The following is a 1,148,016-nucleotide window of genomic DNA, read 5'->3' on the forward strand; positions in this document are numbered from 1 at the left end:
GTGTAATGAGAAGGGACCAATGAGCAATCTTGTTGTGCAAGGCCCCTTGGGGAAAAGTGACCATGATAGGGGAGAGTTCCTTATTAAGATGGAGAGTGACAAAGATAATTCGGAAACTAGGGTCCTGAATTTAAGGAACGGTAACTTCGACTGTATGAGGCGTGAATTTGCTAGAATTGACTGGCAAAGAATACTCAAAGGGTTGACGGTGGATAAGCAGTGGCAAACATTTAAAGATCACATGCATGAACTTCAGCAACTGTTCATCCCTGTCTGGAGTAAAAATAAAACTGGGAAAGTGGCTCAATCATGGCTAACAAAGGTAATTAAGGATAGTGTTAAAGCCAAGGAAGAAGCATATACATTGGCTGGAAAATACAACAAACCTGAGGACTGGGAGAGATTTAGAATTCAACAAAGGAGGACTAACGGTTTAATTCGGAGGGGGGAAATAGAGTATGAGAGGAAGCTTGCAGGGAATATAAAAACTGACTGCAAAAGCTTCTATAAATATGTGAAGAGAAAAAGATTAGTGAAGACAAATGTATGTCCCTTGCAGTCGGATTCAGGTGAATTTGTAATCGGGAACAAAGAAATGGCAGACCAATTGAACCAATACTTCGGTTCTGTCTTCACGAAGGAAGATACAAATATCCTTCCGAAGTTACTAGGGGACATTGAGTCTAGTGAGAAGGAGGAACTTAAGGATATCCTTATTAGGTGGGAAATTGTGTTAGGGAAATTGATGGGATTGAAGTCCGATAAATCCCCGGGGCCTGATAGTCTGCATCCCAGAGTACTCAAGGAAGTGGGCCTAGAAATAGTGGATGCATTGGTGATCATTTTCCAACAGTCTATCGAATCTATATCAGTTCCTATGGACTGGAGGGTAGCTAATGTAACACCACTTTTTAAAAAAGGACGGAGAGAGAAAACGGGTAATTATAGACCGGTTCGCCTGATATCAGTAGTGGGGAAAATGTTGGAATCAATTACGAAGGATGAAATAGCAGTGCAGTTGGAAAGGAGTGACAGGATCGGACCAAGTCAGCATTGACTTATGAAAGGGAAATCATGCTTGACCAATCTTCTGGAATTTTTTGAGGATGTAACTAGCAGAGTGGACAAGGGAGAACCAGTGGATGTGGTGTATTTGGACTTTCAAAAGGCTTTTGACAAGGTCCCGCACAAGAGATTAGTGTGCAAAATCGAAGCACATGGTATTGGGGGTAATATACTGACGTGGATAGGGAACTAGTTGGCAGACAGGAAGCAGAGAGTTCGGATAAACGGGTCCTTTTCAGAATGGCAGGGAGTAACTATTGGAACGCCACAGGGCTCAGTGCTGGGACCCCAGATCTTTACAATGTACATGAACGATTTAGATGAAGGAATAGAGTGTAATATCTCCAAGTTTGCGGGTGACACTAAACTGGGTGGCGGTGTGAGCTGTGAGGAGGACGCTAAGAGGCTGCAGGGTGACATGGACAGGTTAGGTGAATAGGCAAATACATGGCAGATGCAGTATAATGTGGATACATGTGAGGTTATCCATTTTGGGGCCAAAAACTCAAAGGCAGAATATTATCTGAATGGCGGCAGACTAGGAAAAGGGGAGGTGTAACGAGACCTAGGTGTCATGGTTCATCAGTCACTGAAAGTGGGCACGCAGGCAAATGGTATGTTGGCCTTCATAACTAAGGGATTTGAATATAGAAGCAGGGAGGTCTTAATGCAGCAGTGCAGGGCCTTAGTGAGGCCTCACCTGAAATATTGCCTTCAGTTTTGTTCTCCTAGTCTGAGGAAGGACGTTCTTGCTATTGAGGGAGTGCAGCGAAGATTCACCAGACTGATCCCAGGGATGGATGGGCTGTCATATGAGGAGAGACTGGATCAACTGTGCATTTATTCACTGGAGTTTCGAAGGATGAGAGGGTATCTCATGGAAACACATAAGATTCTGACGGGACTGGACAGGAGAGATGCGGGAAGAATGTTCCTGATGCTGGGGAAGTCCAGAACCAGGGGACATAGTCTTAGGATAAGGGATCGGCCATTTAGGACTGAGATTAGGAGAAACTTCTTCACTCAGAGAGTTGTTAACCTGTGGAATTCACTGCCGCAGAGAATTGTTGATGCCCGTTCACTGGATATATTCAAGAGGGAGTTAGATATGGCCCTTACGGTTAAGGGGATCAAGGGTTATGGGGAAAAAGCTGGAAAGGGGTACTGAAGGAATGATCAGCCATGATCTTATTGAATGCTGGTGCCGGATAGAAGGGCCGAATGGCCTACTCCTGCATATATTTTTTATGTTTCTATGATTCTAGAAGAGGGTTGGGGCGATAACGCAGCCCTGTTTGACCCCCTTCCAGATGTGGATTAGGTCTGTGATAGATCCGTTGGTAAGGAGCACAGCCTGCATACCGTCCTGGCGCAGACGGAAGACAGTGATGATCTTTTGGGGGCATCCAAAACCGAGAAGGACGCTCCATACAGCCTTGTAGTTGGCAGTGTCAAAGACCTTTGTCAGGTCGAAGAAGGCCATGTATAAGGGCTTGCACTGTTCCCTGCAATTTTCCTGTAGCTGTCGCGCTGCAAAAATCATGTCTGTTGTGCCCCGTACTTGCCGAAATCCACACTGTGACTCCGGAAGGAGCTCCTTGGCCACTGGAAGAAGACTGAGGAGGATTCCAGTGACGACTTTCCCAGTGGCTGATAGCAGGGAGATTCCTTCTCTAGTTGCCGCAGTTGGACTTGTCCCCTTTTTTAAAGATGGTCATGCTTACTGCATCCCTGACATCCCCCGACATGCTCTCCTCCCTCCAGATGAGAGAGATGACATCGGGAGGCTGATTATAGAGCTGATATTACTGAAAGTATCAGTGCTGATTGTAGACCTAATATTATTAACAGTGGCTGTTCTGATTATAGAGCTGCTATTACTAACAGTGACTATGCTGATATTGAGCTGATATTACTGACAGTATCAGTGCTGATATAGAGCTAATATTACTGAGAGTATCTGTGCTGAATTTAGAGCTAATATTACTGACACTAACTGTGCAGGTTATAGAGATGAAATTACTGAGAGTGTGCTGATTACAGAAGTGACATTACTGAGAGTATCTGTGCTGATTTTAGAGCGGATATTACTGACAGAATCTGTGCTGATTATAGAGCTGATATTACTGATAGTGTCTGTGCTGATTATAGAGCTGATATTACTGACAGTGTCTGTGCTGATTATAGAGCTGATATTATTGACAGTGATTGTGCTGATTATAGAGCTGATATTACTGACAGTAACTGTGCTGATTATAGAGCTGGTATTACTTACAGTATCTGCGCTGATTATACAGCTGATATTACTCAAAGTATATGTGCGTATTATAGAGCTGATATTACTGACAGTATCAGTGCTGCTTGTAGAGCTGATATTGCTGACAGTATCAGTGCTGACTGTAGAGCTGATATTGTTGAGAGTATATGTACTTATTATAGAGCTGATAATACTGAGAGTATCTGTACTGATTAAAGAACTGATATTACTGAAAATATCTGTGCTGATCATAGAGCTGATATTATTGACAGAATCTCTGTTGATTATAGAGGTGATATTTCTGACAGTGTCTGTACTGATTATCGAGCTGATATTACTCACAGTATCGGTGTTGATTATAGAGCTGATATTACTGAGTATCTGTGCTGATTATAGAGCTGATATTACTGTCAGTATCTGTGCTGATTATAGAGCTGATATCACTCACAATGTATGTGCTGATTATCGAGCTGATGTTACTGACAGTATCTGTACTGTGTATAATATTGTTATTACTGGTTGTATTTGCTCTAATAGAGAGCTGATATTACTGACAGTATCTGTGCCGATTATCGAGCAGATATCACTGACAGTATCTGTGCTGATTATAGAGCTGATATTACTGACAGTATCTGTGCTGATTATAGTGCTGATATTACTGACAGTATCTGTACTGTTTATAGTACTGTTATTACTGGTTGTCTTTGCTCTAATAGAGAGCTGATATTACTTAGAGTATCTGTGCCGATTATCGAGCTGATATCACTGACAGTATCTGTGCTGATTATAGAGCTGATATTACTGACAGTATCTGTGCTAATTATAGAGCTGATATAACTGAAAGTATCTGTGTTGCTTATAGAGCTGACATTACTGACAGTATCTGTGTTGATTATAGAGCTGATGTTACTGACAGTGTAGTGTGCTGATTATAGAGCAGATATTACTGACAGTATCTGTGTTTATTATAGACCTTATAACATTGACAGTATCAGTGCTGATTGTAGAGCTGATATTGCTGAGAGCATCTGTATTATTATAGATCTAATATTACTTGAGAGTAGCTGTACTGATTGTAGAACTGATATTCCTGAAAATATCTGTGCTGATCATAGAGCTGATATTACTGATAGTGTCTGTGCTGATTATAGAGCTGATATTACTGACAGTGTCTGTGCTGATTATAGAGCTGATATTATTGACAGTGATTGTGCTGATTATAGAGCTGATATTACTGACAGTAACTGTGCTGATTATAGAGCTGGTATTACTTACAGTATCTGCGCTGATTATACAGCTGATATTACTCAAAGTATATGTGCGTATTATAGAGCTGATATTACTGACAGTATCAGTGCTGCTTGTAGAGCTGATATTGCTGACAGTATCAGTGCTGACTGTAGAGCTGATATTGTTGAGAGTATATGTACTTATTATAGAGCTGATAATACTGAGAGTATCTGTACTGATTAAAGAACTGATATTACTGAAAATATCTGTGCTGATCATAGAGCTGATATTATTGACAGAATCTCTGTTGATTATAGAGGTGATATTTCTGACAGTGTCTGTACTGATTATCGAGCTGATATTACTCACAGTATCGGTGTTGATTATAGAGCTGATATTACTGAGTATCTGTGCTGATTATAGAGCTGATATTACTGTCAGTATCTGTGCTGATTATAGAGCTGATATTACTCACAATGTATGTGCTGATTATCGAGCTGATGTTACTGACAGTATCTGTACTGTGTATAATATTGTTATTACTGGTTGTATTTGCTCTAATAGAGAGCTGATATTACTGACAGTATCTGTGCCGATTATCGAGCAGATATCACTGACAGTATCTGTGCTGATTATAGAGCTGATATTACTGACAGTATCTGTGCTGATTATAGTGCTGATATTACTGACAGTATCTGTACTGTTTATAGTACTGTTATTACTGGTTGTCTTTGCTCTAATAGAGAGCTGATATTACTTAGAGTATCTGTGCCGATTATCGAGCTGATATCACTGACAGTATCTGTGCTGATTATAGAGCTGATATTACTGACAGTATCTGTGCTAATTATAGAGCTGATATAACTGAAAGTATCTGTGTTGCTTATAGAGCTGACATTACTGACAGTATCTGTGTTGATTATAGAGCTGATGTTACTGACAGTGTAGTGTGCTGATTATAGAGCAGATATTACTGACAGTATCTGTGTTTATTATAGACCTTATAACATTGACAGTATCAGTGCTGATTGTAGAGCTGATATTGCTGAGAGCATCTGTATTATTATAGATCTAATATTACTTGAGAGTAGCTGTACTGATTGTAGAACTGATATTCCTGAAAATATCTGTGCTGATCATAGAGCTGATATTACTGATAGTGTCTGTGCTGATTATAGAGCTGATATTACTGACAGTGTCTGTGCTGATTATAGAGCTGATATTATTGACAGTGATTGTGCTGATTATAGAGCTGATATTACTGACAGTAACTGTGCTGATTATAGAGCTGGTATTACTTACAGTATCTGCGCTGATTATACAGCTGATATTACTCAAAGTATATGTGCGTATTATAGAGCTGATATTACTGACAGTATCAGTGCTGCTTGTAGAGCTGATATTGCTGACAGTATCAGTGCTGACTGTAGAGCTGATATTGTTGAGAGTATATGTACTTATTATAGAGCTGATAATACTGAGAGTATCTGTACTGATTAAAGAACTGATATTACTGAAAATATCTGTGCTGATCATAGAGCTGATATTATTGACAGAATCTCTGTTGATTATAGAGGTGATATTTCTGACAGTGTCTGTACTGATTATCGAGCTGATATTACTCACAGTATCGGTGTTGATTATAGAGCTGATATTACTGAGTATCTGTGCTGATTATAGAGCTGATATTACTGTCAGTATCTGTGCTGATTATAGAGCTGATATTACTCACAATGTATGTGCTGATTATCGAGCTGATGTTACTGACAGTATCTGTACTGTGTATAATATTGTTATTACTGGTTGTATTTGCTCTAATAGAGAGCTGATATTACTGACAGTATCTGTGCCGATTATCGAGCAGATATCACTGACAGTATCTGTGCTGATTATAGAGCTGATATTACTGACAGTATCTGTGCTGATTATAGTGCTGATATTACTGACAGTATCTGTACTGTTTATAGTACTGTTATTACTGGTTGTCTTTGCTCTAATAGAGAGCTGATATTACTTAGAGTATCTGTGCCGATTATCGAGCTGATATCACTGACAGTATCTGTGCTGATTATAGAGCTGATATTACTGACAGTATCTGTGCTAATTATAGAGCTGATATAACTGAAAGTATCTGTGTTGCTTATAGAGCTGACATTACTGACAGTATCTGTGTTGATTATAGAGCTGATGTTACTGACAGTGTAGTGTGCTGATTATAGAGCAGATATTACTGACAGTATCTGTGTTTATTATAGACCTTATAACATTGACAGTATCAGTGCTGATTGTAGAGCTGATATTGCTGAGAGCATCTGTATTATTATAGATCTAATATTACTTGAGAGTAGCTGTACTGATTGTAGAACTGATATTCCTGAAAATATCTGTGCTGATCATAGAGCTGATATTACTGATAGTATCTGTGCTGATTATAGAGCTGATATTTCTGACAGTGTCCATGCTGGTTACAGAGGTGATATTACTGACAGTGTCTGTACTGATTGTAGAACTGATGCTCCTTAAAATATCTGTGCTGATCATAGAGCTGATATTACGAACAGTATCGGTGCTGATTATGGAGCTGATACTACTGTCAGTATCTGTGCTGATTATCGAGCTGATATTACTGACAGTATTTGTGCTGATTATAAAGCTGATGTTACTGACAGTGTCTGTGCTGATTATAGAGCTGATATTACGCACAGTATATGTGATTATTATAGACCTGATATTATTGACAGTATCAATGCTGATTGTAGAGCTGATATTGCTGAGTGTGTCTGTACTTATTATAGAGCTGATATTACTGAGAATATCTGTAGCGATTATAGAACTGATATTCGTGAAAATATCTGTGCTGATTATAGAGCTGATGTTACTGACAGTCTCTGTGCTGATTTTGGCGTTGAGGTGAATGACACATTTTCTGCTGATAATAGAGCTGTTATTATTGTCTGTATATGTGCTCATTATTGAACTGATATTCCGGACAGTGTTTGTGCTGATTATCATCATCATATGCAGTCCCTCGGCATCAAGGAATACTTGCTTTCACTCCTGAAGTGAGTTCTTTGGTGGCTGAACATTCCAATACGAGAGCCATAGACTCTGTCACAGGTGGGACTGATAGTCGTTGAGGGAAGGGGTGGGTAGGACTGGTTTGCCGCACGCTCTTTCCGCTCCCTGTGCTTGATTTCTGTAGCCTCTCCGTGTTGAGACTCGATATGCTCAGCGCCCTCTCGGATGCACTTCCTCCACTTTGGGCGGTCTTGGGCCAGGGACTCCCAGGCGTCAGTGGACATGTCACACATTATCAGGGAGGCTTTGAGTATTTCCGCTGCCCACCTTTGGTTCCTTTGCTATGAAGGAGCTCTGAGTAGAGCACTTGCTTTGGGGGTCCCGTGTCTGGCATGGAAATTATGTTGGGTTGCCCGGCGGAGCTGATCGACTGTAGTCAGTGCTTCAATGCTAAAATGTTAGCCTGGATGAGGACGCTGGTGTTGGTGCGCCTATCCTCCCAGGGGATTTGTAGGATGTTGCGGAGACATCGCTGGTGATATTTCTACAGCAACTTGTGGTGTCTGCTGTACATTTTCCATGTCTCTGAGCCATACAGGAGGCCAGGTATTAGTACAGCCCTGCAGAACATGAGCTTGGTGGCAGTTTTGAGGGCTTGGTCTTCAAACACTCTTTTCCTCAGGCGGTCGAAGGCTGCACTGGCGCACTGGGGGCAGTGTTGCATCTCGTCGTCGATACCTGCTCTTGTTCATAGAAGGCTCCCGAGATATGGGAAGTGGTCCACCGTGATCAGGGCCGCGCTGTGGATCTTGATGACTTGGGGGCAGTGCTGAGCGGTGAGGACAGGCTGGTGGAGGACCTTTGTCTTATGGATGCTTAGCGTAAGGCCCATGCTTTCGTATGCCTCAGTAAGTACATGACTATGTCCTGGTGATCAACTTCTGTATGTGCGCAGATGCAGGCATCATCAGCTTATTGTAGCTCGACGACAGAGGTTGGGTTGAACTTGGACCTGGCCTGGAGATGGCGCAGGTTGAACAGTTTCCCACTGGTTCTGTAATATAGTTCCACTCCAGCGGGGAGCTTGTTGACTGTGAGGTGGAGCATGGTGGTGAGAAAGATTGAGAAGAGGGTTGGGGCGATGACCCCGGTCCGGACCTCGATTGCATCTGTGATGGATCCGTTCGTAAAGATTATGGCCTGCATTTCGTCGTGGAGCACGCGGAGAATGCTAATGATCTTTTGGGGGCATCAGAAACCGAGGAGGATGCTCCATAGAGCCGCACGGTTGACACTGTCAAAGGCCTTTGTGAGGTCGCAGAAGGGCTGGCCCTGTTCCCTGCAATTTTCCTGTAGCTGTCCTGGTACAGAAATCATGTCCGTTGTGCCATAGTAGGGGTCGAAATGCACACTGTGACTCCGGGAGGTTCTCCTTGGCCACGGGAAGAAGACATTTGAGGACGACTCGAGCGACGACTTTTCCAGTGGCTGATAGCAGGGAGATTCCTCTGTAGTTGCCGCAGTTGGACTTGTCCCCTTTTTAAAAGATGGTCATGATTACTGCATCTCTGAGATCCCCTGGCATGCTCTCCACCCTCCAGATGAGAGAGATGAGGTCGTGAAACTGATTATAGAGCTGATATCACTGACAGTATCTGTGCTGATTATAGAGCTGATGTTACTGACAGTGTAGTGTGCTGATTATAGAGCAGATATTACTGACAGTATCTGTGTATTATAGACCTTATATTATTGACAGTATGAATGCTGATTGTAGAGCTGATATTGCTGAGAGCATCTGTATTATTATAGATCTAATATTACTGAGAGTAGCTATACTGATTGTAGAACTGATATTACTGAAAATATATGTGCTGATCATAGAGCTGATATTACTGACAGTATCTGTACTGATTATAGAGCTGATATTTCTGACAGTGTCCATGCTGGTTATAGAGGTGATATTACTGACAGTGTCTGGACTGATTGTAGAACTGATACTTCTTAAAATAGCTGTTCTGATCATAGAGTTGATATTACGGACAGTATCTGTGCTGATTATCGAGCTGATGTCACTGACAGTATTTTGCTGATTATAAAGCTGATATTACTGAGAATATCTGTGCTGATTATAGAGCTGATGTTACTGACAGTGTCTGTGCTGATTATAGAGCTGATATTGCTCACAGTATATGTGATTATTATAGACCTGATATTATTGACAGTATCAGTGCTGATTGTAGAGCTGATATTGCTGAGAGTATCTGCACTTATTATAGAGCTGATATTACTGTGAATATCTGTAGTGATTATAGAACTGATATTCGTGAAAATATCTGTGCTGATTATAGAGCTGATTTTACTGACATTCTCTGTGCTGATTATAGCGTTGAGGTGAATGACATATTTTCTGCTGATAATAGAGCTGTTATTATTGCCTGTATAAGTGCTCATTATTGAACTGATATTCCAGACATTGTATGTGCTGATTATCATCATCGTATGCAGTCCCTCGGCATCGAGGAATACTTGCTTCCACTCCTGAAGTGAGTTCTTTGGTGGCTGAACATTCCAATACGAGAGCTATAGACTCTGTCACTGGTGGGACTGATAGTCGTTGAGGGAAGGGGTGGGTAGGACTGGTTTGCAGCACGCTCTTTCCGCTCCCTGAGCTTGATTTCTGTATCATCTCCGTGTTGAGACTCGATATGCTCAGCGCCCTCTCGGATGCACTTTCTCCACTTAGGGTGGACTTGGGCCAGAGACTCCCAGACGTCAGTGGGTATGTCACACTTTTTCAGGGAGGCTTTTAGCGTTTCCGCTGGCCACCTCTGGTTCGTTTGCCATGAAGGAGCTCTGAGCAGAGCACTTGCTTTGGGAGTCTTGTGTCTGGCATGGTAACTATGTGGCCTGCCCAGCAGAGCTGATCGACTGTGGTCAGTGCTTCAATGCTAAAATGTTAGCCTGGATGAGGACGCTGGTGTTGGTGCACCTATCCTCCCAGGAGATTTGTAGGATGTTGTGGAGACATCGCTGGTGATATTTCTCCAGCAACTTGTGGTATCTGCTGTACATTGTCCATGTCTCTGAGCCATACAGGAGGGCAGGTATTAGTACAGCCCTGTAGAACATGAGCTGGGAGTTTTGAGGGTCGGGTCTTCAAACACTCTTTTCCTCAGGCGGTCGAAGGCTGCACTGGCGCACTAGAGGCAGTGTTGGATCTCGTCGTCGATACCTGCTCTTGGTCATAGAAGGCTCCCGAGATATGGGAAGTGGTCCACCTTGTCCAGGGCCGCGCTTTGGCTATTGATGACTTGGGGCAGTGCTGAGCGGTGAGGACAGGCTGGTGGAGTGCCTTTGTCTTATGGATGCTTAGCGTAAGGCCCTTGCTTTCGTATGCCTCAGTAAGTACATGACTATGTTCTGGAGTTCAGCTTCTGTATGTGCGCAGACGCAGGCATCATCCACATATTGTAGCTCGACGACAGAGGTTTGGTTGGACTTGGACCTGGCCTGGAGATGGCGCAGGTTGCACAGGTTCCCACTGGTTCTGTAATTTAGTTCCACTCCAGCGGGGAGCTTGTAGACTGTGAAGTGGAGCATGGTGGCCAGAAAGATTGAGAAGAGGGTTGGGGCGATGACCCCGGTCCGGACCTCGATTGCGTCTGTGATGGATCCGTTGGTAAAGATTACGGCCTGCATTTCATCGTGGAGTACGCGGAGAATGCTAACGATCTTTTGGGGGCATCCTAAACCGAGGAGGATGCTCCATAGAGCCTCACGGTTGACACTGTCAAAGGCCTTTGTGAGGTCGCAGAAGGGCTGGCCCTGTTCCCTGCAATTTTCCTGTAGCTGTCGTGCTACAGAAATCATGTCCGTTGTGCCATAGTAGCGGTCGAAATGCACACTGTGACTCCGGGAGGATCTCCTTGGCCACGGGAAGAAGACAGTTGAGGACGACTCGAGCAATGACTTTTCCAGTGGCTGATGGCAGGGAGATTCCTCTGTAGTTGCCGCAGTCGGACTTGTCCCCTTTTTAAAAGATGGTCATGATTACTGCATCTCTGAGATCCCTCGGCATGCTCTCCACCCTCCAGATGAGAGAGATGAGGTCGTGAGGCTAATTATAGAGCTGATATTACTGACAGTATCTGTGCTCCTCATAGAGCTGATATTACTGACAGTATCTGTACTGTTTATAGCACTGTTATTACTGGTTGTCTTTGCTCTAATAGAGAGCTGATATTACTTAGAGTATCTGTGCCGATTATCGAGCTGATATCACTGACAGTATCTGTGCTGATTATAGAGCTGATATTACTGATAGTATCTGTGCAAATTATCGAGCTGATATTACTGAAAGAGTCTGTGTTGATTATAGAGCTGATATTACTGACAGTAACTGTGTTGATTATAGAGCTGATGTTACTGACAGTGTAGTGTGCTGATTATAGAGCAGATATTACTGACAGTATCTGTGTGTATTATAGACCTTATATTATTGACAGTATGAGTGCTGATTGTAGAGCTGATATTGCTGAGAGCATCTGTATTATTATAGATCTAATATTACTGAGAGTAGCTATACTGATTGTAGAATTGATATTACTGAAAATATATGTGCTGATCATAGAGCTGATATTACTGACAGTATCTGTGCTGATTATAGAGCTGATATTTCTGACAGTGTCCATGCTGGTTATAGAGGTGATATTACTGACAGTGTCTGGACTGATTGTTGAACTGATACTTCTTAAAATAGCTGTGCTGATTATAGAGCTGATATTACGGACAGTATCTGTGCTGACTATGGAGCTGATATTACTGTCAGTATCTGTGCTGATTATCGAGCTGATATCACTGACAGTGTCTGTGCTGATTATAGAGCTGATATTACTCACAGTATATGTGATTATTATAGACCTGATATTATTGACAGTATCAGTTCTGATTGTAGAGCTGATATTGCTGAGAGTATCTGCACTTATTAAAGAGCTGATATTACTGAGAATATCTGTAGTGATTATAGAACTGATATTCGTGAAAATATCTGTGCTGATTATAGAGCTGATGTTACTGACAGTCTCTGTGCTGATTATAGCGTTGAGGTGAATGACACATTTTCTGCTGATAATAGAGCTGTTATTATTGCCTGTATATGTGCTCATTATTGAACTGATATTCCAGACATTGTATGTGCTGCTTATCATCATCGTATGCAGTCCCTCGGCATCGAGGAATACTTGCTTCCACTCCTGTGAGTTCTTTGGTGGTTGAACATTCCAATACGAGAGCCATAGACTCTGTCACAGGTGGGACTGATAGTCGTTGAGGGAAGGGGTGGGTAGGACTGGTTTGCCGCACGCTCTTTCCGCTCCCTGTGCTTGATTTCTGTATGCTCTCCGTGTTGACATTCGAAGTGCTCAGCGCCCTCTCGGATGCACTTCCTCCACTTAGGGCGGTCTTGGGCCAGGGACTCCCAGGCGTCGGTGGGCATGTCACACTTTATCAGGGAGGCTTGGAGCATTTCCGCTGCCCACCTTTGGTTCCTTTGCCATGAAGGAGCTCTGAGTAGAGCACTTGCTTTGGGAGTCTCGTGTCTGGCATGGTAACTATGTGGTCTGCCCAGCAGAGCTGATCGACTGTAGTCAGTGCTTCAATGCTAAAATGTTAGCCTGGATGAGGACGCTGGTGTTGGTGTGCCTATCCTCCCATGGGATTTGTAGGATGTTGTGGAGACATCGCTGGTGATATTTCACCAGCAACTTGTGGTGTCTGCTGTACATTGTCCATGTCTCTGAGCCATACAGGAGGCCAGGTATTACTACAGCCCTGTAGAACATGAGCTTGGTGGCAGTTTTGAGGGCCGGGTCTTCAAACACTCTTTTCCTCAGGCAGACGAATGCTGCACTGGCACACTGGGGGCAGTGTTGGATCTCGTCGTCGATACCTGCTCCTGTTCATAGAAGGCTCCCGAGATATGAGAAGTGTTCCACTGTGTCCAGGGCTGCGCTGTGGATCTTGATGACTTGGGGGCCGTGTTGTGCGATGAGGACAGGCTGGTGGAGGACCTTTGTCTGATGGATGCTTAGCGTAAGTCCCATGCTTTCGTATGCCTCGGTAAGTTCGTTGACTATATCTTGGAATTCAGCTTCTGAATGTGCGCAGACGCAGGCATCGTCCGCATATTGTAGCTCGACGACAGAGGTTGGGTTGGACTTGGACCTGGTTGAGATGGCGCAGGTTGTACAGGTTCCCACTGCTTCTGTAATTTAGTTCCACTCCAGCGGGGAGCTTGTTGACTGTGAGGTGGAGCATGGTGGCGAGAAAGATTGAGAAGAGGGTTGGGTCGATGACCCCGGTCCGGACCTCGATTGCATCTATGATGGATCCGTTGGTAAAGATTACGGCCTGCATTTCGTCGCAGAGCACGCGGAGAATGCTAACGATCTTTTGGGGGCATCCGAAACCGAGGAGGATGCTCCATAGACCCTCACTGTTGACACTGTCAAAGGCCTTTGTGAGGTCGAAGAAGGGCTGGCCCTGTTCCCTGCAATTTTCCTGTAGCTGTCCTGCTGCAGAAATCATGTCCGTTGTGTCATAGTCGGGGTCGAAATGCACACTGTGACTCCGGGAGGATCTCCTTGACCACGGGAAGAAGACGGTTGAGGAGAACTAGAGCGACGAATTTTCCAGTGGCTGATAGCAGGGAGATTCCTCTGTCGGACTTGTCCCCTTTTTAAAAGATGGTCATGATTGCTGCATCTCTGAGATCCCCCAGCATACTTTCCACCCTCCAGATGAGAGAGATGAGGTCGTGAGGCTGATTATAGAGCTGATATTACTGACAGTATCTGTGCTGATTATATAGCTGATATTACTGACAGTATCTGTGTTGACTATAGGGCTGATATTACTGACAGTATCTGTGCTGATTATAGAGCTGATATTACTGACAGTATCTGTGATGATTATAAAGCTGATATTACTGACAGTATCTGTGCTGTTTATAGAGCTGATATTACTAACAGTGTCTGTGCTGATTATAGAGCTGATATTACTGACAGTATCTTTGTTGATTGTAGAGATAATATTACTGACAATACGCGTGCTGATTATAGAGCTGATATTACTCACAATATATGTGGTTATTATCGAGCTGATATTACTGACAGTATCTGTGTTGATTATAGAGCTGATATTGCTGAGACCATCTGTACTGATTATAGAGCTGATATTACTGACAGAATCTGTACCGAATATAGAGATGATATTACTGCCAGTATCTGTGCTGATTATAGAACCGATATTACTGACAGTGTTCATGCTCCTCCCTAGCCCACTCTCCTCGCCTCGTCGGAACCTATGCTCCACGATCACGCTCCAATCCTCAGCTCAACTCGCAGCCACTTATCCGCCTGAGATGCACACTCACTCACCTTCCAATCCCCAGCCTACTCCCTCAGCCCCATCTGCTAATGAGCTCCACACTCGCCCACCAATCGGGAGCGCCTTGTGCTCCTGAGCTCCACACACACTCACAAATCTCCAACCCACTCTCCCAGCCCTTGTACATCCCAGAGCCACACTCACTCACCCTCGAATCCACAGCCCATTCCCCCAGCCTCTTGTGGTACTGATCTACACGCTCACTCAACATTCACCAGCCCCTTGTGGTCCTGTGTTCCACACTCGCTCACCATTTCGCAGCTCACTCCACCAGCCCACTGTGGTTCTGAGCTCAACACTTACTCACCCATCCCCAGCCCCTTGTGAACCTGAGCTCCACTCTCACCCTGCAGTTCCCATTCCACTCCCCCAGCCCCTTCAGAGCCTGAGCTGCACACTCACTCGTCGATCCCCATCCCTTGTGGTCCTGAGCTCTACACTCACCAATTCCCAGTCAAACCCGCCAGCCCCTTGTGATCCTGACCCGAACATGCACCATCCAATCCCCAGCCCATTTTTCCAGCCCCTTGTGGTTCTGAGCTCTACACTCACCAATCCCCAGTCAACCCCGCCAGCCCCTTGTGATCCTGACCCTAACATGCACCCTCCAATCCCGAGCCCATTCTCCAAGCTCCTTGTGGTGCTGAGCTCTACACTCAGCAATGCCCAGTCAACTCCCCCAGCCCCTTGTGATCCTGACCCTAACACGTACCCTCTAATCCCCAGCTCGCTCTCCCTACCCCTTGTGGTTCTAAGTCCCACACTCACTCACCAATCCCCAGCCTAATTTGGTCCTGAGCTCCACACTAACTCACCAATCCCCAGCCAACTCCCTGAGGACCATGTGGTCCTGAGCTGCACAATCACTCACCAATCTCCGCTTTTGGTTCTGAGTTCGACACTCACCTTCCAATCTCCAGCCCAATTCCCCTGCTCCTTGTGGTACTGAGCCCCACACTCTCTCACCAATCCCCAGCCCACTCCCCGAGCCTCTTGTGGTGCTGAGTTCCATATTCACTCACAAATCCCAGCCCACTCCCTGAGCACCTTGTGGTCCTGAACTGCACACTCACCCTCCAATCCCCAGCCAACTCCCCCTGCTCCTTGTGGCCCTGAGCTCCACACTCACTCACCAATCCCCAGCCCTCTCCCCAGGCTCTTGTGGTCCTGAGCTCCACACGCTGCTCCAATCCCCATCCCAAACCCCAGCCCCATGTGAACCAGAGCTCCACACTCACCCTTCAATCCCCCGCCCTCTCCCCCAGCCCTTATTGTGTACCTGAGATACTCACTCATACTCACTCAATCACTTTCCAATCCTCAGCCCACTCCCCGAAACCCTTGTGGTATTGAGCTCGACATTCACGCACCCATCCCGAACCCCTTCTGCTCCGAAGCTCCACACTCACTCACCAATCTTCAACCCTCTCCCTGCGCCCCCCCCCCCCCGCTTTTTGTCCTGAGTCCCACAATCACGCTGCCATCTCCAGGCACCCCCAGTCCCGTGTGTTCCTGAGCCCCACACTCACGCTCCAATCCCCAGCCCACACGCCAGCCGCTTTTGGACCTGAGCACCACACTCACGCTCCAATCCCCAACTCACTCCCCCAGCCCCTTATTGTCCTGAGCTCCACACTCACTCACCCATCCCCAGCCCACTCTCCAGGTCTCACACCATCCCGAACACCACACTCACCCTTCAATCCTCAGTGAACTCCCCCAGCCCATTGTGGTTCTGGGCTCGCCATTCCCCAGCCCCTTGTTGTCCTGTGTGGCACACTCACTCTTCAATCCGCAGCCCACCCTCCAGCCACTTTTGGCCCTGAGCAGCATACGCACCCTTCAAACCCCAGCTTATTCCCCCAGCCAATTATGTTCTGAGCACCACACTCGATCGCCAATCCACAGCCCATTCTCCCAGCCGCTTGTGATTCTGAGCTCCACACTCATCAATTGACTGTCCACTTCCCGGTCCCTTGTGGTAACTGAGCACCACATTCACTCTCCAATCCCCAACCCACTCCCCCAGCCCCTTGTGGTCCTGAGACCACATTTTCGACCCAGTCCCCAGCCCACTCCCCCAGCCGCTCATGATACTGAGCTCCACATTCACTCACCAATATCCAGCCAACTCCCCGAGCTCCTTGTGGTCCTGTGCTCCACACTCACTCACCAATCCCCAGCAAACTCCCCGAGCTCTTGTGGTCCTGAGCTCCATACTCACTCACTGAACCCCAGCCCAATCCCCAAGATCCTTTTGAATCTGAGCTCCATGCTCACCTGCCATTCCCCAGCGAAAACCCCCAGCCCCTTGCCCGCTTGCGATGTACACTCACTCACCTTCCAATCCCCAGCCCACCCCTCCAGCCCATGTGCTACTGAGCTCCACACTCGCTCACCAATCTCCAGCCCACCCTCCCAGCCCTTGTACATCCCAGATCCAATCCCAGCCAATCCCCAGCCCATTCCCCCAGCCTCTTTTGGCCCTGAGCCACACACTCACTCACCAATCCCCATCCCACTCCCCGAGCTCCTTTTGGTCCTGAGCTCCACACTCACTCACCAATCCCCAGCCCACTCCCCCAGCCCCTTGTTATCCTGAGCCCCATACTCATTCTCCAATCCCCAGCTCACACTCCAGCCCTTTTTGTCCTGAACACCACACTCACTCACCATTCCACAGCTCACTCCCCCAAGCCCAATGTGTTTCTGAGCTCCACACTTATTCAGCCATCCCCACACCTTGTTGTCCTGAGCAGCACACTCACTCTCCAATCCCCCGCTCACTCCCCCATCCCCTTGTTAACCTGAGCCCCGCACTCATGCTCCAATCACCAGCTCGCTCTTCAGCCCCTTTTGGAACAGAACATCACACTCATCCTTCAATCCCCAGTCCACTCCCCCAACCTATTGTGGTTCTGAGCTCCACACTAATGACCCAATCCCCAGCCCAACACCCAGTCCCTTGTGAACCTGAATTCCACTCTCCTTGTGCAGTCCTCATCCCACTCACCCAGCCCCTTGTGAGCCGGAGATGCACACTCACTTACCTTCAATCCCCAGCCCACTCCCCCAGCCCCTTGAGGTCCTGAGCCCCGCACTCACTCTTCAATCCCCAGTCCGCTCCCCCAGGCTCTTGTGGTGCTGAGCTCCACACACTGCTGCAATCCCCAATCCAATCCCCAGCCCCATGTGAACCGGAGCTCCACACTCACCTTTCAGTCCCCCGCCCTCTCCACCAGCCTTTTTTGTGCGCCTGAGATGCTCACTCACTCACCTTCCAATCTCCAGCCCATTCCCGCAGCCCCTTTTGGTACTGAACTCCACACTCACTCACTAATCCATGCTTTTGGTTCTGAGCTCCACACTCACCGTCCAATCCTCAGCCCACTCCCCCTACCCCTTGTGTTCCTGCGCTCCACACTCACTCACCAATTACCCAGCCACATTTGGTCCTGAACTCCACATTCGCCCTCCAATCCCCAGCCCACTCTCCCAGCCGTTCATGGCCCTGAGCGCCACACTCACTCACCAATCCCCAGCCCCCTCCCCCTGCTCCTTGTGATCCTGAGCCCCACATTCATTCACCAGTCCCCAGCCACTCCTCCAGCCCAATGTGGTCCTACGCCCCACACTCACTCTCCAATCCACAGCCCATTCACTGCTCTAATCCCCATCCCTTTCCCCAAGGCTCTTGTGGCCTTGAACTCCACACTCACCAATCCCCAGCCCACTCCCCCAGGCTCTTGTGGTACTGAGCTCCACACACTGCTCCAATCCCCATCCCAAACCCCAGCCCCATGTGAACCAGAGCTCCACACTCACCTTTCAGTCCTCCGCCCACTCCCCCAGCCCCTTGTGGTACTGAGCTCGACATTCACTCACCAATCGCCAATCCCTTTTGACAAGGTCCCACACAAGAGATTTGTGTGAAAAATTAAAGCACATGGTTTTGGGGGTAATGTATTCACATGGATAGAGAACTGGTTGGCTGACAGGAAGCAGAGATTCACGATAAATGGGTCCTTTTCAGAATGGCAGGCAGTGACTAATGGGGTGCTGAAGGGCTCAGTGCTGGGACCCCAGCTATTTACAATATACATCAATGATTTAGATGAAGGAATTGAGTGTAATATCTCCAAGTTTGCAGATGACACTAAGCTGGGTGGCGGTGTACGTGGTGAGGAGGATGCTAAGTGGCTGCAGATTAACTTGAACAGGTTAGGTGAGTGGGAAAATGCATGGCAGGTGCAGTATAATGTGCGTAAAAGTGAGGTTGTCCATTTGGTGGCAAAAACACGAAGGCAGAATATTATCTGAATGGCGGCAAATTAGGAAAATAGGAGATGCAACGAGACCTGGGTGTCATGGTACATCAGTCATTGAATGTTGGCATTCAGTAACAGCAGGTGGTGAAGAAGGCAAATGGCATGTTGGCCTTCATAGCTAGGGGATTTGAGTATAGGAGCAGGGAGGTCTTTCTGCAGTTGTACAGTGCCTTGGCGAGACCTCACCTGGAATATTGTGTTCAGTTTTGGTCTCTTAATCTGAGGAAGGACGTTCTTGCTATTGAGGGAGTGCAGCGAAGGTTCACTAGACTGATTCCCAGAATGGCAGGACTGACATATGAGAAGAGACTCGATCAACTGGGCCTGTATTCACTGAGTTTAGAAGGATGAGAGGGGACCTCATAGAAACATATATTATTCTGACGAGACTGGACAGGTTAGATGCAGGAAGAATGTTCCCGATGTTGGGGAAGTCCAGTACCAGGGGACACAGTCTAAGGATAAGGGTTACGCCATTTAGGACCGAAATGAGGAGAAACTTCTTCACTCAGAGAATTGTTAACCTGTGGAATTCTCTAGCGCGGGGAGTTGTTGATGCCAGTTCATTGGATATATTCAGGAGGGAGTTAGATATGGCCCTTACCGCTAAAGGGATCAAGGCGCATGGAGAGAAAGCAGGAAAGGGGTACTCAGGTGATGATCAGCCATGATCTTATTGAATGGTGGTGCAGGCTTGAAGGGCCGAATGGCCTTCTCCTGCACCTATTTTCGATGTTTCTATGTTTCTATGGTTGCTCCGCAGCTCCAGACTCACTCACCAATCTTCAACCCTCACCCCCCAGCCGCTTGTGGTCCTGAGCCCCACATTCATTCGCCAGTCCCCAGCCACTCCTCCAGCCCAATTTGGTCCTGAGCCCCACAAGCATGCTCCAATCTCCAGCCCACCCCCAGTCCCTTGTGTTCCTGAGCCCCACACTCATGCTCCAATCCCCAGCGCACTTCAGCCCCTTTTGGTCCTGAGCACCACACTCACGCTCCAATCCCCAAACCACTCCCCAGCTCCTTTATGTCCTGAGCTCCACACTCACTCACCAATCTTCAGCACACTCCCCCAGCCAATATGGTCCTGAGCTCCAGGCTCACTCACCCATCCCCAGCCCACTCTCCCGGCCCCTTGTGGTTCTGAGCTCCACACTCTCTCACACACAGGAACCAAGCTGGCGAGCTGCAGCCACCATTTCTTCCTCCTTGCACCATGTTGCCTGCTGCTGCCCGCATGGGTGTGTCTGTCAGCAGCAGCACACCCTGTGAGCGACTCCAGTCAATGGCCTCACACAGCGGGCGGGAGGGACCCCGCTGTACAACACAATCCCCATTTAATGTCACAGTCCACCGCAAAGCACCATTATATTGCAAAGTGATATTTCATTGCAAATGACTATTATATTCCAGTGTGATATTCCATTGAAAAGAACGATTATATTGCAAAGTGATATTCCATTGAAAAATGCTATTGCATTATAAAGGACTATTATAGAAACATAGAAACATAGAAAGTAGGTGCAGGAGTAGGCCATTCGGCCCTTCTATCCTGCACCGCCATTCAATGAGTTCATGGCTGAACATGCAACTTCAGTACCCCGTTCCTGCTTTCTCGCCATACCCCTTGATCCCCTTAGTAGTAAGGACTTCATCTAACTCCCTTTTGAATATATTTAGTGAATTGGCCTTAACAACTTTCTGTGGTAGAGATTTCCACAGGTTCAGCACTTACTGGGTGAAGAAGTTTCTCCTCATCTCGGTCTTAAATGGCTTACCCCTTATCCTTAGACTGTGACCCCTGGTTCTGGACTTCCCCAACATTGGGAACATTTTTCCTGCATCTAACCTGTCTAAACCCGTCAGAACTTTAATTGTTTCTCTGCGGTTCCCTCTCATTCTTCTGAACTCCAGTGAATACAAGCCCAGTTGATCCAGTCTTTCTTGATATGTCAGTCCCGCCATCCCGGGAATCAGTCTGGTGAACCTTCGTTGCACTCCCTCAATAGCAAGAATGCCCTTCCTCAAGTTAGGAGATCAAAACTGTACACAATACTCCAGGTGTGGCCTCACTAAGGCCCTGTACAACTATAGCAACACCTCCCTGCCCCTGTACTCAAATCCCCTCGCTATGAAGGCCAACATGTCATTTTCTTTCTTAACCGCCTGCTGTACCTGCATGCCAACCTTCAATGACTGATGTACCATGACACTCAGGCCTCGTTGCACCTCCCCTTTTCCTAATCTGTCACGATTCAGATAATAGTCTGTCTCTCTGTTGTTACCACCAAAGTGGATAACCTCACATTTATCCACATTATACTTCATCTGTCATGCATTTGCCCACTCACCTAACTTATCCAATTCACTCTGCAGCCTCATAGCATCCTCCTCGCAGCTCACACTCCCACCCAACTTCGTGTCATCCGCAAATTTGGAGATACTACATTTAATCCCCTCGTCTAAATCATTAATGTACAGTGTAAACAGCTGGGGCCCCAGCACAGAACCTTGCGGTACCCCACTAGTCACTGCCTGCCATTCTGAAAAGTACCCATTTACTGCTACTCTTTGCTTCCTGTCTGACAACCAGTTCTCAATCCACGTCAGCACACTACCACCAATCCCCTGTGCTTTAGTTTTGCAGATTAATCTCTTGTATGGAACCTTGTCGAAAGCCTTCTGAAAGTTCAAATATACCGCATCAACTGGTCCTCCCTTGTCCACCCTACTGGAAACATCCTCAAAAAATTCCAGAAGATTTGTCAAGCAGGATTTCCCGTTCACACATCCATGCTGACTTGGACATATCATGTCACCTCTTTCCAAATGCGCTGCTATGACATCCTTAATAATTGATTCCATCATTTTACCCATTACTGAGGTCAGGCTGACCGGTCTATAATTCCCTGTTTTCTCTCTTCCTCCTGTTTTAAAAAGTGGGGTTACATTGGCTACCCTCCACTCGATAGGAACTGATCCAGAGTCAATGGAATGTTGGAAAATGACTGTCAATGCATCCGCTATTTCCAAGGCCACCTCCTTAAGTACTCTGGGATGCAGTCCATCAGGCCCTGGGGATTTATCGGCCTTCAATACCATCAATTTCCCAACACAATTTCCCGACTAATAAAGATTTCCCTCAGTTCCTCCTCCTTACGAGACCCTCTGACCCCTTTTATATCCGGAAGGTTGTTTGTGTCCTCCTTAGTGAATACCGAACCAAAGTACTTGTTCAATTGTTCTGCCATTTCTTTGTTCGCCATTATGGCTTCCCCTGATTCTGCTTGCAGGGAACCTACGTTTGTCTTTACTTACCTTTTTCTCCTTACATACCTATAAAAACTTTTGCAATCCGTCTTAATGTTCCCTGCAAGCTTCTTCTCGTACTCCATTTTCGCTTCCCTAATCAAACCCTTTGTCCTCCTCTGCTGAGTTCTAAATTTCTCCCAGTCCCCGGGTTCGCTGCTATTTCTGGCCAATTTGTATGCCACTTCCTTGGCTTTAATACTATCCCTGATTTCCCTTGATAGCCACGGTTGAGCCACCTTCCATTTTTTATTTTTACGCCAGACAGGAATGTACAATTATCTTGCAGGGTGATATTCCAGTTAAAGAACTATTATATTGTAAAGTGCTATTGCATTAAAATTACTTCAATATTGCAAAGTCTATTCCATTGCAAAACCAATTATACAACCATTGACATTTACAGCACAGAAGGAGGTCATTTGCCCCGTCGAGTCTGTGGTGGCTCTCTTCAAGGGCGCTTCAGATTGTTCCACTCCCAGGCCCTTTTCCCCGTGGCCCTGCAATTTTTGCTTTTCCTTCAGTTACTTATCTAATTCTCTTTGGAAAGACACGACAGCATTTGCCTGCACCATACTGTCATGTCGTTCAGTTCAGATCAATCCCACTCGCAGCGTAAAAATGCTTTTCCTCATTTCGCCTTTGATTCTTCTGCCAATGACCTTAACTCTGTGCACTCTGGTTCTCGACCTTTCTGCCAATGGGAACAGCTTCTCTCTATCTACTTTGTCCAGACCCCTCATTATTTTGAACACCGGTATGAAATTTCCTCTCAATTTTACTTTTAACCTGCAGGCGATTCACCTCGGTTGTCTAACGACTAGAAATGGTACGAAATTCTCGGGAATATTAGTCGGCCATGTCCAGTGACATAGCTGTCTGACAAGCTAAATCAAAAGTCAAGTTCGGAGTTGTCAATAACTTTCTTCTGATCGCATCATTTTTCATCCCAAACACAAATTGGTCACCAATGCTCAATCATGATCGTTTCTGAAATTACAGTGAATAGATAGCTTTTTTAATGCTACAATGTACTCACTGTTACTTTCATCGTTTAACTGATCTCATATTTTGAAGCGGTAACTTTCAGCATTTTCCAGGGGCTCATGACTGTAGTGCTGTTATAACTTAGTTAGATTTTGCTTAAGTGATGTGTCTTTTGGTTTGATAGGCACAAGCAAGTTTTTCAGGGTTCCATACACATCGGGAACTACTTCAGTTAAGAAAATAGCCCGTTTTCTATCCAACACCACCCAGTTATGTTTTTCAGCATCAGGGAATTCGATGATACTATTTGTGGTGTAAAACATTTCTAGCCGTTCCACATATGCTCTGAAATTTCACCGTCGCGTTGAAACTCCCCCAAGTGCCCTATAGTTGCAGCCATCTGGACTCTGGCAGTTCAGCCAAGTGTGCTTGTAATTTATCTTGGATTTTTAGCCGTTAATCAAAACAAAGATGCTTTCAAAGTCTCTCTGTCAGTTGGCTGAATCATCCACCGACAAGAATTTCAGCGAGGTTATCCGATTATCCCATCCTCGTCGCCAATGTACGTTTTTGGTACGACCTCACAAACACACAGGCTTTAAGACGGCTGATAACTTCAGGAACCATTCAGGTGACTTGTTCCGTTTTATTGTTGTAAACAGCGATGGCTAGAATGCCACAGTAGTCCAATGGGTGAAACTATATGCATTACAGTCGCCACTCAGCTTTCTCTTTTCATGAGAAAAGACACCCAGCCTGTTAATCCTTTCCTGATAGGTATAACATCGCATTTCTGATATCACACTTGTAAATCATTTTTTTAACATTTCCAATGGCTCTATATTAGGTTACATAGAAACATAGAAACATGGAAAATACGTGCAGGCCATTCGGCCCTTCGAGCCTGCAACGCCATTCAATGAGTTCATGGCTGAACATGCAACTTTAGTACCCTATTCCTGCTTTCTCGCCATACCCCTTGATCTCCCTAGTAGTAAGGACTACATCTAACTCCTTTTTGAATATATTTAGTGAATTGGCCTCAACAACTTTCTGTGGTAGAGAATTCCACAGGTTCACCACTCTCTGGGTGAAGAAGTTTCTCCTCATCTAGGTCCTAAATGGCTTACCCCTTATCCTTAGATTGTGACCCCTGGTTCTGGACTTCCCCAACATTGGGAACTTTCTTCCTGCATCTAACCTGTCTAAACCCATCAGAGGTTTCTATGAGATCCCCTCTCATTCTTCTGAACTCCCGTGAATACAAGCCCAGTTGATCCAGTCTTTCTTGATATGTCAATCATGCCATCCCGGGAATCAGTCTGGTGAACCTTCGTTGCACTCCCTCAATAGCAAGAATGTGCTTCCTCAAGTTAGGAGACCAAAACTGTACACAATACTCCAGGTATAGCCTCACCAAAGCCCTGTACAACTGTAGTAACACCTCCCTGCACCTGTACTCAAATCCCCTCGCTATAAATGCCAACATGCCATTTACTTTCTTAACCGCCTGCTGTACCTTTTTGCCAACCTTCAATGACTGATGTACAATGACACCCAGGTCTCGTTGCACCCCTCTTTTCCTAATCTGTCACCAGTCAGATAATAGTCTGTCTCCCTGTTTTTACCACCAAAGTGGATAACCTCACATTTATCCACATTATACTTCGTCTGTCATGCATTTGCCCTCTCACCTAACCTATCGAAGTCACTCTGCAGCCTCACAGCATCCTCCTCGCAGCTCACACTACCAGCCAACTTAGTGTCATCCGCAAATTTGGAGATACTACATTTAATCCCCTCATCTAAATCATTAATGTACAATGTAAACAGCTGGGGCCCCAGCACAGAAACTTGCGGTACCCCACTAGTCACTGCCTGCCAATTTGAAAAGTACCCTTTCACTCCTACTCTCTGCTTCCTGTCTGCCAACCAGTTCTCAATCCATGTCTGCACACTACCCCCAATCCCCTGTGCTTTAATTTTGCACATTAATCTCTCGTGTGGGACCTTGTCGAAAGCCTTCTGAAAGTCCAAATACACCACATCAACTGGTTATCCCTTGTCCACTCTACTGGAAACATCCTCCAAAAATTCCACAAGGTTTCCCTTTCACAAATCCATGCTGACTTGGACATATCATGTCACCTCTTTCCAAATGTGCTGCTCTGACATCCTTAATAATTGATTCCATCACTTTACCCACTACCGATGTCAGGCAGACCGGTCTATAATTCCCTGCTTTCTCTCTCCCTCCTTTTTTAAAAAGTGGGGTTACATTGGCTACCCTCCACTCCATAGGAACTGATCCAGAGTTGAGCAATTCTTTGGGCTAGAGGGCCATGTAGCCAATTTTGGTGAGCTGTTGAGGGCGGCCTATGAGTGTACCAGCTAAGGCGTATGGCTGCACGGTCGTAGGATCATGAGAAATAATGTTCGAGTGAGTCCAAGCCATTTCTTTTAGAATAGAGTCACCACCCTTAATGATAGAGTAGGATCACCGCCAATAATGTTAAATACAGTCACCACCAGTACTGTTAGAGTAGGTTCACCACGAGCAATGTTAGAGTTGAGCCCAACCCATTAATGTTAGAATAGAGTCACCACCTGTAATGTTAGAGTAGAATCAACATCAGTAATGTTAGAATTGAGACCGCGCCAATAATGTTAGAGTAGAGTCAATACCAGTAATGTTAGAGTAAGATCACCAACAGTTATATTCGAGAAGAGTCACTCACATTAATGTTAGTGTAAGGTCACCAACAGTAATGTTAGAGCTAAGTCACCATCAGTATTGTTGCAGTAGAGTCACTAACAGTAATGTTAGGGTAGTGTCACGACCAGTAAAGTTATAGTGGAGTCGCCAACAATAATGTTGGTGTAGATTCTCCACCATTAATGTTAGGGTACTTCCACCACCAGTAATGTTAGAGTTGAATCGCCCAAATTAATGTTAGAGTAGATCCATTCCCATGATGTTAGAATGATGTCACGTCCAGTTATGTTTGAGTATGTGTCACCACAAGTAATGTTCGAATAACGTCACCACCAGTATGGTAAGAAACGAGTTACCACCAGTAATAATTGATTAGGCTCACCAGAATTACTGGAAAATTAGTGCAACCAACAATAATGTTAGAGTAGGGTCACCGCTAGTAATGTTAGAGTAGGGTCACCACCAATAATGTTGGAGTAGAGTTAGCACCAGTAATGTTAGAGTCGAATCACCATCAGTATTGCGAGAGTAGGGTCACCACTAGTGATGTTAGCGAAGGGACTGTACCATTAATGTTAGAGTAGAGTCACTACCAGTAATATTAGAGTCGAATAACCAGCAGTATTGCTAGAGTAGGGTCACCACTAGCAATGTTAGAGTTGCTTCCCCACTAGTAATGATTTTTTAAATCGTTCTGGTATATGGGCGCCGCTTCCGAAGCCAGCATTTATTGCCCATCTAGAATTGCCCTTGAGAAATGGTAGTGAGTTGTCTTCTTCAACCGCTCAATCGTTGTGGTGAAGGAACTCCTAAAGTGCTGTAAGGGTGGGAGTTCTAGGATTTTAATCCAGTGACGTTAGGGGAATGCCTGCGTATTACCAAGTCAGAATGGTGTTTTACTTGGAGGAGAACATGGAAGTAGTCGTGTTTCCATGAGCCTGCTGCCCTTGTCCTTCTAGGTGGTAGAGGTCTCGGGTTTGGGAGGTGCTGCCGAAGAAGTCTTGGCGAGTTGCTGCAGTCCTTCTGGTAGATGGTACACACTGCAGTCATGGTGCGCTGGTGGTGGAGGGCGAGAGTACTGATGGGGTTCTAATCAAGAGGGCAGCTTTGCTCTGGTTGGTGTCGAGCTTCTTTTGTGTTATTGGAACTGCACTCATCCAAGCAAGTGGAGAGTAGTCTATCGCACTCCTGACCCTTGTGCCTTGTAGATGGGGGAAAGGCTTTGGGGAGTCAGGATGTGAGACACTCACCACAGAATACTCAGCCTCTGACCTGCTATTTTGCCACAACATATACGGGGCTGATCCAGTTACGTCCATGTTCAATGGTAACCCCCCAGAATGTTGATGGTGGGGTTTTCGTCGATTGTACTGCTATTGCCTATCAATGGGAGGTGGTCAAACTTTCGCTTTTCGGAGATGGTCATTGACTGGCACTTGCGCGGTGCACATGTTACTTGCCACTTTTCCACCCAAGCCTGAATGTCGTCCAGCTCTTGTTCCATAAAGACATAGACTGCTTCAATTTCTGACGATTTGCGAATGGAACTGAACACTGTATTCATCAGCTAACAACCTGACCATAAGATGGGGGGAATTCATTGATGAAGCATCGAATGATGGTTGGGCTTAAGACACTTCCATGAGGAACTCCTGCTGCGATGTCCTGGGGCTGCGATGATTGACCTCCAACAACCACAACCATCTTCCTTTGTGCTCAGATGACTGCAGCCAATGCAGAGTTTCGCCCCTCATTCCCATTTACTTCAATTTTACTAGGCCTTCTCGATGCCACACTCGGTCAAATGATGTGTTGAAGTTAACAGCAGTCACTCTCATGTCCCCACTTGAATTCAACTCTAATATCAAGTGAGTTCTGGAGCCGAATGGTTCTGGTGGATGCCAAACTCTTCCTTTAGAGTAGAGTCATCATCAGTAACGTTAGAGTAGTGTCACCACCTGTACTGTTAAAATAGAGTCATACTAGTAATGTTAGAGTAGGGTCACCACCAGTAAAGCTAGAGTAAGGTCGCTAACATTAATGTTAAAATAGAGTCATCATCGATAATGTTTGAGAGAATAACCACCAGTATTGTTCGAATAGGGTCATCACCATTACTGTTAAAGCAGAGTCATCAGCAGTAATATTAGTGTAAGGTGACAACCAGTAATGTTAGAGTCCGGTCATCACCAGTAATGCTCGAATAGGGCCATCACCAGTAATATTAGAGTAGAATCATCAGCAGTAATATTTGAGAAAAGTGACTGTAGTGTAGTATTAAAAATTAACACTCAACACGAGGTCTGGGTTCAAAGATTCAAGAAGTTTTTAATTTGCTTGCAAGTGAGCGTCGATTCTGCAGTCAACCTATTGCTGAGCTGTCCTCACTTGCTCTCTCTGAACAAAGAAATCACAGGGTTTTTATACAGTTCCTCAGCCTATAATGGCCGGACATTCAATTCATGAGACGTACATTGATTTGAATGATCGAAATCTTTGTCATTCAAAGTAAAGGTACGTTACTGATCACACCTTTTCCCAGTACTTTTCCATAAACCTCACTGTGTCCCAAGACTTCATTGGCACATTAGAATATTATCTTATCTCTCTTGCCTTGACCAGATGGAGTTTTTCCAATGTGTCACTTTGGACCCCTTGCCCTGTTTAGCTGCCCCTCTGGGATTCCTTTAGTTCAACAGTTTGGCTTCCCGTAATTGTCCTCAGGTTACACAGCTTGTAACAATTAATCATTCTGATATGTTATTTCCCTTTAAACACCTTTAGAAAATTGACCAATACAAAGGCCTATGTCAGCTCGTTTTAGTTCCAAAATCCATTCGTAACCCTTTAAATATAACAGAGCTCGATAGCCCCACTTCAGGGACCACCAGTGATGTTAGATTCGGATAACCAAAGGTAATGTTGGAATAGGGTTACTACCAGTAATGTAAGAGTAAAGCCGCCACCAGTAATGTTTAGCTGATTCATCATTTTTCATTATCACACTTTAATTTTTTAATAGATGAGTGAAAATTTCACATAGTTAACATGAGGTCCTAAGAACCTAACGTAGGGTCTGGGAAAGATGTTCCATTCAGTGCTTAGGGGGCATGGGCAGAGCACATTCTCACTGGGCTTATTTTCTACTCATTGATTTTAATGGGCGGAGGTTCATGGACTGAGCTGTTCAATTTTCCCATTGGTGGCCCGGATGCACTGAAGTGTAATATCTTGACTTGTTTGTTAAGTGACTGTAACTAACGCCAATTATTGTGAAACCTGATTTTCTCACCAGGGCAATGATTGCCCTATAAATTTGGAGCAGTTACGGATCTCAGCCAAACTCCAGTCGAAACTGTACAACGGCACAGTATTCACCAAAACCTTCAAAAACATGGTGCTGCCAACAATTCTACTTATGAGGGATACTTATTACCGGGTTCTCGCAGCCTTTGGCGTTCCTGGTAAGTTGCTCTTGACTAATAGCTGAGGCACTGCTCTGCTCAGTAATTCATGGGCATCTGGCGCACAGTATTCCTCCCCATACTGAGGGAGAGTACTGCTGATTCCTCGGCCCACCAACAGTATATAGATCAATGAAGAATGTATTGGTCAGTGTCCATAGTAATCATCTCATGTACCTTTGTTCCCTGTCTAATTTAGGTTGATAATCCCTTGTACTGCAGCCGCCCACACTCAACTGGGGACTGTGAAAGATATTCTGAGCAATAATTGCCACCCAGATAGCTGCTCCCCTCCCCTCCGCAGCGATTCGACATTAATTGAACATTTTTGTCTCAGTTGAATGTTTTATTTGAATTGAACATGGTAGATTGGTCATGAAGGTTAAAGCGCATGGGATCCATGGCAAAGTGGCAAGTTGGATCCAAGATTGGCTTTGAGGTAGGAAGCAAAGGGTAATGGTTGATGGATGTTTTTGTGACTGGAAGGATGTTTCTAGTGTGGTTCTGCAGGGCTTAATACCTGGCCACTTGTTTTTTTGTGGTATATATTAACGATTTAGATTTGAATATAGACAGTATGATTAAGAAGTTTGCAGGCGACACTAAAATTGGCTGTGTGGTTTGATAATTAAGAGGAAATTCATGGGCTGCAGGAGGATTTCAATCTACTGGTCAGGTGCGCAGAAGAGTGGCAAATTGAATTTAATTCAGAGAAGTTTGAGGTAATGTACTTTGAGATGGCTAATAAGGAAAAGGTATACACATTAAACGGTAGGCCACTTAATAGTGTAGATAAACAAAGGGAGCTTGGCGTGCTTAATCCCTGAAAGTAACAAGCCAGGTGGATAAGGTGGTTAAGAAGGCATACGGAATGCTTGCCTTTATTGGCGAGGTATAGAATATAACAGCAGGGCGGTTATGATTAAATTGCATAATACTTTGGTTAGACCACAGCTGGAGTACTGCGTGCAGTTCTAGTCAGCGTATTATAGGAAGGATGTGATTGCACTAGAATATGTGCAGAGGAGATATACTAGCATGCTACCTGGAATGGAGAACTTTAGTTATGATGACAGATTGAATAGGCTGGGTTTCTTCTCATGGAACAGAGGAGGTTGAGAGGAGACATTGAGGTGTACAAAATATTGAGTAACCTGGATATAGTGGATAGCAAAGGCCTATTTCCATTGGTGGAGGCGTCTATTAGGAGAGGTGGTTGGTGGAAGGTTTAGAGGGGATTTGAGTTGGGGATGAGGGGCGGGGGTGCGGTGTGGAGCTTCTTTAAGCAGACGGTTGTGGGGATCTGCAACTCACTGCCTGGAAGAGTTGGGGATGCAGAAACCCTCACCACATTTAAAAGATGGTTGGATGGACACTTAAAGTGCATAACTTGCAGAGTTATGGACCTAAAGCTGGTAATTGGGATTAGACTGGCTAACCTCTTGTTGGTCGGCACAGATATGATGGTAAGTACTGCAGGGAATCGAATACGGCCACGGTGATCTCCTGGACTGGTTTTGATCGCCCAGATGGGTCGGAGTGGAATTTTCCCAGCTTTTTTCCCCCCAAATTGACTTGTGTTTTTACCTGGTTTTTGCCTCTCCGAGGAGATCACATGGCTGGGGTGGATTGTAGAATGTTTCAATATAAGGGGTATTGCAGTCGTCTGGTTGGGCTGGGTACTCTTTACCTTCACACCATTGTTCATTGTTCATCGGTTTATATGTAACCTTCAGCGCTGTTGACCGAGGACCATGCGGCTCTTTGTCGGCCTGCGCGGACACGATGGGCCGAAATGACCTCCTTTTACACTGTAAATTTCTAAATTTCTATGTTTCTATGAATTATGCCTTTTCATTAATTGCCGTGAACTTATATTTAATACTTTACTGAAGTTTTCTGGAAGGACGCTGAATTCTCAGTTCCTCTATATTGAATGTTCAATAAGTTATTTTCGTTTAAATAAAGTGTTGTCAACTCTCGTCTATATTTATGGATTGTCTTCATACTGTTAGTTGGCGTTGTTTCTGCTGATGTTAATAATCCTTCAAATAGGCTGGAGTTTAATATTTTGATATTTCAAATAACAGTGCATCAATATTTGATGTCTCCAAGGTAAGAGGAGACTAATTGATGTCCTGTTACTGACTGCTCCATTTTTGATCGGGCCTGAGGAGCGGTGAGAGATCAGGGCCCAGGAGAGTCGAATGTTCGGTGCCCAGAAGTGGCGAGGGCCCAGGGGCAACACGGGCCAGCCCACACTGAGATTTATGGATCGTAGGAGCATGTGTACACACTAGGTCCGTGCAGCAGAGCTTAATCTCCAGTCGTCTTGATTAACGTTTGTCACTGGATAAAGACCTAGCTCTGCTAAACCCGTGTGGTGGCTGGTGTGCAACAGCCACCCCACGTTAAAATAATTCATGCACAGGCATCTTCCACCCTTCAATATGTAATTCTGGACCTGGAATGCCAGGTCCCTCATTGAAACACCTGTGAACTCATCCCTTTTTAGTGTGGAAGCGGGTCACCCTCGATACGAGGGACTACCTAATACTATATAATATATGAATGAAAATATTCCGTGTACACAACGTTAAGTTGGGACACATCTGAACATTCCCCACAAATAAGCTGTGAGATTTATCTGAGTGACCCCGTAACCGACGGCTTGTCCCTCTTTCTTACAGCAAACCTACTGACAATCGTGATTCTCTCCAGGGGAAATTGTGGCCTTTCGAAATGTATCTCTTTCTACATGGTGGCCATGGCAACAGCAGATCTACTGGTGATGATCATCAATATATTAGTGAAACGCATTTTCAGTTATCACTTTCCACATTCATTCCTGTCCTTCACTGTCGTTTGTAAGTTCATTATATACCTGCAATGTATTACCCTGTATGTGTCGGTGTGGTGTACCGTCTCGTTCACATTTGACCGGTTTGTATCTATATGCTGTGAGAAGTTTAAAGCAAGGTATTGCACAGTGAGAACTGCGGCCGCGGTTATAACAACACTCTCTGTCCTGATCAGTTTACAGAGCCTCCTTTTTTGGTTTGCATATGAACCTGAGAGAACCATTTACAATGTTCACTGGGGTTGCCGCACAAGAACTAACTTTTTTTCATCGCCTGTGGGTATAGTTTTCTCGTGGTTACAAAGTGTTTGTTTTACTTGGTTTGCTTTTGCTTTGATATTGCTTTTCAATTGTTTGACCGTCAGGCGTATTTTAGTGGCCAATAGAGCGCGCAGGGGACTCCGGGGTCACAGCAGTGAGAATCAGAGCGATACCGAGATGCAGAACCGTAGGAAATCCATCATTTTACTGTTCAGTGTATCGGGCAGTTTCATAGCGTTGTGGCTGACAACTGTGGTTAATTTTCTAACTACCAGATTAACAAACACCGCGCATTACCGAGGCGATTATGCAACGCCTTCGTATATTATCACTGAAACCGGATATATGCTCATGTATTTGAGTTCCTGTACGAACACGTGCCTTTATGCAGCGACACAAACTAAATTCAGGGAAGAGCTTAAGCAAGTGATGAAAATTCCTTGGGCATTTATTGGTAAACGAATGAAAAATCAAACTAAAGTTTCCTGTATTAACTAGAGTAAATTTCAGCCGGTGTTTCATTTTAGAATGGCCGCCTTCCTGCAAGGACGGAAATGGATTGTTGTTGTGAAAACAATCAGGTATCAGAAAACCTTTTTCCCACTCTGTGCCGTGTGTTTGATGTGTGTTGCTTTAACCGGGCGAACAGAATTGATTATTGCTAAAACAGTGCATTTAAAAACTGCGATCATGACTGAGCTTCAGCGTTGACAGCCTCACACCGCAGGTACTGGAGTGGGACATTCCAGTTTAATGAATAGTGGGTACTTACATGTCCCCTTACTGTAGAAGCAATGTGTCACAATGGTGGTTATTTGTAATGCTGTAATCTTGGTGTGAATATTGCAGGCACTGGTCTCCCCATCGGACTCTGCTCCCCATTAAGAACATAAAACCGTAAGAAATAAGAACAGGAGTAAGCCATTTGGCTCCTCGATTCTCCTTCGCCATTTAATAAGATCATGGCTGATCCGATCTTGTGCTGAGCTCCACGACCCCACCTGCTCCCTCTTTCTATCTCCACATTAAATATAATTAATGACCCAGCCTCCGCAGCTCTCTAGGTCAGAGAATTCCTCAGATTTACAACCGTCCGAGAGAAGAAGTTCCTCCCCATCTCAGTTCAGAATGGGCTACCCCAGATTCTGAAACTATGACGCCTAGTTCTAGATTCACACACGAGTGGAAAAGTCCAATCTGCATCTGCCTTGTCCAGCCCCCTCAGTATCTTATATGTTTGAATAAGATGAGCTCTCATTCTTCTAAACTCCAATGAGTATAGGCCCAACTATTCCTCATAAGTCAATCCCTTGTCTCCTGGACCAATAGAAAGCAGCACTGTCTCTCTTGATCAGTGTCTAATGATGGCGATAATAATGATTGACGCGTCAATGTGACATTCGATATCTTTGTTCACAGATATTTATTTAACATCTTATCTGGTCATCAAATTGTTGAAATGTTGGACAGGGGGCAGTCCTTGTCGTTGTTCATCCTCCACCCGCCGACAATTGTTCCATTCACTTCATCTACCCTGTCTCAACATCACTTTAACCTATCTTGACATGGACATCTCTAAATTTAATCTGTTATACTCATATTATTTCTGCTCCGTTACATCCACAGTCCCACAATACTCCGTGTGAAGAGGTTTTTCTTACCTTTAGTTCCAAATCTGTTACATTTATCATTTTATCCCTAGCGTTAGTTTTTGATCACTCACCTACTGGAAAGTACTATTTCCATTTATCCTGTCCCACCCCTTCTTAACTTAAACCACCTCCTCAAAAGATATGAGTCTGGAATCAGTCCATTGAAAGTCAGGAAAGTGTAGTTAAGATGGTAAATTGCTGGTGTTCTCGTGGAGATTGTTACGTCTTTCATTTAGCTGAAGTAATTTAACTTAACAATATATTTGATAGTTTGGCAAAAATGCGATACATCGGAACCATGCAATGAAGATCCTCATCAAACATCCACCAATCCCCGATCTATGGATATATAGACAGAAAGGACAGAAAGGGCAGGCATGGCTATTATCTGATATCTGATATTGTAAGATTATGGGACAGCGTTGTGTTTGCAGAAGTGACGCGTTGTGCATGAAGCAACCAGCTATGCATGATGAAGTTACTCTGAAGAACGGATCCAAAACCACGCAGACAACACCACTACATGAAATGGTTAATGTGGCTCTGTAGAGTGGCAACATGTGTAAAACCAATGGATGGAGATCTATCTGTGCAATATAATATGCTGAAATAGATATATGATGCTGAGCTGATATTGCTTAGGTGACACCTTAAATATTCTAACATTCACAAAGTGGGCACTGTAAGGAAAGGATTAATTAAGCTATCCTAACGTATGCTAATGTGATACTGTATTGGTTTCTCTTTATATGGTAGAAATGTTAACCTTTAGCCTTTCCCTGTTAAGCAGGGAAGTTCACATCTATTTAATAGACCCTGCAACAATGGTCACTTTCAGGACGAAGTACTAAATGATTTAATTAAACATATGATATTGCAAACAGATTCATTAGTTTCAGGGAACTTTCACCATTTGGTAACATTTGGGGAAGGTAGTTAGTTCTGCAACAGAAAACATCTGGACATACATCATCATCTTCAATTGGTATTAGGGATAAAGAAACAAAGACAGTCTTTCTGTTAAAGGTTCAATTGATGCTACTGCAATTATATGGACTATGTAATGCAGAATTCTGTGGTTTGTCAAGGACAGGGAGCGTAAAACAACTATACAAACCTATCATTTTAATGAATACATGGTTTGGTAACGGCCTAAGCTCAGAACTGTGATATAGTTGGGTCCCCATCCAACCATCATTAGATATGTTTCTAATTTCTATATTTTAAGTGTATGTGTAAGGACTACCGAATGCATTATCTGCTTAATAAACCTATAGCACCTTACTCCAATTTTCAGGAACCTTCCTGAAAATTTTACGCTAATAATAGCCTTTGTACTTTAATTATGATAGTCTTAATTTATTAACTGTGATTTAGAGCCCGTTTTCCCCGCCAATGTTTAACTTTCCATTTGCTACTTACTTTCTCCAAAAGCTAAAAAGCACTCGGTTTAATTTCCCCGTGGAGCACATAATCTGTAAATCCGATTGGCATCCAGCTTTGGATGAAATTACTGATTAGTTGTAGGAATTTTGTGTAAGAGGCACGTTCTCATTTAACTGAATACAGACTGTTATGTCTTGAATAAAGCAATGTGATTGAGTACTGTAGACATGAGTATGTGTGACATTAGTCTCTTTATTCTAACTCCAGAGTCCTGGTACAGCATGGGAGGCCTGCTTATATACAATGCTCCCAAGGATGCTGGGATCCCTTGGGACTCCAAAAGATACACCCTCTGGTGGTGGTAGAATGCTTGTTACATAGGGTTGCATACATAACATCACTCCCGCCCAAAGTCAATAGAACACTTATTTACAGGGTAAGACGATCTGGGGCTTTCTGCTCCCTAGTCGATCGTATCGGTACAAATGCAGGTGCCGGTGAGTTGGTTGGTTCTTCGGTGGGCTGCTGCACAGCTGGCCTTGTTGGGTGGCTGGGGATGATGACTTCAGCTTCGTGGTCAACTGGCTGGATAGATCCTGATCTGGTGGGCCGTAACGGGTGACAATTCGTTTTCAAATGCATCCATCACCAAGAGCAAGTCTTCAGGCAGTACCATTTCCACCCCAGTGGTGGGCAATGGTAGCCGACTGAGGGCATCAGCGCATTTCTCTGTGCCTGGCCTTAGGCAAATTACATAGTTGTATACAGACAGCGTGAGCGCCCATCTTTGCATGCGAGCAGAGGCATTGGTATTGATACCTTTGCTCTCTGAGAATAGCGATATGAGCAGCTTGTGGTCAGTTTCTAACTCGAGCTTGAGCCCAAACAGATATTGATGCATTTTTTTCACCCAGTAAACACATGCCAGAGCTTCTTTTACAATCATGCTGTAGGCCTTTTCGGCCTTGGGTTAGCTCCTGGATGTATAAGCGACCAGTTGCAATGTTCCCGATTTGTTTGCTTGTTGTAACACACACCCGACGCCGTACAAAGATGCATCGCAAGCTAGCACTAAATGTTCACAAGGATCATACAGGACAAGCAGTTTGTTGGGACATCACAGATTTCGGGCTTTCTCAAAAGTTGTCTCTTATTATTTTCCCCATACCCAGTCATCTCCCTTGCACAGTAACACGTTGTAGAGGTTCTATCAAGGTGCTTAACCCTGGTTGGAAATTACCAAAATAATTGAGGAGTCCCAGGAACGAACGCAGCTCCATCACGTTCTGTGGTATCAGTGCATTCTTGATGGCTTCCGTCTTGGCGTCGGTGGATCTGATGCCATCTGCCGCGATTCTTCTCGATAAGGTCTCGACCTCTGGCACCTGGAAAACACACTTCGAGCGTTTCAACCTCAGTCCCACACGATCTAGCCGACTTAGAACCTCTTCCAGGTTCTGCAAGTGTTCGATGATGTCCCGACCTGTGATCAATATGTCATCGTGGAAAACTACGGTGCACAGAACCAACTTTAGCAGACTATCCATATTTCTTTTATAAATAGCTGCAGCCAATCGAATCCCAAAAGGGGAACTATTGTAATGAACAGACCTTTGTGCATGTTGATGCAGGTGAGGCCTTTCGAAGATTCTGCTAGCTCCTGCGTCATGTAGGCTGAGGTCAGGTCCAACTTGATGAATGTCTTTCCTTCTGTCAGGGTCGCAAATAGGTCATCTGCCCTGGGTAGCGGGTACTGGTCCTGCAGCGAAAAATAGTTAATTTTTACTTTATAGACCCCTGAAATTATGTCGGTGCCATCGCCCTTGAGAACCGGAACAGTCGGACTGGCCCACTCATTGATGTCCACCGGCACGATGATGCCCTCTCGCTGCAGCCTGTCTGGCTCGATCTCCACTTTCTCTCGCATCATATATGGCATCGCCCGTGCCTTGTGGTGGATGGGTCCTGTACCAGGAATCATGTGGATCTGCTTTTCACCCCTGAGAAACTTCCGATGCGTGGCTCAAACAATGGCAGAAACTTGCTCAGAACCTGGCCAAATGAGGCGTCATCGATGGCCAAAAGCAATCGAATGTCATCCCAGTCCCAGCGGATTTTTCCCAGCCAGCTTCTGTTGAACAGTGTGGGGCCATCTCCTGTTACAATCCATCGTGGTAGTTCGTGCACTGCTCCATCATAGGAGACTTTTGCTGCTGCGCTGCCAATTACAGGCATCAGTTTCAGTTCTCAGCTTGGTATGAATAGGGCTCAGCTTGGGCCTGTGTGTCTTTTTGCTCCACAGCCTGTCGAAGGCCTTTTTGCTCATGATGGACTGACTCGCTCCCGTGTCCAATTCCATGGATACTGAAATTCCGTTCAGTTAAACTTTTAACATGATTAGTGGACATTTCGTGGTGAAGGTGTGTACCCCGTACACTTATGACTTCTCTGTTTGAGTCTCTAGTTCCGTTTGATCAGCCATGGATCGGTCTTCTGGTGCAACGTGGTGGTTTGCAGGGTTTTCAGCTCGTCTGCACATTCGCTGGAGGTGTCCCGTTGTCCCACAGCCTTTGCATGCATAGTGTTCGAAGCAGCATTGATGGGCTCAATGATCACCTCCACAGCACCAAAAAGGTGTCAATTGCCTCACATTAACGCTTGCTGCCAGACTCTGAGTCATCTGCGGTCATGCCCCTGCAGACGTGTACGTTCTGCCATATGCATTTCTGCCTGAAAACGACGTTACTTTGTGTACAGTACTTGCCGAAACATCTTTATGCTGCAAAATTTGTTTGGTGTTATCGCTGGTGGACATAAATGCCTGTGCTATCTTTTGGCTTTGCTCAGGTTTTGTGTTTCAACAATCAATAGTTTGTGGAGGATAACCTCGTGGCCAGTGCCAAGCACAAAAAAGTCTCTTAGCATTTGCTCCAGGAATCCATCGAATTCGCAATGTCCTCTAAGTGCCTTAGTTCGGCGATGTATCTCACCACTTTCTGGCTTTCAGACAATTGACATGTGTAAAATCGATACTTTGCCATCAGAATGCTCTCCTTCGGATTTAGGTGCTCCCGGACAGCGTGCACAATTCTTCATACGATTTGGTTGTTGGTTTCACCGGAGCAAGAAGATTCTTCATGAGGCTATAGGTTGTTATCCCACAAACAGTGAGGAGGATCGCCTTTCGGTTGGCAGCGTTCACGCTCCCTTCCAGTTCATTGGTTGCGAAGTATTGGTCGAGTTGCTCCACGAAGGCCTCCCAATTGTCCGCTACTGAGAATTTCTCCTGGATACCAAGGCTGCTCTGCATTTTCGCGTGATGGTTCGTTATCTCGTCGCCAGTTGTTATGTCTTGAATAAAGCAATGTGACTGAGTACTGTAGACGTGAGTAAGTGTGACCTCAGTCTCTCTATTCTAACTCCAGAGTACTGGTACAGCATGGGAGGCCTGCTTATATATAGTGCTCCCAAGGGATCCCGGGATCCCTTGGGATTCCAACAGATCCGCCCTCTGGTGGCAGTAGAATGCTGGTTACATAGGGTTGCATACATAACACAGACGACCAAAGGTATTTGAGGCCCGCATTAGGCAGTAGGCAGAGTTTTTAATTCCATCAGTCAGCGATGCATCTGCAGCCAGCTACAATTGTGAGAAGGGACGTGTAATCAAATACATTATCCAAACTCAACATGTAAAATAGAAAACAGAAGCAGGAATAAGTTAACCATTACATTACTGTCTCAAATTCAATCTGATACGTTCCGATTCCCCGTTCTCTGTTTCAAATTAAACAGTTCTTTATTCCCTTGAGTTTCTCTCTTTCTAATAAAATATTTACTGTTTCCCCGTCCCCTACTTCTAAATAATCAGTTTTATGTGTTCCCCCTATAGCTGATTTAATTCTATTTCTACTTAGACAGTTTGTGTAGTACCCTGAATGTTCTTATCCTCTATTTCTAATTGAACAATTGCTGGTTTCCTCGTCTCCTACTTCTAAATTAATGAGTATTGTGTTCCTCTGGACCATATTGCAAAATCAGTTGCCATATTCTCCTGTCCTCCATTACTAATTGAACAGTGGTTGGCTTCTTCGTCTCCTAAACGAATGGATTAATGTGTTGCTCTGGTCCATATTGCTAATCTCAGTTGCCATATTCCCCTGTCCTCTATTTCTAATGAAATCATGACAGTGTTCCACTATATTCTCTTTATTCTATTTCTAATTAACATTTAGTTTGTTCCACTTCATTTTCCTGTTCTGCATTGCTAATTAAACAGTTAGTGTTCCTCTGAATTCCCCTTGTTCTATATGTCATTGTGCTGCAAGTGTTCCCCTGAATTCTACTTTATTCTATATGTAATGTTGCTGCAAGTATTCCCCTGAACTCCCATGTTCTCTGCTGTTATTTATAAATATTAGAATGGAAGCCTGTTCTGTAGATAAACACTCGCTCACTAAAATAATGTTACCAGAGTTAAGTTTTGAATTCACCCACTTCAATCTCAGGCCGTGCCCTCTGGTTTTCCAGTTCTGGACAAGGTGAAACAGGTTGTCATGGTCCACCTTATCTAATGGATTAAGAGCAGTGTCTCGAATACATTCAGGTCCTGGATATTCCTGTGCATGTTTTCATAGGATTGTTTTCATGAAAAGGTTAATTAAACTTCTGGTGCTCAGGCCAGCTACAATTCAAAAGTTTCAGGTATTCACATAATATTTCAATTCAGAATGTAACAGCCTCTATCTTATGCCTGTATATAATCCAAAGCAGACTTGTCCTGTTACTAAAGTTTGAATATGGAAATATCACTAACGAACATATTGTAATTTATGACAAAGTCGCTAAAATACGTTTGTGAGTGCCCCGCACTATCCCATTCAATTTAATATCTGTTGAGGAAACTACTAGTGGCCTGGTCAAAAAGACTGAAGGAATGTTTGCTTTATCTCAAGCGAGTTAGAATGCAAATTTGGATGAGGGTTAGACTCCTTCTGGAGTGCTTCATTCGGTTTGTGGCACAGAAGCTCAGGGAGATAATATTGGCCTTGGGGGGGGGGGGGGTTGCAGCATGAACATCATCTTAAATATTCTGAACCAATAGAGGCACGGGAAGAACCTGCGCTCCATGGTTCACAAGAACGATGGTTTACTGTTTGGTCACATGGCGCCGGTTGGGGTGGATTGTAGAATGTTTCAATGTGATGTGGAGAATCGCCCTTCTCCTCTCTTCACATGCCTGGATTCAACAGATGGATACCTTCGATAAGATTCAACGATCTTTTATTCCATCACGTGCAGGGAGAGCATCTCATGTCTCAGCTACCTGAGAGAGGATCGCCACTGAGCTGTTCAGATTAAACCTTAATTATATAGGTTTTGGCACATGAGTGTCCTCGGAAGCCAACCTTAACAGAGACGTGATTGGTTGTACCAACCCATGATCGAATACCTATTTGTTCCCTTCTTCCAGGTGTCACTCGCCTTATATGGTTCGTTCCTCTGTGGATTTTCTTTACTGCTCCCTTGAGTTTGAGGCCAACGAATCATCATCTCGTGGCTCTATTGTGCTTTATGCGCACTTGTGGTTTAAAGCATACCTCTTGTTTTGCCAGCTCAGTGCCTTCACAATAGCCAGATAACATCTTTGATAATCAATTTTTCCCGCACAATCCCCCCTTTTGGCCCTTGACCATATACCCCAAGATAGGCCGATGTGCCAGCGCTCATTATTTCATCCAAAGGGGAAGTGATATTGTCAGCTTAATCCATCTGTCTGGGTGCCAAGTCCTTACTTTCGGATGGCTTCTTGTCTCTCTTTACCTTTACATACAATTTATCCATTTAACAGATTTTTCCTTAGGTACTAAAGGTTTCGTTTTTATGGTGGCCTGAGCTATCGCTTTCTTCACCCGTTGTTTACATCTCCAACATAATTCAGTCAACAATACCATTAAAACCACATATTGCACAATCACAAATACATGGAATATTATTCGTATCCAGGGGTGCACCTGCACGTTTATTCCAAAGTTCCAAAGCCTTATATATCAGGATTGGTTCGACAACATTTCTTTAGTGTCCTTCTGAAGTTTGTCGATCTCCTTCATCAGGACGATGTACTTCTGACATTGTTCATGGATGTCCTGTTCCAACGTAATTTTTTCTTCATTAAATTTGGATATATGTCGTCCTTGTGGGTCCTTTATACCCTGCTTTGATAGTGTCTACCGCCAAACCGTTGACGGACTCTCCTTTAAATTTCAGATTTATGATATATCCCTGAACATTGACTTCTTCTTTTGGTGCAAAACAGAAGTTGGTGGTCGTGATCGGGCAGTGGGTAACGCCCCCCCATCGCCATGTTGACTGTCGTGGTTCTCCCACACAATTAGAGTGTTCCTCTGAATTCCCCTTGTGCTGATTATAGAGCTGATATTAGGGACAGTGTCTGTGCTGATTATAGAACTGATGTTACAGACAGATTCTATGCTGATTATAGTGCTGATATTGCTGACAGTATCTGTGCTGATAAGAGAACTGATATTACTGACAGTATCTGTGCTGATTATAGAGCAGATATTACTGAGTCTCTGTGCTGGTTATAGAGCTGATGATACTGATAGTATCTGTGCTGGTTGAAGAGTTGATATTACTGAGTGTTTATGCTGATTTTAGAGCTGATGTTACTGACAGGGTTTATAGTGATTATAGGACTGATATGATTGACAGTATCTGTGAAGATTGTAGAGCTGATATTACTGACAGTATCTGTGCTGATTATAGAGCTGATATTACTGACAGGATCTGCGCTGATTATACAGCAGTTATTACACACTGTGTCTGTGCTGATTATGGAGCTAATGGAGCTGAGAGTATCTGTGCTGGTTGAAAAACTGATGTTACTGAGTGTCTGTGCTAATTTTAGAGCTGATATTACTGATAGTATCTGTGCTGATGATAGAGCAGATAGTATTGACAGTATCTGTGCTGATTAAAGAGCTGATATTACTCACAGTGTATATGCTGAATATAGAGCCGATATTACTGACAGTATCTGTGCCGGTTCAAGAGCTGATATTACTGAGTGTCTGTGCTTGGTATGGAGCTGATGATACTGACAGTATCTGTGCTGGTTGAAGAGCTGATATTACTGAGTGTCTGTGCTGATTTCACAGCTGAAAGTTCTGACAGGGTTTATAGTGATTATATAACTGATATGATTGACAGTATTTGTGCAGATTGTAGAGATGATATTACTGACAGTCGCTGTGCTGATTTTGGAGTTAATGTTACTTATATTATAGGTGCATATTATAGACCTGATAATATCTGAGAGTATATGTACTGATTATAGAACATATATAACTGACAATATCAGTGCCGATTATCGAGATGATATTATTCACAATCTCCATGCTGGTTATAGACGTGATATTAGTAGCAGTATCTGTGCTGATTATAGAGCTGATATTAGTGAGAGTACATGTCCTGATTATAGAGCTGATATTACTGAATGTATCTGTGCAGATTATAGAGATTATATCACTGACAGTATCTGTGCTGATTAGAGAGCTGATATTACTGACAGTATCTGTACTGAATATTGAATTGATATTATTCACACTATCTGAACTGATTATTGAGCTGATATTATTCACAGTATCTATGCTGATTATAGAGCTGATATTACTGAGTGTCTGTGTTGATTAGAGAGCTGATATTACTGACAGTATCTTTGCTGATTATAGAGCTGATATTACTGACAGTGTCTGTGTTGTGTATAAAGCTGATATTACTGAGAGTATGTGTGCTAATTATAGAGCTGATATTGCTGACAGTATCTGTGCTGTTTATAGAGCTGATATTACTGACAGTATCTGCGCTGATTATAGAGCTGATATTACTGAGAGTGTATGTGCTGACGATAGAACTGATATTACTAACAATAGCTGTGATGATTATACAGCTGATATTACTGACAGTAACTGTACTGATTATAGAACTGACTTTACTGACTGTATCTGTTCATTATAGAGCTGACATTACTGAGATTATCTGTGCTGATTATAGAGCTGATATTACTGACAATATCTGTGCTGATTATAGAGCTGATATTACTGACATTATCAGTTCTGATTATAGAACTGACACTACTGACCGTGCCTGTGCTGTCTATAGAGCTGATATTACTGACAATATCTTTTGATTATAGAGCTCATATTACTGACAATATCTGTGCTGATTATAGAGCTGATATTACTGACATTATCAGTTCTGATTATAGAACTGACACTACTGACCGTGCCTGTGCTGACTATAGAGCTGATATTACTGACAGTGCATGTGTTGATTATAGAGCTGATATTACTGACAGTATCTGTGCTGATTATAGAGCTGATATTGCTGACAGTATCTGTGCTGTTTATAGAGCTGATATTACTGACAGTATCTGCGCTGATTATAGAGCTGATATTGCTGACAGTATCTGTGCTGTTTATAGAGCTGATATTACTGACAGTATCTGCGCTGATTATTGAGCTGATCTTACTCAGAGTATCTGTGCTGATTATAGAGCTGATATTACTGAGAGTGTATGTGCTTACGATAGAACTGATATTACTAACAATAGCTGTGATGATTATAGAGCTGATATTACTGACAGTAACTGTACTGATTATAGAACTGACTTTACTGACTGTATCTGTTCATTATAGAGCTGACATTACTGAGATTATCTGTGCTGATTATAGAGCTGATATTACTGACAATATCTTTTGAGTATAGAGCTCATATTACTGACAGTATCTGTGCTAATTATAGAGCTGATATTGCTGACAGTATCTGTGCTGTTTATAGAGCTGATATTACTGACAGTATCTGCGCTGATTATTGAGCTGATCTTACTCAGAGTATCTGTGCTGATTATAGAGCTGATATTACTGAGAGTGTATGTGCTTACGATAGAACTGATATTACTAACAATAGCTGTGATGATTATAGAGCTGATATTACTGACAGTAACTGTACTGATTATAGAACTGACTTTACTGACTGTATCTGTTCATTATAGAGCTGACATTACTGAGATTATCTGTGCTGATTATAGAGCTGATATTACTGACAATATCTGTGCTGATTATAGAGCTGATATTACTGACAATATCAGTTCTGATTATAGAACTGACACTACTGACCGTGCCTGTGCTGTCTATAGAGCTGATATTACTGACAATATCTTTTGATTATAGAGCTCATATTACTGACAGTATCTGTGCTGACTTTAGAGCTGATATTACTGATAGTATTTATGAAGATTGCAGAGCTGATATTACTCACAATATCTGTGCTGATTTTCGAGCTGATATTACTGACAGTATCTGTGCTGATTATAAAGTTGATATTACCTACAGTATCTGTGCTGATTATAGAGCTGCTATTAATGACAGTATCTGTGTTGATTATTGAACTGATATTATTCACAGTATTGTGCTGATTATAGAGCTGATACCACTCACGGTTTCTATGCTGGTTATAGAGCTGGTATTACTGACATTATCAGTGCTGATGATAGAACTGACACTAGCGTTAGTATCTGTGCTGACAATAGAGCTGATATTACTGACAGTGCATGTGTTGAGTTTAGAGCTGATATTACTGACTGTATCAGTGCTGGTTTTCGAGCTGATATTACTGACAGTATCTTTGCTGTTTATAGAGCTGATATTACTGACAGTATATGTGCTGATTAGAGAGCTCATATTATTTATCGTGTCTGTGTTAATTATAGAGCTGATATTACTGAGAGTAACTGTGATGAATATAAAGCTGACATTACACACTGTGTCTGTGTTGATTATAGAGCTGATATTATTGACCGTGTCTGTGCTGATAATAGAGCTGATATTACTGACAGTATCTGTGCTGATTATAGAGCTGATATTACTGATAGTGTCTGTGCTGATTATAGAGCTGATATTACTGACAGTAACTGTGCTGATTATAGAGCTGATATTACATATTGTATCTGTGTTGATGATAGAGCTGATATTATTGAACGTGTCTGTGCTGATCATAGAGCTGATATTACAAACAGTATCTGTGCTGATTATTGAGCTGATATTACTGACGGTATCTGTATTGATTATAGAGCTGATATTACTGACAGTATCTGTGCTGGTGCAAGTGCTGATATTACTGATAGTATATGTGCTGATTATAGAGCTGGTATTACTGACAGTATCTTTGCTGATTACAGAGCTGATGTTACTGACAATGTGTTGATTATAGAGCTGATATCACTAACAGTGCCTGTGCTGATTATATAGCTGATATTACTGACGGTATCCGTGCTAATTATAGAGCTGATATTACTGAGAGTATCTGTGCTATTTATGGAGCTGATATTACTCAAAATGTCTGTGCTGTTTATAGTGCCGATATTACTGACAGTATCTGTACTGTTTATAGAGCCGATATTACTGACAGTATCTGTGCTGATTATAGAGCTGATATTACTGACAGTGTGTTGATTATAGAGCTGATATCACTAACAGTGCCTCTGCTGATTATATAGCTGATATTACTGACCGTATCCGTGCTAATTATAGAGTTGATCTTACTGAGAGTATCTGTGCTATTTATGGAGCTGATATTACTCAAAATGTCTGTGCTGTTTATAGTGCCGATATTACTGACAGTATCTGTACTGTTTATAGAGCCGATATTACTGAAAGTATCTGTGATGATTATAGAGCTGATATTACTGACAGTGTGTTGATTATAGAGCTGATATCATTAACAGTGCCTGTTCTAAATATATAGCTGATATTACTGACCGTATCCGTGCTAATTATAGAGCCGATATTACTGAGAGTATCTGTGCTATTTATGGAGCTGATATTACTCAGAATGTCTGTGCTGTTTATAGTGCCGATATTACTGACAGTATCTGTACTGTTTATAGAGCCGATATTACTGACAGTATCTGTGCTGATTATAGAGCTGATATTACTGAGAGTATCTGTACAAGATATAGAGCTGATATTACTGACAGTTTCAGTGCTGATTATAGAGCTGATAATACTGACAGGATCTGTGCTGATTATAGAGCTGATATTACTGATAGCATATGTGCTGAAAATAGAGCTGATATTGCTGACAGCATATGTGCTGATTATAGAGCTGATATAACTGACAGCATACGTGCTGGTTATTAGAGCTGATATTACTCACAGTGATTGTGCTGATTAGAGACCTACATTACTGACAGTGTCTGTGCTGATGACAGAGCTGATGTTACTGACAGTGTCTGTGCTGGTCCAGGAGCTGATATCACTGAACCTGAGCTGATTATAGAGCTAATATTACTGACTGTATCTGTGCTGGTTCAAGAGCTGATATTATTAAGTGTCTGTGCTGATTCTCGAGCTGTTATAACTGACAGTGTCTGTGCTGAGTATAGAGCCGATATTATTGACAGTTTTTGTGTTGATTATAGAGTTGATATTACTCTCAGTATCAGTTCTGATAGTAGAGCAGATATTACTGACAGTATCTGTGCTGGTTCAAGAGCTGATATTACTGAATGTTTGTGCTGGTTATCGAGCTGATGTTACTGACAGTATCTTTGCTCGTTGAAGAGCTCATATTACTGAGTGTATGTGCTGATTTTAGAGATGATATTACTGATAGGGTTTATGGTAACTACAGAACTGATATAACTGACAGTATCTGTGCTGATTGTAGAGATGATATGACCGACAGTTGCTGTGCTGATTATGGAGCTAAAATTACTCATGTTATAGTTGCATATTATAAACCGCATAATAACTGAGAATATCTGTACCTATTATAGAGATTATTTTACTGACAGTATCTGTGCTGTTTATCGAGCTCGTTGAAGAGCTCATATTACTGAGTGTCTGTGCTGGTAATAGAGATGACATCGCCGACTGTAACTGTGCTGATATTCGAGCTGATATTACTGACAGTATATGTGCTGACTATAGAACTGATATTAATGACAGTATCTGTGTTGATGAAAGAGCTGATATTATTGACCGTATCTGTGTTGATTATAGAGCTGATATTACTGACAGTATCTGTGCTGATTATAGATCTGATATTACAAACAGTATCTGTATTGATTATTGAGCTGATATTACTGACAGTATCTGGGCTGGTTCAAGTGCTGATATTACTGAGAGTATCCGTGCTGATTATAGAGCTGATATTACTGACAGTATCTGTACTGAATATAGAGTTGATATTATTGACAGTACCTGTGATGATTTTAGAGCTGATATTACTGACAGTATCTGTGCTGATTAAAAAGCTGATATTACTGAGAGTATCTGTGCTGATTATAGAGCTGATATTACTGACAGTATCTGCACTGATTATAGAGCTGATATTACTCACAGTGTCTGTGCTGATTATAGAGCCGATATTAGTGATAGTATCTGTGCTGATTATTGAGCTGATATTACTGGCAGTATCTATGCTAATTATAGAACTGGTATTACTGACAGAATCTGTGCTGATTATAGAGCTGATATTAGTCACAGTGACTGTGCTGAGTAGAGACCTACATTACAGACAGTATCTGTGCTGATTATAGAACTGATATTACTGACAGAATCTGTGCTGATAATAGAGCTGATATTACTGACAGTATCTGTGCTGATCATAGAGCTGATATTCCTGAGAGTATCTATGCTAATTATAGAACTGGTATTACTGACAGAATCTGTGCTGATTATAGAGCTTATATTACTTACAGTGACTGTGCTGATTCGAGACCTACATTACTGACAGTGTCTGTGCTGATTAGAGAGCCGATATTACTGACAGTATCGGTGCTGGCCCAATAGCTGATATTATTACAGTGTGCGGATAATAGATCTGATATTGTTGACAGTATCTGTGCTGTTTCTAGAGATGATGTTGCTCAGAGTGAATGTGCTGATTTTAGAGCTGATATTACTGATAGTATCTGTGCTGATTATAGAGCTGATATTACTGTCAGAATATGTGCTGATTATGGAGCTGGTATTACTGACAGTATCTGTGCTGATTATAGAACTGATATTACTGACAGTGTCTGTGCTAATTATAGAGCTGATATTACCGACAGTATCTGTACTGATTATAGATCTGATATTACTCACAATATTTGTGCTGATTATAGAGCTGATTTTACATAGTGTATCTGTGCTGATTATAAACCTGATATTACTGACAGTGTCTCTGCTGATTATAGAGCTGATATTATTGTCCATGTGTCTGCTGGTTAGAGAGCTGATGCTGAGAATGACGTGAATAGTAGGTTTAGCGAGTTCGTCACACCGCAGGTAAAGGGTACTCAGCCAGATAGTTAGTGGGTGACCAGCATTAATAGCAGTGTAAGGAAGGTAGTGCAGTGGTCCCCTGCGGTCATCCCCCTGCAAAACAGACACACCGCTTTGGGTACTGTTGAAGGGGATGACTCATCAGGGGAGGGCAGCAGCAGCCAAGTTCATGGCACCATGGGTGGCTCTGCTGCACAGGAGGGCAGGAAAAAGAGTGGGAGAGCTATAGTGATAGCGGATTCGATTGTAAGGAGAATAGATAGGCGTTTCTGCGGCCGCGACCGAGATTCCAGGATGGTATGTTGCCTCCGTGGTGCAAGTTTCAAGGATGTCTCAGAGCGGGTACAGGACATTCTGAAAAGGGAGGGTGAACAGCCAGATGTCGTTGTACACATAGGTACCAGCGATATAGGTAAAACACGGGATGAGGTCCTACGAGACAAATTTAGGGAGCTAATAGCTGAATTAAAAAGTAGGACCTCAAAAGTAGGACCTCAGAACTGCTACCTGTGCCACGTGCTAGTTAGAGTAGGAATCGCAGGATAGCTCAGATGAATACGTGGCTTGAGAAGGGTGCAGAAGCGAGCGATTCAAATTCCTGGGGTATTGGAACCGGTTCTGGGGGAGCTGGGACCAGCACAAACCGGACGGTTTACACCTGGGCAGGAGCAGAACCAATGTCCTCAGCGTTGTGTGTGCTAGTGCTGTTAGGGAGGAGTTAAACAATATGGCAGTGGGATGGGAACCAATGCCAGGAGGCAGAAGGAAATAAAATGGGGACAGAGGCAAAAGATAGAACGGAGAATAATAAAAGCGGAGGGCAGAGAATCCAAAGGCAAAAAACAAAAAAAGGCCAAATTACAGCAAAATTCTAAAGGGGGAAAGTGAGTTAAAAAGACAAGCCTGAAGGCTCCGTGCCTCAATGCGAGGAGTATTCGGAATAAGGTGGACGAATTAACTGTGCAGATAGCAGTTAATGGACATGATGTAATTGGCACCACAGAGACATGGCTCCAGGGTGACCAAGGCTGGGAACTCAACATCCAGGGGTATTCAGCATTTCGGAAGGATAGACAGAGAAAAAAACGAGGCATGGAGGCGTTGTTGGTCAAAGAAGAAACTAATGCAATAGTAAGGAAGGACATTGGCTTGGATGATGTGGAATCGGTATGGGTGAAGATGCGGAATACCAAACGGCAGAAAGCGCTGGTGGGAGTTATGTACATGCCACCAAACAGTAGTAGTGAGGATGGGGAATGCATAAAACAAGAAATAAGGGATGTGTGCAATAAAGGTGCAGCAGTTATCATGGGCGACTTTAATTTATAGAAAGATTAGGTTAACCAAACTGATAGCAATGCGGTAGAGAAGGACTTCCTGGAGTGTATTAGGGATGGTTTTCTTGACCAATATGTGGAGGAACCGACTAGAGAGCTGGCCATCCTAGACTGGGTGATGTGTAATGAGAAGGGACTAATTAGCAATCTTGTTGTGCGAGACCCCTTGGTTAAGAGTGATCATAATATGGTAGAATTTTTCATTAAGATTGAGAGTAACACAGTTAATTCAGAAAGTAGGGTCCTAAACTTAAGGAAAGCTAACTTCGATGACATGAGGCGTGAATTGGCTAGAATAGACTGGCAAATGATACTTAAAGTGTTGACGGTGGATAGGCAATGGCAAACATTTAAAGATCACATGGATGAACTTCAACAGTTGTACATCCCTGTCTGGAGTAAAAATAAAATAGGGAAGGTGGTTCAACCGTGGCTAACAAGGAAATTTAAGGATAGTGTTAGATCCAAGGAAGAGGCATATATTTGGCCAGAAAAAGTAGCAAACCTGAGGACTGGGAGAAATTTACATTTCCGCAGAGGAGGACACAAGGTTTAATTAACAGGGGGAAATTGGAGTATGAGAGGAAGCTTGCCGGGAACATAAAAACTGACTAAAAAAGCTTCTATAGATATGTGAAGAGAGAAAGGTTGGTGAAAACAAACGTAGGTCCCTTGCAGTCGGACTCAGGTGAATTAATAATGGTGAACAAAGAAATGGCAGACAATTGAACTAACACTTTGGTTCTGTCTTCATGATGGAAGACACTGTTGGAGCGGACTTTTGGACATATACTTGACTAGTATACGGGACCAAACATTTGTTTTTATTTTCCCCTTTAATGAATTTTGTAAGGGACAATACTGATGCATTATGCTTTATATAAAAGAAAAACAGTTAGACTTCAAGGTATGCTGGCCTTGAGTTATGGAGATAGGAAAGTGAGATAATGAACGACTGGTGAGATAAGTGGGGGTATGTTTGTCTATACCGGTGCCAAAAAGCCTGCACTTGTTTATAATGCCCTGTCACAATGCGAGGATGGTTTATATCAAGAGCTCAGCCTTGGATAGTAATTGTATGAAAAGCTTTGTAAAGCTTGTAATGTGATGATTAGACTTAAGGACTAGTACTAAAGCATGTGATGTAAAGTGACGTAATTTATAAGATAAAAGAACCTCACTGGAGATACCAAATTGAGAAGCTGTTTCAGAGACAGGGGTCTCTACCACGCCTCCCAAAGCTTTGTCTCCGATTTAACAAACCTTTCTTTATATATTATACAGTCTCGGAAATATTTTTCCACAACAACACAAATGACCTTCCGGGTGTACTAGGGGACAGAGGGTCGAGTGAGAAGGAGGAACTGAACGATATCCTTACTAGGCGGGAAATTGTGTTGGGGAAATTGATGGGATTGATGACCGATAAATCCCCAGGGCCTGATTGTCTGCATCCCAGAATACTTAAGGAGGTGGCCCTAGAAATAGTGGATGCATTGGTAATCATTTTGCAACAGACTGTCGACTCTGAACTGTTCCTATGGACTTGAGGGGAGCTAATGTAACACCACTTTTTAAAAAAGGAGGGTGAATGAAAACGGGTAATTATAGACCGGTTTGCCTGACATCAGTAGTGGGGAAAATGTTGGAATCTATTAAAAAGGATGAAGTAGCAGCGCATTTGGAAAGCAGTGACAGGATCGGTCCAAGTCAGCATGTATTTATGAAAGGGGAATCATGCTTGACCAATCTTCTGGAATGATTTGATAATGTAACTAGTAGTGTGGGCAAGGGAGAACCAGTGGATGTGGTGTATTTGGACTTTCGAAAGGCCTTTGACAAGGTACCACATAAGAGATTGGTGTACAAGACCAAGGCACATGATATTGGGGGTAATGTACTGGCGTGGATAGAGAATTGGTTGGCAGGCAGGAAGCAGAGAGTCGGGATAAATAGGTCCTTTTTGGAATGGGAGGCAGTAACGAGTGAAGTACCGCAGGGCTCAGTGCTGGGAACCCAGCTCTTTACAATATACATTAATGATTTGAAGGAATTGAGGGTAATATCTCCAAGTTTGCAGATGACACTAAACTGGGTGGCGGTGTGAGCTGTGAGGAGGATGCTAAGATGCTGCAGGTTGATTTGGACAGGTTAGGAGAGTGGGCAAATGCATCGCAGATGCAGTATAATGTGGATAAATGTGAGGTTATCCACTTTGGTGGCAAAAACACGAAGGCAGAATATTATCTGAATGTCGGCAGATTAGGAAAAGGAGAGGTGCAACGAGACCTGGGTGTCATGGTTCATCAGTAATTGAAAGTTTGCATGCAGGTACAGCAGGCGGTGAAGAAGGCAAATGGCATGTTGGCCTTCATAGTTAGGGGATTTGAGTGTAGGAGGAAGGTCTTACTGCAGTTGTACAGAGCCTTGGTGAAGCCTCATCTGGAATATTGTGTTCAGTTTTGTTCTCCTAATCTGAGGAAGAACGTTCTTTCTATCGAGGGAGTGCAGCGAAGGTTCACCAGAATGATTCCAGGGATGGCTGGACTGACATATGAAGAGAGACTGGATCAAATGGGCCGTTATTCACTGGAGTTTAGAAGGATGAGAGGGGATCTCCTAAAAACGAATAAGATTCTGACGGGACAGGTTAGATGCGGGAAGAATGTTCCCGATGTTGGGGAAGTCCAAAACCAGGGGACACAGTCTTAGGATAAGAGGTATGCCATTTAGGACTGAGATGAGGAGAAACGTCTCCACTTAGAGAGTTGTTAACCTGTGGAATTCCCTGCCGCAGAGAGTCGTTGATGCCAGTTCATTGGATATATTCAAGAGGGAGTTAGATGTGGCCCTTACGGCTGAAGGGATCAAGGGGTATGGAGAGAAAGCGGGAAAGGGTACTGAGGGGATTGGTCAGCCATGATCATATTGAATGGTGGTCCGAATGGCCTACTTCTGCTACTATTTTCTATGTTTGTATGTTTCTATGTTACTGATAGTATCTTTGCTGGTTGAAGAGCTGATATTACTGAGTGTACGTGCTGATTTAAGAGATGATATTACTGATAGGGTTGAGAGTCACTATAGAACTGATATTACTGACAGTATCTGTGCTGATTGTAGAGATAATATTACTGAGAGTATCTGTGCTGATTATGGAGCTGACATTATTGACCGTGTCTGTGCTGATTATAGAACTGATATTATTCACAGGAACTAGGCTGATTACAGAGCTGATATTACTGACAGTAATTGTGCTGATTATAGAGCTCATATTACAGAATGTATCTGTGCTGATTATAGAGCTGATATTATTGACAGTATCAGTGTTGATTTTATAGCTGATGTTACTGACAGTATCTGTGCTGATTATTGAGCTGTTATTATTAACTGTGTCTGTGCTGATTATACAGCTGATATTACTGGCAGTGTCTCTGCTGATTATAGAGCTGATATTACTCACAGTATCTGTGCTGACTATAGAACTGATATTACTGACAGTATCTACGCGGATTATAGAGCTGATATTACTGACAGTATCTGTGCTGATTATAGAGCTGATATTATTGACGGTATCAGTGCTGATTTTAGAGCTGATGTTACTGACAGTATCTGTGCTGATTATAGAGCTGATATTATTAACCGTGTCTGTCCTGATTATACAGCTGGTATTACTGACAGTGTCTCTGCTGATTATAGAGCTGATATTAATCACAGTATCTGTGCTGATTACAGAGCTCATATTACTGACAGCAACTGTGCTGATTATAGAGCTCATATTACATATTGTATCTGTGCTGATTATAGAGCTGATATTACTGACAGTATCTGTGCTGATTATAGAGCTGATATTAACGACAGTGTCTGTTTTGAATATCGAGATGATATTACTGACAGTGTCTCTGCTGATTATAGAGCTGATATTACTCACTGTATCTGTGCTGATTATAGAGCTGATATTACTGACAGCAACTGTGCTGATTATAGAGCTGATATTACATATTGTGTCTGTGTTGATTATAGAGCCGATATTACTGACAGTATTTGTGCTGATTATGGAGCTGATATTACTGACAGCAACTGTGCTGATTATAGAGCTGATATTACATATTGTGTCTGTGCTGATTATAGAGCTGATATTACTGACAGTATCGGCGCTGATTATAAAGTTGTTATTAACGAGAGTGTCTCTGTTGAATATCGAGCTGATATTACTGACAGTATCTGTACTGATTATAGAGCTGATATTACTGTCTGTATCTGTGCTGATTTTCAAGCTGATATTACTGACAATATCTGTGCTGGTTATGGAGCTGATATTGCTGACAGTATCTGTGCTGATTATAGAGCTGATATTATTGACCATCTCTCTGTTGATTATAGAGCTGATATTACTGACAGTAACTGTGCTGATCAAGGAGCTGATATTACATATTGTATCTGTGTTGATTATGGAGCTGATATTATTGACCGTGTCAGTGCTGAGAATAGAGCTGATATTACTGACAGTATCTGTGTTGATTATTGAGCTGATATTACTCACAGTACCTGTGCTGATTATAGAGCTGATATTACTGACAGTAACTGTGCTGATTACAGTGCTCATATTACATACTGTATCTGTGCTGATTATAAAGCTGATACTATTGACCGTGTCAGTGCTGATTATAGAGCTGATATTATATATTGTATCTGTGCTGATTATAGAGCTGATATTAGTGACAGAATATTTGCATATTATAGAACTGATATTTATGACAGTGTCTGTGTTGAATATCGAGCTGATATTACTGAGAGTGTCTCTGCTGATTATAGAGCTGATATTGGTGACAGTATCTGTACCGATTATCGAGCTGACATTACTGTATGCATCTGTGCTGATTTTCGAGCTGATATTACTGACAGTACCTGTGCTGATTATAGAACTGATATTATTGCCGTCTCTGTGCTGATCATGGAACTGATATTACAAATTGTATCTGTGTTGATTATAGAGCTGATATTATTGACCGTGTCTATGCTGATAATAGAGCTGATATTACTGACAGTGTCTGTGCTGATTATAGAGCTGGTATTGCTGACAGTATCTGTGCTGATTGTAGAGGTGATATTACTCAGACTATATGTGCTTAATATAGAGCTGATATTACTGACAGTATCAGTGCTGATTATAGAGTTGATATTACTGACAGTATTTGTCCTGATTATAGAGCAGATATTACGAACAGTATCTGTGTTGATTATAGAGCTGATATTACTGACAGTGTTTGTTGATAATAAAGCTGATATTACTGGCAGTGTCTGTGCTGATTATAGAGATGATATTATTGACCGAATCTATGTTGATTATTGAGCTGATAATACTCACAGTACCTGTGCTGATTATTGTGCTGATATGTCTGACAATATCTGTGCTGATTATCGAGCTGATATTATTGACGTGTCTGTGCTGATTATAGAGCTGATATTAATGACAGTATCTGTTCTGATTATAGAACTGATATTACTGAGATTATCTGTGCTGATTATATAGCTGTTTTTCTCACAGTGTCTGTGCTGTTTATGGAGCCGATATTACTGATAGTATCTGTGCTGATTATACAGTTGATGTTTTAGGCACAATTTCTGCTGTTAATTGAGCTGATATTACTAACTGTATATTTACTCATTATTTATCTGATATTCCAGACAGTATATATGCTGATTATCATCATCATATGCAGTCCCTCGGAAACGAGGAAGACTTGCTCGACTCTAGAAGTGAATTCTTTGGTGGCAGAAAAGTCCAATACGAGAGCCACAGTCTGTGTCACAGGTGGGACAGAAAGTCGTTGAGGGAACAGGTGTGGCGACTGACTTGCCACGCGCTCTTTCCGCTGCCTGTGCTTAACTTCTGTTGGCTCTTGGCATTGAGACTCGCGGTGCTCAGTGTCCTCTCGGATGCACTTCCTCCAATTAGGGCTGTCTTGGGTCATTGACTCCCAGGTGTCAGTTGGGATGTTGCACTTTATCAGGGAGCATTTGAGGCTATCCATGTAACGTTTCCACTGCCCACCTTTGGCTCGCTTGCCATGAAGAAGCTCCGAGTAGAGCACTTACTTTGGGACTCTCGTGTCTGGCATGTCAACTATGTGACCTGCCCAGCGGAGCTGATCGAGCGTGGTCAGTGCTTCAATTCTGGGGCTGTTACCCTGGATGAGGGCGCTGATGTTGGTGTGCCTATCCTGCCAGGGGATTTGTAGGATCTTGTTGAAACATCACTGGTGATACTTATCAGCAACTTGTGGTGTCTGCTGTACATGATCCATATCTCTGGGCCATACAGCAGGACAGGTATTACTACAACCCTGTCGACCATGAGTTTGGTGGCAGTTTTGAGGGCCTGGTCTTCAAACATTCTTTTCCTCAGGTGGCCGAAGGCTGCACAGGCGCACTGGAGGCGGTGTTGAACTCGTCATCGATACCTGCTCTTGTTGATGGGAGGCTCCCATGATGTGGGAAGTGGTCCTTGGTGTCCAGGGCTTCGCCGTGGATCTTGATGACTTGGGGGCATTGCTGTGTGGTGAGGACAGGCTGGTGGAGGACCTTTGTCTTACGAATGATTAGCCAAGGCCCATGCTTTGATATGCCTCAGTAAATATATCGACTATGTCCTGGAGTTCAGCCTCTGTATTTACTCAGATGCAGGCTCCGTCCGTGTACTGTAGCTGGACGACAGAGGTTGGGGTTGACTTGGACTTGGCCTGGAGATGGCGAAAGTTGAACAGGTTCCCAAAGGTTTTGTAATTTAGTTCCACTCCAGCAGGGAGTTTGTTGACTGTGAGGTGGAGCATGTTGGCGATAAAGATTGAGAAAACAGATACACCGCTTTGGGCACTGTTGAGGGGGTGACTCATCAAGTTTATGGCACCATGGCTGGCTCTGCTGCACAGGAGGGCAGGAAAAAGAATGGGAGAGCGACGGTGATAGGGGATTCAATTGTAAGGGGAATAGATAGGCGTTTCAGCGGCCGCAACCGAGACTCAGGGATGGTTTTTTGCCCCCCTGGTCAAGGATATCTCGGAGCGGGTGCAGGACATTCTGAAAACGGAGGGTAAACAGCCAGTTGTCGTGGTGCATATAGGTACCAATTACATAGGTAAAAAACGGGATGAGGTCCTACGAGATGAATTTAGGGAGCTAGGAGCTAAATTAAAAAGTAGGACCTCAAAAGAAGTTATCTCAGGATTGCTACCAGTGCCACGTGCTAGTCAGAGTAGGAATCGCAGAATTGCTCAGATAAATACATGGCTTGAGGAGTGGTGCAGAAGGGAGGGATTCAAATTCCTGGGACATTGGAACCGGTTCTGGGGGTGGTGGGACAACATACAAACCGGAAGGTCTGCACCTGGGCAGGGCCGGAACCAATGTTCTCAGGGGTGTGTTTGCTCGTGCTGTTGGGGTGGAGTTAAACTAATGTGGCAGGGGGATGGGAACATATGGAGGGAGACAGAGGGAAACAAAATGGAGTCAGAAGCAAAAGATAGAAAGGAGAATCGTAAAAGTGGAGGGCAGAGAAATCGAAGGCAAAAAACAAAAAGGGCCACATTACAGCAAAATTCTAAAGGGGCAAAGTGTGTTAAAAAAAAACGCCTGTAGTCTCTGTGCCTCAATGCGAGGAATAATCGGGATAAAGTGGATGAATTAACTACGCAGATAGCAGTTAACGGTTACAATGTGATTGGCATCACGGAGACATGGCTCCAGGGTGACCAAGGCTGGGAACTCAACATCAAAGGGTATTCAGCATTTACGAAGGAAAGACAGAAAGGATAAGGAGGCGGGGTGGCAATGCTGGTTAAAGAATAAATCAATGCAATTGTAAGGAAGGACATTAGTCTGGATGATGTGGAATCGGTATGGGTGGAGCTGCGGAATTCCAAAGGTCAGAAAATGAGAGTGGGAGTTGTGTATAGACCACCAAATAGCAGTAGTGAGGTTGGGGACAGCATCACACAAGAAATAAGGGATGTGTGCAATAAAGGTACAGCAGTAATCATGGGCGACTTTAATCTACATATTGATTGGGCTAACCTAACTGGTAGCAATGCGGTGGAGGAGGATTTCCTGGAGTGTATTAGGGATGGTTTTCGAGACCAATATGTCGAGGAACCAACCAGGGAACTGGCCATCCTAGACTGGGTGATGTGTATTGAGAAGGGACTAATTAGCAATCTTGTTGTGCAAGGCCCCTTGGGGAAAACTGACCATGATAGGGGAGAGTTCCTTATTAAGATGGAGAGTGACAAAGTTAATTCGGAAACTAGTGTCCTGAACTTAAGGAAAGGTAACTTCGACTGTATGAGGCGTGAATTGGCTAGAATAGACTGGCAAAGGATACTCAAAGTGTTGACGGTGTATAAGCAGTGGCAAACATTTAAAGAGGCGGGAGTCGAGAGAGGCAGCGGCCTATAAAAGGCTCAGCAGTCCGGGGAGCGTCGAGAGAGGCGGGAGTCGAGAGAGGCAGCGGCCTATAAAAGGCTCGGCAGTCCGGGGAGCGTCGAGAGAGGCAGCGGCCTATAAAAGGCTCCGCAGTCCGGGGAGCGTCGAGAGAGGCGGGAGTCGAGAGAGGCAGCGGCCTATAAAAGGCTCGGCAGTCCGGGGAGCGTCGAGAGAGGCGGGAGTCGAGAGAGGCAGCGGCCTATAAAAGGCTCCGCAGTCCGGGGAGCGTCGAGAGAGGCGGGAGTCGAGAGAGGCAGCGGCCTATAAAAGGCTCAGCAGTCCGGGGAGCGTCGAGAGAGGCGGGAGTCGAGAGAGCCAGCGGCCTATAAAAGGCTCAGCAGTCCGGGGAGCGTCGAGAGAGGCGTACTTGTGCAGCTCCAGCTGAGAGAAGTCAAAAAAGAAGTAGCAAGAAATCAAAAGGTGACGTCACAGCCAACGTGGTAAGTGATTGGCTGCTGATTGGTGAGTAGTTTCTCTTTTTTTCTTTTTCTTTATTAGTCAGTAACTTTTAACATTGTTGTCGGCAATTTAAGTGTATCTAAGGGTTAAGTCATGGCAGGACAGCTCGGTCATGTGATATGCTCCTCCTGTATCATGTAGGAACACGGGGACAACACCAGTGTCCCTGATGACTACATGTGCGGGAAGTGTGTCCACCTCCGGCTCCTGACGGTCCGCGTTGCGGAGTTGGAGCTGAGGGTGGATTCACTCTGGAGCATCCACGATGCTGAGAATGACGTGAGTATCACATGTAGCGAGTTGGTCTTACCGCAGGAGAAGGGTCCACAGCCAGCGAGGGAATGGAAGACCAGCAGAAAGAGTAGTGCAAGGAAGGTAGTGCAGGGGTCCCCTGTGGTCATCCCACTGCAAAACAGATACACTGCTTTGAGTGCTGTTGAGGGGGATGACTCATCAGGAGAGGGCAGCAGCAGCCAAGTTCATGGCACCGTGGCTGGCTCTGTTGCACAGGAGGGCAGGAAAAAGAGTGGGCGAGCGATAATGATAGGGGATTCAATTGTAAGGGGAATAGCTAGGCGTTTCTGCGGCCACAACCGAGACTCCAGGATAGTATGTTGCCTCCCTGGTGCAAGGGTGAAGGATGTCTCGGAGCGGGTGCAGGACATTCTAAAAAGGGAGGGAGAACAGCCAGTTGTCGTGGTGCACGTTGGTACCAATGACATAGGTAAAAAAAGGGATGAGTTCCTACGAAATGAATTTAAGGAGCTAGGAGCTAAATTAAAAAGTAGGACCTCAAAAGTAGTAATCTCGGGATTGCTACCAGTGCCACGTACTAGTCAGAGTAGGAATCGCAGGATAGCTCAGATGAATACGTGGCTTGAGCAATGGTGCAGCAGGGAGGGATTCAAATTCCTGGGGCATTGGAACCGGTTCTGGGGGAGGTGGGACCAGTACAATCCGAATGGTCTGCACCTGGGCAGAATCGGAACCAATGTCCTCGGGGGAGTGTTTGCTAGTGCTGTTGGGGAGGAGTTAAACTAATATGGCAGGGGGATGGGAACCAATGCAGGGAGATAGAGGGAAACAAAAAGGAGGCAAAAACAAAAGACAGAAAGGAGATGAGGAAAAGTGGAGGGCAGAGAAACCCAAGGCAAAGAACAAAAAGGGCCATTGTACAGCAAAATTCTAAAAGGACAGAGGGTGTTAAAAAAACAAGCCTAAAGGCTTTGTGTCTTAATGCAAGGAGTATCCGCAATAAGGTGGATGAATTAACTGTGCAAATAGATGTTAACAAATATGATGTGATTGGGATTACGGAGACGTGGCTCCAGGATGATCAGGGCTGGGAACTCAACATCCAGGGGTATTCAACATTCAGGAAGGATAGAATAAAAGGAAAAGGAGGTGGGGTAGCATTGCTGGTTAAGGAGGAGATTAAGGCAATAGTTAGGAATGACATTAGCTTGGATGATGTGGAATCTATATGGGTAGAGCTGCAGAACACCAAAGGGCAAAAAACGTTAGTGGGAGTTGTGTACAGACCTCCAAACAGTAGTAGTGATGTTGGGGAGGGCATCAAACATGAAATTAGGGGTGCGTGCAATAAAGGTGCAGCAGTTATAATGGGTGACTTTAATATGCACATAGATTGGGCTAACCAAACTGGAAGCAATACGGTGGAGGAGGATTTCCTGGAGTGCATAAGGGATGGTTTTTTAGACCAATATGTCGAGGAACCAACTAGGGGGGGAGGCCATCTTAGACTGGGTGTTGAGTAATGAGAGAGGATTAATTAGCAATCTCGTTGTGCGAGGCCCCTTGGGGAAGAGTGACCATAATATGGTGGAATTCTGCATTGGGATGGAGAATGAAACAGTTAATTCAGAGATCATGGTCCAGAACTTAAAGAAGGCTAACTTTGAAGGTATGAGGCGTGAATTGGCTGGGATGGATTGGCGAATGATACTTAAGGGGTTGACTGTGGATGGGCAATGGCAGACATTTAGAGACAGCATGGATGAACTACAACAATTGTACATTCCTGTCTGGCAGAAAAATAAAAAAGGGAAGGTGGCTCAACCGTGGCTATCAAGGGAAATCAGGGATAGTATTAAAGCCAAGGAAGTGGCATACAAATTGGCCAGAAATAGCAGCGAACCTGGGGACTGGGAGAAATTTAGAACTCAGCAGAGGAGGACAAAGGCTTTGATTAGGGCAGGGAAAATGGAGTATGAGAAGAAGCTTGCAGGGAACATTAAGCCGGATTGCAAAAGTTTCTATAGATATGTAAAGAGAAAAAGGTTAGTAAAGACAAACGTAGGTCCCCTGCAGTCAGAATCAGGGGAAGTCATAACGGGGAACAAAGAAATGGCGGACCAATTGAACAAGTACTTTGGTTCGGTATTCACGAAGGAGGACACGAACAACCTTCCGGTTATAAAAGGGGTCGGGGGGTCTAGTAAAGAGGAGGAACTGAGGGAAATCCTTATTAGCCGGGAAATTGTGTTGGGGAAATTGATGGGATTGAAGGCCGATAAATCCCCAGGGCCTGATGGACTGCATCCCAGAGTACTTAAGGAGGTGGCCTTGGAAATAGTGGATGCGTTGACAGTCATTTTCCAACATTCCATTGACTCTGGATCAGTTCCTATGGAGTGGAGGGTGGCCAATGTAACCCCACTTTTTAAAAAAGGAGGGAGAGAGAAAACAGGGAATTATAGACCGGTCAGCCTGACATCGGTAGTGGGTAAAATGATGGTATCAATTATTAAGGATGTCATAGCAGTGCATTTGGAAAGAGGTGACATGATAGGTCCAAGTCAGCATGGATTTGTGAAAGGGAAATCATGCTTGACAAATCTTCTGGAATTTTTTGAGGATGTTTCCAGTAGAGTGAATAAGGGAGAACCAATTGATGTGGTATATTTGGACTTTCAGAAGGAGTTCGACAAGGTCCCACACAAGAGATTGATGTGCAAAGTTAGAGCACATGGGATTGGGGGTAGTATACTGACATGGATTGAGAACTGGTTGTCAGACAGGAAGCAAAGAGTAGGAGTAAATGGGTACTTTTCAGAATGGTAGGCAGTGACTAGTGGGGTACCGCAAGGTTCTGTGCTGGGGCCCCAGCTGTTTACACTGTACATTAATGATTTAGATGAGGGGATTAAATGTAGTATCTCCAAATTTGCGGATGACACTAAGTTGGGTGGCAGTGTGAGCTGCGAGGAGGTTGCTGTGAGGCTGCAGAGCGACTTGGATAGGTTAGGTGAGTGGGCAAATGCATGGCAGATGAAGTATAATGTGTATAAATGTGAGGTTATCCACTTTGGTGGTAAAAACAGAGAGACAGACTATTATCTGAATGGTGACAGATTAGGAAAAGGGGAGGTGCAAAGAGACCTGGGTGTCATGGTACATCAGTCATTGAAGGTTGGAATGCAGGTGCAGCAGGCGGTTAAGAAAGCAAATGGCATGTTGGCCTTCATAGCAAGGGGATTTGAGTACAGGGGCAGGGAGGTGTTGCTACAGTTGTACAGGGCATTGGTGAGGCCACACCTGGAGTATTGTGTACAGTTTTGGTCTCCTAACCTGAGGAAGGACATTCTTGCTATTGAGAAGTGCAGCGAAGGTTCACCAGACTGATTCCCGGGATGGCGGGACTGACCTATCAAGAAAGACTGGATCAACTGGGCTTGTATTCACTGGAGTTCAGAAGAATGAGAGGGGACCTCATAGAAACATTTAAAATTCTGACGGGGTTAGACAGGTTAGATGCAGGAAGAATGTTCCCAATGTTGGGGAAGTCCAGAACCAGAGGTCACAGTCTAAGGATAAGGGGTAAGCCATTTAGGACCGAGATGCAGAGGAACTTCTTCACCCAGAGAGTGGTGAACATGTGGAATTCTCTACCACAGAAAGTTGTTGAGGCCAATTCACGAAATATATTCAAAAAGGAGTTAGATGAGGTCCTTACTACTAGGGGGATCAAGGGGTACGGCGAGAAAGCAGGAATGGGTTATTGAAGTTGAATGTTCAGCCATGAACTCATTGAATGGCGGTGCAGGCTAGAAGGGCCGAATGGCCTACTCCTGCACCTATTTTCTATGTTTCTATGTTTCTATGGTTCTATGACATGCATGAACTTCAGCAATTGTTCATCCCTGTCTGGAGTAAAAATAAAACTGGGAAAGTGGCTCAATCATTGCTAACAAATGAAATTAAGGATACTGTTAAAGCCAAGGAAGAGGCATATAAATTGGCTAGCAAAAACAACAAGCCTGAGGACTGGGAGAAATTTAGAATTCAACAGAGGAGGACTAAGGGTTTAATTAGGAGGGAGGAAATAGAGAGGAAGCTTATAGGGAATATAAAAACTGACTGCAAAAGCTTCAAAAATATGTGAAGAGAAAAAGATTAGTTAAGACTAATGTAGGTCCCTTGCAGTCGGATTCAGGTGAATTTATAATGGGAACAAAGAAATGGTAGAGCAATTGAACCAATACTTCGGTTCTGTCTTCACGAAGGAAGATACAACTATCCTTCTGAAGTTACTAGGGGACAGTGGGTCTAGTGAGAAGGAGGAACTTAAGGATATCCTTATTAGGTGGGAAATTGTGTCAGGGAAATTGGTGGGATTGAACTCCGATAATTCCGCGGGGCCTGATAGTCTGCATCCCAGAGTACGCAAGGAAGTGGCCCTAGAAATAGTGGATGCATTGGTGATCATTTTCCAACAGTCTATCGAATCTAGTTCAGTTCCTATGGACTGGAGGGTAGTTAATGTAACACCACTTTTTAAAAAAGGGCGGAGAGAGAAAACGGGTAATTATAGACCGGTTAGCCTGACATCAGTAGTGGAGAAAATGTTGGAATCTATTATTAAGGATGAAATAGCAGCGCATTTGGAAAGCAGTGACAGGATCGGACCAAGTCAGCATGGATTTATGAAACGGAAATCATGCTTGACGAATCTTCTGGAATTTTGTGAGGATGTAACTAGCAGAGTGGACAACGGAGAACCAGTGGATGTGGTGTATATGGACTTTCAAAAGGCTTTTGACAAGATCCCGCACAAGAGATTAGTGTGCAAAATCAAAGCACATGGTATTGGGGGTAATATACTGACGTGGATAGGGAACTGGTTGGCAGACAGGAAGCAGAGAGTGCGGATAAACGGGTCCTTTTCTGAATGGCAGGGAGTAACTATTGGAGCGCCACAGGACTCAGTGCTGGGACCCCAGCTCTTTGCAATGTACATTAACGATTTAGATGAAGGAATAGAGTGTAATATCTCCAAGTTTGCGGATGACACTAAACTGGGTGGCGGTGTGAGCTGTGAGGAGGACGCTAAGAGGCTGCAGGGTGACATGAACAGGTTAGGTGAATGGGCAAATACATGGCAGATGTAGTATAATGTGGATAAATGTAAGGTTATCCATTTTGGGGGCAAAAACACAAAGGCAGAATATTATCTGAATGGCGGCAGACTAGGAAAAGGGGAGATGCAACGAGACCTAGGTGTCATGGTTCATCAGTCACTGAAAGTGGGTACGCAGGTACAGCAGGCAAATTGTATGTTGGCCTTCATAACTAGGGGATTTGAATATCGAAGCAGGGAGGTCTTAATGCAGCAGTACAGGGACTTAGTGATGCCTCACCTGGAATATTGTCTTCAGTTTGGTTCTCCTAGTCTGAGAAAGGACGTTCTTGCTATTGAGGGAGTGCAGCGAAGGTTCACCAGACTGATCCCAGGGATGGCCGGGCTGTCAATGAGGAGAGACTGGATCAACTGGGCATTTATTCACTGGAGTTTAGAAGGATGAGAGGGTATCTCATAGAAACAAATTAGATTCTGACGGGACTGGACAGGATAAATGCGGGAAGAATGTTCCCGATGTTGGGGACATCCAGAACCAGGGAACATAGTCTTAGGATAAGGGGTAGGCCATTTAGCACTCAGATTAGGAGAAACTTCTTCAATCAGAGAGTTGTTAACCTGTGAAATTCACTGCCACAGAGAGTTGTTGATGCCAGTTCACTGGATATATTCAAGAGGGAGTTAGATATAGCCCTTACGGTTAATGGGATCGAGGGTTATCGAGAGAAAGGAGGAAAGGGGTACTGATGGAATCATCGGCCATGATATTATTGAATAGCGGTGCCGGCTAGAAGGGCCGAATGGCCTACTCCTGCATCTAATTTTTATGTTTCTATGTTTCTAGAAGAGGATTACGGCGATAACGCAGCCCTGTTTGACCCCCTTCCAGACGTGGATTAGGTCTGTGATAGATCCGTTGGTAAGGAGCACGGCCTGCATGCCGTCCTGGCGCAGGTGGAAGATGGTGATGATCTTTTGGGGGCATCCAAAACCGAGAACGACGCTCCATACAGCCTCGTAGTTGGCAGTGTCAAAGACCTTTGTCAGGTCGAAGAAGGCCATGTATAAGGGCTTGCACTGTTCGCTGCAATTTTCCTGTAGCTGTCGCGCTGCGAAAATCATGTCTGTTGTGTCCCGTACTTGCCGAAATCCACACTGTGACTCCGGAAGGAGCTCCTTGGCCACGGGAAGAAGACTGAGGAGGACTCCAGTGACGACTTTCCCAGTGGCTGATAGCAGGGAGATTCCTTCTCTAGTTGCCGCAGTTGGACCTGTCCCCCTTTTTTAAAGATGGTCACGCTTACTGCATCCCTGACAGCCCCCGGCATGCTCTCCTCCCTCCAGATGAGAGAGATGAAATCGTGAGGCTGATTATAGAGCTGATATTACTGAAAGTATCAGTGCTGATTATAGACCGAATATTATTAACAGTGGCTGTTCTGATTCTAGAGCTGATATTACTAACAATGACTATGCTGATATTGAGCTGATATTACTGACAGTATCAGTGCTGATATAGAGCTAATATTACTGAGAGTATCTGTGCTGACTTTAGAGCTGAAATTACCAACACTAACTCTGCAGGTTATAGAGATGAAATTACTGAGAGTGTGCTGATTACAGAGGTGACATTACTGACAGTATCTGTGCTGATTATAGAGCTGATATTACTGACAAATTCTGTGCTGATTATAGAGCTGATATTACTGACAGTGTTTGTGCTGATTATAGAGCTGATATTACTGACAGTAACTGTGCTGATTATAGAGCTGGTATTACTTACAGTATCTGTGCAGATTATACAGTTGATATTACTGACAGTGTCGGTAGTTATTATCGATCTGATATTACTGACAGTGTCTATGCTGATTATACAGCTGATATTACTCAAAGTATATGTGCGTATTATAGAGCTGATATTACTGACAGTATCAGTGCTGATTGTAGAGCTGATATTGCTGAGAGTATATGTACTGATTATCGAGCTGATATTACTCAGTATCGGTGCTGCTTAAAGAGCTGATATTACTGAGTATCTGTGCTGATTATAGAGCTGATATTACTGTCCGTATCTGTGCTGATTACAGAGCTGATATTACTCACAATATATGTGCTGATTATCGAGTTGATGTTACTGACAGTATCTGTACTGTTTATAGTACTGTTAGCACTGGTTGAATTTGCTCTAATACAGCGCTGATATACTGACAGTATCTGTGCCGATTATCGAGCTGATATCACTGACAGTATCTGTGCTGATTATAGAGCTGATATTACTGACAGTATCTGTGCTAATTATAGAGCTGATATTACTGAAAGTATCTGTGTTGATTATAGAGTTGATATTACTGACAGTATCTGTGTTGATTATAGAGCTGATGTTACTGACAGTGTAGTGTGCTGATTATAGAGCAGATATTACTGACAGTATCTGTGTTTATTATAGACCTTATATTATTGACAGTATCAGTGCTGATTGTAGAGCTGATATTGCTGAGAGCATCTGTATTATTATAGATGTAATATTACTGAGATTAGCTGTAGGGATTGTAGAACTGATATTACTGAAAATATCTGTGCTGATCATAGAGCTGATATTACTGACAGTATCTGTGCTGATCATAGAGCTGATATTACTGACAGTATCTGTGCTGATTATAGAGCTGATATTTCTGACAGTGTCCATGCTGATTATAGAGGTGATATTACTGACAGTGTATGTACTGATTGTAGAACTGATACTTCTTAAAATATCTGTGCTGATCATAGAGCTGATATTACTCACAGTATATGTGATTATTATAGACCTGATATTATTGACAGTATCAGTGCTGATTGTAGAGCTGATATTGTTGAGAGTATCTGTACTTATTATAGAGCTGATATTACTGAAAATATCTGTAGTGATTATAGAACTGATATTCGTGAAAATATCTGTGCTGATTATAGAGCTGATGTTACTGACAGTCTCTGTGCTGATTATAGCGTTGATGTGAATGACATAGTTTCTGCTGATAATAGAGCTGTTATTATTGTCTGTATATGTACTCATTATTGAACTGATATTCCAGACATTGTATGTTCTGATTATCATCATCATATGCAGTCCCTCGGCATCGAGGAATACTTGCTTCCACTCCTGAAGTGAGTTATTTGGTGGCTTAACATTACAATACGAGAGCCATAGATTCTGTCACAGGTGGGACTGATAGTCGTTGAGGGAAGGGGTGGGTAGGACTGGTTTGCTGCACGGTCTTTCTGCTCCCTGTGCTTGATTTCTGTATGCTCTCCGTGTTGAGACTCGAAGTGCTCAGCGCCCTCTCGGATGCACTTCCTCCACTTAGGGTGGTCTTGGGCCAGGGACTCCCAGGTGTCAGTGGGTATGTCACACTTTATCAGGGAGGCTTTGAGCGTTTCCGCGGCCCACATTTGGTTCATTTTCCTTGAAGGAGCTCTGAGTCGAGCACTTGCTTTGGGAGTCTCGTGTCTGGCATGGAAACTATGTGGCCTGCCCAGCGGAGCTGATCGACTGTGGTCAGTGCTTCAATGCTAAAATGTTAGCCTGGATGAGGACGCTGGTGTTGGTGTGCCTATCCTCCCAGGGGATTTGTAGGATGTTGTGGAGACATCGCTGGTGATATTTCTTCAGCAACTTGTGGTGTTTGCTGGCCATTGTCCATATCTCTGAGCCATACAGGAGTGCAGGTATTAGTGCAGCTCTGCAGAACATGAGCTTGGTGGCAATTTTGAGGGCCGGGTCTTCAAACACTCTTTTCCTCAGGCGGACGAATGCTGCACTGGCGCACTGGGGGCAGTGTTGGATTTCGTCGTCGATACCTGCACTTGTTCATAGAAGGCTTCCGAGATATGAGAAGTGGTCCACCGTGTCCAGGGCCGCGCTGTGGATCTTGATGAATTGGGGGCAGTGCTGTGCGATGAGATCAGGCTGGTGGAGGACCTTTGTCTTATGGATGCCTAGCGTAAGCCCCATGCTTTCGTATGCTTCAGTAAGTACGTTGACTATGTCCTGGAGTTCAGCTTCTGAATGTGCGCAGACGCAGGCATTGTCTGCATATTGTAGCTCGACGACAGAGGTTGGGTTGGACTTTGACCTGGCCTGGAGATGGCGCAGGTTGAACAGGTTCCCACTGCTTCGGTAATTTCGCTCCACTTGTTTACTGTGAGGTGGAGTATGGTGGCGAGAAAGATTGAGAAGAGGGTTGGGGCGATGACCCCGGTCCGGACCTCGATTGCGTCTGTGATGGATCCGTTGGTAAAGATTACGGCCTGCATTTCGTCGTGGAGCACGCGGAGGATGCTAACGATCTTTTGGGGGCATCCGAAACCGAGGAGGATGCTCCATAAAGCCTCACGGTTGACACTGTCAAAGGCCTTTGTGAGGTCGAAGAAGGGCTGCCCCTGTTCCCTGCAATTTTCCTGTAGCTGTTGTGCTGCAGAAATCATGTCCGTTGTGCCATAGTCGGAGTCGAAATCCACACTGTGACTCCGGGAGGATCTCCTTGGCCACGGGAAGAAGACGGTTGAGGAGGACTCGAGCGACGAGTTTTCCAGTGGCTGATAGCAGGGAGATTCCTCTGTAGTTGCCGCAGTCGGACTTGTCCCCTTTTTGAAAATGGTCATGATTACTGCATCTCTGAGATCCCTCGGCATGCTCTCCACCCTCCAGATGAGAGAGATGAGGTCGTAAGGCTGATTATAGAGCTGATATTACTGGCAGTATCTGTGCTGATTATGGAGCTAATATTACTGACAGTATCTGTACTGTTTACAGTACTATTATTACTGGTTGTATTTGCTCTAATAGAGAGCTGATATCACTGACAGTATCTGTGCCGATTATTGAGCTGATATCACTGACAGTATCTGTGCTGATTATAGAGCTGACATTACTGAAAGTGTCTGTGTTGAATATCGAGCTGATATTACTGGCAGTATCTGTGTTGATTATAGATCTGATGTTACTGACAGTATCTGTACCGAACATAGAGATGATATTATTGCCAGTATCTGTGCTGATTATAGATCCGATATTACTAACAGTGTCCATGCTCCTCCCTAGCCCACTCTCCTCGCCCCGTCGGAACCTATGCTCCACGGTCACCCTCCAATCCTCAGCTCAACTCGCAGCCGCTCATCCGCCTGAGATGCACATTCACTCACCTTCCAATCCCCAGCCAACTCCCTCAGCCCCATCTGCTACTGAGCTCCACACTCGCTCACCAATCCGGAGCGCCTTGTGCTCCTGAGCTCCACACACACTCACAAATCTCCAACCCACTCTCCCAGCCACTTGTGGTACTGAGCTGCACGCTCACTCAACATTCACCAGCCCCTTGTGGTCCTGTGTTCCACACTCGCTCATCATTTCGCAGCTCACTCCACCAGCCCAATGTGGTTCTGAGCTCAACACTTACTCACCCATCCCCTGCCCCTTGTGAACCTGAGCTCCACTCACACCCTGCAGTCCCCATTCCACTCCCCCAGCCCCTTGTGATCCTGACCCTAACACGTACCCTCTAATCCCCAGCTCGCTCTCCCTACCCCTTGTGCTTCTAAGCCCCACACTCACTCACTAATCCCCAGCCTAATTTGGTCCTGAGCTCCACACTCAATCACCAATCCCCAGCCAACTCCCTGAGCACCTTATGGTCCTGAGCCGCACACTCACCCTCCAATCTCCGCTTTTGGTTCTGAGTTCCACACTCACCCTCCAATCTCCAGCCCAATTGCCCTGTTCCTTGTGGTGCTGAGCTCCACATTCACTCACCAATCCCAGCCCACTCCCTGAGCAACTTGTGGTCCTGAACTGCACACTCACCCTCCAATCTCCGCTTTTGGTTCTGAGTTCCACATTCACCCTCCAATCTCCAGCCCAATTGCCCTGCTCCTTATGGTGCTGAGCTCCACATTCACTCACGAATCCCAGCCCACTCCCTGAGCACCTTGTGGTCCGGAACTGCACACTCACCCTCCAATCCCCAGCCAACTCCTCCTGCTCCTTGTGGTCCTGAGCCCCACACTCAATTAACAATCTCCAGCCCACTCCCCGAGCCTCTTGTCGTCCTGAGCTCCACACGCTGCCCCAATCCCCATCCCAAACCCCAGCCCGATGTGAACCAGAGCTCCACACTCACCCTTCAATCCCCCGCCCTCTCCCCAAGCGCTTTTTGTGCGCCTGAGATACTCACTCAATCACTTTCCAATCCTCAGCCCACTCCCCAAAACCCTTGTGGTATTAGCTCCACATTCACGCACCCATCCCGAGCCCCTTCTGCTCCGAAACTCCACACTCACTCACCAATCTTCAACACTCTCCCCGCGCCCCCCCCCCCACTTTTTGTCCTGAGTCCCAAAATCACGCTCCAATCTCCAGGCACCCCCAGTTCCGTATGTTCCTGAGCCCCACACGCATGCTCCGATCCCCAGCCCACACGCCAGCCGCTTTTGTTCCTGAGCACCGCACTCACGCTCCAATCCCCAACTCACTCCCCCAGCCCCTTATTGTCCTGAGCTCCACACTCACTCACCCATCCCCAGCCCACTCTCCAGGTCTCACACCGTCCCGAACACCACACTCACCCTTCAATCCTCAGTCAACTCCCCCAGCCCATTGTGGTTCTGAGCTCCACATTCACTCGCCATTCCCCAGCCCCTTGTTGTCCTGTGTGGCATATTCACTCTTCAATCCGCAGCCCACCCTCCAGCCAATTTTGGCCCTGAGCAGCATACGTACCCTTCAAACCCCAGCTTACTCCCCCAGCCAATTCTGTTCTGAGCACCACACTCGATCGCCAATTCACAGCCCATTCTCCCAGCCGCTTGTGGTTCTGAGCTCCACACTCATCAATTCACAGTCCACTTCCCGGTCCCTTGTGGTAACTGAGCACCACATTCACTCTCCAATCCCCAACACACTCCCCCAGCCCCTTGTGGTCCTGAGACCACATTTTAGACCCAGTCCCCAGCCCACACCCCCAGCCGCTCATGCTACTGAGCTCCACACTCACTGACCAATGCCCAGCCAACTCCCCGAGCTCCTTGTGGTCCTGAGCTCCATACTCACTCACTGAACCCCAGCCCAATCCCCAAGCCCCTTTTGAATCTGAGCTCCATGCTCACCTGCCATTCCCCAGCGAAAACCCCCAGCCCCTTGCCTGCTTGAGATGTACACTCTCTCACCTTCCAATCCCCAGCCCACCCCACCAGCCCTTGTGCTACTGAGCTCCACACTCGCGCACCAATCTCCAGCCCACCCTCCCAGCCCTTGTAGATCCCAGATCCACAGTCACACACCCTCCAATCCCCAGCCCATTCCCCCAGCCTCTTTTGGCCCTGAGCCCCACAATCACTCACCAATCCCCAGCCCACTCCCCGAGCTCCTTTTGGTCCTGAGCTCCACACTCACTCACCAATCCCCAGCCCACTCCCCCAGCCCTTTGTAATCCTGAGCCCCATACTCATTCTCCAATCCCCAGCCCACACTCCAGCCCTTTTTGTCCTGAACACCACACTCACTCACCATTCCGCAGCTCACACCCCCAAGCCCAACGTGTTTCTGAGCTCCACACTTACTCAGCCATCCCCACACCCTTGTTGTTCTGAGCAGCACACTCACTCTCCAATCCCCCGCTCACTCCCCCAGCTCCTTGTTAACCTGAGCCCCTCACTCATGCTCTAATCACCAGCTCGCACTTCTGTCCCTTTTGGAACTGAACATCACACTCATCCTTCAATCCCCAGTCCACTCCCCCAACCTATTGTACTTCTGTGCCCCACACTAATGACCCAATCCCCAGCCCAACACCCAGCCCCTTGTGAACCTGAGTTCCACTCTCATTCTGTAGTCCTCATCCCATTCACCCAGCCCCTTGTGAGCCGGAGATGCACACTCACTCACCTTGCAATCCCCAGCACACTCCCCCAGCCCCTTGAGGTCCTGAGCCCCACACTCACTCTTCAATCCCCAGTCCGCTCCCCCAGGCTCTTGTGGTCCTGAGCTCCACACACTGCTCCAATCCCATTCCAATCCCTAGCCCCATGTGAACCGGAGCTCCACACTCACCTTTCAGTCCCCCACCCTCTCCACCAGCCTTTTTTGTGCGCCTGAGATGCTCACTCACTCACTTTCCAATTTCCAGCCCATTCCCCCAGCCCCTTTTGGTACTGAACTCCACACTCACTCACTAATCCATGCTTTTGGTTCTGAGTTCCGAACTCACCGTCCAACCCTCAGACCACTCCCCCTACCCCTTGTGTTCCTGCGCTCCACACTCACTCACCAATTACCCAGTCCCATTTGGTCCTGAACTCCACATTCGCCCTCCAATCCCCAGCCCACTCTCCCAGCCGTTCATGGCCCTGAGCTCCACATTCACTCACCAATCCCCAGCCCCCTCCCCCTGCTCCTTGTGGTCCTGAGCCCCACACTCATTCACCAGTCCCCAGCCACTCCTCCAGCCCAATGTGGTCCTACGCCCCACACTCACTCTCCAATCCACAGCCCATTCACTGCTCCAATCCCCATCCCTCTCCCCCAGGCTCCTGTGGCCTTGAACTCCACATGCAACAATCCCCAGCCCACTCCCCCAGGCTCTTGTGGTCCTGAGCTCCACACACTACTCCAATCCCCATCCCAAACCCCAGCCCCATGTGAACCAGAGCTCCACACTCACCTTTCAGTCCTCCGCCAACTCCCCCAGCCCCTTGTGGTACTGAGCTCGACATTCACTCACCAATCGCCAATTCCTTTTGTCAAGGTCCCACGCAAGAGATTTGTGTGAAAAATTAAAGCACATGGTTTTAGGGGTAATGTATTCACATGGATAGAGAACTGGTTGGCTGACAGGAAGCAGAGAGTCGCTATAAACGGGTCCGTTTCAGAATGGCACGCAGTGACTAGTGGGGTGCAGAAGGGCTCAGTGCTGGGACCCCAGCTATTTACATAGAAACATAGAAACATAGAAACATAGAAAATAGGTGCAGGAGTAGGCCATTCGGCCCTTCTAGCCTGCACCGCCATTCAATGAGTTCATGGCTGAACATTCAACTTCAGTACCCCATTCCTGCTTTCTCGCCATACCCCTTGATCCCCCTAGCAGTAAGGACCTCATCTAACTCCTTTTTGAATATATTTAGTGAATTGGCCTCAACAACTTTCTGTGGTAGAGAATTCCACAGGTTCACCACTCTCTGGGTGAAGAAGTTCCTCCGCATCTCGGTCCTAAATGGCTTACCCCTTATCCTTAGACTGTGACCCCTGGTTCTGGACTTCCCCAACATTGGGAACATTCTTCCTGCATCTAACCTGTCTAACCCCGTCAGAATTTTATATGTTTCTATGAGGTCCCCTCTCATTCTTCTGAACTCCAGTGAATACAAGCCCAGTTGATCCAGTCTTTCTTGATAGGTCAGTCCCGCCATCCCGGGAATCAGTCTGGTGAACCTTCGCTGCACTCCCTCAATAGCAAGAATGTCCTTCCTCAGGTTAGGAGACCAAAACTGTACACAATACTCCAGGTGTGGCCTCACCAATGCCCTGTACAACTGTAGCAACACCTCCCTGCCCCTGTACTCAAATCCCCTTGCTATGAAGGCCAACATGCCATTTGCTTTCTTAACCGCCTGCTGCACCTGCATGCCAACCTTCAATGACTGATGTACCATGACACCCAGGTCTCTTTGCACCTCCCCTTTTCCTAATCTGTCACCATTCAGATAATAGTCTGTCTCTCTGTTTTTACCACCAAAGTGGATAACCTCACATTTATCCACATTATACTTCATCTGCCATGCATTTGCCCACTCACCTAACCTATCCAAGTCGCTCTGCAGCCTCACAGCATCCTCCTCGCAGCTCACACTGCCACCCAACTTAGTGTCATCCGCAAATTTGGAGATACTACATTTAATCCCCTCATCTAAATCATTAATGTACAGTGTAAACAGCTGGGGCCCCAGCACAGAACCTTGCGGTACCCCACTAGTCATTGCCTGCCATTCTGAAAAGTACCCATTTACTCCTACTCTTTGCTTCCTGTCTGACAACCAGTTCTCAATCCATGTCAGTACACTACCCCCAATCCCATGTGATCTAACTTTGCACATCAATCTCTTGTGTGGGACCTTGTCGAACGCCTTCTGAAAGTCCAAATATACCACATCAACTGGTTCTCCCTTATCCACTCTACTGGAAACATCCTCAAAAAATTCCAGAAGATTTGTCAAGCATGATTTCCCTTTCACAAATCCATGCTGACTTGGACCTATCATGTCACCTCTTTCCAAATGCACTGCAATGACATCCTTAATAATTGATTCCATCATTTTACCCACTACCGATGTCAGGCTGACCGGTCTATAATTCCCTGTTTTCTCTCTCCCTCCTTTTTTAAAAAGTGGGGTTACATTGGCTACCCTCCACTCCATAGGAACTGATCCAGAGTCAATGGAATGTTGGAAAATGACTGTCAACGCATCCACTATTTCCAAGGCCACCTCCTTAAGTACTCTGGGATGCAGTCCATCAGGCGCTGGGGATTTATCGGCCTTCAATCCCATCAATTTCCCCAACACAATTTCCCGGCTAATAAGGATTTCCCTCAGTTCCTCCTCCTTACTAGACCCCCCGACCCCTTTTATAACCGGAAGGTTGTTCGTGTCCTCCTTCGTGAATACCGAACCAAAGTACTTGTTCAATTGGTCCGCCATTTCTTTGTTCCCCGTTATGACTTCCCCTGATTCTGACTGCAGGGGACCTACATTTGTCTTTACTAACCTTTTTCTCTTTACATATCTATAGAAACTTTTGCAATCCGTCTTAATGTTCCCTGCAAGCTTCTTCTCATACTCCATTTTCCATGCCCTAATCAAACCCTTTGTCCTCCTCTGCTGAGTTCTAAATTTCTCCCAGTCCCCAGGTTCGCTGCTATTTCTGGCCAATTTGTATGCCACTTCCTTGGCTTTAATACTATCCCTGATTTCCCTTGATAGCCACGGTTGAGCCACCTTCCCTTTTTTATTTCTATGCCAGACAGGAATGTACAATTGTTGTAGTTCATCCATGCGGTCTCTAAATGTCTGCCATTGCCCATCCACAGTCAACCCCTTAAGTATCATTCGCCAATCCATCTCAGCCAATTCACGCCTCATACCTTCAAAGTTAGCCTTCTTTAAGTTCTGGACCATGGTCTCTGAATTAACTGTTTCATTCTCCATCCTAATGCAGAATTCCACCATATTATGGTCACTCTTCCCCAAGGGGCCTCGCACAACGAGATTGCTAATTAATCCTTTCTCATTACATAACACCCAGTCTAAGATGGCCTCCCCCCTAGTTGGTTCCTCGACATATTGGTCTAAAAAACCATCCCTTATGCACTCCAGAAAATCCTCCTCCACCGTATTGCTTCCAGTTTGGTTAGCCCAATCTATGTGCATATTAAAGTCACCCATTATAACTGCTGCACCTTTATTGCACGCACCCCTAATTTCCTGTTTGATGCCCTCCCCAACATCACTACTACTGTTTGGAGGTCTGTACACAACTCCCACTAACGTTTTTTGCCCTTTGGTGTTCTGCAGCTCTACCCATATAGATTCCACATCATCCAAGCTAATGTCCTTCCTAACTATTGCCTTAATCTCCTCCTTAACCAGCAATGCTACCCCACCTCCTTTTCCTTTTATTCTATCCTTCCTGAATTTTGAATACCCCTGGATGTTGAGTTCCCAGCCCTGCTCATCCTGGAGCCACGTCTCCGTAATCCCAATCACATCATATTTGTTAACATCTATTTGCACAGTTAATTCATCCACCTTATTGCGGATACTCCTTGCATTAAGACACAAAGCCTTTAGGCTTGTTTTTTTAACACCCTCTGTCCTTTTAGAATTTTGCTGTACAATGGCCCTTTTTGTTCTTTGCCTTGGGTTTCTCTGCCCTCCACTTTTCCTCATCTCCTTTCTGTCTTTTGTTTTTGCCTCCTTTTTGTTTCCCTCTATCTCCCTGCATTGGTTCCCATCCCCCTGCCATATTAGTTTAACTCCTCCCCAACAGCACTAGCAAACACTCCCCCGAGGACATTGGTTCCGATTCTGCCCAGGTGCAGACCGTCCGGATTGTACTGGTCCCACCTCCCCCAGAACCGGTTCCAATGCCCCAGGAATTTGAATCCCTCCCTGCTGCACCATTGCTCAAGCCACGTATTCATCTGAGCTATCCTGCGATTCCTACTCTGACTTGCACGTGGCACTGGTAGCAATCCCGAGATTACTACTTTTGAGGTCCTACTTTTTAATTTAGCTCCTAGCTCCTTAAATTCATTTCGTAGGAACTCATCCCTTTTTTTACCTATGTCATTTTTACAATATACATCAATGATTTAGATGAAGGAATTGAGTGTAATAGCTCCAAGTTTGCAGATGACACGAAGCTAGGTGGCGGTGTACGCTGTGAGGAGGATGCTAAGTGGTTGCAGGGTAACTTGAACAGGTTAGGTGAGTGGGAAAATGCATGGCAGGTGCAGTATAATGTGCGTATATGTGAGGTTGTCCACTTTGGTGGCAAAAACACGAAGGCAGAATATTAGCTGAATGGCGGCAAATTAGGAAAATAGGAGGTGCAACGAGACCTGGGTGTCATGGTACATCAGTCATTGAATGTTGGCATTCAGGTACAGCAGGCGGTGAAGAAGGCAAATGGCATGTTGGCCTTCATAGCTAGGGGATTTGAGTATAGGAGCAGGGAGGTGTTACTGCAGTTGCACAGGGCCTTGGTGAGACCTCACCTGGAATATTGTGTTCAGTTTTGGTCTCTTAATCAGAGGAAGGATGTTCTTGCTATTGAGGCAGTGCAGCGAAGGTTCACCAGACTGATTCCCAGGATGGCAGGACTGACATATGAGGAGAGACTCGATCAACTGAGCCTGTATTCACTGAGTTTAGAAGGATGAAAGGGGATCTCATAGAAACATATAACAGTCTGACGAGACTGGACAGGTTAGATGCAGGAAGAATGTTCCCGATGTTGGGGAAGACCAGTACCAGGGGACACAGTCTAAGGATAAGGGTTACGCCATTTAGGACCGAAATGAGGAGAAACTTCTTCACTCAGAGAGTTGTTAACCTGTGGAATTCTCTAGCGCAGGGAGTTGTTGATGCCAGTTCATTGGATATATTGAGGAGGGAGTTAGATATGGCCCTTACCGCTAAAGGGATCAAGGCGTATGGAGAGAAAGCAGGAAAGGGGTACTCAGGTGATGATCAGCCATGATCTTATTGAATGGTGGTGCAGGCTTGAAGGGCCGAATGGCCTTCTCCTGCACCTATTTTCGATGTTTCTATGTTTCTATGTTTGCTCCGCAGCTCCAGACTCACTCGCCAATCTTCAACCCTCACCCCCCAGCCGCTTGTGGTCCTGAGCCCCACATTCATTCACCAGTCCCCAGCCACTCCTCCAGCCCAATTTGGTCCTGAGCCCCACAAGCATGCTCCAATCTCCAGCCCACCCCCAGTCCCTTGTGTTCCTGAGCCCCACACTCATGCTCCAATCCCCAGCGCACTCCAGCCCCTTTTGGTCCTGAGCACCACACTCACGCTCCAATCCCCAAACCACTCCCCAGCCCCTTGTTGTCCTGAGCTCTACACTCACTCACCAATCTTCAGCACGCTCCCCCAGCACAATATGGTCCTGAGCTCCAGGGTCACTCACCCATCCCCAGCCCACTCTCCCAGTCCCGTGTGGTCCTGAGCACCACACTCACTCACCAATACCCAGCGCTCTCCCCCAGCCCCTTGTGGTTCTGAGCTCCACACTCACTCACACACAGGAACCAAGCTGGCGAGCTGCAGCCACCATTCCTTCCTCCCTGCACCATGTTGCCTGCTGCTGCCCGCATGGGTGTGTCTGTCAGCAGCAGCACACTCTGTGAGCCGCTCCAGTCAATGGCCACACACAGCGGGCGGGAGGGACCCCGCTGTACAACACATGCCGCGCCCATTTAAAGTCACAGCCTACCGCAAAGCACCATTATATTGTAAAGTGATAGTTCATTGCAAATGGCTATTATATTCCAGTGTGATATTCCATTGAAAAGAACGATTATATTGCAAAGTGATATTCCATTGAAAAATGCTATTGCATTATAAAGGACTATTATAGAAACAAAGAAACATAGAAAATAGGTGCAGGAGTAGACCATTCGGCCCGTCTAGCCTGCACCGCCATTCAATGAGTTCATGGCTGAACATGCAACTTCAGTACCCCCTTCCTGATTTCTCGTCATACCCCTTGATCCCCTTAGTAGTAAGGACTTCATCTAACTCCCTTTTGAATATAGTTAGTGAATTGGCCTCAACAACTTTCTGTGGTAGAGAATTCCACAGGTTCACCACTCTCTGGGTGAAGAAGTTTCTCCTCATCTGGGTCCTAACTGGCTTACCCCTTATCCTTAGACTGTGACCCCTGGTTCTGGACTTCCCCAACATTGGGAACATTCTTCCTGCATCTAACCTGTCTAAACCTGTCAGAGTTTTAAACGTTTCTATGATGTCCCCTCTCATTCTTCTGAACTCCAGTGAATACAAGCCCAGTTAATCCAGTCTTTCTTGATATGTCAGTCCCGCCATCCCGGGAATCAGTCTGGTGAACCTTCGCTGCACTCCCTCAATTGCAAGAATGTCCTTCCTCAAGTTAGCAGACCAAAACTGTACGCAATACTCCAGGTGTGGCCTCACCAAGGCACTGTAGATCTGTAGCAATACCTCCCTGCCCCTGTACTCAAATCCCCTCGCTATGAAGGCCAACATGCCATTTGCTTTCTTAATCGCCTGCTGTACCTGCATGCCAACCTTCAATGACTGATGTACCATGACACCCAGGTCTCGTTGCACCTCCCCTTTTCCTAATCTGTCACCATTCAGATAATAGTCTGTTTCTCTGTTTTTACCACCAAAGTGGATAACCTCACATTTATCCACATTATACTTCATCTGCCATGCATTTGCCCACTCACCTAACCTATCCAATTCACTCTGCAGCCTCATAGCATCCTCCTCGCAGATCACACTGCCACCCAACTTCGTGTCATCCGCAAATTTGGAGATACTACATTTAATCCCCTCGTCTAAATCATTAATGTACAGTGTAAACAGCTGGGGCCCCAGCACAGAACCTTGTGATACGCCACTAGTCACTGCCTGCCAATCTGAAAAGTACCCATTTACTCCTACTCTTTGCTTCCTGGCAGCCAGTTCTCAATCTACGTCGGCACACTACCCCCAATCCCATGTGCTTTAACTTTGCACATTTATCTCTTGTGTGGGACCTTGTCGAAAGCCTTCTGAAAGTCCAAATATACCACTTCAACGGGTTCTCCCTTGTAAACTCTACTGGAAACATCCTCAAAAAATTCCAGAAGATTTGTCAAGCATGATTTCCCTTTCACAAATCCATGCTGACTTGAACCTATCATGTCACCTCTTTCCAAATGCGCTGCTATGACATCCTTAATAATTGATTCCATCATTTTACCCACTACTGAGTTCAGGCTGACCGGTCTATAATTCACTGTTTTCTCTCTCCCTCCTTTTTTAAAATATGGGGTTACATTGGCTACCCTCCACTCGATAGGAACTGATCCAGAGTCAATGGAATGTTGGAAAATGACTGTCAATGCATCCGCTATTTCCAAGGCCACCTCGTTAAGTACTCTGGGATGCAGTCCATCAGGCCCTGGGGATTTATCGGCCTTCAATCCCATCAATTTCCCCAACACAATTTCCCGACTAATAAGGATTTCCCTCAGTTCCTCCTCCTTACTAGACCCTCTGACCTCTTTTCTATCCGGAAGGTTGTTTGTGTCCTCCTTAGTGAATACCGAACCAAAGTACTTGTTCAATTGGTCTGCCATTTCTTTGTTCGCCGTTATGACTTCCCCTGATTCTGACTGCAGGGGACCTACATTTGCCTTTACTTCCCTTTTTCTCTTTACATACCTATAGAAACTCTTGCAAGCAGCCTTAATGTTCCCTGCAAGCTTCCTCTCGTACTCCATTTTCGCTGCCCTAATCAAACCCTTTGTCCTCCTCTGCTGAGTTGTAAATTTCTCCCAGTCCCCGGGTTCGCTGCTATTTCTGGCCAATTTGTATGCCACTTCCTTGGCTTTAATACTATACCTGATTTCCCTTGATAGCCACGGTTAAGCCACCTTCCCTTTTATATTTTTATGCCAGACAGGAATGTACAATTATATTGCAGGGTGATATACCAGTTAAAGAACTATTATATTGTAAAGTGCTATTGCATTAAAATTACTTCAATATTGCAAAGTCTATTCCATTGACATTTACAGCACAGAATGAGGTCATTTGCCCCGTCGAGTCTGTGCCGGCTCTCTACAAGGGCGTGTCAGATTGTTCCACTCCCAGAGCCTTTACTCGTGGCCCTGCAATTTTTGCTTTTCTTTCAGTTACTTATCTAATTCTCTTTGGAAAGACACAAAGTCATTTGCCTGCACCACACTGTCATGTCGTTCAGTTCAGATCAATCCCACTCGCAGCGTAAAAATGCTTTTCCTCATTTCGCCTTTGATTCTTCTGCCAATGACCTTAACTCTGTGCACTCTGGTTCTCGACCATTCTGCCAATGGGAACAGCTTCTCTCTATCTACTTTGTGCAGACCCCTCATTATTTTGAACACCGGTATGAAATTTCCTCTCAATTTTACTTTTAACCTGCAGGTGATTCACCTCGGTTGTCCAACGACTAGAAATGGTACGAAATTCTCGGGAATATTAGTCGGCCATGTCCAGTGATATAGCTGTCTGACAAGCTAAATCAAAAGTCAAGTTCTGAGTTGTCAATAACTTTCTTCTGATCGCATCATTTTCATCCCAAAAGCAATGCTCAATCATGATCGTTTCTGAAATTACAGTGAATCGATAGCTTTTTTAATGCTACAATGTACTCACTGTTACTTTCATCGTTTAACTGATCTCGTATTTTGAAACGGTAACTTTCAGCATTTTCCAGGGGCTCATGACTGTAGTGCTGTTCTAACTTAGTTAGATTTTGCTTAAGTGATGTGCCCTTTGGTTTGATAGGCACAAGCAAGTTTTTCAGGTTTCCACACACATTGGGAACTACTTCAGTTAAGAAAATAGCCCGTTTTCTATCCAACACCACCCAGTTATGGTTTTCAGCATCAGGGAATTCGATGATACTATTTGTGGTGTAAAACATTTCTAGCCGCTCCACATATGCTCTGAAATTTCACCGTCGCGTTGAAACTCCCCCAAGTGCCCTACAGTTGCAGCCATCTGGACTCTGGCAGTTCAGCCAAGTGTGCTTGTAATTTACCTTGGATTTTTAGCCGTTAATCAAAACAAAAAAAAGATGCTTTCAAAGTCTCTCTGTCAGTTGGCTGAATCATCCACCGACAAGAATTTCAGCGAGGTTATCCGATTATCCCATCCTCGTCGCCAATGTGTGTTTTCGGTACGACCTCACAAACACACAGGCTTTAAGATGGCTGATAACTTCAGGAACCAGTCAGGTGACTTGTTCCGTTTTATTGTTGTAAACAGCGATGGCTAGAATGCCACAGTAGTCCAATGGGTGAAACTATATGTATTACAGTCACCACTCAGCCTTCTCTTTTCATGAGAAAAGACACCCAGCCTGTTAATCCTTTCCTGATAGGTATAACATCGCGTTTCTCATATCACACACTTTGTAAATCATTTTTTTTAACATATCCAATGCCTCTCGATTAGGGTTACATAGAAACATAGGAACATAGAAAATAGGTGCAGAAGTAGGCCATTCGGTCCTTCGAGCCTGCACCGCCATTCGATGAGTTCATGGCTGAACATGCAACTTCAGTACCCCATTCCTGCTTTCTCGCCATACCCCTTGATCTCCCTAGTAGTAAGGACTACATCTAACTCCTTTTTGAATATATTTAGTGAATTGGCCTCAACAACTTTCTGTGGTAGAGAATTCCACAGGTTCACCACTCTCTGGGTGAAGAAGTTTCTCCTCATCTAGGTCCTAAATGGCTTACCCCTTCTCCTTAGACTGTGACCCCTGGTTCTGAACTTCCCCAACATTGGGAACTTTCTTCCTTCATCGAACCTGTCTAAACCCATTAGAGGTTTCTATGAGATCCCCTCTCATTCTTCTGAACTCCAGTGAATACAATCCCAGTTGATCTAGTCTTTCTTGATATGTCAGTCCCGCAATCCCGGGAATCAGTCTTGTGAACCTTCGCTGCACTCCCTCAATAGCAAGAATGTCCTTCCTCAAGTTAGGAGACCAAAACTGTACACAATACTCCAGGTAAGGTCTCACCAAGGCCCTGTACAACTGTTGTAACACCTCCCTGCCCCTGTACTCAAATCCCCTCGCTATGAAGGCCAACATGCCATTTGCTTTCTTAACCGCCTGCTGTACCTTCAATGACTGATGTACCATGACACCCAGGTCTCGTTGCACCCCCCCCCCCTTTTCCTAATCTGTCACCATTCAGCTTATAGTCTGTCTCTCTGTTTTTACCACCAAAGTGGATAACCTCACATTTATCCACATTATACTTCATCTGCCATGCATTTTTCCACTCACCTAACCTATCCAAGTCACTCTGCAGCCTAACAGCATCCTCCTCGCAGCTCACACTGCCAGCCAACTTAGTGTCATCCGCAAATTTGGAGATACTACATTTAATCCCCTCATCTAAATCATTAATGTACAATGTAAACAGCTGGGGCCCCAGCACAGAACCTTGCGGTACCCCACTAGTCACTGCCTGCCATTTTGAAAAGTACCCATTCACTCCTGCTCTTTGCTTCCTGTCTGCCAACCAGTTCTCAATCCATGTCTGCACACTACCCACAATCCCATGTGCTTTAACTTTGCACATTAATCTCTTGTGTGGGACCTTGTCGAAAGCCTTCTGAAAGTCCAAATACACCACATCAACTGGTTCTCCCTTGTCCACTCTATTGGAAACATCCTCAAAAAATTCCACAAGATTTCCCTTTCACAAATCCATGCTGACTTGGACATATCATGTCACCTCTTTCCAAATGCGCTGCTATGACATCCTTAATAATTGATTCCACCATTTTACACACTACTGATGTCAGGCTGACCGGTCTATAATCTCCTGCTTTCTCTCTCCCTCCTTTTTTAAAAAGTGTGGTTACATTGGCTACCCTCCACACTATAGGAACTGATCCAGAGTTGAGCAATTCTTTAGGCTGGAGGGCCATGTAGCCAATTTTGGTGAGCTGTTGAGGGCGGCCTACGAGTGTACCAGCTAAGGCGTATGGCTGCACGGTCGTATGATCATGAGGAATAATGTTCGAGTGAGTCCAAGCCATTACTTTTAGAATAGAGTCAACGCCCGTAATGATAGAGTAGGGTCACCGCCAATAATGTTAAATACCGTCACCACCAGTACTGTTAGAGTAGGTTCACCACGAGTAATGTTAGAGTTGAGTCGAACCCATTAATGTTAGAATAGAGTCACCACCTGTAATGTTAGAGTAGAATCAACATCAGTAATGTTAGAATTGAGACCCCGCCAATAATGTTAGAGTAGAGTCAACACCAGTAATGTTAGAGTAAGATCACGAAGATTTATATTCGAGAAGGGTCACTCGCATTAATGTTAGTGTAAGTTCACCAACAGTAATGTTAGAGCTAAGTCACCATCAGTATTGTTGCAGTAGAGTCACTAACAGTAATGTTAGGGCAGTGTCACGACCAGTAAAGTTATAGTGGAGTCGCCAACAATAATGTTGGTGTAGTTTCTCCACCATTAATGTTAGGGTACTTCCACCACCAGTAATGTTAGAGTTGAATCGCCACAATTAATGTTAGAGTAGATCCATTCCCATGATGTTAGAATGATGTCACGTCCAGTTATGTTTGAGTATGTGTCACCACAAGTAATGTTCGAATACGCCACCACCAGTATGGTAAGAAAGGAGTTACCACCAGTAATAATTGAGTAGGGTCACCAGAATTACTGGAAAATTAGTGCAACCAACAATAATGTTAGAGTAGGGTCACCACCAGTAATGTTAGAGTAGAGTTAGCACTAGTAATGTTAGAGTCGAATCACCACCAGTATTGCAAGAGTAGGGTCACCACTAGTAATGTTAGAGTTGCTTCCCCACTAGCAATGATTTTTTAAATCGTTCTGGGATATGGGCGCCGCTTCCGAAGCCAGCATTTATTGCCTATCTAGAATTGCCCTTGAGAAATGGTAATGAGTTGTCTTCTTCAACCGCTCAAGTCTTTGTGGTGAAGGAACTCCTAAAGTGCTGTAAGGGTGGGAGTTCTAGGACTTTAATCCAGCGACGTTAGGGGAATGCCTACGTATTACCAATTCAGGATGGTGTTTTACTTGGAGGAGAACATGGAAGCAGTCGTGTTTCCATGCGCCTGATGCCCTTGTCCTTCTAGGTGGTAGAGGTCTCTGGTTTGGGATGTGCTGCCGAAGAAGTCTTTGTGAGTTGCTGCAGTCCTTCTGGTAGATGGTACACACTGCAGTCATGGTGCGCTGGTGGTGGAGGGCGAGAGTACTGATGGGGTTCTAATCAAGAGGGCAGCTTTGCGCTGGTTGGTGTCGAGCTTCTTTAGTGTTATTGGAACTGCACTCATCCAAGCAAGTGGAGAGTAGTCCATCGCAGTTCTGACCCTTGTGCCTTGTAGATGGGGGAAGGCTTTGGGGAGTCAGGATGTGAGACACTCACCACAGAATACCCAGCCTCTGACCTGCTATTTTGCCACAATATATACGGGGCTGATCCAGTTACATCCATGTTCAATGGTAACCCCCCAGACTGTTGATGGTGGGGTTTTCGTCGATTGTACTGCCATTGACTATCAATGGGAGGTGGTCAGACTTTCGCTTTTCGGAGATGGTCATTGACTGGCACTTGTGCGGTGCACATGTTACTTGCCATTTTTCCGCCCAAGCCTGAATGTCGTCCAGCTCTTGTTCCATAAAGACATGGACTGCTTCAATTTTTGATGATCTGTGAATGGAACTGAACACTGTATTCATCAGCTAACAACCTGACCTTAAGATGGGGGAAATTCATTGATGAAGCATATAATGATGGTTGGGCTTAAGACACTTCCATGAGGAACTCCTGCAGCGATGTCCTGGGGCTGTGATGATTGACCTCCAACAACCACAACCATCTTCCTTTTTGCTAGGATGACTGCAGCCTATGGAGGCTTTCCGCCCTCATTCCCATTTACTTCAATTTTACTAGGCCTTCTCGATGCCACACGCGGTCAAATGATGTGTGTGTTGATTTCTGGATTCTTTTACCTCAATCTGGTTCAGCAAAATTACTGAAACGAATACCGTTTGTGCTTTAAACAAAGCAAGCTTTTATTTAAAAAGCAAATCCCGATCAGGGATCTTATCAGACAGAAGGAATGCAACTCTGATAGAACGCACCCAGTTCCTATGGACAAAGTGATGTTACATTGTAAAGGGACGACGGTTATACATTTTTGGCAAAAGATAACAAGATAGGGCTCGAGTGACATCCTAGTTCAGCCTATCCTCTTTGATCCCTCTTTCCCTTTGTCCACGCATAAGCCGACCTAAGTATGATCTGATTTTAAACAAAGACCTTCTGTTAATGTTTAATAACATGATTTATTAAGACCTTGAGGTTTTTCTGCAAGCTGTGGGTTTTGTTTCAATATGCATTAGTGTTGTAACATTTCGCAGTCTCGAGTTTGAGATGTCATGGCTATTCCACCATGAATTCTTTGTTAGCTTATACTGTCCCTATATAATTCCCACGGTTCTCAACTTCTCGACTTTATACATTTTTAAACATTCACATTCCCCTCTTTTATCATTTCATGATAACACTTAGAATCATTCTAGGAGTATCGCATTCATCCGTTCACACTCTATTTCCTGAATCATATTGTTGTTATTGTCGAGTAGTTCTTTAGTTCGTTGGATCATAACTCGGGAGCCCTTGACCACAAGAGGGTTTGCTAACCTTGCCATCATTATTTTACAACAACGGTTAAGGCAACCAACAATTAGATAGGATCTCCAAGATCCATCTGATAGCCAATCAAACCAGTTAGATCCTTCTGCTGGTGTGGATAACTTCTTCACCTCCCTTCTTATGTGATCAGCGAGATTGGTTATGTTTTCTGAACTATCAGGAATGCAAATGCAACATTCAGATCCTATCAGGGCACATGTTCCCCCTTTCTCAGCTAACAGGTAATTGAGGGCCATTCGGTTTTGTAACGCTACGGTCCTTATTGCTACCATTTCAGCTGTGATGCCCTCCAGAGCTTCAGCAGTATTGTTAGCTATCTGTTCCAAAATCGTCTCCAGGTTCTGTACTTCGTCCATGAGACGTCTTATCCCGATTGGGAACATTAAGACCCCAAAGAACTTGTCGGTAGGGGTGATGGCTCGCTTGTATCGGCTGGAGGCATGTGCTTCCGCCAGGGTACGTACTTGCCGCACAAATGGCACCACATATCCCAGATAGCAGAACCCTGTCCATCGCCTAGACAACCAAGGATTTGGATCGTGAGAGTGGATGGTGACTCGTGCACCTGTGATGAGGTTGAGAGTGTGTGGGCAATTGTTGTACCCTACGATATGTCCCTTGTTACTGGTGTCATTTCGGGTTAGACATATGTCCCCGGTTGGCCTCCCAATCCCTGAGGTATTGGTCAGGGCTATGAATGGGGGTTCCTTTTCACGGTTGTAGGTTGGTTGATACCATCCCTGGAATGTCTGACTAATGGGATCTCCAGCACTCTCCCACTTGCTGACCTCCCCGTGGTCGTTCATGTGGTAACGGTATGATACTACTCCTGATCTCTGTGATCCCTCATTTGACCCGCCTTTCCTCTCTCGTATTTGTATTGGCCCCCCTCCTCTCGTGATAGTTTGGCTCTGAATTCATCTGACAGTCTCAGTTAGGGTCAGTGGAACGGGGCGCAAAGGAATTCCCCCTTTGGAATGTATAGGGAATGTGAACACACCCAGCATCTAGAAAAGTTCCCATTTTGCGCATAAACATAAGACATGTACAAAAAGTTGTTTACATGGAGCTCTCGTCTCTGTCTCCCCTCCCATGCGCCGAAACTGTCATATATCAACACTATTATACAGACTGTGGCATACAGACAGTTTCATCTTATGGCTCAGGATTCAGATAAATAGTCCAATTATTTTGCTGATTAAAAGAGTTCGGTTCTCCCATCTCTCTTCTTAGGTCACCGTCGGTGTAGCTGGCTGTCTATCACTGCGGGTAAAAGTTCAAACTGATTCACATTCCAATCAGGATGCCAACGGCCTTGTTCAGCTATGGAGAAGAGGAAGTCTGGAACAGAAACAGGAATTAGAATAACCAGTAAAATAGGTTCGTTAGAGGGTGGTGAGCTTGCAGTGCAGCAGGTGAACCCACGCACCCCTCCCCTCAACCTTGGCTGCAGTGGGGGGAGTGAGTAACACCTGAAAAGGCCCCTCCCATTGTGGCTCTAATCCCTTCCGAATCCATATTCCCTGGTGCCACGAGGGACAATTCGGGTAAAACTGGGAGGTTGAGGTGAGCATCTTGAACCTGGTTGTGAGCTAGTCGCAGAGCCTGAGTCAGAGAAAGAATATAGGTGGTCATCAGTCGAGCTGAGATACCATATCTCGGAACAATTTCCCTAATTAACTCCTTAACAACAGTTTGAGCCTTATTGTCCAGGGTAGGGTAGGCTTCAATCCATCTGCTAAACACATCTACTATTACTAACACATATTTGTAACACTGAACTTTTTGCAACTCAATGTAGTCCAACTGAAATGTCTCAAAGGGACCTTCGGGTAGGGGCGTTTTACCCCAATCACAGGGGACTCCCTTCCCTGAATTATGTTGCTGGCAAACCAGGCAACGACTACTGATGTTCTGGGCGAGCGCCTGGAGTCTAGGGTGCCACCAAGTAGCCAAAAGTGTATCACCCATGGTTCTTGCTCCACAATGAGTAGCAAAATGCATACAGTCAATAACCCATAGAGCCAACTCGTCAGACATGCAAGTCTGTTCCGCGGGAGTGGTCCAGAGTTTAGAAACATTGTCATAAGTACATCCATGATATTTCCACTACAGTTTATCTTTTTCAGGAGCGTCCTCCTGTGCTTTTATAACATCTTGGATGGTTGGCATTGGTTTTTCCGAGGCTAACTTATCCTTCGCAGGATTTTGTAGTCTGACTCATCATTTTGGGCACGACCATCTATTGGTTACGAAAGGCCTGTTTAGCCTCTTTGTCAGCACAGTGGTTCCCTATATCAACCGGGGATTTTCCGGTGGTGTGGGCGGTACATTTAACAACGGCAATGTGCTTGGGGAGCATGAGGGCTTGCAACAAATCAGATACTAGTTGCTTATGGGATATCTCATTCCCCTGTGAGTTAGGAATCCCCTATTTTTCCATAATTGTCCGAAATCATGGGAAACCCCAAAGGCATACCTAGAGTCGGTATAGATATTGACTTTGAGATCTTTGGCCAAGATACAGGCTCGGGTGAGGGCGAATAGTTCAGCTTGTTGGGCAGAATAGGCGGTTTCAAAAGCGGCAGATTCCAAGACCTGATTCTCCTGGTTTACTATGGCATATCCTGAGATTCGTGTACCTTCTGGATTAATAGACGAACTTCCATCAACATACATAATACAGTCTGGGTCCTCCATTGGTACAACAACTAAATCTTCCCTGACTGATGTGGCCTCTTGAATTAAAGATAAACAATCATGACTGGGTTCTTCCTCATCTTGGGGTGGCTCAGTAAGAAAACAGGCCGCATTAACTGCAGTACAGTGCCGAAAGGTCAGGTTAGGATTGTTTGGTAAGTAGATCTCATATCTGCTTTGCCTGGCCATGGTAAGGTGTTGAGTCTGCAGTTGGCCCAGGAGGGCAGCTACGGAGTGAGAGGTGTTAAGACAACGGTAGCACAGTCTTTCAGAATTGTACAATACAGTTGAAAGGGCCGGTCATTGAGGGGCCGGCCCAAAGCTGGAGCTTGCAGCAGGGCTGTCTTTAGTTCGTTAAAGGCTTGGACGTCTGCTGTTTCTATTTCAAAGCTGCCTTACTTATTTGTATACGGGGTGAGGTGCTTAGTCATCAGGGCAACATTAGGGATCCAGGATCTGCAGTAATTGATCAGCCCCAACCAATGTCACATTTGTTTAGCCGTGCTAGGGACTGGAAACTAGCAAATTGGTTCGACTCGGCTAGCCTCCAAAGCTCGGTGGATACTCGGTATTGCCTGTGATTTCAGTGGGTACTGTCGGATAGAGGGCCAGTCCACATTGCCCTGCACTGGGATCTCAATCGGATCAATGGGAGTATAACCCACTTTGGAGGGGTCCTCTGCTCACACATGAGGATCCACATAGTCAGGTATGTCAGAGCCAGTATGATGCTGCAGAGTCGTTAAGAGTGACCATAATATGGTGGAATTCTGCATTAGGATGGAGATTGAAACCGTTAATTCAGAGATGAATGGTCCAGAGCTTAAAGAAGGGTAACTTTGAAGGTATGAGGCATGAATTGGCTAGGATAGATTGGCGAATGATACTTAAGGGGTTGACTGTGTATGGGCAATGGCAGACATTTAGAGACCGCATGGATGAATTACAACAATTGTACATTCCTGTCTGGCATAAAAATAAAAAAGGGAAGGTGGCTCAACCGTGGCTATCTAGGGAAATCAGGGATAGTATTAAAGCCAAAAAGTGGCATACAAATTGGCCAGAAATAGCAGCGAACCCGGGGACTGGGAGAAATTTAGAACTCAGCAGAGGAGGACAAAGGCTTTGATTAGGGCAGGGAAAATGGAGTACGAGAAGAAGCTTGCAGGGAACATTAAGGCTGATTGCAAGAGTTTCTATAGGTATGTAAAGAGAAAAAGGTAAGTAAAGACAAACGTAGGTCCCCTGCAGTCAGAATCAGGGGAGGTCATGACGGGGAAGAAAGAAATGGCAGACCATTTGAACAAGTACTTTGGTTCGGTATTCACTAAAGAGGACACAAACAACCTTCCAGAATATCAAAGGGGTCAGAGGGTCTAGTAAGGAGGAGGAACTGAGGGAAATCTTTATGAGTCGGGAAATTGTGTTGGGGAAATTGATGGGATTGACGGCCGATAAATCCCCAGGGCCTGATGGGCTGCATCCCAGAGTACTTAAGGAGGTGGCCTTGGAAATAGCGGATGCATTGACAGTAATTCTCCAACATTCCATTGACTCTGGATCAGTTCCTATCGAGTGGATGGTAGCCAATGTAACCCCACTTTTTAAAAAAGGAGGGAGAGAGAAAACAGGGAATTATAGACCGGTCAGCCTGACCTCAGTAGTGGGTAAAATGATGGAATCAATTATTAAGGATGTCATAGCAGCGCATTTGGAAAATGGTGACATGATAGGTCCAAGTCAGCATGGATTTGTGAAAGGGATATCATGCTTGACAAAACTTCTGGAATTGTTTGAGGATGTTTCCAGTAAAGTGGACAAAGGAGAACCAGTTGATGTGGTATATTTGGACTTTCAGAAGGCTTTCGACAAGGTCCCACATAAGAGATTAATGTGCAAAGTTAAAGCACATGGGATTGGGGGTAGTGTGCTGACGTGGATTGAGAACTGGTTGTCAGACAGGAAGCAAAGAGTAGGAGTAAATGGGTACTTTTCAGAATGGCAAGCAGTGACTAGTGGTGTGCCGCAAGGTTCTGTGCTGGGGCCCCAGCAGTTTACATTGTACATTAATGATTTAGACGAGGGGATTAAATGTAGTGTCTCCAAATTTGCGGATGACACTAAGTTGGGTGGCAGTGTGAGCTGCGAGGAGGATGCTATGAGGCTGCAGAGTGACTTGGATAGGTTAGGTAAGTGGGCAAATGAATGGCAGATGAAGTATAATGTAGATAAATGTGAGGTTATCCACTTTGGTGGTAAAAACAGAGAGACAGACTATTATCTGAATGGTGACAGATTAGGAAAAGGGAAGGTGCAACGAGACCTGCGTGTCATGGTACATCAGTCATTGAAGGTTGGCATGCAAGTACAGCAGGCGGTTAAGAAAGCAAATGACATGTTGGCCTTCATAGTGAGGGGATTTGAGTACAGGGGCAGGGAGGTGTAGCTACAGTTGTACAGTTGGTGAGGCCACATCTGGAGTATTGTGTACAGTTTTGGTCTCCTAACTTGAGGAAGGACATTCTTGCTATTGAGGGAGTGCAGCGAAGATTCACCAGACTGATTCCCGGGATGGTGGGACTGACCTATCAAGAAAGACTGGATCAACTGGGCTTGTATTCACTGGAGTTCAGAACAATGAGAGGGGACCTCATTGAAACGTTTAAAATTCTGACGGTTTAGACAGGTTAGATGTAGGAAGAATGTTCCCAATGTTGGGGAAGTCCAGAACCAGGGGTCACAGTCTAAGGATAAGGGGTAAGCCATTTAGGACCGAGATGAGGAGAAACGTCTTCACCCAGAGAGTGGTGAACCTGTGGAATTCTCTACCACAGAAAGTAGTTGAGGCCAATTCACTAAATATATTCAAAAGGGAGTTAGATGAAGTCCTTACTACTCGGGGGATCAAGGGGGATGGCGAGAAAGCAGGAATGGGGTACTGAAGTTTCATGTTCTGCCATGAACTCATTGAATGGCGGTGCAGGCTAGAAGGGCTGAATGACCTGCTCCTGCACCTATTTTCTATGTTTCTATGTTTCTCGGGGTCCCCGTGGAATTGGACTGTTCGTCCATGTTTTACAATTTGCACATCCCGGCTGGTAGGGTCAGCCTCGTCTATAGCCTGGCGCACCATAACTCCCAAATCTTTAGCGAGGTGGGGAGGTAATACTTCACGAGTAATATGTGGTGCCAACGTTGGGCGCTGTCCATTTCCACAAAATCTGCCTTGCCTTCCGGTCCAGTCACTCTCGCCCTTAATAGAATTTCCGTCACTCCCCCTTCGTGATCCTGATAAAAGTTCTGCAGGTCCTGATTCTTTCCACTGGGATCGTATGCTAGGATCACGTGATAGGGTGCCTGCGGCAGGTCCAGAGACCACCACTGAGGGGTTCTAGTGGTATAATACTGCCGCTTAAGGGTTCCCTGTTTTACAATAATCCCATCATCTCCACACTCCAAATGCAACTGGAATTTGCAGAGGAGGTCTCTAGCCATCATGTTACAGTCCAGATTGGTTGTGATAACAAATCGATGTTCCACCGATTCTTCCTGGTAACCCATTTTAACCGGTTCTGACACCGGGAATGTAGAAACTTGTCCCAGGAATCCTGAGTCCCTCTGTTTCAGTGAAGGCGGGGAGTTTAAGCTTTAATTGTACAGAAGACATGAAGGCTCCCGTATCTATCAAGAAGGGTTGCCACTCATTCCGAATTTTTAACAATATCATCGGTTCATCATCCGGGGAGGGTCCCTGCACAATCAAGCTTCGTAGTCAATACTAATCGGGGACGGTTGGCCAAAGGGGTTGTTCTGGGAGAAGTTAGTGTAAGATCCCCGTCCTCTCCCCCCTTGCCCCCCTCCTCTTCCTCCTCTTCCTTTTTCGTGCTGACGGGAGGGACAATTTCTATTCCAATGTCCTTCTTGCCCACAAATAAAGCATCCATCTCGTCTTTCCCAGCCCCGACCTCTTCCCATACCAGGCTGGGGACAGTAGGGCGGTCCGTAATTAGCAGGGCCCGGGCCATTTGGGTGTTTGATATAACCGTATTCCTGTTTATCCACCCAACCCTGCACGCAATACTGCGGTTCCATCTGGTATCCCCTTGGGTCAGGTTTTGGTCCTTCCACCCGAGGCGGCTCCATACTGATGGGCTTCTGAAGGGTCGTGGTGAGAGCATTAAAGATAGCGTTTAGGCGATCCTGGACATCGTTAGGGTGCATCATGAGTAGCACGTCCTAGGTGAGTTAGAAATCGGGCATGCTCAGTTGGGCTCAGGGTTTGCATTACCAGGGCCCACAGGTCGCTTGATTCTACATTATATCCATGCATGTCGAGGTCACTCCGTGAAATCGGAGGTCAGGGTTAAGTTGGGTTTGTGGATCCCTTTCAGCTTATTTATCTTAGCCTTTTAACTCTTCAATTTGTTTTGTTTGAGTATCTATTTCTTTATTGTATCAGGCAAGTTTTATTACATAAGCTAGTTCTGTTTTTATTTTTATTCTGACTATCGCACCATTCCTCTGTTAGGTGAGTCTTTTTTCTATTAAGAAATCCAAATTGATAATGTTCAGTATGAAACGGGTTAACTCCTTTACAGGTTTGTAAGAAGACCTGATGTCATTACGTGACTTCACGTAACCATCTGAAAAAAAATCTTTTCATCAGGAAAGGCAGCATTTGATTAAACTCCAATATTTTTTTAACTTCTTATTCAAGTACTTGCCAAAGATATTTTTTTAATTGATTTAAAACGAGACCACACATTTGTTTACTGAAATTCAATTTCGTCATCAGCCTCGGTCAACGCAAAGCCAACCATTTTAACTAAGTAGTCTATCGATACATTTCTCAGAGGTCCCAGTGTAACTCTGAGTACGTTTATCGTGCATGCACTCTTTCTTTAAGATGTCTACGGTTTTTAATATGTCCTCCTTCTGTCAATGAAAGCCCTAATTTAATGGAGTTTTTCTGCCAACTCGACAGGAGTGATTTTTTTTAGACTGCAGTGGAATTTTTCTCATAATTTAAAATCTCAGAACATTTATTTTTCTTTCAGCACCTATTTAGTACGTTACTTTTTTTTTGTCTTTTTCATAACTAGAGGGAAGTCTGGCACGTTGGGTGTGGACTGCTTTTCGTTATCTCAATTGTTCCAGCCTCAAGGTCGTGTTATTTAATATAATATTTTGTTTGAATCCTTTTGAATCCATCTCAGTTGTTTGCTGTGCCTTCTCTGAATGTTTTCTTTCGACAAGTAAGTGAGCATGTCAAATCCTTTTTTTTAACCGCCGGGACCATGTATTTTTTTCTTTTTTTTTTACTCAACAAACCTATCCTTTGTGCATTTCCTGGCTCCATAACTTATCATCCGAATATACGTAATTCAATAAGGTTCACACTCTTAAACTTCCCACATACAGGACAACACTATGAAGGGTTAAAAAAAACTTTCATTCTGTTTGAAAAAGTGGGTGGAGCTAAAACAAACCACAACTCCCCGGCTTTTTTTTTACACAGTAAAAATCACACAAGCAGTTCTCATTTAAAACAAACGTTCACAAGAGTCTCTTTTCTTTCCTATTAATTTTTGGATCCATTATCGATCATCTATCCCTATCTAGCTCTAACTATCCCTACTTTCCGTGTCGCCACACGGATCTACTTCTAACCTATCTTTCCAAATCGCCGCTTGGTTTGCGTCACCGTGCAAGACTTACCTATTCTAACCTATCTTTCCAAGTAGCCACTTGGTTTGCGTCACCGCGCAATACTTACCTATTCTAACCTATATTTCCAAGTCGCCGCTTGGTTTGCGTCACCGCGCAATTTCCCTATCTCTATCCCTATTCTAAGTTTGAAAGGTATTCACCAGATTGTCCTGGATCTCGTTCAGACACTACCTGAGAACCAGCGAGTGGCTAATCTTTCCTCAGACTTTTGAAACCGGGGGAAACTGGAGCAGTATTGAAATCATAGTCACTCCAGTGGCCACTTTCCCCTCGTCTCGTCCAAGGCTAGTCTGGCTCTTAATTCGCAAGTTTTCAGCAGTCGTCCGTTGAGATCCCACTTCTGACACCAAATGTTGATTCCTGGATTCTATTACCTCAATCTGGTTCAGCAAAATTACTGAAACGAATACCGTTTTGCTTTAAACAAAGCAAGCTTTGATTTAAAAATCAAATCCCGATCGGGGACCTTATCAGACAGAAGGAATGCAACTCTGATAGAACGCACCCACTTCCTACGGACAAAGTTACGTTACATTGTAAAGGGACGATGGTTATACATTTTCGGCAAAAGATAACAAGATAGGGCTCGAGTGACATCCTAGTTCAGCCTATCCTCTTTGATCCCTCTTTCCCTTTGTCCACGCATAAGCCGACCTAAGTATGGTCTGATTTTAAACAAAGACCTTCTGTTAATGTTTCAGGTTAATAACATGATTTAATAAGACCTTGAGGTTTTTCTGCAGGCTGTGGGTTTTGTTTCAATATGCGTTAGTGTTGTAACATTTCGCAGTCTCGAGTCTGAGATGTCATGGCTATTCCACCATGAATTCTTTGTTAGCTTATACTGTCCCTATATAATTCCCACGTTGTCAACTTCTCGACTTTATACATTTTTAAACATTCACATGTTGAAGTTAACAGCAGTCACTCTCATGTCCCCACTTGAATTCAACTCTAATATCCATTTTTGGATCAAGTGAGTTCTGGAGCCGAATGGTTCTGGCGGATGCCAAACTCTTCTTTTAGAGTAGAATCATCATCAGTAATGTTAGAGTAGTGTAACCACCTGTACTGTTAAAGTAGAGTCACACCAGTAATGTTAGAGTAGGGTCACTACCAGTAAAGCTAGAGTAAGGTCACTAACATTAATGTTAAAATAGAGTCATCATCGATAATGTTTGAGAGGATAACCACCAGTATTGTTCGAATAGGGTCATCACCATTAATGTTAAAGCAGAGTCATCAGCAGTAATATTAGTGTAAGGTGACAACCAGTAATGTTAGAGTCGGGTCATCACCAGTAATGTTCGAATAGGGCCATCACCAGTAATATTAGAGTAGAATCATCACCAGTAATGTTTGAGAAAAGTGACTGTAGTGGAGTATTAAAAATTAATACTCAACACGAGGTCTGGGTTCAAAGATGCAAGAAGTCTTTAATTTGCTTGCAATTGGGCGTCGATTCTGCAGTCAACCTATTGCTGAGCTGTCCTCACTTGCTCTCTCTGAACAAAGAAATCACAGGGTTTTTATACAGTTCCTCAGCCTATAATGGCCGGACATTCAATTCATGAGACGTACATTGATTTGAATGGTCAAAACCTTTGTCATTCAAAGTAAAGGTACAATACTGATCACACCTGTTCCCAGTACTTTTCCATAAACCTCACTGTGTCCCAAGACTTCATTGGCACATTGGAATATTATCTTATCTCTCTTGCCTTGACCAGATGGAGTTTTTCCAATGTGTCACTTTGGACCCCTTGCCCTGTTTAGCTGCCCCTCTGGGATTCCTGTGGTTCAACAGTTTGGCTTCCCGTAATTGTCCTCAGGTTACACAGCTTGTAACAGTTAATCATTCTGATATGTTATTTCCCTTAAACACCTTTAGAAAATTGACCACTACAAAGGCCTATGTCAGCTCGTTTTAGTTCCGAAATCCATTCGTAACCCTTTAAATATAACAGAGCTCGATAGCCCCACTTCAGTGACCACCAGTGATGTTAGACTCGGATAACCAAAGGTAATGTTGGAATAGGTTTACCACCAGTAATGTAAGAGTAGGGCCGCCACCAGTAATGTTTAGCCGATACATCATTTTTCATTATCACACTTTAATTATTTAATAGATGAGTGAAAATTTCACACAGTTAACATGAGGTCCTAAGATCCTAACGCAGGGTCTGGGAAAGATGTTCCATTCAGTGCTTAGGGGGCATGGATAGAGCACATTCCCAGTGGGATTATTTTCCGCTCATTGATTTTAATGGGCGGAGTTTCGTGGACTGAGCTGTTCAATTTTCCCATTGGTGGCCCGGGCGCACTGAAGTATAATATCTTGACTTGTTTGTTAAGTGACTGTAACTAACGCCAATTATTGTGAAACCTGATTTTCTCACCGGGGCACCGATTGCCCTATAAATTTGGAGCAGTTACGGATCTCAGCCAAACTCCAGTTGGAACTGTACAACGGCACAGTCTTCACTAAAATCTTCAAAAACATGGTGCTGCCAACAATTCTACTTATGAGGGATACTTATTACCGGGTTCTCGCAGCCTTTGGCGTTCCTGGTAAGTTGCTCTTGACTAATAGCTGAGGCACTGCTCTGCTCAGTAATTCATGGGCATCTGGCGCACAGTATTCCACCCCATACTGAGGGAGAGTACTGCTGATTCCTCGGCCCACCAGCAGTATATAGATCAATGAAGAATGTATTGGTCAGTGTCCATAGTAATCATCTCATGTACCTTTGTTCCCTGTCTAATTTAGGTTGATAATCCCTTGTACTGCAGCCGCCCACACTCAACTGGGGACTGTGAAAGATATTCTGAGCAATAATTGCTACCCAGATAGCTGCTCCCCTCCCCTCCGCAGCGATTCGACATTAATTGAACATTTTTGTCTCAGTTGAATGTTTTATTTGAATTGAATATGGTAGATTGGTCATGAAGGTTAAAGCGCATGGGATCCATGGCAAAGTGGCAAGTTGGATCCAAGATTGGCTTAGAGGTAGGAAGCAAAGGGTAATGGTTGATGGATGTTTTTGTGATTGGACGGATGTTTCTAGTGTGGTTCTGGCTTAATACCTGGCCCCTTGTTTTTTTGTGGTATATATCAACGATTTAGATTTGAATATAGGCAATATGATTAAGAAGTTTGCAGGCGACACTAAAATTGGCTGTGTGGTTTGATAATTAAGAGGAAATTCGTGGGCTGCAGGAGTATTTCAATCTACTGGTCAGGTGCGCAGAACAGTGGCAAATGGAATTTAATTCAGAGAAGTTTGAGCAAATGTACTTTGAGATGGCTAATAAGGAAAAGTTATACACATTAAACGGTAGGCCACTTAATAGTGTAGATAAACAAAGGGAGCTTGGCGTGCTTAATCCCTGAAAGTAACAAGCCAGGTGGATAAGGTGGTTAAGAAGGCATACGGAATGCTTGCCTTTATTGGCGAGTCTTAGAATATAACAGCAGGGAGGTTATGATTAAATTGCATAATACTTTGGTTCGGCCACAGCTGGACTACTGCGTGCAATTCTGGTCACCGTATTATAGGAAGGATGTGATTGCACTAGAATGGGTGCAGAGGAGATATACTAGCATGCTGCCTGGAATGGAGAATCTTAGTTATGATGACAGATTGAATAGGTTGGGTTTCTTCTCATGGAACAGAGGAGGTTGAGAGGAGACATTGAGGTGTACAAAATATTGAGCAGCCTGGATATAGTGGATAGCAAAGACCTATTTCCATTGGTGGAGGCGTCGATCAGGAGAGGTGGTTGGTGGAAGGTTTAGAGGGGATTTGAGTTGGGAATGGTTGGGGGGTGGGGAGCCTCTTTAAGCAGACGGTTGTGGGGATCTGCAACTCACTGCCTGGAAGAGTTGTGGATGCAGAAACCCTCACCACATTTAAAAGATGGTTGGATGTGCACTTAAAGTGCAATAACGTTGCAGAGTTAAGGACCTAAAGCTGGTAATTGGGATTAGACTGGCTAACCTCTTGTTGGTCGGCACAGATATGATGGTAAGTACTGCATGGAATCGAATACGGCCACGGTGATCTCCTGGACTGGTTTTGTTCGCCCAGATGGGTCGGTGTGGAATTTTCCCAGCTTTTTCCCCCCCAAATTGACTTGGGTTTTTACCTGGTTTTTGCTTCTCCTAGGAGATCACATGGCTGGGGTGGATTGTAGAATGTTTCAATGTAAGGGGTGTTGCAGTTGTCTGGTTGGGCTGGGTGATTTTTACCTTCACAGCATTGTTCATTGTTCATAGGTTTATATGTAACCTTCAGCGCTGTTGACCGAGGGCCATGCGGCTCTTTGTCGGCCTGCGCGGACACGATGGGCCGAAATGACCTCCTTTTACAGTGTAAATTTCTATATTTCTATGTTTCTATGAATTATGCCTTTGCATTAATTGCCGTGAACTTATATTTAATACTTTACTGAAGTTTTCTGGAAGGACGCTGAATTCTCAGTTCCTCTATATTGAATGTTCAATTAAGTTTTTTCTTTGAAATAAAGTGATGTCAACTCTCGTCTATATTTATGGATTGTCTTCATACTGTTAGTTGGCGTTGTTTCTGCTGATGTTAATAATCCTTCAAATAGGCTGGAGTTTAAAATGTTGATATTTCAAATAACAGTGTGTCGATATTTGATGTCTCCAAGGTAAGAGGAGACTAATTGATGTCCTGTTACTGACTGCTCCATTTTTGATCGGGCCTGAGGATCAGTGAGAGATCAGGGCCCAGGAGAGTCGAGGGTTCGGTGCCCAGAAGTGGCGAGGGCCCAGGGGCAACACGGGCCAGCCCACACTGAGATTTATGGATCGGAGGAGCATGTGTACACACTAGGTCCGTGCAGCAGAGCTTGCTCTCCAGTCGTCTTGATTAACGTTTGTCACTGGATAAAGACCTAGCTCTGCTAAGCCCGTGTGGTGGCTGGTGTGCAACAGCCACCCCACGTTAAAATAATTCATGCACAGGCATCTTCCACCCTTCAATATGTAATTCTGGACCTGAAATGCCAGGTCCCTCATTGAAACACCTGTGAACTCATCCCTTTTTAGTGTGGAAGCGGGTCACCCTCGATACGAGGGACTACCTAATACTATATAATATAGTAATGAAAATATTCCGTGTACACAACGTTAAGTTGGGACACATCTGAACATTCCCCACAAATAAACTGTGAGATTTATCTGAGTGACCCCGTAACCGACGGCTTGTCCCTCTTTCTTACAGCAAACCTACTGACAATCGTGATTCTCTCCAGGGGAAATTGTGGCCTTTCGAAATGTATCTCTTTCTACATGGTGGCCATGGCAACAGCAGATCTACTGGTGATGATCATCAATATATTAGTGAAACGCATTTTCAGTTATCACTTTCCACATTCATTCCTGTCCTTCACTGTCGTTTGTAAGTTCATTATATACCTGCAATGTATTACCCTGTATGTGTCGGTGTGGTTTACCGTCTCGTTCACATTTGACCGGTTTGTATCTATATGCTGTGAGAAGTTTAAAGCAAGGTATTGCACAGTGAGAACTGCGGCCGCGGTTATAACAACGCTCTCTGTCCTGATCAGTTTACAGAGCCTCCTTTTTTGGTTTGCATATGAACCTGAGAGAATCATTTACAATGTTCACTGGGGTTGCCGCACAAGAACTAACTTTTTTTCATCGCCTGTGGGTGTAGTTTTCTCGTGGTTACAAAGTGTTTGTTTTACTTGGTTTGCTTTTGCTTTGATATTGCTTTTCAATTGTTTGACCGTCAGGCGTATTTTAGTGGCCAATAGAGCGCGCAGGGGACTCCGGGGTCACAGCAGTGAGAATCAGAGCGATACCGAGATGCAGAACCGTAGGAAATCCATCATTTTACTGTTCAGTGTATCGGGCAGTTTCATAGCGTTGTGGCTGACAACTGTGGTTAATTTTCTAACTACCAGATTAACAAACACCGCGCATTACCGAGGCAATTATGCAACCCCTTCGTATATTATCACTGAAACCGGATATATGCTCATGTATTTGAGTTCCTGTACGAACACGTGCATTTATGCAGCGACACAAACTAAATTCAGGGAAGAGCTTAAGCAAGTGATGAAAATTCCTTGGGCATTTATTGGTAAACGAATGAAAAATCAAACTAAAATTTCCTGTATTAACTAGAGTAAATTTCAGCCGGTGTTTCATTTTAGAATGGCCGCCTTCCTGCAAGGACGGAAATGGATTGTTGTTGTGAAAACAATCAGGTATCAGAAAACATTTTTTCCCACTCTGTGCCGTGTGTTTGATGTGTGTTGCTTTAACCGGGCGAACAGAATTGATTATTGCTAAAACAGTGCATTTACAGACTGCGATCATGACTGAGCTTCAGCGTTGACAGCCTCACACCGCAGGTACTGGAGTGGGACATTCCAGTTTAATGAATAGTGGGTACTTACATGTCCCCTTACTGTAGAAGCAATGTGCCACAATGGTGGTTATTTGTAATGCTGTAATCTTGGTGTGAATATTGCAGGCGCTGCTCTCCCCATCGGACTCTGCCCCCCATTAAGAACATAAAACCGTAAGAAATAAGAACAGGAGTAAGCCATTTGGCTCCACGAGTCTCCTTCGCCATTTAATAAGATCATAGCTGATCCGATCTTGTGCTCAGCTCCACGACCCCACCTGCTCCCTCTTTCTATCTCCACATTAAATATAATTAATGACCCAGCCTCTGCAGCTCTCTGGGTCAGAGAATTCCTCAGATTTACAACCGTCTGAGAGAAGAAGTTCCTCCCCATCTCAGTTCAGAATGGGCTACCCCAGATTCTGAAACTATGCCGCCTAGTTCTAGATTCACCCACGAGTAGAAAAGTCCACTCTGCATCTGCCTTGTCCAGCCCCCTCAGTATCTTATATGTTTGAATAAGATGAGCTCTCATTCTTCTAAACTCCAATGAGTATAGGCCCAACTATTCCTCATAAGTCAATCCCTTGTCTCCTGGACCAATAGAAAGCAGCCCTGTCTCTCTTGATCAGTGTCTAATGATGGAGATAATAATGATTGACTCGTCAATGTGACATTCGATATCTTTGTTCACAGATATTTATTTAACATCTCATCTGGTCATCAAATTGTTGGAATGTTGGACAGGGGGCAGTCCATTCGACCCAACCAGACCTTGTCGGAGTTCATCCTCCACCCGCCGACAATTGTTCCATTCACTTCATCTACCCTGTCTCAACATCACTTTAACCTATCTTGACATGGACGTCTCTAAATTTAATCTGTTATACTCATATTATTTCTGCTCCGTTACATCCACAGTCCCACAATACTCCGTGTGAAGAGGCTTTTCTTACCTTTAGTTCCAAATCTGTTACATTTATCATTTTATCCCTAACGTTAATTTTTGGATCACTCACCTACTGGAAGGTACTGCTTACATTTATCCTGTCCCACCCCTTCTTAACTTAAACCACCTGGGTACGACTCATCAAAAGATATGAGTCTGGAATCAGTCAATTGAAAGTCAGGAAAATGTAGTTAAGATGGTAAATTGCTGGTGTTCTCGTGGAGATTGTTACGTCCTTCATTTAGCTGAAGTAACTTAACAATATATTTGATAGTTTGACAAAAATGCAATACATCGGAACGATGCAATGAAGATCCTCATCAAACATCCACCAATCCCCGATCTATGGATATATAGACAGAAAGGGCAGGCATGGCTATTATCTGAAATCTGATATTGTAAGATTATGGGACAGCGTTGTGTTTGCAGAAGTGACGCGTTGTGCATGAATCAACCAGCTATGCATGATGAAGTTAGTCTGAAGAACGGATCCAAAACCACGCAGACAACACCACGTCATGAAATGGTTAATATGGCTCTGTAGAGTGGTAACATGTGTAAAACCAATGGATGGAGATCTATCTGCGCAATACAATATGCTGAAATAGATATATGATGCTGAGCTGATATTGCTTAGGTGACACCTTAAATATTCTAACGTTCACAAAGTGGGCAATGTAAGGAAAGGATTAATCAAGCTATCCTAACATATGCTAATGTTATACTGTATTGGTTTCTCTTTATATGGTAGTAATGTTAACCTTTAGCCTTTTCCTGTTAAGCAGGGAAGTACACCATCTATTTAATAGACCCTGCAACAATGGTCACTTTCAGGACGAAGTACTAAATGATTTAATTAAACATAGGACATTGCAAACAGATTCATCAGTTTCAGGGAACTTTCACCATTTGGTAACATTTGGGGAAGATAGTTAGTTCTGCAACAGAAAACATCTAAACATACATCATCATCTTCAATTGGTATTAGGGATAAAGAAACAAAGACAGTCTTACTGTTAAAGGTTCAATTGATGCTACTGCAATTATATGGACTATGTAATGCAGAATTCTGTAGTTTGTCAAAGACAGGGAGTGTAAAACATCTATACAAACCTATCGTTTTAATGAATATATGGTTTGGTAACGGCCTAAGCTCAGAACTGTGATATAGTTGGGTCCCCATCCAACCATCATTAGATGTGTTTCTAATTTCTATAGTTTAAGTGTATGTGTAAGGACTACTGAATGCATTATCTGCTTAATAAACCTATAGCACCTCACTCCAATTTTCAGGAACCTACCTCAAAATCTTACGCTAACAATAGCCTTTGTACTTTAATTATGATAATCTTAATTTATTAACTGTGATTTAGAGCCCGTTTTCCCCGCCAATGTTTAGCTTTCCATTTGCCCCAGACTTTCTCCAAAAGCTAAAAAGCACTCGGTTTAATTTCCGCATGGAGCACATAATCTGTAAATCCGATTGGCATCCAGCTTTGGATGAAATTGCTGATTAGTTGTGGGTATTTTGTGTAAGAGGCACGTTCTCATTTAACTGAATACAGACTGTTATGTCTTGAATAAAGCAATGTGATTGAGTACTGTAGACATGAGTAAGTGTGACATTAGTCTCTTTATTCAAACTCCAGAGTCCTGGTACAGCATGGGAGGCCTGCTTATATACAATGCTCCCAAGGATGCTGGGATCCCTTGGGACTCCAAAAGATACACCCTCTGGTGGTGGTAGAATGTTTGTTACATAGGGTTGCATACATAACATCACTCCCGCCCAAAGTCAATAGAACACTTATTTACAGGGTAAGACGATCTGGGGCTTTCTGCTCCCTAGTCAATCGTATCGGTACAAATGCAGGTGCCGGTGAGTTGGTTGGTTCTTCGGTGGGCTGCTGCACAGCTGGCCTTGTTGGGCGGCTGGGGATGATGATTTCAGCTTTGTGGTCAACTGTGATGTCAGTTGGCACTTGTGTGTGTGTCGGAGGGTCGAAGTTGGTGGTGTTCTCTTCAGGTTGCTCGTGGCTATCTGTTTGGTTTGGTTTGGCCAAATGCTTTCTGCAAGTTAGTCCATTTGCGAGTTTCACCTGAAACAACCTACTTCCTTCTTTGGCTATGAAAGTACCAGCAAGCCATTTTGGACCATGTCCATAGTTGAGTACAAATACAGCGTCATTGACATCAACATCGCGCAACAAATTTGCGTGATCATGGTACATGCTTTGCTGATGCCACCTGCCTTCGACGTGATCATGGAGATCAGGGTGCACTAGAGAGAGCCTTGTTAAGAGCGCCCTTTTCATGAGCAGCTCGGCTGGGGGAACCCCGTTGAGCGAGTAGGGTCTAGTGCGGTAGCTGAGCAGGACTTTGGACAGGCGGGTCTGCAGGGAGCCTTCCTACAGACATTTCAAGCTTTGCTTGATGGTTTGGACTGCCCGTTCTGCTTGGCCATTGGATGCAGGCTTGAATGGGGCAGATGTGACGTGCTTGATCCCATTGCGGGTCATAATTCCTTGAATTCAGAGCTGGTGAAGCACGGCTCATTGTCGATGAGAAGGACATCAGGTAGGCCGTACGTGGCAAACATGGCTCGTAGGTTTTCGATGGTGGCAGTGGACGTGCTGACAGACATTATTACACACTCAATCCATTTTGAATAAGCATCCACAACAAGTAAGAACATTTTGCCGAGAAACGGGCCAGTGAAGTCAACGTGGATTCTACACCACCTTTTGCAGCTCCATAACCACAAACTTACCGGTGCCTCCCGGGGTGCATTGCTCAGTTGAGAGGAAGTATTGCATTGGTGCACGCAAGATTCCAAATCTCAGTCAATGCTGGGCCACCACACATGGGATCTGGCTATAGCTTTCATTATTACTGTGCCTGAGTGGGTACTGTGTAGGTCGGATATGAATGGTTCCCTGCCTTTCTTGGACAAAACCACGTGATTACTCCACAAAAGACAGTCCATCTGTCAGGACATTTCGTTTTTACGCCGCTGGACTGGCTTGATCTCTTCATGCATTTCCACTGCGATGCTGGACCAGGTCCCATGGAGGGCACAGTTTTTTTTACAAGGGACAGTAAATGTTCCTGGCTGGATAGGTCCCGATCTGGTGGGCCGTAACGGGTGACAATTCGTTTTCAAATGCATCCATCACCAAGAGCAAGTCTTCAGGCTGTACCATTTCCACCCCAGTGGTGGGCAATGGTAGCCGACTGAGGGCATCAGCGCATTTCTCTGTGCCTGGCCTTAGGCAAATTACATAGTTGTATACAGACAGCGTGAGCGCCCATCTTTGCATGCGAGCAGAGGCATTGGTATTGATACCTTTGTTCTCTGAGAATAGCGATATGAGCAGCTTGTGGTCAGTTTCTAACTCGAGCTTGAGCCCAAACAGATACTGATGCATTTTTTTCACCCGGTAAACGCATGCCAGAGCTTCTTTTACAATCATGCTGTAGGCCTTTTCGGCCTTGGGTTAGCTCCTGGATGTATAAGCAACCAGTTGCAATGTTCCCGATTTGTTTGCTTGTTGTAACACACACCCGACCCCGTACAAAGATGCATCGCAAGCTAGCACTAAATGTTCACAAGGATCATACAGGACAAGCAGTTTGTTGGGACATCACAGATTTCGGGCTTTCTCAAAAGTTGTCTCTTATTATTTCCCCCATACCCAGTCATCTCCCTTGCATAGTAACACGTGTAGAGGTTCTATCAAGGTGCTTAACCCTGGTTGGAAATTACCAAAATAATTGAGGAGTCCCAGGAACGACCGCAGCTCCATCACGTTCTGTGGTCTCAGTGCATTCTTGATGGCTTCCGTCTTGGCGTCGGTGGATCTGATGCCATCTGCCGCGATTCTTCTCGCTAAGATCTTGACCTCTGGCACCTGGAAAACACACTTCGAGCGTTTCAACCTGAGTCCCACACGATCTAGCCGACTTAGAACCTCTTCCAGGTTCTGCAAGTGTTCGATGATGTCCCGACCTGTGATCAATATGTCATCGTGGAAAACTACGATGCGTGGAACCAACTTTAGCAGACTATCCATGTTTCTTTGATAAATAGCTGCAGCCAATCGAATCCCAAAAGGTGAACTATTGTAATGAACAGACCTTTGTGCATGTTGATGCAGGTGAGGCCTTTCGAAGATACTGCCAGCTCCTGCGTCATGTAGGCTGAGGTCAGGTCCAACTTGATGAATGTCTTTCCTCCTGTCAGGGTCGCAAATAGGTCGTCTGCCTTGGGTAGCGGGTACTGGTCCTGCAGCGAAAAATAGTTAATCTTTACTTTATAGACCCCTGAAATTATGACGGTGCCATCGCCCTTGAGAACCGGAACAGTCGGACTGGCCCACTCATTGATGTCCACCGGCACGATGATGCCCTCTCGCTGCAGCCTGTCTGGCTCGATCTCCACTTTCTCTCGCATCATATATGGCACCGACCGTGCCTTGTGGTGGATGGGTCCTGTACCAGGAATCATGTGGACCTGCATTTCACCCCTGAGAAACTTCCGATGTGTGGCTCAAACAATGGCAGAAACTTTCTCAGAACCTGGCCAAATGAGGCGTCATCGATGGCCAAAAGCATTCGAATGTCATCCCAGTCCCAGCGGATTTTTCCCAGCCAGCTTCTGTTGAACAGTGTGGGGCCATCTCCTGTTACAATCCATCGTGGTAGTTCGTGCACTGCTCCATCATAGGAGACTTTTGCTGCTGCGCTGCCAATCACAGGCACCAGTGTAAGTTCTCAGCTTGGAATGAATAGGGCTCAGCTTGGGCCTGTGTGTCTTTTTGCTCCACAGCCTGTCGAAGGCCTTTTTGCTCATGATGGACTGACTCGCTCCCGTGTCCAATTCCATGGATACTGGAATTCCGTTCAGTTAAACTTTTAACATGATTACTGGACATTTCGTGGTGAAGGTGTGTACCCCGTACACTTCTGCCTTCTCTGTTTGAGTCTCTAGTTCCGTTTGATCAGCCATGGATCGGTCTTCCGCTGCAACGTGGTGGTTTGCAGGGTTTTCAGCTCGTCTGCACATTCGCTGGATGTGTCCCGTTGTCCCACAGCCTTTGCATGCATAGTGTTCGAAGCAGCATTGATGGGCTCAATGATCACCTCCACAGCACCAACAAGGTGTCAATTGCCTCACATTAACGCTTGCTGCCAGACTCTGAGTCATCTGCGGTCGTGCAGCTGCAGACGTGTACGTTCTGCCATATGCATTTCTGCCTGAAAACGACGTTACTTTGTGTACAGTACTTGCCGAAACATCTTTATGCTGCAAAATTTGTTTGGTGTTATCGCTGGTGGACATAAATGCCTGTGCTATCTTTTGGCTTTGCTCAGGTTTTGTGTTTCAACAATCAATAGTTTGTGGAGGATAACCTCGTGGCCAGTGCCAAGCACAAAAACGTCTCTTAGCATTTGCTCCAGGAATCCATCGAATTCGCAATGTCCTCTAAGTGCCTTAGTTCGGCGATGTATCTCACCACTTTCTGGCTTTCAGACAATTGACATGTGTAAAATCGATACTTTGCCATCAGAATGCTCTCCTACGGATTTAGGTGCTCCCGGACAGCGTGCACAATTCTTCATACGATTTGGTTGTTGGTTTCACCGGAGCAAGAAGATTCTTCATGAGGCTATAGGTTGTTATCCCGCAGACAGTGAGGAGGATCGCCTTTCGGTTGGCAGCGTTCACGCTCCCTTCCAGTTCATTGGTTGCGAAGTATTGGTCGAGTTGCTCCACGAAGGCCTCCCAATTGTCCGCTACTGAGAATTTCTCCTGGATACCAAGATTGCTCTGCATTTTCGCGTGATGGTTCGTTATCTCGTCGCCAGTTGTTATGTCTTGAATAAAGCAATGTGACTGAGTACTGTAGACGTGAGTAAGTGTGACCTCAGTCTCTCTATTCTAACTCCAGAGTACTGGTACAGCATGGGAGGCCTGCTTATATACAGTGCTCCCAAGGGATCCCGGGATCCCTTGGGATTCCAACAGATCCGCCCTCTGGTGGCAGTAGAATGCTGGTTACATAGGGTTGCATACATAACACAGACGACCAAAGGTATTTGAGGCCCGCATAATGCAGTAGGCAGAGTTTTTAATTCCATCAGTCAGCGATGCATCTGCAGCCAGCTATAATTGTGAGAAGGAACGTGTAATCAAATACATTATCCAAACTCAACATGTAAAATAGAAAACAGAAGCAGGAATAAGTTAACCATTACATTACTGTCTCAAATTCAATCTGATACCGTTCCGATTCTCCGTTCTCTGTTTCAAATGAAACAGTTCTTTATTCCCTTGAGTTTCTCTCTTTCTAATAAAATATTTACTGTTTCCCCGTCCCCTACTTCTAAATAATCAGTTTTATGTGTTCCCCCTATAGCTGATTTAATTCTGTTTCTACTTAGACAGTTTGTGTAGTACTCTGATTGTTCTTATCCTCTATTTCTAATTGAACAATTGCTGGTTTCCTCGTCTCCTACTTCTAAATTAATGAGTATTGTGTTCCTCTGGACCATATTGCAAAATCAGTTGCCATATTCTCCTGTCCTCCATTACTAATTGAACAGTGGTTGGCTTGTTCGTCTCCTAAACGAATGGATTAATGTGTTGCTCTGGTCCATATTGCTAATCTCAGTTGCCATATTCCCCTGTCCTCTATTTCTAATGAAATCATGACAGTGTTCCACTATATTCTCTTCATTCTATTTCTAATTAACATTTAGTTTGTTCCACTTCATTTTCCTGTTCTGCATTGCTAATTAAACAGTTAGAGTGTTCCTCTGAATTCCCCTTGTTCTATATGTCATTGTGCTGCAAGTGTTCCCCTGAATTCTACTTTATTCTATATGTAATGTTGCTGCAAGTATTCCCCTGAACTCCCATGTTCTCCGCTGTTATTTATAAATATTAGAATGGAAGCCTGTTCTGTAGATAAACACTCGCTCACTAAAATAATGTTACCAGAGTTACGTTTTGAATTCACCCACTTCAATCTCAGGCCGTGCCCTCTGGTTTTCCAGTTCTGGACAAGGTGAAACAGGTTGTCATGGTCCACCTTCTTTAATAGATTAAGAGCAGTGTCTCGAATACATTCAGGTCCCGGATATTCCTGTGTATGTTTTCATAGGATTGTTTTCATGAAAAGGTTAATTAAACTTCTGGTGCTCAGGCCAGCTACAATTCAAAAGTTTCAGGTATTCACATAATATTTCAATTCAGAATGTAACAGCCTCTATCTTATGCCTGTATATAATCCAAAGCAGACTTGCCCTGTTACTAAAGTTTGAATATGGAAATATCACTAACTAACACATTGTAATTTATGACAAAGTCGCTAAAATACGTTTGTGAGTGCCCCGCACTATCCCATTCAATTTAATATCTGTTGAGGAAACTACTAGTGGCCTGGTCAAAAAGACTGAAGGAATGTTTTCTTTATCTCAAGCGAGTTAGAATGCAAATTTGGACGAGGGTTAGACTCCTTCTGGAGTGCTTCATTCGGTTTATGGCACAGCAGCTCAGGAAGATAATATTGGCCTTGGGGAGGCGTTGCAGCATGAACATCATCTTAAATATTCTGAACCAATAGAGGCACGGGAAGAACCTGCGCTCCATGGTTCACAAGAACGATGGTTTACTGTTTGGCCACATGGCGCCGGTTGGGGTGGATTGTAGAATGTTTCAATGTGATGGGGAGAATCGCCCTTCTCCTCTCCTCACATGTCTGGATTCAACAGATGGATACCTTCGATAAGATTCAACGATCTTTTATTCCATCACGTGCAGGGAGAGCATCTCATGTCTCAGCTACCTGAGAGAGGATCGCCACTGAGCTGTTCAGATTAAACCTTAATTATATAGGTTTTGGCACATGAGTGTCCTCGGAGGCCGACCTTAACAGTGACGTGATTGGTTGTACCAACCCATGATCGAATACACATTTGTTCCCTTTTCCAGGTGTCACTCGCCTTATATGGTTCGTTCCTCTGTGGATTTTCTTTACTGCTCCCTTGAGTTTGAGGCCAACGAATCATCATCTCGTGGCTCTATTGTGCTTTATGCGCACCTGTGGTTTAAAGCATACCTCTTGTTTTGCCAGGTCAGTGCCTTCACAATAGCCAGATAACATCTTTGATAATCAATTTTTCCCGTACAATCCCCCCTTTTGGCCCTTGACCATGTACCCCAAGATAGGCCGATGTGCCAGCGCTCATTATTTCATCCAAAGGGGAAGTGATATTGTCAGCTTAATCCATCTGTCTGGGTGGCCAAGCCCTTACTTTCGGATGGCTTCTTGTCTCTCTTTACCTTTACATACAATTTACCCATTTAACAGATTTTTCCTTAGGTACTAAAGGTTTCGTTTTTTCTAAGGCTTTTATGGTGGCCTGAGCTATCGCTTTCTTCACCCGTTGTTTACATCTCCAAAATAATTCAGTCAACAATACCATTAAAACCACATATTGCACAATCACAAATACACGGAATATTATTCGTATCCAGGGGTGCACCTGCACGTTTATTCCAAAGTTCCAAAGCCTTATATATCAGGATTGGTTCGACAACATTTCTTTAGTGTCCTTCTGAAGTTTGTCGATCTCCTTCATCAGGACGATATACTTCTGACATTGTTCATGGATGTCCTGTTCCAACTTAATTTTTTCTTCATTAAATTTGGGTATATGTCGTCCTTGTGGGTCCTTTATACCCTGCTTTGATAGTGTCCACCGCCATCCCGTTGACGGACTCTCCTTTAAATTTCAGATTTAGGATATATCCCTGAACATTGACTTCTTCTTTTGGCGCAAAACAGAAGTTGGTGGTCGTGATCGGGCAGTGGGTAACGCCCCCCCATCGCCATGTTGACTGTTGTGGTTCTCCCACACAATTAAACAGTTAGAGTGTTCCTCTGAATTCCCCTTGTGCTGATTATAGAGCTGATATTAGGGACAGTGTCTGTGCTGATTATAGAACTGATGTTACAGACAGATTCTATGCTGATTATAGTGCTGATATTGCTGACAGTATCTGTGCTGATAAGAGAACTGATATTACTGACAGTATCTGTGCTGATTATAGAGCAGATATTACTGAGTCTCTGTGCTGGTTATAGAGCTGATGATACTGATGGTATCTGTGCTGGTTGAAGAGTTGATATTACTGAGTGTCTATGCTGATTTTAGAGCTGATGTTACTGACAGGGTTTATAGTGATTATAGAACTGAAATGATTGACAGCATCTGTGAAGATTGTAGAGCTGATATTACTGACAGTATCTGTGCTGATTATAGAGCTGATATTACTGACAGGATCTGCGCTGATTATACAGCAGTTATTACACACTGTGTCTGTGCTGATTATGGAGCTAATGGTGCTGAGAGTATCTGTGCTGGTTGAAAAACTGATGTTACTGAGTGTCTGTGCTAATTTTAGAGCTGATATTACTGATGGTATATGTGCTGATGATAGAGCTGATATTACTTAGAATATCTGTGCTGATTATACAGCTGATATTACTGATAGTATTTGTGCTGATTATAGAGCAGATAGTATTGACAGTATCTGTGCTGATTAAAGAGCTGATATTACTCACAGTGTATATGCTGAATATAGAGGCGATATTACTGACAGTATCTGTCTTGATTATTGAGCTGATGTTACTCACACTGTCAGTGATGATTGTAGAGTAGATATTACTGACAGTATCTGTGCCGGTTCAAGAGCTGATATTACTGAGTGTCTGTGCTTGGTATGGAGCTGATGATACTGACAGTATCTGTGCTGGTTGAAGAGCTGATATTACTGAGTGTCTGTGCTGATTTCACAGCTGAAAGTACTGACAGGGTTTATAGTGATTATATAACTGATATGATTGACAGTATTTGTGCAGATTGTAGAGATGATATTACTGACAGTCGCTGTGCTGATTATGGAGTTAATGTTACTTATATTATAGGTGCATATTATAGACCTGATAATATCTGAGAGTATATGTACTGATTATAGAACATATATAACTGACAATATCAGTGCCGATTATTGAGATGATATTATTCACAATCTCCATGCTGGTTATAGACGTGATATTAGTAGCAGTATCTGTGCTGATTATAGAGCTGATATTAGTGAGAGTACATGTCCTGATTATAGAGCTGATATTACTGAATGTATCTGTGCAGATTATAGAGATTATATCACTGACAGTGTCTGTGCTGATTATAGAGCTGATATTACTGACAGTATCTGTACTGAATATTGAGTTGATATTATTCACACTATCTGCACTGATTATTGAGCTGATATTATTCACAGTATCTATGCTGATTATAGTGCTGATATTACTGAGTGTCTGTGTTGATTAGAGAGCTGATATTACTGACAGTATCTTTGCTGATTATAGAGCTGATATTACTGACAGTGTCTGTGTTGTGTATAAAGCTGATATTACTGACAGTATCTGTGCTAATTATAGAGCTGATATTGCTGACAGATCTGTGCTGTTTATAGAGCTGATATTACTGACAGTATCTGCGCTGATTATTGAGCTGATAATACTGAGAGTATCTGTGCTATTTATGGAGCTGATATTACTCAAAATGTCTGTGCTGTTTATAGTGCCGATATTACTGACAGTATCTGTACTGTTTATAGAGCCGATATTACTGACAGTATCTGTGCTGATTATAGAGCTGATATTACTGACAGTGTGTTGATTATAGAGCTGATATCACTAACAGTGCCTGTGCTGATTATATAGCTGATATTACTGACCGTATCCGTGCTAATTATAGAGCTGATATTACTGAGAGTATCTGTGCTATTTATGGAGCTGATATTACTCAAAATGTCTGTGCTGTTTATAGTGCCGATATTACTGACAGTATCTGTACTGTTTATAGAGCCGACATTACTGACAGTATCTGTGCTGATTATAGAGCTGATATTACTGACAGTGTGTTGATTATAGAGCTGATATCACTAACAGTGCCTGTGCTGATTATATAGCTGATATTACTGACCGTATCCATGCTAATTATAGAGCTGATATTACTGAGAGTATCTGTGCTATTTATGGAGCTGATATTACTCAAAATGGCTGTGCTGTTTATAGTGCCGATATTACTGACAGTATCTGTGCTGATTATAGAGCTGATATTACTGACAGTATCTGTACAAGATATAGAGCTCATATTACTGATAGTATCAGTGCTGATTATAGAGCTGATAATACTGACAGGATCTGTGCTGATTATAGAGCTGATATTACTGACAGCATATGTGCTGATAATAGAGCTGATATTGCTGACAGCATATGTGCTGATTATAGAGCTGATATAACTGACAGCATACGTGCTGATTATTAGAGCTGATATTACTCACAGTGACTGTGCTGATTAGAGACCTACATTACTGACAGTGTCTGTGCTGATGACAGCGCCGATGTTACTGACAGCGTCTGTGCTGGTCCAGGAGCTGATATCACTGAACCTGAGCTGATTATAGAGCTAATATTACTGACTGTATCTGTGCTGGTTCAAGAGCTGATATTATTAAGTGTCTGTGCTGATTCTAGAGCTGTTATGACTGACAGTGTCTGTGCTGAGTATAGAGCCGATATTATTGACAGTTTTTGTGTTGATTATAGAGCTGATATTACTGACAGTATCTGTGCTGATTATAGAGTTGATATTACTCTCAGTATCAGTTCTGATAGTAGAGCAGATATTACTGACAGTATCTGTGCTGGTTCAAGAGCTGATATTACTGAATGTTTGTGCTGGTTATAGAGCTGATGTTACTGATAGTATCTTTGCTCATTGAAGAGCTCATATTACTGAGTGTATGTGCTGATTTTAGAGATGATATTACTGATAGGGTTTATGTTAACTACAGAACTGATATTACTGACAGTATCTGTGCTGATTGTAGAGATGATATGACCGACAGTTGCTGTGCTGATTATGGAGCTAAAATTACTCATGTTATAGTTGCATATTATAAACCGCATAATAACTGAGAATATCTGTACCTATTATAGAGATTATTTTACTGACAGTATCTGTGCTGTTTATCGAGCTCGTTGAAGAGCTCATATTACTGAGTGTCTGTGCTGATAATAGAGATGACATCGCCGACTATAACTGTGCTGATATTCGAGCTGATATTACTGACAGTATCTGTGCTGACTATAGAACTGATATTAATGACAGTATCTGTGTTGATGAAAGAGCTGATATTATTGACCGTATCTGTGTTGATTATAGAGCTGATATTACTGACAGTATCTGTGCTGATTATAGAGCTGATATTACAAACAGTATCTGTATTGATTATTGAGCTGATATTATTCACAGTAGCTGTGCTGATTATAGATCTGATATTACTGACGGTAAGTGTGCTGATTATAGAGCTGATATTGCTGACAGTATCTGTGCTGGTTCAAGTGCTGCTTTACTGAGAGTATCCGTGCTGATTATAGAGCTGATATTACTGATAGTATCTGTGCTGATTATAGAGTTGATATTACTGACAGTATCTGTGTTGATTATTGAGCTGATATTATTCCAGTATCTGTGCTGATCATTGAGCTGATATTACTGACAGTATCTGTGCTGATTATAGAGCTGATATTACTGATAGTATCTGTGCTGATCATAGAGCTGGTATTACTGACAGTATCTTTGCTGATTAGAGAGCTGATGTTACTGACAGTGTGTTGATTATATAGCTGATATTACTGACCGTATCCGTGCTAATTATAGAGCTGATATTACTGAGAGTATCTGTGCTATTTATGGAGCTGATATTACTCAAAATGTCTGTGCTGTTTATAGTGCCGATATTACTGACAGTATCTGTACTGTTTATAGAGCCGATATTACTGACAGTATCTGTGCTGATTATAGAGCTGATATTACTGACAGTGTGTTGATTATAGAGCTGATATCACTAACAGTGCCTGTGCTGATTATATAGCTGATATTACTGACCGTGTCTGTGCTAATTATAGAGCTGATATTACTGAGAGTATCTATGCTATTTATGGAGCTGATATTACTCAAAATGTCTGTGCTGTTTATAGTGCCGATATTACTGACAGTATCTGTATTGTTTATAGAGCCGATATTACTGACAGTATCTGTGCTGATTATAGAGCTGATATTACTGACAGTGTGTTGATTATAGAGCTGATATCACTAACAGTGCCTGTGCTGATTATATAGCTGATATTACTGACCGTATCCGTGCTAATTATAGAGCTGATATTACTGAGAGTATCTGTGCTATTTATGGAGCTGATATTACTCAAAATGTCTGTGCTGTTTATAGTGCCGATATTACTGACAGTATCTGTACTGTTTATAGAGCTGATATTACTGACAGTATCTGTACAAGATATAGAGCTCATATTACTGACAGTATCAGTGCTGATTATAGAGCTGATAATACTGACAGGATCTGTGCTGATTATAGAGCTGATATTACTGACAGCATATGTGCTGATAATAGAGCTGATATTGATGACAGCATATGTGCTGATTATAGAGCTGATATAACTGACAGCATACGTGCTGATTATTAGAGCTGATATTACTCACAGTGACTGTGCTGATTAGAGACCTACATTACTGACAGTGTCTGTGCTGATGACAGAGCCGATGTTACTGACTGCGTCTGTGCTGGTCCAGAAGCTGATATCACTGAACTTGAGCTGATTATAGAGCTAATATTACTGACTGTATCTGTGCTGGTTCAAGAGCTGATATTATTAAGTGTCTGTGCTGATTCTAGAGCTGTTATGACTGACAGTGTCTGTGCTGAGTATAGAGCCGATATTATTGACAGTTTTTGCGTTGATTATAGAGCTGATATTACTGACAGTATCTGTGCTGATTATAGAGTTGATATTACTCTCAGTATCAGTTCTGATAGTAGAGCAGATATTACTGACAGTATCTGTGCTGGTTCAAGAGCTGATATTACTGAATGTTTGTGCTGGTTATAGAGCTGATGTTACTGATAGTATCTTTGCTCGTTGAAGAGCTCATATTACTGAGTGTATGTGCTGATTTTAGAGATGATATTACTGATAGGGTTTATGGTAACTACAGAACTGATATTACTGACAGTATCTGTGCTGATTGTAGAGATGATATGACCGACAGTTGCTGTGCTGATTATGGAGCTAAAATTACTCATGATATAGTTGCATATTATAAACAGCATAATAACTGAGAATATCTGTACCTATTATTGAGATTATTTTACTGACAGTATCTGTGCTGTTTATCGAGCTCGTTGAAGAGCTCATATTACTGAGTGTCTGTGCTAATAATAGAGATGACATCGCCGACTGTAACTGTGCTGATATTCGAGCTGATATTACTGACAGTATCTGTGCTGACTATAGAACTGATATTAATGACAGTATCTGTGTTGATGAAAGAGCTGATATTATTGACCGTATCGGTGTTGATTATAGAGCTGATATTACTGACAGTATCTGTGCTGATTATAGAGCTGATATTACAAACAGTATCTGTATTGATTATTGAGCTGATATTATTCACAGTAGCTGTGCTGATTATAGATCTGATATTACTGACGGTATGTGTGCTGATTATAGAGCTGATATTACTGACAGTATCTGTGCTGGTTCAAGTGCTGATATTACTGAGAGTATCCGTGCTGATTATAGAGCTGATATTACTGATAGTATCTGTTATGATTATAGAGTTGATATTACTGACAGTATCTGTGTTGATTATTGAGCTGATATTATTCCAGTATCTGTGCTGATTATTGAGCTAATATTACTGACAGTATCTGTGCTGATTATAGAGCTGATATTACTGATAGTATCTGTGCTGATCATAGAGCTGGTATTACTGACAGTATCTTTGCTGATTATAGAGCTGATGTTACTGACAGTGTGTTGATTATAGAGCTGATATCACTAACAGTGCCTGTGCTGATTAGATAGCTGATATTACTGACCGTATCCGTGCTAATTATAGAGCTGATATTACTGAGAGTATCTGTGCTATTTATGGAGCTGATATTACTCAAAATGTCTGTGCTGTTTATAGTGCCGATATTACTGACAGTATCTGTACTGTTTATAGAGCCGATATTACTGACAGTATCTGTGCTGATTATAGAGCTGATATTACTGACAGTGTGTTGATTATAGAGCTGATATCACTAACAGTGCCTGTGCTGATTATATAGCTGATATTACTGACCGTATCCGTGCTAATTATAGAGCTGATATTACTGAGAGTATCTGTGCTATTTATGGAGCTGATATTACTCAAAATGTCTGTGCTGTTTATAGCGCCGATATTACTGACAGTATCTGTACTGTTTATAGAGCCGATATTACTGACAGTATCTGTGCTGATTATAGAGCTGATATTACTGACAGTGTGTTGATTATAGAGCTGATATCACTAACAGTGCTTGTGCTGATTATATAGCTGATATTACTGACCGTATCCGTGCTAATTATAGAGCTGATATTACTGAGAGTATCTGTGCTATTTATGGAGCTGATATTACTCAAAATGTCTGTGCTGTTTATAGTGCCGATATTACTGACAGTATCTGTACTGTTTATAGAGCCGATATTACTGACAGTATCTGTGCTGATTATAGAGCTGACATTACTGACAGTATCTGTACAAGATATAGAGCTCATATTACTGACAGTATCAGTGCTGATTATAGAGCTGATAATACTGACAGGATCTGTGCTGATTATAGAGCTGATATTACTGACAGCATATGTGCTGATTATAGAGCTGATATAACTGACAGCATACGTGCTGATTATTAGAGCTGATATTACTCACAGTGACTGTGCTGATTAGAGACCTACATTACTGACAGTGTCTGTGCTGATGACAGAGCCGATGTTACTGACAGCGTCTGTGCTGGTCCAGGAGCTGATATCACTGAACTTGAGCTGATTATAGAGCTATTACTGACTGTATCTGTGCTGGTTCAAGAGCTGATATTATTAAATGTCTGTGCTGATTCTAGAGCTGTTATGACTGACAGTGTCTGTGCTGAGTATAGAGCCGATATTATTGACAGTTTTTGTGTTGATTATAGAGCTGATATTACTGACAGTATCTGTGCTGATTATAGAGTTGATATTACTCTCAGTATCAGTTCTGATAGTAGAGCAGATATTACTGACAGTATCTGTGCTGGTTCAAGAGCTGATATTACTGAATGTTTGTGCTGGTTATAGAACTGATGTTACTGATAGTATCTTTGCTCGTTGAAGAGCTCATATTACTGAGTGTATGTGCTGATTTTAGAGATGATATTACTGATAGGGTTTATGTTAACTACAGAACTGATATTACTGACAGTATCTGTGCTGATTGTAGAGATGATATGACCGACAGTTGCTGTGCTGATTATGGAGCTAAAATTACTCATGTTATAATTGCATATTATAAACCGCATAATAACTGAGAATATCTGTACCTATTATAGAGATTATTTTACTGACAGTATCTGTGCTGTTTATCGAGCTCGTTGAAGAGCTCATATTACTGAGTGTCTGTGCTGATAATAGAGATGACATCGCCGACTGTAACTGTGCTGATATTCGAGCTGATATTACTGACAGTATCTGTGCTGACTATAGAACTGATATTAATGAAAGTATCTGTGTTGATGAAAGAGCTGATATTATTGACCGTATCTGTGTTGATTATAGAGCTGATATTACTGACAGTATCTGTGCTGATTATAGAGCTGATATTACAAACAGTATCTGTATTGATTATTGAGCTGATATTATTCACAGTAGCTGTGCTGATTATAGATCTGATATTACTGACGGTATGTGTGCTGATTATAGAGCTGATATTACTGACAGTATCTGTGCTGGTTCAAGTGCTGATATTACTGAGAGTATCCGTGCTGATTATTGAGCTGATATTACTGACAGTATCTGTGCTGATTATAGAGCTGATATTACTGATAGTATCTGTGCTGATCATAGAGCTGGTATTACTGACAGTATCTTTGCTGATTATAGAGCTGATGTTACTGACAGTGTGATGATTATAGAGCTGATAGCACTAACAGTGCCTGTGCTGATTATATAGCTGATATTACTGACGGTATCCGTGCTAATTATAGAGCTGATATTACTGAGAGTATCTGTGCTATTTATGGAGCTGATATTACTCAAAATGTCTGTGCTGTTTATAGTGCCGATTATACTGACAGTATCTGTATTGTTTATAGAGCCGATATTACTGACAGTATCTGTGCTGATTATAGAGCTGATATTACTGACAGTGTGTTGATTATAGAGCTGATATCACTAACAGTGCCTGTGCTGATTATATAGCTGATATTACTGACCGTTTCCGTGCTAATTATAGACCTGATATTACTGAGAGTATCTGTGCTATTTATGGAGCTGATATTACTCTAAATGTCTGTGCTGTTTATAGTGCCGATATTACTGACAGTATCTGTACTGTTTATAGAGCCGATATTACTGACAGTATCTGTGCTGATTATAGAGCTGATATTACTGACAGTATCTGTACAAGATATAGAGCTCATATTACTGATAGTATCAGTGCTGATTATAGAGCTGATAATACTGACAGGATCTGTGCTGATTATAGAGCTGATATTACTGACAGCATATGTGCTGATAATAGAGCTGATATTGCTGACAGCATATGTGCTGATTATAGAGCTGATATAACTGACAGCATACGTGCTGATTATTAGAGCTGATATTACTCACAGTGACTGTGCTGATTAGAGACCTACATTACTGACAGTGTCTGTGCTGATGACAGAGCCGATGTTACTGACAGTGTCTGTGCTGGTCCAGGAGCTGATAGCACTGAACTTGAGCTGATTATAGAGCTAATATTACTGACTGTATCTGTGCTGGTTCAAGAGCTGATATTATTAAGTGTCTGTGCTGATTCTAGAGCTGTTATGACTGACAGTGTCTGTGCTGAGTATAGAGCCGATATTATTGACAGTTTTTGTGTTGATTATAGAGCTGATATTACTGACAGTATCTGTGCTGATTATAGAGTTGATATTACTCTCAGTATCAGTTCTGATAGTAGAGCAGATATTACTGACAGTATCTGTGCTGGTTCAAGAGCTGATATTACTGAATGTTTGTGCTGGTTATAGAGCTGATGTTACTGATAGTATCTTTGCTCGTTGAAGAGCTCATATTACTGAGTGTATGTGCTGATTTTAGAGATGATATTACTGATAGGGTTTATGGTAACTACAGAACTGATATTACTGACAGTATCTGTGCTGATTGTAGAGATGATATGACCGACAGTTGCTGTGCTGATTATGGAGCTAAAATTACTCATGTTATAGTTGCATATTATAAACCGCATAATAACTGAGAATATCTGTACCTATTATAGAGATTATTTTACTGACAGTATCTGTGCTGTTTATCGAGCTCGTTGAAGAGCTCATATTACTGAGTGTCTGTGCTGATAATAGAGATGACATCGCCGACTGTAACTGTGCTGATATTCGAGCTGATATTACTGACAGTATCTGTGCTGACTATAGAACTGATATTAATGACAGTATCTGTGTTGATGAAAGAGCTGATATTATTGACCGTATCTGTGTTGATTATAGAGCTGATATTACTGACAGTATCTGTGCTGATTATAGAGCTGATATTACAAACAGTATCTGTATTGATTATTGAGCTGATATTATTCACAGTAGCTGTGCTGATTATAGATCTGATATTACTGACGGTATGTGTGCTGATTATAGAGCTGATATTACTGACAGTATCTGTGCTGGTTCAAGTGCTGATATTACTGAGAGTATCCGTGCTGATTATAGAGCTGATATTACTGATAGTATCTGTGCTGATTATAGAGCTGATATTACTGACAGTATCTGTGTTGATTATTGAGCTGATATTACTGACAGTATCTGTGCTGATTATAGAGCTGATATTACTGATAGTATCTGTGCTGAATATAGATTTGATATTATTGACATGTACCTGTGATGATTTTAGAGCTGATATTGCTGACAGTATCTGTGCTGATTATAAAGCTGATATTACTGAGAGTATCTGTGCTGATTATAGAGCTGATATTACTGACAGTATCTGTACTGATTATAGAGCTGATATTACTCACAGTGTCTGTGCTGATTATAGAGCCGATATTAGTGATAGTATCTGTGCTGATTATAGAGCTGATATTACTGGCAGTATCTATGCTAATTATAGAACTGATATTACTGACAGAATCTGTGCTGATAATAGAGCTGATATTACTGACAGTATCTGTGCTGATCATGGAGCTGATATTCCTGAAAATATCTATGCTAATTATAGAACTGGTATTACTGACAGAATCTGTGCTGATTATAGAGCTGATATTACTCACAGTGACTGTGCTGATTCGAGACCTACATTACTGACAGTGTCTGTGCTGATTAGAGAGCCGATATTACTGACAGTATCGGTGCTGGCCCAATAGCTGATATTATTACAGTGTGCGGATTATAGATCTGATATTGTTGACAGTATCTGTGCTGTTTCTAGAGCTGATGTTGCTCAGAGTGAATGTGCTGATTTTAGAGCTGATATTACTGACAGTATCTGTGTTGATTATTGAGCTGATATTACTGACAGTATCTGTGCTGATTATTGAGCTGATATTACTGATAGTATCTGTGCTGATCATAGAGCTGATATTACTGAGAGTATCTGTGCTGATTATAGAGCTGATATTACTGACAGTATCTGTACTGATTATAGAGCTGATATTACTCACAGTGTCTGTGCTGATTATAGAGCCGATATTACTGACAGTATCTGTGCTTATTATAGAGCTGATATTACTAACCGTATCTGTGCTGATTATAGAGCTGATATTACTGACAGTATCTGTACTGATTATAGAGCTGATATTAGTCACAGTGACTGTGCTGATTAGAGACCTACATTACAGACAGTATCTGTGCTGATTATAGAGCTGATATTACTGATAGTATCTGTGCTAATTATAGAACTGATATTACTGACAGAATCTGTGCTGATAATAGAGCTGATATTACTTACAGTATCTGTGCTGATCATGGAGCTGATATTCCTGACAATATCTATGCTAATTATAGAACTGGTATTACTGACAGAATCTGTGCTGATTATAGAGCTGACATTACTCACAGTGACTGTGCTGATTCGAGACCTACATTACTGACAGTGTCTGTGCGGATTAGAGAGCCGATATTACTGACAGTATTGGTGCTGGCCCAATAGCTGATATTATTACATTGTGCGGATTACAGATCTGATATTGTTGACAGTATCTGTGCTGTTTCTAGAGCTGATGTTGCTCAGAGCGAATGTGCTGATTTTAGAGCTGATATTACTGACAGTATCTGTGTTGATTATTGAGCTGATATTATTCCCAGTATCTGTGCTGATTATTGAGCTGATATTACTGACAGTATCTGTGCTGATTATAGAGCTGATATTACTGATAGTATCTGTACTGATCATAGAGCTGATATTACTGAGAGTATCTGTGCTGATTATAGAGCTGATATTACTGACAGTATCTGTACTGATTATAGAGCTGATATTACTCACAGTGTCTGTGCTGATTATAGAGCCGATATTACTGACAGTATCTGTGCTTATTATAGAGCTGATATTACTAACCGTATCTGTGCTGATTATAGAGCTGATACTACTGACAGTATCTGTACTGATTATAGAGCTGATATTACTCACAGTGTCTGTGCTGATTATAGAGCCGATATTAGTGATAGTATCTGTGCTGATTATAGAGCTGATATTACTGGCAGTATCTATGCTAATTATAGAACTGGTATTACTGACAGAATCTGTGCTGATTATAGAGCTGATATTAGTCACAGTGACTGTGCTGATTAGAGACCTACATTACAGACAGTATCTGTGCTGATTATAGAGCTGATATTAATGATAGTGTCTGTGCTGATTATAGAACTGATATTACTGACAGAATCTGTGCTGATTATAGAGCTGATATTACTGACAGTATCTGTGCTGATCATGGAGCTGATATTCCTGACAATATCTATGCTAATTATAGAACTGGTATTACTGACAGAATCTGTGCTTATTATAGAGCTGATATTACTCACAGTGACTGTGCTGATTCGAGACCTACATTACTGACAGTGTCTGTGCTGATTAGAAAGCCGATATTACTGACAGTATCGGTGCTGGCCCAATAGCTGATATTATTACAGTGTGCGGATTATAGATCTGATATTGTTCACAGTATCTGTGCTGTTTCTAGAGCTGATGTTGCTCAGAGTGAATGTGGTGATTTTAGAGCTGATATTACTGACAGTATCTGTGTTGATTATTGAGCTGATATTATTCCCAGTATCTGTGCTGATTATTGAGCTGATATTACTGACAGTATCTGTGCTGATTATAGAGCTGATATTACTGATAGTATCTGTGCTGATCATAGAGCTGATATTACTGAGAGTATCTGTGCTGATTATAGAGCTGATATTACTGACAGTATCTGTACTGATTATAGAGCTGATATTACTCACAGTGTCTGTGCTGATTATAGAGCCGATATTACTGACAGTATCTGTGCTTATTATAGAGCTGATATTACTAACCGTATCTGTGCTGATTATAGAGCTGATATTACTGCCAGCATCTGGTCTGATTGTCGAGCTGATCTTACTGACAGTATCTGTGCTGGTTACAGAGCTGACATTACTGTCAGTATCAGTGCTGATTATAGAGCAGATATTACTGAAAGTATCTGTGCTGGTTCAAGAACTGATATTACTGAGTGTCTGTGCTGGTTATAGAGCTGATGTTACTGACAGTATCTTTGCTGGTTGAAGAGTTGATATTACTGAGTGTATGTGCTGATTTTAGAGAATAGATATTACTGATAGGGTTTATAGTGACGAAAGAACTGATTTTACTGACAGTATCTGTGCTGATTGTAGAGATGATATTACTGACAGTGGCTGTGCTGATTATGGAGATAATAATGCTCATGTTATATGTGGATATTGCAGACCTCATAATAACTGAGAATATCTGTACTGATTATAGAGATTATATTACTGACAGTATCTGTGCTGATTATGGAGCTGATATTATTGACCGTGTCTGTGCTGATAATAGAGCTGATATTACTGACAGTATCTGTGCTGATAATAGAGCTTATATTACTGACAGTATCTGTGCTGATTATGGAGCTGATATTATTGTCCGTGTCTGTGCTGTTAATACAGCTGATATTTCTGAAAGTATTTGTGCTGATAACAGAACTTATATTACTGACAGGGTGTGTGCTGATTATAGAGCTGGTATTACTGGGAGTATCTGTGTTGATTAATGAGCGAATATTACTGACAGTATCTGTGCTGATTATGGAGCTGATATTACTGATTGTATCTGTGCTGATTATCGAGCTGATATTACTCACAGCATCTGTGCTGATTATCGAGCTGATATTACTGTCAGAATATGTGCTGATTATGGAGCTGGTATTACTGACAGAATCTATGCTGATTATAGAACTGATATTACTGACAGTACCTGTGCTGATTCTAGAGCAGATATTACTGAGAGTATCTGTGCTGATTATCGAGCTGATATTACTGAGATTATCTGTGTTGATTATGGAGCTGATATTATTCACAGTGTCTGTGCTGTTTATAGAGCTGATATTACTGAATGTATCTGTGCTGATTATCGAGCTGATATTACTGATAGTATCTGTGCTGATTATAGAGCTGATATTACTGTCAGAATATGTGCTGATTATGGAGCTGGTATTACTGATAGTATCTGTGCTGATTATAGAACTGATATTACTGACAGTATCTGTGCTAATTATAGAGCTGATATTACCGACAGTATCTGTACTGATTATAGATCTGATATTACTCACAATATTTGTGCTGATTATAGAGCTGATTTTACAGAGTGTATCTGTGCTGATTATAAACCTGATATTACTGACAGTGTCTGTGCTGATTATAGAGCTGATATTATCGTCCATGTCTCTGCTGGTAGAGAGCTGATGCTGAGAATGACGTGAATAGCAGGTTTAGCGAGTTGGTCACAACGCAGGTAAAGGGTACTCAGCCAGATAGTTAATGGGTGACCAGCATTAATAGCAGTGTAAGGAAGGTAGTGCAGTGGTCCCCTGCGGTCATCCCCCTGCAAAACTTTGGGTAATGTTGAAGGGGATGACTCATCAGCGGAGGGCAGCAGCAGCCAAGTTCATGGCACCGTGGGTGGCTCTGCTGCACAGGAGGGCAGGAAAAAGAGTGGGAGAGCTATAGTGATAGCGGATTCGATTGTAAGGAGAATAGATAGGCGTTTCTGCGGCCGCAACCGGGATTCCAGGATGGTATGTTGCCTCCCTGGTGCAAGTTTCAAGGATGTCTCAGAGCGGGTGCAGGACATTCTGAAAAGGGAGGGTGAACAGCCAGATGTCGTTGTACACAGAGGTACCAACGATATAGGTAAAACACGGGATGAGGTCCTACGAGACGAATTTAGGGAGCTAAAAGCTAAATTAAAAAGTAGGACCTCAAAAGTAGTAATCTCAGGACTGCTACCTGTGCCACGTACTAGTTAGAGTAGGAATCGCAGGATAGCTCAGGTGAATACGTGGCTTGAGAAGGGTGCAGAAGCGAGCGATTCAAATTCCTGGGGTATTGGAACCGGTTCTGGGGGAGCTGGGACCAGCACAAACCGGACGGTTTACACCTGGGCAGGAGCAGAACCAATGTCCTCAGCGGAGTGTGTGCTAGTGCTGTTGGGGAGGAGTTAAATAATATGGCAGTGGGATGGGAACCAATGCCGGGAGGCAGAGGGAAATAAAATAGAGACAGAGGCAAAAGATAGAACGGAGAATAATAAAAGCGGAGGGCAGAGAATCCAAAGGCAAAAAACAAAAAAGGACATATTACAGCAAAATTCTAAAGGGGGAAGGTGAGTTAAAAAGACAAGCCTGTAGGCTCCGTGCCTCAATGCGAGGAGTATTCGGAATAAGGTGGACGAATTAACTGTGCAGATAGCAGTTAATGGATACGATGTAATTGGCACCACAGAGACATGGCTCCAGGGTGACCAAGGCTGGGAACTCAACATCCAGGGGTATTCAGCATTTCGGAAGGATAGACAGAGAGAAAAACGAGGCATGGTGGCGTTGTTTGTCAAAGAAGAAACTAATGCAATAGTAAGGAAGGACATTGGCTTGGATGATGTGGAATCGGTATGGGTGAAGATGCGGAATACCAAACGGCAGAAAGCGCTGGTGGGAGTTATGTACAGGCCACCAAACAGTAGTAGTGAGGATGGGGAATGCATAAAACAAGAAATAAGGGATGTGTGCAATAAAGGTACAGCAGTTATCATGGGCGACTTTAATTTACATATAGATTAGGTTAACCAAACTGATAGCAATGCGGCAGAGAAGGACTTCCTGGACTGTATTAGGGATGGTTTTCTTGACCAATATGTGGAGGAACCGACTAGAGAGCTGGCCATCCTAGACTGGGTGATGTGTAATGAGAAGGGACTAATTAGCAATCTTGTTGTGCGAGTCCCCTTGGTTAAGAGTGATCATAATATGGTAGAATTCTTTATTAAGACTGAGAGTAACACAGTTAAATCAGAAAGTAGGGTCCTAAACTTAAGGAAAGCTAACTTCGATGACATGAGGCGTGAATTGGCTAGAATAGACTGGCAAATGATACTTAAAGGGTTAACGGTGGATAGGCAATGGCAAACATTTAAAGATCACATGGATGAACTTCAACAGTTGTACATCCCTGTCTGGAGTAAAAATAAAATAGGGAAGGTGGTTCAACCGTGGCTAACAAGGGAATTTAAGGATCGTGTTAGATCCAAGGAAGAGGCATATATTTGGCCAGAAAAAGTAGCAAACCTGAGGACTGGGAGAAATTTACATTTCAGCAGAGGAGGACACAGGGTTTAATTAGCATGGGGAAATTGGAGTATGAGAGGAAGCTTGCCGGGAACATAAAAACTGACTGCAAAAGCTTCTATAGATATGTGAAGAGAGAAAGGTTGGTGAAAACAAACGTAGGTCCCTTGCAGTCGGACTCAGGTGAATTAATAATGGTGAACAAAGAAATGGCAGACAATTGAACTAACACTTTGTTTCTGCCTTCATGATGGAAGACACTGTTGGAGCGGATTTTTGGACATATACTTGACTAGTATACGGGACCAAACATTTGTTTTTATTTTCCCCTTTAATGAATTTTGTAAGGGACAATACTGATGCATTATGCTTTATATAAAAAAAAACACAGTTAGACTTCAAGGTATGCTGGCCTTAAGTTATGGAGATAGGAAAGTGAGATAATGAACGACTGGTGAGATAAGTGGGGGTATGTTTGTCTATACCGGTGCCAAAAAGCCTGCACTTGTTTATAATGCCCTGTCACAATGCGAGGATTGTTTATATCAAGAGCTCAGCCTTGGATAGTAATTGTATGAAAAGCTTTGTAAAGCTTGTAATGCGATGATTAGACTTAAGGACTAGTACTAAAGCATGTGATGTAAAGTGACGTAATTTGTAAGATAAAAGAAACTCACTGGAGATACCAAATTGAGAAGCTGTTTCAGAGACAGGGGTCTCTACCACGTCTCCCAAAGCTTTGTCTCCGATTTAATAAACCTCTCTTCATATATTATACAGTCTCGGAAATATTTTTCCACAACAACACAAATGACCTTCCGGATGTATTAGGGGACAGAGGGTCTAGTGAGAAGGAGGAACTGAACGATATCCTTACTAGGCGGGTAATTGTGTTGGGGAAATTGATGGGATTGATGACCGATAAATCCCCAGGGCCTGATTGTCTGCATCCCAGAATACTTAAGGAGGTGGCCCTAGAAATAGTGGATGCATTGGTAATCATCTTGCAACAGACTGTCGACTCTGAATCTGTTCCTATGGACTGGAGGGGAGCAAATGTAACACCACTTTTTAAAAAAGGAGGGTGAAAGAAAACGGGTAATTATAGACCGGTTTGCCTGACATCAGTAGTGGGGAAAATGTTGGAATCTATTAAAAAGGATGAAGTAGCAGCGCATTTGGAAAGCAGTGACAGGATCGGTCCAAGTCAGCATGCATTTATGAAAGGGGAATCATGCTTGACCAATCTTCTGGAATTATTTGAGGATGTAACTAGTAGTGTGGGCAAGGGAGAACCAGTGGATGTGGTGTATTTGGACTTTCAAAAGGCCTTTGACAAGGTACCACATAAGAGATTGGTGTACAAGACCAAGGCACATGATATTGGGGGTAATGTACTGGCGTGGATAGAGAATTGGTTGGCAGGCAGGAAGCAGAGAGTCGGGATAAAACGTCCTTTTCGGAATGGGAGGCAGTAACGAGTGGAGTACCGCAGGGCTCAGTGCTGGGATCCCAGCTCTTTACAATATACATTAATGATTTGAAGGAATTGAGGGTAATATCTCCAAGTTTGCAGATGACACTAAACTGGGTGGCGGTGTGAGCTGTGAGGAGGATGCTAAGATTCTGCAGGTTGATTTGGACAGGTTAGGAGAGTGGGCAAATGCATCGCAGATGCAGTATAATGTGGATAAATGTGAGGTTATGCACTTTGGTGGCAAAAACACGAAGGCAGAATATTATCTGAATGTCGGCAGATTAGTAAAAGGAGAGGTGCAACGAGACCTGGGTGTCATGGTTCATCAGTAATTGAAAGTTTGCATGCAGGTACAGCAGGCGGTGAAGAAGGCAAATGGCATGTTGGCCTTCATAGTTAGGGGATTTGAGTGTAGGAGCAAGGTCTTACTGCAGTTGTACAGCGCCTTGGTGAAGCCTCACCTGGAATATTGTGTTCAGTTTTGTTCTCCTAATCTGAGGAAGAACGTTCTTGCTATCGAGGGAGTGCAGCGAAGGTTCACCAGAATGATTCCAGGGATGGCTGGATTGACATATGAAGAGAGACTGGATCAAATGGGCCTTTATTCACTGGAGTTTAGAAGGATGAGAGGGGATCTCCTAAAAACGAATAAGATTCTGACGGGACAGGACAGGTTAGATGCGGGAAGAATGTTCCCGATGTTGGGGAAGTCCAAAACCAGGGGACACAGTCTTAGGATAAGAGGTATGCCATTTAGGACTGAGATGAGGAGAAACGTCTCCACTTAGAGAGTTGTTAACCTGTGGAATTCCCTGCCGCAGAGAGTCGTTGATGCCAGTTCATTGGATATATTCAAGAGGGAGTTAGATGTGGCCCTTACGGCTGAAGGGATCAATGGGTATGGAGAGAAAGCGGGAAAGGGTACTGAGGGGATTGGTCAGCCATGATCATATTGAATGGTGGTGCAAGCTCGAAGGTCCGAATGGCCTACTTCTGCTACTATTTTCTATGTTTGTATGTTTCTATGTTACTGATAGTATCTTTGCTGGTTGAAGAGCTGATATTACTGAGTGTACGTGCTGATTTAAGAGATGATATTACTGATAGGGTTGAGAGTCACCATAGAACTGATATTACTGACAGTATCTGTGCTGATTGTAGAGATGATATTACTGAGAGTATCTGTGCTGATTATGGAGCTGACATTATTGACCGTGTCTGTGCTCATTATAGAACTGATATTATTCACAGGAACTAGGCTGATTACAGAGCTGATATTACTGACAGTAATTGTGCTGATTATAGAGCTCATATTACAGAATGTATCTGTGCTGATTATAGAGCTGATATTATTGACAGTATCAGTGCTGATTTTATAGCTGATGTTACTGACAGTATCTGTGCTGATTATTGAGCTGTTATTATTAACCGTGTCTGTGCTGATTATACAGCTGATATTACTGACAGTGTCTCTGCTGATTATAGAGCTGATATTACTCACAGTATCTGTGCTGATTATAGAACTGATATTACTGACAGTATCTACGCTGATTATAGAGCTGATATTACCGACAGTATCTGTGCTGATTATAGAGCTGATATTATTGACGGTATCAGTGCTGATTTTAGAGCTGATGTTACTGACAGTATCTGTGCTGATTATTGAGCTGTTATTATTAACCGTGTCTGTGCTGATTATACAGCTGATATTACTGACAGTGTCTCTGCTGAATATAGAGCTGATATTACTCACAGTATCTGTGCTGATTACAGAGCTCATATTACTGACAGCAACTGTGCTGATTATAGAGCTGATATTACATATTGTATCTGTGCTGATTATAGAGCTGATATTACTGACAGTATCTGTGCTGATTATAGAGCTGATATTAACGACAGTGTCTGTGTTGAATATCGAGATGATATTACTGAGAGTGTCTCTGCTGATTATAGAGCTGATATTACTCACTGTATCTGTGCTGATTATAGAACTGATATTACTGACAGTATCTACGCTGATTATAGAGCTGATATTACATACTGTATCTGTGCTGATTATAGAGCCGATATTACTGACAGTATTTGTGCTGATTATGGACCTGATATTACTGACAGCAACTGTGCTGATTATAGAGCTGATATTACATATTGTGTCTGTGCTGATTATAGAGCTGATATTACTGACAGTATCGGTGCTGATTATAAAGCTGTTATTAACGAGAGTGTCTCTGTTGAATATCGAGCTGATATTACTGACAGTGTCTGTGCTGATTATAGAGCTGATATTGGTGACAGTATCTGTACTGATTATAGAGCTGATATTACTGTCTGTATCTGTGCTGATTTTCAAGCTGATATTACTGACAATATCTGTGCTGGTTATGGAGCTGATATTGCTGACAGTATCTGTGCTGATTATAGAGCTGATATTATTGACCATCTCTCTGTTGATTACAGAGCTGATATTACTGACAGTAACTGTACTGATCATGGAGCTGATATTGCATATTGTATCTGTGTTGATTATAGAGCTGATATTATTGACCGTGTCAGTGCTGAGAATAGAGCTGATATTACTGACAGTATCTGTATTGATTATTGAGCTGATATTACTCACAGTACCTGTGCTGATTATAGAGCTGATATTACTGACAGTAACTGTGCTGATTACAGTGCTCATATTACATACTGTATCTGTGCTGATTATAAAGCTGACATTATTGAGCGTGTCAGTGCTGATTATAGAGCTGATATTACATATTGTATCTGTGCTGATTATAGAGCTGATATTAGTGACAGAATATTTGCATATTATAGAACTGATATTTATGACAGTGTCTGTGTTGAATATCGAGCTGATATTACTGAGAGTGTCTCTGCTGATTATAGAGCTGATATTGGTGACAGTATCTGTACTTATTATCGAGCTGACATTACTGTCTGCATCTGTGCTGATTATAGAGCTGATATTGCTGACAGTACCTGTGCTGATTATACAACTGATATTATTGCCGTCTCTGTGCTGATTATAGAACTGATATTACTGACAGTAACTGTGCTGATCATGGAACTAATATTACAAATTGTATCTGTGTTGATTATAGAGCTGATATTATTGACCGTGTCTATGCTGATAATAGAGCTGATATTACTGACAGTGTCTGTGCTGATTATAGAGCTGGTATTGCTGACAGTATCTGTGCTGATTGTAGAGGTGATATTACTCAGACTATATGTGCTTAATATAGAGCTGATATTACTGACAGTATCAGTGCTGATTATAGAGTTGATATTACTGACAGTATTTGTCCTGATTATAGAGCAGATATTACGAACAGTATCTGTGTTGATTATAGAGCTGATATTACTGACAGTGTTTGTTGATAATAAAGCTGATATTACTGGCAATGTCTGTGCTGATTATAGAGATGATATTATTGACCGAATCTATGTTGATTATTGAGCTGATAATATTCACAGTACCTGTGCTGATTATTGTGCTGATATGTCTGACAGTATCTGTGCTGATTATCGAGCTGATATTATTGACGTGGATGTGCTGATTCTAGAGCTGATATTACTGACAGTATCTGTTCTGATTATAGGACTGATATTACTGAGATTATCTGTGCTGATTATAGAGCTGTTTTTCTCACAGTGTCTGTGCTGTTTATAGAGCCGATATTACTGACAGTATCTGTGCTAATTATAGAGCTGATATTACTGACAGTATCTGTGCTGATATCGAACTGATATCACTGAGATTATCTGTGCTGATTATAGAGCTGTTTTTCTCACAGTGTCTTTGCTGTTTATAGAGCCGATATTACTGACAGTGTCTGTGATGATTTTAGAGCTGATATTATTGACGGTGTCCATGATGGTTACAGAGCTGATATTACTAACAGTATTGTGCTGATTGTAGCGCTGATATTACTGATAGTATCTTTGCTGATTATACAGTTGATGTTACAGGCAAAGTCTCTGCTGTTAATTGAGCTGATATTACAAACTGTATATGTGCTCATTATTTATCCAGACAGTATATATGCTGATTATCATCATCATATGCAGTCCCTCGGAAACGAGGAAGACTTGCTCCACTCTAGAAGTGAATTCTTTGGTGGCAGAAGAGACCAATACGAGAGCCACAGTCTGTGTCACAGGTGGGACAGAAAGTCGTTGAGGGAACAGGTGTGGCGACTGACTTGCCACGCGCTCTTTCCGCTGCCTGTGCTTAACTTCTTTTGGCTCTTGGCTTTGGGACTCGAGGTGCTCAGTATCCTCTCGGATGCACTTCCTCCAATTAGGGCTGTCTTGTGTCATTGACTCCAAGGTGTCAGTTGGGATGTTGCACTTTATCAGGGAGCATTTGAGGCTATCCATGTAACGTTTCCACTGCCCACCTTTGGCTCGCTTGCCATGAAGAAGCTCCGAGTAGAGCACTTACTTTGGGACTCTCGTGTCTGGCATGCAAACTATGTGACCTGCCCAGCGGAGCTGATCGAGCGTGGTCAGTGCTTCAATTCTGGGGCTGTTACCCTGGATGAGGACGCTGATGTTGGTGTGCCGATCCTGCCAAGGGATTTGTAGGATCTTGTGGAAACATCACTGGTGATACTTATCAGCAACTTGTGGTGTCTGCTGTACATGATCCATATCTCTGAGCCATACAGGAGGACAGGTATTACTGCAGCCCTGTCGATCATGAGTTTGGTGGCAGTTTTGAGGGCCTGGTCTTCAAACATTCTTTTCCTCAGGTGGCCGAAGGCTGCACTGGCGCGCTGGAGGCGGTGTTGGATCTCGTCATCGATACCTGCTCTTGTTGATAGTAGGCTCCCATGATGTGGGAAGTGGTCCTTGGTGTCCAGGGCTTCGCCGTGGATCTTGATGACTTGGGGGCATTGCTGTGTGGTGAGGACAGGCTGGTGGAGGACCTTTGTCTTACGAATGATTAGCCAAGGCCCATGCTTTGATATGCCTCAGTAAATACATCGACTATGTCCTGGAGTTCAGCCTCTGTATTTACTCAGATGCAGGCTCCGTCCGTGTACTGTAGCTGGACGACAGAGGTTGGGGTTGACTTGGACGTGGCCTGGAGATGGCGAAAGTTGAACAGGTTCCCAAAGGTTTTGTAATTTAGTTCCACTCCAGCAGGGAGTTTCTTGACTGTGAGGTGGAGCATGTTGGCGATAAAGATTGAGAAAACAGATACACCGCTTTGGGCACTGTTGAGGGGGTGACTCATCAAGTTCATGGCACCATGGCTGGCTCTGCTGCACAGGAGGGCAGGAAAAAGAATGGGAGAGCGATGGTGATAGGGGATTCAATTGTAAGGGGAATAGATAGGCGTTTCAGCGGCCGCAACCGAGACTCCAGGATGGTTTTTTGCCCCCCTGGTCAAGGATGTATCGGAGCGGGTGCAGGACATTCTGAAAACGGAGGATAAACAGCCAGTTGTCGTGGTGCATATAGGTACCAATTACATAGGTAAAAAACGGGATGAGGTCCTACGAGATGAATTTCGGGAGTTAGGAGCTAAATTAAAAAGTAGGACCTCAAAAGAAGTTATCTCAGGATTGCTACCAGTGCCACGTGCTAGTCAGAGTAGGAATCGCAGAATAGCTCAGATGAATACATGGCTTGAGGAGTGGTGCAGAAGTGAGGGATTCATATTCATGGGACATTGGAACCGGTTCTGGGGGTGGTGGGACGCGTACAAACTGGAAGGTCTGCACCTGGGCAGGGCCGGAACCAATGTTCTCAGGGGTGTGTTTGCTCGTGCTGTTGTGGAGGAGTTAAGCTAATATGGCAGGGGGATGGGAACATATGGAGGGAGACAGAGGGAAACAAAATGGAGTCAGAAGCAAAAGATAGAAAGGAGAATCGTAAAAGTGGAGGGCAGAGAAATCGAAGGCAAAAAACAAAAAGGGCCACATTACAGCAAAATTCTAAAGGGGCAAAGTGTGTTAAAAAAAAACGCCTGCAGTCTCTGTGCCTCAATGCGAGGAATAATCTGGATAAAGTGGATGAATTAACAACGCAGATAGCAGTTAACGGTTACAATGTGATTGGCATCACGGAGACATGGCTCCAGGGTGACCAAGGCTGGGAACTCAACCTCCAAGGGTATTCAGCATTTACGAAGGAAAGACAGAAAGGAAAAGGAGGCGGGGTGGCAATGCTGGTTAAAGAATAAATCAATGTAATTGTAAGGAAGGACATTAGTCTGGATGATGTGGAATCGGTATGGGTGGAGCTGCGGAATTCCAAAGGTCAGAAAATGATAGTGGGAGTTGTGTATAGACCACCAAATAGCAGTAGTGAGATTGGGGACAGCATCACACAAGAAATAAGGGATGTGTGCAATAAAGGTACAGCAGTAATCATGGGCGACTTTAATCTACACATTGATTGGGCTAACCTAACTGGTAGCAATGCGGTGGAGGAGGATTTCCTGGAGTGTATTAGGGATGGTTTTCGAGACCAATATGTCGAGGAACCAACCAGGGGACTGGCCATCCTAGACTGGGTGATGTGTAATGAGAAGGGACTAATTAGCAATCTTGTTGTGCAAGGCCCCTTGGGGAAAAGTGACCATGATAGGGGAGAGTTCCTGATTAAGATGGAGAGTGACAAAGTTAATTCGGAAACTAGTGTCCTGAACTTAAGGAAAGGTAACTTCGACTGTATGAGGCGTGAATTGGCTAGAATAGACTGGCAAAGGATACTCAAAGTGTTGACGGTGGATAAGCAGTGGCAAACATTTAAAGATCACATGCATAAACTTCAGCAATTGTTCATCCCTGTCTGGAGTAAAAAATAAACTGGGAAAGTGGCTCAATCATGGCTAACAAATGAAATTAAGGATAGTGTTAAAGCCAAGGAAGAGGCATATAAATTGGCTAGAAAAAACAACAAACCTGAGGACTGGGAGAAATTTAGAATTCAACAGAGGAGGACTAAGGGTTTAATTAGGAGGGGGGAAATAGAGTATGAGAGGAAGCTTACAGGTAATATAAAAACTGACTGCAAAAGCTTCAAAAATATGTGAAGAGAAAAAGATTAGTGAAGACAAATGTAGGTCCCTTGCAGTCGGATTCAGGTGAATTTATAATGGGAACAAAGAAATGGTAGAGCAATTGAACCAATACTTCGGTTCTGTCTTCACGAAGGAAGATACAACTATCCTTCCGAAGTTACTCGGGGACAGTGGGTCTAGTGAGAAGGAGGAACTTAAGGATAACCTTATTAGGTGGGAAATTGTGTCAGGGAAATTGGTGGGATTTAAATACGATAAATCCCCGGGGCCTGATAGTCTGCATCCCAGAGTAATCAAGGAATAGTGGATGCATTGGTGATCATTTTCCAACAGTCTATCGAATCGAGTTCAGTTCCTATGGACTGGAGGGTAGTTAATGTAACACCACTTTTTAAAAAAGGACGGAGAGAGCAAACGGGTAATTATAGACCGGTTAGCCTGACATGTTGGAATCTATTATTAAGGATGAAATAGCAGCGCATTTGGAAAGCAGTGACAGGATCGGACCAAGTCAGCATGGATTTATGAAAGGGAAATCATGCTTGACGAATCTTCTGGAATTTTGTGAGGATGCAACTAGCAGAGTGGACAAGGGAGAACCAGTGGATGTGGTGTATATGGACTTTCAAAAGGCTTTTGACAAGATCCCGCACAAGAGATTAGTGTGCAAAGTCAAAGAACATGGTATTGGGGGTAATATATTGACGTGGATAGGGAACTGGTTGGCAGACAGGAAGCAGAGAGTGCGGATAAACGGGTCCTTTTATGAATGGCAGGGAGTAACTATTGGAGCGCCACAGGACTCAGTGCTGGGATCCAGCTCTTTGCAATGTACATTAACGATTTAGATGAAGGAATAGAGTGTAATATCTCCAAGTTTACGGATGACACTAAACTGGGTGGCGGTGTGAGCTGTGAGGAGGACGCTAAGAGGCTGCAGGGTGACATGGACAGGTTAGGTGAATGGGAAAATACATGGCAGATGCAGTATAATGTGGATAAATGTAAGGTTATCCATTTTATGGCAAAAACACAAAGGCAGAATTTTATCTGAATGGCGGCAGACGAGGAAAAGGGGAGGTGCAACGAGACCTGGGTGTCATGGTTCATCAGTCACTGAAAGTGAGTACGCAGGTACAGCAGGCAAATTGTATGTTGGCCTTCATAACTAGGGGATTTGAATATCGAAGCAGGGAGGTCTTAATGCAGCAGTACAGGGACTCAGTGATGCCTCACCTGGAATATTGTCTTCAGTTTTGTTCTCCTAGCCTGAGAAAGGACGTTCTTGCTGTTGAGGGAGTGCAGCGAAGGTTCACCAGACTGACCCCAGGGATGGCTGGGCTGTCATATGAGGAGAGACTGGATCAACTGGGCATTTATTCACTGGAGTTTAGAAGGATGAGAGGGTATCTCTTAGAAACAAATAAGATTCTGACGGGACTGGACAGGATAGATGCGGGAAGAATGTTCCCGATGTTGGGGACATCCAGAACCAGGGGCCATAGTCTTAGGATAAGGGGTAGGCCATTTAGGGCTGAGATTAGGAGAAACTTATTCAATCAGAGAGTTGTTAAGCTGCGAAATTCACTGCCACAGAGAGTTGTTGATGCCAGTTCACTGGATATAGTCAAGAGGGAGTTAGATATAGCCCTTACGGTTAAGGGGATCAAGGGTTATAGAGAGAAAGGAGGAAAGGGGTACTGATGGAATGATCAGCCATGTTCTTATTGAATAGCGGTGCCGGCTAGAAGAGCCGAATGGCCTACTCCTGCATCTATTTTTTATGTTTCTATGTTTCTTGAAGAGGATTGGGGCGATAACGCAGCCCTGTTTGACCCCCTTCCAGACGTGGATTAGGTCGGTGATAGATCCGTTGGTAAGGAGCACAGCCTGCATGCCGTCCTGGCGCAGGTGGAAGATGGTGATGATCTTTTGGGGGCTCCATACAGCCTCGTAGTTGGCAGTGTCAAAGACCTGTGCCAGGTCGAAGAAGGCCATGTATAAGGGCTTGCAGTGTTCCCTGCAATTTTCCTGTAGATGTTGCGCTGCAAAAATCATGTCTGTTGTGCCCCGTACTTGCCGAAATCAACACTGTGACTCCGGAAGGAGCTCCTTAGTCACGGGAAGAAGACTGAGGAGGACTCCAGTGACGACTTTCCCAGTGGCTGATAGCAGGGAGATTTCTTCTCTAGTTGCCGCAGTTGGACCTGTCCCCTTTTTTAAAGATGGTCACGCTTACTGCATCCCTGACAGCCCCCGGCATGCTCTCCTCCCTCCAGATGAGAGAGATGAAATCGTGAGGCTGATTATAGAGCTGATATTACTGAAAGTATCAGTGCTGATTATAGACCTAATATTATTAACAGTGGCTGTTCTGATCATAGAGCTGATATTACTAACAGTGACTGCTGATATTGAGCTGATATTACTGACAGTATCAGTGCTGATATAGAGCTAATATTACTGAGAATATCTGTGCTGATTTTAGAGCTGAAATTACCAACACTAACTCTGCAGGTTATAGAGATGAAATTACTGAGAGTGTGCTGATTACAGAGGTGACATTACTGACAGTATCTGTGCTGATTATAGAGCTGATATTACTGACAGTATCGGTGCTGATTATAAAGCTGTTATTAACGAGAGTGTCTCTGTTGAATATCGAGCTGATATTACTGACAGTGTCTGTGCTGATTATAGAGCTGATATTGGTGACAGTATCTGTACTGATTATAGAGCTGATATTACTGTCTGTATCTGTGCTGATTTTCAAGCTGATATTGCTGACAATATCTGTGCTGGTTATGGAGCTGATATTGCTGACAGTATCTGTGCTGATTATAGAGCTGATATTATTGACCATCTCTCTGTTGATTACAGAGCTGATATTACTGACAGTAACTGTACTGATCATGGAGCTGATATTGCATATTGTATCTGTGTTGATTATAGAGCTGATATTATTGACCGTGTCAGTGCTGAGAATAGAGCTGATATTACTGACAGTATCTGTGTTGATTATTGAGCTGATATTACTCACAGTACCTGTGCTGATTATAGAGCTGATATTACTGACAGTAACTGTGCTGATTACAGTGCTCATATTACATACTGTATCTGTGCTGATTATAAAGCTGACATTATTGAGCGTGTCAGTGCTGATTATAGAGCTGATATTACATATTGTATCTGTGCTGATTATAGAGCTGATATTAATGACAGAATATTTGCATATTATAGAACTGATATTTATGACAGTGCCTGTGTTGAATATCGAGCTGATATTACTGAGAGTCTCTCTGCTGATTATAGAGCTGATATTGGTGACAGTATCTGTACTGATTATCGAGCTGACATTACTGTCTGCATCTGTGCTGATTTTCGAGCTGATATTACTGACAGCATATGTGCTGATTATAGAGCTGATATTGCTGACAGTACCTGTGCTGATTATAGAACTGATATTATTGCCATCTCTGTGCTGATTATAGAACTGATATTACTGACAGTACCTGTGCTGATTATAGAACTGATATTATTGCCGTCTCTGTGCTGATCATGGAACTAATATTACAAATTGTATCTGTGTTGATTATAGAGCTGATATTATTGACCGTGTCTATGCTGATAATAGAGCTGATATTACTGACAGTGTCTGTGCTGATTATAGAGCTGGTATTGCTGACAGTATCTGTGCTGATTGTAGAGGTGATATTACTCAGACTATATGTGCTTAATATAGAGCTGATATTACTGACAGTATCAGTGCTGATTATAGAGTTGATATTACTGACAGTATTTGTCCTGATTATAGAGCAGATATTACGAACAGTATCTGTGTTGATTATAGAGCTGATATTACTGACAGTGTTTGTTGATAATAAAGCTGATATTACTGGCAATGTCTGTGCTGATTATAGAGATGATATTATTGACCGAATCTATGTTGATTATTGAGCTGATAATACTCACAGTACCTGTGCTGATTATTGTGCTGATATGTCTGACAGTATCTGTGCTGATTATCGAGCTGATATTATTGACGTGGATGTGCTGATTATAGAGCTGATATTACTGACAGTATCTGTTCTGATTATAGGACTGATATTACTGAGATTATCTGTGCTGATTATAGAGCTGTTTTTCTCACAGTGTCTGTGCTGTTTATAGAGCCGATATTACTGACAGTATCTGTGCTGATTATAGAGCTGACATTACTGACAGTATTGTGCTGATTGTAGCGCTGATATTACTGATAGTATCTGTGCTGATTATACAGTTGATGTTACAGGCAAAGTTTCTGCTGTTAATTGAGCTGATATTACAAACTGTATATGTACTCATTATTTATCCAGACAGTATATATGCTGATTATCATCATCATATGCAGTCCCTCGGAAACGAGGAAGACTTGCTCCACTCTAGAAGTGAATTCTTTGGTGGCAGAAGAGACCAATACGAGAGCCACAGTCTGTGTCACAGGTGGGACAGAAAGTCGTTGAGGGAACAGGTGTGGCGACTGACTTGCCACGCGCTCTTTCCGCTGCCTGTGCTTAACTTCTGTTGGCTCTTGGCTTTGGGACTCGAGGTGCTCAGTGTCCTCTCGGATGCACTTCCTCCAATTAGGGCTGTCTTGTGTCATTGACTCCCAGGTGTCAGTTGGGATGTTGCACTTTATCAGGGAGCATTTGAGGCTATCCATGTAACGTTTCCACTGCCCACCTTTGGCTCGCTTGCCATGAAGAAGCTCCGAGTAGAGCACTTACTTTGGGACTCTCGTGTCTGGCATGCAAACTATGTGACCTGCCCAGCGGAGCTGATCGAGCGTGGTCAGTGCTTCAATTCTGGGGCTGTTACCCTGGATGAGGACGCTGATGTTGGTGTGCCGATCCTGCCAGGGGATTTGTAGGATCTTGTGGAAACATCACTATTGATACTTATCAGCAACTTGTGGTGTCTGCTGTACATGATCCATATCTCTGAGCCATACAGGAGGACAGGTATTACTACAGCCCTGTCGACCATGAGTTTGGTGGCAGTTTTGAGGGCCTGGTCTTCAAACATTCTTTTCCTCAGGTGGCCGAAGGCTGCACTGGCGCGCTGGAGGCGGTGTTGGATCTCGTCATCGATACCTGCTCTTGTTGATAGTAGGCTCCCATGATGTGGGAAGTGGTCCTTGGTGTCCAGGGCTTCGCCGTGGATCTTGATGACTTGGGGGCATTGCTGTGTGGTGAGGACAGGCTGGTGGAGGACCTTTCTCTTACGAATGATTAGCCAAGGCCCATGCTTTGATATGCCTCAGTAAATACATCGACTATGTCCTGGAGTTCAGCCTCTGTATTTACTCAGATGCAGGCTCCGTCCGTGTACTGTAGCTGGACGACAGAGGTTGGGGTTGACTTGGACCTGGCCTGGAGATGGCGAAAGTTGAACAGGTTCCCAAAGGTTTTGTAATTTAGTTCCACTCCAGCAGGGAGTTTCTTGACTGTGAGGTGGAGCATGTTGGCGATAAAGATTGAGAAAACAGATACACCGCTTTGGGCACTGTTGAGGGGGTGACTCATCAAGTTCATGGCACCATGGCTGGCTCTGCTGCACAGGAGGGCAGGAAAAAGAATGGGAGAGCGATGGTGATAGGGGATTCAATTGTAAGGGGAATAGATAGGCGTTTCAGCGGCCGCAACCGAGACTCCAGGATGGTTTTTTGCCCCCTGGTCAAGGATGTATCGGAGCGGGTGCAGGACATTCTGAAAACGGAGGGTAAACAGCCAGTTGTCGTGGTGCATATAGGTACCAATTACATAGGTAAAAAACGGGATGAGGTCCTACGAGATGAATTTAGGGAGTTAGGAGCTAAATTAAAAAGTAGGACCTCAAAAGAAGTTATCTCAGGATTGCTACCAGTGCCACGTGCTAGTCAGAGTAGGAATTGCAGAATAGCTCAGATGAATACATGGCTTGAGGAGTGGTGCAGAAGTGAGGGATTCATATTCATGGGACATTGGAACCGGTTCTGGGGGTGGTGGGACGCGTACAAACCGAAAGGTCTGCACCTGGGCAGGGTCGGAACCAATGTTCTCAGGGGTGTGTTTGCTCGTGCTGTTGTGGAGGAGTTAAGCTAATATGGCACGGGGATGGGAACATATGGAGGGAGACAGAGGGAAACAAAATGGAGTCAGAAGCAAAAGATAGAAAGGAGAATCGTAAAAGTGGAGGGCAGAGAAATCGAAGGCAAAAAACAAAAAGGGCCACATTACAGCAAAATTCTAAAGGGGCAAAGTGTGTTAAAAAAATTCGCCTGTAGTCTCTGTGCCTCAATGCGAGGAATAATCGGGATAAAGTGGATGAATTAACAACGCAGATAGCAGTTAACGGTTACAATGTGATTGGCATCACGGAGACATGGCTCCAGGGTGACCAAGGCTGGGAACTCAACCTCCAAGGGTATTCAGCATTTACGAAGGAAAGACAGAAAGGAAAAGGAGGCGGGGTGGCAATGCTGGTTAAAGAATAAATCAATGTAATTGTAAGGAAGGACATTAGTCTGGATGATGTGGAATCGGTATGGGTGGAGCTGCGGAATTCCAAAGGTCAGAAAATGATAGTGGGAGTTGTGTATAGACCACCAAATAGCAGTAGTGAGATTGGGGACAGCATCACACAAGAAATAAGGGATGTGTGCAATAAAGGTACAGCAGTAATCATGGGCGACTTTAATCTACACATTGATTGGGCTAACCTAACTGGTAGCAATGCGGTGGAGGAGGATTTCCTGGAGTGTATTAGGGATGGTTTTCGAGACCAATATGTCGAGGAACCAACCAGGGGACTGGCCATCCTAGACTGGGTGATGTGTAATGAGAAGGGACTAATTAGCAATCTTGTTGTGCAAGGCCCCTTGGGGAAAAGTGATCATGATAGGGGAGAATTCCTGATTAAGATGGAGAGTGACAAAGTTAATTCGGAAACTAGTGTCCTGAACTTAAGGAAAAGTAATTTCGACTGTATGAGGCGTGAATTGGCTAGAATAGACTGGCAAAGGATACTCAAAGTGTTGACGGTGGATAAGCAGTGGCAAACATTTAAAGATCACATGCATGAACTTCAGCAATTGTTCATCCCTGTCTGGAGTAAAAATAAAACTGGGAAAGTGGCTCAATCATGGCTAACAAATGAAATTAAGGATAGTGTTAAAGCCAAGGAAGAGGCATATAAATTGGCTAGAAAAAACAACAAACCTGAGGACTGGGAGAAATTTAGAATTCAACAGAGGAGGACTAAGGGTTTAATTAGGAGGGGGGAAATAGAGTATGAGAGGAAGCTTACAGGGAATATAAAAACTGACTGCAAAAGCTTCAAAAATATGTGAAGAGAAAAAGATTAGTGAAGACAAATGTAGGTCCCTTGCAGTCGGATTCAGGTGAATTTATAATGGGAACAAAGAAATGGTAGAGCAATTGAACCAATACTTCGGTTCTGTCTTCACGAAGGAAGATACAACTATCCTTCCGAAGTTACTCGGGGACAGTGGGTCTAGTGAGAAGGAGGAACTTAAGGATATCCTTATTAGGTGGGAAATTGTGTCAGGGAAATTGGTGGGATTTAAATACGATAAATCCCCGGGGCCTGATAGTCTGCATCGCAGAGTAATCAAGGAATAGTGGATGCATTGGTGATCATTTTCCAACAGTCTATCGAATCGAGTTCAGTTCCTATGGACTGGAGGGTAGTTAATGTAACACCACTTTTTAAAAAAGGATGGAGAGAGCAAACGGGTAATTATAGACCGGTTAGCCTGACATGTTGGAATCTATTATTAAGGATGAAATAGCAGCGCATTTGGAAAGCAGTGACAGGATCGGACCAAGTCAGCATGGATTTATGAAAGGGAAATCATGCTTGACGAATCTTCTGGAATTTTGTGAGGATGCAACTAGCAGAGTGGACAAGGGAGAACCAGTGGATGTGGTGTATATGGACTTTCAAAAGGCTTTTGACAAGATCCCGCACAAGAGATTAGTGTGCAAAATCAAAGCACATGGTATTGGGGGTAATATATTGACGTGGATAGGGAACTGGTTGGCAGACAGGAAGCAGAGAGTGCGGATAAACGGGTCCTTTTCTGAATGGCAGGGAGTAACTATTGGAGCGCCACAGGACTCAGTGCTGGGACCCCAGCTCTTTGCAATGTACATTAACGATTTAGATGAAGGAATAGAGTGTAATATCTCCAAGTTTGCGGATGACACTAAACTGGGTGGCGGTGTGAGCTGTGAGGAGGACGCTAAGAGGCTGCAGGGTGACATGGACAGGTTAGGTGAATGGGAAAATACATGGCAGATGCAGTATAATGTGGATAAATGTAAGGTTATCCATTTTATGGGCAAAAACACAAAGGCAGAATATTATCTGAATGGCGGCAGACGAGGAAAAGGGGAGGTGCAACGAGACCTGGGTGTCATGGTTCATCAGTCACTGAAAGTGAGTACGCAGGTACAGCAGGCAAATTGTATGTTGGCCTTCATAACTAGGGGATTTGAATATCGAAGCAGGGAGGTCTTAATGCAGCAGTACAGGGACTCAGTGATGCCTCACCTGGAATATTGTCTTCAGTTTTGTTCTCCTAGCCTGAGAAAGGACGTTCTTGCTGTTGAGGGAGTGCAGCGAAGGTTCACCAGACTGACCCCAGGGATGGCTGGGCTGTCATATGAGGAGAGACTGGATCAACTGAGCATTTATTCACTGGAGTTTAGAAGGATGAGAGGGTATCTCATAGAAACAAATAAGATTCTGACGGGACTGGACAGGATAGATGCGGGAAGAATGTTCCCGATGTTGGGGACATCCAGAACCAGGGGACATAGTCTTAGGATAAGGGGTAAGCCATTTAGGACTGAGATTAGGAGAAACTTATTCAATCAGAGAGTTGTTAAGCTGTGAAATTCACTGCCACAGAGAGTTGTTGATGCCAGTTCACTGGATATAGTCAAGAGGGACTTAGATATAGCCCTTACGGTTAAGGGGATCAAGGGTTATAGAGAGAAAGGAGGAAAGGGGTACTGATGGAATGATCAGCCATGATCTTATTGAATAGCGGTGCCGGCTAGTAGGGCCGAATGGCCTACTCCTGCATCTATTTTTTTATGTTTCTATGTTTCTTGAAGAGGATTGGGGCGATAACGCAGCCCTGTTTGACCCCCTTCCAGACGTGGATTAGGTCGGTGATAGATCCGTTAGTAAGGAGCACAGCCTGCATGCCGTCCTGGCGCAGGTGGAAGATGGTGATGATCTTTTGGGGGCTCCATACAGCCTCGTAGTTGGCAGTGTCAAAGACCTGTGCCAGGTCGAAGAAGGCCATGTATAAGGGCTTGCAGTGTTCCCTGCAATTTTCCTGTAGATGTTGCGCTGCAAAAATCATGTCTGTTGTGCCCCGTACTTGCCGAAATCCACACTGTGACTCCGGAAGGAGCTCCTTAGTCACGGGAAGAAGACTGAGGAGGACTCCAGTGACGACTTTCCCAGTGGCTGATAGCAGGGAGATTTCTTCTCTAGTTGCCGCAGTTGGACCTGTCCCCTTTTTTAAAGATGGTCACGCTTACTGCATCCCTGACAGCCCCCGGCATGCTCTCCTCCATCCAGATGAGAGAGATGAAATCGTGAGGCTGATTATAGAGCTGATATTACTGAAAGTATCAGTGCTGATTATAGACCTAATATTATTAACAGTGGCTGTTCTGATCATAGAGCTGATATTACTAACAGTGACTGCTGATATTGAGCTGATATTACTGACAGTATCAGTGCTGATATAGAGCTAATATTACTGAGAATATCTGTGCTGATTTTAGAGCTGAAATTACCAACACTAACTCTGCAGGTTATAGAGATGAAATTACTGAGAGTGTGCTGATTACAGAGGTGACATTACTGACAGTATCTGTGCTGATTATAGAGCTGATATTACTGACAAATTCTGTGCTGATTATAGAGCTGATATTACTGACAGTGTTTGTGCTGTTTATAGAACTGATATTACTGACAGTAACTGTGCTGATTATAGAGCTGGTATTACTTACAGTATCTGTACTGATTATAGAGTTGATATTACTGACACTGTCGGTAGTTATTATCGATCTGATATTACTGACAGTGTCTATGCTGATTATACAGCTGATATTACTCAAAGTATATGTGCGTATTATAGAGCTGATATTACTGACAGTATCAGTGCTGATTGTAGAGCTGATATTGCTGAGAGTATATGTACTTATTATAGAGCTGATATTACTGAGAGTATCTGTACTGATTATAGAACTAATATTACTGAAAATATCTGTGGTGATCATAGAGCTGATATTACCGACAGTATCTCTGCTGATTATAGAGGTGATATTTCTGACAGTGTCTGTACTGATTATCGAGCTGATATTACTCACAGTATCGGTGCTGATTAAAGATCTGATATTACTGAGTATCTGTGCTGATTATAGAGCTGATATTACTCTCAGTATCTGTGCTGATTTTCGAGCTGATATTACTCACGATATATGTGCTGATTATCGAGTTGGTGTTACTGACAGTATCTGTGCTGTTTATAGTAATGTTATCACTGGATGAATTTGCTCTAATACAGCGCTGATATACTGACAGTATCTGTGCCGATTATCGAGCTGACATTACTGAAAGTATCTGTGTTGATTATAGAGCTGATATTACTGACAGTATCTGTGTTGATTATAGAGCTGATGTTACTGACAGTGTCGTGTGCTGATTATAGAGCTGATATTACTGACAGTATATGTGATTATTATAGAACTGATATTATTGACAGTATCAGTGCTGATTGTAGAGCTGATATTGCTGAGAGCATCTGTATTATTATAGATGTAATATTACTGAGATTAGCTGTACTGATTGTAGAGCTGATATTACTGAAAATATCTGTGCTGATCATAGAGCTGATATTACTGGCAGTATCTGTGCTGATTATAGAGCTGATATTTCTGACAGTGTCCATGCTGATAATAGAGCTGTTATTATTGCCTGTATATGTGCTCATTATTGAACTGATATTCCAGACATTTTATGTTCTGATTATCATCATCATATGCAGTCCCTCGGCATCGAGAAATACTTGCTTCCACTCCTGAAGTGAGTTCTTTGGTGGCTTAACATTCCAATACGAGAGCCATCGACTCTGTCACAGGTGGAACTGATGAGTTGTTGAGGGAAGGGGTGGGTAGGACTGGTTTGCCGCACGGTCTTTCTGTTCCCTGTGCTTGATTTCTGTATGCTCTCCGTGTTGAGACTCGAAGTGCTCAGCGCCCTCTCGGATGCACTTCCTCCACTTAGGGCGGTCTTGGGCCAGGGACTTCCAGGTATCAGTGGGTATGTCACACGTTATCAGGGAGGCTTTGAGCGTTTCCGCGGCCCACATTTGGTTCATTTTCCATGAAGGAGCTCTGAGTCGAGCACTTGCTTTGGGAGTCTTGTGTCTGGCATGGAAACTATGTGACCTGCCCAGCGGAGCTGATCGACTGTGGTCAGTGCTTCAATGCTAAAATGTTAGCCTGGATGAGGACGCTGGTGTTGATGCGCCTTTCCTCCCAGGGGATTTGTGGGATGTTGTAGAGACATCGCTGGTGATATTTCTTCAGCAACTTGTGGTGTCTGCTGGCCATTGTCCATGTCTCTGAGCCATACAGGAGTGGAGGTATTAGTGCAGCTCTGCAGAACATGAGCTTGGTGGCAGTTTTGAGGGCCGGGTCTTCAAACACTCTTTTCCTCAGGCGGACGAATGCTGCACTGGCGCATTGTGGGTAGTGTTGGATCTCGTCGTCGAAACCTGCTCTTGTTCATAGAAGGCTCCCGAGATATGAGAAGTGGTCCACCGTGTCCGGGGCCGCGCTGTGTATCTTGATGACTTGGGGGCAGTGCTGTGCAATGAGATCAGGCTGGTGGAGGACCTTTGTCTTATGGATGCTTAGTGTAAGCCCCATGCTTTCGTATGCTTCAGTAAGTACGTGACTATGTCCTGGAGTTCAGCTTCTGAATGTACGCAGACGCAGGCATTGTCTGCATGTTGTAGCTCGACGACAGACGTTGGGTTGGACTTTGACCTGGCCTGGAGATGGCGCAGGTTGAACAGGTTCCCACTGCTTCTGTAATTTCGTTCCACTCCAGCGGGGAGCTTGTTGACTGTGAGGTAGAGCATGGTGGCGAGAAAGATTGAGAAGAGGGTTGGGGCAATGACCCCGGTCAGGACCTCGATTGCGTCTGTGATGGATCCGTTGGTAAAGATTACGGCCTGTATTTCGTCGTGGAGCACGCGGAGGATGCTAACGATCTTTTGGGGGCATCCGAAATCGAGGAGGATGCTCCATAGAGCCTCACGGTTGACACTGTCAAAGTCCTTTGTGAGGTCGAAGAAGGGCTGTCTCTATTCCCTGCAATTTTCCTGTAGCTGTTGTGCTGCAGAAATCATGTCCGTTGTACCATAGTTGTGGTCGAAATCCACACTGTGACTCCGGGAGGATCTCCTTGGCCACGGGAAGAAGACGGTTGAGGAGGACTCGAGCGACGACTTTTCCAGTGGCTGATCGCAGGGAGATTCCTCTGTGTTTGCCGCAGTCGGACTTGTCCCCTTTTTAAAAGATGGTCATGATTACTGCATCTCTGAGATCCCTCGGCATGCTCTCCACCCTCCAGATGAGAGAGATGAGGTCGTGTGGCTGATTATAGAGCTGATATTACTGACAGTATCTGTGCTGATTATGGAGCTAATATTACTGACAGTATCTGTACTGTTTACAGTACTATTATTACTGGTTGTATTTGCTCTAATAGAGAGCTGATATCACTGACAGTATCTGTGCCGATTATTGAGCTGATATCACTGACAGTATCTGTGCTGATTATAGAGCTGATATTACTGACAGTATCTGTGCTAATTATGGAGCTGATATTACTGAAAGTATCTGTGTTGATTATAGAGCTGATATTACTGGCAGTATCTGTGCTGATTATAGATCTGATGTTACTGACAGTATCTGTACCGAATATAGAGATGATATTATTGCCAGTATCTGTACTGATTATAGAACCGATATTACTGACAGTGTCCATGCTGCTCCCTAGCCCACTCTCCTCGCCCCGTCGGAACCTATGCTCCACGGTCACCCTCCAATCCTCAGCTCAACTCGCAGCCGCTCATCCGCCTGAGATGCACACTCACTCACCTTCCAATCCCCAGCCTACTCCCTCAGCCCCATCTGTTACTGAGCTCCACACTCGCTCACCAATCCGGAGCTCCTTGTGCTCCTGAGCTCCACACACACTCACAAATCTCCAACCCACTCTTCCAGCCCTTGTACATCCCAGAGCCACACTCACTCACCCTCGAATCCACAGCCCATTCCCCCAGCCTCTTGTGGTACTGAACTACACGCTCACTCAACATTCACCAGCCCCTTGTGATCCTGTGTTCCACACTCGCTCACCATTTCGCAGCTCACTCCACCAGCCCAATGTGGTTCTGAGCTCAACACTTACTCACCCATCCCCAGCCCCTTGTGAACCTGAGCTCCACTCTCACCCTGCTGTCCCTATTCCACTCCCCCAGCCCCTTCTGAGCCTGAGCTGCACACTCACTCGTCGATCCCCATCCCTTGTGGTCCTGAGCTCTACACTCACCAATCCCCAGTCAAATCCCCCAGCTCCTTGTGATCCTGACCCGAACATGCACCCTCCAATCCCCAGCCCATTTTTCCAGCCCCTTGTACTTCTGAGCTCTACACTCAGCAATGCCCAGTCAACTCCCCCAGCCCCTTGTGATCCTGACCCTAACACGTACCCTCTAATCCCCAGCTCGCTCTCCCTACCCCTTGTGGTTCTAAGCCCCACACTCACTCACCAATCCCCAGCCTAATTTGGTCCTGAGCTCCACACTCAATCACCAATCCCCAGCCAACTCCCTGAGCACCTTGTGGTCCTGAGCTGCACACTCACTCACCAATCTCCGCTTTTGGTTCTGAGTTCCACACTCACCCTCCAATCTCCATCCCAATTCCCCTGCTCCTTGTGGTCCTGAGCCCCACACTCTCTCACCAATCCCCAGCCCGCTCCCCGAGCCTCTTGTGGTGCTGAGCTCCACATTCACTCACCAATCCCAGCCCACTCCCTGAGCACCTTGTGGTCCTGAACTGCACACTCATCCTCCAATCCCCAGCCAACTCCACCTGCTCCTTGTGGTCTTGAGCCCCACACTCAATCTACAATCCCCAGCCCACTGCCCGAGCCTCTTGTGGTCCTGAGCTCCACACTCACTCACCAATCCCCAGCCCTCTCCCCCAGGCTCTTGTGGTGCTGAGCTCCACACGCTGCTCCAATCCCCATCCCAAACCCCACCCCCATGTGAACCAGAGCTCCACACTCACCCTTCAATCCCCCGCCCTCACCCCCAGCCCTTATTGTGCACCTGAGATACTCACTCAATCACTTTCCAATCCTCAGCCCACTCCCCGAAACCCTTGTGGTATTGAGCTCCACATTCACGCACCCATCCCGAGCCCCTTCTGCTCCGAAGCTCCACACTCACTCACCAATCTTCAACCCTCTCCCCGCGCCCCCCCCCACACTTGTTGTCCTGAGCCCCAAAATCACGCTCCAATCTCTAGGCACCCCCAGTCCCGTGTGTTCCTGAGCCCCACACTCATGCTCCAATCCCCAGCCCACACGCCAGCCGCTTTTGGTCCTGAGCACCACACTCAGGCATCAATCCCCAACTCACTCCCCCAGCCCCTTATTGTCCTGAGCTCCACACTCACTCACCCATCCCCAGCCCACTCTCCAGGTCTCACGCCGTCCCGAACACCACACTCACCCTTCAATTCTCAGTCAACTTCCCCAGCCCATTGTGGTTCTGAGCTCCACATTCACTCGCCATTCCACAGCCCCTTGTTGTCATGTGTGGCAGACTCACTCTTCAATCCCCAGCCCACCCCCCAGCCAGTTTTGGCCCTGAACAGCATACGCACTCTTCAAACCCCAGCTTACTCCCCCAGCCAATTCTGTTCTGAGCACCACATTCACTCTCCAATCCCCAACACACTCCCCCAGCCCCTTGTGGTCCTGAGACCACATTTTCGACCCAGTCCCCAGCCCACTCCCCCAGCCGCTCATGCTACTGAGCTCCGCACTCACTCACCAATGATCAGCCAACTCCCCGAGCTTCTTGTGGTCCTGAGCTCCACACTCACTCACCAAACCCCAGCAAACTCCCCGAGCTCTTGTGGTCCTGTGCTCCATACTCACTCACTGAACCCCAGCCCAATCCCCAAGCCCCTTTTGAACCTGAGCTCCATGCTCACCTGCCATTCCCCAGCGAAAACCCCCAGCCCCTTGCCCGCTTGAGATGTGCATTCACTCACCTTCCAATCCCGAGCCCATCCCACCAGCCCATGTGCTATTAAGCTCCACACTCGCTCACCAATTTCCAGCCCACCCTCCCAGCCCTTGTAGATCCCAGATCCACAGTCACACACCCTCCAATCCCCAGCCCATTCCCCCAGCCTCTTTTGGCCCTGAGCCCCACACTCACTCACCAATCCCCAGACCACTCCCCAAGCTCCTTTTAGTCCTGAGCTCCACACTCACTCACCAATCCCCAGCCCACTCCCCCAGCCCCTTGTGATCCTGAGCCCCATACTCATTCTCCAATCCCCAGCCCACACTCCAGCCCTTTTTGTCCTGAACACCACACTCACTCACCATTCCGCAGCTCACTCCCCCAAGCCCAGCGTGTTTCTGAGCTGCACACTTACTCAGCCATCCCCACACCCTTGTTGTCCTGAGCAGCACACTCACTCTCCAAACCCCCGCTCACTCCACCAGCCCCTTGTTAACCTGAGCCCCGCACTCTTGCTCCAATCACCAGCTCGCACTGCAGCCCCTTTTGGAACTGAACATCACACTCATCCTTCAATCCCCAGTCCACTCCCCCAACCTATTGTGGTTCTGAGCTCCACACTAATGACCCAATCCCCAGCCCAACACCCAGCCCCTTGTGAACCTGAGTTCCACTCTCATTCTGTAGTCCTCATCCCACTCACCCAGCCCCTTGTGAGCCGGAGATGCACACTCACTCACCTTCCAATCACCAGCCCACTCCCCCAGCCCCTAGAGGTCCTGAGCCCCACACTCACTCTTCAATCCACAGTCCGCTCCCCCAAGCTCTTGTGGTCCTGAGCTCCACACACTGCTCCAATCCCCAATACAAGCCCCAGCCCCATGTGAGCCGGAGCTCCACACTCACCTTTCAGTCCCCCGCCCTCTCCACCAGCCTTTTTTGTGCGCCTGAGAAGCTCACTCACTCACCTTCCAATTTCCAGCCCATTCCCCCAGCCCCTTTTGGTACTGAACTCCACACTCACTCACTAATCCATGCTTTTGGTTCTGAGCTCCACACTCACCGTCCAATCCTCAGCCCACTCCCCCTATCCCTTGTGTTCCTGCGCTCCACATTCACTCACCAATTACCCAGCCCGATTTGGTCCAGAACTCCACATTCGCTCTCCAATCCCCAGCCCACTCTCCCAGCCGTCCATGGCCATGAGCTCCACACTCACTCACCAATCCACAGCCCCTCCCCCTGCTCCTTGTGGTCCTGAGCCCCACACTCATTCACCAGTCCCCAGCCACTCCTCCAGCCCAATGTGGTCCTACGCCTCACATTCATTCTCCAATCCACAGCCCATTCACTGCTCCAATCCCCATCCCTCTCCCCCAGGCTCTTGTGGCCTTGAACTCCACACTCACCAATCCCCAGCCCACTCCCCCAGGCTCTTGTGGTACTGAGCTCCACACACTGCTCCAATCCCCATCCCAAACCCCAGCCCCATGTGAACCAGAGCTCCACACTCACCTTTCAGTCCTCCGCCCACTCCCCCAGCCCCTTGTGGTACTGAGCTCGATATTCACTCACCAATCGCCAATCCCTTTTGACAAGGTCCCACGCAAGAGATTTGTGTGAAAAATTAAAGCACATGGTTTTGGGGGTAAAGTATTCACATGGATAGATAACTGGTTGGCTGACAGGAAGCAGAGAGTCGCGATAAACGGGTCCATTTCAGAATGGCAGGCAGTGACTAGTGGTGTGCAGAAGGGCTCAGTGCTGGGACCCCAGCTATTTACAATATACATCAATGATTGAGAAGAAGGAATTGAGTGTAATATTTCCAAGTTTGCAGATGACACTAAGCTGGGTGGCGGTGTACGCTGTGAGGAGGATGCTAAGTGGCTGCAGGGTAACTTTAACAGGTTAGGTGAGTGGGGAAATGCATGGCAGGTGCAGTATAATGTGCGTATATGTGAGGTTGTCCACTTTGGTGGCAAAAACACGAAGGCACAATATTATCTGAATGACGGCAAATTAGGAAAATAGGAGGTGCAACGAGACCTGGATATCATGGTACATCAGTCATTGAATGTTTGCATTCAGGTACAGCAGGCGGTGAAGAAGGCAAATGGCATGTTGGCCTTCATAGCTAGGGGATTTGAGTATAGGAGCAGGGAGGTCTCACTGCAGTTGTACAGGGCCTTGGTGAGACCTCACTTGGAATATTGTGTTCAGTTTTGGTCTCTTAATCAGAGGAAGGACGTTCTTGCTATTGACGGAGTGCAACGAAGGTTCACCAGACTGATTCCCAGGATGGCAGGACTGACATATGAGGAGAGACTCGATCAACTGGGCCTGTATTCATTGAGTTTAGAAGGATGAAAGGGGATCTCATAGAAAGATATAACATTCTGACGAGACTGGACAGGTTAGATGCAGGAAGAATGTTCCCGATGTTGGGGAAGACCAGTACCAGAGGACACAGTCTAAGGATAAGGGTTACGCCATTTAGGACCGAAATGAGGAGAAACTTCTTCACTCAGAGAGTTGTTAACCTGTGGAATTCTCTAGCGCAGGGAGTTTTTGATGCCAGTTCATTGGATATATTCAGGAGGGAGTTAGATATGGCCCTTACCGCTAAAGGGATCAAGGCGTATGGAGAGAAAGCAGGAAAGGGGTACTCAGGTGATGATCAGCCATGATCTTATTGAATGGTGGTGCAGGCTTGAAGGGCCGAATGGCCTTCTCCTGCACCTATTTTCGATGTTTCTATGTTTCTATGTTTCTATGTTTGCTCCGCAGCTCAAGACTCACTCACCAATCTTCAACCCTCAACCCCAAGCCGATTGTGATCCTGAGCCCCACACTCATGCTCCAATCCCAAGCGCACTCCAGCCCCTTTTGGTCCTGAGTACCACACTCACGCTCCAATCACCAAACCACTCCCCAGCCACTTGTTGTCGTAAGCTCCACACTCACTCACCAATCTTCAGCACACTCCCCCAGCACAATATGGTCCTGAGCTCCACGCTCACTCACCCATCCCCAGCCCACTCTCCCTGTCCTGTGTGGTCCTGAGCACCACACTCACTCAAAAACACCCAGCGCTCTCCCCTTTACATTGTGGTCCTGAGCATCACACTCACTCACCAATTCCCAGCCCACTCCCCCAGCCCCTTGTGGTTCTGAGCTCCACACTTACTCACACACAGGAACAGAGCTGGCGAGCTGCAGCCACCATTCCTTCCTCCTTGCACCATGTTGCCTGCTGCTGCCCGCATGGGTGTGTCTGTCATCAGCAGCACCCCTGTGAGCGGCTCCAGTCAATGGCCACACACAGCGGGCGGGTGGGACACCGCTATACAACACAAGCCGCGCCCATTTAAAGACACAGTCCACCGCAAAGCACCATTATATTGCAAAGTGATATTTCATTGCAAATGACTATTATATTCCAGTGTGATATTCTATTGAAAAGAACGATGATATTGCAAAGTGATATTCCATTGAAAAATGCTATTGCATTACAAAGGACTATTATAGAAACAAAGAAACATAGAAAATAGGTGCAGGAGTAGGCCATTCGGCCCTTCTAGCCTGCACCGCCATTCAATGAGTTCATGGCTGAACATGCAACTTCAGTACCCCCTTCCTGCTTTCTCGTCATACCCCTTGATCCCCTTATAAGTAAGGACTTCATCTAACTCCCTTTTGAATATATTTAGTGAATTGGCCTCAACAACTTTCTGTGGTAGAGAATTCCACAGGTTCACTACTCTCTGGGTGAAGAAGTTTCTCCTCATCTCGGTCCTAAATGGCTTACCACTTATCCTTAGACTATGACCCCTTGTTCTGGACTTCCCCAACATTGGGAACATTCTCCCTGCATCTAACCTGTCTAAACCTGTCAGAATTTTAAACGTTTCTCTGAGGTGCCCTCTCATTCTTCTGAACTCCAGTGAATACAAGCCCAGTTGATCCAGTCTTTCTTGATATGTCAGTCCAGCCATCCCGGCAATCAGTCTGGTGAACCTTCGCTGCACTCCCTCAATAGCAAGAATGTCCTTCCTCAAGTTAGGAGACCAAAACTGTATGCAATACTTCAGGTGTGGCCTCACCAAGGCCCTGCACAACTGTAGCAACACCTCGCTGCCCCTGTACTCAAATCGCCTCGCTATGAAGGCCAACATGCCATTTGCTTTCTTAAACGCCTGCTATACCTGCATGCCAACCTTCAATGACTGATGTACCATGACACCCAGGTCTCGTTGCACCTCCCCTTTTTCTAATCTGTCACCATTCAGATAATAGTCTGTCTCTCTGTTTTTACCACCAAAGTGGATAACCTCATATTTATCCACATTATACTTCATCTGCCATGCATTTGCCCACTCACCTAACCTATCCATGTCACTCTGCAGCCTCATAGCATTCTCCTCGCAGCTCACACTGCCACCCAACTTCGTGTCATCCGCAAATTTGGAGATACTACATTTAATCCCCTCGTCTAAATCATTAATGTACAGTGTAAACAGCTGGGGCCCCAGCACAGAACCTTGTGGTATCCCACTAGTCACTGCCTGCCAATCTGAAAAGTACCCATTTACTCCTACTCTTTGCTTCCTGACAGCCAGTTCTCAATCCACGTCAGCAGACTACCCCCAATCCCATGTGCTTTAACTTTGCACATTTATCTCTTGTGTGGGACCTTATCGAAAGCCTTCTGAAAGTCCAAATATTCCACATCAACTGGTTCTCCCTCGTCCATTCTACTGGAAACATCCTCTAAAAATTCCAGAAGGTTTGTCAAGCATGATTTCCCTTTCACAAATCCATGCTGACTTGGACCTATCATGTCACCTCTTTTCAAATGCGTTGCTATGACATCCTTAATAATTGATTCCATCATTTTACCCACTACTGAGTTCAGGCTGACCGGTCTATAATTCACTGTTTTCTCTCTCCATCCTTTTTTAAAAAGTGGGGTTACATTGGCTACCCTCCACTCGATAGGAACTGATCCAGAGTCAATGGAATGTTGGAAAATGACTGTCAATGTATCCGCTATTTCCAAGGCTACCTCCTTAAGTACTCTGGGATGCAGACCATCAGGCCCTGGGGATTTATCGGCCTTCAATCCCATCAATTTCCCCAACACAATTTCCCGACTAATAAAGATTTCCCTCAGTTCCTCCTCCTTACTAGACCCTCTGACCCCTTTTATATCCGGAAGGTTGTTTATGTCCTCCTTAGTGAATACCGAACCAAAGTACTTGTTCAATTGGTCTGCCATTTCTTTGTTCCCCGTTATGACTTCCCCTGATTCTGACTGCAGGGGACCTACGTTTGTCTTTACTTACCTTTTTCTCCTTACATACATATATAAACTTTTGCAATCCGTCTTAATGTTCCCTGCAAGCTTCTTCTCGTACTCCATTTTCGCTGCCCTAATCAAACCCTTTGTCCTCCTCTGCTGAGTTCTAAATTTCTCCCAGTCCCCGGGTTCGCTGCTATTTCTGGCCAATTTGTATGCCACTTCCTTGGCTTTAATACTATACCTGATTTCCCTTGATAGCCATGGTTAAGCCACCTTCCCTTTTATATTTTTACACCAGACAGGAATGTACAATTATATTGCAGGGTGACATACCAGTTAAAGAACTATTATATTGTAAAGTGCTATTGCATTAAAATTGCTTCAATATTGCAAAGTCTATTCCATTGCAAAACCAATTATACAACCATTGACATTTATGGCACAGAAGGAGGTCATTTGCCCCGTCGAGTCTGTGCTGGCTATCTGCAAGGGTGCTTCAGATTGTTCCACTCCCAGAACCTTTACCCGTGGCACTGCAATTTTTGCTTTTCTTTCAGTTACTTATCTAATTCTCTTTGGAAAAACACGAAGGCATTTACCTGCACCACACTGTCATGTCGTTCAGTTCAGATCAATCCCACTCGCAGTGTAAAAATGCTTTTCCTCATTTCGGCTTTGATTCTTCTGCCAATGACCTTAACTCTGTGTACTCTGGTTCTCGACCTTTCTGCCAATGGGAACAACTTCTCTCTATCTACTTTGTCCAGACCCCTCATTATTTTGAACACCGATATGAAATTTCCTCTCAATTTTACTTTTAACCTGCAGGCGATTCACCTCGGTTGTCTAACGACTAGAAATGGTACGAAATTCTCGGGAATATTAGTCGGCCGTGTCCAGTGACATAGCTGTCTGAGAAGCTAAATCAAAAGTCAAGTTCGGAGTTGTCAATAACTTTCTTCTGATCGCATCATTTTTCATCCCAAAAACAAAGTGGTCACGCAATGCTCAATCATGATCGTTTCTGAAATTACAGTGAATAGATAGCTATTTTAATGCTACAATGTACTCACTGTTACTTTCATCGTTTAACTGATCTCATGTTTTGAAACGGTAACTTTCAGCATTTTCCAGGGGCTCATGACTGTCGTGCTGTTATAACTTAGTTAGATTTTGCTTAAGTGATGTGTCTTTTGTTTTGATAGGCACAAGCAAGTTTTTCAGGGTTCCATACACATCGGGAACTACTTCAGTTAAGAAAATAGCCCGTTTTCTATCCAACACCACCCAGTTATGGTTTTCAGCATCAGGGAATTCGATGATACTATTTGTGGTGTAAAACATTTCTAGCCGTTCCACATATGCTCTGAAATGTCATGGTCGCGTTGAAACTCCCCCAAGTGCCCTACAGTTGCAGCCATCTGGACTCTGGCAGTTCAGCCAAGTGTGCTTGTAATTTACCTTGGATTTTTAGCCGTTAATCAAAACAAAGATGCTTTCAAAGTCTCTCTGTCAGTTGGCTGAATCATCCACCGACAAGAATTTCAGCGAGGTTATCCGATTATCCCATCCTCGTCGCCAATGTACGTTTTTGGTACGACCTCACAAACACACAGGCTTTAAGACGGCTGATAACTTCAGGAACCATTCAGGTGACTTGTTCCGTTTTATTGTTGTAAACAGCGATGGCTAGAATGCCACAGTAGTCCAATGGGTGAAACTATATGTATTACAGTCACCACTCAGCTTTCTCTTTTCATGAGAAAAGACACCCAGCCTGTTAATCCTTTCCTGACAGGTATAACATCGCATTTCTGATATCACACTTGTAAATCATTTTTTTAACATATCCAATGGCTCTATATTAGGGTTACATAGAAACATAGAAACATAGAAAATAGGTGCAGGAGTAGGCCATTCGGCCCTTCGAGCCAGCAACGCCATTCAATGAGTTCATGTCTGAACATGCAACTTCAGTACCCCATTCCTGCTTTCTCGCCATACCCCTTGATCTCCCTAGTAGTAAGGACTACATCTAACTCCTTTTTGAATATATTTAGTGAATCCGCCTCAACAACTTTCTGTGGTAGAGAATTCCACAGGTTGACAATTCTCTGAGTGAAGAAGTTTCTCCTCATCTAGGTCCGAAATGGCTTACCCCTTATCCTTAGACTATGACCCCTGGTTCTGGACTTCCCCAACATTGGGAACTTTCTTCCTGCATCTAACCTGTCTAAACCCATCAGAGGTTTCTATGAGATCCCCTCTCATTCTTCTGAACCCCAGTGAATACAAGCCCAGTTGATCCAGTCTTTCTTGATATGTCAATCATGCCATCCCGGGAATCAGTCTGGTGAACCTTCGTTGCACTCCCTCAATAGCAAGAATGTGCTTCCTCAAGTTAGGAGACCAATACTGTGCACAATACTCCAGGTATAGCCTCACCAAGGCCCTGTACAACTGTAGTAACACCTCCCTGCCCCTGTACTCAAATCCCCTCGCTATAAATGCCAACATGCCATTTGCTTTCTTAACCGCCTGCTGTACCTGCATGCCAACCTTCAATGACTGATGTACAATGACACCCAGGTCTCGTTGCACCCCCCTTTTCCTAATCTGTCACCATTCAGATAATAGTCTGTCTCTCTGTTTTTACCACCAAAGTGGATAACCTCACATTTATTCACATTATACTTCGTCTGTCATGCATTTGCCCACTCACCTAACTTATCCAATTCACTCTGCAGCCTCATAGCATCCTCCTCGCAGCTCACACTACCAGCCAACTTAGTGTCATCCGCAAATTTGGAGATACTACATTTAATCCCCTCATCTAAATCATTAATGTACAATGTAAACAGCTGGGGCCCCAGCACAGAACCTTGCGGTACCCCACTAGTCACTGCCTGCCAATTTGAAAAGTACCCTTTCACTCCTACTCTCTGCTTCCTGTCTGCCAACCAGTTCTCAATCCACGTCAGCACACTACCCCCAATCCCCTGTGCTTTAATTTTGTACATTAATCTCTTGTGTGGGACCTTGTCGAAAGCCTTCTGAAAGTCCAAATACACCACATCAACTGGTTCTCCCTTGTCCACTCTACTGGAAACATCCTCAAAATATTCCACAAGATTTCCCTTTCACAAATCCATGCTGACTTGGAAATATCATGTCACCTCTTTCCAAATGTGCTGCTCTGACATCCTTAATAATTGATTCCATCACTTTACCCACTACCGATGTCAGGCAGACCGGTCTATAATTCCCTGCTTTCTCTCTCCATCCTTTTTTAAAAAGTGGGGTTACATTGGCTACCCTCCACTCCATAGGAACTGATCCAGAGTTGAGCAATTCTTTGGGCTCGAGGGCCATGTAGCCAATTTTGGTGAGCTGTTGAGGGCGGCCTACGAGTGTCCCAGCTAAGGCGTATGGCTGCACGGTCGTAGGATCATGAGAAATAATGTTCGAGTGAGTCCAAGCCATTACTTTTAGAATAGAGTCACCACCCTTAATGATAGAGTAGGATTACCGCCAATAATGTTAAATACAGTCACCACCAGTACTGTTAGAGTAGGTTCACCACGAGCAATGTTAGAGTTGAGCCCAACCCATTAATGTTAGAATAGAGTCACCACCTGTAATGTTAGAGTAAAATCAACATCAGTAATTTTAGAATTGAGACCGCGCCAATAATGTTAGAGTAGAGTCAATACCAGTAATGTTAGAGTAAGATCACCAACAGTTATATTCGAGAAGGGTCACTCACATTAATGTTAGTGTAAGGTCACCAACAGTAATGTTAGAGCTAAGTCACCATCAGTATTGTTGCAGTAGAGTCACTAACAGTAATGTTAGGGTAGTGTCACGACCAGTAAAGTTATAGTGGAGTCGCCAACAATAATGTTGGTGTAGATTCTCCACCATTAATGTTAGGGTACTTCCACCACCAGTAATGTTAGAGTTGAATCGCCACAATTAATGTTAGAGTAGATCCATTCCCATGATGTTAGAATGATGTCACGTCCAGTTATGTTTGAGTATGTGTCACCACAAGTAATGTTCGAATAACGTCACCACCAGTATGGTAAGAAACGAGTTACCATCAGTAATAATTGATTAGGCTCACCAGAATTACTGGAAAATTAGTGCAACCAACAATAATGTTAGAGTAGGGTCACCGCTAGTAATGTTAGAGTAGGGTCACCACCAATAATGTTGGAGTAGAGTTAGCACCAGTAATGTTAGAGTCGAATCACCACCAGTATTGCGAGAGTAGGGTCACCACTAGTGATGTTAGCGAAGGGACTGTACCATTAATGTTAGAGTAGAGTCACTACCAGTAATATTAGAGTTGAATCACCAGCAGTATTGCTAGAGCAGGGTCACCACTAGCAATGTTAGAGTTGCTTCCCCACTAGTAATGATTTTTTAAATCGTTCTGTTATATGGGTGCCACTTCCGAAGCCAGCATTTATTGCCCATCCAAAATTGCCCTTGAGAAATGGTAGTGAGTTGTCTTCTTCAACCGCTCAATCGTTGTGGTGAAGGAACTCCTAAAGTGCTGTAAGGGTGGGAGTTCTAGGATTTTAATCCAGTGACGTTAGGGGAATGCCTACGTATTACCAAGTCAGGATGGTGTTTTACTTGGAGGAGAACATGGAAGTAGTCGTGTTTCCATGAGCCTGCTGCCCTTGTCCTTCTAGGTGGTAGAGGTCTCGGGTTTGGGAGGTGCTGCCGAAGAAGTCTTGGCGAGTTGCTGCAGTCCTTCTGGTAGATGGTACACACTGCAGTCATGGTGCGCTGGTGGTGGAGGGCGAGAGTACTGATGGGGTTCTAATCAAGAGGGCAGCTTTGCCCTGGTTGGTGTCGAGCTTCTTTAGTGTTATTGGAACTGCACTCATCCAAGCAAGTGGAGAGTAGTCTATCGCACTCCTGACCCTTGTGCCTTGTAGATGGGGGAAAGGCTTTGGGAGTCAGGATGTGAGACACTCACCACAGAATACCCAGCCTCTGACCTGCTATTTTGCCACAACATATACGGGGCTGATCCAGTTATGTCCATGTTCAATGGTAACCCCCCAGAATGTTGATGGTGGGGTTTTCGTCGATTGTACTGCTATTGACTATCAATGGGAGGTGGCCAGACTTTCGCTTTTCGGAGATGGTCATTGACTGGCACTTGTGCGGTGCACATGTTACTTGCCAATTTTCCACCCAAGCCTGAATGTTGTCCAGCTCTTGTTCCATAAAGACATAGACTGCTTCAATTTCTGACGATTTGCGAATGGAACTGAACACTGTATTCATCAGCTAACAACCTGACCTTAAGATGGGGGGAATTCATTGATGAAGCATCGAATGATGGTTGGGCTTAAGACACTTCCATGAGGAACTCCTGCAGCGATGTCCTGGGGCTGCGATGATTGACCTCCAACAACCACAGCCATCTTCCTTTGTGCTCGGATGACTGCAGCCAATGCAGAGTTTCGCCCCTCATTCCCATTTACTTCAATTTTACTAGGCCTTCTCGATGCCACACTCGGTCAAATGATGTGTTGAAGTTAACAGCAGTCACTCTCATGTCCCCACTTGAATTCAACTCTAATATCCCTGTTTGGATCAAGTGAGTTCTGGAGCCGAATGGTTCTGGTGGATGCCAAACTCTTCCTTTAATATAGAGTCATCATCAGTAATGTTAGAGTAGTGTCACCACCTGTACTGTTAAAATAGAGTCATACCAGTAATGTTAGAGTAGGGTCACCACCAGTAAAGCTAGAGTAAGGTCGCTAACATTAATGTTAAAATAGAGTCATCATCGATAATGTTTGAGAGAATAACCACCAGTATTGTTCGAATAGGGTCATCACCATTAATGTTAAAGCAGAGTCATCAGCAGTAATATTACTGTAAGGTGACAACCAGTAATGTTAGAGTCCGGTCATCACCAGTAATGCTCGAATAGGGCCATCACCAGTAATATTAGAGTAGAATCATCAGCAGTAATGTTTGAGAAAAGTGACTGTAGTGGAGTATTAAAAATTAACACTCAACACGAGGTCTGGGTTCAAAGATTCAAGAAGTCTTTAATTTGCTTGCAAGTGAGCGTCGATTCTGCAGTCAACCTATTGCTGAGCTGTCCTCACTTGCTCTCTCTGAACAAAGAAATCACAGGGTTTTTATACAGTTCCTCAGCCTATAATGGCCGGACATTCAATTCATGAGACTTACATTGATTTGAATGGTCGAAACCTTTGTCATTCAAAGTAAAGGTACGTTAATGATCACACCTGTTCCCAGTACTATTCCATAAAGCTCACTGTGTCCCAAGACTTCATTGGCACATTAGAATATTATCTTATCTCTCTTGCCTTGACCAGATGGAGTTTTTCCAATGTGTCACTTTGGACCCCTTGCCCTGTTTAGCAGTTTGGCTTCCCGTAATTGTCCTCAGGTTACACAGCTTGTAACAATTAATCATTCTGATATGTTATTTCCCTTTAAACACCTTTAGAAAATTGACCAATACAAAGGCCTATGTCAGCTCGTTTTAGTTCCGAAATCCATTCGTAACCCTTTAAATATAATAGAGCTCGATAGCCCCACTTCAGTGACCACCAGTGATGTTAGATTCTGATAACCAAAGGTAATGTTGGAAAAGGGTTACTACCAGTAATGTAAGAGTAAAGCCGCCACCAGTAATGTTTAGCCGATTCATCATTTTTCATTATCACACTTTAATTTTTTAATAGATGAGTGAAAATTTCACATAGTTAACATGAGGTCCTAAGAACCTAACGCAGGGTCTGGGAAAGATGTTCCATTCAGTGCTTAGGGGGCATGGGCAGAGCACATTCTCACTGGGATTATTTTCTGCTCATTGATTTTAATGGGCGGAGGTTCATGGACTGAGCTGTTCAATTTTCCCATTGGTGGCCCGGGTGCACTGAAGTGTAATATCTTGACTTGTTTGTTAAGTGACTGTAACTAACGCCAATTATTGTGAAACCTGATTTTCTCACCAGGGCAACGATTGCTCTATAAATTTGGAGCAGTTACGGATCTCAGCCAAACTCCAGTCGAAACTGTACAACGGCACAGTATTCACCAAAACCTTCACAAACATGGTGCTGCCAACAATTCTACTTATAAGGGATACTTATTACCGGGTTCTCGCAGCCTTTGGCGTTCCTGGTAAGTTGCTCTTGACTAATAGCTGAGGCACTGCTCTGCTCAGTAATTCATGGGCATCTGGCGCACAGTATTCCTCCCCATACTGAGGGAGAGTACTGCTGATTTCTCGGCTACCAACAGTATATAGATCAATGAAGAATGTATTGGTCAGTGTCCATAGTAATTATCTCATGTACCTTTGTTCCCTGTCTAATTTAGGTTGATAATCCCTTGTACTGCAGCCGCCCACACTCAACTGGGGACTGTGAAAGATATTCTGAGCAATAATCGCCACCCAGATAGCTGCTCCCCTCCCCTCCGCAGCGATTCGACATTAATTGAACATTTTTGTCTCAGTTGAATGTTTTATTTGAATTGAACATGGTAGATTGGTCATGAAGGTTAAAGCGCATGGGATTCACGGCAAAGTGGCAAGTTGGATCCAAGATTGGCTTTGAGGTAGGGAGCAAAGTGTAATGGTTGATGGATGTTTTTGTGACTGGAAGGATGTTTCTAGTGTGGTTCTGCAGGGCTTAATACCTGGCCACTTGTTTTTTTGTGGTATATATTAACGATTTAGATTTGATTTTTGACAGTATGATTAAGAAGTTTGCAGGCGACACTAAAATTGGCTGTGTGGTTTGATAATTAAGAGGAAATTCATGGGCTGCAGGAGGATTTCAATCTACTGGTCAGGTGCGCAGAAGAGTGGCAAATTGAATTTAATTCAGAGAAGTTTGAGGTAATGTACTTATGAGATGGCTAATAAGGAAAAGGTATACACATTAAACGGTAGGCCACTTAATAGTGTAGATAAACAAAGGGAGCTTGGCGTGCTTAATCCCTGAAAGTAACAAGCCAGGTGGATAAGGTGGTTAAGAAGGCATACAGAATGCTTGCCTTTATTGGCGATGCATAGAATATAACAGCAGGGCGGTTATGATTAAATTGCATAATACTTTGGTTAGGCCACAGCTGGAGTACTGCGTGCAGTTCTAGTCAGCGTATTATAGGAAGGATGTGATTGCACTAGAATATGTGCAGAGGAGATATACTAGCATGCTGCCTGGAATGGAGAACTTTAGTTATGATGACAGATTGAATAGGCTGGGTTTCTTCTCATGGAACAGAGGAGGTTGAGAGGAGACATTGAGGTGTACAAAATATTGAGTACCTGGATATAGTGGATAGCAAAGGCCTATTTCCATTGGTGGAGGCGTCTATTAGGAAAGGTGGTTGGTGGAAGGTTTAGAGGGGATTTGAGTTGGGGATGAGGGGCGGGGGTGCGGTGTGGAGCTTCTTTAAGCAGACGGTTGTGGGGATCTGCAACTCACTGCCTGGAAGAGTTGGGGATGCAGAAACCCTCACCACATTCAAAAGATGGTTGGATGGGCACTTAAAGTGCATAACTTGCAGAGTTATGGACCTAAAGCTGGTAATTGGGATTAGACTGGCTAACCTCTTGTTGGTCGGCACAGATATGATGGTAAGTACTGCAGGGAATCGAATACGGCCACGGTGATCTCCTGGACTGGTTTTGATCGCCCAGATGGGTCGGAGTGGAATTTTCCCAGCTTTTTTCCCCCAAAATTGACTTGTGTTTTTACCTGGTTTTTGCCTCTCCGAGGAGATCACATGGCTGGGGTGGATTGTAGAATGTTTCAATATAAGGGGTATTGCAGTCGTCTGGTTGGGCTGGCGGCTCTTTACCTTCACACTATTGTTCATTGTTCATAGGTTTATATGTAACCTTCAGCGCTGTTGACCGAGGACCATGCGGCTCTTTGTCGGCCTGCGCGGACACGATGGGCCGAAATGACCTCCTTTTACACTGTAAATTTCTAAATTTCTATGTTTCTATGAATTATGCCTTTGCATTAATTGCCGTGAACTTATATTTAATACTTTACTGAAGTTTTCTGGAAGGACGCTGAATTCTCAGTTCCTCTATATTGAATGTTCAATAAGTTATTTTCGTTTAAATAAAGTGTTGTCAACTCTCGTCTATATTTATGGATTGTCTTCATACTGTTAGTTGGCGTTGTTTCTGCTGATGTTAATAATCCTTCAAATAGGCTGGAGTTTAATATTTTGATATTTCAAATAACAGTGCGTCGATATTTGATGTCTCCAAGGTAAGAGGAGACTAATTGATGTCCTGTTACTGACTGCCCCATTTTTGATCGGGCCTGAGGAGCGGTGAGAGATCAGGGCCCAGGAGAGTCGAGGGTTCGGTGCCCAGAAGTGGCGAGGGCCCAGGGGCAACACGGGCCAGCCCACACTGAGATTTATGGATCGGAGGAGCATGTGTACACACTAGGTCCGTGCAGCAGAGCTTAATCTCCAGTCGTCTTGATTAACGTTTGTCACTGGATAAAGACCTAGCTCTGCTAAGCCCGTGTTGTGGCTGGTGTGCAACAGCCACCCCACGTTAAAATAATTCATGCACAGGCATCTTCCACCCTTCAATATGTAATTCTGGACCTGGAATGCCAGGTCCCTCATTGAAACACCTGTGAACTCATCCCTTTTTAGTGTGGAAGCGGGTCACCCTCGATACGAGGGACTACCTAATACTATATAATATAGTAATGAAAATATTCCGTGTACACAACGTTAAGTTGGGACACATCTGAACATTCCCCACAAATAAGCTGTGAGATTTATCTGAGTGACCCCGTAACCGGCGGCTTGTCCCTCTTTCTTACAGCGAACCTACTGACAATCGTGATTCTCTCCAGGGGAAATTGTGGCCTTTCGAAATGTATCTCTTTCTACATGGTGGCCATGGCAACAGCAGATCTACTGGTGATGATCATCAATATATTAGTGAAACGCATTTTCAGTTATCACTTTCCACATTCATTCCTGTCCTTCACTGTCGTTTGTAAGTTCATTATGTACCTGCAATGTATTACCCTGTATGTGTCGGTGTGGTTTACCGTCTCGTTCACATTTGACCGGTTTGTATCTATATGCTGTGAGAAGTTTAAAGCAAGGTATTGCACAGTGAGAACTGCGGCCGCGGTTATAACAACGCTCTCTGTCCTGATCAGTTTACAGAGCCTCCTTTTTTGGTTTGCATATGAACCTGAGAGAACCATTTACAATGTTCACTGGGGTTGCCGCACAAGAACTAACTTTTTTTCATCGCCTGTGGGTGTAGTTTTCTCGTGGATACAAAGTGTTTGTTTTACTTGGTTTGCTTTTGCTTTGATATTGCTTTTCAATTGTTTGACTGTCAGACGTATTTTAGTGGCCAATAGAGCGCGCAGCGGACTCCGGGGTCACAGCATTGAGAATCAGAGCGATACCGAGATGCAGAACCGTAGGAAATCCATCATTTTACTGTTCAGTGTATCGGGCAGTTTCATAGCATTGTGGCTGACAACTGTGGTTAATTTTCTAACTACCAGATTAACAAACACCGCGCATTACCGAGGCGATTATGCAACCCCTTCGTATATTATCACTGAAACCGGATATATGCTCATGTATTTGAGTTCCTGTACGAACACGTGCATTTATGCAGCGACACAAACTAAATTCAGGGAAGAGCTTAAGCAAGTGATGAAAATTCCTTGGGCATTTATTGGTAAACGAATGAAAAATCAAACTAAAGTTTCCTGTATTAACTAGAGTAAATTTCAGCCGGTGTTTCATTTTAGAATGGCCGCTTTCCTGCAAGGACGGAAATGGATTGTTGTTGTGAAAATAATCAGGTATCAGAAAACCTTTTTCCCACTCTGTGCCGTGTGTTTGATGTGTGTTGCTTTAACCTGGCGAACAGAATTGATTATTGCTAAAACAGTGCATTTAAAGACTGCGATCATGACTGAGCTTCGGCGTTGACAGCCTCACACCGCAGGTACTGGACTGGGACATTCCAGTTTAATGAATAGTGGGTACTTACATGTCCCCTTACTGTAGAAGCAATGTGTCACAATGGTGGTTATTTGTAATGCTGTAATCTTGGTGTGAATATTGCAGGCGCTGGTCTCCCCATCGTACTCTGCTCCCCATTAAGAACATAAAACCGTAAGAAATAAGAACAGGAGTAAGCCATTTGGCTCCTCGAGTCTCCTTCACCATTTAATAAGATCATGGCTGATCCGATCTTGTGCTGAGCTCCACGACCCCGCCTGCTCCCTCTTTCTATCTCCACATTAAATATAATTAATGACCCAGCCTCCGCAGCTCTCTGGGTCAGAGAATTCCTCAGATTTACAACCGTCCGAGAGAAGAAGTTCCTCCCCATCTCAGTTCAGAATGGGCTACCCCAGATTCTGAAACGATGACGCCTAGTTCTAGATTCACCCACGAGTGGAAAAGTCCAATCTGCATCTGCCTTGTCCAGCCCCCTCAGTATCTTATACGTTTGAATAAGATGAGCTCGCATTCTTCTAAACTCCAATGAGTATAGGCCCAAATATTCCTCATAAGTCAATCCCTTGTCTCCTGGACCAATAGAAAGCAGCCCTGTCTCTCTTGATCAGTGTCTAATGATGGAGATAATAATGATTGACTCGTCAATGTGACATTCGATATCTTTGTTCACAGATATTTATTTAACATCTTATCTGGTCATCAAATTGTTGAAATGTTGGACAGGGGGCAGTCCATTCGACCCAACCAGGCCTTGTCGTAGTTCATCCTCCACCCGCCGACAATTGTTCCATTCACTTCATCTACCCTGTCTCAACATCACTTTAACCTATCTTGACATGGACGTCTCTAAATTTAATCTGTTATACTCATATTATTTCTGCTCCGTTACATCCACAGTCCCACAATAATCCGTGTGAAGAGGTTTTTCTTACCTTTAGTTCCAAATCTGTTACATTTATCATTTTATCCCTAGCGTTAGTTTTTGATCACTCACCTACTGGAAGGTACTGCTTACATTTATCCTGTCCCATCCCTTCTTAACTTAAACCTCCTCATCAAAAGATATGAGTCTGGAATCAGTCCATTGAAAGTCAGGAAAGTGTAGTTAAGATGATAAATTGCTGGTGTTCTCGTGGAGATTGTTACGTCCTTCATTTAGCTGAAGTAACTTAACTTAACAATATATTTGATAGTTTGGCAAAAATGCGATATATCGGAACCATGCAATGAAGATCCTCATCAAACATCCACCAATCCCCGATCTATGGATATATAGACAGAAAGGACAGAAAGGGCAGGCATGGCTATTATCTGATATCTGATATTGTAAGATTGTGGGACAGCGTTGTGTTTGCAGAAGTGACGCGTTGTGCATGAATCAACCAGCTATGCATGATGAAGTTACTCTGAAGAACGGATCCAAAACCACGCAGACAACACCACTACATGAAATGGTTAATGTGGCTCTGTAGAGTGGTAACATGTGTAAAACCAATGGATGGAGATCTATTTGCGCAATATAATATGCTGAAATAGATATATGATGCTGAGCTGATATTGCTTAGGTGACACCTTAAATATTCTAACGTTCACAAAGTGGGCACTGTAAGGAAAGGATTAATCAAGCTATCCTAACGTATGCGAATGTGATACTGTATTGGTTTCTCTTTATATGGTAGTAATGTTAACCTTTAGCCTTTCCCTGTTAAGCAGGGAAGTTCACATCTATTTAATAAACATTGCAACAATGGTCACTTTCAGGACGAAGTGCTAAATGATTTAATTAAACATATGATATTGCAAACAGATTAATCAGTTTCAGGGAACTTTCACCATTTGGTAACATTTGGGGAGGGTAGTTAGTTCTGCAACAGAAAACATCTGGACATACATCATCATCTTCAATTGGTATTAGGGATAAAGAAACATAGACAGTCTTTCTGTTAAAGGTTCAATTGATGCTACTGCAATTATATGGACTATGTAATGCAGAATTCTGTGGTTTGTCAAGGACAGGGAGCGTAAAACATCTATACAAACCTATCATTTTAATGAATATATGGTTTGGTAACGGCCTAAGTTCAGAACTGTGATATAGTTGGGTCCCCATCCAACCATCATTAGATGTGTTTCTAATTTCTATATTTTAAGTGTATGTGTAAGGACTACTGAATGCATTATCTGCTTAATAAACCTATAGCACCTCACTCCAATTTTCAGGAAACTTCCTGAAACTTTTACGCGAATAATAGCCTTTGTACTTTAATTATGATAGTCTTAATTTATTAACTGTGATTTAGAGCCCGTTTTCCCCGCCAATGTTTAACTTTCCATTTGCTCCTAAATTTCTCCAAAAGCTAAAAAGCACTCGGTTTAATTTCCCCGTGGAGCACATAATCTGTAAATCCGATTGGCATCCAGCTTTGGATGAAATTACAGATTAGTTGTGGGAATTTTGTGTAAGAGGCACGTTCTCATTTAACTGAATACAGACTCTTACGTCTTCAATAAAGCAATGTGATTGAGTACTGTAGACATGAGTAAGTGTGTCATTAGTCTCTTTATTCTAACTCCAGAGTCCTGGTACAGCATGGGAGGCCTGCTTATATACAATGCTCCCAAGGATGCTGGGATCCCTTGGGACTCCAAAAGATACACCCTCTGGTGGTGGTAGAATGCTTGTTACATAGGGTTGCATACATAACATCACTCCCGTCCAAAGTCAATAGAACACTTATTTACAGGGTAAGACGATCTGGGGCTTTCTGCTCCCTAGTCGATCGTATCAGTACAAATGCAGGTGCCGGTGAGTTGGTTGGTTCTTCGGTGGGCTGCTGCACAGCTGGCCTTGTTGGGCGGCTGGGGATGATGACTTCAGCTTCGTGGTCAACTGTGATGTCAGTTGCCACTTGTGTGTGTGTTGGAGGGTCGAAGTTGGTGGTGTCCTCTTCAGGTTGCTCGTGGCTGTCTGTTTGGTTTTGTTTGGCCCAAATGCTTTTTGCAAGTTAGTCCATTTGCGAGTTTCACCTGAAACAACCTACTACCTTCTTTGGCTATGAAAGTACCAGCAAGCCATTTTGGACCATGTCCATAGTTGAGTACAAATACAGCATCATTGACATCAACATCGCGTGACAAATTTGCGTGATCATGGTACATGCTTTGCTGACGCCTTCAGCCCTCGACGTGATCATGGAGAACAGGGTGCACTAGAGAGAGCCTTGTTATGGCGCCCTTTTCATGAGCAGCTCGGCTGGGGGAACCCCGTTGAGCGAGTAGGGTCTAGTGCTGTAGGTGAGCAGGACTTTGGACAGGCGGGTCTGCAGGGAGCCTTCCTACACGCATTTCAAGCTTTGCTTGATGGTTTGGACTGCCCGTTCTGCTTGGCCATTGGATGCAAGCTTGAATGGGGCAGATGTGACGTGCTTGATCCCATTGCGGGTCATAATTCCTTGAATTCAGAGCTGGTGAAGCACGGCTCATTGTCATGAGAAGGACATCAGGTCGGCCGTACGTGGCAAACATGGCTCGTAGGTTTTCGATGGTGGCAGTGGACGTGCTGACAGACATTATTACACACTCAATCCATTTTGAATAAGCATCCACAACAACTAAGAACATTTTGCCTAGAAACGGGCCAGTGAAATCAAGGTGGATTCTACACCACCGTTTGGAGCTCCATAACCACAAACTTACCAGTGCCTCCCGGGGTGCATTGCTTAGTTGAGAGGAAGTATTGCATTGGTGCACGCAAGACTCCTAATCTCAGTCAATGCTGGGCCACCACACATGGGATTTGACTATAGCTTTCATCATTACTGTGCCTGAGTGGGTAACTGTGTAGGTCGGATATGAATGGTTCCCTGCCTTTCTTGGGCAAAACCACGTGATTACTCCACAAAATACAGTCCATCTGTCAGGACATTTCGTCTTTACGCCGCTGGACTGGCTTGATCTCTTCATGCATTTCCACTGCGATGCTGGACCAGGTCCCATGGAGGACACGGTTTTTTTACAAGGGACAGTAAATGTTCCTGGCTGGATAGATCCTGATCTGGTGGGCCGTAACGGGTGACAATTCGTTTTCAAATGCATCCATCACCAAGAGCAAGTCTTCAGGCTGTACCATTTCCACCCCAGTGGTGGGCAATGGTAGCCGACTGAGGGTATCAGCGCATTTCTCTGTGGCTGGCCTTAGGCGAATTACATAGTTGTATACAGACAGCGTGAGTGCCCATCTTTGCATGCGAGCAGAGGCATTGGTATTGATACCTTTGCTCTCTGAGAATAGCGATATGAACAGCTTGTGGTCAGTTTCTAACTCGAGCTTGAGCCCAAACAGATATTGATGCATTTTTTTCACCCGGTAAACGCATACCAGAGCTTCTTTTACAATCATGGTGTAGGCCTTTTCGGCCTTGGGTTAGCTCCTGGATGTATAAGCGACCAGTTGCAATGTTCCCGATTTGTTTGCTTGTTGTAACACACACCCGACCCCGTACAAAGATGCATCGCAAGCTAGCACTAAATGTTCACAAGGATCATACAGGACAAGCAGTTTGTTGGGACATCACAGATTTCGGGCTTTCTCAAAAGTTGTCTCTTATTATTTCCCCCATACCCAGTCATCTCCCTTGCATAGTAACACATTGTAGAGGTTGGAAATTACCAAAATAATTGAGGAGTCCCAGGAACGACCGCAGCTCCATCACGTTCTATGGTATCAGTGCATTCTTGATGGCTTCCGTCTTGGCGTCGGTGGATCTGATGCCATCTGCCGCGATTCTTCTCGCTAAGATCTCGACCTCTGGCACCTGGAAAACACACTTCGAGCGTTTCAACCTAAGTCCCACACTATCTAGCCGACTTAGAACCTCTTCCAGGTTCTGCAAGTGTTCGATAATGTCCCGACCTGTGATCAATATGTCATCGTGGAAAACTACGGTGCGTGGAACCAACTTTAGCAGACTATCCATGTGTCTTTGATAAATAGCTGCAGCCAATCGAATCCCAAAAGGGGAACTATTGTAATGAACAGACCTTTGTGCATGTTGATGCAGGTGAGGCCTTTCGAAGATTCTGCCAGCTCCTGCGTCATGTAGGCTGAGGTCAGGTCCAACTTGATGAATGTCTTTCCTTCTGTCAGGGTCGCAAATAGGTCGTCTGCTTTGGGTAGCGGGTACTGGTCCTGCAGCGAAAAATAGTTAATCTTTACTTTATAGATCCATGAAATTATGACGGTGCCATCGCCCTTGAGAACCGGAACAGTCGGACTGGCCCACTCATTGATGTCCACCGGCACAATGATGCCCTCTCGCTGCAGCCTGTCTGGCTCGATCTCCACTTTCTCTCGCATCATATATGGCATCGCCCGTGCCTTGTGGTGGATGGGTCCTGTACCAGGTATCATGTGGATCTGCTTTTCACCCTTGAGAAACTTCCGATGCGTGGCACAAACAATGGCAGAAACTTGCTCAGAACCTGGCCAAATGAGGCGTCATCGATGGCCAAAAGCATTCGAATGTCATCCCAGTCCCAGCGGATTTTTCCCAGCCAGCTTCTGTTGAACAGTGTGGGGCCATCTCCTGTTACAATCCATCGTGGTAGTTCATGCACTGCTCCATCATAGGAGACTTTTGCTGCTGCGCTGCCAATTACAGGCATCAGTGTAAGTTCTCAGCTTGGTATGAATAGGGCTCAGCTTGGGCCTGTGTGTCTTTTTGCTCCACAGCCTGTCGAAGGCCTTTTTGCTCATGATGGACTGACTCGCTCCCGTGTCCAATTCCATGGATACTGGAATTCCGTTCAGTTAAACTTTTAACATGATTAGTGGACATTTCGTGGTGAAGGTGTGTACCCCGTACACTTCTGCCTTCTCTGTTTGAGTCTCTAGTTCTGTTTGAACAGCCATGGATCGGTCTTCCACTGCAACGTGGTGGCTTGCAGGGTTTTCAGCTCGTCTGCACATTCGTTGGAGGTGTCCCGTTGTCCCACAGCCTTTGCATGCATAGTGTTCGAAGCAGCATTGATGGGCTCAATGATCACCTCCACAGCACCAAAAAGGTGTCAATTGCCTCACATTAACGCTTGCTGCCAGACTCTGAGTCATCTGCGGTCGTGCACCTGCAGACGTGTACGATCTGCCATATGCATTTCTGCCTGAAAACGACGTTACTTTGTGTACAGTACTTGCCAAAACATCTTTATGCTGCAAAATTTGTTTGGTGTTATCGCTGGTGGACATAAATGCCTGTGCTATCTTTTGGCTTTGCTCAGGTTTTGTGTTTCAACAATCAATAGTTTGTGGAGGATAACCTCGTGGCCAGTGCCAAGCACAAAAACGTCTCTTAGCATTTGCTCCAGGAATCCATCGAATTCGCAATGTCCTGTAAGTGCCTTAGTTCGGCGATGTATCTCACCACTTTCTGGCTTTCAGACAATTGACATGTATAAAATCGATACTTTGCCATCAGAATGCTCTCCTTCGGATTTAGGTGCTCCCGGACAGCGTGCACAATTCTTCATACGATTTGGTTGTTGGTTTCACCGGAGCAAGAAGATTCTTCATGAGGCTATAGGTTGTTATCCCGCAGACAGTGAGGAGGATCGCCTTTCGGTTGGCAGCGTTCACGCTCCCTTCCAGTTCATTGGTTGCGAAGTATTGGTCGAGTTGCTCCACGAAGGCCTCCCAATTGTCCGCTACTGAGAATTTCTCCTGGATACCAAGGCTGCTCTGCATTTTCGCGTGATGGTTCGTTATCTCGTCGCCAGTTGTTATGTCTTGAATAAAGCAATGTGACTGAGTACTGTAGACGTGAGTAAGTGTGACCTCAGTCTCTCTATTCTAACTCCAGAGTACTGGTACAGCATGGGAGGCCTGCTTATATACAGTGCTCCCAAGGGATCCCGGGATCCCTTAGGATTCCAACAGATCCGCCCTCTGGTGGCAGTAGAATGCTGGTTACATAGGGTTGCATACATAACACAGACGGCCAAAGGTATTTGAGGCCCGCATTAGGCAGTAGGCAGAGTTTTTAATTCCATCAGTCAGCGTGTGAGAAGGGACGTATAATCAAATACATTATCCAAACTCAACATGTAAAATAGAAAACAGAAGCAGGAATAAGTTAACCATTACATTACTGTCTCAAATTCAATCTGATACATTCCGATTCCCCGTTCTCTGTTTCAAATTAAACAGTTCTTTATTCCCTTGAGTTTCTCTCTTTCTAATAAAATATTTACTGTTTCCCCGTCCCCTACTTCTAAATAATCAGTTTTATGTGTTCCCCCTATAGCTGATTTAATTCTATTTCTACTTAGACAGTTTGTGTAGTACCCTGAATGTTCTTATCCTCTATTTCTAATTGAACAATTGCTGGTTTCCTCCTCTCCTACTTCTAAATTAATGAGTATTGTGTTCCTCTGGACCATATTGCAAAATCAGTTGCCATATTCTCCTGTCCTCCATTACTAATTGAACAGTGGTTGGCTTGTTCGTCTCCTAAACGAATGGATTAATGTGTTGCTCTGGTCCATATTGCTAATCTCAGTTGCCATATTCCCCTGTCCTCTATTTCTAATGAAATCATGACAGTGTTCCACTATATTCTCTTCATTCTATTTCTAATTAACATTTAGTTTGTTCCACTTCATTTTCCTGTTCTGCATTGCTAATTAAACAGTTAGAGTGTTCCTCTGAATTCCCCTTGTTCTATATGTCATTGTGCTGCAATGTTCCCCTGAATTCTACTTTATTCTATATGTAATGTTGCTGCAAGTATTCCCCTGAACTCCCATGTTCTCTGCTGTTATTTATAAATATTAGAATGGAAGCCTGTTCTGTAGATAAACACTCGCTCACTAAAATAATGTTACCAGAGTTAAATTTTGAATTCACCCACTTCAATCTCAGGCCGTGCCCTCTGGTTTTCCAGTTCTGGACAAGGTGAAACAGCTTGTCATGGTCCACCTTATTTAATGGATTAAGAGCAGTGTCTCGAATACATTCAGGTCCTGGATATTCCTGTGCATGTTTTCATAGGATTGTTTTCATGAAAAGGTTAATTAAACTTCTGGTGCTCAGGCCAGCTACAATTCAAAAGTTTCAGGTATTCACGTAATATTTCAATTCAGAATGTAACAGCCTCTATCTTATGCCTGTATATAATCCAAAGCAGACTTGTCCTGTTACTAAAGTTTGAATATGGAAATATCACTAACTAACACATTGTAATTTATGACAAAGTCGCTAAAATACGTTTGTGAGTGCCCCGCACTATCCCATTCAATTTAATATCTGTTGAGGAAACTACTAATGGCCTGGTCAAAAAGACTGAAGGAATGTTTTCTTTATCTCAAGCGAGTTAGAATGCAAATTTGGACGAGGGTTAGACTCCTTCTGGAGTGCTTCATTCGGTTTATGGCACAGCAGCTCAGGAAGTTATTATTGGCCTTGGGGGGGGGGGCGTTGCAGCATGCACTTACTTTGGGACTCTCGTGTCTGGCATGCAAACTATGTGACCTGCCCAGCGGAGCTGATCGAGCGTGGTCAGTGTTTCAATTCTGGGGCTGTTAGCCTGGATGAGGGCGCTGATGTTGGTGTGCCTATCTTGTCAGGGGATTTGTAGGATCTTGTGGAAACATCACTGGTGATACTTATCAGCAACTTGTGGTGTCTGCTGTACATGATCCATATCTCTGAGCCATACAGGAGGACAGGTATTACTACAGCCCTGTCGATCATGAGTTTGGTGGCAGTTTTGAGGGCCTGGTCTTCAAACATTCTTTTCCTCAGGTGGCCGAAGGCTGCACTGGCGCGCTGGAGGCGGTGTTGGATCTCGTCATCGATACCTGCTCTTGTTGATAGTAGGCTCCCATGATGTGGGAAGTGGTCCTTGGTGTCCAGGGCTTCGCCGTGGATCTTGATGAATTGGGGGCATTGCTGTGTGATGAGGACAGGCTGGTGGAGGACCTTTGTCTTACGAATGATTAGCCAAGGCCCATGCTTTGATATGCCTCAGTAAATATATCGACTATGTCCTGGAGTTCAGCCTCTGTATTTACTCAGATGCAGGCTCCGTCCGTGTACTGTAGCTGGAAGACAGAGGTTGGGGTTGGCCTGGCCTGGAGATGGCGAAGGTTGAACAGGTTCCCAAAGGTTTTGTAATTCAGTTCCACTCCAGCAGGGAGTTTGTTGACTGTGAGGTGGAGTATGTTGGCGATAAAGATTGAGAAAACAGATACACCGCTTTGGGCACTGTTGAAGGGGTGACTCATCAAGTTCATGGCACCATGGCAGGCTCTGCTGCACAGGAGTGCAGGAAAAAGAATGGGAGAGCGATGGTGATAGGCGATTCAATTGTAAGGGGAACAGATAGGCGTTTCAGCGGCCGCAACCGAGACTCCAGGATGGTTTGTTGCCCCCCTGGTCAAGGATGTCTCGGAGCGGGTGTAGGACATTCTGAAAACGGAGGGTAAACAGCCAGTTGTCGTCGTGCATATAGGTACCAATGACGTAGGTAAAAAACGGGATGAGGTCCTACGAGATGAATTTAGGGCGCTAGGAGCTAAATTAAAAAGTAGGACCTCAAAAAAAGTTATCTCAGGATTGCTACCTGTGCCACGTGCTAGTCAGAGTAGGAATCGCAGAATAGCTCAGATGAATACATGGCTTGAGGAGTGGTGCAGAAGGGAGGGATTCAAATTCCTGGGACATTGGAACCGGTTCTGGGGGTGGTGGGACGAGTACAAACCGGAAGGTCTGCACCTGTGCAGGGCTGGAACCAATGTTCTCAGGGGTGTGTTTGCTCGTGCTGTTTGGGAGGAGTTAAACTAATATGGCAGTGGGATGGGAACATATGGAGGGAGACAGAGGGAAACAAAATGGAATCAGAAGCAAAAGATAGAAAGAAGAATCGTAAAAGTGGAGGGCAGAGAAATCGAAGGCAAAAAACAAAAAGGGCCACATTACAGCAAAATTCTAAAGGGGCAAAGTGTGTTAAAAAATTTGCCTGTAGTCTCTGTGCCTCAATGCGAGGAATAATCGGAATAAAGTGGATGAATTAACTACGCAGATAGCAGTTAACGGTTACAATGTGATTGGCATCACGGAGACATGGCTCCAGGGTGACCAAGGCTGGGAACTCAACATCCAAGGGTATTCAGCATTTATGATGGAAAGACAGAAAGGAAAAGGAGGCGGGGTGGCAATGCTGGTTAAAGAATAAATCAATGCAATTATAAGGAAGGACATTAGCCTGGATGATGTGGAATCGGTATGGGTGGAGCTGCGGAATTCCAAAGGTCAGAAAATGCGAGTGGGAGTTGTGTTTCGACCACCAAATGGCAGTAGTGAGGTTGGGGACAGCATCAAACAAGAAATAAGGGATGTGTGCAATAAAGGTACAGCAGTAATCATGGGCGACTTTAATCTACATATTGATTGGGCTAACCTAACTGGTAGCAATGCGGTGGAGGAGGATTTCCTGGAGTGTATTAGGGATGATTTTCGAGACCAATATGTCGAGGAACCAACCAGGGAGCTGGCCATCCTAGACTGGGTGATGTGTAATGAGAAGGGACTAATTAGCAATCTTGTTGCGCAAGGCCCCTTGGGGAAAAGTGACCATGATAGGGGAGAGTTCCTTATTAAGATGGAAAGTGACAAAATTAATTCGGAAACTAGTGTCCTGAACTTAAGGAAAGGTAACTTTGACTGTATGAGGCGTGAATTGGCTAGAATAGACTGTCAAAGGATACTCAAAGGGTTGACGGTGTATAAGCAGTGGCAAACATTTAAAGATCACATGCATGAACTTCAGCAATTGTTCATCCCTGTCTGGAGTAAAAATAAAACTGGGAAAGTGGCTCAATCATGGCTAACAAATGAAATTAAGGATAGTGTTAAAGCCAAGGAAGAGGCATATAAATTGGCTAGCAAAAACAACAAACCTGAGGACTGGGAGAAATTTAGTATACAACAGAGGAGGACTAAGGGTTTAATTAGGAGGGGGGAAATAGAGTATGAGAGGAAGCTTACAGGGAATATAAAAACTGACTGCAAAAGCTTCAAAAATATGTGAAGAGAAAAAGATTAGTGAAGACAAATGTAGATCCCTTGCAGTCGGATTCAGGTGAATTTATAATGGGAACAAAGAAATGGTAGAGCAATTGAACCAATACTTCGGTTCTGTCTTCACGAAGGAAGATACAACTATCCTTCCGAAGTTACTAGGGGACAGTGGGTCTAGTGAGAAGGAGGAACTTAAGGATATCCTTATTAGGTGGGAAATTGTGTCAGGGAAATTGGTGGGATTGAACTCCGATAAATCCCCGGGGCCTGATAGTCTGCATCCCAGAGTACGCAAGGAAGTGGCCTTAGAAATAGTGGATGCATTGGTGATCATTTTCCAACAGTCTATCGAATCTAGTTCAGTTCCTATGGACTGGAGGATAGTTAATGTAACACCACTTTTTAAAAAAGGGCGGAGAGAGAAAACGGGTAATTATAGACCGGTTAGCCTGACATCAGTAGTGGAGAAAATGTTGGAATCTATTATTAAGGATGAAATAGCAGCGCATTTGGAAAGCAGTGACAGGATCGGACCAAGTCAGCATGGATTTATGAAACGGAAATCATGCTTGACGAATCTTCTGGAATTTTGTGAGGATGTAACTAGCAGAGTGGACAAGGGAGAACCAGTGGATGTGGTGTATATGGACTTTCAAAAGGCTTTTGACAAGATCCCGCACAAGAGATTAGTGTGCAAAATCAAACCACATGGTATTGGGGGTAATATACTGACGTGGATAGGGAACTGGTTGGCAGACAGGAAGCAGAGAGTGCGGATAAACGGGTCCTTTTCTTAATGGCAGGGAGTAACTATTGGAGCGCCACAGGACTCAGTGCTGGGACCCCAGCTCTTTGCAATGTACATTAACGATTTAGATGAAGCAATAGAGTGTAATATCTCCAAGTTTGCGGATGACACTAAACTGGGTGGCGGTGTGAGCTGTGAGGAGGACGCTAAGAGGCTGCACGTTGACATGGACAGGTTAGGTGAATGGGCAAATACATGGCAGATGCAGTATAATGTGTATAAATGTAAGGTTATCCATTTTTGGGGGCAAAAACACAAAGGCAGAATATTATCTGAATGGCGGCAGACTAGGAAAAGGGGAGATGCAACGAGACCTGGGTGTCATGGTTCATCAGTCACTGAAAGTGAGTACGCAGGTACAGCAGGCAAATTGTATGTTGGCCTTCATAACTAGGGGATTTGAATATCGAAGCAGGGAGGTCTTAATGCAGCAGTACAGGGACTTAGTGATGCCTCACCTGGAATATTGTCTTCAGTTTTGTTCTCCTAGTCTGAGAAAGGACGTTCTTGCTATTGAGGGAGTGCAGCGAAGGTTCACCAGACTGATCCCAGGGATGGCCGGGCTGTCAATGAGGAGAGATTGGATCAACTGGGCATTTATTCACTGGAGTTTAGAAGGATGAGAGGGTATCTCATAGAAACAATTTAGATTCTGACGGGACTGGACAGGATAGATGCGGGAAGAATGTTCCCGATGTTGGGGACATCCAGAACCAGGGAACATAGTCTTAGGATAAGTGGTAGGCCATTTAGGACTCAGATTAGGAGAAACTTCTTCAATCAGAGAGTTGTTAACCTGTGAAATTCACTGCCACAGAGAGTTGTTGATGCCAGTTCACTGGATATATTCAAGAGGGAGTTAGATATAGCCCTTACGGTTAAGGGGATCGAGGGTTATAGAGAGAAAGGAGGAAAGGGATACTGATGGAATGATCAGCCATGATATTATTGAATAGCGGTGCCGGCTAGAAGGGCCGAATGGCCTACTCCTGCATCTAATTTTTATGTTTCTATGTTTCTAGAAGAGGATTACGGCGATAACGCAGCCCCGTTTGACCCCCTTCCAGACGTGGATTAGGTCTGTGATAGATCCGTTGGTAAGGAGCACGGCCTGCATGCCGTCCTGGCGCAGGTGGAAGATGGTGATGATCTTTTGTGGGCATCCAAAACCGAGAACGACGCTCCATACAGCCTCGTAGTTGGCAGTGTCAAAGACCTTTGTCAGGTCGAAGAAGGCCATGTATAAGGGCTTGCACTGTTCGCTGCAATTTTCCTGTAGCTGTCGCGCTGCAAAAATCATGTCTGTTGTGCCCCGTACTTGCCGAAATCCACACTGTGACTCCGGAAGGAGCTCCTTGGCCACGGGTAGAAGACTGAGGAGGACTCCAGTGACGACTTTCCCAGAGGCTGATAGCAGGGAGATTCCTTCTCTAGTTGCCGCAGTTGGACCTGTCCCCCTTTTTTAAAGATGGTCACGCTTACTGCATCCCTGACAGCCCCCGGCATGCTCTCCTCCCTCCAGATGAGAGAGATGAAATCGTGAGGCTGATTATAGAGCTGATATTACTGAAAGTATCAGTGCTGATTATAGACCTAATATTATTAACAGTGGCTGTTCTGATTCTAGAGCTGATATTACTAACAGTGACTATGCTGATATTGAGCTGATATTACTGACAGTATCAGTGCTGATATAGAGCTAATATTACTGAGAGTATCTGGGCTGATTTTAGAGCTGAAATTACCAACACTAACTCTGCAGGTTATAGAGATGAAATTACTGAGAGTGTGCTGATTACAGAGGTGACATTACTGACAGTATCTGTGCTGATTATAGAGCTGATATTACTGACAAATTCTGTGCTGATTATAGAGCTGATATTACTGACAGTGTTTGTGCTGATTATAGAGCTGATATTACTGACAGTAACTGTGCTGATTATAGAGCTGGTATTACTTACAGTATCTGTACAGATTAAAGAGTTGACATTACTGAGAGTGTCGGTAGTTATTATCGATCTGATATTACTGACAGTGTCTATGCTGATTATACAGCTGATATTACTCAAAGTATATGTGCGTATTATAGAGCTGATATTACTGACAGTATCAGTGCTGATTGTAGAGCTGATATTGCTGAGAGTATATGTACTTATTATAGAGCTGATATTACTGAGAATATCTGTACTGATTATAGAACTGATATTACTGAAAATATCTGTGGTGATCATAGAGCTGATATTACTGACAGTATCTCTGCTGATTATAGAGGTGATATTTCTGACAGTGTCTGTACTGATTATCGAGCTGATATTACTCACAGTATCAGTGCTGCTTAAAGAGCTGATATTACTGAGTATCTGTGCTGATTATAGAGCTGATATTACTGTCCGTATCTGTGCTGATTATAGAGCTGATATTACTCACAATATATGTGCTGATTATCGAGTTGATGTTACTGACAGTATCTGTACTATTTATAGTACTGTTATCACTGGTTGAATTTGCTCTAATAGAGCGCTGATATACTGACAGTATCTGTGCCGATTATCGAGCTGATATCACTGACAGTATCTGTGCTGATTATAGAGCTGATATTACTGACAGTATCTGTGCTAATTATAGAGCTGATATTACTGAAAGTATCTGTGTTGATTATAGAGCTGATATTACTGACAGTATCTGTGTTGATTATAGAGCTGATGTTACTGACAGTGTAGTGTGCTGATTATAGAGCAGATATTACTGACAGTATCTGTGTTTATTATAGACCTTATATTATTGACAGTATCAGTGCTGATTGTAGAGCTGATATTGCTGAGAGCATTTGTATTATTATAGATGTAATATTACTGAGATTAGCTGTCGGGATTGTAGAACTGATATTACTGAAAATATCTGTGCTGATCATAGAGCTGATGTTACTGACAGTCTCTGTGCTGATTATAGCGTTGATGTGAATGACATAGTTTCTGCTGACAATAGAGCTGTTATTATTGTCTGTATATGTGCTCATTATTGAACTGATATTCCAGACATTGTATGTTCTGATTATCATCATCATATGCAGTCCGTCGGCATCGAGGAATACTTGCTTCCACTCCTGAAGTGAGTTCTTTGGTGGCTTAACATTCAAATACGAGAGCCATAGATTCTGTCACAGGTGGGACTGATAGTCGTTGAGGGAAGGGGTGGGTAGGACTGGTTTGCTGCACGGTCTTTCTGCTCCCTGTGCTTGATTTCTGTATGCTCTCCGTGTTGAGACTCGAAGTGCTCAGCGCCCTCTCGGATGCACTTCCTCCACTTAGGACGGTCTTGGGCCAGGGACTCCCAGGTATCAGTGGGTATGTCACACTTTATCAGGGAGGCTTTGAGCCTTTCCGCGGCACACATTTGGTTCATTTTCCGTGAAGGAGCTCTGAGTCGAGCACTTGCTTTGGGAGTCTCGTGTCTGGCATGGAAACTATGTGGCCTGCCCAGTGGAGCTGATCGACTGTGGTCAGTGCTTCAATTCTAAAATGTTAGCCTGGATGAGGACGCTGGTGTTGGTGTGCCTATCCTCCCAGGGGATTTGGAGGATGTTGTGGAGACATCGCTGGTGATATTTCTTCAGCAACTTGTGGTGTTTGCTGGCCATTGTCCATGTCTCTGAGCCATACAGGAGTGCAGGTATTAGTGCAGCTCTGCAGAACATGAGCTTGGTAGCAGTTTTGAGGGCCGGGTCTTCAAACACACTTTTCCTCAGGCGGACGAATGCTGCACTGGCGCACTGGGGGCAATGTTGGATGTCGTCGTCGATACCTGCTCTTGTTCATAGAAGGCATCCGAGATATGAGAAGTGGTCCACCGTGTCCAGGGCCGCGCTGTGGATCTTGATGAATTGGGGGCAGTGCTGTGCGATGAGATCAGGCTGGTGGAGGACCTTTGTCTTATGGATGCTTAGCGTAAGCCCCATGCTTTCGTATGCTTCAGCAAGTACGTTGACTATGTCCTGGAGTTCAGCTTCTGAATGTGCGCAGACGCAGGCATTGTCTGCATATTGTAGCTCGACGACAGAGGTTTGGTTGGACTTTGACCTGGCCTGGAGATGGCGCAGGTTGAACAGGTTCCCACTGCTTCTGTAATTTCGCTCCACTCGAGCGGGGAGCTTGTTGACTGTGAGGTGGAGCATGGTGGCGAGAAAGATTGAGAAGAGGGTTGGGGCGATGACCCCGGTCCGGACCTCGATTGCATCTGTGATGGATCCGTTGGTAAAGATTACGGCCTGCATTTCGTCGTGGAGCACGCAGAGGATGCTAATGATCTTTTGGGGGCATCCGAAACCGAGGAGGATGCTCCATAGAGCCTCACGGTTGACACTGTCAAAGGCCTTTGTGAGGTCGAAGAAGGGCTGGCCCTGTTCCCTGCAATTTTCCTGTAGCTGTTGTGCTGCAGAAATCATGTCCGTTGTGCCATAGTCGGAGTCGAAATCCACACTGTGACTCCGGGAGGATCTCCTTGGCCATGGGAAGAAGACGGTTGAGGAGGACTCGAGCGACGAGTTTTCCAGTGGCTGATAGCAGGGAGATTCCTCTGTAGTTGCCGCAGTCGGACTTGTCCCCTTTTTAAAAGATGGTCATGATTACTGCATCTCTGAGATCCCTCGGCATGCTCTCCACCCTCCAGATGAGAGAGATGAGGTCGTGAGGCTGATTATAGAGCTGATATTACTGGCAGTATCTGTGCTGATTATGGAGCTAATATTACTGACAGCATCTGTACTGTTTACAGTACTATTATTACTGGTTGTATTTGCTCTAATAGAGAGCTGATATCACTGACAGTATCTGTGCCGATTATTGAGCTGATATCACTGACAGTATCTGTGCTGATTATAGAGCTGACATTACTGAAAGTGTCTGTGTTGAATATCGAGCTGATATTACTGGCAGTATCTGTGTTGATTATAGATCTGATGTTACTGACAGTATCTGTACCGAATATAGAGATGATATTATTGCCAGTATCTGCGCTGATTATAGAACCGAAATTACTAACAGTGTCCATGCTCCTCCCTAGCCCACTCTCCTCGCCCCGTCGGAACCTATGCTCCACGGTCACCCTCCAATCCTCAGCTCAACTCGCAGCCGCTCATCCGCCTGAGATGCACATTCACTCACCTTCCAATCCCCAGCCAACTCCCTCAGCCCCATCTGCTACTGAGCTCCACACTCGCTCACCAATCCGGAGCGCCTTGTGCTCCTGAGCTCCACACACACTCACAAATCTCCAACCCACTCTCCCAGCCACTTGTGGTACTGAGCTGCACGCTCACTCAACATTCACCAGCCCCTTGTGGTCCTGTGTTCCACACTCGCTCATCATTTCGCAGCTCACTCCACCAGCCCAATGTGGTTTTGAGCTCAACACTTACTCACCCATCCCCTGCCCCTTGTGAACCTGAGCTCCGCTCTCACCCTGCAGTCCCCATTCCACTCCCCCAGCCCCTTGTGATCCTGACCCTAACACGTACCCTCTAATCCCCAGCTCGCTCTCCCTACCCCTTGTGCTTCTAAGCCCCAAACTCACTCACCAATCCCCAGCCTAATTTGGTCCTGAGCTCCACACTCAATCACCAATCCCCAGCCAACTCCCTGAGCACCTTTTGGTCCTGAGCTGCACACTCACCCTCCAATCTCCGCTGTTGGTTCTGAGTTCCACACTCACCCTCCAATCTCAAGCCCAATTCCCCTGCTTCTTGTGGTGCTGAGCTCCACATTCACTCACCAATCCCAGCCCACTCCCTGAGCACCTTGTGGTCCTGAACTGCACACTCACCCTCCAATCCCCAGCCAACTCCCCCTGCTCCTTGTGGTCCTGAGCCCCACACTCAATTAACAATCTCAAGCCCACTCCCCGAGCCTCTTGTGGTTCTGAGCTCCACACGCTGCTCCAATCCCCATCCCAAACCCCAGCCCCATGTGAACCAGAGCTCCACACTCACCCTTCAATTTCCCGCCCTCTCCCCCAGCCCTTTCTGTGCACCTGAGATACTCACTCAATCACTTTCCAATCCTCAGCCTACTCCCCAAAACCCTTGTGGTATTAGCTCCACATTCACGCACCCATCCCGAGCCCCTTCTGCTCCGAAGCTCCACACTCACTCACCAATCTTCAACACTCTCCCCGCGCCCCCCCCCCCAGTTTTTGTCCTGAGCCCCAAAATCACGCTCCAATCTCCAGGCACCCCCAGTTCCTTTTGTTCCTGAGCCCGACACGCATGCTCCAATCCCCAGCCCACACGCCAGCCGCTTTTGTTCCTGAGCACTGCACTCACGCTCCAATCCCCAACTCACTCCCCCAGCCCCTTATTGTCCTGAGCTCCACACTCACTCACCCATCCCCAGCCCACTCTCCAGGTCTCACACCGTCCCGAACACCACACTCACCCTTCAATCCTCAGTCAACTCCCCCAGCCCATTGTGGTTCTGAGCTCCACATTCACTCGCCATTCCCCAGCCCCTTGTTGTCCTGTGTGGCATACTCACTCTTCAATCCGCAGCCCACCCTCCAGCCAATTTTGGCCCTGAGCAGCATACGTACCCTTCAAACCCCAGCTTACTGCCCCAGCCAATTCTGTTCTGAGCACCACACTCGATCGCCAATCCACAGCCCATTCTCCCAGCCGCTTGTGGTTCTGAGCTCCACACTCATCAATTCACAGTCGACTTCCCGGTCCCTTGTGGTAACTGAGCACCACATTCACTCTCCAATCCCCAACACACTCCCCCAGCCCCTTGTGGTCCTGAGACCACATTTTAGACCCAGTCCCCAGCCCACACCCCCAGCCGCTCATGCTACTGAGCTCCACACTCACTCACCAATGCCCAGCCAACTCCCCGAGCTCCTTATGGTCCTGTGCTCCACACTCACTCACCAATCCCCAGCAAACTCCCCGAGCTCTTGTGGTCCTGAGCTCCATACTCACTCACTGAACCCCAGCCCAATCCCCAAGCCCCTTTTGAATCTGAGCTCCATGCTCACCTGCCATTCCCCAGCGAAAACCCCCAGCCCCTTGCCCGCTTGAGATGTACACTCACTCACCTTCCAATCCCCAGCCCACCCCACCAGCCCATGTGCTACTGAGCTCCACACTCGCTCACTAATCTCCAACCCACCCTCCCAGCCCTTGTAGATCCCAGATCCACAGTCACACACCCTCCAATCCCCAGCCCATTCCCCCAGCCTCTTTTGGCCCTGAGCCCCACACTCACTCACCAATCCCCAGCCCACTCCCCGAGCTCCTTTTGGTCCTGAGCTCCACACTCACTCACCAATCCCCAGCCCACTCCCCCAGCCCTTTGTGATCCTGAGCCCCATACTCATTCTCCAATCCCCAGCCCACACTCCAGCCCTTTTTGTCCTGAACACCACACTCACTCACCATTCCGCAGCTCACTCCCCCAAGCCCAACGTGTTTCTGAGCTCCACACTTACTCAGCCATCCCCACACCCTTGTTGTTCTGAGCAGCACACTCACTCTCCAATCCCCCGCTCACTCCCCCAGCTCCTTGTTAACCTGAGCCCCGCACTCATGCTCTAATCACCAGCTCGCACTTCCGTCCCTTTTGGAACTGAACATCACACTCATCCTTCAATTCCCAGTCCACTCCCCCAACCTATTGTGCTTCTGAGCCCCACACTAATGACCCAATCCCCAGCCCAACACCCAGCCCCTTGTGAACCTGAGTTCAACTCTCATTCTGTAGTCCTCATCCCACTCACCCACCCCCTTGTGAGCCGGAGATGCACACTCACTCACCTTGCAATACCCAGCACACTCCCCCAGCCCCTTGAGGTCCTGAGCCCCACACTCACTCTTCAATCCCCAGTCAGCTCCCCCAGGCTCTTGTGGTCCTGAGCCCCATACACTGCTCCAATCCCATTCCAATCCCTAGCCCCATGTGAACCGGAGCTCCACACTCACCTTTCAGTCCCCCGCCCTCTCCACCAGACTTTTTCGTGCGCCTGAGATGCTCACTCACTCACTTTCCAATTTCCAGCCCATTCCCCCAGCCCCTTTTGGTACTGAACTCCACACTCACTCACTAATCCATGCTTTTGGTTCTGAGCTCCGGACTCACCGTCCAATCCGCAGACCACTCCCCCTCCCCCTTGTGTTCCTGCGCTCCACACTCACTCACCAATTACCCAGCCCCATTTGGTCCTGAACTTCACATTCGCCCTCCAATTCCCAGCCCACTCTCCCAGCCGTTCATGGCCATGAGCTCCACACTCACTCACCAATCCCCAGCCCCCTCCCCCTGCTCCTTGTGGTCCTGAGCCCCACACTCATTCACCAGTCCCCAGCCACTCCTCCAGCCCAATGTGGTCCTACGCCCCACACTCACTCTCCAATCCACAGCCCATTCACTGCTCCAATCCCCATCCCTCTCCCCCAGGCACCTGTGGCCTTGAACTCCACACTCAACAATCCCCAGCCCACTCCCCCAGGCTCTTGTGGTCCTGAGCTCCACACACTACTCCAATCCCCATCCCAAACCCCAGCCCCATGTGAACCAGAGCTCCACACTCACCTTGCAGTCCTCCGCCCACTCCCCCAGCCCCTTGTGGTACTGAGCTCGACATTCACTCACCAATCGCCAATTCCTTTTGTCAAGGTCCCACGCAAGAGATTTGTGTGAAAAATTAAAGCACATGGTTTTAGGGGTAATGTATTCACATGGATAGAGAACTGGTTGGCTGACAGGAAGCAGAGAGTCGCTATAAACGGGTCCGTTTCAGAATGGCACGCAGTGACTAGTGGGGTGCAGAAGGGCTCAGTGCTGGGACCCCAGCTATTTACAATATACATCAATGATTTAGATGAAGGAATTGAGTGTAATAGCTCCAAGTTTGCAGATGACACGAAGCTGGGTGGCGGTGTACGCTGTGAGGAGGATGCTAAGTGGTTGCAGGGTAACTTCAACAGGTTAGGTGAGTGGGAAAATGCATGGCAGGTGCAGTATAATGTGCATATATGTGAGGTTGTCCACTTTGGTGGCAAAAACACGAAGGCAGAATATTAGCTGAATGGCGGCAAATTAGGAAAATAGGAGGTGCAACGAGACCTGGGTGTCATGGTACATCAGTCATTGAATGTTGGCATTCAGGTACAGCAGGCGGTGAAGAAGGCAAATGGCATGTTGGCCTTCATAGCTAGGGGATTTGAGTATAGGAGCAGGGAGGTCTTACTGCAGTTGCACAGGGCCTTGGTGAGACCTCACCTGAAATATTGTGTTCAGTTTTGGTCTCTTAATCTGAGGAAGGACGTTCTTGCTATTGAGGCAGTGCAGCGAACGTTCACCAGACTGATTCCCAGGATGGCAGGACTGACATATGAGGAGAGACTCGATCAACTGGGCCTGTATTCACTGAGTTTAGAAGGATGAAAGGGGATCTCATAGAAACATATAACATTCTGACGAGACTGGACAGGTTAGATGCAGGAAGAATGTTCCCGATGTTGGGGAAGACCAGTACCAGGGGACACAGTCTAAGGATAAGGGTTACGCCATTTAGGACCGAAATGAGGAGAAACTTCTTCACTCAGAGAGTTGTTAACCTGTGGAATTCTCTAGCGCAGGGAGTTGCTATTGCCAGTTCATTGGATATATTGAGGAGGGAGTTAGATATGGCCCTTACCGCTAAAGTGATCAAGGCGTATGGAGAGAAAGCAGGAAAGGGGTACTCAGGTGATGATCAGCCATGATCTTATTGAATGGTGGTGCAGGCTTGAAGGGCCGAATGGTCATCTCCTGCACCTATTTTCGATGTTTCTATGTTTCTATGTTTGCTCCGCAGCTCCAGACTCACTCACCAATCTTCAACCCTCACCCCCTAGCCGCTTGTGGTCCTGAGCCCCACATTCATTCAGCAGTCCCCAGCCACTCCTCCAGCCCAATTTGGTCCTGAGCCCCACAAGCATGCTCCAATCTCCAGCCCACCCCCAGTCCCTTGTGTTCCTGAGCCCCACACTCATGCTCCAATCCCCAGCGCACTCCAGCTCCTTTTGGTCCTGAGCACCACACTCACGCTCCAATCCCCAAACCACTCCCCAGCCCCTTGTTGTCCTGAGCTCCATACTCACTCACCAATCTTCAGCACACTCCCCCAGCACAATATGGTCCTGAGCTCCAGGCTCACTCACCCATCCCCAGCCCACTCTCCCAGTCCCGTGTGGTCCTGAGCACCACACTCACTCACCAATACCCAGCGCTCTCCCCTTTACATTGTGGTCCTGAGCATCACACTCACTCACCAATTCCCAGCCCACTCCCCCAGCCCCTTGTGGTTCTGCGCTCCACACTCACTCACACACAGGAACCGAGCTGGCGAGCTGCAGCCACCATTCCTTCCTCCCTGCACCATGTTGCCTGCTGCTGCCCGCATGGGTGTGTCTGTCAGCAGCAGCACACTCTGTGAGCCGCTCCAGTCAATGGCCACACGCAGCGGGCGTGAGGGACCCCGCTGTACAACACAAGCCGCGCCCATTTAAAGTCACAGTCCACCGCAAAGCACCATTATATTGCAAAGTGATAGTTCATTGCAAATGGCTATTATATTCCAGTGTGATATTCCATTGAAAAGAACGATTATATTGCAAAGTGATATTCCATTGAAAAATGCTATTGCATTATAAAGGACTATTATAGAAACAAAGAAACATAGAAAATAGGTGCAGGAGTAGACCATTCGGCCCGTCTAGCCTGCACCGCCATTCAATGAGTTCATGCCTGAACATGCAACTTCAGTACCCCCTTCCTGCTTTCTCGTCATACCCCTTGATCCTCTTAGTAGTAAGGACTTCATCTAACTCCCTTTTGAATATAGTTAGTGAATTGGCCTCAACAACTTTCTGTGGTAGAGAATTACACAGGTTCACCACTCTCTGGGTGAAGAAGTTTCTCCTCATCTGGGTCCTAAATGGCTTACCCCTTATCCTTAGACTGTGACCCCTGGTATTGGACTTCCCCAACATTGGGAACATTCTTCCTGCATCTAACCTGTCTAAACCTGTCAGAGTTTTAAACGTTTCTATGAGGTCCCCTCTCATTCTTCTGAACTCCAGTGAATACAAGCCCAGTTAATCCAGTCTTTCTTGATATGTCAGTCCCGCCATCCCGGGAATCAGTCTGGTGAACCTTCGCTGCACTCCCTCAATAGCAAGAATGTCCTTCCTCAAGTTAGCAGACCAAAACTGTACGCAATACTCCAGGTGTGGCCTCACCAAGGCACTGTAGAACTGTAGCAATACCTCCCTGCCCCTGTACTCAAATCCCCTCGCTATGAAGGCCAACATGCCATTTGCTTTCTTAATCGCCTGCTGTACCTGCATGCCAACCTTCAATGACTGATGTACCATGACACCCAGGTCTCGTTGCACCTCCCCTTTTCCTAATCTGTCACCATTCAAATAATAGTCTGTTTCTCTGTTTTTACCACCAAAGTGGATAACCTCACATTTATCCACATTATACTTCATCTGCCATGCATTTGCCCACTCACCTAACCTATCCAATTCACTCTGCAGCCTCATAGCATCCTCCTCGCAGCTCACACTGCCACCCAACTTCGTGTCATCCGCAAATTTGGAGATACTACATTTAATCCCCTCGTCTAAATCATTAATGTACAGTGTAAACAGCTGGGGCCCCAGCACAGAACCTTGTGGTACGCCACTAGTCACTGCCTGCCAATCTGAAAAGTACCCATTTACTCCTACTCTTTGCTTCCTGACAGCCAGTTCTCAATCTACGTCAGCACACTACCCCCAATCCCATGTGCTTTAACTTTGCACATTTATCTCTTGTGTGGGACCTTGTCGAAAGCCTTCTGAAAGTCCAAATATACCACTTCATCGGGTTCTCCCTTGTAAACTCTACTGGAAACATCCTCAAAAAATTCCAGAAGATTTGTCAAGCATGATTTCCCTTTCACAAATCCATGCTGACTTGAACCTATCATGTCACCTCTTTCCAAATGCGCTGCTATGACATCCTTAATAATTGATTCCATTATTTTACCCACTACTGAGGTCAGGCTGACCGGTCTATAATTCCCTGTTTTCTCTCTCCCTCCTTTTTTAAAAAGTGGGGTTACATTGGCTACCCTCCACTCGATAGGAACTGATCCAGAGTCAATGTACTGTTGGAAAATGACTGTCAATGCATCCGCTATTTCCAAGGCCACCTCCTTAAGTACTCTGGGATGCAGTCCATCAGGCCCTGGGGATTTATCGGCCTTCAATCCCATCAATTTCCCCAACACAATTTCCCGACTAATAAAGATTTCCCTCAGTTCCTCCTCCTTACTAGACCCTCTGACCCCTTTTATATCCGGAAGGTTGTTTGTGTCCTCCTTAGTGAATACCGAACCAAAGTACTTGTTCAATTGGTCTGCCATTTCTTTGTTCGCCGTTATGACTTCCCCTGATTCTGACTGCACGGGACCTACATTTGTCTTTTTCCCTTTTTCTCCTTACATACCTATAGAAACTTTTGCAATCCGTCTTAATGTTCCCTGCAAGCTTCCTCTCGTACTCCATTTTCGCTGCCCTAATCAAACCCTTTGTCCTCCTCTGCTGAGTTCTAAATTTCTCCCAGTCCCCGGGTTCGCTGCTATTTCTGGCCAATTTGTATGCCACTTCCTTGGCTTTAATACTATACCTGATTTCCCTTGATAGCCACGGTTGAGCCACCTTCCCTTTTATATTTTTATGCCAGACAGGAATGTACAATTATATTGCAGGGTGATATACCAGTTAAAGAACTATTATATTGTAAAGTGCTATTGCATTAAAATTACTTCAATATTGCAAAGTCTATTCCATTGACATTTACAGCACAGAATGAGGTCATTTGCCCCGTCGAGTCTGTGCCGGCTCTCTACAAGGGCGTGTCAGATTGTTCCACTCCCAGACCCTTTACCCGTGGCCCTGCAATTTTTGCTTTTCTTTCAGTTACTTATCTAATTCTCTTTGGAAAGACACGAAGTCATTTGCCTGCACCACACTGTCATGTCGTTCAGTTCAGATCAACCCCACTCGCAGTGTAAAAATGCTTTTCCTCATTTCGCCTTTGATTCTTCTGCCAATGACCTTAACTCTGTGTACTCTGGTTCTCGACCTTTCTGCCAATGGGAACAGCTTCTCTCTATCTACTTTGTGCAGACCCCTCATTATTTTGAACGCCGGTATGAAATTTCCTCTCAATTTTACTTTTAACCTGCAGGCGATTCACCTCGGTTGTCTAACGACTAGAAATGGTACGAAATTCTCGGGAATATTAGTCGGCCATGTCCAGTGATATAGCTGACTGACAAGCTAAATCAAAAGTCAAGTTCTGAGTTGTCAATAACTTGCTTCTGATCGCATCATTTTCATCCCAAAAACAAAGTGGTCACGCAATGCTCAATCATGATCGTTTCTGAAATTACAGTGAATCGATAGCTTTTTTAATGCTACAATGTACTCACTGTTACTTTCATCGTTTAACTGATCTCATATTTTGAAACGGTAACTTTCAGCATTTTCCAGGGGCTCATGACTGTAGTGCTGTTATAACTTAGTTAGATTTTGCTTAAGTGATGTGTCCTTTGGTTTGATAGGCACAAGCAAGTTTTTCAGGGTTCCATACACATCGGGAACTACTTCAGTTAAGAAAATAACCCGTTTTCTATCCAACACCACCCAGTTATGGTTTTCAGCATCAGGGAATTCGATGATACTATTTGTGGTGTAAAACATTTCTGGCCGCTCCACATATGCTCTGAAATGTCATGGTCGCGTTGAAACTCCCCCAAGTGCCCTACAGTTGCAGCCATCTGGACTCTGGCAGTTCAGCCAAGTGTGCTTGTAATTTACCTTGGATTTTTAGCCGTTAATCAAAACAAAAAAAAGATGCTTTCAAAGTCTCTCTGTCAGTTGGCTGAATCATCCACCGACAAGAATTTCAGCGAGGTTATCCGATTATCCCATCCTCGTCGCCAATGTATGTTTTCGCTACGACCTCACAAACACACAGGCTTTAAGATGGCTGATAACTTCAGGAACCATTCAGGTGACTTGTTCCGTTTTATTGTTGTAAACAGCGATGGCTAGAATGCCACAGTAGTCCAATGGGTGAAACTATATGTATTACAGCCACCACTCAGCCTTCTCTTTTCATGAGAAAAGACACCCAGCCTGTTAATGCTTTCCTGATAGGTATAACATCGCATTTCTCATATCACACTTTGTAAATCATTTTTTTAACATCTCCAATGCCTCTAGATTAGGGTTACATAGAAACATAGGAACGTAGAAAATAGGTGCAGAAGTAGGCCATTCGGTCCTTCGAGCATGCACCGCCATTCAATGAGTTCATGGCTGAACATGCAACTTCAGTACCCCATTCCTGCTTTCTCGCCATACCCCTTGATCTCCCTAGTAGTAAGGACTACATCTAACTCCTTTTTGAATATATTTAGTGAATTGGCCTCAACAACTTTCTGTGGTAGAGAATTCCACAGGTTCACCACTCTCTGGGTGAAGACGTTTCTCCTCATCTAGGTCCTAAATGGCTTACCCCTTATCCTTAGACGGTGACCCCTGGTTCTGAACTTCCCCAACATTAAGAACTTTCTTCCTGCATCGAACCTGTCTAAACCCATTAGAGGTTTCTATGAGATCCCCTTTCATTCTTCTGAACTCCAGTGAATACAATCCCAGTTGATCTAGTCTTTCTTGAAATGTCAGTCCCGCCATCCCGGGAATCAGTCTGGTGAACCTTCGCTGCACTCCCTCAATAGCAAGAATGTCCTTCCTCAAGTTAGGAGACCAAAACTGTACACAATACTCCAGGTAAGGTCTCACCAAGGCCCTGTACAACTGTTGTAACATCTCCCTGCCCCTGTACTCAAATCCCCTCGCTATGAAGGCCAACATGCCATTTGCTTTCTTAACCGCCTGCTGTACCTTCAATGACTGATGTACCATGACACCCAGGTCTCGTTGCACCCCCCCCCTTTTCCTAATCTGTCACCATTCAGATTATAGTCTGTCTCTCTGTTTTTACCACCAAAGTGGATAACCTCACATTTATCCACATTATACTTCATCTGCCATGCATTTTCCCACTCACCTAACCTATCCAAGTCACTCTGCAGCCTCACAGCATCCTCCTCGCAGCTCACACTGCCAGCCAACTTAGTGTCATCCGCAAATTTGGAGATACTACATTTAATCCCCTCATCTAAATCATTAATGTACAATGTAAACAGCTGGGGCCCCAGCACAGAACCTTGCGGTACCCCACTAGTCACTGCCTGCCATTTTGAAAAGTACCCTTTCACTCCTGCTCTTTGCTTCCTGTCTGCCAACCAGTTCTCAATCCATGTCTGCACACTACCCACAATCCCATGTGCTTTAACTTTGCACATTAATCTCTTGTGTGGGACCTTGTCGAAAGCCTTCTGAAAGTCCAAATACACCACATCAACTGGTTCTCCCTTGTCCACTCTATTGGAAACATCCTCAAAAAATTCCACAAGATTTCCCTTTCACAAATCCATGCTGACTTGGACATATCATGTCACCTCTTTCCAAATGCGCTGCTATGACATCCTTAATAATTGATTCCACCATTTTACCCACTACCGATGTCAGGCTGACCGGTCTATAATCTCCTGCTTTCTCTCTCCCTCCTTTTTTAAAAAGTGGGGTTACATTGGCTACCCTCCACTCCATAGGAACTGATCCAGAGTTGAGCAATTCTTTAGGCTGGAGGGCCATGTAGCCAATTTTGGTGAGCTGTTGAGGGTGGCCTATGAGTGTACCAGCTAAGGCGTATGGCTGCACGGTCGTATGATCATGAGGAATAATGTTCGAGTGAGTCCAAGCCATTACTTTTAGAATAGAGTCACCACCCGTAATGATAGAGTAGGGTCACCGCCAATAATGTTAAATACAGTCACCACCAGTACTGTTTGAGTAGGTTCACCATGAGCAATGTTAGAGTTGAGTCCAACCCATTAATGTTAGAATAGAGTCACCACCTGTAATGTTAGAGTAGAATCAACATCAGTAATGTTAGAATTGAGACCGCGCCAATAATGTTAGAGTAGAGTCAATACCAGTAATGTTAGAGTAAGATCACCAACAGTTATATTCGAGAAGGGTCACTCACATTAATGTTAGTGTAAGGTCACCAACAGTAATGTTAGAGCTAAGTCACCATCAGTATTGTTGCAGTAGAGTCACTAACAGTAATGTTAGGGTAGTGTCACGACCAGTAAAGTTATAGTGGAGTCGCCAACAATAATGTTGGTGTAGATTCTCCACCATTAATGTTAGGGTACTTCCACCACCAGTAATGTTAGAGTTGAATCGCCACAATTAATGTTAGAGTAGATCCATTCCCATGATGTTAGAATGATGTCACGTCCAGTTATGTTTGAGTATGTGTCACCACAAGTAATGTTCGAATAACGTCACCACCAGTATGGTAAGAAACGAGTTACCATCAGTAATAATTGATTAGGCTCACCAGAATTACTGGAAAATTAGTGCAACCAACAATAATGTTAGAGTAGGGTCACCGCTAGTAATGTTAGAGTAGGGTCACCACCAATAATGTTGGAGTAGAGTTAGCACCAGTAATGTTAGAGTCGAATCACCACCAGTATTGCGAGAGTAGGGTCACCACTAGTGATGTTAGCGAAGGGACTGTACCATTAATGTTAGAGTAGAGTCACTACCAGTAATATTAGAGTTGAATCACCAGCAGTATTGCTAGAGCAGGGTCACCACTAGCAATGTTAGAGTTGCTTCCCCACTAGTAATGATTTTTTAAATCGTTCTGTTATATGGGTGCCACTTCCGAAGCCAGCATTTATTGCCCATCCAAAATTGCCCTTGAGAAATGGTAGTGAGTTGTCTTCTTCAACCGCTCAATCGTTGTGGTGAAGGAACTCCTAAAGTGCTGTAAGGGTGGGAGTTCTAGGATTTTAATCCAGTGACGTTAGGGGAATGCCTACGTATTACCAAGTCAGGATGGTGTTTTACTTGGAGGAGAACATGGAAGTAGTCGTGTTTCCATGAGCCTGCTGCCCTTGTCCTTCTAGGTGGTAGAGGTCTCGGGTTTGGGAGGTGCTGCCGAAGAAGTCTTGGCGAGTTGCTGCAGTCCTTCTGGTAGATGGTACACACTGCAGTCATGGTGCGCTGGTGGTGGAGGGCGAGAGTACTGATGGGGTTCTAATCAAGAGGGCAGCTTTGCCCTGGTTGGTGTCGAGCTTCTTTAGTGTTATTGGAACTGCACTCATCCAAGCAAGTGGAGAGTAGTCTATCGCACTCCTGACCCTTGTGCCTTGTAGATGGGGGAAAGGCTTTGGGAGTCAGGATGTGAGACACTCACCACAGAATACCCAGCCTCTGACCTGCTATTTTGCCACAACATATACGGGGCTGATCCAGTTATGTCCATGTTCAATGGTAACCCCCCAGAATGTTGATGGTGGGGTTTTCGTCGATTGTACTGCTATTGACTATCAATGGGAGGTGGCCAGACTTTCGCTTTTCGGAGATGGTCATTGACTGGCACTTGTGCGGTGCACATGTTACTTGCCAATTTTCCACCCAAGCCTGAATGTTGTCCAGCTCTTGTTCCATAAAGACATAGACTGCTTCAATTTCTGACGATTTGCGAATGGAACTGAACACTGTATTCATCAGCTAACAACCTGACCTTAAGATGGGGGGAATTCATTGATGAAGCATCGAATGATGGTTGGGCTTAAGACACTTCCATGAGGAACTCCTGCAGCGATGTCCTGGGGCTGCGATGATTGACCTCCAACAACCACAGCCATCTTCCTTTGTGCTCGGATGACTGCAGCCAATGCAGAGTTTCGCCCCTCATTCCCATTTACTTCAATTTTACTAGGCCTTCTCGATGCCACACTCGGTCAAATGATGTGTTGAAGTTAACAGCAGTCACTCTCATGTCCCCACTTGAATTCAACTCTAATATCCCTGTTTGGATCAAGTGAGTTCTGGAGCCGAATGGTTCTGGTGGATGCCAAACTCTTCCTTTAATATAGAGTCATCATCAGTAATGTTAGAGTAGTGTCACCACCTGTACTGTTAAAATAGAGTCATACCAGTAATGTTAGAGTAGGGTCACCACCAGTAAAGCTAGAGTAAGGTCGCTAACATTAATGTTAAAATAGAGTCATCATCGATAATGTTTGAGAGAATAACCACCAGTATTGTTCGAATAGGGTCATCACCATTAATGTTAAAGCAGAGTCATCAGCAGTAATATTACTGTAAGGTGACAACCAGTAATGTTAGAGTCCGGTCATCACCAGTAATGCTCGAATAGGGCCATCACCAGTAATATTAGAGTAGAATCATCAGCAGTAATGTTTGAGAAAAGTGACTGTAGTGGAGTATTAAAAATTAACACTCAACACGAGGTCTGGGTTCAAAGATTCAAGAAGTCTTTAATTTGCTTGCAAGTGAGCGTCGATTCTGCAGTCAACCTATTGCTGAGCTGTCCTCACTTGCTCTCTCTGAACAAAGAAATCACAGGGTTTTTATACAGTTCCTCAGCCTATAATGGCCGGACATTCAATTCATGAGACTTACATTGATTTGAATGGTCGAAACCTTTGTCATTCAAAGTAAAGGTACGTTAATGATCACACCTGTTCCCAGTACTATTCCATAAAGCTCACTGTGTCCCAAGACTTCATTGGCACATTAGAATATTATCTTATCTCTCTTGCCTTGACCAGATGGAGTTTTTCCAATGTGTCACTTTGGACCCCTTGCCCTGTTTAGCTGCCCCTCTGGGATTCCTGTAGTTCAACAGTTTGGCTTCCCGTAATTGTCCTCAGGTTACACAGCTTGTAACAATTAATCATTCTGATATGTTATTTCCCTTTAAACACCTTTAGAAAATTGACCAATACAAAGGCCTATGTCAGCTCGTTTTAGTTCCGAAATCCATTCGTAACCCTTTAAATATAATAGAGCTCGATAGCCCCACTTCAGTGACCACCAGTGATGTTAGATTCTGATAACCAAAGGTAATGTTGGAAAAGGGTTACTACCAGTAATGTAAGAGTAAAGCCGCCACCAGTAATGTTTAGCCGATTCATCATTTTTCATTATCACACTTTAATTTTTTAATAGATGAGTGAAAATTTCACATAGTTAACATGAGGTCCTAAGAACCTAACGCAGGGTCTGGGAAAGATGTTCCATTCAGTGCTTAGGGGGCATGGGCAGAGCACATTCTCACTGGGATTATTTTCTGCTCATTGATTTTAATGGGCGGAGGTTCATGGACTGAGCTGTTCAATTTTCCCATTGGTGGCCCGGGTGCACTGAAGTGTAATATCTTGACTTATTTGTTAAGTGACTGTAACTAACGCCAATTATTGTGAAACCTGATTTTCTCACCAGGGCAACGATTGCTCTATAAATTTGGAGCAGTTACGGATCTCAGCCAAACTCCAGTCGAAACTGTACAACGGCACAGTATTCACCAAAACCTTCACAAACATGGTGCTGCCAACAATTCTACTTATAAGGGATACTTATTACCGGGTTCTCGCAGCCTTTGGCGTTCCTGGTAAGTTGCTCTTGACTAATAGCTGAGGCACTGCTCTGCTCAGTAATTCATGGGCATCTGGCGCACAGTATTCCTCCCCATACTGAGGGAGAGTACTGCTGATTTCTCGGCTACCAACAGTATATAGATCAATGAAGAATGTATTGGTCAGTGTCCATAGTAATTATCTCATGTACCTTTGTTCCCTGTCTAATTTAGGTTGATAATCCCTTGTACTGCAGCCGCCCACACTCAACTGGGGACTGTGAAAGATATTCTGAGCAATAATCGCCACCCAGATAGCTGCTCCCCTCCCCTCCGCAGCGATTCGACATTAATTGAACATTTTTGTCTCAGTTGAATGTTTTATTTGAATTGAACATGGTAGATTGGTCATGAAGGTTAAAGCGCATGGGATTCACGGCAAAGTGGCAAGTTGGATCCAAGATTGGCTTTGAGGTAGGGAGCAAAGTGTAATGGTTGATGGATGTTTTTGTGACTGGAAGGATGTTTCTAGTGTGGTTCTGCAGGGCTTAATACCTGGCCACTTGTTTTTTTGTGGTATATATTAACGATTTAGATTTGATTTTTGACAGTATGATTAAGAAGTTTGCAGGCGACACTAAAATTGGCTGTGTGGTTTGATAATTAAGAGGAAATTCATGGGCTGCAGGAGGATTTCAATCTACTGGTCAGGTGCGCAGAAGAGTGGCAAATTGAATTTAATTCAGAGAAGTTTGAGGTAATGTACTTATGAGATGGCTAATAAGGAAAAGGTATACACATTAAACGGTAGGCCACTTAATAATGTAGATAAACAAAGGGAGCTTGGCGTGCTTAATCCCTGAAAGTAACAAGCCAGGTGGATAAGGTGGTTAAGAAGGCATACAGAATGCTTGCCTTTATTGGCGATGCATAGAATATAACAGCAGGGCGGTTATGATTAAATTGCATAATACTTTGGTTAGGCCACAGCTGGAGTACTGCGTGCAGTTCTAGTCAGCGTATTATAGGAAGGATGTGATTGCACTAGAATATGTGCAGAGGAGATATACTAGCATGCTGCCTGGAATGGAGAACTTTAGTTATGATGACAGATTGAATAGGCTGGGTTTCTTCTCATGGAACAGAGGAGGTTGAGAGGAGACATTGAGGTGTACAAAATATTGAGTACCTGGATATAGTGGATAGCAAAGGCCTATTTCCATTGGTGGAGGCGTCTATTAGGAAAGGTGGTTGGTGGAAGGTTTAGAGGGGATTTGAGTTGGGGATGAGGGGCGGGGGTGCGGTGTGGAGCTTCTTTAAGCAGACGGTTGTGGGGATCTGCAACTCACTGCCTGGAAGAGTTGGGGATGCAGAAACCCTCACCACATTCAAAAGATGGTTGGATGGGCACTTAAAGTGCATAACTTGCAGAGTTATGGACCTAAAGCTGGTAATTGGGATTAGACTGGCTAACCTCTTGTTGGTCGGCACAGATATGATGGTAAGTACTGCAGGGAATCGAATACGGCCACGGTGATCTCCTGGACTGGTTTTGATCGCCCAGATGGGTCGGAGTGGAATTTTCCCAGCTTTTTTCCCCCAAAATTGACTTGTGTTTTTACCTGGTTTTTGCCTCTCCGAGGAGATCACATGGCTGGGGTGGATTGTAGAATGTTTCAATATAAGGGGTATTGCAGTCGTCTGGTTGGGCTGGCGGCTCTTTACCTTCACACTATTGTTCATTGTTCATAGGTTTATATGTAACCTTCAGCGCTGTTGACCGAGGACCATGCGGCTCTTTGTCGGCCTGCGCGGACACGATGGGCCGAAATGACCTCCTTTTACACTGTAAATTTCTAAATTTCTATGTTTCTATGAATTATGCCTTTGCATTAATTGCCGTGAACTTATATTTAATACTTTACTGAAGTTTTCTGGAAGGACGCTGAATTCTCAGTTCCTCTATATTGAATGTTCAATAAGTTATTTTCGTTTAAATAAAGTGTTGTCAACTCTCGTCTATATTTATGGATTGTCTTCATACTGTTAGTTGGCGTTGTTTCTGCTGATGTTAATAATCCTTCAAATAGGCTGGAGTTTAATATTTTGATATTTCAAATAACAGTGCGTCGATATTTGATGTCTCCAAGGTAAGAGGAGACTAATTGATGTCCTGTTACTGACTGCCCCATTTTTGATCGGGCCTGAGGAGCGGTGAGAGATCAGGGCCCAGGAGAGTCGAGGGTTCGGTGCCCAGAAGTGGCGAGGGCCCAGGGGCAACACGGGCCAGCCCACACTGAGATTTATGGATCGGAGGAGCATGTGTACACACTAGGTGCGTGCAGCAGAGCTTAATCTCCAGTCGTCTTGATTAACGTTTGTCACTGGATAAAGACCTAGCTCTGCTAAGCCCGTGTTGTGGCTGGTGTGCAACAGCCACCCCACGTTAAAATAATTCATGCACAGGCATCTTCCACCCTTCAATATGTAATTCTGGACCTGGAATGCCAGGTCCCTCATTGAAACACCTGTGAACTCATCCCTTTTTAGTGTGGAAGCGGGTCACCCTCGATACGAGGGACTACCTAATACTATATAATATAGTAATGAAAATATTCCGTGTACACAACGTTAAGTTGGGACACATCTGAACATTCCCCACAAATAAGCTGTGAGATTTATCTGAGTGACCCCGTAACCGGCGGCTTGTCCCTCTTTCTTACAGCGAACCTACTGACAATCGTGATTCTCTCCAGGGGAAATTGTGGCCTTTCGAAATGTATCTCTTTCTACATGGTGGCCATGGCAACAGCAGATCTACTGGTGATGATCATCAATATATTAGTGAAACGCATTTTCAGTTATCACTTTCCACATTCATTCCTGTCCTTCACTGTCGTTTGTAAGTTCATTATGTACCTGCAATGTATTACCCTGTATGTGTCGGTGTGGTTTACCGTCTCGTTCACATTTGACCGGTTTGTATCTATATGCTGTGAGAAGTTTAAAGCAAGGTATTGCACAGTGAGAACTGCGGCCGCGGTTATAACAACGCTCTCTGTCCTGATCAGTTTACAGAGCCTCCTTTTTTGGTTTGCATATGAACCTGAGAGAACCATTTACAATGTTCACTGGGGTTGCCGCACAAGAACTAACTTTTTTTCATCGCCTGTGGGTGTAGTTTTCTCGTGGATACAAAGTGTTTGTTTTACTTGGTTTGCTTTTGCTTTGATATTGCTTTTCAATTGTTTGACTGTCAGACGTATTTTAGTGGCCAATAGAGCGCGCAGCGGACTCCGGGGTCACAGCATTGAGAATCAGAGCGATACCGAGATGCAGAACCGTAGGAAATCCATCATTTTACTGTTCAGTGTATCGGGCAGTTTCATAGCATTGTGGCTGACAACTGTGGTTAATTTTCTAACTACCAGATTAACAAACACCGCGCATTACCGAGGCGATTATGCAACCCCTTCGTATATTATCACTGAAACCGGATATATGCTCATGTATTTGAGTTCCTGTACGAACACGTGCATTTATGCAGCGACACAAACTAAATTCAGGGAAGAGCTTAAGCAAGTGATGAAAATTCCTTGGGCATTTATTGGTAAACGAATGAAAAATCAAACTAAAGTTTCCTGTATTAACTAGAGTAAATTTCAGCCGGTGTTTCATTTTAGAATGGCCGCTTTCCTGCAAGGACGGAAATGGATTGTTGTTGTGAAAATAATCAGGTATCAGAAAACCTTTTTCCCACTCTGTGCCGTGTGTTTGATGTGTGTTGCTTTAACCTGGCGAACAGAATTGATTATTGCTAAAACAGTGCATTTAAAGACTGCAATCATGACTGAGCTTCGGCGTTGACAGCCTCACACCGCAGGTACTGGACTGGGACATTCCAGTTTAATGAATAGTGGGTACTTACATGTCCCCTTACTGTAGAAGCAATGTGTCACAATGGTGGTTATTTGTAATGCTGTAATCTTGGTGTGAATATTGCAGGCGCTGGTCTCCCCATCGTACTCTGCTCCCCATTAAGAACATAAAACCGTAAGAAATAAGAACAGGAGTAAGCCATTTGGCTCCTCGAGTCTCCTTCACCATTTAATAAGATCATGGCTGATCCGATCTTGTGCTGAGCTCCACGACCCCGCCTGCTCCCTCTTTCTATCTCCACATTAAATATAATTAATGACCCAGCCTCCGCAGCTCTCTGGGTCAGAGAATTCCTCAGATTTACAACCGTCCGAGAGAAGAAGTTCCTCCCCATCTCAGTTCAGAATGGGCTACCCCAGATTCTGAAACGATGACGCCTAGTTCTAGATTCACCCACGAGTGGAAAAGTCCAATCTGCATCTGCCTTGTCCAGCCCCCTCAGTATCTTATACGTTTGAATAAGATGAGCTCGCATTCTTCTAAACTCCAATGAGTATAGGCCCAAATATTCCTCATAAGTCAATCCCTTGTCTCCTGGACCAATAGAAAGCAGCCCTGTCTCTCTTGATCAGTGTCTAATGATGGAGATAATAATGATTGACTCGTCAATGTGACATTCGATATCTTTGTTCACAGATATTTATTTAACATCTTATCTGGTCATCAAATTGTTGAAATGTTGGACAGGGGGCAGTCCATTCGACCCAACCAGGCCTTGTCGTAGTTCATCCTCCATCCGCCGACAATTGTTCCATTCACTTCATCTACCCTGTCTCAACATCACTTTAACCTATCTTGACATGGACGTCTCTAAATTTAATCTGTTATACTCATATTATTTCTGCTCCGTTACATCCACAGTCCCACAATAATCCGTGTGAAGAGGTTTTTCTTACCTTTAGTTCCAAATCTGTTACATTTATCATTTTATCCCTAGCGTTAGTTTTTGATCACTCACCTACTGGAAGGTACTGCTTACATTTATCCTGTCCCATCCCTTCTTAACTTAAACCTCCTCATCAAAAGATATGAGTCTGGAATCAGTCCATTGAAAGTCAGGAAAGTGTAGTTAAGATGATAAATTGCTGGTGTTCTCGTGGAGATTGTTACGTCCTTCATTTAGCTGAAGTAACTTAACTTAACAATATATTTGATAGTTTGGCAAAAATGCGATATATCGGAACCATGCAATGAAGATCCTCATCAAACATCCACCAATCCCCGATCTATGGATATATAGACAGAAAGGACAGAAAGGGCAGGCATGGCTATTATCTGATATCTGATATTGTAAGATTGTGGGACAGCGTTGTGTTTGCAGAAGTGACGCGTTGTGCATGAATCAACCAGCTATGCATGATGAAGTTACTCTGAAGAACGGATCCAAAACCACGCAGACAACACCACTACATGAAATGGTTAATGTGGCTCTGTAGAGTGGTAACATGTGTAAAACCAATGGATGGAGATCTATTTGCGCAATATAATATGCTGAAATAGATATATGATGCTGAGCTGATATTGCTTAGGTGACACCTTAAATATTCTAACGTTCACAAAGTGGGCACTGTAAGGAAAGGATTAATCAAGCTATCCTAACGTATGCGAATGTGATACTGTATTGGTTTCTCTTTATATGGTAGTAATGTTAACCTTTAGCCTTTCCCTGTTAAGCAGGGAAGTTCACATCTATTTAATAAACATTGCAACAATGGTCACTTTCAGGACGAAGTGCTAAATGATTTAATTAAACATATGATATTGCAAACAGATTAATCAGTTTCAGGGAACTTTCACCATTTGGTAACATTTGGGGAGGGTAGTTAGTTCTGCAACAGAAAACATCTGGACATACATCATCATCTTCAATTGGTATTAGGGATAAAGAAACATAGACAGTCTTTCTGTTAAAGGTTCAATTGATGCTACTGCAATTATATGGACTATGTAATGCAGAATTCTGTGGTTTGTCAAGGACAGGGAGCGTAAAACATCTATACAAACCTATCATTTTAATGAATATATGGTTTGGTAACGGCCTAAGTTCAGAACTGTGATATAGTTGGGTCCCCATCCAACCATCATTAGATGTGTTTCTAATTTCTATATTTTAAGTGTATGTGTAAGGACTACTGAATGCATTATCTGCTTAATAAACCTATAGCACCTCACTCCAATTTTCAGGAAACTTCCTGAAACTTTTACGCGAATAATAGCCTTTGTACTTTAATTATGATAGTCTTAATTTATTAACTGTGATTTAGAGCCCGTTTTCCCCGCCAATGTTTAACTTTCCATTTGCTCCTAAATTTCTCCAAAAGCTAAAAAGCACTCGGTTTAATTTCCCCGTGGAGCACATAATCTGTAAATCCGATTGGCATCCAGCTTTGGATGAAATTACAGATTAGTTGTGGGAATTTTGTGTAAGAGGCACGTTCTCATTTAACTGAATACAGACTCTTACGTCTTCAATAAAGCAATGTGATTGAGTACTGTAGACATGAGTAAGTGTGTCATTAGTCTCTTTATTCTAACTCCAGAGTCCTGGTACAGCATGGGAGGCCTGCTTATATACAATGCTCCCAAGGATGCTGGGATCCCTTGGGACTCCAAAAGATACACCCTCTGGTGGTGGTAGAATGCTTGTTACATAGGGTTGCATACATAACATCACTCCCGTCCAAAGTCAATAGAACACTTATTTACAGGGTAAGACGATCTGGGGCTTTCTGCTCCCTAGTCGATCGTATCAGTACAAATGCAGGTGCCGGTGAGTTGGTTGGTTCTTCGGTGGGCTGCTGCACAGCTGGCCTTGTTGGGCGGCTGGGGATGATGACTTCAGCTTCGTGGTCAACTGTGATGTCAGTTGCCACTTGTGTGTGTGTTGGAGGGTCGAAGTTGGTGGTGTCCTCTTCAGGTTGCTCGTGGCTGTCTGTTTGGTTTTGTTTGGCCCAAATGCTTTTTGCAAGTTAGTCCATTTGCGAGTTTCACCTGAAACAACCTACTACCTTCTTTGGCTATGAAAGTACCAGCAAGCCATTTTGGACCATGTCCATAGTTGAGTACAAATACAGCATCATTGACATCAACATCGCGTGACAAATTTGCGTGATCATGGTACATGCTTTGCTGACGCCTTCAGCCCTCGACGTGATCATGGAGAACAGGGTGCACTAGAGAGAGCCTTGTTATGGCGCCCTTTTCATGAGCAGCTCGGCTGGGGGAACCCCGTTGAGCGAGTAGGGTCTAGTGCTGTAGGTGAGCAGGACTTTGGACAGGCGGGTCTGCAGGGAGCCTTCCTACACGCATTTCAAGCTTTGCTTGATGGTTTGGACTGCCCGTTCTGCTTGGCCATTGGATGCAAGCTTGAATGGGGCAGATGTGACGTGCTTGATCCCATTGCGGGTCATAATTCCTTGAATTCAGAGCTGGTGAAGCACGGCTCATTGTCATGAGAAGGACATCAGGTCGGCCGTACGTGGCAAACATGGCTCGTAGGTTTTCGATGGTGGCAGTGGACGTGCTGACAGACATTATTACACACTCAATCCATTTTGAATAAGCATCCACAACAACTAAGAACATTTTGCCTAGAAACGGGCCAGTGAAATCAAGGTGGATTCTACACCACCGTTTGGAGCTCCATAACCACAAACTTACCAGTGCCTCCCGGGGTGCATTGCTTAGTTGAGAGGAAGTATTGCATTGGTGCACGCAAGACTCCTAATCTCAGTCAATGCTGGGCCACCACACATGGGATTTGACTATAGCTTTCATCATTACTGTGCCTGAGTGGGTAACTGTGTAGGTCGGATATGAATGGTTCCCTGCCTTTCTTGGGCAAAACCACGTGATTACTCCACAAAATACAGTCCATCTGTCAGGACATTTCGTCTTTACGCCGCTGGACTGGCTTGATCTCTTCATGCATTTCCACTGCGATGCTGGACCAGGTCCCATGGAGGACACGGTTTTTTACAAGGGACAGTAAATGTTCCTGGCTGGATAGATCCTGATCTGGTGGGCCGTAACGGGTGACAATTCGTTTTCAAATGCATCCATCACCAAGAGCAAGTCTTCAGGCTGTACCATTTCCACCCCAGTGGTGGGCAATGGTAGCCGACTGAGGGTATCAGCGCATTTCTCTGTGGCTGGCCTTAGGCGAATTACATAGTTGTATACAGACAGCGTGAGTGCCCATCTTTGCATGCGAGCAGAGGCATTGGTATTGATACCTTTGCTCTCTGAGAATAGCGATATGAACAGCTTGTGGTCAGTTTCTAACTCGAGCTTGAGCCCAAACAGATATTGATGCATTTTTTTCACCCGGTAAACGCATACCAGAGCTTCTTTTACAATCATGGTGTAGGCCTTTTCGGCCTTGGGTTAGCTCCTGGATGTATAAGCGACCAGTTGCAATGTTCCCGATTTGTTTGCTTGTTGTAACACACACCCGACCCCGTACAAAGATGCATCGCAAGCTAGCACTAAATGTTCACAAGGATCATACAGGACAAGCAGTTTGTTGGGACATCACAGATTTCGGGCTTTCTCAAAAGTTGTCTCTTATTATTTCCCCCATACCCAGTCATCTCCCTTGCATAGTAACACATTGTAGAGGTTGGAAATTACCAAAATAATTGAGGAGTCCCAGGAACGACCGCAGCTCCATCACGTTCTATGGTATCAGTGCATTCTTGATGGCTTCCGTCTTGGCGTCGGTGGATCTGATGCCATCTGCCGCGATTCTTCTCGCTAAGATCTCGACCTCTGGCACCTGGAAAACACACTTCGAGCGTTTCAACCTAAGTCCCACACTATCTAGCCGACTTAGAACCTCTTCCAGGTTCTGCAAGTGTTCGATAATGTCCCGACCTGTGATCAATATGTCATCGTGGAAAACTACGGTGCGTGGAACCAACTTTAGCAGACTATCCATGTGTCTTTGATAAATAGCTGCAGCCAATCGAATCCCAAAAGGGGAACTATTGTAATGAACAGACCTTTGTGCATGTTGATGCAGGTGAGGCCTTTCGAAGATTCTGCCAGCTCCTGCGTCATGTAGGCTGAGGTCAGGTCCAACTTGATGAATGTCTTTCCTTCTGTCAGGGTCGCAAATAGGTCGTCTGCTTTGGGTAGCGGGTACTGGTCCTGCAGCGAAAAATAGTTAATCTTTACTTTATAGATCCATGAAATTATGACGGTGCCATCGCCCTTGAGAACCGGAACAGTCGGACTGGCCCACTCATTGATGTCCACCGGCACAATGATGCCCTCTCGCTGCAGCCTGTCTGGCTCGATCTCCACTTTCTCTCGCATCATATATGGCATCGCCCGTGCCTTGTGGTGGATGGGTCCTGTACCAGGTATCATGTGGATCTGCTTTTCACCCTTGAGAAACTTCCGATGCGTGGCACAAACAATGGCAGAAACTTGCTCAGAACCTGGCCAAATGAGGCGTCATCGATGGCCAAAAGCATTCGAATGTCATCCCAGTCCCAGCGGATTTTTCCCAGCCAGCTTCTGTTGAACAGTGTGGGGCCATCTCCTGTTACAATCCATCGTGGTAGTTCATGCACTGCTCCATCATAGGAGACTTTTGCTGCTGCGCTGCCAATTACAGGCATCAGTGTAAGTTCTCAGCTTGGTATGAATAGGGCTCAGCTTGGGCCTGTGTGTCTTTTTGCTCCACAGCCTGTCGAAGGCCTTTTTGCTCATGATGGACTGACTCGCTCCCGTGTCCAATTCCATGGATACTGGAATTCCGTTCAGTTAAACTTTTAACATGATTAGTGGACATTTCGTGGTGAAGGTGTGTACCCCGTACACTTCTGCCTTCTCTGTTTGAGTCTCTAGTTCTGTTTGAACAGCCATGGATCGGTCTTCCACTGCAACGTGGTGGCTTGCAGGGTTTTCAGCTCGTCTGCACATTCGTTGGAGGTGTCCCGTTGTCCCACAGCCTTTGCATGCATAGTGTTCGAAGCAGCATTGATGGGCTCAATGATCACCTCCACAGCACCAAAAAGGTGTCAATTGCCTCACATTAACGCTTGCTGCCAGACTCTGAGTCATCTGCGGTCGTGCACCTGCAGACGTGTACGATCTGCCATATGCATTTCTGCCTGAAAACGACGTTACTTTGTGTACAGTACTTGCCAAAACATCTTTATGCTGCAAAATTTGTTTGGTGTTATCGCTGGTGGACATAAATGCCTGTGCTATCTTTTGGCTTTGCTCAGGTTTTGTGTTTCAACAATCAATAGTTTGTGGAGGATAACCTCGTGGCCAGTGCCAAGCACAAAAACGTCTCTTAGCATTTGCTCCAGGAATCCATCGAATTCGCAATGTCCTGTAAGTGCCTTAGTTCGGCGATGTATCTCACCACTTTCTGGCTTTCAGACAATTGACATGTATAAAATCGATACTTTGCCATCAGAATGCTCTCCTTCGGATTTAGGTGCTCCCGGACAGCGTGCACAATTCTTCATACGATTTGGTTGTTGGTTTCACCGGAGCAAGAAGATTCTTCATGAGGCTATAGGTTGTTATCCCGCAGACAGTGAGGAGGATCGCCTTTCGGTTGGCAGCGTTCACGCTCCCTTCCAGTTCATTGGTTGCGAAGTATTGGTCGAGTTGCTCCACGAAGGCCTCCCAATTCTCCGCTACTGAGAATTTCTCCTGGATACCAAGGCTGCTCTGCATTTTCGCGTGATGGTTCGTTATCTCGTCGCCAGTTGTTATGTCTTGAATAAAGCAATGTGACTGAGTACTGTAGACGTGAGTAAGTGTGACCTCAGTCTCTCTATTCTAACTCCAGAGTACTGGTACAGCATGGGAGGCCTGCTTATATACAGTGCTCCCAAGGGATCCCGGGATCCCTTAGGATTCCAACAGATCCGCCCTCTGGTGGCAGTAGAATGCTGGTTACATAGGGTTGCATACATAACACAGACGGCCAAAGGTATTTGAGGCCCGCATTAGGCAGTAGGCAGAGTTTTTAATTCCATCAGTCAGCGTGTGAGAAGGGACGTATAATCAAATACATTATCCAAACTCAACATGTAAAATAGAAAACAGAAGCAGGAATAAGTTAACCATTACATTACTGTCTCAAATTCAATCTGATACATTCCGATTCCCCGTTCTCTGTTTCAAATTAAACAGTTCTTTATTCCCTTGAGTTTCTCTCTTTCTAATAAAATATTTACTGTTTCCCCGTCCCCTACTTCTAAATAATCAGTTTTATGTGTTCCCCCTATAGCTGATTTAATTCTATTTCTACTTAGACAGTTTGTGTAGTACCCTGAATGTTCTTATCCTCTATTTCTAATTGAACAATTGCTGGTTTCCTCCTCTCCTACTTCTAAATTAATGAGTATTGTGTTCCTCTGGACCATATTGCAAAATCAGTTGCCATATTCTCCTGTCCTCCATTACTAATTGAACAGTGGTTGGCTTGTTCGTCTCCTAAACGAATGGATTAATGTGTTGCTCTGGTCCATATTGCTAATCTCAGTTGCCATATTCCCCTGTCCTCTATTTCTAATGAAATCATGACAGTGTTCCACTATATTCTCTTCATTCTATTTCTAATTAACATTTAGTTTGTTCCACTTCATTTTCCTGTTCTGCATTGCTAATTAAACAGTTAGAGTGTTCCTCTGAATTCCCCTTGTTCTATATGTCATTGTGCTGCAATGTTCCCCTGAATTCTACTTTATTCTATATGTAATGTTGCTGCAAGTATTCCCCTGAACTCCCATGTTCTCTGCTGTTATTTATAAATATTAGAATGGAAGCCTGTTCTGTAGATAAACACTCGCTCACTAAAATAATGTTACCAGAGTTAAATTTTGAATTCACCCACTTCAATCTCAGGCCGTGCCCTCTGGTTTTCCAGTTCTGGACAAGGTGAAACAGCTTGTCATGGTCCACCTTATTTAATGGATTAAGAGCAGTGTCTCGAATACATTCAGGTCCTGGATATTCCTGTGCATGTTTTCATAGGATTGTTTTCATGAAAAGGTTAATTAAACTTCTGGTGCTCAGGCCAGCTACAATTCAAAAGTTTCAGGTATTCACGTAATATTTCAATTCAGAATGTAACAGCCTCTATCTTATGCCTGTATATAATCCAAAGCAGACTTGTCCTGTTACTAAAGTTTGAATATGGAAATATCACTAACTAACACATTGTAATTTATGACAAAGTCGCTAAAATACGTTTGTGAGTGCCCCGCACTATCCCATTCAATTTAATATCTGTTGAGGAAACTACTAATGGCCTGGTCAAAAAGACTGAAGGAATGTTTTCTTTATCTCAAGCGAGGTAGAATGCAAATTTGGACGAGGGTTAGACTCCTTCTGGAGTGCTTCATTCGGTTTATGGCACAGCAGCTCAGGAAGTTAATATTGGCCTTGGGGGGGGGGGGGCGTTGCAGCATGCACTTACTTTGGGACTCTCGTGTCTGGCATGCAAACTATGTGACCTGCCCAGCGGAGCTGATCGAGCGTGGTCAGTGTTTCAATTCTGGGGCTGTTAGCCTGGATGAGGGCGCTGATGTTGGTGTGCCTATCTTGTCAGGGGATTTGTAGGATCTTGTGGAAACATCACTGGTGATACTTATCAGCAACTTGTGGTGTCTGCTGTACATGATCCATATCTCTGAGCCATACAGGAGGACAGGTATTACTACAGCCCTGTCGATCATGAGTTTGGTGGCAGTTTTGAGGGCCTGGTCTTCAAACATTCTTTTCCTCAGGTGGCCGAAGGCTGCACTGGCGCGCTGGAGGCGGTGTTGGATCTCGTCATCGATACCTGCTCTTGTTGATAGTAGGCTCCCATGATGTGGGAAGTGGTCCTTGGTGTCCAGGGCTTCGCCGTGGATCTTGATGAATTGGGGGCATTGCTGTGTGATGAGGACAGGCTGGTGGAGGACCTTTGTCTTACGAATGATTAGCCAAGGCCCATGCTTTGATATGCCTCAGTAAATATATCGACTATGTCCTGGAGTTCAGCCTCTGTATTTACTCAGATGCAGGCTCCGTCCGTGTACTGTAGCTGGAAGACAGAGGTTGGGGTTGGCCTGGCCTGGAGATGGCGAAGGTTGAACAGGTTCCCAAAGGTTTTGTAATTCAGTTCCACTCCAGCAGGGAGTTTGTTGACTGTGAGGTGGAGTATGTTGGCGATAAAGATTGAGAAAACAGATACACCGCTTTGGGCACTGTTGAAGGGGTGACTCATCAAGTTCATGGCACCATGGCAGGCTCTGCTGCACAGGAGTGCAGGAAAAAGAATGGGAGAGCGATGGTGATAGGCGATTCAATTGTAAGGGGAACAGATAGGCGTTTCAGCGGCCGCAACCGAGACTCCAGGATGGTTTGTTGCCCCCCTGGTCAAGGATGTCTCGGAGCGGGTGTAGGACATTCTGAAAACGGAGGGTAAACAGCCAGTTGTCGTCGTGCATATAGGTACCAATGACGTAGGTAAAAAACGGGATGAGGTCCTACGAGATGAATTTAGGGCGCTAGGAGCTAAATTAAAAAGTAGGACCTCAAAAAAAGTTATCTCAGGATTGCTACCTGTGCCACGTGCTAGTCAGAGTAGGAATCGCAGAATAGCTCAGATGAATACATGGCTTGAGGAGTGGTGCAGAAGGGAGGGATTCAAATTCCTGGGACATTGGAACCGGTTCTGGGGGTGGTGGGACGAGTACAAACCGGAAGGTCTGCACCTGTGCAGGGCTGGAACCAATGTTCTCAGGGGTGTGTTTGCTCGTGCTGTTTGGGAGGAGTTAAACTAATATGGCAGTGGGATGGGAACATATGGAGGGAGACAGAGGGAAACAAAATGGAATCAGAAGCAAAAGATAGAAAGAAGAATCGTAAAAGTGGAGGGCAGAGAAATCGAAGGCAAAAAACAAAAAGGGCCACATTACAGCAAAATTCTAAAGGGGCAAAGTGTGTTAAAAAATTCGCCTGTAGTCTCTGTGCCTCAATGCGAGGAATAATCGGAATAAAGTGGATGAATTAACTACGCAGATAGCAGTTAACGGTTACAATGTGATTGGCATCACGGAGACATGGCTCCAGGGTGACCAAGGCTGGGAACTCAACATCCAAGGGTATTCAGCATTTATGATGGAAAGACAGAAAGGAAAAGGAGGCGGGGTGGCAATGCTGGTTAAAGAATAAATCAATGCAATTATAAGGAAGGACATTAGCCTGGATGATGTGGAATCGGTATGGGTGGAGCTGCGGAATTCCAAAGGTCAGAAAATGCGAGTGGGAGTTGTGTTTCGACCACCAAATAGCAGTAGTGAGGTTGGGGACAGCATCAAACAAGAAATAAGGGATGTGTGCAATAAAGGTACAGCAGTAATCATGGGCGACTTTAATCTACATATTGATTGGGCTAACCTAACTGGTAGCAATGCGGTGGAGGAGGATTTCCTGGAGTGTATTAGGGATGATTTTCGAGACCAATATGTCGAGGAACCAACCAGGGAGCTGGCCATCCTAGACTGGGTGATGTGTAATGAGAAGGGACTAATTAGCAATCTTGTTGCGCAAGGCCCCTTGGGGAAAAGTGACCATGATAGGGGAGAGTTCCTTATTAAGATGGAAAGTGACAAAATTAATTCGGAAACTAGTGTCCTGAACTTAAGGAAAGGTAACTTTGACTGTATGAGGCGTGAATTGGCTAGAATAGACTGGCAAAGGATACTCAAAGGGTTGACGGTGTATAAGCAGTGGCAAACATTTAAAGATCACATGCATGAACTTCAGCAATTGTTCATCCCTGTCTGGAGTAAAAATAAAACTGGGAAAGTGGCTCAATCATGGCTAACAAATGAAATTAAGGATAGTGTTAAAGCCAAGGAAGAGGCATATAAATTGGCTAGCAAAAACAACAAACCTGAGGACTGGGAGAAATTTAGTATACAACAGAGGAGGACTAAGGGTTTAATTAGGAGGGGGGAAATAGAGTATGAGAGGAAGCTTACAGGGAATATAAAAACTGACTGCAAAAGCTTCAAAAATATGTGAAGAGAAAAAGATTAGTGAAGACAAATGTAGATCCCTTGCAGTCGGATTCAGGTGAATTTATAATGGAAACAAAGAAATGGTAGAGCAATTGAACCAATACTTCGGTTCTGTCTTCACGAAGGAAGATACAACTATCCTTCCGAAGTTACTAGGGGACAGTGGGTCTAGTGAGAAGGAGGAACTTAAGGATATCCTTATTAGGTGGGAAATTGTGTCAGGGAAATTGGTGGGATTGAACTCCGATAAATCCCCGGGGCCTGATAGTCTGCATCCCAGAGTACGCAAGGAAGTGGCCTTAGAAATAGTGGATGCATTGGTGATCATTTTCCAACAGTCTATCGAATCTAGTTCAGTTCCTATGGACTGGAGGATAGTTAATGTAACACCACTTTTTAAAAAAGGGCGGAGAGAGAAAACGGGTAATTATAGACCGGTTAGCCTGACATCAGTAGTGGAGAAAATGTTGGAATCTATTATTAAGGATGAAATAGCAGCGCATTTGGAAAGCAGTGACAGGATCGGACCAAGTCAGCATGGATTTATGAAACGGAAATCATGCTTGACGAATCTTCTGGAATTTTGTGAGGATGTAACTAGCAGAGTGGACAAGGGAGAACCAGTGGATGTGGTGTATATGGACTTTCAAAAGGCTTTTGACAAGATCCCGCACAAGAGATTAGTGTGCAAAATCAAACCACATGGTATTGGGGGTAATATACTGACGTGGATAGGGAACTGGTTGGCAGACAGGAAGCAGAGAGTGCGGATAAACGGGTCCTTTTCTTAATGGCAGGGAGTAACTATTGGAGCGCCACAGGACTCAGTGCTGGGACCCCAGCTCTTTGCAATGTACATTAACGATTTAGATGAAGCAATAGAGTGTAATATCTCCAAGTTTGCGGATGACACTAAACTGGGTGGCGGTGTGAGCTGTGAGGAGGACGCTAAGAGGCTGCACGTTGACATGGACAGGTTAGGTGAATGGGCAAATACATGGCAGATGCAGTATAATGTGTATAAATGTAAGGTTATCCATTTTTGGGGGCAAAAACACAAAGGCAGAATATTATCTGAATGGCGGCAGACTAGGAAAAGGGGAGATGCAACGAGACCTGGGTGTCATGGTTCATCAGTCACTGAAAGTGAGTACGCAGGTACAGCAGGCAAATTGTATGTTGGCCTTCATAACTAGGGGATTTGAATATCGAAGCAGGGAGGTCTTAATGCAGCAGTACAGGGACTTAGTGATGCCTCACCTGGAATATTGTCTTCAGTTTTGTTCTCCTAGTCTGAGAAAGGACGTTCTTGCTATTGAGGGAGTGCAGCGAAGGTTCACCAGACTGATCCCAGGGATGGCCGGGCTGTCAATGAGGAGAGATTGGATCAACTGGGCATTTATTCACTGGAGTTTAGAAGGATGAGAGGGTATCTCATAGAAACAATTTAGATTCTGACGGGACTGGACAGGATAGATGCGGGAAGAATGTTCCCGATGTTGGGGACATCCAGAACCAGGGAACATAGTCTTAGGATAAGGGGTAGGCCATTTAGGACTCAGATTAGGAGAAACTTCTTCAATCAGAGAGTTGTTAACCTGTGAAATTCACTGCCACAGAGAGTTGTTGATGCCAGTTCACTGGATATATTCAAGAGGGAGTTAGATATAGCCCTTACGGTTAAGGGGATCGAGGGTTATAGAGAGAAAGGAGGAAAGGGATACTGATGGAATGATCAGCCATGATATTATTGAATAGCGGTGCCGGCTAGAAGGGCCGAATGGCCTACTCCTGCATCTAATTTTTATGTTTCTATGTTTCTAGAAGAGGATTACGGCGATAACGCAGCCCCGTTTGACCCCCTTCCAGACGTGGATTAGGTCTGTGATAGATCCGTTGGTAAGGAGCACGGCCTGCATGCCGTCCTGGCGCAGGTGGAAGATGGTGATGATCTTTTGTGGGCATCCAAAACCGAGAACGACGCTCCATACAGCCTCGTAGTTGGCAGTGTCAAAGACCTTTGTCAGGTCGAAGAAGGCCATGTATAAGGGCTTGCACTGTTCGCTGCAATTTTCCTGTAGCTGTCGCGCTGCAAAAATCATGTCTGTTGTGCCCCGTACTTGCCGAAATCCACACTGTGACTCCGGAAGGAGCTCCTTGGCCACGGGTAGAAGACTGAGGAGGACTCCAGTGACGACTTTCCCAGAGGCTGATAGCAGGGAGATTCCTTCTCTAGTTGCCGCAGTTGGACCTGTCCCCCTTTTTTAAAGATGGTCACGCTTACTGCATCCCTGACAGCCCCCGGCATGCTCTCCTCCCTCCAGATGAGAGAGATGAAATCGTGAGGCTGATTATAGAGCTGATATTACTGAAAGTATCAGTGCTGATTATAGACCTAATATTATTAACAGTGGCTGTTCTGATTCTAGAGCTGATATTACTAACAGTGACTATGCTGATATTGAGCTGATATTACTGACAGTATCAGTGCTGATATAGAGCTAATATTACTGAGAGTATCTGGGCTGATTTTAGAGCTGAAATTACCAACACTAACTCTGCAGGTTATAGAGATGAAATTACTGAGAGTGTGCTGATTACAGAGGTGACATTACTGACAGTATCTGTGCTGATTATAGAGCTGATATTACTGACAAATTCTGTGCTGATTATAGAGCTGATATTACTGACAGTGTTTGTGCTGATTATAGAGCTGATATTACTGACAGTAACTGTGCTGATTATAGAGCTGGTATTACTTACAGTATCTGTACAGATTAAAGAGTTGACATTACTGAGAGTGTCGGTAGTTATTATCGATCTGATATTACTGACAGTGTCTATGCTGATTATACAGCTGATATTACTCAAAGTATATGTGCGTATTATAGAGCTGATATTACTGACAGTATCAGTGCTGATTGTAGAGCTGATATTGCTGAGAGTATATGTACTTATTATAGAGCTGATATTACTGAGAATATCTGTACTGATTATAGAACTGATATTACTGAAAATATCTGTGGTGATCATAGAGCTGATATTACTGACAGTATCTCTGCTGATTATAGAGGTGATATTTCTGACAGTGTCTGTACTGATTATCGAGCTGATATTACTCACAGTATCAGTGCTGCTTAAAGAGCTGATATTACTGAGTATCTGTGCTGATTATAGAGCTGATATTACTGTCCGTATCTGTGCTGATTATAGAGCTGATATTACTCACAATATATGTGCTGATTATCGAGTTGATGTTACTGACAGTATCTGTACTATTTATAGTACTGTTATCACTGGTTGAATTTGCTCTAATAGAGCGCTGATATACTGACAGTATCTGTGCCGATTATCGAGCTGATATCACTGACAGTATCTGTGCTGATTATAGAGCTGATATTACTGACAGTATCTGTGCTAATTATAGAGCTGATATTACTGAAAGTATCTGTGTTGATTATAGAGCTGATATTACTGACAGTATCTGTGTTGATTATAGAGCTGATGTTACTGACAGTGTAGTGTGCTGATTATAGAGCAGATATTACTGACAGTATCTGTGTTTATTATAGACCTTATATTATTGACAGTATCAGTGCTGATTGTAGAGCTGATATTGCTGAGAGCATTTGTATTATTATAGATGTAATATTACTGAGATTAGCTGTCGGGATTGTAGAACTGATATTACTGAAAATATCTGTGCTGATCATAGAGCTGATGTTACTGACAGTCTCTGTGCTGATTATAGCGTTGATGTGAATGACATAGTTTCTGCTGACAATAGAGCTGTTATTATTGTCTGTATATGTGCTCATTATTGAACTGATATTCCAGACATTGTATGTTCTGATTATCATCATCATATGCAGTCCGTCGGCATCGAGGAATACTTGCTTCCACTCCTGAAGTGAGTTCTTTGGTGGCTTAACATTCAAATACGAGAGCCATAGATTCTGTCACAGGTGGGACTGATAGTCGTTGAGGGAAGGGGTGGGTAGGACTGGTTTGCTGCACGGTCTTTCTGCTCCCTGTGCTTGATTTCTGTATGCTCTCCGTGTTGAGACTCGAAGTGCTCAGCGCCCTCTCGGATGCACTTCCTCCACTTAGGACGGTCTTGGGCCAGGGACTCCCAGGTATCAGTGGGTATGTCACACTTTATCAGGGAGGCTTTGAGCCTTTCCGCGGCACACATTTGGTTCATTTTCCGTGAAGGAGCTCTGAGTCGAGCACTTGCTTTGGGAGTCTCGTGTCTGGCATGGAAACTATGTGGCCTGCCCAGTGGAGCTGATCGACTGTGGTCAGTGCTTCAATTCTAAAATGTTAGCCTGGATGAGGACGCTGGTGTTGGTGTGCCTATCCTCCCAGGGGATTTGGAGGATGTTGTGGAGACATCGCTGGTGATATTTCTTCAGCAACTTGTGGTGTTTGCTGGCCATTGTCCATGTCTCTGAGCCATACAGGAGTGCAGGTATTAGTGCAGCTCTGCAGAACATGAGCTTGGTAGCAGTTTTGAGGGCCGGGTCTTCAAACACACTTTTCCTCAGGCGGACGAATGCTGCACTGGCGCACTGGGGGCAATGTTGGATCTCGTCGTCGATACCTGCTCTTGTTCATAGAAGGCATCCGAGATATGAGAAGTGGTCCACCGTGTCCAGGGCCGCGCTGTGGATCTTGATGAATTGGGGGCAGTGCTGTGCGATGAGATCAGGCTGGTGGAGGACCTTTGTCTTATGGATGCTTAGCGTAAGCCCCATGCTTTCGTATGCTTCAGCAAGTACGTTGACTATGTCCTGGAGTTCAGCTTCTGAATGTGCGCAGACGCAGGCATTGTCTGCATATTGTAGCTCGACGACAGAGGTTTGGTTGGACTTTGACCTGACCTGGAGATGGCGCAGGTTGAACAGGTTCCCACTGCTTCTGTAATTTCGCTCCACTCGAGCGGGGAGCTTGTTGACTGTGAGGTGGAGCATGGTGGCGAGAAAGATTGAGAAGAGGGTTGGGGCGATGACCCCGGTCCGGACCTCGATTGCATCTGTGATGGATCCGTTGGTAAAGATTACGGCCTGCATTTCGTCGTGGAGCACGCAGAGGATGCTAATGATCTTTTGGGGGCATCCGAAACCGAGGAGGATGCTCCATAGAGCCTCACGGTTGACACTGTCAAAGGCCTTTGTGAGGTCGAAGAAGGGCTGGCCCTGTTCCCTGCAATTTTCCTGTAGCTGTTGTGCTGCAGAAATCATGTCCGTTGTGCCATAGTCGGAGTCGAAATCCACACTGTGACTCCGGGAGGATCTCCTTGGCCATGGGAAGAAGACGGTTGAGGAGGACTCGAGCGACGAGTTTTCCAGTGGCTGATAGCAGGGAGATTCCTCTGTAGTTGCCGCAGTCGGACTTGTCCCCTTTTTAAAAGATGGTCATGATTACTGCATCTCTGAGATCCCTCGGCATGCTCTCCACCCTCCAGATGAGAGAGATGAGGTCGTGAGGCTGATTATAGAGCTGATATTACTGGCAGTATCTGTGCTGATTATGGAGCTAATATTACTGACAGCATCTGTACTGTTTACAGTACTATTATTACTGGTTGTATTTGCTCTAATAGAGAGCTGATATCACTGACAGTATCTGTGCCGATTATTGAGCTGATATCACTGACAGTATCTGTGCTGATTATAGAGCTGACATTACTGAAAGTGTCTGTGTTGAATATCGAGCTGATATTACTGGCAGTATCTGTGTTGATTATAGATCTGATGTTACTGACAGTATCTGTACCGAATATAGAGATGATATTATTGCCAGTATCTGCGCTGATTATAGAACCGAAATTACTAACAGTGTCCATGCTCCTCCCTAGCCCACTCTCCTCGCCCCGTCGGAACCTATGCTCCACGGTCACCCTCCAATCCTCAGCTCAACTCGCAGCCGCTCATCCGCCTGAGATGCACATTCACTCACCTTCCAATCCCCAGCCAACTCCCTCAGCCCCATCTGCTACTGAGCTCCACACTCGCTCACCAATCCGGAGCGCCTTGTGCTCCTGAGCTCCACACACACTCACAAATCTCCAACCCACTCTCCCAGCCACTTGTGGTACTGAGCTGCACGCTCACTCAACATTCACCAGCCCCTTGTGGTCCTGTGTTCCACACTCGCTCATCATTTCGCAGCTCACTCCACCAGCCCAATGTGGTTTTGAGCTCAACACTTACTCACCCATCCCCTGCCCCTTGTGAACCTGAGCTCCACTCTCACCCTGCAGTCCCCATTCCACTCCCCCAGCCCCTTGTGATCCTGACCCTAACACGTACCCTCTAATCCCCAGCTCGCTCTCCCTACCCCTTGTGCTTCTAAGCCCCAAACTCACTCACCAATCCCCAGCCTAATTTGGTCCTGAGCTCCACACTCAATCACCAATCCCCAGCCAACTCCCTGAGCACCTTTTGGTCCTGAGCTGCACACTCACCCTCCAATCTCCGCTGTTGGTTCTGAGTTCCACACTCACCCTCCAATCTCAAGCCCAATTCCCCTGCTTCTTGTGGTGCTGAGCTCCACATTCACTCACCAATCCCAGCCCACTCCCTGAGCACCTTGTGGTCCTGAACTGCACACTCACCCTCCAATCCCCAGCCAACTCCCCCTGCTCCTTGTGGTCCTGAGCCCCACACTCAATTAACAATCTCAAGCCCACTCCCCGAGCCTCTTGTGGTTCTGAGCTCCACACGCTGCTCCAATCCCCATCCCAAACCCCAGCCCCATGTGAACCAGAGCTCCACACTCACCCTTCAATTTCCCGCCCTCTCCCCCAGCCCTTTCTGTGCACCTGAGATACTCACTCAATCACTTTCCAATCCTCAGCCTACTCCCCAAAACCCTTGTGGTATTAGCTCCACATTCACGCACCCATCCCGAGCCCCTTCTGCTCCGAAGCTCCACACTCACTCACCAATCTTCAACACTCTCCCCGCGCCCCCCCCCCCCAGTTTTTGTCCTGAGCCCCAAAATCACGCTCCAATCTCCAGGCACCCCCAGTTCCGTATGTTCCTGAGCCCGACACGCATGCTCCAATCCCCAGCCCACACGCCAGCCGCTTTTGTTCCTGAGCACCGCACTCACGCTCCAATCCCCAACTCACTCCCCCAGCCCCTTATTGTCCTGAGCTCCACACTCACTCACCCATCCCCAGCCCACTCTCCAGGTCTCACACCGTCCCGAACACCACACTCACCCTTCAATCCTCAGTCAACTCCCCCAGCCCATTGTGGTTCTGAGCTCCACATTCACTCGCCATTCCCCAGCCCCTTGTTGTCCTGTGTGGCATACTCACTCTTCAATCCGCAGCCCACCCTCCAGCCAATTTTGGCCCTGAGCAGCATACGTACCCTTCAAACCCCAGCTTACTGCCCCAGCCAATTCTGTTCTGAGCACCACACTCGATCGCCAATCCACAGCCCATTCTCCCAGCCGCTTGTGGTTCTGAGCTCCACACTCATCAATTCACAGTCGACTTCCCGGTCCCTTGTGGTAACTGAGCACCACATTCACTCTCCAATCCCCAACACACTCCCCCAGCCCCTTGTGGTCCTGAGACCACATTTTAGACCCAGTCCCCAGCCCACACCCCCAGCCGCTCATGCTACTGAGCTCCACACTCACTCACCAATGCCCAGCCAACTCCCCGAGCTCCTTATGGTCCTGTGCTCCACACTCACTCACCAATCCCCAGCAAACTCCCCGAGCTCTTGTGGTCCTGAGCTCCATACTCACTCACTGAACCCCAGCCCAATCCCCAAGCCCCTTTTGAATCTGAGCTCCATGCTCACCTGCCATTCCCCAGCGAAAACCCCCAGCCCCTTGCCCGCTTGAGATGTACACTCACTCACCTTCCAATCCCCAGCCCACCCCACCAGCCCATGTGCTACTGAGCTCCACACTCGCTCACTAATCTCCAACCCACCCTCCCAGCCCTTGTAGATCCCAGATCCACAGTCACACACCCTCCAATCCCCAGCCCATTCCCCCAGCCTCTTTTGGCCCTGAGCCCCACACTCACTCACCAATCCCCAGCCCACTCCCCGAGCTCCTTTTGGTCCTGAGCTCCACACTCACTCACCAATCCCCAGCCCACTCCCCCAGCCCTTTGTGATCCTGAGCCCCATACTCATTCTCCAATCCCCAGCCCACACTCCAGCCCTTTTTGTCCTGAACACCACACTCACTCACCATTCCGCAGCTCACTCCCCCAAGCCCAACGTGTTTCTGAGCTCCACACTTACTCAGCCATCCCCACACCCTTGTTGTTCTGAGCAGCACACTCACTCTCCAATCCCCCGCTCACTCCCCCAGCTCCTTGTTAACCTGAGCCCCGCACTCATGCTCTAATCACCAGCTCGCACTTCCGTCCCTTTTGGAACTGAACATCACACTCATCCTTCAATTCCCAGTCCACTCCCCCAACCTATTGTGCTTCTGAGCCCCACACTAATGACCCAATCCCCAGCCCAACACCCAGCCCCTTGTGAACCTGAGTTCAACTCTCATTCTGTAGTCCTCATCCCACTCACCCACCCCCTTGTGAGCCGGAGATGCACACTCACTCACCTTGCAATACCCAGCACACTCCCCCAGCCCCTTGAGGTCCTGAGCCCCACACTCACTCTTCAATCCCCAGTCAGCTCCCCCAGGCTCTTGTGGTCCTGAGCCCCATACACTGCTCCAATCCCATTCCAATCCCTAGCCCCATGTGAACCGGAGCTCCACACTCACCTTTCAGTCCCCCGCCCTCTCCACCAGACTTTTTCGTGCGCCTGAGATGCTCACTCACTCACTTTCCAATTTCCAGCCCATTCCCCCAGCCCCTTTTGGTACTGAACTCCACACTCACTCACTAATCCATGCTTTTGGTTCTGAGCTCCGGACTCACCGTCCAATCCGCAGACCACTCCCCCTCCCCCTTGTGTTCCTGCGCTCCACACTCACTCACCAATTACCCAGCCCCATTTGGTCCTGAACTTCACATTCGCCCTCCAATTCCCAGCCCACTCTCCCAGCCGTTCATGGCCATGAGCTCCACACTCACTCACCAATCCCCAGCCCCCTCCCCCTGCTCCTTGTGGTCCTGAGCCCCACACTCATTCACCAGTCCCCAGCCACTCCTCCAGCCCAATGTGGTCCTACGCCCCACACTCACTCTCCAATCCACAGCCCATTCACTGCTCCAATCCCCATCCCTCTCCCCCAGGCACCTGTGGCCTTGAACTCCACACTCAACAATCCCCAGCCCACTCCCCCAGGCTCTTGTGGTCCTGAGCTCCACACACTACTCCAATCCCCATCCCAAACCCCAGCCCCATGTGAACCAGAGCTCCACACTCACCTTGCAGTCCTCCGCCCACTCCCCCAGCCCCTTGTGGTACTGAGCTCGACATTCACTCACCAACGCCAATTCCTTTTGTCAAGGTCCCACGCAAGAGATTTGTGTGAAAAATTAAAGCACATGGTTTTAGGGGTAATGTATTCACATGGATAGAGAACTGGTTGGCTGACAGGAAGCAGAGAGTCGCTATAAACGGGTCCGTTTCAGAATGGCACGCAGTGACTAGTGGGGTGCAGAAGGGCTCAGTGCTGGGACCCCAGCTATTTACAATATACATCAATGATTTAGATGAAGGAATTGAGTGTAATAGCTCCAAGGTTGCAGATGACACGAAGCTGGGTGGCGGTGTACGCTGTGAGGAGGATGCTAAGTGGTTGCAGGGTAACTTCAACAGGTTAGGTGAGTGGGAAAATGCATGGCAGGTGCAGTATAATGTGCATATATGTGAGGTTGTCCACTTTGGTGGCAAAAACACGAAGGCAGAATATTAGCTGAATGGCGGCAAATTAGGAAAATAGGAGGTGCAACGAGACCTGGGTGTCATGGTACATCAGTCATTGAATGTTGGCATTCAGGTACAGCAGGCGGTGAAGAAGGCAAATGGCATGTTGGCCTTCATAGCTAGGGGATTTGAGTATAGGAGCAGGGAGGTCTTACTGCAGTTGCACAGGGCCTTGGTGAGACCTCACCTGAAATATTGTGTTCAGTTTTGGTCTCTTAATCTGAGGAAGGACGTTCTTGCTATTGAGGCAGTGCAGCGAACGTTCACCAGACTGATTCCCAGGATGGCAGGACTGACATATGAGGAGAGACTCGATCAACTGGGCCTGTATTCACTGAGTTTAGAAGGATGAAAGGGGATCTCATAGAAACATATAACATTCTGACGAGACTGGACAGGTTAGATGCAGGAAGAATGTTCCCGATGTTGGGGAAGACCAGTACCAGGGGACACAGTCTAAGGATAAGGGTTACGCCATTTAGGACCGAAATGAGGAGAAACTTCTTCACTCAGAGAGTTGTTAACCTGTGGAATTCTCTAGCGCAGGGAGTTGCTATTGCCAGTTCATTGGATATATTGAGGAGGGAGTTAGATATGGCCCTTACCGCTAAAGTGATCAAGGCGTATGGAGAGAAAGCAGGAAAGGGGTACTCAGGTGATGATCAGCCATGATCTTATTGAATGGTGGTGCAGGCTTGAAGGGCCGAATGGTCATGTCCTGCACCTATTTTCGATGTTTCTATGTTTCTATGTTTGCTCCGCAGCTCCAGACTCACTCACCAATCTTCAACCCTCACCCCCTAGCCGCTTGTGGTCCTGAGCCCCACATTCATTCAGCAGTCCCCAGCCACTCCTCCAGCCCAATTTGGTCCTGAGCCCCACAAGCATGCTCCAATCTCCAGCCCACCCCCAGTCCCTTGTGTTCCTGAGCCCCACACTCATGCTCCAATCCCCAGCGCACTCCAGCTCCTTTTGGTCCTGAGCACCACACTCACGCTCCAATCCCCAAACCACTCCCCAGCCCCTTGTTGTCCTGAGCTCCATACTCACTCACCAATCTTCAGCACACTCCCCCAGCACAATATGGTCCTGAGCTCCAGGCTCACTCACCCATCCCCAGCCCACTCTCCCAGTCCCGTGTGGTCCTGAGCACCACACTCACTCACCAATACCCAGCGCTCTCCCCTTTACATTGTGGTCCTGAGCATCACACTCACTCACCAATTCCCAGCCCACTCCCCCAGCCCCTTGTGGTTCTGCGCTCCACACTCACTCACACACAGGAACCGAGCTGGCGAGCTGCAGCCACCATTCCTTCCTCCCTGCACCATGTTGCCTGCTGCTGCCCGCATGGGTGTGTCTGTCAGCAGCAGCACACTCTGTGAGCCGCTCCAGTCAATGGCCACACGCAGCGGGCGTGAGGGACCCCGCTGTACAACACAAGCCGCGCCCATTTAAAGTCACAGTCCACCGCAAAGCACCATTATATTGCAAAGTGATAGTTCATTGCAAATGGCTATTATATTCCAGTGTGATATTCCATTGAAAAGAACGATTATATTGCAAAGTGATATTCCATTGAAAAATGCTATTGCATTATAAAGGACTATTATAGAAACAAAGAAACATAGAAAATAGGTGCAGGAGTAGACCATTCGGCCCGTCTAGCCTGCACCGCCATTCAATGAGTTCATGCCTGAACATGCAACTTCAGTACCCCCTTCCTGCTTTCTCGTCATACCCCTTGATCCTCTTAGTAGTAAGGACTTCATCTAACTCCCTTTTGAATATAGTTAGTGAATTGGCCTCAACAACTTTCTGTGGTAGAGAATTACACAGGTTCACCACTCTCTGGGTGAAGAAGTTTCTCCTCATCTGGGTCCTAAATGGCTTACCCCTTATCCTTAGACTGTGACCCCTGGTATTGGACTTCCCCAACATTGGGAACATTCTTCCTGCATCTAACCTGTCTAAACCTGTCAGAGTTTTAAACGTTTCTATGAGGTCCCCTCTCATTCTTCTGAACTCCAGTGAATACAAGCCCAGTTAATCCAGTCTTTCTTGATATGTCAGTCCCGCCATCCCGGGAATCAGTCTGGTGAACCTTCGCTGCACTCCCTCAATAGCAAGAATGTCCTTCCTCAAGTTAGCAGACCAAAACTGTACGCAATACTCCAGGTGTGGCCTCACCAAGGCACTGTAGAACTGTAGCAATACCTCCCTGCCCCTGTACTCAAATCCCCTCGCTATGAAGGCCAACATGCCATTTGCTTTCTTAATCGCCTGCTGTACCTGCATGCCAACCTTCAATGACTGATGTACCATGACACCCAGGTCTCGTTGCACCTCCCCTTTTCCTAATCTGTCACCATTCAAATAATAGTCTGTTTCTCTGTTTTTACCACCAAAGTGGATAACCTCACATTTATCCACATTATACTTCATCTGCCATGCATTTGCCCACTCACCTAACCTATCCAATTCACTCTGCAGCCTCATAGCATCCTCCTCGCAGCTCACACTGCCACCCAACTTCGTGTCATCCGCAAATTTGGAGATACTACATTTAATCCCCTCGTCTAAATCATTAATGTACAGTGTAAACAGCTGGGGCCCCAGCACAGAACCTTGTGGTACGCCACTAGTCACTGCCTGCCAATCTGAAAAGTACCCATTTACTCCTACTCTTTGCTTCCTGACAGCCAGTTCTCAATCTACGTCAGCACACTACCCCCAATCCCATGTGCTTTAACTTTGCACATTTATCTCTTGTGTGGGACCTTGTCGAAAGCCTTCTGAAAGTCCAAATATACCACTTCATCGGGTTCTCCCTTGTAAACTCTACTGGAAACATCCTCAAAAAATTCCAGAAGATTTGTCAAGCATGATTTCCCTTTCACAAATCCATGCTGACTTGAACCTATCATGTCACCTCTTTCCAAATGCGCTGCTATGACATCCTTAATAATTGATTCCATTATTTTACCCACTACTGAGGTCAGGCTGACCGGTCTATAATTCCCTGTTTTCTCTCTCCCTCCTTTTTTAAAAAGTGGGGTTACATTGGCTACCCTCCACTCGATAGGAACTGATCCAGAGTCAATGTACTGTTGGAAAATGACTGTCAATGCATCCGCTATTTCCAAGGCCACCTCCTTAAGTACTCTGGGATGCAGTCCATCAGGCCCTGGGGATTTATCGGCCTTCAATCCCATCAATTTCCCCAACACAATTTCCCGACTAATAAAGATTTCCCTCAGTTCCTCCTCCTTACTAGACCCTCTGACCCCTTTTATATCCGGAAGGTTGTTTGTGTCCTCCTTAGTGAATACCGAACCAAAGTACTTGTTCAATTGGTCTGCCATTTCTTTGTTCGCCGTTATGACTTCCCCTGATTCTGACTGCACGGGACCTACATTTGTCTTTTTCCCTTTTTCTCCTTACATACCTATAGAAACTTTTGCAATCCGTCTTAATGTTCCCTGCAAGCTTCCTCTCGTACTCCATTTTCGCTGCCCTAATCAAACCCTTTGTCCTCCTCTGCTGAGTTCTAAATTTCTCCCAGTCCCCGGGTTCGCTGCTATTTCTGGCCAATTTGTATGCCACTTCCTTGGCTTTAATACTATACCTGATTTCCCTTGATAGCCACGGTTAAGCCACCTTCCCTTTTATATTTTTATGCCAGACAGGAATGTACAATTATATTGCAGGGTGATATACCAGTTAAAGAACTATTATATTGTAAAGTGCTAGTGCATTAAAATTACTTCAATATTGCAAAGTCTATTCCATTGACATTTACAGCACAGAATGAGGTCATTTGCCCCGTCGAGTCTGTGCCGGCTCTCTACAAGGGCGTGTCAGATTGTTCCACTCCCAGACCCTTTACCCGTGGCCCTGCAATTTTTGCTTTTCTTTCAGTTACTTATCTAATTCTCTTTGGAAAGACACGAAGTCATTTGCCTGCACCACACTGTCATGTCGTTCAGTTCAGATCAACCCCACTCGCAGTGTAAAAATGCTTTTCCTCATTTCGCCTTTGATTCTTCTGCCAATGACCTTAACTCTGTGTACTCTGGTTCTCGACCTTTCTGCCAATGGGAACAGCTTCTCTCTATCTACTTTGTGCAGACCCCTCATTATTTTGAACGCCGGTATGAAATTTCCTCTCAATTTTACTTTTAACCTGCAGGCGATTCACCTCGGTTGTCTAACGACTAGAAATGGTACGAAATTCTCGGGAATATTAGTCGGCCATGTCCAGTGATATAGCTGACTGACAAGCTAAATCAAAAGTCAAGTTCTGAGTTGTCAATAACTTGCTTCTGATCGCATCATTTTCATCCCAAAAACAAAGTGGTCACGCAATGCTCAATCATGATCGTTTCTGAAATTACAGTGAATCGATAGCTTTTTTAATGCTACAATGTACTCACTGTTACTTTCATCGTTTAACTGATCTCATATTTTGAAACGGTAACTTTCAGCATTTTCCAGGGGCTCATGACTGTAGTGCTGTTATAACTTAGTTAGATTTTGCTTAAGTGATGTGTCCTTTGGTTTGATAGGCACAAGCAAGTTTTTCAGGGTTCCATACACATCGGGAACTACTTCAGTTAAGAAAATAACCCGTTTTCTATCCAACACCACCCAGTTATGGTTTTCAGCATCAGGGAATTCGATGATACTATTTGTGGTGTAAAACATTTCTGGCCGCTCCACATATGCTCTGAAATGTCATGGTCGCGTTGAAACTCCCCCAAGTGCCCTACAGTTGCAGCCATCTGGACTCTGGCAGTTCAGCCAAGTGTGCTTGTAATTTACCTTGGATTTTTAGCCGTTAATCAAAACAAAAAAAAGATGCTTTCAAAGTCTCTCTGTCAGTTGGCTGAATCATCCACCGACAAGAATTTCAGCGAGGTTATCCGATTATCCCATCCTCGTCGCCAATGTATGTTTTCGCTACGACCTCACAAACACACAGGCTTTAAGATGGCTGATAACTTCAGGAACCATTCAGGTGACTTGTTCCGTTTTATTGTTGTAAACAGCGATGGCTAGAATGCCACAGTAGTCCAATGGGTGAAACTATATGTATTACAGCCACCACTCAGCCTTCTCTTTTCATGAGAAAAGACACCCAGCCTGTTAATGCTTTCCTGATAGGTATAACATCGCATTTCTCATATCACACTTTGTAAATCATTTTTTTAACATCTCCAATGCCTCTAGATTAGGGTTACATAGAAACATAGGAACGTAGAAAATAGGTGCAGAAGTAGGCCATTCGGTCCTTCGAGCATGCACCGCCATTCAATGAGTTCATGGCTGAACATGCAACTTCAGTACCCCATTCCTGCTTTCTCGCCATACCCCTTGATCTCCCTAGTAGTAAGGACTACATCTAACTCCTTTTTGAATATATTTAGTGAATTGGCCTCAACAACTTTCTGTGGTAGAGAATTCCACAGGTTCACCACTCTCTGGGTGAAGACGTTTCTCCTCATCTAGGTCCTAAATGGCTTACCCCTTATCCTTAGACGGTGACCCCTGGTTCTGAACTTCCCCAACATTAAGAACTTTCTTCCTGCATCGAACCTGTCTAAACCCATTAGAGGTTTCTATGAGATCCCCTTTCATTCTTCTGAACTCCAGTGAATACAATCCCAGTTGATCTAGTCTTTCTTGAAATGTCAGTCCCGCCATCCCGGGAATCAGTCTGGTGAACCTTCGCTGCACTCCCTCAATAGCAAGAATGTCCTTCCTCAAGTTAGGAGACCAAAACTGTACACAATACTCCAGGTAAGGTCTCACCAAGGCCCTGTACAACTGTTGTAACATCTCCCTGCCCCTGTACTCAAATCCCCTCGCTATGAAGGCCAACATGCCATTTGCTTTCTTAACCGCCTGCTGTACCTTCAATGACTGATGTACCATGACACCCAGGTCTCGTTGCACCCCCCCCCCTTTTCCTAATCTGTCACCATTCAGATTATAGTCTGTCTCTCTGTTTTTACCACCAAAGTGGATAACCTCACATTTATCCACATTATACTTCATCTGCCATGCATTTTCCCACTCACCTAACCTATCCAAGTCACTCTGCAGCCTCACAGCATCCTCCTCGCAGCTCACACTGCCAGCCAACTTAGTGTCATCCGCAAATTTGGAGATACTACATTTAATCCCCTCATCTAAATCATTAATGTACAATGTAAACAGCTGGGGCCCCAGCACAGAACCTTGCGGTACCCCACTAGTCACTGCCTGCCATTTTGAAAAGTACCCTTTCACTCCTGCTCTTTGCTTCCTGTCTGCCAACCAGTTCTCAATCCATGTCTGCACACTACCCACAATCCCATGTGCTTTAACTTTGCACATTAATCTCTTGTGTGGGACCTTGTCGAAAGCCTTCTGAAAGTCCAAATACACCACATCAACTGGTTCTCCCTTGTCCACTCTATTGGAAACATCCTCAAAAAATTCCACAAGATTTCCCTTTCACAAATCCATGCTGACTTGGACATATCATGTCACCTCTTTCCAAATGCGCTGCTATGACATCCTTAATAATTGATTCCACCATTTTACCCACTACCGATGTCAGGCTGACCGGTCTATAATCTCCTGCTTTCTCTCTCCCTCCTTTTTTAAAAAGTGGGGTTACATTGGCTACCCTCCACTCCATAGGAACTGATCCAGAGTTGAGCAATTCTTTAGGCTGGAGGGCCATGTAGCCAATTTTGGTGAGCTGTTGAGGGTGGCCTATGAGTGTACCAGCTAAGGCGTATGGCTGCACGGTCGTATGATCATGAGGAATAATGTTCGAGTGAGTCCAAGCCATTACTTTTAGAATAGAGTCACCACCCGTAATGATAGAGTAGGGTCACCGCCAATAATGTTAAATACAGTCACCACCAGTACTGTTTGAGTAGGTTCACCATGAGCAATGTTAGAGTTGAGTCCAACCCATTAATGTTAGAATAGAGTCACCACCTGTAATGTTAGAGTAGAATCAACATCAGTAATGTTAGAATTGAGACCCCGCCAATAATGTTAGAGCAGAGTCAACACCAGTAATGTTAGAGTAAGATCACCAAGATTTATATTCGAGAAGGGTCACTCGCATTAATGTTAGTGTCTGGTCACCAACAGTAATGTTAGAGCTAAGTCACCATCAGTATTGTTGCAGTAGAGTCACTAACAGTAATGTTAGGGTAGTGTCACAACCAGTAAAGTTATAGTGGAGTCGCCAACAATAATGTTGGTGTAGATTCTCCACCATTAATGTTAGGGTACTTCCACCACCAGTAATGTTAGAGTTGAATCGCCACAATTAATGTTAGAGTACATCCATTCCCAGTGATGTTAGAATGATGTCACGTCCAGTTATGTTTGAGTAAGTGTCACCACAAGTAATATTAGAATACGTCACCATCAGTATGGTAAGAAAGGAGTTACCACCAGTAATAATTGAGTAGGGTCACCAGAATTACTGGAAAATTAGTGCAACCAACAATAATGTTAGAGTAGGGTCACCACCAGTAATGTTAGAGTAGAGTTAGCACCAGTAATGTTAGAGTCGAATACCCACCAGTATTGCAAGAGTAGGGTCACCACGAGTGATGTTAGCGAAGGGACAGTACCATTAATGTTAGAGTAGAGTCACTACCAATAATATTAGAGTCGAATCACCAGCAGTATTGCTAGAGTAGGGTCACCACTAGTAATGTTAGAGTTGCTTCCCCCCTAGTAATTATTTTTTAAATCGTTCTGGGATATGGGCGCCGCTTCCGAAGCCAGCATTTATTGCCTATCTAGAATTGCCCTTGTGAAATGGTAATGAGTTGTCTTCTTCAACCGCTCAAGTCTTTGTGGTGAAGGAACTCCTAAAGTGCTGTAAGGGTGGGAGTTCTAGGATTTTAATCCAGCGACGTTAGGGGAATGCCTACGTATTACCAATTCAGGATGGTGTTTTACTTGGAGGAGAACATGGAAGTAGTCGTGTTTCCATGCGCCTGCTGCCCTTGTCCTTCTAGGTGGTAGAGGTCTCGGGTTTGGGAGGTGCTGCCGAAGAAGTCTTGGTGAGTTGCTGCAGTCCTTCTGGTAGATGGTACACACTGCAGTCATGGTGCGCTGGTGGTGGAGGGTGAGAGTACTGATGGGGTTCTAATCAAGAGGGCAGCTTTGCGCTGGTTGGTGTCGAGCATCTTTAGTGTTATTGGAACTGCACTCATCCAAGCAAGTGGAGAGTAGTCCATCGCAGTTCTGACCCTTGTGCCTTGTAGATGGGGGAAGGCTTTGGGGAGTCAGGATGTGAGACACTCACCACAGAATACCCAGCCTCTGACCTGCTATTTTGCCACAATATATACGGGGCTGATCCAGTTACATCCATGTTCAATGGTAACCACCCAGACTGTTGATGGTGGGGTTTTCGTCGATTGTACTGCCATTGACTATCAATGGGAGGTGGTCAGACTTTCGCTTTTCGGAGATGGTCATTGACTGGCACTTGTGCGGTGCACATGTTACTTGCCACTTTTCCGCCCAAGCCTGAATGTCGTCCAGCTCTTGTTCCATAAAGACACGGACTGCTTCAATTTCTGATGATTTGTGAATGGAACTGAACACTGTATTCATCAGCTAACAACCTGACCTTAAGATGGGGGAAATTCATTGATGAAGCATATAATGATGGTTGGGCGTAGGACACTTCCATGAGGAACTCATGCAGCGATGTCCTGGGGCTGTGATGATTGACCTCCAACAACCACAACCATCTTCCTTTGTGCTAGGATGACTGCAGCCTATGGAGGCTTTCCGCCCTCATTCCCATTTACTTCAATTTTACTAGGCCTTCTCGATGCCACACTCGGTCAAATGATGTGTGTGTTGATTTCTGGATTCTTTTACCTCAATCTGGTTCAGCAAAATTACTGAAACGAATACCGTTTGTGCTTTAAACAAAGCAAGCTTTTATTTAAAAAGCAAATCCAGATCAGGGATCTTATCAGACAGAAGGAATGCAACTCTGATAGAACGCACCCACTTCCTATGGACAAAGTGATGTTACATTGTAAAGGGACGACGGTTATACATTTTCGGCAAAAGATAACAAGATAGGGCTCGAGTGACATCCTAGTTCAGCCTATCCTCTTTGATCCCTCTTTTCCTTTGTCCACGCATAAGCCGACCTAAGTATGGACTGATTTTAAACAAAGACCTTCTGTTAATGTTTAATAACATGATTTATTAAGACCTTGAGGTTTTTATGCAAGCTGTGGGTTTTGTTTCAATATGCGTTAGTGTTGTAACATTTCGCAGTCTCGAGTCTGAGATGTCATGGCTATTCCACCATGAATTCTTTGTTAGCTTATACTGTCCCTATATAATTCCCACGGTTCTCAACTTCTCGACTTTATACATTTTTAAACATTCACATTCCCCTCTTTTATCACTCCATGATAACACTTAGAATCATTCTAGGAGTATCGCATTCATCCGTTCACACTCTATTTCCTGAATCATATTGTTGTTATTGTCGAGTAGTTCTTTAGTTTGTTGGATCATAACTCGGGAGCCCTTGACCACAAGAGGGTTTGCTAACCTTGCCATCATTATTTTACAACAACGGTTAAGGCAACCAACAATTAGATAGGATCTCCAAGATCCATCTGATAGCCAATCAAACCAGCTAGATCCTTCTGCTGGTGTGGATAACGTCTTCACCTCCATTCTTATGTGATCAGCGAGATTGGTTATGTTTTCTGAACTATCAGGAATGCAATTGCATCATTCAGATCCTATCAGGGCACATGTTCCCCCTTTCTCAGCTAACAGGTAATTGAGGGCCATTCGGTTTTGTAATGCTACGGTCCTTATTGCTACCATTTCAGCTGTGATGCCCTCCAGAGCTTCAGCAGTATTATTAGCTATCTGTTCCAAAATCGTCTCCAGGTTCTGTACATCGTCCATGAGACGTCTTATCCCGATTGGGAACATTAAGACCCCAAAGAACTTGTCGGTGGGGGTGATGGCTCGCTTGTATCGGCTGGAGGCATGTGCTTTCGCCAGGGTACGTACTTGCCGCACAAATGGCACCACATATCCCAGATAGCAGAACCCTGTCCATCGCCTAGGCAACCAAGGATTTGGATCGTGAGAGTGGATGGTGACTCGTGCACCTATGGTGAGGTTGAGACTGTGTGGGCAATTGCTGTACCCTACGATATGTCCCTTGTTACTGGTGTCATTTCGGGTTAGACATATGTCCCCGGTTGGCCTCCCAATCCCTGAGGTATTGGTCAGGGCTATGAATGGGGGTTCCTTTTCACGGTTGTAGGTTGGTTGGTACCATCCCTGGAATGTCTGACTAATGGGATCTCCAGCACTCTCCCACATGCTGACCTCCCCGTGGTCGTTCATGTGGTAACGATATGATACTCCTCCTGATCTCTGTGATCCCTCTTTTGACCCGCCTTTCCTCTCTCGTATTTGTATTGGCCCCCCTCCTCTCGTGATAGTTTGGCTCTGAATCCATCTAACAGTCTCAGTTATGGTCAGTGGAACGGGGCGCAAAGGAATCCCCCCTTTGGAATGTATAGGGAATGTGAACACACCCAGCATCTAGAAAAGTTCCCATTTTGCGCATAAACATAAGACATGTACAAAAAGGTGTTTACATGGAGCTCTCGTCTCTGTCTCCCCTCCCATGCGCCGAAACTGTCATATATCAACACTAATATACAGATTGTGGCATACAGACAGTTTCATCTTATGGCTCAGGATTCAGATAAATAGTCCAATTATTTTGCTGATTAAAAGAGTTCGGTTCTCCCATCTCTCTTCTTAGGTCACCGTCGGTGTAGCTGGCTGTCTATCACTACGGGTAAAAGTTCAAACTGGTTCAAATTCCAATCAGGATGCCAACGGCCTTGTTCAGCTATGGAGAAGAGGAAGTCTGGAACAGAAACAGGAATTAGAATAACCAGTAAAATAGGTTCGTTAGAGGGTGGTGAGCTTGCAGTGGTGCACGTGAACCCACGCACCCCTCCCCTCAACCTTGGCTGCAGTGGGGGTAGTGAGTAACACCTGAAAAGGCCCCTCCCATTGTGGCTCTAATCCCTTCCGAATCCATACTTCCCTGGTGCCACGAGGGACAATTCGGGTAAAACTGGGAGGTTGAGGTGAGCATCTTGAACCTGGTTGTGAGCTAGTCGCAGAGCCTGAGTCAGAGAAAGAATATAGGTGGTCATCAGTCGAGCTGAGATACCATATCTAGGAACAATTTCCCTCATTAACTCCTTAACAACAGTTTGAGCCTTATTGTCCAGGGTAGGGTAGGCTTCAATCCATCTGCTAAACACATCTACTATTACTAACACATATTTGTAACACTGAACTTTTTGCAACTCAATGTAGTCCAACTGAAATGTCTCAAAGGAACCTTCGGGTAGGGGCGTTTTACCCCAATCACAGGGGACTCCCTTCCCTCAATTATGTTGCTGGCAAACCAGGCAACGACTACTGATGTTCTGGGCGAGCGCCTGGAGTCTAGGGTGCCACCAAGTAGCCAAAAGTGTATCACTCATGGTTCTTGCTCCACAATGAGTAGCAAAATGCATACAGTCAATAACCCATAGAGCCAACTCGTCAGACATGCAAGTCTGTTCCGCGGGAGTGGTCCAGAGTTTAGAAACATTGTCATAAGTACATCCATGATATTTCCACTACAGTTTATCTTTTTCAGGAGCGTCTTCCTGTGCTTTTATAACATCTTGGATGGTTGGCATTGGTTTTTCCGAGGCTAACTTATCCTTCGCAGGATTTTTTAGTCTCACTCATCATTTTGGGCATGACCATCTATTGGTCACGAAAGGCCTGTTTAGCCTCTTTGTCAGCACAGTGGTTCCCTATATCAACCGGGGATTTTCCGGTGGTGTGGGCGGTACATTTAACAACGGCAATGTGCTTGGGGAGCATGCGGGCTTTCAACAAATCAGATACTAGTTGCTTATGGGATATCTCATTCCCCTGTGAGGTTAGGAATCCCCTATTTTTCCATAATTGTCCGAAATCATGGGCCACCCCAAAGGCATACCTAGAGTCGGTATAGATATTGACTTTGAGATCTTTGGCCAAGATACAGGCTCGGGTGAGGGCGAATAGTTCAGTTTGTTCGGCAGAATAGGCGGTTTCAAAAGCGGCAGATTCCAAGACCTGATTCTCCTGGTTTACTATGGCATATCCTGAGATTCGTGTACCTTCTGGATTAATAGACGAACTTCCGTCAACATACATAATACAGTCTGGGTCCTCCATTGGTACAACAACTAAATCTTCCCTGACTGATGTGGCCTCTTGAATTAAAGATAAACAATCATGACTGGGTTCTTCCTCATCTTGGGGTGGCTCAGTAAGAAAACAGGCCGGATTAACTGCAGTACAGTGCCGAAAGGTCAGCTTAGGATTGTTTGGTAAGTAGATCTCATATCTGCTTTGCCTGGCCATGGTAAGGTGTTGAGTCTGCAGTTGGCCCAGGAGGGCAGCTACGGAGTGAGAGGTGTTAAGACAACGGTAGCACAGTCTTTCAGAATTGTACAATACAGTTGAAAGGGCCGGTCATTGAGGGGCCGGCCCAAAGCTGGAGCTTGCAGCAGGGCTGTCTTTAGTTCGTTAAAGGCTTGGACGTCTGCTGTTTCTATTTCAAAGCTGCCTTACTTATTTGTATACGGGGTGAGGTGCTTAGTCATCAGGGCAACATTAGGGATCCAGGATCTGCAGTAATTGATCAGCCCCAACCACTGTCGCATTTGTTTAGCCGTGCTAGGGACTGGAATCTAGCAAATTGGTTTGACTCGGCTAGCCTCCAAAGCTCGGTGGATACTCGGTATTGCCTGTGATTTCAGTGGGTACTGTCGGATAGAGGGCCAGTCCACATTGCCCTGCACTGGGATCTCAATCGGATCAATCGGAGTATAACCCACTTGGGAGGGGTCCTCTGCTCACACATGAGGATCCACATAGTCAGGTATGTCAGAGCCAGTATGATGCTGCAGAGTCGTTAAGAGTGACCATAATATGATGGAATTCTGCATTAGGATGGAGAATGAAACAGTTAATTCAGAGATGAATGGTCCAGAACTTAAAGAAGGGTAACTTTGAAGGTATGAGGCATGAATTGGCTAGGATAGATTAAGGGGTTGACTGTGCATGGGCAATGGCAGACATTTAGAGACCGCATGGATGAATTACAACAATTGTACATTCCTGTCTGGCATAAAAATAAAAAAGGGAAGGTGGCTCAACCGTGGCTATCTAGGGAAATCAGGGATAGCATTAAAGCCAAGGAAGTGGCATACAAATTGGCCAGAAATAGCAGCGAACCCAGGGACTGGGAGAAATTTAGAACTCAGCAGAGGAGGACAAAGGCTTTGATTAGGGCAGGGAAAATGGAGTACGAGAAGAAGCTTGCAGGGAACATTAAGGCTGATTGCAAGAGTTTCTATAGGTATGTAAAGAGAAATAGGTAAGTAAAGACAAACGTAGGTCCCCTGCAGTCAGAATCAGGGGAGGTCATGACGGGGAAGAAAGAAATGGCAGACCATTTGAACAAGTACTTTGGTTCGGTATTCACTAAGGAGGACACAAACAACCTTCCAGAATATCAAAGGGGTCAGAGGGTCTGGTAAGGAGGAGGAACTGAGGGAAATCTTTATGAGTCGGGAAATTGTGTTGGGGAAATTGATGGGATTGACGGCCGATAAATCCCCAGGGCCTGATGGACTGCATCCCAGAGTACTTAAGGAGGTGGCCTTGGAAATAGCGGATGCATTGACAGTAATTTTCCAACATTCCATTGACTCTGGATCAGTTCCTATCGAGTGGATGGTAGCCAATGTAACCCCACTTTTTAAAAAAGGAGGGAGAGAGAAAACAGGGAATTATAGACCCATCAGCCTGACCTCAGCAGTGGGTAAAATGATGGAATCAATTATTAAGGATGTCATAGCAGCGCATTTGGAAAGAGGTGACATGATAGGTCCAAGTCAGCATGGATTTGTGAAAGGGAAATCATGCTTGACAAAACTTCTGGAATTGTTTGAGGATGTTTCCAGTAAAGTGGACAAAGGAGAACCAGTTGATGCGGTATATTTGGACTTTCAGAAGGCTTTCAACAAGGTCCAACACAAGAGATTAATGTGCAAAGTTAAAGCACATGGGATTGGGGGTAGTGTGCTGACGTGGATTGAGAACTGGTTGTCAGACAGGAAGCAAAGAGTAGGAGTAAATGGGTACTTTTCAGAATGACAGACAGTGACTAGTGGTGTACCGCAAGGTTCTGTGCTGGGGCCCCAGCTGTTTACATTGTACATTAATGATTTAGACGAGGGGATTAAATGTAGTGTCTCCAAATTTGCGGATGACACTAAGTTGGGTGGCAGTGTGAGCTGCGAGGAGGATGCTATGAGGCTGCAGAGTGACTTGGATAGGTTAGGTGAGTGGGCAAATGAATGGCAGATGAAGTATAATGTGGATAAATGTGAGGTTATCCACGTTGGTGGTAAAAACAGAGAGACAGACTATTATCTGAATGGTGACAGATTAGGAAAAGGGAAGGTGCAACGAGACCTGCGTGTCATGGTACATCAGTCATTGAAGGTTGGCATGCAGGTACAGCAGGCGGTTAAGAAAGCAAATGGCATGTTGGCCTTCATAGCGAAGGGATTTGAGTACAGGGGCAGGGAGGTGTTGCTACAGTTGTACAGTTGGTGAGGCCACACCTGGAGTATTGTGTACAGTTTTGGTCTCCTAACTTGAGGAAGGACATTCTTGCTATTGAGGGAGTGCAGCGAAGATTCACCAGACTGATTCCCGGGATGGTGGGACTGACTTATCAAGAAAGACTGGATCAACTGGGCTTGTATTCACTGGAGTTCAGAACAATGAGAGGGGACCTCATAGAAACGTTTAAAATTCTGACGGTTTAGACAGGTTAGATGTAGGAAGAATGTTCCCAGTGTTGGGGAAGTCCAGAACCAGGGGTCACAGTCTAAGGATAAGGGGTAAGCCATTTAGGACCGAGATGAGGAGAAACTTCTTCACCCAGAGAGTGGTGAACCTGTGGAATTCTCTACCACAGAAAGTAGTTGAGGCCAATTCACTAAATATATTCAAAAGGGAGTTAGATGAAGTCCTTACTATTCGGGGGATCAAGGGGTATGGCGAGAAAGCAGGAATGGGGTACTGAAGTTTCATGTTCAGCCATGAACTCATTGAATGGCGGTGCAGGCTAGAAGGGCTGAATGACCTGCTCCTGCACCTATTTTCTATGTTTCTATGTTTCTCGGGGTCCCCGTGGAATTGGACTGTTCGTCCATGTTTTACAATTTGCACATCCCGGCTGGTAGGGTCAGCCTCGTCTATAGCCTGGCGCACCATAACTCCCAAATCTTTAGCGTGGTGGGGAGGTAATACTTCACGAGTAATATGTGGTGCCACCGTTGGGCGCTGTCCATTTCCACAAAATCTGCCTTCCCTTCCCGTCCAGTCACTCTCGCCCTTAATAGAATTTCCGTCACTTCCCCTTCGTGATCCTGATAAAAGTTCTGCAGGTCCTGATTCTTTCCACTGGGATCGTATGCTAGGATCACGTGATAGGGTGCCTGCGGCAGGTCCAGAGACCACCACTGAGGGGTTCTAGTGGTATAATACTGCCGCTTAAGGGTTCCCTGTTTTACAATAATCCCATCATCTCCACACTCCAAATGCAACTGGAATTTGCAGAGGAGGTCTCTAGCCATCATGTTACAGTCCAGATTGGTTGTGATAACAAATCGATGTTCCACCGATTCTTCCTGGTAACCCATTTTTACCGGTGCTGACACCGGAAATGTAGAAACTTTTCCCAGGAATCCTGAGTCCCTTTGTTTCAGTGAAGGCGGGGAGTTTAAGCTTTGATTGTACAGAAGACATGAAGGCTCCCGTATCTATCAAGAAGGGTCGCCACTCATTCCGAATTTTTTACAATATCGGTTCATCATCCGGGGAGGGTCCCTGCACAATCAAGCTGCGTAGTAAATACGAATCGGGGACGGTTGGTCAAAGGGGTTGTTCTGGGAGAAGTTAGTGTAAGATCCCCGTCCTCTCCCCCCTTGCCCCCCTCCTCTTCCTCCTCTTCCTTTTTCGTGCTGACGGGAGGGACAATTTCTATTCCAATGTCCTTCTTGCCCACAAATAAAGCATCCATCTCGTCTTTCCCAGCCCCGACCTCTTCCCATACCAGGCTGGGGACAGCAGGGCGGTCCGTAATTAGCAGGGCCCGGGCCATTTGGGTGTTTGATATAATCGTATTCCTGTTTATCCACCCAACCCTGCACGCAATACTGCGGTTCCATCTGGTATCCCCTTGGGTCAGGTTTTGGTCCTTCCACCCGAGGCGGCTCCATACTGATCGGCTTCTGAAGGGTCGTGGTGAGAGCATTAAAGATAGCGTTTAGGCGATCCTGGACATCGTTAGGGTGCATCATGAGTAGCACGTCCTAGGTGAGTTAGAAATCGGGCATGCTCAGTTGGGCTCAGGGTTTGCATTACCAGGGCCCACAGGTCCCTTGATTCTGCATTATAGCCATGCATGTCGAGGTCACTCCGTGAAATCGGAGGTCAGGGTTAAGTTGGGTTTGTGGATCCCTTTCAGCTTATTTATCTTAGCCTTTTAACTCTTCAATTTGTTTTGTTTGAGTATCTATTTCTTTATTATATCAGGCAAGTATTATTACATAAGCTAGTTCTGTTTTTATTTTTATTCTGACTATCGCACCATTCCTCTGTTAGGTGAGTCTTTTTTCTATTAAGAAATCCAAATTGATAATGTTCAGTATGAATCGGCTTTCAATGGAAAGGGTTAACTCCTTTACAGGTTTGTAAGAAGACCTGATGTCATTACGTGACTTCACGTAACCATCTGAAAAAAAATCTTTTCATCAGGAAAGGCAGCATTTGATTAAACTCCAATATTTTTTTAACTTCTTATTCAAGTACTTGCCAAAGATATTTTTTTAATTAATTTAAAACGAGACCACACATTTGTTTACTGAAATTCAATTTCGTCATCAGCCTCAGTCAACGCAAAGCCAACCATTTTAACTAAATAGTCTATCGATACATTTCTCAGAGGTCCCAGTGTAACTCTGAGTACGTTTATCGTGCATGCACTCTTTCTTTAAGATGTCTACGGTTTTTAATATGTCCTCCTTCTGTCAATGAAAGCCCTAATTTAATGGAGTTTTTCTGCCAACTCGACAGGAGTGATTTTTTTTAGACTGCAGTGGAATTTTTCTCATAATTTAAAATCTCAGAACATTTATTTTTCTTTCAGCACCTATTTAGTACGTTACTTTTTTTTTGTCTATTTCATAACGAGAGGGAAGTCTGGCACATAGGCTGTGGACTGCTTTTCGTTATCTCAATTGTTCCAGCCTCAAGGTCGTGTTATTTAATATAATATTTTGTTTGAATCCTTTTGAATCCATCTCAGTTGTTTGCTGTGCCTTCTCTGAATGTTTTCTTTCGACAAGTAAGTGAGCATGTCAAATCCTTTTTTTTAACCGCCGGGACCATGTATTTTTTTCTTTTTTTTTTACTCAACAAACCTATCCTTTGTGCATTTCCTGGCTCCGTAACTTATCATCCGAATATACGTAATTCAATAAGGTTCACACTCTTAAACTTCCCAAATACAGGACAACACTACGAAGGGTTAAAAAAAACTTTCATTCTGTTTGAAAAAGTGGGTGGAGCTAAAACAAACCACAACTCCCCGGCTTTTTTTTTACACAGTAAAAATCACACAAGCAGTTCTCATTTAAAACAAACGTTCACAAGAGTCTCTTTTCTTTCCTATTAATTTTTGGATCCATGATTGATCATCTATCCCTATCTAGCTCGAACTATCCCTACTTTCCGTGTCGCCACACGGATCTACTTCTAACCTATCTTTCCAAGTCGCCGCTTGGTTTGCGTCACCGTGCAAGACTTACCTCTTCTAACCTATCTTTCCAAGTCGCCGCTTGGTTTGCATCACCGTGCAATTTCCCTATCTCTATCCCTATTCTAAGTTTGAAAGATATTCACCAGATTGTCCTGGATCTCGTTCAGACACTACCTGAGAACCAGCGAGTGGCTAATCTTTCCTCAGACTTTTGAAACCGGGGGAAACTGGAGCAGTATTGAAATCATAGTCACTCCAGTGGCCACTTTCCCCTCGTCTCATCCAAGGCTCGTCTGGCTCTTAATTCGCAAGTTTTCGGCAGTCGTCCGTTGAGATCCCACTTCTGACACCAAATGTTGATTCCTGGATTCTATTACCTCAATCTGGTTCAGCAAAATTACTGAAACGAATACCGTTTGTGCTTTAAACAAAGCAAGCTTTGATTTAAAAAGCAAATCCCGATCGGGGACCTTATCAGACAGAAGGAATGCAACTCTGATAGAACGCACCCACTTCCTACGGACAAAGTGACGTTACATTGTAAAGGGACGACGGTTATACATTTTCGGCAAAAGATAACAAGATAGGGCTAGAGTGACATCCTAGTTCAGCCTATCCTCTTTGATCCCTCTTTCCCTTTGTCCACGCATAAGCCGACCTAAGTATGGTCTGATTTTAAACAAAGACCTTCTGTTAATGTTTCAGGTTAATAACATGATTTAATAAGACCTTGAGGTTTGTCTGCAGGCTGTGGGTTTTGTTTCAATATGCGTTAGTGTTGTAACATTTCGCAGTCTCGAGTCTGAGATGTCATGGCTATTCCACCATGAATTCTTTGTTAGCTTATACTGTCCCTATATAATTCCCACGTTCTCAACTTCTCGACTTTATACATTTTTAAACATTCACATGTTGAAGTTAACAGCAGTCACTCTCATGTTCCCACTTGAATTCAACTCTAATATCCATGTTTGGATCAAGTGAGTTCTGGAGCCGAATGGTTCTGGCGGATGCCAAACTCTTCTTTTAGAGTAGAGTCATCATCAGTAATGTTAGAGTAGTGTCACCACCTGTACTGTTAAAGTAGAGTCACACCAGTAATGTTAGAGTAGGGTCACTACCAGTAAAGCTAGAGTAAGGTCACTAACATTAATGTTAAAATAGATTCATCATCGATAATGTTTGAGAGGATAACCACCAGTATTGTTCGAATAGGGTCATCACCATTAATGTTAAAGCAGAGTCATCAGCAGTAATATTAGTGTAAGGTGACAACCAGTAATGTTAGAGTCCGGTCATCACCAGTAATGCTCGAATAGGGCCATCACCAGTAATATTAGAGTAGAATCATCAGCAGTAATGTTTGAGAAAAGTGACTGTAGTGGAGTATTAAAAATTAACACTCAACACGAGGTCTGGGTTCAAAGATTCAAGAAGTTTTTAATTTGCTTGCAAGTGGGCGTCGATTCTGCAGTCAACCTGTTGCTGAGCTGTCCTCACTTGCTCTCTATGAACAAAGAAATCACAGGGTTTTTATACAGTTCCTCAGCCTATAATGGCCGGACATTCAATTCATGAGACATACATTGATTTGAATGGTCGAAACCTTTGTCATTCAAAGTAAAGGTACGTTACTGATCACACCTGTTCCCAGTACTTTTCCATAAACCTCTCTGTGTCCCAAGACTTCATTGGTACATTAGAATATTATCTTATCTCTCTTGCCTTGACCAGATGGAGTTTTTCCAATGTGTCACTTTGCCCTGTTTAGCTGCCCCTCTGGGATTGCTGTAGTTCAACAGTTTGGCTTCCCGTAATTGTCCTCAGGTTACACAGCTTGTAACAATTAATCATTCTGATATGTTATTTCCCTTTAAACACCTTTAGAAAATTGACCACTACAAAGGCCTATGTCAGCTCGTTTTAGTTCCGAAATCCATTCGTAACCCTTTAAATATAACAGAGCTCGATAGCCCCACTTCAGTGACCACCAGTGATGTTAGATTCGGATAACCAAAGGTAATGTTGGAATTGGGGTACTACCAGTAATGTAAGAGTAAAGCCGCCACCAGTAATGTTTAGCCGATTCATCATTTTTCATTATCACACTTTAATTTTTTAATAGATGAGTGAAAATTTCACATAGTTAACATGAGGTCCTAAGAACCTAACGCAGGGTCTGGGAAAGATGTTCCATTCAGTGCTTAGGGGGCATGGGCAGAGCACATTCTCACTGGGATTATTTTCTGCTCATTGATTTTAATGGGCGGAGTTTCGTGGACTGAGCTGTTCAATTTTCCCATTGGTGGCCCGGGCGCACGAAGTATAATATATTGACTTGTTTGTTAAGTGACTGTAACTAACGCCAATTATTGTGAAACCTGATTTTCTCACCGGGGCACCGATTGCCCTATAAATTTGGAGCAGTTACGGATCTCAGCCAAACTCCAGGTGGAACTGTACAACGGCACAGTCTTCACTAAATTCTTCAAAAACATGGTGCTGCCAATAATTCTACTTATGAGGGATATTTATTACCGGGTTCTCGCAGCCTTTGGCGTTCCTGATAAGTTGCTCTTGACTAATAGCTGAGGCACTGCTCTGCTCAGTAATTCATGGGCATCTGGCGCACAGTATTCCACCCCATACTGAGGGAGAGTACTGCTGATTCCTCGGCCCACCAACAGTATATAGATCAATGAAGAATGTATTGGTCAGTGTCCATAGTAATCATCTCATGTACCTTTGTTCCCTGTCTAATTTAGGTTGATAATCCCTTGTACTGCAGCCGCCCACAGTCAACTGGGGACTGTGAAAGATATTCTGAGCAATAATTGCTACCCAGATAGCTGCTCCCCTCCCCTCCGCAGCGATTCGACATTAATTGAACATTTTTGTCTCAGTTGAATGTTTTATTTGAATTGAACATGGTAGATTGGTCATGAAGGTTAAAGCGCATGGGATCCACGGCAAAGTGGCAAGTTGGATCCAAGATTGGCTTAGAGGTAGGAAGCAAAGGGTAATGGTTGATGGATGATTTTGTGACTGGAAGGATGTTTCTAGTGTGGTTCTGCAGGGCTTAATACCTGGCCCTGTGTTTTTTTGTGGTATATATCAACGATTTAGATTTGAATATAGGCAATATGATTAAGAAGTTCGCAGGCGATACTAAAATTAGCTGTGTGGTTTGATAATTAAGAGGAAATTCATGGGCTGCAGGAGGATTTCAATCTACTGGTCAGGTGCGCAGAACAGTGGCAAATGGAATTTAATTCAGAGAAGTTTGAGGTAATGTACTTTGAGATGGCTAATAAGGAAAAGGTATACACATTAAACGGTAGGCCACGTAATAGTGTAGATAAACAAAGGGAGCTTGGCGTGCTTAATCCCTGAAAGTAACAAGCCAGGTGGATAAGGTGGTTAAGAAGGCATACGGAATGCTTGCCTTTATTGGCGAGGCTTAGAATATAACAGCAGGGAGGTTTTGATTAAATTGCATAATACTTTGGTTAGGCCACAGCTGGAGTACTGCGTGCAATTCTGGTCACCGTATTATAGGAAGGATGTGATTGCACTAGAATGGGTGCAGAGGAGATATACTAGCATGCTGCCTGGAATGGAGAATCTTAGTTATGATGACAGATTGAAAAGGCTGGGTTTCTTCTCATGGAACAGAGGAGGTTGAGATGAGAAATTGAGGTGTACAAATTATTGAGCAGCCTGGATATAGTGGATAGCAAAGGCCTATTTCCATTGGTGGAGGCGTCTATTAGGAGAGGACTGGTGGAAGGTTTAGAGGGGATTTGAGTTGGGAATGGTTGGGGGGTGGGGAGCTTCTTTAAGCAGACGGTTGTGGGGATCTGCAACTCACTGCCTGGAAGAGTTGTGGATGCAGAAACCCTCACCACATTTAAAAGATGGTTGGATGGGCACTTAAAGTGCCATAACGTTGCAAAGTTACGGACCTAAAGCTGGTAATTGGGATCAGACTGGCTAACCTCTTGTTGGTCGGCACAGATATGATGGTAAGTACTGCATGGAATCGAATACGGCCACGGTGATCTCCTGGACTGGTTTTGATCGCCCAGATGGGTCGGTGTGGAACTTTCCCAGCTTTTTTCCCCCCAAACTGACTTGGGTTTTTACCTGGTTTTTGCTTCTCCTAGGAGATCACATGGCTGGGGTGGATTGTAGAATGTTTCAATATAAGGGGTGTTGCAGTTGTCTGGTTGGGCTGGGTGCTTTTTACCTTCACAGCATTGTTCAGTGTTCATAGGTTTATATGTAACCTTCAGCGCTCTTTGTCGGCCTGCGCGGACACGATGGGCTGAAGTGACCTCCTTTTACACTGTAAATTTCTATATTTCTATGTTTCTATGAATTATGCCTTTGCATTAATTGCCGTGAACTTATATTTAATACTTTACTGAAGTTTTCTGGAAGGACGCTGAATTCTCAGTTCCTCTATATTGAATGTTCAATTAAGTTTTTTTCTTTTAAATAAAGTGATGTCAACTCTCGTCTATATTTATGGATTGTCTTCATACTGTTAGTTGGCGTTGTTTCTGCTGATGTTAATAATCCTTCAAATAGGCTGGAGTTTAAAATTTTGATATTTCAAATAACAGTGTGTCGATATTTGATGTCTCCAAGGTAAGAGGAGACTAATTGATGTTCTGTTACTGACTGCTCCATTTTTGATCGGGCCTGAGGAGCAGCGAGAGATCAGGGCCCAGGAGAGTCGAGGGTTCGGTGCCCAGAAGTGGCGAGGGCCCAGGGGCAACACGGGCCAGCCCACACTGAGATTTATGGATCGGAGGAGCATGTGTACACACTAGGTGCGTGCAGAGGAGCTTGCTCTCCAGTCGTCTTGATTAACGTTTGTCACTGGATAAAGACCTAGCTCTGTTAAGCCCGTGTGGTGCCTGGTGTGCAACAGCCACCCCACGTTAAAAGAATTCATGCAAAGGCATCTTCCACCCTTCAATATGTAATTCTGGACCTAGAATGCCAGGTCCCTCATTGAAACACCTGTGAACTCATCCCTTTTTAGTGTGGAAGCGGGTCACCCTCGATACCAGGAACTACCTAATGATATATAATATATTAATGAAAATATTCCATGTACACAACGTTAAGTAGGGACACATCTGAACACTCCCCACAAATAAGCTGTGAGATTTATCTGAGTGACCCCGTAACCGACGGCTTGTCCCTCTTTCTTACAGCGAACCTACTGACAATCGTGATTCTCTCCAGGGGAAATTGTGGCCTTTCGAAATGTATCTCCTTCTACATGGTGGCCATGGCAACAGCAGATCTACTGGTGATGATCATCAATATATTAGTGAAACGCATTTTCAGTTATCACTTTCCACATTCATTCCTGTCCTTCACTGTCGTTTGTAAGTTCATTATATACCTGCAATGTATTACCCTGTATGTGTCGGTGTGGTTTACCGTCTCATTCACATTTGACCGGTTTGTATCTATACGCTGTGAGAAGTTTAAAGCAAGGTATTGCACAGTGAGAACTGCGGCCGCGGTTATAACACCGCTCTCTGTCCTGATCAGTTTACAGAGCCTCCTTTTTTGGTTTGCATATGAACCTGAGAGAATCATTTACAATGTTCACTGGGGTTGCCGCACAAGAACTAACTTTTTTTCATCGCCTGTGGGTGCAGTTTTCTCGTGGTTACAAAGCGTTTGTTTTACTTGGTTTGCTTTTGCTTTAATATTGCTTTTCAATTGTTTGACCGTCAGGCGTATTTTAGTGGCCAATAGAGCGCGCAGGGGACTCCGGGGTCACAGCAGTGAGAATCAGAGCGATACCGAGATGCAGAACCGTAGGAAATCCATCATTTTACTGTTCAGTGTATCGAGCAGTTTCATAGTGTTGTGGCTGACAACTGTGGTTAATTTTATAACTACCAGATTAACAAACACCGCGTATTACCGAGGCGATTATGCAGCCCCTTCCTATATTATCACTGAAACCGGATATATGCTCATGTATTTGAGTTCCTGTACGAACACTTGCATTTATGCAGCGACACAAACTAAATTCAGGGAAGAGCTTAAGCAGGTGATGAAAATTTCTTGTGCATTGATTGGTAAACGAATGAAAAATCAAACTAAAGTTTCCTGTATTAACTAGAGTAAATTTCAGCCGGTGTTTCATTTTAGAATGGCCGTCTTCCTGCAATGGAATGTTGTTGTGAAAGCAATCAGGTATCAGAAAACCTTTTTCATGTGTTTGATGTGTGTTGCTTTACCCGGGCGAACACAATTGATTATTGCTAAAACAGTGCATGTAAAGACAGCAATCATGACTGAGCTTCCGCGTTGACAGCCTCACACCGCAGGTACTGGAGTGGGACATCCCAGTTTAATGAATAGTGGGTACTTACATGTCCCCTTACTGTAGAAGCAATGTGTCACAATGGTGGTTATTTGTAATGCTGTAATCTTGGTGTGAATATTGCAGGCGCTGGTCTCCCCATCGGACTCTGCCCCCGCCCCCCCCCCCTTCATTAAGAACATAAAACCGTAAGAAATAAGAGCAGGAGTAAGCCATTTGGCCCCTCGGGTCTCCTCCGCCATTGAATAAGATCATGGCTGATCTGGTCTTGGGCTCAGCTCCACGACCCCGCCTGCTCCCTCTTTCTATCTCCACGTTAAATATAATTAATGACCCAGCCTCCGCAGCTCTCTGGGTCAGAGAATTCCTTAGATTTATAACAGTCTGAGAGAAGAAGTTCCTCCCCATCTCAGTTCAGAATGGGCTGTCCCAGATTCTGAAACTATGCCGCCTAGTTCTAGACGCACCCACGAGTGGAAAAGTCCACTCTGCCTTGTCCAGCCCCCTCAGTATCTTATATGTTTGAATAAGATGAGCTCTCATTCTTCTAAACTCCAATGAGTATAGACCCAACTATTCCTCATAAGTCAACCCCTTGTCTTCTGGACCAATAGAAAGCAGCCCTGTCTCTCTTGATCAGTGTCCAATGATGGAGATAATAATGATTGACTCGTCAATGTGACATTAGATATCTTTGTTCACAGATATTTATTTAACATCTCATCTGGTCATCAAATTGTTGGAATGTTGGACAGGGGGCAGTCCATTCGACCCAACCAGATCTTGTCGGAGTTCATCCTCCACCCGCCGACAATTGTTCCATTCACTTCATCTACCCTGTCTCAACATCACTTCAACTTATCTTGACATGGACGTCTCTAAAATTAATTTGTTATACTAATATTATTTCTGCTCCGTTACATGCACAGTCCCACAATACTCCGTGTGAAGAGGTTTTTCTTACCTTTAGTTCCAAATCTGTTACATTTATCATTTTATCCCTAGCGTTAGTTTTTGATCACTCACCTACTGGAAGGTACTGCTTCCATTTATCCTGTCCCACCCCTTCTTAACTTAAACCACCTGGGTACGACTCATCAAAAGATATGAGTCTGGAATCAGTCCATTGAAAGTCAGGAAAGTGTAGTTAAGATGGTAAATTGCTGGTGTTCTCGTGGAGATGGTTACGTCCTTCATTTAGCTGAAGTAACTTAACAATATATTTGATAGTTTGGCAAAAATGCGATACATTGGAACCAAGCAATGACGATGCGAATCAAACATCCACAAATCCCCGATCTATTGATATATCGACAGAAAGGGCAGGCATGGCCATTATCTGATATGTGATATTGTAAGATTATGGGACAGCGTTGTGTTTGCAGAAGTGACGCGTTGTGCATGAAGCAACCAGCTATGCATGATGAAGTTACTCTGAAGAACGGATCCAAAACCACGCAGACAACACCACTACATGAAATGGTTAATGTGACTCTGTCGAGTGGTAACATGTGTAAAACCAATGGATGGAGATCTATCTGCGCAATGCATGATGCTAAGCTGATATTGCTTAGGTGACACCTTAATATTCTAACGTTCACAAAGGAAAGGGTTAATCAGGCTATCCTGACGTATGCTAATGTGATACTGTACTGGTTTCTCTTTATATGGTAGTAATGTTAACCTTTAGCCTTTCCCTGTTAAGCAGGGAAGTACACATCTATTTAATAGACCCTGCAATAATGGTCACTTTCAGGACGAAGTACTAAATGATTTAATTAAACATATGACATTGCAAACAGATTCATCAGTTTCAGGGAACTTTCATCATTTAGTAACATTTGGGGAAGACAGTTAGTTCTGCAAAAGAAAACATCTAGACATGCATCATCATCTTCAATTGGTATTAGGGATATAGAAACAAAGACAGTCTTACTGTTAAAGGTTCAATTGGTGCTACTGCAATTATATGGACTATTTAATGCAGAATTCTGTGGATTGTCAAGGACAGGGAGCGTAAAACATCTATACAAACCTATCGTTTTAATGAATATATGGTTTGGTAACGGTCTAAACTCAGAATTGTGATATAGTTGGGTCTCCATCCAACTATCATTAGATGTGTTTCTAATTTCTATATTTTAAGTGTATGTGTAAGGACTAGTGAATGCATTATCTGCTTAATAAACCTATAGCACCTCACTCCAATTTTCAGCAACCTTCCTGAAAATCGTACGCTAACAATAGCCTTTGTACTTTAATTATGATAGGCTTAATTTATTAACTGTGATTTAGAGCCCGTTTTCCCCGCCAATGTTTAACTTTCCATTTGCCCCTGACTTTCTCCAAAAGCTAAAACGCACTCGGTTTAATTTCCTCATGCAGCACATAATCTGTAAATCCGACTGGCATCAAGCTTTGGATGAAATTACTGATTAGTTGTGGACATTTTGTGTAAGAGGCATGTTCTCATTTAACTGGATACAGACTGTTATGTCTTGAATAAAGCAATGTGATTGAGTACTGTAGACATGAGTAAGTGTGACATTAGTCTCTTTATTTTAACTCCAGAGTCCTGGTACAGCATGGAGGCCTGCTTATATACAGTGCTCCCAAGGATGCTGGGATCCCTTGGGACTCCAAAAGATACACCCTCTGGTGGTGGTAGAATAGGGTTGCAGACATAACATCACTCCCGCCCAAAGTCAATAGTACACTTATTTATAGGGTAAGACGATCTGGGGCTTTCTGCTCCCTAGTCGATCATCTCGGTACAAATGCAGGTGCAGGTGAGTTGGTTGGTTCTTCGGTGGGCTGCTGCACAGCTGGCCTTATTGGGCGGCTGAGGATGATGAGTTCAGCTTCGTGGTCAACTGTGATGTCAGTTGCCACTTGTGTGTGTGTCGGAGGGTCGAAGTTGGTGTTGTCCTCTTCAGGTTGCTCGTGGCTGTCTGTTTGGTTTGGTTTGGTCCAAATGCTTTCTGCAAGTTAGTTCATTTGCGGCTTTCACCTGAAACAACCGTCTCCCTTCTTTGGCTATGAAAGTACCAGCAAGCCGTTTTGGACCATGTCCATAGTTGAGTATAAATACAGCGTCATTGACATCAACATCGCGTGACAAATTTGCGTGATCATGGTACATGCTTTGCTGATGCCATCTGCCCTCGACATGACCATGGAGATCAGGGTGCACTAGAGAGAGCCTTGTTATGAGCGCCCTTTTCATGAGCAGCTCGGCTGGGGGAACCCCGTTTAGTGCATAGGGTCTAGTCTGGTATCTGAGCAGGACTTTGGACAGGCGAGTCTGCAGGGAGCCTTCCTACACGCATTTCAAGCTTTGCTTGATGGTTTGGACTGCCCGTTCTGCTTGGCCATTGGATGCAGGCTTGAACGGGGCAGATGTGACGTGCTTCATCCCATTGCGGGTCATAAATTCCTTGAATTCAGAGCTGCTGAAGCACGGCTCATTGTCGCTGAGAAGGACATCAGGTAGGCCGTACATGGAAAACATGGCTCGTAGGTTTTCGATGGTGGCAGTGGACGTGCTGACAGACATTATTATACACTCAATCCATTTTGAATAAGCATCCACAACAACTAAGAACATTTTGCCTAGAAACGGGCCAGTGAAGTCAACGTGGATCCTACACCATGGTTTGGACTCCATAACCACAAACTTACCGGTGCCTCCCAGGGTGCATTGCTCAGTTGAGAGGAAGTATTGCATTGGTGCACGCAAGACTCCTAATCTCAGTCAATGCTGGGCCACCACACATGGTATCTGGTTCTAGCTTTCATCGTTACTGTGCCTGGGTGGGTACTGTGTAGGTCGGATATGAATGGTTCCCTGCCTTGTTTGGGCAAAACCACGTGATTACTCCACAAAAGACAGTCCATCTGTAAGGACATTTCGTCTTTACGCCGCTGGACCGGCTTGATCTCTTCATGCATTTCCACTGCGATGCTGGACCAGGTCCCATGGAGGACACAGTTTTTTTTACAAGGGACAGTAAATGTTCCTGGCTGGATAGATCCTGATCTGGTGGGCCGTAACGGGTGACAATTCGTTTTCAAATGCATCCATCACCAAGAGCAAGTCTTCAGGCTGTACCATTTCCACCCCAGTGGTGGGCAATGGTAGCCGACTGAGGGCATCAGCGCAGGTCTCTGTGCCTGGCCTTAGGCAAATTACATAGTTATATGCAGACAGCGTGAGCGCCCATCTTTGCATGCCAGCAGAGGCATTGGTATTGATACCTTTGCTCTCTGAGAATAGCGATATGAGCAGCTTGTGGTCAGTTTCTAACTCGAACTTGAGCCCAAACAGATACTGATGCATTTTTTTCACCCGGTAAACGAATGTCAGAGCTTCTTTTACAATCATGCTGTAGGCCTTTTCGGCCTTGGGTTAGCTCCTGGATGTATAAGCGACCAGTTGCAACGTTCCCGATTTGTTTGCTTGTTGTAACACACACCCGACCCCCCCTACAAAGACGCATCGCAAGCTAGCACTAAACGTTTACAAGGATCATACAGGACAAGCAGTTTGTTGGGACATCACATATTTTGGGCTTTCTCAGAAGTTGTCTCTTTTTAATCCCCCCATACCCAGTCATCTCCCTTGCATAGTAACACGTGTAGAGGTTCTATCAAGGTGCTTAACCCTGGTAGGAAATTACCAAAATAATTGAGGAGTCCCAGGAACGACCGCAGCTCCATCACGTTCTGTGGTCTCAGTGCATTCTTGATGGCTTCCGTCTTGGCGTCGGTGGGTCTGATGCCGTCTGCCACGATTCTTCTCGCTAAGAACTCGACCTCTGGCACCAGGAAAACACACTTCGAGCGTTTCAACCCGAGTCCCACACGATCTAGCCGACTTAGAACCGCTTCCAGGTTCTGCAAGTGTTCGATGCTGTCCCGACCTGTGATCAATATATCATCCTGGAAAACAACGGTGCGCGGAACCAACTTTAGCACACTCTACATGTTCCTTTGATAAATAGCCACAGCCAATCGAATCCCAAACGGGCATCTATTGTAGATGAACAGACCTTTGTGCATGTTGATGCAGGTGAGGCCTTTCGAAAATTCTGCCAGCTCCTGCGTCATGTGGGCTGAGGTCAGGTCCAACTTGATGAATGTCTTTCCTCCTGTCAGGGTCGCAAATAGGTCATCTGCCTTGGGTAGCGGGTACTGGTCATGCAGCGAAAAATAGTTAATCTTTACTTTATAGACCCCTCAAATTATGATGGTGCCAACGCCCTTGAGAACTGGAACAGTTGGACTGGCCCACTCATTGGTGTCCACCGGCACAATGATGCCCACTCGCTGCAGCCTGTCTAGCTCGATCTCCACTTTCTCTCGCATCATATATGGCACTGCCCGTGCCTTGTGGTGGATGGGTCCTGTCCCAGGAATCAAGTTGATCTGCATTTCACCTCTGAGAAACTTCCGATGCGTGGCCCAAACAATGGCAGAAACTTGCTCAGAACCTGGCCAAATGATGTGGCATCATCGACGGCTGAAAGCATTCGAATGTCGTCACAGTCCCAGCGGATTTTTCCCAGCCAGCTTCTGCTGAACAGTGTGGGGCCATCTCCTGTTACAATCCATCGTGGTAGTTCGTGCACTGCTCCATCATAGGAGACTTTTGCTGCTGCGCTGCCAATTACAGGCATCAGTGTAAGTTCTCAGCTTGGTATGAATCGGGCTCAGCTTGGGCCTGTGTGTCTTGTTGCTCCACAGCCTGTCGAAGGCCTTTTTGCTCATGATGGACTGACTCGCTCCCGTGTCCAATTCCATGGATTACTGGAATTCTGTTCAGTTAAACGTTTAACGTGATCAGTGGACATTTCGTGGTGAAGGTGTGTACCCCGAACAATTCTGCCTTCTCTGTTTGAGTCTCTAGTTCCGTTTGATCAGTCATGGATCGGTCTTTCGCTGCAACGTGGTGTTTGCAGGGTTTTCAGCTCGTCTGCACATTCGCTGGAGGTGTCCCGTTGTCCCACAGCCTTTGCATGCATAGTGTTCGAAGCAGCATTGATGGGCTCAATGATCACCTCCACAGCGCCAACAAGGTGTCAATTGCCTCACATTAACGCTTGCTGGCAGACTCTGAGTCATCAGCAGTCGTGCAGCTGCAGGCGTGTACGTTCTGCCATATGCATTTCTGCCTGAAAACGACGTTACTTTGTGTACAGTACTTGCCGAAACATCTTTATTCTGCGAAATTTGTTTGGTGTTATCGATGGTGGACATAAATGCCTGTGCTATCTTTTGGCTACGCTCAGGTTCGGTGTTTCAATAGTCAATAGTTTGTGGAGGATAACCTCGTGGCCACTGCCAAGCACAAAAAAGTCTCTTAGCACTTGCTCCAGGATTCCATCGAATTCGCAATGTCCTGTAAGGTGCGTTAGCTGGGCGATGTATCTCACCACTTTCTGGCTTTCAGACCATTGACATGTGTAAAATCGATACCTTGCCATCAGAATGCTCTCCTTCGGATTTAGGTGCTCCCGGACCAGCGTGAACATTCTTCATACGATTTGGTTGTTGGTTTCACCGGAGCAAGAAGATTCTTTATGAGGCTAAATGTTGTTACCCCGCAGACGGTGAGGAGGATCGCCTTTTGGTTGGCAGCGTTCACGCTCCCTTCCAGCTCATTGGTTGCGAAGTATTGGTCGAGTCGCTCCACGAAGGCCTCCCAATCGTCCCCTTCTGAGAATTTCTGCAGGATACCAACAGTGCTCTGCATTTTCGCATGATGGTTCTTTATCTCGTCGTCAGTTGTTATGTCTTGAATAAAGCAATGTCACTGAGTACTGTAGATGTGAGTAAGTGTGACCTCAGTCTCTCTATTCTAACTCCAGAGTACCGGTACAGCATGGGAGGCCTGCTTATATACAGTGCTCCCAAGGGATCCCGGGATCCCTTGGGACTCCAACACATCCGCCCTCTGGTGGCAGTAGAATGCTGGTTACATAGGGTTGCATACATAACACAGACGACCAAAAGTATTTGAGGCCCGCATTAGGCAGTAGGCAGAGTTTTTAATTCCATCAGTCAGCGATGCATATGCAGCCAGCTACAATTGTGAGAAGGCGACATGTAGTCAAATACATTATCCAAACTCAACATGTAAAATAGAAAACAGAAGCAGGAATAAGTTAACCATTACATTACCGTCTCAAATTCAATCTGATACGTTCCGATACCCCGTTCTCTGTTTCAAATTAAACAGTTCTTTATGCCCTTGATTTTCTCTCTTTCTAATGAAATATTTAATGTTTCCCCGTCCCCTACTTCAAAATAATCAGTTTTATGTGTTCCCACTATAGCTGATTTAATTCTATATCTACTCAGACAGTTTGTGTAGTGCCCTGAATGTTCTTGTCATAGAAAAACATAGAAACATAGAAAATAGGTGCAGGAGTAGGCCATTCGGCCCTTCTAGCCTGCACCGCCATTCAATGAGTTCATGGCTGAACATGCAACTTCAGTACCCCATTCCTGCTTTCTCACCATACCCCTTGATTCCCCTAGTAGTAAGGACTTCATCTAACTCCTTTTTGAATATATTTAGTGAATTGGCCTCAACAACTTTCTGTGGTAGACAATTCCACAGGTTCACCACTCTCTGGGTGAAGAAATTCCTCCTCATCTCGGTCCTAAATGGCTTCCCCCTTATCCTTAGACTGTGTCCCCTGGTTCTGGACTTCCCCAACATTGGGAACATTCTTCCTGCATCTAACCTGTCTAACCACTATTTCTAATTGAACAATTGCTGGTTTCCTCGTCTCCTACTTCTAAATTAATGAGTATTGTGTTCCTCTGGACCATATTGCACAATCAGTTGCCCTATTCTCCTGCCTCTACTAATTGAACAGTGGTTGGCTACTTCGTTTCCTACTTCTAAACGAATGGATTAATGTGTTCCTCTGGTTCATATTGCTAATCTCAGTTGCCATATTCCCCTGTCCACTATTTCTAATGAAATCATGACAGTGTTCCACTATATTCTCTTTATTCTATTTCTAATTAACATTTAGTGTATCTCTGCCTTAAATATATTCAATGAGCCAGCCTCCACAGCTTTATGGGGCAGAGAATTCCATCGATGTAAAGCCCCTGAGAGAAGAAAACCCCCTCATCTCAGTTTTAAATTGGCAGCCCCTTATTCTGAGAATAATCCCCCTAGTTTTAGTTTCCCTATGAGTTGAAAAATCCTCTCTGCATTCACCTTGTTGAGCCCCCTCATTATCTTATATGTTTCGGTAAGATCACCTCCCATTCTTCTGAACTCCAATGTGTATAGGCCAAACCTGCTCAACCTATCATCATAAGTGAAACCCTTTATCTCTGGAATCAACCAAGTGAACTATCTCTGAAGAGGCTCCAATGCAAGTATATCCTTCCTTAAATACGGAGACCAAAATTGTACACAGTACTCTAGGTGTGGCCTCGCCAATACCCTGTACATTTATAGCAGGACATCTCTGCTTGTATACTCTATCTGCCTTGCAATATAGGCGAACATTCCATTTGCCTTCCTGATTACTTGCTGTAGCTGTATAGTAACTTTTTGTGTTTTATGCACAAGAACCCCCAAGTCCCTCTGTACTGCAGCACTTTGCAATTCTTTTCCATTTAAATTATGATTTGCTTTTCTATTGTTTCTGCCAAAGTTGATAACCTCACTTTTTCAAACATTATACGCCATCTGCCAAATTTTTGCCCACTCACTTAGCCTGTGCAGATATTTTGTGTTCCCCTCACAATTTGCTTTCCCACCCATCTTTGTATCTTCAGTAAACTTGGCTACATTATTCTCGGTCCCTTCATCCAAGTCATAAATATAGATTATTAATAGTTGAGGACCCAGCACCGATCCCTGCGGCACCCCACTAGTCACTGTTTTCCAACTGGAAATGACCATTTATCTCGACTCTCTGTTTTCTGTTAGTTAGCCAAACCTCTGTCCATGCTAATGTATTACCAACCCCGTGAACTTTTATCTTGTGCAGTAACCTTTTATGTCGCACATTATCGAATGCCTTCTGGATATCCAAATACACCACAACCATTGATTCCCTCATATCCACCCTGCTCATTATATCCTCAAATTACTCCAGCAAATTTGTCAAACATGATTTCCTTTTCTTAATACCCTGCAGACTCTCCTTGACTAAGTCATGCTTTTCTAAATGTCCTGCTACACTTTGCTGAATAATGGACTTCAGCATTTTTCCACTGGTCTATAGCTGCCTGCTTTCTGTCTACCTCATTTTTTATATTGGGGGCGTTACATTTGCGGTTTCCCAATCTGCTGCGACGTCCACGGAATCAAGTGAATTTTGGTAGATTACAATCAAAGCATTCACTATCTCTGCAGCCACTTATTTTAAGATGCTAGGATGCAAGCCATCATGCCCAGGGGACTTGTTCACCTTTCGTCCCATTATTTTATTTTACCAAGTATTTCGATACTGACAGTGATTGTTTTAATTTCCTCCCTCCTTATTGCCCCTTGATTATCCATTATTGGGATGATTTTAGTAGCTTCTAACATGAAGAGCGATATAAAATATTTGTTCAATGTCTCTGCCATTTCCCTGTTCCCCATTATTAATTCCCCAGTCTCATCCTCTAAGGGACCAACATTTACTTTAGCCACTCTCTTCCTTTTTGCATACACGTAGAAACTCTTACTTTCTGTTTTTATATTTCTTGTGAGTTTACTTTCATAATATACCTCTTTTAATCGTTCTTTCTGTTTCAAAATTTTCCCAATCCTCTAGCCTCCCACTAGTCTTGGCCACTTGGAATGCCATTGTTTTCAATTTTAATACCATCCTTTATTTCCTTAGTCAGTGCAGATGGTTATCACATCTCTGAAATTCTTTCCTTATCACTTAAGGAATACATTTTTGTTGAGAGTTATGAAATATCTCCTTAAAGTCTTCCACGGTTCATGAACCATCTTACACTTTAATATGTTTTCCCAGTCCACTTTAGCCATCTCCGCCTTCATACCATTGTAGAGTCCTTTATTTAAGCTTAGTACACTGGTTTGGGATCCAACTTTCTCACCCTCGAACTGAATTTGAAATTCAACCATGCTATGATCACTCTTTCCTGGAGTATCGTTTACTAGGAGATCATTTATTAATCCTGTCTCATTACACAGTACCAGATCTAAGATAGCCTGCTCCCTGTTTGATTCTGCAAAGTACTGTTCAAGGAAACTATCCCAGATACGCTCTACGAACTCTTCCTCGAGGCTACCCTGGGCAATTTGATTTGTCCAATTAGTATGAAGATTAAATCGCCCATGATTAATGCCGTTCCTTTATTACAAGCCTCCATTATTTCTTGATTTATATTCCATCCAAGTGTGTAGCTACTGTTAAGGGGCCTATAGATTGCATTCACCAATGACTTCTTCCCTTTATTATTCATTTTCGCGATCCAAACTAATTCTACCTCTTGATCTTCGGAGCCAATTTCATTTCTCACTACTGCACTGATCTCGTCCTTTATTAACAGAGATATTGCACCTCATTTTCCTTTCTGTCTATCTTTCTTAATTTCAAAAACCCATGAATATTAGTTCCCAGCCTTGGTCACCTTGCAACCACGTCTCTGAAATTGCTATCAAACTGTTGTAGGCATTAGGCACCTTCTGAATATATCATAACACTAGGCATTAGGTACCTGCTAAATATATCTAAACTCATATAGGTTTAAAGTGGCCACATATAAAATGGCTGCCCACGCATGATGGGAACTCAGTTAGTCAAGCAATGAACTGTTCACTGAGGCTGACCGAGCAATGACCTGGTGAGGCCCACTACCGGAAATGCCTTGGATCTTCCGCTTGAGACAAGATAACTATAACGAACCATTATAGTACCTGGTATGGAATGTCCTTAATCAAGGACTTCGCACAGCAGAGCCCCGAGGAACAGAGATAAGGGGAGGCCTACCTCACATAACGAGGTCATTAATCAGCCCGAGCTGACAAGAACCGAACATACAGCCCCTGAGGTATCAGGGGAATTCTATTGGGTTAAAGAAACCTATATGTAATCTATAATCGTTATGATTGGATTGTGTCCAGCCGAAGTGGGCTGAGTAACTGTAATGAACTATTGTAAAACATAGAAATATCGATGAATTTCTTTGTTCATTGGAGAGAGGTGCCTGGATATAGACCAGAGGCTTCCTCCCCGCCAGCGTAATAAAAGGCCGCTTTGGCGTTGGAACCGACTCTGAGTGTTGAGTGATTCTTCCGTGAAAACTTTCACGCTAACAGTGGCGTCACGAACAGACGTCGCTAAATGCCCTTGGAGAAACCGGGTGAGTATACCTTAAACAAAAATTTTATAACGGGTGCCGAAGGTGGATGCTGGTTGATCGACATGAGGAGACGGTCCAATATCTCAAACACCTAGCCTGGGCCTGAATTAAGAGTACTTTAGTCCCACGTGACAGCCATTAACTAAGTAGGTGCCGGGAACACACTTGGACCATGGGATCGTGATACCGAAAGACATCTTCCGAACCCAGTAGTGTCATTTGAAATATACCCCTGGATAGAACCAGGCGGTGTACAGCGACTAACGGAATCCAAACCTGTGAACAGGGTCGGACCAACGGGCAGAGCGGTGTAGTCATTAAGGATACGTAGAGCGCTGTCAGGAATTGCTTAACCGCGTTGTAAGAATTGTATAAGTTTGTGTAAAAACAGACCTGTGACCTGACAGCAGCCCAGAGACGGTCTACTACAAGTTGTGCGAGGTAAAAGGCAAACCTCTGAGATAGATTCCTAACGGTTGTAGTCCTACCCAGGAATGTCCAATAAAGCAGATAAACTCGAGTGGGGACCGGAAGGCTCCCTTACCTGCCACCTGGCGGAAAAACAAAATAAACTAATCGAGAAAATGATTAAAGCAGGATGGGATCCTCAGGATCCACCAGCAGAACAGCGGGATGGTGGGAGAAGGAAAAGAAAGATAAAAATGAAAAGGCTGTGGTCTTGATACTGCGAGCCCACGTAAAATTAGCAGAGGAAGTAAATCAATATGTAAGAAATCAAAAAAAACCTGTTAGTGATTATCTTAAGTGAAGTATGGATCCAAGAATAGAGCCAGCTAAACAATAAACTTTGTTGAATGAAAAGAGACTTTTGTGAATGTCTGTCCAGGAATAAGATAAAGAACAGATAAGGGAAACTGTAATGCCTTAAAAAAAAGAAGCCTATGTGGGTGTGTCGAGGCTGCAGGCTGGGGAAGCAAGGTCCCATTTTTCCTTTGTGTAAAACCTTGACGCGAAAGCTTCTAGCTCAGTAAAGAGATGTTTACATATGCTGCGTCAGCAGCTAAAGCTTTAAAAAAATGTAATTTATGAGATACTGTATCACAAAATTGAAGTTACAGAGCAAAATATTAAAGATTTAGGCAAAAAAAACAGTATTACCATCTTTTACATTTTGTAATTCAACAATAAATATAAATTCGACAAAGGGGGAGCAGAAATTAGGATGGAAACAGTGAAGAATTAATTTTGTTGTGAAGGTTTCAAGTACCACTGGTTAAGAAAAGGCACAACAAAATGCGATATATTTAAAACAAAAAGTTAAATCTGATCTCTTTAAAAAAAAAGAAATAAAACTAAAAGATTTGAAAAAAGATGTAACGTACTAAATAAGTGCTGAAAAAAATGTGTTTGCGATGGAAAAAAATATAACTTACTAAATTCTAGTTGATGTTTGCTGTGAAAAAGATATTGGTTTAATTGGGAAAAGGAAAAAAAATTGGAAGAGGTAAAAGACACTCTACAGTGATAATGATTTTAAATTACGAGAAAGTTTCACTGCAGTTTGAAAAGATTTCCAGAATAGACGGTGTTTATCAAGAAAAGTCCCGAACAGTCTAAACAAGCAGGAGGGTTTTGAAAATAACCGAGGAGAAAAGATCTAAGCTATGCAAACTCAGCAGAGAGAGAAATAAAACACAAGATTTGCCCAGTGAATGGAACCGTTGAAAAAAAAACGAAATGTTGGAATGTATACAGCTTGTGTGAAAATTGGATTTCAGTCTCTCGTTTAAAAAAAAATCTTTGGCAAGTACTTGAATTAGAAGTTTAGAAAATTTGGAGTTTAATCTAATTTGCTGTCTTTCGCGATGAGAAGATTTTTATGACCACTTTACTAATGATTTCTGCTGTTTTAACGGATTCCTAATTTCTTAGCAAGTTTTGAAGGCACAAAGATTTGGATGATTACGCGAAGTCACGTAATGACATCAGGCCTTCTTACAAACCTGTAAAGGAGTTAACCCTTTCCATTGACAGCTGTTTTACACTGGACCTTACTAATTTGAATTTCTTACTAAAATAAAGAAGACTCACCTGACAGACAGAGGAAATGGTGTGATAGTCAGAATAAAAATAAAACAGAACTAGCTGGTCAAGAATTAAATGTTAAGATAAACAGGCTGGAAGAGATTGTTAAAAACGGGACCAGACGGATAGTGCAGTGTGCAGCCATAGCACCATCACCTATGGCAATCGAGCCAATGTACCCCACAGTGGGTAGGTGTAGCCCACAAACCCAACCTAACAGTAAAGCAGACTGGGATGTTTGGAGGAATAGTGGTGGCATTGGTGTTGATTGGAGTTTGGATAATATTTAGATGGGTCATCGTGCAGGCTCGAGCACAGCAGGCTCAAATACAAAACCGACGGCAGCCCAGACAGGGACATGAAGTGATAGAGATGGTATGACTATAAAGAATTTGGTAACCTAATCCTTACGTCCAATTCCACAGAGTGACCGCGACACAAGTAGTCCAGAACCTAACACCTGGTGACGACCAGGCTGTCTGTTTAAAATTGCAGATAAAACTGACCGAGATGGGACCGCGATGACTGATTCAACCCATAATATTGGGAACCTTAAGACCCACGCAAACACTGGATGATACCAACTGATTGCAGCGCACTCAGGAAATAAACAACTGCATGAACTATGGAGTCTTGTTTCATTTAACGGATGGAATGTGCATCCCAGCAGCCAAGGACTGGAGCAAGGACAGGACTTATTTTAATGCATGGTTACAAGTGAATCCTAATAAGAACCGGGTATGTGTACAGTGCTCCATGGGTATAAGGAGCAGCTGCACTAAATGGAGGGATGTCAAAGGGCCCGATGAATGTACCTTCGGCATAATTTGCGCGCCTCCGGGGCAGTCCCAGCAATCAGTCATCCACAAAAAGGGAGTGGGGCTGTGTGGGTACTACGAGGAGGTGGGAGCAGCTGCAATATCACTGTATGTATGCTTCTCACCTTCGCCGACGTCACGCTCCATATGAACCACTACATTGCCCGAGGAACTGTCTTCTCCAATAAATACCAAGGGGCCAGAAAATGGGATCGTAATGTACAACGAAGGGGAATTATTGTATGATAATGTTAAACATGAAATTGTGCCTGTCCTGATCAGTATTTCAGGCATCCAGATGCCGGAATACTGTACAGAACAGTCAAGGAAAATGTACAATGTATTAAGTAGAGTTGTAATGCAGCAGGCTGCCGATGCAATGGGTGCTAGTAGATTCCGAGGACAGGAGTCAGCCCCCAGGATAAAGAGGGGAATAGTTAATGATGTTGCTACTGGCTTCAATACAGGGACCTCCGTAGTAAACTCGATAGACATACAAGGGTTAAACGAGAGGGTGGAACAGCTTAGAGGGGTGATGAAGGGGTTATTAGAAAGGGTGGAGCAAAACCAGGAAGACCAAGCCAACCTAGGAAAGGAGGGTGCCGAAATCCAGTTGGATGGCATCTCAGTCCTGGAAGCTCACGCCAAAACTGTCAATCACCTCATTGATAGAGAAAAAGAAGATACCGGAAAGCAAAGACAGGGGCAACTCTGTCACGCTTATGGTCTGTGGATGGTGGGACAGATCCGCCACAATCTCGATCAGATCCAACGCGGAGAGGTACCCGACTGGATAGACAGTTCACATTTAGCTCAGTTGGCTAACCAGAGGGGGACACTAGATAATTGTACTCTGAAGGGACTGACCCGAGTATACCCAGCGATTCCAGATTGCCAGATGGGTAGGACTACTGTGATAGGGATAGTCCTGATGATCCCTATAGCCACGCCGGGCTCAGGATCGTTCCCCCTGTACCAACTAGAGAATATCGGAGTAATACGGGAAAATGTCTCCATACATTACTATCTGACCACCACCTCCGCCGTTCGCCGAAACGACATACTTACCGGGATTTCCCTAACATAATGCAAGCAAACGGGGGAGATCACAGTATGTCCTCACCCGGTGGGCCGAGGGGAGCTAGACGAGTGGGGGTTTAACCGAACCGACGGATGTGTACTAGAAATAGTGCCCGCACATAGGCACTTCGTAAGGGCAGGCTACGGAGGGAAGGGAAGGTACTGCGTTTCTACTACCCAGCGTTCATACTAGTATAATGACCTGCAGTGCCCGATACCACAGCTGAACTTTTGCTTTGTGCCGCTATGACCTGTCACGATCGGGCAAGCACATTTCACCCAGGTTAGACGCCGGAAGCCCGAAATTATTAATGTAACCGATCAGCTCCACGATCATTTGCAGGATTATGACGAACCAGATCAGGTCCCTATCCCATATCTAACCGAAGTATTACAAGAATTGAGGCTCAGGGTGGGTCAATCCGTAAAGCTCTACCACCAACTGCAAACTAAAATCAAAGTACTGGAAGAAGATATCGATGTAGACTTACAAAGTCAGAGTTGGTGGAGAGAGGTCTGGGACTGGGGAATAAATGTGAACATCCATCCTTGGATTCGAATAATTTCACACATACTAGTCGGGATACAATAACATGGGGCATAATGGCCTGCCAGGCATGCAGGCACCACGCACAACGAAGAGGGACCCATGACCGGTCCCCGGATACTAAACAAGCCTGTCTAATAAAGGGGCAGGAGGATTTGGCCTTTGTCAATTTGATTTAAGCAACCGGGACTCCTGAAACCGCGTGACTGGCCAGCACGTTGAGGCAGGGAGTACCGGGCCGTGCACAAAATCTAATAAAGGTAGGACAGTCGGTTAAAGGAGGACGACGACTAGTCCCTTTACCGAAAGGGGGGAATTGTTGTAGGCATTAGGCACCTGCTGAATATATCAAAATACTAGGCATTAGGCACCTGCTAAATATGTCTAAACTCATATAGGTTTAAAGTGGCCACATATAAAATGGCTGGCCAAGCATGATGGGAACTCAGTTAGTCAAGCAATGAACTGTTCACTGAGGCTGACCAAGCAATGACCTCGTGAGGCCCACTACCGGAAATGCCTTGGATCATCCGCTTGAGACAAGATAACTATAACGAACCATTATAGTACCTGGTGTGGAATGTCCTTAATCAAGGGCTTCGCACAGCAGAGCCCCGAGGAACAGAGATAAGGGGAGGCCTACCTCACATAACAAGGTCATTAATCAGCCCGAGCTGACAAGAACCGAACATACAGCCCCTGAGGTATCAGGGGAATTCTATTGGGTTAAAGAAACCTATATGTAATCTATAATCGTTATGATTGGATTGTGTCCAGCCGAAGTGGGCTGAGTAACTGTAATGAACTATTGTAAAACATATAAATATCGATGAATTTCTTTGTTCGTTGGAGAGAGGTGACTGGATCTAGACCAGAGGCTTCCTCCCCGCCGGCGTAATAAAAGGCCGCTTTGGCGTTGGAACCGACTCTGAGTGTTGAGTGATTCTTCAGAGAAAACATTCACGCTAACAAAACCATACTCATTTGTATCTATTTCTGCCGTCAACTCATCTATTTTGTTACGAATGCTGCCTGCATTCAGATAAAGAGCTTTTAGTTTTATTGTTTTACCATTTTTCCCTACTTTGGCCCCACTTTGTAATACACTCTTATGTGTATACATTCTGTCCCGTCCTGTGACGCTCTGGTTATCATTTCCTCCAGTGTTACCCTGCACTAATGCATTTTCCTTGCTCTTTCATTTTTTAAATTTCTGCTCACCTGAATCCCACCCCCACCCCCTCACCCAACCCCCGCCCATTAATTAGTTTAAAGCCCTCTCTACAGCCCTAGTTATTTGATTTGCTAGGTCACCAGTTCCAGCACGGCCCAAGTGGAGTCCGTCTGAATGGAACAGCTCACTCTTACCCCAGTACTGGTGCCGGTGCCCCACGAACCAAAACCCATTTCTCCCACACCAGTCTTTGAGCCACGTGTTTAGCTCTCTGATCTTATTAACCCTGTGCAGATTTGCACGTGGCTCAGGTAGTAATCCAGAGATTATTACCTTCATGGTTTGGCTTTTTAATTTGGCCGCGAGCTCTTCATACTCCCTCAGCAGAACCTCTTCTTTGTCCTATCGATGTCGTTAGTACCCACGTGGTCCACGACAACTGGATCTTCCCCCTCCCACTCCAACTTTCTCTCCAGTACTGAGGAGAACTCCTTAACCCTGGAACCGGGCAGGCAACACAGCCTCCGGGACTCATGCTCTCAGCTTCAGAGAGCCTTATCAATCCCCCTAATGATACTATCCCCTACCGTTTCTTTTTATCCTCCCCCCCCGCCCCTACTTGAATGACCCCCTGTATCATGGTGCTGTGGTCAGTTTGTTCATCCACCCTGCCGTCCCTGCTCTAGTCTACACAGGGAGCAAGAATCTCCTACCTGTTAGACAATTGGAAGCACCAAGGCTCCTCCAATATTAATTCCTGGGTCCCCATAACTGCCTTATTCATAGTCACACCTCCCTGTTCCTGAGCATGGATCAAATTTGAATTAATAATCTAAGCGGCGTGACTGCCTTTTGGAACTTATTTCTATATGCGTGGTTACTGTGTTCCATGAGCCCCAATTTCTAATTAAACCTTTACTCTTAAATCCCCCTTTCCTCTATTCCTAATTAAACAGTTACTGTGTTCCCTAATTCCCCTTGAACTACCGTTCTAATTAAATAATTACAGCAAACCCTAATCCGCTGTGTTTCCCATTTCGAATTAAAGCATTACGGAGTTCCATTAAAGAAACATTCATTCCATTTAGAATTCAATATTTACTTCCAGGTCCCACTGTCCTCTATTCTGAATTAAACATTATTTGTCCCCTTAGTTCTCCGTGTACCCCATTTCTAATCAAACATTCTCCTAAATTGCCCTGTTCTCTATTTAGAATTAAACAGTTATTTGTTCCTGTAAATCCCCGTGTTCCCAATATCTAATTAAACAGTTACTGTGTCGCAATAAAGTCATCTGTATTCTATTGCCAATTAAACTGTTTACCGTGCTCCCCTAAATTATCCTGTCTTCTGTTTCTAATAAAACATTTACTGTATTCCCCTATTGTTCCTTTTATTCGAGTTATAACTAAACAATGGTTGCATTCTGCTAAACTCTCCAGCCCTGTATTTATAATTAAACAGTTGCTGTATTTCTTTAAATTAACCAGCCCTGTATTGTAATCAAACAGATACCGTGTTACCGTGGACTCTCCTATGTTCCCCATTTCCCATCGAGTACTCTCCAAGCTCATTTATCCACGTGAAACACCACGTGCTTTCCCGACGCCATTACCACTAACTCCCATAAAATGGTTGACCACTCAATTTCCGTTCCCAGCCCCCAGGCTAGCTGATATTATGAATGGACCCCTCTGCTCTGGTACTGTCCCGCTCGCTTTCAAATCCATCATTATCACACACCTTATAACAAATAAATCTTAATTCTTCTTTTGCAAACTATCACACCATCTGCACATTTCTATTCCTCGCCAAAGTCCTTGAACTGATTGTTTCCTCCCAAATCTGTGCCCATTTTGGCCGCAGTTCTATGGTTGAATCTCTCCATTCATAGAAACATAGAAACATAGAAACATAGAAAATAGGTGCAGGAGCAGGCCATTCAGCCCTTCTAGCCTGCACCGCCATTCAATGAGTTCATGGCTGAACATGAAACTTCAGTACCCCCTTCCTGCTTTCTCGCCATAACCCTTGATCCCCCGAGTAGTAAGGACTTCATCTAACTCCCTTTTGAATATATTTAGTGAATTGGCCTCAACTACTTTCTGTGGTAGAGAATTCCACAGGTTCACCACTCTCTGGGTGAAGAAGTTTCTCCTCATCTCGGTCCTAAATGGCTTACCCCTTATCCTCAGACTGTGACCCCTGGTTCTGGACTTCCCCAACATTGGGAACATTCTTTCTGCATCTAACCTGTCTAAACCCGTCAGAATTTTAAACGTTTCTATGAGGTCCCCTCTCATTCTTCTGAACTCCAGTGAATACAAGCCCAATTGATCCAATCTTTCTTGATAGGTCAGTCCCGCCATCCCGGGAATCAGTCTGGTGAACCTTCGCTGCACTCCCTCAATAGCAAGAATGTCCTTCCTCAAGTTAGGAGACCAAAACTGTACACAATACTCCAGGTGTGGCCTCACCAAGGCCCTGTACAACTGTAGCAACACCTCCCTGCCCCTGTATTCAAATCCCCTCGCTATGAAGGCCAACATGCCATTTGCTTTCTTAACCGCCTGCTGTACCTGCATGCCAACCTTCAATGACTGATGTACCATGACACCCAGGTCTCGTTGCACCTTCCCTTTTCCTAATCTGTCACCATTCAGATAATAGTCTGTCTCTCTGTTTTTACCACCAAAGTGGATAACCTCACATTTATCCACATTATACTTCATCTGCCATGCATTTGCCCACTCACCTAACCTATCCAAGTCACTCTGCAGCCTAATAGCATCCTCCTCGCAGCTCACACTGCCACCCAACTTAGTATCATCCGCAAATTTGGAGATACTACATTTAATCCCCTCGTCTAAATCATTAATGTACAATGTAAACAGCTGGGGCCCCAGCACAGAACCTTGCGGCACTCCACTAGTCACTGCCTGCCATTCTGAAAAGTACCCGTTTACTCCTACTCTTTGCTTCCTGTCTGACAACCAGTTCTCAATCCACGTCAGCACACTACCCCCAATCCCATGTGCTTTAACTTTGCACATTAATCTCTTGTGTGGGACCTTGTCGAAAGCCTTCTGAAAGTCCAAATATACCACATCAACTGGTTCTCCTTTGTCCACTTTACTGGAAACATCCTCAAAAAATTCCAGAAGATTTGTCAAGCATGATTTCCCTTTCACAAATCCATGCTGACTTGGACCTATCATGTCACCATTTTCCAGATGCACTGCTATGACATCCTTAATAATTGATTCCATCATTTTACCCACTACTGAGGTCAGGCTGACCGGTCTATAATTCCCTGTTTTCTCTCTCCCTCCTTTTTTAAAAAGTGGGGTTACATTGGCTACCCTCCACTCCATAGGAACTGATCCAGAATCAATGGAATGTTGGAAAATGACTGTCAATGCATCCGCTATTTCCAAGGCCACCTCCTTAAGTACTCTAGGATGCAGGCCATCAGGCCCTGGGGATTTATCTGCCTTCAATCCCATCAATTTCCCCAACACAATTTCCCGACTAATAAAGATTTCCCTCAGTTCCTCTTCCTTACTAGACCCTCTGACCCCTTTTATATCCGGAAGGTTGTTTGTATCCTCCTTAGTGAATACCGAACCAAAGTACTTGTTCAATTGATCCGCCATTTCTTTGTTCCCCGTTATGACTTCCCCTGATTCTGACTGCAGGGGACCTATGTTTGTCTTCACCAACCTTTTTCTCTTTACATACCTATAGAAACTTTTGCAATCCGCCTTAATGTTCCCTGCAAGCTTCTTCTCGTACTCCATTTTCCCTGTCCTAATCAAACCCTTTGTCCTCCTCTGCTGAGTTCTAAATTTCTCCCAGTCCCCAGGTTCGCTGCTATTTCTGGCCAATTTGTATGCCACTTCCTTGGCTTTAATACTATCCCTGATTTCCCTAGATAGCCACGGTTGAGCCACCTTCCCCTTTTTATTTTTACGCCAGACAGGAATGTACAATTGTTGTACTTCATCCATGCGGTCTCTAAATGTCTGCCATTGCCCATCCACAGTCAACCCCCTAAGTATCATTCGCCAATCTATCCTAGCCAATTCTCGCCTCATACCTTCAAAGTTACCCTTCTTTAAGTTCTGGACCATGGTCTCTGAATTTACTGTTTCATTCTCCATCCTAATGCAGAATTCCACCATATTATGGTCACTCTTCCCCAAGGGGCCTCGCACAATGAGATTGCTAATTAATCCTCTCTCATTACACAACACCCAGTCTAAGATGGCCTCCCCCCCTAGTTGGTTCCTCAACATATTGGTCTAGAAAACCATCCCTTATGCACTCCAGGAAATCCTCCTCCACCGTATTGCTTCCAGTTTGGCTAGCCCAATCTATGTGCATATTAAAGTCACCCATTATAACTGCTACACCTTTATTGCATGCACCCCTAATTTCCTGTTTGATGCCCTCCCCAACATCCCTATTACTGTTTGGAGGTCTGTACACAACTCCTACTAACGTTTTTTGCCCTTTGGTGTTCTGCAGCTCTACCCATATAGATTCAGTTTTCTGTCTTCGTCACAGCACTGGAATGGCCTTTATCGAAGTCACAAACAACATCTTGGCTCATCCACGACTGGATTTCAAATAAAGCATTTGGCCCTTCGTGCTGCTCATGGCTGATCCCACTAAATGGCAGAGCAGGCTTGAGGAGCCAAATGGCCTACTGCTGCTCTTATTTATTATGTTGTTATCCTATCTGACTGTCACCAAGTTGCACTATCCTACCTCATTCTTCCCGGTTTTGACAGAGTTGACCACCCCATCCTTCTCCAACAGCTCTCTTCCTTTGTCCAGTTGAGTGCTACTGGCCACACTTAGTTCCTCTCTTGCCTGTGCAGTCAGAGCCAGAGAATATACTGCAATGGCTTATATTCGCAGACTCACAGCGTTACCTATGGAGTCTCTGAATGTTATACTCTTCCGTCCTCCTATTTCTAATCCATAAACTGCCCTTTGACGACATCATCTGAAAACACGTCAGATTCCACGTGTGTGCTGAAGACACATCGCCCTACCTCACCTCCACCTACCTGGACCTCTCCATTGCCTCAATTAATTCAATCCGCGTGTTTGACATCGAGTCGTGAATGTGCCATAGTGTCCTTCAATTAAACATTGTGCAGACTGGATCCATTGTCTTTGGTCCCAGTGACTCCATCCCCCAGGTTAACCAATATCCTAGGCTGAAACATACTCTTCACATCCACAGTGTGCCATTTGAGCCTGAGCTGAGCTTCTACCTCATATGGTCTCCATCCCAAAAATTGTGTAACTTCATCCAGCTCTGCCCTTTCTGCCCTCCATGCTTTTATCACCTCCAGATTTGATTTATCCAATACCCAACTCCCAACATCCACCCTCCATAAACTTAAGCTCACCCTGCACTCTGCTGCCCATAAACTAATTCGCCCCAAATTCCTTTCATGCATCACTCCTGTGCTCGTTCAATTACATTGGCTTTCGGACTAGCAACGTCTCGATTTTTAAAAATGCATCCGTTTTGTTCAAATCCTACTGTGGCTTCGGTCTCCCTACGTTTGTAATGTTATCCAGCCCTGTAATCTTCCGATAACTCTGCATTACTCAATCTCTGGCCACTTGTGCATCCCTCCACTTTACTCTTCCCACAATTGGCCGCTATGCCTTCAGCTGTCTATGGCTCCAAATCCTGGAACTCCCTCCCTTAACCTCTCTGTATCTCCTCTTTAAGATCCTGCTTAAAAACTACCTCTGACCAATCGTTTGCTCAGATGTACCAATGTATTCCTCTTTGGCCCAGTATTTGTTTTGTCTGATTACGATCACTTGAAACACGTTGGGGCATTTTACAAAGTTATGTGGCTATATAGATGAACGTTGTTGTAGTAATGAGCAGTCCAGCCTGGCCAAACCCCTCCCCCACTTATTTCTAGATGGTTCGTCCAATTATACTGATCACAGGGGTGTGTGTTGTTCTGAACTCGCTAGTGGTACTAAACCGTTAATCATAAGAACATAAGAACATAAGAATTAGGAACAGGAGTAGGCCATCTAGCCCCTCGAGCCTGCTCCGCCATTCAATAAGATCATGGCCGATCTGGCCGTGGATTCAGCTGCACTTACCCGCCCGCTCCCCGTAACCTTTAATTCCCTTATTGGTTAAAAATCTGTCTATCTGTGACTTGAACGCATTCAATGAGCTAGCCTCAACTGCTTTCTTGGGCAGAGAATTCCACAGATTCACAACCCTCTGGGAGAAGAAATTCCTTCTCAACTCGGTTTTAAATTGGCTCCCCCGTATTTTGAGGCTGTGCCCCCTAGTTCTAGCCTCCCCTACCAGTGGAAACAACCTCTCTGACTCTATCTTGTCTATCCCTTTCATGATTTTAAATGTTTCTATAAGATCACCCCTCATCCTTCTGAACTCCAAGGAGTAAAGACCCAGTCTACTCAATCTATCATCATAAGGTAACCCCCTCATCTCCGGAGTCAGCCTAGTGAATCGTCTCTGTACACCCTCCAAAGCCAGTATATCCTTCGTTAAGTAAGGTGACCAAAACTGCACGCAGTACTCCAGGTGCGGCCTTACCAATACCCTATACAGTTGCAGCAGGACCTCCCTGCTTTTGTACTCCATCCCTCTCGCAATAAAGGCCAACATTCCACACGCCTTCCTGATTACCTGCTGCACCTGCAAACTAACTTTTTGGGAATGATGCACAAGGACCCCCAGGTCCCTCTGCATCTCAGCATGTTGTAATTTCTCCCCATTCAAATAATATTCCCTTTTACTGTTTTTTTTCCCAAGGTGGATGACCTCACGCTTTCCGACATTGTATTCCATCTGCTAAACCTTCGCCCATTCGCTTAACCTATCCAAATCTCTTTGCAGCCTCTCTGTATCCTCTACACAACCCGCTTTCCCACTAATCTTAGTGCCATCTGCAAATTTTGTTGCACTACACTCTGTCCCCTCTTCCAGGTCATCTATGTATATTGTAAACAGTTGTGGTCCCAGCGCCGATCCCTGTGTCACACCACTAACCACCGATTTCCAACCCGAAAAGGACCCATTTATCCCGACTCTCTGCTTTCTGTTAGCCAGCCAATTCTCTAACCATGCTAATACATTTCCTCTGACTCTGTGTACCTCTATCTTCTGCAGTAACCTTTTGTGTGGCACCTTATCGAATGCCTTTTGGAAATCTAAATACACCACATCCATCGGTAAACCTCTATCCACCATGCTCGTTATATCCTCAAAGAATTCTAGTAAATTAGTTGAACATGATTTCCCCTTCATCACAATCTGCTGGTTCGCCACAGGAAAGGAATACTCTCCCCGTCCATAGCTCAATCGCCTGTAATCTGCACCTGGGCAGAGTGCTCCAGCTCAGTGACTGTTCTCAACGATGGACAAATATGTTTCTAAGAATGTAAATAACAGGGAGTCTCGCGTTAATATTTCAATAATAATTCAACTGAAATATCGCAATAAATTTACTTAATGCTGGTTGTATTTAAAATGTATTTGAGGTGATAGTTTATTACTAGTTTAGGGGTCAACGTGGGTTCACTGGGTAAACGTGGTGTTACCGGGTCAGTGTGGGCTAACGGGGTCATTGTGGGAAGTGCGATCACTGTGGGGTCACGGGGTGCTTGTGGGTTTACCGGGCAGTGTAACTATTTTTATTGCACTTTTTGTGACAGGCATACATGTGTCAAGCCTGCCGCCCCACCCCCCCCCCCCCCCCGCCATGCACGTACTGCACTTTTTTTGACAGGCATGCGCTTGTCAAGCCCTTCCCCCCACCCCTCCCCGCCCGCCCCCGCCCTCCAATGCCGCGTCTGTCAAGTTCCGCCACTCTGTCAAGCTCCGCACCCCCTCCCAATAATTCCATCATATGGTGCCGAGAAGCAGGACCGGAGGCCCCGACTCTCTCCCCCTCTCCGACCCCTATTGGGGGACCGGGAGCGGCGGCGGGCGGCCGAGAGCGACGGCCGGGGGGCCGACAAGGCCCGCGGGCGGCCGAGAGCGGCGGCAAGCAGAGAAGCAGCGGGGGCTGAGAGGTGGGTAGAAGAGAAAGAGAGATTGTGGAAGGGAGAGAGTCTGGGAGAGAGGGAGAGAGCATCTGGGGGGACAGAGAGAGGCTGGGGGATAGGGAGAGAGACTGGGGGAGAGAGAGAGGCTGGTGGGGGAGATAGCGAGAGACTCAGAGAGAGAGAGACACACTGGCGGGAGAAACACGGGTGGAGGGGGCGCAGAGACACGGCTGGGGCGGGGGGATCGGAGGGGTGAGAGGGAACTCAGGGAAGACGGATCACGTTCTTGCAAACCCCTACAAGGGATATCGTTGGAGTGGATGATATCCAGAAGTCGACACTGTTCACTTCATACCCAATAAACATGTTAACAATCCGTACACAATGCCTGCCCGATCTATGGTGAGGTGGTGTGGCAGGGAAGGATGCACTTACGCTGGGTTAAGGCACATTGGCTGGGAGAGAGATGCACTTGCGCTGGGGTAAGGCACTTCGGCTGGGGAGGGATACACTTCACTGAGGTAAGGTACTTCGGCTGGGAGAGGCTTACACTTGGACTGGGGTAAGGCACTTCGGCTGGGGGAGGCATGCACTTGGAGTGGGGTAAGGCACTTTGGCTAGCCCTTTCTATCGTCTGGGGAGCTCTGTCGCTTTAGGAAGTCATAGTGGATCGAGTTACAATTTTCAACTTAAGTGAGACCTTGGGATGGGCGTTTCTAGTGACACATTCTTTTGAAATTTCAGGGTGTAGCTTATCTTCCAAGGGGACCAATCATTGACAAAGGGTGGAGCATGATGGCCACTTTTGCAGTACAAATAAGCGCTTCATTTACTGGGTCACAGTGAGGTGATGTTATCATTTTGGAGTGACGGGGTCACCGTGCGGGAGAGGAGTCAATGTACGGTGACTGGGACAGTTACACAGAGTTGTCTCGAGTCTGCAGCACAGCAACAGGCTATTTGGCCCAAAAGTCCATGCCGGTGTTTATGCTCCACCCGACATTCCTCCGATCTATCTTCATCTAAGCCTATCAGCATATTCTTCTTTCCTTTAACCCTCAACTATTTATATATCTTCCCATTAAATTAGTCTACACTATTTGCCCTACAACTCCCTGACAAAGCGAATTTCAGATTCTCAACATTCTCTGGCTAAAGAAGTTTCTTCTGAAATCTCGATTGGATTTATTTATGGCTATAAAATAATTATGACCTCCAGATTTGGACTCTCGCAACTGGAAACATTTCTCTACGTCTAGCCTATCAAAAACTTTCATAATCTCCGGTATCATCCCGGGGCAATGCAATCAATAGACACCCACTTCAACCCGTGCATGGTGCACAACCCAGTCTGTGCCCCCTTCAAACACCAGCTCTTGTCCGCTTCACACACCAGCCCGTGTCCGCTTCACACCCAAACCCGTGTCCCCTTCACAGCTCAGCCCGTGTCACCACTCACACCCCAGCCAGTTTCCCCCTCACACCCCAGCCCGTGACCCCTTCACACCCCAGCCCGTGTCACCTTCATACCCCAGCCCGTGTCCTCTTCACAGCTCAGCCCGTGTCACCCCCCACACCCCAGTCAGTTTCCCCTTCACACCCCAGCCCGTGTCACCCCTTCACACCCAACCCGTGTCCCGCCTTCACACCCCAGCCCGTGACTCCACTTCACAACCTAGCCCTTGTACGCCCTTCACATCCCAGCATATGTCGCCCCTCACAAATCAGCTCGTGTCCGTTTTACACCCAGCCCATGTCTTCGCCTCTCACCGCATTCTGTGACCCGGCCTTACAACACAAGCCATGCCACCGCCATTCACCCATCCCGTGTCCCTGCCTTTCTCCCCATCCCATGTCCCCCGTCTTACATCCTATCCCATGCCCTTTTACACCACATCTCGTGCGCCTTTACACCCCATCCCGTGGCCACTTACATACCATTCCTTGTCCCCGCCTTACACCCCATCCCATCCTTCGCCTTACACCCTTGTGTGTGCCCAACCTTGCATCTCTTTCCGTGTCCTCGCTTTATACTCCATTCTGTGCCCCCTTACACACCGTCCCGTCTCCCCGCCTTACACACCAGTTCGCGTCCCTGCCGTACATCCCATCCTGTGATCCAGCCTTCCTCTGCATCCCGTGTTCTCGCCTTTCTCCTCATCCCGTGCCCCCGTACACCCCAATCCATGTCCCCACCTTAAACCCCATCCCGTGTTCCCTTACATTTCAGTCCATGTCTCCGCCTTACACCCCATCCCGTGTCCCCGCTTTACACCCTAATTCGTAAACCCGCCTGACACCCTACCCCGTGCCCACGCTTCTCTTAAAATGAAATTCAGCAGCAAACTACGCGCAGGCACTGGTGAGTGTGGTGCAGATGCACTCGGAGCAGCCGCGCACCTTCTATTGGTCCCGCCTCTCCCATGACACAGTACGCGATCCTCCCCTCTGTACCAGTGCGAGTTAGTGTCTGGGACTGAGCGCCGCCCGGCAGGGAGGGGTGCATGAGGATGGTCAGGTGTGCACGTAAATCGGCTTTTATACCAAAAGAGAAACATACTAATCGCTGATCCCTTCCTTTTGTTCATGTTCTCTCTCTCTCTCTGCAAAACGGCGACTGTTCCCTCTGATTCCTCGCACTCAGCCACAGTCAATACCCAGTGTGAGGGGGCAATATTAGGATTAACATGTCTCACTTGTAGTTAGAAACCATCCTTCTCCGCCCCCACACACCGGGACTTTACAGTTTACAGCGAACTACAGATATAGCTCGCCTCTCATAGTCAGTGAAAGAGACAGAGAGTCCCGTTGATGCAGATACACACTGGTCCTGGACATGGACGGGAAGAAAGATCAGAGAAAGTTCCATTGACTCAAATAAGCATTGGTCCTGAAGCCAGGACACAAAAGTTAAAGGTGAATAGGGAAATGGTGAGAACGAGACTGGGAGAGTCTGACCACCGAGCGCAATAATCCAGCATGGAATGGGACGTGAAGTGAGATCAGTTTCTGTCTCTAAACACACACTCACGAGTGAATTTGCGCGAGTTTTTGTGCAAAGGGATTTGATTTTAGCGAAGACTCCAGTCTGGGGCAGAACCCAGCAGGTATTAACTCTCCCCCTGTCCCCAGGATCAACTCGGAAAGAACCGACCTTTATGGCCTACATAATATCGATTTTATATTGCGTGTTAAGGTAATACCAGACATTCAAATACATTTCATATCCAACTCTCAATAAATAATCTTACAATACTGTTTGGAACTGCTAACAGTTACAGAATTTGATGTTTTTCAAAAAGTAGATTTTCAGAGGTAACAAGCCTATTTCCAGTAATGTGATTATTTTATCGATGTATTTCTGTAGATGCGGCGCTGCTTAATTTTCTGCACAGCTGAAACTGACGGTGCATTCATTAAATCCGATGTCAGGTCTAGTGGTGTAAAAATGCATTATTGGAATCGCAACTTCACTTTTAGAAACATTGCCTGAATGTTCAGGGTTAATGATCTTCACTAAACTCATAACATGTGGTGTAAGTTTTGTTACTTCCGTTTCAGTTAATTTCGATGAGTAATTTTCTATATTGCCAGGGTAACAATTTGTCAGATCTCAGCACAAGAGGCGTTGGCTCCAATTTATATCCTATAAACCGTGTATACAGTGTAAACCCTGTCTGTCTATTTAGCAGTCCAGGAGTAGGAAAATCCTCAGGAAGCCTGGAATAATTTCAATACAATGTTAATACAAGTAAAAATAAGATTATAAAGCTGTTGTCCCTGAGCAGTAGCGTATATAGATGCGCATAATTCCTAAGAATTCGTGCTGTCGTGGGTAATAACACTTTTCTTATACTGATACATCCTGTTTCAATACCTTTTTAATAGAGAATATTATTCCACATGTGATTCCACTAGGAGCACTGCAGCAAATATTCGCACATGTCCGCCTGCCATTCTGGACTCTTCCTACAAAGGCAGTGACAATATATTGCAGTCCTTCTGTGTACATATGATCAAAGCCATCGAGATTTACTGGTAATTAATTTAAAGTCTTGAATTAAAAGTCTTACTTATAACGCACACTTCCTATAAGCTTGACTCTTACTATTGCCCCAACACCGCCACCTACCACCCCCCCCCAGCCCCCCCGTCACATTCACTTCCTGTTAAATAAGAACATAATAAAATGAGAATTACGAGCAGGAGTAGGCCATTCGGCCTCTAGAGCCTCCTCCTCCATTCAATAAAAACATGAGAGAATCATAGAATCATAGAAATCTCCCGCACAGAAGGAGTCCATGTCGGCCCATCGTGTTCGCGCTTGCCGACCAAGAGCTATCCAACCAAATCCCAATTTCGAGCTTTTGGCCCATAGCCCTGTAGGTTACAGCACTTTAAGTACATCCACGTTTCTTTTAAATGTGATGAAATGTCCTGCCTCTACCACGCTTTCAGGAAGTGAGTTCCAGACCCCCACCACTCTCTGGCTGAAGACATTTCCCCTCACATCTCCTTTAAACCTCCCCCAGTTACATTAAATCTATGCCTCCTGGTTGTTGGCCCCTCTGCCAAAGAAAACAGGTCCTTCCAATCCACTCTCCAGGCCCCTGATAATTTTATATACCTCAATGAGGTCTCTCCTTAGCCTCCTCTGTTCCAAAGAAAACAAACCCAGCATCTCCAAACTTACTCATCGTCAAAATTCTCCAGTCCAGGCAACATTCATGTAAATCTCCTCTGCACCCTTCCCAGTGCAGTCAGATCTTTCCTATAATGCGGCGACCAAAACTGCAGACAGTACTCCAGCTGTGGCCTAACCTGTGTTTTATACAGTTCAAGCATAATCTCCTTGCTTTTGTATTCCATGCCTACACTAATAAAGGCAAGTATTCCATATGCCTTCTTAACCACCTTATCTAACTGGCCAAATACCTTCAGGGATATGTGGAACTGCACTCCAAGGTCCCTTTGTTCATCTACACTTTTCACTGTTCTACCATTTATTGTGTATTCGCTTGCCTTGCTATACCTCCCCAAATGCATTACCTCAAACGTATCCAGATTGAACTACATTTGCCACTATTCTGCCCACCTGTCCAGTACTTTGATATCTTCCTTCAGTCCGCAGCTTTTGCTTCATTATCAACCACACAGCCTATGTTAGTGTCATCTGCAAATTTCTTAATCATACCCAAAACATTTACATCCAATTCAATGATATATACCACAAAAAGCAAGGGAATCAGCACTGAGCCCTGCGGAAGCCCACTGAATACAACTTTCCAGTCATAAAAACACCCCTCAACGATTGCCCTTTGCTTCCTGCCTAGGAGCCAATTGTGAATCCAACTTTCCACTTTTCTCTGCATTCCATAGAAACACAGAAACATAGAAAATAGATGCAGGAGTAGGCCATTCGGCCCTTCTAGCCTGCAACACCATTCAATGAGTTCATGGCTGAACATGCAACTTCAGTACCCCATTCCTGCTTTCTCGCCATACCCCTTGATCCCCCGAGTAGTAAGGACTTCATCTAACTCCTTTTTGAATATATTTAGTGAATTGGCCTCAACTACTTTCTGTGGTAGAGAATTCCACAGGTTCACCACTCTCTGGGTGAAGAAGTTTCTCCTCATCTCGGTCCTAAATGGCTTAGCCCTGATCCTTAGACTGTGACCCCTGGTTCTGGAGTTCCCTAACATTGGGAACAGTCTTTCTGCATCTAACCTGTCTGAACCCATCAGAATTTTAAACGTTTCTCTGAGGTCCCCTCTCATTCTTCTGAACTCCAATGAATGCATGTCCAGTTGATCCAGTCTTTCTTGATAGATCAGTCCCGCCATCCCGGGAATCAGTCTGGTGAACCTTCGCTGCACTCTCTCAATAGCAAGAATGTCCTTCCTCAAGTTAAGAGACCAAAACTGTGCACAATACTCCAGGTGTGGCCTCACCAAGGCCCTGTACAACTGTAGCAACACCTCCCTGCTCCTGTACTCAAATTCCCTCGCTATGAAGGCCAACATGCCATTTGCTTTCTTAACCGCCTGCTGTACCTGCATGCCAACCTTCAATGACTGATGTACCATGACACCCAGGTCTCGTTGCACCTCCTCTTTTCCTAATCTGTCACCATTCAGATAATAGTCTATCTCCCATGGGCTATTACTTTCATGTACATGGCTGATCTTCGACCTCAGCTCCACTTTCATGCACTATCCCAATAATTCTTGAATCCCTTCATTTTTAAAAATCTATCGATCTCTGTCTTGAATATACTCACTGAGCCTCCACGACATTCTGCAGCAGAGAATTATAAAGATTCATCACCCTCTGAGTAAAGAAGTTTCTCCTCATCTCAGCCCTAAATAGCCGACCCCATTTCAGAGGCTCTGACCCCAGGTTCACGACTGCCCAGCTGGAAGAAAGATCTTCTCTGCATCTTCCCTGCCAAGCCATATAAGAATGTTGTAGGTTTAAATTCGATCACGTCTCATTAATACATAAGATCATTAGAAATATGAGCAGGAGTAAGCAATTTTGCCCCTCGAGCCCTGCTTCGCCATTCAATAAGATCATGGCTGATCTGATCTTGGTCTCAATTCTGAACTCCAGAGAATATAGGCCTAGTCTACTCAAACTATTCTCATAGCACAATCTCCCCGTCACAGGAATCATTCTGGTGAACCTTCGTTGCACTCCCTCTATGGCAAGTAAGGAGACCAAAGCCGACCCAATACTTCTGGTCCGCTCTCACCAGTGCCCTAAATAATTGCAATAAGATGATTTTAGACCTATACTCTAATGCTCTTGCTTTCTTAATTGCTTTTGTACCTGCATTTTAATTTGCAGTGATTCGTGTACAAGGACGTCGAAGTCTCTCTGAGCACTAACATTTGTCAATCTCTCACCATTTAAAAAATACTCTGTTTTTCTATTTTTCCTGCCAAAGTGGATAACTTCACATTTCTTCACGTTATTTTCCATTTGCCATGTCCTTGCCCACGCACTTAACTTATCTATCTCTCCTTGAAGCGTCTTTGCATCCTCCACACACTTACATTTCCAGCTCGCTATGTATCACCAGCACATATGGATATATTACATTTGGTCCACTCATCGAAATCATTGATATAGATTTTGAATAGCTTGGGCCCAAGAACCAACAGGTTTGTCAAACATGATTTCCCTTTTGTAAATCCGTTATTCATCAGACATCTAAGTTCCAATGTAAGCTCCCACTTGCTGATATTAAAGGCAGAGGATCTGATAATGTTGTTTAAATAAGACACGCTCTACAGTTTAAAACTGTTGAGAGAGGGCCTTGATGTAAATGATTGCTAATATTGATTCGAGATAATTAACCTATGGTAGACATATCGGAGAGTGCAAGATCACAGACAGGAACAAGATGAGACCATTCAGCCTCTCGATCCTGTTATGCGAATTACTTGTATGACAGTTGGGAGAGCGAACAGTCTCTTTCACGCACGCGCACTGTTGCTCCCTTGCTCAATTTCGCAGGCTTATTGTGCGAACTAACTTAGTGTAGCCAGTAAAGTTAGAAATACCGCTCCGTATTTCTTCATCCAAGACATTTATAAATATAGTGTAAAGCTGAATGCCCAAAACTTAGATAATTGCAGCGTTGCATATTTATTCTATCAAGCAAGTGCAGTGCCGCTCCAGCCGTGAATCCAGGGTTTGCCTGTTGTGCCAGGCGGGCGGCGCGTGCTGGTGTGTCAGTGATGGGAAGAAACAGGATAGTTGCCCAGGTTACAGGGGCGGGGGCGGTGTATGAGTGACGGGCAGACACAGGAGGTTTCTCGGGTTACAGGGGCCGTGCTCTGTGATTAAGGGAACTCGACTCCATTCAAAACACGGACTGCCTGCGAGGCTGCTCAGCCCGAGTGTTTCTATCACACAAGGAGGGGCTGGAAAGTGCAACAGGTAATGGTCTGGGATGCAAATCTGAGGGAATGTATCATAATACAGCGGATTTTGCATGATATAAAGCCCAGGGAATGTACTGACGCAGGTCACAATACAGGGGGGGGGGGCGGTTCGGGATGGAAGGCGTGGTGGTTTGGTCCGCAGTTTGGAAAGAGAATGGAGCAGTTCCGCCTTCAGGACTGAAAATACTGCTGATTCTGGCGGCCAGAAATTTAACGTGAGGAAAAACACAACAGTAAATACACAGACCTGGAGCTGAGTGTTCGGGGAGATGCAGCCTTAAAACAAAACGGCAGTGAGATCAGACAGTCTGTAGAGGATCTGTACTGCGTTACCAGTGAGGAGTGCTGAGTGCGTCAGTGATGGGACCTCTTTAATTCCCATTGGTGTCGCCAAGCTGGCCAGGGTAAAGGGCAGCCGGTGTACTTGCTGGTGGTCGGGATACAGTGTCAACATTTGGAGGGCGTGAGTGCGGCTAGGGATATAGGAGAATACAGATTATTTGATTATGTCAAGAGCATTAGCGCCATGGACGTTACGTGTGTTTGACCTGTGCACTCGTATAATCCGGAGTTAGTCATGAAGAAAAATATAACCGAAATTAAAGGGAGTTGTGCCGGTAAAGTCAGGTTAATGGAGCTCACAGAAGGCGGGTGGTAAGTACAATATTTAACGGTCCGTTCTTCAGATGCCATAGATACTCAGACAGGAACTGTGAGGGAATTGAATCTTAATTGTTAACTCTTCAGACACAGCAGAGAGCTCTAATCAATGGGAGGTAGAAACCGGTTGTTAGTTAGTGTACTTGAAACAGGGCAACGCTCCAGGAAAGTTACTGAGTTCTCTGAGCTGAATATATTGTCTGTCAGCTCTCTTTTTCTTTGCCTGAGATGCCACTGAAAGACAGCAATATACGATAGAAAGATAGACACGTGGAAACTGGGCGGATGTGTCTTGGATAGACTTCAGCTAAGAATGTAAAGGAATGAGCATTGATTACAGATAGCCAAGAAAGTTTCCAAAATATGAGCGACTCCTGGAAAATGCACGGCCGGTATATTAGGAGTGTCTAAATTGCGGATGGAGGATATTTTTTAATTTCATATCTCTTTTTGATTTTACGTATTACTTCAGGATAAGTTTACATCACATTCCAATTCCCACCGTCAGTATTGTTCTCATTTTCTGCCCTGCCATGATTAGATCTCCGAGTGAATGAGGGACTGATTGAGAAAGTTCCAAATCTGTAAGTAACGAGGGATTGTAGACTGAGGAACAACAGCAGGCGAACTAGCACAGGGTTGTGAGAGCACCAACCAGAGAGAACCCTTCCGATTCAAAGAGATTCCATAGATCGACTGTGGAGAGGAGAGTGAGAGAAAGTCCCATTTACTGAGATATACACTGGTCATGCAGACAGTACACACATGTTACAAGGTAAGGCAGGAAATGGTGAGAACGATACTGGGAGAGCCTGACCACCGAGAAATTATCGAGCATGAGGCTGTGCAATGGGATGTGAAGTGGGACCAGTTGTTGTCTCTAAACACACAGTCACAGTGAATCTTGTGTGTTTTAGAATAAAGGCATTTTATCTGTGAGGAGCCCAGCAGATGAACATAAGAACATAAGAAATAGGAGCAGGAGTAGGCCATTAGGCCGTTCAAGCTCGCTCCACCATTCAATAAGATCATGGCTGATCTGATCATGGACTCAGCTCCACTTCCCTGCCCGATCCCCATAACCCTTTACTCTCTTATCGCTCAAATATCTGTCTATCTCCGCCTTAAATATATTCAATGACACAGCTTCCACAGCTCTCTGAAGCAGTGAATTCCATAGATTTATAATCCTCAGAGAAAAAATTTAATCCTCATCTCAGTTTTAAATGGGCGGTCCCTTATTCTAAAACTATGCCCCTTAGTTCTAGATTCATCCATGAGTTGAAACATCCTCTCGGCATCTACCTTGTCGAGCCTAGCCATTCTCTTATGTTTCCATAAGATCAACTCTCATTATTCCGAACTCCAATTAGTACAGGGCCCAACCTGCTCAACCTTTCTTCGTAAGTCAACCCCTCCGTCTCAGTAATCAATCGAGTGAACCTTCTCTGCACTGCCTCCAATGCAAGTATATCCCTCCTTAAATAAGGAGACCAAAACTGTACGGAGTACTCTAGGTGTGGCCTCACCAATACCCTGTACAGTTGTAGCAGGACTTCTCTGCTTCTATACTCCATCTCCCTTGTAATAAAGGCCAACATTCCATCTGGCTTCCTGAATAATTGCTGTACCTGCATATACATTTTTTGTGTTTCATGCACAAGGACCACCAAGTCACTTTTTACTGCAGCATTTTGTAATTTTTCTCCATTTAAATAATATTTTTAAAAATTAGTTCTGCCAACGTGCATAACCCCACACTTTGCCACATTATACTCCATCTGCCAAATCTTTGCCCACTCACTTAGCCTGTCTATATCCCATTGCAGATGTGTTGTGCCTCCTTACAACTTGCTTTCCAAGCCATTTTTGTATCATCAGCAAACTTGGCTACATTCACTCGGTCCCTTCATCCAATTCATTAATATAGATTGTAAATAGTTGAGGCACCAGCACCGATCCTTGTGGCATCCCACTAGTTACTGTTTGCCAACCGGAAAATGACCCATTTATTCCGACTCTCTGTTTTCTGATAGTTGGCCAATCCTCTATCCATGCTAATATATTACCCCCAACCCCGTGAACTTTCATCATGTGCCGTAACCTTTTATGTGGCACCTTATTGAATGCTGTTGGAAATCCAAATACACCACATCCACTGGTTTCCACTTATTCACCCTGCTTGTTACATCCTCAAAGAACTCCAGCAAATTTATCAAACACGATTTGTCTTTCATAAAATGAACTGAATATGAAGCTGCAATGCAATAATCTGTTTGTACACGAATTGTATTCCAGTGTGAAAGCTTTCAAGGTCCAGTTAGTCTTGTTTTCAAAACAAATGAATAGCAAAGAGTTCGCCCTGAAATATTTGGAACTGTCGCCAGAACAGACAGGAAAGTACAGCAAAAAATTGAGCGCCTTGCACGGAGAATGTTCTCGTCGATTCCCTGATTTGATAAGATAGAGAAGACATTGGAGCTGGTGTCATGCCCACTTTCATTTGACTACGTGAAAACCCCATAATAATTATAACTTGATCTCATTGATCTCCAGTATGGTTCTACCTTCAAGGCAAAATACAATTCCTAAAAACTGGACTGGTTTTATGCCCCCTTGAGTGAAAATAAGTTCCTAAATATCCGCAAGGTGGCACAGAATATCCTTGTTTTGTTCGGCTTCACATATGTGTGTGGGAAAATGTTTTCCTGCTGAAATGCAACAAATCTCACGACAGATCTCAATTAAGTGACGAGCATCTCCGCTCCTTATTGCAGATTTTCACAACAAGAATGACACCAGACTTTGAATCCATTGTAAAGATGGATGATAAACAATATTGTTCACATTAGGCAACGAGGGAGTGAAACAGTGGGTATGTTTGGTTCCATTGTTTATTGCATCATTTCTAGAGCACTTGTGGCACGCCATACAATTTCCATATTCAGATGTGGCTCTCAAGTCGAAAGGTTTGCCCACCTCTGCTCCTTGGCCTCGCCACTGCCCCCACTCCAACGACCTATAGAGCTACAATCCCCCCAGATCTCTGCGCTGCTCAAATTCTGGCCTCTTGCATATTCCATATTTTCTGTGCTGTATCATTCTATGGTTCTATGATAATACTTCGACATCGCATTAGTGCCGGCGATTTTTGTCGACGGGCGACACACATCAGTACATTGCAGGTGCGCTGCTCATGGTTAATGTGCAGAAATGGTATGCATTTCTTGAATGTGTCCGGAATAATTTTCTGCAACTATATGTCCTTGAACCAACAGGCGGCAAACCTTATTAAATTTAGAAATGTGTAATGAGCCAGTTTAGTTAACAGTCGAATTGTGCATGAACTTTTATTTAATTTCGATCATAATATGTTCGAGTTCAACGTAGTGTTTGAAAGGGTGAAACACGAAACAGATGCAAAGATTTTAGTTTTATGTAAGGTTGACTTCAATGCATTGAGTCAGAGGCTGCCACAGTAAACTGAGGAAATCTGTTAATGGATCAAACAAAAGAAGGTCATTGGGACGTGTTTCAAAGTATTTTAAGGTGATACACAATCATTTTATACCCCTAAGGTGCAAGAAACCTACTTGCGAAAATAAAATGGCATGGAGGAAAAAAGCCGTAAGAGACAACATAAAACTAACATGTAAAGCATACAAAATAGCAAAATCTAGCACAAATCCTGGCGAATAGGAACGATACAAAGGACAACAAAGTATGACAAAACAGATAGTAAGAGCTACAAAAAACGAGTATGAAAATAAATTTGCAAGAGTTATCAAAATCAACACAAATGTTTTCACAATTATATTATGAAACGAGAGTGGTCGAAAGAAATGCGGACCCTCTTCAAAACTGATAACTGAGATATTGGAAATAGAACTATGGAAATGGCAGACATAATGAACAATTACTTTGTACCAGTAGAGGAAAAGGATAGCATGCCGAACATCTCAAGGCAAATAGCGGTGAATCAGGAATGGGGACATGCCAAAATAACGTAAGCAAATGAACAATGGTTAAGAATGGCAAATATACAGGAACATATGTTTTCTACCCCAGGGTTTTAAAGGAAGAAGATGAGAACATTGCGCATGCCCTAACTACAATCTTCTATAGTTCTCTCGATTCTGGAACCGGCCTTTTAGATTGGAAAATTGTGCATGCTATGCTCCGCTATATAAGGAAGATGAGAATGGGAAACCAACAAATTCTAGACCAGGTAGTATCACATATGTTCTCGGGAAATTATTACAATATAATACTAAAAATAGAGTGAGTGAACTCCGTGAAAAATATAGCTGATCGGAGAGTCAGCATGCATTTAAAAAAGGTAGGACATGCCTAACGAACGTTCTTGCATTTTTGGAATATGTGACTAAAATAGTGGACAGGGGATTGGCTACGGATGTTATTTATATGGACTTCCAGAAGGCTTTTGATATAGTCCCTCATAAGAGGTTGTAAGCTATAGATGCATCTCATGTAATTAAAAGCAAATTATTAACCTGGTTAGGACATTGGCTGAAGGACAGGGAGCAGAGAGTCGAAAAATAATCAGGTAATCTAATTGGGAGGATATGTCGTGTGGTGTCCCGCAATAATCTGTAATTGGCCACAACTATTTAATATATTTTTGTTAACGACTTAGATGATGGGATAAAATGCCACACACATCCTAGTATGCTGATGAAGCCAAGATAAGCGGCAGTGTAAGCAGTACAGATGAAGCAAAAAATTATAACGAGATAGTAATAGATTAAATAAATGGGCAAAACTGTAGATAAGTAAATAAGGATTTCCTTCAGTTCCTTCTTCTCCATCGATCCTCTGTCCCCTAGTATTTCCAGACAGATATTTGTGTCTTACTTCGTGAAGACAGAATCAAAGTATTTATTCAATAGGTCTGTCATTTCTTTGTTCCCTATTATAAGTTCACCTGATTCTGACTGCAAGGCACCTACGTTTGTCTTCACTATTCTTTTTCTTTCACGTATGTATAGAAGCTTTTGCAGTCAGTTTTTATGTTCCCAGCAAGCTTTCTTTCTTACTCTATTTTCCACCTGCTAAATAAACCGTTGTCCTCCTCTGCTGAATTCTAAATTTCTCCCAGTCCTCAGGTTTGCTGCTTTTTCTGGCTAATATATATGCCTCTTCTCTTGGATTTTACACTATCCTTAATTTCCCTTTTTAGCCACGGTTGAGCCACCTTCCCCATTTTATTTTTACTCCGGACCGGGATGTAAATTGTTGAAGTTCATCCATGAGATCCTTAAATATTTGCCATTGCCTATCCACAGTCAACCCTTTAAGTATAATTCGCCAGTCTATTCTAGCCAATTTGCGTCTCAACCATCGAAGTTACTTTTCCCTAAGTTTAGGACCCTAATCTCTGAATTAACTGTTTCACTCTCCATCTTATTAAATAATTCTACCATATTTTGGTGACTCGTTCCCAAGGGGCCTCACTCAAGAGGGTTGAACATTAGTCATTTCTCATTACACATCACCCAGTCTAAGATGGCCAGCCCTCTAATTGGTTCCTCGACATATTGGTCCAGAAATTCATCCCTAATACACTGCAGGAAATCCTCCTCCACCATATTGCTACCAGTTTGGTAAGCCCAATCAGTATATAGATTAAAGTCGCCCATGATAACTGCTATACCCTTAATTGCATGCATCCCTAATTTCTTGTTTGATGCCGTCCCCGACGTCACTACTCCGGTTTGGTGGTCTGTACACAACTCCCACTAGCGTTTTCTGCTCGTTGATATTCCGCAGCTGTACTCATACATATTCTACATCATCCAAGCTAATGTTCTTCCTTACTATTGTGTTAATTTCCTCTTTAACCAGCTATGCTACCCCACCTCTTTTCCTTTCTCTCTATCCTTCTTGAATGTTGAATGCCCCTGGATGTTGAGTTCCCAGCCTTGGTCACCCTGGAGCCATGCCTCCGTAATGCCAATTATAACATTTTTGTTAATAGTTGCCTGCGCAGTTCAGTCATCCATCTTATTATGAATACTCCTCGCATTGAGGCAGAAAGCCTTCAGGCTTGTCTTTTTAAGACACTTGGCCCCATTAGAATTTTGCTGTAATGTGGCCGTTTTTTAAATTTTTGCCTTGGGTTTCTCTGCCCTCCACTTTTACTTTTCTTTCTATCTTTTGCTTCTGCCACCATTCGACTTCCCTCTGTCTCCCTGCATAGGTTCCCATCCCCATGCCATATTAGTTTAACCCCTCCCAACAGCACTTGCAAATACTCCCCCTAGGACATTGCTTCTGGTCCTGCCCAGGTACAGACTGTCCGGTTTGTACTGGTCCCACCTCCCCCAGAACCGGCTCCAATGTCCCCGGAAATTGAATTCCTCCCTCTTGCATCATTCATCTTAGCTATCCTGCAATCCCTACTCTGACTAGCACGTGGCACTGGTTACCACCTTTGAGGTCCTACTTTTTAATTTAACTCCAACCTCCCTAAATTCAGCTTGAAGACCTCATCCCGTTTTTTACCTATATCGTTGGTACCTAAATGCACCACGACAACTGGCTGTTTACCCTTCCCCTCCGAAATGTCCTGCAGACGATCCAAGGTACCATCCTGCAGTCTTTATTGCGGCTACAGAAACATCTATCTATTCCCCTTACAGTAGAATCCCCTACCACTATAGCTCTCCCACTCTTCTTCCTGCCCTCCTGTGCTGCAGAGCCACCCATGGTGCCATGATTTTGGCTGCTGCTGCCCTCCCCTGATGAGTCATCCCCCAACAGTACCAAAGGCGGTTTTGGAGGGGGATGACCGCAGGGGACCCCTGCACTACCTTCCTTCCACTGCTCTTCCTGATGGTCACCCATTCCCTATCTACCTGAGTAACCTTTAGCTGCGGTATGACCAACTCACTAAACGTGCTATTCACAATATCCTCAGCATCGCGGATGCTCCAGAGTGAGTCCATGTGCAGCTCCAGTGCCACAATGCGGTGTGTCAGGTGCTGCAGCAGGATTACACTTCCTGCACATGTAGTCGTCAGGGACACTGTGAAGCGTCCCTGACTTCCCACATAGCACAGCAGGAGCATGACACGGGACTGGGCTCTCCTGCCATGACTTAACCCTTAAATTAACTTAATTTGGCAACAATGCCAAAGGTTACCTACTGATAAAGGAAAAGAGAAAGAAGAAAAACTACTCACCAATAACCAGCCAATCACTTACCCCCTTGGTTGTGATGTCACCCTTCGATTTCTTTTTGCTTCTTTTTTGCCTTCTCACCCTGCACCAGCTGCTCTCCTCGGCTGCCGCTGCACCTCCAACTGCTGCTAGCCTTTTATAGGCCTTCCCCGAACTCCCGCGCCACCTCCTCGACTGTCGCTGCACCTCCGACTGCCACTGGCCTTTTATAGGTCCCCCCGGATTCCCAAGTTTCTCAGCTTGCAACTTCTCAGCTTCTGTTCTTTTTCTTTTTTTTTTGGAATGCTGGCCTTTATTTCTAGATGACTATAATTCAAGGGGGGAAAGTTATTCTGCAGCTTTACAACGCCCTGGAGAGACCATATCTGGAGTAACTGCACAATTCTGTGCACCAAAAATTAGGAAGGCTATATTGGCCTTGGAGAGAGTGCATTGTAGATTTACCAAAATGATACCTTCACTGCAACGTTTAAATTAAGAGGAGGGTATACACAATCTATGGTTGGGCTCTCTTGAACTTAGAAGGCTAAGAGGTGATTGCAATGAAGTTTTCAAGTTATTCAGAGAAATTATAGGGTAGTTGGAGAAAAACTATTTCCGCTGGTTGCGGTGTCTAGGGTGCATAGTCTAAAAATTGAGCGAGATCTTTCAGGAGTAAAGTTAGAAAAACTTTCCATGCGCAACGGGTGGTAGAAGTTTGGAATTCCATTCAGCAGATGGCAATTGATGATAGGTCACTTGCTAGTTGAAATCTGGGATTTTATTTTGTTAACCAAAGGATTGAAGGGACATGGGCCAAAGGCCGGTATACTGAGTTAGCCCGAGGGGCTAAATGGCCCACTCCTGTTCCTATGCACATATGTTCCTATAATGTTACTGAATTGAAATTTATTTCATAACCAACTATCAAAATAAATAATCTTGCAATTCTCAACTAGAAGCTGGATTATACTTCTAAAAATTATTTCCCTAGTTGCATCTATTTCTGGATTTACCAAATGCCATTGACGTAAATGGCTACTAATGAACAATAAACCTGAGCTAAAATTATAATTAAATGTTATTTTTAAATTAACATTTCCAAAATTATTTCCAATTGATTATTTTGTGTGTTGTGCCAGAATGAAGGTTCGCGGTGGTCTCCTGATTCCGCTTCCTGCCTCGGTCGACGGTTGTTTTTTATTAAACACAGAGCGTTTTTTTCCAGATACTTTCTATATTTATTTCCCTGCTCGGTCACCACAGTCAGCTGATTACTGTGACGACCTAAGTTTAGCAGGAAGTGAAAATACGATGTTTCAGTCCTTCAAACACTAATTTATGTTCAAGAAATGTGTTTATTCAATGTAACATTTCCGATGTAAAAAGGTGTTGTGTTGTAGAATTCAGTAACTGGTCAGGGTTAAGTTACAGATGCAGATGGTTTAGGACGATCAGATTTTCAAAGGTGACACTTCGATTTTTAATAATGTGATTGGTTGTCGATGTACATCTCAAGATGTGATGCTGTTTAATTGTGGTTACTGCCAGTAATGACAGTGCACTCAGTAAATATGCAACTTGTGGTGTAAAATCTGTTATTGCAATCGCAGCTTCAAGGTTAGAAAAACTGGCTGAAAGTGTAGAGTAAATGGATTTAGCTAAACTCGGAACACGTGATGTTGGTTTTATTATTTCCGCTTCAGTTATTCTGGATGAGCCATTCCCTTTATTGCCAGGGTAACAATCTGAGATCTCAGTACAAGAGACGTTGACAACAATTTATTTCCGGAAGGCGGCGAGATATTCAGTGTAAACTGCATTCTATGTGTTCAGGAGTCCAGTAGTAGGAACAGCTTCTGGATATTTGGAATTAAAATATTTCTATACCAGTAAAATTATATTATAATAGGAACATAGCAACAGGAGTAGGCTATTCAGCCCCTCGAGCAATAAATGCCTGGTGAATTTGAGCTGCATCCACATCAAGATCAGTTTTTTCCTTCCTTATGTGAGGTGCCCAAAACTGAATGCAATGCGATAGATGGGGTCTAACCAGAGCTTTGTACAGCTGTAACATAAATTCTATCCCTTTGGATACCATCCCTTTTGAGATAGAGGCCAATATTATATTATGCTTTTTAATTATTATTGTACCTGCCCAATTTGTTTGAGTGATTTATATAATTGTACACCTATATTTCTCTGCTCCTCTGTAATTCCTAGCTTGTCACCATTTAGAAATTACTCTGACCTATATTTCTTAGGTCCATAGTGGGTGACCTCACGCTTTCAAACGTCGAATTATATCTACCACAGTTTAGCGCACTCACTTAATCCATCAATATCCCTTTGCAGCTTTATTTGCCATCTGCACTACTTATTGTGCGAACTAACATAGTGGCATCAGTAAATATAGAAATACGGTTCTTCGTTCATCCATGTCATTTACAAGTATAGTGAAAAGCTGAGTGACCAATACAGATCATTAGGGACATTCTGTGCACATTCTGTTGATTTTGAGCAGTAGGTTAATATATATATATTATGTGTGTGTGTGTAGGGATAATTCATAAGACTTCTTGTTGCAATGGTTTAGTAACACATTTTTTATATTGATAATGCTTGCTTCAGTTCCTTTTCAACAGAGAATATTATTCCACATGCTGTTGCTTATTCCCAGCAAAATGGTGTGCCGAGGTGAACATTCGCACATGTCCGGTTGCCATTCTGGTCTCCTCCAACCAACGCAGTGAGAAGACTTTCCTGTCCATTTGTCCAAATATGAGCCAGGCTTTGATGGTAATATTTTAGAAGTCTCATTCGTACCGGACACATCCTGTAAGCTTCACACTTATTGTTGGTCCAAATCGTGTCCTATCATGTTCATTTCCTGTTGCACATAAGAGCAATTCTAGTTTAACTTGTCACAAGCCATTACTAATACCAGGGGATTGGGTAATGCTGATAAAATAAGACGCGTGTTTCTGCTTAGAACTGTTGATAGCCTTTATGTAAGTGATTACTATTGGTTCCAGATAATTAATACATGATTGAAATATCGGAGAGTAAATAGCAGAGACATATAGAAACATGAGGAGCCTATTCCACTCCCGATTTTGTTCGGCCAATAAATTAGATGTTTGCAGTGTTGCATAATATTTGTTCGATCGAGCAGGCACAGCATTGCTTCCATGCTCTCCCGCGCAGGCGCAGTGCCGCTCCTCCTTTAATTCACGGATTCCCAGTGGGCGAGGTTTGCCTTTTTTGCCGGGCCGGGCGGGGCCTGTGTGTGAGTGAAGGTAAGAAAGAGGATGGTTGCCCGGGTTACAAGGGCCGCGTTCTGTCACTGAGGGAACTCGGCTCTATTCAGCACACGTCCTGACCGGGCTGTATAACTCATAAGACTTCCTATTGCAATGATTTAGTAACACATTTCTTGCATGTGCTGGTGAGACGATAAACCTTGCATGGCACCGAGTTTTCAATTCCACGTTTATTGGGTCAGTTTCCCTGTTTGGGTTTCATACATTTTAATTCTGTTCTTGAAATGCCTCTCTTTTACTCCGTAGATGATTCTTACATGTCAAATCCTTAATTTACTTTAAGTAGTTTCCAGGTCACTCAACTCCTGACCTTCCCTCGAACTCTGTCTGTTGCCTCTGGTCTCTCCTTTTCCCAGTCCCAGTAGAAATGTTTCCCTTTGTTTTCAGTCCACACTGTACCCGCACCGTTCCCCTGTCCTTTATACAGCCACTGACGGATCCGCTCGGCATGATCATTGTTTCACATTTACAATATGTGCAGTTTTATCCATTTATTTCCTATTTGGCCTGTTTCTCTTCTGTAACTTTATCTGATTCTAATATCTGATACCCTGCCAGTTCTGCGATGTATAAATAATCTAAACTCATTCTGTGTCCCTCCCAGTTTCCCGATGTTCTTGTCCACTGAAATGCCACTTGTATGTGAACAAGAAGCTGACTCCATTCACCCCTCCTTCCATCGGCTGTTCCAGTCTGTCTCGGATGAAATTCCTCAACTGGAGCAGCTGGTAATCGGCGCACTTTGTCAAGAACTCAGCGATTGTAGAGTTCGGATCTATGAACACAAATGGAGAAAACAAAACACATTATCCACTTTCATTGCAAAATCAGAATTTTACGGTACAAAAAAAAGCCATTCGGCCCATCTTTTCTCTGTCGTCTGAAAAGGAGCAGTCCAGCCTAATCTCACTTTGCACCTCTTGGGCTTTGCAGTTTTCAGCACTTCAAGTGCATATCTAAGTACTTTTTAAAATGCTAAGATTGTTTCTGCCTCTACCTACATTTCAGGCAGTGAGTTTCAGTCCCCCACCAACCTCTGGGAGCAAACCATTCTCCTCAAGATGCTACAGGGGCAGGGAGGTGTTGCTACAGTTGTACAGGGCCTTGGTGAGGCCACACCTGGAGTATTGTGTACAGTTTTGGTCTCCTAACTTGAGGAAGGACATTCTTGCAAGTTACGGAGTGCAGCGAAGGTTCAACAGGCTGATTCCCGGGATGGTGGGACTGACATATCAAGAAAGACTGGATCAACTGGGCTTGTATTCAATGGATTTCAGAAGAATGAGAGGGGATCTCATAGAAACGTTTAAAATTCTGACGGGTTTAGACAGGTTAGATGCAGGAAGAATGTTCCCAATGTTGGGGAAGTCCAGAACCAGGGGTCACAGTCTAAGAATAAGGGGTAGGCCAGTTAGGACCGAGATGAGGAGAAGCTTCTTCACCCAGAGAGTGGTGAACCCGTGGAATTCTCTACCACAGAAAGTTGTTGAGGTTAGTTCACTAAATATATTCAAAAAGGAGTTAGATGTAGTCCTTACTACTAGGGGGATCAAGGGGTATGGTGAGAAAGCAGGAATGGGATACTGAAGTTGCATGTTCAGCTATGAACTCATTGAATGGCGGTGCAGGCTCGAAGGGTCGAATGGCCTACTCCTGCACCTATTTTCTATGTTTCTATGTTCCTACAAGATGATGCATTTCATCTTATAACAAACGGCTGAAGCCTCCGATGAGCCACATTAAGAAACACCTTTCTAAAACCCACATAGCCACATGCGCGACATGCCATTGAAACTCATAGTCTTGTCTCAACAAAGTTGCATCAAATTTGTCAAATACAACTTGTTTACAACTAATCAATTCCACCCTCCCCTCAGCATCCGCTCTACCTCTCAATCTTCACTACTTCGACCTGGAATTAACGTTTATTGGAGGTTGTCCGTAAATGACGTATACTAAATGGTCTCAAGTTACCTGATTGATCCCCTCTCCCTATATTTACAGAAATATTGCGTGGGCTCCTTCAATCCACCTATATATTTTTGATATAAATGACGATTGAAAAATTGTGGTCAGAGACTCTCTGGAGAAGGTCTCGGACAGTTCCCTGTGGATTAAGCCTCGGTTAGTCCCATCTGGAGGAAGGCTTGGTCAATCACCTCTGGAACAGATATCGGTCAGTCCCCTCTAGAGGAAGTCTCAGTCATTCCCCTCTTCAAAATGTCATGGTCAGTCACCTGTGGAGAAAGTCTCGGTCAGCCTCCTCTGTTAAAAATCTTTGTCAGTCGCCTCTGAAGGCGGTCTCAGTCAATCCCGTCTGTAGGATGTCCCGGTAAGTCTCCACTGGAAGAGGGTCTGGACAGTCCCCTCTAGAGGACGTCTGCGTCAGTCGACTATGGAGGAGGCCTTGGTCAGTGCCCTCCAGAGAAGTTCTCGGTCAGTTCCCTCTGGGGGCGATGTCTGTCAGTCGCCTGTGGAGATGCCTCGGCCAGTCTCACCTGGAGAAAGTATCGGACAATGCTCTCTGGAGGAGGTCTTGGTCAGGCCCCTCTGGTGGAGGTATCGGTCAGTCTCCTCTCGAGAATGTCTCGGTCAGATTATTCTGGAAAAGTTTTCGGCCTGTCCCCTCTGGAGCAAGTCTCAGTCAGTCTCTTCTGCCGGATGTCCTGGATACTCCCGTAGGGAGGAGGCCTTTATCTGTCCCCTCCGGAGGAGGCCTCGGTCAATCCTCTCTGAAGATGCCCTCGGTCAGTCCCCTCTAGAGAATATCTTTGTCAGGCCGCTCTGCGGAAGGTCTCGGTCAGTCCACTTTGGACAAGGTCTCCATCAATCATCACTGGAGGCGGTCTCGCTCAGTATCGTCTAGATGTAGTCTCGGTCAATCTCCATTGGGGAAGGTTTCAGTCACGCTCCTCTGGAGAAGATCTCCGTCAGTCTCCTCTGGTATAGATCTTTGTCAGCCACCTCTGGACTTTGTCTCAGTCTCCCCTGTAGAATGTCTCAGTCAGTCCCCTCTGGAGGAGGCCTCAGTCAATACCTTCTGGAGAAGGTCTCAGTCAATCCTCTCTCGGGAACGTTTCGGTCAGTTCGCGCTGGAGAATGTCTCTGTCTGTTCGCTCTAGGGATGCATTGGTCAGTCTCCTGTGGAGAAGGTTTCGGACATTCCCCTTTGGTGCAGATGCTGGTCAGTCTCCCGTGCAGGAGGCCTCGGTCAGTCTCCTCAGGTGAAGATTTCGATCAGTCTCCTCTGGAGGACGTTTCTGCCAGTGTCCACTGGAGAAGGTCTCGCTCAGTTCCCTGTGGGTGAGGTCTTGGGCAGTCCCCTATAGATGAGGCCACTGTCTGACGACTCTGGAGGAGGTTTCTGCCAGTTCCCTCTAGAAAATGTCTCGGTCAGTCCATTCTGGAAGAGGTCTCTGGCTGCCCACTCTGGAGGAAACCTCAGTCAGTCTTATTTGGAGAAGATCTCGGTCAGTCCTCTCTGCTGAAGGTCAGTCCCCTCTGGAGAAGGCCTCTATCCATCCTCTCTGGAAGAAGCCTCAATCTGTCCACCCTGGAGAACATCTCGGTCAGGCCCCTCTGCAGAAGATCTCGGTCAGTCATTCTCGAAAAGGTCTTGGTCAGTCCCCTATGGAGAAGGTCTCAGTCAGTCCCTTCTGGCGAAGGTCTCTGGCAGTTCCCTTTGGCGGAGGTCTCGGTCAGTCTCCTCCTGTGAACGTCTCTGTCAGTCCCCTCTGGGGAATACTCGGTCAGTCTCCTCTGGTGAACGTGTCGGTCAGTCCCCTCTGGAGGAGATCTCTGCCAGTCCCCTCTGGAGGACGTCTCGGTCACTCCCCTCTGGAGGTACCCTGCAGGTACCCTCGGTAAGTCCATTCCAGAGAAGGTCTCCACAGCAAGAGGTCTCGGTCAGTTTCATTTGGAGGATGCCTCAGTCAGTCCGCTCTTGAGATGATTTTGGTCAGTCCACACTAGTGGGGGCCACGGTCAGTCCGCTATGGATTAGGCAATGGTAAGTCCCCTTTGGAGAAGATCTCGGTCATTCCCTCCTGGAGAAGCTCTCGGGCAGTCCCCTCTGGATTAGGCATCACTGAGTCCCTTCCGGAGGAAGCCTTGGTCAGTCATCTCTGGACAACGTCTCAGTCAGTCGTTTCTGGCCAGGCCCCAGTCAGAAATAATAAGGGAAAGAAATCACTGGTGGGAGTGGTCTACAAGCCCCCAAAGAGCAGCCACTCTGTAGCATAGAGTATAGATCAATAAATAATGGAGGCTTTTAAGAAAGGTACAGCAATAATCATTGGCGATTTTACTCTTCATATTGATTGGACAAACTAAATTGGCAAAAGTATCTTTACGAAGTGTGCACAGAATGTATGCGCGATGGTTTCTTCTCACAATATGTTGTAGAACCAACAAGGGAGCAGACTATTTTCGATCTAGTAATGTGTAACGAATCTGGATTAATTAATGATCTTGCATTGAAGGATCCTCTTGGGAAGAGTGATCATAGCATGGTAGAATTTCAAAATCATTTTGAGGGTGAGAAAGCTAGGTCTCAAACTAGTGTCCTGAACTTAAAAAAAGATAATTACAAAGGCATGAAGACAAAGTTGCTTAAAGTGGAATTGGAAAATATATTAAAGGGTAAGGCTGTAGAAAAGCAGTGGCAAACATTTTACGAGATATTTCATAATTCTCAGCAGCGGTTTATTCCAGCGAAAAAAAAATATGCTTAGAGAAGGATGAACCATCCCTGGTGAACTAATAATAATAAGTTTTATTTATATAGTGCCTTTAACGTAGTAAACCTAAGGAAATAACAGAAGGTATAAATTGAAAACAAAGGCATACAGTGTTGTGACGTAAAGTGGAAGGCCAGGCGATTGGGAATTTTTTAGAAAAAGCAGAAAAGGACGACTAAAAACAATGATAAAGTCAGCGAAGATAGCGTATGAGGGTAAACTAACAATACATTTTAAAACGGACATTAAGAGTTCCTACTGGTACATAAAAAGGAAGCAAGTAGCTAAAGAAAACGTTGGTCCCTTTGAGGATGAGACTGGAGAATTAATAATGGGAAACAGAAAATTGGCAGAGACGTTGTACAAATATTTATTATCAGTCTTCAACGTAGAAGACACGAATAACTTCCCAATAATGGACAATCAAGGAGCTATTGGGGCGGGCGGGGGGTGGGGAATGATCTTAAAACAGTAACTTTCACTAGTTATAAAGTAGTAGCCAAGCTAATGGGACTACAGGTGGACAAGTCCCCTGGACCTGATGGCCTGCATCCTCGGGTCTGAAGAGAGCTGGCTGCAGAGATAGTGGATGCTTCGGTTGTGATCTACCAAAATTCCATGAATTCTGGAGAGGTTCCAGCAGACTGGAAAACCACAAATATAACACCGCTATGTAAGAAAGAGGGATCAGAAAGCAGGAAACTACAGATTAGTTAGCCTAACATCTGTCATTGGGAAAATGCTAGAGTCCGTCATTAAGGAAGTAGTCGCAGGACGTCTGGAAAATCATAATGCTGTCAAGGAGAGTCACCATGGTTTTATGAAAGGGAAATCATGTTTGACATATTTGTTGGAATCCTTTGAGAATGTAAATAGCAGAGTGGGCAAAGGGGAACCAACTGATGTCGTGTGTCTGGATTTGCATAAAACAATCGATAATTTGCCACAGAAAAGGTTGCTGCATAAGATAAGAGCTCACGGGGTTGGGGGTAATATATTAGTGTGGATCTAGGATTGGCTAACAAACAGAAAGCAGAGAATTAGGATAAATGGGTAATTTCAGGTTGGCAAACAGTAACTATTGGGATGCCAGAGGGATCATTGCTGGCGCCTCAACTATTTACAATTCATATTCATGACTTGGATGAAGGGACCGAGTGTAACATATCCAAATTTGCTGGTGATACAAAGATAGGTGGGAAAGCATGTACGCAAATAATGTACAACGGGAGATAAATAGGCTTGGTGAGTGGGCAAAAATTTGGCAGAATGTGGGAAAATGAGAGGTTATCCACTTTAGTAGAAAAAAATAAAAAAAATCTAATTATTATTTAAATGGGTAGCGATTACAAAATGCTTTAGTACAGAGTGATCTGCAGATTCTTGTACATGAAACTCAAAAGATTAGCATGCATGTACAACACCTAATTAGGAACGCAGCTGGAATGTTGGCCTTTATTGCAAGAGGGGAGTATAGAAATAGAGAAATTCTGCTCCAACTGACCAGGACGTTGGTAAGGCCTCAGCTGGAACACTGCATACAATTTTGGTCTCCTTATTTAAGGCAATTCAGAAAAGGTTCACGAGGTGGTTCCTGAGATGAAGGTGGTGTCATGTGAAGAAAGCTTGAGCAGGTTGGGCCTACAATCATTGGAGTTTTGAAGAATGAGAGGTGATCTTAATGAAAAACAAATATTTTGAGGGGGCTTGAAAGGTTAGAGGCAGAGAAGATATTTCCCCTCATGGGGAATCTAGAACTAGGGGCATAATTTCAGAATAAGGGGTCACCCATTTAAAACAGAAATGAGGAGGAATTTCTTCCCTCTAAACCTTCTACCAATTGCTTTAAATTTATGCCCCCTGGTTGTTGACCCATTTGCTAAGGGAAAGAGGCCGTTTCTATCCACGATATCTAGTCCTCTCATAGTATTATATACCTCAATAACGTTTCCCCTCAGCCTCCTCTTTTCCAAGGAAAACAAACCAAGCCTATCCACTCTTTCCTCATAGTTAAGATGTTACACTCCTGTCAAAATCTCCTCTATATCCTCTCCAGTGCCATCACATCCTTCCTGTAATTCAGTGAGCAGAACTACTCGCAGTACTCTTGCTGTGGCCTAACTATTATTTGTACAGTTCAAGCATAACCCCCCTGCTCTTGTATTTTATGCCTCGGCTAATAAAGGCAAGCATTCCGTATGCCTTCTTAACCACCTTATCTACCTGGACTACTACCTTCAGCGATCTGTGGACATGCATTCCAATGTCCATTTGTTCCTCTTAACTTCCCAGTGTCCTACAAGTTAACGTGAATTCCCTTTCCTTGTTAGTCCTCCCCAAACACATTACCGCACACTTCTCCGGGTTGAATTCCATTTGCTACTGTTCTGCCCACCTGACCAGTTGATTGATATCTTCCTGCAGTCTACAGCTTTCTACTTCATTATCAACTATGCAGCCGATTTAATTATCATCTGCAAACTTCTTAATCATACCCGTTATATTCAAATCTAGATCGTTGATGTATACCACAAAAAGCAAAGACCCTGGTACTGAGCCCGATGGAAATCCACTGGAAACAGCCTTCCAGTTACAAAAAAGTCCATGAGCCGTTACTCTCTGCTTCTTGTCTTTGAGCCAATTTTGGATCCAATTTGCTACTTTGCATTGGATCCCATGGGCTTTTACTTTCATAACCAGTCTACCATGTCAAAATCCTTGCTAAAATCCATATACAGCACATCAAAGGCACTATCCTCATCGACCTTCCTTGCTACCTCCTCAAAAAAATTCAATCAACTTAGTCAGACACGACCATCCCTTAACAAATCCGTACTGACTGCCCTTGATTAATCTGCGCCTTTGTAAATCAAGATTTATCCTGTCCTTCAAAATATGTTCCAATAATGTTCCCACCACCAAGCTTAGGCTGACTGATCTATAATTTCTTGGTCTATCTCTTTCTCCCTTCTTCAACAAAGGTGCCACATTGACAGTTCTCCAGTCGGCCGGCACCACAACTGAAGCCTGAGAGGATTGGAAAATGATGGTCAGAGCTTCTGCTATTTCCTCTTTTGAATTTCGGTTAACAAACTGGGATACATTTCAGCCACCCTGGGGACTTATCCACTTTCAAATCTGCTAAACCCCTTAATACTTCCTCTCTTGCGATGTTTATTTCATCTAATAATTCACACTCCCCCTCCCCGATAGCAATGTCTGCATCGCCCTTCTCTTTTGTGAAAACAGGTGCAACATATTCATTAAGAACCATACACACGTCTCCTGCCTCCACACACAGATTGCCCTCATGATCTCTATTAGGCCCTACTGTTTCTTTAGTTATCATCTTATTCTTAATAAATTTAAGAAGCATTTTAAGGTTTTCCTTGATTTTACTTGCCAAAAACGTGCATGCTCTCTCTTTATCTTCCTAATATCCTTTTTAATTTCACCTTACACATTCTATACTTCTCGAGATTCTGCATTATTTAGCCCTGAGTATCTGTCATCTATTTTAGTTGCACCCTTTTTATTTAAGGGCAATATTTAGTTTGAACCATTCAGAAATCCTCCTTGAATGCTTCCCACTTCTTTGACACTGATTTACCTTCAAATAGCTGTTTCCAATCCACTATCGCTAGATCATCTCTTAGCTTAGCAAAATTGGCTTTTCTACAATTTAGAACTTTTATTCTTTGTCGATCCTTGTCCTTTTCCATAACTACCTTAAATCTAACTGGATTATGGTTATGAACACTTAAATGTTTTCCCACTGATACCCCTTCCACCTGCCCAGCTTCATTCCCTAAAACTAAATGCTGAACCGCCCCCTCCAGTGTTTCCTTTGCTACATCCTGGCTAACAAATGTCCCCTGAATGCATTTTACGAATTATGCACCCTCTATACCCGTCACACTAATTTTATCCCAGTTAATAGAAGAGAAGTTGAAATCCCCCACTATTACTACCCTATATTGTTTGTACTTCTCAGAGATTTGGCTACATAATTGCTCTTCTATTTCGAGCTCACTGTTTGGGGGGTTATAGTACACTCCCATCACTGTGATCGGTCATTTTCTGTTTCTTAGATCGACCCATATAGCCTCACTTGATGATCCCTCCAACATATTATCCCTCCTCACAGGTGTATTAGTTTAATTAATTAAAACCGCGACTCCCCCCTCCCTTTTTACCATTATATCCCGTCTGAAGATACTGTAACGAGGAATGTTGAGCTGCCATACCTGCCCCTCATTTAGCCATGTCTCTATAATAGCTATAATATTATACTCCGGTGTCTGGAGCTCTCAGCGCATCTGCCTTATTCGCTATACACCTAGCATTGGAGTAAGTACCATTTAGTACAGCCAAACCCCGTTGTTGATGACTTTCTAGCCCTTGTTTCCTCTGTACTTCAAATTCACTTACTATATTTTTGCTTTCCAATTCCACCATTACTTCCCTCCCTACTGAATCGCTTCTCATGTTCCCATCCCCGCTGTCAAGCTAGTTTAACCCCTCCCCAACAGCACTAGCAAACCACTCCGCAAGGATATTGGCCACAGCTCTTCTGAGGTGCAACCAGTCCGGCTTGTACAAGTCCCACCTCATAAAGAAGCGGCCCCAATACATTAGGAATCGAAGGCCCTCCCTCCTGCACTATCTCTCCAGCCACGCATTCTATCCTCTTATTTCTGTGCTCACTAGCTAGTGGCACGGGGAGTTATCTGGAGATTACTACCTTTTGAGGTCCTGCTTATTAATCTCTTTCCTAGATCCCTAAACTCTGCCTGCAGGATCTCATCCCTCTTTCTACCTATATCATTGGTACCGATATGGACCACAACCTGTGGCTTGTCACCCTCTTCCTCCAGAATGCCTTGCAGCCGCTCGGTGACATCCTTCACCCTGGCACCAGGGAGGCAACATATCATCCTGCAGTAACGTCTGCAGCCACAGAAACACCTGTCTGCTCAACTAACTATTGAATCCTCTACCACTATAGCTCTTCCATTTTTCTTCCTACCCTCCGCTCCCTCCGCCATACTGTGTAGCTCAGCCATTCGTGGTGCTCTGGACTTGCCTCTGGCCGCACTCCCCAGAGGCACCATCGCCCTCACCAGTACTTAGAAGAGATTACTGGTTGGAGAGCGAGATGGAATCAGGGGAACGCCTACACTACCTGCCTACTCCTCCTCTTCTGTCTGACGGCCATCCACTCTTTCTCTGCCTACACAATCTTAAGCTGTGGAGTTCAACCCCTAGAAATGTGCTATCCACATAGCTCTCAGCCTCACAGACGCATTGTAGTGACTCGAGCCACAGCTCAAGTTTCAAAACCCGGAGTTTGAGCTGCAGTAGTTCGTGACATTTGCTGTACATGTGGTTATCCAGGCTATGCGAGGCATCCAGAACTTGCCACATGGCACAGGTTGTGCACTGCACGGTACTGAGTTGCACTGCCATGCTTCTTTTTGATGGACTAAGATTTAATCCATCAGAAATAAAATTTTAAAAAAACATTCAGCAACTACAGACCAATCAGATCTTTTCATTTATTTTATAACTTATTAACTAACTTAGCAGGAATAACCGTAAACCTTACAAAAGTACACTCACCAGCTACTCACCAGTCAGCTCCTTCCCTTGTGATTACGTCAAAGTTTCAACTCTGACCGTCACTTTTTCAAAAACTACCTCTCTTGATTTGCTGCCGCTGTGGATTGCTCACCACTCCTCTGATACTGCCACCGCTGTTTAACCTTGGTCAGATCACTCCCTTGGTGCTCGGCAAGTCCCCTCTGGAGGAGGTCTCGGTCAGTCCCTTCTGGAGGGGGTCTCGGCCAGTCCCCTCTGGAGAAGGTGTCGGACCGTCCCCTCTGGAGGAGGTCTCGGTTAGTCCAGGAGGTCTCGGTTAGTCCCCTCTGGAAGAGGTTGGTCCCCTCTCGAGGAGTCCTCGGTCGTTCTACTCTGGAGGAGGTCTCTTCGCCCCCCTCTGGATGAAACTGTTCTCCAAAGATTACTCTTCTCCAAACTTTCTTTCTCTGCATCTTCCCATTGCTGTTTTCTGGTGAGTCAGAAAATTGATTAAAACAAAGTACAATGATTAAAGACACCGCACGGGCCCAGGGCCCCCTCTCTCTCACTTTCACTCAGTTATATGAACAATTTCTCAGCAGCAGCAGTTACCAACCAATCCCAGTTATGAAGCAGAGAAACTGAAGAGTAGAATATTGAGAGACAAGATAGATGTTGAGGACACACATGAGGGACAAGACTGAAAGGTTTTTCCTCTACAGTGCGGGGGAGGCTCACCCACCCTTGGGGTTCCCAATCTGGGGTGCTCACATCCGATCACCACCTCACCTAGAGACCCCCCAAGCAGGGACCCAGTAATCGAGACACACCCCATCAAGGGATCCAAACATCACCACACCCAGAGACCTATTTAATCAGATTCCAACCAATCAAGACGCAACCCACCCAGAAACCAATCCATCCAGAAACCCTGCAACCCTCCAACAGAGACACACCCCACACTGGGACCCACCAACCGAGACAACACACATACTGCGACACACTCACCTGGAGACCCGCCAACCTGGGCATCCACCAACCAAGCCACACCCCACATTTGGACAGTCCCACCCAGAAACGAGCTCACACCAAGACCAAACTGTCCAGCAACACACCAATTGAGATACACCCCTCACTCATTTAGGCCCATCCAGATGCCACCGCACACAAAGATACACCCACCCAGGGACTCGCCAACCGAGAGACGCAGCACACTGAGACAGACCCAATCAGACGTTACCCCACCTGGAGACCCACTCACACAGTGACCCATCAACCGATCCATACCCCACATTGGGATAGACCCAGCCAGACACCACACCAGTCAAGGACCCACCAACCAGGTACGCACTAACCGAGCCGCAATCCATGCATCACTTCAGCCAGAGACCCATCCACCCAGGGAAAGACCTAACGAGGCACACCTCACGCTGGGACCCAACTACCCAGGTTGAGCAGTTTGTAGATTGCAGGCTGCAGTTCCTCCCAAGAGCCTTTGACATGTTGGTTTATTGCTCTTGCATGCCATGTTTTTCTGCCCATTCTCATGATAATCCGGGCTAATGTTGTCCAGGACCGGGCTGCTTTGTCAAGGAATAATCTCGGGACTGCTCATTGATTTGAAACCTTGGTATTTGTTGTGAATATTACTGCAGTTTAAAATAGTCCTAAGTACTGATTCCACTCGCAGACCCTCCACAGAGCTGGGACAAGGACAGGCTTCAAGGAAACAGTTCAATTCTACCACGGTTCGGACTAAAACACATAGATAGGGCTGGAAGGAACAAGTGTGACATGGGACCGAATCCTTTCTAAACCTCTCCCCTCCGCCCCTGCTCCAAAACCCTCTATGTGTATTACAAGTCTGGGGTCATCCTCTCCCTCCCTCCCCTATTTCACACTCCCCTGAAACGACTGATTATCTGGTACATCCCATCTCCTCCAGAAAGTGACGAACTTTCCCTTTAAACTGAGTTTAACGTGATGATTCATAGAAGCATAGAATCATCATCATCATGGGCAGTCCTTCGGAATCGAGGATGACTTGCTTCCACTCTTAGAATGAGTCCTTAGGTGGCTGAATAGTCCAATACGAGAGCCCCTGTCCCTTCCACAGGTGAGAGAGACAGTCGTTGAGGGTAAGGGAGGGAGAGACAGGATTGCTGCGCGTTCCTTCCACTGCCTGCACTTGTTTTCTGCATAAATTCGGCGATAAGACTGGAGGCGCTCAGCGCCCTCCCGGATGCATTTCCTCCATTCAGGGCGGTCTTTGGCCAGGGACTCCCAGATGTCAGTGAGGATGCTGCACTTTATCAGGGAGGCTTTGAGGCTGTCCTTGTAGCGTTTCCTTTGTCCACACTTGGCTCGTTTGCCTTGAAGGAGTTCCAATTGTCCAGGGCCGTGTCTTGATAACTGCTGCACGGTGAGGACAGGCTGGTTGAGGACCTTTGTCTTGCAGTTGTTTAGCTTAAGGCCCATGCTTTCGTCTGCCTCAGTAAATACATCGACTATATCCTGGCGTTCAGCCTCTGAATTTGCACAGACGCAGGCGTCGTCCGTGTATTGTTGCTTGACGACAGAGATTGGGGTGGTCTTGGACCTGGCCTGGAGGCGGCGAAGGTTGAACAGGTTTCCACTGGTTCTGTAGTTTAGTTCCACTCCAGAAGCATACCAAAAGAAGTAACTTACTATTAACTTTTATTTGAAAATTTAAACAACTTGGGAAACTTTTATAATCTCTGGAGAAACTTTTAAACAAATTGGGAAAACTTTTAAAACTTCTGGAGAAGCATAGAATAGTAGAATCGTTACAGCACAGAAGGAGGCCATTCGGCCAATCGATCTCGTGCCGGCTCTCTGCAAGAGCACTTCACCTATTTCCATTCCCCTGATCTTTCCCTGAACATTTTTCTGTCGCTACTGATACAATTCCATTTTGAAAGCAACGATTGAGCCTGCCTCCACCACACTTTTAGGCAATACATTCCAGATCATAACCATGCATTGCAAAAAATGGTTTTCCCTCATGTCGCCTTTGAAGCTTCTGCCAATCACCTTAAATCTCTGTCATCTGGTTCTCGACCCTTCTGCCAATGGGAATATTTAATATTTATCTATGCTTCCTGGAGCCATCCTGATTTTCAACACCTCTATCAAATCTCCTCTGAACCTTCTCTGCTCCAAGGAGAACAACCCCAGCTTCAGCAGTGTCTCCATGTAACCGAAGTCCCTCATTCTTGGAAGCATTCTTGTAAATCTTGTCTGTACCCTTTCAAAGGTCTTCACATCCTTCCTACAATGCGATGCCTAGAAACATAGAAACACAGAAACATCGAAAATAGGTGCAGGAGAAAATAGACCCTTCGAGCCTGCACCGCCATTCAATGAGTTCATGGCTGAACATGCAACTTCAGTACCCCGTTCCTGCTTTCTCGCCATACTCCTTGATCCCCCTAGTAGTAAGGACCTCATCTAACTCCTTTTTGAATATATTTAGTGAATTGGCCTCAACAACTTTCTGTGGTAGAGAATTCCACAGGTTCACCACTCTCTGGGTGAAGAAGTTTCTCCTCATCTCGGTCCTAAATGGCTTATCCCTTATCCATAGACTGTGACCCCTGGTTCTCGACTTCCCCAACATTGGGAACATTCTTCCTGCATCTAACCTGTCTAAACCCGTCAGAATTTAAACGTTTCTATGAGATCCCCTCTCATTCTTCTGAACTCCAGTGAATACAAGCCCAGTTGATCCAGTCTTTCTTGATGTGTCAGTCCCGCCATCCCGGGAATCAGTCTGGTGAATCTTCGCTGCACTCCCTCAATAGCAAGAATGTCCTTCCTCATGTTAGGAGACCAAAACTGTACACAATACTCCAGGTGTGGCCTCACGAAGGCCTTGTACAACTGTAGTAACACCTCCCTGCCCCTGTACTCAAATCCCCTCGCTATGAAGTCCAACATGCCATTTGCTTTTAACCGCCTGCTGTACCTGCATGCCAAACTTCAATGACTGATGTACCATGACACCCAGGTCTCGTTGCACCTCTAATTTTCATAATCTGTCACCATTCAGATAATAGTCTGTGTCTCTATTTTTACGACCAAAGTGGATAAGCTCACATTTATTCACATTGTTGAGGGTGGTGCGGAGTAACCGCCACCAGACATCATCACAGCGCAACGTCACCACGGCTTTCCCCTTCACTAAAAGAGAAGAGCCTTTGCAATTAAAACTTCGGCCCACTGCACCACGAGGGGAAATTTCGGCCGGTCCAACGGCCTAGAACCCAAGAGTGGGTGCCAGACTGCCTGTTGGTGGCCCAGCCGAACCTGGAGGCATAATTGTCGGGATGACATGGTAGCTGAAAAAATAATCATGGCGGCATCCCCATTAACGGAAGCTGCACCGCCATTGCAGAAGATTACAGCCTCACAGGACCATCGGGAAAAAACAGGTTTTGGCACGGCTGGGCAGGCCAAAGATTTTCAGAGGGGAATGTTGCCATTAGAGACAGGGGCTGGGGGGCTGGAGTAGGCCGGCGATGCATATGGTGATGACGCATTTAACATGGATCCTCAGCATGCATCGAAGGAGGATTGCAATATTATGGTCAGTACCGACGCAATTTCCATCTTTACTTCCATCAGAATCATAGAATGCATCCCATCCGGTGCTGGTGACTTATCTACTTTTAAGTACAGCCAGATTTTCTATTACCCCGCTCTTGTCAATTTTTATCCCATTCAGTATCTCAACTACCTCCACTTTCACTGTGACCTTGGCAGCATCTTCTTTCTTGTTGAAGGCAGAACCAAAGTACTCAGTTAATACCTCAGCCATATCCTATGCCTCCATGCGTAGGTCTCTTTGAGGTCCCTAATTGGTCCCATTTTACAAACGGTTTACTATTTATATGCCTATAGAATACATTGCGATTCAATTTTACGTTAGATAAATTTTATGGAATCGAATTTGAACAGAACCAGAACCATAAGCTCACACAGGTGAGATGGACCAGAGTTAGACAGACATCACGTGGGGCCCAAGACTTCCAGATTGAGGGGCTGAGGGTTACCAAATATCACAAATCAGATATTCCAGCTCAATTTTTGTACAGTACTGAGGCGATATAACATGTACAATGTGAGTAACAGGAAGTGGGGGACGAAATGGAAATTGCCATGTGTAAGGAATTTGAGCATTTTCTCGTCTCTCTCTGCCTGTGTATGGCAAGTTAAGTCCTTGTGTCAAACTAGCTGAGCATGCATGTTATTGTTTGGAAAATAACAGCTGTAGGAGCCTGACACTTACCGATAACAGATGGGTAACAACGTAGTCTCATGGCCAAGTCCAGAATGTACGCAATTAGACCCCGGCATATTGGATGTAATTATCCGATGAAATGTCAGTGTTTTGGAGCTCTCGGACAGTCTGTATCACCCCTTTACCAATGGAAGCTGGGATCTGATCAACTCACGATACAAGATGGTCAGGTTCAATAATGGATTATTGTTATCATACTAATGTTAATATTAGCTTCAATAAACTTAATCTTTGTACAGTACCTCGCCGGTCAGAATCTGGCTTTTGCACAGAATTAAAGTGCTGACATTCTGGCGTACTCTCATGGCCAAGTTGCATGGGCAGAGAATGGTTTAAGCTCCTGTGCAATGCTTTTGTTGTTGTTAGTATCGATGTAAAAGGATATTATAGACCGGGAAAAAAATCCATATATTGATGGGCCAGTAACAAGGGAGTGTTGGGGTGGACCAAATATGGTTACCAAGTCATGTACGGTTAGCCCGCTATGTGGTCCGGTTGAGACGATGAGAGAAAAAGACCCAGAAGAAATTAAGCATTCAGTGTGCGCGCTGGTAGAAAAAATTAACAAATGTGCTCCGAATTAAATAGTGATTCATGCACTAGTTGGTAAGAACATAAGAACATAAGAATTAGGAACAGGAGTAGGCCATCAAGCCCCTCGAGCCTGCTCCACCATTCAACAAGATCATGGCTGATCTGGCCATGGACTCAGCTCCACTTACCCGCCCGCTCCCCGTAACCCTGAATTCCCTTATTGGTTAAAAATCTATCTATCTGTAATTTGAATACATTCAATGAGCTAGCCTCAACTGCTTCCTTGGGCAGAGAATTCCACAGATTCACAACCCTCTGGGAGAAGAAATTCCTTCTGAACTCGGTTTTAAATTGACTCCCTCGTATTTTGAGGCTGTGCCCCCTAGTTCTAGTCTCCCCAACCAGTGGAATCAACCTCTCTGCCTCGATATTGTCTATTCCTTTCATTACTTTAAATGATTCTATAAGATCACCCCTCATCCTTCTGAACTCCAACGAGTAAAGACCCAGTCTACTCAATCTATCACCATAAGGTAACCCCCTCATCTCTGGAATCAGCCTAGTGAATCGTCTCTGTATCCCCTCCAAAGCTAGTATATCCTTCCTCAAGTAAGGTGACCAAAACTGCACGCAGTACTCCAGGTGCGGCCTCACCAAAACCCTGTACAGTTGCAGCAGGACCTCCCTGCTTTTGTACTTCAATCCCTCTCGCAATGAAGGCCAACATTCCAGTCACCTTCATGATTACCTGCTGCACCTGCAAACTAAATTTTTGGGATTCATGCACAAGGATCCCCAGGTCCCTCTGCACCGCAGAATGTTGTAATTTCCCCCATTCAAATAATATTCCCTTTTACTGTTTTTTTCCAAGATGGATGACCTCACATTTTCCAACATTGTATTCCATCTGCCAAACCTTAGCCCATTCGCTTAACCTATCTAAATCTTTTTACAGCCTCTCTCTGTCCTCTACACAACCCGCTTTCCCACTAATCTTTGTGTCATCAGCAAATTTTGTTACACTACGCTCTGACCCCTCTTCCAGGTCATCTATGTCTATCGTAAACAGTTGTGGTCAGAGCAACGATCCCTGTGGCACACCACTAGCCGCCGATTTCCATATGTAAAGAGAAAAAGGTTAGTAAAGACAAACGTAGGTCCTCTGCATTCAGAATCAGGGGAAGTCATAACGGGGAACAAAGAAATGGCGGACCAATTGAACAAGTACTTTGGTTCGGTATTCACGAAGGAGGACACGAACAACCTTCCGGTTATAAAAGGGGTCGGGGGGTCTAGTAAGGAGGAGGAACTGAGGGAAATCCTTATTAGCCGGGAAATTGTGTTGGTGAAATTGATGGGATTGAAGGCCGATAACTCCCCAGGGCCTGATGGACTGCATCCCAGAGTACTTAAGGAGGTGGCCTTGAAAATAGTGGATGCGTTGACAGTCATTTTCCAACATTCCATTGACTCTGGATCAGTTCCTATGGAGTGGAGGGTAGCCAATGTAACCCCACTTTTTAAAAAAGGAGGGAGAGAGAAAACAGGGAATTATAGACCGGTCAGCCTGACATCGGTAGTGGGTAAAATGATGGAATCAATTATTAAGGATTTCATAGCAGTGCATTTGGAAAGAGGTGACATGATAGGTCCAAGTCAGCATGGATTTGTGAAAGGGAAATCATGCTTGATAAATCTTCTGGAATTTTTTGAGGATGTTTCCAGTAGAGTGGATAAGGGAGAACCAGTTGATGTGGTATATTTGGACTTTCAGAACGCGTTCGACAAGGTCCCACACAAGAGATTGATGTGCAAAGTTAGAGCACATCGGATTGGGGGTAGTGTACTGACATGGATTGAGAACTGGGTGTCAGACAGGATGCAAAGAGTAGGAGTAAATGGGTACTTTTCAGAATGGCAGGCAGTGACTAGTGGGGTACCGCAAGGTTCTGTGCTGGGGCCCCAGCTGTTTACACTGTACATTAATGATTTAGATGAGGGGATTAAATGTAGTATCTCCAAATTTGCGGATGACACTAAGTTGGGTGGCAGTGTGAGCTGCGAGGAGGATGCTGTGAGGCTGCAGAGCGACTTGGATAGGTTAGGTGAGTGGGCAAATGCATGGCAGATGAAGTATAATGTGGATAAATGTGAGGTTATCCACTTTGGTGGTAAAAACAGAGACAGACTATTATTTGAATGGTGACAGATTAGGAAAAGTGGAGGTGCAAAGAGACCTGGGTGTCATGATACATCAGTCATTGAAGGTTGGCATGCAGGTGCAGCAGGCGGTTAAGCAAGCAAATGGCATGTTGGCCTTCATAGCAAGGGGATTTGAGTACAGGGGCAGAGAGGTGTTGCTACAGTTGTACAGGGCATTGGTGAGGCCACACCTGGAGTATTGTGTACAGTTTTGGTCTCCTAACCTGAGGAAGGACATTCTTGCTATTGAGGGAGTGCAGCGAAGGTTCACCAGACTGATTCCCGGGATGGCGGGACTGACCTATCAAGAAAGACTGGATCAACTGGGCTTGTATTCACTGGAGTTCAGAAGAATGAGAGGGGACCTCATAGAAACATATAAAATTCTGACGGGGTTAGACAGGTTAGATGCAGGAAGAATGTTCCCAATGTTGGGGAAGTCCAGAACCAGAGGTCACAGTCTAAGGATAAGGGGTAAGCCATTTAGGACCGAGATGCGGAGGAACTTCTTCACCCAGAGAGTGGTGAACCTGTGGAATTCTCTACCACAGAAAGTTGTTGAGGCCAATTCACTAAATACATTCAAAAAGGAGTTAGATGAGGTCCTTACTACTAGGGGGATCAAGGGGTATGGCGAGAAAGCAGGAATGGGGTACTGAAGTTGAATGTTCAGCCATGAACTCATTGAATGGCGGTGCAGGCTAGAAGGGCCGAATGGCCTACTCCTGCACCTATTTTCTATGTTTCTATGTTTCTATCCCGAAAAGGACCCATTTATCCCGACTCTCTGCTTTCTGTTAGCCAGCCAATTCTCGATCTATGCTAATACATTTCCTCTGACTCCACGTACCTTTATCTTCTGCAGTAACCTTTTGTGTGGCACCTTATCGAATGCCTTTTGGAAATCTAAATACACCACATCCATCGGTACACCTCTATCCACCATGCTCGTTATATCCTCAAATAATTCTAGTAAATTAGTTAAACATGATTTCCCCTTCATGAATCCATGTTGCGTCTGCTTTTTTGCACTATTCCTATCTAGATGTCCCGCTATTTCTTCCTTAATGATAGCTTCAAGCATTTTCCCCACTACATGATTTTACAGATGTTAAACTAATCGGCCTGTAGTTACCTGCCTTTTGTCTGCCGCCTTTTTTAAACAGAGGCGTTACATTAGCTGCTTTCCAATCCGATGGTACCTCACCAGAGTTCAATGTATTTTGGTAGATTATAACGAATGCATCTGCTTTAACTTCCGCCATCTCTTTTAATACCCTGGGATGCATTTCATCAGGACCAGGGGACTTATCTACCTTCAGTCTCATTAGCCTGTCCAGCACTACCCCCCTAGTGATAGTGATTGTCTCAAGGTCCTCCCTTCCCACATTCCCATGACCTGCAATTTTTGGCATGGTTTTTGTCTCTTCCACTGTGAAGACCGAAGCAAAATAATTGTTTAAGTTCTCAGCCATTTCCACATTTACCATTATGAAATCCCTCTTTTCATCTTCTAAGGGACCAACATTTACTTTAGTCACTCTCTTCCGTTTTATATATCGGTAAAAGCTTTTACTATCTGTTTTTATGTTTTGCGCAAGTTTACTTTCGTAATCTATCTTTCCTTTCTTTATTGCTTTCTTAGTCATTCTTTGCTGAGGTTTCAAATTTTCCTAATCTTCTAGTTTCCCACTAACCTTGGCCACCTGAAACGCATTGGTTTTTAATTTGATACTCTCCTTTATTTCCTTGATTATCCACAGATGGTTATCCCTTCTCTTACTGCCCTTCTTTTTCATTGGAATATAGTTTTGTTAAGTACTATGAAAGAGCTCCTTAAAAGTGCTCCATTGTTTCTCAATTCTGCCACCGTTTAGTCTGTGTTCCCAGTCTACTTTAGCCAACTCTGCCCTCATCCCACTGTAGTCCCCTTTGTTTAAGCATAGTACACTCGTTTGAGACACTAATTCCTCACCCTCAATCTGTATTACAAATTCAACCATACTGTGATCACTCATTCCGAGAGGATCTTTTACTAGGAGATCGTTTATTGTTCCTGTCTCATTACACAGGACCAGATCTAAGATAGCTTGCTCCCTTGTAGGTTCTGTAACAAACTGTTCTAAGAAACAATCCCGTATGCATTCTATGAATTCCTCCTCAAGGCTACCCCGTGTGATTTGCTTTGACCAATCGATATGAAGATTAAAATCCCCCATGGTTACTGCCGTTCCTTTTTCACATACCTCCATTATTCCCTTGATTATTGTCCACCCCACCGTGAAGTTATTATTTGTGGCCTATAAACTACGCCCACCAGTGACTTTTCCTCTTACTATCTCTTATCTCCACCCACAATGATTCAACATTTTGTTCATTAGAGCCAATATTGTCTCTCACAACTGCCCTCATATCATCCTTTATTAACAGAGCTACCCCACCTCCTTTCGCTTCTTGTCTATCGTTCCAAATTGTCAGGCACCCCTGTATGTTTAATTCCCAGTATTGGCCACCCTGTAACCACGTTTCTGTAATGGCCACCAAATCTTACCCATTTGTAATGATTTGTGCCGTCAACTGATTTACTTTATTTCGAATGCTGTGCACGTTTATGTAGAGTGTTTTAATACTAGTTTTTAAAACATGATTTATAGTTTTGACCCCTCCTGCAGCCCCTTTATATTCATACATATTGTCCCTTCCTATCACCTTGTGGTTTACACTTACCCCAGTGCTACTCTGCTCTGTTGCCTCCTGGCTTTTGCATTCTTTCTTGGGGTCCTGTTCATCTGAGCTCTCATCCACTCTAACTAGCTCAGATACCTCTCCTGGGTTCAGAATACTCCTCGCATTGAGGCACAGAGCTTTCAGGCTTGCTTTTTTATTGCACTTTGACCCTTTAGAATTTTGCTGTACAGTGGCCCTTTTTGTTTTTTGCCTTGGGTTTCTCTGCCCTCCACTTTTACTCATCTCCTTTCAGTCTTTTGCTTTTGTCTCCATTTTGTTTCTCTCTGTCTCCCTGCATTGGTTCCCATCCCCCTGCCATATTAGTTTAACCCATCCCCAACAGCACGTGCAAACACTTCCCCTAGGACATTGGTTCCGGTCCTGCCGAGGAATGCAATACCTGAAAGAAACTGGAGGGTCGAATTCAACAACTGGTTAAAGATTAGAGAATGGGGAGGCTTACTGGAAGGCAGTTGCAACTCTGATCCAAGCACAGGAACTAGCTAGGCTGCGACAACATCTGAAGCATTCAGAAAGGAAACTAAGAGGTATGGGAGAAGATTAGGCCATTGCAGAAATAGGTGACTAAACACAGGCAGTGTGAGCATGTAGTACAGGACTCGCCGATACACCTACACACTAATATGGCCAGTAAGACTCACAAACTGAGAGCAGTGAAAGAGGAACACGAGTATTTAAGATTCAGGGTGGACAAACCAAAGAGCAAGTTGTACGAGCTGGTCGTTTCCATTCGTATCATGGCAGATAGGATAAAGAAGGATCAGGAACTGCCAGGGGGCGATCTTGCCACGCTGCCAGCCGACAGATTATGGACCATTTAAGGAAGTAATAAAATCTACCAGGACATGGACTGTGAGACTGAGACCCTGAATCAGTTCAGAATGGAATTAAGTAGCGAACATCCCATATTGAAAGTTGGTTTAAATGAAAAAGAATAAATGAGTTTATAATGGAACAAAGAATGAGAAGAGGAAGATCCAGGCTCTGTTCTACAGAAGTTTTTTTTTAGTGTGCTGCCTCCTTAAAAGTCCTGCGTGACAGGGAACAGAGTGAACGGTTGTTTTTCGGAATGGAGGAAGGTAAACAGTGGTGTTGCCCAGAGGCTGATTCTAGGATCACTGCTTTTCTTGATATATATTATTGACTTGGACGTGGGTGTACTGGGCAAAATTTCAAAATTTGCAGATGAGACAAAACTTGCAAGTATACTGAACGGTGAGGAGGAGCGTGCAGACGTCGGCAAGATGTGGACAGGCTAAAGAATTGAACAGACATGTGGCAGATTAAATTTGACACAGAAAAGTGCGAAGTGATGCATTTTGTGAGAAAGAAGTAGGAGAGGATATATAATCTAAATGGTACAATCCTAAAGGGGTGCATGAATAGAAAGAACTGCGGGTATGTGTACATAAATAATTGAAGGTGGAATGGCAGATTAAGAAAGCAGTTAAAAGGTTTACCGGATCCTGGGCTTCATAAATAGTATAGAGTACAAAAGTGTGGGAATTATGATGGACCTATGTAAAACATTGGTTGACCCCAATTGGAGTACCGCATCGAATTCAGGGCACCAATTCAGGGCACCACACTTTAGGAAAGCTGTGAAGGTTTTAGAGTAGATGCACAAAAGATTTATGAGAATTATTCCAGAAATGATGGAATTCAGTTACTTGGAGAAGTTGGGGTTGTTTTCTTTGGAGCAGAGACGATTAAGAAAGGATTTGATATAAGTATTCAAAATCCTGAGCCGTCTGGACAGAGAAGATAGAAACTATTCCAACTGGGAGAAGTGTCAGCAACGAGAGGACAGAGATTTAAGGTGATTGGCAAAAGAACCAAAGGTGATGTAAGAAAAACTTTCTTTTGCAGTGAATGGTTAAGATCTGGAATGCACTACCTGAAAGGGTGGTGGACGTGGATTAAATGTTATCTTTCAAAATGGAGTTGGATAAGTATCTGAAGGAAAAAATGCAGGGCTACGGGGAAAGTGCTGGGGAGTGGAACTAGCTGAGAGTTGGTACGGGCCGAATGGCCTTCTTCCATGCTGTAACCATTCTATGATTCTATGATTCTGTAACTGGTTCTATCCAGTTCAAATACCTGTGGTTATATTTCTCTTTCATTGACTGTGGCTCCGCCCTCTTCTTTTCTATCTGTATCTTGGTTAGTTATTTGGATTTTTTAAGATCAACTGAACTATGTATTTTTTAACATTAACTGAACTATGGAAATGGGGAAAAGACAGATTTGTTGTGGTCACTGTGAACTTCTGGTTATTGTAAGTCCTTCTGTGCATGAGATTATCATATAAAAATTGTACTTTTTGAATTGATGACCCACGCCAAGGACTCAACGATTTGAGGTGATTCTGATTGTTGACTTGTTGTGTTTGTATTGGAATATGACAGCTGTAGGCAAACTGACAGCACTCTTTGATTCTGAGATTGACGGTGGTCACAACAAGGTGACCGGGAGAGGATATAATGGTTAAATGTCACAGCCTGGTTACAGAACTGGACTTAAGATATTTCCTCTCACAGGCTCGGCATTAACCTATTCAGAGTCTGATAAAAGTTGAATGAAACTTACACCAGACAAACAAATGAGTCGAGACATGTATGTGAAGCTAATAAGATTTAAACCTTGGATAACACCATAAGGGGTCACCAGAGGATGTTGGAGATTAGGACTGAGAAGTAGTAAACGAAACAATTTTCTTGGATGAATCTGTACTTTAAAAACTCTAACATTAAATGAGTGACAGTGCATATGAAACAACGTAATGCTGACAATGAAAAGGGCAAATCTACCCATGGGATTCGAATGGTCTGATGGGAAACACGGGCCCCGACTGAGGTCCCATTTGCTGCAGCACACCATTTGTGGTGGAGATTGTGATTGATAATATTTCTGGGGTCGGGAGATTTAACTTCCTGTTACCAACACCGTCCTTGGACTGAGCACCTGGCTCGAGCCTCGCTTCTCCTCCTGTACTTCTATTCGGTACATCCCCGTATCTGCTTTGGGCATTTCGTGCATTGTCAGGTGCAACATTGGTGAGTCCGTACATATCCTCCTCTTATATTTAATTCCTTTCATAATCGGGGCTGGAATCCTAATTATGGGTTCCTGAGCGGTTACTGTAGATCAGGGGAGCGGATCTGAGGCAGTCAGCGGGAGAGATGCAGAATATTGGAACAGCCCCAAAGCAACTATGAGAGATCCCAGTCCTGCAATACTAGAATACGAGGCGAGTCAGTAGGAGTTGGAACTTACCGTTTAGAAATAGAACTGGGTAAACATGACATTGTTTGGGGAAATTTCTGATGATCGAGTTCACCCCACAGAGCTGCAGCCGCAGGAGTGAAATTGCAGTATACTCTGATGGTTCTGAGGGCTGCAATGGGAGACACATCGGATTCTATTCGCCAAATAGGTAGATACAGTGCCTCTAAAATAATTTGGGTTCAGGCCTGTCGAATCAGACATGGCGACAGATATGTGCACATGCTAAAATCAAATGTAAGCTTTAATCTGACAAACATGAAAATGAACAAAACAGCAACAGTCCCCAACAATAAGATTATTATTTCGCTACATCCCACAATCACATACCCTTACCTTTCCCCACACACCAATCACATCGTGCACTCTCTGTCAGGGGAACTGTGCCAGCTGAGGCTCTTCCATGGAGGGTTCTCGCAATTCACATTCTAGGTGGGAAATCGCTATTTTATTCCTTTTCTTATCATTGTCCCCATAGATATGTGACTGTCAGCATTTCTCACCAGTTGTATCCATTCCGGTTCCCACACTCTAATTCACAGGAAGTGTCAAAACTGATGTTTCTCCTCCTGCAGCCTAACACCTCGGGACTGTTCACCGTTCCTACAACCCCATCGCCCAGCACATACAACAAGTATGTTGCTGGTCATTCGTCTCTCACTGGGAGCTCTGAACTATCTTTCTCAATGTCGTTTATCTTTGGATACCTGCGTGTCTGTTACTAGTGTAGTTCACCATCTATTTTCACACTGGGTCGCCTCATTGTGTCAAGATAATAAACAGGTTCGTTTGCCTCCTGCTTTTCATCTCTCCTTTTGGATGAGAACCCTAATGAACCGAAAGTTCCCCTTTCACACACATTTGCAATAGTGGCTCTTTCTTATAGTCTGCTTCGATATGGAAGTTAGACTATCGTATTAACAGACAGGAGCTGAGAATGAACATGAGCACACTCTCGCAGTTACTTATTAATGAACTATCATGAACCTGCTCTATTTGCGCTACAGGATCCCTGCTAGTGTTGCTGCTGGTGTTGCTGCTGCTGTGGCGAACACTTGAGTAGTCGCTAACTTCTGCAGATTTTATGTCATTTTATTGATATAATTTCCAAACATCTACCATTTTGAGATTACCAGAAAAAAGACATTTTTTATAACGGAAAAAGTTGACATTTCGCTTTAGTAATGATATTAATGTTTGGTTTGACAATGTTTTTTGACATTTTTAATTAATTTGAGAGTTAGTGTCCAGGGAGACTTCAGCACATTCTTCAACTGCTCTCTGAAATTCCTCTGGGTCGCTGCATAAATACACGTGTTTGTGCAGGAACTCAAATACATGAGCAGATATCCACTTTCTGTGGCGATATATCCAGGGTTTGAGTAATCGCCCTGGTAATAAACGGTGCTTGAAAGCCTGGTGGCTGCAAAACTGCCGACAGCGGTTAACCAAAGGAGTATAAAACTGCTCGATATAGTGAACAGTAAAATGATGGATTTCCTTCTGTTCTCCATCTCTGGGTCTATATGATTCTCAGAGCTCGGACTCCGGAGTCCCCTGCGGGCTCTGTTGGCCACTAAAATACGCCTGACGGTCAAGGAATTAAACAGGGCCATGAAAGCAAAGGGAAGCACTGGGACTGATAGAGTCTGGATCCAGCTGTATGCTGACCACGCGGGTAATGTAAACACGTCCACCTTTGTCCGGCAACCCCACTGCACATTGTTAATTATTTTTTCAGCTTCATATGAAAACAAAAGCGGGACGCCCTTTAAATAGGTCAGGGCCGAGACCGTTACTGCAACCGCCGTAGCGGTTCTCTTGGTGCAATACTTCCCTCGAAACTCCTGACAGCAGATCGCCACATATCGGTCAAATGTGAACGAGACGGTAAACCACACTGACATATCCAGGTTGGCAAAGGCCAAGTACAACAGGAACTTACAAACAGCAGTGTAGGAGAGGAATGAAAATGGAAAGTGATAATTGATTATCAAATACACTATTACGTTGAAGGTCATGACCAGTAGATCCGCTGCTGCCATGGCAACCATATAGACAGAGATACACCTGGAAAGACCGCAGCTTCCTCGGGATAGAATCACAATTGTCAATACATTTGCTGTAAGAGAGGGAAGAGGAAAGTTACTGGAGGACCCACACGGCAATGTTCAGCTGTATTGCTACCTAGGGTGATGCACAAGGGCACCTTTTCAATAGCCAGCATTAAAGAGGCTGTTAAAAATGAAGTGAACATTACACAGACAAAATAGACAGATAAAAGACCGTGGCCCTTCCAGCAGAGCCGGCTGGAGATTGCCAAGGAAGCGGAATCGGGAGGGTGGCTGGGAGCAGGGTTAGGAAGCGTAAAGTGAGATGGAGATAGCTTTAATCCGAGTAATTATCGACATTAAGTAAAGTGATCAACATCAATAACTGAGTCAGTATCACAGTAACCAGGCAGACAATATTTAGTGAGCGGCCTCCTGTACAATGGGAAAGAGAACCCGGCGCTCCCGCGGCACGGGGAGGATATTTGAGCATCCACTTCCCACAATTAATCGCCCAGAATAGCGGCTCTCCGGCTGCGCAGACTGGTGAGTGAACCCCTCATATTCACTAATTTATTCCAACGGCTCTGTGATTTTACAGTGAGGATAAATCGGGAAGTGGTACAATATCCAACAGTCAGAGCGTCAACAACTATTATTCAACAGGACACCCTTACTTACCGGGAACGCCAAATGCTGCGAGAAGTGGGTAGTAAATGTCCTTTATCTGAAGAATTGCTGCTTTGCCCATTGTTACGAGAACAACCACATTATCGCCGCACTCCTCGGTTCCCACTGAAGTATATCTTAGATCTGTTAACGCTCTCCTTTTATAGAACAATTGGTGCCCCGGTGAGAAAATCAGGTTACCTAATCATTGGCGTTAGTTATGGTCACTTAACAAATAAAGGGCGATTTTCCACTTCGGTGCACCCGGGAGCGGCAATTGCGAAATTGTGCCCCTCGTTTCATGAAGCTCCGTCCATTAAAATTTCTGAATAACAAGTGATCCCAGAGGTAATGCACTCTGGGCACGACCTTGACTCCCTGAAGCGAACGTCTCTGCTGGATTCTGGGTTAAGTACTTGGGATCGAAAATCTGAAAATCAGTGGAAAATGTTTAACGGTTCAACTATTCACTACTCAGGAATGCATACACTGATATTACAGATGGTGAACCTAATCTAATATTACTAGTGGTGACCCTACTCTAACATTACTAGTGCTGACTCTACTCGAATATTGCGGGGGTGACCCTACTCAATCATTACTGGTGGTGAAACTATTCTAAAATTACTGGTGGTGACGTTATTCTAACATTACTGGTGGTGATTCTACTCGACTATTGCGGGGTGACCCTACTCTACCATTATGGTGGTGACCCTACTCTAATATTAATGGTGGTATTCCTACTCGAATATTACTGGCGGTGACCCTACTCTAACGTTACTGGTGGTGACCCTACTCTAACATTACTGGTGATGATTCTACTCGAATATTTCGGGGATGACCCTCCTCTCCCATTATGATGGTGACCCTACTCCAACATTACTGGTGGTATTCCTACTCGAATATTACTGGCAGTGGCCTCACTCTAACATTACTGGTGATGACCCTACTCTAACAGTACTGGTGTTGATTCAACTTTAACATTACTGGTGGTGACCTTACTCTATGTGTGCAGGAAGAGTGTCCAGCTGCAGTTCCTGACAGGCCACATTGTTGCACTGGAGCTGCGCATGGATTCAATCTGGAGCATCCGCGATGCTGAGGATGTCATGAATAACACGTTCAGTGAGTTGGTCACACCGCAGGTAAAGGTTACGCAGGCAGATAGGGAATGGGTGACCAGCAAGCAGAGCAGTGGAAGGAAGGTAGTGCAGGGGTCCACTGCGGTCATCTCCCTCCAAAATAGATATACCGTTTGGGTACTGCTGGGGGAGATGACTCATCAGGTCAAAGCAGCAGCAGCCAGTTCATGGCACCATGGGTGTGCTCTGCTGCACAGGAGGGCAGGAAAAAGCGTGGGAGAGCTATACTGATAGGGGATTCTATTGTAAGGAGAATAGATAGACGCAATCGAGTCTCCAGGATGGTATGTTGCCTCCCTGGTGCAAGGGTCAAGGATGTCTTGCAGCGGCTGTAGGGCATTCTGGAGGGGGAGGGTGAGCAGACAGTTGTCGTGGTGCATATAGGTACCAATCATATAGGTATAAAACGGGATAAGGTCCTACAAGCTGAATTTAGGGAGCCAGGATTTAAATTAAAAAGTAGGACCTCGAAGGTAGTAATCTCAAGATTGCTGCCAGTGCCACGTGCTAGTCAAAGTAGAAATAGCAGGATAGTTCAGATGAATATGTGGCTTGAGGAATGATGCAAAAGGGAGGGATTCAAATACCTGGGATATTGGAACCAATTCTGGGGGAGGTGGGACCAGAACAAACAAGACAGTCTGCACCTGGGCAGGAGGGAAACAATGTCCCTGGGGGAGTGTTTGCTAGTGCTGTTGGGGAGGGTTTAACTAATATGGCAGGAGGATCAGAATAAAAATAAAACGAATAAAGCCTATGTAATAATATGCGCCTGCTACAGAGGACAGATAAAAGAAATAGATACCCGAACAAAACAAATTCAAGAGTTAGAAGTAAAGATCAATAAGCTGGAAGAAATAAAAGACGAGATGTTGAATGACGAGCTAGGAGAAGCCCATCAAAAGATAATTAAGTTGGGATTTAAAGTGGGGCATAAGAGCAAAAATAGCAGCAGAGTCGAAGGGGGAGGAGACACATCCCTGCGCAGCTCGCGTTATCTTTTAGTTGCAATAAGGGAGGAGGCGCAGGAAGGCTAGGCCCCAACAGGCAATGAAGGGAGCATACTTTTGCAGTATGTGCATGATATCCTTATTGCCTCCAGCACAGAATAACAACACGTACTAGCTTTAACTACAAAGATAGGAGCTCCAGAGAGTGCAGTATTAAAAATAAATCCTAGGAAGGTGCAGGTGGGAAGGAGCGAAGTAACGTATCTAGGATACATAATATCACAAGGGAAGAGACAGATGCCTAAGGACAGAAAGGAAGCAATTCGATCAATGTCCAAGCCAGGAACCATGAAAGGGGTCAGGCAGGTACTAGGGCTATTCAACTACTGCAGAAATGCCGAGATCAGGAAATTGTGATTGTAAGATTAAAACAAGCTCTCATAAGTGCTCCAGTCCTGGGAGTACCCGACCAGAATAGACCCTTCCACATCTATACCCACCACAGTAAAGATCATTATATGGGGACAGGCATAGGCCAGTGGCATAGTAATGTCGGGACACATACCTAGCATACTTTAGTAGAATTGCTTAAAACAGGAAGGTTAAAAACTGTATCCGAGTTGCGAAGGGCTAGGTGGGAAGCAATGCTCTTTGAAACATAGAAACATAGAAACATAGAAAATAGGTGCAGGAGTAGGCCATTCGGCCCTTCGAGCCTGCACCGCCATTCAATGAGTTCATGGCTGAACATGCAACTTCAGTACCCCATTCCTGCTTTCTCACCATACCCCTTGATCCCCCTAGTAGTAAGGACTACATCTAACTCCTTACCCCCCAGCGGGAAGGTAACAATAAAAGACAATTGCAACAACCCTGCAGGATGGGTTATTACACAGGGAAAGGAGCATCAGTGTAGTCCAACAGGAAAAGAAGAGGGAAGTAGTCAGGCTTGTGGTGGCAGACATGGAGCTATATGTAAATTAGTATCGGCGCTATATCAGTGTGACACCACAGATGGGATGGGCCGTGGTTGATAGCAGCGGACAGGTCAAAAAGGAAGGATGCTTAGAAGGGGGTCTATCAGCCCAAGTGGCTGAATTAGTGCCTCTCACTGAGGCTTTGAGGCTGGCTAGGGGAAAAAGAGTAAACATCTATACAGACAGTTGATATGCTTTTCGAGGAAAGCAAGATTACGTGATAGCCTGGAGCAGACGGGGATACATGTCCTCAGGAGGAGGGCTGATTAACCATGAGGAGATTGTTAAAAAAAAGTAGTGGAAACCTCCCTCCTACCCTAGGTGTGTGCGATAATAAAGGTCAAAGCACACATAAAAATTATCGATCAACATCAACAGGGAAATGCGTGGGCAGATAAGGCAGACAAGCGAGTGCCAGAGACAGGTACATTTGCCTGGGGAGCCCAGGTCGGAGCATGTACAATCGGGCCTGAGGAAGTAAACATCCTTACGGTACAGAGAGAAGCCACACCACAGGAAAAGGAGGGGTGGAAGTAGAGAGGGGCGCAACAAGGGACTGACGAGATATGGAGGAAAGATGGGAATGTGGAGGCCCAGAATGCATCCACAGGAGCCTACTAAATTTATACCACGAGTATGTCCATACAGTAAGAATCAAGATCATAAGCTCGATGTCCAAAGCTGGTGGAGGAAGGAAATTGATAAAGATATAGAGCATCACTGTAGTCGATGCGTGACATGCACAATATACAACTCAGGGGGGAAAGTAAAGGTCTGAATGGGACATCAGCCTCGACCGAAAGAACCCTGGGAAAACTTGCAGATAGATTTTACTGGATCGTTACCCAGCAACAAGGGGAAGACATTAATGCCTAGTTATAATATCCCGATGGGGAATGCCACTGTAGCTAGACTCAGATCAAGGTTCACACTTCACAGATAAGATAATTAAACAGGCCTGCGCTTTACTAGGGATCAGACAAAAATGAGACTGCCAGAAGTCTTGGTTACAGGAAGTGAGGAAGACGGACCTTATAAAGAAAGAATATAGAGGTTTGTGATGGAACTCTTTAAGCAGTTACATAATGTAAAGGCACAGGCTAGAGATCAGCAAATAATCAAGGACTTAGAGAATGATCACTAAGGAACAGAATGTCCAAATACCCCAAATAGTTAGTCAGGTTATAACCCCAGAGAGGTCCATGCTTGCACCCAAATGGACCGGACCCTTTCAGGTAATAATGGTAAGTTATGGTAGTTATAAGGGGTATCGGCAAGTTGAAACATTGGACCCAGTTGAAAAAGCATAATCACTACATTAACCAGTGACGACCGGAAAATATTGTTTTTTTGCAGCACTCTAGTGCTCGTGGAAACAACATGGGATAACGCAGCCTCATATCAAGGATAACAGGTTGAGGGATGGCAAGGCCTGTAATTCAGGGATTCGGGCGACATTAGTTTAATAAAGTATCAAAAACAATGATGGTGACAGACGGAGCAACAGTAGACTTAAGTAACGGGTATCAAACAACGTAACAAGGAAAGGAAACAACATTGGGGATGGGCCAGTAATAATTAGTGGAAATAAGATCACGGTGTGTTTTATAATCAGGAGGATCAGAGATACTGCACCCGGAGGAAGGGGCGCAGATTTCACTCAACATCTATGAAAGGTTGTGGAGGGGTATCTCCCGAGATAGACCCAGCAACACGGCCCCACTTCAGCATCAGTGAGCGCTACCAGGGCCCCGACCACCACACCCCCAGCGCCACAAACGTGTCCAATTATGAATTCTGGGGCAAAAGGAGGATTGATAAGGCAGACCAAGGATAAGATACAGTTCAGGATACGTCAGCGAAGAACTACTGTATTCCTAAATTTAAATACTATAATCATCCCCAACTTCTGCGGGTTAAGCACCATAAGTCTGTATAGAAAACTGATCCTGCGGGCACTTAAAGGCCCTGAATCAAAAACCATGACGTTTAACGTGGAATGAGGGCCAGGTAAAAAGCGGGACCAGGGAAAAAGAGCGATACTAGAAATGGTAGGTGCATGATTCGTGGCAGGAGTTGCGATGGTAAACATTATAGACCTGCATACGATAGATGATCGAGTTAACGCCCAAACACGAACCTTTCAGGGATTGCTGGAAAAGGATGAGGATACCGAAAATGTACAGGCACAATTGGGTAATGGCACGGAAAGGAAATTATTACAAGTGGCCCACACATTGCGAGACCACTCCAGAATTATAAATTCGATAAATAGAGCAGAATGAAACCATACAAACAGAACTAGTATGTACAGGATACGAAGCATTGTTGCTCAGTGGAATACAACATAACCTAGAGCAGCTTCCGAATGTAAAGGTGATGGATTGAATAACACTTGATGTGTTTACCAACTGGACCTTGTAGAAAAACATGACTCATGCCTGCGAGGTGCGGAGACACAGTCATGCTTGGGTCGCAAAGGCCAGATGTGTAACCGGACATTTAACAATAATAGGTTTTGTATTATCTATACCACAGTATGATGTGACAAAGGGAGATCCTCTATACCAAACAAACAATGTAGGAGAAATAAGAAATCAAACTCGAGTGCGGTACCATGACAATCCAGAAATGTAACTGAAGAGAACAACAGTACTAAGAGTCTCAGCATAGATAATTGTTGTTATAAAAACAACCAAGTTGCTTTATGTTGAGATAAACTACGAATGATCAAAGATGAGCTATGGATATTGACTTCTGCTTTACTCCGCTTGGTGAGACAGGTATTAACGGGTTTATTATAACCCTGAACTAAAGCAGAATCCATCGATGGGACGATGATGGACATTACCCGAGGAGGTTATGAGAAGGCTATCGGGCCACAAGGAAAACCCATACTCGAACTGAAAGAGGAACAAACTCGACTGAATTGGACACCATTCGACAACATAGAGGATACCCCAGGCGGGGAAGAAATTTGGCAGAATAGAGAAAACCCCAAGTGGAGGAAAGATAGAAAAAACAGAGAATACAGCAGGCGGGACACAATTCGAACACAGAGAAAATGTTGGCAAGAAAGGACTTATACTTGAACTATGCTGGACTTAATGTACAAGTGCATCCGTGGATATGGATAGTGTCACATATACTGATTCTAGTGCAAGGGGTCATCTTGGGCATCCTACCATTGTCAGCTTGTAAGAAGTGTGACTTATGTAAGAGACAGGCCGTAGCTCGTGCTATATTTAATAAAACATTGAATTAAGGAAATGAGACAGTCTGGCATAACAATTTACAATATTCTTGAACAGAAAGCCAAATGGAAGGCCCTGCACCTCGGGAAGTAGTTCTAGAAACATAGAAAATAGGTGTAAGCCATTCGGTCCTTTGAACCTGCACCAGCATTCAATAAGATCATGGCTGATCATACCCTCAGTACTCCTTGCCTGCTTTCTCTCCAGACACCTTGATCCCCTTAGCCGTAAGGGCCATATCAAACTCCTTTGTGAATATATCGAATGAACTAGCATCAACAACTCTCTGCGCAGGGAATCCCACAGGTTAACAACTCTCTGAGTGAAGATGTTTCTCCGCATTCCAGTCCTAAATGGCCTATCCCTTATCCTAAGACTGCATCCCCTGGTTCTGGACTTGCCCAACATCGGGAATATTCTACCCGCATCTAACCTGTCCCGTCCCGTCAGAATCTTATATGTTTCTATGAGATCCCCTCTCATCTTTCTAAACTCCAATGTATAAAGGCCCAGTCGATCCAGTCTCTCCTCATATGTCAGTCCTGCCATCCCGGGAATCATTCTGGTGAACCTTCGCTGCACTCCATCAATAGCAAGAACGTCATTATTCGGATTAGGAGACCAAAACTGAACACAATATTCCAGGTGAGGCCTCACCAAGGCCCTGTACAACTGCAGTAAGACCTCCCTGCAGCTATATTAAAATCCCCTAACCATGAAGGCAAACATACCATTTGCCTTCTTCACCGCCTGCTGTACCTGTATGCCAACTTTCAATGACTGATGAACCATGACACCCAGGTCTCGTTGCACCTTCCCTATTCCTAATCTGCCACAATTCAGATAATATTCTGTCTTCACGTTTTTGCCCCAAAGGTGGAGAACCTCACATGTATCCACATTATACTGCATCTGCCATTCATTTGCCCACTCACCTAACCTGTCCAAGTCATCCTGAAGCCTCCTAGCGTCACACTCACAGCTCACACCATCACCCAGTTTAGTGTCATTTGAAAATTTGGAGATATTACACACAATTCCTTCATCTAAATCATTGATGTATATCGTAAAGAGCTGGGGTACCAGTACTGAGTGCTGCGGCACTCCACTAGTCAATGCCTGTCATTCTGAAAAGGACCCGTTTATCCCGACTCTCTGCTTCCTGTCTGCCAATCAGTTCTCTATCCACGTCAGTATATTACCCCCAATACAATGTGCTTTGATTTTGCACACCAATCCCTTGTGTGGCACCTTGTCAAAAGCCTTTTGAAAATCCAAATATACTATGTCCACTAGTTTTCCCTTGTCCACTCTAGTAGTTACATCCTCAAAAAGTTCCAGAAGATTTGTAAAGCATGATTTCCCTTTCGTAAATCCATGCTGACTTGGACCGATCCTGTCACTGCTTCTCAAATGCGCTGCTATTTCATCCTTAATGATTGATTCCAATATTTTCCCACTACTGATGTCAGGCTCACCGATGAATAATTACCCGCTTTCTCTCTCCTTCCCTTTTTAAAAAGAGGTGTTACATTAGCTACCCTCCAGTCCATAGGAAGTGATGCAGAGTCGATAGAGTGTTGGAAAATGATCACCAATGCATCCACTATGTCTAGGTCCACTTCCTTAAGTACTGTGGGATGCAGACTATCAGGCCCTGGGAATTGATCGGCCTTCAATCCCATCAATTTCCCAAACACAATTTCCTGCCTAATAAGGATATTCTTCAGTTCCTCCTTCCCACTAGGCCTTCGGTCCCCTAGTACCTCCGGAAGGTTATTTGTGTCTTCCTTCGTGAAGACAGAACCAAAGTATTTGTTCAATTGGTCTGCCATTTCTTTGTTCCCCTTTATAAATTCACCTGAATCCGATGGCAAAGAACCTACGTTTATCATCACTAATCTTTTTCTCTTCACATATCTATAGAAGCTTTTGCAGTCAGTTTTTATGTTCCCGGCAAGCTTCATCACGTCCTCTACTTCCCACTCTTAGTTAAACCCTTTGTCCTCCTCTGGTGAATTCTAACTTTCTTACAGTCCTCAGGTTTGTTGATTTTTCTGGCCAATTTATATGCCTCTTCCTTGGATTTAACACTTTCCTTAATTTCCCTTGTTAGCCACGGTTGAGCCACCTTCCCCGTTTTATTTTTTACTCCAGACAGGGATTGCTGAAGTTCATCCATGTAATTTTTAAATGTTTGCCATTGCCTATCCACCGTCAACCCTTTAAGTATAATTTGCCAGTCTAATCTAGCCAATTCACGCCTCAAACCATCGAAGTTACCTTTCCTTAAGTTGAGGACTCTAGTTTCTGAATTAACTGTGTCACTCTACATCTACCATGTTATGTTCAATCTTCCCCATCGGGCCTCGCACAACAAGATGGCTAATTAGTCCTTTTTCATTACACATCACCCAGTCTAGGATGGCCAGCTCCCTCGTTGGTTCCTCGACCTGTTGGTCTAGAAAAGCATCCCTAATGCACTCCAGGAAATCCTCCTCCACTGCATTGCTACCAGTTTGGTTAGCCCAATCAATATGTAGATTAAAGTCACCCATGATAACTGCTGTACCTTTATTGCATGCATCCCTTATTTCTTGTTTGATGCTGTCCCCAACCTTACTACTACTGTTTGGTGGTCTGTTCGCAAATCCCACTAGCGTTTCCTGCCCCTTGGTATTCCGTAGCTCCACCCATACCGATTCCACATCATCCAAGCAAATGTCCTTTCTCACTGTTGCACTAATTTCCTCTTTAACCAGCAATGCCACCCCGCCTCCTGTTCCTTTCTGTCTATCCTTCCTAAATGTTGAGTACCCCTGGATGTTGAGTTCCCAGCCTTGGTCCCCCTGGAGCCAGTTTAACTCCTCCCCAATAGCACTAGCAAACACTCCCCCTAGGACATTGGTTCCGGTCGTGCCCAGGTGCAGACCATCCGGTTTGTACTGGTCCCAACTCCCCCAGAACCGGTTCCAATGTCCCAGGAATTTGAAACCCTCCCTTTTGCACCACTCCTCAAGCCACGTATTCTTCTGAGCTATCCTACGATTCCTGCTCTGACTCGCACGTGGCACTGGTAGCAATCCTGGGGTTACTACTTTTGAGGTCCTACTTTTTAATTTAGCTCCTAGCTGCCTAAATTCGTCTCGTTGGACTTCATCCCGCTTTTTACCTATGTCGTTGGTACATATATGCACCACGACAACTGGCTTTTCACCCTCCCTTTTCAGAATGCCCTGCACCCGCTCCAAGACATCCTTGACCATTGTTCCAGGGAGGTAACATACCATTCGTGGAGTCTCGGCTGTGGCCGCAGAAACGTCTATTTAATCCCCTTACAATTGAATCACCCATCACTATAGCTCTCCCACTCTTTTTCCTGACCTCCTGTGCAGCAGAGCCATCCGCGATGCCATGAACTTGGCTGCTGCTGCCCTCCCCGATGAGTCATTCCCCTCAACAATACCCAAAGTGATGTATCTGTTTTGCAGGGGGATGACCGCAGCGACCTCTGCACTACCTTCCTTGCACTGCTCTTCCTGTTGGTCATCCATTCCTTTTCTGGCTGTGTACCCGTTACCTGCGGTGAGACCAACTAACTAAACGTGCTATTCAAGTCATTCTTAGCATCGTGGATGCTCCAGAGTGAATCCACCTGCAGCGCTAGTGCCCCAACGTGGTCCGTCAGGAGCTGCAGGCAGATGCACTTCCCGCACATGTAGTCTTCAGGGACACTGGAAGCATCCCTGATTTCCCACATAGTACAGGAGGAGCATAATACATGTCCGAGCTATCCTGCCATGACTTAACCCTTAGATAAACTTAAATTGGCAACAACAATGTAAAGGTTACTTACTGATCTAGAAAAGAAAAAGAGAAACTACTTACCAATCATTGACCGATCACTTAACCGCTTGGCTGCGACGTCACCTTTCAATTTCTTCCAGTTCTTTTTTTCCTCCCTGCTGCAGTTGCACTAGCTGGCCTTTATAGGCCTCCCATGCTGCTGCTCCGCCTCTCGAACTGCCGCCGATCCCCGGACTCCCGCTGGGCCTTTATAGGCCTCATTCGCGCAGCTGCTCTGCCTCCCGAACTGCCTACCACAAGAGAAAGGACAACCCTGGAAGCTCACCTATGAGAAAGTAATTTGGAAATGGCCTATCTTGGGCATATAGCCAAGGGCCATTAGGAGGGAATTGTAAGGGATAAATTGTAGCAGACAGAAAGATGGTCAGAACACAATGCTGATCGTGGTGAACTAATTGGGATTCGGGGGTCTGAGAAATTACCTATGTATGTAACACTTGCTTATGTAGGTATAGCACACTTATAACGCGTTAAAACTGTACCCTTAACCTTAGGAGCACTTACAAGTCAGCAGTTACAATTTTGATTAGAAGTCTCTGAGGAAGAGATAAGACAGTCAGTATTTTGAGAACAGTTATTTTAGGCGACGTGCAGACTGTGGCAGAGGGCAAATAATGGAACAACACAATGATGGGAGATGGACAATTCCATATACCACTCAGAGCCAGTCTGATAAGAGTCGACAAATGAATGTAACTCCGCTGATAGCAACAGATCTATCGATTATACTCAAAACCTCATGTATTTTGAAGGTTCCACGACTGAACCTTCCCTTGCATTGCTCGAAATAAAGCGGGTTGAACCTGAAGTTTTGTTTTTTACTTCAGTGGTCATTATACGGAGGGCAACGGGCGAGGTGTCGATTATCTATATCAAGTCGACCGCCCCGAGGAAGGGAAGCCTTCATTTTTACCCCTTACACTGTTGCACATTAATCCAAATAATAATAGAAAAATACCAGCAACATTGAATCAGCTTCAAATTGTCCATCGCTGATCTCGCCTGATTGTGTGAGAAACACCAAGGAATGGGAATGGACACTCAATGGGAAGGAGCTGAAGGGTGTGGATGGAGTATGAACGATAGGGATACACATACTAAATTCATAGAAATTGTGTTTGCAGATGTATAATTCCATGATAAAACAAACAACAAATTGTGCTTTATAGATATGGGCATAGATCATAAGTATAATCAAGTGATGATAAACCTCTACAAAATTCGAGTGAGGCCACCGTTGGAACACTAGGTCACCAGGTACTGCTTCGATCCCTCATATTGGGAAATCCATTAAAACCACCGAGAGCAGGCAATGTAGATACACTAGGATGTTGCCATTAATCAGAACTATACTGGTCATGAGGGGTAGCATTTTGGAATTTTTTGCACTGGAGCAGCGAAATCTAGGAGAATATGTAATACAAGTTTGAACATTTTTTGAACAATTTTGGCAGTGACGAGGGAGAGATTATTCCATCTCATCGATGAGTCAGCAATAAAGGGTGATCGACTTAAATGGTCACAAAGAGAATGTGCATAGAGGTGAGCCGAAACTTCTTTATGCAAAATAATTGCTGGAGCATGGAATGTTTTGCCCCAGAGAATAGCTGAGGAAAATTTAGATAAGTATTTGAAACAGAGGAGACTAAATGTCTGTGGAGAGAAAGGAGGAGAGTTTTGGTTAGTTGTTGATTGTTGTATCAAAGAACCCAGTACAGTTGAAATGGATCAACTAATCTACTCTCGCCCAGTAATTTTTAATAGTTTTATAGTGTTAGCTATGTTGATATCATTTTCATTGTTTTTTGTTTCTAAGTGATATGTCCATACTATACAGTATAAATGCACACGAGGCCCATACTTGAGAGAAGGTCACTCTGTGATCAGTAACCTTTATTAGCTGGCACTGACGTGTGAAGGTGGGTGGAGCTTCCTCCTTTATACCTGAAAGTCCAGGTTAGGAGTGTGTCCCACAAGTTCACCACTAAGTCGTCAATGTTCTCACAGTGTACAACTTAGGTCAGTTTATACATGGTTTACAATGACAGTTAAATACATGACATCACCTCCCCTCCCCCCCCCCCCCACCGACACAGGTTAAGTCTCTCTGGTGGTTTATGCTCCCTTGTAGAGCGCCTGAGTTGGTGCTCCGGTTGTTGGGCGTTGGCCTGAGTGTCTGCTGTATGCGGTGCCTCAGGCCTATCTGGACTGCCCATAGTGACTGGGCTCTCCTCCACTTGGTTCCTGTGTTCGGTCACTTGTGGAGGAGTGAACTCTACATCGTGTTCTTCCTCTGCTTCTTCTATGGGGTTGCTGAACCTCCTTTTTGTTTGATCCACGTGTTTGCGGCAGATTTGTTCATTGGTGAGTTTAACTTGCAGAATCCTATTCCCCTCTTTGGCAATCACAGTGCCTGCGAGCCATTTAGGCCCTGCAGCATAGTTGAGGACAAAGACAGGGTCATTGACATCAATACATCACGCCCTCGCATTCCCGTCATGGTAGTCACATTGTGACTGGCGCCTGCTCTCAACAATTTCTTTCATGGTGGGGTGTATGAGGGATAATCTGGTTTTGAGCGTCCTTTTCATGAGCAGCTCTGCAGGTGGGACCCCTGTGAGCGAGTGTGATCGGGATCTATACGCCAACATGAGGCGTGATAAGTGGCTTTGTAGGGAACCCCCTGGATTCTGAGCAGCCCATGTTTGATTATCTGCACTGCTCGTTCCACCTGGCCGTTTGAGGCCGGCTTGAACGGTGCTGTTCTGATATGGTTGATACCATTTCCTGCGATGAAGTCCTGGAATTCAATGCTTGTAAAGCACGAGCTATTGTTGCTGACCAAGACGTCTGGTAGACCATGGGCGGCGAACATTGCCCGTAGGCTTTCTACCGTGGCAGAGGATTTGCTTAACTTGAGAATGTCACACTCGATCCATTTGGAATAGGCGTCTACTACAACCAAAAACATTTTTCCCATGAAAGGACCTGCGTAGTCCACATGGATGCGTAACCATGGCTTGGCAGCCCAGGACCAGGGGCTTAGGGGGCCTTCCTTGGGCGCATTGCCCAGCTGGGCACACGTGTTGCACCTGCGAACACAACGTTCCAGGTCTGCATCTATTCCTGGCCACCAAACGTGTGACCTGGCAATTGCCTTCATCATGACAATGCCCGGGTGCTCATTGTGGAGTTTTCTGATGACAATCTATCTGTCCACCTGGGGCATGACTACTCTGTTTCCCTATAGTAAGCAATCGGCCTGAATCGAGAGTTCATCCTTGCATCTGTGAAATGGTTTGAATTCCTGAGTGCATGCCCCGTATGTGGCTACCCAGTCCCCATTCAGGACACATTTCTTGACTAAAGACAGTAGCGGGTCTCTGTTTGTCCAGACTTTAATCTGATGGGCTGTCACGGGTAAGCCTTCACTTTCGAAAGCTTCAATAGCCATTACCATCTCAGCAGTATGCTCGGTTGCCCCTCGGTGGTGGCTAGTGGGAGCCTGCTGAGTTCATCGGCACATTTTTCTGTGCCCGGCCTGTGCCGAATTGTATAGTCATAGGAGGTTAACCTGAGTGCCCACCTCTGTATGCAGGCTGATGCATTTGCATTTATGGCCTTGTTGTCGGTCAAAAGGGACTGTAGGGGTTTGTGATTTGTCTCCAGCTCAAATTTCATGCCAAACAGGTACTGGTGCGTTTTTTTACAGCATGTACACATGTAGGCGCTTCCTTTTCTACCATCCTGTAGCCCAGTTCTGCCTGGGACAGACTTCTGGAGGCACAAGCTGCAGGCTGTAACTGACCGCTGGCATTAACATGCTGCAACACACACCCGACCCCATAGGACGACACGTCGCACGCTAAAACGAGTTTCTTACATAGGTCATATCGCGTTAACAGATTGTTGCAGCATAACAAATTTCCTGCTCTATCAAAAGCCCTTTCCTGGCTGTCCCCCCAGACCCATTCACGGCCTTTGCGTAGGAGCACGTGTAGCGGCTCTAACAGCGTGCTCAATTTGGGAAGAAAGTGACCACAATAGTTCAGGAGCCGCAGGGACGAACGCAGCTCCGTCGTGTTCCGGGGTCTGGGTGCTTCTGGATCACTTCTGTTTTGGAAGGAGTAGGTCTGATCCCGTCTGCTGCTACCCTCATCCCCAGGAATTCTACCTCTGGAGCTAGGAAGATGCACTTCGCTTTTTTCATTCGCAGACCTACCCGGTACAGTCTGCGTAGTACCTCCTCCAGGTTGTGGAGGTGTTCTTCAGTGTCAGAACCCGTGATGAGGATGTCGTCTTGTAAAACTACTATCCTTGGAATCGACTTGAGGAGGCTTTCCATATTTCGTTGAAAGATGGCGGCGGCCGAACAAATCCCAAACAGATATCTGCTGTATTCAAACAACCCCTTTTGTGTCTTGATTGTGGTCAGCTTCCTCGACTTTGATCTCAATCAGTTTCCTGAAAACCCCAATGTGCCCGATGCCCTCAATAAAAAAAGTCTCGCAGCATCTCCGCTCTGCATGCATCTGGGAACTTACATAGGCTATCCAGTCGCCAGAGGTCTGCCACAAAGTCTGGAATGTTTCGCCCTTCTCGCCACCAGTATGTGTAAAACTAGTGCCTTGCCATGTGCATACTGCTCACCGGTTTAAAGTGTTCCCCGATCAACTTACTGAGCTCTTCAAAAGTGTTGTCCGCCGGCTTCTCTGGCACTAGAAGATCCTTCATCAAGGAATAAATCCTGGATCCACAAACCGTCAGGAGATGAGCCTTGCGTTTGTCGGCTGAATCCTGTCCCAGGATTCCATAGTGACGAAACTTTGCTGTAGCATCTTAATAAAATCGTCCCAATCAGCACCAACACAGTACCTCTCGTCTGTGCTGCTAGTGGCCATGCTCGCGTGGTTTAATTCCCAGTTTATCATCGCCAATGATATGTCCTTACTATACAGTATAAATGCACACGAGGCTCATACTTGAGAGAAGGTCATTCTGTGATCAGTAACCTTTATTAGCCAGCACTAAAGTGATGAAGGTGGGTGGAGCTTCCCCTTTTACACCTGAAAGTCTAGGTTGGGAGTGTCTCCCACAAGTTCGCCACCTAGTGGTCAATGTTCTCACAGTGTACAACTTCGGTCAGTTTATACATGGGTTACAATGACAGTTAAATACATGATACTAAGGTACCCTCATCTCCTTTGACACCATTAAGGAAAGCATTAAAACTAAACTGGTAGCAAGGAAGGTCCCAGACGTTCAATCGTCACCCGTCCCTTGCAGGTTACATTTGTCAATAAGCAACATTCATTTTGTAATTAACTTACTGTGCAGTGCCAGATCTCCCACCCCATCCCTTAATTTATCACCGTTTATAGATGTGCAACCTTGTCCGCTGCTTCGTTATAATCCAAATGCGTCATTCCAATTGAATTTCTCTGCCCTACGGGCCAGTGTTTCAGAAACTCCGGCAGGTTAGTTAAAGAGGACATATCGTCCCTCAAAGCCTTTTGTTCCTTTCCCAGGTGCTCACCCACTAGATATCTCCTGTCATTATTTAAAACACTGGGGTTGTTTCAGCCACTCTCTGGCCCTCAGGGTTCGTCTACAATTGAGGAAACTCGCAAAAAATGATCGTAAACCATCACGCCTGTCAGTTCTCATTGCATTGATCTCCTGGTGTCTAATGCCAGATCCCCATGTTATGTGGTTGAATATTGTAACTACATTTATAACTCGGCTTGATCGCTGCCACTCAAACAAGCACCCTTTCAATGATTTCTTTGTATAGTACTCCGAATATTTACCAAACGGTCTTTGCTGGGCCTAAATATCTACCTGCTCGATTTGTTAGATAATTAAAAGACTTCTTCTTAATCCTTAATGTTGTGTCCTACAAGCTACAGTGCGACAATGTTATTAAAATGGATAAAAGCATTTAAATTCCTCACTCACTAACACTTTCTTAACTGCTTTTCGTTTTCTACTCTCACACTGGGATCTGCCAGACCTGCACCACGGCCGGAGTCTCACACGCACAATGGACAAATTATCGAAAAATTATGGAACGCTTCCTCAACTTTCATGCCAATGACATTAAAGGGCGGGCAAAGCCAGCAGTATATAATCATAGAATTAGAAAGCACATAAGGAAGCTATACAGCCTATTGTGCCTCTCTTGGCTATTTTCTCTAGGTATCCAATTAGTCGATATCCCCTGCACTCTGCCCTTACACTAGCAAGTCTTGCCTTTTGAATTATAGATCCAATTCATTTTTGATCATTATTATATTAATAAAGGTGTCAGCAGTGACTCTGTGGTAACACTCACACGTCTGAATCAGATGGTAGTGCGTTAAAGTCTCGCTCCAGAGATTGAACACAAAGTCTATGCTGACACCTCAATGTAGTACTGAGGGAGTGCTCCACTGTCGGAGATACTGTCTTTGGGATGGGACGTTAAACCGAGACCCTGCCTGCCCTCGCAAGAGGATACAGAAGATTCCTATATCAAAGAAGGGATTCTCCACAGAGTCCTGGTCAATAGTCATCTCCCAACCAACATCAGTAAAACAGATTATCTGGTCATTGTCTCATTGCTATTTGTGAGACATTGCTGTGTACAACTTGGCTGTCCTGCTTCCTACATCACAACAGTATATACACGTCAAAAGTACTTCATTCGCTATCAAATGCTTTGTGTCTTCCTGAGGTCGTGAAAGGAGCAGCATACGTGCAGGTCTTTCTTTTTTTTTATTAATGTATCTGCTTCCATGACCATTGTAGCCAATTCATTCCAGATCATAACAGTTCGGTATTGAATGAACAAATATCTGATCAGCTCCTATCTAGATCATTTGTCAGTAGTGACTACGGATTATCAATAACAACAACTTGTATTCATATAGCATCTTTAATGTAGTGAAACCTCCAAGGACACTTCACAGGAATATTATGAAATAAAACAAACAGACACCGTGCCGCATAAGGAGACATTTGGGAACGTGACCAAAAGCTTGGTCAAAGAGGTAGGTTTTATGGAGCGTCTTAAATAAGAACATAAGAAATAGGAGCAGGAATGGGCCATATTGCCCCTCGAGCCTGCTCCGCCATTCAATTAGATCATAGCTGACCTGATCTTGGCATCAACGGCATGTTCTTGCCCGTCCCCCATAACCCTTGATTCCCCTATCGTTAAAAATATGTTTTTCATCTTTCTTCATCTCAGGAAACAACCGAGTGAAAATTATTTATTCTGCCTCCAATGCAAGTGTATCCCTCCTTAAAAAAGAGACGAAAACTACACAGTGCTACAGATGTGATCACAACAACGCCCTGTAAATTTGGCACAAAACTTCCCTACTTTAATATTCCATCCCCCTTGCAATAAATTCCAATATTCAATTTGCCTTCCTTATTAACTTCTGTACCTGAATGCTAACCTTTTGTGTTTCATGTTAAGGACTCCCAGCTTCCTCTGTCCCACAGCATTTTGTAGTCTCTCTCTATTTAAATAAGAATTTGTTTTTTTATTCTTCCTACCAAAGTGGATAACCTCACATTTTCACACATTATACTCCATTATACTCCATATCCCAGTTTTGCCCACGTTTGCAGATTCTTTGTATCCTGTTCACAACTTGCTTTCCCACCTATCTGTGTATGAACAGAAAATTTAGAGAGGCAGAGAGGTTTCGGCAGGGAATTCCAGATCATACGGCCTAGGCAACAGAAGGCACGTCCAGCAAAGGTTGAGCCATTATAATCAGACATGCGTAGAGGGCAGAATTAGAGGATGCAGACATCTCGGCGGGTAGTAGGGCTGGAGGAGATTACAGAGATAGGGCGGGGTGAGACCATGGAGGAATTTCAAACCAAGGATGAGAATTTTGAAATAGAAGCTTTGCTTAAACGGGAGCTATTGTAGCTCAGCGAGCACAGGGGTGATGGGTGAGCGGGACTTGGTGCCAGTTAGTACACGGGAAGTCGAGTTTGTGAACACCACAAGTTTATATCGGGTAGAATGTGGGAGGCCAGCCAGGAATGCATTGGAATAATCAAGTCTGAAGGTAACAAAGGCATGAATGAGGACTTCAGCACAGATGAGCTGAAGAAAGGGCAGAGATGGGCGATGTAATGGAGGTGGAAATAGGCGGTCTTAGTTTTGGTGCAGATATGTGGTGGAAAGCTCATTTCAGGGAAAAATATGAAACCTAGTTTGCGAGCAGTCTCGTTCATGCTCAGTCAGAAGTTGGGGAAAGGGAGGGAGTTTGTGGCTAGGGAATGCAGCTTGTGGCGGGGACTGAAAACAATGGCTTCGGTCTTGCATATATTCAATAGGAGAAAGTTTCTGCTCATCCTGAACAGGATGTCGGACAAACAGTCTGACAATTTAGTGACCGAGGATGGGGTCGAGAGAAGGGATAGTGAGGTAGATCTTGGTATCATCAGCGTCCATGTGGAAACGTGTCGATTATAAATAGGAAGGTGGCGATTACAGATCATTGTGGGACACCAGAGGTAACGATGCTGGAGTGGGAAGAGGAGCCGTTGCAGGTGATTCACTGGCTCCGATTAGATAGATAATGGAACTGGGTAAGTACAGTCCCACCCAGCTGGACGAGAGTGGAGAGGTGTTGGAAAAGGATGGAGTGGTCAACCGTGTCAAAGGCTGCAGACAAGTCAAGAAGGACGAGGAGGGATAGTTTGCCATTGTCACAGTCATAAAGGATATCAAGATGTGAGTAAGTACATGCCCTCGGCAGCCTTTGCCTGGTATCCTCAAGTGTAGCTCAGCGAGCTCTAACTTCAGTTTTTGATATATCGAAAGTTTTACTTCCTTCTCCATCCTCCCCTGGGAAAAAACTCCCTTCAAAATCTCTTACAACAGCATTTATCAACTCCAAACTGTTCAGCCTTTGGCCCTCCTTTCACCATGACGTTTCTGCAGCCACCGATCTGCTCAAATGCACCATCACCACCTTTGATGCGCTAGCCTCTATTAAAACCATTACTTGCTCTCACCCTAGACGTTCCCCCTGGTACAGCTCTCATCTTCACTCCCTCAAGTCCAAGGGGCGCAGAGTTGAACTGATGTGATAGATAACTGGTTTAGCCTTTCACCGCCAGATGTGGCATTATCCAGTCACTGTCGTCTGCCAAAACTGATCACTATTCCAGGATCATTCTGGAATGCAAAGAAAACCCTCGGCTAATATTCTGTACTGATAACCGTCTTCTTAAACTCCTCTCCCTTGTCTCCACCACACTCAAATCAAGTGTGAGGAGCTCAAGGACCTCTTTGTCTCAACGATTGAGACCATCTGATCAGCTCCCTCCTTCCCCTAGCCCACCCAGACAAACTTCCTCTGAAGTTCCCCTCTGCGCCAGCCCTAAAGTCGCATATTTCTCCAGTTTCTCTCTGATCTCCCATCTTGACCAATCCACGCTCATCTTGTCCATGAGACTCACTTCATGCTCCCTTCATCCTTTTCGCAATAAACTGCTGACCACCCAACTTCCTTTTCTGGCTCCCATGTTAGCCGACATTGTTAACGGTTCTCTTTCCTCAGGTATTGTCCACCTGTCCTTCAAATGTGCAGTGATCACCACTCTCCTAAAATAAAACAACCCTTGACTTGACTGTGCTCATCTCCAACCTCCCTTTCCTGTCCAAAGTCCTTAAACGTGTTATCGACTCTCAACTACATATCCATCTTTCCCGGAACACCATGTTTGAATATGTTCATTTGGTTTCCGCCCCTGCCACAGTACCGAAACGGCACTCATCAAAGTTACAAATGACATCATTTGTGACTGTGACAATAGTAAACTATTCCTCTTCGACCTGTCTGCAGCCTTTGACACAGTTAAGCATTTCACCTTTTCCCAACACCTCTCCGCTGGTAGGGACTGCACTCGCCTGGTTTCATAGAAACATAGAAACATAGAAATGTACAGTGCAGAAGAAAGCCATTTCGGCCCATCGTGCCCGCCCCGGCCGATAAAGAGCCGCACGGCCCTTGGTCAGCAGCCCTAAAGATTACATATAAACCTATGAACAATGATGGAAAGGCAAAGAGCACCCAGCGCAAATGGTCTGCCTCACACAACTGCGACACCCCTTATACTGAAACATTCTACACACAACCCAACCGGAGCCATGTAACCTCCTGGGAGAGATGAAACCCGGTAAAAACCCAGGCCAATTTAAGGAGAAATAATCTGTGAAAATTCTTCTCCGACCAATCCAGGCGATCAAAAATAGTACAGGATATCACGCTGGCAGTATTCTATTCCCTGCAATACTTAGCATTACATCAACGCTGTCCAACCAACGCTCATCCAGTCTAATCCGAATTACCAGCTCTCGGTATGTATCACTGCAGGTTACTGTATTTTAAGTGCACATCCAACCACCTCTTAAAAGTGGTGAGGGTTTCTGCATCCACCACTCTTCCAGGTAACGAATTCCAAATCCCCACAACCCTCTGCATAAAGAAGATTCCCCTCAAATCGCCTCTCAACCATCCATCAACCACATTAAAACTATGCCCACTCGTTATAGACCCCTCCACCAATGGAAATAGGCCCTTAGTATCTACTATATCCAGGCCCATAAATAGTTTTTACACCTCAGTGAGGTCTTCTCTCAAGCTCCTCTATTCTAATGAGAACAAACTCAGCTTATCCAATCTGTCATCGGAACTAACATTCTCCATTCCAGACAATATCCTAGTCAATCTCCTCTGCATCCTCTCTAGTGCAATCACGTCCTTCCTATAATTCTTTTCTATCTATTCGTAGCCACAAAAGCTCCTGCAAAATTTATCTCCCCACTCCCTCATCATTACCTCTAATGCTCCACAAAGATCTATCCTTGGCCCGCTCCAATTTCTCATCTATATGCTGTGTCTTGGCGATATCATCCAAAAACACGGAGACAGTTATCACTTCTACACTGATGACACCCAGCTCTACCTTTCACGAAAGGAAAACACCATGGGATCGACGGTAAAGTGGCAAGTTGGATCCAAAATTGTTTCGGAGGCAGGAAGCAAAGGGTAATGGTTGATGGTTGTTTTTATAACTGCAAAGTTGTATCCAGTGGGAGTCCGCAGAGCTGAGTGCTCGGTCCCTTCTTTTTTGTGCTATATATCAATGACTTGGACTCGAATGTTGGAGGTATGTTTAAGAATTTTGCAGATGACACAAACATCTGCTGTGTGCTTGATAAAGAAGAAAGTTGCGGGCTGTAGGAAGGTATCAATGAACTGGTCAGGTGGGCAGTACAGTGATAAATGGAATTCAATCCAGATAGAAACATAGAAACATAGAAACATAGAAAATAGGTGCAGGAATAGGCCATTCGGCCCTTCGAGCCTGCACCGCCAGTCAATGAGTTCATGGCTGAACATGCAACTTCAGTACCCCATTCCTGCTTTTTCACCATACCCCTTGATCCCCCTAATAGTAAGGACTACACATAACTCCTTTTTGAATATATTTAGTGAATTGGTCTCAGCAACTTTCTGTGGTAGAGAATTCCACAGGTTCACCACTCTCTGGGTGAAGAAGTTTCTCCTCCTCTCGGTCCCAAATGGCGTACTCCTTATCCTTAGACTGTGACCCCTGGTTCTGGACTTCCCCAACATTGGGAACAGTCTTCCTGCATCTAACCTATCTAAACCCATTAGAATTCAAACGCTTCTATGAGATCCCCGCTCATTCTTCTGAACTCCAGTGAATACAAGCCCAGTTGATCCAGTCTTTCTTGATATGTCAGTACCGCCATCCCGGGAATAAATCTGGTGAACCTTTGCTGCATTCGCACAAAAGTAAGAATGTCCTTCCTCAAGTTAGGAGACCAAAACTGTACACAATACTCCAGGTGTGGCCTCACCAAGGCCCTGTATAAGTGTGAGGTAATGCATTTGGGGACGTCTAACAAGGCAAGGGAAAACACATTAAATGGTACGTCACTGAGAAGTGTAGAGGTCCACAGATCCCTGAAGGTAGAAAGCCAGGTAATAAGGTAGTTAAGAAGGCATATGAAATTCTTAACTTTATTAGTCGAGGCATGGAATACAGGAGCAAGGAGATTATGTTTGAACTGTATAAAACAATGGCTAGACCGCAGCTGGAATACTGTGTGCAGTTCTGGTCACCACATTATAGGAACAATGTGATTGCACTGGAAAGGGTGCAGAGGACATTTAGAAGAATGGTGCCTGGACTGCAGAATTGCAAACATAAATGTTGTGCATCACCTCACGTTAAATGTTACATGATTCACAACATTATACATTAGTGTTGATAGCTAGTGGGGTATTATACATCATAACATTATACATTAGTGTTGGTGGTAACTAGTAGGGTATTATACATCATAACATTATACATTAGTGTTGGAGGTAACTAATGGGGTATTATACATCATAACATTATACATTAGTGTTGGTGGTAACTAGTGGGGTATTATACATCATAACATTATAGATTACTGTTGCTGGTAACTAATAGGGTACTATACATCAAAACATGATATATTAGTGTTGGTGGTAGCTCGTGGGGTATGAGACATCATAACATTATACAATAGTATTGGTGGTAACTAGTGGGGTATTATACATCATAACATTATACATTAGTGGAACAGTGGTAAATGACCTAACCACCTACAGTGCTCATTATTCAGGTCCTGACACCATGAGAGTCCTGGTAAATATATTCAAATAGAAGGACACATCTCCATGAACATACGGACAATGTCACTGCTCATACAGACCAGAGGAATCATGCCCAGCTATATAGAAACATAGAAATCGATGCAGGAGTAGGCCATTCGACCATCCGAGCCTGCGCCGCCATTCAATAAGATCATGGCTGATCATTCCCTCAGTACCGCTTTCTTGGTTTCTCTCCATACCCCTTGATCCCCTTAACTGTAAGGGCCATATCTAACTCCCTCTTGAATATATCCAGTGAACTGGCATCAACAACTCTCTGCGGCAGGGAATTCCACAGGTTAACAACTCTCTGAGTGAAGAAGTTTCTCCTCATCTCAGTCCTAAATGGTGTATCCCTTATCCTAAGACTATGTCCCCTGGTTCTGGACTTCCCCAACATCGGGAACATTCTTCCCGCATATATCCTGTCCAGTCCCGTCAGATTCTTATATTTTTCTATGAGATCCCCTCTCATCCTTCCAAACTCCAGTGAATAAATGCCCAGTTAATCCAGTCTCTCCTCATATGACAGCCCAGCCATCCCTGGAATCAGTCTGGTGAACCTTCGCTGCACTCCCTCAATAGCAAGAACGTCCTTCTGCAGACTAGGAGACCAAAGCTGAACACAATATCCCAGGTGAGGCCTCACTCAGGCACTGTACAGCTGCATTAAGACCTCCCTGCTTCCATATTCAAATCCCCTAACTATGAAGGCCAACATAACATTTGCCTTCTTTACCGCCTGCTGTACCTGCGTGCCTACGTTCAGTGACTGATGAACCATGACACCCAGGTCTCGTTGCACCTCCCCTTTTCCTAGTCTGCCGCCATTCAGATAATATTCTGCCTTCATGTATTTGCCCTCAAAATGGATAACCTCACATTTATCCACATTATACTGCATCTGCCATGTATTTGCCCAATCACCTAACCTGTCCAAGTCACCCTGCAGCCTCTTAGCGTCCTCCTCACAGCTCACACCGCCACCCAGTCTAGTGTCATCCGCAAACTTGGGAGATATTACACTCTATTCCTTCATCTAAATCGTTCATGTACATTGTAAAGAGCTGGGGTGCCAGCACTGAGCCCTGTGGCACTCCAGTAGTCACTGCCTGCCATTCTGAAAAGGACCCGTTTATCCCAACTCTCTGCTTCCTGTCTGCCAACCAGTTTCCTATCCACGTCAATATATTACCCCCAATACCATGTGTTTTGATTTTGCACGCCAATCTCTTGTGCGGGACCTTGTCAAAAGACTTTTGAAAGTCCAACTACACCGCATCTACTGGTTCTCCCTTGTCCACTCTGCGAGTTACAGCCTCAGAAAATTGGAGAAGATTCGTCAAGCATTCTTTCCCTTTCATAAATCCATGCAGACTTGGTCCGATCCTGTCACTGCTTTCCAAATGCGCTGCTATTTCATCCTTAATGATTGATTCCAGCATTTTCCCCGCTACTGATGTCAGGCTAGCCGGTCTATAATTATCCGTTTTCACTCTCCCTCCTTTTTTAAAAAGTGGTGTTACATTAGCTACCCTCCAGTCCAGAGGAACTGATCCGAGTCGATAGACTGTTGTAAAATGAACATCAATGCATCCACTATTTCTAGGGCCACTTTCTTGAGTACTCTGGGATACACACAATCAGGCCCCGGGGATTTATCAGCCATCAATCCCATCCATTTCCCTAACACAATTTCCTGCCTAATAAGGATATCCTTCAGTTCCTCCTTCTCACTAGACCCACTGTCCCCACTACCTTCGGAAGGTTATTTGTATCTTCCTTCATGAGGACCGAACCAAAGTATTGGTTCAATTGGTCTGCCATTTCTTTGTTCCCCATTATACATGAACTTGAATCCGACTGCCAGGGACCTACGTTTGTCTTTACCAATCTTTTTCTCTTCACATATTTATCGAAGCTTTTGCAATCAGTTTTTATATTCCCTGCAAGCTTTCTCTCATACTCTATTTTCCCCATCCTACTTAAACCCTTAGTCCTCCTCTGTTGAATTCTAAATTTCTCTCAGTCCTCAGGTTTGTTCCTTTTTCTAGCCAATTTATACGCCTCTTCCTTGGCTTTAACACTATCCTTAATTTCCTTTGTTAGCCATGGTTGAGCCACCTTCCCAGTTTTATTTTTACTCCAGACAGGGATGAACAATTGCTGAAGTTCATCCATGTGATCTTTAAATGTTTGCCACTGCTTATCCACCGTCAACTCTTTGAGTATCCTTTGCCAGTCTATTCTAGCCAATTCACGTCTCATACCGTCGAAGTTACCTTTCCTTAAGTTCAGGACCCTAGTTTCTGAATTAACTTTGTCACTCTCCATCTTAATAAAGAATTAGATCCTATTATGGTCACTTTTCCTCAAGAGGCCTCGCACAATAAGATTGCTAATTAGTCCCTTCTCATTACACATCACCCAGTCTAGGATGGCCAGCTCCCTGGTTGGTTCCACGACATATTGGTCTAGAAAACCATCCCTAATACTCTCCAGGAAATCCTCCTCCACCCCATTGCTGCCAGTTTGGTTAGTCTAATCAATATGTAGATTAAAGTCACCCATGATTACTGCTGTACCTTTATTGCACACATCCCTTATTTCTTGTTTGATGCTGTCCCCAACCTCACTACTACTATTTGGTGCTTTTTACACAACTCCTACCAGCGTGTTCTGCCATTTGGAATTGCGCAGCTCCACCCATACCGATTCCACATCATCCAGGCTAATGTCCTTCCTTACAATTGCATTGATTTCTTCTTTAACCAGCAATGCCACCCCACCTCCTTTTCCTTTCTGTCTATCCTTCCTAAATGCTGAATACCCTTGGATGTTGAGTTCCCAGCCTTGGTCATCCTGGAGCCATGTCTCCGTGATGCCAATCACATCGCATCCATTAATATATTGCCTATGTGGATAGATATCGTATTATCAACTATTGGATTGGATAAGTACCGAAGGGACAGAAACTGCAGGGCTACGGGGAAAGGACGAGGGAGTGGGACCAGCTGAATTGATCTTGCAGAGGGCCGGCACTGGCACGATGGTTAGAATAGCCTCATTCTGTGCTGTAACCATTCTATGATTCTATGTATTCATAAATTATCATAATTGAATATCAAAATTCAAATCAAACATGTTAAATAAAAATCTGTGAATAAAAACAATATAATGCTGCCAAACTGTGTAAAATCGAATGAAGTATAATTTAATTCATCAATGATCACCCGCTCCATATTTCCCTGCAGAATATTCTCCAACTCGGGAATAATTCGGCAGAGGAGGAGAAAGGGTTTAATTAGGAGGGGGGAAATAGTGTATGAGAGGAAGCTTGCCCGAAACATAAAAACTGACTGCAAAAGCTTCTATAGATATGTGAAGAGAAAAAGATTAGTGAAGACAAATGTAGGTCCCTTACAGGCAGATTCAGGTGAATTTATAATGGGGAACGAAGAAATGACGGACCAGTTGAACAAATACTTTGGTTCTGTCTTCACGAAGGAAGACACAAATAACCTTCCGGAAATACTAGGGGACCAAGGGTCCAGTGAGAAGGAGGGACTGAAGGAAATCCTTATTAGTCAGGAAATTGTGTTAGGGAAATTTATGGGATTGAAGGCCGATAAATCCCCAGGGCCTGATCACCTGCATTCCAGAGTATTTAAGGAAGTGGCCCTAGAAATAATCCATGCACTGGTGATCATTTTCCAACAATCTATTGACTCTGAATCAGTTCCTAATGTAACACCACTTTTTAAGAAAAGAGGGAGAGTTAAAATGGGTAATTATAGACCGGTTAGCCTGACATCAGTAGTGTGGAAAATATTGGAATCAATTATTAAAGATGAAACAGCAGCACATTTGGAAAGCAGTGACCGGATCGGTCCAAGTCGGCATGGATTTATGAAAGGGAAATCATGCTTGACAAAACTTCTAGAATTTTTTGAGGATGTAACTTGTAGAGTGGACAAGGGAAAGCCAGTGGATGTGATGTATTTGGACTTTCAAAAGGCTTTTGACAAGGTCCCACACAAGAGATTGGTGTGCAAAATCAAAGCACATGGTATTGGGGTAATGTACTGATGTGGATAGAGAACTGGTTGGCAGACAGGAAGCAGAGAGTCGGGATAAATGGGTCCTTCTCAGAATGGCAAGCAGTGATTAGTGAGGTGCGGCAGGGATCAGTGCTGGGACCTCAGCTATTTGCAATATACATTAATGATTTAGATGAAGGAATTGAATGTAATATCTCCAAGTTTGCAGAAGACACTAAGCTGGGTGGCAGTGTGAGCTTTGAGGAGGACGCTAAGAGTCTGTAGGGTGACTTGGACAGGTTAGGTGAGTGGGCAAATACATGGCAGATGCAGTTTAATGTGGATAAATGTGAGGTTTGGGGCAAAAACAGGAAGGCAGATAATTATCTGAATGGTGGCAGACTAGGAAAAGGGGAAGTGCAATGAGACCTAATGCAATAGTCATTGAAAGTTGGCATGCAGGTACAGCAAGCGGTGAAGAAGGCAAATGGTATGTTGGCCTCGTAGCTTGGGGATTTGAGTATAGGAACAGGGAGGTCTTACTGCAGTTGTATAGGGCCTTAGTGAGGCATCACCTTGAATATTGTGTCCAGTTTTGGTCTCCTAACCTGAGGAAGGACGTTCTTGCTACTGAGGGAGTGCAGCGAAGGTTCACCGGACTGATTCCAGGGATGACAGGACTGACATATGAGGGGAGACTGGATCGACTGGGCCTGTATTCACTGGAGTTTAGAAGGATGAGAGGGGATCTCATATAAAATTCTGACGCGACTGGACAGGTTGATGCAGGAAGAATGTTCCCGATGTTGGGTAAGTCCAGAACCAGGGGACATAGTCAAGGATAAGGGGTCAGCCATTTAGGACTGAGATGAGGAGAAACTTCTTCATTCAGAGAGTTGTTAACCTGTGGAATTCTCTGCTGTAGAGAGTTGTTGATGCCAGTTCATTCGATATATTCAAGAGGGAGTTAGATATGGCCCTTACGGCTAAAGCGATCAAGCGGTATGGAGAGAAAGCAGGAAAGGGGTACTGAGGTGAATGATCAGCCATGATCTTATTGAATGGTGGTGCAGGCTCGAAGGGCCGAATGGTCTACTCCTGCACCTATTTTCTATGTTTCTATGTTAAGGCTGGTTTGCACCTACCCTGTGAGTAAATCTCACCAATGGGCGTTCCCAGTGCCGTTTCTCGGCCGACGGGAGCCCATCTGGAACTGGCTTGTGGAGATCAGCGGGACTCACTGGATCTCACTGGGCAGCTGTCTGTGTCACACCTGATGTGGCGAGTTGATCGTAATACTCAGGAAATGCTCGATCCCAAAGATAATAGCTGTTGCACTGATGAAGGAGGAGGGACTGGGTATCGTGTTGAACAAGGCAACGTTCTGCTTCTCATTTAATATTTCGGTCTAACCCTCCTGTTAACATATTTATTATAGAGCATCAGAAACTGGGGGCATCTGTCACCACCATGGTGAAGGTCCAAACAGGGGAGAAGATCCAACACCTTCAACAAAAAATGAGAATGGACTCTGGTATGTTCACAAAATACTTTAAAGTATAATTTCTGTCCTGACAAAGGATCCAGGTCCCATGGAAGAAGCTGCAGTTCACACAAGAAGAGGGATGGGACAGGGGCTGAGTATAAAGGGAGAGGTGAGTGACCATCTAGAGGGGCATCGCAGTCACAGGTGGCGGGAGCTCCTGAGTACTGAAACTTTCCAATAGATACCTGATATTGGGGACTGAAAGGTGGACAGAGACACTGAGCAACAGTGAGGCAGGGGTGAGAGGCAGGTGGGGCACAGGAATAGGAGAGCGATAGTGGTGAGACATTCCATAGTCAGTGGACGAGACAGACTCTTGGGCCCTGAGCAGGTCCCGAATGGTAAGTTGCCTCCCTGGTGCCAGAGGGAAGAACATCCTGGAACGAGTGGAGCCATCTCGGGGAAGGAAAGGAGAGCAGAAATTAATCATGATCAGAACCAGAAACACCAATAGAAATAAGTTTATAGAGGGAATATTAAGACTGAGCCACAAGACTAAAAATAAAGGCCTCAAGGTTGTGATCTCCAGATTGTTATGCACTGAACTGCTGGAGAAGGGAAATATGACACAGGAAGATGTAAGGCTGCAGGGCTGGAGCAGGAGGGAGAGGTTCACATTCTTGGGGCACTAGATAGAGTGAGTTCGATAAAAAGGGAAGGGAGGGCCGCGATCTGAACCGACAAACAATGGTGTTGCAGAACAAATGAATAGAGCAATGAGAGGGTGTCAGCTGATGTGACTGGAGGTTGAGAACTATCTGAGATTGAAATTCAAGAAACTGTTGGAGCAGGAGCAGGGAATATTGAAAAGCTATTAGGAGGAAATAAGAAAGGATGTTTTGAAGTAGTGAGAGATGAAGTCACTTGCTGTTAAAGAAAAAGAAAACAAAAAGGAAATGTTTCAAACTTCCAAAAATTGGAGTTCAAATTGAGTGTTCAGGAAGTAGTACAGAATTACCAGAAGTGACATGAGGACACATTGCATTACACAGCGAGTTGTTGTGATCTGGAATGCACTGCCTGTGCGGGTGGTGGAAGCAGATTCGATAGTAATTTTTGAAAAGGGAATTGGGACAATACTTTATAGGAGAAAAATGACAAGGCTATGCGGAAAGAGCGGGGTAGTGGATCTATCTGGAGAACTCTTATCAAAGTACTAGCATAGGCACGATGGCTGAATGGCCGTTGTCTGTGTAGTTTCATTATATAATTCTATGTGAATCTACAAATCATTCCAAACACATTTGGAAAGTCAGAAGCATGAGAGATGTGATATCGTGTCGATAAGACAGAGCCTGGGTTTTCACAGGTTTCAAAGCGAAATGTTGCTGGTTACAACATTTTCAGGCGAGAGAAATATAGTTGTGGGCGCCCGTTTTAATAAAGGATTCCAGGACAGCGCAAGAACAGCAACAAGAAAACTTGCATTTAATGAACTTAATGTAGTAAAACTTCAAAGGGCACTTCACAGGAGCGTTATTGGAGCCACAAAAAGAGATATTGGGGCAGGTGACCAAAAGCTTGCTCAAAGGAGTAGAGCGTCATAAAGGAGGAAAGAGAGGTAGAGTGCTTTAGTGAAGATGTGCCAGGGATTTATTAAAACAGATTTTATATGAATGGAGTTCATTAATCGGAAGATAAATAACACAATTCTCGGTAGATTTTGCAGGGCAGTAAGCAGTGGAGGTGAGATATTGGGAGGTAAAAAAAATATTCTATTTGGTTTCTAAAAATGTTGCTCTACTAGAGGAGGATGTGGGATCATAGTTAGAGATAACTGTAGAGAGGGATTCGGATACGATCAAAATATCCGAGGTGGATAAGCCACTGTGCTCAGTGATAACTCATCTCAGGCAGTTAAAGGAAGTCAGGGAGGAGATAGATTCATAGAAATTTACAGCAAGGAAGGAGGTAATTTCGGCCCTTCGTATCCCCGCCGGCCGATCAAGAGCTATCCAGCCTAATCCCACTTTCCAGCTCTTGGTCCGTAGCCCAGTAGGTTATGGCACTTTAAGTGCACATTCAAGTATTATTTGAATGAGGTGAGGGTTTCTGCCTCTACCACCCTTTCAGGCAGTGAGTTCCAGACCTCCACCACCCTCTGGGTGAAGAAATTTCTCCTCGTCTCTCCTCTGTACTTTCCCCTAATTACTATTCCCCCTGGTTGTTGACCCGTCTGCCAAGGGAAACCGGTCCTTCTTACCAACTCTATCCAGGCCTCTCAACCTCAATCAGGTCTCCCCTCAGCCTCCTCTGTTCCAAAGAAAACAGACCCAGCATCTCCAATCTTTCCTCATAGTCAAAATTCTCCAATCCAGGCAACAGTCTTATAAATCTCCTCTGCAACTTTTCCAGTGTAATCACATCTTTCCTGTAATAGGGTGATCAGAATTACACAGTCCTCCAGCTTCGGCCTAACCAGTGCTTTATGCATTTCAAGCATAACTTCCTTGCTCTTGTATTCCATGCCTCGACTAATAAAAGAAAGTATTCCATATGCCGCCTTAACTACCTTATCTATCTGGCCTGCTTCCTTCAGGGATCTGCAGACCAGGAGGGACTCTGACCACAATTTTTCAATCATCATTTATAGCAAAAATATACAGGTGGATTGAAGGAGCCCAAGCAATATCTCTGTTAAAATAGGGAGAGGGGATCAATCAGGTAACTGGAGACCACTTAATCTATGCCATTTATGGGCAACATCCACAAAACGTTAATTCTAGGTCGAAGTAGTGACCATTGAGAGGTCGTGCGGATGCTGAGGGGAGGGTGGAATGGATTCGCTGTAAACAAGTTGTATTTGACAAATTTGATACAGCTTTGTTGAGTCAAGACTATGTGGTTCGATGGCATGTAGTGCATGCGGCTATATGGGTTTTAGGAAGGTGTTTGAGATATGGCTCATCGGAGGCTTCAGCTGTTTGTTATAAGAAGAAATGTATCACCTTGTAGCATCTTGAGGAGAATGTTTTCCTCCCAGAGGTTGGTGGGGGACTGAAACTCACTGCCTGAAATGTAGAGGCAGAAACCCTCGACCCATTTTAAAAAGAAGTACATAGATATGCACTTGAATGCTGTAAACTGCAAAGCCCCAGAGGCGCAAAGTTGGATTAGGCTTGAACTGCTCCTTATCGGACGACACAGAAACAATTGACCGAATGGCTTTCTTCTGTACCGTAAAATTCTGATTCTTCTATGAAAGTGAATAATGTGTTTTGTTTTCTCCATTTGTGTTCACAGATCCGAACTGTACAATCGCTGAGTTCTGGACACATTGCGACGATTACCAGCTGTTCTAGTTGATGAAATTCTACCGGGACAGACTGGAACAGCTGATGGAAGGAGGGGTGGACAGAGTCAGCTCATTGTTAACATACGAGTGCATTTCAGTGGACAAGAACCTCGGGTAAGTGGGAGGGACACAATGAGTTTGGATCACAGAACTGGCAGGGTATCAGATCTTAGAATCAGATAATGTTACAGAAGAGAAACAGGCCAAATCGGAAATAAATGGGTAAAACTGCACATATTGGAAATCTGAAACAAGGATCATGTCCAGCGGGATCCGTCTGTGGCTGTACAAAGGAGAGGGGAACGGTTCGGGTACAACTTTTGTGTGGACCGAAAACAAAGGGAGACAGTTCTAATGGGACTGGGAAAAGGAGAGACCAGAGGCAACAGACTGAGTTAGAGGGAAGGTCAGGAGTTGAGTGACCTGGAAATTACTTGAAGAAATTAAGTATTTGACATGACAAAAATCATCTATGGAGTAAAAGAGAGGCATTTCAAGAACAGAATTAAAATGTATGAGACCCAAACAGGGAAACTGACCCAATAAACTTGGAATTGAAAACTTGGTGCTGTGCAAGATTTATCATCTCACCCGTACATCACCAGAGGTCAATTCTAAATTCCGTGCGGGCACTATGCGCATGGTGGAGTGCTACTCCCTGCGAGAGCACTTTCTAAAATAACATCAAGCAGCTTACAATGTTCTGTTAGTTACCTTTAGTGGATTAGAACTAAATGAGTATGAATATCGGGCAGGGTGTGCAATGGACGGTCGATCAGTTACCAACTGCACAAGTTGGCAGTCTAGGAAACCAAGTGCCCTCCCAAACTATAGTTTACTACCCACTACAGTTAATATTCCAACTGGTCTAACCCCGACCTGCTCACTACCCATTGCCGTTAATATCCCACCTAGTCTATTCCCCAATCTTCTGCTCGCTGCCCATTACCATTCATATCCCACCAAGTCTAATCCCAACCTCTGTTTCTCTGCCCATTCTTCTTCTTCTTCATCATCATCATCATCCTCATCCTCATCCTCATTCTCTTCCACAAGTTAAGGAAAGGTAAATTCGATTATTTCAGGCGTGAAGTGGCTAGAATAGACTGGCAAATGATACTTAAAGGGTTGACGGTGGATAGGCAATGCCAAACATTTAAAGATCACATGGATGAACTTTAGCAATTGTGCATCCCTGTCAGGAGTAAAAATAAAACGGGGAAGGTGGCTCAACCGTGGCTAACAAGGGAAATTAAGGATAGTAAATCCAAGGAAGAGGCATATAAATTGGACAGAAAAAGCAACAAACCTGAGGATTGGGAGAAATTTATAATTCAGCAGAGGAGGACAAATGGTTTAATTAAGAGGGGGAAATAGAGTATGAGAAAAAGCTTGCCAGGAACATAAAAACTGACTGCAAAAGCTTCTATAGATATGTGAAGAGAAAAAGATTAGTGAAGTCAAACAGATTGCAGTCAGATTCAGGTGAATTTATAATGGGGAACAAAGAAATGGCAGAGCTGTTGAACAAATACTTCGGTTCTGTCTTCACGAAGCAAGACACAAGTAACCTTCCGGAAGTACTAGGGGACCGAGGGTCGGTGCGAAGGAGCAACTGTAGGATATCCTTATTAGGCGGGAAATTGTGTTAGGGAAATTGATGGGATTGAAGGCCGATAAATCCCTGGGGCCTCATCCCAGAGTATTTAAGGAAGTGGGCCGAGAAATAGTGGATGCATTGGTGATCATTTTCAAACAGTCTATCGACTCTGGATCAGTTCCTATGGACTGGAGGGTAGCTAATGTAACACCACTTTTTAAAAAGGGAGGGAGAGAGAAAGCGGGTAATTATCGACCGGTTAGCCTGACATCAGTAGTGGGGAAAATTTTGGAATCAAATATTAAGGATGAAATAGCAGCGCATTTGGAAAGGAGTGACAGGATCGGTCCAAGTCGGCATGGGTTTATGAAGGGGAAATCATGCATGACAAATCTTCTGGAATTTTTTGATGATGTAACTAGTACAGTGGACAGGGAGAACCAGTGGATGTGGTGTATTTGGACTTTCAAAAGGCTTTTGACAAGGTCCCACACACGAGATTGGTGTGCAAAATCAAAACACATGGTATTGTGGGTAATGTACTGACGTGGATAGAGAACTGGTTGGCAGACAGGAAGCAGGGAGTCGGGATAAATGGATCCTTTTCAGAATGGCAGGCAGTGACTAGTGAAGTGCCGCAGGGCTCAGTGCTTGGACCCCAGCTCTTTACAACATACATCAATGATTTGGATGAAGTAATTGAGTGTAATATCTCCAAGTTTTCAGATGACACCAAACTGCATGGCGGTGTGAGCTGTGAGGGGGATGCTAGGAGGCTGCAGGGTGACTTGGACAGGTTTGGTGAGTGGGAAAATGCATGGCAGATGCAGTATAATGTGGATAACTATGAAGTTATCCACTTTGGGGGCAAAAACGCGAAGACAGAATTTTATCTGAATGGTGGCAGATTAGGAAAAGGGGAGGTGCAACGAGACTTGGGTGTCATGGTTCATCAGTCATTGAAAGTTAGCATACAGATACAGCAGGCGGTGAAGAAGACAAATGGTATGTTGGCATTCATAGCTATGCGATTTGAATATAGGGAACAGGGAAGTCTTACTGCAGTTGTACAGGGCCTTGGTGAGGCCTCACCTGGAATATTGTGCTCAGTTTTGGTCTCCTAATCTGAGGAAGGACGTTCTTGCGATTGAGAGATGCAGGGAAGATTCACCAGACTGATTCCCGGGATGGCAGGATTGACATATGAGGAGAGACTGGATCAACAGGGCCTTTATATATTGGAGTTTAGAAGGCTGAGAGGGGATCTCATAGAAACATAAGATTCTGACGGGATTGGACAGATTAACTGCGGGTAGAATGTTCCCGATGTTGGGGAAGTCCAGAACCAGGGGACACAGTCTTAGGATAAGGGGTAGGCCATTTAGGACTGCGTTGAGGAGAAACTTCTTCACTCAGATAGTTGTTAACCTGTGGAATTCCCTGCTGCTGAGAGTTGTTGATGCCAGTTCATTGGATATATTCAAGAGGGAGTTAGATATGTCCCTTATGGCTAAGGGGATCAAGGGATATGGAGAGAAAGCAGGAAAGGGGAACTGAGGGGATGATCAGCCATGATCTTATTGAATGCTGGTGCAGGCGCGAAGAGCTGAATGGCCTACTCCTGCACCTATTTTCTATGTTAATAATGAGTTCTCAAGTGACTGATAAGTCCAATGCGGGAGCTACAGTCTCTGTCACAGGTTGGACAAACGGTGGTTGAAAGTACGTTGGTTCAAGTGCCGGTTTGTTTCAGTGCTTGGATTGTCATGTGCTCCTTCCGTTGTATGCGCTCGGTCTCCTCTTGCTCCTGGTGAAGAGACTCGAAGTGTTCGACGCCCTCGCGGATTATTCTCTTCTATTTTGAGTGATCATGCGCCAATGATTCCCAGGTGTCGTTGGGGATGTTGAACTTATTCAAGGAGGCCTAGTTGGTGTCCTTGAAGCATTTCCTCTGCCTACCTGGGGCTCGCTTGCCGTGTCGGAGCTCCGAGTAGAGCGCTTGCTTAGGGAATCTCGTATCTGGCATACGGACGATGTGGCCCGTCCATCGGAGCTGATCGAGCGTTGTCAATCTTTTGATGCTGAGGATGTTGGCCTGCACGAGAACAATGACATTGGTGCGCCTATCCTGACAATGGATTTGCAGGATCTTCCTGAGGCAGAGCTGATGGTACATCTCCAGTGCATTGATGTACCTGCAGTATATAGTCCATGTCTCAGAAGCATATATCAGGTCAGGTATCACGACTACTCTGTAGACCATGAACTTTGTGCCAGTTTTAAGGTTCTGATCTTCAAACACTCTCTTCCTTTTGCGATCAAAGGCTGTGCTGGCACACTGAAGGCGGTGTTGGACCTCGTCATCAATGTCTGCGCTTGTTGACAGTAGGCTCCCGAGGTATGGAAATGGTTCACATTGTCCAAGACCTCATCGTGGATTTTGATAATCGGGGGAGGGGTGGGGTGGGCAGGTTGATAGAGCACCTTTGTTTTAAAGATATTTAGTATAAGACTCATGTTCTGATGCACTATATCGAACGTATTGAAGATGGTTTGGAATTCATCCTCTGAGTGAGCGCAGAGGCAAGCATCATCTGCAGAATGTAATTCGATAGCAGAGGATGGCACGACCTTTGATCTGGCCTGAAGACAACGGAGGTTGATCAGTATCCCGTTTGTTCTATAGATTATCTCCACTCCAGCGGGAAGCTTGCTGACGGTGAGATGTAGCATTGCAGCAAGGAAGATCGAGAAGAACGTTGGTGCAATGACACAGCCTTGCTTCACCCCGGTTCGTACACGAATTGGGTCTGTGGTGGATCCATTGGTCAGGATCACGGCTTGCATATCATCATGAAGCAAGCGGAGGATGGTGACAAATTACTGAGGACAGCCGAATTTGAAGAGTACACTCCATAATCCCTTACAGTTGACGGTGTCAAAGTCTTTTGTCAAGTCAAAGAAGACCATTAATAGACGTTTCCGCCCACTAATTGGTACAATGGACATGATCTTCACCGTGCGACAAATTCAAGAGAAATACAGAGAACAACACCAACCTCTGCCTATTACCATTAATATCTCACCTTGTCTAATCACAACCTCCTGCTCACTACCCATTACCGTTAATACCTCACCTGGACTAATCCGATCTCCGGCTTACTAGCCATTACTATCATAGCCCACTTTGACTAATCTTAAATCGCTGTTAGCACTGTTGCTATCTCACCTAACCAATTAGGGGAAACTATCAGTAGCTATTTATTTGATCATAACTCTTCAGAACCTAAAGTCCTGCAGCAACTTTTCACTTAATCTGCTCACCTCTGATGGAATGAGCCCAAAGTTCTCAAACCCTCTCTCTAACAATAACTCCACATTCCTTGAAACATCCTGGTGAATTTGCGCAGAAATTATTCCATTGCTTTTATTTACCATCAATAGCATGTCCAAAACTTTCACAACCGTGTAAATTTCATGTCTCTGAACTCTTGTCCTGCAATGTCACTCCCCGGGGGAACATCAGGAAAAAGGCTCATTCATCTGTAACCTTCCGTTAGTTGACTTTAATGATGGGTTCCTGCTCCATTTTGGTTACGTAGAGAGTGCCTGGGAGATTAAATATTGGTAGTTTCATATTTTTATAATGGGACGGAGTTTGAGATGGAAATGCCAGTAAGGCCGACAAAGCACATAATTATCAACGTGTAAATTGGACAACAACTTACAGCGACCGCATAGGCCCAGTTAAATGCGTAAATCAGGAACTTGCTGTCCAAGATGCCCTGCTCCTCCAAAAGCTGCGTGAGAATGGTATCTCGTTGAGAGATTCGCCATTGAAATACAATGAACTGCGTGATATTTCCTGATATATAAGCACTAAATGCACCAGGAAAATGTAGGGTATGTCCATTCCAGTTACGTAAATTTTTAACAGCATGGTAAGTCTTGATTACTGCCAAACAACTTCTGTGGCACTGAACATTATCTTATTGTTGTGGAGTCTCTTTCTTTTAGGTTTAACTAATGATTTCAGATTGAAGGAAACAAAACCTATGGATTTACTGTTGCTTTCTGACTCTCATCGCTCTCTCTTGATCCAAACTTTCCTTCCCCCTCTCTCTTTCTCTTAATGTACCTGATTTGACCATGAGTTAAATATTCTAACTGACACTTCCTGGTTCAGACTCTGCGCAGCTCATTCACGTTCTTCAATCTGATTGGTTAAAGAAATACACAGTTGCCTGTCCTGTTCACACAGGTCCCAGATGCTCTCTAAAGGGCACTATGCTTTTTTATTAGATTGAGAGGAACCGCCAGTGGAAAAGCCAAAAAGTCGATGGGCAAGTGTAAGTGCAATGAACGACTTGCGCCGATCATTCTCTACAAACTGCAAAATTCGGCCCAATGATCTTTCACTGTTTTGAATTTATCTTTTTTAGATCCTGCCGATTAATTAGTTTTAATTTTCCACAAGTTGAATATTGGGATGGCTGATGCCATCGATTTCTATTCCCACCACAAACTCTGTCACCTTGCCACTTCAGTTCATCCCTCTACCCAACTATTCTCTCAGGCTGAACCTGGTTGATTGTTCACAACCTCGCTGTCCTATTTGCTCTCGCGCTGAACTTTCGGTCACAACGTCTCTCCATCACAAATACAATGTATTTCCACCTCCATAACATTGCCGTCTACAATCATAGCACAGCCCATTTGTTGCTGAAATCCTCATCCATGCCTTTGTCACCATGAAGAGTTGATTATTCCACTGCAGCCTCTATTTCACCGCAAGAGTCAAGCACATTGCTGTAGTTCTGGTGTCATATATGCCTGACCTGGTGAAGACGGCAGATTTCCTCTCTCAAAGCTAGTTCAGGAGCACAAGTCTTCAACACAACAGTCAGAATGTTGTCGGACCCGTAGCCTTTGCAATGTCCAGTGCGCTCAGACGTTTCTAGCTAAAACGTGGAGTGAATCAAATTGTTTGGAAACGGGAATAAAAGTTTCCCGCCTAGAGTGCGTTATGTGCACTTGTCATAAATTGGCGAGAAAAAGCAGCAAACCTGAGGACTGGAGAAATTTAGAATTCAGCAGAGGAGGACAAAGGGTTTAATTAGGTGGGGGGAAATAGAGTACGAGAGGAAGCTTGCAGGGAACATAAAAACTGACTGTAAAGCTTCTATAGATATGTAAAGAGAAAAAGATTAGTGAAGACAAATCGAGTCAGAATCAGGTAATTTTAAAATGGGGAACAAAGAAATGGCATACCAATTAAACAAGTACTTTGGTTCTGTCTTCACTAAGGAAGACACAAACAACCTTCGGAAATATTAGGAGACCGAGGATCTAGCGAGAAGTAGGAACTGAGGGAAATCTTTATTAGTCGGGAAATTGTGTTGGGGAAATTGATGGGATTGAGCGCCGATTAATCCCCAGGGCCTGATAGTCTGCATCCCAGAGTACTTGAGGAAGTGGCCCTAGAAATAGTGGATGCATTGGTGGTCATTTTCCAACATTCAATAGACTCTGGATCAGTTCTTATGGATTGGAGGCTAGCTTATGTGACACCACTTTTTAAAAAAGGAGGGGGAGAGAAAACAGGGAATTATAAACCGGTTAACATGACATCGCTAGTGGGGAAAATGTTGGAATCAGTTATTAAAGATGCAATAGCAGCGCATTTGGAGAGCAGTGACCGGATCGGTCCAAGTTAGCATGGATTTATGAAAGGGAAATCATGCTTGACAAATCTTGTAGAATTTTTTGTCGATGTAACAAGTAGAGTGGATAAAGGAGAACCAGTGGATGTGGTGTATTTGGACTTTCAAAAAGTTTTTGGCAAGGTCCCATAAAATAGATTATTGTGCAAAATTAAAGCACATGGTATTGGGGGTAATGTATTGACATGGATAGAGAACTGGTTGGCAGAGAGGAAGCAAAGAGTAGGAGTAAATGGGGACTTTTCAGAATGGCAGCCAGTGATTAGTGGGTTACCACAAGGTTCTTTGCTGGGGCCCCAGCTGTTTACATTGTACATTAATGATTTAGACGAGGGGATTAAATGTAGTATCTCCAAAGTTGCGGATGACACTAAGTTGGGTGGCAGTGTGAGCTGCGAGGAGGATGCTATGAGGCTGCAGAGTGACTTGCATAGGTTAGGTGAGTGGGCAAATGCATGGCAGATGAAGTATAATGTGGCTAAATGTGAGGTTATCCACTTTGGTGGTAAAATCAGAGAGACAGACTATTATCTGAATGGTGACAGATTAGGAAAAGGGGAGGTGCAACGAGACCTGGGTGTCATGGTACATCAGTCATTGAAGGTTGGCATGCAGGTACAGCAGGTGGTTAAGAAAGCAAATAGCATGTTGGCCTTCACAGCGAGGGGATTTGAGTACAGGGGCAGGGAGGTGTTACTACAGTTGTACAGGGCCTTGGTGAGGCCACACCTGGAGTATTGTGTACAGTTTTGGTCTCCTAGCTTGAGGAAGGACATTCTTGCTATTGAGGGAGTGCAGCGAAGGTTCACCAGACTGATTCCTGGGATGGCGAGACTGACATATCAAGAAAGAGTGGATCAACTGGGCTTGTATTCACTGGAGTTCAGAAGAATGAGAGGGGATCTCATAGAAACGTTTAAAATTCTGATGGGTTTATACAGGTTAGATGCAGGAAGAATGTTCCCAATGTTGGGGAAGTGCAGAACCAGGGGTCACAGTCTAAGGATAAGGGGTAAGCCATTTAGGACCGAGATGAGGAGAAACTTCTTCACCCAGGGGGTGGTGAACCTGTGGAATTCTCTACCACAGAAAGTTGTTGAGGCCAATTCACTAAATATATTCAAAAATGAGTTAGATGTAGTCCTTACTACTGGTGGGGATCGAGGGGTATGGCGAGAAAGCAGGAATGGGGTACTGAAGTTGCATGTTCAGTCATGAACTCATTGAATGGCGGTGCAGGCTCGAAGGGCGGAATGTCCGACTCCTGCTCCTATTTTCTATGTTTCTAAGGAGGAACTGAAGGAAATCCTTAGTAGTCAGGAAATTGTGTTGGGGAAATTGATGGGATTGAGCGCCGATTAATCCCCAGGGCCTGATAGTCTGCATCCCAGAATACTTGAAGAAGTTGCCCTAGAAATAATGGATGCATTGGTGGTCATTTTCCAACATTCTATAGAATCTGGATCAGTTCCTATGGATTAGAGGCTAGCTTATGTGACACCACTTTTTAAAAATGAGTGTGAGAGAAAACAGGGAATTATAGACTGGTTAGCATGACATCGGTAGTGGGGAAAATGTTGGAATCAGTTATTAAAGATGTAATAGCAGCGCATTTGGAGAGCAGTGACCGGATTGGTCCAAATTAGCATGGAATTATGAAAGGGAAATCATGCCTGACAAATCTTTTAGAATTTTTTGAGGATGTAACTAGTAGAATGGACAAGGGAGAACCAGTGGATGTGGTGGATTTGGACTTTCAAAAGGTTTTTGGCAAGGTCCCATAAAACAGATTATTGTGCAAAATTAAAGCACATGGTATTGGGGGTAATGTATTGACGTGGATAGAGAACTGGATGGAAGACAGGAAGCAAAGAGTAGGAGTAAATGGGTACTTTTCAGAATGGCAGGCAGTGACTAGTGGGGTACCACAAGGTTCTGTGCTGGGGCCCCAGCTGTTTACATTGTACATTAATGATATAGACGAGGGGATTAAATGTAGTATTTCCAAATTTGCGGATGACACTAAGCTGGGTGGCAGTGTGACCTGCAAGGAGAATGCTAAGAGGCTTCAGGGTGACTTGGGCAGGTTAGGTGGGTGGGCAAATGTATGGCAGATGCAGTATAATGTAGATAAATGTGAGGTTATCCACTTTGGTGGCAAAAACAGAGAGACAGATTATTATCTGAATGGTGACAGATTAGGAAAAGGGGAGGTGCAACGAGACCTGGGTGTCATGGTACATCAGTCATTGAAGGTTGGCATGCAGGTACAGCAGGCGGTGAAGAAGGCAAATGGCATGTTGGCCTTCATAGCGAGAGGATTTGAGTATAGGAGCAGGGAGGTTTTACTGCAGTTGTACGGGGCCTTGGTGAGGCCACACAACTTGAATATTGTGTACAGTTTTGATCTTCTAATCTGAGGAAGGACATTCTTGCTATTGAGGGAGTGGAGCGAAGGTCCACCAGACTGATTCCCGGGATGGCTGAACTGACATATGAAGAAAGACTGGATCGACGAGGCTTATATTCACTGGAATTTAGAAGAATGAGAGGGGATCTCAGCGCAACATATAAAATTCTGACTGTATTGACAGGTTAGATGCAGGAAGAATGTTCCCGATGTTGAGGAATTCCAGAACCAGAGGTCACAGTCTAAGGATAAGGAGTAAGCCATTTAGGACCGAGATGAGGAGAAACTTCCTCAATCAGAATTGTGAAATTCACTACCACAAAGTTGTTGAGGTCTGTTCGTTAGATATATTCAAAAGGGAGTTAGATGTGGCTCTTTCGGCAAAGGGATCAAGGAGTATGAAGCGAAAGCAGGAAAGGGTAATGAAGTTGCATGATCAGCCATGATCATATTGAATGGTGGTGCAGGCTCGAAGGGCCGAATGGCCTACTCCTGCACCTATTTTCTATGTTTCTATGTTAGTCTTAGTGCTTCCACTAAGTGGTGTTCAACATGAAGGAGTACTGATTGACCTGCTGAGGGAGGGCGGTAGGTAGTAATCAGCAGGTTTCTTTTTCCTGACCGCACTTTTTTATTTCCAAATATTTCAAATTGAAATTTGAATTAATATTCACAAACCGCCAATAATTCTGGTCACTGGATATCTCGTCCAGTGATATAACCAGCACATTAACCCACTCGACGTCCGTTGTCTGATTGCGATTCTGTGACGTGCCTTTTGATGTTTTCCTGCATTAAAGGCGCTATATAAACGTAAACTGTTGCTGGAAGTCCTGACTACACGAGCACCATTGCTGGACATGTGCTCCCGGTGACCGAGGTTTCAGACTGGCAGCGCGTGCAAAATATTGGCTCTCAAACATTTCAATTACTGAGGGGGGAAAAGTGGTTTGATAGGATTTTTCATCATTGTTATTGTTGGCTGATTCTCCCGACCGATAAATCAACAATGGTTGTTCCAATTAGTCGTTGGTAATTTCTCAGACAGTTTTCGAGCTGCTTCCTTCACTTCAGAATCATCCCTTCCTGGCCCTGTGAGTTCTAATTCGTAGCTGTTTTATTTCTCAGTAAATCACAGTGAGACAACAGGAAGTAACAGTGAGAAGCCAGTGAGTCAGGAATCTGGTGTCATGTTGGACACTGAAGGACGAAGTAAACTAATCCCATTAAAAGTACAGTGGATTCTCAGTAATTCCTCACTCTCCGAAAACAATGTTTCTGATTTCTATTTTAGTTCCAGCACATTTATTTCCCGTTACTGGCTGAATCAAGATATTTACAAAATAGTCAGCCCATGTTCATAATGGATCAGTACCTGACCCAGTGATTACTTTCTGTGCTCAAAACAACTGGGAGATCCCATCATTAAGCAGATCCTTTCCTTCTCATTCTCAGTGTTTGACTTTCATCATCATCATCATAGGCTGTCCTTCGGAATCGAGGAAGACTTGCTTCCACTCCTGAAGTGAGTTCTTTGGTGGCTGAACAGTCCATTACGGGAGCCACAGACCCTGTCACAGGTGTTTGTCTTTTACTCCCCTCCTCAATATATTTATTATTATTCTTTACAGAAAGTCACTGAGCTCACGGAGAAGGGAAACCGGGCAGACAGTTCCAAACTTCTCCTAAATCTGGTGATGGAGAAAGGCTCTGAGGCCCGAAGGGTGATGTGGGAATCATTTATGAATATGCGTCAAGAAATACAGGAACTTGGTACGGTAAAATCACCCACTGAATTCAGATTAAAACACTGCAGATTTTACTATAATATTACACAGATCTGACTTCATGAAAGTTAATTAATTTCAACAGGTTCTGATCCATCTGATTACATGAACATCAGACGAGTTTTATCTGAAGTACTCAGTCACCTGCAAGGTAAGTGATGAAATGGAGATTTCAAGCCATGTATTTCACTTCTGAGAATCAGAATGTTTGACTGTAGCCGTTTGTTTAGAGAGTGTCAGAATCTGGGAATCAGAAGTTCAAAGGGTGCGGTAAATAGGATTTAACTTTCCTTATTAAACCTTAAAAGTTCTGCGTAGATGCAGTTTACAATTAACTCTGATTTTTGAATTATTTGTAATTTTGCAAGTGGTGTATGGTCCAGTTAATCTAGTTTCACATCGTCTACACTTAGCAGGATCCTGATACACTGTGAAACCCCATACACACTTGGCAGGATCCTGATACACTATGAAACCCCATACACACCTGGCAGGATCCTGATACACCGGGAAACAGCATACACACTTGGCAGAATTCTGCTACACTGTGAAACCCCATACACACCTGGCAGGATCCTGATACACTGTGAAACCCCATACAAACCTGGTAGGATCCTGATACACCGGGAAACCGCATACACACTTGGCAGAATTCTGCTACACTGTGAAACCCCCCACACACCTGGCAGGATCCTGATACACTGAAACCCCATACACACCTGGCAGGATCCTGATACACTGGGACCCCATACACATCTGGCAGCATCCTGATACACTGAAACCCCATACACACCTGGTATGATCCTGCTACACTGTGAAACCCCATACACACCTGGTAGGATTCCAACACGCTGTGAATCCAAATGCAAACCTCCTGTGTGCCGTACAGACACCCTGGGCTCACCAGTGAAAAGCTATGCCATGACCCAGATGCAAAGGGTTACCTGCATCCCTAGACATCTGTCTCACCGTAAACAGTAGGGAGATAGGTGGAGAAATGGAAAACCGTAAAATGTGATCATTTCACAGCACAGAGCGAGAGGCCATAAAGCGTCCGATCCCATCTGAGAAAATGTACAGATGTTCACATGTTTTAACACGAGTTCCCGTGGAGCAATGTAAGGAAAATACAGTGTTCAGTGTGACTATGAATTTATTGGATAGTATCCTAAAGAAGGTGCAAGAGAACCGTATTCTACTCACAGAATAGTCCTTTAATTCAGGAGTTTTTTTTAGATGCAATGTAATGGCGATCGGAAGCATATTTGTAATTTCCCAAACCTACACTATCGGAAACAAAGGCGATAATTTAGGAACAGAGTGTAATTATTGGTAGAACAGTTCGAATGAACTGTGAATATTTTCTGCTCCAGCATTACACTGAGCAAAGTGTGCAGTAGTTATATTTCTAATTTTTATCGGTGATATGACAGGACTGTTAAGAAAAGACATTCAATGAAGGTATATGTAAAACTGCTGAAAAATTGTTGATGAATTCTGAAACACAAAATAACTGGAGAATGATTATGGACAAGGAAAGGACATGTGGCCCCTGTCCCTGTTGGAGATGAACCCACTTACCCCTCCCCTCAGTGTATCCACAGAAACATGTTCAATTGTCACTTGACCCCAGTTACATTGCCGCTTCAATGTCCACGCCGGGTCTACCCATGCTATTACACTTTGGGTGTAAAAATTACCCGAACTTCCTTCCTTCTGACTTTCATTTTTTTCCCTTTATTAATTATTTTGGTTGTGATGAGCCTGTTTCCATTAAACCATTTCAGTAATTAAACTAAATGACTTAAACCATCTTTCTCTTCCCCCTCTGTACTTCAGAATGGCAGTAACATTTACCAGTGAACAGCTGATTACAGAAGTTCTGGTCATACCCCAGATAACCTGCCAGAGTCTTGAAACAACAATAATTCACAGTCGGACCCCCCTCTCAGTGCACACAATACCCCAAATAATCTGCCCGAGTCCCGATACAATTAACGTGGATCTTCTGTTAAGGGACGGAGAGATTTAGGGAGAGAATTCCAGATCTTAATGCCTAGTAAGTTGGAGGCACGGCTGCCAGTGATGGAATGATGAGAATTGGGGATGCACAAGAGAATGGAAGGGTTGCAGAGATCTCTGAGGTATGTAGGGCTGGAGGATGTTGCAGAGATTGGGAGCGGCGAGGCCATGGAGGAAACTCGATAGTGGAATAAGAGTATGCATTAGGCCAGTCGTTCCCTTGAACCTGCTCTGCCATTCAGTAAGATCTTCTACCTCAACTCCACTTTCCTGCATTATCCCCATATCGCTTAATATCCAAACATTTATCAATCTCTGTGTTGAATATACTCAATGACCGAGGGTCCACAGCCGTCTGGAGTAGAGAATTTTAAAGATTCACCACGCTCAGAGTGAAGAAGTTTGTCCTCATCTGAGTCCTAAATAGCTGACCCCTAACTCTGAGACTGTGACCCCTGGTTCTAGACACCCCAGCCAGAGGAAACATCCTCCCGACATCTTCCTTGTCAAGCCCTGTAAATATTTTCTATGTTTCAGTGAGATCACCTCTCATTCTTCTAAACTCTAGGGAAAAAGGCCTAGTCTACTCAATCTCTCCACGAAGGACAATCCCCCATCCCAGGAATCAGTCTGGTAAACTTTCGTTGCACTCCCTCAATGGCAAGAATATTTCAAATACTGGAGCGGGAGCTGATTAGGTCAGCGAGTGCAGGGTTGATGGGTGAACGGGACCTGGTGCACGTTAGGATATGATCAGCAGAGTTTTGTATGAGCTCAGCTTTATGGAGGGTTCAGCAGAGTTTTGGATGAGCTCATATTTACGGAGGCTCCAAGGTAGGAGGCCGAACAGAAGAGCATTGGAATGGCCGAATCTGGATGTAACAAAGGCTGTCCCGAGAGTTTCAGCCCCAGATGACCTAGGCAGAAGCCGACACATGCGATATTATAGAGGTGGTTGTAGGTGGTCTTGATGGTGGAGAGAATATGCGATTGCAATCTCAGCTACACGCCCCTGATTGGAACTTATTTCCATTCACAGTCTGTCCCTCACCCAGTGTACACAATACCACAGATACCCTGCTCAAGACCAGATACAATAACAGAGGAACTTCTGTACATTCACAGACTGTCCCTCTCTCTGTGCACACAGTACACCAGATGACCCGCTCAAGACTTGATATGATAATAGTGGGACCCCTGACCATTTACAGCCTATCCCTCATCCACTGCAAACAATAGCACAAATAGCCTGCCCAAGGCCTGATATAATAACAGAGGGTCTTCTATTCATTCAGTCGCTCCCTATTCCAGTGCACACAATATCCCAGATAACCTGCCCAAGGCCTGATCTGGTAATAGTGGGACTTCTGACCATTCAGTCTGCCACTCTACCACGAATAACCAACATCCCGTTTTCTTCTTCTGAATAAGGTAAGCATCGGAGACGGATCCAAATATTGACCCACTTGAACCGCTGCTGAATTATAACCATGATCATATGTGGATTAGAATGAGATGTTTATACAACAGGGCAGGCTGGATAATATTAACCATCAAAGGGAAAATATCACCTTCATACAAATCTCCATGTTCAGTGAATATTGAATTAACTGAGGATTTGAAACTTATCTTGGCCATTTTTCACTTTCAAGTGAGGTTCTCCATGAACTGAGTTTTAATTTCTAAACCCACCTCTGTGGCAGCGGTGAATTAAATATTGCAACATTTTACTGAATAGTAAAGTGGTATTGAGAAGTTGTTTTTATGTTAATACAACTAACATTGAGAACCACTGTCAGTCTGTTCCAATTGAAGATCTTCAACAGAAACACAAAGAAACACTCTGGGTACAAACTGACACACTGAGAGTGAACACTATCCTCATAAAGGAGAAGGTTAAGATATTTCAGCTGGTGGACCGATACGCCGAGCTAACGGTTATTTCTACTGTTCGAGATTGGACACTTGTAGAACATGTTAACCAAACTGGAAGTAATACGGTGGAGGAGGATTTCCTGGAGTGCATGACGGATGTTTTTTTAGACCAATATGTCGAGGAACCAACTAGGGGGGAGGTCTTCTTAGACTGGGTGCTGTGTAATGAGAGAGGATTAATTAGCAATCTCGTTGTGCGAGGCCCCTTGGGGAAGAGTGACCATAATATGGTGGAATTCTGCATTAGGATGGAGAATGAAACAGTTAATTCAGAGACCATGGTCCAGAACTTAAAGAAGGGTAACTTTGAAGGTATGAGGCGTGAATTGGCTAGGATAGATTGGCGAATGATACTGAAGGGGTTGACTGTGGATGGGCAATGGCAGACATTTAGAGACCGCATGGATGAACTACAACAATTGTACATTCCTGTCTGGCGTAAAAATAAAAAAGGGAAGGTGGCTCAAACGTGGCTATCAATGGAAATCAGGGATAGTATTAAAGCCAAGGAAGTGGCATACAAATTGGCCAGAAATAGCAGCGAACCCGGGGACTGGGAGAAATTTAGAACTCAGCAGAGGAGGACAAAGGGTTTGATTAGGGCAGGGAAAATGGAGTACGAGAAGAAGCTTGCAGGGAACATTAAGACGGATTGCAAAAGTTTCTATAGATATGTAAAGAGAAAAAGGTTAGTAAAGACAAACGTAGGTCCCCTGCAGTCAGAATCAGGGGAAGTCATAACGGGGAACAAAGAAATGGCGGACCAATTGAACAAGTACTTTGGTTCGGTATTCACTGAGGAGGACACAAACAACCTTCCGGATATAAAAGGGGTCGGAGGGTCTAGTAAGGAGGAGGAACTGAGGGAAATCCTTATTAGCCGGGAAATTGTGTTGGGGAAATTGATGGGATTGAAGGCCGATAAATCCCCAGGGCCTGATGGACTGCATCCCAGAGTACTTAAGGAGGTGGCCTTGGAAATAGTGGATGCATTGACAGTCATTTTCCAACAGTACATTGACTCTGGATCAGTTCCTATGGAGTGGAGGGTAGCCAATGTAACCCCACTTTTGAAAAAAGGAGGGAGAGAGAAAACAGGGAATTATAGACCGGTCAGCCTGACATCGGTAGTGGGTAAAATGATGGAATCAATTATTAAGGATGTCATAGCAGTGCATTTGGAAAGAGGTGATATGATAGGTCCAAGTCAGCATGGATTTGTGAAAGGGAAATCATGTTTGACAAATCTTCTTGAATTTTTTGAGGATGTTTCCAGTAGAGTGGACAAGGGAGAACCAGTTGATGTGGTATATTTGGACTTTCAGAAGGCTTTCGACAAGGTCCCACACAAGAGATTAATGTGCAAAGTTAAAGCACATGGGATTGGGGGTAGTGTGCTGACATGGATTGAGAATTGGTTGTTAGACAGGAAGCAAAGAGTAGGAGTAAACGGGGACTTTTCAGAATGGCAGCCAGTGACTAGTGGGGTACCGCAAGGTTCTGTGCTGGGGCCCCAGCTGTTTACACTGTACATTAATGATTTAGACGAGGGGATTAAATGTAGTATCTCCAAATTTGCGGATGACACTAAGTTGGGTGGCAGTGTGAGCTGCGAGGAGGATGCTATGAGGCTGCAGAGCGACTTGGATAGGTTAGGTCAGTGGGCAAATGCATGGCAGATGAAGTATAATGTGGATAAATGTGAGGTTATCCACTTTGGTGGTAAAAACAGAGAGGCAGACTATTATCTGAATGGTGACAGATTAGGAAAAGGGGAGGTGCAACGAGACCTGGGTGTCATGGTACATCAGTCATTGAAGGTTGGCATGCAGGTACAGCAGGCGGTTAAGAAAGCAAATGGCATGTTGGCCTTCATAGCAAGGGGATTTGAGTACAGGGGCAGGGAGGTGTTGCTACAGTTGTACAGGTCCTTGGTGAGGCCACACCTGGAGTACTGTGTACAGTTGTGGTCTCCTAACTTGAGGAAGGACATTCTTGCTATTGAGGGAGTGCAGCAAAGGTTCACCAGACTGATTCCTGGGATGGCGCGACTGACATATCAAGAACGAGTGGATCAACTGGGCTTGTATTCACTGGAGTTCAGAAGAATGAGAGGTGATCTCATAGAAACGTTTAAAATTCTGACGGGTTTATACAGGTTAGATGCAGGAAGAATGTTCCCAATGTTGGGGAAGTGCAGAACCAGGGGTCACAGTCTAAGGATAAGGGGTAAGCCATTTAGGACCGAGATGAGGAGAAACTTCTTCACCCAGGGAGTGGTGAACCTGTGTAATTCTCTACCACAGAAAGTTGTTGAGGCCAATTCACTAAATATATTCAAAAATTAGTTGTGTTACTGAAGCTCGGTGAGATGGCCTTCACAGGAGACTCGGAGAAACACATTGTGTTTAGGAATGGATATTTGATCAAGTACAATCTGCAGCCTTCCCAGTTCCTGTCTGGGTTCATGATGGAACTATTGGAGAGAGATGATTCTGCCCAGAGCGTGGTGTACACATTCCCACACCTCACCATCCAAGAGTTTGTAGCTGCACTCGCACAATTCCTGACTCCTGATCCGGGGGACATCCTGAAACTCCTTCATGAAGCCCACAGCAAAGAAGATGGGCGATTTGAGATATTTCTCCGTTTTGTTGCTGATCTTTCCTCCCCATGTGCAGCTGGACCCCTGGAGGAGTTTCTGGTGCATTTCTTCATCAAACCACCTGCTGAGTGATTGACTGGGTGAAGGAGAAGGTTGAAGGTCAGATTGGAAACACAGAGTGAAGCTGGTAAACGGAACCTCCTGAACACATTCCACTATTTGTTTGAGTCTCAGAATAAAGCACTGGCTCGGCTCACGGTGGGGTCTGTGAAAACACTTACATTTCGTGGATTGAGATTGACCCCGATTGACTGTGCGGTCCTGTCTCATGTCATTGGACTCTGTGATACAATAAGACATCTCGGTCTACAGAACTGCTATATTCAGTGTGAAGGATTCCAGCGGCTGGGACCCGTACTGCACAAATGCCGGGTTTTGAGGTAACTGTTTATGTCTCTCTAACTTTTGGGTGAATTGTAGAACAGTCACAGATTGTGTTGTTGCTCTGTAATGAAGGGAAACAAACCGTTCAGTTAAATCAGAGACAAGCAGATTCAGCACGAATATGACAAATAATAAAAGGATCAGTTAGTAATTCCTGAAGGACTGGAGAATCTAAAACGGATCGTTGTGAACAATTGGGGTTTTCGTAGTCTTTATTGGATCAGCAATTTCAGGTCACAGAGTCTGATAATTTCGTTACAATAAAGCATTGCATTGGGGGGTAGCTATGTAACCCCACTTTTGAAAAAAGGAGGGAGAGAGAAAACAGAGAATTATTATGCCGGTTAGCCTGACATTGGTATTGTGGAAAATGTTGGAATCAATTATTAAAGATGTAATATCGCATTTGGAAAGCAGTAACCCGATCGGTCCAACATGGGTTTATGAAAGGGAAATCATGCTTGACAAATCTTCTAGAATTTTTTGAGGATGTAACGAGTAGAGTGGACAAGGGAGAAACAGTGGATGTGTTGTATTTGGACTTTCAAAAGGCTTTTGACAAGGTCCCACACAAGAGATTAGTGTGCAAAATTAATGTATTGATGCGGATAGAGAACTGGTTGGCAGGCAGGAAGCAAAGAGTATGAATAAACAGGTCCTTTTCAAAATGGCAGGCAGTGACTAGTGGAGTACCACAAGGTTCAGTGCTGGAACACCAGCTCTTTACAATATACATTAATGATTTAGACAAAGGAATTGAATGTAATATCTCCAAGTTTGCAGATGACATGAAGCTGGGTTGCAGTGTGAGCTGTGAGGAGGATGCTAAGAGGCTGCAGGGTGCCTTGGACAGGTTAGGTGAGTGGGCAAATGCATGGCAGATGCAGTATAATGCAGATAAATGTGAGGTTATACACTTTGGTGGCAAAAACAGGAAGGCAGAATATTATCTCAATGGTGACAGATTAGGAAAAGGGGAGGTGCAACAAGACCTGGGTGTCATGATACATCAGTCATTGAAAGTTGGCATGCAGGTACAGCAGGCGGTGACGAAGGCAAATGTCATGTTGGCCTTCATAGCTAGGGGATTTGCGTATAGGTGCAGGGAGGTCTTACTACAGTTGTACAGGGCCTTGGTGAGGCCTCGCCTGGAATATTGTGTTCAGTTTCGGTCTCCTAATCAGAGGAAGGACATTCTTGCTATGGGGGGAGTGCAGCAAAGGTTCACCAGACTGATACCCGGGATGGCAGGTCTGACCTATGAAGAAAGACTGGATCAACTAGGCTTATATTCACTGTAATTTAGAAGAATGAGAGGGGATCTCATAGAAACATATAATATTCTGACAGGATTGGACACGTTAGATGCAGGAAGAATGTTCCCGATGTTGGGGAAGTCCAGAACCAAGGGTCACAGTCTAAGAATAAGGGGTAAGCCATTTAGGACCGAGTTGAGGAGAAACATCTTCACTCAGAGAATTGTGAACCTGTGGAATTCTCTACCACAGAAAGTTGTTGAGGCCAGTTCGTTAGATATCTTGAAAACGCTGTTAGATGTGGCCCTTATGGCTAAAGGGATCAAGGGGTATGGAGAGAAAGCAGGAATGGGATACTGAAGTTGCATGATCAGCCATGATCATATTGAATTGTGGGGCAGGCTCGAAGGGCCGAATGACCTACTCCTGCACCTAATTTCTATGTTTCTATTACATTTCGTGGATTGCGACTGACCCCAATTCACTATGCAATAAGGCTGAACAGTGAAATGTAAACATTCAAAATATAAGGATGCATTTGTTTGTACTAACTGAATGGCGGCCGTTTCTCTGATTAGCTCTCTATTATCACGTAACCTGCTGCTGATTGGTGCCCTTGGAGGATAAGCCACACGCTGAGGTTCCTCTGTAATGTGTAACTGGAACCGCCCAGCCCAAGTTCTGACTGAATTTCCAATTTGTAATTCGATCCATTTTGACTTCAGAAGCCACAGAGGTTAGATCTCACCAAAAGCCACCAATTTCCAGCCGAAATCCCTTACCACAGCGCAAGTGCGTCACTTCCCCAGCCGACGTCTTTTACACCAGCAAAAGTGTATCCCACCCCCCAGCCGAAGTCTCTTCCCCCAGCACATGCTGCCTGCCCCAGCCGAAGTCTCTTACCCCAGCGCAAGTGAATGATATCCCCCCACCCCCCACTCCTCCCCCCCCTCCTGTGTACAGATTGTTAACACGTCTATTGGGTATGAAGTGAATAGTGACAGTGATGTGAGTTCTGGATTTTATCCATCCCTTTTAACACACGCATCGACTTGCACGTACTAGGGGTTGGAAAAACATGATCCACATTCCGTGAGTTCCCTCTCTCCCCTCCGATTCCCCCACCTGTGACTCTCTCTCTCTTTTCCCCCTGGTTCTCTTTCTCTACACCACCCCCCATCCACCCATTCAGGCTCTCTTTTTCCCCCTCCCCCCTCCCTCCACGGGCTCTCTCTGCCCTGCCACGCCAGGATCTCTCTCTCCGTCCCCGCTCCCCCGGCTCTCTCTTTCCCTCCCCCACCCCCCCATCCCCATCCCCAGGCACTCTCTCTCGTTTCCCCTCCAGGCACACACTCACTCTCTCTCCCTCCAGGCCCTATCTCTCTCCTCCCCTCCCTCAGGCGTGCACTCTCTTTCCCCCGCTGCCCCTCCCCACAGGCTCTCTCTGTCTCTCCCCCCCAGGCTCTCTCTTCTCCCCCGCCCCATTCTCCCCCCATTTCCTCTCCCTGTTTCCCCTCCTCCAGGCACTCTCTCTCCAGGCTGTATCTTTCCCTCTCCCCCCTCCCCCAGGCTCGCTCGCTCTCTCTCTGGAATGGGAATACTGGGGTATTGGGAACTCTCTCATACAAATATTTACAATTGTTCACAGTCCTGAACATTAAGACAAGAATTATTATTTAGCTCTAACATTTGCTGCTAAAAAGTTTGCAATCTACTGGGTTGTGGGGTATTATCCGCAGAGTACTGACACAGACCGGCCAGCGGGAGGCTCCTGGATAAACCATGGGCAATGAACCTGGTAATATGTCATAAATCTGCCCGTATGTGAGGTCCCGCTTGGGGATGGAACGTCTAAAACATTACCCCCAAACTGCCGGGTCAGTTACACCTGAAAAATTGTCGAGCCAATCTGATGGGAAGTGTGAGACTCCTCTCCCCTATAAACTAGGAACAGTTAAAACTTTGAACTGTACAAAATAAACGATCCTTGTTACAGGAAATTCAGGGGATGGATTTCACAGCAGCAGTTAGCGACGTTTTAGAAACATAGAAACATAGAAAATAGGTGCAGGAGTAGGCCATTCGGCCCTTCTAGCCTGCACCGCCATTCAATGAGTTCATGGCTGAACATTCAACTTCAGTACCCCATTCCTGCTTTCTCGCCATACCCCTTGATCCCCCTAGCAGTAAGGACCTCATCTAACTCCTTTTTGAATATATTTAGTGAATTGGCCTCAACAACTTTCTGTGGTAGAGAATTCCACAGGTTCACCACTCTCTGGGTGAAGAAGTTCCTCCGCATCTCGGTCCTAAATGGCTTACCCCTTATCCTTAGACTGTGACCCCTGGTTCTGGACTTCCCCAACATTGGGAACATTCTTCCTGCATCTAACCTGTCTAACCCCGTCAGAATTTTATATGTTTCTATGAGGTCCCCTCTCATTCTTCTGAACTCCAGTGAATACAAGCCCAGTTGATCCAGTCTTTCTTGATAGGTCAGTCCCGCCATCCCGGGAATCAGTCTGGTGAACCTTCGCTGCACTCCCTCAATAGCAAGAATGTCCTTCCTCAGGTTAGGAGACCAAAACTGTACACAATACTCCAGGTGTGGCCTCACCAATGCCCTGTACAACTGTAGCAACACCTCCCTGCCCCTGTACTCAAATCCCCTTGCTATGAAGGCCAACATGCCATTTGCTTTCTTAACCGCCTGCTGCACCTGCATGCCAACCTTCAATGACTGATGTACCATGACACCCAGGTCTCTTTGCACCTCCCCTTTTCCTAATCTGTCACCATTCAGATAATAGTCTGTCTCTCTGTTTTTACCACCAAAGTGGATAACCTCACATTTATCCACATTATACTTCATCTGCCATGCATTTGCCCACTCACCTAACCTATCCAAGTCGCTCTGCAGCCTCACAGCATCCTCCTCGCAGCTCACACTGCCACCCAACTTAGTGTCATCCGCAAATTTGGAGATACTACATTTAATCCCCTCATCTAAATCATTAATGTACAGTGTAAACAGCTGGGGCCCCAGCACAGAACCTTGCGGTACCCCACTAGTCACTGCCTGCCATTCTGAAAAGTACCCATTTACTCCTACTCTTTGCTTCCTGTCTGACAACCAGTTCTCAATCCATGTCAGTACACTACCCCCAATCCCATGTGCTCTAACTTTGCACATCAATCTCTTGTGTGGGACCTTGTCGAACGCCTTCTGAAAGTCCAAATATACCACATCAACTGGTTCTCCCTTATCCACTCTACTGGAAACATCCTCAAAAAATTCCAGAAGATTTGTCAAGCATGATTTCCCTTTCACAAATCCATGCTGACTTGGACCTATCATGTCACCTCTTTCCAAATGCACTGCTATGACATCCTTAATAATCCTTAATAATTTTGCAATATAACTCTCCCCGAGATATTGTACAGATTATTGTAATGCACAGAGTATAACGTATCATCGCTGTATCATTTGATTCGGGGGAAATCGCCCCATTCCCATAATATCCGGGATTTAAGGAGCAGCAAAAATGAGGGAAGTTTCCCCAAACATGATGAGGCCGGTCATTGTGCTCTCGCAAGGTAATTCTGATCATTAGGGAATGAGAGTATTTAAAGGATTCACAAAAACAGCATTTTATTCAACAAATACATTTACCAACGGTCCCTGAATATATGGGAAGTTGAGATTCATTCCCAGCCACTTCAAAATTTTGTCTGCGGTCAGAGAGCGCGATCGGTGGAGGGTCAGGCGGGAAAATTGTATTTCCCCCCCCCCCCCCCACCAGCGGGTCGGGACCCCACTATCAACCCGCCACCACATGCCTTTCCCAAATGTCATGTTTGTCAGTGCTGAGCAAGCCTGACATACAGCAGCAGGGGAGGCAATTCAGGTCATTACCAGCTTGTTAACAAATCATTAGCAACTAATTTCAGCTCACCGAAAGAGTTTACCAGTTTAGCCACAGAATCCATGCTGCTCGGGTATCACGCAGGTAAACAGGGCGGGTATTAAATGGCCATGGAATCATCTCATTACTTGAAAGCAGGAAATGTATGATCAAAGCTTCCATGTCACAGCTGTTCACTTTCCAAAGCTGTTGCTCACTGCATTTGGATGAAAGGTTGAGCTTTATGCCGGCTGCAACAGTTTGGGGCAAATTCTTCATCCTGTGTCACTTCATTGGAACAACGCCTCTCATCATTGACATCGCTTTTGTGATCCCAAGTTCAGCTGACATCTATTGCATCAGACTGGGTATGGTTTATACTGTCGCACCTTGCTCCTGAGAATCTGATCATGATTATCCCGAACAGCAGAAGCACAAACAACCACACCGACCTTTGCTGCAAACACCTGATGCTGCACAGGACAGAGGGCATCAGCCCCCGGCCACATTACAGGGATGGCTTCACCATGGCCACATTTACTTCACTTGATGCTGTACATCCCGGCATTCACATGATGCGCCAGGTTGGCACCACCCCACATCAACATAATATAACATCCCTACAGTGCCCAAGCCATTCCTTTCACACTCATCAGCAGTGTGCTGGGTACCATCATTCCGCTCCCCGGCCTGCTCCGAGGCATCACAGGCATCTTCCACGCTTCAAGATTTATTTCGGGACCTGGAATATTAGGTCCTTCATTGAAACACCTGTGAACTTTTTGGCGTGGAAGCAAGTCATCCTCGACTCGAGCGACTGCCTATGAGGATACCATTATATCTCACCATTCACTGGAACTGACTAAGCCACTTCCAAAGGTTCACTCAGATGTGCCCAAGAAATGAAAGTATTGAAAATAAAGAATGTTTGAAAGCGCATTAACAGAAACTTGACATGAACATTGGTAAAATACCCTTGTATGTTGTTAGTTGGTATGGTTGGATTCGGAAAAGGGTGAGTTTGTGCGGGGTGGCTAGTGAGATGATGATGTGAAAATGTAGATAGGGATGGATGGGTGGAGGGGCAAGGCAAGTTGGTGTGAGTAAGGATGTGCAGGATTAGGATAGGGAAGGCAGAGTAATGGGGATGCAATAAATGGCACAGCAGGGTAAGGTTGAATGTGGCTTTGCAGTAACATTTTGAGATCATTTAAAGTTTTGCACCACTGTAGTCTCGTCCTTATGATATATCCCAGCCTGTGCCTCCTGTGCAATGTGCAACCAGACTGCATTGGTCTCCTTGGGAGGTCTCATCCGCCCATTGGAAGTGAAGAGGTCCTCCCTGCGTGCTGTAACATGAATCATGGGAGAGCCTGGGTACAGCCGTACCCCTCTGTGCAGTACTTGTACGTCTTTGCAGCACCTCAATGCTGTAGAACACTCACAGCACAACTGTCAAAATCAATTTTGACCCTTTGAGGAATCCGGCTGATGATGCATCATCAAATTACATCATCAGATCCGCTTCCTTTAATTGGCTTGGAATCACTCTGGGTGGGGCTTAGCAAGGGCAATCGGGAGAGTTTCACACAGCAGGCTGGAGCCGGCAGCGAAATTGGGACCCGCCAGCGACCCCGGCCGCATCAGTCCCGGCCAGGTGGTTGAAATCGCGGGACAAAAGCGGGTTATTAATTTCCTGAAGTACTTTCAGTGATTGCTGTAATATCCGAGAGGGAAAATATATCAGATCCGGGGTTTCATTCAGTTTGTTTATCATTCTCTGTTTGTGTGCAGACTGAATCACAATAAACTGGAAATTCAGGAGAGATCAATTGTCTGCAGCTCTGAGGGACCCAGACTGTAAAATGCAGGATTTGCAGTAAGTACCATACTGTGTGAGATTGTGTTTAAAATAATTGACTATCTAACACTGTGCATTATTATTAGTATCAGTCATAGTGTTATTAATAAACGCTGCTGATTTACTCTGATTTCTGTTCTTTTTCTCTCTCTGATCCGCAGGCTGGATAATAATGGTCTCTCAGATTCACGTACCAAGGATCTTGCCTCCGCTCTCAGTACAAACCGCTCACTGACGATTCTGAACCTGGGTAATAATGGACTGGGAGATTCAGGAGTGATGCTGCTGTCTGCAGCTCTGTGGAACCTAGACTCTAAAATACTGGAACTGGATTAAGTACCAGACTGTGTAAGATTGTGCTTATAATAATTGGATGTCTGACACTTATTAGTATGAGTAATAGTGCAATGAATAAACCTGTACATTATTAATAGTGTTATTAATAAACACTGCGATTCCTGTTATTTCTCTCTGATCCGCAGGCTGGGTGCTGTCTGTCTTATAGATTCTTGTACTGAGGATCTCATCTCCGCTCTCAGTACAAACTTCTCACTAACGGATCAAACTTCTTCACAGAACGATCTGTCCTCACTCTCTGCCGCCTTGTACTGACCTGCAGGTGTCTGGAGCGTATCTGGTGAGTGTTTGTTTAATGTTTAATGTAATAAATAAGATATAAATAGGTATCAGTCACTTTTATGGGTCATATTTATCTGTAATATTGAAATATTAACCCCAGTCCCTCTGTTATTGACACTGTTGTGCAATCTGTTTATTTCTTGTTTAATATTTAATCTGTTTCAGGCTGAGGGGGAATCAGTTCAGTTCAACCGGAGAGAGATGCCTGAAGTCGCTGCAGGAATCCAGACCCAGACTGAGTGTGATTGTATGAACATTTCAATTGTCAAACATCATTTCTCTCATTATATGACCATTTTGGGCCGATTTTCTGCCCTCCCTCCTTTAACCCCCCGCGCTCCAGGTTTAAACCCTAATGGTCCTTTAAGGGTTTCCCGCTCGAGCTGAGCGCGCATCATCTCCCATTGTGAGGTCAGAGGCCCAGCTACAGGGTCACATGACTCAGCCGCCCGGCCCCACAGCGCTGCTTCTGCAGGATATCCGAGGCTGAATGTCCCCCAATGGGGCACTGGGGAAATACACAGTCAGGAAGGGCCCAGGGTGAGGCTCAGTCTGAGCTGCAGTGGGACACTGAAAATTGTGTTCAGTATTCCTGGGTGTCTCTCCAAGTGTGGAGTCGGACTATGTAACAAATGTCCCTGTGTACAGTGTTATATGTCTCCAGGTGAGGAGTCAGACTCTGTAACAAGTGTCTCTGTGCACAGCGTGTGTCTCTCCCAGTGAGGAGTCAGATTCTGTAGAGAGTGTCCCTGTGTACAGTGTGTCTCGCTCCCGGTGAGGAGTTGAGCTTTGTAAGAAGTGTACCTGTGTTCAGTGTGTGTCTCTCCCAGGGATGAATGAGAACCTGTAACAAGTGTCCCTACAACTGTCCAAAATCTCTCCACTCCTCCAACCTCTTGCGCATTCTCGATTTTCATCACTGGCGCCCATGATTTGAGCTGCCGAAACCCTAAACTGTCGAATTTCCTCCCTAAATCTCTTTGTAACTCTGCCTCTCGCCCCATCTCCTTTAAATGATTCTTGAACGGTTGAAAGCTTTCACCAAGCTTTTGGCCATCTGTCTTAATATCTCTTTATGTGGTTCAGTATGAAATTTTGTCTGACAATTACTTTGTGACTTTTCATTACATTAAAACGGCGATATCAATGCTAGTTATTGTTGTCGCTGTGTTGTTTTAATAAAACTCCACCGCTTCCTTCAGCTCACGCCTGGTTTCCTCATTACTTTCATAAAAACTCGCTTCATTTTTGAATATATTAAATAAAGTTTACTCAAAAGTACATCCGACCTACTCCGAACTAAACTCTAGACGTGACCTGTCCGTCTATTGAACGGGGTGGGTCTTACCAGGGAGGCTAGGCATGCAATTTACACAAGTTGCTGAGACTGAGTGTGAGCAAAAGAGCGCAGCTGGACGCAAAAAATTACGCCCCACAGGCAATGGAAAATGTCTGTTGCTAAATGGTCAAAATAAACCTGCAGCAAAAAGGTCCCCATGAATCTGCAACAAATCATAGAATCATGCAATCCTCAGCTCATCCTACCTGTGCCGGCGCTTTGAAAGAGCTATCCAATTAGTCCCTCTCTTTCCCCGTAGCCCTGCAAACTGTTGCTTTACAAGTATACAAGTACAATCTGCGTTCACCAGCCATTCAGGCAATGCATTCCAGATCATAACCACTCTGCATTAAAAAAATCCTCCTCTTCTCTGCTCTGGTTCCTTTGCCAATTATTTCATACCAAGAGGATTTGAGTATAGGAGCAGGGAGGTCTTACTGCAGTTCTTCAGGGCCTTGGTGAGGCCTCACCTTGAATATTGTGTACAGTTTTGGTCTCCTAATCTGAGGAAGGACATTCTTGCTATTGAGGGAGTGCAGCGAAGGTTCACTAGACTGATTCCCGGGATGGCAGGACTGACAGATGAAGAATGACTGGATCGACTAGGCTTATATTCACAGGAATTTAGAAGAATGTGAGGGGATCTCATAGAAACATATAACATTCTGACGGGATTGGACAGGTTAGATGCAGGAAGAATGTTCCCGATGTTGGGAAAGTCCAGAACCAGGGGTCAAGTCTAAGGCAGTGGTTCTCAACCTTTTTGTGTTCGCGGAACACTTTTGAATGCTAGAAATTTTGGCGGCAAACTTGAAGGGATTAAAAGGTGAACACTGGTTAAAAAAAAGCAAGTTTCAGAAAATTTAAAAAACATTTTATTAATCACAGTTGTATGTGAAGATATACAACATTGTAGACATGTATGTAATTATTTTTTATTCTGAAAGTAACAATAAAATAATAAACTATCATAATAATTCCTCACATTAATTATAGATTAATTAGTATTTTAATATGATACTTGAGCCTGACGTTTTTTAGTTATGTCACTTATATTAGGGCGTATAACCAAAAAGGCGACACTCATTTTGTGTTCAATTTCGCTAAGTTTTTCCCGTTTTTTGCATTTGATATTCACAAGAGTTGAGAATCCTAATTCGCAGAGATATGATGTTGAAAACTGCATTAGAATTATCAACGCTTTTTTTGATATTGCACGATTTTCTTCTTTAATAGAAATCCAGAACGCATCAAGAGACATATCTGAATGTTTCATTTTAAGACCGTGGTCTGTAGAAATAGGAGTCAATTCTTCAGCTTGCAATGTAAAATCAAAATCTGACGTACTAATTGGAGAAAATGGATGTCTTACCCAATCATGCTTCCCTACATCCAAAGACGGGAAATATTTTTTTAATGTTGTCTTCCAGTGATGCCAAATGCTCTATCACGATAGGAGCAACCTTTTTAATACTGTGATTTGGTATCAAAGGGAACATTTCAAGATTTTTTTCTGTTGCTCTCTTTTTCAAGATAGACATTTTTTTCTGAAAAGCTAATAGCTTGTCTGTAGAGGTGAGAATGTTTTCATTTCGCCCTTGCATAATGGTATTAATGCTGTTGAGACAATTAAATATACCTGCCAAATATGCTAACTGAGCACACCACATTTCACTCTTAAGGTATTTGCAAAAGGTATCGTTTCCTTCTCTTTCAAAAAATACTGACAATTCTTTTTTAAGTTCAAATACACGACATAAGACTTTTCCCCTTGAAAGCCATCTTACCTCTGTATGCAAAAGTAAACATTCGTGCTGTGCAGAACTGTTTAAACAAGCGAGTTTTTAAAGGTCTTGATTTTATATAATTTAACAATATTAACAACTTGATCTAACACAGATTTTAATTCCAGCGGTAATGTCTTTGCAGCAAGTGCTTCTCCATGCGAAACGCAATGGATGAATAATATATTTGGATTATGATTTTTTGCGAGCGTAATGAATCCGTTGACACATCCCACCATAGAATCTGCACGGACGGTGCTCCATCTAACACATGAGTCCCATGAAATTTTCAAGCCTTCTACATATGAATTGACAGAATCAAATATGTCTTGACCTCTAGTATTTTCTGGAAGTTCTCTACAGCACATAAATTGGTTCAATATCTTATTTTCACAAACAGGAGAACAAATGCTAATAATTGTGCATTATCGCTAATGTCGGTGGACTCGTCGATTTGCAAAGCAAAATTCGAGTTTGTAAGTTTCTCGGCTACATTTTCTTCAATGTTAGAAGACATATCATTTATCCTTCTCCGAATTGTATCGGCAGACAGCAGAATCTTTGCAATTTCTTGTTCCGCTTCATCACCAAGCATTATTTTGACAATTTTACGACATGCAGGCAAAATAAGTGACTCAGCTATAGTACGAGGCTTCATTTTCTGCACTATTAATTCAGCAACTTCATAAGAAGCAATTTGAACCTTATCTGACTCCAGAGAGTCCAACCTTAAACGAACCTAGAGTTGAACAGGAAGTTTTGATTTTGACTATGGTCAAAATATGCTAAAAGTCAGTTCAAATTGGATGCCGCATACATCAAAGGAGCCGCTAATTGGCGCTATATCAGGTCAAAGCGTCAAAGATGCCACCAGTCCCAGCCACACATCAAGCTGCAGATTAATAAACAAAAATAACAAAATATAAATAAGAATGTGGTTGAATGTAATTAAATAGTTTTTGATATTTTATTATAAAATCTACACTTTTTTCTGCATATGTGAGGCTTGTCTTTTATTTCTCTCATTCAAATTAATAATCAAATTTTAAGCTTTTCACATGAACAATTTAATATTATTATTTTGGATTGGGGGTGGCCATGGCCCAAGTGCTCCCCCTGGCTATGCCCTTGGTACAGACGCACATACACACACAAACGTAAATATACCTACACACGCTTATACACGCACACACAGTCTCATTCGATGGTAGGCACTCTCACTTCTCTATCAGTAATGGGAGGGAATAAGGGAGGGGGAGTGGGGTGTCGAGTACTCAAAGGAAACAAATTTTGCCAAAGGATTTTGTTCTGAGTATGGACATTTAAATTGTTTGTGTTTGTTGTCTCTTGTCATTATTACCTGTACAACTCTAGAACATAGTATTTTTGATAATAGTAGAGATAAATAGATAGTTATTTGTCAATATTGGCAATGTTTACGACAGCAGTGGCGTCATACTTATAGGTCAATGACATATGTGTCTGTCTGTCTCTCTTTCTCCTCCTCCACTTCTGTTTCAGAGTTAAATGGTTTGTGTTTCATTGTGAATTCAGCTAAAGTCCACCATACTTTTACACAATTTGGCGGCACACTTGTGAAGGGTTCACCGCACACCAATGTGCCATGGAACACCAGTTGAGAACCACTGATCTAAGGATAAGGGGTAAGCCATTTAGGACCGAGATGAGGAGAAACTCCTTCACTCAGAGAATTGTGAACCTGTGGAATTCTCTACCACAGAAAGTTGTTGAGGCCAGTTCATTAGATATATACAAAGGGGAGTTAGATATGGTGCTTACGGCTAAAGGGATCAAGGAGTATGGAGGGAAAGCAGGAATGGGGTACTAAAGTTGCATAATCAGCCATGATCATATTGAATGGTGGTGCAGGCTCTAAGGGCTGAATGGCCTACTCCTGCACCTATTTTCCATGTTTCTATGAACATGTGCTCTGTGGTTACCCAACATCCTGCCACTGGAAGTACTTCCTTCCTATTTATTCCATCAAAGCCCCTCAAATGGCCTTCATAGTCCCTATAAATTTTCACATCACTATGAAACATGCATTATTTTGAAATGTCCATACACGGGTTCATGTTTCTGAATTTAATTTCCTCTTCCTGTTCATCACACACCGAGTTAACATATTTTTGTAACATTACAGGTCTGGATATTTAACCCCAGGATTTAACTTCTTTAAAGCAGACAAGGACCACAATCCTTCCACAACTTGTTAAACCGAGACAACTAAACCAGGGCCCAGAGAGGAAATTAATCCCCAGGGCATAAGCAGACAGAACTCATGTAGTCCCCCTTGTGTACAACCTGTGAAGGACGCTTCGATCACATCCGTCTCGAGAGGGTCTCTGTCAGACTCATGTGGAGTAGCTCTCGGTCAGTCCCGTTTGGTGGTGGTCTCGGGCAAGTCCGATTGGAGGACCCCTTGGTCAGTATCCTCTGATGAAAATCACGGTCAGTTTCTTCTGGAGGAGATCTTGGTTAATTCCATCTTGAAGTCTCAGTCAGTCTCCTCTGGAGGGGGTCTCGGTCAATCCCATCTGGAGGAAGTCTCGGTCAGTCCCCACTGGAGAAGGTCTCGGTCCATCCCCAATGGAGCAGATATCGGTCAGTCCCGTCTGGAAAAGGTCTCGGTCAGACCCATCTGGAGAATGTGTCGGGCAGTCCCCTTTGGAGGAGTTCTCAGTCCATCCCCAATGGAGGAGGCCTCAGTCTGTGTCATCTGCAGGAGCCCTCTGTCAGTCTACGCTGGTGAAGTTTGCTCAGTTTCCTCTGGAGGAGGCTACAGACAGCCTCCTCTGGAAAAGGTATCGGTCCTTCCCCTCTGGAGGAAGTTTGCGTCCGTCTCCTCTGGCAGTTGTCCCCTCTAGAGGAGGCCTCCATGTATCCCATCTGGAGGAAGCCACAGTCAATCCACTCTGAAGAAGGTCTAGGTCGGTCACATCTGTAGGAGGCCTCGGACAGTCCGCTCTGAAGAAGTCCTCAGTCAGTCCTCTCTGAAGAAGGTCTCTGCCAGACCCCTCTGGATGAGGCCTAGGGCAGTCACCTCTGTAGAAGGTCTTGATCAGTCCACTCTGGAGAACGTCTTGATCAGTCCACTCTGGAGAACGTCTCGGTCATTCCCCAATGGAAGTGTTCTTGTTCAGCTTCCTTTGGAGAAGTCCTCCATCAGTCCACTCTGCAGATGGTTTTGATCAGTCCCCTTTAGAGGAGGCCTCAGTCCACTCGCTATTGATTAGGTCCGGTTGGTATCCTCTGGAGAAGAGTTTGGTCAGTCCCCTCTGGAGAAATTATTGGGCAGTCTCCTCTGGATTATGCCTTGGTTAGTCCCCTATGGAGGAAAACATGGTTAGCCCCCTCTGGAGAAGGTCTCGTTCCGTCCTCAATGGAGAAAGCCATTGTTGAATATCTCAGTGATTTTTCTCTAAAGAAGGCCTCTGTTATGTGTTTAACCCCTGGCAACCTGTATCACTCTGCGACCGGAGGGCCTACCTGTTGGAGTCCCAAGGGATCCCAGCATCCCTTGGAAGCACGGTATATAAGTAGGCCACCCACGAGGTACCTGTACCCTGGAGTCTTATTAAAGGAGCTAAGATCACACTTGCTCATTGTTCACAGTACTCAGTTTCATCCTTTATTATGAACGCATCAATTGGCGATGAGGTGATGAACAAAATGCAAAGAACAGTTGGTATCCTGGAGAAGTTCTCAGAAGAGGACAATTGGGAGACCTTCGTGGAGAAACTCGACCAATACTTTGTGGTCAATGAGCTGGAAGGGGACGAGAACGCTGCCAACCGAAGGGCGATCCTCCTTGCTGTCTGTGAGGCAACATCCTATGGCCTCATGAAGAATCTTCGACCTCCGGTAAAACCAACATCTAAATCCTATGACGAATTGTGTATGCTGGTCCAGGAGCACCTAAATCCTAAGGAAAGCGTATTGATGGCAAGATATCGGTTCTACACGTGTCAACGTTCGGAGGGCCAGGAAGTGGCGAGCTATGTCGCAGGACATTGTGAATTTGAGGGATTCCTAGAACAAATGCTTGGAGACTTTTTTTCTGGGCATTGGCCATGAGGTAATCCTTCGCAAACTATTGACTGTTGAAATTCCGAATCTAAGCAAAGCCATAACGATAGCCCAGTCATTTATGTCCACCAGCGACAACACCAAACAGATTTTGCAGAGTAACGAAGTTTCGGCAAGTACTGTGCATAAAGTAATGTCGTTTTCGAGCAGGAATATACATGGCAGATCGTACACGCCAGCTGCTGCTGCATGACCTCGGATGACCCAGAGTCCGCCATCAATCATTAATGAGAGGCAGTTAACACCTTGTTGGCATTGTGGAAGTAATCATCGGCCCCATCAATGCCGCTTCAAGTAGTATGCGTACAACAGCTGCAGAACAATGGGACACCTCCAGCGAATGTGCAGGCGTGTTGCAAATCCTGCAAACTACCAAGTGGACCAGGCTGAATTGGAGACTCGTACCAAGGAAGCAGAAGTGTACGGGGTACACACATTCACCACAAAATGTCCACCAATAATTTTGAAAGTTAAACTAAACGGTATTCCAGTATCTATGGAACCGGACACGGGTATGAGTCAGTCCATAATGAGTACAATGCCTTCGACAGCTGTGGTGCAACAAGGCACACATGCCCAAGCTCAGCCCCATTCACACCAAACTAAGGACTTACACCAAGGAACTAATCCCTGTAATTGGCAGTGCAGGAGTCAAATTCTCCTATGATGGAGCAGTGCACAAACTCCCGCTGTGGATCGTGCCAGGGAATGGCCCCACATTATTTGGCAGAAGCTGGCTGGGAAAAATCCACTGGAATTGGGACGACATCTGAGCGCTTTCGTCCATCGATAAGACCTCATGTGCCCAGGTTCTGAGTAGGTTTCCATCGTTGTTCGAGCCAGGCATTGGAAGCTCCTCGAGGGCGAAAGTGCAGATCAATTTGGTTCCCTGTCCGTAACCCATCCACCACAAGGCATGGGCAGTACCATGTATGATGCGTGAGAAAGTGGAAATTGAGCTGGACAGGCTGCAGCGAGAAGGCATCATTGCACCGATGGAATTCAACGAGTGGGCCAGTCCAATTGTCCTGGTAGTTAAAGAGGATGACACGGTCAGAATTTGTGGGGACAATAAAGTAACGATTAACCATTCCTCGCTGCAGGACTAGTACCCACTACCCAAGGCAGATGACCTATTTGCGACCTTGGCTGGAGGGAAGACGTTGGCCGAGTTGGACCTGACCTTGGCCTACGTGACGCAGGAGCTTGCGGAGTCTTAGAAAGGCCTCACCTGCATCAACACGTACAAAGGTCTGTTCATCTATAACAGATGCCCGTTCAGAATTCGGTCAGCCACGGCAATCTTCCAATGGAACATGGAGAGCCAGCTAAAGTCGGTTCCTCGCACCGTGGTTTTCCAGGACGACATAGTGGTTACAGGTCGGGACCCCATTGAGCACTTGAAGCATATGGAAAAGTTTCTTAGTCGGTTGGATCGTGTGTGACTCAGGTTCAAACACACGAAATGTGTTTTCCTGGCGCTGGAGGTCGAGTTCTTGAGAAGAGGAATCACAGCAGATGACATCAGACCCACTGACGCCTAGACGGAGGCCATCAAGAACATGCCGAAACCACAGAACGTGAGCTGCGGTCGTTCCTGGGACTCCTTAACTATTTTGGTAATTTCCTGCCTGGGTTAAGCACCCTGCTAGAACCCCTTTTTGTGCTACTGTGCAAGGGAGACGACTGGGTATGGGGAAATTTACAAGAGGCTGCCTTTGAGAAAGCCAGGAATCTGTTCTGTTCAAACAAACTGCTTAACCTGTATAACCCTTGTAAACGATTAGTGCTAGCTTCCGATGTCTTGTCATACGGGGTTGGGTGTGTGTTATTACAGGCTAACGATTCGTGGATTTTGCAACCAGTCGCTTATGCATGCAGGAGTTCGTCCAAGGCCGAAAGAGCTTGCAGCATGATTGAAAAAGAGGCTCTGGCGTGCATTTGCGTGGTAAAAAAAATGCACTAGTACTAGTTCGGCCTCAAATTTGAGCTTGAAACTGACCACAAGCCGTTCATATCGCTGTTCTCTGAGAGCAAAGGGATTAACACTGATGCCTCTACCCGCATCCAAAAGATGGGTGCTCACGCTGTCGGCATACAACTTTTAATCCGCCACAGACCGGGCACAGAGAACTGTGCTGATGCACTCAGTCGGCACTTACTGGAGAAGAAATGGCACAGCATGCGGACTTGCTTATTGTAACGGATGCATTCGAAAATGAAAAGTCACCCTTTATGGCTTGCCAGATCAGGACCTGGATCATCCAGGATCTTTTACTGTCCTTGGTAAAAAAAAAAACTGTGTCCTCCATGGGAGCAGGTCCAGCATCCCTGCGGAGATACAAGAGGCGATTAAGCCGTTCCACAGGCGCAAAGATGAAATGTCCCTGCAGGCAGACTGTCTGTTGTGGGGTAATCGCGTGGTCTTGCCCAAGAAACGCAGAGATACGTTCATTTGTGAGCACAGCATTCACCCAGGCATTGTAATGCTGCAAGCCATAGCCAGATGCCATGTGTGGTGGCCCGGCATCAACTCAGATTTAGAGTCATGTGTGTTCATTCCATGAATTCCTCCTCAAGGCTACCACGTGCGATTTGATTTGACCAATCGATATCGAGGTTAAAATCCCCCATGGTTACTGCCGTTCCTTTTTCACATGCCTCCATTATTCCCGTGACTATTGTCCGCCCCACCATGAAGTTATTATCTATGGGCCTATAAACTACGCCCACCAGTGACTTGTTCCCCTTACTATCACTAATCTCCACCCACAATGATTCAATTTTTTGTTCATTAGAGCCAATATCGTCTCTCACAACTGCCCTGATATCATCCTTTATTAACAGAGCTACCCCACCTCCTTTCCCTTCTTGTCTATCGTTCCAAATTGTCAGATACCCCTGTATGTTTAATTCCCAGTCTTGACCACCCTGCAACCACGTTTCTGTAATGGCCACCAAATCATACCCATTTGTAATGATTTGTGCAATCAACTCATTTACTTTATTTCGAATGCTGCGCGTGTTTAGGTAGAGTGTTTTAATACTAGTTTTTAAACCATGATTTTTAGTTTTGACTCCTCCTGCAGCCCCTTTATATTCATACATATTGTTCCTTCCTATCACCTTGTGGTTTACCCTTACCCCAGTGCTACTCTGCTCTGTTGCCTCCTGCCTTTTTCTTCTTTCTTGGGGACCTGTTCATCTGAGCTCTCACCCATTCTAACTAGCTCAGAGCCCTCTCCTGGGTTCTGAATACTCCTCGCATTGAGGCACAGAGCTTCCAGGCTTGTCTTTTTATTATTCTTTGACCCTTTAGAATTTTGCTGCACAGTGGCCCTTTTTGTTTTTTGCCTTGGATTTCTCTGCCCTCCACTTTTACTCATCTCCTTTCTGTCTTTTGCTTTTGTCTCCATTTTGTTTACCTCTGTCTTCCTGCATTGGTTCCCATCCCCCTGTCATATTAGTTTAACTCCTCCCCAACAGCACGCGCAAACACTCCCCCCAGGACATTGGTTCCGCACCTGCCTAGGAATGCAATAACTTAAAGAAACTGGAGGGTCGCATTCAACAACTGGTTAAAGATTAGAGAATGGGGAGGCTGACTGGAAGGCAGTTGCAACTCTGTTCCAAGCACAGGAACTAGCCAGGCTGCGACAACATCTGAAGCATTCAGAAAGGAAACTAAGAGGTATGGGAGAAAGTTAGGCCATTGCAGAAATAGGTGACTAAACACAGGCAGTGTGAGCATGTAGTACAGGACTCGCCGATACACCTACACACTAATATGGCCAGTAAGACTCACAAACTGAGAACAGTGAAAGAGGAGCACGAGTATTTAAGATTCAGGGTGGACAAACCGAAGAGCAAGTTGTACGAGCTGGTCGTTTCCATTCGTATCATGGCAGATAGGATAAAGAAGGATCAGGAACTGCTAGGGGGCGATCTTGCCACGCTGCCAGCCGACAGATTATGGATCATTTAAGGAACTAATAAAATCCACCAGGACATGGACTGTGAGTTTGAGACCCTGAATCAGTTCAGAATGGAATTAAGTAACGAACATCCCATATTGAAAGTTGGTTTAAATGAAAAAGAATAAATGAGATTATAATGGAACAAAGAATGAGAAGAGGAAGATCCAGTCTCTGTTCTACAGAAGTTTTGTTTTAGTGTGCTGCCTCCTTAAAAGTCCTGCGTGACAGGGAACAGAGTGAACGGTTGTTTTTCGGAATGGAGGAAGGTAAACAGTGGTGTTACCCAGAGGCCGATTCTCGGACCACTGCCTTTCTTGATATATATTAATGACTTGGGCGTGGGCGTACCGGGCAAAATTTCAAAATTTGCAGATGAGACAAAACTTGAAAATATACTGAATGGTGAGGAGGAGCATGTAGACGTCGGCAAGATGTGGACAGGCTAATGAATTGAACAGACATGTGGCAGATTAAATTTGACACAGAAAAGTGCGAAGTGATGCATTTTGCTAAAAAGAAGTAGGAGAGGAGATATAAACTAAATGGTACAATTCTAAAGGGGTGCATGAATAGAAAGAACTGCGGGTATGTGTACATAAATAATTGAAGGTGGAATGGTAGATTAAGAAAGCAGTTAAAAGGCTTACCGGATCCTGGGCTTCATAAATAGTATAGAGTACAAAAGTGTGGGAATTATGATGGACCTATGTAAAACATTGGTTGACCCCAATTGGAGTACCGCATCGAATTCAGGGCACCACACTTTAGGAAAGCTGTGAAGGTCTTACAGTAGATGCACAAAAGATTTATGAGAATTATTCCAGGAATGATGGAATTCAGTTACTTGGAGAAGCTAGGGTTTTTCTCCATGGAGCAGAGATGATCAAGAGAGGATTTGATAGAAGTGTCCAAAATCCTGAGCCGTCTGGACAGAGTAGATAGAAACTATTCCAACTGGTAGAAGTGTCAGCAACGAGAGGACAGAGATTTAAGGTGATTGGCAAAAGAACCAAAGGTGATGTAAGAAAAACGTTCTTTTGCAGTGAATGGTTAAGATCTGGAATGCACTACCTGAAAGGGTGGTGGACGTGGATTAAATGTTATCTTTGAAAATGGAGTTGGATAAGTATCTGAAGGAAAAAATGCAGGGCTACGGGGAAAGTGCTGGGGAGTGGAACTAGCTGAGAGTCGGTATGGGCTCGATGGGCCGAATTGCCTTCTTCCATGCTGTAACCATTCTCTGCTTCTGTAACTGGTTGTATCCCGTTAAAATACCTGTGGGTATATTTCTCTGTCATTGACTGTGGCTCCGCCCTCTTCTTTTCTATCTGTATCTTGGTTAGTTATTTGGATTTTTTAAGATTAACTAAACTATGGAAATGGGGAAAAGACAGATTTGTTGTGGTCACTGTGAACTTCTGGTTATTGTAAGTCCTTCTGTGCATGAGATTATCACATCAAAATTGTACTTTTTGAATTGATGACCCACGCCAAGAAATCAACGATTTGAGGTGATTCTGATTGTTGACTTGTTGTATTGGAATATGACAGCTGTAGGCAAACTGGCAGCACTCTTTGATTCTGAGATTGACGGTGGTCACAACAAGGTGACCGGGAGAGGATATAATGGTTAAATGTCACAGCCTGGTTACAGAACTGGACTTAAGATATTTCCTCTCACAGGCTCGGCATTAACATATTCAGAGTCTGATAAAAGTTAAATGAAACTTACACCAGACAAGCAAATGACTCAAGACACGTATGTGAAGCTAATAAGATTAAAACCTTGGATAACACCATAAGGGGTCACCAGAGGATGTTGGAGATTAGGACTGAGAAGTAGTGAACGAAACAATTTTCTTGGATGAATCTGTACTTTAAAAACTCTAACATTAAATGAGTGACAGTGCATATGAAACAACGTAATGCTGGCAAAGAAAAGGGCAAATCTACCCATGGGAATCGAATGGTCTGATGGGAAACACGGGCCCCGCCTGAGGTCCCATTTGCTGCAGCACACCATTTAGGGTGGAGATTGTGATTGATAATATTTCTGGGTCGGGAGATTTAACTTCCTGTTACCAACACAGTCCCTGGACTGAGTACCTGGCTCGAGCCTCGCTTCTCCTCCTGTACTTCTATTCGGTACATCCCCGTATCTGCTCTGGGCATTTCGTGCATTGTCAGGTGCAACATTGGTGAGTCCGTACCTATCCTCCTCTTATATTTAATTCCTTTCATAATCGGGGCCGGAATCCTAATTATGGGTTCCTGCGCGATTACTGTTGATCGGGGGAGCGGATCTGAGGCAGTTAGCGGGAGAGATGCAGAATTTTGGAGCAGCCCCAAAGCAACTATGAGAGATCCCAGTCCCACAATACTGGAATACGAGGCGAGTCAGTAGGAGTTGGAACTTACCGTTTAGAAATAGAACTGGGTAAACATGACATTGTTTGGGGAAATTTCTGATGATCGAGTTCACCCCACAGAGCTGCAGCCGCAGGAGTGAAGTTGCAGTAAACTCTGATGGTTCTGAGGGCTGCAATGGGAGACACATCGGATTCTATTCGCCAAATAGGTAGATACATTGTCTCTAAAATAATTTGGGTTCAGGCCTGTTGAATCAGACACGGCGACAGATATGTGCACATGCTAAAATCAAATGTCAGCTTTAATCTGACAAACATGAAAATGAACAAAACAGCAACATTCCCCAACAATAAGATTATTATTTCGCTACATCCCACAATCACATATCCTTACTTTGCCCGACACACCAATCACATCGTGCACTCTCTGTCGGGGGAACTGTACCAGCTGAGGCTCTTCCATGGAGGGTTCTCGCAATTCACATCCGAGGTGGGAAATCGCTTTTTTATTCCTTTTCCTATCATTGTCCCCATAGATATGTGACTGTCAGCATTTCTCACCAATTGTATCCATTCCGGTTCCCACACTCTAATTCACAGGATGTGTCAAAACTGATGTTTCTCTTCCTGCAGCCTAGCACCTCGGGACTGTTCACCTTTCCTACCACCCCATCGCCTAGCACATGCAACAAGTATGTTGCTGGTCATTCGTCTCTCACTGGGAGCTCTGAACTATCTTTCTCAGTGTCGTTTATCTTTGGATACCTGCGTGTCTGTTACTAGTGTAGTTCACCATCTATTTTCACACTGGGTCGCCTCATTGTGTCAAGATAATAAACAGGTTCGTTTGCCTCCTGCTTTTCATCTCTCCTTTTGGATGAGAACCCTAATGAACCGAAAGTTCCCCTTTCACACACATTTGCAATAGTGGCTCTTTCTTATAGTCTGCTTCGATATGGAAGTTAGACTATCGTATTAACAGACAGGAGCTGAGAATGAACATGAGCACACTCTCGCAGCTACTTATTAATGAACTATCATGAACCTGCTCTATTTGCGCTACAGGATCCCTGCTAGTGTTGCTGCTGGTGTTGCTGCTGCTGCGGCGAACACTTGAGTAGTCGCTAACTTCTGCAGATTTTATGTCATTTTATTGATATAATTTCCAAACATCTACCATTTTGAGATTACCAGAAAAAAGACATTTTTTATAACGGAAAAAGTTGACATTTCGCTTTAGTAATGATATTAATGTTTGGTTTGACAATGTTTTTTGACATTTTTAATTAATTTGAGAGTTAGTGTCCAGGGAGACTTCAGCACATTCTTCAACTGCTCTCTGAAATTCCTCTGGGTCGCTGCATAAATACACGTGTTTGTGCAGGAACTCAAATACATGAGCAGATATCCACTTTCTGTGGCGATATATCCAGGGTTTGAGTAATCGCCCTGGTAATAAACGGTGCTTGAAAGCCTGGTGGCTGCAAAACTGCCGACAGCGGTTAACCAAAGGAGTATAAAACTGCTCGATATAGTGAACAGTAAAATGATGGATTTCCTTCTGTTCTCCATCTCTGGGTCTATATGATTCTCAGAGCTCGGACTCCGGAGTCCCCTGCGGGCTCTGTTGGCCACTAAAATACGCCTGACGGTCAAGGAATTAAACAGGGCCATGAAAGTAAAGGGAAGCACTGGGACTGATAGAATCTGGATCCAGCTGTATGCTGACCACGCGGGTAATGTAAATATGTCCACCTTTGTCCGGCAACCCCACTGCACATTGTTAATTATTTTTTCAGCTTCATATGAAAACAAAAGCGGGACGCCCTTTAAATAGGTCACAGCCGAGACCGTTACTGCAACCGCCGTAGCGGTTCTCTTGGTGCAATACTTCCCTCTAAACTCCTGACAGCAGATCGCCACATATCGGTCAAATGTGAACGAGACGGTAAACCACACTGACATATCCAGGTTGGCAAAGGCCATGTACAACAGGAACTTACAAACAGCAGTATAGGAGAGGAATGAAGATGGAAAGTGATAATTGATTATCAAATACACTATTACGTTGAAGATCATGACCAGTAGATCCGCTGCTGCCATGGCAACCATATAGACAGAGATACACCTGGAAAGACCGCAGCTTCCTCGGGATAGAATCACAATTGTCAATACATTTGCTGTAAGAGAGGGAAGAGGAAAGTTACTGGAGGACCCACACGGCAATGTTCAGCTGTATTGCTACCTTGGGTGATGCACAAGGGCACCTTTTCAATAGCCAGCATTAAAGAGGCTGTTAAAAATGAAGTGAACATTACAGAGACAAAATAGACAGATAAAAGACCGTGGCCCTTCCAGCAGAGCCGGCTGGAGATTGCCAAGGAAGCGGAATCGGGAGGGTGGCTGGGAGCAGGATTAGGAAGGCTAAAGTGAGATGGAGATAGCTTTAATCCGAGTAATTATCAACATTAAGTAAAGTGATCAACATCAATAACTGAATCAGTATCACGGTAACCAGGCAGACAATGTTTCGTGAGCGGCCTCCTGTACAATGGGAAAGAGAACCGGGCGCTCCCGCGGCACGGGGAGGATATTTGAGCATCCAATCCCCACAATTAATCGCCCAGAATAGCGGCTCTCCGGCTGCGCAGACTGGTGAGTGAACCCCTCATATTCACTAATTTATTCCAACGGCTCTGTGATTTTACAGTGAGGATAAATCGGGAAGTGGTACGATATCCAACAGTCAGAGCGTCAACAACTATTAGTCAACAGGACATCCTTACTTACCGGGAACGCCAAATGCTGCGAGAAGCGGGTAGTAAATGTCCTTTATCTGAAGAATTGCTGCTTTGCCCATTTTTACGAGAACAGCCGCATTATCTCCGCACTCCTCGGTTCCCACTGAAGTACATCTTAGATCCGTTAACGCTCTCTTTTTATAGAACAATCGGTGCCCCGGTGAGAAAATCAGGTTACCTAATCATTGGCGTTAGTTACGGTCACTTAACAAACAAAGGGCGATTTTCCACTTCGGTGCACCCGGGAGCGGCAATTGCGAAATTGTGCCCCTCGTTTCATGAAGCTCCATCCATTAAAATTTCTGTATAACAAGTGATCCCAGAGGTAATGCTCTCTGGGCACGACCTTGACTCCCTGAAGCGAATGTCTCTGCTGGATTCTGGGTTAAGTACTTGGGATCGAAAATCTGAAAATCAGGGGAAAATGTTTAACGGTTCAACTATTCACTACTCAGGAAAATTATTTTCTTCTGATACCGATGGAATGCATACACTGATATTACAGATGGTGAACCTAATCTAATATTACTGGTGGTGACCCTACTCTAACATTACTGGTGCTGACTCTACTAGAATATTGCGGGGGTGACCCTACTCAATCATTACTGGTGGTGAACCTACTCTAAAATTACTGGTGGTGACCTTATTCTAACATTACTGGTGGTGACCCTACTCTAACATAACTGGTGGTATTTCTACTCTAACATTACTGGTGGTGATTCTTCTCGAATATTGCGGGGGTGACCCTATTCAATCATTACTGGTGGTGACCCTACTCCAACATTACTGGTGGTGACACTACTCTAACATTACTGGTGGTGATTCTACTCGAATATTGCGGGGTGACCCTACTCTATCATTATGGTGGTGACCCTACTCCAACATTACTGGTGGTATTCCTATTTGAATATTACTGGCGGTGACCCTACTCTAACGTTACTGGTGGTGACCCTACTCTAACATTACTGGTGATGATTCTATTCGAATATTTCGGGGATGACCCTCCTCTCTCATTATGGTGGTGACCCTACTCCAACATTACTGGTGGTATTCCTACTCGAATATTACTGGCAGTGGCCTCACTCTAACATTACTGGTGGCGACCCTACTCTAACAGTACTGGTGTTGATTCGACTTTAACATTACTGGTGGTGACCTTACTGTATGTGTGCAGGAAGAGTGTCCAGCTGCAGCTCCTGACAGGCCACATTGTTGCACTGAAGCTGCGCATGGATTCAATCTGGAGCATCCGCGATGCTGAGGATGTCATGAATAACATGTTCAGTGAGTTGGTCACACCGCAGGTAAAGATTATGCAGGCAGATAGGGAATGGGTGACCAGCAAGCAGAGCAGTGGAAGGAAGGTAGTGCAGGGGTCCGCTGCGGTCATCTCCCTCCAAAATAGATATACCGTTTTGGGTACTGCTGGGGGAGATGACTCATCAGGTCAAAGCAGCAGCAGCCAGTTCATGACATCATGGGTGCGCTCTGCTGCACAGGAGGGCAGGAAAAAGAGTGGGAGAGCTATACTGATAGGGGATTATATTGTAAGGAGAATAGATAGGCGCAATCGAGTCTCCAGGGTGGTATGTTGCCTCCCTGGTGCAAGGGTGAAGGATGTCTTGCAGCGGCTGTAGGGCATTCTGGAGGGGGAGGATGAACAGACAGTTGTCGTGGTGCATATAGGTACCAATGATATAGGTATAAAACGGGATAAGGTGCTACAAGCTGAATTTAGGGAGCCAGGATTTAAATTAAAAAGTAGGACCTCGAAGGTAGTAATCTCAAGATTGCTACCAGTGCCACGTGCTAGTCAAAGTAGAAATAGCAGGATAATTCAGATGAATATGTGGCTTGAGGAATGGTGCAAAAGGGAGGGATTCAAATACCTGGGATATTGGAACCAGTTCTGGGGGAGGTGGGACCAGTACAAACAAGACAGTCTGCACCTGGGCAGGACGGAAACAATGTTCTAGGGGGAGTGTTTGCTAGTGCTGTTAGGGAGGGTTTAACTAATATGGCAGGAGGATCAGAATAAAAATAAAACGAATAAAGCCTATGTAATAATATGCGCCTGCTACAGAGGACAGATAAAAGAAATAGATACCCGAACAAAACAAATTCAAGAGTTAGAAGTAAAGATCAATAAGCTGGAAGAAATAAAAGACGAGATGTTGAATGACGAGCTAGGAGAAGCCCATCAAAAGATAATTAAGTTGATATTTAAAGTGGGGCATAAGAGCAAAAATAGCAGCAGAGTCGAAGGGTGAGGAGACACATCCCTGCGCACCTTGCGTTATCTTTTAGTTGCAATAAGGGAGGAGGCGCAGGAAGGCGAGGCCCCAACAGGCAATGAAGGAAGCACCCTTTTGCAGTATGTGCATGATATCCTTATTGCCTCCAGCACAGAATAACAACACGTACTAGCTTTAACTACAAAGATAGGAGCTCCAGAGAGTGCAGGATTAAAAATAAATCCTAGGAAGGTGCAGGTGGGAAGGAGCGAAGTAACGTATCTAGGATACATAATATCACAAGGGAAGAGACAGATGCCTAAGGACAGAAAGGAAGCAATTCGATCAATGTCCAAGCCAGGAACCATGAAAGGGGTCAGGCAGGTACTAGGACTATTCAACTACTGCAGAAATGCCGAGATCAGGAAATTGTGATTGTAAGATTAAAACAAGCTCTCATAAGTGCTCCAGTCCTGGGATTACCCGACCAGAATAGGCCCTTCCACATCTATACCCACCACAGTAAAGATCATTACATGGGGACAGGCATTGGCCAGTGGCCTAGTAATGTCGGGACACATACCTAGCATAATTTAGTAGAATTGCTTAAAACAGGAAGGCGAAAAACTGTATCCGAGTTGCGAAGGGCTAGGTGGGAAGCAATGCTCTTCGAAACATAGAAACATAGAAACATAGAAAATAGGTGCAGGAGTAGGCCATTCGGCCCTTCGAGCCTGCACCGCCATTCAATGAGTTCATGGCTGAACATGCAACTTCAGTATCCCATTCCTGCGTTCTCACCATACCCCTTGATCCCCCTAGTAGTAAGGACTACATCTAACTCCTTACCCCCCAGCGGGAAGGTAACAATAAAAGACAACTGCAACAACCCTGCAGGATGGGTTATTACGCAGGGAAAGGAGCATCAGTGTAGTCCAACATGAAAAGATGAGGGAAGTAGTCAGGCTTGTGGTGGCAGACATGGAGCAATATGTAAATTGGTATAGGCGCTATATCAGTGGGACACCACAGATGGGATGGGCCGTGGTTGATAGCAGCGGACAGGTCAAAAAGGAAGGATGGTTAGAAGGGGGTCTATCAGCTCAAGTGGCTGAATTAGTAGCTCTCACTGAGGCTTTGAAGCTGGCTAGGGGAAAAAGAGTAAACATCTATACAGACAGTCGATATGCTTTTCGAGTAATGAAAGATCACATGATAGCCTGGAGCAGACGGGGTTACATGTCCTCATGAGGAGGGCTGATTAACCATGAGGAGATTGTTAAAAAAAAGTAGTGGAAGCCTCCCTCCTACCCCAGGTGTGTGCGATAATAAAGGTCAAAGCACACCTAAAAATTATCGATCAACATCAACAGGGAAATGCGTGGGCAGATAAGGCAGACAAGCGAGTGCCACAGACAGGTACATTTGCCAGGGAAGCCCAGGTCGGAGCATGTACAATCGGGCCTGAAGAAGTAAACATCCTTAAGGTACAGAGAGAAGCCACACCAGAGGAAAAGGAGGGTGGAAGTAGAGAGGGGCGCAACAAGGGACTGACGAGATATGGAGGAAAGATGGGAATGTGGAGGCCCAGAATGCATCCAGAGAAGCCTACTAAATTTATACCACGAGTATGTCCATACAGGTAGAATCAAGACCATAAGCTCGATGTCCAGATGCTGATGGTGGAAGTAAATGGGTAAAGATATAGAGCATCGCTGTAGTAGATGCGTGACATGCACAATATACAACTCAGGGGGGAAAGTAAAGGTCTGAATGGGACATCAGCCCCGACCGAAAGAACCCTGGGAAAACTTGCAGATAGATTTTACTGGATCGTTACCCAGCAACAAGGCGAAGACATTATTGCCTAGTTATAATATCCCGATGGGGAATGCCACTGTAGCTAGACTCAGATCAAGGTTCACACTTCACAGAGAAGAAAATTAAACAGGCCTGCGCTTTACTTGGGATCAGACAAGAATGAGACTTGGTTACAGGAAGTGAGGAAGAAGGACCTTATAAAGACAGAATACGGAGGTTTGTGATGGAACTCTGTAAGCAGTTACTTAATTTAAAGGCATAGGCTAGAGATCAGCAAATAATCAAGGACTTAGAGAATGACACTAAGGAACAGAATGTCCAAATACCCCAAATAGTTAGTCAGGTTATAACCCCAGAGAGGTTCATGCTCGCACCCAAATGGACCGGACCCTTTCAGGTAATAATGGTAAATTATGGTAGTTATAAGGGGTATCGACAGGTTCAAACATTGGACCCAGTTGAAAAAGCATAATCACTAAATTAACCGGTGACGACCGGAAAATATTGTTTTTTTGCAGCACTCTAGTGCTCGTGGAAACAACGTGGGATAACGCAGCCTCATATCAAGGATAACAGGTTGAGGGACGGCAAGGCCTGTAATTCAGGGACTCGGGCGACATTAGTTTAATAAAGTATCAAAAACAATGATGGTGACAGACGGAGCAACAGTAGACTTAAGTAACGGGTATCAAACAACGTAACAAGGAAAGGAAACAACATTGGGGATGGGCCAGTAATAATTAGTGGAAATAAGATCACGGTGTGTTTTATAATCAGGAGGGTCAGAGTTACTGCACCCGGGGGAAGGGGCGCAGATTTCACTCAAAATCTATGAAAGTTTGTGGAGGGGTATCTCCCGAGATAGACCCAGCAACACGGCCCCACTTTAGCATCAGTGAGCGCTACCAGGGCCCCGACTACCACACCCCCAGCGCCACAAACGTGTCCAATTATGAATTCTGGGGCAAAAGGAGGATTGATAAGGCAGACCAAGGATAAGATACAGTTCAGGATACGTCAGCGAAGAACTACTGTATTCCTAAATTTAAACACTATAATCATCCCCAACTTCTGCGGGTTAAGCACCATAAGTCTGTACAGAAAACTGACCCTGCGGGCACTTAAAGGCCCTGAATCAAAAACCATGACGTTTAACGTGGAATGAGGGCCAGGTAAAAAGCGGGACCAGGGAAAAAGAGCGATACTAGAAATGGTAGGTGCATGATTCGTGGCAGGAGTTGCGATGGTAAATATTATAGACCTGCATACGATAGATGATCGAGTTAACGCCCGAACACGAACCTTACAGGGATTGCTGGAAAAGGACGAGGATACCGAAAATGTACAGGCACATTTAGGTAATGGCACAGAAAGGAAATTATTACAAGTGGCCCACACATTGCGAGACCACTCCAGAATTATAAATTCGATAAATAGAGCAGAATGAAACCATACAGACAAAACTAGTATGTACAGGATACGGAGCATTGTTGCTCAGTGGAATACAACATAACCTAGAGCAGCTTCCGAATGGAAAGGTGCTGGATTGGATAACACTTGATGCATTTACCAACTAGACCTTGGAGAAAAACATGACTCATGCCTGCGAGGTGCGGAGAAACAGTCATGCTTCGGTTGCAAAGGCCAGATGTGTAACCGGACATTTAACAATAATAGGTTTTGTATTATCTATACCACAGTATGATGTGACAAAGGGAGATCCTCTATACCAAACAAACAATGTAGGAGAAATAAGAAATCAAACTCGAGTGCGGTACCATGACAATCCAGAAATGTAACTGAAGAGAACAACAGTACTAAGAGTCTCAGCATAGATAATTGTTGTTATAAAAACAAGCAAGTTGCTTTATGTTGAGATCCACTACGAATGATCAAAGATGAGTTATGGATATGGACTTCTGCTTTACTCCGCTTTATGAGACAGGTATAAACAGGTTTATTATAACCCCTGAACTAAAGGAGAAACCATCGATGGGACGATGATGGACATTACCCGAGGAGGTTATGAGAAGGCTATCGGGCCACAAGGAAAACCCATACTCGAACTGAAAGAGGAACAAACTCGACTGAATTGGACACAATTCGACAACATAGAGGATACCCCAGGCGGGGAAGAAATTTGGCAGAATAGAGAAAACCCCAAGTGGAGGAAAGATAGAAAAAACAGAGAATACTGCAGGCGGAGCATATTTCGAACACAGAGAAAATGTTGGCAAGAAAGGACTTATACTTGAACTATGCTGGACTTAAAGTACAAGTGCATCCGTGGATATAGATAGTGTCACATATACTGGTTCTAGTGCAAGGGGTCATCTTGGTTATCCTACTATTGTCAGCTTGTAAGAAGTGTGACTTATGTAAGAGGCAGGCCGTAGCCCGTGCTATATTTAACAAAACATTGAATTAATGAAATGAGACAGTCTGACATAACAATTTTCAATATGCTTGACCAGAAAGCCAAATGGAAGGCTCTGCAGCTCGGGAAGTAGCTCTAGAAACATAGAAAATAGGTGTAGGCCATTCGGTCCTTTGAACCTGCACCACCATTCAATATTATCATGGCTGACCATACCCTCAGTACCCCTTGCCTGCTTTCTCTCCAGACACCTTGATCCCCTTAGCCGTAAGGGCCATATAAAACTCCTTTTTGAATATATCCAATGAACTTGCATCAACAACTCTCTGCGGCAGGGAATCCCACAGGTTAGCAACTCTCTGAGTGAAGAGGTTTCTCCGCATCCCAGTCCTAAATGGCCTATCCCTTATCATAAGACTGTATCACCTGGTTCTGGACTTGCCCAACATCGGAAATATTCTACCCGCATCTAACCTGTCCCATCCCGTCAGAATCTTATATGTTTCTATGAGATCCCCTCTCATCTTTCTAAACTCCAAAGTATTAAGGCCCAGTCGATCCAGTCTCTCCTCATATGTCAGTCCTGCCATCCCGGGAATCAGTCTGGTGAACCTTCGCTGCACTCCATCAATAGCAAGAACGTCCTTCTTCGTATTAGGAGACCAAAACTGAACACAATATTCCAGGTGAGGCCTCACCAAGGCCCTGTACAACTGCAGTAAGAACTCCCTGCAGCTATATTAAAATCCCCTAGCCATGAAGGCAAACATACCATTTGCCTTCTTCACCGCCTGCTGTACCTGTATGCCAACTTTCAATGACTGATGAACCATGACAGCCAGGTCTCGTTGCATCTTCCCTATTCCTAATCTGCCACCATTCAGATAATATTCTGTCTTCGCGTTTTTGCCCCAAAGGTGGAGAACCTCACATTTATACACATTATACTGCATCTGCCATGCATTTGCCCACTCACCAAACCTGTCCAAATCATCCTGCAGCCTCCTAGCGTCACACTCACAGCTCACACCATCACCCAGTTTAGTGTCATCTGAAAACTTGGAGATATTAAACTCAATTCCGTCATCTAAATCATTGATGTATATCGTAAAGAGCTGGGGTACCAGTACTGAGCCCTGTGGCACTCCACTACTCACTGCCTGCCATTCTGAAAAGGACCCGTTTATCCCGACTCTCTGCTTCCTGTCTGCCAACCAGTTCTCTATCCACGTCAGTATATTACCCCCAATACAATGTGCTTTGATTTTGCACACCAATCCCTTGTGTGGCACCTTGTCAAAAGCCTTTTGAAAATCCAAATACACTATGTCCACTAGTTCTCCCTTGTCAACTCTACTAGTTACATCGTCAAAAAGTTCCAGAAGATTTGTAAAGCCTGATTTCCCTTTCATAAATCCATGCTGACTTGGACCGATCCTGTCACTGCTTTCCAAATACGCTGATATTTCATCCTTTATAATTGATTCCAACATTTTCCCCACTACTGATGTCAGGCTCACCGATGTATAATTACCCGCTTTCTCTCTCCTTCCCTTTTTAAAAAGTGTTGTTACATTAGCTACCCTCTAGTCCATAGGAAGTGATCCAGAGTCGATAGACTGTTGGAAAATGATCACCAATGCATCCACTATTTCTAGGTCCACTTCCTTAAGTATTCTGGAATGCAGACTATCAGGCCCTGGGAATTGATGGGCCTTCAATCCCATCAATTTCCCTAACACAATTTCCTGCCTAATAAGGATATTCTTCACTTCCTCCTTCCCACTAGGCCTTCGGTCCCCTAGTACTTCCGGAAGGTTATTTGTGTCTTCCTTCGTGAAGACAGAACCAAAGTATTTGTTCTAGTGGTCTCCCATTTCTTTGTTCCCCATTATAAATTCACCTGAATCGGATGGCAAAGAACCCAAGTTTATCGTCACTAATCTTTTTCTTTTCACATATCTACAGAAGCTTTTGCAGTCAGTTTTTATGTTCCCGGCAAGCTTCATCTCGTCCTCTACTTCCCACTCTTAGTTAAACCCTTTGTCCTCCTCTGGTGAATTCTAACTTTCTTACAGTCCTCAGGTTTGTTGATTTTTCTGGCCAATTTATATGCCTCTTCCTTGGATTTAACACTTTCCTTAATTTCACTTGTTAGCCACGGTTGAGCCACCTTCCCCGTTTTATTTTTACTCCAGACAGGGATTGCTGAAGTTCATCCATGTGATTTTTAAATGTTTGCCAATGCCTATCCACCGTCAACCCTTTAAGTATAATTTTCCAGTCTATTCTAGCCAATTCACGCCTCAAACCATCCAAGTTACCTTTCCTTAAGTTCAGGACTCTAGTTTCTGAATTAACTGTGTCACTCTCCATCTACCATGTTATGTTCAATCTTCCCCATCGGGCCTCGCATAACAAGATGGCTAATTAGTCCTTTTTCATTACACATCACCCAGTCTAGGATGGCCAGCTCCCTAGTTGGTTCCTCGACATGTTGGTCCAGAAAAGCATCCCTAATGCACTCCAGGAAATCCTCCTCCACTGCATTGCTACCAGTTTGGTTAGCCTAATCAATATGTAGATTAAAGTCACCCATGATAACTGCTGTACCTTTATTGCATGCATCCCTAATTTCTTGTTTGATGCTGTCCCCAACCTTACTACTATTCTTTGGTGGTCTGTACGCAACTCCCACTAGCGTTTTCTGCCCCTTGGTATTCCGTAGCTCCACCCATACCGATTCGACATCATCCAAGCTAATGTCCTTTCTTACTGTTGCATTAATTTCCTCTTTAACCAGCAATGCCACCCCGCCTCCTGTTCCTTTCTGTCTATCCTTCCTAAATGTTGAGTACCCCTGGATGTTGAGTTCCCAGCCTTGGTCCCCCTGGAGCCAGTTTAACTCCTCCCAAATAGCACTAGCAAACACTCCCCCTAGGACATTGGTTCCAGTCGTGCCCAGGTGCAGACCATCCGGTTTGTACTGGTCCCAACTCCCCAGTTCCAATGTCCCAGCAATTTGAAACCCTCCCTTGTGCATACTCCTCAAGCCACGTATTCTTCTGAGCTATCCTACGATTCCGACTCTGACTAGCACGTGACACTGGTAGCAATCCTGGGGTTACTACTTTTGAGGTCCTATTTTTAATTTAGCTCCTAGCTGCCTAAATTCGTCTCGTTGGACTTCATCCCGTTTTTTACCTATATCGTTGGTACCGATATGCACCACGACAACTGGCTTTTCACCCTCCCTTTTCAAAATGCCCTGCACCTGCTCCAAGACATCCTCGACCCTTGTTCCAGGGAGGCAACATACCATTCCTGGAGTCTCGGCTGTGGCCGCAGAAACGTCTATTTAATCCCCTTACAATTGAATCACCCATCACTATAGCTCTCCCACTCTTTTTCCTGACCTCCTGTGCAGCAGGGCCATCCGCGGTGCCATGAACTTGGCTGCTGCTACCCTCCCTGATGAGTCATTCCCCTCAATAATACCCAAAGTGGTGTAGCTGTTTTGCAGGGGGATGACCACAGGGACCCCTGCACTACCTTCCTTGCACTGCTCTTCCTGTTGGGTCATCCATTCCTTTTCTGGCTGTGTACCCATTACCTGCGGTAAGACCAACTGACTGAACGTGCTATTCAAGTCATTCTTAGCATCGTGGATGCTCTAGAGTGAATCCACCCGCAGCGCTCGTGCCCCAATGAGGTCCGTCAGGAGCTGCAGGCAGATGCACTTCCCGCACATGCAGTCTTCAGGGACACTGGAAGCATCCCTGACTTCCCACATAGTACAGGAGGAGCATAACATATGTCCGAGCTGTCCTGCCATGAATTAACCCTTAGATAAACTAAAATTGGCAACAACAATGTTAAAGGTTACTTACTGATCTAGAAAAGAAAAAGAGAAACTACTTACCAATCATTGACCAATCACTTAACCGCTTAGCTGTGACGTCACCTTTCAATTTATTTCTAATTCTTTTTTTCCTCCCTGCTGCAGTTGCACTAGCTGGCCTTTATAGGCCTCCCATGCTGCTGCTCCACCTCTCGAACTGTCGCCGATCCCCGGACTCCCGCTGGGCCCTTATAGGCCTCACCCACGCTGCTGCTCCGCCTCTCGAACTGCCGCCGATCCCCGGACTCCCGCTGGGCCTTTATAGGCCTCATTCACGCAGCTGCTCTGCCTCTCGAACTGCCTACCCAAGAGAAAGGATAACCCTGGAAGCTCACCTATGAGAAATTAATTTGGAAATGGCATATCTTGGGCATATAGCCAAGGGCCATTAGGGGGGAATTGTAAGGGATAAATTGTAGCAGACAGAAAGGTGGTCAGAACACAATGCTGATCGTGGTGAACTAATTGGGATTCGGGGGTCTGAGAAATTGCCTATGTACGTAACACGTGCTTATGTAGGTATAGCACACTTATAACGCGTTAAAACGGTACCCTTAACCTTAGGAGCACTTACAAGTCAGCAGTTACAATTTTGATTAGAAGTCTCTGAGAAAGAGATAAGACAGTCAGTATTTTGAGAACAGTTACTTTAGGCGACGTGCAGACTGTAGCAGAGGGCAAATAATGGAACAACACAATGATGAGAGATGGACAATTCCATATACCATCTCAGAGCCAGTCTGATAAGAGTCGACAAATGAATGTAACTCCGCTGATAGCAACAGATCTATCGATTATACTCAAAACCTCATGTATTTTGAAGGTTCCACGACTGAACCTTCCCTTGCATTGCTCGAAATAAAGCGGGTTGAACCTGAAGTTTTGTTTGTTTACTTCAGTGGACATTATACGGAGGGCAACGGGCGAGGTGTCGATTACCTATATCAAGTCGACCGCCCCGAGGAAGGGAAGCCTTCATTTTTACCCCTTACACTGTTGCACATTAATCCAAATAATAATAGAAAAATACCAGCAACATTGAATCAGCTTCAAATTGTCCATCGCTGATCTCGCCTGATTGTGTGAGAAACACCAAGGAATGGGAATGGACACTCAATGGGAAGGATGTGGATGGAGTATGAACGATAGGGATACACATACTAAATTCATAGAAATTGTGTTTGCAGATGTATAATTCCATGATAAAACAAACAACAAATTGTGCTTTATAGATATGGGCATAGATCATAAGTATAAACAAGTGATGATAAACCTCTACAAAATTCGAGTGAGGCCACCGTTGGAACACTAGGTCACCAGGTACTGCTTCGATCCCTCATATTGGGAAATCCATTAAAACCACCGAGAGCGAGCAATGTTGCCATTAATCAGAACTATACCGGTCATGAGGGGTAGCTTTTGGAATTTTTTGCACTGGAGCAGCGAAATCTAGAAGAATATGTAATACAAGTTTGAACATTTTTTGAACAATTTTGGCAGTGAAGAGGGAGAGATTATTCCATCTCATCGATGAGTCAGCGATAAAGGGTGATCGACTTAAATGGTAACAAAGGGAATGTGCATTGAGGTGAGTCGAAACTTCTTTATGCAAAAGAGTTGCTGGAGCATGGAATGTTTTGCCCCAGAGAATAGCTGAGGAAAATTTAGATAAGTATTTGAAACAGAGGAGACTAAATGTCTGTGGAGAGAAAGGAGGAGAGTTTTGGTTAGTTGTTGATTGTTGTATCAAAGAACCCAGTACAGTTGAAATGGGTCAACTAATCTACTCTCGTCCAGTAATTTTTTATGGTTTTATAGTGTTAGCTATGTTGATATCATTTTCATTGTTTTTTTGTTTCTAAGTGATATGTCCTTACTATACAGTACAAATGCACACGAGGCCCATACTTGAGAGAAGGTCACTCTGTGATCAGTAACCTTTATTAGCGGGCACTGACGTGATGAAGGTGGGTGGAGCTTCCTCTTTTATACCTGAAAGTCCAGGTTAGGAGTGTGTCCCACAAGTTCACCACTAAGTCGTCAATGTTCGCACAGTGTACAACTTAGGTCAGTTTATACATGGGTTACAATGACAGTTAAATACATGACATCACCTCCCCTCCCCCCCCCCCCCAAGTCTTATTGGGATCACAGGTTAAGTCTCTCTGGTGGTTTATGCTCCATTATAGAGCGCCTGAGTCGGTGCTCCGGTTGTTGGGCGCTGGCCTGAGTGTCTGCTGTTTGCGGTGCCTCAGGCCTATCTGGACTGCCCATAGTGACTGGGCTCATCCACTTGGTTCCTGTGTTCGGTCACTTGTGGAAGAGTGAACTCTACATCGTGTTCTTCCTCTGCTTCTTCCATGGGGTTGCTGAACCTCCTTTATGTTTGATCCATGTGTTTGCGGCAGATTTGTTCATTGGTGAGTTTAACTTGCAGAATCCTATTCCCCTCTTTGGCAATCACAGTGTCTGCGAGCCATTTAGGCCCTGCAGCATAGTTGAGGACAAAGACAGGGTCACTGACATCAATACATCGCGCCCTCGCATTCCCGTCATGGTAGTCACATTGTGACTGGCGCCTGCTCTCAACAATTTCTTTCATGGTGGGGTGTATAAGGGATAACCTGGTTTTGAGCGTCCTTTTCATTAGCAGCTCTGCAGGTGGGACCCCTGTGAGCGAGTGTGATCGGGATCTATACGCCAACAGGAGGCGTGATAAGTGGCTTTGTAGGGAACCCCCTGGATTCTGAGCAGCCCCTGTTTGATTATCTGCACTGCTCGTTCCGCCTGGCCGTTTGAGGCCGGCTTGAACGGTGCCGTTCTGATATGGTTGATACCATTTCCTGCCATGAAGTCCTGGAATTCAATGCTTGTAAAGCACTGGCTATTGTTGCTGACCAAGACGTCCGGTAGCCCATGGGCGGCGAACATTGCCCGTAGACTTTCTACCATGGCAGAGAATGTGCTTAACTTGAGAATGTCACACTCGATCCATTTGGAATAGGCGTCTACTACAACCAAAAAAATTTTTCCCATGAAAGGACCTACGTAGTCCACATGGATGCGTGACCATGGCTTGGCAGGCCAGGACAAGTGGCTTAGGGGGGCTTCCTTAGGCGCATTGCCCAGCTGGGCACACGTGTTGCACCTGCGAACACAACGTTCCAGGTCTGCATCTATTCCTGGCCACCAAACGTGTGACCTGGCAATTGCCTTCATCATGACAATGCCCGGGTGCTCATTGTGGATTTATCTGATGACCATCTATCTGTCCACCTGGGGCATGACTACTCGGTTTCCCCATAGTAAGCAATCGGCCTGAATCGAGAGTTCATCCTTGCACCTGTGAAATGGATTGAATTCCTCAAGGCATGCCCCGTATGTGGCTGCCCAGTCCCCATTCAGGACACATTTCTTGACTAAAGACAGTAGCGGGTCTCTGTTTGCCCAGACTTTAATCTGACGGGCTGTCACGCGTAAGACTTCACTTTCGAAAGCTTCAACAGCCATAACCATCTCAGCAGTATGCTCGGTTGCCCCCTCGGTGGTGGCTAGTGGGAGCCTGCTGAGTGCATCGGCACAGTTTTCTGTGCCCGGTCTGTGCCGAATTGTATAGTCATAGGAGGCTAACGTGAGTGCCCACCTCTGTATGAGGGCTGATGCATTTGCATTTATGGCCTTGTTGTCGGTCAAAAGGGACGGTAGGGGTTTGTGATCTATCTCCAGCTCAAATTTCCTGCCAAACAGGTACTGGTGCGTTTTTTTACAGCATGTCTACATGTAAGCGCTTCCTTTTCTACCATCCCGTAGCCCAGTTCTGCCTAGGACAGACTTCTGGAGGCATAAGCTACAGGCTGTAACTGACCTCTGGCATTAACATGCTGCAACACACACCCGACCCCATAGGACGACACGTCGCACGTTAAAACGAGTTTCTTACATGGGTCATATAGCGTTAACAGATTGTTGCAGCATAACAAATTTCCTGCTCTATCAAAAGCCCTTTCCTGGCTGTCCCCCCAGACCCATTCGCGGCCTTTGCGTAGGAGCACTTGTAGCGGCTCTAACAGCGTGCTCAATTTGGGAAGAAAGTGACCACAATAGTTTCAGGAGCTGCAGGAACGAACGCAGCTCCGTCGTGTTACGGGGTCTGGGTGCTTCTGGATCACTTCTGTTTTGGACGGAGTAGGTCTGATCCCGTCTGCTGCTACCCTCATCCCCAGGAATTCTACCTCTGGAGCTAGGAAGATGCACTTCGCCTTTTTCAGTCGCAGACCTACCCGGTCCAGTCTGCGTAGCATCTCCTCCAGGTTGTGGAGGTGTTCTTCAGTATCACAACCCGTGATGAGGATGTCGTCTTGTAAAACTACTGTCCTTGGAATCGACTTGAGGAGGCTTTCCATATTTCGTTGACAGATCGCGGCGGCCGAACAAATCACAAACAGACATCTGTTGTATTCAAACAACCCCTTGTGTGTCGTGATGGTGGTCAGCTTCCTCGACTCACTCGCCAGCTCCTGGGTCATGTAAGCTGAGGTCCGGTCCAATTTTGAAAAAGGTTTGCCACTGGATAGCGTCGCAAAGAGGTCCTCCACTCTCGGTAGCGGGTATTGGTCTTGGAGTGCCACCCGATTGATGGTGGCCTTGTAATCATCACATATCATGACCGACCCATCCGCCTTGAGCACCAGCACAATCGACTGGGGAGATGACGCCTTCCCTTAGCAGGTGGTCCAATTCGCCTTCTATCTTTTCGCACATCACGTACGGCACCGCTCTGGCCTTGTGGTGTACTGGCCTAGCGTCCGGGTTTATGTGAATCACTACCTTGGTCCCCATGAAAGTGCCAATGCCGGGTTGAAATACTGAGTCAAGTTTGTCCAGGAGCTGTGAGCATGATATTCGCTCCACAGAAGAAATTGCATTGACATCGCCCCATTTCCAGTTCATGACAGCCAACCAACACCTCCCCAGCAATGCGGGACCATCCCCCAGGAAAATCCAGAGTGGCAACCAGTTCTCTGAATCTTTGTGGGTCATGACTACCATGGCGCTGCCTAGCACCGGAATGATCTCCTTTGTATATATCCTTAGCTGTGCGTCAATTGGCAATAATTTTGGCCTCTTGACCTTGGATGCCCACAACTTGTCGAACTGTTTGATACTCATCAGAGACTGGTTGGCCACTGTGTCTAGCTCCATTGATACTGGGATGCCATTGAGGAGCACTTTCTTCATTATCGGTGGCATCCTGGTGTATGAACTGCATATGTGCTCCACATGAATTCGCTGAACTTCTGCTTCCAGCGATTTCTCCCAATGTCTATTTGGCCTCATAGGGCTTACATCATCCCCATCCTCCTCGTACATCAACCTGGCTGCAGGCTTCCTGCACATATGCGCCAAGTGACCACTGACGTTACAGTTTCTGCAGATATATTACTGATCTGATACCTGCAAGCTCTGGCTGTGTGTTTGCCTCCACACCTCCAACATGAGCCGTTGTTGGAAACAAAAGGTCCATTACCAGTCGAGCGTCTCTGACTGTCTCTGTAACTGTTCTTAAGCGCACCATTGACAGGTGTTGATGGCCCCATTACTGGCCGTATTGTCCCTTGCGATGGAATGAATCGCCATTCAGCTAGCCATTGTCTCTGTTGAATGCCACCTTTGGGTTCGACTACATGCTCGGGCATGTCCGATTGCTCCTGTCTGTCTGGAGAACTGTGTGCTGCGTTAACAATATTGACTCCCTGTCCATTTGCTGCATTTAAACCAAGATTTTTGTCAAACATCATTCTGGTCTCTTCCTCCCCTGAGATAAATGTCTGGTCCATCAACGCCGCCATTTCCAGGGTCAAGTCTTTGATCTCAATCAGTTTCCTGAAAACCCCAATGTGCCCGTTGCCCTCAATAAAAATGTCTCGCAGCATCTCCGCTCTGCATGCATCTGGGAACTTACATAGGCTCGCCAGTCGCCGGAGGTCTGCCACAAAGTCTGGAATGTTTTGCCCTTCTCGCCGCCAGTACGTGTAAAACCAGTGTCTTGCCATGTGCATACTGCTCACCGGTTTAAAGTGTTCCCCGATCAACTTACTGAGCTCTTCAAAAGTCTTGTCCGCCGGCTTCTCTGGCACTAGAAGATCCTTCATCAAGGAGTACGTCCTGGATCCACAAACCGTCAGGAGATGAGCCTTGCATTTGTCGGCCGAATCCTGTCCCAGCCATTCCATAGTGACGAAACTTTGCTGTAGCATCTTAATAATATCGTCCCAATCAGCATCAACGCAGTACCTCTCGTCTGTGCTGCTAGTGGCCATGCTCGCGTGGTTTAATTCCCAGTTTCTCATCGCCAATGATATGTCCTTACTATACAGTGCAAATGCACACGAGGACCATACTTGAGAGAAGGTCACTCTGTGATCAGTAACCTTTATTAGCCAGCACTGAAGTGATGAAGGTGGGTGGAGCTTCCACTTTTATACTTGAAAGTCTAGGTTAGGAGTGTCTCCCACAAGTTCGCCACCTAGTGGTCAATGTTCTCACAGTGTACAACTTCGGTCAGTTTATACATGGGTTACAATGACAGTTAAATACATGATACTAAGGTACCCTCATCTCCTTTGACACCATTAAGGAAAGCATTAAAACTAAACTGGTAGCAAGGAAGGTCCCAGACGTTCAATCGTCACCCGTCCCTTGCAGGTTACATTTGTCGATAAGCAACATTCATTTTGTAATTAACTTACTGTGCAGTGCCAGATCTCCCACACCATCCCTTAATTTATCACCGTTTATAGATATGCAATCTTGTCCGCTGCTTCGTTATAATCCAAATGGATCATTCCAATTGAATTTCTCCGCCCTACAGGCCAGTGTTTCAGAAACTCCGGCAGGTTAGTTAAAGAGGACATATCGTCCCTCAAAGCCTTTTGTTCCTTTCCCAGGTGCTCACCCACTAGATATCTCCCGGCATTATTTAAAACACTGGGGTTGTTTCAGCCACTCTCTGGCCCTCAGGGTTCTTCTACAATTGAGGAAACTCGCAAAAATGATCGTAAACCATCACGCCTGTCAGTTCTCATTGCATGTATCTCCTGGTGTCTAATGCCAGATCCCCATGTTATGTGGTTGAATATTGTAACTACATTTATAACCCGGCTTGATCGCTGCCACTCAAACAAGCACCCTTTCAATGATTTATTTGTATAGTACTCCGAATATTTACCAAACGGTCTTTGCTGGGCCTAAATATCTACCTGCTCGATTTGTTAGATAATTAAAAGACTTCTTCTTAATCCTTAATGTTGTGTCCTACAAGCTACATTGCGACAATGTTATTAAAATGGATAAAAACATTTCAATTCCACACTCACTAACACTTTTTTAACTGCTTTTCGTTTTCTACTCTCAGACTGAGATCTGCCAGACCTGCACCACGGCCGGAGTCTCACATGCACAATGGACAAATTAGCGAAAAATTATGGAACGCTTCCTCAACTTTCATGCCAATGACATTAATGGGCGGGCAACGCCAGCAATATATAATCATAGAATTAGAAAGCACATAAGGAAGCTATACAGCCTATTGTGCCTCTCTTGGCTATTTTCTCTAGGTATCCAATTAGTCGATATCCCCTGCACTCCGACCTTACACTAACAAGTCTTGCCTTTTGAAGTATAGATCCAATTCATTTTTGATCATTACTATATTAATAAAGGTGTCAGCAGTGACTCTGTGGTAACACTCACACGTCTGAATCAGATGGTAGTGGGTTAAAGTCTCGCTCCAGAGATTGAACACAAAGTCTATGCTGACACCTCAATGTAGTACTGAGGGACTGCTCCACTGTCGGAGATACTGTCTTTGGGATGGGACGTTAAACCGAGACCCTGCCTGCCCTCGCAAGAGGATACAGAAGATTCCTATATCAAAGAAGGGATTCTCCACAGAGTCCTGGTCAATAGTCATCTCCCAACCAACATCAGTAAAACAGATTATCTGGTCATTGTCTCATTGCTATTTGTGAGACATTGCTGTGTACAACTTGGCTGTCCTGCTTCCTACATCACAACAGTATATACACGTCAAAAGTACTTCATTCGCTATCAACTGCTTTGTGAATTCGTGAGGTCGTGAAAGGAGCAGCATACGTGCAGGTCTTTCTTTTTTTTTATTAATGTATCTGCTTCCATGACCATTGTAGCCAATTCATTCCAGATCATAACAGTTCGGTATTGAATGAACAAATATCTGATCAGCTCCTATCGAGATCACTTGTCAGTAGTGACTACGGATTATCAATAACAACAACTTGTATTTATATAGCATCTTTAATGTAGTGAAACCTCCAAGGACGCTTTACAGGAATATTATGAAATAAAACAAACAGACACCGTGCCGCATAAGGAGACATTTGGGAAGGTGACCAAAATATTGGTCAAAGAGGTAGGTTTTAAGGAGCGTCTTAAATAAGAACATAAGAAATAGGAACAGGAATGGGCCATATTGCCCCTCGAGCCTGCTACGCCATTCAATTAGATCATAGCTGACCTGATCTTGGCATCAACGGCACGTTCTTGCCCGTCCCCCATAACCCTTGACTCCCCTATCGTTAAAAATAAGTTATTCATCTTTCTTCATCTCAGGAAACAACCGAGTGAAAATTCTTTATTCTGCCTCCAATGCAAGTGTATCCCTCCTTAAATAAGGAGACGAAAACTGTACACAGTGCTACAGGTGTGATCGCAACAACGCCCTGTAAATTTGTCACAAAACTTCCCTACTTTAATATTCCATCCCCCTTGAAATAAATTCCAATATTCAATTTGCCTTCCTTATTAACTTCTGTACCTGAATGCTAACCTTTTGTGTTTCACGTACAAGACTCCCAGCTTCCTCTGTCCCACAGCATTTTGTAGTCTCTCTCTATTTAAATAAGAATTTGCTTTTTTATTCTTCCTACCAAAGTGGATAACCTCACATTTTCACACATTATACTCCATTATACTCCATATCCCAGTTTTGGCCACTTTTGCAGATTCTTTGTATCCTGTTCACAACTTGCTTTCCCTCCTATCTGAGTATCAACAGAAAATTTAGAGAGGCAGAGAGGTTTAGGCAGGGAATTCCAGAACATACGACCTAGGCAACAGAAGGCACGTCCAGCAAAGGTTGAGCCATTACAATCAGACATGCGAAGAGGGCAGAATTAGAGGATGCAGACCTCTCAGCGGGTAGTTGGGCTGGAGGAGATTACAGAGATAGGGAGGGGTGAGACCATGGAGGAATTTCAAACCAAGGATGAGAATTTTGAAATAGAAGCTTTGCTTAAACGGGAGCTATTGTAGCTCAGCGAACAGAGAGGTGATGGGTGAGCGGGACTTGGTACCAGTTAGTACACGGGCAGCCGAGTTTGTGAACACCACAAGTTTATATAGGGTGGAAAGTGGGAGTCCAGCCAGGAATGCTTTGGAATAATCAAGTCTGAAGGGAACAAAGGCATGAATGAGGGCTTCAGCACAGATGAGCTGAAGCAAGGGCAGAGATGGGCGATGTAATGGAGGTGGAAATAGGCGGCCTTAGTTGTGGTGGAAAGCTCATTTCAGGGAAAAATATGAAACCTAGTTTGCGAACAGTCTCGTTCATGCTCAGTCAGAAGTTGGGGAAAGGGAGGGAGTCTGTGGCTAGGGAATGCAGCTTGTGGCGGGGACTGAAAACAATGGCTTCGGTCTTGCATATATTCAATAGGAGAAAATTTCTGCTAATCCTGAACTGGATGTCGGACAAACAGTCTGACAATTTAGTGACCGAGGATGGGGTCGAGAGAAGGGATAGTGAGGTATATCTTGGTATCATCAGCGTACATGTGGAAACTTGTCGATGATAAATAGGAAGGTGGCGATTACAGATCATTGTGGGACACCAGAGGTAACGATGCTGGAGTGGGAAGAGGAGCCGTTGCAGGTGATTCACTGGAACCGATTAGATAGATAATGGAACTGGGTAAGTACAGTCCCACCCAGCTGGACGAGAGTGGAGAGGTGTTGGAAAAGGATGGAATGGTCAACCGTGTCAAAGGCTGCAGACAAGTCAAGAAGGACGAGGAGGGATAGTTTGCTATTGTCACAGTCATAAAGGATATCAAGATGTGAGTAAGTACATGCCCTCGGCAGCCCTTGCCTGGTATCCTCATGTGTAGCTCAGCGAGCTCTAACTTCAGTTTTTGATATATCGAAAGTTTTACTTCCTTCTCCATCCTCCCCTGGGAAAAAACTCCTTCCAAACTCCCTTACAACAGCATTTATCAACTCCAAACTGTTCAGCCTATGGCCCTCCTTTCACCATGACGTTTCTGCAGCCACCGATCTGCTCAAATGCACCATCACCACCTTTGATGCCCTAGCCTCTATTAAAACCATGGCTTGTTCTCACCCTAGACGTTCCCCCTGGTACAGCCCTCATCTTCACTCCCTCAAGTCCAAGGGGCGCAGAGTTGAACTGATGTGATAGATAACTGGTTTAGCCTTTTACCGCCAGATGTGGCATTATCCAGTCCACTGTCGTCTGCCAAAACTGATCACTATTCCAGGATCATTCTGGAATGCAAAGAAAGCCCTCGGCTAATATTCTGTGCTGATAACCGTCTTCTTAAACCCCTCTCCCTTGTCTCCACCACACTCAAATCAAGTGTGAGGAGCTCAAGGACCTGTTTGTCTCAAAGATTGAGACCATCTGATCAGCTCCCCCTGCCACTTCCTTTCCTTCCCCTAGCCCACCCAGACAAACTTCCTCTGAAGTTCCCCTCTGCACCAGCCCTAAAGTCGCATATTTCTCCAGTTTCTCTCTGATCTCCCATATTGACCTCTCCACGCTCATCTTGTCCATGAGACTCACATCATGCTCCCTTCATCCTTTTCGCATTAAACTGCTGATCACCCAACTTCTTTTCTGGCTCCCATGTTAGCCGACATTGTTAACGGTTCTCTTTCCTCAGGTATTGTCCACCTGTCCTTCAAATGTGCAGTGATCACCACTCTCCTAAAATAAAACAACCCTTGACTTGACTGTGCTCATCTCCAACCTCCCTTTCCTGTCCAAAGTCCTTAAACGTGTTATCGACTCTCAACTACATATCTATCTTTCCCGGAACACCATGTTTGAATATGTTCATTTGGTTTCCGCCCCTGCCACAGTACCGAAACGGCACTCATCAAAGTTACAAATGACATCATTTGTGACTGTGACAATGGTAAACTATTCCTCTTCGACCTGTCTGCAGCCTTTGACACAGTTAAGCATTTCACCTTCTCCCAACACCTCTCCGCTGGTAGGGACTGCACTCGCCTGGTTTCACAGAAACAAAGAAACATAGAAATTTACAGTGCAGAAGAAAGCCATTTCGTTCCATCTTGTCCGCCCCGGCCGATAAAGAGCCGCACGGCCCTTGGTCAGCAGCCCTAAAGATTACATATAAACCTATGAACAATGATGGAAAGGCAAAGAGCACCCAGCGCAACCAGTCTGCCTCACACAACTGCGAAACCCCTTACACTGAAACATTCTACACACAACCCAACCGGAGCCATGTAACCTCCTGGGAAAGACAAAACCCGATAAAAACCCAGGCCAATTTAAGGAGAAATAATCTGTGAAAATTCTTCTCCGACCAATCCAGGTGATCAAAAATAGTCCAGGATATCACGCTGGCCGTATTCTATTCCCTGCAATACTTAGCATTACATCAGCGCCGTCCAACAAAAGCTCATCCAGTCTAATCCCAATTACCAGCTCTCGGTACGTATCACTGCAGGTTACTGTACTTTAAGTACCCATCCAACCACCTTGTAAAAGTGGTGAGGGTTTCTGCATCCACCACTCTTCCAGGTAAGGAATTCCAAATCCCCACAACCCTCTGCATAAAGAAGATCCCCCTCAAATCGCCTCTAAACTTTCCACCAACCACATTAAAACTATGCCCTCTCGTTATAGACCCCTCCACCAATGGAAATAGGCCCTTAGTATCTACTATATCCAGGCCCATAAATAATTTTTACACCTCAGTGAGGTCTTCTCTCAAGCTCCTCTATTCTAATGAGAACAAACTCAGCCTATCCAATCTGTCATCGTAACTAACATTCTCCATTCCAGGCAATATCCTAGTCAATCTCCTCTGCATCCTCTCTAGTGCAATCACGTCCTTCCTATAATTCTTTTCTATCTATTCGTAGCCACAAAAGCTCCTGCAAAATTTATCTCCCCACTCCCTCATCATTACCTCTAATGCTCCACAAAGATCTATCCTTGGCCCGCTCCAATTTCTCATCTATATGCTGTGTCTTGGCGATATCATCCAAAAACACGGAGACAGTTACCACTTCTACACTGATGACACCCAGCTCTACCTTTCACGAAAGGAAAACACCATGGGATCGACGGTAAAGTGGCAAGTTGGATCCAAAATTGTTTCGGAGGCAGGAAGCAAAGGGTAATGGTTGATGGTTGTTTTTATAACTGCAAAGTTGTATCCAGTGGGGGTCCGCAGAGCTGAGTGCTGGGTCCCTTCTTTTTTGTGCTATATATCAATGACTTGGACTCGAATGTTGGAGGTATGTTTAAGAATTTTGCAGATGACACAAACATCTGCTGTGTGGTTGATAAAGAAGAAAGTTGCGGGCTGTAGGAAGGTATCAATGAACTGGTCAGGTGGGCAGTACAGTGGTAAATGGAATTCAATCCAGATAGAAACATAGAAACATAGAAACATAGAAAATAGGTGCAGGAATAGGCCATTCGGCCCTTCGAGCCTGCACCGCCAGTCAATGAGTTCATGGCTGAACATGCAACTTCAGTACCCCATTCCTACTTTTTCACCATACCCCTTGATCCCCCTAATAGTAAGGACTACACCTAACTCCTTTTTGAATATATTTAGTGAATTGGTCTCAGCAACTTTCTGTGGTAGAGAATTCCACAGGTTCACCACTCTCTGGGTGAAGAAGTTTCTCCTCCTCTCGGTCCTAAATGGCGTACTCCTTATCCTTAGACTGTGACCCCTGTTTCTGGACTTCCCCAACATTGGGAACAGTCTTCCTGCATCTAACCTATCTAAACCCATTAGAATTTAAACGTTTCTATGAGATCCCCGCTCATTCTTCTGAACTCCAGTGAATACAAGCCCAGTTGATCCAGTCTTTCTTGATATGTCAGTACCGCCATCCCGGGAATAAATCTGGTGAACCTTTGCTGCATTCGCACAAAAGTAATAATGTCCTTCCTCAAGTTAGGAGACCAAAACTGTACACAATACTCCAGGTGTGGCCTCACCAAGGCCCTGTATAAGTGTGAGGTAATGCATTTGGGGACGTCTAACAAGGCAAGGGGAAACACATTAAATGGTACGTCACTGAGAAGTGTAGAGGTCCACAGATCCCTGAAGGTAGCAAGCCAGGTAATAAGGTAGTTAAGAAGGCATATGAAATTCTTAACTTTATTAGTCGAGGCATGGAATACAGGAGCAAGGAGATTATGTTTGAACTGTATAAAACAATGGCTAGACCGCAGCTGGAATACTGTGTGCAGTTCTGGTCACCACATTATAGGAACAATGTGATTGCACTGGAAAGGGTGCAGAGGACATTTCGAAGAATGGTGCCTGGACTGCAGAATTGCAAACATAAATGTTGTGCATCACCTCACGTTAAATGTTACATGATTCACAACATTATACATTAGTGTTGATAGCTAGTGGGGTATTATACATCATAACATTATACATTAGTGTTGGTGGTAACTAGTAGGGTATTATACATCATAACATTATACATTAGTGTTGGAGGTAACTAATGGGGTATTATACATCATAACATTATACATTAGTGTTGGTGGTAACTAGTGGGGTATTATACATCATAACATTATACATTACTGTTGCTGGTAACTAATAGGGTACTATACATCAAAACATGATACATTAGTGTTGGTGGTAGCTCGTGGGGTATAAGACATCATAACATTATACAATAGTATTGGTGGTAACTAGTGGGGTATTATACATCACAACATTATACATTAGTGGTACAGCGGTAAATGATCTAACCACCTACAGTGCTCATTATTCAGGTCCTGACACCATGAGAGTCCTGGTAAATATATTCAAATAGAAGGACACATCTCCATGAACATACGGACAATGTCACTGCTCATACAGACCAGAGGAATCATGCCCAGCTATATAGAAACATAGAAATCGATGCAGGAGTAGGCCATTCGACCATCCGAGCCTGCGCCGCCATTCAATAAGATCATGGCTGATCATTCCCTCAGTATCCCTTTCCTGGTTTCTCTCCATACCCCTTGATCCCCTTAACTGTAAGGGCCATATCTAACTCTATCTTGAATATATCCAGTGAACTGGCATCAACAAATCTCTGCGGCAGGGAATTCCACAGGTTAACAACTCTCTGAGTGAAGAAGTTTCTCCTCATCTCAGTCCTAAATGGTGTATCCCTTATCCTAAGACTATGTCGCTGGTTCTGGACTTCCCCAACATCGGGAACATTCTTCCCGCATCTATCCTGTCCAGTCCCGTCAGAATCTTATACTTTTCTATGAGATCCCCTCTCATCCTTCCAAACTCCAGTGAATAAATGCCCAGTTAATCCAGTCTCTCCTCATATGACAGCCCAGCCATCCCTGGAATCAGTCTGGTGAACCTTCGCTGCACTCCCTCAATAGCAAGAACGTCCTTCTGCAGACTAGGAGACCAAAGCTGAACACAATATCCCAGGTGAGGCCTCACTCAGGCCCTGTACAGCTGCATTAAGACCTCCCTGCTTCCATATTCAAATCCCCTAACTATGAAGGCCAACATAACATTTGCCTTCTTTACCGCCTGCTGTACCTGCGTGCCTACGTTCAGTGACTGATGAACCATGACACCCAGGTCTCGTTGCACCTCCCCTTTTCCTAGTCTGCCGCCATTCAGATAATATTCTGCCTTCATGTATTTGCCCTCAAAATGGATAACCTCACATTTATCCACATTATACTGCATCTGCCATGTATTTGCCCAATCACCTAACCTGTCCAAGTCACCCTGCAGCCTCTTAGCGTCCTCCTCACAGCTCACACCGCCACCCAGTCTAGTGTCATCCGCAAACTTGGGAGATATTACACTCTATTCCTTCATCTAAATCGTTCATGTACATTGTAAAGAGCTGGGGTCCCAGTACTGAGCCCTGTGGCACTTCAGTAGTCACTGCCTGCCATTCTGAAAAGGACCCGTTTATCCCAACTCTCTGCTTCCTGTCTGCCAACCAGTTCCCTATCCACGTCAGTATATTACCCCCAATACCATGTGTTTTGATTTTGCACGCCAATCTCTTGTGCGGGACCTTGTCAAAAGCCTTTTAAAAGTCCAACTGCACCACATCTACTGGTTCTCCCTTGTCCACTCTGCGAGTTACAGCCTCAAAAAATTGGAGAAGATTCGTCAAGCATTCTTTCCCTTTCATAAATCCATGCAGACTTGGTCCGATCCTGTCACTGCTTTCCAAATGCGCTGCTATTTCATCCTTAATGATTGATTCCAACATTTTCCCCGCTACTGATGTCAGGCTAGCCGGTCTATAATTACCCGTTTTCACTCTCCCTCCTTTTTTAAAAAGTGGTTTTACATTAGCTACTCTCCAGTCCATAGGAACTGATCCGAGTCGATAGACTGTTGGAAAATGAACATCAATGCATCCACTATTTCTAGGGCCACTTTCTTGAGTACTCTGGGATACACACAATCAGGCCCAGGGATTTATCAGCCTTCAATCCCATCCATTTCCCTAACACAATTTCCTGCCTAATAAGGATATCCTTCAGTTCATCCTTCTCACTAGACCCACTGTCCCCACTACCTTCGGAAGGTTATTTGTATCTTCCTTCATGAGGACAGAACCAAAGTATTGGTTCAATTGGTCTGCCATTTCTTTGTTCCCCATTATACATGAACTTGAATCCGACTGCCAGGGACCTACGTTTGTCTTTACCAATCTTTTTCTCTTCACATATTTATCGAAGCTTTTGCAATCAGTTTTTATATTCCCTGCAAGCTTTCTCTCATACTCTATTTTCCCCATCCTACTTAAACCCTTAGTCCTCCTCTGTTGAATTCTAAATTTCTCTCAGTCCTCAGGTTTGTTCCTTTTTCTAGCCAATTTATACGCCTCTTCCTTGGCTTTAACACTATCCTTAATTTCCTTTGTTAGCCATGGTTGAGCCACCTTCCCAGTTTTATTTTTACTCAAGACAGGGATGAACAATTGCTGAAGTTCATCCATGTGATCTTTAAATGTTTGCCACTGCTTATCCACCGTCAACTCTTTGAGTATCCTTTGCCAGTCTATTCTAGCCAATTCACGTCTCATACCGTCGAAGTTACCTTTCCTTAAGTTCAGGACCCTAGTTTCTGAATTAACTTTGTCACTCTCCATCTTAATAAAGAATTAGATCCTATTATGGTCACTTTTCCTCAAGAGGCCTCGCACAATAAGATTGCTAATTAGTCCCTTCTCATTACACATCACCCAGTCTAGGATGGCCAGCTCCCTGGTTGGTTCCACGACATATTGGTCGAGAAAACCATCCCTAATACTCTCCAGGAAATCCTCCTCCACCCCATTGCTGCCAGTTTGGTTAGTCTAATCAATATGTAGATTAAAGTCACCCATGATTACTGCTGTACCTTTATTGCACACATCCCTTATTTCTTGTTTGATGCTGTCCCCAACCTCACTACTACTATTTGATGGTTTTTACACAACTCCTACCAGCGTGTTCTGCCCTTTGGAATTGCGCAGCTCCACCCATACCGATTCCACATCATCCAGGCTAATGTCCTTCCTTACAATTGCATTGATTTCTTCTTTAACCAGCAATGCCACCCCACCTCCTTTTCCTTTCTGTCTATCCTTCCTAAATGCTGAATACCCTTGGATGTTGAGTTCCCAGCCTTGGTCATCCTGGAGCCATGTCTCCGTGATGCCAATCACATCGCATCCATTAATATATTGCCTATGTGGATAGATATCGTATTATCAACTATTGGATTGGATAAGTACCGAAGGGAAAGAAACTGCAGGGCTACGGGGAAAGGACGAGGGAGTGGGACCAGCTGAATTGATCTTGCAGAGGGCCAGCACTGGCACGATGGTTAGAATAGCCTCATTCTGTGCTGTAGCCATTCTATGATTCTATGTATTCATAAATTATCATAATTGAATATCAAAATTCAAATCAAACATGTTAAATAAAAATCTGTGAATAAAAACAATATAATGCTGCCAAACTGTGTAAAATCGAATGAAGTATAATTTAATTCATCAATGATCACCCGCTCCATATTTCCCTGCAGAATATTCTCCAACTCGGGAATAATTCGGCAGAGGAGGAGAAAGGGTTTAATTAGGAGGAGGGGAAATAGAGTATGAGAGGAAGCTTGCCCGAAACATAAAAACTGACTGCAAAAGCTTCTATAGATATGTGAAGAGAAAAAGATTAGTGAAGACAAATGTAGGTCCCTTACAGGCAGATTCAGGTGAATTTATAATGGGGAACGAAGAAATGGCGGACCAGTTGAACAAATACTTTGGTTCTGTCTTCACGAAGGAAGACACAAATAACCTTCCGGAAATACTAGGGGACCAAGGGTCCAGTGAGAAGGAGGGACTGAAGGAAATCCTTATTAGTCAGGAAATTGTGTTAGGGAAATTTATGGGATTGAAGGCCGATAAATCCCCGGGGCCTGATCACCTGCATTCCAGAGTATTTAAGGAAGTGGCCCTAGAAATAATCCATGCACTGGTGATTATTTTCCAACAATCTATTGACTCTGAATCAGTTCCTAATGTAACACCACTTTTTAAGAAAAGAGGGAGAGAGAAAATGGGTAATTATAGACCGGTTAGCCTGACGTCAGTAGTGTGGAAAATATTGGAATCAATTATTAAAGATGAAATAGCAGCACATTTGGAAAGCAGTGACCGGTCCAAGTCGGCATGGATTTATGAAAGGGAAATCATGCTTGACAAAACTTCTAGAATTTTTTGAGCATGTAACTTGTAGAGTGGACAAGGGAAAGCCAGTGGATGTGATGTATTTGGACTTTCAAAAGGCTTTTGACAAGGTCCCACACAAGAGATTGGTGTGCAAAATCAAAGCACATGGTATTGGGGTAATGTACTGATGTGGATAGAGAACTGGTTGGCAGACAGGAAGCAGAGAGTCGGGATAAACGAGTCCTTCTCAGAATGGCAAGCAGTGATTAGTGAGGTGCGCCAGGGATCAGTGCTGGGACCTCAGCTATTTGCAATATACATTAATGATTTAGATGAAGGAATTGAATGTAATATCTCCAAGTTTGCAGATGACACTAAGCTGGGTGGCAGTGTGAGCTGTGAGGAGGACGCTAAGAGTCTGTAGGGTGACTTGGACAGGTTAGGTGAGTGGGCAAATACATGGCAGATGCAGTTTAATGTGGGATAAATGTGAGGTATGGGGCAAAAACAGGAAGGCAGAATATTATCTGAATGGCGGCAGACTAGGAAAAGGGGAAGTGCAATGAGACCTAATGCAATAGTCATTGAAAGTTGGCATGCAGGTACAGCAAGCGGTAAAGAAGGCAAATGATATGTTGGCCTCGTAGCTTGGGGATTTGAGTATAGGAACAGGGAGGTCTTACTGCAGTTGTATAGGGCCTAAGTGAGGCATCACCTTGAATATTGTGTCCAGTTTTGGTCTCCTAACCTGAGGAAGGACGTTTTTGCTAATGAGGGAGTGCAGCGAAGGTTCACCGGACTGATTCCAGGGATGACAGGACTGACATATGAGGGGAGATTGGATCGACTGGGCCTGTATTCACTGGAGTTTAGAAGGATGAGAGGGGATCTCATATAAAATTCTGACGCGACTGGACAGGTTGATGCAGGAAGAATGTTCCCGATGTTGGGTAAGTCCAGAACCAGGGGAGATAGTCAAGGATAAGGGGTCAGCCATTTAGGACTGAGATGAGGAGAAACTTCTTCATTCAGAGAGTTGTTAACCTGTGGAATTCCCTGCTATAGAGAGTTGTTGATGCCAGTTCATTCGATATATTCAAGAGGGAGTTAGATATGGCCCTTACAGCTAAAGCGATCAAGCAGTATGGAGAGAAAGCAGGAAAGGGGTACTGAGGTGAATGATCAGCCATGATCTTACTGAATGGTGGTGCAGGCTCGAAGGGCCGAATGGTCTACTCCTGCACCTATTTTCTATGTTTCTATGTTAAGGCTGGTTTGCGCCTACCCTGTGAGTAAATCTCACCAATGGGCGCTCCCAGTGCCGTTTCTCGGCCGACGGGAGCCCATCTGGAACTGGCTTGTGGAGATCAGCGGGACTCACTTGATCTCACTGGGCAGCTGTCTGTGTCACACCTGATGTGGCGAGTTGATCGTAATACTCAGGAAATGCTCGATCCCAAAGATAATAGCTGTTGCACTGATGAAGGAGGAGGGACTGGGTATCCTGTTGAACAAGGCAACGTTCTGCTTCTCATTTAATATTTCGGTCTAACCCTCCTGTTAACATATTTATTATAGAGCATCAGAAACTGGGAGCATCTGTCACCACCATGGTGAAGGTCCAAACAGGGGAGAAGATCCAACACCTGCAACAAAAAATGAGAATGGACTCTGGTATGTTCACAAAATACTTTAAAGTATAATTTCTGTCCTGACAAAGGGTCCAGATCCCATGGAAGAAGCTGCAGTTCACACAAGAAGAGGGATGGGACAGGGGCTGAGTATAAAGGGAGAGGTGAGTGACCATCTAGAGGGGCATCGCAGTCACAGGTGGTGGGAGCTCCTGAGTACTGAAACTTTCCAATAGATACCTGATATTGGGGACTGAAAGGTGGACAGAGACACTGAGCAACAGTGAGGCAGGGGTGAGAGGCAGGTGGGGCACAGGAATAGGAGAGCGATAGTGGTGAGACATTCCATAGTCAGTGGACGAGGCAGACTCTTGGGTCCTGAGCAGGTCCCGAATGGTAAGTTGCCTCCCTGGTGCCAGAGGGAAGAACATCCTGGAACGAGTGGAGCCATCTCGGGGAAGGAAAGGAGAGCAGAAATTAATCATGATCAAAACCAGAAACACCAATAGAAATAAGTTTATAGAGGGAATATTAAGACTGAGCCACAAGACTAAAAATAAAGGCCTCAAGATTGTGATCTCCAGATTGTTATGCACTGAACTGCTGGAGAAGGGAAATATGACACAGGAAGATGTAAGGCTGCAGGGCCGGAGCAGGAGGGAGAGGTTCACATTCTTGGGGCACTAGATAGAGTGAGTTCATTAAAAAGGGAAGGGAGGGCCGCGATCTGAACTGACAAACAATGGTGTTGCAGAAAAAATGAATAGAGCAATGAGAGGGTGTCAGCTGGTGTGACAGGAGGTTGAGAAATATCTGAGATTGGAATTCAAGAAACTGTTGGAGCAGGAGCAGGGAATATTGAAAAGCTATTAGGAGGAAATAAGGAAGGATGTTTTGAAGTAGTGAGAGATGAAGTCACTTGCTGTTAAAGAAAAAGAAAACAAAAAGAAAATGATTCAAACATCCAAAAATTGGAGTTCGGATTGAGTGTTCAGAAAGTAGTACAGAATTACCAGAGGTGACATGAGGACGCATTGCATTACACAGCGAGTTGTTGTGATCTGGAATGCACTGCCTGTGCGGGTGGTGGAAGCAGATTCGATAGTAATTTTCGAAAAGGGAATTGGGACAATTACTTAATAGGAGAAAAATGACAAGGCTATGGGGAAAGAGCGGGGTAGTGGATCTATCTGGAGAACTCTTATCAAAGTACTAGCATAGGCACGATGGCTGAATGACTGCTGTCTGTGTGGTTTCATTATATAATTCTTTGTGAATCTACAAATCATTCCAAACACATTTGGAAAGTCAGAAGCATGAGAGAAGTGATATCGTGTCGATAAGACAGAGCCTGGGTTTTCACAGGTTTCAAAGCGAAATGTTGCTGGTTGCAACATTTTCAGGCGAGAGAAATATAGTTGTGGGCGCCCGTTTTAATAAAGGATTCCAGGACAGCGCGAGAACAGCAACAAAAAAACTTGCATTTAATGCACTTAATGTAGTAAAACTTCAAAGGGCACGTCACAGGAGCGTTATCCGAGCCACAAGAAGAGATATTGTGGCAAGTGACCAAAAGCTTGCTCAAAGGAGTAGAGCGCCATAAAGGAGGAAAGAGAGGTGGAGAGGTTTAGAGAAGATGTGCCAGGGATTTATTAAAACAGATTTTATATGAATGGAGTTCATTAATAGGAAGATAAATAACACAATTCTCGGTGGGTTTTGCAGGTCAGTAAGCAGTGGAGGTGAGATATTGGAGAAACCTAGTCATGGAGGATGAAGTTTTTGGGAGGTAAAACAAATATTCTCTTTGGTTTCTAAAAATGTTGCTCTACTAGAGGAGGATGTGGGATCATAGTTAGAGATAACTGTAGAGAGGGATTCGGATACGATCAAAATATCCGAGGTGGATAAGCCACTGTGCTCAGTAATAACTCATCCCAGGCAGTTAAAGGAAGTCATGGAGGAGATAGATTCATGGAAAGGAAGGAAGGAAGGAGGTCATTTCGGCCCTTCGTATCCCCGCCGGCCGATCAAGAGCTATCCAGCCTAATCCCACTTTCCAGCTCTTGGTCCGTAGCCCTGTAGGTTATGGCACTTTAAGTGCACATTGAAGTATTTTTTAAATGAGGTGAGGGTTTCTGCCTCTACCACCCTTTCAGGCAGTGAGTTCCAGACCCCCAGCACCCTCTGGGTGAAGAGATTTCTCCTCATTTCTCCTCTGTACTTCCCCATAATTACTATTCCCCCTGGTTGTTGACCCATCTGCCAAGGGAAACCAGTCCTTCCTACCCAATCGATCCAGGCCCCTCAACCTCAATCAGGTCCCCCCTCAGCCTCCTCTGTTCCAAAGAAAACAGACCCAGCATCTCCAGTCTTTTCTCATAGTCAAAATTCTCCAATCCAGGCAACAGTCTTGTAAATCTCCTCTGCAACTTTTCGAGTGTAATCACATATTTCCTGTAATATGGCGATCGGAATTACACAGTCCTCCAGCTTCGGCCTAACCAGTGCTTTATACATTTCAACCATAACTTCCTTGCTCTTGTATTCCATGCCTCGACTAATAAAAGCAAGTATTCCATATGCCGCCTTAACTACCTTATCTATCTGGCCTGCTTCCTTCAGGGATCTGTGGACCAGGAGGAACTCTGACCACAATTTTTCAATCATCATTTATATCAAAAATATACAGGTGGATTGAAGGAGCCCAAGCAATATCTCTGTTAAAATATGGAGAGGGGATCAATCAGGTAACTGGAGACCACTTAGTCTATGTCATTTATGGGCAACCTCCACAAAAAATTTATTCCAGGTCGAAGTAGTGAACATTGAGAGGTGGAGCGGAAGCTGAGGGGAGGGTGGAATGGATGAGCTGTAAACAAGTTGTATTTCATAAATTTGATACAGCTTTGTTGAGACAAGACTATGTGGTTCGATGGCATGTAGTGAATGCGGCTATATGGGTTTTAGGAAGGTGTTTGACATGTGGCTCATCGGAGGCTTCAGCCGTTTGTTATAAGATGAAACGTATCACCTTGTAGCACTTTGAGGAGAATGTTTTCCTCCCAGAGGTTGGTGGGGGACTGAAACTCACTGCCTGAAATGTAGAGGCAGAAACCCTCGTCCCATTTTAAAAAGAAGTACTTAGAAATGCACTTGAAGTGCTGTAAACTGCAAAGTCCAAGAGGTGCAAAGTTGGATTAGGCTTGGACTGCTCCTTTTCGGACGACACAGAAACGATCGACCGAATGGCTTTCTTCTGTACCGTAAAATTCTGATTGTTCTATGAAAGTGAATAATGTGTTTTGTTTTCTCCATTTGTGTTCACAGATCCGAACTGTACAATCGCTGAGTTCTGCACAAATTGCGACGATTACCAGCTGTTCTAGTTGACGAAATTCTACCGGGACAGACTGGAACAGCTGATGGAAGGAGGGGTGGACAGAGTCAGCTCATTGTTAACATACGAGTGGCATTTCAGTGGACAAGAACCTCGGGTAAGTGGGAGGGACACAATGAGTTTGGATTATTTATACATCACAGAACCGGCAGGGTATCAGATCTTAGAATCAGATAATGTTACAGAAGAGAAACAGGCCTAATAGGAAATAAATGGGTAAAACTGCATATATTGGAATTCTGAAACAAGGATCATGTCCAGCGGGATCCGTCAGTGGCTGTACAAAGGAGAGGGGAACGGTTCGGGTACAACTTTTGTGTGGACCGAAAACAAAGGGAGACAGTTCTAATGGGACTGGGAAAAGGAGAGAACAGAGGCAACAGACAAAGTTAGAGGGAAGGTCAGGAGTTGAGTGACCTGGAAATTACTTAAATAAATTAAGGATTTGACATGACAAAAATCATCTATGGAGTAAAAGAAAGACATTTCAAGAACAGAATTAAAATGTATGAGATCCAAACAGAGAAACTGACCCAATAAACTTGGAATTGAAAACTTGGTGCTGTGCATGATTTATCGTCTCACCCATACATCACCAGAAGTCAATTCTGCTGTTTCTGTTTCTGTTTATGAAATTAATTTCCTCTCCCTGTTCATCACACACCGAGTTAACATATTTTTGTAACAATTCAGATCGGGATATTTAACCCCAGGATTTAACTTCTTTAAAGCAGACAAGGGCCACAATCCTTCTACAACTTGTTAAACCGAGACAACAAACCCGGGCCCAGAGAGGAACTTAATCCCCAGTGTATAAGCAGACAGAACTCATGTAGTCTCCCTTGGGTACAACCTATGAAGGACACTTCGATCACACCCATATCGAGAGGGTCTCTGTCAGACTCATGTGGAGGAGCTCTCGGTCAGTCCCGTCTGGTGGTGGTGTCGGTCAAGTCCGAATGGAGGACCACTTGGTCAGTCTCCTTTGATGAAGATCTCGGTCAGTTTCTTCTGGAGGAGATCTCAGTTAATTCCATCTTGAAGTCTCAGCCAGTCTCCTCTGGAGGAGGCCTCGGACATTCCCCACGAGAGGATGTCTGGGTCAGTCTCCTCTGGAGGAGGTCTCGCTCAATCCCATCTGGAAGAAGTCTCGGTCAGTCCCCTCTGGAGAAGGTCTCGGTCCATCCCCAATGGAGCAGATATTGGTCAGTCCCCTCTGGAGAAGGTCTCGGTCCATCCCCAATGGAGCAGATATCGGTCAGTCCCGTCTGGAAAAGGTCTTGGTCAGACCTATCTGGAGGAGGTCTTGGTCAGTCCCCTCTGGAGAATGTGTCGGGCAGTCCCCTTTGGAGGAGTTCTCAGTCCATCCCCAATGGAGGAGGCCTCAGTCAGTGTCATCTGCAGGAGCCCTCAGTCAGTCTACGCTGGTGAAGATCTTGCTCAATCTCCTCTGGAGGAGGTTACAGACAGACTCCTCTGGAAAAGGTATCGGTCCCTCCCCTCTAGAGGAAGTTTGCGTCAGTCTCCTCTGGCAGTTGTCCCAGACAATCCCCTCTCGAGGAGGCCTCCGTGAATCCCATCTGGAGGAAGCCACAGTCAATCCACTCTGAAGAAGGTCTAGGTCGGTCACATCTGGAGGAGGCCTCAGACAGTCCCCTCTGAAGAAGTCCTCAGTCAGTCCTCTCTGGAGGAGGTTGCAGTCAGTCCTCTCTGAAGAAGGTCTCTGCCAGACTCCTCTGGATGAGGGCTAGGGCAGTCCCCACTGTAGAAGGTCTTGATCAGTCCATTCTGGAGAACGTCTTGATCAGTCCACTCTGGAGAACGTCTCGGCCACTCCCCAATGGAAGAGTTCTTGTTCAGCTTCCTTTGGAGGAGGCCTCCATCAGTCCACTCTGCAGATGGTTTTGATCAGTCCCCTCTAGAGGAGGCCTCATTCCGCCCACTATTGATTAGGCCCCGGTTGGTATCCTCTGGAGAAGATTTTGGTCAGTCCCCTCTGGAGAAATTCTAGGAGAGTCTCCTCTGGATTACGCCTTGGTTAGTCCCCTATGGAGGAAAACATGGTTAGTCCCCTCTGGAGAAGGTCTCGTTCCGTCCTCAATGGAGAAAGCCTCGGTTCGTCCCTTTGTTGAATATCTCAGTGATTTTACTCTGGAGGAGGCCTCAGTTGTCAGTTTAACTCCTTGCAACCTGTATTACACTATGACCGGAGGGCCTACCTGTTGGAGTCCCAAGGGATCCCAGCAGCCCTTGGAAGCACGGTATATCAGTAGGCCACCCACGAGGTGCCTGCACCCTGGAGTCTTATTAAAGGAGCTAAGATCACACTTGCTCATTGTTCACAGTACTCAGTTTCATCCTTTATTATGAACGCATCAATTGGCGACGAGGTAATGAACAAAATGCAAAGAACAGTTAGTATCCTGGAGAAGTTCTCAGAAGGGGACAATTGGGAGACCTTCGTGGAGAAACTCGACCAATACTTTGTGGTCAATGAGCTGGAAGGGGACGAGAACGCTGCCAAACGAAGGGCGATCCTCCTTGCTGTCTGTGAGGCAACATCCTATGGCCTCATGAAGAATCTTGTACCTCCGGTAAAACCAACAGCTAAATCCTATGAAGAATTGTGTATGCTGGTCTGGGAGCACCTAAATCCTAAGGAAAGCGTATTGATAGCAAGATATCGGTTCTACACGTGTCAACGGTCGGAGGGCCAGGAAGTGGCGAGCTATGTCGCCGAACTAAGGCGCCTTGCAGGACATTGTGAATTTGAGGGATTCCTAGAACAAATTCTTGGAGACTTTTTTTCTGGGCATTGGCCATGAGGTAATCCTTCACAAACTATTGACTGTTGAAACTCCGAATCTAAGCAAAGCCATAACGATAGCCGAGTCATTTATGTCCACCAGCGACAACACCAAACAGATTTCGCAGAGTAACGAAGTTTCGGCAAGTACTGTGCACAAAGTAACGTCATTTTCGAGCAGGAATATACATGATAGAACGTACACGCCAGCTGCTGCTGCATGACCTCGGATGACCCAGAGTCCGCCATCAATCATTAATGAGAGGCAGTTAACACCTTGTTGGCGTTGTGGAAGTGATCATCGGCCCCATCAATGCCGTTTCAAGAAGTATGCGTACAACAGATGCAGAACAATGGGACACCTCCAGCGAATGTGCAGGCGTGCTGCAAATCCTGCAAACTACCAAGTGGACCAGGCTGAATTGGAGACTCGTACCAAGGAAGCAGAAGTGTACGGGGTACACACATTCACCACAAAATGTCCACCAATAATTTTGAAAGTTAAACTGAATGGTATTCCAGTATCTATGCAACCGGACACGGGTGTGAGTCAGTCCATAATGAGTAAAATGCCTTCGACAGCTGTGGTGCAACAAGGCACACAGGCCCAAGCTCAGCCCCATTCACACCAAACTAAGGACTTACACCAAGGAACTAATCCCTGTAATTGGCAGTGCAGGAGTAAAATTTTCCTATGACGGAACAGTACACAAACTCCCGCTGTGGATCGTGCCAGGGAATGGCCCCACATTGTTTGGCAGAAGCTTGCTGGGAAAAATCAGCTGGAACTTGGTCGACATCCGAGCGCTTTCGTCCATCAACAACAACTCATGTGCCCAGGTTCTGAGGTTTCCATCGTTGTTCGAGCCAGGCATTGGAAGCTTCTCGGGGGCAAAAGTGCAGATCAATTTGGTTCCCTGTCCGTGACCCATCCACCACAAGGCATGGGCAGTACCGTATATGATGCATGAGAAAGTGGAAATTGAGCTGGACAGGCTGCAGCGAGAAGGCATCATCGCGCCGGTGGAATTCAACGAGTGGGCCAGTCCAATTGTGCCGGTGCTTAAAGGGGATGGCACGGTCAGAATTTGTGGGGGCTATAAAGTAACGATTAACCGTTCCTCGCTGCAGGGCTACTACCAACTACCCAAGGCAGACGACCTATTTGCGACCTTGGCTGGAGGGACGACGTTGACCGAGTTGGACCTGACCTCGGCCTACATGACGCAGGAGCTGGAGGAGTCTTCGAAAGGCCTCACCTGCATCAACACGCACAAAGGTCTGTTCATCTATAACAGATGCCCGTTCAGAATTCGGTCAGCCGCGGCAATCTTCCAATGGAACATGGAGAGCCTGCTAAAGTCGGTTCCTCGCACCATGATTTTCCAGGACGACATAGTGGTTACAGGTCGGGACACCATTGAGCACTTGAAGAATCTGGAAAAGATTCTTAGTCGGTTGGATCGTGTGGGACTCAGGTTCAAACGCACGAAATGAGTGTTCCTGGTGCCGGAGGTCGAGTTCTTGAGAAGAAGAATCACAGCAGATGACATCAGACCCACCGACGCCCAGACGGAGGCCATCAAGAATGCGCCGAGACCACAGAACGTGACGGAGCTGCGGTCGTTCCTGCGACTCCTTAACTATTTTAGTAATTTCCTGCCTTGATTAAGCACCATGCTAGAACCCTACATGTGCTGCTGCGCAAGGGAGATATCTGAGTATGGGGAAATTCACAAGAGGCTACTTTGAGAAAGCCAGGAATCTGTTCTGTTCAAACAAACTGCTTATCCTGTATAACTCTTGTAAACGATTAGTGCTAGCTTGCGATGCATTGTCATACGGGGTCGGGTGTGTGTTACTACAGGCTAACGATTCGGGGATTTTGCAACCAGTCGCTTATGCATCCAGGAGTTTGTCCAAGGCCGAAAGAGCTTGCAGCATGATTAAAAAAGAGACTCTGGCGTGCATTTACCGGGTAAGAAAATTGCACCAGTACTTGTTTGGCCTCAAATTTGAGCTTGAAACTGACCCCAAGCTGTTCATATCGCTGTTCTCTGAGAACAAAGGGATTGACACCAATGCCTCTACCCGCATCCAAAAGATGGGTGCTCACGCTGTCGGCATACAACTTTATAATCCGCCACAGACCAGGCATAGAGAACTGTGCTGATGCACTCAGTCGGCACTCACTGGAGTGGAAATGGCACAGCATGCAGACTTGCTTATTGTAATGAATGCATTCGAAAATGAAAAGTCACCCTTTATGGCTTGCCAGATCAGGACCTGGATCATCCAGGATCTTTTACTGTCCTTGGTAAAAAAAAACTGTGTCCTCCATGGGAGCAGGTCCAGCATCCCAGCAGAGATGCAAGAGGCGATTAAGCCGTTCCACAGGCGCAAAGACGAAATGTCCCTGCAGGCGGACTGCCTGTTGTGGGGTAATCGCGTGGTCTTGCCCAAGAAACGCAGAGATACGTTCATTTGTGAGCACAGCATCCACCCAGGCATTGTAATGCTGAAAGCCATAGCCAGATCCCATGTGTGGTGGCTCGGCATCAACTCAGATTTAAAGTCATGCGTGCACCAGTGCACCACTAGCACTCAGCTGAGCAATGCACCCAGAGAGGCACCGTTAAGTTTGTGCTCGTGGCCCTCCAAACTGTGATCGAGGATCCACGTGAACTATGCGGGCCCATTTCTATGCAAAATGTTCTTGGTTGTCATGGATGCTTACTCAAAATGTATTGAAAGTGCAATAATGTCTGTAAGCACATGCACGGCCACCAGGCCATGTTTGCCATGCACGGCCTGCCTGATATCCTAGAGAGTGACAATGGGCCGTGTTTCACCAGTGCTGAATTCAAAGAATTCATGACCCGCAATGGGATCAAGCACATCACATCTGCCCCGTTCAAGCCCGCATCAAATGACGAGGCAGAACAGGCTCCCTGCAGACCCGACTGTCCAGAGTGCTGCTCAGCTACCGCACCAGATCCCACTCACTCATCGGGGTTCCGCCAGCTGAGCTGCTCATGAAAAGGGCGCTCAAAACAAGGCTCTCTCTCATCCACCCTGATCCCTATGATCATGTTAAGGGCAGGCGGCATCAACAAAGTGTGTGCCATGACCGCGCAAATTTGTCACGCGATATTGACGTCAATGACCTTGTGTTTATACTCAATTATGGACATGGTCCCAAATGGCTCGCTGGCACAGTCATAGCCAAAGAGGGGAGCAGGGTGTTTCAGGTCAAATTGGCCAATGGACTAATGTGCAGAAAACATTTGGACCAAATCAAATTGCGGTTCACCAACAGCTACGAACAACCCGAAGAAGACACCACCATCTTTGACCCTCCAACACACACAAAAGTGCCAACCAACATCATGGTTGACCACGAAGCTGAACTCAACATCCCCAGCAGCCCGGCAAGGCCAGCTGCCCAACAGCCCAGTTAAGAACAAACCGACTCATCCACACCCGCATTTGTACTGAGACGATCGACAAGAGAGCGAAAAGCCCCCATCGTCTCACCTTGTAAATAAGTGTAATATTAACTTTACGAGGGAGTGATGTTATGTATTTAACCTCTTGCAACCTGTATCACACTACTACCAGAGGGCCTACCTGTTGGAGTCCAAAGGGATCCCAGCATCCTTTGGGAGCACGGTATATAAGCAGACCATCCACGAGGTACCTGCACTGTGGTGTGTTATTAAAGGAGCCAAGGTCACATTTGCTTATTGTTCACAGTACTCAGTTTCGTCCTTTATTATGAATGCATCAGCCTCGGTCAATGATATCTGGAGAAGGTCCCGGCCAGTCTCCTCTGGAGAAGGTCTCGGTCAGACTACACTGGAGGATGTTATGGTCAGACCACTCTGGACCAGGTCACGGTCAGTTTTCTTTGGAGAAGGTCTCGGTAAAATCACTCTGAAATATCTCGGTCAGTTTCTTTTGGAGGACCCCTTGGTCAGTCTACTCTGGTGATGATCTTGCTCAGTCTTCTCTGGAGAAGATCTCGGTCAGACCACTGTGGCGAAGAGTCAGTCCCCTCTGATGGAAGCCTCGGTCAGTCTCCTCTAGCGGATGTCCGGGACAATCCCTCATGGAGGAGGCATTTGTCCGTAGCTTCTGGAGATGGTCTCGGAGAACATCTCGGTCCATACACACTGATGGAGGTCTCGGTCAGACTCCTCTGGAGAAAGCCCGGTCACTCTCCTCTGGAGAAGGTCTCGGTCAGTCCTCTCTAGAGGAAGTCTCTGTCAGACCCCTCTGGATGAGGTCTAGTCAATCCCCTCTGGGGGAAGCCTCGGTGAGTCCCCTCTGAAGGACCTCAATCAGACCCCTCTGGCAGAGCCTTCGGTCAGTTTCTTCGAGACATTCTGTCCAATCTGGAGGATGTCTCAGTCAGTCCAATCTGCAGGAGCTCTTGTTCTGTCTCCTTTGTAGCTGATTTCGCTCAGGCCCCTCTGGATGAGCTCTCAGTCAGTCTCCTCTGGAGCAGATCTCGGACAGTCCCCTCTGGAGGAAGTTGTCGGTCATTCCTCTCTGGAGGAATTCTCAGTCTGTCCGCAATGGAGGAGGCATCTGTCAGTCTGCCATGGAAGAGGTCTCGGTCAGTCCTCACTGGAGTTTTAGGTCCGTCCCCAAAGGAGGAGGCCTCGGTCAGTGTCATCTGCAGGAGCCCTCGGTCAGTCTAATCTGGAGGAGGCTTTGGTCAGTTTCTCTGGCAGGGTATTCCGCGAGTCTCCTCTGCAGTACATCTCAGCCAGTCCCCTCTGGAGGAAGCCTCGGACATTCCCCTCCGGAGAAGGTCTCGGTCAGTCTCCTCTGGAGAAGGTCTCGGTCATTCCCCACTGGAAGTGTTCACCGTCTGTTCCTTCTGGAGGAGGCCGCAGTCAGTCCACTGTCGATTCGGCCTGGGTTAGTCCACTCTGGGGAAGATTTCAGTCAGTCCCCTCTGGAGAAGGTCTTGGCCAGTTCCCTTGGGATTAGGCTTCGGTTACACTTCACTGGAGGACGCCTTGGTCAGTCGCCTCGGGACAAGGTCTTAGTCAGTCCCGTCTGGAGAGCTCCCAGGCAGTGCCCTCTGAAGAAGGTCTTTGTCAGTCCTCCCTGGCGAAGGTTATGGTCAGTCTGCTCTCGAGAGGGTCTCAGTCAGTCCTGTCTGGAGGAGCCCTTTGTCAGTCTACACTAGTGAAGATCTTGCTCAGTCTCCTCTGGAGGAGGTTATGATCAGACCACTCGGGAGAATACCTTGGTCAGAAAACTCTGGAGAAGTTCTTGGTCAGTCCCGTCTGGAGAAAGTTTCAGTCAGTCTGCTCTGGAGAATGTCTCGGTCAGTCCGCTCTGGAGGAACCCTCACTCCGTCCCTACTGGAGGAAGCCTCGGTCAAACCACGCTGAATAATGGCTCGGTCAGTCCCCTCTGGAGGAGGCCATTGTCCATCCCAAATAGAAATGGTGTCATTCAGTCCATTCTGGGGAAAGCCTCGGTCAGACCACAATGGACAGTGTCTCAGTCAGACCATTCTGGAAAAGGGGTTATTCAGTTTCCTTTGGAGGAGACCTTGGTCAGTCTAATCTGATGAAGATCTTGCTCAGTCTCCTCTGGAGGAGGTTAGGGTCAGACCACTCTGGAGAAGGTCTCCGCAGACAACTCTGGAGAAGTTCTCAGTCAGTCCCCTGTGGAGGAAGTCTCGGTCAGACTCTGCTGGATGATGTCCTGGATAATATCCTCATGGAGGAGGCCTCTGTTCATCCCCTCTGGAGGAAGCCCCGATCAATCCAATCTGAAGTAGGTCTCGGTCAGCCAACTCTTGAGAAGGTCTTTGACCGAGGTCTCCTCCAGAGGAAATTGTCAATCACCTCTGAAGAATGTCTCGGTCAGTCCCCTCTGCAGGAGGCCTATGTTCGTCCCCTCTGATGTAAGCCTCAGTCAGTCCTCTCTGGAGAAAATCTCAACCAGTCCCCTCTGGAGGAGGCCTGGGACCGTCTCTTGTGGAGCAGGTCTCGGTCAATCCCCTCTGGAGAAGGTCTCTGTCAATCTCCTGCTGAGAAGGTCTCGGTCAGTCTCCTCTGGAGAAGGTCTCAGTCAGTCTACTCTGGAGAAGGTCTTGGTCAGTCTCTCTGGCGAAGATATTTTTCAGTCTGAGTTAGTCCCCTCTGCAGGAATTTTTAGTCAGTCACCACTGGTGGAAGTCGTGCTCAGTCTCCTCCAGAAAAGGTCTTGGTCAGTCTCTCTGGTGAAGATCTTTGTCAGTCTCGTCTGGAGGTGGTCTCAGTCAAGCCCGTCTGGAGGATGTCCCAGTCAGTCTTCTATGGAAGATGTCCTGGACAGTCCCATCTAGAGGAGGTCTTGGTCAGTATCCTCCAGAGGTGGTCTCGGTCAGCTTCCACAGGGGAAGGTCTCGGTGCTTTTCAGGTTGGCAATTGGTGGTTATTGGTGTGCCACAGGGATCGGTGCTGGGACCACAACTGTTTACACTATACATAAATGACCTGGAAGAGGGGACAGAGTATAGTGTAATTAAATTTGCAGGTGACAGAAAGATTAGTGGCAAAGCGTGTTGTGTAGAGGACACAGAGAGGCTGCAAAGGGATTTGGATAGGTTAAGCCAATGGGCTAAGGTTTGGCAGATAGAATACAATGTCGTAAAGTGTGAGGTCATCCACCTTGGGAAAAAAACAGTAAAAGGGAATATTATTTGAATGGGGAGAAATTACAACATGCTGAGGTGCAGAGGGACCTGGGGATCCTTGTGCCTGAATCCCAAAAAGTTAGTTTGCAGGTGCAGCAGGTAATCAGGAAGGCGAATGTAATGTTGGCCTTCATTGCGAGAGGGATGGAGTACAAAAGCAGGGAGGTGTTTCTGCAACTGTACAGGGTACTGGTGAGGCCGCGCCTGGAGTACTGCGTGCAGTTTTGGTCACCAAACTTAAGGAAGGATATACTGGCTTTGGAGGGGGTACAGAGACGATTCACTAGGCTGATTCCGGAGATGAGGGGGTTACCTTATGATGATCGATTGAGTAGACTGGGTCTTTACTCGTTGGAGTTCAGAAAGATGAGGGGTGATCTTATAGAAACATTTAAAATAATGAAAGGGATAGACAAGATCGAGGCAGAGAGGTTGTTTCCACTGGTAGGGGAGACTATAACTAGGGGGCACAGCCTCAAAATACGGGGGAGTCAATTTAAATCGAGTTGAGAAGGAATTTCTTCTCCCATAGAGTTGTGAATCTGTGGAATTCTCTGCCCAAGGAAGCAGTTGAGGCTAGCTCATTGAATGTATTCAAATCACAGATAGATAGATTTTTAACCAATAAGGGAATTAAGGGTTACGGGGAGCAGGCGGGTAAGTGGAGCTGAGTCCACGGCCAGATCAGCCATGATCTTGTTGAATGGCGGAGCAGGCTCGAGGGGCTAGATGGCCTAACCCTGTTCCTAATTCTTATGTTCTTATGTTCTTCTGTAAACCATTCTGGAAAAGTTCACCATCAATTTCCTTTGGAAGAGCCCTTGGTCAGTCTACTCTGGAACAGGATACGGTCACACCACTCTGCAGAAGGTCTTCGTCATACCATTCTGGAGAAGGTCTTGGTCAGTCTACTCTGGTCAAGATCTTTGTCAGTCTCATCTTGTGGAAGTCTCGGCTAGTCTCCTCTGAAAGATCTCCCGGACAGTCCACACTAGAGGAGGTCTGGGTCAGTCCACTCTGGAGAAGGTCTCGAGCTGTTCCCTATGGATTAAACCTCAGTTAGTCCACTCTGGAGGAAGCCTTTGTCAGTCACCTCTGCAGAAGTTCATGGTCTGTCTCCCCTGGAGATGGTCTCGGTCAGTCTCCATTCAGAAAGGTTTCAGTCAGTTTCCTCTGGAGAAGGTCTCCGTCAGTCTCCTCTGGTAAAAATCTTTGTCAGTCGCCTCTGGAGGTGGTCTCAGTCAATCCCGTTTGTAAGATGTCCTGGTCAGTCTCCGCTGGAAGATGTTCTGGAGAGCCTCCTCTAGAGGATGTCTGGGTCAGTCGACTCTGGAGGAGGTCTTGGTCAGGCCCCTCTGGTGGAAATCTCGGTCAGTCCCCTCTGGATAAGGTCTCCATCAGTCTTCTCTGGTATAGATCTTTGTCACCTTCCTCTGGAGTTTGTCTCAGTCAGTTGCATCTGGAGAGGTCTTGGTCAATCTCCTCTGTAGAAAGTCTCAGTCAGTCCCCTCTAGAGGAGGCCTCGGTCAGTACCTTCTGGAGAGGGTCTCGGACAGTCCTCTTTAGAGAAGGTCTCTGTCAGTCCGCTCTGTGGATGCCTCGGTCAGTCTCCTGTGGAGAAGGTGTCGGTCAGTCCCCTTTGCTGCAGATGTTGGTCAGTCCTCTGTGGAGGAGGTCTCGGTCAGTCCCCTCTGGAAAAGGCCTCTGTCCATCCCCTGTGGAAAAAGCTTTAATCTGTCCCCCCCTGGAGAAGGTCTCGGTTGGGCCCATCTGGAGAAGGTCTCAGTCAGTCCCGTCTTGATAAGGTCTCAGTCACTTCGCTCTTGAGGAAGTATCTGTCACTTCCCTCTGGAGATGCCTCGATCAGTCTCCTATGGAAAAATGTTTGGTCTGTCCAGTCTCGAGGTGCTCTAGGACAGTCCCTTCTGAAAAAGGTCTCGGTCAGATTCATCTGGAGGAGATCTCGGTCCGTCCCCTCTGGAGGAGGTCTCGGTCAGTCCCCTCTGGATAGGGTCTCCATCAATCACCACTGGAGGAGGTCTCCGTCAGTATCATCTAGAGGTGGTCTCAGTCAGTCTCCATTGGAGAAGGTCTCTGTCAGTCTTCTCTGGTATAGACCTTTGTCAGCCTCCTCTGGAGTTTATCTCAGTCAGCACCATCTGGAGAGGTCTTGGTCAATCTCCTCTGTAGAAAGTCTCATTCAGTCCCTTCTGGAGGAGGCCTCGGTTAGTACATTCTGTGGAGGGTCTCGGTCAGTCCCCTCTGGAGAACGTCTCGGTCAGTTCGCTCTGGAGAAGGTTTCAGTCGGTCCCTTCTGGCGAAGACCTCGGGCATAGAAACATAGAAACATAGAAAATAGGTGCAGGAGCAGGCCATTCAGCCCTTCTAGCCTGCACCGCCATTCAATGAGTTCATGGCTGAACATGAAACTTCAGTACTCCCTTCCTGCTTTCTCGCCATAACCCTTGATCCCCCGAGTAGTAAGGACTTCATCTAACTCCCTTTTGAATATATTTAGTGAATTGGCCTCAACTATTTTCTGTGGTAGAGAATTCCACATGTTCACCACTCTCTGGGTGAAGAAGTTACTCCTCATCTCGGTCCTAAATGGCTTACCCCTTACCCTCAGACTGTGACCCCTGGTTCTGGACTTCCCCAACATTGGGAACATTCTTCCTGCATCTAACCTGTCTAAACCCGTCAGAATTTTGAACATTTCTATGACGTCCCCTCTCATTCTTCTGAACTCCAGTGAATACAAGCCCAGTTGATCCAGTCTTTCTTGATAGGTCAGTCCCGCCATCCCGGGAATCAGTCTGGTGAATCTTCGCTGCACTCCCTCAATAGCAAAAATGTCCTTCCTCAAGTTAGGAGACCAAAACTGTACACAATACTCCAGGTGTGGCCTCACCAAGGCCCTGTACAACTGTAGCAACACCTCCCTTTGGTGGAGATCTCGGTCAGTCTCCACCTGTGAACGTCTCTGTCAGTCTCCGCTGGAGAAATCTTGGTCAGTCTCTTCTGGTGAACGTGTCAGTCAGTCCCCTCTGGAGGAGATCCTTGCCAGTCCCCTCTGGAGGACGTCTCGGTTACTCGCCTCTGGAGGTACACTGCAGGTACCCTCGGTAAGTCCATTCCAGAGAAGGTCTCGGTCAGTCTCCTCTGGAGCATGTCTCGGTCATTCCCCACTGGAAGATGTCTCGGTCAGTTTCCTTTGGAGGAGGCCTCAGTCAGTCTGCTCTTGAGATGGTTTTGGTCAGTCCACACTGGTGGGGGCCACGGTCAGTCCGCTATGGATTAGGTCATGAGAAGTCCCCTTTGGAGACGATCTCGGTCATTCTCCCCTGGAGATGGTCTCGGGCAGTCCCCTCTGGATTAGGCTTCGCTGAGTCCCGTCTGGAGGAAGTCTTGGTCAGTCATCTCTGGACAAGGTCTCAGTCAGTCGCCTCTGGCGGGTCCCAGTCAGAAATAATAAGGGAAAGAAATCACTGGCGGAGTGGTCTAGAGGCTCCCAAACATTAGTCACTCTGTAGCACAGAGTATAAATTAATAAATAATGGAAGCTTGTAAGAATGGTACAGCAATAATCATATTGATTGGACAAACTAAATTGGCAAAGGTATCTTTAGGAAGAATTCACAGAATGTATGCGTGATGGTTTCTTGGAACAATATGTTGTGGAACCAACAAGGGAGCAGACTATTTTCAATCTGTTAATGTGTAACGAGTCAGGATTACTTAATGGTCTTGTCGTGAAGGATCCTCTTGGGAAGAGTGACCACGGAATGGTAGAATTTCAAATTCATTTTGAGACTGAGAAATCGAGGTCTCAAACCAGTGTTCTGAACTTTAAAAAGGTAATTACAAAGGTATGAAGACAAAGTTGGTTAAAGTGGAATTGGAAAATTTATTTAAGGGTAAGGCTGTAGAAAAGCAGTGAGAAACATACTTAATAATTCTTCAGCAAAGGTTTATTCCAGTGGAAAAAAAAGAAGGATGAACATCCCTGGTGAACCAATAATAATAACTTTTATTTATATAGTGCCTTTAATGTAGTAAAACTAAGGAAGTAAAGGATGGTATCAAATTGAAAACAAAGGCATACAGTGCTGTGAAGTACAGTGGAAGGCTAGACGATTGGGAATTTTATAGAAACCAGAAAAGGACGACTAAAAAAAATGATAAAGACAGGGAAGTTAGCATATGAGGGTAAACTAGCAAGAAATGTTAAAACGGACATTAAGAGTTTCTACCGGAATATAAAAAGGAAGCAAGTAGCTAAAGAAAATGTTGGTCCCTTAGAGGATGAGACTAGAGAATTAATAATGGGAAACAGGGAAATGGCAAAGACTTTGTACAAATATTTATTATCGGTCTTCAAGGTAGAGGACATGAAAAACATCCCAATAATTGATAATCAAGGAGCTATTGTGGTGTGGGGGGGGGGGGGACTTAAATCAGTCACTATCACTAGAGATAAAGTAGTAGGTAAGCTAATGGGACTAAAGGTGGACAAGTCCCCTGGACCTGATGGCCTGCATCCTAGGGTGTTAAGAGAGCACGCTGCAGACATCGTGGATGCATTAGTTGTGATCTACCCAAATTCCCTGAATTCTGGCGAGTTTCTAGCAGACTGGAAAACCACAAATATAACACCCCTATGTATGAAAGAGGGAGACAGAGAGCAGGAAACTATAGATTAGTTAGCCTAACGTCTGTCCTGGGGAAAATACTGGAGTCCGCCATTGAGGAAGTCGTTGCTGGACAATTAGAAAATCATAATGCCGTCAAGCAGAGTCACCATGATTTTATGAAAGGGACATCATGTTTGACATATTTGCTGGAGTTCTTTGAGAATGTAACTAGCAGAGTGGGCAAAGGGGGAACCAACTGATGTCGTGTATCTGGATTTGCATAAAACAATCGATAAGTTGCCACAGAAAAGGTTACTGCATAAGATAAGAGCTCACGCAGTTGGGGATAATATATTAGCGTGGATAGAGGATTGGCTAACTAACAGAAAGCAGAGAGTCAGGATAAATGGGTCATTTTCAGGTTGGCAAACAGTAACTATTGGGGTGCCACAGGGATCTGTGCTGGGGCCTCAACTATTTACAATTTATATTAATGACTTGGATGAAGGGACCGAGTGTAACGCAGCCAAATTTGCTGGTGATACAAAGATAGGTGGGAAAGCATGTACGCAAATAATGTACAAAGGGAGATAGATAGGCTCAGTAATTGGACAAACATTTGGCAGATGTGGTAAAATGTGAGGTTATCCATTTTTGTAGAAAAAAAACCGAATTATTATTTAAATGGGGAGTGATTACAAAATGCTTTAGTACAGAGTGATCTGCGAGTTCTTGTACATGAAACGCAAAAGACTAGCATGCAGGTCCAGCACCTAATTAGGAAGACAGCTGGAATGTTGGCCTTTATTGCAAGAGGGGGGTATAGAAGTAGGGAACTCCTGCTCCAGCTGTACAGGGTGTTGGTCAGACCACACCTGGAGAACTGCGTACAGTTTTGGTCTCCTTATTTAAGGAAGGATATACTTGCATTGGAGACAGTTCAGAGAAGATTCACGAGATGGTTCCTGAGATGAAGGTGCTGTCATATGAAGAAAGGTTGAACAGGTTCGGCCTATACTCATTCGAGTTTAGAAAAATGAGAGGCAATCTTAATGAAACAAATAAGATTTTGAGGGGGCTTGACAGGTTAGAGGCAGAGAGGATATTTCCCCTCATGGGGAATCTAGAACTAGGAGCATAATTTCAGAATAAGGGGTCACCCATTTAAAACAGAAATAAGGAGGAATTTCTTCCCTCTAAACCTTCTACCAATTACTTTAAATTTATATCCCTTGGTTGTTGACCCCTTTACTAAGGGAAATAGGCTTTTTCTATTCACGATATCTAGCCCCCTCATGATTTTAAACACCTCAATAAGGTTTCCCCCCAGCCTCCTCTGTTCCAAGGAAAACAAATCCAGCCTTTCAAATCTTTCCTCCTAGCTAAGATGCTCCACTCCTGTCAAAATCTCATCTGTATCCTCTCCAGTGCCATCACATCCTTCCTGTAACGCAGTGACCAGAACTACACGCAGTACTCTAGCTGTGGCCTAACTGCTGTTTTGTACAGTTCAAGCATAACCTCCCTGCTCTTGGAATAAAGGCAAGCATTCCATATGCCTTCTTAACCACCTTAGCTACCTGGCCGACTATCTTCAGGGATCTGTGGACATGTACTCCAAGGTCCCTTTGTTCTTGTACACTTGCCAGTGTCCTACAATTTAATGCGCATTCCCTTTCCTTGTTAGTCCTCCCCAAATGCATTACCGCACACTTCTCCAGATTGAATTCCATTTGCCACTGTTCTGCCCACCTGACCAGATAATTGATATTTTCCTGCAGTCTACAGCTTCTACTTTATTATCAACCACACAGCCGATTTTAGTATCATCTGCAAGCTTCTTAATCATATCCCTTATATTCAAGTCTAGATCATTGATGTATACCACAAAAAGCAAAGGACCTGGTACTGAGCCCGATGGAACCCCATTGGAAACAGCCTTCCAGTAACAAAAACGTCCATCGACCGTTACACTCTGCTTCCTGCCTTTGAGCCAATTTTGGATCTTTGTCACTTTGCATTGGATCCGATGGGCTTTTATTTTCATAACCAGTCTGCCATGTGGGACCATGTCAACAACCTTGCTAAAATCCATATATAGCACATCAAACGTACTACCCTCAGGGACCTTTCTTGCTACGTCCTCAAAAAATTCAATCAATTTAGTCAGGCATGACTTTCCCTTAACAAATCCGTGCTGACTGTCCTTGATTAATCCGTGTCTTTCTAAATCAAGATTTATCCTGTCTATCAGAATACTTTCCAATAATTTTCCCACCACCGAGTTTAGGCTGACTGGCCTATAATTTCTTGGTCTATCTCTTTCTCCATTCTTAAACAAAGGTGCCACATTTGCAGTCCTCCAGTCCTCCGGCAGCACACCTGAAGCCAGAGAGGATTGGAAAATGATGGTCAGAGCCTCTACTATTTCCTCTTTTCTTTTGGTTAACAGCCTTGGATACATTTCATCCGGGCCTGGGGATTGATTCACTTTCAAAGCTGCTAAACCCCTTAATACTTCCTCTCTTGCGATGTTTATTTCATCTAAGAATTCACACTCACCCTCCCCGATAGCAATGTCTGCATCGCCCTTCTCTTTTGTGAAAACAGATGCAGAGTATTCATTAAGTATCATACACATGTCTTCCGCCTCCACACACAGATTACCCTTATGGTCTCTAATAGGCCCTACCGTTTCTTTAGTTATCATCTTGCTCTTAATAAATTTATAAAACATCTTTGGGTTTTCCTTGATTTTATTTGCCAAAAACTTTCATGCTCCCTCTTTGCTTTGCTAATATCCTTTGTAATTTCACCCTACACATTCTATACTTCTCTAGAGATTCTGCATTATTTAGCCCTGGGTATCTGTCATCTGTGTTAGTCACACCCTTTTTCCTTAAGGGCACATATTTAGTTTGAACCTTTCAGAAATCGTCCTGAATGCTTCCCACTGCTTTGACACTGATTTACCTTCAAATAGCTGTTTCCAATCCACTATGGCTGGATGACCTCTCAGCTTAGCAAAATTGGCTTTTCTCCAATTTAGAACTTTTATTATTTGTCGATCTTTGTCCTTTTTCATAACTACCTTAAATCTAACTGAATTATGGTTACTAACACCTAAGTGTTTTCCCACTGATACCCCTTCCACCTGCCCAGATTCATTCCCTAAAACTATATCCAGAACCGCACCCTCCAGTGTTTCCTTTGCTACATCCTGGCTAAAAAGCTCTGCTGATTTCATTTTATGAATTCCGCACCCTCTATACACTTCACACTAATTTTATCCCAGTTAATATGAGAGTAGTTGAAATCCCCTACTATTACTGCCCTATAGTTTTTGTACTTCTCAGAGATTTAGCTGCATAATTGCTCTTCTATTACTCTCTCACTGTTTGGGTGTCTATAGTACATCTCATCAGTGTGATCGTCCCTTTTTTGTTTCTTAGTTCGACGCATATAGCCACGCTTGATGATCCCTCCAACACATCATCCATCCTCACAGGTGTAATAGTTTATTTAATCGAAACCGCAACTTCCCTCTCCCTTTTTACCACTCTCTCTATCCCATCTGAAAATCCTGTAACCAGGAATGTTGAGCTGCCATACCTGCCCCTCTTTTAGCCATATCTCCATAATAGCTATAATATCATACTCCTGTGTCTACTTGTGCTCTCAGCTCATCTGCCTTATTCGCTATACAACTTGCATTGAAGTATGGACCATTTAATACAGCCAAACCTTGTTGTTGATGAATTTCTAGCCCTTGTTTCCTCTGTCATTCAAATTCACTTACTATGTTTTTGCTTTCCAATTCCACCATTACTTCCCTCCCTACTAAATCTCTTCTCGGGTTCCCATCCCCCTGGCAAGCTAGTTTAATCCCTTCCCAAAGCACTAGCAAACCATCCCGGCAGGATATTGGCCTCAGCTCTGTTGAGGTGCAACCCGTCCGGCTTGTACATGACCCACCTCACACAGAAGCGGCCCCAATACCTTAGAAATATAAGGCCCTCCCTCATGCACCATCTCTCCAGCCACGTATTCTATCCTTTTATTTCTGTACTCACTAGCTAGTGGCACCAGTAATAATGTGGAGATTACTATCTTTGAGATCCTGCTTTTTAATCTCTCTCCTAGCTCCCTAAACTCTGCCTGCAGGATCGCATCCCTCTTTCTACCTATATCATTGGTAGATATGGACCACAATCTCTGGCTTTTCACCCTCTCCCTGGGGCCACTCGGTGACATCCTTCACCCTGGCCCCAGGGAGGCAACATATCACCCTGGAGTAACGTCTGCAGCCACAGAAACGCCTGTCTCCCCACTAACTATTGAATGCCCGACCACTATAGCTCTTCCATTCTTCTTCCTCTCACCTCCCCACTCTGTGCAGCTGAGCCACCCGTGGTGCCATGGACTTGGATCTAACTGCACTCCCCAGAGGCACCATCGCCCTCACCAGTACTCGGAAGAGAATACCGGTTGGAGAGCGAGATGGACTCAGGGGATGCCTGCACAACCTGCCTACTCCTCTTCTGTCTGACGGTCACCCACTCCCTCTCTGCCTGCACACTCTTAAGCTGTGGAGTGACCACCTCTAGAAATGTGCTATTCACGTAGCTCTCAGCCTCACGGACGCATCATAGTGACTCGAGCCACCGCTCAAGCTTCAAAACCCGGAGTTCGAGCAGCAGTAGCTGGTGACTTTTCCTGCACATGTGGTTGTCCAGGCTCCGTCAAGTATCCAGAACTTGCCACATGGCACAGGTTGTGCACTCCACGGGACTGACCTGCCCTGCCATGTTTCTTTTTAATGGACTAAGATCTCATCCGTCAGTTATAAAAATTTTAAAAAACATTCACCAACTACAGACCAATCAGATCTTTCCCTTTATTTTATAGGTTATGAACTAACTTAGCAGGAATAACGATAAAACTTTAAAAAAATACGCTGACCAGCTACTCACCAATCAGCTCCTTCCCTTGTGCCTACGTCAAAGTTTGAACTCTGACCGCCACTTTTCCAAAAACTACCTCTGTTGATTTGCTGCCACTGCAGACTTGTCTTTGCTTCTCCGATACTGCCGCCGCTGTTTAAACCTGGTCAGATCGCTGTTTAAACCTGGTCAGGTGCTCGGCAAGTCCCCTCTGGAGGAGGTCTCGGTGAGCCCCCTCTGCAGGAGGACTCAGATCATCCCCTCTGGAGGAGGTCTTGGTCAGTCCTCTCTGGAAGAGGTCGGTCCCCTCTTGAGGAGTCCTCGGTTGTTCTACTCTGGAGGAGGTCTCTTCGGCCCCCTCTGGATGAAACTCTTCTCCAAAGATTCCTCTTCCCCAAACTTTCTTTCCCTGCATCTTCTCATTGCTGTTTTCCGGTGAGTCAGAAAATTGATTAAAACAAAGTACAATTAGGAAAGACACCGCATGGGCCCATATCAGTCAGTTATATGTACAATTTCTCAGCAGCACCATTTACCAACAAATCCCAGTTACAAAGCACAGAAACTGAAGAGTAGAATATTGAGAGACAAGACAGACGTTGAGGACACACAGGAGGGACAAGACTGAAAGGTTTTTCCTCCACAGGGCGGGGGAGGCTCAGCCACCTTGGGTTCCCCACCCTGGGGTGCTCACATTCAATCACCACCTCACCTAGAGATCCCCCCCGCAAGCAGGGAACAATAATCGAGACACACCCCATCAAAGGATCCAAACATCACCACACCCAGAGACCCACTTTACCAGATTCCAACCAATCAAGACACAACCCACCCAGCGACCAATCCACCCAGAGATCCTGCGACCCACCAACCGAGACACACCCCACACTAGGACCCACCAACCGAGACAACTCACATAATGGGACACACTCACCTGGAGACCCGCCAACCTGGCACCCACCAACCAAGCCACACCCCACATTGCGACAGCCCCACCCAGAAACCAGCTCACAGCGAGAGCAAACTGCCCAGCCACACACCAATTGAGATACACCCCTCACTGCTTTAGACCCATCCAGACAGCACCGCACACAAAGACCCACCAGGGACCCATCCAGGGACTCGCCAACCAAGAGACGTCCCACACTGGGACAGACCCACTCAGACATAACCCCACCTGGAGACCCACTCACACTGGGACACCAACCGAGCCATACCCCACACTGGGACAGACCCACCCAGACACCACACCAGTCAAAGACCCACCAACCGGCACGCACCAACCGAGCTACAACCCATGCACCACCCCAGCCACAGACCCATCCACCCAGGGAACAACTTAACGAGACACACCCCACGCTGTGACCCACCCACCCAGGTGAACAGTTTGTAGACTGCAGGTTGGAGCTCCTCCCCAGAGCCTTTGACATGTTGGTATATCGCTCTTTCACGGCTTGTGTTTCTGCCCATTCTCATGTTAATCCAAGCTAATGTTGTCTAGGACCGGGCTGCTTTATCCAGGAATAATCTCGGGACTGTTCGTTGATTTGAAACCTTCGTATTTGCTGTGAATATTACTGCAGTTTAAAATATTCCTAAATACTGATCCCACTCGCAGGCCCTCCACAGAGCTGGGCCAAGAACAGGCTTCATGGAAACAGTTCAATTCGACTCACATCTCGCAGCAAAACACACAGCTAGGGCTGGAAGGAACAAGTGTGACATGGTACCGAATCCTTTCTAAACCTCTCCCCTCTGCCCCTGCTGCAACCCCCTCTGTGTGTATTAAAAGTCTGAGGTCATGCTCTCCCTCCCTCCCCTGCTCCACACTTCCTGTAACTACTGATTGTCTGGTATATCCCATCTCATCCAGAAAGTGCCAAACTTTCCCTGTAAACTGGGTTTACCGTGTTGATTCATAGAATCATCATCATCATCATCACCGGCAGTCCCTCGGAATCGAGAAAGATTTGCTTCTCTTAGAATGAGTTCTTAGGTGGCTGAATACGAGAGCCACAGTCCCTGCCACAGGTGGGACAGACAGTCGTTGAGGGTAAGGGAGGGTGGGACAGGTTTGCCACAAGTTCCTTCCGCTGCCTGCGCTTGTTTTCTGCATGCATTCGGCGATGAGATTCAAGGCACTTAACGGCCTCCCAGATGCACTTCCTCCACTCAGGGCAGTCTTTGGCAAGGGACTCCCAAGTATCAGTGGGGATGCTGCACTTTATCAGGGAGGTTGTGAGAGTGTCCTTGTAACGTTTCCTCTGTCCACCCTTGGCTCGTTTGCCATGAAGGAGTTCCGAGTAGAGCGCTTGCTTTGGGAGTCTCGTGTCTGGCATGCAGACAATGTGGCCTGCCCAGCAGAGCTGATCAAGTGTGATCAGTGCTTCAATGCTGGGGATGTTGGCCTGGTGGAGAACACTAATGTTGGTGCGTTTGTCCTCCCAGGGGATTTGTAGAATGTTGCGAAGGCATCTTTGGTGGTATTTCTCCAGTGACTTGAAATGTCTATTGTACATGGTCCATGCCTCTGAGCCATACAGGAGGGCGGGTATTATTACAGCCCTGTAGACCATATGCTTGACGGTAGATTTGAGGGCCTGGTCTTTGAACACTCTTTTCCTCAGGCGGCCGAAGGATGCGCTGGTGCACTGGAGGCAGTGTAGAATCTCCTCATCAAAGTCTGCTTTTGTTGATAAGTGGCTCCCGAGGTATGGGAAATGGTCCACGTTGTCCAGGGCTGCGCCATGGATCTTGATGACTGGGTGGCAGTGCTTTGCGGTGAGGACAGGCTAGTGGAGGACCTTTGTCTTACGGTTGTTTCGCGTAAGGCCCATGCTTTCCTATGCCTCAGTAAATACGTCGACTATATCCTGGAGGTCAGCCTCTGAATGTACACAGACGCAGGCATCGTTTGCATACTGTAGCTTGATGACAGAGGTGGCCTTGGACCTGCCTGCTGACGACAAAGGTTGAACAGGTTCCCACTGGTTCTGTAGTTTAGTTCAACTCCAGCGGGATACCAAAGGAAGTAACTTACTATTAACTTCCATGTTAAACTTTTAAACAACTTGGGAAAACTTTTAAAACTTCGGGAGAAACTTTTAAAACTTCTGGAGAAGCATAGAATAATAGAATCGTTACAGCACAGAAGGAGGCCATTCGGCAAAATCGATCTCATGCCGGTCCTCTGCAAGAGCACTTCACCTATTCCCATTACTCTGTCCTTTCCCTGCACATGTTTCTGTTGGTACTGATACAATTCCATTTTGAAAGCCATGATTGAGCCTGCCTCCAACATCCTTTTAGGCAGTGCATTGCAGATCATAACCACTCATTGCAGAAAAGTTTTTGCCTCATGTCGCCTTTGAAGCTTCTGCCAATCACTTTAAATCTTTGTCCTCCGGTTCTCGACCCTTCCGCCAATGGGAACAGTTTATCTTTATCTACTCTTCCCGGACCCCTCATGATTTTGAACACCTCTAACAAATCTCCTCTCAACCTTCTCTGCTCTAAGGAGAACAATCCCAGCTTCATCAGTGTCTCCATGTAACCGAAGTCCCGCATCCTTGGAAGCATTGTTGTAAATCTTTTCTATACCCATTCAAATGGCTTCACATCCTTCCCACAATGCGGTGCCCTGATGTGGGCATGGTACTCCAGCAGAGGCCGAACCAGTATTTCATAAATGTTCATCATAACTTCCTTGCTTTTGTAATTTATGCCTTTATTTATGAAACGCAGGATGCCATATGCTTTTTTCACCGCTTTCTCAACCATCCCTGCCACGTTCATCGACATGGGTGCATGTCCCCCCAGTTTCCTCTGTTCCTGCACCCCTTTAGAATTGTACTGTAGAACTGTATAGGGTATTAGTAAGGCCGCACCTGGAGTACTGCGTGCAGTTTTGGGCACCTTACTTAAGGAAGGATATACTAGCTTTGGAGGGGGTACAGAGACGTTTCACTGGGCTGATTCCGGAGATGAGAGGGTTACCTTATGATGATAGATTGAGCAGACTGGGTCTTTACTCGTTGGAGTTCAGAAGGATGAGGGGTGATCTTATAGAAACATTAAAAATAATGAAAGGGATAGACAAGATAGAGGCAGAGAGGTTGTTTCCACTGGTCGGGGAGACTAGAACTAGGGGACACAGCCTGAAAATACGGGGGAGCCAATTTAAAACCGAGTTGAGAAGGAATTTCTTCTCCCATAGAGTTGTGAATCTGTGGAATTCTCTGCCCAAGGCTAGCTCATTGAATGTATTCAAATCACAGACAGATAGATGTTTAACCAAAAAGGGAATTAAGGGTTACGGGGAGCGGGCGGGTAAGTGGAGCTGAGTCCACGGCCAGATCAGCCATGATCTTGTTGAATGGTGGAGCAGGCTCGATGGGCTAGATGGCCTACTCCTGTTTCTAATTCTTATGTTCTTATGTTCTTATAACCTTTAGTTTAGATTGCTTCTCCTAGTTCTTCCTACCAACATGTATCACTTTGCACTTTTATGCGTTAAATTTAATCTGCCACATGATTGCCCATTCCACCAGTCTGTCTATGTCTTTTGAAATCTCTCCCAATCCTTCTCAGTGTTCATTAAACTTCAAAGTTTTGTGTGATCTGCAAATTTTGAAATTGTGCCGTGTACACCCAAGTTCAAGTCATTAATATATATTAACAAAAGCAGTAGTCCTAGTACTGACCCCTGGGAACACCATAGTATACCTTCCTCCAGTTCAGTTCACCACTACTCTCTTGGTTAGAAATTGCCCCCCGTCCGAAACACGGCGCATGCACCCCGTTTCAATGGCATTTACTGCAGCAGTGGTTGAGGTCGCCACTTGAGTGAAATTTGGCTCTTTGTTATTTTTTTTAATTCAAATTCGGGAGTCGCTCTTAATGGGGGTGGTTACTACACGAGATGGATGGATACGTGGCAGTGGCAACACCTGGAGGGCGAAGTTGAGGGCGGTGTGGAGTAATTGCCACAATGACATCATCACAGCGCAATGTCACCACGGCTCCCCCATTCACTGAAAGAGGAGAGCCTTCACAATTAAAACTTTGGTCCACTGGACCACCAGGGGGCATTTTGGCCGGGCCAGCGGCCTGGAACCCAAGAGGTGGTGCCAGACTGTCTGTTGGTGGCCCAGCCAAACCTGGAGGCATAATTGTCGGGCTGACATGGTAGTCGGCTGAAAAAATAATCATGGCGGCATCCCCATTAATGGAAGCCGCACTGCCATTGCAGAAGATCACAGCTTCATGCGCCCATCGGGAAAAACTTGTTTTGACACTGCTGGGCAGGCCAAAGATTTTCAAAGAGGAATGTTGCCATCGTGGGGTGGCGGGGGGCAGGGGGGGCGGTGGGGTAGACCGGCAGTGCATACGGTGATGACGCACTTAACACGGATCCTCAGCAGCAGAGATCTGGGGGGATCAGAGCACTTCCGGAAAACCTCGGATGAGCAATTGGGCTATCAGCGGCCATTCCACGAAATGTCGGCGGCCACTCCACTCTGCTGCATGGCCACTGATTTACGTAGGAACAGGTCTTAAGGAGAGGGGCAATTTCGGCGTTTGCTGTCACTTAGCTAATTTCGTATCCATGTTGTCACTGGCCCTTTTATTCCATGAGCTTTAACTTAGCTGGCACTTTGTCAAAGGCCTTTCCGAAGTCCATGTATATATCACATCATCCGCATTGCCCTCATCAACCCTCTGTCACGTAATCAAAAAACTCCATCATGTAAGTTGAACATGATTCACATTTGATAAATCCATGCTGGCTTTCCTTAATTAAACCACACTTGTCCAATTGACTGTTCATTTTCTCTCGGATTATCCTTTTAAAAGCTTCCCCACCACCGAGGTTAAACTGACTGTCCTGTAGTTGCCGGGATTCTCTTTACACCCTTTTTAAACAAGGGTGAAACATTTGCAACTCTCCAGTCCTCTGGTTCCAGCACTGCATCTAAGGAGGATTGCAATATTATGGTCAGTACCTACGCAATTTCCAACTTTACTTCCATCAGAATCCTAGGATGCATCCCATCTGGTCCTGGTGACTTATCTATTTTAAGTACAACCAGATTTTCTATTTCCCCATTTTTATCTTTATCCCATCCAGTATCTCAACTACCTCCACTTTCACTGTGACCTTGCTGCATCTTCTTTCGTGTTGAAATCAGAAGCAAAGTACTCGTTTAGTACCTCAGCTATACCCTATGCCTCCATGCGTAGGTCTCTTTGTGGTCCCTAGTCGTCCCACCTTACTACCTGTTTACTATGTATATGCCTATAGAAAACTTTGGGATTCGCTTTTACGTTAGCTACACTCTATGGAACCGAAATTGAACAGAACCACAACCACAAGCTCACACAGGTGAGGTGGACCAGAGATAGACAGACATTACGTGGGGCCAAAATTCCAGATTGAGGGGCTGAGAGTTACCAAATATCACAAGTCAGATACCCCATGTCAATTACTGAACAGTACTGAGGCGCTATAACATGTGAAATGTGAGTAACAGGAAATGGGGGACGAAATGGCATTATACATCGATATGTTGGAGGTTGGCATGTGTAAGGATGTTCACCAATTTCCCATCTGTCTCTGCGTGTGTATGGTAAGTTAATCCTTGTGTCAAACTAGCTGAGCTTGTATGTTATTGTTTGTAAAATAACTGTGCTGCTGCTGCGGGAGCCTGACACTGACAGGTAACAGATGGGTAACAATGTACTCTCATGGCCAAGTCCAGGCAATTAGACCCCGGCATTTTGAGTGTAATTATCAGATGAAAGGTCAGTGTTTAAGAGCTCATGGATAGTCTGTATCACTCCTTTACCACTGGAAGCTGGGTACGGATCAGTTCATGATACAGAATGGCCAGGTTCAATAATGGCTTATTGTTATCATAGAAACATAGAAACATAGAAAATAGGTGCAGGAGTAGGCCATTCGGCCCTTCTAGCCTGCAACGCCATTCAATGAGTTCATGGCTGAACATGAAACTTCAGTACCCCATTCCTGCTTTCTCGCCATACCCCTTGATCCCCCTAGTAGTAAGGACTTCATCTAACTCATTTTTGAATATATTTAGTGAATTGGCCTCAACAACTTTCTGTGGTAGAGAATTCCACAGGTTCACCACTCTCTGGGTGAAGAAATTCCTCCTCATCTCGGTCCTAAATGACTTACCCCTTATCCTTAGACCGTGCCCCTGGTTCTGGACTTCCCCAACATTGGAAACATTCTTCCTGCATCTAACCTGTCTAACCCAGTCAGAATTTTAAACGTTTCTATGAGATCCCCTCTCATTCTTCTGAACTCCAGTGAATACAAGCCCAGTAGATCCAATCATTCTTTAAGGTCAGTCCCGCCATCCCGGGAATCAGTCTGCTGAACCTTCGCTGCACTCCTTCAATAGCAAGAATGTCCTTCCTCAGGTTAGGAGACCAAAACTGTACACAATACTCCAGGTGTGGCCTCACCAAGGCCCTGTACAACTGTAGCAACACCTCCCTGCCTCTGTACTCAAATCCCCTCACTATGAAGGCCAACATGCCATTTGCTTTCTTAACCGCCTGCTGTACCTGCATGCCAATCTTCAATGACTGATGTACCATGACACCCAGGTCTCTTTGCACCTCCCCTTTTCTATATCTGTCACCATTCAGATAATAGTCTGTCTGTCTGTTTTTACCACCAAAGTGGATAACCTCACATTTATCCACATTATACTTCATCTGCCATGCATTTGCCCACTCACCTAACCTATCCAAGTCACTCTTCAGCCTCATAGCATCCTCCTCGCAGCTCACACTGCCACCCAACTTAGTGTCATCCGCAAATTTGGAGATACTACATTTAATCCCCTCGTCTAAATCATTAATGAACAATGTAAACAGCTGGGGCCCCAGCACAGAACCTTGTGGTACCTCACTAGTCACTGCCTGCCATTCTGAAACGTCCCCATTTACTCCTACTCTTTGCTTCCTGTCTGACAACCAGTTCTCAAGCCATGTCAGCACACTACCCCCAATCCCATGTGCTTTAACTTTGCACATTAAGCTCTTGTGTGGGACCTTGTCGAAAGCTTTCTGATCTAGTAAGGAGGAGGAACTGAGGGAAATCCTTATTAGCCGGGAAATTGTGTTGGGGAAATTGATGGGATTGAAGGCCCATAAATCCCCAGGGCCTGATGGACTGCATCCCAGAGTACTTAAGGAGGTGTCCTTGGAAATAGTGGATGCGTTGACAGTCATTTTCCAACATTCCATTGATTCTGGATCAGTTCCTATGGAGTGGAGGGTAGCCAATGTAACCCCACTTTTTAAAAAAGGAGGGAGAGAGAAAACAGGGAATTATAGACCGGTCAGCCTGACATCGGTAGTGGGTAAAATGATGGATTTAATTATTAAGGATGTCATAGCAGTGCATTTGGAAAGAGGTGACATGATAGGTCCAAGTCAGCATGGATTTGTGAAAGGGAAATCATGCTTGACAAATCTTCTGGAATTTTTTGAGGATGTTTCCAGTAGAGTGGATAAGGGAGAACCAGTTGATGTGGTATATTTGGACTTTCAGAAGGCGTTCGACAAGGTCCCACACAAGAGATTGATGTGCAAAGTTAGAGCACATGGGATTGGGGGTAGTGTACTGACATGGATTGAGAACTGGTTGTCAGACAGGAAGCAAAGAGTAGGAGTAAATGGGGACTTTTCAGAATGGCAGGCAGTGACTAGTGGGGTACCGCAAGGTTCTGTGCTGGGGCCCCAGCTGTTTACACTGTACATTAATGATTTAGATGAGGGGATTAAATGTAGTATCTCCAAATTTGCGGATGACACTAAGTTGGGTGGCAGTGTGAGCTGCGAGGAGGATGCTGTGAGGCTGCAGACCGACTTGGATAGGTTAGGTGAGTGGGCAAATGCATGGCAGATGAAGTATAATGTGGATAAATGTGAGGGTATCCACTTTGGTGGTAAAAACAGAGAGACAGACTATTATCTGAATGGTGACAGATTAGGAAAAGGGGAGGTGCAAAGAGACCTGGGTGTCATGGTACATCAGTCATTGAAGGTTGGCATGCAGGTGCAGCAGGCGGTTAAGAAAGCAAATGGCATGTTGGCCTTCATAGCAAGGGGATTTGAGTACAGGGGCAGGGAGGTGTTGCTACAGTTGTACAGGGCATTGGTGAGGCCACACCTGGAGTATTGTGTACAGTTTTGGTCTCCTAACCTGAGGAAGGACATTCTTGCTATTGAGGGAGTGCAGCGAAGGTTCACCAGACTGATTCCCGGGATGGCGGGACTGACCTATCAAGAAAGACTGGATCAACTGGGCTTGTATTCACTGGAGTTCAGAAGAATGAGAGGGGACCTCATAGAAACATTTAAAATTCTGACGGGGTTAGACAGGTTAGATGCAGGAAGAATGTTCCCAATGTTGGGGAAGTCCAGAACCAGAGGTCACAGTCTAAGGTTAAGGGGTAAGTCATTTAGGACCGAGATGCGGAGGAACTTCTTCACCCAGAGAGTGGTGAACATGTGGAATTCTCTACCACAGAAAGTTGTTGAGGCCAATTCACTAAATATATTCAAAAAGGAATTAGATGAGGTCCTTACTACTAGGGGGATCAAGGGGTATGGCGAGAAAGCAGGAATGGGGTACTGAAGTTGAATGTTCAGCCATGAACTCATTGAATGGCGGTGCAGGCTAGAAGGGCCGAATGGCCTACTCCTGCACCTATTTTCTATGTTTCTATGTTTCTATCAACTGGTTCTCCCTTGTCCACTCTACTGGAAACATCCTCAAAAAATTCCAGAAGATTTGTCAAGCATGATTTCCCTTCCGCAAATCCATGCTGACTTGGACCTATCATGTCACCTCTTTCCAAATGCACTGCTATGACATCCTTAATAATTGATTCCATCATTTTACCCACTACCGATGTCAGGCTGACCGGTCTATAATTCCCAGCTTTCTCTCTCCCTCCTTTTTTAAAAAGTGGGGTTACATTGGCTACCCTCCACTCCATAGGAACTGATCCAGAGTCAATGGAATGTTGGAAAATGACTGTCAATGCATCCACTATTTCCAAGGCCACCTCCTTAAGTACTCTGGGATGCAGTCCATCAGGCCCTGGGGATTTATCCGCCTTCAATCCCATCAAATTCCCCAACACAACTTCCTGAATTTTAAGGATTTCCCTCAGTTCCTCCTCCTTACTAGACTCTCCGACCCCTTTTATATCCGGAAGGTTGTTTGTGTCCTCCTTAGTGAATACCGAACCAAAGTACTTGTTCAATTGGTCCGCCATTTCTTTGTTCCCCGTTATGACTTCCCCTGATTCTGACTGCAGGGGATCTACGTTTGTCTTTACTAACCTTTTTCTCTTTACATATCTATAGAAACTTTTGCAATCCCTCTTAATGTTCCCTGCAAGCTTCTTTTCGTACTTCATTTTCCCTGCCCTAATCCAACCCTTTGTCCTCCTCTGCTGAGTTCTAAATTTCTCCCAGTCCGCGTGTTCGCTGCTATTTCTGGCTAATTTGTATGCCACTTCCTTGGCTTTAATACTATCCCTGATTTCCCTTGATAGCCACGGTTGAGCCACCTTCCCTTTTTTATTTTTACGCCAGACAGGAATGTACAATTGTTGTAGTTCATCCATGCGGTCTCTAAATGTCTGCCATTGCCCATCCACAGTCAACCCCTTAAGTATCATTCGCCAATCTATCCTAGCCAATTCACGCCTCATACCTTCAAAGTTAGCCTTCTTTAAGTTCTGGACTATGGTCTCTGAATTGACTGTTTCATTCTCCATCCTAATGCAGAATTCCACCATATTATGGTCACTCTTCCCCAAGGGGCCTCGCACAACGAGATTGCTAATTAATCCTCTCTCATTACACAACACCCAGTCTAAAAAAACATCCCTTATGCACTCCAGGACATCCTCCTCCATCGTATTGCTTCCAGTTTGGTTAACCCAATCTATGTGCATATTAAAGTCACCCATTATAACTGCTGCACCTTTATACCATGCACTCCTAATTTCATGTTTGATGCCCTCCCCAACATCACTGCTACTGGTTGGAGGTCTGTACACAACTCCCACTAACGTTTTTTGCCCTTTGGTGTTCTGCAGCTCTACCCATATAGATTCCACATCATCCAAGCTAATGTCCTTCCGAACTATTGCCTTAATTTCCTCGTTAACCAGCAATGCTACCCCACCTCAGCTATTACTCAGTTAATGTTAGGTTTAATAAACATAATCTTCGTACAGTACCTCGCCGGCCAGCATCTGGCTTTTGCACAAAATTCAAACGCTGACATTCTGGGATGGATAGAGAATGGTTTATCCTCATGTGCAATGATGTTGTTTTTGTTAGCATCGTTATAAAGGGGGAATAGAGCGGGAATAAAATCCATACATTAATGGGCCAGTGCAAGGGGAGCGTTGGAATGGAACAATTATGGTTACCAACCCATACACGGTTAGCCCGCTGCATGGTCCAGTTGAGACGATGGGTAAAAAAAAGATCCGGCAAAAATGGAGCATTCAGTGTGTGCACTGGTAGAAAAAATTAACAAGTATGTTCAGAATTAAAAATGATTCATGAGCTCGTTGGTAAGGAATACAATACCTTAAAAGAACTGGCGTTTCGCATTCAACAACTGGTTAAAGATTAGAGAATGGGGAGGCTAACTGGAAGGCAGTTTCAATTCTGTTCCAAGCACATGAACTAGCCAGGCTGCAACAACATCTGAAGCATTTAGAAAGGAAACTAAGAGGTACAGCAGGAAGTTAGGGCATTGTAGGAATAGGTGACCAAACACAAGCAGTGTGAACATATATTACAGGGCTCGCCGATACACCTACACACTAATATGGCCAATAAGACCCACAAACTGAGAGCAGTGAAAGACGAGCACGAGTATTTAAGATTCAGGGTGGACAAACAGAAGAGTAAGTTGTACGAGCTGGTCGTTACCATTCGTATCATGGCAGTTATGGGAAAGAAGGATCACGAACCGCCAAGTGGGGGATCTTGCCACGCTGCCCGCTGGCAGATTATGGACCATTTAAGGAACTAATGAAATCCACCAGAACATGGACTGTGAGTTTGAGACCCTGAATCAGTTCAGAATGGAATTAAGTAGCGAACATCCCATATTGAAAGTTGGTTTAAGTGAAAAAGAATAAATTAGTTTATGATGGAACAAAGAATGAGACGAGGAAGATCCAAGCTCTGTTCTACTGCTCTACAGAAGTTATTTTGTTTTCAGTGTGCTGCCTCCTTAAAAGGTCTGCGTGACAGGAAACAGAGTGTAGTGATGAACGGTGGTTTTTCGGACTGGAGGAAGGTATACAGTGGTGTTACCTAGGGTTCGGTTCTAGGACCACTGCTTTACTTGATATATATTAATGTCTTGGGCGTGGGTGTACAGGGCACAATTTCAAAATTTGCAGATGAGACAGAACTTGAAAGTATACTGAACGGTGAGGAGGAGAGTGGTAGACGTCGGCAAGATGTGGACAGGCTAATGAAATGAGTAGACATGTGGCAGATTAAATTTGACACAGAAAAATGTGAAGTGATGCATTTTGCTAGAAAGAATTTTAGGATAAGTAAACTAAATGGCACAATCCTAATGGAGTGCACGAATAGATGGAACTGCGGATATCTGTGCATAAATTGTCGAATGTGGCAAGGCAGGTTAAGAAAGCAGTTAAAAGGCTTAACGGATCCTGGGCTTCATAAATAGAAGTTTAGAGTACAAAGTGTGGAAATTATGATGGACCGGTATAAAACATTGGTTTGGCCCCAATTAGGGTAATTCATCGAATTCAGGGCACCTTACTTTAGGAAAGCTGTGAAGGTCTTAGAATAGGTGTACAAAATATTCATGAGAATTATTCCAGGAATGATGGAATGCAGTTACTAGGAGAAACTGGTGTTGTTCTCCTTGGAGCAGAGAAGATTGAGAGAAGATTTGATATAAGTGTTCAAAATCCTGAGCCGTCTGGACAGAGTAGAGAGAAACTATTCCCATTGGTAGAGTGTCATCAACGAGAGGACAGAGATTTAAGATGATTGGCAAAATAATCAAAGGCGATGTAAGAAAAACGTTTTATGCAGTGAGTGGTTAAGATCTGGAATGCACTGCCTGAAAGGGTGGTGGACGTGGATTAAATTTTATCTTTCAAAATGGAGTTGGATAAGTATCGAAAGGAAAAAAATGCAGGGCTACGGGGAAAGTGCTGGGGAATGGGACTAGCTGAGAGTCCGTACGGGCTTGATGGGCCGAATGACCTCCTTCCTTGCTGTAACCATTCTATGATTCTGTAACTGGTTATATCCAATTACAATGCCTGTGGGTATATTTCTCTGTCACTGACTGTTCTCCACCCTCTTTTTTCTATCTGTATCTTGGTTAGTTTAAGACATTGGTCTGGATTTTTTAAGATTAACTGAACTATGAAAATGGGGATAAACAGAGATTTGTTGTGGTCACGGTGAAATTCTGATTATTGTAAATAGTTCTGTGCATGTGATTATCATAAAAAATTGTACTTTTTGATTTGATGACCCACGCCAAGGACTCAATGATTTGAGGTGATTCTGATTGTCGACTTGTTGTGTTTGTATTGGAATGTGGTAGCTGTTAGCAAACTGGCAGCACTCTTTGATTCTGTGATTGATGACAAGGTGACCGGGAGCGGATATAATGGTTCAATGTCACAGCCTGGTGACAGAATTTGACTTAAGATATTTCCTCTCACAGGCTTGGCTTTAGTCTATTCAGAGTCTGATAAGAGTTGCATGAAACTTATATCAGATGAGCAAATGAGTCAAAACATGTGTGTGAAGCTAATAAGATTAAAACATTGGATAAGAACATAAGGGGCCACGAGAGGATTTTGGAGTTTAGGACTGAGAAGTAGTGAACCCACCAATTTTCTTAGATGATATTGTACTTTAAAAACTCTAATATTAAATGAGTGACAGTGCAAATGAAACAATAATCCTGACAATGAAAAGGGCAAATCTACCCATGGGAATCGGGTGGTGTGGTGGGAATCACGGACCCTTACTGAGGAGCCGTTTGCTGCAGCACACCACTTGTGGTGGAGAATGTGACTGATAATGTTTCTGGGGTCGGGAAATTTACCTTACTATTACCAACACAATCCCCGGATTGAGTACCTGCCTCAGGCCTCGCTTCTCCTCCTGTACTTCTATTTGGTACACCCCCTTATCAGCTTTGTGCATTTGGCGCATTGTCAGGTGCAACGTTCGTGAGTCCGTACATACCCTCCCCTTATATTTAATTAATTTTATAATCGGGGTCAGAATCATAATTATACGACCCTGCGCGGTTGCTGTGGATCAGGGGAGCGCATTTGAGGCAGTCAATGGGACAGATGCAGAATATTGGAACAGCCTCAAAGCAACTATATCTCAGTCCTGCAATCCTGAAGACCAGGCGAGTCAGTAGGAGCTGGAACTTCCCATTTAGAAATAGAACTGGGTAAACATGACATTGTTTGGAGAAATTGATGATCGAGTTCACCCCACGGAGCTGCCGCCGCAGGAGTGAAACCGCAGGTAAATTCTGATGGTTCTGAGGGCTGCAATGGGAGACACATCGGATTCAATTCGCCAAATAGGTAGGTACAGTGTCTCTAAAATAATATGGGTTCAGGCCTGTCGAATCAGACACGGCGACAGATATGTGCACATACTAAAATCAAATGTAAGCTTTATTTCTGACAAACATGAAAATGAACAAAACAGCAACATTCCCCAACAATAAGAATATTATTTCGCTACATCCCATAATATCATACCCTTACCTTGCCCCATACACACTAATCACATCATACACTCTCTGTCCGGGGAACTGTGCCAGCTGAGGCTCTACCATGGAGGGTTCTCGCAGGGATGTGTGCAATAAAGGTACAGCAGTTATCATGGGTGACTTTAATCTACATATTGATTGGGCTAAGCAAACTGGTAGCAATGCGGTGGAGGAGAATTTCGTGGAGTGTATTAGGAATGGTTTTCTGGACCAATATGTTGAGGAACCATCTAGAGAGCTGGCCATCCTAGACTGGGTGATGTGTAATGAGAAGGGACTAATTAGCAATCTTGTTGTGCGAGGTCCCTTGTGGAAGAGTGACCATAATATGGTAGAATTCTTTATTAAGATGGAGAGTGACACAGTTAATTCGGAAACTAGGGTCCTGAACTTAAGGAAAGCTATCTTCGACAGTATGATGCGTGAATTGGCTAGACTAGACTGGCAAAGGGTACTTAAAGGGTTGACGGTGGATAAGCAATTGCAAACATTTAAAGATCACATGGATGAACTTCATCAATTGTACATCCCTGTCTGGAGTTAAAATAAAACGGGGAAGGTGGCTCAACCGTGGCTAACAAGGGAAATTAAGGATAGTGTCAAAACCAAGAAAGAGGCATAAAATTGGGGGAAATATAGAATTCAACAGAGGAGGACTAAGGGTTTAATTAAGAGAGAGAAAATAGAGTACAAGAGGAAGCGTGCATGGAACATAAAAACTGACTGAAAAAGCTTCTCTAAATATGTGAAGAGAAAAATATTAGTGAAGACAAACGTAGGTCCCTTGCAGTCGGATTCAGGTGAATTTATAATGGGGGACAAAGAAATGGCAGACCAATTGAACAAATACTTTGGTTCTGTCTTCACGAAGGAAGACACAAATAACCTTCTGAATGTACGAGGGGACTGTGTGTCTCGTAAGAAGGAGGAACTGGAGGATAGCCTTATTAGGCGGGAAATTTTGTAAGGGAAATTCATGGGATTGAAGGCCGATAAATCCCCGACCCTGATAGTCTGCATTCCAGAGTACTTCAGGAAGTGGCCCTAGAAATGGTAGATCTACTGGTGATCATTTTCCAACAGTCTATAGACTCTGGATCAGTTCCTATGGACTGGACTGTAACACCACTTTTTTAAAAAGGAGGGAGAGGGAAAACGGGTAATAATAGATCGGTTAGCCTGACATCAGTAGGGGCAAAATGTTGGAATCAATCATTAAGGATGAAATAGCAGTGCATTTGGAAAGCAGTGACAGGATCGGTCCAAGTCAGCATGCAATTATGAAAGGGAAATCATGCTTGACGAATCTTCTGGAGTTTTTTGAGGATGTAATTAACAGAGTGGACGCGGGAGAACCAGTGGATGTGGTGTATTTGGACTTTCAAAAGGCTTTTGACAAGGTCCCGCACAAGAGGTTCGTGTGCAAAATCAAAACGCATGGTATTGGGGGCAATGTACTGATGTGGATAGAGAACTGGTTGGCAGACAGGAAGCAGATAGTCGGGATAAATGAGTCCTTCTCAGAATGGCAGGCAGTGACTAGTGGAGTGCCGCAGGGCTCATTGATGGGACCCCAGCTCTTTACAATATACATTAACGATTTAGATGAAGGAATTGAGTGTAATATCTCGAAATTTGCAGATGACACTAAACTGGGTGGGGTGTGAGCTGTGATAAGGATGCTAAGAGGCTGCAGGGTGACTTGGACAGGTTAGGTGAGTGGGCAAATGCATGGCAGATGCAGTATAATGTGAATAAATGTGAGGTTATCCATTATTGGGGGCAAAAACACGAAGGTAGAATATTATCTGAATGGCGGAAGATTAGGAAAAGGGGAGATGCAACGGGACCTGGGTGTCATGGTTCATCAGTCATTGAAAGTTGGCATGCAGGTACAGCAGGCGGTGAAGAAGGCACATGGTATGTTGGCCTTCATAGATTGGGGATTTGAGTATTGGAGCAGGGAGGTCTTACTGCAGTTGTACAGGGCTTTAGTGAGGCCACACCTGGAATATTGTGTTCAGTTTTGGTCTCCTAATCTGACGAAGGACGCTCTTGCTATTGAGGGAGTGCAACGAAGGTTTACCAGACTGATTCCAGGGATGGCTGGACTGTCATATGAGGAGAGACTGGATCAACTGGGCCTTTATTCACTGGAGTTTAGAAGGATGAGATGGGATCTCATAGAAACGTATAATATTCTGATGGGGCTGGACAGGTTAGATGTGGGTAGAATGTTCCCGATGTTGGGGAAGTGCAGAACCAGGGGAAATAGTCTTAGGATAAGGGGTAAGCCATTTAGGACTGAGATGAGGAGAAACTTCTTCACTCAGAGAGTTGTTAACCTGTGGAATTCCCTGCCGCAGAGAGTTATTGATGCCAGTTCATTGGATATATTCAAGATGGAGTTAGATATGGCCCTTGCGGCTAAAGGGATCAAGGGGTATGGATAGAAAGCAGGAAAGGGGTACTGAGGGAGTGATCAGCCATGATCTTATTGAATGGTGTGCGGGTTCGAAGAGCCGAATGGCCTACTCCTACACCTATTTTCTATGTTTCTATGTTTCACATTCTACGTGGAAAATCGCTATTTTATTCCTTTTCTTATCATTGTCCCCATGGGGACGTGACTGTCAGCATTTCTCACCAGTTGTATCCATTCCGGTTCGCACAATCTAATTCACCGGAAATATCAAAACGGATGTTTTTCTTCCTGCAACCTAACAGCTCAGGACGGTGCACCGTTCTTATACCCGATCGCCCAGCACATACAAGTATATTGCTGGTCACCCAGCTCTCACTGGGAACTCTCAGCTCTGAAGTATCCTTCTCAATGATGTTTACCTGTAGATACCCGCGTGTCTGTTACGAGCTCAGTTCACTATCTGTTTTCATACTGGGTCGCCTTATTGTGTCAAGACAGATTCGTTTGCCTCCTGATTTCATCACTCCTTTTGGATGATAACTCTAATTGAAGCGAAGTTTCCCTTTCACACACATTTGCAATAGTGGCTCTTTCTTATAGTCTGCTTCGATATGGAAGTTAGACTATCGTATTAACAGACAGGAGCTGAGAATGAACATCAACACAGTCTCGCAGCTATTTATTAATGAACTATCATGAACCTGCCCTATTTCCGCTACAGGATCCTTGCTGGTGTTGCTGCTGGTGTTGCTGCTGTTTCGGCGAACACTGCAAGTAGTCGCTAAATTCTGCAGGTTTTATGTTATTTTATTTATATCATTTCCAAACATCTACCGTTTTGAGATTACCAGAAACAAATGCAGTTTTTATGCCGGAAACAAGTTGAAATTTCGCTTTAGTTACGATATTAATATTTGGTTTGACTTAATGTTTTATCTCATGTTTTAACCAATTTGAGAATTAGTGTCCAGGGAGACTTTAGCACATTCTTCAACTCCTCTCTGAAATTCCTCTAGATAAATACACGTGTTTGTGCAGGAATGCAGATACATGAGAAGATAGCCGCTTTCTGTGGCGATATATCCAGGGTTTGAGTAATCGTCTTGGTAATAAACGGTGCTTGAAAGCCTGCTGGTTGCAAAACTGCCGACAGCGGTTAACCACAGGAGTATAAAACTGCTCATTATAGTGAACAGTAAAATGATGGATTTCCTTCTATTCTCCATCTCTGGGTCTATATGATTCTCAGAGCTCGGATTCCGGAGTCTCCTGCGGGCTCTATTGGCCACTAAAATACGCCTGACGGTCAAGGAATTAAACAGGGCCATGAAAGCAAAGGGAAGCACTGGGACTGATAGAGTCTGGATCCAGCTGTATGCTGACCACGCGGGTAATGTAAACACGTCCACCTTTGTCCGGCATCCCCACTGCACATTGTTAATTATTTGTTCTGCTTCATATGAAAACAAAAGCGGGACGTCCTTTAAATAGGTCAGGACCGAGACCGTTACTACAACCGCCGTAGCGGTTCTCTTGGTGCAATACTTCCCTTTAAACTCCGGACAGCAGATCGCCACATATCGGTCAAATGTGAACGAGACTGTAAACCGCACCGACGTATCCAGGTTGGCAAAGGTCATGTACAACAGCAACTTACAAACGGCAGTGTAGGAGAGGAATGAAGATGGAAAGTGATAATTGAATATCAAATACACTATTACGTTGAAGATCATGACCAGTAGATCCGCTGCTGCCATGGCAACCAGAAAGACAGAGATACACCTGGAAAGACGGCAGTTTCCTCGGGATTGAATCAAAATTGGCAATACATTTGCTGTAAGAGAAAGAAGAGGGCAGTTACTGGGGGACCCAAACGGAAATGTTCAGCTGTGTTGCCACCTACAAGGGCGCCTTTTCAATAGCCAGCATTAAAGAGGCTGTTAAAAATGAAGAAAGCATTACATAGACAAAAGAGACCTCCAGAGCCGGCTGGAGATTTCCAAGGGAGCGGAATCGGGAGGGTGGCTGGGAGCAGGGTTAGGAAGCCGAACGCGACGTGGCGATAGCTGTAATTCGAGTAATTATCCACATTAAGTAAAGTAATCAAAGTCAATAATTGAAGCAGTATCGCGGTAACCAGGCAGACAATATTTAGTGAGCGCCCTCTTGTACAAGGGAAAAGAGAAACCGGCGCTACCGCGGCACAGGGAGGATATTTGAGCGCCCACTTCCCAAGATTGATCGCCCAGAATAGCGGCTCTCCGGCCGCGCGGACTTTGAGTGAACCACTAATATTCGCGATTTTTTTCCAATGGCTCTGTGATTTTACAGTGAAGATAAAATCGGGAAGTAGTACAAGATCCAAAAAGCAGCAAAACTGTCAGAGAATCAACAACTGTAAGTCAACAGGACACGCTTATTTACCGGGAACGCCAAATGCTGCGAGAAACGGGTAATAAATGTCCTTTGTCTGTAGAATTGCTGCTCTGCCCATTTTTACAAGAACAGCCTAATTATCTCCGCACTGCTTGGTTCCCACTGAAGTACATCTGAGACCCGTTAACGCTCTCCTTTCATAGAACAATCCCTGTCCCGGTAAGAAAACTAGGTTACATGACGATTGGGTTAGTTACAGTCACTTAACAAATAAAGGGCGATTTTTCGCTTCAGCACACTCGCGAGCGGCAATTGCGAAATTATGACCCCATTTCAGGAAGCTCCGTCCATTAAATTTACTGAACAAAATGTGATCTCAGAGGGAATGCTCTCTGGGCACGGCCTCGAGTACGTGAAGCGAACGTCGCTCCTGGATTCTGGGTTAGGTAATGGGGACCTAAAATTTCCAGCTCAGTGGATAATATTTAACAGTTGAACTATTCACTACACGAAAAAATTAGATTCTACTGATATCGGTGCGAAGCTTACACGAATATTGCAGGTGGTGACCTTAATCAAATATTACTGGTGGTGACCCTACTCTAACATTACTGGTGGTGAACCTAATCTAACATTACTGACGGTGACCCAACTCTAACATTACTGACGGTGACCCTACTCTAACATTACTGGTGGTGACCCTGCTCTAACATTATTGGTGGTGACCCTACTCGAACATTACTGGTGGTGACCCTACTCTAACATTACTGACGGTGACCCGACTCGACCATTACTGGTGGTGACCCTACTCTAACATTACTGGTGGTGACCCTACTCAAACATTACTGACGGTGATCCTACCCGAACATTACTGGTGGTGACCCTACTCGAACATTACTGGCCGTGACCCTACTCTAACATTACTGGTGGTGATCCTACTGTAACATTACTGACGGTGACCATAATCTAACATTACTGGTGGTGACCCTAGTCTAACATTACTGGTGGTGACCCGACTCTAACATTACTGGTGGTGACCCTACTCTAACATTACTGGTGGTGACCCAACTCTAACATTACTGACGGTGACCCTACTCTAATATTACTGGTGGTGACCCTACTCTAACATTACTGACAGTGACCCTACTCTAACATTACTGGTGGTGACCCTACTCTAACATTATTGGTGATGACCCTACTCTAACATTACTGGTGGTGACCCTACCCTAACATTACTGGTGGTGACCCTACTCTAACATTACTGGTGGTGAACCTACTCTAACATTACTGACGGTGACCATGCTCTAACATTACTGGTGGTGAATGTACTCGAACATTACTGGTGGTGACCCTAATCTATCATTACTGGTGGTGACCCTACTCTAACATTACTGGTGCTGGCCCTACACTAATATTATTGGTGGTGACCCTACTCTAACATTACTGGTGGTGACCCTACTCCAACATTACTGACGATGACCTTACTTTACCATTACTGGTGGTGAATGTACTCGAACATTACTGACGGTGACCCTAATCTAACATTACTGACGGTGGCCTTGCTCTATCATTACTGGTGGTGACCCTACTCTAACATTACTGACGGTGACCCGACTCGACCATTACTGGTGGTGACCCTACTCTAACATTACTGGTGGTGACCCTACTCAAACATTACTGACGGTGATCCTACTCGAACATTACGGGTGGTGACCCTACTCGAACATTACTGGCCGTGACCCTACTCTAACATTACTGGTGGTGATCCTACTCTAACATTTCTGACGGTGACCATAATCTAACATTACTGGTGGTGACCCTAGTCTAACATTACTGGTGGTGATCCTACTCTAACATTACTGGTGGTGACCCTACACTAACATTACTGGTAGTGACCCAACTCTAACATTACTGACGGTGACCCTACTCTAACATTACTGGTGGTGACCCTACTCTAACATTACTGACGGTGACCCTACTCTAACATTACTGGTGGTGACCCTACTCTAACATTATTGGTGATGACCCTACTCTAACATTACTGGTGGTGACCCTACCCTAACATTACTGGTGGTGACCCTACTCTAACATTACTGGTGGTGAACCTACTCTAACATTACTGACGGTGACCCGACTCTAACATTACTGGTGGTGAACCTACTCGAACATTACGGACGGTGACCCTACTCTATCATTACTGGTGGTGAACCTACTCTAACATTATTGGTGGTGACCCTAATCTAACATTACTGGTGGTGAACCTACTCGAACATTATTTACGGTGACCCTACTCTAACATTGCTGGTGGTGACCCTATTCTAACATTACTGACGGTGAACCTACTCTAACATTACTGGTGGTGACCCTACTCTAACATTACTGACGGTGTCCATACTCTAACATTATTGGTGGTGAACCTACTCGAACATTACTGACGGTGACCCTACTCGAATATTACTGGTGGTGACCCTACTCTAACATTACTGACGGTGACCCGACTCGACCATTACTGGTGGTGACCCTACTCTAACATTACTGGTGGTGACCCTACTCAAACATTACTGACGGTGATCCTACTCGAACATTACTGGTGGTGAACCTACTCTAACATTACTGGCCGTGACCCTACTCTAACATTACTGGTGGTGACCCTACTCTAACATTATTGGTGATGACCCTACTCTAACATTACTGGTGGTGACCCTACCCTAACATTACTGGTGGTGACCCTACTCTAACATTACTGGTGGTGAACCTACTCAAACATTACTGACGGTGACCCGATTCTAACATTACTGGTGGTGAACCTACTCGAACATTACGGACGGTGACCCTACTCTATCATTACTGGTGGTGAACCTACTCTAACATTATTTACGGTGACCCTACTCTAACATTGCTGGTGGTGACCCTATTCTAACATTACTGACGGTGAACCTACTCTAACATTACTGGTGGTGACCCTACTCTAACATTACTGACGGTGTCCATACTCTAACATTATTGGTGGTGAACCTACTCCAACATTACTGACGGTGACCCTACTCGAATATTACTGGTGGTGACCCTACTCTAACATTACTGACGGTGAACCTACTCTAACATTACTGGTGGTGACCCTACTCTAACATTACTGACGGTGTCCATACTCTAACATTATTGGTGGGGAACCTACTCGAACATTACGACGGTGACCCTACTCGAATATTACTGGTGGTGACCCTATTCTAACATTACTGACGGTGACCCGACTCGACCATTACTGGTGGTGACCCTATTCTAACATTACTGGTGGTGAATCTACTCAAACATTACTGACGGTGATCCTACTCGAACATTACTGGTGGTGACCCTACTCGAACATTACTGGCCGTGACCCTACTCTAACATTACTGGTGGTGACCCTACACTAACATTACTGGTGGTGACCCAACTCTAACATTACTGACGGTGACCCTACTCTAACATTACTGGTGGTGATCCTACTGTAACATTACTGACGGTGACCATAATCTAACATTACTGGTGGTGACCCTAGTCTAACATTACTGGTGGTGACCCTCCTCTAACATTACTGGTGGTGACCCTACACTAACATTACTGGTGGTGACCCAACTCTAACATTACTGACGGTGACCCTACTCTAACATTACTGGTGGTGACCCTACTCTAACATTACTGACGGTGACCCTACTCTAACATTACTGGTGGTGACCCTACTCTAACATTATTGGTGATGACCCTACTCTAACATTACTGGTGGTGACCCTACCCTAACATTACTGGTGGTGACCCTACTCTAACATTACTGGTGGTGAACCTACTCTAACATTACTGACGGTGACCCGACTCTAACATTACTGGTGGTGAACCTACTCGAACATTACGGACGGTGACCCTACTCTATCATTACTGGTGGTGACCCTACTCTAACATTATTGGTGGTGACCCTAATCTAACATTACTGGTGGTGAACCTACTCGAACATTATTTACGGTGACCCTACTCTAACATTGCTGGTGGTGACCCTATTCTAACATTACTGACGGTGAACCTACTCTAACATTACTGGTGGTGACCGTATTCTAACATTACTGACGGTGTCCATACTCTAACATTATTGGTGGTGAACCTACTCGAACATTACTGACGGTGACCCAACTCTAACATTACTGACGGTGACCCTACTCTAACATTACTGGTGGTGACCCTGCTCTAACATTACTGGTGGTGAATGTACTCGAACATTACTGGTGGTGACCCGAATCTATCATTACTGGTGGTGACCCTACTCTAACATTACTGGTGCTGGCCCTACACTAACATTATTGGTGGTGACCCTACTCGAACATTACTGGTGGTGACCCTACTCTAACATTACTGACGGTGACCCGACTCGACCATTACTGGTGGTGACCCTACTCTAACATTACTGGTGGTGACCCTACTCAAACATTACTGACGGTGATCCTACCCGAACATTACTGGTGGTGACCCTACTCGAACATTACTGGCCGTGACCCTACTCTAACATTACTGGTGGTGATCCTACTGTAACATTACTGACGGTGACCATAATCTAACATTACTGGTGGTGACCCTAGTCTAACATTACTGGTGGTGACCCGACTCTAACATTACTGGTGGTGACCCTACTCTAACATTACTGGTGGTGACCCAACTCTAACATTACTGACGGTGACCCTACTCTAATATTACTGGTGGTGACCCTACTCTAACATTACTGACAGTGACCCTACTCTAACATTACTGGTGGTGACCCTACTCTAACATTATTGGTGATGACCCTACTCTAACATTACTGGTGGTGACCCTACCCTAACATTACTGGTGGTGACCCTACTCTAACATTACTGGTGGTGAACCTACTCTAACATTACTGACGGTGACCATGCTCTAACATTACTGGTGGTGAATGTACTCGAACATTACTGGTGGTGACCCTAATCTATCATTACTGGTGGTGACCCTACTCTAACATTACTGGTGCTGGCCCTACACTAATATTATTGGTGGTGACCCTACTCTAACATTACTGGTGGTGACCCTACTCCAACATTACTGACGATGACCTTACTTTACCATTACTGGTGGTGAATGTACTCGAACATTACTGACGGTGACCCTAATCTAACATTACTGACGGTGGCCTTGCTCTATCATTACTGGTGGTGACCCTACTCTAACATTACTGACGGTGACCCGACTCGACCATTACTGGTGGTGACCCTACTCTAACATTACTGGTGGTGACCCTACTCAAACATTACTGACGGTGATCCTACTCGAACATTACGGGTGGTGACCCTACTCGAACATTACTGGCCGTGACCCTACTCTAACATTACTGGTGGTGATCCTACTCTAACATTTCTGACGGTGACCATAATCTAACATTACTGGTGGTGACCCTAGTCTAACATTACTGGTGGTGATCCTACTCTAACATTACTGGTGGTGACCCTACACTAACATTACTGGTAGTGACCCAACTCTAACATTACTGACGGTGACCCTACTCTAACATTACTGGTGGTGACCCTACTCTAACATTACTGACGGTGACCCTACTCTAACATTACTGGTGGTGACCCTACTCTAACATTATTGGTGATGACCCTACTCTAACATTACTGGTGGTGACCCTACCCTAACATTACTGGTGGTGACCCTACTCTAACATTACTGGTGGTGAACCTACTCTAACATTACTGACGGTGACCCGACTCTAACATTACTGGTGGTGAACCTACTCGAACATTACGGACGGTGACCCTACTCTATCATTACTGGTGGTGAACCTACTCTAACATTATTGGTGGTGACCCTAATCTAACATTACTGGTGGTGAACCTACTCGAACATTATTTACGGTGACCCTACTCTAACATTGCTGGTGGTGACCCTATTCTAACATTACTGACGGTGAACCTACTCTAACATTACTGGTGGTGACCCTACTCTAACATTACTGACGGTGTCCATACTCTAACATTATTGGTGGTGAACCTACTCGAACATTACTGACGGTGACCCTACTCGAATATTACTGGTGGTGACCCTACTCTAACATTACTGACGGTGACCCGACTCGACCATTACTGGTGGTGACCCTACTCTAACATTACTGGTGGTGACCCTACTCAAACATTACTGACGGTGATCCTACTCGAACATTACTGGTGGTGAACCTACTCTAACATTACTGGCCGTGACCCTACTCTAACATTACTGGTGGTGACCCTACTCTAACATTACTGGTGGTGAACCTACTCTAACATTACTGACGGTGACCATGCTCTAACATTACTGGTGGTGAATGTACTCGAACATTACTGGTGGTGACCCTAATCTATCATTACTGGTGGTGACCCTACTCTAACATTACTGGTGCTGGCCCTACACTAATATTATTGGTGGTGACCCTACTCTAACATTACTGGTGGTGACCCTACTCCAACATTACTGACGATGACCTTACTTTACCATTACTGGTGGTGAATGTACTCGAACATTACTGACGGTGACCCTAATCTAACATTACTGACGGTGGCCTTGCTCTATCATTACTGGTGGTGACCCTACTCTAACATTACTGACGGTGACCCGACTCGACCATTACTGGTGGTGACCCTACTCTAACATTACTGGTGGTGACCCTACTCAAACATTACTGACGGTGATCCTACTCGAACATTACGGGTGGTGACCCTACTCGAACATTACTGGCCGTGACCCTACTCTAACATTACTGGTGGTGATCCTACTCTAACATTTCTGACGGTGACCATAATCTAACATTACTGGTGGTGACCCTAGTCTAACATTACTGGTGGTGATCCTACTCTAACATTACTGGTGGTGACCCTACACTAACATTACTGGTAGTGACCCAACTCTAACATTACTGACGGTGACCCTACTCTAACATTACTGGTGGTGACCCTACTCTAACATTACTGACGGTGACCCTACTCTAACATTACTGGTGGTGACCCTACTCTAACATTATTGGTGATGACCCTACTCTAACATTACTGGTGGTGACCCTACCCTAACATTACTGGTGGTGACCCTACTCTAACATTACTGGTGGTGAACCTACTCTAACATTACTGACGGTGACCCGACTCTAACATTACTGGTGGTGAACCTACTCGAACATTACGGACGGTGACCCTACTCTATCATTACTGGTGGTGAACCTACTCTAACATTATTGGTGGTGACCCTAATCTAACATTACTGGTGGTGAACCTACTCGAACATTATTTACGGTGACCCTACTCTAACATTGCTGGTGGTGACCCTATTCTAACATTACTGACGGTGAACCTACTCTAACATTACTGGTGGTGACCCTACTCTAACATTACTGACGGTGTCCATACTCTAACATTATTGGTGGTGAACCTACTCGAACATTACTGACGGTGACCCTACTCGAATATTACTGGTGGTGACCCTACTCTAACATTACTGACGGTGACCCGACTCGACCATTACTGGTGGTGACCCTACTCTAACATTACTGGTGGTGACCCTACTCAAACATTACTGACGGTGATCCTACTCGAACATTACTGGTGGTGAACCTACTCTAACATTACTGGCCGTGACCCTACTCTAACATTACTGGTGGTGACCCTACTCTAACATTATTGGTGATGACCCTACTCTAACATTACTGGTGGTGACCCTACCCTAACATTACTGGTGGTGACCCTACTCTAACATTACTGGTGGTGAACCTACTCAAACATTACTGACGGTGACCCGATTCTAACATTACTGGTGGTGAACCTACTCGAACATTACGGACGGTGACCCTACTCTATCATTACTGGTGGTGAACCTACTCTAACATTATTTACGGTGACCCTACTCTAACATTGCTGGTGGTGACCCTATTCTAACATTACTGACGGTGAACCTACTCTAACATTACTGGTGGTGACCCTACTCTAACATTACTGACGGTGTCCATACTCTAACATTATTGGTGGTGAACCTACTCCAACATTACTGACGGTGACCCTACTCGAATATTACTGGTGGTGACCCTACTCTAACATTACTGACGGTGAACCTACTCTAACATTACTGGTGGTGACCCTACTCTAACATTACTGACGGTGTCCATACTCTAACATTATTGGTGGGGAACCTACTCGAACATTACGACGGTGACCCTACTCGAATATTACTGGTGGTGACCCTATTCTAACATTACTGACGGTGACCCGACTCGACCATTACTGGTGGTGACCCTACTCTAACATTACTGGTGGTGAATCTACTCAAACATTACTGACGGTGATCCTACTCGAACATTACTGGTGGTGACCCTACTCGAACATTACTGGCCGTGACCCTACTCTAACATTACTGGTGGTGACCCTACACTAACATTACTGGTGGTGACCCAACTCTAACATTACTGACGGTGACCCTACTCTAACATTACTGGTGGTGATCCTACTGTAACATTACTGACGGTGACCATAATCTAACATTACTGGTGGTGACCCTAGTCTAACATTACTGGTGGTGACCCTCCTCTAACATTACTGGTGGTGACCCTACACTAACATTACTGGTGGTGACCCAACTCTAACATTACTGACGGTGACCCTACTCTAACATTACTGGTGGTGACCCTACTCTAACATTACTGACGGTGACCCTACTCTAACATTACTGGTGGTGACCCTACTCTAACATTATTGGTGATGACCCTACTCTAACATTACTGGTGGTGACCCTACCCTAACATTACTGGTGGTGACCCTACTCTAACATTACTGGTGGTGAACCTACTCTAACATTACTGACGGTGACCCGACTCTAACATTACTGGTGGTGAACCTACTCGAACATTACGGACGGTGACCCTACTCTATCATTACTGGTGGTGACCCTACTCTAACATTATTGGTGGTGACCCTAATCTAACATTACTGGTGGTGAACCTACTCGAACATTATTTACGGTGACCCTACTCTAACATTGCTGGTGGTGACCCTATTCTAACATTACTGACGGTGAACCTACTCTAACATTACTGGTGGTGACCGTATTCTAACATTACTGACGGTGTCCATACTCTAACATTATTGGTGGTGAACCTACTCGAACATTACTGACGGTGACCCTACTCGAATATTACTGGTGGTGACCCTACTCTAACATTACTGACGGTGACCATACTCTAACATTATTCGTGGTGAACCTCCTCTAACATTACTGATGGTGACCCTAATCTAACATTACTGACAGTGGCCCTAAAATAACATTACTGGTGATGACCCTACTCTAACATTACTGACGGTGACCCTACTGTGACATTACTGGTATGGACCCTGCTCTATCATTACAAATGGTGACACTACTCTAACATTACTGACGGTGACCCTACTCGAACATTACTGGTCGTGACCCTAATCGAACATTATTTACGGTGACCCTACTCTAATATTGCTGGTGGTGACTCTACTCAACCATTACTGGTGGTGACCCGACTCGAACATTACTGGATGTGACCCTTCTCGAACATTATTTACGGTGAACCGACTCTAACATTACTGGTTGTGACCCTACTCTAACATTACTGGTGGTGACCCTACTCTAACATTACTGGTGGTGACCCTGCTCTATCATTACTGGTGGTGACCCTACTCTATCATTACTGGTGGTGACCCTACTTTAACATTACTGACGGTGACCATAACCTAACATTACTGGTGGTGACCCGAGTCTAACATTACTGGTGGTGACCCTACTCTAACATTACTGGTGGTGACCCTACTCTAACATTACTGGTGGTGACGCTACTCGAACATTACTGGTGCTGAATGTACTCGAACGTTACTGGTGGTGACCCTAGTCCAACATTACTGACGGTGACCTTACTTTAACATTACTGGTGGTGAACGTACTCGAACATTACTGGTGGTGACCCTACTCTAACATTACTGACGGTGGCCCTGCTCTATCATTACTGGTGGTGACCCTACTCTAACATTACTGATGGTGACCCTACTCGAACATTACTGGTGGTGACCCTACACTACCGTTACTGGTGGTGACCCTACTCTAACATTACTGATGGTGACACTACTCGACCATTACTGGTGGTGACCCTACTCGAACATTATTTACGGTGACCCTACTCGAACATTACTGGTGGTGACCCTGCTCTAACATTACTGGTGGTGACCCTACTCTAACATTACTGGTGTTGAATGTACTCGAACATTACTGACGGTAACCATCCTCTAACATTACTGGTGGTGACTCTAATTTAACATTACTGACGGTGACTCAAAACTAACATTACTGGTGGTGACCCTGCTCTAACATTAATGACGGTGACCCTACTCGAACATTACTGGTGGTGACCCTACTCGAACATTACTGGTGGTGACCTTACTCTAACATTACTGACGGTGACCCTACTCGACCATTACTGGTGGTGACACTACTCGAACATTACTGGTGGTGACCCTACTCTTACATTACTGACGGTGACCCTACTCGACCATTACTGGTGCTGAACCTACTCGAACATTACTGGCCGTGACCCTACTTGAACAATATTTACGGTGAACCGAATCTAACATTACTGGTGGTGACCCTACTCTAACATTACTTGTGGTGAACCAACTCAAACATGACTGGCGTGGGCACTGATCTATCATTACTGGTGGTAACCCTACTCTAACATTACTGACGGTGACCCTACTCTAACATTACTGGTGTGGACCCTACTCTATCATTACTGGTGGTGACCCTACTCTAACATTACTGACGGTGACCCTACTCGAACATTACTGGTGTTGACCCTGCTCCATCATTACTGGTGGTGACCCGACTCTAAAATGACTGGTGGTGACCCTACTCGAACATTACTGGTGGTGACCCTACTCGAATATTACTGGTGGTGACCCTACTCTATCATTACCGGTGGTAACCCTACTCGAACATCACTGGTGGTGACCCTACTCGAACATTACTGACGGTGACCCTACTCGAACATTACTGGTGGTGACCCTACTCTAACATTATTGACGGTGACCCTACTCAACCATTACTGGTGGTGACCCGACTCGAACATTACTGGATGTGACCCTTCTCGAACATTATTTACGGTGAACCGACTCTAACATTACTGGTTGTGACCCTACTCTAACATTACTGGTGGTGACCCTACTCTAACATTATTGACGGTGACCCTACTCGAACATTACTGGTGTTGACCGTGCTCTATCATTACTGGTGGTGACCCGACTCTAAAATGACTGGTGGTGACCCTACTCAAACATTACTGGTGGTGACCCTACTCGAATATTACTGGTGGTGACCCTACTCTATCATTACCGGTGGTAACCCTACTCGAACATTACTGGTGGTGACCCTACTCGAACATTACTGACGGTGACCCTACTCGAACATTACTAACGGTGACCCTACTCGAACATTACTGGTGGTGACCCGACTCGAACATTACTGGCCGTGACCCTACTCGAACATTATATACCGTGAATCGAATCTAACATTACTGGTGGTGACCCTACTCGAATATTACTTGTGGTGACCCTACTCTAACATTACTGGTGGTGACCCTACTCTAACATTAGTTATGGTGAGCCGACTCGAACATTAGTGGTGGTGACTCTACACTAACATTACTGGTGGTGACCCTACTGTAACATTACTGGTGGTAACCCTAATCTAACATACTGGTGGTGACCCTACTCGAATATTACTGGTGTTGACCCTGCTTTATCATTACTGGTGGTGACCCTACTCTAACAGTACTGCTCGCGATCCTACTCGAACATTACTGGTGGTGACCCTAATCTAACATTACTGGTGGTGACCCTACACTAGGACTACTGGTGGTGACCCTCATCTAACATTACTGACGGTGACCCTACTCTAACATTGCTGGTGGTGCATCTACTCGAACATTATTGGTGGTGACCCTACTCTAACATTAATGACGGTGACCCTACTCGAACATTACTGGTGGTGACCCTACTCTAACATTACTGGTGGTGACCTTACTCTAACATTACTGACGGTGACCCTACTCGACCATTACTGGTGGTGACCCTACTCCAACATTACTGGTGGTGACCCTACTCTTACATTACTGATGGTGACCCTACTCGACCATTACTGGTGGTGACCCTACTCGACCATTACTGGCCGTGACCCTACTCGAACATTATTTACAGTGAACCGAATCTAACATTACTGGTGGTGACCCTACTCTAACATTACTGGTGGTGAACCAACTCGAACATTACTGGTGGTGACCCTACTCGAACATTACTGGTGGTGACCTACACTAACATTACTGGTGGTGAACCAACTCGAACATTACTGGTGGTGATCCTACTGGAACATTACTGGTGTTGGCCCTGCTCTATCATTACTGGTGGTGACCCTACTTTAACATTACTGACGGTGACCCTACTCGAACATTACTGGTGGTGACCCTGCTCTAAAATGACTGGTGGTGACCCTACTCTAACATTACTGATGGTGACCCTACTCGACCATTACTAGCCGTGACCCTACTCGAACATTATTTACAGTGAACCGAATCTAACATTACTGGTGGTGACCCTACTCTAACATTCCTGGTGGTGAACCAACTCGAACATTACAGGTGGTGACCCTACTCGAACATTACTGGTGGTGACCTACACTAACATTACTGGTGGTGAACCAACTCGAACATTACTGGTGGTGATCCTACTCGAACATTACTGGTGTTGGCCCTGCTCTATCATTACTGGTGGTGACCCTACCCTAACATTACTGACGGTGACCCTACTCGAACATTACTGGTGGTGACCCAGCTCTAAAATGACTGGTGGTGACCCTACTCTAACATTACTGACGGTGACCCTAATCTAACATTACTGGTGGTGACCCTACTCTAACATTACTGGTGGTGACCCTACTTTAACATTACTGGTGTTGACCCTGCTCTATCATTACTGGTGGTGACCCTACTCTAAAATGACTGGTGGTGACCCTACTCGAACGTTACTGGTGGTGACCCTACTCGAATATTACTGGTGGTAACCCTACTCTATCATTACCGGTGGTGACCCTACTCGAACATTACTGGTGGTGACCCTACTCTAACATTACTGACGGTGACCCTACTCAAACATTACTGACAGTGACCTTACTCGAACATTACTGGTGGTGACACTACTCGAACATTACTGGCCGTGACCCTACTCGAACATTATTTACGGTGAACCGAATCTAACATTACTGGTGGTGACCCTACTGTAACATTACTGGTGGTAACCCTAATCTAACATTACTGGTGGTGACCCTACTCGAATATTACTGGTGGTGACACTACTCTAACATTACTGGTGGTGACCCTACTCTAACATTAGTTATGGTGAGCCGACTCGAATATTAGTGGTGCTGACCCTACTCTAGCATTACTGGTGTGGACCCTGCTCTATCATTACTGGTGGTGACCCTACTCTAACATTACTGACGGTGACCCTACTCTATCATTACTGGTGGTGACCATACTCTAAAATGACAGGTGGTGACCCTACTCGAACATTACTGGTGGTGACCCTACTCGAATATTACTGGTGGTGACCCTACTCTATCATTACCGGTGGTGACCCTACTCGAACATTACTGGTGTTGACCCTACTCTAACATTACTGACGGTGACCCTACTCGAACATTACTGACGGTGATCCTACTCGAACATTACTGACGGTGATCCTACTCGAACATTACTGGTAGTGACCCTACGCGAACATTACTGGCCGTGACCCTACTCGAACATTATTTACGGTGAACCGAATCTAACATTACTGGTGGTGACCCTACTGTAACATTACTGGTGGTAACCCTAATCTAACATTACTGGTGGTGACCCTACTCGAATATTACTGGTGTTGACCCTGCTCTATCATTACTGGTGGTGACCCTACTCTAACAGTACTGGTGGTGACACTACTCGAACATTACTGCTCACGACCCGACTCGAACATTACTGGTGGCGACCCTAATCTAACATTACTGGTGGTGACCCTACACTAGCACTACTGGTGGTGACCCTCATCTAACATTACTGACGGTGACCCGACTCTAACAGTATTGGTGGTGCATCTACTCGAACATTACTGGTGGTGACCCTAATCTAACATTACTGACAGTGACATGAAACTAACATTACTGGTGGTGACCCTACTCTAACGTTACTGGTGATGACACTACTCTAACATTACTGACAGTGACCCTAATCTAACATTACTGGTGGTGACCCTACTCTAACATTACTGGTGGTGATCCTACTCTAACATTACTGGTGGTGAATGTACTCGAACATTACTGGTGGTGACCCTACTCGAAAATTACTGGTGGTGACCCTACTCTGACACTGCTGGTGGTGACCCTACTCTAACATTACTGGTGGTGACCCTACTCCAACATTACTGGTGGTGAATGTACTCGAACATTACTGGTGGTGACCCTATTCTAACATTACTGACAGTGTCCCTAAACTAACATTACTGGTGGTGACGCTACCCGAACATTACTGGTGGGGACCCTACTCGAACATTACTGGTCGTGACCCTACTAGAACATTATTTATGGTGACCCTACTCTAACATTGCTGGTGGTGACCCTGCTCTAACATTACTGGTGGTGACCCTAGTCTAACATTAGTTATGGTGAGCCGACTCGAACATTAGTGGTGGTGACCCTACTCTAACATTACTGGTGGTGACCCTACTGTAACATTACTGGTGGTAACCCTACTCTAACAGTACTGGTGGTGAAACTACTCGAACATTACTGCTCGCGACCCGACTCGAACATTACTGGTGTGAACCCTAATCTAACATTACTAGTGGTGACCCTACACTAGCACTACTGGTGGTGACCCTCATCTAACATTACTGACGGTGACCCTACTCTAACAGTACTGGTGGTGCATCTACTCGAACATTACTGGTGGTGACCCTAATCTAACATTACTGACGGTGACCCGAAACTAACGTTGCTGGTGATGACACTACTCTAACATTACTGACGGTGACCCTAATCTAACATTACTGGTAGTAACACTACTCTAACATTACTGGTGGTGATCCTACTCTAACATTACTGGTGGTGAATGTACTCGAACATTACTGGTGGTGACCCTACTCGAAAATTACTGGTCGTGACCCGACTCGAACATTACTGGTGGTGAACGTACTCGAACATTACTGGTGGTGACCTTACTCTAACATTACTGACGGTGACCCTGCTCTAACATTAATGACGGTGACCCTACTAGAACATTACTGGTGGTGACCCTACTCTAACATTACTGGTGGTGACCTTACTCTAACATTACTGACGGTGACCCTCCTCGACCATTACTGGTGGTGACCCTTTTCGAACATTACTGGTGGTGACCCTACTCTTACATTACTGATGGTGACCCTACTCGACCATTACTGGTGGTGACCCTACTCGAACATTACTGGCCGTGACCCTATCGAACATTATTTACAGTGAACCGAATCTAACATTACTGGTGGTGACCCTACTCGAATATTACTGGTGGTGAACCAACTCGAACATTACTGGTGGTGTCCCTACTCGAACATTACTGGTGGTGACCTACACTAGCATTACTGGTGGTGAACCAACTCGAACATTACTGGTGGTGATCCTATTCGAACATTACTGGTGTTGGCCCTGCTCTATCATTACTGGTGGTGACCCTACTCTAACATTACTGACGGTGACCCTACTCGAACATTACTGGTGGTGACCCTGCTCTAAAATGACTGCTGGTGACCCTACTCTAACATTACTGACGGTGACCCTAATCTAACATTACTGGTGGTGACCTTACTCTAACATTACTGACGGTGACCCTCCTCGACCATTACTGGTGGTGACCCTACTCTAACATTACTGGTGGTGACCCTACTTTAACATTACTGGTGGTGAACCTACTCGAACATTACTGGTCGTTACCCAATCTAACATTACTGGTGGTGACACTGATCTAACATTACTGACGGTGACACTACTCTAACATTACTGGTGTGGACCCTGATCTATCATTACTGATGGTGACCCTACTGTAACATTACTGACGGTGACCCTACTCTAACATTACTGGTGTGGACTCTGCTCTATCATTGCTGGTGGTGACCCTACTCTAAAATGACTGGTGGTGACCCTACTCGAACATTACTGGCGGTGACCCTACTCGAATATTACTAGTGGTAACCCTGCTCTATCATTACCGCTGGTGACCCTACTCGAACATTACTGGTGGTGACCCTAATCTAACATTACTGATCGTGACCGGAAACTAACATTACTGGTGGTGACCCTACTCTAACGTTACTGGTGGTGACCTACACTAACATTACTGGTGGTGAACCAACTCGAACATTACTGGTGGTGATCCTACTTCGAACATTACTGGTGGTGACCCTTCTCTAACATTACTGGTGTTGGCCCTGCTCTATCATTACTGACGGTGACCCTACTCTAACATTACTGGTGTGGACCCTGATCTATCATTACTGGTGGTGACCCTACTCTAACATTACTGACCGTGACCCTACTCTAACATTACTAGTGTGGACCCTGCTCCATCATTACTGGTGGTGACCCTACTCTAACATTACTGACGGTGACCTTACTCGAACATTACTGGTGTTGACCCTGCTCTATCATTACTGGTGGTGACCCTACTCTAACATTACTGACGGTGACCCTATTTAACATTACTGCTGGTGAACCTAATCTAACATTACTGACGGTGACCCTCCTCTAACATTACTGGTGTGGACCCTCATCCAACATTACCGACGGTGACCCGACTCGAACATTACTGGTGTTGACCCGACTCTATCATTGCTGGTATTGACCCTACTCTAACATAACTGACGGTGCCCCAACTCGAATATTACTGGTGGTGACCCTACTTTAGCATGACTGCTGGTGACCCTAATCTAACATTACTGGTGGTGACCCGAATCTAACATTACTGGTGGTGACCCTACTCGAACATTACTGGTGGCGACCCTCATCTAACATTACTGCTCGTGAACCTACTCAAACATTACTGACGGTGACCCTATTCTAACATTATTGGTGGTGACCCTACTCGAACATTACTGGTGGTGAATGTATTCGAACATTACTGGTGTGACCCTAAGATAACATTACTGGTGGTGAACCTACTCGAAAATTACTGGTGATGACCCTACTCTAATAATACTGATTGTGACCCGACTCTAACATTACTGGTGGTGACCCTACTCTAACATTACTGGTGCTGACCCTAATCTATCATTACTGGTGCTGATCCTACTCGAAAATTACTGGTGGTGACCTTACTCGAACATTACTGGTGGTGACCCTAATCTATCATTACTGGTGCTGATCCTACTCGAACATTACTGGTGGTGAACCTACTCGAACATTACTGGTCGTGACCCTACTCTAACATTACTGGTGGTGACGCTACCCGAACATTACTGGTGGTGACCCTACTGTAACATTACTGGTGGTAACCCTAATCTAACATTACTGGTGGTGACCCTACTCGAATATTACTGGTGTTGACCCTGCTCTATCATTACTGGTGGTGACCCTACTCTAACAGTACTGGTGGTGACACTACTCGAACATTACTGGTCGTGACCCAACTAGAACATTATTTACGGTGACCCGACTCTAACATTGCTGGTGGTGACCCTACTCTAACATTACTGGTGGTGACCCTACTCGAACATTCCTGGTGGTGACCCTACTCTAACGTTATTTACGGTGACCCTACTCGAACATTACTGGTGGTGACCGTAAGATAACATTACTGGTGGTGAACCTACTCTAACATTACTAGTGGTGAGCCTATGCTAACATTACTGGTGGTGAACCTACTCGAACATTACTGGTGATGAACCTACTCTAATAATACTGATTGTGACCCTACTCTAATATTACTGGTGGTGACCCTACTCGAATATTACTGGTGGTGACCCTACTCTATCATTACCGGTGGTGACCCTACTCGAACATTACTGCTGGTGACCCTACTCTAACATTACTGACGGTGACCCGACTCGATCATTACTGACGGTGACCCTAATCTAACATTACTGACGGTGACCCTAAAGTAACATTACTGGTGGTGACCCTACTCTAATATTACTGACGGTAACCCTATTCTAACATTACTGGTGGTGACCCTACTGTACCATTACTGACGGTAACCCTACTCTAACATTACTGGTGATGATGCAACCCGCACATTACTGGTGGTGACCCTACTCGAACATTACTGGCCGTGACCCTACTAGAACATTACTGGTCGTGACCCTAATCGAACATTATTTACAGTGACCCTACTCTAACATTGCTGGTGGTGACCCTACTCTAACATTGCTGGTGGTGACCCTACTCTAACATTACTGGTGGTGACCCTACTCTAACATTACTGGTGGTGAATGTACTCGAACATTACTGGTGGTGACCCTACTCTAACATTCCTGACGGTGACCCTACTCTAACATTACTGGTGGTGTCGCTACTCGAACATTACTGGTGGTGACCCTACTCGAACATTACTGAAGTGACCCTAATCGAACATTATTTACAGTGACCCTACTCTAACATTGCTGGTGGTGACCCTACTCTAACATTGCTGGTGGTGACCCTACTCTAACATTACTGGTGGTGACCCTACTCTAACATTACTGGTGGTGAATGTACTCGAACATTACTGGTGGTGACCCTACTCTAACATTCCTGACGGTGACCCTACGCTAACATTACTGGTGGTGTCGCTACTCGAACATTACTGGTGGTGACCCTACTCGAACATTACTGAAGTGACCCTAATCGAACATTATTTACAGTGACCCTACTCTAACATTGCTGGTGGTGACCCTACTCTAACATTACTGGTGGTGACGCTACTCGAACATTACTGGTGGTGACCCTACTCGAACATTACTGGTCGTGACCCTACTCGAATATTATTTACGGTGACCCTACTCGAACATTACTGGTGGTGAACCTACTCGAACATACTGCTGGTGACCCTACTCGGACATTACTGGTGGTGACCCCACTCTAACATTACTGGTATTGACCCTGCTCTATCATTACTGGTGGTGACCCTACTCTAATATTACTGACGGTGACCCTACTCGAACATTACTGGTGTTGACCCTACTCTAAAATTACTGGTGGTGACCCTACTCGAACATTACTGGTGGTGACCCAACTCTAACATTACTGACGGTGACCCTAATCTAACATTACTGGTGGTGACCCTACTCGAACATTACTGGTGGTGACCCTCATCTAACATTACTGCTGGTGAACCTACTCAAACATTACTGACGGTGACCCTATTCTAACATTTTTGGTGGTGACCCTACTCGAACATTACTGGTGGTGAATGTACTCGAACATTACTGGTAGTGACCCTAATCTAACATTACTGGTGGTGACCGTACTCGAACATTACTGGTGGTGACTCTATTCGGACAATACTGGTGGTGACCATACTCGAGCATTACTGGTGCTACTTAAGAACATAAGAACTTGATAATTAGGAGCAGGAGTAGGTCTTACAGCCCATTTAACTGATCCACCATTCCATAAATCATAGCTGATCTTTAATTTCAACTTCACTTTCGCGCCCGATTAACATATCCCGTGTTCCCTAGAATCCAACAAAATCTATCAATTTCAGTGCTGATTCTGTTCTGATTGATGTCAATACCTACCTCAACATAATATGATTTAACATAAAGATTGAGAAGAATATAAGCAAGACAAAGAGCAAAGTAATAAACTGGAAACAAATTATTTTCGGGGGGTGAGCAATGAATCGGGGAAAACTCACTGTGCAAACACGTAAGTAGAATAGCTGTGGGAAACATTCAAAATAGCGATCAATGTAGTCCAGGAGAAATATATCCCACCAAAAACAACTGCTTCTTCACAAATACTCTCACTCCCTCCTCTGATATTTCCCAGGGATCTGTATGGGGGACTCAATTTTGCATCATATTGAGGATTCACTTGGATGAATCAATCGGGAGTTGCATATCCTAGTTCGAAAATTACACTAAGTTAGGAGGGACAGTGAGTGGTGCAGATGGGAGCTGGAAGTTACGAAGAATCACAGTCAGATTAAGTTAGTGGGTAACAATGTATTAAATGGAGCAATTGTGAGACCAACCACCATAAAACCAAGAAAGAACATTCGATGTAATTTCTAAATAGTAGAAAGCCAGAATCTGTAGAGAAGAAAATAAATTCGGTAGTCCAAGTTCTTACATAATTAAAAGCTCGTAAACATATAGAAACATAAAGAAACATGCTAAGTGAATGTGGTCCCTTTATTCAAAGGCGCTGAAATACAGTGGATTTAATGTATCATTTATATAGCACCATGGTCAGTCCCATTTGAGTGCATTGAGTTCAGTTTTTCACACCACATCCTGGGAAGGATAAGATGGTCTGGGTTGGGCAGGGGGTGAGGGTAGGGGGCGGCGGTGCAGCACTGATTCAGCAGCATGCCATTGGAGTTTAGCGGGTTAAATTAAGAGGACACGCTGCATAAACCTGGTTCTTACTTCATTGAATATAGAAGATTGATTGGGGATCTAATTGCGGTATTAAAACGTAAAAAATATTTCGATGGGGAAGATATGTGTAAAATCTATTCCCTCTGGCGGGTGAATCAAATGCCAAATCATAGCGTCTGAGCTATCAGGACTTTACATGTTAGGTTCAGACAGCGAATTTCGCTGGCTCATATGGATAATTGCTGCAGTTAGTTTCGAGCATGACATCTTATGCAGGATGGTTTGCAGCTCATTTTCACCAGAATGATACCGTGGATTAAAGGGTTAACTTACGAGGGCATGTTGCATAAACCAGGCTCGTATCCCCTCGAGTATATAAGTATGATTGGTGATCTGTTCGCGGTGCTAAATTTTAATAAGTAATTTGATAGGACAGATACACGGAGAACTAATTTGGAGAAACTATCTGATACGGAAATCAAAAAAATACGAAATAATCTTAAATTTGATTGATGCCATTGTGGAGCAAACTCAAGAAGCATCTTTTCGCACAAAGGGTAGTTAGAAATCTGGAACTCGATTTTGAAAAATACTGTGGAAGCTGGGATAATTGGAGCTTGCACGACTGAGAAAGAATCGGGCTTTCTTGCACAATTTAGAAATATATTTATCTGTTTATTTGAGATGGCAGGAATTATAATTGTTAATTTCCTTGTGTTTCATGGGTCCAATTTCACTTTTCTCAAGGCGCTTGAATCCAATGGAACTCTGTTGTATGGAACCTTTCATTGGGAGCACTGCCTTCAGTTTTGGGCATCAGAATAATTGACTGGGCAAAACTGGGGCAATTGGAGTTTAATGTGAGCTAATGTGAAGTCATCTACTTTGGAACCAATAAAGCGCTGGCTTCAGAAGCTCTGTCGCAGAACGGGTCTTAAAGAGGTGACCTCAGCGACATAAGAGGGGGAGTATCTGCGGGGTGCACTCGACCGTCCGCGATAGCTTTGGTGGATCACACATGGAAATCTTGGGGGTGAATGACATTTACGACAGACGATCAGGAAAACCTCCAGAGAATTCACCCTAAAGTGCTCATATTCTGATCTGAGGCCCAGCTGGCAAAACGTCACACATGTCAGTGCAACATTGTGGCGAAGGTAATGCTCTACTGCCTAAATTACTCGCCTTCCCCCGACTTTTGAATATCTACATTATCCTATTTATTAGCGCCAACATTCATCGGTAAGAGAAAGTAAGAGGCTTGCATTTATATAGCGCCTTTCATGACCACCCTAATTTCCAAAGCCTTTTGCGGCCAATGAAGTACATTTGAACTGTAGTCACTGTTGTAATGCAGTAAACGCAGCATTCAATTTGCGCACAGCAAGCTCCCTTAAGGGGCCAAGTGATAATCTGTTTTAGTTTTGTTGACTGAGGGATAAATATTGTTTATTCGACATATAACTCGGAGATCTCACTCAGCGAAGGTGATCAAGATGGCTATATTGTCATTGGAAAACAGAAGGATGAGAGGTTATATGATTCCTCTTTTTAGGATCCTAACGGGACTAGATAATGTTGACCATAGTAAGCCAGTTGAACTTGTACAAAGCAATAGAGCCAAAGGATATGGCTGCACTAGAAGAGGGTAGATTCAAAACTGCTCTGCATAATCAATATTTCAGTGAGGGAGTGGTCAATTTATGCAATAGGCTCGGCAGACAGTGGGAGTAATTGGTATTGATGTATTTAACTGAAAATCTGATAGATTTCTTTCAGAAAATCATATTTTGGGATAGAGTATATGAGTAATGTGAGACATGACATGTGGTAAGTGCAGCGTGCTTGGGATGAATAGGTAGTATTTTGAACCTAAGATACCAAAGCTCTCCACCACTGAGGGTTTTCCACACCTCATGCCTGGGTCTGTTGTAGACTAATTGATAAAGATCAATTGTAATTATTAGTCAACAACTCCATTATGTAACCGGGTATTATGTGACTACCAGGATGGTAGAATGCGAACTAGACGCACCTTGGTCTCTTCTCAACGAACAATTCCTATGTTCGTAAATTAACCAGCTTGATCATCTTCATTGCAACCAGGATACTATCCTGATGTAGGGGCGTTGTATGCAACCGGGATACTATCCTGATGTAGGGGCGTTGTATGCAACCGGGATACTATCCTGATGTAGGGGCATTGTATGCAACCGGGATACTATCCTGATGTAGGGGCGTTGCATGCAACCGGGATACTATCCTGATGTAGGGACGCTGTATGCAACCGGGATACTATCCTGATATAGGAGCGTTGTATGCAAAATCAGGCAGTGTCGGGTCATGTTTACCTTCTCTCTGATCTCTGTTCTCTGTGACTAGTCCCCTGCGATTGCTGCCGTTGACTCAGAGAGAATCACATTTATTGGCTCCTAATTCAAATGTTTCATACTTTACACTTTGAAGTCGACATTTCAAAAATTTAGGCATCCTGTTCAAATCTGGCCTCCCGAATACTTCCTTGACATTGATATATAATTATTATCAGAAAACATTCAGCGGCCTTGATTAGAGTCACACTCGTATGAGTTTGAACAATGGTGGGTGGGATCATGTCTCAGCCTTGTCTCATTCAGCAGTAAAATATTAATAAGTCCACAGCTTCCCCAGTTGACTTGACCTTGCCAACAAGTCCAACATGTCATGTTAAGAACAATTTGGGAATGATTACACAATGCAACAATCTATCAATTGATAAAAATTGGCTCTATTTCCACGTTACTTTCCTAAAGCATGAGGGTAGAATAAGTGCCTGAGATAAAAATTATGAATTTATATTTCCTTTCGCTATATATATCAGCAACATCGTGCACGTGGTAGGATATTTTCCTGTGATTGCTAATACTAATAAAACCATGAAAGCCTGCTTCCAAAACTCTTTTTCACACATTGCTAGAGACAGTGAATTGACAAATTTCTCCGGCCTTGTTAACAATATCCGAAACGACCAGCTGAAATCCACAAACTCCATTTTATTCGAAAGCAATAATGTGAATTGAGAAGCACTATCTATCTAACAATATTTATATTGCTCCAGAGCATATGTTACTGCAATTACAGAATGGAATTAAACTGAGAAGGCAAGTTATAAGTGTGTACAGCACAGCACCATGAGGATGAAGAGAATCCGACTACTTTCTGGACCTTCACAGATGTCGATGATTGCAGTCACCCAAGAATTTCTTTAGAATAGAGAAGGCGAAGGAAGGACCTGATCGAAATGCTTAAGATTATGAAAGGTTCGATAGAGTAGATGTAGAGAAAATATTTTCCCTTATCGGCGAGTCCAGAACTCGGAGCTGTCTAATAAGATAATTATGAATAAATCAATAGAGAATTCAACAACAACTCATTTACCCAGAGGTTGGTTAGAATGTGGAACTTGCTACTACGGGGAGTATTTGAGGCGATATTCATGTATGCATTTTAGGGGTAGCTGTATAAGCGTATGAGACAGAAAGAGTAGAAGGATATACAGATAGTGTTAAAATAAGAGGGGTTGGAACAGGCTCTTCTGGACGATGAATGTCGATGCAGGCCAGTTCGGCCGAGTGCGTTTATTCTGTACAATAAACTCTCTATAACTCTATGTCACTAAACTAGACGACCAACAAATTGTTCAATGAACACAGTCTGTTTTTCAGTCTCTCCGACTCCCATGTTGTGCTCAACTTCAAATTCTCCCTGGAAGCAAACTGAAATTTTTACTGAGGCTCAGCGCCAAAATATTAATGCAGCTTTTCCAATGTTCTCCTGGCCGGTCTCCCACGTTGCTCCATCTGTACATTTGAGCTCATCCAAAACTCCCGTTTCCAAATCCTCAACAAATCCCCTTCACTATCATGAGTTAAATTGTCTCCCATTCTGGCAAGTCCTCTATTTAAAAATGTTCAACTTTTTTTCCAAATCCTTCCATGGCATCAGCCTTCCCTATCTCTGTAATCTCCTCCATCCCCACATCCCACCGATCTCTGCTCTCCTCAAATCCTGGTCTTTTGCCCACCCCTGATTTTAATCACTCCACCATTCGTGCCTTCAGCTGTCTGAGCCCGAAGCTCTGGAATTGCCTCACTAAACCTCTCCGCCTCTCTTCCTTCTTCTTTGCTCCTTTTTAATGCTCCTTAAACTTACCTATTTGACCAAGCTGTTGACCTGTCCTAAAATCTCCTTATGTGTCTCGGTGTCAAATTCTTGTCTGATAACGTTGGCGTGGGCCCCTTGTGACATTTTATTGCGTTAAATTTGCTGCATAAATACACATTTTTATTGTTGTTGCGTCTGTTGTATCCACAGATGATGAATGATTGCAGCATTTTATGGTTTGCCTCAAATGTATAGCAAAACAATTGTTTTTGTTTGTTTGCTTATTTGTTTCTGTTGCAACTCACAAGGTTTGAAATAAATTAAAAACCCATTATAAATAAAAAGGCAAATAATCTACTAAATGAATTTAATTATACTGCCAAGAAGACAGTGCACGCCATCTTTAAACGGAGGTCGTTTATTTTTATATAGTTAATCATGTAATTCAAAACTGAAAGTTTGGTTATACAAGTAAAAACGAATAGTTTATTTCAAGTACCTATCGGCCTATAAATCAATATCTGATTATCCGAATAACGCCCAATCCATGCAGGGTATTGTGTCAATTCGGAAGCACTGATGTACTTGCTAACTGTGTACAAGATATTGAAGTACTGAGACTAAATACTCGGGGAACTGATTCACCTGTAACAGTCATTGACATCACTTATGTCGTTACATGGTCTGATGTAAACAGTGTGGACGTTTTAACTTGAAGCGGTAGTCGATATGGACGCTGTCGAATTGGCTTCCGTTAAATATCGCGGCCGATTCTCTTTTCCATTGCAGGCAATGGAGTGGGCAAATTGGACGGGATGTTTAATAGGTGGCCATTTCAATATCGCCAGTTTACACAATCGCACAAAGTTCAAATTATCCCCAGTCAGTGGTTTTATATATTTCAACTTCGGAAGGACCTAAAACGGGAGTTGACTGGTTGAAATGTGGAATAGGGTGAGGTGTAAAATGGGCGGCCGAACCAATTGCGCCATTTTTATGTCCCCACTAAAATTAAAGTGCTACTTCAAAAAACGGTGAAAGAACGGATATAATCGCTGAGCAGTGATGTTGCCGATCTAATTGAGGAGGATAAAGGTATGAGTTACATATTAAATAATATTCCCACTGTTATTCTACCACAACTGATGGCTGACGTGAGAGCCAAGCCGTACTAGAAGAGCGTATGGAACAATTTTAATAGCAAACGAGGAAAAGGAATTCATTCTGAAAAAATAGTACAACTCAAGATGATGAAGTCACGCTGCTCTGTCACAGGTAATCAAAGATTCTATAAAGCAGATAGCACATTTATAGATGTTTAAATCAGTGCTGACGGGGTTGAGGCAAGATGATTTTAGCTATTGATGTTTTAAAAAAAACGGTTGATGTCAGATAACGTATGGCCCAGCTGAGAACCCAAAATGTTAAAAGATTTGTCCGGTGCTGATCAAAGAAGATGTATCTGAATTAGTAAATCATGAGGATGCTATTGTACTGACCAGAGAAGATATATCTGATTTAGTAGATGATGCCCATGTTATTGTCCTGACCAGAGAAGATGTATTTAATTTAGCAGATCACGAGCGTGTTATGATTACTAATCAGAAAAGATGTATCTGAATTATTGGATGGGAACAGTGTTATTGTACTGACCAGATAATATGTATCTGATTTTGTAGATGGTGAGAGTGAGAGTGTACTAACCAGAGAAGATGTATTTGATTTTGTAGATGGTGAGAGTGTTAATCAACTGACCAGAGAAGATGGATCTGAGTTTAAAGATGACGAGGGTATTATTGTACCGACCAGAGAAGATGGATCTGATTTAGTAAATGGTGAAGTTGCTAATCTTCTTATCAGGGAAGAAGAATCTATGCTTGTAGATAATGAGGGTGCTATTGAAATTATAAGATAAGATATATCCAAATTAGTAGATGATGAATCTGCTACTGTACTGGCCTGGGAATGATGTAGGGTGATTTAGAGATGATAAAGGTGCTGCAATCCCCCAGATCGGATGGCGTACATGCTAGGGTCTTAAGAGAAGTAGCGACAGGGATAGTAGATGCATTATTAATGAAGGGGAAGTCACGTTTGACAAATTTGCTGGAATTCTTTGAGGATGTAATGGACAGGGTGGATAAAGGGGAACCAATGAATGTGGTGTATTTGGACTTCCAGAAGACTTTGACAAGGTACCACATAAAAGGTTACAGCACAAGGTAAAAGTTCATCGTGTTAGAGGTAATATATTAGCATGGATAGAGGATTGGTTAAGTAACAGAAAACAGAGAGTCGGGATAAATGGTTCGTTCTCGGATTGACAATCAGTAACTAGTGGGGTATCACAGGGATCAGTGCTGGGACCCCAACTATTTACAATCAATATTAACGACTTGGATAAAGGGACCAATTGTAATGTAGTCAAGTTTGCTGACGATCCAAACATAGGAGGAAAAGCAATGCGTGAGGAGGACACAAAAAAAGTGAGTAGACAAAAATTTGTCAGATGGAGTATAATGTTGGCAAGTGTGAGGTTATGCACCTTAGCAGAAAAAAAAATCGAAGAGGCAGTTATTATTTAAATGAAGACAAATTGCAAAGTGCTGCAGTACAGCGGGACCTGGGGGATTTGGTGCATGAAACATAAAAGGATAGTATGCAGGTACAGCACATGTTCAGGAAGGCCAATGGAATCTTGACCTTTATTGCAAAGGGAATGGAGTATAAAAGCAGGGATGACTTGCTACAATTATACAGGGTATTGTCAGGCCACACCAAGAATACTCTGTAAAAATTTAGTTTCCATATTTAAGAAAGGATATACTTTGGTGGCAGTTCAGAGAAGGTTCACTAGGTTGATTCCGGAGGTGAACGAGTTGACTTATGAGGATAGGTTGAATAGGTTGGGCCTCTACTTGTTGGAATTCAGAAGAATGAGAGGTGATCTTATCGAAATGTATAAGATTATGAGGGGGCTTGACAAGGTGGATGCAGAGAGGCTATTCCCACTGATAGGGGAGAATAGATCTAGGGGCATCATCTTAGAATAAGGAACTGCCCATTTAAAACTGAGTTAAGGAGACATTTCTGCTCTCAAGGGGTTGCAAATCTGTGGAATTTGCTGCCTCAGAGAGCTGTGGAAGCTGGGTCATTGACTTAACGGGGAGCGGGCAGGGAAGTTGACCTGAGTCCATAATCGTATCAGCCATGATCGTATTACATGGCGGAGCAGGCTCGAGGGACCGTATGGACTACTCCTGCTTCCATTTCCTATGTTCTGATGTTCTTATACAGATCTAAGATGGTGTTGGCTGATTTATTGTTTAGGCTGGTGCTATATTATTTTGGAATTATATTACCTGATTTATGGATGGCGATTTATTGATCTGGGATTGTGTAGCCTGATTTATAGGTGATGATTGTGTTGAAATGACCTGGGATGGGGAAGCCTGCTTTATAAATTATTATAGCACTTTATTAAACTAGGATTGTGCAGTCTGATTTATAGATTACTGGGTGCTGCACTGACCTGGGATGGTGTAGTCTGATTTTTCGATAGAGGGTGCTGAAATGACCTGGGATGGTGCAGACTGATTGATATATGATGATGGTGCTGTACTGACATGGAATGGTGCAGACTGATTTATAGATAACGAGGATGCTATATTAACCTTAGATGGTGCAGACTGATTTATAGATGATGATGGTGTTGTATCGACATGGGATGCCACAGACTGATTTATAGATAATGATAGTAATGTATTGAACTGGGATAGTGCAGCCTGATTTATGGATGATCAGGGTGCTGTATTAACCTGAGATGGTGTAGTCTGATTTATAGATGATCAGGGTGTTGTATTAACCTGGGATGGTGCAGACTGATTTGTAGATGATGATGGTGCTCTATTGAGCTGGGATGGTTTAGTTTGATTTATAGATGACGATGGTCCTCTAGTACTCTCCTGGGGTTTTGTATATGTTGCAACAGTTAATAGCATATCTGAATGTGAAGCCAGAAATAGCTTTGGGCTCATCGTGATAGATGATGACTGTTGCAACATTCTACCTCTCAGGAAGGGCGGAATCACATCGTTGGATTCGGTCGATGATGGCGCCTTTACCTTGTTGGAAGATGGAGGCATAGACAGGATGGACACTGTCTCACTGGTCAGGATGCCCACAGTCTCACTGGTGACGAAGGGCACAGCCTCACTGGTGACGGTGGGCACAGTCTCACTGGTGACGGTGGGCACAGCCTCACTGGTGACGGTGGGCACAGCCTCACTGGTGACGGCGTGCACAGCCTCACTGGTCACTTGGGCACAGTCTCACTGGTCACTGTGGGCACAGCCTCACTGGACACAGTGGGCACGGCCTCACTGGACACGGTGGGCACGGCCTCACTGGACACGGTGGGCACGGCCTCACTGGACACGGTGGGCACGGCCTCACTGAAGACGGCGTGCACGGCCTCACTGGTCACTGTGTGCACAATCTCACTGTTGACGGTGGGCAAAGTCTCACTGGTGACGGTGGGCACAGTTTCACTGGTGACGGTGGGCACAGCCTCACTGGACACGGTGGGCACAGTCTCACTGGTGACGGTGGGCACAGTCTCACTGGTGACGGTAGGCACAGTCTCACTTGTGACGGTGGGCACAGTCTCACTGGTCACTGTGGGCACAGTCTCACTGGTCACTGTGGGCACAATCTCACTGGTCACTGTGGGCACAATCTCACTGGTCACTGTGGGCACAATCTCACTGGTCACTGTGTGCACAGTCTCACTCGTGACGGTGGGCACAGTCTCGCTGGTGACGGTGGGCACAGCCTCACTGGTGACGATGGGCAGAATCTCACTGGTGACGATGGGTAGAATCTCACTGGTGACGATGGGCAGAATCTCACTGGTGACGATGGGCAGAATCTCACTGGTGACGATGGGCAGAATCTCATTGGTGACGGTGGACACAGTCTCACTGGTCACGGTGGACACAGCCTCACTGGACACGGTGGACACAGCCTCACTGGACACGGTGGACACAGCCTCACTGGACACGGTGGACACAGCCTCACTGGACACGGTGGGCACAGCCTCACTGGACACGGTGGACACAGCCTCACTGGAAACGGTGGGCACAGCTTCACTGGACACGGTGGCCACAGCCTCACTGGACACGGTGGCCACAGCCTCACTGGACACGGTGGCCACAGCCTCACTGGACACAGCCTCACTGGTCACTATGGGCAGAATCTCACTGATGACGGTGGGCACAGTCTCACTGGTGACTTTGGGCACAGCCTCACTGGTCACGGTGGGCACAGCCTCAGTGGTGACGGTGGGCACAGCTTCAGTGGTGACGGTGGGCACGATCTCACTGGTGACGGTGGGCACAGCCTCACTGGTGACGGCGTGCACAGCCTCACTGGTCACTGTGGGCACAGTCTCACTGGTCACTGTGGGCACAGCCTCACTGGACACAGTGGGCACGGCCTCACTGGACACGGTGGGCACGGCCTCACTGGACACGGTGGGCAGAGTCTCACTGGTGACGGTGGGCAAAGTCTCACTGGTGACGGTGGGCACAGTCTCACTGGTGACGGTGGGCACAGCCTCACTGGACACGGTGGGCACAGTCTCACTGGTGACGGTGGGCACAGTCTCACTGGTGACGGTGGGCACAGTCTCACTGGTGACGGTGGGCACAGTCTCACTGGTCACTGTGGGCACAGTCTCACTGGTCACTGTGGGCACAATCTCACTGGTCACTGTGTGCACAGTCTCACTCGTGACGGTGGGCACAGTCTCGCTGGTGACGGTGGGCACAGCCTCACTGGTGACGATGGGCAGAATCTCACTGGTGACGATGGGCAGAATCTCACTGGTGACGATGGGCAGAATCTCACTGGTGACGATGGGCAGAATCTCACTGGTGACGATGGGCAGAATCTCATTGGTGACGGTGGACACAGTCTCACTGGTCACGGTGGACACAGCCTCACTGGACACGGTGGACACAGCCTCACTGGACACGGTGGACACAGCCTCACTGGACACGGTGGACACAGCCTCACTGGACACGGTGGGCACAGCCTCACTGGACACGGTGGACACAGCCTCGCTGGAAACGGTGGGCACAGCCTCACTGGACACGGTGGCCACAGCCTCACTGGACACGGTGGCCACAGCCTCACTGGACACGGTGGCCACAGCCTCACTGGACACAGCTTCACTGGTCACTATGGGAAGAATCTCACTGATGACGGTGGGCACAGTCTCACTGGTAACTTTGGGCACAGCCTCACTGGTCACGGTGGGCACAGCCTCAGTGGTGACGGTGGGCACAGCCTCAGTGGTGACGGTGGGCACGATCTCACTGGTGACGGTGGGCATAATCTCACTGGTGACGGTGGGCAAAATCTCACTGGTGACGGTGGGCACAGTCTCACTGGTGACGGTGGGCACAGTCTCACTGGTCACTGTGGGCACAGTCTCACTGGTCACTGTGGGCACATTCTCACTGGTCACTGTCGGCACAGTCTCACTGGTCACTGTGGGCGCAGTCTCACTGGTCACTGTGGGCGCAGTCTCACTGGTCACTGTGGGCACAGTCTCACTGGTGACGGTGGGCACAGTCTCACTGGTGACGATGGGCAGAATCTCACTGGTGACGATGAGCAGAATCTCACTGGTGACGATGGGCAGAATCTCACTGGTGACGATGGGCAGAATCACACTGGTGACGATAGGCAGAATCTCACTGGTGACGATGGGCAGAATCTCACTGGTCACGGTGGACACAGCCTCACTGGACACGGTGGACACAGCCTCACTGGACACGGTGGGCACAGCCTCACTGGACACGGTGGCCACAGCCTCACTGGACACGGTGGCCACAGCCTCACTGGACACAGCCTCACTGGTCACTATGGGCAGAATCTCACTGGTGACGATGGGCACAGTCTCACTGGTGACTTTGGGCACAGCCTCACTGGTCACGGTGGGCACAGCTTCAGTGGTGACGGTGGGCACAGCCTCAGTGCTGACGGTGGGCACAGTCTCACTGGTCACTGTGGGCACAGTCTCACTGGTCACTGTGGGCACAGTCTCACTGGTCACTGTGGGCACAATCTCACTGGTCACTGTGGGCACAGTCTCACTGGTCTGGATGGACAAAGTCTCACTGGTCACTGTGGGCACAGTCTCACTGGTCACTCTGGGCACAGTCTCACTGGTCACTGTGTGCACAGTCTCACTCGTGACGGCGGGCACAGTCTCACTGGTGACGATGGGCACAGCCTCACTGGTGACGATGGGCAGAATCTCACTGGTGACGATGGGCAGAATCTCACTGGTGACGATGGGTAGAATCTCACTGGTGACGATGGGCAGAATCTCACTGGTGACGATGGTCAGAATCTCACTGGTGACGATGGGCAGAATCTCACTGGTGATGGTGGACACAGTCTCACTGGTCACGGTGGACACAGCCTCACTGGACACGGTGGACACAACCTCACTGGACACTTTGGGCACAGCCTCACTGGACGCGGTGGGCACAGCCTCACTGGACACGGTGGCCACAGCCTCACTGGACACGCTGGCCACAGCCTCACTGGACACAGCCTCACTGGTCACTATGGGAAGAATCTCACTGGTGACGGTGGGCACAGTCTCACTGGTGACTTTGGGCACAGCCTCACTGGTCACGGTGGGCACAGCCTCAGTGGTGACGGTGGGCATAGCCTCACTGGTGATGGTGGGCACAGTCTCACTGGTCACTGTGGGCACAGTCTCACTGGTCACTGTGGGCACAGTCTCACTGGTCTGGATGGACAAAGTCTCACTGGTCACTGTGGGCACAGTCTCACTGGTAATGTTGGGCACATGCTCACTGGTAATGTTGGGCACTGTCTCACTGATCAAGATGGACAGAGTCACGGTGGGCAGGGTCTCACTTGGCACGGTGGGCACAATTTCACTGGTCAGAATGGGCACAATTTCACTGGTCAGAATGGGCACAGTCAGGATGGGCACAGTCGCACTGGTCGGGATTGGCACAGACTCACTGGTCACGGTGGGCACCGTCTCACTGGTCACGGTGGGCACCATCTCACTGGTCACGGTGGGCATCGTCTCACTTATGACGAAGGACAGAATCTCACTGGTCACGGTGGACACAGTCTCACTGGTCACGATAAGCACAGTGTCACTGGTCACGATGCGCAAACTCTCACTGGTCACGATAGGCACACTGTCACTGGTCAGGATGGGCAGAGTCTCACTGGTCATGATGGGCACAGTCGAACTGGTCCAAGAATCGATAATTGTGGATAAACTGGAAGTCACAAACGATGATGTCAATATTTGAGGATGGTTTGCTGAACTCGGGTGTAGACCTGTTCTACCAAGTGAAGAGGAGGTTCCCATTGGTGCAGTGTGAACGGGCGATCGAGGGACAGTTGGATTCCTCGTGGATATGGTTGTACGTTTGATGTTGTTGCTCATTGTCCCGGTTTTGATAGAAGGTGGAGTCTGTGATTCGATGAGGGTCGACAGCGTGTTTGTTGCGGAGTGCGCACTGGTCCTAGTTGTCACTGTGCAAAGTTGGAGATACAATGTAAAAAGGTTATTGGAGGCGACGGGCAATGAAATTGAACTTGGGCAGAGAGGAAATCAGGTAGAATCGCATTTATCACGCGTCCTACAACACGCCTGGTATTCTGTACCGCTGCAATTAATGCCACTGAATATCGGGCGGGGCGCTTAAAAAGAAAGATATTGGTGACCGGCGCCATATCGCCTGTTTGCGTCCCAATTTTGCGATAGTTCAATTTTACCCACAACTTCGAGAGACACGCTCAAAATAATCTCTTGTGGAAAAGGGAGCTCAGCTACAAACAAGCAATGCATTACAGTTAGTGTGGCCATCGTCATTTGTGAAGATCCCTGTAGATATCTACATGGATGATCCTCCCGTTGATTGTGAGGCGACCCAAATGGCTTAGGGTTTCCAATCATTTCGGGGAAAAACTGAATGAACAAACAGAAAAGCCAATGAATGAATGGGGAATTCCCTACGTCAGTGCTCTTGGCAAATACCCCCGAGAAAATATCGTGAAATTGGGCAGCGATTTAAAACTAACAGATTAAAATGATATGGTTACAACTCATCGTTACTGCTGGATGCTGAGTATCGTCTAAGCGGATCACAGTAGTTAACTCTTGACTGCTGTCTGAGAGGAGCTAACAAGCCGCAAATCATGACAGTTAGTGCTAGCCGTTTATGTGGCTCCACTCCCACACCAAGGTGGTTGAATTTTAACTGCTACCTGAAATGGCCTCAGAAGCCACCGGTCAGGACAACTGGGTCTGCCCTATATTTGCCTCCAGTCTAAAGCCAACGTGATTGAAAATTAAATGCTTTCTGAAAGGACGTGCGTTGTATCAAACCAATGCCAGCAGTTTGAGGAGAAGGCCCATGACCACATTCTGAAGGGCATCTAGTGACGGGCAATAAATGCCCACATCCTGAAAATTCACGATGAAAAAGAAACAAATCTGGCGGTCTAACATCTTCCCAACTCAAATTTCTCCCGACCTGGTTGAACACTGAAGGCGGCAATAACAAAAATCTAAGCTTTTGTTCATATTTCGGAGTCTCTAAAGTTAATGAGAAGAACCAGCAGGTCAACATCCGCTTCAGGTCTTCTGACATTCCAACTATTCATTTCATCCTACCTTTTTTTCTATTTCACTCAGATTTAAGGTCATTGGCGAGAGAATCGGAGGTGTCATAATGAGAAGATTTATTTACACAGCGCGTTGTTGTGATCCAGGACTACACTACCTGAAAGGTGGTGGAATCAGATTTAATTGTAACTGTCAAAGGGAAACGGGATAAATCATTAAGGGGAACTAATTGCAGGGCTATGAGGAAAGGGTAGGGCTCTGCGATTAATTGGATTGCTCATTCAAAGAGCCGCCACAGGAACCATGGGTCGAATGACCTCATTCTGTACTGTATCCTTCTATGATTCAATTCCATGCGCTCTTTCTTGTGTACTTTGAATCCTAATCCCTTGGGAGTAGCTCCCATCTATACTGTCTGGGAGCAGCGCATTGGGAAACTTGTGGAGCTGAGCATTGGATGCTAGGAATGGAAGTTGCCCTATTGTCCTTCCGTTATTGTCGGGTTCTGTTATGGCCGTGTAATCTTTCAGCCACATTCTTCCTTATTTGCCCAGCCTAGACTGCTCTTTAAGATGAAGGGGTGGGAGATTTTGATATGGATGGGGACCCAATAAAGGTGGAATCGCTAGCTCTGACCGTTATAGGACAGGCTCGATGTTTAGCTCTATTGAAGGCAATGGGACCGAATATGGGGCGGAGCAGATAATGGGCGATTGATGCAACACCGCACGTTTAGCGTCCTAGCCCATGTCGAATTTCAACCTCTCCCATACTTATTCTGGGCTATAACTGTACCCTTACCTTGATATACAGGACAGGTTACCCTCTTCACATCCAGGTAACTTTTTCCTCCCAGGGCTATCGCCACCTGTGACACTTTTGTTAAGTTCTCCAAGTTTCCACGAGAAATTTCCTGCATCATTTTCTGCACAGATTTGGTGCAATTATAGACACGTGAGGTGTGCACGTTTATGTTTTCGGCCAGGGCCTGGAGTGCAAATAAATCAATAATAATTTTAATATTTAATGTTAAATATCCAGATATCATTTAAATTGAGCACATATGAAATTTGCTTGAAGGCACTGTATTATAAAGTGGACGTTAATGGAAACAAAAGTCCAGAGAGATTTACAAGGGGCTATCAACCGTTTTACACCATTGTACGAATTCATAATCTACCCCTAGCTGAGTTCGGGCCAGGGTACAGTTTAGATTAGATTACAGCGAGGTGAGACTACCTTGAGAGTATGTCACTGGTTTTGGTCTGGTTAGACCATAGATTCATAGAAAAATAAAAATTTACAGCGCAGAAGGAGGCCATTTCGGCCCATTGTGTCTGTGCCGGCCGACAAAGAGCCATACGGCCCTTGGTCAGCAGCCCTAAATGTTATATATAAACCTCTGAACAATGACGGAAAGGCAAAGAGTACCCAGTCCAAACAGTCCGCCCCACACAACTGCAAAACCTCTCATACTAAAAACATCTACGCTCAACTCCAACCAAAGCCATGTGATCTCCTGGGAGAGGCAAAAACCAGATAAAAACCCAGGCCAATTTAGAGAGAAAAAATCTGGGGAAATTCCTCTCCAACCCATCCAGGCGATCGAAACTAGTCCAGGAGATCGCCTTGGCCATATTCTATTCCCTGCAGTACTTACCATTACATCTGCACCGTCCAACAAAAGTGTCACTTAGTCTAATCCCAATTACCAGCTCTAGGCCCGCAACCCTGCAGGTTATGGCACTTTTAGTGCCATCCAACCATCTCTTAAAAGTGGTGAGCGTTTCTGCATCCACCACTCTTCCAGGCAGCGAGTTCCAGATCCCCACAACACTCTGCGTAAAGAAGCCCCCTTTAAATCCTCTCTAAGCCTTATACCAACCACCTTAAAACTATGCCCCCCTTAATAACCACCTCCACCAATGGAAATAGACCTTACTATCCGCTATGTCCAGGCCCCTCAACATTTTGTACACCTCGATGAGGTATCCTCTCAACCTCCTCTGTTCCAATGAGAACAAACTCAGCCAATCCAATCTGTCCTCATAACTAAGATTATCCATTCCAGCCAGCTTCCTAGTTGGCATGTATCCTACATGGCTACTGTTGGTAAAATAACAAGATGTGCCATCAGAGGGCACAGCAGTGGGAGACTTATAGGTTACCTGTACAGGTGTGCCTGGCCCAGTATAAAAGGCAGGTGTGATCCTCACTCTGGAGTTAACTAATAAAGGACTAATGTCACTACAGTTCAAGTATAACACATTGCCTCGTGGAATCATTACTAGAGTATCTAAGGACACAACAATTGGCGACGAGATTACAAACTTTCACACGGAAATGGCTACCCTTGGTACGTTCCAGCAGTTCGCCGATGGTGATGATTGCGATGCCTTTGTGGAGAGGCTAGAACTTTTCTTCACAGAAAACGGCCTGGCAGGAGACAACCTGGCCACACTGGCTGATGAGCGCTGAGCTATCTTGCTAACCAGTTGTGGGCCCACCGTCTATGGCCTCGTCAGGGGCTTGCTGGCACCAGCAAAGACAATGACCAAGTCATACAAGGAACTCGTAACCCTGATCAATGAGCAACGCAAGCCCAAGGAGAGCATCCTCACAGCCAGACATGGTTCTACACCCACCGATGGCCCGAAGGCCTGGAAGTCACGACGTATGCTGCAGACCTCAGAAGGCTGGCAGCACTGAGAGAGTTCAGCACCCACCTCAACGAAGCGCAGCGGGACATTTTCGGCATTGGAATTGGCCATGAGGGCCTTCTTCACAAGCTACTGTCAGCAGAACCACAGTCACATTGCAGAAAACCATCTCTGTGAGCCAATCATTCATGACCTCGACCTGCGGCTCTAGGCAGATGACACCCTCAGGACTCAAACCCAGCAGGCACTGTGCACAGAGTGGTGCAGTTTAGGGGCTGGACTGTAGAGCGCAAATCCCCTCAGGGAAGAGAGAACAGGCCCCCGAGTCCCTTTATTCAGAGTCCATCGAAGGGAGCTAATCGAGTAGCACCATGCTGGCGTTGTGGAGGGAATCACATGGCTCACCATTGCCACTTTAAAGACTATGCAAAGGTTGCAGCACAAAGGGCCACCTCCAGCGAATGTGTTCGAGAAATATGATTCACTGTGTCAATGAAGAGTTTGCAGATGGCCATGAATCCAGCCTGGATTATGAATCTATAGGCAGAGAGGCAGCCCAGTCCCACGGGGAGGTACATAGCATGTTTACCTGCACCACCGAGTGCTCCCCGCTGAAGATGGAAGTCGAGGTAGAGGGCGTTCCATTCTTCATGGAAGTGGACATGGGAGCGAGCCAGTCAGTGATGAATCAATGAGCCTTTGAGAGGCTATGGGACAATCTGGCTGAACGACCTGAGTTGGTCCCGGTTCAGACAAAGCTGCGCACCTACACCGATGAAATCATCCCAGTCATTGGTAGTGAAAATGTAAAGATACTCCATGATGGCGCAGTGCAGAAGCTACCTCTTTGGATTGTTGCAGGTGATGGACCAACGCTGCTCGGCAGAAGGTGGATGGAGAAGATCCATTGGAAATGAGAAAACATCACCCCTCCAGCGATCAAAGCCGTCTGCCCTCAGAGGCAAAGCAAGCCCTCACCTGAGAGTGGACCCGGTACCAGAGAGCAGAACAGCATGGCACCTGAGACACAGACCGCTCAGCACGACTGCGTGGAGATGATCCAGCTGAGATGACCCAAACACATCTTCCAGGCTCCAGTGGCAGGACTCCGGAGGAAGAAAATCAGTTCCAAAGGCAACTTCTCAGCTTCGGAGGCAGAACCACGGAAGAAGAGAATCACCACAGTCGACATCATGGATGGAGGAAAGATGGCGCCCAAACCACGAGGTGAGGTGCTGAAGACAAGAATGGCCACAGCCAGACCACAAGATGCAGCGCTGATGTTGCAACACATGGCACCAAATGCAGAAGCGGATTGGGGTAAAGAAAGCAAGGCTTTATTAAAGGAGGCCTGCAACCCACTACAATTAAAAGGACAGTTCCACACATTTAAGCAATGTAATAGTAATTGTAAGTCAGAGCAAAAAAGTGTAATTGATCATGTAAAATGTGCAACTGATAATCTGAATTGTATATACGCAACCAGCGAGAAAAAGTCACGCGGTTATATAAAATGTGTAATTGATGATCTGAACTGTCCACATGCAACCAGCGAGAAAAAGTTGTGCAATCGTAATCGGACCCACAGTGTGTCCAGCATAAGTAATGAAAAGTTGTGCGATGCAGGGTTTCAACTGCACGCAGCCAATGCAGCGGGCAGACGCCTATCGGGAGCACACAGGTCCAGCAAGCTACCCAATGCTGTAGCCTGTGTTCCGGGAACCAGAGTCATGCACCATGGAGTGTGGCCACAAGCAGCCGACACACACGAGCTGCAGAGCAAGCAACCTCAGCGGGGCAATGGCACCAGTATTGGTACCATGACCCTGATCGGCTCCACCTCTCAGGCACCCGATGGCACTAACTGCCACGAGCCTGAAGGAGCAGGCCAAGGCGTAGTCCCCAGACCCCCATCGCCTGTAGATGTAGGGTCACCTGCCACAGTTCCCCCAAAAGAAACAGTTACCAGCCAGGATCCCAAACCAAACAATGTCCAGGTCAGCGAGTCAGCAGTTCCCTGTGCACTGCTAGATGACAGCTCCTCATGGAGCAGCAGCGAACCAGGGCGCAAAGAAAGGACAGGGAGATCACAGGATCTGTGGACCGGCCCGATGCTAGGGACCACGGCAACAGCCTCGAGAACAGGCTACGTGAGCCAACCGGTTCCCACTCCCAGCACCGGGCACTGAGCCGCCACCAGACTGCAGGTACACAACCCAGCAGCTCCGGAACTAGCTTGTCCTCTCACACCGGCCACTGCATCGATAAGGCATCTAACGTACTTGTCGCACCATTCAATCACAAAAATGATGCAAAACCCACTTTCTTGAACTTGAATGTACCTGAATGCTATGAGCCCCCACCATAATTAATGTGTGGGTGGGGGGGGAGGGGGGGGATGGAGAATGGAATGGTCAGGGACACACACACACACACAAACAGCAACCAACAGCACGCTACTGCACCAACCACTCACCGAAGATTGAAATAACCTGCCAAGGGTCAACCAGACAGAACCCACGTAGAGCTAAACCCAGAGCACAGTCAATGCAGAGACGATTTGCACTAAAGGCTCAGAAGAGAGTGATGTCATGTATCCTACATGGCTACTGTTGGTACTACCACAAGGTGTGCCACCAGAGGGCACAGCAGTGGGAGACTTGTAGGTTACCTGTATAGGTGTGCCTGGCCTAGTATAAAAGACAGGCCATCAGGTGTGATACTCATTCTGGAATTAGCTAATAAAGGAATTAGGTCACTACAGTTCCAGTACAACACATTGCCTCGTGGAGTCATTACTAGAGTATCTACAGACACAAAACTAGTAAATCTCCTCTGCATGCTCTATAGTGCAATCACGTCCTTCCTAGAATCATAGTATGGTTACAGCACAGGAAGAGGCCATTCAGTTCATTGTGACTGTCCCGGCTCTCTGCAAGGGCACTTCTGCTAGTCCAACTCTCCCGCCATTTTCACTTAGCCCTTGATTTGTTTTCCTTCAATTACTTATCTAATTGCCTATTGAAATCCACAATTGAACCTGTCTCCACCACCCCTTCAGACAGCGAATTCCAAATCACTCGCTGCTTAAAAACGTTTTACCTCATGTCGCCTTTGGTTCTTTTGCCAATCGCCTTAAATCTGTGACGTCTAGTTCTCGACCCTCCCGCCAACGGGAACAGTTTCTCTTTAACTACTCTGTCTATACCCCTCATGATTTTGAACACCTCCATCAAATCTCCTCTCAAACTTCTCTGCCCTCAAGAGAACAACCTTAATTTCTCCAGTCTATCCATGTAACTGACATCCCTCATCCCTGGAATCACTCTTGCAAAATAGTTTCTGAAACCTCTCCAGGGTATTCACATGATTCCTAAAGTACTGTGCCCAGATGTGGACACAATACTCCAGTTGAGGCCGAACCAGTGTGTTATAAAGGTTCATCATAATGTCCATGCTTTTGCACTCTGTGCCTCTATTTATGAAACGCAGGCTTTTTTAACTGCTTTCTCAACCTGCCTTGCCACCTTCAATGATTTCTATGCATATACCCCCAAGTCTCTCTGTCCATTCACCCCCTTTAGCATTGTACCCTTTATTTTATATTTCCTCTCCTCATTCTTCATACCAGTATATATCACTTTGCACTTTTCTGCGTTAAATTTCATCTGCCACGTGTCAGCCCATTCCACCAGCCTGTCTATATCTTCCTGAAGTCTATCACTATCCTCCTCACTGTTCTCTATGCTTCCAAGTTTTGTGTGAACTGAAAATTTTGTACAGCCAAGTCAATGTCATTAATATATATCAAGAAAAGCAATAGTCCTTGTACCGACCCTTGGGGAACAACTCCCTCCAATCTGAAAAACAATCGTTCACCACTACTCTCTGTTTCCTGTCACTGAGCCAATTTCGGATCCATGTCCCTTTTATTCTATGAGCTTCAACTTTATGTGGTACTTTTTCAAAAGAAATATGGAAGTCCATGTATACCAAATCAACCGTATTGCCCTCATCAATCCTTTATGTTATCTCATGAAAAAGCTCAATCAAGTTAGTTAAACAAGATTTTTCTTTAACAACTGCGTGCTGTCTTTACTTAATTATTCAATACTTGTTCAAGTGACTGTTAGTTTTGTCCTGGATTATTGTTTCTAGAAGCTTTCTCAATACCGAATTTAAACTGACTGGCATTGAGTTGCTGTGTTTAACCTTACAGTATTTTTTTGAACAAACGTGTAACGTTTGCAATTCTCCAGTCCTCTGGCACCAGTCACGTTTCCAAGGAGGATTGAAGGATTATGAACAGTACCTCCATAATTTCCGCCTTTTCTTCCCTCAGTATCCTTGGATGCATCCCTTCCGGTCCTGCTGACTTAAGTACAGCCAGCTTTTCTAGTACTTCGCCCTTATCAATTTTTATTGCATGCAGTATCTGAACTATGTCCTCTTTCACTACAATGTTGGCAACATCTTCTTCCTTGGTAAAGAGGTGCAACGTATTAATTTAGTACCACAGCCATGCCCTCTGCCTCCATGGATAGGTATCCATTTTGTTCCTCCTCTTACTACCCGTTTTCTATTTATATGCCTGCAGAGGACTTTCGATTCTCTTTTATGCTGCCTGCCAATCTATTCTCATACTCTCTCTTTGCCCCTCTTATTTCCTATTTCACTTTCCCTCTGAATTTACCATACTCAGCCTGATTCTCACTTGTATTCACAACCTGACATCAGTCATACTCCCCCTTATCTGCTTCATCTTCATCTCTACCTCTGGCTTTGGTTGCCCTGTTTTCCTCGTCGTGGGAATGTACCTCGACTGTACCCAAATCATTCCTTCTTTAACGGCAGCCCATTGTTTGATTAGTTTTGCCTGCCAATCTTTGATTCCAATTTACCCAGGCCAGTTCCATTTTCAACCCACTGAAATTGGCTTTCCTCCAATTAAGTATTTTTTACTCGATATTGCTCTCTGTTCTTTTCCATAGTTAGTCTAAACCTGATGATACTATGATCACTGTTCGCTAAATGTTACCCGACTGACGGTTGCACCACTTGTCACAGCTCATTCCCCAAAACCAGATCCAGTAATGCCTCCATCCTCATTGGGCCAGAAACGTATTGATCAAGAAAGCTATATTGAACACACAAAAATAAATTCTACCCCTCTCTGCCCTTTACAGTATTACTATCTATGTCTATATTATTATAGTTAAAGTCCCCCATTACCACCTCCCAAAAGTTGTTGTATTTCTCTGTCATTTTCCTGCAAAGTTGCTCCTCTCTATCCTTCCCACTAATGTGCATTTTATAGAATATACTTAGTAGTGTAATGGCACATCTATTGTTTCTCAACTCTTACCAAATAGATTCTATCTTTGCTCCCTCCAGCCTCTCTCTCCAGCATTGTGATATTCTCCTGTGTCAATACTGCCACTCCATCTCTTTTCCTTCCTTTCCTATCTTTACTGAAACACCTTATGTTCAGGAATATTTAGTACCCAAACCTGCCCTTTTATGAGCCAAGCCTTCTTATCGCCATTACATTATATTCCCATGTGTCTATTTGCGCCTGTAGCTCAACAACCTTATTTACCACACTTAGTGCATTCATACACATGCACTGTAAACCAATCTTAGACCTTCTTGTATTCTTTCTTAGTCTTACCCCACCTAATGCCGTACCATTTCTTACTATGGTGCTATCTGTCTCTCCCAATCTTTTGTGCACCTTGTTTCTCCTTTCTAATGCTACATTCTGGTGCCCACCCCGTGCCAAATTCGTTTAAATCCTCCACAACATCTCGAGTAAACTCTCCAGTGCGAGGAAATTGGTCCCAACTCTGTTGGGGTGCATCACTTCCGGCCTGTACAGGTACCACATCTCCCCAAGAACCGTCCCAATGTCCCAGAAACATAGAAACATAGAAAATAGATGCAGGTGTAGGCCATTCGGCCTTTCTAGCCTGCACCGCCATTCAATGAGTTCATGGCTGAATACCCCATTCCTGCTTTCTTGCCATACCCCTTGATCTCCCTATTGTAAGGACTACATCTAACTCCTTTTTGAATATATTTAGTGAACTGGCCTCAAAAACTTTCTGTGGTAGAGAATTCCACAGGTTCACCACTCTCTGGGTGTAGAAGTTTCTCTTCATCTCGGTCCTAAATGGCTTACCACTTATCCTTAGACTGTGACCTCTGGTTCTGGGCTTCCCCAACATTGTGAACATTTTTCCTGCAGCTAACATGTCTAAACCCATCAGAATTTTAAACGTTTCTATAAGGTCCCCTCTCATTCTTCTGAACTCCAGTGAATACAAGCCCAGTTGATTTAGTCTTTCTTGATAGGTCAGTCCCGCCATCCCGGGAATCAGTCTGGTGAACCTTCACTGCACTCCCTCAATAACAAGAATGTCCTTCCTCAGGTTAGGAGACCAAAACTGTACACAATACACCAGGTGTGGCCTCACCAAGGCCTTGTACAACTGTAGCAACACCTCCCTGCCCCTGTACTCAAATCCCCTCGCTATGAAGGCCAACATGCCATTTGCTTTCTTAACCGCCTGCTGTACCTGCATGCCAACCTTCAATGACTGATGTACCATGACACCCAGGTCTCGTTGCACCTCCCATTTTCCTAATCTGCCACCATTCAGATAATAGTCTGTCTCTCTGTTTTTACCACTAAAGTGGACAACTTCACATTTATCCACATTATACTTCATCTGCCATGCATTTGCCCACTCACCTAACCTATCCAAGTCGCTCTGCAGCCTCATAGCATCCTCCTCGCAGCTCACACTGCCACCTAACTTAGTGTCATCCGCAAATTTGGAGATACTACATTTAATCCCCATGTCTAAATCATTAATATACAGTGTAAACAGCTAGGGTCCCAGCACAGAACCTTGCGGTACCCCACTACTCACCGCCTGCCATTCTGAAAAGTACCCATTTACTCCTACTCTTTGCTTCCTGTCTGACAACCATTTCTCAATCCATGTCAGCACACTAGCCCCAAACCCATGTGCTTTAACTTTGCACATTAATCTCTTGTGTGGAACCTTGTCGAAAGCCTTCTGAAAGTCCAAATATACCACATCAAATGGTTCTCCCTTGTCCACTCTACTGGAAACATCCTCAAAAAATTTCAGAAGATTTGTCAAGCATGATTTCCCTTTCACAAATGCATGCTGACTTGGACCTATCATGTCACCTCTTTCCAAATGCGCTGCTATGATATCCTTAATAAATTGATTCCATCATCTTACCCACTACCGATGTCAGGCTGACCGGTCTATAATACCCTGTTTTCTCTCTCCCTCCTTTTTTAAAAAGTGGGGTTACATTGGCTACCCTCCACTCGATAGGAACTGATCCAGAGTCAATGGAATGTTCGAAAATGACTGTCAATGCATTCGCTATTTCCAAGGCCACCTCTTTAAGTACTCTGGGATGCAGTCAATCAGGCCCTGGAGATTTATCGGGCTTCAATCCCATCAATTTCCCCAACACAATTTCCCGACTAATAAGGATTTCCCTCAGTTCCTCCTCCTTACTAGACCCTCTGACCCTTCTTATATCCGGAATGTTGTTAGTGTCCTCCTTAGTGAATACCGAACCAAAGTACTTGTTCAATTGGTCTGCCATTCTTTGTTCTCCGTTATGACTTCCCCTGATTCTGACTGCAGGGGACCTACATTTGTCTTTACTAACCTTTTTCTCTTTACATTATAGAAACTTTTGCAATCCCTCTTAATGTTCCCTGCAAGCTTCTTCTCGTACTCCATTTTCCCTGCCCTAATCAAACCCTTTGTCCTCCTCTGCTGAGTTCTAAATTTCTCCCAGTCTCCGGGTTCGCTGTTATTTCTGGCCAATTTGTATGCCACTTCCTTGGCTTTAATACTATCCCTGATTTCCCTTGATAGCCAAGGTTGACCCACCTTCGCTTTTTTATTTTTATGCCAGACAGGAATGTACAATTGTTGTAGTTCATCCATGCAGTCTCTAAATGTCTGCCATTGCACATCCACAGTCAACCCCTCAAGTATCATTCGCCAATCAATCCTAGCCAATTCACGCCTCAGGCCTTCAAAGTTACCCTTCTTTAAGTTCTGGACCATGGTCTCTGAATTAACTGTTTAATTCTCCATCCTAATGCAGAATTCCACCATATTATGGTCACTCTTCCCCAAGGGGCCTCGCACAACGAGATTGCTAATTAATCCTCTCTCATTACACAACACCCAGTCTAAGATGGTCTCTCCCCAAGTTGGTTCCTCGACATATTGGTCTAGAAAACCATCCCTTATGCACTCCAGGAAATCCTCCTCCACCGTATTGCTTCCAGTTTGGTTAGCCCAATCTATGTGCATATTAAAGTCACCCATTATAACTGCTGCACCCTTATTGCATGCACCCATAATTTCTTGTTTGATGCCCTCCCCAACATTACTACTACTGTTTGGAGGTCTGTACACAACTCCCACTAACGTTTTTTGCCCTTTGGTGTTCTGCAGCGCTACCCATATAGATTCCACATCATTCATGCTAATGTCATTCCTAACTATTGTATTAATCTCCTCTTTAACCGGCAATGCTACCCCTTTTCCTTTTATTCTATCCTTCCTGAATGTTGAATACCCCTGGATGTTGAGTTCCCAGCCCTGATCATCCTGGAGCCACGTCTCCGTAATCCCAATCATATCATATTTGTTAACATCTATTTGCACAGTTAATTCATCCACCTTATTACGGATACTCCTTGCATTAAGACACAAAGCCTTCAGGCTTGTTGTTTTAACACCCTTTGTCCTTTTAGAATTTTGTTGTGCAGTGGCCCTTTTTGTTCTTTGTCTTGCGTTTCTCTGCCCTTCACTTTTTCTCATCTCCTTTCTGTTTTTTGCTTTTGTCTCCTTTTTGTTTCCCTCTGTCTCCCTCCATTGGTTCCCATTCCCCTGCCATATTAGTTTAACTCCTCCCCAACAGCACTAGCAAACACTCCCCCTAGGACATTGGTTCCGGTCCTGCCCAGGTGCAGACCGTCCGGTTTGTACTGATCCTACCTCCCCCAGAACCAGTTCCAAAGCCCGCCCTCTTGCACCATCTATACAGCCATGTATTAATTTGCTCTATCCTATTTCTATACTCACTAGCTCTTGGCGCCAGGAGTAATCAGGATATTACAACCTTTGAGGTCCTGCTTTTTAATATATATCCTATCACCCTAATATTTGCCTGTAGGACCTTATTTTTCTTTCTATCTATTTTGTTGACACTGATATGGACCACGACCTCTGGCTGTGCAGTCTCCCCCATCAGAACTTAGCTTACCATGTCCATCTCTGTTCTCCATATTACTAAAAGGATATAGAGGCACTCTCGAAGGTGCAAGGACATTCACAAAAAATATACCAGAGTTGGGGGATTATAAATTTCAGGAAAGACTGTACAGTCTGGGATTACCTTCTCTTGAAAAAAGACTTAGAAGTGAGCTAAATTAGGTCTTCAAAATGATGATGGCCTTTGATCGGGTAGAATATATCTCCATTTGAATCTAAAACTAGGGACCATAAATATAATGAAGCCAACAAGGAATTCAGGAGAAACATCTTTGCCTGGAGAGTGGTTAGAATGTGGATCCCGCCACCAGAAGAGTGATTGAGGTGAACAACATGGATGGATTTATACTTTACGATTAAAAGTGCATGAGGGAGAAAGTAACAGAAGGATATGTTGATAGGGTTTAATAAAGAAGGATGTGAGGAGGCTCGCATGGAGCATAAACACCACCGAATGGCCTGTTCCTGCTGTAAATTCCATGTAAAGATTGGCTTCTTGGGACTTGAATTAAACTAGTTTCTCAATATAACCCAGCATCCTCTATACATTGTTTATCACCATTTCATGGTGTTTGATTTGATGAGCATTGAACTAATTAGCATTCTTTCGAGGTAATTTAACTATGGGCGATAGTGTAAAATGGGCAATTTCGAATTAACCATCCATTGCATATCACACTGGATTTTGCTTTCCATTAAAGTCAATGGACGGGAAAATTGGAAGTGTTGAAATTGCTGCCATTTTGAAATTATCCATTTTATACCCTCACCAAACAACAACAATAAAAACAACAACAACATGTATCCACACAGCGTCTTTAAATTAGTAAAACTGCACAGGAGTGTTATCACACAATATTTAACACTGAGCCACCTAAGGAGATATTAGGACAGGTGACCAAAGGCCTGTTCAAAGAGATAAGATTTAAGGAGCATTGTGAAGGTGGAAAGGGAGAGATAGAGAGGCAGCGGTGTGCAGGGAGGGAATTCCAGCGTTTAGAGCCTCGACAACAGAAGGCACAGCCACAAATGGGGATGCAAAGTAACAGAAGTAGAGGAGCGCAGATATCTCGGAGGGTTGTGGGGCTGGAGGAGATTGTAGAGATATGGAACGGCGAGGCCATGGAAGGAATTGAAAACAAGGAAACCAAAAGATAAAATTACCCCTTAAATCTCTTTCAAGCCTCCGTTCCTGGCGAGTTCAATGCCACCAATGGTATAGAGGTGTCTCCAAATCTTCCAACATGCTGTATTTTGCATTAGCTCATACTGAACGTCACCTGAACACATTAAGCACCATCGACGCAATATAGGTTTTAAGCTCTCGTTTACGGTCTATCACTTAATGTGGTGTCAAGTATCTGTTATTTACTAATTGCCCTCAACTCCAGTTAAATTAATAACTTATTTTCTAATTTCACATCACCTTACCTGCATGGCCAGCCCTGTACTGTCCAAGCTCCCAATGGTACCGTCCTCTCTCACTTCACTGAGAATCCGCCTCATTATCCACATTAAAGCCTTTGCGATGTCAAGCCTAGATCTGCCTCTTAGTTTTTGCGAACGTATCAAACACCTCAGACCAAGTGCAGCGTTGGCCATTGTATCTACAACATAGGAAACAATTACCCAGGTAACCTCATTCAAAACTCCATCAAAGGGATATCTCCACCAACCTTAACATGTGAATCTTAGTAACCTCTATCAATACTCCATAAAATGGATATTATAGGAACAATAAAATGGATATTATAGCAACAATAAAATGAAACGTGGTGTCTGCACATACAGACCTACAGTTAGTATTTTCCCATGTTGAGCAATCTGCCTGAGATGAATCCGAGTGAAATTATGAATGACAAAGCTACGGACAGGTTCCTCCTCCTGACACAGCGCCAGGATTGCCAGGCTGGCATCAGTAAAGGCCTTTAAAGAATATCCACCGCTTTCTGTAAAATATAGCGACAGATTCCGTGTTAGTAATTTGTTCCACATTTGACAAACAGGAGCTACAGATATTATAGATCCTCTTCGTTCTAGATCCTCATACATAGTGGTGGCGTTCTCTGCGTGTCAGACCAAGGATTTAAATTAATCAAATTGAATTAGAATTATGGACTCATAGAAATTTACAGCATAGAAGGAGGCCATTTCGGCCCATCGTGTCCCCGCCGGCCGTCCAAGAGCTATCCAGCCTAATCCCACTTTCCAGCTCTTGGACCGTAGCCCTGTAGGTTATGGCAGTTTAAATGCACATCCAAATATTTTTTAAATGTAGTGAGGGTTTCTGCCTCTACCACCCTTTCAATCAATGAGTTCTAGACCGCCACTCGCCTCAATGAATAAATTTCTCCTCATAGCTCCTCTAAACCTCCCCCCATTTACTGTAAATCTATGTCCCCTGGTTGTTGACCCCTCTGCCAAAGGAAACAGATCATTCCTATCCACTCTATCTAGGCTCCTCATAATTTGATACACCTCAATCAGGTCTCCCCTCAGCCTCCCCGTTCCAAAGAAAACAAACCCAGCATCTCCTATCTTTCCTCGTAGCCAAAATTCTCCAGTCAAGGAACAATTCTTGTATACCTCCTCTGCACCCTTTCCAGTTTAATCACATCTTTCCTGTAATGCAATGACCAGAACTGCACACAGTACTCCAGCTGCGGCTTAAACAGTGTTTGATACAGTTCAAGCATAATCGCCTTGCTCTTGTATTCCATGCCTCGACTAATAAAGGCAGGTATTCCATATGCTTTCTTAACCACCTTATCTACCTGGCCTGCTACCTTTAGGGATCTGTGGTCCGGCACTCCATGGTCTCTTTATTCCTCTACACTTTTCAATGTCGTACCATTTAATGTGTATTCCGTTGTCTTGTTAGACCTCCCCAAATTCATTACCTCACAATTATCCAGATTGAATTCTATTTGCCACTGTTCCGCCCACCTGACCAGTGCATTGATATCTTCCTGCAATCGGCAGCTTTCTTCTTCGTTATCAATCACGCAGCCTAGTTTAGTGTCATCTGCAAACTTCTTAACCATATCCCCAACATTGAAGTCTAAGTCATTGATATATACCATTCAAGTCCAAGTCATTGATATAAACCACAGAAAGCAAGGGACCCAGCACTGAGGAACCCCACTGGATAACGTCTTCCAGTCACAAAAACACCCATCAACCATTACCCTTTGCTTCCTGCCACTGAGCCAATTTTGGATCCAACTTGCCATTTTGCTCTGGATCCCATGGGCTTTAACTTTCATGACCAGTCTGTCATGAGGGAGCTTTTCAAAAGCTTTGCTAAAATCCATATATACTACATCATCAGCACCCTCATTGACCCTCCTTGTTACCTCCTCGCAAAATTCAATCAAGTTAATCAGACACTTCAGTGGGACAATAGGCCATACCGGACATATCAGACATGGAATAAAGGGTTCATTATTTTAATCTCCACTTCAGACACGATCTTCCCCTAACAAATTCATGCTGACTGTCCTTGATTAATCCATGTCTTTTCAAATGAAGATTTATCCTGTCCCTCGGGATTTTTTCCAATAATTTTCCTACCACTGAGGTTAGGCTGAATGGTCTGTAATTACTCAGTCTATCCCTTTCTTCATTTTTTTTAAAAAAGGTACAACATTAGCAATCCTCTATTCCTCTGTCACCGCACTTGTAGCCACAGAGGACTAGAAAACGATGGTCAGAGCCTCTGTTATTTCCTGTTTTGCTTTTCTTAACAGCCTGGGATACATTTCATCTGGTCCTGGGGATTTCTCCACTTTCAAAGCTGCTAAGCCCCTTAATACTTCCTCGCTCACTATGTTTATCCCCTCTAATATTTCACACTCCTCCTTCCTCATTGCAAAGTCTGCATCAACCCTCTCTGTAAAAACAGATGCAAAGATTCATTAAGAATCATACCCACGTCTTCTGCATCAACACACAGATTTACTTTATGGTCTCTAATAAGCCTCACTATTTCTCTAGTTATCCTCTTGCTCTTAATGTATTTATAAATCGTTGATTTTACTTGCCAACATTTTTTCATGCTCTTTCTTTGCTTTCCTGATAACTTTGTCAATTGCACCCCTGCACTTCTTGTACTCCTCAAGAGTCTCTGCAGTATTGAGTTCTCGGAATATTTCATAAGTTTACCTTTTTTTCTTTATCTTACCCTATATGTCACTTGTCATCAAGGGGCTCTAGACTTGTTGGTCCCGACCTTTTTTTAAATGGAACATACTTGCTCTGTACCCTCAGGATCGCCTCCTTGAATAACTCCCACTGATTTACCACCAAGTAGTCGTTTCCATCCACCTTGGCCAAATCCCATCTCAGCTCATCAAAATTGACTTTAGCCCATTTGAGAACTTTTTTTCCTGGTCCACCTTTGTCCTTTTCCATAACTACCCTAAATCTTACTGAATGCTCTCCTACTGATACCCCTTCCACCTGCCCCTCTTCATTTCCCAAAAACCAAGTGCAGAACCGCTAAAGAAGCTCTCCTGAATGCATTTTAGTAATTCCACGCCCTCTGTACCATTCACACTGCTTTTTCCCCAGTTAATATTAGAATAGTTCAAATCCCCCACTATTACAGCTCTATAGCTTTTCCAATTCGCAGTAATTTCAACACATATTTGTTCTTCTATTTCCCTCTGACTGTTTAGGGGTCTATAGTACACGCCCAGTATTGTGATTGCCCCTTTTTTTCTTCTATTCAACTCATAGAGTCTCATTTGTGGACCCCTCAATCATATCATCCCTTCTTACAGCTGTAAGTGTTTCTTTAATTAATACTGCAACCCCCTCATTTTTACTCCCCTCGCTATCCCATGTGAAATCTCTGTAACCAGGAATGTTGAGCTGCCATACCTGTCCTTCTTTCAGCCATGTCTCAGTAATGACTATAATATCGTACTCCCAAGTTTCTGTCTGTGCTCTCAGCTCACCTGCCTTATTCCCTATAATCCTTATATTGAAGGATATACCATTTAGTGGTGCCAAACCCGCTTGCTGTCTATTTTCCAGCCCTTGTTTCCTCTGTCTTCCAAATTCACTTTCTACATTTCTGCTGCCCAATTCCAGCTTTGCTTCTCTCCCCATTGAATCTATTCTCAGGTTCCCATCACCCTGTCAAGCTGTTATAAACCCTCCCCAACATCACTAGCATATCCACTTGCAAAGATACTGGTCCCGGCTCTGTTGAGGTGCAACCCGTCTGGCTTGTATAGGACTTACCTCCCCCAGAAACAGTCCCAATGCCTCAGGAATCTAAAGCCTTCCCGCCTGCACCATCTCTCCAGCCACATCTATCCTCCTATTTCTGTACTCACTAGCATGCGGTACCAGAGGTAAACCGGACATTATTACCTTTGAGGTCCTACATTTTTAGCTCCATAAACTCTGCCTGCAAGACCTCATCCCTCTTTCTACCTGTGCCATTGGTACCGATATGGGCCAGGCCCTCTGGCTGTTCACCCTTTCCCACAAGAATGTCTTGCAACCGCTCGGTGACATCCTTGACCCTGGCACCACGGAGGCAACATACCATTCTGGAGTCACGTCTGCAGTCGCAGAAATGCCTGTCTGCTCCCCTGAGTATCGAATCCCCTACCACTATTGGTCTTCCATTATTATTCTTCCCTCCACCCCCCCCCCCCCCGTGCAGCTGAGCCACCCGTGGTGCCGTGGACTTGGCTCTGGCTGCACACCCCAGAGGCAACATCGCCCTCACCAGTACTCAGAACAGACTACTGCTGGAGAGTGAGATGCACTCAGGGAAATCCTGCCCTACCTACCTAATGCTCCTCTTCTGCCTGGTGTTCCTACTCTTCCTCCCTGCCTGTATAATCTTTAGCTGGGGAGCCACCTGTATAAACGTGCTCCCCACGAAATTCTCAGTCTCGCAGATGCACTGCAGTGACTACAGCTCGCTGCTCAAGCTCCGTAACGCAGAGCTCAAGTTGCTGCAGCTGGAGACAACTCATGCACATGTGGGCGTCCAGGCTATGCAAAGCATCCAGGACTTTCCACATGCGACAGGATGTGCACTCAAAGGGACTGAGCTGCCCTGCCATTACTCTAGTTAATTTACTATAAACCAAACTATGAAATAAACTTAACGTAAAGGCAAAAAAAACCCACTCAGAAGCAATTCATCAATCAGCTCCTTCCCTTGTGCCGACATCACTCCTGTATTGAGTTGCTATTGGCTCCCCAGATGCTCGCTGCTGCCCCGGTCTGCATTGTCTCTGGGAGGGCAGTTATAAGTGTCTGGAGTGTCCCCCAGATCGGGGGGGCACTCGATCTAATGTTTATTTTGTACTCCCCAAAAAGAGTTGCATTGTCTCTGGGCCTCCCACTCAATTTACACTCCGCCCACTCACTGCCATGGCTGCTCTGGTCTACCCTCTCTTTCTTCCCCCTCTTCTACGAATATCCACTCTTTCCAAACTCCCAAATAAGCCACTCCCCTTAAGACCGCTCTGTGCAAACCACACTGGCTGTACTATTTACAGCACAGACGCAGGATATTCTGCTGAGTGGGTCAATTTATGCTCCACTTGAGCCTCCTCCCACCTTACTTCATCTCACGTGAGTAGCTTACCCTTCTATTCCTTTCTCCCTCATGTACTTAGCTACCTTCTCCTAAAAAAGACGTAGTTGCAAGGTGACCAAGGTTGGGAATTGCAGGGCACTTGACGTTTCGAAAAGACAGGCAGAATGGTAAAGGAGGGGGGTAGCCCTGATAATAAAGAATGACATATGGACAGTAGAGAGAAAGGATCTTGCTAGGAAGTAGAAGCAGTATGGGTGGAGATAAGGAATAACAATGGGCAGAAAACACTGGTAGGCATAGTATATAAATAAGCCTCCTAAAAAGCAGCTATACCATTGGACAAAATATTAATCAAGAAATAGTAGGAGCTTGTTACAAAGGTAATGCAATAATCGTGGGGGATTTTAATCTTCATACAGACTGGACAAATCAAATTGGTAAAAGTAGTCTGCAGGACGAGTTCATGGAATGTATTCAGGACAGTTTCCTAGATCAATCCATCATGGAACCAACCAGAGAACAGGTTATATTAGACCTTCTATTGTGTAATGAGACAGGGTTAATTAGCAATCTCATAGTAAAGGATCATCTGGGGCAGAATGATCATAATGCGATAGAATTTCACATTACCTTTGAGAGTTACTTGCCCAAGTCCAAAGCTAACGTCTTAAACTTAAATGAAGCCAATTACATAGGTTTGGAGGGCGACGGCAGCGAAGAGTGATGTCAGCAAGGTCCAAGTCGGTGATTGGAGCGTGGGCAGATCCAGCAGGAGCGCCGAGAGACTGTGGAGGGATGTGATCGGGGAGCAGGGGAGGCGTGAGTTCAGGGCCAGGGAGCAGGGGAGGCGTGAGTTCAGGGCCAGGGACCCAGGGGCAGCACGGGCCAGCCCACACTGCGATATGTGTGCGCACTAGGTCCGTGCAGCAGAGCAGGTCTCCACTTGTCTTGGGTAATCCTTGCCACTGGACCAAGACCATGCTCTGTCAAGCCCGTGTGGTGGCTGGTGTGCAACGGCCACCACATTTTTTTTTAAATCCACGCACAGGCATCTTCCACCCTTCAGGATGTAGTTCGGGTTCTTCATTCGAAACACCTGTGAACTCATCCTTTTCTTTTGGCGTGGAAGCAAGTCATCCTCGTTTCGAGGGATTGCCTATGATGATGTAAAAAGAAAGAGAGCAGAAACAGTAAACATTGGTCCCTTAGAGATTGATACAGGAGAAATTATTATGGGAAATAAGGAAATGGCAGAAACGGTAAACAAATATTTTGTCTCTGTCTTCACAGTAGAAAAGATACAAAAAGCATACCTAAAATGGTGGGGAATCAAGAGTCAAATGAGAATGAGGAACTTAACGTAATTAATAGAAGTAGAGAAAAAGTACCAGAGAAACTAATGGGACTAAAAGCCGACAAATCGACTGGACTTGACGACCTACAACCTAGGGGCGGCTACAGTGACAGTGGATGCATTGGTTTTGATCTTTCAAAATTCCCTAGATTCTAGAACGGTCCCAGCGGATTGGAAGGTAGCAAATATAATACCGCTATTCATGAAAGGAGGGAGAGAGAAAACAGGGAACTACAAATGCAAGAAAAATGTAGGAGCACCATCAACCTCTCTACGTGGCTTTCTTTGAGCTGACAAAGGCCTTCGACTCTGTCAACCATGAGGAATTATGGAGTGTCCTTCTCAAATTCTGCTGCCCTCCAAAAATTGTCAGCATCCTCTGCCTGCTTCAGTTGACATGCAAGCCGTGATTCTTACCAACAGATTAAACCACAAGTGCAGACCAGGGTCAAGCAAGGCTGTGTCAGCGCACCAACGCTCTTCTCAATCTTCCTCGCTGCAATGCTTCATCTCACCTTTAACAAGCTCCCCAGTTGAGGGGCGTTAATCTACAGGACAAGCACGCAATTGCTCAACCTCCGAAGCCTCCAGTCCAAATCCAAGGTTATGCCAACATTGGCCATTGAATTACAATAAGCAGATAACATTTATTGCTTGTGCACACTCGGAGTCCAAACTCCAAACCATCGTTGACAGCTTCACTGAAGCATACCAGAGACTGAACCTTACATTAAACATCAGTAAGACAAAGGTTATCTACCAACCTGCACCTGCCACACAGTACTACTATTCAATTATCAAAATCCAGCACGAGAACTTGGACAATGTGGATCATTTTCCATACCTTGGCAGCCTACTGTCAGCAAGGACAGTCATCGATGACGAAATCCAACACCGCTTTCAGTGTGCCAGGACAGCCTTCGGCCATCTGAGGAAAAGAATGCTCAAAGACCACGATCTCAAACCCGGCACCATGGTCTACAGAGAAGTAGTGATAACCGCCCACCTATAAGCTTCAGAGACATAGAGTATGTACTAGTAGGCAGCGGAGAAGTACCATAAATCCCTTGGCAGGATATGTGCACCAACAGCAACGTGCTCTCTCAGGCCAACATCCCCAGCATCGAGACATTGACCACACTCGATCAGCTCCGATGGATGGGCCACATTGTACGCATACCCGATATTAGACTCCCGAAACAGGCACTCAACTCTGAGCTACATCATGGCAGGCGAGTCCCAGGAGGGCAGAGAAAATGCTTCAAGGACACCCTCAAAGCCTCCATGAAAACATTTAACATCCCCACTGACTCTTGGGAATCCCAGGCCCAAGACCGCTCAAAGTGGAGGAGAAGCATCCGAGAAGGCACTGAACAGTTTGAATCTCTTCACCAAGAGTATACAGAAGCCAAATACAAACAGTGGAAGGAGCGAATGACAAATCAAGCACCCCACCCACCCGTCCCCCGCAACCACCATCTGCCCCACCTGTGACAGAGACTGTAGATCCCGCTTGGTCTCATAGTCACCTTAGAACTCATTTCAATTCGGAAGCAAGTCATCCTCGACTCCGGGGGACTGCCTAAGAAGAAGACAGCCTGAGATCAGTCATTCGAAAAATGCTGGAATTTATTGATAAGAAAGTTGTATCAAGGCACTTAGATAATCATAACATGATTAGGCAGAGTCAACATGGTTTTATGCAAGGGAAATCGAGTTTGACAACTTATTACAGTTTTTTGAGGATGTAACTAGCAGGCTAGATAGAGGGGAACCAGTGGATGTAGTATATTTGGATTTTGAAAATGCTTTCGATAAGGTGCCACGTAAAAGGTTATTACACAGGATAAGGGCTCATGTGATTGGAAGTAATGTATTAGCATGGATAGAGGATTGTTAACGGACAAAAAACAAATAGTAGGGGTAAACGGTTCTTTTTCAAGTTGGCTGTAACTAGTGTGGTGCCACAAGGATCAGTGCTGGGGCCTCAGCTGTTTACAATCTACATTAATGATCTAGATGAAGGGACCGAGTCTAATGTATCCAAGTTTGCTGACGATACAAAGCAAGGTGGGACAGTAAGCTGTGAGAACACAAAACATCTGGAAAGGGATATAGATAGACTAAGTGAGTGGGCAGTAAGGTGGCAGATGGATTCTAATGTGCGGAAATGTGTGGTTATTCACTTTGGTAGAAGGAATAGAACAACAGAATATTTTTATAAATAATGAGAAACGTGTAAATGTTGGTGTTCAGAGAGATCTGGTTGTCCTTGTGCAAGAAACACAGAAAGCTAGCATGCAGATTCAGCAAGCAATAAGGAAGACAAATGGCATGTTTGCTTTATTGCAAGTGGGTTGGAGTATAAGATTAAGGAAGACTTGCTACAATTGTACAGGCTCTTGGTGATCTTACACCTGGAGTACTCTGCACAGATTTGGTCTCCTTATCGAAGGAAGGATAAACTTGCCTTGGAGGCAGTACGACAGATGTTCACCAGATTTATTCCTGGGGTGAAAGGGCTGTCTTATGATGAACGATTGTCCAGAATGGGCTTATAACTCTCTGATGTTTAGCACAATAAGAGGTGGTCTCAATGACATATACAAGATTCTGAATGGGATTGACAGGGTAGATGCTGAGATGTTATTTATCCTGGCTGTAGTGTCTTTCTAGAACTAGGGGTCACAATTTCAGCATAACTGGAAGGCCATTTAAGACAGAGATGAAGAGGAATTTCTTTACTGAGAGGATTGTGAATCTTTGGAATTCTCTGCCCGAGAGGGCTGTGGATCCCGAGTCTCTGTATATATTCAAGGCTGATACATATAGATTTTTGGAATCTAGGGCAATCTGTCTTACAAGTTCTATGTAATGCGATGTAAAATAAAAAAGGTGATGGCATTTCTCTTGATTTTAACAGTCAGGATTCTGATTGATGAATCGTAGGGAGGGGTACGAAGGTGGAGAAGAACAGAGAGTCGAATCTTCAGAAGATCATTGACTATCGTAATATTACTAAGATAGAAGACAAACACGAATTGTGGGTCTGGGGAGAGAGGATGGAGACTGGAGATGAGCAGGAGAGAAGCTTTCCGATGAGAAAGATGTTGTCGAGTAGTTTCAGAGAGGAACTAGAAGAGCGTCCCAGATAACAGAGCAGCTTCAAGTCTTCCCTTGAATACAGAAGGTGAAGAGGTGATTTAATTGAAGTGGTTAAGCTGATTAAAGGAGTTGATAGGGTAGATGGAGATACATTCCTCCTTCTGGTGGGGGAGCCCAGAACTAGGGAGCATAACCTCAAAATTAAAGTTAGACCAGTTAGCAGGGATATCGCAAAGGGTTCTTCACAAAAAGGTAGTGGAAGTATAGAATTCTCTCCCCCAAACGTTGTTGAGGCTGGGGGCCAATTGTAAACTTAAAGACTGAGATTGCTACATTTTTGATGCAAGGGTATTATCGGTTATGGAACTAAGTGTGGTAAATGGAGTTAAAATACACATCAGGCGTTGAATAGCAGAGCAGGATCAGCGGTCTGAATGTGCTACTCCTGGTCCTATGATCTGTATTATGTTCCTATGGCAGATGGGGGATTCATGAAGAGTGAAGAGCTGTTCAGAAGGAAAGTAAGTTAGCACAAATGAGGAAACCACGCTTCTTGAAGGAGCTGCAATTGGTTTTAAGCTTGTGTTTGCTGAAAGGTGCAACTTAATATCTATGCAACATGCCTCACGCATGAGTAACCGCAGTTACCGTTAGATGATGTTATCTTGGATACTTGATGCAGTTCACTGTACAGCATCTCACGAAGTATCTGCACCAAATTCACCTCCTTGCTCCCTACTGATATCTTGGCGGGGTTCCAACATGCGGATCTGAAGGCTAAGATGTAGAAAACCAATTGGTCTATGGGGAAGTGTTCACCTTGGGGAAAAGGAACAAAAGAATTTCAGTTTGTTCTAACTGGGACCATCAATAGCCAACTGGTTAGTGATTATAAATTCCACCATACACTCCTGAATACTTGAATTAATGTTCCACCTTATCCTGACTTTCAAAAACGATTCAAAGTGCTTCAAGTGCAATAAATTATTTTGAGGTGCAGCCACCCTTTTTATGTTAACCAATTCGCGAGCCATTTTGTGTACAGCAATATCCCACGAACAGCAATGAAGTCAATAGCCAGTTAACCTGTAGTTAATGCTTAACTAACGACAGTTTAAATGCATTAACTGGTGAAGTATCTCATTGCTACTGGTGGCATCTTGTGTTCAATTGGTTGTCTACGTTTTCTATAAAAGAATAGTGGCTGCATTTAATTGTCCGTAAAGTAAAGGCACTATATCAATGCAAGATCCCCCCTTTTCTTTCTTTCTTTAAAATATATTGGGTGCTAGTTTGGAAATAAATGTTGGCTACAGAACTCTTTCTTCTTGTTCCAATAAAGGCGTGTAATCTTCAGATTCCACGAGAAAAGGGGAATAATTAAGGTGTAAAATAGGTTACATCGAATTGGCCGCCAATTATAAGTCCTGCCCAATTTTCATTTCCATTGGACGGGGCACTCGGGTGTGGTGTATAATGGACAACTTAGAGCAGGAGACAGTGTCATGAGTTTTGATTTTAAAACAATGAGAGGGTAAGAAATACAGCCAACGAGCAGGATGGGCGATATTAGAGTTTAGCTGAAAGAACAGCGTTTATACACTGTAAAATAATTTCTATAATATCATGAAAAAATGGTGCAATAGATGATAGCTCGGTGCATTCACCTGAGGGCATAAATCAGCCTATACATATGCATATACACAGAAACACGGAAGCACACAGGCGCGGATATATATACACACACATCCACACAGACACGCATATAAATACACCAAAACACACAGGCACGGGTGCATATACACACATATGTATACAGAAACACGGAGACACACATATAAATACAGAGAAACACATAGGCATGGATATATATATATATACACACAGACGCAGATATTAGCACACAGAAATACATAAACATGAATATATACACACACATCCACATATAAACACGCACAGACACGCATACAACCACAGAGAAACACATAGGCGCGGATATAAACACGTAGAAACACATAGACATGAATATATATACACTCTCCTACACATAGAAACAAAAATTTACACACACAAAAACACACATATATATATATATATATATATATATACACACACATATACGCACAGAAACACATACAGACATACAGAAACACACAGACATGCATGTTTCCAGTTGGCAAACAGTAACTAGTTGGTGCCACAGGGATCGGTGCTGTGACCTCAACTATTTATACTCTATATTAATGACATGGATGAAGGGACCGAGTGTAATGTAGCCTAGTTTGCTGATGATACAAAGATGGGTGGGAAAGCACATTGTGAGGAGGACATACACAATCTGCAAAGGGATATAGACAGGTTAAGTGAGTGGGCACACATTTGGCAGATGGAGTATAATGTGGGAAAGTGTGAGGTTATCCACCTTGGCAGGGAAAAATGGAAAAGCAAATTATCATTTAAATGGAGAAAAATTGCAAAGTGCTGCAGCACCACAGAGGGACCTGGGGGTCCTTGTGCATGAAACACAAAAAGTTAGTATGCAGGTACTGCAAGTAATTATGAAGACAAATGGAATGTTGGCCTTTATTGCAAGGAGGATAGAGTATAAAAGTAGAGAAGTCCTGGTACAACTGTACAGGATATTGGAGATGCAACACCTAGAGTACTGCGTACAGTTTTGATCTCCATATTTAAGGAAGGATATACTTGCATTGGAGGTTGTTCAGAGAAAGCTCACTAGGTGACCTTATCGAAACATAAGATAATGAGGGGGATCGACAGGGAGGATATTTCCATTCATAGGGGAAATTAAAACTAGGGGGCATAGTCTCAGAATAAGGGGCCGCCCAATTAAAACTGAGATGAGGAGGAATTTCTTCTCTCAGAGGATTGTAAATCTGTGGAATTCTCTGCCCCAGAGAGCTGTGGAGGCTGGGTCATTGAATATATTTACGGCGGAGACAGACAGATTTTTGAGCGATAAGGGAATGAAGAGTTGTGGGGAGCGGCAAGGAAGTGGAGCTGAGTACATGATCAGATCAGCCATGAACATTAAATGACGAAGCAGGCTCGAGGGGCCTACATCTGCTCCTATTTCTTATGTTTCTTATACACACAGAAACATGGAAACACACACACATATACATATGCACCCAAACACACACATATATACACACACAAAAATCAAGTGGCACATTGCTGCAAGGTAATCCCTTGGATCACGATTCCAATACAGAATATCTGTTTGAGAAATTGTAGACTGTATTTAAATGAACTGCACTGGGTAAAGAATGAGCACTGCATGAGGTGTGTGAGTTTTCAACAATAGCTCTCACAAAATAGGCACCACCTATTTTAACATTAACCTGTTTAACTTAAATGAATAAAGAGACGTATTCGGAACATTCGAATTTCTCGGCGAATAAAGAGCAGGTGCATCTCGTTCTGCTTCTACCTTCCTGATAGTCACATGATACAACGGCAGTGGACTTGTTGTCTACTGTTCGCAAACAGTCTCTATAAATGAGTCCACAGCAGTCCCAGACATGAGGCAAGGAAACCACCGGTGCTGGAGAGCTTTGTGAAGCAAAATCATCTGCTCCTCCAAGCACGGTACATTGACCACGTGTGACGTCGCAAATTACACATATATCCGATCCCAACTGTTACGTTCTGATATCAAGCAGAGCAATACGACATAAAAGGGCTACAACTTGCTTCATTAGGGTCACGGGACCATTCCTAGGTTCCAACTTCTTTAATTAACAACAGTTTGGCAACCACTCATCTTGTCAATAGTAATAAAGATTTAATCAAGATATATCCACATTACCTAAGAGATTAAACCTTACCTTTCCCCACCTTTCTTACAGCCACCTCTCTCAGCCTCCGCAAAATATCTTGTTCACTCTGCAGATCATGATCACTCTCGAGGCGTAGGGCAATGAAAGCCTCTGGGTCTGGCTCCACGGACAGTTCACTTAGTTTCTTCTCTATATTCCGGAGAAGTGATTGTTGCTGATTATCTGGAGCCGCTGGAACCCACAACCCATTTATTAATCCACTTGCGAGTAAGGAGCATTAAGATAGCCGTAACACTTAAAGAGCTTGAGGATAATCAGAAGGCAAAAGTGGGCGGTGAACACAACGCAAGAACATACAGTAAGAACATGCATTGTAGAAAACAGCGAGGATGATAGTAGCAGACTGCAGGAGGACAAAGAGACGCTAGTGAAATAGGCAGACACATGGCAGATGAAATTCAATTCAAATAATTCTGAAATGGTGCACTTTGAAAGGAAAACTGAGGAAAAGCAATATAAACAATTGGAAGAGGGCTGCAAGAATAGAGACACCTCGGGTTCCTGTACACAAATCTTTCAAAGTGGCAGATATATTGACACATCTTTAAAAAAATCATAAAGGATTCCTTGGCTTTCTAAATAGAGGCACAGAATATAAAAGCAAATAATTTACATAAATATGTGTACATCATTAGTTATGCCACGGTTAGTATATTGTGTTCAATTCTGTAGCACCAACTTTAGTCAACGCCTTGGAGAGGGTGGAAGGGAGATTTATCAGAATGATAGCAGTGATGAGAAATGTCAGTTACGTGGAGAGACTGGCGAAGCTGGGATCGTTCTCCTTAGAACAGAGATGGTTAAAGGGAGATCTAATTTGAGGTGTTCAATATTATGAAGGTTTTTGATACAGTAAATGAGGGGTATCTGCTCCGACTGGCAGGACGGTCGGTAATCACGCAGTAATTGGCAAAAGAACCAGAGGGGAAATTAGGAGATTTTTTTTAATGCAGCGATGTTGTGATCTGGAATGCACTCCCTGAAACGGTGATGGAAGCATCTATCATACGAAGTTTTAAAAGGGGAATTGGATAAATACTTGAACGGGAGAAAAATGCAGGGCTTTGGGAAAGAGCAGGGGTGGGTGAGATTAATTGCTCTTTGAAAGAGCAGACAGAATACGGTGTGCCGAATTGCCTTCTTCTGCACGCTAAGATCCTGGTTCTATGATTCTAAATTACAACCAAACTCAGCTAAACGACAAAAAAAAATCAGGTTTAGATTAAATACTCGGAACTTAGCAACAAATCCCACTTACTGCATTGTTGGGATGTTGCCAGGTACAAGGCACTGAGGAGCAGGAGTGCGAGGGTCATCAGCGGGGACATTGTTGATGGCGAGCCGCGGGCCGTGAGTCAGATCCTCCTGCGTGTGGACGGCAGGTAGACAGAGAGCGTGGTGTGGACGGAAAACTGGGAACTGGATGGGTTGGCTCAGTGCGCAGGTTTACCTTTTAACGTGGCGGTCAGAGGCAGGTTTTAAGTGTGATGGAGTGAAGTCTGTGGTGAAACCAGAAAACGGGTCATTTCAGGAGTGCTTCTTCACTGGAATTTCATCCAAGCTGCAGGTTGCACCCATTCGCGCTCACTGCCAGGTACATGAAACAATACCTGTCGGCTGAGCCAGTCTCACGATTTCTCACGATGCCACCGATTATCTCATTTGCTTTTTCTACGTACGTTTCAAGAACAGGAGCAGCTCAGTTAGCCCCTCCAGCCTGTTCCGCTAATCAGTCAGATCATATTTGATCTGCACCTCAACTCAATTTATCCGCCTTTGCTCCAGATCCGTTCATGCCCTTACCCAATAGACACCTGTTGGTCTCAGTCCTGAAAGCCACAATTGATCCGCAACATCCACAGCCTTTTGGGGGGCGAGTTACAGATTTCCACCCTATCTGTGAAAAAGCGCTTCCTGATGTCACTCCTGAACGGCCTGACTCCAATTTTAATATTATGGTCCCTTGTTCTAGAACCACCCCACCAGAGGAATTTTTTCTCCGTACCTGCCCTGTCGAATCTTTTTATAATTTTAAACATCTCGATCAGATCACCCACTCAATGTTCTAAATACAAGGGAATATATAAGAACATAAGAATTAGGAACAGGAGTAGGCCATCTAGCCCCTCGATCCTGCTCCGCCATTCAACAAGATCATGGCTGATCTGGCCGTGGACTCAGCTCCACTTACCCGCCCACTCCCCGTAACCCTTAATTCCCTTATTGGTTAAAAATCTATCTATCTGTGATTTGAATACATTCAATGAGCTAGCCTCAACTGCTTTCCTGGGCAGAGAATGCCACAGATTCACAACCCTCTGGCAGAAGAAATTCCTTCTCCACTTAGTTTTAAATTGGCTCCTCCGTATTTTGATGCTATGCCCCCTGGTTCTAGTCTCCCCGACCAGTGGAAACAACCTCTCTGCCTCTATCTTGTCTATCCCTTTCATTATTTTAAATGTTTCTATAAGATCACCCTCATCCTTCTGAACTCCAACGAGAAAAGACCCAGTCTACTCATCATAAGGTAACCCCCTCATCTCCAGAATCAGCCTAGTGAATCGTCTCTGTACCCCTTCCAAAGCTAGTATATCCTTCCTTAAGTAAGGTGACCAAAACTGCACACAGTACTCCAGGTGCGGCCTCACCAATACCCTGTACAGTTGCAGCAGGACCTCCTTGCTTTTGTACTCCATTCTCTCGCAATGAAGACCAACATTCCATTCGCCTTCCTGAATACCTGCTGCACCTGCAAACTAACTTTTTGGGATTCATGCACAAGGGCCAATGGTAGAGCTTTGGAGGCGTGGCCTAATCAGTAGGAGCTCTGCTGTTGAGAGAGAAGGAGCTAGCTGCTTTGCTCCTGTCTAGAAGGCCTGGAGTGAGCCCTGAGAATAGCCCAGGAAGAGAAGGAGGGAAGGGGCTTCCTACAATTCTAATCCATCTAGAGGGAGAGGAGGAGAGCTACAAATTCAACCACTTTATTACTGCTACAGAGAGTTGGAGAGAGAGGGAAAAGAACACCATCCAGTGTGGAAGGAGGGAGAAAATTCAACAACCAAAGGTGGGTGTGTTTTGGTGCATTCCCCCTAAAAGCCTTTGTTGTATTGGTGGGGGGAGGAAAGAAGACCACTCGAGGGCCGGAACATCGCGGGGGGTGTGTGTGTGTGGAAGTGTGTGTGGGGGTCTTGCCTACAGCTAGGCCCCACACACCACTGAAGCACCCATCCCCCATTGCCTAGCCTGGGATAGCTGGAGCTACCTGGCTGAAGACTATTTAAGAACCCTATTTAACATCGTTGGGAGTGTGTGCCTGGGTGGCTCCAGCTACCCCAGGTGAAGACATCTTCTCCCCCCACTCGAAGACCATCCGCAAAGACTTTGTTTCTTTTTTTCCATCATCTGGAGAGTGCACCCCAAGAAAAACACCCACCCATCGCTGTGAGGGGAGACCTGCCCTCGCAGCCTCCCTCTTTCCCACTACCCTCTCTCTTTCTCTCTCTCTCTGCCTCCCCCCTCTCTCTCTGAGAGCCCCTTTCATCCTTAAACATTAAAATTACATTAAGACAACTGAGCGGAAGGAGCAAGGCCCCTCCCCATTCGTTAATTAGGGGAGAGGTGTACCCCATTAAGAGCTCCCTCTGCTCAAAACACAAACGAGGCCATTTAAAGACCATTAAGGCCTGTGACTTTGGGGTGGGTGTAGCCCTTAAAGGGACCCCGTGATGGCGACTCCATCCACGCTGGTGGCAGGGTCAGCAAAGACATATGCGCAGGCGGCGTCGACATCCACGGCACGTGCTGCGCCTCCTGCTGCCCTGCCACCTATCAGATTGATTACGAAAAAACACGGGGTCAAGAGCTACACTCACCCCACAATGAGCATCGAGGAGTGCGTGCGGGCGATGGCTGGGGTAGCCGGCCCCTCGGCCATTGTTGCAGCCTCCAAGATGTCTGGGATGGCTGTGTTCTTCCTGGGGTCGGAGCGGGCGGTGTCCCTGGCCCTTGAAAGGCGGCTCACGGTGGGCAGGACGTTCCTGCCGGTGGACCCTCTCGAGGCCACTGCGCAGAGGGTCATCATATCTAACGTCCCGCCCTTTGTTCCCGCTGAGCTCCTCCTCCCTCACCTACACCAACTGGGGGAGGTAAGGTCGGGGATCAACCCAATACCGCTCGGCCTCAGAGAGAACAGCCTGCACCACGTCTTCTCCTTCCGCCGCCAGCTTTTTGTCCGGCTGGCGTGGGAGGAGACGACGGAAGGTCATTTTAATGTGGTAGAGAAACATAGAAACATAGAAACATAGAAACATAGAAACATAGAAAATAGGTGCAGGAGCAGGCCATTCAGCCCTTCTAGCCTGCACCGCCATTCAATGAGTTCATGGCTGAACATGAAACTTCAGTACCCACTTCCTGCTTTCTCGCCATACCCCTTGATCCCCCGAGTAGTAAGGACTTCATCTAACTCCCTTTTGAATATATTTAGTGAATTGGCCTCAACTACTTTCTATGGTAGAGAATTCCACAGGTTCACCACTCTCTGGGTGAAGAGGTTTCTCCTCATCTCGGTCCTAAATGGCTTACCCCTTATCCTCAGACTGTGACCCCTGGTTCTGGACTTCCCCAACATTGGGAACATTCGTCCTGCATCTAACCTGTCTAAACCCGTCAGAATTTTAAACGTTTCTATGAGGTCCCCTCTCATTCTTCTGAACTCCAGTGAATACAAGCCCAGTTGATCCAGTCTTTCTTGATAGGTCAGTCCCGCCATCCCGGGAATCAGTCTGGTGAATCTTCGCTGCACTCCCTCAATAGCAAGAATGTCCTTCCTCAAGTTAGGAGACCAAAACTGTACACAATACTCCAGGTGTGGCCTCACCAAGGCCCTGTACAACTGTAGCTACACCTCCCTGCCCCTGTATTCAAATCCCCTCGCTATGAAGGCCAACATGCCATTTGCTTTCTTAACCGCCTGCTGTACCTGCATGCTAACCTTCAATGACTGATGTACCATGACACCCAGGTCTCGTTGCACCTTCCCTTTTCCTAATCTCGTCACCATTCAGATAATAGTCTGTCTCTCTGTTTTTACCACCAAAGTGGATAACCTCACATTTATCCACATTATACTTCATCTGCCATGCATTTGCCCACTCACCTAACCTATCCAAGTCACTCTGCAGCCTAATAGCATCCTCCTCGCAGCTCACACTGCCACCCAACTTAGTGTCATCCGCAAATTTGGAGATACTGCATTTAATCCCCTCGTCTAAATCATTAATGTACAATGTAAACAGCTGGGGCCCCAGCACAGAACCTTGCGGCACCCCACTAGTCACTGCCTGCCATTCTGAAAAGTACCCGTTTACTCCTACTCTTTGCTTCCTGTCTGACAACCAGTTCTCAATCCACGTCAGCACACTACCCCCAATCCCATGTGCTTTAACTTTGCACATTAATCTCTTGTGTGGGACCTTGTCGAGGGGACTGCCTACCGCGCCTTCTGGACGTCGGACGGCGTGCGGTGCCATGCCTGTAGGGAGGTGGGGCATGTTCATAAGAACTGACCCGCCTCCAAGGCCGCCAAACCACCGAGGGCGGCCAAGGCTGGCGCCGCCGCCACCCCTCCCCGTAGTAGCGTCCGTGTGCCGGGAGCTGTGGGTGCGCGGGCATCGTCGGGGGCCTTTGTTTTCACGGCCTCCGGCAGGGTGGAGGGAGAGCGTCCGATCGGAAGGAAGGCGTGGAAGAAGGCGAAACATCTGGAGGCGGGTCCCCTCGGTGCGCCAGACGATTTGTTTACCGCGCTCGGCCCAACTCCGTCACCGGCGAGCGCCGGGTGCCCTGAGCCCTTGACTAATACCGCAGAGGAGTTCGGGCGCCGGCAAGACAAGAAAAACGGGGGAGTTGAGCGGGAGGCCTCGGCAGACACGGGGGTCTCCCTGTCTCCGTGCCCTCCCAGGAACAAAAGGAGGCGCCGCTCCAATGAGGCAGGGGGGGAACAACATCCCTCCGCGGAGGAGTCGGTGCCCGCCGCGTGTCCCGCGTCCCCCACCGGCGCCCCCAAACTGCGCCGTAGGCACGAGGAATCTGTCCCCGGGGAGGGTGAGGCAGTCGAGGCTGCCCAGCCACTGCCTCCCGGGGATGGCGTGAAAGATCTGCCTGTCGTGGGGGGGCATGGGGCCAGCGGAGGAATGCGTAGCTGCCGGGTCGAGCGTCCCGGGAACTGAGGCGGGCGGGGCCGAAAAGGCCGAACCTGAGCCCGTCCAGCCAATATCCAACTTCCCCCGGGATTTGCTCGACTCGGCAGAAACTGAAAACAAGATTAATTCCACAGAACATTCACACGCTGGGCCGGGGGGTGGCGGCGGGGAGAGGGAACAACAACAACCCTCACCCCTACTTTGGAGCTGAGGAACTTGGTGGACCTGGAGAATTTCCTAAACCAGGTCTCCCCCTGTTCCCTGGCTCCTGGGGTAGGGGAAGACCCCCTTCCGCTGTCGCTTCCCGACCCAGCACCAATTTTAAAAGAGCCCAGTGGGGACTCCTCTGCCGACGATCCTGGGGGTGGGATCGGAGCAGAGCCAGGGCCGGATGGAGCGGCCGGGCCGTTTGCCGTACCTCGTGCGGTCAATGGGCCGGCTGCTAGCGGCGACCTCCCGGAGGAGGATGGGGACTTGGTGGAGGACGCGGGAGATCTAGAGTCCACCGCCAGAGAGGCGGTGGATCTGCTCGCGTCCGCCGCTGAGCTCCTCCTCATTCCTGCAAAGGAACTCCGGGACTTTTTGGCCCAGTGCCGGGGTCGCCGTGACCAAGCCCCTCTGGCCCTGGAAAGATGGTCTGAGCCGGTGTTGCTCATCGCTTCCGTCCACGCCGCCGCTAAAACCATGACCGCGGGCGGGCCCTTATCAACGGCGCAAGACCTTGACCTGCACCGGCTCAAAAAGTTCCTCGCTTGGCTGCTGAAGGAGTGGAGGTCAACAAAAGACTCCGCTCCCTCCCCCACAATAGGTTAAGGTAGAGGTTGCACTATGCTTTTGCCATGAAGATAACCATAGCCAGCCTCAACATCAACGGCGGCAGAGGGGCACGCTGTAGATTTGACAATTTTTCGCTCCTGCGGGAGGGGAAATATGCGGTGTGCTTCCTGCAGGAAACCCACACCATTCCGGGAGACGAAGACACATGGCTCCTGGAATGGCAAGGAGAGGTCCGCATGAGCCACCTCACCACCACTTCTAGTGGGGTGGCCATCTTGCTGGGCCCGCATTTTCAGCCGGAGATCTTGGGGGTCGAGGAGCCCGTGCCAGGCCGCTTGCTGCACGTAACGGCTCGCCTGGGGGACGTGCCGCTTCAACTCGTGAACGTGTACGCCCCTCAGCCCGGCCCGCAGCAAGCGCGCTTCTGCATTGTCCTCGGGGGGGATTTTAACTGCACCCTCGAGGCGAGGGACCGCTCCGGTGCCCCGCAGAGCATGACGGCGATCGAGAAGTTGAGGGACCTGGTCGGGTCCTTCGACTTGGTAGGCGTCTGGTGAAATCTCCATCCCGACCCAGCGCCTTTACTTGGGTGAGGCCTGGAGTAGGATGGTCTAGAGTCGACTGCCTTTACGTGTATCGGGCGTACGTTTCCTGCGTCCCGGCGGCCTCCATGCGGCCGGTGCCGTGTTCGGACCACCACCTGGCGTGGGCGGAGCTCGCTTCGCTCCACGCGAGGACGGGGTCCGCGTACTCGCACTTTAACAACTGGCTGCTGGAGGACGAGTGGTTCCAGGACTCGTTCTGTCGATTCTGGGCCGACTGGAGAAGGAAGCAGGAGGACTTCCCCTCCTTGAGGCTATGGTGGGACGTGGGCAAGGCTCACGTCCGCGTCTTCTGTCAAGAGTACGCGAGGGGGTCGACCAAGAGGCGGGCGGCCAGAGTCGGGCGCCTAGAAAAAGAGGTGCTCGACCTGGAAGCCCGTCTCGGTCAAGTCGTCCAGGACCCGGCCCTGCGGACGGTGTACGAAGTGAAGAAGGCCGTGCTGAAGGACCTGCAGCTCGTCGGGTCCCAAGGCGCATTCGTGAGGTCACGGATCCGGTTCCTGTGGGATCTGGACCGCGGCTCCCCCTTCTTCTACTCGCTGGAAAAAAGGCAGAGTGCCCGTAAGCAGCTCTTGACGCTGCTGGCCGACGACGGCTCTCTCGTCTCGGATCCGGAGGGCGTCAACAACAGGGCCCGTGCATATTACAGGGCTCTGTTCTCTCCGGATCCATCCAGCGAGGAAGCGCGCAGAGTTTTGTGGGAGGACCTGCTGAAGGTCAGCCCGGAGGCCGCCGAAAATCTGGAAGCTCCGCTAAGCCTGGCGGAGCTGACCGGTGCCCTCGACCGGCTCTCGAGGGGAAAATCCCCGGGGCTGGACGGGCTGACCATGGAGTTTCACACGGCGTTCTGGGACCTCCTGGGGGGCGACTACGCGTGGGTCCTGGGGGAAAGTCTGGCGACCGGGGAGATGCCCCTCTCTTGGCGCAGGGCAGTCATCGTCCTGCTGCCTAAGAAGGGCGATCTCCGCCTCCTTAAGAACTGGCGCCCGGTCTCCCTCCTCAGCACAGACTACAAACTCTTCGCCAGGGCGATGTCTGCTCGCCTTGGCGCCGTGCTGGACCACATGATCCACCCCGACCAGTCCTACACGGTCCCGGGCCGGACAATTCACGATAACATCCATCTGGTCCGGGACCTCATCCATTATTCCCAGGAAGCTGGTCTGTCGGTCGCCTTCCTATCCCTCGACCAAGAGAAGGCGTTCGACAGGGTGGATCACGACTATCTGCTCGAAACTCTGCGCGCTTTCGGGTTCGGGACGCATTTCTTCGCCCAGATCCGACCATTGTACGCCACCGCGGAGTGTTTGATTAAGGTTAACGGGTCCTTGACGGCGCCCCTTCACTTTGGGATGGGGTGCGCCAGGGATGCCCCATGTCCGGCCAGTTATATGTGGTCTGCATGGAGCCTTTCCTGCACCTCCTGCGGACGAGGTTGACGGGACTGGCTCTGCAAGGGCCGGGCGTGGAGGTCGTTCTCTCGGCTTACGCCGATGACGTGCTCCTCGCGGTAGAGGATCCCGCTGACCTGCGGAGGATGCGTGAGTGTCAGGAGATTTACTCGGCCGCATCCTCCGCCAGAATCAACTGGGAAAAATGTTCCAGACTCCTGGTGGGTCAGTGGCGGGTGGACTCCCTGCCGGAGGAGCTCAGGCCTTTTGCCTGAAGCACGACCCATCTCCTCCATCTGGGAGTCTACCTTAGCCCTGACGAGGAAGCCTGGCCGGCGAACTGGCAGGAGCTGGGGGCCAAGGTCGCCGCTCGCCTAGGGCGCTGGACAGGACTGCTCCGAGTGCTGTCCTACAGCGGTCGAGCGCTAGTCATAAACCAGCTGCTGGCCGCCATGATGTGGTACCGGCTGGTCACTTTGACCCCTCCCCCTGCGTTTGTCGCCAAGATACAGAAGAAGCTGGTAGACTTCTTCTGGAACAAAAGGAAGCACTGGGTCGCTGCGGCGGTCTTGAGGCTCCCGCTTGGGGAGGGCGGTCAGTCGTTGGTGTGCGTCAGCACCCAGCTCGCGACTTTCCGTCTTCAGACCCTGCAGAGATACCTTTACGTCGAGCCCCCTCCTAGGTGGCGTGCTCTGACGATGTATTTCTTCTGCCAGCAGCACGGCCTCAACTACAACACGCAGCTCCTGTTTGTGAGTGTGGGGGCATCAGGACCGCCCTCCGGGAGCTGCCTGTCTTTCACAAGGAACTCATCAGGGTCTGGAACAAAGTCTCCACCAAGCGCAGCTTTCCACCGGCTGGAGTGGCGGTCGTCCTGCATGAGCCGCTGCACGGGAATCCGTACCTCCACGACCGAGGTTTTAGGTGGCGGTCGGACGAGAGGGCTGTGGCTGGTGAGGTGACCAGGGTCAGGGACCTGCTCGATGGCGGAGGAGCGGGCTGGATGGCGCCAGACATGCTGGCGCGGCGCCTAAATTCTGCCAACGTCCGCTGCATGGCCGATGCCACCGAGTTGCTAAAAACAGCTCTGGGCCCCGACTCTGTTACGTGCATCGAGGAGGCTCAAGCACGTGGGGAGATCCCGTACGAACTGACCCCCGTCCGGATGGAATTCCTCATCGGCGCCAAATCCCGGAACCTCCCTCGGGAGCCGGCGCCTCACTACTTGAGCCGCCTCAAGGAAATCCCCTCCATGCCTTTCAGTTCCGCGCGGAGGGGTATTCTGTACGGGCTGCTCCTGCACACTCTCAACTTTGCCATCCTCGCCTGCCGTCCGGACACGCCATGGCATACCATCTTGCCATCCGGAGGAGGCGGGGGTCCCCGATGGAGGGCACTCTACGCGGGAGTCCTCTCAGTATTTATCGGGGACTTGGCCTGGAGGGTGGTGCACGGAGCAGTCCCGTGCAATAAATTTTTAAGCCGGTTCACGGGCTCCCAGGCCGCCTGCAATTTCTGCGGTCTGGAAGAGTCCGTGTTCCATGTTTTTATGGAATGCACGAGGTTGCAGACCTTGTTTTATTATTTAAAGGGGCTGCTCCTGAAATTCTGGCTGCACTTCAGTCCCACACTCCTGATCTTTGGACACCCTGTGCGGAGGGGAGCGGGTAGGTCCGAGGGCCTCCTCGTCGGACTGCTCCTGGGCACAGCCAAGGGTGCCATCAGCCAGTCCAGGCAGCGGACGGTCGAGGGGGTCGTTCAACCTGACTGCCTGCCTCTCTTCCGTGCGTACATCCACGCCACGGTGTCCTTGGAGATGGAGCATGCGGTGTCCACCGGTACGCTCGCGGCCTTCCGCGAGAGGTGGGCACCGGAGGGACTGGAGTGCATCATCACGCCCGGCAACCAAATTTTAATTTGATTTTACGTTTTAAAGTTTAATTTGTTTTAATTGCCGGTGTTTTTTTTAGTGTCCCCCTCCCGTTTTATAGGGGGCACTGGAAAAAAAATGTGTGATTTTAGTGCCCAAAATAAAACTTTAAAAAAAACACGCAGAAAAAGGGCCTTGGAAATGTTTGGTGCGCCCCCCAGATCAGGGGGGCACCATTTTATGATTTAATGTTTTTTTGTTTACTCCAAAAAAGAGTTTTATGCACAAGGGCCAACGGTGGAGCTTTGGAGGCGTGGCCTATTCAGTTGGAGCCTGGAGCAGTGAGGGAAGGAGCTACCTGCTTTTACTCCTGTTTGGAAGGCCTTGGAGAGCCCTGAGACCAGCCCAGGAAGAGGAGGAAGGAAGGGGCTTCATTACAATCCATCTAGAGTGAGAGGAGGAGAGCAGAAGACTGCAACACCTTCATTATTACTACAAAGAGTTGGAAAGAGGGGAAAAAAAGAACAACAACTTACCAGTGTGGAATGAGGGAAAGACTTCTTCAGCCAGAGGTGGGTGTGTTTTGGTGCATTCCCCAAAAAGACTTTGTTGTATTGGTGGGGGGAGGAAAGAAGACCAATCGAGGGCCGGAACATCGCGGGGGGTGTGTGTGTGTGTGGAAGTGAGTGTGGGGGTCTTGCCTACAGCTAGGCCCACACACCACTGAAGTACCCCTCCCCCATTGCCTAGCCTGGAATAGCTGGAGCTACCATGCTGAAGAAACTCAATTACCCTAATTAACATCGTTGGGAGTGTGTACCTGTGTGGCTCTAGCTGCCCCAGGTGAAGACATCTTCTCCCCCCCACCCGAAGGCTACCCCAAAGACTGTTTTGTTTGCCATCTGGGGAGTGCACCCACCCATTGCTGTGAGGGGAGACCTGCCCTCGCAGTTTCCCTCTTTCCCACCCCCCCCCTCTCTTTCTCTCTTTCTCTGTCTCTCCCCTCTCTCTCTGAGAGCCCTTCCTCCCAATTGATTGAAAAAAACAAAACAATTAAGACAACTGAGCAGAGGGAGTAAGGCCCCTCCCCAATTGCCAACTAGGGGAGAGGAGTGCCTCTTTCAGAGCTCCCTCTGTTAAGTACGTAAACGAGGCCACTTAAGACCATTAAGGCCTGTGACTTTGGGGTGGGTGTAGCCCTTAAAGGGACACCGTGATGGCGACCCCATCTACGCCGGTAGCAGGGCCAGCTCGGACTTATGCGCAGGCGGCGTCTGCATCCACGGCGCCTCCTGCGCCTCCTGCTGCCCTGCCACCATCCAGACTGATAACTAAAAAACACGGGGTCAAGAGCTACACTCACCCCACAATGAGCATTGAGGAGTGCTTGCGGGCGATGGCTGGGGTAGTCGGCCCCTCGGCCATTGTCGCAGCCTCCAAGATGTCTGGGAAGGCCGTGTTCTTCTGGGGTCCGAGCGAGTGGTGAACCTGGCCCTCGAAAAGGGGCTCACGGTGGGCGGGACGTTCCTGCCGGTGGACCCTCTCGAGGCCACCGCGCAGAGGGTCATCATTTCAAACGTCCCGCTCTTTGTTCCCGCTGAGCTCCTCCTCCCTCACCTACACCAACTGGGGGAGGTAAGGTCGGAGATCAACCCCATACCGCTCGGCCTCAGGGAGAAGAGCCTGCGCCATGTGTTTTCTTTCCGCCGCCAGCTCTTTGTCCGGCTGGCGCGGGAGGAGACGACGGAGGGCTATTTTAATGTGGTGCACGAGGGAACTGCCTACCGTGTCTTCTGGACGTCGGACGGTGTGCGGTGCTATGCCTGCAGGGAGGTGGGGCATGTTCGCAAGAACTGCCCCGCCTCCAAAGCCGCCAAACCACAGAAGGCGGCCAAGGCTGGCGACGCCGCCACCCCTCCCCCTAGTAGCGTCCGCGTGCCGGGAGCTGTGGGTGCGCGGGCATCATCTGGGGCCTTTGTTTTCTCGGACTCCGCCGGGGGGGAGGGAGAGCATCCGATCGGAAGGAAGGCGCGGAAGAAGGCGAAACATCTAGAAACGGGACCCCTCGGTGCGCCAAACAACTTGTTTACCGCGCTCGGTCCAACCCCATCACCGGCGAGTGCGGGGTGCCCTGAGCCCGTGCCCGAGCCCTTGACTAATACCGCAGAGGGGTTTGGGCGTGGGCAACAAGAAAAAGGGGGGAGTGGAGCGGGAGGCCTCGGCAGACATGGAGGTCTCCCTGCCTCCGCGCATCCCCAGGAACAAAAGGAGGCGCCGCTCCAATGAGGCTGAGGGGGAACAACATCCCTCCGTGGAGGAGTCGGTGCCTGCCGTGTGTCCCGCGTCCCCCACCAGCGCCCCCAAATTGCGCTGTAGGCGCGAGGAATCTGTCCCCGGGGAGGGTGAGGCGAGGTTGCCCAGCCGCTGCCACCCGGGGATGGCGTAAAAGATCTGCCTGTCGTGGGGGGCGTGGGGCCAGCGGAAGAATGCGTAGCCACCGGGTCGAGCGTCCCGGGGACTGAGGCGGGCGGGGCCGAAAAGGCCGAACCTGAGCCCGCCCAGCCAATACCCAACTTCCCCCGGGATTTGCTCGACTCGGCAGAAACTGACACTGCAGACAACAGTAATATACATCCACACGCTCGGCCGGTGGGTGGCGGCGGGGAGGGGGAAGAACAACAACCCTCGCCCCCTATTTTGGAGCTGAGGGACTTGTTGGACCTGGAGAATTTCCTGAACCAGGTCTCTCCATGTTCCCCGGCTCCTGGGGTGGGGGAAGACCCCATTCCGCTGTCGCTTCCCGACCCAGCACCAATTTTAAAACAGCCCAGTGGGGACTCCTCTGCCGACAATCCTGGGGGTGGGATCGGGGCAGAGCCAGGGCCGGATGGAGCGGCCGGGCCGTTTGCCGTACCGCGTGCGGTCAATGGGCTGGCTGCTGGCGGCGACCTCCCGGGGGAGGACGGGGATTCGGTGGGGGACGCGGGAGAAGATCTAGAGTCCATCGCCAGTGAGGCGGTGGATTTGCTCACGTCCGCCGCTGTGACCCTCCTCATTCCTGCAAAGGAGCTCCGGGACTTTTTGGTCCAGTGCCGGGGTCACCACGACCAAGCCCATCTGGCCCTGGAAAGATGGTCTGAGCCAGTGTTGCTCATCGTTTCCGTCCGCGCCGCCGCTAAAACCATGGCCGCGGGTGGGCCATTATCAAGGGAGCAAGGCCTTGAGCTGCGCTGGCTCTTCTTGGCTCCGTCGACGTCGGCGACTGCATTGTCCTCGGGGGGGATTTTAACTGCACCCTCGAGGTGAGGGACCGCTCCGGTGCCTCGCAGAGCATGATGGCGATGGAGAAGTTGAGGGACCTGGTCGGGTCCTTCGACTTGGTGGACGTCTGGCGAAATCTCCATCCCGACTCCAGCGCCTTTACTTGGGTGAGGCCTGGAGTAGGATGGTCCAGAGTCGACCGCCTTTACGTGTCTCGGGCGTACGTTTCCTGCATCCTGGCGGCCTCCATGCGGCCGGTGCCGTGTTCGAACCACCACCTGGTGTCGGCGGAGCTCGCTTCGCTCCGCGCACTGGCATTTTAACAACCGGCTGCTGGAGGACGTGCAGTTGCAGGACTCGTTCCATCGTTTCTGGGCCGACTGGAGAAGGAAGAAGTGCGGCTTCCCCTCCTTGAGGCTATGGTGGGACGTGGGCAAGGCTCACGTCCGCGTCTTCTGTCAAGAGTACACGAGGGGGTCGACCAAGAGGCGGGCGGCCAGGGTCGGGCGCCTAGAAAAAGAGGTGCTCGACCTGAAGTCCCGTCTCGGTCAAGTCATTGGGGACCCGGCCCTGCGGACGGTGTACGAAGCGAAGAAGGCCGCGCTGAAGCACCTGCAGCTCGTCGGGTCCCGAGACGCGTTCGTGAGGTCGCGGATCCGGTTCCTGCGGGATCTGGACCGCGGCTCCCCCTTCTTCTATTCGCTGGAAAAAAGACAGGGTGTCCGTAAGCAGCTCTTGACGCTGCTGGCGGATGACAGCTCTCTCGTCTCAGATCCGGCGGGCGTCAACAACAGGGCCCATGAATATTATGGGGCTCTGTTCTCTCCGGAGCTGTCCAGCGAGGAAGCACGTCGAGTTTTGTGGTAGGACCTGCCGAAGGTCAGCCAGGAGGGTGCCGAAAATCTGGAAGCTCCGCTAAGCCTGGCGGAGCTGACCGGTGCCCTCGACCGGCTCTCGAGGGGAAAAGCCCCGGGGCTGGACGGGCTGACCGTGAAGTTCCACAGGGCGTTCAGGGACATCCTGGGGGGCGACTACGCACGGGTCCTTGGGGAAAGTCTGGCGACGGGGGAGATGCCCCTCTCTTGGCGCAGGGCAGTCATCGTCCTGCTGCCTAAGAAGGGCGATCTCCGCCTCCTTAAGAACTGTCGCCCGGTCTCCCTCCTCAGCATGGACTACAAAAAATCTTCGCCAGGGCGATGTCTGCTCGCCTTGGCGCCGTGCTGGACTACATGATCCACCCCGACCAGTCCTACACGGTCCCGGGCCGGACAATCCACGATAACATCCATCTGGTCCGGGACCTCATCCATTACTCCCAGGAGGCTGGTCTGTCCATCGCCTTCCTATCCCTCGACCAAGAGAAGGCATTTGACAGGGTGGATCACGACTATCTGCTCGGAACGCTGCGCGCTTTCGGGTTCGGGACGCATTTCGTCGCCCGGATTCGTCTTTTGAATGCTGCCGCAGCGTGTCTGATTAAGGTTAACGGGTCCTTGACGGCGCCCCTTCACTTTCAGAGAGGGGTGCGCCAGGGATGCCCAAGGTCCAGCCAGTTATACGCCATCTGCGTGGAGACTTTCCTGCGCCTCCTGCGGACGAGGTTGACGGGACTGGCTCTGCAAGGGCCGGGCATGGAGGTCGTCCTCTCGGCTTACGCCGATGAGGTGCTCCTCACGGTAGAGGATCCCGCTGACCTGCGGAGGATGCGTGAGTGCCAGGAGATTTACTCGGCCGCATCCTCCGCCAGGATCAACTGGGAGAAATGTTCCAGACTCCTGGTGGGTCATTAGCGGGTGGACTCCCTGCCGGAAGAGCTCAGGCCTTTTGCCTGGAGCACGACCCATCTCCTCTATCTGGGAGTCTACCTTAGCCCCGACGAGGAAGTCTGGCCAGCGAACTGGCAGGAGCTGGAGGACAAGGTCGCCGCTCGCCTCGGGCGCTGGACAGGACTGCTCCGAGTGCTGTCCTACAGGGGTCGAGCGCTAGTCATAAACCAACCGGCTGGTCACTTTGACCCCTCCCCCTGCGTTTGTCGCCAAGATGCAGAAGAAGCTGGTGGACTTCTTCTGGAACAACAGGAAGCACTGGGTCTCTGCCGCGGTCTTGAGTCTCCCGCTTGGGGAAGGCGGTCAGTCGTTGGTGTGCGTCAGCGTCCAGCTCGCGAATTTCCGTCTTCAGACCCTGCAGAGATACCTTTACGTCGAGCCCCCTCCTAGGTGGGGTGCTCTGGCGATGTATTTCTTCCGCCAGCAGCACGGCCTCAACTATGACACGCAGCTCCTGTTTGTGAGTGTGGGGGGCGTCAGGACCGCCCTCCGGGAGCTGCCTGTCTTTTACAAGGAACTCATCAGGGTCTGGAACAAAGTCTCCACCAAGCGCAGCTCTCCGCCGGCTGGAGTGGTGGCCGTCCTGCAGGAGCTGCTGCTCGGGAATCCATACCTCCACGACCGAGGTTTTTTGTGGTGGTCGGATGAGAGGGCTGTGGCTGGTGAGGTGACCAGGGTCAGGGACCTGCTCGATGGTGGAGGAGCGGGCTGGATGACGCCAGACACGCTGGCGCGGCGCCTAAATTCTGCCAACGTCCGGCATGTGGCCGATGCCATCGAGTCGCTAAAAAGAGCTCTGGGCCCCGACTCCGTTAGGTGCATCGAGGAGGCTTATGCAAGTGGGGAGATCCGTTCCAAACTGACCCCCGTCCGGACGGAATTCCTCATCGGTGCCAAACCCCGGAACCTCCCTCAGGGGCCGGCGCCTCACAACTTGAGCCGCCTCGGGGAAATCCCCTCCGTGCCTTTCAGTTCCGCACGGAGGGGTTCCCTGTATGGGCTGCTCCTGCACACTCTCAACTTTGCCATCCTCGCCTGCCATCCAGACACGCCATGGCGTACCATCTTGCCATCCGGAGGAGGTGGGGGTCTCTGATGGAGGGCACTCTACGCAGGGGTCCTCCCACTATTTGTCGGGGACTTGGCCTGGAGGGTGGTGCATGGAGCAGTGCCGTGCAATAAATTTTTAAGCCGGTTCACGGGCTCCCAGGCCGCCTGCAATTTCTGCGATCTGGAAGTTTTCATGTTCCATGTTTTTATTGAGTGCACGAGGTTGCAGCCCCTGTTTTGTTATTCAAAGGGGCTGCTCCTGAAATTCTGGCTGCACTTCAGTCCCACACTCCTGATCTTCGGGCACCCTGTGCGGAGGGGAGCGGGTAGGTCCGAGGGCCTCCTCGTAGGACTGCTCCTGGGCACGGCCAAGGGGGCCATCAGCCGGTCCAGGCAGCGGGCGGTCAAGGGGGTCGTTCAGCCAGACTGCCTGCCTCTCTTCCGCGCATACATCCACGCCAGGGTGTCCTTGGAGATGGAGCACGCGGTGTCCACCGGTACGCTCACGGCCTTCCGCGAGAGGTGGGCACCGGAGGGACTGGAGTGGATCATCACGCCCGGCAACCAAATTTTAATTTGATTTTATGTTTTTAAGTTAATTTGTTTTAATTGCGGGTGCTTTTAGCGTCCCCCTCCCCTTTTATAGGGGGCACTTGGAAAATAAATTTGATTCTGTGCCAAAAAAAAAATAATAATAAATATATAAATAAATAAATAAAAAGGGCCTTGTAAATGTTGGTGTTTCCCCCAGATTGGGGGGCACGGTTTAATGTTTTTTGTTTGCTCCTGAAAGAGTTTCATGCACAAGGGCCAATGGTAGAGCTTTGGAGGCGTGGCCTATTCAGTTGGAGCCTGGAGCAGTGTGGGAAGGAGCTATCTTCTTTTACTCCTGTTTGGAAGGCCTTGGAGAGCCCTGAGACCAGCCCAGGAAGAGGAGGAAAGGGCTGGCTTACTACAACTCAACATCCGGAGGGAGAGGAGGAGAGCCGAAAAATTTAACATTTATTACTGCTACAGAGAGTAGAAGAGAGGGGGAAAACAGTAACAACCTGTGTGGAAGGAGGGAGAGTCGGCAACATTCTACAGGTGGGTGTTGGTGCATTCCCCGAAAGACATTGTTGTATCGGTGGGGGGAGGAAAGAAGACCTTTCAAGGGCCGGAACATCGTGTGTGTGTGGAAGTGTGTGTGGGGGTCTTGCTTACAACTAGGCCCCACACACCACTGAAGCACCCATCCCCCATTGCCTAGCCTGGGATAGCTGGAGCTACCTGGCTGAAAACTATTAATCACCCTATTAAAGATCGTTGGGTGTGTGTGCCTGGGTGGCTCCAGCTACCCCAGGTGAAGACATCTTCTCGCCCCACCCGAAGACCATTCTTAAAAGACTGTGTTTTTTTTTGCAATCTGGGGAGTGCACCCCAAGAAGCACCCACCCATTGCTGTGATGGGAGACCTGCCCTCGCAGCCTCCCTCTTTCCCACACACCCTCACTCTATCTCTCTCTCTGTCTCTCACCTCTCTCTCTGAGAGCCCTTTCCTCCTAATTTAAAAAAAAAACTATTCAGAAAACTGAGCAGAGGGAGCAAGGCCCCTCCCCAATTGCCAACTAGGGGAGAGGTGAGCCTCTTTCAGAGCTCCCTCTGTTCAAATATTAAACGAGGCCACTTAAGACCATTAATGCCTGTGACTTTGGGGTGGGTGTAGCCCTTAAAGGGACCCCGTGATGGCGACCCCATCCACGCCGGTGGCAGGGCCAGCAAGGACATATGCGCAGGCGGCGTCCACATCCACGGCACCTCCTGCGCTACCTGCTGACCTGCCACCTTTCAGACTGATCACGAAAAAACACGGGGTCAAGAGCTACACTCATCCCACAATGAGCATTGAGGAGTGCGTGCGGGCGATGGCTGGGGTAGTCGGCCCCTCGGCCATTGTCGCAGCCTCCAAGATGTCTGGGAAGGTCGTGTTCTTCCTGGGGTCAGAGCGGGCGGTGTCCCTGGCCATTGAATAGGGGCTCACGGTGGGCGGGGCGTTCCTTCCGGTGGACCCTCTCGAGGCCACTGCGCAGAGGGTCATCCTTTCAAACGTCCCGCCCTTTGTTCCCACTGAGCTCCTCCTCCCTCACCGACACCAACTGGGGGAGTTAAGGTCGGGGATCAACCCCATACTGCTCGGCCTCAGGGAGAACAGCCTGCGCCACGTGTTCTCCTTCCGCCGCCAGCTCTTTGTCTGGCTGGCGCGGGAGGAGACGACGGAGGGAAATTTTAATGTGGTGCACGAGGGGACTGCCTACTGTATCTTTTGGACGTCGGACGGCATGCGGTGCCATGCCTGCAGGGAGGTGGGGCACGTTCGCAAGAACTGCCCCGCCTCCAAAGCCGCCAAACCACCGAGGGCAGCCAAGGCTGCCGCCGCCGCCACCCCTCCCCCTAGTAGCATCCGCGTGCCAGGAGCTGTGAATGCACGGGCATCATCGGGGGCCTTTGTTTTCATGTCCTCCGGCGGGGGGGAGGGAGAGCATCCTGCCGGAAAGAAGGCGCGGAAGAAGACGAAACATCTAGAGGCAGATCCCCTCGGTGTGCCAGACAAGCTGTTTACCGCGCTCGGCCTAACCCCGTCACCGGCGAGCGCGGGGTGCCCTGATCCCGTGCCCGAGCCCTTGACCAGTATCACAGAGGGGCTCGGGCACGGGCAAGATAAGAAAAAGGGGGGGGTGGAGCGGGAGGCCTCAGCAGACATGGAGGTCTCCCTGCCTCCGTGCACCCCCAGGAACAAAAGGAGGCGCCACTCCAATGAGGCGGAGGGGGAACAACGTCCCTCCGCGGAGGAGTCGGTGCCCGCCGCGTGTCCCGCGTCCCCCACCGGTGCCCCCAAACTGCGCCGTAGACACGATGAATCTGTCCCCGCGGAGAGTGAGGCAGTCGAGGCTGCCCAGCCGCTGCCTCCCGGGGATGGCGTTAAAGATCTGCCTGTCGTGGGGGGCATGGGGCCAGCGGAGGAATGCATTGCCACCGGGTCGAGCAGCCCGGGGACTGAGGCGGGCGGGGCCGAAGAGGCCGTACCTGAGAGCGCCCAGCTATTATCCAACTTCCCCCGGGTGTCGCTCGGCCCAGAAGAAACGGCAATGAATGATTTTAACGAGTCTGTACACGCTGGGCCGGGGGGTGGCGGCGGGGATGGGGAAGAACAACAAGCCTCGCCCCCTACTTTGGAGCTGGGGTACTTGGTGGACCTGGAACATTACTTTGACCGGGTCTCTCCATGTTCCCCGGTTCCTGGGGCGGAGGAGGAACCCCTTCAGCTGTCGCTTCCCGACCCAGCACCAATTTTAAAAGAGCCCAGTGGGGACTCCTCTGCCGATGATCCTGGGGGTGGGATCGGGGTGGAGCCAGGGCCAGATGGAGTGGCCGAGCCGTTTGCCGTGCGGTTCACGGGCCGGCTGCTAGCAGCGACCTCACGGAGGAGGACGGGGACTCGGTGGAGGACGCGGGTGAAGATCTCGAGTCCATCGCTAGTGAGGCGCTGGATCTCCTCATGCCCGCCGCTGAGTCCCCCCTCATTCCCGTAGAGGATCTCTGGGACTTTTTGGTCCAGAGCCAAGGTCACCGCAACCGAACCCATCTGGCCCGGGAAAGATGGTCCGAGTCGGGGCTGCTCATCGCTTCCGTCCACGCCGCCGCTAAAACCATGGCCGCCTGCGGGCCCTTATCAAAGGCGCAAGGCCTTGAGCTGCGCCGGTTCAAAAAGTTCCTCGCTGGGCTGCTGAAGGAGTGGAGGTCAACAAACGACTCCACTCCCACCCCCGACAATAGGTTAGGAAGAGGTTGCACTGTACTCTTGTCATGAAGATAACCATAGCCAGCCTCAACATCAACGGCGGCAGAGAGGCACGCCGTAGATTTAACAATTTTTCGCTCCTGCGGGTGGGGAAATATGCGGCGTGCTTCCTGCAAGAAACCCACACCGTTCCGAAAGAGATGAAGCCACGTGGCTCCTGGAATGGCAAGGAGAGATCCGCATGAGCCACCACACGGCCACTTCTAGTGGGGTGGCCATCTTGCTGGCCCCGCATTTTCAGCCGGAGATCTTGGGGGTCGAGGAGCCCGTGCCAGGCCGCTTGCTGCACATAATGGTTCGCCTGGGGGACGTGCCGCTCCATCTCGCGAACGTGTACGCCCCTCAGCCCGGCCCGCAGCAAACGCGCTTCTTCGAAGAGGTGTCCGCTCTTCTTGGCTCCGTTGACGTCGGCGACTGCACTGTCCTCGGGGGGGAGTTTAACTGCACCCTCGAGGCGAGGGACCACTCCAGTGCCCCGCAGAGCATGACGGCGAAGGAGAAGTTGAGGGACCTTTTCGGGTCCTTCAACTTAGTGGACGCCTGGTGAAATCTCCATCCCGGCTCCAGCGCCTTTACTTGGATGAGGCCTGGAGTAGGATGGTCCAGAGTCGACCGCCTTTACGTGTCTCGGGCGTACGTTTCCTGCATCCCGGCGGCCTCCATGTGGCCGGTACTGTGTTCGGACCACCACCTGGTGTGGGCGGAGCTCGCTTCGCTCCGCGCGAGGACGGGGTCCGCGTACTGGCATTTTAACAACCGGCTGCTGGAGGACGTGCGGTGCCAGGACTCGTTCCGTCGTTTCTGGGCCGACTGGAGAAGGAAGCAGGGGGGCTTCCCCTCCTTGAGGCTATGGTGGAACGTGGGCAAGGCTCACATCCGCGTCTTCTGTCAAGAGTATGCGAGGGGGTCGACCAAGAGGCGGGCGGCCAGGGTCAGGCGCCTAGAAAAAGAGGTGCTCGACCTGGAGTCCCGTCTCGGTCAAGTCGTCGGGGACCCGGCCCTGCGGATGGTGTATGAAGTGAAGAATGCCGCGCTGAAGGAACTGCAGCTCGTCGGGTCCCGATGCGCGTTCGTGACCGGTTCTGGGGGAGGTGGGACCAGTACAATCCGGACGGTCTGCACCTGGGCAGAATCGGAACCAATGTCCTCGGGGGAGTGTTTGCTAGTGCTGTTGGGGAGGAGTTAAACTAATATGGCAGGGGGATGGGAACCAATGCAGGGAGATAGAGGCAAACAAAAAGGAGGCAAAAACAAAAGACAGAAAGGAGATGAGGAAAAGTGGAGGGCAGAGAAACCCAAGGCAAAGAACAAAAAGGGCCATTGTACAGCAAAATTCTAAAAGGACAGAGGGTGTTAAAAAAACAAGCCTAAAGGCTTTGTGTCTTAATGCAAGGAGTATCCGCAATAAGGTGGATGAATTAACTGTGCAAATACATGTTAACAAATATGATGTGATTGGGATTACGGAGACGTGGCTCCAGGATGAGCAGGGCTGGGAACTCAACATCCAGGGGTATTCAACATTCAGGAAGGATAGAATAAAAGGAAAAGGAGGTGGGGTAGCATTGCTGGTTAAGGAGGCGATTAAGGCAATAGTTAGGAAGGACATTAGCTTGGATGATGTGGAATCTATATGGGTAGAGCTGCAGAACACCAAAGGGCAAAAAACGTTAGTGGGAGTTGTGTACAGACCTCCAAACAGTAGTAGTGATGTTGGGGAGGGCATCAAACAGGAAATTAGGGGTGCGTGCAATAAAGGTGCAGCAGTTATAATGGGTGACTTTAATATGCACATAGATTGGGCTAACCAAACTGGAAGCAATACGGTGGAGGAGGATTTTCTGGAGTGCATAAGGGATGGTTTTTTAGACCAATATGTCGAGGATCCAACTAGGGGGGAGGCCATCTTAGACTGGGTGTTATGTAATGAGAAAGGATTAATTAGCAATCTCGTTGTGCGAGGCCCCTTGGGGAAGAGTGAACATAATATAGTGGAATTCTGCATTAGGATGGAGAATGAAACAGTTAATTCAGAGACCATGGTCCAGAACTTAAAGAAGGCTAACTTTGAAGGTATGAGGCGTGAATTGGCTGAGATGGATTGGCGAATGATACTTAAGGGGTTGACTGTGGATGGGCAATGGCAGACATTTAGAGACCGCATGGATGAACTACAACAATTGTACATTCCTGTCTGGCATAGAAATAAAAAAGGGAAGGTGGCTCAACCGTGGCTATCAAGGGAAATCAGGGATAGTATTAAAGCCAAGGAAGTGGCATACAAATTGGCCAGTAATAGCAGCGAACCTGGGGACTGGGAGAAATTTAGAACTCAGCAGAGGAGGACAAAGGGTTTGATTAGGGCAGGGAAAATGGAGTATGAGAAGAAGCTTGCAGGGAACATTAAGACGGATTGCAAAAGTTTCTATAGATATGTAAAGAGAAAAAGGTTAGTAAAGACAAATGTAGGTCCCCTGCAGTCAGAATCAGGGGAAGTCATAACGGGGAACAAAGAAATGGCGGACCAATTGAACAAGTACTTTGGTTCGGTATTCACGAAGGAGGACACGAACAACCTTCCGGTTATAAAAGGGGTCGGGGGGTCTAGTAAGGAGGAGGAACTGAGGGAAATCCTTATTAGCCGGGAAATTGTGTTGGGGAAATTGATGGGATTGAAGGCCGACAAATCACCAGGGCCTGATGGACTGCATCCCAGAGTACTTAAGGAGGTGGCCTTGGAAATAGTGGATGCGTTGACAGTCATTTTCCAACATTCCATTGACTCTGGATCAGTTCCTATGGAGTGGAGGGTAGCCAATGTAACCCCACTTTTTAAAAAAGGAGGGAGAGAGAAAACAGGGAATTATAGACCGGTCAGCCTGACATCGGTAGTGGGTAAAATGATGGAATCAATTATTAAGGATGTCATAGCAGTGCATTTGGAAAGAGGTGACATGATAGGTCCAAGTCAGCATGGATTTGTGAAAGGGAAATCATGCTTGACAAATCTTCTGGAATTTTTTGAGGATGTTTCCAGTAGAGTGGATAAGGGAGAACCAGTTGATGTGGTATATTTGGACTTTCAGAAGTCGTTCGACAAGGTCCCACACAAGAGATTGATGTGCAAAGTTAGAGCACATGGGATTGGGGGTAGTGTACTGACATGGATTGAGAACTGGTTGTCAGACAGGAAGCAAAGAGTAGGAGTAAATGGGTACTTTTCAGAATGGCAGGCAGTGACTAGTGGGGTACCGCAAGGTTCTGTGCTGGGGCCCCAGCTGTTTACACTGTACATTAATGATTTAGATGAGGGGATTAAATGTAGTATCTCCAAATTTGCGGATGACACTAAGTTGGGTGGCAGTGTGAGCTGCGAGGAGGATGCTGTGAGGCTGCAGAGCGACTTGGATAGGTTAGGTGAGTGGGCAAATGCATGGCAGATGAAGTATAATGTGGATAAATGTGAGGTTATCCACTTTGGTGGTAAAAACAGAGAGACAGACTATTATCTGAATGGTGACAGATTAGGAAAAGGGGAGGTGCAAAGAGACCTGGGTGTCATGGTACATCAGTCATTGAAGGTTGGCATGCAGGTGCAGCAGGCGGTTAAGAAAGCAAATGGCATGTTGGCCTTCATAGCAAGGGGATTTGAGTACAGGGGCAGGGAGGTGTTGCTACAGTTGTACAGGGCATTGGTGAGGCCACACCTGGAGTATTGTGTACAGTTTTGGTCTCCTAACCTGAGGAAGGACATTCTTGCTATTGAGGGAGTGCAGCGAAGGTTCACCAGACTGATTCCCGGGATGGCGGGACTGACCTATCAAGAAAGACTGGATCAACTGGACTTGTATTCACTGGAGTTCAGAAGAATGAGAGGGGACCTCATAGAAACATATAAAATTCTGACGGGGTTAGACAGGTTAGATGCAGGAAGAATGTTCCCAATGTTGGGGAAGTCCAGAACCAGGGGTCACAGTCTAAGGATAAGGGGTAAGCCATTTAGGACCGAGATGCGGAGGAACTTCTTCACCCAGAGAGTGGTGAACCTGTGGAATTCTCTACCACAGAAAGTTGTTGAGGCCAATTCACTAAATATATTCAAAAAGGAGTTAGATGAGGTCCTTACTGCTAGGGGGATCAAGGGGTATGGCGAGAAAGCAGGAATGGGGTACTGAAGTTGAATGTTCAGCCATGAACTCATTGAATGGCGGTGCAGGCTAGAAGGGCCGAATGGCCTACTCCTGCACCTATTTTCTATGTTTCTATGTTTCTATGTTTCTATCTCGGATCCGGTTCCTGCAGGATCTGGACTGCGGCTCCCCCTTCTACTACTCGCTAGAAAAAAGACAGGGTGTCCATAAGCAGCTCTTGACGCTGCTGGCCGACGACGGCTCTCTCGTCTCGGATCTGGAGGGCGTCAACAACAGGGCCCGTGATTTTTATGGGGCCCTGTTCTCTCCGGAGCTGTCCAGCGAGGAAGCGCGTAGAGTTTTGTGGGAGGACCTGCCGAAGGTCAGCCCGGAAGGCGCCGAAAATCTGGAAGCTCCGCTAAGCTTGGTGGAGCTGACCGGCGCACTCGACCGGCTCTCGAGGGGAAAAGCCCCGGGGCTGGACGGGCTGACCGTGGAGTTCCACAGGGCGTTCTAGGACGTCCTGGGGGGCGACTATGCGCGGGTCCTGGGGGAAAGTCTGGCGACCGGGGAGATGCCCCTCTCTTGGCGCAGGGCAGTCATCGTCCTGCTGCCTAAGAAGGGCGATCTCCGCCTCCTTAAGAACTGGCGCCCAGTCTCCCTCCTCAGCACGGACTACAAAATCTTCACCAGGGCGATGTCTGCTCGCCTTGGTGCCGTGCTGGACCACATGATCCACCCCGACCAGTCCTACACGGTCCCGGGCCGGACAATCCACGATAACATCCATCTGGTCCGGGACCTCATCCATTATTCCCAGGAGGCTGGTCTGTCGGTCGCCTTCCTATCCCTCGACCAAGAGAAGGCGTTCAACAGGGTGGATCACGACTATGCTCGGAACTCTGCGCGCTTTCGGGTTTGGGACGCATTTCGTCGCCCAGATCCGACTTTTGTATGCTGCCGCGGAGTGTCTGATTAAGGTTAATGGGTCCTTGATGGCGCCCCTTTGCTTTGGGAGAGGGGTGCGCCAGGGATGCCCCATGTCCGGCCAGTTTTATGCCGTCTGCGTGGAGCCTTTCCTGCGCCTCCTGCATACGAGGTTGACGGGGCTGGCTCTGCAAGGGCCGGGCGTGGAGGTCGTCATCTCGGCGTACGCCGATGACGTGCTCCTCGCGGTAGAGGACCCCGCTGACCTGCGGAGGATGCGTGAGTGCCAGGAGATTTACTCGGCCGCATCCTCCGCCAGAATCAACTGGGAAAAATGTTCCGGACTCCTGGTGGGTCAGTGGCGGGTGCACTCCCTGCCGGAGGAACTCAGGCCTTTTGCCTGGAGCACGACCCATCTCCTCTATCTGGGAGTCTACCTTAGCCCCGACGAGGAAGCCTGGCTGGCTAACTGGCAGGATCTGGAGGCCAAGGTCACCGCTCGCCTAGGGCGCTGGACAGGACTGCTCCGAGTGCTGTCCTATAGGGTTCGAGCGCTAGTCATAAACCAGCTGGTGGCCAACATGTTGTGGTACCTGCTGGTCACTTTGACCCCTCCCCCTGCGTTTGTCACCAAGATACAGAAGAAACTGGTGGACTTCTTCTGGAACAACAGGAAGCACTGGGTCTCTGCGGCAGTCTTGAGGCTCCCGCTTGGGGAGGGCGGTCAGTCGTTGGTGTGCATCAGCACCCAGCTCGCGACTTTCCGTCTTCAGACCCTGCAGAGATACCTTTACGTTGAGCCCCCTCATAGGTGGCATGCTCTGGCTATGTATTTATTCCGCCAACAGCATGGCCTCAACTACGACATGCTGCTCCTGTTTGTGAGGGTGGGGGGCGTCAGGACCGCCCTCCGGGAGCTGCCTGTCTTTTACAAGGAACTCATCAGGGTCTGGAACAAAGTCTCCACCAAGCGCAGCTCTCCACCGGCTGGAGTGGTGGCTGTCCTGCAGGAGCCGCTGCTCGGGAATCCGTACCTCCACGACCGAGGTTTCAGGTGGCGGTCAGACGAGAGGGCTGTGGCTGGTGAGGTGACCAGGGTCAGGGACCTGCTCGATGGCGGAGGAGCAGGCTGGATGGCGCCAGACACGCTGGTGCGGCGCCTAAATTCTGCCAATGTCCGCCGCGTGGCCGATGCCATCGAGTTGCTAAAAACAGCTCTGGGCCCCGACTCTGTTAGGTGCATCGAGGAGGCTCAAGCACGTGGGGAGATCCCGTCCGAACTGACCCCCGTCTGGACGGAATTTCTCATCGGTGCCAAACCCCGGAACCTCCCTCAGGAGCCGGCACCTCACAACTTGAGCCGCCTCGGGGAAATCCCCTCTGTACCTTTCAGTTCCACGCGGAGGGGTTTCCTGGACGGGCTGCCTCTGCACGCTCTCAACTTTGCCATCCTCGCCTACCATCCGGCCACGCCATGGCGTACCATCTTGCCGTCCGGAGGAGGCGAGGGTCCCCGATGGAGGGCACTCTATGCGGGAGTCCTCCCAGTATTTATCGGGGACTTGGCCTGGAGGGTGATGCACGGAGCAGTCCCGTGCAATAAATGTTTAAGCTGGTTCATGGGCGCCCAGGCCGCCTGCAATTTCTGCGGTCTGGAAGAGTCCGTGTTCCATGTTTTTATGGAATGCACGAGGTTGCAGCCCCTGTTTTATTATTTAAAGGGGCTGCTCCTGAAATTCTGGCTGCACTTCAGTCCCACACTCCTGATCTTTGGACACCCTGTGCGGAGGGGAGCGGGTAGGTCCGAGGGCTTCCTCGTAGGACTGCTCCTGGGCACGGCCAAGGGTGCCATCAGCCGGTCTAGGCAGCGGGCGGTCTAGGGGGTCATTCAACCTGACTGCCTGCCTCTCTTCCGCGCGTACATCCGCGCCAGGGTGTCCTTGGAGATGGAGCACGCGGTGTCCACCGGTACGCTCGCGGCCTTCCGCGAGAGGTGGGCACCGGAGGGACTGGAGTGCATCATCATGCCTGGCAACCAAATTTTAATTTGATTTTATGTTTTTTTAAGTTACTTTGTTTTAATTGCCGATGCTTTTAGTGTCCCCCTCCCCTTTTATAGGGGCACTTGAGAAAAAAAATTCGATTCTGTGCCGCCAAAAAAAAAGTGCATTGTAAATTTTGGTGTTTCCCCCAGATCAGGGGGCACGGTTTAATGTTTTTCTGTTTACTCCTAAAAGAGTTTCATGCACAAGGGCCAATGGTAGAGCTTTGGAGGCGTGGCCTATTCAGCTGGATCCTGGAGCAGTGAGGGAAGGAGCTACTTGATTTTGCTCCTGTTTGGAAGGACTTTGAGAGCCCTGAGACCAGCCCAGGAAGAGGAGGAAAGGGCTGGCTTACTACAACTCAACATCCGGAGGGAGAGGATTAGAGCTGAAAAATTTAATATTTATTACTACTACAGAGAGTTGGAGAGAGGGGGAAAACAGCAACAACCTGTGTGGAGGGAGGGAGATTCGACAACATTCTACAGGTGGGTGTTGGTGCATTCCCCGAAAGACATTGTTGTATCGGTGGGGGGAGCAAAGAAGACGTTTCGAGGGCCGGAACATCGCGCGGGTGTGTGTGGAAGTGTGTGTGGGGGTCTTGCTTACAACTAGGCCCCACACACCACTGAAGCACCCCTCCCCCATTGCCTAGCCTGGGATAGCTGGAGCTACCTGGCTGAAAACTATTAATCACCCAATTAAAGATCGTTGGGAGTGTGTGCCTGGGTGGCTCCAGCTACCCCAGGTGAAGACATCTTCTCCCCACACCCGAAGACCATTCTTAAAAGACTGTGTTTTTTTTGCCATCTGGGGAGTGCACTCCAAGAAGCACCCACCCATTGCTATGAGGGGAGACCTGCCCTCGGATCCTTCCTTTTTCCCACACCCCCTCACTCTCTCTCTCTCTCTGTCTCTCCTCTCTCTCTCTGAGAGCCCTTTCCTCCTAATTTAAAAAAAAAACAATTAAAACAACTGAGCAGAGGGAGCAAGGCCCCTCCCCAATTGCCAACTAGGGGAGAGATGAGCCTCTTTCAGAGCTCCCTCTGTTCAAATGTTAAACGAAGCCACTTAAGACCATTAAGGCCTGTGACTTTGGGGTGGGTGTAGCCCTTAAAGGGACCCCGTGATGGCGACCCCATCCACGCCGGTGGCAGGGTCAGCAAGGACATATGCGCAGGCGGCGTCCACATCCACGGCACCTCCTGCGCCACTTGCTGCCCTGCTACCTTTCAGACTGATAACGAAAAAACACGGGGTCAAGAGCTACACTCATCCCACAATGAGCATTGAGGAGTGCGTGCGGGCGATGGCTGGGGTAGTCGGCCCCTCGGCCATTGTCGCAGCCTCCAAGATATCTGGGAAGGCCGTGTTCTTCCTGGGGTTGGAGCGGGCGGTGTCCCTGGCCATTGAAAAGGGGCTCACGGTGTGCGGGGCGTTCCTGCCGGTGGACCCTCTCGAGGCCGCCGCGCAGAGGGTCATCATTTCAAATGTCCCGCCCTTTGTTCCTGCTGAGCTCCTCCTCCCTCACCTACACCAACTGGGGGAGGTAAGGTCGGGGATCAACCCCATACCGCTTGGCCTCAGGGAGAACAGCCTGCGCCATGTGTTCTCCTTCCGCCGCCAGCTCTTTGTCCGGCTGGCGTGGGAGGAGACGACGGAGGGAAATTTTAATGTGGTGCACGAGGGGACTGCCTACTGCATCTTTTGGACGTCGGACGGTGTGCGGTGCCATGCCTGCAGGGAGGTGGGGCACGTTCGCAAGAACTGCCCCGCCTCCAAAGCCGCCAAACCACCGAGGGCGGCCAAGGCTGGCGCCGCCACCACCCCTCCCCCTAGTAGCGTCTGCGTGCCGGGAGCTGTGGGTGTGCGGGCATCGTCGGGGGCCTTTGTTTTCACGGGGGGGAGGGAGAGCGTCCGGCCGGAAAAAAGGCGCGGAAGAAGACGAAACATCTAGAGGCGGGTCCCCTCGGTGCGCCAGACAAGCTTTTGACCGCGCTCGGCCTAACCCCGTCACCGGCGAGCGTGGGGTGCCCTGAGCCCGTGCCCGAGCCCTTGACTAGTATCACAGAGGGGCTCGGGCGCGGGCAAGATAAGAAAAAGGGGGGGTGGAGCGAGAGGCCTCGGCAGACATGGAGGTCTCCCTGCCTCCGCGCACCCCCAGGAACAAAAGGAGGCGCCACTCCAATGAGGCGGAGGGGGAACAACATCCCTCCGTGGAGGAGTCGGTGTCCGCCGCGCGTCCCGCGTCCCCCACCGGCGCCACAAAGCCGCGCCATAGGCGCGAGGAAGCTGTCCCCGGGGAGGGTGAGGCAGTCGATGCTGCCCAGCCGCTGCCTCCCGGGGATGGCGTGAAAGATCTGCATGTCGTGGGGGGCGTGGGGCCAGCAGAGGAATGTGTTGCTGCCGGGTCGAGCATCCCGGGGACTGAGGCGGGCGGGACTGAAAAGGCCGTACCTGAGACCGCTCAGCTATTATCCAACTTCCCCCGGGTGTCGCTCGGCCCGGAAGAAACGGCAATGAATGATTTTAACGAGTCTGTACACGCTGGGCCGTGGGGTGGCGGCGGGGAGGGGGAAGAACAACAACACTCGCCCCCTACTTTGGAGCTGGGGGACTTGGTTGACCTGGAACATTACTTTGACCAGGTCTCTCCATGTTCCCCGGTTCCTGGGGCGGAGGAGGAACCCCTTCCGCTGTCGCTTCCCGACCCAGCACCAATTTTAAAAGAGCCCAGTGGGGACTCCTCTGCCGACGATCCTGGGGGTGGGATCGGGGTGGAGCCAGGGCCAGATGGAGCGGTCGGGCCGTTTGCCGTATCTCGTGCGGGCGACCTCCCGGAGGAGGACGGGGACTCAGTGGAGGACGCGGGTGAAGATCTCGAGTCCATCGCCAGTGAGGCGGTGGATCTCCTCATGCCCGCCGCTGAGTCCCCCCTCATTCCCGTAGAGGATCTCTGGGACTTTTTGGTCCAGAGCCAGGGTCGCCGCAACCGAACCCATCTGGCCCTGGAAAGATGGTCCGAGCCGGGGCTGCTCATCGCTTTCGTCCGCGTCGCCGCTAAAACCATGTCCGCAGGCGGGCCCTTATCAAAGGCGCAAGGCCTTGAGCTGCGCCGGCTCAAAAAGTTCCTCGCTGGGCTGCTGAAAGAGTGGAGGTCAACAAACGACTCCACTCCCCCCCCACAATAGGTTAGGTAGAGGTTGCACTATGCTCTTGTCATGAAGATAACCATAGCCAGCCTCAACATCAACGGCGGCAGAGAGGCACGCTGTAGATTTAACAATTTTTTGTTCCTGCGGGACGGGAAATATGCGGCGTGATTCCTGCAAGAAACCCACACCGTTCCGAAAGAGACGAAGCCACGTGGCTCCTGGAATGGCAAGGAGAGGTCCGCATGAGCCACCTCACCGCCACTTCTAGTGGGGTGGCCATCTTGCTGGCCCCGCATTTTCAGCCGGAGATCTTGGGGGTCGAGGAGCCCGTGCCAGGCCGCTTGCTGCACGTAATGGTTCACCTGGGGGACGTGCCGCTCCATCTCGTGAACGTGTACGCCCCTCAGCCCGGCCCACAGCAAACGCGCTTCTTCGAAGAGGTGTCCGCTCTTCTTGGCTCCGTCGACGTCGGCGACTGCATTATCCTCGGGTGGGAGTTTAACTGCACCCTCGAGGTGAGGGACCGCTCCGGTGCCCCGCAGTGCATGACGGCGATGGAGAAGTTGAGGGACCTGGTCGGGTCCTTCAACTTGGTGGATGTCTGGCGAAATCTCCATCCCGACTCCAGCGCCTTTACTTGGGTGAGGCCTGGAGTAGGATGGTCCAGAGTCGACCGCCTTTACGTGTCTCGGGCGTACATTTCCTGCATCCCGGCGGCCTCCATGCGGCTGGTGCCGTGTTCGCACCACCACCTGGTGTGGGCGGAGCTCGCTTCGCTCCTTGCAGGGACGGGGTCCGCGTACTGGCACTTTAACAACCGGCTGCTGGAGGACGTGCGGTTCCAGGACTCATTCCGTCGTTTCTGGGCCGACTGGAGAAGGAAGCGGGGGGCTTCCCCTCCTTGAGGCTATGGTGGGACATCGGCAAGGCTCACGTCCGCGTCTTCTGTCAAGAGTACGCGAGGGGGTCGACCAAGAGGCGGGCAGCCAGGGTCGGGCGCCTCGAAAAAGAGGTGCTCGAACTGGAGTCCCGTCTCGGTCAAGTCGTCGGGGACCCGGCCCTGCAGACAGTGTACGTAGCGAAGAAGGCCGTGCTGAAGGACCTGCAGCTCGTCGGGTCCCGAGGCGCGTTCGTGAGGTCGCGGATCCGGTTCCTGCGGGATCTGGACCGCGGCTCCCCCTTCTTCTACTCACTGGAAAAAAGACAGGGTGTCCGTAAGCGGCTCTTGACACTGCTGGCCGATGACGGCTCTCTCGTCTCGGATCCGGAGGGCGTCAACAACAGGGTCCGTGAATATTACGGGGCCCTGTTCTCTCTGGATCCGTCCAGCGAGGAAGCGCGTAGAGTTTTGTGGGAGGACCCTCCGAAGGTCAGCCCGGAGGGCGCCGAAAATCTGGAAGCTCCGCTAAGCCTGACGGAGCTGACCGGCGCCCTCGACCGGCTCTCGAGGGGAAAAGCCCCGGGGCTGGACGAGCTGACCGTGGAGTTCCACAGGGCATTCTGGGACGTCTTGAGGGGCGACTACGCGCGGGTCCTGGGGTAAAGTCTGGCGAGCGGGGAGATGCCCCTCTTTTGGCGCAGGGCAGTCATCGTCCTGCTGCCTAAGAAGGGCGATCTCCATCTCCTTAAGAACTGGCGCCCGGTCTCCCTGCTCAGCACAGACTACAAAATCTTCGCCAGGGCGATGTCTGCTCACCACATGATCCACCCCAAACAGTCCTACACGGTCCCGGGCTGGACAATCCACGATAACATCCATCTGGTCCGGGACCTCATCCATTATTCCCAGGAGGCTGGTCTGTCGGTCGCCTTCCTATCCCTCGACCAAGAGAAGGCATTCGACAGGATGGATCATGACTATCTGCTCGGAACTCTGCGCGCTTTCAGGTTCGGGACGCATTTCGTCGCCCGGATCCGACTATTGTACGCCGCCGCCGAGTGTCTGATTAAGGTTAACAGGTCCTTGACGGCGCCCCTTCGCTTTGGGAGAGGGGTGCGCCAGGGATGCCCCATGTCCAGCCAGTTATATGCCGTCTGCGTGGAGCCTTTCCTGCGCCTCCTGCGGACGAGGTTGACGGGACTGCCTCTGCAAGGGCCGGGCGTGGAGGTCGTCCTCACGGCTTACGCCGATGACGTGCTCCTCACGGTAGGGGATCCCGCTGAACTGCGGAGGATGCGTGAGTGCCAGGAGATTTATTCGGCCGCATCCTCCACCAGAATCAACTAGGAAAAATGTTCCAGACTCCTGGTGGGTCAGTGGCGGGTGGACTCCCTGCCGGAGGAGCTCAGGCCTATTGCCTGGAGCACGACCCATCTCCTCTATCTGGGAGTCTACCTTAGCCCCGACAAGGGAGCCTGGCCGGCGAACTGGCAGGAGCTGAAGGCCAAGGTCGCCGCTCGCCTAGGACGCTGGACAGGACTGCTCTGAGTGCTGTCCTACAGGGGTCGAGCGCTAGTCATAAACCAGCTGGTGGCCACCATGTTGTGGTACCAGCTGGTCACTTTGACCCCTCCCCGTGCGTTTGTCGCCAAGATACAGAAGAAGCTGGTGGACTTCTTCTGGAACAACAGGAAGCACTGGGTCTCTGCCGCGGTCTTGAGTCTCCCGCTTGGGGAGGGCGGTCAGTCGTTGGTGTGCGTCAGCGCCCAGCTCGCGACTTTCCGTCTTCAGACCCTGCAGAGATACCTTTACGTTGAGCCCCCTCCTAGGTGGCGTGCTCTGGCGACGTATTTCTTCCGCCAGCAGCACGGCCTCAACTACGACACGCAGCTCCTATTTGTGAGTGTGGGGGTGTCAGGACCGCCCTCCGGGAGCTGCCTGTCTTTTACAAGGAACTCATCAGGGTCTGGAACAAAGTCTCCACCAAGCGCAGCTCTCCACCGGCTGGAGTGGTGGCCGTCCTGCAGGAGCCGCTGCTCGGGAACCCGTACCTCCATGACCGAGGTTTCAGGTGGCGGTCGGACGAGAGGGCTGTGGCTGGTGAGGTGACCACGGTCAGGGACCTGCTCGATGGCGGAGGAGCGGGCTGGATGGTGCCAGACACACTGGCGCAGCGCCTAAATTCTGCCAACGTCCGCCAAGCGGCCAATGCCATCTAGTCGCTAAAATGAGCTCTGGGCCCCGACTCCGTTAGGTGCATCGAGGAGGCTCAAGCACGTGGGGAGATCCAGTCCGAACTGACCCCCGTCAGGACGGAATTCCTCATCAGCGCCAAACCCCGGAACCTCCCTCAGGGGCCGGTGCCTCACAACTTGAGCCACCTCGGGGAAATCCCCTCCGTGCCTTTCAGTTCCGCGCGGAGGGGTTTCCTACACAGGCTGCTCCTGCACACTCTCAACTTTGCCATCCTCGCCTGCCGTCCGGACATGCCATGGCGTACCATCTTTCTGTCCGGAGGAGGCGGGAGTCCCCGATGGAGAGCACTCTACGCAGGGGTCCTCCGACTATTTGTCGGGGATTTGGCCTGGAGGGTGGTGCACGGAGCAGTGCCGTGCAATAAATTTTTAAGCCGGTTCACGGGCTCCCAGGCCGCCTGCAATTTCTGCGGTCTGGAAGAGTCCGTGTTCCATGTTTTTATTGAGTGCACGAGGTTGCAGCCCCTGTTTTGTTATTTAAAGGGGCTGCTCCTGAAATTCTGGCTGCACTTTAGTCCCACACTCCTGATCTTTGGGCACCCTGTGCGGAGGGGAGCAGGTAGGTCCGAGGGCCTCCTCGTAGGACTGCTCCTGGGCACGGCCAAGGGTGCCATCAGCCGGTCCAAGCTGCGGGCGGTCGAGGGGGTCGTTCAGCCAGACTGCCTGCCTCTCTTCCCCGCATACATCCGGTCCAGGGTGTCCTTGGAGATGGAGCACGCGGTGTCCACTGGTACGCTCGTGGCCTTCCACGAGAGGTGGGCACCGGAGGGTCTGGAGTGCATCGTCACGCCCGGCAACCAAATTTTAATTTGATTTTATGTTTTAAAGTTTAATTTGTTTTAATTCCCGGTGTTTTTTAGTGTCCCCCTCCCCTTTTATAGGGGGCACTTAGGAAAAATAATATTATTTTAATGCCCAGAAAAAAAAAGGAAAAAAAGGCATTGTAAATGTTGGTGTTTTCCCCAGATCGGGGGGCACGGTTAAATGTTTTTTGTTTACTCCAAAAAGAGTTTCATGCACAAGGACCCCCAGGTTCCTCTGCACCGCAGCATGTTGTAATTTCTCCCCATTCAAATAATATTCCCTTTTACTGCTTTTTCAAAGGTGGATGACCTCACATTTTCCGACATTGTATTCCATCTGCCAAACCTTAGCCCATTTGCTTAACCTGTCTAAATCTCTTTGCAGCCTTTCTGTGTCCCCTTTCCAATCCGCTTTCCCACTAATCTTTGTGTCATCTGCAAATTTTGTTACACTACACTCTGTCCCCTCTTCCAGGTCATCTATGTATATTGTAAACAGTTGTGGTCCCAGCACTGATCCCTGTGGTACTCCACTAACCACCGATTTACAATGTGAAAAGGACCCATTTATCCCATTTAACTCTGCTTTCTGTTAGCCAGCCAATTCTCTATCCATGCTAATACATTTCCTCTGACTCCACGTACCTTTATCTTCTGCAGTAACCTTTTGTGTGGCACCTTATCGAATGCCTTTTAGAAATCTAAATACACCACATCCATCAGTACACCTCTATCCACCATGCTCGTTATATCCTCAAAGAATTCCAGTAAATTAGTTAAACATGATTTCTCCTTCATGAATCCATGTTGCGTCTGTTAGATTGTACTATTTCTATGTCGATGTCCTGCTATTTCTTCCTTAATGATAGCTTCAAGCATTTTCCCCACTACAGATGTTAAACTAACCGCCCTATAGTTACCTGCCTTTTCTCTGCCCCCTTTTTTAAACAGAGGCGTTACATTAGCTGCTTTCCAATCCGATGGTACCTCCCCAGAGTCCAGAGAATTTTGGTAGATTGTAACGAATGCATCTGCTATAACTTCCGCCATCTCTTTTAATACCCTGGGATGCATTTCATCTGGACCAGGGGACTTGTCTACCTTGAGATCCATTAGCATGTCCAGCATTACCCCCCTCATAAAAGTGATTTTTCTCAAGGTCCTCCCTTCCCACATTCCTGTGACCAGCAAATTCTGATTTTTGTGTCTTCCACTGTGAAGACCGAAGCAAAATAATTGTTTAAGGTCTCAGCCATTTCCACATTTCCCATTATTAAATTCCCCTTCTCATCTTCTAAGGGACCAGCATTTACTTTAGTCACTCTTTTCCGTTTTATATATCGGTAAAAGCTTTTACTATCTGTTTTTATGTTTTGCGCAAGTTTACTTTCGTAATCTATCTTTGCTTTCTTTATTGCTTTCTTAGCTGTCGTTTACAATTTTCCAATCTTCTAGTTTCCCACTAATCTTGGCCATCTTATACACATTGGTTATTAATTTGATACTCTCCTTTATTTCCTTGGTTATCCACGGCTGGTTATCCTTTCTCTTACTGCCCTTCTTTTTCACTGGAATATATTTTTGTTGAGCACTATGAAAGAGCTCCTTAAAAGTCCTCCACTGTTCCTCAATTGTGCCACCGTTTAGTCTGTGTTCCCAGTCTACTTTAGCCAACTCTGCCCTCATCCCACTGTAGTCCCCTTTGTTTAAGCATAGTACGCTCGCTTGAGACACTACTTCCTCACCCTCACTTTGTATTACAAATTCAACCATATTGTGATCACTCATTCTGAGAGGATCTTTTACTAGGTGATCATTTATTATTCCTGTCTCATTACACAGGACCAGATCTAAGATAGCTTGCTCCCTCGTAGGTTCTGTAAATTACTGTTCTAAGAAATAATCCCGTATACATTCTATGAATTCCTCCTCAAGACTACCCCTTGTGATTTGATTTGACCAATCGATATGTACAAGGCAAGTTTACACAACCTGTCCGCTGAATTTAACCCATTATAGTTATGAGTAAAAGCAAAACAGCAGCAAATATCATGGGTGAATTTTTCTGCTTCATGGGGTTGCAAGAAAGTGGGGATTAAGAATCTTGATTAAAAAGCAGCGCTCAAACAGGAACTTGAACCCTAACCCCCAGCTTAAAAATCTGAAGACACTTTCAACCCTTGCCTCGTTTATCTGCCCCAGTGAGCTTAAAAGATCCCACTTGCTAGTTGTTTAGGGAAAATCGTGTTTGACGAATTTTATTCAAGATTTTTGATGAGGTAACAGGGAGCGTGGATAAGGGCAGTGCAGTTTATTTTCTGTATATGGACTTTCAAAAAGCGTTTGATGAAGTACCACGTATTAGGTGTGTTAGCAAAATTGAATCCCATGGGATGAAAGGGGCAGTAGCGACATGGGTACAAATTACTTATTGGATAGAAAGCAGAGAGTTATGATGAATGTGAATGTCTTTTTTCAGACTGGAGCCGGGTAAATAGTGGAGTTTCCCAGGGTTCAGTACTAGGACCACTGCTGCTTTTGATATACCGGAACGAATGGACGTAGGGGTATAGGGCACAATTTTGAAATTTGTAGATGACACGAAACTTGTACTTGTAGCAAATAGTGAGGAAGATAGTAATAGACTTCGTGAAGACATAGATAGGCTGATAGAATGGACGGACACATGGCAGAGGCAATTCAACACAGAAAAGTGTGAGGTGATACATTTGGTAGAAAGAATGAGGAGAGACAATACATGTCAAATTTTATAATTTTAAAGAGGGTGCAAGAAGAGAAAGACCAGGGCGTATTTGTTGAAACATCTCTGAAGGTGGCAGGACATGTTAACAAAGCGGTTAACAAAGCATATGGGATCCTGGGCTTTGTAAATAGAAGCATAGAGTACAAAAGCCAGGAGGTTGTGCTCAACCTATCTAAAACACTAGTTCGATCACAGCTGGAGTATTACTTCCAATTCTGGGAACCACCCTTTAGGAAGGACGTGAAGGCTTTTGAAGTAGAGATTAACTAGAATGGGACTGAATATCAGGCGGGGAGTGTAGGGGCCGATAATGGGACTGAATATCAGGTGGGGAGAGTAGGGGCCGATAATGGGACAATATCAGTCGGGGAGTGTAGGGGCTAATGATGGGACAATATGAGGCGGGGAGTGTAGGGGCCATAATGTGACTGAATATCAGGCGGGGACTATAGGGATGGGCGATAATGGAACTGAATATCGGGTGGGGAGTGTAGTGGCGGCCGATTCTACCACTGTTTTGTGCTACTGGCCGGGGTGTGTGATGACCAGAGCACTGTACAGTTCCACCCACTCTCTGTACTTTACAGGTGCAGTGGTTAAATCATATTTTATCTTAGACAAGTTGACATTGGCAAAATTATTTTCGACCACCAGTGGGTTTATAGGACCCACTGATGTTCGCCGTTCTGGGAAATTGACCCTGCCCATTCTCATTACATCCCACAGGTCAAGGTAACCAGCCCGCCCTGATCTCCACCACCAAGTTTTTTGATATCCTTATTCAAACTGCCAATCTCCCCTCTGTGTGAAGAGACATATTCCTGGTCTTTGTCAGAAACATTGCCTTCAGCAGAAGTTCTCAATAGTTATTGATTTTGGTGGAATAGTGAGATGTTAAAAGTTAGCCATGGATTCCCTTCACAGAATATTTAGAGGTTTCACAACTCAGACCCTGTAATTACTAGCCTTGTCCCAGCTATTTCCTTTTCAAGTGCCCAGTCACGGATCTAGCCTGGCAGGTGCCCAATGGGAGACGGCAACCTACCTGTCCAATGGAGGGGAGAGACGCCTAAACAATGGCTTGGCGTCAAGCTCCAGTAAAGAATAATCCACGGCTGAGCTCTTCATGCCAAGTGGAGCCAATCTCCACTTCAGAGATTCATAGGAACCTGTCAACAGAATCTAATTCACAAATCAGCAAAATTGAGAGAAAGAGAGAGAAAGAGAGAAAGAGAAAGAGAGAGAGAAAGAGAGAAAGAGAGAAAGAGAGAGAGAGAGAAAGAGAGAGAGAGAGAAAGAGAGAGAGAGAGAAAGAGAGAGAGAGAGAAAGAGAGAGAGAGAGAAAGAGAGAGAGAGAGAAAGAGAGAGAGAGAGAAAGAGAGAGAGAGAGAAAGAGAGAGAGAGAGAAAGAGAGAGAGAGAAAGAGAGAGAGAAAGAGAAAGAGAGAGAAAGAGAGAAAGAGAGAAAGAGAGAAAGAGAGAAAGAGATAAAGAGAGAAAGAGAGAAAGAGATAAAGAGAGAAAGAGAGAAAGAGAGAAAGAGAGAAAGAGAGAAAGAGAGAAAGAAAGAAAGAAAGAAAGAAAGAAAGAAAGAAAGAAAAGAAAGAAAAGAAAGAAAAGAAAGAAAGAAAAAAGACAGGATGTTCTACATATAGCACCTTTCACGACCTCAGCATGTTACAGTCCATTTAGTACCTTTTGAAAAGTACTCAACTTTACAATGTAGGAAACTTTACAACCTGTGCACTGCAAGGTCCTACCAACAGCAAGGAGACAAATAACAAGATCATCCATTTTTAGTGATGTTAAGGAACTAAATGGAACACTTTTACAGAGCGTACACGAACAGAAATACCTGGGGGATTTTTTTCAAAAACGTTTGATGCTGGCTGGATACGTTTTAAAAAGCAGTTAAAAAAGGATATGGGATCGTTAGCTTTATAAGTAGAGGGATAGATTACCAAAGCCAGGAATTTATGCTAAATCTTTATAAAACACCAGATCGGCCCTTGCTGGAACATTGTGTCCAATTATGGGAACCATGCTTTAGGAATAACGTGAAGGCTTTCAAGAGGGTACAGAATCGAGTTACTTGAATGGCTCCAAGGATGAGGGATAGACAGTTACATGGATATAATGTCTGTTCTGTTCTGTTCTGCTTAGAACATAGTAGGACAAGAGGAAATTTGGTAGAGCTGTTTAAAATCATGAAGGGTTTCGATAGAAGAGATAAAGATAAACTGTTTGCCATGGGTGAAGGGCCGATAACCAGAGGGAATAGTGTGAAGATGATTGGCTTTTTGGAGTATTTATTAATGATTTAGACATTAATGTATGAGGTGTGATAAAGATATTTGCAGATGATACAAACATTGGCCGTGTGTTTGATGGTGAGGAGGAAAGCTTTAGATTGCAGGAAGATATCGATGAACTGGGCAGTTGGGCAGAAAAGTGGAAAATGGGTTTCAATCCGGAAAAGTGTGAGATAATGCATTTGGGGAGAGGTAACAAGATAAGAAAATACACAATAAATCGGATGATACTGAGAGGTGTGGAGGAACAGAGGTGCCCTGGAGAATATGTCGACAGATCCTTAAAGTTAGTAGGACAGGTCGATAAGGTAGTTAAAAAGGCATACGGAATGTTTTCCTTTATTAGCTAAGGCATAGAAAATAAAATCAGGGACATTATAATACAATTATATAAACACTAGTTGGGCCGCAGCTTGAATGCTGCATGCAGTTCTGGTAACGACATTACAGGAAAGATGTGATTGCACGAGAGAGGGTCAGGACTGGAAAATTGTAGCCACGAGGACAGATTCGATAGATGGAGTTGTTTTCTTTGGAACAGAGGACATTGGGGGGAGATTTAATTGAGGTGTATAAAATTATAAAGGGGCGAGATAGAGTAGAAAGGAAGAACCGTTCCTCCAAAACAGATACACCGTTTTGCGTAGTGTTGGGAGAGATGGCTCATCAGGGGAAGGCAGCAGCAGCCAAGTTCATGACATCGTGGGTGGCTCTGCCACACAGGAGGGCAGGAAAAAGAGTGGGAGAGCTATAGTGAAATGGGGTTCGATTGTAAGGGGAATAGATAGACGTTTCTGCTGCCGTAAACGAGACTCCAAGATGGTATGTTGCCTCCCTGGTGCAAGGGTCAAGGATGTCTCGGAGCTGCTGCAGGGCATTCTGGAGGGGGAAGGTAAACAGTCAGCTGTCGCGGTGCCTATAGGTACTGACGATATAGGTAAAAAAAAAAACGGGATGAGGTACTGCAAGCTGAATTTAGGGAGCGAGAAGTTAAATTAAAAAGTAGGACCTCAAAGGTAGTAATCTCAGAATTGCTACCTGTGCCACCTGCTAGTTAGAGTAGGAATAGCAGGATAGTTCAGATGAATACGTGGCTTGAGGAATGTTGCAATGGGGAGGGATTCAAATTCCTGGGACATTGCAACCGGTTCTGGGGGAGGTGGGACCAGTACAAACCAGGCGGTCTGCAGCTGGGCAGGACCAGAACCGATGTCCTAGGCGGAGTGTTTGCTAGTGCTGTTGAGGAGGGTTTAAACTAATATGGCAGGGGGATGGTACTCTCAGCACAGAGGCAGAGGGAAGTAAAAAGGGGGCAGAAGCAAAAGGTAGAAAGGAGAAAAACAAGAGTGGAAGGCAGAGAAATCAAAGGCATAACTCAAATAGGGCCACATTACAACTTAATTCTAAAAGGACAAAGAGTGTTAAAAAACAAGCCTGAAGATGCTGAGTCTCAATGCGAGGAGCATTCGTAATAAGGTGGATGAATTAGATAGCTGTTAATGGATATGAAGTATTTGGGATTACGGATACATGGCTCCAGGATAACCAAGGTTGGGAACTCAAAATCCAGGGGTATTCAATATTCAGGAAGGATAGACAGGAAGGAAAATGAGGTGGGGTAGCGTTATTGGTTAAAGAGAAGATTAAAGCAATAGCAAGGAAGGACATTAGCTTGGAGATGTGGACTCTATATGGGTAGAGCTGCGAAACACCAAAGGGCAGAAAACGTTAGTAGCAGTTGTGTACAGCCCACCAAACAGTAGTAGGGAGGATGAGGATGGCATCAAACAGGAAATTACGGATGCATGCAATAAGGGTACAACAGTTATCATGGGTGACCTTAATCTACATATTAATTGGGCTAACCAAACTGGTAGCAGTACTGTGGAGGAGGATTTCCTGGAGTGTGTAAGGGATGGTTTTCTAGATGAATATGGCGAGGAACCAACTTGGTAGCAGGCCATCCTAGACTGGGTCCTGTGTAATGAGAGAGGATTAATTAGCAATCTGGTTGTGCGAGGCTCCTTGGAGAAGAGTGACCATAATATGGTAAAATTCTTCATTAAGGTGGAGAGTTAATTAGGGTCCTGAACTTAAAGAAAGGTAACTTCAAGGCTATGAGACGTGAACTGGCTAGGATAGACTGGCAAATGATACTTAAAGGGCTGACGGTGGATAGACAATTGCAGAAAATTAAAGATCACATGAATGAACTACACCAATTGTACATCCCTGTCTGGCGTAGAAATAAAAAGGGGAAGGTGGCTCAACCGTGGCTAACAATGGAAATGAGTGTTAAATCCAAGGAAGAGGCATAGCAATTGGCCAGAAAAAAGCAGAAAACCTGAGGACTGGGTGAAATTTAAAATTCAGCAGAGGAGGACTAAGGGTTTAATTAGGAGGGGGAACATAAAGTACGATAGTAACCTTGCAGGGAACATAAAAACTGACTGCAGAAGCTTCTTTGATATGTGAAGAGAAAAAGATTAGTGAAGGCTAATGTAGGTCCCTTGCAGTCAGAATCAGGTGAATTCAACAAGGAAATGGCAGACCAATTGAAAAATATTTTGGTTCAGTCTTCACGAAGGAAGACATGAATAACCTCCTGAAAATAATAGGGGGCCGCGGGTCTAGTGAGAAGGAGGAACTGAAGGAAATCCTTATCAGTCAGGAAATGGTGTTAGGGGAATTGATGGGATTGAAGGCCGATAAATCCCCAGGGTCTGATAGTCTGCATCCCAGTGTAATTAAGGAAGTGGCCCTAGAAATAGTGGATGCATTGATGGTCATTTTCCAACATTCTCTGGATCAGTTCCTATGGATTGGAGGGTAGCTAATGTAACCCACTTTTTAAAAAAGGAGGGAGAGAAAACAAGGAATTATAGATCGGTTAGTCTGACATCAGTAGTGGGGAAAATGTTGGAATCAATTATTAAAGATGTAATAGCAGCATATTTGGAAAGCAGTGATAGGATCGGTCCAAGTCAGCATGGATTTATGAAAGGGAATTTATGCTTGACAAATCTAGAATTTTTTGAGGATGTAACTAGTACAGTGGACAAGGGAGAACCAGTGGATGTGGTGTATTTGAACTTCAAAAGCCTTTGACAAGGTCCCACACACGAGATTAGTGTGCAAAGTTAAAGCACATGGGATTGGGGGTAGTGTGCTGACGTGGATTGAGAACTGGTTGGCAGACAGGAAGCAAAGAGTAGGAGTAAATGGGCACTTTTCAGAATGGCAGGCAGTGACTAGTGGGGTACAGCAAGGTTCTGTGCTGGAGCCCCAACTGTTTACATTGTATACTAATGATTTAGACGAGGGGAATAAATGTAGTATCTCCAAATTTGCGGATGACACTAAGTTGGGTGGCAGTGTGAGCTGTGAAGAGGATGCTAAGAGGCTGCAGGGTGACTTGGACAGGTTAGGTGAGTGGGCAAATGCATGGCAGATGCAGTATAATGTAGATAAATGTGAGGTTATCCACTTTGGTGGCAAAAACATGAAGGCAGAATATTATCTGAATGGTGACAGATTAGGGAAAGGCATGCAACGAGACCTGGGTGTCATGGTACATCAATCATTGAAAGTTGGCATGCAGGTACAGCAGACAGTGAAGAAGGCAAATGGCATGTTGGCTTTCATAGCGAGAGGATTTGGGTATAGAAGCAGGGAGATCTTACTGTAGTTGTACAGGCCCTTAGTGAGGACACACCTTGAATATTGTGTACAGTTTTGCTCTCCTAATCTGAGGAAGGACATTCTTGCTATTTGAGGAAGGTTCACCAGACTGATTCCCGGGATGGCAGGACTGACATATGAAGAATGACTGGATCGGCTAGGCTTACATTTACAGGAATTTAGAAGAATGAGAGGGGATCTCATAGAAATATATCAAATTCTGACGGGATTGAACAGGTTAGATGCAGGAAGAATGTTGCAAATGTTGGGGAAGTCAAGAACCAGGGGTCACAGTCTAAGGATAAGGGGTAAGCCATTTAGGACCGAGATGAGGAGAAACTTCTTCGCTCAGAGAATTATGAACCTGTGGAATTCTCTACCATAGAAAATTGTTGAGGCCAGTTCGATAGATTTAATCAAAAGGGAGTTAGATGTGACCCGTACGGCTAAAGGGATCAAGGGGTATGGAGAGAAAGTAGTAATGGGATACTGAAGTTACATGATCAGCCATGATCTTATTAAATGTTGGTGCAGGCTCGGAGGGCCGAATGGCCTACTCTTGTGCCTATTTTCTTTGTGACCTGTTTCCCTCAGCAGAGGGGTCAATAACCAAGGGGCATAGATTTAAGTAATTGGAAGGAGGATTAGAGAGATGAGATAAGTTGGGGGAATCACCCAGAGGAGGTAGGGGGTCTGGAACTCACTGCCTGAAATACTGGCAGAGGCAGAAACCCTCACCACATTTAAAAAGCACTTGGATGTGCACTTAAAGAGCCATCACTTACAGCGCTGGATGGTGGGATTAGTCTTGACAAATCATTTTTGATTGACACGGATCGATGGGCCGAATTCCCTTCTTCTGTGTCGTAATTTGCAATGATTATATGATTCCAAGTTTTGTAACGTACTGCCTGATCGCGTGTCTATACAAATTAGGTATTACCCTGAAAAAGGGATATTGTAAAAAGGCATGAATTGAACGGATATGGAGAAACGGGGTGAGACTATCCTATTTGCTCTTCGAAAAAGTTGGCACAGACCCAGTGAGCCAAATGGCCTCTTTCTGTGCTGCACTATTCTATGATTGAATGAGAGAAACAAAATTTGCTTTGAAAATGCATTGCCAATTGAAAATATTTCCTCATTTGTTTCATCTAAATGGCAAGCTTTATTATAAGAATGGTATCGGCTGCCTACTAGGACCATAGGAACAAGAGTAGACCATTTTCCCCCTCACGCCTGTTGCATCATTAAGTGAGGTCATTACTGATCTGTAACCTAACTCCATATACCTGCCTTTGCCCGATTTAATAAAAATGGCTTTCAGTTTTAAAATCAACAAATAATTACGCCATGGCCTATATGTCCTTCCTAAGTTGTGGTGCTCAGAACTGCTCACAGTACTCGAGTTGAGGCCTAACCAGGGCTTTGTTTTTCTATGGCATAACTTCTACCCCCTTATACTCTGGTTTTCTAGCTAGTAAGCCCAACATTTCATTAATCTTAATGATTAGTTCAATTACTTGCCCATGACATTTTAACAATTCATGTCGAAAGACCCCCGAGTGTCTTTGGACCTTCTAGCTTTGTTACTTCCCTGTTTCTACCATCAAACCGCTATTCTGTTTGCCATACATATAAATCACTCCTGACAAGATGATAACCCCGTCACAGGCTCCTGTGACCTGCTTCTTAGATTATGGCAGCAGTGACTCCAACTTATTTAAAATAAACCAGTTACTGTGTGGGGAACTGTTAAATTCAGGCACTGTTAAATTCAGATCAGTCCAACATGTTAGGCGTTGTTCAGCCGACAGTCTCACTAAGTGTATGTGGAAGTTTTTCTCTGAACTTTTTCCATTCAATTTCAGTCAAAAAGGTTAAATTATGAGCACAGTTTCCATACACGTGATTTATACTGCCTGGGGTATACACGTTTAAGGGTTGATCTATTTGTAATGCTTAAACTAGTTGATAGTGTGTCGGGAGAGAGAGAGTAAATACTACCTGTGTTGAGGAATTAAAATTAGAGCTGGACCATTCTCGGGTGATGTCAGGAAGCACTTCTTCACACAAAGGGCAGTGTAAATCTGCAATAGTCTCCCTAAAATCTCTGTTGATACTGGGGACAAGGAAGGGTTTAGATCTGAAATTGATAGACTTTGGGCCTTTATTTGCATGCTTATCCGATGGCCCCAGAGTTGCGGACTACTCCGATCTTGGGCCTCGACACGAACACCTGGGTAAAGGTTCACTTACCCCAGGAGCACAGGCGATTCACAAGCTCCCCTGGGATCACGTTGGTCAGCCCAACTAATGAGAAACAAGTTGAGAGAGCAGGTTCAACGTCTCAACTCAAAGACGGCACCTCCAACAATGCAGTACTCCCTCAGCACTGCACTGGAATGCCAGCCTAAATTTTTGTGCTTAAGATTCTAATGTAAAACTCTAAACACACAACCTTCTGATTCAGAGGCGAGACTGCTACCCATTGAGCCGCGACTGTGATTTATCTATTATACTCCATGTGTTAGAATATAAAATCTGAACCTTAAACGGTCCTTTGTCCTGATACTGTCTTTCTTAAGCTGTTTAAATTAATGTGTTTCTTATTTGTCAGTCCTGCTGTAACTACTTTAGTTATTTTTGTATTATTTTCGCTTTGAGTATCACTGTGGTGACCTAACCGCTTCTCTTCTCTGCTTTTATCGTTTAATTTTCATTACTAACGTTGTTTATGACCGAGCCCTCCCCCAGCCCATTTATTAGTTTAAATATCAATTTTGCCACCCAATTGATGCTTTTCACAGGGACATTGGTTCCAACCCGGTTCAGGTGCAGGTAGTTCCAACAATACAGCTAACTAGTGGCAGTGCCCCATGAAATGGAACCCCTCCCTCCCACACCACATACCCAGCCATATTTTCACCTTCCAGGTCTGTTAGTCCCAATGCACATTAGCATGTGGCTCGGGTACAAATCCTATGATAACCACCCGTGAAGTCCAGGTTTTTAATGTAACCCTTCAAACTCCCTTAGCAGGAACGCCTCTGTTTTCTGCATGATGCCATTAGTCCCGCCATGGAACACAACAACTGGATATTCCCCCTTGCTTTCCAAATTCCTTTCCAGCCACAGAGAGCTCCCCCTTATCGCTGCACCAGATGCTTGCTTAACAGTGGTCAGTGAACCCGGGAATTTCCGATAATCCGCCCTCTGTTTGTGAAATTCCGCTTGGGGTAAATTAATCTTGAAAGAAATATAGAGACAGCTTAACATAGAAACATAGAAAATAGGTGCAGGAGTAGGCCATTCAGTCCTTTAAGTCTGCACCGCTATTCAATGAGTTCATGGCTGAATTTGCAACTTCAGTACCCCATTCCTACTTTTTCGCCATACCCCTTGATCCCCCTAGTAGTAAGGACTACATCTAACTCATTTTTGAATATATTTAGTGAATTGGTCTCAACAACTTTCTGTGGTAGAGAATTCCACAGGTTCACCACTCTCTGGGTGAAGAAGTTTCTCCTCATCTCAGTCCTAAACGGCTTAACCCTTATCCTTAGACTGTGACCACTGGTTCTGGACTTCCCCAACATTGAGAACATTCTTCCTGCATCTAACCTGTCTAAACCTGTCAGAATTTTAAACGTTTCGATGAGATTCCCTCTCATTCTTCTGAACTTCAGTGAATACAAGCCCAGTTGATCCACTCTTTCTTGATATGTCAGTCCCGCCATCCCAGGAGTCAGTCTGGTGGCCCTTCGCTACACTCCCTCAATAGCAAGAATGTCCTTTCTCAAGTTAGGAGACTAAAACTGTACGCAGTACTCCAGGTGTGGCCTCATCAAGGCCCTGTACAACTGTAGTAGCACCTCCCTGCCCCCGTACTCAAATCCCCTCGCCATTTGCTTTCGTAACCACCTGCTGTACCTACATGCCAACCTTCAATGACTGATGTACCATGACACCCAGGTCTCATTGCACCTCCCCTTTTCCTAATCTGTCACCATTCAGATAATAGTCTGTCTCTCTGTTTTTACCAACAAATTGGATAACCTCACATTTATCCACATTATACTTCATCTGCCATGCATTTGCCCACTCACCCAACCTATCCAAGTCATTCTGCAGCCTCATAGCATCCTCCACACAGCTCACACTGCCACCCAACTTAGTGTCATCCGCAAATTTGGAGATACTACATTTAATCCCCTCGTCGAAATCATTAGTGTACAATGTAAACAGCTGGGGCCCCAGCACAGAACCTTGCGGTTTCCCACTAGTCACTGCCTGCCATTCTGAAAAGTGCCCATTTACTTCTACTCTGCTTCCTGTCTGCCAGCCAGTTCTCAATCCACGTCAGCACGCTACCCCCAATCCCATGTGCTTTAACTTTGCACATTAATCTCTTGTGTGGGACCTTGTCGAAAGCCTTCTGAAAGTCCAAATACACCAAATCAATCTGTTCTCCCTTGTCCACTCTACTGGAAACATCCTCAAAAAATTCCAGAAGATTTGTCAAGCATCATCTCACTTTCACAAATCCATGCTGACTTGGACCTATCATGTCACCTCTTTCCAAATGCGCTGCTATGAAATCCTTAATAATTGATTCCATAATTTTACCCACTACCGATGTTAGGCTGACCGGTCTATAATTCCTTGTTTTCTCTCTCCCTCCTTTTTTAAAACGTGGGGTTACATTGGCTCCCCTCCACTCCACAGGAACTGATCCTGAGTCTATGGAATGTTGGAAAATGACTGTCAATGCATCTGCTATTTCCAAGGCCACCTCCTTAAGTACTCTGGGATGCAGACCATCAGGCCCTGGGGATTTATCGGCCTTCAATCCCATCAATTTCCCCAACACAATTTCCCGACTAATAAGGATTTCCCTCATTTCCACCTTCTTACTAGACCCCATGACCCCTTTTATATCCGGAAGGTTGTTTGTGTCCTCCTTAGTGAATACCAAACCAAAGTACTTGTTGAATTGGTCTGCCATTCCTTTGTTTCCCGTTATGACTTCCCCTGATTCTGACTGCAGGGGACCCATGTTTGTCTTTACTAACCTTTTTCTCTTTACATATCTATAGAAGCTTTTCCAGACCATTTTCCCTGCAAGCTTTCTCTCGTACTCTATTTTTCCTGCCCTAATCAAACCCTTTGTCCTCCTCTTCTGAGTTCTAAATATCTCCCAGTCCCTGGGTATCGCTGCTATTTCTGGCCAATTTGTATGCCACTTCCTTGGCTTTAACACTATCCCTGATTTCCCTTGATAGCCACAGTTGAGCCACCTTCCCTTTTTTTATTTTTATGCCAGACAGGGATGTACAATTGTTGTAGTTCATCCATTAGGTCTTTAAATGTCTGCCATTGCCCATCCACTATCAATCCCTTAAGTATCATTCGCCAATCTATCCTAGCCAATTCACACCTCATACCTTCAAAGTTACCCTTCTTTAAGTTCTGGACCATGGTCTCTGAATTAACTGTTTCATTCTCCATCCTAATGTAGAATTCCACCATATTATGGTCACTCTTCCCCAAGAGGCCTTGCACAACGAGATTGCTAATGAATCCTCTCTCATTACACAACGTCCAGTCTAAGATGCCCCCCCCCCCAGTTGGTTCCTCGACATATTGGTCTAGAAAACCATCCCTTATGCACTCTAGGAAATCCTCCTCCTCTGTATTGCTTCCAGTTTGGTTAGCCCAATCTATATGCATATTAAAGTCACCCATTATAACTGCTGCACCTTTATTGCATGCACCCCTAATTTCCTGTTTGATGCCCTCTCCAACATCACTATTACTGTTTGGAGGTCTGTACACAACTCCCACTAACGTTTTTTGCCCTTTGGTGTTCTGCAGCTCGACCCATATAGATTCCACATCATCCAAGCTAATGTCCTTCCTAACTATTGCATTAATCCCCTCTAACCAGCAATGCTACTCCACCTCCTTTTCCTTTTATTCTATCCTTCCTGAATGTTGAATACCCTTGGATGTTGAGTTCCCAGCCCTGATCATCCTGGAGCCACGTCTCTGTAATCCCAATCACATCATATCTGTTAATATCTATTTGCACAGTTAAGTCATCCACCTTATTACGGATACCCTATGCATTAAGACACAAAGCCTTCAGGCTTGTTTTTTTAACACCCTTTGTCCTTTTAAAATTATGATGTAGTGTGGCCCTTTTTGTTTCTTGCCTTTGTTTACTCGACCTTCACTATTGCTTTTTACCTTTCTACCATCTGTTTCTGACTCCATATTACTTTGCCCTGTCTCGCTGCATAGGTTCCCATCCCCCTGCCATATTAGTTTAGCACTCCCGAACTGCATTAGCAAATGTTACTCCTCGGACATCAGTTCCAGTCCTGCCCAAGTGCAGACCATCCCTTTTGTAGAGGTCCCACTTCCCCCAGAACTGGTTCCAATGTCCCAGCAATTTGAATCCCTCTCTCTTAAATACTGCTCAAGCCACGTATTTATTCTAACTATCCTGCTCCCTCTACTCTGAGTAGCACGTGGCACTGGTAGCAATCCAGAGATTACTACCTTTGAGGTCCTACTTTTAAAATTTAACTCCTAGCTCCCAAATTCAGCTTGTAGGACCTCTTCCCGCTTTTTACCTATATCGTTGGTACCTATATGTACCTCGACAACTGGCTGTTCACCCTCCTGCTCCAGAATGCTCTGCGGCCGCTCCGAGACATCCTTGACCCTTGCACCAGGGAGGCAACATCCCATCCTGGCATCTCGGTTGCGGCCGCAGAAACTCCTATCTATTCCCCTTACAAGAGTCTCCTATCACTATAGCTCTCCCACTCTTTTTCCCGCCCTTCTGTGCAGCAGAGCCACCCATGGTGCCATGAAATCTGGCTGTTGGTGCCTTCCCCTGGTAGGTCATCTCCCCCAACAGTATCCAAAACAGTATATCTGTTTTGGAGGGAGATGACCACAGGGGACTCCTGCACTACCTTCCTGCTTTGGCCTTGTCTCTTGGTCACCCATTCACTATTTGTCCTAACCCTTACATGCGGTGTGACCAACTCACTAACTGTGCTATCCACAACATTCTCCAGAGTGAGTCCACCCACAGCTCCAGTGCCATCATGCAGTCTGTCAAGAGCTGCAGCTGGACACACCTCCCGCACACATAGTAGCCAGGGACACTGGGAGTGTCCCTGACTTCTCACATAGCACAGGAGGAGCATGACACATGTCCGAGCTCTCCTGCCATGACTTAACCCTTAAATTAATTTACTTACTAAAATGTACTTAAACACCAAACAGCTACTTAGTAGTTCGCTGCCAATTAAACCAATCTAAAAGTCAGTCTAAAAGAGAGTTATACTTACCAGTCAAACAGCCAAACACTTACCAGCTTGGCTGTGAAGTCACCTCTCGATTTTGCACCCCTCTATCTTTGTCTGCAGCTGGTTGCGCTGGTCTCCGGCCTCCGTCTCCTACTCTTGCATTCCTTATCAGCTGCTCTAGTGTCGGCACTGGTAGGAAAAACGAGACAAAACAGCACCTGCCACCCCCACTTGCCCAAACTCAGCCACTTACCACACTCACGAATACCACTCTTTGCTGCTGCACACCATGCTCTGCACGAACTGCCTCTTTTTAAACTGTATCTAGGTCAGATGACTCACTACTTGTCAGTTGTTTACAGAACTGGTTTTAACTAGCTGCTAATTGCCTCCTACTGGAGAGTTACTTTGTTTTTCTCTGCCTAAACCTGAAAGATTCCCAACTATTTAACTTTTCCCCTTTAAATTAAGCTGCTACTTACTTAGAAGCTACTGGCAATTGCCACTAACAATTTACTCCAGCCTCTAAATGGTTTAAAAAGAATAACCCTTAAAACTCACCCACTTACCAAACTCACAAATGCTTAATGACGTTTAAAGTGAGAGGCTACTCTCCCCTATAAATAAGAGTGCAGGACATTTAAAATGTGTAACGAGACAGAATAAACTCTCCTTGATGCATACAATCTTGTGGAACAGATTTTACAACAGCAGTTAGTGCCATTTCCAATTATGTTTTGAAAGTTACTGTACTGTTTCTGTCAGAGTGCAGCATGCGGTGAGCGACAACTCTGATTTTCCAGCTAGCTACAACACTACACCATGAACTATGGCTAAAGGTCAGAGTTTCAGAATCCAAATCCTTTAATAAATGTAGTGTAAAACTGTTGATAAAGAAGAAAGACAGATTTATAATTCTTGTAATACAACAGTAACAATCGAATAAAAACAGCAATAAGGAGAAGTTACTTATCTCTATCTGTATATCAAAGATAAAATACAATAATTCCAGAACAATTGAATAAGGAGAAGTTACTTACATACCTATACTTCTAGGAAGATTTGCATGTACAGAAGATCCGTTTCTGATTAACAAAAGTTAAATATAGTTCTAGCTAAAATGGATGCTGCTCCATGCGGCTTTCTGGCTTTGTTTCGTTCTCTCTTTCTCTCTCTCCCTGTCTTTCTGCCTGTCTATATCCAATCGGGAAACACAACCTAGTCACGGTAAAACGGTAAAACAGAATACAGTGGCCACAAGCTTCAAAAATGTTCAAAAAATAGAGTTAAAATTACATCTGCCTCCATCATCCATTCACGCATTGTATTCCAGATCACAATAGCTCATTATATATATATTTTTTAATCGTCGTATCATTTCTGATTCTTCTACCAATTACCTAAAAAAAATCCACTGTAGAGTTTGCAACAGGTCTGGTCAATAATATTGGAGTAATTTTCTGGTGTGGAGGATATTCAATGACATTGGCTTATTTGTTCTGAATGGATTGTTTTCATGTTGTAATTGCTATGTATTTCTGTGTACTTTGAGGTCCCACAGGTTGGCGTTAATTTTGAGATCATGTGAAAGTTCTTGGGGATCTCAGGGTGTTCGAGAACTGAGGCCAGACCTGGAATCAGAAAGCACTGGGAATAGAACATAAGAAATAGGAGCAGGGGTAGGCCTTATGGCCCCTCGAGCCTGCTCTGCCATTTAATACGAACTTGGATGATCCGATCATGGACTCAGGTCCGCTTCCCTGCCCGCTCCCCATAACCCCTTATCGGTTAAGAAACTGTCTATCTCTGTCTTAACTTTATTCAATGTGCCAGCTTCCACAGCTCTGTGAAGTAGCGAACTCCACAGATTTACAACCATCTGAGAAAATAAATTTGCGGCGGAGAGGTTTGCATACTTTCAGACGGACTCTGGAGTTAGGTAGTTGGGGGAAATCTGAAACGTGAAGTTTCGGGAACCAGAAATCCGAGCAACTCAGGATAGAAATGTCATTGAAAGAGTTATTCAACTGTTCTCAGCTAAGAACAATATTCATTTGAAATGCTGTTTTTTGAGACATGCTGAGGCTTTGCACTAATTCATTCAGACACTAAAATTATTAATAGAAGTGCAATCATTAGATTTAATAATGGTGAAGTGAACCATGACGTTTTGGTTTTATTAAGAATCTTATTTAGAAGATTAGAAATTTCAGTCACTGAAAAAAATGGCAGACAGTTTTTTTTGAAAAAGCACTTTGATTGTATTGATTTGTTAATCAATGAGACCGTCCCTCTGCTGGCTCTTTGAAAGACCTGTCTAATTAGACCCACTCCCCTGATCCTTCCCTATAGCCCTCTCATTTCCTCCTTCAAGTAGTTATCTAATTCGCTTTTTAAAGTTACTATTGAAACTGCTTCCACCACCGTTTCAAAGCTGCGTATCCCAGAGCATAACAACTCACTGCATGAGACAAATTCACCTCATCTTCCCTCCGCTTCAATGGCTAACTACTTTAAACTATGCATCTTTACATATCCTGATGTTATATTATTATTTATGACCAGAAATCGAGGTAAATTGCAATTTGGGAAGCAGAGATAAGGATTGAATTCTCTGCTGGTACAGGCCGAGGAGCTGAGAGATATCAAACAGAGGCTCTACATCACCATCACTGGAAGGAAGCTGTAATTACAACATTGCCGTCTCGACTGGACCGATCCTTAATAAATGTGAAGAGAATTGAGGAAATGATTGCAGAGGTACAAATTGCAATATAGGACAGGCAAACGTAAGACGTTGTTGTATCTCCGAGAAACATCTTAAAGCACTTGATACAGATTAGTTTGGAGATGCAGTGAGTATTGTGCCTGCACACCAGCAGCAGCATTGATAGGTACCGACAGGGGTGCAACGAAGCTGCACAATTCTGCATGAGAATTATATCTGGAAATTGGATCACACAATTAAGTTTAAAATACAATTGGCAATGAGAAAGTTACCTCGTTGTCGAATGATACTGAGCCCAATCCTGTGTGGACTCTGTGACTTTTCTTTTACGTTATTTGTGCAAGAGGGGATTCCGTTCGTAAACTATTGGAAACCTGTTAAACTAAAACCAGTTTACGCGTGATATGAATCCTTCGATCTGTCAGAGGAGAACTCGAGTTGTTGGAAGCTAATTAGTGGTGACCCGGAAGCCGTTGAAAAGGCTCTTTTAAACTCGATCATAATCGCAAACAAACATAAAGTCTTGAATGAAAGTGATTATTTAACGATGACGCGAGACTGCAATTCTTGTGTTAAAAATCGCAAATTCTTTCTCCTTTAGCGAAGAGGAACATGATTTCCCTCTGACCTATTCTATGGTAGTCAATGAAAACACGAGATGTTTGAGAGGCTCCTAAGAGGCATTTATGCTCCTCAGAGTGTTTACTCTGTCCACGTGGACAAGAGGTCTCCAAAGCCATTTCACTCGGCGGTCCAGGCCATTGCTTCCTGCTTCCCGAATATCTTTGTTGTCGGAAAGTTGGAGTCGATGACATACGCCTCATGGTCTAGAGTTCAGGCCGATCTGAACTGCATGGAAGAGATTCTGCAGAGCTCTGTCTCGTGGAGATACCTCATCAACGTGTGTGGAAAAAACTATCTAATAAAAACCAACCGTGAGATACTCAACAGTCTCATGAACATGAATGGCTCCAATATTATCGACTCAGTACCTCCACCTGGATACAAAGAGGTAAATGTTACGGTTCATGTCGAGTGCCCATCCATCCAGGTTTTTCATCCATCCATCCAAATATCCATCCTTTCATGTATCCATTCATCCAACAATCTAACCATCCTTCCATATATCCATCCACCCACCCTTCACTCCGTCCGTCCATCGTTCCTTCCTTCCATCGTTCCTTCCTTCCATCCATCCTTCCATCCTTCAATCCTCCTTCTATCCATCCATCCTCCTTCCATCCAACCTTCCTTCCATCATTCCATCCATCCTTTCTGCCGTCCTTTCTGCCATCCTTTCTTCCTTCCTTCCATCCATCCTTCCATCTGTCTTTTCTTCCATCCTTCCATCCTCCTTCTATCATCCATCCTTCCATCCTCCTTCTATCCATCCATCCTCCTCCTATCCATCCATCCATCCTTCCAACCTTCCTTCCAACCTTCCTTCCAACCTTCCTTCCATCCATCCAACCTTCCATCATTCCATCCATCCATCATCCTTCTATCCATCCATCCTTCTATCCATCCATCCTCCTTCCATCTTTCCATCCTCCTTCTATCCATCCATCCGTCCTTTCTTCCATCCTTCCATCCTCCTACGATCCATCCTTCCAACCTTCCATCCATCCTTCCTCCATCATTCCTTCCTTCCCACCCATCATTCCTTCCTTCCACCCCTCCATCCATCCTTCCACCCCTCCATCCACCCCTCCACCCTGGGAATCAGTCTGGTGAACCTTCGCTGCACTCCCTCAAAAGCAAGAACGTCCTTCCTCAGACTAGGAGACCAAAACTGAACACAATATTCCAGGTGAGGCTGCACCAAGGCCCTGTACAACTGCAGTAAGACCTGCCTGCTCCTATACTCAAATCCTCTAGCTATGAAGGCCAACATACCATTTGCCTTCTTCACCGCCTGCTATACCTGCATGCCACTTTCAATGACTGATGTACCATGACACCCAGCTCTCGCTGCACTTCCCCTTTTCCTAATCTGCCACCATTCAGATAATATTCTGCCTTCCTGTTTTTGCCCCCCAAAATGGATAACCTCACATTTATCCACATTATACTGCATCTGCCATGTATTTGCCCACTCACCTAACCTGTCCAAATCACCCTGCAGCCTCTTAGCATCCCCCTCACAGCTCACACCGCCACCCAGTTTAGTGTCATCTGCAAACTTGGACATATTACACTCAATTCCATCAGCCAAATCATTAATATATATTGTAAAGAGCTGGGTTCCCAGCACTGAGCCCTGCGACACTCCTCTAGTCACTGCCTCCCATTCTGAAAAGGACCCATTTATCCCGACTCTCTGCTTCCTGTCTGCCGACCAGTTCTCTATCCACGTCAGTACATTACCCCCAATACCATGTGCTTTGATTTTTCACACCAATCTCTTGTGTGGGACCTTGTCAAAAGCCTTTTGAAAGTCCAAATACACCACATCCACTGGTTCTCCCCTGTCCACTCTACTAGTTACATCCTCAAAAAATTGCAGAAAATTTGTAAAGCATGATTTCCCTTTCATAAATCCATGCTGACTTGGACCAATCCTATCACTGCTTTCCAAATGTGCTGCTATTTCATCCTTAATGATTGACTCCAACATTTTCCCCACTACGGATGTCAGGCTAACCGGTAAATAATTACCCGTTTTCTCTCTCCCTCCTATTTTAAAAAGTGGTGTTACATTAGCTACCCTCCAGTCCATAGGAACTGATCCAGAGTCGATAGACTGTTGGAAAATGATCACCAATGCATCCACTATTTCTAGGGCCACTTCCTTAAGTACTCTGGGATGTAGACTATCAGGCCCCGGGGATTTATCGGCCTTCAATCCCGTCAATTTTCCTAACACAATTTCCCATCTAATAAGGATATCCTTCAGTTCCTCCTTCTCACAAGACCTTCGGACCCCGAGTACATCCAGAAGGTTATTTGTGTCTTCCTTTGTGAAGACAGAACTAAAGTACTTGTTCAATTGTTCTGCCATTTCTTTGTTCCCCATTATAAATTCACCCGAATCTGACTGCATGGGACCTACATTTGTCTTCACTAATCTTTTTCTCTTCACATATCTATAGAAGCTTTTGCAGTCATTATTTATATTCCTGGCAAGCTTCCACTCATACTTTATTTTCCCCCTTTGAGTTAAACCCTTAGTCCTCCTCTGTTGAATTCTAAATTTCTCCCAGTCCTCTGACTTTTTCTGGCTAATTTGTATGCCTCTTCCTTGGATTTAACACTATCCTTAATTTCCCTTGTTTGCCATGGTTAAGTCACCTTCCCCATTTTATTTTTACTCCAGACAGGGATGTACAATTGTTGAAGTTCATCCATATGAACTTCAAAGGTTTGCCATTGTCTATCCACCATCAACCCTTTAATTATCATTTGCCAGTCTATTCTAGCCAATTCGCACCTCATACCATCAAAGTTACCTTCCCTTAAGTTCAGGACCCTAGTTTCCGAATTAATTGTGTCACTCTCCATCTTAATGAAGAATTCCACCATATTATGGTCACTCTTCCCCAAGGGGCCTCGCACAAGATTGCTAATTAGTCCCTTCTCATTACACATCACCCAGTCTAGGATGGCCCGCTCTCTGGTTGGTTCCTCAACATATTAGTCCAGAAAACCATCCCTAATATACTCCAGGATATCCTCCTCCACCGCATTGCTACCTATTATGTTAGCCCAATCAATATGTAGATTAAAGTCGCCCATGATTACTGCTGTACCTTTACTGCACACATCCCTTATTTCTTGTTTGATGCTGTCCCCAACCTCACTACTACTATTTGGTGGCCTGTACACAACTCCCACTAGCATTTTCTGCCCTTTGGTATTCCGTAGCTCCACCCATACCGATTCCAAATCATCCAAGCTAATGTCCTTCCTTACAATTGCATTAATTTCCTCTTTAACCAGCAACGCCACCCCACCTCCTTTTCCTTTCAGTCTATCCTTCCTAAATGCTGAATACCCCTGGATGTTGAGTTCCCAGCCTTGATCACCCTGGAGCCATGTCTCATGATGCCAACCACATCATACCCGTTAACTGCTATCTGCGCAGTTAATTCGTCCACCTTATTCCGAATATTCCTCGCATTGAGGCACAGAGCCTTCAGGCTTGTCTTTTTTACACACTTTGACTCTTTAGAATTCTGCTGTAAAGTGGCCCTTTTTGTTTTTTGCCTTGGGTTTCTCTGCCCTCCACTTTTACTATTCCCCTTTCTATCTTTTGCTTCTATCTCCATTTTATTTCCCTCTGTCTATCTGCATAGGTTCCCATCCCCCTGCCATATTAGTTTAACTCCTCCCAAACAGCACTAGCAAACACTCTGCCTGGGACATTGGTTCCGGTCCTGCCCAGGTGCAGACCATCTGGTTTGTACTGGTCCCACCTCCCCCAGAACCGGTTCCAATGTCTCAGGAATTTGAATCCCTCCCTTCTGCACCACTTCTCAAGCCACGTATTCATCTGAGCTATCCTGCGATTCCTACTCTGACTAGCACGTGACACTGGTAACAATCCTGAAATTACTACTTTTGAGTTCCTACTTTTTAATTTAACTCCTAGCTCCCTAAATTCATCTCGTAGGACCTCATCCCATTTTTTATCTATATCATTGGTACCTATATGCACCACGACAATTGGCTGTTCACCCTCCCTTTTCAGAATGTCCTGCACCCGCTCAGAGACATACTTGAACCTTGCATCAGGGAGGCAACATACCATCCTGGAGTCTCCATGGCCGCCACAGAAACGCCTATCTATTCCCCTTACAATCAAATCCCCTATCACTATTGCTCTCCCACTCTTTTTCCTGCCCTCCTGTGCAGCATAGCCAGCCACGGTGCCATGAACCTGGCTGCTGCTGCTCTCCCCTGATGAATCATCCCCCTCAACAGTACCCAAAGCGGTGTATCTGTTTTGCAGTGGGATGACCGCAGGGGACCCTTGTACTACCTTACTTGCACTGCTCTTCCTGTTGGTCTTCCATTCCCTATCTGGCTGTGGACCCTTTACCTGCGGTAAGACCAACTCACTAAATGTGCTATTCACATCATTCTCAGCATCGTGCATGCTCCAGAGTGAATCCACCCGCAGCTCCAGTTCCACAATGCGGTCCGGACATGTAGTCGTCAGGGACACCGGAGCATCCCTGATTTCCCGCATGGTACAGGAGGAGCATAACACGTATCCGAGCTATCTTGCCATGACTTAACCCCTAGATTAACTTAATTTGGCAACAACAATGCTAAATGTCACTTACTGAAATGGGAAAGAAAAGCTACCTACCAATCACCAGCCAATCACTTACCCCCTTGGCTGTGACGTCACCTTTCGATTTCTTTCTCCTTCTTCTTTACCTTCTCTCCCCGCTGCAGCTGCACCAGCTGGCCTTTATTGGCCTCTCCGATCTGCTGCCCGAGCTCCTGGTCTCGCTAGTCTTTTATAGGCCTCTCGCCGATCTGCCGCCCAAACTCCCGCCTCTCCGACTCTAGAAAATAGGTGCAGGAGTAGGCCATTCGACCCTTCGAGTCTGCACCACCATTCAATAAGATCATGGATGTACCTGAACCATCTTCTCTTTAAAGGCCTCCCATTGTTCACTTGCTGTTTTGCCTCCAATCCACCTGGGCCAGATCCATTTTCATTCTAGCTCACTGCATAATGGGAACGGTAACATAGTGGTAACATCACTGGATTAGTAATCCTGAGGCCTGGACTAATAATCCAGAGATACGAGTTCAAATCCCACCATGGCAGCTGGGGAATTTAAATTCAGTTAATTAAATAAATGTGGAATAAAAAGTTAGTATCAGTAATTAAACTACCAGATTGTCATAAAGACCCATCTGACTCACTGATGTCCTTTAAAGAAGGAAATCTGATGCCCTTATCTGGTCTGGCCTATGTGTGACTCCAGACTCCACAGCAATGTGGTTGATTCTAAAATGGTCCAGCATGTCACTCAGTTGTAACACACCATAACGACAAAGTCAGCACCATGGGAGTACCTTCATAAGGACTGCAGCGGTTCAAGGAGGTGGCTCATCACCATCTTCTCAAGGGCAATTAGGGATGGGCAATAAATGCTGGCCTTGCCAGAACTGACCACATTCCATGAACAAATGTTCCAGTTAAGAATTTTTATAGTTGATTGTTACTTGTTCTTTTCTGAACCTGCTGATATGATCACTGTTCCTCCAAATACTCTCCCACTGAAACATGCTCGACTTGTCCCACACATTTTCCCCAGGACTAGATCCAGCACTGCTTCCTTCCTCGTTGGGCTGGAAACTGATCCAGAAAGTTCTCTTGTACATATTTAATGAATTCCTAGCCATGTTGCCACTGTTATTATCCCAGTCTATATTCGGATAATTGAAGTCCCCCATTATCACTACTTTGCAGTTCTTGCATCTTTCCGTAATTTGCCTGAAAATTTGTTTCTCCATCTCCTTCTCACTATTTGGTGGCCTATAGTATACAGCCAGTAGCATAATAATTCCGCTATTGTTCCTTAATTTAAACTAAATAGACCCTGTCTTTGACCACTCAACTACATCATCCCTCTTCAGTACTATCTTCAGTTTCTTTGATCAATACTGGCAGCCCCTTCTCTTTTTCCTTCCCTCTCTTTCCTGAGAAACTTATTGCCAGGAATATTACATTCCCAGTTCTCCCCTGCTTTTGACACAATATCACAGTCCCATGTGGCAACTTGTGCCTGCAGCTCACCAACCTTAATAATCATGCTATGTACATTTACGCACACACACTCCAAACCTATCTCAGACTGCCTTGCTTTCGCCCTATCAGATCCCTCCTATTTCTGAACTATTCTTTACTCTGGTGCGATTTCTCTCTCTTATATTTATGATCTCTAGTTCTGGTCTCCCCCACAAGTGGAAACATTTTCTCTACGACGACCCTGTCATAATCTTAACCACCTCTATCAAGCCATCCCCTAGCCTTCTCTTTTCTAGAGAAATGAGCACCAACCTGTTCAGCCTTTTCTATTAGGTTCTGCTATCATCCTTGTGAATCTTTTTTTGCACCTACTACAGATGTCAGGCTATCTGGCCTACGGTTCCTTGTTTTCTCTCTCCCTCCTTTCTTGAACGGCAGGGTTACATTTGACTCCTTCCAATCCACAGGGGCTATTCTAGAATCCAGGGAATTCTAGGGAGCTTGCTTGTCTGCAAATTGACCGTCGTGTTTCCTACCTTACAACAGTAACTACACTCCAAAAGTACTTCATTGGCTGTAAAGCGCTTTGAGACATCGGTGGTTGTGAAAGGCACTATATAAATCCAAGTCTTTCTTTCTTTGTAATGTGAGAAACGTGGCAGCCAATTCATGCACAGCAAGCTCCCACAAACAGCAATGTGATAGTGACCAGATAATTTGTTTTTTATTGATGTAGATTCGAGGGATAAATATTGGCCAGGATACCAGACATAACTCCCCTGCTCGTCTTCAAAATAGCGCCATGCGATCTTTTATGTCCACCTGAGAGAGCACGTTTTATCCAAAAGATGGCACCTCCAACATGGCAGCACTCCCTAAGAATGGCACTGGAGTGTCAAACTAAATTTATGTGCTCGAGTTCCTGGAGTGGGACTTGTGAGGTGAGTGTGCTACCTGCGGAGCCACAATATTATAAGACGAGAAAATGTTGACACCGAGCCAAATAGGGAGAAATGAGGGCAGATGACCAAAAGCTTGATCAGAGAGGTAGGTTTTAAGGAGAGCCTTAATGGAAGAAAGAGATGGAGAGATTTAGGGAGGGCGTTCCAGAGCTTAGGGCCTTGGCAACAGAAGGAATGACCATCAATGGTTGAGCGATTGTAAGAACATAAGAAATAATAGCTGGCCATTTGTCTCTTCGAGCCTCGTCTACTCAATCTCTCCTCAAAGGGCAATCCCCTCATCCTAGGAACCAGTCTAATGAATATTCATTGGACTCCCTCTATGGCAAGTATGTCTTTCCTTGGGTAAGGAGACCACAACTGTACACAGTACTCCAGGTATGGCCTCACCAATGCCCTGTATAATTGCAGTAAGACTTATTTATTCTTATACTCTCATCCCTTTGTAACAAAAGCTAACATACCATATGTTTTCCTAATTGCTTGCTGTACCTACATGTTAACTTTCTGTGATTCATGTACACCCAGGTCCCTCTGAATGCAAATATTTCACAGACTTTCAATGTTAAAAAATACTGTTTTTCCTACCAAAGTGGATAACTTCACACTTCCCCACATTGTATTTCATTTGTCATGTTCTTGCCCATTCAGTCATCCTGTCTGTATCTCTCTGCAGTCTCGTTGAATGAGAAAGGGTTAATTAATAACCTTGTAGTAAAGGGACCTTTTGGGGAAGGGTGACCACAATGTGACAGAATTTTATATTAAGTTTGAAAATGATTTCAATCCGTAACTAGGGTCTTAAATCTAAACAAAGCAAACTACGTAGGTATGAGGGGCGAGCTGGCTAAGGAAACTACATTAAAAGGTAAACAAGCAATGGTTAGCATTTAAAGAATTATTAAATAGTTTACAACAAACATACATTCCTTTAAGGCACAAAAACCCTGCAGGGAAAGTGGTTCAACTGTGGCCAACAAGAGAAATTAAAAATAGTATTAGATCAAAGGAAGAGGCTTATTATGTTGCCAAAAAGAGCAGTAAGCCTGAGGATTGGGAGAATGCTAGAATTCAGCAAAGGAGGACCAAGAAACTGAAAGAAAGAGAAAATAAAATGAGAGTAAACTAACGAGAAATATAAAAACAGACTGTAAAAGCTTCTATCGGTATGTAAAAAGGAAAAGATCAGCAAATGTAAATATCAGGCTGAGATAGGAGATATTATAAAGGGGAGCAAGGAAATGGCAGAGAAATTAAACAAATACTGTGTGTCTGTTTTCACAGAAGAGAACATAAAAAAAACCTCCTGGAACTAGTGGAGAGCCAAGTGTCTAGCGAGAATGAGGAACTGAAAGAAAGTAGTATTATTGAAAAAGCAGTGCTGGAAAAATCAGTGGGACTGAAAACCGATAAATCCCCTGGACCTGATGGTCTACATCCTAGAGGTTTGAAAGAGGTGGTTATAGAGATAGTGCAAGCATTGGTTGTCATTTTCCAAAATTGGTTGTCATCTTCTGCTGCTGAACTCCATCACTGACCCTGCTGAAGGTTGTAGGCTCAAGAAGTGGGGCTCCCAGGAGTGGATCTTCCAAAATTCCATAGATTCTAGAATGGTTCCCGCAGATTGAAAGGCAGCTAATGTAACCTCGCTATTTAAGAAAGGCAGGAGAGAGAAAACGGGGAACTACAGACCAGTTAGCCTGACATCAGTAGTAGGGAAAATGCTAGAATCTATTAAAGACGTGGTAACAGAGCACATAGAAAATAATAGGATTGGGCGGACTCATCGTCATGGATTTATGAAAGGAAAATCATGGTTGACAAATCTGTTCGAGTATTTGAGATGTAACTAGTAGAATAGATAAGTGGGGGGCAGATGATGTGGTGTATTTGGATTTTCAGAAAGCATTCAATATGGTGCCACACATCAGGTTATTAAACAAAATTAGGGCTCATGGGATTGGGGACAATGTATTAGCATGGATTGAGGATTGATTAACGGAGTAGGAATAAACGGAAAACTGAGTAGGAATAAACGGGTCATTTTTGGGTTGGCATTGCTGTAACTAGGGGGCTGCCACAAGGATCGGTGCTTGGTCCCCAGCTATTCACAATCTATATCAATGATTTGGATGAGGGGACCAAATGTAATATATCCAAGTTTGGTGATGATACAAAGCTAGGTGGGAATGTGTGAGGAGGATGCAAAGAGTCTTCGATGGGATATAGACAGGCTAAGTGAGTGTGCAAGAACATGGCAAATGAAATATAATGTGAAGAAAAGTGAAGTTATCCACTTTTGTAGGAAAAATAGAAAAGCAGAGTATTTTTTTTAAATGGTGAAAGATTGGGAAATATTGGTGTTCAGAGGGTCCTGGGTGTCCCTGTACATGAATCACTGAAAGTTAACATGCAGGTACAGCAAGCAATTAAGAAAGCAAATGGTATGTTGGTCTTATGTTCTTTTGTAAATACCCACAGGGCAAGTACTGCACGGGTTAGATACAGTGTAAAGCTCCCTCCTCACTGTCCCATCAAACACTTGCAGAGCAGATACTGCTCGAGTTAGATACACTGACCCAAACCCAGTGCAGCACAAGTTAGATGCAGAGAAAAGCTCCTCAACACTATGATTTTAAACCCTTTCAGGGCTCATACTGCATGGCTTAGACACAGACTCCCTATATATAGTCCCACCAAACACTCCCAGGGCAGGTACAGCACAGCTTAGATAGAGAGTAAAGCTCCCTCTACACTGTCCCATCAAACACTCCAAGGTCAGGTAAAGCATGGGTTAGGCACAGAACCTCTATATATGGCTTTTTTTGACCTTACAAAGGCCTTCGACTCTGGGGTGTCCTTCTCAAATTTGGCTCTCCTCAAACATTTGTCGCTATCCTGTCCCGGTTTCATGATGACATGGAAGCCATGATTCTTACCAATGGATCCACCACAGACCCAATACAAGGTCAAGCAAGGCTGTGCCTTTGCACCAACGCTCTTCTCAATCATCCTCACTGCAATGCTTCCTCTCGCCTTTAACAAGCTCCCCGCTGGAGTGGAGCTAATCTACAGGACAAGTGGGAAGTTGTTCAACCTCCGACGCCTCCAGTCCAGATCCAAGGTTGTTCCAACCTATTGAATTACAGTATGCAGACAACCAAACCATCATTGACGCCTTCACTGAAGTGTGCGAGAGTCTGGGCTTTGCATTAAACATCCATAAGTTCTCTACCATCTTGCCCCCACCACACACTGCTGCCCCCCCGATTATCAAGATCCATGATGAGATCTTGGACAATGTGGACTACATTCCATACTCGGAAACCTACTATCAACAAGGACAGACATTGATGACGAAGTCCTACACTGCCTTCATTGTGCCAGTGCAGCCTTCGGTCACCTGAGGAAAAGAGTGTTCAAAGAGCAGGATCTCAAACCCGGCACCAAGCTCATGGTCTACAGAGCAGTAGTGATACCCGCTCTCCCACATGCTTCAGAGACATGGACTATGTATCGTAGACATCTCAAAGCACTGGAGAATTACCAATGCCGCCTCCGCAAAATCCTGCAAATTCATTGACAGCATAGGTGCACTAATTTCAGTGTTCTCTCTCAGGCCAACATCCCCAGCATCGAGACATTGACCACGCTCAATCAGCTCCGATGGACGGGCCACATTGTCCGCATGCCTGATACTAGACTCCCGAAACAAGTACTCTGCTCCGAGCTACGTCACAGCAAATGAGTCCTTGGAGGGCACAGAAAATGCTTCAAGGACACCCTCAAAGCCTCCTTGAAAAAATGTAACATCCCCACCGATTCTTGGAAATCCCTGGCCCAAGACCACTCAAATTGGAGGAGAATCATCCAAGAAGTGCTGAACATTTCGAGTCTGTTCGTCGGGAGCACACGGAAGCACAAACAGCGGAAGGAGCGTACGACAAATCAAGCACCCCACCCAACCGTCCCTCCAACCACTATTTGCCACCCTGTGACAGAGACTGTAGGTCCCACATTGGACTCTTCAGTCACCTACGAACTCAGTTTAGTGTGGAAGCAAGTCATTCTTGACTCTGGGGGACTGCCGAACAAGAAGAGAGGTACAGAATACAGATCCCTCTATACTGTCCTAGGGCAGGTACTGCATGGGTTAGATACAAAGTAAAGTGCCCTGTATACTGTCACGTCAAACACTGCCAGGGTAGTTGCAGCATTGTTTCCTTACAACGTAAAACCCCTCTGCACTCTCCTGAGGCAGATACTTCACGGGTTAGATGCAGAATAAAGAGCCCTCCACTTTGTCCGAAAAACTCCCAGTGCAGGAACAGCACATGTTAGATACAGAGTAAAGCTCTCTCCACACTGTCCCATCAAACACTGCCAGGGCACCTACTGCACAGGGTAGATTCTGAGTAAAGGTCCTAATGCACTGTCCCATCAAACACTCCCAGGGCAGATAAAGCACGGGTTAGATGCAGAGTAAAGCTCCCTCTACACTGTTCCATCAACCATTCCCAGGGCAGCTGCTGCACAGGTTAGATACAGAATAAAGCTCCCTCTTCACTGGCCCATCAAACCCTCCCAGGGCAGGAGGGTTGCCAAGAGGCACTGTGGAAAGTATGGGGAGCTCAGATTTGTCCATGAGAGTAACCGATGGTAAGAGAACTGAAATAATCCAGAGTAATTATGTGTTAATCGTGGCTCAGTGGTAGCAGTCTAGTCTCTGAGTCTGTAGGTTGTGGGTTCAAGTCCACCTCCAGAGCCTGGAGCACAAAATCTAGGCCGACATTCCAATGCAGTACAGAGGGAGCACTGCACTGTCAGCGGTGCCGTCTTTCACAAGAGACATTCAACCGAGGCCCCATCTAACCTCTCAAGTGGGCATAAAAGATCCCATGGCATTATTTCGAAGAAATGGAGAGTTCTTATCCTTGGTGTCCTGGCGAACATATATCCCTCAACTAACATCACTAAAACAGATTATCTGGTCATTATCACATTGCTATTTATGGGAGCTTGTTGTGTGCAAATTGTTTGCTGCATTCCCCACATTACAGCAGCGACTGCAATTAAAAGGTACTACATTGGTTGTAAAGGGCTTTGGGAAAGTGGTGAACGGCACTTTATAAATACAAGTCTTCCTTTAACAAAGGAGGAAAGGCTCAAAAATAGAACAGTCGGTAACAGGACATCAATTAGTCTCCTCTTGGAGAAATCAAGGAATCAACTCGCTGTATGTCGGAAACAAATATCATTTATTTGACTGATATCTAGAAAATTAAACTCCAGCCCAGTTATAGGGGTTACTAACATCAGCAGAAACAAGCCCAAATGCTTCAGTCCTGGATGTGATCAACAGCAACGAGAACAGCAGAATCCAACCCCGGCAGTCACTTGTACTCGCTGGTGTGTCAGCAGATCGGATGATTAAGTGAATCCCTTCCCACACACGGAGCAATGAACAGCCTCTCCCCAGTGTGAGTGCGTTGGTGTCTCAGCAGGGTGGGTGAATGAGTGAATCCCTTCCCACATTCAGGGCAGGTGCACGGCCTCTCCCCAGTGTGAACTCGCTGCTGTTGAATCAGATCATTTCTACGTTTAAAGCTCTTCTCACAGTCAGAAGATTTTATCAGTCCCTTATTGGTGTGAACAAGTTGGTGTGCTGTGAGCTGGGATGAGCGAGTGAATCCCGTCCCACACACGGAACAAGTAAAAGGTCTCTCCCCGGTGTGAATATGCTGGTGAGCCAGGAGCTCGGGTGAATTAGTGAACTCGCTGGTGTTTCAGCAGGTTGGACGACTGAGTGAATCCCTTCCCACACAGAGAGCAGATGAACGGCCTCTCCCCAGTGTGAACTCGCTGGTGTTCTGTGAGGCTGGATGACTGAGTGAATCCCTTACCACACACAGAGCAGGTGAATGGCCTCTCCCCCGTGTGAACTCGCTGGTGTTGAATTAGTACCCGAGAGGTTTTAAAGTTTTTCCCACAGTGAGAGCAACTGAACGGCCTCTCCCCAGTGTGAACACTCTGGTGTTGAGTTAGTTCACGAGAGGTTTTAAAGCTTTTCCCACAGTCAGAGCATGTAAAAGGTCTCTCATCAGTGTGAACTCGCTGGTGTGTCAGCAGATGGGATGAACAAGCGAATCCCTTCGCACACACGGGACAGGTGAACGGCCTCTCCCCAGTGTGAACTCGCTGGTGTGTCAGCAGGCTGGACGACTGAGTGAATCCCTTCCCACACACGGGGCAGATGAATGGCTTCTCCCCGGTGTGACTGCGTCGATGAGTTTCCAGCTCAGATGGATAATTGAATCCCTTCCCACAGTCTCCACATTTCCACGGATTCTCCATGGTGCTGGTGTCCTTGTGTCTCTCCCGGTTGGACGATCAGTTGAAGCCTCGTCCACACACAGAACATGTGTACAGTTTCGCCCCGCTGTGAATGGTGTAATGTTTCTTCAGGCTGTGTAACTGGTTCAAGCTGTTTCCAGTCAATACACTGGAACACTCTCACTCGGGTATGTATGTGTCTGATGCTTTTCCAGTCACACCGATGTTTGAAATCCTTTCCCACAAACAGAATAGACAAACATTTCTCCTACTTTGAAAGGCTGCAGATATTCAGGTCCTGATGAATCGAGTGACTTGTCAGATCTTGATGTGATGTTTGGTTCAAGTTTCCCGTCTGCAAATTTTGCCCTTCTAATACGCTGTAAAAGGAGTTTACAAAGGTCAGCACAGGATAGAAATTGACACACAATCCTAGTTTCTATGGAACATTCTTTCCTCTCTTGTTCCACCAAAGCTGTAAATCGCTGTCCCACACACTCTCCCTCCTCCCTGTACTGAAATCCAAACCCATCACACCACCTCCATCATTTCTTTACTCCATTCCCAGTTTTCTCCTTTGCTCTGGTTGGGTTCAGTTCCACACCTGCTGTGTGCAGAGTGAGAATAAAATTAATGAGGCAAAGATTTTCTCTCCTGGTCACTGGGATCCTGAAGCCCCGCCCACTCTCTGCTCCTGTACAAAGATGGCCACGTATGCGCTGTAGCTTGGGCCTGTCCCTGGAGAGAAAGCCACTAGAAAAATGGCCACGCAGGCACCCTGATCACTCCTTGTCCAAGATGGTGGTCAGTTACCCCGGACGACGGGGCCAATCACCATGTTGCAAACACAAGACCAGCGGGCTTTTATTCGGGGCCTGAGGCCTTTACCAAGTGATCATGAAGCTGCTCAGCCCACCTAGGGGTCCAATTCCTCCCCTGCACCCGCAAGCTCCTACCACCTCGGGGAACCATCTCTTCCGCCCGAGACCATCTCTACCACTGGCACTGCACATGCTCAGAGTACAGCCCAGCCCGCACCTGAGCATTGGGCTCCTGTTGTCATTGATAGGGCACTTTCTGCCGTGCGGGGGACTCTAGGTAAAGATTCCGCCATTGAAAGCCTCAATTGGTGAGCCAATCTGGGGAGGGCCAGTCAGCCCAAGCACTAAACCACCCCATGGGCAAGGTTCACATAGTTCTGAGCATTCATCCATCCCAGGGCCCCATAGGCCCGAGTATTAAACCATCCCTGCCGTACAGATATAGAATTTACATAGAAACAGGCCATTCGGCCCAACTGGTCCGTGCCAGTGTTTATACTCCATACGGATCTCTTCTCACTCTAATGATCTCATCCCATCCTGTCCCCATATTCCTCTATTCCCTTCTCCCTCATGGATGCATCAAGCCTCCCCTTAAATGTTTTCTGCTTCAACCACTTCTTGTGGCAGCAAGTTCCACATTCTCACCACCCTCTGAGTAAATAAATTTCTCCGAATTCTTTATTTGATCTGTCAGTGACTATTTTATGTTCCTACCTCCTTGTTCTGACTCAGCCGTAAGTGGAAACAGTTTCTCCACATCTACCCTATCAAACCCCTTCACATTTTTCTGGTCTTTTCTTAATCTCCCCTTTTCCAGAGAAAAGAGCCCAATCCCCAGCCCGCTCAATCTTGCTTGAGAGTTGCATCCACTCAATTCTGGTAACATTCTTGGAAATCTTTTCAGCATTTTCTCCAGTTCATCAATATCCTTTTGTAGTGTGGAGCCCAGAACTGCCCACAGTGCTCCAACTGTGTCTAACCAAGGTCAAATATAGATTAAATGTTGTATTTGTATTCACTTCTAGAAATGAGCCCCAGTATTTTCTTTGCACTGTTTATGGCCTGTCCAAATTGTGTTTCTAATTATGTGTGTCTGTTTTCCCAGGTCTATTTGTACCTCTAGTCCATTTAATTTCTTCCCTTCTAAAAGGAATAAGTGGTCTCCTTATTTCTTCTACCAAAATGAACCAGCTCACATGGAAACATAGAAAATAGGAGCAGTAGTAGGCCATTTGGCCCTTCGAGTCTGCACCGCCATTCAATATGATCCTAGCTGATCCTTTATCTCAACACCACATTCCCGCTTTTTCCCCATACCTCTTGATGCCTTTTGTTTCTAGAAATCTATCTATCTCCCTCTTAAATATATTCAGTGACTTGGCCTCCAAAGCCTTCTGTGGTAGATAATTCCACAGGTTCACCACCCTCTGAGTGAAAACATATCTCCTCATCTCGGTCCTAAATTTCCTACCCTGTAACCTGAGATTGTGACCCCTTGTTCTAGACTTGCCAGCCAGGGGAAACATCCTCCCTACATCCAGTCTATCCAACCCAGTCAGAATTTTATACGTTTCAATGAGATCCCCTCTCATTCTTCTAAACTCTAGTGAATACAGGCCTAGTCGACTCAATCTCTCCTCATATGGCAGTCCTGCCATCCCAGGAATCGGTCTGGTGAACCTTCACTGCATTCCCTCTATGGCAAGTATATCCTTTCTTAGGTGAGGAGACCAAAACTGCACACAATACTCCAGGTGGAATCTCACCAAGGCCCTGTATAACTGTAGTTAGACATCCTTGCTCTTGTACTCAAATCCTCTTGCAATGAAGGCCAACATACCATTTGCCTTCCTAACTGCTTGTTGCACCTGCATATTTGCTTTCAATGACTGGTGGAGAAGGACACCCAAGTCCCTCTGTACATCGACACTTCCCAAGCCATCACCATTTAAATAATACTTTGTCCTTAAGTTTTTCCTACCAAAGTGGATAACTTCACATTTATCCACGTTCTACTGCGTCTGCCTTGTGTTTGCCCACTCACTCAACCTATCTAAATGGCCTTGCAGCATCTTTGCATCCTCCTCACAACTCACAATCCCACCTAGTTTTGTGTTGTCAGCAAACTTGGAAATATTACATTTGGTTCCCTCATCCAAATCATATATATATGTATATATAAATAATATAGTGAATAGCTGAGGCCCAAGCACTGATCCCTGTGGTACCCCACTAGTCACTGCCCGCCACCCCGAAAAAGACCCGATTATTCCTACTCTGTTTCCTGTCATTAGTTAGCCAATTTTCAATCCATGCCAATACATTATCCCCAATCCTATGTGCTTTAATTTTGCACACTAACCTCTTATGTGGAACTTTATCAATGGCCTTCTGAAAATCCAACTATACTACATCCACTGGTTCTCCCTTATCTATTCTATCAGTTACATCTTCAAAAAAACTCCAGTAGATTTGCAAGCATGATTTTCCTTTCATAAATCCATGGTGACTTTGTTTAATCCCATTGATATTATCTAAGTGTGCTGTTATCACATCCTTTATAATAGACTCTAGCATTTTCCCTACTACTGATGTCAGGCTAACCGGTCTGTAGTTCCCCATTTTCTCTCTCCCTCCTTTTTTAAATAGTAGGGTTACATTTGACACCTCCCAACCAATGCATCTACTATTTCCATGGCTACCTCTTTTAGTACTCTGGGATGCAGATCATCAGCCCATGAGAATTTATCTGCTTTCAGTCCCATTAGTTTCTCCAGCACTATTTTTTTACTAATTATTATTTCCTTTAATACCTCTTGCTCACTAGATCCTTGGTTCCCTAGCATTTCTGGGACGTTGTGTGTCCTCTTCCGTGATGACAGAACCGAAGTATTTATTTAATTATTCTGCCATTTCCATGTTCCCCATTACAAATTCTCCTGTTTCTGTCTGTAAAGGACCTACATTTGTCTTCACTAATCTTTTTCTTTTTACGTACTTGTAGAAACTTGTGCAGTCAGTTTTTATGTTCCTTGCAAGTTTACTCTCATACTCTATTTTTCCCCTCTTAATCAATCAATCTCTTGGTCCTTTTATGCTGAATTCTAAACTGCTCCCAATCCTCAGACTTGCTACTTTTTCTGGCAACTTTGTATAACTCCTCTTTGGATCTAATACTATCCTTAATTTATTTTCTTCGCCATGGTTGGGCCACTATTCCTTTTGTATTTTTACGCCAGGCAGGAATGTATAACTGTTGCAATTCATGCATTCATTCCTTAAATATTAGCCATTGCCTATCCACTGTTATACCTGTTAATGAATCTTCCCAATCTATCATAGCCAATTCATTCGCATACCTTCGTAGTTTCCTTTGTTTAGATTTCGAACTCTAGTTTTGGATTGGACTACTTCACTTTCCATCTTAATAAGAAATTCAATCATGTTATGGTCACTCTTCCCTAAAGGACCCCGCACAACAAGACTGTTAATTAATCTCTTCTCATTGCACAATACCCAATCTAGGATAGCCTGTTCCCTACTAGGCTCCTCAACATACTGGTCTAAAAAAACATCTCGTACACACTCCAGGAATTCATCTGCCACAGTATTATTACTAATTGGGTTTGGCCAGTCTATATGTAGATTAAAGTCACCTCAGATTACTGTAATACTCACATTTCACAATATTGAATTTCATTCCCCATTTCTCTGCCCATTCTGCCTGTTTATGTCTTCCTGTATTTTGGCGCAGCCCCTCACACTGTTAGTTATACCATCCAATTTGGTGTCATCTTCAAATTCTGACACCATACTCCAAGTTCTGAGTCTAAACCATGGTAAGCAGCACTGGTCCCAGCAGCACTTCTCACTTTCCACCAGGCCAAGAAACATCCTTAAACTTCTACTCTCTGATTTCTGTTTTGTAGCAATCTTTCTAACCATTCTGCTATGTGAATATATACTATATATACTATCGGACTGCTTGACCAACATCCAGCACTGGACGAGAAGAAACTTCCTCAAATTAAATATCGGGCAGACTGAAGCCATTGTCTTCCGGTCCCTTTCCACTGATTCGATCTCTCTCGATGGCAACTGTCTGAGACTGACAAAGTCTGTTCGCAAACTTGGTGTGATATTTGATCACAAATTGTGCTGCCCGTCTCATGTCCATTCTATTAAGACCGCCCATTTCTACCTTCATAATATCGTCCGTCTTCACCCTACCTTAACTTATCTGCTGCCGAAAGCCTAATCCATGCCTTTATCACCTCTAGGCTTGACTATTCTGATGCACTCCCAGCTGGCCTACCTAGTTCGACCCTCTATAAAGTTGAGGCCATTCAAAACTTGGCTGCCTGTGTCCTAACTCGCAGCAAGTCCTGTTCTCCCATCACCCCTTTTTGACCTACATTGGCTCCCAGTTAAGCAACACCCCAATTTCAAAATTCTCATCCTCGTTTTCAAATCCCTCCATGGGCTTGTCCCTCCCTATCTCGGTAACCTCCTCCTGCCCTATAATCCCTCCCTATACTTCTGCAGTCTGCCTATTCTGGCCTTTTGACTATCACCCATTTTAATTGCTCCACCATTGACGGTCGCGCCTTTAGCTGCCTCGGTCCTAAGCTCTGGAATTCCCTCCCTAAATCGCCCCACTTTTCCACTTCACTTTCCTCCTTTAAGAGGTTCTTTAAAATCTACCTAACATGCAGGTACAGCAAGCAATTAGAAAATCAAACGATATGTTGGCCTTTAATACGAGGATAAGAGTCAAGCCATCCGAATGCAATTATACAGGACCCTGGCAAGACCGCACCCGGAGTATTGTGTACAGTTTTGGTCTCCTTACCCAAGGAAGGATATACTTAACATAGAGAGAGTGCAACGAAGGTTCACCAGATTGATTCCTGAGACGGGGGGGGGGGGATCGTCCTATGAGGAGAGATTGAGTAGACTAGGCATATATTCCCTAGAGTTTAGAAGAATGACAGGTGATCTCATTGAAACATACAAAATTCTTATAGGGCTTGACAGGATAGATACAGGGAGGATGTATCCCCTGGTTGGGGGTCCAGAACCAAGGGTCACAGTCTTAGAATAAGGGGTTGGCAATTTAGGACTGAGATGAGGAGAAATGTCTTCACTCAGAGTGTGATGAATCTTTGGAATTCTCTACCCCAGAGGGCTGTGGAGGCTCAGTCTTTGAGTATATTCAAGACAGAGATAGATTTTTGGATATTAAGGGAATCAAGGGATATGGGGATAGTGCAGGAAAGTGGAGTTGAGATGGATGATCAGCCATGATCTTACTGAACAGCGGAGCAGGCTCGTGGGGCTGAATGGCCTCTCCTGCTCCTATTTCTTATGTTCTCCTTGCCCAATCTTTTGGAAATTGGCCCCAACATTTCCTGGGCTTCAGGGTCCCAGTGTCCAGCAGAGAAACAACAACTTAGAATCATAGAATGGTTACAGCGTAAAAGGTCATTCGACCCTTCGAACCCACGCTCACTCTCAGCTAGTCCCTCTCCCCCTCCTGCAAACTTTTCCCCTTCGGATACTTCACCAACTCCCTTTTGAAAGATAAGATTGATTCTGTCTCCATCACCATTTCAGGCAGTGCTTTCCAGATCTTGACCACTCGGTGTGTAAATAATTTTGAATAGCTTTATCAAATCTCCTCTCAACCTTCTCTGCTCTAAGGAGAACAACCCCCCCCCAAACTTCTCCAATCTATCAACGTAACCGAAGTCCCTCACTTCTGGAATAATTCTCGTAAATCTTTCCTGCACCTTCACTAAGACCTTCTCAAGTTTGGTGCCAAGAATTGGATACAATACTCCAGTTGGGGCTGAACCCAGTGTTTTAAACAGGTTCATCATAATTTACACACTTTTGTACTCTATACCTCTAGTTATGAAGTTCAGGATCCTGCAAACTTTGGCAACTGCTTTCTCAACCTGCCCTGCCACCTTCAATGATTTGTGCACATATACCCCAGGTCTCTCTGTTTGTGCACCCTCTTCAGGTTTATATTTCCTCTCCTCACTCTTTCTACCACCCAATTTGCTGTCAATTTCAAATTCATACACCATACTCCAAGCTCTGAATCTAAATCATGGTAAACAGCACTGGTCCCAGCAGTACAGATCCCTGTGGGACACCACTTCTCACGTTTCACCAGTCCGAGAAATGTCCACACTCTGATTTCTGTTTTGTGGCAATATTCCCATCCATTCTGCTACCTGAATATATACTATACATACTATCGGACTGCTTGACCAACATCCAGCACTGGACGAGTAGAAATTTTCTCCAATTAAATATCGGGCAGACTGAAGCCATTGTCTTCGAGTCATGCCACAACCTCCAGTCCCTTTCCACTGATTTGATCTCTCTCTCGCTGGCAACTGTCTGAGACTGACAAAGTCTGTTCGCAAACTTGATGTGATATTTGATTACAAATTGTGCTTTCCGTCTCGTATCCGTTCTACCACAGTGTATTACTTCAGACTTTTCTGCGTCAGATTTCATCTGCCTCGTGTCCGCCCATTTCACCAGCCTAGGTCTTCCCACTGCACTTCCGAGTTTTGTGTCACCTGCAAATTTTGAAATTGTGCCCTGCACACCCACGTCCAAGTCATTAACGTACATCAGGAAAATATATTCTTGATGTATATTAATGGTTTTGCATAGCTAATCTAAACCTTATGACACCATGATCACTGTTCCTTAACTGTTCACCTACTGACACTTGCTCCACTTGACCGACCTCATTCCCCAGAACCAGATCCAGCAATGCCTCCTCCCTCGTCTGGCCGGAAACATACTGCTCAAGAAAGCTTTCCTGAACGCACTTCAGAAGTTCTTCCCCTTCTCTGTCCTTTACACTATTACGATCCTAGTCTATATTAGGATAGTTGAAATCCCCCATTATTAATCTATAGTTCTTGCACCTATCTAATTTCTCTGCAAATTTGTTCCTCCATATCTTTCCTACTATTTGGTGGTCTATAGAATACACCTAGTAGTGTAATGGCACCTCTATTAGTTCTTAACTCCAGCCATGTAGATTGTATCCCTTGACCAGGCAGGTAGTGCAGGAGTTCCCCAAGTGCATCTCGCTCTCCAACCAATAATCTGTTGAGTACTGGTGGGGGCGATGGTTCCTCCGGGGAGTACAGCCAGAGCCAAATCCGCAGCACCATGGGTGGCTTAGCTGTACAGGGGTAGTGGCGGGCAGGGGGGGGGGGGGGGGGGAAGGAATAAGTGTGGGAGCGCAATAGTGGTAGGGGATTCGATAGTATGGGGAACAGACAGGCGTTTCTGCGGCCACAAATGTGACTCTAGGATGTTATGTTGCCTTTCTGGTGCCTGCGTTAAGGATGTCACTGAGCGGCTGCAGACATTCTGAGGGGTGAAAAGCCAGAGGTCGTGGTCCATACTGATACCACGACACAGGTAGAAAGAGTGATGAGGTCCAGCAGGCAGATTTTAGGGAGCTAGGAAAGAGATTAAAAAGAGATCAAAAGGTAGCAATCTCTGGATTACTCCCAATGCCACGTATGGGTGAATACAGAAATAGGAGGATCGAGCAGATGAATGCGTGGCTGGAGAGATGGTGCACCAGGGAAGGCTTTAGATTCCTGGGGCATTGGGACCGGCTATATGGGAGGTGGGACCTGTACAAGCCGGGCGGGTTGCACCTCAACAGGGCCGGTACCAATATCCTCGTGGGGAGGTTTGCTAGTACTGTTGGGGAGGGTTTAAACTAATTTGGCAGGGGGATGGGCACCAGCATGTAACATTCAAAAGGGGAAATAAAGTGCTCAAAGGATTGGGAGAGGCAGAGAGCACTAAAGTAAGAAATAGTGAGGTATTAAGTGGGGCAAAACTAAGAGAATACTGGCTGGGCTAAGATGGGTCTGCAGTGCATGGATGCGAACGCATAAAGCGTAGTAAACAAGGTAAGTGAGCTGTCGGCACAAATAGCCACATGGAAATATGATGCTGTGGCAATAACTGAGACCTGGCTCAAAAAAGGGCCGGATTGGATATTAAACATTTCTGGTTATAAAGTGTTTAGGAAAGATAGGGAAGGTAAGATAGAAGATGGTGCGACAGTATTGGTTAAGGACAATGTTACAGTGCTGGAGAGGGAGGATATCCTGGAGGAGTCAAGGACAGAATAAATATGGCTAGAGTTAAGAAATAATAGAGGTGCCATTGCACTACTAGGTGTATTCTATAGTCCACCAAATAGTGGGAAAGATATGGAGGAGCAAACTTGCAGAGGAATTAGAGAAGTGCAAGAACTATAGAGTACTAATAATGGGGGACTTCTACGATCCTAATACAGACTGGGATCGTAATAGTGTAAAGGGCAGAGAAGGGGGAAGAATTTATGAAGTGTGTTCGGGAGAACTTTCTTGATCAGTATGTTTCTGGCCCGGCAATGGAGGAGACATTGCTGGATCTGGTTCTGGGGAATGAGGTAGGTCAAGTGGAGCAAGTGTCATCAAGTGAACATTTAGGGAACAGCGATCATAAATCTAGGTTGACACTCCAGTGCAGTGCAGAGGGAGTGCAGCACTGTTGGAGGTGCATCTTTCAGATGAGATGTTAAATCGTGGCCTCTTCTGCTCTCTCAGGTGGACGCAAAAGATTCCATGGCACTATTTCGAAGAAGAGCGGGGGAGTTATCCCCGGTGTCCTGGCCAATATTTATCCCTCAATTAACATAACAAAAACAGATTATCTGGTCATTATCACATTGCTGTTTGTGGGAGCTTGCTGTGTGCAAATTGGCTGCCGCGTTTCCCACGTTACAACAGTGACTACACTTCAAAAATACTTAATTGGCTGTAAAGCACTTTGGAATGTCCTGGAGGTTATGAAAGGCGCTATATAAATGCAAGTCTTTTCTTTCTTTATAGTATCATAAGGTTTAGATTAACTATGGAAAAGGACAGGGAGCAATCTCGGGTAAAAATGTTTAACTGGGGGGGGGGGGGGGGGAAGGCCAGTTTCAGTGGGATGACAATGGATCTGGCCCAGGTAAACTGAAATCAAAGATTGGCAGGCAAACCTGGAATGGAACAATGGTCTGATTTTAAAGAGGAAATAGTTCAGGTACATTCAAGGTACATTCCCACAAGGAGGAAAGATAGGGCAACTAAAGTCAGAGCCCCCTGGATGACAAGAGAGAGAGACTATGATGAAGCAGAAAAAGACACGCATGACAGGTGTGAGGTTGCTAATACATCTGAGATTCAGACTATATATAGAAAGGACAGCGGGGAAGTGAAAAAGTAAATAAGAGGGGTAAAGAGAGGATATGAGAATATAACATAAAAGGTAAAGTGTAATGAGAAAGGACTAATTAACAATCTTGTTGTGTGAGGCCCCTTGGGGAAAAGTGACCATAATATGGTAGAATTCTTTATTAAGATGGAGAGTGACACAGTTAATTCAGAGACCACGGTCCTGAACTTAAGGTAAGGTAACTTCAATGGTATGAGACGTGAATTGGCGAGAATAGACTGGCGAGTGATACTTAAAGGGTTGACGGTGGATATGCAATGGCAAACATTTAAAGATCACATGGATGAACTTCAACAATTGTACATCCCTGTCTGGAGTAAAAATAAAATGGGGAAGGTGGCTCAACCGTGGCTAACAAGGGAAATTAAGGATAGTGTTAAATCCAAGGAAGAGACATATAAATTGGCCAGAAAAAGCAGCAAACCTGAGGATTGGGAGAATGTTTTAATACAGCAGAGGAGGACAAAGGGTTTAATTAGGAGGGGGAAAATAGAGTATGAAAGGGAGCTTGCTGGGAACATAAAAACTGACTGCAAAAGCTTCTATAGATATGTGAAAAGAAGAGAAAAGATTAGTGAAGAGAAACATAGGTCCTTTGCAGTCAGATTCAGGTGAATTTATAATGGGAAACAAAGAAATAGTGGACTAGTTAAACAAATACTTTGGTTGTGTCTTCACGAAGGAAGACACAAATAACCTTCCGGAAATACAAGGGGACTGAGAGTCTAGTGAGTAGGAGGAACTGAAGGAAATCCTTATTAGGTGGAAAATTGTGTTAGGGAAATTGATGGGATTGAAGGCCGGTAAATCCCCAGGGCCTGATAGTCTGCATCCCAGAGTACTTAAGGAAATAGCCCTAGAAATAGTGGATGCATTGGTGATCATTTTCAAACAGTCTATCGATTCTGGATCGGTTCCTATGGACTGGAGGGAAGATAATGTAACACCACTTTTGAAAAAAGGAGTGAGAGAGAAAATGGGTAATTATAGACTGGTTAGCCTGACATCAGTAGTGGGGAAAATGTTGGAATCAATTATTAAAGATGAAATAGCAGCCCATTTGGAAAGCAGTGATGGGATCGGTCCAAGTCAGCATGCATTTATGAAAGGGAAATCATGCTTGACAAATCTTCTAGAATTTTTTGAGGATGTAACTAGTAGAGTGGACAAAGGAGAACCAATGGATGTGGTGTATTTGGACATTCAAAAGGCTTTTGACAAGGTCCCACACAAGAGATTGGTGTGCAAAATTAAAGCACATGGTATTGGGGGTAATGTACTGGCGTGGATAGAGAATTCGTTGGCAGACAGGAAGCAGAGAGTCGGGATAAATGCTTCCTTTTCAGAATGGCAGGCAATGATTAGTAGGATGCTGCAGGGCTCAGTGCTGGGACCCCAGCTCTTTACAATATACATTAATGATTTGGATGAGGGAATTGAGTGTAATATCTCCAAGTTTTCAGATGACACTAAGCTGGGTGGCAGTGTGAGCTGTGAGGAGGACGCTAAAAGGCTGCAGGGTGACTTGGACAGGTTAGGTGAGTGGGCAAACGCATGACAGATGCAGTATAATGTGGATAAATGTGAGGTTATCCACTTTGGTGGCAAAAACACGAAGGCAGAATATTATCTGAATGGTGGCAGATTAGGAAAAGGGGAGGTGCAACGAGACCTGGGTGTCATGGTACATCAGTCATTGAAAGCTGGCATGCAGGTACAGCAGGCGGTGAAGGCGGCAAATGGTATGTTGGCCTTCATAGCGAGGGGATTTAAGTATAGGAGCAGGGAGGTCTTACTGAAGTTGTACAGTATTGAATATTGTGTTCAGTTTTGGTCTCCTAATCTGAGGAAGGACGTTCTTGCTATTGAGGGAGTGCAGCGAAGATTCACCAGACTGATTCCAGGGATGGCTGGACTGTCATATGAGGAGAGACTGGATCAACTGGGCCTTTATTCAGTGGAGTTTAGAAGGATGAGAGGGGATCTCATAGAAACATATAAAATTCTGACGGGACTGGACAGGTTAGATGCAGGAAGAATGTTCCCGATGTTGGGGAAGTCCAGAACCAGGGACATAGTCTAAGGATAAGGGGTAAGCCATTTGGGACTGAGATGAGGAGAAACTTCTTCACTCAGAGAGTTGTTAACCTGTGGAATTCCCTACTGCAGAGAGTTGTTGATGCCAGTTCATTGAATATATTCAAGAGGGAGTTAGATATGGCCCTTACGGCTGAAGGGATCATGGGGTATGGAGAGAAAGCAGGAAAGGGATACTGAGGTGAATGATCAGCCATGATCTTATTGAATGGTGGTGCAGGCTCGAAGGGCCAAATAGCCTACTCCTGCACCTATTTTCTATGTTTCTATGTAATCCAAAAGACTTCTACAGGCATATACATAGTAAAAGGGTGGGGCCAAATAAGGACCAAAAAAGAGACCTATTCATGGAGGCAGAAGGTATGGCTGAGGTACTAAACAAGTACTTTGCATCTGTCTTCACCAAGGAAGAGGATGCTGCCAAAGAAACAGTGAAGGAGGAGGTAGTGGAGACACCTGATAGGATAAAAATTGATGATAAAGAGGTATTATTAAAAAGGCTAGCTATACTTAAAGTAGATAAATCACCAGGAGCGGATGGGATGCATCCTAGGATGCTGAGGGAATTGAGGGCAGAAATCGCGGAGCTGCAGGCCATAATATTTCAATCCTCCATAGATATGGGGGTGGTGCCAGAGGACTTTAGAATTCCAAATGTTGCACCATTATTCAAAAAATGGTGTAAAGATAAACACAGCAACTACATGCCAGTCGGTTTAACCTCAGTAGTAGGAAAGCTTTTAGAAACAGTGATCAGAGACAAATTAACAGTCACTTGGATAGGTTTGGATTAAGAACATCATAGGATCAGGAGTAGGCCATTTGGCCCCTCGAGCCTGCTCTGCCATTTAATAAGATCATGGCTGATCTGAACATGGACTCAGCTCTAATTCCCTGCCCGCTCCCCATTACCCTTTACTCCCTTATCATTCAAAAATCTGTCTATCTCCACCTTAAATATATTTAATGACCCAGCCTCAACAACTCTCTGGGGAAGAGAATTCCAGAGAGTTATAAACCTCAGAAGTTCCTCCTCATCTCTAGTTCAAATGGGCGACCCCTTATTCTGAAACTATGCCCCCTAGTTCTACATTCCCCACGAGTGAAAATATCCTCTCTGCATCTACCTTGTCGAGCCCCCTCATTATCTGATATATTTTTAGTAAGATCACCTCTTTTTTTTCTGAACTGCAATGAGTTTAGGCCCAACCTACTCAAACTTTCTTCATAAGTCAATCCCCTCATCTCCAGAATCAACCTAGTGAACCTCCTCTGAACTGCCTCCAATGTAAGTATATCCTTCCTTAAATAAAAAAAGAGACCAAAACTGTACACAGTATTCTAGGTGTGGCCTCACCAATATTCTGTACAGTTGTAGCAAGACTTCTCTGCTTTTATACTCCATCCCCCTTGCAATAAAGACCAACATTCCATTTGCCTTCCTCATTACTTGTCGTACCTACATACTAACTTTTTATGTTTCATGCACGAGAACCTCCAGGTCTCTCTGTACAGCAGCATTTTGTAATTTTTCTCCATTTAAATTATAATTTGCTTTTTTATTTTTTTTCATCAAAGTGGATAATCTCACATTTTCCCACATTATACTCCATCTGCCAAATTTTTGCCCACTCACTTAGCCTGTCTATATCCCTTTACAGATTTGTTGTGCCCTCACAACTTGGCTTTCCTACCCATCTTTGTATAATCACCAAACATCATTGAACCAAAGCTAGCTTGTGGCACCCATCAACTGACTCATGTCTACATCCTTTCTTGATACTTTCTGGCCTCCCACCCAATATAATGTTGCTTTCTCAAAAGTTGCTCTATTTTCATAAAAAAAGATTAATTCTTCTCTTTTTGGGGGGCGGGGGGATTTCCAAACAACCCATCAGCAGAAACATTAAAAAAAGTGTCTCGCGTCGCCCTTTCCCAGCCCAGCGAAGCTGATTTGCAGGCCCCAGCTGCTGGACAGGTTGGTTTAAAGGGCCAACAGCAATGACGGCTGTAATACCCACAATCGCCCGTGCTCCAGAAAGCGCTCAGGCCGCCGCGCGGAGTTGTGTCTGACACTACGCATGCGCCTCCTGGCCCCGCCCTCTCCTGCTCCACAGGCGCTCGGCCCGCACCGCGCATGCTCAGCACACGCACCGCCCGAGAGCCCGGATCACCGGCGGAAAGTGAGTTTTATGAGGTTTGTGTATATAAATAGCGGAGGGAGATAAATAAAAAATAAAATACAAACCGCAGAGTCCGAGCGCGGTCCCCCGGGCACCGAGCGTAATGTCCGAGCGCCCCCCCCTCACCGGCACCGAGCGGCTGCAGCACGGGGTTTCCTGCAGGGAGCCGGACTGGGCCATGTGATCCACGCCACGGCGGTGACTGACATGAACTTCGACCAGTAGGGGGAGAGTGCGCGGAACTTGGAGGACTGCGGTGTCGGCAGGTCCGCCAACCAATCGGAGGGCCCGAGGGGCGGGACTTCCGCCGGTTTCGGGCTCAGGCACAGAATCAGAGAATGGTGACATCACAGAGGGAGGCCACTCGGCTCGTGCAGCCCATGCCTGCTCCCTGCCAGAGCAGCTCAGGAAGTCCCAACCCTTGCAATTGGCTCTCCTTTACCCACTGATCCCACTCTGGTCTGAACGCCGGAATTGAGTCTGCGGCCATCACCCTTTCGGGCCGTGCATTCCAGATCTTAACTGCTCGCTGCGTAAAATAAGATTTTTTTTATGTCGTCTTTGTTTTTTTGCCAATCACCTTACATCTGTTCTCGACAATGGGAACAGTTTCTCTCTACTCTGTCCAGACCCCTCATGCTTTTGAACACCTCTATCAAATCACCTCTCAATCGTCTCTGCTCCAAGGAGAACAACCCCAGCTTCTCCAGTCTATCCAGGCAACTGAAGTCCCTCATCCCTGGAATCAATCTCGTCAATCTTTTCTGAACCTTCTCGAAGGCCTTCACACCCTTCCTAAAGTGCAGTGTCCAGAATGGGTCACAATACTCCAGTTGAGGCCGAACCAGTGTTTTATACAGGTTTATCATCATTTTCATGCTTTTGTACTCTTTATCTGTATTCATGAAGCCTAGGATCCTGTAAGCTTTTTTAAACTGCTTTCTCAACCTGCCCTGCCACATTCAACAATTTCTGCTCATATACCCCCAGGTCTCTCTGTTCATGCACCCCATTTAAGATTGTAGCCTTTAGTTTACATTTCCTCTCCACATTCCACCAAAATATATGACCACACTTCTGTGTTAAATTGCATCTGCCTCATATCTGCTCATTTCACCAGCCTGTCTGTCTTCCTGAAGTCTATCAGTCCTCACCGTTCACTATACTTCCAAGTTTTGTGTTATCTGCAAATTTTGAAATTGTGCCCTGTACACCCACATCCAAATCATTAAGTCAAATGCACTCCAAGCCCATCTCAGTCTCGCTTTTGCCCCGTCTGACTGCTCCTATCGCTGAACTATTCTTTACTCTGGTACTATTTCACACTTTTGTATCTTATATTTATCATCTCTAGTTCCGGTCTTACCAAAAGTGGAAGCATTTCTTATACATCTACACTATCATCATCTTAGTGACCTGTATCAGGCCACACATCAGCTTTCTCTTTTCTGGAGAAACGAGCACCAGCCTGTCCAGCCTTTCCGGATAGGTTCTGTTATCATCCTAGTGAATATTTTTTGCACGTACTACTGATGTCAGGCTAACTGGCCTCTGGTCCCTTGTTTTCTCTCTCCCCTCTATTCGTGAACAGCAGCATTACATTTGCCACCTTCCAATCACCAGGGACCGTTCTAGAATCTAAAGAATTCTGGAAGATCAAAACCAAGACTCGAGGAGTTATTGGTAAACTCCTGGAGTCTGCAATCTGGGATAAAGTTAATTACAAACTCGCAGAACAAGGAGGATCACTGTCCCTTTAGCTACCACAAACCCCTGTGTGGAGGAGAGGGGGAGATACAGTCTGTCTCAGGAACTGTCACACAATAGAATTAGAGACCCTGTCATTTCATTCATGAATTTTAAAAGTCTATGTTAAAATCTGAGCCGGTGGGTTGTGAGCCCAAGAGCCTCCCCTGGCCTCAGGCCCTGAACAAGGGCCTGCATAAAGTCGTGCCGCGCCCTGCGGGTCACCCAATCAGCTGGCACAAGTCCCACCACTCGGACTCTCCAATTGGTTGGAGGACCTGCCGCTGGCTCGCTCCTCCAGCCCCGCCATGCTTGCTCCCCATTGGTCGGAAGCTCCCATCAATCAGGCCGTGGGCCGGGATCACGTGTCTCTGGAGTGTGTGCCACCAAACTGAAGAAGCTCCGTGCGGGGCCAGGATGGACGGAGTCTGGCGGCAGGATTTCCCTTTATTCTCTTCCCTCCTTCTCCTCTCCCGCTCCCCATCTGAGAAACTCACTGATTCCGCTCTTACCGGACACCGGCCTCAGCCCAGATTGTGGGGGCAGGGGAGGGATTGGGCCCCTGGGTGGGCCAGGAAGCTTCATCATTACCAGGTGATAGAGGATTGGTTAACTAACAGAAAACAGAGAGTCGGGATAAATGGGTCATTGTCCGGTTGGCAAACAGTGACTCGTGGGGTGCCGCAGGGATCGGGGCTGGGGCCTCAACTATTTACAATCTATATTAATGACTTGGATGAAGGGACCGAGTGTAATGTAGCCAAGTTTGCTGATGATACAAAGATGGGTGGGAAAGCAAATTGTGAGAGGACACAAAAAAATCTGCAAAGGGATCATCATCATAAGCAGTCCCTCGAAATCGAGGAAGACTTGCTTCCACTCTAAGGGCCCAAGTTTCCGATGCTGGAGAAAACGGCGCACCTCCGAGATTTACATGACCTCCCTGGGATAAAAAGCGCGCTGGAATCTTACCGAGCAATTCTCCAGTCGTCCTGGAGCGTGACGTGACGCAGCGGAGTCTCCCTGGGGCGGAGCATGCCGATCGCAGCCTGCAGGGGGGGGGGCGGGGTGTTGTAGGCATTAGGCACCCTAGAGCAACGGCACCTGTAGTATAAGGTTAGAAATATATGTAACTTGAATCATAAAATGGCTACCAGTGAAGCCTCAAGGGATTTCTGTTAGCTGAATTAGACCGCATTCCTGGAAACTGATAATTGTTGTTTCCCACACACAGAACTAACAAGCTAATCAGCCAAGCCTCAGGACTAAATGTTCTGGTGGAAGTAAGGACAATACGACTCTGTAACAGGATTAAGATAAGGAGGCTACCAAAGACAGCACCCAAGGACAGTAAGATAAGGGGGGCCTGGATTCATGTTACGAGTCGTTCCTAGCAACACACCCCTTAGCAACACATCTCTTAGCAACACATCTCTTGGCAACACATGAGCCACTTTATGTTTAGAAACTAACTCTATCTATTGGTCTAATTGAATTTATAATCTATATGATGTAACTGTAGTAAACTGTTGTAAAACATATAAAGATCCATGAAACCCTTTGTTCTGCGGAGTGAAGTGCCTGGATCCAGTCCTGAGGCTTCCTCCCCGCTGGCGTTAATAAAGGCCGCATTGGCGTTGGAACCGACTCTGAGTGTTGAGTGATTCTTCTGATAAAACACTAACACTAACAGTGGCATAGTCGGCAGGATTTCCCGGAGTCGCTGGACACCCTTGGAAAAACTCGGGTGAGTATAAAAAACGATTTTTAATTATAAAGGGTGCGGAAGGTGGAAGCCGGTTGATCGACACGAGGAGACAGTCTAATATCTCAAATGCCTAGCCTGAGCCTGAGCCTGAATTAAGAGGACTTTTGTCCCACGTGACGGCCAGGATCCAAGTAGGTGTAGGGAACACACTTAGACCGTGGGATCGTGATACCGAGAGACATCTTCCGGACCCAGCAGAGTAATTTGAAATATACCCCAGGGTAGAACCAAGTGGTGTACAGTGGCTAACGGAATCCAAACCTGTGAACAGGGTCGGACCAACGGGCAGAGTGGTGGTAGGTAGTCGTTAAGGATACGTAGAGCACTGCGGGAATTGCTTAAACGCATTTTAAGAATTGTATAAGTTTGTGTAACAGCAGACTTGTGACCTGACAGCAGCCCAGAGATGGTTTACTACAAGTTGGGCGAGGTAAAAGGCAAACCTCTGAGAGTAGATTCCTAACGGTTCTAGTCCTACCCAGGAATGGCCAGATAAAGCAGATAAACTAAAGTGGGAATCAGAAGGGTCCCTTACCCGCCATCTGACGGAAAAGCAAAATAAACTAATCGAGAAAATGATTAGAGCAGGGTGAGATCCTCAGGACCTGCCAGCAGCCCAACGGGAATGGTGGGTGAAGGAACGGAAAAACCAATACCGGTAGTCCACTACAAAAGTTATGTGAAGGATTATTTAGATAAAACTACGAATTCTGGCCAAAACAGTTAATAGGAAAGAAGAGAGACTGTTGTAAATGTCTGGTCATTGAGTGAGAGTCCCTGTGTGATTTTGTGACTGCGGAATGAATTTTTATGTTGTCATGTTTCTGAAAGCCTGGTTGGAAGAGGAATGCAAGTGTCTGTTTATTTTAGCTAACCCTTTGTAGTGTTGTCCTGTATGTGGGAAGTTTTAAGACATTTTAAGTTAGAAACGCAGGTGTGGATTATTCGGATGATAAGTTACGGAGCTAGGAAATGTACAAAGGATAGGTTTTTTGAGCAAAAGATAAAAAATACATGGTCCCGGTGGTTAAAAAAAAAGAATTTACTTGTCGAAAGAAAACATGCAATGATAAAGATTGAAATTACAAAGTTTGAATTGGGATTTTGAGATATTCAGAGAAGGCACAGAAAATACTGAGGTGGATTCAAAAAAAAAATTATTAAATTAAATCTGATCAGGTCACACTCCTGGGCGAGTGGCGAGATATCTGCGAAGGTGTAAAAGGAACTTTTGGGAAAATGTTAAAAACAGCAAGCTTTAGCAGTTTAGAAGAGACATTTTAACGACTTTGAAACTGGAGCATTTTGAGATAACAAAAAGCAACCCTCAAACCCTCAAAGCTGGACTCCATTCCAGTTATGGAGAAAAGAAAAAGATAAAGATGCCACTTTGAAAGTAAATAAATGATTTTAAATTACAAATGTGTTTGTGATGGAAAAAGACAAAACTTACTAAATACTAGTTGATGTTTGCTGTGAAAAAGATATTGGTTTAATTAGAAGGAAAAAAAATTGGAAGAGGTAAAAAAACACTCTACATGGATTCGAATTTTAAATTATGAGAAAGTTTCAATGCAGTTTGAAAAGATTTCCAAAATGGACAGTGTTTATCAAGAAAAGTCCCGAACAGTCTAAACAAGCAGGAGGGTTTTGAAGATCTAAGCTATGCGAACTCAGCACAGAAAAAAAAAACTGGGAATTGGAGAATCTTACTGAATTCTTAAATTCTTATAGAAAATGGAACTGGCACAGAAGTTTAGATTTTGTGCTGAGAGAGAAATTTAAAAAAAAAACAAAATTGAATTTCAGTAAACAAAATTGCTATTAAAAATGAGTGGTCTCGTTTTAAATCAATTTTTTTTTCAAAGAGAATTTTTCGGATGATTACATGAAGTCACGTAATGACATCAGGCTTTCTTACAAACCTGTAAAGGAGTTAACCCTTTCCATTGACAGCTGTTTTATACTGGACATTATTAATTTAGATTTCTTAATAAAATAAAGAAGACTCACCTGACAGACAGAGGAAATAGTGGGATATTCAGAATAAAAATAAAACGGAACTAGCTCGTCAAGAGTTAAAAGCTAAGATAAACAGGCTGGAAGAGATGTTTAAAAAAAAAACGGGACTAGACGGATAGTGCAGTGCGCAGCCATAGCACCATCACCTATGGCAATAGAGCCAATGTACCCCACGGTGGGTAGGTGTAGTCCACAAACCCAACCTAACGGTAAAGCAGACAGCGATGTTTGGAGGAATAATGGTGGCATTGGTGTTGATTGGAGTTTGGATAATATTTAGATGGGTCATCGTGCAGGCTCAAACGCAAAACCGACGGCAGCCCAGACATGGACATGAAGTGATAGAGATGGTACGACTATAAAGAATATGGTTAACCTAATCCTTACCTTCGATTCCACAGAGTGACCGCGACACAAGTAGACCAGAACCTAACACTTGGTGATGACCAGGCTATCTGTTTAAAATTTTCAGATAAAATACTCACCAAGATGGGACCACAGTGGTGACTTCGACACTGGGGACTCATGATACTGGGAACCTCAAGACCCACGCAAACACTGGATGATACCAATGGATTGCAACGCACTCAGGAAATAAACAACTACATGAACTATGGAGTCTTGTTTAATTTAACGGATGGAATGTGCATCCCAGCAGCCAAGGACTGGAGCAAGGACAGGAATTATTTTAATGCATGGTTACAAGTAAATCCTAATAAGAACCGGGTATGTGTACAGTGCTCCATGGTATAAGGAGCAGCTGCATTAAACGGAGGGATGTCAAAGGGCCCGATGAATGTACTTTCGGCAAAATTTGCGCACCTCCGGGACAGTCCCAGCAATCAGTCATCCGCAAAAAGGGAGTGGGGCTGTGTGGGTACTACGAGGAGGTGGGGGCGGCTGCAATATCATTGTATGTATGCTTCTCACCTCCTCCAACACCGCGCCCCATAAGAACCACTACATTGCCCGAGGAACTGCCTTGTCCCATAACTACTAAGGGACCAGAAAATGGGATTGTAATGTACAACGAAGGGGAATTATTGTATCATAATGTTAAACGTGAAATTGTGCCTGTCCTGATCAATATTTCAGGCATCCAGATGCCGGAATACTGTACAGAACAATCAAGGAAGATGTACAATGTATTAAGTAAAGTTGTAATGCAGCAGGCTGCCGGTGCAATGGGTGCCAGTAGATTCCGAGGACAGGGGTCAGCCCCCAGGATAAAGAGGGAAATAGTTCATGATATTGCCACCGTGTTCAATACAGGGACCTCTGTAGTAAACTCGATAGATATACAAGGGTTAAATGAGAGGGTGGAACAGCTTAGAGGGGTGATGAATGGGTTATTAGAGAGGGTGGAGCAAAACCAGGAAGACCAAGCCAACCTAGAAAAGGAGGGTGCCGAAATCCAGTTGGATGGCATCTCAGTCCTGGACGCCAAAACCATCAACCACCTCATTAATAGAGAAAAAGAAGATACGGGAAAGCAAAGACAGGGGCAACTCTGTCACGCTTATGGTCTGTGGATGGTGGGACAGATCCGCCACAATCTCGACCAGATCCAACGCAGGGAAGTACCCGATTGGATAGACAGTTCACATTTAGCTCAGTTGGCTAACCAGAGGGGGACACTGGATAATTGTACTCTGAACGGACTGACCCGAGTATACCCAGCAATTCCAGATTGCCAGATGGGTAGGACTACTGGGATAGGGATAGTCCTGATGATCCCTATAGCCACGCCAGACTCAGGGCCGTTCCCCCTGTACCAACTAGAGAATATCGGAGTAACACGGGAAAATGTCTCCATATGTTACTATCTGACCACCACCTCCGCTGTTCGCCGAAACAACATACTTACCGGGATTTCCCTAACAGATTGCAAGCAAAGGGGGGAGATCACAGTATGCCCTCACCCGGTAGGCCGAGGTGAGCTAGATGAGTGCGGGTTTAACTGAACCGACGGGTGTGTACTAGAAATAATGCCCGCACACAGGCACTTCATGAGAGCAGGCTACGGAGGGAAGGGAAGATACTGCGTCTCTACCACAGAGCGTTCATACATATAATGATCTGCAGTGCCCTATACCACAGCCAAACTTTTGCTTTACGCCACTACATCCTGTCACGATCGGGCAAGCGCATATCACCCAGGTTAGGCGCTGGAAGCCCGAAGCTATTGATGTAACCGACCAGCTCCATGATCATTTGCAGGATTTGACGAGCCAGATCAGGTCCCTATCCCACATCTAACTGAAGTATTACGAGAATTGAGGCTCAGGGTGGGTCAATCCGTAAAGCTCTACCACCAACTGCAAACTAAAATCAAAGTACTGGAAGAAGATATCGAAATAGACTTACAAAGTCAGAGTTGGTGGAGAAAGGTCTGGGACAGGGGAGTAAATGTGAACATCCATCCTTGGATTCGAATAATTTCACACATACTGGTCGGGATACAATTGATCTTAGCATTAACATGGGGCATAATGGCCTGCCAGGCATGCAGGCACCATGCACAACGAAGAGGGACCCATGACCGGTCCCCAAATACTAAACAAGCCTATCTAATAAAGGAGAAGGAGGATTTGACCTTTGTCAATTTGATCTAAGCAACCGGGACTCCTGAAACCACATGACTGGCCAGCACGTTGAGGCAGGGAGTACCGGGCCGTGCACAAAATCTAACATAAGTAGGGCGGTCGGTTAAAGGGGGACTAGGACTAGTCCCCTTACCGAAAGGAGGGAATTGTTGTAGGCATTAGGCACCCTAGGGCAACGGCACCTGTAGTTTAAGGTTAGAACTATATGTAACTTGAATCATAAAATGGCTACCAGTGAAGCCTCAAGGGATTTCTGTTAGCTGCATTAGACCGCATTCCTGGAAACTGATAATTGTTGTTTCCCACACACAGAACTAACAAGCTAATCAGCCAAGCCTCATGACTAAATGTTCTGGTGGAAGTAAGGACAATACGACTCTGTAACAGGATTAAGATAAGGAGGCTACCAAAGACAGCACCCAAGGACAGTAAGATAAGGGGGGCCTGGATTCATGTTACATGAGTCGTTCCTAGCAACATACCCCTTAGCAACATATCTCTTAGCAACACATCTCTTGGCAACACATGAGCCACTTTATGTTTAGAAACTAACTCTATCGATTGGTCTAATTGAATTTATAATCTATATGATGTAACTGTAGTAAACTGTTGTAAAATATATAAAGATCCATCAAACCCTTTGTTCTGCGGAGTGAAGTGCCTGGATCCAGTCCTGAGGCTTCCTCCCCGCTGGCGTTAATAAAGGCCGCATTGGCGTTGGAATCGACTCTGAGTGTTGAGTGATTCTTCTGATAAAACACTAACACTAACACGGGGCTAAGTCCCTGCGTGTCTTTCACAGCTGGCTCCTTTGCGCGTGCGTGTTACAGCGTGCGCGAATGTGCAATGGGTCCTCGACCTTGGCAATCGGACATTTAAAGGGAGAACGTGGCAGACTCTCATTTAAAGCTAGCTGAGATTTTTGGTTGCAGGTAGGAAAAGGAGTAAACATTATTTTACTGATTCTTGTTGGGCAAAGGAGTGCTGCAAAGGTGCTGCATAGGTGCAAGCAAGGATATTTAAAGGGAAAACGTAGCACTCTGTAACAACGAGCTGTGTGATTTTTGGGTACAGGAAGGGAAGGATTGAAAAGTCTTAATTGACTCTTGGAGGGGTGCTGCACACATGCATGCAAGGAAAGGACTGTGTTTTTAAAAATCACCAAGTGGAAATCCAGTACCTGTACAGCAATGCAAGAACGTGCAGCGAGAACGAAGAACTTCTTGCATGATGAAGTCGAGACACTAGTTAATGTCATTGAGGGGAGATGACAGGAGCTGGACACCAGCAACAGAGGCCGCACAAAGGTGGCACCCAAAGAAATCAAGAAACGCTGGGACCTAGTTGCAGACGAATACTACGCAGTGGTGAATACCAGGAGATCTGGAGCCCAGGGTAAAAAGAAATGGCAGGACCTTGGTCAAGTCATTAGTGTAAGTAATATCTTTCTTTTCTCAATGGAATTGCAATTGTAAATGTGACCAGCTGTATATGTCCCACCCGTCAGAAAGGCACCCTCTCTAAAACGTTATATTTTCATCCTTGCAGAAGAAATTGGCTCACAACAAAAGGGAAAGAAGACGAACAGGAGGAGGCCCGCCAAATTTGCATCCACTGACAGCCCTGGAACAGAGGGTCGCTGCCATGATGAGTCGTGCCTGGAGAAAAGCAATCAGTGATGCATAAGCTGGGCCCACACGCTTGGGAGAGGGTAAGTCCTGAAAATGTATCGTGACCCTTCAAATCAACCTGCTGCCTAGCCTGCTATGTGCGAGACTATCTATGTCACCCATCCTGCCCACTCCTGTGCTGCTAACCATTTGACTGTTCGGTTATATTTTGCAGAATATGATGTCAATCCAGAAGATTCAGAGGAAGATTCGGATGCATGCGTTCAAGACCAAGGAGGAGGGGGGCGGGTGCGGGGAATAGATATGTGTTCAGGGAAGAATGTCGATCGTAAAATGGATCAGTCCATAGTGCAGGGCCTCACTCTCCCAGAGAATACCATGAATTCTCCTCCAACATTCCACTCCTTCATCCACCCGCCATCCTTGCGTGGTGCTTTAAGTTCTGGTGCAGCGCTTTAAGTTCTGATGCAGCATGTCATTGTCTTCTCACGTACCCATCCGCGCTTAGTGATGTAAGTTCTGGTCAGACATTCCATGGTTTCACATCCTTCGAGGTTGAGGGTCCCAGTGGTGGTGGTAGAATGCAGCTTGTAGCACCTAGGGCTCCATTATCAGAGGTAGAGGGTTACAGTGGTGGTGGTAAAATGCAGCTTGTAGCACCCAGGGCCCCACTATCAGAGGTAGAGGGTTATAGTGGTGGAGGTAGAATGCAGTGTGGAACACCCAGGGCCCCATTATCAGAGGTAGAGGTAGAATGCAGTGTAGAACACCCAGGGCCCCAGTGTCAGAGGAAGCGGGTCCCAGTGGTGGTGGTGGTGGTGGTGGTGGAATGCAGTGTGGAACACCCAGGGCCCCACTATCAGAGGTAGAGGGTTATAGTGGTGGAGGTAGAATGCAGTGTGGAACACCCAGGGCCCCATTATCAGAGGTAGAGGTAGAATGCAGTGTAGAACACCCAGGGCCCCAGTGTCAGAGGAAGCGGGTCCCAGTGGTGGTGGTGGTGGTGGTGGTGGAATGCAGTGTGGAACACCCAGGGCCCCACCATCCCACCCCGCGCCTCGCCCTGGAGTGGTGCCACGAGGCACAGCCGGGGGGAGAGGAAGGACAATCCGAGTAGGCTCTCCTGAGATGCAGCATTCAACAAATGGGCTTGGCGCTATTGCATTGGGTGTGGAGGTCAATGACCTTACCTGTTCACTCGAGGGCATCATCAGAGGGGTTGGTGATGAGTTGACAGCATTGTCTGGGCAAATAGCAGTTATGCCACGTGAACCGAGTGCGGGAATCGCTGGAGCAGCACAAATGCTGGCAGAGGCCATCAGGCAGTCAGCTGCTGCAATAAGCGCACACCTCCCGGCCAACCAAATGCCCCTCCCACTGCAATCCCAGTATCAGCCTCTGTAGCGATCCAAGCTGGGACCCCCCCCGCCCCCCCCGTCTCTCCCCCTCCACCCCTTTTCCCCTACACCTCCCCACCCCTACCCCTTCTCTTCCTCTTCACCCGTCCCCACGAGGCAGTGCACATGCACCGAGATGTGGATGAGAGCTGGGTGCTGTGGAAAGATAGAAAAAGAGCAACCATAGATTGCAAGGCTTGCTGGGACATTATATTTGGTCAACCTAAGAATTAGAGCTTACTTCAGCCACTATACCAAACAAGCTGTCAGCAGTTGAAACCATGAGTTGCATTACCTCACAGCAGCTAAGGTCATCTGTCTTCTCTGTCTAATTATAATCACAATAAGGATGTGTAAACCAAAAAAAAACAGACATTGTATACAGGGTGCAAGGAGAGGTTAGCCCAAAATAAGGAAAGGGTAGCTAAGACAAGTAGCCATTGGATAACACTGATGAGGTAATTAAATTAACTGCTAGACTCTGCACTGTTACAAAAAAAAGGAACCATCACATATGATAGCAGTTGTTTACTTGGGTGTATAAATATGGTCCAATTCCTGTGTATTACCGGAGTTGGTATCCTAAGCCTTTGTCTAGGGCACTCTTCCCTTGTATACAAGTAAAAATAAACTAACAATCTGACAGTCTGCTTGTGTTAAGAGTCTTACCTTGAATCGGTGTCTTCGACAGTATTCCTTGGAGATTCCACCGAGATCGCTGACTACTTGCCGGTGAATAAACGGACAAGAACACGGTGACTCTCTCGGGAAGGACTCTAACTGGCCAGTTATCGGTGACATTTTTTGTTACTAAAGGAGCCCCTCCTTGGCGAGAGCGCGAGTGTAGTCTGTTTGTCCCGGCAGAAGTACTGCGATTGTAAGACTCCTTTCAGGATTGAGTTAAATTTTTGTAATCACTTCCTCTTTCAGCTTGACAGTAAGAGGGGACAGATTCCGAAAAGCAAAAGAAATTCAGCCCTGAAGCGGGCCGGCAGATTGTAAAGAGGGGAAGGTAAGAAAAGATGTCATTAAAAGGTCCCTGTTTCTTGTGTGATAGAAACAAATACCCTTGTGTGATAGGGAGAAATAAGATGGGACGTGATCCTTGTGTGATAGGATCATCGAAATTATCCTTGTGTGATAGGATAAGTCATCCTTGTGTGATAGGATGAGGACCAGATCCTGTTGACCACCATACTGCCATGAAGATAAAGGAGACCAACATGAATCCACGCCTCACACTGCAAAAGAGCTCCAGGACACGAGGAAAAGGAATCACCAACCCCATCAATAAAGGGAAATGGACATTAGGACTATGTTTCCTTGTGACACTTATAATACCTGTAATGCCCGAATTGCATGTAAACACCTTCTTGTATATGTCCCACAAATACGCTACGGAAAACAACAAACCCCTCTCCACTCTAAGGAAGGGGTTCCTCTTAGACCTATCTCACTTAACCTGTCAGAAGTAGTAGAATGGTATATCTACCAGAACGGCACATGCCAATTCCCTAGGATGATAAGAGTTGCGTCTGTGATAGTATACCCACCATCGGGCGACGGGAAGATGATGGAATCCTCTAGTTTATCATTTTACCCCATATCTGCAGAGCCCTGGGAAAAGCGGGGATATCGTCTGAATACCTTTGAATGGTGGTACCAACCGAGGTATGACCACTCCCAACAGCCTCCCTTCCTCACCCTTACCAGGGCCACAGGTATGGAAAGGCCGCCGGGGGCAATATGTTTAGTAAGGACCTTGGCCGGGGAATATTCGTAGGCATGAGTCGGTGCGAATATAATTTTACAGTGATGGGTACTCCTGACGAGTTTCCCCTTTATACGCCCTCTCAGTTTTATGGTTGTACATTGAATGTCCCATACGCCAACCAGATCGGTACTTTCAACTATTCCCTGTATCCGCAGGGTTTGATGTGGATAAAACCCCCTCGTACAATGGAACATACTTTATTTGTGGCCACAAGGCCTATCCCTGGTTGCCAAGGGGCTGAACAGGATCATGCTACCTGGCATATGTGGTACCATACATTTGTCACTTATCCTCTCTAGCAAATCACCCGCATTATCGATCCAGACGAGCCATTACAGAAACACAACGATTCTTTTCTATCCTTGTTCCCCCTCTAGGGGTAGTATTTGCCATAAGAGAAATAAGAAAAGGGCGGAACATGTGCACTAATAGGGTCCGAGTGTTGCAACGTACATTCCTGACAATTCTGAGGAAATAGGTAACTTAGTGGACCACATCTGGAAGGAAGTTGAAAAGTTAAAGAAACCAGGTTCCTGGGGCATGTTTGTATGGGCAGGCGGATGGTTCGGGCCTATAGCTAAAACCATAGTACAAGGGCTGATCATATTCCTGGTCATTATCTTTGCTCTATATTTGGTATTTGTCCTGATAAAACGCTGCTGTGCGCGATTAGGGGCTACAGCCGTACCAGCGGGGGCGACCACCATGATGGTAGCCACAACCCCAGAAGCCTCAGAGAAGGCAGAAACCATGGAGATGGAGAGACTCTGTAAAATTCAGTTGGACTAAAAGTTATTGTCCCTTTTGGGACAAAAGGGAGGAATGTGGAAAGATAGAAAAAGAGCAACCATAGATTGCAAGGCTTGCTGGGACATTATATTTGGTCAACCTAAGAATTCGAGTTTACTTCAGCAACTATACCAAACAAGCTGTCAGCAGTTGAAACCACGGGTTGCATTACCTCACAGCAGCTAAGGTCATCTGTCTTATTATAATCACAATAAGGATGTGTAAACCAAAAAAAACAGACAGTGTGTACAGGGGGCAAGGAGAGGTTAGCCCAAAATAAGGAAAGGGTAGCTAAGACAAGTAGCCATTGGATAACACTGATGAGGTAATTAAATTAACTGCTAGACTGCACTATTACAAAAAAAAAGAGGAACCATCACATATGCTAGTTGTTTACTTGGGTGTATAAATATGGTCCAATTCCTGTGTATTACCGGAGTTGGTACCCTAAGCCTTTGTCGAGGACACTCTCCCCTTGTATACAAGTAAAAATAAACTAACAATCTGACGGTCTGCTTTTGTTATGAGTCTTACCTTGAATCGGTGTCTTCGACAGTGCAGCCTTTCTTTACTGTTGGTTTTGATGTTGTAGATTTGATGCCACTGTTGTAACTGTTTTCAAATTGAAATTGTGTACTAAGTTTTGTAACTTTACAAGTATATAAGTGATCTTAGAGTTTTTAAGTGATCTTGAAGTGTAAATGTTCTCATATTTAATAAGTTTACTGCATTAAAAGTTATCTTAAGGTTTTTCAGTGATTTTGTTCACAAATTGGAATTATTTACTAAGTTTTCTAACTTTAAAACTATATACGTATTTGGGGTTGTTAAGTGATCGGAAAGAGTCATATCAAATTTGATACAAGAATGATTTTATTGCAGTAAAGTACATTGTAAAGATTTCAATGAAATATATTGTACATTGAAACTGAATCATGACAAGAATGCTTTTATTATTGCACTAAAGTAAAGTACATTATAAACGTTTCAATAAAGTTTATTACTTAACATTACAACTGATTCATGGTCCATTATCATACCAAACACAACATTTAGGAACACCTGCCTGCCTCCCGCACCTAGTCATGACCGAGGGGCATGCTGGTGTGGCGTGTCGTGGCTCGGAGATCTCTCCTGCTATAGTGGCATGGGCCGAGGAAGCCAGCGACTAATTGCCCTACAGTATCTGAGACACACAGATCGGTCCTGCTACTAGCTGCGAGGGCTTGGGTTGGGGACTGGGGGGGTGGGGGGCGGGGAGGGGAAGAGTGCTGTTGGGAGTACAAGAGGAGGGACACACGGAGCGAAGGGTTGGGAGGTGGTGGGGGGGGGGGGAAAGAGTGCTTTTGGGGGTGTGGGAGACCATGGTGGGTTAGGGTGGTTTACAACATGTTACTCTAACCGTCAGTCCCTGACAGAGGCACAATGCCAAACAGTTAGTTTTACAAATGAGAGATAATCTAGTCCGAGTTGAGTCATTCAAGTAATAGGTTGGACTAATGGGGTATGATGATTTCCAAAGGATCAAATTAGCCATAATTAGGTGTTGATGTGCCTGCCTCAGCCGGGAGCTTACACTTGTTTATTTATAAAAAGAGAACCAACTGTCCTCATTCAGCAGATATCAGGCAAAACATCATCAAAAGAAGTTTTAGGCCATTTTAAGTGATGTGTTTAATGCTTCAGTCCTTTTTGTGTTTAATTCCCACCCCCTGTCTCTGGCTGTGCCTGCACTGAGCTTAACTCTAGGCAAGGTTGTCCAGAACTTACAAAAGTGGGCACTTACTCCATTCTAAGTTAGTTTGGAATAAGTTTTCGCTGCCGAAACTTGCAAAACAGACCTGAGTGGCTGGACAAATCCCCTTTTGAAAAAAAATACCTGAACAAAAGCAAACCTAAACTAACTCACTAGAACTGGAGCGAACTAAGTGTCGAGAATTGCAATTTCTAACATACTCCAAACTAAACTAGTTGCTCCAAAAAAAATAGGAGCAACTCCACCTGAAACTTGGGTATGAATGGTGCGATGTTTTTTCAGGCTGTGTAACTGGTTGAAGCTCTTTCCACAGTCAGTGCACTGGAACACTCTCACTCGGGTGTGTGTGTCTCGGTGCTTTTCCAGTCACACTGATGTTTAAAATCTTTTCCCCACAGGCAGAACAGACAAACATTTCTCCTTCCACATTCAAAGGCCGATGATATTCAGGTCCTGATGAATCGAATGACAGTCTGATCTTGACGTGATGTTTGGTTTGAGTTTCCCTCCTTCTAACACCCTGTAAAAGGAGTTTACAAAAGTACAAGACAGTAATTCAGAACAGACAATTCTAGATTCTATTAAACATTCTTTCCTTCTGGTGTGTGGTTTTAAGTATTGACTTAATAAAAATAATAAAGAGGGAGAAGATAGATTGAGAGTAAGCTAGCAAAAGATATAAATACTGACAGTCAGCGCTTTAAGTATATAAAAAGGAAGAGACAGCTAAAACAAACATTGGTCCCTTAGAGGATGAGACTGGGGAATTAATAATGGGAAATAGGGAAATGGTAGAGACTTTGAACAAATATTTTGTATCAGTCTTCATGGTGGAAGACACTAAAAGCATCCCAATAATAATAGATAATCAAGGGGTCATAGGGAGGGAGGAACTTAAAACAATCACTATCACTAGAGAAAAAGTACTAGACAAACTATTGGGACTAAACATAGAAAAAAGAAAATAGGTGCAAGAGCAGGCCATTCGGCCCTTCGAGCCTGCACCACCATTCAATATGATCATGGCCGATCATGCAATTTCAGTACTCCACTCCTGCCTTCTCTCCATGCCTCCTGATCCCTTTAGCCGTGAGGGCCACATCTAACTCCCTTTTGAACATATCCAATGAACTGGTCTCAACAACTTTCTGTGGTAGAGAATTCCACAGGTTCACAATTCTCTGAGTGAAGAAGTTTCTCCTCATCTCGGTCCAAAATGGCTTCACCTGTGACCCCTGGTTCTCGACATCCTCAACATCGGCAACATTCTTCCTGCATCTAACCTGTCCAATCCCGTCATAATTTTACATGCTTCTATGAGATCCCCTCTCATTCTTCTAAATACCAGTGAATATAAGCCTAGTCGATCCAGTCTTTCTTCATAAGTCAGTCCTGCCATCCCGGGAATAACTCTGGTGAACCTTCGCTGCACTCCCTCAATAGCAAGAATGTCCTTCCTCAGATTAGGAGATCAAAACTACACACAATATTCAAGGTGTGGCCTCACCAAGGCCCTCACCAAAGCAGCAAGACCTCCCTCTGCTCCTGTACTCAAATCCTCTCACTGTGAATTCACTGGAATTTAGAAGAACGAGAGGGGTTTATTGTGTTCCTAACACAGATGAGAGTGCACACAGAGAGGTTAAAGTAACAGTGATCTCAGTCTTTATTAAGACACTCCAGAGTGAGGAACAGTCCTTACCAGTAGCCATGGAACTGGACACTGACGCTAGCCAATCCATCATGAGTAAAAAGATGTTTGAGAGACTGTGGTGCAACAAGACACTCAGACCAGCCCTGAGCCCCATCCACACGAAACTGAGAATGTACACCAAAGAGCTTATCATCATCCTGGGCAGCGCCATGGTCAAGGTCACCTACGAGGGGCATGGTGCATGAACTGCCACTCTGGATTTTCCCGGGGCGATGGCCCCACACTGCTTGGAAGGAGCTGGATGGGCGAAATCCACTGGAACTGGGATGACATCCGAGCGCTATCACATGTTGATGAGGCCTCATATACCCAGGTTCTGAACAAATTTCCTTCCCTTTTTGAGCCAGGCATTGGAAACCTTTCCGAGGTGAAGGTGCGGATCCACTTGGTCCCAGAGGCACGACCTATTCACCACACGGCGCGAGCGGAACCTCACATGATGAGGGAGAGAGCGGAAATCAAGCTGGACAGGCTGCAGCGCAAGGGCATCATCTTCCCAGTGGAATTCAGCGAGTGGGCCAGCCTGATTGTTCCACTACTCAAATGTGATGGCACGGTCAGGATTTGCGGCGATTATAAAGTAACTATTAATCATTTCTCGCTATAGGACCAATACCCACTACCTACGGCAGACGACCTATTTGCGACGCTGGCAGGAGGCAAGACGTTCACCAAGCTCGACCTGACTTCGGCCGACATGACACAGGAGCTGGAGGAGTCTTCGAAGGGCCTCACCTGCATCAACACACACAAGGGACTGTTCATCCACAACATATGCCTGTTTGGAATTCGATCGGCTGCAGCGATCTTCCAGAGAAACATGGAGAGCCTACTCAAGTCGGTATCACACACGGTGGTTTTTCAGGGCGGGTCATGGGTCGGGACACCACCGAGCACCGACAAAACCTGGAGGAGGTCCTCCAGCGACTGGATCGCGTAGGGCTGCAGCTGAAGAGGTCGAAATGAGTCTTCATGGCAACAGAAGTGGAGTTTTTTGGGGAGAAAGATCGCAGCTGACGGCAGTCGGCCCACAAACGACAAGACAGAGGCAATCAGGAACGCGCCCAGGCCACAGAACGTCATGGAGCTGCGGTCATTTCTGGGACTCCTCAACTATTTTGGTAACTTCCTACCGGCGTTAAGCACCCTCTTAGAGCCCCTACATGTGTTATTGCATAAAGGTGAGAACTGGGTATGGGGAAAAAAAACAAGTAATTGCTTTTGAGAAAGCCAGAAACATTTTATGTTCAAACACGCTGCTTGTATTGTATAACACGTGTAAAAGACTTGTGCTAGCATGTGATGCGTCATCGTACAGAGTCGGGTGTGTATTACAACAAGCTAACGTTGCGGGGAAGTTGCAACCTGTCGCCTATGCCTCCAGGAGCTTGTCGAAGGCTGAGAGGGCCTACAGCATGATTGAGAAAGAGGCATTAGCGTGTGTGTTCGGGGTAAAGAAAATGCATCAGTACCTGTTTGGCCTCAAATTTGAGCTGGAAAGCGATCACAAGCCCCTCATATCCCTGTTCGCTGAAAACAAGGCAATAAATACTAATGCCTCAGCCCGCATACAAATGTTGGCACTCGCGCTATCAGCGTATAATTATACCATCCGCCACAGGCCAGGCACCGAGAACTGTGCGGATGCTCTCAGTCGGTTACAATTGCCCACCACGGGGGTGGAAATGTCGCAGCCTGCAAACTTGTTGATGGTGGCGCAGCCCACAGACTTGTTGATGGTCATGGAAGCGTTTGAAAATGATAAATCACCTGTCACAGCCCATCAGATTAGGACTTGGACCAGCCAAGATCCTCTGCTGTCCCTAGTAAAAAAAAACTGTGTACTGCATGGGAGCTGGGCCAGCATCCCCATTGAAATGCAAGAGCTAATCAAGCCGTTCCAGTGGCGAAAGGACGAGCTGTCCATTCAGGCAGACTGCCTGCTGTGGGGTAACTGCGTAGTGCTACCCAAAAAGGGCAGGGAGACATTCATCTCGGATCTCCACAGCACACACCCGGGTATAGCAATGATGAAAGCAATAGCCAGATCCCACGTGTGGTGGCCCGGTATCGACTCTGACTTAGAGTCCTGTGTACGGCAATGCAGCGTGTGCTCAGTTGAGCAATGCACCCTGGGAGGCACCACTAAGTTTGTGGTCCTGGTCCTCCAGACCATGGTCGAGGATCCATGTCGACTATGCGGGCCCATTTCTTGGTAAAATGTTCCTGGTGGTGGTGGATGCTTTCTCAAAATGGATTGAATGTGAAATAATGTTGGGAAGCACCGCCACCATTGAAAGCCTGAGGGCCACGTTTGCTACCCACAGCCTGCCTGACATACTGGTCAGTGACAAAGGGCTATGTTTCACCAGTGCCGTATTTAAAGAATTCATGGCCCGCAATGGGATCAAACATCTCACCTCGGGCCCGTTTAAACTAGCCTCCAATGGGCAGGCAGAGCGGGCAGTACAAACAATCAAACAGAGCCTTAAACGAGTCACAGAAGGCTCACTCCAAACCTGCCTGTCCCGAGTACTGCTCAGCTACTGCACGAGACCCCACTCGCTCACAGGTGTGCCCCCGGCTGAGCTACTCATGAAAAGGACACTTAAAACCAGACTCTCGCTGGTTCACCCCAACCTGCATGATCAGATAGAGAACAGACAGCTGCAACAAAACGTAAACAATGGCCGCGCCACTGTGTCACGGGAAATTGATCTGAATGACCCTGTGTATGTGCTAAACTATGGACATGGTCACAAGTGGATCGCGGGCACGGTGATAGCTAAAGAAGGGAGTAGGGTGTTTGTCGTCAAAGTAGACAATGGACAAATTTGCAGAAAGCACCTGGACCAAACGAGGCTGCAGTTCACAGACTGCCCTGAACAACCCATAGCAGACACCATCTTTTTTGAGCCCACAACACACACCCAAAGGATCAACGACACCACCCCGGACCAGGAAATCGAACCCATCACGTCTAACAGCCCAGCAAGGTCAGGCTCACCCAGCAGCTGTGCAGGGCCAACACATTGCCAGCCCAGCGAGGGCACAGTCAACACACCTGAATAGACATTTGTACCGAGGCGGTCCACCAGGGAAAGAAAGGCTCCTGACCGCCTCACCTTGTAAATAGTTTTCACTTTGATTTTTGGGGAGGGGGGGGGGTGTGTGGGAGTGATGTTGTGTATCTGTAAAGCATGCACTCCCATGTTCCGCCACCAGGGAGTGCATCCCCTGAAGTCCCAAGAGATCGCAGCATCCCTTGGGTGCACTGTATATAAACCGGCCCCTAAGGCCTGTTCCTCACTCTGGAGTGTCTTAATAAAGACTGAGGTCACTGTTACTTTAACCTCCCTGTGTGCAGTCTCATCTGTGTAAGGAACACAATTCAGTACCTTGTGCGTGTTGATGCAGGTGAGGCCCTTCGAAGACTCCTCCTCTCCTGCGTCATGTAGGCTGAAGTCAGGTCGAGCTTGTTGAACGTCTTGTTCCTTCCAGCGTCGCAAATAGGTCGTCTGCCTTAGGTAGCGGGTATTGGTCCTGTAGCGAGAAACGATTAATAGTTACTTTATAATCGCCGCAAATCCTGACCGAGCCATCACTTTTGAGTACTGGAACAATCGGGCTGGCCCACTCGCTGAATTCCACTGGGGAGATGATGCGCTCGTGCTGCAGCCTGTCCAGCTCCATTTCCACTTTCTCCCTCATCATGTGAGGTACCGCTCACGCCGTGTGGTGAATGGGTCGTGCCTCTGGGACCAAGTGGATCCGCACCTTCGCCCCTGAAAAGTTTCCAATGCCTGGCTCAAAAAAGGAAGGAAATTTGTTAAGAACCTGGGTACATGAGGCATGTGATTCCGCTCGGATGTCATCCTAGTTCCAGCGGATTTTGCCCAACCAGCTCCTTCCAAGCAGTGTGGGGCCATCGCATGGGACAATCCAGAGTGGCAGTTCGTGCACCGTGCCCTCGTAGGTGACCTTGACCATAGCGCTGCCCAGGACAGTGATAAGCTCTTTGGTGTACGTTCTCAGTTTCGTGTGGATGGGGCTCAGGGCTGGTCTGAATGCCTTGTTGCACCAGTCTCTCAAACATCTTTTTACTCATGATGGATTGGCTAGCGCCAGTGTCCAGTTCCATGGCTATGGGTAAGCCATTCAATTTTACATTTAGCATTATAGGTGAACGTGTTACATCAGCATCTGCTTCCTCTCTCTCAGGCTCGAAATTGCTTTGATCTACCATGGACCGATCTTCCTCTGCCACGTGGTGGTTAGCAGGTTTTGCAGAGCTTGCAGCTCTTCTATAAGCTCGTTGAAGGTGCCCCATTGTTCCACAACTCTTGCAAACATACCCTTTGAAGTGGCATGAATAAGCTGAATGGAAGCCTCCACAATGCCAACAAGGTGTGAATTGCCTTGCATTCATCCTTTGATGTGGACTGAGTCATCTGGGTCACCTGAGGCCTGCTGGCAGTTGCAGACTCGTGGTTTCTGCCCTGTATATTTCTGCTCACAAACACAGTTCCAGTTAATTTATCAACATTGCTAGCACTTGTGTGCTGAGAGATTTGTTTGGTGTTATCACTGGTGGACATAAACGCCTGTGCTATCGCAATGGCCTTGCTGAGGGTCGGTGTCTCTACAGTCAAAAGTTTTCGTAGGATGGTCTCGTGGCCAATGCCCAGTACAAAAAAAGTCTCTGAGCATTTGCTCCAGGTAGCCATCAAACTCACATTGTCCTGCAAGTTGCCTTAGCTCGGCGACGTAGCTCACCACTTCCTGATTTTCAGATCGCTGGCACATGTAGAACCGATGCCTCGCCATCAGCACGCTCTCCCTCCAGTTAAGGTGCTCCTGAACCAGTGTACACAGCTCCTCATACGACTTATCTATGGATTTCACCGGAGCCAGAAGATTCTTCATGAGGCTGTAAGTCGGTGCCCCGCAGACTGTGCGGAGGACCACTCTACTTTTTGCAGTGCTTCCTTCTCCATCCAGCTCGTTGGCTACAAAGTACTGGTCTAGCCGTTCGACATAGGCTTCCCAGTCCTCACCTTCCGAGAACTTCTCCAGGATGCCTACAGTTTGCTGCATCTTTGCGTTGGATTCGTATACTTGTCGCCAGTTATTGTGTTCCTAACACAGATGAGACTGCACACAGGGAGGTTAAAGTAACAGTGACCTCAGTCTTTATTAAGACACTCCAGAGTGAGGAACAGGCCTTAGGGGCCGGCTTATATACAGTGCTCCCAAGAGATGCTGGGATCCCTTGGGACTTCAGGGGATGCGCTCCCTGGTGTCGGAACATGGGACTGCATGCTTTACAGATACACAACAGGGTTCTCATAGAAACATATAAAAGTCTGACGGGATTGGACAGGGTAGATGCAGGAAGAATGTTCCCGATGTTGGGGAAGTCCAGAACCAGGGGTCACAGTCAAAAGATAAGGGGTAAGCTATTTAGGACCGAGATGAGGAGAAACTTCTTCACTCAGAGAATTGTGAACCTGTGGAATTCTCGACCATATAAAGTTGTTGATGCCAGTTCGTTACATATATTCAAAGGGGAGTTAGATGTGACCCTTACAGCTAAAGGGATCAAGGGGTATGGAGAGAATGCAGGAATAGTGTACTGAAGTTGCATGATCAGCCATGATCATATGGAATGGTGGTGCAGGCTCGAAGGACCGAACTGCCTACTCCTGCACTTTTTTCTTGGTTTCTATATTTCTATGAAGGCCAACATGCCATTTGCTTTCTTTACTGCCTGCTGTACCTGTATGCCTACTTTCAATGACTGATGTACCATGACACCTAGGTCTCGTTGCACCTCCATTTTACTAATCTGTCATCATTCAAATAATAATCTGCCTTCCTGTTTTTGCCACCAAAGTGGATAACCTCACACTTATCTACATTATATTGCATCTGCCACGCACTTGCCCACTCAACTAACCTGTCCAAGTCACCCTGCAGCCTCTTAGCATCCTCCTCACGGCTCACACTGTCACCCAGCTTAGTGTCATCTGCAAACTTGAAGATATTACACTCAATTCCTTCGTCCAAATCATTAATATATATTGTAAATAGTTGGGCTCCCAGCAATGAACCTTGCGGTACCCCACTAGTCACTGCCTGCCATTCTGAAAAGGACCCGTTTATTCCCACTCTCTGCCTGCCAACCAGTTCTCTATCCACATCAATACATTACCCCCATCCCATAGAAACATAGAAACATAGAAACATAGAAAATAGGTGCAGGAGCAGGCCATTCAGCCCTTCTAGCCTGCACCGCCATTCAATGAGTTCATGGCTGAACATGAAACTTCAGTACCCCCTTCCTGCTTTCTCGCCATAACCCTTGATCCCCCGAGTAGTAAGGACTTCATCTAACTCCCTTTTGAATATATTTAGTGAATTGGCCTCAACTACTTTCTGTGGTAGAGAATTCCACAGGTTCACCACTCTCTGGGTGAAGAAGTTTCTCCTCATCTCGGTCCTAAATGGCTTACCCCTTATCCTCAGACTGTGACCCCTGGTTCTGGACTTCCCCAACATTGGGAACATTCTTTCTGCATCTAACCTGTCTAAACCCGTCAGAATTTTAAACGTTTCTATGAGGTCCCCTCTCATTCTTCTGAACTCCAGTGAATACAAGCCCAATTGATCCAATCTTTCTTGATAGGTCAGTCCCGCCATCCCGGGAATCAGTCTGGTGAACCTTCGCTGCACTCCCTCAATAGCAAGAATGTCCTTCCTCAAGTTAGGAGACCAAAACTGTACACAATACTCCAGGTGTGGCCTCACCAAGGCCCTGTACAACTGTAGCAACACCTCCCTGCCCCTGTATTCAAATCCCCTCGCTATGAAGGCCAACATGCCATTTGCTTTCTTAACCGCCTGCTGTACCTGCATGCCAACCTTCAATGACTGATGTACCATGACACCCAGGTCTCGTTGCACCTTCCCTTTTCCTAATCTGTCACCATTCAGATAATAGTCTGTCTCTCTGTTTTTACCACCATGTGCCTTAATTTTGCACACTAATCTCTTGTGTGGGACCTTGTCAAAAGCCTTTGAAAGTCCAAATACACCACATCCAATGGTTCTCCCTTATCCACTCTACTAGTTACATCCTCAAAAGATTCTAGAAGATTTGTCAAGCATGATTTCCCTTTCATAAATCCATGCCGACTTGGACCGATCCTGTCACTGCTTTCCAAATGCACTGCTATTACATCTTTAATAATTGATTCCAGCATTTTCCCCACCACCGATGTCAGGCTAACCAGTCTATAAATTCCCTGTTTTCTCTCTCCCTCCTTTTTAAAAAAGTGTTAAAAAAAAACAAGTCTGAAGGCTCTGAGTCTCAATGCAAGAAGCATTCGTAATAAGGTGGATGAATTAACTACGCAGATAGCTGTTGATGGATATGATGTAATTGGGATTACTGAGACATGGCTCCAGGGTAACCAAGGTTGGGAATTCAACATCCAGGGGTATTCAATATACAGGAAGGATAGGCAGGAAGGAAAAGGAGATGGGGTAGTGTTACTGATTAAAGAGGAGATTAACGCAATAGTAAGGAAGGATGATGTGGAATCTATATGGGTAGGGCTGTGAAACACCAAAGGGCAGAAAACGTTAGTGGGAGTTGTGTACAGACCACCAAACAGTAGTAGTGAGGTTGGGGATGGCATCAAACAGGAAATTGGGGATGCGTGCAATAAAGGTACAGCAGTTATCATGGGTGACTTTAATTTACATATAGATTGGGCTCACCAAACTGGTAGCAATACTGTGGAGGAGGATTTCCTGGAGTTTATAAGGGATGGTTTTCTAGTCCAATATATCGAGGAACCAACTAGAGAGCAGGCCATTCTAGACTGGGTCTTGTATAATGAGAGAGGATTAATTAGCAATCTAGTCATGCGAGGCCCCTCGGGGAAGAGTGACCATAATATGGTAGAATTCTTCATTGAGATCGAGAGTGACGCAATTAATTCAGAGACTAGGGTGCTGAACGTAAAGAAAGGTAACTTCGATGGTATGAGACGTGAATTGGCTAGGATAGACTGGCGAATGATACTTGAAGGGTTGACGGTAGATAGGCAATGGCAGACATTTAAAGATCACATGGATGAACTACAACAATTGTACATCCCTGTCTGGCGTAAAAATAAAATGGGGAAGGTGGCTCAACCGTGGCTAACAAGGGAAATTAGGGATAGTGTTAAATCCAAGGAAGACGCATATAAATTGGCCAGAAACAGCAGCAAACCTGAGGACTGGGAGAAATTTAGAATTCAGCAGAGGAGGACTAAGGGTTTAATTAGGAGGGGGGGAAATAAGAGTATGAGAGTAAGCTTGCAGGGAATATAAAAACTGACTGCAAAAGCTTCTATAGATATGTGAAGAGAAAAAGATTAGTGAAGAGTAATGTAGGTCCCTTGCAGTCAGAATCAGATGAATTCATAATGGGGAACAAGGAAATGGCAGACCAATTGAACAAATACTTTGGTTCTGTCTTCACTAAGGAAGGCACAAATAACCTCCCAAAAACACTAGGGGACCGAGGGTCTATCGAGAAGGAGGAATTGAGGCAACTGAGGGAAATCCTTGTTAGTTAGGAAATGGTGTTAGGGAAATTGATGGGAATGAAGTCCGATAAATCCCCAGGGTCTGATAGTCTGCATCCCAGAGTACTTAAGGAAGTGGCCCTAGAAATAGTAGATGCATTGGTGGTCATTTTCCAACATTCCATTGACTCTGGATCAGTTCCTATGGATTGGACAAGTCATCTGGACCTAATGGCCTGCATCCTAGGGTGTTAAAAGAAGTGGCTGTAGAGAAAGTGGATGCATTGGTTGTAATCTACCAAAATTCCCTGGATTCTGGCGAGGTCCCAGTGGATTGGAAAACCTCAAATGCAATGCCCTTATTCAACAAGGGAGGGAGACAGAAAGCAGTTAGCCTAACATTAGGAAAATGCTGGAGTCCATTATTAAGGAAATAGTAACAGGACATTTAGAAAATCATAATACAGTCAAGCAAAGGGAAATATTGTTTAACAAATTTTCTGGACTTCGTAGAGGATGTAACGAGCAGGGTGGATGTAGAGGAACCAGTGGATATCGTGTATTTGGATTTCCAGAAGGCATTGATAAGATGCCAAGTAAAAGGTTACTGCACAATATAAGAGCTCACAGGGTTGGGGGTAATATATTAGCATGGATATAGGATTGGCAAACTAACAGAAAACAGAGAGTCGGGATAAATGGGTCATTTTCAGGTTGACAAACTGTAACTAACGGGGTGCCACAGGGATCAGTGCTCGGGCCTCAACTATTTACAATCTATATCAATGACTTTGATGAAGGGACGGAGTGCACTGCTCAGAGTTTGTTGATGATACAAAGATAGGTGGAAAAGCAAGTTGTGAGGAGGACACAAAGAATCTGCAAAGGGATATCAATAGGTTAAGCAAGGTGGCAAAAATTTGGCAGATGGCGTATAATGTAGGAAAATGTGAGGTTATCCACTTTGGTAGGAAGAATAAAAAAGCAAATTATTATTTAAATGGAGACTACAAAATGCTGCGGTACAGAGGAACCTGGGGGTCCTTATGCATGAAACACAAAAAGTTAGTATGCAGGTAATTAGGAAGGCAAATGGAATCTTGGCCTTTATTGCAAGGGGGATGGAGTATAAAAGCAGGGAAGTCTCGTTACAACTGCACAGGGTATTGGTGAGGCCACACCTAGAGTACTGCGTACAGTTTTGGTCTCCTTATTTAAGGAGGGATATACTTGCATTGGAGGCAGTTCAGAGAAGGTTCACTGGGTTGATTCCTGAGATGAAGGGGTTGTCTTATGAAGAAAGGTTGAGCATGTTGAGCCTATACTCATTGGAGTTAAGAAGAATGAGAGGTGATCTAATTGAAACGTGTAAGATTCTGAGGGGGCTTGACAGGGTAGATGCAGAGAGGATGTTTCCTCTCTTGGAGGAATCTAGAACTAGGGGACATAGTTTCAGAATAAGGAGTCGCCCATTTAAAACGGAGATGAGGAGGAACAACTTCTCTCAGAGGATCGTGAATCTTTGGAATTCTCAACCCCAGATAGCTGTGGCGGCTGAGTCATTCAATATATTTAAAAGGGGAGATAGACAGATTTTTGAATGATAAGGGAGTCAAGAGTTATGGGGAGCAGGCAGGAAAGTGGAGTTGAGGTCAAGATCAGATCAGCCATGATTTTATTGAATAGCAGAGCAGGCTCAAAGGGCCAAATGGCCTACTCCTGCTCCTATTTTTTATGTTAATCTGTGAACCTTGACTTGAACATTCCAAAATGTTATTGATTTTGAGGAATAGAAAAAATATCTAAGCATTGATAAATGCATCATCTAACATCTCCAACTGAGCTAACCTGCTTTAACTACGTCTAGTATGTGTGTCAGCCATTGCTCAGTTGGTAGCACCCTTGCCTCTGAATCACAAGGTTGTGAGTTGAAGCCCACTCCAGAGACATGAGCACAAAAATCTCGGCTGATGCTTTAGTGCAATGCTGAGGGACTGCTGCACTGTCGGAGATGCTGTCCTTTGGATAAGATATTAAACCGAGGCCCCGTCTGCTCCCTCAGGTGGACGTAAAAGATCCCATAGCACTATTTCAAGCAGAACAGGGGAGTTATCCCCGATGTCCTGGCCAATATTTTCCCTTATCAGTAAAATAGATTATCTGGTCATTATCACATTGCAAATTGGCTGCTGGGTTTCCTACATTATGACAGTGACTGCACTTCAAAAATAATTTAATTGGTTGTAAAGCGCTTTGGGGCATCTGGTGGTCGTGACAGGTGCTAAATAAATTCAAGTCTTTCTTTTTATTTTCTGTATGTCTTTTATTTCTCTGCTTTCTCCCATTGTGCCTCCTTTTGTCTGCTGTCAGTTCCCCACCTCTTCTTCCCCACCCAACTTTACAGTTCATTTCTTGTGTACATGGTCTCTCTCTCTCTCTTCTTTCCCTCACTCTATCGCTCCCTATAAGCTATCCATCTGCCATATCTCCCAGTTCTGAACAAGTGCTCTCCCTGGCCCATCACCATTTTTCCTTTCTTAATAGACAACAACAACTTGCATTTATATCGCGCCTTTAAGAACAAAAGAGTTAGGAGCAGGAACAGGCCATACGGCCCCTCGAGTCTGCTCCACTATTCAATAAGATCATGGCTGATTATTGGCCTCAACTCCACTTTCCCGCCCGGTCTTCATATCCCTTGATTCCCCTAACTCCAAAAATGTATCTATCTCAGCCTTGAAATAACACACTAAAATGACCGCTGGTGCTTCACAGGAGCACTATCAGATAGAATTTGACACCGAGCTATACAAGGAGGTATGAGGAAAGGTTTGGTCAAAGAGGCACATTTTAAAGAGGGTCTTAAAGGAGGAGGGAGAGGTTTAGGGAGGGAATTCTGGAGCTTAGGGTCGAGGCAGCTGAAGGCGTGGCCACCAATGGTGGTGTGATTAAAAGAGGCCAGAATTGGGGTCGCAGAGAGATCCTGGAGGGTTGTAGGGCTGGAGGAGGTTGCAGAAATAGGGAGGGGTGAGGCCACGGAGGGATTTGAAAACAAGGATGAGAATTTTAAAATTGAGTCTTCATGCCCAGTCACCATTTCTCCTTCCTTTACAGACGCTCCCTGACCACTCACCATTTCTGCTACATTTTTTTAAAGATTTAAAGATTTTTAAAAATCTTTGAAGGTGGCAAGACAGGTTAACAAAACAGCTAATAAAGTGGAAAGGATCCTGGGCTTTATAAATAGAGGCACAAAGTACTAAAGCCGGGAAGTTAAGCTAAACCGATATAAAACACTAGCTCGACCCCAGCTGGAGGATTGTGTCCAATTCTGGGCACCACAGTTTAGGAAGGATACAAAGGCTTTGGAGAGGGTGCAGAAGAGATTTACTAGAATAATGCCAGGGATGAGGGACTTCAGTTACGTGGGTAGACTGGAGAAGCTGGGATTGTTCTCCTTGGAGCAGAGAATGCTAAGAGGAGATTTGATAGAGGTGTTTACAATCATGAAGAGTTTAGATGGAATAAATAGAGAGAAACGGTTTCCAATGGCTGATAACCAGAGGGCACAGCTTTGGTGATTGGCAAAAACAGAGGTCACATGAGGAGAATCATTTTCACACAAGCAGTGGTTAGGATTTGGAACGCACTGCCTGACAGGGCGGTGGAGACAGATTCAGTAGTAGCCTTCAAAAGTGAATTGGATAAACACTTGAAGCAGAATGATATTTGCAGGGATTTGGGGAAAGAGCGGGGGAGCGGGATAACTGGATTGCTCCCCGAAAGAGCTGCGCAGACTCGATGAGCCGAATGGCCCCCTTCTGTGCTGTAATAGTCTGGGATTCTAGAATTCTTTACAGACGCTCCCTGCTCAGTCACCATTGCACCTTCATTTACAGACGCTCCCTGGTCCATTACTATTTCTCTTTTATTTACAGACGCTCCCTGAGAGTTTGAAGCAGACACTGCACATGCACTGACCGCTCCTTCGGGCTGGAGCAAACCAGGGACCCGGCAGGCAGAGAGAGAATGTTCCCCGGTTTATATCCAGGCCTGGGTCCCCCGGTGTGGGAAGAATGTTCTCCGGTTTATATCCTGGCCCGGGGCTCCCTCTCCCCCTCGCTCTCGCTCTCCCCCCTGCCCCCTCTCTCCTCTCCCCTCCCCTCTCTCTCCTCTCCCCCACCGCCCTCCCTGCCCCCCCTTCTCCCCCCACCCCCTCCCATCTCCCCCAACCTCACCCCCCTCCTCTCTCTCCTCCCATCTCCCCCAACCTCACCCCCCTCCTCCCTCTCCTCCCCCCACCTCACCCCTCTTCCCCCACACCCCTCCTCCCCCCACACCCTCCTCCCTCTCCACCCCTCCTCCCTCTCCACCCCACCACCTTCCTCCCCCCCGTTCCGCCATCCTCCTCCCCGTTCCCCCTCCCCCCATTCCCCCTTCCTCCTCCCCCCATTCCCCCTTCCTCCTCCTCCCTTCTTCCTGCCCCCTCTTCCAGCCTCCCCCCTCTTCCTCCCCTCCCCCCTCTTCCTCCCCTCTCCTCTCTTCCTCCCCCCTCCCCTCTTCTCCTCTTCGCCCTCCCCTCCCCTCTTCTCTTCCCACTCTTCTCGCTCCCCCCCTTTTCCCCCTCCCCCTCTCCCCCCCTTCCCCCTCCTCTCCCCCCCCTTCTTCCCCCCTTCCCTCCACTCCCCTCTTCCCCCCTCCACTCCCCTCCCCTCTTCCCCCCTCCCCTCTTCCACCCTCCCCTCCCCCCCTCCCCCCAACCCTCCCCTCTTCCTCCCCTCTTCCCCTCCCCTCTTCCCCCGTCCCCTCCCCTCCCCTCTTCCCCCCGCTCCTCCCCCCCGTCTTACCCCCTCTCCTCCCCCCATCTTCCCCCCACCTCCCTCCCCTCTCCTCTTCCCTCCTCTCCTCCCCACCTCCCTCCCCTCCCCTCTTTCCCCCCCGTCTTCCCCCCCCTCCCCTCCTCCCCCCTTCCCCTCTTCCCCCCTTCCCCTCCCCTCTCCTCTTCCCCCTTCCCCTCCCCTCTCCTCTTCCCCGCCTCTTCCCCCCCTCTTCCTCCCCCTTCCCCCTCTCCCCCCCTCTTCCCCCCCTCCCCCCTCTTCCCCCTCTCCCCTCCCCGCCTCCCCGCCTCTCATCCTCCCCCCTCTTCCCGCCTCTCCTCCCCCCCTCTCATCTTTCCCCCCTTCCCTCTCCTCTCTCTTCTTCCCCCCCCCCTTCACTCTCCTCTCTCTTCTTCCCCCCTCTCTCTTCTTCCCCCCCTCCTTCCCTCCCCTCCTTCCCTCCCCCCTCTCTTCTTTCCACCCCCTCTCCTCTTCCCTCCCCCCCTCTCCTCTTCCCTCCCCCTCCCCTCCCCCCACTCTCCTCCCCTCCCCTCCCATCTTCCCCTCTCTCCCCCTCCCCTCTTCCCCCCCTCCCCTCCCCTCTTTCCCCCCCTCCCCTCCCCTCTTTCCCCCCCCTCCCCTCCCCTCTTCCCCCCCCCCTCTTTCCCCCCCCTCGCCGCCCCTCCCCTCTTTCCCCCCCTCCCCTCCCCTCCTCCCCTCCCCTCCTTCCCCCCTCCCCTCCCCTCCCTCCCCTCCCCTCTTTCCCCCTCCCCTCCCTCCCCCCCTCCCCTCTTCCCCCCCCTCCCCTCCCCTCTTCTCCCCTCTTTCCCCCCCTCCTCTCTTTCCCCCTCCCCTCTTCTCCCCTCTTCCCCCCCCCTCCCCTCTTCCCCCCCTCCCCTCTTCTCCCCCTTCCCCCCCTCCCCTCTTCTCCCCCCTTCCCCTCCTCCCCTCTTCTCCCCCCCTTCCCCCCCTCCCCTCTTCTCCCCCCTTCCCCCCTCCCCTCTTCTCCCCCTTCCCCCCTCCCCTCTTCCCCTCTTCTCCCCCCTTCCCCCCCTCCCCTCTTCTCCCCCTTCCCCCCCTCCCCTCTTCTCCCCCCTCCCCTCTTCTCCCCTCTTCCTCCCCCTCCCCTCTTCCCATCCTCCTCCCCTTCTTCCCCTCCCCTTCTTCCCCTCCCCTTCTTCCCTTCTTCGCCTCCCCTCTTCCCTTCTTCTCTTCCCCTCTCTTTCCCCCTCCCCTCTTCTCCCCCCCTCATGTGGGGAGGATGTTCCCCAGTTCATATCTGCGACCTGGGCTGCACTCAGTGTTGTTGCCCCCAGAGATTTTTGGACTCTAGGAGAATCAAGGGATATGGCGATTGGTCGGGCAAGTGGAGTTGAGGTCGATGATCTTATTGAATGGCAGAGCAGGCTCGAGGGGCAGTTGGCCTACTCCTGCTCCTATTTCTTATGTTCTAATGTTGACATTCAAAGGGTTCTAGATTTATGAGTCCCACTTTTTATCTTAAGGGAATGTACTTGCTCTGAACCCTCACTATCTCCCTCCTTGAGTGCCTCCCACTGCTCTGACACTGATTCAAGTCGCTGTTTGCAGTCCACTTTGGCTAAATCACATCTCCGCTTAGTAAAATGAGCTTTTCCCCAATTGAGAACTTTTATTCATTGTCTATCTTTGTCCTTTTCCATAACTACCCTAAATCTAACTGAATTATGATCACCAGCACCAAATTTCTCTCCCACTGATACCCCTTCCACCTGCCCAGCTTCATTTCCTAAAACTAAGTCCAGAAACGACCCCTCTCTTGTTGGTCTTTCTTCGTACTGGCTAAAAAAGTTCTCCTGAATGCATTTTAAGAATTCTGCTCCCACTATACCTTTCACACTAATTCTATCCCAGTTAATATTAGGGTAGTTGAAATCCTCTAGCATTACTGGCCTATTGTTTTTGCACATATCAGAAATGTGCCTACATATTTGCTCTTCTATCTCCCTCTGACTGTTTGGGGGTCTATAGTACATCCCCAGCAGTGTGATTGCCCCTTTTTTGTTCTCCAGTTCATCCCATTAAGGCCTCATTTGATGATCCTTCGAATATATCATCCCTCCTCACAGCTGCAATTGTTTCTTTAATTAATATTGCAACACCCACCCCTCCTTTTTTATCCCCCTCTCTATCTCGTTTTAAAACCCTGTAACCAGGAATGTTGAGCTGCCATTCCTGCCCTTCTTTTGGCCATGTCTCAAAAATAGCTACAATATCATACCTCCACGCCCTCAGCTCATCTGCCTCATTCCCTAGACTCCTTGCACTGGCATTGAAGTATTTCGAGAATGATTCCTGGGATGAGAGGGCTGTCTTTTGATGAGAGTTTGTGTGGAATGGGCCTATTCTCTCTGGAGTTTAGACGAATGAGAGGTGATCTCATTGAAACACACTGGCACTGGCATTTAGCGCTGCCAAACTCCCTTGTTGTCTATTTTCTAGCCTTTGTTTCCGCTGCCTAGCAAAAACACTAGCAAAACCCCCAGTGAGGATATTGGTCCCACTCCTGTTGAGGTGCAACCTGACCGGCTTGTACTGGTCCCACCTCCCCCAGAAACAGTCCCAATGCCTCAGGAATCTAAAGCCAACCCTCCTGCACCATCTCTCCAGCCACACATTCACCTGCTCTATCCTCTTATTTCTGTACTCACCAGCACATGGCACTGAGTGTAATCTGGAGATTACTACCTTTGAGGTCCTGCTTTTTAATCTCTTTCCTAGCTCCCTAAAATCTGGCTGCAGAACCTCATCCCTCTTTCTATCTATGTCATTGGTACCGATATGGAGCATGACCTCTGGATGTTCATCGTCCCCCCTTCAAGAATGTCCTGCAGCCGCTCAGTGACATACTTGACCCTGGCACCAGGGAGGCAACATACCACCCTGGAGTCACGTCTGTGGCTGCAGAAGTGCCTGTCTTTTCCTCTAACTATTGAATCCCCTACCACTGTGGCTCTTCCACTCTTCTTCCAACACCCCTGCAGCTGAGCCACCCGTAGTGTCATGGACATGGCTCTGGCTGCACTCCCCAGAGGACAGTATCCAGAACTGAAAACCGGTTAGCGAGCGAGATGCACTCAGGGTACTCTTGTCCTACTCTTGCCTCATAATGCTGCAAATATTTATCTCTTTTGAAAGTTACTGGTGAATCTGCTTCCACCACACTGTCAGGCAGTGCGTTCCAGGTCATAACATCTCGCTGCTTAATTTTTTTCCCTCATGTCGCACCTGGTTCATTTGCCAATCACCTTAAATCTGCCCCTCTGGTTACTGACCCTTCTGACACTGAAAATTGTTTCTCCTTATTAAGAGGGTTGGCGGGCTGGAGGAGGTTCCAGAGATAGGGAGGGGCGAGGCCTTGGAGGGATTTGAACAAGAGGAGGAGTATTTTAAAGGCTGAAGCCACCAGCCGTCTCCCCCAGTGTTGAATGTGACTCACTAACAGGAAGGATTTTTGTTTAACTACTAAAGATGCATAATGAAGGGAAATCAATCTCTGTCCCTTTAACTAACAGCGACATGAGGGAAATGAATGACCTTTAAACACCTGGTCCACTTGTCATTGATGTGTCTGAAACTCATAATAGGAACTCCAGGAAAACAAAATACTGAAAAATGTTAAACTGTTTGGTTGACAAAAGAAATCTCGATTTAACTTTTACATAGAAACATAGAAAATAGGTGCAGGAGTAGGCCATTCGGCCCTTCGAGCCTGCACTGCCATTCAATGAGTTCATGGCTGAACATGCAACTTCAGTACCCCATTCCTGCTTTCTCGCCATACCCCTTGATCCCCCGAGTAGTAAGAACTACATCTAACTCCTTTTTGAATATATTTAGTGAATATTTAAAAGATAAATTATTTAACAGGGGTTCACACTGACTCACCTGACAGGTCAATTCAGGATCCACCCCTCAAGCACCGCGATTGGTTGCAGAACACGCTGCTCCCTGGGCCCTCCGGCCTTTGAGCTCTCTTCCTGTTGGTTCCCAGGGCAATCAATCACCCCTCGCCAACATTACGCTGCCAGATGAAGTTGAGGGACTCAGAGGAAGAAATAAAATGAGGCCGTGAATCTGAGTTAAGAAATAAAATTAGAGAAGCATGATTAAATTTATAAACAAAACTATTTAAAGTCAAATCAAATGAATTGTTGCAATTAATGTATTCCATTTGGGCCAAGTGGGAAACAAGTGATGTCTGGGCTGTGCCGAGTGTCTGTGCCCGGTTACACAGCGTGTCCCTGTCTCTCCACTCCAAATACACATGTTTCAGCTCACATCCAACTGACTGGATAAACTTCGCCCATTTAAACCCCATCACAGAAATATCAGCATTTGATGTTTAGTTATACTAAACCGTTATAAAACACTGGTTAGGCCTCAGCTGGCACATTGTGTTCAGTTCTGGGCACCACACTTTCAGAAGGATGTCTACACCTTAGAGAGAGTGCAGAAGAGATTTACTAGAATGGTACCAAGTATGAGGGACTTCAGTTATGTGGAGATACCGGAGAAGCTGCGGTTATTGTCCTTGGAGCAGAAAAGGTTAAGAGGAGATTTGATCGAGTGTTCACAATCATGAACGGTTTTAATAGACTAAATAAGGAGAAACACTTTCCAGTGGCAGAAGGTTTGGTAACCTAAGGACACAGAGTTCAAGTGATTGGCAAAAGAAGCAGAGGCGACATGAGGAAACATTGTTATGCAGCGAGTTGTTGCAATTTGGAATGCACTGCCTGAAAGGGTGGTGGAAGCAGATTCAATAGTATCTTTCAAAAGTGAATTGGATAAATACTGAAGGGACAATATTTGCAGAGCTATGGGAAAAGAGCAGGGGAGTGCCCATGTCCTAACTCGCACCAAGTATCGCTCACCCATCACCCCGTGCTCACTGCCCCGTGTCCTAACTCGCAGCAAGTCTCGCTCACCCATCACCCCGTGCTCACTGCCCGTGTCCTAACTCGCAGCAAGTCTCGCTCACCCATCACCCCGTGCTCACTGCCTGTGTCCCACTCGCACCAAGTCTCGCTCACCCATCACCCCCTGTGCTCACTGCCCCGTGTCCTAACTCGCATCAAGTCTCGCTCACCCATCACCCCCTGTGCTCACTGCCCGTGTCCCAACTCGCACCAAATCTCGCTCACCCATCACCCCGTGTGCTCACTGCCCGTGTCCTAACTCACACCAAGTCACGCTCACCCATCACCCCCTGTGTTCGCTACCCATGTCCTAACTCGCACCAAGTCCTGCTCACCCATCACCCTGTGTGCTCACTGCCCCGTATCCTAACTCACACCAAGTTCCGCTCACCCATCACCCCCTGTGCTCACTGCCCCGTGTCCTAACTCACACCAAGTCTCGCTCACCCATCAACCCCTGTGTTTGCTACCCGTGTCCTAACTCACACCAAGTCTCGCTCACCTATCACCCCTGTGCTCACTGCCCCGTGTCCTAACTCACACCAAGTCTCGCTCACCCATCACCCCCTGTGCTCGCTGCCCATGTTACAACTCGCACCAAGTACACTCATCCATCACCCTCTGTGCTCACTGCTCGTATCCTAACTCGCACCAAGTCTTGTTCACCCATCACCCCCTGTGCTCACTGCCCATGTCCTAACTCGCACAAGTCTCGCTGACCTACATTGGCTCCCGATTAAGCAACGCTTCGATTTCAAAATTCTCATCCATGTTTACAAATCCCTCCATGGCCTCGCCCCTCCCTATCTCTGTAATCTCCTTCAGCCCCACAACCCCTAAAGATGTCTGCGCTCCTCCAATTCTGCCCCCTTGAGCATCCCTGATTCTAATCACTCAACCATTGTGGCCGCGCCTTCTGTTGCCGAGGCCCCAAGCTCTGGAACTCCTGGCCTAAACCTCTGTGCCTCTTGCCTCTCTTTCCTCCTTTAAGATGCTACTTAAAACCTACCTCTTTGACAAAGCTTTTGATCACCTGCCCTAACTTCTCCATTTGTGGCTCAGTGTCACATTTTTTATCCCATAATATAACACTCCTGTGAAGCACCACAGGACGCTTTACTACATTAAAGTTGCTATATAAATACAAGACAAAAGCAAAATACTGCTGGAATCTGAAATAAAAACAGAGAATGCTGGAAATCTCAGTGGGTCAGGCAGCATCTGGGGAGAGAAAAGCAATATATTATATTATATAAATACAAGGTGTCGTTAGTGTTGTGTATCTGTAAGGCATGCACTCCCATGTTCCGCCACCAGTGAACTCATCCCCTGAAGTCCCAAGAGATCCCAGCATCCCTTGGGAGCATTGTATATAAGCTGGCCCCTAAGGTCTATTCCTCACTCTGGAGTGTCTTATTAAAGACTGAAGTCACTATTACTTTAACCTCCCTGTGTGCAGCCTCATCTGTGTTAGGAACACAATAACTGGTGACGAGAATACGAATCCAACGCAAAGATGCAGCAAACTGTGGGCATCCTGGAGAAGTTCTCGGAGGGTGAGGACTGGGAAGCCTATGTCGAATGGCTAGACCAGTACTTTGTAGCCAACGAGCTGGACGGAGACGGAAACGCTGCAAAAAGGAGAGCGGTCCTCCTCACGGTCTGCGGGGCACCGACCTACAGCCTCGAAGAGTCTTCTGGCTCCGGTGAAACCCACAGATAAGTCGTGTGAGGAGCTGTGTACACTGGTTCAGGAGCATCTTAACCCAAGGGAGAGCAGCTGATGGCGAGGTATCGGTTCTACATGTGCCAGCGATCTGAAGGTCAGGAAGTGGCAAGCTACATCGCCATACTAAGGCAAATTGCAGGACTTGAGTTTGATGGCTACCTGGAGCAGATGCTCAGAGACTTTTTTGTACTGGGCATTGGCCACGAGACCATCCTACGAAAACTCTTGACTGTAGACACACCGACCCTTAGTAAGGCCATTGCGATAGCACAGGCGTTTATGTCCACCAGTGATAACACCAAACAAATCTCTCAGCACACAAGTGCTAGCAATGTTGATAAATTAACTGGAACTGTGTTTGCGAGCAGAAATGTACAGGGCAGAAACCACGAGTCTGCAACTGCCAGCAGGCCTCAGGTGACCCAGATGACTCAAAGAGTACCCAACAAAGGATGAATGCAATGCAATTCACATCTTTTTAGCACTGTGGAGGCTTCCATTCAGCCTATTCATGCCACTTCAAAGGGTATGTTTGCAAGAGCTGTGGAACAATGGGGCACCTCCAACGAGCTTGCAAACGAGCAGCAAGCTCTGCAAAACCTGCTAACCACCACATGGCAGAGGAGGATCAGTCCATGGTGGATCAAGGCAATTTCGAGCCTCAGAGAGAGGAGGCAGATGCTGAAATACACGGGGTGCACACATTTTCGATGAAATGTCCACCTATAATGCTAAACGTAAAAATGAATGGCTTACCCCTAGCCATGTAACTGGACACTGCGCTAGCCAATCCATCATGAGTAAAAAGATGTTTGAGTCTGTGGTGCAACAAGGCATTCAGACCAGCCCTGAGCCCCATCCACACGAAACTGAGAACGTACACTAAAGAGCTTATCACTGTCCTGGGCAGCGCCATGGTCAAGGTCACCTACGGGGGCACGGTGCACGAACTGCCACTCTGGATTGTCCCGGGCGATGGCCCCACACTGCTTCAAAGGAGCTGGCTGGGCAAAATCCAGTGGAACTGGGATGACATCCAAGCACTATCACATGTCGATGAGGCCTCATGTACCCAGGTTCTTAACACATTTCCTTCCCTTTTTGAGCCAGGCATTGGAAACTTTTCCGGGGCGAAGGTGCGGATCCACTTGGTCCCAGAGGCACGACCCATTCACCACACAGTGCGAGCGGTACCTCACATGATGAGGGAGAGAGTGGAAATCAAGCTGGACAGGCTGCAACGCGAGGGCATCATCTCCCCAGTGGAATTCAGCGAGTGGGCCAGCCCGATTGTTCCAGTACTCAAAAGTGATGGCACGGTCAGGATTTGCGGCGATTATAAAGTAACTATTAATCGTTTCTCGTTACAGGACCAATACCCGCTACCTCATGCAGACAACCTATTTGCGACGCTGGCAGGAGGCAAGATGTTCACCAAGCTCGACCTAACTTCGGCCTTCATGACGCAGGAGCTGGAGGAGTCTTCAAAGGGCCTCACCTGCATCAACACGCACAAGGGACTGTTCATCTACAACAGATGCCCGTTTGGAATTCGGTCGGCTGCAGCGATCTTTCAGAGAAACATGGAGAGCCTACTCAATTCGATATCACACACGGTGCTCTTTCAGGACGACATATTGGTCACGGGTCAGGACACCGCCGAGCACCTACAAAACCTGCAGGATGTCCTCCGGTGACTGATTCGCATAGGGCTGCGGCTGAAGAGGTTGAAATGCGTCTTCATGGCAACAGAAGTGGAGCTTTTGGGGAGAAAGATCGCAGCGGACGGCATTCAGCCCACAGACGCCAAGACAGAGATTATCAGGAACGTACTCAGGCCGCAGAATGTCATGGAGCTGTGGTCATTGTTGGGACTCCTCAACTATTTTGGTAACTTCCTACCGGGATTAAGCACCCTTTTAGAGCCCCTACATGTGTTACTGCGCAAAAGTGAGAAGTGGGTATGGGGAAAAAAACAAGTAATTGCTTTTGCGAAAGCCAGAAATATTTAATGCTCCAATCAGCTGCTTGTATTGTATAGCCTGTGTGAGAGACTTGTGCTAGCATGTGATGCGTTGTCGTATGGAGTCGGGTGTGTATTACAACAAGCTAACATTGCGGGGAAGTTGTAACCTGTCGCCTATGCTTCCAGGAGCTTGTCTAAGTCCGAGAGGGCCTACAGCATGATTGAGAAAGAGGCATTAGCGTGTGTGTTCGGGGTAAAGAAAATGCATCAGTACCTGCTTGGCCTCAAATTTGAGCTGGAAATCAATCACAAGTCCCTCATATCACTGTTCGCTGAAAATAAGGGGATAAATACTAATTCCTCAGCCCACATACAAAGGTGGGTACTTGTGCTATCAGCGTATAACTATACCATCCGCCACAGGCCAGGCACCGAGAACTTTGTGGATGCTCTCAGTCGGCTACCATTGCCCACCACGGGGGTGGAAATGGCGCAGCCTGCAAACTTGTTGATGATGGCGCAGCCCGCAGACTTGTTGATGGTCATGGAAGCGTTTGAAAATGATAAATGACCTGTCATGGCCTGCCAGATTAGGACTTGGACCAGCCAAGATCCTCTGCTATCCCGAGTAAAAAACTGTGTACTGCATGGGAGCTGGGCCAGCATCCCCGTTGAAATGCTAATCAAGCCATTCCAGTGGAAAAAGGACGAGCTGTCCATTCAGGCAGACTGCCTGTTGTGGGGTAACCGTGTAGTGCTACCAAAAAATGGCAGGAAGACGTTCATCTCGGATCTCCACAGTACACACCCGGGTATAGTAATGATGAAAGTGGTAGCCAGATCAAACAGAGCCTTAAACGAGTCACAGAAGGCTCACTCCAAACCCGCCTGTCCCGGGTACTGCTCAGCTACCGCACGAGACCCCACTCGCTCACAGGGGTGCCCCTGGCTGAGCTACTCATGAAAAGGACACTTAAAACCAGACTCTCGCTGGTTCAGCCCAACCTGCATGATCAGGTAGAGAGCAGGCGGCAGCAACAAAATGTAAATGATGGTCGCGCCACTGTGTCACGGGAAATTGATCTGAATGACCCTGTGTATGTGCTAAAGTATGGACATGGTCACAAGTGGATCGCGGGCACGGTGATAGCTAAAGAAGGGAATATGGTGTTTGTAATCAAACTAGACAATGGACAAATTTGCAGAAAGCACCTGGACCAAACGAGGCTGCAGTTCACAGACTGCCCTGAACAACCCACAGCAGACACCACCTTTTTCGAGCCCACAACACACACCCAAAGGATCAACGACATCACCCGGACCAGGAAATCGAACCCATCATGCCCAACAGCCCAGCAAGGCCAGGCTCACCCAGCAGCCCTGCAGGGCCAACAACACGCCAGCCCAGCGAGGGCAGAGCCAACACACCAGAACAGACATTTGTACCGAGGCGGTACACCAGGGAAAGAAAGGCTCCCGACCGCCTCACCTTGTAAATAGTTTACACTTTGACTTTGGTGGGGGGCGGGGGTGCGGGGAGTGATGTTGTGTATCTGTAAAGCATGCACTCCCATGTTACGCCACCAGGGAGCGTATCCCCTGAAGTCTCAAGGGATCCCAGCATCCCTTGGGAGCACTGTGTATAAACCAGCCCCTAAGGGCTGTTCCTCACTCTGGAGTGTCTTATTAAAGACTGAGGTCACTGTTACTTTAACCTCCCTGTGTGCAGTCTCATCTGTGTTCGGAACACAATAGTTAGCAGGACCACACCGCACATGCTCAGCGCACGACCCCTCACCCATCCATCCAGCTCGCTCTCGCCTGCGCGCTGGTGGTCTCTGCCTGGGGCTCCGCGGCGGCCGGTGATTCTCGGCCAAAGGCCAGTGTTGGTTCCGAGCCAGAAGCTCTCCGGGGGTCCTCCCCCCCCCATCCAGCCCAAGTGTCCTGGGCGGCGCCCCCCCCAACCAGCCCGAGACACCCGGGCGGCCCCCTCCTCCTCCCAGAGTCCCAGCGTCCTGAGCACCCCCACCTCCCCCCCAGTCCCAGAGTGCCAGGCGCCCCCACCTCTCCCCCCACCAGTCCCAGAGTCCCAGGCGCCCCCACCTCCCCCCCAGTCCCAGAATCCCATGGGGCCCCCACCTCTCCTCCCCCAGTCCCAGAGTCCCAGGCGCCCCCACCTCTCCCCCCACCAGTCACAGGCGGCCCCCACCTCTCCCCCCCCAGTCCAATGCGGCCCCACCTCTCCCCCCAGCACAAGAGTCCCAGGCGCCCCCACCTCTTCCCCCCCCCCAGTCCCAGAGTCTCGAATGGCCGTCCTCTCCCCCCCAGCCCAAGAGACCACCTCCCTTCCAGTCCCAGAGTCCTGGGCGGCCCTCCTCTTCCCCCAGCCCGAGAGACCCCACCTCCCCCCCAGTCCCAGAGTCGCACCCATGCCCCCCCAGCCCGAGAGTCCCCCCCAAGCCCGAGAGTCCAGGGCCACCCCTCCCTCCCTCCCTCTCCCCCAGCCCGAGAGTCGAGAGTCGAGAATCGAGATTCGAGGGCTGCCCCTCCACTCCCCCTCCCTCCCACCCCGAGAGTCCCGGGCAGCCCCCACTCCGGCCGCGAGCCGATTCCTTTTGTCCGCAGCCACATGATCTGCACAGCACCTGAGTGATGGGAGGTTCTGACCAATAGGGAGTGAGTGGGCGGCGCCTGGAGACCGAAAGTGCGGTAGGTCCTCCTACCAATCCGGGGACCTGAGGGGTGGGGCTTCAGGGGAGCTTCACTCAGCATTAGTGCCGCACCTGCCCTGGGAGTGTTTGATGGGACAGTGTAGGTGGAGATTTACTCTGTATGTAACCCATGCTGTACCTGCCCTGGGAGTGTTTCATACAATCATAGAAATTTACAGCACGGCAGGAGGCCATTTCAGCCAATCGTAGCCGTGCCGGCCGACAAAACGTTATCCAGCCTAATCCCACTTTCCAGCTCTTGGTCTGTAGCCCTGTAGGTTACGGCACTTCAAGTGCACATCCAGGTACTTTTTAAATGTGGTGAGTGTTTCTGCTTCGACCACCCTTTCAGGCAGTGAGTTACAGACCCCCACCACTCTCTGGGTGAAGAAATTTGCCCTCATATCTCTTCTAAACCTTCAACCAATTATTTTAAAACTATGTCCCTGGTTGTTGATCCCTTCGCCAAGGGAAACAGGTCCTTCCTATCCACTCTATTCAGGCCCCTCAATCTTACACACCTCAATTAGGTCTCCCCTCAGCCTCCTCTGTCCCAAAGAATCTCCAATTTTTCCTCAGAGCCAAAATTCTTGTAAATTTCCTCTGCACCCTTTCCAGTCCAATCACATTTTTCCTGTAATGTGGTTACCAGAACTGCACGCAGTAGTCTAGCTGTGGCCTAACCAGTTTTATGCACTTCAAGCATAACCTCATTGCTCTTGTATTCTATGCCTCGGCCAATAAAGGCAAGCATTCCGTATGCCTTCTTAACAAACTTATCTACCTGGCCTGCAACCTTCAGGGATAGTGGACTGCACTCCTTCTACACTTCTCAGTGTCGTACCATTAAATGTGTATTCCTTTGCCTTGTTAGACCTCCCCAAATGCACTCCCTCACACTTATCCGGATTGAATTCCATTTGCCACTGTTCTGCCCACCTGACGAGTACATTGATATCTTCCTGCAGTCTGCAACTTTCTTATTCATTATCAACCACACAGCCTAATTTAGTGTCATCTGCAACTTCTTAATCATACCCCCAACATTCAAGTCCAAGTCATTGATATGTACCAGAAAAAGCAAGGGATCCAGCACTGAGCCCTATGGAACCCTATTGGATACAGCCTTCCAGTCACTAAAACACCCATCAACCATTACACTTTGCTTCCTGCCTCTGAGCCAATTTTAGATCCAACTTGCCACTTTGCCCTGCGTCTCATAGGCTTTTACTTTTGTGATGTAAGAACATAATAAGAATTAGGAACAGCAGTAGGCCATCTAGCCCCTCGAGCCTGCTCCGCCATTCAATAAGATCATGGCTGATCTGGCCGTGGACTCAGCTCCACTTACCCGCCTGCTCCCCGTAACCCTTAATTCCCTTATTGGTTAAAAATCTATCTATCTGTGACTTGAATACATTCAATGAGCTAGCCTCAACTGCTTCCTTGGGCAGAGAATTCCACAGATTCACAACCCTCTGGGAGAAGAAATTCCTTTTCAACTCGGTTTTAAATTGGCTCCCCCGTATTTTGAGGCTGTGCCCCCTAGTTCTAGCCTCCCCTACCAGTGGAAACAACCTCTCTGCCTCTATCTTGTCTATCCCTTTCATGATTTTAAATGTTTCTATAAGATCACCCCTCATCCTTCTGAACTCCAACGAGTAAAGACCCAGTCTACTCAATCTATCATCATAAGGTTACCCCCTCATCTCTGGAATCAGCCGAGTGAATCGTCTCTGTACCCCCTTCCTTAAGTAAGGTGACCAAAACTGCACGCAGTACTCCAGGTGCGGCCTTACCAATACCCCTATACAGTTGCAGCAGGACCTCCCTGCTTTTGTACTCCATCCCTCTCGCAATGAAGGCCAACATTCCATTCGCCTTCCTGATTACCTGCTGCAGCTGCAAACTTTTTTTTTTTTTGGGATTCATGCACAATGACCCTTCCCTTTTATAGGGGGCACTGGGGAAAAATTGTGATTTTAGTGCCCAAAAAAAAACCAAAAAAAGAAAAACACAAAAAAAAAAAAAAAAGGGGGAAAAAAAAGGGCCTTGTAAATGTCTGGAGTGTCACCCAGGTCGGGTGGCACCGTTTAATGTTTTTTTGTTTTGCAGATGAACTCCAAAAAGAGTTTCATGCACAATGACCCCCAGGTCCCTCTGCACCTCAGCATGTGACCAGTCTGCCATGTGGAAAATTGGCCAGGACATCGGGGATAACCCCACTGCTCTTCTTCGAAATAGTGCCATGGGATATTTTACGTCAACTTAAGAGGGCAGACAGGACCTGGGTTTAACCTTTCATCCAAAAGTGTTTGATGAGACAGTGTATATTCAGGTCCTGATGAATTGAGTAACCCCATCAGATCTTGACATGATGTTTGGTCCGAGTCTCTTGTTCTCCAAAGCTGTAAATCTCCATCCCACACACTCTCCCTCCTCCCCATGCAGAAGTCCAAACCCATTGCACCATCTCAAACTATTTTTCCCACTGCTTCCAGTTTTTTCCCTTCCTTGAAAGCGCTGATTCTGGCTGGGTTCAGTTCTACACTCACTGGTTACCCTCCCCTGAAGGTGCTGACTCTTACTGGGTTCAGTTCTGCTCTTACTGGGTTCAGTTCTGCACTCGCTGGTTCCCCTCCCTCTCATCCCCTGAAGGTGCTGACTCTGGCTGGGTGTCTGTGCTCTCGTCACCTTTTTATACACTCTGTCCCTCCCTATCTATCTGTAATATCTCCGTGTTTTGGTGATGGGCTCTCCCTGACCACTTGCCATTTCACCTTCTTAGACAGATACTCCCAGACCGTCACCATTTCAGGGAATCATACAGCACAGATGGTCACCCCACAGGTTAAAAGGGTACAGGAGGATAGGGAATGGGTGACCGTCACACACAAGAGTATGGCGAGGCAGGTAGTGCAGGAGTCCCCTGAGGCTATCCCGCTCTCCAACCGGTACTCTATTCTGACTACTGGCGAGGGCGGTGATGCCTCTGGGGAGTGCAGCCAGGGCCAAGTCCACAGCACCGTGGGTGGCTCAGCTGCACAGGGGGGGAGGAAGAAGATGGGAAGGGCTATAGTGATAGGAGATTCAATAGTTAGGGAAGCAGATAGGCGCTTCTGTGGCAGCAAAAGTGACATCAGGATGGTGTGTTGCCTCCCTGGTGCAAGGGTCAATGATGTCACTGAGCGACTGCAGGGTATTCTGGGGAGGGAAGGGGGAATCAGCCAGTGGTTGTGGTCCACATTGTTACCAACGACATAGGTAGAAAGAGGGATGAGGTCCTGAAAGCGGAGTTTAGGGAGCTCGGAGTAAGATTGAAAGCCAGGACGTCAAAGGTGATAATCTCGGGATTATTGCCAGTGCCACGTACTAGTGAGGGTAGAAATAGGAAGGCTAGTCAGATAAATACGTGGCTGGGGCATTGGTGTAGGAGGGAGGACTTTAGTTTCCTGAACAATTGGGACCGCTTCTGGGGTAGGTGGGACCTGTTCAAGTCGGACAGGTTACACCTCAACAGAGATGGGACCAATATTCTCGCGGGTGGTTTTGATAGTGCGGTTGGGAGGGCTTTAAACTAGCTTGGCAGGGGGATGGGAACCCAGGAGAGGGCTCTGAGCTAGTTAGAGTGGGTGAGTGCTCAGATGAACAGAACTCCAAGAATGAATGCAAAAGGCAGGAGGCAACAGAGAAGAGTAGCACTGGGGTAAGTGTAAACCACAACGTGATAGGAAGGGACAATATGTATGAATATAAAGGGGCTGCAGGAGGGGTCAAAACTAAAAATCATGGTTTAAAAACGAGTATTAAAACACTCTACCTAAACGCACGCAGCATTCGAAACAAAGTAAATGAGTTGATGGCACAAATCATTACAAATGGGTAAGATTTGGTGGCCATTACTGAAACGTGGTTGCAGGGTGGCCAAGACTTGGAATTAAACATACAGGGGTATCTGACAATTTGGAAAGATAGACAAGAAGGGAAAGGAGGTGGGGTAGCTCTGTTAATAAAGGATGATATCAGGGCAGTTGTGAGAGATGATATTAGCTCTAATGAACAAAATGTTGAATCATTGTGGGTGGAGATTAGAGATAGTAAGGGGAAAAAGTCACTGGTGGGCGTAGTTTATACGCCCCCAAATAATAATTTCACGGTGGGGTGGACAATAATCAAGGGAATAATGGAGGCATGTGAAAAAGGAACGGCAGTAATCATGGGGGATTTTAATCTTCATATCGATTGGTCAAATCAAATCGCACGTGGTAGCCTGGAGGAGGAATTCATAGAATGCATACGGGATTGTTTCTTAGAACAGTATGTTACAGAACCTCCAAGGGAGCAAGCTATCTTAGATCTGGTCCTGTGTAATGAGACAGGAATAATAAACGATCTCCTCGTAAAAGATCCTCTCGGAATGAGTGATCACAGTATGGTTGAATTTGTAATACAGATTGAGGGTGAGGAAGTAGTGTCTCAAACGAGCGTACTATGCTTAAACAAAGGGGACTACAGTGGGATGAGGGCAGAGTTGGCTAAAGTAGACTGGGAACACAGACTAAACGGTGGCACAATTCAAGAACAGTGGAGGACTTTTAAGGAGCTCTTTCATACTGCTCAACAAAAATATATTCCAGTGAAAAAGAAGGGCGGTAAGAGAAGGGATAACCAGCTGTGGATAACCAAGGAAATAAAGGAGAGTATCAAATTAAAAACCAATGCGTATAAGGTGGCCAAGGTTAGTGGGAAACTAGAAGATTGGGAAAATTTTAAACAACAGCAAAGAATGACTAAGGAAGCAATAAAGAGGGGAAAGATAGATTACGAAAGTAAACTTGCACAAAACATAAAAACAGATAGTAAAAGCTTTTACCGATATATAAAACAGAAAAGAATAACTAAAGTAAATGTTGGTCCCTTAGAAGATGAGAAGGGGAATTTAATAATGGGAAATGTGGAAATGGCTGAGACCTTAAACAATTATTTTGCTTCGGTCTTCACAGTGGAAGACACAAAAACCATGCCAAAAATTGCTGGTCACAGGAATGTGGGAAGGGGTGACCTTGAGACAATCACTGTCACTAGGGGGGGTAGTGCTGGACAGGCTAATGGGACTCAAGGTAGACAAGTCCCCTGGTCCTGATGAAATGCATCCCAGGGTATTAAAAGAGATGGCGTAAGTTATAGCAGATGCATTCGTTATAATCTACCAAAATTCTCTGGACTCTGGGGAGGTACCAGCGGATTGGAAAGCAGCTAATGTAACGCCTCTGTTTAAAAAAGGGGGCAGACAAAAGGCAGGTAACTATAGGCTGGTTAGTTTAACATCTGTAGTGGGGAAAATGCTTGAAGCTATCAGTAAGGAAGAAATAGCGGGACATCTAGATAGGAATAGTACAATCAAGCAGACGCAACATGGGTTCATGAAAGGGAAATCATGTTTAACTAATTTACTGGAATTCTTTGAGGATATAACGAGCATGGTGGATAGAGGTGTACCGATGGATGTGGTGTATTTAGATTTCCAAAAGGCATTCAATAAGGTGCCACACAAAAGGTTACTGCAGAAGATAAAGCTATGCGGAGTCAGAGGAAATGTATTAGCATGGATAGAGAATTTGCTGGCGAACAGAAAGCAGAGAGTCTGGATAAATGGGTCCTTTTTGGGTTGGAAATCGGTGGTTAGTGGTGTGCCACAGGGATCGATGCTGGGACCACAACTGTTTACAATATACATAGATGACCTGGAAGAGGGGACAGAGTGTCGTGTAATAAAATTTGCAGATGACACAAAGATTAGTGGGAAAGCGAGTTGCGTAGAGGACACAGAAAGGCTGCAAAGAGATTTAGATAGGTTAAGCGAATGGGGTAAGGTTTGGGAGATGGAATACAATGTCGGAAAATGTGAGGTCATCCACCTTGGAAAACAAAACAGTAAAAGGGAATATTATTTGAATGGGGAGAAATTACAACATGCTGAGGTGCAGAGGGACCTGGGGGTCCTTGTGCATGAAACTCTTTTGGAGTTTACCTGAAAAAACATAAACATTAATCCGTTCCCCCCCCGACCTGGATGACACACCAGACATTTACAAGGCCCTTTTTTTTCCTTTTTTTTTTGTGTTTTTCTTTTTTTGGGGTTTTTTTTTTTTGGGCACTAATATCACTTTTTTTTTTCTTCCAGTGCCCCCTATAAAAGGGGAGGGGGACACTAAAAGCATCGGCAATTAAAACAAATTAAACTTTAAAACGTAAAATCAAATTAAAATTTGGTTGCCGGGCGTGCTGATGCACTCCAGTCCCTCCGGTGCCCACCTCTTGCGGAAGGCCGCGAGCGTACCGGTGGACACCGCGTGCTCCATCTCCAAGGACACCCTGGACCGGATGTAAGAGCGGAAGAGAGGCAGGCAGTCAGGTTGAACGACCCCCTCTGATGGCACCCTTGGCCGTGTCCAGGAGCAGTCCTACGAGGAGGTCCTCGGACCTACCCGCTCCCCTCCGCACAGGGTGCCCAAAGATCAGGAGAGTGGGACTGAAGTGCAGCCAGAATTTCAGGAGCAGCCCCTTTAAATAATAAAACAGGGGCTGCAACCTCGTGCACTCAATAAAAACATGGAACACGGACTCCTCCAGACCGCAGAAATTGCAAACGGCCTGAGAGTCCGTGAACCGGCTTAAAAATTTGTTGCACGGCACTGCTCCGTGCACCACCCTCCAGGCCAAGTCCCCGATGAATAGTGGGAGGACTCCCGCATAGAGTGCCCTCCATCGGGGACCCCCGCCTCCTCCGGACGGCAAGATGGTACGCCATGGCGTGTCCGGACGGCCGGCGAGGATGGCAAAGTTGAGAGTGTGCAGGAGCAGCCCGTACAGGAAACCCCTCCGCGCGGAACTGAAAGGCACGGAGGGGATTTCCCCGAGGCGGCTCAAGTTGTGAGGCGCCGGCCCCCGAGGGAGGTTCTGGGGTTTGGCGCCGATGAGGAATTCCGTCCAGACGGGGGTCAGTTCAGACGGGATCTCCCCACATGCTTGAGCCTCCTCGATGCGCCTAACAGAGTCAGGGCCCAAAGCTGTTTTTAGCGACTTGATGGCTTCGGCCGCGCGGCAGACGTTGGCTGAATTTAGGCGCCGCGCCAGCGTGCCTGGCGCCATCCAGCCCGCTCCTCCGCCATCGAGCAGGCCCCTGACCCTGGTCACCTCACCAGCCCTCTCTTCCGACCGCCACATAAAACCTCGGTCGTGGAGGTACGGATTCCCGAGCAGCGGCTCCTGCAGGACAGCCGCCACTCCAGCCGGCGGAGAGCTGCGCTTGGTGGAGACTTTGTTCCAGACCCTGATGAGTTCCTTGTAAAAGACAGGCAGCTCCTGGAGGGCGGTCCTGACACCCCCCAAGTTCACAAACAGGAGTTGCGTGTCGTAATTGAGGTCGCGCTGATGGCGGAAGTAATACGTCGCCAGAGCACAGCACCTAGGAGGGGGCTCGACGTAAAGGTATCTCTGCAGGGTCTGAAGAGGGAAAGTCGCGAGCTGGGCGCTGACGCTCCTTGTGCATGAAACTCTTTTGAGTTTACCTGCGAAAACATAAAACATTAAAGAGTGCCACCCGACCTGGGTGACACTCCAGACATTTACAAGGCCCTTTTTTTCCCCCCTTTTTTTTGTTTTTTTTTGTGTTTTTCTTTTTTTGGTTTTTTTTTGGGCACTAAAATCACAATTTTTCCCCAGTGCCCCCTATAAAAGGGAAGGGGACACTAAAAGCACCGGCAATTAAAACAAATTAACTTTAAAACGTAAAATCAAATTAAAATTTGGTTGCCGGGCGTGATGATGCACTCCAGTCCCTCCGGTGCCCACCTCTCGCGGAAGGCCGCGAGCGTACCGGTGGACACCGCGTGCTCCATCTCCAAGGACACCCTGGACCGGATGTAAGAGCGGAAGAGAGGCAGGCAGTCAGGTTGAACGACCCCCTCGACCGCCCGCTGCCTGGACCGGCTGATGGCACCCTTGGCCGTGCCCAGGAGCAGTCCTACGAGGAGGCCTTCGGACCTACCCGCTCCCCTCCGCACAGGGTGCCCAAAGATCAGGAGAGTGGGACTGAAGTGCAGCCAGAATTTCAGGAGCAGCCCCTTCAAATAATGGAACAGGGGCTGCAACCTTGTGCACTCCATAAAAACATGGAACACGGACTCCTCCAGACCGCAGAAATTGCAGGCGGCCTGGGAGTCCGTGAACCGGCTTAAAAATTTGTTGCACGGCACTGCTCCGTGCACCACCCTCCAGGCCAAGTCCCCGATGAATAGTGGGAGGACCCCTGCGTAGAGTGCCCTCCATCGGGGACCCCCGCCTCCTCCGGACGGCAAGATGGTACGCCATGGCGTGTCCGGACGGCCGGCGAGGATGGCAAAGTTGAGGGTGTGCAGGAGCAGCCCGTACAGGAAACCCCTCCGCGCGGAACTGAAAGGCACGGAGGGGATTTCCCCGAGGCGGCTCAAGTTGTGAGGCGCCGGCCCCCGAGGGAGGTTCCGGGGTTTGGCGCCGATGAGGAATTCCGTCCGGACGGGGGTCAGTTCGGACGGGATCTCCCCACGTGCTTGAGCCTCCTCGATGCACCTAACGGAGTCAGGGCCCAGAGCTGTTTTTAGCGACTCGATGGCATCGGCCGCGTGGCGGACGTTGGCAGAGTTTAGGCGCCGCGCCAGCGTGTCCGGCGCCATCCAGCCCGCTCCTCCACCATCGAGCAGGTCCCTGACCCTGGTCACCTCACCAGCCACAGCCCTCTCTTCCGACCGCCACATGAAGCCTCGGCCGTGGAGGTACGGATTCCCGAGCAGCGGCTCCTGCAGGAAGGCCGCCACTCCAGCCGGCGGAGAGCTGCGCTTGGTGGAGACTTTGTTCCAGACCCTGATGAGTTCCCTGTAAAAGACAGGCAGCTCCCGGAGGGCGGTCCTGGCACCCCCCAAGTTCACAAACAGGAGCTGCGTGTCGTAATTGAGGTCGCGCTGATGGCCGAAGTAATACGTCGCCAGAGCACAGCACCTAGGAGGGGGCTCGACGTAAAGGTATCTCTGCAGGGTCTGAAGACGGAAAGTCGCGAGCTGGGCGCTGACGCTCCTTGTGCATGAATCCCAAAAAAGTTAGTTTGCAGGTGCAGCAAGTAATCAGGAAGGCAAATGGAATGTTGGCCTTCATTGCGAGAGGGATTGAAGTACAAAAGCAGGGAAGTCCTGCTGCAACTGTACAGGGTATTGGTGAGGCCGCACCTGGAGTACTGCATGCAGTTTTGGTCACCTTACTTCAGGAAGGATATACTAGCTTTGGAGGGGGTACAGAGACGATTCACTAGGCTGATTCCAGAGATGAGGGGGTTACCTTATGATGATAGATTGAGCAGACTGGGTCTTTACTCGTTGGAGTTCAGAAGGCTGAGGGGTTATCTTATCGAAACATTTAAAATAATGAAAGGGATAGACAAGATAGAGGCAGGGAGGTTGTTTCCACTGATCAGGGAGACTAGAACTAGGGGGCACAGCTTTAAAATACGGGGGAGCCAATTTAAAACCGAGTTGACAAGGAATTTCTTCTCCCAGAGGGTTGTGAATCTGTGGAATTCTCTGCCCAGGGAAGCAGTTGAAGCTAGCTCATTATCTGTGACTTGAATACATTCACATAGATTTTTAACCAATCAGGGAATTAAGGATTATGGGGAGCGAGCGGGTAAGTGGAGCTGAGTCCACGGCCAGATCAGCCATGATCTTGTTGAATGGTGGAGCAGGCTCGAGGGGCCAGATGGCCTACTCCTGTTCCTAATTCTTATAGGAGACCAATCGTTCCGTCAAGCCTGTCCAACTCACTGAAAGAGCAACTCCCTGCACCTACCCCAAAGCACTAGAACATTTCCCTTTGTTTTGAAAGTTATTATTGATGTCCTTTTCAAAGTGTGGTGCCCAGAATTGAGCAAATGCTCAATATCTGAGGTCTAACTAGTGACTGATAAAGGTTGAGCATCATTAGTTTGTTGTTGTGCTCTATACTGCTATTAATGCTTTAACAGACTGATCAGCTGATCCTGCCCCCTCACAGATTTGTGGTCACCTTTAAATTGGACCATTTGGTTCAGAATGCCTCCCATTTTTCTTCCTTCCAAAATGCATTTAGTGTCCGTGTCCCTGGGAGGCTGAGGCCCTGTCCCCGCGGGCGGGCGGGCGGGACAAACCTTGGCTCAGCCTCTGGCCTGTTATTGGGCCCTGGGCCCGACACCAGGGGTTTATGACGCTCCCCAGCCCCGCCCCTCGCACACTCCGATTGGTTGGAGGACCAACCGCCCCCTCAGTCCTCCAGTCCCGCCCCCTGCTCTTCCTATTGGACCGGAGCCGCCGTCAATCACCCGGGCAGTGTGAGCTGAGCATGCGCGGTGGGGCGGCTGAGAGATGGGCGGAGGGAGGGAGCGGGTTAATAAACCCCGGGGGGTGCCGCGGGCTTCACACACACCGAGTGCGGGCCCAGGCCCCGCCCGAGAGACAACACTCCGCATTATCCGCTTCACACACACCCACCCGCTGTGGGCCTCCGGCCTTTCCCCGAGCGGGGGGGGCAGCTGCGGGGCTTTCTCCCGGTGACAGGTCCCGGGGGGCGGCAGGGCGCATGCGCGGCCTTTCCCTGGGCCAGGAACCAGGAGGAGAGAATGTTGTGAATTTCTATCCTGGACTCATAGTCAGGGCTTTTGTAAACTGCTGTTCCAGGCTGAGAGAGAAGGGGGGCAGCATTTACAGGCCGCAAACTCACACCCAACACAACTTACCTTGAAAACGTTACATAGAAACATAGAAAATAGGTGCAGGAGTAGGCCATTCGGCCCTTTGAGCCTGCACCACCATTCAATAAAATCACGGCTGATCATTGACCTCAGTACCCCTTTCCTGCTTTCTCTCCATACCCCTTGATCCCCTTTAGCCGTAAGGGCCACATCTAACTCTCTCTTGAATATATCCAATGAACTGGCATCAACAATTCTCTGCAGCAGGGAATTCCACAGGTTAACAACTCTCTGAGTGAAGAAGTTTCTCCTCATCTCAGTCCTAAATGGTCTACCCCTTACCCTAAGACTGTGTCCCCTGGTTCTGGACTTCCCCAACATCGGGAACATTCTTCCTGCATCCAGCCTGTCTAGTCCAGTCAGAATCATATATGTTTCTATGAGATCCCTCTCATCCTTCTAAACTCCAGTGAATAAAGGCCCAGTTCATCCAGTCTCTCCTCATAGGACAATCCAGCCATCCCTGGAATCAGTCTGGTGAACCTTCGCTGCACTCCCTCAATAGCCAGAACATCCTTCTTCAGATTAGGAGACCAAAACTGAACACAATATTCCAGGTGAGGCCTCACCAAGGCCCTGTGTAACTGCAGCAAGACCTCCGTGCTCCTATACTCAATCCTCTCGCTATGAAGGTCAACATACCATTTGCCTTCTTCACCGCCTGCTGTACCTGCATGCCAACTTTCAAAGACTGATGAACCATGACACCCAGGTCTCGCTGCACCTCCCCTTTTCCTAATCTTCCGTTACAGGAGAAATGGTGACCGGTCAGCGAGCATGGGTAAACGAAAGGAGAATCATTTAACAGTAATAGGCTAGTAACAGACTTCAAGACATAGACTGGTGAAATGGGCAGACACATGGCAGATATAATTGTGGGCCGCCCCCGACCTGTGTGAGAACACCACCGCAGGTCGGGGCTATAAATAGAGCTGGCGTGCTGGGCCCTGGAACATCGTGACGGAGGTGCGGCAAATGAGGGTATGGGGATGGACCTGTCCACACTGCGATTTGTGTGCGCACTTGGTCCTTGCAGCAAGCAGAGCAGGTCTCCAGTCATCCTGGTTAATCCATGTCACTGGATAAAGACCTTGCTCTGTCAAGCCCGTGTGGTGGCTGATGTGCAACAGTCACCACACGTTAAAAAAATTCATGCACAGGCATCTTCCACCCTTCAACTGGAGTTCAGGACTGGAACATCGGGTCCTTCATTGAAACATGTGAACTCTCATGGAAGCAAGTCATCTTCGCTCGAGGGACCGGCTATGGTGATGATAATTTAATGCAGAGAATGTAAAGTGATGCATTTTGGAAGGAAGAAAAAGGGGAGGCATTTTAAACTAAATGGTACAATTTAAAGGGCATGCAGGAACATGTATATGTACACAAATCTGGGAGGATGGCAGGATCAGCTGATCAATCTGTTAAAGCATCCGGTGGCCTTGGCTTTATGAACAGCAGTATAGAGTACAAAACCAAGTAAGTTATGCTATGAGGAACTTAACACAGTCACTAAGGAGGTGGTACTCACTAAGATAATGGGACTAAAAGCGGATAAATCCCCTGGACCTGATTGTTTGCATCCTCAGGTCTTAAGAGAAGTAGCGGCAGGGATTGTGAATGCATTGGTTGTTATTTACCAAAATTCCCTGGATTCTGGGGACGTCCCAGCAGATTGGAAAACTGCAAATGTAACGCCCCTTTTCAAACAACGAGGTAGACAAAAAGCAGGAAACTATAGACCAGTTAGCCTAACATCTGTGGTTGGGAAAATGTTGGAACACATTATTAAAGAAGCAATAGTAGGACATTTGGAAAAGCAAAATTCGGTCAGGCAGAGACAGCATGGATTTATGAAGGGGAAGTCATGTTTGACAAATGTGCTGGAATTCTCTGAGGATGTAATGAACAGGGTGGATAAAGGGGAACCAGTGGATATGGTTTATTTGGGCTTCCAGAAGACATTTGACAAGGTGCCACATAAAAGGTGACTGCTCAAGATAAAAGTTCACAGGGCTGGGGGTAATATATTAGCATGGATAGAGGATTGGCTAACTAACAGAAAACAGAGAGTCGGGATAAATGGTTCATTCGCAGGTTGGCAACCAGTAACTAGTGAGGTGCTGCAGGGATCAGTGCTGGGACCCCAGCTATTTACAATCTATATTAACGACTTGGAAGAAGGGACTGAGTGTAACGCAGCCAAGTTTTCTGACGATACAAAGATGGGAGGAAAAGCAATGTGTGAGGAGGACACAAAAAACCTGCAAAAGGATATAGACAGGCTAAGTGAGTGGGCAAAAATTTGGCAGATGGAGTATAATGTTGGAAAGTGCGAGGTTATGCACTTTGACAGAAAAAAATCAAAGAGCAAGTTATTATTTAAATGGAGAAAAATTGCAAAGGCCTTAGAGAGGGTGCATAAAAGACTGACGAAAATTATTCCAGGGATGAGGGACTTCAGTTACCTGGATAGACTGGAAAAGCTGGGGTTGTTCTCCTTGGAGCAGAGAAGGTTGAGAGGAGATTTGATAGAGGTGTTCAAAATCATGAGGGGTCTCCACAGGATAAAGAGAAACTGTTCCCATTGGCCGAAGGGTGAAGAACCAGGGGACACAGAGTTAAGGTGATTGGCAAAGGAAACAAAGGCAGCGTAAGAAAAATCTTTTTTACACGGCGAATGGTTAGGATCTGGAATGCACGGCCTGAAAGGGTGATGGTGGCAGACACAATTGCGGTGCTGAGACCGGAGTGGGAACTCCCTGAGCTACTCTGGCAGGGAGCAGGCACGGGCTGGGCGGGCCGAGTGGCCTCCCTCTGTGATGTCACCATTCTCTGATTCTGCGCATGAGCCGGAAACCGGCAGAAGTCCCGCCTCCTCAGCCCCCGGATTGGTTGGAGGACCCGCCGCCACTTCAGTCCTCCAAGCGCTACCCACTCTCCCCTATTGGTCGGAGCTCACGTCAGTCACCATCGTGGAGTGGATCACGTGGTCCAGTCCGGCTCCCTGCAGGAGACTCCGTGCTGCGGCCGCTCAATCCGCTCCGCTCGGTGCCCGGGGGGCGCTCGGACGCTCAGGTTTGTATTTTATTTTTATTTATCTATCCGCCCGCGCTTCACTCCGCTATTTATATTTTAAAAACCCTCATAAAACTCACTTTCCGCCGGTGATCCGGGCTCTCAGGCGGCGTACGTGCTCGACATCCGCGGTGTGGGCCGCGCGGCTGTGGGCGGGGCCAGGGATCATGCGCGGTGTTCGTCGCAATTGATCGAGGCGGCTGGAGCGCTTTCTGGGACGTGGCGGCATATGGGTATTGCAGCCGCCATTACTGTTGGTCCAACCTGTGCAGCAGCTGGTGCCTGAAAATCAGCTTCACTGCCGCTGGGCTGGGAAAGGGCGACTTGAGACAACATTTTTACGTTTCTGATGCTGGGTCGTTTGGGAATTTCCGCCCCCAAAATTAATATTTTTTATGAAAATAGAGTAACTTTTGAGAAAGTAACATTATATTGGGTGAGAGGATAGAAAGTGTCGAGGGTGGATGTAGACATGATTCAGTTGATGGGTCCCACAGGCGAGCTTTGATTCAAATATGGGAATGTGTTCTTTTTTCCCCTCTCCTCCCCTCCTGTGTGTGTGTAAGTTAGCCATGGCTCGGTGGGTAGCACTCTCGCCTCTGAGTCAGAAGGTTGTGGGTTGAAGTCACACTCCAGAGACTTGAACACAAAATCTAGGCTGACACTCCAGCGCAGTGCTGAGAGAATGCCACTCTGTCGGAGGTGCCATCTTTTAGATGAGATGTTAAACTGAGGTTGTGTCTGCTCTCTCAGGTGGATGTAAAAGATCCCGTGTCACAATTTTGAAGAAGAGTAGAGGAATTATCACCGGTGTTCTGCGGCCAATATTTATCCCTCACTAGACATCATTAAAACACATCATCTGGTCATTATCACCTTTGCACTTCAAAATTGAGTGTAAGTGCTTTGGAACGTCCAGTGGTCGTAAAAGGCACGATATAAATGCAGTCTAGCTTTCTTTATCGATGTTCAAAGAGGCCATTAACAGTCCTGTAGAATCGTAATAGCACAGAAGAAGCCCATTTGGCACGTCGAGCCCATGCCGACTCTCGGCTAGTCTCTCTCCGTTGCCCCTTCCTTGTAGCCCTGCAAACATCGCCTATCACCCCTGTGCTCGCTGACCTACATTGGCTCCTAGTTAAGCAACAGCTCGATTTCAAAATTCTCATCCTTGTTTTCAAATCCCTCCATGGGCTCGGCCCTCCTCTGTAATCTCTTCCAGCCCTATAATCCCCCAAGACTTCTACACTCTGCCTATTCTGGCCTTTTGATCATTACTGATTTTAATTGCTCCACCATTGATGGTCATGCATTTAGCTGCCTCGGTCCTAAGCTCTAGAATGACGCTCCTCCTCTCCACTTCCCTCCTTTTAAAAAGCTCCTTAAAATTTACCTAACCTGCAGGTACACCAAGCAATTAGAAAATCAAATGGTATAATGGCCTTTAATACAAAGGGTTTGAGTATCAGAGTAAAGACGTACAAATGCAATTATATAGGGCCCTGGTGAGATCGCATCTGGAGTATTGTGTACAGTTTTGGTCTCCTTACCTAAGGAAGGATATACTTGCCATAGAGGGGGTGCAACAAAGGTTCACCAGATGGATTCCTGGGATGGGGGGGATTGTCCTATGAGGAGAGATTGAGTGGACTAGGCCTACACACAAGAGTTGAGAAGATGAGGTGAGATCTTGAAACATGCAAAATTCTCATAGGGCTTGACAGGGTAGATGCAGGGAGGATGTTTCCCCTGGCTGTGGCGTCTAGAACCAGGGGTCACCGTCTCAGAATAAGGGGTCGCCTATTTAGGACTGAGAAGAGGCAAAATTTCTTCACTCAGAGGGTGGTGATTCTTTAGAATTCAGTACCCCAGAGGGCTGTGGAGGCTCAATCTTTGAGTATATTCAAGACAGAGATGGATAGATTTTTGGATAATAAGGGAATCGAGGGATATGGGGATCGGTTGTGAAAGTGGAGTTGAAGTAGAAAATCAGCCATGATCTCACTGAATGGCAGAGCAGGCTTGAGGGGCCAAATGGCCTTCCTGCCCCTATTTCTTATGTTTCCTTGCCCAATCATTTGGTCATCTGCCCCAACATCTCCTGGGCTTCAGGGTCCCAGTGACCAGCAGAGAAAGTACAACAACTTAGAATCTCAAAGGTTACAACACAAAAGACCATTCGGCCCATCGAGCCCATGTGGGCTCTCAGCTAGTCCCTCTCCCCTGCCTGCAAACTTTTTCCCTTCAGATATTTATCCAACTCCTTTTGAAAGAAAAGATTGAGTCTGCCTCCACCACCCTTTCAAGCAGTGCATTCCAGATCTTAACCACTCGCCACGTAAAAAGAGTTTCTTCTTGTGTCGTCTTTGGTTCTTTTGCCATCACCTTAACTCTGTGTCCTCTGGTTCTTGACCTTTCTACCAATAGGTACAGTGTCTCTCTATCTACTCTGTCCAGATCCCTCATGATTTTGAACACCTCTATCAAATCTCCTCTCAATCGACTCTGCTCCAATGAGAACAACCCCAGCCTCTCCAGTCTATCAACGTAACTGAAGTCCCCCATCCATGGAATCATTCTCGTAAATCTTTTCTGCATCCTCTCTAAGGCCTTCACATCCTTCCTACAGTGCGGTGCCCAAAATTGGATACAATACTCCAGTTGGGGTTGAACCAGTGTTTTGTACAAGTTCTTCATCATTTCCACACTTTTGTACTCTGTATCTCTACTTATGAAGCTCAGGATCCTATAAGCCTTTTTAACTGCTTTCTCCAGCTGCCCTGCCACATTCAACGATTTTTGCATGCATACACCCAGGCCTCTCTGTTCATGCATCCCCTTTTAGGATTGTACCATTTAGTTTATATTTCCTCTCATTCTTTCTACCAAAATGGATCACTTCATGCTTTTCTGGGTTAAATGTCCCCTGCCACGTGTCTGGCCATTTTACCAGCCCGTCTATGTCTTCCTGAAGTTTATCACTCTCCTCGTCACTGTTCACTAGACTTCCAAGTTTTGTGTCATTTGCAAATTATGAAATTGTTCCCCAAGTCATTAATATATATCAAGAAAAACAGTGGTCCTAGAACCGAACCCTGGCAAACACCACTGTATACCTTCTCCCAGTCCAAAAAACAACCATTCACCACTACTCTCTGTTTCCTGTCACTTAGCCTATTTTGTATCCAGGCTGCCACTGTCCCTTTTATTCCATGGGCTTCAACTTTGCTGGCAAGCCTTTTATGTGGAACTTTGTTGAACGCCTTTTGGAAACCTGTGTACACCACATTAACTGTATTACCCTCATCACTCTCGGTTACCTCATCAAAAAACTCAATTAAGTTGGTTAATCACGATTTGCCTTTTAACAAATCTCTGTTGGTTTTCCTTAATTAATCCACATCTATCCAAATTACTTAATTTTGTCTCTGATCGATATTTCTAAAAGCTTCCCCACTACTGAGGTTAATCTGACTGGCCTGGAGTTGCTGGGTTTAATTTTACACCTTTTTTGAACAATAGTGTAACATTTACAATTCTCTAGTCCTCTGGCACCACCCCCGTATCTATGGAGGATTGTATTATGGCCAATACTTCTGCAATTTCCACCCTCAATTCCCTTAGCATCCTAGGATGCATCCCATCCGCTCCTGGTGATTGATCTACTTTAAGTACAGCCAGTCTTTTTAATACCTCTTATTTATCAATTTCTATCCATTCAAGGGTCTCCACAACTTCCTCCTTCACTATGTCTATGGCAGCAGCCTCTTCCTTGGTGAAGACAGATGCACAGTACTCATTTAGTACCTCAGCCATACCCTCTGCCTCCATGCATAGGTCTCCTTTTTGGTCCTTAATCAGCCCCACCCTTTTACTATTTATATGCCTGTAAAAGAACATAAAAAATAGGAGCAAGAGTAGGCCCAACGCCCCCTCGAGCCTGCTCTACCATTCAATAAGATCATGGCTGATCATCGACCTCAACTGCACTTTCCTGCCTGATCTCCATATCCCTTGATTCCACTAGACTCCAAAAATCTATCTATCTCAGCTTTGAATATATTCAGAGATTCAGCATCCATAGCCCTTTGGGACCACAAATTCCAAAATTCACAACCCTCTGAGAGAAGGAATAACTCCTCATCTGTGTCTTAAATGGCCTACCCCTTATCCTGAGACTGTGACCCCTGGTTCTAGACACTCCAGCCGGGGGAAACAACTTCTCAACTCAGCATCTACCCTGTCGATACCCTTCAGAATTTTGTATGTTTCAATCAGATCACCTCTCATTCTTATAAACTCCAGACTTTTGGATTACCTTTGATGTTTGCTGCCATTCTATTCTCATACCTTATCTTTGCCCCTCTTATTTTCTTCTTCACTTCTCTTCTGATCTTTCTATATACAGCCTGATTCTCAGATGTATTAGCAACCTGACATCTGTCATACAAGCTCTTTTTCTGCTTGATCATATTCTCTAGGTGTTTCGTCATCCGGGGAGCCTTTACTTTAGTTGCCCTACCTTTCCCACCAGTTGGAATGTACTCAACTGTACCTCAACTATTTCTTTAAAGGCAGACCACTGTTCCATTACAGGTTTAAACTGGCTTGGCAGTGGGGTGGGAACCTTAAAAAAAAAAAAAAAAAAAAAATAGATTCAGTAGGGTGAGGAGTAAAGCTGTAGTTAGAAAGAAAAAATAAAGAAAGAAAGTGAGTTTGAAGGAGCGAGGAAACAAGCAGGAAAAAAGGGTAAAAAAACAAACTCAAAAGCACTTTGTCTAAATGCATGGAGCATTTGTAACAAAATAGATGAGTTGATGACTCAAATTGAATCAAATGGGTATGATCTGATAGCCATTACAGTGACGTAGTTGCAAGGTGACCAGGACTGGGATTTAAATATTCAGAAGTACTTGACAATCCGGAAGAACAGACAGAAAGGAAAAGGAGGTAGGGTAGCTCTATTGATAAAGGATGGAATCACTGCAATAGTAAGAAACGATATTGGCTCAAATGATAAGGGTGTTGATAAAGAACAATAAGGGGAAAAAGTCACTGGTGGGCGTAGTCTATAGGCCCCTTAAGACATTCCCTCGACGAATGTCTGTCCCACCTGTAACAGGGTCTGTGGCTCTCATATCGGACTGTTCAGCCATCAAAGAACTCACTTTCGGAGTGGAAGCAAGTCCTCCTCGATTCCAAGGGACTGCCTATGATAACAGTAGCAACTCTGTTGGTCGGAGCATAAACCAGGAAATAATAGGGGCTTGTAAAAAGGGAACAGCAATAATCATGGGTGATTTTAACCTCCATATTGATTGGACAAATCAAATTGGTCAGGGTAGCCTTGAGGAGGAGTTCATAGTGTGCATAAGGGACAGGTTCCTTGAGCAGTATGTAACGGAACCAACCAGGGGGCAGGTTATCTTAGATCTGGTCCTGTGTAAAGAGACAGGATTAATAAATAATCTCCTAGTAAAAGATCCCCTTGGAATGAGTGATCATAGCATGATTGGATTTCAAATTCAGATGGAGGGTGAGAAAGTTGGATTAGTAACCAGCGTACTAAGCTTAAATAAAGGAGACTATGAAGGTATGAGGGCAGAGTTGGGTAAAGTGGACTAGGAAAATAGATTAAAGTTTAGGATGGTTGATGAACAGTGGTGTACATTTAAGGAGATATTTCACAACTCTCAAGAAAAATATATTCCAGTGAGGAGGAAAGAGTGTAAGAGAAAAGATAGCCATCCGTGGCTAACTAAAGAAATCAAGGACGGTAACCAATTAAAAACAAGGGCATACAAAGTGGCCAAAACTAGTGGGAGGACAGAAGACTGGGAAGCTTTTAAAAGCCAGCAAAGAACGACTAAAAAAAATGATTAAGAAAGGAAAGATAGACTATGAACGTAAACTAGCACAAAATATAAAAACAGATAGCAAGAGTTTCTATAGGTATATAAAAAGGAAAAGAGTGGCTAAAGTAAATGTTGGTCCCTTAGAGGACGAGACCGGGAATTAGTAATGGGGAACATGGAGATGGCAGAAACTCTGAACAAATATTTTGTATCAGTCTTTACGGTAGAGGACACTAACAATATTCCAATAGTGGATAGTCAAGGGGCTATGGAGGAGAGGAACTTATCACAATCACTAAGGAGGTGGTACTCAGTAAGATAATGGGACTAAAGGCAGATAAATCCCCCGGACCGGATGGCTTACATCCTAGGGTCTTAAGAGAAGTAGCGGCAGGGATTGTGGATGCATTGGTTGTAATTTACCAAAAATTCTCTGGATTCTGGGGAGGTCCCAGCAGATTGGAAAGCTGCAAATGTGACGCCCCTATTTAAAAAAAAAAAAAGGAGGCAGACAAAAAGCAGGAAACTATAGACCAGTTTGCCTAACATCTGTGGTTGGGAAAATGTTGGAGTCCATTATTAAAGAAGCAGTAGCAGGACATTTGGATAAGCAAGATTCAGTCAGGCAGAGTCAGCATGGATTTATGAAGTGGAAGTCATGTTTGACAAATTTGCTGACATTCTTTGAGAATGTAACGAAAATGGTGGATAAAGGGGAACCAGTGGGTGTGGTGTATTTGGACTTCCAGAAGGCATTTGACAAGGTGCCACATAAAAGGTTACTGCACAAGATAAAAGTTCACAGGGTTGGGGGTAATATATTAGCATGGATAGAGGATTGGCTAACTAACAGAACAGAGTTAGGATAAATGGTTCATTCTCGGGTTGGCAATCAGTAACTCGTGGGGTGCCGCAGGGATCAGTGCTAGGACCCCAACTATTTACAATCTATATTAACGACTTGGAAGAAGAGACTGAGTGTAACGTAGCCAAGTTTGCTGACGATACAAAGATGGGAAGAAAAGCAATGTTGAGGAGGACACAAAAAAATCTGAGAAGGACAGGCTAAGTGAGTGGACAAAAATTTGGCAGATGGAGTATAATGTTGGAAAGTGTGAGGTCGTGCACTTGGGCAGGAAAAAAATCAAAAAGCAAGTTATTATTTAAATGGAGAAAGATTGCAAAGGCCGCAGTACAGCGGGATCTGGGGATACTTATGCACGAAACACAAAAGGATAGTATGCAGGTACAGCAAGTGATCAGGAAGGCCAATGGTATCTTGGCCATTATTGCAAAGGGGATGGAGTATAAAAGCAGGGAAGTCTTGCTAAAACTATACAAGGTTTTGGTGAGGCCAACCTGGAATACTGCATGCAGTTTTGGCTTCCATATTTACGAAAGGATATATTTGCTTTGGAGGCATTTCAGAGAAGGTTCACTAGGTTGATTCGGGGATGGGGGGGGTTGACTTTTATGAGGAAAAGTTGAGTAGTTTGGGCCTCTACTCATTGGAGTTCAGAAGAATGAGAGGTGATCTTATCGAAACGTATAAGCTTATGAGAGGGCTTGACAAGGTGGATGCAGAGAGGATGTTTCCACTGATGGGGGGGACTAGAACTAGAGGGCATGATCTTAGAATAAGGGGCTGCCCATTTAAAACAGTGATGAGGAGAAATTTTTTCTCAGGGTTGTAAATCTGTGGAATTCGCTACCTCAGAGAGCTGTGGAAGCTGGGACATAGAATAAATTTAAGACAGAAATGGACAGTTTCTTAAATAAGGGGTTATGGGAAGCGGGCGGGGAAGTGGAGCTGAGTCGATGATCAGATCAGCCATGATCTTATTGAATGGCGGAGTATGCTCGAGGGGCCGTATGGCCTACACCTGTTCCTATTTATTATGTTCTTATAACCGGTCCCAATGTCCCAGGAATCTAAAGCCCTCCCTCCTTCACCATCTCTCCAGCCACGCATTCATCTGCTCTATCCTCCTATTTCTGTACTCACTCGGGAGTAATCCGGAGAATAGTAACATAGAAATTTACAGCGCAGAAGAAGGCCATTTCGGCCCATTGTGTCCATGCCGGCTGACAGAGCCGTATGGCCCTTGGTCAGCAACCCTTATATATAAACCTATGAACAATGACTGAAATGCAAAGAGCACCCAGCCCAACCAGTCCGCCTCACACAACTGTGACACCCCTTATACTGAAACCTTCCATACTCCACCCCAATCGGAGCCATGTGATCTCCTGGGAGAGGCAAAAACCAGATAAAAATCCAGGCCAATTTAGGGAGAAAAAAATCTGGAAAAATTCCTCTCCGACCCATCCAGGCGATCGAAACTAGTCCAGGAGATCACCTTGGCCGTATTCTATTCCCTGCAGTACTTACCATTATATCTGTGTCGTCCAACAAAAGGTCATCCAGTCTAATCCCAATTACCAGCTCTAGGTCCGTAGCCCTGCAGGTTACTGCACTTCAAGTGTCTATCCAACCATCTCTTAAAAGTGGTGAGGGTTTCTGCACTACCACTCTTCCAGGCAGCGAGTTCCAGATCCCCACAACCCTCTGCGTAAAGAAGCCCCCCCCTTCAAATCCCCTCTAAACCTTCCACCAACCACCTTAAAACTATGCCCCCTCGGTAATAGACCCCTCCACCAATGGAAATAGACCCTTACTATCCACTATGACCAGATCCCTCAATATTTTGTAGATCTCCATGAGGTCTCCTCTTAACCTCCTCTGTTCCCATGAGAACAAATCCAGCCTATCCAATCTGTCCTCATTATTGATTCTTTATTCCAGGCAGCATCCTAGTAAATCTCCTCTGCACTCTCTCTAGTGCAATCACGTCGTATACATTACCCTCATCGACTCTCTTGGTTGAAATTTTTGAGAAGGTAATCAGTTTAGTCACACACTATCTTCCCTTAACAAATCCGTGCTGACTATCCCTAATTAATCCTTGCCTTTCCAAATGTAGATTTATCCTGTCTTTCAGGATTTTTCCAATAATTTTCCCACCACTGAGGTTAGGCTGACAGGCCTGTAATTACTCGGCCTATCCCTTTTTCCCTTCTGAGGTCCTCTTTTTGAGCTCCCTAAAATCTGCCTGTAGGACCTCATCCCTCTTTCTACCCATGTTGTTGGTACCAATATGGACCACGACCTCTAGCTGTTCACCCCTCAGAATGTTCTGCAGCCGCTCAGTGCCATCCTTAACTCAGGCATCAGGGAGACAACATAACATCCTGGAGTCACGTCTGCGGCCGCAGAAACGCCTGTCGGTTCTCCTAACTATCGAATCCCCTACCAGTATTGCTCTCCCACTCTTCTTTCCCCCCTGCCCCCCCCCAGTACAGCTGCGCCACCCATGGTGCTGCTGATTTGGCTCTGGCTGTACTCCCCGGAGGAACCGTCACCCTCACCGGTACTCAACAGAATATTGGTTGGAAAGCGAGATACACTCTGGGGACTCCTGCACTACCTGGCTACCTGATGGAATAAAAGCCCACAGGCCCCGAATAACAGCCCGCAGGTCCCGTGTTTGCACTGTGGTGATGGGCCCGGCCGCCTGGGGTAACTGGCCGCCATCTTGGACAGGGAGGGATCAGGGTGCCTGCGCGGCTATCTTGCTCATTGCTTTCTCCCCGAGGACAGGCTTGGGTTGCAGCACCTCCACGGCCATCTTGGTACAGGAGCAGAGTGTGGGCGGGGCTTCAGCAACCCAGTGACCAGGAGAGAAAATCATTGCCTCATTGATTTTATTCTCACTTTGCACACAGTGGATGAAGAACTGAACCCAACGAGAGCAGAGGGAGGGAGGAAAGAAATGTTGGAGATAGTGCGATGGGTTTGGATTTCAGCACAGGGAGGAGGGAGAGTGTGTGGAATGGGGATTTACAGCTTTGGGGGAACAAGAGAGGAAAGAACGTTCCATAGAAACTAGAATTGTCTGTCCTCAATTTCTGTCTACACTTCCAGTGCTGACTTTTGTAAACCCATTTTACAGGATATTAGATGAGCATTTGCAGACGGGAAACTCGAACCAAACATGATGTCAAGATCTGACAGTCACTCCATTCATCAGGACCTGAATATCATCGGCCTTTTAAAGTAGGAGAAATGTTTGTCTGTTCTGTCTGGGAACAGATTTCAAACATCAGTGTGACTGGAAAAGCACCGAGACACACACACACCCGAGTGAGAGTGTTCCAGTGCACTGACTGTGGAAAGAGTTTTAACCAGTTACACAGCCTGAAAAAACATCGCACCATTCACAGTGGGGAGAAACCATACATGTGTTCTGTGTGTGGACGAGGCTTCAACTGATCGTTCAACCTGGAGAGACACAAGGACACCTGCACCATGGAGAAACCATGGGAATGTGGGGACTGTGGGAAGGGATTCAGATCCCCCTCCAGACTGGAAACTCATCGGCGCATTCACACTGGGGAGAGGCCGTTCACCTGCCATGTGTGTGGGAAGGGATTCACTCAGTCATCCAACCTGCTGATACACCAGCGAGTTCACACTGGGGAAAGACCGTTTACCTGCTCTCAGTGTGGGAAGGCATTCACTGATTCATCCAACCTGCTGACACACCAGCAAATTCACACTGGGAAGAGGCCGTTCATCTGCTCAGTGTGTGGGAAGGGATTCACTCGTTCATCCCACCTCACTTCACACCAGCAAGTTCACACCAATAAGAGGCCATTTAAATGTTCTGACTGTGAAAAGAGCTTTAAAAGCAGAAATGATCTGATGAAACACCAACGAGTTCACACCGGGGAGAGGCCATTCACCTGCTCGGAGTGTGGGAATCGATTCACTCGGTCATCCAGCCTGCTGGAACATCAGCGAGTTCACACTGGGGAGAGGCCGTTCACCTGCTCGGAGTGTGGGAAGGGATTCACTCAGTCGTCCAACCTGCTGAGACACCAGCGAGTTCACAAGTGACAGCAGCAGTTGGATTTTGCTATTACTGTTGCTGTTAATCACATCCAGGACTGAACCATGTTCACTCGGACAGTTGGAGTTTGTTTCTACTGATGTAATTAATCCCTATAACTGGGCTGGAGTTTAATTTTCTGGATATCATTGAATCATAGAATGGTTACAGCACAGAAGGAGGCCTTTTGGACCATCGAGCCCGTGCCGGCTCTCTGCAAGAGCACTTCAGCTAGTCCCACTCCCTGCCCTTTCCCCGTAGTCCTGCTTCAGATACTATCCAATTCCCTTTTTGAAAGCGATGATTGCGTCTGCCTCCACCACCCTTGCAATCAGTGCATTCTAGATCCTAACCACTCGCTGCGTAAAAAGGTTTTCCTCATGTCGCCTTTGATTCTTTTGTCAATTATCTTGAATCTGTGTCCTCTGGTTCTCGACCCTTCCGCCAATGGAAACAGTTTCTCTCTACTCTGTCCAGACCCCTCATAATTTTGAACACCTCTATCAAATCTCCTCTCAATCTTCTCTGCTCTAAGGAGAACCCCAGCTTCACCAGTCTATTCACGTAACTGAAGTCCCTCATCCCTGGAATCATTCTCGTATATCTTTTCTGCACCCTCTGTCAAACAACTGTCAAATAAATCAGCTTTGTTTCCCACATACAGTGAGTCGATTCCTTGATTTCTTTAATTGATGTCCTGTTACCGACTGTTTGATTTTTGAGCCTTTTTTTCTTTGTGAAATAAAGACTTGTATTTATAAAGTGCCTTTCACCACCTTAGGACGTCCCAAAGCCCTTTACAGACAATCACGTAACTTTTAAGTGCAGTCGCTGCTGTAATGTCGGAAATGCAGCAACCAATTTGAGCACAGCAGGCTCCCACACACAGCGATGTGATAATGACCAGATAATCTGTTTTAATGATGTTGGTCGAGCGATAAATGTTAGCCAGGACACCGGCGAAAACTCCCACTTACTTTGAAATAACGTCATGGGATATTTTACGCCCACTTGAGAGGTCAGATGGGGCCTCGCTTGAATGTCTTGTGAAAGGCAGCACCTCTGACAGTGCAGCGCTCCCTCTGTACTGTATTGGAATGTTGGCCTAGATTTTATGCTCCAGGCTCTGGAGGTGGACTTGAACTGACTGACTCAGAGACTAGAGTGCTACCACTGAGCCACAACTAACAGCTTATTGCTCTGGATTATTTCAGTTCTCTTACCGTCTGTTACTCTCCTGGACAAATCCGAGCTTCCCATACCTTCCACAGTACCTCTCCCAGTCTTGGGATCCAGAGAAGGTATTGGTAACATATCCATGTACCTGCCCTGGGAGTGTTTGATGGGACAGTGTAGGGAGATCTTTATTTTGTATTTAACCTGTGCTGTACCTGCCCTGGAAGTGTTTGAAGGGCCAGTGTAGATGGAGCTTTACTCTGTATCTAATCCCCTGTACCTGCCCTGGGGGTGTTTGATGGGACAGTGTAGAGGGAGCAGTACTCTGAATCTAACCCCTGCTGTATCTTTACTGGAGTTTTTTGGGACAGAGTAGAGGCATCTTTATTCTGCATTTAACCAGTGCAGTGTCTGCCCTGGGAGAGTGTAGAGGGGGCTTTACTGTCTATTTAACCCTTGCAGTACCTGCCTCAGGAGAGTGTAGAGGGAGCTTTACTCTGTTTCTTGCCTGTGCAGTACCTGTCCTGGGAGTGTTTGATGGGACACTGTAGAGAGAGCTTTACTCTGTATCTAATCCCCTGTACCTGCCCTGGGGGTGTTTGATGGGACAGTGTAGAGGGAGCAGTACTCTGAATCTAACCCCTGCTGTATCTTTACTGGAGTTTTTTGGGACAGAGTAGAGGCATCTTTATTCTGCATTTAACCAGTGCAGTGTCTGCCCTGGGAGAGTGTAGAGGGGGCTTTACTGTCTATTTAACCCTTGCAGTACCTGCCTCAGGAGAGTGTAGAGGGAGCTTTACTCTGTTTCTTGCCTGTGCAGTACCTGTCCTGGGAGTGTTTGATGGGACACTGTAGAGAGAGCTTTACTCTGTATCTAACCCCCCCTGTACCTGCCCTGGGAGTGTTTGATGGGACAGTGTAGATGGAGCTTTACTCTATATCTAACCCGTGCTGTACCTGCCCTGGGAGTGTTTGATGGGACAGTGTAGAGGGAGTTTTATTCTGCATCTAACCCGTGCTGTACCTGCCCTGGGAGTGTTTGATGGAACAGTGTAGAGAGAGTTTTATTCTGTATCTAACCTGTGCCGTACATGCCCTGTGAGTGTTTACATAAGAACATAAGAATTAAGAGTAGGAGTAGGCCATTCGGCCCCTCGAGCCTGCTCCGCCATTCAATGAGATCATGGCTGATCTACCTTAACTCCACCTTCTTGCACTATCCCCATATCCTTGATTCTCTTAATATCGAAAAATCTATCGATCTCTGCCTTGAATGTACTCAATGACTGAGCGTCCACAGCCCTCTGGTGTGGAGAATTTCAAAGATTCACCACCCTCTGAGTGAAAAGGTTTCTCTTCTTTTCAGTCCTAAATGGCTGACCCCCTTGGGTTCTAGACTTCCCAGCCAAGGGAAACACCCTCCCTGCATCTACCCTGTCAAGCCCTCTAAGAATTTTGTATGTTTCAATGAGATCGCCTCTCATTAGAAAAATAGGTGCAGGAGTAGGCCATTCGGCCCTTCTAGCCTGCACCGCCATTCAATGAGTTCATGGCTGAACATTCAACTTCAGTACCCCATTCCTGCTTTCTCGCCATTCTTCTAAACTCTAGAGAATATATGCCTTGTCTACTCAATCTCTCCGCATAGGAAAATCCCCCCAATCCCAGGAATCAGTCTGGTGAGCCTGGCCGTGAATATGGGTTGAGTTTCCATCAGGGCTTCGATGCAATCATCCACGATAAGCTCATGGGTGGGAAGGGCCTTGTTTGCAAGCGAACGGACGTTCTGGAGGGAGACGCGGAGAGGTTCGGCGATGGCCGCCCCACTGTCTGCATCCATATGATCAGTGCTTGAGGGGGCGAAGGGGGGAGCTGGACGGGGAGGAAATTGGCAAGATTAGCCCCCAATGGGCCCGCTGGGTGGGAATGTCGGCGAGAGGGTAGGATGGGGCTGTCGGGGTTGCTGCTCGTGAGGAGGCAGCAACGAGTGCCTCTATGGGCCCTTCGGAGGATGCTGCAGGCTTGTCCAGGAGGGAGTCAAGCCTGGGACAGCGGCAGGAGAGTAGGGAGGTCAAAGAGTAATGAAGGATGGGGTAGGGATTTGGGAGGGCAGAGTATCCGAGAGAGAGAGGAGATGAAAGGAGGTGCGACGATAGGAGAGAGCGGTCAGGCAGAGATAGAGGGAAAAGGAAAAGTGGAAAAGTTTTGAATGGCTCGGGACCCGAGCAGCAGCCATGGTGTGCACCTGAATGGACACGGGAAAAGCTCAGGTTACATCGGCCTGGTTACATGTGATAATTAATGGGATACATATTTCCTGGCAGCAGGGAATAGGTTGGAGACAATAGTGGGGAGACCAGGGTCAAAGTCCGAGATCCCATGGAGGGACAAAGCCAATGGAAGCAGGATGGGGCTGACACGGAGCATCGACAAACTGCTGACCAAGTTCAGAGACAGGTGTAGTAGGCGAGTGAAGTCCAGAGGCTATTTGAAGGGCAGAGAGTTCGTGGATGGAGGTTGCCGTGGGAATGAGAGTCGGTGGCAGTAAAGAAAGCTGATGCCGAAATAGACACAAGTTGCAGGTTACCATAGATCAAAGTGGCGGAGAAAAAGTAAAACCACAAGCCAGCGAGCAGCAAAGCTGGAAACCGGTAGAACGAGTCACCGGACAGCAAGTGAAACAGCAGGTGTTAGCTATAGGCCAACAGCGCTGAAAAACCACTCGAACCAGTTCAGCAGATACACAGCTGCAGTTTCAATATTTTAAAACTTTTTTTTAGCAGCAGAGATAGAGACAAAGCAGATAAATCTTAGTGTAATCCAATGTAGTCCAGTGCAGACACGTAATCTAAATGTCCGCTGAAGTCCAGGAGATCGGAAACCTATGTGAGAAATGAATTCAGCAGCTGAAGACATTGAAGCGACTCAATAGCAGAGCAGAGACACAGCCGCTGAGTCACATAGTGTGGTCAGTAGAGCAGCGTAATCCTGTTGGTGACGGAATCAAGTTTCAGCAGAGTTCCGGCAGGTGAATGAGCTCCGTGAGAACAGAGACACGCTGGGTCAGGGGGTGGGTGGCGCACTCGGCAGGAATAGCTTTAAACCTGTAGTTTGGGCTGAAATGCCTTCACCATCAGAGCCAGGGTATCTTAAGCAACATGAGAAAGGAGATTGGGGGAAGAAAAGGCAAAGGATGGCAATGGATGACCAGGGATACAGTTGAAGAGAAGAGCAGCTCAGTAAGGAGCTGTCAGCCCTGGAGACATCTTGAATCCAATATTAACCAACCACACAGTCACTGACACCAATCTCCTCTTGTCTGATACAAACCAACCCCACAGGCCCAGAAAGATTAAACTCAGACCATTTTTCTGATTGGGTTTGTGTCCATTCCCATGCCAAGAGGATTGCTGTACCAGAAGGGGGGCAACATTTAGGAACACTCAATTCTCCACCAATTCCCATTCTCCTTTTTGGTGGATAATGGAGGTGTCATGTATAATGTGCAAGTCGGTAAGAATTGCCAGTGAGGATTAATCAGCACTTTCTAATTGGAGATGTTAATCAGTGGAACCTTTCAGACAGTGAATTGTAGATTTTTTTCCCAAAGATCACTTTAGGATTGAAGTAATGGTTCATAATATTATTGTAAACTAATTTCTGATGAGAGTCTCTGAATTAAGGGGAAAGATCACAGACAGCGGTAGTGGGGAAAATGTTGGAATCAATTATTAAAGACGTTTGACAGGATCAGTCCAAGTCAGCATGGATTTATGAAAGGGAAATCATGCCTGACAAATCTTCTAGAATTTTTTGAGGATGTAATTAGTAGAGTGGACAAGGGAGAACCAGTGGATGTGGTGTATTTGGATTTTCAAAAGCCTTTTGACAAGGTCCCACATAAGAGATAGTGTGCAAAATTAAAGAACATGGTATTGGGTGTAATGTATTGATGTGGATAGAGAACTGGTTGGCAGACAGGAAGCAAAGAGTAGGAATAAACAGGTCCTTTTCAGAATGGCAGGCAGTGACTAGTGGAGTAGCGCAAGGTTCAGTGCTGGGCCCCCAGCTATTTACAATATACATTAATGATTTGGACGAAGGAATTGAATGTAATATCTCCAAGTTTGCAGATGACATTAAGCTGGGTGGCAATGTGAGCTGTGAGGAGGATGTTACAAGGCTGCAGGGTGACTTGGGCAGGTTAGGTGAGTGGGCAAATGCATGGCAGATGCAGTATAATGTAGATAAATGTGAGGTTATCCACTTTGGTGGCAAAAACAGGGAGGCGGAATATTATCTGAAAGGTAACCGATTAGGAAAAGAGGAGTTGCAACGAGACCTGGGTGTCATGGTACATCAGTCATTGAAAGTTGGCATGCAGGTACAGCAGGCTGTGAAGAAGGCAAATGGTATGTTGGCTTTCATAGCAAAAGGATTTGAGTATAGGGGCAGGGAGGTCTTACTGCAGTTGTACAGGGCCTTGGTGAGGACACACCTTGAATATTGTGTACAGTTTTGGTCGTCTAATCTGAGGAAGGACATTCTTGCTATTGAGGAAGTGCAGCGAAGGTTCACCAGGCTGATTCCCGTGGTGGCAGGACTGAAGAAAGACTGGATCGACTAGGCTTATATTAATTGGAATTTAGAAGAATGAGAGGGGATCTCATAGAAACATATAAAATTCTGATGAGATCGGACAAATTAGATGCAAGAAGAATGTTCCCGATGTTGGGGAAGTCCAGAACCAGGGGTCACAGTCTAAGGATAAGGGATAAGCCATTTAGGACCGATATGAGGAGAAACCTCTTCACTCAGAATTGTGAACCTGTGGAATTTTCTACCACAGAAAGTTGTTGAGGCCAGTTCATTAGATATATTCAAAAGGGAGTTAGATGTGGCCCTTACGGCTAAAGGGATCAAGGGATATGGAGAGAAAGTAGGAATGGGGTACTGAAGTTGCATGATCAGCCATGATCATATTGAATGGTGGTGCAGACTCGAAGGGCCGAATGGCCTACTCCTGCACCTATTTTTGATGTTAACGGACACTGCAGCCCCGAGAACAAAATCAGCAATATATCCAGAATATTAAACATCAGCCCAGATATGGGGTTATTAACATCAGCATAAACAAACTCCAACTTTCAGAATGAACATGATTCAGTCCGGATGTTGTTAACAGCCGCAATAACAGCAGAATTCAACCTCTCGGTCATCCACCCTGCTGAGACACCAGTCACTTGTGAACTCGCTAGTATCTCAGTAGGTGGGAAGACAGAGTGAATCCCTTCCCATACTCTGAGCAGGTGAAGCACCTCTCTGCAGTGTGAACTTGCTGGTGTCTCAGCAGGTGGGATGACTGAGTGAATTCTTTCCCACACAAAGAGCAGGTGAATGGCCTCTCCCTGGTGTGAACTCGCTGGTGTATCTGCAGGCTGGATGAATCAGTGAATCCCTTCCCACACATGGCACAGGTGAACGGCCTCTCCCCAGTATGAACTCGCTGGTGTGCCATCAGAATCCTTCCCAATTCCCGAACACCCCCGGATGTCGAGCCCCCAGCCCCGGCCACTGCGGAGCCACGCCCACGCGACGCCAACCACACATCCACCAACCGCCATCTGCGCAGTCAACCCGTCCACCCCACTCCGAACACTCCCAGCATCGAAGCATTGACCATGCTCGATCAGCTCCGTTGGGCAGGCTACATCGTCCATATGCCTGACATGAGAATCCCAAAACAAGTGCTATACTCAGAACTTCGACATAGCAAGCGAGTCCCAGGTGGGCAGAGGAAATGCTTCAAGGACACCCTCAAAGCCTCCTTGAAAAAGTGCAACATCCCCACCGACACCTCCCAAGACCACCCAAAGTGGAGAAGAAGCATCCGGGAACGTGTTGAACACCTCACGTCTCATCGCCAAGAGCAAACTGAAGCCAAGCGTAGACAGCAGAAGGAGCGCGCAGCAACCCAGGCACCCTATCCACCGGTTCCTTCAACCATCATCTACCCCACCTGTGACAGAGACTGCAGGTCCCGCATTGAACTCTTCAGTCACCTGAGAACTGCGAGGGACTGCCTATGATATTGATTATGTTGTCCAGTCCCTTCTGTACACAGCCATGGCCACCTTGTCCAGACAGAGTCAGACTGACTATTTTTATTAGCCTCCCTACAAGCTTTCTTTGTTCAATAGTTAGTGGAGGCCTTGAAACTGACGACCATTTTAGCTGTAAGGAAATCCTAATTTGATCAGCATTCTCTTTACTTTTAACTTTAATGTATCTGACAGGTAGCAGTGTGTTTAACTCTATCCTGATTATTTCAAAGTCAGTTTCTCTATGAAGAATGTGGCACAGCCTCGATGGTTTAAAAAGTTCTCTCACTCTCCTGAGCCACATTAGTCATTTCATGTTGTGCTGTTGTCGATAACTGAGCATGTCTGAGACTCGTTTGTTCTCACACACACACACACACACACGTATCCCAATATCATGCCACATGTGATATCTGATCCAAGCCATTTGAGGTGATCTTATCAAAAGATCGTGGGGTGTCCGAAGATCTTTGCTCATCTCCCTCTGCATGGTCCCGCTGTCTCGGGTAGTGGCCAGGCGAGCAAATTCAGTTTCCTTATTGTTTAGTATAGGCAATGACACAAACATCTCCAAGAGAAATCTTAGCAATTTACTACAATTCCCTGACTTTAACAAGAATTTACATTAACACCAGATTGTACCCAGGTGATTTATGACAATTCGCCCAGGAACAATGAATTAAGAAAAATTCCTATTTGGAGGTGTGATTTTCCTGTTTTCCTCTTATATCCTCACTCACTTCCTCTCATTAAATTTTATACAGTGGTCACTATTTCATTCATGAGCCCCAGAGGAACTTTACTGTCTAATACAATATTATCATATTGTCTTCAAAAAATCGATCAAGCATTCCCACTTGGTCCAAGTTTTGACCCATTTTCTTTGTTTAATTTTATTTAACCAACCTCTTCTTGGACCTTTTATTCCCCAAAATATGCCAGAGAGCGATTCAGTCTACAAGAGGAAGGATGGTAGTTACCTTTAGCACAACAGTCTCCTCCAAAAACTTATTTCTGAATACACAATTTGGACAGAATCACAGAGACTATACCTTTTCAAAAATAAAACTTAATTATCTCCTTAATTTTCAGCTAAATTTCCCTTCCCATGTCTTTGAACAGCAATTCTTATCAATTTATATAATCAATTTTAATTTCACAAACAAATTATGCTCAAACTTTGTCATTTTACAAAGAAGACAAAAGTAACATTTGCGTTTGGATGCAAGTCATTTATCTTCCCCTTTGAGCAGTGTGTCTTGGACAACAGGATTACATCAGATATATGGCACAGAAACAGGCCATTCAGCCCAACCAATCCAAGCCGGCATTTACGCTCCACTCAAGCCTCCTCCCTTCTTTCCTCATCTAACTATATCAGCACAACCTTCTATTCCCTTCTCCCTCATATGCTTGTCTAGCCTCCCCTTAAATGCATCTATACTATTCGCTTCAACCACCTCCTGTGGTAGCAAGTTCCACATTCTCACCACTCTCTAGGTAGAGGTTTCTTCTGAATTCCCTAGTTGATCTCTTGGTGACTATCTTATGTTGATGGCCTCTAATTATGCTCTTCTCCACAAATGGAAACACTGTATCTACTCTATCAAAACCTTTCATCATTTTAAAGACATTAGGTCACCACTCAGCCTTTTTTCAAGAGAAAAGAGCCCCAGAAATGCGAGGGTATACCCGATAGGTAGACCCTCACATTTCTGGTATCATCCTTGTAAATCTTCTCTGCACCCTCTCCAGTGCCTCGATATCCTTTTTATAATATGGTGACTAGAATTGCACACACAAAGTCTAACCAAGGTTCGATACAAGTGTAACGTAACTTCACTACTTTTCCATTCTATAACAATTCAATTCTATAACAATTCAATTCTATAACAAATCGATCCCAATAATTTAACTCAATAGTTTAAAGTCTTAAGTCCAACTTTGTCAGCATGCTGCGACATTCGATGTCTGCAGATAACTGGAGGTAATTGTTTTTAACTGCTAGATTTTTTGCTATGCCATCAACCGCTTATCAAACTGGAGCTGGCATTGCCTAATATGGTAGTCTCTGGCTACGACATAGTCCAGAGACACAAGTCTGCATTTTCTTCAACATACATCAACAATGTTAGAAGCGCATAAATACACTGTGGTCTTCCTGTGGCAAGCACAAACCACAAGTCTCTGGACTTTTCTTATTCTAACGTATTTCTAATCTAAACATTCTATGATGAAAATATTCACGGCCAGTTGGTTGCAAACACCATCTGTTGCTCAGTGAAATATCTCTCTCTCTCGACTGATACCAACCACATTTTCCCCGATATGGAATGAACTAAACATGAACACCTTTCAGAAGCAGAATTAACCGAGTTCCATATGCCAACACCCCTCTCATCTTCCATTCACTTCAATTGAAAGGAAAACGACAGATTGTATCAGTCGGGATTTGAAAGATATTTACAACAGATTCTAGATATTCTTAAGAGTTAGCATCGTTCTCTGTTCTGTCCACTCGAGGAGTTTGATAACAGATTTTCTCCTGTGAATATGGAGCTGGATTATTGGGCCGTGATGTGTTTACTTGTTCATCTTGTTGACTCTAAACCGTTGCCAATTATTTGATGTGATCTGTATTTTCTTAAATACATTTTCTGAGTGGATTCAAATTTAAATTGAACCCAGGTTTGCAGGCATGATGCTCCATTCACACATCAAATGTGAGAGGGACGTTGTGGGGCACGTGCTAAGTCCAATAGCTGAAAGTGATTAACAGACTGGGTTTTGTGTTCAGTGACCCCGGACGTGTTACCGATACCTTCCCTGGATACCAAGGCTAGGAGAGGCACTCTCGAAGGTTTGGGGAGCTGGCACTTGTCCACGAGAGTAACCAAAGGTCTAAGAACTGAAATAATCCAGAGTTAGAAAGGAGAAAAGGCCCAAAAATGGAGCAGTCAGCAACAGGACATTAATTAATGTCCTCTTATCCTGGAGACATTAAACATCGACACACTGTGTTATTGAAACAGCAAAGTATTATATTCCAGCCCAGTTATAGGGGTTATTAACATCATCAGAAACAAACTTCAACTGTCAGAATGGACACGATTCAGTCGGGCCGCGATTAACAGCAGCAATGATAGCAGAATCCAACCCCTGCAGTCACTTGCGAACTCGCTGGTGTCTCAGCAGTGTGGGATGACTGATTGAATCCCTTCCCACACACGGAGCAAGTGAACGGTCTCTCCCCAGTGTGAACTCGCTGGTGTCTCAGCAGGTGGGATGACTGAGTGAATCCCTTCCCACACTCAGAGCAGGTGAACGGCCTCTCCGCAGTGTGAGCTCGCTGGTGAATTAAAAGGTGGGATGAACAAGTGAATCCCTTCCCACACTCAGAGCAGGTAAACGGCCTCTCCCCAGTGTGAACTCGCTGGTGTGCCAGCAGGGTGGATGAACAAGTGAGTCCCTTCCCGCACAAGGAGCAGATGAATGGCCTCTCCCTAGTGTGAACTCGTTGGTGTGTCAGCAGGTCGGATGACCGAGTGAATCCCTTCCCACACTCAGAGCAGGTGAATGGTCTCTCCCCAGTGTGAACTCGCTGATGATTGAGCAGGTTGGAAGACCGAGTGAATCCCTTCTCACAAACGGAGCAGGTGAACGGCCTCTCCCCGGTGTGAACTCGCTTGTGTATCAGCAGGTCAGATGACCGAATAAATCCCTTCCCACACACAGAGCAGGTGAATGGCCTCTCCCCAGTGTGAACTCGCTGCCGGTGTGTCACCAAGCTGGATGACGTAGTGAATCCCATCCCACACACGGAACAGGCGAATGGCCTCTCCCCAGTGTGAACTCGCTGGTGTCTTAGCAGGTCGGATGACCGAGTGAATCCCTTCCCACAGTCAGAGCAGGTGAACGGTCTCACCCCAGTGTGAACTCGCTGGTGTTTCAGCAGGGTGGATGACTGAGTGAATCCCTTTCCACACATGGAGCAGGTGAATGGTCTCTCCCCTGTGTGGTTGCGCCGATGAATTTCCAGCTCAGACGGGTAGCTGAATCCTTTCCCACAGTCCCCACATTTCCATGGTTTCTCCAGGCTGCGGGTGTCCTTGTGTCTCTCCAGGTTGGACAATCAGTTGAAGCCTCGTCCACACACAGAACACGTCTACCAGGCTGTGTAACTGGTTAAAGCTCTTTCCACAGGCAGTGCACTGGAACACTCTCACTCGGGTGTGTGTCTCAGTGCTTTTCCACTCACACTGATGTTTGAAATCTTTTCCCACGAACAGAACAAATATTTCTCCTTCCGCATTCAAAGGCCGATGATATTCAGGTCCTGATGAATCGAGGGACTCTGTCAGATCTTGATGTGATGTTTCACTTGAGTTTCCCTCCTGCAAATCCTCTCCTTCTAATACGCTGTAAAAGGAGTTTACGAAAGTCATCACTGTAAGTACAAGACAGTAATTCAGAACAGACAATTCTAGTTTCTATTGAAAATTCTTTCCTTCTGCTGTGTGGTTTTAAATATTGACTTAATAAAAATAATAAAGAGGGAGAAGATAGTTTTTGAGAGTAAACTAGCAAGAAAGAAATACAGGCAGTCAGAGCTTCTGCAGGTATATAAAAAGGAAGAGATAGCTAAAGTAAACGTCGGTCCCTTAGAGGATGAGACAGAGGAATTAATAATGGGAAACAGGGAAATGGTAGAAACTTTGAACAAATATTTTGTATCTGTCTTCACGGTGGAAGATGCTAAAAGCATCCCAATAATAATAGATAATCAAGGGGTCATAGGGAGGGAGGAACTTAAAACAATCACTATCACTAGAGAAAAAGTACGAGACAACCTATTGGGACTAAAGGTGGACAAGTCTCCTGGACCTGATGGCCTGCATCCTAGGGTCTTAAAAGAAGTGGCTGCAGAGAAAGTGGATGCATTGGTTGTAATCTACCAAAATTCCATGGATTCTGGCGAGGTCCCAGTGGATTGGAAAACCTCAAATGCAATGGTCCTAGTCAACAAGGGAGGGAGCAGAAAGCAGGAAACTATAGATCAGTTAGCCTAACAGCCATCATTGAAAAAATGCTGGAGTCAATTATTAAGGAAATAGTAGAAGGACATTTAGAAAATCATAATACAGTCAAGCAGCGTCAGCATGGTTTTAGGAAAGGGAAATCTTGTTCAACAAATTTGCTAGAGTTCTTTGAGGATGTAACGAGAAGGTGGATGAAGAGGAACCAGTGATTGTGGTGCATTTGAATTTCCAGAAGGCATTCGATAAGGTGCCAGATAAAAAGTTACTGTATGAGATAAAAGGTCACGGGGTTGGGGGTAATATATTAGCATGGATAGAGGATTGGCTAACTAACAGAATACAGAGAATCGGGATAAATGGTTTATTCTCGGGTTGGCAGTGACTAGTAGGGTGCCACAGGGATCAGTGCTGGGTCCCCAACTATTTACAATCTATATTAACGACTTGGATGAAGGGACTGAGTGTAACGTGGCCAAGTTTTCTGACGATACAAAAATGGGAGGAAAAGCAATGTGTGAGGAAGACACAAAAAACCTACAAAAGGACATTGACAGGCTAAGTGAGTGGACAAAAATTTGGCAGATGGAGTATAATGTTGGAAAGTATGAGATTATGCATTTCAAGTTAACGGTTAAAGGCTATTTATCTGAATGGACGCAGCATTCGTAACAAGATACATATGTCAGCTATGGCTCAGTGGGCAGCACACTCGCCTCTGAGTCAGAAGGTTGTGGGTCTAAGTCCCATTCCAGGAACTTGAGCACATAAATCTAAGCTGACACCGCAGTGCAGTGCTGAGGGAGTGCTGCACTGTCGGAAGATGCCTCCGCAAGATCCTGCAAATCCCCTGGGAGGACAGACGCACCAATGTCAGTGTTCTCAATCAGGCCAGCATCCCCAGCATCGAAGCACTGACAACACTCGACCAGCTCCGCTGGATGGACCATATTGTCCGCATGCCCGACATGAGACTCCCAAAGCAAGCGCTCTACTCGGAACTCCTACATGGCAAGCAAGCCAAAAGTGGACAGAGGAAACGTTTCAAGGACACCCTCAAAGCCTCCTTGATAAAGTGCAATATCCCCACCGTCACCTGGGAGTCCCTGGCCAAAGACCGACCTAAGTGGAGGAAGAGCATCCGGGAGGGCGCTGAGCACCTTGAGTCTCGTCGCCGAGAGCATGGAGAAATCAAGCGCAGGCAGCGGAAGGAGCGTACGGCAAACCAGACTCCCCACCCACCCTTTCCTCCAACCATTGTCTGTCCCACCTGTGACAGAGACTGTAATTCCTGTATTGGACTGTTCAGTCACCTGAGAACTCACTTTTGGAGTGGGAGCAAGTCTTCCTCGATTTCGAGGGATTGCCTATGATGATGATGATGACACTGTCGGAGGTGCTGTTTTTCGGATGAGATGTTAAACCGAGGCCCCGTCTGCCCTCTCAGGTAGACATAAAAGATCTCATGGCACTATTTCGAAGAAGAGCAGGGGAGTTACCCCCGGTGTCCTGGCCAATATTTATCCCTCAATCAACATAACAAAAATAGATTATCTGGTCATTATCACATTGCTGTTTGTGGGAGCTTGCTGTGTGCAAGTTGGCTGCCGTGTTCCCACATTACAACAGTGACCACACTCCAAAAGTACTTAATTGGCTGTAAAGTGCTTTGAGACATCCGGTGGTTGTGAAAGGCGTTATATAAATGCAAGTCTTTCTTTTTAGACGAATTAGTGGCACAATAGAGATAAATGGGTTTTATCTAATAGCCATTACAGAGATGTGGTTGCAAGGTGACCAAGGTTGGGAATTAAATATTCCAGGGTAAATGACTTATCGAAAAGACAAACATAATGGAAAAGGGGGCGCAGGGGTAACCCTAATAATAAAGAATGACATAAGGAAAGTAGTGAGAAAGGATCTTGATCAGAAGATCAGAGAATCAGTTTGGGTGGAGATAAGAACAGAAGAGCATAAGCATTAGGAGCAGGAGAAGGCCATTTGGCTCCTTGAGCTTGCTCCGCCATTCAATAAGATCATGGGTGATCTTCTATCTCAACTCCACTTTCCTGCACTATCACCATATCCATTAATTCCCTTAATATCCAAAAATCTATCGATCTTTGTCTTGAATATACTCAACGACTGAGCTTCCAAAACCCTCTGGGGTAGAGAATTCCAAAGATTCACAACTCTCTGAGTGAAGATATTTCTCCTCATTTCAGTCCTAAATGGCCGATCCCTTATTCTGAGACTGTGACCCCTGGTTCTAGACTCCCCAGCCAGGGGGAAACATACCCTGGCAAGCCCTGTAAGAATCTTGTATGTTTCAATGAGGTCACCTCTCATTCTTCTAAACTCTAGAGAATATAGGCCTAATCTACTCATTATCTCCTCATAGGACAATCACCCCATCCCAGGAATCAGTCTGGTGAACCTTAATTGCATTCCCTCTATGGCAAGTATATCCTTCCATAAGAACATAAGAAATAGGAGCAGGAGTAGGCCATGCGGCCCCTAAAGCCTGCTCCGCCATTTTATATGATCATGGCAGATCCGATCATGGACACAGGTCCACTTCCCTGCCCGCTCCCCATAACCCCTTATCGGTTAAGAAACTGTCTATCTCGGTCTTAAATTTATTCAATCACCCAGCTTCCACAGCTCTCTGAGGCAGCGAATTCTACAGATCCACAACCCTCAGAGAAGAAATTCCTCCTCATCTCAGTTTTAAATTATACCCTTAGTTTTAGTCTCCCCTATCAGTGGAAACATCCTCTCTGCATTCACCTTGTCAAACTCCCTCATAATCTTATAAGTTTTGATAAGATCACCTCTCATTCTTCTGACTTCCAATGAGTAGAGGCCCAACCTACTCAACCTTTCCTCATAAGTCAGCCCCCCTCATCTCCGGAATCAACCTAGTGAACCTCTCTGAACTACCTCCAAAGCAAGTATATCCTTTCTTAAATATGGAAACCAAAAATTTACGCAGTATTCCAGGTATGGCCTCACCAATACCCTGTATAACTGTGGCAAGACTTCCCTGCTTTTATACTCCATCTCCTTCGGTAAGGAGACCAAAACTGTACACACTACTCCAGGTGCAGTCTCACCAGGGCCCTATTAAATTGCAGTAAGACACCCTGACTCTTATACTCAAATAAAGGCCAATTTACTATTTGATCGCTTAATTGCTTGATCTTCCTGCATGTTAACTTTCAGTGATTCGTGTACAAGGACACCCAGGTCCCTCTGAACACCAACATTTCTCAATCTCTCACCATTTAAAAAAATAATCTGCTTTTCTATTTTTCCGACCAAAGTGGATAACTTCATATTTCTCCACATTATATTTCTTTTACAATTTCTTGCCCACTCACATAGCCTGTCTATATCCCCTTGAAGCCTCTTTGCATCCTCCTCACAACTTACATTCCCACCTAGCTTTGTTTCATCAGCAAACTTGGATATTTACATTTGGTCCCCTCATCCAAATCATTGATATAGGTTGTGAATAGCTGGGGCCCCAGCACTGATCTCTGCGGTACCCCACTAGTTACAGCCTGCCAACCTGAAAATGACCCGTTTATTCCTACTCTAACAAGGGGCAGAAAACACTGATGCATGTAGTTTACAGGCCCCCAAACAGTAGCTAGAAGAACATAAGAAATAGGAACAGGAGTAGGCCATACGGCCCCTTAAATATATTCAATGACCCAGCTTCCACAGCTCTCTGAGGCAGTGAATTCCACAGATTTACAAACCTCTGTGCTCCATATACCTTGGTTAGATCACATCTGGAGCACTGTGCATAGTTCTGGTCTCCATATACCTTGGTTGGACCACAACTGGAGCACTGTGCACAGTTCTGGTCTCCATATACCTTGGTTAGACCACATCATCATCATCATCATAGGCAGTCCCTCGGAATCGAGGAAGACTTGCTTCCACTCCTAAAGTGAGTTCTTTGGTGGCTTAACAGTCCAATACGAGAGCCACAGACCCTGTCACAGGTGGGACAGGCATTAATTGGGGGAAGGGGTGGGACATTTGCCGCACGTTCCTTCCGCTGCCTGCGCCTGACCTCTTCACACTCCCGGCGTTGAGATTCGAAGAGCTCAATGCCCTCCCGGATGCGCTTTCTCCACCTAGGGCGATCTTCGGCCAGGGACTCCCAGGTGTCAGTAGTGATGTCGCACTTTACCAGGGAGGCTTTGAGGGTGTCCTTGTAATGTTTCTGCTGTCCACCTTTGGCTCATTTGCCGTGAAGGAGCTCCGCATAGAGCAATTGCTTAGGGAGCCTTGTGTCTGGCATGCGAACTATGTGGCCTGCCCAGCGAAGCTAATCGAGTGTGATCAGTGCTTCAATGCTGGGGATGTTAGCCTGGGCGAGGACACTGATGTTGGTGCATTTGTCCTCCCAGGGGATTTGAGGATCTTGCGGAGACATCGTTGGCGATCTATCTCCAGCGACTTGAGGTGTCTTGTGTACATCGTCCATGCCTCTGATCCATACAGGAGGGCGGATATTACTACAGCCCTGTAGACCAAGAGCTTGGTGGTAGATTTGAGGGCCTGGTCTTCGAACAATCTTTTCCTCAGGTGGCCAAAGGCTGCACTGGAGGCAATGTTGAATCTCCGCATCAATGTCTGTCTTTGTTGATAAGAAGCTCCCGAGGTATGGGAAGTGGTCCACGTTGTCGAGGGCCGCGCCGTGAATCTTGATGACTGGAGGGCAGTGTTGTGCGTGAGGACGGGCTGGTGGAGGAACTTTGTCTTAGGGATGTTAAGCGTAAGGCCTATGCTTTCATATGCCTCAGTAAATACATCGACTATATCCTGGAGTTCAGCCTCAGAATGTGCGCAGACGCAGGCGTCGTCCGCATACCGTAGTTCAATAATAGAGGTTGGGGTGATCTTGGACCTGGCCTGGAGGCGGTGTAGGTTAAACAGCTTCCCACTGATTCTGTATTTTAGTTCCACTCCAGCGGGGAGCTTGTTAACTGTGAGGTGGAGCATGGCAGCGAGGAAGATTAAAAAGAGGGTTGAAGCGATGACGTAGCCCCGTTTGACCCCGGTCCGGACGTGAATTGGGTCTGTAATGGATCCGCTGGTAAGGATCACGGCCTGCATGTCATCATGGAGCAGGTGAAGGATGTTGACAAACTTTTGGGGGCATCCAAAATGGAGGACGCCGCTCCATAAGCCCTCACAGTTGACAGTGTCAAAGGCCTTTGGAAGATCGAAAAAGGCCATGTATAAGTGCTGGAGCACCGTGCACAGTTCTGGTCTCCATATACCCTGGGTTAGACCCAGGGTCGGCACAACCATTATTTGAGATGGTGGGGGGGGGGGGCGGGGGGAATGGCATGGATCAAATCTTGCGGAACAATTTCCTTTGTAGCTTCACGGAACAAACTCAGGGGAACAATTCATCTGAAACTAGTTGTTTGTTTCCAACACAAATTACACTTTTGAAATAACAATACAGAGCATTGAGCTTTGAATGGTTGGCCGTATTAATGAGATAGTTTATTTTAATTCAACATCATGGTCGATGGAGACGGCACCATTTTAATCTACAGTGCGCATCCTAAGTGGTTTTAGACCCGGAGAAGCTGTTTACGCCTGGCTGAAGTTTCACGGGCTAATGGGATTTGTGCAGTCGCGGACTCAGCAGAAAGAAGGCTGACTTGGGCAGACTATCTCACGTCTCTCCTGCATCTGGTTTTTGCCTCTCCCAGGAGATCACATGGCTCCGGTTGGGGTGGAGTGTCGAATGTTTTAGTATAAGGGGTGTCACAGTTGTGGTGAGGCAGATTGGTTGGGCTGGGTGCTCTTTGCCTTTTCGTCATTGTTCATAGGTTTATATGTAACCCTTAGGGCTGCTGACCCAGGGCCGTGTGGCTCTTTGTCGGCCGGTGCGGACACAATGGGCCGGAATGGTCTCCTTCTGCACTGTAAATTTCTATGTTTCTATCTCTTGATTTCCATGTGACTCACCCACAATGTCAGTTTCTTCTCCTGCGGATGACACACAGAAGGAAAACCCCGCCCCGGAAGTTGGTGCCTGCTGCTGCCTTTCAGGACCACCTGTAAGGTTACTAATTGTCAGAAAAGCACAGAAGGAGACCATGAACTATAAATTGATTAATACAAGCTTTTGGAATTAAGTTGGACAATTAAGGACATTCTGTGGTCAGGAACCAAAACTGACTTCATGCATAACAACAGTGGAGTTGTTGCATGAGGCCCTGAACTTGATTGACCAGAATGGGGAAAAACAAACGCACTGGAGTCACCAAGTCTGTAAAAAGACCGGACAACAAAGGAATACACCAGTTGCACATTTTCTTGGGACAAGGTGTTAAGATGAGAAATCCATCATCATCATCACAGGCAGTCCCTCGGAATCGAGGAAGACTTGCTTCCACTCCCAAAATGAGTTCTTTGATGGCGGAACTGTCCGATAGGAGAGTCACAGACCCTGTTACAGGTGGGACAGACATTCGTCGGGGGAAGGGGTCGGTGGGGCTGGTTTGCCGCACGCTCCTTCCACTGCCTGCGTTTGGCCTCATCATATTCTTTGCATTGGGACTCGAACAGCTCAACGCCCTCCCGGATGCACTTTCTCCACCTCAGGCGGTCTTCGGTCAGGGTCTCCCAGGTGTCAGTGGTGATGTTGCACTTTACCAGGGAGGCTTTGAGGGTGTCCTTATAACGTTTCCGCTGTCCTCCTTTGGTTCATTTACCACGAAGGAGCTCTGCATAAAGCATTTGCTTAGTGAGTCTCGAATCTGGCATACGAACTATGTGGCCTGCCCAGCGAAGCTGATCGACTGTGGTCAGTTCTTCAATGCTGGGGATGTTAGCCTAGACAAGGACACTGATGTTGGTGCGCCTGTCCTCCCAGGGGATTTGCAGGATCTTGCGGAGACATCGTTGGTGATGTATCTCCAGTGACTTGAGGTGCCTTCTATACATCGTCCATGCCTCAGATCCATACAGGAGGGCGGGTATTACTACAGCCCTGTAGACCATGAGCTTGGTGGTAGATTTGAGGGCCTGGTCTTCAAACACTCTTTTCCTCAGATGGCCGAAGGCTGCACTGGCACACTGGAGGCGATGTTGAATCTCCGCATCAATGTCTGCCTTTGTTGATAAAGAGACTCCCGAGATATGGGAAATGGTCCACGTTGTCGAGGGCCGCGCCATGAATCTTGATGATTGGAGGGCAGTGCTGTGCGGCGGTGACAGGCTGGTGGAGGACCTTTGTCTTACGGATGTTAAGCGTAAGGCCCATGCTTTCATATGCCTCAGTGAATACACTGACTATATCCTGGAGTTCAGCCTCTGAATGTGCGCAGACGCAGGCGTCGTCCGCATACTGCATCTCAGGGACAGAGGTTGGGGTGATCTTGGACCTGGCCTGGAGACGGCGAAGGTTAAACAGCTTCCCACTGGTTCTGAAGTTTAGTTCCACTCCAGCGGGGAGCTTGTTAACTGTGAGATGGAGCATGGCAGCGAGGAAGATTGAGAAGAGGGTTGGAGTGATGACGCAGCCCCATTTGACCCCGGTCCGGACGTGAATTGGGTCTGTAATGGATCCGTTGGTAAGGATCATGGCCTACATGTCATCGTGAAGCAGGCAAAGGATGTTGACAAACTTTTGGGGGCATCCGAAATGGAGGAGGATGCTCCATAGACCCTCACGTTTGACAGTGTCAAAGGCCTTTGTAAGATCGAAAAAGGCAATGTATAAGGACTGGCGCTGCTACCTGCATTTTTCCTGCAGCTATCGCACTGCAAAGATCATGTCTGTTGTGCCCCGTAGGAGATGAAATCCACATTGTGATTCTGGCAGGAGCTCCTCGGCCACAGGGAGAAGTCGATTGAGGAGAACTCTAGCGACAACTTTCCAAGTGGCTGATAGCAGGGAGATTCCCCTGTAGTTGCCACAGTCAGACTTGTCCCTTTTTTAAAAAATGGTCACAATCTCTGCATTTCTGAGATCTCCCAGCATGCTCTCCTCCCTCCAGATGAGAGAGATGAGGTCATGTATCCGCGCCAACAGCGCCTCTCCGCCATACTTTAGCGCCTCAGCAGGGATTCCATTCCCACCCATAGCCTTGTTATTCTTCAGCTGTTTTATAGCTTTGCCTACCTCGTGCAACGTTGGAGTTTCACTGAGTTGGTGGCGGGTCGCATGCTGCGGGATGGAGTCGAGAACAGTCGAGACAAAGGCAGAGTCTCGATTGAGGAGATCTTCAGAGTGCTCCTTCCATCGGGCCCCGACAGCCTCGGTGTCCTTGATGAGTGTTGCCCCGTTCTTGGCCAGTAGTGGGGTGGGGCCTTGGGAGTTTGGACTGTAGGTGGCCTTGACTGCAGTGAAGAATCCTCGCATATCGTGGCTGTCAGCCAGTTGTTGTATCTCCTGTGCTTTCTCCATCCACCACCTGTTCTTTAGGTCCTGGGTTTTTTATTGGACCCGACCCTTGAGCTGTCTGTAATGTTGTTTTGCAGCTCCCGAATTGGGTTGTTGCTTGAGGCTCAGAAATGCTTTGCGCTTGCGATCTATTAGTTCTTCGATCTCCTGATCATTTTCATCAAACCAGTCCTGATGTTTTCTGGTTGAGTGACCGAGTGTCTCTTCACAGGCCCTGGTTATAGAGGCCTGGAGGGCAGACCAAGCACTGTGGGCATTCAACATCTCAGGGTCATCAAGGCATGCCAGATTGGCTGTGAGGCATTGGCTGTATAGGGCTCTCTTAGCTGGGTCTCTCAGTGCCCCGGCATTAACTTTTTTGCGACACTGCTTCTGCTGTCCCCTCTGCTTTGGGGCAATGTTAATGTTGATGGATCAGATTAGGCGGTGGTCCGTTCAGCAGTGGTCAGCTCCTGTCATGGCGAAGATGAGAAATCAACTTGAGCCTTGCAGACTCAGTGTGCAAATGGGAAAACAGACGAGTCCATTATTGCAGTCAATCAACCAAGGGGACCACAAAACAATCTATCGATGCAAACACTTTATCTCGGGATTGCTACCAGTGCCACGTGATAGTCAGAGTAGGAATCGCAGGATAGCGCAGATGAATACGTGGCTTGAGCAGTGGTGCAACAGGGAGGGATTCAAATTTCTGGGGCATTGGAACCGGTTCTGGGGGAGGTGGGACCAGTACAAACCGGACGGTCTGCACCTGGGCAGGACCGGAACCAATGTCCTAGGGGGAGTGTTTGCTAGTGCTGTTGGGGAGGATTTAAACTGATATGGCAGGGGGATGGGAACCAATGCAGGGAGACAGAGGAAAACAAAAAGGAGGCAAAAGCAAAAGACAGAAAGGAGATGAGGAAAAGTGGAGGGCAGAGAAACCCAAGGCAAAGAACAAAAAGGGCCACTGTACAGCAAAATTCTAAAAGGACAAAGGGTGTTAAAAGAACAAGCCTGAAGGCTTTGTGTCTTAATGCAAGGAGTATCCGCAATAAAGTGGATGAATTAACTGTGCAAATAGATGTTAACAAATATGATGTGATTGGGATTACGGAGACGTGGCTCCAGGATGATCAGGGCTGGGAACTCAACATCCAGGGGTATTCAACATTCAGGAAAGATAGAATAAAAGGAAAAGGAGGTGGGGTAGCATTGCTGGTTAAGGAGCAAATTAAGGCAATAGTTCGGAAGGACATTAGCTTGGATGATGTGGAATCTATATGGGTAGAGCTGCAGAATACCAAAGGACAAAAAACGTTAGTGGGAGTTGTGTACAGACCTCCAAACAGTAGTAGTGATGTTGGGGAGGGCATCAAACATGAAATTAGGGGTGCGTGCAATAAAGGTGCAGCAGTTATAATGGGTGACTTTAATATGCACATAGATTGGGTTAACCAAACTGGAAGCAATACGGTAGAGGAGGATTTCCTGGAGTGCATAAGGGATGGTTTTTTAGACCAATATGTCGAGGAACCAACTAGGGGGGAGGCCATCTTAGACTGGGTGTTGTGTAATGAGAGAGGATTAATTAGCAATCTCGTTGTGCGAGGCCCCTTGGGGAAGAGTGACCATAATATGGTGGAATTCTGCATTAGGATGGAGAATGAAACAGTTAATTCAGAGACCATGGTCCAGAACTTAAAGAAGGGTAACTTTGAAGGTATGAGGCGTGAATTGGCTAGGATAGATTGGCGAATGATACTGAAGGGGTTGACTGTGGATGGGCAATGGCAGACATTTAGAGACCGCATGGATGAACTACAACAATTGTACATTCCTGTCTGTCGTAAAAATAAAAAAGGGAAGGTGGCTCAACCGTGGCTATCAAGGGAAATCAGGGATAGCATTAAAGCCAAGGAAGTGGCATACAAATTGGCCAGAAATAGCAGAGAACCCAGGGACTGGGAGAAATTTAGAACTCAGCAGAGGAGGACAAAGGGTTTGATTAGGGCAGGGAAAATGGAGTACGAGAAGAAGCTTGCAGGGAACATTAAGACGGATTGCAAAAGTTTCTATAGATATGTAAAGAGAAAAAGGTTAGTAAAGACAAACGTAGGTCCCCTGCAGTCAGAATCAGGGGAAGTCATAACGGGGAACAAAGAAATGGCGGACCAATTGAACAAGTACTTTGGTTCGGTATTCACTGAGGAGGACACAAACAACCTTCCGGATATAAAAGGGGTCGGAGGGTCTAGTAAGGAGGAGGAACTGAGGGAAATCCTTATTAGTCGGGAAATTGTGTTGGGGAAATTGATGGGATTGAAGGCCGATAAATCCCCAGGACCTGATGGACTGCATCCCAGAGTACTGAAGGAGGTGGCCTTGGAAATAGTGGATGCATTGACAGTCATTTTCCAACATTCCATTGACTCTGGATCAGTTCCTATGGAGTGGAGGGTAGCCAATGTAACCCCACTTTTTAAAAAAGGAGGGAGAGAGAAAACAGGGAATTACAGACCGGTCAGCCTGACATCGGTAGTGGGTAAAATGATGGAATCAATTATTAAGGATGTCATCGCAGTGCATTTGGAAAGAGGTAATATGATAGGTCCAAGTCAGCATGGATTTGTGAAAGGGAAATCATGCTTGACAAATCTTCTGGAATTTTTTGAGGATGTTTCCAGTAGAGTGGACAAGGGAGAACCAGTCGATGTGGTATATTTGGACTTTCAGAAGGCTTTCGACAAGGTCCCACACAAGAGATTAATGTGCAAAGTTAAAGCACATGGGATTGGGGGTAGTGTGCTGACATGGATTGAGAACTGGTTGTCAGACAGGAAGCAAAGAGTAGGAGTAAATGGGGACTTTTCAGAATGGCAGGCAGTGAATAGTGGGGTACCGCAAGGTTCTGTGCTGGGGCCCCAGCTGTTTGCACTGTACATTAATGATTTAGACGAGGGGATTAAATGTAGTATCTCCAAATTTGCGGATGACACTAAGTTGGGTGGCAGTGTGAGCTGCAAGGAGGATTCTATGAGGCTGCAGAGCGACTTGGATATGTTAGGTGAGTGGGCAAATGCATGGCAGATGAAGTATAATGTGGATAAATGTGAGGTTATCCACTTTGGTGGTAAAAACAGAAAGACAGACTATTATCTGAATGGTGACAGATTAGGAAAAGGAGAGGTGCAACGAGACCTGGGTGTCATGGTACATCAGTCATTGAAGGTTGGCATGCAGGTACAGCAGGCGGTTAAGAAAGCAAATGGCATGTTGGCCTTCATAGCGAGGGGGTTTGAGTACAAGGGCAGTGAGGTGTTGCTACAATTGTACAGGGCCTTGGTGAGGCCACACCTGGAGTATTGTGTACAGTTTTGGTCTCCTAACCTGAGGAAGGACATTCTTGCTATTGAGGGAGTGCAGCGAAGGTTCACCAGACTGATTCCCGGGATGGCGGGACTGACCTATCAAGAAAGACTGGATCAACTGGGCTTGTATTCACTGGAGTTCAGAAGAATGAGAGGGGACCTCATAGAAACGTTTAAAATTCTGACGGGGTTAGACAGGTTAGATGCAGGAAGAATGTTCCCAATGTTGGGGAAGTCCAGAACCAGGGGACACAGTCTAAGGATAAGGGGGAAGCCATTTAGGACTGAGATGAGGAGGAATTTCTTCACCCAGAGAGTGGTGAACCTGTGGAATTCTCTACCACAGAAAGTTGTTGAGGCCAATTCACTAAATATATTAAAAAAGGAGTTAGATGAAGTCCTTACTACTAGGGGAATCAAGGGGTATGGTGAGAAAGCAGGAATGGGGGACTGAAGTTGCATGTTCAGCCATGAACTCATTGAATGGCGGTGCAGTCTAGAAGGGCCGAATGGCCTACTCCTGCACCTATTTTCTATGTTTCTATGTTTCTATCAGAAACCGCAGTGGCGGGAGAGCAGTCAAAACCTGGATATAAATATGCAAGCTAGAAGCAGCTCAGCAGAAGACAGAAGGAGGAGAGGAACAGATGGAAGAAGAAGCACACAGAAGAAGTAGAAGGACACGTGTACAGATGGACACAGGTCGAAAGTACGAACAGACGACGAGCGGACAGAAGGTACACGGAAGGAACAGCACTGCAGAGAATGGCCAGAAGACGAACCAACCGGTCACGGAACCAATGACCATGAACCTACACTAGCAACAGCCAGGAATGATGATTGTATGTTTTCAGTCGATTTCTCTCAGAAGTCTCCTGTGGTTTTTCTTGCGAAATAAACTTGACACTGGGTTAAGCCTAAATTTTGTGCCACATGTCGTCCTTTCCCACTATAAGTTCCAAGGTCTAAGAATCAGAGTAGAGTGAACAACAAACACCCACAACCGACAGTTCAGAAACAACTGGCTCTTCTCAGATGATATTGTTGTTGATTTTTATTATTAGACCAAATACCTTTTCACAACGGCAGTCCCACAGCACCAATGCCATTGTGCGACCATGCTTTGATCGTGCATGAATCATGAAAAGCAATATGTGAGGAGGACACAAAAAAACCTGCAAAAGGACAGAGACAGGCTAAGTGAGTGGGCAAAAGTTCGGCGGATGGAGTGTAATATGGGAAAGTGTGAGGTTATGCACTTTGATAGAAAAAAAATCGAAGAGTAAGTTATTATTTAAATGGAGAAAAATAACAAAGTGCTACAGTACAGCAGGACCTGGGGGTCCTGCTGCATGAAACACAAAAGGTTAGTATGCAGGTACAGCAAGTGAACAGGAAGGCCAATGGAATCTTGGCCTTTATGAGGAAAGGTTGAGGAGGTTGGGCCTCTACTCATTGGAATTCAGAAGAATGAGAGGTGATCTTATCAAAACGTATAAGATTATGAGGGCGCTTGACAGGGTGAATGCAGAGCGGATGTTTCCACTGATAGAGGAGACTAGAACGAGGGGGCATAATCTTAGAATAAGGGGCCGCCCATTTAAAACTGTGATGAGGAGTAATTTCTTCTCTTAGAGGGTTGTAAATCTGTGGAAATTGCTGCCTCAGAGAGCTGTGGAAGTCGGGACATTGAATAAATTTGAGACAGAGATAGATAGCTTCTTAACCGAAAAGGGAATAAGGGGTTATGGGAAGCGGGCAGGGAAGTGGAGCTGAGTCCATGATCGGATCAGCCATGATCGTGTTAAATGGCGGAGCAGGCTCAAGGGGCCATATGGTCTACTCCTGCTCCTATTTCTTATGTTTTTATATGTTAGATAGTCTGCCCGAGTCAGCCATCTCTCTGCTGAGTAAGCGACTGCACAAATCCCATTAGCCCGTGAAACTTCAGCCAGGTGTAAACAGCTTAACCGGGGCTAGGACATGCACTGTAAATTAAAATGGCGCCATCTCCACCGACCATGACGTTCAATTAAAATAAACAATCTAATTAATATGGCCAACCATTCAAAGCTCAACGCTCTGTATTGCTATTTCAAAAGCGTAACTTATGTTGGAAACAACCATTTAGTTTCAGATGAATTGTATTCCTGAATTTGTTCAGTTAAGCTACAAAGGAAATTGTTCCGCAAGATCTGATCCACGCCAATTTTTGGTGCCCCCCTGCCCCCCCCAAATAATGGTTGCGCCGGCCCTGAGTCTAATCTAGTGTATATGGAGACCAGAACTGTGCATGGTGCTCCAAGTGTGGTCAAACCAAGGATAATGGAGACCAGAACTGTGCACAGTGCTCCAAGTGTGGTCTAACCAAGGTATATGGAGACCAGAACTCTGCACAGTGCTCCAAATGTAGTCTAACCAAAGTATATGGAGACGAGAACTGTGCTTGGTGCTCCAAGTGTGGTCTAAACAAGATATATGGAGACCAGAAGTATGCACGGTGCTCCAAGTGTGCTCTAATCAAGGTATACCGAGACCAGAACTGTGCACAATGCTCCAAGTGTGGTCTAACCTGTTGTGTATCTGTAAAGCATGCACTCCCATGTTCCGCCACCAGGGAGCTCATCCCCTGAAGTCCCAAGGGATCCTAGCATCCCTTGGGAGCACTGTATATAAGTCGGCCTCTAAGGCCTGTTCCTCACTCTGGAGTGTCTTTAGACTGAGGTCACTGTTACTTTAACCTCCCTGTGTGCAGCCTTATCTGTGTTAGGAATACAATAACTGGCGACGAGAATACGAATCCACGCAAAGATTCAGCAAACTGTGGGCAGCCTGGAGAAGTTCTCGGAGGGTGAGGACTGGGAAGCCTATGTCGAACGGCTAGACCAGTACTTTGTAGCCAACGAGCTGAACGGAGAAGGAAGCGCTGCAAAAAGGAGAGCGGTCCTCCTCACGGTCTGCGGGGCACCGACCTACATCCTCATGAAGAATCTTCTGGCTCCGGTGAAACCCACAGATAAGTCGTATGAGGAGCTGTATACACTGGTTCGGGAGCATCTTAACCCGAGGGAGAGCGCACTGATGGCGAGGTATCGGTTCTACACGTGCCTGCGATCTGAAGGTCAGGAAGTGGCGAGCTACGTTGCCGAGCTAAGGCGACTTGCAGGACAATGTGCATTTGATGGCTACCTGGAGCAAATGCTCAGAGACTTTTTTGAACTGGGCATTGGCCACGAGACCATCCTACGAAAACTCTTTTGACTGTAGAGACACCGACCCTCAGTAAGGCCATTGCGATAGCACAGGCATTTATGTCCACCAGTGATAACACCAAACAAATCTCTCAGCACACAAGTGCTAGCAATGTTGATAAATTAACTGGAACTGTGTTTGCGAGCAGAAATGTACAGGGCAGAACCCACGAGTCCGCAACTGCCAGCAGGCCTCAGGTGACCCAGATGACTCAGAGTCCCCAACAAAGGATGAATGCAAGGCAATTCACACCTTGTTGGTGTTGTGGAGGCTTCCATTCAGCCTATTCATGCCGCTTCAAAGGGTATGTTTGCAAGAGCTGTGGAACAATGGGGCACCTCCAACGAGTTTGCAAACAAGCTGCAAGCTCTGCAAAACCTGCTAACCACCACGTGGCAGAGGAAGATCGATCCATGGTGGATCAAAGCAATTTTGAGCCTCAGAGAGAGGAGGCAGATGCTGAAGTACATGGGGTGCACACATTTTCGATGAAATCTCCACCTATTATGCTAAACGTAAAATTGAATGGTTTACCCGCAGCCATGGAACTGGACACTGGCGCTAGCCAATCCATCATGAGTAAAAGGATGTTTGAGAGACTGTGGTGCAACAAGGCATTCAGACCAGCCCTGAGCCCTATCCACATGAAACTGAGAACGTACACCAAAGAGCTTATCACTGGCCTGGGCAGCGCCATGGTCAAGGTCACCTACGAGGGCACGGTGCACGAACTGCCACTCCGGATTATTCCGGGCGATGGCCGCACACTGCTTGGAAGGAGCTGGCTAAGCAAAATCCGCTGGAACTGGGATGACATCCGAGCGCTATCACATGTCGATGAGGCCTCATGTACCCAAGTTCTCAACAAATTTCCTTCCCTTTTTGAGCTAGGCATTGGAAACTTTTCCGGGGCGAAGTTGCGGATCCACTTGGTCCCAGAGGCATGACCCATTCACCACAAGGATTGAGCGGTACCTCACATGATGAGGGAGAGAGTGGAAATCGAGCTGAACAGGCTGCAACGCGAGGGCATCATTTCCCTATTAAAATGCAGCAAGTGGGCCAGCCCGATTGTTCCAGTACTCAAAAGTGATGGCACGGTCAGGATTTGAGGCGATTATAAAGTAACTATTAATCATTTCTTGTTACAGGAACAATACCCGCTACCTAAGGCAGACAACCGATATGTGACAGGTGGCAAGATGTTCACCAAGCTCGACCTGACTTCGGCCTATATGACGCAGGAGCTGGAGGAGTCTTCGAAGGGCCTCACCTGCATCAACACGCACAAGGGGCTGTTCATCTACAACAGATGCTTGTTTGGAATTCGGTCGGCTGCAGCGATCTTCCAGAGAAACATGGAGAGCCTACTCAAGTCGGTACCACACACGGTGGTCTTTCAGGACGACATATTGGTCAGGGGTCGGGACACCGCCGAGCAACTACAAAACCTGGAGGAGGTCCTCCAGCGACTGGACCGCTTAGGGCTGCGACTGAAGAGGTCGAAATGCGTCTTCATGGCAACAGAAGTGGAGTTTTTGGGGAGAAAGATTGCGGCGGACGGCATTTGGCCCACAGACGCCAAGACAGAGGCTATCAGGAATGCGTCCAGGCCACAGAACGTCACGGAGCTGCGGTCGTTCCTGGGACTCCTCAACTATTTTGGTAACTTCCTGCCGGGGTTAAGCATCCTTTTAGAGCCCCTACATGTGTTATTGCGCAAAGGTGAGAACTGGATATAGGGGAAAAAAACAAGTAATTGCTTTTGAGAAAGCCAGAAACATTTTATGCTCCAACAAGCTGCTTGTATTGTATAACCCGTGTAAAAGACTTGTGCTAGCATGTGACGCGTCGTCGTATGGAGTCGGGTGTGTATTACAACAAACTAACGTTGCGGGGAAGTTGCAACCTGTCGCCTATATCTCGAGGAGCTTGTCTGAGGCCGAGAGGGTCTGCAGCATGATTGAGAAAGAGGCATTAGCGTGTGTGTTCGGGGTAAAGAAAATGCATCAGTACCTGTTTGGCCTCAAATTTGAGCTGGAAAACAATCACAAGCCCCTCACATACCTGTTCGCTGAAAACAAGGGGATAAATACTAATGCCTCAGCCCGCATACAAAGGTGGGCACACATGCTATCAACATATAACTATACCATCCGCCACAGGCCAGGCACCGAGAACTGTGCGGATGCTCTCAGTCGGCTACCATTGCCCACCACTGGGGTGGAAATGGCGCAGCCTGCAAACTTGTTGATGGTGGCGCAGCCCGCACACTTGTTGATGGTCATGAAGCATTTGAAAATGATAAATCACCTGTCACGGCCCGCCAGATTAGGACTTCGACCAGCCAAGATCCTCTGCTGTCCCTAGTAAAAATCTGTGTACTGCATGGGAGCTGGGCCAGCAACCCTGTTGAAATGAAAGAGCTAATCAAGCCGTTCCAGTAGCGAAAGGACGAGCTGTCCATTCAGGCAGACTGCCTGTTGTGGGGTAACCACGTAGTGCTACCAAAAAAGGGCAGGGAGACGTTCATCTCAGATCTCCACAGCACACACCCGGGTATAGTAATGATGAAAGCGATCCCACGTGTGGTGGCCCGGTATCGACTCTGACTTAGAGTCCTGTGTATAGCAATGCAGCGTATGTGCTCAGTTGAGCAACGCGCCCAGAGAGGCACCACTAAGTTTGTGGTCCTGGCCCTCCAGACCATGGTCGAGGATCCATGTCAACTATGCGGGCCCGTTTCTCGGTAAAATGTTCCTGGTGGTGGTGGTGGATGCTTTTTGAAAATGGATTGAATGTGAAATAATGTCAGGAAGCACCGCCACCACCACCATTGACAGCCTGAGGGCCATGTTTGCCACCCACGGCCTGCCTGACATACTGATCAGTGACAACGGGCCATGTTTCACCAGTGCCGAATTGAAAGAATTCATGACCCGCAATGGGATCAAACATGTCATCTTGGCCCCATTTAAACCAGCCTCCAATGGGCAGGCAGAGCGGGCAGTACAAACCATCAAACAGAGCCTTAAACGAGCCACAGAAGGCTCACTCCAAACCTGCCTGTCCCAAGTACTGCTCAACTAACGCACGAGACCCCACTCACTCACAGGGGTGCCCCCGGCTGAGCTACTCATGAAAAGGACACTTAAAACCAGACTCTCGCTGGTTCAGCCCAACCTGCATGATCAGGTAGAGAACAGGCGACAGCAACAAAATGTAACTGTGTCACGAGAAATTGATCTGAATGACCCTGTGTATGTGCTAAACTATGGACATGGTCCCAAGTGGATCGCGGGCACAGTGATAGCTAAGGAAGGGAGTAGGGTGTTTGTAGTCAAACGAGACAATGGACAAATTTGCAGAAAGCACCTGGACCAAACGAGGCTGCGGTTCACAGACTGCCCTGAACAACCCACAGCAGACACCACCTTTTTCGAGCCCACAACACACACCCAAAGGATCAACGACACCAAGCTGGACCAGGAAATCAAACCCATCACGCCCAACAGCCCAGCAAGGCCAGGCTCACCTCGCAACCCTGCAGGGCCAACAACACGCCAGCCCAGCGAGGGCACAGCCAACACACCAGAACAGACATTTGTACCGAGGCGGTCCACCAGGGAAAGAAAGGCTCCCAACCGCCTCACCTTGTAAATAGTTTTCACTTTGACTTTGGGTGTGGGGGTGGGGGGAGTGATGTTGTGTATCTGTAAAGCATGCACTCCCATGGTCCGCCACCAGGGAGTGCATCCCTTGAAGTCCCAAGGGATCCCAGCATCCCTTGGGAGCACTGTATATAAGGCGGCCCCCTAAGCCTTATTAAAGACTGAGGTCACTGTTACTTTAACCTCCCTGTGTGCAGCCTCATCTGTGTTAGGAACATAATATAACCAAGGTATATGGAGACCAGAACTGTGCACGGTGCTCCAAGTATGGTCTAACCAAGGCATATGGAGACCAGAACTGTGCACAGTGCTCCAAGTGTGGTCTAACCAAGGTATATGGAGACCACAACTGTGCGCGATGCTCCAAGTGTGGTCTAACCAAGGTATGTGGAGACCAGAACTGTGCACAGTGCTCCAAGTGTAGTCTAGCCCAGGGTATCTGGAGACCAGAACTGTGCACGCTGCTCCAAATGTGGTCTAACCAATGTATATGGAGACCAGAACTGTGCACAGGGGGCAGGGGGGCAAGGCCCCAGCGACGGTGTACCAGGGAGCCACCAGGGCCTTCTGGATCTCAGTGGGGGACACAGTGCAGTTTTTCAGCTTCACCTCCACCTCGGCCAGCCGGCTGGGGCGGGGGGGGGGGTTCAGGCCACCCTCTTCTACATCCACACGGCCCTCGGTGGAAGAGCTCTCACCCTTCCCACAGGAAAGGGAGGTGCTGATCCCGCCCTGCGAGGCCTTCCGGGTGGTCAAGGCCCAGACCACGTGAGCGGGCGGTCAACGGCGAATCGACCTCCACCTGACCTCACTGGACCCGGACTCCTCGGGGTCAACACCCGGCCTGCCCTGGGCACTCTGCCTCCTCTCCGTCTCCCTGTCCCATCACTGGTGTTGACGATACCCACCCCCCGCCCTGCCGCCGTGCTCCCAGCCATCTCAGAGGGGCAGTACTGAGGGAGCACCATACTGCGCTGTCGGAGGGGGCATTACTGAGGGAGCGCCGTACTGCACTGTCGGAGGGGGCAATACTGAAGGACCGCCGCACTGTCACAGAGTCAGTACTGAGGGAGCGCTGCACTATCGGTGGGGCATTACTGAAGGAGCACTGCACTGTCGGTGGTGCCATCTTCCGGATGAGACGTTAAACCGAAGCCCCGTCTGCCCTCTTAGGTGGATTAAAAGATCCCACGGCCACCCATGGAAGACGAGCAGGGAATGGGGGGGGTGGAAGGAGTTCCCCCTAGTGCCCTGGAGCCAGTATTGATCCCTTAACCACATCACTAAAAGACTGCATATCTGTCCCTTGATCACATGTTGCTTTTGGGAGCTTGCTGTGTGCAAATTGGCTGCCACGTTTCCTGCATTGCAATAGTGAGGTCACTTCATGAGTTCCTAATGAGCTGTGAAGCACTTTAGGATGTCTGGAGGTGGTGAAAGGCGATATATAAATGCAAGTTTTTCTTATTATCACAATCGCCTCCCTGATTGAGACCCCCATCCCGGGTTTAACTGTCCAGTGAAATTGAGAGGGAGTAAAATCAGAGGTGGGGCACAAGTCTGGAGGGCACCCGGTTCCCATGATACCATCTTTCTGGGGGGGGGGGGGGGAGGGGAGCGATGAGAGTCTGTAATATATTAAAACCCTCACAACTGTGCTACAATGTTAAATTTCTATGTAAACATGTCACGCTGTAATTATACTCTCCCCACCAGTGGTGGCGCTGTTCGTGTTCCCCTCTCGGCCTAAACTGCGGGGATGCTCTTTCAACCAGCCTCGCATCTTTGGCCTTGGACCTGAATTGTTGGATGATGTAATAAACTTAAACATTAAAATGCTCCGAGATTGATTTTACTATGAATTTTTGTTATCTTTGTGCCTCTCAGTCTCAGCTTGCTCCCCCTACACACACACATATAGCAAGAAAGGTGCAGGCTTCATCACTCGCCTGTGCTGAGTGAGCATGATCTCACACTCGGGATGGTACTGAGGCCCACAAACTACATCTTTAAACAGGGTCCCAGACATAAGAAATAAGAGCAGGAGTAGGCCATACGGCCCCTCGAGCCTGCTCCGCCATTTAATATGATCATGGCTGATCCGATCATGGGCTCAGGTCCGCTCCCCATAACCCCTTAATCCCTTATCGGTTAAGAAACTGTCCATCTTTGTCTTAAATTTATTCAATGTCCCAGCTTCCATAGCTCTCTGAGGCAGAAATATCCACAGATTCACAACTCTCTGAGAGAAGAAATTCCTCCTCATCTCAGTTTTAAATGGGCGGCCTCTTATTCTAAGATTATGCCCCCTAGTTTGAGACTCCCCTATCAGTGGAAACATCCTCTCTGCATCCACCTTGTCAAGCCCCCTCATAATCTTATACATTTCTATCAGATCACCTCTCATTCTTCTGAATTCCAGTGAGTGGAGGCCCAACGTCCTCAACCTTTCCTCATAAGTCAAACCCTCATCTCTCGAATCAACCTAGTGAACCTGCTCTGAACTGCCTCCAAAGCAAGTATATCCTTTCGTAAATATGGAAACCAAAACTGCACGCAGTATTCCAGGCCTCACCAATATCCTGTATAACTGTAGCAAGACTTCCGTGCTTTTATACTCCATCCCCTTTGCAATAAAGGCTAAGATTCCATTGGCCTTCCTGATCACTTGCTTTACCTGCATACTAACCTTTTGTGTTTCATGCCCAAATATCCCCAGGTCCCGCTGTACTGCAGCACTTTGCAATTTTTCTCCATTTAAATAAGAACTTGCTCTTTCATTTTTTTCTGCCAAAGTGCATGACCTCACACTTTCCAACATTATATTCCAGCTGCCAAATTTTTGTCCACTCACTTCGCCTGTCTTATGTTCTTTTGCAGATTTTGTGCATCCTCGTCACACATTGCTTTACCTGCCATCTTTGTATCGTCAGCAAACTTGGCTACGTTACACTCGGTCCTTTCTTACAAGTCGTTAATGTTGGAGCCAGTCGGGAGCAGCAGCGGGAGCGGGCAGACCTGTGAGGGAAGCAGCGGCAGCGGAGCGCATCAATAAAGCCTGAGGCTCGAGGCCCAGACTGAGACCGTCGGGAGCAGCAGCGGGAGCGGGCAGACCTGTGAGAGAAGCGGCGGCGGCAGCGGAGCGCGTCAATAAAGCCTGAGGCTCGAGGCCCAGACCGAGCCAGTCGGGAGCAGCAGCGGGAGCGGGCAGACCCGTGAGGGAAGCGGCGGCAGCGGAGCGCATCAATAAAGCCTGAGGCTCGAGGCCAAGACCGAGCCAGTCGGGAGCAGCAGCGGGAGCGGGCAGACCCGTGAGGGAAGCGGCGGCAGCGGAGCGCATCAATAAAGCCTGAGGCTCGAGGCCCAGACCGAGCCAGTCGGGAGCAGCAGCGGGAGCGGGCAGATCTGTGAGAGAAGCGGCGGCAGCGGGGTCAAAAGTAAGAGACAAGTAAAAAGAAATCGAAGTGTGACGTCACAGCCAAGAGGGTAAGTGATTGGCTGGTTGAGTGGTGAGTAGTTTTCTTTTTCTTTATCTTTTTTCTTTTTCTTATCAGTAAGAAATCTTGTCATTATATCCAAATTAAGTAATTTAAGGGTTAAGTCATGGCAGGAGAGCCCAGACCCCTGCCATGCTCCTTCTGTGCTATGTGGGAAATTAGGGACATTTCCAGTGTCTCTCACAACTACATGTGCAGGAAGTGTATCGAGCTGCAGCTCCTGACAGACCGCACTGTGGCACTGGAGCTGTGCATGGATTCACTCTGGAGCATCTGCGATGCTGAGGATGTCGTGAGTAGCACAATTAGTGAGTTGGTCACACCGCAGGTAAAGGTTATACAGGCAGATAGGGAATGGCTGACCATCAGGAAGAGTGGTGGAAGAAAGGTAGTGCAGAGGTCCCTTGCGGTCACCTCCCTCCAAAACAAATACACCGTTTTGGGTAATGTTGGAGGAGATGACTCATCAGGGGAAGGCAGCAGCAGCCAAGTTCATGGCACCATGGGTGGCTCTGCTGTACAGGACGGCAGGAAAAAGAGTGGGAGAGCTATAGTGATAGGGGATTCTATTGTAAGGGGAATAGACAGGTGTTTCTGCGGTCGCAAACGAGAATCCAGGATGGTATGTTGCCTCCCTGGTGCAAGGGTCAAGGATGTCTCGGAGCGGCTGCAGTGCATTCTGGAGGGGGAGGGTGAACAGCCAGCTGTCGTGGTACATATAGGTACCAACGATATAGGTAAAAAATGGGATGAGGTCCTACAAGCTGAATTTAGGGAGCTAGGAGTTAAATTAAAAAGTAGGACCTCGAAGGTAGTAATCTCAGGATTGCTACCAGTGCCATGTGCTAGTCAGAGTAGGAATTGCAGAATAGCTCAGATGAATACGTGGCTTGAGGAATGGCCTCAAATTTCTGGGACATTGGAACCGGTTCTAGGAGAGGTGGGACCAGTACAAACCGGACGGTCTGCACCTGGGCAGGACCGGAACCGATGTCCTAGGCAGAGTGTTTGCTAGTGCTGCTGGGGAGGGTTTAAACTAAAATGGCAGGGGTTTGGGAATCTGTGCAGGGAGGCAGAGGGAAGTAAAATGGGGGCAGAAGCAAAGGAAAGGAAGAAGAAAAGCAAGAGTGGAGGGCAGAGAAATCAAGGGCCACATTACAATATAATTTTAAAAGGACAAAGAGCGTTTTAAAAAAACAAGCCTGACGGCTCTAAGTCTCAATGCGAGGAGCATTCGTAATAAGGTGGATGAATTGACTGCACAGATAGCTGTTAACGGATATGATGTAATCGGGATTACGGAGACATGGCTCCAAGGTAATCAAGGCTGGGAACTGAACATCCAGGGGTATTCAATATTCAGAAAGGACAGACAGGAAGGAAAAGGAGATGGAGTAGCGTTACTGGTTAAAGAAGAGATTAACGCAATAGCAAGGTAGGACATTAGCGTGAATGATGTGGAATCTATATGGGTAGAGCTGCGAAACACCAAAGGGCAGAAAACGTTAGTGGGAGTTGTGTACAGACCACCAAACAGTAGTAGGGAGGTTGGGGATGGCATCAAACAGGAAATTAGGGACGCGTCCAATAAGGGTACAGCGGTTATCATGGGTGACTCTAATTTACATATTGATTGGGCTAACCAAACTGGTAGCAATACTGTGGAGGAGGATTTCGTGGAGTATATAAGGGATGGTTCTCTAGACCAATATGTTGACGAACCAACTAGAGAGCAGGCCATCCTGGACTGGGTCTTGTGTAACGAGAGAGGATAAATTAGCAATCTGGTCGTGCGAGGCCCCTTGGGGAAGAGTGATCATAAGATGGTAGAATTCTTCATTAAGATGGAGAGTGACACAGTTAATTCAGAGACTAGAGTCCTGAACTTAGAGAAAGGAAACTTCGACAGTATGAGACGTGAATTGGCTAGGATAGACTGACAAATGATACTTAAAGGTTTGACAGTGGATAGGCAATGGCAGACATTTAACTATCTCATGGATGAACTACAACAATTGTACATCCTGTGTGGTGTAAGAATAAAAAAGATAAGGTGGCTCAACCGTAGCTAACAAAGGAAATTAGGGAAAATGTTAAATCCAAGGAAGAGGCATATAAATTGGCCAGAAAAAGCAGCAAACCTGAGGACTGGGAGAAATTTAGAATTCAGCAGAGGAGGACTAAGGGTTTAACTAGGAGGGGGAAAATATAGTATGAAAATAAGCTTGCAAGGAACATAAAAACTGACTGCAAAAGCTTCTATAGATATGTGAAGAGAAAAAGATTAGTGAAGACTAATATAGGTCCCTTGCAACCAGAATCAGGTGAATTCATAATGGGGAACAAGGAAATGGCAGACCATTTGAACAAATACTTTGGTTCTGTCTTCACTAAGGAAGACACGAATAACCTTCCGAAAATACTAGGGGACCGAGGATTTAGCGAGAAGGGGGAACTGAGGGAAATCCTTATTAGTCAGGAAATGGTGTTAGGGACATGGAAGGGACTGAAGGCCAATAAATCCCCAGGCCCTGATAGTCTGCATCCCAGAGTACTTAAGGAAGTGGCACTAGAAATAGTAGAAGCATTGGTGATCATTTTACAACAGTCTATCAACTCTGGATCAGTTCCTATGGACTGGAGGGTAGCTAATGTAACCCTACTTTTTTAAAAAGGAAGGAGAGAGAAAACAGGGAATTATAGACTGGTTAGCCTGACATTGATGGTGGGGAAAATGCTGCAATCAATTATTAAAGATGTAATAGCAGCACATTTGGAAAGCAGTGACAGGATCGGTCCAAGTCAGCATGGATTTATGAAAGGGAAATCCTGCTTGACAAATCTTCTAGAGTTTTTTGAGGATGTAACGAGTAGAGTGGATAAGGGAGAGCCATTGGATATGGTATATTTGGACTTTCAAAAGGCTTTTGACAAGGCCCCACACAAGAGATTAGTGTGCAAAATTAAGGCACATGGTATTGGGGGTAATATATTGACGTGGATAGAGAATAGGTTGGCAAACAGGAAGCAAAGAGTGGGAATAAACGGGTCCTTTTCAGAATGGCAGGCAGTGACTAGTGGGGTGCCGCAGGGTTCAGTGGTGGGACCCCAGCTATTTACAATATACAATAATGATTTAAACGAAGGAATTGAATGTAATATCTCCAAGTTTGCAGATGAAACTAAGCTGGGTGGCAGTGCGAGCTTCGAGGAGGATGCTAAGAGGCCGCAGGGGGACTTGGACAGGTTAGGTAACTGGGCAAATGCATGGCAGATGCAGTATAATGTGGATAAATGTGAGGTTATCCACTTTGGTGGCAAAAACAGGAAGGCAGATTATTATCTGAATGTTGACAGATTAGTAAAAGGGGAGGTGCAACAAGACCTGGGTGTTATGGTACATCAGTCATTGAAGGTAGGCATGCAGGTACAGCAGGCAGTAAAGAAAGCAAATGGAATGCTGGACTTCATAGCGAGAGGATTTGATTATAGGAGCAGGGAGGTCTTACTGCAGTTGTACAGGGCCTTGGTGAGACCACACCTTGAGTATTGTGTGCAGTTTTAGTCTCCTAATCTGAGGAAGGGTGTGCTTGCTATTGAGGGAGTGCAGCGAAGGTTCCCAGACTGATTCCCGGGATGGCAGGACTGACATATGAGGAAAGACTGGATCAGCTATGCTTATATTCACTGGAATTTAGAAGAATGAGAGAGGATCTCATAGTCTAAAGATAGCGGGTAAGCCATATAGGACCGAGATGAGGAGAAACTTTTTCACCCAGAGTTATGAACCTGTGGAATTCTCTGCCACAGAAAGTTGTTGAGTCCAGTTTGTTGGACATATTCAAAAGTGAGTTAGATGTGGCCCTTACGGCTAAAGCGATCAGGGGGTATAGAGAGAAGGCAGGGGTGGATACTGAGGTTGCATGATCAGCATTGATCATAATGAATGGTGGTGCAGGCTCGAAGGGCTGAATGACCTGCTCCTGTACCTATTTTCTATGTTTCTGTTTCTATGTATATGCTGACTATGGATGTACTCTATGTGTAGTCACTGTGAGATTGTATAAGATAGAGACTTGATTACCTGATGTACTATCAATAAGGTTCACACTGTGTACATACATGCTGGCATCACTAGAGGGTGAAACTGGTGGAGACCGGTGGTTTCTTGCCCTGGTGGCAGGGCCTGTACATAAGGCTGCACACCATGTTTGCACAGCACTCTGTAGTTTGGAATAAAGGACCAAGGTCACTACAGTTCAAGTACAACACATTGTCTTGTGGAGTCATTCATAAGTACACTATAGACACAACAACTGGCGATGAGAATAAAGACTTTCACGTGATCATGGCTACCTTTGGCAAACTAAAAGACTTTGCAGAGGGTGATGATTGGGATGCCTTCACGGAAACAATATTGCGTGGCAAACGACCTGGCAGGGGAGACGGACACATTGGCGGAGAAGCGCATGGCTCTACTGCTGACCAGTTGTGGGCCCGAGGTCTACCGCCTTGTCAGGGACTTGCTGTCACCCACGGAGGCCAAGAATAAGACATACGATGAGCTGACTGAACTAATTCACGACCATCTTAAACCAAAGGAGAGCATCCTCACGGCCAGGCACAGATTCTACACGCACCGCAGACCTGAGAGCCAGGAGATTGCAAAATATGCTGCCAACCTCAGGCGACTTGCGGCACCGTGTGATTTTGGCACGCACCTCAACGAAGCATTGCGAGACAGCTTCGTTATGGGAATTGACCACGAGAGCCTCCTTCACAAGCTACTATCTGCTGACACCACAGTCAACCTGCAGAAAGCCATCAGCATCAGTCAGGCATTCATGACCACGACCTGCAGCACCAAGCAAATCATTCATCCTGTGGACTCAAACCCAGCAAGTACTGTACACAGAATGGTGCCTTTCACAGGCAAGACTAGAACGTGGCTCTGCCTAGGGCAGAGATCACAGACCTCAGAGTTCCAGAACTCAAAATCTGCCAAAGGGCGCTAATCGAGTAGCACCATGCTGGCGTTGCAGAGGAAACCATAGGGCTCACCAGTGTCGGTTTGCGGAGTACGTGTGCAAAGCCTGTAGCACGAAGGGCCACCTACAGCGCATGTGTAAAAGAAATGCGACTCACCGTCTAGCAGAGGAGTCGGTAGATGACTTTGAATCCAGCGGGGAGTATGATGATTTGGCCAGAGAGGCAGCTCAGCCCCAAGAAGAAGTGTATGGAGTGTATACCTGCACCACCGATTGTCCTCCAGTAAAGATGGAAGTCGAGATAAATGGCATTCCAGTCTTCATGGAAGTGGACACAGGAGCGAGCCAGTCAGTGATGAGCCAGGATGCCTTTGAGAGGCTGTGGAATGATAAACGACCCGAGCTGGTCCCAGTGCAGGAAAAGTTGCTCACCTACACCAAGGAGCCGATCCCAGTCCTTGGTAGTGCGGATGTAAGTGTAATCTATAATGGTGCGGTGCATAAATGACCTCTGTGGATTTTTGCAGGTGATGGTCCAACGCTACTCGAAAGAAGGTGGATGAGGAAGATCCAGTGGAAATGGGAAGACCTCTTCACTCCAGCAATCGATGTCCCCCGTACTCAGAGGCAGAGCAAAACCTCATCTTCGCTTGGGCCAGGCACCGGAGAACAGACCAGCGCAGCACCTGAGGCACAGACCGTCCATCATGACTGCTTGGCAATGATCCGACCGGAACGATTGAAAAATACCTTCCTGGCTCCACTGGTAGGACTCCTGGGGAGGAAGATCGAATTCACAGATACCCTTCCAGCGTTTGTGGCAAAATCGCGGGAGAGAAGGATCAAGGCAGTCGACCTCGAGGACCAAGGAAGATGGCGTTCCTGCTGCAGCGAGGAGCAGTGTGGCTGAAAAAACAGATGGCCGCGGCAACATCACGAGGTGCATCGCTGAGGGAGCAAACACATGGGGTCCAACAGGGGATCTGATTGGGGTAAAGCCAGCAGGGTTCTCTAAAAAGAGACCTGCAACCAACTGAACTTACACAAACATTGTATGCATGGCAATCAATGTAATGAACCGAGTAAGATTGTGAACAGAATGTTGTTGCGAGATGTCGGCACTGTAAAGAACAGAATGTTGTTGCGAGATGCCGGTATTAGTCCTAATGTAGAGAGCCAAGTGTTGTTGCGAGATGTCAGGAATAGTGTCCCCAAGAGCATCAAGCGAGCGAATTCAGGAGGGTAAAGGCGCAGAGCCTGATACCCTGCCCTAGGTCTATCCCACGCTGCAGGCATCCGATGGCACCATTCGCCACGGACCTGGAAGCGAAAACGGCGCCAATATGCGCAATTGGCCGATGTGGCCCACCACCCGTGTGGAGACGGCGCAGCTCCCAGACCCAGTCGCTACCTCGGCTATGTCCGGGAGCGAAAGGTCAGAACCAACGAGTCCTCCAAACGGGACCTGGAATAGCCAGGTTCCCAACACCGTGAGAGAGCAGGCAGAAGACTCTGCAGGCCTCGAAGGAGGACAGGGAGGCCACACATATCTGTGGCTCTGCCCACCACTAGGCAACAGCAAAGGCCCCGAGTCCTGGCCCAGTGAGCGAACCAAGCCCACCCTGCTAGCAGGGGGCGCAGCGCAGCCATCAGTCGACTAGGACTCCGTCCGGTTGCTCTGGAACTAGCGTCCTCGCATATCTATACTGCTACCTCAGTACTGACCATGACCATGAATGCAATCTACTCAATCCTGGCGCACGCCCGTAAAACGTAACGAATGTAAGTCACGGAACCTAGGTGCCACGATACAAACTGAAAAAAATTATTTTTTTCTTCCTTTCTTTGTACCTGCACTGTGTCTGATCCTGTATTTGAAGTAACGGGCCAGCTGCATGATCTCGCTGCGGGGGGGGGGGGGGGGTGGAAATGGATGTATGTAGCCATGGACACACACATGGATCACACCCAGAACCCACCACCTACATCATCGAACCATCTAATCTGATAACCACTACCCAACGTTGTGGCAAAAGGAGTGGGAGATTAACAGGGAGAGGGCCAAGCCAAAGCACAGCCAAGGTGCAAGGGCTATTGGCACTTAAGTCTGGGGAGAGCTAAGCCAGAGCACATAGTGCAAAGGCAATTGGCACAAAGGACTTGGGGGGAGAGTGATGTTGTATATGCTGACTATGGATGTACTCTATGTGTAGTCACTGTGAGATTGTATAAGATGGAAACTTGTTTCCATCAATAAGGTTCACACAGTGTACATACATGCTGGCACCACTAGAGGGTGCAACTGGTGGAGACCGGGGGTTTCCTGCCCTGGTGGCAGGGCCCTGCATAAAAGGCTGCACACCATGCTTGCACAGAACTCTGGAGATTGGAATAAAGGACCAAGGTCACTACAGTTTAAGTACAACACATTGCCTTGTGGAGTCATTCATAAGTACACTATAGACATAACAGTTAATACAGATTATAAATAGTTGGGGTCCTAGCACTCCCTGTGGCACTCCACTAGTTACTGGTTGCCAACCCGAGAATGAACCATTTATTCCAACTCTCTGTTTTCTGTTAGTTAGCCAATCCTCTATCCATGCTAATATATTACCCCCAACCCAGTGAACTTTTATCTTGTGCAGTAACCTTTTATGTGGCACCTTGTCAAATGCCTTCTGGAAATCCAAATACACCACATCCACTGGTTCCCCTTTATCCACCATGTTCGTTACATCCTCAAAGAATTCCAGTAAATGTGTCAAACATGACTTCCCCTTCATAAATCCATGCAGCCTCTGCTTGACCGAATTATGCTTTTCCAAATGTCCTGCTACTGCTTCTTTAATAATGGACTCCAACCTTTTCCCAACCACAGATGTTAGGCTAACTGGTCTATAGTTTCCTGCTTTTAGTCTGCCTCCTTTTTTAAATAGGGGCATTATATTTGCCATTTTCCAATCTGCTGAGACCTCCCCAGAATCCAGGGAATTTTAGTAAATTACTACCAATGCATCCACTATCCCTGCCGCTACTTCTTTTAAGACCCGAGCATGCAAGCCATCAGGTACAGGGGATTTATCTGCCTTTAGTCCCATTATCTTACTGAGTACCACCCTCTTATTGCAAAGGGGATGGAGTATAAAAGCAGGGAAGTCTTACTCGTTGGAGTTCAGAAGGATGAGGGGTGATCTTATAGAAACATTAAAATAATGAAAGGGATAGACAAGATAGAGGCAGAGAAGTTGTTTCCACTGGTCGGGGAGACTAGAACTAGGGGGCACAGCCTCAAAATACGGGGGAGCCAATTTAAAACCCAGTTGAGAAGGAATTTCTTCTCCCAGAGGGTTGTGAATCTGTGGAATTCTCTGCCCAAGGAAGCAGTTGAGGCTAGCTCATTGAATGTATTCAAATCACAGACAGATAGATTTTTAACCAATAAGGGAATTAAGGGTTACGGGGAGCGGGCGGGTAAGTGGAGCTGAGTCCACGGCCAGATCAGCCATGATCTTGTTGAATGGCGGAGCAGGCTCGAGGGGCTAGATGGCCTACTCCTGTTCCTAATTCTTATGTTCTTAGTGATTGTGTTAAGTTCCTCCCCCCCTATAGCCCCTTGACTATCCACTGTTGGGATATTGTTTGTGTCCTCTACCGTAAAGACTGATGCAAAATATTTGTTCAGAGTTTCTGCCATCTCCGTGTTTCCCATTACTAATTCCCCGGTCTCGTCCTCTCAGGGACCAACATTTACTTTAGCCACCCTTTTCCTTTTTATATACCTATAGAAACTCATGCTATCTGTTTTTATATTTCGTGCTCGTTTACTTTCATAGTTTATCTTCCCTTTCTTAATCATTTTTTTTTGTCATTCTTTGCTGGCTTTTAAAAGCTTCCCAATCTTCTGTCCTCCCACTAGTTTTTCGCCACTTTGTATGCCCTTGTTTTTAATTGGATACCGAGCTTTATTTCTTTAGTTAGCCACGGATGGCTATCTTTTCTTTTACACCCTTTTCTCCTCACTGGAATATATTTTTCTTGAGAGTTGTGAAATATCTCCTTAAATGTACGCCACTGTTCATGAACCGTCCTACATTTTAATCTGTTTTCCCAGTCCACTTAGCCAACTCTGCCCTCATACCTTCATAGTCTCCTTTATTTAAGCTTAGTACGCTGGATTAATGCTTCAGCTGCCTGGACCGCTTTGGAGGAGCCCTGCAGTACTCACCAGAACGGGTCTCGAGATTCACCATGGTCTTCGGCATGCTCCACATCCTCGCCATCATGAGGGCACAGCCCTTACCACCAGACATATGGTGACATCTGAGGAGGAGGAGGAAGAGGTGTTGAAGGTAGTAGAAGAGGAGGGGAGGAAGCTGAAGAAGAGGAAGCGGAAGGGAGGAGGCAACCCAGCCAGCTCTTTTCTGCCCGGGATGTCCGTGATCAAATCATACGACTGCGGTACCAGTGAACGCAACCCCAATTTCCCATTCAACAATAGTCCCACACCTTACCTCCCCCTCCGTTACTGACCATCACAGCATCCTCTTGACCACAATCTCTATCAGGTCACCTCTCAGTCTTCACTTTTCCAGAGAAAAGAGCTCCAGCTTGTTTAATCTTTTCTGATAGGTATAATCTCTCAGATCTGGATAAATCTTTGTTGCTATTTCTTTGGGGCCTCTGTATCCTTTGTGTAATATGGTGACCAGAACGGTGTCCATTTCACAGCAAGTGTGGTCTAACCAAGCTTCTATACAAGCGTAACATAACTTCTCCACTTTTTAATTCTATTCCTCTAGAAATGAACGCTGGTGTTTGCATTTTCTGGTCTTGTTAACTTGTGTTGCTACTTTTAATGATTTGTGAATCTGTAGCCCTAAATCCTTTTGCTCCTCAAACCTATTTAGATTCTTATTTCCCCAGGGTTATATGGCCTCCTTATTCCTCCTACCATTTGTCTCTTCTCTCCCCTCCTTCCCCCAGCCCCACAGAGGTCCTTGCTGATCGTTCAATTCCCAGTTCCTCTGCAGAGTGTGTACCCGAAATGCTCACCTGTCTATTATATAATCTATTGATAATATCTGCATACACCTCTGCACCATTGTTGCAGAATGCTCACAATTTTTAAATACAGAAAACCTCAGCTTTTTTTTTGCATTTCCTGCTTCTATTTCGAACTATTGGCGAGAGGACCCCTCGGAAATTTCAGCTCAAGTTCCTATCGCTCCCAGGAAACCAGACTGGACAGTGGTCAAATTGGTCTTTGGGCGGAAGCACAAAACAGGCGATCGTGAGTTGGCAGTTTTACATCTGCCCATTTTCTGGAAACTTTGCGTTCGTGCCCGAGACCAATTTCACTCCAGAATTCCTGCATTGATTTTTTTTTTGTACTTAATGAAAATGCATTCAACCAGCAATCACATGAGTTTAGAGCGGTCTCACCATCTTTATTACTCCCATTAATCTAACAATTCATATAAAACAAATGAAAAGAAAAAAACAGACATGCCAGACAAAAACTCTGAAGCAGGAAGTTGAAGCGCTAGTTACTAGTCTATCACTAACTGCATTGCTAGTCACTGCAATATCACTGTGAACATTTAGAAGCACAGTCCCAATGGATGGGTTCCCTCTGTTTAAATTGCAGAACTGACTAGCATTGGGCGGTTGTTTCTGTGTTCTACCAAGTAATCTAAGGCTGTAAAGCACTTCCTAAGGTTGTGAAAGGTGCTATATAAATGCAAGTCTAATTTTTTTTATAGTCAAGGCCACTACCTTTATTAATTTGAGATAGTTGATAGAATAAAATGGGATAATAATCTTGTTGATAAATTATTGAGTTACATAAAACTTCAAATAGCCTGCATTACCTCCTGTTCTCATCAGCTGCCTGATAAACAGACTGTCACTCACACTGACTGATCTGTACGTAATAGATTGTCAGGCATGTGGTAGCAAGATCAAAAATATCAAAGTGATTGCAAAACTATCAACGCCTCGATATTCTCACTACAACAATGACAGAAACAAAATAGATCTGGAAAGTTACATTTCTGTGAAGTTATGGACATTGACATGAAGTTAGTCCCACTGACAATTGGAAACAAACATGGGAACCAAAACAAGATTCCAAGATCATTACAGATGAGGAAGGCCATTCTGCCCATCTTGAGGCATCAGAGCGATCTTCACGTCATCCCATTGATTTGTTTATTAAATGATTCCAGGGTTTTGTCTCCATCACTCTATCTGGAACGCCACTCCACATTTTGATGACTCTGGGGTGGGGGGGGTGGTGCGGGGGGGACGGTGGGGGGAGATTTTTAAGGCCTACCACTGCTGCAAATGAGATGGCAGTGCCATAAAAATGTTCTGACCACTGGTGGCCCCTGTGATCCTGACCCTACAAGGAGCTCTGCGGCCCCTGGTCTCCTGCGGTTCTCAACGCCGGCAGAGTGAAGTGTGCAAATTATTGCAGGTCTCTGGAGCCAGTGGTTCATCCAAGGAACCCTGTATTTGTTATATTGGGAGAGCTGAAATTTCAGCTGGCTACTTGAGGCGATGCTTTTAGAAAGTGAATTTGGTGCATGAATAACTTTAATTCCACTCAGCGCTATTTTTAACTACGTGACTTGGCGACTGCTTAAATTGTCTCTTTGATATGATTTAATTTGTTATACATAATATGAGTTATATATCAGAACAAAGGAACCTACGAGTTTTACCGGGGTTAATGGCGAATATAATTTCTCTCGAAAGTGTGCACTGTAAAGGGCCGTTGAATTTTTCCAAGGACACGGCGGCATCTGCTAATGTCGGTATAGTACTGTCCTCACCAGTCCTGCAAATATCAAACAATTGATTATAAATTGACCATAATTTTCTCAGCTATTTTACCAAACTGTGCAGAGTTTCAGTAAAGAACAAGTCTTACCTCATCTTCTGACAAGCTTCCTCCTGAAATATAACAAAACACAAATTTGAGTTGCCAGAGACTGAGCGTCTATATCCAGACAGCAGAAATTACACCCCGGTAGTTACAAGCAAAGATCATTCCGCATTCTCACTGCTGCCGACACACAAGATAGAAAGAGGTTATAACAAAAGCGAGATCGAAACACAGGAGATAGTGCAACACAGATTTACACGGATGGTACCAGAACTCAGTGGGCACAGCCATTGGCAAAGATTAAAACAAGCTGAGGCACTTTTCTCCAGATAAAAGACTGAGAATTCTCCCGATTGAGGTTTTAAAGTTATTATGGGTTTCGATAGGGTAGATGTAGAGAAGATGTTTCCACTTGTGGGGGAGTTGAAAATTGGGGGCCATAAATATAAGGTAGTCACTAATAAATCCAAAAGGGAGTTCAGGAGAAATCATTTTACTCAGAGTGGTGAGAATCTGGAACTCGCTACCACAGTGAGTAGTTGAGGCGAGTAGCATCGATGCATTTAAGGGGAAGCTAGATAATTACATCCGGGAGAAGGGGACAGAAGGATATATTGATAGGGTGAGCTGAAGTAAGGTGGGAGAAGACTCGTGTGGAGCATAAACACCGACATAGACCTGTTGGGCCCAATGGCCTGTCCCTGTGCTGTAAAATCTATGTAATTCTCTGTTAAATATATTTGAAAAACAGATAGTAGATATTACACCCAAAGTCTTTAAAGCAGCTAATAGAAAAAGGATATAGTTGAAAATGGGAGTTGTGTCAGATACTGGAAACCAACATCAGCCCCACTCAGTCACAGTGTCTCTCACACCCACCGTGCCACACACACGCACGCACTCACAACATGGAACTGGAACTGGATTGCAATGGGACTTTCAGGAGAATATTAAAGTTGGGCACCACAGAAAGAATTACAAGCTGAGTATCAAGATCAGGGCAACTCATTTCCGGGGCCACTCATTCATAGTGGGCCAGCCTGACCTGCAAGAGGACACCATCGCAGGTCGGGAGGATAAAAGGGCATACCACTGCAGCTTTCAGCGCGAGCTATTACAAGTGTGCGACGGATTCGAAGTGGGCAACTGGATGACGTCATCAAAACCCAGGTCGTGGTTTGGAGCAGGGGCAGGAACATCGGCGGGTTCCAGATACAGCAGAGGATCGGGAAGGTCAGGGCGGATGAGTGGTGAATGTTTGTGGCGGAAGTTCGCCGAATGTTTGTGGCGGAGGAGTGACGAGGAATCGTGGCAAAGGAGCGGTGAGGGATCGTGATGGAGGAGAGCTGAGAGATCGTGGCGGAGGAGCGTGTGGCGGAGGAGCGTCGAGAGATCGTGGCGGAGGTGCGGCGAGATCGTGGCGGAGGTGCGTCGAGAGATCGTGGCGGAGGAGCGTGTGGCGGAGGAGCGTCGAGAGATCGTGGCGGAGGTGCTTCGAGAGGTCGTGGCGTAGGTGCGGCGAATGAGGGTACAGGGCCCAGAAGAGCCGAGAGCCCAGGGACAGCACGGACCTGCCCACACTACGATATGTGTGCGCACTGGGTCCTTGCAGCAGAGCAGGTCTCATGACGTCCTGATTAACCCTTGCCGCTGGATAAAGGCCGAGCTCTGTCAAGCCCGTGTGGTGGCTGGTGTGAGACGGTCACCACACGTTAAAACAATCCAGGCACAGGCATCTTCCACCCTTCAATTGGAGTTCAGGACTGGAATATCGGCTCCTTCATTGAAACATCTGCGAACGCCTGTGGAAGCAAGTCATCCTGGTTCCAGGGACCGCCGATGATGATGAAGACCATTCCCGGGGAGGCTGCGGGTATTCCCGGGATTCTGTAGATATTGTGGGAGGCAGATTAGTTCGGTGACAATCGCAGATCCACCCCAGGAATAGACAAAACAATCTGTGGCCCTCCTGTGAAGCGCCTGGGGACCTTTTACTGGGTTAAAGGCGCTCTATAAACACAAGTTGTTGTTGTTGTTGTTGTCCCCCTCCCCGCCAATCACAGCACCCCCCCCACCGGCGCCCGCGCACAGGGGCAAAGGTCGCCGTCCGTTAAACATTCAATATTTAAACCCAACCGCCAAGTTCCGAGCGCGAACCTCGTTCCACCGAAATCATGGCCGCAAACCCCGCCTCTCGGCGGCGTTGATTGGTCAGTGGCCGCCCGGTGAGGCGCTGTGGGGGGGAGAGAAGGGAAGTGGATTGGCCGTCGTACCTGTCACGCAGAGTGAGGGAGGCGGGTTTCCGGGGTGGGGCTCTTCCGGGGACGCGGATTGGCCGGAGCGCCTGTCACTCAGAGTGAGGGAGGCGGGTTTCCGGGCCGGGGCCTTGGTGGGAGTCGGGCTCGGAGCTTGGGAACTTGCTGAGCGGTGAGGGTGGGGTCTGAGGAGGTAGGTCGTAGGAGGTGGGAGGTGATGGCTCCAGTCTGTACTATATATAATGTGTTGAACTTTGTATTGGATTGTTACACAGCAGGAAACTCATTTAAATAGTGTTTGCAATGACACGGTCTGCTACCCAGTGAGTGAGCCACAGTCCTGGCTGCTGGGTACAGGATGTGCTGCAGAGGGCACAGATCAAATGTGGCATCCATTGGAAGGTAATGCACCTAATTCTGTACCTGCCAAGTCTCAGTTATTTGAAGTGGGCACCATATATCGTAAAATGTTTAAATTAACAAACCGCAGCCGTGCCTTCAGCTGCCTGGGCCCCGAGCTCTGGATTCTCTCCCTAAACCTCTACAGCCTCTCTAGCTCTCTTTCCTCCTTTTTAAGCCTTTCCTTAAAACCTACCTCTTTTACCAGCTTTTGGTCACCTGGCTTAATATCTCCTCACGTGGCTCGCTGTCTAATTTTGTTTGACACCGATTCCAGGTGATTCGATAAAGAACCAGGGGCGACATTAAACTTTTTTTTTTGACACAGCGCGTTGTTGTGATCTGGAAGTACTTTTTGAAGTGTAGTCACTGTTATAATGTAGGAAGCACAGCAGCCAATTTGCGCACAGCAAGCTCCCACAGGGAGCAATGTGTTAGCTACCAGATAATCTGTTTTTTGTGATGTTGGTTGAGGGATAAACATCGGGCAGAACACTGGAGGTAACTCCCCTGCTCTTCAAAATATTGCCGTGGGATCTTTTACATCCACCTGAGAGGGTAGATGGATGCTCGATTTAAAGTCTCCTCCAAAAGACAGCATCCCCGACAGTGCAGCACTCCCTCAGTACTGCACTGGAGTGTCGGCCTAGATTTTCGTGCTCGAGGTTCTGCAGCAGGACTTGAACCTTCCTTCTTGGTGTTCAAAATAAAAAAGTTGGTAATGCAGAAAAATAGACAGGAGGAGTTGGGGGCAGTTCTTGGTGCAATTATCACCCTCCTGTCACACTATATAAAGGGGCAGTTTTTAGGGGATTACTTGTTTATCCAGAGAGTGGTGAGAATGTGGAACTTGCTATCGCCTGGAGTGGTTGAGGCGAATAACACAGATGCATTTAAGGGGAAGCTAGGTAAACATGAGAGCAAGAGAAAGAGAGAGGAATAGAAGAATATGCTGATGGGGTGAGATGAAGAGGATGGGAGGAAACTCGTGTGCAGCATCAACACCGGCACCGACCAGTTGTTCCGAGCAGCCTGTTTCTGTGCTATAATTCCATGTTAACTCGATGTAGCAGGGAGATGTGCAAAGCCCATTTCAAAAGCAGCTCTACGAGTGTTAAGTGATGCATGGTACTGTACAGATTTCGGAAGGAACACGTGTCTCACTTGCGAGCATTTTGCCATGCAAGTTAAACTTGTATGTGTGCCTTTTATTGCTGATTCTGTCTGGTATTAAATCCTTACTCCAGCTCGGTGAGCTAATCCATGTCTTTCCTCTTCCCCTGAGCAAATGAAATTGCATTTAATTTGTATTGGGAAATTGGTTTAAGCTGGAATTTTTGCCTTGGTAGGCCCATTTCAAAGCCTGCAGCTTAATTTTAACTGAGCATACAGACTGCCGGGCAAAGATTACACCTGCAGCAGGCTTGACCTTTTTGTCTGCCTTGATATATTTTTTTGAAAGACAAGTTTGGTTGTTTCACCGCACCGAGGAATCGTTTCCTCTGTATACGTTTTAAAAATAGCGCTCAGTCTTGTAAGGGCTTTTTTACCTTGGCAACACTGCAAAGCATAAAGTGGTGATGGGCACTAATGAACATAAATACTTACATTTATATAGCGCTTTTCCTGACCACCAGACATCCCAAAGTGCTTTGCAACCAGTAAAGTGTTGTAATGTAGGAAATGCAGCAGCCAAATTGTGCAAAGCAAGCTCCCACAAACAGTGGTGTGATAATGACCAGATAATCTGTTTTTTGTGATGTTGGTTGAGGGATAGATATTTGGCAGGATACTGGGATAATTGTCCTGCTCTTCACAATGGTGCTATAGCATTTTTTACGTCTGCCAGTGATCAGATTGGGCTTCAGTTTGATGTCTCATCTGAAAGGCAGCACTCCCTCAGCACTGCACTAGGAGTGTCAGCCAAGATTTTTGTGCTCAAATCTCCTGGAGTGGGACTTGAACCCACAACCTTCTGACTCAGAGGTGAGGGTGCTGCCCACTGAACCAAGGCTGATACAACATGCAGAACACCACAAAAGCAGTTCTGGTGACTGTCTATCCCGGGGCTTTCACTGTGATTTGAGCGAGGCATGACACCTGCAGTTTAGACACTCTTCTTGGAGATTTTGACTGAGAGATCGGCCAAGAGTGAGGTGGTTTTGCTCACAAATAAACCCGTGCCACAGGAAGTGTGAATGTGATGGAAAGTTTCAATGTGATGTTCTCTTGCCCTTCTGATACTTTCCTATATAATTGGCCTGTTTTTAAAATTTCATTTCTCTGGCAACGTTGGATTAATGGAAATATTCAGGCATTTTGTCCAGATTTGTTTTGAACTAACCGTTTACCAGAGGGAGTATATTTTGCGTGTCTGCTGTGTTGAATCCATGGCTCTTGTGCATAATATTGGTGCAGACTTCCTTCTGAGTTGAGAATCTACTAGACAGGGGAACATAAGAACATAACATAAGAATTAGTCGCAGGAGTTGGCCATACGGCCCCTCGAGCCTGATCCACCACTTCCAAGATAATGTTTTCTAATGGTGTGTGTGGAAAGCCTATCTGCTGTTTGTAACAGGACATAGTGTCCTATTATTTTAAGATGTTTATTTTTTCATATGGAGCAATATATTTTATTTTATGTGTATATTGCTTTTATACGTGCCAGGATGTTAATTCAGTTGGCCTTAAAAATATAATAACATTTTACTTAATTTTTTTAAATTAGAAATGAACTGTTTTCGGTGTATTTGTGCAATATTATTATTTTTTTGCTCTATACCTAAATTACATGACTGATCATGACTGATCTTTGACCTCAACTCCACTTTCCTGCCCGATCCCCATATCCCTTGATACCCCTAGAGTCCAGAAATCTATCGATCTCTGCCTTGAATATACTGAGAAACTCAGCATCCACAGCCCTTTGGATAGAGAATTCCAAAGATTCACATCACTCTGAATGAAGGAATTCCTCCTCGTGTCAGTCTTAAATGGCCGACCGTTTATCCTGAGACTATACCACCTAGTTCTAGACTATTCAGCCAGTGGGAAACATCTACCCTGTCAGTCCCACTCACAATCTTGTGATTCAATGATATCCCCTCTCATTCTTCTAAACTAGAGAGTATAGGCCCAATGTACTCAGGAGGAGGGGATGGTGGGGCGCGGTGAAGAGGAGGGGTGGATCGGAGGGTGTGTGAGGAGGAGGGGGGATGGTGGGGGGGGTGAGGAGCGGGGGTGGGATCCAAATGCAAATTATCCCCATAATATAATGGTGAGCAATCTTAGTCATGGGTTAAAGACAATCTGTGCATGGGATCTTCTGTTTTTTTGTGAGGGGGCTGTCATCTATTGTAATGTATGTGTGCTTAAATTAGACTTGTGTAAAGAATCTGCTGATAGCTGGAGTATGGGTAAGAAATGATGGAGTCAGCAAGGACAGGAAATTATGCTGTATGTGGACTATCTCAGTCACACACTGTTGCTGACTTGTCTGACAGTTTCTAGCAGGGGGCATGTCATGCTGCAATGATGGCGTGTGTTAATCCTGTAGAAAGAAAGACTTTCATTTATATAGCACCTTTCATGAGCTCAGGACGACCCAAAGTGCTTTACAGCCAATGAAGTACTTTTGAGATATCATCACTGTTGTAAAGTAGGAAACGCAGCAGCCAATTTGCGCACAGCAAGCTCCTGCAAATAGCAATGTGACAATGACCAGCTCATCTGTTTGTGATGTTGGTTGAGGGATAAATATTGACGCAGGACACTGGAGAGAACCCCCCTGCTCTCCTTCTCAATAGGAAATTTTTATTTAAATTTCAGGATATATTAAGAGTTGGAGGAGGGTGGGAATCTTACTGTGAATCTGTAATGTTGCTGAAGTATAGAAAGCTCAGTACTTCTGTTCATAGTTCAACTGATTCTGCATGTCTTAACTCAGTATGTCCCGGCTCAGTGTGCGTGGGACAGTCATGTCACTTACTCTGTTAAGGCAAAGCAGTTTGAGATTGATGGCAAGGGGAGATGTGCAGAGTAACTCTGAAGATCGGTAGTTTCCATTGACTGTGGGCCAGGAGAGAGTTTGACTCCACTTCAGCTTTGCACCAGCTACAACCATTATGAAGTGAAGTTAAAACAGTTGGTCCAACTAAGAATTTATTTTAAAATTCACATTTAATCTTTCTAATTGTAGCAGAGCCCTGACTCTCTTGTCAGCACCTAGAATCATAGAAACCCACAGCACAGGAGGCCATTCGGCCCATCGTGCCTGTGCTGGCTCTTTCAAAGAGCTGTCCCATTAGTCTCACTCCCCTGTTCTTTCCCCAGAGCCCTGTGAATGTCTCCTATTCAACTATTTATCCAATTCCCTTTTGAAAGTTACTATTGAATCTGCTTTTACCGCCCTTTCAGACAGTGTGTTCCAGATAACTCGCTGTGTAAGAATGTTTCCCCTCATTTACCCCCTGGATTTTTTGCCAATTAACTTCAGACCTCATTTAATTTAAATTGCAGGTGAAAATGAACTCAATCCTACATTCTCTGAGGCAGAAGAAAATCTCTTTTGATGATTTTAAGTTTAAGCAGCAAGCAAGCATCTCCGAAATGACGGTGAGTTCCTGTATGGGTAGCATGTTATGCACCCCATGCCCGACTAACAGAACTCTCTCCTTGTGCATTTTCAACTGCGTGGCTTGGTGGTTATTAAGCACTGTCATCAATGTTCTCGTGACCTGCGATAGTTTTGCTTCCTTCTGTAACAAACTTTTTTGTCTTCACAGTCGAATTAATCGCAGGACCTTATCGACTCTGAATTTTCTACATTGCGCAATATTTTGGATGAAAAGGAACGCAACTTAGTCTAAGAGCTAAATGAGGAAAAGAATGATATTTTACTCAGAATGGAGACAAATCTGTGAGAAATCAGAGGCCATTCACGATAAGCTTTCCTTGTTATAGATAAATGACCTGCACTTTGGTATCGAAAGTACAACTTCAAAGTTTGCAGATGATACAAAACTTGGCAACGTGGTGAATAGTGAGCAGGATAGTAGCAGATAGATTGGAGAACTGGGCAGACACATGACGGATACAATTTAATGTGGATGAGTGTGATGTGATGCACTTTGGAGGGAGCAACATGGAAAGGTAGTATAATCTAAAAGGTGCTATTTTGAGGGTTGTGCAAGAACAGAAGGAACTGGGGTGCATGTTCACATATTGAGGGTTGCAGGGCAAGTTGATAAGACAGCCAAGAAAGCTTGTGGGATACTTGGCTTTATAAACAGGGGCATTGAATTAAAAAACAAGAAAGTGCTAAACCTTTACAAATCACTGGTTAGGCTGCAGCTGGAGTATTGTGTAGAATTCCGGGAACTACACTTGTGGAAGGTCTTGGCGAGGGTAAGAAGGAGGTTTATTAGGATGAGAGTAGGAATGAGGGACTTCAGTAAAGTGGAGAGATAGGAGAAGCTGGGATTGTTCTCCTAGGAGCAGAAAAGGTCAAGGGGACACCTAATAGAGGTTTTGATTGAACAAACAGGGAGAAACTGTTTCTTCTGGCAACCGGACCGGTAGCCAGAGGTCACAGATTTAAAATAATTGGCAAGAGAACTAGAGGGAAATGTGGAGATATGTTTTCAGATTTTTAGATTTGGAACCTGAAAGGGTGGTGGAAGCAGATTCCATCGGGACGTTCAAAAGGCAATTGGACATGTAGTTGTAGAGAACTAATTTGCAGGACTGTGGGGAAAATGCTTGGGTGTGGGAATACATTGGACAGCTCTTTCACAGGATGAACAGCTTTAATCTCCTCTGTGTCTTTGTCATCCAGGCCCACATCACATCCTTGCTGTCTACTCTGCTGTTCCTGAATACTTTTTTATTTCTTTTTTTTCAATTCATTCACAGGGTTGTGGAAATCTGGAACTCTCTCCCTTAAAAGACTGTGGATGTGAGGATCAAACAATTCAACATTTTCCAGACTAGATTGTTGTTGGTTAAGAGCATCAAGGGATATGGAGCAGAAGTGGGTAAATGCAGTTGAGGTACAGATCAGCCATGATCTACCTGAATAGTGGGACAGGCTCCTCCTGTCCCTGTGCACCATCCTCTGCAGTCAGCCATGTTTATAATATTCCCACAACACTGGAGTTCCCGAGTGTTACAGTAGCCTCGTGTTTTGGAATTGCTGATTCCGAATGCATTCAGCATTCACATCTATACAGCTTACTGTAGATGTTCCCATCTTTTGGCCCCCAGTTTACCCTTGTTAATGTTACCTGGTTCTTGTATATCACCCACCTGCTGTCTAGATTCCACTCTGTAATCAATGTCATGTGGGATCACCTTTCCTCCTGCCTTCTCCCTCCTCCAATGTAAATGCTTCTTGCAGCTACTTCAACGTTCCTGACCAGTTCCATTGTTTTTATTTGGTCATCACGCTCCCATTTTTTGTCATACGAACAGCACCATTTACTTTTCAAAGACCCAGTATTATTTTAGCAGCAAGTTGACTGGCAGTTATTCATATTTGCGAGTTGTTTTACAAACATCTTTTTCACGCAGAACATTAAGTATGTCATGCCAAAGGAATTGTCTTGATTTTCTAGGCCATCCTTGCATGGGAGGGTTCAGAGCCCTTACAGGATTTCTTACATTGTCATTTAGCCCTTCCGGCTCCTCCAGTACCTTTTTGCCATTTATCTTCCGTGTGCACAGACCTATTCCTGGGTACCCAACTCATCATCATTACCGCACTCATCACCACCCATCTCCCTACAGCCAGAATCTCCCTGCACCTCACCAACTGCATCTTTGTCCTAACCATGTTCTCTGGCTTCTGAACTATTTCTTCCCCTATGACTTGGTCTTCTGCATTCGGAGTTAGTCCTTGATCTAATTGACTGGTTCGACAGACTCCAGGGGCTGAATGGCCTACTCCTGTTCCTATGTTCCTATATCTGTACATTGTTGTGGCTTTCTCAGTGTCTTTACAAGCATTCTTCCTGCCGTCAGTGCATCCTCTATTATCTTCTTTGCTTGGTTTCCTCCAGCACTTATTTCTGTTTCTTGCTGACCCTGTACCTCTTGCAAAAATCCCTGTCACAGGTCCCCAGTGACTCTCCCTCAATATTGAGTACCAGCCCATCCATTTCACTAAACTCTTGACTCAATTAGTCCAATACTATCCACTCGCCGTTGCTCATTAGCTTTCCAGATCAGCGAGTTGCTCCACACTTTATTATTGACTCTCGGACTCTGTCGTGCTGCAAAGTCGAGCCTTGTTTAATCTGTTTGAGCACTACCATCGGTCTGCTGTACATTAACATTTGTGTTTCTGTCTATTTCAGGAGAGTACGCCCGAGGAGCCATAGCAGGAGAAAATGGTAAGAAAACGTATTTCAAAGCTCTATCTGAATGCACGCAGCATTCATAACAAATTAGATGAGCTGTTGGCACAAATAGTTACAAATGATTGTGATCTGGTAGCCGTAACAGAGAGGTGGTTGCAAGGTGACTTGGACTGGGAATTAAACATTCAGGGGTACTTGACAATTCGGAAGGACAGACAGAAAGGAAAAGGTGGTGAGTAGCTCTGTTGACTAAAGATGGAATCACTGCAATCGTGAGAAACGATATTGGCTCAAATGATCGGGATGTTGAAACAGTTTGGGTGGAGATAAGGAATAACCAGGGGGAAAAGTCATTGGTGGGCGTAGTCTATAGGCCCCCTGACAGTAGCAACTCTGTTGGTCGGAGCACAATCCAGGAAATAGTGGGGGCTTGTAAAAAGAGAACAGCAATAATCATGGGTGATTTTAATCTTCATATTGATTGGACAAATCAAATTGGTCAGGGTAGCCTTGAAGAGTTCATAGAGTGCGTAACGGATGGGTTCCTTGAGCAGTATGTAACTGAACCAACCGGGGGGAAGGCTATCTTAGATCTGGTCCTATGTAATGAGACAGGATTAATAAACAATCTCCTAGTAAAGGATCCCCTTGGAATGAGTGATCATTGTATGGCTGAATTCCAAATTCAGATGGAGGGCGAGAAAGTTGAATCTCTAACCAGCGTAATCTTAAATAAAGGAGACTATGAAGGGATGAGGGCAGAGTTGGGTAAAGTGGACTGGGAAAATAGATTTAAAATTAAGGACGGTTGATGAACAGTGGTGTACATTTACGGAGATATTTCACAACTTTCAAGAAAAATATATTCCAGTGAGGAGGAAAGGATGTAAAAGAAAAGATAGCCATCCGTGGCTAACTAAAGAACTAAAGGATGGTATCCAATGAAAAACAAGGGCATGCAAAGTGGCCAAAGTGGGAGGACAGAAGATTGGGAAGCTTTTAAAAGCCAGCAAAAGCGATTCAAAAAATGATGAAGAAAGGGAAGATAGACTATGAAAGTAAACTAGCATGAAATATAAAAACAGATAGCAAGAGTTTCTGTAGTTAAATAAAAAGGAAAAGAGTGGCTAAAGTAAATGTTGGTCCCTTGGAGGATGAGACTGGGGAATTAGTGATGGGGAACATGGAGATGGCAGAAACTCTGAACAAATATTTTGTATCAGTCCTTAGGATATTTTTAGTGTCCTCTACCATAACAGTGGATAGTCAAGGGGCTGTAGGGGGGGAGGAACTTAACACGATCACTAAGGAGGTGATGTTCAGTACGATAAAGGGACTAAAGGTGGATAAATCCCCTGGACCTGATAGCTTGCATCCTAGAGTCTTAAGAGAAGTAGTGGCAGGGATAGTGGATGCATTGATTGTAATTTACCAAAATTCCCTGGATTCTGGGGAGGTCCCAGCAGATTGGAAAACTGTAAATGTAACGCCCCTATTTTTTTTTTTAAAACAAGGAGGCAGACAAAAAGCAAGAAACTAAATACCAGTTAGCCTGACATCTGTGGTTGGGAAAATGTTGGAATCCATTATTAAAGAAGCAGTAGCAGGACATTTGGAAAAGCAAAATTCAGTCAGGCAGAGTCAGCATGGATTTATGAAGAGGAAGTCACGTTTGACAAATTTGCTGGAATTCTTTGAGGATGTAACGAAACAGGGTGGATAAAGGGGAACCAGTGGATGTGATGTATTTGGACCTCCAGAAGGCATTTGACAAGGTGTCACATAAAAGGTTGCTGCACAAGATCAAAGTTCACGGGGTTGGGGGTAATATATTAGCATGGATAGAGGATTGGCTAACTAACCGAAAACAGAGAGCCAGGATAAATGGTTCATTCTCAGGTTGGCAATCAGTAACTAGTGGGGTGCCGCTGGGACCCCAACTATTTACAATATATATATAAACGACTTGGAAGAAGGGACCGAGTGTAACATAGCCAAGTTTGTTGACGTTATAAAGATGGGAGGAAAAGCAATGTGTGAGAGGACACAAAAAACCTGCAAAAGGACATAGAAAGGCTAAGTGAGTGGGCAAAAATTTGGCAGATGGAGTATAATGGAAAGTGTGAGGTTATGCACTTTGGCAGAAAAAAATCAAAGAGCAATTTATTATTTAAATGGAGAAAAATTGCAAAGTGCTGCAGTACAGTGGGACCTGGGAGTCCTGGTGCATGAAATACAAAAGGTTAGTATGCAGGTACATAAGAACATAAGAATTAGGAACAGGAGTAGGCCATCTAGCCCCTTGAGCCTGCTCCGCCATTCAAAAAGATCATGGCTGATCTGGCCATGGACTCCGCTCCACTTACCTACCCGCTCCCCATAACCCTTAATTCCCTTATTGGTTAAAAATCTATCTGAATGTATTCAAATCACAGATAATGAGCTAGCCTCACTGCTTCCTTGGGCAGAGAATTCCACAGATTCACAACCCTCTGGGAGAAGAAATTCCTTCTCAACTCGGTTTTAAATTGGCTCCCCCGTATTTTGAGGCTGTGCCCCCTAGTTCTAGTCTCCCTGACCAGTGGAAACAACCTCTCTGCCTCTATCTTGTCTATCCCTTTCATTATTTTAAATGTTTCTATAAGATCACCCCTCATCCTTCTGAACTCCGAGTAAAGACCCAGTCTACTCAATCTATCATCATAAGGTAACCCCCTCATCTCCGGAATCAACCTAGTGAATCGTTTCTGTATCCCCTCCAAAGCTAGTATATCCTTCCTTAAGTAAGGTGACCAAAACTGCACGCAGTACTCCAGGTGCGGCCTCACCAATACCTTGTATAGTTGCAGCAGCACCTCCCTGCTTTTATAATCCATCCCTCTTGCAATGAAGGCCAACATTCCATTCGCCTTCCTGATTACCTGCTGCACCTGCAAACTAACTTTTTGGGATTCATGCACAAGGACCCCCAGGTCCCTCTGCACCGCAGCATGTTGTAATTTCTCCCCATTCAAATAATGTTCCCTTTTACTGTGTTTTTTTTTTTTCCCCCCAAGGTGGATGACCTCACATTTTCCGACATTGTATTCCATCTGCCAAACCTTAGCCCATTCGCTTAACCTATCTAAATCTCTTTGCAGCCTCTGTGTCCTCTACATAACCCACTTTCCCACTAATCTGTGTGATCTGCAAATTTTGTTACACTACACTCTGTCCCCTCTTCCAAGTCATCTATGTATATTGCAAACAGTTGTGGTCCCAGCACCGATCCCTGTGGCACACCGATAACCACCGATTTCCAACCCGAAAAGGACCCATTTATCCCGACTCTCTGCTTTCTGTTAACCAGCCAATTCTCTATCCATGCTAATACATTTCCTCTGACTCCGCGTACCTTTATCTTCTTCTGCAGTAACCTTTTGTGTGGCACCTTATCGAATGCCTTTTGGAAATCTAAATACACCACATCCATCGGTACACTTTTATCCACCATGCTCGTTATATCAAAGAATTCCAGTAAATTAGTTAAGCATGATTTCCCCTTCATGAATTCATGTTGCGTCTGCTTGATTGCACTATTCCTATCTATATGTCCCGCTATTTCTTCTTTACTGATAGCTTCAAGCATTTTCCCCACTACAGATGTTAAACTAACCGGCCTATAGTTACCTGCCTTTTGTCTGCCCCCTTTTTTAAACACGGGCGTTATATTAGCTGCTTTCCAACCCGCTGGTACCTCCCCAGAGTCCAGAGAATTTTGGTAGATTATAACGAATGCATCTGTTATAACTTCCGCCATCTCTTTTAATACCCTAGGATGCATTTCATCAGGACCAGGGGACTTGTCTCCCTTGAGTCCCATTAGCCTGTCCAGCACTACCCCCCCCTAGTGACAGTGATTGTCTCAAGGTCCTCCCTTCCCACATTCCCGTGACCAGCAATTTTTGGCATGGTTTTTGTGTCTTCCACTGTGAAGACCGAAGCAAAATAATTGTTTAAGGTCTCAGCCATTTCCACATTTCCCATTATTAAATCCCCCTTCTCATCTTCTAAGTGACCAACATTTACTTTAGTCACACTCTTCCGTTTTATATATCTGTAAAAGCTTTTACTATCTGTTTTTATGTTTTGCGCAAGTTTACTTTCGTAATCTATCTTTCCTTTCTTTATTGCTTCCTTAGTCATTCTTTGCTGTCGTTTAAAATTTTCCCAATCTTCTAGTTTCCCACTAACCTTGGCCACCTTATACGCATTGGTTTTTAAATTTGATACTCTCCTTTATTTCCTTGGTTATCCACGGCTGGTTATCCCTTCTCTTACCGCCCTTTTTCACTGGCATATATTTTTGTTGAGCACTATGAAAGAACTCCTTAAAAGTCCTCCACTGTTCCTCAATTGTGTCACCGTTTAGTCTGTGTTCCCAGTCTACTTTAGCCAACTCTGCCCTCATCCCACTGTAGTCCCCTTTGTTTAAGCATAGTACGCTCATTTGAGACACTACTTCCTCACCTTCAATCTGTATTACAAATTCAACCATACTGTGATCACTCATTCCGAGAGGATCTTTTACTAGGAGATCGTTTATTATTCCTGTCTCATTACACAGGACCAGATCTAAGATGGCTTGCTCCCTTGTAGGTTCTGTCACATACTGTTCTAAGAAACAATCCCGTATGCATTCTATGAATTCCTCCTCCAGGCTACCCCGTGCGATTTGATTTGACCAATCGCTATGTAGGTTAAAATGGCCCATGATTACTGCCGTTCCTTTTTCACATGCCTCCGTTATTCCCTTGATTATTGTCCGCCCCACCGTGAAGTTATTATTTGGGGGCATATAAACTGCGCCCACCAGTGACTTTTTCCCCTTATTATCTCTCATCTCCACCCACAATGATTCAACATTTTGTTCATTGGAGCCAATATCATCTCTCACAACTGCCCTAATGATATCATTTATTAATAGAGCTACCCCACCTCCTTTCTCTTGTCTATCCTTCTGAATTGTCAGATACCCCTGTATGTTTAATTCCCAGTCTCGGCCATCCTGCAACCACGTTTCTGTAATGGCCACCAAATCATACCCATTTGTAATGATTTGTGCCGTCAACTCATTTACTTTATTTTGAATGTTGCGTGCGTTTAGGTAGAGTGTTTTAATACTAGTTTTTAAACCATGATTTTTAATTTTGACCCCTCCTGCAGCCCCCTTATATTCATACATATTGTCCCTTGTGGTTTACCCTTACCCCAGTGCTACTCTGCTCTGTTGCCTCCTGCCTTTTGCATTCTTTCTTGGGGTCCTGTTCATCTGAGCTCTCGCCCACTCTAACTAGCTCAGAGCCCTCTCCTGGGTTCCGATTACTCCTCGCATTGAGGCACAGAGCTTTCAGGCTTGCCTTTTTAATTACACTTTGACCCTTTAGAATTTTACTGTGTAGTGGCCTTTTTTGTTTTTTGCCTTGGGTTTCTCTGCCCTCCACTTTTCCTCATCTCCTCCTTTCTGTCTTTTGCTTCTGTCTCCATTTTGTTTCCCTCTGTCTCCCTACATTGGTTCCCATCCCCCTGCCATATTAGTTTAACTCCTCCCCAACAGCAATAGCAAACACTCCCGCGAGGACATTGGTTCCGGTCCTGCCCAGGTGCAGACCGTCCGGTTTGTACTGGTCCCACCTTCCCCAGAAACGGTTCCAATGCCCCAGGAATTTGAATCCCTCCCTGCTGCACCACTGCTCAAGCCACGTATTCATCTGAGCTATCCTGTGATTCCTACTCTGACTAGCACGTGGCACTGGTAGCAATCCCGAGATTACTACTTTTGAGGTCCTACTTTTTAATTTAGCTCCTAGCTCCTTAATTCGTCTCGTAGGACCTCATCTCTTTTTTACCTATATCGTTGGTACCTACATGCACCACGACAACTGGCTGTTCACCCTCCCTTTTCAGAATGTCCTGCACCAGCTCCGAGACATCCTTGACTCTTGCACCAGGGAGGCAACATATCATCCTGGAGTCTCGGTTGTGGCCGCAGAAACGCCTATCTATTCCCCTTACAATCGAATCCCCTATCAGTATTGCTCTTCCACTCTTTTTCCTGCCCTCCTGTGCAGCAGAGCCAGCCACGGTGCCATGAATCTGGCTGCTGCTGCCCTCCCCTGATGAGTCATCCCCCTCAACAGTACCCAAAGCGGTGTATCTGTTTTGCAGGGGGATGACCGCAGGGGACCCCTGCACTACCTTCCTCGCACTGCTCTTCCTGTTGGTCTTCCATTCCCTATCTGGCTGTGTACCCTTTACCTGCGGGAAGACCAACTCGCTAAATGTGGTATTCACGTCATTCTCAGCATTGTGGATGCTCCAGAGTGAATCCACCCACAGCTCCAGTGCCGCAATGCGGTCCGTCAGGAGCTGGAGGCGGATACACTTCCCACACACGTAGTCGTCAGGGACACTGGAAGCGTCCCTGAGTTCCCACAGCGTACAGGAGGAGCATAACACGTGTCCGAGCTCTCCTGCCATGACTTAACCCTTAGATTAACTTAATTTGGCAACAACAATGCTAAATGTTACTTACTGATAAAGAAAAGAAAAAGAAAAACTACTCACCAATCACCAGCCAATCACTTACCCCCTTGGCTGTGACGTCACCTTTCGATTTCTTTTACTTTTTTGCCTTCTGTCCCTGCTGCAGCTGCACCGGTACACCTCTCGCCGACCCCGGACTCGCGCTGCTCTGAACTCCTGCCTCCTCGACCGACTGCTCGACTCCCGCTGGCCTTTATAGGCCTCTCGCCGACCCCGGACTCGCGCTGCTCCGACCTCCCGCCTCCTCGACCGACTGCTCGAACTGCTCGACTCCCGCTGGCCTTTATAGTACTCTCGCCGACCCCGGACTCGCGCTACTCCGACCTCCCGCCTCCTCGACCGAGTACAGCAAGTGATCAGGAAGGCCAATGGAATCTTGGCCTTTGTTGCAAAGGGGATGGAGTATAAAAGCAGGGAAGTCTTGCTACAGTTATACAGGGTATTGGTGAGGCCACACCTAAAATACTGCGTCCAGTTTTCGTTTCCATATTTAAGAAATATATACTTGCTTTGGAGGCAGTTCAGAGAAGGTTCACTAGGTTGATTCTGGAGATGAGGGGTTGACTTATGAGGAAAGGTTGAGTAGGTTGGGCCTCTACTCATTGGAATTCAGAAGAATGAGGGGTGATCTTATCGAAGTATATAAGATTATGAGGGGGCTTGACAAGGTAGATGCAGAGAGGATGTTTCCACTGATGGGGGAGACTAGAACTAGGGGGCATAATCTCAGAATAAGGGGCCTCCCATTTAAAACTGAGCTGAGGAGGAATTTCCTCTGAGGGTTGTAAATCTGTGGAATTCGCTGCCTCGGAGCTGTGAAAGCTGGGACATCGAATAAATTTGAGAGAGATAGACAGTTTATTAACCGATAAGGGAATAAAGGGTGAAGGGGATAAAGTGTTATGGGGAGCGGGCAGGGAAGTGGACCCGAGTCCATGATCGAATCAGCCATGATCATGTTGGGTAGTGGAGCAGGTGCTTTCAGGGGAGAAGACGGAGAGGAAGCAGTGAGTATAGAACTGAACCCAGCCAGAGTCAGCACCATCGGGAGGGAGAGGGAGAGGAACCAGTGAGTGCGGAACTGAACCCAGCCAGAGTCAGCACCTTCAGGGGAGGAGAGGGACGGGAACTAGTGAGTGTAGAATTGAACCATGCCAAAATTGGTGGTGAAAACTGGGAGGAGAAACAGTCTAGAGACGTGCGATGGGTTTGGATTTCAGCACAATGTGTGGGACAGGGATTTACAGCTTTGTCAGAACAAGAGAGGAAAGAATGTTACATGGAAACTAGGTTTGTGTAGGAGTACAAAGGAAGCTTCTGTCCTTCTAAGGTGGACTAACTGATATAGTTAATCGACACCTGCCCGTCAGTTGGGATAAAAGGAAGGCTTCTCTTCCTCGGGGTGGATTAACTGAGATAGTTAATCGACACCTCGCCCAGCTCCCACTGTATAATGACCACGGAAGTAAACAAACGAAACCTCAGGTTTACCGGTTTTATTACGAGCAATGCACGAGAAGATTCAGCCTAAAACCTCAGAAATACAAGAGGTTTCAAGTACAATTTATAGGTTTTGGAGAGGAGCACCCTCCTATAAAATCCTCGATCGTTCTAATTCTATCACCAAAGTTACATTGATTTGTCGACTCTTATCAAACTGTCTGAGTGGTATATGCAATTGCCCATCTTCTATAGTGTTGTTCCATGACTTGCACTTTGCCACAGTATAATAGACGCCTAAACTGGCTTCCTTCTCTCTTCCTCAGAGACTTCTGATCAACAACTGCTGAGTTTGCTATTTAAGTATTAGAGGTTACGGATTCAGTTTAATGCGTTATACATTTGTGCTATACGACATAAGCAAGTGTTACATAGGCAATTATACAGACCCTCCTAATACTGATAAGTTCACTACCTTCAGCATAATTCTGACCACCTATTTGCAACTCTTACAATTTATCCCTTGCAGTTTGTCTATTCTGAATTTCTGTCTTGTACTTAGTGGAGAGTTTTGTTATCTCCTTTTACAACGTATTAGAAGGGGAGATTTTCAGACAGGAAACACAAACCAAACATCGTGTCAAGATCTGACGGAGTCAATTGTTTCATCAGGACCTGAATATCATTGGCCTTTGAAAGTGGAAGGAGAAATGTTTCTGTTCTGCCTGTGGGAAAAGATTTCAAATATCAGTGTGACTGGAAAAGCACCGAGACACACACACACCCGAGTGAGAGTGTTCCAGTGCACTGCCAGTGGAAAGAGCTTTAACCAGTTACGCAGCCTGAAAAAGCATTGCACCATTCACAGTGGGGAGAAACCATAAACGTGTTGTGTGTGTGTGTGGGCGAGGCTTCAATTGATCGTCCAATCTGGAGAGACACAAGGACACCCGCACCACGGAGAAACCGTGGGAATGTGGGGACTGTGGGAAGGGATTCAGATCACTGTCTGAACTGGAAATTCATCGACGCAATCACACGGGGGAGCAGCCGTTCACCTGCTCAGTGTGGGAAGCGATTCAATCATTTATCCAACCTGTTGCGACATCAGCAAGTTCACAAGTGACTGCAGGGGTTGGAATCTGCTGTTATTGCTGCTGTTAATCAAATCCCGACTGAACCATGTTCATTCTGACACTTGGGGTTTGTTTCTGCTGATGTTAATAACCCTATAACTGGGCTGGACTTTAATATTCTGGATATATTGCTGATGGTGTTCTCGGGGCTGCAGTGTCCATTTAAGAAACGCTGTGTGTATCTTTCCCCTTAATTAAGCGACTCTCAATTTTAATACAAACTGAATTCCTGTTATGAACTTTTACTACAATGCTAAATTGATCTTTGTTCAAAACCTACAATAGTGTCAAAGTTTCTACTGAAAGAGCTTGCCGACAATGCTTATCGACTTGCACATTACCCTTCCATTATCCACCAGAAAGAAGGGGAATAGGAATTGGTGGGAAATCAATGTCTCCAAATGTTGCCCCTCGCATCTGGTGTAGCAATCCCCTCGGTACGGGAATGGAGACAAGTCCAGACCAAAATTGTGCAGTATTCCAGGTGTGGTCTTACCAATGCCCTGTACAATTGCCCTGTACTTTTATACTCCATCCCCCTTGCAATAAAGGCCATCAATCCATTTGTGTTTCTAATTACGTGCTGCAACAGAGACATGGTTGCAAGGTGGCCAGGACTGGGAATTAAACGTACAGGGGTATCTGACGATTCAGAAAGATAGGCAGGAAGGGAAGGGAGGTGGGGTAGCTCTGTTAATAAGGGATGATATCAGGGCAGTTGTGAGGAATGATATTGGCTCCAATGAACAAAATGTTGAATCATTGTGGGTGGAGATTAGAGATAGTAAGGGGAAAAAGTCACTGGTCGGCGTAGTTTATAGGCCACCAAATAATAACATCATGGTGGGGCGGGCAATAATCAAGGGAATAATGGAGGCATGTGAAAAAGGAACGGCAGTAGTTATGGGGGATTTTAACCTACATATCGATTGGTCAAATCAAATCGCAGGGGGTAGCCTGGAGGAGGAATTCATAGAATGCATACGGGATTGTTTCTTAGAACAGTATGTAACAGAGCCTACAAGGGAGCAAGCCATTTTGGATCTCGTCCTGTGCAATGAGACAGAAAAAATAAACGATCTCCTTGTAAAAGATCCTCTCGGAATGAGTGATCACAATATGGTTGAATTTGTAATACAGATTGAGGATGAGGAAGTTGTGTCAGAAACAAGCATACTATGCTTAAACAAAGGGGACTACAGTGGGATGAGGGCAGAGTTGGCTAAAGTAGACTGGAAACAAGGACTAAACGGTGGCACAATTGAGGAACAGTGGAGGACTTTTAAGGAGCTCTTTCAAAATGCGCAACAAAAATATATTCCAGTGAAAAAGAAGGGTGGAAAGAGAAGAGATAACCAGCCTTGGATAACCAAGGAAATAAAGGAAAGTATCAAATCAAAGACCAATGCGTATAAGATGGCCAAGGTTAGTGGGAAACTAGAGGATTGGGAAGATTTTAAGCAACAGCAAAGAATGACTAAAAAAGCAATAAAGAAAGGAAGATAGATTACGAAGGTAAACTTGCGCAAAACATAAAAACAGATAGTAAAAGCTTTTACAGATATATAAAACGGAAAAGAGTGACTAAAGTAAATGTTGGTCCCTTAGAAGATGAAAAGGGGGTTTTAATAATGGGAAATGTGGAAATGGCTGAGACCGTAAACAATTATTTTGCTTCTGTCTTCACAGTGGAAGACACAAAAACCATGCCAAAAATTGCTGGTCATAGGAATGTGGGAAGGGAGGTCCTTGAGATGATCACTATCACTAGGGCGGTAGTGCTGGACAGACTAATGGGATTGAAGGTAGACAAGTCCCCTGGTCCTGATGAAATGCATCCCAGGGTATTAAAAGAGATGGCGGAAGTTATAGCAGATGCATTTGTTATAATCTACCAAAATTCTCTGGATTCTGGGGAGGTACCAGCGGATTGGAGAGCAGCTAATGTAACGCCTCTGTTTAAAAAAAGGGGGCAGGTAAATAGGCCGGTTAGTTTAACATCTGTAGTGGGGAAAATGCTTGAAACTATCATTAAGGAAGAAATAGCGGGACATCTGGATAGGAATAGTGCAATCAAGCAGACGCAGCATGGATTCATGAAAGGGAAATCATGTTTAACTAACTTACTGGAATTCTTTGAGGATATAACGAGCATGGTGGATAGAGGTGTACCGATGGATGTGGTGTATTTAGATTTCCAAAAGGCATTCGATAAGGTGCCACACAAAAGGTTACTGCAGAAGATAAAGGTACGCGGAGTCAGAGGAAATGTATTAGCATGGATAGAGAATTGGCTGGCGAACAGTAAGCAGAGAGTCGGGATAAATGGGTCCTTTTCGGGTTGGAAATCAGTGGTTAGTGGTGTGCCACAGGGATCAGTGTTGGGACCACAACTGTTTACAATATGCATAGATGACCTAGAGGAGGGGACAGAGTGTAGTGCAACAAAATTTGCATATGGCACTAAGATTAGTGGGAAAGCGGGTTGTGTCGAGGACTCAGAGAGGCTACAAGGAGATTTGGACAGGTTAAGCGAATGGGCTAAGGTTTGGCAGATGGAATACAATGTCGGAAAGTGTGAGGTCATCCACCTTGGTTGGGGGGGGGGGGGGAACAGTAAAAGGAAATATTATTTGAATGGGGAGAAATTACAACATGCTGTGGTGCAGAGGGACCTGGGGGTCCTTGTGCATGAATCCCAAAAGGTTAGTTTGCAGGTAATCAGGAAGGCAAATGGAATGTTGGCCTTCATTGCGAAAGGGATGGAGTACAAAAGCAGGGAGGTCCTGTTGCAACTGTATAAGGTATTGGTAAGGCCGCACCTGGAGCACTGCGTGCAGTTTTGGTCACCTTACTTAAGGAAGGATATACTAGCTTTGGAAGGGGTACAGAGATGATTCACTAGGCTGATTCGAGAAATGAGGGGGTTACCTTATGATGATAGATTGAGTAGACTGAGTCTTTACTTCTTGGAGTTCAGAAGGATGAGGGATGATCTTATCGAAACATTTAAAATCATGAAAGGGATAGACAAGATAGAGGCAAAGAGGTTGTTTCCACTGGTCGGGGAGACTAGAACTAGGGGGCACAGCCTCAAAATACGGAGGAGCCAATTTAAAACCGAGTTGAGAAAGAATTTCTTCTCCCAGAGGGTTGTGAATCTGTGGAATTCTCTGCCCAGGGAAGCAATTGAGGCTGGCTCATTGAATGTTTTCAAGTCAAAGATAGATAGATTTTTAAGCAATAAGGGAATTAAGGGTTATGGGGAGAGGGCGGGTAAGTGGAGCTGAGTCCACGACCAGATCAGCCATGATCTTATTGAATGGCGGAGCAGGCTCGAGGGGCTAGATGGCCTACTCCTGTTCCTAATTCCTATGTTCCTAACTGCATGCAAACTTTGAGTTTCATGTACAAGAACCCCCCAGATCCCTCTGTACTACAACATTTTGTAATTGTCCCCATTTAAATAATTTATTTTGTTTTTCCAACCAAAGGAGATAACCTGACATTTTACCACATTATACTCCATCTGCCAGATTGAGTCATCAGCAAATTTGGCTACATTACACTCGGTCCCTTCATCCAAGTCATTAATATAAATTGTAAATAGTTGAGGCCCCAGCACTGGTCCCTGTGGCACCCCACTAGTTGCAGTTTGGCAACCTAAAAATGACCCATTGATCACGACTCTGTTTTCTGTTAGTTAGCCAATCCCGTCTATCCATTCTGATATATTACTCCCAACCCCGTGAACTTTTATCTTGTGCAGTAACCTTTTATGTGGCATCTTATCAAATGCTTTCTGGAAATGCAAATATATGACATCAACTGGTTCTCCTTTATCCACTCTGCTTGTTACATCCTCAAACAACTGCAAATTTGTCAAACATGATTTCCCTTTCCTAAAACCATGCTGACTGCTTGACTGCATTATGATTTTCTAAATGTCCTGCTACTACTTCCTTAATGATGGACTCCAGTATTTTCCCAATGACCGATGGTAGGCTACATGGTCTATAGTTTCCTGCCTTCTGACTCCCTCCTTACTTGAATAAGGGTGTTACATTTGCAGTTTTTCAGTCTGCTGGGATCTCTCCAGAAGTCAGTGAATTTTGGTAGATTACAACCAATGCAGCCACTATCTCTGCAGCCACTTCTTTGAAGACCTAGGATGCATGTCATTAGGTCCAGGGGACTTGTCCACCTTTAGTCCCATTAGTTTGCTTAGTACTTTATCTCTAGTGATAGTGACTGTTTTAAGTTATTCCTCCCCACCACCACCATTGCAATAGCACCTTGATTATCAACTGTTGGGATGTTTTTAGTGTCCTCTACTGTAAAGACTGATGCAAAATATTTGTTCAAATTCGCTGCCATTTCCATGTTTCCCATTATTAATTCTCCAGTCTCATCCTCTAAGGGACCAATGTTTACTTTAGCTACTCTTTTCCTTTTTATATACCTGTAAAAGCTCTTACTGTGTTTTTATATTTCTTGCTAGTTTACTCTCATATGTCTTCTGTCTATCATTTTTTTTAGTCGTCCTTTGTTGGTGTATAAAAATTTCCCAATCCACTGTCCTTTGCAACATTGCCTTTTTTTACAATTTGATACCATCCTTTACTTCCTTAGTTAGCCAGGGATGGTTCATCCTTCTCTTAGCAACTTTATTTCTCACTTGATTAAATCTTTGCTGAGAGTTATTAAATATCTCCTTAAATGTTTGCCACTGCATTTCTACGGTCTTACCCTTTAACATATTTTTCCAGTACATAAAAGTGCCCTGTACGGTCTCATCAGTTTTTATGCCAGTGCTTTCATCTTTAAAACAGTTGCTGCAATATCACTCATAACAAACCCTTATTTGACCCTTCATTTATAATTAACTCCCTTGCCTGCAGGAAACACAAGTTGAATTTTAAAAGAGAACTAAACTCATGTATCCTTATGTCTGAGATTGAGAGGGGCTGTCAGGGTAGATGCTGAGGCTGTTTTTTTCCCTGGTTGGAGAGTTTAGAACTAGGAGTCATAGAGCCAGAAATTAGCCGGCCTAACGCACGTTTTAACGCAATTTTTTTTTCCACATTTTCATGTACGCAGCGTGGAGGCTCCGACCAGCGAGCGACCATCAGTGGAAGGTTTTGGCCACAAAAGGAGCGGTGAGCGGCAGCCCAGGGAGCAGCATGGAAGCTTGCCAGTACAAGGTACAGCACGAGCTGGTGCAGGAGGGTCACGGCAGCGAAGCGTGATGTCAGCAAGGTCCAGGTCGGTGATTGGCATGTGGGCCGCTGCAGCAGGAGCGATAAGATCGGGCTGGAGAGATGTGATCAGAGCCCAGAGGAGGTGAGAGTTTGGGGCCTGGGGAAGCACTGGCCAGCCCACAATGCGATTATGTGTGCGGACTGAGTCCGTGTAGCAGAACAGGTTTCCAGTTGTCTTGGATAATCCTTGCCACTGGACCAAGACCGAGCTCTGGCAAGCCCGTGTGGTGGCTGGTGGGCAATGGCCACCACACGTTTTAAAAAAATCTACGCACAGGCATCTTCCACCCTTGAGGATATAGTTTGGGTTCTTCTTTTGAAACACCTGTGAACTCATCCATTTTTTGGCATGGAAGCAGGCCATCCTTGTTTCGAGGGATCGCCTATGAGTTAATCTCTAGTGACTTACCATCAGTCGAATCAGTGAGTGTCAGCAGGATTTCCACTGTGGTTGGCATCACAGCCTCAAATCCTGTCCTCAAATGACATCCACACACTTCACAGTTGAGGTCCCTGGATCGGTTTGAAGAGCGGGGGAACTGGCTGATTTTTTTACTCGTATTTAGCCCAGTGGTACTGAGGACAATTGGAGCCCCTGAACTGCTGCCTTGGCTGAGAGCTCACAGCCCAGATCAAGGATCGAACTTGGGATCTTCCCAGTCAGTATTGCAGTGTTCTAAAATTTTAGGGGTTGGGAGAGGGTTAGAACAGAATATTTTGAGGCCAATTTCACTCCACCTTTAAACGAAACCTTTGTCACACTGCACAATGTAGAACTCTTTCCAAATTATACAAGCATGTTAAATGGATCATCAAAAACAGTGAGACATTTTAGAAAGGCTCAAGTCACTGAAATAGACAGCTTTACAATCACTGCACAGTACAGAAGGGAGCGACTTAATGGGAGCTCGGTTGGTGAAGTCCTCCGATACCCAAGATAAACTGGACTATCCCTTTAAATATAAATATGCAGAGACAGGGGAGTCCCTGTCCCTTTTTAATATTATACCCATTTCCCCCAAGCAGTGGGAGGAGGAACAATGTACGGTCTCTTTAGATCCTGACCCAGCAAGTACCACCGGATGGATTGCCGCAGGGTCCTCAAATCCACATAAGCATTTTGCGTCGGGTTTAGCAGAACAACTGAAAAGAACACTCTCAGTCTTGTGTGTGTGTGTGTGTGTGTGTGACACACCATTCTCAATGTTTGCTAGTCAATTCCACGGAGATAAATTATCTTCACCAATTATTGTCCAGCATTTTATTTCCTTTTATGCAAAATATAATTGCAGAGTGTTTAATACCTTTACCATTTATTGATAACCCATTGTCTTATGTGCTCTTGTTTAAAAAGTGATGTCACACTGACCATTCTGTTACCAAGGTGACCATGTCTGTCTGCAGTATTCAGTGGGAAAGGGGATTAAATCACACTGAGGATAATGAGCAGCCACCCACCGGTCTCTGAGCTTTATTGTCCAGTGATCACCTCACCATCACACAGAGGCTCCCGATAATTACTTCCACTGTGGATGATTAATGTAAGTGATGGTATAAATGAAATTGTCGGGGTGAGGAATTGGAGAGTAGGAGTGAAGGAGGTGTATGAGTAAGGTGGATTTACTGCCCATTAGTCACCTCTGTTGAGCTATGATGGGGTTTATTTTTCCTTTAAAATGTTTAGAATTGTGTGTTTCACTGAAGTTAGATGCGGGGCTGCAGTTACTTGTGGTCATTGGGCTGTTTCTGGTGAATTAATGTGGACAGTGTTAATTGGGAATAGATTTGAGTGGGATCATTCTGTGACTAGGTGCTTTTGGTGACAAATCCAGGGACTACTCTCATTGTGACACCAAATCCAGGGACCATTTACACTGAGAAATCAAACCCAGGCACCAGTTACACTGAGACTACAAAATTACAAAGGATATATGGCACAGAATTGGGCCATTCGGAAGAATCAGTCCATGCTGGCATTTATGCTCCACTCAGGAATTAGAGAGCCTCAGTGTGGGGAATGGTCCTGGTGGTGAAACCAGCTCTAGTGAGGGCAAAAGGTGAGTAACGGATGAAGATATGATGGTGGAATCACATGGCGACTGATGGAGCCTGGTACAAGAACATAAGAAATAGGAGCAGGAGTCGGCCATCTGGCCCCTTGAGCCTGCTCTGCCATTCAATAACATCATGGCTGACCTGATCATGGACTCAGCTTCACTTCCCTGCCTGCCCCCCATAACCGTTTATTCCCTTCACTCAAAAATCTGTCCATCTCCACCTTAAATATATTGAATGACCTAGCTTCCACAGCTCTCTGAGCAGAGAATTCCGCAGATTTACAACCCTCAGAAGAAATTCCTCCTCATCTCCGTTTTAAATAGGTGGCCCCTTATTCTGAGACTAGTTTTAGTTTATCCTATAAATGAAAATATCCTCTCTATCCACATTGTCGAGCCCCCTCGTTATCCTATATGTCTCATTCTTCTAAATTCCAATGTGTATAGGCCTGACCTACTCGACCTATCTTATAAGTCAACCCCCTCATCTCCAGAATCAACGTAGTGAACTTTGTCTGAATTGCCTCCAATGCAAGTATATTCCTCCTTAAATACAAGACCAAAACTGTACACAGTACTCTAGGTTTGGCCTAACCAATACCCTGTGCATTTGTAGCAGGACTTCTCTGCGTTTATACTCTATCCCCCTTGCAATAAAGGCCAACATTCCATTTGCCTTCCTGATCGCTTGCTGTACCTGCAAACTAACTGTTATATTTGTGGACTTGTATTTACTCTGTACAGCCACCAGAGGGCTCATTCCCCGGAGTCCCAAGCGATCCTATAATCCCTTGGGAGCACAAGTATTTAAGAAGGCTTCACAGGTTGGAGTGGCATTCTGGAGACCTGCAATAAAAGACTACGGTCACACTAGTTTGAGCTCAGTGTTCAGTCTGACTCTTTCTCCATACACAACAACTGGCGATGAGAACCGGATAGCGTACCCAAAGATGCAGAGAACAGTGGGCATCCTGGAGAAATTCTCGGAGGGAGATGATTGGGAAACTTTTGTGGAGCGACTCGACCAATATGTCATGGCCAATGAGCTAGATGGGGAAGAGAGGGCTACCAAGCGTTTAGCGATCCTCCTCACCGTCTGTGGGGCACCAACGTATGGCCTCATGAAGAATCTGCTCACTCCAGTGAAACCCACTGAGAAATCGTATGATGATTTGTGCGCACTGGTCTGAGAGCATTTGAACCCGAACGAAAGCGTTCTGATGGCGAGGTACCGGTTCTACACCGACAAAAGGTCTGAAGGCTAGGAAGTGGCAAGTTATGTCGCCGAGCTGAGACGCCTTGCAGGACATTGTGAATTTGAAGGACATTTGGAGCACATGCTCAGACGTTTTTGTACTTGGCATTGGCCACGAAACCATACTTTGCAAGCTTTTGACCAGAGACCCCAACCTCGAGTAAGGCCATAGCGATAGTCCAGGCGTTCATTGCCACCAGTGACAATACTAAGCAAATCTCTCAACACACAAGTGCTGCTACAAGTACTGTGAACAAAGTGATGATGTTTTTGAATCGTAACGTACAGGGCAGGTCACACATACCTACAGCTACACGTCCGCAGATGTCTGAGTCCACCATCAAGGGTGGTGAATGCAAGGCCATTAACACCTTGTTGGCGCTGCGGGGGTGATCATCGTTTTCATTCATGCAGATTCATAGAAACTTAGAAAATAGGTGCAAGAGTAGGCCATTCGGCCCTTCGAGCCTGCACCACCATTCAATAAGATCATGGCTGATCATTCCCTCAGTACCCCTTTCCTGCTTTCTCTCCATACCCCTTGATCCCCTTAGGAGTAAGGGCCATATCTAACTCCCTCTTGAATAAATCCAATGAACTGGCATCAACAACTCTCTGCGGCAGTGAATTCCACAGGTTAACAATTCCCTGAGTGAAGAAATTTCTCCTCATCTCAGTCCTAAATGGCCTACCTCTTATCCTAAGACTGTGTCTGTCATGTATTCATCCACCAATGTAACCCATGTAGCAGCTGACCTAAGTTGCACACCTTGAGAACATTGACTACAAGGGGGTGAACTTGTGGGAGACACTCCTAACCTTGACTTTCATGTATAAAAGGGGAAGCTCCACCCACCTTCATCACTTGAGGTCTTGGTAATAAAGGTGACTTCTCTCAAGTATGGGCCTCGTGTGCATTTATACTGTATAGTAAGGACGTATCAGCGGCGACGAGAAACTGGGATTTAAACACGTGAGCATGGCCACTAGCAGCACGGAAAAGAGGTACTGTGTTGGTGATGATTGGGACGACTTTATTGAGAGACTACAGCAAAGTTTTGTCGCTAAGGAATGGTTGGGACAGGATTCGGCCGACAAACGCTGGGCTAATCTCCTGATGGTTTGTTGATCCAGAACGTACTCCCTGATGACGGACCTTCTAGCGCCAGAGAAACCGTGGACAAGAGTTTGAAGAGCTCAGTAAGTTGATCGGGGAACACCTTAAACCGGCAAGCAGCATGCACATGGCGAGACACCGGTTTTACACACACCGGCAGCGAGAAGGGCGAAGCGTTCCAGACTTCGTGGCAGATCTCCGACGACTGGCGAGCCTATGTAAGTTCCCAGATGCATGCAGAGTGGAGATGCTGCGAGATTTTTTTTTTTTTATTGAGGGCATCGGGTACACTGGGATTTTCAGGAAACTGATTGAGACCAAGGACTTGAGCTTGGAAGCGGCGACTCTGATAGCCCAGACATTTATCTCTGGAGGAAGAGACCAGAATGATGTATGACAAAAATCTTGGCTCAAATGCGGCAAACGACCAGCGAGTCAACATTGTTAACGTGGCACACAGTTCTCTAGGCAGACAAAGGCAAGTGGACATGCCCCAGAATGTAGTCGAACCCAAAGGGGGAATTCAACAGAGACAATGGCTAGCTGAACGGCGATTCATGCCATCGCAATATACAATGCGGCCAGTAATGGGGCCATTAACACCTGTTAATGGTGCACTTAAGGACAGTTACAGAGACAGTCCGAGACAATCAACTGGTAATGGACCTTTTGTTTCCAACAACGGGGCCTCCAGCTCATGCTGGAGGTGTGGAAGCAAACACCCACCAGAGCTTGCAGGTATCAGCAATATACCTGTAGAAACTGCAACATCAGCGGTCACTTGGCACATATGTGCAGGAAGCCTGCAGCCAGGTTGATATACGAGGAGGATAGGCCCGATGTAAGCCCTACGAGGGCAAATGAATATTGGGGGAAATCGCTGGAAGCTGAAGTTCAGCGAGTTCGTGTGGAGCACATATAAAGTTCATATACCAGGACGCCATTGATAATGATGAAAGTGCTCCTCAATGGCATCCCAGTATTAATGGAGCTAGACACTGGGGCCAGCCATTCCCTGATGAGTATCAAACAGTTCGAAAGGTTGTGGATGTCCAAGGCCAGGAGGCCAAAATTATTGCCGATTGACGCACAGCTACGGACATATACAAAGGAGATCATTCTGGTGCTAGGCAGCGCCATGGTAGTCGTGACCCACAAAGATTCGGAAAACAGGTTACCACTCTGGATTGTCCCGGGGGATGGTCGCACTACTGAGGAGTTGGCTTGCTGTCATGAACTGGAAATGGGGCGATGTCAATGCAATTTCTTTTGTGGAGCGAGTATCATGCTCACAGGTCCTGGACAAATTTGACTCGTTATTTCAACCCGGCATCAGCACTTTCATGGAGGCCAAGGTAGTGATTCACATAAAGCCAGATGCCAGGTCAGTACACCACAAGGCCAGAGCGGTGCCGTACGTGATGCGGGCAAAGAGAATGCGAATTGGACCACCTGCTGAGGGAAGGAATCATCTCGCCAGTCGAATCCAGTGACTGGGCGAGCCCGATCGTGCCGGTGCTCAAGGCGGATGGGTCGGTCAGGATATGTGGCGATTACAAGCCACCATAAATCAGGTGTCACTCCAAGACCAGTACCCACTACCGAGAGCGGAGGACCTCTTTGTGACGCTATCCAGTGGCTAACTTTTTTTCAAAATTGGACATAACCTTAGCTTACATGACCCAGAAGCTGGCGAGTGAGTCAAAGAAGCTGACCACCATCACGACACACAAGGGGTGGTTTGAGTAGAACAGATGTCCGTTCGGGATTCGTTCAGCCACCGCGATCTTTCAGCAAAATATGGACAGCCTCCTCAAGTCGATTCCAAGGACGGTGGTTTTTCAAGATGACATCCTCATCACTGGTCGAGATACTAAAGAACACCTCCACAACCTGGAGGAGGTGCTACGCAGACTGGACCGGGTAGAGCTGCGACTGAAAAAGGCGAAGTGCATCTTCTTAGCTCCAGAGTTAGAATTCTTGGGGAGGAAGGTAGCAGCAGACGGGATCAGACCTACTGCGTCCAAAATGGAAGCGATCCAGAGAGCACCCAGACCCCGTATGTCAGTCCTGCCATCCCGGGAATCAGTCTGGTGAACCTTCACTGCACTCCCTCAATAGCAAGAACATCCTTCCTCAGATTAGGAGACCAAATCTGAACACACTATTCCAGGTGAGGCCTCACCAAGGCCCTGTACAACTGAAGTAAGACGTCCCTGCTCCTATACTCAAATCCCCTAGCTATGAAGGCTAACATACATTTTCCGCCTTCACCGCCTGCTGTACCTGTATGCCTACTTTCAAAGACTGATGAACCATGACACCCAGGTCTCATTGCACTTCCCCTTTTCCTAATCTGCCGCCATTCAGATAACATTCTGCCTTCGTGTTTTTGCCCCCAAAATGGATAACCTCACATTTATCCACATTATACTGCATCTGCCATGCAATTTGCCCACTCACCTAACCTGTCCAAGTCACCTGCAGCCTTTTAGCATCCTCCTCACAGCTCACACCGTCACCCAGTTTAGTGTCATCTGAAAACTTGGCGATATTACACAATTCCTTCATCTAAATCGTTAATGTACATTCTAAAGAGCTGGGGTCCCAGCACTGAGCCCTGCGGCACTCCACTAGTCACTGTCTGCCATTCTGAAAAGGACCCGTTTATCCCGACTCTCTGCTTCCTGTCTGTCAACCAGTTCTCTATCCACATCAGTACATTACCCCCAAGACCATGCATTTTGATTTTGCACACCAATCTCTTGAGGGACCTTGTCAAAAGCCTTTTGAAAGTCCAAATACACCACATCTACTGGTTCTCCCTTGTTCATGCTGCTAGTTACATCCTCAAAAAATTCCAGGAGATTCGTCAAGCATGAGTTCCCTTTCAATAATCCATGCTGACTTGGACCGATCCTGTCACTGCTTTCCAAATGCGCTGCTATTTCATCCTTAATGATTGATTCCAACATTTTCCACACTAATGTCAGGCTAACCGGTCTATAATTATCCATTTTCTCTTTTTAAAAAGTGGTGTTACATTAGCTACCCTCCAGTCCATAGGAACTGATCCACAGTCAATAGACTGTTGGAAAATGATCACCAATGCATCCACTATTTCGAGGGCCACTTCCTTAAGTACTCTGGGATGCAGGCTATCAGGCCTCGGGGATTTATCGGCCTTCAATCCCATCAATTTCCCGGCTTATAAGGATATCTTTCAGTTCCTCCTCCTCACTAGACCCTTGGTCCCCTAGTCCATTCAGAAGGTTATTTGTGTCTTCCTTCGTGAAGACAGAACCAAACTATTTGCTCAATTGGTCTGGCATTTCTGTGTACCCCATTATAAATTCACCTGAATCCGACTGCAAGGGACCTACGTTTGTCTTCACTTATCTTTTTCTCTTCACATATCTATAGAAGTTTTTGCATTCAGTTTTTATGTTCCCTTCAAGCTTCCTCTCGTACTCTATTTTCCCCCTCTTAATTAAACCCTTAGTCCTCCTCTGTTGAATTCTAAATTTCTCCCAGTCCTCACGTTTGTCGCTTTTCTAGCCAATTTATATGCCTCTTCCTTGGTTTTAACACTATCCTTAATTTCCCTTGTTGGCCACGGTTGATTCACCTTCCCCGTTTTATTTTTACTCCAAACAGGGATGTACAATTGCTGAAGTTCATCCATGTGATCTTTAAATGTTTGCCATTGCTTTTCCACCGTCAAACCTTTAAGTATCCTTTGCCAGTCTATTCTAGCCAATTCACACCTCGTACCATCTGAGTTACCTTTCCTTAAGTTCAGGACCCCAGTTTCCAAATTAATTGCGTCACTCTCCATCTTAAATAATTCTACCATATTATGGTCACTCTTCCCCAAGGGGCCTCGCACAACAAGATTGCTAATTAGTCCCTTCTCATTACACCTCACCCAGTCTAGGATATCCAGCTCTCTAGTTGGTTCCTCAACATATTGGTTTAGAAATATACTCCAGGATATCCTCCACCACCGCATTGCTATAAGTTTTCTTAGCCCAATCAATATGTAGATTAAAGTCGTCCATGATAATTGCTGTGCCTTTATTGCACACATCCCTTATTTCTTGTTTGATGCTGTCCCCAACCTCACTACTACTGTTTGTTGGTCTGTACACAACACCCACTAGCGTTTTCTGCCCTTTGGTATTCCGCAGCTCCACCCATACCGATTCTACATCGTTCAGGCTAATGTCCCTCCTTACTATTGCATTAATTTCCTCTTTAACCAGCAACGTCACCCCACCTCCTTTTCCTCTCTGCCTATCCTTCCTAAATGTTGAATACCCTTGTATGTTGAGTTCCCAGCCTTGGTCACCCTGGAGCCATGTCTCCGTGATGCCAATTACATCACACCCATTAACTGCTGTTTGCGCAGTTAATTCATCCACCTTATTCCGAATACATCATAAGAACATAAGAATTAGGAACAGGAATCGGCCATCTAGCCCCTCGAGCCTGCTCCGCCATTCAATAAGATCATGGGTGATCTGGCCGTGGACTCAGCTCCACTTACCCGCCCTCTCCCCATAACCCTTAATTCCCTTATTGGTTAAAAATCTATCTATCTGTGACTTGAATACATTCAATGAGCTAGCCTCAACTGCTTCCTTGGGCAGAGAATTCCACAGATTCACAACCCTCTGGGAGAAGAAATTCCTTCTCAACTTGGTTTTAAATTGCCTCCCCTGTATATTGAGGCTGTGCCCCCTAGTTCTAGTCTCCCGACCAGTGAAAACAACCTCTCTGCCTCTATCCTGTCTATCCCTTTCATGATTTTAAATGTTTCTATAAGATCACCCCTCATCCTTCTGAACTCCAACGAGTAAAGACCCAGTCTACTCAATCTATCATCATAATGTAACCCCCTCATCTCCGGAATCAGCCTAGTGAATCATCTCTGTACCCCCTCCAAAGCCAGTATATCCTTCCTTTAGTAAGGTGACCAAAATTGCACGCAGTACTCCAGGTGCGGCCTTACCAATACCCTGTACAGTTGCAGCAGGACCTCACTGCTTTTGTACTCCATCCCTCTCGCAATGAAGGCCAACATTCCATTCGCCTTCCTGATTACCTGCTGCACCTGCAAACTAACTTTTTGGGATTCATGCACAAGGACCCCCAGGTCCCTCTGCACCTCAGCATGTTGTAATTTCTCCCCATTCAAATAATATTCTCTTTTACTGTTTTTTTTCACAAGGTGGATGAACTCACACTTTCTGACATTGAGGCACAGAGCCTTCAGGCTTGTCTTTTGAACACACTTTGCCTCTTTAGAATTTTGCTGAAATGTGGCCCTTTTTGTTTTTTGCCTTGGGTTTCTCTGCCCTCCACTTTTACTATTCTCCTTTCTATCTTTTGCTTCTGCCTCCATTTTATTTCCCGCTGTCTCCCTGCATAGGTTCCCATCCCCCTGCCATATTAGTTTAACTCCTCCCCAACAGCACTAGCAAACACTCCCCCTAGGACATTGGTTCCGGTCCTGCCCAGGTGCAGACCGTCCGGATAGTACTGGTCCCACCTCCCTCAGAATTTGAATCCCTCCCTTTTGCACCACTCAAGCTATGTATTCATCTGAGCTATCCTGCGATTCCTACTCTGACTAGTACGTGGCACTGGTAGCAATCTTGAGATTACTACTTTTGAGATCCTACTTTTTAATTTAGCTCCTAGCTCCCTAAATTCGTCTCGTATAACCTCATCCTGTTTTTTTACCTATATGCACCATGACAACTGGCTGTTCACCATCCCTTTTCAGAATATCCTGCACCCTCTCCAAGACATCCTTGACCCGTGCACCAGGGAGGCAACATACCATCTGGAGTCTAGGTTGCGGCCGCAGAAACACCTATCTATTCCCCTTACAATCGAATCCCCATCAGTATAGCTCTCCCACTCTTTTTCCTGCCCTCCTGTGCAGCAGAGCCCCCCCCCCGGTGCCATGGCAAGCTTCTCCTCGTACTCTATTTTCCTGCTCTTAATTAAACCCCTTGTCCTCCTCTGCTGAATTCTAAATTTCTCCCAGTCCTCAGGTTTGCTCCTTTTTCTGGCCAATTTATATGCTTCTTCCTTGGATTTAACACTATCCCTAATTTCCTTTGTTAGCCACGGTTGAGCTACCTTCCCCGTTTTATTTTTACTCCAGCCAGGAATAAGTTTGCAAGGGCTGTGGAACAATGGGATACCTCCAACGAGTGTGCAGACGAGCTGCTAAGCCTGTTAAACCTGCAAACCACCATGTTGCAGAGGACGACAGATCCATCTAGGATCACTACGAAGCAGAGCCTCAAATAGAGGAGGCAGAGGTTGATGGGATGCACATAGTCACCATGAATTGTGCCCTGATAATGACTGAATGTTGAACTAAATAGACTCCCGGGTGTCAATGGAGCTGGACACGGGCACAAGCCAGTCCATCATGGGCAAAAAGTCTTTCGAAAGGTTGTGGTGCAACAAGGCCGCAAGGCCAGTCTTAACTCCAGTTTGCACGAGACTAAGAACTTACACTAAATAACTGATTCACGTAATCGGCAGTGCTCGCGTAAAGTTCACCTACGATGGAGCGGTGCACAAGCTACCACTCTGGGTGATACCGGGTAATGGTCCCACGCTGCTCAGCAGGAGTTGGCTGGGAAAGATACGCTGGAACTGCGACAACATCCGAGCGCTATCGCCCACTGACGACACGTCGTGTACCCAGGTCTTAAAAAAAATTCCTTCGCTGTTCGAACCAGGCATCGGGAAATTCCAAGGAGCAAAAGTGCAGATCCACCTAATTCCGAGGGCGCGGCCCATCCATCACAAGGCGAGAGCAGTACCGTACATGATGCTAGAAAGGGTAGAGCTTGAGCTAGACCGGCTGCAACAAGCGGGCATCATTTCACCGATTGAGTTCTGCGAGTGGGCCAGTCCTATTGTCCCAGTCCTCAAGGGAGAAGGCACCATCAGAATTTTTGGCGATTGCAAAGTAACTATCAATTGTTTCTTCCTGCAGGACCAATACCCACTACCAAAAGCCGACGACCTCTTTGCAACGCTGGCGGGAGGAAAGACGTTCACGAAGCTGGACGTGACGCAGGAACTGGAAGAATAATCGAAGGCCCTCACCTGCATCAACACGCACAAAGGTCTTTTTGTTTATAACAGTTGCCCGTTTGGAATCCGGTCAGTGGTGCCGATATTCCAGAGAAACATGGAAAGTTTATTGAAGTCGGTCCCGCACACCGTGGTCTTCCTCGACGACATCTTAGTCACAGGTTGGAACACAGTCGAGCACCTGCAGAACCTGGAGGAGGTTCTTAGTCGAATCAACCACGTGTGTCTCAGGTTAAAATGCTTGACGTGCATTTTCCTGGTGCCTGAAGTGGAGTTCCTGGGAAGGAGGATTGCTACGGATGGCATCAGGCCCACCAATGCGAAGATGGAGGCAATCGAGAACGCACCCAGGCCACAGAATGTGATGAAGCTGCGGTCGTTTCTGGGACTCTTGAACTACTTTGGTAACTTCTTACTGGGTCTCAGCACCCTGCTAAAACCACTTTCTGTCTTATTAGGAAAAGGGGGCAAATGGGTTTGGGGCAAAAGCCAAGAAAATGCCTTTGTAAAAGCGAGAAAATTGATATGCTCAAACAAATTGCTTGTGTTGTATGATCCATGTAAGCGTTTGGTGCTAGCATGTGATTCGTCGTCATATGGCGTCGGGTGTGTATTGCAACAAGCTAATGATTTTGGGAAACTGCAACTGGTTGTTTATGCATCTAGGCATCTGTCTGAGGCTGAGAGAGCCTACAGCATGATTGAAAAAGAAGCATTAGCGTGTGTCTATGGGGTAAAGAAAATGCATCAATACCTGTTTGGGCTAAAATTCGAATTGGAAACTGACTATAAGCCACTTATATCCCTGTTTTCCGAGAGTAAAGGGATAAATACCAACGCATCAGCCCGCATCCAGAGATGGGCGCTCACGTTGTCCACATACAACTATGCCATCTGCCACAGGCCAGGCACAGAAAACTGTGCCGATGCTCTCAGTAGGCTGCCGTTGCCCACCATGGGGGTGGAAATGGCGCAGCCCACAGATCTTGCCATGGTTATGGAAGCATTTGTGAGTGAGCAATCACCCGTCATTGGATAAGCCAGGACCTCTTATTATCTCTAATCAAAAGCTGTGTGTTTCACAGAAGCTGGTCCAGTGTCCCAGTGGAAATGCAGGAAGAGATAAAGCCGGTCCAGTGGCGCAAAGATGAAATGTCTTTACAGGCAGGCTGCCTTCTGTGGGGCAATCGAGTCGTGGTCCGCAAGAAGGGCAGAGGCACCTTCACCAATGACCTCCACAGTACCCACCCAGGCATCATAATGATGAAAGCGATAGCCAGATCCCACGTGTGGTGGCCCGGTATCGATGCAGACTTGGAGTCCTGCATTCACAGATGTAATACATGCTCGCAGTTAAGCAATGTACCCAGGGAGGAGCCGCTAAGTTTATGGTCTTGGCCCTCCAAACCGTGGTCTCGGGTACACATCGACTATGCAGGCCTGTTCTTGGGTAAAATGTTCCTTGTGGCTGTAGACGTGTACTCCAAGTGGATTGAATGTGAGATAATGTCGGCTAGCATGTCCGCTGCCACTACTGAAAGCCTGTGGGCCATGTTTGCCACACATGGCTTACCTGATGTCCTGGTGAGCGACAACGGGCCATGTTTTACCAGTGCTAAATTCAAAGAATTCATGACCCGTAATGGGATCAAACATGTCACATGTGCCCCATTTAAATCAGCGTCCAATGGTCAGGCAGAGAGAGCAGTGCAAACCATCAAGCAAGGCTTGAAGAGGGTAACTGAAGGCTTACTGCAGACTTGCCTATTACGAGTCCTGCTTAGCTACTGCACGAGACCACACTCACTGAGTGGGATCTCACCTGCTGGACTGCTCATGAAAAGAGCACTTAAGACAAGGCTCTCGTTAGTTCACCCTGATCTACATGAACAGGTAGAGAGCAGGCAGCTTCAACAAAATGCATACCACGATAGTGCAAATGTGTCATGCGAGATTGAAATCAATGATCCTGTAATTGTATTTAATTATGGACAAGGTTCCAAGTGGCTTCCTGGTACTGTCGTGGCCAAAGAGGGGAGCAGGGTGTTTTGAGTCAAACTTTCAAATGGACTTATTCACCGGAAACACTTGGACAAAATCAAACTCAGATTCACGAACTAGCCTGAGCAACCCACCTTGGACCCTATCTTTTTTTGATCCCCCAACACACACACAGCAGTGACAACTGACACCACGGTTGACCACGAAGCAGAACCCATCATCCACAGCAGCCCTGCAGGGCCCAACACACCAGGCAGCCCAGCAAGGCCAGCTGCACAGCAGCGCAACAAATGATTCAACAACACCAGCTTTCACACCGAGACGATCAACCAAGGGAAGATGAGCCCCAGATCGACTCTCATTGTAAATAGTTACACTATTGACTTTGGGGGGGGGGGGGGGGGGAGAGAGAGGAGAATGTTGTTATATATGTGGAATTGTATTTACTCTTGGGAGCACAGGTATTTAAGAAGGCTTCACAGGTTGGAGAGGCACTCAAGAGACCTGCAATAAAAGACTAAGGTCATACTTTACTTTGAGCTCACAGTGTTCAGTCTGACTCTTTCTCTATGCACAACACTAGCATTTTGTGTTTCATGCATAAGGACCCCCAGGTCCCTCTGTACTGCAGCACTGTGCAATTTTTATCCATTTAAATTATAATTTGCTTTTCTATTTTTCCTGCCAATGGGGTGATCGGTTATTGTCAGAAGCACTTTTCAGACAGTCTGATAATCGGATGTAACCAGCACAACAAAATGCATCCATCTGTTCTTGTTCCAAAATCCCAAAATCTAATGCCCCTAATTAAATGTTCAGTGAGATTTGTAGAGATGTGTAAGAAGGGAGGAAATGAGCCATTCAGGAATGTAGGTTCCTTGAATGAACAGTTTGTGAGGCTGTTTTGTGACTCGTCTCCACGAGGTTAAAAGCATGAAATGGAAAAGGGCATGTCCACTGACACTGACATATATTGTCAATAATGCTTTCTAAGTTAATCACGATCTCCTAATCCTCATCATCGTCATCATAGACAATCCCTCGAAATCAAGGAAGATTTGCTTACACTCTAAGAGTGAGTTCTCAGGTGACTGTACATTTCAATACGGGAATTTCAGTTGCTGTCACAGGTGAGACAGACAGTCGTTGAAGGAACGGGTGGGTGGGACTGGTTTGCCACATGCTCCTTCCACTGCTTGTGCTTGTTTTCTGCATGCTCTTGGCGAAAAGGCTCAAGGTGTTCAGCGCCCTCCTGGATGCTCTTCCTGCACTCATGATGATCTTGGGCCAGGGATTCCTGGTTGCCTAATATCTTATTGACTACCCAAACCACTAACCCCATTTCTAAAAAAATAACTACAACCACTAACCCTAAACCTGCACCCAACGCCAGCCCCAAACCAAGGATTGTTGACAGGGATCAGTGGAATAGCTAAAGACCTGATAATGGAAATATTTAAACAAGTATCTTGATGCAAGAAATACTGCAAGGTATGTTAGTAACAAGTAATTATATCAACAAAACTATCAATCAGCAAAGAGAATTACAAAGATCAGACATTTCAAAGACAATTACATGCAGTAAACACATTCAAAAAGCGTTAAATAATATACAAAATAATAGATTTCCAGTCTTAAACAAGATAGCTCTTTCAAAGATTGGTTGAAAGGAACGTCAGATGAGTGTAAAGTGAGACATACCAGTTCAGTCTATGACACCCACAAGCCGTACACTCAAACAAAACAATCTTGGGATTTGATGTGGTAAAAGATGAACTGGGTGAGAAGTGATGTAATCTAGAGTAACAAAAGGCCCAAAATGGAACAGTCGGTAACAGAACATTAATAAGTCTCCTCTTTTTATGGAGAAATCAAATATTTGACACACTGTGTTTGAAACAAGCTGGTTTATTCAATATTTATACAGAACATTAATCTCCAGCTCTGGGAGAGGGGTAATTAAGATCAGCAGAAACAAACAATAACTGCCAGAATGAACATGGTTCAGTGGTGTGGTCTCTGTAATTACAGACGTACTTTGTGTCTCCAAAGATGCGGATTCTGTAAGTACAGACCCACACGGATATTCCACAATGGAGTATCTCTAAGTACAGCCAAGCTCTTTGTCTCCCCTTGTGATTCAGCCCAATCTGTGACTCCCCATCTGCAATCTAAACAGTAGTAGTGCGGTTGGGGACAGCATCAAACAAGAAGGACATTCTTGCTATTGAGGGAGTGCAGCAAAGGTTCACCAGACTGATTCCAGGGATGGCCGGGTAGTCATATGAGGAGAGATTGGATCAACTGGGCCTTTGTTCACTGGAGTTTAGAAGAATGAGCGGGGATCTCATAGAAACGTATAAGATTCTGACTGGACTGGACAGGTTAGATGCGGGAAGAATGTTCCCGATGTTGTGAAAGTCCAGAACCAGAAGACGCAGTCTTCGGATAAGGGGTAGGCCATTTAGGACTGAGATGAGAGAAACTTCTTCACTCAGAGAGTTGTTAACCTATGGAATTCCCTGCCGCAGAGAGTTGTTGATGTCAGTTCATTGGATATATCCAAGAGGGAGTTAGATATGGCCCTTACGGCTAAGGGGGTCAAGGGGTATGGAGAGAAAGCAGGAAAGGGGTACTGAAGGAATGATCAGCCATGATCTGATTGAATGACGTGCAGGCTCGAAAGGCCGAATGGCCTACTCCTGCATCTATTTTCTATTGTTTCCATGTTTCTATGTGCCCAATGCAATCCGATTAAATCCTGTTGTATTCACTAATGGAATTCAATAGCGGGGCATTTACCCAGCATGCCCAGCGTGACAGACTGCGCTGCACCCAGACTACAGGAGCTCAGTGCGCAGACGCGCGTCCTGGCTTGGTTTGGAGCATGTGCGGTCCGTGTAATGGCGGACGACACACGCGGGAAATGTCTGCTCTGCAAAAGTGTTCATTTTCAGCGGGGCGGAGGGCAGTAATGGACTAGCCGGTGGCCGGGGAGGCTTCATAAACAACTGCTGCCCGCCGCAAGCCCGGAATAACAATCGGAATATTGGCGGCTGCAGCTTCGGGGCTTTCTCTCGGGCGCAGGCCCAGGCTAAGAGCGGCCATCTTGGTGCAGGAATGCGGGTTCAGTGCTCCGCTATCGTGATTCGGTGAGTAGCTAAGCGCATGCGCGGCCATCTTGGTACAGGAACAAAGTGAGCGATGTCAGCGTCTATTTCCAACCGGGTCCTAATGTATAAAGGCTCACTCTCCAAACTTTCGGAATGATGCCAAGCTTTTAGAGAGGGTGTAGGAGGAATGGTGCCAGGGATGAGGGACTTCCGTTATGTGAAGAGACTGGTGAAGTTTTCTCCAGAAAGCAGGAAAGGGTAAAAGGAGATTTGATGGAGATATACAAAATTATGAACGATTTAGATAGAGTAAATATGGAGAAAGTGTTTCCAATGGCATTAGGGTAGGTAACGAGAGGAGTCAGACTTCCGATTGGCAAAAGAACTAGAGGTGAGATGTAGGATCATTTGTTACCCAGCGAATTGTTATGATCTGGAATGCACCGTCTGAAAGGGTGGTGGAAGCAGATGCAATAATAGTAACTTTCAAAATTGAATTGGATAAACACTTCCAGGGAAAAATATACCGAGCTAAGGCTAAAGAGCAGAGGAGTGACTCATTGAATAGCCCCACCAAAGAGCCGACACAGACATGATGGGCTGTACCAGTCCCTGACAATGGCGGATGATCTCACCCAGAGTGCTTCACCCGCGGGAATACGCCCTATCTCCATCAGCAGGGGGGCACTTCCGCACCAAAAAGGGATGAGTTCACAGGTGTTTCAATATGGGACCTGATATTCCAGGTCCCAAACTACATATTGAAGGATCGAAGATGCCTGTCCATGGATTCCTTTAACGTGGGTGGCCGTTGCACACTAGCCTCCACATGGGCTGGACAGAGCCAGGTCTTGGTCCAGTGGCAAGGGTTAACCAAGACGACTGGAGACCAAGCTCTGCTGCACAGACCTGGCGCACATACTCCTACTGCCCATAGATCACAGTGTGGGCTTGTCCTCGCCTCTTCCGGGCCCTGAACTCTTGCATCTCATGGGCCCCAATCTCTCTGCCCGAACTCTCGTGGACCCCAATCTCTCCGACCCGAACTCTCGCCTCTCTTTGGCCCCAATCTCTCCATCCCAAACTCTCGCCGTTACCCCACCTTGACCTCACCGCTCCTCTGCTACTTGCCGCATTGCCTGCTGTACCTGGGACATTTCGATGGTCCTGCCCACGCTCCAATTGGTGACCTGGATTCCGTACAAAGTAAAATCTAGATTCTCAAGTCTCCAAATCTAGGGCAATTTAGAGAAGATCGCCGCTCACCTATGCTACAAATGTAAGAAAGACGCTTTGGATACCTGCCCTCCTGAGTGAGTTTGTTTGTTGCATCAGTTTGAGCTGGAGTGGAGATGGAGGAGAAGTTGCAGGGTTTCACCCCCAGTACTTCTGGGCCCAGTGGGACCAACAATTCCCCATGTGAGACAGTCAATGGAGGTGGGTTCCCTTCCCTGAAGGACAGTAATGAACCAGTTGGGTTTTACCACAAACTGGCAGCTTTCATGGTCACAATTTCTAGTGCCGGCCCCACAAATGACCCGGTTCATTAAGCTCAATTTCACAACATGTCTTTATGTTTTCGTGGGTTCTCTCTCACCCACCCTTTTTCCTGTTTGAAATTCACTTTACAGGGTATAAAAAGGAGAGGATTTATCAACCAGAGGCTCAAACCAAACATCACATTAAGATCTGACGGAGTCACTCAATTCATCGAGAATGGAATATCATCGGCCTTTGACCATGGAAGCAAATAGCATCGTTCACAGCGGGGAGAAACGGTACACGTGCTCTGTGTGTGGACAAGGCTTCAGTCGATCATCCAACCTGGAGAGACACAAGCGCAGTCACACTGGGGAGAAACTGTGTAAATGTGGGGATTGTGGGAAATGTTTCAACTACCCGTCCCAGCTGGAAACACATTGGCGAGTTCACACTGGGGAGAGGCCGTTCACCTGCTCTGTGTGTGGAAAGGGATTCACTCAGTTATCCAACCTGCTGGCACACCAGCGAGTTCACACTGCGGGGAGGCCGTTCCTCTGCCCTGTGTGTGGTGAGGGTTTCATCGATTCACCCAACCTGCTGGCACACCAGCGAGTTCACACTGGGGAGAAGCCGTTCACCTGTTCTGAGTGTGGGAAGGGATTTACTCGGTTATCCCACCTGCTGAGACACGAGCGAGTTCACACTGGGGAGAGGCCGTTCACCTGTTCTGAGTGTGGGAAGGGATTCACTCAGTCATCCAACCTGCGGACACACCAGCGAGTTCACACTGGGGAGAGACCGTTCCCCTGCTCTGTGTGTGAGAAGCAATTCACTCAGTTATCCAGCCTGCAGATACACCAGAGAATTCACACTGGGGAGAGGCCGTACACCTGCTCTGAGTGTGGGAAGGGATTAACTCATACATCCAGCCTGCTGATACACCAGCGAATTCACACTGGGGAGAGGCCGTTCCACTGCTTTGTGTGTGGGAAGGGATTCACTCAGTCATGCACCCTGCTGAGACACCAGCGTGTTCACACTGGGGAGAGGCCATTTACTTGCTCTGAGTGTGGGAAGGGATTCACTCGGTCATCCCACCTGTTGACACACCAGCGAGTTCACAAGTGACTGCAGCGGTTGGACTCTGTTGTTATTGCTGCTCTTAATTACATCCCGACTGAATCATGTTCATTATGACAGTTGGGATTTGTTGTCGCTGATGTTAATAACTCCTGTAACTGGATTGGAGTTTATTATTTGGGATATAGTCAAATAAATTAGTGTTGCTTTCAACACATTGCTGTAGATTTTTGTCTTTCCCACCTGAGTGTTTAGCATCAGCTGGCTGGAGCTCAGAGAGGACAATCTGTGGGGTAGTGGGGTGGATCGTATGGGGGGAGAACTTCAGCCTGGACACAGTCCTTCAGGGCCACACTGAGAGGGGCAAACGGCACACTTTGGTCTTTCTCGTCTCTCATCACTGACAGCAAAGTCGCCGTGTCGGTTAATCTTGACACTTGTAAGATGCGGATGATATCTATCTAAGGGTGTTTAAAGAGATGGGACGGGTGCTCTGTCAGCCCCTTGCCCATATCTTCAACAGCTCAGTAGAGTCATGGGTTGTTCTCTGAGATTGGAAGGTAGCACACGTAGTTCCCATTTTCCAAATTGGGCATAAGTCTGAGCTCGGGAACTGAAGGTCCATCAACGTGACCTCGATCAACGGGAAGGTGCTTGAAGGCATCCTGAGAGATGTTTTCGATCATGGGGAAAGGGAAGGGGCCATTAGAGATACTGAACACGGATTCCGGTAAACATGGTCACGTCTTACAAACTAGCTTGAGTTAGTGAAGAAGTTGTTAGGTTGGTGGATGGGGGGAATCCGGTTGGCATTGTCTTCTTCAGGGTGTCAAACTCATTTTCTATGGTGGGCCTGATCCAATATCCTGACACTTGGCGTAGGCCACATTCAGCAAAAGCTATTAAAATAGGAATAAATGAAGATAAACTATATCGGAATTTATATTTAGACTTTATTTACTTGCGCTGCTCCCGATCCCTAGCACCTCTTAGCTTGAGCATTCATGAACTGACCCTGCTCAAACCATAACCACAAGGATATCGGTGCATTGTTCTGCCTGTGTCCACAAGGCTGTGTCACTGCCACACACAGATACCGTTTCCTTGTTTCACATCTCCATACAACGACCATCACTTCACACATCCCTTTTCTACACAATTGCAGCAGACATGAACAAGGAAGTGAGGCTCATTAAAAGACACATTTCATCACAGCAAAGATTACACTGGGAGAAATGTTCAGTTATTTTCCATTACAGGCAAAATGCCGGGCAAATCAGCAGCACACTGGCACCTGAACAGTGCCTCATCGGCCTGCAGGCTTTTCTTAAATATATTTGCTGCGTGGATATAAACTTAAACCAGTTTTGCAGGCGTGATGCTCTATTCACACATTGAAGGAGAGAGAGATGCTCTGGGGTACACGCTAAGTCCATTAGCTGAAAGTGATTGACAGACTGGGTTTTGTGTTTAGTGAGCCTGGACGTGTTATCAATACCAGCAAAGGTGAAGCCCATGGAATAAAAGGGACAATGGATACTGTCTCACTGAGCGAGTCAGAATGAGAAGCTTTAACAACAGCCGATGTTTCACAAAGGGAGACCTCACCAGACCCAAGGACATTGGTGGCGTTTAATGGGCTGTTTGTGTCACTGGGCTACAGGAGGCTATTTGTGACAGAAGGAAAGCTGGTCACAGCAAACAAAACAGTTTACCGACCTGTACAGGGCCCACTCTGATACCCACCTTCTCTCTCTCTCACTATTTATGGACACTGCTGCAGTAATTGCTCCTCTGACCTTTCCTCTCTTGTCCCTCCTACACGGCCTGACGCAATCTCTCTCCCCCTACATCCTCACTATGCTGGAATCCACAACAGTCTCCCCATCTGCTCCTTGTTCTCTCCCTGGATCCTGAAACTACTGAACTAAGTCTTCCCCTCCTGAGGTCTACAGGCTCTAAAACTGAAGCTTGGTGTCCCTCAGGCCCTGCTTCTTGATTTATCTCCCCTTGGTTGTGTTCTGCACTCTGGGCCTTGGGCCTTCCCCGGGGATTCTCAGTATGAACAGGGGGGGATGTGTGTTGAGACAGGAGGTCCCAGCTCTCCTCCTCTTTCCCCCTTGGTTGTGTTCTACACTCTGGGCCCTGGGCCTTCCCCGGGGATTCTCAGTATGAACAGGGGGATGTGTGTTGAGACAGGATGTCCCAGCTCTTAACCTTTAAAGGGACACGGAGAGGACCAGCTGGGCTGAATGGCCCTGCTTTATGACATCACTGCAGTGCCTAGCAACCAACCTCCCTGAGCCCTGCTCATTATGGGCTGGGTTGAGCTCAGTGCTGTTACAGGAAGGGAAACAGGTGCAGAATTCGACCTGTGTGGAGCCTAGGATTAATGGGGAGAGGTACAGGATCAATTTATACTTTATTGAATGAGAAATGTCATTGTCCCGGACACTCCCTGTCCCTCAGTATCTGTGTCAGGGAGCGACCGATGGGTTCACTCTGTATCTAATCCGTACTGTGTCCAACTGGAGAGTGTTTAGAAACATAGAAACATAGAAAATAGGTGCAGGAGTAGGCCATTCGGCCATTCGGCCCTTCTAGCCTGCACCGCCATTCAATGAGTTCATGGCTGAACATGCAACTTCAGTACCCCATTCCTGCTTTCTCACCATACCCCTTGATTCCCCAGTAGTAAGGACTTCATCTAACTCCTTTTTGAATATATTTAGTGAATTGGCCTCAACAACTTTCTGTGGTAGAGAATTCCACAGGTTCACCACTCTCTGGGTGAAGAAATTCCTCCTCATCTCGGTCCTAAATGGCTTCCCCCTTATCCTTAGACTGTGTCCCCTGGTTCTGGACTTCCCCAACATTGGGAACATTCTTCCTGCATCTAACCTGTCTAAACCCGTCAGAATTTTAAACGTTTCTATGAGGTCCCCTCTCATTCTTCTGAACTCCAGTGAATACAAGGTGCTCAGCTCGATGACACAACATTTAACCCAAAGAAGATCAGATAAACCCCAAAGATGATCAGATAAACCCATCAGCTCCTCCCCTGGATACAGGTCCTGAAGGACAGGGAGTGTGTCTAATAATTGGGCTGGTGTCCTTGATCAAATTTAAACACCTCACTCATCTCTTTAAAAAAAAATTCATTCATGGGATGTGGGCATCACCTCTAACCTCTCATTCTTCCAAACATGAGCGAATATAGGCCTAGTCTACTCAATCTCTCATAGGACAACCCCCCATCCCAGGAATCCGTCTGGTGAACCTTTGTTGCACTCCCTCTATAATAAGTTTATCTTTCCTTGGGTAATGAGATCCAAACTGTGCACAATACTCTAGGTGCGGTCCTGGGCCCTGTATAATTGCACTAAGATGTCTTTAATCTTATAAAAAATCTTTTTGTAATAATGGCCAATATACCATTTGCTTTAATTGCTTGCTGTACCTGCATACTAACTTTTAGCGATGTGTGTACAAGAACACCCAGGTCCCTCTGAACACTAACATTTCCCAAACCCTCACCACTTAGCAAAAATAGAAAGGCAGACTTTTTTTTTAATCAATGTATAATGTTAACAATTCTTCACATTATATTCCATTTTCCATGTTAGAAACATAGAAACATAGAAAATAGGTGCAGGAGCAGGCCATTCAGCCCTTCTAGCCTGCACCGCCATTCAATGAGTTCATGGCTGAACATGAAACTTCAGTACCCCCTTCCTGCTTTCTCGCCATAACCCTTGATCCCCCAAGTAGTAAGGACTTCATCTAACTCCCTTTTGAATATATTTAGTGAATTGGCCTCAACTACTTTCTGTGGTAGAGAATTCCACAGGTTCACCACTCTCTGGGTGAAGAAGTTTCTCCTCATCTCGGTCCTAAATGGCTTACCCCTTATCCTCAGACTGTGACCCCTGGTTCTGGACTTCCCCAACATTGGGAACATTCTTTCTGCATCTAACCTGTCTAAACCCGTCAGAATTTTAAACGTTTCTATGAGGTCCCCTCTCATTCTTCTGAACTCCAGTGAATACAAGCCCAGTTGATCCAATCTTTCTTGATAGGTCAGTCCCGCCATCCCGGGAATCAGTCTGGTGAACCTTCGCTGCACTCCCTCAATAGCAAGAATGTCCTTCCTCAAGTTAGGAGACCAAAACTGTACACAATACTCCAGGTGTGGCCTCACCAAGGCCCTGTACAACTGTAGCAACACCTCCCTGCCCCTGTATTCAAATCCCCTCGCTATGAAGGCCAACATGCCATTTGCTTTCTTAACCGCCTGCTGTACCTGCATGCTAACCTTCAATGACTGATGTACCATGACACCCAGGTCTCGTTGCACCTTCCCTTTTCCTAATCTGTCACCATTCAGATAATAGTCTGTCTCTCTGTTTTTACCACCAAAGTGGATAACCTCACATTTATCCACATTATACTTCATCTGCCATGCATTTGCCCACTCACCTAACCTATCCAAGTCACTCTGCAGCCTAATAGCATCCTCCTCGCAGCTCACACTGCCACCCAACTTAGTATCATCCGCAAATTTGGAGATACTGCATTTAATCCCCTCGTCTAAATCATTAATGTACAATGTAAACAGCTGGGGCCCCAGCACAGAACCTTGCGGCACTCCACTAGTCACTGCCTGCCATTCTGAAAAGTACCCGTTTACTCCTACTCTTTGCTTCCTGTCTGACAACCAGTTCTCAATCCACGTCAGCACACTACCCCCAATCCCATGTGCTTTAACTTTGCACATTAATCTCTTGTGTGGGACCTTGTCGAAAGCCTTCTGAAAGTCCAAATATACCACACCAACTGGTTCTCCTTTGTCCACTTTACTGGAAACACCCTCAAAAAATTCCAGAAGATTTGTCAAGCATGATTTCCCTTTCACAAATCCATGCTGACTTGGACCTATCATGTCACCATTTTCCAGATGCACTGCTATGACATCCTTAATAATTGATTCCATCATTTTACCCACTACTGAGGTCAGGCTGACCGGTCTATAATTCCCTGTTTTCTCTCTCCCTCCTTTTTTAAAAAGTGGGGTTACATTGGCTACCCTCCACTCCATAGGAACTGATCCAGAGTCAATGGAATGTTGGAAAATGACTGTCAATGCATCCGCTATTTCCAAGGCCACCTCCTTAAGTACTCTAGGATGCAGTCCATCAGGCCCTGGGGATTTATCGGCCTTCAATCCCATCAATTTCCCCAACACAATTTCCCGACTAATAAAGATTTCCCTCAGTTCCCCCTCCTTACTAGACCCTCTGACCCCTTTTATATCCGGAAGGTTGTTTGTATCCTCCTTAGTGAATACCGAACCAAAGTACTTGTTCAATTGGTCTGCCATTTCTTTGTTCCCCGTTATGACTTCCCCTGATTCTGACTGCAGGGGACCTACGTTTGTCTTCACCAACCTTTTTCTCTTTACATACCTATAGAAACTTTTGCAATCCGCCTTAATGTTCCCTGCAAGCTTCTTCTCGTACTCCATTTTCCCTGCCCTAATCAAACCCTTTGTCCTCCTCTGCTGAGTTCTAAATTTCTCCCAGTCCCCAGGTTCGCTGCTATTTCTGGCCAATTTGTATGCCACTTCCTTGGCTTTAATACTATCCCTGATTTCCCTAGATAGCCACGGTTGAGCCACCTTCCCTTTTTTATTTTTACGCCAGACAGGAATGTACAATTGTTGTAATTCATCCATGCGGTCTCTAAATGTCTGCCATTGCCCATCCACAGTCAACCCCCTAAGTATCATTCGCCAATCTATCCTAGCCAATTCACGCCTCATACCTTCAAAGTTACCCTTCTTTAAGTTCTGGACCATGGTCTCTGAAATTACTGTTTCATTCTCCATCCTAATGCAGAATTCCACCATATTATGGTCACTCTTCCCCAAGGGGCCTCGCACAATGAGATTGCTAATTAATCCTCTCTCATTACACAACACCCAATCTAAGATGGCCTCCCCCCTAGTTGGTTCCTCAACATATTGGTCTAGAAAACCATCCCTTATGCACTCCAGGAAATCCTCCTCCACCGTATTGCTTCCAGTTTGGCTAGCCCAATCTATGTGCATATTAAAGTCACCCATTATAACTGCTACACCTTTATTGCATGCACCCCTAATTTCCTGTTTGATGTCCTCCCCAACATCCCTATTACTGTTTGGAGGTCTGTACACAACTCCTACTAACGTTTTTTGCCCTTTGGTGTTCTGCAGCTCTACCCATATAGATTCCACATCATCCAAGCTAATGTCTTTCCTAACTATTGCATTAATCTCCTCTTTAACCAGCAATGCTACCCCACCTCCTTTTCCTTTTATTCTATCCTTCCTGAATGTTGAATAACCCTGAATGTTGAGTTCCCAGCCCTGATCATCCTGGAGCCACGTCTCCGTAATCCCAATCACATCATATTTGTTAACATCTATTTGCACAATTAATTCATCCACCTTATTGCGGATACTCCTTGCATTAAGACACAAAGCCTTCAGGCTTGTTTTATTAACACCCTTTGTCCTTTTAGAATTTTGCTGTACAGTGGCCCTTTTTGTTCTTTGCCTTGGGTTTCTCTGCCCTCCACTTTTCCTCATCTCCTTTCTGTCTTTTGCTTTTGTCTCCTTTTTGTTTCCCTCTGTCTCCCTGCATTGGTTCCCATTCCCCTGCCATATTAGTTTAAATCCTCCCCAACAGCACTAGCAAACACTCCCCCTAGGACATTGGTTCCGGTCCTGCCCAGGTGCAGACCGTCCGGTTTGTACTGGTCCCACCTCCCCCAGAACCGGTCCCAATGCCCCAGGAATTTGAATCCCTCCCTGCTGCACCACTGCTCAAGCCACGTATTCATCTGCGCTATCCTGCGATTCCTACTCTGACTATCACGTGGCACTGGTAGCAATCCCGAGATTACTACTTTTGAGGTCCTACTTTTTAATTTAGCTCCTAGCTCCTTAAATTCGTTTCGTAGGACCTCATCCCTTTTTTTACCTATGTCGTTGGTACCAATGTGCACCACGACAACTGGCTGTTCTCCCTCCCATTTCAGAATGTCCTGCACCCGCTCCGAGACATCCTTGACCCTTGCACCAGGGAGGCAACATACCATCCTGGAGTCTCGGTTGCGGCCGCAGAAACGCCTATCTATTCCCTTCACAATTGAATCCCCTATCACTATCGCTCTCCCACTCTTTTTCTTGCCCTCCTGTGCAGCAGAGCCAGCCACGGTGCCATGAACTTGGCTGCTGCTGCCCTCCCCTGATGAGTCATTCCCCTCAACAGTACCCAAAGCAGTGTATCTGTTTTGCAGGGGGATGACCACAGGGGACCCCTGCACTACCTTCCTTGCACTACTCTTCCTGCTGGTCTTCCATTCCCTATCTGGCTGTGGACCCTTTCCCTGCGGTAAGCCCAACTCACTACACGTGATACTCACATCATTCTCAGCATCGTGGATGCTCCAGAGTAAATCCACCCTCAGCTCCAATTCCAATGTTCTTGCCCACTCACTGAGCCCCTTGAAACCCCTTTTCATCCTCCTCGCAACTTACATTCCCAACTAGCTTTGTATCCTCAAGCAAACTTCAATATATTACATTTGGTTCCCTCATCCAAATTATTGATATAGATTGTTAATAGCTGGGGCCCAAGCACCAATCCTTGCAGCACCCCACCAGTTACAGCCTGCCAACCCGAAATGACTCGTTTATTGCTACTCTCTGTTTTCTGTTCGTTAACCAATCCTTAATCCTTGCTAGTATATTACGCCCAATTCCATGAGCCCTAATTTTGTTTAATAATCTCTTGTGCGGCATCTCATTGAATGCCTTCTGTAAATCTAAATACACCACATCCAATGGTTTCCCCCTTATCTATCCTGCTAGTTCCAACCTCAAAAAATTCTAACAGATTTATCAAGTACAATTTCCCTTTCATAAATCAGTGTTGATTCTGCCGAATGCTGTTATTACTTCCGAAGTGCCCTGTTAACCACGTGCTTAATAATAGATTCTAGCATTTTCCCTACGTATGATGTCAGGACTACCAGTAATGCATGGGTTAGATACAGAGTAACTCTCACTCCAGCCTGTCCCTAAACACTACCAGGGTTAATAGAGTAAATTTCAGTCTACAATATCCCAAACACTCCCAGGGCAGGTGCAACATGGGTTAGATACAGCATAAAGCTCTCTCTACACTGTCGCATCAAACACTCCCAGGGCAAATACATCACAGGCTAGATACAGAGTAAAGCTCCTTCTACAATGTCCGAAGAAACAGGTACAGGTACAGCTTGGGTTAGATACAGAGTAAAGCTCCCTCTACACTGTCCCATCAAACTCTCCCAGGGCAAGTACAGCACGAGTTAGATACAGAGTAAAGCTCACTCTACACTGTCCCATCAAACACAACCTGGGCAGGTACAGCTTGGGTTAGATACAGAGTAAAGCTCCTTCTACACAGTCCCATCAAACTCTCCCAGGGCAGGTACAACACAGGTTAGACACGGATTACATCTCCTTCTACCCTGTCCCAACCATTCCGAGGACAGATAGAGCATTTCTTGGATATAAGAGTAAATCTCCCTCTACACTGTTCCACTGGACGTTCCCAGGACAGGTACAGCATGGGTTAGATACAGAGTAAAACTCCCTCAACACTGTCACACCAGACATTCCAAGGGCAGGTACAACACAGGATAGATAAGGAGTATAGCTCCATCTACATGGTCCAAAGAATTCCAGGGTAGATTGGTTAGATACAGAGTAATCTCTCCCTCTACACTATCCCATCAAATACTCCCAGGGCAAGTACAGCACAGGATAAATACAGAGTAATCTCTCCCTCTACGCTGTCCCAACAAACAATCCTAGGGCAGGTACAGCACGGGTTAGATGCAGAGTAAAGCTTTGTCTACATTGTCGCATCAAACACTCCCAGGGCAGGTACGGCACAGGGTAGATTATAATGCAAGAAATAGGAGGAGTAGGCCACTTGGCCCCTCAAGAATGCTCCGCCATTTAATAAGATCATGGCTGATTGATATTGGGCTCAGCTCCACTTTCCTACCCGCTCCCCATAACACTTTATTCCCTTATCGCTCAAAAATCTTGTCTATCTCAGCCTTTAATATATTCAATGACCCAGCCTCCACAGCTCTCTGGGGCAGAGAATTCTATAGATTTACAACCCTCAGAGAGAAGAAATTCCTCCTCATCTCAGTTTAAAATGGGCAGCCTCTTATTCTGAGACTATGCCCCCTAGTTTTAGTTTCCCCTATGAGTGGAAATATCCTCTCTGCATTCACCTTATCGAGCCCCTTCATTATCTTATATGTTTCGATAAGATCAGCTCTCATTCTTCTGAACTCCAATGGGTATAGGCCCAACCTACTCAACCTATCTTCATAAGTCAACCCCCTCATCTCCAGAAACAACCTTGTGAACCTTCTCTGAACAGCCTCCAATGCAAGTTTATCCTTCCTTAAATACAGAGACCAAAACTGTACACAGTACTCTAGGTGTGGCCTCACAAATACCCTGTACAGTTGTAGCAGGACTTCTCTGCTTTTATACTCCATCCCCCTTGCAATAAAGACCAACATTCCATTTGCCTTCCTGATTATTGCTGCACCTGCATACTCACTTTTTGTGTTTCATGTTTTACAGATAAACTCTAAAAGAGTTTCATGTACAAGTACTCCCAGGTCCCACTGCACTGCAGCACTTTGCAATTTTTCTCCATTTAAATTATAATTTGCTTTTCTATTTTTTCTGCCAAAGTGGATAACCTCACACTTTCCCACATTGTACTCCATCTGCCAAATTTTTGCCCACTCACTTAGCCTGTCTATATCCCTTTGCAGATATTTTTGTGTCCCCTTCACAATTTGCTTTCCCACCCATCTTTGTATCATCAGCAATCTTTTCAACAGAGTAAAGCTCCCTCTACACTGTCCCATCAAACACTCCCAGGGCAGGTACAGCATGGGTTAGATACAGAGTAAAGCTCCCTCTACACTGTCCCATCAAACACTCCCAGGGCAGGTACAGCACGGGGTTAGATACAGAATAAAGCTCCCTCTACACTGTCCCATCAAACACTCCCAGGGCAGGTACAGCCCGGAGTTTGATAGAGTAAAGCTCCCGCTACACTGTCCCATCAAACCTTATTGAATGGGGAGCAGGTGCAGATGGGCCACTCCTGCTCCTATTTCTCATGTCCTTATGTACCCAGCATTCTCCGCGGGAGAGAACGTGCCGCACCGAGATTACAGGAGCTCAGTGCGCAGGCGCGGGACCTGGCTGTGTTTGGAGCATGCGCGGTACGTGTAATGGCAGAGGTAAAAAGTTTTGCACAGGCTTCACAGAGGTGAAGTTTCAGCTGGATGGACGGGAACAATAGACAAGCGGGGAGTCGGAGAGGCTTCATAAATAACCGGTGCCCGCCGCAAGCCGGGAATAATAAGCGGAATATCGGCGGTTGCAGCTTCGGGGCTTTCTCCCGGTCATCGGCCCAGTCTAATGGCGGCCATATTGGTGCAGGAACGTAGGTTCAGTACTCCGCCGTCTTGATTCAGTGAGCAGCAACGCGCATGCGCAGCCATCTTGGTGCAGGAACAAATTGAGCGATGTCAATGTGTGGAATGGAATTGAACCCACCCAGAGTCAGCATCTTCAGGGGAGCAGAGGGCGGGGAACCAGTGAGTGTAGAACTGAACCAAGCCAGAGTCTGCATAAGAACATAAGAAGTACGAGTAGGCCATACGGCCCCTCAAGCCTGCTACACCATTCAATATGATCATGGCTGATCCAATGATGGACTCAGGTCCAATTCCCTGCCCACTCCCCATAACTCCTTATCAGTGTAGCAATCCCCTCGGCACAGGAATGGAGACAAGTCCAGACCAAAACTGTGCGCAGTACTCACCCTGTACAGTTGTAGCAGGACTTCCCTACTTTTATACTCCATCCCCCTTGCAATAAAGGCCAGCATTCCATTTGCCTTCCTGATTACTTGCTGCAACTGCATGCAAACTTTTTGAGTTTCATGAACAAGAACCCTTACATCCCTCTGTACTACAGCATTTTGTAATTGTGCTATTTATTTTTCCTATCAAAGGAGGTAACCTGACATTTTACCAAATTATAGTTCATCTGCCAGATTTTTGCCCACTCAGTGAACCTATCTATATCCCTTTATAAATTATTTGTGTCCTCCTCACAACTTGCTTTCCCACCTATCTTTGTATCATCAGCAAATTGGGCTGCATTACACTCAGTCCCTTCATCCAAGTCATTAATATGGATTGTAAATAGTTGAGGCCCCAGCACTGATCCCTGCGGCACCCCACTAATTACAGTTTGGCAACCTGAAAATGACCCATTTATCCCGACCCTCTGCTTTCTGTCAGTGAGCCAATCCTCTATCCATTCTGATATATTACCCCCAGCTGCGTGAGCTTTTACCTTGTGCAGTAACTTTTGTGTGACACCTTGGTGAATGTTTTCTGGAAATGAAAATATATGACATCAATTGGTTTCCCTTTATCCACTCTGCTCGTTTCATCCCCAAACAACTCCAGCAAATTTGTCAAACATCATTTCCCTTTAATAAAACCATGCTGACTCTGCTTGACTGCAATATGATTTTCTAAAAGTCCTGCTACTACTTCCTTTAATGATGGACTCCAGTATTTTCCCAATGACAGATGGTAGGCTAACTGGTCTATAGTTTCCTGCCTTCTGACTCCCTCCTTACTTGAATAGGGGTCTTACATTTGCAGTTTTCCAATCTGCTGGGACCTCGCCAGAATTCAGGGAATTTTGGTAGATTACAACCAATGCATCCACTATCTCTGCAGCCACTTCTTTGAAGACCCTAGGATGCATGCCATCAGGTCCAGAGCACTTGTCTGCCTTTAATCCCATTAGTTTTCTTAGTACCTTATCTCTCGTGATAGTGATTGTTTTAAGTCATTCCTCCCCACCCCCACGCCGCCACCGCAATAGTGCTTTGATTATCAATTGTTGCAATGTCTTTAGTGTCCTCTACTGTAAAGACTAATACAAAATCTCTGCCATTTCCATGTTTCCCATTATTAATTCTCCGTCTCATCCTCTAACGGACCAACGTTTACTTTAGCTACTCGTTTCCTTTTTATATACTGTAGAAGCTCTTACTGTCTGTTTTTATATTTATTGCTAGTTTGCTCTCATCTGCTACCTTCTCTGTCTTTATCATATTTTTAGTCGTCCTTTGCTGGTTTATAAAAATTTCCCAATTCTCTGGCCTTCCACTGGCCTTCGCAACATTGTATGCCATTTTTCCAATTTGATGCCATCCTTTACTTCCTTAGTTAGCCAGGGATGGTTCATCCTTCTCTTAGCAAAGATTCATTCAAGTGAGAAATAAAGATGCTGAGAGTTATGAAATATCTCCTTAAATGTTTGCCACTGCATTTCTACAGTCTTTACCCTTTAACATTTTTCCCAATCCATTTGGTGTCAGTGACGAGGGTTGGTTTATGTCACATGGGAGCATGTTGGTGTCAGTGACTGTGGGGTTGGTTCAACCTTCTTTGACCTGACCAAGGCCTTTGACACTGTCAAACATTAGGCATTATAGAGTGTACTCTACAAATTCGGCTGTCTACAAAAATTTGTCACCGTCCTCCACTTGCTTCATGATAACTTGCAAGCCATGATCCTGACCAATGGATCCACCACAGATCCAATTCATTTACAAAGCGGGGTGAAGCAAGGCTGTGTCATTTCACCGACGCTCTTCTCTATCTTCCTTGCTGCAATACCACTTCTCACTATCAGTAAGCTTCCCGCTGGAGTGGAGATAATCTATAGAACAAACAGGAAACTGTTCAACCTCCATCGCCTTCAGACCAGATCCAAGGTCATGCCATCCTCTGTCATCAAATTACAATATGCAAATGACGCTTGCGTCTGCGCTCACTCGGAGGACGAACTTCAAACCATCATCAACACGTTCACCGTAGCATCTGAGAGCATAGGCCTTACAGTAAACATCCATAAAACAAAGGTGCTCTATCAACCTGCCCCCACCACACAGCACTACACGCCCCACCCCCCTCCCCCGATTATCAAAATCCATGATGAGGCCTTGGACAATGTGGACCATTTTTCATACCTCGGGAGTCTACTGTCAACAAGGGCAGATATTGATGATGAAGTCCAACACCACCTTCAGTGTGCCAGCACAACTTTTGGTCACCTAAGGAATGGAGTGTTTGAAGACCAGAACCTTAAAAGCGGCACAAAGCTCATGGTCTGCAGATCAGTAGTGATACCTGCCCTCATATATGCTTCTCAGACATGGACTATACAGCAGGCACATCAAAGCACTGGAGAAGTACCATCAACGTTGCCTCCGGAAGATCCTGCAAATCCATTGGCAGGATAGGCACACCAATGTCTGTTCTCGCGCAGGCCAACATCCTCAGCATTCACCACGCTTAATCAGCTACGATGGACGGACTATATTGTCCATATGCCCGATACGAGACTCCCAAAGCAAGCGCTCTACTCGGAGCTTCAACATGGCAAGCGAGCCCCAGGGGGGCAGAGCAAATGATTCAAGGACACCTTCAAGGCCTCCTTGAAGAAGTTCAACATCCCCACCAACACCAGGGAATCCCTGGCGCAAGATCACTGAAAATGGAAGAAAATAATCCGTGAGGGCGTCGAACACTTCGAGTCTCTTCACCTGGAACAAGCGGAGATCAAGCACATACAGCGGATGGAGTGCATGACAACCCAAGCCTTTCAACAAACCGGCACTTCAACCAATGTACTTTCAACCACTGTCTGTCCAACCTGCGACAGAGACTGTAGCTCCCACATTGGACTTAATAGACATCTAAGACCTCATTTTTAATGTGGAAGCAAGTCATCCTCAACTCCAAGGGATTGCCTTTTATGATAATGTTTGGTTTATATCAGACAGGAGGAGATTGGTGTCAGTGACTGTGGGGTTTGTTTATATCAGACAGGAGGAGATTGGTGTCAGTGACTGTGGGATTGGTTTATATCAGACAGGAGGAGATTGGTGTCAGTGACTGTGGGGTGGGTTTATATCAGACAGGAGGAGATTGTTGTCATGGAATCATAGCAGTTTACAACACAGAAAGAGGCCATTTGGCCCATTGTGTCTGTGCGGCTGAAAAAGAGCTATCCAGCCTAATTCCACTTTGCAGCTCTTGGTCCATAGCCCTGTAGGTTATGGCACTTCAAATGCACATCCACATACTCTGGGAAATGCGATGAGGGTTTCTGCCTCTACTACTCTTTCAGGCAGTAAGTTCCAGACTCGCTCCTCCCTCTGGAGGTTATGCTAGCACTGTGTAAAACACGAGTTAGGCCACAGGTAGAGTACTCACACAGTTCTGGTTCCCACATTACAGGAAAGATGTGATTGCACTGGAGAGGATGCAGAGGAGATTTATGAGGATGTTACCTGGACTGAAGAATTTGATCTATGAAGAAAGTTTGGATGGGCTTTGGTATAGAGGAGGCTGAGGGTAGACTTAAATGTGTACAAAATTATGAGGGTACCAGATGGAGTGGATAGGAAGGACATACGAACATAAGGCAAACAAATAGGAGCAGGCGTAGGCCATCTGGCTCCACCTTTCAATAAGATCATGGCTGATCTGATCTTGGCCTCAACTCCACTTTCCTGCCCTATCACCATTAACCGTTGACTCCATTATCATTCAAAAATCTGTCTATCTCCACCTTAAATATATTCAATGACCCAGCCTCCACAGCTTTCCAGGGTAGAGAATTCGAAAGATTCACGACCCTCTAAGAGTGAAATTCTTACTCGTTTCCATTTTAAATGGGCGACCCCTTATTCTGAAACTATGCCTCCTAGTTCTAGATTCCCCCATGAGGGGAAACATGCTCTCTGCATCAACCCTGTCAAGCCCCCTCAGCAACTTATACATTTCAATAAGATCACCTCGCATTCTTCTAAACTCCAATGAGTATAGGCCCAACCTATCTTCATATGACAACCCCTTTATCTCAAGAATCAACCTCATGAACCTTCTCTGAACTGCCTCGTTAACGATCTCTGAACGGACCTATTTCCCTTTGCAGAGAGGTTAATAACCAGGGGGCACAGATTTAAAGTAATTGGTAGAAGGATTAGAGGGGAGTGAGGAGAAACTTTTCACACAGAGAGTGGTGGTGGTCTGGAACTCACTGCCTGAAAGGGTGGTAGAGACAGAAACCCTCACCACATTTGAAACGTACTTGGATATGCACTGGAAGTGTCATAACCTACCAGGCTGTGGAGCAAGAGCTGGAAAGTGGGATTAAGCTGGATAGCTCTTTTTCGACCGGCACAAACACAGTGGGCCGAATGGCCCCCTTTTGTGACATAAATTACAGTGATCTGTGGTAGTTGAAATCCCTGATTATTGCTGCCTAATTGCTTTTCCAATTCTCAGAAATGTTCCAACATATTTGCTTTTCTATCTCCCTCTGTTTATCGTACACTCCCAACATTGTGATTGCCCCTTTTTTGTTCATCAGTTCAACACATATGGCCTCATTTGATGATCCTTCCAACATATCATCCCTCCTCACTGCTGTAACAACACCTCAGCTTATCTGCCTTATTCCCTAGACTTCTTGCATTGCGGTATAATGTAGATAAATGTGAGGTTATCCATTTTGGTGGTAAAAACAGGAAGGCAGATTATTGCCTGAATGGTGACAGATTAGGAAAAGGGGAGGTGCAACGAGACCTGGGTGTCTTGGTACATCAGTCATTGAAAGTTGGCATGCAGGTACAGCAGGTGGTGAAGAAGGCAAATGGCATGTTGGCCTTCATAGCGAGAGGATTTGAGTATACGAACAGGGAGGTCTTACTGCAGTTGTACAGGGCCTTGGTGAGGCCACACCTTGAATATTGTGTACAGTTTTGGTCTCCTAATCTGAGGAAGGACATTCTTGCTATTGAGGGAGTGCAGCGAAGGTTCACCAGACTGATTCACAGGATGACAGCACTGGCATATGAAGAAAGACTGGACTGATTAGGCTTATATTCAATTGAATTTAGAAGAATGAGAGGGGATCTCATAGAAACATATAAAATTCTGATGGGATTGGACAGGTTCGATGCAGGAAAAATGTTCCCAATGTTGGGGAAGTCCAGAACCAGAGGGTCACAGTCTAAGGATAAGGGGTAAGCCATTTAGGACCGAGATGAGGAGAAACTTCTTCACTCAGAGAGTTGTGAGCATGTGGAATTCTCTGCAACAGAAAGTTGTTGAGGCCAGTTAGTTAGATATATTCAAAAGGGAGTTAGGTGTTGCCCTTATGGCTAAAGGGATCAAGGGGTATGGAGAGAAAGCAGGAATGGGGTACTGAAGGGCATGATCAGCCATGATAATATTGAATGGCGGTGCAGGCACGAAGGGCCGAATGGCCTACTCCAGCACCTATTTTCTATGTTTCTATATATCATTAAGCACTGCCAAACTCCTTTTTTGTCGATTTTCTAGCCTTTGTTTCCTCTGCCTTTCAAACTCATTGATGAATTTTCTGCTCCCATTTCCAAGTTTTGCTTCTCTCCCTTCTGAATCTACGCTCAGGTTCTCATCCCCCGACCAAGCAAGGTTAAATCCTCCCCAACTGCATTCGCAAACCCCCAGGGAAGGTAATGGTACCGGCCTTGTTGAGATGTGACCTCATCCGGCTTGTACAGTCCCCACCTCCTCAGGAATCTGGCTGTTCATGCTCGCCCCTCAGAATGTCCTGCAGCCTTTCAATGACATCCTTGACTCTGGCACCAGACAACCTACCATCCTGGAGTTATGTCAGTGGCCGCAGAAAGACCTGTCTGTCCCCGGAACTATTGAAACCCCTTTCAATATTGCCTTCCTCACCTTGCACCTCCCTCCTCCCCCTGTTATTTCCTGTAATAATACCCGCTGTCCGGCCTGAATCCATGTCACTACCAAATGCTGCAATGTTTGCTCCACCCCACAGGGTTCCATGAGTTTAAAACCACAACAGAAAGGTCCAGTATCCTCCTGCAGTTTGAGAGAAACCAGCTTTAACAATGGGGCAGAGTTTAAGCCAATGAGGTAGATCCGGGCTCAGCCCCATCCACCGGAGGTCACAAGCCCTGCTCCTCACACTCCAATTGGTTGGATGACCAACCGCCTGCCCGGTCCTCCAGCCCTGCCCCCACTTTTCCTATTGGCCGGGAGCTGCCATCAGTCAGCTGGGCAGTGTGAGCTGAGCATGCACAGTGGGTGAGGCAGCGGGTGGAGATGGGTGGATGGAGGGGGCAGGTTAATAAAGGACACGCTTATTTGTACTACAAAAATGGCCACTATGCTCCACCCTTTGTCTATGATTGGTCCCCTTGGAGGATAAGCCACACCCTGAAGTTTTACAGGAATGTGTAACTGAAACAGCCCATCACAAGGTCACACTGACTTTGCAAATTCTAACTCGATCCACTTGGACTTCCTGAAGCGACAGAGGTCAGAGCTCCCCAGAAGACAGTAAGGGCCAGCCAAAGTGCATTACCCCAGTCCAAATGCATGCCTCCCCCAGTCCAAGTACACCCATCCCCAGCCAAAGTGCATTACCCCAGTCCAAATGCATGCCTCCCCCAGTCCAAGTACATCCCTCCCCAGCCAAAATGCCATACCCCAGTCCAAGTGCATGCCTCCCACAGACAAACTGCCTTACCCCAGTCCAAGTGCATGCCTCCCCCAGCCAAAGTGCCTTATCCCAGTACAAGAGCATGCCTCCCCAGTCCTGCATCTCGGCACCACCTGCATGGAATGATTTGGTCCAGGAAGCAGAGGGGTGGGCTTAACATAAAGAACATAAGAAATAGGAGCAGGAGTAGGCCAAACGGCCTCTCGAGCCTGCTCCATCATTTAATACGATCATGGCTAATCCGATCATGGACTCAGGTTCACTTCCCTGCCCGCTCCCCATTGCCCCTTATTCCCTTATCGGTTAAGGAACTGTCTATTTCTGTCTTAAATTTATTCAATGACCCAACTTCCACAGCTCTCTGAGGGGGCGGGGCTTGTTGTCTGTCAGTCAAAAAAGTGCAGCACAAATAGTTCCATGGGTTAATAAACCCTGGGGGGGACGTGGGCTTCACACACACCGAGTGCGGGCCCAGGCCCGAGAGACAACACTCCGCACCATCTGCTTCACACACACCCAGGCTCAGCCCCAGGCCCCTAATCACAGCCCGCATGCCCCGTGTTTGCCCACCGGTTCCAGGCCCGGTCAGTGAGCGCCCGGGGAAGCGGGCTCAGCCACCTTGGTCAGGGCGGGGGAGCGGGCTCAGTGGTTGCCATCTTGGTCAGGGCGGGTATCGCAGCGCATGCGCGGCCCTTTGGGCAGGCAAAGAAAGGGGAGTCCCTGCCCCTTTAAATATCTGCCTCCTTCCCCCAGGCAGTGGGAGGAGGAACAGCGCGCGGTCTCTTTATATCCTGACCCAGCAAGCACTGCCGAATGGCTCCCGCAGGCTCCTAAAGTCCACAGAGATTTAATAATTGTGGAGGAGGTGGGCGAAAAGATCACACACACAGTCTTTGTTATATTTGTATGTTTGTGTGTGTGCGCAAACAAAACACATAATTCTTAATGTTTGCTAGTCAATTCCACAGAGATAAGTTATGTTCAGCAATTATTTTCCAGCAATGTATTTCCTTTTATGTAAAATGTAATTGCAGAGTGTTTAATACCTTCAACATTTATTGATAACCCATTGTCTTGTGTGCTCTTGTTTAGAAAGTGATGTCACACTGACCATTTACCAAGGTGACCATGTCTGTCCGCAGTATTCAGTGGGAAAGGGGATTAGATCACACCGAGAATAATGAGCAGCTCCCCACCAGTCTCTGAGCTTTATTGTCCAGTGATCACCTCACCATCACACAGTGCTCCTGAGATTTGCCCCAGTGTGTGATAATTGGTGCCAGTGATGGTAACAGTGAAGCTGTACCTATATCTGCTGTGAGGTTAATAAATCTTTCATTCTCTCAGTGGTTATGCCTTTGTTTGGAAAAGAATGAAACACTTACAATTATCCAGCGAAATTTATTTTATTTCTGTCTCCAGTCTTCTGTTATCTGACTGTTACTTTCACTGTTCCCTCCCCAAAAATTTCGAATATTTGTGGATGTTGTTTAGTGCCGCAATAACTAACACATGGTTCAATAAACTGAGACAGGGCCTAGTGCAGTATAAACAGAGACAGGCCCCAGTGTAATATAAACAGAGACATGGCCTAGTCCGATATAAACAGAGACAACGTCTGGTGTAATATAAACAGAGACAGGATCTGGTGCAATAATAACTGAGACAGGGTCGAGTGTATTATAAAGAGAGACAAGGTCTGGTGCAGGACTAACTGAGACAGGGTCTCGTGTAATATAAACAGAGACAGGGTCTAATATAATATAAACAGAGAGAGGGTGTAGTGTAATATAAATAGAGACAGGGTCTAGTGTAATATAAAGAGAGACAGGGTCTAGTGTAATATAAACAGAGACAGGGTCTAGTGTAATATAAACAGAGATAGAATCCAGTGTAATAGAAACAGTGACAGGGCCTAGTGTAATATGAGCAGAGACAGGGTCTAGTGTAATATAAACAGAGACAGAGTCGAGTGTAATATAAGCAGAGACAGGGTCTAGTGCAATATAAACAGAGACAGGGTGTAGTGTAATATAAATAGAGACAGGGTCTAGTGTAATATAAAGAGAGACAGGATCTAGTATAATATAAACAGAGACAGGGTCTAGAGTAATATAAACAGAGACATGGCCTAGTCTGATATAAACAGAGACAACGTCTGGTGTAATATAAACAGAGACAGGGTCTGGTGCAATAATAACTGAGACAGGGTCGAGTGTATTATAAAGAGAGACAGGGTCTGGTGCAGGACTAACTGAGACAGGGTCTCGTGTAATATAAACAGAGACAGGGTCAAGTATAATATAAACAGTGAGAGGGTGTAGTGTAATATAAGCAGAGACAGGGTCTGGTGTAATATAAAGAGAGAAGAGGGTCTAGTGTAACATAAACAGAGACAGGGTCTAGTGTGATATTAACAGGGACAGGGTCTAGTGTAATATAAACAGAGACAGGGTCGAGTGTAATATAAAGAGAGACAGGGTCTAGTGTGATATTAACAGGGATAGGGTCTAGTGTAATATAAACAGAGACAGGGTCTAGTGTAATATAAACAGAGACAGGGTCCAACGTAATATAAACAGGGACAGGGTCTAGTGTAATGTAAACAGAGACAGGGTCTGGTGTAATATAAGCAGAAACAGGGTCTGGTGGAATAGAAACAGGGACAGAGTCTAGTGTAATATAAACAGAGACAGGGTCGAGTGTAATATAAACAGAGGCAGGGCCAAATGTCATATAAACAGACACAGGGCCTAATGTAATATAAACAGAGACAGGGACTCATGTAATATAATCAGAGACAGGACCTAGTGTATTATAAACAGAGACAGGGTCGAGTGTAATATAAAGAGAGACAGGATCTAGTATAATATAAACAGAGACAGGGTCGAGTGTAATATAAACAGAGACAGGGCCTAGTGTAATATAAACAGAGACAGGGTCTAGTGTAATATAAACAGAGACAGGGTCTCGTGTAATATAAACAGAGACAGGGCCTAGTGTAATATAAACAGAGACAGGGTCGAGTGTAATATAAACAGAGACAGGGTCTAGTGTAATATAAACAGAGACAGGGTCTAGTGTAATATAAAGAGAGACAGGATCTAGTGTATTATATAAACAGAGACAGGGTCTAGAGTAAAATAAACAGATACAGGGCCAAGTGTAATATAAACAGAGACAGGGTCTAGTGTAATATAAACAGGGACAGGGTCTAGTGTAATATAAACAGAGATAGAATCCAGTGTAATAGAAACAGTGACAGGGCCTAGTGTAATATGAGCAGAGACAGGGTCTAGTGTAATATAAACAGAGACAGGGCCTCGTGTAATATGAGCAGAGACAGGGTCTCGTGTAATATAAACAGAAACAGGGTCTGGTGTAATAGAAACAGGGACAGAGTCTAGTGTAATATAAACAGAGACAGGGTCTAGTGTAATATAAACAGAGACAGGGCCAAATGTCATATAAACAGACACAGGGCCTAGTTTAATATAAACAGAGACAGGGACTCATGTAATATAAACAGAGACAGGACCTAGTGTAATATAAACAGAGACAGGGTCGAGTGCAATATAAAGAGAGACAGGATCTAGTATAATATAAACAGAGACAGGGTCGAGTGTAATATAAACAGAGACAGGGCCTAGTGTAATATGAGCAGAGACAGGGCCTAGTGTAATATAAACAGAGACAGGGTCTAGTGTAATATAAACAGAGACAGGGTCTAGTGTAATACAAATAGAGGCAGGGCCAAGTGTAATATAACGAGAGACAAGGTCTAGTGTAAAATATAGAGAGACAGGGTCTAGAGTAATATAAACAGAGACAGGGCCTAGTGTAATATAAACAGAGACAGGGTCTAGTGTAATATAAACAGGGACAGGGTCTCGTGTAATATAAAGAGAGACAGCGTCTAGTGTAATATAAACAGAGACAGGGCCTAGTGTAATATAAACAGAGACAGGGTCTAGTGTAATATAAACAGGGACAGGGTCTGGTGTAAAATAAACAGGGACAAGGTCTAGTGTAATATAAACAGAGACTGGACCTAGTGTAATATAAACAGAGACAGGATCTAGTGTAATATAAAGAGAGACAGGATCTAGTACATTATATAAACAGAGACAGAGTCTAGTGTAATATAAACAGAGACAGGGTCTAGTGCAATATAAACAGAGACAGGGTCGAGTGTAATATAAACAGAGACAGGGATCTGGTGAAATATAAACAGAGACAGGGCCTAGTATAATATAATCAGAGACAGGGCCTAGTGCAATATAAACAGAGACAGGGTGTAGTGTAATATAAATAGAGACAGTGTCTCGTGTAATAAAAACAGAGACAGGGTCTAGTGTAATATAAACAGAGACAGGGCCTAGAGTAATATAAACAGAGACAGGGCCTAGTGTAATATAAACAGAGACAGGGCCTAGTGTAATATAAACAGAGACAGGGCCTAGTGTAATATAAACAGAGACAGGGTCTAGTGTAATATAAACAGGGACAGGGTCTCTGTAATATAAAGAGAGACAGCGTCTAGTGTAATATAAACAGAGACAGGGCCTAGTGTAATATAAACAGAGACAGGGCCTAGTGTAATATAAACAGAGACAGGGTTTAGAGTAATATAAACAGAGACAGGGCCAAGTGTAATATAAACAAAGACAGGGTCTAGTGTAATATAAACAGGGACAGGGTCTCGTGTAATATAAAGAGAGACAGCGTCTAGTGTAATATAAACAGAGACAGGGCCTAGTGTAATATAAACAGAGACAGGGTCTAGTGTAATATAAACAGGGACAGGGTCTGGTGTAAAATAAACAGGGACAAGGTCTAGTGTAATATAAACAGAGACTGGACCTAGTGTAATATAAACAGAGACAGGATCTAGTGTAATATAAACAGAGACAGGATCTAGTACATTATATAAACAGAGACAGGGTCGAGTGTAATATAAACAGAGACAGGGCCTAGTGTAATATGAGCAGAGACAGTGTCTAGTGTAATATAAACAGAGACAGAGTCTAGTGTAATATAAGCAGAGACAGGGTCTAGTGCAATATTAACAGAGACAGGTTGTAGGGTAATATAAATAGAGACAGGTCTGGTGCAATAATAACTGAGACAGGGTCGAGTGTATTATAAAGAGAGACAGGGTCTGGTGCAGGACGAACTGAGACAGAGTCTCGTGTAATATAAACAGAGACAGGGTCAAGTATAATATAAACAGTGAGAGGGTGTAGTGTAATATAAGCAGAGACAGGGTCTGGTGTAATATAAAGAGAGAAGAGGGTCCAGTGTAACATAAACAGAGACAGGGTCTAGTGTGATATTAACAGGGACAGGGTCTAGTGTAATATAAACAGAGACAGGGTCGAGTGTAATATAAACAGAGACAGGGTCTAGTGTGATATTAACAGGGATAGGGTCTAGTGTAATATAAACAGAGACAGGGTCTAGTGTAATATAAACAGAGACAGGGTCCAATGTAATATAAACAGGGACAGGGTCTAGTGTAATATTAACAGAGACAGGGTCTGGTGTAATATAAACAGAAACAGGGTCTGGTGTAATAGAAACAGGGACAGAGTCTAGTGTAATATAAACAGAGACAGGGTCTAGTGTAATATAAACAGAGACAGGGCCAAATGTCATATAAACAGACACAGGGCCTAGTGTAATATAAACAGAGACAGGCACTCATGTAATATAAACAGAGACAGGACCTAGTGTAATATAAACAGAGACAGGGTCGAGTGCAATATAAACAGGGACAGGGTCGAGTGTAATATAAAGAGAGACAGGATCTAGTATAATATAAACAGAGACAGGGTCTAGTGTAATATAAACAGAGACAGGGCCTAGTGTAATATGAGCAGAGAAAGGGTCTAGTGTAATATAAACAGAGACAGGGTCTAGTGTAATATAAGCAGAGACAGCACCTAGTGTAATATAAACAGAGACAGGGTCGAGTGTAATATAAACAGGGACAGGTTCGAGTGTAATATAAAGAGAGACAGGATCTAGTATAATATAAACAGAGACAGGGTCTAGTGTAATATAAACAGAGACAGGGCCTAGCGTAATATGAGCAGAGAAAGGGTCTAGTGTAATATAAACAGAGACAGAGTCTAGTGTAATATAAGCAGAGACAGGGTCTAGTGTAATACAAACAGAGGCAGGGCCAAGTGTAATATAACGAGAGACAAGGTCTAGTGTAAAATATAGAGAGATAGGGTCTAGAGTAATATAAACAGAGACAGGGCCTAGTGTAATATAAACAGAGACAGGGTCTAGTGTAATATAAACAGGGACAGGGTCTCGTGTAATATAAAGAGAGACAGCGTCTAGTGTAATATAAACAGAGACAGGGCCCAGTGTAATATAAACAGAGACAGGATCTAGTGTAATATAAACAGGGACAGGGTCTGGTGTAAAATAAACAGGGACAAGGTCCAGTGTAATATAAACAGAGACTGGACCTAGTGTAATATAAACAGAGACAGGATCTAGTGTAATATAAAGAGAGACAGGATCTAGTACATTATATAAACAGAGACAGAGTCTAGTGTAATATAAACAGAGACAGGGTCTAGTGTAATATAAACAGAGACAGGGTCTAGTGTAAAATAAACAGAGACAGGGTCGAGTGTAATATAAACAGAGACAGGGATCTGGTGAAATATAAACAGAGACAGGGCCTAGTGTAATATAATCAGAGACAGGGCCTAGTGCAATATAAACAGAGACAGGGCCTAGTGCAATATAAACAGAGACAGGGTGTAGTGTAATATAAATAGAGACAGTGTCTCGTGTAAGAAAAACAGAGACAGGGTCTAGTGTAATATAAACAGAGACAGGGCCTAGAATAATATAAACAGAGACAGGGCCTAGTGTAATATAAACAGAGACAGGGCCTAGTGTAATATACACAGAGACAGGGCCTAGTGTAATATAAACAGAGACAGGGTCTAGAGTAATATAAACAGAGACAGGGCCAAGTGTAATATAAACAGAGACAGGGTCTAGTGTAATATAAACAGGGACAGGGTCTCGTGTAATATAAAGAGAGACAGCGTCTAGTGTAATATAAACAGAGACAGGGCCTAGTGTAATATAAACAGAGACAGGGTCTAGTGTAATATAAACAGGGACAGGGTCTGGTGTAAAATAAACAGGGACAAGGTCTAGTGTAATATAAACAGAGACTGGACCTAGTGTAATATAAACAGAGACAGGATCTAGTGTAATATAAAGAGAGACAGGATCTAGTACATTATATAAACAGAGACAGAGTCTAGTGTAATATAAACAGAGACAGGGTCTAGTGTAATATAAACAGAGACAGGGTCTAGTGTAAAATAAACAGAGACAGAGTCTAGTGTAATATAAACAGAGACAGGGTCGAGTGTAATATAAACAGAGACAGGGCCTAGTGTAATATGAGCAGAGACAGGGTCTAGTGTAATATAAACAGAGACAGAGTCTAGTGTAATATAAGCAGAGACAGGGTCTAGTGTAATATAAACAGAGACAGAGTCTAGTGTAATATAAGCAGAGACAGGGTCTAGTGCAATATTAACAGAGACAGGGTGTAGTGTAATATAAATAGAGACAGGGTCTAGTGTAATATAAAGAGAGACAGGATCTAGTATAATATAAACAGAGACAGAGTCTAGGGTAATATAAACAGAGACATGGCCTAGTCCGATATAAACAGAGACAACGTCTGGTGTAATATAAACAGAGACAGGGTGTAGTGTAATATAAATAGAGACAGTGTCTCGTGTAAGAAAAACAGAGACAGGGTCTAGTGTAATATAAACAGAGACAGGGCCTAGAATAATATAAACAGAGACAGGGCCTAGTGTAATATAAACAGAGACAGGGCCTAGTGTAATATACACAGAGACAGGGCCTAGTGTAATATAAACAGAGACAGGGTCTAGAGTAATATAAACAGAGACAGGGCCAAGTGTAATATAAACAGAGACAGGGTCTAGTGTAATATAAACAGGGACAGGGTCTCGTGTAATATAAAGAGAGACAGCGTCTAGTGTAATATAAACAGAGACAGGGCCTAGTGTAATATAAACAGAGACAGGGTCTAGTGTAATATAAACAGGGACAGGGTCTGGTGTAAAATAAACAGGGACAAGGTCTAGTGTAATATAAACAGAGACTGGACCTAGTGTAATATAAACAGAGACAGGATCTAGTGTAATATAAAGAGAGACAGGATCTAGTACATTATATAAACAGAGACAGAGTCTAGTGTAATATAAACAGAGACAGGGTCTAGTGTAATATAAACAGAGACAGGGTCTAGTGTAAAATAAACAGAGACAGAGTCTAGTGTAATATAAACAGAGACAGGGTCGAGTGTAATATAAACAGAGACAGGGCCTAGTGTAATATGAGCAGAGACAGGGTCTAGTGTAATATAAACAGAGACAGAGTCTAGTGTAATATAAGCAGAGACAGGGTCTAGTGTAATATAAACAGAGACAGAGTCTAGTGTAATATAAGCAGAGACAGGGTCTAGTGCAATATTAACAGAGACAGGGTGTAGTGTAATATAAATAGAGACAGGGTCTAGTGTAATATAAAGAGAGACAGGATCTAGTATAATATAAACAGAGACAGAGTCTAGGGTAATATAAACAGAGACATGGCCTAGTCCGATATAAACAGAGACAACGTCTGGTGTAATATAAACAGAGACAGGGTCTGGTGCAATAATAACTGAGACAGGGTCGAGTGTATTATAAAGAGAGACAGGGTCTGGTGCAGGACTAACTGAGACAGGGTATCGTGTAATATAAACAGAGACAGGGTCAAGTATAATATAAACAGTGAGAGGGTGTAGTGTAATATAAGCAGAGACAGGGTCTGGTGTAATATAAAGAGAGAAGAGGGTCTAGTGTAACATAAACAGAGACAGGGTCTAGTGTGATATTAACAGAGACAGGGTCGAGTGTAATATAAACAGAGACAGGGTCTAGTGTGATATTAACAGGGATAGGGTCTAGTGTAATATAAACAGAGACAGGGTCCAGTGTAATATAAACAGAGACAGGGTCCAATGTAATATAAACAGGGACAGGGTCTAGTGTAATATTAACAGAGACAGGGTCTGGTGTAATATAAACAGAAACAGGGTCTGGTGTAATAGAAACAGGGACAGAGTCTAGTGTAATATAAACAGAGACAGGGTCTAGTGTAATATAAACAGAGACAGGGCCAAATGTCATATAAACAGACACAGGGCCTAGTGTAATATAAACAGAGACAGGCACTCATGTAATATAAACAGAGACAGGACCTAGTGTAATATAAACAGAGACAGGGTCGAGTGTAATATAAACAGGGACAGGGTCTAGTGTAATATAAGCAGAGACAGGGTCTAGTGTAATATAAACAGAGGCAGGGCCAAGTGTAATATAAAGAGAGACAGGGTCTAGTGTAATATATAGAGAGACAGGGTCTAGTGTAATATAAACAGAGACAGGGATCTGGTGAAATATAAACAGAGACAGGGCCTAGTGTAATATAATCAGAGACAGGGTCTAGAGTAATATAAACAGAGACAGGGCCAAGTGTAATATAAACAGAGACAGGGTCTAGTGTAATATAAACAGGGACAGGGTCTCGTGTAATATAAAGAGAGACAGCGTCTAGTGTAATATAAACAGAGACAGGGCCTAGTGTAATATAAACAGAGACAGGGTCTAGTGTAATATAAACAGGGACAGGGTCTGGTGTAAAATAAACAGGGACAAGGTCTAGTGTAATATAAACAGAGACTGGACCTAGTGTAATATAAACAGAGACAGGATCTAGTGTAATATAAAGAGAGACAGGATCTAGTACATTATATAAACAGAGACAGAGTCTAGTGTAATATAAACAGAGACAGGGTCTAGTGTAATATAAACAGAGACAGGGTCTAGTGTAAAATAAACAGAGACAGAGTCTAGTGTAATATAAACAGAGACAGGGTCGAGTGTAATATAAACAGAGACAGGGCCTAGTGTAATATGAGCAGAGACAGGGTCTAGTGTAATATAAACAGAGACAGAGTCTAGTGTAATATAAGCAGAGACAGGGTCTAGTGTAATATAAACAGAGACAGAGTCTAGTGTAATATAAGCAGAGACAGGGTCTAGTGCAATATTAACAGAGACAGGGTGTAGTGTAATATAAATAGAGACAGGGTCTAGTGTAATATAAAGAGAGACAGGATCTAGTATAATATAAACAGAGACAGAGTCTAGAGTAATATAAACAGAGACATGGCCTAGTCCGATATAAACAGAGACAACGTCTGGTGTAATATAAACACAGACAGGGTCTGGTGCAATAATAACAGAGACAGAGTCTAGTGTAATATAAACAGAGACAGGGTCGAGTGTAATATAAACAGAGACAGGGCCTAGTGTAATATGAGCAGAGACAGGGTCTAGTGTAATATAAACAGAGACAGAGTCTAGTGTAATATAAGCAGAGACAGGGTCTAGTGTAATATAAACAGAGACAGAGTCTAGTGTAATATAAGCAGAGACAGGGTCTAGTGCAATATTAACAGAGACAGGGTGTAGTGTAATATAAATAGAGACAGGGTCTAGTGTAATATAAAGAGAGACAGGATCTAGTATAATATAAACAGAGACAGAGTCTAGAGTAATATAAACAGAGACATGGCCTAGTCCGATATAAACAGAGACAACGTCTGGTGTAATATAAACAGAGACAGGGTCTGGTGCAATAATAACTGAGACAGGGTCTCGTGTAATATAAACAGAGACAGGGTCAAGTATAATATAAACAGTGAGAGGGTGTAGTGTAATATAAGCAGAGACAGGGTCTGGTGTAATATAAAGAGAGAAGAGGGTCTAGTGTAACATAAACAGAGACAGGGTCTAGTGTGATATTAACAGAGACAGGGTCGAGTGTAATATAAACAGAGACAGGGTCTAGTGTGATATTAACAGGGATAGGGTCTAGTGTAATATAAACAGAGACAGGGTCTAGTGTAATATAAACAGAGACAGGGTCCAATGTAATATAAACAGGGACAGGGTCTAGTGTAATATTAACAGAGACAGGGTCTGGTGTAATATAAACAGAAACAGGGTCTGGTGTAATAGAAACAGGGACAGAGTCTAGTGTAATATAAACAGAGACAGGGTCTAGTGTAATATAAACAGAGACAGGGCCAAATGTCATATAAACAGACACAGGGCCTAGTGTAATATAAACAGAGACAGGCACTCATGTAATATAAACAGAGACAGGACCTAGTGTAATATAAACAGAGACAGGGTCGAGTGTAATATAAACAGGGACAGCGTCTAGTGTAATATAAAGAGAGACAGGATCTAGTATAATATAAACAGAGACAGGGTCTAGTGTAATATAAACAGAGACAGAGTCTAGTGTAATATAAGCAGAGACAGGGTCTAGTGTAATATAAACAGAGGCAGGGCCAAGTGTAATATAAAGAGAGACAGGGTCTAGTGTAATATATAGAGAGACAGGGTCTAGTGTAATATAAACAGAGACAGGGATCTGGTGAAATATAAACAGAGACAGGGCCTAGTGTAATATAATCAGAGACAGGGCTTAGTGCAATATAAACAGAGACAGGGTGTAGTGTAATATAAATAGAGACAGTGTCTCGTGTAATAAAAACAGAGACAGGGTCTAGTGTAATACAAACAGAGACAGGGCCTAGAGTAATATAAACAGAGACAGGGCCTAGTGTAATATAAACAGAGACAGGGCCTAGTGTAATATAAACAGAGACAGGGTCTAGTGTAATATAAACAGGGACAGGGTCTCGTGTAATATAAACAGAGACAGGGCCTAGTGTAATATAAACAGAGACAGGGTCGAGTGTAATATAAACAGAGACAGGGTCTAGTGTAATATAAACAGAGACAGGGCCGAGTGCAATATAAACAGGGACAGGGTCTGGTGTAAAATAAACAGGGACAAGGTCTAGTGTAATATAAACAGAGACTGGACCTAGTGTAATATAAACAGAGACAGGATCTAGTGTAATATAAAGAGAGACAGGATCTAGTACATTATATAAACAGAGACAGAGTCTAGTGTAATATAAACAGAGACAGGGTCTAGTGTAATATAAACAGAGACAGGGTCTAGTGTAAAATAAACAGAGACAGAGTCTAGTGTAATATAAACAGAGACAGAGTCTAGTGTAATATAAGTAGAGACAGGGTCTCGTGTAATATAAACAGAGACAGAGTCGAGTGTAATATAAGCAGAGACAGGGTCGAGTGCAATATTAACAGAGACAGGGTGTAGTGTAATATAAATAGAGACAGGGTCTAGTGTAATATAAAGAGAGACAGGATCTAGTATAATATAAACAGAGACAGAGTCTAGAGTAATATAAACAGAGACAGGGCCTAGTGTAATATAAACAGAGACAGGGTCTCGTGTAATATAAACAGAGACAGGGCCTAGTGTAATATAAACAGAGACAGGGTCTAGTGTAATACAAACAGAGACAGGGTCGAGTGTAATATAAACAGAGACAGGGCCTAGTGTAATATAAAGAGAGAAGAGGGTCCAGTGTAACATAAACAGAGACAGGGTCTAGTGTGATATTAACAGGGACAGGGTCTTGTGTAATATAAACAGAGACAGGGTCTAGTGTCATACAAACAGAGACAGGGCCTAGAGTAATATAAACAGAGACAGGGCCTAGTGTAATATAAACAGAGACAGGGTCGAGTGTAATATAAACAGAGACAGAGTCTAGTGTAATATAAACAGAGACAGAGTCTAGTGTAATATAAACAGAGACAGAGTTTAGTGTAATATAAACAGAGACAGGGTCTCTTGTAATATAAACAGGGACAGGGTCTAGTGTAATATAAAGAGAGACAGGATCTAGTGTATTATATAAACAGAGACAGGGTCTAGAGTAATATCAACAGAGACAGGATCTAGTGTAATATAAAGAGAGACAGGGTCTCGTGTAATATAAACAGGGACAGGGTCTAGTGTAATATAAACAGAGATAGAATCCAGTGTAATAGAAACAGTGACAGGGCCTAGTGTAATATGAGCAGAGACAGGGTCTAGTGTAATATAAACAGGGACAAGGTCTAGTGTAATATAAAGAGAGACAGGATCTCGTATAATATAAACAGAGACAGGGTCTAGTGTAATATAAACAGAGACAGGGCCTAGTGTAATATGAGCAGAGACAGGGTCTAGTGTAATATAAACAGAGACAGAGTCTAGTGTAATATAAGCAGAGACAGGGTCTAGTGTAATATAAACAGAGACAGGGTCTGGTGTAATATAAACAGAAACAGGGTCTGGTGTAATAGAAACAGGGACAGAGTCTAGTGTAATATAAACAGAGACAGGGTCTAGTGTAATATAAACAGAGACAGGGCCAAATGTCATATAAACAGACACAGGGACTCATGTAATATAAACAGAGACAGGACCTAGTGTAATATAAACAGAGACAGGGTCTTGTATAATATAAACAGTGAGAGGGTGTAGTGTAATATAAGCAGAGACAGGGTCTGGTGTCATATAAACAGACACAGGGCCTAGTGTAATATAAACAGAGACAGGGACTCATGTAATATAAACAGGGACAGGGTCTAGTGTAATATAAAGAGAGACAGGGTCTAGTGTAAAATAAACAGAGACAGAGTCTAGTGTAATATAAACAGAGACAGAGTCGAGTGTAATATAAGTAGAGACAGGGTCTCGTGTAATATAAACAGAGACAGAGTCGAGTGTAATATAAGCAGAGACAGGGTCGAGTGCAATATTAACAGAGACAGGGTGTAGTGTAATATAAATAGAGACAGGGTCTAGTGTAATATAAAGAGAGACAGGATCTAGTATAATATAAACAGAGACAGAGTCTAGAGTAATATAAACAGAGACAGGGCCTAGTGTAATATAAACAGAGACAGGGTCTCGTGTAATATAAACAGAGACAGGGCCTAGTGTAATATAAACAGAGACAGGGTCTAGTGTAATACAAACAGAGACAGGGTCGAGTGTAATATAAACAGAGACAGGGCCTAGTGTAATATAAAGAGAGAAGAGGGTCCAGTGTAACATAAACAGAGACAGGGTCTAGTGTGATATTAACAGGGACAGGGTCTAGTGTAATATAAACAGAGACAGGGTCTAGTGTAATACAAACAGAGACAGGGCCTAGAGTAATATAAACAGAGACAGGGCCTAGTGTAATATAAACAGAGACAGGGTCGAGTGTAATATAAACGGAGACAGGGCCTAGTGTAATATAAACAGAGACAGAGTCTAGTGTAATATAAACAGAGACAGAGTCTAGTGTAATATAAACAGAGACAGGGTCTCTTGTAATATAAACAGGGACAGGGTCTAGTGTAATATAAAGAGAGACAGGATCTAGTGTATTATATAAACTGAGACAGGGTCTAGAGTAATATAAACAGCGACAGGGCCTAGTGTAATATAAAGAGAGACAGGGTCTCGTGTAATATAAACAGGGACAGGGTCTAGTGTAATATAAACAGAGATAGAATCCAGTGTAATAGAAACAGTGACAGGGCCTAGTGTAATATGAGCAGAGACAGGGTCTAGTGTAATATAAACAGGGACAAGGTCTAGTGTAATATAAAGAGAGACAGGATCTCGTATAATATAAACAGAGACAGGGTCTAGTGTAATATAAACAGAGACAGGGCCTAGTGTAATATGAGCGGAGACAGGGTCTAGTGTAATATAAACAGAGACAGAGTCTAGTGTAATATAAGCAGAGACAGGGTCTAGTGTAATATAAACAGAGACAGGGTCTGGTGTAATATAAAGAGAAACAGGGTCTGGTGTAATAGAAACAGGGACAGAGTCTAGTGTAATATAAACAGAGACAGGGTCTAGTGTAATATAAACAGAGACAGGGCCAAATGTCATATAAACAGACACAGGGCCTAGTGTAATATAAACAGAGACAGGGACTCATGTAATATAAACAGAGACAGGACCTAGTGTAATATAAACAGAGACAGGGTCTTGTATAATATAAACAGTGAGAGGGTGTAGTGTAATATAAGCAGAGACAGGGTCTGGTGTAATATAAAGAGAGAACAGGGTCTAGTGTAATATAAACAGAGACAGGGCCAAATGTCATATAAACAGACACAGGGCCTAGTGTAATATAAACAGAGACAGGGACTCATGTAATATAAACAGGGACAGGGTCTAGTGTAATATAAAGAGAGACAGGATCTAGTATAATATAAACAGAGACAGGGTCTAGTGTAATATGAACAGAGACAGAGTCTAGTGTAATATAAGCAGAGGCAGGGCCTCGTGTAATATAAACAGAGGCAGGGCCAAGTGTAATATAAAGAGGGACAGGGTCTAGTGTAATATATAGAGAGACAGGGTCTAGTGTAATATAAACAGAGACAGGGATCTGGTGAAATATAAACAGAGACAGGGCCTAGTGTAATATAATCAGAGACAGGGCCTAGTGCAATATAAACAGAGACAGGGTGTAGTGTAATATAAATAGAGACAGTGTCTAGTGTAATAAAAACAGAGACAGGGTCCAGTGTAATATAAACAGAGACAGGGCCTAGAGTAATATCAACAGAGGCAGGGCCTAGTGTAATATAAACAGAGACAGGGCCGAGTGTAATATAAACAGAGACAGGGTCTCGTGTAATATAAACAGGGACAGGGTCTCGTGTAATATAAACAGAGACAGGGCCTAGTGTAATATAAACAGAGACAGGGTCGAGTGTAATATAAACAGAGACAGGGTCTAGTGTAATATAAACAGAGACAGGGCCGAGTGTAATATAAACAGAGACAGAGTCTAGTGTAATATAAACAGAGACAGGGTCAAGTTTAATATAAACAGAGACATAGTCTAGTGTAATATAAACAGAGACAGGGTCTAGTGTAATATAAACAGGGACAGGGTCTAGTGTAATATAAACAGAGACAGGGTCTAATGTAATATAAACAGAGACAGGGTCGAGTGTAATATAAACAGAGACAGGGTCGAGTGTACTATAAACAGAGACAGGGTCGAATGTAATATAAACAGAGACAGGGCCTAGTGTAATATGAGCAGAGACAGGGTCTAGTGTAATATAAACAGAGACAGAGTCTAGTGTAATATGAGCAGAGACAAGGTCTAGTGTAATATAAACAGAGGCAGGGCCAAGTGTAATATAAAGAGAGACAGGGTCTCGTGTAATATAAAGAGAGACAAGGTCTCGTGTAATATAAACAGAGACAGGGTCTAGTGTAATATAAACAGAGACAGGGTCTAGTGTAATGTAAACAGGGACAGGGTCTGGTGTAATATAAACAGAGACAGGGTCTAGTGTAATATAAACAGAGACAGGGTCTAGTATAATATAAACAGAGACAGGGTCGAGTGTAATATAAACAGAGACAGGGTCGAGTGTACTATAAAGAGAGACAGGGTCTAGTGTAATATAAGCAGAGACAGGATCTAGTGTAATATAAACAGAGACAGGGTCTAGTGTAATGTAAACAGGGACAGGGTCTGGTGTAATATAAAGAGACACTGGGTCTAGTGTAATATAAACAGAGACAGATAAAACCGAGTGTAATATAAACAGAGACAGGGCCTAGTGCAATATAAACAGAGACAGGGTGTCGTGTAATATAAATAGAGACAGGGTCTAGTGAAATATAAACAGAGACAGAGTCTAGTGTAATATAAACAGAGACAGAGTCTAGTGTAATATAAACAGAGACAGGGCCTAGTGTAATATAAACAGAGACAGGGTCGAGTGTAATATAAACAGAGCCAGGGTCTATTGTAATATAAACAGAGACAGGGCCTAGTGTAATATAAACAGAGACAGGGATCTGGTGTAATATAAAGAGACAGGGCCTAGTGTAATATAAACAGAGACAGGGCCTAGTGCAATGTAAACAGAGACAGGGTGTAGTGTAATATAAATAGAGACAGTGTCTAATGTAATATAAACAGAGACAGGGTCGAGTGTAATATAAACAGAGACAGGGCCTAGAGAAATATAAACAGAGACAGAGTCCCGTGTAATATAAACAGAGACAGGGTCAAGTTTAATATAAACAGAGACAGAGTCTAGTGTAATATAAACAGAGACAGGGTCTAGTGTAATATAAACAGGGACAGGGTCTAGTGTATATAAAGAGAGACAGGATCTAGTGTATTATATAAACAGAGACAGGGTCTAGAGTAATATAAACAGAGACAGGGCCTAGTGTAATATAAACAGGGACAGGGTCGAGTTAATATAAAGAGAGACAGCGTCTAGTGTAATATAAAGAGAGACAGGATCTAGTATATTATATAAACAGAGACAGAGTCTAGTGTAATATAAACAGAGACAGGGTCTAGTGTAATATAAACAGAGACAGGGTCTAGTGTAATGTAAACAGGGACAGGGTCTGGTGTAATATAAACAGAGACAGGGTCTAGTGTAATATAAACAGAGACAGGATCTAGTGTAATATAAACAGAGACAGGGTCTAGTGTAATGTAAACAGGGACAGGGTCTGGTGTAATATAAAGAGACACTGGGTCTAGTGTAATATAAACAGAGACAGATAAAACCGAGTGTAATATAAACAGAGACAGGGCCTAGTGCAATATAAACAGAGACAGGGTGTAGTGTAATATAAATAGAGACAGGGTGTTGTGTAATATAAACAGAGACAGAGTCTAGTGTAATATAAACAGAGACAGAGTCTAGTGTAATATAAACAGAGACAGGGCCTAGTGTAATATAAACAGAGACAGGGTCGAGTGTAATATAAACAGAGCCAGGGTCTATTGTAATATAAACAGAGACAGGGCCTAGTGTAATATAAACAGAGACAGGGATCTGGTGTAATATAAAGAGACAGGGCCTAGTGTAATATAAACAGAGACAGGGCCTAGTGCAATGTAAACAGAGACAGGGTGTAGTGTAATATAAATAGAGACAGTGTCTAATGTAATATAAACAGAGACAGGGTCGAGTGTAATATAAACAGAGACAGGGCCTAGAGAAATATAAACAGAGACAGAGTCCCGTGTAATATAAACAGAGACAGGGTCAAGTTTAATATAAACAGAGACAGAGTCTAGTGTAATATAAACAGAGACAGGGTCTAGTGTAATATAAACAGGGACAGGGTCTAGTGTATATAAAGAGAGACAGGATCTAGTGTATTATATAAACAGAGACAGGGTCTAGAGTAATATAAACAGAGACAGGGCCTAGTGTAATATAAACAGGGACAGGGTCGAGTTAATATAAAGAGAGACAGCGTCTAGTGTAATATAAAGAGAGACAGGATCTAGTATATTATATAAACAGAGACAGAGTCTAGTGTAATATAAACAGAGACAGGGTCTAGTGTAATATAAACAGAGACAGGGTCTAGTGTAATGTAAACAGGGACAGGGTCTGGTGTAATATAAACAGAGACAGGGTCTAGTGTAATATAAACAGAGACAGGATCTAGTGTAATATAAACAGAGACAGGGTCTAGTGTAATGTAAACAGGGACAGGGTCTGGTGTAATATAAAGAGACACTGGGTCTAGTGTAATATAAACAGAGACAGATAAAACTGAGTGTAATATAAACAGAGACAGGGCCTAGTGCAATATAAACAGAGACAGGGTGTAGTGTAATATAAATAGAGACAGGGTGTTGTGTAATATAAACAGAGACAGGGTCTAGTGTAATATAAACAGAGGCAGGGACAAGTGTAATATAAAGATAGACAGGGTCTAGTGTAATGTAAACAGGGACAGGGTCTGGTGTAATATAAAGAGACACTGGGTCTAGTGTAATATAAACAGAGACAGATAAAACCGAGTGTTATATAAACAGAGACAGGGCCTAGTGCAATATAAACAGAGACAGGGTGTAGTGTAATATAAATAGAGACAGGGTCTAGTGTAATATAAAGAGAGACAGGATCTAGTATAATATAAACAGAGACAGGGTCTAGTGTAATATGAGCAGAGAGAGGGTCTAGTGTAATATAAACAGAGACAGAGTCTAGTGTAATATAAACAGAGACAGGGCCTAGTGTAATATAAACAGAGACAGGGTCGAGTGTAATATAAACAGAGCCAGGGTCTATTGTAATATAAACAGAGACAGGGCCTAGTGTAATATAAACAGAGACAGGGATCTGGTGTAATATAAATAGACAGGGCCTAGTGTAATATAAACAGAGACAGGGCCTAGTGCAATATAAACAGAGACAGGGTGTAGTGTAATATAAATAGAGACAGGGTCTAGTGTAATATAAAGAGAGACAGGATCTCGTATAATATAAACAGAGACAGGGTCTAGTGTAATATAAACAGAGACAGGGCCTAGTGTAATATGAGCAGAGACAGGGTCTAGTGTAATATAAACAGAGACAGAGTCTAGTGTAATATAAACAGAGACAGGACCGGGTGTAATATAAACAGAGACAGGGTCGAGTGTAATATAAACAGAGCCAGGGTCTATGGAAATATAAACAGAGACAGGGCCTAGTGTAATATAAACAGAGACAGGGATCTGGTGTAATATAAAGAGACAGGGCCTAGTGTAATATAAACAGAGACAGGGCCTAGTGCAATGTAAACAGAGACAGGGTGTAGTGTAATATAAATAGAGACAGTGTCCAGTGTAATATAAACAGAGACAGGGCCTAGAGTAATATAAACAGAGACAGGGTCTAGTGTAAAATAAACAGAGACAGAGTCTATTGTAATATAAACAGAGACAGAGTCTAGTGTAATATAAGTAGAGACAGGGTCTCGTGTAATATAAACAGAGACAGAGTCGAGTGTAATATAAGCAGAGACAGGGTCTAGTGTAATATAAACAGAGACAGGGCCTAGTGCAATGTAAACAGTGACAGGGTGTAGTGTAATATAAATAGAGACAGTGTCTAATGTAATATAAACAGAGACAGGGTCTAGTGTAATATAAACAGAGACAGGACCTGGAGAAATATAAACAGAGACAGAGTCCCGTGTAATATAAACAGAGACAGGGTCAAGTTTAATATAAACAGGGACAGGGTCTCGTGTAATATAAACAGAGACAGGGCCTAGTGTAATATAAACAGAGACAGGGTCGAGTGTAATATAAACAGAGACAGGGCCTAGTGTAATATAAACAGAGACAGACTCTAGTGTAATATAAACAGAGACAGGGTCAAGTTTAATATAAACAGAGACAGAGTCTAGTGTAATATAAACAGAGAAAGGGTCTAGTGTAATATAAACAGGGACAGGGTCTCGTGTAATATAAACAGAGACAGGGCCTAGTGTAATATAAACAGGGACAGGGTCGAGTGTAATATATAAACAGAGACAGGGCCTAGTGTAATATAAACAGAGACAGGGCCTAGTGCAATATAAACAGAGACAGGGTGTAGTGTAATATAAATAGAGACAGGGTCTAGTGTAATATAAAGAGAGACAGGATCTCGTATAATATAAACAGAGACAGGGTCTAGTGTAATATAAACAGAGACAGGGCCTAGTGTAATATGAGCAGAGACAGGGTCTAGTGTAATATAAACAGAGACAGAGTCTAGTGTAATATAAACAGAGACAGGACCGAGTGTAATATAAACAGAGACAGGGTCGAGTGTAATATAAACAGAGCCAGGGTCTATGGAAATATAAACAGAGACAGGGCCTAGTGTAATATAAACAGAGACAGGGATCTGGTGTAATATAAAGAGACAGGGCCTAGTGTAATATAAACAGAGACAGGGCCTAGTGCAATGTAAACAGAGACAGGGTGTAGTGTAATATAAATAGAGACAGTGTCTAATGTAATATAAACAGAGACAGGGCCTGGAGAAATATAAACAGAGACAGAGTCCCGTGTAATATAAACAGAGACAGGGTCAAGTTTAATATAAACAGAGACAGAGTCTAGTGTAATATAAACAGAGACAGGGTCCAGTGTAATATAAACAGGGACAGGGTCTAGTGTAATATAAAGAGAGACAGGATCTCGTGTATTATATAAACAGAGACTGGGCCTCGTGTAATATAAACAGAGACAGGGCCTAGTGTAATATAAACAGAGACAGGGTCTATTGTAATATAAACAGGGACAGGGTCTCGTGTAATATAAAGAGAGACAGCGTCTAGTGTAATATAAACAGAGACAGGGCCGAGTGTAATATAAACAGAGACAGGATCTGGTGTAAAATAAACAGGGACAGGGTCTGGTGTAATATAAACAGAGACAGGACCTCGTGTAATATAAACAGAGACAGGATCTAGCGTAATATAAAGAGAGATAGGATCTAGTACATTATATAAACAGAGACAGAGTCGAGTGTAATATAAACAGAGACAGAGTCTAGTGTAATATAAACAGAGACAGGGTCCAGTGTAATATAAACAGGGACAGGGTCTAGTGTAATATAAAGAGAGACAGGATCTCGTGTATTATATAAACAGAGACTGGGCCTAGTGTAATATAAACAGAGACAGGGTCAAGTTTAATATAAACAGAGACAGAGTCTAGTGTAATATAAACAGAGAAAGGGTCTAGTGTAATATAAACAGGGACAGGGTCTCGTGTAATATAAACAGAGACAGGGCCTAGTGTAATATAAACAGGGACAGGGTCGAGTGTAATATATAAACAGAGACAGGGCCTAGTGTAATATAAACAGAGACAGGGCCTAGTGCAATATAAACAGAGACAGGGTGTAGTGTAATATAAATAGAGACAGGGTCTAGTGTAATATAAAGAGAGACAGGATCTCGTATAATATAAACAGAGACAGGGTCTAGTGTAATATAAACAGAGACAGGGCCTAGTGTAATATGAGCAGAGACAGGGTCTAGTGTAATATAAACAGAGACAGAGTCTAGTGTAATATAAACAGAGACAGGACCGAGTGTAATATAAACAGAGACAGGGTCGAGTGTAATATAAACAGAGCCAGGGTCTATGGAAATATAAACAGAGACAGGGCCTAGTGTAATATAAACAGAGACAGGGATCTGGTGTAATATAAAGAGACAGGGCCTAGTGTAATATAAACAGAGACAGGGCCTAGTGCAATGTAAACAGAGACAGGGTGTAGTGTAATATAAATAGAGACAGTGTCTAATGTAATATAAACAGAGACAGGGCCTGGAGAAATATAAACAGAGACAGAGTCCCGTGTAATATAAACAGAGACAGGGTCAAGTTTAATATAAACAGAGACAGAGTCTAGTGTAATATAAACAGAGACAGGGTCCAGTGTAATATAAACAGGGACAGGGTCTAGTGTAATATAAAGAGAGACAGGATCTCGTGTATTATATAAACAGAGACTGGGCCTAGTGTAATATAAACAGAGACAGGGCCTAGTGTAATATAAACAGAGACAGGGTCTATTGTAATATAAACAGGGACAGGGTCTCGTGTAATATAAAGAGAGACAGCGTCTAGTGTAATATAAACAGAGACAGGGCCGAGTGTAATATAAACAGAGACAGGATCTGGTGTAAAATAAACAGGGACAGGGTCTGGTGTAATATAAACAGAGACAGGACCTCGTGTAATATAAACAGAGACAGGATCTAGCGTAATATAAAGAGAGATAGGATCTAGTACATTATATAAACAGAGACAGAGTCGAGTGTAATATAAACAGAGACAGGGTCTAGTGTAATATAAACAGAGACAGGGTCTCGTGTAAAATAAACAGAGACAGAGTCTAGTGTAATATAAACAGAGACAGGGTCGCGTGTAATATAAACAGAGACAGGGCCTAGTGTAATATGAGCAGAGACAGGGTCTAGTGTAATATAAACAGAGACAGAGTATAGTGTAATATAAGCAGAGACAGGGTCTAGTGTAATATAAACAGAGACAGGGTCGAGTGTAATATAAAGAGAGACAGGATCTAGTGTATTATATAAACAGAGACAGAGTCGAGTGTAATATAAACAGAGACAGGGTCTAGTGTAATATAAACAGAGACAGGGTCTAGTGTAAAATAAACAGAGACAGAGTCTAGTGTAATATAAACAGAGACAGGGTCTAGTGTAATATAAACAGAGACAGGGTCTACTGTAATATAAACAGAGACAGGGTCTAGTGTAATGTAAACAGGGACAGGGTCTGGTGTAACATAAACAGAGACAGGGTCTAGTGTAATATAAACAGAGACAGGGTCTAGTGTAATATAAACAGAGACAGGGTCGAGTGTAATATAAACAGAGACAGGGTCGAGTGTACTATAAAGAGAGACAGGGTCTCGTGTAATATAAACAGAGACAGGATCTAGTGTAATATAAACAGAGACAGGGTCTAGTGTAATGTAAACAGGGACAGGGTCTGGTGCAATATAAAGAGACACTGGGTCTAGTGTAATATAAACAGAGACAGATAAAACCAAGTGTAATATAAACAGAGATAGGGCCTACTGCAATATAAACAGAGACAGGGTGTAGTGTAATATAAATAGAGACAGGGTCTAGTGTAATATAAAGAGAGACAGGATCTAGTGTAATATAAACAGAGACAGGGTCTAGTGTAATATAAACAGAGACAGGGCCGAGTGTAATATGAGCAGAGACAGGGTCTCGTGTAATATAAACAGAGACAGAGTCTAGTGTAATATAAACAGAGACAGGGTCCAGTGTAATATAAACAGAGACAGGGTCAAGTTTAATATAAACAGAGACAGAGTCTAGTGTAATATAAACAGAGACAGGGTCCAGTGTAATATAAACAGGGACAGGGTCTAGTGTAATATAAAGAGAGACAGGATCTCGTGTATTATATAAACAGAGACTGGGCCTAGTGTAATATAAACAGAGACAGGGCCTAGTGTAATATAAACAGAGACAGGGTCTATTGTAATATAAACAGGGACAGGGTCTCGTGTAATATAAAGAGAGACAGCGTCTAGTGTAATATAAACAGAGACAGGGCCGAGTGTAATATAAACAGAGACAGGATCTAGTGTAATATAAACAGAGACAGGGTCTAGTGTAATGTAAACAGGGACAGGGTCTGGTGCAATATAAAGAGACACTGGGTCTAGTGTAATATAAACAGAGACAGATAAAACCAAGTGTAATATAAACAGAGATAGGGCCTACTGCAATATAAACAGAGACAGGGTGTAGTGTAATATAAATAGAGACAGGGTCTAGTGTAATATAAAGAGAGACAGGATCTAGTGTAATATAAACAGAGACAGGGTCTAGTGTAATATAAACAGAGACAGGGCCGAGTGTAATATGAGCAGAGACAGGGTCTCGTGTAATATAAACAGAGACAGAGTCTAGTGTAATATAAACAGAGACAGGGTCCAGTGTAATATAAACAGAGACAGGGTCAAGTTTAATATAAACAGAGACAGAGTCTAGTGTAATATAAACAGAGACAGGGTCCAGTGTAATATAAACAGGGACAGGGTCTAGTGTAATATAAAGAGAGACAGGATCTCGTGTATTATATAAACAGAGACTGGGCCTAGTGTAATATAAACAGAGACAGGGCCTAGTGTAATATAAACAGAGACAGGGTCTATTGTAATATAAACAGGGACAGGGTCTCGTGTAATATAAAGAGAGACAGCGTCTAGTGTAATATAAACAGAGACAGGGCCGAGTGTAATATAAACAGAGACAGGATCTGGTGTAAAATAAACAGGAACAGGGTCTGGTGTAATATAAACAGAGACAGGACCTCGTGTAATATAAACAGAGACAGGATCTAGCGTAATATAAAGAGAGATAGGATCTAGTACATTATATAAACAGAGACAGAGTCGAGTGTAATATAAACAGAGACAGGGTCTAGTGTAATATAAACAGAGACAGGGTCTCGTGTAAAATAAACAGAGACAGAGTCTAGTGTAATATAAACAGAGACAGGGTCGCGTGTAATATAAACAGAGACAGGGCCTAGTGTAATATGAGCAGAGACAGGGTCTAGTGTAATATAAACAGAGACAGAGTATAGTGTAATATAAGCAGAGACAGGGTCTAGTGTAATATAAACAGAGACAGGGTCGAGTGTAATATGAAGAGAGACAGGATCTAGTGTATTATATAAACAGAGACAGAGTCGAGTGTAATATAAACAGAGACAGGGTCTAGTGTAATATAAACAGAGACAGGGTCTAGTGTAAAATAAACAGAGACAGAGTCTAGTGTAATATAAACAGAGACAGGGTCTAGTGTAATATAAACAGAGACAGGGTCTACTGTAATATAAACAGAGACAGGGTCTAGTGTAATGTAAACAGGGACAGGGTCTGGTGTAACATAAACAGAGACAGGGTCTAGTGTTATATAAACAGAGACAGGGTCTAGTGTAATATAAACAGAGACAGGGTCGAGTGTAATATAAACAGAGACAGGGTCGAGTGTACTATAAAGAGAGACAGGGTCTCGTGTAATATAAACAGAGACAGGATCTAGTGTAATATAAACAGAGACAGGGTCTAGTGTAATGTAAACAGGGACAGGGTCTGGTGCAATATAAAGAGACACTGGGTCTAGTGTAATATAAACAGAGACAGATAAAACCGAGTGTAATATAAACAGAGATAGGGCCTACTGCAATATAAACAGAGACAGGGTGTAGTGTAATATAAATAGAGACAGGGTCTAGTGTAATATAAAGAGAGACAGGATCTAGTGTAATATAAACAGAGACAGGGTCTAGTGTAATATAAACAGAGACAGGGCCGAGTGTAATATGAGCAGAGACAGGGTCTCGTGTAATATAAACAGAGACAGAGTCTAGTGTAATATAAACAGAGACAGGGTCCAGTGTAATATAAACAGAGACAGGGTCAAGTTTAATATAAACAGAGACAGAGTCTAGTGTAATATAAACAGAGACAGGGTCCAGTGTAATATAAACAGGGACAGGGTCTAGTGTAATATAAAGAGAGACAGGATCTCGTGTATTATATAAACAGAGACTGGGCCTAGTGTAATATAAACAGAGACAGGGCCTAGTGTAATATAAACAGAGAAAGGGTCTATTGTAATATAAACAGGGACAGGGTCTCGTGTAATATAAAGAGAGACAGCGTCTAGTGTAATATAAACAGAGACAGGGCCGAGTGTAATATAAACAGAGACAGGATCTGGTGTAAAATAAACAGGGACAGGGTCTGGTGTAATATAAACAGAGACAGGACCTCGTGTAATATAAACAGAGACAGGATCTAGCGTAATATAAAGAGAGATAGGATCTAGTACATTATATAAACAGAGACAGAGTCGAGTGTAATATAAACAGAGACAGGGTCTAGTGTAATATAAACAGAGACAGGGTCTCGTGTAAAATAAACAGAGACAGAGTCTAGTGTAATATAAACAGAGACAGGGTCGCGTGTAATATAAACAGAGACAGGGCCTAGTGTAATATGAGCAGAGACAGGGTCTAGTGTAATATAAACAGAGACAGAGCATAGTGTAATATAAGCAGAGACAGGGTCTAGTGTAATATAAACAGAGACAGGGTCTAGTGTAATATAAAGAGAGACAGGATCTAGTGTATTATATAAACAGAGACAGAGTCTAGTGTAATATAAACAGAGACAGGGCCGAGTGTAATATGAGCAGAGACAGGGTCTCGTGTAATATAAACAGAGACAGAGTCTAGTGTAATATAAACAGAGACAGAGTCTAGTGTAATATAAACAGGGACAGGGTCTAGTGTAATATAAAGAGAGACAGGATCTCGTGTATTATATAAACAGAGACAGGGCCTAGTGTAATATAAACAGAGACAGGGCCCAGTGTAATATAAACAGAGACAGGGTCTATTGTAATATAAACAGGGACAGGGTCTCGTGTAATATAAAGAGAGACAGCGTCTAGTGTAATATAAACAGAGACAGGGCCTAGTGTAATATAAACAGAGACAGGGTCTAGTGTAATATAAACAGGGACAGGGTCTGGTGTAAAATAAACAGGGACAAGGTCAAGTGTAATATAAACAGAGACAGGACCTCGTGTAATATAAACAGAGACAGGATCTAGCGTAATATAAAGAGAGACAGGATCTAGTACATTATATAAACAGAGACAGATTCGAGTGTAATATAAACAGAGACAGGGTCTCGTGTAAAATAAACAGAGACAGAGTCTAGTGTAATATAAACAGAGACAGGGTCGCGTGTAATATAAACAGAGACAGGGCCTAGTGTAATATGAGCAGAGACAGGGTCTAGTGTAATATAAACAGAGACAGAGTCTAGTGTAATATAAGCAGAGACAGGGTCTAGTGTAATATAAACAGAGACAGGGTCTAATGTAATATAAAGAGAGACAGGATCTAGTGTATTATATAAACAGAGACAGGGTCTAGTGTAATATAAACAGAGACAGGGTCTAGTGTAAAATAAACAGAGACAGAGTCTAGTGTAATATAAACAGAGACAGGGTCTAGTGTAATGTAAACAGGGACAGGGTCTGGTGTAATATAAACAGAGACAGGGTCTAGTGTAATGTAAACAGGGACAGGGTCTGGTGTAATATAAACAGAGACAGGGTCTAGTGTAATATAAACAGAGACAGGGTCTAGTGTAATATAAACAGAGACAGGGTCGAGTGTAATATAAACAGAGACAGGGTCGAGTGTACTATAAAGAGAGACAGGGTCTCGTGTAATATAAACAGAGACAGGATCTAGTGTAATATAAACAGAGACAGGGTCTAGTGTAATGTAAACAGGGACAGGGTCTGGTGTAATATAAAGAGACACTGGGTCTAGTGTAATATAAACAGAGACAGATAAAACCGAGTGTAATATAAACAGAGATAGGGCCTACTGCAATATAAACAGAGACAGGGTCGAGTGTAATATAAACAGAGCCAGGGTCTATTGTAATATAAACAGAGACAGGGCCTAGTGTAATATAAACAGAGACAGGGTCGAGTGTAATATAAACAGAGCCAGGGTCTATTGTAATATAAACAGAGACAGGGCCTAGTGTAATATAAACAGAGACAGGGATCTGGTGTAATATAAAGAGACAGGGCCTAGTGTAATATAAACAGAGACAGGGCCTAGTGCAATGTAAACAGAGACAGGGTGTAGTGTAATATAAATAGAGACAGTGTCTAATGTAATATAAACAGAGACAGGGCCTAGTGTAATATGAGCAGAGACAGGGTCTAGTGTAATATAAACAGAGACAGAGTATAGTGTAATATAAGCAGAGACAGGGTCTAGTGTAATATAAACAGAGACAGGGTCTAGTGTAATATAAAGAGAGACAGGATCTAGTGTATTATATAAACAGAGACAGAGTCGAGTGTAATATAAACAGAGACAGAGTCTAGTGTAATATAAACAGAGACAGGGTCTAGTGTAAAATAAACAGAGACAGTGTCTAGTGTAATATAAACAGAGACAGGGTCTAGTGTAATATAAACAGAGACAGGGTCTACTGTAATATAAACAGAGACAGGGTCTAGTGTAATGTAAACAGGGACAGGGTCTGGTGTAACATAAACAGAGACAGGGTCTAGTGTAATATAAACAGAGACAGGGTCTAGTGTAATATAAACAGAGACAGGGTCGAGTGTAATATAAACAGAGACAGGGTCGAGTGTACTATAAAGAGAGACAGGGTCTCATGTAATATAAACAGAGACAGGATCTAGTGTAATATAAACAGAGACAGGGTCTAGTGTAATGTAAACAGGGACAGGGTCTGGTGCAATATAAAGAGACACTGGGTCTAGTGTAATATAAACAGAGACAGATAAAACCGAGTGTAATATAAACAGAGATAGGGCCTACTGCAATATAAACAGAGACAGGGTGTAGTGTAATATAAATAGAGACAGGGTCTAGTGTAATATAAAGAGAGACAGGATCTAGTGTAATATAAACAGAGACAGGGTCTAGTGTAATATAAACAGAGACAGGGCCGAGTGTAATATGAGCAGAGACAGGGTCTCGTGTAATATAAACAGAGACAGAGTCTAGTGTAATATAAACAGAGACAGGGTCTAGTGTAAAATAAACAGAGACAGAGTCTAGTGTAATATAAACAGAGACAGGGTCGCGTGTAATATAAACAGAGACAGGGTCTAGTGTAATATAAACAGGGACAGGGTCTAGTGTAATATAAAGAGAGACAGAATCTCGTGTATTATATAAACAGAGACAGAGCCTAGTGTAATATAAACAGAGACAGGGCCCAGTGTAATATAAACAGAGACAGGGCCTAGTGTAATATAAACAGAGACAGGGTCTAGTGTAATATAAACAGGGACAGGGTCTGGTGTAAAATAAACAGGGACAAGGTCTAGTGTAATATAAACAGAGACAGGACCTCGTGTAATATAAACAGAGACAGGTACTAGCGTAATATAAAGAGAGACAGGATCTAGTACATTATATAAACAGAGACAGATTCGAGTGTAATATAAACAGAGACAGGGTCTAGTGTAATATAAACAGAGACAGGGTCTCGTGTAAAATAAACAGAGACAGAGTCTAGTGTAATATAAACAGAGACAGGGTCGCGTGTAATATAAACAGAGACAGGGCCTAGTGTAATATGAGCAGAGACAGGGTCTAGTGTAATATAAACAGAGACAGAGTCTAGTGTAATATAAGCAGAGACAGGGTCTAGTGTAATATAAACAGAGACAGGGTCTAATGTAATATAAAGAGAGACAGGATCTAGTGTATTATATAAACAGAGACAGAGTCGAGTGTAATATAAACAGAGACAGGGTCTAGTGTAATATAAACAGAGACAGGGTCTAGTGTAAAATAAACAGAGACAGAGTCTAGTGTAATATAAACAGAGACAGGGTCTAGTGTAATGTAAACAGGGACAGGGTCTGGTGTAATATAAACAGAGACAGGGTCTAGTGTAATGTAAACAGGGACAGGGTCTGGTGTAATATAAACAGAGACAGGGTCTAGTGTAATATAAACAGAGACAGGGTCTAGTGTAATATAAACAGAGACAGGGTCGAGTGTACTATAAAGAGAGACAGGGTCTCGTGTAATATAAACAGAGACAGGATCTAGTGTAATATAAACAGAGACAGGGTCTAGTGTAATGTAAACAGGGACAGGGTCTGGTGTAATATAAAGAGACACTGGGTCTAGTGTAATATAAACAGAGACAGATAAAACCGAGTGATATATAAACAGAGATAGGGCCTACTGCAATATAAACAGAGACAGGGTCGAGTGTAATATAAACAGAGCCAGGGTCTATTGTAATATAAACAGAGACAGGGCCTAGTGTAATATAAACAGAGACAGGGTCGAGTGTAATATAAACAGAGCCAGGGTCTATTGTAATATAACCAGAGACAGGGCCTAGTGTAATATAAACAGAGACAGGGATCTGGTGTAATATAAAGAGACAGGGCCTAGTGTAATATAAACAGAGACAGGGCCTAGTGCAATGTAAACAGAGACAGGGTGTAGTGTAATATAAATAGAGACAGTGTCTAATGTAATATAAACAGAGACAGGGTCTAGTGTAATATAAACAGAGACAGGGCCTAGAGAAATATAAACAGAGACAGAGTCCCGTGTAATATAAACAGAGACAGGGTCAAGTTTAATATAAACAGAGACAGAGTCTAGTGTATATAAAGAGAGACAGGATCTAGTGTATTATATAAACAGAGACAGGGTCTAGAGTAATATAAACAGAGACAGGGCCTAGTGTAATATAAACAGGGACAGGGGTCTAGTTAATATAAAGAGAGACAGCGTCTAGTGTAATATAAAGAGAGACAGGATCTAGTATATTATATAAACAGAGACAGGGTCTAGTGTAATATAAACAGAGACAGGGCCTAGTGTAATATAAACAGGGACAGGGTCTAGTTAATATAAACAGAGACAGGGTCTAGTGTAATATAAACAGAGACAGGGTCTAGTGTAATGTAAACAGGGACAGGGTCTGGTGTAATATAAACAGAGACAGGGTCTAGTGTAATATAAACAGAGACAGGGTCTAGTGTAATATAAACAGAGACAGAGTCGAGTGTAATATAAACAGAGACAGGGTCGAGTGTACTATAAAGAGAGACAGGGTCTAGTGGAATATAAACAGAGACAGGATCTAGTGTAATATAAACAGAGACAGAGTCTAGTGTAATGTAAACAGGGACAGGGTCTGGTGTAATATAAAGAGACACTGGGTCTAGTGTAATATAAACAGAGACAGATAAAACCGAGTGTAATATAAACAGAGACAGGGCCTAGTGCAATATAAACAGAGACAGGGTGTAGTGTAATATAAATAGAGACAGGGTGTAGTGTAATATAAACAGAGACAGGGTCTAGTGTAATATAAACAGAGGCAGGGACAAGTGTAATATAAAGATAGACAGGGATCTGGTGTAATATAAACAGAGACAGGGCCTAGTGTAATATAAACAGAGAAAGGGTCTAGTGTAATATAAACAGGGACAGGGTCTCGTGTAATATAAACAGAGACAGGGCCTAGTGTAATATAAACAGAAACAGGGTCGAGTGTAATATAAACAGAGACAGGGCCTAGTGTAATATAAACAGAGACAGAGTCTAGTGTAATATAAACAGAGACAGGGTCTAGTGTAATATAAACAGGGACAGGGTCTAGTGTAATATAAAGAGAGACAGGATCTCGTGTATTATATAAACAGAGACAGGGCCTAGTGTAATATAAACAGAGACAGGGCCTAGAGTAATATAAACAGAGACAGGGTCTAGTGTAATATAAACAGGGACAGGGTCTCGTGTAATATAAAGAGAGACAGCGTCTAGTGTAATATAAACAGAGACAGGGTCTAGTGCAATATAAACAGGGACAGGGTCTGCTGCAAAATAAACAGGGACAAGGTCTAGTGTAATATAAACAGAGACAGGACCGAGTGTAATATAAACAGAGACAGGATCTAGTGTAATATAAAGAGAGACAGGATCTAGTATATTATATAAACAGAGACAGAGTCTAGTGTAATATAAACAGAGACAGGGTCTAGTGTAATATAAACAGAGACAGGGTCGAGTGTAATATAAACAGAGACAGGGTCGAGTGTACTATAAAGAGAGACAGGGTCTAGTGTAATATAAACAGAGACAGGATCTCGTGTAATATAAACAGAGACAGGGTCTAGTGTAATGTAAACAGGGACAGGGTCTGGTGTAATATAAAGAGACACTGGGTCTAGTGTAATATAAACAGAGACAGATAAAACCGAGTGTAATATAAACAGAGACAGGGCCTAGTGCAATATAAACAGAGACATGGTGTCGTGTAATATAAATAGAGACAGGGTCTAGTGTAATATAAAGAGAGACAGGATCTAGTATAATATAAACAGAGACAGGGTCTAGTGTAATATAAACAGAGACAGGGCCTAGTGTAATATGAGCAGAGACAGGGTCTAGTGTAATATAAACAGAGACAGAGTCTAGTGTAATATAAACAGAGACAGGGCCGAGTGTAATATAAACAGAGACAGGGTCGAGTGTAATATAAACAGAGCCAGGGTCTATTGTAATATAAACAGAGACAGGGCCTAGTGTAATATAAACAGAGTCAGGGATCTGGTGTAATATAAAGAGACAGGGCCTAGTGTAATATAAACAGAGACAGGGCCTAGTGCAATGTAAACAGAGACAGGGTGTAGTGTAATATAAATAGAGACAGTGTCTAATGTAATATAAACAGAGACAGGGTCTAGTGTAATGTAAACAGGGACAGGGCCTAGAGAAATATAAACAGAGACAGAGTCTCGTGTAATATAAACAGAGACAGGGTCAAGTTTAATATAAACAGAGACAGAGTCTAGTGTAATATAAACAGAGACAGGGTCTAGTGTAATATAAACAGGGACAGGGTCTAGTGTAATATAAAGAGAGACAGGATCTAGTGTATTATATAAACAGAGACAGGGTCTAGAGTAATATAAACAGAGACAGGGCCTAGTGTAATATAAACAGGGACAGGGTCTAGTTAATATAAAGAGAGACAGCGTCTAGTGTAATATAAAGAGAGACAGCATCTAGTATATTATATAAACAGAGACAGAGTCTAGTGTAATATAAACAGAGACAGGGTCTAGTGTAATATAAACAGAGACAGGGTCTAGTGTAATGTAAACAGGGACAGGGTCTGGTGTAATATAAACAGAGACAGGGTCTAGTGTAATATAAACAGAGACAGGGTCTAGTGTAATATAAACAGAGACAGGGTCGAGTGTACTATAAAGAGAGACAGGGTCTAGTGGAATATAAACAGAGACAGGATCTAGAGTAATATAAACAGAGACAGGGTCTCGTGTAATGTAAACAGGAACAGGGTCTGGTGTAATATAAAGAGACACTGGGTCTAGTGTAATATAAACAGAGACAGATAAAACCGAGTGTAATATAAACAGAGACAGGGCCAAGTGCAATATAAACAGAGACAGGGTGTAGTGTAATATAAATAGAGACAGGGTGTAGTGTAATATAAACAGAGGCAGGGACAAGTGTAATATAAAGAGAGACAGGGTCTAGTGTAATATAAACAGAGACAGAGTCTAGTGTAATATAAGCAGAGACAGGGTCTAGTGTAATATAAACAGAGGCAGGGACAAGTGTAATATAAAGATAGACAGGGTCTAGTGTAATATAAAGAGAGACAGGGTCTAGTGTAATATAAACAGAGACAGGGATCTGGTGTAATATAAACAGAGACAGGGCCTAGTGTAAAATAAACAGAGACAGGGTCGAGTGTAATATAAACAGAGACAGGGCCTAGTGTAATATAAACAGAGACAGGGTCGAGTGTAATATAAACAGAGACAGAGTCTAGTGTAATATAAACAGAGACAGAGTCTAGTGTAATATAAACAGAGACAGGGTCAAGTTTAGTATAAACAGAGACAGAGTCTAGTGTAATATAAACAGACACAGGGTCTAGTGTAATATAAACAGGGACAGGGTCTAGTGTAATATAAAGAGAGACAGGATCTCGTGTATTATATAAACAGAGACAGGATCTAGTGTAATATAAACAGGGACAGCGTCTCATGTAATATAAAGAGAGACAGCGTCTAGTGTAATATAAACAGAGACAGGGCCTCGTGTAATATAAACAGAGACAGGGTCGAGTGTAATATAAACAGGGACAGGGTCTGGTGTAAAATAAACAGGGACAAGGTCGAGTGCAATATAAACAGAGACAGGACCTAGTGTAATATAAACAGAGACAGGATCCAGTGTAATATAAAGAGAGACAGGATCTAATACATTATATAAACAGAGACAGAGTCGAGTGTAATATAAACAGAGACAGGGTCTAGTGTAATATAAACAGAGACAGGGTCGAGTGTAATATAAACAGAGACAGGGCCTCGTGTAACATGAGCAGAGTCAGGGTCTAGTGTAATATAAGCAGAGACAGGGTCTAGTGTAATATAAACAGAGACAGGGTCTAGTGTAATATAAACAGAGACAGGGTCGAGTGTAATATAAACAGAGACAGGGCCTCGTGTAATATGAGCAGAGTCAGGGTCTAGTGTAATATAAACAGAGACAGAGTCGAGTGTAATATAAGCAGAGACAGGGTCTAGTGTAATATAAACAGAGACAGGGTCTAGTGTAATATAAACAGAGATAGAATCCAGTGTAATAGAAACAGTGACAGGGCCTAGTGTAATATGAGCAGAGACAGGGTCTAGTGTAATATAAACAGAGACAGAGTCGAGTGTAATATAAACAGACACAGGGTCTAGTGCAATATAAACAGAGACAGGGTGTAGTGTAATATAAATAGAGACAGGGTCTAGTGTAATATAAAGAGACTGGATCTAGTATAATATAAACAGAGACACGGTCTAGAGTAATATAAACAGAGACATGGGCTAGTCCGATATAAACAGAGACAACGTCTGGTGTAATATAAACAGAGACAGGGTCTGGTGCAATAATAACGGAGACAGGGTCGAGTGTAATAGAAACAGGGACAGAGTCTAGTGTAATATAAACAGAGACAGGGTCTAGTGTAATATAAACAGAGACAGGGCCAAATGTCATATAAACAGACACAGGGCCTAGTGTAATATAAACATAGACAGGGACTCATGTAATATAAACAGAGACAGGACCTAGTGTAATATAAACAGAGACAGGGTCGAGTGTAATATAAACAGGGACAGGGTCTAGTGTAATATAAAGAGAGACAGGATCTAGTATAATATAAACAGAGACAGGGTCTAGTGTAATATAAACAGAGACAGGGCCTAGTGTAATATGAGCAGAGACAGGGTCTAGTGTAATATAAACAGAGACAGAGTCTAGTGTAATATAAGCAGAGACAGGGTCTAGTGTAATATAAACAGAGGCAGGGCCAAGTGTAATATAAAGAGAGACAGGGTCTAGTGTAATATATAGAGAGACAGGGTCTAGTGTAATATAAACAGAGACAGGGTTCTGGTGAAATATAAACAGAGACAGGGCCAAGTGTAATATAATCAGAGACAGGGCCCAGTGCAATATAAACAGAGACAGGGTGTAGTGTAATATAAATAGAGACAGTGTCTAGTGTAATAAAAACAGAGACAGGGTCGAGTGTAATATAAACAGAGACAGGGCCTAGAGTAATATAAACAGAGACAGGGCCTAGTGTAATATAAACAGAGACAGGGCCTAGTGTAATATAAACAGAGACAGGGTCTAGTGTAATATAAACAGGGACAGGGTCTCGTGTAATATAAACAGAGACAGCGCCTAGTGTAATATAAACAGAGACAGGGATCTGGTGTAATATAAAGAGACAGGGCCTAGTGTAATATAAACAGAGACAGGGCCTAGTGCAATGTAAACAGAGACAGGGTGTAGTGTAATATAAATAGAGACAGTGTCTAATGTAATATAAACAGAGACAGGGTCTAGTGTAATATAAACAGAGACAGGGCCTAGAGAAATATAAACAGAGACAGAGTCTCGTGTAATATAAACAGAGACAGGGTCAAGTTTAATATAAACAGAGACAGAGTCTAGTGTAATATAAACAGAGACAGGGTCTAGTGTTATATAAACAGGGACAGGGTCTAGTGTAATATAAAGAGAGACAGGATCTAGTGTATTATATAAACAGAGACAGGGTCTAGAGTAATATAAACAGAGACAGGGCCTAGTGTAATATAAACAGGGACAGGGTCTAGTTAATATAAAGAGAGACAGCGTCTAGTGTAATATAAAGAGAGACAGCATCTAGTATATTATATAAACAGAGACAGAGTCTAGTGTAATATAAACAGAGACAGGGTCTAGTGTAATATAAACAGAGACAGGGTCTAGTGTAATGTAAACAGGGACAGGGTCTGGTGTAATATAAACAGAGACAGGGTCTAGTGTAATATGAGCAGAAACAGGGTCTAGTGTAATATAAACAGAGACAGAGTCTAGTGTAATATAAGCAGAGACAGGGTCTAGTGTAATATAAACAGAGACAGGGTCTAGTGTAATATAAACAGGGACAGGGTCTAGTGTAATATAAAGAGAGACAGGATCTAGTGTATTATATAAACAGAGACAGGGTCTAGAGTAATATAAACAGAGACAGGGCCTAGTGTAATATAAACAGGGACAGGGTCTAGTTAATATAAAGAGAGACAGCGTCTAGTGTAATATAAAGAGAGACAGCATCTAGTATATTATATAAACAGAGACAGAGTCTAGTGTAATATAAACAGAGACAGGGTCTAGTGTAATATAAACAGAGACAGGGTCTAGTGTAATGTAAACAGGGACAGGGTCTGGTGTAATATAAACAGAGACAGGGTCTAGTGTAATATAAACAGAGACAGGGTCTAGTGTAATATAAACAGAGACAGGGTCGAGTGTACTATAAAGAGAGACAGGGTCTAGTGGAATATAAACAGAGACAGGATCTAGAGTAATATAAACAGAGACAGGGTCTCGTGTAATGTAAACAGGAACAGGGTCTGGTGTAATATAAAGAGACACTGGGTCTAGTGTAATATAAACAGAGACAGATAAAACCGAGTGTAATATAAACAGAGACAGGGCCAAGTGCAATATAAACAGAGACAGGGTGTAGTGTAATATAAATAGAGACAGGGTGTAGTGTAATATAAACAGAGGCAGGGACAAGTGTAATATAAAGAGAGACAGGGTCTAGTGTAATATAAACAGAGACAGAGTCTAGTGTAATATAAGCAGAGACAGGGTCTAGTGTAATATAAACAGAGGCAGGGACAAGTGTAATATAAAGATAGACAGGGTCTAGTGTAATATAAAGAGAGACAGGGTCTAGTGTAATATAAACAGAGACAGGGATCTGGTGTAATATAAACAGAGACAGGGCCTAGTGTAAAATAAAGAGACAGGGTCTAGTGTAATATAAACAGGGACAGGGTCTCGTGTAATATAAACAGAGACAGGGCCTAGTGTAATATAAACAGAGACAGGGTCGAGTGTAATATAAACAGAGACAGGGCCTAGTGTAATATAAACAGAGACAGGGTCGAGTGTAATATAAACAGAGACAGAGTCTAGTGTAATATAAACAGAGACAGAGTCTAGTGTAATATAAACAGAGACAGGGTCAAGTTTAGTATAAACAGAGACAGAGTCTAGTGTAATATAAACAGACACAGGGTCTAGTGTAATATAAACAGGGACAGGGTCTAGTGTAATATAAAGAGAGACAGGATCTCGTGTATTATATAAACAGAGACAGGATCTAGTGTAATATAAACAGGGACAGCGTCTCATGTAATATAAAGAGAGACAGCGTCTAGTGTAATATAAACAGAGACAGGGCCTCGTGTAATATAAACAAAGACAGGGTCGAGTGTAATATAAACAGGGACAGGGTCTGGTGTAAAATAAACAGGGACAAGGTCGAGTGCAATATAAACAGAGACAGGACCTAGTGTAATATAAACAGAGACAGGATCCAGTGTAATATAAAGAGAGACAGGATCTAATACATTATATAAACAGAGACAGAGTCGAGTGTAATATAAACAGAGACAGGGTCTAGTGTAATATAAACAGAGACAGGGTCGAGTGTAATATAAACAGAGACAGGGCCTCGTGTAACATGAGCAGAGTCAGGGTCTAGTGTAATATAAGCAGAGACAGGGTCTAGTGTAATATAAACAGAGACAGGGTCTAGTGTAATATAAACAGAGACAGGGTCGAGTGTAATATAAACAGAGACAGGGCCTCGTGTAATATGAGCAGAGTCAGGGTCTAGTGTAATATAAACAGAGACAGAGTCGAGTGTAATATAAGCAGAGACAGGGTCTAGTGTAATATAAACAGAGACAGGGTCTAGTGTAATATAAACAGAGATAGAATCCAGTGTAATAGAAACAGTGACAGGGCCTAGTGTAATATGAGCAGAGACAGGGTCTAGTGTAATATAAACAGAGACAGAGTCGAGTGTAATATAAACAGACACAGGGTCTAGTGCAATATAAACAGAGACAGGGTGTAGTGTAATATAAATAGAGACAGGGTCTAGTGTAATATAAAGAGACTGGATCTAGTATAATATAAACAGAGACACGGTCTAGAGTAATATAAACAGAGACATGGGCTAGTCTGATATAAACAGAGACAACGTCTGGTGTAATATAAACAGAGACAGGGTCTGGTGCAATAATAACGGAGACAGGGTCGAGTGTAATAGAAACAGGGACAGAGTCTAGTGTAATATAAACAGAGACAGGGTCTAGTGTAATATAAACAGAGACAGGGCCAAATGTCATATAAACAGACACAGGGCCTAGTGTAATATAAACATAGACAGGGACTCATGTAATATAAACAGAGACAGGACCTAGTGTAATATAAACAGAGACAGGGTCGAGTGTAATATAAACAGGGACAGGGTCTAGTGTAATATAAAGAGAGACAGGATCTAGTATAATATAAACAGAGACAGGGTCTAGTGTAATATAAACAGAGACAGGGCCTAGTGTAATATGAGCAGAGACAGGGTCTAGTGTAATATAAACAGAGACAGAGTCTAGTGTAATATAAGCAGAGACAGGGTCTAGTGTAATATAAACAGAGGCAGGGCCAAGTGTAATATAAAGAGAGACAGGGTCTAGTGTAATATATAGAGAGACAGGGTCTCGTGTAATATAAACAGAGACAGGGTTCTGGTGAAATATAAACAGAGACAGGGCCAAGTGTAATATAATCAGAGACAGGGCCCAGTGCAATATAAACAGAGACAGGGTGTAGTGTAATATAAATAGAGACAGTGTCTAGTGTAATAAAAACAGAGACAGGGTCGAGTGTAATATAAACAGAGACAGGGCCTAGAGTAATATAAACAGAGACAGGGCCTAGTGTAATATAAACAGAGACAGGGCCTAGTGTAATATAAACAGAGACAGGGTCTAGTGTAATATAAACAGGGACAGGGTCTCGTGTAATATAAACAGAGACAGCGCCTAGTGTAATATAAACGGAGACAGGGATCTGGTGTAATATAAAGAGACAGGGCCTAGTGTAATATAAACAGAGACAGGGCCTAGTGCAATGTAAACAGAGACAGGGTGTAGTGTAATATAAATAGAGACAGTGTCTAATGTAATATAAACAGAGACAGGGTCTAGTGTAATATAAACAGAGACAGGGCCTAGAGAAATATAAACAGAGACAGTGTCTCGTGTAATATAAACAGAGACAGGGTCAAGTTTAATATAAACAGAGACAGAGTCTAGTGTAATATAAACAGAGACAGGGTCTAGTGTTATATAAACAGGGACAGGGTCTAGTGTAATATAAAGAGAGACAGGATCTAGTGTATTATATAAACAGAGACAGGGTCTAGAGTAATATAAACAGAGACAGGGCCTAGTGTAATATAAACAGGGACAGGGTCTAGTTAATATAAAGAGAGACAGCGTCTAGTGTAATATAAAGAGAGACAGCATCTAGTATATTATATAAACAGAGACAGAGTCTAGTGTAATATAAACAGAGACAGGGTCTAGTGTAATATAAACAGAGACAGGGTCTAGTGTAATGTAAACAGGGACAGGGTCTGGTGTAATATAAACAGAGACAGGGTCTAGTGTAATATGAGCAGAAACAGGGTCTAGTGTAATATAAACAGAGACAGAGTCTAGTGTAATATAAGCAGAGACAGGGTCTAGTGTAATATAAACAGAGACAGGGTCTAGTGTAATATAAAGAGAGACAGGATCTCGTGTATTGTATAAACAGAGACAGGGTCTAGAGTAATATAAACAGAGACAGGGCCTAGTGTAATATAAACAGGGACAGGGTCTAGTTAATATAAAGAGAGACAGCATCTAGTGTAATATAAAGAGAGACAGGATCTAGTATATTATATAAACAGAGACAGGGTCTAGTGTAATATAAACAGAGACAGGGTCTAGTGTAATGTAAACAGGGACAGGGTCTGGTGTAATATAAACAGAGACAGGGTCTTGTGTAATATAAACAGAGACAGGGTCTAGTGTAATATAAACAGAGACAGGGTCGAGTGTAATATAAACAGAGACAGGGTCGAGTGTACTATAAAGAGAGACAGGGTCTAGAATAATATAAACAGAGACATGATCTCGTGTAATATAAACAGAGACAGGGTCTAGTGTAATGTAAACAGGGACAGGGTCTGGTGTAATATAAAGAGACACTGGGTCTAGTGTAATATAAACAGAGACAGATAAAACCGAGTGTAATATAAACAGAGAAAGGGCCTAGTGCAATATAAACAGAGACAGGGTGTCGTGTAATATAAGTAGAGACAGGGTCTAGTGTAATATAAAGAGAGACAGGATCTAGTATAATATAAACAGAGACAGGGTCTAGTGTAATATAAACAGAGAAAGGGCCTAGTGCAATATAAACAGAGACAGGGTGTCGTGTAATATAAGTAGAGACAGGGTCTAGTGTAATATAAAGAGAGACAGGATCTAGTGTAATATAAAGAGAGACAGGATCTAGTATAATATAAACAGAGACAGGGTCTAGTGTAATATAAACAGAGACAGAGTCTAGTGTAATATAAACAGAGACAGGGCCGAGTGTAATATAAACAGAGACAGGGTCGAGTGTAATATAAACAGAGCCAGGGTCTATTGTAATATAAACAGAGACAGGGCCTAGTGTAATATAAACAGAGACAGGGATCTGGTGTAATATAAAGAGACAGGGCCTAGTGTAATATAAACAGAGACAGGGCATAGTGCAATGTAAACAGAGACAGGGTGTAGTGTAATATAAATAGAGACAGTGTCTAATGTAATATAAACAGAGACAGGGTCTCGTGTAATATAAACAGAGACAGGGCCTAGAGAAATATAAACAACGACAGAGTCTCGTGTAATATAAACAGAGACAGGGTCAAGTTTAATATAAACAGAGACAGAGTCTAGAGTAATATAAACAGAGACAGGGCCTTGTGTAATATAAACAGGGACAGGGTCTAGTTAATATAGAGAGAGACAGCGTCTAGTGTAATATAAAGAGAGACAGCATCTAGTATATTATATAAACAGAGACAGAGTCTAGTGTAATATAAACAGAGACAGGGTCTAGTGTAATATAAACAGAGACAGGGTCTAGTGTAATATAAACAGAGACAGGGTCTAGTGTAATATAAACAGAGACAGGGTCGAGTGTAATATAAACAGAGACAGGGTCGAGTGTACTATAAAGAGAGACAGGGTCTAGTGGAATATAAACAGAGACAGGATCTAGTGTAATATAAACAGAGACAGGGTCTCGTGTAATGTAAACAGGGACAGGGTCTGGTGTAATATAAAGAGACACTGGGTCTAGTGTAATATAAACAGAGACAGATAAAACCGAGTGTAATATAAACAGAGACAGGGCCTAGTGCAATATAAACAGAGACAGGGTGTAGTGTAATATAAATAGAGACAGGGTGTAGTGTAATATAAACAGAGACAGGGTCTAGTGTAATATAAACAGTGGCAGGGACAAGTGTAATATAAAGAGAGACAGGGTCTAGTGTAATATAAACAGAGACAGAGTCTAGTGTAATATAAGCAGAGACAGGGTCTAGTGTAATATAAACAGAGGCAGGGACAAGTGTAATATAAAGATAGACAGGGTCTAGTGTAATATAAAGAGAGACAGGGTCTAGTGTAATATAAACAGAGACAGGGATCTGGTGTAATATAAACAGAGACAGGGCCTAGTGTAAAATAAACAGAGACAGGGTGTAGTGTAATATAAACAGGGACAGGGTCTCGTGTAATATAAACAGAGACAGGGCCTAGTGTAATATAAACAGAGACAGGGTCGAGTGTAATATAAACAGAGACAGGGCCTAGTGTAATATAAACAGAGACAGGGTCGAGTGTAATATAAACAGAGACAGGGCCTAGTGTAATATAAACAGAGACAGAGTCTAGTGTAATATAAACAGAGACAGGGTCAAGTTTAATATAAACAGAGACAGGGTCTAGTGTAATATAAACAGGGACAGGGTCTAGTGTAATATAAAGAGAGACAGGATCTCGTGTATTATATAAACAGAGACAGGATCTAGTGTAATATAAACAGGGACAGGGTCTCGTGTAATATAAAGAGAGACAGCGTCTAGTGTAATATAAACAGAGACAGTTCCTCGTATAATATAAACAGAAAAAGGGTCTAGTGTAATATAAACAGGGACAGGGTCTGGTGTAAAATAAACAGGGACAAGGTCGAGTGCAATATAAACAGAGACAGGACCTAGTGTAATATAAACAGAGACAGGATCCAGTGTAATATAAAGAGAGACAGGATCTCGTACATTATATAAACAGAGACAGAGTCGAGTGTAATATAAACAGAGACAGGGTCTAGTGTAATATAAACAGAGATAGGGTCGAGTGTAATATAAACAGAGACAGGGCCTCGTGTAATATGAGCAGAGTCAGGGTCTAGTGTAATATAAACAGAGACAGAGTCGAGTGTAATATAAGCTGAGACAGAGTCTAGTGTAATATAAACAGAGACAGGACCTAGTGTAATATAAACAGAGACAGGGTCGAGTGTAATATAAACAGAGACAGGGCCTAGTGTAATATAAACAGAGACAGAGTCTAGTGTAATATAAACAGAGACAGGGTCAAGTTTAATATAAACAGAGACAGGGTCTAGTGTAAAATAAACAGAGACAGGGTGTAGTGTAATATAAACAGGGACAGGGTCTCGTGTAATATAAACAGAGACAGGGCCTAGTGTAATATAAACAGAGACAGGGTCGAGTGTAATATAAACAGAGACAGGGCCTAGTGTAATATAAACAGAGACAGGGTCGAGTGTAATATAAACAGAGACAGGGCCTAGTGTAATATAAACAGAGACAGAGTCTAGTGTAATATAAACAGAGACAGGGTCAAGTTTAATATAAACAGAGACAGGGTCTAGTGTAATATAAACAGGGACAGGGTCTAGTGTAATATAAAGAGAGACAGGATCTCGTGTATTATATAAACAGAGACAGGATCTAGTGTAATATAAACAGGGACAGGGTCTCGTGTAATATAAAGAGAGACAGCGTCTCGTGTAATATAAACAGAGACAGTTCCTCGTATAATATAAACAGAAAAAGGGTCTAGTGTAATATAAACAGGGACAGGGTCTGGTGTAAAATAAACAGGGACAAGGTCGAGTGCAATATAAACAGAGACAGGACCTAGTGAAATATAAACAGAGACAGGATCCAGTGTAATATAAAGAGAGACAGGATCTCGTACATTATATAAACAGAGACAGAGTCGAGTGTAATATAAACAGAGACAGGGTCTAGTGTAATATAAACAGAGATAGGGTCGAGTGTAATATAAACAGAGACAGGGCCTCGTGTAATATGAGCAGAGTCAGGGTCTAGTGTAATATAAACAGAGACAGAGTCGAGTGTAATATAAGCAGAGACAGAGTCTAGTGTAATATAAACAGAGACAGGGTCTAGTGTAATATAAACAGAGATAGAATCCAGTGTAATAGAAACAGTGACAGGGCCTAGTGTAATATGAGCAGAGACAGGGTCTAGTGTAATATAAACAGAGACAGAGTCGAGTGTAATATAACCAGACACAGGGTCTAGTGCAATATAAACAGAGACAGGGTGTAGTGTAATATAAATAGAGACAGGGTCTAGTGTAATATAAAGAGACTGGATCTAGTATAATATAAACAGAGACACGGTCTAGAGTAATATAAACAGAGACATGGTCTAGTCCGATATAAACAGAGACAACGTCTGGTGTAATATAAACAGAGACAGGGTCTGGTGCAATAATAACGGAGACAGGGTCGAGTGTAATAGAAACAGGGACAGAGTCTAGTGTAATATAAACAGAGACAGGGTCTAGTGTAATATAAACAGAGACAGGGCCAAATGTCATATAAACAGACACAGGGCCTAGTGTAATATAAACATAGGCAGGGACTCATGTAATTAAACAGAGACAGGACCTAGTGTAATATAAACAGAGACAGGGTCGAGTGTAATATAAACAGGGACAGGGTCTAGTGTAATATAAAGAGAGACAGGATCTAGTATAATATAAACAGAGACAGGGTCTAGTGTAATATAAACAGAGACAGGGCCTAGTGTAATATGAGCAGAGACAGGGTCTAGTGTAATATAAACAGAGACAGAGTCTAGTGTAATATAAGCAGAGACAGGGTCTAGTGTAATATAAACAGAGGCAGGGCCAAGTGTAATATAAAGAGAGACAGGGTCTAGTGTAATATATAGAGAGACAGGGTCTAGTGTAATATAAACAGAGACAGGGATCTGGTGAAATATAAACAGAGACAGGGCCTTGTGTAATATAATCAGAGACAGGGCCCAGTGCAATATAAACAGAGACTTGGTGTAGTGTAATATAAATAGAGACAGTGTCTAGTGTAATAAAAACAGAGACAGGGTCGAGTGTAATATAAACAGAGACAGGGCCTAGAGTAATATAAACAGAGACAGGGCCTAGTGTAATATAAACAGAGACAGGGCCTAGTGTAATATAAACAGAGACAGGGTCTAGTGTAATATAAACAGGGACAGGGTCTCGTGTAATATAAACAGAGACAGGGCCTAGTGTAATATAAACAGAGACAGGGTCGAGTGTAATATAAACAGAGACAGGGTCTAGTGTAATATAAACAGAGACAGGGCCTAGTGCAATATAAAGAGAGACAGCGTCTAGTGTAATATAAACAGAGACAGGGCCTAGTTTAATATAAACAGAGACAGTGTCTCGTGTAATATAAACAGGGACAGGGTCTGTTGTAAAATAAACAGGGACAAGGTCTAGTGTAATATAAACAGAGACAGGACCTAGTGTAATATAAACAGAGACAGGATCTAGTGTAATATAAAGAGAGACAGGATCTGGTACATTATATAAACAGAGACAGAGTCGAGTGTAATATAAACAGAGACAGGGTCTAGTGTAATATAAACAGAGACAGGGTCTAGTGTAATATAAACAGAGACAGGGTCCAATGTAATATAAACAGGGACAGGGTTTAGTGTGATATTAACAGGGATAGGGTCTAGTGTAATATAAATTGAGACAGTGTCGAGTGTAATATAAACAGCGACAGGGTCCAATGTAATATAAACAGGGACAGGGTCTAGTGTAATATAAGCAGAGACAGGGTCTGGTGTAATATAAACAGAAACAGGGTCTGGTGTAATAGAAACAGGGACAGAGTCTAGTGTAATATAAACAGAGACAGGGTCGAGTGTAATCTAAACAGAGACAGGGCCAAATGTCATATAAACAGACACAGGGCCTAGTGTAATATAAACAGACACAGGGACTCATGTAATATAAACAGAGACAGGACCTAGTGTAATATAAACAGAGACAGGGTCGAGTGTAATATAAACAGGGACAGGGTCTAGTGTAATATAAAGAGAGACAGGATCTAGTATAATATAAAGAGAGACAGGGTCTAGTGTAATATAAACAGAGACAGGGCATAGTGTAATATGAGCAGAGACAGGGTCTAGTGCAATATAAACAGAGACAGAGTCTAGTGTAATATAAGCAGAGACAGGGTCTCGTATAATATAAACAGAGGCAGGGCCAAGTGTAATATAAAGAGAGACAGGGTCTAGTGTAATATATAGAGAAACAGGGTCTAGTGTAATATAAACAGAGACAGGGATCTGGTGAAATATAAACAGAGACAGGGCCTAGTGTAATATAATCAGAGACAGGGCCGAGTGCAATATAAACAGAGACAGGGTGTAGTGTAATATAAATAGAGACAGTGTCTAGTGTAATAAAAACAGAGACAGGGTCGAGTGTAATATAAACAGAGACAGGGCCGAGAGTAATATAAACAGAGACAGGGCCTAGTGTAATATAAACAGAGACAGGGCCTAGTGTAATATAAACAGAGACAGGGTCTAGTGTAATATAAACAGGGACAGGGTCTCGTGTAATATAAACAGAGACAGGGCCTAGTGTAATATAAACAAAGACAGGGTCGAGTGTAATATAAACAGAGACAGGGTCTAGTGTAATATAAACAGAGACAGGGCCTAGTGTAATATAAACAGAGACAGGGTCTAGTGCAATATAAACAGGGACAGGGTCTGTTGTAAAATAAACAGGGACAAGGTCTCGTGTAATATAAACAAAGACAGGACCTAGTGTAATATAAACAGAGACAGGATCTAGTGTAATATAAAGAGAGACAGGATCTAGTACATTATATAAACAGAGACAGAGTCGAGTGTAATATAAACAGAGACAGGGTCTAGTGTAATATAAACAGAGACAGGGTCTAGTGTAAAATAAACAGAGACAGAGTCTAGTGTAATATAAACAGAGACAGGGTCGAGTGTAATATAAACAGAGACAGGGCCTAGTGTAATATGAGCAGAGACAGGGTCTAGTGTAATATAAACAGAGACAGAGTCGAGTGTAATATAAGCAGAGACAGGGTCTAGTGTAATATAAACAGAGACAGGGTCTAGTGTAATATAAACAGAGATAGAATCCAGTGTAATGGAAACAGTGACAGGGCCTAGTGTAATATGAGCAGAGACAGGGTCTCGTGTAATATAAACAGAGACAGAGTCTAGTGTAATATAAGCAGACACAGGGTCTAGTGCAATATAAACAGAGACAGGGTGTAGTGTAATATAAATAGAGACAGGGTCTAGTGTAGTATAAAGAGAGACAGGATCTCGTATAATATAAACAGAGACAAGGTCTAGAGTAATATAAACAGAGACATGGCCTAGTCCGATATAAACAGAGACAACGTCTGGTGTAATATAAACAGAGACAGGGTCTGGTGCAATAATAACTGAGACAGGGTCGTGTGTATTATAAAGAGAGACAGGGTCTGGTGCAGGACTAACTGAGACAGGGTCTCGTGTAATATAAACAGAGACAGGGTCAAGTATAATATAAACAGAGAGAGGGTGTAGTGTAATATAAGCAGAGACAGGGTCTGGTGTAATATAAACAGAGAAGAGGGTCTGGTGTAATATAAACAGAGAAGAGAGTCTAGTGTAACATAAACAGAGACAGGGTCTAGTGTGATATTAACAGGGACAGGGTCTCGTGTAATATAAACAGACACAGGGCCTAGTGTAATATAAACAGAGACAGGGACTCATGTAATATAAAAAGAGACAGGACCTAGTGTAATATAAACAGAGACAGTGTCGAGTGTAATATAAACAGGGACAGGGTCTAGTGTAATATAAAGAGAGACAGGATCTAGTATAATATAAACAGAGACAGGGTCTAGTGTAATATAAACAGAGACAGGGCCTAGTGTAATATGAGCAGAGACAAGGTCTAGAGTAATATAAACAGAGACATGGCCTAGTCCGATATAAACAGAGACAACGTCTGGTGTAATATAAACAGAGACAGGGTCTGGTGCAATAATAACTGAGACAGGGTCGAGTGTATTATAAAGAGAGACAGGGTCTGGTGCAGGACTAACTGAGACAGGGTCTCGTGTAATATAAACAGAGACAGGGTCAAGTATAATATAAACAGAGAGAGGGTGTAGTGTAATATACGCAGAGACAGCGTCTGGTGTAATATAAACAGAGAAGAGGGTCTAGTGTAACATAAACAGAGACAGGGTCTAGTGTGACATTAACAGGGACAGGGACTCATGTAATATAAAAAGAGACAGGACCTAGTGTAATATAAACAGAGACAGTGTCGAGTGTAATATAAACAGGGACAGGGTCTAGTGTAATATAAAGAGAGACAGGATCTAGTATAATATAAACAGAGACAGGGTCTAGTGTAATATAAACAGAGACAGGGCCTAGTGTAATATGAGCAGAGACAGGGTCTAGTGTAATATAAACAGAGACAGAGTCTAGTGTAATATAAGCAGAGACAGGGTCTAGTGTAATATAAACAGAGGCAGGGCCAAGTGTAATATAAAGAGAGACAGGGTCTAGTGTAATATATAGAGAGACAGGGTCTAGTGTAATATAAACAGAGACAGGGATCTGGTGTAATAAAAACAGAGACAGGGTCGAGTGTAATATAAACAGAGACAGGGCCGAGAGTAATATAAACAGAGACAGGGCCTAGTGTAATATAAACAGAGACAGGGCCTAGTGTAATATAAACAGAGACAGGGTCTAGTGTAATATAAACAGGGACAGGGTCTCGTGTAATATAAACAGAGACCGGGCCTAGTGTAATATAAACAGAGACAGGGTCGAGTGTAATATAAACAGAGACAGGGTCTAGTGTAATATAAACAGAGACAGGGCCTAGTGTAATATAAACAGAGACAGGGTCTAGTGTAATATAAACAGAGACAGAGTCTAGTGTAATAAAACAGAGACAGGGTCAAGTTTAATATAAACAGAGACAGGGTCAAGTTTAATATAAACAGAGACAGAGTCTAGTGTAATATAAACAGAGACAGGGTCTTGTGTAATATAAACAGGGACAGGGTCTCGTGTAATATAAAGAGAGACAGGATCTATTGTATTATATAAACAGAGACAGGGTCTAGAGTAATATAAACAGAGACAGGGCCTAGTGTAATATAAACAGAGACAGGGTCGAGTGTAATATAAACAGGGACAGGGTCTAGTGTAATATAAAGAGAGACAGTGTCTAGTGTAATATAAACAGAGACAGGGCCTAGTTTAATATAAACAGAGACAGGGTCTAGTGTAATATAAACAGAGACAGGATCTAGTGTAATATAAAGAGAGACAGGATCTAGTATATTATATAAACAGAGACAGAGTCTAGTGTAATATAAACAGAGACAGGGCCGAGTGTAATATAAACAGAGACAGGGTCTCGTGTAATATAAAGAGAGACAGGATCTAGTGCATTATATAAACAGAGACATGGTCTAGAGTAATATAAACAGAGACAGGGCCTCGTGTAAAATAAACAGGGACAGGGTCTAGTGTAATATAAACAGGGACAGGGTCTAGTGTAATATAAACAGAGACAGGGTCTAGTGTAATATAAACAGAGACAGGGTCTAGTGTAATGTAAACAGGGACAGGGTCTGGTGTAATATAAACAGAGACAGGGTCTAGTGTAATATAAACAGAGACAGGGTCTAGTGTAATATAAACAGAGACAGAGTCGAGTGTAATATAAACAGAGACAGAGTCGAGTGTACTATAAAGAGAGACAGGGTCTAGTGTAATATAAACAGAGACAGGATCTAGTGTAATATAAACAGAGACAGTGTCTAGTGCAATGTAAACAGGGACAGGGTCTGGTGTAATATAAAGAGACACTGGGTCTAGTGTAATATAAACAGAGACAGATAAAACCGAGTGTAATATAAACAGAGACAGGGCCTAGTGCAATATAAAGAGAGAGACAGGATCTAGTATAATATAAACAGAGACATGGTCTAGAGTAATATAAACAGAGACAGGGCCTAGTGTAATATAAACAGAGACAGGGTCTAGTGTAATGTAAACAGAGACAGGGTGTAGTGTAATATAAATAGAGACAGGGTCTAGTGTAATATAAAGAGAGAGACAGGATCTAGTATAATATAAACAGAGACATGGTCTAGAGTAATATAAACAGAGACAGGGCCTAGTGTAATATAAACAGAGACAGGGTCTAGTGTAATGTAAACAGGGACAGGGTCTGGTGTAATATAAACAGAGACAGGGTCTAGTGTAATATAAACAGAGACAGGGTCTAGTGTAATATAAACAGAGACAGAGTCGAGTGTAATATAAACAGAGACAGGGTCGAGTGTACTACAAAGAGAGACAGGGTCTAGTGTAATATAAACAGAGGCAGGATCTAGTGTAATGTAAACAGGGACAGGGTCTGGTGTAATATAAAGAGACACTGGGTCTAGTGTAATATAAACAGAGACAGATAAAACCGAGTGTAATATAAACAGAGACAGGGTCTAGTGTAATATAAACAGAGACAGGATCTAGTGTAATGTAAACAGGGACAGGGTCTGGTGTAATATAAAGAGACACTGGTTCTAGTGTAATATCAACAGAGACAGATAAAACCGAGTGTAATATAAACAGAGACAGGGCCTAGTGCAATATAAACAGAGACAGGGTGTAGTGTAATATAAACAGAGACAGGGCCTAGTGCAATATAAACAGAGACAGGGTGTAGTGTAATATAAATAGAGACAGGGTCTAGTGTAATATAAAGAGAGACAGGCTCTAGTGTAATATAAACAGAGACAGGGTCTAGTGTAGTATAAAGAGAGACAGTGTCTAGTGTAATATAAACAGACACAGGGCCTAGTGTAATATAAACAGAGACAGGATCTAGTGTAATATAAAGAGAGACAGGATCTAGTATATTATATAAACAGAGACAGGGCCTAGTGCAATATAAACAGAGACAGGGTGTAGTGTAATATAAATAGAGACAGGGTCTAGTGTAATATAAATAGAGACAGGGTCGAGTGTAATATAAACAGAGACAGGGTCGAGTGTACTATAAAGAGAGACAGGGTCTAGTGTAATACAAACAGAGACAGGATCTAGTGTAATATAAACAGAGACAGTGTCTAGTGTAATGTAAACAGGGACAGGGTCTGGTGTAATATTAAGAGACACTGGGTCTAGTGTCATATAAACAGAGACAGATAAAACCGAGTGTAATATAAACAGAGACAGGGCCTAGTGCAATATAAACAGGGACAGGGTCTAGTTAATATAAAGAGAGACAGCGTCTAGTGTAATATAAAGAGAGACAGGATCTAGTATATTATATAAACAGAGACAGAGTCTAGTGTAATATAAACAGAGACAGGGTCGAGTGTAATATAAACAGAGACAGGGTCTAGTGTAATGTAAACAGGGACAGGGTCTGGTGTAATATAAACAGAGACAGGGTCTAGTGTAATATAAACAGAGACAGGGTCTAGTGTAATATAAACAGAGACAGGGTCGAGTGTAATATAAACAGAGACAGGATCGAGTGTACTACAAAGAGAGACAGGGTCTAGTGTAATATAAACAGAGACAGGATCTAGTGTAATATAAACAGAGACAGAGTCAAGTGTAATGTAAACAGGGACAGGGTCTGGTGTAATATAAAGAGACACTGGGTCTAGTGGAATATAAACAGAGACAGATAAAACCGAGTGTAATATAAACAGAGACAGGGCCTAGTGCAATATAAACAGAGACAGGGTGTAGTGTAATATAAACAGAGACAGGGCCTAGTGCAATATAAACAGAGACAGGGTGTAGTGTAATATAAATAGAGACAGGGTCTAGTGTAATATAAAGAGAGACAGGCTCTAGTGTAATATAAACAGAGACAGGGTCTAGTGTAATATAAAGAGACACAGGGTCTAGTGTAAAATAAAGAGAGACGGGATCTAGTGTAATATAAACAGAGACTGGATTTAGCGTAATATAAACAGGGACAGGGTCTGGTGTAAAATAAACAGGGACAAGGTTTAGTGTAATATAAACAGAGACAGGGTCGAGTGTAATATAAACAGAGACAGGGTCAAGTTTAATATAAACAGAGACAGAGTCTAGTGTAATAAAAACAGAGACAGGGTCTAGTGTCATATAAACAGGGACAGGGTCGCGTGTAATATAAAGAGAGACAGGGTCTAGTGTAATATAAACAGGGACAGGGTCTAGTGTAATATAAAGAGAGACAGTGTCAAGTGTAATATAAACAGAGACAGGGCCTAGTGTAATATAAACAGAGACAGGGTCTAGTGTAATATAAACAGAGACAGGATCTAGTGTAATATAAAGAGAGACAGGATCTAGCATATTATATAAACAGAGACAGGGTCTAGTGTAATATAAACAGAGACAGGGTCGAGTGTAATATAAACAGAGACAGGGTCGAGTGTACTATAAAGAGAGACAGGGTCTCGTGTAATATAAACAGAGACAGGATCTACTGTAATATAAACAGAGACAGGATCTAGTGTAATATAAAGAGAGACAGGATCTAGCATATTATATAAACAGAGACAGGGTCTAGTGTAATATGAACAGAGACAGGGTCGAGTGTAATATAAACAGAGACAGGGCCTAGTGTAATATAAACAGAGACAGGGTCTAGTGTAATGTAAACAGGGACAGGGTCTGGTGTAATATAAACAGAGACAGGGTCTAGTGTAATATAAACAGAGACAGGGTCTAGTGTAATATAAACAGAGACAGGGTCGAGTGTAATATAAACAGAGACAGGGTCGAGTGTACTACAAAGAGAGACAGGGTCTAGTGTAATATAAACAGAGACAGGATCTAGTGTAATGTAAACAGGGACAGGGTCTGGTGTAATATAAAGAGACACTGGGTCTAGTGTAATATAAACAGAGACAGATAAAACCGAGTGTAATATAAACAGAGACAGGGTCTAGTGTAATATAAACAGAGACAGGATCTAGTGTAATGTAAACAGGGACAGGGTCTGGTGTAATATAAAGAGACACTGGGACTAGTGTAATATAAACAGAGACAGAAAAAACCGAGTGTAATATAAACAGAGACAGGGCCTAGTGCAATATAAACAGAGACAGGGTGTAGTGTAATATAAACAGAGACAGGGCCTAGTGCAATATAAACAGAGACAGGGTGTAGTGTAATATAAATAGAGACAGGGTCTAGTGTAATATAAAGAGAGACAGGCTCTAGTGTAATATAAACAGAGACAGTGTCTAGTGTAATATAAAGAGACACAGGGTCTCGTGTAAATTAAAGAGAGATGGGATCTAGTATAATATAAACAGAGTCTGGGTTTAGCGTAATATAAACAGGGAGAGGGTCTGGTGTAAAATAAACAGGGACAAGGTCTAGTGTAATATAAACAGAGGCAGGACCTCGTGTAATATAAACAGAGACAGGATCTAGTGTAATATAAAGAGAGACAGAGTCTAGTGTAATATAAACAGAGACAGGGTCTAATGTAATATAAACAGAGACAGGGCCAAGTGTAATATAAACAGAGACAGGGCCTAGTGTAATATAAAGAGAGACAGGGCCTAATGTAATATAAACAAAGACAGGGCCTAGTGTAATATAAACAGAGATAGGGTCTAGTGTAATATAAAGAGAGACAGGATCTAGTATAATATAAACAGAGGCAGGGTCTAGCGTAATATAAACAGAGACAGGGCCTAGTGTAATATAAACAGAGACAGGATCTAGTGTAATATAATCAGAGACAGGGCCAAATGTAATATAAACAGAGACAGGGTCTAGTGTAAAAGAAATAGAGACAGGGTCTAGTGTAATATAAACAGAGACAGGGGTCTGGTATAATATAAACAGAGACAGGGTCTGGTGTAATATAAACAGAGACAGGGTCTAGTGTAATATAAACAGAGACAGGGCCTAGTGTAATATAAACAGAGACATGGCCTAGTGCAATATAAACAGAGACAGGTTGTAGTGTAATATAAATATAGACAGAGTCTAGTGTAATATAAAGAGAGACAGGATCTAGTATAATATAAAGAGACACAGGGTCTAGTGTTATATAAAGAGAGACAGGAGTCTGGTGTAATATAAACAGAGACAGGGTCTAGTGTAACATAAACAGAGACAGGGTCTGGTGTAATGTAAACAGGGACAGGGTCTGGTGTTATATAAACAGACACTGGGTCTCGTGTAATATAAACAGAGACAGGGCCTAGAGTAATATGAGCAGAGACAGGGTCTAGTGTAATATAAACAGAGACAGAGTCTAGTGTAATATAAACAGAGACAGGGCCTAGTATAATATAAAGACAGATGGGGCGTAGTGTAATATAAAGAGAGACTGGGTCTAGCCTAAAATAAACAGGGACAGGGTCTGGTATAAAATAAACAGGGACAGGGTCTAGTGTAATATAAACAGAAACAGGATCTAGCGTAATATAAACAGAGACAGGGCCTAGTGTAATATAAACAGAGACAGGGTCTGGTGTAATATAAATAGAGACAGGGTCTAGTGCGATATTAACAGAGACAGGGTCTGGCGTAATATAAACAGGAACAGGGTTTCGTTTAAAATAAACAGAGACAGGGTCTAGTGTAATATAAACAGAGACAGGGTCTAGTGTAATATAAACAGAGATAGAATCCAGTTTAATAGAACCAGTGACAGGGTCTAGTGTAATATAAATAGAGACAGGTCTAGTGCAATATAAGCAGAGACAGGATCTACTATAATATAAACAGAGGCAGGGTCTGTTGCAACATAAAATGGGACAGGATCTGGTGTAAAATAAACAGGGACAGAGTCTGGTGTAATATAAGCAGACACTGGGTATAGTGTAATATAAACAGAGACAGGGCCTAGTGTAATTTAAACAAGACAGGGTCTAGTGTAATATAAACAGAGACAGGGCCAAGTGTAATATAAACAGAGACAGGGTCTAGTGTAATATAAAGAGAGACAGGGTCTCGTGTAAAATAAATAGAGACAGGGGTCTGGTGTAATATAAACAGAGACAGGGTCTGGTGTAATATAAACAGGGACAGGGTCTGGTGTAATATAAACAGACACTGGGTCTAGTGTAATATAAACAGAGACAGTGTCTAGTGTAATGTAAACAGGGACAGGGTCTGGTGTAATATAAAGAGACACTTTGTCTAGTGTCATATAAACAGAGACAGATAAAACCGAATGTAATATAAACAGAGACAGGGCCTAGTGCAATATAAACAGAGACAGGGTGTAGTGTAATATAAATAGAGACAGGGTCTAGTTTAATATAAAGAGAGAGACAGGATCTAGTATAATATAAACAGAGACATGGTCTAGAGTAATATAAACAGAGACAGGGCCTAGTGTAATATAAACAGGGACAGGGTCTAGTTAATATAAAGAGAGACAGCGTCTAGTGTAATATAAAGAGAGACAGGATCTAGTATATTATATAAACAGAGACAGAGTCTAGTGTAATATAAACAGAGACAGGGTCTAGTGTAATATAAACAGAGACAGGGTCTAGTGTAATGTAAACAGGGACAGGGTCTGGTGTAATATAAACAGAGACAGGGTCTAGTGTAATATAAACAGAGACAGGGTCTAGTGTAATATAAACAGAGACAGGGTCGAGTGTAATATAAACAGAGACAGGGTCGAGTGTACTACAAAGAGAGACAGGGTCTAGTGTAATATAAACAGAGACAGGATCTAGTGTAATATAAACAGAGACAGAGTCTAGTGTAATGTAAACAGGGACAGGGTCTGGTGTAATATAAAGAGACACTGGGTCTAGTGGAATATAAACAGAGACAGATAAAACCGAGTGTAATATAAACAGAGACAGGGCCTAGTGCAATATAAACAGAGACAGGGTGTAGTGTAATATAAATAGAGACAGGGTCTAGTGTAATATAAAGAGAGACAGGCTCTAGTGTAATATAAACAGAGACAGGGTCTAGTGTAATATAAAGAGACACAGGGTCTAGTGTAAAATAAAGAGAGACGGGATCTAGTATAATATAAACAGAGACTGGATTTAGCGTAATATAAACAGGGACAGGGTCTGGTGTAAAATAAACAGGGACAAGGTCTAGTGTAATATAAACAGAGACAGGGTCGAGTGTAATATAAACAGAGACAGGGTCAAGTTTAATATAAACAGAGACAGAGTCTAGTGTAATATAAACAGAGACAGGGTCTAGTGTCATATAAACAGGGACAGGGTCTCGTGTAATATAAAGAGAGACAGGGTCTAGTGTAATATAAACAGGGACAGGGTCTAGTGTAATATAAAGAGAGACAGTGTCTAGTGTAATATAAACAGAGACAGGGCCTAGTGTAATATAAACAGAGGCAGGGTCTAGTGTAATATAAACAGAGACAGGGTCGAGTGTAATATAAACAGAGACAGGGTCGAGTGTACTATAAAGAGAGACAGGGTCTCGTGTAATATAAACAGAGACAGGATCTAGTGTAATATAAACAGAGACAGTGTCTAGTGTAATGTAAACAGGGACAGGGTCTGGTGTAATATAAAGAGACACTGGGTCTAGTGTAATATAAACAGAGACAGATAAAACCGAGTGTAATATAAACAGAGACAGGGCCTAGTGCAATATAAAGAGAGACAGGGTGTAGTGTAATATAAACAGAGACAGGGCCTAGTGCAATATAAACAGAGACAGGATGTAGTGTAATATAAATAGAGACAGGGTCTAGTGTAATATAAAGAGAGACAGGCTCTAGTGTAATATAAACAGAGACAGGGTCTAGTGTAATATAAAGAGACACAGGGTCTCGTGTAAAATAAAGAGAGACGGGATTTAGTATAATATAAACAGAGACTGGGTTTAGCGTAATATAAACAGGGAGAGGGTCTGGTGTAAAATAAACAGGGCCAAGGTCTAGTGTAATATAAACAGAAACCGGACCTCGTGTAATATAAACAGAGACAGGATCTAGTGTAATATAAAGAGAGACAGAGTCTAGTGTAATATAAACAGAGACAGGGTCTAATGTAATATAAACAGAGACAGGGCCAAGTGTAATATAAACAGAGACAGGGCCTAGTGTAATATAAACAGAGACAGGGCCTAGTGTAATATAAACAGAGACAGGGTCTAGTGTAATATAAACAGGGACAGGGTCTAGTGTAATATAAAGAGAGACAGGATCTAGTGTAATATAAACAGAGACAGGGCCAAGTGTAATATAAACAGAGACAGGGCCTAGTGTAATATAAAGAGAGACAGGGCCTAATGTAATATAAACAAAGACAGGGCCTAGTGTAATATAAACAGAGATAGGGTCTAGTGTAATATAAAGAGAGACAGGATCTAGTATAATATAAACAGAGGCAGGGTCTAGCGTAATATAAACAGAGACAGGGCCTAGTGTAATATAAACAGAGACAGGATCTAGTGTAATATAATCAGAGACAGGGCCAAATGTAATATAAACAGAGACAGGGTCTAGTGTAAAAGAAATAGAGACAGGGTCTAGTGTAATATAAACAGAGACAGGGGTCTGGTGTAATATAAACAAAGACAGGGTCTGGTGTAATATAAAAAGACACTGGGTCTAGTGTAATATAAACAGAGACAGGGTCTAGTGTAATATAAACAGAGACAGGGCCTCGTGTAATATAAACAGAGACATGGCCTAGTGCAATATAAACAGAGACAGGTTGTAGTGTAATATAAATATAGACAGAGTCTAGTGTAATATAAAGAGAGACAGGATCTAGTATAATATAAAGAGACACAGGGTCTAGTGTTATATAAAGAGAGACAGGAGTCTGGTGTAATATAAACAGAGACAGGGTCTAGTGTAACATAAACAGAGACAGGGTCTGGTGTAATGTAAACAGGGACAGGGTCTGGTGTTATATAAACAGACACTGGGTCTCGTGTAATATAAACAGAGACAGGGCCTAGAGTAATATGAGCAGAGACAGGGTCTAGTGTAATATAAACAGAGACAGAGTCTAGTGTAATATAAACAGAGACAGGGCCTAGTATAATATAAAGACAGATGGGGCGTAGTGTAATATAAAGAGAGACTGGGTCTAGCCTAAAATAAACAGGGACAGGGTCTGGTATAAAATAAACAGGGACAGGGTCTAGTGTAATATAAACAGAAACAGGATCTAGCGTAATATAAACAGAGACAGGGCCTAGTGTAATATAAACAGAGACAGGGTCTGGTGTAATATAAATAGAGACAGGGTCTCGTGCGATATTAACAGAGACAGGGTCTGGCGTAATATAAACAGGAACAGGGTTTCGTTTAAAATAAACAGAGACAGGGTCTAGTGTAATATAAACAGAGACAGGGTCTAGTGTAATATAAACAGAGATAGAATCCAGTGTAATAGAACCAGTGACAGGGTCTAGTGTAATATAAATAGAGACAGGTCTAGTGCAATATAAGCAGAGACAGGATCTACTATAATATAAACAGAGGCAGGGTCTGATGCAATATAAAATGGGACAGGATCTGGTGTAAAATAAACAGGGACAGAGTCTGGTGTAATTTCAGCAGACACTGGGTATAGTGTAATATAAACAGAGACAGGGCCTAGTGTAATTTAAACAAGACAGGGTCTAGTGTAATATAAACAGGGACAGGGCCAAGTGTAATATAAACAGAGACAGGGTCTAGTGTAATATAAACAGAGACAGGGTCGAGTGTAATATAAACAGAGACAGGGTCGAGTGTACTATAAAGAGAGACAGGGTCTCGTGTAATATAAACAGAGACAGGATCTAGTGTAATATAAACAGAGACAGTGTCTAGTGTAATGTAAACAGGGACAGGGTCTGGTGTAATATAAAGAGACACTGGGTCTAGTGTAATATAAACAGAGACAGATAAAACCGAGTGTAATATAAACAGAGACAGGGCCTAGTGCAATATAAAGAGAGACAGGGTGTAGTGTAATATAAACAGAGACAGGGCCTAGTGCAATATAAACAGAGACAGGATGTAGTGTAATATAAATAGAGACAGGGTCTAGTGTAATATAAAGAGAGACAGGCTCTAGTGTAATATAAACAGAGACAGGGTCTAGTGTAATATAAAGAGACACAGGGTCTCGTGTAAAATAAAGAGAGACGGGATTTAGTATAATATAAACAGAGACTGGGTTTAGCGTAATATAAACAGGGAGAGGGTCTGGTGTAAAATAAACAGGGACAAGGTCTAGTGTAATATAAACAGAAACAGGACCTCGTGTAATATAAACAGAGACAGGATCTAGTGTAATATAAAGAGAGACAGAGTCTAGTGTAATATAAACAGAGACAGGGTCTAATGTAATATAAACAGAGACAAGGCCAAGTGTAATATAAACAGAGACAGGGCCTAGTGTAATATAAACAGAGACAGGGTCTAGTGTAATATAAAGAGAGACAGGATCTAGTGTAATATAAACAGAGACAGGGCCAAGTGTAATATAAACAGAGACAGGGCCTAGTGTAATATAAAGAGAGACAGGGCCTAATGTAATATAAACAAAGACAGGGCCTAGTGTAATATAAACAGAGATAGGGTCTAGTGTAATATAAAGAGAGACAGGATCTAATATAATATAAACAGAGGCAGGGTCTAGCGTAATATAAACAGAGACAGGGCCTAGTGTAATATAAACAGAGACAGGATCTAGTGTAATATAATCAGAGACAGGGCCAAATGTAATATAAACAGAGACAGGGTCTAGTGTAAAAGAAATAGAGACAGGGTCTAGTGTAATATAAACAGAGACAGGGGTCTGGTGTAATATAAACAAAGACAGGGTCTGGTGTAATATAAAAAGACACTGGGTCTAGTGTAATATAAACAGAGACAGGGTCTAGTGTAATATAAACAGAGACAGGGCCTCGTGTAATATAAACAGAGACATGGCCTAGTGCAATATAAACAGAGACAGGTTGTAGTGTAATATAAATATAGACAGAGTCTAGTGTAATATAAAGAGAGACAGGATCTAGTATAATATAAAGAGACACAGGGTCTAGTGTTATATAAAGAGAGACAGGAGTCTGGTGTAATATAAACAGAGACAGGGTCTAGTGTAACATAAACAGAGACAGGGTCTGGTGTAATGTAAACAGGGACAGGGTCTGGTGTTATATAAACAGACACTGGGTCTCGTGTAATATAAACAGAGACAGGGCCTAGAGTAATATGAGCAGAGACAGGGTCTAGTGTAATATAAACAGAGACAGAGTCTAGTGTAATATAAACAGAGACAGGGCCTAGTATAATATAAAGACAGATGGGGCGTAGTGTAATATAAAGAGAGACTGGGTCTAGCCTAAAATAAACAGGGACAGGGTCTGGTATAAAATAAACAGGGACAGGGTCTAGTGTAATATAAACAGAAACAGGATCTAGCGTAATATAAACAGAGACAGGGCCTAGTGTAATATAAACAGAGACAGGGTCTGGTGTAATATAAATAGAGACAGGGTCTAGTGCGATATTAACAGAGACAGGGTCTGGCGTAATATAAACAGGAACAGGGTTTCGTTTAAAATAAACAGAGACAGGGTCTAGTGTAATATAAACAGAGACAGGGTCTAGTGTAATATAAACAGAGATAGAATCCAGTGTAATAGAACCAGTGACAGGGTCTAGTGTAATATAAATAGAGACAGGTCTAGTGCAATATAAGCAGAGACAGGATCTACTATAATATAAACAGAGGCAGGGTCTGATGCAATATAAAATGGGACAGGATCTGGTGTAAAATAAACAGGGACAGAGTCTGGTGTAATTTCAGCAGACACTGGGTATAGTGTAATATAAACAGAGACAGGGCCAAGTGTAATATAAACAGAGACAGGGTCTAGTGTAATATAAAGAGAGACAGGGTCTCGTGTAATATAAATAGAGACAGGGGTCTGGTGTAATATAAACAGAGACAGGGTCTGGTGTAATATAAACAGGGACAGGGTCTGGTGTAATATAAATAGACACTGGGTCTAGTGTAATATAAACAGAGACAGGGCCTAGTGTAATATAAATAGACACAGGGTCTAGTGTAATATAAAGAGAGACAGGATCTAGTATAATATAAACAGAGACAGGGTCTAGTGTAATGTAAACAGAGACAGGGTCTAGTGTAATATAAACAGAAACAGGATCTAGTGTAATATAAAGAGAGACAGAGTCCAGTGTAATATAAACAGAGACAGGGTCTAGTGTAATATAAAGAGAGACAGGGCCAAGTGTAATATAAACAGAGACAGGACCTAGTGTAATATAAAGAGAGACAGGGCCTAGTGTAATATAAACAGAGGCAGGGTCTAGTGTAATATAAACAGAGACAGGGCCTCGTGTAATATCAACAGAGACAAGGCCGAGTGTAATATAAACAGAGAGAGGGTCTAGTGTAATATAAACGGGGACAGGGTCTAGTGTAATATAAAGAGAGACAGGATCTAGTGTAATATAAACAGAGACAGGATCTAGTGTAATATAAACAGACACTGGGTCTCGTGTAATATAAACAGAGACAGGGCCGAGTGTAATATAAACAGAGACAGGGCCTAGTGTAATATAAACAAAGACAGGGTGTAGTATAATATAAACAGGGACAGGGTGTAGTGTAATATAAACAGAGTACAGAGTCTAGCGTAATATAAACAGAGACAGGGTCGAGTGTAATATAATCAGAGACAGGATCTAGTGTAATATAAACAGTGACAGGGTCTAGTTTAAAATAAACAGAGACAGAGTCCAGTTTAATATAAACAGAGAAAGGTCTAGTGTAATATAAACAGAGACAGGGTCTAGTATAATATTAACAGTGACAGGGTCTAGTTTAAAATAAACAGAGACAGGGTCTCGTGTAATATAAAGAGAGACAGGATCTAGTGTAATATAAACAGAGACTAGATCTACTATAATATAAACAGAGACAGGGTCTGGTGTAATATAAATAGAGACAGAGTCTCGTGTGATATAAACAGAGACAGGGTCTGATGTAATATAAACAGAGACAGGATCTGGTGTAATAAAAACAGACAGGGTCTGGTGTAATATAAAGAGAAACAGGGTCTTGTGTAATACAAACAGAGACAGGATCTAGTGTAATATAAACAGTGACAAGGTCTCGTATGATATTAACAGGGATAGCGTCTAGCGTAATATAAACAGAGACAAGGTCTAGTGAATAAAAACAGAGACAGGGTCTCATGTAATATAAACAGGGACAGGGTCTAGTTTAATACAAACAGAGGCAGGGTCTAGTTTGATATTAACAGGGACAGAGTCTAGCATAATATAAACAGAGCCAGGGACTAGTGAATAAAAACAGAGACAGGGTCATAGAAACAAAGAAACATAGCAAATCGGTGCACGAGTAGTTCATTCGAGCCTTCGAGCCTGCACCACCATTCAATAAGATCATGGCTGATCATTCACCTCAGTACCCCATTCCTGCTTTCTCTCCATACCCCTTGATCCCTTGAGCCGTAAGGGCCATATCTAACTCCCTCTTGAATATATCCAATGAACTGCCATCAACAACTCTCTGCGGTAGAGAATTCCACAGGTTAACAACGCTCTGAGTGAAGAAGTTTCTCCTAATCTCAGTCCTAAATGGCCTACCCATTATCCTACGACTATGTCCCCTGGTTCTGGACTTCCCCAACATCGGGAACATTCTTCCTGCATCTAACCTGTCCAGTCCCATCAGAATTTTATATGTTTGTATGAGATCCCCTCTCATTCTTCTAAACTCCACTGAATACAGGCCCAGTCGATCCAGTCACTCCTCATATGTCAGTCCTACTATCCCAGGAATCAGTCTGGTGAAACTTCGCTGCACTCCCACAATAGCAAGAATGTCCTTCCTCAGATTAGGAGACCAAAACTGAACACAATATTCCAGGTGAGGCCTCACCAAGGCGGTGGACAACTGCAGTACGACCTCCCAGGTCACCCTGGTTACCATGACACCCAGGTCTCGTTACATCTCCCCTTTTCCTAAGCTGCCACCATTCAGGTAATATTTTGCCTTCGTGTTTTTGCCACCGAAGTGGATAACCTCACATTTGTCCACATTATACTGCATCTGCAATGTGTTTGACCACTCACCTATCCTGTCCAAATCACCCTGCAGTCTGTTAGCGTCCTCCTCACAGCTCACACCGCCACCCAGCTTAGTTTCATCTGCAAACTTGGAGATATTACATTCAATTCCCTCATCCAAATCATTAATGTATATTGTAAATAGCTGGGGTCCCAGCACTGAGCCCTGCGGCACCTCACTAGTCACCGCCTGCCATTCTGAAAAGGACCCATTTATCCTGACTCTCTGCTTCCTGTCTGCCAACCAATTCTCTATCCACATCAGTACATTACCCCCAATACCATGTGGTTTAATTTTTCACACCAATCTCTTGTGTGGAACCTTGTCAAAAGCCTTTTGAAAGTCCAAATACACCATATCCACTGGTTCGCCCTTGTCCACTCCACTAGTTACATCCTGAAAAAATTATAGAAGATTTGTCAAGCATTATTTCCCTTTCATAAATCCATGCTGACTTGTACTGATCGTGTCACTGCTTTCCAAATGTGCTGCTATTTCATCTTTAATAATTAATTCCAATATTTTGCACTCTTCTAGTGTCAGGCTAACCGGTCTATAATTCCCTGTTTTCTCTCTCCCTCCTTTATTAAAAAGTGCTGTTACATTAACTACCCTCCAGTCCATAGGAACCGATCCAGATTCAATAGACTGTTGGAAAATGATCACCAATGCATCCACTATTTCTAGGGCTACTTCCTTCAGTACTCTGGGATGTGGACTATCAAGCCGAGGGGATTTATCGGCCTTCAATCCCATCAATTTCCCTGACACAATTTCCCACCTAATAAGGATTTCCTTCAGTTCCTCCTTCTCACTAGACCCTTGGTCCACTAGTATTTCTGGAAGGTTATTTGTGTCTTCCTTCATGGAGACAGAACCAAAGTATTTGTTTAACTGGTCTGCCATTTCTTTGTTCCCCATTATAAATTCACCTGAATCTGACTGCAAGGGACCTACATTTGTTTTCACTAATCCTTTTCTCTTCACATATCTTTAGAAGTTTTTGCAGTCGGTTTTTATGTTCGCAGCAAGCTTCCTCTCATACTCTATTTTCCCTCTCCTAATTAAACCCTTTGTCCTACTCTGCTGTATTACAAAATTCTCCCAGTCCTCAGGTTTGCTGCGTTTTCTGGCTAATTCATTTGCCTCTTCCTTGGATTTAACACTATCCTTAATTTCTCTTGTTAGCCATGGTTGAGCCACCTTCCCCGTTTTATTTTTACTCCAGACAGGGATGTACAATTGTTGAAGTTCATCCATGTGATCTTTAAATGTTTGCTATTGCTTATCCACTGTCAACCCTTTAAGTATCACTCACCAGTCTATTCTAGCCAATTCACGTCTCATACCATTGAAGTTACCTTTCCTTAACTTCAGGATCCTAGCCTCTGAATTAACTGTGTCACTCTCCATTTTATAAAGAATTCTACCATATTATGGTCACTCTTCCCCAAGGGGCCTCGCACAACAAGATTGTTAATTAGTCCTTTCTCATTACACATCACACATCTCGGATGGCCAGCTCTCTAGTTGTGCCCACAATATATTAGTCTAGAAAACCATCCCTAATACACTCCAGGTTATCTTCCTCCACCACATTGCTACCAGTTTGGTTAGCCCAATCAATATGGAGATTAAAGTCAGCCATTGTAACTGCTGTACCTTTATTGCACGCATCCCTAATTTCTTGTTTGATGCTGTGCCCAACCTCGCTACTACTGTTTGGTGGTCTGTACACAACTCCCACTAGCATTTTCTGCCCTTTGGTATTCCGTAGCTCCACCCATACAGATTCCACATCATCCAAGCTAATGTCCTTCCTTACTATTGCATTAGTTTCCTCTTTAACCACCCCACCTTCTTTTCCTTTCTGTCTATCCTTCCAAAATGTTGAATACCCCTGGATGTTGAGTTCCCAGCCTTGGTCACCCTGCCATGTCTCCATGATGCCAATTACATCATATCCGTTAACTGCAACCTGCACAGTTAATTTATCCACCTTATTCCGAATGCTCTTCGCGTTGAGGCACAGAGACTTCAGGCTTGTCTTTTTAACAACCTTTGCCCCTTTAGAATTTTGCTGTAATGTGGCCCTTTTTGCTTTTTGCCTTGGGTTTCTCTGCCCTCCACTTTTACTTTCTTCTTTCTATCTTTTGCTTCTGCCCCCATTCTACTTCCCTTTGTCTCGCTGCATAGGTTCCCATCTCCCTGCCATATTAGTTTAACCCCTCCCCAACAGCACTAGCAAACACTGCCCCAGGACATTGGTTCCGGTCCTGCCCAGGTGCAGAACATTCGGTTTGTACTGGTCCCACCTCCCCCAGAACTGGTTCCAATGCCCTAGGAATTTGAATCCCTTCCTTCTGCACCACTCCTCAAGTCACGTATTCATCTGAGCTATCGGCGAGAGGCGGAGCAGGGCGATCGAGGCGGCCTACTTCAGGCCCTACTTTGCGGAGGCTTGGGAGTCAGCGAGAGGTGGAGCAGGGTGATCAAGACAGCCTACTTAAGGCCCAACTTCGTGGAAGCCAACTTGTGCAGCTGCAGGGTGAAGGCAAAAAGAAGTAGAAAGAAATCAAAAGACATCACAGCCAAGGGGGTAAGTGATTGGCTGGTGATTGGTGAGTAGTTTTTCTTTTTCTTTTCTTTATCAGTAAGTAACATTTAGCATTGTTGTTGCCAAATTAAGTTAATCTGAGGATTAAGTCATGACAGGAGAGCTTGGACACATGTTATGCTCCTCCTGTACTATGTGGGAAATCAGGGATGCCTCTGGTGTCCCTGACGACTACGTGTGCGGGAAGTGTATCGCCTCCAGCTCCTGACAGACCGCATTGTGGAACTGGACCTGAGGGTGGATTCACTCTGGAGCATGCATGATGCTGAGAATGATGTGAATAACACATTTAGTGAGTTGGTCTTACTGCAGGTAAAGGGTCCACAGCCAGATAGGGAATGGAAGACCAACAGGAAGAGCAGTGCAAGGAAGGTAATGCAGGGGTCCCCTGCAGTCGTCCCCCTGCAAAACAGATACACCACTTTGGGTACTGTTGTGGGGGGGATGACTCATCAGAGGAGGGCAGCAGCAGCCAAGTTCATAGCACCGTGGCTGGCTCTGCTGCACAGGAGGGCAGAAAAAAGAGTGGGTGAGCAATAGTGATAGGGGAAATGACTGTAAGGGGAATAGATAGGCTTTTCTGCAGCCGCAACCAAGATTTCAGGATGGTATGTTGCCTCCCTGGTGCAAGGGTCAAGGATGTCTCAGAGCGGGTGCAGGACATTCTGAAAAGGGAGGGTGAACAGCCAGTTGTCGTGGTGCATATAGGTACCAACAATATAGGTAAAAAATGGGATGAGGTCCTACGAATTTAAGGAGCTAGGAGTTAAATTAAAAAGTAGGACCTCAAAAGTAGTAATCTCAGGATTGCTACCAGTGCCACGTGCTAGTCAGAGTAGGAATTGCAGGATAGCTCAGATGAATATGTGACTTGAGCAGTGGTGTAGAAGGGAGGGATTCAAATTCCTGGGACATTGGAACCGGTTCTGGGGGAGGTGGGACCAGTATAAACCGGACGGTCTGCACCTGGGCAGGACAGGAAATAATGTCCTAGGGGGAGTGCTTGCTAGTGCTGTTTGGGAGGAGTTAAACTAATATGGCAGGGGGATGGGAATCTATGCAGGGAGACAGAGGGGAATAAAATGGAGATAGAAGCAAAAGATAGAAATGAGAATAGTAAAAGTGGAGGGCAGAGAAACCTAAGGCAAAAAACAAAAAGGGCCACTTTACAGCAGAATTCTAAAGGGTCAAAGTGTGTTAAAAAGACAAGCCTGAAGGCTCTATGCCTCAATGCAAGGAGTATTCAGAATAAGGCGGACGAATTAGCTGCACAGATAGCAGTTAACGGGTATGATGTGATTGGCATCATGGAGACATGGCAGGGTGACCAAGGCTGGGAACTCAACATCCATGGGTATTCAGCATTTAGGAAGGCTAGACAGAAAGGAAAAGAAGGCGGGGTGGCATTGCTGGTTAAAGAGAAATGAATGCAATAGTAAGGAAGGACATTAGCTTGGATGATGTGGAATCGGTATGGGTGGAGCTACGGAATACCAAAGGGAGTTGTGTTCAGGCCACCAAATAGTAGTAGTGAGGTTGGAGACAGAATCAAACAAGAAATAAGGGATTTATGCAATAAAGGTACAGCAGTTATCAAGGTTGACTTTAATCTACATATTGATTGGGCTAACCTAACTGGTAGCAATGCGGTGAAGGAGGATTTCCTGCAGTGTATTAGGGATGGTTTTCTAGACCAATATGTCGAGGAACCAACCAGAGAGCTGGCCATCTTAGACTGGGTGATGTGTAATGAGAACGGACTAATTAGCAATCTTGTTGTGCAAGGCCCCTTGGGGAAGAGTGACCAAATATAGTAGAATTCTTTATTAAGATGGAGAGTGACAAAGTTAATTCAGAAACTAGGGTCCTGAACTTAAGGAAAGGTAACTTTGATGGTATGAGGCGCAAATTGGCTAGATTAGACCGGTCTATAATTCCCTGTTTTCTCCCCCTCCATTTTTTTAAAAGTGGGGTTACATTAGATATCCTCCAATCCATAGGAACTGATCCAGAGTCCATGGAATGTTGGAAAATGACCACCAATGCATCTACTATTTCTAGGGCCACTTCCTTAAGTACTCTGGGATGCAGACTATCAGGCCCTGGGGATTTATCGGCCTTCAATCCCATCAATTTCCCCAACACCATTTCCTGACCATTTAGACTGGATGACCTTTCGTTGGACGGCGCAGATATAATGGTAAGTACTGCAGGGAATAGAATACCCTGCATGATCTCCTGGACTAGTTTTGATTGCGTGGATGAGTCGGAGAGGAATTTTCCAAGATTTTTTCTCCCTAAATTGGTTTGGATTTTTTAATCTGGTTTTTGTCTCTCCCAGACGATCACATGGCTCCAGTTGGGGTGGGTAGAATGCTTCAGTATAAGGGGTGCCGCAGTTGTGAGAGGTGGACTGGTTGGGCTGGGTACTCTTTGCCTTTCCATCATTGTTTATAGGTTTATATTTAACCTTTAGGGCTGCTGACCAAGGGCCGTGCGGCTCTTTGTCGGCCGGTGTGGACACGATGAGCCGAAATGGCCTCCTTCTGTGCTGTAAGTTTCTATGTTTCTATCCTGCCAAGGATTTGGAGGATCTTGCAGAGATAGCGTTGGTAGTACTTCCCCAGTGCTTTGAGGTGCTTTCTGTACATAGTCCATGTTTCTGAAGCATATAGGAGAGCGGGTATCACTACTGCTCTGTAGACCATGAGCTTGGTGCCGGGTTTGAGGTCCTGGTCTTCAAACACCCTCTTCCGAAGGCTGCACTGGCACACTGAAGGTGGTGTTCGATTTTGTCATAGACATCTGCCTTTGTTGACAGTAGGCTCTAGAGTTATGGAAAATGGTTCACCTTGTCCAAGGTCTCGTCATGGATCTTGATAATCAGGGGGCAGTACTGTGTGGCGGGGGCAGGTTGGTAGTGAAGCTTTGTCTTATGGGTGTTAAGTGTAAGGCCCATATTCCCGTACGCTTCAGTGAAGGTGTTGACGATGGTTTGGAGTTCGACCTCAGAGTATGCGCAAACACAATCGCCATCTGCCTATGTGAGGTCAAAGAAGGCCAAATACAGAGGCTGGTGCTGCTCTCTGCATTTTTCTTGAATGTGACGCGTGGTGAAGATCATATCCACTGTGCCCCTTAGTGAGTGGAATCTGCATTACGACTCTGGGAGGAGCTCTTCAGCCCCTGGAGAAGACAATTGAGAAGGATTCTTGTGATGACTTTCCCTGTAGCAGACAACAGGGAAACTCCTCTGTAATTACAGATAGGGAGGAGTGAAGCCATAAAGGAATTTTAACATGAGGATGAAAATTTTAAATTGGAGGCGTTGGGGCACCAGGAGCCAACGTAGGTCAGCAAGCACAGGGGCCATGGGTAAGTAGGACTTGGGAAACAGGCAGCAGAGTTTTGAATGAGCTGTAGTTTATAGAGGTGGAGGATGGAAGGCTGGCCAGGAGAACATTGAAATAGTCGAATATGGATGTAAAATGCATGGATGATGGGCTGAGGCAGTGTCTGAGATGGACCATGTTACAGAGGTAGGTGGTCTTTGTGTTAGAGGGGATATGGGGTTGGAAGCTCAGATCGGGATCAAAAGGACAGTCGACTTCAACCCAAGACAGCGGCCATGAAGGAGGATGGAATTGGTGGCAATGGTATGGAATTCCTTGCAAGGGCTAAAGACGATAGCTTCAGTCTTCCCAGTGTTAAGAACATAAGAAATAGGAGCAGGAGTAGGCCATTTGGTCCCTCGAGTCTGCTCCGCCATTCAATATCATGGCTGATCTGATCATGTACTCAGTTCCATTTCCCTACCAGCTCCCCATAACTTTTTACTCCCTTATCGCTTAAAAATCTGTCTATCTCTGAGTTAAATATATTCAATGACCCAGCCTCCACAGTTCTCTGCAGCAGAGAATTCAATAGATTTACAACCCTCAGAAGAAATTTCTCCTCATCTCAGTTATAAATGGGCGGCCCCTTATTCTAAGACTATGTCCCCTAGTTTTAGTTTCCCCTACGAGTAGAGATATCCTCTTTGCATCCACCTTATCGAGCCCTCTCATTATCTTATATGTTTCAATAAGATCACCTCTCATTCTTCTGAACTCCAATGAATATAGGCCCAACCTACTCAACCGATCTTCATAAGTCAACCCCCTCATCTCCAGAATCAACCTAGTGAACCTTCTCTGAACAACCTCCAATGCAAGTATATTCTTCCTTACATACAGAGACCAAAACTGTATGCAGTTCTCTAGGTGTGGCCTCACCAATACCCTGTACAGTTGTAGCAGGACTTCTCTGCTTTTATATTCTATCCCTGTTATATATGTAAACTTGTATATATTCTGTACAGCCACCAGAGGGCTCATCCCCTGGAGTCCCAAGGAATCCCATAATCCCTTGGGAGCATAGGTATTTAAGGAGACCTCACAGGTTGGAGAGGCACTCTGGAGACCTGCAATAAAGGACTACGGTCACACTTTACTTTGAGCTCACAGTATCCAGTCAGACTCTTTCATACAAAACAACTGGCGACGAGATACAGATAGTGAACCCAACGATGCAGAGAACAGTGGGCATCCTGGAGAAATTCTTGGAGGGAGATGATTGGGAAACCTTTGTGGAGCGACTCGACCAATACTTCGTGGCCAACGAGCTGGAAGGGGAAGCGAATGCTGCCAAACGAAGGGCAATTCTCCTCACTGTTTGTGGGGCACCAACGTATGGCTTCATGAAAAATCTGCTTGCTCCAGAGAAACCCAAAGAGAAATCGTACGAAGATTTGTGCACACTGGTCCGGGAGCATTTGAACCCGAAGGAATGCGTTCTGGTGGCGAGGTACCGGTTCGACACCTACAAAAGGTCTGAAGACCAGGAAGTGGCAAGTTATGTCGCCGAGCTAAGACGCCTTGCAGGACATTGCAAATTTGAAGGACATTTGGAGCACATGCTCAGAGACTTTTTCATACTTGGCATTGGCCACGAAACCATACTTCGCAAACTTTTGACTGTAGAGACCCCAACCTTAAGTAAGGCCACAGCGATAGCCAAGGTTTTCATTGCCACCAGTGACAATACTAAGCAAATCTCTCAGCACACGAATGCTGCTACAAGTACTGTGAACAAAGTGATGTTGTTTTCAAATCGCAACATACAGGGCAGGTCACACACGCTTGCAGCTGCACGTCCGTAGACATCTCAGGGTCCACCATCAAGGGTGATGAATGCAAGGCCATTAACACCTTGTTGGCGCTGTGGGGGTGATCATCGTTTCCATTCATGCCGCTTCAAAGGATACATTTGCAAGGGCTGTGGAACAATGGGACACCTCCAACATATGTGCAGGCAAGCTGCAAATCCTGTTAATCCTGCAAACCACCATGTTGCAGAGGAGGACAGATCCACGACAGATCACGACGAATCAGAGCCTCAAACTGAGGAGGCAGAGATACATGGGGTGCACACATTTACCACAAAGTGTGCCCCGATAATGCTGAATGTTGAACTGAATGGACTCCCAGACAAATTAACTGTGCAGATAGCAGTTAACGGGTATGATGTGATTGGCATCACAGAGACATGGCTCCAGGGTGACCAAGGCTGGGAACTCAACATCCAGGGGTATTCAGCATTTAGGAAGGATAGACAGAAAGGAAAAGGAGGCGGGATGGCGTTGCTGGTTAAAGAGGAAATTAATGCAATTGTAAGGAAGGATATTAGCTTGGATGATGTGGAATCGGTATGGGTGGAGCTACGGAATACCGAGGGGTAGAAAACGCTAGTGGGAGTTGTGTACAGGCCACCAAATAGAAGTAGTGAGGTTGGGGACAGTATCAAACAAGAAATAAGGGATGTGTGCAATAAAGGTACAACAGTAATCATGGGTGACATTAATCTACATATTGATTGGGCTAACCTAACTGGTAGCAATGCGGTGGAGGAGGATTTCCTAGAGTGTATTAGGGATGGATTTCTAGACCAATATGTCAAGGAACCAACCAGAGAGCTGGCCATCCTAGACTGGGTGATGTGTAATGAGAAGGGACTAATTAGCAATCTTGCTGTGCGAGGCCCCTTGGGGAAGAGTGACCATAATATGGTAGAATTCTTTATTAAGATGGAGAGTGACAAAATTAATTCAGAAACTATGGTCCTGAACTTAAGAAAAGGTAACTTTGATGGTATGAGGTGTGAATTGGCGAGATTAGACTGGCTAATGATACTTAAAGGGTTGACGGTGGATAGGCAATGGCAAACCTTTAAAGATCATATGGACGAACTTCAACAATTGTGCATCCCTGTCTGGAGTAAAAATAAAACGGGGAAGGTGGCTCAACCGTGGCTAACAAGGGAAATTAAGGATAGTGTTAAATCCAAGCAAGAGGCATATAAATTGGCCAGAAAAAGTAGCAAGCCGGAGAACTGAGAGAAATTTAGAATTCAGCAGAGGAGGACAAAGGGTTTATTAAGAGGGAGAAAATAGAGTACGAGAGGAAGCTTGTCGGAAACATAAAAAATGACTGCAAAAACTTCTATAGACATGTGAAGAGAAAAAGATTAGTGAAGACAAATGTTGGTCCCTTGCAGTCGGATTCGGGTGAATTTATAATGGGGAACAAAGAAATGGCAGACTAATTGAACAAGTACTTTGGTTCTGTCTTCACAAAGGAAGACAAAAATAACCTTCCCGATGTACTAGAGGTCCAAAGATCTAGTGAGAAGGAGGAACTGAAGGATATCCTTATCAGGTGGGGAATTGTGTTAGGAAAATTGATGGGATTGAAGGCCGATAAATCCCCAGAGCCTGATAGTCTACATCCCAGAGTACTTAAGGAAGTAGCCCTAGAAATAGTGGATGCATTGGTGATAATTTTCCAACAGTCTATCGACTCTGGATCAGTTCCTATGGACTGGAGGGTTGCTAATGTAACACCACTTTTTAAAAAAAGGAGGGAGAGAGAAAACGGGTCACTATAGACCAGTTAGCCTGACATCAGTAGTGGGGAAAATGTTGGAATCAATCATTAAGGATGAAATAGCAGCACATTTGGAAAGCAGTGATAGGATTGGTCTAAGTCAGCATGGATTTATGAAGGGGAAATCATGCTTGACAAATCTTCTGGAATTTTTTGAGGATGTAACTAGCAGAGTGGACAGGGGAGAACCAGTGGATGTGGTATATTTGGACTTTCAAGTGGCTTTTGACAAGGTCCCACACAAGAGATTGGTGTGCAAAATCAAAGCACATGGTATTGGGGGTAATGTACTGATGTAGATAGAGAACTGGTTGGCAGACAGGAAGCAGAGAGTCGGGATTAATGGGTCCTTTTCAGAATGGCAGGCAGTGACTAGTGGAGTGCCGCAAGTCTCAGTGCTGGAACCCCAGCTCTTTACAACATATATTGATGATTTGGATGATGGAATTGAGTGTAATATCTCCAAGTTTGCAGATGACACTAAACTGGGTGGCGGTGTGAGCTGTGAGGAGGACGCTAAGAGGCTGCAAGGTGATTTGGACAGGTTAGGCAAGTGGATAAATACATGGCAGATGCAGTATAATGTGGATAAATGTGAGGTTATCCATTTTGGGGGCAAAAACACGAAGGCAGAATATCATCTGAATGGCGGCAGATTAGGAAAAGGGGAGGTGCAGCGAAACCTGCGTGTCATGATTCATCAGTAATTGAAGGTTGGCATGCAGGTACAGCAGGCGGTGAAGAAGGCAAATGGTATGTTGGCCTTCGTAGCTAGGGGATTTGAGTATAGGAGCAGGGAGGTCTTACTGCAGATGTACAGGGCCTTGGTGAGGCCCCACCTGGAATATTGTGTTCAGTTTTGGTCTCCTTAACTGAGGAAGGACATTCTTGCTGTTGAGGGAGTGCAGCGAAGGTTCACCAGACTAATTCCTGGGATGGCAGGACTGAAATATGAGAGACTGGATCGTCTGGGCCTGTATTCACTGGAGTTTAGAAGGATGAGAGGGGATCTCATAGAAACATATAAAATTCTGACAGGACTGGACAGGTTAGATGCAGGAAGAATGTTCCTGATGTTGGGGAAGTCCAGAACCAGGGGACATAATCTTAGGATAAGAGGTAAGCCATTTAGGACTGAGATGAGGAGGAACTTCTTCACTCAGGGAATTGTTAACCTATGGAATTCCCTATCACAGAGAGTTGTTGATGCCAGTTCATTGGATATATTCAAGAGGGAATTAGATATGGCCCTTGCAGCTAAAGGGATCAAGATGTATGGAGAGAAAGCAGGAATGAGGTACTGAAGGAATGATCAGCCATGCTCTTATTGAATGGTGGTGCAGGCTCGAAGGGCCGGATGGCTTACTTCTGCACCGATTTTCTATGTTTCTATCCTGCGATTCCTACTCTGACTAGCATGTGTCACTGGTAGCAATCCTGAGATTACTACCTTTGAGGTCCTATTTTTTAATTTAGCTCCTAGCTCCCTAAATTCATCTAGTGTAATATAAACAGAGAAAGGGTATAGTGTAATATTATCATAGGCAGGATCTAGTGTAATATAAACAGGGACCGGGTCTGGTGTAATATAAACAGAGACAGGGTCTAGTGTAATATAAACAGAGACAGGGTCTCGAGTAATATAAACAGAGACATTAATAACTGAGACAAGGCCTAGTTTTACACTAGAAACAAGTCTTTAATAATTGAAACAGTTTTTTTGCAATAATAACTGAAAGAGGTGATAGTGTCACACTAACAGAAGCCGGGTCTACTTTAACAATATCAGAAACATACTCTATTGAATTCAACAGAGACAAGATCTAGAGTTATAATAATAGAGGCATGCACTAGAACTGGAATAACAGGGGTAGGTTATTTTCCAATCCGAGCAGAGGCCAGGTCTAGTGTAACAATTCCAGAGACAGGGTCCCATACAATAAGAGTGGAGACAGGGTCCAGATTAATAACAACAAATGCATGGCCCACTGTGAGAGTAACAAAGACAGTGCTGGATCCAATAACAACAGAGGCAGACTCTACTGTTATACTGAACAGGATCTAGTGTGATGATCACACAGGTAGAATCTAGTGCACTCAAACAAAGATTGGGTCTCAACTAATAGTGTGTGCAAGTCAGGGCCTATTGCTATAATCTCATTCACCCATCACCCCTGTGCTCACTGACCTACATTGGCTCCTGGTTAAGCAATGCCTCGATTTTAAAATTCTAATCCTTGGTTTCAAAACTCTCCATGGCCTCGCCCCTCCCTATCTCTGTAATCTCCTCCAGCCTCACAACCCTCCGAGATCCCTGTGCTCCTCTAAATCTGTCCTTTTGGCCATCCCCGATTTTAATCGCTCCACCATTGGCGGCCGTGCCTTCAGCTGCCGAGGCTCTAAGTTCTGGAATTCCCCCTTATACCTCCACCTCCTCTTTCAAGGTTCTTCTTAAAAACTACCTCTTCGATCAACCTTTTGGGAATCTGTCCTGATATCTTTCTCTGTGGCTCTGTGTCAAAATTGTTTTTTTATTGATATCGATCTTGTTAAGCGCCGTGAGATGTTTCACTGAGTTAAAGGCGCTATATTAATAAGTTTTGGTTGTTTTGTTGTTGTAGCAAATGCTTTGCCGAATGTCTAATAACAGAGTTAGGGCCCACTGCAGTATGAATGGGTGGGGTTAGTGTAATAACACAGGCACGGTCTAGTGTAATGGGAACAGGGAACAGATCATGTCAGCACTCTCGCCCTGAGTCAGGGGATCGAGGGTTCAATTCCCAATCCAGAGACTGAGTACATAATCTCGGCCGAGACTCCAGGTGCCAGTACAGAGGGAGCACTGCACTGTCAGAGGTGCCGTCTTTCAGAGGAGACATTGAACCGATGCCCCGTCTAGTCCCTAAGTTGGATGTAAAAGATCCCACGGCCAAAATTCTGAGGAAGAACAGGTGGAGTTCTCCCCTGGTGTCCTGGCCAATGTGTATCCCTCAACTAATATCACTGAGAACAGATTATCTTGTCATCATTACATTGCTGTTTGTCAGATCTTGCTGTTCACAAATTGGCTGCTGCATTTCCTCCATTACAACTCCAACCCCCCTCACCCCAACTCCTCTTCCACCCTTACTCTCTAATCCCTCCTCATCATCCATTCATTTTAATTGAAAATAAATAACAGGTTGTACCAGTGAGGATTTGAAATATATTTACAACAGATTCTAGATGTTCTTTGAGTCTCGATCTTGCTCTATCACTCGAGGAGTTAGATAACAGACTTTCTCCTGTGAATATAGAGCTGGTTTATTGTGCCATGGTGTGGCTACGTGTTTATCTTGTTGACTCTAAACCATTGCCAATTATGTGATGTGATCAGTTTACTTGTATGTATTTTTTTTTAATACACTTGGAGTGGATTCAAATTTAAATTGAACCCAGCAGGCGTGATGCTCCAAGCACATACTAAGTCCAGTAGCTGAAAGTGATTAACAGACTGGGTTTTGCGTTTAGTGATCCCGGGCGTGTTACCAATACCGTCCCTGGATCCCAAGGCTAGGAGAGGCACTCTGGAAGGTATGGGGAGCTGGGACTTGTCCCTGAGAGTAACCGAAGGTCTGAGAACTGAACTAATCTGGAGTCAGAAAGGAGAAAAGGCTCAAAAACGGTAGTATAGTATTAGGCCGTCCCTCCTATCGAGGATGACCCACTTCCACACAAAAATAGATGAGTACACAAGTGTTTCAATGAGGGACATGACAATCTAGATTCTGAACTTCATGCTAAAGGGTGGAAGATGCCTGTGCATGGATTCTTTTAACGTCGGGTGGCCGTTGCACACCAGCCACTACACGGGCTTGACAGAGCTCGGTCTTGATCCAGTGGCAAGGATTAACCAAGACGACTAGAGACCAAGCTCTGCTGCACGGACCTAGTGCGCACACATGCTCCTACTATCCACAGATCGCAGTGTGGGCTGGGCCGTGCTGCCCCTGGGGCCTCTCCTCTTCTGGGCCCTGAACCCTCGCCTCTCCTGGGCCCCGATCACGATCTCTCACTGCTCCTCCGCCCCGATCAAAAATGGAGCAGTCAGAAACAGGACATCAATTAGTCTCCTCATATCTTGGAGACGTCAAATATCAACACTGTTATTTGAAATATCAAAATATTAAACTCCAGCCTAGTTGAAGGGTTATTAACATCAGCAGAAACAAATGGCAACTAACAGAATGAACAAGATTCAGTAGGATGTGAATGACAGCAGCAAAAACAGCAGAATCCAAACCCTGCAGTCACTTGTGAACTCGCTGGTGTCTCAGCAGGCTGGAAGAGTGAGTGAATCCCTTCCCACACTTAGAGCAGGTGAACGGCCTCTCGCTGGTGTGAACTCGCTGGTGTTTCAGCAGGTTGGATGAACAAATGAATCCCTCCCCACACTCCAAGCAGATGAATGGCCTCGCCCCAGTGTGAACTCGCTGGTGTGTCAGCAGGTTGGATGAGGTAATGAATCCCTTCCCACACACGAAGCAGGTGAACGGTCTCTCCCCAGTGTGAACTCGCTGGTGTGTCAGCAGGTTGGATGACTGAGTGAATCCCTTCCCACACTCAGAGCAGGTGAACGGCCTCTCCCCAGTGTGAACTCGCTGGTGTGTCAGCAGGTTGGATGATTGACTGAATCCCTTCCCACACTCAAAGCAGGTGAACGGTCTCTCTCTGGTGTGAACTCGCTGGTGTCTCAGCAGGTGGGATGAACAAGTGAATCCCTCCCCGCACACAGAGCAGGTGAACGGCCTCTCCCCAGTGTGAACACGCTGGTGTATCAGCAGGCTGGATGACCGAGTGAATCCCTTCCCACACTCAGAGCAGGTGAATGGCCTCTTCCCAGTGTGAACTCGCTGGTGAATTTCCAGCTGTGATGGATTATTGAATCTCTTCCCACAGTTCCCACATTTCCACGGTTTCTCCGTGGTGCGGGTGTCCTTGTGTCTCTCCAGGTTGAACGATCAGTTGAAGCCTCATGCACACACACAACACGTGTACGGTTTCTCCCCGCTGTGAATGTTGCAATGTTTTTTCAGGCTGTGTAATTGGTTAAAGCTCTTTCCACAGTCAGTGAACTGGAACACTCTCACTCGGGGGGGTGTGTCTCGGTGCTTTTCCAGTCACACTGATGTTTGAAATCTGTTCCCACAGACAGAACAGACAAACATGTCTCCTTCCACATTCAAAGGCTGGTGATATTCAGGTCCTGAGGAATCGAGTGATTCCGTCAGATCTTGACGTGATGTTTGCTTTGAGTTTCCCGTCTGCAAATCCTGCCCTTCTAATACCCTGGAAAAGGAGTTTACAAAATTCATTACTGCAAGTACAGGACAGAAATTCAGAACATTCTTGCCTCTCTTGTTCCTCCAAAGTTGTAAATCCTCATCCCATACACTTTCCGTGCTCCCTGTGCTGAAATTCAAACACATCGCATGACTGAAGACCTCATGTCCTCTGCTCCCAGTTTTCAACAACAACTCTGGATTCAGTTCTACACTCACTGGTTCCTCTCCCTCTCCTCCCCTGAAGGTGCTGACTCTGGCTGGGTTCAGTTCTACACTCACTGGTTCCCCTCCCTCTCCTCCCCTGAAGGTGCTGACTCTGGCTGGGTTCAGTTCTACACTCACTAGTTCCCCTCCCTCTCCTCCCTTCAAGGTGCTGACTCTGGCTGGGTTCAGTTCTACATTCACTGGTTCCTCTCCCTCTCCTCCCCTGAATGTGCTGACTCTGGCTGGGTTCAGTTCTACACTCACTGGTTCCCCTCCCTCTCCTCCCTTCAAGGTGCTAACTCTGGCTGGGTTCACTGGGACCCTGTAGCCCCGCCCACACTTTGCTCTTTTGCAAAGATGGCCACGCATGCGCTTTACATCTCGATGAATCTCGGTGGCGGCGCACAAACCTGAGGCTTTCCTTTATTATTAATAATAATAACTTATTTATATAGCACCTTTAATGTAGTACAACATCCCAAGGTGATTCACAACAGTGTTACAAGAAAGTTAGCCTAACATCTGTCACAGGACATTTGGAAAAGCATAATTCAGTCAAGCAGAGTCAGCATGGTGTTATGAAATGGAAATCATGTTTGACAAATTTGCTGGAGTTATTTGAGGATGTAATGAGCAGAGTGGATAAAGGGGAACCAGTGGATGTGGTTATTTGGATTTCCAAAAGGCATTCGATAAGGTGCCACATAAAAGGTGACTGCACAAGATAAACGTTCACGGGGTTGAAGGTAATATGACTGGAGGATTGGCTAATTAACAGAAAACAGAGAGTCAGGATAAATGGGTCATTTTCCGTTTAGCAAACAGTAACTAGTGGGTGCCACAGCGATCGGTGCTGGGGCCTCAACTATTTACAATCTGTACTAATGATTTGGATGAAAGGACCAAGTGTAATGTAGCCAAGTTTGCTGATGATACAAAGATGGGTGGGAAAGCAAGTTGTGAGGAGGACACACATCATCTGCAAGGGATAAAGACAGGCTAAGTGAGTAGGCAAACATTTGGCAGATGGAGTATAACGTAGGAAAATGTGAGGTTGTCCACTTTGGCAGAAAAAATAAAAAAGAAAATTATTATTTAAATGGAGTAAAATTGCAAAGTGCTGCTGTACACAGGGACCTGGGCATCGTTGTGCATGAAACACAAAAAGTTAGTATGCAGGTACAGCAAGTAACCAGGAAGGCAAATGGAATGTTGGTGTTTATTGCAAGGGGCATAGAAAATAAAAGCAGAGAAGTCCTGCTACAACTGTACAGGGTATTGGTGAGGCCACACCTGGATTACTGCATACAGTTTTGGTCTCCGTATTTAAGAAAGGAAATACTTGCTTTGGAGGCAGTTCAGAGAAGATTCACTAGGTTGATTCCAAAGATGAAAGGGTTGACTTATGAAGAGAGGTTGAGTCGGTTGGGCCAATACTCATTGGAGTTCAGAAGAATGAGAGGTGGTCTTATTGAAACATAAGATAATGAGAGGGCTTGACAAGGTGGATGCAATGAGGATATTTCCACTCATAGGGTGAAACTAGAATTAGGGGTCATAGTCTCAGAATTAGTGGTCGCCCATTTAAAACTGAGATGGGGAGGAATTTAATATCTCAGGTGGTTGTAAATCTGTGGAATTCTCCGCCCCAGAGAGCTGTGGCGGCTGGGCCATTAAATATACTTAAGGTGGAGATAGACAGCCTTTTAGCGATAAGAAAATAAAGGGTTATGAGGAGCGGGCAGGGAAGTGGAGGTGAGTCCATGATCAGATCAGCCATGTTCTTAGTAAATGGCGGAGCAGGCTTGAGGGGCCAAATGGCCTACTCCTGCTCCTATTTCTTATGTTCTTATGTTCTCGTTACACAGTACCAGATCTAAGATAGCCTGCTCTCTGGTTGGTTCTGCAAAATACTGTTCAAAGGAAACTATCCCAGATACACTCTCTGAATTCTTCCTCAAGGCTACCTTGGCCAATTTGATTTGTTCAATCAATATGAAGATTAAAATCGCCCATGATTATTCCTGCTCCTTTTTTACAAGCCTCCAGTATTTCTTGATTTATACTCCATCCAACAGTGTAGTTACTGTTAGGGGGCCTATAGACTACGCGCACCAGTGAGTGTAGTATTTATTCTGTATCTGTCAGTCTCTGGTTAGCGAGTGTGGCTTTTCCTTTATACCTGTAAGTTTATGGTATGGAAGAGAGGTTTTCACTCTGTACCTGTCAATTACTGGTAAGTGAGTTTGGGTTTCATTCTGTATCTTTCATTCTCTGGTATGTGAGTGTTGGATTTACACAGTCCCTGTCATTTTCTGATATGTGAGTGTGGGTTTTACCTGTGTCTGTCTGTTTCTGATATTTATGTGTGAGTTTTAACATAGAAACATAGAAAATAGGTGCAGGAGGCCATTCAGCCCTTCGAGCCTGCACCACCATTCAATAAGATCATGGCTGTTCATTCCTTCAGTACCCCTTTCCTGCTTTCTCTCCATACCCCTTGATCCCCTTAACCGTAAGGGCCATATCTAACTCCCTCTTGAATATATCCAATGAACTGGCATCAACAACTCTCTGCGGCAGGGAATTCCACAGGTCAACAACTCTCTGAGTGAAGAAGTTTCTCTCATCTCAGTCCTAAATGGCTTACCCCTTATCCTAAGACTATGTCCCCTGGTTCTGAACTTCCACAACATCGAGAACATTCTTCCCACATCTAACCTGTCCAGTCCCGTCAGAATCTTATATGTTTCTATGAGATCCCCTCTCATCCTTCTAAATGCCAATGTATAAAGGCCCAGTTGATCCAGTCTCTCCTCATATGTCAGTCCTGCCATCCCGGGAATCAGTCTGGTGAACCTTTGCTGCACTCCCTCAATATCAAGAACGTCCTTCCTCAGACTAGGAGACCAAAACTGAACACAATATTCCAGGTGAGGCCTCACTAAGGCCCTGTACAACTGCAGTAAGACCTCCCTGCTCCTATATTCAAATCCCCTAGCTATGAAGGCCAACATACTATTTGCCTTCTTCACCACCTGCTGTACCTGAATGCCAACTTTCAATGACTGATGTACCATGACACTCAGGTCTCATTGCACCCCCCCTTTTCCTAATCTGCCGCCATTCAGATAATATTCTGCCTTCGTGTTTTTACCTCCAAAGTGGATAACCTCACATTTATTCATATTATACTGCATTTGCCATGCATTTGCCCACTCACCTAACCTGTCCAAGTCACCCTGCAGCCTCTTAGCATCGTCCTCACAGCTCACACCGCCACCCAGTTTAGTGTCATCCGCAAACTTGGAGACATTACACTCTATTCCTTCATCCAAATCGTTAATGTATATTGTAAAGAGCTGGGGTCCCAGCACTGAGCCCTGCGGCACCCCACAAGTAACTGCCTGCCATTCTGAAAAGGACCCGTTTATCCCGACTCTCTGCCAACCAGTTCTCTATCCACGTCAGTACATTACCCCCAATACCATGCGTTTTGATTTTGTACACCAATCTCTTGTGCGGGACCTTGTCAAAAGCCTTTTGAAAGTCCAAATACACCATATCCACTGGTTCTCCCTTGTCCACTCTACTAGTTACATCCTCAAAAAATTCCAGAAGATTCATCAAGCATGATTTCCCTTTCATAAATCCATGCTGACTCGGTCCGATCCTGTCGCTGCTTTCCAAATGGGCTGCTATTTCATCCTTAATGATTGATTCCAACATTTTCCCCACTACTGATGTCAGGCTAACCGGTCTATAATAACCCGCTTTCTCTCTCCCTCCTTTTTTTAAAAAGTGGCATTACATTAGCTACCCTCCAGTCCATAGGAACTGGTCCAGAGTCGATAGATTGTTGGAAAATGATCACCAATGCATCCACTATTTCTAGGGCCACTTCCTTAAGTACTTTTGGATGCAGACTATCAGGACCCGGGGATTTATCGGCCTTTAAACCCATCAATTTCCCTAACACAATTGCCCGCCTAATAAGGATATCTTTCAGTTCCTCATTCTCATTAGACCCACTATCCCCTCGTACATTCAGAAGGTTATTTGTATCTTCCTTTGTGAAGACAGAACCGAAGTATTGGTTCAATTGGTCTGGCATTTCTTTGTTCCCCATTATAAATTCACCTGAATCCGGCTGCAAGGAACCTACATTTACTAATCTTTTTCTCTTCACATATTTATAGAAGCTTTTACACTCTCTCTCAGTCTATGGTGTGTGAGTGTGAATTTTACTCTGTATATAACAGTTTTTGGTGTTTGTGTGTGGATTTCACTTGATACTTGTCAGTTTCTGGTACGTTAGTTTGCAATTCCTCTATCCCAGTCAGTTTCTGTTATGTGAATGCGAGCTGTATTCTGTACCTATCGGTTTCTGAAATGTGACTGTGCATTTTACTCTGTCCATGTCTCTTTCTACTCTGCGATTGTGGGTTTTCATCCGGCACTGTCAATTTTTGGTATCTGAGTGTTGATTTTCTTTGAGAGTGCGGTTTTACTCATTATTTGTCAGTGTTTGATATGTGAGTGTGGGTTGTAATCTGTATCTGTCAGTTACTGGTGTGTGTGTGTGGTTTTCACTCTCTACCTTTCAGTCTCTGGTATATGTGTGGATTGTATCGGTAAATTTCAATCTCTGGTCGATGAGTGTGGGTTTTACTCTCGGTCAGTTTCAGGTAATGTGGGCTTTGGTCTGTATCTGTCTGTTTCTGGTATTTGAGTGGGGCTTCATTCTGCACCTTTCAGTTTCTCTGATGTGAATGTGGGCTTTAATCTGTAACCATCAGTTTCTGGTATGCGAATGTGGGTTTTATTCTGTATGTGTCAGTTTCAGGAACGTGAATGTAGGTTTTACTCTGTACCTGTCAGTTTCAGGAATATGAATATGGGTTTTATTCTGTATCTGTCAGTTTCTGGTATGTGAGTGTGGGATTTACTCTGTAATGTCAGTTTCAGGTATGCGAGTGTGGGATTTACTCTGTATCTGTCAATCTATGGTATGTGAGTATGGGATTTACTCTGTATCTGTCAGTCTATGGTATGTGAGTGTGGGGTTTACTCTGTATCTGTCAGTCTATGGTATGTGAGTGTGGGTTTTACTCTGTATCTGTCAGTCTATGGTATGTGAGTGTGGGTTTTACTCTGTATCTGTCAATCTATGGTATGTGAGTATGGGATTTACTCTGTATCTGTCAGTCTATGGTATGTGAGTGTGGGGTTTACTCTGTATCTGTCAGTCTATGGTATGTGAGTGTGGGTTTTACTCTGTATCTGTCAGTCTATGGTATGTGAGTGTGGGTTTTACTCTGTCCCTGTCAGTTTCAGGAATGTGCACGTGGGTCGTAACTCTGTACCTGTCAGTTTCAGGAATGAGAGTGTGGGTTTTACTCTGTACCTGTCAGTTTCAGGAATGTGCACGTGGTCCGTAACTCTGTACCTGTCAGTTTCAGGAATGAGAGTGTGGGTTTTACTCTGTACCTGTCAGTTTCTGGTATATGTGTTTGAGTATTATCTGTATGTGTCAATCTCGGTAACATGAATGTACATTTTTGACAGTATTTTTCACTCGCTGGGATGTTAGTGTGCGTTTTATTCTTTACCTGTCACTCACTTTTATGAGAGTGTGGATTTTACTCTATAGCTGTCATTCCCTGGGATGTGTGTGTGGACTTCACTCTGTATCTATTAGTCTTTGGTGTGAGTGTGGGGTTTACTCTGTATCTGTCAGTTTATGGTATGTGAGTATGGGTATTATTCTGTATCGGTCAGTCTATAGTATGTGAGTGTGGGTATTATTCTGCGAATGTCAGTTTCAGGAATGTGAATGTGGATTTCACCTATATGGATAGGTCCCTTACAGTCAGAATCAGGTGAATTTATAATGGGGAACAAAGAAATGGCGGACCAATTGAACAAATACTTTGGTTCTGCCTTCACGAGGGAAGACACAAATAACCTTCCAGAAATACTATGGGGCCGAGGGTCTAGTGAGGAGGAGGAACTGAAGGAAATTCTTATTAGGTGGGAAATTGTGTTAGGGAAATTGATGGGACTGAAGACTGATACATTCCCGGGGCCTCATAGTCTGAACCCCAGAGTACTTTAGGAAGTAGCCCTGGAAATAGTGGATGCATTGGTGATCATTTTGCAACAGTCTATCAACTCTGAATCGGTTCCTATGCACTGGAGGGCAGCTAATGTAACACCACATTTTAACAAAGGAGGGAGAGAGAAAGCGGGTAATTATAGACCAGTTAGCCTGACATCAGTAGTGGGGAAAATGTTGGAATCAATTATTAAAGATGAAATAGCAGCACATTTGGAAAGCAGTGATGGGATTGGTCCAAGTCAGCATGGATTTATGAAGGGGAAATCCTGCTCGGCAAATCTTCTAGAATTTTTTGAGGATATAACTAGTAGAGTGGACAAGGGAGAACCAGTGAATGTGGTGTATTTGGACTTTCAAAAGGCTTTTGACAAGGTCCCACACAAGAGAGTGGTGTGAAAAATTAAAGCACATGGTATTGGGCGTAATGTACTGACGTGGATAGAGAATTGGTTGGCAGATAGGAAGCAGAGAGTCGGGATAAACGGGTCCTTTTCAGAATGGCAGGCAGTGACAAGTGGGGTGCCGCAGGGCTCAGTGCTGGGACCCCAGCTATTTATAATATACATTAATGATTTGGATGAGGGAATTGAGTGTAATATCTCCAAGTTTGCAGATGACACTAAGCTGGGTGGTGGTGTGAGCTGTGAGGAGGACGCTAAAAGGCTGCAGGGTGACTTGGACAGGTTAGGTTAATGGGAAATGCGTGGCAGATGCAGTATAATGTGGACAAAAGTGAGTTTATCCTCCTTGGTGGCAAAAACATGAAGGCAGAATATTATCTGAATGGTGGCAGCTTAGGAAAAGGGGAGGTGAAATGAAACCCGGGTGTCATGGTAAATCAGTCATTGAAAGTTGGCATGCAGGTACAGCACGCGGTGAAGAAGGCAAATGGTATGTTGGCCTTCATAGCTAGGGGATTTGAGTATAGGAGCAGTTGTACAGGGTCTTAGTGAGGCCTCACCTGGAATATTGTGTTCAGTTTTGGTCTCCTAATCTGAGGAAGGACATTCTTGCTATTGAGGGAGTGCAGCGAAGGTTCACCAGACTGATTCAGGACTGACATATGTGGAGAGACTGGATCAACTGGGCCTTTATACATTGGCATTTAGAAGATTCTGACGGGACGGGACGGGACAGGTTAGATGCGGGTCGAATGTTCCCGATGTTGGCGAAGTCCAGAACCAGGGGACATAGTTAGGGTTAGGTTTAGGGCTAGGGGTAAGCCATTTAGGACTGAGATGAGGAGAAATTTCTTCACTCAGAGAGTTGTTAACCTGTGGAATTCCCTACCGCAGAGAGTTGTTGATGCCAGTTCATGGATATATTCAAGGAGGGAGTTAGATATGGCCCTTACGGCTAAAGGGATCAAGGGTACGGAGAGAAAGCAGGAAAGGGATACTGAGGTGGATGATCAGCCATGATCTTATTGAATGGTGGTGCAGGCTCGAAGGGCCGAATGGCCTACTCCTGCCCCTAATTTATATGTTTCTGTGTTTCAACTCTGTACCTGTCAGTTTCAGGAAAGTGAGTGTGGGTTTTACTCTTTATCTGTCACTCACTTTTATGAGAGTGTGGATTTTATTCTACAGCTGTCATTCTCTGGGATGTGGGTGTGGTCTTTACTCTGTATCTATTAGTCTTTGGTGTGAGTATGGGTTTTATTCTGTATCTGTCAGTTTCAGGAATGTGAGTGTGGGTTTTACTCTGTACCTGTCACTTTCAGGAATGTGAATGTGGATTTTATTCTGTACCTGTCAGTTTCAGGAATGTGAGTGGGGGTTTTACACTGTACCTGTCAGCTTGTGTTATATGAGTAAGTGTTTTAATCAGTACAATACCTTCCAGTTTCTGGAAAGGGAGTGCATATTCTAGTCTGTATCTATCACTCTCGAGGATGTGTGTGTGCGTTTTATTCTTTATTGGTCAGTCTCTGGGATTTGAGTGTGGGTTTTTCTCTATCTGTCAGTTTCTGGTATATGGGTTTGGGTATTATCTGTATGTGTCAATCTCGGTAACATGAATGTACATTTTTGACAGTATTTTTCATTCTCTGGGATGTGAGTGTGCATTTTATTCTTTATCTGTCACTCACTTTTATGAGTGTGTGGATTTTACTCTACAGTTGTCATTCTCTGGGATGAGTGTGATCTTCACTCTGTATCTATTAGTTTTTGGTGTGAGTGTGGGATTTACTCTGTATCTGTAAGTCTATGATATGTGAGTATGGGATTTACTCTGTATCTGTAAGTCTATGGTATGTGAGTGTGGGGTTTACTCTGTATCTGTCAGTCTATGGTATGTGAGTGTGGGTTTTACTCTGTATCTGTAAGTCTATGGTATGTGAGTGTGGGGTTTACTCTGTATCTGTCAGTCTATGGTATGTGAGAGTGGGTTTTACTCTGTATCTGTAAATCTATGGTATGTGTACGTGAGTTTTCTTCCCGTCAGTTTCTGTTATGTGAATGTGTGTTTTATTCAAGTGTGCGAATGTGGATTTCACTCTGTACCTGCCAGTCTCGTGTGTGTGAGTGTGGCACTTTTTATCTGTACCTGTCTTTTTCTGTTATGAATGGGGTTATATTCTGTACATCACAGTTTCTGTTATGTGAGTGTGGAGTTTACCCCCATTCTACCTGTATGTCACTGGTATGTTAATGTGTTTATGTTTTCTGTACCCAACAGTTGCTATTATATGAATGTTGATTTCATTCTGTGCCTTTAAGTGTCTGGTACAGCTGTGGCATTGTGGGTTTGACATTGATTCAGTCAGTCACTTTCAGGTGATTTTACTCGATATCTGTCACACTCTGGAATGTGACTCTGTGTTTTATTCTGTGTCTGTCCATCTCTGGGAAGTAAGTGTGGGTTTTATTTTTATCTGTCTGCTTCGGTTATTTGAGTAACGGTTTTAATCAGTACCTGTAAGTTTCTGTTATGGGAGTGTGGTTTTTAGTCTGCATTTGTCAGTCTCTGGAATGTGAGTGTGGGTATTACTCGATCTATCAGTCTCTGGAATGTGAGTGTGGGTATTACTCTATCTATCGGTCTCTGGAATGTGAGTGTGGGTGATAGAGTATTCAAACAGGCTCATTTAGACAGACTGTGAAAATTCACAGACCCCCCAAGTCAAAGCTGTTACATGCTGCTCAGCATGTTGCATTAACTCATCAATCAACTTGACATTTTCGGACCTTGGGTAGCGAGCCAATAAAACGTTAAAAGACTTTCAATTGAGCCAATAAGGTCAAAGAAGGCGAGTTCTTTTCTGTAAATTGATCCAGGTATACAGTACAGCCATTTTGACCATGTGTCTCAGTAAGACAAAGAAACTGGCAATCAGCCAGCAGTTTGTTACTCTCTGCCGAGATTAAAAAGTTAAAACTACCATCGGAGTTCGTATTTCATTGGAAATTAAGAGATCTAACAATTTTGATGCTGTGAACAGGATCGCTGAGGAAAGAAACTGAATTTTGGACATCGGACCTACATTGAGGTAAGGACTCCTCTTTTTAAAAAAAAGTCCTCGGTCAAAAGTCTAAATTCGCCTCTCCTTCTATGCGATTCCGAAAGCCTCCGGTTTGCGAACCCTCCGGTTGCTAGTCGGCTCGAGGTCCCATAGACATCTAAACTTCGGCGGTGTGTTAGTTAATTAATCACCAACCTATTGATCGGCTAGCAGGCCTACGACTCGAGATCCCAGCAAAGAACTCAGTAAAGAAATGGCAGCAGGAGAAAAGGGCAAAGAATTGCCTACAAATGTTAAAGGTGGGCAGGCACCACCTGAAGTTTCGCTAGATTTAATTCTCGAACAGTTGAAAGAATACATAGAGCAACAATTCAACTTATCTAAAACCTGTATTAAGATCGAACAAAAGTACGGAACCTCCAAAGGACAATGGTCCTTGGACGAGATTAAAAGGGTCTGGGGAAAAACGACCCGTATGAAAAATAAAGAGCGAACTAGATGGTCCCTAGCGGTTATGGGACAGATTCGAAACCGGAATGAAATTATAATGCGTTCCCAACATGATCGAGAACTGACCAGTACAAAGGATCAATTGCAAGCAGTTTGTGCACAGCTGCGACAGAAAAAGCTTGAACTTGAAAAGCTGGAAGCGGAAGTTAAAGATCTTAAAGGTGAAATTAAAGAATGGAAAAAATCATTAGGTCAAGAGACAGTAATAGGAAAAGGAAAATGTATTGATCAATTCCCAGGGTACCCATGTTTGGATAAATTAAAAGCGCAAACCCGAAGACACGACCGAGGACGCAGCCAGGGATACAATACAGTGTCGGAGGATGATGAAGAATTAGGGGTGCGTTTTGCCCCATTTAAAAAAAGACGAGTTGTAGTCAAATCAGAAGAGACTGCGGATGAGGGCAGAACCAAAAAAACAAAGAGAAGGGTGTATGCAGAATACTTAGTTCATGCTCCGGCAGACCCAGAGAAAATTGATAAATGGTCCAAGGAATTGCCCAATCCAAAGAAAGGGGGGAGTAAAAACGTGAGATCAATTGGACCACTTAAGAAATATATATCAACTTCATCCCTGGGATGGAGTGCAAATTTTGACCATAATGGTACCAAAAACACAGGGAAGAAAATTGCACGACAAGGTAGATGAAGCTTTGGGGCAGAATGAGCAAGAATTAGATGCAGGATGGGAGACGATTAAACACTGGCTGCAAGCCTTCAGTCCAGCTAAGACAGACTGGGGAAAAATTGCAGCCTGCCAACAGAAAGGAACAGAGGAGGTCCTGGAGTATGACGAGCGGTTTAGATGCACGTGGCTAGAACATTTGGGTATGAATAATACGGATGAGGAAATGGATGAACAAGCATTTGGACCCCTGAAAGCAGCTTTCATCGCAGGTCTAAAGCCAAAACTGTCCAAAATGCTTAAGGTAATGTTACCGGACTGGGAAGGTAGAGGAACTACCTTTGCAGCATTGGTGGATCGATGTAACCAATTAGATCGGGATATGGGAGCTAAAGTCTGAGCTGTACAGGCTATGGGATGGAAATCCCAGGATTCCGATAAACAGTCATTCGGAAAATTACCCGGAAAATGTCATTATTGTGGGAAAGAAGGTCACTGGGCCAAGACGTGCAAGGCAAAACAGAAAGGTCGTGGCTGGGGAAGAGGACGCAGCCAGGGATACAATTCAGCCAACAAGCCAGGCTTGTCACAAGATAACGACCTCATAGAAGCATTTAAGCGACTGACAATACAACAACAGAAGGAGTTACTTGGGCTAGCAAAAAACAATTAGAGCCCACCCTGGCCCCCCTCCTCGCACTAATACAACAGAGGGGAGATGGGCTATATATAACTGTGAGGGTGGGCGATAAGGATGTGGACTGTCTTTTAGACACAGGGGCGGAATTAACATGCTTACCCCTACAATATGGAGACTTTTTGCCGTTGGATGGTAGGGCACGTACAGCCTATGGAGTTGGGGGCCATAAAATGGAAATTAAAAGGACAACATCGGTACTTATAGGGCTGGGTCCACATGAACTAACCACGCCGGTCTGGATAGGCCCAGTAGATCAACCCCTTTTGGGAATGGACGTTCTAATCCAAATAGATTCATCGTTGCATTTCGAGGATGGTCGGGTGACATGGTCAATTAGAACTTTGAAGAAAGAAGAATTGAAGGAACACCCGATATGGGCTAAAGATAAGAACGATTGTGGCCTACTCCAGATGGAGCCTGCGTTATTTACAGGGACCAAGCCTCCATGCACTAAACAGTATCCCATCAGTCCAACTGCCATCGCGGGAATCTTACCAGTTATTCAGCAATTGGAGAAACAAGGGGTGCTTATTAAAACGCATAGCTCCTCCAATAGCACCATGTGGCCGGTACAGAAATCTAATGAGACTTGGCGTTTGACTGTCGATTATAGGAAAGCTAACCAGTGTATTGATCAAAAAGCTCCTTTGGTCGCAGATCCCTCCACCATTTTTAATGCCCTCAAACTGGAACATAAATATTTCTCGGTTATAGATATGGCCAACGGATTTTGGTCGGTGCCTCTGGCACCGGAGGTTCGACAGTGGTTTGCTTTCACTGTCCAAGGACAACAGTATACTTGGACCCAGTTACCGCAGGGTTTCCACAACAGCCCTACGGTATTCCACATGGCTTTACAAAGCCATTTGCGAGAATTACCTCCCCTGTCATCCACAGTCATCCAATATGTAGACAATATCCTGCTAGCTTCAAACACGGAAGAACAGCATGAACAAGATTTATGAGCTTTGCTGGATCACCTTTGGCTGAAAGGACATAAAGCCAGCATCGACAAAGCACAAATATCCCAAGAAGAGGTTGTATACCTGGGACAAAAGATTTCACAAGGAAAGAGAGAACTTACCCAGGATAGAACTGCAGCCATTTGGGCTGCTAAAAAACCCACCACTATTCAGGAACTAAGGTCTTTTTTGGGATTGTGTAACTTTAACAGAAATTGGATTGACACCTTCACACAGCTTGCTCAGCCACTGAATGATATTTTAAAGGGGAAACGTGCCTCTAAAGAAGCCATCACCCTCACTAAAGAACAGCAAGAGGCCTTCCTGAGTTTGAAAAAGGCTTTGTATTTGGCACCGGCTCTGGGAATCCCCGACAGTGGTAAGCCATTTACCCTGTTTGTCCATGAGAAAGAAGGATATATGACAGCTATACTGACACAAGAACATGGGGATCGGCAAAGACCTATTGGCTATTATTCGGCAAAACTGGATGCGGTAGCCCTCGGATGGGGAAGTTGCCGAAGGGCCATGGAAGCTACATGTCAAGCGGTAATGACCACTGCGGGTCTAGTCCTCGACCAAAAGCTGATTGTCAAGTGTCCCCACACCGTACACGCTTTGCTGTCTATGAATAGAATGTCTCAGGTGACAGCAGCAAGATGGACCCGCTGGACAGCAGTTTTGGAAGCTCCTAATCTCCATATCGTCCGGGCCAACCCGGTTAATCCCGCAACTATGCTCCCGATGTCAGAATCGAGGGAGCAAGAGGGGGGAGAATGTGAAGAGCATGACTGCGTGGAGATTTTAAAAGAAACAGAAGAAGCAGCCTTAGCAGCAGAGGAGCCTCTGCACAACCCAGACCTCATCCTGTTTACAGATGGTTCCTCCTTTGTTGACAATGGTACCAGAAAAGCATGATGGGCAGTTACAACCTTATATGAGGTAGTGGCAAAAGGATGTTTACCCTCAGGAATGTCAGCACAACAGGCCGAGTTATGGGCCCTGTCAGAAGCATGTCGAATAGCAGAAGGACAGGCAGCTAATGTCTACACAGATTCGCGTTATGCTTTTGGAGTCGCTCACGACTTTGGTATGTTATGGCGGAAAAGAGGATTCCTCACTGCTGCTGGTACACCTATCCGAAATGGAAAAGAAGTCTGAGACTTACTGGAGGCCATACAATTACCTCAGGAAGTGTCCATCCTGAAGTGTAAGGCCCATACCAAGGAAAATACCACAGAAGCACAGGGAAATGCCCGAGCCGACCAGGCAGCTAAAGATGCCGCCTCACAGGGCGTTCCTCCAGGAGAACCAACACAGATGCGCAGATTGAAAGCACTCAGGACTCTGACACGAGACCTTCAAACAATGCAAGGCGAGTGCTCCAGAGATGAAAAATGGACATGGATTGAGGCAGGAATTAAGCTATGCGAAGATGGTGTCTGGAGACAAAGTTACCGACAAGCCAGTCGCGCCACAAGCGCTTATGCCTTTTTTAGCCCAACAGATCCACTCGTGGGGACACTTGGCCTCACAACAGATGACGGCACGGTTCCAGAAAAGCTGGTGGGGTCGGGGATTTAAAAAACATGCCCAGCTGGTAACAGACCGCTGTGTGGTCTGCCAGAAAAATAATTCTGGACCCATCACGGTAATGCCCCAACTGAGGCCCCCTGCCCTTGTTGGACCATTCCAGCATCTGCAGGTTGATTATATATCTCTTCCTTCATGCCAAGGATACACTAAAATTCTTGTCATGGTCGACAGATTCTCTAGATGGGTAGAAGCTGTCCCAACTAAAAGAGCCACAGCCAATCACACTGCAACGGTCTTGTGTAAGGATTACATTCCCCGATGGGGAGTTCCGAGTAGCATTGACTCAGATCAGGGAACACACTTCACAGGTGCTGTCTGCCAAGAAGTCTGTAGGTTACTGAACATTACGTGGGATTTACACTGTCCTTATTATCCACAATCATCAGGACAAGTAGAACGAATGAATCGAACTCTGAAACAACAGCTTGCCAAATATCACCAAGAAGGAACACCATGGCCCCAGGCACTACCAATAGTGCTATGTAGCATTAGGGCAACCCCGAACAGAACTACAGGTCTAAGCCCATTTGAAATTATAACAGGAAGACCCATGTCGCTGCCAGGAACTATCGATTTACGGAAAGCTGATGTTCACTTAATGAGTGACACTTTGTTATCATACTGTCAGAACTTAACCAATGCTATTAGTTCTGTTTCCCGACAGGTATCGGCAGCTTGGGGTAATCCACCCGAAGGAGGACACGACATCATCCCGGGAGTCTGGGTCTATGTGAAAAAGTTGCAGAAAGAACCTTTGGGTGCCAAGTGGGAGGGACCTTATGAAGTGTTATTGACCACCCAGGCAGCTGTTAAAGTCCAAGGAAAGAAAGCCTGGATCCACGCTTCACACGTTAAACGAGCACCCGTAACTGAAGCTGAAATCTAATAAGGACAATTACATTTTGCGAAAATGTATAAATTTACTGTAGTATTGATTGTAGGTATTCTAGGCATAGGCCTACTTCTTACTAGCCGACCCTCTGCACCAAAGGGAAATAGCAGGGTAGCAAGGGAATTACATGTAAATACCTTTTACTTTTATATTGCTTGTTTATGTTATGCTTAAGGAAAGGTGGTTTACTGGTTGAATTAAGATATTGATTTGGATTAAATTGGAATAAGGTTAATTAACCTACTAAAACCAGACTTCCATTGTGGCCACGATGGAACTCGGGTTGGTGTAAATTTGTGTGGAAGCTACTAGTCCGGACATGTGGCGAAACACATCAACAAATTTTAGAAGGAAACTCTACTAACATGTATGAAATTATTTTGTAGAATGTTTAACCAGTGATACCTGAAGTTTTATGATTCAGTTTGTGAAAGAATCAAAGGGGGGATTGATAGAGTATTCAAACAGGCTCATTTAGACAGACTGTGAAAATTCACAGACCCCCCCAAGTCAAAGCTGCTACGTGCTGCTCAGCATGTTGCATTAACTCATCAATCAACTTGACATTTTCGGACCTTGGGTAGCGAGCCAATAAAACGTTAAGACTTTCAATTGAGCCAATAAGGTCAAAGAAGGAGAGTTCTTTTCTGTAAATTGATCCAGGTATAAAGTACAGCCATTTTGACCATGTGTCTCAGTAAGACAAAGAAACTGGCAATCAGCCAGCAGTTTGTTACTCTCTGCCAAGATTAAAAAGTTAAAACTACCATCGGAGTTCGTATTTCATTGGAAATTAAGAGATCCAACAGTGGGTATTACTCTGTATCTATCAGTCTCTGGAATGTGAGTGTGGGTATTACTCTGTATCTATTGGTCTCTGGAATGTGAGTGTGGGTATTACTCTGTATCTATCAGTCTCTGAAATGTGAGTGTGGGTTTTAGTCTGCATTTGTCAGTCTCTGGAATGTGAGTGTGGGTATTACTCTGTATCTATCAGTCTCTGGAATGTGAGTGTGGGTATTACTCTGTATCTATCAGTCTCTGGAATGTGAGTGTGGGTATTATTCTGTATCTATCAGTCTCTGGAATGCAAAACTGCTTTTTTTTCTGTAACTTAGTTTCTGGTGAGTGACTGGAGTTCACTCTCTAACTATCTGTCTCTGGTATGTGAGTGTGAGTATTTGTCTGTAGCTGTAAGTGCCTGGTATGGGAGCGTGGGTTTCATGGTCTGTCAGTCAGTCACTCTCAGCTACTGGAGGTGATTGTGATTCTCTCTCAATCTGTCATTCAATGTGTCTGAGTGTATGAATCATTATGTTTCTCTCAGTCTCTGGTACTGTTTGAGAGTGTGGAATTAATTCTGTAGCTGTCAGTTTCTGTTACTGTTTGTGAGTGTGGGATTGATTATGTATCTGTTAGACTGGTAAGGTGTGTGAGTGTGGGATTGATTATGTATCTGTTAGACTGGTGATGTGTGTGAGTGTTGGATTGATTATGTATCTGTTAGATTGGTGATGTGTGAGTGTGGGATTGATTATGTATCTGTTAGACTGGTGATGTGTGAGTGTGGGATTGATTATGTATCTGTTAGACTGGTGATGTGAGAGTGTGGGATTGATTATGTATCTGGTAGACTGGTGACGTGTGAGTGTGAGATTGATTATGTAATTGACAGTCACTTGTACTGAGCTATTCTTGCTCTGTGTGAGTGTGGGATTTGGTTCCTTCTCCACCTGCTGTAGGCGGATGATAGTTTGCGATTATTGATGACTGTCTCAGGAGGAGGTTTTGTTCAGTCCACTAACTCCGTTTCTCTGCTCTGGTTTGTTAGCTGTTGGGTTTGAGAGTCAGTGTACAGACACCAGTATGGATTGACACCATTTCAGTATCTATCTGTTTGTGGGTGTGAGTAAAGGAGTGAAATTGGATCTGCCTTTCAGTGCGATATGATTGGACTTTGAAACAACATATTATTGTACTGCTCCAAGTGACTGTGGGATTCATAACGTAACTCTGGAAATGTGGATCACTGTGGAACTGACAGCTGCTGCTGCCTGTGACAATATGATTGAGGTTAGTTCTTTGTCTCTGCGCTCTGTGAGTGATAATGTACTTAACGTGTGTGAGAAGAAGCTGCCTGCACTGTCCTTGTGTTCTGGGTTGAGGAAAGATCAAATTTATTCTGGCTTGGTGAAGTATTTTGCTCTGGGAATAATAATAGGAGAACACTATTAGTTATGATATGCACAGGTGATGGAGAGAATATAAATATAAAGTTATAATTAATGTGTTTGTTTATAATAAAGTAAAGTATCTGGAGAGAGGAATCCGCGATACAAACAGTGTCATTGTCTGATCTCACTGCAGTACAGCGGCACTCAGATTCACCACACCAGGTGTGTAGGACGGTTCTATAGTAAGTTATCAGCATCCAGACACAACCCACACCCAGAACTGGTCCATGAATGGGACAGAGAAACATAGAAAATAGGTGCAGGAGTAGGCCATTCGGCCCTTCGAGCCTGCACCACCATTCAATAAGATCATGGCTGATCATTCACCTCAGTACCCTTTTCCTGCTTTCTCTCCATACCCCTTGATCCCCTTAGCCGTAAGGGCCATATCTAACTCCCTCTTGAATATATCCAATGAACTGGCATCAACAACTCTCTGCGGCAGGGAATTTCACAGGTTAACAACTCTGAATGAAGAAGTTTCTCCTCATCTCAGTCCTAAATGGCTTACCCCTTATCCTAAGACTGTGTCCCCTAGTTCTGGATTTCGCCAACATTGGGAATATTCTTCCTGCATCTAACCTGTCCAGTCCCATCAGAATGTTATATGCTTCTATGAGATCCCCTCTCATCCTTCTAAACGCCAATGTATAAAGCCCAGTTGATCCAGTCTCTCCTCATGTGTCAGTCCTGCCATCCCAAGAATCAGTCTGGTGAACCTTCGCTGCACTCCCTCAATAGCAAGAATGTCCTTCCTCAGATTAGGAGACCAAAACTGAACACAATATTCCAGGTGAGGCCTCACCAAGGCCTTGTACAACTGTAGTAAGACCTCCCTGCTCCTATACTCAAATCCCCTAGCTATGAAGGCCAATATACCATTTGCCTTCTTCACCGCCTGCTGTACCTGTATGGCAACTTTCAATGACTGATGAACCATGACACCCAGGTCTCGTTGCACCTCCCCTTTTCCTAATCTGCCTTCATTCAGCTAATATTCTGTCTTCGCGTTTTTGCCCCTAAAGTGGATAACCTCACATTTATCCACATGCTACTGCATCTGCCATGCATTTGCCCACTCATCGAACCTGTCCAAGTCACCCTGCAGCCTCTTAGCGTCCCCCTCACAGCTCACACCGCCACCCAGTTTAGTGTCATCTGCAAACTTGGGGATATTACACTCAATTCCTTCATCTAAATCATTGATGTATATTGTAAAGAGCTGGGGTCCCAGCACTGAGCCCTGCGGCACTCCAGTTTTCTGCCCCTTGGTATTCCGTAGCTCCACCCATACCGATTCCACATCATCCAGGCTAATGTCCTTTCTTACTATTGCATTAATTTCCTCTTTAACCAGCCGATTGGCACAGTCCAGGTTTTTGTCTTCCACTCCAATGGGACTACATGTAAAATTCTGAATTGCTTCCTGGAATATAACCACAGGTAGCTGGGCTGTGCAACAATTGTTCTCAGTCTATTGAAACAGAGTTGCGGGCCTGTGACATTATCAAAATGTCACAGTGACCGGATCCTGATGTATCTCAGGGAGCGACAATGTATCTCTCGATCACCAGCAACACGGTTCTGGAGAAGTCAATGCACCAAAACAAAATAACCCATTTTTGAAATGTCTCCTTTTACACTCCTCTCCTGGTGCCTGCAATAGATGCACTTTGTGACACTCCTCACATCCTCACTGTCAGGCTGTGTTTCCACTGTTCAATGTCCAAGAACAACAGACACTGAGATTGGAACTGAATCAGGAACATTCATTACTGATTTGGGGAAAGAAAGCAGCAATGATTTGAAAGAGCGAGGTGATTTACTTTCTCTGACACACAGCCTGAGAATGGCCTCTCCCTTCCCCCATGCACTTCATGTTCCAGAACTATTCCTGTTCCACTCCACCTCTTACAGACAGCCCCCGACTGCCGCTGAACTTACCCCGACTCGAAGCCCATCTGCGGACACAGTCCCAACGCGATGAGCTGCTGTTTGCTCCCTGACTCGGGCCCGGGATATCTCCGCTCCCTGATGTGTTCAACGATCATCAGCCCAGCACAGAGGAAACGGCAGCTGCTGGCAGAGGAGAGGAGCAGCACGTATTTAGCGCATGCTCAGACCATCTTTTTGTCAAATTAAATTAGCAAAAATGGGATTGTTTCACAAGTTGCTTTTATCACTAATTAAATGGGCCACATTGAGAGCATGTTAGTTATCATCCGAATTACTGAAAAAATGATTGTGTAAGCCTGACACTGGGGTAAGATTGCTTAAACTGTTCTATTCATTCTGTCAGTCTCTGGTGTGTGTGTTTCCCTGTCAGTTTCCGATAGGGGAGTATGGGTTTTACTTGCATATTATTGCTCAGGTACACGGGTGTGGGTTTCATACTGTACCCGTCAGTTTCTGCTATGTGAATGTGGGATTTATTCTATACCGCTCTGTTTCTGGTATCTGAGTGTGTGTTTTATTCTGTACCTATCAGTTTTTGTGAAGTGATTGTGAAATTTATTCTGTACCTGTCAGTCTCTGCTATGTGAGTTGGGATTTATTGTGTACCTGTCAAATTCTGATATGTGAGTATGGGTTATTCTGTACCTGTCTGTTTCTGGTATGTGAGTGTGGAATTTTATCTGTATCTGTCAGTTTCTGTTTTATCATGTACCTGTCAGTTTCCGGTATGTGAGTGTGTACTTTAACCTATATCGTCAGCTTCTTGTATGTGAGGGTGGACTTTGACCAGTATCTATCAGTTTTTCGGATCGGAGTATGGATTTTATTCTGTACCTGTCAGATTCCGGTATGGGAGTATGGATTTATTGTGTAACTGTCAGTTTCTGATATGTGAGTGTGGTTTTAATCTGTACCGGTCATTTTCTGGTATCTAAGTGTGGATTGCATCCTGTACCTGTCAGTTTCTGGAATCTGGATGTTGATTGTATTCTGTACCTGTCAGTTTCTGGGATGTGATTGTGGGTTTTTTTCTGTGCCAGTCAATTTGTGGTAGATGTGTAGGGTGTCAGTTTCTGGTATCTGAGTGTGGATTTTTACCTTTATATGTCAGTTTGTGCAAAGTGAATGTGGGATTCATTCTGTATCTCTCATTCTGGGGTAAGTGTGTGTGTGTTTCCTCTGTACCTGTCAATTTCTGGTATGTGAGTGTGGGTTTTATTCTGTATCTGTCAGTTTCTGTATCTGTGTGTTGCTTTTATTCTGTATCTGTCAGTTTCTGGTATGTGAGTGTGTGTTTTATCCTATATCTGTGAAATTTACAGATCAGAGACAGCCCTAAAAGACAATAGTTTTTCACATTATAGTCGACAAATGTGATTCAAAAATATTTGGAGTAGAGACGAGCTATTAATACGTTATATAAACCATATTTGTCAGGGGTACAGTGAGTGAGTGTGGAATTCATTCTGTATCTGTCAGTCTGTGGTACAGTGAGTGAGTGTGGGATTAATTCTGTATCTATCAGTCAGGGGTACAGGGAGTGATTGTGGGATTTATTCTGTATCTGTCAGAAATGCAAGTGTTTGTTGTTGCTGTAGAAATGAAGCTTTTCAGTTACTTACGGTGGTTAACATTTACACAGAAGAAAATATCAGAAGCAGCCTCATGGATAACCATCGGGAAAGTGCTGTTACTGGTGAGATCACGATGTGCTCGATGCAAACTTGGCTAATAACCCTAGAGGTGATGGAACAGAAAGCAACATTTGGGGACGTTTGAGCGAGATGAGAAAACATAACCAGCGCGAGGAGCGTTGATCAGAGAGCTGGTGGGCAAGAAGCATTGAGCTCCTGTTTACTGCCCGATGCTATTTACAAAACAACGGGGAAGAACAGTCCCTGAATCTGTGAACTTGAGGAGGCCTTTCAGCACATGGAACCTGGAGGCAAATCATCCCTTTGAGCCTGTTCTATAAGGAACAGGAGGAGGCCATTCAGTCCCTCGAGCCTGTTACATAAGGAACAGGGGGAGGCCATTCAGTCCCTCGAGTTTGTTACATAAGGAGCAGGAGGAGGTCATTCAGTCCCTCGAGCCTGTTACATAAGGAACAGGAGGAGGCCATTCAGTCCCTCGAGTCTGTTACATAAGGAACAGGAGGAGGCCATTCAGTCCCTCGAGCCTGTTACATAAAGAACAGGAGGAGGCCATTCAATCCCTCGAGTTTGTTGCACAGGTACAGGAGGTGGGCATTCAGCACCTCAGCCTTGCTATAAAGGAATTGGTGGAGGTGATGCATCGACTGGATACTGTTACACAGGAATAGAGGAGGCCATCCATCCTCTGGAACCTTTCACATCAGAATAGGAGGAGGCCATTCAGATCCTCAAGCATGTTATGTAGGAACTGAAGGAGGCCATGCAGCCCCCCGAGAATGTTATAGGAACTGGAAGAGGCCAATAAGCCAGTCGCACATGTTATATTGCGACTGGAGGAGGCCACTCATCCCGTCTAACTTATTATACAGGAACAGGAGATGGCTGTTCAGCACCGAATGTTGTTAGACAGGAACAGGATGAGGCCATTCTTCGCCTCGAGCCTGTTACATTGGATCAGGAGGATGCCATTCAGCCCTTCCATTCTGTTATGTGGGAAGAGGAAATTCAGCCTCTCTAACATTAGAAACACAAGCAGACTACTCAGCTTTTGATTCTGTGACATGGGAACAGCAGGATGTTTTTCATCCCCTCGAGCTACTTACATTAGGAACAGGAGAAGACCACTCAGTCCCTCGGGTCTGTTATATAGGAACAGGAGTAGGCCAATTCCACCCCTCGGAACTGTTAACCAGGAACAGGAGGTTGGCATTCAGCCCCTCGAGCCTGTTACAGAGGAATTGGAGGAGGCCATTCAGCCCCTCCTGCATGTTATATAGGAACTGGAGAGGGCCATTCAACAACTGGAGTTAAAAAGCAATAGACGATGCAATTCTGCCCCTCGGGTCTGTTACATTAGGAATAGAGCAAGGGCAATCATCCCCACGGGATTGTTTCATGGGAACAGGAGGAGGGCATTCAGCCCATCGAGTTTGTTACATAGGAACTGGAGGAGGCTATTCAGTGCCTGGAGTCTGTTACACAGGAATAGAAGTGACTATTCAGTCCCTGGAGCCTGTTACATAAGAACGAAAGGAGCCCATTCATTCCATTCCAGCCCAATACATAGGTGCAGGGCAAGATCATTCTGCCCCTAGAGCTTGTTACATAGGAATAAGAGGAGGCCATTAAGCCCCTTGTGTTTATTACATTAGGAACTGGAGAAGGCCACTCAGTATCTCCAGTCTGTCAAATTAGGAATAGGAGGAGGCCATTCAACACCACAAACATGTTTAATTCGGATAAACTGTCTGTGTATCCGCACACTGTGATAGGTGCCGTACCTACTGTGTGTGAGAAGGAGCTGGTTGCACTGTTCCTTATGTCTCAGGTGTTCCGGTTCCTTCAATTCCTTGCCTGTAGGAGAAGGTATCTCTGATTATTCAAGAATAGGAGGGGTAGAAAAGATTAAAGTGATGAATGTAATCGTTCAAATAATATTAATTATGAACATTCACAAAGGGAAGCCAGCGATACAAACAGTGTCAGTGTCTGACTCCACTGCACTGCAGCACTCAGCTTCTGCACACCAAGTGTGTTGGGCAGATTTACAGCAATTTACTGACATCCAGACACAACCCAACCCCTGCCCTGCTTCAGGAATGGGACGACCCGATGGAGCACGGACTTTTACACAGCTCAGATTGCTGCTCCCCTCTCCCAGGGCACTAACCGTTCAACCAAAAACAAAGAGCCGCTGTTTAAAACATGTCCTTCACATTTCTCACCCGGTGCCTGCAATCGATGCTCCTTGTATAAATCCTCAGTGTCCGGCTCTGCTTCCACTGCTCGCTGTCCAATGACAACAAACACGGTGAGACTGGAACTAAAGCAGGAACGTTCACTACTGGTTTGCAGGGAGAAAGCAGCAATGATTGTAAACAGCAGATCCTTCCCATTCTGTCTCCCTTACCCGGGACACACACAGCCCGAGAATGGCCTCTCCCTTCCCTCACTCACTTCACTCAGACCAGTTCTTGCTCTACTCCGCCTGTTACACACAGACCCCGACTCCCCCTGAACTTCCCCCGGACTCAGTGCTGATCTCTGAGCCCATCTGCGGACACGCTCCCAAAGCGATGTGCTGCTGTAAGGAGGCTGCTGCTCGCTGCCTTACCCCGAGGCCGCAGTGTCTCCATTCCCGGCTGTTTAAACCATCTTCTTCCGTTCACTGACTGAATGGCGCTCACAGGCAGGGCTGGGGGAGGGGAGGGCGCATGCGCTCTTCTGCTCACTGGAAATCGACACCGGGGGCGGGGCTTATCCGCGCATGCGCAGCCTTTAAAAATCAAAGTGAACTTTTCCCGATTTGCTTTTATCAGAATCTGAGCAAAGGAACTGGGCCTGGGCGGCAAGGACAGAGAATGTTTAAAGCTGGGAGCCTTGTCCCTTTGAGATGCTCAATATGCGATCATTCCGTGCAGGGTGTTTTTCTCTTCGTGAGCCCGTCCTCACAAAGCAATCCTGCAGAAACATCGGCGGGACGGGGGAGTAGGAGTGTTTGCTGGGACTGTGCAGGAGTTAATAGCTGACAGAAACTGTCCCAGTTTAGCTTAATCAGAGTGAAACACTCGATCACTGAGAGTAATACCGAACGGCCCTGAGCTGCAAGATTACAGAGAGTACAACAGGCAAGCGAGGGTTAAATGTGGGACCTTGTTTCTCACACTTTCTGACACTGTCCCGCAGTGTGGGATTAATAATGTGTCTGTCAGTGGTACAATATCAGTGAGAGAGGGGACTGCATCTTCTGTCTCTTCAATGGGATCTTTCAGGATCAAACCGGACCTCACAGGTCAGTCTGGAACTGATACTGTGCATGTTTCTGTGTCTCACGTCCTGCCTTGATCTCTCCTGTCTCTCTCTCAGCACTCTGACCCCCCACCCCTCGCCCCCACCCCACTCTCCCCACTCTCCCCTCTCTCTCTCTGTTGCTATCCCCCTTTCTCTTGTACTGTTTGGGAAGGCGGGATACTGTTATTTAGCGTGATGTGGAAACACTATTGGAAGTATAACCCTGATACTGTCTCTATTCTCTCCCTGGTGCTCTACATGACGCTGTGGCACTGTTACTGAGTGTAAGATGGAGACACCAATAAAAAGTGTAAGACTGATACTGTGCCTGTCTCCCTCTATCTTCCACTGGTACGGTACATGAATGTGTGATACTAGTATTGAGCGTAATAGGGAGACACAGTTAGCGTGTTTCAGGTGTCTATCTCTGCCGCTCTCTCAGATAGCCATCTCTGGGTGATGAGGATCGAATGGATAGGTCACCAGTTACTGTTAAATGTCCCTCAATTTAGAAGGTTAGAGAGACAAAGAGAGGCTGGAGAGGTGAAGAGCACATAATTTGTATTTTCAGATACATTAAACATATTTCTGCATGCGAACAATATAACAACTTAAAGCATATATGGGTTAAGCCAGCCACTGCTGTGATTGGCTCCTGCCCCTGAATCTGGGGAACAGACACTGTGAGGAGCGCCGGTCTCAGAGTGTTTAACACTTACTGAGTTGGGAAACTACAACTAACCCCGAGAATCGGCAGCACAGGCCGAGCGGAGAGGAAACCCTGTGCTGGGAGCTATAAATCTGGGACAGTTTGTGCTGTGAATGTGCAGATGTGAACATTGTGTGAGTGATAGTGTGTGTCTACTGTTATATGGTCCACGTCTCTGAGCCACACAGGAGGGCGGGTAGCACTACTGCCCTGTAGACCATGAGCTTGGTGGCAGATTTGAGGGGCTGATCTTACATAAGAACATAAGAACATAAGATTTAGGAACAGGAGTAGGCCATCTAGCCCCTCGAGCCTGCTCTGCCATTCAAAAAGATCATGGCTGATCTGGCCGTGGACTCAGCTCCACTGACCCGCCCGCTCCCCATACCCCTTAATTGCCTTATTGGTTAAAAATGTATCTATCTGTGATTTGAATACATTCAATGAGCTAGCCTCAACTGCTTCCCTGGGCAGAGAATTCCACAGATTCACAACCCTCTGGGAGAAGAAATTCCTTCTCAACTCGGTTTTAAATTGGCTCCCCCGTATTTTGAGGCTGTGCCCCCTAGTTCTAGTCTCCCCGACCAGTGGAAACAACCTCTCTGCCTCTATCTTGTCTATCCCTTTCATTATTTTAAATGTTTCTATAAGATCACCCCTCATCCTTCTGAACTCCAACGAGAAAAGACCCAGTCTACTCAATCTATCATCATAAGGTAACCCCCTCATCTCCAGAATCAGCCTAGTGAATCGTCTCTGTACCCCCTCCAAAGCTAGTATATCCTTCCTTAAGTAAGGTGACCAAAACTGCACGCAGTACTCCAGGTGCGGCTTCACCAAAACCCTGTACAGTTGCAGCAGGACCTCCCTGCTTTTGTACTCCATCCCTCTTGCAATGAAGGCCAATATTCCATTCGTCTTCCTGATTACCTGCTGTACCTGCAAACTAACTTTTTGGGATTCATGCACAAGGACCCCCAGATCCCTCTGCACCGCAGCATGTTGTAATTTCTCCCCATTCAAATAATATTCCCTTTTAATGTTTTTTTTTCCAAAGTGGATGACCTCACATTTTCCTACATCTGCCAAACCTTAGCCCATTCGCTTAACCTATCTAAATCTCTTTGCAGCCTCTCTGTGTCCTCTACACAACCCACTTCCCCATCTTCGAACACTCTTTTCCTCAGGCGGCCGAAGGCTGCGTTGTCGCACTGGAGGTGGTGGTCAATCTCGTTGTCGATGTCTGCCTTTGCTGATAATAGGCTCCCGAGGTATGGAAAGTGGTCCAAGTCGTCCAGGATCGCGCCGTGGATCTTGATGGAAATCGCTGGAGAAATACCACCAATGATGTCTCCGCAAGATCCTGCAAATCCCCTGGGAGGACAGACGCACCAACGTTAGCGTCCTCGACCAGGCCAACATCCCCAGCATCGAAGCACTGACCTCACTCGACCAGCTCCGCTGGGCAGGCCACATTGTCCGCATGCCTGACACAAGTCTCCCAAAGCAAGCACTCTACGCGGAATTCCTACACGGCAAGCGAGACCAAGGTAGGCAGAGGAAATGTTACAAGGACACCCTCAAAGCCTCCTTGATAAAGTGCAATAACCCCACCGATACCTCGGAGTCCCTGGCCAAAGACCGCCCTAATTGGAGGAAGTACATCCGGGAGGGGAATGAGCACCTAGAGTCTCGTCGCCGAGAGCATGCAGAAACCAAGCGCAGGCAGCGGAAGGAGCGTGCGGCAAACCGGTTCCACCCACCCTTTCCCTCAACGACTGTCTGTCCCACCTGTGACAGCCTGTAATTCCCGTATTGGACTGTTCGGTCACCTAAGAACTCACTTTCAGAGTGGAAGCAAGTATTCCTCGATTTTGAGGGATCATCATAGGCAGTCCCTCGGAATCGAGGAAGACTTGCTTCCACTCTAAAAATGAGTCCTTCGGTGGCTGAACAGTCTAATACGAGAACCACAGTCCCTGTCACAGGTGGGACAAATAGCCGTTGAGGAAAAGGGAGGGTGGGACAGGTTTGCCTCACGCTCCTTCCGCTGCCCGCGTTTGATTTCTGCACGCTCTTGGCGTTTAGACTTGAGGTGGGCCGGTGAGACCAATATCACTGTGTTTGTGTGTCCGTCTCATCGCCGGATTCCAGAGTCCCTCTTGTGTAAAATTCAAAGATTTCCCTGTCAAGGATCGCCCTGCTCCCCTGCTCAGGTCTAAAGCGGGAATTTCAACGTAAAGTTTGATGAGATTTCAAATTTTAGTCGAAAAACAGAGAAAATGTCCGCGATCGGGTGAGAGAGCGCGATCAGTGCAGCAATGAAACGGGTTTAAATCTAAATTGTTGCCTTCTATTCGGAGGAAACTTTCTCGACAACAAACATCCCGGTGTTCGGGACAGAAAGAGGCCAGTCTGCCTCTGGAGGGCCCGGGTTGAATTGGAGTCGGACAGTTAATGAGGAGAGAGAAACACAGAGAGGCTGGAGGGGCGGGGAGCTGACAGCAGGATGTCTCCGCCCCGTCCGCTCGCTGCCTTTAAGTTGCTCTGTGCCGCCGCCTCCCGTTTCATTTCTGACCCAGCTCTGACTGTCAGAGAGATTTTCCACAGAGTCACCGACATGACTGACACTGCAGCCGCTGAAACCGCTCCTCCTGCCGCCGCCGCACAAACCAAGGCTCCCAGCAAGAAGAAGAAGGCGGCTTCCCGCTCCAAGCCAGCCGGTCCCACGTTGGGCGAACAGATCCTCAAGGTTGTGGCCGATGGCAGCGGTCGCAAGGGGATGTCCCTGGCCGCGATAAAGAAGGCTCTGGCGGCCAAAGGCGTGGATGTGGAGAAGCGCGGGTCCCAGATCAGGTTCAGTATCAAGAGGAATGTGACAAATGGCTTCCTGGTGCAGACCAAGGGCACGGGCGCCTCGGGCTCCTTCAAAGTCGCTAAGAAGGAAAACCAGGGGAAAGTGGGAAGGAAGGTGAAGAAACCAGCAGCCAAAAAATCTCCAGCCAAGAAACCAGCAGCCAAGAAATCTCCGGCCAAGAAACCAGCAGCCAAGAAATCTCCCGCCAAGAAAAGGAGCACCAAGAAGGCGCTAACAGTAAAAAAGACAGCGAAAGCGGCGGCTGGGAAGAAGGCGGCGGCGAAGAAACCCAAGAGCCCCAAGAAGGCCTCAGGCACAAAGGTGAAGGCGGCCAAAAAGGTGGAAAAACCGAGGGCCAAGGCCAAATCAGCAAAGCCCAAGAAAACAGCGCCCAAAAAGTAAATAAAAAGTGCAACTTGTAAACATCTGAACCCAAAGGCTCTTCTCAGAGCCACCCACGCCTCTCAGAAAAGAGCTGATCCCCGAATCAAATGATCACTGTCCCGGGGCCGGGCTCAGATTTCAGACAGAAATCATTGAACATGAAGCCAGGACCCCTGGTGACTCGCTGACATTGGCTGCACCCACCCCTCCCCCAGTGTCTGCAATAAAACACACAGAGAATGGGATGTCCGGCCCGAGCCTCACTGTAACTGGGGATGTGTTCGGCTCCAGTCTCAGTTCCTGGTCATTGTCATTTCACAGATTCAGGGGGAGAGTCTGTGAGACGGTGATACTGGCGGAGATACTCCGCATCATAACTCAAACCCCAAACACCACATTCTCCAAATCAGCTGGAATAAGGTGTTTGTAAACTGCTGAACCCGTCTGTGAGAGGAAGTGTGGGGAGATGGAACAAGGTCTGAGATTGACAGGGAAGGATCTGTATATAGACGGGAATATTCGCGACTGTTAATTGTAACGGGACCTTATTTAAAACTTCTGGTTCCTGGAAGCCTTGAAGATGAATTCCGAGACTAAAGGTTTGTGCGGAGCGCTGTGTTTCGGTTCTATTGTCGGGAAACGGTTTGAAATTGGCGGCTGCAGAAAGCTGGAGGAGGAGCTGGAAGGTCAGAGGCCGCTCTCTGCTCTGTCTGTCAATCTTGACTCTGTCTCCTCCCCTTCCCGCCTCTCTCACTCTGCACTTTCTCAGTCAGGTCGGCTCCGGCTCTATAAAAAGGAGCCGGGAGGCGGTCGCGTCTCATTCAGCGACTGTTTGAGTGAAGAATCATCATGTCTGGAAGAGGTAAAGGAGGCAAAGGACTGGGTAAAGGCGGAGCTAAGCGGCACCGTAAAGTGCTCCGTGATAACATCCAGGGCATCACCAAACCAGCCATCCGCCGCCTGGCTCGCCGTGGCGGTGTCAAGCGGATCTCGGGCCTGATCTACGAGGAGACCCGCGGGGTGCTGAAGGTTTTCCTGGAGAATGTGATCCGAGATGCAGTCACCTACACTGAACACGCCAAGCGCAAGACGGTCACTGCCATGGATGTGGTGTACGCTCTGAAGCGGCAGGGCCGCACTCTCTATGGATTCGGCGGCTGATTAACTCGACCCTTCCCCCCCCAAACACAACACAAAGGCTCTTCTAAGAGCCACCCACCGCCTCATAGAGAGAGCAGCGACCTGGGGATGGGAATGCGGACAGTTTGGTTGGGAAATGGTTTCGGCTGTTTAATTAATGGAAAAAAATATTTGGATTTATATAGCGCCTTTCACGCCCACCGAACATCTCAAGACCAATTAAGTACTTTTGGAGTGTAGTCGCTGTTGGAGTATGGGAATTATTAAATATTTTACAACTATTGTAAATATGAGAGATCAGATACTCCGGCTGACAGTCACAATTACCGGGCGGGATACACAGTCCCCTTTACCCAGACATTACAGTCTCCCCTCATAGCTAATTCCTGTCATGTTGTGAGGTTTCTGAGAATCGGTTAAACGGGACGGCACTGGCGGGATCGATGCGGGACTTGTGTTTACAGGAAGCAGTGACCGGGGATTTATTCCCGCCCGGTACAGACCGATCAGGGAATGGAACAGAATTCAAACCGGAATGTTGCAGAGAGTGGGATTGGTGACTTATAATGGGGCACAATCGCCGTTATAAAGATTGGGATTCTTAAATTGCTGGCGGGAAATTAGAGTTTATTTAATCTCTGTTGGTTGATATTCTGAAATTGGCGGGCTTTTTGAAATTGACCAACTGTCAGTTTCAGTTCAGCCAATCAGGATCCAGTAATCCCCGCCCTTCATTTTCACTCTCGGTGCTTGGTTCAAACTTGATTGGCGGTCGGGCTGCAGCCAATCACAGCCCCGGGGCGGACCCTCACACACTTTAAAAGGAGGCCCGAGAGGAGGCTCTGCATTACCAGTCCCTGTGTCCCAGATTGTGCTGAGATCCGTTCAGAAAATGGCCAGGACCAAGCAGACAGCGCGCAAATCCACCGGAGGGAAAGCTCCTCGCAAACAGCTGGCGACCAAAGCGGCCCGGAAGAGTGCTCCGGCCACGGGCGGAGTGAAGAAGCCTCATCGCTACAGACCCGGCACCGTGGCTCTGAGGGAAATCCGCCGCTACCAGAAATCCACCGAGCTGCTGATCCGCAAACTGCCCTTCCAGCGCCTGGTGCGGGAGATCGCTCAGGACTTCAAGACCGACCTGCGCTTCCAGAGCTCGGCCGTCATGGCCTTGCAGGAGGCCAGCGAGGCTTACCTGGTGGGGCTCTTTGAGGACACCAACCTGTGCGCCATCCACGCCAAGCGAGTCACCATCATGCCCAAAGACATCCAGCTGGCCCGCCGCATCCGCGGGGAGCGCGCCTAGACTCCCCCTGCCTCGGCTCGAAGCTTCAGCACCAAGTGCAACAAAGGCTCTTTTCAGAGCCACCAAATCAGCAAAGGAAAGAGCTGCGATCTCCTATAACCAGAACTTCGTGTTGTTCATTAACCCACTCTAGGGACGGGCAGAGGGTGTGGGACTGATTACTGATCGTATGTTCATATACCAACTCTGTTCACATGGGAGTTATTGACTAATATTAACTAATGAGTCATTTAATATCTTCAGAAACTGACATCGGCTTTGCGTCGCTCTGACCCCGAGTTCCCCGGGGCAGAGCACAGATTTCCCCATTCGGTGTTGCCGGAGAATGGGGGCAGGCAGATCTGGGAAGTACTGCAATTGACCCGGGTCCTGTGTGTGTGTACATCGCTAGCTGAGGCAGTGCGGTCTAAACTGACCGGCTTAGCAGAGAAATACACAGCCCGGGAACAGAAGCAGCATTCAAATTATCTCAAACCAGACCAGAATTAAACTAGGCCCTTTTATTACAAGCATTAATTCATCACCGCCGACTCTCTAGTTTTCATAGACAGATTAAAGAATATTTAAGGAACCGGTGGCGGTATTTATACAATTGTTGAGTGACAACTGTAGTTCAATTATTCGCTGTTAACTGGAAGAGTGTATGTGTGAGCAGAGACCGGGAACTGAAAACTCCCCCATACAGATAAGGGGTAAGGCATTTGGGACAGAGATGAGGAGAAACTTCTTCACTCAGAGTTGTTAACCTGTGGAATTCCCTACGGCAGAGTTGTTGATGTCAGTTCGTTGGATATATTCAAGAGGGAGTTCGATGCGGCCCTTACGGCTAAAGAGATCAAGGGATATGGAGAGAAAGCAGGAAAGGGGTACTAAGGTGAAAGATCAGCCATGATCTTATTGAATGTGGTGCAGGCTCGAATGGCCTACTCCTACACCTATTTTCGATGTTTACAGGTCTGAAACAGGCCAATCTATCGGTACATGAATTCAAGGGCTCTGACTCCATTAAGTCAGTAAACAGCCCTTCCACAGATACTGTGGGTGGCTCTGAAAAGAGCCTTTGGGTTATTAAATTAAATCTTGTCCGCTTTACTTGGACGAAGTGGTGGTTTTCTTCGGCAGCAGCACAGCCTGGATATTCGGCAGCACCCCGCCCTAAGCGATGGTCACCTTTCCCAGCAACTTATTGAGCTCCTCGTCGTTGCGGATGGCCAGCTGCAGGTGTCTGGGGATGATGCGGGTTTTCTTGTTGTCGCGGGCCGCGTTGCCGGCCAGCTCCAGGATTTCAGCGGTCAAATACTCGAGCACAGCAGCCATGTAGACCGGGGCTCCGGCACCCACACATTGAGCGTAGTTCCCATTTCGCAGAAGCCTGTGAACACGGGAACTGCAATCCGGCCCGGGAGGAATGAGACTTGGCCTTGGCCCGAGCTTTACCGCCGGTTTTTCCTCTTCCAGACATTTCCACAATCCACAGATTCAGAGAAAGAATGCGAAACTCCTCCCACATCTGTTCTTCTTATACATTCTGGAGGGATGCAGGGAGTGAACTTGTGATTGGTCGCTCTGCGTTGCATTTCATTGGTCTTTTCCGATGACCAATCACCATCTGCTTAGCCTGCCACTGAAAAGAGGGCGAAAATTATTGTTCGACTTCCAACGAATCTTCAATTTCAAAAACCCCGCCAATAATTTTTACAATGCTGATTATGTTAATAAATTCATCATTAGCTAAAGATTTCCAAACACATTTTATTCCATATTGCCTTCCAAATTCCAGGATGTTACAATCAGGATTAAATTCGGGTTGACTTTCAAACATTCTGTAACGGGACACATTGCAGCTCAATCTTTGTACAATTTGGGAATCACAGATCATGGATCGATCCTCCGCACAGGCGGGAGTGAGACCAGAACTGGAAGTCCTTCTGTGAAAAGAGAAGAGGGGCAGAGTGTTCAAACTGCCCCGTTCTGGTCTCTGTAAGAACTCCCATTCTGGGTTGTTGCACACGCAGGCCCCGGGTAATAAGCGGGTTGACTAACTAGAATTTTTTTTTTATTGAAAAGGGCTTGAGAAATAATGAGGTGAGTAAAGTCTGAGTCTCAACCCTTAAAACAAGACCATAATTCGTCGACAGGCGACCAGGGAGTGTTTGTAGTTTACTGGGAGGGAAATTCATCAGAGAAGCTAAGGCTGAACCGGACAGTAAAACCGCTTATCTGAAAATTCGTATCTAAATCTATCCTGGATCTTTAAATGTTGTCAAAAACACTTGCTCAGGAAATAACTACAGTAATTTGAGGTTAAAGGATGACGCATTTGTGCAGCTCTTTCAGAGAGGTTGTGGGTGGCTCTTAAAAGAGCCGTTGTGTTTGGGGTTTGTTCTGTCAGGACAACGTGGTGTTTTACTTGGAGCTGGTGTACTTGGTCACCGCCTTTGTCCCTTCCGACACGGCGTGTTTGGCCAGCTCCCCGGGCAGCAGCAGGCGCACGGCAGTCTGGATCTCCCGGGAGCTGATGGTGCAGCGCTTGTTGTAATGGGCCAGGCGGGAAGCCTCACCCGCGATGCGCTCGAAAATATCGTTCACAAAAGAGTTCATGATGCCCATGGCCTTGGAGGAGATGCCGGTGTCGGGGTGAACCTGCTTCATCACTTTGTAGATGTAGATGGAGTAACTCTCCTTCCTCGACTTTCTGCGCTTCTTGCCGCCCTTCGGTGGTGTTTTCTTGATGACTTTCTTGGCGCCTTTCTTGGCAGTAACTGATTTCTTCTCTTCAGGCATCGTCTTGTTCAATTCAACCCAGACATGACGTAAACTTAGCTCGGAGCTCGTATTATATAGGCAGCCCCACACTCCGCCCACAGCCCTATGCTAATGAGGAATGGGTGAAGGCAACGATTGTGATTGGTTCACTCGCTGCGTAGTCAATTTCCATTGTTCTGTAATTCTCTGATTGGTCTCTTTAAACATCCAATCAGATTTACTGCTCGCCACAATCTCAAATTCTTGAATTATATCATTAGTTACATCCCCTCCCGAGCCATATTCTGTTCTTTATCGATTTCGATGTCTACATGTTCGACAGACATTGACCGGTTTGTAACCGAGATTGCCTGAGGGTCACTTCTGGTCAGGACTTGGGAGTCCTTCTATGAGGGCAAAAGGCCCTCACGGTCCTTCCGCCCTGATGCTGCCTTCCTCCCACCGTTTAATTCAACACCTTTCTTATCTGTCACTGCTGTAACTACATTAGTTGTTTCAGTGTTACCTTCACCTGGAATATGCCGTACCTTCTGTGCCGTAAACGGCCTATTTCCCTTAGCACAGGGGACATAAATTTAAAGTAATTGGCAGGATTAGAGGGGAAATTTCTTCACGCAGAGGGTTGGGGTCTGGAACTCATTGCCTGAATGGGTGGTCGAGGCAGAAACCCCCCCACCCGAAGACCACCTAATAAGACTGTGTTATTTTGCCATCTGGGGAGTACACCCCAGCAAAACACCCACCCAGCACTGTGAGGGGAGACCTGCCCTCACAGCTTCCCTCTTTCCCACCCCCTCTCTCTCTCACTCTATCTCTCTCTCTCTCTGTCTCTCCCCTCTCTCCCTGAGACCCCTTTCCTCCTAATTAAAAAATCAAGACAACTGAGCAGAGGGAGCAAGGCCCCTCCCCAATCGTTAACCAGGGGAGAGGTGTGCCTCATTAAGAGCTCACACATTTAACGAGGCCTATTAAGACCATTAAGGCCTGTGACTTTGGGGTGCGTGTAGCCCTTAAAGGGACCCCATGATGGCGACCCCATCCACGTCGGTGGCAGGGCCAGTTAAGACGTACGCGCAGGCGGTGTCCGCAGCCACGGCGCCTCCTGCTGCCCTGCCACCATTTAGATTAATAACTAAAAAACATGGGGTCAAGAGCTACACTCACCCCACTATGAGCATCGAGGAGTGCGTGCGGGCGATGGCTGGGGTAGTCGGCCTCTCGGCCATTGTCGCGGCCTCCAAGATGTCCGCGAAGGCTGTGCTCTTCCTGGAGTCAGAGCGGGCAGTGTCCCTGGCCCGTGAAAAGGGGCTCACGGTGGGCGGGGCGTTCCTGCCGGTGGACCCTCTCGAGGCCACCGCGCAGAGGGTCATTCTTTCGAATGTACCGCCCTTTGTTCCCGCTGAGCTCCTGCTCCCCCACCTATATCAACTGGGGGAGGTAAGGTCGGGGATTAACCCCATACCGCTCGGCCTCAGGGAGAACAGCCTGCGCCACGTGTTCTCCTTCCACCACCAGCTTTTTGTCCGGCTGGCGCTGGTGGAGAGATGGAGGGCACCTTCAATGTGGTGCATGAGGGGACTGCCTACCGCGTCTTTTGGACGTCGGACGGCGTGCGGTGCCATGCTTGTAGGGAGGTGGGGCACGTTCGCAAGAACTGCCCCACCTCCAAGGCCGGCAAAACACCGAGGGCGGCCAAGGCTAGCGCCACCACCACCCCTCCCCCTAGTAGCGTCCGCGTGGATGCGCGGACATCGTCGGAGGCCTTTGTCTTCATGGCCTCCGGCGGGGGGGTAGGGAGAGCATCCGGGTGGAAGGAAGGCACGGAGGAAGGTGAAATACCTTGAGGTGCGCCCCTCAGTGCGCCGGACAGCCCCATCACCGCGCTCGGCCCACCCCTGTCACCGGCGAGCGCGGGGTGCCCTGAGCCCGTGCCCGAGCCCTCGACCAATACTGCAGAGGGGCTCGGGCGCGGGCAAGAAAAGCAAAAGGGGGGGGCGGAGTGGGAGGGCTCGGCAGACATGGAGTTATCCCTGTCTCCGCGCCCCACCAGACAAAAAAGGAGGCGCCACTCCAATGAGGCGGAGGGGGAATAACTTCCCTCCGCGGAGGAGTCGGTGCCCGCCGCATGTCCCGCGTCCCCCACCAGCGCCCCCAAACTGCGCCGTAGGCGGGGGGAATCTGTCCCCGGGGAGGGTCAGACAGTCGAGGCTGCCCAGCCTCTGCCTCCTGGGGATGGCGTGCCTGTCGTGGGGGGCGCGGGGCCAGTGGAGGAATGCATCGCTGCCGGGTCGGGCTTCCCGGGGACTGAGGCGGGCGGGGCCGAAAAGGCCGAACCTGAGCCCGCCCAGCCATTATCCAACTTCCCCCGGGAGTTGCTCGATCCGGCAGATAAAGAAAATTTTAATAATTTTAAAGAACCTTCGCACGCTGGGCTGGGGGGTGGCGGCGGGAAGGGGGAAGAACACCAACCCTCGCCCCCAACTTTGGAGCTGGGGGACTTGGAGGACCTGGAGCAGTTCTTCGACCAGGTCTCTCCATGTTCCCCGGTGCCTGGGGTGGAGGGGGAACCCCTTCCGCTGCCGCTTCCTGACCCAGCACCACAATTAAAAGAGCCCAGTGGGGACTCCTAGGGGTGGGATTGGAGCAGAGCCAGGGCCGGATGCAGCGGCTGGGCCATTTGCCATACCTCGGGCAGTCGACGGACCGGATGCTGGCGGCGCCCTCCTGGAGGGGGATGGGGACTCGGTGGAGGGCGCGGGAGAAGATCTCGAGTCCATCGCCAGTGAGGCGGTGGATCTCCTCGTGCCTGCTGCTGAATCCCCCCTCATTCCTGTAAAGGAGCTCCGGGACTTTATGGTCCAGAGCCAGGGTCGCCGCAACCGAGCCCATCTGGCCCTGGAAAAATAGTCCGAGCCGGCGCTCCTCATCAGGCCCATCTGTGCTGCCGCTAAAACCATGGCCATGGGCGGGCCCTTATCAAAGGCGCAAAGCCTTGAGCTGCGCCAGTTCAAAACGTTCCTCGCTGGGCTGCTGAGGGAGTGGAGGTCAACAAACGACACCTCTCCCCCTCCCCGCCCACAATAGGTTAAGGTAGAGGTTGCACTATGCTTTTGCCATGAAGATAACCATAGCCAGCCTCAACATCAACGGCGGCAGAGAGGCACGCCGTAGATTTAACAATTTTTCGCTCCTGCGGGAGGGGAAATATGTGGTGTGCTTCCTGCAAGTAACCCTATCCGTTCCGGGAGACGAAGCCACGTGGCTCCTGGAATGGCAAGGAGAGGTTCGCATGAGCCACCTCACTGCCACTTCTTGTGGGGTGGCCATCTTGCTGGCCCCGCATTTTCAGCCGGAGATCTTGGGGGTCGAGGAGCCCGTGCCAGGCCGCTTGCTGCACGTAACGGTTCGCCTGGGGGACGTGCCGCTCCATCTCGTGAATGTGTACGCCCCTGAGCCCGGCCCGCAGCAAACGCGCTTCTTCGAAGAGGTGTCCGCTCTTCTTGGCTCCGTTGGTGACTGCGTTGTCCTCAGATGGGATTTCAACTGCACTCTCGAGGTGAGGGACCGCTCCGGTGTCCCGCAGAGCATGACGGCGATCAAGAAGTTGAGGGACCTGGTCGGGTCCTTCGACTTGGTGGACATTTCGCGAAATCTCCATCCCGACTCCTGCGCCTTTACTTGGGTGAGGCCTGGAGTAGGATGGTCCAGAATTGACCACCTTTACGTATCTTGAGCATACAGTTCCTGTGTTTTGGCGGCCTCCATGCAGCCGGTGCCGTGTTCGGACCACCACCTGGTGTGGGCAGAGCTCGCTTCGCTCCGCGCGAGGATGGGGTCCGCGTACTGGCATGTTAACAACCAGCTGCTGGAGGACAAGCGGTTCCAGGACTCGTTCCGTCGTTTCTGGGCTGACTGGAGAAGGAAGCAGGGGGGCTTCCCCTCCTTGAGGCTATGGTGGGACGTGGGCAAGGTTCACGTCCGTGTCTTCTGCCAAGAGTATGTGAGGGGGTCGACCAAGGGGCGGGCAGCCAGGGTCGGGCGCCTAGAAAAAGAGGTGCTCGACCTGGAATCCCGTCTCGGTCAAGTTGTCGAGGACCCGGCCCTGCGGACGGTGTACGAAGCAAAGAAGGCTGCGCTGAAGGACCTGCAGTTTGTCGGGTCCCGAGGCATGTTTGCTAGGTCGTGGATCTGATTCCTGTGGGATCTGGACCACGGCTCCCCCTTCTTCTACTCGCTGGAAAAAAAACAGGGTGTCCATAAGCAGCTCTTGACGCTGCTGGCCGACGACGGCTCTCTCATCTTGGATCCACAGGGCGTCAGCAACAGGGCCCGAGGATATTATGGGGCTCTGTTCTCTCCGGAGCCGTCCAGCGAGGAAGCGCATAGAGTTTTGTGGGAGGATCTGCTGAAGGTCAGCCCGGAGGGCGGTGAAAATCTGGAAGCTCCGCTAAGCTTGGCGGAGCTGACCAGCGCCCTCAACCGGCTCTCGAGGGGAAAAGCCCCGGGGCTGGACGGGCTGACCGTGGAGTTCTACAGGGCATTCTGGGACGTCCTGGGGGGCAACTACACGCGGGTCCTGGGGGAAAGTCTGGCGACCGGGGAGATGCTCCTCTCTTGGCACAGGGCAGTTATCGTCCTGCTGCCTAAGAAGGGCGATCTCCGCCTATTTAAGAACTGGCGCCCGGTCTCCCTCCTCAGCACGGACTACAAAATCTTTGCCAGGGTGATATCTGCTCGCCTTGGCGCCGTGCTGGACCACATGATCCACCCCGACCAGTCCAACACGGTCCAGGGCCGGACAATCCATGATAAGATCCATCTGGTCCGGGACCTCATCCATCACTCCCAGGAGGCTGGTCTGTCGGTCGCCTTCCTATCTCTAGACCAAGAGAAGGTGTTCGACAGGGTGGATCACGACTATCTGTTCGGAACTCTGCGCGCTTTTGGGTTCGGGATGCATTTCGTCGCCCGGATCCGACTTTTGTACGCCGCCGCGGAGTGTCTGATTCAGGTTAACGGGTCCTTGACGGCGCCCCTTCGCTTTAGGAGGGGGGTGCGCCAGCGATGCCCCATGTCCGGCCAGTTATATGCCATCTGCGTGGAGCCTTTCCTGCAGACGAGGTTGACGGGGCTGGCTCTGCAAGGGCCGGGCATGGAGGTCTTCCTCTCGGCTTATGCCGATGACGTGCTCCTCACGGTAGAGGATCCTGTTGACCTGCGGAGGATGTGTGAGTGCCAGGAGATTTACTCGTCCGCATCCTCCACCAGGATCAACTGGGAGAAATGTTCCGGACTCCTGGTGGATCAGTGGCGGGCGGACTCCCTGCCGGAGGAGCTCAGGCCTTTTGCTTGGAGCACGACCCATCTCCTCTATCTGGGAGTCTACCTTAGCCCCGACGAGGAAGCCTGGCCTGCGAACTGACAAGAGCTGGAGGCCAAGGTCGCCACTCGCCTAGGGCGCTGGACAGGAATGCTCCGAGTGCTGTCCTACAGGGGTCGAGTGCTAGTCATAAACCAGCTGGTGGCCGCTATGCTGTGGTACCGGCTGGTCACTTTGACCCCTCCCCCTGCGTTTGTCGCCAAGATACAGAAGAAGCTGGTGGACTTCTTCTAGAACAACAGGAAGCACTGGGCCTCTGCGGCGGTCTTGAGTCTCCCACTGAGGGAGGGCAGTCAGTCGTTGGTGTGCATCAGCACCCAGCTCGCGACTTTCCGTCTTCAGACCCTGCAGAGATACCTTTACGTTGAGCCCCCTCCTAGGTGGCGTGCGCTGGCGACGTATTTCTTCTGCCAGCAGCACAGCCTCAACTATGACACGCAGCTCCTGTTTGTGAGCTTGGGGAGCATCAGGACCGCCATCCAGGGGCTGCCTGTCTTTTACCAGGAACACATCAGAGTCTGGAACAAAGTCTCCACCAAGCGCAGCTCTCCACCGGCTGGAGTGGCGGCTGTCCTGCAGGAGCCGCTGCTCGGGAATCCGTACCTCCACGGCCGAGGTTTCATGTGGCAGTCGGACGAGAGGGCTGTGGCTGGTGAGGTGACCAGGGTCAGGGACCTGCTCGATGGCGGAGGAGCGGGCTGGATGGCGCCAGACATACTGGCCGCGTGGCCGATGCCATCGAGTCACTAAAAACAGCTCTGGGCTCTGACTCCGTTAGGTGTGTCGAGGAGGCTCAAGCACATGGGGAGATCCCGTCCGAACTGACCCCCGTCCGGACGGAATTCCTCATCGGCGCCAAACCCCGGAACCTCCCTCGGGAGCCGGCGCCTCACAACTTGAGCCGCCTCGGAGAAATCCCCTCCGTGCCTTTCAGTTCTGTGCAGAGGGGTTTCCTGTACGGGCTGCTCCTGCACACTCTCAACTTTGCCATCCTCGTCTGCCATCCGGACATGCCATGGCGTACCATCTTGCGGTCCGGAGGAGGCGGGGGTCCCCGATGCAGTGCACTCTACGCGGGAGTTCTCCCATTATTTATCGGGGACTTGGCCTGGAGGGTGGTGCATGGAGCAGTCCCATGCAATAAAATGTTTAAGCCGGTTCACGGGCTCCCAGGCCGCCTGCAATTTCTGCAGTCTGGAAGAGTCCGTGTTCCATGTTTTTAGTGAATGTATGAGGTTGCAGCCCCTGTTCCATTATTTCAAGGGGCTGCTCCTCAATTTCTGGCTGCACTTCAGTCCCACACTCCTGATCTTTGGGCACCCTGTGCGGAGGGGAGCGGGTAGGTCCGAAGGCCTCCTTGTAGGACTGCTCCTGGGCATGGCCAAGGGTGACATCAGCTGGTCCAGGCAGCGGGCGGTAGAGGGGGTCATTCAGCCTGACTGCCTGCCTCTCTTCCATGCTTACATCCAGGCCAGGGTGTCCCTAGAGATGGAGCACACGGTGTCCACCGGTACGCTCGCGGCCTTCCGCGAGAGGTGGGCGCCGGAGGGACTGGAGTGCATCGTCACCCCCGGCAACCAAATTTTAATATGATTTTATATGTTTTAAAGTTTAATTTGTTTTAATTGCTGGGTTTTAGTGTCCCCCTCCCCTTTTATAGGGGACACTTGTAAATTATGGTTTTACTGCCCAAAAAACCCCCCACAAAAATCATCAAAAAAAAAGGGCACGTGAAAAGTGTTTGGAGTGTCCCCCAGATCGTGGGGGAGCACTTGGATTAATTTATTATGTTTTCCTCAAAAGAGTTGTGCCGTAAACGGCCTATTTCCGTGAGCACAGGGGACATAAATTCAAAGTAATTGGCAGAAGGTTTAGAGGGGAAATTTCTTCACGCAGAGGGTGGGGGTCTGGAAATCACTGCCTGAATGGGTGGTCGAGGCAGAAACCCTTACCATGTGCACTTGAAGTGCCGTAACCTGTGGGATTAGGCTGGATAACCTTTTGTTGGCCGGCACGGACACGATGGGCCAAAGTGGCCTCCTTCCGTGCTGGAAGCTTCGATGATAAATGTCTATAATTCTGAAACTAAAAGGATATACCATCCATCGTGCATATGCGGACTTAAAACATATAGACATTGGCGAAAATATCTATCTATACAGAACAAAATGTAAATCAACGATATCTCCCTCCGGCACCCTCCCCCCCCCCCCCTCCCTGTGAGGCGGTGGGTGGCACTTCGAAGAGCCTTTGCTTCCATAGAAAGTGCGGTCCTGTCGTTTGAGAGCGAATACCAATTCCATGGCAGTGACCGTCTTGCGCTTGGCTGCTCAGTGCAGGTCTAAATTGACCGGCTAAGGAGAAATACACAGCTCGGGAACGGCCGGAGCTCCCGGGAACAGAACCAACATTCAAACTCTCAAACCAGACTAGAATTAAACTAGGTCCTTTTAATAACCGCCGACTCTCTTCATATAGCTTTCATTGATAGACTAAAGAATATTTAAGGAACCGGTTGCGGTATTTATACAAGTTTTGAGTCTCTGACAACTGTAGTTTAATTATTCGCTGCTAACTAGAACAGTTTGTGTGAGCAGAGAACCGTAATGCAGATACCAGGAACTGAAAACTCCCGCATACAGGTCTGAAACAGACCAATTTGTCGGTAACTGAACTGAAGGTCTCCATTAATACAGTCAGCAGCCCTTTTACAGATACTGTAAGTGGCTCTGAAAAGAGCCTTTGGGTTATTAGATTAAATCTTGTCCGCTTTACTTGCTCTTGGACGAAGTGGTGGTTTTCTTGGGCAGTAGCACAGCCTGGATATTAGGCAGCACCCCGCCCTGAGCGATGGTCACCTTTCCCAGCAGCTTATTGAGCTCCTCGTCATTGCGGATGGCCAGCTGTAGGTGTCTGGGGATGATGCGGGTCTTCTTGTTGTCACGGGCCGCGTTGCCGGCCAGCTCCAGGATTTCAGCGGTCAGATACTCGAGCACAGCAGCCATGTAGACCGGGGCTCCGGCACCCACACGCTGGGCGTAGTTCCCCTTTCGCAGGAGCCTGTGAACACGGCCCACAGGAAACTGCAATCCGGCCCGGGAGGAGCGAGACTTGGCCTTGGCCCGAGCTTTACCGCCGGTTTTTCCTCTTCCAGACATTTCCACAATCCGCAGGTTCAGACAAGGAATGAGAAACTCCTCCCATATCTGCCCTTCTTATACCTTCTGGAGGGATGCAGGGAGCGAACTTGTGATTGGTCAATCAGTCGTGGATTTCATTGGCCGTTTCCGATGACCAATCACAGCCTGTTTAGTCCACCAATGAAAGCAGGGCTGAAATTATTGGTTCCCAACATTCAGAACCTAACGATTTTTAAAATTCAAAAATCCCGCCAATAATTGTTAAAATTGCGGATTATGTTAGTAACTTCACCATTAGCCATATATTTCTAAACAATTTGTTTCCTTTTATCTTATTCCATGTTTCCCTTGCAAATTCCAGCCTGTTACAATCAGGATTAAATTTGGATTCAGTTTCAAACTGTCTGCAACGGGCGGGACTCAGTCCCCACTGATTCTGTAACGGGACACATTCCAGCTCCATCTTTGTAAAAGTGAACTTGTTTTCACAGGAACTGCTCTGGGAGTGAGACCAGAACTGAGATTCCTTCTGTAAAAAGAGAAGAGGGACAGTGTGTTCAAACTGCCCGTGTTCTAGTCTCTAAGAACTCCCATTCTGGGTTGTTACAATGCGGGGAGTCTCGGGTTAATAAACGGACTGAGCGCAACGGAATAAAACAAAACGTGAAAAGGGCTTGAGTGAGAATGTGTGACTGAAATCGGAGTTTCCCCGCCCCCCAAAATAAATTCGTCGGCAGGCGCTGTGAATGAACGGGTCTGAGAGCAAAGGGAAAGCGACCAGGGCCCGTGTTTGTAGTTTATTCACTACAGGAAATTCCAGCGACGCCAAGGTCGAACTCGTCAGTGAAGCTACTTATGAGAATTCAAAACTAAATCTACAGCTGGAACTACAAAGGTTCTCACACACAGGAAATAATTACAGTAAATTCAATCTGAAGGGTGATGTGTTTGTGCAGCTCTTTCAATTATGTTGTGGGTGGCTCTTAAAAGAGCCGTTGTGTTTGGGGTTTGTTGTCAGGACAGCGTGGAGTTTTACTTGGAGCTGGTGTACTTGGTCACCGCCTTTGTCCCTTCCGACACGGCGTGCTTGGCCAGCTCCCCGGGCAGCAGCAGGCGCACGGCGGTCTGGATCTCCCGGGAGCTGATGGTGCGGCGCTTGTTGTAATGGGCCAGGCGGGAAGCCTCACCCGCGATGCGCTCAAAAATATCGTTCACGAAGGAGTTCATGATGCCCATGGCCTTGGAGGAGATGCCGGTGTCGGGGTGAACCTGCTTCATCACTTTGTAGATGTAGATGGAGTAACTCTCCTTCCTCGACTTTCTGCGCTTCTTGCCGCCCTTCGGTGGTGTTTTCTTGATGACTTTCTTGGCACCCTTTTTCGAAGCTGGTTTCTTTTCCTCAGGCATCGTCTTGTTCAGTCAGGCACAGATATAAAGGAAATTCTGCTCCAGGCTAGCATTATATAGGCAACCCCACACTCCGCCCACAGCCCTATGCTAATGAGGGATGGGCGAAGGCAATGACTGTGATTGGTTTATTGGCCGCGTTGTCAATTCCCATTGTTCTGCATCTCTCTGATTGGTCTCTTTAAACATCCAATCAGATATATTGCTCGCCACAATCTCAAATTCTTGAATTAGGTCATCAATTACATCCCCTCCCGATTGAGACACCGTTCTTTATGTTTCTGTTCTGCTCTCAGGCAAAAATGGTTAATGATGGCCGGACTTATGAGGAAGGTTCATTCACGTTTTTTCCTACATATATATATATATATCTGAACAGCAAACTCGCTGCTGTGTTTGTCGTTCTAGATTTCTACATGTTCGAGATATTGACCGCTTTGTAACCGAGATTGTCTGAGGGTCACTTCTGATCAGGACCTGGGAGTTCTCCTATGAGGGCAAGGGACCCTCCCTGCCCTTTCGCCCTGATGCTGCCTTCCTCCTATCGTTTAATTCAACACCTTTCTTATCTGTCACTGCTGTAACATGGATATAACAGCATGGATTTATGAAGAGGAAGTCATGTTTGACAAATTTGCTGGAATTCTTTGAGGATGTAACGAACAGGGTGGATAAAGGAGAAGCAGTGGATGTGGTAAATTTGGTCTTCCAGAAGGCATTTGACAGGTGCCACATAAAAGTTCTGCACAAGATAAAAGTTCACGGGGTTGGGGGTAAAATATTAGCATGAATAGAGGATTGGCTAATGAACAGAAACCAGAGAGTCAGGATAAATGGATCATTCTCGGGTTGGCAATCAGTAACCAATGGGATGCCACAGGGATCAGTGCTGGGACCCCAACTATTTACAATCTATATTAACAACTTGGATGAAGGGACCGAGTGTAATGCAGCCAAGTTTGCTGACGATACAAAGATGGGAGGAAAAGCAATGTGTGAGGAGGACACAAAAATTCTGCAAAAGGACATAGACAGGCTAAGTGAGTGAGCAAGAATTTGGCAGATGGAGTAGAATATTGGAAAGTGTGAGGTCATGCACTTTGGCAGAAAAAAATCAAAGAGCAAGTTATTATTTCAATGGCGAAAGATTGCAAAGTGCTGCAGCACAGGGGACCTGGGGGTAATTGTGCATGAAACACAAAAGGTTAGTATGCAGGTACAGCAAATTACCAGGGAGGCCAATGGAATCTTGGCCTTTATTGCAAAGGGGATGGAGTATGCGACTGTTGTACAGGGTATTGGTGAGGCCACACCTGGAAGTTTTGGTTTTCATATTTAAGAAAGGATATACTTGCTTTAAAGGCAGTTCAGAGAAGGTTCACAAGGTTGATTCCGGAATGAGGGGGTTGACTTATGAGGAAAGGTTGAGTAGGTTGGGCCTCTACTTATTGGAATTCAGAAGAATGAGATGTGATCTTATCGAAACATATAAGATTATGAGGGGGCTTGACAAGGTGAATGCAGAGAGGATGTTTCCACTGCTAGGGGAGACTAGAACTAGAGGGCTTAATCTTAGAATAAGAGGCCGCCCATTTAATACTGAGTTGAGGAGAAATTTCTTCGCTGAGGGTTGTGGATCTGTGGAATTTGCTGCCTCAGAGAGCTGTGGAAACTGGAACATTGAATAAATTTAAGACAGAAACAGACAGTTTCTTAAACGATAAGGGAATAAGAGGTTATGGGACAGGGAAGTAGACCTGAGTCCATGATCGTATTAAATGGCGGAGCCGGCTCGAGGGGCCGTATGGCCTACATTTGCTCCTATTTCTTATGTTCTAATTACATTAGTTGTTTCAGTATTACCTTCACCTGGAATGTGTTGTAAATGTCTATGATTCGAAGACTAAAAGGCCATTCCGTCCATCGTGTAGATGCTAATTTAAAACACCTAACACCACAATATAGATCTTGGCAAAAAACATATCTACACAGAACAAAATGTAAATCAACTATCTCGCCCCCTTTCCCAGGTCACTGCTCTCTCTGTGAGGCGGTGGGTGGCTCTGAGAAGAGCCTTTGTGTTGTGCTTGGGGGAAAGGTCGCGTTGTTCAGCCGCCGAATCCATAGAGAGTGCGGCCCTGCCGTTTCAGAGCGTACACCACATCCATGGCTGTGACCGTCTTGCGCTTGGCGTGCTCAGTGTAGGTGACCGCATCCCTGATCACATTCTCCAGGAAAACCTTCAGCACCCCGCGGGTCTCCTCGTAGATCTGGCCCGAGATCCGCTTGACACCGCCACGGCGAGCCAGGCGGCGGATGGCTGGTTTGGTGATGCCCTGGATGTTATCACGGAGCACTTTACGATGCCGTTTGGCTCCGCCTTTACCCAGTCCTTTGCCTCCTTTGCCTCTTCCAGTCATGATCATTCTTTACTAAAATCGCCGCTGAATCATCTCTCGCCTTACCCATTGTCTGTTGAGCCCACCAATGAAACGAGGGCAGAAATTCCTGTCAACAGTCACACCTCGAATTATTTTTAATTTCAAAAACCCCGCCAATAATTTTTTTAAGTGCGGATTATGTTAATAAATTCACCATTAGCCAAAGATTTACAACCAGGTTTGACTTCCTTTTATTTTATTCCATATTTCCCTTACAAATTCCAGGCTGTTACAATCAGAATTAAATGCGCGTTCACTTTCAAACTGTCTGTAACGGACGGCAATCAATCCCCACTGACTCTGTAACGCGACACATTCCAGCCCAAACTGTGTAAAAGTTGGGAATCACAAATCATGGATCGATCCTCCGCACAGGCGGGAGTGAGACCAGAACTGGGAGTCCTTCTGTGAAAAGAGGAGAGGGACAGAGTGTTCAAACTGCCCCCGTTCTGGTCTCTGTAAGAACTCCCATTCTGGGTTGTTACACTGCGGGAAGTCTCGGGTTAATAAACGGATTGACCCGTAACAGGAATTGAAGAATAAACTTGAAAAGGGCTTGCGAGAGAATGAGGTGACTGAAATCTGAGTCTCATCCCCTGAACAAGCTCTTAATTCCTCGGCAGGCGCTGTAAATGGGAAAGAGCGACGAGGAACCGTATTTGTAGCTTGAATGGCGGGAAATTCAACAGCGGTCCTAACGTCGAACCAGACAGTGAAGCTGCTTATGAGAATTCAAAACTAAATCCACAGCTGGAACTGCAAAGGTTCTCAAACACACTTGTTAAGGAAATAATTACAGTAAATTGAGTCTAAAGGGTCTTTCAGAGAGGTTGTGGGTGGCTCTTAAAAGAGCCGTTGTGTTTCTGGTTCTGTCAGGACAGCGTGGAGATTTACTTGGAGCTGGTGTACTTGGTCACCGCCTTCCTACACGGCGTGCTTGGCCAACTCCCCGGGTAGCAGCAGGCGCACGGCGGTCTGGATCTCACCGGAGCTAATGGTGTCAGATTCTGGTATGTGAGTGTGTATTTTATTCTGTACCTGTCAGTCCCTATTATTTGAGTGTAGTGTTTAGTCTGTACCCGTTGGTCTCTGGTATGTGAGTGTGGGGTTAATCTGCACCGCCAGCTGCTATGTGAGTGTGGATTTTATTCTGTACCTCTCGGTTCTGGTATATGAGTGTGAGTTTAATATCTACCTGTCAGTTTTTGGTATGTAAGTGTGATCTTTAATCTGTACCTATCAATTTCTGGTATATAACTGTGGGCTTTATTCTGTACCTGTCAGTTTTCGTTATATGACTGTATTTTATTATGTACCTGTCAATCTCTGTTATATGACTGTGGGGTTAATCTGTACCTGCCAGTTTCTGGTATGTGAGTGTAAGTTTTATTCTGTACCTGCCAGTTTCTGGTTTGTGAGTGTAAGTTTTATCCTGTACCTGTCAGTTTCTGGAATATGAGTTTAGGTTTTAATATGTACCTGTACAGGCCCTGAGCCCAATTTGAAATAAGGATTAAGTAAAGATGAGCATTTGACCAGGGGAGCCTGACGCGTCGTACTAACTACTTTGGATCAAACACATACACTCTCTGTACCGTGGAAGGCTGGCTGCAGCAAAGGTCGACCGTGTATCAAACCACACATAATTCCAGCTGATTATTAAAGGACTAAAATACCGCTCTTTCAAGACTTTTTTCTTTTTAAAGGTGAGTGCTGGGCAGGATCGGATAATTTAAGTGCAAGGTCGGAGGAGAACTCGAATTGTGTTGCGTGGAGTTCATGTCTTGGTGTGGAACTCTGCAGGAAGATTATGTTGCAGAGTGGAGCAGTTTTACTTCCAGCTCTGCCCTGCTTTAATGCTGCCTCTGATGCACTAATTGCGACCAGACTGGTGCTGCCAGATGCTTTCAATGCAACTATTTTTACTCCTGTCTCTCTACACCCCACCCCCCTCCCCCCACGTCCTGCAAGGGCTGGTTTGCAAATTGTTGCGTTTTAAGCTTTCTGTTGTCTTCTACAATACAGAGGATCAGTTTAAACGAGTCTTGTGTGTGTGGGGTTAAATGTCTGAGACTGTTAATTCTGTTTCTAACTGAGCTCAGTTTAAAAGCAGCACTTGAAAGCAAGCCACAGGAGTTGGGTGCATTTCGGCTGTTTTTGAAGTTTTATGTGGGAGGCGATAGTGCTGGCTACAAAAAAAATACATATATTTTTAGACTTTTCAATGTGTAATAAGGTGAATTGAAAGATTCCTTTAGCAGTTTTACCAGATGAAGTCTGGACAGTGGCCAAAGTGGAATAAAACCAATCTTGTTCACTTAAGGGTTTTATGTAGCAGGTTTTGTTTTTACGGTGTCACGTCCAGCTGTGTGTAATAAGACTCCTTTTTATAAAGTTTTAAAAAAACTCCACGGCGCTTCGCAATCCACCCACTGCCCACATCCCGTGGAGTCGTTTTTAATGGGACACAGGAAACTAGAATGAAAGGTAAAACGCAGAATCTTTAGTTAATCATTGTCGCTCCTGGGAACAGACTGATTTCTGGCCGCGCGTTCTGCTCTGAAACCAGTTAATGTACAGCTGGGAAAGCGCAGCCGGTAAACAGAATGGGTGACCTGGGCCGCCAGTGTCACCAGTGGAATTAATTCTGGTCTGGGCTCCTCCGAACTTCTTGTCTTCAAACATTTGCTCCTCTGAATTTTCCTGAGCTGCAAAAATCCGCCCCCTCCCCCCCCCCACGTCCTCTACACCCTTTCCTCCTCCTCCGGTGTGTCAAAATTCAGTTCCCCACTCGCTCTTTCCCATGACCTTAAAACTGTGTCTCTCCTCACCTCCCTCCAGTCCTCCCTTCCTCGGTCGGTCTCTGGGCTTTTAAACTTTGGAATGACCACTTCTGATTCATCGCTTCTCCTCTCCCTCATTTCTGTCCTTTCGGATGGGACGGATAGAGTGGTCATTATCACATTGCTGTTTGTGGGAGCTTGCTGTGCGCAAAATCGCTGCCGCCTTTCCTACCTTACAAAAGTCACTGCACTTCAAAAGTACTTCATTGGCTGTGAAGCGCTTTGGGATGTCCTGAGGTCATGAAAGGCGCTATAGAAATGCAAGTCTCTCTTCTTTTGAGGTGACTGGCACTGTGAGCTTTACCTCTTGATCTTTGGATTTTTCAATTCATTTTGATCGAATTTTTATTCGTGGCAAGACGAAGAAGTTAATCATTAATCGGGGCAGCGCTGCATCCTGCTGCTTGTGTGTTGGAAATGAAGAATCTCTAGCACAGAAACAGCCCACTCACCCGCCTGATCAATGCTGGTGTTTATAATCCACACTAGCCCTCTCTCCCTCTAATTGCCTCTTCCCACCCTGCCCTAGTTTCCCTCTCCCGCATGAATGCATCAAGCCTCCCCTTCAATGCATCAATGCTCTCTGCTTCATCACTCCCCGTGGCAGCAAGTCCCACATTCTCACCACTCTCTGTAAAGAACTTCCTCCCAAATCTGTTACTGGCTATCTTATATTTATGCTCCCTTGTTCTGGACTTGTCCACAAGTGAAAAACGTTTCTCCACACCCACCACACCCACTCCTTCATAATGTTAAAGACCTCTGTCAGATCTCCTCTTAGGCTCAGAAGAGGCGAGGGCCCAGGGGCAGCACGGGCCAGCCCACACTGCGATATGTGTGCGCACTAGGTCCGTGCAGCAGAGCTGGTCTCCAGTCGTCTTGGTTAATCCTTGCCACTGGACCAAGACCTAGCTCTGCCAAGCCCGTGTGGTGGCTGGTGTGCAACGGCCACCACACGTTAAAAAAATCCACGCACAGGCATCTTCCACCCTTCAACATGTAGTTCGGGACCTGGAATATTAGGTCCTTCATTGAAACACCTGTGAATTCATCCCTTTTTGGCTGGAAGTAAGTCATCCTCGTTTCGAGGGACTGCCTATGATGGATGCGAGTGTGGGCTGTAATCTGTACATATCAGATTCTAATATGCGAGTCGGTATTATATTCTGTACCTGTCAATCTCTGGTATGTGATTGTGGGTTTAATCTGTACCTGTCAGTTTCTGGTATTGAGTGTGGTGTTTATTCTGTACCCGTTAGTCTCTGGTATGAGAGTGTCGGGTTAATCTGCACCTGTCAGCTGCTATGTGAGTGTGGATTTTAATCTGTACCACTCGGTTCTGGTATGAGTGTGGGTTTAATATCTACCTGTCAGTTTTTGGTATGTGAATGTGAGGTTTAATCTATATGTGTCAGTTTCTGGTACGTGGGTGTGGTCTTTAATCTGTACCTATCAATTTCTGGTATATGACTGTGGGCTTTATTCTGTACCTGTCAGTTTCTGTTATATGACTGTATATTTTATTATGTAACTGTCAATCTCTGTTATATGACGGTGGGGTTAATCTTTACCTGTCAGTTTCTGGTATGTGACTGTAGGTTTTATCCTGTACCTGTCAGTTTCTGGTATATGAGTTTAGGTTTTATCCTGTACCTGTCAGTGTGTGGTATGAGTGTGGGGTGTAATCTGTACATATCAGATTCTAATATGCGAGTGGGTATTATATTCTGTGCCTATCAATCTCTGGTATGTGAGTTTGAGTTTTAATCTGTACCTGTCAGTTTCTGGTATGTGAGTGTGTGCTTTAAATCGAACCTGTCAGTTTCTGGAATATGTAATGTGTATTTTATTCGGTACCTGTCAGTTTCTGGTATATGAGTGTGGAGTTTAATCTGCACCTATCAATTTTTAGTTTATGATTGTGGGCTTTAATCTGTACCTGTCAGTTTCTGGTATGAGAGTATGGGTATATCCTGTACCTGTTAGTTTCTGGTATGTGAGAGTGGGTTTTAATCTGTACCTATTAGTTTCTGGTATATGAATGTGGGTGATATTTTGCACCTGTCAGTTTCTGGTATGTGAGAGTGGTTTTTAAGATGTACCTTTCAGTCTCTGATATGAGAGTAGGGATTAATCTGTATCTGTCAGTTTCTGGTATATTTGTTGGGTTTAATCTGTAACCATCAGTTTCTGGTAAAAAGTGTGTGGTTTAATCTGTACCTGTCAGTTTCCGGTCTGAGTGTGGGTTTTAATCGAGACCTATCAGTTTCTGGTGTGCAAGTGTGAATTTTATTCTATATATTTCAGTATCTGGTCTATGAAAGTGATATGTTTCAATGGTGAAACAGCATAAGAACATAAGAAATAGGAGCAGGAGTAGGCCATATGGCCCCTCGAGCCTGCTCCGCCATTTAATACGATCATGGCTGATCTGATCATGGACTCAGGTCCACTTCCCTGCCTGCTCCCCATAACCCTTTATTCCATTATCAGTTAAGAAACTGTCTATCTCAGTCTTAAATTTCTTCAATGTCCCAGCTTCCATAGCTCACTGAGGCAGCAAATTCCACAGATTTACAACCCTGTGAGAAGAAATTCCTCCTCATCTCAGTTTTTAATGGGCGGCCCTTATTCTAAAATTATGTCCCCTAGTTCTAGTCTCCCCTATCAGTATTCTCTGATCCTACTGCTCCATGTGGCTGTAAGATTCACAATGTAACTCAGCCACTTCGGATCACTGTTGGACTGACAGCTTCTGCTGCCTGTGACAATAGGATTGAGGTCAGTTCTGTGTCTCTGTGCTTTGAGTGATAATGTACTTCCTGTGTGCGAGAAGGAGCTGCCTGCACTTTTCCTTGTGTTCCGGGTGGAGGAAATATCACATTTATTCTGGCTTGTTGAAGTATTTTGCTTTGAGAATAATACCAGAACAATATTAGTTATGATATGGACAGCTGATGGGGAAAATATAAAATAAAGTTGTAATGTTTATAATAAAGTAAAGTATCTGGAGAGAGGAAACTGATACAAACAGTGTCCTTGTCTGACCTCACTGCAGTACAGCGACACTCAGATTTTCCACACCAGGTGTGTAGGACGGTTCTACAGAAAGTTATCAGCATCCAGACACAACTCAAACCCAGCACTGGTCCATGAATGATTGATACAGTCGAGGTTTATATCTTCCACTCCCACAGGACTACCTGTAAAATTCTGAATCGCTTTCTGGATTATAACCACAGCTACCTGGGCTGTACAACAATTGTTCTCAGTCTATAGGAACTGAGTTAAGGGCCTGTGCAGTTAACAGAATGTCACAGAGCCCGGATCCTGATTTATCTGAGGGAGCGACAATGTATCTCTCAATCACCTTCAACACGGTTCTGGAGAACTCAACGCACCCAAAACAAAATTACCGAATTTGAAATGTCCATTTTCACACTTCTGTCCTGGTGTCTGCAATAGATACACTTTATGACACTCCTCACATTCTCACTGTCAGGCTGTGTTTCCACTGTTCAATGTTCAAGAACAACAGATACTGTGAGATTGGGACTGAATCAGGAACATTCACTACTGATTTGGTGAACAAAAGCAGCAATGATTTGAAAGAGTGCGGTGATTAACTTTCTCTGTTACCTTACACTGTACACACACAGCCCGGGATATCTCCGCTCCCTTCCCCCAATCACTCCATGTTCCCGAATTACTTCCTGCTCCACTCTGCCTCTTACGAGCAGCCCCCGATACCCCGACACAAAGCCCATCTGTGGACACAGTCCCAATGTGATGAGCTGCTGTAAGGAGGCTGCTGTTTGCTCCCTTACTCTGGCCCGGGATATCTCCGCTCCCTGATGAATTCAACGGTCATCAGCCCAGCACAGAGGAAACGGCAGCCGCTGGGGGAGGGGTGCTTGCCTGTGCCTTTCCCGTCGGTTTAAACACTGGCGGGGAGAGGGTACGGGGGAGGAGCAGGCAAGTATTTCAATGCTGGAGCGTGAAGCCTGGAGGCAGATCTGGAAGCTCAGAGGCCGCTGTCTCTGCCCAACCTTTCACCCTGATTCTGGCTCCTCCTTGCCTCTCGCACGCTCTGCCTTTCTCAACCAGATCCGGGCTGGCTTCATAAACTCTCGCCATCCAGATGTGTTTATCATTCAGTTTATGTTCCTGTGAAGAATCATCATGTCTGGAAGACGTAAAGGAGGCAAAGGACTGGGCAAAGGTGGAGAAGTGGGGGAATCATTCATCATCTCAGTCTCTCTTACAGTATGTGAGTGTGGCTTTCATTCCTTTTCTGTCTGTCACTGGTACCGTGTGGTATGTTGGGTATCATTCTGAATCTGTCATTCTCTGATACGGTAAGTGTGCATGAAATTAATTCTGTATCTGTCAGTCACTGAGATGGGGTGCAAGTCTGAGATTCATTCTGTATCTTTCAGTGTGATAATGTGTTTGTAGACAATCAATGTGGGGAATCAACCTCGTGAACCTTCTCTGAACTGCCTCCAATGCAGAGACCAAAACTGTACGCAGTACTCCAGGTGTGGTGTTACCAATACCCGGTACAGTTGTAGCAGGTCTTCCCTACTTTTATACTCCAGCCCCCTTGCAATAAAGGCCAACATTACATTTGCCGCCTTAATTACTTGCTGTACCTGCATGCTAACTTTTTGTCTTTCATGTACAAGGACCCGTAGATCCCTCTGTACCGCAGCATTTTCTAATCCCTCCCCAATTTAAATAATAATTTGCTTTTATATTTTTCCCACCAAAGTGGATAACCTCACATTTTCCCACATTATATTCCATCTCCCAAATTTTTGCTCACTCACTCAGCCTGTCTATATCCCTTTGTAGATTCTTTGCGTCCTCCTCACAACTTGCTTTCCTACCTATCTTTGTATCATCAGCAAATTAAGCTACATTACACTTGGTCCCTTCATCCAAGTCATTAATATAGATTGTAAATAGTTGAGCTCCCAGCACTGATCCCTGTGGCACCCCATTAGGTAGTTTGCCAACCTGAAAATGACCCATTTATCCCGACTCTCTGTTTTCTGTTAGTTAGCCAATCCTCTATCCATGCTAATATATTACCCCCAACCCGGTGAGCTTTTATCTTGCGCAGTAACCTTTTATGTGGCACCTTATCAAATGCCTACTCGAAATCTAAATACACGACATCTACTGGTTCCCCTTTATTCACTTTACTCGTTACATCTTCACAGAACACCAACAAATTTGTCAAACATAATTTCCCTTTCATAAAACCATGTTGACTCTGCTTGCCTGTACCATGATTTTCTAAATGTCCTGCTGCTACTTCCTCAATAATGGACACCAGCATTTTCCCAATAACTAATGTTAGGCTAACAGTTTCCTGCTTTCTGTCTCCCTCATTTCTTAAATAGGGGAATTACATTTGCTGTTTTCCAATCCTCTGGGACCTCTCCAGGATCCAGGGATTTTTGGTAATTACAACCAATGCAGCCACCATCTCTGTAGCCACTTCTTTTAATACCATAGGATGCAGGTCATTAGGTCCAGGGAACTTGTCCACCTTGTCCCTCTCCTCATAGCCCCTTGATTATCCATTATTGGGAAGACCGATACAAAATATTTATTCAAATTCTCTGCCATTTCCCTGTTTCCCATTAATTCCCCAGTCTCATCCTCTAAGGGACCAACTTAGCTACTCTCTTTCTTTTTATATACCTGTAGAATCTCTTACTGTCTCTTTTTATAGTTCTTGCTAGTTTATTCCCAATCTATCTCCTTTCCTTTTTTTTAGTTGTTCTTTGCTCTTTTCTAAAAAGTTCCCAATCTTCTGGCCTTCCACTAATCGTCGCAACATTGTATGCCTTTGTTTTCAATCTGATACCATCCTTTACTTCTTAGTTAGCCATGGCTGGTTCATTCTTCTTAAGAGTCTTTCTTTCTCACTGGAATACATCTTTGCTGCGAGTTATAAAATATCTCCTTAAATGTTTGCCACTGCTTATCTACCGTCTTACTCTTCCTTTGTAATTGCCTTTAAGATCAGAGACCCAAGTTTCTCAGCCTCAAACCGAATTTGGAATTATACCATGTTATGATCACTCTTCCCAAGAGAATCCTTTATTACGAGATCATTAATTAATCCAGTCACATTACACATTACCAGATCTAAAATAGTCTGCTTCCTCGTTGGTTCCACATTGTATTGTTCGAAGAAAACATCCCAAATACACTCTTTGAACTCTTCCTCAAGGCCAATTTGATTTGTTCAATCAAAATGAAGATAAAATTCACCCATGATTATTGCAGTATTTCTTACAAGCCTCCATTTTTTATTGATTTATATGCTGCCCTGCAGTGTAGTCACCGTTAGTGGGCCTACGTACTACTCCCACCAGTGATTTCTTTCCCTTATTATTTCTTATCTCCACCCAAACTGATTCTACATCTTGATCTTCTGAGAAGAAAAGGCTGAAGTGTTTACAACCATCTTGAGCTAAAAATGCCAAGAGGATGATCCATTTCGGACTCCTCCTAAGGAAGCCAGTCTTCAACCAATTCGATTCACTCCATGTCAAGAAATGGCTGAATGCATTGGATACAGCAAAGGCTATGGGCTCCGACAACATACCTGCTGTTGTGCTCAAGACTTGTGCTCCAGAACTAGCCGCGTATCTAGCCAAGCTGTTCCAATACAGCTACAACACTGGCATTTATCAGACGATGTGGCAAACTGCCCAGGTATGTCCTGTCCACAAAAAGCAGGACAAATCCAATCTGGCCAATTACTGCTCCATCAGTCTATTCTCAATCATCAGCAAAGTGACGGAAGGTGTCACCAACAGTGCTATCAAGCGGCATTTACTCACCAATAACCTGCTCACCGATACCCAGTTTGGGTTCCGCCAGGAGCACTCGGCTCCAGACCTCATCACAGCCTTGGTCCAAACATGGACAAAAGAGCTGAACTCCAGAGGTGAGGTGAGAGTGACTTCCCTCAACATCAAGGCAGCATTTGACCGAGTGTGGCATCAAGGAGCCCTAGTAAAACTGAAGTCAATTGGAATCAGGGGGAAAACTCTCCACTGGCTGGAGTCATACCTAGCACAAAGGAAGCTGGTTGTGGTGGTTGGAGGTCAATTATCACAGCCCCAGGACATCGCTGCAGGAGTTCCTCAGGGCAGTGTCCTAGGCCCCAACCATCTTCAGTTCCTTCATCAATGACCTTCCTTTCTTCATAAGGTCAGAAATGGGGATGTTCGCTGATGACTGAAAAGTGTTCAGTTCCATTCGCAACTCCTCAGATAATGGAGCAGTTCATGCCCGCATACAGCAAGACCTGGACAACATTCAGGCTTGGGCTGATAAGTGGCAAGTAACATTCACGACACAAAAGTGCCAGGCAATGACTATCTCCAACAAGCAAGAGTCTAACCACCGCCCCATAATATTCAATGGCATTACCATAGCCGAATCCCCTACCATCAACATCCTTGGGGTTACCATTGACCAGAAACTTAACTGGACCAGCCACATAAATACTGTGGCAACAAAAGTCAGAGGCTGGGTATTTTGTGGCGAGTGTCTCACCTCCCGATTCCCCAAAGCCTTTCCACCATCTACAAGGCACAAGTCAGGAGTGTGATGGAATATTCTGCACTTGCCTGGATGAATGCAGCTCCAACAACACCCAAGAAGCTTGACACCATCCAGGACAAAGCAGCCCACTTGATTGGCACCCCATCCACCACCTTAAACATTCACTCCTTCCATCATCGACGTACCGTGGCTGCAGTGTTTACCATGTACAAGATGCACTGCAGCAACACGCCAAGGCTTCTTTGGCAGCACCTCCCAAACCCACAACCTCTACCACCTAGAAGGACAAGGGCAGCAGGCGCATGGGAACACCATCACCTCCACGTTCCCCTCCAATTCACACACCAAGCTGATTTGGAAGCATATCGCCATTCCTTCATTATCGCTGGGCCAAAATCCTGGAACTCCCTCCCTACAGTACTGTGGGAGTATCATCACCAGACGGACTGCAGCAGTTCAAGAAGGTGGCTCACCATCATCTTGTCAAGGGCAATTGTGGATGGGCAATAAATGCTAGCCTTACCAGCAACGCCCACATCACATGAACGAATAAAAAAAAAACAAACAGAACCATCTAACCTCTCAAGTCTACGTAAAAGATTCCATGATGTTATTTCGAAGCAATCTCTCCGGTGTCCTGGCTAACATTTATCCCTCAACCAACATCACTAAAACAGAAGCTGTGAAAAACATTTTATAAATACAAGTCTTCCTTTAACAAAGGAGAAAAGGTTCAAAAATGGAACAGTCGGTAACAGGACATCAATTAGTCTCCTCTTGGAGAAATCCAGGAATCGACTCACTGTATGTAGGAAACAAAGCTGATTTAATTGACAGTTGTTTGACAGAGGGTGCAGAAAAGATTTACGAGAATGATTCCAGGGATGAGGGACTTCAGTTACATGGATAGACTGGTGAAGCTGGGGTTGTTCTTCTTAGAACAGAGAAGGTTGAGAGGAGATTTGGTCGAGGTGCTCTAAAATCATGAGGGGTCTGGACAGAGTAGGGAGAAAATATTCCCATTAGCGGAAGGGTGGAGAACCAGTGGACACAGATTCAAGGTGATTGGCAAAAGAACCAAAGGCGACATGAGAAAAAACGTTTTTTTAAGCAGCGAGTGGTTAGGATCTGGAATGCACGGCCTGAAAGGGTGGTGGAGGCAGATTCAATCGTAGCTTTCAAAAAGGGAATTGGATAAAAGTACCTGAAATAAAACATTTGCAGGTCTACGGGGAAAGGGCGGGGAGTGGGACTAGCTGAAGTGTTCTTGCAGAGAGCCGGCACGGGCTCGACAGTCCGAAAGGCCTCCTTCTGTGCTGTAACCATTCTATGATATCCAAAAATTTAAACTCCAGTCCAGCTATAGGGATTAATTGCAACAAACCCCAACTGTCTGAGTGAACATGGTTCAGTCCTGGATATGATTAACGGCAACAATATCAGCAGAGTTCAACCGCTGCAGTCACTTGTGAACTCGCTGGTGTCTCAGCAGGTTGGATGACTGAGTGAATCCCTTCCCACACTCAGAGCAGGTGAACGGCCTCTCCCCAGTGTGAATGCGTTGGTGTATTAGCAGGTGGGATGATCGAGTGAATCCCTTCCCACACACGGAGCAGGTGAACGGCTTCTCCCCAGTGTGAATTCGCTGGTGTGTCAGCAGGTTGGATAAACAAGTGAAGCCGTTACCACACTCGGAGCAGATGAATGGCCTCTCCCCAGTGTGAGTGCATTGGTGTATCCGCAGGTTGGATGACTGAGTGAAGCCGTTCCCACACAAGGGACAGGTAAACGGCCTCTCCCCATTGTAAACACGCTGGTGTTCAGTGACGTCAGATGAACGAGTGAATCCCTTCTCATACACGGAGCAGGTGAATGGCCTCTCCCCAGTGTGTTCGCTCGTGTACCAGCAGGTTGGATGAACGAGTGAATCCCTTCCCACACACGGGGCAGGTGAATGGCCTCTCTCCGTTGTGACAGCGTCGATGAGTTTCCAGCGCAGAGGGACAATTGAATCCCTTCCCACAGTCCCCACATTTCCACGGTTTCTCCGTGCTTCGGGTGTCCTTGTGTCTATCCAGGTTGGACGATCAGTTGAAGTCTCGTCCACACACACAACACGTGTACGGTTTCTCCCGGCCGTGAACGGTGCGATGTTTTTTCAGGCTGTGCAACTGGTTAAAGCTCTTTCCACAGGCAGTGCACTGGAACACTCTCACTCGGGTGTCTGTGTCTCAGTGCTTTTCCAGTCACACGAAGTTTAAAATCTTTTCCCACAGACAGAACAGACAAACGTTTATCCTTCCACATTCAAAGGCTGATGATATACAGGTGAATTGAGTAACTCTGTCAGATCTTCAAATGATTGGTTTGAGTTTCCCGTCTGCAAATCCTCCTTTTCTAATATCCTGTAAAAGGAGTTTACAAAAGTCAGCACTGGAAGTGCAGGGTAGAAATTGAGGACAGACAATCCTAATTTCTATGGAACATTCTTTCCTCTCTTGTTCCCCCAAAGCTGTAAATTCCCGTCCCACACACTCTCCCTCCACCCTGTGCTGAAATCCAAAGTCATCGCACCACCTCCATCATTTCTTTCTTCCATCTGCAGTTTTCTCACTCCCTCTTCTCTGGTTGGATTCAGTTCTACATCCCGTCTGTGCAGACTGAGAATAAACGAGGAAATTATTTTCTCTCCTGGTCACTGGGACCCTAAAGCCCTACCCGCCCACTGCTCCTGTACCAAGATGACCACGCATCTCGATCCTGATCCTGTCAAAGAATTCGGCTAGTTACCCCGAGCGGTCAGGTCTATCACCGCGGGTCAAACATGGGTCCTACGGGCTCGTATTTGGGGTCTGAGGCCTACACCAGGTGTTTATGAAGCTGCCCATCCCACCCAGGGATCCAATTCCTCCGCTGAGCCCACAAGCTCCTACCGACTCGTGGAACGTCTCTACCGCCTCAGACCACCTCCACCACTGGCACTGCACCTGCTCAGAGCACAGCCCGGTCCCACGTCTGGGCTCCTGTTGTTATTGATAGAGCACTTTACCCCTGCGCGGGGTATTTTGGTTACAGAAGTAAGCGTCGCAACATTTGGTAGTGAAATGGATTGACTCAGGACAGACAGCAGGGATTATTGCAGGAAATAACACAGTGCAGTGAGAAAGGAAATGCAGTGGATGTTGTGTAGATGGATTGTCAAAAGGTGTTTGATAAGGAGCCGGACAGGAGGCTTGTTGATCAAATTAAGGCTCATGGTATTAAAGGGAGTGGGGCTGTGTGGAGAGGAAGTTGGGTAAAGGGCAGAAAACAGAGAGTTGTGGTTAATGGATGTTCTTTAGACTGGAGGGATGGAAACAGTGGTGTCCCCCAGGGTCAGTGTTGGGACCATTGCTCTTAATATAGAGAAATGATCTGGGCTAGGGAATAAGCACATAAGAATTAGAAGCAAGAGCAGGCCATTTGGCCCTCAAGCCTGCTCCACCATTCAATAAGATCATATTGATTCATCAATTGATCCACCGTTACGAAAAACAATAAGAATAAAACCGGACGGACCACCCAGCATCGACCTCCGCACCGGTTACGGACCCGACAACGGCACACCCAGCCCAGTCTTTCTCACCAACATCTGGGGACTTGTGCCAAAATTGGAAGAGATGTCCCAGACTAGTCGAGCAACAGCTTGACATCGTCATACTCACAGAATCATACCTTTCAGCCAATGTCCCAGACTCCTCCATCACCATCCCTGGGTATGTCCTGTCCCACCGGTGGTGGTACAGTAGTATACAGTCGGGAGGGTGTGGCCCTGGGAGTCCTCAACATTGACTCCGGACCCCATTAAGTCTCGTGGCTTCAGGTTAAGCATGGACAAGGAAACCTCCTGCTGATTACCACCTACCGCCCTCCCTCAGCTGATGAATCAGTACTCCTCCATGTTGAACACCACTTGGAAGAAGCACTGAGGGTAGCAAGGTGCACAGAATATACTCTGGGTGGGGGACTTTAATGTCCATCAAGACTGGCTCGGTAGCACCACTACTGACCGAGCTGGCCGAGTGCTGAAGGACATAGCTGCCAGACTGGGCCTGCAGCAGGTGGTGAGAGAACCAACACGAGGGGAAAACCCTACTTGCACCCATCCCTTCGGAAAGGGCACGAGAGTGGGAGCAGCGGTAAGCCTACAAAGGGCGTGAGTCAGCCGAGCAGACAGCCGAAACAGCACCAAGTGACCTGGGAGGGTAAGAAGTAAAAAGATTCAAAGTGTGACATCATAGGAAAGCAGGGAAGTGATTGGTTGGTCAGTTTTTCTTTCTTTTCTTGGCCATTGGGTTTAAATTAAGAACTGGGATTAAAAATCTAAACTTTCAAAACGTGAAAACTTAACTAAATACATTCGAGATGGCAGGGCAGGCGATGTGTTACTGCTGCTGCATGTGGGAGCTGGTTGACCCCATTGAGGTCCACGGCGACCACATCTGCAGTAAGTGTTGGCTGCTCGAGGAACTTCGGCTCCGCGTTGATGAGCTGGAGTCCAAGCTGCAGACACTGCGGCACATCAGGGAGGGGGAGAGTTACCTGGACCCTATGTTCCAGGAGGCAGTCACACCCCTTAGATTCATTCGTTCAACTTTGGTCCGTGGTTAGGGACAGGAGGGTGTGACTACGAGCGAGGCAGCTTTGGGGACCCAGGAGGTAGTGATGGAGGAGCCTCAGTCCTTGCAATTGTCCAACAGGTACGAGATTCTTGTTCCCTGTTTGGACGAGGGCAGGGACTGCAGGGAGGATGAGCAAACTGATCACAGCGCCATGGTACAGGAGGCCATTCAAGTGGGGGGAGTAAAAAGAAATGTTGTAGTGGGAGGAAACAGTATAGTTTCGGAGATAGATGCTGTTCTCTGCAGCCGAGTGCGTGAGTCCCGAAGGCTGTGATGTCTGCGCGGTGCCAAGGTTAAGGACATCTCCTCTGGGCTGAAGAGGAATTGGAGTAGGAGGGGGAAGATCCAGTTGTCGTGGTCCACGTAGGTACCAATGACATAGGTAGAACAAAGAAAGGGGTTCTGCTGAAGGGTTTTGAGCAGCTAGGGGCTAAATTAAAAAGCAGAACCACAAAGGCAATAATCTCTGGATTACTACCTGAGCCACGAGCAAATATATTTCGGTGAGAAGGAAAGACTTTAAGCGACGGGAGAACTATCCGCGGTTAATGAAGGAAGTAAAGGACGGTATCAAATTGAAAACAATGGCATACAAAGTGGCCAAGATTAGTGGGAGGCCAGAGCATTGGCAAATGTTTTTAAAAACAGCAAATGATGACTAAAGAAATAATAAAGAGAGGGAAGGTAGATTATGAGAGTAAACTAGCAAGCAATATAAAAAGAGATTCTACAGGTATGTAAAAAGGATAGGGTAGCTAAAGTAAATGTTGGTCCTTGGAGGATGAGACTGGGGAATTAATAATGGGGAACGTGGAAATGGCAGAGACTTTGAACAAATATTTTGTATCAGTCTTCACTGTAGAAGACACTAAAAACACCCCAATAATAGATAATCAAGGGGCTATAGAGAGGGAGGAACTTAAAGCAATCACTAAAGAAAAAGGACTCTAGTAAAATAATGGGATGAAAGGTGGAAAAGTCCCCTGGACCTGATGGCTTACAATCTTGGGTCTTAATACACAGTAATGCTCCCTCTACACTGTCCCATCAAACAATGCCAGAGCAGATACAGCACAGGTTAGATACAGAGTAAAAATCCCCCTGCACTCCCATATCAAACACTCCCAGGGGAGGTACAGCACAGATTAGATACAGAGTAAAGCTTCCTCTACACCGGCCAACAAACATTCCAAGGGCAGGTAAAGCATGGGTTAGGCAGAGGGTAAAGCTTCCTCTATACTCCCCTATCAAACAATGCCAGGGCAGGTACAGCCCAGATTAGATATAGCGGAAAGCTCCCAGAACACTGTCCCATCAAACACTCACAAGGCAGGTACAGCAAGGATTAGATACAGAGCAAATCTCCCTCACCACTGTCCCATCAAAACCTCAAAGGATGGATATAGAACATAAGAAATAGGAGCAGGAGTAGGCCATTTGGCCCCTCGAGCCTGCTCTGCCATTCAATAAGATCATGCCTGATCTGATCCGGGCCTCAACTGCACTTCCCCTCCCGCTCCCCATAACCCTGGACTCCCTTATCCTTCAAAAATCTGTCTATCCTCACATTAAATACATTCAATGACCCAGCCTCCACAGCTCTCTGAGGTAGAGAATTCCAAAGATTTATGACCCTCAGATAAGAAATTCCTCCTCATTTCAGTTTTAAACAGGTGACCTCTTATTCTGAAACTATGCTCCCAGTTCTAGATTCCCCCAAGAGGGGAAACATCCTCTCTGTATCTACCCTGTCAAGCCCCCTTAAAATCTTATACGTTTCAATAAGATCACCTCTAAGTCTTCTAAACTCCAATGTGTACAGGCCCAACCTGCTTTACCTTCCTTCATATGACAATCCCTTCATCTCAGGAATCAACCTCGTGAACCTTCTCTGAACTGGCTCCAGTGCAAGTATACCCCTCCTTAAATAAGGAGACCAAAACTGTACGCAGTTCTCCAGGTGTGGTCTTACCAACGACCTGTACAGTTCTTACTTTTATACTCCATCTCCCTTGCAATAAAAGGACAACATTCCATTTGTCTTCCTAATTACTTGCTGTACCTGCATGCTAAATGTTTGTGTTTAATGTACAAGGACCCCCAGATCCCTCTGTACCACCGCATTTTGTAATCTCTCCCCATTTAAATAATAATTAGCTTTTTTATTTTTCCTACCAAAGTGGATAACCTCACATTTTCCCACATTATACTCCATCTGCCAATTTTTTGCCCACTAACTTAGCCTCTCTATATCCCTTTGTAGATTCTTTGCGTCCTCCTCACAACTTCCTAGGTTAGCACAGGTTCAGTGCACGGTAAATCTCCGTCTACATTAGCCCATCAAACACGCCCAGGACAGGTACAGCATGGATTGGATACATTGTAAAGTTGCCTCTACACTGTCACATCAAATACTCTCAGGGCAGGTCCAGCACAGGTTAGGTACCAATTAAAGCTCCCTCTAACTGTCCCATCAAACATTGCCAGAGAAGGTGCAGCACGGGTGAGATACAGAGCAAAGCTGCCTCTGCACTGTCCCAAAAACACTGCCAGGGCAGGTATAGCCCGTGTTAGATACAGAATAAACCTCTATCTACACTGTCCCATCCAAAACTCCCAGGGCAGGTATAGCATGGGCCAGATACAGAGTAAAGCTTCCTCTTCACCGCCCCATCAAACACTCGCAGGGCATGTATAGCATGGTTCAGATACAGAGTATAGTTCCCTCTACACTGTCCCATCAAACACTCCCAGAGCAGGTACAGCAGGGGTCAGAAACAGAGTAAGGCTTCGTCTACACTGTCCCATCAAATATTTGCAGGGCAGGTACAGCACGGATTAAATAGAATAAACCTCCCTCTATATTGTCCCACCAGACACTCCCAAGGGCAGGTACAGTACTGGTTGGATACAGAGTAAATCTCCCTCTACACTGTCCCATACAATACTCCCAGGGCAGGTACAGCAAGGATTAGAAACAGAGTAAACCTCATTCTACACTGTCCCATCAAACACAACTAGGGCAGGTAGAGTACTGGTTAGATAAAGAGGAAAGCTTCCCCTACACCAACCCATCAAAGCTCACAGGACAGGTAGAGCATGGGTTAGATACAGAGCAAAGCTCCCTCTGCAGTGTCCCATCAATCACTCACAAGGCAGGTACAGCACAGGTTATGCAGAGAGTAAAGTTCTCTCTACACTGTTCCATCAGACACAACCAGGGCAGGTACAGCACTGATTAGATATAGCGTAAAGCTCTCTGTACACTGTCCTGTCAAAAACTCCCGGGGCATGTACAGCATGGGTTAGATACAGAGTAATACTCCCTCTACACTGTCGCATCAAATACTCCCAAGGACAGATATGGAATATAAGAAATAGGAGCAGAGTCGGCCATTTGGCCTCTCGAGTCTGCTCCGCCATTCAATAAGATCATGGCTGATCAGATCCAGGCCTCAACTCCACTTCCCCACCCACTCCCCATATCCTTGACTCCCTTATCTTTCAAAAATCTGTCTATTCCCACCTTAAATACATTCAATGACCCAGCCCCCACAGCTCTGTGAGGTAATGAATTCCAAAGATTCACAACCCTGAGAAGAAATTGCTCCTGATTTCCCTTTGAAATGAGTGACCCCTTATTCTCAAACTATGCCCCCTAGTGTTAGATTCCCCCACGTGGGGAAACATCCTCTCTGTATCTACCCCGTCAAGCCCCATCAGAATCTTATACGTTTCAATAAGATCACCTCTACGTCTTCTAAACTCCAATGAATACAGGCCCAACCTGCTTTACCTTCCTTCATATGACAACCCCTTCATCTCAGCAATCAACCTCGTGAACCTTCTCTGAACTGCCTCCAGTGCAAGTATATCCTTCCTGAAATAAGGAGACCAAAACTGTACGCAGTAGTCCAGTTGTGGTCTTACTAATGCCATGTATAGTTGGAGCAGGACTTCCCTACTCTTATACTGCAACTCCCTTGCAATAAAGGCCAACATTCCATTTGCCTTCCTAATTAATTGCAGTAACTGCATGCTGAATGTTTGTGTTTCATGTACAAGGACCCCCAGATCCCTCTGTACCACTGTATTTTGTAATCTCTCACAATTTAAATAATAATTTGCTTTTTTATTATTCCTACTAATGTGGATACCCTCACATTTTCCCACATTATACTCCATCTGCCAAAGCTTTGCCCACTCACTTAGCCTATCTATATTAGTTTATAGATTCTTTGCATCCTCCTCACAACTTGCTAGGTTAGCACAGGTTAGATACAGAGTAAACCTCTCTCTACATTATCCCATCAAACACTCCCAATGTAGGTACAACATGGGTTAGGTGCAGAGTAAAGCTCCCTCTGCGCTGTCCCAGAAACACTCCCAAGGCAGGTACAGCACGGGTTAGATACAGAGTAAAGCTTCCTCTACGCTGTCCCATCAAACACTCACAGGGCAGGTATAGCACGGATTGGATGCAGCATAAAGTTTCCTCTACACTGTCCCATCAAATACTTCCAAGGTGGATACAGTACACGTTAGATGCAGCATAAAGCCCAATTTATACTGTCCCGTCAAACACTCCCATGGCAGGTACAGCACGGGTTAGATACAGAGTAAACCTCCATCTGCACTGTCCTATCAGACACTCCCAGGGCAGGTACAGCTTTGGATAAATACAGAGTAAAACTCCCTCCACACTATCCCATCAAACAATGCCTGGGCAGGCACAGCACAGATTAGATACAGAGTTGCCCATGTAGTGGCTGGCGTGCAACGGCCACCATACGTTAAAAAAAGCCACGCACAGGCATCTTCCACCCTTCAGCATATAGTTCAGGACCTGGAATATTAGGTCCTTCATTGAAACACCTGTGAACTCATCCTTTTTTGGCGTGGAAGCAAGTCATCCTTGTTTGCAGATGACACTAAGCTGGGTGGCAGTGTGAGCTGTGAGGAGGATGCCAAGAGGCTGCAGGGTGACTTGGACAGGTTAGGTGAGTGGGCAAATGCATGGCAGATGCAGTATAATGTGGATAAATGTGAGGTTATCCACTTTGGTGGCAAAAATAGGAAGGCAGAATATTATCTAAATGGTGACAGATTAGGAAAAGGGGAGGTGCAACAAAACCTGGGTGTCATGGTACATCAGTCATTGAAAGTTGGTATACAGGTACAGCAGGCGGTGAAGGCGGCAAATGGTATGTTGGCCTTCATAGCTAGGGGATTTGAGTATAGGAGCAGGGAGGTCTTACTGCAATTGTACAGGGCCTTGGTGAGGCCTCACCTGGAATATTATGTACAGTTTTGGTCTCCTAATCTGAGGAAGGACATTCTTGCTATTGAGGGAGTGCAGCGAAGGTTCACCAGACTGATTCCCGGGATGACAGGACTGACATATGAAGAAAGACTGGATCGACTCGGCTTATATTCACTGGAATTTAGAAGAATGAGAGGGGATCTAACAGAAAAATATAACATTCTGACGGGATTGGACAGGTTAGATGCAGGAAGAATGTTCCCGATGTTGGGGAAGTCCAGAACCAGGGGTCACAGTCTAAGGATAAAGGGTAAGCCATTTAGGACCGAGCTGAGGAGAAACTTCTTCACTCAGAGAATTGTAAACCTGTGGAATTCTCCACCACAAAACATTGTTGAGACCAGTTCGTTAGATATATTCAAAAGGGAGTTCGATGTGACCTTTATGGCTAAGGGATCAAGGGGTATGGAGAGAAAGCAGGAATGGGGTACTGAAGTTGCATGATCAGCCATGATCATATTGAATGGTGGTGCAGGCTAGAAGGGTCGAATGGCCTACTCCTGCACCTATTTTCTATGTTTCAAGGGACTGCCAATGATGATGATGAGATACCGAGTAAACCTCCCTCTACACTGTCCCATCAGATACAACTCGGGCAGATAGAGTACAGGTTAGATTCAGATGAAAGCTTCCCCTACAGCGACCCATCAAAGCTCACAGGGCAGGCAGAGCACGGGATAGATACAGAACAAAGCTCCCTCTACACTGTCCCAACAAACAATCCCAGAACAGGTACAGCATGGGGTTCGGTAAAGAGGGAAGCTCCCTTTATACTGTCCCATCAAGCACTCCCAGGACAGGGACAGCACGAATTAGATACACAGTAAATCTGTGCCAGAGGAAACTGTATCCCAGTGAGAGTCAGTGTCAGAGGAAATTGTACCCCAGTGAGAATCAATGCTAGAGGAAACTGTACCCCAGTGAGAGTCAGTGCCAGAGGAAACTGTACCCCAGTGAGAGTCAGTGTCAGAGGAAACTGTACCCCAGTGAGAGTCAATGCTAGAGGAAACTGTATCCCAGTGAGAGTCAGTGCCAGAGGAAACATGCAACAGAGCCTGGTGTCCAGTCGTCTTGGATCCCCTTGCCAAGCCCGTGTGGTAGCTAATGTGCAAGGGCCACCTCACGTTAAAATAATTCACGCTGTTAGCAATACAAAACAATCCTCTTCCTCTGCAATTATCAATCTATTGCAATTCCCCATGTCTGTAGTTTCGTTATTACAATTCAAAATATCTTCAGTTATCAGCTACAAATTGCATTTGTATCGCGCCTTAAACATAGTAAAATGTCCCAAGGCGCTTCACAGGACCGTTATCAAACAGAATTTGACACCCAATCACATAGGAAATATTAGCACAGGATTAAAAGCTTGTTTAAAAGGGTAGTTATTAAGGAGCATTTTGAAGGTGGAGGGGTTTAGGGAGGGAATTCCAGAGCTTATGGCCTCGGCAGCTGAAGGTACGGCCAACAATATTGGAGGGGTGAAAATTAGGGCTGCTCAAGAGGCCAGAGTTGGAGGAATACAAAGATCTCTGAAGGTTGTAGGGCTGGAGGAGGTTACAGCAATAGGGAGGGGCAAGGTCCTGGATGGATTTCAAAACAAGGATGGAGCAGGAGCCAATGTAGTTCAGTGAGCACAGGGGTGATGGGTGAATGGAAATTGGTACAAGTTGGGATGAGAGGGCTGAGGACAGATTGAGTAGAATAGGCCTATATTCTCTGGAGTTTAGAAGAATGGAAGGTGATATCATTGAAACATAGAATTGACACGGGCTGGATAGTCTCGAGCTAGGGGTTCTAGTATTAGGATAAGAGATCGGCCATTTAAGACTGAGATGAGATATTTCTTCACTTAAGAGTTGTGAATCTTTGAAATTCTGTATTGAATAGAGATCTTACTGAATGGTGGAGCAGACGGGAGGGGCCGTATGGCCTACTCCTGCTGCTATTTCTTGTGTTCTTGTGTGCTTGCGGAGCGTGCGAGGCCGATCAGGAGAGCAATGGAATAGTCCAATGTAGTGGTAACAGAGACAGGGATGAGGGTTTGAGCAGATGAGCTGAGGAAGGGGCAGAGACCGGCGATGTTATGGAGCTGGAAGTAAACGTACTTGGTGATTGAGGGAATATGGATTCGTAAACTCATCTCGGGGTCAAGTACGACGCCAATCAATAAATTGCAACCCTCCATATCTGTGTTTCAGTTTATTAGAATACTATATACCTCGAGTGATCAATGCTTCAATAGTAGTACTTATCAATAGATTTTCTGTTAATTCCAAATGTTCATGAATGAATAATTGATTCTGTCAGTGATAGGCCGTGCTGATATTTCAGATTGGTCTCTGCATCGTGATCAATGAATTGACTATGATGCTTCCAGTTCAATCTTTCCAATGGCTTTCTCACCAGATGGGAAATATTTGAACATTGAGATCTGATGGTGTCGGTGTGAGTTCAGTCCCACCTAATGTAGAGACGGGTCCATCTGCTGGGCTCTGCCTCAAACTGGAGTCACCTCTTAGATCAAAGTCCTTTACTCTAAAACACACACAAGATTCACTGTGACTGTGTTTAGAGACAGAAACTGATCTCACTTCACATCCCATTGCACGGCCTCATGCTGGATAATTGTGCTCGGTGGTCAGTCTCTCCCAGTCTCATTTCCTGTCTTACCTTGTAACCTGTGTGTACTGTCTACAGGACCGGTGTGTATCTGAGTAAATGGCACTTCTCTTACCTTTCTCCCCAGTCGATCTATTGAAGCACTTTCAATCGGAAAGGGCTCCCTGGTTGGTGATCTCACAATCCTGTGCTGGGTCACTTGATGTTGTTCCTCAGTCCACAATCCCTGTTTCCTTCGATCTGTGGAACTTTCTCAATCACTCCGCCATTCACCGGGAGATCTAATTATCACAGGGCAGAAAATTAGAAGAATATTAATGTTGTGAAGTGGAATGTAGTGTAAAGTGTTTTTCCAATGTTTCAGAAAAGTATATGTCCAGTATTTCTGTTTGATTTTATCCTATTCCTCAAGATTCCTGTCCCGCCCGTCTGGACTTACAGATAATCACCAGAATTCTCCCCGGCCTAGGCGCTGTCCGATCTCACTGAGCCCTCGGGTTACACATTGTCTGATCTCACGGGGCCCCCGGGTTACACACTGTCTGATCTCACTGGGCCCCAGGGTTACACACTGTCTGATCTCACTGGGCCCCTGGGTTACACACTGTCTGATCTCACTGGGCCCCCGCGTTACACACTGTCTGATCTCACTGGGCCCCCGGGTTACACACTGTCTGATCTCACTGGGCCCCCGGGTTACACACCGTCTGAGCTCACTGGGCCCCCGGGTTACACGCCGTCTGATCTCACTGGGCCCCCGGGTTACACGCCGTCTGATCTCACTGGGCCCCCGGGTTACACGCTGCCTGATCTCACTGGGCCCCCGGGTTACACAGTGTCTGATCTCACTGGGCCCCCGGGTTACACACTGTCTGATCTCACTGGGCCCCCGGGTTACACACTGTCTGCTCTCACTGTGCCCCCGGGTTACACACTGTCTGATCTCACTGGGCCCCCGGGTTACACACTGTCTGATTTCACTGGGCCCCCCGGGTTACACACTGTCTGATCTCACTGGGCCCCCGCGTTACACACTGTCTGATCTCACTGGGCCCCCGGGTTACACACTGTCTGATCTCACTGGAAGTTTCAGTCTATCTCCCGCATGTCCCCAAACCCTGAGCTCCGGGGCTGTGTGTTCAGTTCGGTGTTTTCCCTCACAGACTCACCGCACCCACCCCGAGCGCTCTGCCCCTGCCCCGGCCGCCCACCATCAGTCCGGTTCCCTGCGGACCCCGGTTCCCCACATTGTCCAACCGCTAGTTGCAGCAAACTGCGCGGCATCCGGGGACTGTGGCGTGGGGAGTGCGGCACCGGACATGCGCACTGCGGCCACGGCGCGTGTTCCTGCGTAAATTAATGACCGTCAGAGAATTCGCGGCCGTCGATTGGCTGCACGCAGCAGATTGCCAGCCACTGCCACCAATTGGAGCCGGCAGCGCCGCAGAGCCCCGCCCACTGTGATGAAGGCGCGCTGGGCAGCTCCGGGGTCACGTGGTTCCTGATTTCAAAAAATGCGGCCGTTCAACCGTTAAACAGGCCACGTCACAGCCCCGCCCACATCGCTTGTGACGTTGGTGCTGAGGGGCGGGACCGCTCGCAGTGCGCCTGCGCCTGCGCCGGACTCCCAGCTCACTCAATCCCTCACCCATGCAGTATTAATTATAACTTTTCTTTATAGAGCGCCTTTAACGTAGTAAAACGTCCCAAGGCGCTTCACAGCAGTGTTACAGGACACAACACATACATTTAACACAGAGCCACAGAAGAAGAAATTGCGGCAGATGACCAAAAGCTGGGTCAAAGAGGTAGGTTTAAAGGAGGGTCTGAAAGTAGGAAAGAGGCGGAGAGGTTTAGGGAGGGAGCTCCAGAGCTCGGGGCCCAGGCAGCTGAAGGGCCGGACACCGATGGTGGAGCGATTATAATCGGGGATGGTCAAAAGGGCAGAATTTGAGGAGTGCAGACATCTTGTGGGCTGCAACAGATTCCAGAGATCGGGAGGGGCGAGGCCATGGAGTGATTTGTAAAAAGTGATTTGTGATTATTAACAGCAACAACTTTTAACCGTGAGTCTTGTTTATTTTGTTTATTTGTACATGGGACGTGCTGGCAACGGAAGAATGACCATAATATGATAGAATGTTACATTAAGTTTGAAAGTGATTTAGTTGAATCCAAAACTGGGATCTTAAATCTAAACAAACAATCTTTTTTTAGGTATGAGGGGCGAGTTGGTTAAGGTAAATTAGGAAACTACATTAAAAGGCATGAAGGTAGATAAGCAACGGTGAGCATTAAATAATTAATACATAATTTACAACAAAAATTCATTCCTTTAAGGCACAAAAACCCCACAGGAAAGGTGGTCCAACCGTGGCTAACAAGCGAAGTTAAAGATAGTTTTAGATCAAAGGAACAGGTTTATAATGTTGCCAAAAGAGCAGTAAGCCTGGGGATTGGGAGCATTTTAGAATTCAGCAAAGGAGGACCGAGAAGTTGATAAGGGAAAATAGAATATGAGAGTAAACGAGCGAGAGACATAAAAACAGAACTGTAAAAGCTTCTATACGTATGTTAAAAAGGAAAAGATTAGCAAAGTAAATGTGGGTCCCCTACAGGCTGAGACAGCAGAAATTATAATGGGGAATAAAGAAATGGCAGAGAAATTAAACACATACTTTGGGGGGAAATTGCAGTTAGAGGCTTCCTTTGGGTGAAAGCCTCCGACCGGAATTATTTTAACAAAATTACCTGATGGTCCTAGAGGAACATAGGATTGTGGTCGGAGTCCTAGTTTCGCAGTACAGCGTACAGTAATATGTCTTCCAAGTATGTATTTGTATCCTGGGATCACGTGGGCCCGGACCACCAATGAACATCTCGTATTCTCATTGATAATAATGGGAGCTCTGGTTGTACAAGCTCCCATTGCTATCAACAACAACAATTTTATTAATATACCACTTTTAACGTAGTAAACTGTCCCAAGGTGATTCAGTGTTATAAGACAAAGCAAATAAATTTGACACTGAGTCATATAAGAAGAAATTACAGCAGATGACCAAAAGCTGGTCAAAGAGGTGGGTTTTAAGGGGCATCTTAAAGGTGGAAAGAAATGTCCAGAGGCAGAGGGGTTTAGGGAGGCAGTTCCAGAGCTTCGGGCCCAGGCAGCTGAAGGCACGGCCACCGATGTTGAACAGTTCTAATCAGGAATGCTCAAGAGGGCCAATTTTGAGGAATGCAGACATCACGTGGCATTGTGAGGCTGAAAGCGATTACAGAGATAGGGAGAGGCAAGGCCATGGAGGGATTTGTAAACAAGGATGAAAATTTTGAAATCGAGGCATTGCTTAACTGGGAGCCATTGTAGGTCAGCGAGCACAGGGCTGATCGGGACTTGGTACAAGTTAAGACATGGGCTGCCGAGTTTTGGATGACCTCAAATTTATATAAAAAATAGGAGCAAAAGTATGGCCCCTCGAGCCTGCTCCGCCATTTAATACGATCATGGCTGATCCGATCATGGACTCCAGTCCACTTCCCTGCCCACTCCCCATAACCCCTTATTCCCTTCTCGGTTAAGAAACTGTCTATCTCTGTTTTAAATTTATTCAATGTCCCAGGTTTCACAGCTCTCTGAGGCAGCGAATTCCACAGATTTACAACCGTCTGAGAGAAGACATTTCTCCTCATCTCAGTTTTAAATGGGTGGCCCCTTATTCTAAGATTTACCCCCTAGTTCTAGTCTCCCCTATCAGTGGAAACATCCTCTCTGCATCCACCTTGTCAAGCCCCCTCAATCTTGTACGTTTCGATAAGATCACCTCTCAATCTTCTGAATTCCAATGATTCGAGGCTCAACCTACTCATTCTTTCCTCATAAGTCAACCCCCTCATCTCCGGAATCAACCTCGTGAACCTTCTCTGAACAGCCTCCAAAGCAAGTATATCCTTTCAGAAATAAGGAAACCAAAACTGTGGCCTCACCAATACCCTGTATAACTGTAGCAAGACTTCCCTGCTTTTATACTCCATCCCCTTTGCAATAAAGGCCAAGATTCCATTGGCCTTCCTGATCACTTGCTGTACCTGCATACTAACCTTTTGTGTTTCATGCACAAGTACCCCCAGGTCCTGCTGTACTGCAGCACTTTGCAATTTTTCTCCATTTATAAAATAACTTGCTCTTTGATTTTTTTTTTCTGCCAAAGTGCATGACTTCACAATTTCCAACATTATGCTCCATCTGCCAAATTTTTACCCACTCATTTTGCCTGTCTATGTCCTTTTGCAGATTTTTTGTGTCCTCCTCACACATTGCTTTTCCTCAGCAAACTTGGCTACGTTACACTTGGTCCTTTCTTCCAAGTTGTTAATATAGATTGTAAATAGTTGGGGTCCCAGCACTGATCCCAGCGGCACGCCACTGGTTACTGATTGCCAACCTGAGAATGAACCATTGATCCCAACTCTCTGTTTTCTGTTAGTTAGCCAAGCCTCTATCCATGCTAATATATTACCCCAACCCCGTGAACTTTTATCTTGTGCAGAATGTTTTATGTGGCACCTTGTCAAATGCCTTCTGGAAGCCCAAATACATCACATTCACTGGTTCCCCTTAATCCACCCTTCTCGTTACATCCTCAAAGAATTCTAGCAAATTTGTCAAACATTACTTCCCCTTCATATATGCAAATATGTTTGATTAACGTGAAAATATAAATTGTGTTCACCGCCCTACCAGCCTCTCTTTGTCTGTCTCTCTCTCCTCCTAAACTGAGGGACATTTAACAGTGATCTATCCATCCCATCCTCATCACCCAGAGATGGCTATCAGAGTGAGCGGCAGAGAGACAGGCATAGTATCAGTCTTAAACACCCTAACTGTGTCTGCATATTAGGCTCAATACTAGTATCTCACATTCATGTATAACACCAGTGGGGGGAGAGAGACACACACATTATCAGTCTTACACTTGGCATCAGTGTCTCCATATTACACTCAGTAACAGTGCCACACTGTCATGTATAGCACCAGAGAGAGAAACAGTGTCAGTGTTGTACTCACAAGTGTGTCCATATCACGTGAAATAACAGGATCCCGCCTTCACAAACAGCACAAGAGAAAGGAGGGAGAGCGAGAGCGAGAATAGGACGGTGAGACACACAAACATGCACAGCGTCAGTTCCAGACTGACCTGTGAAGTCTGCTGTTATCCTGAAAGTCCCCATTGGAGGGACAGAAGTTAAAGTCTCTCACTGATATTGTACCACAGAAAGACACATTATTAATCCCACACTGCGGGACAGTGTCAGAGAGCGAGAGAAACAGCGCCCTACATTTAACCCTCGCTTGCCTGTTGTACTCTCTGTAATCTTGCAGCTCAGGGCCGTTCGGTATTACTCTCAGTGACCGAGTGTTTCACTCTGATTAAACTAAACTGGGACAGTTTCTGTCAGATAGTAACTCCTGCATTGTCCCAGCAAACACACCTATTTCCCCGTACCTCCGATGTTTCTGCAGGATTGCTTTGTGAGGGCAGGCTCATGAATAGAAAAACAATGTGCATGGAATGATCACAAATTGAGCATCTCAAAGGGACTTTAAACATTCTCTGTCCTTTTCCCCCCAGGCCCAGTTCCTTTGCTCATACTCTGATTAAAGTGAATTGGGAAAGTTCACTTTGCTGATTATAGACTGCGCATGCGCGGTTAAGCCCCGCCCCCTGTGTCGATTTCCAGTGAGCAGAAGAGCACATGCGCCCTCCCCTCCCCTCCCCTCCTCCAGCCCTGCCTGTGAGCGGCATTCACTCAGTGAGCGGAAGAAGATGGTTCAAACAGCCGGGAATGGAGACCCCACAGCCCCGGGGTAAGGCAGCGAGCAGCAGCCTCCTTACAGCAGCACATCCCTTTGGGAGCGTGTCCGCAGATGGGCTCAGAGATTGGCACTGAGTCCGGGGGAAGTTCACGGGGAGTTGGGGGATGTGTGTAACAGGCGGAGTGGAGCAAGAACTGGTCTCAGTGAGTGGGGGAAGGGAGAGGCCATTCTCGGGCTGTGTGTGGACAGCATGTGTCCCGGGTAAGGGAGACAGAATGGGAAGGATCTGCTGTTTACAATCATTGCTGCTTTCTCCCTCCAAACCAGTTGTGAACGTTCCTGCTTCAGTTCCAGTTCCACCGTGTTTGTTGTCCGAGACTCCCAAAGCAAGTGCTCTACTCGGAGCTCCTTCACGGCAAACGAATCAAAGGTGGGCAGAGGAAACGTTACAAGGACACCCTCAAAGCCTCCCTGATAAAGTGCGACATGCCCACTGACACCTGGGAGGCCCTGGCCCAAGACCGCCCTAAGTGGAGGAAGTGCATCCGGGAGGGTGCTGAGCACCTCGAGTCTCATCGCCGAGAGCCTTCAGAAATCAAGCACAGGCAGCGGAAAGAGCGTGCGACAAACCAGTCCAGTCCCCCCCCCACCCCCACCCCACTTCCCTCAACAACTATCTGCCCCATCTGTGACAGGGACTCTGACTCTCGTATTGGACTGTTCAGCAACCAAATAACTCACTTCAGGAGTGGAAGCAAGTCTTCCTCGATTCCGAGGGACTGCCTATGATGATGATCATTGGACAGTGAGCGGTGGAAGCAGAGCCGGACACTGAGGATTTATACAAGGAGCATCTATTGCAGGCACCGGGTGAGAAATGTGAAGGACATGTTTTAAACAGCGGCTCTTTGTTTTTGGTTGAACGGTTAGTGCCCTGGGAGAGGGGAGCAGCAATCTGAGCTGTGTAAAAGTCCGTGCCCCATCGGTTAGTCCCATTCCTGAAGCAGGGCAGGGGTTGGGTTGTGTCTAGATGCCAGTAAATTGTTGTAAATCTGCCCAACACACTTGGTGTGCAGAAGCTGAGTGCTGCAGTACTGCAGTGGAGTCAGACACTGACACTGTTTGTATCGCTGGCTTCCCTTTGTGAATGTTCATAATTAATATTATTTGAACGATTACATTCATCACTTTAATCTTTTCTACCCCTCCTATTATTGAATGATCAGAGATACCTTCTCCTCCTACAGGCAAGGAATTGAAGGAACCGGAACAAATGTGAAGTTTCCTCCACCTGAGGCATAAGGAACAGTGTAACCAGCTCCTTCTCACACACAGTAGGTACGGTACCTATCACACTGTGCGGATACACAGACAGGTTATCCGAATTAAACATTTTTGTGGTGCTGAATGGCTTCCTCCTATTCCTGTGTAACAGGCCCGAGGGGGCTGATGGCCACCTCCTGTTCCTAATTTAACAGACTGGAGATACTGAGTGGCCTTCTCGTGTTCCTAATGTAATAAACACGAGGGGCTTAATGGCTGCCTCCTGTTCATATGTAACAAGCTCTAGGGGCAGAATGACCTCCCCCTGTACCTATGTATCGGGCTAGAATGGGTTGAATGGCCTCCTTTAGTTCTTATGTAACAGGTTCCAGGGGCTGAATGGCCTCCTCCAGTTCCGATGTAACAAGCTCGAGGGGCTGAATGGCCCCCTCCAGTTCACATGAAACAGTCCCACGGGGATGAATGCCCTTGTCCTCTTCCTAATATAACAGACCTGAGGGGCAGAATTGCTTCCTCCTCTTGCTTTCTAACTCCAATGGCTGAATGGTCCTCTCCAATTCCTAATATAACAGGCTCAAGGAGCTGAATGGCCCCCTCCAGTTCCTATAATGTTCTCGGGGGGGCTGAATGGCCTCCTCTTGTTCCTACACAACATGCTTGAGGGTCTGATTGGCCTGCTCCTGTTCCAAAGTAAAAGGCTCCAGAGGATGAATGGCCTCCTCTATTCCTGTGTAACAGTATCCAGTTGATGCATTGCCACCACTAATTCCTTTATAGCAAGGCTGAGGTGCTGAATGCTCACCTCCTGTTTCTATGCAACAAACACGAGGGTCTGAAGGGCCTCCTATTCATTTGTAACAGGTTTGAGGGGCTGAATGGTGTCCATCTATTCCTGTAAAGCAGACTCCAGGGCTGAATGGCCCACTCCAGTTCCTAATGTAACAGAGTCGAGGGGCAGAATAGCCTACTGTTCCTATGTAACAGGATCCAGGGACTGAATGGGCCTCCTCTTGTTCCAATGTAACAGGCTCGATGAACTGAATGGCTTCCTCCTGTTCTGTATGTAACAGGCTCGAAGGGATGATTTGCCTTTTTTTAATTTGTTCACTAAATGTGGGTGTCACTGGCAAGACCAGCATTTATTGCCCATCCCTAATTGCCCTGGAGAAGATGGTGGTGAGCCACCTTCATCAACGGCTGCAGTCCGTGTGATGATGGTACTCCCACAGTGCTGTTAGGGAGGGAGTTCTGTTCCTCTGTAACAGGTTCCATGTGCTGAAAGGCCTCCTCAAGTTCACAGATTCAGGGACTGTTCTTCCCCGTTGTTTTGTAAATAGCATCGGGCAGTAAACAGGAGCTCAATGCTTCTTGCCCACCAGCTCTCTGATCGACGCTCCTCGCGCTGATTATGTTTTCTCATCTCGCTCAAACGTCCCCAAATGTTGCTTTCTGTTCCATCACCTCTAGGGTTATTAGCCAAGTTTGCATCGAGCACATCGTGATCTCACCAGTAACAGCACTTTCCCGATGGTTATCCATGAGGCTGCTTCTGATATTTTCTTCTGTGTAAATGTTAACCACCGTAAGTAACTGAAAAGCTTCATTTCTACAGCAACAACAAACACTTGCATTTCTGACAGATACAGAATTAATCCCACACTCGCTCACTGTACCACAGACTGACAGATACAGAGTGAATCCCACACTCACTCACTGTACCACAGACTGTCAGATACAGAATTAATCCCACACTCACTCACTGTACCACAGACTGACAGATACAGAATGAATTCCACACTCACTCACTGTACCCCTGACAAATATGGTTTATATAACGTATTAATAGCTCGTCTCTACTCCAAATATTTTTGAATCACATTTGTCGACTATAATGTGAAAAACTATTGTCTTTTAGGGCTGTCTCTGATCTGTAAATTTCACAGATATAGGATAAAACATACACTCACATACCAGAAACTGACAGATACAGAGGAAACACACACACACTTACCCCAGAATGAGAGATACAGAATGAATCCCACATTCACTTTGCACAAACGGACATATAAAGGTAAAAATCCTGTGTAACCCGGGGGCCCAGTGAGATCAGACAGTGTGTAACCCGGGGGCCCAGTGAGATCAGACAGTGTGTAACCCGGGGGCACAGTGAGATCAGACAGTGTTTAACCCGGGGCCCAGTGAGATCAGACGGTGTATAAACCGGGGGACCAGTGAGATCAGACAGTGTGTAACCCGGGGGCCCAGTGAGATCAGACAGTGTGTAACCCGGGGGCCCAGGGAGATCAGACAGTGTGTAACCCGGGGGCCCAGTGAGATCAGACGGTGTGTAACCCGGGGGCCCAGTGAGATCAGACAGCGTGTAACCCGGGGGCCCAGTGAGATCAGACAGCGTGTAACCCGGGGGCCCAGTGGGATCAGACAGTGTGTAACCCGGGGGCCCAGTGAGATCAGACAGTGTGTAACCCAGGGGCCCAGTGAGATCAGACAGCGTGTAACCCGGGGCCCAGTGAGATCAGACAGCGTGTAACCCGGGGCCCTGTGAGCTCAGACAGTGTGTAACCCGGGGGCCCAGTGAGCTCAGACAGTGTGTAACCCGGGGCCCAGTGAGATCAGACAGTGTGCAACCCGGGGGCCCAGTGAGATCAGACAGTGTGTAACCCGGGGGCCCAGTGAGATCAGGCACTGTGTAACCCGGGGGGACCCAGTGAGATCAGACGGTGTGTAACCCAGGGGCCCAGTGAGATCAGACCATATGTAACCCAGGGGCCCAGTGAGATCAGACCATATGGAACCCGGGGGCCCAGTGAGATCAGACAGTGTGTAACCCGGGGGCCCAGTGAGATCAGACAGTGTGTAACCCGGGGGCCCAGTGAGATCAGACAGTGTGTAACCCGGGGGCCCAGTGAGATCAGACCGTGTGTAACCCGGGGGCCCAGTGAGATCAGACAGTGTGTAACCCGGGGGCCCAGTGAGATCAGACCATGTGCAACCCGGGGGCCCAGTGAGATCAGACAGTGTGTAACCCGGGGGCCCAGTGAGATCAGACAGTGTGTAACCCGGGGGGCCCAGTGAGATCAGACACTGTGTAACCCGGGGCCCAGTGAGATCAGACAGTGTGTAACCCGGGGGCCCAGTGAGATCAGACAGTGTGTAACCCGGGGGCCCAGTGAGATCAGACAGCGTGTAACACGGGGGCCCAGTGAGATCAGACAGTGTGTAACCCGGGGGCCCAGTGAGATCAGACAGTGTGTAACCCGGGGCCCAGTGAGATCAGACAGTGTGTAACCCGGGGGCCCAGTGAGATCAGACAGTGTGTAACCCGGGGGCCCAGTGAGATCAGACCATGTGTAACACGGGGGCCCAGTGAGATCAGACAGTGTGTAACCCGGGGGCCCAGTGAGATCAGACAGTGTGTAACCCGGGGGCCCAGTGAGATCAGACACTGTGTAACCCGGGGGCCCAGTGAGATCAGACACTGTGTAACCCGGGGCCCAGTGAGATCAGACAGTGTGTAACCCGGGGGCCCAGTGAGATCAGACTGTGTAACCCGGGGGCCCAGTGAGCTCAGACAGTGTGTAACCCGGGGGCCCAGTGAGATCAGACAGTGTGTAACCCGGGAGGCCCAGTGAGATCAGACAGTGTGTAACCCGGAGGCCTAGTGAGATCAGACAGTGTGTAACCCGGGGGCCCAGTGAGATCGGAAAGCGCCTAGGCCGGTGAGAATTCTGGTGATTTTCTGTAAGTCCAGACGGGCGGGACAGGAATCTTGAGGAATCGGATAAAATCAAACAGAAATACTGGACATATACTTTTCTGAAACATTGGAAAAACACTTTACACTACATTCCACTTCACAACTTTAATATTCTTCTAATTTTCTGCCCTGTGATAATTAGATCTCCCGGTGAATGGCGGAGTGATTGAGAAAGTTCCACAGATCGAAGGAAACGGGGATTGTGGACTGAGGAACAACATCAAGTGACCCAGCACAGGATTGTGAGATCACCAACCAGGGAGCCCTTTCCGATTGAAAGTGCTTCAATAGATCGACTGGGGAGAAAGGTAAGAGAAGTGTCATTTACTCAGATACACACCGGTCCTGTAGACAGTACACACAGGTTACAAGGTAAGACAGGAAATGAGACTGGGAGAGACTGACCACCAAGCACAATTATCCAGCATGAGGCCGTGCAATGGGATGTGAAGTGAGATCAGTTTCTGTCTCTAAACACAGTCACAGTGAATCTTGTGTGTGTTTTAGAGTAAAGGACTTTGATCTAAGAGGTGACTCCAGTTTGAGGCAGAGCCCAGCAGATGGACCCGTCTCTACATTAGGTGGGACTGAACTCACACCGACACCATCAGATCTCAATGTTCAAATATTTCCCATCTGGTGAGAAAGCCATTGGAAAGATTGAACTGGAAGCATCATAGTCAATTCATTGATCACGATGCACAGACCAATCTGAAATACCAGCACGGCCTATCACTGACAGAATCAATTATTCATTCATGAACATTTGGAATTAACAGAAAACTATTGATAAGTACTACTATTGAAGCATTGATCACTCGAGGTATATAGTATTCTAATAAACTGAAACACAGATATGGAGGGTTGCAATTTATTGATTGGCGTCGTACTTGACCCTGAGATGAGTTTACGAATCCATATTCCCTCAATCACCAAGTACGTTTACTTCCAGCTCCATAACATCGCCGGTCTCTGCCCCTTCCTCAGCTCATCTGCTCAAACCCTCATCCCTGTCTCTGTTACCACTACATTGGACTATTCCATTGCTCTCCTGATCGGCCTCGCACGCTCCGCAAGCACACAAGAACACAAGAAATAGCAGCAGGAGTAGGCCATACGGCCCCTCCCGTCTGCTCCACCATTCAGTAAGATCTCTATTCAATACAGAATTTCAAAGATTCACAACTCTTAAGTGAAGAAATATCTCATCTCAGTCTTAAATGGCCGATCTCTTATCCTAATACTAGAACCCCTAGCTCGAGACTATCCAGCCCGTGTCAATTCTATGTTTCAATGATATCACCTTCCATTCTTCTAAACTCCAGAGAATATAGGCCTATTCTACTCAATCTGTCCTCAGCCCTCTCATCCCAACTTGTACCAATTTCCATTCACCCATCACCCCTATGCTCACTGAACTACATTGGCTCCTGCTCCATCCTTGTTTTGAAATCCATCCAGGACCTTGCCCCTCCCTATTGCTGTAACCTCCTCCAGCCCTACAACCTTCAGAGATCTTTGTATTCCTCCAACTCTGGCCTCTTGAGCAGCCCTAATTTTCACCCCTCCAATATTGTTGGCCGTACCTTCAGCTGCCGAGGCCATAAGCTCTGGAATTCCCTCCCTAAACCCCTCCACCTTCAAAATGCTCCTTAATAACTACCCTTTTAAACAAGCTTTTAATCCTGTGCTAATATTTCCTATGTGACTGGGTGTCAAATTCTGTTTGATAACGGTCCTGTGAAGCGCCTTGGGACATTTTACTATGTTTAAGGCGCGATACAAATGCAATTTGTAGCTGATAACTGAAGATATTTTGAATTGTAATAACAAAACTACAGGCATGGGGAATTGCAATAGATTGATAATTGCAGAGGAAGAGGATTGTTTTGTATTGCTAACAGCGTGAATTATTTTAACGTGAGGTGGCCCTTGCACATTAGCTACCACACGGGCTTGGCAAGGGGATCCAAGACGACTGGACACCAGGCTCTGTTGCATGTTTCCTCTGGCACTGACTCTCACTGGGATACAGTTTCCTCTAGCATTGACTCTCACTGGGGTACAGTTTCCTCTGGCATTGACTCTCACTGGGGTACAGTTTCCTCTAGCATTGACTCTCACTGGGGTACAATTTCCTCTGACACTGACTCTCACTGGGATACAGTTTCCTCTGGCACAGATTTACTGTGTATCTAATTCGTGCTGTCCCTGTCCTGGGAGTGCTTGATGGGACAGTATAAAGGGAGCTTCCCTCTTTACCGAACCCCATGCTGTACCTGTTCTGGGATTGTTTGTTGGGACAGTGTAGAGGGAGCTTTGTTCTGTATCTAACCCGTGCTCTGCCTGCCCTGTGAGCTTTGATGGGTCGCTGTAGGGGAAGCTTTCATCTGAATCTAACCTGTACTCTATCTGCCCGCGTTGAATCTGATGGGACAGTGTAGAGGGAGGTTTACTCTGTATCTCATCATCATCATTGGCAGTCCCTTGAAACATAGAAAATAGGTGCAGGAGTAGGCCATTCGACCCTTTTAGCCTGCACCACCATTCAATATGATCATGGCTGATCATGCAACTTCAGTACCCCATTCCTGCTTTCTCTCCATACCCCTTGATCCCTTAGCCATAAAGGTCACATCGAACTCCCTTTTGAATATATCTAACGAACTGGTCTCAGCAATGTTTTGTGGTGGAGAATTCCACAGGTTTACAATTCTCTGAGTGAAGAAGTTTCTCCTCAGCTCGGTCCTAAATGGCTTACCCTTTATCCTTAGACTGTGACCCCTGGTTCTGGACTTCCCCAACATCGGGAACATTCTTCCTGCATCTAACCTGTCCAATCCCGTCAGAATGTTATATTTTTCTGTTAGATCCCCTCTCATTCTTCTAAATTCCAGTGAATATAAGCCGAGTCGATCCAGTCTTTCTTCATATGTCAGTCCTGTCATCCCGGGAATCAGTCTGGTGAACCTTCGCTGCACTCCCTCAATAGCAAGAATGTCCTTCCTCAGATTAGGAGACCAAAACTGTACATAATATTCCAGGTGAGGCCTCACCAAGGCCCTGTACAATTGCAGTAAGACCTCCCTGCTCCTATACTCAAATCCCCTAGCTATGAAGGCCAACATACCATTTGCCGCCTTCACCGCCTGCTGTACCTGTATACCAACTTTCAATGACTGATGTACCATGACACCCAGGTCTTGTTGCACCTCCCCTTTTCCTAATCTGTCACCATTTAGATAATATTCTGCCTTCCTATTTTTGCCACCAAAGTGGATAACCTCACATTTATCCACATTATACTGCATCTGCCATGCATTTGCCCACTCACCTAACCTGTCCAAGTCACCCTGCAGCCTCTTGGCATCCTCCTCACAGCTCACACTGCCACCCAGCTTAGTGTCATCTGCAAACAAGGATGATTTGCTTCCACGCCAAAAAAGGATGAGTTCACAGGTGTTTCAATGAAGGACCTAATATTCCAGGTCCTGAACTATATGCTGAAGGGTGGAAGATGCCTGTGCGTGGCTTTTTTTAACGTATGGTGGCCGTTGCACGCCAGCCACTACATGGGCAACTCTGTATCTAATCTGTGCTGTGCCTGCCCAGGCATTGTTTGATGGGATAGTGTGGAGGGAGTTTTACTCTGTATTTATCCAAAGCTGTACCTGCCCTGGGAGTGTCTGATAGGACAGTGTAGATGGAGGTTTACTCTGTATCTAACCCGTGCTGTACCTGCCATGGGAGTGTTTGACGGGACAGTATAAATTGGGCTTTATGCTGCATCTAACGTGTACTGTATCCACCTTGGAAGTATTTGATGGGACAGTGTAGAGGAAACTTTATGCTGCATCCAATCCGTGCTATACCTGCCCTGTGAGTGTTTGATGGGACAGCGTAGAGGAAGCTTTACTCTGTATCTAACCCGTGCTGTACCTGCTGTGCGAGTGTTTGATGGGACGGTGTAGAGGGAGCTTTACTCTGTATCTAACCCGTGCTGTACCTGCTGTGCGAGTGTTTGATGGGACAGTGCAGAGGGAGCTTTGCTCTGTATCTAACCCATGCTGTACCTGCCTTGGGAGTGTTTCTGGGACAGCGCAGAGGGAGCTTTACTCTGCACCTAACCCATGTTGTACCTACATTGGGAGTGTTTGATGGGATAATGTAGAGAGAGGTTTACTCTGTATCTAACCTGTGCTAACCTAGCAAGTTGTGAGGAGGATGCAAAGAATCTATAAACTAATATAGATAGGCTAAGTGAGTGGGCAAAGTTTTGGCAGATGGAGTATAATGTGGGAAAATGTGAGGGTATCCACATTAGTAGGAATAATAAAAAAGCAAATTATTATTTAAATTGTGAGAGATTACAAAATACAGTGGTACAGAGGGATCTGGGGGTCCTTGTACATGAAACACAAACATTCAGCATGCAGTTACTGCAATTAATTAGGAAGGCAAATGGAATGTTGGCCTTTATTGCAAGGGAGTTGCAGTATAAAAGTAGGGAAGTCCTGCTCCAACTGTACATGGCATTAGTAAGACCACAACTGGAGTACTGCGTACAGTTTTGGTCTCCTTATTTCAGGAAGGATATACTTGCACTGGAGGCAGTTCAGAGAAGGTTCACGAGGTTGATTGCTGAGATGAAGGGGTTGTCATATGAAGGAAGGTAAAGCAGGTTGGGCCTGTATTCATTGGAGTTTAGAAGACGTAGAGTTGATCTTATTGAAACGTATAAGATTCGGATGGGGCTTGACGGGGTAGATACAGAGAGGATGTTTCCCCACGTGGGGGAATCTAACACTAGGGGGCATAGTTTGAGAATAAGGGGTCACTCATTTAAAAGGGAAATCAGGAGCAATTTCTTCTCTGAGGGTTGTGAATCTTTGGAATTCATTACCTCAGAGAGCTGTGGGGGCTGGGTCATTGAATGTATTTAAGGTGGGAATAGACAGATTTTTGAAAGATAAGGGAGTCAAGGATATGGGGAGTGAGTGGGGAAGTGGAGTTGAGGCCTGGATCTGATCAGCCATGATCTTATTGAATGGCGGAGCAGACTCGAGAGGCCAAATGGCCGACTCTGCTCCTATTTCTTATATTCCATATCTGTCCTTGGGAGTATTTGATGCGACAGTGTAGAGTGAGGATTACTCTGTATCTAACCCATGCTGTACCTGCCCTGGGAATGTTTGATGGGACAGTGTAGAGGGAGTATTACTCTGTATCTAACCCATGCTGTACATGCCCCGGGAGTTTTTGACAGGACAGTGTACAGAGAGCTTTACGCTATATCTAATCAGTGCTGTACCTGCCCTGGTAGTGTCTGATGGAACAGTGTAGAGAGAACTTTACTCTCTGCATAACCTGTGCTGTACCTGCCTTGTGAGTGATTGATGGGACACTGCAGAGGGAGCTTTGCTCTGTATCTAACCCATGCTCTACCTGTCCTGTGAGCTTTGATGGGTTGGTGTAGGGGAAGCTTTCCTCTGTATCTAACCAGTACTCTACCTGCCCTAGTTGTGTTTGATGGGACAGTGTAGAATGAGGTTTACTCTGTTTCTAATTCTTGCTGTACCTGCCCTGGGAGTATTGTATGGGACAGTGTAGAGGGAGATTTACTCTGTATCCAACCAGTACTGTACCTGCCCTTGGGAGTGTCTGGTGGGACAATATAGAGGGAGGTTTATTCTATTTAATCCGTGCTGTACCTGCCCTGCAAATATTTGATGGGACAGTGTAGACGAAGCCGTACTCTGTTTCTGACCCCTGCTGTACCTGCTCTGGGAGTGTTTGATGGGACAGTGTAGAGGGAACTATACTCTGTATCTGACCCATGCTATACATGCCCTGCGAGTGTTTGATGGGGCGGTGAAGAAGAAGCTTTACTCTGTATCTGGCCCATGCTATACCTGCCCTGGGAGTTTTGGATGGGACAGTGTAGATAGAGGTTTATTCTGTATCTAACACGGGCTATACCTGCCCTGGCAGTGTTTTTGGGACAGTGCAGAGGGAGCTTTGCTCTGTATCTCACCCGTGCTGCACCTTCTCTGGCAATGTTTGATGGGACAGTTAGAGGGAGCTTTAATTGGTACCTAACCCGTGCTGGACCTGCCCTGAGAGTATTTGATGTGACAGTGTAGAGGCAACTTTACAATGTATCTAATCCATGCTGTACCTGTCCTGGGCGTGTTTGATGGGCTAATGTAGACGGAGATTTACCGTGCACTGAACCTGTGCTAACCTAGGAAGTTGTGAGGAGGACGCAAAGAATCTACAAAGGGATATAGAGAGGCTAAGTGAGTGGGCAAAAAATTGGCAGATGGAGTATAATGTGGGAAAATGTGAGGTTATCCACTTTGGTAGGAAAAATAAAAAAGCTAATTATTATTTAAATGGGGAGAGATTACAAAATGCGGTGGTACAGAGGGATCTGGGGGTCCTTGTACATTAAACACAAACATTTAGCATGCAGGTACAGCAAGTAATTAGGAAGACAAATGGAATGTTGTCCTTTTATTGCAAGGGGGATGGAGTATAAAAGTAAGAACTGTACAGGTCGTTGGTAAGACCACACCTGGAGAACTGCGTACAGTTTTGGTCTCCTTATTTAAGGAGGGGTATACTTGCACTGGAGCCAGTTCAGAGAAGGTTCACGAGGTTGATTCCTGAGATGAAGGGATTGTCATATGAAGGAAGGTAAAGCAGGTTGGGCCTGTACACATTGGAGTTTAGAAGACTTAGAGGTGATCTTATTGAAACGTATAAGATTTTAAGGGGGCTTGACAGGGTAGATACAGAGAGGATGTTTCCCCTCTTGGGGGAATCTAGAACTGGGGGCATAGTTTCAGAATAAGAGGTCACCTGTTTAAAACTGAAATGAGGAGGAATTTCTTATCTGAGGGTAATAAATCTTTGGAATTCTCTACCTCAGAGAGCTGTGGAGGCTGGGTCATTGAATGTATTTAGTGTGAGGATAGACAGATTTTTGAAGGATAAGGGAGTCCAGGGTTATGGGGAGCGGGAGGGGAAGTGCAGTTGAGGCCCGGATCAGATCAGGCATGATCTTATTGAATGGCAGAGCAGGCTCGAGGGGCCAAATGGCCTACTCCTGCTCCTATTTCTTATGTTCTATATCCATCCTTTGAGGTTTTGATGGGACAGTGGTGAGGGAGATTTGCTCTGTATCTAATCCTTGCTGTACCTGCCTTGTGAGTGTTTGATGGGACAGTGTTCTGGGAGCTTTCCGCTATATCTAATCTGGGCTGTACCTGCCCTAGGAATGTTTGATGGGGCAGTTTGGAGGGAGATTTGTTCTACATCTAACCCGTGCTGTACCTGCCCTGGCATTGTTTGATAGGGGAGTATAGAGGAAGCTTTACCCTCTGCCTAACCCATGCTTTACCTGCCCTTGGAATGTTTGTTGGCCGGTGTAGAGGAAGCTTTACTCTGTATCTAATCTGTGCTGTACCTCCCCTGGGAGTGTTTGATATGGGAGTGCAGGGGGATTTTTACTCTGTATCTAACCTGTGCTGTATCTGCTCTGGCATTGTTTGATGGGACAGTGTAGAGGGAGCATTACTGTGTATTAAGACCCAAGATTGTAAGCCATCAGGTCCAGGGGACTTTTCCACCTTTCATCCCATTATTTTACTAGAGTCCTTTTTCTTTAGTGATTGCTTTAAGTTCCTCCCTCTCTATAGCCCCTTGATTATCTATTATTGGGGTGTTTTTAGTGTCTTCTACAGTGAAGACTGATACAAAATATTTGTTCAAAGTCTCTGCCATTTCCATGTTCCCCATTATTAATTCCCCAGTCTCATCCTCTAAGGACCAACGTTTACTTTAGCTACCCTATCCTTTTTACATACCTGTAGAATCTCTTTTTATATTGCTTGCTAGTTTACTCTCATAATCTACCTTCCCTCTCTTTATTATTTCTTTAGTCATCATTTGCTGTTTTTAAAAACATTTGCCAATGCTCTGGCCTCCCACTAATCTTGGCCACTTTGTATGCCATTGTTTTCAATTTGATACCGTCCTTTACTTCCTTCATTAACCGCGGATAGTTCTCCCGTCGCTTAAAGTCTTTCCTTCTCACCGAAATATATTTGCTCGTGGCTCAGGTAGTAATCCAGAGATTATTGCCTTTGTGGTTCTGCTTTTTAATTTAGCCCCTAGCTGCTCAAAACCCTTCAGCAGAACCCCTTTCTTTGTTCTACCTATGTCATTGGTACCTACGTGGACCACGACAACTGGATCTTCCCCCTCCTACTCCAATTCCTCTTCAGCCCAGAGGAGATGTCCTTAACCTTGGCACCGCGCAGGCATCACAGCCTTCGGGACTCACGCACTCGGCTGCAGAGAACAGTATCTATCTCCGAAACTATACTGTTTCCTCCCACTACAACATTTCTTTTTACTCCCCCCACTTGAATGGCCTCCTGTACCATGGCGCTGTGATCAGTTTGCTCATCCTCCCTGCAGTCCCTGCCCTCGTCCAAACAGGGAACAAGAATCTCGTACCTGTTGGACAATTGCAAGGGCTGAGGCTCCTCCATCACTACCTCCTGGGTCCCCACAGCTGCCTCGCTCGTAGTCACACCCTCCTGTCCCTGACCACGGACCAAAGTTGAATGAATGAATCTAAGGGGTGTGACTGCCTCCTGGAACACAGGGTCCAGGTAACTCTCCCCCTCCCTGATGTGCCGCAGTATCTGCAGCTCGGACTCCAGCTCATCAACATGGAGCCGAAGTTCCTCGAGCAGCCAACACTTACTGCAGATGTGGTCGCCGTGGACCTCAATGGGGTCAACCAGCTCCCACATGCAGCAGCAGTAACACATCGCCTGCCCTGCCATCTCGAATGTATTTAGTTAAGTTTTCACGTTTTGAAAGTTTAGATTTTTAATCCCAGCTCTTAATTTAAACCCAATGGCCAAGAAAAGAAAGAAAAACTGACCAACCAATGACTTCCCTGCTTTCCTATGATGTCACACTTTGAATCTTTTTACTTCTTACCCTCCCAGGTCACTTGGTGCTGTTTCGGCTGTCTGCTCGGCTGACTCACCCCCTTTGTAGGCTTACCGCTGCTCCCACTCTCGTGCCCTTTCCGAAGGGATGGGTGCAAGTAGGGTTTTCCCCTCGTGTTGGTTCTCTCACCACCTGCTGCAGGCCCAGTCTGGCAGCTATGTCCTTCAGCACTCGGCCAGCTCGGTCAGTAGTGGTGCTACCGAGCCAGTCTTGATGGACATTAAAGTCCCCCACCCAGAGTATATTCTGTGCACCTTGCTACCCTCAGTGCTTCTTCCAAGTGGTGTTCAACATGGAGGAGTACTGATTCATCAGCTGAGGGAGGGCGGTAGGTGGTAATCAGCAGGAGGTTTCCTTGTCCATGCTTAACCTGAAGCCACGAGACTTAATGGGGTCCGGAGTCAATGTTGAGGATTCCCAGGGCCACACCTTCCCGACTGTATACTACTGTACCACCACCGGTGGGACAGGACATACCCAGGGATGGTGATGGAGGAGTCTGGGACATTGGCTGAAAGGTATGATTCTGTGAGTATGACGATGTCAGGCTGTTGCTCGACTAGTCTGGGACATCTCTCCCAATTTTGGCACCAGTCCCCAGATGTTGGTGAGAAAGACTGGGCTGGGTGTGCCGTTGTCGTGTCCGTAGCCGGTGCGGAGGTCGATGCCGGGTGGTCCGTCCGGTTTTATTCTTATTGTTTTTCGTAGCGGTGGATCAATTGATGAATCAATATGATCTTATTGAATGGTGGAGCAGGCTCGAGGGGCCAAATGGACTACTCCTGCTTCTAATTCTTATGTGCTTATTCCCTATCCCAGATCCTGTCTCTATATTAAGAGCAATGGTCCCAACACTGACCCTGGGGGACACCACTGTTTATATCCCTCCAGTCTGAAGAACATCCATTAACCACTACTCTCTGTTTTCTGCCATTTACCCAACTTCCTCTCCACACAGCCCCACTCCCTTTAATACCATGAGCCTTAATTTGATCAACAAGCCTCCTGTCCGGCTCCTTATCAAACACCTTTTGACAATCCATCTACACAACATCCACTGCATTTCCTTTCTCACTGCACTGTGTTATTTCCTGCAATAATCCCTGCTGTCTGTCCTGAGTCAATCCATTTCACTACCAAATGTTGCGACGTTTACTTCTGTAACCACAATACCCCGCGCAGGGGTAAAGTGCTCTATCAATAACAACAGGAGCCCAGACGTGGGACCGGGCTGTGCTCTGAGCAGGTGCAGTGCCAGTGGTGGAGGTGGTCTGAGGCGGTAGAGATGTTCCACGAGTCGGTAGGAGCTTGTGGGCTCAGCGGAGGAATTGGATCCCTGGGTGGGATGGGCAGCTCCATAAACACCTGGTGTAGGCCTCAGACCCCAAATACGAGCCCGTAGGACCCATGTTTGACCCGCGGTGATAGACCTGACCGCTCGGGGTAACTAGCCGAATTCTTGGACAGGATCAGGATCGAGATGCGTGGTCATCTTGGTACAGGAGCAGAGGGCGGGTGGGGCTTTAGGGTCCCAGTGACCATGAGAGAAAATAATTTCCTCATTTATTCTCAATCTGCACAGACGGGATGTAGAACTGAACCCAACCAGAGAAGAGGGAGTGAGAAAACTGCAGATGGAAGAAAGAAATGATGGAGGTGGTGCGATGAGTTTGGATTTCAGCACAGGGTGGAGGGAGAGTGTGTGGGACGGGAATTTACAGCTTTGGGGAACAAGAGAGGAAAGAATGTTCCATAGAAATTAGGATTGTCTGTCCTCAATTTCTACCCTGCACTTCCAGTGCTGACTTTTGTAAACTCCTTTTACAGGATATTAGAAAAGGAGGATTTGCAGACGGGAAACTCAAACCAATCATTTGAAGATCTGACAGAGTTACTCAATTCACCTGTATATCATCGGCCTTTGAATGTGGAAGGATAAACGTTTGTCTGTTCTGTCTGTGGGAAAAGATTTTAAACTTCGTGTGACTGGAAAAGCACTGAGACACAGACACCCGAGTGAGAGTGTTCCAGTGCACTGCCTGTGGAAAGAGCTTTAACCAGTTGCACAGCCTGAAAAAACATCGCACCGTTCACGGCCGGGAGAAACCGTACACGTGTTGTGTGTGTGGACGAGACTTCAACTGATCGTCCAACCTGGATAGACACAAGGACACCCGCACCACGGAGAAACGGTGGAAATGTGGGGACTGTGGGAAGGGATTCAATTGTCCCTCTGCACTGGAAACTCATCGACGCTGTCACAACGGAGAGAGGCCATTCACCTGCCCCGTGTGTGGGAAGGGATTCACTCGTTCATCCAACCTGCTGGTACACGAGCGAACACACTGGGGAGAGGCCATTCACCTGCTCCGTGTATGAGAAGGGATTCACTCGTTCATCTGACCTCACTGAACACCAGCGTGTTTACAATGGGGAGAGGCCGTTTACCTGTCCCTTGTGTGGGAACGGCTTCACTCAGTCATCCAACCTGCGGATACACCAATGCACTCACACTGGGGAGAGGCCATTCATCTGCTCCGAGTGTGGTAACAGCTTCACTTGTTTATCCAACCTGCTGACACACCAGCGAATTCACACTGGGGAGAAGCCGTTCACCTGCTCCGTGTGTGGGAAGGGCTTCACTCGATCATCCCACCTGCTAATACACCAACGCATTCACACTGGGGAGAGACCGTTCACCTGCTCCGTGTGTGGGAAGGGATTCACTCGATCATCCAACCTGCTGAGACACCAGCGAGTTCACAAGTGACTGCAGCGGTTGAACTCTGCTGATATTGTTGCCGTTAATCATATCCAGGACTGAACCATGTTCACTCAGACAGTTGGGGTTTGTTGTAATTAATCCCTATAACTGGACTGGAGTTTAATTTTTTGGATATCATAGAATGGTTACAGCACAGAAGAAGGCCTTTCAGACTGTCGAGCCCGTGCCGGCTCTCTGCAAGAGCACTTCAGCTAGTCCCACTCCCCGCCCTTTCCCCGTAGACCTGCAAATGTTTTATTTCAGGTACTTTTATCCAATTCCCTTTTTGAAAGCTACGATTGAATCTGCCTCCACCACCCTTTCAGGCCGTGCATTCCAGATCCTAACCACTCGCTGCTTAAAAAAACGTTTTTTCTCATGTCGCCTTTGGTTCTTTTGCCAATCACCTTGAATCTGTGTCCTCTGGTTCTCCACCCTTCCACCAATGGGAATATTTTCTCCCTACGCTGTCCAGACCCCTCATGATTTTAGAGCACCTCGACCAAATCTCCTCTCAACCTTCTCTGTTCTAAGAAGAACAACCCCAGCTTCACCAGTCTATCCATGTAACTGAAGTCCCTCATCCCTGGAATCATTCTCGTAAATCTTTTCTGCACCCTCTGTCAAACAACTGTCAATTAAATCAGCTTTGTTTCCTACATACAGTGAGTCGATTCCTGGATTTCTCCAAGAGGAGACTAATTGATGTCCTGTTACCGACTGTTCCATTTTTGAGCCTTTTCTCTTTTGTTAAAGGAAGACTTGTATTTATAAAATGTTTTTCACAGCCTCTGTTTTAGTGATGTTGGTTGAGGGATAAATGTTAGCCAGGACATCGGAGAGATCGCTTCGAAATAACATCATGGAATCTTTTACGTCGACTTGAGAGGTTAGATGGTTCTGTTTGTTTTTTTTTTATTCGTTCATGTGATGTGGGCGTTGCTGGTAAGGCTAGCATTTATTGCCCATCCATAATTGCCCTTGACAAGATGATGGTGAGCCACCTTCTTGAACTGCTGCAGTCCGTCTGGTGATGATACTCCCACAGTACTGTAGGGAGGGAGTTCCAGGATTTTGGCCCAGCGATAATGAAGGAATGGCGATATGCTTCCAAATCAGCATGGTGTGTGAATTGGAGGGGAACGTGGAGGTGATGGTGTTCCCATGCGCCTGCTGCCCTTGTCCTTCTAGGTGGTAGAGGTTGTGGGTTTGGGAGGTGCTGCCAAAGAAGCCTTGGCGTGTTGCTGCAGTGCATCTTGTACATGGTAAACACTGCAGCCACGGTACGTCGATGATGGAAGGAGTGAATGTTTAAGGTGGTGGATGGGGTGCCAATCAAGTGGGCTGCTTTGTCCTGGATGGTGTCAAGCTTCTTGGGTGTTGTTGGAGCTGCATTCATCCAGGCAAGTGCAGAATATTCCATCACACTCCTGACTTGTGCCTTGTACATGGTGGAAAGGCTTTGGGGAATCGGGAGGTGAGACACTCGCCACAAAATACCCAGCCTCTGACTTTTGTTGCCACAGTATTTATGTGGCTGGTCCAGTTAAGTTTCTGGTCAATGGTAACCCCAAGGATGTTGATGGTAGGGGATTCGGCTATGGTAATGCCATTGAATGTTATGGGGCGGTGGTTAGACTCTTGCTTGTTGGAGATAGTCATTGCCTGGCACTTTTGTGTCGTGAATGTTACTTGCCACTTATCAGCCCAAGCCTGAATGTTGTCCAGGTCTTGCTGTATGCGGGCATGAACTGCTCCATTATCTGAGGAGTTGCGAATGGAACTGAACACTTTGCAGTCATCAGCGAACATCCCCATTTCTGACCTTATGAAGAAAGGAAGGTCATTGATGAAGCAACTGAAGATGGTTGGGGCCTAGGACACTGCCCTGAGGAACTCCTGCAGCGATGTCCTGGGGCTGTGATAATTGACCTCCAACCACCACAACCATCTTCCTTTGTGCTAGGTATGACTCCAGCCAGTGGAGAGTTTTCCCCCTGATTCCAATTGACTTCAGTTTTACTAGGGCTCCTTGATGCCACACTCGGTCAAATGCTGCCTTGATGTTGAGGGAAGTCACTCTCACCTCACCTCTGGAATTCAGCTCTTTTGTCCATGTTTGGACCAAGGCTGTGATGAGGTCTGGACCCGAGTGCTCCTGGCGGAACCCAAACTGGGTATCGGTGAGCAGGTTATTGGTGAGTAAATGCCGCTTGATAGCACTGTTGGCGACACCTTCCGTCACTTTGCTGATGATTGAGAATAGACTGATGGAGCAGTAATTGGCCAGATTGGATTTGTCCTGCTTTTTGTGGACAGGACACACCTGGGCAGTTTGCCACATCGTCTGATAAATGCCAGTGTTGTAGCTGTATTGGAACAGCTTGGCTAGATACGCGGCTAGTTCTGGAGCACAAGTCTTGAGCACAACAGCAGGTATGTTGTCGGAGCCCATAGCCTTTGCTGTATCCAATGCATTCAGCCATTTCTTGACATGGAGTGAATCGAATTGGTTGAAGACTGGCTTCCTTAGGAGGAGTCCGAAATGGATCATCCTCTTGGCATTTTTAGCTCAAGATGGTTGTAAACACTTCAGCCTTTTCTTCTCAGAAGATCAAGATGTAGAATCAGTTTGGGTGGAGATAAGAAATAATAAGGGAAAGAAATCACTGGTGGGAGTAGTACGTAGGCCCACTAACGGTGACTACACAGCAGGGCAGCATATAAATCAATAAAAAATGGAGGCTTGTAAGAAATACTGCAATAATCATGGGTGAATTTTATCTTCATTTTGATTGAACAAATCAAATTGGCCTTGAGGAAGAGTTCAAAGAGTGTATTTGGATGTTTTCTTCGAACAATACAATGTGGAACCAACGAGGAAGCAGACTATTTTAGATCTGGTAATGTGTAATGTGACTGGATTAATTAATGATCTCATAATAAAGGATCCTCTTGGGAAGAGTGATCATAACATGGTATAATTCCAAATTCGGGTTGAGGCTGAGAAACTTGGGTCTCTGAACTTAAAGGCAATTACAAAGGAAGAGTAAGATGGTAGATAAGCAGTGGCAAACATTTAAGGAGATATTTTATAACTCGCAGCAAAGATGTATTCCAGTGAGAAAGAAAGACTCTTAAGAAGAATGAACCAGCCATGGCTAACTAAGAAGTAAAGGATGGTATCAGATTGAAAACAAAGGCATACAATGTTGCGACGATTAGTGGAAGGCCAGAAGATTGGGAACTTTTTAGAAAAGAGCAAAGAACAACTAAAAAAAAGGAAAGGAGATAGATTGGGAATAAACTAGCAAGAACTATAAAAAGAGACAGTAAGAGATTCTACAGGTATATAAAAAGGAAGAGAGTAGCTAAGTTGGTCCCTTAGAGGATGAGACTGGGGAATTAATGGGAAATGGAAATGGCAGAGAATTTGAACAAATATTTTGTATCAGTTTTCACTGTAGAAGACACTAAAAGCATCCCAATAATGGATAATCAAGGGGCTATGAGGAGAGGGACAAGGTGGACAAGTTCCCTGGACCTAATGACCTGCATCCTATGGTATTAAAAGAAGTGGCTACAGAGATGGTGGCTGCATTGGTTGTAATTACCAAAAATCTCTGGATCCTGGAGAGGTCCCAGAGGATTGGAAAACAGCAAATGTAATTCCCCTATTTAAGAAATGAGGGAGACAGAAAGCAGGAAACTGTTAGCCTAACATTAGTTATTGGGAAAATGCTGGTGTCCATTATTGAGGAAGTAGCAGCAGGACATTTAGAAAATCATGGTACAGGCAAGCAGAGTCAACATGGTTTTATGAAAGGGAAATTATGTTTGACAAATTTGTTGGTGTTCTGTGAAGATGTAACGAGTAAAGTGAATAAAGGGGAACCAGTAGATGTCGTGTATTTAGATTTCGAGTAGGCATTTGATAAGGTGCCACATAAAAGGTTACTGCGCAAGATAAAAGCTCACCGGGTTGGGGTAATATATTAGCATGGATAGAGGATTGGCTAACTAACAGAAAACAGAGAGTCGGGATAAATGGGTCATTTTCAGGTTGGCAAACTACCTAATGGGGTGCCACAGGGATCAGTGCTGGGAGCTCAACTATTTACAATCTATATTAATGACTTGGATGAAGGGACCAAGTGTAATGTAGCTTAATTTGCTGATGATACAAAGATAGGTGGGAAAGCAAGTTGTGAGGAGGACGCAAAGAATCTACAAAGGGATATAGACAGGCTGAGTGAGTGAGCAAAAATTTGGGAGATGGAATATAATGTGGGAAAATGTGAGGTTATCCACTTTGGTGGGAAAAATATAAAAGCAAATGATTATTTAAATTGGGGAGAGATTAGAAAATGCTGCAGTACAGAGGGATCTACGGGTCCTTGTACATGAAACACAAAAAGTTAGCATGCAGGTACAGCAAGTAATTAAGGCGGCAAATGTAATGTTGGCCTTTATTGCAAGGGGGCTGGAGTATAAAAGTAGGGAAGACCTGCTACAACTGTACCGGGTATTGGTAACACCACACCTGGAGTACTGCGTACAGTTTTGGTCTCTGCATTGGAGGCAGTTCAGAGAAGGTTCACGAGGTTGATTCCCCACATTGATTGTCTACAAACACATTATCACACTGAAAGATACAGAATGAATCTCAGACTTGCACCCCATCTCAGTGACTGACAGATACAGAATTAATTTCATACACACTTACCGTATCAGAGAATGACAGATTCAGAATGATACCCAACATACCACACGGTACCAGTGACAGACAGAAAAGGAATGAAAGCCACACTCACATACTGTAACAGAGACTGAGATGATGAATGATTCCCCCACTTCTCCACCTTTGCCCAGTCATTTGCCTCCTTTATGTCTTCCAGACATGATGATTCTTCACAGGAACATAAACTGAATGATAAACACATCTGGATGGCGAGAGTTTATGAAGCCAGCCCGGATCTAGTTGAAAAAGGCAGAGCGTGCGAGAGGCAAGGAGGAGCCAGAATCAGGGTGAAAGGTTGGGCAGAGACAGCGGCCTCTGAGCTTCCAGATCTGCCTCCAGGCTTCACGCTCCAGCATTGAAATACTTGCCTGCTCCTCCCCCGTACCCTCTCCCCGCCAGTATTTAAACCGACGGGAAAGGCACAGGCGAGCACCCCTCCCCCAGCGGCTGCCGTTTCCTCTGTGCTGGGCTGATGACCGTTGAACTCATCAGGGAGCGGAGATATCCCGGGCCAGAGTAAGGGAGCAAACAGCAGCCTCCTTACAGCAGCTCATCACATTGGGACTGTGTCCACAGATGGGCTTTGTGTCGGGGTATCGGGGGCTGCTTGTAAGAGGCAGAGTGGAGCAGGAAGTAATTCGGGAACATGGAGTGATTGGGGGAAGGGAGCGGAGATATCCCGGGCTGTGTGTGTACAGTGTAAGGTAACAGAGAAAGTTAATCACCGCACTCTTTCAAATCATTGCTGCTTTTGTTCACCAAATCAGTAGTGAATGTTCCTGATTCAGTCCCAATCTGACAGTATCTGTTGTTCTTGAACATTGAACAGTGGAAACACAGCCTGACAGTGAGAATGTGAGGAGTGTCACAAAGTGCATCTATTGCAGACACCAGGACAGAAGTGTGAAATTGGACATTTCAAATTCGGTAATTTTGTTTCGGGTGCGTTGAGTTCTCCAGAACCGTGTTGAAGGTGATTGAGAGATACATTGTCGCTCCCTCAGATAAATCAGGATCCGGGCTCTGTGACATTCTGTTAACTGCACAGGCCCTTAACTCAGTTCCTATAGACTGAGAACAATTGTTGTACAGCCCAGGTAGCTGTGGTTATAATCCAGAAAGCGATTCAGAATTTTACAGGTAGTCCTGTGGGAGTGGAAGATATAAACCTCGACTGTATCAATGGGGTGATCCCATTCATGGACCAGTGCTGGGTTTGAGTTGTGTCTGGATGCTGATAACTTTCTATAGAACCGTCCTACACACCTGGTGTGGAAAATCTGAGTGTCGCTGCACTGCAGTGAGGTCAGACAAGGACACTGTTTGTATCACAGTTTCCTCTCTCCAGATACTTTACTTTATTATAAACATTACAACTTTATTTTATATTTTCCCCATCAGCTGTCCATATCATAACTAATATTGTTCTGGTATTATTCTCAAAGCAAAATACTTCAACAAGCCAGAATAAATGTGATATTTCCTCCACCCGGAACACAAGGAAAAGTGCAGGCAGCTCCTTCTCGCACACAGGAAGTACATTATCACTCAAAGCACAGAGACACAGGACTTGCCTCAATCCTATTGTCACAGGCAGCAGAAGCTGTCAGTCCAACGGTGATCCGAAGTGGCTGAGTTACATTGTGAATCTTACAGCCACATGGAGCAGTAGGATCAGAGAATACTGATAGGGGAGACTAGAACTAAGGGACATAATTTTAGAATAAGGGCCGCCCATTAAAAACTGAGATGAGGAGGAATTTCTTCTCACAGGGTTGTAAATCTGTGGAATTTGCTGCCCCAGAGAGCTGTGGAAGCTGGGACATTGAAGAAATTTAAGACTGAGATAGACAGTTTCTTAACTGATAATGGAATAAAGGGTTATGGGGAGCAGGCGGGGAAGTGGACCTGAGTCCATGATCAGATCAGCCATGATCGTATTAAATGGCGGAGCAGGCTCGAGGGGCCATATGGCCTACTCCTGCTCCTATTTCTTATGTTCTTATGCTGTTTCACCATTGAAACATATCACTTTCATAGACCAGATACTGAAATATATAGAATAAAATTCACACTTGCACACCAGAAACTGATAGGTCTAGATTAAAACCCACACTCAGACCGGAAACTGACAGGTACAGATTAAACCACACACTTTTTACCAGAAACTGATGGTTACAGATTAAACGCCACACATATACCAGAAACTGACAGGTACAGATTAATCCCTACTCTCATATCAGAGACTGAAAGGTACATCTTAAAAACCACTCTCACATACCAGAAACTGACAGGTACAAAATATCACCCACATTCATATACCAGAAACTAATAGGTACAGATTAAAACCCACTTTCACAAACCAGAAACTAACAGGTACAGGATATACCCATACTCTCATACCAGAAACTGACAGGTACAGATTAAAGCCCACAATCATAAACTAAAAATTGATAGGTGCAGATTAAACTCCACACTCATATACCAGAAACTGACAGGTACCGAATAAAATACACATTACATATTCCAGAAACTGACAGGTTCGATTTAAAGCACACACTCACATACCAGAAACTGACAGGTACAGATTAAAACTCAAACTCTCATACCAGAGATTGATAGGCACAGAATATAATACCCACTCGCATATTAGAATCTGATATGTACAGATTACACCCCACACTCATACCACACACTGACAGGTACAGGATAAAACCTACGGTCACATACCAGAAACTGACAGGTAAAGATGAACCCCACCGTCATATAACAGAGATTGACAGTTACATAATAAAATATACAGTCATATAACAGAAACTGACAGGTACAGAATAAAGCCCACAGTCATATACCAGAAATTGATAAGTACAGATTAAAGACCACACCCACATACCAGAAACTGACACATATAGATTAAACCTCACATTCACATACCAAAAACTGACAGGTAGATATTAAACCCATACTCATATACCAGAACCGAGAGGTACAGATTAAAATCCACACTCACATAGCAGCTGACAGGTGCAGATTACCCGACACTCTCATACCAGAGACTAACGGGTACAGAATAAACACCACACTCAATACCAGAAACTGACAGGTACAGATTAAACCCACAATCACATACCAGAGATTGACAGGTACAGAATATAATACCCACTCGCATATTAGAATCTGATATGTACAGATTACAGCCCACACTCGCATCCATCATAGGCAGTCCCTCGAAACGAGGATGACTTACTTCCAGCCAAAAAGGGATGAATTCACAGGTGTTTCAATGAAGGACCTAATATTCCAGGTCCCGAACTACATGTTGAAGGGTGGAAGATGCCTGTGCGTGGATTTTTTTAACGTGTGGTGGCCGTTGCACACCAGCCACCACACGGGCTTGGCAGAGCTAGGTCTTGGTCCAGTGGCAAGGATTAACCAAGACGACTGGAGACCAGCTCTGCTGCACGGACCTAGTGCGCACACATATCGCAGTGTGGGCTGGCCCGTGCTGCCCCTGGGCCCTCGCCTCTTCTGAGCCTAAGAGGAGATCTGACAGAGGTCTTTAACATTATGAAGGAGTGGGTGTGGTGGGTGTGGAGAAACGTTTTTCACTTGTGGACAAGTCCAGAACAAGGGAGCATAAATATAAGATAGCCAGTAACAGATTTGGGAGGAAGTTCTTTACAGAGAGTGGTGAGAATGTGGGACTTGCTGCCACGGGAAGTGATGAAGCAGAGAGCATTGATGCATTGAAGGGGAGGCTTGATGCATTCATGCGGGAGAGGGAAACTAGGGCAGGGTGGGAAGAGGCAATTAGAGTGAGAGAGGGCAGGTGTGGATTATAAACACCAGCATTGATCAGGCGGGTGAGTGGGCTGTTTCTGTGCTAAAGATTCTTCATTTCCAACACACAAGCAGCAGGATGCAGCGCTGCCCCGATTAATGATTAACTTCTTCGTCTTGCCACGAATAAAAATTCGATCAAAATGAATTGAAAAATCCAAAGATCAAGAGGTAAAGCTCACAGTGCCAGTCACCTCAAAAGAAGAGAGACTTGCATTTCTATAGCGCCTTTCATGACCTCAGGACATCCCAAAGCGCTTCACAGCCAATGAAGTACTTTTGAAGTGCAGTGACCTTTGTAAGGTAGGAAAGGCGGCAGCGAATTTGCGCAAAGCAAGCTCCCACAAACAGCAATGTGATAATGACCACTCTATCCGTCCCATCCGAAAGGACAGAAATGAGGGAGAGGAGAAGCGATGAATCAGAAGTGGTCATTCCAAAGTTTAAAAGCCCAGAGACCGACCGAGTAGGGAGGACTGGAGGGAGGTGAGGAGAGACACAGTTTTAAGGTCATAGGAAAGAGCGAGTGGGGAGCTGAATTTTGACACACCGGAGGAGGAGGAAAGGGTGTAGAGGACGTGGGGGGGGGGGGGGGGAGGGGGCGGATTTTTGCAGCTCAGGAAAATTCAGAGGAGCAAATGTTTGAAGACAAGAAGTTCGGAGGAGCCCAGACCAGAATTAATTCCACTGGTGACACTGGCGGCCCAGGTCACCCATTCTGTTTACCGGCTGCGCTTTCCCAGCTGTACATTAACTGGTTTCAGAGCAGAACGCGCGGCCAGAAATCAGTCTGTTCCCAAGAGCGACAATGATTAACTAAAGATTCTGCGTTTTACCTTTCATTCTAGTTTCCTGTGTCCCGTTAAAAACGACTCCACGGGATGTGGGCAGTGGGTGGATTGCGAAGCGCCGTGGAGTTTTTTAAAAACTTTATAAAAAGGAGTCTTATTACACACAGCTCGACGTGACACCGTAAAAACAAAACCTGCTACATAAAACCCTTAAGTGAACAAGATTGGTTTTATTCCACTTTGGCCACTGTCCAGACTTCATCTGGTAAAACTGCTAAAGGAATCTTTCAATTCACCTTATTACACATTGAAAAGTCTAAAAATATATGTATTTTTTTTGTAGCCAGCACTATCGCCTCCCACATAAAACTTCAAAAACAGCCGAAATGCACCCAACTCCTGTGGCTTGCTTTCAAGTGCTGCTTTTAAACTGAGCTCAGTTAGAAACAGAATTAACAGTCTCAGACATTTAACCCCACACACACAAGACTCGTTTAAACTGATCCTCTGTATTGTAGAAGACAACAGAAAGCTTAAAACGCAACAATTTGCAAACCAGCCCTTGCAGGACGTGGGGGGAGGGGGGTGGGTGTAGAGAGACAGGAGTAAAAATAGTTGCATTGAAAGCATCTGGCAGCACCAGTCTGGTCGCAATTAGTGCATCAGAGGCAGCATTAGCAGGGCAGAGCTGAAAGTAAAACTGCTCCACTCTGCAACATAATCTTCCTGCAGAGTTCCACACCAAGACATGAACTCCACGCAACACAATTCGAGTTCTCCTCCGACCTTGCACTTAAATTATCCGATCCTGCCCAGCACTCACCTTTAAAAAGAAAAAAGTCTTGAAAGAGCGGTATTTTAGTCCTTTAATAATCAGCTGGAATTATGTGTGGTTTGATACACGGTCGACCTTTGCTGCAGCCTTCCACGGTACAGAGAGTGTATGTGTTTGATCCAAAGTAGTTAGTACGACGCGTCAGGCTCCCCTGGTCAAATGCTCATCTTTACTTAATCCTTATTTCAAATTGGGCTCAGGGCCTGTACAGGTACATATTAAAACCTAAACTCATATTCCAGAAACTGACAGGTACAGGATAAAACTTACACTCACAAACCAGAAACTGGCAGGTACAGAATAAAACTTACACTCACATACCAGAAACTGGCAGGTACAGATTAACCCCACAGTCATATAACGAAAACTGACAGGTCCAGAATAAAGCCCACATTTATATACCAGAAATTGATAGGTACAGATTAAAGATCACACTTACATACCAAAAACTGACAGGTAGATATTAAACTCACACTCATATACCAGAACCGAGAGGTACAGAATAAAATCCACACTCACATAGCAGCTGGCGGTGCAGATTAACCCCACACTCACATACCAGAGACCAACGGGTACAGACTAAACACTACACTCAAATAATAGGGACTGACAGGTACAGAATAAAATACACACTCACATACCAGAATCTGACACCATTAGCTCCGGTGAGATCCAGACCGCCGTGCGTCTGCTGCTACCCGGGGAGTTGGCCAAGCACGCCGTATTGGAAGAGACAAAGGCGGTGACCAAGTACACCAGCTCCAAGTAAAACTCCACGCTGTCCTGACAGAACCAGAAACACAGCGGCTCTTTTAAGAGCCACCCACAACCTCTCTGAAAGACCCTTTAGACTCAATTTACTGTAATTATTTCCTTAACAAGTGTGTTTGAGAACCTTTGCAGTTCCAGCTGTGGATTTAGTTTTGAATTCTCATAAGCAGCTTCACTGTCTAGTTCGAAGTTAGGACCGCTGTTGAATTTCCCGCCATTCAAGCTACAAACACGGTTCCTCGTCGCTCTTTCCCATTTACAGCGCCTGCCGAGGAATTAAGAGCTTGTTCAGGGGATGAGACTCAGATTTCAGTCACCTGATTCTCTCGCAAGCCCTTTTCAAGTTTATTCTTCAATTCCTGTTACGGGTCAATCGGTTTATTAACCCGAGACTTCCCGCAGTGTAACAACCCAGAATGGGAGTTCTTACAGAGACCAGAACGGGGGCAATTTGAGCACTCTGTCCCTCTCCTCTTTTCACAGAAGGACTCCCAGTTCTGGTCTCACTCCCGCCTGTGCGGAGGATCGATCCATGATTTGTGATTCCCAACTTTTACACAGTTTGGGCTGGAATGTGTCCCGTTACAGAGTCAGTGGGGATTGATTGCCGTCCGTTACAGACAGTTTGAAAGTGAACGCGCATTTAATCCTGATTGTAACAGCCTGGAATTTGTAAGGGAAATATGGAATAAAATAAACGGAAGTCAAACCTGCTTGTAAATCTTTGGCTAATGGTGAATTTATTAACATAATCCGCACTTGAAAAAATTATTGGCGGGGTTTTTGAAATTAAAAATAATTCGGGGTGTGATTGTTGACAGGAATTCCTGCCCTCGTTTCATTGGTGGGCTCAACAGACAATGGGTAAGGCGAGAGACTAACATTCAGCGGCGATTTTAGTAAAGAATGATCATGACTGGAAGAGGCAAAGGAGGCAAAGTACTGGGTAAAGGCGGAGCCAAACGGCATCGTAAAGTGCTCCGTGATTAAATCCAGGGCATCACCAAACCAGCCATCCGCCGCCTGGCTCGCCGTGGCGGTGTCAAGCGGATCTCGGGCCAGATCTACGAGGAGACCCGCGGGGTGCTGAAGGTTTTCCTGGAGAATGTGATCAGGGATGCGGTCACCTACACTGAGCACGCCAAGCGCAAGACGGTCACAGCCATGGATGTGGTGTACGCTCTGAAACGGCAGGGCCGCACTCTATGGATTCAGCGGCTGAACAACGCGACCTTTCCCCCAAGCACAACACAAAGGCTCTTCTCAGAGCCACCCACCGCCTCACAGAGAGAGCAGCGATCTGGGAAAGGGGGCGAGATAGTTGATTTACATTTTGTTCTGTATAGATATGTTTTTTGCCAAGATCTATATTGTGGTGTTAGGTATTTTAAATTAGCATCTACACGATGGACGGAATGGCCTTTTAGTCTTCGAATCATAGACATTTACAACACATTCCAGGTGAAGGTAATACTGAAATAACTAATGTAATTAGAACATAAGAAATAGGAGCAAATGTAGGATATACGGCCCCTCGAGCCTGCTCCGCCATTTAATACGATCATGGACTCAGGTCTACTTCCCTGTCCCATAACCTCTTATTCCCTTATCGTTTAAGAAACTATCTGTTTCTGTCTTAAATTTGTTCAATGTTCCAGCTTCCACAGCTCTCTGAGGCAGCAAATTCCACAGATCCACAACCCTCAGAGAAGAAATTTCTCCTCAACTCAGTATTAAATGGGCGGCCTCTTATTCTAAGATTAAGCCCTCTAGTTCTAATCTCCCCTAGCAGTGGAAACATCCTCTCTGCATTCACCTTGTCAAGCCCCCTCATAATCTTATATGTTTCGATAAGATCACATCTCATTCTTCTGAATTCCAATAAGTAGAGGCCCAACCTACTCAACCTTTCCTCATAAGTCAACCCCCTCATTCCGGAATCAACCTTGTGAACCTTCTCTGAACTGCCTTCAAAGCAAGTATATCCTTTCTTAAATATGGAAACCAAAACTTCCAGGTGTGGCCTCACCAATACCCTGTACAACAGTCGCATACTCCATCCCCTTTGCAATAAAGGCCAAGATTCCATTGGCCTCCCTGGTAATTTGTTGTACCTGCAAACTAACCTTTTGTGTTTCATGCACAATTACCCCCAGGTCCCCTGTGTTGCAGCACTTTGCAATCTTTCTCCATTGAAATAATAACTTGCTCTTTGATTTTTTTCTGCCAAAGTGCATGACCTCACACTTTCCAATATTATACTCCATCTGCCAAATTCTTGCTCACTCACTTAGCCTGTCTATGTCCTTTTGCAGAATTTTTGTGTCCTCCTCACACATTGCTTTTCCTCCCATCTTTGTATCGTCAGCAAACTTGGCTGCATTACACTCGGTCCCTTCATCCAAGTTGTTAATATAGATCATAAATAGTTGGGGTCCCAGCACTGATCCCTGTGGCATCCCATTGGTTACTGATTGCCAACCCGAGAATGATCCATTTATCCTGACTCTCTGGTTTCTGTTCATTAGCCAATCCTCTATTCATGCTAATATTTTACCCCCAACCCCGTGAACTTTTATCTTGTGCAGAACTTTTATGTGGCACCTGTCAAATGCCTTCTGGAAGACCAAATTTACCACATCCACTGCTTCTCCTTTATCCACCCTGTTCGTTACATCCTCAAAGAATTCCAGCAAATTTGTCAAACATGACTTCCCCTTCATAAATCCATGCTGTTACATCCATGTTACAGCAGTGACAGATAAGAAAGGTGTTGAATTAAACGATGGGAGGAAGGCAGCATCAGGGCGGAAGGACAGTGAGGGTCCCTTGCCCTCACAGAAGGACTCTCAAGTCCTGATCAGAAGTGACCCTCAGACAATCTTGGTTACAAAGCGGTCAATGTCTCGAACATGTAGAAATCTAGAACGACAAACACAGCAGCGAGTTTGCTGTTCAGATATATATATATAGGAAAAAACGTGAATGAACCTTCCTCATAAGTCCGGCCGTCATTAACCATTTTTTGCCTGAGAGCAGAACAGAAACATAAAGAACGATGTATAAATCGGGAGGGAATGTAATTGATGACCTAATTCAAGAATTTGAGATTGTGGCGAGCAATAAATCTGATTGGATGTTTAAAGAGACCAATCAGAGAGATGCAGAACAATGGGAATTGACAACGCGCCAATGAACCAATCACAGTCATTGCCTTCGCCCATCCCTCATTAGCATAGGGCTGTGGGCGGAGTGTGGGGTTGCCTATATAATGCTAGCCTGGAGCAGAATTTCCTTCATATCTGTGCCTGATTGAACAAGACGATGCCCGAGGAAAAGAAACCAGCTTCGAAAAAGGGTGCCAAGAAAGTCATCAAGAAAACACCACCGAAGGGCGGCAAGAAGCGCAGAAAGTCGAGGAAGGAGAGTTACTCCATCTACATCTACAAAGTGATGAAGCAGGTTCACCCCGACACCGGCATCTCCTCCAAGGCCATGGGCATCATGAACTCCTTCGTGAACGATATTTTTGAGCGCATCGCGGGTGAGGCTTCCCGCCTGGCCCATTACAACAAGCGCCGCACCATCAGCTCCCGGGAGATCCAGACCGCCGTGCGCCTGCTGCTGCCCGGGGAGCTGGCCAAACACGCCGTGTCGGAAGGGACAAAGGCGGTGACCAAATACACCAGCTCCAAGTAAAACTCCACGCTGTCCTGACAACAAACCCCAAACACAACGGCTCTTTTAAGAGCCACCCACAACATCATTGAAAGAGCTGCACAAACACATCACCCTTCAGATTGAATTTACTGTAATTATTTCCTGTGTGTGAGAACCTTTGTAATTCCAGCTGTAGATTTAGCTTTGAATTCTCATAAGCAGCTTCACTGACGGGTTCGACCTTGGCGTCGCTGGAATTTCCTGCAGTGAGTAAACTACAAACACGGGCCCTGGTCGCTTTCCCTTTGCTCTCAGACCCGTTCATTCACAACGCCTGCCGACGAATTTATTTTGGGGGGCGGGGAAACTCCGATTTCAGTCACATTCTCACTCAAGCCCTTTTCACGTTTTGTTTTATTCCGTTGCGCTCAGTCCGTTTATTAACCCGAGACTCCCCGCAGTGTAACAACTCAGAATGGGAGTTCTTAGAGACTAGAACAGGGGCAGTTTGAACACACTGTCCCTCTTCTCTTTTTACAGAAGGAATCTCAGTTCTGGTCTCACTCCCAGAGCAGTTCCTGTGAAAACAAGTTCACTTTTACAAAGATGGAGCTGGAATGTGTCCCGTTACAGAATCAGTGGGGACTGAGTCCCGCCCGTTACAGACAGTTTGGAACTGAAGCCGAATTTAATCCTGATTGTAACAGGCTGGAATTTGCAAGGGAAACATGGAATAAGATAAAAGGAAACAAATTGTTTAGAAATATATGGCTAATGGTGAAGTTACTAACATAATCCGCAATTTTAACAATTATTGGCGGGATTTCTGAATTTTAAAAATCGTTCGGTTCTGACTGTTGGGAACCAATAATTTCAGCCCTGCTTTCATTGGTGGACTAAACAGGCTGTGATTGGTCATCGGAAACGGCCAATGAAATCCACGACTGATTGACCAATCACAAGTTCGCTCCCTGCATCCCTCCAGAAGGTATAAGAAGGGCAGATATGGGAGGAGTTTCTCATTCCTTGTCTGAACCTGCGGATTGTGGAAATATCTGGAAGAGGAAAAACCAGCGGTAAAGCTCGGGCCAAGGCCAAGTCTCGCTCCTCCCGGGCCGGATTGCAGTTTCCTGTGGGCCGTGTTCACAGGCTCCTGCGAAAGGGGAACTACGCCCAGCGTGTGGGTGCCGGAGCCCCGGTCTACATGGCTGCTGTGCTCGAGTATCTGACCGCTGAAATCCTGGAGCTGGCCGGCAACGCGGCCCGTGACAACAAGAAGACCCGCATCATCCCCAGACACCTGCAGCTGGCCATCCGCAACGACGAGGAGCTCAACAAGCTGCTGGGAAAGGTGACCATCGCTCAGGGCGGGGTGCTGCCTAATATCCAGGCTGTGCTACTGCCCAAGAAAACGACCACTTCGTCCAAGAGCAAGTAAAGCGGACAAGATTTAATCTAATAACCCAAAGGCTCTTTTCAGAGCCACTTACAGTATCTGTGAAAGGGCTGCTGACTGTATTATTGGAGACCTTCAGTTCAGTTACCGACAAATTGGTCTGTTTCAGACCTGTATGCGGGAGTTTTCAGTTCCTGGTATCTGCATTACGGTTCTCTGCTCACACAAACTCTTCTAGTTAGCAGCGAATAATTAAACTACAGTTGTCAGAGACTCAAAACTTGTATAAATACCGCAACCGGTTCCTTAAATATTCTTTAGTTTATCAATGAAAGCTGTATGAAGAGAGTTGGCGGTTATTAAAAGGACCTAGTTTAATTCTAGTCTGGTTTCTATGGATTCAACGCGACCCTCTCCCCCAAGCACAAAGCAAAGGCTCTTCGAAGTGCCACCCACCGCCTCACAGGGAGTTGGGGGGGGGGGGCGTGCCGGAGGGAGATATCGTTGATTTACATTTTGTTCTGTATAGATAGATATTTTCGCCAATGTCAATATGTTTTAAGTCCGCATATGCACGATGGATGGTATATCCTTTTAATTTCAGAATTATAGAAATTTATCATCGAAGCTTCCAGCACGGAAGGAGGCCACTTTGGCCCATCGTGTCCGTGCCGGCCAACAAAAGGTTATCCAGCCTAATCCCACAGGTTACGGCACTTCAAGTGCACATGGTAAGGGTTTCTGCCTCGACCACCCACTCAGGCAGTGAGTTCCAGACCCCCACCCTCTGCGTGAAGAAATTTCCCCTCTAAACCTTCTGCCAATTACTTTAAATTTATGTCCCCTGTGCTCACGGAAATAGGCCGTTTACGGCACAACTCTTTTGAGGAAAACATAATAAATTAATCCAAGTGCCCCCCACCCTCCACCCCGATCTGGGGGACACTCCAAACACTTTTCACGTGCCCTTTTTTTTTGATGATTTTTGTGGGGGGTTTTTTGGGCAGTAAAACCATAATTTACAAGTGTCCCCTATAAAAGGGGTGGGGGACACTAAAACCCAGCAATTAAAACAAATTGAACTTTAAAACATATAAAATCATATTAAAATTTGGTTGCCTGGGGTGACAATGCACTCCAGTCCCTCCCGCACCCACCTCTCGCGGAAGGCCGCGAGCGTACCGGTGGACACCGTGTGCTCCATCTCTAGGGACACCCTGGCCTGGATGTAAGCATGGAAGAGAGGCAGGCAGTCAGGCTGAATGACCCCCTCTACCGCCCGCTGCCTGGACCAGCTGATGTCACCCTTGGCCATGCCCAGGAGCAGTCCTACAAGGAGGCCTTCGGACCTACCCGCTCCCCTCCGCACAGGGTGCCCAAAGATCAGGAGTGTGGGACTGAAGTGCAGCCAGAAATTGAGGAGCAGCCCCTTGAAATAATGGAACAGGGGCTGCAACCTCATACATTCACTAAAAACATGGAACACGGACTCTTCCAGACTGCAGAAATTGCAGGCGGCCTGAGAGCCCGTCAACCGGCTTAAACATTTTATTGCATGGGACTGCTCCATGCACCACCCTCCAGGCCAAGTCCCCGACAAATAGTGGGAGGAGTCCCGCGTAGAGTGCACTGCATCGGGGACCCCCGCCTCCTCCGGACTGCAAGATGGTACGCCATGGCATGTCCGGATGACAGACGAGGATGGCAAGGTTGAGAGTGTGCAGAAGCAGCCCCTACAGGAAACCCCTCTGCGCAGAACTGAAAAGCACGGAGGGGATTTCTCCGAGGCGGCTCAAGTTGTGAGGCGCCGGCTCCCGAGGGAGGTTCCGGGGTTTGGCGCGATGAGGAATTCCGTCCGGACGGGGGTCAGTTCGAACGGGATCTCCCCATGTGCTTGAGCCTCCTTGACACACCTAATGGAGTCAGAGCCCAGAGCTGTTTTTAGTGACTCGATGGCATCGGCCACGCGGCCAGTATGTCTGGCGCCATCCAGCCTGCTCCTCCGCCATCGAGCAGGTCCCTGACCCTGGTCACCTCACCAGCCACAGCCCTCTCGTCCGACTGCCACCTGAAACCTCGGTCGTGGAGGTACGGATTCACGAGCAGCGGCTCCTGCAGGACAGCCGCCACTCCAGCTGGTGGAGAGCTGCGCTTGGTGGAGACTTTGTTCCAGACTCTGATGTGTTTCTGGTAAAAGACAGGCAGCCTGTGGATGGCGGTCCTGATGCTCCCCAAGCTCACAAACAGGAGCTGTGTGTCGTAGTTGAGGCTGTGCTGCTGGCGGAAGAAATACGTCGCCAGCGCACGCCACCTAGGAGGGGGCTCAACGTAAAGGTATCTCTGCAGGGTCTGAAGACGGAAAGTCGCGAACTGGGTGCTGATGCATACCAACGACTGACCGCCCTCCCTCAGTGGGAGACTCAAGACCGCTGCAGAGGCCCAGTGCTTCCTGTTGTTCTAGAAGAAGTCCACCAGCTTCTTCTGTATCTTGGCGACAAACGCAGGGGGAGGGGTCAAAGTGACCAGCCGGTACCACAGCATAGCGGCCACCAGCTGGTTTATGACTAGCACTCGACCCCTGTAGGACAGCACTCGGAGCAGTCCTGTCCAGCGCCCTAGGCGAGTGGCGACCTTGTCCTCCAGCTCTTGCCAGTTCACTGGCCAGGCTTCCTCGTCGGGGCTAAGGTAGACTCCCAGATAGAGGAGATGGGTCGTGCTCCAAGCAAAAGGCCTGAACTCCTCCGGCAGGGAGTCCACCCGCCACTGATCCACCAGGAGTCCGGAACATTTCTCCCAGTTGATCCTGGTGGAGGATGCGGCCGAGTAAATCTCCTGGCACTCACACATCCTCCGCAGGGCAACGGGATCCTCTACCGTGCGGAGCATGTCATCGGCATAAGCCGAGAGGACGACCTCCATGCCCGGCCCTTGCAGAGCCAGCCCCGTCAACCTCGTCTGCAGGAAAGGCTCCACGCAGATGGCATATAACTGGCCGGACATGGGGCATCCCTGGCACACCCCTCTCCTAAAGCGAAGGGGCGCCGTCAAGGACCCGTTAACCTTAATCAGACACTCCGCGGCGGCGTACAAAAGTCGGATCCGGGTGACGAAATGCGTCCCGAACCCGAAAGTGCGCAGAGTTCCGAACAGATAGTCGTGATCCACCCTGTCGAACACCTTCTCTTGGTCTAGAGATAGGAAGGCGACTGACAGACCAGCCTCCTGGGAGTGATGGATGAGGTCCCGGACCAGATGGATGTTATCATGGATTGTCCGGCCTGGGACCGTGTAGGACTGGTCATGTGGTCCAGCACGGCGCCAAGGCGAGCAGATATCACCCTGGCAAAGATTTTGTAGTCCGTGCTGAGGAGGGAGACTGGGCGCCAGTTCTTAAATAGGCGGAGATCGCCCTTCTTCGGCAGCAGGATGATAACTGCCCTGTGCCAAGAGAGGAGCATCTCCCCGGTCGCCAGACTTTCCCCCAGGACCCGCATGTAGTTGCCCCCCAGGACGTCCCAGAATGCCCTGTAGAACTCCACGGTCAGCCCGTCCAGCCCCGGGGCTTTTCCCCTCGAGAGCCGGTTGAGGGCGCTGGTCAGCTCCGCCAAGCTTAGCGGAGCTTCCAGATTTTCACCGCACTCCGGGCCGATCTTCAGCAGGTCCTCCCACAAAACTCTATGCGCTTCCTCGCTGGATGGCTCCAGAGAGAACAGAGCCCCATAATATCCTCGGGCCCTGTTGCTGACGCCCTGTGGATCCGAGATGAGAGAGCCGTCGTCGGCCAGCAGCGTCAAGAGCTGCTTATGGACACCCTGTTTTTTTTCCAGCGAGTAGAAGAAGGGGGAGCCGTGGTCCAGATCCCACAGGAATCAGATCCGTGACCTCACAAACATGCCTCGGGACCCGACAAACTGCAGGTCCTTCAGCGCAGCCTTCTTTGCTTCATACACCGTCCGCAGGGCCGGGTCCTCGACGACTTCACCGAGACGGGATTCCAGGTCGAGCACCTCTTTTTCTAGGCGCCCGACCCTGGCCGCCCGCCCCTTGGTCGACCCCCTCACATACTCTTGGCAGAAGACACGGACGTGAACCCTGCCCACGTCCCACCATAACCTCAAGGAGGGGAAGCCCCCCTGCTTCCTTCTCCTGTCAGCCCAGAAACGACGGAACGAGTCCTGGAACCGCTCGTCCTCCAGCAGCTGGTTGTTAACATGCCAGTACGCGGACCCCATCCTCGCGCGGAGCGAAGCGAGCTCCGCCCACACCAGGTGGTGGTCCGAACACGGCACCGGCTGCATGGAGGCCGCCGGAACACAGGAACTGTATGCTCAAGATACATAAAGGCGGTCAATTCTGGACCATCCTACTCCAGGCCTCACCCAAGTAAAGGCGCTGGAGTCGGGATGGAGATTTCGCCAAATGTCCACCAAGTCGAAGGACCTGACCAGGTCCCTCAACTTCTTGATCACTGTCATGCTCTGCGGGGCACCGGAACGGTCCCTCACCTCGAGGGTGCAGTTGAAATCCCCTCTGAGGACAATGCAGTCACCGACGGAGCCAAGAAGAGCGGACACTTCTTCAAAGAAGCGCGTTTGCTGCGGGCCGGGCTCAGGGGCGTACATGTTCACGAGATGGAGTGGCACGTCCCCCAAGCGAACCGTGACATGCAGCAAGCGGCCTGGCACGGGCTCCTCGACCCCCAAGATCTCCGGCTGAAAATGCGGGGCCAGCAAGATGGCCACCCCACAAGAAGTGGCAGTGAGGTGGCTCATGCGGACCTCTCCTTGTCATTCCAGGAGCCACGTGGCTTCATCTCCCGGAACGGTGTGTGTTTCTTGCAGGAAGCACACCACATATTTCCCCTCCCGCAGGAGCGAAACATTGTTAAATCTACGGCATGCCTCTCTGCCGCCGTTGATGTTGAGGCTGGCTATGGTTATCTTCATGACAAAAGCATAGTGCAACCTCTACCTGAACATATTGTGGGAGGGTGGGGCAGAGGAGTCGTTTGTTGACCTCCACTCCCTCAGCAGCCCAGCGAGGAACGTTTTGAACTGGCGCAGCTCAAGGCTTTGCGCCTTAGATAAGGGCCCGCCCGTGGCCATGGTTTTAGTGGCAGCACGGACGGACCTGATAAGGAGCGCCGGCTCGGACTATTTTTCCAGGGCCAGATGGGCTCGGTTGCGGCAACCCTGGCTCTGGACCATAAAGTCCCGGAGCTCCTTTACAGGAATGAGGGGGGATTCAGCAGCGGGCACGAGGAGATCCACCGCCTCACTGGCGATGGACTCGAGATCTTCTCCCGCGCCCTCCACCGAGTCCCCATTCCCCTCCAGGAGGGCGCCGCCAGCATCCGGTCCGTCGACTGCCCGAGGTATGGCAAATGGCCCAGCCGCTGCATCCGGCCCTGGCTCTGCTCCGATCCCACCCCGAGGAGTCCCCACTGGGCTCTTTTAATTGTGGTGCTGGGTCAGGAAGCGGCAGCGGAAGGGGTTCCCCCTCCACCCCAGGCACCGGGGAACATGGAGAGACCTGGTCGAAGAACCGCTCCAGGTCCTCCAAGTCCCCCAGCTCCAAAGTTGGGGGCGAGGGTTGGTGTTCTTCCCCATTCCCACCATCACCCCCCAGCCCAGCGTGTGTAGGTTCTTTAAAATTATTAAAATCTTCTTTATCTGCCGGATCGAGCAACTCCCGGGGGAAGTTGGATAATGGCTGGGCGGGCTCAGGTTCGGCCTTTTCGGCCCCGCCCACCTCAGTCCCCGGGACGCCCGACCCGGCAGCGACGCATTCCTCCACTGGCCCCGCGCCCCCCACGACAGGCACGCCATCCCCGGGAGGCAGAGGCTGGGCAGCCTCGACTGTCTGACCCTCCCCGGGGACAGATTCCCCCCGCCTACGGCGCAGTTTGGGGGCACTGGTGGGGGACACGGGACATGCGGCGGGCACCGACTCCTCCGCGGAGGGAAGTTATTCCCCCTCCGCCTCATTGGAGCAGCGCCTCCTTTTTTGTCTGGTGGGGCATGGAGACAGGGATAACTCAATGTCTGCCGAGCCCTCCCGCTCCGCCCCCCCCTTTTGCTTTTCTTGCCCGCGCCCGAGCCCCTCTGCGGTATTGGACGAGGGCTCGGGCACGGGCTCAAGGCACCCCGCACTCGCTGGTGACAGGGGTGGGCCGAGCGCGGTGATGGGGCTGTCCGGTGCACTGAGGGGACGCACCTCAAGGTATTTCACCTTCCTCCGTGCCTTCCTTCTGCCCGGCTGCTCTCCCTACCCCCCGCTGGAGGCCATGAAGACAAAGGCCTCCAACGATGTCCGCGCATCCACGCGGACGCTACTAGGGGGAGAGGTGGTGGTGGCGCCAGCCTTGGCCGCCTTTGGTGTTTTGGCGGCCTTGGAGGTGGGGCAGTTCTTGCGAACGTGCCCCACCTCCCTACAAGCATGGCACCGCACGCTGTCCGACGTCCAAAAGATGCGGTAGGCAGTCCCCTCATGCACCACATTGAAGGTGCCCTCCATCGTCTCCTCCAGCGCCAGCCGGATAAAAAGCTGGCGGCGGAAGGAGAACACCTGACGCAGGCTGGTCTCCCTGAGTCCGAGCGGTATCGGGTTAATCCCCGATTTACCTCCCCCAGTTGATATAGGTGGGGGAGCAGGAGCTCAGCGGGAACAAAGGGCGGGACATTCGAAAGAATGACCCTCTGCGCGGTGGCCTCGAGAGGGTCCACCGGCAGGAACGCCCCGCCCACCGTGAGCCCCTTTTCACGGGCCAGGGACACCGCCCGCTCTGACCCCAGGAAGAACACAGCCTTCGCGGACATCTTGGAGGCCGCGACAATGGCCAAGGGGCTGACTACCCCAGCCATCGCCCGCACGCACTCCTCGATGCTCATAGTGGGGTGAGTGTAGCTCTTGACCCCATGTTTTTTAGTTATTAATCTAAATGGTGGCAGGGCAGCAGGAGGCACCGTGGCTGCGGACACCGCCTGCGCGTACGTCTTAACTGGCCCTGCCACCGACATGGATGGGGTTGCCATCATGGGGTCCCTTTAAGGGCTACACGCACCCCAAAGTCACACGCCTTAATGGTCTTAATAGGCCTCGTTAAATGTGTGAGCTCTTAATGAGGCACACCTCTCCCCTGGTTAACGATTGGGGAGGGGCCTTGCTCCCTCTGCTCAGTTGTCTTGATTTTTTAATTAGGAGGAAAGGGGTCTCAGGGAGAGAGGGGAGAGACAGAGAGAGAGAGAGAGATAGAGTGAGAGAGAGGGGGTGGGAAAGAGGGAAGCTGTGAGGGCAGGTCTCCCCTCACAGTGCTGGGTGGGTGTTTTGCTGGGGTGTACTCCCCAGATGGCAAAATAACACAGTCTTATTAGGTGGTCTTCGGGTGGGGGTGTTTCTGCCTCGACCACCCATTCAGGCAGTGAGTTCCAGACCCCAACCCTCTGCGTGAAGAAATTTCCCCTCTAAACCTGCCAATTACTTTAAATTTATGTCCCCTGTGCTAAGGGAAATAGGCCGTTTACGGCACAGAAGGTACGGCATATTCCAGGTGAAGGTAACACTGAAACAACTAATGTAGTTACAGCAGTGACAGATAAGAAAGGTGTTGAATTAAACGGTGGGAGGAAGGCAGCATCAGGGCGGAAGGACAGTGAGGGCCTTTTGCCTCATAGAAGGACTCCCAAGTCCTGACCAGAAGTGACCCTCAGGCAATCTCGGTTACAAACCGGTCAATGTCTGTCGAACATGTAGACATCTAGATCGATAAAGAATAGAATATGGCTCGGGAGGGAATGTAACTGATGACATAATTCAAGAATTTGAGATTGTGGCGAGCAGTAAATCTGATTGGATGTTTAAAGAGACCAATCAGAGAATTACAGAACAATGGAAATTGACTACGCAGCGAGTGAACCAATCACAATCGTTGCCTTCACCCATTCCTCATTAGCATAGGGCTGTGGGCGGAGTGTGGGGCTGCCTATATAATACGAGCTCCGAGCTAAGTTTACGTCATGTCTGCGTTGAATTGAACAAGACGATGCCTGAAGAGAAGAAATCAGTTACTGCCAAGAAAGGCGCCAAGAAAGTCATCAAGAAAACACCACCGAAGGGCGGCAAGAAGCGCAGAAAGTCGAGGAAGGAGAGTTACTCCATCTACATCTACAAAGTGATGAAGCAGGTTCACCCTGACACCGGCATCTCCTCCAAGGCCATGGGCATCATGAACTCGTTTGTGAACGATATTTTCGAGCGCATCGCGGGTGAGGCTTCCCGCCTGGCCCATTACAACAAGCGCTGCACCATCAGCTCCCGGGAGATCCAGACTGCCGTGCGCCTGCTGCTGCCCGGGGAGCTGGCCAAACACGCTGTGTCGGAAGGGACAAAGGCGGTGACCAAGTACACCAGCTCCAAGTAAAACACCACGTTGTCCTGACAGAACAAACCCCAAACACAACGGCTCTTTTAAGAGCCACCCACAACCTCTCTGAAAGAGCTGCACAAATGCGTCATCCTTTAACCTCAAATTACTGTAGTTATTTCCTGAGCAAGTGTTTTTGACAACATTTAAAGATCCAGGGTAGATTTAGATACGAATTTTCAGATAAGCGGTTTTACTGTCCGGTTCAGCCTTAGCTTCTCTGATGAATTTCCCTCCCAGTAAACTACAAACACTCCCTGGTCGCCTGTCGACGAATTATGGTCTTGTTTTAAGGGTTGAGACTCAGACTTTACTCACCTCATTATTTCTCAAGCCCTTTTCAATAAAAAAAAAATTCTAGTTAGTCAACCCGCTTATTACCCGGGGCCTGCGTGTGCAACAACCCAGAATGGGAGTTCTTACAGAGACCAGAACGGGGCAGTTTGAACACTCTGTCCCTCTTCTCTTTTCACAGAAGGACTTCCAGTTCTGGTCTCACTCCCGCCTGTGCGGAGGATCGATCCATGATCTGTGATTCCCAAATTGTACAAAGATTGAGCTGCAATGTGTCCCGTTACAGAATGTTTGAAAGTCAACCCGAATTTAATCCTGATTGTAACATCCTGGAATTTGGAAGGCAATATGGAATAAAATGTGTTTGGAAATCTTTAGCTAATGATGAATTTATTAACATAATCCGCATTGTAAAAATTATTGGCGGGGTTTTTGAAATTGAAGATTCGTTGGAAGTCGAACAATAATTTTCGCCCTCTTTTCAGTGGCAGGCTAAGCAGATGGTGATTGGTCATCGGAAAAGACCAATGAAATGCAACGCAGAGCGACCAATCACAAGTTCACTCCCTGCATCCCTCCAGAATGTATAAGAAGAACAGATGTGGGAGGAGTTTCGCATTCTTTCTCTGAATCTGTGGATTGTGGAAATGTCTGGAAGAGGAAAAATCGGCGGTAAAGCTCGGGCCAAGGCCAAGTCTCATTCTTCCCGGGCCGGACTGCAGTTCACGCGTTCACAGGCTTCTGCGAAATGGGAACTACGCTCAATGTGTGGGTGCCGGAGCCCCGGTCTACATGGCTGCTGTGCTCGAGTATCTGACCGCTGAAATCCTGGAGCTGGCCGGCAACGCGGCCCGCGACAACAAGAAAACCCGCATCATCCCCAGACACCTGCAGCTGGCCATCCGCAACGACGAGGAGCTCAATAAGTTGCTGGGAAAGGTGACCATCGCTTAGGGCGAGGTGCTGCCGAATATCCAGGCTGTGCTGCTGCCGAAGAAAACCACCACTTCGTCCAAGTAAAGCGGACAAGATTTAATTTAATAACCCAAAGGCTCTTTTCAGAGCCACCCACAGTATCTGTGGAAGGGCTGCTTACTGACTTAATGGAGTCAGAGCCCTTGAATTCATGTACCGATAGATTGGCCTGTTTCAGACCTGTAAACATAGAAAATAGGTGTAGGAGTAGGCCATTCGGTCCTTCGAGCCTGCACCACATTCAATAAGATCATGGCTGATCTTTCACCTTAGTACCCCTTTCCTGCTTTCTCTCCATATCCCTTGATCCCATATCCCGTAAGGGCCGCATCGAACTCCCTCTTGAATATATCCAACGAACTGACATCAACAACTCTGCCGCAGGGAATTCCACAGGTTAACAACTCTGAGTGAAGAAGTTTCTCCTCATCTCTGTCCCAAATGGTTTACCCCTTATCTGTATGGGGGAGTTTTCAGTTCCCGGTCTCTGCTCACACATACACTCTTCCAGTTAACAGCGAATAATTGAACTACAGTTGTCACTCAACAATTGTATAAATACCGCCACCGGTTCCTTAAATATTCTTTAATCTGTCTATGAAAACTAGAGAGTCGGCGGTGATGAATTAATGCTTGTAATAAAAGGGCCTAGTTTAATTCTGGTCTGGTTTGAGATAATTTGAATGCTGCTTCTGTTCCCGGGCTGTGTATTTCTCTGCTAAGCCGGTCAGTTTAGACCGCACTGCCTCAGCTAGCGATGTACACACACAGGACCCGGGTCAATTGCAGTACTTCCCAGATCTGCCTGCCCCCATTCTCCGGCAACACCGAATGGGGAAATCTGTGCTCTGCCCCGGGGAACTCGGGGTCAGAGCGACACAAAGCCGATGTCAGTTTCTGAAAATATTAAATGACTCATTAGTTAATATTAGTCAATAACTCCCATGTGAACAGAGTTGGTATATGAACACACGATCAGTAATCAGTCCAACACCCTCTGCCCGTCCCTACAGTGGGTTAATGAACAACACGAAGCTCTGGTTACAGGAGATCGCAGCTCTTTCCTTTGCTGATTTGGTGGCTCTGAAAAGAGCCGTTGTTGCACTTGGTGCTGAAGCTTCGAGCCGGGGCAGGGGGAGTCTAGGCGCGCTCCCCGCGGATGCGGCGGGCCAGCTGGATGTCTTTGGGCATGATGGTGACTCGCTTGGCGTGGATGGCGCACAGGTTGGTGTCCTCAAAGAGCCCCACCAGGTAAGCCTCGCTGGCCTCCTGCAGGGCCATGACGGCCGAGCTCTGGAAGCGCAGGTCGGTCTTGAAGTCCTGAGCGATCTCCCGCACCAGGCGCTGGAAGGGCAGTTTGCGGATCAGCAGCTCGGTGGATTTCTGGTAGCGGCGGATCTCCCTCAGAGCCACGGTGCCGGGTCTGTAGCGATGAGGCTTCTTCACTCCGCCCGTGGCCGGAGCGCTCTTCCGGGCCGCTTTGGTGGCCAGCTGTTTGCGAGGAGCTTTCCCTCCGGTGGATTTGCGCGCTGTCTGCTTGGTCCTGGCCATTTTCTGAACGGATCTCAGCACAATCTGGGGCACACAGACTGTTAATGCAGAGCCTCCTCTTGTGCCTCCTTTTAAAGTGTGTGAGGGTCCGCCCCGGGGCTGTGATTGGCTGCAACCCGACCGCCAATCAAGTTTGACCCAAGCACCGAGAGTGAAAATGAAGGGCGGGGAATACTGGCCCCTGATTGGCTGAACTGAAACTGACAGTTGGTCAATTTCAAAAAGCCCGCCAATTTCAGAATATCAACCAACAGAGATTAAAGAAACTCTAATTTCCCGCCAGCAATTTAAGAATCCCAATCTTTATAACGGCGATTGTGCCCCATTATAAGTCACCAATCCCATTCTCTGCAACATTCCGGTTTGAATTCTGTTCCATTCCCTGATCGGTCTGTACCGGGCGGGAATAAATCCCCGGTCACTGCTTCCTATAAACACAAAGTCCCGCATCGATCCCGCCAGTGCCGTCCCGTTTAACTGATTCTCAGAAACCTCACAATATGACAGGAATTAGCTATGAGGGGAGACTGTAATGTGTAAAGTGGATTGTGTATCCCGCCCGGTGGTAATTGTGACTCTCAGCCGGAGTATCTGATCTCTCATATTTACAATAGTTGTAAACTATTTAATTCCCATATTCCTACAGCGACTACCCTCCAAAAGTACTTAATTGGTCTTGAGATGTTCGGTGGTCGTGAAAGGCGCTATATAAATCCAAATATTTTTTTCCATTAATTAAACAGCCGAAACCATTTCCCAACCAAACTGTCCGCATTCCCATCCCCAGGTCGCTGCTCTCTCTATGAGGCGGTGGGTGGCTCTGAGAAGAGCCTTTGTGTTGTGTTTGGGTGGGGGGGGGGGGCGGGGAAGGGTCGAGTTAATCAGCCGCCGAATCCATAGAGAGTGCGGCCCTGCCGCTTCAGAGCGTACACCACATCCATGGCAGTGACCGTCTTGCGCTTGGCGTGTTCAGTGTAGGTGACTGCATCTCGGATCACATTCTCCAGGAAAACCTTCAGCACCCCGCGGGTCTCCTCGTAGATCAGGCCCGAGATCCGCTTGACACCGCCACGGCGAGCCAGGCGGCGGATGGCTGGTTTGGTAATACCCTGGATGTTATCACGGAGCACCTTACGGTGCCGCTTGGCTCCGCCTTTACCCAGTCCTTTGCCTCCTTTACCTCTTCCAGACATGATGATTCTTCACTCAAACAGTCGCTGAATGAGACGCGACCTCCTCCCGGCTCCTTTTTATAGAGCCGGAGCCGACCTGACTGAGAAAGTGCAGAGTGAGAGAGGCGGGAAGGGGAGGAGATAGAGTCAGGATTGACAGACAGAGCAGAGAGCGGCCTCTGATCTTCCAGCTCCTCCTCCAACTTTCTGCAGCCGCCAATTTCAAACCGTTTCCCGACAATAGAACCGAAACACAGCGCTCCGCACAAACCTTTACAGTCTCGGAATTCATCTTCAAGGCTTCCAGGAACCTGAAGTTTTAAATAAGGTCCCGTTACAATTAACAATCGCGAATATTCCCGCCTATATACAGTCCCGTCCCTGTCAATCTCAGACCTTGTTCCATCTCCCCACACTTCCTCTCACAGACGGGTTCAGCAGTTTACAAACACCTTATTCCAGCTGATTTGGAGAATGTGGTGTTTGGGGTTTGAGTTGTGAGGCGGGGTATCTCCGCCAGTATCACCGTCTCAGACTCTCCCCCTGAATCTGTGAAATGACAATGACCAGGAACTGAGATTGGAGCCGAACACATCCCCAGTTAGTGAGGCCCGGGCCGGACATCCCATTCTCTGTGTGTTTTATTGCAGACACTGGGGGAGGGGTGGGTGCAGCCAATGTCAGCGAGTCACCAGGGATCCTGGCTTCATGTTCAATGATTTCTGTCTGAAATCTGAGCCCGGCCCCGGGACAGGGATCATTTGATTCGGGGATCAGCTCTTTTCTGAGAGGCGTGGGTGGCTCTGAGAAGAGCCTTTGGGTTCAGATGTTTACAAGTTGCACTTTTTATTTACTTTTTGGGCGCTGTTTTCTTGGGTCTTGCTGATTTGGCCTTGGCCCTCGGGTTTTCCACCTTTTTGGCCGCCTTCACCTTTGTGCCTGAGGCCTTCTTGGGGCTCTTGGGCTTCGCCGCAGCCGGCTTCTTCCCAGCCGCCGCTTTCGCTGTCTTTTTTACTGTTAGCGCCTTCTTGGTGCTCCTTTTCTTGGCGGGAGATTTCTTGGCTGCTGGTTTCTTGGCTGGAGATTTCTTGGCTGCTGGTTTCTTGGCTGGAGATTTCTTGGCTGGAGATTTCTTGGCTGCTGGTTTCTTGGCTGGAGATTTTTTGGCTGCTGGTTTCTTCACCTTCCTTCCCACTTTCCCGTGGTTTTCCTTCTTAGCGACTTTGAAGGAGCCCGAGGCGCCCGTGCCCTTGGTCTGCACCAGGAAGCCATTTGTCACATTCCTCTTGATACTGAACCTGATCTGGGACCCGCGCTTCTCCACATCCACGCCTTTGGCCGCCAGAGCCTTCTTTATCGCGGCCAGGGACATCCCCTTGCGATCGCTGCCATCGGCCACCACCTTGAGGATCTGTTCGCCCAACGTGGGACCGGCTGGCTTGGAGCGGGGAGCCGCCTTCTTCTTCTTGCTGGGAGCCTTGGTTTGAGCGGCGGCGGCAGGAGGAGCCGTTTCGGCGGCTGCAGTGTCAGTCATGTCGGTGACTCTGTGGAAAATCTCTCTGACAGTCAGAGCTCGGTCAGAAATGAAACGGGAGGCGGCGGCACAGAGCAACTTAAAGGCAGCGAGCGGACGGGGCGGAGACATCCTGCTGTCAGCTCCCCGCCCCTCCAGCCTCTCTGTGTTTCTCTCTCCTCATTAACTGTCCGATTCCAATTCAACCCGGGCCCTCCAGATTTCCAGACTGGCCTCTTTCTGTCCCGAACACCGGGATGTATGTTGTCGAGAAAGTTTCCTCCGAATAGAAGGCAACAATTTAGATTTAAACCCGTTTCATTGCTGCACTGATCGCGCTCTCTCACCCGATCGCGGACATTTTCTCTGTTTTTCGACTAAAATTTGAAATCTCATCAAACTTTACGTTGAAATTCCCGCTTTAGACCTGAGCAGGGGAGCAGGGCGATCCTTGACAGGGAAATCTTTGAATTTTACACAAGAGGGACTCTGGAATCCGGCGATGAGACGGACACACAAACACAGTGATATTGGTCTCACCGGCCCACCTCAAGTCTAAACGCCAAGAGCGTGCAGAAATCAAACGCGGGCAGCGGAAGGAGCGTGAGACAAACCTGTCCCACCCTCCCTTTTCCTCAACGGCTATTTGTCCCACCTGTGACAGGGACTGTGGTTCTCGTATTAGACTATTCAGCCACCGAAGGACTCATTTTTAGAGTGGAAGCAAGTCTTCCTCGATCCCGAGGGACTGCCTATGATGATCCCTCAAAATCGAGGAATACTTGCTTCCACTCTGAAAGTGAGTTCTTAGGTGACCGAACAGTCCAATACGGGAATTACAGGCTGTCACAGGTGGGACAGACAGTCGTTGAGGGAAAGGGTGGGTGGAACCGGTTTGCCGCACGCTCCTTCCGCTGCCTGCGCTTGGTTTCTGCATGCTCTCGGCGACGAGACTCTAGGTGCTCAGTCCCCTCCCGGATGTACTTCCTCCAATTAGGGCGGTCTTTGGCCAGGGACTCCGAGGTATCGGTGGGGTTATTGCACTTTATCAAGGAGGCTTTGAGGGTGTCCTTGTAACATTTCCTCTGCCTACCTTGGTCTCGCTTGCCGTGTAGGAATTCCGCTTAGAGCGCTTGCTTTGGGAGTCTTGTGTCAGGCATGCGGACAATATGGCCTGCCCAGCGGAGCTGGTCGAGTGAGGTCAGTGCTTCGATGCTGGGGATGTTGGCCTGGTCGAGGACGCTAACGTTGGTGCGTCTGTCCTCCCAGGGGATTTGCTGGATCTTGCGGAGACATCATTGGTGGTATTTCTCCAGCGATTTCCATCAAGATCCACGGCGCGATCCTGGACGACTTGGACCACTTTCCATACCTCGGGAGCCTATTATCAGCAAAGGCAGACATCGACAACGAGATTGACCACCGCCTCCAGTGCGACAACGCAGCCTTCGGCCGCCTGAGGAAAAGAGTGTTCGAAGATGGGGAAGTGGGTTGTGTAGAGGACACAGAGAGGCTGCAAAGAGATTTAGATAGGTTAAGCGAAAGGGCTAAGGTTTGGCAGATGTAGGAAAATGTGAGGTCATCCACTTTGGAAAAAAAAAACAGTAAAAGGGAATATTATTTGAATGGGGAGAAATTACAACATGCTGCGGTGCAGAGGGACCTGGGGGTCCTTGTGCATGAATCCCACAAAGTTAGTTTGCAGGTACAGCAGGTAATCAGGAAGACGAATGGAATATTGGCCTTCATTGCAAGAGGGATGGAGTACAAAAGCAGGGAGGTCCTGCTGCAACTGTACAGGGTTTTGGTGAAGCCACACCTGGAGTACTGCGTGCAGTTTTGGTCACCTTACTTAAGGAAGGATATACTAGCTTTGGAGGGGGTACAGAGACGATTCACTAGGCTGATTCTGGAGATGAGGGGGTTACCTTATGATGATAGATTGAGTAGACTGGGTCTTTACTCGTTGGAGTTCAGAAGGATGAGGGGTGATCTTGTAGAAACATTTAAAATAATGAAAGGGATAGACAAGATAGAGGCAGAGAGGTTGTTTCCACTGGTCGGGGAGACTAGAACTAGGGGGCACAGCCTCAAAATACGGGGGAGCCAATTTAAAACCGAGTTGAGAAGGAATTTCTTCTCCCAGAGGGTTGTGAATCTGTGGAATTCTCTGCCCAGGGAAGCAGTTGAGGCTAGCTCATTGAATGTATTCAAATCACAGATAGATACATTTTTAACCAATAAGGCAATTAAGGGGTATGGGGAGCGGGCGGGTCAGTGGAGCTGAGTCCATGGCCAGATCAGCCATGATCTTTTTGAATGGCGGAGCAGGCTCGAGGGGCTAGATGGCCTACTCCTGTTCCTAATTCTTATGTTCTTATGTTCTTATGTAAGATCAGGCCCTCAAATCTGCCACCAAGCTCATGGTCTACAGGGCAGTAGTGCTACCCGCCCTCCTGTGTGGCTCAGAGACGTGGACCATATAACAGTAGACACACACTATCACTCACACAATGTTCACATCTGCACATTCACAGCACAAACTGTCCCAGATTTATAGCTCCCAGCACAGGGTTTCCTCTCCGCTCGGCCTGTGCTGCCGATTCTCGGGGTTAGTTGTAGTTTCCCAGCTCAGTAAGTGTTAAACACTCTGAGACCGGCGCTCCTCACAGTGTCTGTTCCCCAGATTCAGGGGCAGGAGCCAATCACAGCAGTGGCTGGCTTAACCCCATCTGCTTTAAGTTGTTATATTGTTCGCATGCAGAAATATGTTTAATGTATCTGAAAATACAAATTATGTGCTCTTCACCCCTCCAGCCTCTCTTTGTCTCGCTAACCTTCTAAATTGAGGGACATTTAACAGTAACTGGTGACCTATCCATTCGATCCTCATCACCCAGAGATGGCTATCTGAGAGAGCGGCAGAGATAGACATCTGAAACACGCTAACTGTGTCTCCCTATTACGCTCAATACTAGTATCACACATTCATGTACCGTACCAGTGGAAGATAGAGGGAGACAGGCACAGTATCAGTCTTACACTTTGTATTGGTGTCTCCATCTTATGCTCAGTAACAGTGCCACAGCGTCATGTAGAGCACCAGGGAGAGAATAGAGACAGTATCAGGGTTATACTTCCAATAGTGTTTCCACATCACGCTAAATAACAGTATCCCGCCTTCCCAAACAGTACAAGAGAAAGGGGGATAGCAACAGAGAGAGAGAGGGGAAAGTGGGGTGGGGGCGAGGGGTGGTGGGGGGTGGTCAGAGTGCTGAGAGAGAGACAGGAGAGATCAAGGCAGGACGTGAGACACAGAAACATGCACAGTATCAGTTCCAGACTGACCTGTGAGGTCCGGTTTGATCCTGAAAGATCCCATTGGAGAGACAGAAGATGCAGTCCCCTCTCTCACTGATATTGTACCACTGACAGACACATTATTAATCCCACACTGCGGGACAGTGTCAGAGAGTGAGAGAAACAAGGTCCCACATTTAACCCTCGCTTGCCTGTTGTACTCTCTGTAATCTTGCAGCTTAGGGCCGTTCGGTATTACTCTCAGTAACCGAGTGTTTCACTCTGATTAAGCTAAACTGGGACAGTTTCTGTCAGATATTAACTCCTGCACAGTCCCAGCAAACACTCCTACTCCCCCGTCCCGCCGATGTTTCTGCAGGATTGCTTCGTGAGGACGGGCTCATGAAGAGAAAAACACCCTGCACGGAATGATCGCAAATTGAGCATCTCAAAGGGACAAGGCTCCCAGCTTTAAACATTCTCTGTCCTTGCCGCCCAGGCCCAGTTCCTTTGCTCAGATTCTGATAAAAGTAAATCGGGAAAAGTTCACTTTGATTTTTAAAGGCTGAATTGTTGCGGAGAGCTGCGCATGCGCGGATAAGCCCCGCCCCCTGTGTCGATTTCCAGTGAGCAGAAGAGCGCATGCGCCCTCCCCTCCCCCAGCCTGCCTGTGAGCGCCATTCACTCAGTGAGCGGAAGAAGATGGTTTAAACAGCCGGGAATGGAGACACCGCGGCCCCGGGGTAAGGCAGCGAGCAGCAGCCTCCTTACAGCAGCACATCGCTTTGGGAGCGTGTCCGCAGATGGGCTCAGAGATCAGCACTGAGTCCGGGGGAAGTTCAGGGGGAGTTGGGGACTGTGTGTAACAGGCGGAGTGGAGCAAGAACTGGTCTGAGTGAAGTGAGTGAGGGAAGGGAGAGGCCATTCTCGGGCTGTGTGTGGACAGCGTGTGTCCCGGGTAAGGGAGACAGAATGGGAAGGATCTGCTGTTTACAATCATTGCTGCTTTCTCCCTGCAAACCAGTAGTGAACGTTCCTGCTTTAGTTCCAGTCTCACCGTGTTTGTTGTCATTGGACAGCGAGCAGTGGAAGCAGAGCCGGACACTGAGGATTTATACAAGGAGCATCGATTGCAGGCACCGGGTGAGAAATGTGAAGGACATGTTTTAAACAGCGGCTCTTTGTTTTTGGTTGAACGGTTAGTGCCCTGGGAGAGGGGAGCAGCAATCTGAGCTGTGTAAAAGTCCGTGCTCCATCGGGTAGTCCCATTCCTGAAGCAGGGCAGGGGTTGGGTTGTGTCTGGATGTCAGTAAATTGCTGTAAATCTGCCCAACACACTTGGTGTGCAGAAGCTGAGTGCTGCAGTACTGCAGTGGAGTCAGACACTGACACTGTTTGTATCGCTGGCTTCCCTTTGTGAATGTTCATAATTAATATTATTTGAACGATTACATTCATCACTTTAATCTTTTCTACCCCTCCTATTCTTGAATAATCAGAGATACCTTCTCCTACAGGCAAGGAATTGAAGGAACCGGAACACATGTGAAGTTTCCTCCACCTGAGACATAAGGAACAGTGCAACCAGCTCCTTCTCACACACAGTAGGTACGGCACCTATCACAGTGTGCAGATACACAGACAGTTTATCCGAATTAAACATGTTTGTGGTGTTGAATGGCCTCCTCCTATTCCTGTGTAACAGGCCCGAGGGGGCTGATGGTCACCTCCTGTTCCTAATTTGACAGACTGGAGATACTGAGTGGCCTTCTCCAGTTCCTAATGTAATAAACACAAGGGGCTTAATGGCCTCCTCTTATTCCTATGTAACAAGCTCTAGGGGCAGAATGATCTTGCCCTGCACCTATGTATTGGGCTGGAATGGAATGAATGGCCTCCTTTAGTTCTTATGTAACAGGCTCCAGGGACTGAATAGTCACTTCTATTCCTGTGTAACAGACTCCAGGCACTGAATAGCCTCCTCCAGTTCCTATGTAACAAACTCGATGGGCTGAATGCCCTCCTCCTGTTCCCATGAAACAATCCCGTGGGGATGATTGCCCTTGCCCTATTCCTAATGTAACAGACCCGAGGGGCAGAATTGCATCGTCCTATTGCTTTTTAACTCCAGTTGTTGAATGGCCCTCTCCAGTTCCTATATAACATGCAGGAGGGGCTGAATGGCCTCCTCCAATTCCTCTGTAACAGGCTTGAGGGGCTGAATGCCAACCTCCTGTTCCTGGTTAACAGTTCCGAGGGGTGGAATTGGCCTACTCCTGTTCCTATATAACAGACCCGAGGGACTGAGTGGTCTTCTCCTGTTCCTAATGTAAGTAGCTCGAGGGGATGAAAAACATCCTGCTGTTCCCATGTCACAGAATCAAAGGCTGAGTAGTCTTCTCGTGTTTCTAATGTTAGAGAGGCTGAATTTCCTCTTCCCACGTAACAGAATGGAAGGGCTGAATGGCATCCTCCTGATCCAATGTAACAGGCTCGAGGGGAAGAATGGCCTCATCCTGTTCCTGTCTAACAACATTCGGTGCTGAACAGCCATCTCCTGTTCCTGTATAATAAGTTAGACGGGATGAGTGGCCTCCTCCAGTCTCAATATAACATGTGCGACTGGCTTATTGGCCTCTTCCAGTTCCTATAACATTCTCAGGGGGCTGCATGGCCTCCTCCAGTTCCTACATAACATGCTTGAGGATCTGAATGGCCTCCTCCTATTCTGATGTGAAAGGTTCCAGAGGATGGATGGCCTCCTCTATTCCTGTGTAACAGTATCCAGTCGATGCATCACCTCCACCAATTCCTTTATAGCAAGGCTGAGGTGCTGAATGCCCACCTCCTGTACCTGTGCAACAAACTCGAGGGATTGAATGGCCACCTCCTGTTCTTTATGTAACAGACTCGAGGGACTGAATGGCCTCCTCCTGTTCCTTATGTAACATGCTCGAGGGACTGAATGGCCTCCTCCTGTTCCTTATGTAACAGGCTCGAGGGACTGAATGACCTCCTCCTGTTCCAATGTAACAGGCTCGAGGGACTGAATGGCCTCCTCCTGTTCCTTATAGAACAGGCTCAAAGGGATGATTTGCCTCCAGGTTCCATGTGCTGAAAGGCCTCCTCAAGTTCACAGATTCAGGGACTGTTCTTCCCCGTTGTTTTGTAAATAGCATCGGGCAGTAAACAGGAGCTCAATGCTTCTTGCCCACCAGCTCTCTGATCGACGCTCCTCGCGCTGATTATGTTTTCTCATCTCGCTCAAACGTCCCCAAATGTTGCTTTCTGTTCCATCACCTCTAGGGTTATTAGCCAAGTTTGCATCGAGCACATCGTGATCTCACCAGTAACAGCACTTTCCCGATGGTTATCCATGAGGCTGCTTCTGATATTTTCTTCTGTGTAAATGTTAACCACCGTAAGTAACTGAAAAGCTTCATTTCTACAGCAACAACAAACACTTGCATTTCTGACAGATACAGAATTAATCCCACACTCGCTCACTGTACCACAGACTGACAGATACAGAGTGAATCCCACACTCACTCACTGTACCACAGACTGTCAGATACAGAATTAATCCCACATTCACTCACTGTACCACAGACTGACAGATACAGAATGAATTCCACACTCACTCACTGTACCCCTGACAAATATGGTTTATATAATGTATTAATAGCTCGTCTCTACTCCAAATATTTTTGAATCACATTTGTCGACTATAATGTGAAAAACTATTGTCTTTTAGGGCTGTCTCTGATCTGTAAATTTCACAGATATAGGATAAAACATACACTCACATACCAGAAACTGACAGATACAGAATAAAAGCAACACACAGATACAGAAACTGACAGATACAGAATAAAACCCACACTCACATACCAGAAATTGACAGGTACAGAGGAAACACACACACACTTACTCCAGAATGAGAGATACAGAATGAATCCCACATTCACTTTGCACAAACTGACATATAAAGGTAAAAATCCTGTGTAACCCGGGGGCCCAGTGAGATCAGACAGTGTGTAACCCGGAGGCCTAGTGAGATCAGACAGTGTGAAACCCGGGGGGCCCAGTGAGATCAGACAGAGTGTAACCCGGGGGCCCAGTGAGATCAGACAGCGTGTAACCCGGGGGCCCAGTGAGATCAGACAGCGTGTAACCCAGGGGCCCAGTGAGATCAGACAGCGTGTAACCCGGGGGCCCAGTGAGATCAGACAGCGTGTAACGCGGGGGCCCAGTGAGATCAGACAGTGTGTAACCCGGGGGCCCAGTGAGATCAGACAGTGTGTAACCCGGAGGCCTAGTGAGATCAGACAGTGTGTAACCCGGGGGCCCAGTGAGATCAGACAGCGTGTAACCCGGGGCCCAGTGAGATCAGACCATGTGTAACCCGGGGGCCCAGTGAGATCAGACAGTGTGTAACCCGAGGGCTCAGTGAGATCAGACAGTGTGTAACCCGAGGGCCCAGTGAGATCGGACAGCGCCTAGGCCGGGGAGAAATCTGGTGATTTTCTGTAAGTCCAGACGGGCGGGACAGGAATCTTGAGGAATAGGATAAAATCAAACAGAAATACTGGACATATACTTTTCTGAAACATTGGAAAAACACTTTACACTACATTCCACTTCACAACTTTAATATTCTTCTAATTTTCTGCCCTGTGATAATTAGATCTCCCGGTGAATGGCGGAGTGATTGAGAAAGTTCCACAGATCGAAGGAAACAGGGATTGTGGACTGAGGAACAACATCAAGTGACCCAGCACAGGATTGTGAGATCACCAACCAGGGAGCCCTTTCCGATTGAAAGTGCTTCAATAGATCGACTGGGGAGAAAGGTAAGAGAAGTGTCATTTACTCAGATACACACCGGTCCTGTAGACAGTACACACAGGTTACAAGGTAAGACAGGAAATGAGACTGGGAGAGACTGACCACCGAGCACAATTATCCAGCATGAGGCCGTGCAATGGGATGTGAAGTGAGATCACTTTCTGTCTCTAAACACAGTCACAGTGAATCTTGTGTATGTTTTAGAGTAAAGGACTTTGATCTAAGAGGTGACTCCAGTTTGAGGCAGAGCCCAGCAGATGGACCCGTCTCTACATTAGGTGGGACTGAACTCACACCGACACCATCAGATCTCAATGTTCAAATATTTCCCATCTGGTGAGAAAGCCATTGGAAAGATTGAACTGGAAGCATCATAGTCAATTCATTGATCACGATGCAGAGACCAATCTGAAATACCAGCACAGCCTATCACTGACAGAATCAATTATTCATTCATGAACATTTGGAATTAACAGAAAATCTATTGATAAGTACTACTATTGAAGCATTGATCACTCGAGGTATATAGTATTCTAATAAACTGAAACACAGATATGGAGGGTTGCAATTTATTGATTGGCGTCGTACTTGACCCTGAGATGAGTTTACGAACCCATATTCCCTCAATCACCAAGTACGTTTACTTCCAGCTCCATAACATCGCCGGTCTCTGCCCCTTCCTCAGCTCATCTGCTCAAACCCTCATCCATGTCTCTGTTACCACTACATTGGACTATTCCATTGCTCTCCTGATCGGCCTCGCACGCTCCGCAAGCACACAAGAACACAAGAAATAGCAGCAGGAGTAGGCCATACGGCCCCTCCCGTCTGCTCCACCATTCAGTAAGATCTCTATTCAATACAGAATTTCAAAGATTCACAACTCTTAAGTGAAGAAATATCTCATCTCAGTCTTAAATGGCCGATCTCTTATCCTAATACTAGAACCCCTAGCTCGAGACTATCCAGCCCGTGTCAATTCTATGTTTCAATGATATCACCTTCCATTCTTCTAAACTCCAGAGAATATAGGCCTATTCTACTCAATCTGTCCTCAGCCCTCTCATCCCAACTTGTACCAATTTCCATTCACCCATCACCCCTGTGCTCACTGAACTACATTGGCTCCTGCTCCATCCTTGTTTTGAAATCCATCCAGGACCTTGCCCCTCCCTATTGCTGTAACCTCCTCCAGCCCTACAACCTTCAGAGATCTTTGTATTCCTCCAACTCTGGCCTCTTGAGCAGCCCTAATTTTCACCCCTCCAATATTGTTGGCCGTACCTTCAGCTGCCGAGGCCATAAGCTCTGGAATTCCCTCCCTAAACCCCTCCACCTTCAAAATGCTCCTTAATAACTACCCTTTTAAACAAGCTTTTAATCCTGTGCTAATATTTCCTATGTGACTGGGTGTCAAATTCTGTTTGATAACGGTCCTGTGAAGCGCCTTGGGACATTTTACTATGTTTAAGGCGCGATACAAATGCAATTTGTAGCTGATAACTGAAGGTATTTTGAATTGTAATAACAAAACTACAGGCATGGGGAATTGCAATAGATTGATAATTGCAGAGGAAGAGGATTGTTTTGTATTGCTAACAGCGTGAATTATTTTAACGTGAGGTGGCCCTTGCACATTAGCTACCACACGGGCTTGGCAAGGGGATCCAAGACGACTGGACACCAGGCTCTGTTGCATGTTTCCTCTGGCACTGACTCTCACTGGGATACAGTTTCCTCTAGCATTGACTCTCACTGGGGTACAGTTTCCTCTGGCACTGACTCTCACTGGGGTACAGTTTCCTCTAGCATTGACTCTCACTGGGGTACAATTTCCTCTGACACTGACTCTCACTGGGATACAGTTTCCTCTGGCACAGATTTACTGTGTATCTAATTCGTGCTGTCCCTGTCCTGGGAGTGCTTGATGGGACAGTATAAAGGGAGCTTCCCTCTTTACCGAACCCCATGCTGTACCTGTTCTGGGATTGTTTGTTGGGACAGTGTAGAGGGAGCTTTGTTCTGTATCTAACCCGTGCTCTGCCTGCCTTGTGAGCTTTGATGGGTCGCTGTAGGGGAAGCTTTCATCTGAATCTAACCTGTACTCTATCTGCCCGAGTTGAATCTGATGGGACAGTGTAGAGGGAGGTTTACTCTGTATCTCATCATCATCATTGGCAGTCCCTTGAAACATAGAAAATAGGTGCAGGAGTAGGCCATTCGACCCTTCTAGCCTGCACCACCATTCAATATGATCATGGCTGATCATGCAACTTCAGTACCCCATTCCTGCTTTCTCTCCATACCCCTTGATCCCTTAGCCATAAAGGTCACATCGAACTCCCTTTTGAATATATCTAACGAACTGGTCTCAACAATGTTTTGTGGTGGAGAATTCCACAGGTTTACAATTCTCTGAGTGAAGAAGTTTCTCCTCAGCTCGGTCCTAAATGGCTTACCCTTTATCCTTAGACTGTGACCCCTGGTTCTGGACTTCCCCAACATCGGGAACATTCTTCCTGCATCTAACCTGTCCAATCCCGTCAGAATGTTATATTTTTCTGTTAGATCCCCTCTCATTCTTCTAAATTCCAGTGAATATAAGCCGAGTCGATCCAGTCTTTCTTCATATGTCAGTCCTGTCATCCCGGGAATCAGTCTGGTGAACCTTCGCTGCACTCCCTCAATAGCAAGAATGTCCTTCCTCAGATTAGGAGACCAAAACTGTACATAATATTCCAGGTGAGGCCTCACCAAGGCCCTGTACAATTGCAGTAAGACTTCCCTGCTCCTATACTCAAATCCCCTAGCTATGAAGGCCAACATATCATTTGCTGCCTTCACCGCCTGCTGTACCTGTATACCAACTTTCAATGACTGATGTACCATGACACCCAGGTCTTGTTGCACCTCCCCTTTTCCTAATCTGTCACCATTTATATAATATTCTGCCTTCCTATTTTTGCCACCAAAGTGGATAACCTCACATTTATCCACATTATACTGCATCTGCCATGCATTTGCCCACTCACCTAACCTGTCCAAGTCACCCTGCAGCCTCTTGGCATCCTCCTCACAGCTCACACTGCCACCCAGCTTAGTGTCATCTGCAAACAAGGATGACTTGCTTCCACGCCAAAAAAGGATGAGTTCACAGGTGTTTCAATGAAGGACCTAATATTCCAGGTCCTGAACTATATGCTGAAGGGTGGAAGATGCCTGTGCGTGGCTTTTTTTAACGTATGGTGGCCGTTGCACGCCAGCCACTACATGGGCAACTCTGTATCTAATCTGTGCTGTGCCTGCCCAGGCATTGTTTGATGGGATAGTGTGGAGGGAGTTTTACTCTGTATTTATCCAAAGCTGTACCTGCCCTGGGAGTGTCTGATAGGACAGTGCAGATGGAGGTTTACTCTGTATCTAACCCGTGCTGTACCTGCCATGGGAGTGTTTGACGGGACAGTATAAATTGGGCTTTATGCTGCATCTAACGTGTACTGTATCCACCTTGGAAGTATTTGATGGGACAGTGTAGAGGAAACTTTATGCTGCATCCAATCCGTGCTATACCTGCCCTGTGAGTGTTTGATGGGACAGCGTAGAGGAAGCTTTACTCTGTATCTAACCCGTGCTGTACCTGCTGTGCGAGTGTTTGATGGGACAGTGTAGAGGGAGCTTTACTCTGTATCTAACCCGTGCTGTACCTGCTGTGCGAGTGTTTGATGGGACAGTGCAGAGGGAGCTTTGCTCTGTATCTAACCCATGCTGTACCTGCCTTGGGAGTGTTTCTGGGACAGCGCAGAGGGAGCTTTATTCTGCACCTAACCCATGTTGTACCTACATTGGGAGTGTTTGATGGGATAATGTAGAGAGAGGTTTACTCTGTATCTAACCTGTGCTAACCTAGCAAGTTGTGAGGAGGATGCAAAGAATCTATAAACTAATATAGATAGGCTAAGTAAGTGGGCAAAGTTTTGGCAGATGGAGTATAATGTGGGAAAATGTGAGGGTATCCACATTAGTAGGAATAATAAAAAAGCAAATTATTATTTAAATTGTGAGAGATTACAAAATACAGTGGTACAGAGGGATCTGGGGGTCCTTGTACATGAAACACAAACATTCAGCATGCAGTTACTGCAATTAATTAGGAAGGCAAATGGAATGTTGGCCTTTATTGCAAGGGAGTTGCAGTATAAAAGTAGGGAAGTCCTGCTCCAACTGTACATGGCATTAGTAAGACCACAACTGGAGTACTGCGTACAGTTTTGGTCTCCTTATTTCAGGAAGGATATACTTGCACTGGAGGCAGTTCAGAGAAGGTTCACGAGGTTGATTGCTGAGATGAAGGGGTTGTCATATGAAGGAAGGTAAAGCAGGTTGGGCCTGTATTCATTGGAGTTTAGAAGACGTAGAGGTGATCTTATTGAAACGTATAAGATTCGGATGGGGCTTGACGGGGTAGATACAGAGAGGATGTTTCCCCACGTGGGGGAATCTAACACTAGGGGGCATAGTTTGAGAATAAGGGGTCACTCATTTAAAAGGGAAATCAGGAGCAATTTCTTCTCTGAGGGTTGTGAATCTTTGGAATTCATTACCTCACAGAGCTGTGGGGGCTGGGTCATTGAATGTATTTAAGGTGGGAATAGACAGATTTTTGAAAGATAAGGGAGTCAAGGATATGGGGAGTGGGTGGGGAAGTGGAGTTGAGGCCTGGATCTGATCAGCCATGATCTTATTGAATGGCGGAGCAGGCTCGAGGGGCCAAATGGCTGACTCTGCTCCTATTTCTTATATTCCATATCTGTCCTTGGGAGTATTTGATGCGACAGTGTAGAGTGAGGATTACTCTGTAATCTAACCCATGCTGTACCTGCCCTGGGAATGTTTGATGGGACAGTGTAGAGGGAGTATTACTCTGTATCTAACCCATGCTGTACATGCCCCGGGAGTTTTTGACAGGACAGTGTACAGAGAGCTTTACGCTATATCTAATCAGTGCTGTACCTGCCCTGGTAGTGTCTGATGGAACAGTGTAGAGATAACTTTACTTTCTGCACAACCTGTGCTGTACCTGCCTTGTGAGTGATTGATGGGACACTGCAGAGGGAGCTTTGCTCTGTATCTAACCCATGCTCTACCTGTCCTGTGAGCTTTGATGGGTTGGTGTAGGGGAAGCTTTCCTCTGTATCTAACCAGTACTCTACCTGCCCTAGTTGTGTTTGATGGGACAGTGTAGAATGAGGTTTACTCTGTTTCTAATCCTTGCTGTACCTGCCCTGGGAGTATTGTATGGGACAGTGTAGAGGGAGATTTACTCTGTATCCAACCAGTACTGTACCTGCCCTTGGGAGTGTCTGGTGGGACAATATAGAGGGAGGTTTATTCTATTTAATCCGTGCTGTACCTGCCCTGCAAATATTTGATGGGACAGTGTAGATGAAGCCTTACTCTGTTTCTGACCCCTGCTGTACCTGCTCTGGGAGTGTTTGATGGGACAGTGTAGAGGGAACTATACTCTGTATGTGACCCATGCTATACATGCCCTGCGAGTGTTTGATGGGGCGGTGAAGAGGAAGCTTTACTCTGTATCTGGCCCATGCTATACCTGCCCTGGGAGTTTTGGATGGGACAGTGTAGATAGAGGTTTATTCTGTATCTAACACGGGCTATACCTGCCCTGGCAGTGTTTTTGGGACAGTGCAGAGGGAGCTTTGCTCTGTATCTCACCCGTGCTGCACCTTCTCTGGCAATGTTTGATGGGACAGTTAGAGGGAGCTTTAATTGGTACCTAACCCGTGCTGGACCTGCCCTGAGAGTATTTGATGTGACAGTGTAGAGGCAACTTTTCAATGTATCTAATCCATGCTGTACCTGTCTTGGGCGTGTTTGATGGGCTAATGTAGACGGAGATTTACCGTGCACTGAACCTGTGCTAACCTAGGAAGTTGTGAGGAGGACGCAAAGAATCTACAAAGGGATATAGAGAGGCTAAGTGAGTGGGCAAAAAATTGGCAGATGGAGTATAATGTGGGAAAATGTGAGGTTATCCACTTTGGTAGGAAAAATAAAAAAGCTAATTATTATTTAAATGGGGAGAGATTACAAAATGCGGTGGTACAGAGGGATCTGGGGGTCCTTGTACATTAAACACAAACATTTAGCATGCAGGTACAGCAAGTAGTTAGGAAGACAAATGGAATGTTGTCCTTTTATTGCAAGGGGGATGGAGTATAAAAGTAAGAACTGTACAGGTCGTTGGTAAGACCACACCTGGAGAACTGCGTACAGTTTTGGTCTCCTTATTTAAGGAGGGGTATACTTGCACTGGAGCCAGTTCAGAGAAGGTTCACGAGGTTGATTCCTGAGATGAAGGGATTGTCATATGAAGGAAGGTAAAGCAGGTTGGGCCTGTACACATTGGAGCTTAGAAGACTTAGAGCTGATCTTATTGAAACGTATAAGATTTTAAGGGGGCTTGACAGGGTAGATACAGAAGGATGTTTCCCCTCTTGGGGGAATCTAGAACTGGGGGCATAGTTTCAGAATAAGAGGTCACCTGTTTAAAACTGAAATGAGGAGGAATTTCTTATCTGAGGGTCATAAATCTTTGGAATTCTCTACCTCAGAGAGCTGTTAAGGCTGGGTCATTGAATGTATTTAATGTGAGGATAGACAGATATTTGAAGGATAATGGAGTCCAGGGTTATGGGGAGCGGGAGGGGAAGTGCAGTTGAGGCCCGGATCAGATCAGGCATGATCTTATTGAATGGCAGAGCAGGCTCGAGGGGCCAAATGGCCTACTCCTGCTCCTATTTCTTATGTTCTATATCCATCCTTTGAGGTTTTGATGGGACAGTGGTGAGGGAGATTTGCTCTGTATCTAATCCTTGCTGTACCTGCCTTGTGAGTGTTTGATGGGACAGTGTTCTGGGAGCTTTCCGCTATATCTAATCTGGGCTGTACCTGCCCTAGGAATGTTTGATGGGGCAGTTTGGAGGGAGATTTGTTCTACATCTAACCCGTGCTGTACCTGCCCTGGCATTGTTTGATAGGGGAGTATAGAGGAAGCTTTACCCTCTGCCTAACCCATGCTTTACCTGCCCTTGGAATGTTTGTTGGCCGGTGTAGAGGAAGCTTTACTCTGTATCTAATCTGTGCTGTACCTCCCCTGGGAGTGTTTGATATGGGAGTGCAGGGGGATTTTTACTCTGTATCTAACCTGTGCTGTATCTGCTCTGGCATTGTTTGATGGGACAGTGTAGAGGGAGCATTACTGTGTATTAAGACCCAAGATTGTAAGCCATCAGGTCCAGGGGACTTTTCCACCTTTTATCCCATTAATTTACTAGAGTCCTTTTTCTTTAGTGATTGCTTTAAGTTCCTCCCTCTCTATAGCCCCTTGATTATCTATTATTGGGGTGTTTTTAGTGTCTTCTACAGTGAAGACTGATACAAAATATTTGTTCAAAGTCTCTGCCATTTCCACGTTCCCCATTATTAATTCCCAGTCTCATCCTCCAAGGACCAACGTTTACTTTAGTTACCCTATCCTTTTTACATACCTGTAGAATCTCTTTTTATATTGCTTGCTAGTTTACTCTCATAATCTACCTTCCCTCTCTTTATTATTTCTTTAGTCATCATTTGCTGTTTTTAAAAACATTTGCCAATGCTCTGGCCTCCCACTAATCTTGGCCACTTTGTATGCCATTGTTTTCAATTTGATACCGTCCTTTACTTCCTTCATTAACCGCGGATAGTTCTCCCGTCGCTTAAAGTCTTTCCTTCTCACCGAAATATATTTGCTCGTGGCTCAGGTAGTAATCCAGAGATTATTGCCTTTGTGGTTCTGCTTTTTAATTTAGCCCCTAGCTGCTCAAAACCCTTCAGCAGAACTCCTTTCTTTGTTCTACCTATGTCATTGGTACCTACGTGGACCACGACAAGTGGATCTTCCCCCTCCTACTCCAATTCCTCTTCAGCCCAGAGGAGATGTCCTTAACCTTGGCACCGCGCAGGCATCACAGCCTTCGGGATTCACGCACTCGGCTGCAGAGAACAGTATCTATCTCCGAAACTATACTGTTTCCTCCCACTACAACATTTCTTTTTACTGCCCCCACTTGAATGGCCTCCTGTACCATGGCGCTGTGATCAGTTTGCCTATAAAAGGCTCAGCAGTCCGGGGAGCGTCGAGAGAGGTGGGAGTCGAGAGAGGCAGCGGCCTATAAAAGGCTCAGCAGTCCGGGGAGCGTCGAGAGAGGCGGGAGTCGAGAGAGGCAGCGGCCTATAAAAGGCTCAGCACTCCGGGGAGCGTCGAGAGAGGCGGGAGTCGAGAGAGGCAGCGGCCTATAAAAGGCTCAGCAGTCCGGGGAGCGTCGAGAGAGGCGGGAGTCGAGAGAGGCAGCGGCCTATAAAAGGCTCAGCAGTCCGGGGAGCGTCGAGAGAGGCGGGAGTCGAGAGAGACAGCGGCCTATAAAAGGCTCAGCAGTCCGGGTACCGGTGCAGCTCCAGCTGGGAGAGAAGGCAAAAAAGAAGTAGAAAGAAATCAAAAGGTGACGTCACAGCCAACGTGGTAAGTGATTGGCTGCTGATTGGTGAGTAGTTTTTCTTTTTCTTTATTAGTCAGTAACTTTTAACATTGTTGTCGGCAATTTAAGTGTATCTAAGGGTTAAGTCATGGCAGGACAGCTCGGTCACGTGATATGCTCCTCCTGTACCATGTGGGAACATGGGGACAACACCAGTGTCCCTGACGACTACATGTGCGGGAAGTGTGTCCACCTCCGGCTACTGACGGTCCGCGTTGCGGAGTTGGAGCTGAAGGTGGATTCACTCTGGAGCATCCACGATGCTGAGAATGACGTGAGTATCACGTGTAGCGAGTTGGTCTTACTGCAGGAGAAGGGTCCACAACCAGCGAGGGAATGGAAGACCAGCAGGAAGAGTAGTGCAAGGAAGGTAGTGCAGGGGTCCCCTGTGGTCATCCCCCTGCAAAACAGATACACCGCTTTGAGTACTGTTGAGGGGGATGACTCATCAGGGAGGGCAGCAGCAGCCAAGTTCATGGCACCGTGGCTGGCTCTGTTGCACAGGAGGGCAGGAAAAAGAGTGGAAGAGCGATAGTGATAGGGGATTCAATTGTAAGGGGAATAGATAGGCGTTTCTGCGGCCGCAACCGAGACTCCAGGATGGTATGTTGCCTCCCTGGTGCAAGGGTCAAGGATGTCTCGGAGCGGGTGGAGGACATTCTAAAAAGGGAGGGAGAACAGCCAGTTGTCGTGGTGCACGTTGGTACCAATGACATAGGTAAAAAAAGGGATGAGTTCCTACGAAATGAATTTAAGGAGCTAGGAGCTAAATTAAAAAGTAGGACCTCAAAAGTAGTAATCTCGGGATTGCTACCAGTGCCACGTGCTAGTCAGAGTAGGAATCGCAGGATAGCTCAGATGAATACGTGGCTTGAGCAATGGTGCAGCAGGGAGGGATTCAAATTCCTGGGGCATTTGGAACCGGTTCTGGGGGAGGTGGGACCAGTACAATCCGGACGGTCTGCACCTGGGCAGAATCGGAACCAATGTCCTCGGGGGAGTGTTTGCTAGTGCTGTTGGGGAGGAGTTAAACTAATATGGCAGGGGGATGGGAACCAATGCAGGGAGATAGAGGGAAACAAAAAGGAGACAAAAACAAAAGACAGAAAGGAGATGAGGAAAAGTGGAGGGCAGAGAAACCCAAGGCAAAGAACAAAAAGGGCCAGTGTACAGCAAAATTCTAAAAGGACAGAGGGTGTTAAAAAAACAAGCCTAAAGGCTTTGTGTCTTAATGCAAGGAGTATCCGCAATAAGGTGGATGAATTAACTGTGCAAATAGATGTTAACAAATATGATGTGATTGGGATTACGGAGACGTGGCTCCAGGATGAGCAGGGCTGGGAACTCAACATCCAGGGGTATTCAACATTCAGGAAGGATAGAATAAAAGGAAAAGGAGGTGGGGTAGCATTGCTGGTTAAGGAGGAGATTAAGGCAATAGTTAGGAAGGACATTAGCTTGGATGATGTGGAATCTATATGGGTAGAGCTGCAGAACACCAAAGGGCAAAAAACGTTAGTGGGAGTTGTGTACAGACCTCCAAACAGTAGTAGTGATGTTGGGGAGGGCATCAAACAGGAAATTAGGGGTGCGTGCAATAAAGGTGCAGCAGTTATAATGGGTGACTTTAATATGCACATAGATTGGGCTAACCAAACTGGAAGCAATACGGTGGAGGAGGATTTTCTGGAGTGCATAAGGGATGGTTTTTTAGACCAATATGTCGAGGAACCAACTAGGGGGGAGGCCATCTTAGACTGGGTGTTATGTAATGAGAAAGGATTAATTAGCAATCTCGTTGTGCGAGGCCCCTTAGGGAAGAGTGACCATAATATGGTGGAATTCTGCATTAGGATGGAGAATGAAACAGTTAATTCAGAGACCATGGTCCAGAACTTAAAGAAGGCTAACTTTGAAGGTATGAGGCGTGAATTGGCTGAGATGGATTGGCGAATGATACTTAAGGGGTTGACTGTGGATGGGCAATGGCAGACATTTAGAGACCGCATGGATGAACTACAACAATTGTACATTCCTGTCTGGCATAGAAATAAAAAAGGGAAGGTGGCTCAACCGTGGCTATCAAGGGAAATCAGGGATAGTATTAAAGCCAAGGAAGTGGCATACAAATTGGCCAGAAATAGCAGCGAACCTGGGGACTGGGAGAAATTTAGAACTCAGCAGAGGAGGACAAAGGGTTTGATTAGGGCAGGGAAAATGGAGTATGAGAAGAAGCTTGCAGGGAACATTAAGACGGATTGCAAAAGTTTCTATAGATATGTAAAGAGAAAAAGCTTAGTAAAGACAAATGTAGGTCCCCTGCAGTCAGAATCAGGGGAAGTCATAACGGGGAACAAAGAAATGGCGGACCAATTGAACAAGTACTTTGGTTCGGTATTCACGAAGGAGGACACGAACAACCTTCCGGTTATAAAAGGGGTCGGGGGGTCTAGTAAGGAGGAGGAACTGAGGGAAATCCTTATTAGCCGGGAAATTGTGTTGGGGAAATTGATGGGATTGAAGGCCGATAAATCCCCAGGGCCTGATGGACTGCATCCCAGAGTACTTAAGGAGGTGGCCTTGGAAATAGTGGATGCGTTGACAGTCATTTTCCAACATTCCATTGACTCTGGATCAGTTCCTATGGAGTGGAGGGTAGCCAATGTAACCCCACTTTTTAAAAAAGGAGGGAGAGAGAAAACAGGGAATTATAGACCGGTCAGCCTGACATCGGTAGTGGGTAAAATGATGGAATCAATTATTAAGGATGTCATAGCAGTGCATTTGGAAAGAGGTGACATGATAGGTCCAAGTCAGCATGGATTTGTGAAAGGGAAATCATGCTTGACAAATCTTCTGGAATTTTTTGAGGATGTTTCCAGTAGAGTGGATAAGGGAGAACCAGTTGATGTGGTATATTTGGACTTTCAGAAGGCGTTCGACAAGGTCCCACACAAGAGATTGATGTGCAAAGTTAGAGCACATGGGATTGGGGGTAGTGTACTGACATGGATTGAGAACTGGTTGTCAGACAGGAAGCAAAGAGTAGGAGTAAATGGGTACTTTTCAGAATGGCAGGCAGTGACTAGTGGGGTACCGCAAGGTTCTGTGCTGGGGCCCCAGCTGTTTACACTGTACATTAATGATTTAGATGAGGGGATTAAATGTAGTATCTCCAAATTTGCGGATGACACTAAGTTGGGTGGCAGTGTGAGCTGCGAGGAGGATGCTGTGAGGCTGCAGAGCGACTTGGATAGGTTAGGTGAGTGGGCAAATGCATGGCAGATGAAGTATAATGTGGATAAATGTGAGGTTATCCACTTTGGTGGTAAAAACAGAGAGACAGACTATTATCTGAATGGTGACAGATTAGGAAAAGGGGAGGTGCAAAGAGACCTGGGTGTCATGGTACATCAGTCATTGAAGGTTGGCATGCAGGTGCAGCAGGCGGTTAAGAAAGCAAATGGCATGTTGGCCTTCATAGCAAGGGGATTTGAGTACAGGGGCAGGGAGGTGTTGCTACAGTTGTACAGGGCATTGGTGAGGCCATACCTGGAGTATTGTGTACAGTTTTGGTCTCCTAACCTGAGGAAGGACATTCTTGCTATTGAGGGAGTGCAGCGAAGGTTCACCAGACTGATTCCCGGGATGGCGGGACTGACCTATCAAGAAAGACTGGATCAACTGGGCTTGTATTCACTGGAGTTCAGAAGAATGAGAGGGGACCTCATAGAAACATATAAAATTCTGACGGGGTTAGACAGGTTAGATGCAGGAAGAATGTTCCCAATGTTGGGGAAGTCCAGAACCAGGGGTCACAGTCTAAGGATAAGGGGTAAGCCATTTAGGACCGAGATGCGGAGGAACTTCTTCACCCAGAGAGTGGTGAACCTGTGGAATTCTCTACCACAGAAAGTTGTTGAGGCCAATTCACTAAATATATTCAAAAAGGAGTTAGATGAGGTCCTTACTGCTAGGGGGATCAAGGGGTATGGCGAGAAAGCAGGAATGGGGTACTGAAGTTGAATGTTCAGCCATGAACTCATTGAATGGCGGTGCAGGCTAGAAGGGCCGAATGGCCTACTCCTGCACCTATTTTCTATGTTTCTATGTTTCTATGTTTCTATCCTCCCTGCAGTCCCTGCCCTCGTCCAAACAGGGAACAAGAATCTCGTACCTGTTGGACAATTGCAAGGGCTGAGGCTCCTCCATCACTACCTCCTGGGTCCCCACAGCTGCCTCGCTCGTAGTCACACCCTCCTGTCCCTGACCACGGAACAAGTTGAATGAATGAATCTAAGGGGTGTGACTGCCTCCTGGAACACAGGGTCCAGCTAACTCTCCCCCTCCCTGATGTGCCGCAGTGTCTGCAGCTCGGACTCCAGCTCATCAACGCGGAGCCGAAGTTCCTCGAGCAGCCAACACTTACTGCAGATGTGGTCGCCGTGGACCTCAATGGGGTCAACCAGCTCCCACATGCAGCAGCAGTAACACATCGCCTGCCCTGCCATCTCGAATGTATTTAGTTAAGTTTTCACGTTTTGAAAGTTTAGATTTTTAATCCCAGCTCTTAATTTAAACCCAATGGCCAAGAAAAGAAAGAAAAACTGACCAACCAATCACTTCCCTGCTTTCCTATGATGTCACACTTTGAATCTTTTTACTTCTTACCCTCCCAGGTCACTTGATGCTGTTTCGGCTGTCTGCTCGGCTGACTCACGCCCTTTGTAGGCTTACCGCTGCTCCCACTCTCGTGCCCTTTCCGAAGGGATGGGTGCAAGTAGGGTTTTCCCCTCGTGTTGGTTCTCTCACCACCTGCTGCAGGCCCAGTCTGGCAGCTATGTCCTTCAGCACTCGGCCAGCTCGGTCAGTAGTGGTGCTACCGAGCCAGTCTTGATGGACATTAAAGTCCCCCACCCAGAGTATATTCTGTGCACCTTGCTACCCTCAGTGCTTCTTCCAAGTGGTGTTCAACATGGAGGAGTACTGATTCATCAGCTGAGGGAGGGCAGTAGGTGGTAATCAGCAGGAGGTTTCCTTGTCCATGCTTAACCTGAAGCCACGAGACTTAATGGGGTCCGGAGTCAATGTTGAGGACTCCCAGGGCCACACCCTCCCGACTGTATACTACTGTACCACCACCGGTGGGACAGGACATACCCAGGGATGGTGATGGAGGAGTCTGGGACATTGGCTGAAAGGTATGATTCTGTGAGTATGACTATGTCAGGCTGTTGCTCGACTAGTCTGGGACATCTCTCCCAATTTTGGCACCAGTCCCCAGATGTTGGTGAGAAAGACTGGGCTGGGTGTGCCGTTGTCGTGTCCGTAGCCGGTGTGGAGGTCGATGCCGGGTGGTCCGTCTGGTTTTATTCTTATTGTTTTTCGTAGCGGTGGATCAATTGATGAATCAATATGATCTTATTGAATGGTGGAGCAGGCTCAAGGGCCAAATGGCCTACTCCTGCTTCTAATTCTTATGTGATTATTCCCTATCCCAGACCCTGTCTCTATATTAAGAGCAATGGTCCCAACACTGACCCTGGGGGACACCACTGTTTATATCCCTCCAGTCTGAAGAACATCCATTAACCACTACTCTCTGTTTTCTGCCCTTTACCCAACTTCCTCTCCACACGGCCCCACTCCCTTTAATACCATGAGCCTTAATTTGATCAACAAGCCTCCTGTCCGGCACCTTATCAAACACCTTTTGACAATCCATCTACACAACATCCACTGCATTTCCTTTCTCACTGCACTGTGTTATTTCCTGCAATAATCCCTGCTGTCTGTCCTGAGTCAATCCATTTCACTACCAAATGTTGCGACGTTTACTTCTGTAACCACAATACCCCGTGCAGGGGTAAAGTGCTCTATCAATAACAACAGGAGCCCAGACGTGGGACCGGGCTGTGCTCTGAGCAGGTGCAGTGCCAGTGGTGGAGGTGGTCTGAGGCGGTAGAGACTTTCCACGAGTCGGTAGGAGCTTGTGGGCTCAGCGGAGGAATTGGATCCCTGGGTGGGATGGGCAGCTTCATAAACACCTGGTGTAGGCCTCAGACCCCAAATACGAGCCCGTAGGACCCATGTTTGACCCACGGTGATAGACCTGACCGCTCAGGGTAACTAGCCGAATTCTTTGACAGGATCAGGATCGAGATGCATGGTCATCTTGGTGCAGGAGCAGAGGGCGGGTGGGGCTTTAGGGTCCCAGTGACCACGAGAGAAAATAATTTCCTCGTTTATTCTCAGTCTGCACAGACGGGATGTAGAACTGATCCCAACCAGAGAAGAGGGAGTGAGAAAACTGCAGATGGAAGAAAGAAATGATGGAGGTGGTGCGATGAGTTTGGATTTCAGCACAGGGTGGAGGGAGAGTGTGTGGGACGGGAATTTACAGCTTTGGGGAACAAGAGAGGAAAGAATGTTCCATAGAAATTAGGATTGTCTGTCCTCAATTTCTACCCTGCACTTCCAGTGCTGACTTTTGTAAACTCCTTTTACAGGATATTAGAAAAGGAGGATTTGCAGATGGGAAACTCAAACCAATCATTTGAAGATCTGACAGAGTTACTCAATTCACCTGTATATCATCGGCCTTTGAATGTGGAAGGATAAACGTTTGTCTGTTCTGTCTGTGGGAAAAGATTTTAAACTTCGTGTGACTGGAAAAGCACTGAGACACAGACACCCGAGTGAGAGTGTTCCAGTGCACTGCCTGTGGAAAGAGCTTTAACCAGTTGCACAGCCTGAAAAAACATCGCACCGTTCACGGCCGGGAGAAACCGTACACGTGTTGTGTGTGTGGACGAGACTTCAACTGATCGTCCAACCTGGATAGACACAAGGACACCCGCAGCACGGAGAAACCGTGGAAATGTGGGGACTGTGGGAAGGGATTCAATTGTCCCTCTGCGCTGGAAACTCATCGACGCTGTCACAACGGAGAGAGGCCATTCACCTGCCCCGTGTGTGGGAAGGGATTCACTCGTTCATCCAACCTGCTGGTACATGAGCGAACACACTGGGGAGAGGCCATTCACCTGCTCCGTGTATGAGAAGGGATTCACTCGTTCATCTGACCTCACTGAACACCAGCGTGTTTACAATGGGGAGAGGCCGTTGACCTGTCCCTTGTGTGGGAACGGCTTCACTCAGTCATCCAACCTGCGGATACACCAATGCACTCACACTGGGGAGAGGCCATTCATCTGCTCCGAGTGTGGTAACGGCTTCACTTGTTTATCCAACCTGCTGACACACCAGCGAATTCACACTGGGGAGAAGCCGTTCACCTGCTCCGTGTGTGGGAAGGGCTTCACTCGATCATCCCACCTGCTAATACACCAACGCATTCACACTGGGGAGAGGCCGTTCACCTGCTCTGAGTGTGGGAAGGGCTTCACTCGATCATCCCACCTGCTAATACACCAGCGAATTCACACTGGGGAGAAGCCGTTCACCTGCTCCGTGTGTGGGAAGGGCTTCACTCGATCATCCCACCTGCTAATACACCAACGCATTCACACTGGGGAGAAGCCGTTCACCTGCTCCGTGTGTGGGAAGGGCTTCACTCGATCATCCCACCTGCTAATACACCAACGCATTCACACTGGGGAGAGGCCGTTCACCTGCTCTGAGTGTGGGAAGGGCTTCACTCGATCATCCCACCTGCTAATACACCAGCGAATTCACACTGGGGAGAAGCCGTTCACCTGCTCTGAGTGTGGGAAGGGATTCACTCGATCATCCCACCTGCTGAGACACCAGCGAGTTCACAAGTGACTGCAGCGGTTGAACTCTGCTGATATTGTTGCCGTTAATCATATCCAGGACTGAACCATGTTCACTCAGACAGTTGGGGTTTGTTGTAATTAATCCCTATAACTGGACTGGAGTTTAATTTTTTGGATATCATAGAATGGTTACAGCACAGAAGGAGGCCTTTCAGACTGTCGAGCCCGTGCCGGCTCTCTGCAAGAGCACTTCAGCTAGTCCCACTCCCCGCCCTTTCCCCGTAGACCTGCAAATGTTTTATTTCAGGTACTTTTATCCAATTCCCTTTTTGAAAGCTACGATTGAATCTGCCTCCACCACCCTTTCAGGCCGTGCATTCCAGATCCTAACCACTCGCTGCTTAAAAAAACGTTTTTTCTCATGTCGCCTTTGGTTCTTTTGCCAATCACCTTGAATCTGTGTCCTCTGGTTCTCCACCCTTCCACCAATGGGAATATTTTCTCCCTACGCTGTCCAGACCCCTCATGATTTTAGAGCACCTCGACCAAATCTCCTCTCAACCTTCTCTGTTCTAAGAAGAACAACCCCAGCTTCACCAGTCTATCCATGTAACTGAAGTCCCTCATCCCTGGAATCATTCTCGTAAATCTTTTCTGCACCCTCTGTCAAACAACTGTCAATTAAATCAGCTTTGTTTCCTACATACAGTGAGTCGATTCCTGGATTTCTCCAAGAGGAGACTAATTGATGTCCTGTTACCAACTGTTCCATTTTTGAGCCTTTTCTCTTTTGTTAAAGGAAGACTTGTATTTATAAAATGTTTTTCACAGCCTCTGTTTTAGTGATGTTGGTTGAGGGATAAATGTTAGCCAGGACATCGGAGAGATCGCTTCGAAATAACATCATGGAATCTTTTACGTCGACTTGAGAGGTTAGATGGTTCTGTTTGTTTTTTTTTTATTCGTTCATGTGATGTGGGCGTTGCTGGTAAGGCTAGCATTTATTGCCCATCCATAATTGCCCTTGACAAGATGATGGTGAGCCACCTTCTTGAACTGCTGCAGTCCGTCTGGTGATGATACTCCCACAGTACTGTAGGGAGGGAGTTCCAGGATTTTGGCCCAGCGATAATGAAGGAATGGCGATATGCTTCCAAATCAGCATGGTGTGTGAATTGGAGGGGAACGTGGAGGTGATGGTGTTCCCATGCGCCTGCTGCCCTTGTCCTTCTTAGGTGGTAGAGGTTGTGGGTTTGGGAGGTGCTGCCAAAGAAGCCTTGGCGTGTTGCTGAAGTGCATCTTGTACATGGTAAACACTACAGCCACGGTACGTCGATGATGGAAGGAGTGAATGTTTAAGGTGGTGGATGGGGTGCCAATCAAGTGGGCTGCTTTGTCCTGGATGGTGTCAAGCTTCTTGGGTGTTGTTGGAGCTGCATTCATCCAGGCAAGTGCAGAATATTCCATCACACTCCTGACTTGTGCCTTGTACATGGTGGAAAGGCTTTGGGGAATCGGGAGGTGAGACACTCGCCACAAAATACCCAGCCTCTGACTTTTGTTGCCACAGTATTTATGTGGCTGGTCCAGTTAAGTTTCTGGTCAATGGTAACCCCAAGGATGTTGATGGTAGGGGATTCGGCTATGGTAATGCCATTGAATGTTATGGGGCGGTGGTTAGACTCTTGCTTGTTGGAGATAGTCATTGCCTGGCACTTTTGTGTCGTGAATGTTACTTGCCACTTATCAGCCCAAGCCTGAATGTTGTCCAGGTCTTGCTGTATGCGGGCATGAACTGCTCCATTATCTGAGGAGTTGCGAATGGAACTGAACACTTTGCAGTCATCAGCGAACATCCCCATTTCTGACCTTATGAAGAAAGGAAGGTCATTGATGAAGCAACTGAAGATGGTTGGGGCCTAGGACACTGCCCTGAGGAACTCCTGCAGCGATGTCCTGGGGCTGTGATAATTGACCTCCAACCACCACAACCATCTTCCTTTGTGCTAGGTATGACTCCAGCCAGTGGAGAGTTTTCCCCCTGATTCCAATTGACTTCAGTTTTACTAGGGCTCCTTGATGCCACACTCGGTCAAATGCTGCCTTGATGTTGAGGGAAGTCACTCTCACCTCACCTCTGGAATTCAGCTCTTTTGTCCATGTTTGGACCAAGGCTGTGATGAGGTCTGGAGCCGAGTGCTCCTGGCGGAACCCAAACTGGGTATCGGTGAGCAGGTTATTGGTGAGTAAATGCCGCTTGATAGCACTGTTGGCGACACCTTCCGTCACTTTGCTGATGATTGAGAATAGACTGATGGAGCAGTAATTGGCCAGATTGGATTTGTCCTGCTTTTTGTGGACAGGACACACCTGGGCAGTTTGCCACATCGTCTGATAAATGCCAGTGTTGTAGCTGTATTGGAACAGCTTGGCTAGATACGCGGCTAGTTCTGGAGCACAAGTCTTGAGCACAACAGCAGGTATGTTGTCGGAGCCCATAGCCTTTGCTGTATCCAATGCATTCAGCCATTTCTTGACATGGAGTGAATCGAATTGGTTGAAGACTGGCTTCCTTAGGAGGAGTCCGAAATGGATCATCCTCTTGGCATTTTTAGCTCAAGATGGTTGTAAACACTTCAGCCTTTTCTTCTCAGAAGATCAAGATGTAGAATCAGTTTGGGTGGAGATAAGAAATAATAAGGGAAAGAAATCACTGGTGGGAGTAGTACGTAGGCCCACTAACGGTGACTACACAGCAGGGCAGCATATAAATCAATAAAAAATGGAGGCTTGTAAGAAATACTGCAATAATCATGGGTGAATTTTATCTTCATTTTGATTGAACAAATCAAATTGGCCTTGAGGAAGAGTTCAAAGAGTGTATTTGGATGTTTTCTTCGAACAATACAATGTGGAACCAACGAGGAAGCAGACTATTTTAGATCTGGTAATGTGTAATGTGACTGGATTAATTAATGATCTCATAATAAAGGATCCTCTTGGGAAGAGTGATCATAACATGGTATAATTCCAAATTCGGTTTGAGGCTGAGAAACTTGGGTCTCTGAACTTAAAGGCAATTACAAAGGAAGAGTAAGATGGTAGATAAGCAGTGGCAAACATTTAAGGAGATATTTTATAACTCGCAGCAAAGATGTATTCCAGTGAGAAAGAAAGACTCTTAAGAAGAATGAACCAGCCATGGCTAACTAAGAAGTAAAGGATGGTATCAGATTGAAAACAAAGGCATACAATGTTGCGACGATTAGTGGAAGGCCAGAAGATTGGGAACTTTTTAGAAAAGAGCAAAGAACAACTAAAAAAAAGGAAAGGAGATAGATTGGGAATAAACTAGCAAGAACTATAAAAAGAGACAGTAAGAGATTCTACAGGTATATAAAAAGGAAGAGAGTAGCTAAGTTGGTCCCTTAGAGGATGAGACTGGGGAATTAATGGGAAATGGAAATGGCAGAGAATTTGAACAAATATTTTGTATCAGTTTTCACTGTAGAAGACACTAAAAGCATCCCAATAATGGATAATCAAGGGGCTATGAGGAGAGGGACAAGGTGGACAAGTTCCCTGGACCTAATGACCTGCATCCTATGGTATTAAAAGAAGTGGCTACAGAGATGGTGGCTGCATTGGTTGTAATTACCAAAAATCTCTGGATCCTGGAGAGGTCCCAGAGGATTGGAAAACAGCAAATGTAATTCCCCTATTTAAGAAATGAGGGAGACAGAAAGCAGGAAACTGTTAGCCTAACATTAGTTATTGGGAAAATGCTGGTGTCCATTATTGAGGAAGTAGCAGCAGGACATTTAGAAAATCATGGTACAGGCAAGCAGAGTCAACATGGTTTTATGAAAGGGAAATTATGTTTGACAAATTTGTTGGTGTTCTGTGAAGATGTAACGAGTAAAGTGAATAAAGGGGAACCAGTAGATGTCGTGTATTTAGATTTCGAGTAGGCATTTGATAAGGTGCCACATAAAAGGTTACTGCGCAAGATAAAAGCTCACCGGGTTGGGGTAATATATTAGCATGGATAGAGGATTGGCTAACTAACAGAAAACAGAGAGTCGGGATAAATGGGTCATTTTCAGGTTGGCAAACTACCTAATGGGGTGCCACAGGGATCAGTGCTGGGAGCTCAACTATTTACAATCTATATTAATGACTTGGATGAAGGGACCAAGTGTAATGTAGCTTAATTTGCTGATGATACAAAGATAGGTGGGAAAGCAAGTTGTGAGGAGGACGCAAAGAATCTACAAAGGGATATAGACAGGCTGAGTGAGTGAGCAAAAATTTGGGAGATGGAATATAATGTGGGAAAATGTGAGGTTATCCACTTTGGTGGGAAAAATATAAAAGCAAATGATTATTTAAATTGGGGAGAGATTAGAAAATGCTGCAGTACAGAGGGATCTACGGGTCCTTGTACATGAAACACAAAAAGTTAGCATGCAGGTACAGCAAGTAATTAAGGCGGCAAATGTAATGTTGGCCTTTATTGCAAGGGGGCTGGAGTATAAAAGTAGGGAAGACCTGCTACAACTGTACCGGGTATTGGTAACACCACACCTGGAGTACTGCGTACAGTTTTGGTCTCTGCATTGGAGGCAGTTCAGAGAAGGTTCACGAGGTTGATTCCCCACATTGATTGTCTACAAACACATTATCACACTGAAAGATACAGAATGAATCTCAGACTTGCACCCCATCTCAGTGACTGACAGATACAGAATTAATTTCATACACACTTACCGTATCAGAGAATGACAGATTCAGAATTATACCCAACATACCACACGGTACCAGTGACAGACAGAAAAGGAATGAAAGCCACACTCACATACTGTAACAGAGACTGAGATGATGAATGATTCCCCCACTTCTCCACCTTTGCCCAGTCATTTGCCTCCTTTATGTCTTCCAGACATGATGATTCTTCACAGGAACATAAACTGAATGATAAACACATCTGGATGGCGAGAGTTTATGAAGCCAGCCCGGATCTAGTTGAAAAAGGCAGAGCGTGCGAGAGGCAAGGAGGAGCCAGAATCAGGGTGAAAGGTTGGGCAGAGACAGCGGCCTCTGAGCTTCCAGATCTGCCTCCAGGCTTCACGCTCCAGCATTGAAATACTTGCCTGCTCCTCCCCCGTACCCTCTCCCCGCCAGTGTTTAAACCGACGGGAAAGGCACAGGCGAGCACCCCTCCCCCAGCGGCTGCCGTTTCCTCTGTGCTGGGCTGATGACCGTTGAACTCATCAGGGAGCGGAGATATCCCGGGCCAGAGTAAGGGAGCAAACAGCAGCCTCCTTACAGCAGCTCATCACATTGGGACTGTGTCCACAGATGGGCTTTGTGTCGGGGTATCGGGGGCTGCTTGTAAGAGGCAGAGTGGAGCAGGAAGTAATTCGGGAACATGGAGTGATTGGGGGAAGGGAGCGGAGATATCCCGGGCTGTGTGTGTACAGTGTAAGGTAACAGAGAAAGTTAATCACCGCACTCTTTCAAATCATTGCTGCTTTTGTTCACCAAATCAGTAGTGAATGTTCCTGATTCAGTCCCAATCTCACAGTATCTGTTGTTCTTGAACATTGAACAGTGGAAACACAGCCTGACAGTGAGAATGTGAGGAGTGTCACAAAGTGCATCTATTGCAGACACCAGGACAGAAGTGTGAAAATGGACATTTCAAATTCGGTAATTTTGTTTCGGGTGCGTTGAGTTCTCCAGAACCGTGTTGAAGGTGATTGAGAGATACATTGTCGCTCCCTCAGATAAATCAGGATCCGGGCTCTGTGACATTCTGTTAACTGCACAGGCCCTTAACTCAGTTCCTATAGACTGAGAACAATTGTTGTACAGCCCAGATAGCTGTGGTTATAATCCAGAAAGCGATTCAGAATTTTACAGGTAGTCCTGTGGGAGTGGAAGATATAAACCTCGACTGTATCAATGGGGTGATCCCATTCATGGACCAGTGCTGGGTTTGAGTTGTGTCTGGATGCTGATAACTTTCTATAGAACCGTCCTACACACCTGGTGTGGAAAATCTGAGTGTCGCTGCACTGCAGTGAGGTCAGACAAGGACACTGTTTGTATCACAGTTTCCTCTCTCCAGATACTTTACTTTATTATAAACATTACAACTTTATTTTATATTTTCCCCATCAGCTGTCCATATCATAACTAATATTGTTCTGGTATTATTCTCAAAGCAAAATACTTCAACAAGCCAGAATAAATGTGATATTTCCTCCACCCGGAACACAAGGAAAAGTGCAGGCAGCTCCTTCTCGCACACAGGAAGTACATTATCACTCAAAGCACAGAGACACAGGACTTGCCTCAATCCTATTGTCACAGGCAGCAGAAGCTGTCAGTCCAACGGTGATCCGAAGTGGCTGAGTTACATTGTGAATCTTACAGCCACATGGAGCAGTAGGATCAGAGAATACTGATAGGGGAGACTAGAACTAAGGGACATAATTTTAGAATAAGGGCCGCCCATTAAAAACTGAGATGAGGAGGAATTTCTTCTCACAGGGTTGTAAATCTGTGGAATTTGCTGCCCCAGAGAGCTGTGGAAGCTGGGACATTGAAGAAATTTAAGACTGAGATAGACAGTTTCTTAACTGATAATGGAATAAAGGGTTATGGGGAGCAGGCGGGGAAGTGGACCTGAGTCCATGATCAGATCAGCCATGATCGTATTAAATGGCGGAGCAGGCTCGAGGGGCCATATGGCCTACTCCTGCTCCTATTTCTTATGTTCTTATGCTGTTTCACCATTGAAACATATCACTTTCATAGACCAGATACTGAAATATATAGAATAAAATTCACACTTGCACACCAGAAACTGATAGGTCTAGATTAAAACCCACACTCAGACCGCAAACTGACAGGTACAGATTAAACCACACACTTTTTACCAGAAACTGATCGTTACAGATTAAACGCCACACATATACCAGAAACTGACAGGTACAGATTAATCCCTACTCTCATATCAGAGACTGAAAGGTACATCTTAAAAACCACTCTCACATACCAGAAACTGACGGGTACAAAATATCACCCACATTCATATACCAGAAACTAATAGGTACAGATTAAAACCCACTTTCACATACCAGAAACTAACAGGTACAGGATATACCCATACTCTCATACCAGAAACTGACAGGTACAGATTAAAGCCCACAATCATAAACTAAAAATTGATAGGTGCAGATTAAACTCCACACTCATATACCAGAAACTGACAGGTACCGAATAAAATACACATTACATATTCCAGAAACTGACAGGTTCGATTTAAAGCACACACTCACATACCAGAAACTGACAGGTACAGATTAAAACTCAAACTCTCATACCAGAGATTGATAGGCACAGAATATAATACCCACTCGCATATTAGAATCTGATATGTACAGATTACACCCCACACTCATACCACACACTGACAGGTACAGGATAAAACCTACAGTCACATACCAGAAACTGACAGGTAAAGATGAACCCCACCGTCATATAACAGAGATTGACAGTTACATAATAAAATATACAGTCATATAACAGAAACTGACAGGTACAGAATAAAGCCCACAGTCATATACCAGAAATTGATAAGTACAGATTAAAGACCACACCCACATACCAGAAACTGACACATATAGATTAAACCTCACATTCACATACCAAAAACTGACAGGTAGATATTAAACCCACACTGATATACCAGAACCGAGAGGTACAGATTAAAATCCACACTCACATAGCAGCTGACAGGTGCAGATTACCCGACACTTTCATACCAGAGACTAACGGGTACAGAATAAACAGCACACTCAATACCAGAAACTGACAGGTACAGATTAAACCCACAATCACATACCAGAGATTGACAGGTACAGAATATAATACCCACTCGCATATTAGAATCTGATATGTACAGATTACAGCCCACACTCGCATCCATCATAGGCAGTCCCTCGAAACGAGGATGACTTACTTCCAGCCAAAAAGGGATGAATTCACAGGTGTTTCAATGAAGGACCTAATATTCCAGGTCCCGAACTACATGTTGAAGGGTGGAAGATGCCTGTGCGTGGATTTTTTTAACGTGTGGTGGCCGTTGCACACCAGCCACCACACGGGCTTGGCAGAGCTAGGTCTTGGTCCAGTGGCAAGGATTAACCAAGACGACTGGAGACCAGCTCTGCTGCACGGACCTAGTGCGCACACATATCGCAGTGTGGGCTGGCCCGTGCTGCCCCTGGGCCCTCGCCTCTTCTGAGCCTAAGAGGAGATCTGACAGAGGTCTTTAACATTATGAAGGAGTGGGTGTGGTGGGTGTGGAGAAACGTTTTTCACTTGTGGACAAGTCCAGAACAAGGGAGCATAAATATAAGATAGCCAGTAACAGATTTGGGAGGAAGTTCTTTACAGAGAGTGGTGAGAATGTGGGACTTGCTGCCACGGGGAGTGATGAAGCAGAGAGCATTGATGCATTGAAGGGGAGGCTTGATGCATTCATGCGGGAGAGGGAAACTAGGGCAGGGTGGGAAGAGGCAATTAGAGTGAGAGAGGGCAGGTGTGGATTATAAACACCAGCATTGATCAGGCGGGTGAGTGGGCTGTTTCTGTGCTAAAGATTCTTCATTTCCAACACACAAGCAGCAGGATGCAGCGCTGCCCCGATTAATGATTAACTTCTTCGTCTTGCCACGAATAAAAATTCGATCAAAATGAATTGAAAAATCCAAAGATCAAGAGGTAAAGCTCACAGTGCCAGTCACCTCAAAAGAAGAGAGACTTGCATTTCTATAGCGCCTTTCATGACCTCAGGACATCCCAAAGCGCTTCACAGCCAATGAAGTACTTTTGAAGTGCAGTGACCTTTGTAAGGTAGGAAAGGCGGCAGCGAATTTGCGCAAAGCAAGCTCCCACAAACAGCAATGTGATAATGACCACTCTATCCGTCCCATCCGAAAGGACAGAAATGAGGGAGAGGAGAAGCGATGAATCAGAAGTGGTCATTCCAAAGTTTAAAAGCCCAGAGACCGACCGAGTAGGGAGGACTGGAGGGAGGTGAGGAGAGACACAGTTTTAAGGTCATAGGAAAGAGCGAGTGGGGAGCTGAATTTTGACACACCGGAGGAGGAGGAAAGGGTGTAGAGGATGTGGGGGGGGGGGGGCGGGGGGAGGGGGCGGATTTTTGCAGCTCAGGAAAATTCAGAGGAGCAAATGTTTGAAGACAAGAAGTTCGGAGGAGCCCAGACCAGAATTAATTCCACTGGTGACACTGGTGGCCCAGGTCACCCATTCTGTTTACCGGCTGCACTTTCCCAGCTGTACATTAACTGGTTTCAGAGCAGAACGCGCGGCCAGAATTCAGTCTGTTCCCAGGAGCGACAATGATTAACTAAAGATTCTGCGTTTTACCTTTCATTCTCGTTTCCTGTGTCCCGTTAAAAACGACTCCACGGGATGTGGGCAGTGGGTGGATTGCGAAGCGCCGTGGAGTTTTTTAAAAACTTTATAAAAAGGAGTCTTATTACACACAGCTCGACATGACACCGTAAAAACAAAACCTGCTACATAAAACCCTTAAGTGAACAAGATTGGTTTTATTCCACTTTGGCCACTGTCCAGACTTCATCTGGTGAAACTGCTAAAGGAATCTTTCAATTCACCTTATTACACATTGAAAAGTCTAAAAATATATGTATTTTTTTTGTAGCCAGCACTATCGCCTCCCACATAAAACTTCAAAAACAGCCGAAATGCACCCAACTCCTGTGGCTTGCTTTCAAGTGCTGCTTTTAAACTGAGCTCAGTTAGAAACAGAATTAACAGTCTCAGACATTTAACCCCACACACACAAGACTCGTTTAAACTGATCCTCTGTACTGTAGAAGACAACAGAAAGCTTAAAACGCAACAATTTGCAAACCAGCCCTTGCAGGACGTGGGGGGAGGGGGGTGGGGTGTAGAGAGACAGGAGTAAAAATAGTTGCATTGAAAGCATCTGGCAGCACCAGTCTGGTCGCAATTAGTGCATCAGAGGCAGCATTAAAGCAGGGCAGAGCTGGAAGTAAAACTGCTCCACTCTGCAACATAATCTTCCTGCAGAGTTCCACACCAAGACATGAACTCCACGCAACACAATTCGAGTTCTCCTCCGACCTTGCACTTAAATTATCCGATCCTGCCCAGCACTCACCTTTAAAAAGAAAAAAGTCTTGAAAGAGCGGTATTTTAGTCCTTTAATAATCAGCTGGAATTCTGTGTGGTTTGATACACGGTCGACCTTTGCTGCAGCCTTCCACGGTACAGAGAGTGTATGTGTTTGATCCAAAGTAGTTAGTACGACGCGTCAGGCTCCCCTGGTCAAATGCTCATCTTTACTTAATCCTTATTTCAAATTGGGCTCAGGGCCTGTACAGGTACATATTAAAACCTAAACTCATATTCCAAAAACTGACAGGTACAGGATAAAACTTACACTCACAAACCAGAAACTGGCAGGTACAGAATAAAACTTACACTCACATACCAGAAACTGGCAGGTACAGATTAACCCCACAGTCATATAACAGAGATTGACAGGTACATAATAAAATACACTCATATAACGAAAACTGACAGGTACAGAATAAAGCCCACAGTTATATACCAGAAATTGATAGGTACAGATTAAAGATCACACTTACATACCAAAAACTGACAGGTAGATATTAAACTCACACTCATATACCAGAACCGAGAGGTACAGAATAAAATCCACACTCACATAGCAGCTGGCGGTGCAGATTAACCCCACACTCACATACCAGAGACCAACGGGTACAGACTAAACACTACACTCAAATAATAGGGACTGACAGGTACAGAATAAAATACACACTCACATACCAGAATCTGACACCATTAGCTCCGGTGAGATCCAGACCGCCGTGCGTCTGCTGCTACCCGGGGAGTTGGCCAAGCACGCCGTATCGGAAGGGACAAAGGCGGTGACCAAGTACACCAGCTCCAAGTAAAACTCCACGCTGTCCTGACAGAACCAGAAACACAGCGGCTCTTTTAAGAGCCACCCACAACCTCTCTGAAAGACCCTTTAGACTCAATTTACTGTAATTATTTCCTTAACAAGTGTGTTTGAGAACCTTTGCAGTTCCAGCTGTGGATTTAGTTTTGAATTCTCATAAGCAGCTTCACTGTCTAGTTCGAAGTTAGGACCGCTGTTGAATTTCCCGCCATTCAAGCTACAAACACGGTTCCTCGTCGCTCTTTCCCATTTACAGCGCCTGCCGAGGAATTAAGAGCTTGTTCAGGGGATGAGACTCAGATTTCAGTCACCTCATTCTCTCGCAAGCCCTTTTCAAGTTTATTCTTCAATTCCTGTTACGGGTCAATCCGTTTATTAACCCGAGACTTCCCACAGTGTAACAACCCAGAATGGGAGTTCTAACAGAGACCAGAACGGGGGCAATTTGAGCACTCTGTCCCTCTCCTCTTTTCACAGAAGGACTCCCAGTTCTGGTCTCACTCCCGCCTGTGCGGAGGATCGATCCATGATTTGTGATTCCCAACTTTTACACAGTTTGGGCTGGAATGTGTCCCGTTACAGAGTCAGTGGGGATTGATTGCCGTCCGTTACAGACAGTTTGAAAGTGAACGCGCATTTAATCCTGATTGTAACAGCCTGGAATTTGTAAGGGAAATATGGAATAAAATAAAAGGAAGTCAAACCTGGTTGTAAATCTTTGGCTAATGGTGAATTTATTAACATAATCCGCACTTGAAAAAATTATTGGCGGGGTTTTTGAAATTAAAAATAATTCGAGGTGTGACTGTTGACAGGAATTTCTGCCCTCGTTTCATTGGTGGGCTAAACAGACAATGGGTAAGGCGAGAGACTAACATTCAGCGGCGATTTTAGTAAAGAATGATCATGACTGGAAGAGGTAAAGGAGGCAAAGTACTGGGTAAAGGCGGAGCCAAACGGCATCGTAAAGTGCTCCGTGATAACATCCAGGGCATCACCAAACCAGCCATCCGCCGCCTGGCTCGCCGTGGCGGTGTCAAGCGGATCTCGGGCCAGATCTACGAGGAGACCCGCGGGGTGCTGAAGGTTTTCCTGGAGAATGTGATCAGGGATGCGGTCACCTACACTGAGCACGCCAAGCGCAAGATTGTCACAGCCATGGATGTGGTGTACGCTCTGAAACGGCAGGGCCGCACTCTCTATGGATTCGGCGGCTGAACAACGCGACCTTTCCCCCAAGCACAACACAAAGGCTCTTCTCAGAGCCACCCACCGCCTCACAGAGAGAGCATTTTGTTCTGTATAGATATGTTTTTTGCCAAGATCTATATTGTGGTGTTAGGTGTTTTAAATTAGCATGTACACGATGGACGGAATGGCCTTTTAGTCTTCGAATCATGGACATTTACAACACATTCCAGGTGAAGGTAATACTGAAACAACTAATGTAATTAGAACATAAGAACATAAGAAATAGGAGCAAATGTAGGCTATACGGCCCCTCGAGCCTGCTCCGCCATTTAATACGATCATAGACTCAGGTCTACTTCCCTGTCCCATAACCTCTTATTCCCTTATCGTTTAAGAAACTATCTGTTTCTGTCTTAAATTTATTCAATGTTCCAGCTTCCACAGCTCTCTGAGGCAGCAAATTCCACAGATCCACAACCCTCAGAGAAGAAATTTCTCCTCAACTCAGTATTAAATGGGCGGCCTCTTATTCTAAGATTAAGCCCTCTAGTTCTAATCTCCCCTAGCAGTGGAAACATCCTCTCTGCATTCACCTTGTCAAGCCTCCTCATAATCTTATATGTTTCGATAAGATCACATCTCATTCTTCTGAATTCCAATAAGTAGAGGCCCAACCTACTCAATCTTTCCTCATAAGTCAACCCCCTCATTCCGGAATCAACCTTGTGAACCTTCTCTGAACTGCCTTCAAAGCAAGTATATCCTTTCTTAAATATGGAAACCAAAACTTCCAGGTGTGGCCTCACCAATACCCTGTACAACAGTCGCATACTCCATCCCCTTTGCAATAAAGGCCAAGATTCCATTGGCCTCCCTGGTAATTTGTTGTACCTGCATACTAACCTTTTGTGTTTCATGCACAATTACCCCCAGGTCCCCTGTGCTGCAGCACTTTGCAATCTTTCGCCATTGAAATAATAACTTGCTCTTTGATTTTTTTCTGCCAAAGTGCATGACCTCACACTTTCCAATATTATACTCCATCTGCCAAATTCTTGCTCACTCACTTAGCCTGTCTATGTCCTTTTGCAGAATTTTTGTGTCCTCCTCACACATTGCTTTTCCTCCCATCTTTGTATCGTCAGCAAACTTGGCTGCATTACACTCGGTACCTTCATCCAAGTTGTTAATATGGATCATAAATAGTTGGGGTCCCAGCACTGATCCCTGTGGCATCCCATTGGTTACTGATTGCCAACCCGAGAATGATCCATTTATCCTGACTCTCTGGTTTCTGTTCATTAGCCAATCCTCTATTCATGCTAATATATTACCCCAACCCCGTGAACTTTTACCTTGTGCAGAACTTTTATGTGGCACCTGTCAAATGCCTTCTGGAAGACCAAATTTACCACATCCACTGCTTCTCCTTTATCCAACCTGTTCGTTACATCCTCAAAGAATTCCAGCAAATTTGTCAAACATGACTTCCCCTTCATAAATCCATGCTGTTACATCCATGTTACAGCAGTGACAGATAAGAAAGGTGTTGAATTAAACGATGGGAGGAAGGCAGCATCAGGGCGGAAGGACAGTGAGGGTCCCTTGCCCTCACAGAAGGACTCCCAAGTCCTGATCAGAAGTGACCCTCAGACAATCTTGGTTACAAAGCGGTCAATGTCTCGAACATGTAGAAATGTAGAACGACAAACACAGCAGCGAGTTTGCTGTTCAGATATATATATATATAGGAAAAAACGTGAATGAACCTTCCTCATAAGTCCGGCCGTCATTAACCATTTTTTGTCTGAGAGCAGAACAGAAACATAAAGAACGGTGTATAAATCGGGAGGGGATGTAATTGATGACCTAATTCAAGAATTTGAGATTGTGGCGAGCAATAAATCTGATTGGATGTTTAAAGAGACCAATCAGAGAGATGCAGAACAATGGGAATTGACAACGCGCCAATGAACCAATCACAGTCATTGCCTTCGCCCATCCCTCATTAGCATAGGGCTATGGGCGGAGTGTGGGGTTGCCTATATAATGCTAGCCTGGAGCAGAATTTCCTTCATATCTGTGCCTGATTGGACAAGACGATGCCCGAGGAAAAGAAACCAGCTTCGAAAAAGGGTGCCAAGAAAGTCATCAAGAAAACACCACCGAAGGGCGGCAAGAAGCGCAGAAAGTCGAGGAAGGAGAGTTACTCCATCTACATCTACAAAGTGATGAAGCAGGTTCACCCCGACACTGGCATCTCCTCCAAGGCCATGGGCATCATGAACTCCTTCGTGAACGATATTTTTGAGCGCATCGCCGGTGAGGCTTCCCGCCTGGCCCATTACAACAAGCGCCGCACCATCAGCTCCCGGGAGATCCAGACTGCCGTGCGCCTGCTGCTGCCCGGGGAGCTGGCCAAACACGCCGTGTCGGAAGGGACAAAGGCGGTGACCAAATACACCAGCTCCAAGTAAAACTCCACGCTGTCCTGACAACAAACCCCAAACACAACGGCTCTTTTAAGAGCCACCCACAACATCATTGAAAGAGCTGCACAAACACATCACCCTTCAGATTGAATTTACTGTAATTATTTCCTGTGTGTGAGAACCTTTGTAGTTCCAGCTGTAGATTTAGCTTTGAATTCTCATAAGCAGCTTCACTGACGGGTTCGACCTTGGCGTCGCTGGAATTTCCTGCAGTGAGTAAACTACAAACACGGGCCCTGGTCGCTTTCCCTTTGCTCTCAGACCCGTTCATTCACAACGCCTGCCGACGAATTTATTTTGGGGGGCGGGGAAACTCCGATTTCAGTCACACAGTCTCACTCAAGCCCTTTTCACGTTTTGTTTTATTCCGTTGCGCTCAGTCCGTTTATTAACCCGAGACTCCCCGCAGTGTAACAGCCCAGAATGGGAGTTCTTAGAGACTAGAACAGGGGCAGTTTGAACACACTGTCCCTCTTCTCTTTTTACAGAAGGACTCCCAGTTCTGGTCTCACTCCCAGAGCAGTTCCTGTGAAAACAAGTTCACTTTTACAAAGATGGAGCTGGAATGTGTCCCGTTACAGAATCAGTGGGGACTGAGTCCCGCCCGTTACAGACAGTTTGAAACTGAAGCCGAATTTAATCCTGATTGTAACAGGCTGGAATTTGCAAGGGAAACATGGAATAAGATAAAAGGAAACAAATTGTTTAGAAATATATGGCTAATGGTGAAGTTACTAACATAATCCGCAATTTTAACAATTATTGGCGGGATTTTTGAATTTTAAAAATCGTTAGGTTCTGACTGTTGGGAACCAATAATTTCAGCCCTGCTTTCATTCGTGGACTAAACAGGCTGTGATTGGTCATCGGAAACGGCCAATGAAATCCATGACTGATTGACCAACCACAAATTCGCTCCCTGCATTCCTCCAGAAGGAATAAGAAGGGCAGATATGGGAGGAGCTTCTCATTCCTTGTCTGAACCTGCGGATTGTGGAAATGTCTGGAAGAGGAAAAACCGGCGGTAAAGCTCGGGCCAAGGCCAAGTCTCGCTCCTCCCGGGCCGGATTGCAGTTTCCTGTGGGCCGTGTTCACAGGCTCCTGAGAAAGGGGAACTACGCCCAGCGTGTGGGTGCCGGAGCCCCTGTCTACATGGCTGCTGTGCTCGAGTATCTGACCGCTGAAATCTTGGAGCTGGCCGGCAACGCGGCCCGTGACAACAAGAAGACCCGCATCATCCCCAGACACCTGCAGCTGGCCATCCGCAACGACGAGGAGCTCAACAAGCTGCTGGGAAAGGTGACCATCGCTCAGGGCGGGGTGCTGCCTAATATCCAGGCTGTGCTACTGCCCAAGAAAACCACCACTTCGTCCAAGACCAAGTAAAGCGGACAAGATTTAATCTAATAACCCAAAGGCTCTTTTCAGAGCCACTTACAGTATCTGTGAAAGGGCTGCTGACTATTATTGGAGACCTTCAGTTCAGTTACCGACAAATTGGTCTGTTTCAGACCTGTATGCGGGAGTTTTCAGTTCCTGGTATCTGCATTACGGTTCTCTGCTCACACAAACTGTTTTAGTTAGCAGCGAATAATTAAACTACAGTTGTCAGAGACTCAAAACTTGTATAAATACCGCAACCGGTTCCTTAAATATTCTTTAGTCTATCAATGAAAGCTGTATGAAGAGAGTCGGCGGTTATTAAACGGGCCTAGTTTAATTCTAGTCTGGTTTGAGAGTTTCAATGCTGGTTCTGTTCCCGGGAGCTCCCGGGCTGTGTATTTCTCCTTAGCCGGTCAATTTAGACCTACACTGAGCAGCCAAGCGCAAGACGGTCACTGCCATGGAATTGGTGTTCGCTCTCAAACGACAGGACCGCACTTTCTATGGATTCAACGCGACCCTCTCCCCCAAGCACAAAGCAAAGGCTCTTCGAAGTGCCACCCACCGCCTCACTGGGAGTGGGGGAGGGGGGGGGGGTGCCGGAGGGAGATATCGTTGATTTACATTTTGTTCTGTATGTTTTAAGTCCGCATATGCACGATGGATGGTATATCCTTTTAGTTTCAGAATTATAGACATTTATCATCGAAGCTTCCAGCACGGAAGGAGGCCACTTTGGCCCATCGTGTCCGTGCCGGCCAACAAAAGGTTATCCAGCCTAATCCCACAGGTTACGGCACTTCAAGTGCACATGGTAAGGGTTTTTGCCTCGACCACCCACTCAGGCAGTGAGTTCCAGACCCCCACCCTCTGCGTGAAGAAATTTCCCCTCTAAACCTTCTGCCAATTACTTTAAATTTATGTCCCCTGTGCTCACGGAAATAGGCCGTTTACGGCACAACTCTTTTGAGGAAAACATAATAAATTAATCCAAGTGCTCCCCCCCCCGATCTGGGGGACACTCCAAACACTTTTCACGTGCCCTTTTTTTTTGATGATTTTTGTGGGGGGTTTTTTGGGCAGTGAAACCATAATTTACAAGTGTCCCCTATAAAAGGGGAGGGGGACACTAAAACCCAGCAATTAAAACAAATTAAACTTTAAAACATATAAAATCATATTAAAATTTGGTTGCCTGGGGTGACAATGCACTCCAGTCCCTCCGGCGCCCACCTCTCGCGGAAGGCCGCGAGCGTACCGGTGGACACCCTGTGCTCCATCTCTAGGGACACCCTGGCCTGGATGTAAGCATGGAAGAGAGGCAGGCAGTCAGGCTGAATGACCCCCTCTACCGCCCGCTGCCTGGACCAGCTGATGTCACCCTTGGCCATGCCCAGGAGCAGTCCTACAAGGAGGCCTTCAGACCTACCCGCTCCCCTCCGCACAGGGTGCCCAAAGATCAGGAGTGTGGGACTGAAGTGCAGCCAGAAATTGAGGAGCAGCCCCTTGAAATAATGGAACAGGGGCTGCAACCTCATACATTCACTAAAAACATGGAACACGGACTCTTCCAGACTGCAGAAATTGCAGGCGGCCTGGGAGCCCGTGAACCGGCTTAAGAATTTTATTGCATGGGACTGCTCCATGCACCACCCTCCAGGCCAAGTCCAACCGACAAATAGTAGAGCGCACTGCATCGGGGACCCCCGCCTCCTCCGGACGGCAAGATGGTACGCCATGGCGTGTCTGGATGGCAGACGAGGATGGCAAGGTTGAGAGTGTGCAGGAGCAGCCCGTACAGGAAACCCCTCCGCGCGGAACTGAAAGGCACGGAGGGGATTTCTCCGAGGCGGCTCAAGTTGTGAGGCGCCGGCTCCCGAGGGAGGTTCCGGGGTTTGGCGCGATGAGGAATTCCGTCCGGACGGGGGTCAGTTCGAACGGGATCTCCCCATGTGCTTGAGCCTCCTCGACACACCTAACGGAGTCAGGGCCCAGAGCTGTTTTTAGTGACTCGATGGCATCGGCCACGCGGCCAGTATGTCTGGCGCCATCCAGCCCGCTCCTCCGCCATCGAGCAGGTCCCTGACCCTGGTCACCTCACCAGCCACAGCCCTCTCGTCCGACTGCCACCTGAAACCTCGGTCGTGGAGGTACGGATTCCCGAGCAGCGGTTCCTGCAGGACAGCCGCCACTCCAGCCGGTGGAGAGCTGCGCTTGGTGGAGACTTTGTTCCAGACTCTGATGTGTTTCTGGTAAAAGACAGGCAGCCCCTGGATGGCGGTCCTGATGCTCCCCAAGCTCACAAACAGGAGCTGCGTGTCGTAGTTGAGGCTGTGCTGCTGGCGGAAGAAATACGTCGCCAGCGCACGCCACCAAGGAGGGGGCTCAACATAAAGGTATCTCTGCAGGGTCTGAAGACGGAAAGTCGCGAGCTGGGTGCTGATGCATACCAACGACTGACCGCCCTCCCTCAGTGGGAGACTCAAGACCGCTGCAGAGGCCCAGTGCTTGCTGTTGTTCTAGAAGAAGTCCACCAGCTTCTTCTGTATCTTGGCGACAAACGCAGGGGGAGGGGTCAAAGTGACCAGCCGGTACCACAGCATAGCGGCCACCAGCTGGTTTATGACTAGCACTCGACCCCTGTAGGACAGCACTCGGAGCAGTCCTGTCCAGCGCCCTAGGCGAGTGGCGACCTTGTCCTCCAGCTCTTCACAGTTCACTGGCCAGGCTTCCTCGTCGGGGCTAAGGTAGACTCCCAGATAGAGGAGATGGGTCGTGCTCCAAGCAAAAGGCCTGAACTCCTCCGGCAGGGAGTCCACCCGCCACTGATCCACCAGGAGTCCGGAACATTTCTCCCAGTTGATCCTGGTGGAGGATGCGGCCGAGTAAATCGCCTGGCACTCACACATCCTCCGCAGGTCAACGGGATCCTCTACCGTGAGGAGCATGTCATCGGCATAAGCCGAGAGGACGACCTCCATGCCCGGCCCTTGCAGAGCCAGCCCCGTCAACCTCGTCTGCAGGAAAGGCTCCACGCAGATGGCATATAACTGGCCGGACATGGGGCATCCCTGGCACACCCCTCTCCTAAAGCGAAGGGGCGCCATCAAGGACCCGTTAACCTTAATCAGACACTCCGCGGCGGCATACAAAAGTCGGATCCGGGCGACGAAATGCGTCCCGAACCCGAAAGCGTGCAGATTTCCGAACAGATAGTCATGCTCCACCCTGTCGAACACCTTCTCTTGGTCTAGAGATAGGAAGGCGACTGACAGACCAGCCTCCTGGGAGTGATGGATGAGGTCCCGGACCAGATGGATGTTATCATGGATTGTCCGGCCTGGGACCGTGTAGGACTGGTCATGTGGTCCAGCACGGCGCCAAGGCGAGCAGATATCACCCTGGTAAAGATTTTGTAGTCCGTGCTGAGGAGGGAGACCGGGCGCCAGTTCTTAAATAGGCGGAGATCGCCCTTCTTCGGCAGCAGGACGATAACTGCCCTGTGCCAAGAGAGGAGCATCTCCCCGGTCGCCAGACTTTCCCCCAGGACCCGCGGGTATTTGCCCCCCAGGACATCCCAGAACGCCCTGTAGAACTCCACGGTCAGCCCGTCCAGCCCCGGGGCTTTTCCCCTCGAGAGCCGGTTGAGGGCGCTGGTCAGCTCCGCCAAGCTTAGCGGAGCTTCCAGATTTTCACCGCACTCCGGGCCGACCTTCAGCAGGTCCTCCCACAAAACTCTATGCGCTTCCTCGCTGGACGGCTCCAGAGAGAACAGAGCCCCATAATATCCTCGGGCCCTGTTGCTGACGCCCTGTGGATCCGAGATGAGAGAGCCGTCGTCGGCCAGCAGCGTCAAGAGCTGCTTATGGACACCCTGTTTTTTTTCCAGCGAGTAGAAGAAGGGGGAGCCGTGGTCCAGATCCCACAGGAATCAGATCCGTGACCTCACAAACATGCCTCGGGACCCGACAAACTGCAGGTCCTTCAGGGCAGCCTTCTTTGCTTCATACACCGTCCGCAGGGCCGGGTCCTTGACGACTTGACCGAGACGGGATTCCAGGTCGAGCACCTCTTTTTCTAGGTGCCCGACCCTGACCGCCCGCCCCTTGGTCGATCCCCTCACATACTCTTGGCAGAAGACACGGACGTGAACCTTGCCCACGTCCCACCATAACCTCAAGGAGGGGAAGCCCCCCTGCTTCCTTCTCCAGTCAGCCCAGAAACGACGGAACGAGTCCTGGAACCGCTCGTCCTCCAGCAGCTGGTTGTTAACATGCCAGTACGCGGACCCCATCCTCACGCGGAGCGAAGCGAGCTCCGCCCACACCAGGTGGTGGTCCGAACACGGCACCGGCCGCATGGAGGCCGCCGGAACACAGGAACTGTATGCTCAAGATACGTGAAGGCGGTCAATTCTGGACCATCCTACTCCAGGCCTCACCCAAGTAAAGGCGCTGGAGTCGGGATGGAGATTTCGCCAAATGTCCACCAAGTCGAAGGACCTGACCAGGTCCCTCAACTTCTTGATCACTGTCATGCTCTGCGGGGCACCGGAACGGTCCCTCACCTCGAGGGTGCAGTTGAAATCCCCTCTGAGGACAATGCAGTCACCGACGGAGCCAAGAAGAGCGGACACTTCTTCAAAGAAGCGCGTTTGCTGCGGGCCGGGCTCAGGGGCATACATGTTCACGAGATGGAGTGGCACGTCCCCCAAGCGAACCGTGACGTGCAGCAAGCGGCCTGGCATGGGCTCCTCGACCCCCAAGATCTCCGGCTGAAAATGCGGGGCCAGCAAGATGGCCACCCCACAAGAAGTGGCAGTGAGGTGGCTCATGCGGACCTCTCCTTGTCATTCCAGGAGCCACGTGGCTTCATCTCCCGGAACGGTGTGTGTTTCTTGCAGGAAGCACACCACATATTTCCCCTCCCGCAGGAGCGAAACATTGTTAAATCTACGGCGTGCCCCTCTGCCGCCGTTGATGTTGAGGCTGGCTATGGTTATCTTCATGACAAAAGCATAGTACAACCTCTACCTTAACATATTGTGGGAGGGTGGGGCAGAGGAGTCGTTTGTTGACCTCCACTCCCTCAGCAGCCCAGCGAGGAACGTTTTGAACTGGCGCAGCTCAAGGCTTTGCGCCTTAGATAAGGGCCCGCCCGTGGCCATGGTTTTAGTGGCAGCACGGACGGACCTGATAAGGAGCGCCGGCTCGGACTATTTTTCCAGGGCCAGATGGGCTCGGTTGCGGCAACCCTGGCTCTGGACCATAAAGTCCCGGAGCTCCTTTACAGGAATGAGGGGGGATTCAGCAGCGGGCACGAGGAGATCCACCGCCTCACTGGCGATGGACTCGAGATCTTCTCCCGCGCCCTCCACCGAGTCCCCATCCCCCTCCAGGAGGGCACCGCCAGCATCCGGTCCATCGACTGCCCGAGGTACGGCAAGTGGCCCAGCCGCTGCATCCGGCCCTGGCTCTGCTCCAATCCCACCCCTAGGAGTCCCCACTGGGCTCTTTTAATTGTGGTGCTGGGTCAGGAAGCGGCAGCGGAAGGGGTTCCCCCTCCACCCCAGGCACCGGGGAACATGGAGAGACCTGGTCGAAGAACCGCTCCAGGTCCTCCAAGTCCCCCAGCTCCAAAGTTGGGGGCGAGGGTTGGTGTTCTTCCCCATTCCCACCATCACCCCCCAGCCCAGCGTGTGTAGGTTCATTAAAATTATTAAAATCTTCTTTATCTGCCGGATCGAGCAACTCCCGGGGGAAGTTGGATAATGGCTGGGCGGGCTCAGGTTCGGCCTTTTCGGCCCCGCCCGCCTCAGTCCCCGGGACGCCCAACCCGGCAGCGACGCATTCCTCCACTGGCCCCGCGCCCCCCACGACAGGCACGCCATCCCCGGGAGGCAGAGGCTGGGCAGCCTCGACTGTCTGGCCCTCCCCGGGGACAGATTCCCCCCGCCTACGGCGCAGTTTGGGGGCGCTGGTGGGGGACACGGGACATGCGGCGGGCACCGACTCCTCCGCGGAGGGAAGTTATTCCCCCTCCGCCTCATTGGAGCGGCGCCTCCTTTTTTGTCTGGTGGGGCGCGGAGACAGGGATAACTCCATGTCTGCCGAGCCCTCCCGCTCCGCCCCCCCTTTTGCTTTTCTTGCCCGCGCCCGAGCCCCTCTGCAGTATTGGTCGAGGGCTCGGGCACGGGCTCAAGGCACCCCGCGCTCGCTGGTGACAGGGGTGGGCCGAGCGCGGTGATGGGGCTGTCCGGTGCACTGAGGGGACGCATCTCAAGGTATTTCACCTTCCTCCGTGCCTTCCTTCTGCCCGGATGCTCTCCCTACCCCCCGCCGGAGGCCATGAAGACAAAGGCCTCCAACAATGTCCGCGCATCCACGCGGACGCTACTAGGGGGAGAGGTGGTGGTGGCGCCAGCCTTGGCCGCCTTTGGTGTTTTGGCGGCCTTGGAGGTGGGGCAGTTCTTGCGAACGTGCCCCACCTCCCTACAAGCATGGCACCGCACGCCGTCCGACGTCCAAAAGATGCGGTAGGCAGTCCCCTCATGCACCACATTGAAGGTGCCCTCCATCGTCTCCTCCAGCGCAAGCCGGATAAAAAGCTGGCGGCGGAAGGAGAACACGTGACGCAGGCTGGTCTCCCTGAGGCCGAGCGGTATCGGGTTAATCCCCGATTTACCTCCCCCAGTTGATATAGGTGGGGGAGCAGGAGCTCAGCGGGAACAAAGGGCGGGACATTCGAAAGAATGACCCTCTGCGCGGTGGCCTCGAGAGGGTCCACCGGCAAGAACGCCCCGCCCACCGTGAGCCCCTTTTCACGGGCCAGGGACACCGCCCGCTCTGACCCCAGGAAGAACACAGCCTTCGCGGACATCTTGGAGGCCGCAACAATGGCTAAGGGGCCGACTACCCCAGCCATCGCCCGCACGCACTCCTCGATGCTCATAGTGGGGTGAGTGTAGCTCTTGACCCCATGTTTTTTAGTTATTAATCTAAATGGTGGCAGGGCAGCAGGAGGCGCTGTGGCTGCGGACACCGCCTGCGCGTACGTCTTAACTGGCCCTGCCACTGACGTGGATGGGGTTGCCATCATGGGGTCCCTTTAAGGGCTACACGCACCCCAAAGTCACAGGCCTTAATGGTCTTAATAGGCCTTGTTAAATGTGTGAGCTCTTAATGAGGCACACCTCTCCCCTGGTTAACGATTGGGGAGGGGCCTTGCTCCCTCTGCTCAGTTGTCTTGATTTTTTAATTAGGAGGAAAGGGGTCTCAGGGAGAGAGGGGAGAGACAGAGAGAGAGAGAGATAGAGTGAGAGAGAGGGGGTGGGAAAGAGGGAAGCTGTGAGGGCAGGTCTCCCCTCACAGTGCTGGGTGGGTGTTTTGCTGGGGTGTACTCCCCAGATGGCAAAATAACACAGTCTTATTAGGTGGTCTTCGGGTGGGGGGGTTTCTGCCTCGACCACCCATTCAGGCAGTGAGTTCCAGACCCCAACCCTCTGCGTGAAGAAATTTCCCCTCTAAACCTGCCAATTACTTTAAATTTATGTCCCCTGTGCTAAGGGAAATAGGCCGTTTACGGCACAGAAGGTACGGCATATTCCAGGTGAAGGTAACACTGAAACAACTAATGTAGTTACAGCAGTGACAGATAAGAAAGGTGTTGAATTAAACGGTGGGATGAAGGCAGCATCAGGGCGGAAGGACCGTGAGGGCCTTTTGCCCTCATAGAAGGATTCCCAAGTCCTGACCAGAAGTGACCCTCAGGCAATCTCGGTTACAAACCGGTCAATGTCTGTCGAACATGTAGACATCTAGATCGATAAAGAACAGAATATGGCTCGGGAGGGGATGTAACTGATGACATAATTCAAGAATTTGAGATTGTGGCGAGCAGTAAATCTGATTGGATGTTTAAAGAGACCAATCAGAGAATTACAGAACAATGGAAATTGACTACGCAGCGAGTGAACCAATCACAATCGTTGCCTTCACCCATTCCTCATTAGCATAGGGCTGTGGGCGGAGTGTGGGGCTGCCTATATAATACGAGCTCCGAGCTAAGTTTACGTCATGTCTGCGTTGAATTGAACAAGACGATGCCTGAAGAGAAGAAATCAGTTACTGCCAAGAAAGGCGCCAAGAAAGTCATCAAGAAAACACCACCGAAGGGCGGCAAGAAGCGCAGAAAGTCGAGGAAGGAGAGTTACTCCATCTACATCTACAAAGTGATGAAGCAGGTTCACCCCGACACCGGCATCTCCTCCAAGGCCATGGGCATCATGAACTCTTTTGTGAACGATATTTTCGAGCGCATCGCGGGTGAGGCTTCCCGCCTGGCCCATTACAACAAGCGCTGCACCATCAGCTCCCGGGAGATCCAGACTGCCGTGCGCCTGCTGCTGCCCGGGGAGCTGGCCAAACACGCCGTGTCGGAAGGGACAAAGGCGGTGACCAAGTACACCAGCTCCAAGTAAAACACCACGTTGTCCTGACAGAACAAACCCCAAACACAACGGCTCTTTTAAGAGCCACCCACAACCTCTCTGAAAGAGCTGCACAAATGCGTCATCCTATAACCTCAAATTACTGTAGTTATTTCCTGAGCAAGTGTTTTTGACAACATTTAAAGATCCAGGGTAGATTTAGATACGAATTTTCAGATAAGCGGTTTTACTGTCCGGTTCAGCCTTAGCTTCTCTGATGAATTTCCCTCCCAGTAAACTACAAACACTCCCTGGTCGCCTGTCGACGAATTATGGTCTTGTTTTAAGGGTTGAGACTCAGACTTTACTCACCTCATTATTTCTCAAGCCCTTTTCAATAAAAAAAAAATTGTCGTTAGTCAACCCGCTTATTACCCGGGGCCTGCGTGTGCAACAACCCAGAATGGGAGTTCTTACAGAGACCAGAACGGGGCAGTTTGAACACTCTGTCCCTCTTCTCTTTTCACAGAAGGACTTCCAGTTCTGGTCTCACTCCCGCCTGTGCGGAGGATCGATCCATGATCTGTGATTCCCAAATTGTACAAAGATTGAGCTGTAATGTGTCCCGTTACAGAATGTTTGAAAGTCAACCCGAATTTAATCCTGATTGTAACATCCTGGAATTTGGAAGGCAATATGGAATAAAATGTGTTTGGAAATCTTTAGCTAATGATAAATTTATTAACATAATCCGCATTGTAAAAATTATTGGCGGAGTTTTTGAAATTGAAGATTCGTTGGAAGTCGAACAATAATTTTCGCTCTCTTTTCAGTGGCAGGCTAAGCAGATGGTGATTGGTCATCGGAAAAGACCAATGAAATGCAACGCAGAGCGACCAATCACAAGTTCACTCCCTGCATCCCTCCAGAATGTATAAGAAGAACAGATGTGGGAGGAGTTTCGCATTCTTTCTCTGAATCTGTGGATTGTGGAAATGTCTGGAAGAGGAAAAACCGGCGGTAAAGCTCGGGCCAAGGCCAAAGCTCTTTCCTCCCGGGCTGGACTGCAGTTCCCGTGTTCACAGGCTTCTGCGAAATGGGAACTACGCTCAATGTGTGGGTGCCGGAGCCCCGGTCTACATGGCTGCTGTGCTCGAGTATTTGACCGCTGAAATCCTGGAGCTGGCCGGCAACGCGGCCCGCGACAACAAGAAAACCCGCATCATCCCCAGACACCTGCAGCTGGCCATCCGCAACGACGAGGAGCTCAATAAGTTGCTGGGAAAGGTGACCATCGCTCAGGGCGGGGTGCTGCCGAATATCCAGGCTATGCTGCTGCCGAAGAAAACCACCACTTCGTCCAAGTAAAGCGGACAAGATTTAATTTAATAACCCAAAGGCTCTTTTCAGAGCCACCCACAGTATCTGTGGAAGGGCTGTTTACTGACTTAATGGAGTCAGAGCTCTTGAATTCATGTACCGATAGATTGGCCTGTTTCAGACCTGTAAACATAGAAAATAGGTGTAGGAGTAGGCCATTCGAGCCTGCACCACATTCAATAAGATCATGGCTGATCTTTCACCTTAGTACCCCTTTCCTGCTTTCTCTCCATATCCCTTGATCTCTTTAGCCGTAAGGGCCGCATCGAACTCCCTCTTGAATATATCCAACGAACTGACATCAACAACTCTGCCGTAGGGAATTCCACAGGTTAACAACTCTGAGTGAAGAAGTTTCTCCTCATCTCTGTCCCAAATGGCTTACCCCTTATCTGTATGGGGGAGTTTTCAGTTCCCGGTCTCTGCTCACACATACACTCTTCCAGTTAACAGCGACTAATTGAACTACAGTTGTCACTCAACAATTGTATAAATACCGCCACCGGTTCCTTAAATATTCTTTAATCTGTCTATGAAAACTAGAGAGTCGGCGGTGATGAATTAATGCTTGTAATAAAAGGGCCTAGTTTAATTCTGGTCTGGTTTGAGATAATTTCAATGCTGCATCTGTTCCCGGGCTGTGTATTTCTCTGCGAAGCCGGTCAGTTTAGACCGCACTGCCTCAGCTAGCGATGTACACACACAGGACCCGGGTCAATTGCAGTACTTCCCAGATCTGCCTGCCCCCATTCTCCGGCAACACCGAATGGGGAAATCTGTGCTCTGCCCCGGGGAACTCGGGGTCAGAGCGACGCAAAGCCGATGTCAGTTTCTGAAAATATTAAATGACTCATTAGTTAATATTAGTCAATAACTCCCATGTGAACAGAGTTGGTATATGAACACACGATCAGTAATCAGTCCCACACCCTCTGCCCGTCCCTACAGTGGGTTAATGAACAACACGAAGCTCTGGTTACAGGAGATCGCAGCTCTTTCCTTTGCTGATTTGGTGGCTCTGAAAAGAGCCGTTGTTGCACTTGGTGCTGAAGCTTCGAGCCGAGGCAGGGAGAGTCTAGGCGCGCTCCCCGCGGATGCGGCGGGCCAGCTGGATGTCTTTGGGCATGATGGTGACTCGCTTGGCGTGGATGGCGCACAGGTTGGTGTCCTCAAAGAGCCCCACCAGGTAAGCCTCGCTGGCCTCCTGCAGGGCCATGACTGCCGAGCTCTGGAAGCGCAGGTCGGTCTTGAAGTCCTGAGCGATCTCCCGCACCAGGCGCTGGAAGGGCAGTTTGCGGATCAGCAGCTCGGTGGATTTCTGGTAGCGGCGGATCTCCCTCAGAGCCACGGTGCCGGGTCTGTAGCGATGAGGCTTCTTCACTCCGCCCGTGGCCGGAGCGCTCTTCCGGGCCGCTTTGGTGGCCAGCTGTTTGCGAGGAGCTTTCCCTCCGGTGGATTTGCGCGCTGTCTGCTTGGTCCTGGCCATTTTCTGAACAGATCTCAGCACAATCTGGGGCACACAGACTGTTAATGCAGAGCCGCCTCTTGTGCCTCCTTTTAAAGTGTGTGAGGGTCCGCCCCGGTGCTGTGATTGGCTGCAACCCGACCGCCAATCAAGTTTGACCCAAGCACCGAGAGTGAAAATGAAGGGCGGGGAATACTGGCCCCTGATTGGCTGAACTGAAACTGACAGTTGGTCAATTTCAAAAAGCCCGCCAATTTCAGAATATCAACCAACAGAGATTAAAGAAACTCTAATTTCCCGCCAGCAATTTAAGAATCCCAATCTTTATAACGGCGATTGTGCCCCATTATAAGTCACTAATCCCATTCTCTGCAACATTCCGGTTTGAATTCTGTTCCATTCCCTGATCCGTCTGTACCGGGCGGGAATAAATCCCCGGTCACTGCTTCCTATAAACACAAAGTCCCGCATCGATCCCGCCAGTGCCGTCCCGTTTAACTGATTCTCAGAAACCTCACAATATGACAGGAATTAGCTATGAGGGGAGACTGTAATGTGTAAAGTGGATTGTGTATCCCGCCCGGTGGTAATTGTGACTCTCAGCCGGAGTATCTGATCTCTCATATTTACAATAGTTGTAAAATATTTAATAATTCCCATATTCCTACAGCGACTACCCTCCAAAAGTACTTAATTGGTCTTGAGATGTTCGGTGGTCGTGAAAGGCGCTATATAAATCCAAATATTTTTTTCCATTAATTAAACAGCCGAAACCATTTCCCAACCAAACTGTCCGCATTCCCATCCCCAGGTCGCTGCTCTCTCTATGAGGCGGTGGGTGGCTCTGAGAAGAGCCTTTGTGTTGTGTTTGGGGGGGGAAGGGTCGAGTTAATCAGCCGCCGAATCCATAGAGAGTGCGGCCCTGCCGCTTCAGAGCGTACACCACATCCATGGCAGTGACCGTCTTGCGCTTGGCGTGTTCAGTGTAGGTGACTGCATCTCGGATCACATTCTCCAGGAAAACCTTCAGCACCCCGCGGGTCTCCTCGTAGATCAGGCCCGAGATCCGCTTGACACCGCCACGGCGAGCCAGGCGGCGGATGGCTGGTTTGGTAATACCCTGGATGTTATCACGGAGCACCTTACGGTGCCGCTTGGCTCCGCCTTTACCCAGTCCTTTGCCTCCTTTACCTCTTCCAGACATGATGATTCTTCACTCAAACAGTCGCTGAATGAGACGCGACCTCCTCCCGGCTCCTTTTTATAGAGCCGGAGCCGACCTGACTGAGAAAGTGCAGAGTGAGAGAGGCGGGAAGGGGAGGAGATAGAGTCAGGATTGACAGACAGAGCAGAGAGCGGCCTCTGATCTTCCAGCTCCTCCTCCAACTTTCTGCAGCCGCCAATTTCAAACCGTTTCCCGACAATAGAACCGAAACACAGCGCTCCGCACAAACCTTTACAGTCTCGGAATTCATCTTCAAGGCTTCCAGGAACCTGAAGTTTTAAATAAGGTCCCGTTACAATTAACAATCGCGAATATTCCCGCCTATATACAGTCCCGTCCCTGTCAATCTCAGATCTTGTTCCATCTCCCCACACTTCCTCTCACAGACGGGTTCAGCAGTTTACAAACACCTTATTCCAGCTGATTTGGAGAATGTGGTGTTTGGGGTTTGAGTTGTGAGGCGGGGTATCTCCGCCAGTATCACCGTCTCAGACTCTCCCCCTGAATCTGTGAAATGACAATGACCAGGAACTGAGATTGGAGCCGAACACATCCCCAGTTAGTGAGGCCCGGGCCGGACATCCCATTCTCTGTGTGTTTTATTGCAGACACTGGGGGAGGGGTGGGTGCAGCCAATGTCAGCGAGTCACCAGGGATCCTGGCTTCATGTTCAATGATTTCTGTCTGAAATCTGAGCCCGGCCCCGGGACAGGGATCATTTGATTCGGGGATCAGCTCTTTTCTGAGAGGCGTGGGTGGCTCTGAGAAGAGCCTTTGGGTTCAGATGTTTACAAGTTGCACTTTTTATTTACTTTTTGGGCGCTGTTTTCTTGGGTCTTGCTGATTTGGCCTTGGCCCTCGGTTTTTCCACCTTTTTGGCCGCCTTCACCTTTGTGCCTGAGGCCTTCTTGGGGCTCTTGGGCTTCGCCGCAGCCGGCTTCTTCCCAGCCGCCGCTTTCGCTGTCTTTTTTACTGTTAGCGCCTTCTTGGTGCTCCTTTTCTTGGCGGGAGATTTCTTGGCTGGAGATTTCTTGGCTGCTGGTTTCTTGGCTGGAGATTTTTTGGCTGCTGGTTTCTTCACCTTCCTTTCCACTTTCCCGTGGTTTTCCTTCTTAGCGACTTTGAAGGAGCCCGAGGCGCCCGTGCCCTTGGTCTGCACCAGGAAGCCATTTGTCACATTCCTCTTGATACTGAACCTGATCTGGGACCCGCGCTTCTCCACATCCACGCCTTTGGCCGCCAGAGCCTTCTTTATCGCGGCCAGGGACATCCCCTTGCGATCGCTGCCATCGGCCACCAACTTGAGGATCTGTTCGCCCAACGTGGGACCGGCTGTTTTTCGACTAAAATTTGAAATCTCATCAAACTTTACGTTGAAATTCCCGCTTTAGACCTGAGCAGGGGAGCAGGGCGATCCTTGACAGGGAAATGTTTGAATTTTACACAAGAGGGACTCTGGAATCCGACGATGAGACGGACACACAAACACAGTGATATTGGTCTCACCGGCCCACCTCAAGTCTAAACGCCAAGAGCGTGCAGAAATCAAACGCGGGCAGCGGAAGGAGCGTGAGGCAAACCTGTCCCACCCTCCCTTTTCCTCAACGGCTATTTGTCCCACCTGTGACAGGGACTGTGGTTCTCGTATTAGACTATTCAGCCACCGAAGGACTCATTTTTAGAGTGGAAGCAAGTCTTCCTCGATCCCGAGGGACTGCCTATGATGATCCCTCAAAATCGAGGAATACTTGCTTACACTCTGAAAGTGAGTTCTTAGGTGACCGAACAGTCCAATACGGGAATTACAGGCTGTCACAGGTGGGACAGACAGTCGTTGAGGGAAAGGGTGGGTGGAACCGGTTTGCCGCACGCTCCTTCCGCTGCCTGCGCTTGGTTTCTGCATGCTCTCGGCGACGAGACTCTAGGTGCTCAGTCCCCTCCCGGATGTACTTCCTCCAATTAGGGCGGTCTTTGGCCAGGGACTCCGAGGTATCGGTGGGGTTATTGCACTTTATCAAGGAGGCTTTGAGGGTGTCCTTGTAACATTTCCTCTGCCTACCTTGGTCTCGCTTGCCGTGTAGGAATTCCGCGTAGAGCGCTTGCTTTGGGAGTCTTGTGTCAGGCATGCGGACAATATGGCCTGCCCAGCGGAGCTGGTCGAGTGAGGTCAGTGCTTCGATGCTGGGGATGTTGGCCTGGTCGAGGACGCTAACGTTGGTGCGTCTGTCCTCCCAGGGGATTTGCTGGATCTTGCGGAGACATCATTGGTGGTATTTCTCCAGCGATTTCCATCAAGATCCACGGCGCGATCCTGGACGACTTGGACCACTTTCCATACCTCGGGAGCCTATTATCAGCAAAGGCAGACATCGACAACGAGATTGACCACCGCCTCCAGTGCGACAACGCAGCCTTCGGCCGCCTGAGGAAAAGAGTGTTCGAAGATGGGGAAGTGGGTTGTGTAGAGGACACAGAGAGGCTGCAAAGAGATTTAGATAGGTTAAGCGAATGGGCTAAGGTTTGGCAGATGTAGGAAAATGTGAGGTCATCCACTTTGGAAAAAAAAACAGTAAAAGGGAATATTATTTGAATGGGGAGAAATTACAACATGCTGCGGTGCAGAGGGACCTGGGGGTCCTTGTGCATGAATCCCACAAAGTTAGTTTGCAGGTACAGCAGATAATCAGGAAGACGAATGGAATATTGGCCTTCATTGCAAGAGGGATGGAATACAAAAGCAGGTAGGTCCTGCTGCAACTGTACAGGGTTTTGGTGAAGCCACACCTGGAGTACTGCGTGCAGTTTTGGTCACCTTACTTAAGGAAGGATATACTAGCTTTGGAGGGGGTACAGAGACGATTCACTAGGCTGATTCTGGAGATGAGGGGGTTACCTTATGATGATAGATTGAGTAGACTGGGTCTTTACTCGTTGGAGTTCAGAAGGATGAGGGGTGATCTTATAGAAACATTTAAAATAATGAAAGGGATAGACAAGATAGAGGCAGAGAGGTTGTTTCCACTGGTCGGGGAGACTAGAACTAGGGGGCACAGCCTCAAAATACGGGGGAGCCAATTTAAAACCGAGTTGAGAAGGAATTTCTTCTCCCAGAGGGTTGTGAATCTGTGGAATTCTCTGCCCAGGGAAGCAGTTGAGGCTAGCTCATTGAATGTATTCAAATCACAGATAGATACATTTTTAACCAATAAGGCAATTAAGGGGTATGGGGAGCGGGCGGGTCAGTGGAGCTGAGTCCATGGCCAGATCAGCCATGATCTTTTTGAATGGCGGAGCAGGCTCGAGGGGCTAGATGGCCTACTCCTGTTCCTAATTACATAGAAACATAGAAACATAGAAAATAGGTGCAGGAGCAGGCCATTCAGCCCTTCTAGCCTGCACCGCCATTCAATGAGTTCATGGCTGAACATGAAACTTCAGTACCCCCTTCCTGCTTTCTCGCCATAACCCTTGATCCCCCGAGTAGTAAGGACTTCATCTAACTCCCTTTTGAATATATTTAGTGAATTGGCCTCAACTACTTTCTGTGGTAGAGAATTCCACAGGTTCACCACTCTCTGGGTGAAGAAGTTTCTCCTCATCTCGGTCCTAAATGGCTTACCCCTTATCCTCAGACTGTGACCCCTGGTTCTGGACTTCCCCAACATTGGGAACATTCTTTCTGCATCTAACCTGTCTAAACCCGTCAGAATTTTAAACGTTTCTATGAGGTCCCCTCTCATTCTTCTGAACTCCAGTGAATACAAGCCCAATTGATCCAATCTTTCTTGATAGGTCAGTCCCGCCATCCCGGGAATCAGTCTGGTGAACCTTCGCTGCACTCCCTCAATAGCAAGAATGTCCTTCCTCAAGTTAGGAGACCAAAACTGTACACAATACTCCAGGTGTGGCCTCACCAAGGCCCTGTACAACTGTAGCAACACCTCCCTGCCCCTGTATTCAAATCCCCTCGCTATGAAGGCCAACATGCCATTTGCTTTCTTAACCGCCTGCTGTACCTGCATGCCAACCTTCAATGACTGATGTACCATGACACCCAGGTCTCGTTGCACCTTCCCTTTTCCTAATCTGTCACCATTCAGATAATAGTCTGTCTCTCTGTTTTTACCACCAAAGTGGATAACCTCACATTTATCCACATTATACTTCATCTGCCATGCATTTGCCCACTCACCTAACCTATCCAAGTCACTCTGCAGCCTAATAGCATCCTCCTCGCAGCTCACACTGCCACCCAACTTAGTATCATCCGCAAATTTGGAGATACTGCATTTAATCCCCTCGTCTAAATCATTAATGTACAATGTAAACAGCTGGGGCCCCAGCACAGAACCTTGCGGCACTCCACTAGTCACTGCCTGCCATTCTGAAAAGTACCCGTTTACTCCTACTCTTTGCTTCCTGTCTGACAACCAGTTCTCAATCCACGTCAGCACACTACCCCCAATCCCATGTGCTTTAACTTTGCACATTAATCTCTTGTGTGGGACCTTGTCGAAAGCCTTCTGAAAGTCCAAATATACCACATCAACTGGTTCTCCTTTGTCCACTTTACTGGAAACATCCTCAAAAAATTCCAGAAGATTTGTCAAGCATGATTTCCCTTTCACAAATCCATGCTGACTTGGACCTATCATGTCACCATTTTCCAGATGCACTGCTATGACATCCTTAATAATTGATTCCATCATTTTACCCACTACTGAGGTCAGGCTGACCGGTCTATAATTCCCTGTTTTCTCTCTCCCTCCTTTTTTAAAAAGTGGGGTTACATTGGCTACCCTCCACTCCATAGGAACTGATCCAGAGTCAATGGAATGTTGGAAAATGACTGTCAATGCATCCGCTATTTCCAAGGCCACCTCCTTAAGTACTCTAGGATGCAGGCCATCAGGCCCTGGGGATTTATCTGCCTTCAATCCCATCAATTTCCCCAACACAATTTCCCGACTAATAAAGATTTCCCTCAGTTCCTCTTCCTTACTAGACCCTCTGACCCCTTTTATATCCGGAAGGTTGTTTGTATCCTCCTTAGTGAATACCGAACCAAAGTACTTGTTCAATTGATCCGCCATTTCTTTGTTCCCCGTTATGACTTCCCCTGATTCTGACTGCAGGGGACCTACGTTTGTCTTCACCAACCTTTTTCTCTTTACATACCTATAGAAACTTTTGCAATCCGCCTTAATGTTCCCTGCAAGCTTCTTCTCGTACTCCATTTTCCCTGTCCTAATCAAACCCTTTGTCCTCCTCTGCTGAGTTCTAAATTTCTCCCAGTCCCCAGGTTCGCTGCTATTTCTGGCCAATTTGTATGCCACTTCCTTGGCTTTAACACTATCCCTGATTTCCCTAGATAGCCACGGTTGAGCCACCTTCCCCTTTTTATTTTTACGCCAGACAGGAATGTACAATTGTTGTACTTCATCCATGCGGTCTCTAAATGTCTGCCATTGCCCATCCACAGTCAACCCCCTAAGTATCATTCGCCAATCTATCCTAGCCAATTCTCGCCTCATACCTTCAAAGTTACCCTTCTTTAAGTTCTGGACCATGGTCTCTGAATTTACTGTTTCATTCTCCATCCTAATGCAGAATTCCACCATATTATGGTCACTCTTCCCCAAGGGGCCTCGCACAATGAGATTGCTAATTAATCCTCTCTCATTACACAACACCCAGTCCAAGATGGCCTCCCCCCTAGTTGGTTCCTCAACATATTGGTCTAGAAAACCATCCCTTATGCACTCCAGGAAATCCTCCTCCACCGTATTGCTTCCAGTTTGGCTAGCCCAATCTATGTGCATATTAAAGTCACCCATTATAACTGCTACACCTTTATTGCATGCACCCCTAATTTCCTGTTTGATGCCCTCCCCAACATCCCTATTACTGTTTGGAGGTCTGTACACAACTCCTACTAACGTTTTTTGCCCTTTGGTGTTCTGCAGCTCTACCCATATAGATTCCACATCATCCAAGCTAATGTCTTTCCTAACTATTGCATTAATCTCCTCTTTAACCAGCAATGCTACCCCACCTCCTTCTCCTTTTATTCTATCCCTCCTGAATGCCGAACACCCCTGAATGTTGAGTTCCCAGCCCTGATCATCCTGGAGCCACGTCTCCGTAATCCCAATCACATCATACTTGTTAACATCCATTTGCACAATTAATTCATCCACCTTATTGCGGATACTCTTATGTTCTTATGTTCTTATGTAAGATCAGGCCCTCAAATCTGCCACCAAGCTCATGGTCTACAGGGCAGTAGTGCTACCCGCCCTCCTGTGTGGCTCAGAGACGTGGACCATATAACAGTAGACACACACTATCACTCACACAATGTTCACATCTGCACATTCACAGCACAAACTGTCCCAGATTTATAGCTCCCAGCACAGGGTTTCCTCTCCGCTCGGCCTGTGCTGCCGATTCTCGGGGTTAGTTGTAGTTTCCCAGCTCAGTAAGTGTTAAACACTCTGAGACCGGCGCTCCTCACAGTGTCTGTTCCCCAGATTCAGGGGCAGCAGCCAATCACAGCAGTGGCTGGCTTAACCCCATATCTGCTTTAAGTTGTTATATTGTTCGCATGCAGAAATATGTTTAATGTATCTGAAAATAAAAATTATGTGCTCTTCACCCCTCCAGCCTCTCTTTGTCTCTCGAAACTTCTAAATTGAGGGACATTTAACAGTAACTGGTGACCTATCCATTCGATCCTCATCACCCAGAGATGGCTATCTGAGAGAGCGACAGAGATAGACACCTGAAACACGCTAACTGTGTCTCCCTATTACGCTCAATACTAGTATCACACATTCATGTACCGTACCAGTGGAAGATAGAGGGAGACAGGCACAGTATCAGTCTTACACTTTGTATTGGTGTCTCCATCTTATGCTCAGTAACAGTGCCACAGCGTCATGTAGAGCACCAGGGAGAGAATAGAGACAGTATCAGGGTTATACTTCCAATAGTGTTTCCACATCACGCTAAATAACAGTATCCCGCCTTCCCAAACAGTACAAGAGAAAGGGGGATAGCAACAGAGAGAGAGAGAGGGGAGAGTGGGGTGGGGGCGAGGGGTGGGGGGTCAGAGTGCTGAGAGAGAGACAGAAGAGATCAAGGCAGGACGTGAGACACAGAAACATGCACAGTATCAGTTCCAGACTGACCTGTGAGGTCCGGTTTGATCCTGAAAGATCCCATTGGAGAGACAGAAGATGCAGTCCCCTCTCTCACTGATATTGTACCACTGACAGACACATTATTAATCCCACACTGCGGGACAGTGTCAGAGAGTGAGAGAAACAAGGTCCCACATTTAACCCTCGCTTGCCTGTTGTACTCTCTGTAATCTTGCAGCTCAGGGCCGTTCGGTATTACTCTCAGTGACCGAGTGTTTCACTCTGATTAAGCTAAACTGGGACAGTTTCTGTCAGATATTAACTCCTGCACAGTCCCAGCAAACACTCCTACTCCCCCGTCCCGCCGATGTTTCTGCAGGATTGCTTCGTGAGGACGGGCTCATGAAGAGAAAAACACCCTGCACGGAATGATCGCAAATTGAGCATCTCAAAGGGACAAGGCTCCCAGCTTTAAACATTCTCTGTCCTTGCCCCCCAGGCCCAGTTCCTTTGCTCAGATTCTGATAAAAGTAAATCGGGAAAAGTTCACTTTGATTTTTAACGGCTGTATTGTTGCGGAGAGCTGCGCATGCGCGGATAAGCCCCGCCCCCTGTGTCGATTTCCAGTGAGCAGAAGAGCGCATGCGCCCTCCCCTCCCCCAGCCCTGCCTGTGAGCGCCATTCACTCAGTGAGCGGAAGAAGATGGTTTAAACAGCCGGGAATGGAGACACCGCGGCAAGGCAGCGAGCAGCAGCCTCCTTACAGCAGCACATCGCTTTGGGAGCGTGTCCGCAGATGGGCTCAGAGATCAGCACCGAGTCCGGGGGAAGTTCAGGGGGAGTTGGGGTCTGTGTGTAACAGGCGGAGTGGAGCAAGAACTGGTCTGAGTGAAGTGAGTGAGGGAAGGGAGAGGCCATTCTCGGGCTGTGTGTGGACAGCGTGTGTCCCGGGTAAGGGAGACAGAATGGGAAGGATCTGCTGTTTACAATCATTGCTGCTTTCTCCCTGCAAACCAGTAGTGAACGTTCCTGCTTTAGTTCCAGTCTCACCGTGTTTGTTGTCATTGGACAGCGAGCAGTGGAAGCAGAGCCGGACACTGAGGATTTATACAAGGAGCATCTATTGCAGGCACCGGGTGAGAAATGTGAAGGACATGTTTTAAACAGCGGCTCTTTGTTTTTGGTTGAACGGTTAGTGCCCTGGGAGAGGGGAGCAGCAATCTGAGCTGTGTAAAAGTCCGTGCTCCATCGGGTAGTCCCATTCCTGAAGCAGGGCAGGGGTTGGGTTGTGTCTAGATGTCAGTAAATTGCTGTAAATCTGCCCAACACACTTGGTGTGCAGAAGCTGAGTGCTGCAGTGCAGTGGAGTCAGACACTGACACTGTTTGTATCGCTGGCTTCCCTTTGTGAATGTTCATAATTAATATTATTTGAACGATTACATTCATCACTTTAATCTTTTCTACCCCTCCTATTCTTGAATAATCAGAGATACCTTCTCCTACAGGCAAGGAATTGAAGGAACCGGAACACATGTGAAGTTTCCTCCACCTGAGACATAAGGAACAGTGCAACCAGCTCCTTCTCACACACAGTAGGTACGGCACCTATCACAGTGTGCAGATACACAGACAGTTTATCCGAATTAAACATGTTTGTGGTGTTGAATGGCCTCCTCCTATTCCTGTGTAACAGGCCCGAGGGGGCTGATGGCCACCTCCTGTTCCTAATTTGACAGACTGGACATACTGAGTGGCCTTCTCCAGTTCCTAATGTAATAAACACAAGGGGCTTAATGGCCTCCTCTTATTCCTATGTAACAAGCTCTAGGGGCAGAATGATCTTGCCCTGCACCTATGTATTGGGCTGGAATGGAATGAATGGCCTCCTTTAGTTCTTATGTAACAGGCTCCAGGGACTGAATAGTCACTTCTATTCCTGTGTAACAGACTCCAGGCACTGAATAGCCTCCTCCAGTTCCTATGTAACAAACTCGATGGGCTGAATGCCCTCCTCCTGTTCCCATGAAACAATCCCGTGGGGATGATTGCCCTTGCCCTATTGCTAATGTAACAGACCCGAGGGGCAGAATTGCATCGTCCTATTGCTTTTTAACTCCAGTTGTTGAATGGCCCTCTCCAGTTCCTATATAACATGCAGGAGGGGCTGAATGGCCTCCTCCAATTCCTCTGTAACAGGCTCGAGGGGCTGAATGCCAACCTCCTGTTCCTGGTTAACAGTTCCGAGGGATGGAATTGGCCTACTCCTGTTCCTATATAACAGACCCGAGGGACTGAGTGGTCTTCTCCTGTTCCTAATGTAAGTAGCTCGAGGGGATGAAAAACATCCTGCTGTTCCCATGTCACAGAATCAAAGGCTGAATAGTCTGCTTGTGTTTCTAATGTTAGAGAGGCTGAATTTCCTCTTCCCATGTAACAGAATGGAAGGGCTGAATGGCATCCTCCTGATCCAATGTAACAGGCTCGAGGGGAAGAATGGCCTCATCCTGTTCCTGTCTAACAACATTCGGTGCTGAACAGCCATCTCCTGTTCCTGTATAATAAGTTAGACGGGATGAGTGGCCTCCTCCAGTCGCAATATAACATGTGCGACTGGCTTATTGGCCTCTTCCAGTTCCTATAACATTCTCAGGGGGCTGCATGGCCTCCTCCAGTTCCTACATAACATGCTTGAGGATCTGAATGGCCTCCTCCTATTCTGATGTGAAAGGTTCCAGAGGATGGATGGCCTCCTCTATTCCTGTGTAACAGTATCCAGTCGATGCATCACCTCCACCAATTCCTTTATAGCAAGGCTGAGGTGCTGAATGCCCACCTCCTGTACCTGTGCAACAAACTCGAGGGATTGAATGGCCACCTCCTGTTCTTTATGTAACAGACTCGAGGGACTGAATGGCCTCCTCCTGTTCCTTATGTAACATGCTCGAGGGACTGAATGGCCTCCTCCTGTTCCTTATGTAACAGGCTCGAGGGACTGAATGACCTCCTCCTGTTCCAATGTAACAGGCTCGAGGGACTGAATGGCCTCCTCCTGTTCCTTATAGAACAGGCTCAAAGGGATGATTTGCCTCCAGGTTCCATGTGCTGAAAGGCCTCCTCAAGTTCACAGATTCAGGGACTGTTCTTCCCCGTTGTTTTGTAAATAGCATCGGGCAGTAAACAGGAGCTCAATGCTTCTTGCCCACCAGCTCTCTGATCGACGCTCCTCGCGCTGATTATGTTTTCTCATCTCGCTCAAACGTCCCCAAATGTTGCTTTCTGTTCGATCACCTCTAGGGTTATTAGCCAAGTTTGCATCGAGCACATCGTGATCTCACCAGTAACAGCACTTTCCCGATGGTTATCCATGAGGCTGCTTCTGATATTTTCTTCTGTGTAAATGTTAACCACCGTAAGTAACTGAAAAGCTTCATTTCTACAGCAACAACAAACACTTGCATTTCTGACAGATACAGAATTAATCCCACACTCGCTCACTGTACCACAGACTGACAGATACAGAGTGAATCCCACACTCACTCACTGTACCACAGACTGTCAGATACAGAATTAATCCCACACTCACTCACTGTACCACAGACTGACAGATACAGAATGAATTCCACACTCACTCACTGTACCCCTGACAAATATGGTTTATATAATGTATTAATAGCTCGTCTCTACTCCAAATATTTTTGAATCACATTTGTCGACTATAATGTGAAAAACTATTGTCTTTTAGGGCTGTCTCTGATCTGTAAATTTCACAGATATAGGATAAAACATACACTCACATACCAGAAACTGACAGATACAGAATAAAAGCAACACACAGATACAGAAACTGACAGATACAGAATAAAACCCACACTCACATACCAGAAATTGACAGGTACAGAGGAAACACACACACTTACTCCAGAATGAGAGATACAGAATGAATCCCACATTCACTTTGCACAAACTGACATATAAAGGTAAAAATCCTGTGTAACCCGGGGGCCCAGTGAGATCAGACAGTGTGTAACCCGGAGGCCTAGTGAGATCAGACAGTGTGTAACCCGGGGGGCCCAGTGAGATCAGACAGTGTGTAACCCGGGGGGCCCAGTGAGATCAGACAGTGTGTAACCCGGGGGCCCAGTGAGATCAGACAGTGTGTAACCCGGGGGCCCAGTGAGATCAGACAGAGTGTAACCCGGGGGCCCAGTGAGATCAGACAGCGTGTAACCCGGGGGCCCAGTGAGATCAGACAGCGTGTAACCCAGGGGCCCAGTGAGATCAGACAGCGTGTAACCTGGGGGCCCAGTGAGATCAGACAGCGTGTAACGCGGGGGCCCAGTGAGATCAGACAGTGTGTAACCCGGGGGCCCAGTGAGATCAGACAGTGTGTAACCCGGAGGCCTAGTGAGATCAGACAGTGTGTAACCCGGGGGCCCAGTGAGATCAGACAGCGTGTAACCCGGGGCCCAGTGAGATCAGACCATGTGTAACCCGGGGGCCCAGTGAGATCAGACAGTGTGTAACCCGAGGGCTCAGTGCGATCAGACAGTGTGTAACCCGAGGGCCCAGTGAGATCGGACAGCGCCTAGGCCGGGGAGAATTCTGGTGATTTTCTGTAAGTCCAGACGGGCGGGACAGGAATCTTGAGGAATAGGATAAAATCAAACAGAAATACTGGACATATACTTTTCTGAAACATTGGAAAAACACTTTACACTACATTCCACTTCACAACTTTAATATTCTTCTAATTTTCTGCCCTGTGATAATTAGATCTCCCGGTGAATGGCGGAGTGATTGAGAAAGTTCCACAGATCGAAGGAAACAGGGATTGTGGACTGAGGAACAACATCAAGTGACCCAGCACAGGATTGTGAGATCACCAACCAGGGAGCCCTTTCCGATTGAAAGTGCTTCAATAGATCGACTGGGGAGAAAGGTAAGAGAAGTGTCATTTACTCAGATACACACCGGTCCTGTAGACAGTACACACAGGTTACAAGGTAAGACAGGAAATGAGACTGGGAGAGACTGACCACCGAGCACAATTATCCAGCATGAGGCCGTGCAATGGGATGTGAAGTGAGATCAGTTTCTGTCTCTAAACACAGTCACAGTGAATCTTGTGTGTGTTTTAGAGTAAAGGACTTTGATCTAAGAGGTGACTCCAGTTTGAGGCAGAGCCCAGCAGATGGACCCGTCTCTACATTAGGTGGGACTGAACTCACACCGACACCATCAGATCTCAATGTTCAAATATTTCCCATCTGGTGAGAAAGCCATTGGAAAGATTGAACTGGAAGCATCATAGTCAATTCATTGATCACGATGCACAGACCAATCTGAAATACCAGCACAGCCTATCACTGACAGAATCAATTATTCATTCATGAACATTTGGAATTAACAGAAAATCTATTGATAAGTACTACTATTGAAGCATTGATCACTCGAGGTATATAGTATTCTAATAAACTGAAACACAGATATGGAGGGTTGCAATTTATTGATTGGCGTCGTACTTGACCCCGAGATGAGTTTACGAATCCATATTCCCTCAATCACCAAGTACGTTTACTTCCAGCTCCATAACATCGCCGGTCTCTGCCCCTTCCTCAGCTCATCTGCTCAAACCCTCATCCCTGTCTCTGTTACCACTACATTGGACTATTCCATTGCTCTCCTGATCGGCCTCGCACGCTCCGCAAGCACACAAGAACACAAGAAATAGCAGCAGGAGTAGGCCATACGGCCCCTCCCGTCTGCCCCACCATTCAGTAAGATCTCTATTCAATACAGAATTTCAAAGATTCACAACTCTTAAGTGAAGAAATATCTCATCTCAGTCTTAAATGGCCGATCTCTTATCCTAATACTAGAACCCCTAGCTCGAGACTATCCAGCCCGTGTCAATTCTATGTTTCAATGATATCACCTTCCATTCTTCTAAACTCCAGAGAATATAGGCCTATTCTACTCAATCTGTCCTCAGCCCTCTCATCCCAACTTGTACCAATTTCCATTCACCCATCACCCCTGTGCTCACTGAACTACATTGGCTCCTGCTCCATCCTTGTTTTGAAATCCATCCAGGACCTTGCCCCTCCCTATTGCTGTAACCTCCTCCAGCCCTACAACCTTCAGAGATCTTTGTATTCCTCCAACTCTGGCCTCTTGAGCAGCCCTAATTTTCACCCCTCCAATATTGTTGGCCGTACCTTCAGCTGCCGAGGCCATAAGCTCTGGAATTCCCTCCCTAAACCCCTCCACCTTCAAAATGCTCCTTAATAACTACCCTTTTAAACAAGCTTTTAATCCTGTGCTAATATTTCCTATGTGACTGGGTGTCAAATTCTGTTTGATAACGGTCCTGTGAAGCGCCTTGGGACATTTTACTATGTTTAAGGCGCGATACAAATGCAATTTGTAGCTGATAACTGAAGATATTTTGAATTGTAATAACAAAACTACAGGCATGGGGAATTTCAATAGATTGATAATTGCAGAGGAAGAGGATTGTTTTGTATTGCTAACAGCGTGAATTATTTTAACGTGAGGTGGCCCTTGCACATTAGCTACCACACGGGCTTGGCAAGGGGATCCAAGACGACTGGACACCAGGCTCTGTTGCATGTTTCCTCTGGCACTGACTCTCACTGGGGTACAGTTTCCTCTAGCATTGACTCTCACTGGGGTACAGTTTCCTCTGACACTGACTCTCACTGGGGTACAGTTTCCTCTGGCACTGACTCTCACTGGGGTACAGTTTCCTCTAGCATTGACTCTCACTGGGGTACAATTTCCTCTGACACTGACTCTCACTGGGATACAGTTTCCTCTGGCACAGATTTACTGTGTATCTAATTCGTGCTGTCCCTGTCCTGGGAGTGCTTGATGGGACAGTATAAAGGGAGCTTCCCTCTTTACCGAACCCCATGCTGTACCTGTTCTGGGATTGTTTGTTGGGACAGTGTAGAGGGAGCTTTGTTCTGTATCTAACCCGTGCTCTGCCTGCCCTGTGAGCTTTGATGGGTCGCTGTAGGGGAAGCTTTCATCTGAATCTAACTTGTACTCTATCTGCCCGAGTTGAATCTGATGGGACAGTGTAGAGGGAGGTTTACTCTGTATCTCATCATCATCATTGGCAGTCCCTTGAAACATAGAAAATAGGTGCAGGAGTAGGCCATTCGACCCTTCTAGCCTGCACCACCATTCAATATGATCATGGCTGATCATGCAACTTCAGTACCCCATTCCTGCTTTCTCTCCATACCCCTTGATCCCTTAGCCATAAAGGTCACATCGAACTCCCTTTTGAATATATCTAACGAACTGGTCTCAACAATGTTTTGTGGTGGAGAATTCCACAGGTTTACAATTCTCTGAGTGAAGAAGTTTCTCCTCAGCTCGGTCCTAAATGGCTTACCCTTTATCCTTAGACTGTGACCCCTGGTTCTGGACTTCCCCAATATCGGGAACATTCTTCCTGCATCTAACCTGTCCAATCCCGTCAGAATGTTATATTTTTCTGTTAGATCCCCTCTCATTCTTCTAAATTCCAGTGAATATAAGCCGAGTCGATCCAGTCTTTCTTCATATGTCAGTCCTGTCATCCCAGGGAATCAGTCTGGTGAACCTTCGCTGCACTCCCTCAATAGCAAGAATGTCCTTCCTCAGATTAGGAGACCAAAACTGTACATAATATTCCAGGTGAGGCCTCACCAAGGCCCTGTACAATTGCAGTAAGACCTCCCTGCTCCTATACTCAAATCCCCTAGCTATGAAGGCCAACATACCATATGCCGCCTTCACCGCCTGCTGTACCTGTATACCAACTTTCAATGACTGATGTACCATGACACCCAGGTCTTGTTGCACCTCCCCTTTTCCTAATCTGTCACCATTTAGATAATATTCTGCCTTCCTATTTTTGCCACCAAAGTGGATAACCTCACATTTATCCACATTATACTGCATCTGCCATGCATTTTCCCACTCACCTAACCTGTCCAAGTCACCCTGCAGCTTCTTGGCATCCTCCTCACAGCTCACACTGCCACCCAGCTTAGTGTCATCTGCAAACAAGGATGACTTGCTTCCACACCAAAAAAGGATGAGTTCACAGGTGTTTCAATGAAGGACCTAATATTCCAGGTCCTGAACTATATGCTGAAGGGTGGAAGATGCCTGTGCGTGGCTTTTTTAAACGTATGGTGGCCGTTGCACGCCAGCCACTACATGGGCAACTCTGTATCTAATCTGTGCTGTGCCTGCCCAGGCATTGTTTGATGGGATAGTGTGGAGGGAGTTTTACTCTGTATTTATCCAAAGCTGTACCTGCCCTGGGAGTGTCTGATAGGACAGTGTAGATGGAGGTTTACTCTGTATCTAACCCGTGCTGTACCTGCCATGGGAGTGTTTGACGGGACAGTATAAATTGGGCTTTATGCTGCATCTAACGTGTACTGTATCCACCTTGGAAGTATTTGATGGGACAGTGTAGAGGAAACTTTATGCTGCATCCAATCCGTGCTATACCTGCCCTGTGAGTGTTTGATGGGACAGCGTAGAGGAAGCTTTACTCTGTATCTAACCCGTGCTGTACCTGCTGTGCGAGTGTTTGATGGGACGGTGTAGAGGGAGCTTTACTCTGTATCTAACCCGTGCTGTACCTGCTGTGCGAGTGTTTGATGGGACAGTGCAGAGGGAGCTTTGCTCTGTATCTAACCCATGCTGTACCTGCCTTGGGAGTGTTTCTGGGACAGCGCAGAGGGAGCTTTACTCTGCACCTAACCCATGTTGTACCTACATTGGGAGTGTTTGATGGGATAATGTAGAGAGAGGTTTACTCTGTATCTAACCTGTGCTAACCTAGCAAGTTGTGAGGAGGATGCAAAGAATCTATAAACTAATATAGATAGGCTAAGTGAGTGGGCAAAGTTTTGGCAGATGGAGTATAATGTGGGAAAATGTGAGGCTATCCACATTAGTAGGAATAATAAAAAAGCAAATTATTATTTAAATTGTGAGAGATTACAAAATACAGTGGTACAGAGGGATCTGGGGGTCCTTGTACATGAAACACAAACATTCAGCATGCAGTTACTGCAATTAATTAGGAAGGCAAATGGAATGTTGGCCTTTATTGCAAGGGAGTTGCAGTATAAAAGTAGGGAAGTCCTGCTCCAACTGTACATGGCATTAGTAAGACACAACTGGAGTACTGCGTACAGTTTTGGTCTCCTTATTTCAGGAAGGATATACTTGCACTGGAGGCAGTTCAGAGAAGGTTCACGAGGTTGATTGCTGAGATGAAGGGGTTGTCATATGAAGGAAGGTAAAGCAGGTTGGGCCTGTATTCATTGGAGTTTAGAAGACGTAGAGGTGATCTTATTGAAACGTATAAGATTCGGATGGGGCTTGACGGGGTAGATACAGAGAGGATGTTTCCCCACGTGGGGGAATCTAACACTAGGGGGCATAGTTTGAGAATAAGGGGTCACTCATTTAAAAGGGAAATCAGGAGCAATTTCTTCTCTGAGGGTTGTGAATCTTTGGAATTCATTACCTCAGAGAGCTGTGGGGGCTGGGTCATTGAATGTATTTAAGGTGGGAATAGACAGATTTTTGAAAGATAAGGGAGTCAAGGATATGGGGAGTGGGTGGGGAAGTGGAGTTGAGGCCTGGATCTGATCAGCCATGATCTTATTGAATGGCGGAGCAGACTCGAGAGGCCAAATGGCCGACTCTGCTCCTATTTCTTATATTCCTTATCTGTCCTTGGGAGTATTTGATGCGACAGTGTAGAGTGAGGATTACTCTGTATCTAACCCATGCTGTACCTGCCCTGGGAATGTTTGATGGGACAGTGTAGAGGGAGTATTACTCTGTATCTAACCCATGCTGTACATGCCCGGGAGTTTTTGACCGGACAGTGTACAGAGAGCTTTACGCTATATCTAATCAGTGCTGTACCTGCCCTGGTAGTGTCTGATGGAACAGTGTAGAGAGAACTTTACTCTCTGCATAACCTGTGCTGTACCTGCCTTGTGAGTGATTGATGGGACACTGCAGAGGGAGCTTTGCTCTGTATCTAACCCATGCTCTACCTGTCCTGTGAGCTTTGATGGGTTGGTGTAGGGGAAGCTTTCCTCTGTATCTAACCAGTACTCTACCTGCCCTAGTTGTGTTTGATGGGACAGTGTAGAATGAGGTTTACTCTGTTTCTAATCCTTGCTGTACCTGCCCTGGGAGTATTGTATGGGACAGTGTAGAGGGAGATTTACTCTGTATCCAACCAGTACTGTACCTGCCCTTGGGAGTGTCTGGTGGGACAATATAGAGGGAGGTTTATTCTATTTAATCCGTGCTGTACCTGCCCTGCAAATATTTGATGGGACAGTGTAGACGAAGCCTTACTCTGTTTCTGACCCCTGCTGTACCTGCTCTGGGAGTGTTTGATGGGACAGTGTAGAGGGAACTATACTCTGTATCTGACCCATGCTATACATGCCCTGCGAGTGTTTGATGGGGCAGTGAAGAGGAAGCTTTACTCTGTATCTGGCCCATGCTATACCTGCCCTGGGAGTTTTGGATGGGACAGTGTAGATAGAGGTTTATTCTGTATCTAACACGGGCTATACCTGCCTTGGCAGTGTTTTTGGGACAGTGCAGAGGGAGCTTTGCTCTGTATCTCACCCGTGCTGCACCTTCTCTGGCAATGTTTGATGGGACAGTTAGAGGGAGCTTTAATTGGTACCTAACCCGTGCTGGACCTGCCCTGAGAGTATTTGATGTGACAGTGTAGAGGCAACTTTACAATGTATCTAATCCATGCTGTACCTGTCCTGGGCGTGTTTGATGGGCTAATGTAGACGGAGATTTACCGTGCACTGAACCTGTGCTAACCTAGGAAGTTGTGAGGAGGACGCAAAGAATCTACAAAGGGATATAGAGAGGCTAAGTGAGTGGGCAAAAAATTGGCAGATGGAGTATAATGTGGGAAAATGTGAGGTTATCCACTTTGGTAGGAAAAATAAAAAAGCTAATTATTATTTAAATGGGGAGAGATTACAAAATGCGGTGGTACAGAGGGATCTGGGGGTCCTTGTACATTAAACACAAACATTTAGCATGCAGGTACAGCAAGTAATTAGGAAGACAAATGGAATGTTGTCCTTTTATTGCAAGGGGGATGGAGTATAAAAGTAAGAACTGTACAGGTCGTTGGTAAGACCACACCTGGAGAACTGCGTACAGTTTTGGTCTCCTTATTTAAGGAGGGGTATACTTGCACTGGAGCCAGTTCAGAGAAGGTTCACGAGGTTGATTCCTGAGATGAAGGGATTGTCATATGAAGGAAGGTAAAGCAGGTTGGGCCTGCACACATTGGAGTTTAGAAGACTTAGAGGTGATCTTATTGAAACGTATAAGATTTTAAGGGGGCTTGACAGGGTAGATACAGAGAGGATGTTTCCCCTCTTGGGGGAATCTAGAACTGGGGGCATAGTTTCAGAATAAGAGGTCACCTGTTTTAAACTGAAATGAGGAGGAATTTCTTATCTGAGGGTCATAAATCTTTGGAATTCTCTACCTCAGAGAGCTGTGGAGGCTGGGTCATTGAATGTATTTAATGTGAGGATAGACAGATTTTTGAAGGATAAGGGAGTCCAGGGTTATGGGGAGCGGTAGGGGAAGTGCAGTTGAGGCCCGGATCAGATCAGGCATGATCTTATTGAATGGCAGAGCAGGCTCGAGGGGCCAAATGGCCTACTCCTGCTCCTGTTTCTTATGTTCTATATCCATCCTTTGAGGTTTTGATGGGACAGTGGTGAGGGAGATTTGCTCTGTATCTAATCCTTGCTGTACCTGCCTTGTGAGTGTTTGATGGGACAGTGTTCTGGGAGCTTTCCGCTATATCTAATCTGGGCTGTACCTGCCCTAGGAATGTTTGATGGGGCAGTTTGGAGGGAGATTTGTTCTACATCTAACCCGTGCTGTACCTGCCCTGGCATTGTTTGATAGGGGAGTATAGAGGAAGCTTTACCCTCTGCCTAACCCATGCTTTACCTGCCCTTGGAATGTTTGTTGGCCGGTGTAGAGGAAGCTTTACTCTGTATCTAATCTGTGCTGTACCTCCCCTGGGAGTGTTTGATATGGGAGTGCAGGGGGATTTTTACTCTGTATCTAACCTGTGCTGTATCTGCTCTGGCATTGTTTGATGGGACAGTGTAGAGGGAGCATTACTGTGTATTAAGACCCAAGATTGTAAGCCATCAGGTCCAGGGGACTTTTCCACCTTTCATCCCATTATTTTACTAGAGTCCTTTTTCTTTAGTGATTGCTTTAAGTTCCTCCCTCTCTATAGCCCCTTGATTATCTATTATTGGGGTGTTTTTAGTGTCTTCTACAGTGAAGACTGATACAAAATATTTGTTCAAAGTCTCTGCCATTTCCACGTTCCCCATTATTAATTCCCCAGTCTCATCCTCTAAGGACCAATGTTTACTTTAGCTACCCTATCCTTTTTACATACATGTAGAATCTCTTTTTATATTGCTTGCTAGTTTACTCTCATAATCTACCTTCCCTCTCTTTATTATTTCTTTAGTCATCATTTGCTGTTTTTAAAAACATTTGCCAATGCTCTGGTCTCCCACTAATCTTGGCCACTTTGTATGCCATTGTTTTCAATTTGATACCGTCCTTTACTTCCTTCATTAACCGCGGATAGTTCTCCCGTCGCTTAAAGTCTTTCCTTCTCACCGAAATATATTTGCTCGTGGCTCAGGTAGTAATCCAGAGATTATTGCCTTTGTGGTTCTGCTTTTTAATTTAGCCCCTAGCTGCTCAAAACCCTTCAGCAGAACCCCTTTCTTTGTTCTACCTATGTCATTGGTACCTACGTGGACCACGACAACTGGATCTTCCCCCTCCTACTCCAATTCCTCTTCAGCCCAGAGGAGATGTCCTTAACCTTGGCACCGCGCAGGCATCACAGCCTTCGGGACTCACGCACTCGGCTGCAGAGAACAGTATCTATCTCCGAAACTATACTGTTTCCTCCCACTACAACATTTCTTTTTACTCCCCCCACTTGAATGGCCTCCTGTACCATGGCGCTGTGATCAGTTTGCTCATCCTCCCTGCAGTCCCTGCCCTCGTCCAAACAGGGAACAAGAATCTCGTACCTGTTGGACAATTGCAAGGGCTGAGGCTCCTCCATCACTACCTCCTGGGTCCCCACAGCTGCCTCGCTCGTAGTCACACCCTCCTGTCCCTGACCACGGACCAAAGTTGAATGAATGAATCTAAGGGGTGTGACTGCCTCCTGGAACACAGGGTCCAGGTAACTCTCCCCCTCCCTGATGTGCCGCAGTATCTGCAGCTCGGACTCCAGCTCATCAACGTGGAGCCGAAGTTCCTCGAGCAGCCAACACTTACTGCAGATGTGGTCGCCGTGGACCTCAATGGGGTCAACCAGCCCCCACATGCAGCAGCAGTAACACATCACCTGCCCTGCCATCTCGAATGTATTTAGTTAAGTTTTCACGTTTTGAAAGTTTAGATTTTTAATCCCAGCTCTTAATTTAAACCCAATGGCCAAGAAAAGAAAGAAAAACTGACCAACCAATCACTTCCCTGCTTTCCTATGATGTCACACTTTGAATCTTTTTACTTCTTACCCTCCCAGGTCACTTGGTGCTGTTTCGGCTGTCTGCTCGGCTGACTCACGCCCTTTGTAGGCTTACCGCTGCTCCCACTCTCGTGCCCTTTCCGAAGGGATGGGTGCAAGTAGGGTTTTCCCCTCGTGTTGGTTCTCTCACCACCTGCTGCAGGCCCAGTCTGGCAGCTATGTCCTTCAGCACTCGGCCAGCTCGGTCAGTAGTGGTGCTACCGAGCCAGTCTTGATGGACATTAAAGTCCCCCACCCAGAGTATATTCTGTGCACCTTGCTACCCTCAGTGCTTCTTCCAAGTGGTGTTCAACATGGAGGAGTACTGATTCATCAGCTGAGGGAGGGCGGTAGGTGGTAATCAGCAGGAGGTTTCCTTGTCCATGCTTAACCTGAAGCCACGAGACTTAATGGGGTCCGGAGTCAATGTTGAGGACTCCCAGGGCCACACCCTCCCGACTGTATACTACTGTACCACCACCGGTGGGACAGGACATACCCAGGGATGGTGATGGAGGAGTCTGGGACATTGGCTGAAAGGTATGATTCTGTGAGTATGACGATGTCAAGCTGTTGCTCGACTAGTCTGGGACATCTCTCCCAATTTTGGCACCAGTCCCCAGATGTTGGTGAGAAAGACTGGGCTGGGTGTGCCGTTGTCGTGTCCGTAGCCGGTGCGGAGGTTGATGCCGGGTGGTCCGTCCGGTTTTATTCTTATTGTTTTTCGTAGCGGTGGATCAATTGATGAATCAATATGATCTTATTGAATGGTGGAGCAGGCTCGAGGGGCCAAATGGACTACTCCTGCTTCTAATTCTTATGTGCTTATTCCCTATCCCAGATCCTGTCTCTATATTAAGAGCAATGGTCCCAACACTGACCCTGGGGGACACCACTGTTTATATCCCTCCAGTCTGAAGAACATCCATTAACCACTACTCTCTGTTTTCTGCCCTTTACCCAACTTCCTCTCCACACGGCCCCACTCCCTTTAATACCATGAGCCTTAATTTCATCAACAAGCCTCCTGTCCGGCTCCTTATCAAACACCTTTTGACAATCCATCTACACAACATCCACTGCATTTCCTTTCTCACTGCACTGTGTTATTTCCTGCAATAATCCCTGCTGTCTGTCCTGAGTCAATCCATTTCACTACCAAATGTTGCGACGTTTACTTCTGTAACCACAATACCCCGCGCAGGGGTAAAGTGCTCTATCAATAACAACAGGAGCCCAGACGTGGGACCGGGCTGTGCTCTGAGCAGGTGCAGTGCCAGTGGTGGAGTAGGTCTGAGGCGGTAGAGACGTTCCACGAGTCGGTAGGAGCTTGTGGGCTCAGCGGAGGAATTGGATCCCTGGGTGGGATGGGCAGCTCCATAAACACCTGGTGTAGGCCTCAGACCCCAAATACGAGCCCGTAGGACCCATGTTTGACCCGCGGTGATAGACCTGACCGCTCGGGGTAACTAGCCGAATTCTTTGACAGGATCAGGATCGAGATGCGTGGTCATCTTGGTACAGGAGCAGAGGGCGGGTGGGGCTTTAGGGTCCCAGTGACCATGAGAGAAAATAATTTCCTCGTTTATTCTCAATCTGCACAGACGGGATGTAGAACTGAACCCAACCAGAGAAGAGGGAGTGAGAAAACTGCAGATGGAAGAAAGAAATGATGGAGGTGGTGCGATGAGTTTGGATTTCAGCACAGGGTGGAGGGAGAGTGTGTGGGACGGGAATTTACAGCTTTGGGGAACAAGAGAGGAAAGAATGTTCCATAGAAATTAGGATTGTCTGTCCTCAATTTCTACCCTGCACTTCCAGTGCTGACTTTTGTAAACTCCTTTTACAGGATATTAGAAAAGGAGGATTTGCAGACGGGAAACTCAAACCAATCATTTGAAGATCTGACAGAGTTACTCAATTCACCTGTATATCATCGGCCTTTGAATGTGGAAGGATAAACGTTTGTCTGTTCTGTCTGTGGGAAAAGATTTTAAACTTCGTGTGACTGGAAAAGCACTGAGACACAGACACCCGAGTGAGAGTGTTCCAGTGCACTGCCTGTGGAAAGAGCTTTAACCAGTTGCACAGCCTGAAAAAACATCGCACCGTTCACGGCCGGGAGAAACCGTACACGTGTTGTGTGTGTGGACGAGACTTCAACTGATCGTCCAACCTGGATAGACACAAGGACACCCGCACCACGGAGAAACCGTGGAAATGTGGGGACTGTGGGAAGGGATTCAATTGTCCCTCTGCGCTGGAAACTCATCGACGCTGTCACAACGGAGAGAGGCCATTCACCTGCCCCTTGTGTGGGAAGGGATTCACTCGTTCATCCAACCTGCTGGTACACGAGCGAACACACTGGGGAGAGGCCATTCACCTGCTCCGTGTATGGGAAGGGATTCACTCGTTCATCTGACCTCACTGAACACCAGCGTGTTTACAATGGGGAGAGGCCGTTTACCTGTCCCTTGTGTGGGAACGGCTTCACTCAGTCATCCAACCTGCGGATACACCAATGCACTCACACTGGGGAGAGGCCATTCATCTGCTCCGAGTGTGGTAACGGCTTCACTTGTTTATCCAACCTGCTGACACACCAGCGAATTCACACTGGGGAGAGACCGTTCACCTGCTCCGTGTGTGGGAAGGGCTTCACTCGATCATCCCACCTGCTAATACACCAACGCATTCACACTGGGGAGAGACCGTTCACCTGCTCTGAGTGTGGGAAGGGATTCACTCAGTCATCCAACCTGCTGAGACACCAGCGAGTTCACAAGTGACTGCAGCGGTTGAACTCTGCTGATATTGTTGCCGTTAATCATATCCAGGACTGAACCATGTTCAGTCAGACAGTTGGGGTTTGTTGTAATTAATCCCTATAACTGGACTGGAGTTTAATTTTTTGGATATCATAGAATGGTTACAGCACAGAAGAAGGCCTTTCAGACTGTCGAGCCCGTGCCGGCTCTCTGCAAGAGCACTTCAGCTAGTCCCACTCCCCGCCCTTTCCCCGTAGACCTGCAAATGTTTTATTTCAGGTACTTTTATCCAATTCCCTTTTTGAAAGCTACGATTGAATCTGCCTCCACCACCCTTTCAGGCCGTGCATTCCAGATCCTAACCACTCGCTGCTTAAAAAAACTTTTTTTCTCATGTCGCCTTTGGTTCTTTTGCCAATCACCTTGAATCTGTGTCCTCTGGTTCTCCACCCTTCCACCAATGGGAATATTTTCTCCCTACGCTGTCCAGACCCCTCATGATTTTAGAGCACCTCGACCAAATCTCCTCTCAACCTTCTCTGTTCTAAGAAGAACAACCCCAGCTTCACCAGTCTATCCATGTAACTGAAGTCCCTCATCCCTGGAATCATTCTCGTAAATCTTTTCTGCACCCTCTGTCAAACAACTGTCAATTAAATCAGCTTTGTTTCCTACATACAGTGAGTCGATTCCTGGATTTCTCCAAGAGGAGACTAATTGATGTCCTGTTACCGACTGTTCCATTTTTGAGCCTTTTCTCTTTTGTTAAAGGAAGACTTGTATTTATAAAATGTTTTTCACAGCCTCTGTTTTAGTGATGTTGGTTGAGGGATAAATGTTAGCCAGGACATCGGAGAGATCGCTTCGAAATAACATCATGGAATCTTTTACGTCGACTTGAGAGGTTAGATGGTTCTGTTTGTTTTTTTTTTATTCGTTCATGTGATGTGGGCGTTGCTGGTAAGGCTAGCATTTATTGCCCATCCATAATTGCCCTTGACAAGATGATGGTGAGCCACCTTCTTGAACTGCTGCAGTCCGTCTGGTGATGATACTCCCACAGTACTGTAGGGAGGGAGTTCCAGGATTTTGGCCCAGCGATAATGAAGGAATGGCGATATGCTTCCAAATCAGCATGGTGTGTGAATTGGAGGGGAACGTGGAGGTGATGGTGTTCCCATGCGCCTGCTGCCCTTGTCCTTCTAGGTGGTAGAGGTTGTGGGTTTGGGAGGTGCTGCCAAAGAAGCCTTGGCGTGTTGCTGCAGTGCATCTTGTACATGGTAAACACTGCAGCCACGGTACGTCGATGATGGAAGGAGTGAATGTTTAAGGTGGTGGATGGGGTGCCAATCAAGTGGGCTGCTTTGTCCTGGATGGTGTCAAGCTTCTTGGGTGTTGTTGGAGCTGCATTCATCCAGGCAAGTGCAGAATATTCCATCACACTCCTGACTTGTGCCTTGTACATGGTGGAAAGGCTTTGGGGAATCGGGAGGTGAGACACTCGCCACAAAATACCCAGCCTCTGACTTTTGTTGCCACAGTATTTATGTGGCTGGTCCAGTTAAGTTTCTGGTCAATGGTAACCCCAAGGATGTTGATGGTAGGGGATTCGGCTATGGTAATGCCATTGAATGTTATGGGGCGGTGGTTAGACTCTTGCTTGTTGGAGATAGTCATTGCCTGGCACTTTTGTGTCGTGAATGTTACTTGCCACTTATCAGCCCAAGCCTGAATGTTGTCCAGGTCTTGCTGTATGCGGGCATGAACTGCTCCATTATCTGAGGAGTTGCGAATGGAACTGAACACTTTGCAGTCATCAGCGAACATCCCCATTTCTGACCTTATGAAGAAAGGAAGGTCATTGATGAAGCAACTGAAGATGGTTGGGGCCTAGGACACTGCCCTGAGGAACTCCTGCAGCGATGTCCTGGGGCTGTGATAATTGACTTCCAACCACCACAACCATCTTCCTTTGTGCTAGGTATGACTCCAGCCAGTGGAGAGTTTTCCCCCTGATTCCAATTGACTTCAGTTTTACTAGGGCTCCTTGATGCCACACTCGGTCAAATGCTGCCTTGATGTTGAGGGAAGTCACTCTCACCTCACCTCTGGAATTCAGCTCTTTTGTCCATGTTTGGACCAAGGCTGTGATGAGGTCTGGAGCCGAGTGCTCCTGGCGGAACCCAAACTGGGTATCGGTGAGCAGGTTATTGGTGAGTAAATGCCGCTTGATAGCACTGTTGGCGACACCTTCCGTCACTTTGCTGATGATTGAGAATAGACTGATGGAGCAGTAATTGGCCAGATTGGATTTGTCCTGCTTTTTGTGGACAGGACACACCTGGGCAGTTTGCCACATCGTCTGATAAATGCCAGTGTTGTAGCTGTATTGGAACAGCTTGGCTAGATACGCGGCTAGTTCTGGAGCACAAGTCTTGAGCACAACAGCAGGTATGTTGTCGGAGCCCATAGCCTTTGCTGTATCCAATGCATTCAGCCATTTCTTGACATGGAGTGAATCGAATTGGTTGAAGACTGGCTTCCTTAGGAGGAGTCCGAAATGGATCATCCTCTTGGCATTTTTAGCTCAAGATGGTTGTAAACACTTCAGCCTTTTCTTCTCAGAAGATCAAGATGTAGAATCAGTTTGGGTGGAGATAAGAATTAATAAGGGAAAGAAATCACTGGTGGGAGTAGTACGTAGGCCCACTAACGGTGACTACACAGCAGGGCAGCATATAAATCAATAAAAAATGGAGGCTTGTAAGAAATACTGCAATAATCATGGGTGAATTTTATCTTCATTTTGATTGAACAAATCAAATTGGCCTTGAGGAAGAGTTCAAAGAGTGTATTTGGATGTTTTCTTCGAACAATACAATGTGGAACCAACGAGGAAGCAGACTATTTTAGATCTGGTAATGTGTAATGTGACTGGATTAATTAATGATCTCATAATAAAGGATCCTCTTGGGAAGAGTGATCATAACATGGTATAATTCCAAATTCGGTTTGAGGCTGAGAAACTTGGGTCTCTGAACTTAAAGGCAATTACAAAGGAAGAGTAAGATGGTAGATAAGCAGTGGCAAACATTTAAGGAGATATTTTATAACTCGCAGCAAAGATGTATTCCAGTGAGAAAGAAAGACTCTTAAGAAGAATGAACCAGCCATGGCTAACTAAGAAGTAAAGGATGGTATCAGATTGAAAACAAAGGCATACAATGTTGCGACGATTAGTGGAAGGCCAGAAGATTGGGAACTTTTTAGAAAAGAGCAAAGAACAACTAAAAAAAAGGAAAGGAGATAGATTGGGAATAAACTAGCAAGAACTATAAAAAGAGACAGTAAGAGATTCTACAGGTATATAAAAAGGAAGAGAGTAGCTAAGTTGGTCCCTTAGAGGATGAGACTGGGGAATTAATGGGAAATGGAAATGGCAGAGAATTTGAACAAATATTTTGTATCAGTTTTCACTGTAGAAAACACTAAAAGCATCCCAATAATGGATAATCAAGGGGCTATGAGGAGAGGGACAAGGTGGACAAGTTCCCTGGACCTAATGACCTGCATCCTATGGTATTAAAAGAAGTGGCTACAGAGATGGTGGCTGCATTGGTTGTAATTACCAAAAATCCCTGGATCCTGGAGAGGTCCCAGAGGATTGGAAAACAGCAAATGTAATTCCCCTATTTAAGAAATGAGGGAGACAGAAAGCAGGAAACTGTTAGCCTAACATTAGTTATTGGGAAAATGCTGGTGTCCATTATTGAGGAAGTAGCAGCAGGACATTTAGAAAATCATGGTACAGGCAAGCAGAGTCAACATGGTTTTATGAAAGGGAAATTATGTTTGACAAATTTGTTGGTGTTCTGTGAAGATGTAACGAGTAAAGTGAATAAAGGGGAACCAGTAGATGTCGTGTATTTAGATTTCGAGTAGGCATTTGATAAGGTGCCACATAAAAGGTTACTGCGCAAGATAAAAGCTCACCGGGTTGGGGGTAATATATTAGCATGGATAGAGGATTGGCTAACTAACAGAAAACAGAGAGTCGGGATAAATGGGTCATTTTCAGGTTGGCAAACTACCTAATGGGGTGCCACAGGGATCAGTGCTGGGAGCTCAACTATTTACAATCTATATTAATGACTTGGATGAAGGGACCAAGTGTAATGTAGCTTAATTTGCTGATGATACAAAGATAGGTGGGAAAGCAAGTTGTGAGGAGGACGCAAAGAATCTACAAAGGGATATAGACAGGCTGAGTGAGTGAGCAAAAATTTGGGAGATGGAATATAATGTGGGAAAATGTGAGGTTATCCACTTTGGTGGGAAGAATATAAAAGCAAATTATTATTTAAATTGGGGAGAGATTAGAAAATGCTGCAGTACAGAGGGATCTACGGGTCCTTGTACATGAAACACAAAAAGTTAGCATGCAGGTACAGCAAGTAATTAAGGCGGCAAATGTAATGTTGGCCTTTATTGCAAGGGGGCTGGAGTATAAAAGTAGGGAAGACCTGCTACAACTGTACCGGGTATTGGTAACACCACACCTGGAGTACTGCGTACAGTTTTGGTCTCTGCATTGGAGGCAGTTCAGAGAAGGTTCACGAGGTTGATTCCCCACATTGATTGTCTACAAACACATTATCACACTGAAAGATACAGAATGAATCTCAGACTTGCACCCCATCTCAGTGACTGACAGATACAGAATTAATTTCATACACACTTACCGTATCAGAGAATGACAGATTCAGAATGATACCCAACATACCACACGGTACCAGTGACAGACAGAAAAGGAATGAAAGCCACACTCACATACTGTAACAGAGACTGAGATGATGAATGATTCCCCCACTTCTCCACCTTTGCCCAGTCCTTTGCCTCCTTTACGTCTTCCAGACATGATGATTCTTCACAGGAACATAAACTGAATGATAAACACATCTGGATGGCGAGAGTTTATGAAGCCAGCCCGGATCTGGTTAAGAAAGGCAGAGCGTGCGAGAGGCAAGGAGGAGCCAGAATCAGGGTGAAAGGTTGGGCAGAGACAGCGGCCTCTGAGCTTCCAGATCTGCCTCCAGGCTTCACGCTCCAGCATTGAAATACTTGCCTGCTCCTCCCCCGTACCCTCTCCCCGCCAGTGTTTAAACCGACGGGAAAGGCACAGGCGAGCACCCCCCCCCCCCCCCCCCCCAGCGGCTGCCGTTTCCTCTGTGCTGGGCTGATGATCGTTGAACTCATCAGGGAGCGGAGATATCCCGGGCCAGAGTAAGGGAGCAAACAGCAGCCTCCTTACAGCAGCTCATCACATTGGGACTGTGTCCACAGATGGGCTTTGTGTCGGGGTATCGGGGGCTGCTTGTAAGAGGCAGAGTGGAGCAGGAAGTAATTCGGGAACATGGAGTGATTGGGGGAAGGGAGCGGAGATATCCTGGGCTGTGTGTGTACAGTGTAAGGTAACAGAGAAAGTTAATCACCGCAGTCTTTCAAATCATTGCTGCTTTTGTTCACCAAATCAGTAGTGAATGTGCCTGATTCAGTTCCAATCTCACAGTATCTGTTATTCTTGAACATTGAACAGTGGAAACACAGCCTGACAGTGAGAATGTGAGGAGTGTCACAAAGTGCATCTATTGCAGACACCAGGACAGAAGTGTGAAAATGGACATTTCAAATTCGGTAATTTTGTTTTGGGTGCGTTGAGTTCTCCAGAACCGTGTTGAAGGTGATTGAGAGATACATTGTCGCTCCCTCAGATAAATCAGGATCCGGGCTCTGTGACATTCTGTTAACTGCACAGGCCCTTAACTCAGTTCCTATAGACTGAGAACAATTGTTGTACAGCCCAGGTAGCTGTGGTTATAATCCAGAAAGCGATTCAGAATTTTACAGGTAGTCCTGTGGGAGTGGAAGATATAAACCTCGACTGTATCAATCGGGTGATCCCATTCATGGACCAGTGCTGGGTTTGAGTTGTGTCTGGATGCTGATAACTTTCTCTCGAACCGTCCTACACAGCTGGTGTGGAAAATCTGAATGTCGCTGCACTGCAGTGAGGTCAGACAAGGACACTGTTTGTATCACAGTTTCCTCTCTCCAGATACTTTACTTTATTATAAACATTACAACTTTATTTTATATTTTCCCCATCAGCTGTCCATATCATAACTAATATTGTTCTGGTATTATTCTCAAAGCAAAATACTTCAACAAGCCAGAATAAATGTGATATTTCCTCCACCCGGAACACAAGGAAAAGTGCAGGCAGCTCCTTCTCGCACACAGGAAGTACATTATCACTCAAAGCACAGAGACACAGGACTGGCCTCAATCCTATTGTCACAGGCAGCGGAAGCTGTCAGTCCAACGGTGATCCGAAGTGGCTGAGTTACATTGTGAATCTTACAGCCACATGGAGCAGTAGGATCAGAGAATACTGATAGGGGAGACTAGAACTAGGGGACATAATTTTAGAATAAGGGCCGCCCATTAAAAACTGAGATGAGGAGGAATTTCTTCTCACAGGGTTGTAAATCTGTGGAATTTGCTGCCTCAGAGAGCTGTGGAAGCTGGGACATTGAAGAAATTTAAGACTGAGATAGATAGTTTCTTAACTGATAATGGAATAAAGGGTTATGGGGAGCAGGCAGGGAAGTGGACCTGAGTCCATGATCAGATCAGCCATGATCGTATTAAATGGCGGAGCAGGCTCGAGGGGCCATATGGCCTACTCCTGCTCCTATTTCTTATGTTCTTATGCTGTTTCACCATTGAAACATATCACTTTCATAGACCAGATACTGAAATATATAGAATAAAATTCACACTTGCACACCAGAAACTGATAGGTCTAGATTAAAACCCACACTCAGACCGGAAACTGACAGGTACAGATTAAACCACACACTTTTTACCAGAAACTGATGGTTACAGATTAAACCCCACACATATACCAGAAACTGACAGGTACAGATTAATCCCTACTCTCATATCAGAGACTGAAAGGTACATCTTAAAAACCACTCTCACATACCAGAAACTGACAGGTACAAAATATCACCCACATTCATATACCAGAAACTAATAGGTACAGATTAAAACCCACTTTCACATACCAGAAACTAACAGGTACAGGATATACCCATACTCTCATACCAGAAACTGACCGGTACAGATTAAAGCCCACAATCATAAACTAAAAATTGATAGGTGCAGATTAAACTCCACACTCATATACCAGAAACTGACAGGTACCGAATAAAATACACATTACATATTCCAGAAACTGACAGGTTCGATTTAAAGCACACACTCACATACCAGAAACTGACAGGTACAGATTAAAACTCAAACTCACATACCAGAGATTGATAGGCACAGAATATAATACCCACTCGTATATTAGAATCTGATATGTACAGATTACACCCCACACTCATACCACACACTGACAGGTACAGGATAAAACCTACAGTCACATACCAGAAACTGACAGGTAAAGATGAACCCCACCGTCATATAACAGAGATTGACAGTTACATAATAAAATATACAGTCATATAACAGAAACTGACAGGTACAGAATAAAGCCCACAGTCATATACCAGAAATTGATAAGTACAGATTAAAGACCACACCCACATACCAGAAACTGACACATATAGATTAAACCTCACATTCACATACCAAAAACTGACAGGTAGATATTAAACCCACACTCATATACCAGAACCGAGAGGTACAGATTAAAATCCACACTCACATAGCAGCTGACAGGTGTAGATTAACCCGACACTCTCATACCAGAGACTAACGGGTACAGAATAAACACCACACTCAATAACAGAAACTGACAGGTACAGATTAAACCCACAATCACATACCAGAGATTGACAGGTACAGAATATAATACCCACTCGCATATTAGAATCTGATATGTACAGATTACAGCCCACACTCGCATCCATCATAGGCAGTCCCTCGAAACGAGGATGACTTACTTCCAGCCAAAAAGGGATGAATTCACAGGTGTTTCAATGAAGGACCTAATATTCCAGGTCCCGAACTACATGTTGAAGGGTGGAAGGTGCCTGTGCGTGGATTTTTTTAACGTGTGGTGGCCGTTGCACACCAGCCACCACACGGGCTTGGCAGAGCTAGGTCTTGGTCCAGTGGCAAGGATTAACCAAGACGACTGGAGACCAGCTCTGCTGCACGGACCTAGTGCGCACACATATCGCAGTGTGGGCTGGCCCGTGCTGCCCCTGGGCCCTCGCCTCTTCTGGGCCTAAGAGGAGATCTGACAGAGGTCTTTAACATTATGAAGGAGTGGGTGTGGTGGGTGTGGAGAAACGTTTTTCACTTGTGGACAAGTCCAGAACAAGGGGGCATAAATATAAGATAGCCAGTAATAGATTTGGGAGGAAGTTCTTTACAGAGAGTGGTGAGAATGTGGGACTTGCTGCCACGGGGAGTGATGAAGCAGAGAGCATTGATGCATTGAAGGGGAGGCTTGATGCATTCATGCGGGAGAGGGAAACTAGGGCAGGGTGGGAAGAGGCAATTAGAGTGAGAGAGGGCTAGTGTGGATTATAAACACCAGCATTGATCAGGCGGGTGAGTGGGCTGTTTCTGTGCTAGAGATTCTTCATTTCCAACACACAAGCAGCAGGATGCAGCGCTGCCCCGATTAATGATTAACTTCTTCGTCTTGCCACAAATAAAAATTCGATCAAAATGAATTGAAAAATCCAAAGATCAAGAGGTAACGCTCACAGTGCCAGTCACCTCAAAAGAAGAGAGACTTGCATTTCTATAGCGCCTTTCATGACCTCAGGACATCCCAAAGCGCTTCACAGCCAATGAAGTACTTTTGAAGTGCAGTGACTTTTGTAAGGTAGGAAAGGCGGCAGCGAATTTGCGCAAAGCAAGCTCCCACAAACAGCAATGTGATAATGACCACTCTATCCGTCCCATCCGAAAGGACAGAAATGAGGGAGAGGAGAAGCGATGAATCAGAAGTGGTCATTCCAAAGTTTAAAAGCCCAGAGACCGACCGAGGAAGGGAGGACTGGAGGGAGGTGAGGAGAGACACAGTTTTAAGGTCATGGGAAAGAGCGAGTGGGGAGCTGAATTTTGACACACCGGAGGAGGAGGAAAGGGTGTAGAGGACGTGGGGGGGGGGGGGGGGGCGGATTTTTGCAGCTCAGGAAAATTCAGAGGAGCAAATGTTTGAAGACAAGAAGTTCGGAGGAGCCCAGACCAGAATTAATTCCACTGGTGACACTGGCGGCCCTGGTCACCCATTCTGTTTACCGGCTGCGCTTTCCCAGCTGTACATTAACTGGTTTCAGAGCAGAACGCGCGGCCAGAAATCAGTCTGTTCCCAGGAGCGACAATGATTAACTAAAGATTCTGCGTTTTACCTTTCATTAGTTTCCTGTGTCCCATTAAAAACGACTCCACGGGATGTGGGCAGTGGGTGGATTGCGAAGCGCCGTGGAGTTTTTTAAAAACTTTATAAAAAGGAGTCTTATTACACACAGCTCGACATGACACCGTAAAAACAAAACCTGCTACATAAAACCCTTAAGTGAACAAGATTGGTTTTATTCCACTTTGGCCACTGTCCAGACTTCATCTGGTGAAACTGCTAAAGGAATCTTTCAATTCACCGTATTACACATTGAAAAGTCTAAAAATATATGTATTTGTTTTGTAGCCAGCACTATCGCCTCCCACATAAAACTTCAAAAACAGCCGAAATGCACCCAACTCCTGTGGCTTGCTTTCAAGTGCTGCTTTTAAACTGAGCTCAGTTAGAAACAGAATTAACAGTCTCAGACATTTAACCCCACACACACAAGACTCGTTTAAACTGATCCTCTGTATTGTAGAAGACAACAGAAAGCTTAAAACGCAACAATTTGCAAACCAGCCCTTGCAGGACGTGGGGGGAGGGGGGTGGGGTGTAGAGAGACAGGAGTAAAAATAGTTGCATTGAAAGCATCTGGCAGCACCAGTCTGGTCGCAATTAGTGCATCAGAGGCAGCATTAAAGCAGGGCAGAGCTGGAAGTAAAACTGCTCCACTCTGCAACATAATCTTCCTGCAGAGTTCCACACCAAGACATGAACTCCACGCAACACAATTCGAGTTCTCCTCCGACCTTGCACTTAAATTATCCGATCCTGCCCAGCACTCACCTTTAAAAAGAAAAAAGTCTTGAAAGAGCGGTATTTTAGTCCTTTAATAATCAGCTAGAATTCTGTGTGGTTTGATACACGGTCGACCTTTGCTGCAGCCTTCCACGGTACAGAGAGTGTATGTGTTTGATCCAAAGTAGTTAGTACGACCCGTCAGGCTCCCCTGGTCAAATGCTCATCTTTACTTAATCCTTATTTCAAATTGGGCTCAGGGCCTGTACAGGTACATATTAAAACCTAAACTCATATTCCAGAAACTGACAGGTACAGGATAAAACTTACACTCACAAACCAGAAACTGGCAGGTACAGAATAAAACTTACACTCACATACCAGAAACTGGCAGGTACAGATTAACCCCACAGTCATATAACAGAGATTGACAGGTACATAATAAAATACAGTCATATAACGAAAACTGACAGGTACAGAATAAAGCCCACATTTATATACCAGAAATTGATAGGTACAGATTAAAGATCACACTTACATACCAAAAACTGACAGGTAGATATTAAACTCACACTCATATACCAGAACCGAGAGGTACAGAATAAAATCCACACTCACATAGCAGCTGGCGGTGCAGATTAAACCCACACTCACATACCAGAGACCAACGGGTACAGACTAAACACTACACTCAAATAATAGGGACTGACAGGTACAGAATAAAATACACACTCACATACCAGAATCTGACACCATTAGCTCCGGTGAGATCCAGACCGCCGTGCGTCTGCTGCTACCCGGGGAGTTGGCCAAGCACGCCGTATCGGAAGAGACAAAGGCGGTGACCAAGTACACCAGCTCCAAGTAAAACTCCACGCTGTCCTGACAGAACCAGAAACACAGCGGCTCTTTTAAGAGCCACCCACAACCTCTCTGAAAGACCCTTTAGACTCAATTTACTGTAATTATTTCCTTAACAAGTGTGTTTGAGAACCTTTGCAGTTCCAGCTGTGGATTTAGTTTTGAATTCTCATAAGCAGCTTCACTGTCTAGTTCGAAGTTCGGACCGCTGTTGAATTTCCCGCCATTCAAGCTACAAACACGGTTCCTCGTCGCTCTTTCCCATTTACAGCGCCTGCCGAGGAATTAAGAGCTTGTTCAGGGGATGAGACTCAGATTTCAGTCACCTCATTCTCTCGCAAGCCCTTTTCAAGTTTATTCTTCAATTCCTGTTACGGGTCAATCCGTTTATTAACCCGAGACTTCCCGCAGTGTAACAACCCAGAATGGGAGTTCTTACAGAGACCAGAACGGGGGCAGTTTGAGCACTCTGTCCCTCTCCTCTTTTCACAGAAGGACTCCCAGTTCTGGTCTCACTCCCGCCTGTGCGGAGGATCGCTCCATGATTTGTGATTCCCAACTTTTACACAGTTTGGGCTGGAATGTGTCCCGTTACAGAGTCAGTGGGGATTGATTGCCGTCCGTTACAGACAGTTTGAAAGTGAACGCGCATTTAATCCTGATTGTAACAGCCTGGAATTTGTAAGGGAAATATGGAATAAAATAAAAGGAAGTCAAACCTGGTTGTAAATCTTTGGCTAATGGTGAATTTATTAACATAATCCGCACTTGAAAAAATTATTGGCGGGGTTTTTGAAATTAAAAATAATTCGAGGTGTGACTGTTGACAGGAATTTCTGCCCTCGTTTCATTGGTGGGCTCAACAGACAATGGGTAAGGCGAGAGACTAACATTCAGCGGCGATTTTAGTAAAGAATGATCATGACTGGAAGAGGTAAAGGAGGCAAAGTACTGGGTAAAGGCGGAGCCAAACGGCATCGTAAAGTGCTCCGTGATAACATCCAGGGCATCACCAAACCAGCCATCCGCCGCCTGGCTCGCCGTGGCGGTGTCAAGCGGATCTCGGGCCAGATCTACGAGGAGACCCGCGGGGTGCTGAAGGTTTTCCTGGAGAATGTGATCAGGGATGCGGTCACCTACACTGAGCACGCCAAGCGCAAGACGGTCACAGCCATGGATGTGGTGTACGCTCTGAAACGGCAGGGCCGCACTCTCTATGGATTCGGCGGCTGAACAACGCGACCTTTCCCCCAAGCACAACACAAAGGCTCTTCTCAGAGCCACCCACCGCCTCACAGAGAGAGCAGCGATCTGGGAAAGGGGGCGAGATAGTTGATTTACATTTTGTTCTGTATAGATATGTTTTTTGCCAAGATCTATATTGTGGTGTTAGGTGTTTTAAATTAGCATCTACACGATGGACGGAATGGCCTTTTAGTCTTCGAATCATAGACATTTACAACACATTCCAGGTGAAGGTAATACTGAAATAACTAATGTAATTAGAACATAAGAAATAGGAGCAAATGTAGGATATACGGCCCCTCGAGCCTGCTCCGCCATTTAATACGATCATGGACTCAGGTCTACTTCCCTGTCCCATAACCTCTTATTCCCTTATCGTTTAAGAAACTATCTGTTTCTGTCTTAAATTTGTTCAATGTTCCAGCTTCCACAGCTCTCTGAGGCAGCAAATTCCACAGATCCACAACCCTCAGAGAAGAAATTTCTCCTCAACTCAGTATTAAATGGGCGGCCTCTTATTCTAAGATTAAGCCCTCTAGTTCTAATCTCCCCTAGCAGTGGAAACATCCTCTCTGCATTCACCTTGTCAAGCCCCCTCATAATCTTATATGTTTCGATAAGATCACATTTCATTCTTCTGAATTCCAATAAGTAGAGGCCCAACCTACTCAACCTTTCCTCATAAGTCAACCCCTCATTCCGGAATCAACCTTGTGAACCTTCTCTGAACTGCCTTCAAAGCAAGTATATCCTTTCTTAAATATGGAAACCAAAACTTCCAGGTGTGGCCTCACCAATACCCTGTACAACAATCGCATACTCCATCCCCTTTGCAATAAAGGCCAAGATTCCATTGGCCTCCCTGGTAATTTGCTGTACCTGCATACTAACCTTTTGTGTTTCATGCACAATTACCCCCAGGTCCCCTGTGCTGCAGCACTTTGCAATCTTTCGCCATTGAAATAATAACTTGCTCTTTGATTTTTTTCTGCCAAAGTGCATGACCTCACACTTTCCAATATTATACTCCATCTGCCAAATTCTTGCTCACTCACTTAGCCTGTCTATGTCCTTTTGCAGAATTTTTGTGTCCTCCTCACACATTGCTTTTCCTCCCATCTTTGTATCGTCAGCAAACTTGGCTGCATTACACTCGGTCCCTTCATCCAAGTTGTTAATATAGATCATAAATAGTTGGGGTCCCAGCACTGATCCCTGTGGCATCCCATTGGTTACTGATTGCCAACCCGAGAATGATCCATTTATCCTGACTCTCTGGTTTCTGTTCATTAGCCAATCCTCTATTCATGCTAATATATTACCCCAACCCCGTGAACTTTTACCTTGTGCAAAACTTTTATGTGGCACCTGTCAAATGCCTTCTGGAAGACCAAATTTACCACATCCACTGCTTCTCCTTTATCCAACCTGTTCGTTACATCCTCAAAGAATTCCAGCAAATTTGTCAAACATGACTTCCCCTTCATAAATCCATGCTGTTACATCCATGTTACAGCAGTGACAGATAAGAAAGGTGTTGAATTAAACGATGGGAGGAAGGCAGCATCAGGGCGGAAGGACAGTGAGGGTCCCTTGCCCTCACAGAAGGACTCCCAAGTCCTGATCAGAAGTGACCCTCAGACAATCTTGGTTACAAAGCGGTCAATGTCTCGAACATGTAGAAATCTAGAACGACAAACACAGCAGCGAGTTTGCTGTTCAGATATATATATATATAGGAAAAAACGTGAATGAACCTTCCTCATAAGTCCGGCCGTCATTAACCATTTTTTGCCTGAGAGCAGAACAGAAACATAAAGAACGGTGTATAAATCGGGAGGGGATGTAATTGATGACCTAATTCAAGAATTTGAGATTGTGGCGAGCAATAAATCTGATTGGATGTTTAAAGAGACCAATCAGAGAGATGCAGAACAATGGGAATTGACAACGCGCCAATGAACCAATCACAGTCATTGCCTTCGCCCATCCCTCATTAGCATAGGGCTGTGGGCGGAGTGTGGGGTTGCCTATATAATGCTAGCTTGGAGTAGAATTTCCTTCATATCTGTGCCTGACTGGACAAGACAATGCCGGAGGAAAAGAAACCAGCTTCGAAAAAGGGTGCCAAGAAAGTCATCAAGAAAACACCACCGAAGGGCGGCAAGAAGCGCAGAAAGTCGAGGAAGGAGAGTTACTCCATCTACATCTACAAAGTGATGAAGCAGGTTCACCCCGACACCGGCATCTCCTCCAAGGCCATGGGCATCATGAACTCCTTCGTGAACGATATTTTTGAGCGCATCGCGGGTGAGGCTTCCCGCCTGGCCCATTACAACAAGCGCCGCACCATCAGCTCCCGGGAGATCCAGACCGCCGTGCGCCTGCTGCTGCCCGGTGAGCTGGCCAAACACGCCGTGTCGGAAGGGACAAAGGCGGTGACCAAGTACACCAGCTCCAAGTAAAACTCCACGCTGTCCTGACAACAAACCCCAAACACAACGGCTCTTTTAAGAGCCACCCACAACATCATTGAAAGAGCTGCAAAAACACATCACCCTTCAGATTGAATTTACTGTAATTATTTCCTGTGTGTGAGAACCTTTGTAATTCCAGCTGTAGATTTAGCTTTGAATTCTCATAAGCAGCTTCACTGACGGGTTCGACCTTGGCGTCGCTGGAATTTCCTGCAGTGAGTAAACTACAAACACGGGCCCTGGTCGCTTTCCCTTTGTTCTCAGACCCGTTCATTCACAACGCCTGCCCACAAATTTATTTTAGGGGGCGGGGAAACTCCGATTTCAGTCACATTCTCACTCAAGCCCTTTTCACGTTTTGTTTTATTCCGTTGCGCTCAGTCCGTTTATTAACCCGAGACTCCCCGCATTGTAACAACCCAGAATGGGAGTTCTTTGAGACTAGAACAGGGGCAGTTTGAACACACTGTCCCTCTTCTCTTTTTACAGAAGGAATCTCAGTTCTGGTCTCACTCCCAGAGCAGTTCCTGTGAAAACAAGTTCACTTTACAAAGATGGAGCTGGAATGTGTCCCGTTACAGAATCAGTGGGGACTGAGTCCCGCCCGTTACAGACAGTTTGGAACTGAAGCCGAATTTAATCCTGATTGTAACAGGCTGGAATTTGCAAGGGAAACATGGAATAAGATAAAAGGAAACAAATGTTTTAGAAATATATGGCTAATGGTGAAGTTACTAACATAATCCGCAATTTTAACAATTATTGGCGGGATTTCTGAATTTTAAAAATCGTTATGTTCTGACTGTTGGGAACCAATAATTTCAGCCCTGCTTTCATTGGTGGACTAAACAGGCTGTGATTGGTCATCGGAAACGGCCAATGAAATCCACGACTGATTGACCAATCACAAGTTCGCTCCCTGCATCCCTCCAGAAGGTATAAGAAGGGCAGATATGGGAGGAGTTTCTCATTCCTTGTCTGAACCTGCGGATTGTGGAAATGTCTGGAAGAGGAAAAACCAGCGGTAAAGCTCGGGCCAAGGCCAAGTCTCGCTCCTCCCGGGCCGGATTGCAGTTTCCTGTGGGCCGTGTTCACAGGCTCCTGCGAAAGGGGAACTACGCCCAGCGTGTGGGTGCCGGAGCCCCGGTCTACATGGCTGCTGTGCTCGAGTATCTGACCGCTGAAATCCTGGAGCTGGCCGGCAACGCGGCCCGTGACAACAAGAAGACCCGCATCATCCCCAGACACCTGCAGCTGGCCATCCGCAACGACGAGGAGCTCAACAAGCTGCTGGGAAAGGTGACCATCGCTCAGGGCGGGGTGCTGCCTAATATCCAGGCTGTGCTACTGCCGAAGAAAACCACCACTTCGTCCAAGACCAAGTAAAGCGGACAAGATTTAATCTAATAACCCAAAGGCTCTTTTCAGAGCCACTTACAGTATCTGTGAAAGGGCTGCTGACTGTATTATTGGAGACCTTCAGTTCAGTTACCGACAAATTGGTCTGTTTCAGACCTGTATGCGGGAGTTTTCAGTTCCTGGTATCTGCATTACGGTTCTCTGCTCACACAAACTCTTCAAGTTAGCAGCGAATAATTAAACTACAGTTGTCAGAGACTCAAAACTTGTATAAATACCGCAACCGGTTCCTTAAATATTCTTTAGTCTATCAATGAAAGTTGTATGAAGAGAGTTGGCGGTTGTTAAACGGGCCTAGTTTAATTCTAGTCTGTTTTGAGAGTTTCAATGCTGGTTCTGTTCCCGGGAGCTCCCGGGCTGTGTATTTCTCCTTAGCCGGTCAATTTAGACCTACACTGAGCAGCCAAGCGCAAGACGGTCACTGCCATGGAATTGGTGTTCGCTCTCAAACGACAGCACCGCACTTTCTATGGATTCAACGCGACCCTCTCCCCCAAGCACAAAGCAAAGTCTCTTCGAAGTGCCACCCACCGCCTCACTGGGAGTGGGGGAGGGGGGGGGGGGTGCCGGAGGGAGATATCGTTGATTTACATTTTGTTCTGTATGTTTTAAGTCCGCATATGCACGATGGATGGTATATCCTTTTAGTTTCAGAATTATAGACATTTATCATCGAAGCTTCCAGCACGGAAGGAGGCCACTTTGGCCCATCGTGTCCGTGCCGGCCAAAAAAAGGTTATCCAGCCTTATCCCACAGGTTACGGCACTTCAAGTGCACATGGTAAGGGTTTCTGCCTCGACCACCCACTCAGGCAGTGAGTTCCAGACCCCCACCCTCTGCGTGAAGAAATTTCCCCTCTAAACCTTCTGCCAATTACTTTAAATTTATGTCCCCTGTGCTCACGGAAATAGGCCGTTTACGGCACAACTCTTTTGAGGAAAACATAATAAATTAATCCAAGTGCTCCCCCCCCCCCGATCTGGGGGCACTCCAAACACTTTTCACGTGCCGTTTTTTTTTGATGATTTTTGTGGGGGGTTTTTTGGGCAGTAAAACCATAATTTACAAGTGTCCCCTATAAAAGGGGAGGGGGACACTAAAACCCAGCAATTAAAACAAATTAAACTTTAAAACATATAAAATCATATTAAAATTTGGTTGCCTGGGGTGACAATGCACTCCAGTCCCTCCGGCGCCCACCTCTCGCGGAAGGCCGCGAGCGTACCGGTGGACACCGTGTGCTCCATCTCTAGGGACACCCTGGCCTGGATGTAAGCATGGAAGAGAGGCAGGCAGTCAGGCTGAATGACCCCCTCTACCGCCCGCTGCCTGGACCAGCTGATGTCACCCTTGGCCATGCCCAGGAGCAGTCCTACAAGGAGGCCTTCAGACCTACCCGCTCCCCTCCGCACAGGGTGCCCAAAGATCAGGAGTGTGGGACTGAAGTGCAGCCAGAAATTGAGGAGCAGCCCCTTGAAATAATGGAACAGGGGCTGCAACCTCATACATTCACTAAAAGCATGGAACACGGACTCTTCCAGACTGCAGAAATTGCAGGCGGCCTGGGAGCCCGTGAACCGGCTTAAAAATTTTATTGCATGGGACTGCTCCATGCACCACCCTCCAGGCCAAGTCCCCGACAAATAGTGGGAGGACTCCCGCGTAGAGTGCACTGCATCGGGGACCCCCGCCTCCTCCGGACGGCAAGATGGTACGCCATGGCGTGTCTGGATGGCAGACGAGGATGGCAAGGTTGAGAGTGTGCAGGAGCAGCCCGTACAGGAAACCCCTCCGCGCGGAACTGAAAGGCACGGAGGGGATTTCTCCGAGGCGGCTCAAGTTGTGAGGCGCCGGCTCCCGAGGGAGGTTCCGGGGTTTGGCGCGATGAGGAATTCCGTCCGGACGGGGGTCAGTTCGAACGGGATCTCCCCATGTGCTTGAGCCTCCTCGACACACCTAACGGAGTCAGGGCCCAGAGCTGTTTTTAGTGACTCGATGGCATCGGCCACGCGGCCAGTATGTCTGGCGCCATCCAGCCCGCTCCTCCGCCATCGAGCAGGTCCCTGACCCTGGTCACCTCACCAGCCACAGCCCTCTCGTCCGACTGCCACCTGAAACCTCGGTCGTGGAGGTACGGATTCCAGAGCAGCGGTTCCTGCAGGACAGCCGCCACTCCAGCCGGTGGAGAGCTGCGCTTGGTGGAGACTTTGTTCCAGACTCTGATGTGTTCCTGGTAAAAGACAGGCAGCCCCTGGATGGCGGTCCTGATGCTCCCCAAGCTCACAAACAGGAGCTGCGTGTCGTAGTTGAGGCTGTGCTGCTGGCGGAAGAAATACGTCGCCAGCGCACGCCACCTAGGAGGGGGCTCAACGTAAAGGTATCTCTGCAGGGTCTGAAGACGGAAAGTCGCGAGCTGGGTGCTGATGCATACCAACGACTGACCGCCCTCCCTCAGTGGAAGACTCAAGACCGCTGCAGAGGCCCAGTGCTTCCTGTTGTTCTAGAAGAAGTCCACCAGCTTCTTCTGTATCTTGGCGACAAACGCAGGGGGAGGGGTCAAAGTGACCAGCCGGTACCACAGCATAGCGGCCACCAGCTGGTTTATGACTAGCACTCGACCCCTGTAGGACAGCACTCGGAGCAGTCCTGTCCAGCGCCCTAGGCGAGTGGCGACCTTGTCCTCCAGCTCTTCAGAGTTCACTGGCCAGGCTTCCTCGTCGGGGCTAAGGTAGACTCCCAGATAGAGGAGATGGGTCGTGCTCCAAGCAAAAGGCCTGAACTCCTCTGGCAGGGAGTCCACCCGCCACTGATCCACCAGGAGTCCGGAACATTTCTCCCAGTTGATCCTGGTGGAGGATGCGGCCGAGTAAATCGCCTGGCACTCACACATCCTCCGCAGGGCAACGGGATCCTCTACCGTGAGGAGCATGTCATCGGCATAAGCCGAGAGGACGACCTCCATGCCCGGCCCTTGCAGAGCCAGCCCCGTCAACCTCGTCTGCAGGAAAGGCTCCACGCAGATGGCATATAACGGGCCGGACATGGGGCATCCCTGGCACACCCCTCTCCTAAAGCGAAGGGGCGCCATCAAGGACCCGTTAACCTTAATCAGACACTCCGCGGCGGCATACAAAAGTCGGATCCGGGCGACGAAATGCGTCCCGAACCCGAAAGCGCGCAGAGTTCCGAACAGATAGTCATGATCCACCCTGTTGAACACCTTCTCTTGGTCTAGAGATAGGAAGGCGACTGACAGACCAGCCTCCTGGGAGTGATGGATGAGGTCCCGGACCAGATGGATGTTATCATGGATTGTCCGGCCTGGGACCGTGTAGGACTGGTCATGTGGTCCAGCACGGCGCCAAGGCGAGCAGATATCACCCTGGCAAAGATTTTGTAGTCCGTGCTGAGGAGGGAGACTGGGCGCCAGTTCTTAAATAGGCGGAGATCGCCCTTCTTCGGCAGCAGGACGATAACTGCCCTGTGCCAAGAGAGAAGCATCTCCCCGGTCGCCAGACTTTCCCCCAGGACCCGCGTGTAGTTGCCCCCCAGGACGTCCCAGAACGCCCTGTAGAACTCCACGGTCAGCCCGTCCAGCCCCGGGGCTTTTCCCCTCGAGAGCCGGTTGAGGGCGCTGGTCAGCTCCGCCAAGCTTAGCGGAGCTTCCAGATTTTCACCGCACTCCGGGCCGACCTTCAGCAGGTCCTCCCACAAAACTCTATGCGCTTCCTCGCTGGACGGCTCCAGAGAGAACAGAGCCCCATAATATCCTCGGGCCCTGTTGCTGACGCCCTGTGGATCCGAGATGAGAGAGCCGTCGTCGGCCAGCAGCGTCAAGAGCTGCTTATGGACACCCTGTTTTTTTTCCAGCGAGTAGAAGAAGGGGGAGCCGTGGTCCAGATCCCACAGGAATCAGATCCGTGACCTCACAAACACACCTCGGGACCCGACAAACTGCAGGTCCTTCAGGGCAGCCTTCTTTGCTTCATACACCGTCCGCAGGGCCGGGTCCTCGACGACTTGACCGAGACGGGATTCCAGGTCGAGCACCTCTTTTTCTAGGCGCCCGACCCTGGCCGCCCGCCCCTTGGTCGACCCCCTCACATACTCTTGACAGAAGACACGGACGTGAACCTTGCCCACGTCCCACCATAACCTCAAGGAGGGGAAGCCCCCCTGCTTCCTTCTCCAGTCAGCCCAGAAACGACGGAACGAGGCCTGGAACCACTCGTCCTCCAGCAGCTGGTTGTTAACATGCCAGTACGCGGACCCCATCCTCGCGTGGAGCGAAGCGAGCTCCGCCCACACCAGGCGGTGGTCCGAACACGGCACCGGCTGCATGGAGGCCGCCGGAACACAGGAACTGTATGCTCAAGATACGTAAAGGCGGTCAATTCTGGACCATCCTACTCCAGGCCTCACCCAAGTAAAGGCGCTGGAGTCGGGATGGAGATTTCGCCAAATGTCCACCAAGTCGAAGGACCTGACCAGGTCCCTCAACTTCTTGATCGCCGTCATGCTCTGCGGGGCACCGGAACGGTCCCTCACCTCGAGGGTGCAGTTGAAATCCCCTCTGAGGACAATGCAGTCACCGACGGAGCCAAGAAGAGCGGACAATTCTTCAAAGAAGCGCATTTGCTGCGGGCCGGGCTCAGGGGCGTACACGTTCACGAGATGGAGCGGCACGTCCCCCAAGCGAACCGTGACGTGCAGCAAGCGGCCTGGCATGGGCTCCTCGACCCCCAAGATCTCCGGCTGAAAATGCGGGGCCAGCAAGATGGCCACCCCACAAGAAGTGGCAGTGAGGTGGCTCATGCGGACCTCTCCTTGTCATTCCAGGAGCCACGTGGCTTCATCTCCCGGACCGGTGTGTGTTTCTTGCAGGAAGCACACCACATATTTCCCCTCCCGCAGGAGCGAAACATTGTTAAATCTACGGCGTGCCTCTCTGCCGCCGTTGATGTTGAGTCTGGCTCTCGTTATCTTCATGACAAAAGCATGGTGCAACCTCTACCTTAACATATTGTGGGAGGGTGGGGCAGAGGAGTCGTTTGTTGACCTCCACTCCCTCAGCAGCCCAGCGAGGAACGTTTTGAACTGGCGCAGCTCAAGGCTTTGCGCCTTAGATAAGGGCCCGCCCGTGGCCATGGTTTTAGTGGCAGCATGGACGGACCTGATAAGGAGTGCCGGCTCGGACTATTTTTCCAGGGCCAGATGGGCTCGGTTGCGGCAACCCTGGCTCTGGACCATAAAGTCCAGGAGCTCCTTTACAGGAATGAGGGGGGATTCAGCAGCGGGCACGAGGAGATCCACCGCCTCACTGGCGATGGACTCGAGATCTTCTCCCGCGCCCTCCACCGAGTCCCCATCCCCCTCCAGGAGGGCACCGCCAGCATCCGGTCCGTCGACTGCCCGAGGTACGGCAAATGGCCCAGCCGCTGCATCTGGCCCTGGCTCTGCTCCGATCCCACCCCTAGGAGTCCCCACTGGGCTCTTTTAATTGTGGTGCTGGGTCAGGAAGCGGCAGCGGAAGGGGTTCCCCCTCCACCCCAGGCACCGGGGAACATGGAGAGACCTGGTCGAAGAACCGCTCCAGGTCCTCCAAGTCCCCCAGCTCCAAAGTTGGGGGCGAGGGTTGGTGTTCTTCCCCATTCCCACCATCACCCCCCAGCCCAGCGTGTGTAGGTTCTTTAAAATTATTAAAATCTTCTTTATCTGCCGGATCGAGCAACTCCCGGGGGAAGTTGGATAATGGCTGGGCGGGCTCAGGTTCGGCCTTTTCGGCCCCGCCCGCCTCAGTCCCCGGGACGCCCGACCCGGCAGCGACGCATTCCTCCACTGGCCCCGCGGCCCCCACGACAGGCACGCCATCCCCGGGAGACAGAGGCTGGGCAGCCTCGACTGTCTGGCCCTACCCGGGGACAGATTCCCCCCGCCTACGGCGCAGTTTGGGGGCGCTGGTGGGGGACACGGGACATGCGGCGGGCACCAACTCCTCCGCGGAGGGAAGTTATTCCCCCTCCGCCTCATTGGAGCGGCGCCTCCTTTTTTGTCTGGTGGGGCGCGGAGACAGGGATAACTTCATGTCTGCCGAGCCCTCCCGCTCCGCCCCCCCCCCTTTTGCTTTTCTTGCCCGCGCCCGAGCCCCTCTGCGGTATTGGTCGAGGGCTCGGGCACGGGCTCAAGGCACCCCGCGCTCGCTGGTGACAGGGGTGGGCCGAGCGCGGTGATGGGGCTGTCCGGTGCACTGAGGGGACGCACCTCAAGGTATTTCACCTTCCTCCGTGCCTTCCTTCTGCCCGGATGCTCTCCCTACCCCCCGCCGGAGGCCATGAAGACAAAGGCCTCCAACGATATCCGCGCATCCACGCGGACGCTACTAGGGGGAGAGGTGGTGGTGGCGCCAGCCTTGGCCGCCTTTGGTGTTTTGGCGGCCTTGGAGGTGGGGCAGTTCTTGCGAACGTGCCCCACCTCTCTACAAGCATGGCACCGCACGCCGTCCGACGTCCAAAAGATGCGGTAGGCAGTCCCCTCATGCACCACATTGAAGGTGCCCTCCATCGTCTCCTCCAGCGCCAGCCGGATAAAAAGCTGGCGGCGGAAGGAGAACACGTGACGCAGGCTGGTCTCCCTGAGGCCGAGCGGTATCGGGTTAATCCCCGATTTACCTCCCCCAGTTGATATAGGTGGGGGAGCAGGAGCTCAGCGGGAACAAAGGGCGGGACCTTCGAAAGAATGACCCTCTGCGCGGTGGCCTCGAGAGGGTCCACCGGCAGGAACGCCCCGCCCACCGTGAGCCCCTTTTCACGGGCCAGGGACACCGCCCGCTCTGACCCCAGGAAGAACACGGCCTTCGCGGACATCTTGGAGGCCGCGACAATGGCCAAGGGGCCGACTACCCCAGCCATCGCCCGCACGCACTCCTCGATGCTCATAGTGGGGTGAGTGTAGCTCTTGACCCCGTGTTTTTTAGTTATTAATCTAAATGGTGGCAGGGCAGCAGGAGGCGCCATGGCTGCGGACACCGCCTGCGCGTACGTCTTAACTGGCCCTGCCACTGACGTGGATGGGGTTGCCATCATGGGGTCCCTTTAAGGGCTACACGCACCCCAAAGTCACACGCCTTAATGGTCTTAATAGGCCTTGTTAAATGTGTGAGCTCTTAATGAGGCACACCTCTCCCCTGGTTAACGATTGGGGAGGGGCCTTGCTCCCTCTGCTCAGTTGTCTTGATTTTTTAATTAGGAGGAAAGGGGTCTCAGGGAGAGAGGGGAGAGACAGAGAGAGAGAGAGATAGAGTGAGAGAGAGGGGCTGGGAAAGAGGGAAGCTGTGAGGGCAGGTCTCCCCTCACAGTGCTGGGTGGGTGTTTTGCTGGGGTGTACTCCCCAGATGGCAAAATAACACAGTCTTATTAGGTGGTCTTCGGGTGGGGGGGTTTCTGCCTCGACCACCCATTCAGGCAGTGAGTTCCAGACCCCAACCCTCTGCGTGAAGAAATTTCCCCTCTAAACCTGCCAATTACTTTAAATTTATGTCCCCTGTGCTAAGGGAAATAGGCCGTTTACGGCACAGAAGCTACGGCATATTCCAGGTGAAGGTAACACTGAAACAACTAATGTAGTTACAGCAGTGACAGATAAGAAAGGTGTTGAATTAAACGGTGGGAGGAAGGCAGCATCAGGGCGGAAGGACAGTGAGGGCCTTTTGCCCTCATAGAAGGACTCCCAAGTCCTGACCAGAAGTGACCCTCAGGCAATCTCGGTTACAAACCGGTCAATGTCTGTCGAACATGTAGACATCTAGATCGATAAAGAATAGAATATGGCTCGGGAGGGGATGTAACTGATGACATAATTCAAGAATTTGAGATTGTGGCGAGCAGTAAATCTGATTGGATGTTTAAAGAGACCAATCAGAGAATTACAGAACAATGGAAATTGACTACGCAGCGAGTGAACCAATCACAATCGTTGCCTTCACCCATTCCTCATTAGCATAGGGCTGTGGGCGGAGTGTGGGGCTGCCTATATAATGCGAGCTCCGAGCTAAGTTTACGTCATGTCTGCGTTGAATTGAACAAGACGATGCCTGAAGAGAAGAAATCAGTTACTGCCAAGAAAGGCGCCAAGAAAGTCATCAAGAAAACACCACCGAAGGGCGGCAAGAAGCGCAGAAAGTCGAGGAAGGAGAGTTACTCCATCTACATCTACAAAGTGATGAAGCAGGTTCACCCTGACACCGGCATCTCCTCCAAGGCCATGGGCATCATGAACTCTTTTGTGAACGATATTTTCGAGCGCATCGCGGGTGAGGCTTCCCGCCTGGCCCACTACAACAAGCGCCGCACCATCAGCTCCCGGGAGATCCAGACTGCCGTGCGCCTGCTGCTGCCCGGGGAGCTGGCCAAACACGCCGTGTCGGAAGGGACAAAGGCGGTGACCAAATACACCAGCTCCAAGTAAAACACCACGTTGTCCTGACAGAACAAACCCCAAACACAACGGCTCTTTTAAGAGCCACCCACAACCTCTCTGAAAGAGCTGCACAAATGCGTCATCCTTTAACCTCAAATTACTGTAGTTATTTCCTGAGCAAGTGTTTTTGACAACATTTAAAGATCCAGGGTAGATTTAGATACGAATTTTCAGATAAGCGGTTTTACTGTCCGGTTCAGCCTTAGCTTCTCTGATGAATTTCCCTCCCAGTAAGCTACAAACACTCCCTGGTCGCCTGTCGACGAATTATGGTCTTGTTTTAAGGGTTGAGACTCAGACTTTACTCACCTCATTATTTCTCAAGCCCTTTTCAATAAAAAAAAAATTCTCGTTAGTCAACCCGCTTATTACCCGGGGCCTGCGTGTGCAACAACCCAGAATGGGAGTTCTTACAGAGACCAGAACGGGGCAGTTTGAACACTCTGTCCCTCTTCTCTTTTCACAGAAGGACTTCCAGTTCTGGTCTCACTCCCGCCTGTGCGGAGGATCGATCCATGATCTGTGATTCCCAAATTGTACAAAGATTGAGCTGCAATGTGTCCCGTTACAGAATGTTTGAAAGTCAACCCGAATTTAATCCTGATTGTAACATCCTGGAATTTGGAAGGCAATATGGAATAAAATGTGTTTGGAAATCTTTAGCTAATGATGAATTTATTAACATAATCCGCATTGTAAAAATTATTGGCGGGGTTTTTGAAATTGAAGATTCGTTGGAAGTCGAACAATAATTTTCGCCCTCTTTTCAGTGGCAGGCTAAGCAGATGGTGATTGGTCATCGGAAAAGACCAATGAAATGCAACGCAGAGCGACCAATCACAAGTTCACTCCCTGCATCCCTCCAGAATGTATAAGAAGAACAGATGTGGGAGGAGTTTCGCATTCTTTCTCTGAATCTGTGGATTGTGGAAATGTCTGGAAGAGGAAAAACCGGCGGTAAAGCTCGGGCCAAGTCTCATTCTTCCCGGGCCGGACTGCAGTTCCCGCGTTCACAGGCTTCTGCGAAATGGGAACTACGCTCAATGTGTGGGTGCCGGAGCCCCGGTCTACATGGCTGCTGTGCTCGAGGATCTGACCGCTGAAATCCTGGAGCTGGCCGGCAACGCGGCCCGCGACAACAAGAAAACCCGCATCATCCCCAGACACCTGCAGCTGGCCATCCGCAACGACGAGGAGCTCAATAAGTTGCTGGGAAAGGTGACCATCGCTTAGGGCGAGGTGCTGCCGAATATCCAGGCTATGCTGCTGCCGAAGAAAACCACCACTTCGTCCAAGTAAAGCGGACAAGATTTAATTTAATAACCCAAAGGCTCTTTTCAGAGCCACCCACAGTATCTGTGGAAGGGCTGCTTACTGACTTAATGGAGTCAGAGCCCTTGAATTCATGTACCGATAGATTGGCCTGTTTCAGACCTGTAAACATAGAAAATAGGTGTAGGAGTAGGCCATTCGGTCCTTCGAGCCTGCACCACATTCAATAAGATCATGGCTGATCTTTCACCTTAGTACCCCTTTCCTGCTTTCTCTCCATATCCCTTGATCTCTTTAGCCGTAAGGGCCGCATCGAACTCCCTCTTGAATATACCCAACGAACTGACATCAACAACTCTGCCGTAGGGAATTCCACAGGTTAACAACTCTGAGTGAAGAAGTTTCTCCTCATCTCTGTCCCAAATGGCTTACCCCTTATCTGTATGGGGGAGTTTTCAGTTCCCGGTCTCTGCTCACACATACACTCTTCCAGTTAACAGCGAATAATTGAACTACAGTTGTCACTCAACAATTGTATAAATACCGCCACCGGTTCCTTAAATATTCTTTAATCTGTCTATGAAAACTAGAGAGTCGGCGGTGATGAATTAATGCTTGTAATAAAAGGGCCTAGTTTAATTCTGGTCTGGTTTGAGATAATTTGAATGCTGCTTCTGTTCCCGGGCTGTGTATTTCTCTGCTAAGCCGGTCAGTTTAGACCGCACTGCCTCAGCTAGCGATGTACACACACACACAGGACCCGGGTCAATTGCAGTACTTCCCAGATCTGCCTGCCCCCATTCTCCGGCAACACCGAATGGGGAAATCTGTGCTCTGCCCCGGGGAACTCGGGGTCAGAGCGACGCAAAGCCGATGTCAGTTTCTGAAAATATTAAATGACTCATTAGTTAATATTAGTCAATAACTCCCATGTGAACAGAGTTGGTATATGAACACACGATCAGTAATCAGTCCCACACCCTCTGCCCGTCCCTACAGTGGGTTAATGAACAACACGAAGCTCTGGTTACAGGAGATCGCAGCTCTTTCCTTTGCTGATTTGGTGGCTCTGAAAAGAGCCGTTGTTGCACTTGGTGCTGAAGCTTCGAGCCGAGGCAGGGAGAGTCTAGGCGCGCTCCCCGCGGATGCGGCGGGCCAGCTGGATGTCTTTGGGCATGATGGTGACTCGCTTGGCGTGGATGGCGCACAGGTTGGTGTCCTCAAAGAGCCCCACCAGGTAAGCCTCGCTGGCCTCCTGCAGGGCCATGACTGCCGAGCTCTGGAAGCGCAGGTCGGTCTTGAAGTCCTGAGCGATCTCCCGCACCAGGCGCTGGAAGGGCAGTTTGCGGATCAGCAGCTCGGTGGATTTCTGGTAGCGGCGGATCTCCCTCAGAGCCACGGTGCCGGGTCTGTAGCGATGAGGCTTCTTCACTCCGCCCGTGGCCGGAGCGCTCTTCCGGGCCGCTTTGGTGGCCAGCTGTTTGCGAGGAGCTTTCCCTCCGGTGGATTTGCGCGCTGTCTGCTTGGTCCTGGCCATTTTCTGAACAGATCTCAGCACAATCTGGGGCACACAGACTGTTAATGCAGAGCCGCCTCTTGTGCCTCCTTTTAAAGTGTGTGAGGGTCCGCCCCGGTGCTGTGATTGGCTGCAACCCGACCGCCAATCAAGTTTGACCCAAGCACCGAGAGTGAAAATGAAGGGCGGGGAATACTGGCCCCTGATTGGCTGAACTGAAACTGACAGTTGGTCAATTTCAAAAAGCCCGCCAATTTCAGAATATTAACCAACAGAGATTAAAGAAACTCTAATTTCCCGCCAGCAATTTAAGAATCCCAATCTTTATAACGGCGATTGTGCCCCATTATAAGTCACCAATCCCATTCTCTGCAACATTCCGGTTTGAATTCTGTTCCATTCCCTGATCGGTCTGTACCGGGCGGGAATAAATCCCCGGTCACTGCTTCCTATAAACACAAAGTCCCGCATCCATCCCGCCAGTGCCGTCCCGTTTAACTGATTCTCAGAAACCTCACAATATGACAGGAATTAGCTATGAGGGGAGACTGTAATGTGTAAAGTGGATTGTGTATCCCGCCCGGTGGTAATTGTGACTCTCAGCCGGAGTATCTGATCTCTCATATTTACAATAGTTGTAAAATATTTAATAATTCCCATATTCCTACAGCGACTACCCTCCAAAAGTACTTAATTGGTCTTGAGATGTTCGGTGGGCGTGAAAGGCGCTATATAAATCCAAATATTTTTTTCCATTAATTAAACAGCCGAAACCATTTCCCAACCAAACTGTCCGCATTCCCATCCCCAGGTCGCTGCTCTCTCTATGAGGCGGTGGGTGGCTCTGAGAAGAGCCTTTGTGTTGTGTTTGGGGGGGGGGGGGGCGGGGAAGGGTCGAGTTAATCAGCCGCCGAATCCATAGAGAGTGCGGCCCTGCCGCTTCAGAGCGTACACCACATCCATGGCAGTGACCGTCTTGCGCTTGGCGTGCTCAGTGTAGGTGACTGCATCTCGGATCACATTCTCCAGGAAAACCTTCAGCACCCCGCGGGTCTCCTCGTAGATCAGGCCCGAGATCCGCTTGACACCGCCACGGCGAGCCAGGCGGCGGATGGCTGGTTTGGTAATACCCTGGATGTTATCACGGAGCACCTTACGGTGCCGCTTGGCTCCGCCTTTACCCAGTCCTTTGCCTCCTTTACCTCTTCCAGACATGATGATTCTTCACTCAAACAGTCGCTGAATGAGACGCGACCTCTTCCCGGCTCCTTTTTATCGAGCCGGAGCCGACCTGACTGAGAAAGTGCAGAGTGAGAGAGGCGGGAAGGGGAGGAGATAGAGTCAGGATTGACAGACAGAGCAGAGAGCGGCCTCTGATCTTCCAGCTCCTCCTCCAACTTTCTGCAGCCGCCAATTTCAAACCGTTTCCCGACAATAGAACCGAAACACAGCGCTCCGCACAAACCTTTACAGTCTCGGAATTCATCTTCAAGGCTTCCAGGAACCTGAAGTTTTAAATAAGGTCCCGTTACAATTAACAATCGCGAATATTCCCGCCTATATACAGTCCCGTCCCTGTCAATCTCAGACCTTGTTCCATCTCCCCACACTTCCTCTCACAGACGGGTTCAGCAGTTTACAAACACCTTATTCCAGCTGATTTGGAGAATGTGGTGTTTGGGGTTTGAGTTGTGAGGCGGGGTATCTCCGCCAGTATCACCGTCTCAGACTCTCCCCCTGAATCTGTGAAATGACAATGACCAGGAACTGAGATTGGAGCCGAACACATCCCCAGTTAGTGAGGCCCGGGCCGGACATCCCATTCTCTGTGTGTTTTATTGCAGACACTGGGGGAGGGGTGGGTGCAGCCAATGTCAGCGAGTCACCAGGGATCCTGGCTTCATGTTCAATGATTTCTGTCTGAAATCTGAGCCCGGCCCCGGGACAGGGATCATTTGATTCGGGGATCAGCTCTTTTCTGAGAGGCGTGGGTGGCTCTGAGAAGAGCCTTTGGGTTCAGATGTTTACAAGTTGCACTTTTTATTTACTTTTTGGGCGCTGTTTTCTTGGGTCTTGCTGATTTGGCCTTGGCCCTCGGTTTTTCCACCTTTTTGGCCGCCTTCACCTTTGTGCCTGAGGCCTTCTTGGGGCTCTTGGGCTTCGCCGCAGCCGGCTTCTTCCCAGCCGCCGCTTTCGCTGTCTTTTTTACTGTTAGCGCCTTCTTGGTGCTCCTTTTCTTGGCGGGAGATTTCTTGGCTGCTGGTTTCTTGGCTGGAGATTTCTTGGCTGGAGATTTCTTGGCTGCTGGTTTCCTGGCTGGAGATTTCTTGGCTGGAGATTTCTTCGCTGCTGGTTTCTTGGCTGGAGATTTTTTGGCTGCTGGTTTCTTCACCTTCCTTCCCACTTTCCCGTGATTTTCCTTCTTAGCGACTTTGAAGGAGCCCGAGGCGCCCGTGCCCTTGGTCTGCACCAGGAAGCCATTTGTCACATTCCTCTTGATACTGAACCTGATCTGGGACCCGCGCTTCTCCACATCCACGCCTTTGGCCGCCAGAGCCTTCTTTATCGCGGCCAGGGACATCCCCTTGCGATCGCTGCCATCGGCCACCACCTTGAGGATCTGTTCGCCCAACGTGGGACCGGCTGGCTTGGAGCGGGGAGCCGCCTTCTTCTTCTTGCTGGGAGCCTTGGTTTGAGCGGCGGCGGCAGGAAGAGCCGTTTCGTCGGCTGCAGTGTCAGTCATGTCGGTGAATCTGTGGAAAATCTCTCTGATAGTCAGAGCTCGGTCAGAAATGAAACGGGAGGCGGCGGCACAGAGCAACTTAAAGGCAGCGAGCGGACGGGGCGGAGACATCCTGCTGTCAGCTCCCCGCCCCTCCAGCCTCTCTGTGTTTCTCTCTCCTCATTAACTGTCCGATTCCAATTCAACCCGGGCCCTCCAGATTTCCAGACTGGCCTCTTTCTGTCCCGAACACCGGGATGTATGTTGTCGAGAAAGTTTCCTCCGAATAGAAGGCAACAATTTAGATTTAAACCCGTTTCATTGCTGCACTGATCGCGCTCTCTCACCCGATCGCGGACATTTTCTCTGTTTTTCGACTAAAATTTGAAATCTCATCAAACTTTACGTTGAAATTCCCGCTTTAGACCTGAGCAGGGGAGCAGGGCGATCCTTGACAGGGAAATCTTTGAATTTTACACAAGAGGGACTCTGGAATCCGGCGATGAGACGGACACACAAACACAGTGATATTGGTCTCACCGGCCCACCTCAAGTCTAAACGCCAAGAGCGTGCAGAAATCAAACGCGGGCAGCGGAAGGAGCGTGAGGCAAACCTGTCCCACCCTCCCTTTTCCTCAACGGCTATTTGTCCCACCTGTGACAGGGACTGTGGTTCTCGTATTAGACTGTTCAGCCACCGAAGGACTCATTTTTAGAGTGGAAGCAAGTCTTCCTCGATCCCGAGGGACTGCCTATGATGATCCCTCAAAATCGAGGAATACTTGCTTCCACTCTGAAAGTGAGATCTTAGGTGACCGAACAGTCCAATACGGGAATTACAGGTTGTCACAGGTGGGACAGACAGTCGTTGAGGGAAAGGGTGGGTGGAACCGGTTTGCCGCACGCTCCTTCCGCTGCCTGCGCTTGGTTTCTGCATGCTCTCAGCGACGAGACTCTAGGTGCTCAGTCCCCTCCCGGATGTACTTCCTCCAATTAGGGCGGTCTTTGGCCAGGGACTCCGAGGTATCGGTGGGGTTATTGCACTTTATCAAGGAGGCTTTGAGGGTGTCCTTGTAACGTTTCCTCTGCCTACCTTGGTCTCGCTTGCCCTGACGGAGCTCCGCGTAGAGTGCTTGCTTTGGGAGTCTTGTGTCAGGCATGCGGACAATATGGCCTGCCCAGCCGAGCTGGTCGAGTGTGGTCAGTGCCCTTCGATGCTGGGGATGTTGGCCTGGTCGAGGACGCTAACGTTGGTGCGTCTGTCCTCCCAGGGGATTTGCAGGATCTTGCGGAGACATCATTGGTGGTATTTCTCCAGCGATTTCCATCAAGATCCACGGCGCGATCCTGGACGACTTGGACCACTTTCCATACCTCGGGAGCCTATTATCAGCAAAGGCAGACATCGACAACGAGATTGACCACCGCCTCCAGTGCGACAACGCAGCCTTCGGCCGCCTGAGGAAAAGAGTGTTCGAAGATGGGGAAGTGGGTTGTGTAGAGGACACAGAGAGGCTGCAAAGAGATTTAGATAGGTTAAGCGAATGGGCTAAGGTTTGGCAGATGTAGGAAAATGTGAGGTCATCCACTTTGGAAAAAAAAAACAGTAAAAGGGAATATTATTTGAATGGGGAGAAATTACAACATGCTGCGGTGCAGATTGACCTGGGGACCTTGTGCATGAATCCCACAAAGTTAGTTTGCAGGTACAGCAGGTAATCAGGAAGACGAATGGAATATTGGCCTTCATTGCAAGAGGGATGGAGTACAAAAGCAGGGAGGTCCTGCTGCAACTGTACAGGGTTTTGGTGAAGCCACACCTGGAGTACTGCGTGCAGTTTTGGTCACCTTACTTAAGGAAGGATATACTAGCTTTGGAGGGGGTACAGAGACGATTCACTAGGCTGATTCTGGAGATGAGGGGGTTACCTTATGATGATAGATTGAGTAGACTGGGTCTTTACTCGTTGGAGTTCAGAAGGATGAGGGGTGATCTTATAGAAACATTTAAAATAATGAAAGGGATAGACAAGATAGAGGCAGAGAGGTTGTTTCCACTGGTCGGGGAGACTAGAACTAGGGGGCACAGCCTCAAAATATGGGGGAGCCAATTTAAAACCGAGTTGAGAAGGAATTTCTTCTCCCAGAGGGTTGTGAATCTGTGGAATTCTCTGCCCAGGGAAGCAGTTGAGGCTAGCTCATTGAATGTATTCAAATCACAGATAGATACATTTTTAACCAATAAGGCAATTAAGGGGTATGGGGAGCGGGCGGGTCAGTGGAGCTGAGTCCACGGCCAGATCAGCCATGATCTTTTTGAATGGCGGAGCAGGCTCGAGGGGCTAGATGGCCTACTCCTGTTCCTAAATCTTATGTTCTTATGTAAGATCAGGCCCTCAAATCTGCCACCAAGCTCATGGTCTACAGGGCAGTAGTGCTACCCACCCTCCTGTGTGGCTCAGAGACGTGGACCATATAACAGTAGACACACACTATCACTCACACAATGTTCACATCTGCACATTCACAGCACAAACTGTCCCAGATTTATAGCTCCCAGCACAGGGTTTCCTCTCCGCTCGGCCTGTGCTGCCGATTCTCGGGGTTAGTTGTAGTTTCCCAGCTCAGTAAGTGTTAAACACTCTGAGACCGGCGCTCCTCACAGTGTCTGTTCCCCAGATTCAGGGGCAGGAGCCAATCACAGCAGTGGCTGGCTTAACCCCATATCTGCTTTAAGTTGTTATATTGTTCGCATGCAGAAATATGTTTAATGTATCTGAAAATACAAATTATGTGCTCTTCACCCCTCCAGCCTCTCTTTGTCTCTCGAAACTTCTAAATTGAGGGACATTTAACAGTAACTGGTGACCTATCCATTCGATCCTCATCACCCAGAGATGGCTATCTGAGAGAGCGGCAGAGATAGACACCTGAAACACGCTAACTGTGTCTCCCTATTACGCTCAATACTAGTATCACACATTCATGTACCGTACCAGTGGAAGATAGAGGGAGACAGGCACAGTATCAGTCTTACACTTTGTATTGGTGTCTCCATCTTACGCTCAGTAACAGTGCCACAGCGTCATGTAGAGCACCAGGGAGAGAATAGAGACAGTATCAGAGTTATACTTCCAATAGTGTTTCCACATCACGCTAAATAACAGTATCCCGCCTTCCCAAACAGTACAAGAGAAAGGGGGATAGCAACAGAGAGAGAGAGGGGAGAGTGGGGTGGGGGCGAGGGGTGGGGGGTCAGAGTGCTGACAGAGAGACAGGAGAGATCAAGGCAGGACGTGAGACACAGAAACATGCACAGTATCAGTTCCAGACTGACCTGTGAGGTCCGGTTTGATCCTGAAAGATCCCATTGGAGAGACAGAAGATGCAGTCCCCTCTCTCACTGATATTGTACCACTGACAGACACATTATTAATCCCACACTGCGGGACAGTGTCAGAGAGTGAGAGAAACAAGGTCCCACATTTAACCCTCGCTTGCCTGTTGTACTCTCTGTAATCTTGCAGCTCAGGGCCGTTCGGTATTACTCTCAGTGACCGAGTGTTTCACTCTGATTAAGCTAAACTGGGACAGTTTCTGTCAGATATTAACTCCTGCACAGTCCCAGCAAACACTCCTACTCCCCCGTCCCGCCGATGTTTCTGCAGGATTGCTTCGTGAGGACGGGCTCATGAAGAGAAAAACACCCTGCACGGAATGATCGCAAATTGAGCATCTCAAAGGGACAAGGCTCCCAGCTTTAAACATTCTCTGTCCTTGCCCCCAGGCCCAGTTCCTTTGCTCAGATTCTGATAAAAGTAAATCGGGAAAAGTTCACTTTGATTTTTAAAGGCTGAATTGTTGCGGAGAGCTGCGCATGCGCGGATAAGCCCCGCCCCCTGTGTCGATTTCCAGTGAGCAGAAGAGCGCATGCGCCCTCCCCTCCCCCAGCCCTGCCTGTGAGCGCCATTCACTCAGTGAGCGGAAGAAGATGATTTAAACAGCCGGGAATGGAGACACCGCGGCCCCGGGGTAAGGCAGCGAGCAGCAGCCTCCTTACAGCAGCACATCGCTTTGGGAGCGTGTCCGCAGATGGGCTCAGAGATCAGCACCGAGTCCGGGGGAAGTTCAGGGGGAGTTGGGGACTGTGTTTAACAGGCGGAGTGGAGCAAGAACTGGTCTGAGTGAAGTGAGTGAGGGAAGGGAGAGGCCATTCTCGGGCTGTGTGTGGACAGCGTGTGTCCCGGGTAAGAGAGACAGAATGGGAAGGATCTGCTGTTTACAATCATTGCTGCTTTCTCCCTGCAAACCAGTAGTGAACGTTCCTGCTTTAGTTCCAGTCTCACCGTGTTTGTTGTCATTGGACAGCGAGCAGTGGAAGCAGAGCCGGACACTGAGGATTTATACAAGGAGCATCGATTGCAGGCACCGGGTGAGAAATGTGAAGGACATGTTTTAAACAGCGGCTCTTTGTTTTTGGTTGAACGGTTAGTGCCCTGGGAGAGGGGAGCAGCAATCTGAGCTGTGTAAAAGTCCGTGCTCCATCGGGTAGTCCCATTCCTGAAGCAGGGCAGGGGTTGGGTTGTGTCTGGATGTCAGTAAATTGCTGTAAATCTGCCCAACACACTTGGTGTGCAGAAGCTGAGTGCTGCAGTGCAGTGGAGTCAGACACTGACACTGTTTGTATCGCTGGCTTCCCTTTGTGAATGTTCATAATTAATATTATTTGAACGATTACATTCATCACTTTAATCTTTTCTACCCCTCCTATTCTTGAATAATCAGAGATACCTTCTCCTACAGGCAAGGAATTGAAGGAACCGGAACACATGTGAAGTTTCCTCCACCTGAGACATAAGGAACAGTGCAACCAGCTCCTTCTCACACACAGTAGGTACGGCACCTATCACAGTGTGCAGATACACAGACAGTTTATCCGAATTAAACATGTTTGTGGTGTTGAATGGCCTCCTCCTATTCCTGTGTAACAGGCCCGAGGGGGCTGATGGCCACCTCCTGTTCCTAATTTGACAGACTGGAGATACTGAGTGGCCTTCTCCAGTTCCTAATGTAATAAACACAAGGGGCTTAATGGCCTCCTCTTATTCCTATGTAACAAGCTCTAGGGGCAGAATGATCTTGCCCTGCACCTATGTATTGGGCTGGAATGGAATGAATGGCCTCCTTTAGTTCTTATGTAACAGGCTCCAGGGACTGAATAGTCACTTCTATTCCTGTGTAACAGACTCCAGGCACTGAATAGCCTCCTCCAGTTCCTATGTAACAAACTCGATGGACTGAATGCCCTCCTCCTGTTCCCATGAAACAATCCCGTGGGGATGATTGCCCTTGCCCTATTCCTAATGTAACAGACCCGAGGGGCAGAATTGCATCGTCCTATTGCTTTTTAACTCCAGTTGTTGAATGGCCCTCTCCAGTTCCTATATAACATGCAGGAGGGGCTGAATGGCCTCCTCCAATTCCTCTGTAACAGGCTCGAGGGGCTGAATGCCAACCTCCTGTTCCTGGTTAACAGTTCCGAGGGGTGGAATTGGCCTACTCCTGTTCCTATATAACAGACCCGAGGGACTGAGTGGTCTTCTCCTGTTCCTAATGTAAGTAGCTCGAGGGGATGAAAAACATCCTGCTGTTCCCATGTCACAGAATCAAAGGCTGAGTAGTCTTCTCGTGTTTCTAATGTTAGAGAGGCTGAATTTCCTCTTCCCACGTAACAGAATGGAAGGGCTGAATGGCATCCTCCTGATCCAATGTAACAGGCTCGAGGGGAAGAATGGCCTCATCCTGTTCCTGTCTAACAACATTCGGTGCTGAACAGCCATCTCCTGTTCCTGTATAATAAGTTAGACGGGATGAGTGGCCTCCTCCAGTCTCAATATAACATGTGCGACTGGCTTATTGGCCTCTTCCAGTTCCTATAACATTCTCAGGGGGCTGCATGGCCTCCTCCAGTTCCTACATAACATGCTTGAGGATCTGAATGGCCTCCTCCTATTCTGATGTGAAAGGTTCCAGAGGATGGATGGCCTCCTCTATTCCTGTGTAACAGTATCCAGTCGATGCATCACCTCCACCAATTCCTTTATAGCAAGGCTGAGGTGCTGAATGCCCACCTCCTGTACCTGTGCAACAAACTCGAGGGATTGAATGGCCACCTCCTGTTCTTTATGTAACAGACTCGAGGGACTGAATGGCCTCCTCCTGTTCCTTATGTAACATGCTCGAGGGACTGAATGGCCTCCTCCTGTTCCTTATGTAACAGGCTCGAGGGACTGAATGACCTCCTCCTGTTCCAATGTAACAGGCTCGAGGGACTGAATGGCCTCCTCCTGTTCCTTATAGAACAGGCTCAAAGGGATGATTTGCCTCCAGGTTCCATGTGCTGAAAGGCCTCCTCAAGTTCACAGATTCAGGGACTGTTCTTCCCCGTTGTTTTGTAAATAGCATCGGGCAGTAAACAGGAGCTCAATGCTTCTTGCCCACCAGCTCTCTGATCGACGCTCCTCGCGCTGATTATGTTTTCTCATCTCGCTCAAACGTCCCCAAATGTTGCTTTCTGTTCCATCACCTCTAGGGTTATTAGCCAAGTTTGCATCGAGCACATCGTGATCTCACCAGTAACAGCACTTTCCCGATGGTTATCCATGAGGCTGCTTCTGATATTTTCTTCTGTGTAAATGTTAACCACCGTAAGTAACTGAAAAGCTTCATTTCTACAGCAACAACAAACACTTGCATTTCTGACAGATACAGAATTAATCCCACACTCGCTCACTGTACCACAGACTGACAGATACAGAGTGAATCCCACACTCACTCACTGTACCACAGACTGTCAGATACAGAATTAATCCCACACTCACTCATTGTACCACAGACTGACAGATACAGAATGAATTCCACACTCACTCACTGTACCCCTGACAAATATGGTTTATATAATGTATTAATAGCTCGTCTCTACTCCAAATATTTTTGAATCACATTTGTCGACTATAATGTGAAAAACTATTGTCTTTTAGGGCTGTCTCTGATCTGTAAATTTCACAGATATAGGATAAAACATACACTCACATACCAGAAACTGACAGATACAGAATAAAAGCAACACACAGATACAGAAACTGACAGATACAGAATAAAACCCACACTCACATACCAGAAATTGACAGGTACAGAGGAAACACACACACACTTACTCCAGAATGAGAGATACAGAATGAATCCCACATTCACTTTGCACAAACTGACATATAAAGGTAAAAATCCTGTGTAACCCGGGGGCCCAGTGAGATCAGACAGTGTGTAACCCGGGGGGCCCAGTGAGATCAGACAGTGTGTAACCCGGGGGGCCCAGTGAGATCAGACAGTGTGTAACCCGGGGGCCCAGTGAGATCAGACAGTGTGTAACCCGGGGGCCCAGTGAGATCAGACAGAGTGTAACCCGGGGGCCCAGTGAGATCAGACAGCGTGTAACCCAGGGGCCCAGTGAGATCAGACAGCGTGTAACGCGGGGGCCCAGTGAGATCAGACAGCGTGTAACGCGGGGGCCCAGTGAGATCAGACAGTGTGTAACCCGGGGGCCCAGTGAGATCAGACAGTGTGTAACCCGGAGGCCTAGTGAGATCAGACAGTGTGTAACCCGGGGGCCCAGTGAGATCAGACAGCGTGTAACCCGGGGCCCAGTGAGATCAGACCATGTGTAATCCGGGGGCCCAGTGAGATCAGACAGTGTGTAACCCGAGGGCTCAGTGAGATCAGACAGTGTGTAACCCGAGGGCCCAGTGAGATCGGACAGCACCTAGGCCGGGGAGAATTCTGGTGATTTTCTGTAAGTCCAGACGGGCGGGACAGGAATCTTGAGGAATAGGATAAAATCAAACAGAAATACTGGACATATACTTTTCTGAAACATTGGAAAAACACTTTACACTACATTCCACTTCACAACTTTAATATTCTTCTAATTTTCTGCCCTGTGATAATTAGATCTCCCGGTGAATGGCGGAGTGATTGAGAAAGTTCCACAGATCGAAGGAAACAGGGATTGTGGACTGAGGAACAACATCAAGTGACCCAGCACAGGATTGTGAGATCACCAACCAGGGAGCCCTTTCCGATTGAAAGTGCTTCAATAGATCGACTGGGGAGAAAGGTAAGAGAAGTGTCATTTACTCAGATACACACCGGTCCTGTAGACAGTACACACAGGTTACAAGGTAAGACAGGAAATGAGACTGGGAGAGACTGACCACCGAGCACAATTATCCAGCATGAGGCCGTGCAATGGGATGTGAAGTGAGATCACTTTCTGTCTCTAAACACAGTCACAGTGAATCTTGTGTATGTTTTAGAGTAAAGGACTTTGATCTAAGAGGTGACTCCAGTTTGAGGCAGAGCCCAGCAGATGGACCCGTCTCTACATTAGGTGGGACTGAACTCACACCGACACCATCAGATCTCAATGTTCAAATATTTCCCATCTGGTGAGAAAGCCATTGGAAAGATTGAACTGGAAGCATCATAGTCAATTCATTGATCACGATGCACAGACCAATCTGAAATACCAGCACGGCCTATCACTGACAGAATCAATTATTCATTCATGAACATTTGGAATTAACAGAAAATCTATTGATAAGTACTACTATTGAAGCATTGATCACTCGAGGTATATAGTATTCTAATAAACTGAAACACAGATATGGAGGGTTGCAATTTATTGATTGGCGTCGTACTTGACCCTGAGATGAGTTTACGAATCCATATTCCCTCAATCACCAAGTACGTTTACTTCCAGCTCCATAACATCGCCGGTCTCTGCCCCTTCCTCAGCTCATCTGCTCAAACCCTCATCCCTGTCTCTGTTACCACTACATTGGACTATTCCATTGCTCTCCTGATTGGCCTCGCACGCTCCGCAAGCACATAAGAACACAAGAAATAGCAGCAGGTGTAGGCCATACGGCCCCTCCCGTCTGCTCCACCATTCAGTAAGATCTCTATTCAATACAGAATTTCAAAGATTCACAACTCTTAAGTGAAGAAATATCTCATCTCAGTCTTAAATGGCCGATCTCTTATCCTAATACTAGAACCCCTAGCTCGAGACTATCCAGCCCGTGTCAATTCTATGTTTCAATGATATCACCTTCCATTCTTCTAAACTCCAGAGAATATAGGCCTATTCTACTCAATCTGTCCTCAGCCCTCTCATCCCAACTTGTACCAATTTCCATTCACCCATCACCCCTGTGCTCACTGAACTACATTGGCTCCTGCTCCATCCTTGTTTTGAAATCCATCCAGGACCTTGCCCCTCCCTATTGCTGTAACCTCCTCCAGCCCTACAACCTTCAGAGATCTTTGTATTCCTCCAACTCTGGCCTCTTGAGCAGCCCTAATTTTCACCCCTCCAATATTGTTGGCCGTACCTTCAGCTGCCGAGGCCATAAGCTCTGGAATTCCCTCCCTAAACCCCTCCACCTTCAAAATGCTCCTTAATAACTACCCTTTTAAACAAGCTTTTAATCCTGTGCTAATATTTCCTATGTGACTGGGTGTCAAATTCTGTTTGATAACGGTCCTGTGAAGCGCCTTGGGACATTTTACTATGTTTAAGGCGCGATACAAATGCAATTTGTAGCTGATAACTGAAGATATTTTGAATTGTAATAACAAAACTACAGGCATGGGGAATTGCAATAGATTGATAATTGCAGAGGAAGAGGATTGTTTTGTATTGCTAACAGCGTGAATTATTTTAACGTGAGGTGGCCCTTGCACATTAGCTACCACACGGGCTTGGCAAGGGGATCCAAGACGACTGGACACCAGGCTCTGTTGCATGTTTCCTCTGGCACTGACTCTCACTGGGATACAGTTTCCTCTGGCACTGACTCTCACTGGGGTACAGTTTCCTCTGGCACTGACTCTCACTGGGATACAGTTTCCTCTAGCATTGACTCTCACTGGGGTACAATTTCCTCTGACACTGACTCTCACTGGGATACAGTTTCCTCTGGCACAGATTTACTGTGTATCTAATTCGTGCTGTCCCTGTCCTGGGAGTGCTTGATGGGACAGTATAAAGGGAGCTTCCCTCTTTACCGAACCCCATGCTGTACCTGTTCTGGGATTGTTTGTTGGGACAGTGTAGAGGGAGCTTTGTTCTGTATCTAACCCATGCTCTGCCTGCCCTGTGAGCTTTGATGGGTCGCTGTAGGGGAAGCTTTCATCTGAATCTAACCTGTACTCTATCTGCCCGAGTTGAATCTGATGGGACAGTGTAGAGGGAGGTTTACTCTGTATCTCATCATCATCATTGGCAGTCCCTTGAAACATAGAAAATAGGTGCAGGAGTAGGCCATTCGACCCTTCTAGCCTGCACCACCATTCAATATGATCATGGCTGATCATGCAACTTCAGTACCCCATTCCTGCTTTCTCTCCATACCCCTTGATCCCTTAGCCATAAAGGTCACATCGAACTCCCTTTTGAATATATCTAACGAACTGGTCTCAACAATGTTTTGTGGTGGAGAATTCCACAGGTTTACAATTCTGAGTGAAGAAGTTTCTCCTCAGCTCGGTCCTAAATGGCTTACCCTTTATCCTTAGACTGTGACCCCTGGTTCTGGACTTCCCCAACATCGGGAACATTCTTCCTGCATCTAACCTGTCCAATCCCGTCAGAATGTTATATTTTTCTGTTAGATCCCCTCTCATTCTTCTAAATTCCAGTGAATATAAGCCGAGTCGATCCAGTCTTTCTTCATATGTCAGTCCTGTCATCCCAGGGAATCAGTCTGGTGAACCTTCGCTGCACTCCCTCAATAGCAAGAATGTCCTTCCTCAGATTAGGAGACCAAAACTGTACATAATATTCCAGGTGAGGCCTCACCAAGGCCCTGTACAATTGCAGTAAGACCTCCCTGCTCCTATACTCAAATCCCCTAGCTATGAAGGCCAACATACCATATGCCGCCTTCACCGCCTGCTGTACCTGTATACCAACTTTCAATGACTGATGTACCATGACACCCAGGTCTTGTTGCACCTCCCCTTTTCCTAATCTGTCACCATTTAGATAATATTCTGCCTTCCTATTTTTGCCACCAAAGTGGATAACCTCACATTTATCCACATTATACTGCATCTGCCATGCATTTGCCCACTCACCTAACCTGTCCAAGTCAACCTGCAGCCTCTTGGCATCCTCCTCACAGCTCACACTGCCACCCAGCTTAGTGTCATCTGCAAACAAGGATGACTTGCTTCCACACCAAAAAAGGATGAGTTCACAGGTGTTTCAATGAAGGACCTAATATTCCAGGTCCTGAACTATATGCTGAAGGGTGGAAGATGCCTGTGCGTGGCTTTTTTTAACGTATGGTGGCCGTTGCACGCCAGCCACTACATGGGCAACTCTGTATCTAATCTGTGCTGTGCCTGCCCAGGCATTGTTTGATGGGATAGTGTGGAGGGAGTTTTACTCTGTATTTATCCAAAGCTGTACCTGCCCTGGGAGTGTCTGATAGGACAGTGTAGATAAACATAGAAACATAGAAAATAGGTGCAGGAGTAGGCCATTCGGCCCTTCTAGCCTGCACCGCCATTCAATGAGTTCATGGCTGAACATTCAACTTCAGTACCCCATTCCTGCTTTCTCGCCATACCCCTTGATCCCCCTAGCAGTAAGGACCTCATCTAACTCCTTTTTGAATATATTTAGTGAATTGGCCTCAACAACTTTCTGTGGTAGAGAATTCCACAGGTTCACCACTCTCTGGGTGAAGAAGTTCCTCCGCATCTCGGTCCTAAATGGCTTACCCCTTATCCTTAGACTGTGACCCCTGGTTCTGGACTTCCCCAACATTGGAAACATTCTTCCTGCATCTAACCTGTCTAACCCCGTCAGAATTTTATATGTTTCTATGAGGTCCCCTCTCATTCTTCTGAACTCCAGTGAATACAAGCCCAGTTGATCCAGTCTTTCTTGATAGGTCAGTCCCGCCATCCCGGGAATCAGTCTGGTGAACCTTCGCTGCACTCCCTCAATAGCAAGAATGTCCTTCCTCAAGTTAGGAGACCAAAACTGTACACAATACTCCAGGTGTGGCCTCACCAATGCCCTGTACAACTGTAGCAACACCTCCCTGCCCCTGTACTCAAATCCCCTTGCTATGAAGGCCAACATGCCATTTGCTTTCTTAACCGCCTGCTGCACCTGCATGCCAACCTTCAATGACTGATGTACCATGACACCCAGGTCTCTTTGCACCTCCCCTTTTCCTAATCTGTCACCATTCAGATAATAGTCTGTCTCTCTGTTTTTACCACCAAAGTGGATAACCTCACATTTATCCACATTATACTTCATCTGCCATGCATTTGCCCACTCACCTAACCTATCCAAGTCGCTCTGCAGCCTCACAGCATCCTCCTCGCAGCTCACACTGCCACCCAACTTAGTGTCATCCGCAAATTTGGAGATACTACATTTAATCCCCTCATCTAAATCATTAATGTACAGTGTAAACAGCTGGGGCCCCAGCACAGAACCTTGCGGTACCCCACTAGTCACTGCCTGCCATTCTGAAAAGTACCCATTTACTCCTACTCTTTGCTTCCTGTCTGACAACCAGTTCTCAATCCATGTCAGTACACTATCCCCAATCCCATGTGCTCTAACTTTGCACATCAATCTCTTGTGTGGGACCTTGTCGAACGCCTTCTGAAAGTCCAAATATACCACATCAACTGGTTCTCCCTTATCCACTCTACTGGAAACATCCTCAAAAAATTCCAGAAGATTTGTCAAGCATGATTTCCCTTTCACAAATCCATGCTGACTTGGACCTATCATGTCACCTCTTTCCAAATGCACTGCTATGACATCCTTAATAATTGATTCCATCATTTTACCCACTACCGATGTCAGGCTGACCGGTCTATAATTCCCTGTTTTCTCTCTCCCTCCTTTTTTAAAAAGTGGGGTTACATTGGCTACCCTCCACTCCATAGGAACTGATCCAGAGTCAATGGAATGTTGGAAAATGACTGTCAACGCTTCCACTATTTCCAAGGCCACCTCCTTAAGTACTCTGGGATGCAGTCCATCAGGCCCTGGGGATTTATCGGCCTTCAATCCCATCAATTTCCCCAACACAATTTCCCGGCTAATAAGGATTTCCCTCAGTTCCTCCTCCTTACTAGACCCCCCGACCCCTTTTATAACCGGAAGGTTGTTCGTGTCCTCCTTCGTGAATACCGAACCAAAGTACTTGTTCAATTGGTCCGCCATTTCTTTGTTCCCCGTTATGACTTCCCCTGATTCTGACTGCAGGGGACCTACATTTGTCTTTACTAACCTTTTTCTCTTTACATATCTATAGAAACTTTTGCAATCCGTCTTAATGTTCCCTGCAAGCTTCTTCTCATACTCCATTTTCCCTGCCCTAATCAAACCCTTTGTCCTCCTCTGCTGAGTTCTAAATTTCTCCCAGTCCCCAGGTTCGCTGCTATTTCTGGCCAATTTGTATGCCACTTCCTTGGCTTTAATACTATCCCTGATTTCCCTTGATAGCCACGGTTGAGCCACCTTCCCTTTTTTATTTCTATGCCAGACAGGAATGTACAATTGTTGTAGTTCATCCATGCGGTCTCTAAATGTCTGCCATTGCCCATCCACAGTCAACCCCTTAAGTATCATTCGCCAATCCATCTCAGCCAATTCACGCCTCATACCTTCAAAGTTAGCCTTCTTTAAGTTCTGGACCATGGTCTCTGAATTAACTGTTTCATTCTCCATCCTAATGCAGAATTCCACCATATTATGGTCACTCTTCCCCAAGGGGCCTCGCACAACGAGATTGCTAATTAATCCTTTCTCATTACATAACACCCAGTCTAAGATGGCCTCCCCCCTAGTTGGTTCCTCGACATATTGGTCTAAAAAACCATCCCTTATGCACTCCAGAAAATCCTCCTCCACCGTATTGCTTCCAGTTTGGTTAGCCCAATCTATGTGCATATTAAAGTCACCCATTATAACTGCTGCACCTTTATTGCACGCACCCCTAATTTCCTGTTTGATGCCCTCCCCAACATCACTACTACTGTTTGGAGGTCTGTACACAACTCCCACTAACGTTTTTTGCCCTTTGGTGTTCTGCAGCTCTACCCATATAGATTCCACATCATCCAAGCTAATGTCCTTCCTAACTATTGCCTTAATCTCCTCCTTAACCAGCAATGCTACCCCACCTCCTTTTCCTTTTATTCTATCCTTCCTGAATGTTGAATACCCCTGGATGTTGAGTTCCCAGCCCTGCTCATCCTGGAGCCACGTCTCCGTAATCCCAATCACATCATATTTGTTAACATCTATTTGCACAGTTAATTCATCCACCTTATTGCGGATACTCCTTGCATTAAGACACAAAGCCTTTAGGCTTGTTTTTTTAACACCCTCTGTCCTTTTAGAATTTTGCTGTACAATGGCCCTTTTTGTTCTTTGCCTTGGGTTTCTCTGCCCTCCACTTTTCCTCATCTCCTTTCTGTCTTTTGTTTTTGCCTCCTTTTTGTTTCCCTCTATCTCCCTGCATTGGTTCCCATCCCCCTGCCATATTAGTTTAACTCCTCCCCAACAGCACTAGCAAACACTCCCCCGAGGACATTGGTTCCGATTCTGCCCAGGTGCAGACCGTCCGGATTGTACTGGTCCCACCTCCCCCAGAACCGGTTCCAATGCCCCAGGAATTTGAATCCCTCCCTGCTGCACCATTGCTCAAGCCACGTATTCATCTGAGCTATCCTGCGATTCCTACTCTGACTAGCATGTGGCACTGGTAGCAATCCCGAGATTACTACTTTTGAGGTCCTACTTTTTAATTTAGCTCCTAGCTCCTTAAATTCATTTCGTAGGAACTCATCCCTTTTTTTACCTATGTCATTGGTACCAACGTGCACCACGACAACTGGCTGTTCTCCCTCCCTTTTTAGAATGTCCTCCACCCGCTCCGAGACATCCTTGACCCTTGCACCAGGGAGGCAACATACCATCCTGGAGTCTCGGTTGCGGCCGCAGAAACGCCTATCTATTCCCCTTACAATTGAATCCCCTATCACTATCGCTCTTCCACTCTTTTTCCTGCCCTCCTGTGCAACAGAGCCAGCCACGGTGCCATGAACTTGGCTGCTGCTGCCCTCCCCTTATGAGTCATCCCCCTCAACAGTACTCAAAGCAGTGTATCTGTTTTGCAGTGGGATGACCACAGGGGACCCCTGCACTACCTTCCTTGCACTACTCTTCCTGCTGGTCTTCCATTCCCTCGCTGGCTGGATGGAGGTTTACTCTGTATCTAACCCGTGCTGTACCTGCCATGGGAGTGTTTGACGGGACAGTATAAATTGGGCTTTATGCTGCATCTAACGTGTACTGTATCCACCTTGGAAGTATTTGATGGGACAGTGTAGAGGAAACTTTATGCTGCATCCAATCCGTGCTATACCTGCCCTGTGAGTGTTTGATGGGACAGCGTAGAGGAAGCTTTACTCTGTATCTAACCCGTGCTGTACCTGCTGTGCGAGTGTTTGATGGGACGGTGTAGAGGGAGCTTTACTCTGTATCTAACCCGTGCTGTACCTGCTGTGCGAGTGTTTGATGGGACAGTGCAGAGGGAGCTTTGCTCTGTATCTAACCCATGCTGTACCTGCCTTGGGAGTGTTTCTGGGACAGCGCAGAGGGAGCTTTACTCTGCACCTAACCCATGTTGTACCTACATTGGGAGTGTTTGATGGGATAATGTAGAGAGAGGTTTACTCTGTATCTAACCTGTGCTAACCTAGCAAGTTGTGAGGAGGATGCAAAGAATCTATAAACTAATATAGATAGGCTAAGTGAGTGGGCAAAGTTTTGGCAGATGGAGTATAATGTGGGAAAATGTGAGGCTATCCACATTAGTAGGAATAATAAAAAAGCAAATTATTATTTAAATTGTGAGAGATTACAAAATACAGTGGTACAGAGGGATCTGGGGGTCCTTGTACATGAAACACAAACATTCAGCATGCAGTTACTGCAATTAATTAGGAAGGCAAATGGAATGTTGGCCTTTATTGCAAGGGAGTTGCAGTATAAAAGTAGGGAAGTCCTGCTCCAACTGTACATGGCATTAGTAAGACCACAACTGGAGTACTGCGTACAGTTTTGGTCTCCTTATTTCAGGAAGGATATACTTGCACTGGAGGCAGTTCAGAGAAGGTTCACGAGGTTGATTGCTGAGATGAAGGGGTTGTCATATGAAGGAAGGTAAAGCAGGTTGGGCCTGTATTCATTGGAGTTTAGAAGACGTAGAGGTGATCTTATTGAAACGTATAAGATTCGGATGGGGCTTGACGGGGTAGATACAGAGAGGATGTTTCCCCACGTGGGGGAATCTAACACTAGGGGGCATAGTTTGAGAATAAGGGGTCACTCATTTAAAAGGGAAATCAGGAGCAATTTCTTCTCTGAGGGTTGTGAATCTTTGGAATTCATTACCTCAGAGAGCTGTGGGGGCTGGGTCATTGAATGTATTTAAGGTGGGAATAGACAGATTTTTGAAAGATAAGGGAGTCAAGGATATGGGGAGTGGGTGGGGAAGTGGAGTTGAGGCCTGGATCTGATCAGCCATGATCTTATTGAATGGCGGAGCAGACTCGAGAGGCCAAATGGCCGACTCTGCTCCTATTTCTTATATTCCTTATCTGTCCTTGGGAGTATTTGATGCGACAGTGTAGAGTGAGGATTACTCTGTATCTAACCCATGCTGTACCTGCCCTGGGAATGTTTGATGGGACAGTGTAGAGGGAGTATTACTCTGTATCTAACCCATGCTGTACATGCCCCGGGAGTTTTTGACCGGACAGTGTACAGAGAGCTTTACGCTATATCTAATCAGTGCTGTACCTGCCCTGGTAGTGTCTGATGGAACAGTGTAGAGAGAACTTTACTCTCTGCATAACCTGTGCTGTACCTGCCTTGTGAGTGATTGATGGGACACTGCAGAGGGAGCTTTGCTCTGTATCTAACCCATGCTCTACCTGTCCTGTGAGCTTTGATGGGTTGGTGTAGGGGAAGCTTTCCTCTGTATCTAACCAGTACTCTACCTGCCCTAGTTGTGTTTGATGGGACAGTGTAGAATGAGGTTTACTCTGTTTCTAATCCTTGCTGTACCTGCCCTGGGAGTATTGTATGGGACAGTGTAGAGGGAGATTTACTCTGTATCCAACCAGTACTGTACCTGCCCTTGGGAGTGTCTGGTGGGACAATATAGAGGGAGGTTTATTCTATTTAATCCGTGCTGTACCTGCCCTGCAAATATTTGATGGGACAGTGTAGACGAAGCCTTACTCTGTTTCTGACCCCTGCTGTACCTGCTCTGGGAGTGTTTGATGGGACAGTGTAGAGGGAACTATACTCTGTATCTGACCCATGCTATACATGCCCTGCGAGTGTTTGATGGGGCGGTGAAGAGGAAGCTTTACTCTGTATCTGGCCCATGCTATACCTGCCCTGGGAGTTTTGGATGGGACAGTGTAGATAGAGGTTTATTCTGTATCTAACACGGGCTATACCTGCCCTGGCAGTGTTTTTGGGACAGTGCAGAGGGAGCTTTGCTCTGTATCTCACCCGTGCTGCACCTTCTCTGGCAATGTTTGATGGGACAGTTAGAGGGAGCTTTAGTTGGTACCTAACCCGTGCTGGACCTGCCCTGAGAGTATTTGATGTGACAGTGTAGAGGCAACTTTACAATGTATCTAATCCATGCTGTACCTGTCCTGGGCGTGTTTGATGGGCTAATGTAGACGGAGATTTACCGTGCACTGAACCTGTGCTAACCTAGGAAGTTGTGAGGAGGACGCAAAGAATCTACAAAGGGATATAGAGAGGCTAAGTGAGTGGGCAAAAAATTGGCAGATGGAGTATAATGTGGGAAAATGTGAGGTTATCCACTTTGGTAGGAAAAATAAAAAAGCTAATTATTATTTAAATGGGGAGAGATTACAAAATGCGGTGGTACAGAGGGATCTGGGGGTCCTTGTACATTAAACACAAACATTTAGCATGCAGGTACAGCAAGTAATTAGGAAGACAAATGGAATGTTGTCCTTTTATTGCAAGGGGGATGGAGTATAAAAGTAAGAACTGTACAGGTCGTTGGTAAGACCACACCTGGAGAACTGCGTACAGTTTTGGTCTCCTTATTTAAGGAGGGGTATACTTGCACTGGAGCCAGTTCAGAGAAGGTTCACGAGGTTGATTCCTGAGATGAAGGGATTGTCATATGAAGGAAGGTAAAGCAGGTTGGGCCTGTACACATTGGAGTTTAGAAGACTTAGAGGTGATCTTATTGAAACGTATAAGATTTTAAGGGGGCTTGACAGGGTAGATACAGAGAGGATGTTTCCCCTCTTGGGGGAATCTAGAACTGGGGGCATAGTTTCAGAATAAGAGGTCACCTGTTTAAAACTGAAATGAGGAGGAATTTCTTATCTGAGGGTCATAAATCTTTGGAATTCTCTACCTCAGAGAGCTGTGGAGGCTGGGTCATTGAATGTATTTAATGTGAGGATAGACAGATTTTTGAAGGATAAGGGAGTCCAGGGTTATGGGGAGCGGGAGGGGAAGTGCAGTTGAGGCCCGGATCAGATCAGGCATGATCTTATTGAATGGCAGAGCAGGCTCGAGGGGCCAAATGGCCTACTCCTGCTCCTGTTTCTTATGTTCTATATCCATCCTTTGAGGTTTTGATGGGACAGTGGTGAGGGAGATTTGCTCTGTATCTAATCCTTGCTGTACCTGCCTTGTGAGTGTTTGATGGGACAGTGTTCTGGGAGCTTTCCGCTATATCTAATCTGGGCTGTACCTGCCCTAGGAATGTTTGATGGGGCAGTTTGGAGGGAGATTTGTTCTACATCTAACTCGTGCTGTACCTGCCCTGGCATTGTTTGATAGGGGAGTATAGAGGAAGCTTTACCCTCTGCCTAACCCATGCTTTACCTGCCCTTGGAATGTTTGTTGGCCGGTGTAGAGGAAGCTTTACTCTGTATCTAATCTGTGCTGTACCTCCCCTGGGAGTGTTTGATATGGGAGTGCAGGGGGATTTTTACTCTGTATCTAACCTGTGCTGTATCTGCTCTGGCATTGTTTGATGGGACAGTGTAGAGGGAGCATTACTGTGTATTAAGACCCAAGATTGTAAGCCATCAGGTCCAGGGGACTTTTCCACCTTTCATCCCATTATTTTACTAGAGTCCTTTTTCTTTAGTGATTGCTTTAAGTTCCTCCCTCTCTATAGCCCCTTGATTATCTATTATTGGGGTGTTTTTAGTGTCTTCTACAGTGAAGACTGATACAAAATATTTGTTCAAAGTCTCTGCCATTTCCACGTTCCCCATTATTAATTCCCCAGTCTCATCCTCTAAGGACCAATGTTTACTTTAGCTACCCTATCCTTTTTACATACCTGTAGAATCTCTTTTTATATTGCTTGCTAGTTTACTCTCATAATCTACCTTCCCTCTCTTTATTATTTCTTTAGTCATCATTTGCTGTTTTTAAAAACATTTGCCAATGCTCTGGCCTCCCACTAATCTTGGCCACTTTGTATGCCATTGTTTTCAATTTGATACCGTCCTTTACTTCCTTCATTAACCGCGGATAGTTCTCCCGTCGCTTAAAGTCTTTCCTTCTCACCGAAATATATTTGCTCGTGGCTCAGGTAGTAATCCAGAGATTATTGCCTTTGTGGTTCTGCTTTTTAATTTAGCCCCTAGCTGCTCAAAACCCTTCAGCAGAACCCCTTTCTTTGTTCTACCTATGTCATTGGTACCTACGTGGACCACGACAACTGGATCTTCCCCCTCCTACTCCAATTCCTCTTCAGCCCAGAGGAGATGTCCTTAACCTTGGCACCGCGCAGGCATCACAGCCTTCGGGACTCACGCACTCGGCTGCAGAGAACAGTATCTATCTCCGAAACTATACTGTTTCCTCCCACTACAACATTTCTTTTTACTCCCCCCACTTGAATGGCCTCCTGTACCATGGCGCTGTGATCAGTTTGCTCATCCTCCCTGCAGTCCCTGCCCTCGTACAAACAGGGAACAAGAATCTCGTACCTGTTGGACAATTGCAAGGGCTGAGGCTCCTCCATCACTACCTCCTGGGTCCCCACAGCTGCCTCGCTTGTAGTCACACCCTCCTGTCCCTGACCACGGACCAAAGTTGAATGAATGAATCTAAGGGGTGTGACTGCCTCCTGGAACACAGGGTCCAGGTAACTCTCCCCCTCCCTGATGTGCCGCAGTATCTGCAGCTCGGACTCCAGCTCATCAACGTGGAGCCGAAGTTCCTCGAGCAGCCAACACTTACTGCAGATGTGGTCGCCGTGGACCTCAATGGGGTCAACCAGCCCCCACATGCAGCAGCAGTAACACATCGCCTGCCCTGCCATCTCGAATGTATTTAGTTAAGTTTTCACGTTTTGAAAGTTTAGATTTTTAATCCCAGCTCTTAATTTAAACCCAATGGCCAAGAAAAGAAAGAAAAACTGACCAACCAATCACTTCCCTGCTTTCCTATGATGTCACACTTTGAATCTTTTTACTTCTTACCCTCCCAGGTCACTTGGTGCTGTTTCGGCTGTCTGCTCGGCTGACTCACGCCCTTTGTAGGCTTACCGCTGCTCCCACTCTCGTGCCCTTTCCGAAGGGATGGGTGCAAGTAGGGTTTTCCCCTCGTGTTGGTTCTCTCACCACCTGCTGCAGGCCCAGTCTGGCAGCTATGTCCTTCAGCACTCGGCCAGCTCGGTCAGTAGTGGTGCTACCGAGCCAGTCTTGATGGACATTAAAGTCCCCCACCCAGAGTATATTCTGTGCACCTTGCTACCCTCAGTGCTTCTTCCAAGTGGTGTTCAACATGGAGGAGTACTGATTCATCAGCTGAGGGAGGGCGGTAGGTGGTAATCAGCAGGAGGTTTCCTTGTCCATGCTTAACCTGAAGCCACGAGACTTAATGGGGTCCGGGGTCAATGTTGAGGACTCCCAGGGCCACACCCTCCCGACTGTATACTACTGTACCACCACCGGTGGGACAGGACATACCCAGGGATGGTGATGGAGGAGTCTGGGACATTGGCTGAAAGGTATGATTCTGTGAGTATGACGATGTCAAGCTGTTGCTCGACTAGTCTGGGACATCTCTCCCAATTTTGGCACCAGTCCCCAGATGTTGGTGAGAAAGACTGGGCTGGGTGTGCCGTTGTCGTGTCCGTAGCCGGTGCGGAGGTCGATGCCGGGTGGTCCGTCCGGTTTTATTCTTATTGTTTTTCGTAGCGGTGGATCAATTGATGAATCAATATGATCTTATTGAATGGTGGAGCAGGCTCGAGGGGCCAAATGGACTACTCCTGCTTCTAATTCTTATGTGCTTATTCCCTATCCCAGATCCTGTCTCTATATTAAGAGCAATGGTCCCAACACTGACCCTGGGGGACACCACTGTTTATATCCCTCCAGTCTGAAGAACATCCATTAACCACTACTCTCTGTTTTCTGCCCTTTACCCAACTTCCTCTCCACACGGCCCCACTCCCTTTAATACCATGAGCCTTAATTTGATCAACAAGCCTCCTGTCCGGCTCCGTATCAAACACCTTTTGACAATCCATCTACACAACATCCACTGCATTTCCTTTCTCACTGCACTGTGTTATTTCCTGCAATAATCCCTGCTGTCTGTCCTGAGTCAATCCATTTCACTACCAAATGTTGCGACGTTTACTTCTGTAACCACAATACCCCGCGCAGGGGTAAAGTGCTCTATCAATAACAACAGGAGCCCAGACGTGGGACCGGGCTGTGCTCTGAGCAGGTGCAGTGCCAGTGGTGGAGGTGGTCTGAGGCGGTAGAGACGTTCCACGAGTCGGTAGGAGCTTGTGGGCTCAGCGGAGGAATTGGATCCCTGGGTGGGATGGGCAGCTCCATAAACACCTGGTGTAGGCCTCAGACCCCAAATACGAGCCCGTAGGACCCATGTTTGACCCGCGGTGATAGACCTGACCGCTCGGGGTAACTAGCCGAATTCTTTGACAGGATCAGGATCGAGATGCGTGGTCATCTTGGTACAGGAGCAGAGGGCGGGTGGGGCTTTAGGGTCCCAGTGACCACGAGAGAAAATAATTTACTCGTTTATTCTCAATCTGCACAGATGGGATGTAGAACTGAACCCAACCAGAGAAGAGGGAGTGAGAAAACTGCAGATGGAAGAAAGAAATGATGGACGTGGTGCGATGAGTTTGGATTTCAGCACAGGGTGGAGGGAGAGTGTGTGGGACGGGAATTTACAGCTTTGGGGAACAAGAGAGGAAAGAATGTTCCATAGAAATTAGGATTGTCTGTCCTCAATTTCTACCCTGCACTTCCAGTGCTGACTTTTGTAAACTCCTTTTACAGGATATTAGAAAAGGAGGATTTGCAGACGGGAAACTCAAACCAATCATTTGAAGATCTGACAGAGTTACTCAATTCACCTGCATATCATCGGCCTTTGAATATGGAAGGATAAACGTTTGTCTGTTCTGTCTGTGGGAAAAGATTTTAAACTTCGTGTGACTGGAAAAGCACTGAGACACAGACACCCGAGTGAGAGTGTTCCAGTGCACTGCCTGTGGAAAGAGCTTTAACCAGTTGCACAGCCTGAAAAAACATCGCACCGTTCACGGCCGGGAGAAACCGTACACGTGTTGTGTGTGTGGACGAGACTTCAACTGATCGTCCAACCTGGATAGACACAAGGACACCCGCACCACGGAGAAACGGTGGAAATGTGGGGACTGTGGGAAGGGATTCAATTGTCCCTCTGCACTGGAAACTCATCGACGCTGTCACAACGGAGAGAGGCCATTCACCTGCCCCGTGTGTGGGAAGGGATTCACTCGTTCATCCAACCTGCTGGTACACGAGCGAACACACTGGGGAGAGGCCATTCACCTGCTCCGTGTATGAGAAGGGATTCACTCGTTCATCCCACCTGCTAATACACCAACGCATTCACACTGGGGAGAGACCGTTCACCTGCTCTGAGTGTGGGAAGGGATTCACTCAGTCATCCAACCTGCTGAGACACCAGCAAGTTCACAAGTGACTGCAGCGGTTGAACTCTGCTGATATTGTTGCCGTTAATCATATCCAGGACTGAACCATGTTCACTCAGACAGTTGGGGTTTGTTGTAATTAATCCCTATAACTGGACTGGAGTTTAATTTTTTGGATATCATAGAATGGTTACAGCACAGAAGAAGGCCTTTCAGACTGTCGAGCCCGTGCCGGCTCTCTGCAAGAGCACTTCAGCTAGTCCCACTCCCCGCCCTTTCCCCGTAGACCTGCAAATGTTTTATTTCAGGTACTTTTATCCAATTCCCTTTTTGAAAGCTACGATTGAATCTGCCTCCACCACCCTTTCAGGCCGTGCATTCCAGATCCTAACCACTCGCTGCTTAAAAAAACGTTTTTTCTCATGTCGCCTTTGGTTCTTTTGCCAATCACCTTGAATCTGTGTCCTCTGGTTCTCCACCCTTCCACCAATGGGAATATTTTCTCCCTACGCTGTCCAGACCCCTCATGATTTTAGAGCACCTCGACCAAATCTCCTCTCAACCTTCTCTGTTCTAAGAAGAACAACCCCAGCTTCACCAGTCTATCCATGTAACTGAAGTCCCTCATCCCTGGAATCATTCTCGTAAATCTTTTCTGCACCCTCTGTCAAACAACTGTCAATTAAATCAGCTTTGTTTCCTACATACAGTGAGTCGATTCCTGGATTTCTCCAAGAGGAGACTAATTGATGTCCTGTTACCGACTGTTCCATTTTTGAGCCTTTTCTCTTTTGTTAAAGGAAGACTTGTATTTATAAAATGTTTTTCACAGCCTCTGTTTTAGTGATGTTGGTTGAGGGATAAATGTTAGCCAGGACATCAGAGAGATCGCTTCGAAATAACATCATGGAATCTTTTACGTCGACTTGAGAGGTTAGATGGTTCTGTTTGTTTTTTTTTTATTCGTTCATGTGATGTGGGCGTTGCTGGTAAGGCTAGCATTTATTGCCCATCCATAATTGCCCTTGACAAGATGATGGTGAGCCACCTTCTTGAACTGCTGCAGTCCGTCTGGTGATGATACTCCCACAGTACTGTAGGGAGGGAGTTCCAGGATTTTGGCCCAGCGATAATGAAGGAATGGCGATATGTTTCCAAATCAGCATGGTGTGTGAATTGGAGGGGAACGTGGAGGTGATGGTGTTCCCATGCGCCTGCTGCCCTTGTCCTTCTAGGTGGTAGAAGGGTTTGGGAGGTGCTGCCAAAGAAGCCTTGGCGTGTTGCTGCAGTGCATCTTGTACATGGTAAACACTGCAGCCACGGTACGTCGATGATGGAAGGAGTGAATGTTTAAGGTGGTGGATGGGGTGCCAATCAAGTGGGCTGCTTTGTCCTGGATGGTGTAAAGCTTCTTGGGTGTTGTTGAGCTGCATTCATCCAGGCAAGTGCAGAATATTCCATCACACTCCTGACTTGTGCCTTGCACATGGTGGAAAGGCTTTGGGGAATCGGGAGGTGAGACACTCGCCACAAAATACCCAGCCTCTGACTTTTGTTGCCACAGTATTTATGTGGCTGGTCCAGTTAAGTTTCTGGTCAATGGTAACCCCAAGGATGTTGATGGTAGGGGATTCGGCTATGGTAATGCCATTGAATGTTATGGGGCGGTGGTTAGACTCTTGCTTGTTGGAGATAGTCATTGCCTGGCACTTTTGTGTCGTGAATGTTACTTGCCACTTATCAGCCCAAGCCTGAATGTTGTCCAGGTCTTGCTGTATGCGGGCATGAACTGCTCCATTATCTGAGGAGTTGCGAATGGAACTGAACACTTTGCAGTCATCAGCGAACATCCCCATTTCTGACCTTATGAAGAAAGGAAGGTCATTGATGAAGCAACTGAAGATGGTTGGGGCCTAGGACACTGCCCTGAGGAACTCCTGCAGCGATGTCCTGGGGCTGTGATAATTGACCTCCAACCACCACAACCATCTTCCTTTGTGCTAGGTATGACTCCAGCCAGTGGAGAGTTTTCCCCCTGATTCCAATTGACTTCAGTTTTACTAGGGCTCCTTGATGCCACACTCGGTCAAATGCTGCCTTGATGTTGAGGGAAGTCACTCTCACCTCACCTCTGGAATTCAGCTCTTTTGTCCATGTTTGGACCAAGGCTGTGATGAGGTCTGGAGCCGAGTGCTCCTGGCGGAACCCAAACAGGGTATCGGTGAGCAGGTTATTGGTGAGTAAATGCCGCTTGATAGCACTGTTGGCGACACCTTCCGTCACTTTGCTGATGATTGAGAATAGACTGATGGAGCAGTAATTGGCCAGATTGGATTTGTCCTGCTTTTTGTGGACAGGACATACCTGGGCAGTTTGCCACATCGTCTGATAAATGCCAGTGTTGTAGCTGTATTGGAACAGCTTGGCTAGATACGCGGCTAGTTCTGGAGCACAAGTCTTGAGCACAACAGCAGGTATGTTGTCGGAGCCCATAGCCTTTGCTGTATCCAATGCATTCAGCCATTTCTTGACATGGAGTGAATCGAATTGGTTGAAGACTGGCTTCCTTAGGAGGAGTCCGAAATGGATCATCCTCTTGGCATTTTTAGCTCAAGATGGTTGTAAACACTTCAGCCTTTTCTTCTCAGAAGATCAAGATGTAGAATCAGTTTGGGTGGAGATAAGAAATAATAAGGGAAAGAAATCACTGGTGGGAGTAGTACGTAGGCCCACTAACGGTGACTACACTGCAGGGCAGCATATAAATCAATAAAAAATGGAGGCTTGTAAGAAATACTGCAATAATCATGGGTGAATTTTATCTTCATTTTGATTGAACAAATCAAATTGGCCTTGAGGAAGAGTTCAAAGAGTGTATTTGGGATGTTTTCTTCGAACAATACAATGTGGAACCAACGAGGAAGCAGACTATTTTAGATCTGGTAATGTGTAATGTGACTGGATTAATTAATGATCTCATAATAAAGGATCCTCTTGGGAAGAGTGATCATAACATGGTATAATTCCAAATTCGGTTTGAGGCTGAGAAACTTGGGTCTCTGAACTTAAAGGCAATTACAAAGGAAGAGTAAGACGGTAGATAAGCAGTGGCAAACATTTAAGGAGATATTTTATAACTCGCAGCAAAGATGTATTCCAGTGAGAAAGAAAGACTCTTAAGAAGAATGAACCAGCCATGGCTAACTAAGAAGTAAAGGATGGTATCAGATTGAAAACAAAGGCATACAATGTTGCGATGATTAGTGGAAGGCCAGAAGATTGGGAACTCTTTAGAAAAGAGCAAAGAACAACTAAAAAAAAGGAAAGGAGATAGATTGGGAATAAACTAGCAAGAACTATAAAAAGAGACAGTAAGAGATTCTACAGGTATATAAAAAGGAAGAGAGTAGCTAAGTTGGTCCCTTAGAGGATGAGACTGGGGAATTAATGGGAAATGGAAATGGCAGAGAATTTGAACAAATATTTTGTATCAGTTTTCACTGTAGAAGACACTAAAAGCATCCCAATAATGGATAATCAAGGGGCTATGAGGAGAGGGACAAGGTGGACAAGTTCCCTGGACCTAATGACCTGCATCCTATGGTATTAAAAGAAGTGGCTACAGAGATGGTGGCTGCATTGGTTGTAATTACCAAAAATCCCTGGATCCTGGAGAGGTCCCAGAGGATTGGAAAACAGCAAATGTAATTCCCCTATTTAAGAAATGAGGGAGACAGAAAGCAGGAAACTGTTAGCCTAACATTAGTTATTGGGAAAATGCTGGTGTCCATTATTGAGGAAGTAGCAGCAGGACATTTAGAAAATCATGATACAGGCAAGCAGAGTCAACATGGTTTTATGAAAGGGAAATTATGTTTGACAAATTTGTTGGTGTTCTGTGAAGATGTAACGAGTAAAGTGAATAAAGGGGAACCAGTAGATGTCGTGTATTTAGATTTCGAGTAGGCATTTGATAAGGTGCCACATAAAAGGTTACTGCGCAAGATAAAAGCTCACCGGGTTGGGGGTAATATATTAGCATGGATAGAGGATTGGCTAACTAACAGAAAACAGAGAGTCGGGATAAATGGGTAATTTTCAGGTTGGCAAACTTCCTAATGGGGTGCCACAGGGATCAGTGCTGGGAGCTCAACTATTTACAATCTATATTAATGACTTGGATGAAGGGACCAAGTGTAATGTAGCTTAATTTGCTGATGATACAAAGATAGGTGGGAAAGCAAGTTGTGAGGAGGACGCAAAGAATCTACAAAGGGATATAGACAGGCTGAGTGAGTGAGCAAAAATTTGGGAGATGGAATATAAAGTGGGAAAATGTGAGGTTATCCACTTTGGTGGGAAAAATATAAAAGCAAATTATTATTTAAATTGGGGAGAGATTAGAAAATGCTGCAGTACAGAGGGATCTACGGGTCCTTGTACATGAAACACAAAAAGTTAGCATGCAGGTACAGCAAGTAATTAAGGCGGCAAATGTAATGTTGGCCTTTATTGCAAGGGGGCTGGAGTATAAAAGTAGGGAAGACCTGCTACAACTGTACCGGGTATTGGTAACACCACACCTGGAGTACTGCGTACAGTTTTGGTCTCTGCATTGGAGGCAGTTCAGAGAAGGTTCACGAGGTTGATTCCCCACATTGATTGTCTACAAACACATTATCACACTGAAAGATACAGAATGAATCTCAGACTTGCACCCCATCTCAGTGACTGACAGATACAGAATTAATTTCATACACACTTACCGTATCAGAGAATGACAGATTCAGAATGATACCCAACATACCACACGGTACCAGTGACAGACAGAAAAGGAATGAAAGCCACACTCACATACTGTAACAGAGACTGAGATGATGAATGATTCCCCCACTTCTCCACCTTTGCCCAGTCATTTGCCTCCTTTACGTCTTCCAGACATGATGATTCTTCACAGGAACATAAACTGAATGATAAACACATCTGGATGGCGAGAGTTTATGAAGCCAGCCCGGATCTAGTTGAAAAAGGCAGAGCGTGCGAGAGGCAAGGAGGAGCCAGAATCAGGGTGAAAGGTTGGGCAGAGACAGCGGCCTCTGAGCTTCCAGATCTGCCTCCAGGCTTCACGCTCCAGCATTGAAATACTTGCCTGCTCCTCCCCCGTACCCTCTCCCCGCCAGTGTTTAAACCGACGGGAAAGGCACAGGCGAGCATCCCTCCGCCAGCGGCTGCCGTTTCCTCTGTGCTGGGCTGATGACCGTTGAACTCATCAGGGAGCGGAGATATCCCGGGCCAGAGTAAGGGAGCAAACAGCAGCCTCCTTACAGCAGCTCATCACATTGGGACTGTGTCCACAGATGGGCTTTGTGTCGGGGTATCGGGGCCTGCTTGTAAGAGGCAGAGTGGAGCAGGAAGTAATTCGGGAACATGGAGTGATTGGGGGAAGGGAGCAGAGATATCCCGGGCTGTGTGTGTACAGTGTAAGGTAACAGAGAAAGTTAATCACCGCACTCTTTCAAATCATTGCTGCTTTTGACCACCAAATCAGTAGTGAATGTTCCTGATTCAGTCCCAATCTCACAGTATCTGTTGTTCTTGAACATTGAACAGTGGAAACACAGCCTGACAGTGAGAATGTGAGGAGTGTCACAAAGTGCATCTATTGCAGACACCAGGACAGAAGTGTGAAAATGGACATTTCAAATTCGGTAATTTTGTTTCGGGTGCGTTGAGTTCTCCAGAACCGTGTTGAAGGTGATTGAGAGATACATTGTCGCTCCCTCAGATAAATCAGGATCCGGGCTCTGTGACATTCTATTAACTGCACAGGCCCTTAACTCAGTTCCTATAGACTGAGAACAATTGTTGTACAGCCCAGGTAGCTGTGGTTATAATCCAGAAAGCGATTCAGAATTTTACAGGTAGTCCTGTGGGAGTGGAAGATATAAACCTCAACTGTATCAATTGGGTGATCCCATTCATGGACCAGTGCTGGGTTTGAGTTGTGTCTGGATGCTGATAACTTTCTATAGAACCGTCCTACGCACCTGGTGTGGAAAATCTGAGTGTCGCTGCACTGCAGTGAGGTCAGACAAGGACACTGTTTGTATCACAGTTTCCTCTCTCCAGATACTTTACTTTATTATAAACATTACAACTTTATTTTATATTTTCCCCATGAGCTGTCCATATCATAACTAATATTGTTCTGGTATTATTCTCAAAGCAAAATACTTCAACAAGCCAGAATAAATGTGATATTTCCTCCACCCGGAACACAAGGAAAAGTGCAGGCAGCTCCTTCTCGCACACAGGAAGTACATTATCACTCAAAGCACAGAGACACAGGACTGGCCTCAATCCTATTGTCACAGGCAGCAGAAGCTGTCAGTCCAACGGTGATCCGAAGTGGCTGAGTTACATTGTGAATCTTACAGCCACATGGAGCAGTAGGATCAGAGAATACTGATAGGGGAGACTAGGACTAGGGGACATAATTTTAGAATAAGGGCCGCCCATTAAAAACTGAGATGAGGAGGAATTTCTTCTCACAGGGTTGTAAATCTGTGGAATTTGCTGCCTCAGAGAGCTGTGGAAGCTGGGACATTGAAGAAATTTAAGACTGAGATAGACAGTTTCTTAACTGATAATGGAATAAAGGGTTATGGGGAGCAGGCAGGGAAGTGGACCTGAGTCCATGATCAGATCAGCCATGATCGTATTAAATGGCGGAGCAGGCTCGAGGGGCCATATGGCCTACTCCTGCTCCTATTTCTTATGTTCTTATGCTGTTTCACCATTGAAACATATCACTTTCATAGACCAGATACTGAAATATATAGAATAAAATTCACACTTGCACATCAGAAACTGATAGGTCTAGATTAAAACCCACACTCAGACCGGAAACTGACAGGTACAGATTAAACCACACACTTTTTACCAGAAACTGATGGTTACAGATTAAACCCCACACATATACCAGAAACTGACAGGTACAGATTAATCCCTACTCTCATATCAGAGACTGAAAGGTACATCTTAAAAACCACTCTCACATACCAGAAACTGACAGGTACAAAATATCACCCACATTCATATACCAGAAACTAATAAGTACAGATTAAAATCCACTTTCACATACCAGAAACTAACAGGTACAGGATATACCCATACTCTCATACCAGAAACTGACAGGTACAGATTAAAGCCCACAATCATAAACTAAAAATTGATAGGTGCAGATTAAACTCCACACTCATATACCAGAAACTGACAGGTACCGAATAAAATACACATTACATATTCCAGAAACTGACAGGTTCGATTTAAAGCACACACTCACATACCAGAAACTGACAGGTACAGATTAAAACTCAAACTCACATACCAGAGATTGATAGGCACAGAATATAATACCCACTCGCATATTAGAATCTGATATGTACAGATTACACCCCACACTCATACCACACACTGACAGGTACAGGATAAAACCTACAGTCACATACCAGAAACTGACAGGTAAATATGAACCCCACCGTCATATAACAGAGATTGACAGTTACATAATAAAATATACAGTCATATAACAGAAACTGACAGGTACAGAATAAAGCCCACAGTCATATACCAGAAATTGATAAGTACAGATTAAAGACCACACCCACGTACCAGAAACTGACACACATAGATTAAACCTCACATTCACATACCAAAAACTGACAGGTAGATATTAAACCCACACTCATATACCAGAACCGAGAGGTACAGATTAAAATCCACACTCACATAGCAGCTGACAGGTGCAGATTAACCCGACACTCTCATACCAGAGACTAACGGGTACAGAATAAACACCACACTCAATACCAGAAACTGACAGGTACAGATTAAACCCACAATCACATACCAGAGATTGACAGGTACAGAATATAATACACACTCGCATATTAGAATCTGATATGTACAGATTACAGCCCACACTCGCATCCATCATAGGCAGTCCCTCGAAACGAGGATGACTTACTTCCAGCCAAAAAGGGATGAATTCACAGGTGTTTCAATGAAGGACCTAATATTCCAGGTCCCGAACTACATGTTGAAGGGTGGAAGATGCCTGTGCGTGGATTTTTTTAACGTGTGGTGGCCGTTGCACACCAGCCACCACACGGGCTTGGCAGAGCTAGGTCTTGGTCCAGTGGCAAGGATTAACCAAGACGACTGGAGACCAGCTCTGCTGCACGGACCTAGTGCGCACACATATCGCAGTGTGGGCTGGCCCGTGCTGCCCCTGGGCCCTCGCCTTTTCTGAGCCTAAGAGGAGATCTGACAGAGGTCTTTAACATTATGAAGGAGTGGGTGTGGTGGGTGTGGAGAAACGTTTTTCACTTGTGGACAAGTCCAGAACAAGGGAGCATAAATATAAGATAGCCAGTAACAGATTTGGGAGGAAGTTCTTTACAGAGAGTGGTGAGAATGTGGGACTTGCTGCCACGGGGAGTGATGAAGCAGAGAGCATTGATGCATTGAAGGGGAGGCTTGATGCATTCATGCGGGAGAGGGAAACTAGGGCAGGGTGGGAAGAGGCAATTAGAGTGAGAGAGGGCTAGTGTGGATTATAAACACCAGCATTGATCAGGCGGGTGAGTGGGCTGTTTCTGTGCTAGAGATTCTTCATTTCCAACACACAAGCAGCAGGATGCAGCGCTGCCCCGATTAATGATTAACTTCTTCGTCTTGCCACGATTAAAAATTCGATCAAAATGAATTGAAAAATCCAAAGATCAAGAGGTAAAGCTCACAGTGCCAGTCACCTCAAAAGAAGAGAGACTTGCATTTCTATAGCGCCTTTCATGACCTCAGGACATCCCAAAGCGCTTCACAGCCAATGAAGTACTTTTGAAATGCAGTGACTTTTGTAAGGTAGGAAAGGCGGCAGCGAATTTGCGCAAAGCAAGCTCCCACAAACAGCAATGTGATAATGACCACTCTATCCGTCCCATCCGAAAGGACAGAAATGAGGGAGAGGAGAAGCGATGAATCAGAAGTGGTCATTCCAAAGTTTAAAAGCCCAGAGACCGACCGAGGAAGGGAGGACTGGAGGGAGGTGAGGAGAGACACAGTTTTAAGGTCATGGGAAAGAGCGAGTGGGGAGCTGAATTTTGACACACCGGAGGAGGAGGAAATGGTGTAGAGGACGTGGGGGGCGGGGCGGGGGGGTGGGGGGGGAGGGGGCGGATTTTTGCAGCTCAGGAAAATTCAGAGGAGCAAATGTTTGAAGACAAGAAGTTCGGAGGAGCCCAGACCAGAATTAATTCCACTGGTGACACTGGCGGCCCAGGTCACCCATTCTGTTTACCGGCTGCGCTTTCCCAGCTGTACATTAACTGGTTTCAGAGCAGAACGCGCGGCCAGAAATCAGTCTGTTCCCAGGAGCGACAATGATTAACTAAAGATTCTGCGTTTTACCTTTCATTCTAGTTTCCTGTGTCCCATTAAAAACGACTCCACGGGATGTGGGCAGTGGGTGGATTGCGAAGCGCCGTGGAGTTTTTTAAAAACTTTATAAAAAGGAGTCTTATTACACACAGCTCGACATGACACCGTAAAAACAAAACCTGCTACATAAAACCCTTAAGTGAACAAGATTGGTTTTATTCCACTTTGGCCACAGTCCAGACTTCATCTGGTGAAACTGCTAAAGGAATCTTTCAATTCACCTTATTACACATTGAAAAGTCTAAAAATATATGTATTTGTTTTGTAGCCAGCACTATCGCCTCCCACACAAAACTTCAAAAACAGCCGAAATGCACCCAACTCCTGTGGCTTGCTTTCAAGTGCTGCTTTTAAACTGAGCTCAGTTAGAAACAGAATTAACAGTCTCAGACATTTAACCCCACACACACAAGACTCGTTTAAACTGATCCTCTGTATTGTAGAAGACAACAGAAAGCTTAAAACGCAACAATTTGCAAACCAGCCCTTGCAGGACGTGGGGGGAGGGGGGTGGGGTGTAGAGAGACAGGAGTAAAAATAGTTGCATTGAAAGCATCTGGCAGCACCAGTCTGGTCGCAATTAGTGCATCAGAGGCAGCATTAAAGCAGGGCAGAGCTGGAAGTAAAACTGCTCCACTCTGCAACATAATCTTCCTGCAGAGTTCCACACCAAGACATGAACTCCACGCAACACAATTCGAGTTCTCCTCCGACCTTGCACTTAAATTATCCGATCCTGCCCAGCACTCACCTTTAAAAAGAAAAAAGTATTGAAAGAGCGGTATTTTAGTCCTTTAATAATCAGCTGGAATTCTGTGTGGTTTGATACACGGTCGACCTTTGCTGCAGCCTTCCACGGTACAGAGAGTGTATGTGTTTGATCCAAAGTAGTTAGTACGACGCGTCAGGCTCCCCTGGTCAAATGCTCATCTTTACTTAATCCTTATTTCAAATTGGGCTCAGGGCCTGTACAGGTACATATTAAAACCTAAACTCATATTCCAGAAACTGACAGGTACAGGATAAAACTTACACTCACAAACCAGAAACTGGCAGGTACAGAATAAAACTTACACTCACATACCAGAAACTGGCAGGTACAGATTAACCCCACAGTCATATAACGAAAACTGACAGGTACAGAATAAAGCCCACAGTTATATACCAGAAATTGATAGGTACAGATTAAAGATCACACTTACATACCAAAAACTGACAGGTAGATATTAAACTCACACTCATATACCAGAACCGAGAGGTACAGAATAAAATCCACACTCACATAGCAGCTGGCGGTGCAGATTAACCCCACACTCACATACCAGAGACCAACGGGTACAGACTAAACACTACACTCAAATAATAGGGACTGACAGGTACAGAATAAAATACACACTCACATACCAGAATCTGACACCATTAGCTCCGGTGAGATCCAGACCGCCGTGCGTCTGCTGCTACCCGGGGAGTTGGCCAAGCACGCCGTATCGGAAGAGACAAAGGCGGTGACCAAGTACACCAGCTCCAAGTAAAACTCCACGCTGTCCTGACAGAACCAGAAACACAGCGGCTCTTTTAAGAGCCACCCACAACCTCTCTGAAAGACCCTTTAGACTCAATTTACTGTAATTATTTCCTTAACAAGTGTGTTTGAGAACCTTTGCAGTTCCAGCTGTGGATTTAGTTTTGAATTCTCATAAGCAGCTTCACTGTCTAGTTCGAAGTTAGGACCGCTGTTGAATTTCCCGCCATTCAAGCTACAAACACGGTTCCTCGTCGCTCTTTCCCATTTACAGCGCCTGCCGAGGAATTAAGAGCTTGTTCAGGGGATGAGACTCAGATTTCAGTCACCTCATTCTCTCGCAAGCCCTTTTCAAGTTTATTCTTCAATTCCTGTTACGGGTCAATCCGTTTATTAACCCGAGACTTCCCGCAGTGTAACAACCCAGAATGGGAGTTCTTACAGAGACCAGAACGGGGGCAGTTTGAGCACTCTGTCCCTCTCCTCTTTTCACAGAAGGACTCCCAGTTCTGGTCTCACTCCCGCCTGTGCGGAGGATCGATCCATGATTTGTGATTCCCAACTTTTACACAGTTTGGGCTGGAATGTGTCCCGTTACAGAGTCAGTGGGGATTGATTGCCGTCCGTTACAGACAGTTTGAAAGTGAACGCGCATTTAATCCTGATTGTAACAGCCTGGAATTTGTAAGGGAAATATAGAATAAAATAAACGGAAGTCAAACCTGGTTGTAAATCTTTGGCTAATGGTGAATTTATTAACATAATCCGCACTTTAAAAAATTATTGGCGGGGTTTTTGAAATTAAAAATAATTCGGGGTGTGATTGTTGACAGGAATTTCTGCCCTCGTTTCATTGGTGGGCTCAACAGACAATGGGTAAGGCGAGAGACTAACATTCAGCGGCGATTTTAGTAAAGAATGATCATTACTGGAAGAGGCAAAGGAGGCAAAGTACTGGGTAAAGACGGAGCCAAACGGCATCGTAAAGTGCTCCGTGATAACATCCAGGGCATCACCAAACCAGCCATCCGCCTGGCTCGCCGTGGCGGTGTCAAGCGGATCTCGGGCCAGATCTACGAGGAGACCCGCGGGGTGCTGAAGGTTTTCCTGGAGAATGTGATCAGGGATGCGGTCACCTACACTGAGCACGCCAAGCGCAAGACGGTCACAGCCATGGATGTGGTGTACGCTCTGAAACGGCAGGGCCGCACTCTCTATGGATTCAGCGGCTGAACAACGCGACCTTTCCCCCAAGAACAACACAAAGGCTCTTCTCAGAGCCATCCACCGCCTCACAGAGAGAGCATTTTGTTCTGTATAGATATGTTTTTTGCCAAGATTTATATTGTGGTGTTAGGTGTTTTAAATTAGCATGTACACGATGGACGGAATGGCCTTTTAGTCTTCGAATCATGGACATTTACAACACATTCCAGGTGAAGGTAATACTGAAACAACTAATGTAATTAGAACATAAGAACATAAGAAATAGGAGCAAATGTAGGCTATACGGCCCCTCGAGCCTGCTCCGCCATTTAATACATCATGGACTCAGGTCTACTTCCCTGTCCCATAACCTCTTATTCCCTTATCGTTTAAGAAACTATCTGTTTCTGTCTTAAATTTATTCAATGTTCCAGCTTCCACAGCTCTCTGAGGCAGCAAATTCCACAGATCCACAACCCTCAGAGAAGAAATTTCTCCTCAACTCAGTATTAAATGGGCGGCCTCTTATTCTAAGATTAAGCCCTCTAGTTCTAATCTCCCCTAGCAGTGGAAACATCCTCTCTGCATTCACCTTGTCAAGCCTCCTCATAATCTTATATGTTTCGATAAGATCACATCTCATTCTTCTGAATTCCAATAAGTAGAGGCCCAACCTACTCAACCTTTCCTCATAAGTCAACCCCCTCATTCCGGAATCAACCTTGTGAACCTTCTCTGAACTGCCTTCAAAGCAAGTATATCCTTTCTTAAATATGGAAACCAAAATTTCCAGGTGTGGCCTCACCAATACCCTGTACAACAGTCGCATACTCCATCCCCTTTGCAATAAAGGCCAAGATTCCATTGGCCTCCCTGGTAATTTGTTGTACCTGCATACTAACCTTTTGTGTTTCATGCACAATTACCCCCAGGTCCCCTGTGCTGCAGCACTTTGCAATCTTTCGCCATTGAAATAATAACTTGCTCTTTGATTTTTTTCTGCCAAAGTGCATGACCTCACACTTTCCAATATTATACTCCATCTGCCAAATTCTTGCTCACTCACTTAGCCTGTCTATGTCCTTTTGCAGAATTTTTGTGTCCTCCTCACACATTGCTTTTCCTCCCATCTTTGTATCGTCAGCAAACTTGGCTGCATTACACTCGGTCCCTTCATCCAAGTTGTTAATATAGATCATAAATAGTTGGGGTCCCAGCACTGATCCCTGTGGCATCCCATTGGTTACTGATTGCCAACCCGAGAATGATCCATTTATCCTGACTCTCTGGTTTCTGTTCATTAGCCAATCCTCTATTCATGCTAATATATTACCCCAACCCCGTGAACTTTTACCTTGTGCAGAACTTTTATGTGGCACCTGTCAAATGCCTTCTGGAAGACCAAATTTACCACATCCACTGCTTCTCCTTTATCCAACCTGTTCGTTACATCCTCAAAGAATTCCAGCAAATTTGTCAAACATGACTTCCCCTTCATAAATCCATGCTGTTACATCCATGTTACAGCAGTGACAGATAAGAAAGGTGTTGAATTTAACGATGGGAGGAAGGCAGCATCAGGGCGGAAGGACAGTGAGGGTCCCTTGCCCTCACAGAAGGACTCCCAAGTCCTGATCAGAAGTGACCCTCAGATAATCTTGGTTACAAAGCGGTCAATGTCTCGAACATGTAGAAATCTAGAACGACAAACACAGCAGCGAGTTTGCTGTTCAGATATATATATATATAGGAAAAAACATGAATGAACCTTCCTCATAAGTCCGGCCGTCATTAACCATTTTTTGTCTGAGAGCAGAACAGAAACATAAAGAACGGTGTATAAATCGGGAGGGGATGTAAGTGATGACCTAATTCAAGAATTTGAGATTGTGGCGAGCAATAAATCTGATTGGATGTTTAAAGAGACCAATCAGAGAGATGCAGAACAATGGGAATTGACAACGCGCCAATGAACCAATCACAGTCATTGCCTTCGCCCATCCCTCATTAGCATAGGGCTGTGGGCGGAGTGTGGGGTTGCCTATATAATGCTAGCCTGGAGCAGAATTTCCTTCATATCCGTGCCTGACTGAACAAGACGATGCCCGAGGAAAAGAAACCAGCTTCGAAAAAGGGTGCCAAGAAAGTCATCAAGAAAACACCACCGAAGGGCGGCAAGAAGCGCAGAAAGTCGAGGAAGGAGAGTTACTCCATCTACATCTACAAAGTGATGAAGCAGGTTCACCCCGACACCGGCATCTCCTCCAAGGCCATGGGCATCATGAACTCCTTCGTGAACGATATTTTTGAGCGCATCGCGGGTGAGGCTTCCCGCCTGGCCCATTACAACAAGCGCCGCACCATCAGCTCCCGGGAGATCCAGACCGCCGTGCGCCTGCTGCTGCCCGGGGAGCTGGCCAAACACGCCGTGTCGGAAGGGACAAAGGCGGTGACCAAGTACACCAGCTCCAAGTAAAACTCCACGCTGTCCTGACAACAAACCCCAAACACAACGGCTCTTTTAAGAGCCACCCACAACATCATTGAAAGAGCTGCACAAACACATCACCCTTCAGATTGAATTTACTGTAATTATTTCCTGTGTGTGAGAACCTTTGTAGTTCCAGCTGTAGATTTAGCTTTGAATTCTCATAAGCAGCTTCACTGACGGGTTCGACCTTGGCGACGCTGGAATTTCCTGCAGTGAGTAAACTACAAACACGGGCCCTGGTCGCTTTCCCTTTGCTCTCAGACCCGTTCATTCACAACGCCTGCCGACGAATTTATTTTGGGGGGCGGGGAAACTCCGATTTCAGTCACACAGTCTCACTCAAGCCCTTTTCACGTTTTGTTTTATTCCGTTGCGCTCAGTCCGTTTATTAACCCGAGACTCCCCGCAGTGTAACAACCCAGAATGGGAGTTCTTAGAGACTAGAACAGGGGCAGTTTGAACACACTGTCCCTCTTCTCTTTTTACAGAAGGACTCCCAGTTCTGGTCTCACTCCCAGAGCAGTTCCTGTGAAAACAAGTTCACTTTTACAAAGATGGAGCTGGAATGTGTCCCGTTACAGAATCAGTGGGGACTGAGTCCCGCCCGTTACAGACAGTTTGAAACTGAAGCCGAATTTAATCCTGATTTTAACAGGCTGGAATTTGCAAGGGAAACATGGAATAAGATAAAAGGAAACAAATTGTTTAGAAATATATGGCTAATGGTGAAGTTACTAACATAATCCGCAATTTTAACAATTATTGGCGGGATTTTTGAATTTTAAAAATCGTTAGGTTCTGACTGTTGGGAACCAATAATTTCAGCCCTGCTTTCATTGGTGGACTAAACAGGCTGTGATTGGTCATCGGAAACGGCCAATGAAATCCACGACTGATTGACCAATCACAAATTCGCTCCCTGCATCCCTCCAGAAGGTATAAGAAGGGCAGATATGGGAGGAGCTTCTCATTCCTTGTCTGAACCTGCGGATTGTGGAAATGTCTGGAAGAGGAAAAACCGGCGGTAAAGCTCGGGCCAAGGCCAAGTCTCGCTCCTCCCGGGCCGGATTGCAGTTTCCTGTGGGCCGTGTTCACAGGCTCCTGCGAAAGGGGAACTACGCCCAGCGTGTGGGTGCCGGAGCCCCGGTCTACATGGCTGCTGTGCTCGAGTATCTGACCGCTGAAATCCTGGAGCTGGCCGGCAACGCGGCCCGTGACAACAAGAAGACCCGCATCATCCCCAGACACCTGCAGCTGGCCATCCGCAACGACGAGGAGCTCAACAAGCTGCTGGGAAAGGTGACCATCGCTCAGGGCGGGGTGCTGCCTAATATCCAGGCTGTGCTACTGCCCAAGAAAACCACCACTTCGTCCAAGACCAAGTAAAGCGGACAAGATTTAATCTAATAACCCAAAGGCTCTTTTCAGAGCCACTTACAGTATCTGAAAGGGCTGCTGACTGTATTATTGGAGACCTTCAGTTCAGTTACCGACAAATTGGTCTGTTTCAGACCTGTATGCGGGAGTTTTCAGTTCCTGGTATCTGCATTACGGTTCTCTGCTCACACAAACTGTTCTAGTTAGCAGCGAATAATTAAACTACAGTTGTCAGAGACTCAAAACTTGTATAAATACCGCAACCGGTTCCTTAAATATTCTTTAGTCTATCAATGAAAGCTGTATGAAGAGAGTCGGCGGTTATTAAACGGGCCTAGTTTAATTCTAGTCTGGTTTGAGAGTTGCAATGCTGGTTCTGTTCCCGGGAGCTCCCGGGCTGTGAATTTCTCCTTAGCCGGTCAATTTAGACCTACACTGAGCAGCCAAGCGCAAGACGGTCACTGCCATGGAATTGGTGTTCGCTCTCAAACGACAGGACCGCACTTTCTATGGATTCAACGCGACCCTCTCCCCCAAGCACAAAGCAAAGGCTCTTCGAAGTGCCACCCACCGCCTCACTGGGAGTGGGGGAGGGGGGGGGGGGGGTGCCGGAGGGAGATATCGTTGATTTTCATTTTGTTCTGTATGTTTTAAGTCCGCATATGCACGATGGATGGTATCTCCTTTTAGTTTCAGAATTATAGACATTTATCATCGAAGCTTCCAGCACGGAAGGAGGCCACTTTGGCCCATCGTGTCCGTGCCGGCCAACAAAAGGTTATCCAGCCTAATCCCACAGGTTACGGCACTTCAAGTGCACATGGTAAGGGTTTTTGCCTCGACCACCCACTCAGGCAGTGAGTTCCAGACCCCCACCCTCTGCGTGAAGAAACTTCCCCTCTAAACCTTCTGCCAATTACTTTAAATTTATGTCCCCTGTGCTCACGGAAATAGGCCGTTTACGGCACAACTCTTTTGAGGAAAACATAATAAATTAATCCAAGTGCTCCCCCCCCCCGATCTGGGGGACACTCCAAACACTTTTCACGTGCCCTTTTTTTTTGATGATTTTTGTGGGGGGTTTTTTGGGCAGTAAAACCATAATTTACAAGTGTCCCCTATAAAAGGGGAGGGGGACACTAAAACCCAGCAATTAAAACAAATTAAACTTTAAAACATATAAAATCATATTAAAATTTGGTTGCCTGGGGTGACAATGCACTCCAGTCCCTCCGGCGCCCACCTCTCGCGGAAGGCCGCGAGCGTACCGGTGGACACCCTGTGCTCCATCTCTAGGGACACCCTGGCCTGGATGTAAGCATGGAAGAGAGGGAGGCAGTCAGGCTGAATGACCCCCTCTACCGCCCGCTGCCTGGACCAGCTGATGTCACCCTTGGCCATGCCCAGGAGCAGTCCTACAAGGAGGCCTTCAGACCTACCCGCTCCCCTCCGCACAGGGTGCCCAAAGATCAGGAGTGTGGGACTGAAGTGCAGCCAGAAATTGAGGAGCAGCCCCTTGAAATAATGGAACAGGGGCTGCAACCTCATACATTCACTAAAAACATGGAACACGGACTCTTCCAGACTGCAGAAATTGCAGGCGGCCTGGGAGCCCGTGAACCGGCTTAAAAATTTTATTGCATGGGACTGCTCCATGCACCACACTCCAGGCCAAGTCCCCGACAAATAGTGGGAGGACTCCCGCGTAGAGTGCACTGCATCGGGGACCCCCGCCTCCTCCGGACGGCAAGATGGTACGCCATGGCGTGTCTGGATGGCAGACGAGGATGGCAAGGTTGAGAGTGTGCAGGAGCAGCCCGTACAGGAAACCCCTCCGCGCGGAACTGAAAGGCACGGAGGGGATTTCTCCGAGGCGGCTCAAGTTGTGAGGCGCCGGCCCCCGAGGGAGGTTCCGGGGTTTGGCGCGATGAGGAATTCCGTCCGGACGGGGGTCAGTTCGAACGGGATCTCCCCATGTGCTTGAGCCTCCTCGACACACCTAACGGAGTCAGGGCCCAGAGCTGTTTTTAGTGACTCGATGGCATCGGCCACGCGGCCAGTATGTCTGGCGCCATCCAGCCCGCTCCTCCGCCATCGAGCAGGTCCCTGACCCTGGTCACCTCACCAGCCACAGCCCTCTCGTCCGACTGCCACCTGAAACCTCGGTCGTGGAGGTACGGATTCCCAAGCAGCGGTTCCTGCAGGACAGCCGCCACTCCAGCCGGTGGAGAGCTGCGCTTGGTGGAGACTTTGTTCCAGACTCTGATGTGTTTCTGGTAAAAGACAGGCAGCCCCTGGATGGCGGTACTGATGCTCCCCAAGCTCACAAACAGGAGCTGCGTGTCGTAGTTGAGGCTGTGCTGCTGGCAGAAGAAATACGTCGCCAGCGCACGCCACCAAGGAGGGGGCTCAACGTAAAGGTATCTCTGCAGGGTCTGAAGACGGAAAGTCGCGAGCTGGGTGCTGATGCATACCAACGACTGACCGCCCTCCCTCAGTGGGAGACTCAAGACCGCTGCAGAGGCCCAGTGCTTCCTGTTGTTCTAGAAGAAGTCCACCAGCTTCTTCTGTATCTTGGCGACAAACGCAGGGGGAGGGGTCAAAGTGACCAGCCGGTACCACAGCATAGTGGCCACCAGCTGGTTTATGACTAGCACTCGACCCCTGTAGGACAGCACTCGAAGCAGTCCTGTCCAGCGCCCTAGGCTAGTGGCGACCTTGTCCTCCAGCTCTTCACAGTTCACTGGCCAGGCTTCCTCTTCGGGGCTAAGGTAGACTCCCAGATAGAGGAGATGGGTCGTGCTCCAAGCAAAAGGCCTGAACTCCTCCGGCAGGGAGTCCACCCGCCACTGATCCACCAGGAGTCCGGAACATTTCTCCCAGTTGATCCTGGTGGAGGATGCGGCCGAGTAAATCGCCTGGCACTCACACATCCTCCGCAGGTCAACGGGATCCTCTACCGTGAGGAGCATGTCATCGGCATAAGCCGAGAGGATGTCCTCCATGCCCGGCCCTTGCAGAGCCAGCCCCGTCAACCTCGTCTGCAGGAAAGGCTCCACGCAGATGGCATATAACTGGCCGGACATGGGGCATCCCTGGCACACCCCTCTCCTAAAGCGAAGGGGCGCCGTCAAGGACCCGTTAACCTTAATCAGACACTCCGCGGCGGCATACAAAAGTCGGATCCGGGCGACGAAATGCGTCCCGAACCCGAAAGCGTGCAGAGTTCTGAACAGATAGTCATGATCCACCCTGTCGAACACCTTCTCTTGGTCTAGAGATAGGAAAGCGACTGACAGACCAGCCTCCTGGGAGTGATGGATGAGGTCCCGGACCAGATGGATGTTATCATGGATTGTCCGGCCTGGGACCGTGTAGGACTGGTCATGTGGTCCAGCACGGCGCCAAGGCGAGCAGATATCACCCTGGCAAAGATTTTGTAGTCCGTGCTGAGGAGGGAGACTGGGCGCCAGTTCTTAAATAGGCGGAGATCGCCCTTCTTCGGCAGCAGGACGATAACTGCCCTGTGCCAAGAGAGGAGCATCTCCCCGGTCGCCAGACTTTCCCCCAGGACCCGCATGTAGTTGCCCCCCAGGACGTCCCAGAACGCCCTGTAGAACTCCACGGTCAGCCCGTCCAGCCCCGGGGCTTTTTCCCTCGAGAGCCGGTTGAGGGCGCTGGTCAGCTCCGCCAAGCTTAGCGGAGCTTCCAGATTTTCACCGCACTCCGGGCCGACCTTCAGCAGGTCCTCCCACAAAACTCTATGCGCTTCCTCGCTGGACGGCTCCAGAGAGAACAGAGCCCCATAATATCCTCGGGCCCTGTTGCTGACGCCCTGTGGATCCGAGATGAGAGAGCCGTCGTCGGCCAGCAGCGTCAAGAGCTGCTTATGGACACCCTGTTTTTTTCCAGCGAGTAGAAGAAGGGGGAGCCGTGGTCCAGATCCCACAGGAATCAGATCCGTGACCTCACAAACACGCCTCGGGACCCGACAAACTGCAGGTCCTTCAGGGCAGCCTTCTTTGCTTCATACACCGTCCGCAGGGCCGGGTCCTCGACGACTTGACCGAGACGGGATTCCAGGTCGAGCACCTCTTTTTCTAGGCGCCCGACCCTGGCCGCCCGCCCCTTGGTCGACCCCCTCACATACTCTTGGCAGAAGACACGGACGTGAACCTTGCCCACGTCCCACCATAACCTCAAGGAGGAGAAGCCCCCCTGCTTCCTTCTCCAGTCAGCCCAGAAACGACGGAAAGAGGCCTGGAACCGCTCGTCCTCCAGCAGCTGGTTGTTAACATGCCAGTACGCGGACCCCATTCTCGCGCGGAGCGAAGCGAGCTCCGCCCACACCAGGTGGTGGTCCGAACACGGCACCGGCTGCATGGAGGCCGCCGGAACACAGGAACTGTATGCTCAAGATACATAAAGGCGGTCAATTCTGGACCATCCTACTCCAGGCCTCACCCAAGTAAAGGCGCTGGAGTCGGGATGGAGATTTCGCCTAATGTCCACCAAGTCGAAGGACCTGACCAGGTCCCTCAACTTCTTGATCACTGTCATGCTCTGCGGGGCACCGGAACGGTCCCTCACCTCGAGGGTGCAGTTGAAATCCCCTCTGAGGACAATGCAGTCACCGACGGAGCCAAGAAGAGCGGACACTTCTTCAAAGAAGCGCGTTTGCTGCGGGCCGGGCACAGGGGCGTACATGTTCACGAGATGGAGTGGCACGTCCCCCAAGCGAACTGTGACATGCAGCAAGCGGCCTGGCATGGGCTCCTCGACCCCCAAGATCTCCGGCTGAAAATGCGGGGCCAGCAAGATGGCCACCCCACAAGAAGTGGCAGTGAGGTGGCTCATGCGGACCTCTCCTTGTCATTCCAGGAGCCACGTGGCTTCATCTCCCGGAACGGTGTGTGTTTCTTGCACGAAGCACACCACATATTTCCCCTCCCACAGGAGCGAAACATTGTTAAATCTACGGCATGCCTCTCTGCCGCCATTGATGTTGAGGCTGGCTATGGTTATCTTCATGACAAAAGCATAGTGCAACCTCTACCTTAACATATTGTGGGAGGGTGGGGCAGAGGAGTCGTTTGTTGACCTCCACTCCCTCAGCAGCCCAGCGAGGAACGTTTTGAACTGGCGCAGCTCAAGGCTTTGCGCCTTAGATAAGGGCCCGCCCGTGGCCATGGTTTTAGTGGCAGCACGGACGGACCTGATAAGGAGCGCCGGCTCGGACTATTTTTCCAGGGCCAGATGGGCTCGGTTGCGGCAACCCTGGCTCTGGACCATAAAGTCCCGGAGCTCCTTTACAGGAATGAGGGGGGATTCAGCAGCGGGCACGAGGAGATCCACCGCCTCACTGGCCATGGACTCGAGATCTTCTCCCGCGCCCTCCACCGAGTCCCCATCCCCCTCCAGGAGGGCACCGCCAGCATCCGGTCCATCGACTGCCCGAGGTACGGGAAATGGCCCAGCCGCTGCATCCGGCCATGGCTCTGCTCCAATCCCACCCCTAGGAGTCCCCACTGGGCTCTTTTAATTGTGGTGCTGGGTCAGGAAGCGGCAGCGGAAGGGGTTCCCCCTCCACCCCAGGCACCGGGGAACATGGAGAGACCTGGTCGAAGAACCGCTCCAGGTCCTCCAAGTCCCCCAGCTCCAAAGTTGGGGGCGAGGGTTGGTGTTCTTCCCCATTCCCACCATCACCCCCCAGCCCAGCGTGTGTAGGTTCTTTAAAATTATTAAAATCTTCTTTATCTGCCGGATCGAGCAACTCCCGGGGGAAGTTGGATAATGGCTGGGCGGGCTCAGGTTCGGCCTTTTCGGCCCCGCCCGCCTCAGTCCCCGGGACGCCCGACCCGGCAGCGACGCATTCCTCCACTGGCCCCGCGCCCCCCACGACAGGCACGCCATCCCCGGGAGGCAGAGGCTGGGCAGCCTCGACTGTCTGACCCTCCCCGGGGACAGATTCCCCCCGCCTACGGCGCAGTTTGGGGGCACTGGTGGGGGACACGGGACATGCGGCGGGCACCGACTCCTCCGCGGAGGGAAGTTATTCCCCCTCCGCCTCATTGGAGCGGCGCCTCCTTTTTTGTCTGGTGGGGCGTGGAGACAGGGATAACTCAATGTCTGCCGAGCCCTCCCGCTCCGTCCCCCCCTTTTGCTTTTCTTGCCCGCGCCCGAGCCCCTCTGCGGTATTGGACGAGGGCTCGGGCACGGGCTCAAGGCACCCCGCGCTCGCTGGTGACAGGGGTGGGCCGAGCGCGGTGATGGGGCTGTCCGGTGCACTGAGGGGACGCACCTCAAGGTATTTCACCTTCCTCCGTGCCTTCCTTCTGCCCGGCTGCTCTCCCTACCCCCCGCTGGAGGCCATGAAGACAAAGGCCTCCAACGATGTCCGCGCATCCACGCGGACGCTACTAGGGGGAGAGGTGGTGGTGGCGCCAGCCTTGGCCGCCTTTGGTGTTTTGGCGGCCTTGGAGGTGGGGCAGTTCTTGCGAACGTGCCCCACCTCCCTACAAGCATGGCACCGCATGCCGTCCGACGTCCAAAAGATGCGATAGGCAGTCCCCTCATGCACCACATTGAAGGTGCCCTCCATCGTCTCCTCCAGCGCCAGCCGGATAAAAAGCTGGCGGCGGAAGGAGAACACGTGACGCAGGCTGGTCTCCCTGAGGCCGAGCGGTATCGGGTTAATCCCCGATTTACCTCCCCCAGTTGATATAGGTGGGGGAGCAGGAGCTCAGCGGGAACAAAGGGCGGGACATTCGAAAGAATGACCCTCTGCGCGGTGGCCTCGAGAGGGTCCACCGGCAGGAACGCCCCGCCCACCGTGAGCCCCTTTTCAAGGGCCAGGGACACCGCCCGCTCTGACCCCAGGAAGAACACAGCCTTCGCGGACATCTTGGGGGCCGCGACAATGGCCGAGGGGCCGATTACCCCAGCCATCGCCCACACGCACTCCTCGATGCTCATAGTGGGGTGAGTGTAGGTCTTGACCCCATGTTTTTTAGTTATTAATCTAAATGGTGGCAGGGCAGCAGGAGGCGCCGTGGCTGCGGACACCGCCTGCGCGTACGTCTTAACTGGCCCTGCCACCGACATGGATGGGGTTGCCATCATGGGGTCCCTTTAAGGGCTACACGCACCCCAAAGTCACAGGCCTTAATGGTCTTAATAGGCCTCGTTAAATGTGTGAGCTCTTAATGAGGCACACCTCTCCCCTGGTTAACGATTGGGGAGGGGCCTTGCTCCCTCTGCTCAGTTGTCTTGATTTTTTAATTAGGAGGAAAGAGGTCTCAGGGAGAGAGGGGAGAGACAGAGAGAGAGAGAGATAGAGTGAGTGAGGGGGGGTGGGAAAGAGGGAAGCTGTGAGGGCAGGTCTCCCCTCACAGTGCTGGGTGGGTGTTTTGCTGGGGTGTACTCCCCAGATGGCAAAATAACACAGTCTTATTAGGTGGTCTTCGGGTGGGGGGGTTTCTGCCTCGACCACCCATTCAGGCAGTGAGTTCCAGACCCCAACCCTCTGCGTGAAGAAATTTCCCCTCGAAACCTGCCAATTACTTTAAATTTATGTCCCCTGTGCTAAGGGAAATAGGCCGTTTACGGCACAGAAGCTACGGCATATTCCAGGTGAAGGTAACACTGAAACAACTAATGTAGTTACAGCAGTGACAGATAAGAAAGGTGTTGAATTAAACGGTGGGATGAAGGCAGCATCAGGGCGGAAGGACCGTGAGGGCCTTTTGCCCTCATAGAAGGACTCCCAAGTCCTGACCAGAAGTGACCCTCAGGCAATCTCGGTTACAAACCGGTCAATGTCTGTCGAACATGTAGACATCTAGATCGATAAAGAATAGAATATGGCTCGGGAGGGGATGTAACTGATGACATAATTCAAGAATTTGAGATTGTGGCGAGCAGTAAATCTGATTGGATGTTTAAAGAGACCAATCAGAGAATTACAGAACAATGGAAATTGACTACGCAGCGAGTGAACCAATCACAATCGTTGCCTTCACCCATTCCTCATTAGCATAGGGCTGTGGGCGGAGTGTGGGGCTGCCTATATAATGCGAGCTCCGAGCTAAGTTTACGTCATGTCTGCGTTGAATTGAACAAGACGATGCCTGAAGAGAAGAAATCAGTTACTGCCAAGAAAGGCGCCAAGAAAGTCATCAAGAAAACACCACCGAAGGGCGGCAAGAAGCGCAGAAAGTCGAGGAAGGAGAGTTACTCCATCTACATCTACAAAGTGATGAAGCAGGTTCACCCCGACACCGGCATCTCCTCCAAGGCCATGGGCATCATGAACTCTTTTGTGAACGATATTTTCGAGCGCATCGCGGGTGAGGCTTCCCGCCTGGCCCATTACAACAAGCGCTGCACCATCAGCTCCCGGGAGATCCAGACTGCCGTGCGCCTGCTGCTGCCCGGGGAGCTGGCCAAACACGCCGTGTCAGAAGGGACAAAGGCGGTGACCAAGTACACCAGCTCCAAGTAAAACACCACGTTGTCCTGACAGAACAAACCCCAAACACAACGGCTCTTTTAAGAGCCACCCACAACCTCTCTGAAAGAGCTGCACAAATGCGTCATCCTTTAACCTCAAATTACTGTAGTTATTTCCTGAGCAAGTGTTTTTGACAACATTTAAAGATCCAGGGTAGATTTAGATACGAATTTTCAGATAAGCGGTTTTACTGTCCGGTTCAGCCTTAGCTTCTCTGATGAATTTCCCTCCCAGTAAACTACAAACACTCCCTGGTCGCCTGTCGACGAATTATGGTCTTGTTTTAAGGGTTGAGACTCAGACTTTACTCACCTCATTATTTCTCAAGCCCTTTTCAATAAAAAAAAAATTCTAGTTAGTCAACCCGCTTATTACCCGGGGCCTGCGTGTGCAACAACCCAGAATGGGAGTTCTTACAGAGACCAGAACGGGGCAGTTTGAACACTCTGTCCCTCTTCTCTTTTCACAGAAGGACTTCCAGTTCTGGTCTCACTCCCGCCTGTGCGGAGGATCGATCCATGATCTGTGATTCCCAACTTGTACAAAGATTGAGCTGCAATGTGTCCCGTTACAGTATGTTTGAAAGTCAACCCGAATTTAATCCTGATTGTAACATCCTGGAATTTGGAAGGCAATATGGAATAAAATGTGTTTGGAAATCTTTAGCTAATGATGAATTTATTAACATAATCCGCATTGTAAAAATTATTGGCGGGGTTTTTGAAATTGAAGATTCGTTGGAAGTCGAACAATAATTTTCGCCCTCTTTTCAGTGGCAGGCTAAGCAGATGATGATTGGTCATCGGAAAAGACCAATGAAATGCAACGCAGAGCGACCAATCACAAGTTCACTCCCTGCATCCCTCCAGAATGTATAAGAAGAACAGATGTGGGAGGAGTTTCGCATTCTTTCTCTGAATCTGTGGATTGTGGAAATGTCTGGAAGAGGAAAAAACGGCGGTAAAGCTCGGGCCAAGGCCAAGTCTCATTCTTCCCGGGCCGGACTGCAGTTCCCGCGTTCACAGGCTTCTGCGAAATGGGAACTACGCTCAATGTGTGGGTGCCGGAGCCCCGGTCTACATGGCTGCTGTGCTCGAGTATCTGACCGCTGAAATCCTGGAGCTGGCCGGCAACGCGGCCCGCGACAACAAGAAAACCCGCATCATCCCCAGACACCTGCAGCTGGCCATCCGCAACGACGAGGAGCTCAATAAGTTGCTGGGAAAGGTGACCATCGCTTAGGGCGGGGTGCTGCCGAATATCCAGGCTATGCTGCTGCCGAAGAAAACCACCACTTCGTCCAAGTAAAGCGGACAAGATTTAATTTAATAACCCAAAGGCTCTTTTCAGAGCCACCCACAGTATCTGTGGAAGGGCTGCTTACTGACTTAATGGGAGTCAGAGCCCTTGAATTCATGTACCGATAGATTGGCCTGTTTCAAACCTGTAAACATAGAAAATAGGTGTAGGAGTAGGCCATTCGGTCCTTCGAGCCTGCACCACATTCAATAAGATCATGGCTGATCTTTCACCTTAGTACCCCTTTCCTGCTTTCTCTCCATATCCCTTGATCTCTTTAGCCGTAAGGGCCGCATCGAACTCCCTCTTGAATATATCCAACGAACTGACATCAACAACTCTGCCGTAGGGAATTCCACAGGTTAACAACTCTGAGTGAAGAAGTTTCTCCTCATCTCTGTCCCAAATGGCTTACCCCTTATCTGTATGGGGGAGTTTTCAGTTCCCGGTCTCTGCTCACACATACACTCTTCCAGTTAACAGCGAATAATTGAACTACAGTTGTCACTCAACAATTGTATAAATACCGCCACCGGTTCCTTAAATATTCTTTAATTTGTCTATGAAAACTAGAGAGTCGGCGGTGATGAATTAATGCTTGTAATAAAAGGGCCTAGTTTAATTCTGGTCTGGTTTGAGATAATTTGAATGCTGCTTCTGTTCCCGGGCTGTGTATTTCTCTGCTAAGCCGGTCAGTTTAGACCGCACTGCCTCAGCTAGCGATGTACACACACAGGACCCGGGTCAATTGCAGTACTTCCCAGATCTGCCTGCCCCCATTCTCCGGCAACACCGAATGGGGAAATCTGTGCTCTGCCCCGGGGAACTCGGGGTCAGAGCGACGCAAAGCCGATGTCAGTTTCTGAAAATATTAAATGACTCATTAGTTAATATTAGTCAATAACTCCCATGTGAACAGAGTTGGTATATGAACACACGATCAGTAATCAGTCCCACACCCTCTGCCCGTCCCTACAGTGGGTTAATGAACAACACGAAGCTCTGGTTACAGGAGATCGCAGCTCTTTCCTTTGCTGATTTGGTGGCTCTGAAAAGAGCCGTTGTTGCACTTGGTGCTGAAGCTTCGAGCCGAGGCAGGGAGAGTCTAGGCGCGCTCCCCGCGGATGCGGCGGGCCAGCTGGATGTCTTTGGGCATGATGGTGACTCGCTTGGCGTGGATGGCGCACAGGTTGGTGTCCTCAAAGAGCCCCACCAGGTAAGCCTCGCTGGCCTCCTGCAGGGCCATGACTGCCGAGCTCTGGAAGCGCAGGTCGGTCTTGAAGTCCTGAGCGATCTCCCGCACCAGGCGCTGGAAGGGCAGTTTGCGGATCAGCAGCTCGGTGGATTTCTGGTAGCGGCGGATCTCCCTCAGAGCCACGGTACCAGGTCTGTAGCGATGAGGCTTCTTCACTCCGCCCGTGGCCGGAGCGCTCTTCCGGGCCGCTTTGGTGGCCAGCTGTTTGCGAGGAGCTTTCCCTCCGGTGGATTTGCGCGCTGTCTGCTTGGTCCTGGCCATTTTCTGAACGGATCTCAGCACAATCTGGGGCACACAGACTGTTAATGCAGAGCCGCCTCTTGTGCCTCCTTTTAAAGTGTGTGAGGGTCCGCCCCGGGGCTGTGATTGGCTGCAACCCGACCGCCAATCAAGTTTGACCCAAGCACCGAGAGTGAAAATGAAGGGCGGGGAATACTGGCCCCTGATTGGCTGAACTGAAACTGACAGTTGGTCAATTTCAAAAAGCCCGCCAATTTCAGAATATTAACCAACAGAGATTAAAGAAACTCTAATTTCCCGCCAGCAATTTAAGAATCCCAATCTTTATAACGGCGATTGTGCCCCATTATAAGTCACCAATCCCATTCTCTGCAACATTCCGGTTTGAATTCTGTTCCATTCCCTGATCCGTCTGTACCGGGCGGGAATAAATCCCCGGTCACTGCTTCCTATAAACACAAAGTCCCGCATCCATCCCGCCAGTGCCGTCCCGTTTAACTGATTCTCAGAAACCTCACAATATGACAGGAATTAGCTATGAGGGGAGACTGTAATGTGTAAAGTGGATTGTGTATCCCGCCCGGTGGTAATTGTGACTCTCAGCCGGAGTATCTGATCTCTCATATTTACAATAGTTGTAAAATATTTAATAATTCCCATATTCCTACAGCGACTACCCTCCAAAAGTACTTAATTGGTCTTGAGATGTTCGGTGGGCGTGAAAGGCGCTATATAAATCCAAATATTTTTTTCCATTAATTAAACAGCCGAAACCATTTCCCAACCAAACTGTCCGCATTCCCATCCCCAGGTCGCTGCTCTCTCTATGAGGCGGTGGGTGGCTCTGAGAAGAGCCTTTGTGTTGTGTTTGGGGTAGGGGGGGGGGGTGGGGGCGGGGAAGGGTCGAGTTAATCAGCCGCCGAATCCATAGAGAGTGCGGCCCTGCCGCTTCAGAGCGTACACCACATCCATGGCAGTGACCGTCTTGCGCTTGGCGTGTTCAGTGTAGGTGACTGCATCCCTGATCACATTCTCCAGGAAAACCTTCAGCACCCCGCGGGTCTCCTCGTAGATCAGGCCCGAGATCCGCTTGACACCGCCACGGCGAGCCAGGCGGCGGATGGCTGGTTTGGTAATACCCTGGATGTTATCACGGAGCACCTTACGGTGCCGCTTGGCTCCGCCTTTACCCAGTCCTTTGCCTCCTTTACCTCTTCCAGACATGATGATTCTTCACTCAAACAGTCGCTGAATGAGACGCGACCTCCTCCCGGCTCCTTTTTATAGAGCCGGAGCCGACCTGACTGAGAAAGTGCAGAGTGAGAGAGGCGGGAAGGGGAGGAGATAGAGTCAGGATTGACAGACAGAGCAGAGAGCGGCCTCTGATCTTCCAGCTCCTCCTCCAACTTTCTGCAGCCGCCAATTTCAAACCGTTTCCCGACAATAGAACCGAAACACAGCGCTCCGCACAAACCTTTACAGTCTCGGAATTCATCTTCAAGGCTTCCAGGAACCTGAAGTTTTAAATAAGGTCCCGTTACAATTAACAATCGCGAATATTCCCGCCTATATACAGTCCCGTCCCTGTCAATCTCAGACCTTGTTCCATCTCCCCACACTTCCTCTCACAGACGGGTTCAGCAGTTTACAAACACCTTATTCCAGCTGATTTGGAGAATGTGGTGTTTGGGGTTTGAGTTGTGAGGCGGGGTATCTCCGCCAGTATCACCGTCTCAGACTCTCCCCCTGAATCTGTGAAATGACAATGACCAGGAACTGAGATTGGAGCCGAACACATCCCCAGTTAGTGAGGCCCGGGCCGGACATCCCATTCTCTGTGTGTTTTATTGCAGACACTGGGGGAGGGGTGGGTGCAGCCAATGTCAGCGAGTCACCAGGGATCCTGGCTTCATGTTCAATGATTTCTGTCTGAAATCTGAGCCCGGCCCCGGGACAGGGATCATTTGATTCGGGGATCAGCTCTTTTCTGAGAGGCGTGGGTGGCTCTGAGAAGAGCCTTTGGGTTCAGATGTTTACAAGTTGCACTTTTTATTTACTTTTTGGGCGCTGTTTTCTTGGGTCTTGCTGATTTGGCCTTGGCCCTCGGTTTTTCCACCTTTTTGGCCGCCTTCACCTTTGTGCCTGAGGCCTTCTTGGGGCTCTTGGGCTTCGCCGCAGCCGGCTTCTTCCCAGCCGCCGCTTTCGCTGTCTTTTTTACTGTTAGCGCCTTCTTGGTGCTCCTTTTCTTGGCGGGAGATTTCTTGGCTGCTGGTTTCTTGGCTGGAGATTTCTTGGCTGGAGATTTCTTGGCTGCTGGTTTCTTGGCTGGAGATTTCTTGGCTGCTGGTTTCTTGGCTGGTGATTTTTTGGCTGCTGGTTTCTTCACCTTCCTTCCCACTTTCCCGTGATTTTCCTTCTTAGCGACTTTGAAGGAGCCCGAGGCGCCCGTGCCCTTGGTCTGCACCAGGAAGCCATTTGTCACATTCCTCTTGATACTGAACCTGATCTGGGACCCGCGCTTCTCCACATCCACGCCTTTGGCCGCCAGAGCCTTCTTTATCGCGGCCAGGGACATCCCCTTGCGATCGCTGCCATCGGCCACCACCTTGAGGATCTGTTCGCCCAACGTGGGACCGGCTGGCTTGGAGCGGGGAGCCGCCTTCTTCTTCTTGCTGGGAGCCTTGGTTTGAGCGGCGGCGGCAGGAGGAGCCGTTTCGTCGGCTGCAGTGTCAGTCATGTCGGTGAATCTGTGGAAAATCTCTCTGATAGTCAGAGCTCGGTCAGAAATGAAACGGGAGGCGGCGGCACAGAGCAACTTAAAGGCAGCGAGCGGACGGGGCGGAGACATCCTGCTGTCAGCTCCCCGCCCCTCCAGCCTCTCTGTGTTTCTCTCTCCTCATTAACTGTCCGATTCCAATTCAACCCGGGCCCTCCAGATTTCCAGACTGGCCTCTTTCTGTCCCGAACACCGGGATGTATGTTGTCGAGAAAGTTTCCTCCGAATAGAAGGCAACAATTTAGATTTAAACCCGTTTCATTGCTGCACTGATCGCGCTCTCTCACCCGATCGCGGACATTTTCTCTGTTTTTCGACTAAAATTTGAAATCTCATCAAACTTTACGTTGAAATTCCCGCTTTAGACCTGAGCAGGGGAGCAGGGCGATCCTTGACAGGGAAATCTTTGAATTTTACACAAGAGGGACTCTGGAATCCGGCGATGAGACGGACACACAAACACAGTGATATTGGTCTCACCGGCCCACCTCAAGTCTAAACGCCAAGAGCATGCAGAAATCAAACGCGGGCAGCGGAAGGAGCGTGAGGCAAACCTGTCCCACCCTCCCTTTTCCTCAACGGCTATTTGTCCCACCTGTGACAGGGACTGTGGTTCTCGTATTAGACTGTTCAGCCACCGAAGGACTCATTTTTAGAGTGGAAGCAAGTCTTCCTCGATCCCGAGGGACTGCCTATGATGATCCCTCAAAATCGAGGAATACTTGCTTCCACTCTGAAAGTGAGTTCTTAGGTGACCGAACAGTCCAATACGGGAATTACAGGTTGTCACAGGTGGGACAGACAGTCGTTGAGGGAAAAGGTGGGTGGAACCGGTTTGCCGCACGCTCCTTCCGTTGCCTGCGCTTGGTTTCTGCATGCTCTCAGCGACGAGACTCTAGGTGCTCAGTCCCCTCCCGGATGTACTTCCTCCAATTAGGGCGGTCTTTGGCCAGGGACTCCGAGGTATCGGTGGGGTTATTGCACTTTATCAAGGAGGCTTTGAGGGTGTCCTTGTAACGTTTCCTCTGCCTACCTTGGTCTCGCTTGCCCTGACGGAGCTCCGCGTAGAGTGCTTGCTTTGGGAGTCTTGTGTCAGGCATGCGGACAATATGGCCTGCCCAGCCGAGCTGGTCGAGTGTGGTCAGTGCCCTTCGATGCTGGGGATGTTGGCCTGGTCGAGGACGCTAACGTTGGTGCGTCTGTCCTCCCAGGGGATTTGCAGGATCTTGCGGAGACATCATTGGTGGTATTTCTCCAGCGATTTCCATCAAGATCCACGGCGCGATCCTGGACGACTTGGACCACTTTCCATACCTCGGGAGCCTATTATCAGCAAAGGCAGACATCGACAACGAGATTGACCACCGCCTCCAGTGCGACAACGCAGCCTTCGGCCGCCTGAGGAAAAGAGTGTTCGAAGATGGGGAAGTGGGTTGTGTAGAGGACACAGAGAGGCTGCAAAGAGATTTAGATAGGTTAAGCGAATGGGCTAAGGTTTGGCAGATGTAGGAAAATGTGAGGTCATCCACTTTGGAAAAAAAAAACAGTAAAAGGGAATATTATTTGAATGGAGAGAAATTACAACATGCTGCGGTGCAGATTGACCTGGGGACCTTGTGCATGAATCCCACAAAGTTAGTTTGCAGGTACAGCAGGTAATCAGGAAGACGAATGGAATATTGGCCTTCATTGCAAGAGGGATGGAGTACAAAAGCAGGGAGGTCCTGCTGCAACTGTACAGGGTTTTGGTGAAGCCACACCTGGAGTATTGCGTGCAGTTTTGGTCACCTTACTTAAGGAAGGATATACTAGCTTTGGAGGGGGTACAGAGACAATTCACTAGGCTGATTCTGGAGATGAGGGGGTTACCTTATGATGATAGATTGAGTAGACTGGGTCTTTACTCGTTGGAGTTCAGAAGGATGAGGGGTGATCTTATAGAAACATTTAAAATAATGAAAGGGATAGACAAGATAGAGGCAGAGAGGTTGTTTCCACTGGTCGGGGAGACTAGAACTAGGGGGCACAGCCTCAAAATATGGGGGAGCCAATTTAAAACCGAGTTGAGAAGGAATTTCTTCTCCCAGAGGGTTGTGAATCTGTGGAATTCTCTGCCCAGGGAAGCAGTTGAGGCTAGCTCATTGAATGTATTCAAATCACAGATAGATACATTTTTAACCAATAAGGCAATTAAGGGGTATGGGGAGCGGGCGGGTCAGTGGAGCTGAGTCCACGGCCAGATCAGCCATGATCTTTTTGAATGGCGGAGCAGGCTCGAGGGGCTAGATGGCCTACTCCTGTTCCTAAATCTTATGTTCTTATGTTCTTATGTAAGATCAGGCCCTCAAATCTGCCACCAAGCTCATGGTCTACAGGGCAGTAGTGCTACCCGCCCTCCTGTGTGGCTCAGAGACGTGGACCATATAACAGTAGACACACACTATCACTCACACAATGTTCACATCTGCACATTCACAGCACAAACTGTCCCAGATTTATAGCTCCCAGCACAGGGTTTCCTCTCCGCTCGGCCTGTGCTGCCGATTCTCGGGGTTAGTTGTAGTTTCCCAACTCAGTAAGTGTTAAACACTCTGAGACCGGCGCTCCTCACAGTGTCTGTTCCCCAGATTCAGGGGCAGGAGCCAATCACAGCAGTGGCAGGCTTAACCCCATATCTGCTTTAAGTTGTTATATTGTTCGCATGCAGAAATATGTTTAATGTATCTGAAAATACAAATTATGTGCTCTTCACCCCTCCAGCCTCTCTTTGTCTCTCTAACCTTCTAAATTGAGGGACATTTAACAGTAACTGGTGACCTATCCATTCGATCCTCATCACCCAGAGATGGCTATCTGAGAGAGCGGCAGAGATAGACACCTGAAACACGCTAACTGTGTCTCCCTATTACACTCAATACTAGTATCATACATTCATGTACCGTACCAGTGGAAGATAGAGGGAGACAGGCACAGTATCAGTCTTACACTTTGTATTGGTGTCTCCATCTTATGCTCAGTAACAGTGCCACAGCGTCATGTAGAGCACCAGGGAGAGAATAGAGACAGTATCAGGGTTATACTTCCAATAGTGTTTCCACATCACGCTAAATAACAGTATCCCGCCTTCCCAAACAGTACAAGAGAAAGGGGGATAGCAACAGAGAGAGAGAGGGGAGAGTGGGGTGGGGGCGAGGGGTGGGGGGTCAGAGTGCTGAGAGAGAGACAGGAGAGATCAAGGCAGGACGTGAGACACAGAAACATGCACAGTATCAGTTCCAGACTGACCTGTGAGGTCCGGTTTGATCCTGAAAGATCCCATTGGAGAGACAGAAGATGCAGTCCCCTCTCTCACTGATATTGTACCACTGACAGACACATTATTAATCCCACACTGCGGGACAGTGTCAGAGAGTGAGAGAAACAAGGTCCCACATTTAACCCTCGCTTGCCTGTTGTACTCTCTGTAAT

At 46.0% G+C, this 1,148,016-nt stretch overlaps 9 protein-coding genes, 3 long non-coding RNA genes and 3 pseudogenes across 17 annotated transcripts; 8 read left to right on the forward strand and 7 right to left on the reverse strand.

Moving 5' to 3' along the window:
- Nucleotides 1-235,428: 235,428 nt before the first annotated feature.
- Nucleotides 235,429-932,945, reverse strand: LOC139273850 (uncharacterized). Of its 2 annotated transcripts, none has more exons than XR_011595406.1 (3): nucleotides 932,868-932,945; nucleotides 931,814-931,979; nucleotides 235,429-235,509 (listed from the first exon to the last, which is right to left on the reverse strand). It is a non-coding gene; the product is annotated as an uncharacterized lncRNA (long non-coding RNA). The 2 variants fall into 2 exon arrangements; XR_011595407.1 differs by lacking the exon at nucleotides 235,429-235,509 and adding an exon at nucleotides 915,627-915,682.
- Nucleotides 554,169-593,083, forward strand: LOC139272901 (beta-1,3-galactosyl-O-glycosyl-glycoprotein beta-1,6-N-acetylglucosaminyltransferase 3-like; annotated as a pseudogene).
- On the reverse strand, nucleotides 594,969-610,581 carry LOC139273837 (zinc finger protein 239-like). The gene is made up of 2 exons (XM_070890914.1): nucleotides 610,503-610,581; nucleotides 594,969-596,389 (listed from the first exon to the last, which is right to left on the reverse strand). The coding sequence occupies exon 2, from the start codon at nucleotides 596,028-596,030 to the stop codon at nucleotides 595,443-595,445; it is 588 nt and encodes a 195-aa protein (XP_070747015.1). The 5' UTR covers nucleotides 596,031-596,389; nucleotides 610,503-610,581; the 3' UTR covers nucleotides 594,969-595,442.
- LOC139273849 (uncharacterized) lies at nucleotides 625,136-666,444 on the reverse strand. Its single transcript, XR_011595405.1, has 3 exons — nucleotides 666,378-666,444; nucleotides 644,967-645,155; nucleotides 625,136-626,446 (listed from the first exon to the last, which is right to left on the reverse strand). It is a non-coding gene; the product is annotated as an uncharacterized lncRNA (long non-coding RNA).
- Nucleotides 666,204-767,399, forward strand: LOC139273845 (zinc finger protein 420-like; annotated as a pseudogene).
- LOC139273835 (zinc finger protein 774-like) lies at nucleotides 684,951-725,519 on the reverse strand. Of its 3 annotated transcripts, none has more exons than XM_070890911.1 (4): nucleotides 723,562-725,519; nucleotides 723,353-723,468; nucleotides 720,853-720,947; nucleotides 684,951-688,800 (listed from the first exon to the last, which is right to left on the reverse strand). In XM_070890911.1, the coding sequence occupies exon 4, from the start codon at nucleotides 688,367-688,369 to the stop codon at nucleotides 687,509-687,511; it is 861 nt and encodes a 286-aa protein (XP_070747012.1). In that variant the 5' UTR covers nucleotides 688,370-688,800; nucleotides 720,853-720,947; nucleotides 723,353-723,468; nucleotides 723,562-725,519; the 3' UTR covers nucleotides 684,951-687,508. The 3 variants fall into 3 exon arrangements, with proteins under 3 accessions (XP_070747012.1, XP_070747013.1, XP_070747014.1); XM_070890912.1 differs by having other exon boundaries at nucleotides 684,951-688,828; XM_070890913.1 differs by lacking the exons at nucleotides 720,853-720,947; nucleotides 723,353-723,468; nucleotides 723,562-725,519 and adding an exon at nucleotides 702,290-702,368.
- On the reverse strand, nucleotides 859,269-862,581 carry LOC139272902 (zinc finger protein 239-like; the record flags this gene model as incomplete). Its single annotated transcript, XM_070889002.1, has 1 exon — nucleotides 859,269-862,581. A coding segment is annotated over one exon (702 nt), but the record flags the coding sequence as incomplete, so codon positions are not given.
- On the forward strand, nucleotides 890,456-891,094 carry LOC139272903 (histone H1-like). Its single transcript, XM_070889003.1, has one exon. It carries the CDS (start codon nucleotides 890,456-890,458, stop codon nucleotides 891,092-891,094), a length of 639 nt encoding a protein of 212 aa, XP_070745104.1.
- Nucleotides 917,598-921,247, reverse strand: LOC139272904 (zinc finger protein 239-like; the record flags this gene model as incomplete). The annotated part of the gene is made up of 1 exon (XM_070889005.1): nucleotides 917,598-921,247. A coding segment is annotated over one exon (693 nt), but the record flags the coding sequence as incomplete, so codon positions are not given.
- A 20,740-nt stretch (nucleotides 932,946-953,685) lies between the features above and the next one.
- On the forward strand, nucleotides 953,686-1,061,722 carry LOC139274186 (zinc finger protein 585A-like; annotated as a pseudogene).
- LOC139273839 (histone H2A type 2-A-like) lies at nucleotides 1,024,574-1,024,960 on the forward strand. Its single transcript, XM_070890915.1, has one exon. It carries the CDS (start codon nucleotides 1,024,574-1,024,576, stop codon nucleotides 1,024,958-1,024,960), a length of 387 nt encoding a protein of 128 aa, XP_070747016.1.
- A 15,079-nt stretch (nucleotides 1,061,723-1,076,801) lies between the features above and the next one.
- LOC139272847 (histone H2A type 2-A-like) lies at nucleotides 1,076,802-1,077,292 on the forward strand. Its single transcript, XM_070888962.1, has one exon. The coding sequence runs from the start codon at nucleotides 1,076,802-1,076,804 to the stop codon at nucleotides 1,077,186-1,077,188; it is 387 nt and encodes a 128-aa protein (XP_070745063.1). The 3' UTR covers nucleotides 1,077,189-1,077,292.
- Nucleotides 1,077,293-1,095,172: 17,880 nt separating this feature from the next.
- On the forward strand, nucleotides 1,095,173-1,115,072 carry LOC139273846 (uncharacterized). Of its 3 annotated transcripts, none has more exons than XR_011595398.1 (5): nucleotides 1,095,173-1,095,239; nucleotides 1,096,011-1,096,101; nucleotides 1,097,800-1,097,914; nucleotides 1,099,215-1,099,380; nucleotides 1,113,729-1,115,072. It is a non-coding gene; the product is annotated as an uncharacterized lncRNA (long non-coding RNA). The 3 variants fall into 3 exon arrangements; XR_011595400.1 differs by having other exon boundaries at nucleotides 1,096,011-1,096,097; XR_011595399.1 differs by lacking the exon at nucleotides 1,095,173-1,095,239 and adding an exon at nucleotides 1,095,562-1,095,639.
- A 15,016-nt stretch (nucleotides 1,115,073-1,130,088) lies between these two features.
- Nucleotides 1,130,089-1,130,475, forward strand: LOC139273841 (histone H2A type 2-A-like). Its single transcript, XM_070890917.1, has one exon. The coding sequence runs from the start codon at nucleotides 1,130,089-1,130,091 to the stop codon at nucleotides 1,130,473-1,130,475; it is 387 nt and encodes a 128-aa protein (XP_070747018.1).
- Nucleotides 1,130,476-1,142,684: 12,209 nt separating this feature from the next.
- Nucleotides 1,142,685-1,142,996, reverse strand: LOC139272848 (histone H4). Its single transcript, XM_070888963.1, has one exon. The coding sequence runs from the start codon at nucleotides 1,142,994-1,142,996 to the stop codon at nucleotides 1,142,685-1,142,687; it is 312 nt and encodes a 103-aa protein (XP_070745064.1).
- Between the last annotated feature and the right edge of the window lie 5,020 nt (nucleotides 1,142,997-1,148,016).

The sequence above is a fragment of the Pristiophorus japonicus genome, chromosome 9, assembly GCF_044704955.1.
Source record: "Pristiophorus japonicus isolate sPriJap1 chromosome 9, sPriJap1.hap1, whole genome shotgun sequence".
In the NCBI taxonomy this organism is placed as follows: Eukaryota; Metazoa; Chordata; class Chondrichthyes; family Pristiophoridae; genus Pristiophorus; species Pristiophorus japonicus.

Excerpts from the sequence above, each read along its gene's own strand:
- LOC139273837 (XM_070890914.1), bottom strand. The coding sequence starts at position 596,030 with ATGGAGAATCCGTGGAAATGTGGAGACTGTGGGAAGGGATTCAATTAT.
- LOC139273835 (XM_070890911.1), bottom strand. The coding sequence starts at position 688,369 with ATGTGTGGAAAGGGATTCACTCAGTCATCCACCCTGCTGAAACACCAG.
- LOC139272903 (XM_070889003.1), top strand. The coding sequence starts at position 890,456 with ATGACTGACACTGCAGCCGCTGAAACCGCTCCTCCTGCCGCCGCCGCA.
- LOC139273839 (XM_070890915.1), top strand. The coding sequence starts at position 1,024,574 with ATGTCTGGAAGAGGAAAAACCGGCGGTAAAGCTCGGGCCAAGGCCAAG.
- LOC139272847 (XM_070888962.1), top strand. The coding sequence starts at position 1,076,802 with ATGTCTGGAAGAGGAAAAACCAGCGGTAAAGCTCGGGCCAAGGCCAAG.
- LOC139273841 (XM_070890917.1), top strand. The coding sequence starts at position 1,130,089 with ATGTCTGGAAGAGGAAAAACCGGCGGTAAAGCTCGGGCCAAGGCCAAG.
- LOC139272848 (XM_070888963.1), bottom strand. The coding sequence starts at position 1,142,996 with ATGTCTGGAAGAGGTAAAGGAGGCAAAGGACTGGGTAAAGGCGGAGCC.